General features: G+C 39.0%; 7 protein-coding genes and 1 non-coding gene across 19 annotated transcripts; 2 read left to right on the top strand and 6 right to left on the bottom strand.

Annotated features, from left to right (window-relative positions):
- Positions 1–24782: 24782 nt before the first annotated feature.
- Positions 24783–40926, bottom strand: LOC124153941 (integrator complex subunit 6). Its single transcript, XM_046527361.1, has 15 exons — positions 40257–40926; positions 40079–40156; positions 39470–39709; positions 37578–37758; positions 36994–37125; positions 36527–36882; positions 36297–36449; positions 35840–36067; positions 35440–35734; positions 34671–34880; positions 34197–34333; positions 32814–33189; positions 30773–31225; positions 27020–27270; positions 24783–25597 (listed from the first exon to the last, which is right to left on the bottom strand). Exons 1-15 carry the CDS (start codon positions 40371–40373, stop codon positions 25496–25498), a joined length of 3309 nt encoding a protein of 1102 aa, XP_046383317.1. The 5' UTR covers positions 40374–40926; the 3' UTR covers positions 24783–25495.
- Positions 40927–45587: 4661 nt separating this feature from the next.
- Positions 45588–97208, bottom strand: LOC124153939 (solute carrier family 12 member 8). Of its 7 annotated transcripts, XM_046527356.1 has the most exons (15): positions 96407–96557; positions 96110–96276; positions 95938–96038; positions 95378–95633; positions 88894–89074; positions 77524–77669; positions 74575–74809; positions 73255–73456; positions 73071–73171; positions 71957–72090; positions 64835–65034; positions 62312–62489; positions 60942–61208; positions 56566–56744; positions 45588–47165 (listed from the first exon to the last, which is right to left on the bottom strand). In XM_046527356.1, the coding sequence occupies exons 4-15, from the start codon at positions 95579–95581 to the stop codon at positions 46973–46975; spliced, it is 2220 nt and encodes a 739-aa protein (XP_046383312.1). In that variant the 5' UTR covers positions 95582–95633; positions 95938–96038; positions 96110–96276; positions 96407–96557; the 3' UTR covers positions 45588–46972. The 7 variants fall into 7 exon arrangements, with proteins under 7 accessions (XP_046383312.1, XP_046383311.1, XP_046383310.1 ...); XM_046527355.1 differs by lacking the exon at positions 96407–96557 and having other exon boundaries at positions 96110–96349; XM_046527354.1 differs by lacking the exons at positions 95938–96038; positions 96110–96276; positions 96407–96557 and adding an exon at positions 96870–97201.
- Positions 97209–102266: 5058 nt separating this feature from the next.
- Positions 102267–107254, bottom strand: LOC124153938 (DNA fragmentation factor subunit beta). 2 transcript variants are annotated; one of them, XM_046527352.1, is made up of 7 exons: positions 107068–107254; positions 106895–106996; positions 106677–106812; positions 104455–104649; positions 104023–104173; positions 103718–103936; positions 102267–102664 (listed from the first exon to the last, which is right to left on the bottom strand). In XM_046527352.1, the coding sequence occupies exons 1-7, from the start codon at positions 107083–107085 to the stop codon at positions 102445–102447; spliced, it is 1041 nt and encodes a 346-aa protein (XP_046383308.1). In that variant the 5' UTR covers positions 107086–107254; the 3' UTR covers positions 102267–102444. The 2 variants fall into 2 exon arrangements, with proteins under 2 accessions (XP_046383308.1, XP_046383309.1); XM_046527353.1 differs by lacking the exon at positions 104455–104649.
- Positions 107255–109961: 2707 nt separating this feature from the next.
- LOC124153937 (histone-lysine N-methyltransferase eggless) lies at positions 109962–153701 on the bottom strand. Of its 2 annotated transcripts, XM_046527349.1 has the most exons (23): positions 153256–153701; positions 152948–153056; positions 150751–150891; positions 150570–150667; positions 148647–148731; positions 146373–146440; positions 145818–146012; positions 142514–142749; positions 142227–142426; positions 141558–141763; positions 138588–138651; positions 133918–134081; positions 133051–133193; positions 132404–132605; positions 131227–131394; positions 126200–126342; positions 124776–124953; positions 122596–122821; positions 121581–121734; positions 116617–116681; positions 112764–112853; positions 111822–111988; positions 109962–110393 (listed from the first exon to the last, which is right to left on the bottom strand). In XM_046527349.1, the coding sequence occupies exons 1-23, from the start codon at positions 153448–153450 to the stop codon at positions 110187–110189; spliced, it is 3504 nt and encodes a 1167-aa protein (XP_046383305.1). In that variant the 5' UTR covers positions 153451–153701; the 3' UTR covers positions 109962–110186. The 2 variants fall into 2 exon arrangements, with proteins under 2 accessions (XP_046383305.1, XP_046383307.1); XM_046527351.1 differs by lacking the exon at positions 112764–112853 and having other exon boundaries at positions 153256–153700.
- A 3594-nt stretch (positions 153702–157295) lies between these two features.
- Positions 157296–162154, bottom strand: LOC124153936 (myotrophin). The gene is made up of 4 exons (XM_046527348.1): positions 161959–162154; positions 161771–161881; positions 161600–161683; positions 157296–159313 (listed from the first exon to the last, which is right to left on the bottom strand). Exons 1-4 carry the CDS (start codon positions 162025–162027, stop codon positions 159227–159229), a joined length of 351 nt encoding a protein of 116 aa, XP_046383304.1. The 5' UTR covers positions 162028–162154; the 3' UTR covers positions 157296–159226.
- Positions 162155–167782: 5628 nt separating this feature from the next.
- On the bottom strand, positions 167783–203006 carry LOC124153935. Its single transcript, XM_046527347.1, has 24 exons — positions 202892–203006; positions 201217–202593; positions 199702–199966; positions 196637–196728; positions 196136–196268; positions 195908–196002; positions 194622–194750; positions 193588–193798; positions 191288–191394; positions 191087–191170; positions 189558–189676; positions 188956–189238; positions 186607–186920; positions 185318–185663; positions 184359–184668; positions 183521–183696; positions 183279–183440; positions 181774–181939; positions 178852–179122; positions 176238–176374; positions 172938–173155; positions 169472–169603; positions 169230–169394; positions 167783–168682 (listed from the first exon to the last, which is right to left on the bottom strand). The coding sequence occupies exons 2-24, from the start codon at positions 202561–202563 to the stop codon at positions 168140–168142; spliced, it is 5805 nt and encodes a 1934-aa protein (XP_046383303.1). The 5' UTR covers positions 202564–202593; positions 202892–203006; the 3' UTR covers positions 167783–168139.
- A 520-nt stretch (positions 203007–203526) lies between these two features.
- On the top strand, positions 203527–1020645 carry LOC124153933 (ankyrin repeat domain-containing protein 50). Of its 4 annotated transcripts, none has more exons than XM_046527346.1 (13): positions 203527–204493; positions 714371–714481; positions 856466–856557; positions 909928–910078; positions 998485–998935; positions 999670–1001100; positions 1001681–1002151; positions 1002757–1003047; positions 1003688–1003782; positions 1004812–1005196; positions 1006240–1006957; positions 1010214–1011355; positions 1018299–1020645. In XM_046527346.1, exons 5-12 carry the CDS (start codon positions 998693–998695, stop codon positions 1011317–1011319), a joined length of 4740 nt encoding a protein of 1579 aa, XP_046383302.1. In that variant the 5' UTR covers positions 203527–204493; positions 714371–714481; positions 856466–856557; positions 909928–910078; positions 998485–998692; the 3' UTR covers positions 1011320–1011355; positions 1018299–1020645. The 4 variants fall into 4 exon arrangements, with proteins under 4 accessions (XP_046383302.1, XP_046383301.1, XP_046383299.1 ...); XM_046527345.1 differs by having other exon boundaries at positions 1001630–1002151; positions 1010226–1011355; XM_046527343.1 differs by having other exon boundaries at positions 1001630–1002151.
- Positions 1020646–1028438: 7793 nt separating this feature from the next.
- Positions 1028439–1028528, top strand: Trnai-uau. The gene is given in 2 exon segments: positions 1028439–1028476; positions 1028493–1028528. It is a non-coding gene; the product is annotated as a tRNA-Ile (tRNA).
- Positions 1028529–1047708: the final 19180 nt, after the last annotated feature.

Genomic DNA, 1047708 nt, shown 5'->3' with positions numbered 1-1047708 from the left:
TGAGGTCTGATGTGCGTAGGCCAGTGGCTTTTAAACATTCATCAGTTATATTTAAACATTGTTTTATTTAAGCCGGTAAAACAAAAAGTTTCCTATGAGAGCCACCATAAAGATTGTCATCTTTTCAAATTTTCAAGAAGTTACGGGGGGGACAGTCACCAACTCCCCTCGCCTCCTCCCTTCATCCACCACTGCTCCTGTTACCGAATATTTTAAGGAATCAAGAATAATAGCTTGGCCCTTGTTTGTGTAGGCTGCACTCCTAAACGTGATTTAATATCTATTTTATAAGACAATTTTTCGGTGCCATTTGTATCCAGAAAAAGGTAAGTATACATATAATTTATACAGAACCAAGGAACCTTTTCAACTCTCCCCACGTGACCTTCACCCCATCAGGGGCGCCGACTTATAAAAAATATTGGGGGGGCCCATATCGGAGGTCTTGCCCCAGGAAGAGGTTAAATTGAAAGTGTGTCGCAGAACCGAAACACTACCATGATTCACACCACTTGATTCAGTTAACCTGCTACACTCATTGTTGAATTTATTTTAAAAGGTAACTATCGTCAAGCATGGGAAATAAAAATCACCAAAATATTTTTGTGATTTCACAAGGCATAATACAACTTAATTATTTTCTTGAATTATTGAGGGGGCTCCGCCCACCCAAACGAATCTTTGAGAGGGCTCGGGCCCCCTCAGGCCCCATGGAGTCGGCGCCACTGCACCCCATGTAAGAACGTATGCAAGAACTAGACCAACTAGACATTGATCTTTCCCGTGCTATTGCGTAATCACACCTCATATTTCTTCTTCGATCATATCTCCATCCTTGGACGAAAACCAATTCGTCACGACAGGTCTGGGATGCCAACACTAGCGAAGAAAAGAACGAGAACATATCAAGACAGCCGCGCTAATGGTGACGAAAGAATTGGAATGAGAAAAAATTACCCAACGCACGAGAATCGAATCAAGGGCCTTAGGCTTTCAGTGACAACGCGAAGACCACATACACGGCGTTTAACCTCCTCAGTCCCTAGACATATGCCGCTATTTTTGGTCTGAATTTCATGCTTTCGGGTTAATTATCATCATTATTGATTCTCAAGGAAACTTTAAGGAGATTCAGACAGCTCCATTGGTTTACCTGGGAGTTTATTCAAGAATGACAATGCAAGGCAAGGGAGGTCTTCAAGAAATACTAAACTTGAATGAAATCCCACACAAGTTCTGAAGCCACATGAGGGTGTAAACTTAATATTTTCTATTGGATCGTATCAACGGCGATGACAAGACGCATACATTGCCTCAGGATCATACTCACCCAGTTCACTAATCGAACCACAAACCTTCGGCTTTTCTTGCTAATGCACAGAACTGAGAACTTCTCCGAAAATCATTAACGTATACATCACGAAGTGCAAAAGACCAAATACTCAACACTCCGTGAAGAAGTTACAGTGTGCCGTGGCAGCCAATTTAAACAAAATAATTCTAATTATTATTCTATAATTTTAAGTTCCAGTTAAATGATTGGAACGAGAAAAAAAATAAAAAACGATAATACCCGTAAAAAGACTAAAACGCTCTCAATTTTAAAATTCAATCCTTAAAAATAATTCCTCCATTAGAAAACAAATTATTAATGCATGTGATATTTTCAAAATAGAATAAATCTTGGAGAGCATTGCACGACGCTCACTTTCATAAATGTAAAATTATCACGTCATGCTACTGTGTCCGTAAAATTTGAACGCATTGAATATGTATTTTTTTGTAACATACTAAACTCTTTTTTATACAAACGATCTAGTGGTTTTATCTCATAATTATTATTCATATTTAAAATAAAAGTGCTTGGAAATAATTTTAAATCTCAAAATGCATACATTCTACGTTCTTAGGGAATTAGTGCGTCGAGAAAAAAAGAATAAGGAGGATTTTTGGCTTTTATAATGTCAGATGGTTCAGTGATAACATGTTTTCAGCTGAAAAAATCAATTTAATGCATGTCAATGAAGTATTGATTAGGAAACAATGACAAGCACGAAAAAAAATTCATTCAATGCCATACAAAAACTTCTTCAAAAATATGCATTGTAACCGTGGAGGATAGGAGAAATCCAATTGACCCTGCATAAATCAGAGAGTTCACGGCAACTAATGCGGAGTGTGTTGTGAATGCATTAATAGTTTTGAGATAGTGAAATTGGTTAACGATTTAAGTATTAATGAAAATAGAATGATGAGGTAAACGCATTAAATAAGACACTTAACAATATTCTTCGTTGGATGTTCATTCCATTCATAAACCGTCTTTTCTTCAATTCACACGACTTTAAATCTTTAATTTATTGCAAGAAATACTATTTATTTTTCACCTGGTGGTTAGAAACAGCAGAGAAATTTCATTAAATCGAAACTTGAAGCTTGCACGTGATGGAAGGGCTCCATGTTAGCAATAAAAGTGAAGTAACAAACTGTCTTTTATTGCTAATAATGAGAAATTTCATGTTCATGGAGACCTAATGATTGGTAAATAGAAACTTCCTTCAACTTACCCACTAAGATTCTGATGTAATCGGGGACAGAAACAAACAACGTGAAAACAAACTCTATCGCCGTGTAATTGTCAGCCAATGAAAAACATAAGCAACCACTTGACCTTGGATTTTGGTGTTTTTATATTGGTCCCACGCGCAGAAACAGATGATCACTTTAGTACAGTATAAAGGCCGCTTTAAACGGTGAATATTCATTCGAATGGTCTTACGAATGACATCATTCGCTTGATCCCTTGAAACGCCTGCATTACACGGTGAATGGTTTCGGTGAATTTTCGGCGCAGAAACGATGCGCACTGGTAAGACTACCGACTGTGCATATCGATTCTTACGATATTTCGGACTGTTTCCGACCACATACAGTTGTTTTGAGAGTCGCATACGACGGAATGCTTCGTTTACTTGTGAGATTCAATATAATCATGTATTGCTTTGACCTTCGGTGGGGCATGACGTAATAAGTAAAAGAGGGGTTCAAACGGTACGTAATGGATACCAGGAATCCACTTAAAGAAATCACTGCTGTCGTGCATTGTGTGATCACGTAACGAAGAAATAAGTTGTTTTCGCTGCAGTGCAACCAATATTTATGGTTTCAAGATAGTGCGGTGTAGTCCATGATCCGAAGTAAAGCCACTCTTCAAATGGTGATGCGATATCTTTTCTCTTTCGATTCAGTATATTATAAAATAAGTGAAAACATAATTTGGGGAAGAACTGTACGTTGTGTCTCGCTCAGAAAAATCGTGCTCCAATTGGAAAAGGCATTTTTTTAAGTACCGGATTGACGCTGAAGCGTCCAGCGCCCTTAAATAAAAAACTCTTAAATAAAAATCCTTAAATAAAAAACTCTGGCAATGAGCATAGAGCAAAGCATGTGCAAAGGTAACCTCCGAGCTGTAGTAGGGGTCCGAACATATTACCATTCTATCTAGCGTAAATTGGATACCTCAGGGTGGGCCATACCCCAAGTTTACACTGTCTGAAAAGGCAGAGTGCCTTTCTTTAAGTATTTCTAAAATCCCCTAAGTATGATATTCCCTCCATGAATCAATACTTGAGTCATATATGGGCCCATGGGCGGCCATGAATACGAGCTAATAGCGCTAGGAGAAATACAAAATAATTCTTGACATCATGTGTGCACGCATCCTTTCGGAGAAATGTGAGTAAAGAAGGAAAGAGTCAAAGAAAATGATACGAGCAGAACGTCGCCGATCACTCGCCTCCCCGGGAATGAACGTTCTGGGCGATAAAATTTATTTAAAAAAATACTAGGTTGGGAGCCGGTAGTTACTCGGAAGATGCAATATAGGCTAAAATTGACCGAGCAATTACGAAAAGATATCTTTGTAAGTGTCACGGAGAACATATACCGCACATGGGCCTACCCAGCGTGGGGCAGGACGGGGCAGCTATTCCCCCCCCCTCCCCCTAGAAGCAAAAATTGCAAATGTCTTTCAGGAAAATAATATTTTTTCAAGCAAATAATTTTAAAAACTAATAAAGAGCTGTTACATTTTCCTTAAAATGTTGATTTCATTCACCTTTTCCATGCTTAAATTTTACCTACAAATTGAACAACTATGGCTTCCCCCACCCCCTCCCCAGTTTTCATTCTGGGTACGCCCTTGATACCGCACTACATTTCCATATTCAACATAAGCGATAACGTAAGAGAGTTTATTCGCCAAAAATATAGATATGGGAATTCGTATTTTCTCAAGCATTAAAGGACTTCAATAACTGCTAGGCCGAACTACGGCAGTCAAATATCTTGCAACGCGCACATAAATTTCTAATAATTATCGAACAGGTTAACGGCTGATGTCCTTGTACCTCCCGCCACAAGACTTATGAGGTGGCATGCGGAGTGGCATTTTTTGCTATAGGATAGCTAGATTCGGGCAAGGTAAAATAGGCTCTGCATGTATAGTTAATATTGGTCTATGCTAGCTATATACATGCATTTCTTGGCATTTTTTAACTCATACATGAATCACTTATCATGGGCTAGCCAGCGGGGGGCAGGAGGAAGCAGCTACCCCCTAGAAGCAAAAGTAAACGTAGTTCAAAGTGAAAGTTTTGAACAGATTGTCTTTAAATCAAAGAAAAGTAAAATTAGTATAAAGCATGTAATTAAAATGAAAATATTTTATTTTTGAGCAAACAATTTTAAAAAACTAAAAAAGCGCTGTTCTTGTTTTCTTGAATTTTTTGTTTCTTTAAACTTTTTTTTTAACTTAAACGAACACGGATTGCCCCCGTCTAGTTATGAACCTGGGTACGCCCTTGCACTTAATACTGTCACTGTCGTTTTTCTATTACTGACTAGTACTTTTATTTTCGTGGCAGCGCGTTCCTGTCTTTATCAATATCCTAGTTTCTGGTCTGACAGCGTGTCGTTGTCCTGAGTGCATAGCCTGAGTCAGTAAACAAGCGCGTTTCTGATTACGGCTAGAATGAGTGCTGCATGCTTGGTGTGGAATCACTCCGTGCCATACGTCCTGGTGGCGGCTGGCACGGTACCTCATTGCTGTAGTTGTAACATGTAGATGGAGTGTGGCCTTGATTGAGAAGTACTTACCGTAGGCAGGGGGAGACGCTGCTACCAGACGGATGTTCGACGAGCAGCGATGCCTTCTAGATGTGCAGACTACGGTTTGGGGAGCGTGGGACGTCTCATGGAAGAGTAGACAAGTCATGGGTGATGTCGCACGTATGCAAGTCATAGATTCTTTTCTTCCTTTCCTCTGCGTTGCTAGACCCCTCACTTCCACCGACTGTCGCCTTTTCCTTCCGTCACCCCAGCTGCACCGAGCATGTCTGTCGCCAGGAATGTGAACAATATATATGTTCATGACCACGAACTTCTTCAGCTTCAAGCTGATGGATCAATTCCTTTCAATCGGTCGTATTTTTGTTTTTTCGCGACTGCTTACGAAATCTCGAATACAAATATTTTAAACCTGGGGAAATGATGAGGTAATAATGTTTTAATTGAAATGCAGGCAAATGTTGATAAGAGCCAACTCTGTGTACCCTGAAAATTTCAATGTGATAACTTAAGCTTTAGGTGAGCATTTCGTCACGAAAAAATACCAGGTCCTTAGTAGGCAGAGTGCCCAGTATTTCGCGGATAAAACAGAGCTAACCGGAGCGGGGCCACTGCCTTTTTAAGCGGTGCTTCCCCTCCCTTCCCCCTCAGGATCGCAAGGAGGGGTACATGCAACTATTTTTCCACAACTTGTGGTACAGTAGATTCCGTTTAATGGGTCCACCGGTTACTTGGGGCAGCCGCTTAATTGGGGCAGATCTTGAAGAACAGAACCCAATAGAGGAATATCCCAGAGTATTCTCCGCTTAATTGGGACAGAATGCCGCTTTATTGGGCCATGAGTCGGCGACATACTCTATACTCGCGACGAAATTAATTTTTTTTTGTTTTCAGAATACTATTTTTTTTCCTCCTTTGATTTACTCTTATTTTTCACAAATTTTCCTATTCTTGCCATATTTTGAAAGCTTTTGTTGTTATACTATCCGCAAGAGGATAGGACTTTTCTTTAATAGGACTTGGTGAAAGTCATTCATTCAGCGTCGCCCGAGGCTGTGAAAAATATTTTTAACTAAATTGTTACAATTCTTAAAAATGATAATAAATTAACTAAACTCACTGATTTACTTATGGAATTAATAGTTTGATAAACTTATGCTGCATTATAAACATTCTTTAGTCTTCTTTCTATCATTTCAACGTTTATTTATGCCCATATATAGGATAGTTCGCCTAATTGGGACAGCCGCTTAATTGGGGCAAAGTGCACAAGTCCCAATTAACCGGAATCTACTGTACTAAGCAAGGTCGTAGACGGAAAAAAATTCTAAGCGTTCACTAACAGAGAGGGACTATTTCCAAGGTTTCAATTCGATGGAGTACGCTTCGGATTTCATCTCAAAAAAAATTTCGCGGAGTGGGGAGAATTGAATCCCTGAGCCTCCACCTCAACTCGCTAAAGCTTTGGTATTAAGGCCCACTTACCCGCGGGGCAAGTTGTGTTTCTTTACACCGAGCGCCGTGGGCTACAAATTGGTCTGCATTTTTGTCAATAATGAATTTATTTTTTTCACTTTGCCTCATACATCGCGAAGTATCACCGTTCACCGATCGCGCCTGAGGTCTCCCCGTTTAGTTCCTGCCCTCGCCTGGTAAAAATCAATGCATGGAGGAACGGGGTGGGAACATTTGTGGGTACCCAGCCAAAATTCTAACTTCGGAGGTTTTACCGTACTACCCCAGTGAAAAAATTCGCAGCAGACCGAAGGTCAAATGTAAAATGAAGGCACCAGAACCCATGACTCTTGAAGCAATAATCCGCCGTTCGATTTCTACCTTTTCATCATCAAACCAAATGTTCATATTATTTCTCTATTTGACTCACCGACAATAAATTAGACAATATACGGTATGTACAGAACATTGATCAGCCTTACGTCCATTGCACCAGTCTGACGTTATTCTTAACAATGCGGATACCTTTACCTTTATTACCACTGATCCTCCATCTGCCGTATCTACTTTACCGGAATATGCTCCGAATTCGTCCAAAATTTCCAAACACGGGGTCATATGATGGGTGGCCCCACAATCAACCAGCTATTCATCTCTCTTGTAAGCATAGTTTACTTGCCTTATCATGCACAACGCCTTGAATTCTCTTGGTACCGTGTTTTCGGGCTTTCTTTTTCATATTCTATCTTTGGTTCCCTATCATCCTTTTTGGTCTATATGACCATCTCGTTGTCTTAGCGGTGTCTTGCAATATTTCACTCTATGATTTTGCCCACCACAGTTACAGCACCTAGCACTTACGTTGGTCTCTTCTGAGTTTTTATATCAGCCTTTTTCGTATTCATATCTATTTACGCTTTCCTTCTGCTTATGCTTTAGGCGATTGTTCCATCTATCAATGGCTAAAGCTTTCACTTCATCTTCATATCTAACCATCCGTTCATCTTCTAGGAGTAATTTCGTCTTTATCTTCAGCCAGGGGTGGGCATAGGGTGCATGTGCCCCCCACTCCCAAACCAATTAAATTTGGCAGAAAAATATTAACCTATAAAACAGATTTAATCTACTCCACCAATATTAGGAAGCAAAAATAATCTTTGTGTGTAATTTTCGACATGTAATTTTAAGTGCCAAAATAGGTTAGAATGTGATTTATAGAGATAAAAATGTTCATATTTTCCCCAAAGGGCGGTTCCATCCCCATCACCCCTCAGGTCGTGCTCCCACCTCCTCCGACACATCGCTTTTCTACGCCACTGTGTTAGGTTATCTTCATCTTCGAGAGATCGAACGAGTCCATCATACTTCTCTAGCAGTAATCCCAGTAATAAGAACATATGTTTGTCAGAAAAATGTGTTTCCCAAGGCTAGTTTTCTATTCAATCCTTGAATCTTCGTTATTGATAGGGTGTCCGTTTTTTCTGTGTTCGCCATACCTTTTAGGTTTATTTTTGTGTGAAGAAGCGTAAAGGTTGTCTGCATTTCTTCCAATATTTCCCAGTGCACGAACGCAATCACCAATATCTTCAAGGTGAGCAGTGCTTACATTCTGATTAAACAAATTCAATGTATTTCTGTCCAATCTCGACTACACTTGGTATAAATCATCTAATGGAATATCTCTGTAGCCGGTGTCGATTGCCGTCTAACAATTTTTCTCGATGAGCAATGCACGCATATTCAGTTGCCACGTAAAATAAGTCTCCTTTCCGAGTATTGCATGCCTCTCACCTTTTTCTTCATTTTCATGTTCTATACGCCATTTGTTTATTCTAAATATCTTTTATCTTCTTTTCAATGATTCTATCTAGGTTATTCCTTTTCGGCGACAACGGTCTTTTTTTCCGCGAACTTCATCACTATTCGTGTCGGCGTATCACAACGTTACTTACCCGTACTAACTCCATTCTTATATTCTTATATACGTTTCTGGACCCATACCCTCTTAAAAATTTCATTACTTAATTGCTTCTTTTATCTCCTAAAATGGCTACTGCAATAACGAAAGATAACATCTGATACATTTTTTTTCAAATGAACAAACTGCAACCAACAGCAGCACATACATTTCATATTTAACTTTTCACATCAATGACCCACGGTAGCGTAAGTCACTGAGGAAAAATTCATATTTTTTTCTTTTACACGCATTCAACAACACAATGATGCTATCTTTACGACGGGCGGCGGTTGTGTTCTGAGTGAGGAAGGTATAGTGCCATACGGTTTCTGTTCCAATGCAAGGGAAAATATTGCATCGTCATACTTGAGTGGGAAGTCATTTGCTTGCACGAAAGGCATAGAATGTTCTAGGTCAAGACCTCGAATCTATAATGAATCTTTAATTATTCTATTGGTACTTAATGGCAAGAAAGGTAGAGTAATGCAAACTCAGCATTCTATACCCAGAATTCTAAGAGCTGATGGCGTCATCAACCAGTTGCGCAGCGAGGGGGGGTTTAGGGGGCTAACCCCCCCCCCCCCCCCCCCCCCCGGGAGCTCAGAGAAATTTTTAAGTTTAAGCCATTTTACTTAATTGGATCCGTATTACTTATGGAATAGTGTTAGGATTAATCAAATATCCCTCAGATAGTCGTGAAGGTCGCCATTTTGAACCATTATTCTTAAAACTTTTCTGGAGGAGGGACACTATTTTCCGATCCTTGTCGACTTTTAAAGATAGGACTCCAAGTCCTTTGCCTTCCTAACAGCCACTGACACGAGGGCTACCTCAAACTTAAAAATATTATGGATGTGCGAGTACTCGAAATCCGAGTGGAGTCGTTGGAACTAGAGTGCTTCGAGTGGGTACTATTACGAAAGTCGAGTATAGTATTTTCGGCTACAGAGTTTTCAAGGCCAGTAGGTTTACTTTCGACTTGAACCTATCAGTAACTTCAAACGATAATTTAAAAAAATAGAAAAGAGCGCCACGACATTTTGAGTGCAGGTGTTATAAGGAATACCTTAAAACTTATAACTGAACCAGGGGGATGACCAATGAGGCCATCATGCCTTCTAAGCTTAGCCAGGCGCCCAATCGAAACCTTAAAAATACAAAAATTGATGAAATCATGTTGAATTCAGCATTGTGTCTGAATCCCTGTAAGGACTAATTTCCAAGATTTTTCTCAGCAAGAATTGTAGGCTAATTGTAAGAACAATGAGTGCAGATCTGAATTACCGCCTGGTCTTTGCTTATGCTTTATAAGCAGCTGACTAGGGTGCCGAGAGCACCAAAGAACTTGGGCACCAAGTCGCAGCTAACCCCCAGCTACTGACCAAATTAGCTCAGAAAGGAGATTACAGCGGGACACACGAAGCCTCCATGTCACGAACAATTGAAGGGCTAGCTGGTATGATTGTGTCGATTAGGAAAATTTATCATTTCTTTTATGGGAAAATTGAATTTTGATGAGATACTTAAATTAAAGTTAAAAGTATCCCGGTGCAGAAAGTTAATACAAGCAATGTTAATCGTGTAAAAATAAATAAATTGATTTTCGGAAGTAGAAATACTCAATTTTGGGACTCTCGATCCCTTATTTAAGTGGCAAATTATAATGAAAGATTCTTCCTCACCAAAATCATGGAATTATGTTGAATGTTTACAGTTGACTTGGTTTACTAAAGCGATGACTTATTTTTTTTGCGTTTTAGCTGTTGTTCTCGACCGAGAAAATCCAATAAAATGGTTGATGTCTCAGCAGGCACGCGGCCAAAAATGTGCTTTGGGACCCCGCCAGGATCGGAGAGGGAGAGGAGAAGGATTACCAGCATTGGGGGAAAGGAATAGCTGACGTCGAAATATAGTAAAACTTTTCCTTAAATTTTCAACGCCTGGTGATAACCTCCAGGATTTAAATTTGCATCCCTTCTCTTCCTCAGGCTCTCTGCATACCTTCTTTTGAATCCGTTACTATTCTCGTCCTCCAAACAGAAGTCCATTAATTTTCCCAGAGCCAGAAAGTCGTTCGGCTCACTCAAACAAATGAGATTGGAAAGTACAACAATCAACGTGCAATTTACTAGTCGCCACGTTCCAAGTACTTAATGCTTGGGTTATTGGCAGAATTATACCTATATACGAGCAAATTATTATATTGCAGTCGCGGAATGGTGAAAATTTCGGAGTACGAGTGGAGCTGTAGACCCTAATCCCCTGACTAGCGGGACAATTACTTCCTTAATCCTATAAGATCATCAATGTCTTTATGATGATCCCCCAAATACTCAGACTACTTCCCACCACTACGCAGTAGGACGCGCCATCAAAAGGAAGGTGATGCTTCCGCTGTTTATCTCAAATATGACCGGCGCCGCTGCTCCATGCTTTAGGTTCCATGCAGTGGCGGATCCTGGATAGGAACAATTGGGGGGGGAGGCTCTAAATGAGGGTAACCTCCAAGCAGTATTGGGGGTTCGGGAGGTGACGAATACTTCGAGAATTCTCAGTCTCGTAACAACACTTTAAGGTTGTCACATTACTAATTTTCCAAAAAATTAAGTTTTTTTAATTAACATGTATGAACATTTTTAGCAATTTTCTTCCTCCTGTACATATTCGACAACTGAACAAAATTACCATTTATCTAGTGTAAATCGGATACCCTTATGGGGGACTACAGCCACCCCAAGCCCCTCTCTGGATGCGCCACTGGTTCCATGTCAGGTCTCCGAAGTGAAAGTTAGGCATATTTCTCCCAAAATTACAACAGCTGCCCAGTTCCTCGGATTAATAGAAGACTATGTCATGGCTGTCTTCGTTGTCAATCACGCTCTCATCGATAGACCCTGAGTGTATAGCTTTTTCCATCTACTACAGCACCGTTGTCCAATTTATTTGTTACATTAAACTTCTTCTTGCCTTAGGGTGGGCACACAGAAACACTTATTGTTAGATATATGGGAAAAATAAACGAAAAATAAAAGGAGGGAACTTAGGGGAATAGTTACTTCGAATTTTCGATGGGACGCAGCCCATATTTCTCAAGTAAGGGTAGAATGAAGGGTGCAAAGGAGAGGGTAAAGATGGAGGGAGGAAAAACGGTTGACAGGGATTGGTGGCGCTTTAGTGGGCGCGGTTGATCCCTGGTACATAAAACGCACGGGAAGCCCAAATGCACGAATATATTTCCGGTGGGGCCAAGACGGGAGAGGGCACAATGAATGTGAGGTTTGCTCATGTAGTATCAAATTAGGACACCCCATGCTATTTTCTGCTTAAAATTAGATGAAAATAAAACTACAAAATTCCCTAGTACTAGCAGATGAATAAGAAATACTATCATAACTTTAACAGCAAGCGGTGGACAGATTAAACGCCAAAATTATTCCTCCTTACGGAATAGTGTGGGCCGAGTCCCCAAGGCCTCCCCCATACACAAGGACCAGTTATTTTATTTTATAACATGCTCACTACATATCTCCACTACTAATCCAAACCCTCGAAGTTCCTTTCCGGTCGGCTTCCTCTGTTCTCCGCAATTTCCAAATTCCAAGATTTCCCAAATTAAGACCACAACGCCTGAAAGTCGCGTGTCGAAAACACATTCCAAAATTCATTCGCTATCATTATGACACTAATTTTTGTCGTTTCTGATCGCATCAGATTTAGAAGTCATGATGGTGATCTCATAATCGTCTTCATCAAATTCTTTAAGACGGTATCAGAGATTGGAACATAACTGAACTGACAACACACCTGACGAGAATCCAATCAAGCAATATGCTGGAAAAGCTTTGGACTAGAAATCATTCTTCATGATAGCCAAAATAAATGAAATCATTAGGTAAGCATAGGAGATATATGGAAAATGAAATATTTTACTTACCTCTTCTAGCTTCGAAAATCCGGGCGACCACGCAGTAAACCAACCCAACCGGGCATGCAATCCTGCTCGTATGAAATCAAAGGAAAACTGTAAAAAAAATTCTCGGTCATCAGGTGAGCATTAGTATTCAAAATGAAACCAACCATACATACATTCACTATATCCATGTTTACAATAGTACAACTTTAATCATCAATTTTGTGTACATAATATTTCCACTTTCTGTTATCATCGTCATTTCAATTCATTTTCGTAAACAGAGGAAGTAGATGTGTGCATGCTACGACGACACGCTGCAATGGACGACGTCCTCTTCAAACTTCAACGCAGCAGTAAGAATTTAAAGTAATTTAGATTCCGTGGGTCCGTAAGAAAACCTATAGTAATCAAATAACTATGCCGTATATTTTTCAGCGGGATTTAGGTAAGTAACACACCATTCATAACATAAATTTATGTCATTGGCGGATTAAGAAGGGGGACAGCCACACCTGTAATTTCTAGACAAATTACGGTAATTTTTAAGTTGGCGCCCCGATGAAAGTTTTTATTCCACCACCTAAAAACCGCTGTTAAAAAATTATTTAAGAGTACATCCAAAATCCACTCGTCCACGCATATCAGAATTGACCGTTACCTCTAAGAGATGTTGCATACAGGCAAGGCGCCGCGTAAAGCAATGAAACGCCCCCTCATCCCAAAAACAATGACATTAATCCGCCCCTGATTCATGAGGAGATTTACAGTAAATATGTAATTGTACGAAACATAATTTCCCACGGAGCTTCACTACAAAAACTCCACTCTCTCACCCGAAAATATCCATTCCGCTAATGTTGGCTAATGAATTTTGTATGAGCGTACCCAGACCCGGAGGCGGACAGGTTTTTACGTGTGAGAGAACGGTATTTCGAGTAGTCCACCCTAATCTGAAATACGAACCGACATTAGAACATTCTCCACCCTAGCTCCATGAAGAGTTAACATCGTTTGTTATACTGGAACAATTTCAGGATCACTGTCTTGTTGAATATAACTCAGTACCGTCTACTGTGAACGTCGCGAAGTTTAATCATAATACTTCCAGAAATAATTTGTGATCCACATAAACTACGTTGTTTCTCCACTGAAGCAAAAGAATCTTCAAAGATACACCGCTCACATTCTCTTGGATAGCTCTTACGTTCCAACATCGAGAAATGAAGTCTTCAACGCGGAATAGATTCCAAAAGGGTTCCAGAATCGTGAATCTAATGACTGCGAAAGCTTAAAGTCGAAAATCATCTTTCTATTCTCACATTCAAGTAGGATGCTAGCCCTAAATTTTGGGCCACAATGGCGCACTTCTGGCACCCCTCTTGCCTGGCATCCTTGGTGTCCGCAAACTCTGATTACACCAATGGCAGGTAACATAGGCGGATTTACGGGGGAACTTACGGGGACACGTGCCCCCCCACATACGCTTAAAAAATGGACAAGGTTTTTAATACGGTTATCAATACGTTCGTTTTATTTTTAATTACTGAGCCTCAATCATTTAATTAAATATGAATAACTTCCATATCATAATAAAGATAATGTTTTCTACAGTACTTGATTGATGTATTTTGTTTTTAATTCCAAATATGAGAAGACCTGTCAGACACTTGTGCCCCCCCCCTCCCCCAGGAAAAAAATCTGGATTCGCCCCTTCCAGGAAAGACCATAGCGGGGATGAAAGAAACGGAAGAAAATACATTACCAAAATTCAGGTAAGGAAACTTTTATTGAAATGAAAATAGCAGCACTGTGCGAAGAAAGTAGGGATGTTTAAACAGAATTTAGGAGAGAATGTATACAATATATCCGTTGTGCGTGCCCTTGGAATTTTCAATACTCCGTCCAACCACCTTAAATCCACGCCGAAAAGGCACTCAAAAAACAATTTCGACGTTGAAGAGACGAAAATTTAAAGCACTTTACCAACGGAAACAGAGTAACGATCACTGACGTTGCGTTAACCAGCCAATGGAAATAACTGATAAAATTTCGAAAAATAAACGATTTTATACTAAATCCTTCAGCCAGATGATCAGCATTGAATATTCTTATTACTGAAATACATAAATGAAAATAATTCATCGGAAATATTAGTACCACAATGATATCAGAGCGCTTAGTTTTGAAATTTCTATCACTAAATTATGATACCCGGAAAAAGATGACCTTGATGATGAAGTATTTAGATATATTAAAATCGCGATTTTTTCCCAAATCGAATAAGATATATTGCCAGAATGTTTTCTTCAAAAGTTTCGGTTTTTTTTCAAAAAACTACCAATTTATCATACGTTTTTTTCCATCAATAATATCACATTTTAATGCAAGTTATTTACTATAAAAATTACAGTCACTTTAAAAAATTGGAATTAAAGACGCATCGCAACAATTACACGCCCATTTTTCGATGTCCCACGACGTGATACCGTAGTTAGTAGGCAACCCGGAACGCATTCTCCCATTCTTTATGCGTGCTGTTCATAACTTGATGAAATTATACTCATCAGCCTATTCCACACAAGTGATAGCAAAAAATGCCGCAAAAATCCATAGAAACGAGGAACTAAATTGATATACAATTTCTGGTAATCCAATTTTCATTGATTTCTATTTTTCTTTCCATTCATGACCAGCTAAAGCATAAACAGAAATTTTCCCCATTTCCATTAAATCTACCTCTGAAATTTTTTGAAACAATTTTGACGGAATTGACTGGAAAACACGCCTATACCGAATTTTTTACGGCAGATATAGAGGAAAATGTATTTCAGATTGCCTACTATTTGCATTAAAACCTTGTGGGGTATGGCATGGTCACCTAATCGTTAAAAACTGGGAATATAACTGATATACTGAGGATTTGATGAATATCAGTTCATAATTTTTACTGAAATGGTGAAATTCTTGGATAGAATCATTTTCAATTAATTAATTTCAATGAACAGATTGAGTTAGTCTGCCAATACTAGACCACTGCTACAAAAACACGTTAAGTTTCTTCAGGGTTCATAGACACTGAGGAAACTTAATATAAGGAGTCTTTTTTTCATGGGAGATTGAAAGGTAATTTTTGAAAAACTTATTTTGAAAGGTGAAGCTCGACAAGCAGACAGTGAGTGTGCTCGGGCATCTACTTGTCGTACAGTGTACTTATGGAGACCTATTTGCACATACTGGATAAAACCTGGCAGTTCCAGTCACTAAATCCCTCTTTTATAAAGTTAAAATCCATTCCGCCAAAATCGTTAATACTAAGAAGAAGCTGATGTGTTACAAACACTTGAACTCAACTCAATATGAGTACAATACAGATGGGTTCTTCCAGTGGCACATTAATCTACATCATCTACATCCAATTATTACCCTGTAAGCCATCTAAAAAGGCATGCAGCAGGGGACCAGTCTTTTACGTACAAAATTCAAATGCTCAAACAAAGTTACGACTAGCATTTATTATAGTCCTTTATGGTTCGGGAGAAAAACGAATTTCCATATTTATCCGGATGGCAAAATATCTCTCTTAAATTATCGCTTCTGTCGTACCTGGAAATGTATTGAGGCTCTCATTTGATGTTCTCCGTATTGCTCTTAAAGATATCTATTCTCAATTCTTCAAGCAATCCAAGCCTAGTGCACAGCCTCAGAGTCTCTAGTGGCTCCGAGCCTAATTCACTTAATGTCTGGGTAGTCTGTATGCCTGTAGCAGTTTTTGAAGAATCACTCAGCTTTCCTTTGTATTTCATTTAGTTCATGGATTAAGTCTTTCTGCATCGGATCCCATTAGCTCACTGCATATTCAAGGTGTGGTCGGACAAGTGGGAAATAGCCCCTTTCTTTTACTTCCTCATCTGAAAAATCTTCCCATAATACGTTTTATGAATCCTAACTTCTTCAGGGCTCTGCCATCAAAATCCTGGGGGAGGTCAGGATGGGGTGACTGCCGCCCCTGTAAATTATGGAAAAATTGAAACAGTCTCATTGAGTTAGCTTAACACAAGCTCCAGCAACAAAGTTTTCCTAAAAAAAATACATATTAATGAATGACCAACCCGCATCCTTATTCAATGCAACATTAATAATAAAATTATTTTATAACATAAACTACATCAAAGTGAAACCTAAGGGCAAGCCATATTAGTGCGCTTCCTCAAAAAGATCCCTTTAAGGAGCCTTCAATGTGCTGAAGAGACTTTTTGGAAGGAGAGTCCAAGGTGGGATATAACCCGTGTGGTTCATTGAACTAAAGGCAAACACTGAGAACATATGGTACCACGTTACAATTGATATTTTAGCCCCAGAAGAGACAAGCTAAAGTTGTTTGCATCTACTACAAGCATAGAAAGGCTGAATCTACAGCTACAGCGGAAACGTTCAGCTACCCAGTTAGAAAAACTGATAAGAACGAAGTATGAAATTTCTAATTGCCTACAAAGTAGCATCTACAAAAGAGATACTAAAGAAGAGTCAGAAAATGTTCCATTGCTAAGCTCATCTCCCCATTTAAAAATAAGCCATTTTTACTTCGGAATCATTAAAATACCACCTCGAAAGAATGTTTGGGACTGATGATTGCAAAGAGCAGCATTTAATAAAACTATTTTTAATAATAGGCCACCATACTTAAGTATTATTCGATCGTGAAAGCTAGAGAAAAACTTTCTTTGAGGCAAGAATGCAGATCGACTACTTATGTGTATTTGATGCTACAAAAACTACGTAATATATCCAGCAGTGTTAAATTTTCGATAAAACTGTATTAGGATGCCCTTGCACTGTTTACTACCAAAATACCAGGATGTATCAGGATTTTAAAAAGAAATTTTAGCAATGAAATCAATTTGCAGTAAATACTACAAACCAAGAGGTAGTAGAAATCAGGATTTTTTGGCATTCACTCATATTCTATCTCCATCAAGCCTGTGGATGAACATTATTTTCTGAGGTAAAATATACCTAACGGACCCATTGCAGCTGCCAAAATGATTTTCATGAAACTGAGCATTTAAATGATTTTTTTCACAGTTATATTTGATTTTATAAAAAGATGAAAATAATGCCACTAGAAATTTAGCACCTTCAGCATCTTTTCTGACACACTCTTTGCAGTATCAGTCCTGTGCATTCATCTTTCACCAGCATGGCATGCTATGTATAAAATAACACTTTTTCATGGATTCAAACATAAAACTTGTCGAAGACTCTCCCTCGGTGATGCATGGAGATGATCTCTACATCTTACAATCTGCTTGAAAATGATTTCATAGGTTTTTCAGCATACCCTAGAGGCCTGGATATTCCTAGAAGTTAGTTGCTCAGTAAATACATACTCATTTTGGGGGATGGCCTGGGTCCACACAGCTTCCTCTTCCATATTAGCCCCATGGTATTACACACTTAAATGTTAGTGAATAACATTATTAATGAAGGACTACCATTTCATGCCTTGAGGCCATGCCTTTTTGCATGATTGATAACACTAATTTAGGCTGAGACATTTAATTTTCTCATGATTTTCATAATCATTTTGGAGGAGGCACTAGCCCTGTGGCCCTATACTCTTTCTGTAGGTCCCTGTAAGCATACGAATTTTCAAAAACATGGATAAATGTAGAAGACATCCAGGACATCTAGCTTTGACATTCAGTGATAAATGAAAGCAAAAAAACTATGCACAGAGTCAGACAATCCACAATTTATATTTTTTTATGAATGATTTTTCAAGCTCTGAGCCTATCAAGTGAACCAATATATCCCTTTTCTTTTCTATTTCTTGAAAAAACACATTCTCTTCATTTGCGTAATGTAAATAAACATGCTTGTGATAGGATGAGCTCTATGTCTTAAACAGGAGCGAATATACCAGATTACCATCCCTTCAGTAATGGTCCATTAGAGGAGTACTAGTCCATTCACCTGCAATAGATACTTAAAAATTAGAATGATCAAGTTGCTGAATGGAAATATTGGAGATACATATATTAAATTGAGTATGTTTTACCACATTTTCATTAAGTCACTTTCTTGTTTAGCTATCAACTCCACTTACACAGGATGAGAATGCTCTACATGTAAGCAAAATGAAGCATGATATTATTAATTTTTCACACAAGTATTCGACTGAGGCAACTTTTGGACATGCGAGGATACAGCTCACCCGATCATGATCCTTAAAATGTCCATGAACTCCTGGTCAAGATAGGTAACTCTTCCTTCATGGCAACTTGGTTTTATATTCCAGGTATTGGCATAGGATGAGCTAAAACCTGTATTTTCAGACAAAACCTGGATTCAAATCCACTGGTGCTCTTGGTTTCCAGCAAAGTAACCTCTCTGTTCTACCCCATCAAAAAAATTAAAACCATATATAGAAAAATAGCCAATGGCCATTAGTTGTTATTATTTAGCCTACACATATAATAATAAATACAAGCACTTAAATTTTCATATATACAGTTGCATAAAATTGACCAACAAAATAACTTAATTTGAAGACTTTCATTACCATATGATTTGCTCCACAGTATACCACACCCAAAACAAAGGAAAAAAAAACAGCCTCCTTGGTAGTGTCTGGAGACTCACCAATGCTGAAAATATCACACAATGACAACAAAAATTTGCTATTGAATTGTTTGAAATTTTTAGGGAGTAACGCTAAAATAAGAATAGCTTGAAAATTCTCGAGTATGATGGAAATACGATGAGGTTGCATCTTATTGGAATAACTTTATTTTCTCATACATGAGAATTAAATTTGAATCTCTGAAGGCCCAGGAAATGTAAAATATGTCTTAATTATAATTACCACCAGGAAATAATTTCAAAACCTCACAGGATTCTCTACACAGCATGAAATACCAATAACAGCCCAATTCTTACCTAGTTTTCCGTCAATTTCATCTTCATACTGAAATCAATTTCCATCCTCAGGACAGTCATTACTATAATGAAATATTTTGTTTCATGAATAAACCAGCATTTTTTTACACCTGAAACTATAGCAAAAATGAATACATGCTCATGTTTGTCATTAAAAAATCATCATGATCCATGATCATTCATTATCAAGGAACCCCAAAAAGTATTCTCAAGATCCTTTGAAGAGCCACAAATACAATGCTTCTCTGAACCTAACCTGTCTCTGGGTGGCCATACTCAAGGAGCACTAAATTCTTAAAAATAAGAAATGCTTGCATTTAAATTTAAGCCAAGCAAAGAGCAATCTGGCGTAAAAGAAAAGTAGACTATCACCACAAATTCAACAGCTTATCTAATAGTTAGCAATGAGAAGTACAGTACACTCCCGATTATCCGGGCTAATGATGGGGAGAGACGGCACGAATAATCGGAAAACACAGATAACCCAAACTTTCACAGTTATGCCTCACAATGTTCATAATTTACCTAAAACAAACAATATATTATTATTTATGCAGGTATTGTTATTTCAGAGGGCTTCCCGGACTCAATGAGAGCTTTCTTTGCCAGTTCACGGTCTATTTAGCGGCGATAACATGGTTGTACTCATATTATTAATGCTCCATGCAAGACCTAGTTTCGAAAACCACACATCCGTGGCTGTGAGATCACGGATACAGAAAAGTGGTTTGCACAAATGCTTCGAAACCACTGCTCGACGTCGGAAACTACACTGTTAGGCACGACGCCACGTAGTCGTGTCTCGCACAAGTTGCCCGGGTTGCAACTGCTGCTGGATGTGTATCCGTTATCATGGAGTGCGGTCACGCACTGCAAGGCTTGGAAAACAGGAACACGGTGCTCCTGTGAATGCAGCTAGCGCACGATCGCTTATGTTTTACGAAGGGGATTCTAACAGAAATAATAAGCCCGGTGTATCCTAGCATTAATGCAGTAATTCTGATGATTTAGTGTCTGATTTTTTTTCTTTTATAAAGATCGCGGAAAAAATTGAGCGAGAGTGAAAAATCATGAACGGATAATCCGCAACCCGGATAAACCCCACCTGGATAATCGGGAGTCTGCTGTAGCTCATATTTTTATGCACTACCATGTAACCTACTACGACAAATAATCTATAAAATAAGATAGGTTTACAAGATATATTTTAATAATCACCCTGTCCTCTTCCCATTGCAACATTGAATTTTCTTCTTCATATAAAATTTGATAGCAAAAAAATTCCAATGAATTTAAATTTATTTGCCAGCATATGTGAAATAACCATTGGTAAAGCTCACCAGCCCCATAACCATTAAGCATGCAAAATTCATCACCACATGATAAGGAGAATCCAAACATTTGGTTGCATAATCTGAGCTACCACACTATAGTAAATATCCATGAAAATGACCTTGACCTGAGGAAGAAGACCAATATGGCCAAGCACTATTGGTTTCATTTCCCTTTTTGTATTCATGACTGAATTCTTAATATCAAAATGATAACGAAGCACTTCAGCAATTCTTTTAAGTTATGCTGCTGGTTCAACAAATTCAACATAACCAAAACAATAGTCCATTCAACACAAAATAATAAAATTTGCACATCAAGTTGCACCAAAAAATATCAACCATACATGCATATCATGCTATAAACCAAATTGTCTCCATATAGTTACTACTATTCATTAAAGATTGATTTCAAAATATTTGATAAAAAAGTTTTCACATTGAAAACAGTTCTTGAACCTGGTTAATTATAAACAATTCTATGAACATAAAATAACATCCCTGTGAAAGCAATTTAAAGTGAAAACAACAAAGATATAACACAAACTACTGTATATTGCTATTCCCAGGGGTAGTCAAAGTCCATTTCATTGAATACAGTTAATGCATAATTATCTAGAAGCATAATTATACGTCAAATTTAAATCTTTCGCCTGACTTCCATCCTGTAATTTAATCATCCATCCATCATATATTCACCTCCATGCCCATTCATTCTATTCCCAACTGAATCCTTGGTCAGCCATAATCTGTTAAGTTCCAGTATGATCATGACTTACAATAAGGATATATACACCTCTAAATTGGTTGTTTGAATCTTTATATTACTTTCGTATTATTACAACTACTTTCATGGAAAATACACTAACTTTTGATCAATTATGATGCACTATCAAAAAACATACAAAATATGGAGTGAAAGAGAAGTGTGTCTATATATCACCCAGATATTTTTATAGCAAAAATAATTATTTCACGATGATATTGAATGCACTCCTAAGTATGCTTCCATGCCACTTGGGGGACCATCCAAGGAGAAAAATTAAATTAAAGTAACTTACAGTATTTATGCTAATTATTCGCATCATTTACGGGAATGAAAAATGATGCGACAAGGAATTTAATTAATTAATAATTATTAATTAATTAAATTCCTTGTCGCATCATTTGTGTTCTCAGAATGTTAACATTCTGAGAACACATATTAGGCAGTAATGTGCAGAGTGCTAAAATTTATTAATACACAGACTTAAATAAATAGTATAAAAATGTCGACCTATCATTAGAGCAATGAGTTCATACTTAACCTAAATACTTCTAGAAAATTTGATTATTTCCTTTTAGTTACCATAATATTGGAGCATGACTTCCAAGGGAACTGAAGGTTGGTACCTTGGTTTAATGCATGTGACAAAGGAAATACTATATTTTACCTATCCATCATAATTTTAGCATTATCTAAGCAGCATATGTATACATACATAGAAAACTCTAAAATACTAAACCAAATGAATTCCTCTAATTAAAACAAAAACAGGTCGTACAAATTATATTTTGCATAAACCTAATTCATATAATTTAAGTAAAAAAAAATAATTCATAAACTATTTCATTAACCCTTACAGTATTTCTCCGAATAATCCCCCCCCCCCTTAATTTTGAGGCTTCAGTTTCAGGAAAAGTTTAAAAAAATGCGTTTGAATATAGTCCCCCCTTTACTTTTTCCTTGGGCATTTTTGGAAAAAAGGGGGGACTATATTCAGACATATACCGTACCTATATACTACTCTACAAGCCATTCTGCAAGCAAATGGCAGGGGGTGTTACGATTCTACTCATGAAAATCAATGGCATACTAGCTGTTTATAGGGTAAGAGAAAATTATGTCTGTGACTATTATTATGGTATTAGGTATACATTTAATCTTAGTGCTCCAAATTGTAAATAAAAAATTAGCAGAGGGATGTAATCCTTTCATACTATTAGTTATTATCTAAAACTAATTCAGAATGCTCACAGAAGAGAGCAGTGGCGGATACAGAAAAAACTCAAGGGGGGGGGGCGCAACATATCTTAAGTTGTCTTTACTTTTATCGTAATAAAAGATGATCAAGTCACAGGCATAGTATATGAAAATTTTATTTAAAGTGATTATAAACATGTAAAAGACAATGCCATCTTATGATATAAGAAAGTTACAATTGTGGTTTTGCAATTTTCGGCAATACAAGCGGACCCCCAAGGGGGGGGCGCGCGCCCCCTGCGCCCCCCATCTGTATCCGCCACTGGAAGAGAGTGATATATTGACAGACTGTATCCAACCGAAGGCCGACAACTATCAAAGCTTTTCCTGAGATTTATTTAATCTACATGGGATTTTAACATTCACGAAAATGTTTATCTAATTTCATACACGAGCAAATACTAAACGTGTGAATTATTTTCCCAATAGAATATGTTAAATAACCCAAATAAATTCAATTAAACCCTAATGCTTAAATCTGACAACTTTCACTCAAAATTGCATCAATGATCATATTTTGATACATTCCAAGGTTCCCATAGTATCTATTTATAAAAAATTAGTTTTCAATTACTTAAGTGTGATATACCACATATCCTATCAGGCATGCAATTATCCCTCATTTGGAGATACTTGCTAATATTTCAATTCTCTTCAACCCATTTAATTATTCCTGGAATACTTTTTGTGAATTACGAACTAAACATGAGTCCGTAAATAACACTTAACAAATGAAATATTTTAAACCTCCAAGAAGTCTGAATCGTTGTATACATTCAAAACATAAATAGGAAGAACAGGAAGTTCCTCAGACACTGCCGAACTATATTTATCCTGTATACTCAATATGTGGTAGCAAATATTCTTCAGAAAATGGTAGGTAACTCAAATAATTGTTAGCAAAAAATCAAGAAATCTTCAACAATGATAACAGTAGGGGCATATACCCATACCTTACCTTGACCAAAAAGAACATCACACACAAGTATTTCAATGCTTTAATAATGTTTTCGTCCTTTACGAGACCATAGTTCCAGTCTGCTTTGGAAAAAAGATTTTCCTCTGCCAACATTGGGAGATAGCACATCTTCAAGCTACTACCTCCTATGACTTTTAACAATTATTTTACTGTTTTACAGATTTCATTTTCTTGCCAAGGCTGGTTTTGACCTGAAATGTCAACTTCAGGTTAAAATAAGCCATTAAAGCTGACAAGAAACAGTGCAATGTTGAGCCAATGTTTACATGCAACCGTAGAGAATCACAATCATGAATATATCAGCTCCTAAACATTATTTCTAATGCTTCACTAAGATTTCACAGTTCTACAGGATACATAACATCCAAACGTCATTTGGGAAATGATTAAGCCAAGCTCTCTGGTCCAGAAGATAAAATAGGAATGAAGGCATTAAATGAGATGCAACGATGAGAAAGTATATCTTCAGGGACTGTAACACCGTTGTGATGAACAAAATAATCTTAGAGAAGACAAATGGATGATGTAAGATCATGAAATCTTCGTGATAAGTAGAAGTTCACAAACTGAACCAACACATGGCTGCATTTAAAAGATTGGTTTCAATCATGTCAGTCATGATAATCCACGTGCAAATCTTTGCTGAAGATCTTCTGTATGATAACAGAAGGTTTTATGTGATATCAAGCAATGATCACACTGAGCAGCAGGGAAGTAGACAATGCAAGAGACAAGAAGAGCGGAATATCAAAATCCTAAAATTCATGTTAAAAATTATTCAGGGCCAATTTTAATTAGGACTTCAGTAAAAAGGAAAAGAAATATGGCCAGCTTCTCCCATATTCAACATATATATCTCAACAGTCAAGTTCTTGGATAGTATTGAGAGCCATGTATGATGACCTGTTGTGTTCATGCCCCTCTGGTGAAGACTTCCAACATATAGTTTTCCAACCAAGAATGCCAGAAATTAAATAAGGGGAATAAATGAATGTCCACTCCTGTTGCACAGTAATCAATCCACACAATCCAAGGGTCTAAAATAAACTATAGTCAACACAATACAAAATGTATTTTTTTTTCAAATTCTTTGTTTAGCGACAAAGCAAATTTCAACAACTCATTCATTCCATGCCACCACATGACATCAAAATATACATGAAACATACACAGAGAAACAAAAGCTTTGGTAATTAAAATGTTTTCCATCTGAATCAGTTAATTGACAGTATGACAATCAAGGTGGCCACCATAAAATTATGCCATTCACAGGGCAATAAAAATGCAACATATTTTCAAAAAGTCAACAAATCACGGAAACACAAGTCACAACTCTAAGTATGAATCATTACGAATTTTCACAGGGATTTGATTGCAATGGAAATTAATCAAAATTAACAGCAGCAACCAATTGTAAACCCTTCACTGGAGAGCTATTCACAAATGCAGACACAGGATCATAATTAAAAGAAATAGTTTGGAATAGATGATATGAGAAAAAACTGTCCGCCGATGAATTAAGATACAACAGCAATGCAATGAAAAATACTAAGACAAGTTCCTACTTTACACTTTATAAAATACATTGGATATCAACATATTATATGAATATGTTTTGAAAAATCGTATTATCACTTTCTTGAAAACAGTAACATTCAGTTGTGTCAATCTCCGATTCTGAGGTCATATTTATCACACATGACTCATAGATTTCACAAAACTGCTTTCAGCCAACATGAGCCACAAGTCTAATGATAGCTTAGGGGTGCTATCGCTCTGTCCGCGGAACATTAGGCAAAGGGGTTTTACCATCAGGTCCCAATGCTTTTACACCACTTGCCCCATAGGTCGGCATGGGCAATGCCCTACCCTGTGAGAAAGATTCAGTAGAGAAGACATAAAAGACACACATAATTAAAAGTTACAATGGAGTCCAAATCAATTCTTAAAATATAATTTAAATCTCACATTAGTGTGAATATTCCTCTTACCAACACCATTAGCATTCATTTATGTATTAATTTCTGTACGTATTCTAATGAGATACATACAGGGACTTCAAAGAAAAGACTCCGAATTTTTAAAAAACTGAGAAGCACATACCAATTATTCCAATTCATAAACACCAATACCACAGTGAGCTGAAAAGCATTAACCTTCACCACTATTCTGTGTACATTTACCTTGAACAACAATAGATAAAATAATCAGGAAGTTCTTTCAAATTACTGCTCTTACAATGACTCCAATCTTAGTAAGAATTACAACAAAAACTATTTTTAATCATCCAAATGACTATCGTACACTATAACTACTGCATTTATAATGAAGGTTGTTTTGTATTGAAGATAGACTGGTAACAAAAACTATGTTAAGCATTAAGTATGGATTGCATCATTCTCACTGACAATGACATACTACTACCATTACCTCATAAAGACACAAATTTAGTATGCAAACCCTATCTCATAATATTCAGCTGCAACAATGGTGTATCAACTGAACAATCCCCACTAACATGTTGCATGAGAATTTTAATATTTTATAATCCCAGCTTTTTTTTCTGTTTGTTCATATGGTATGGTATTAGGAAGAGGTGATTAACACATTCAGTTCGGAGCACATCAATTGACGTAGTCCCATCCAAGCCGAGATACGGAGTACGTCAATTGATGTGCTCTGCCAGTCAGGCCGGGAGCCCTTTCTCCGCCTCCGTACGTTACTAATATCCACTTCCGAGTCTTCCGATTGTGTGTATAGCCTCCAGCAAGCTTCCCTGTTTCAAACTGTGCGCACCGTTTGTAAAAAGCAGTACTTAAATGGAAGTTATGGCACGGAAACCTCCCTCTATTTTTCTTTCTTATTTTAACGGCCGATTTTGATGACTTAAATGAAAATTGAGCCCGCATTGAATGTGCTAACAGCTTAGGTGATACAATCAAAGGGTGAGGAAGGGGGGGAGGGAGAAAACAGACGTCAGCATTAGCCCATCAAAGGTGCCAATGGTACCACGCCTTAACGTCTTATTCGACAGATGAAGTGCTTCAGGTGCCCTCCACAAAGCACTTGATCTGTGTCCAAAACCTTTCTTCCACTGCTAGGATTTGAACCCCAACCCACAGGATAGGAAACCAACATTCTAGCAACCACACCAATGTGATTCATGGTTTGTAGGCACCAAATGCAAATGATGTGATATGACCTTTGTTATGATATGGTAATTACCAAGATTTGAACATTCTTTAGCATCTAAACCAATTGATGAACCCTACTCTTAGCAATTATGACTCACCTGATATGAATTTGGATGGTGGTTTTTTGGCTGAGAAGCAGGTACTCCTGAGAACCCATAAGAGTTACTTCCACCAATATTTTCAGGTGCAGTGGAAGCAGCAACCATTCCTTGAAGGAACTCTTCCAATAAGGCAGCTAGGTTACGTCTTTTAAACCGCAAGGACTCTTGTATAACCTCCCGTAAAAGTGATACTCTCACTTCCAATGCTCCCTGAATGGTCTTTAGATGCCCAAACAGCAACGTGAAATCTTAACATGGAGATAAATTTATTTTCAATATTTGTCAACAGTTTTTCCTGGTTTGATTGAGGGGTTCAAATTAATTTCATTTCACAAGACTTCATTAATACACACAAAAATAAAGTAAAAAGACAAATGAACCTATAAACTTCATTACGATATACACAATCTAATTACTTCAAACTTAAGCATTGGTTCCAAGTAATCATAAGTGAAAAGCATGAAATATAGGTAAGATAAAGATACAAAAAATACTGATATGATAAAAGCTAACTAACTGGGAAAAATACAATTATTGATCAAATTTGATGGTAGCCGACGGGTAAATTCTAATTTTCTAGTTCAATACTTCAAGAAATGATAAGGAAAATTTGGAAATGAGTAAACATAAAAAAGAAGGTGCATCAAGAAGGGTGGAAACAAATCTGGTATCTTGAAGACATAAAATTTTTTAACCGCTAGAGAAATATGTTTCAAGTTTCCAAATCCTAGTTTTCCTAAGTTTCTGAGATATTTGAAAAATAACACTCACATCACAAACTTTCAACATGGAAACAGTAAAAATATAATTATAAATGGAAAATTATATCTTGACATGCTAAATCCTAAAGTAACAAAATAATTTAGGATACAATGGGGAACTTGCATGAATTTTTTTTATTTCACAGGCGGACAGAAAATTATTTTCTGAATACAGCAAAGAAAACCGCATGTATTTCTGAGTTTTCCTTCGCGAGATATTTAATGATAAATATAACGAATTTTAAAGCGCGGGAAAAACTCCCTCACCCCCCAAGCCACTGCCGACGAAGCCTCGATGACGTCAAAGGTGCCTAAACATCACGCGAAGCGATTGTTGTGATTGTTTGTAATAGTTGCCAGCAGTTGTGAGAGCTTCGTTTGTTAGACGTGTTGATTATTTTATATTTAAAGATAAATATCCGACGATAGAGGCTTGGAAGCCCTCATATTTTGCATTATTTATAATATTAATATCTGAGTAAGGGCATAAAATATAAAACTGAGGCAGTTAAACCAAAAAAATTTTTAATACCTAAATAACATCGTTGTAGGAGTCTGAGCCACGACCATTGGAAGGGGGATACGTTAATTGTAAGTTGATGTTATCGACGGCATATCATTCATTTAAGTATGTAATTAGAACGATTTTGATGTTTACTAATGTCCGCTTAGCTTTTATATACAATAACTTCATCCGTTTATTCGTATGTACCGGAGAATTCGTCGTTTAGGACTGTCTGTGCTCGTATTATGGGGTGGATTTCAGTCAATGCAACTTTTGCTCGCTGATTGGAGACATCTAGGAACATTTTTGTGCGAAAATAGTGTTATTTTCAACGTGACATCTCCCGCTAAGCTACTGCTAATAATCACAGTGCCGGTGGTTGTAATGCACAAAGTTTGACAAGGTTGAAAAATATCGGCCAAGAGTTATCAGTGTTCCATCGTGATTAAATTGTAAAAAGTGCTATTACGCTATCGATAAATGTCTAACAGTAGTGTAAAAATTGTCAGTGGCGTGCTAATCTCCGTTGTTCACCGCAGATATGACATTTCACGATCACGCTATCAAGATCAAAACTGTATGTGAAGTTTGTTATTCTATCATTTCAACGAATAGTAGTGAGAAAAGTGACCTGTGTCACATGCGTGGGCTAATTTAAATCAGTGAATAAATAGTTGTATTCATCATAACGAGTTCTGTTATTGTAAGTTGTACGTGACGAATGTAAGAATGTGACAGTGACATCCAGTTTTTGATAAGAGTATTTGCCTATTTCCCACTATATTTTTATGATATATGGTAGTATATTGTTTATGGATTTACCTATATTATTGAAATAGGTTGTAGCTTGTGTGTGTGTTAGCAGCGGAACCGATTCGCGATCTCACGTGTGGATTGTGTGCAGACTGTTTTGCTGTGAATTCGTACCGTAGGACGGATAGGACTACCTTCTCCGCTAATTTGGCGTTGCCAAATTCAACAGCACAGCTTACTCTAATGTCAACAGCACAGCTTACGATCGTTATCCTCCAGTATCGTAAGTTTCTTAATTACATCTCGATTTGCCGCCGACGTATAGCAATAATTTGTCTTAAAAATTCCATGAGGGTCGTGGCATCAATTTTTGGTGTCCTAAAAAAAGGCTGGTGTCACCCCATAACACACGCCTTTTAGGCGGCTTGCGGGGTATTATGTAGATGTAGATGTATTTCAGGTGTACTTTTCGAACGAGTGACAACGCGTTATCATCCATTTTTCTGATAACTAAAATATACGAAGTGAAACGCTTGTACTTCATCATCCCGATGCCGCATTATTAATATCCCAAGAAATAATCTAGGCACAATAGCAATAGGAAAACTTGTCCAAGAATAACAGAACAAAATAAAGTGACGATGAGCGGCTAAATACTCCCTCAAAACAAATTTTACACCATGCGCTCAGCGTATTGCCCAACTCCCTACGGTTGTTTAGGCACCTATGACGTCACGTCTGGCCTCGGCAACGCTCGGGTGTCTTCGCGCAGTGGTCGGCTCAGAGAATTTTTTCTCGATTTTAAATGCAATTTTTTTATTTCTTTTGATGTTGAATGGAGAAACTGAAGGTATTTTTGCGAGCTAATGTATCCATTTGACTTATTCAAAATAGTTTTTAATGCAATCTACGACCCATGCAAGTTCCTCATTGTGTCACTAACAAAAATGTTAAAAAAACATCACTAAACTTCACTATAATTGTATTATTTATTGAATAATGCTTCCCCACTATAAAAATATTTTAACCTTATTTATCAGGGTATATTATCAAATGAGCAAAGCACATACCAACACAGACACCTGTGGTATTTATATAAATACTTAGTTTTAATTTTAAGTTAAGTTTAAAAAAGTAAAGTAAAATGTATTCCGAAAGTGACTGAACTGTTTCCCAAAATTGCAGCAATTTTTAAGCAGATATTTTTTTTACACATATATGAAATGCATCAGTGAGGACAAAGAACATTATAAAGCCAAAAAATATAATTTTATGACCCGAAATGATGCAAAAAAAAGGGTACAAAATATAATCCTCCAATTCCCTTGATTCTTGATGACCGATTAAAGATAAATTGTGGATTTTACTCATTAGATTTCATTCAAAGAAATATATCCAGGATGAAAATTATAATGCCTGAGTTCAGCATTCATGCAAAATGTCTGTTGCTGAGAAGTAAACCATAATGGTCTAAAGTTATTGAATTATGAATATATCACCTGTATCACTAACAAAAATATTTGAGCTAGAGCCATGTAAATAATCCAGTCACTCGATGATCCGCCTAAATTGATAATTTGTATTTCATGTTACAAGATCAGCTCATAAGAAATTTCAGAGAAAAGGTATGTGCCCATGAAAATTAAGAGCTCCATATCCCACACTGAGTCTTAATTGGACCTAAACAAAGACACAAAATTTTACAAAGATTTCAATAGTTGGAATACTTACTTTTACCCGGCCTCCGAACCTCCTTATATGCTTGCCTCCTTACTTGCAAGTTGTGGCGACGAATTTCTGCTGGGTCCAAGGCACATTGTTCACCCTCGCCCTCACTCATATGGTTCAACACAGGGGGCAATTGATTGAGTCTGGAATTCGCACCGAGGTCGGGGATTTGACTGTCTGCACAAATTTGCAGCACTGGTGGGGGGGAGAGGCATCGAGTCACATGGTTCGTGGGGTTCACAGGAGCATGGGAGGGGATGAGTTTGGTGGCATCCTCGGCCGCAGCCTCTTGCTCCGATGCAGCCGCAGCATGGTTGGCAAGAAACATGAGTCCCGAGGGAGGGGGAATGGGGGCGTTTGCCTGGGGATGGTGATGGTGGCTCGTCACTGAGTCCGTATTGTTATTGAGGATCTCTGGCGGTGATGGGGAACGTGGTCCACTTTGAAACTGATCATCTGCACAACGTGACACAGAAAGAAAAAGATAAACACATCAATGATGGAAATGAAAGGATAGGAAAAAAATATAAAATATCTCAGGAAAAAAAGTAATGCAGATATTATAAGGAGTGAGGAACTGAACTCTAGAAAAGACATTGAGGCAGAAGAGTTGACATCTCAACTCAAACTCAATACAGTGTCAGCAGCATTTTGCCTTTAATTCTTCAGAAGAATGATAGACAGCACCCAGTTTGCGTTACTTTTTTATTAGCACCCCAGGGCAATCAAGTTAATTTTTTTAAGCGCTTAATTTATTCTTTTGCTAATTTATCCAATAAACCAGCCTAAGGTTTGGATAACTTGATACTTTACCCAAAAAAAGTCGGAATGATTGTTTGGGCTTGTTGTCGTTTCAACATGAGAAGCTTTACGTTTGGAAAAACAGAATGAACATGTCGATAATGGAAATGTGGTTGGTCAAAAATACTATTATGAACAATTGACAATCACAATACAATTGTGACAAAGAGCAAACTTATTGATCAACAACTGCTAGGTCCTCCTCAGAGAAACTATGACTACTATGGCCACACCAATGATGAAGACAAGCAAACCAGCTAAGAGGCAAGAATTGATGCACAATGCAAGCTCAGAATCACAAAATATGTACTAGAAATTCTGTAGAATCCTCTAACTTGTGAAAAATCAAGATGTGATTCTGGCTTATTAGATCGTGCTGTAAAAAGTTACCACTTTTAGTGACTTCCTAAAACCCATCCTTCCATGGAACACAAACCATAACCGTTTCTCAACCCTTGTTTTCCATACCTAAAGTATTAATAGCTAATATACGTAAGTATTAAGGTGGTAAAAGAGAGCCGGATATACCAGGAATTGTATCCAGGGGAGAAGTTAAAGCACCAATCATTATTCTTATTATCAGAGAAACATCAGTTTCAACAGGACTCCCATTCAGGGCAAACATGTATGTTTGGGGGGATATTAACTGCCAACTTCAGGGCACCTTTTATTAATAGCTTTCATTTATAGCAGAGCCTTTTTAACCGCTGCAGGTACCCCAGGCAACTGAGAGAGTACTAAGTGCCCTTAGTTCCTACGTTTCTACTTTTGGGCTAAGCAGGACTCTTCCTACTTTCTACAATGGTCTTGAATCTCAGGGCAAGAGCAGACAATGGCATGGGAGAATACAGCTACTTTCCAGATTTGCAACATATGCGTACGAGGGAAATCTCTAGGAATGATGGGGTAGAGCATGAATGAACACCAGCAAGGTGTTGCCAAATCAATGGCAGTTTGCACAGCCTACACCCAACTTTCAGTATCTCAAGTAAAAGACAAAATGGAACTGGTTGCAAGCAGGCTTTAATATAAAAATCCAGAGCCACACTGAACACCAGAGAGAAAGAAATTCTCCACTAAACTTCCGTTGGTCATCCCAATGCCACCTGGTGAGCTTAAATATCCTTCCTTCAATTTTTATTCCATAATTCGGTTCCTCCGAGCCATCTATTGACTATGACACTGAAACAGTAAGTGAGCAATAAGAAAAGCAACTGAGAAAAATTTCCACTGCCATACTTACCAATGCTACCATTAACGAGGACAATTCTGCTAATAGGATCAGGTGCAGGAGGTGGAAAGAGTCCTTCCACAGGACAAAAAGGTGCAGCTGCACCAGGCATTGGTGTTGGTGACTCCACTTGATTTTCCACAACAGGTACGGGCAGTGGTTGAGAGGGTAGAGTGGGTGATGTTGGTGAGAGCAGTGGAGGAACACTAGGAGTGGGCGGCCGTAGTCGAGGCCTACGCACAACCACGTGCTTTGGAATGGGACCAGGTTTCCGTTTGTTAGGACGAGATGAACCAGAAGGTGAATCAGCTGACCGCTTCACTCCACGGCCACTGCTTACACCACCACCCCCAACAAGATCAATGTCAGCTTCATCCACCATCATTCTCTATAAATAAAAAAACAATATACATAGATTGAATCTTCCAATTATTAACACAAAATTAAAGTTAAGAATAAATATCTTATTGCAAATTTCCTGGATTAACACATTCATCGCGGAGCTCGTCAATTGACGTGGTCCCGTCCAAGCCGAGATAGGAAGAACATCAATTGACGTGCTCTGCCAGTCGGGCCAGTATCCCTTTCTCTGCCTCTGTACGTGACTGATATCCCCTTCTGAGTCTTCCAATTGTGTGCATGGCCTTCAGCAAGCTTCCCTCTTTTGACCCACGTTGAAAATAGCAGTATTTGAACGGAAGTTATGGTGCGAAAACCTCTCTCAATTTTTCTTTCTTATTTAATCGGCCGACTCTGACGACTTTCATGAAAATCGGGCCCGCATTGAATGTGTTAATATCAAAGTTACAAAAAGAATGTTTTCTGAATTAATAATAAGGTTACAAAATAGAATAAGACTTTTCAAACCCAGCATCAGAAATGCATACGTCATTCTCAAAATGGAAATGCATATGTCTAGTAAAAATCTCACAGACTAAATAATGCTGTAAAGAAATAGGTAATCCCAGTAAGTGAATTGGCAGCCTTTTTGCCCACATTGATAATAGAGTGCAGACAGAAAAAAAGTTGAAATTTGAATTTACCATATTTTCATGCATGCAATTTCAATGACTTAGTGCCTTCACCAGTCCGGATATCTCTATGATTGTCATTAAATTAAAAAATTCAAAGTGAACTACTTATACATACCGTCAGGGAATCAAAATAACTTGAAAGATAGCTAACAACACATTTGACAACTCAGTGAAAACTGAAGAAAATTTAAAGGGAAAAAAGTAATAATAATAGTAGTATTCACTATTAATTGAGTTCATAAAGAAAAACTTGTAAATATATTTGACTGAATACTGGAATTAACATCTAACATACACATCACTAAGCGCATGGCTAAAAAATTCAAGCCTTAAAACTGTAAAGAAAGCATCATAACTTTACCTTGTCTATTTTAAATGGATTGCCAAACATATGCTGTCTCACTGGAGTCGACTCAATCTCACGGAGTTGTGGTGGCATCCTCTTCAGGTACTCCTGATAATTACCCATTTGCCCCACAGGCATGCTGTGCATTTGATCTGTGGGAATGAACGTTTGAAAAATAAGATAACAGGAAAAGGTTATTTTTTAGTAGGAATAACAGATCTGTTTCTAAGACCGAAAAACACTTCAAATATTAAAATCTTGCATATCTGAACAAGATAAAATAACCCTCATAACAAGTTATTTTTACGCCCAATATAAATATGCTGAATAATCAAAATTATTTGTTCCAAATATCTCTAATGGAAATGGGAAAAAAAACAAAATCAAGTCTGTTAAATGGCAACAGTTCCATTTTCACAGACAACAGAGAAGGACCCTATCTTTAGACATGTGAATCTCTTGATACCGCAGCTCAGGAATGAAACTTACCTTCATCAACTAGGCGAGTGTGCAAAAGAGATGTTTGAAGAAAATTGGCACGCATTCGCGCAACCTGATCCAACAGCAATCGGCGGGGAATGTCAAAGGGATTGCGATAACTCTGACCTCGCCTCCATCCAGTGCTACCAACACCCCCACGTACACCAATAACAAAACCATTGAAGTCATTCAGTTGATCCCTGAGATTTGAAAATTTATCTGAAAGTAAAAGAAGTGCAAATTTCAATCACAGAGTCACATATCATACAGAAATTTCTAATAAAATTATTCCTTAAAAGATCCTTCTCAACTCGAGTGCACCTGAAGATATACGTAAGAATAAAGCTTCAGGCAAAGGAAAACTAGCCAATGTTATGCATGGTCATAAATGGCAGGCATCTTAATGAATGTTAACATAAATAAAGGAGGAAGTAAAATTAATAAGAGGGCCTATTGTATTCTGATTACATGCTCAAAAGATGGTGATGATGAAGAGAATGTTAAGCAAAATTGAGAGTAAAATTAACCAAAAGAAAGCTAATTATTCTGGCCAAAATGATTTCCTTGAAGAATATTCATGATGATGCGGAACATTGAAGTTAAGAAGGATATTAAGGTTACAACAACATTTATACCACATGTAATATGCATGTGATGAGATAACAATAAAAATAGCAGAATGAATAAATCCAAAGATTCTACCTAAAAACTTCTACCTGATGTTTTAAAAATATGAATAATTGTATGATGAATATAAATGATGACTGGATTCCCTCACCTAACAAAAGTGGATGTGATATCAATTCCTTCTTCAGAGGTGACCTTGAAACAAGTCTGATGCCTTCAGGTCCTCCTGGTACTCCTGCTGCAGCACCAGAAGCACCCGTTGGAACAAATGCACCTCTATTTTTAGCCACTTCACTGCAAAGTTTGTCAAATTCGTGCCTTGCTTGGTTTTTCAACCTCTTCAGGTAGTTCAAAACACTATAGCTAAGGCTGTTATCAGTACCATCTGGCACAAGATTTGACGCAAGTGCTTGAGAGCCCATTCGAACCAGTGCACGACGTAAAGGCTAAAATAAAAAAAAAGAATGTTTTTAAAAAACTTAAAACTCAGTGACTTAATACTACAAAAAATAACAAATCAATATTCAGACAATGAGAGCTAAAATACATACCCCAGCATAGTACGAAGGCATTGTTTTCAGATAATTATTAAATTGTGTTCGCCATTCATTTGTTGGCTTTGAGCGGTGGACTTTAAAAAGTTCATCCAACAGGGGAAGCAGTACTGGATAATTGTACGGCATTACAAAGAGATTGACACAGGTGAGATTGGTGCTTGCTTTAAGATACCCAAAAGGGTGACCAACTTCCGAATTTTTTGCACTGTTAGCCACAAAAACCTGAAATAAATATTGTTTCGTTGTTAACGTCATTGCATCTGTCACAAATCTAAAGCATTGCATTTTTTTTAAAGAATAGGCAAGTTCGATTAAAAGTTGATTACTTGATAAAAGCACACCTTTTAATAATATAAACTGTGATTTCCATGTGAAGGTAAAGCATGCACTACTAAAGACAGAATATGACCTAAGTGGGATCACCTAAAAAGGACCATAAAATGATTCCTACCTGCCAACAAACAGTAGGCTGTTTTCTCAGTAAAATGTATTGAGTAAGAGGACTTGGCTCCAGCTCATACTTATCAAATGGCAAAGTCTCAATCACCATTGGTTCTTGGCTGGTGCAAGTAAACTTGACGTTTGGATGAGCTGAACGAGGAGGCTAAACAGAGAATATGAAAATTAGATAAGGAAATTAAGATTTAAAAAATTGACTCATGCCTAAAATCAAATTCTTACCAAGGATGACGCACTAAGTTCTGGCCAAAATGATTCGGGAATAGGCCAGAATCCAACAGCAAAACCCTTCTGTGCTGAGCGTTGGACATAAATCAACTTCCGACATGAATGCCAAGAATTTCCAAGGGAGGATGTAACTGACAGTTGAGTGCTAAGTATAGATTTAGGATTATTCCCATTCTGGTTACTACCACCAATATTGTTAGCATTCACAGAAGCAGACAATGCTGAATTCAAAGCAGAATTGCAGCTCATTTTCCCACCATCAGCATTGTTATTATCTGAAACCGGAATCACATCCCAATCTCGGTCGCTGCTGTGCTCGCCTTCACCATCATCAAAGAAATCTTTTGATCCTAAAGGAATTGAGATTCATGCTATAGTGCAATAAGTGAGAAATAAACAACTTTCACAGAAAGATTACTCAAATATTAATCATACAAAAAAGAGTCTAAATTGCACAATACCTTCACTTCCTATAGGTGGAGGATCAGGTCCAATTTTTTCAAAGTTTATAACAACACCACTTTGAACCTTCTGAACAAGACTGTCAATGCACTGCATCATCATCCGATGAGATGTTATGCAATACGATCTCCCTGATCAAAAATAAAAATTATTCATGCCGTAACTCATATCTAGGTACAGGGGTACAGGTAAGATCACACACTTCATTAGAAAAAAAATAGGTAATCACTTGTTCACCAACGTATTCTAGGAATACTATATGTGGTGGAACATATACACAGTATATGTTCAACCACAATTTTCAATATGCATCTTTCTAATTTTAATTTTATCTCAAGGGATTTTCTATTATTTTCAATATGGTTCCAACTAAATCATTCCCTCTAAACTACCCCAACCACTCCTTATTTAACCTTGTCTTAATTTTAAGAACAGAAGAATAAGTTTTGAATCAAAAGTATTATTATCCAAAAGGGTTTTATCACAATTGAATAGCTCAAAAAAGTCCATTTCTTATTACAATTTTGACACACACATCCTGCACAGAAGCAACAAAGAAGAAATGTAAGAGAGAAATACTTACCACCAGTCACCTCACACATGGCATCTATAGGAGAATTATCACTTGGAACTAGACCAGTATCACGTTCCACAGCAGGGGTTCCCGAGAGCCGAAGCACCAGTGAAAAGAGACGTTGGTCCCAACGAAATGGCTCTCGTGTTAACTCTGATCCCGGAATGGGAGAATGCATGGGTAAGTTGAACTGTTGATCCATGTAAGATTGAATAAAGATTTGCATGTTAGCATTAGGATATAAAAAATCAAAACTGAATTATGATCTTAATTATTGAAACTAAGAGAAACTAAACTAAAAAATTAAGAAACATTATCATCACAGATAAAAGAAAGATGGTAAAAGACTGCTTGAGTTTGGTCTAGATTTAGATAATTTTCCATTAAGAAATGCTCCTCCTCATGATCAATCATATTTTCTGAATAATAGACAACCATTTATAATTTTTCTGGTCAAAATATTACAAATAATATTATCAAACCAGAGTGTAAATTGGAAAAAATAAAAACTATATTAATTTCACCGCTCAAACAAGCAAACCAACAGGCTCAAGGCTCATCATAACAATGTTGCATGCAGGAGTAACATTTCAGAGCAACACTACAAGAAACAAACTGACCAACCCAAATAAATACACTTAAAACCCTATCCTAGCATTAAGAATAACACGTTTCACAGCTGACAAGAGGATTAGGTGAGACACAGCTGAGATCATTTCCACCATTAAGGCAAGCATTAGGGAAATAGCAGCAAAATTGAGAACCAGGAAAAATATCACATACGCAGTTTTTAACTCCCAATTAAATTGCGTTAATGGAACTCTGAAGAAATCCCATCACAAGTGCCTTCACATCACATTCTCCAGGACACTTGTCTGAAATACCTATAAATTTTTCAGAAATTTTGACAAAATATCATTAACCTTGAGGATATTTATACCAACTGTGTCTTCTCAGCACTGGGTACGAACAATTTTATGAAGCTCTATGAAGGAAAATTAAAACTCGGAAAACTTAAAAACTAGACAATGTGTCAGGAAATTTTTAGACTCGATTGCTAATCTCTAAGAAGTTAACCCACCAACAGCACACCAAAGTCTTGGCAAGTGACACTTTGTTTGAGGAAGGAACTACTATCCAGTTTTTGAAGACTTCAAGACAAGCCTCCGACCACAAATTACTTAAATGAATAGCACAACCCAGAGAGCTCTGTAAATATTTTTAAAATACTGGAGGATCGCTCAAAAAGAAAACCCAACAGTCATAAGGAAGGACAAAGTAACAGTCTAATGAAGTTCACTCCAGAAGATACCCTAATCACATTTCACTAAAATATGTACTGGTAAATACCCTACAGTGATGAATATTTTTCAAGTGATTTGGAAGTCATCCTTCAAGGTGCAATGCACATTCTCTAAGGTGTAAATATTAAATTGCAATTAAAATATCATCCATGGAGGTGTTTATGTGCATTTTAAAGGGTACATTCAGATGAGGAAAGAATTTTTGAAATAGCACCACGATTTACCAGGGATGAAGTATGCTATGAATGCTGAAAGCTCTCACTACTGTCAACAAATAAAGAAATGATCAAAACTAAACAGTGTCGCACCGACGATGTTCAGATCATCCCCCCAAATGTAGATTCCCCGTTTTTATTTTTAGTTAATGGTAGATAATTCAAAAAATACCGAGTATGCTCAATATTACGCAGCACTCGGCACCCTTCACCATGTTGGTATGCTTATATGTTTACACAATTTCTTAAGTGATTAGTTATAGAGATTTCACACACATCCTTGGGTTAGCTAGTCTACAGTTGTGCCAAGAAGTTATACATGCAAACAACGCGTACACAATTTATAAGTGAAAGACACAAAAATAATCTATAATGATCTTACATCTTCTTGAACTCCAACACTATTCGAGAGTTTACCCCCGTCTGTAATGACAACAATGACAGACGGTTCAAGGTAAAAGGGGCATCGACCCTGGCCATAAGTGTCAATGCCAGTTTGCATTCGATTAATATTTAGTACATCAAAAGTGTGTTTCAATGCTGCCCCCATCATGGTCATTCCAGTAGACTGGAGGTTTTTCAGCTCATTCATAAATGTCGCCAAGTTTTCTTTCCAGCCAGCCTGTGAAAATTCAATTATTTTCCAATAATGAAAATTTAAGGGAGAAAAACACAGAAAATAGAAAAAAATAATTTAAATAAAAACAAGATTCACACTTGCTAAAGAATTTATAACGTTATTTTCTTCTGAATATTTTCGAAGAGTGACAAGTTGTCGCAGTAGGCTGGACTCGTGACAAACGAGCAGACGACATGACAATAAATGCGCATGACAAGAGACAACTGTCATTGCGGTATCATTCATGGATCCCAAACAAATTACCCACACATTTTCACGACAAATATTTTCAAATTTTCCGATACGAAAATTAATCGATGTTATCATTATAACCATAAAATTTTGTATCATATCATTTTTATCTGCGTTTACCTTGATATTTGCGGGAGGCTCTTCGAAAGTCAACAGCATATATCTATCCCCGCGGCTTTCTAGCGACCTCTGCCGCACCTAAAATGTGAAATTTTCAATTATTAATCATGAGCAAGACCTAAATAAACGACGAAAACTAGCTGCAATTCTCGGATCTGTCCCGGCAGCTCATACTTACCTTCACGAACGTCTCAACAGCGCCCTTCGCAACATCTAGCAGCGTTGGGCGTCCACCCAAATAAGCTCTTTGATTCATAGACGCGGAAGTGTCTATGAGGAAAACTATAATGGTCATAGTGAATACCCCAGTGATATCCTCCAATTTATAATAAAATATAAGCCTCCGGAGAGCTAAACCTACACTAAATCCGACGATTTCATAATCCCACGCTCGCGGGACACCCTACATAAGGCTGCCTCGGACAGCAGCTAAACGCCACGACGTCTGAACCACGTGACCCACTTCGCCATGATTGGTTCTACTCCTAAGAACTGTCAACAGATTAATAAGAAATACACTATCCACGGCTCTAAAAATCACTGATAAAATCACGTTCGGTCTGCGTTAACAAAATATAAACAAATTACTTTGATTTTCGGCCACGGTACTGACCCTATCACATGATATTGCTATATTCTAAGCGATTCAGGCTGCAATTCCTATGACCTTACTACAGCTAACCACCACCATAAACGCTATAAATATGTCATGAGGACCTATTTTTTTAGTATCACTTTTCCTTATCTTTACACGGTTAAGGGATAAAGCAATGCGTGGCGATATACGTTCAGCAATCTCTACAAAAACAGACCTCACAGCGACTTCTACAACAAAGACCAAAAATATCCCATGACCACCCATTACTTCACCGATACTCTGACGTCACCGTGGCGGCAAACATGAAGTCACATTATGAAAAAGAACTTCATTACCCTTCAGTCTGCGCAATATGAACGCGCTAGAATCAATTTTTTTACTGTTACACCGAAATAAGGAAAAGAAAAAAACTATAAATAAGGAGTCATCACAGGTATCATGGGCAAAAGTTTATTGGAGATAATATACAGAAAAATTGAACTCTAAAATTGTTTTTTTTTTTTTACTCAGAACGCTACCTATTATAGTGTAATTTCGCAGGACCATACAGATTTGGTAGGGATGCGACAAATTTTCGTTCCACAACTTCAAAGAATGCTGAATATGTTCTTTCCTAGCCCCATCAATACAAAGGATAGAGGTGGATGAGTTAAAAGACAGGGAAAGAAATCAAAATCATATTTGTCCCTTACATGCACAGAAGTGAAGTGGAAGGAGTTGTTGAGAGAGTATATGTATGCTAAGTATGCCAGAAAAAATTGGCATAAATATAACTATCATATGATAGTTCCTTTAATAATATTCCTATAATTTCAGTCTAACTTAGATACAATATATATTAACCCTTATAGTGCAAGCGGGCCAATCCATTAGCCCGGGGGGTAGTATGTTCTAAGAGTGCCAGGGGCCTATCTGTCGGCCACGTTTTTTTACACTCACGCCTGTTATTGTGTTTCATGTAGCTTTGGAAACTATTTTTAGTATCTGTCATGTTTTAACGTACACGTAAGTTTTGGAAGCAAATTAATTTTAAAAATGGTTTCTGAAAATGTATATTGGGCTTTATGTAAATTTTTAAGTGCCACCCTACAAATTATAAAAAAAAATCCCTGACATTCTTCAGCATACCACACAAAATAGGCTGGCACTAAAGGGTTAAAGCTATATCAAAACAATTTTCTAGGGCAGGTTCAAACCTGTACCTTAATTTTAAACTTGGTTAACTTTGTAACAAATACATCTAGTACCACAGAGTCCATCTCTCCCTCCTCCAACATATCAGAACATCAACATTTAAGTCAGGCTGACCATAGGGCTAATTTATGACATCAAGCATGCCATCAAATAATATTATTGGAGGAATATAAACAGTGAGGTACTAAAAAAGAAAGGATTATGCACTAGCTATTGGAGTTAGCTATTAGCTACCATCACCTGCACGGAGGGAAAGGCCACTGCATTCATAAAATCTACTCTGCAGTACTGAAATACATAACACAAAGGATTTTTCGCATCAAACATGTTCCCTTTAAAATCCATAATAGAATATTTTACAGGTTATTAATGAAATGACCTTTAAGAGTACACCAAATATGAGCTCATATTTTATCAACCACCAATAGGAATAAAAGCTCACCTTTTCATTTCCTGCTGGCATAATATATTTCTTCATATTAGACTGTCCCTTCCATATCTAACCTTAGGCACATCAACTGCCTATATCCTTAATCTCTTTGTTAAGAAGGTGTGTCATTTCTTGATTGAGATCTTGAAATCTTGATTAGTTCCAATAAGAAAGATCCAAAACTAGTGAAAACTGCATAAATGAACCCACCTCATTTAGTTACTAAACAACTGTGAATAAGAGGACTTCAAGCACAAACAGTGAAAATGATGACGAGATAGAAAGGCTTGCCACTGCATGAAAATAATATTTAAATGAATATTGAATAACAATCTAATTCTATTACCCTATCTCTCTAATTATAATCCCTACAAATATTAAGGATTCAATTTTGGAAATAGATTTCTCTGGTACTTTAATAGTTAACCTTATCACATTTCTTCAGGATGGGGAACTACATTCTGAGGAATATGAAAGTATACTATTCAACACTGTAAATTTTATGACATGAAGCCATCTAATTAAATATTTCTGCACTAGTTCTAGTACTGTACTTAAGCATTTCTGCAATTGATTTACAAAGCCTCAATTCAGAGCTTTTCTATGAAACCACATTAGTTAATCTTAACCTGAATAATTACCCATTCCCAACCAAAAAGGAGAATGAGCAAGCACACATATTTTTGGTGCCTATTCCATGATCATGCATAATCAATACATCTATATCAACAGGAAAACATTTTACATTAATGAAATTAACAAATACAACTGGCACACAAATTCTAACAGAGCCAAGGTGCAATATGTATTTGATTCTTTTAATCTGATTTAAATATATTCAACTAAAACATTAAGAACACATCACTGTTTTCACTTCTTTCACATTGAATAGCCTTATTAATGTTGCATACACTTGAGCACCATTTCTCCATACATAAACTCCTTCGAAAGCACCCCTCTTTATTTTTTAACGATTCAATTTTGTAGAAAATATTAGAAATAATTTTAGGTTGATTTTCAGGCAAAACAAGGGGTAATACATTCAAAGCATAGGGTGCACTGCTACAGGCCCTCATGAGTGAGGAGTAATGTGCAGCATGATAGCAAATGATATCACAAACTTCCCATTTCCATAATTTATTAGACCCAATTAGGATGGCCCATAGTTATTTTTATTAATTTTACCATTTAAGGTAGGTTTTGAATGGGGTAGATACGAAGTACTCCGCCAGTGTTCCCGTCCTTCATGGACTTATCTCTTCAAATCACTATAAGGCCTACTCCTTTTCATTCTATCGAAAGTCCAATCCTCTTTTTTCCACTTCCTCTTTTACCCGGCATTCTTCCCTCTAAAACCGTTTTCCACATACCCCTCCCACTTACTAAATTTCATTCAAACTTTCTGTCACATCTGTATCTCATCTAGAAGATGCTGATCCTCACTCACCATGTCCAGCACTTTGCTGTCCCTCCTCCTCTTCCTCCATTTCAACTTCTCCATTCTTTTCCATACCGTATCTCCAGCCCCCCCCCCCCTGTGTTTTCTTGTCCTCATTGTGTGCATGCTCCTAAACAGTAAAGCACAACACTCCAGTTAAGACACTTCATTAGCCTTATCTTTAAACTCTTACACAATATTCCTCTCAACAGCTCATTCCTATTGCTTCCTTTGCTCCATTCCAATGCTTCCTTTGCTAATGCAAATCTCTTCCTGATGTCCTTACTGCTGAATCCGTTTTCCTCTAATGTGCTGCCCAAATACCTAATCCATTGCTCTACCAGCTCAAGCCCTTGCCCACTAACTTTTATCTTGAGTATGTATTTCATACAACTCATTCCAGCTCGTGATGCTTTACAAAATCATATAACTTTGGTCTCCATGCCATATACCTTGTAATGCCTGTCTGAAACAACCACCAGAGCCTGAACTCCTCTTTCCCAGTGGTTAATCAATGTCTGATCATCTGCGAACCTCACTGATTTAAAAAATCATTTTTCCTCTTAAACTCCACCTTCCCACTTATTCAACACCTCTCTTACCATCTCCTCAGAGTAAACATTAAAAGCAATGGCGATAATGGACAGCTTAGCCGCACTCCTAAGTCAACGCCAGTCCCTAGTTCTTCATCCACAACCCTCACTTTTGCAGTCTGGGATAAATACAGATTACTAATGAGCTGCCTATCCCTCCAATGAACACCTATTTTCTCAATGATCTCCATTAACATTTACCTAGTCCACTTTATCAAATGCTTTTTCAAAATCCATGAAGCAGGCATACATATCCTGATTATATCCTAGGTTCCTCTTCACTAGGGACCTTATTAGCTCTATTGAATTTTGGGCCTACTTCCCCTTTCTGAAACCAAACTGATTGTTGCCCAAATACTCTTTGCCCTTGCCTCGATTTGTCTGTTTAATATACTAGAATAATTTTTGCAACCTGCGATATTAGGCTAAAAGTCCCATAACCTCCACATTCCACAGCTTTCTTCTTCTTCAGAAGAGGAATTATAACCATGCTTACGAAATATCCAGCCACAACCCCAACTTATAGATCCTAGAAAAATCTTCTTTTACCATCCTTACTTATATTCTTTAGCAGCTCACATGGGATATTGCCCACCACTTTCCTAGCCTTCAACCATGGAGGGCTCTCTCAATTTCCATGCCTAAGATCCCCTGCCCAAGATGATTATCGTCCTCCACTGCACTTTCCTCCCTTTGTTAATCTTTTCGGCTTGCTCTCGCTTTCATATACTTCACATACTCCTTTCATCTACACTGAACCTCAGGTTGCTCAATGGTTACCCTCCGACTAGTCAAGGTCAAACTGGAGAGGAAGGGTTTAGTAGAAGTGAACGCAGCGAGGGAAGTGGAAGTAGAAATAGCATGAATCATAGCCAGGCAATCACCTGCATAGATAATTTGCAGTAAGTCCTGATTTCCTATAACCTATGCTGCGCATGGCGTGATCGAGTGCCCATTGCCTTTACAGGAATTCCATTCTCCTCTTTTCCAAGCATTGCGGTGCGCGATCGACCTCAGTGATCTTGGATTTGCATCCCATCCATTCAATTATTTATAAACGAAGACAAAATCAGTCAATCAATACAAACATATATATGTAGTTCATGAAGTTATGATGATGGTTATTGGTGTCACTCCTTACAGTGTGATTGAGCAATAACTGAAAATAATCAGGCGACCCTTAATGATGTTGTGGCCAGAATTTCAATGAGGGGGAAAATTATCTGAAAGAATATAAAAAAATACCTCACTACAGATGATTATTAAAAAAGCATTTTAATACTTCAAAAGTCTTTGGTACCATGAAGCAATAAGTTTCGACAGCATTTTTTATTTGTGTAAAATTTGAAATAAATAGAATAATACCAACGATACCTTTGAACCCATATGCAACAACGACATTATAAATTAAAGCATAATCCATTAAATGGCTATGGTAATCAAAGGCATATTTCATTAATGCAACAAAAATGCATTTAGTAACTACCAACATAATAATTATTATGACATAAATACAGTTAAAAATGATGAAAATAGGCATATCTAAAATGTCATGATGAAAAATTTTACAATAGTTATTATAGTCAATTAAACATTTAATTAATATGATTTCATAAAAAAAACATGGATTTCAAAATTTGTAAAAAGGACAATTCTCATTTACATACCTAATTTTAAATGTCGATTAATTTTTAATTTTCATAACCTGAGTTTGAGTAATATTTTAAAAATTTTCAATTTCATATTTTTGTACAATAATCTGACTTTTTTCTCAATTCTCAATCATGAAAGTGTTACATTAGAGGCACAGTCAGTATCAATTTATACATTACATATGATTATTTCATTTACTGTTTTACGGAGGACTCCCAAATCCTGAAATACTGACTGGATATCATTTAATATCTCTGACATACAACCCACAAGTTTTTCCTAATGAATCATGATTAATTTTTTAATATCAAACAGCTGAAAAAATGTGCTTTCTTTCACAGATCATAATTGCACATAAAACATAATGTCAGCCAAGTTAAAAATTAACATATTCATCAGTTTGTGTCCACAAAACCAAGGAAAAATTCATTAAAACATCTGAACCTGCTAGCATTTTTAAGAAGTTATCACAATTGATAGCAGGATTTAAAAACGGTAAACAAAACACCAAATACAGAATTGTATTACAAAAAAATCTTTTGTTTCCTCACCTTAATGGCTATCAAGCTGCATTCCTTAAAAGTTGCTTTCCACACCACCATCTTAAAGGCATTGCGTGACCAAGTCAAATTTACCCACAGAAGTCTTGATTCACACGAAAGTGGATGGAAATGCTGATTTGTAATAGGTGGCGCATTTGAACACACTCAGACATCACATGTTAGCACAAACACTCTCCCACTTAAGCACCATAAACTCAATACAATATGAATATAAAAAGTCATCCTCTCATTTCATTTCAACATGAAAACTTTCTGAAGAAATAAATATAGGCATGCTACTCTTGATTCTTCATTGTTATCAATAAGTACATTTCAATAAAATTTATAGCTACTATAAAACTCTTTCATCTCTTTTTTTCTCCACAACCATTAAGATATCTTGCACTTTAGCTGATGAATGATGATATTCAAACATCAAAAAAAAATTAGTCATCTTCATCATCATCATCTTCATCACCTAAATTGACAAAATGTCCTTGAACTGTTGATGATTGATGGTAACGTCGGCGAGAAGCAAAGTCTTCATTTTCTTCGGTGAGCTGTAATGGGGAGGAGGTAGCCAAACAATCTGGCTGAAGGGGGGTTACGACTATCTGCTCATACTCCTGAACACGTTTCCTATAATAGTTTAAAAAAATAAGCTGTGAGCACAGTAGGCACAGAGGTGTGCAAAAACATTTCAACTGTTCTTTATATACAGGATACAAATTACTCATAAATATTGTACAGTAAAAGATTGATAATCTGCAAATCTAGATAATAGAATAACCTAAACAATGGAAGGTTTTCCCGAGTTTTTCAAAATTTCTATTTTTCAAGTTGCATCACCGAAAGTACGGCTATCTTCTTGATTTAATCACCATCTCAAAGACTGGTTGTCTTCACTCTAATACCGTGAGAGCAAGTCAACTAATTTGCAGTTTTCTTCAGAAAAATATTTCCTTAAGTGACTTCGGGTACCTATATGTGGTGGTTTCACATTCACGGCCAACAGAAATTTCCAACATAATTCACGGCATTAACATACAATATCTTTTCCGCAAACTTTCCGGACTTAATTAGAAGAGGAATGGAAGTTGGGTGAAATTTACATTGCGAGCCTTGTACAGCCAAAATTACTTAAAATATATCTGAGGAGATTTGCAATTTTATGAAAAATGTGTGGCTCATGAATGATAATTGTTTATTTTCCTCCTGGAAATATGATTGATTGATTAACCTCCGACCACCATAAAGATAAATTCTACTCACGTCTTTTACGGACACCCACTCATTTTACAGCAGAGAGAATCAACATTTTTTTGTAACACATTTTTTTTGGATGCTGTTTTTCCAGGTGAAAGCACTTTTCTCTGATCAGAAGTTTGTCTTTTTTTGAAAATCCATGAGTGTAATAAGCAGTTCTTCAAGCGCACGAGCCTTGCATAGTTTTTATTTCAGACATGTCAAACCCTTTTCATAAGAAGATCTTATCAAAACATTTTTAACACTGACAAATGTGCAATCATCATATAATCAATAGATCAGGTGCTGAGTATTCAAAGTGGGATTACCTCCAATCATAGGATTTGATACATACAGATAAGTTTATCTTACAGTTAGTAGTCGTGAATATGGAATTTGCGATAGTTTTATGTTGAAAAATGTGGAAGAGAGAAAATATTGATGTTCTAGTCGGATTACAAAAGATGCCATTTTCCTTCCATCAGGTAGTCTCATCAAGATTACTTCAACAACTTATCTACCATCTCAATCTCGATTTCTCTCATCGCACGAAGAACTTTTTCAAATTTTTTAAATCTTCTTCAATCACGTCTATAATCATAAATGTTATGCATTTATTTGAGTTTTTCTCATTAATTGATCTTTTACTCAACCATGCATCCTTTCCACTAATGCCAACACATGTTGCGAAAAAAATATTTTCATGTTGAAGTGTTGCCTACATCCAGGTAACTGATATATTCCCCAAAAACATAGTAAATCTGGAATGTGTCTAGTCCCAAGCATTCCCAATTACCAATCTTCTACTGTTTTTCAAATACAAAATACAGTGGAACCTCCATCCATCGTTTTTCAAGGGGATGGATGAAAAAAACGATGAATGCAGGAAAACGATCATGGCGGGAATGTTTGGCTAGGTTGCCTATGTCCCAGGAAACGCTGGATTTTGGCGCGTAATTATGATATGTATTCATTAATGGATTCAAACAATATTTTAGCTGTTTACAGAAATATTATTACTTTATCGAAACACTTAGGTCATATTGTTGATTCGACTTATATCTCTTTCAAATATCCTAAAAAAACATGCCACCTTGCAAAAAATGTTTGCACTCCACTTGGCATTTGCACTGCTATTATGGATTTCTGTCTTATGTAAAAATTCTTATCCATAAATGTCATTTCAAGTAAACAAATTTACGACAGCAATGTGCATATTATACCTAAAACACCCGCTTTCGCCGATGCAGTGGTTGGTGGTGAGATGGATCAAAAAGGCCAAAATAGTTTATTATTTGAAATGTTCCTTTCTATCAATTTAAGTTTTAATATGATTGAGGCAATGTGCAAAGCGTGAACAATGTTGCATTAATCGTCAGCGGCACGCCCACCTGACCCTCGGCTTCATCCCACTTCTTGTTTTCACCAGGTATCTTACTCTACCCCCACCCCCGCCGTCATGTGCTAGTGGACAACCAGAGGCGTTTAGATATATTCACGCGCTTCTACCCCAGATTCTTTTCTTAATCTTCCATTATTTTCAGTCCATCTTATAAAGTTCCCACTTGTTTCTTCGGAAGGGCTATGGTCCGAAGACGAAAAAAAATAAAACTAATTAAAATGACAGCAGACTTTATTGAACCCACACGGAAAACACTCCATGGTTTTAAGTAAACCCACCCTGGGAAGTACGGAACCAATCGTACGAGGTGAAGTTCGGCACTAATGCTATCGCGTACGGCGTAAGCAGAGCTTGCTGCAGAGGGTGAAGCATGGCCACATGACTGCGTAATGAAATTTTTTGTCCTATAGAGAAGGCAACTTACCCACTCATTTCTAACAATAAGTAGCATAGCTCTAGATGAGCAGATGCATTCAGATTGCTAGTAGGGAGAAACAAAATATCCTGAGAAGATATAGCTTCATTAGCAACTCTGACAAGTGAGACTTGTAGCATAACTCGTAAATTGTAACCTGATGTCCTGTTTTTGAAAAAAAATGCTACATCAACTGCGTAGAAGCTCACAATCAGCTGCGAGGATATCGAGATTCGCCAGAAATCGCCATCGTATTATTCCAACTATTTCCTTGCTTAAAATGCTTAAATAACAATAGAAACACGTCGTGTTTGGTATCATTCTTTTTTGAATTACGTGCAAATTAGTAATATTTCAATCTAGTAATAGTATAATACCAATGCCGATATTTATTGTTAGATACTTTTTGTGCTAATAGGTGATTCATGCAGTAATTGACCTCCAGAAACTGGGAACTTTGAAGGAGATAGGCTGAAAAAATTCAGTGGACGAGAATCGGAGAGGTGTGAAACACGTTTCTATTGTTCTTGTGTAACTTGATATTTTCTTTCTAAGCTAAGGTATTTGTAATACGATTCCTGCGCGAGCTGGGACCTTTTTTTTTATTTAGGAGACGAGGAAAGCATCAGAGGGGGGAGGCGAGTGCTGAATGGAGGGGGATAGCAAATCTTGGGAAATGCGCTAATGTAACTATACCATGGCACTCACCTTCTCCCTATGGTAGTTCAATCTCCTGGGGAAGATTCAAACTGTGTGTCTGTCGTTATTAGCCACAAAAAACACGTTGTAAACACTTTGTCTCATTTCTGTCAAACGATGGATGTGGGAAAATTATATGACAGGACTGCGATCTTCAAAAGATCAATGCGGGAAAACGATACTTCGCGAAATGATAGATGCGGGAAAAAATTATATTGTCTTCATGGAACTTTATTTGGGACCAGGAATGGCGAACAATGAATGTGGGAAAATGATCAGTGCGGGAACAATAGATCAGGGTTCCACTGTACATATTGCTCTAAAAAACTGTATTTGAAATACAAAGATACAATTGTAATTTCAAAATATATTCTTGAAATACAAAATATACTCCTCCTTCGGACTGCAAAATTCAAATTTTTCATTGAAAAATATTAAGAATATTTACCTTATTTCATTGAAAACTATAACTAAGTAGCAAAGTACAGTAAACTCTCGATTATACGAAGCAGGATTTTACGAAGTTTTCGATTATACGAAGTGATAGTGCGGTCCCGGCGAAAAGCCTATGGTAAATACATGGTGCTATTCGATTATACGAAGTTTCGATTATACGAAATGTTTCGAATTTACGAACCTCGTATCGGTCCCCAGGAGCAAAAGGCATTTGTTTATACGAACTATGGCGAAATATTTGTCAACAAAACTAGTTACGCCGGCGTAAGTAGCTAAAATAAATCAGCGCTTCCAACTGTGGTTCATCAAAAGTGTGAAATCGTAAATGATAATGCAACTTTGGAGAGAAAGGGTTCGCCCAAAACCTCACGGTGGGAATTTAGGAGAAGTAGGACTTAATTAAAATATCGCGACTGATATAATGCCCCTATTTACGTGCCTATTCGTAAACATCGCATCGACAATACTTCGTAGTATAACATGTCAGGAAGGTCGAGCGGGGTATTTCGTACACTCCTAATTAACCCTTTGCACTGCTGTGAACGTACCTGGTACGTTCGCAAGGCAGGCTGCTGTGAACGTACTTCGAAGACTACTTGACTACTTTTCGCCGAAGCACTTCGAAGGATCCCTAATCCGGGACCCTTTCCTCGACGAGCTCACCCTCGCTGGCCCCTCTCTTCGACCCTCCGAGCGTGGGGCCTTTTCTCCCCAAAAGTGACCGCTCTGACTGCATTTTGAAAATTTATCAATCAATGCCATCATCAAAAATAATTGTTTGCATCGCACTCCTGCCTATCAGGCATTCAAGTACGTCTCTGAACCGTGTTTCTGCGATGAGGAATAACGACTTTTTTAACTTTGCTAAAATGGCCAAGTTAATAAAATTGCCATTTTTCATCGCAGAAACACGGTTCAAAGACGTACTTTATTTCCTCCACTACAATCGCAAATTGCTGGAAATCGGCCGGATTCCCTTTGATAGCGCATCATGAGGATGTTCTCGAGGTTGGTAATTGATACAACTAGCCTACTAGTAATTCTACTGCTATAATATCACGGCTATGGTTGATTCGTTACGTTATACATTCAGGAAGCAGCAGCGGATAAAATCGCGGAGGAGATTAGAGGCTTAAAAGATGATTTTGAAAATTTCTTGGAAAAAGCAGGAAGAGCACAGCGCGCAACATCAAACGATTATATTGCCCTTGACGATGATCTCCGGGCTTGCGACAATGGGACGCCGGTACATGCGTCGGAAGAAGCAGCGGCCGGGACTAGTCATAATAGCAGTGAAGACGAAGATGAAAGTGAAGTAATTTCACCAAATAAAAAAGAAGTACCCGCTGCCCTCCAAACATTAAGATATATTGATCTGGCTAACGAGTTAGGTCCCCAATTTCATTCCCATTTATGCAAGTGAGAAACCATGGTGGAAGCGGCGATGGAGAAGGGCAAAAAGGAAAAAAATAATTGATATTTTAGTAGTATCTTTTCGTGTATATAATAGCCTTCCTGAATAAACAACTTAAATATCTTAAGTATTGGGCTCTATTAACCACCAACTTATTTTTCAGTCTACTCGTAATGAAGACGCACTTCTAACCGTGAACTTTCTTCTCGCGCGTCTCCCCGTTTTCCCATGCCGAGAGATCTTTCTTTCCAAAGTCTTTGTTTACTTCCTCCCGCGACCTTCTGCTGATCTTGCTGACACCCATCTTACGCATCCCAAACCCCTCCTTCCCCAGCATTTCCCATTCACTCCCTCCCCCCTAAGGTGACAGAGGTCGAGTGCGTCGCAAAAAATACGGCCCCCAAACGTAGACTGAGGCAGAGCTGAAGGCCATTTCCCCACCCTTCTTTCTCCTACCCCCCTTCACCACTGTTCACCACTCCTTTGTGCTGACCACACTTCTTTCATCAGGCAATCCCCATCCCACTCTTATTCACCCCACCCACTGGGAACGTTCCCCGATTGTGGAGAAGGGCATGGTTCATCTTTACCTGCAACGGGGGTAAGTTATTAACAGGAGAGAGGCTGAAGAAGTATCTTCCACTATCAGGGAAATGGCGCCGCGCTTATAATTCTCTCTCTTCTTCTCTGCTGACGTTTCAATTGAAATTATTTTCTTTGCTCTTTCCTCACTATATTTATTTACGATTATTGCGCGACTATTTTTAGTGCTAAAGCTAAGAAAATCTTTTCTCTACGTCAATGATTCTTTGCATAACTTTCAATACGGAGGAGAAAGGGACACGAAAAGTAAATGAGGTGAATGTACAGGTTTTTGCGTGTCATTTTTGGGAATTCACGCAAGTGAACCAATACTTCACACACGTTGAGAAATGATGAAACATCTCTTGTAGAAAAACAATCAATGCGGATAATAACGTTTCCCTCTTTATTTCTCCGATAATGGAAGATGTTTCTCCTGTCGTTTTCCGGTTGGAACCTTGCTCCTGTCGGCATAAAAGAAGAGAGAGAAATACTATATGAACATAGCACTTCACACCCGGTATGAAGAATATGGTCCGGATGAAGAATAAAGTCTTTCGTAGCAACGTCTGCGAAGATGATGGAGCACAGTATCCGGACGGAGAGCTCAAACAGAATTTACTTCAAATATTTGCCAGAAGATAATCATATCCTACGAAATTTAGAATCGTAACTGAATCTCAACAAAAATAACCAATGGAAAAGATAGCACATTCAACTGAATATACAGAGTAACTCGAAATATTAACTTACGAAGGTTATTTAAGAAACGGGTGGAGGTCCTCGTTTTTCTTTTTTTTTTTCTCGTCACTGAACGATAGAGGGCGACATAAATGGCGGTTAGGCCGACTGCCGCTAACATTCCGTGGGTGCTGGAAACAAATATCTATCTTACGCGAACTTAATAGTTGTTATTCGCTCCTAACCACAAATTTATAACATTAAATTCTTATATAAACTTTGCAATTCATTATTTGATTACATTTTATAAACTGGTCGGGAATTTCTTAAGCGATCGTTGATGTTGAAGTATGAACAAGATGTGGGAATTTTATGGTGGTACAGGCATCCCCCGAGTTACGTAAGGGATGCGTTCCGGCAGACTCTGCGTAAGTCGAAATTTACGTAAGTCGAACCTTTGCCTTAGTGCTTCAGAGATTGCGATCGGCGCAGTGAAATTCTCTGCGGAGAAATAAGCGGTAAATTCTCGAGGAAGTTTCATTCAATTCACTGCGACATTCATGAACTCTACCGCGTATTCTTACGTTATTAGATACAAAATCGATAAATATTAATATAGTCTGAGAGTTGCATCTCGAGCATTGCCAATCTAAATGCGTGATATTATTCCCAGAGTTGACCGATCGCGTGGATTCGGAAAAGTACAGTATCTCAACGCTACATTACTAAACTGAATACTTAAATTGATTCATTATGTTATACTGCGATCTAAGGGCCCATAGAATGCGTCGTATACCTACCTATAATCATTATATCTTCTGCCTTTTATATATTACCTTGATCGATGAATCTGGTGGTTTCACTGTCACAGTTAATACACATAGGAGTGTCTAGGACGGTCTAGGATTACGAGCAAATAACACACACAAAAATACCAGCAAATTACTATATTCTTAGATACATTCTCACGCACATACACTCAATCTTTCACGCACGGAAACATACTCTTATTCTCTCATATCTCAATAAAATGAATGATAACGTGAAAATATCATCATTTGAATATTTACTTCGCTGGAAACATCGAAGAGTAATATTTCCAAAGCACGAAGCTAATTAAAAGTGAGCTTTTATTCAGCCAACTCCGTCATTAACGTGAAATAAAGTTAGTGGGGAAAAGCTATCAATGACGCAATATTCATTCACAGTTGCACACAATATGAGAGAACGAGAAAATGCAGCTTAATAAAATTTTTCGCCAGAAACATGTAAAAAATTACGCAATTAATATCGTGCGTCAACTTTTTCTTAACTTTTTCGCGGCGTTCATTGCCAACACTCAAAATTTCAATGCCATTACGTGCGTACTAAACAATTCTTTTCCGCAATAAATATTTCTGCTTGAACTTTATTTTCTTTTAATTCCACAGATGGAAATGTCCAAACTTAAGGATACAATTTTTAAATAGTTGAAAGTCGGAGTTCGGGTGTGAATGCTGTATAACAAGTTGTATCGTACAGGAATGAGCGCAACCACTTCCATCGCTAGAACTGCAAATTTTCACGTTGATTGCTGACTTGGGATTTATAAGCGATTTTTACACAGAAATTAATGAAAATTCCTTCGAGGAATGACAAAAAAGGGTCAATTTGTTACGTTTAGCTGGTAAAAGACTCGATAACTATTCGATTTTTTTCTACCATAGGTTGTACGAGCGAATATCTACTTCTTCGCGCTCGCATTCGAAAATTAACGTAATCATTTGAAATACGGTTATCGCTTACGTAAGTACGGATTTACGTAAGTCGAGACATACGTAACTCGGGGGATGCCTGTATAATTATTTAACGATTTTTCACATCATAAATCGATAACAAAAAGCCTTTTCTATGAATTATACCGAGAATAACCACCGAAAACATTTAAATAAGACCACTAAAGACAAAAAACGGCGGAAGAAACAAAAGCGAACATTTTTTTCGTGACTTATGAAAAAGGTTTGAATTTACGAAACTCGATTTTACGAAGTGCCGATTTTCCGGTCCCACTGACTTCGTAAAATCAAGAGTTTACTGTAATTCCAAATGGATTTATTGAACTTGAACTAGGAATTGATGATGAATATTAAAATCAGATTTATACATTCAAAAAATTATCATTCAAGAGAAAATTACTTATTACACAGAATAAAGGATGAGATGCATGATGATTTTGTGGCTGAGAGCTTTCAGAGAAACCTGAGATGAGGCGAATCCTATCTTTCAGATTTTGCTAATTTCCTATTTTCCCATACCATGCATAAAAAGCATAAAAAGTTTAAGTTACGCTCCTCCTACATGGGTTTTCATGAGAAGGTTGATAAATGGACGTGGGAGAAGAATACTGGAAGAAAAAGTGGTTAGTCTAGAAAGTTCATTTCAAGATTCAGCATGTCTGTGGGTGTTCACGAAATAGTTTATAAAATGGGGATTCATTCTGTAACGCAACATTTTATAAATGTAAATGGAGAATATTCTACAGATAAAAATTGCAAAATTGAACAGGTATGCAATTTTCTTTGTCTCAGCTTTCATTTGAAAATATCTTGACTCAATTTATCATTTGAGTCGAAAGCACAAAACGAGTTTAATTGTATGCAACAACATTACCAATTGTTATATATATAATGGCATTATTAATGCTAATATGAATAAAAAATGCATCACGTGCAAATAAATTAAGTGGAAAAATTGTGAAAGGTCTTATTTAAAAATTATTAAAAATTTCAAAACTTGCCATGCCACAAACCAAATATGGTATCAATATTATTAGCTTATATTAAGAGGAGGTAACACAAATTTCTTTAAACATATAAACCAACCACAAAAAATTCCTATTTAGAATTCAAAGCAGAAAACAAAATCCTTCACCATAATAAGAATTAATACACAATTCCTCAAAAAATTAGAATAAAAATGTGTTACTGCATTTACAGCTTTGATAAAAAAAGTGCAAGTCATTACCCAAAAATTCGGTTATTCAACCAAAAATATGATTATTCTCAGATGGTTACTTTTGAGTGGAGTGAGTGATTTGAGTATTACGTATGTACTCACTTGATATCATGAAATTCCCCCAAAAGGTAAGAGTAACAAAAATATTTACCCCATTAATCGCAGGAGAGAGTTCTTGAGCCATCGGAGAAATCTGAATTGAGAGGCCAAGCCAGGAGTGACCGCTGGGTTTGCTCGGCCAACATAAAACCACACCAAAAATACAACCAAGATATTTACAAGAGCATACACCCAATTAACTAAAAACATTATCAGTAACTTCACCAACGCCTGCAATATAATTAGGAAAGTGTTAACAAACACACTCTGAATTCAAAACAAACACACAATACACAATCACCAAAAAAATCAATGTGAATTTCATCAATTGACAATAACATTAAATTTTCATGACAGACAAAACTAAATCTTTTGATTAAAATAGAAGAGGTAACTAATTTACAATAGCAATTTCTATACAGAACATTTTACACATATCTCATTCAAAATCAAAAATTTTACTAGGGTTCTTTCCACACAAGCTAAATTACAACCAGCAAGTAGTGGCAACTTTTCCAAAATTAGGATACTAATACATAATGGCAGGCTGTCAGTACTGAAAACATGGTCATTGCAAGTATAGAGTCTGGAATGGGCGCAGTATTTTCACTTTGAGTAAGGCAGAATATTTCAGCCCAGTGGCCCCAGAGATAGCATATTATACACCATAAATGTAAAAACCAAGGGGACTGCATAGGGGAGGCCCAATTCTATCCCATAGAAAGAAGGCTGATTTTAGTTGCCACTTCGATCGCACTACAATCGGTTCTCAAAATGTCTACAGTGCGGTGATGAGGGTAATGCAATCCTCAAACATCCAATATTTTGCAGTATAATGTTTGTTAATGCGAGGTATAACATTGAAAAGTAATGAATTTGATCGATCACATCACCATGCATATAAATTTCCGTTAATAACCCCAATTATACCTTATTTTCCCGTGAAACTCGGATCAATTTGTCTGTCAGTGACACAAGTGGCAACAAGCCCATTTAAATGTGCGGGAGTGACAACACTTTTAGAGGCCGACTTGAGGAGCCTCTTTTGTAATACATGAGGTAAAAACAATGCAAATATATTAAATAAGATTAACCCCTGCAGTGTAATTTTCTTTGTAAGTGATGCTCAAAATTTCTTATAAGAGCCAACATCGCCTGAATTGAATCTAAATTCAAGGACCAAAAACAAAACAATATTTTAATTTAAAAACTGACTGCATTTCTTATTCACATAAATGGCCAAAATATGACAAAAGGAAACAATCTATATGTTTTCTGAATATGAAACTCAAATCATTAAATATATTAAATTAAATAACATTCAAGTCATACAATTTTCAATTATAATTAGGGATGGGAAGTTTGAATAGTCGAATCACCAAACACCTCGAATAATGAGCTTTTTACACTATTCAATATACGATGACACAAAGTCATCAATCATTTGAATTTTGAATACACAGCACAAATAGTTTGTGATTCAATTTTAATCCATTGACAATGGTTGGGTTTAACATGAAGGTTTGCACATTTGGTTGGTTAAATTCTTTAATAATATTTGTCACACATGCCTCTAAAATACTGTCTATCATTGTACTAAGCCGGATTGAAGATAAGGTTGAAACTCTCCTCAGCAAAGACCAATTTGGATTTAGAAAAGGACGAGGAACCAGAGATGCAGTACTTGCCATTAGAATCATACTAGAAAAAAGATTGAGTAAAGAAAAGAACACCTACATAGCTTTTGTTGATCTGGAAAAAGCTTTTGATAGTGTTGATTGGAAGCAGCTCTTTACCATAATGAAAGAAGCAAAGATAAATTACAAAGATAGAAGAATTATCTGGGGTCTCTATAGAGAAGAAATTGCAGTGCTGAGATTTGGACAATACGAACAGCAGGCCAAAATTAGAAAAGGAGTGAGACAGGGATGTTCATTGTCACCTGCGCTATTTAACTTATAGCTACAAAGAGCACTGGACGAGGCAGAGAGCAACTTACCGGAAGCAGGAATTAAGGTCAATGGGCAGAGGATATATAAGCTATGTTTTGCGGACGACTTAGCAGTCTTGGCAGAAAGTGAAGACCAACTACAAGAAGTGCTTAGGGTGTTTGGAAGTCACGCTGGCTAGATACAATCTAAAGTTAAGCAGGACCAAAACCAAGACACTCGTTGTAAGCAAAACAGGAATACCAACACATATAACTTTGGGTAATACACAGCTGAACAATGTAGAAGAATTCACGTATTTAGGAAGCAAGATCACCACGGATGCCAGAAGCAAAAGGGAAATAAGCAGTAGAATACAACAGGCAAAAATAGCTTTCAACAAGAAGAGAAAGATATACGTTTCAAAAAACATGAGTATCAAGATTAGGATGAATCTACTCAAAACTTTTGTATGGAGCATAATGCTTTATGGTAGTGAAACTTGGACGATAGGAGCAGCAGAGAAAAAAAGAATTGATGCTTTTGAACTATGGTGCTACCGTAGAATGTTAAAAGTTTCATGGGTAGACCGGGTAACGAATGAGGAGATACTGGAAAGACTGGGAGTGAAAGCAGACCTGTGGAGTATTCTAACTGCAAGGAGAAGTAAATGGGTTGGACATTTACTGAGACAAAATAATGGATTGGTAAAAACAGTTTTAGAGGGCACTGTGGAGGGGAAGAGGGGCAGAGGAAGGCCGAGGTTGAGCTATATCACCCAAGTAATGAAGGACATGGGCTGCAACAGCTACCTAGAGCTGAAGAGGCTGGCGGAGGACAGACAGAGATGGAGAGACTGCTGCAAACCAACCCAAGGGTTGATTACTTAGAAGAAGAAGAATATTTTTGCAAAAACTTATCATTGAAAATAAGCATTGAAATACGTATAATCCAGATGACTCCACAAGATCAACACTAAAACAAATGTATGTATGCCTTCAAATGCACGTGGGAAGGCTATTCCTTTTCTAACTCCCTTTTGCATGATCAAATTTACGTTTCACACATTCTAATTTTAAATTTACTGTCAATTATATTTAATTTTAGGTTTTCAAAGAATGCAGTAAAGCAATACTAATAATATAACCTTCAAAATGCAAACAAGGAAGAACAAAAGCATTGTGGTGCTTCATGCGCACAAGTTTGATGTAATTGTGGGTGACAGTTGCATCTGGATTTAAGAGATGTATTGAAGTACAATGACTTGCAAAGTGTTCAGCATTTTTTAATTTTAATTTGTATTTGAAATTGGTGGAAAAATGCATATTCAGTAATGGAGTATTCGTTATTCGAGTGAGGTATTTAGAAAAAATTAAGCATTCGTATTCAATTTTCGAGAAAGCTGCTATTCGACCCATCTCTAATTATAATCTTTTGGCACTCAATTCCTTTCTTTGGATTTTTGCACGCACTCAAAGGGTTAAATGCGTATGCATCACAAAAAACTGTGGCACGTGAAATGCTTATTGCATTAGTGTGATAGTGCTGCACACACAAAAATACAAATTCCACTGTAAAAAGATGCAATAGATGTTACAATTAGCAGGAACAAATTTCTAGCCAGAATGGTACACAATGCAGGTATCAAAAATAAAACCACACATGACTGATAATGGCAAGCCAGGATGAAGGTAAAGGTAGAAATTTCTTACACAGTAGAGACCCTGAGAAAAGTTGATACAAATAATGCACTGGGGAAGTATTAAACCAATCGTAACACTTGTTTTACAAGTAAACGCTCCAAATTCATAAGCACTCATATCAACCAACATTTTGGTCAAGACATTTATTTAACCTTACCTACTATTTGATTCCATCTTTAATTCAATAAAATAAGCTGCTTATTACTTTGATAGCTGAAATAAAATGTATTTCCTCTCATTTTATCACCCGTCATTTCTCATAAATATATCAAAGGAATTCTACAATTTTTCTCAGAACAGCACTACTCTGTTGAAGTTGATCTGAGGTTTTATCCTCGAGATTCTCACGAACAAGACTTGTGATTAAAAAAAGATAGAACAAAGCTCATGTTCCCCAAATTTTTATGCTGATGGAACACGTATGTGAATTGCGTTAAATTCATAAACAGAAATATCGGATTTGCTTTAGAAACATGAGTACTCCATGACATATCATTTCTGCTGAAGAATGGGCAGTAAAAGCTAATGCAGAAAACAAAATTCTGTTCTCCCCAAAAATATATTTAACATTAAATAAATTCTGGCCAGTATAGAAAAAGAAAAACATTAAAGTCCTCAGCATAATTTGAAAATGGACTCTTCTTTTCATAAATCCCATCAAAGGTTTTAGAGTAACTAAGTATTGCCATCTTCTCTCATGTCAAAATTAGATTTTATTCTTGCTCTTTTATAAATATTCACTTTTCAATGAAACAATTCCAGACTCAAGTAATAATAAGAAAAAAAATTGAACGTACCCCAATCAGTGACATCCAACGATTGCATAAACTTGAGTACCAGTTATTAGACTTTGACCGAATGTGTGTGTCTCTTTTTTGTTTAGCAACCGCTTCTGCAGTAGTTTCATCAGCTCTACCATCTGGACCACTAACAACACCATTGGCAGGAGCCACAACCACTCCATCATAGCCTTCCCCTTCAGTTCCTCTTGTTTCATTTGGATTGTGGATGATTGGTTCTTCAGGTGATGAAACGGCACTGGATGTAGGGGAGCTATGTTGCCTCTAATTTCAACAAAAGATAAAGGTGCACCAACATTTAAAGACACATTTCCCAACAATACAAAAACATCAAATATTTTTTTAATAAATTTGAAATTCACAAAAAATTTGAACTTTTTATGGAATAGGATTGCAAAGTTGTTGATATCACTAGCTACTTCTGACCAATGACTATGGCAACTCCACAGCAATCCCCTTACCTTAATTTTCCTCAAATTTCTAATGACCTCAAAAACTTTTGGGTGCAGTCCCTTTACTGATTTTTCATATTTGATTTACAGGCTAGAAGCTGTATGTAGAAGAAATTTTCAGTAAAAACATTTTTTCTATCAATCTACCAAATTCAAGGACTAAATATTTATATTTTGAGTGACAGTGATTGAGCCCATCATTAATCAACTACAAGAACTACTAAACTAGACTTAACTACTAAAACTAGACTTCTGACAGTGTTTCATGGCATGAATTAATAACATTCCCCTTTTTCAGCAGGAATAAAATAAAAAGACCTCACAATAAGTGAAGTGACGGATGGGATGCAGAGACAACTATTTATTGCTCCAATTTCAAACAGATAACGTAATTGTAGAGTGCACTGATGCTCAAGTTTCCTCAATTGAATTATTATTAAAGATGACAATCATGACTAATTTGTAAGGGCAGTAACACCTTGATTAATCATTATTTTCAGAAAAATGAAAAAAAAATACTAAAAAAATTGTTTTACAACAAGGTGTATAATGTATCTGGCATATGATCTGAGCAAATTTTAGGCACACTTTTTAAAATTTCAAATTTTGATTTTTTTCCTCTCCCACAATGTATCTTCAATCATGTAACTAAATCCCTTATTTTTAAACAAAAAAAAATTTTTGACGTAACATTTACATGCTGTTTATACAGATTTCTTGTCTAGAAATATTGCTGATTCAACATAATATCGGTTCTGCAGAATGAATTAATGAATGAATTAATGCTATTAATCTACTAATTACTTCTGCCATAATAGATTCATAAAATTTTCAACAATAAGAATATCCTGCTACGATTTTATCTTCCCTGATTAGATTTAAGTCGCAAAGTTAAGCATATGGAGGAATACTCACAGTCAGTTTTTGATGCTGGACTCTCTCTGGAAACAACTTATCTAAATCACTACTATACTGATGAATTGCATCTGAAGGATTATTAGAATTTTGTGAAGTGGAACCATATCCTGGCGTTGTAGCACCACCTTCACCATCATCAACCTGAAAAGTAGGACTACCCACAGCTTGGTGGCTCCTGTAAGAGAAAATAGTAATTAGATAGTAGATTACATGGAATAAATATCACAGACTTGTAAAAAAAAACAGGTGAAATACTAGAACATCATAGAAATCAGAATTTCTCTAGTATAAAGAAGGATCTTTTATTTGAATTCCAAGGACTCCAAAATTCTTGACAAAATTCTAATAATTGAATTCATCGAATGCAGGAAAAATGTGGTCATGATCTTCAACTTCACTCCATCATCATAATTCTGAATATTTGCATTAAAATCAAAATGCAACACAACAAATACTGGAGCACAATAGGCTGAAATAAAGAAAGCTGGCAATATGTCAAAATTTTGAATTTTTCATTTCGAACCGAGAACAGATATCCACATTTTACAAGATCTAGGGAAGCATACATAACTTGAATTAATTTTTTTAAGACCAACAGCCCACAAAATACAATTAAAATCAATGAAACCAGGGGCGTACAATTTTTATCAAATATTTCAACTTCATGATTTGTTTACAGCATTAGTTTTTCACTAATTTTTATCTTATTTCTAGGATGAAAGTTTTTACCACCGCTAGCCAACACTGAGATAAGACCACAAGTTTGACAGAAGTCTATACCATTAGGCTGAAAAGAAAATCTTGTTCAAAATTGCACCCCTTCTTCTTATTCATGGCAAAGAAAAATGATGCCAGTCAGTTCTCGTGCCCATTGACCTCCATGCACGTGGTAGGCAGTCGAAACCTACCATAATTTGTGCAGCAGTCTGTGTGAGAGACTGGATTTTAATAAAAAAATAAGAGCATTGCAATAACTTCCATATCTCCACGAAGCCTTAATAGTATGTACCCTGTTGTGATGGTTTTGCCCTCGGGTCTATGTGTGGCAGCCAAGTACAGACAGCAAAAAAACTTATGGTTTGTTTGTCCCCCATGCCCTTTGCCCTCAACAGCTACTTCTTCATGCACCCATATTTTTTCTTTTACTTAGAACACATTCAAATATTCTCATTCTGCAGATTGAATTTTCCCAAAATATGGGTTTGATATGGTTGCAATAAAGTAGAAAGTATAAAATCAGGAAAGAGTGTAGGATAGCCACAAATCAAGACCTTTTCCATAGGCTTCTGGTTACATCAGATCCTTTAATTTCTTTTTCAGCAGGAGTTCACCAGAAACTAATATAATTACCAGAGGGGGTGAAAAATCTTCTTACAAAAGAGGACAATAACTCTGAATATGAAGAGTTGTCGTCCTCTAAATACTCTCAGAATAGGCATTTGAATGGCATGCCATTGTTTTGGATTCATCAAGCAATAAAAATAATAGTTAACAGTATTTTTCTATTTTGTTACACTTGAATGACCAAAATTTCATGTTTAAAGACCCCATTACTATGTTTAATCATGATTCAACTCACTCAAGAGTTATTTAATACCTTTAAATGTTGCTATCAGTAGAATTAATTCTATCTTTGTGCAATATTTCAAAGACTGCAGCGTGAATGGCGGTGAATGGTGGTGGCTTGTATATACATGAATGAGTAAAAATTCCCCTGTACCAGGAATCGAACCTAAGACCTTTGGCTTTCTGGGCCAGTGTGCAGACCACTACACTATCCAGGTTCCTTAATTTGCATAGCGTATTGGCCAAAAGAGCCAATAGTCCATGGTTCAATTCACGGCACAGTGGAAGTTTTTCTTGTTGCAATTCATGTATACGGTATTTATATGAATATAGTTCCCCTTTTTTCAAAAATGCCCATGGTAAAAGTAAAGGTGGGACTTCATAAAAATTCATTTTTCTAATTTTTCTCAAAACTGAGGCCTCAAAATTAGGGGGGGGGGACAATATTCAGAGGGGGACTATATGTATTTGAAGAAATACAGTAATTCTATATTTCTTGACCCTAGGTTGTTTGCATCCCTCATCACTAGTCACCCTTTTAGGATATGATTGCTCTGCTATAGAATAATATGTTCTAGATCACCCTAAATAAGTGTCATTGCATTTTTGCAAAACATGATATGCAAAAACTCTCATTAATTTAACAATACTCGTGACTACAGAGATTTTTGGCCAGTTTTTTTTAAATTTCAGCCCACTGTGCATTGGTTCAACTTTCCAATAACCACCTCCGTTATGTTTCCATTTCAAGTTTTATAGGTATTCTAGAGGTTAAGGCTGGCTTACCTGGTTCAATTTGAGAATAAACCCAGTCTACAACTCTCCCATTTAGAACGTTCATGTTGCTAAACTAAAATTTTCAGTGAAATTATCTTTTTTCCCAAAGCACACACTTTCATTCTTAAATTACTCTATTTACAAGTAAAGAACTTAAAGCACCACACTAAAACTTACCTAAATCTTTCCTCACGCCTCATCTGTATTTCAAAGGTTTGTGCGAGAGCAAAGTAGGCATAGTCAATTGCAGCATACGTGAGAAGAAAAGGCATGGTGACAATAGGAGCCAGTGTATTGATTTGACCAACCAAAATAAATGACAATGTCACAATTGCCACCAGAGCCATTGCATGAACTGGAACACGGTTGGGACCACGCTGAAAATAAGGAATAAACATAAGGTAATTCATCATTTCTAATCCTGCAAGTACCCACATGATACATTTTTCAATCTTATATTAGAAAAAACAGTTCAAACATAGAAAATTTTCAGTTAGGTAGTTGATTTTTTATTTATTGTTGAATTTTCTGGGCTAGAGCTCTCACTTCTTCACTTATAATTACATATCATTACATTACATTATATTTTAATTACATTATATTAAATTTGGCAGGATTTACAAATATATGGATAAAACAATTCATAGTCTTAGATGTGAAACCAATAAAATAACTAATTTTAATTGAACAAAAAAATTTAAGCTTTACCAGAGGAAATCAAGGACAGGCTAAGAAGCACTATATCAATCAATCTGACAGAAACAAGGATAATTTTAGCTGGTAAATACAGTGGAACCTCGTTAAAGCGAGTACGGGCTATAGCGACACTCCCGCTATAACGAGAGATAGCCGATGCACCGTCAATTGACCCTATAATAAGCGTGTTAAAAAAATCGTTTTAACGACACCCTTTTGGTGCTGCCTCTCGCCATAGCGAGGGTTTCACCGCCGGAAGACTTTCATCAAGACTCCTTAACCTCTATAATTTCTAGCGATCTGTTAGATATGAAGTTAATGGAGTGCTCAGTCTCAAATTTATGTGGTTAACTGTCGTTCGATAAATAAGTAGTTAATTTTGGTGAAAATATTGTGGCATTAGCATTCGCGAATGCTTCATCTTCTTTTGTTCCTCGGACGGCAGAAAGCAGTCGGCAGCATACCCGCACGTCCGTGAGTTGCGTGAATAGAAAGCATTTGATGGCAGTCACCATGGCCAAAAAAACACCAAACACGTCTAAGTGAGAAAATAAAAATAAAGGAGTAATATGAGAGTGTCGAAATTAATTTATCTTCCTATTCGCTCTGCAAAATTATAAAAACACAGAAGCGCCCAAGGAATGCAGACGATGAATAGTTATAAGTAGCTTTGTTCGGGTGGTTTTGCCCATTCCAATCTGCGGGAACTTCTGAGAAAGGGGCTACGCCCAAGCCTTAAGCGGAACATTTCAGGGATAGATTGCGAATCGATAATTTTAAGAGTGCAGAAGGTTGATTATACTAATGCGAAGCACCAAAGCGTTATCTCCCCTCATAATTGCTGGTCATGCCTGCGGTGTAAACCCGAAGTCGTGGAAGAAAGGACTCCGATCGTAAGTATCTTTAGAAGTATTCCCCGCGTCATATAACATAGACGAAACGGAACTTTTTTACATACAACTCCCCGACAAAACCCTTGCAGTATGAGGTATTTCTTGCAATGATGCCTCTAAAGGTAGGTAGTGCGCCTTAGCGATGATGTAGGATGTACGAAGCAATGATACTCAGCGTGAATTGTCCGGATGGACGTATTTATTCTCCGTTGCGGATTTACAAGGGTGAACTATTCGCGTCAGTGGTCGGAGTCGTACTGGCGCTCTCTTTTGTCACGTGGGTAGCCGAGCATCCCCTGGTGGCCGCTGGAAGAACTCGCAGAACAACTAACTCGTTTGCAGTGCCGTGGTAAACTCGGTGTATTACTTCAAATACGTCGCGAGCGTAACACTCAAAAAGAAACTTTTTTTCAACAACGGCAATTTTAATCACATCATTTTTCAAGCTTAGCAAATTTTTTACCGTAGATTGTGTAGGTATTACATTATTTGATAGAAAAAGTCTTCCTAGGCGGGAACGTTATACAACCTTCCACCGTTTTCGCCTGTAGAAACAAATGTAACGCGTTATTTCACTTCACTGCCGCATAACGTACAGAAACAATAAACATACACCAATGGAAACATTTGAGGCATTAAATAACCGCAATACTGTTTTATCAATTAATTTTTGAATTTTCAGTGGAAAATACCAAAATAATAGAATGATCACGTAAATGAACTAATTAAGTGCATAGAAAAATGGCTTCGTCGGTTGTGCATTGGCATAATGATTGACGAAACAATGCTTTCCATGATTTTTATTCAGTGCGGCGCTTATAAATTGTTAGAATAGTTAGTCATTGTTTGAGTTAGGAAATTTAGTGATGCAAAAAAAACATCGCCTTTCGTCTGGATTTATGCTTACGTTTATCGGATAGATGTTTATCTGTCGCCGCACCACTCCTGTTCCTGTATATCTGTTCGCAAAAGGTATATTGGCTATTATTTACTCCACCTCCGGTAAAGCGACAATTCGCTATAGCGAGTGTTTATTAGTACACCGTGGGGTGTCGTTATATCGAGGTTGCACTGTACATAATTTCAGCCTCTTAACACGTTGACCGCCATGATGTTTTTAGTAGATATGTCCTCTAACCATTAGTGTTTTTCAGTCCGTTAACTATTCCTGGATTATAAAACATTAAATGTGTCTTTGTACTTCACTTTAAACTACCATATTTCCCGGCCGATAAGACGCACTTTTTTTTCTCCTAAATGTGCTGTAAAATTTGCCTGCGTCTTATGCGCCGATGGTATACGGATATCACGGGTATAACTTCGTCCTATAATAAGCAACCGTTTTGACAGGATAAATAATTACCATCAAGTATTTTTTAGTGTATCAGGCATTGAAAATAGTTCAATTCATTAAAAATTTTGATAATAGCACTCTTTTGAGCAGGTTGTTAGAAATAAAGTTTTAATACGTCGATGTCTAACTCCTTTAAAAAAATTCCCGGATAAGTCAGAAATGCATACAATGTAGCATGTTTAGTTTAATCTTGCAATGGGTGCTGCTGCAAAACTTACATACATTGAACTAAAGGAGATGTCATCTACATGCTAATACATTGTATCTCTCACGATAAACTCACGAGTCTACCGGCACCACCGGCACTCAACCTTAGGTAACAAAGTATGAGCTCGGTGTTCCGTCAGTTCAGCCGTAATACGTATCTTTCTATTTAGTCTGCACATGTGCTTCTAAGCACAGAAACTTGGTAATTTCTGTATAAAAAGTCAAAATTGGAATAACCTAATGGGATCTAAAGAGAGAAGATTGTCGTACAGTATTGCGTTTAAACTTGAAGTCGTGAAATATGCTTCGGAACACGGCAACCGGGCAGCTGCAAGGCGTTTCGGCCCACCTCCAACCGAGAAGATGATACGAGAATGGCGGAAGCAGAAGGTAGATTTAATGAATGCAAATAAGAGTAAGAAAACTTTACGTTCATGTTCTCCTAAATGGCCGAAGCTTGAGGAGCACGTTAAGACCTGGATAATAAATCACAGGAAGAACGGGATCACTGTTTCAACAAAAATGATTTTAATGGAAGCGAGAAAGTTGGCGATAGATATGTCTATTACCGATTTTTCTGGGACAACGTCGTGGTGTGAAAGATTTATGAAGAGAAATGGTCTGTGCATGCGTGCTAAAACCACAATAGCACAAAAACTGCCACCTGAATACGAAAGAAAAATCATCGAATTCCATAAATACGTACTTAACCTGAGAAAAATGAAGTGTTTTGAAATAGGACAGATAGGAAATATGGATGAGGTTCCCTTGACATTTGATGTGCCATCAAATAGAACTGTGGACGTTAAAGGTGCAAAGACAGTTACGATAAAGACTTCCGGCAACGAAAAAACACGCTATACTGTTGTCCTTGCGTGTTGTGCTGATGGTTCAAAACTCCCTCCTTTGTTGATCTTTAAATGAAAAACGCTGCCTAAGTGTACAATTCCACATGGAATTTATATTCATGTTCATCCTAAGGGATGGATGGATGGAGAGGGTATGAAACTGTGGTTGCAGAGGGTGTGGTCCCGGCGTCCTGGTGGACTTCTGAAGAAATCGTCTTTGTTAGTGTGCGATCAGTTTAAGGCCCATATAACAGAGTCCGCAAAAATCCTTGCTACAGAACTGAAGACGCATCTTGCTGTGATTCCTGGTGGATTGACTTCTCAACTGCAGCCTTTGGATGTTTCAATCAATAAACCATTCAAGGGATTTATGCGTGAAGAATGGATAAAGTGGATTGAGGCACCAACTCACGATTTCACACCGACCGGAAGAATGAAACGGCCGTCAATTTCTACCGTTTGTGAGTGGGTGAAAAAGTCCTGGCAGAAAGTAAAAACTGAGACTATCATAAAGTCTTTCAAAAAGTGTGGAATCAGCAATGCGCTGGATGGAAGTGAAGATGACATTTTGTATGAGGAAAGTGATGACTCCCGAGAAAATATGTACGCGAATGATTTTAGCAGCAGTGATGAGGAATTTCTGGGGTTCTATGATGAATAAACTCTGATATATTTGCTCATTAATAATTTTAAATTTTTTTAATATTAAAGTTCCGTTTTTATGTAAAATTTTATCATTAAAATTCTTTTTTGTATTATCCAAGTATTTTAGTTTTTTTCGTAAATTCTAACCTGAAAAATCCAGGTGCATCTTATGCGCCGGTGCGTCTTATAGGCCGGGAAATACAGTAAATATTTATATTCTGATGCTACAATGGTCATGGCCCATACGTTAGCAAGAGATTCCGGTCACTCTGGCGTCAGAAATACCTCCTTAAAACAGTCGCTCGGAGTCCGGTCAGTATGACCGGCGTGGCGTGACAGGAGCCACTCGACTCCGGTCATTATGACCGGCATGGCGGTCAACGTGTTAAGCAGTGACGGAGTGTCTGGTCATTTGTTTGTTCAGCGATGACTAAATCAAAATAGAAAATACTAAGAAGACTTCAGAAAAATGATTTAAAGAAAGTTAAGTTAATGTAAATTATGAACATCAGCAATTTTTCGATTTGTTGCTGAAGAATTTATAAAAAAAGATTGAAAACAAGCCATAGGTTCATTCATTTTGAAGAATATGTTGGCAGCCATTCTCCTGCCTGCACCCACCCTCGCCAATCCCATCAACTGAAGATTGCAATGGTATTCGAGTGGACTAGTCTTTGCCGAGGCCAGTAAGTTCCTGCTCATTTGGCTTCTCTTGGTCAACCTTGGCAACTCTCGTTAGGATTGAGGAGCAAAGCTTGACCACACAGATGCTCTGCAGCTGTAGCTGCAACATAGTTGGATTTTTTGGACATACTTGGACAAGCATCTAGAGAACTTCAGTGAAGCATTCCATTTAGCTGAACTTTTCTGTACAATATCCGCCATAACTTTCCCAGTGGAGAGGATTTTTTCTGCAGTTGCATCAATATATACTTTAAAGGATCCACACAGGCAGAAATAACAGCTAAACAATCTATATTTGCAATCAATTGAAAAAGAACTTTTATAGGCCAATACAGATTGAGAAGACTTCTAAGAAACAGCTATTAATTCATTAAAATGCAGTCAGCTCCGAGCGGCACAGAAGTACAGAGGGCCGCATGAGGGTAAGGTCTGATAAGCTCTGCATTGCAGCTCTTTGTTATATCCATCCTCCACTCAGCTGTGATAAGGCATAATATTGTGTTACTTTTTAGTAACCATTAGGTCAACCTCCCGCAGGCGAATGAGTCAGTCCCCTCTCAAGTGGACCAAATGTTATGATGAGGAATTATAGTTACGTAGGTATAGAAGATGCCCATTTTAAAGTTACGTAGGCCCAGAAGATGCCAAGTTTTCTTTGCCAAGAAATCTGCCAAGCAGTAAAAATTTTAATAACTTAGCTGAAGATAGCCATGATTATGATTGGGCACAAATTATGCCTTGCTCTATCTCACAATTAAACCTGAAAAGTAATTGCAGTTCATCAAAACATTTGTTCCTCTACCCAGAGTTTCAAGTCTGCAGCATCTCTGTACTAACTCTTTTTTCTTAAGCACCTCTTGTTTTATCGTGCTCTTATGCTACATTATTCATTTGCTCCGAGAAATACAGAACTGCTGTTGCCTAAACTGTTAGCCATTATTGAGGTTCACGTTGGATTTTAGGTAGAATTTAATTTCCTGCACATTGAGCAATTTGCATGAAAATGGTTGTTCCTCTGTACTTTGGAAAGATGTTCCCCATTCTTTCCCAGGTTGGAATTTTCATGACATAAAAAGATGACTGCGCAACAAGGTACATTGAACTCGTTCGACCAAGCATTTTAGTTCACTTTTCCTTTCTTTAATTTTACCCATAAATATGTAGTATAACTAAGGACCTCATGATTTTTACAAGTTGTTTTATCTAATCAATTTAAATTCCATTAAAAAGGGGACCCTGAAAATGGGCCACTCACCACACGTAATGACTATGCTTTAATTTCACACACACTTAGCCACTGCTTATAAGACCAAAAAATACTCATCTTTATCATTTTTGTAATGAATGGATACAAGAAACAAATTAGACGAACCCACCACAGCTAAGATAGTGAATTCAAAATACTAATGAACAGATATGATAAAGAACAAGAATTCCATAGAGGAAAAATCGTTTGCTATGACCAATTTGAACCCATATATCCTGAATTCACCAAGTGACACTTGAACTACTGAGGATTCTTCAACATCTGCCATCACACTCTAGATAGGAAGAAGATGCTCCAGTAGTTCAAGTGGTAGAAGACCTTGATTGAATTCAGGAGATCAGGTTCAAACCAGTGAAGGAAAATGATTTTTCCACCATTGCACCACAGGTTGGTATGAGGTTATTCCTTAAGGCCATTTTACACGGGGCATGAACTTGCACAATCTGACGTGTGTACGAAGGCGCAGTCAAAATTGCGTCGTGTAAAGCGGTGAATTGCTAGAACACATGCGAGAATGCGTGGACGTGAGATAGCAAAATAGCCCCTAATGTTCTAATTTCGTTCATGTATTCATGCAATTCCACACCATTTTAGAAATTAATGCAGTTCTAACCTGAGCAATCCCGTGCCCCGTGTGAAACGGCCTTTATAATGAAATGTAACACCACATACAGGATCAAAAAAGACATTTTTTGCTGAACTTACCCCTCTACCAAGAAATGAAATACCAGGAATAACATTTTCATTGGCAATTGACTGTAACACTCGAGGGGTGCCATACATGGCACCTAGGCAGCTAGACATGGAAGACACGTAAAGGCCAGCAAGAAGAAAAAATTCTATGCAAGGCAATGGAGAAATGAAGAATTAAAATATTAATCAGATAAGGCAAACACATAGTGTAAGTGGTAAATATTAATGAATACAACAGCAGTTTATGTACCCTATGCTCCACACCATACTCTATTCTGGTTCTCATCTTCAGTGGTAAACTGTATAATAATAATAAAGTCAGACAAATGTTATAAGGAAACAAATACATTTATTACACTTTACAGGGTTTCCACTGTGTGGCATTTAAAAAATGCTCTGAGATTTCCGGGTTTTCCCAGGGAATCGATTTGTTTTCCAGGGTAGTTTCCAAAACATTAGCTTTTTTGGCTAAATACATTGGGTGGATACAACTGACCACAAAAATAGTTATCAAGTCATTTTAATCCTCTGTGCAATAACTTAAGTACGTGGAAACTACCAAGAAGGTTATCCCAATTAAATGAGGTTCAATAGGTTGCCCAAAAATTCTAAAAAAATTTGAAAACAGACTATTCAAACAAATCTGGAGAAAAAATAAAATAACATGTTTAAAGAAAACTATAAATACGAATGCAAATCAAAAACATTATCAACAGCAAAAATTAAACCTATGAACCATTCCACAACTCCCAGGGAAGTTACCGAGTCATTCAGTAACCAGTTAAGAGACGTGGTATCTCAAATATTGTTCTGTTGATATGCATTCAATAATGCATGAATATCTGGAGAAACAACGAAAGCTGTTCAATAAGAGCAAATAAACTTTAATCTAATTGGTATATATGTACATGCATAAAACTTTTCAAAATATGAGCCCTAGGGAAGATATAATTGCTCAAAAAAAAGCCAATTTTTCCAGGAAAAAATCTTTTAAAAGATTTTCAAGCCACCACGGTCAAATAACATTCAATCAAATATATTTATATTTTCAAAACCTATATTGGACTATTACTACAGAGTTTTCTATGACCAGGTAATACCTAAATACAGAGAAAGATATACTCACGCAATGCTGACACTTTGGATGCAAGCATGAAATCGGTCAGAAGAGCTTGGCGTTCACAGGTACATCCCAAGAAAAGGACAAACAGGAGATATAGGAATGTTCTGCAAGAAAAATCTTGTAATAATTAACTGTAAAAAAACACTAATTAATTGCTGCATTAAACACTTCCACACTTAATTCATACCCAGTTCCTAAAGCAGAAAGTGTCCCGTTTGGTATGTCCCTCGAGGGATGCCTTAAATCTCCACTCATGTTGATACCAGCCATTACACCAGTCACAGTAGGAAAAAAGATTCCAAACACAGTGAACCAATTATTCCCATCCTGATACCCAGGGAAGGTATTTTTCATAAAATTGCCAGTGAGCCACCCATCAAATCCACTAGCTGTAAGAGAACATAATTGCATTCCAATAAGGTATTAAATCAAAGTAAACAAGGGCTGAGCCATAGAATACATATATTTAAAATATAAATTATCACAAGCAAATAATATAAATGACTAACCAAAGATATTACCAAATTTTTTCATTAATTTTAGTTCATATTTTTCATACTATTTGATTCCCTGATAATGACAACAGTTACACAAAACCATACATGTATCATAAATCATCCTGCACAAATTCACCTTGTTTTTCCCAGTTGATTCAACATGGAAAATACTATTTATGTATTTAAATTATGTTATTTAATTATTTTACACATAACTTTTTAAATGCAGCCCTTTTTCAGACATTTGTGAAAACAGAGAATACTGACAATTCACAAGTCATAAAAAATTTGTCCAATATATAATTTACCACAATTGTTGGACTTAATTATATACACTATTGAGAGTACATAGAAATGAATGGGTAATGTTCTTGGCACAGCAAAGTAACTTTTCAGGGGTAATTGAATTGTCAATTCTTAGATTGTCTTTAATGATCAGTTTAGCAATTTAATTGATACATTACTAACAGAGTTTGAACCACTTTTTTGGGTTTGGGTAGGAGCCATTTTGGGGGGCACAAATTTCTTACACCCATGGCGCATTGTTTTTATTCAGATTCCTTGTAACCATTAGCCACTGTAATGTGCTTGATTATTTTTTAGATCTTCATGAATCAAAGGGGCTAAAGAGGTAGGGATTTCCATCCATGAATCAGTGAGTGGAAAGTCACCAGTCGGTTCCCTATCAACTGACGACTTAAATATCAAAACAAGCCCTATGAATGTAAAACTAAATGGAAAAGTGCCACCTTTTTTCAAAAACACTATGATAATTTTTCACAATACCTTTCCAATCACTGTTACTTTTCTTGGATGTCTAATTTACCTCAACAGCTCAAATGTTCCCCTCGATACTGTAAAAATTTCTCCTTGATACATGATGATAATGTAAAATAGTGTAGTTCACAAAATGTGAAGACTTATAGGAATAGGTGGTGAGGTCACTTATATGATAAAAAGTAGTAAAATCATCAGTTGTGGATATCAAAATTATGTAACTATAATATTACCTGGATCAACATGGACGAATGAGCCAACAGCAAAGTCCAGGGCACCAAGCAACAGGATTATCAAAAGTGCAAATTGTAGTTTGACCACCCATTTCACTCCAGCAACATTGATTATACCGAGGAGGAGGACGGCAGCAGCAGAAAATCCTCTTTCAGCCCATGGCCATTCACCTAACCCAACCAATTTCGCAACAGACTCCCCAAACCCAGTAACATTAAGTGCACAACCTACAGCCTGCAAGGAATATGGAATAACAAAAATTAGCTTCTTTGAATGATTATTTTTGTAGGCTCATAGAAATATTTTAGATTTTGGCCCTGGATCGAGCCAAGTGGAGAAGACTGAGCAGAACAGCGGACCCTGCAATAGCACGGGACAAACGCTAGGATGAAGTTGAAGATACAAATATTTTAGATCATAATTATATAGAAAACTTAATTGTAGATTCCTTTGGCCCAGGATAACGATTTCACAGAGATACTTCCGGATATTTTAATAAAACACAACAGATCAGATGGATCACAATCGTAGCACACATGTAATGAAATTGTACACCATTCTCTCACAGATTTTAACCATTGTAATCATTGAATTACAAATTATTATTATTACTGTCATGGAATACAGTGGAAGGTTGGCATAGCGACTGCTCTCGATGGTTCAGAAAACACACACAACATGATGGTCACACTGCATCCTACGGTGAAGAATGAAGCCCTTTCTATTCCCATAGTCATCTTTAATAAAGGCTTTTCTTTCACTGTCATACAAAACAAATAGAAGAGCTATTTTCATGTGCAATACACAGTTGTCTCTGATTTTGCACATGAAGTCTTACACAACCAAAACTTTCACTTTAATTAAGGTCTTTTTGAGTTAAACCCTTAGTGTAGAAAAACAATGCAAAATATTATAATTTGTTAAATTTGGTAGATTAATATTTTGTGTTTAAATTACATGTTTTAATTTCTGATATGGATACAACAAAATTCCAAAATATGTCCATGTTTGCTGAATTGATATCCTCTGCTGAAGTGATAGGCTTAAAAATATGCAATCCTTATTAATCTTTTTATTTTTGTACATTCAATTTTTAAGTCTGAAAAGAAAAAGAGCCTGTTTTTCATTTGCTTCCACGCTTTCATGGTTAAAAGTAGAGATGGGTCGAATAGCAGATTTCTCGAATTCGAATATCGAATTCGAATATCGAATTCGAATATTAAATCATTGCTCGAATATTCGAATACCTCGAATTTCGAATACCTCGAATACTAAATGATGAATGCTGGAATGTTTGACTCGGTTGCCTATGCAGCAGGCAACTCAAGATTTTGGGGAGTAATTTTGATTTACTTTAAAGGATTCGAACAGGAATTTAGCTGATTAATGAATATTTTAATTTTATGGAAACAATTGGGCATATAATTAATTCAACTAACATCGCTTTACCCCCACTTCTGCTGCCAAGTGCTAGCTGACAATCTGAGGCATTTTGCAAAATACAAGCTCTTTTCCACCGGATTTTCTTCAATTATTTTCAGTCCATCTTTGGGAGTTCTTACGAGATAAGAAGATGAATTGGAATTGCTATCAGGGAGAAACCAAATATTCTGTGAAAATATCCCTTTGTCTGGGACTGTAAAAATAAAGATTTACAGCACCACTCATTAATTGTAACTTGATATATGTTTTCGGAAAAAAATACCACATCAACTTCTGAGAAGCTTTGCTGCTCATATCGAGTTTCACCAGAATGCTAGGTCTCCGTCGTATTTTGACATTTATTTCTTTGCGTAAAATGCTTAAATAAACTCAGAAATACGTCGTGTTTGGTCTTATTCTTTTTGAAATTACGCGCACATTACTAATATTTCAATTCAATAAAGGTGTAACATCAATTGACGAAAGTTATTCTTAGACACCTTTTGCGCTAATAGATGACTCATGCAGCGGTTGACCTCCACAGAAATGGAGAACTTCGAAGCTGGTAGGAAAAAAAGGTCAGTGGGGGAGGAAAGGGAGGGCCGGAAACACGTTTCTATTGTTCTCGTGTAACCCGGTATTTTTTTGAAGCTAAGGTCTTCGTAATATGATCCCTGCGCGAGCTGTGACCTTTTTTTATTTCGAAGAAGAGGAAAGCCTCAGAGGGGGGGGGGGGGGCTAGTGCTGAATGGAGAGGGATACCGGATCTTGGGAAATGCGCTAATGTAAGTATCCCACGGTACTCGCACAGCAGTTGACCAACAGAAATGGGTAACTTCGAAGCAGGTAGCCAGAAAAAGGTCAGTGGGTGAGAAAAAGGGGGAGGGCGTGAAACACGTTTTTATTGTTCTCGATATTTTTTTCGAAGCAGGGGTCTTCGTAATGCGATCCCTGCGCGAGCTGGGACCTTTTGTTTGATTTCGGAGAAGAGGAAAGCTTCAGAGTGGGTGAGGCGAGTGCTGAATGGAGGGGGATAGCGGATCGTGGGAAATGCCCTAAGGTTGCTATCCCACGGCACTGAGGTTCTCCTGGTGGGGGGAATCGGGGATTTTCGGATTTTTTTCACCCGACCATTTTCGGTTCCCCTCGTCGAACTCTTTTCACCGCTAAAATCCACGAATTTGATGTAATTCGTCAACTTGCGTAAAACGGCGCTGCGAGCACTAAATGACTACAGTTCTCTACATTTTTCCGAGTCAACTACCAACGACGTGCGTGCGACAGTGTATGACGCGTAATTCAAAGTATTCGAGGTATTCGAGGCGGTACTTTTCGCATAACTATTCGAAACCTCGAATATCGAATACTTTCTAATATTCGAGGTATTCGAGTATTCGCGGATACTATTCGCACATCTCTAGTTAAAAGTAAGGGCTCGCTGCTGAGATATTCATGCAACATTGCTGATCACATTAGACTCAGGTTTTAAAGTTGAAAAAAGTGAAAACAAGCTGGTACTACCTCACCTGCCCAAACACATACAAGATCCCAATGGCTCCTCCAAGACGAGCACCGAGAACATGAGCAAGAAGAAAATAAACACCTCCACTTTCTACGCGGCATCGCTCACAAATTCCCACTGCTGACAAAACAGACACCAGGACAACGCCAACTGCATTGATGGAAGAATAAAAAAAAACACAATTTATTACTCATAAAGTTTCATTTTTAAGGATTCAGGGAGTATTTTATGAAAAAAACCTGCCAATATACAGAGGAAGCTCGCTTTGATTTGTGTGACTTAAAGCAAGAATCTTCTAATAACAGGTGATGGGCAGTGTATTGCCAGAAGATGTACCACACATAAAAAAGTATGGAAATAACATGACCAATAAGACCCTTCCACCGCATGGCGTCAGTAATGCAAAGTATATCTCTTCAGAGCAGTGCACAACCAGGTAACTTGAAAGTAAATGGAGGTCACCCATTTTCCTGTGACAGGAAAAATAATAATACCCCAAAACCAGGCATACGTACTATGTTTACTTTGCAAACCACTTAATATGCATTAATAAAATACATGTAACTGCGCTGATTAAATTGTTTGGCACAAGTGCCATTATGAGTCAAATCAATGACTACAAGGGTTGCGAGATGCAGCCTTTCAAAGCTCATCAGATTCGCAACATTAAGGCCAGCAAAGCTTTGTGCAAGGAGAAGACTCAGCCCTCGCGCCACACAGCCCGTCATCGATCAAGGGTAGTGCTGAGGGTCGTGCATTGGACTGATCAGCACCATGCAGGGCTGATAAATGCTAGGCTGGAGTTGGGCAAATATGCTGTGCAACACAAAGTAATGCATTTTCTAGCATTATGATTAGCCATCTACAAGTCATAATGGAAGAAGTCCCATATTTACGTTATGAATAGTCACATTCATATTGACAACATGTCTAAACCATGCACACCAAACTCAAGCCGGCTCCTAGGCATGATTGCCACTGCGTAATGCTCATCACTTTTAAATTAATTAAGTTTTCCACTTCTGATTTCTTTAAGCTAAATTCTTAGACGCCAATTGCTAATTCATGCTGAATAAATACTCAATGTTACCACAGTGGCAAGAAAAATTAGTCAAGACACACAGTTGGTTCACCCATTGAATATTCATAGCCTTCCATAGCACATATTTTGTATGATCATAATGTTTTGTAGTTCTTTTTCTTTAACTCGAGTGCATGGAGGGGAAGGCAGAGATACATTTTTGCACAATGGCACAATCATATGTAACTTGCCTTCACGTGAGCCCTATGTTTACTATTTCCGAATGTACCCCAAGCTAACAGAACCATGTCCTACTATAATTGGCTCTTGGGCAACTTTGTGCCATTTAAGTTATTTGCAGTGTCTGGAATATGGTTCTCACCATTACACAGCAATTAGATGCATCTTAAGAATTATGGGGTGGAATTCTGTACACCATACCGACGATTGTCGGTGTAGGTGGTGGGTCTTACCGATAATTCACGGTACAAACGATTCCGGTGACACGTTCTACCGACGATTGTCGTTAATCCCACCGACAGTTGTCGGTAAACCCATCAGTAGCTACTGATGATTTCCAAAACCTCGGTAGGACCTACCAACACTTTTTAAGCAACATGGCAGACTTTCGTTTACACTTTTCGGCCCAAACTGACGATTTTAAGTCATTATCTCCGACCCTAGATCTATGGAAGCGCTCTAATTGTATGTTCTTTATAATAAAAATGATTGATTAAACATTTGTAACAAAATTTACGAAGTGGGAGCAGTATTTAACTTTGCCAATGTTACACGTATATTACGTTATGCGTTCCAATAGCGTAAGGTATTTTACATTATACACCCATGTCTCGTATAGCGCAATTTTGATTAGCGCAATTTCGATATAGCGCAAATTCGTTCCTCGGGGAAACATTGCAACGCAGTGTAGCCTAATCAAAATTTTTAAACGCTCTCGTGATAAAACGTGAACTTGCGCTAAGTACACACGTAATATCTATCAATTTACGCATATTAATATTATTTCTTACCTCAAATCTTCTTTTTTGTTTATATATTAATCGAAATTCATTGCTGTGCAATTGCCAAAAGTATTACTCGTCATTGGGTCCAGATAGCCGGCCTACCGAAGATTTATCTCGTCTCCTTAACAGAATGATAATAAATAATTTAGATCGTTAATTAAGCGTGGGGCTAGTGGAAATGAGTTTTTTTTCAGCAATACGGTTTGAGACGTATTTTTGCTGTCGTAGGTTACCGGGCGATTGACTTCCAGGTAGAGGGTCTACGCTAAAGCCTTCAAGGTCATCGGTATTCACGGGTGAGAAATGGAGCGGTGGCCGAGTGGCGCATGAATAGCATCAACACATAAAAGAGTCCTCTATTGAGTCTCAAACACAATGGCTTCGTTCCCTCCCCGCAGTCATAGGCCTTCTGCGTCTCAGGAATACAGTTCAGCAAAAGAAGGTGATTTAGATAGAGCCGTACAGAGTAAAAACCAAGAGAATATGGCAAAAAATAGGAATGCGTGTAGAAAAATCAAGAATTTATCAAGAAAAACCATAAACCTAGAAGAGGACTTGAGAGAGGTCAATTGCTTTGAAAATGGAGAGCGTCAAAGCGATATTGCGTGGAAGTTTAAACTCACGATGCCTTATTTTGAATAAAGACGAAGCTAATATATCAGTGACCTCAGCCGCACCAACTTCAACCAAGCGGTCTACACATACGGAAAGTTCATGGTGAATCAGTACAACAAGACGAGAGTGGTAATCGCTCCGAGACATTTAGTGAAAGCGGTTGGTTCCAGAATTTAAACAGCAAGCAGGTATTTTCAGTGCGGCGATATCAGGTGAATCTGCAAGTGTTGATAGCGCAGCCACCACAACATTTTCTGATGAACTCCAAGCTGTTATTGAAAGTGGCTCCTTTCCCCCTCAACTAGATCTAGTGTTGACGAGACGATATTCTTTTGGAAAAGAATGCATTCTCGTTCATTTATTTTCAGGGAAGGAAAACCTGGGTCAGGTTTCAAGGCATTTAAAGACTGTTTCACGTAGCTGCTAATGACTCGGAGGACTTCAAATTAAAATGATTTATCATTCATAAACTCCGCTAGCTATGAAATGGCATTTAAAGTAGCATTTTCCTGTCATTTCGATGAGCTACAAAAGGGCCTGGGTGACACAACAGTTGTTTTTAGACTAGTTTTAAAAATCGTCAACTGCCGGCAACGCATTACGATCCCCTGAGATAGCAGATGTTAGCCCACCCGCACGACAGGATGGAATTTCGAAAGCACGTAAGAATTTTTTTTAACGTGAATAAAAGTCTTTGAATGCGTGAATACTATCTTTAAAGATGTTTTAAACTATAAATATTTATAGAAATAATGTTTTATAAGGCTTTTTATGGGAATATAGATGTTTTAGAGGAAATTCAATACCAAAGACCTATGCTACCAGGAATGCATCTCTATCTTCCCTATGTTAAAACGCTCTCGTATAACGCAAATTCGTATAGCGCAAAGACCCCAAGGAACGCATCCCTTGCGCTATACGAGACATGGGTGTACATATATTCCATCAATTTACGAATGTAATGTATTTCTTTGCTTAAATTACTCATTACAAGAAGCGATAAGTATCCATGGTTGACTCGGTAAGTTTGGTTACAGAATTTAATTATATTTTCAACAAAAGCGAATGGGATTGATGCACTTTTAATGAAATATTTTCATGGACATTCTGCTCACTTTCTTCTTAACTTCAATACCCTTTGTGAGCATCTGAGAATGGGATTTATAATGAAAACAATTCTCCTACCTTTGTAAGTACCCTTACGAGCATCAGACAGCAATGCCAAAATAGAAAATGCATCTTGCTACCATATTTCAAAAGAGTGCAAATGGCATCACTTAAATCCTCACACTCTTTGACGTCGTTACCGGTGCACAAAACTTCCATTTAAATTAATGTTGAATTTACTTTATCATACTAACCAAACACTGTACGGGACTTTAATATAGGTTTTTTTTTTATTATAAGAGCACTGACTCGGTACGTGCCCTGTATTCCATCGGAAGAAAGGGGCAAAACAAAAGAATGATTGCACGAAACAAGGAAACATTTAATGAATTATTAATCATAAAACTACAAACATTTCATTTCAACACGAAAAAATCTTCATACCTTTAACGGTAAAGCATAAATTAACACTGATCCAGTAAGTTCAGTCCAAGTCATATCACAAAAAAGTTGTTTGAAATAACACACAAATGGTATCCAATTGCAAACATTAACACTTCCATGTAGATAGCGTAAAGTATGTCACACAAGTTCACAATAACAACACTTGACGCGATGATACCTTCCGTGACATCCGTGCAATCTCGGTCTTTTTCTCAACGAATATATTTTAAATAGCCCAAAATGTGATTTCAAGTGACAAAAGCTTCTCTAAGTAGATAATTACCCTTGTGAAACTTGTGAACTTACGATGAACAATGAGGCAAATGATGTAAACAAGCCATGGCTGAAGATGAACGTACATTGTTACAATACTAATAAAAATAATTTCGTCACTGCTAATCACAAGAATAAAATTATAATAGGCGTAGGTGAACAATAGGGTAGTTTCCTTCATCAAAGAAAACGAAATCCATTGATTGCGATTCGTTACCCACCATTAGTGTATTCATAATATACAGTGAGTCCTCGTTCTACGTCACCCCGTTTAACGTCATTTCGCGATAACGTCACGAAAATTTTGAGACCGTCATTCGTTTATCACACCTACGCTTCGCGATAACGTCAAGTCTTTTAAATTTCCCGCGAAAATAAGCGAAGCGGCAGGCGTTGCATGTTGTTCGTTTTGTGGGCGGTAACACAGTCAGTCTAAGCAAAGTGTAAAACAGTGTGTTTATTCTTAATTGCGATTATGGTTTTAGCAAAGATTTCTGAAAAATGAATTCTTATGTAGGTGTGCAAGGTTTTACTTGACATAATGGTTTTCAGGAACCTAAAAAGTGATTTCAAGGCATTTTTCCGTGTAGAACTCGGAGATTTTGTCGTCACTTTTTTGCCGAGTTCACAATGATTTTGGTTCCTGTAACTGCGATGATGTTTCAGCGATGATGATGCCCAGGCGACGCTCGCCCGGGCGACCACCATAGCGAAGCCGAAAAGCAAATGCTGGAAGATACAAAAATGGAGAAGGATTTACGTCACTACTGCTATTGTCGTCGATGAAGACAGGAACTCATATTTATGCGATAGTTTGGCATTCCCACCGTAAAAAATGCCCCAGATATGATACGCTAACATTTTTTTCGCGTAGGAATTGTGAGGTCTAGGAGCCGATATTCACTTTTTACATTGTTTCTTATGGGATATTATGCTTCGATTAACGTCTTTTCGTTTATCGTCACATTTTTCAGGAATGGTAAGTGACGTTAAACGAGGACTCACTGTATAAATTATTTGGTTTCAGAAATCCCAGTTTAGATGAATGGCAATGGTCAATTTTAACCTCATTTGAAAAAGGCCAGATCGGCGCCTGTGCGATGCCACTTCACGTGACGCCACAGGGACCTTGTTTCTTTATGAGTAGATAGGAGTTTTACATCATCTGAGATTACCAATGCATGCATGAGGCACAGAGCTCAGGGAAACATCTCTTAATAATCACCCATTAAAATTACCTAAGTTTGGAAAATTTCCTTCGTTTGATAGGGTAATAATAACCCTTATTTAAGCCAAGCTCTACCTGCTAACAGGGTACTCCGCTACCTGCAAGCAGCCTGCGTCGTATCAGCGCTCAAAGCCTCGCCCTAAGGTCACCTCACACGACGACAGCTGGAACCAGAAATACGTCACACAGAGTTTTTCCATCATTCCTACTTAGCCGTCGCGTTTTCGTGCGCTTGAAAATTTTCACATTTTGTTTAATCGCGAAAAATAGATATCGTCAATCAAAAATCTAAGAGCATGAAACACGTACTCCAGGAGTAATAATCTTTCGATCCAGGCAATAAAAAAATAATAGGAAACCACCCTATTATCACCTTGAGTGCGGCATGACGTGATATCACGTCATGGTGCGCTATCCCCTGGTGCTGATGACGTGATATCACGTCATGTGTACCCCGAGGGTTCCGGCCCTCCGTAAGAGCTCGGTTCAGTTCTTTAATGACATTTCACCCCCCTAAGTTGCTCAGCAGGGATCTAGGAGCGCATTTGTGGACGCCGTTTCAAGCAACCTTTCCTGGGAGGATCGGGAGAAATTTTTTCTATTATCTTAAGGTAAGCCAATTTTCATTCATTTTCTCCCCTGTATTTTATGCTATTATTTTTATTTATTTCTATTAATGCGTGAGTTTGACAAATTTTATTTGAGTTTTATTTTACAAATCAAAAGTATTTACTAACTGGAACTTACTTATGTGTGTTTATTAATTTTTTATTGTTTTAATAATGTTTAGCGAGAATATAGATTTTTTCCATCCTTCCTTTTTTCTTCTTGCGAGCCTTTCATTTTTCGAGCCTTTATTGTCTGATGTTAATAAGTTTTATTCAATTAATACATGCAGTACTGTGATTAGTTAAACTTTAATTTAAATTTGAAAATGCCATTACATTTTTTATGCAACGTAACATATCTCGAACTTTTGCACCCTTCCTTTGTTTGTCAGTGCAACTCCTAAGCAGTGAGGGGATCGACAAGCGGCAATATTACGAGAGTGAAGGAAGTTATTTACGGAAAAAGTGTAAGTAATTTATAATATTTATTGTTGATATATGTATATTATGCACTTATAAACATTCTTATTATAATTGCAAATAACTGTTTGCACATTATCCCATGGATTGGCGAAAAAGTGCTTAGGAGTTACTTTATAAAAATGCTTTTATTTTCTCGATAACCGTGAAATCAATGGCTTATGGGTGCTTTCAATTCTTTGTCTCGCCATTGTGAATATTTAGTTCTTAAACATAGTTTTACATTAGAAAAGCTGTTTGTAGCATTTCAGCTTTGGTCTATTTCACCGAGAGTGTTTACTTTGATCCTGTTATTTATCGGAATTTAAAAAAATACAATGTATTTATTGCAGATGGTACGGAAGCGAGAAGTAAAACAGAAAATGTTTCATGCTGGCAGGTAGTCAATGCCGCCTGAAAGAGGTGAAATTCTCTATTCATCAGCTTTTGTAGATGATCAGTAGTCTTCGACTTTCCATCAGGACCTGCAGCCATCGACGTCGAGGGAGGAAACCTCCGCAAGGGCACAAACATTTCCTTCTTAGCTCTCTGTCTTCTCTAGAAGAATGTACACGAAGAAGGGGGAGCTCCTGGAAGAGAGCGGGATCAGGCATTCTCTGAAGACTCCGAGCTAGAAATTAGAGAGGAGGAGGGTGGGGAGGAGGTTGAATCCTCACAGTCAGGTACTGCGTTGCCTCCTTCTACGCCAGATCCCTTTATGTCAATCACTGGCCCATCCCCTTTGTCCTATTCTTTCCTGAACCCTCTAACAATACCATCCGTCTTTTGCGGTGGACCCTTAGTTCAGTGACCCCTCAAAATATCACTTTCATAGAAAACCCAGCTCTCACCATTCCACCCCCTTCCAAGGACCCAAGTGTTTTTTGCGTCTCCTTTTCCCAGACACCCTCTTTCGTATACAGACATACTTTCTCATAATCTTCGAAAGAATAGGTTAGGAATTGGAAACAATTGACCTATGAAGAGTTTTACCTTCATAGGCCTAATATTTCACAAGGTAAGTATTCCTATAACCAATATATCCGACTTATGGAGCATTGCTATCTTGTTTGACCTGCTTTGCTTTCGGATATACATGAGTCGTGATGGATTCTTTAGCATTCTTCAAGCCCTACATTTTTCAGCGAATACCGGCCCAAACGATTCAGAGCCTAAGTATTTCCTCTAAAAAAATCCGTCCCTTTTAGATTCATTTCACTCCTCCATTGATTCCCTAATAATTCCTTCCCGAAAGCTATGCACGCTTTTTCATTTATCGTGAACTCGCCGGAAAGATTTCCCTTATAAATTCTGTCTTTCTGTCATTAGATCCTTTATTCTTCCATCCCACATTCCTTATCCCAAGCCACTTTTACCATCAATATATCAATCTCACTTCCCTGAACTCATCCAAGAGGAAGGTGGCAGAAAGAAAAATCGATGGTGCAAGTATTGCACTATTGCGGTGCAAGCACTCTTGGGCGTAGGAAAGAGACCGCAGATATCTACATTGGCTGCTAGGTCTCCTCTAATCTGTCCCGAGCTTTTTTCTTTCTTTCATGAGAAGGCATAAATAGTATTATATATTTTTGTATCATATATTGCAATAGTATTATAGGTTGCCTTGTTTAGTAGCTTTGTTATATTGCAATAGTATTGTAGGTTGTTATATTGTTATAAAATTTGTGAGAGAGGTATTTCCTACACAGGTAAAACATACATGACTGTACGTAGTGGTATATAATATATAATTTAAAAATGGTCATCATTTCGATTGTATTGAATTTGTTTTGGGTAAATAAAATATTTTTTTTCATGTTATGTGCTCCTTTTTTCAATAGTCTAGGGCTCTTACATAAATAAGAAGTAACTAGAGATTTCCTAGCGCGATGGAATTACTCTTTCCCTCGTGTAATTAGAAAGAAAACGTATCGTTGCTTTCGGTAATCGGGTAAGTAATAAGGGGCATAGATGCTGCAAATCTATTCCTAGCAATACGTATTACTGAATGGTTTACTCGAATTGATATTATTATGCACCAAATGAAAAAATATTATTGCGGTAAAAATTTACATCATTTTCAGATTTTCGCAGAATATTCGTAGTAAGAACCGCGATACGTGGCCTAAATGAAGATTACTTGTAAGATGTTTGCTTGCAAATACTATTAGTTCCAGTTTTTATGCATTAATTTCTAACTCGGTAACATCATATTGAAAAATATGTTATTGGCTTGAGTTCAGAAGATAGTAATGAGGAAGTTATAGGTTGATTATTTCTGTTTCCACATCCATTTTTATTTCGGCAACGGAGCCTATACCCCAATAACCCTAAAAGGACACGTATCAGCAAAATATTTCCCCATACCTTCCCCATCTTTTTGATGTGCCGATAGCACTTCCAAAAAGGTTATTCCTAGTTCTCACAAGTGGACCGACTAAATCTTACTATCACCCCTCGCTTCATCTCCGTACCCCCTCCAACCTTAGAACAGCCGGCAGGAGTGGTGCACGTCAAGAAACACCCTAATACACCGTCGGAAAATAATCTCGAAAGCAGAGTGCCACCCATCTCAAGCACCTGCAGTGAAGGGAATACATAATGGTATGTGAAAACCATTTTTGTTAAATATCTGATGCTTACGGGTGGTCGTATGGGAAGAAAGGAATTGGATCTGAAAACATGAAACGAGTGAAGGAATTTGTGACGAGAATAGTGGCTTCAGAAGAAAATGTAGAAATTATTCAATATTATCAAACCCTACCCCGATACTTAGGATTACTAGTACAAGGAATACGCCGAAATATCTTGTGCAGAATTACCATCACAATCAAACAGCTGTTCACGGCGATTCCTTGTACTTATAACTTGCATTACATCCATCTAAGCCAAAAATTTCCCTATGGCAGTGGCAAAATACCAATGGCGATACCAGTAGAGCATAAGAAATTCATTTTCCTCGTATTTTTGTGGATACATAGCGCAGAAAAAAAATTGAAAGAAAACGGTGGCGCGGGGAAAATTCCGACAGTATGCAACCCGCATTACGTTAATATCCCGCTGTGCGGGTGACGTGATATCACGTCATGAATAAAAAAATTCATAGCTAACAAATTAGGGCCAAGAAAATTTTTTCATTATTTTTTCCAGCTCTTTTGGCACCCATGCATGCGTTTTGCATTAAAAAACGACAGCCGCACCGGGGGTCGATTTTGAGTTTTACATGGTCAGCATTGAAAGTGTTAAGCAGCATATAACTGATAACTTCAGGCTTTCGTCTGTGAAACCTGTCCATATTGGAAATAAAGGAATAAAACTTTGTAAGTTTCACTATTATATTAATATGGGCACGACCTGGGTTTCTTAACGTAGTTAAGTTTCGTTGTTTTTCATTTAGTTAAGTTGTAACGTAATTAAGTTTGGTAACGGACCTGAAGATGTAACTACATTACGAAACCCAGGTCGTGCCCATATTAATATAATAGTGAACCTTACTAAGTTTTATTCCTATACTCTCAATTATGTAGCAGACAAAGTCCTCTTCAAGACAATTATACCTGAAAATTCCAATACATTTAGCACCAAATGTCGCCGATATTCTTCTATCAATGACCGCTGAATCCTTGAATATAAAAGCTTTTTTACTTAGGCTAGAAAAAATCCTAAAATAAATACAGCAAAATCTCTGAACACAAGCCACATCGCACCAACAGGAGTAAGAAATTGAGTACGCAGTGTAATTAAACATAGTAAATATCTCACAGAACAGTGATCAACTCTTTATAACTTCTTTGCAGTCTGCCGAGTATCAGATGGTGTTTTCAGAGCCTCATTTGTTTAATGCAAAGAAACAAGAAAAATCATTGGTCGAGGCCCCTAGCCTCGCATACGGGTGCCACTTTCCTACCAACAAAAGCATTGCATCACGAAGTTGTCTGTTGCACCGACGATTGTTGGTCGAGGCGTTTTCTGAATCGCATTTTCATATTGGTGCAAGTGGCAATCTTTGGTAGCCATGTACAGAATTCTGCCCCTGGACAACCCCAGTCATGTAATCATTGATGACGTCACTGCATGCAGCGACACATTCACAGATGCAAGGCTTACGGAAATGAATGCCAATATTGGTTTGCCATATTCCATCAGCAAAATTACATACAAATATGCAAATTACACCAAACCATTGTATTTCTCGGTGATATAACATTAGTAAGATAGAAAAGTGGCAAATAAAGGTGAAAATGGGAATCAAGAAACATTATTTTTCACCTTTGGATATATCGACCGCTCGATATAGTGAGTAACTTTCCACAGAGTATAAGCACTTTTTAAACTGAGCTTCCACTGTAAATGGCTAAAACATTCCTGCTTGAAGCCATTACTTGTTCCATAAGGTCAAAGAACAAAACAATATGACATATTTGCTGATAAAGTTCTATTACTCTATCAAAATATCATTTTCATAATGTATAAAAGTAACAAAACCAATTACTGTAGCCTAGGAAAATACAAAATTAATAGGCATAAGAACTTTCTCGAAGAAAGTGTTGAAAGGAATATCATGTGATACAGATAAACAAGGATAAATATTTACCTGTAGAAAAAATTATAATGATGGCACTAAGCACACCTGCTTGTCCCACTATCCATCCAGACCGTAAAAATACTATAACTCCAAAGATATTGATGAGGCAGGAAGTAAACACACCATCCCAGGTGCCAAATAGGACCGGTTCAGAAATGAAGAATTGGGATTTCCACCATGGTTTATCACCCTGGAATGAACAATATATAACCTCAGTAAATCAACGATAACTAAAGATGAAAAGCAGTAAAATCGAAATACTTATTCTCAACAATTAATTGGGAAGCTTTGAGAAAATTACCTATTGAAGTACCAATAAGTAATAATTAAGGGGTGGAGAGGAAGATGCCACTTGCAATCAACAAATCTGCATTATAGAGATAGATATACATATTCTCAGTGTAACACTTAACATGAACAATGAGGGTACTGCAGCTGAATAATAAACTCTACACACAACCAAAATCCCATATAGGGAATGTCACGTGGAGAGTAAGTTATAATATCAGAACATACAGAGTGAAAGCTCGTTTTAGTGAGAAAGAATACAGAGAGACCACATAATAACAAACAATAGTCCCTGTCCTGGTATATATTATCTGTATTACAAGGCACAGATTGAGGTAATTATTAAGAGATGCAAAACTACATAATGACTCAGAATAAATGTGTAAAATATTTGCATAGAATACCACTACACAACAAAGAACCATGTATCTAATGCACATAATTATACGGATTAATTCACTATGCGCTAAACTCAACTAAATGGCTACTCAGCCAGCAAGCACAGGGTCCTTAAGAGGGATGAAGAACATTTAAGTCAGCATGGCTTCATGATGAGAGAAGACCCAGGCAGTGTTCTGGACTGCCTGGCACCACCCATGGACAGTGCTAAGACAATCCACTCCAAAGCCATTTGCTGAGCAGTCTGGCACCATGACTCAGCAGTAGTGAGAATTTAAGTAAAATTGGACATTGCAATATTTCCACTGCACTTTATTTTTGACACTACACGTTTCGTTGCTACAAACAACATTATCAAGTGTCACTCAAATAAAAGTCGGTGGAAATATTGCAATGTCCAATTTTACTTATATATTAAGAACTTCCAACACATCCAGGGTTCCCACTCCAACTGCGTTATTAAATTCACGGTTTTTTTCAGGTTTTCTTCTTCTTCTTCTTCCTTCCAGGATTAGGCTACTAAGCCTGTTCCGGCTCCACATCACCATCTTTTCCTTGGTCTTCCTATACTTCTCTTGCCAAATGGTTGATATTCCATTGCTTGCTTTGGAATTCTTTCATTTGGCATTCGAAGTAAATGTTCTTTCCATCTATGTTTGTATTCTTTTAATTTGTCAGTGACTGCTTGGACACCCAGTTCATCTCTTATTTGAGTGTTTCTTATTTTATCCAATATTGTGCAACCTTTAACTGATCTTAAAAATTTCATTTCAGACGATTCTATCTGCCTTAATTCCTTCTTTTTTGTTACCCAACATTCTGATCCGTAGAGTACAGTAGGGACTGCCATCACTTTGTAAAATTTTATTTGTGTTTCTTTTCTTGTTTTGTTCTTTAGAGTTCTTCTGATAGTGCCACATATTCTCTGGAAAGTGTTAACCTTATTTATGATATCTTTTTCCTCGTCATATGTTATGTCGCATCCTAAGTACTGGAAGTGCGACACTTGCTCCAGGACTTGATCCTCAATAACAATTTTTGTTCTTATCGGGTTGCTTCCTAAAAATGCCATGGTCTTTGTTTTGTTTTTTGAAATTCTCAGGTTGTATAGCTTGCTCAACTCGTGTAGTCTGTGTACTGCCATCTGGAGTTTGTCCTCTTTATCTTGTATTATAACCTGATCGTCAGCAAACAGCATCGTATTTAAGTATTGAGATGGTCCTATTTCTATGCCTGGTGATACATTATTCTCTTTCCACATTCTTAGAACGTCATCTATGTATAGATTAAACAAGGTTGGGGATAGGCTGCAACCCTGTCTAACTCCTCGGTTAATGATAATTTCTTGGGTGATCTGTTTCCCTGTGTCAATTACAATTCTGGTGTCTCTGTATAGACTCTGGGAAGCTTTTATCAGATGTCTAGGAAACCCTCTTTTCCGCATAACTGACCATAACATTTCTCTATTTACACGATCGAATGCTTTTTCAAAATCTATGAATGCCAGATGCGTTTCCAGATTGAACTCTCTTCGTTTTTGAATTATTTGTTTTAAAGTAAAAACATCGTCGATGCAAGATCTTCCCTTCCTAAATCCAGCCTGTTCTTCTAATAAAATGGCATCAGAGATAGCTTGTAGTCTAGTATTTATTATTCTACTGTAAATTTTGTATGCAGTATTTAGTAGGCTTATACCTCTGTAATTCTCTGGATTATTTCTTTTTCCTTTTTTAAACAATGAAACAACCTTCGCCACATTCCAATCCTTTAGGATTTCAAGCTTTTTCCAACACATGTTGTATAGACGGAGGATTCTTATTTGTAGAGATGTACCTCCATATTTTATCAGCTCTGATTCAATTCCATCTATGCCAGCAGCTTTCCTATTTTTTGTCTTATTCAGAGCACATTCTAGTTCTTTGAAGTCAATAGGGTCTACTCCTATTGTTTCCTCTGGAGTGTTGATCGTATCATCTAATGTTGGATCATACCATAATCTCCTATAGTGTTCTATCCATTCTTCCTTCGGTATAACATTTAGTTGGGCAGTATCTTTCTCTGATTTGTTGAGTTGTTTCATCAGTTTATATGCTATTTCTTGCCTACCATGAATATCATCCTCTACTCCACTTATAAATCTATCCCATGATATCATATGTGCATTCCTTATTATTGCTTTCGTGCGGTTTCTGACCCTGTGATATTTTTCTTTCGTTTCCTCTGTTTTTCTCTGTAGGTATTCTCTGTATGCTTTGTTTTTATTTTCGATGGCCTGTGCTATTTCTTCGCTCCAGATTTTTAAACCTCTTTTCCGTTTCTTTTTATTTCTGGTGCCCAAAACTTCATTAGCTATTTGTAAAATAGCTTTCTTAAGATTTTCCCATTCCTTATTGATGTCATGTTCTGGTTTTATCTGTTCGAGCAGTTGTGTAATCCTGTGTTGGTACAGTTTTCGAATACTACTCTCTTTCAAAAGGTATGTTTTGAAGATTTTCTTTACTTGACATTGTTTCTTTTCCGTATTATGCTTCTTCCACCTTGCCCATAGTTGTATTTTTGCCTTAACAAGGAAATGATCGGTGCATATATTTGCTCCTCTATATACATGTGTATCAGTTATCCTCGAGGCTAATTTTCGGTTAACAATTATGTAATCAATTAGGGATCGGTGACCCCTGGCTGACCAGGTGAATTTATTGATATCTTTTTTCTTGAAAAATGTGTTCGTTACTTTTAATTCGTTGAAAGTTATAAATTCTCTTAATTTACTTCCATTTTGGTTCAGATGGTCTTCTCCATGTACTCCAATCAATTGTGGAATTGGCTCTTTCCCAATTCTAGCGTTAAGATCACCAGCTATTATTACGTAGTCCCTGTTATTTAACTTCCCTATTTCTTTTTGCAGTTGCTCATAGAAAATCTCCGTTTCTTCCTTTTTCCCATCTTCAGGTGCATATGTTCCAAGTATTGTTAAATAACCCCTATCAAATTTGAGTCGCACCGTTATTATTCTTTCGTTTATGAAAGTGTATTCCCTGATATTATTTTTCCATTTTTTGTCTATTAAAACACTCACTCCACAACGTGCTCTTTTATTCTGATCAACTCCACTGTATATCATTACGTAATCTTCCAAGTCTTTTGTCCCTTTGAGTTTCTTCTTTGTTTCAGTGATGACCGCCATATTCACTTTGTATTCTTTAAGGGTGTTGTTAAGTTCTAACTCGTGATTGCCTAAGCCTTGTACATTCCATGTGGCTATGTTTAATATATCCGTTATACCCGTATTCATGTCCTTACTTTTGCCTAGTCGTCGTCTGTTGAATCCTAACCTATTCCGAGGCTCTCTGTGAAGCTTATGAGTCAAAGAAGGTTTTACATGGGCAGGTTACCGGCCTGTCGCACAACCCCCAACCTGGAGGACCAGTGGGCTACACTTAGTCAGTCCCCTACCCTTCGACCTGTCTGGCTTGGGTGGCCCTACCAGGAGCATACGCTCCCGCCAGCATAGCTCTCCGGGTCATTGGGGCACTCAAACCTCTCCACCACGATAAGGTGGTAGCCCTGGGAGAGGTTTTTCCAGGTTTTCACGGTCTAAATGTCACCAAATTCACGATTTATAGATAAGGCATTTTAGGCAGAAATATTGATCATTAAATAATCACCGGCCGCACATTAACTAAAAATGTAACAAACACAACAGGTGCCTTGAATGCAAACGCAGCGATGAAAGTACTATCTCTCATGACGTCACCTATCGTTAGCAAAATTCATGTCCGGCTAAAAGGGTGTGAGTGGGAAAATGGAGAGAGCAGGGTGGCAGGGAAGTGAAGAAGTGCCTGATTTTTTGCCAGGATTAACGTCTTCCAATCGCAGGCATAAGGTCAATGTGCTGTCATGGCACACACGGACCAATTAATAGTAGCGCTTTCGAATACACGTGTGCAGAAAAATGCATGGACGGTATCTGCACGTGACTCGGCCATGAAACATGATCGAAATATCGATTTTTCTTTTTATCTGTCTATCGTAGTTCTACAATCAAGTTTGAGAGATTTCTAAGATTTTATGACGAAATTCACGGCTATTTCCAGGTTTTTACACGGTAGACAAAATTCACAGCTAATTCACGGTTTTAAGGTTTTCACGGTTGATTGGGAACCCTGACATCGTACCTAACACCATACAAGATAGTGAGAATAGGGTGGTTTCCTATTATTTTTTTATTTCCCAAATGGAAATATTATTACTCCTGGAGTACATATTACACGCTTTTAGATTTTTAAAGGATGATATCTGTTTTTCGCTATTAAATGAAAAGTGAAAATTTTCAAGTGCGCAAAAACACGACAGCTAAGTATGAATGCTGGGAAAAGCCCATGTGACATCTGGCTGCTGCTATTTGAGGCCACCTGGGTGCGATGCTATGAATGCCGCTACAATGCAGGCTGCTTGCTGCCAAGCAAGGCGGTAGCGTAGCGTACTCTGCTAGCAGGTAGTGCTTGACTTAAATAATGATTATTAAGAGATGTTTCCCTGAGCTCTGTGCCACATGCATGTATTGGTAATCTCAGACAATGTAAAACTCCTATCCACTCATATAGCATCTAGGTCCCTGTGATGTCACGTGGAGTGGCATCGCATGGGTGCCAATCTGGCCTTTTTCAAATGAGGTTAAAATTGACCATTAACATTCGTCTAAACTGGGATTTCTAAAACCAAATAATTTGTATATTATGAATACTAATGGTGGGTAACGAATCGCAGTCAATGCCTTTCATTTTCTTTGATGAAAGAAACTACCTTATTTGTTGAGGCCAAGCACTTGCCTGCCCAGTGGCAGCCTAATGAAGGAGCAACAGCAAGCCACAAATGCATGGTCTTTTATACCAGCACTATTGTTCAACTACAACTAAGAACACTAGGTTAGAGCCACTTCTATGTTGTGAAAAGCCCAGGGTGGTTCAATCAGACCAAAAATCACATCATCATCATCTCTCCATTCCACTCTACTATCTGCTAGCTTTTTCATAATGAGGTATTTCTCTTTTGAATCCTTTATGATTTTTACCATATGATGGAATGCATTGCCTATCTTCCTGCCCACCTGTCCTCTTTGATTGTTTTCATCAGGCCATTATACCTCGTTATGTGACCAAATAGGTTAGGCTTAACAACTTTTCTCCCATTCATCTAAGCACTTCTAAAATACACTTACAAACTTCTTAGCACTTAAATCATAATTACATTACGTAAAGTAATTTTTTTTAATGTGAAGAAAAGGTATGTGAGTGTAAATGAAATCATAATTTACTCTATGTACCCAATTCCAAATTTTATTTGAAAGATTATGTCGTTGCATGATCTCTCAACAAAGACTAAAGGCCTGGTTACACGGTGCATTAACCTGTACAGGTTAATGTATGAATGCAGGTCTGTTTGCATGTCTGAATTAATGGACGTTTGCGTGAACGAGGAGCATGAATGAGCGGTTACACGGTACATCCGTTCGCACAAGTTTTCACACATTTTCTTGTAACATGACGCGTTTAGTTTTTGTTGCCACCAGGAGGCTCTGTCATGAGTTCAACTTGTGCGAATGCATGAACGAAATTAGAACAGGTTCTATTTTCCGTTCACGCGTTCATGCTTGTACATTTTGGGGTGGTTACACAGTGAATTTTTTCGTTCATTCTCGCGTTCATACATTTAGACATTAACTCGTACGGGTTAATGCACCGTGTAACCAGGCCTTAAGGTAATATATTCTCTAACCCAAGAGCAATTGAAGTGGTAATGTACTTACTCTCTCCTGAGCAAAAAGTTCATTGTCTCCAGTAGCATACACTGAATAGCCTTCACTGCTGCCTCCAGCACTGTTAATGCGATGCCGTCCTTCTGGTCCCAGTCCATACCGGCCCCAGTCAACAGATCCTGATCCTCCAGCACTACCATTCCTCTTTTGATTGAATTGTTGCTGCTTTGCAGTAGGAGACCTTGGTGACTCCATAGTTGACAAGATAGGGATTTAGTGAGTTAAGTATACTCACTATTTGTGCATCCTGAAAAAGAATATAAAATAAAGTTTGTTACATAAGCCATATAAGGATGGTACCAAGACATTCAAAATTGTAAGACAAAATTACTGCTCAAAAAATGGTTTTGTCTTTTATTTCTAAAATTATAAGTAGGATCCACCCTAATAGTCACTAGGCCTCCTGTATGCAAGGGATGACACCAATTATCAACGGGCTTGGTAAGACAGTCGTTCTATACTCAATCTATACTCAAGTATAGTAAGGTGTAGCCATCTGATTCTCAATGATGAAGGCGGTTGCTTTAAAATGATACCACAAGAAAAAGTACCTATGTTTTTTTTCCCAGGCATTCGAAAGGTACATCTGATGACACACCACCATTATTTCTATAAATGATCAAACATATTTATGGTAGGCCACAGTCAACTCCTATAACAAGAAAAACAATATTTTCAGAGTCCAATTCATCACGCGACCAACTAAGGAATTAAGGAAATCACCTGTCAGACTTATGCGCAACAGTTGAGCAAGCAATCAAACTTGTTACTCCAAGGCCCATCACCCACACTTCATAAATTACTAGACATATAGCACATATGCTAAGCAGCAGATGATACCGTTAACGCTTTCCTTCCAACGATATAGTGACTCATCCATTAGCTATATGCTGTAATACGAATACAAACACGGAAGCAACACTACCACTGTTATTGAGATCTTATTTATCAAAAATATTACATACATATATATATAATCAATAACCATTATTGACCGCTATTAAATGAAATCACCACTACCAAAAACTGCAAAGAGTACTCCGAGATGAAATATTCTAAGAAATGAAATTTGCGAGACATATGTTCCGTCGTCGCTCAGCATCCTAGTCAGCGAAAAGTAAAACTACGCCACACAAATAATCCCCAACTAGAGAAGAACAATTTCTGCAGACTGATACTTCAATGACATCATTCGCGAAATTAACAGGATAATAGCAAAAAAATTTCAGGGCCAAATGATTGGTTAACGCCTACTCAAACATGGAGAAGGCAATGTTGAAAAGCCATGGAGCCAAATAAAATAATAAACCAAAATAATGACAAATCTGAGCTAAGTATACCACAAGAAATTGTGAACGTTACCCCAAATATCACGAAGAGCGAGCTATCAACAATTTTCAACAGATGCTCTTGCCAAAAATTCACATTTATCTAAACACAGCTAAGATAATCTACGATAACATAAGATTATTAAAGTTATTACCTGATGAAAACATCGGCATCTGATAAATCACTACATATGATAAGCAAACTTTTATCTTCCAACTGCTGTGAATGACCATGAACGACGTCACAGACTCTGACACTTGTTTGGGTTGGCCAGTAAGGCGTAAAGATAGCAGAAGACAGTTGTGAAGTGGTTGCGTTAAATCAGGAGCAAGAAGAAGCCAACATGTTTCACATTCATGAGGTCAATATTTTTCCAAGTCTTGCTTATTATTGATAATAATCTTCGCATCAGCTTCCCGACGGACCAAACACTAAAATTTTACTGATTATATCGCTTGTTTGACAAAAGAAAAGAGGCTATTTTTGGTAATTTACAAAACTGTTGGTTCAGGAAATAATTTCACATTCTCTTTTCAGTTTATCAATTACGAAATTTCTGCCGCGTTTTCTAAATAGCATCACAATATAACGGTCATAATTGAGATAAAATACTTAGTTGCGTGAAATCAGCATTTCCTCCTTTTATTCGTGAAGTTATGCAACGAATGTGATGCGTTAGCACCATGGCGGGCGATTGGTGTGATTTGAAACGAAGACATCTATTACGTCTATTACATAATTTTTATCAAGAGAGTCGTTTTTATTAAATGGAAATCGATAGGAATTTTATGAGTCTTTTTTCTGTGATTTTCAAATTATTTTTTATCCGGCCTTTGGGCCCAGATTAAAAGCCAGTAATTGAATGCCAGCCTCTCCTTTGCCTCACGTAATGCAACTGGATTTTCAGCTTTTCCTAACACAAGTTGTCTCAAAATTCCACCACTCATGATTGCACGAGGTAAGACGAGCAGCTTCTTCTTTGACCCTTTCCCCAGAGATCATTTTTATGATTTTCGGACCAGTTATGTTAGGTGCAGCCCAAATACATACTCACTCATGAGTATGTATTTGGGCTGCTGCAGTGACGTAACTATAAGAATTTGTTATGGGGGGGATGAGAAGGGTTAGTAGAGCCTAACCCCCCCAGAAAACGTGGGAGTAAAGGAAAAATTTTGATAGATAACATGCCTAAAATGCATTTAACATCATTTTGGCACCTAAAATTTAACTTTACACAGATGGCCTTATGATATATCAAATCCAGACAATATTTTTAAATATTTTTTTTTATTTTTCTGATGCTTTGGGGGGAAACATCCCCTTATCCCCCCCCCCCATTGTTACGTCACTGATTTCACTTGGATTTCAGATACTCCAGAGAAATATTTTTCCAGTAGAATGGGCAACCTTTTCACCCACTCTCCAGCATCTTCTTAGCTCACTTCAGCTTTCTCTCAATACATCGCTCAGAAAATAATTCTTTCTCAACTGGAATTCTTATTGCCATTGATTTCAGGTATAAAGGCTGGTTTACATGATACATGAACTCATTGAAGAACAAATGCGTAAATGAACACAAAAATGCACTGTGTAACCAACCGACTTGTGTAAAAGCACTAACAGTAAATAGAACCTGTTTAAATTCGGTTCATGCATTCGTAAATTTTACGTTCCAGTCCCCCGAAATCATTCATGAATTCACACATTAACTTTTATCATTAAATGTACTGTGTAACCAGACCCTTATAGTTCTCCTTTCCAAGTACATACCTATCACTGCGAATTCCATCGCTTTTTCTTGCAATAACAGCCCAGGGAGGTGGAAATTACTAGCTCTCTCAAAAAGAACTTCACCCTTTTTATGCCCTGAAGGAACCACCTTTTTCACATTTCAGATATATATTTTTCTATTCACAATGCTCTCCTACATATTTCAGTATATCACTGTTTACCAACCAAGCTGAGATCAATCAGGCTGACTCAGTCCGGGTTGGTAAATGATGTGGTCTTATTAGACCAGTTGGAGAGCCAGCCAAGTGAGCTCACATTTGACTCAATCTGGGCTCAGTCCAACTGGGCCACTCTGAGTGGGTAACACAACAAGCTGATCCAGCTCAGTTTTATACGGCAATTCTTCTTTGTCATTCAGAGAACACTTATTATCAAAAAGGCAGTTTTGTGTGCATCCATGGCATGATGTATTGGTTCTTAAATTAGGCAAAATTGCTCAAAGGTGGCTTTGCTCATTTGAAACTAACTTACCCAACAATTTGTATTTAAATGGTTAGCAACAATAACTCCCACTAATCATGACCACTTCTGACTTAGTTAAGTGTCCTATGCTCTGACGAAAAACACATGCTAAATCTTTAATTTATACGTTGATGGTATTTGACTGAGGTAAATTCCCTAACAATGGCAAACAATTTATGATGGTGTTCCCATTCTATTCCATTCATTACTATCCAATACATATCGGATAAAATTTCCCAACACATATCAGTGTCTGGCTAAGATGATAAAACATATATTCAATTATCACTAATTCCAAATTAAGAAACTAAATTATTTAGACATGAAAAAGACAGCAAAATGTAAACACACAGGAGGGAGGCAAACAGAAAGATGACAGAATTCACAGGTGAAGATTGGTATGTTAAATTCATTTTGGTGTACAAAATTCACTGTCAGATCACTTTCTCTTTCCAGATAGGTTCGAGCACAGGCTGATCCGAGTTCACTCTTGGTAAATGTAGTGCATGTGATGTACGTGGTATGTAATAACATTAAAATGCAGTTTTATTTTCAAATACAACTCTTTTCTGAAGAGGTACGATTTCCCTTCAACCCTTTACTTTATCCCTTTGGCATGCTATTATCAGATAGACAAATGTCCAAAAAACAGAATGAAATTTGACTACACAAGTGACAAAAGAGAGAGTCAGTTGGAGAGGTTAGCAACATACTGAACGTGCATCAGGTCACACTGTGCCTGTCTGATTGAGATGCTCCCAATTTGGGATTCATGCTTTTAGCAGCAGGAACATCTTTAAGTATTTTGTATTACATATGACAATGGTCGGAACGTTTACCTCTGGTTAACCATTACTTATGATGTGCATGACCCCTTTGATATTTTACTGCTGACCCTTCTGTGGATGCTTGCACTCCTTTGACCCTCACAGCAGGGATAACCATTGGGGTCATACATACTCCTTCCTCATGATCAGGATAAGGATCCTTCCCTTGTAGGGTCGGGCTTAATTGCCGAGGAGTCGTCATTAGGTTTCCCTTGACTGGATCTCAGGCAGGGCCTGAATGCATCCGACCATTGCTACCTCAGCAGACACTTCCCTTCCCCCATGCCGACAATAGCTGACGTCCGGTCGATTGCACTGAAAAATCCACGACTGCCATACCTGATGTTAAGTCTTTTACGTATGAAAATGCTTGTCGGCTATACCCAACGTTTAGCGCGAAAGGGTTAACTGTATACATGTAGTGAGTTCCTGAGGTCATTCTTTTATTTTTTAGAATAGTGCTCAATAGAAACTGGACACAGGGGTAAGAGAGGAGGAAAATGGTTGTTATAAATTATAATGCTGCCTACGTAACCCTCACTAAGTTGGGATGGCAGAAAACTTTGTTTGCTTTTTCCCACATATGTAGATTTGTACTAAAAGTCAATGGCTGCCGCAGTGACAGAATTAACATATACATTTCCTGCTGGGTGTCGCTCATCTTACATCTCTTGACATTCTACCTAATTATGAGAGGTGGGTCAGAAAACCTGTGCCAATGGTGTCTGCTAGAAAGAAAACAAAATATTCCCAAGGAGGTGTCCCATTACACACAAAGAAGATCTATCCTCAAGTGAAAGCATATCCATCTGCTGGGAATCCTTGATGAGACCACAAGTGAAAAGTGGCTGTACAGAGGTTAAATGGAACATTGAATGGAAATGGATCATTTCATTCAAGCCTGTACATAGACAAACTGAGAATGCATCCTAAGATTTCTATAAGTATACACGTAATAATATACTTTTCCTCTGGAGCATAACTTGAATGAGACCCAACAAAATGTGCCAAATATTCATACAATACCAAGCAAATCAAAATATTTGAAAAGAGACAAGATTATTTTAATCTTCAGTCGTACTACCACATTTTGTTCATAATTATTACAAAATAGAGAATTCCAGACAACCCCGGTATTCAAAGAATTTTCATCAGTAACACTTAAACCTCATAAAAATATGAAAAATTATTACATCTTCACAAAATATGCCAATAGCTTTTGCATGAATGGCAGACTGAATTGAAGTCAGTCTCAACAATTTATAACTTTGTGCAACACAATAGGGTGGTTTCCTATTATTTTTTTATTGCCTAAATCGAAAGATTATTACTTCTGGAGTACGTATTTCACGCTCTTAGATTTTTAAATGACGATATCTATTTTTCGCGATTAAATGAAAAGTGAAAATTTTCAAGCGCGCGAAAACGCGACGCATAAGTAGGAATGATGGGAAAAAAGTCCGTGTGACGCATTTCTGGTTCCCCCTCCCGCCTTGTGAGGTGACCTTGGAGAGGCTCTGAGCGCTGATACGACGCAGGATGCTAGCGGGTAGCTGAGTACCATGCTATCTGGTAGTGCTTCGCTTAAAAAAGGTTTATTAATACCTTATCAAACGAAGATAACTTTCCGACCTTAGCCAGTTTTAATAGGTTATTATTAAGACATGTTCCCCTGAGCTCTGTGCCTCTTGCATGCATTGGTAACCTCAGACGATGTATAACTCCTATCCTCTCGTGTAGAAACTAGGTCCCTGTGACGTCACGTGGAGTGGCATCGCATGGGCGCCAATCTGGCCTTTTTCAAATGAGGATATAATTTGGCCCTTGCCATTCGTCTAAACCGGTATTTCTAAAACCAAATAATTTGTGTATTATGAATACACTAATGGTGGGTAACGAATCGCAATCAATGCCTTTCGTTTTCTTCGATGAAGGAAACTACCCTATTGTGCTTTTTCCTACAAACAAAACAACAAGAGCACAATATCCTATCCAAGAGAATTATAATTTCCCAGAAAGGTAACAGCCAGGGGTGGTCTGGACAGGTTGGCAATCCCCAAGGGACCTGAACATAGGGAGTCCCCACAACGCTCATGTCTATCATGAATCGTACATGAAAAGTGTAATAAAAAAAAAGATTCAGATGAGTTGAACCAAAGTTTTTTTTGCTATTATAAAATTCTACACTTTCATTAGTTGCTTTACACTGTATGGATACTAATTGTATAATAATTATATTTAAAAAATAAATACAATAAAAGTGTCAGGAGATAAAAGAGAACCTAATGCTTTTTGAAAGGGTTACTAGAGAATGTTATTTTAGAGGATTTTTAGATTTCAGCAGTTTCAAGGAACAAACAATAATAGATAATATAACCATAACACATTATTAAATTTTATAAGCTGTGACATTTTCACTTTTCATAATATATTTTCTAATGAAATTGCCATTTTTTTTTTTAAGTTTACTCTCGTCTGGTTTTCAAGAGCCAGAACAGCGTCAAAATCTATTTCCGGGCAATGCAATTTCCTAAAATTTCAGGGGAGGACCCCAGAATACGGGGTTAAGGAGTCCACATCATGAGCCCCAGGCAAGGGCCCCCAACCACCCCAGACTGCCCCTGTTAACAACCAAAAGTTAAACTGCTGTCACCTGTTTTTACATTCCATAAAATATTCTCCGGGGTCACATGTCCGGGAAGTATGTGATCCTTTGTCGTGGCAAACTATGTGCACTAATCTAAGATTTGACCTTGTGAACAGCAAGGAATAGAAATATTCCCAGTTCAACTTGTCTTCCTTATCACAGTCAAGAGCAATTTTTGTAGCCTCCAATAGGGATGGTATGATGGTTCTTGACCTTTCAATGCTGAAATTAAGACAATTCCTATTAATACTAGGTGTGCTCAGGTAAATCATTGATACATACTCCAAATAAACTAACAAAAAAAGAAAACACCACATGGCACAAGCTTCATATACATCTCACAATAGCATTGGTTGGAAGAATAATCCAATAGTATTTTTCCACACTTTTTTATTCTTCCTCGACCGGTTTCAATGCTTACACATCATCAAAGACAGCTTTCGTATCGTTGTCTCTTGACAATGATGCGACAGCTCTTGATAATGATGTGTAAGCATTGAAACCGGTTGAGGAAAAATAAATAAGTGTGGAAAAATACTATTGCTGTTTCAATAATCACTATCCATGGACTTCCACAAGGTGAACTCGTCAACAATCAGTTTGAGAATAATCCAATATGACAATTGCAATGGCTGTTCTGTATAGGAGCTAAATTCATGAAATTTAACACACAAAAATAGATTAAGTGAGAATGGACCATGGGATCCTTATGATTAAACATGAAATCTGGGGAAAGATTTTTATAATTAAGAAACTAAATAACCATGCAAAAGATTAGTTTCACACGCAAGACTTAAAAAAATAACCTACATATCGATGGCTAAGTTCTAACAACACGTATCTCAAAAATAGTATTTTCAGGAGATCAAAAGAAAGGATTTATATTTTTAATTGTACACTAAAATTAAAAACCAAAAATTCATAAAACTGAAAAAGCATACATTTGCAAACAACAAGCTGTTTTTTGCTTGAATTTTATTTTTTTAATGTCGTTACACTTTGATTAAGATACCCGTCTCGAACCAGCCAAATTTTGAGATACGTGTTGTCAGAACATAGCCATCGATAAATGGATTGACACACCATTAACAGTGGTATTAATAGGAAAAACTGTAGACTTCAAAAGCACTGAACACACATATCAATGAACTAAAAGGCAATATTCTAAGTGTAAACTTTCTTCCTCAATAATCTCTTCCTTTCACAGATGATCTTTCAATAATAATAATTTTAGTCATAAGCCACTATACATTTAGATTCATATAAAAAGATTACCCATGGTCAAGATTCCATGTCGAGAAAATCACCATCATTTCATGGCTTTCATAAGGATTTATTCCATGCAGATTTTCATGATATAGGCATTTTCCAACATCCCAACGACCCTCACACTGAAAGTATCCACTAGGGTTACAAAAGCGATTTGAGATAACCTTAGTTTTACGGTCAAAATAGCTTCCAAAGTGTCCATCTTTTGTTAGCTGGGCTTTCAACCTGAAATTAGAAACTTTTTTGATGAAAATCAATCACTATAAGACATTAACACTTAGAATAGAGGACAAATTAATAAAATCAATTACTTTGCCAAAACATTTTCAATTATTTTCTGCTGTTTTCTGCAATCAGTTCTTTTCCTCAATTCATCTTGAGTTTTATACAGGTAACCACGCACTCTGTCACGAGCTCTAGAACTCATATAATCTTCCTTTGTTTGTAGTCTGGTATCCAGAGCTTGATCAAATAAAGGACAAAGAATATTTTTTAAATCTATCAGGAATACAGGAAAATACCACATATTCATAATTGCACTCAGGAATGACATTTTTGATCACCATTGAGCATCTATTAATTTAACATTTTCCATACGTCTTCATTGAGCATAGATCTCCAAACATATTTTTACATAAATATTAAGGGAGCAGGTGTGAGAGAATAAGCATTCATAAATTCATACTCTGGCAGGTAACAAGTAAAATATTACAGAACATAAAGAAGATAAAAATGATATTTACGTTCAAACCATTCAGGATGTTCATTTCGATGACTAAGGTGACATAAACTTTTTTTCTCCTCATTTTGAGAAGAGTTTTTCAGGAGTTTGAGTAACTTATCCTTTGTGGTACGATCAAAAAATTTCATAGCCTCTTCCCCACAGTGTAAATAATCACTGTGTACAGCTTGAAGAGCATTGTATAATATTTGATACCCTACAATAAAAAGTAAAATAAAATTAAAAACAAAAAAATCTAAAATCCTAACAAATGTAATGAAAATTTTTGGAGTGCAAATGATATGGAAATTGGAGACTCCACCTAAAATTCATTTCACCCACTCTTCAATTTTACGGAGAAAAAATAAAATACTGACAACTGAATGCTTCCTAATAATTTATGATGGGGATTGCGTGATATCTACATCTAATATGATGATACATTCATTTATTTTTACTCCAGTTCAAAGGCCTTTGATGCTCATTAAATCCATGTTATTTCAAGGAAATGTATTTGTTTAGCCATTTATAAGTTCAAGTCACAGAAATAACACTCCAAGGACTTGCAGTCTAACTTCTCTGTTCTCAATTCTTTTGGTACCAGCACATATGTAGCACAGCCAAATAATCTTACTTACTCAGATCAGGTTTCTTATAGTACCACAAAGCTGCAGGTACCTTTCCTTCCATAGCCGATATAAGACTTCAATTAATCAGGTATACAGCAGTTCATCCAGCTTCTGAGTACGCCTTATTCAATTTACATTGAAGTATCAAACGAAGAGCCTTTTCAATAAGAGTTCTGTTCATGCATTCTGAGACACCATTTAGTTGAGAGGTATATCCCATTGTGAACTCAAAATGTATTTCAAAATTCCTACAACTCGTTGGACAAGAAATCACAACCATTGTCACAGCAAAATCTACTCATCTTCAAGTTGAAATGAGCTGTAGCCATGGCGTGAAACATCTTTGTGTATCGTGTGAATTCCGATTTTGATCTAGTTCATAGGCTGCTGTGAAATGAGTAAAGTTGCAAATAAACATAAGTACTTATCTTTTCCCAACAAACGATTCTGGTGAGATTGGTCCTCAAACACCACAGTGGAATAGCTTAAAAGGTCTAGTGGCACCTTTCCCCATGTGGCTATGTGGCAGCTGTGATTATTTCCCCTAGACACAATTAGAACACTTTTCCAAGAGAATAGTTTAGGCATCCAATTCCATACCATCAACCTGTGACTGGAGAGTTTCAATACCCCGATAGCTTAAATGGCTGAGCCTGTCATGCCACAATTTCATGTTATCTTCAGATGAAGCAGATGTAGAAAAAATTCAACCTTAAGAATTTTCTGAGATATCCAAATGACTGTCAGCAATACGTGACACTAAGATGAGGAGACATTTCTGATCTTGTTTGGCAAACTGAGTCAATTTTCTTCCATAGCAGTAAAATCCAAATCTTTTTCTCTGTCCACAAATTGCACTTGGTTAAAATATGATTCTCCCACAAAAGATTACAATTAAAGCTCTTCCATAAGCGTTTTCATCCTAAATTTCCAATTACATACTGCAATTCACTATGTTGAACAATAGGATTTGATATTTTTCCACTTCTGTTGTCATCTTTAACATTAAGATTCCTTTTCCGTTTTAAAACAAATATGGACCCAAACCTCTACATTTTTATGGACTTTATGTTCTAAAAAGAATTTCCTTACCTATCCAAATATTGAGCTTGCATTAATTTGTAAGATAACCCTAAGGGAAAAATGCCACCATGAAATTATTATTCATAAAAAAGTTGAAGCATAAATTGCAAACTCGTGAGATCTCACCCACGGTATAGAGGTAGAGGGAGCCAGTAAAAAGAGGAATGAGAGTACAAAGAAAAGGAATTATTATATCCGATAAAGAGGAACCAACCACGTCTGTTACCCACACACGTAATCGAATGCTTAACCAATGATAGGAACTAGATAAATTTATCTATGATTCAAGGCAATAATAAGATTTTCTAGATCGATGAGGGTAAAAACTACTATAACCAGCCAACGGGGACAAGGACAAAATCTAACTCCTGATTTTACAGTAGCATGGTATCCCGTCAAGAAAACAGTTTAGGCATGGTAGAAGGAGGACGTTTAGGTGAGCATACATTTATACCGGTAAGTTTAACTGCAAACACTTAATGACGGTCGCATTTACAACAATGTTATTTTGACATCGATATTTGAAAGTTACCAGTTAAAGCTGTCTCGCCTTTCTTCTGAAAAATAAATAAGGTCTGGGCTGGAAGTGTTTGAAAATAGTCGTCATCCTCGACAAATGTTCCATCCTGCAACAAAATTGCAACTTTTGATGCCTCAGAGTTGCTGATCTGAAAATGAACAAAATGACTGAGTAAATGGACACGTTATGTTAACTGATGAACAAACTTGGTCCACATTTCAAATTCTAACATTTAGCTTACGGCATCCCTTGAGACGTAGGTCGCTTAATGTGGCACAGGCAACTCCGCAAATACGTGATCTCTTCGAATCGGCTACCTTGAACCCTCTCAGCTGAATATCATAAACAATGTTACCACAATGAATCAGCACTTACACATAAAATTTATGCGAATTCTGTTTACCTTACTGGAGATAGACATTTGCAATTAGCTTAACGACAAACATTATAAGTTGGCCAAGATGAATAGAACCCTAACAAGTTGATCAGAATACTTCTCATTCGTCGATATCACTTAAATATGCGCTCTTATCGTCCGTGACGTAAACAGTAAACAAATTTCGATAATGGGTCTCCTCGCGCGCATTCAAAAGAAAGATGCGCATTACGAGTTTCTTTTGAAAGGAAGGTTTTTTGGCGGGGTTTGAAATTCAGTAGATTTTCATCTTCTAAATATTTTCTTAAGGACAACCGGACAACTCTATGCAACGTTAATTACATACTGACACTGGAGAACTGAGGGAATTAAATTCATTTAAATTAACAAATTTTATATTACCATGAAGTACAAAACTTGGTTTAGTAGGTACTTTTTTCCGTAAAAAACATTTAAAATTGGCATACCGCATAAGCACCTCAAAGATCATCAAGCAACGCCACCACAGCAATCTATCGGCCATTTGGATCAATATAATCAGTCAAAATAAATAGAATATTTATCCAATAATAGTTATAATTTGTTTTCGTATATCCTCAAATATGAGAAGACCTATCAAACCATTGTGCACTCCCCCCCCACAAAAAATCCTGGATCTACCCTTGCAAGTGACCATCCTATAAATCCTGAGTTTATTAAAAAAATTATAATTGAAATAGTATATAATGTGATATATCACTGATACAAAACTATATCATCAATAAAATATTGTTTTTTTACTACATTTGGGAACGTTATAACAAATGGGTACAGGCACACAGAGAGGTGCTGAAAGATGTCATCCTATTAACCCTGAGTTTATAAAATATTTAATTTCAAAGGGTAAATTTCACGAAAACAACAAATACTTTAATTTATCTTCAATAATATATACTTTGTTTTATTCTTTTATTAATTTTTTGGGAGAGGTACATAACATGTGTGTAAATGCCAACGTGGAGGGGTGAGAAATTGTCCATATAAATTGACTGTCCTTTTAATTCTTAGTTAATTAAAATATTTCATTTCAAAGGGCTAAATATTAATATTCAAATGTATCTATATTAAAATATTTTATTTACTGTATTTTGGGAGAGTTACAACTAATTCATATATCTGCTGACTGGGAGGGACAAGAGACTGAGGATATAAAGTCACCATCCTACTAATCATAAGTATATTAAAATATTTCTCTTAAAAAAGGAAATTATAAGAAAAAACCCTGTAATTTAACATTGTCAAGATAGAATTACTTTTTTGAAACACTTGGGAGTTATAATATTCGTGGTTTTGCACACAGGAAGGGGCTAGAAACTGCACATATTCATATTAATCCTCAAATTATGAAAATATTTCATTGACATGGGTAAATCATGTGACAAAACACTAATATTTAAAGTTACATTATCATCAATGAAATTTTGTTTTTTAATAAATTTGGGAGGGTCATAACATCTGTGTGTATGCCAACAGGTAGGGGTGGGAAACTGTATTTAACCTTTTCCCTACTAAAGACGAAAATATGCGTCTGGATGTATCTTGACCCAGGAGACAAAAGCCGCAAATTCTCGTCGGAGATTTTCCTACGCAGGTGAATGAATGCTGAAAACAGTGGCAAAAACTATGGGGGGGATGAGGGGATGCATCCCCCCCCAAAGCCTCAGAGAAATCAAAAAAATGTTACGGAAAGTTAATTTTAAGTATTCATTCTTAATGGTAGTTTATCAGATAAATTGCTGAAATTGTAATTTATCGTCAGTAAAATATTTTTAACTGCATTACGGAGAGTTATGTGTGTGATACATGTGTGCATTCTCACTGAGACGGGCCAGTGCCTGTACTTATAATATGACCTTATTAATTGTGTGTTTAATAAAATATTTCATTTTAATAGGTAGTTTATGAGATAAATTACAGAAATTTAACTTTCTCATTAATGAAGTACATATTGTGTTTTAGTGCATTTTGATTAGTTATAAATCTGCATACATATGCCGACATGGAGAGGAGAGAGCCTGGGTGTTAATATCACCAAATATTTCATTTTAAACAGTAGTTTGTGAGATACAACATTTAAATTGTACTTTCTCATTGATAAAATCTTGCATTTACTGCATTTGGGAAATTTATAACATATGCATGCTGACAGGAAGGTTCAACACATAACTACAAAGTGACATTCTTATTTGTGGAGACTTTCTTAAAATATTTCATTTCCAAGGGTAAATTATGTAATAAAATGCTCAAATTTACTTTCTCACTAATAAAATATTTTGTTTTACATTAATTGGGCGAGTAATAACAACTGTATATATGCCATCGGGGAGAGACGAGTGCCTGAGTGACCTTCATAGAAATCATGGGTTTATTAAAATATTTCATTCAAAACAGTATTTTTTTTAGATTTAACTTACTTTCCCATGAATAAAATATTGCTTTTCACTGTATTAGGGAAAATAATAATAACCGTGAGACTGGCAAACATAGAGGAACGAGTGCTTACTTGCATAAAGTATCTTTTTATAAATCGGAAATCTAATCTTTAAAATATTTCATTTCAAGGAGTAGATTATATTATGGATAAAACACTGCAATTTAACAATCCCATCAATAAAATGTGGTGTTTTAATGTATTATTTAATAGAGTTTAACAAAGCAGAGATTATTAGAGAATAACATTTCCTAATATACTGATGGGGAGGAGGGAGCACCTACATGCACAAAGTGACCTTAATAATCATGAGTTTATTAAAATATTTCATTACCTTAATATTATAGAAAATATATTTATTCACTGTGCATTGGTTCATGCTAATATTAACAGGATAAAAAAGACCCCTGAAAATAGAGAAAATAAGTGGACTGTACTGAAATATTTTAAATTGTTCTGATAATTTTATTATTATTCATTACACTTCAGTTTCCATAAATACATTCTTTCAAACTTCATTTGATTGAAAAAAAGAACACTTCATGAGTCAAAGAGAGCAGTACAAAACTTTAAAAAAATGAAGGAGGAATTGCATTCAAGTATCCACATGCACAATTATAAGACGAAGTTAAATTCACATATCACATTCTCACATTAAACTAAAACAATTATCGATCTACAATAATCTTCCTCTACAATCACTTGCACCACAATAACAGTACATCACTTTCCCAGGAACACTACCAACATCATAGTTATAATCCCAAGTCAACTCTGTACCAGCAGTGATGTAAGTGAGAGCAAAAAAGGCAACCCATGGAAAACGCAGATCATGAGAGTCCACAAAAACATTTTGAACAAAAACATTCGGGGAGCAAGAATGCTGTGAATGAAAGGAAATGCAGAATTAGAAATCACATATAAAAATATACATACAAGGAAGTCAAGACAATTTTCATAATATGTATTCAGATATCACCAACAGTTGTAAAGACATTAAAATAGTGTACCAAAAAAAGCAGAATAACAGTTGACTTCAGGAGAAAAATAAGTGTTTTTAAAAGTTTCTTGCACTAACCCAAAGAAGGTCATTCAAATGTCAATCACAGTAGAATATCCAGTTCTTTTTCTACTTTCCTGAGTCACTAAATACATACAACAGGTAATAGATCTTTGAACTTAAAACAGACTGACTTGAACTGTTTCCTGTCATTTTTATCAGTACTCTTATTATTCCTTTAGTAAAAATAACTAACTTGGCTATTTAATGAATAACAGCCCAATCAGAAAAGCGCTTAATGTTATTAATTTTTTAACTCACATCTGTGTTTTATCATTATTTCTGGAACAATATCACAATGGAATAATTTTTTTAATTTGTTGCTCAACAATTATTTTTCTGCAATTGAACTGTCCTATAACTTTGCGGTAGAATTTCGATTGGGCTGGTTATTTGTTTTTATTTTACTTTATTTTGCAGAATTTTGCCTTTCCCCACATTTGGTGTCTGTGTCGGCATTAATGGAAACTTTCAAGTCTTTTATTTGGGAACTTGCAACAGGAGCATTATTTTAACCCTTTCGCTGCTGTTCAATCTCCGAAAACCTTCTCCTCACATGCGGCGAAAAGGTTAAAATGTGTTTCGTGGGTCCATGGAGCAGGTACTTCAATAATGGGCATGGTACACTCTACAAAGGGTCGCTAATCCGGGACCCTATCCTCAACCAGCTCACCCACGCAGGACCGTCTCATCAACCCTACCAGCAGGGGGCCTCTCTCCCGAAAAGTGACCGCTCTCGTGGCTACGGACCACTAGAAAATGGCCATTTTAGCAAAGTTAACAAAATCATTATTTTTCATTGCAGAAATACGGTTCAAAGACGTACTTGATTGCTTAATTGGCAGGAGTGCGATGAAAACAATCATTTTTGGATGATTGGATTGATTGATTGATTTTCAAATTGCAGTCAGAGCGGTCACTTTTTGGGAGGGAGGCGGGTAGGGTCGATGAGACGGTCCTGCATGGGTGAGCTCATCAAGGAAAGGGTCCATGATTAGGGACCCTTCGAAGTGCTTTTGCTAAAGTGCATGGCAGAAGGGAAGAAAAAGTACGTTCACAGCAGTCGTGTTTATGTTGCTCAAAGTTATAGCTTAAAAGAAAAACCCTTAAAAACTTCTTCAAAATTGTATGCTATACACTCAGGAAAAATCTCCCAACATAAACAAATCATTCAGGACGTGAGGTCTCATCATAGTTCGATTCATCAAAGCAACACTATGAATATGATATCTACAGCGTCAACATACTTACATTCAAGTATCTTCCTACATTTCCAATACTTTTAGCATCCATGATGTAACAATATTCTCCTGGTCCAAAAACTTCCCTCACTGATCGGTATTTGGACTTGGCTGGAGGTTCTCTATCACACGATTGAGGTTCCTCAGCAGAAAATTTTGATGGCTGCCTTTGAGCAACTACAAGAAGATAATCAGAATATTTACATAAATATTAGAATCAAACACAAGTCATTGGAGATAAAAGTGGCCTAAAGAAGATTGGAGATGAGAGAAATCTAAATATGACCTTAAAATTGAGCATAAAATCATACTATGTACATGCATTCTTACAGACAACTTTTTGGTAAATTAGTAGTCTTACAAATAGTACATATATATTAAGATTAAAGTTATATAGGTATTTTCTCTACCATATCCTTAGCATTAATTACACAATGAGATTACTTCATACCTCTTGTTAGAGACTTAAAATTAGAGGACAATTTTAATGTGAGAATAAATAAAACACTTACCCTTTAAGAATAGTTAAAAACAAAGAGAGGACAATCACAAATTAATAGATTAGTGAAAAGGAAGGAGACATTCTCATTTGATGTATGACCCTAATTCTAGGCTAAAGTGAATCATTACCTCTTAAAAACATTGAATTGACTTGTAGGTTCAACTTGAAGGTATTGCCAGAGAACTATTTTTACTATTTAACTTCTATGTTACACATGTAATAAATGCATCCTCAATTGGCTCATTATGTAATCAATGCCATACGGTAGCCAAAACCAACATGCCTACCAAGTTCTTGAGGGTAAGATGAATGTCAAATGATACAGATTTAGCAGAAACATCAACGGTACTGGTTTAACCTGTTTTTGGGAAGGCTAGCTCATCTAGATGGTGTAGAATTTCTCCTAATCCAGAACACATGGGAATTGAAACAAAAACCACAAAAATTTACCTCCATCCGAATCCTCTTCATCACCACTCACGCTGGGTGATTCATTCTGCTTTTTGGCCCTAACACTTCTTCGTCTGGTATTTGCTGAAGCTGAAGTCAAAAAAACTAATGAAACCTCAGCATTCAGCATTTTTTAGTTAACATGAATCAAATGAAAAAATGAAAAACAAAAAACAAAACAAGAACTAGAATCAATGTACGTATATATTCATAAATAGAACAGGTAGTAACAACCAAAATCCAAATATGATATTCCATCATAGTTCATTTATATGGCTAACGCCATTCATAATAAAGTTGAAGGGGCTGACACTTCGCTATGTTACTACCAGACTTTGTCATGGACAGGACAATTTTCCTGAGCCCCATTTCCAAACAAAATGTGGTACATAATAATACAGGGATGATTCGCACCCTCAGCAGAGATGCATTTGAAGGCAATAATTGGTTAGCAACCAAATCGAGTAGGACAACAGCTTTTCTCCCCATTAAAGAATCACCATGCCAGCTTCCAAGTTGAAATTGCAAAGGAGACAAAACTCTAGAAATACCTACTCAATATTTTAGAAAACAATTTATGCATTAATAGTCTCAATAGTCAAAGAATTAAATTCTCCAATCATGACATAATGTCTGGGGTCCCTAAGGGAAGGCAAGAATTTTGTTCAGGGGGGTACAAAACCACAATTTTATTACGGCTCTTAGAAGGTCACCTGGCTGATTTCATCCCAGCAATCCTTCACAGAGTGAAAAAGGGGACTAAAATGGACATTTAGGAACATTTTTTCATCATATCGGCCATTAGCACGAAAGAAAACTTCACAAATTACCAGATTTTTCCCTTCCATTCCCTGCTCCTTTATCTCCAGTACACCCATGTCTCGTATAGCGCAATTTCGATTAGCGCAATTTCGATATAGCGCAAATTCGTCCCTCGGGGAAACATTGCAACGCAGTGTAGCCTAATCAAAAATCTTAAACGCTCTCGTGATAAAACGTGAACTTGCGCTAAGTACACACGAAATTTTTATCAATTTACGCATATTAATATTATTTCTTGCCTCAAATCTTCTTTTTTGTTTATATATTAATCGAAATTCATTGCTGCGCAATTGCCAAAAGTATTACTCGTCATTGGGTCTAGATAGCCGGCCTACCGAAGATTTATCTCGTCTCCTTAACAGAATGATAATAAATAATTTAGATCGTTAATTAAGCGTGGGGCTAGTGGAAATGAGTTTTTTTTTTCAGCAATACGGTTTGAGACGTATTTTTGCCGTCGTAGGTTACCGGGGATTGACTTCCAGGTAGAGAGTCTACGCTAAAGCCTTCAAGGGCATCGGTATTCACGGAGCGGTGACCGAGTTGCGCATGAATAGCATCAACACATAAAAGGGTCCGCTATAGAGTCTTAAACACAATGGCTTCGTTCCCTCCCCGCAGTCATAGCCCTTCTGCGTCTCAGGAATACAGTTCAGCAGAAGAAGGTGATTTAGATAGAGCCATACAGGGTAAAAACCAAGAGAATATGGCAAAAAATAGGAATGCGTGTAGAAAAATCAAGAATTTATCAAGAAAAACCATTAACCTAGAAGAGGACTTGAGAGAGGTCAATTGCTTTGAAAATGGAGAGCGTCAAAGCGATATTGCGCGGAAGTTTAAACTCACGATGCCTTATTCTGAATAAAGACGAAGCTAAAATATCAGTGACCTCAGCCACACCAACTTCAACCAAGCGGTCTACACATACGGAAAGTTCATGGTGAATCAGTACAAAAAGACGAGAGTGGTAATCGCTCCAAGACATTAAGTGAAAGCTCCGGTTGGTTCCAGAATTTAAACGGCAAGCAGGTATTTTCAGTGCGGCGATATCAGCTGGTGAATCTGCAAGTGTTGATAGCGCAGCCACCACAACATTTTCTGATGAACTCCAAGCTGTTATTGAAAGTGGCTCCTTTCCCCCTCAACTAGTTTTTAGTGTAGATGAGACGATATTCTTTTGGAAAAGAATGCATTCTCGTTCATTCATTTTCAGGGAAGGAAAACCTGGGTCAGGTTTCAAGGCATTTAAAGACTGTTTCACGTAGCTGCTAATGACTCGGAGGACTTCAAATTAAAATGATTTATCATTCATAAACTCCGCTAGCTATGAAATGGCATTTAAAGTAGCATTTTCCTGTCATTTCGATGAGCGACAAAAGGGCCTGGGTGACACAATAGTTGTTTTTAGACTAGTTTGAAAAATCATCAACTGCCGGCAACGCATTACGATCCCCTGAGATAGCAGATGTTAGCCCACCCGCACGACAGGACGGAATTTCGAAAGCACGTAAGAATTTTTTTTAACGTGAATAAAAGTCTTTGAATGCGTGAATACTATCTTTAAAGATGTTTTTAACTATAAATATTTATAGAAATAATGTTTTCTAAGGCTTTTTATGGGAATATAGATGTTTTCGAGGAAATTCAATACCCAAGACCTATGCTACCAGGAACGCATCCCTATCTTCCCTATGTTAAAACGCTCTCGTATAACGCAAATTCGTATAGCGCAAAGACCCCAAGGAACGCATCCCTTGCGCTATACGAGACATGGGTGTAATTAATCCAAGATAAACCCTCCCAGCATCTGAAGTTCATCAACCATCTCCCCCTTTCCTCAACTATATAATGCTCACAAATCAGCTCAAAATTCCCAACCCTCCTATCACCCCTGCCTTCAACTATATGTACCGTCTGGATCTGGAGAATAATTTGTAAATTTATATCACTTCGTTACAGGAAGTTTTGCAAATTTGAGGTTCTACTCTACACGGTAATTTTCATCTTATAATGGGTCCCTTCAAGCTAGAGCATTTATTCATTTGATCATTTATTCATCTTCATTTGATCTTGATTTGATACTTTCATAAATAAATAAATTTTCTTACCGTACATGGTAAAGTTGAATGTTGAATTTTGAAGCAGCACAAAATGGAAACTTCATTGCAAGGAGTTGCATTTGGCCAAATATCACTGTACCAGAGATGATTATATAAACTTGAATGCTTGTTCGGTTTGAACGCTTGGTTGGACAGCAAATTGGAAAATGGTTGATGAACAAAAATTCACACCTCAATGACATAAGAAATATAAATTTAAGATTTTGTCTCCACATTGCGGACGGGTCTCGAGTTTACTAGTGTTTCATACACTATCTATTATAGACGGGTCACAAGTTAACTCTTGTTTACTACATTCTATCTTTATATACCACCTGTAATGATACATTGTAACTACTTTGTCTGCTGTTTACCTAAATAAACGATGTATTGAACTTGATAGCCTTTATATTTTCTTCAGTTATTTAATTATTAAATCATTTATAGTTGACCGCAAAAAACGAAAACTCTCTGGAAAATATACCTGGCAAAGGGTTAGGTTGAAAAAAAAACATCATCCGGTTTTTAATGTGTTAATTTCGATGTGGTTTAGTTTTCCATGCTTCTACAGAATAGCCACAGTACATCTTCAGAATTTGGAATTCATGCATACAAATCTACCAGGGATGAAACCTTGCTTTCATTCCAATGAGCCATTCAAATCATAAGTGTGTACAACAGGGAGGTATACACTATATATAAGCAATCATAATTCAGCTTTTCACTGAAATCTTGTAAGTTGAGAAGTCACACTAGGGTTCGTGCACTCGAGATGGTCAAGAAAAAAGAAAAGAGGCTGAACTTTTGATAGAAAAGAAGTTATGAACAGAAGAAAAACCAGTATACTACCAAACATGATCATCATACTCTAACTCACTAAAACCTTCATTACAGGGAGATAGGCTGAAGATAGATATTTTAAAATTACTCACTTTCATCATCTTTTGTAGAGTCACTTTCATCAAGCTGTTTGGAAGTTCTTTTTCTTAATCTTGACCTAAAATACAAAAGGAAATTACAGAATAATTTTAGCTAAAGAAGCCTATTTCTTTGGTGAGTTTATAAAGAGAAAATAAAATATTATAGTGTTCATTTTCTATCCTCATCAATGACAGATTAATTCAAGAGGACCAATGAATGATTATAAGGAATGGCTTTAAAAGCAACATTAAAATATGCTGGACTAAACTATTGCCATCACATTTGCTGTAAATGCTAAATCTCTCATTTTTCCTTTCAAACAATATTCTTAGACATAAAACTTCAATGAAAACAATGCCAACTTTAATATTTTTTGCTAAATTATCGTTAAAGCACAAAGAAAATGGTCAACCAACTTTTTGATTTTCCTGTCACATACTTCAGATAGCTCATTTTCACCAGGATGCATGATACAGTAAACAAATTCATGATGTACACAATGTTTTTAAACATACTAAACAAATCACACGGCCACCATTCTCCTTATTTATTTAAATACTCATGTTTTAATAATATGGAAGTATCAATTAATAACAGTCTTAATTACACAGGTAATAAAATTTAGAGAATTTTTATGAATTGATATATATTATACAAAGGATTCTGCTAGGAACGTCATCTTTCTACTCAGGTGAAGTTCAGGATTATCATGAACCAATTGTGACAATCACTCTGATAGCATTAGGCAGCAAAAAACTGATTGACTCATAGGCCTTTGGTGAAATAAACTTTCGTATTGATTTTTCTACACATTTTAAAACTGATAACCACAATAATTACCTCATCAATACATACTGAACTTTGTACGCCCCAGTTAATCTAGACTGTGTGGTTAGTAATACGTAATTGTAATTATCAGTTCAATTACTTTACTGCTTCTAGTAGCTATATGTTCTAAAAATCAAGTAAATTTTCAACCTCAGGCTCATTATGGTAAATGATTTTCTCTTTCACTCAGAGATGTTAATTGAGAAAATATTTTTTTTACCCATATTTTTTTGTAAAATGAATTTATCCCCAGTATTGCAAAAGCTATAAGTATGTAATCTATCTCGCATATTTTGTTAGCAAGTTTTAAATTCAATCTAAAACATAGTGACATTAACAATACTATCCAAAATATTTACAAAAACACAGCACATTATTTTTCAAGATCATCTTTACTTGTACAAAAATAATTTAACTTGAGTATCTTGTATGTTGTTGAATTATTAATGAAAATTCATTTTCTTTCAGCCTGATTGGGATCCAAGAGACTTTTCACTAGCAAAATTACCTCAGACCACAATATTCTTCATTTTTAGTGCCAGGATTCCACTCTTAACAGATGTCTTAATTTGAATATGTATTGAATCAACGACATATTAAATAAGATCCCATTACATTATTGAAAATATAATTTTACAAAGTTTTTCTATTCCTTTAAGTAACAGTCCTTTCCCTTGGACTACAACCTTGATTCGGTGGAAAGGCTTGCGTGCTCCCATGACCCTTAGAGCTGCACTAGCAGGGTTAATTCTAAATTATTCCCAGTAGGACCACCCATGCCAGATAGGTCGAAGGGTAGGAGCCAGACGAAAGGTAGCCCTTGTGATGGTGTCACGTAAAAAAACACTGTTGGTATGGAAGTGGGAAACCCTACCAACTATGTCTTCTGTGGAAACATAGAGCTTCATCGAACGAGCCTCGGATGGAATCGCTGGACCCAGCCCTTAAGGGCAGGTGATATCTTGGGTCTATCTGAAATAAGGTGGAAGGACAGTGGGGACTACTGGAGTGACGGGTACAGGGTTATAGATAGTGGTGGAGAGGAAAGTCAACAAGGGGTAGCTTTAGTATTAAATGGGAAGATGGGTAAGTACATATGTGGTAGGTATAGATCAGGTAAAAAATAGGATTCTTATGGTAAAAATTGAGGAGCGACCCACCAACCTCGTGGTGGTTCAAGTTTACATGTCCACTAGTAATCATTGGGAGGAAGAAGTAGATGAGGTATACGAACAGCTCAAGAAATTAATTACAGAAATTCTGGATAAGAAAGACCTGGAAGTGAATGAAGACTGTAAAGCTTCAGTTGGGGAAGGGAGGGATGGAAACGAGTAGGAGAATTTGGGTTAGGAATTTTGAGCGATAGGGGAGAGAAAGCAGCAGAATTTTGCAGGAGAAACAAATTATTGATCACAAACACTTAATTTAATCATCATAATGGGCAAGGTACACTGGTAAAGCCCAGGGATACGAGGAGATATCAGATAGACTACATTATGGTAAGACAGAGGTTTAGGAATAGTGTGAAAAACTGGTGTAGTTTCCCTGTAGCGGATGCAGATTCAGACCACAACCTAGTACTTATGAATGCAATGTGAGATTCAAAAGACTTAAGAAAGTTAGGAAGGTGAGGAAATGGGAAGTAGAAGCTCTGAAGGGGAGCATGAGGAGAGAATATCAGGAACTAGTGGAAAATGGTGTCCGGGAGATAGAAAATACACAGACTGTAGAGGAAGGGTGGATTAATATTAAAACTGGAATAGTCAAAGCAGCTGAGAAGTCAATTGGTTACGTTGACTGCAGAAGGATAAAGAAGCCAAGGATTACGGAGGATAATGGTAAAAGAAATGGAGGAGAGAAGGAAGTGGAAGAACGTGGATACAGAACAAGGCAAAATAAAATATAGTGAAATAAATAATTGATTACGACGTGAAACTAAAAGGACAAGGGAGGCTAGGTGGAAAAGAGAGTGTGAGGAAATGGAGTAGTTTCAGAAGGAAGGAGAGGTAGGCATGTTGTACACCAAAGATAAGTTGCTATCGGGCAGCAAAAGAGGGCAAGCAATGTCTAAAATTAAGGCTCAAGATGGAAGGATGCAAACTGAGTGAGAAGAAGTACAGAGTAGATGGAAGGAATACGTGGAGGATCTGTATGATGGAAAGAACAGACCAGAGAGATTGACTTTAGAAGAAGAAAGTGCAGTGGAGGAGGATAATCTTGGGCCGGGATCTTAGATGAGGAAATCGAAAGAGCCCTTCATGATATGAAGGCTAGGAAAGCAGTGGGCGTGGACAATATACCATGTGAGCTTCTGAAGAATCTAGGGAGGGATAGTAAGAAAAGGTTTTTCAAAATAGTACGCACAATCTATGAAGAGGGATATTTTCCACAGGATTTCATCAAGATGGTTCTAACTCCACTACCAATAAAGAAGAAAGCTGTTGAATGCGGAGATTATAGGACTATTAGCCTAATATTGCACGCGGCGAAAGTATTACTGAGAATATTGAATAGACAAATGGAAGTGGGGGCAAATGAGTACTTGGGCTAAGATCAGTTTGGTTTAGAAAAGGGAAGTCAACTCGTGATGCAGCAGTGATGAGGTCCCTGGTGGAGAGGAATGTAGAATATAATCAGGATGTGTATGCCTGCGTCGTGTTGAAAAAGCATTTGATAGAGTGGACTAGGTAAAGTTTACGGATATTCCCAAGAAAATAAGTGTAAATTGGAGGAATAGGCAACTGATTCTTAATATGTATATGGACTGTGCAAGTGAGGGTAGAGGACGGAGAATATGGGTGGGCAGACATTGGCCAAGGAGTCAAGGGTGTCCTCTATCGCTGCTGCTTTTTAATGTGTATACTGAAGAGATGGTAAGGGAAGCATGGGATGAGTTGGAAGCTGGAGTAAAAGTGGGAGGAATGATGTTAAAATCAGTGAGGTTTGCGGATGATCAGGCGTTGAAGTCAGCGAGGGGGCTTCAGTCTCTGGTGGATGCGTTAAATGAGCATTGCGAGGAGTATGGGATGAGGATTAATTACAAGAAGACCAAGGTTATGCGGTTTTGTAAAGCATCGCATGCGAGGATGTGAGACTAAAGATAAAGGTAGGTGGGGAAAACTTGAGCAGGCAGAGTAGTTCAACTATTTAGGCAGCACATAAGAGGAAAACAGACACAGTAGTAAGCACATCAGGAAGAGAATTGCATTGTTAAAGGAGGCGTTCATTCGAGATGGGTATGACAAAGAATGGAGAAGGTGAAGTGGACTGAGAGGAGGAAGAACGACTAAGTGCTGGATATGATGGGTGAGGAGAGGCAGCTTTTAGATAAGATACGGAGGAGACAGAGGGTATGGATGGAGCAAGTGCTTAGAGGGGAGGGGATGTTGGAAACAGTGTTAGAGGGTAGAATGTTAAGTAAATGAGGGAGAGGAAGGAAAAGAAATGGATTTTTAGATAGAATGAAAGGAAGTAGGCCTTATTCTGATTTGAAGAGGGAAGTATTTGAAGGAAGGGGAGGCTATCTGAATTCTTCTTAACACGTTGCGTACCGGGGTGTTTAAATTCCTAGGAACGCCGATTCTAGGTGGAGGTGTTGAGATTGGAAATATGCCTTTGGTTTAAACATGGTTAAAAAGCTAATGTTTATAATATAACTTTACCCAATCAAACGTTATGATGCATCAATTCATTATGAATAACGAACAACAACTGAAAATGTACTAACGAATACGTACTGTACGCTTTAAAATTGTTTAGGTTGACGCGCCTAAATGACGAGCATCTTCGTCATCTGTCCGGAACGTTCGGGAAAAAAATTACGAGAATTCTCGCCATCCGTACGCAACATGTTAAGTACTCCATGGAAACCAACCTTAATCGGTAGAATACTTTAATAAGTGTTTTGAAAAAAATGCTACCAGTGATTTCAATCCATCAAACCACTTCTTCTAAGAAAAATATTTTCAATTCCTAATAAGGAAATTCTCATTTCTGCAAGAAACTGTTCTCTCTACAAACTAGTGAAGCTAAAAGGTAAAACTACAAGAGCAAAGTGGGTAAGTGGAATAGGAAATAGATTGCAAAGGAAACAGATAGAGACGAGAATCACCATTAGAGGGCTTAAAAATAACGACAAAAGTCATACCTGATGGATAAATCAGTTGGGGTTAGCTCAAGGCGGGTGCTTGTTTTGAAGTCTTCATCAACACTATAACTATTCTTATGCCCTTTAACTTTCCCAGAGTCTTCTGTGTCTCCAGTTTCTTCATCCTCTCGATCATTGTCATCGTCACTTTCTCCTACATGCACAAGGAATAAATTACTTTCTCACAAGGGTTTAAAAAATAGTAAGATGAAATTCACAGTCTCTGGCATGATTTGGTTTAATTTGCTAACCATTGTAAATGAAGAGCCATGACTTCATATTTCCACATACATAATTTATTTGACCGACCAGGGTTTTGACGTGGAACATCATAATCAGGCACAAACACAAATTACAAACACTGCATTCCCTGAGCATGGCTGTGCAAGTGTATATTTGTGCTGGTCCATGATGATGATGCTCTATGCTGAAACCCTGGTCAGTCATATGTACTTTGCGGAATTTGAAAGTCATAGCTCTTCATTTAGTAACATGAAGTCCAAAAATAAACCTTGAAGTTATCTTTGCTTAAGTTTGATAAGTGCATTTGGAGCCATGCATTAAATACGTGTTCAGCAGCTTTTACATACACACCTCTTTATTTAATAAAATATTTTCTTTAGATGCATTACCTAACTTAAGCACATTTATGTAAAAAAAATAATCAACTATGGTAGAACCCTTTTTAGATACACACAAAAGAAATTTTCTCACTAAATAATCATAACTTCATAAGTTCCTTCACAGACTAATATCTAATTGCTTTCCTTCCATCTATCCCATAAACTTCATCCCTTAGGAAGTTTATAACCTTCAGATCCTTGAAAACTTCTTACGAGGATACTACAGAACTAAGCCAAAAGAAAATGCTGAGATTTTATGTTTCTAATGGCATGTATAGAGCATATATGGCATACGCAGAGCATAATCCAAACATGAAAAACCATCGTGAAATTTTAAAGACTATAATTTGATAGTGGAATGGGATCCTTTTTATAGGAAAAGACTTAATCACCTTCAGATTTACTCTCATCCAACTCCACCACTTCCTTCACATGCTGCACTGGAAAAGGTGGTGGAGGTGGCTTCACCTGTTCAACTTTAGGTGGTGGAGTGGCTGGAGGTACTGGCTCAACCTTCATATCATCTAAGACATCACTTTCATAGCCTTCTTTAATCCTTTCAACAACTTCAATGTAGTCCAGCTCAGCCAGATATTCATCCCCATAAGCCTTTCCATCCTTTGTTCAACAGTAAAAAAAAATGGATTAAAATACAAACAAATACAATTATGTAGGTATAAAGGCTATTACAAAAAAAACAACCAATTTAAAAGTCTACTGCATGCTATTGATAGGTAATATCAGTGCTGTAGTTGGGTTGAAATGTCAAACTACAACTCTTACATTAGTACCAAGTTGTGCCACAAGATAACTCTGAACAAGTAAATAATCATTTTCGATTTTTATTTCTAAAATCCATTGAAAAATTTACAGTAGGGATCTTTTTTATAGATTTAAAAAGGTAGTTTAACTGGTATGCTTATAATGAGCTTGGATTTTAGATGGGTATGCCGTACCGGCCCAACTACAGCGCTGGGTAATATAAATCTATACTTGTTTCAAATGTGGTATTTTATTAGTAATGGGTTTGTAATATGTACTAGGTAGGTTTTTAGGTAGGTAATTGGTCATTTTGATTGTTGTTTGCGATTAGTTTTGAGTTTGGAGTATTAAAGAGACCAGTAGTTTTCACTTTTTTGATCCTGCGCCTATTTATTGAACTATTTGTGATGGAAATTCACCAGCATTAACCCTTTCGCAGAGAAGTTAATGACATCATGAGCTCAGGCTTAATGAATTAACACTTCTCAGCTATCGCTTCCACCCTTACATTGGTCATGCATAGTTCATTAATGCTTAAACTCTTGCCCTTGTCTCAACGAAAGGTTCTCCCTTAGTGAGTAAATGAATATGAGAAGCAATGACGTCTATAACCTATGAATAATGGGTGGCAACTTTCATGTTTTCTTCTTTTAAACTTTAAGAGAGAATGACTGAATAGGAATGTTGTTTTCTTATCATAACTTATGTTTTCCTTCCATCTATGAAATTCTTCTAATTGCAACTTTGGGTCTGAGTGAATACCCCACTGTTTCAGGTTTCCCTTTTGGAATATAAAGACACTTGGTTTAAATATACACTGTATTTCCTACCCACATGGGCTTCAATATATTAATGGATTTCACCACTTTGGTGAAAGTGACATCTGTATCAAAGATAGCACAGACTTAAAGCAAGTAACTTTTATTATAAATGTAATATTGTTGATGTTTGCAAGATTTTTACAGGAAGTTTAATCGGGAACTATCCATGAAATTTTGATAAATTGCCTTTAATACTATGACTTTAGTTATAGTATTATATGACTATAGACTTAACTATCAAATGAGTACTTAATATCACTTCAACTACCCAACTAAGAATTTCACCCAATTATTAATCCAAGGATTAAAACCTGACATGATTATTTACTTGAAGCACAAAAATTAGGATTCTGAACGTCTACACACAACCAAAAGGATGGTCCGGATATTCAAGGGTTATGCTGACCCCAAACTAAGCCACAGAGTGTGAATTTTACACATTCAGGGCAGAGGGGCCAGTTTCTTTTCCTGGGCCATTTCACATTTCCAGAATTTTTGGTTTGCGGGTGCAAAGACTAGATGTAGGATTTGAACCCGAGATCTTTTGATCAAAACAAAGAATTTTAAATACGTACTGAGAAACGAATTGAGAAAATTATACACTATCAATGTAAATAGTACATAATCACAGCAGGTAAACAATATCCAAGCAAAGATTCCAATCTCAGAGTAAGGATGGGGGAGAGTGCGCTTTGGCTACTGCGCATGTAGTCAAGATCCCGCATATACAGCATATACATCCCACACTTCCCACAATTCTTCCCACAAGGGATTCCCGCATTACTTCCCACGATCACGTGGTAACCATGTTGACTACAAGAATCTGCTGCTGCACAGCCTGAATGCGCCCTCTACCCCAATCCTTACTCTGAGATTCCAATTCAGATACTTGCAAAGTAAGTACATAATTACCATGGAAACATATACTCCAGAGTATTTGTAAGCAAGAGAGAGTTATTAAAGGTATAAGCATGAAACAAAGAACTTACCTCATTAGCACCTGCCTCCGTCAGCAGCTGCCCAACATATACACAAATAAATGCCCCCTGAGGAATGTCACTCAAGCACTGCACACCCCATCCACGATTCCTGGTGCGAAAAACTTGTAGCCTCTGTTGGAGGGGCAACTGAGCAACCCTATTTAGACAGGTCTCTTTGCATTTGCACCTGAAAGTAAGGTAACCATCATGTTCATTCACAAACATACATATGTCCATTCAAGCTGGAAAGAGAGACATGAATTAATACCATAAACCATCATGATTTTTTATTCATCAGGCTATACGTTACACCAACTGCATTCCTGTTCTTAAGTAATCACCCCTTAACACAACAATCAATTACCTCTTTTACGCAGCTGTTCTATTCCCTACGCAGCTGTTCTATTCCTTGACTTAAGACTGGAATATATGCATGGCAATTGATAATTTCTCCCCTCTCAATGAGAGCACTTCTATACAGAGGGTTTGAGGGTATGGCAACATGAAATAGGAAAGATGCGACAAGAAAAAGAACTAAAGGAACCACTTGGTAGATAGAATGCTTTAAAGTTGTTAGCTGGAATTTTTTTATTAGTGTAGTTATGCACGCTGTAGGAGAAAAATTCCCACACTAATTAAACATGAGGGTTTCCTGGAAAGCTACGTTAAGCTTTGAAAATTTACCTCAACCCAGTACAATTACCTGCTTAAGAATTTCAGGTAACCTTGATAAATGAGGAAAAAAATTGCTGTGATTCCATGTTCACACGCATTTAATAATTATTAGGACTCAAAAATTTGAAAAAGTTAATTTGGATGAGAATTTACAATGTTTATTAACTCTGCAATCTCATTTCCTCACAAATAGGACTCGTCAGTAAAGAGGTTGCCAAAGAACGATAGATTATGAGCTAGTTTGCAAATGTTCACAGTAACACCTTTACTGACTAATTACATCTACAGATAAGATACTTAAAATACTGGTATGATAACAATGAATGTATTTAAATCCACAACCATTAAGCCATGGCTGATTTATAACATAATTTGGTGAAGACCTTTGAAAAAACAGAGAGTCAACAAAATTGCACCATTTGAAAAAAGATTAGCTTAAGCCTCACTTAAAAAATAAGCAAGAATAGTGATGCAAAATAAACACAATGAGACCATACTGAAAACTGGAAAGTTAAAGACAAGCAACCTAAATAAATTATTAGCTAAAAAAAAATACATAGAACAAAAATAAATTTTCAACAAGTCCATTATTCTCAAATGTTTATATAAACGCATGTATTAACCTAGTCCCTTTTGAAGACAACAAGCAAAAGAAGATACCCAGTTTACTTGAAAAAAATAGACTATTTGTTTTAAGAACCTATAGCTGAATAATTTCATTATACCCTAAATGGCCCTTCAGAAATCAGACCTATTACCTTGAATTGCACTCATAAATTCCAGTAGTGACAGCCTCAGGGAGTCGCTTGTAGAGATAACCTACAGTTGGGTCAGCCATACCAGTTGGTCCACATCTTGTTCCCTGAATGGTCAACTGCCAACATGCACACTTTTCTTTATCCTAGATAGGGGAAATGTTTTTCAAATAATACTTCATGTAAGTCACTACTCATAGAAACTAAATCCAAAAAGGATTTTGAAGTCAAATAAAAAATCTTTGATATTGGTAGAGGTCCGTGAATTTCGCGAGACGCGATATCGCGAAATAACGCGAAATAAAACGAAATAACGCAAAATCGGTAAATAAAAACGAAATTTCGCGTTATTTTGCAGTTTTAGGTGGATTAGCGAAAAAATCACATCCAATGAGTCATAATCTATTAAAACCTAAGCCTTCATTGTTTAAAGCTACCAACGTTCATTTGCTCTATCTCATAACGATTTCAAGGTCAATTGGCTCGTTTAGCCTCACGCATAACGCATCCGCGTATTATCGCACACCGTAGTGATTTTTCCGCCAGAATTTGCCATAAAATTTATCACAGCCTCTCTCTTCGACTCCCACGTATCAATCCTTAAATATTTAGAATGAGGCGCTTTCTCACCTGAAGAATTAGATATTATGAATTAAAAATGTGCGGAAAGAAATTTAACGCGGCCGCGGAAGAGCGGAAATACAAGCTCACGCACCCGGCACGCATCAATGCCGAGCAGTAATTCCGGTGACTCACCGCGACGCATTAGATAGCGTTATTGGATAACTTGTTGCAGGAAAACCTTGAGTGTGGGTCTAATGTAACAATTTCGTTGACTTAAACACGGCCGCTGACTGGGACCGGGCCGCCGTTCACGGCACGGCCCACTGCGTGGCAGAGAGTCGTCTCGTCTAAAAAGGGCCTGAATTTCACGGCGTCGTGACGTCAACGGCGGCCAGCGAAAAGTCGCTTCGTCAGAAAGCGGCCTCAAATGCAGCACTGCCTGTATTTCACGCTGTAGACGGCGCACCGCCGAGCCGGATGGAAATGGGCGCCGTGATGACCACGGCGGCCGTCAACGGCGCCGCGCGGTCAACTGCGCGATTCGATTCGTTTAGGGACATCCATAGACATGTATGGTTATTTGGAAGCACGAAGCACTAGCAGTGGGGGAAGGGAAGGAAGGATCAGAAAGGATAGGAGGAGAGGGGGTTCTCCCTATTAGCGGACGGATCGTCGGATATTCGGCTTTCCACTGAGCTAAAATGCAAAAAAAAATCATTTCGGCATTGGCCAAATCTAATATCTAATTCTTCGGGTGAGAAAGCGTCTCATTCTAGATGTTTCAGGATCGATAAATGGGAAGTAATTTTTCAAGTTTCTTTGAATCCGATTATGTTTTGTTAAGAGTGGCTAAGTAAGATGAAGCTTCTTTCACTGACTTCCCTGACCGATTGGCAACAGCTATAATCAAAACTTAGCAATTTTGTTGTATCTAGCTACTTTCCTACTTTCCCTCAGCACCTGGGTGAGGGGTATTGAAAGGGAACACATGACATGAAACATTTCGGCCAAGTTGTAAGTTGTACAGTACTATGGTTATACTGTAGCTACCCAGCACTCAGTTTGAAAACACCATTGTGACGGGTTGTGTTTCGCTGTTGGACTGTTTTTTTAATCGTAGTTCCAGCTTTAAATACCGAACAAAGGATAGGAATTGTAAAATACCAAAAGCTAGTGATAATGTTCATACCAGGCCAAGTGAATTCCGCTGAGAAGGATTTTATGTGAAAGACAGAGTATTACTGTGCAAAGCTTGTTATAAAAGATTTTAATTTGAAAGATGTGACACATTGTTAAAGCAAATCAGTAGCAATATACAAAAATGTGCGAAAGAAAGGGGAACCACAAAATGACAGCTATCATTTAAAAACACAGTCACTCAGTCAAAGAAAGCAAAGGAGAAGCTTGTTGTTGCTACTACAGAAGCATTTTTAAAGGCTTTATTTAGTGTAGAGAAACTTGACAATCCAAAAATTCTGGAATGGCTCTCGAAGTATACACATATGAGGTGGTGGGAATTTGCAGTTTGCCGATCGTATTCACCAAGACTACGTACAGTGCAACCTCGATATAACGACACCCCACGGTGCACTAATAAACACTCGCTATAGCGAATTGTCGCTTTACCGGAGGTGGAGCAAATAATAGCCAATACACCTGTTGCGAACTGATATACAGGAACAGGAGTGGTACAGCGACAGATAAACATCTATCCGATAAACGTAAGCATAAATCCAGACGAAAGGCGATGTTTTTTTTGCATCACTTAATTTCCTTACTCAAACAACGACTAACTATTCAAACAATTTATAAGCGCCGCACTGAATAAAAATCATGGAATGCATTGTTTCGTCAATCATTATGCCAATGCACAACCGACGAAGCCATTTTTCTATGCACTTAATTAGTTCATTTACGTGATCATTCTATTATTTTGGTATTTTCCACTGAAAATTCAAAAATTAACTGATAAAACAGTATCGCGGTTATTTAATGCCTCAAATGTTTCCATTGGTGTATGTTTATTGTTTCTGTACGTTAAGCGGCAGTGAAGTGAAATAACGCATTACATTTGTTTCTACAGGCGAAAACGGTGGAAGGTTGTATAAAGTTCCCGCCTTGGAAGACTTTTTCTATCAAATAATGTAATATCTACATCATCTACGGTAAAAAGTTTGCTAAGCTTGAAAAATGATGTGATTAAAATTGCCGTTGTTGAAAAAAGTTTCTTTTTGAGTGTTACGCTTGCGACATATTTGAAATAATACACCGAGTTTACCACTACACTGCAAACGAGAGTTAGCTCTTCTGTGAGTTCTTCCAGCGGCCACCAGGGGATGCTCGGCTACCCGCGTGACAAAAGAGAGCGCCAGTACGACTCCAACCACTGACGCGAATAGTTCACCCTTGTAAATCCGCAACGGAGAATAAATGCGTCCATCCGGACAATTCACGCTGAGTATCTTTGCTTCGTACATCCTACATCATCGCTAAGGCGCACTACCCACCTTTAGAGGCATCATTGCAAGAAATACCTCATACTGCAAGGGTTTTGTCGAGGAGTTGTATGTAAAAAAGTTCCGTTTCGTCTATGTTATATGACGCGGGGAATACTTCTAAAGATACTTATGATCGGAGTCCTTTCTTCCACGACTTCGGGTTTACACCGGAGGCATCACCAGCAATTATGAGGGGAGATAACGCTTTGGTGCTTCGCATTAGTATAATCAACCTTCTGCACTCTTAAAATTCTCGATTCGCAATCTATCCCTGAAATATTCCACTTTAGGCTTGGGCGTAGCCCCTTTCTCAGAAGTTCCCGCAGATTTGAATGGGCAAAACCACCCGAACAAAGCTCCTTATAACTATCGTCTGCATTCCTTGGGCGCTTCTGTTTTTTTTTAATTTTGCAGAGCGAATAGGAAGATAAATTAATTTCGACACTCTCATATTACTCCTTTATTTTTATTTTCCCGCTTAGACGTGTTTGGTGTTTTTTTGGTCATGGTGACTGCCATCAAATGCTTTCTATTCACGCAACTCACGGACGTGCGGGTATGCTGCCGACTGCTTTCTGCCGCCCGAGGAACAAAAGAAGATGAAGCATTCGCGAATGCTAATGCCACAATATTTTCACCAAAATTAACTACTTATTTATCGAACGACATTTTACCACATAAATTTGAGACTGAGCTCTCCATTAACTTCATTTCTAACAGATCGCTAGCAATTACAGAGGTTAAGGAGTCTTGATGAAAGTCTTCCGGCCATGAAACCCTCGCTATGGCGAGAGCCAGCACCAGAAGGGTCTCGTAAAAACGAATTTTTTAACACGCTTATTATAGGGTCAATTGACGGTGCATCGACTATGTCTCGTTATAGAGGGAGTGTCGCTATAGCCCGTACTCGCTTTAACGAGGTTCCACTGTACTTGAACCATTCATACACCTTGAACCAGGGGCGGATCCAGGATTTCTTTCTGGGAGGGGCACAAGCAAGGCTGTATCCAGGATTTTGTTCAGGGGGGGGGGCACAAGGATACCTTATTTTACAAAACGAACGAAATGATAATGGGAACGTATTAAAAATCTAGCATATTTTTAAGGGTCTGGGGGGGGGGGGCACGTGCCCCCGTGCCACCCCCTGGATCCACCTATGCCTTGAACCAATATAAGTTTAACCATTTCTTTCATTTAGTTTTATAATAAATTTTGTACAATCGGAATTGTGTTAAATGCTTAATAAGAGTATAAGTATTCATGAAATGGGTACCATAAAATAATAAAATTCGTACAAACGTGAAAAAATTGTAGCATTGTAATAACACCGCCAAGATTTTCTATAACACCGAAATCACATGGTTTTAAAACGAATTTTAGCAAAAAAATAAAACCACTTTCACGGACCTCTAGATATTGGTTTCATTTTGATCAACGACAGTAAGTTTTTTAACTTGATTCTAAAAACTAAATTTGAATCTTTGCCTTCAATATAAACTGATTGAAAATCAATGAGACTGAGTATTTAAAATTTTTAATGAATCAATGTAAGTAACAATCCCGTGAAAATTAAATTAGGAATTTTTTGCAGTGATTAGCTTGCTAGTGGCAAAAAGTAGAATGCAAAAAATAGCATTTCATTCCAGTATATATGTATCAAACCATTGGTAGGAGATAGAATCACTAGCATTTAATTCTCTAAGGTTTTTACAAATTTAGACATATGATCTGAGTGAATACCCCACTGTTTCAGGTTTCCCTTTTGGAATATGAAAGAAAAATTTCACACTCAGAATTAAACTTGAGGAATTTGCTTGGTTTTTTCCTGATAAAAATATTTTCATCGATCCTTTGCATGAACTAACTCTATTAGTAAGAGATAAAACAAAACAGACTAAAAGTAGCCAAACCGTTCCGAAAAAATGACTGTAGTTACTGTTTTCCCATAAGTGTATTTCATACACTAACCTGACAATCATCATCACAATCACAACAGACTAGAAAGTCAGTATCCAGGTTCAAATGTACACCAGATGTGGGAATGCGAACAGTACTGTATTCCACAAAGTCTGGAAAACTGTAGTCAATCCAGTTGACAGCAGGAATTGGAACTTTCTCTTTGCCATATGAAATATCCTGAAAAATAGAATTCACCAATTGTTAAATTTTGAAAGAAATTATTATCAAGCAATTAAGTGAAATCCCTTAACAAGAGGCTCAACCATTTCAGTATACTCAGAGACTCAACCCAACAAAACCATTTAAGAACATAAATAAAACGAATGGATGAGAATTTTAATGAAGACTAAGGTCAGTATCAGAATACATACTATGATACATAAAATCAATCATTGGCAGGCTTAGTTTGAGTAATTTCTACATAATATGGAAAGAAATAAAACTTAGAAGAGTTCCACTCAATTTGTCTTCAATAGGTTCCAGCAAATAATCAACTTTCTCAAAACGCTATTAAACCTCTGGAGAACAGCAATTATTCACTGAAACCAGGCAAGGACCAATGGGTGGAAAACTATGGACAGAGGATTCTTTCCTTCCATATAACTATGATTAAACATTACCACAGACCACCTCAGCAATTTTATTCACCCTTGCAGCTACAGAGATGCATGAGTACTTGCATCTTCGATGTATGACAATTTCAGACTCGGAATTAAACATAGCATTCAACTTTTCCAAATTTTTGACTAATTGGAGTATTAACCAATATGATAGAAGCAATTAAAGATAGCGATAACAAAAGTGATTACAGAATTACACCTATTACAACAAAAAATCCATTAAAATATGAAACATTGGATCATCACATATAATTTCACTTTATCAATCATGTAAATTATATTTTTAACAGATTGATACCTCCACTGCAAAAATGCTCAACAATCGCCCACCGAATCAAATCCACTCATCTTGCAGTCCAACAATTCGAATCTGCTCCGCTGGCAGTGTCAGGAGCATAAACGCTCACCTCCAAGCTTGGAGAATAGGAGATGAGCATTTATGCTTCGGACACTGCCAGCTGAGCAGATTTGTATTGTTGGGCTACTAGATGAGAGGGCGATTGGGTTGGGCCATTGTAGAGGGTTTTTGCAGTGGAGGTATTGAGATATAACAGTAAAAAGCAAACCTTGATGTAAGATAACTGTTTAACAACAGTATACTCAGCAAGACAGTGGACCCAAAAGTCAAAGTCAAACAGATCGATGGGCATAGATGATTTGGTCACTCTTAGATAAGAATGAAGCTCAACTAGATTACGCAATCTTCTTCCACAGGGAGCTGTGTAAAGAACCACACGTTTGGTACCTCCCCGATGGCGGACAACACTCCTGAAAATAATGTGTTACTTGTAAAATGGGACTGCTCAGACATAAATCCATGGATTCCAAAATGAAACTTGAGAGAAAAGTGACTTTGTACTAAAAATTATCAATAGTAAATTTGAAAAATAGCTATTATGGCCAATTTACAAGCAATGAATACCCAATGTAGCTAATGACCTAGTGGTTAAGAAATGTCTACAAAAAAGATGTAAGAATAAACTCACAGACGACTGAGAAAGATGGTTTTTATACTAATAGCATCAAAATTTGTACTTCCTGTACAATTCCACAGTCATGACAACATATGGGATTAACTGACCTCAGCCTGACGCCATAAGGAAGTATGACAGGTAGTAAGGCTCATAATGATAGGCATTATCTCTTATATTTTATTTCACTTGAGATTTCTGCTAATTTTTTGGTTTTACAAACACTCAAAAGCAATTTTTACCTTATCCAACCACACAGAAGAGGTTTAGCAAGAGGATTCTTTCCTTTGGTGCATTCTTGTGGATATGGATAATCCTCCAGGCACTTGGGACCACAACGATGTGCAACCAAAGTTTTTAAGTTAACTGGCAAATTCTTTTCATACTGCAAGTAAAACACTATGCTTAGTAATAAAATCGCACTCAGTATAAAAATGTATAAACAAAATGCAGCTAAATGAAGAAAATACCTAAAAATATAGAACATAATCAGCAATGGAAATCAGGTAAAAATAAAAGTATTTCAAGCAGTGGCATAGCCAGGAATTTTGTTTGGGGGGGGGGTCCAAAAACAGGGGGGTAATTTTTAAAAATCAGGGTACTTAGTAGAGAGTTTAAAACTAATTTTTATATATTTTACAGCTGAAAAACTTCACTTTTCAAAGAAATCTTTTTGTAAAGTCATGATTTTTGATATTTTGTTTTCTTTTATTAAGCAAAGTAATTGTGTTTTTATATTTGGGGGAGGGAGGGGGTCCGGACTCCCCACACTTCTCCCCTCGCTACACCACTGATTACAAGGTTGATTGAATTATTTTTACTCAATAACAAATGTAATGCAGTCACACAATCATTGCTTCAATAATGAATTTAGAGTTCCCCACACCAGCGATGAATTCATTTCTTATTTCTATATATAATAATTTCTGAATATTAGTTAATGCATCAGGAAAATTTGAATCCAAAGGAAAGCAATCAATGTCTACTTAAGCGAATTAAACCAATAATTTATATTTTATAGTCAGGATGATTTCTATGTTCTTTACAAGACCAGTGCATGATTGAGCATGTTAAGTGATGCATCTAACTAAATGACAATGAGGTCTTACCTTAACAAATTTATCCTCACTATAAGCTGCTGCATATTCAAATGCCCTCTCTTCATATCTCCTTTGATTTGTAGTACTTTTTCTAGCAACAGCCCGAACTACAGGAGGAGATGCTGCAGGGACGTCATCTTTTATAGGTGTACTTGATCTATCTCCCTTTTGCCCTTTAGATGGTACAAAGAGTTACATTCAGAAATCAAATCCTTTAAGAAGGATCTCCAACCTGAAGCTACATATATGCACACAAAAAAAAAGTATTACAAATATACAGAAATGGAAGTCACTCATCTCATTACTAACAGGCAGTTAGTTATATTTATAAGCACTTATACTACAGTAAAACTTTGATTTTACGCAGTTGGAGGGACCGAAATATGGGCACTGTGTAAAATCAAAGTGTGTAAAATCAAGAGTTGGTATTGAGGAGAAGTATAGTTTTCAGGATAACTCTTGCTCATTATTTTTAGAACCCTTAGTCATACACTTTTGTGTAGTTCTGATTTGAGCCAGAACCGGATCCAGACAATCAAAAAGTCTCATATGTGTGCCTTTACGGTAAAAGGGCATGAAATCCTTTTCAGTCGTATCAGATATATGTTTCCTGGATTCAATTACGCATTTGGGGGCAAGAAAATGATCCCTAATAATCTTATTTACTCACAAGCAACACCACAGATGACGTGTTACCTTGAGAAAAACAACGTTGCATTCCTGAACAATGTTTCCCATGGATGAATAACATGGTAGAATTGCTAGCATTTCTGGCACTAAGATTACTTCTGTTACCCAGGAGAAATGTCGCAATGGTGATACTAAATGCTCACGGAGCAGAGGAGCTAATTTTCGAAAATATTCTCATTAAAAGCAGTTTTCAGGAAATCCGTTTAACCACCTGCAGACAAACAAAGATTGGAGATTGAAGAAATGAGATATATTTGAGGATAGTCATCCAAATTAACCCCATTAACAGGGAGCAAAATTTTGCTAATACATCACAAAGGCTTTACACCCTGTGGGCCTGGGTTCAAGTCCTGACAGTAGCAGAAACTTATCAGAGATGGCACCTTCATCTTCGACCTGAAGACGCTGGCAGCAGTGCCAGCGAAACTATTGTCACCACCAACAAACCTATGCGGTTGCACCGGAAACATGGAGAAATTGTTATCAGAGATGGCCCTATCCCTACTTGAGAGTAATGTGGAGGACACTTCCAGTGCACCAGCAGATGGGACGTTAAGCCCTTTAAGGCCTATCATTACAACCTGGCTAATGCCAACATAGGGTTCCTATCCCCCCAGCCCTTACTTCATGGCACTAATGACCCCAGCTATCAGTATCCTCCTTCCAAATAGCATACCAAAGATAATACGGAGCACTTAGGACCCGGGATATTCGGAAAATCAGATTTTTCCGGTGTTTAGATCACTTTTTTAAAGTGAGCTATTTAAATAACCGCGCAACTACCGTTAAAAATTATTAATAGTCGGAACAATCTTTCTTATTTATAATTTTCACATATTAAAAAACCATTTTCCCATGAAAATTTAGCATATAGGGTATAGCTTCTCTGTCGGCATTCTTCCGCGAATTCAGCGCCGGGACCTTCGGCTCACAAGCCGTGTGACTAATCTTAACGTAATATTTTGCTTCCCCATGTCTGATAACAACACCGGACACTTTTTGTATTTCGATTTAATTGCACTAAGCCATTCCTGAGTTTAAAGGGACTGCCTTATCACTCACGTCTTGATTTGACTTCAATGATTGCATGACGATTGACGACGCGAGTTATTCTCCGAGGGCATTAACTCCCGTTCCGTTAAAAATAAACGCTTGCCACCTAGCGGAGTTAAGATAATAGCTATTGATGTTCCAACCATGTTTCACTTAAACCCACTGAAAATGAGATACAAGTTGAATCAGCTCTAATAAGCGCGCCGCGCAATCAACTTTCCCTCGCCTCCATTCGTCCCGCAGATGTGGGGTTAGCCCGCGGAATGAGACAACATATGCTTTTACCATCGTGTTGAATCACCATCGACTTACGTCCATACTAGAAGTACGACTATCTTTTTTGGATCACCTTGGAAGCCAAAATGTTGGCACGGGAGGATTTTTAACGGCTAATTTCGCCGTTATATTTCGCTGGGGCGAAGGAAAACATAGCGTTCGCAAAATTCTAGAAAACCTTCCGTTAGGGATAGATATTCCGTAGTTCATAATTCCAGATTAACGACCATCTACTGTAATTACAATATATATAAATAGCGTCGATCAATAAGTCGAATAATAAACGAAAGGTGATAATGTTAATATCTCCGGGGATCATTTGTCTTAATCACGCATGCACGGCGATTGCCGTATATTTTAGGTTTCGATATCCTTCTACGGCAAATATTAACTAAGAGCGATATTCGCGTTCGTAAAGGAGCCTGAAATATTACTGAGAGGTCGTAGGGGGAAGCAATAATTAGATTCGCGATGTTTTTAGTTTCACGCTCAACAGCGCGACGTCATTTCAACCGTTCTTGTATTCATTTTTGTAACTCATTTAGACGAATAAATAACCTAACTTCATATTGCTCCAGTCGGGATTTTCAAAACAAGTCGAAAGACAACTGCGTAAAATCAAGATTAGCGGCCTCTTTGGGGCTGGGGTTATGCTGCGCAAAATCGAAAAAACTGCGTAAAATCAAGAAAAGATGTAAAATCGAAGTTTCACCATTGGAATTCCCTATGCTTTCCGGCCGGACTTGAGTGTCGCTGCGTAAAAACGAGACTTGATGTAAAATCAAAGTGCGTAAAATCGAAGTTTTACTGTATATAAATAAAACTTTCAAAACTTTTATTGTTTCTACAACTGTGGAAATACTACTACAAATGTTATGGAAAGATCAATTGCAAGTATAATACACAAACCCAACAACGACAGAGACCAAACAATCAAGAATTACTTATGCTTGATAATCTAGAAAGAAAAGCAGGTCTTCACATGCGTACTTCACGAATTATTTATAAGCTGAGATTTATTCTTTTTCGGTTATGCAGATATTTTTTGCATATTATGTAAAACTATATAAAGTCATTAATTTTTGCATATTGTTACATGGTGCAATATAAAATGAAGTGTTCAATGTATGTAAATACAGTAGACTCTCGTTATTACGAATTTAATGGGACCGAAAACCCGGAGGTTCGTAATAACGAAGTTCATATGAACGTTTGTTATAGGAACCATCGAAAAAAAAGTGTATTATACACGTGATTAAATCACGCGGAAATATGTGTAAACAGGAAAATTCGTTTCAGTTTCTCAACAGAAGAATGCGGCTTGACTCAATCGAGGGTTGATATCTTCCCAAATACAGTAAGTCCGATATACGAACTAGATGCGTTCCAAGACCTTTTCCCTAAGTTGATAAACCCACAGTCCGGTCGCCGAGAGTTGTCCGATGATAGGCAGAATGGTCTAGGCCAGGGTAGGGGGCAAGGCTGCCAGGTAAGAAAGGGAAACGCCTAGAAAGGGCTTCGTGAAGAAAGGAGCCGGAAAGGACGACGAGCGTGAAGGACCCAGGGGAAGAATCACTTGTTTTGGTGGATCAGGTTTATTTCGGTGTTCCTTGTGCATTTGACAACGTTGTATGACAAGGCGAGAGTGTAAGGTGCGTCCAGGGGATAGCGATTGGCTATATATCATGCTGGCAAAGGGCTATCCACCCCTCGTATTGTGCCGTCATAAGGCAACTCTCACCGGCCGGACTGTATGCAAGGCATCGAGGAGTACGGATATCCTGCAGAATGCAACAATGCATCACACTTACGTGCTGACTCACGATCGTGACGAACTGATCTACCTGGGCGTGCAACGCATCCGGAGCCGAAAATATAGCTCCCCGCGGTGACGAAGAACGGTCAAAACGCTGAACAGTTCCTAAGTTCACTCCGGATTTTTTGAATGCTCGTTCATTTCGATATTTTTGAATGCTCGTTTCCCCTGAAAATTTGTAAATCGAATGTACGTGGGAACAGGCAAACTGTACGTCCAATTTATGAGCGTTTATGAGTGGGTCACCATGACTCCAGAAGAATGAAGCTAATTATATGATGTTGTGAGTAAATTGAATAAAGAGCCATAATTGGCGCTTTTGGGCACAGTACACGAGAAGAACCTAAACGTGGCACGATTACTAACACTTCGTGTAGTGAACATCCACCTAAATGCCGTTGCTTATGCGTCAAACTTCGTAATAAAGTTCATTCTGTAACCGCTGGGACCGGGACAGTAATTCGTAATTTCATAAAAACGAAAATTTCGTAATAACGTTTCTTTTACTGTCGCTTGGATAGGCCTTTTCGTCGGGACCAACAATTTGCTTCGTAATAACGAGAAATTCGTAATAACGTTGTTCGTATTAACAAGATTCTACTGTATTTGTATTCATCTATTAACATGATATGTTTCTTTTCTATGATTGTATATATAATAGCATAGATGGGACAACACCTAGTTAAGCCACTACACTGTGAAAACCTGAATTACTATCCGGACAGAAATCAGGTCAGCACAATATGTTACCAAATGTAAAGGAAAGTTGGAGTAGTTATACCTGGAGTTCCACAGTGCATCTAAACTATGAATTATGCTACACTTAAGTACAATGAAAAACCACCTGCAGTGACAGGATCTTGTTCCATCTCATTTCCCCTGGTATATTCCACATATGGCAAGTTCATCTGAAAAGAAAAGAAACAAAATTTACTCTACAACTTTTAAATAATTAAGTATGAAGTTTTCCTTAACACTAGAATGACCAGGGGTGGTCAATTGACCATTCGCGTTTTTCTTTTACGCATCATTTCATTATTTCCCAATCAAAAACACTGAAATTTTTTGACTTTCAGTATTTTCAAACAAATAACCTGAAAATGAGGTTCTTTTGTGGAGAAAAAATTCATGTCCAGAGAAATGTCACCTTTTGCCTAGAATGACCACGAGCGGTCAATTGAACATTTTCGTATTTTATACCGTAATTTAGCTCTCTTTGCCGATCCTTGGTGTCCAATCATCCAATACCATAGTGATCCAGTCCAATAGTCCAGTCCTCCAAAGGCATCAAATATCATAGCGTGCACTTTACCACACACGAATACTACTCAAGTTTGACTCTCATATCTTTAAAACAGTTTTTACGTGTGATTTTACAGTTTATGTGAAGGAGAGACAGGTTAGCAAAACCAAGGTATATTGCATCGTAAAGAGTCACTACTAAGCCTAATTAGTATTCTATGGGCAGTGATGAACATTCATTTAGTTGAATTTCATTGTTGCGTTCATGTGTAGCTGCTGCCAACATACCCAGGCACCGCCGCACAACCGTTTCTCCTGCGCCGCATTGCCTGGGGGGCTACCCGTGAGCGCCCGTGAAATACCCTTACGACGACGTGTTACAACTTGCATGCTGGACACTGTCTCGTCATAGATGCTGCAGGCACCCAATCCCGTAGTTCAGTCCACTCTGTGTTCATCAGGTTCATCAGAACTGGTGATATTCCCCTAAATTCTCCAATATAAACTAAATCTTTTCAAACAAATTCAGTGAAAACATTTTTTTGAGCTCAGTTGATTGGAAGAATGAAATTTATTTCAAATGCGACAAAGCATAAACAATTTTCATAGATTATAGCACTTGAAATTTTCACAAAGTGAGGCACAAAAGTGTCTGTTGTTTTCTCTTCCCTAAAATTGATGCGCTCTGTCGCTAAGAGGCATTTCTGGTGATCGCTACCAGTGTCATATAAATGATCATGGATATTTCCAACCATCTCCCTGTCAACACCTTCGCTTTCATGAAGTCTCACTTTCCCGTGATCTTCGCTTCTTCTGATGGTTTCCTTCAACACTCCTCCGTTCTACATCTTCCATAGACATTTTCTACAATGAGCTCATTGAACGTGTTTGAATATATTTCTGAGTTGATCGGCACTCCCTATGTCAGTCTCATTGTCCCGTCATGCTTGGTCTGTAGAAGACGTAATACTAAGACGCTGAAGTTTAATCACAGACTCAGAGGATCGATAAATGAAATACATAACAACACATTCTGAAAGTGTTCTTTTCTATCTCCTTGAGATTCAAATATGCATCTCATTCCTCAATTTCGGTCACTTTATCTAAGTGCTGTCTCTTTTGTCGTCTCGTAGTTTACTGAGGCATTCTTGATTAATTTATTTTTCAAGTTTTCACTGGGTTTTTTGTCATATGGTGATGACAGTTTTACCTGGATTCCACCAGGCATTTTCAGAAGTGCCAATATCGGCATTTTGCATCTCCTTAGCACCACCGTTTCTGACCAAGAAAAAACCCAGGTTTTTTTATTTACAAGTGCAAAAATTAATGTCTCTTAATGTTCCAGGAAAATTATTTCATTTTAGCACTGATGTGTGTCTCCCAAATACATGTGTGAATGCCATGAATGTATGTAATCAGAAAATTTGAAAACGTGCTAAGAGAGTAAAGAAATACATTCCTTGAGACCAAATTTGTAGTGCTTCATTTTAATGCAGTCTTTTTTATTTTTTTCCCTGATATATGTTTTTAACCAAGAGAGCAACAGCAAATAATGTGTTTTGAACTGCTATTGGTGTTTCAAAACACATTACGTATTATTTTTTAACTATGCAAGTGTGAGACATTTTTATTTTATGATAAAATTTTTTCAGGTGTCATAAATATTTTTTTGCCAAGTTCAATTTCTTTCCTATCACTACATCAAACCATAAAACATAGTCAGAAGTCTTTTACACTCGTTAGGTAAAAATATGGAGGGAAAATGAATGAAAGAGCGCTAGAAAAGGGCAAACAGTCAATTGACCACTGGCGGTCATTTTAGGTATGCGGCTTACCCTGGTCATTCTAGTGTTAAGCAATTAACCTCTCTAGCTATCATTTATACAACATATGTTGAGTTCAATTTAAGAAGGAATGTGTCAATTCTATTTTTCTTATTATTAAATTTAATTTAGGTTTGATGCAATACCTATAATAAAGCTTTGCTGAAGTTAATTAAAACTATTAGACCAATGTAGACAAAAATAATGAGCATAAATATTTATATCTCAATACCAACACTTTTTCATTGGCTTAGGATAAACTACTATAAACTACTAATAGGATAAACTACTATAAATATAGAAATGAAGTACAATAATGCCAAGTTTTACTTAGTTAAACCAACTTAACCCTTTATTTGTAAAACCCATATTTCAAACTCAGATTGGTCCAGCTGATACATATCCTGAACCCTCCAGGAACTTGGTAAAAAAAATATTAAAATGAGGATATAATAAAAAAGACACCTTATGAAAGGCATTCTCTGATAGGGTAGTTTCCTTCATCGAAGAAAACGAAAGGCATTGATTGCGATTCTCTACCCACCAATAGTGTATTTATAATGTACAATATTTGGTTTTAGAAATCCCAGTTTAGACAAATGTTAATGGTCAATTTTAATCTCCATTGAAAAAGGACAGATTGGCACCCATAAGAAAGAATAAGACATCTATGGTTTCAAAATGGACTCAATACTGCATCGTAAAGCAAATACCACTGAAAAACATTTTTAACCAATAATTGAACCTACCTTCTTCAAGGATGCAATACCAGGTCCACGTGACCTATTAAAGTTGCCAATATTCTGTGACCGAGCATTGGCATTGGCAAATTCTGTGTATAAAGGACCAAGTCTAGTTGAACCACGGTAAATCCATTCTGTCCTTCCGTCTGCATCAAAATGAAGATGTACCAAAGATCCATCCACCTGCAAAACTCGTGCAACCCACCACTTGCCTAAAATGGAAAGAACATATAATTTATTTATTTATTTCATCACCAAAAACGGCACAAAGGCCTTTACATTGGCTGTTCCTAAATAAATAATATATAAAAGATAACAAACAATAGCACAGTAAATGAAAAGTAACAGTATATATAATAACAATATAATTAAGATAAATACCTCTTTGTATGAAATCACCAATAAATTTTTAATTTTAATTCATTTTCATCAATAAACATTCTAATTTTATGTGCCATGTACGATTAAAAATCCCAAAATTTTCACTGAATGACAAGCCCCAAAAATAAAGAACAGAATAAGCATAAATATAGACATGTGAAGTTCACATGCCAAATATACAATCCCAAGCTAAATAACGAATACACGTACATACATTATTCTCCATTCAGTTTGTAACTACAGTCTCCACACATACAAATTTTAAACAGAAAAAATGTACAATATCATACATACCATTCCACTCTGTCCTGAGTACATGACCAGTGTTGAGCCTAACCATTGGCCTCTCTGGATAGGCTTCCAAATACTTCTTGACAAAACCACGAGAGTCTGCGTGGATATCCTCCCATACATTAGGTGAGGATTCACACACAACTAATATTTTCTCATGACGAACATACTGAGCATATCCATCATCAAAAAAGATTAAATACCTGAAGAAAATAGCAATGCATAAAACATTTTTTCACTCAACACCAAGAAAACTATGACAAACAAATGCTCATCAGTTATCCACAAACCTAAAGTTATTTGTTGATCGAGGATTTTCAGCAGTAACACCACAATAATAGCTCTCCTTTGGCATTCCCACTTTATTTGAATTGGAGTTTTCATCTTCTCGGAATATTGCAATGACTCGAGTACCCACAGGTATTCTGGTAGGGCATTGGTAACTATAGGCCATTTGACGTCCAGTGACAATTTTGACTTGTTGCCCTTTACGATAGGATTGCTCATACTTGATGCGATAAAAACACTAGAATAAAAGGTATCATGAGAATCTTAAACATTTACAAAAAGTCATTTGAAAACCACTGCCCCTAATATAATTTTCACAAGCCTGCATGAAAATTATCATTTATGCACATATCAGGGTAATAAATTTTCGTATTGAGAGAAACAGATGTATTAATTTACCTAGTGGAATCAATACACCTTGGTGAGTATACACTGTCAGGATGATGATTTTTAGTAAACCTAAAGTTCAATAAAGTGCATAATTTCCCACACAATACACATTTTGTAGTCATGAGCATAATCACAATGCAATTAGGTACAATAAATTTAAAATAATTTTTAACCCATTCCCTCAAATTTATCTCCTGCCTCCATCAAAAAATTATATCATCAGTATTAGAACTAAGAACTGTATAAAAATTGATACATATGTAGCAGAACTCAAAAGCCAAAAAATAAATTTAAAGCAAAGAATCAGGATCTAATGTTATCCTTGATATGTGTTTTTACCAACATAGTCTGTATGTAAATTAAGTATAGCTGTAAATGATAAAAAAGCAACATTCTGGTCATGATAAAACAATTTAAATCTCTTGATTCTGACCTAATACAGTACACTCCCAATTATCCGGGCTAATCATGGGGAGAGGCAGCAGGAATAATTGGAAAACACGGATAATCCAAACTTTACTTTGATTTTATAACTAATAACTTCACGCTTTACTTTGTGAAACCTCTCCATATTGGAAGTAAGGAAATAAAACTTTGTAAGGTTCACTGTTATTTAATTATGGGCACGACCCGGGTTTCGTAACTTGGTTACATCGTCAGGTGACTGATCTTGCATGCATCATACATTTATACACAAAGTACACAAGTGACTGTGAGTACATCTATTGGAAAGGAAAAGGACTGGTTGAAAGAGCGGGGGTGAGGGTTAAACACGGACTGAAATAGGGAGAGGGGGTTTTCCCTTTCCCCCTTTTCCCCACCCCCTCTCCCTGTTTCAGTCCGTGTTTAACCCTCACCCCCGCTCTTTCAACCAGTCCTTTTCCTTTCCAACAGATGTCCTCACAGTCACTTGTGTACTTTGTGTATAAATGTATGATGCATGCAAGATCAGTCACCTGACGATGTAACCAAGTTACGAAACCCGGGTCGTGCCCATAATTAAATAACAGTGAACCTTACAAAGTTTTATTTCCTTACTTTACTTTGATTTCTAGTAATTTTCATAATTTACGTAAATCAAACAATATATCATTACTTAGGCACATTGCCTATTATTTTAGATTGCTTTCTGGAATCTTTAAGAGCTATCTCTTCCTGACCACGATCTTTTTCGCTGTGATAACCATGATTGTACTCGTATTCCTACTGCTTCATGCAATACCTGGTTTCCGAAAAACGATGCACCCATGGCAGCGAGGTCACAGATTCAGAAAAGTGGTTTGCACGAATGCTTAAAAAACCACTGCGAGACATTGGAAACTACCCTGGTGGCGCCATGCCGAGTAGTCGCATCTCGTACAAGTTGCCCAGAATGCAACTGCTGCTGGACGCAGATCCGTAATCAGTGAATGCGATCCCGCACCGCGATGCTTGGAAAAGAGGAGCATGGCACTCTTGTGAAGGCAATTGGCAGACAATTACGCCATCGTGCGGTAGCGGTTATAGAAACCAGGACTTCAAGCAAATTGTCTACGCAGGCGAGTGCTTGCCTATGACTCATGCTATCTCTACTTCCTCTTCCACCACTGCTTTCACTTCTACTATTCCATTCCTCTCCAGTTTGGCCTTGATTGGTAACGGTGTAAACATGCCCAAGTGAGACAATATTTCTGGTTCCATTGGGCCATATTCAACCACATGCAAGGCCACGGCAATAATTGCTCATTTGTGATATGAAATATACAATTGTAGATCATAAGTAACATTTCCCTGAATTTACGAATGATTAACCATTGAAGAATGTTCTGAAATTAATCAAGAGTTCTTTTCTCGCCACTGGTCGTCGTCTAAAATGCTAGAGCAGACGTCCAAGTCAACATGAAACATTCCTTGTCAGTAAGTAGATAAAGTAATTAAGGGGATCCGATTGGAAATAATTAGTACGGTGCAGCATTGCATTTAAAAAATGCAAATATATTGATAATTTTGTGTCCAATTTTATTTTTTATAAAGATCGCAGAAAACTTCAAAGGACCGTAAACTCACACACGGATAATCCGCAACCTGGATAAACCGCAACCGGATAATTGGGAGTCTGTAAGTATAATTGACCATATGTAAAATTAAGCTAGGTAGCTAATGCAACTAATTTATTCAGGGATTTAAAAATCAATAAGCAATAGAAGCATTCCTTCTTTTAGTAAGTAGCATAAACAAAGGATGGAAAACTTCAACTTTGACAGGACACTGAAACACAAGCAAGACAATGCAATAACTGCAAGTGGAAAATTATCACCTTTAATAAAACCAATAGTTTGCAGCACGACTTTATGAAATTGCCTAGAGTTCAAATGAAAAAACATTGTAAATTTCACATAAGTACAGCGGTGGAAAAAATTATTGCAAAGCTCATTGGCAAATGAATGTGGCCAGCTCAGGAACTAGGAACTTTTAAAATTTTTTAAACGTAATGTTCACATATAACTGGGAATTTTGAAATTAAATACCTCTTCTACCGAGGAAATTCAACCATATTAGTCCGGTATGACAACTAACTAAAGACTCAACAGCGAATTCTATCACAAATTTTTCAAATAATGCTTTTGCCCCCATCTCACCTAAAATAGATACTATTGTAGGGACATCTGTAAACGCAGCTGACATTATGTGAATTGAAATTGCTAAAGAGCACAATCATCCTGGTGGTACAGTGAGTAGTGTATTATACTGCAATTTATTCAGATACCAATGAGCTTAGCACTAATTTTTTCCGCCTCTGTATATAAGAAATTTAAAAGTTTTCTCATTTCAGCATAACCTCTTATAGCAGCAGTCTTGATATAAATCAAGAGACTTCACTGAAAGCCTAAGATATGAAAATAAAGTCTACACGCAACAAGTAACCTACGGCATTACCTCAGTCTCCCTCTCGAGGATTTCATGAATTCTTGCTTTTGACCAAACACCAAAGTGATTATTCTTCATAACATGGACGATATCTCCCACCTTTGGTCGTGGTCTTTCTAACACACCTGGAGGGGGAAGTTTAACTGGAGCTGATGCTGAAACGGAGCCCAATGCTTCAATTTCAACCTCAGGCTGTGCACCACCCTGAAAATGAAAATGATTTGTTAGCTTTGATTTCTATCTCTGGAAGTGCATACCACTATGTTTCAAAAGATGGCAGTCTAATGAATTAGGTTATTTCACTATTTGACAAATAAAATCAGCTCTTTATGAATTAATTGATCAAATGGACAACATAGTATACAAAAATCCAGCTGCATATATTCATTAACTTTTCAATTCAGAGGTCAACAAAACTGCCAAGTATGCATGTAAAATTATATGAATATTTTTTATCTCTACTGAAAGAAGAAAGGAGCTATAAAACATCTTAATGCAATTATTCAAGCAGAGAAAATAAACTGGTGACATAAATGTAAGTTTTTATGAATGAATAGATCTTACCACAGGAGTGTTGGTCAAAGCATCCAATGTATTCCTATGCACTTGGGTGACTCTTTTCATGGCTACACCTAAAATTAATCACAGAAACAAATACTCAGTTAAATATTGTTAATGTTAATCATTTGAATATTTAATTAAAACACTGTAAGTAAGTTATTATCGTTGTTAAAAGGTATTCTACCATTTAAGTTAGGTTTGACATCATTTTGAGAATCACCCCCACTGTTCACCATTTCCAAATAGAACATCCCTCTTCAATTCCCAGTACGGCCTAAACCCATTCATTCTACAAATTATAGTGAAACTTATATTAAGCGACTACCGATGGTTACCCAAAAAAATATTATCATTATGTTGGGTGGTCATTGGTTTATTAAGGGTGTATCCTTATATATGTATGTAAATACAAATGACTGGGCAGCTCAATTGAATAAATAGGGAAAACTACTGAGCTAACAAATCATTAAACGTAGTAGGAACCAGTTTTAATATGCAAACCTTATAGCTGGAAAATTTCTAATTAATAATAATTTAATTTGATATGTTCTACTCCAATGCATACAATTACACATGAATGACAATATATAGTAAGGCAAGTACAGTGAACGCATTAGCAAAAATGTGATGCATAAATAAAAAATGAACGTGTAAATGAATAAACTTCTATTTTTGGCGTTTTACGCACATTTTTTCTGCATAAACATGGGTAAAAATTATGGATGTGCAAGTAGCACTTTATGATCTCGAGTCGACTATGACAATTTCTGGACCAGGCAATACAATAATGCCTGCTCCAATATATTTAGAAATTTTCCAATCCCTTTATGAAATTTCTATTCTAAATGCTTAGTTCAATGTAAAAACGAAAAGATAATGAGGAATGCTGATGGTAATTGTGTCAGAATTAGAAGATAAATACACATCTATGTGTCTTAAACAGTTCCATAAGGACAATTGAAATGAATTAACCTCTTGTAAAATGTCGAAAATTTAAAAAATATATTTATCCCAACTGCTTGGAAGAACCCTGAGTAAAGGGATTTGCACAGCTATAATAAAAATTGAATGCTACGCAATCGAATCATGAAATATATGATCCTATCAAATTCTAATGCAGAAAAACCAATTGGTCTACATACTCAGGCAGCAGGTTTTGATATCTCCATGTTTAAGTATTACTACCTGCAGAAAAGTGTCTTTCGCTACACACTATCGTGGTTTCAGTAGTACATATTTTCTTTCCAAAATTGCAAATTTGGGAACATTGGGAATTCTTATTTAAATTTATATCAACGATTTTTATGGATCTTGAATCTTCAATGAATTTAAGTGGACGAAGCGAACGAACCATAGAATAGCTTTAGCTTTGCTGAGCAAAAAATATTCTATATTTCTCACGTAGTTTAACCAACCTTAGCAACTCTTGTTTTTTTAATTGAAGTTAGAAACTGAATACAACAAAGGAATAAAGTAATCAAAAAGGCTTAAATATGTATTGTGACGTCAAACACTGGGAAAAACCGGCATTGTCCGCCAAAACCTTAAAGTTACATATTTTTCTTTATTTCAGAAATCATAAAAAATGTTTATGTATTCTCTCGCCATTTTTGAGTGAAGAGAGTTTGGTAGGGTACAAAAGTATTGCATAGGAAGGTATGAACGTTGCAGCGGTCCACTTCGATTACACCGAATACACCGCCGGGTCGGAAGACGACCGGCCGCCGCAGCTGATGAAAAGGTATTCGGCATCCACATCGACAACTTAAGTGTATACAGCAAGTTGAAACTCCCTGGGTGAGGCATTGACTTATCGACTTTAAAAATGATGTTATTACATGAGTTTCATCATAGTGCTTACTGTAGGCAGATTGCTGGACCTACTAGCCTCGAAAGCTCTGCAACCGAAACTACTCGACTCGACATTTGTGATGTGACTCAAAACACTCAAGTCAAGTATCAAGTACTTGACTCGACACGGATTTTTGAGTACTCGCACATCCCTAGTAAAAATAAATAAAGGAATGATTGAAATTAATATAAATGAAGTAGATATATAGGTAAACAGTGTGGTGGGAATCCAGAGAAAAGTTTACCCACACTGACTGCATGATAGGTAAACTAATTTTCTTATTAGCATAAAAGTATGTCATCTATAAAAGCTGGAAAAACCAAAACACTTGTTAACTTAGAAAAGTTTCCATTTTGAATCATATAGCCAGAGTAATATACCCTCAAATTGCTTCACAATAGATAATTCATACAAATTCAACCCACCAGGCCCTGCATTCAATTTGCGAGGTGTGATTCTTCCTGATCCACTAGGCAGATCATCATCAATAATTTCAACAGGAGGCAGTTCCTAGGGTTAAATAAAAAAATACATTAACAAATAATATATAAACAACATGTGCATACTTTAGCAGTTTCCATGTATATATGAAATTGCACAATAGAAATAACTTGTCTGCTACTAAGACAAGAGCTAATATTCACTCCTACAGCACTAGATATAACCATATATGTACTTGATATCCAATCTCACCGACTGCTGACTGAAGTTAGCTGATGATTATCTAGAGATGGGAAAGAAATGTTTTAATGAACTACATGCGACTATTTTAATTTCTCCTTTAAGTACATTTAAGTATAAGATGTAATCCTGGTTTCTCAGAAACACTTTTAATTCACTTAATGAGTAGGGCTGTGCAAGACTCTCGACCACCTGAGATGAGACTTTTTCTATTTTATTCCTCTATTTTAGACACTGGAAATAATTTTAAAAAAGATTATTTAAAGAGATGGTATTTATTTCCAAACCAAAATAGCTGTAATAAAATATGGACATTGACATTTTAAGCATTTGTTATAATTTAACAAACCAAAATTGACAGATAACCATAAATCTTAGTTACCATAAATAAACATTGCAATAGGTTGCATCAAAATTCTATAGAATTAAACTATAGTCTCTTAATATATTTTAATTTACAGCTGAATGTTTCTTTTTTATTATATTACTGTAATAAAAAAACATCAATGTAACCCTTTAATATGACTATGTATCAAAATGATATGCCCTTTCTATATTCATTTTAAACCCTGATAATGGTTCATGAATAAACAGTAAGGTAGGCAAAATTTGCATTTCAAATTTAAGACCTACACTCCAAGATTCAAATTCAATATCAAATATAGAGGTCAGGACAAGGAAATAAAAAACTTTTCCAAATCTCATGTTAGGAACTCTATTGGCATCATGCCCACACATTAAAAAAATGGATGCAGAGGGTAATTCATTAAATAAAATATTTTCATAGTGTGAATAAATCCGTAAAAGTCATAAGGGAGTAAAGTAAACTCTATTATTGACTGATTGTGGTGCTCATCGGAAATTCCCGCCTTGCCCGGGAGTTTGGATGGTGTCGAGAAGTCTTAAAGGGGCGAGACTTCTCGCATCTTGTCAAGCCTCCCCACCTAGGCGAGATTCTCGCCATGCTGAGAGTCTTGTTCAAATAATGCCGAGAAATTCAAGTCTCATCTAGAATGCTGAGAAGAGACTCTCACACAGTACTATTAATGAGTCAACCTAACTAAGTAATAATTCGACATCTTAGTGCATTATGTGAGGTCATAAATAACCCATACACTGCTGCATTAATTTTTAGAAATAACATCCTTCTTGTCCACCTTTTGGTTTATATATCCATTTCAATTAGAAGTTGGAGCAAAAAAAATCCATCATAATGGATACATAAGATAAAATACATGAGGGTACAAAAATAACGATTCATAGGCTCATTAACATCAGTACAATTTATGAAGGATAAATTACCCAAAAATTTTATCCAAGGTTACTTCATAATTCCTAATACATATCAGTAATAATAATTAATACATTCAATGTATTACTGATGTAGCATATTTGTAAATTGCATTGATGTTGATGAGTTTATAATTATCCATGAAATGTCATTGTTGTACCCTCACATACTTCATCTTATGTAGCTCTGATAATGGAACTCATAATAACCCTAAACACTGGAAGAGGACAGAATTTTGACCACTTAAAATGACCTATACTTCAATTGATTTTTTAATAAATAACCAGGAAACATGAAAATCATTGACTAATTAACAATCACTTTGAAGAACTGAAAATATGAAATTATAACATATACATATCAATGGAATACTTACCTTTCTTTGAGGTTCAAATGCGGCATAGAATTTATCTCGCAGGGCGTCAACCTCACGTTGAAAATTATTCAAGGACTCAACTTCTTCATGCAACTTTTCTGAAATAAACATACTCACATGAGAAAAAAAATAAAAGCATTCGGACACATTCTTTCCATTTATATTTCAAAAAGGTAGTTACCATTCAACTTCTCCATGTCTTCTACCAAAACTTGAATATTTGAGGAGTACTGATTTTTAAGGTCAATTTTACTTATGACCTCGTCAAAAACCTCTTTCAAATCATCTTCTATTTCCATTGGAATATCTTCTGGGTAAATGCCTTAAAATAATAAAACATAATGAGAAACTGACAACAGAAAAAATTAACATTACTTGAAATTATAGTCAACGTTTCCACATCAATGTCTTTAATTATAATGAATTTTTTAATTTTCAAAACATAAAAGTAGGCTTGTTTATACTATGTATCAGAATGAACAAATGATGAGATTATCAATATGAACTAAATATAATGAGAACGAACTCATAAATAAGGTCTAACGAGTAAATAAAAACAGGGAAGGTTCCCCTTACATCTCCACCATTATATAGGACATTCTTAACAAAAATGATAAATTTTATTCATTTAGCTCACACTGGTTATTTGATTGCCGACCCAAATTTCAACTAATCTTCAGTCATCATATATTTCTTGAGACTCCCATATTTAATTACAGATTTTTCTCACCAACAGACGGCTAAATACTACCTATTACCAGAAAATTTGACAGACAATCCGTTTTCATAACATCTGTAAAGTCACTAAAAAGGTTTAACCAGCTAAGTGTACGGCTTGAAGTACATTTCAAATTAATTTTTATAGAATGGCACTCAATTCTTTAATTTCAAGCAAATGTGGTCCTTTCGTCTTGAACCAGGTCCCAAACATAAAAAAGTGAGGAGAAATGATCTTATCAGCACAGTCTCGGTTGCGGACACTGCGGAAAGTGGACAAGAAATAATAGAGACATTAAAGATGAAGGTGTGGAGAAGGGTAGAAGAAATGCCACGGTGGAAACATTTTTGGGAGATTCAGAGGAAATAAAGACAGGATGCAGTGAGTAATAACCAGGGAGAGGATGCTAAAAACCAATTTCAAGGGAAAAATTTGTTGGAATATGTAATTTCAACATGCAGACTAAGTGCAGCCATCTGCCTGTCTCCTCAGCCATTAAGTTCAAGAGCAATTACATAGCATTAGCACAATGACCACTAGTCGCTACTGTAGCTCCTTCAGCCAGGTTACTGGACTTCCATTTATTTATGTTTATTTGTTATCATGTGTACTAAAATAGTGGCTATACCTGTGCATCCTTGGCCTTTTAATACATAGATCTTAGAAGATGTGTATTTAAACAAAATAGCTGACTTTATTTTCAAATAGGATTATTTTTATTAGGACAATTATAATACAGTGGCATAGCCAAGGGGGGGGGGGGGCGGACAACCCTCCCGAAATATAAAAACACAATTACTTTGATTCATAAAAGAAAACAAAATATTGAAAAATCATGACTTTGCAAAACATTTATTTGACAAATTAAGTTTTTTTGTCGATGAAAAGTGTTCAAATCATGTAGCCTCTGCTTGGCACCGTTTTTTTTTTATTTTTCCCCTGATTTTGTACACCCCCAGAATGAAATTCTTGGCTACTCCACTGGATTTATAGGTAGAATGAAAGGGAATGGACCTTATTGCAAACTAAAAAGGGAAGTTCTCTACCTGAAATGGTCCAGAAAGGAATTACTTTGCCTCATTTTCCTCCTTCCGTAATTCTCAAATCCTTCATTTTTTAACAGAGCTTCCACAAGAAAGAAGGCAATAGTACTACATAGACTTATTATTTCAACTATCCTGCTCTAGTTATCATTGATCACTCACTTATTTTGTACTCAAGAGCTCAAGTTTGCATGCATTAGTTGCCAAGTCCAAAGCTACAGAGGAAATTGCCTCTAAGCAAAAGAATAAATAATGTCAATAACCATATTTAAATTTAGATATATTGTTTTCACATATATTGTTCTTGGTGATTAAATGAATTGTAATTTGATGAGCTGTCACTATATTTCCCAAAATACCCTTCTCTTCCCAGTCAAATGCCCTGCTTTTAACATTTTGATCTGGATACCTTTGTAAATCAGGAAGATTAGACTCGTTCACAACATCCCCATCATCATAATGTAACTAATAACAGAAAATCTATTAAATAAAATTTGAAAGTAATTAAACTTACGAAGATAATGAAATAGCGAATTGTTCGGCAAATTCGCAACAATTCTGAGCAATTGCTAAACTTTCACCAAGCCAATTACAGATTTACTGAATACCAAACTTACCATCTTCGTCCGATTCTTCGTCATCTGAGTCGATTACAACGGTTTCCTTTTGCTCTGGAAGTGGAAACCTAAAAAGTGGCTTCTTCTCCAATAACCACTTGGCCATATTCTGAGAAATGGAAAAGAACGAGCACATATTTACGGAAAATAAAGAAAACGTTCTAAAAGAATTCGGACGAAAAGACAATAACTGAATAAACATTGATATTAAAGTCAATTTACGACTTCAGACCGTTAACTCATAGCATAACAACTATCACACAACTGACTAAGTTTAAGAAATCAAATAGAGAATTAGATTAAACTACCTGCGTGTGTTCCACATATTCTTGCAAACAAACATCGCAAACGTATTGTTTACGTTTTCCAGCATGAACTTGAAAATATTTCGTAACTACCTTCGGGGCAATGGTATAACTGGTAGATTTTGAGTTGCAGTAGGAATTGCAACACATCCATTCTCCTTTTTGTGCTGTTTTAATATCTCCACTTAAATTTTCCATTATAGTTCACAATGAAAAATCTAACATCACGAGTAAGAATGTTCGTTATTTGACGGCATAGGACAAACAAAATAAACACAAAACTTCGACGTAGTGATGCACCACTGCCCTAGAGGCTTTTTGGCTTTTTCCACGCCGTGCTGTGCTCTACCACACTCGCAGAATGTCACAACCAGTCACAACAACACAGGTGAAATAAACGTTGTTTGGGTTTGGATTTGAGACCGGTGTAACGCTAAAACGACTTCATTTTTTTTATTCCATCCCATCTCCTCCATTTACGCGGATCTTTTTAAAGCATGATAACAGTGACCACGACGAAAAGGCAGGAGTAGTTACAACACATGTCTCAAAGTATTAGATAAATCTGCAAAAATCGAGAGGGTTTATTGTTTTACATTCGACATCAATAATTGGATATCACCTTGGAACATTAGTTCGTAGCCCATACCTTGTTACTCGTGGCTTCGGAGTAGTATCTTTCCGAGACACACAATTGTTCATGTAGTACAATTTTCTTTCTGAATGAGCATTAGGCCATAATTGAGGCCATAGGTCATTAGGCTCTTAGACCATATAAGCAAGCATGCTTATATGGTCTAAGTGTATTATTCATAACAGTAGAAAGAGTACCTGCGGAATCCACTCAGATTTAAAAAAATGTCATTACATGAATGGGTTGGCTTTCTTGAATTTTAACCCTTATACTGCGGGAGTTCGCGATTTTACCTGCCAGCCTATGCAGAAGAGACCCCCTGTGCAGGAGGCACCCTCTGCCACGAGGGCTGCACTGGTAGTGTTACGCCCTTTAGCGATCCTTATTATGGTCAGGGAAAGTGCCAAAGTGCGAGATATCCTGTTAGCAATAAACATTTTGGGTAAATGCCGCAGTAGGCGTTCAAAATGTATAAAAACATTGCCGCACTCTAAGGGTTAATGGAATTTGAATTTTTGTGAGTTGACTTTTGTTTGCAGTTTTTACGCATCATTGAGTCTGAATAACCCAAATAAGGGAAATTTTAAGAAATAGCACCACCAACATTGAAAGTCGAGTAAAAAATGTTTATAATAAAAATGTTGCAAATGTCAATCAGGGGTGCATGCATGGGGGCATGCCGACTTACAAAAAATACTGGGGGGGGCCCAAACCGGGGACCTTGCCCCGGTAAATTTTATAAGTAGTGAATTTTAAGTTTTTTAAGCATTATAGAAGTCATATGATCAACATTAAAACCCCGATCACTCGAATCTTGATATCTGGACACTCAGGGGAAAATTGACTAGCCTGACACATTTTTTCCTCACATCTGTGACGAATTTTTGGGGGGTCTCAAGGCCCCATGGAGTCGGCACCACTGATGCCAATTGATGTAGGTATTCTTAAGGAGTTAACAGTTGAGGTTGTATTACATAGGGCATGTAATGGTAAAATTCAGAATTGCATTTTTCCTCAAGCTGGCATGCAATTGTATGAATGAATGAGCAACAGCACAATGAGCTATTTTACCATCTTGCATGTGTTCTAGCAATTCACCGCTTTACACGATGCAATTTGAAAAGTGCTCTCACACATACATTGACTTGTGCAAGTACATGCCTAGTGTAAAATGGGTTCAGGACATGGGTATTCAACCCACGTCTAATTTTTTGAGGCCCCTAGAGGCTAAAGAAAATATTGTATCACAAACCAAATATCGACAAACTAGTCATAAATCCCATTTATAGATTGAACTTTTGAACCAATAAAGATTATTGCACTTTAAAATTGCTCTCTTTAAATATATATTTCATCGATGTGGTGATGAAGTGACGTGGGGTATTGTGGCCCTCTGGACGATGTGAAATCTATTTTTGACCCTAGCATTAAAAAAATGTTGAAGGCCCCTGGCTTCGGACATCAAGTGCAGGTGGCTCATAATTGGGTTACATTTCAGTCCTCATGCAACGGGAAAGCAGAAAATATATGCTAATATACCACATTATTAAGTACCTAAAGGATCACGACATAGGGTATCATTTTCTTGTACCATGGATATTGATCTGCCACTGCACTCAGGCTTACAAGCTTAGTCACACAATCACCTAATTTCTAATCATATTTGCACCACTCTTTCAATTTTTAACGTTTACATCATAACAATTTGAGTGGCTATGATGATAGTGTCAACAACATGATCAAATAGCACACGAAAACAGATTCTACTCAAAGCTGCAGTTATTAAAAAAAATAGAAAAGCTTACCATGTGATTTGGGCTGAAATTCTGACTTCAATCATTGCTGCCCAAAGAGGAGCATTTTATATCATAATCTTTTGGGGATTTGAGTGAAATGATGGGGCTCATAATCTCTCCTCACCGTGGACCAACATCACAATCACGCAGAGCACTCTGCTACACCATAAAGCCATCACCTTTAGCAAAGCATTCCAGGATAGAGGGAATTTCCTTGGCATCAGAATTTCAGATAGTCAAGATGAGAATTGATGGCCTTTAAAAGGGATGGATATACTTAAATGTGCTCTCATGGAAAGCTAGAACTGTGATGAAGGATGGGGTGTCGGAAATATCAACATCGAAATAGATAAATGAATTGTTTGCAATGGTACTAAAGGAAGTGAGGGTGATAGATAAATGAAGACGAAAGGACACTGGCATTTGAATATGACCAACTAAAGCACAATTTTACTGGTGACAACATGAGGCATGATAGTCTGGTGAAGGCAATGGCATAAGGACAAGTGGAAGGGAAGAACAGTAAATAAAGTCCTGGGATACATTATGTAAGAAAAGTTATCAAGGGTAAAAAAGAGAAAATATTTACTAACATGAAAAGATTATCTGAAATGAGAGAGGAGAAGGTTGTTACAAGGTTCCAGAATTCTGATTTCGAGACATAACCTATCATTTCCTCTTTATCAAGCTTACCTGGGAAACACACATCTTAGTTTTCACAGGTTAGAAAATAAATTCCTGTCAAATTTTCCATGAGAGAAAAATGGCAAAGCTGTGTGTTGACCAGAGGAACTTCCCTCTACAATATGTTGGAGCTAAGAAAATAATAAATACATGATGATAAAGTTCAAGAACAAACAAAATCAATGTTTTCAGAATCTTTAATCAACAAGCATGTTGATTTTAATCGAATTTCCAAAGACAAATTCATCATTAATCTTGTGTATATGCGCGTTCAAAGACACAAGCCCTTAGCCAGCTGACAGTGCTACATATTTTTAATAATACACAATGACATAAATTTTTCCTGAGTCTATGAATCAGATTCCCAGACATTTCCCTGATTTCTATGACACATTTCATATACCCCAACTATTTTCAGTTTTATCGGATTTCCCTGTCCAGTGTCAACCCTGGTTGAGTAGAGGCCTTTGTTAAACCAATCCTAGGATGGCAAACTTATGAAAATGATGACAACCAACAGTTGTCATTTGCTTCATTGATGAAATGGTGGAGGGAAAAGTGGAAACAGCACTAGCCTCTTTAAAGAAAATACACCCATGGGATCACAGCTCAATGAATCACTTGACAGATGATGGAATTTTTATGACATATCCTCCACATTACACTTAAATATGGTCGAGTGCCACAGCCTGATTCAAACCTAGGTCACCTCACTGGTAAGCAAGCAAACTAGAACACACACCAACCATCTTCCTCCAACCTCAAAACATATTTTAATATTTCTACTATCTGTGCAGACAAAAAATGTATTTCCAGGGTATCTTAGCCATATCCACCTAACACAACTTTGATTCAAAATGAGTTATTGTGAAAAGTTTATCCATGCTTTTGTCTATCCATATGAAACACTGAATGAATAAAACAAACTCTTAAAAAGCATAAATTTATTCCTTATTATTGTTTACAACCATCATAGAATTATAATCAATCCTCCTCCTATCACATTCTACTACATAACTACACGTGTATGGAGGGAAATCACTTCCTTGATAGAACAGAAATGAACCTTTTATTCACATTGTAATAAATATCCAAGTGTGAACAGGCAATTCCATCTAAATGATGATGCCACGGCTACCTAAATTTCCAAAGGGCCAAAAAGATATGACGATACCTTAACACCTCAGCCAATTATTGTGTCCACAAATCTTTAATGCTATTAATGAGAAAAATGAAGAAAACCTCTTAAAACTTTATCTTTAAAAATAGCATTCTCTGCAAATAAAATCCAAAGGCTTTTTTCACAAAAGCTATGTTACTTCTTAAAGTATAATTAGAAGTGGCTATGAAACTTCATGTGGACACAACTTATTTAACATACAAAATATATGAAAGGCACTTGATATCTAGTTTCTGCATAGAAACTTTAAACATATTGAAATGCAACGATAATTTCAAGGATATATAGGAATTCATATGAAAATCAAGTAAAAATTGATACACATGGACAAAATGAGCTACAATTGACAAGACATAAACATGAAGTAACAGACAACATTTTAGCTATAATTAAAACTGCCTTTTCTTTGAACAACAACAGAATGAGCAAGCAAGTGGTCCATTAAAATACTCTAAAAACTAAAGAGAATAACCAGCTTTACGTAATTGCAGAGGCAGGAAATACGTATGATCAAATTTAAATGAGATACCATAGAGGAAAACACAAGAACATCCATGAAAAAATAATACTACACAGTAAGTACACCAAGGATGTTTCATCTCATAGACAATTTCCAGGAAAAAACCTTTTCCTCCATATCTCATCTTACTTTCACTCGAGACTTACAGGAAAATTCTCCAAATAGATATTCATTAACACCTTCATATTTTTTTACAATAATTTAAAGATTCTTAACCCATCTTTTACACATACTTGCAACCATGACTTAGGCAGCATACAATATGGGTTCTTATATAACAGCATTTGAAACTAATATCTTTCAAGAAAAAATAGCACAGTGACCTATACCAGGAAATGCCTGTTAAAATCTGGGATTGTAGCATCTAATTAAAATAACAGACTTCAATATGCCTGATCCATTTCTTAATGATTACCTTTTTTGCTTTGTGGACCTTGAAAATAACTTTCAACTCACTTTTTGCCTTATGGACTAAGAAAATCATTTCAAACTATTAGTAAAACTTAAATTCATTAACTTCACACCAGTTTACAGCTCTGAAAATCACAGCCAAAGGAAATCATAACTTGGATGACATCACATTGATATTTATATATATATATATTTATTCATTTGTAAAGCTATCTCTGTATACCAATGAATTACACCTTAACCCATAAACATCACATGTGAGTATTTATAAAGACTAAATTGATAAACTTTACTTTTACCCAAACTTAGGTGAAGAATATGTATTGGCCTGTCCTTAACCAACAGCAAAGTGAAAACACCAGAACAAATAACTGATGCAAAAATTCAAAAGCTCCAAATAAAATAAATCTTATACATTAAATCATCTACACTCAAATATAAACTGTGAGTCTCCTGATTTGAAATCTCATTCAGGGATCGCTTAAAGAGATATATTGTTTCCAATGCACTGGCAGTAATTTTCCCAAATTTTCAAAGGGAACAAAACACCCAGTGCCCACATAGATAGATGTACGACATGAAATAAATCATGAGGTTAACTCCATTTATTACTCCAGGTGTTCAATGATTCATACCTGAGAAGCTACCCTATTTCCACACTTATTTTCTTGGTGATTCCTGGAATTTTTCACAAATCCTGACTAGAGGTCAGAAGAACAATTGAAGATCATTTAACAAACTAAAAAAATTCACTTCAATAATAGTTTGATCTCATCTTTCTCTGCAGCTTCTAAGTAACTGGTGCCATCTGGAGTTTTTCCTTCTTTAGATGCACCCTATAATACAAAGACAATACAAAAATTATAAGTAAGAAAGATTTTCAACACCTCATTTTTTCAAAAATAATAATAATAATAATAATAATTTATTCTCCGCAGACCATACAAATGTTGGTATCAGATTCGTCCAGGTATTATTCCAGATTAGGTCCATAATACCAGGTATTAATGAAGTTAAACTGAGCAATCAGTAATTTAATACAGAGAAGAAATAATAAATATACAGTGGACCATAAAATCTGGAAGCAACAAGTTCAGATTATATAGTAGGCAAGTTCTGACACTTACTTGCAGCAATTTACTGCTACCGTTGTCGCAAAAATGTAAGGGAAAACACTACTTCTCTTGCAAACAAAGCAGTCATGTATTCAAGAAAGGTCAACAGTAGCTTTGAAATTTTGACTCATTCAATCACCATTAATTGCATTAATCAGTTGTAAGCATGAAAACCACAAAAATTGAGTAATAGTGTCTTGAAATAATATATATCCAATGAGATCAAAGAAAGTCACTTAGGAAGTAAATATTATCTTAAAACCACTGCAAACTAAAATGGTCAAGTGCCTCCACTAATAAGGCTTAATTTACAATGCATTAGAAACAACTTTTAACTGGCTGACTCTGGTGGCATTCTATACCAAATCATTCATAAAATTTTGAAAATGACACGGACTAAATCAAATTTTTATGAAATGTTTTTTCACTGCTATAACCATGGAAAACTATATCTGCTCTCACGGTCATAGTTTTTCAGATATGATGGGTCAAAGTTTGGGAAGTTCGTTCAGACCTCATGGCTGAATCCATGTAAACGTGATATATGCATTACTTCATTCATTAAGTTTCATATTACCTACATTGACTTATTATATGCACATGTATCCTCGAATTTATGCAAAACAAAATTAAATGATGAGTTAACTTATTGGAAATTCAAGGTAACAAATACAGAGACATCAAAAGTAATTTTCCGCATTAAAAAAAATTCTCAACCTGTTTCAACATGCTTCACTTGCTGTGATGAACTACTGAAGAAAGAGCACAGGTGCTCTTTCTTCAGTAGTTCATTGGTCCTGCCAAAAAAAATTCAGAGGTCTCTAAAAGGTCTCCTGCCAAAAAAAATTCAGAGGTCTCTGAATTTTTTTTGGCAGGACCAATTCAACTAGTTAACCATCACCGAAAGGGATGGTGGTTTCTTATGATCGAATTCACTGCCTTTGTTATCCATGCATCACCTACATCAAAAAGCACATAAAGACATGAAATTGGGACCAGACAAGCACAATATTTTGAAATGTCAAAGAGAAGTGACAGATCATTGATAGCCTTTCCTTCCGCCATGAATATTCCAAAGTCTGAGAGTTGGGTTCGAACACCCTGACCACTGTAACTGTTTAATCCCATGACTCTATTAACCATATCCTAATTTCTGATTGTACAAGATAAACTGCTCTTAAGATTGTCTCTAGCATAAAAATAGATGTGACCAAGGCTATTTCAATGATGGCATGATTGTATATTTCCATGTACAAAACTGAGAAATCAGTTAAATCAGTTTTCATCAGCCAATGACAACTTTCTAGATACAACTAAAAAACAAAACAAGGATTCTTTAGTACAATCGACATGTGAAAACCACACTAACAGGATTATTACTTATTGGAAGGCCTAAATACGAGATGGAATACCGCTAGTAAAATATGCAGTCAATGACAACGGAGGGAAAGCCTAAGACAAAGATTATAAGCATATTCTATCAAAAAACTACTAAATGTGTAAACTGGTTTCATTTCATCATCAATATAAATGAATACCAGCTTACGATAACATGACCAAAGAAAAATTCTTCAAAGCTGATGGGTTAAGTTTGGTTTTGTGGAGAAAACTGCAATAACTATAGCTTACAAATAGAATAACACTATGGTTTTGTTAACAGGGACATGAAAAATGGGTCTGTAGCAAGCCTTCACCAAAAGTTTAACCGCTGGCCGTTGGTGCATTCAGAAATCCTTGACCCATACTCATATCTGGAAATGGCTTAAAGGTAACTTAATTGAAAAACTTCCAGAAAATGAAACACCATCATTACTTCATAGCACACTGAGCAACGTCAACTTATCGAAAATAATAATTATACTTCAAATTAGAAATCTGACTCATTCTACTGATTTAAAAAAAATTACATCAAATGTATCCAATAGACATTCCTGGCGAAATCTCATCTCGAAGGTACGCCCACGATCACAGTTGTAACATAATGTTCATGGACACCAATATAAATACCTTATCTAGAAGTATTTTCACACAATCCGTATGACCTTCCCATATGGCAGCAAGTAAGGCACTTATTCCGTGTTTATCTTGGGCCTGAAACATGAAGTTCAAACATATATAATGACTAAGACCGTGATGAGCTTTACCAGATAACGTGATTTTCAAGTAATTCAAACGTACATTCACATTCGCCCCCTTGGTGATCAAGTACTGCATAACATCGGATTGGCCATAATCAGCAGCATAATGAATAGGTGGACGTCCATCAACTTCCATGTTGACATCGATTGCCTGATATAGTACAAATACGGTTAATGATATCTCATTCAACATACCGCATAGACAATACTCACACAAAGCCGATTTACCTTATTCTCTATAATATCCCGAACTTGATCAAGATCTCCATTCTTGATACCCCACACCAATTCACTCATTTTTTCAAGAAATTTATAGATTATATACAAGGTACGATAAAATACTCGAATAACTCAACACCAGCGTGCGATCGGCACTCAACCGGTTCCGTTTGCTGTCATTACACAACGATCATGGCAATATGCGCAATCGCGCAATTCAAGTAACCGCTGCAAAACATTAGTTTATTTCTAATGACCGATTTCTTTTATTTTTGACGATTTCAAGTAAAAAGCTTTTTGAAGGAATTTGCACGTGAGTGTTGGATTTATGACAGCTAATTCAAGGTACTGAAAAAGTGATCCAGGATTTCCCTGTAGAAATTTTCTCAGTCAATGCACGCTACTTAGCAAGGAGTACGGCAGTAAATTATGAATTCGTAATGATGCGATAATTTTCAGGGTCTTGATTGCGGTTGATTAATTAATAACACCAGTGCAAATACCTTGGTACTGGGAATTAATTTGTAGTAAGTTTTAGTTTTTGCAAGATATTTACCTGGTAAACAAGATGAGTGGCAATCTTCCCGTCTAACTTTCCATTACATTATCTTTGGCACATTTGATATTGAAGCTTTTGAGCCTGGTTACCTCATCTGTTTCATAAAGCGGTATCGTATATGTATGTGAGGCATGTACCTATGCATGTTAAACTAAGTATTGGAAAAAATTATTTTATTATTTTCTGGTTTTATTTCTGATCTTTCCTGATATCCACAATTTTTATTTACCCTCATTGCGGTCAGTTAACTGAGTGGAACTGGCTTCAGAAGTTGGGCCAAATGATTGGGAAAGGCTGTAATTATAAGCTTTGTAGGCAGCTACACCGGTTGTTTCAAATCTCTACACTCCTGTCATACACCTCGGCGATACACCTAGCTACAATGGCTAAAATCACCGTATAGGTAATCTACGTCCTGGGTGTTCCCTACATTACTTATCCCATTTAGGATTTCCATAGTCAACTTACCTCTGTTGACTTCTAACTTTTCTCCAGCAATGGAAAAATGTAGCATCAGTGTTCACATTGGATCACCTTCGTTTTTCCATGCAACCCTGACAAAAATGAACTCCTCCATGGTGGGTAAATGAAGGGTACAGGAAGGGTTATACCCTCCTTGGTTGGTAGTTACCATCCGTCTACCCTACGTCTGCACTCCATTGAGGGTAAGGGAAGGGTAGGACTATCCTTCGTTTACCCTTCCTTGGAACTCTTTCACTTTTCATCCGTCTACACTTCACATATACTCTATTAAGGGTAAGAGAAAGGTAGGACTATCTTTCGTCTACCCTTCCTTGGAGCTACTTACCTTTTCATCCGTCTACCTTTCGCCTATACTCCACTAAGGGAAGGGTAGGACTATTCTTCGTCTACCCTTCCTTGGAACTACTTCCATTTTCATCTGTCTACCCTTCACCTATAGTCCATTAAGGGAAGGGTAGGACAATCCTTCGTCTACCCAATTCCTTTGAACTCCTTCCTTTTTCATCTATCTATTTTGGGATTTCAGCTTTAAATAATTTACTCAGCTTTCAATGTACATAAGGCCCTTTTTATTGCCTCGTATAAGAAAATTGGAATACAACACGAGAACATCTGCTACATAGCAAGCCGGGTTACAGACTAAATGGCCACAATTTACAACACAACATCACCCCCTAACCAAAACACACTTCTCAACATGCCTGCGGACCACTGGAAAATGGCCGTTTTAGCTAAGTTAACAAAATCGTTACTTTTCATTGCAGAAACACGGTTCAAAGACGCACTTGATTGCTTGATTGGCAGGAGTGCAATGCAAACAATCATTTTTTGATGATCAGATTGATTGATAGATTTTCTAAATGCAGTCAGAGCGGTCACTTTTGGGGATGGAGGCCCCCCGCCCGGAGGGTCCAAGAGAGGGGCCAGCGAGGGTGAGCTCATTGAGGAAAGGGTCTTGGATTAGCGACCTTTTGGAGTGCTTTGGTAAAAGTGCTGAACGCATGGCAAGGAGGAAGAAAAAGTATGTTCACAGCAGTCTGCCGTGCTAACGTACCAGGTACGTTCACAGCAGTGTAAGGGTTAAACTCTACGTCAGTCTTATGATTTTTATATAGCGTTTAAGAAGTTTGGTACTGAAAGCATAGCTGTCCGTTTGTAGAAATGCCGCTTATTGCTTTATTGCCACAGTATATGAAGGGTTTTTGCCATTTTGAGGATCGCTTCTCTTCGATATGGGTGATTTATACGAGGTGGCTCGCACAGGGATTTCCACAAATCCTTCCCAATTGACTGAAAAACATTCCTTTCATGATTTTACCAAGCAAATTAGTCAGCTTTTGCTAGTGAGGGTCAAAGAATCTCAGATCTTGGGCTACGGAAGCGAAGAACCAAGTATATTTTCCCTAGAGCATGAGATTTCAGTGTTGAGGACGAACTACCACTACTGGAGGATATCTCGTTATGATAAAAATGTTTTCAAAGATAAATATCTCACTGATTTTGTGTGTTGTATTATGCAAGGAATTTTATTCTAATTCTGATTTTCCTCTTCGGTGATGCAGATAGTTAATATTTCTGATAAGAAAAAATAAGCGCATGAAAGTAACAGGAAAAGAAATACATGACATTATTGCTAGTAGAAGTGGAAATTCGTTTTCCTCAAAACGTATTTGCCGTTCAAAATCTTCTCAATAAGTTTAAATTGGAGCAAGAAGTGAAGATGAAGGAAATAATGTAGAATGTCATGAACAAATACTTTTTCGATACATATTTCCAGAAATGGGATGAATGCAAGAGAACCAGCGACATGTTTGAAAAAAACGTCGATGTTGGTTAGAGAAGGATATACCCACCTCACATGCATAACAATCTCCTTGAGACTCCTTGCTCAGGTTGTAACCTATTATTGTTTAACATATTCGCATTGGCTTTACTTTCCTTCAAGGCAATGTTATATCACTATTGCTATCTAATTCCTTTTTATTTCTGGGTAAAGCAGCAAAGAAAGGCCTAAGAAAAACTTTAAGAGGTCTAGTGATAGGTCTTACAAAAGAGCAGAAAAGTGACTGATTTGAGAAAGCATCAGCAGCTGAGCTATCGCTAGCCACATCTACACTGTGATTGTAAGGGAATGATGCAGCAGCAAAGATAATCACGGAAATGACCACGATCACCCCCACCAGAGGGAAACTGATATTACAGAAATGGTGGAAAATACCTACAACTCAAAATGAACTGAAGCCAGAAGAAGCTATTTCGCCGACTTTTGATTGCAATTTAACAAAATTTCTGTACAAAATTATTCGTGAAACTGCCAAGCTCTGTGGCTACTAGCATTATCCTAGCTATGAAAGGGCTAGACGCAAAAAAATCTTCATACCCAGAGGGGACATCAGTAAAAGAAAAAAATTTTAAGTGGACCTTCAAGGGCTTCTAAACCACACATCCTTGCGCATCATAGCATCAATGCCAAGGTTCAGTGATGATCATGGAGTCAACTTTTCCCTTGCATGCTAATGAAAACTAGTTGTAGAGCTGGTGAATTTATTCTTTGTTTTCTTATGATGTAAGTATTTATGTTAATTTATAATGGTTCATATATAATTTCATGTTTTCCATTGCATTTTTCAAAATATAAAATGCTTGCGAGGTGATTTCTTATGATTTGATATGATCATGATTTCTTATCAGAAAAAATGATGACACAAAGTTCAACTATTAACTTATGTCTTCAAATGCACGTTTTCGGCTCTCCCACAGAATATTTTCATCGTGTTCTGTTTCATTGCTTCTTTTCATCGGTGTTAATAAAAAAAATATTTCTAGCTGTGACTTTAGTAACCATTATTTTTTGCATCCAAGTGTGACTTCCAAGCAAGCTAGCTGACATATATTGTTACATTTTATCAATAATTTATTATGTTAGTTGATCATATTTCGCGTAAGTATATAATAAATAAGAAATCTCTCAATTTTTCGTTTGCCACCCATTTTTCCCATCCATTTCGAAAACTGCAAGCGATGATATCTTCATTGCGTAAAAAGACTACATTCCATCACAATATCATCATAAACCACAATTCAATTCTGAAATTTTATTTTTAAAATTTTGTTTTATTCCCAAACTCCGAATACAGCTCATATTGAGACATTTTATATTGGATACTCGAAAAATTTAACAATTAATTACACGAACAACCAACCTGTGGATAAGGGAAACTTAACCAGGCAGGACTCGAACCCACGATTTCTTGTTTTGCAGGTGAGGACTTTACCCAGCCGCCACCTAAGTCGGTAGCATGATTTTGACTCAATGCCTGTTTACAAAATGTAAATAATATCGTCAGCAAATTCGGAAAAGGTGTAAACTCAATAGGACCTTCGCATTCACAGGCCTATTTTTTCAGTGCAGGAGACAGGAACACGGTGTTGTGTTACGTCGTTAAATCTTCAAGATTGTGAACGTAAGCCCCAGACACAGGGAACTCCGATCGTCTGTAACTAGCTGGTTGAGGGAAAGACTCCACAAACAAGAATAAACAGTACTCGAGAAACAATTGTCACAAAATTACAAGTCTCGAATTACGAGAATCTCGAAGGGACGAGACTTCTCAAGTCTGGTCAAGACTCTTGACCCAGGTGAGACTCTAGCCTCACCGAGAGTCTCGTCCCGACAATGCCGAGAAATGAAATTCTCGTCTCGCAAAGCCCTACTCAGCACCCACTTTCCCTTGATTGCCAAGGAGTAGGTATTCCTCCGCCGTACTACCTATATAAGTCTTGATCTCCAGGTATGGCTGGTTTGGAGGCTGGTTCGAACGCTGATTCGGAGGCTGATTTCGAGGGCAGATTTCAGAGAACAGAGTTCGGAGACAAGAGTTCCGAGACTTAGAGTCTCCAAGCCTTTGAATCGAAGGGCTGTTGCGCGAAAACCCTTTGCGCAAAAAGTACTTAGCAGGAGAAGTTCTGCGGATAAGTTCAAAGGAAGTTCGGAGGAATTTCTGGGGGGGGGGGGGTACACTAAAAAATGTCACAACGGCCCTCATAAGTTGGCTTCTACTATTTTTAATTGGCTCGCCACCATTTAGGTGTCACATATCGATTCCGACTGTGGCCCCTGTTCCAGCGACACGTATCAATGTTAGAACGTAGGTTTCCGCGGCGATGGTTTGATTTCTGCATTTCTTCCGGGTTTCCTTCCGCGTCAGCTGGTTTGTAGACAACAGTTTCGCTGGCAGGATAGCCAGCGAAACTGTTGTCTACAAACCAGCTGACGCGGAAGGAAACCCGGAAGAAATGCAGAGATCAGACCCGTATCAAATTTATCATGAGTATCAAATTTCTCCTCGGAGTCGTCGCAGGCAAAGTTGGAGGGCGAGTTGCCTTTCCCCCCCTTTTCTCTCCCTCAAGGCACTTCGGCTTTGCTCTTATTCATATCCAGAGCCAGCAGCCAGAGGGCTTTGTGAGCCATTAAATTGGGAAATTCAAACACTAGGGCACCCCCTTGCGGGTGCGGGAATAAATTCTCATAGACTGGGAATCGAACCATGGGCCTTCAGATTTTCAGGTCACTGCACAGACCACTGCGGTTTTCAAGTTCCCTCCCACAGTAACTGTTCAATGAAGCAATCTCAACTTTTTCATCTGGTGACTCATAAGTCATCCATATGTTAATAACAGTAATGTAAAATTAAAAATTTTATAAATTTTTTTTGTTGATTCAACAGTGATAAAATTTTTCTTTGAAAATTTTGGTTGTGTGACTATTTAGGTATTTATGTGAAAAATATGTACCGATTGGCAAATCTTTATTATATATTAATTGCAAATCATTACATTTTGCCATAGCATTTGAGATATACATACATACATAGTTCTTCCCTTTATCTTTAATTCATTGAAGGATTCTAGTCATTCAACAGATAATCCCGAACACCAAATACTGTGGATGAAAAACATGTCCTTTTAATACAAAAATCAAAAGTAATGAAGTATTTTCAAACCCCATTTATTTCTTCAAATTTCAAGGTTAAATTATTATCTCACAGTATTGTGCACGCCATTGGTCATGAGGAGGATACCACCTCTGATTATTTATACAGTCGCGTTATACATGCATGTACTTACTCCCTACTAATTTAGGGCATATCACTTATTTACCACTTTGACTGTCACATTTGCAACTTCTTTTCCTCTCCCAAAAAGATGTAGAGGAAAAGTGAATATTTTACGTACATCTTTCACACTTTGTAGAAGGTAAAATTTCAACTCTTTATTTTCATTTGGCAAAACTTGCACAACTCCTTGTGGTTCCATTGAAAACACATCTTCTGGACTAAGATGTTCTTTAACCAATTCATCCTCCTCCTCATGTTTCATATCAGCTACCCCTTGTGAATTTTCTTTCCCCTTTGTTTTATCTCCATCTAGTTTTGCATTTTTGTTCCCTTTACCCCCATTCTTTCCTTTGCGTCCTGTTTTTTTAACATCTTTTTCCTTTTTTGGTGACTTTTCTTCCTTCTTGAGCTTTGGGTCAGTGGCAGCTTTTCCTTTGGTTTTGGCTTTCTTTGTATCCCTTGGTGATTCTTTTTTTCCTTTCCCTTTTTGCTTTTTTGACTTCTTCTCTGGTTCAAAGACCTCTGTGATTTCACCTACATGGAAATTTAAGACTGCATTTCCCTGATTTTGAATCTGAAAAATTATAATTTTTGGAAGTACATAATTCAAGTAAGTCAAAGATGGAAGGATTCAAATGTGGTGCTGCTGAAGAAATATTGTTTTTTTTAAGTATTCACTATCAAGTACTGTGAAATTAGTGTTAAGAAATGATTCCTCCTATTCCTGTTCTAAAAAAAATTAGTAAAATGAGGAGGAAGAGGACAAGAAATTGACTGGTTTGTCGTATATAGGTAATTTGTTTTAGAAAATTATGTATGTAGTATTATCTCTACAAGTACCATAAATGAGGTAGAATCAGAAGTTTGCTCTATGGACATTAAAATATTTATATTCGTCATGTTTATTGAATAAATAGGAATATTTACTGAATGTTTTGATTTTTGCAGTAATATCGCTAATTATCAATAATCACCAGGGTAAACCTCAAACTCAAGCAGTGTAGAAATCTGCATCATTATGTGAAATGAGGTGAGTGGCAGAGGAATCAAAATAAAGTCTCGGTTGGAAAGGGCATTGGTGATACATTAACAAATGACACATAACTTCGAAACATACTCACCTTAAGAACTGCGGGCTTCTGACTTTTTGATGATTTAATTGTGACAATTGGTGGTCTTGGATGGAAATTATAATTAGGTAACTCTCCCGTTCCTTTTAGTTCTATGGTTGCATATGTCATTATTCCATCTGCAGAAGATCCTTTCAAATCCATCAATTCAATCACCTTTAGTGAAAAAAGAATTTGGCTATAATTATCATTCCTATCATGTTACACCTGAAAATTTTACATACATTTCTTACCTCATCTGCTCTATTGGGAGTGAAAGTAACTGGTATCTTTATCAGACCCTCTGTGGGGATAGACACATATTTTGTCAATAACCTTTCACTTTTTAAATCCTTTTCTTGTTGTGTTTTTTCAATTGTAACCACCTGGAATATTTCAAAACAATGCATAATATGACCTGGCTGTTATTTACAATTTGCTAATAATTTTGAAAATGAAAACCCCCTATTGTATAAATTAAACCATCTGCTGTGGATTTTGGAAGTTTTGGGAGCATGTTGTGTCTTCAGCTTTGGCCAACATGAAGCTTGTGTTAGAGTTGGAATTTTATAAGGCTAGCATTTAAAAATGAGTTATCAAATCAGGTATTAATCTGTCATTTCCTTGACTTTGTTGGTGTTTGACAAAGATGAATTTAGCTTAACCTTCCAGCTGCGTATTTTTTTCAATTTTCCCAACTATACAGTAAAATAAATTGTTTAACTTGGAAGGATAATGATTGGGATTGGCACCTGTGCAGTTCTTAGAAAGAAATACAAATATGTAGCTGTTGTCTACTTGGCACAGAAACTAACAAAGTACAGTCGATGACCTCAAATCCGGAAAGCTTGGGACCAAAGGGTTTCTGGATTTCTGTTTTTTCTGGATTTCTGGTCTTCATGGTATATTTTGTTTATTAATTAATTTATAAATGCGTTCAGGCTCTTGTGCTCAATATTTGAGATCCTTAAGTGTCCCTCCCTTGGTTGTTATCAGGGTTGCAGCCAGGAATTAAGGCTGGGGGGGGTTTTTAGGTGCAACTTATACCGGGGCGTGTGGAGGTATGGAATACCCACCAGGATAAGCGGTAGGTGCGAGATTAATAAATTGTGGAATTTTAAGATAAACGATTCAAAATTGTGAGTTTTACGGCTTTCTGAGGGATATTTTATTAATCCTTGCTCTATTCCATTAGTAATATCAATCCAATTAAGGAAAATGGATTAAACTTAAAAATTTCTCCGAGCTCTGGGGGGGTTTAACCCCCAAAACCTCCCCTCGCTGTGCCACTGGTTGTTAGCATATGGTCAAAGTGTGTGCTAACTTCCTGCTTGTCCCAGAACAAGGCTCGGAGATGGTGTCACGAGGTGGCAAATCAAAACATTACTCATTGGAATTTTCAAATGTTGTGGATTTGTGGTTTTCCGGGTTTCTGGATGCTGGATTTGAGGTCCTCAACTGTACTATGTTACCATAAAGCAATACATGGGGCAGGGTATGTTGCACAAAATCAAAGAAAAACTTTTGGCTTTTAAGGCATTATGGGACACAAAAGAAACAGGACGTACATTCTGAAACAGTTTCCATTTGGGATAGTTCATGGTTGGAGGCAAGTTGAATGAGATTAGGCAAGAGCCAACTTGGACCTGTGTGATTTTTGTATTTGAGTAAATGTGGGAATTGCCAGGGTGTAGAGGCAACTTGTGTGGACAAATAAGGGAGTAGTATAATATGTTTCTTTCCCCACATTTTTTGTCTTTCTACTCCCTGTCAAGTGTGACCCTCTCCCTTCCCCTCTATCAGTGAAGGCCAGGCTGCTTAAAGTGAGCTCAACTTTTCCAATTCACCCCCTCAAAGAAGGAGAAGTGTTCTTCCTTCCTGCTCCCCCTACTCCTCCCTCTAAGCTCGACATAAGAGAGGATTTTCTAATTGTTCTTTGCTTTGGTTGGCAACGAGTAGTTTGGCAAGTAGGGTAGCAGATAGGTTGAAATGTGATGTATCAATAGACAGGTTGATCCCCATCGTTGGAAAGAAGGAACATTTGGGAAACAGAAATCTGGAGCAGCATGAGCCAATTAAGAATCTGCCACCTGGGAAGTTACGCACTGCAATTGTGAAGCTGCAGCCAAACCACGACTTACGTCATTGGCGACACCTTAAGGAAAATTCGCAAGTGATGTATCCTACCCCACGAGTTCCCCCTTTCCCTACTCTTCATCCCCCAGAGGCAGAAGAGATGATGTTTGTATCATTTTGCTCTTATTTTCTTCTCTATTATTATTTTTTGTTTACCTCCTTCCTTTCATAATATTGTGTGTGGGGGTAGTTAGTAAAAATTTGTTGGAAATTGATTTGTTTTCATTTAGTGTAAGATCTCATTTTGGTGCTGAACATTGTTTCTGCCTGAGGAAAGGTGAAGAACGATACAACCACCGTTAAGAAAAGAAGTCTTAGTCCTTTTTTTTCCTCCCACATCTCATGAAGGTATGATATGATGCTTGTTTGTTCACTATGATCTGAATTAAAATGTTGTGCAAATCTGATTGCTGTGACCAAGGCTCTTCTTCCTCGATGCAATCCTTCTCAAAATGACCCCTTACCTCCTCCCCACATTTTTTTTGTTTCCCAAATGCCCTGGATTTCACCTCCCATACCTTTTATTATATTGCGAAAGATCCACAGAGAAAAAATCATTCGCCTTGACCGGAATTCGAACCTGGATCCCCCGATTTCCGGTCGAGTGCTTTAGCCAGTTAAGCTACCGAGGCGTCATTATTCCCTGTGGATATTTTCGGACACTACCGGACTAGGAGTTGCTGGACTGCTGAGCATATGATGCCACAAGCAGTCCAAATCGTGCGCACAGCGCCACAGCCGGAGAGCAGGTCTGGACATAGAACACAAGGGGTGTACGCTCTAGACTAGTTTAAAGTATACCGAACACCCCTTGTGTTCTATGTCCGGGCCTGCTCTCCGGCTGTGGCACTGTGCGCATGATTTGGACTGCTTGTGGCATCATATGCTCAGCAGTCCAGCAACACCTAGTCCGGTAGTGTCCGAAAATATCCACAGGGAATAATGACGCCTCGGTAGCTTAACTGGCTAAAGCTCGAATCCCGGTCAAGGCAAATGATTTCTTCTCTGTGGATCTTTCGCATGATTGTACATTGCGGGTGACTCCTGTAAAAGTTATCACCGCGGCTAGACCCGGTATACTTTAAACCCTTTTATTATAGCTGGGAAAAATATTTTTAATAAAGTTGGTTATTTGCATAAAAGTGTTTATTCAAGAAAAATATGGATTTGAAAACGATGGAAATAAAAATATGATGGAATTCAGGCATAGCATTGGTAATGCTTGATCATGTGTCCCTTTATTTTAAGTTTAAGGGCCAAAATTAAATGTCATTTAGTTCAACAGATTCAGGCGTTATATGGTGGAAGTTCGACATGTACAAATAACAGATGGTACCACTTTTCTACAATATATTGTGGATAAGTGCTACCATCTTTTATTTAAATATTCTTCATATTGCGCATGGACATAAGAATATATACCATTATTTCCCAGTTTTGTGTATCATATGCTTGCTTTGACTACATCTCTTGAGATTTATTTCACACTTCTGACAGTAAATTATTAAGTTAGAAATTATGTGCAAGTTCATTATTATTTTTGATCAATTTATTCCAATCCAAAAGCTTCTCATTTATCCTTACCTCAGAGAAGCCTAAGAGATGTGATAGTGGGCTTACAAATGGTCCAAATGGGTTTGTTAAAGATGGTACATATATTTTTATTGGAGTTGGATGTATATTTTGCAGTATGATGGTTAATGTTTTCATACCTCCACCCATTGCAACATGTTGAAAATCAACTACTTGCTTATGGGTTGTTCTCATATTACTCCATATTGGCATTCCTTTGTATTCCATGACTGTTAAAAATAAAAATATTGTTAAGTCTTTATTAATAAAAATGATTGTACCAGGTTTCTTGAAATTAAATTAAACCTGTTCCATTAAACCTGTTAAATTAAACCATTTCTTGATATTGAACATTGTTTTTATGATGAAACATTTTATAGGTACTCTTGCAGATACATTATTGTATAACTAGTTATCGTGCATTATTATTTCATTTAAAAATCAAGTACTCATAGGATTTCTCGATGGCTCATAATTGGATGGTAAAAGATATTAAAGCTTGACTCTATTGAAGAATAGGGTAGTTTCCTTCATCAAAGAAAACGATAGGCATTGATTGCGATTCGTTACCCACCATTAGTGTATTCATAATACACAAATTATTTGGTTTTTGAAATACCGGTTTAGACGAATGGCAAGGGTCAAATTTTATCCTCATTTGAAAAAGGCCAGATTGGCGCCCATGCGATTCCTCTCCGCGTGACGTCACAGGGACCTAGTTTCTACACGAGAGGATAGGAGTTATACATCGTCTGAGGTTACCAATGCATTCATGAGGCACAGAGCTCAGGGGAACATGTCTTAATAATCACCTATTAAAACTGGCTAAGGTCGGAAAGTTTTCTTCGTTTGATAAGGTATTAATAAACCTTTTTTAAGCCAAGCGCTACCATTCAGCAAGGTACTCTGCTATCCGCTAGCATCCTGCGTCCTATCAGCGCTCAGAGCCTCGATCAAGGTCACTTCACAAGGAGAGAGGGGGAACCAGAAATGCGTCGCACGGACTTTCCTACTTACGCGTCGCATTTTTGCACGCTTGAAATTTTTCACTTTTCATTTAATCGCGAAAAATAGATATCGTCATTTAAAAATCTAAAAGAGCGAAATACCTACTCCAGGAGTAATAATCTTTCGATTTAGGCAATAAAAAAATAATAGGAAACCACCCTATTCTCAATGACCAATTTTAGAAAACACCCTATGTCATGCCAGCAGATTTTAATTGTTAGCATTCATGGATAGGATAGTTCTTCATTCATTTTTACAGATGAGGTATTGCTTATCCAATTATGTACCTTTAAGGTGAGTCCGATGGAAAGAGAAGAAATGTGTGATTCACAAGAGCACATGTTTTAATTTTTAACCAGAGCAGAGGAGAATTTGTTTTAATGATGAATTTTCCCAATGAGTGACTTTGGCTGAATAGGGTGGTTTCCTATTTTTTATTGCCTAAATTGAAAGATTATTACTCCTGGAGTACGTATTTCACGCTTTTAGAATTTGAAATGATGATATCTATTTTTTGCAATTAAATGAAAATTGAAAGTCTTCAAGCGTGCAAAAATGCAACGGCTAAGTACGAATGCTGGGAAAAGCCTGTGCAGCGTCATTCTGGTTCCAGCTGCCACCATTTGAGGCCACCTTGGTGTGAGGCGAGTGCCGCTATGATGCAGGCTGCTTGCTGCCGAGCATGGCGGTAGCGTAGAGTACCCTGCGTTCAGGTAGCGCTTTGCTTAAATAAGGATTATTATTACCCTATCAAATGAAGGAAACTTTCCGACCATAGGCAACTTTAATAAGTGATTATTAAGAGATGTTTCCCTGAGCTCTGTGCCACATGCATGCATTGGTAATCTCAGATGATGTAAAACTCCTGATTACTAGGATCTAGGTCCCTGTGACGTCACGTGGAGTGGCATTACATGGCAGCCAATCTGGCCTTTTTCAAATGAGGTTAAAATTGACCATTAACATTCATCTAAACTGGGATTTCTAAAACCAAATAATTTGTATATTATGAATACACCAATGGTGGGTAATGAATTACAATCAATGCCTTTCGTTTTCTTTTATGAAGGAAACTACCCTATTGGAGGGGGTACATTAAAAGCTATATCTTCTAAGCATTATGGGGGTGGGTGTGAACTTGGTACTCTATACTATCCTATGTAGGGCTCTTTCAATTCAGTTGAAGGGATTAAATTAAATACTGTATCTTATAAGCATTTTTAGGCTTTAAACCTGTGACCGTACTGCCTGTAGTGCAGTGCATTCCTCTTGAAAGCTTTATTTTTCCAATATTTTCTAGATCAAATATATTGAAAATAATTTGTTCCTAAATTATTGCAGGCACTCTGATGATTTTGATGGCCAATACATTGACCTGTAATAATATGGCATCATTTTTATCCTTTTAATTATTTAGTCACCCTGGTTGGAGGCAGGTCTATCACCAGTTCCTACAAAATTCCAATTCAAATATTCCTGAAGTCAAGGCAGTACCAAAAGGTGACGCATGATGCATGAAAAGAAACCTTAAATATGTTTAGAGTGATGCAATGCTGGAGGAGCAATCCCAGAATCTGAGATGATCAATTGCAGAGTCAAATTTTTCTTTCCCTTGCTATCTCCACCATACATGGTAAGGAATATTATTTTATTCATATTGCTGGTCCTTATATTAAACTTAACAGTCCTTCGAATCCCATTCTCCTTTTTTATGTTTCGAAGTGATATGACTGTGTATACATATTGGTTAAGGGTACATATATCATTAGGGTGATAAGTCATCTTTAAAAACTTTTACATTTTAGTTTCTCTGTTATTAAACTCAGTTCCTTATTTTTTACATAGTTTTTTATTCACTTTAAAAAATTTAAAGCATCTTTAGTTTTCTTTTGTGTCCTTATTTATTAATTTATTTCCAGTTTCCCTGTAAACATCACATTAATATATCCTTAACAATGAGGGTTCCAACACTAACAATCCACAACACTTATAATTCTTTTCAATTATTTTTGTGACTGGTGCAGTCAGGCAAGCTCGGAATATTTCGACTGGCGTTGAGGCTGAAAGTGGGACCTGCAACATTAGAATATGGAATGGTGGGAGAGAGAGGTGGGTATTGCCATGTTTTCTTAAAAGACTGTCAGTGAATGGAAATGAAAGACTGTCTCAAAAACACTCTTTCCACCTGCAACGTAGCTAACTTACTAACAAAGGGTACATCATGGAAGTCTGAAAGTGAATGAATTTCCCTATTTGAAGGCATTTAGTCACGTTTGCCATTAATTTTTACCTATGTTTACTTACGTTCATTAAAATTGGTTGGGCTGTTTTCTGTAAAGGTTTCCTTTTCTGATAGCCACTCTCCACCACACTCACGAATTATAAATGCTGGTTGGGACACTGGACAAATAATATCAATCCATATCACATCAGCAATTTTTCTGTGGCAAAATTCATGAAAGAGTAAATGAATTGCGTATGGTTATTTTATAGCTCTGAATGCTGCTCTCCATTTTTATATTTCCCTTATATTATGTGGCATAGAAGTTGTAGATTAATAAATACTATCTTCTACGATGCTTTACTACAGTAGACTCTCGTTTTTACGAAGTTCACGGGACCGAAAAACCGGAGGTTCGTAATAACGTAGATCGTATGAACGTTTCTTTTAGGAATCATCGAAAAAACCCTATGTGATAAACGCGATTAAATTACGTGGAAATATATATAAACAGGGAAATTCGTTTCAGTTTCGGCATGCGGCATGAGGTAATCGAGGGTTTATATCCTCACAAGTACAATAAGTCCGATTTACGAACTAGATGCGTTCCAAGACCTTGTTCCTAAGTTGATAAACCTACGGTCCGGCCACTGAGAGCTGTCCGATGATAGGCAGAAACGTCTATGTCGGGGCAGCATTGCCAGGTAAGAAAGTGAACTGTCTATAAAGGGCTCCGTGAAGAAAGGAGACGGAAAGGACTACAAGCGTGAAGGACCCAGTGGAAGAATCACTTGTTTTGGGGACTCGAAGAAAGGGCATGTTTTAATGGATCAGGCTTATTTTGCTGCTCTTTATTCATTTGACAACGTTTTATGATTAGGCGATGGTGAGAGGTGCGTTCGGGGGACAGCGATTGGCTGCAAACCGTGCTGGCGAAGGGTTATCCGCACCTCCTATTGTGCCGTCATCGGAAAACTATCGCTGGCCGGACTGAATGCAAGGCATCGAAGAATACGGTTATCCTGCAGAATGCAACACTTCATAACAATTGTGCGCTAACTCACGATTGTGACGAACTGATCTAGCTGGGCGTGCAACGCAGCCGGAGCCGAAAAAAATCGCTCTCCGAGGCAAGGAACAACGGGCGAAACGCGGAACAATTCCTAACTTCACACCGGATTCAATGATACTTTGTTCATATTATGCCCAGAGTACGATTTCCTCTACGCCGCACCACGCAGCACCGGCGCCAAAAAGGCGCCAAATTTGAAATTTTTGAATGCTGGCATCTCTGAAAGTTCGTAAATCGAATGTGCGTAGGAAGAGAACTAACTGTATATCAAATTTACGAGCTGTGATGAGTCTGTCACCATGATTCCCCAGGAATGAAGCTTAATATATGACGTTGCACGTATGGTGAAGGAAGAACCATAAATGACGCTCTTGGTCACAGTGCACGAGGAGAACTTAAACGTGGCGTGATTGTTAAAACTTAGCGTAGTGAATGTACATCTAATTCCATAGCTTATGCGTGGAACTTCGTAATAAAGTTCATTTTGTAACCGCCCAGACTGAGGTTCGTAATTTCGTAAAAACGAAAATTTCGTAATAACGTTTCTTTTCCTGTAGCTTGGATAGGCCTTTTCATTGGGACCAACGATTTGCTTCGTGAAAACGAGAACTTCGTAATTACGTTGTTCGTATTAACGTGAGTCTACTGTAACCCTATGCACATATTTCATATGGAATGGTACATTCATTTTAATGGAATTCGCATGCTGGGAAAATTTGGTATCAAAGGAAGAGAATAGGCTTGGTAGATAGGGAAGGGTGAGAGGTGGTTCAAACAAGATCAAAAAGTGGGTGAAGATAGGGATTTTGTGTTGACAAAATTGTTCAGCATTCAAGAAAAATTAAATAAGAAGTTGGATTACTTAGGTACATTTTTCTCAACTCTTCATCCTGGTTAGACTCTTACTCTCCTGACATTTTGATGATCAGCTAGCTCATTTTCTTATGAGCTATGAGGAGATATTGATTCTCATGGCTCAGATAAGTCATTAGATCATGAAAACATCTGCTGAGATTGAAGTTCTATCCTTGAGGAAGAGAGTTAAGAAGAATTTTCCTGATATGGACCAGGGTTTTGAAGGCCTTTTGGAATCCTATCATAGCCATGGACTCAAGATTCAGCTGAATCCATGGATGAGAGATTTAAGCAGTAGTTGTGTGGGTTCTGTGTACTTATAGACAAGACTTTTTTATAGTTTCCTTGTCTCGTAGTCCTTCCTTCATCTGAGTCGCAAGGGGTATGCCTGAATGTCTTGCTATTGCTATTGAATATGGTCATTTCTTATCCCCTCTTTCAGAGATACCTGACATTCGTTCATCAAATATAGCTGAAATTTGTTTATTTTTGTCGGAAAATCTGTGTCTGCTATACCTGATGATAAGTTAGAAAAGGTTAAATTATTAGTCTCAGTAAAAAAAATGCTGTTTCTCAGATTTGGGGGAGTTTAATTATTTCCCACTCCCCCAGATCAATCAGTAAACTTCTGTATTTTTAGTGACTGGGTGACCCTTAAAACTTCTTGGGGGGTTAGCATTATGTCTGATAATAATTTTAACTGTGATTGATAGTTCTTGCCATCCTAAATCATGATGTGTTACAGGTTTCTTCTGTGCCAACTTACTTACTCTTCTGGAGGAATAGCCCAAGCACATCCTCTTGAAATAGAATATCCAGAACAATCCATGAAGTCATACCATTCTGATTCCCCTGCCTTTGTTTTTTCATGTAAAGCTTTGCTGATTCCGGTTCCAAAATCAGATGGATACCCTTTCGTCACCAGACAAGCTATTTTAGTCTGGGAAATAAAAGGCTCTAGTGACTCTAGAATTTTCTTCTCAGCAGGAAATAATAGAGCTTTAATTTTCTCTTTGTTCTCTTCTTTTGATAACAATTTCCCTGAAAGAAAAATGTTTCTCAAAATATGTAATGAAGTTAACCCGTCAACGCCCACGGGTGCCATATGGCACCCAGTGCACTGCTTAGCCAATACTCCTGCAATGCATTTAATATGTGAATTTTAGTGTACATTTTGGTGCACATACTTAGCAGAAGGTTTCCTCTATTATTCAGTCAGTTTGAATTGTGTTCATTGTGTTGAGCTCTTATGTATCATATTTTTTTAAAGTGAAATATGTGTGAATTAAAAAAAACTTTGGGCGCTGACGGGTTAATAAACCTCAATTGGTCTCAAATTTTGATCAAAATTTCTTCATAGATGAAAATTAACCTCAAACTAATTATTTTTAACCATTTTGCAAAAAAAATACATTGGTATTTTTGGAATTTAGGTGCAACTTTTACTTTTTTCACGTCTTTGCAAAAATAATTGCGTTGAATCATATTATGCATTTCTTTTACCTCTTCTCCTGTTCGTTATGGAGAAATAGTTTTTGCCCTCTTTTAAAACCTAATTTTTTTTTTTTAATTAGTTATATCAATTAAATTCATCTCATCCCTTTTCCTATTTTTTTGAATTGCAACATTTAAAAACATTGTACATTAGGGATGGACGGATCCAGGATTTTTTTCAGACATGGATCCAGATCGAATCCTTGATTTTTGGAGCCAGATCTTCCGATATTTTCAGACCCTAATGCATTTTCAACTGTCTGCTAGGAATAGAAGTAATTTTCAACGTTCTCCTGTTTACATATAATCAAAGGAAAGCTATTTATATTTACATTCACGTTTTAATATTTATAGTGATTATAAATCATTTTTATAAGCATTCAAATTATTTTAAAAAAATGATAAAATCTTTACACACTCAGGATGTAAACTGTTACTCTTGCGTTTGGAAATGAAAATAGGTTTCAATCTTTGGATGAACCATTGACTGAATTTTGATATTCCTCACATGAAGTTTCCCCCGAATTTTGTCACTTTCTCATCGCATATTGAATGGTGTTTGATCAGCAAATCTTTCAGTTGTGGTGAGGTGGATTTTGCACTTCCTAACGATAGTTTCACGCCACCAGGCACGCACATGGTTTTCTTTGTTACTAAAAATGTTTCTACACAATGAAAGATATTTTTTATTGGTATATCATGAAATTAAATTGCACCGGCACGATCTGCAACTAAATTACAATGTTTAGAACAACATGGGCATCATGTGCGACGAGTTGTGGTAACAGAATGAGACGACCGCTCTGCGAGAGGAAGGGGTGGGTAGCAGAAGCGCATGAATGAGAGGTGGAGGGGAAGGAGTGCGATCCCTCTGTCTTTCAAGCAATGGTACTACGAATGAGGGAGTCAAGGACAAACATGTTAGATCTTGCTATTTTGTGGTGTTTATGCCTTCAAAGCGAAGCTGGGCGACCTATGTAATAAATACAGTTGGCGTTTCCGGGCCGTATTTTCTTGTTTGACGGTACTGATGCCACACCTGTTTCTTTGAAAATTGTGCTGCTTGGACAATGTTGAATATTGGTGTAGTCTTGTTTTAACAAAAAAATCTTTGCTCCAATCAATTTGAGCTTAAAAAAAAACCTAGAAAAAAAAATAAATGCTAGAAATGCAATGCGTTTGGTCTCATTCTTTTTTGAATCTCGTGCACATCATCCAATTGCCGAGAACTATCGAGATATCTTCGGGTCCAGTAAGTCACTCACCTACCATTTGTTCTCCAGAAACAGAGTATTGAATCAAGTAAGATGAAAAAAGCCAGTTGGTGAGATAAGGTACAGATGAAACAGGCTTAAATTGTTCTCGTGTAACTTGATATTTTCCTTCGAAGATAACGATTAATGGATTGTATGGTTTCGGGAAGGAAAAAAACCTTAGAGGCATGGGGTGATGGAGGGCCGAATTGTGTTTTTTTTTTTTAAATCCTTGACGTAGTCACTTTTGACGTGGTTATTGTCCTATGGCATTGAGATTCTTCTGATGGTTGTTCAATCTCTTTGTAAGAGTCACACAATGTGCCTGTTGTATTTTGCCATAAAATTTTCTGTGGCTGAAATTCTGTTATATAACCCCTATGAGAGCTATTTAACAAAATGGTTCATGAGTAGGACAAGCATCGCTGTGCAACGGTGCATGCGAAGGTTGGATCGGAACTCTTTCCACTCCCTCATATTGAATGCTGCATTCACGGAAGCATACATTTAAAATTTCGGATCCAGATCCAACGTCTTCAGCGAATTTGGATCCGAAGTATCCGATGAAGTGCAATATCCATGGATATTTGGATCTGAAGTATCTGATCCGACCATCCCTATTGTATTGCATCCCTATTCCTCATGATTGGTATGGCAAGTTATCAAGGCTCTACTATACTGCATTTTCATATACCAGTGCAAATAAATCCATTTTTTTTGTAACTACTAATAGATGGTGTTGGCAAAATTTAATCATCCTCTTAGTTTGAGAAATGCTATCAGGCAGTCAAGGGTTGCGGACAAGAGGTAAATTTTGACTTATTGGATACACATTTCAAGTGAACCTACCATGTAAGTAGGGAGCTACCTATAATGGTATGAATCATTTATTCTTTCATTTTTAGCTGTTTTTATCTTTGATGGCAATGAATTGTTCTGTGGTACCTTGCTCGTGAGGTTTTAAACTGCTCTCATTTATGTCTGCATTCTCTGAGTTGGGAGATTTAGGAGTCGTAGTCTCTTTTTCAGCTTTTGTCTTCTTTTTTGAGTTCAGTTTCTTATCTTTCTTCTTTTTTTTCTTTCCTGCTTCCTTTTTTTCTCCCTTCTTGCCCTGGAATATCGTAAAAGTGAGCAAATGAGAATATACATGTTCATACATGCATATTTGACAATGTGCATGAAGAAAATGAGCAGGTGCAAAATTAAGATGAGAACATAAGCGCCATTGGTAACCGTAAAAAATTAAATCTTAATTGAGTGCGTTGATGTGTTTTATAAATTTAATTTAATAACTGATTTAGGATGTGACATACTTATTAGGGAATTAAAATGAGTGTATGAAGTAGAGGATGCCAAATTGTGAATGCAACTGATTTCTCATCACATACATACAATGCACACTCATACAGCTTCCCTAATCGAATAATCATCATGACGAGAAATAAAAATGCGGGATAAGGAAACAGTATTTATCACTCCAATAATAAAGCGTTTTCATTTTTCAGTGGTTGTGTTATCATGAGACATCAAGGGATACCCACTGGGATATCATGTGATAAGTATCCTGAGATATACGCAACACACATGGCACATTTGCATTTCTGGTAGTATATTATTGCAGTCAGCTGGAGCACTTATACCCTTTCGCTACTAATGACGAAAATATGTGGCAGGACCTTTCTTGACCCGGGTGATGAAAGCCGCAAATTTTCTTCGGATATTTTTCTGCGCAGGATAACAAATGCTGAAAATATATGTTTCCTTACTCTCCCCTTTTATGACAGTCACAGGTTTGTGAAATCTTAATTTCGTGACCTAACAAAGGCCGTACCTTTGAAATCCGGGAGCAAGTACCCAGAACCCTCGTCTTATATTACCCCTCTTTGTGGTTAGGGACCGCAGTCATTCAATTGTTCATTCATTCAGTTTTCGAAATAAATATTTGTTCCTTTCTCAAGAAATATAAACCAAGAAATGAATTCTTTGTCATTTGAGCACTGTTTACAATTTTAAAATGAAATTCTATGATAAATATTAACATATGTATATCTCAATTTCAGTATAAACATCAAAATGGTAATTGTTGCTGCATTAAATGCATTACTGTTGACGGTAGAGCTTCGTTCAAAATTGGATGATTCACAGAATAAAACGAGGAATTCATTTCAAAATCTGCAATTTACGTGCAAACAACAATTGTTCACACAGCTAATTCATATAAACAAAGCATGATTGACAGCGAACCAATGCCGCTTGTAGGGTTACAAACCCCGAAAGGAGGGAGCCAGACTACTCTTGGAGTCCGAGATAATGCAGAGTCCCGGCTAGGAAGGGTTGAAAAAGGTTGGTGCTGAGAGTGTGTGATTATCCGCGAGACCCTTTTGAATGAATATCCTGCAAAAATGCTCCCAAACCCCCCCATGGCTACAGGCTTGCACAGTTGTATTTACCTTAGCTTCTCCTTCAGTAGCTTCTTTTTCCTCTCTGATCCTTTGAATTTCCATTTGATTTTCCATTAATAGTTTTTCATCACTTTTCCAAAGTTCTTCAGCTTTTGACTTAATTTTTTGTTTTTCAAGCTTCGGTTGAAAGAAAACCTTTATTGCTAACTCCTAAAATTTTAACATCATAATGTTAATCGTCTAGGTATTGTCCTCAATTAATAAAAATACATAATTCCCAGAAAGTATACCTGTTTTGGTTGAAGGTATCCGTGTCGAGGGGCAATTGTAATCTCCTCAGATTGTGATATGAATTCAAACCAATAGCCTGATTCAGGCAATGATTTTTCATTTACAGCCTCGAGATTGCATGTTCTTGGATTCAGTGTGGATTGGAGTTTAGGGGTCCTAACAGTTGGGGTCAAGCCTGAAAATATTGTGTTGTTCTATATTTTTTACTCTCATAACTTAATTTAATTTGATAAAACTTGGTGAGGAGCACATAAAAATGTAGAAAGAGCATAATTAAAACTATGTTAAATATCAATTTGCAGTATATACAAATATAGATCCTTCAAATTTGTAATTACAAGGCACATGATCCAAGAAAAATGCCACAATGCTATTCATAATTTCTTTAATCAATGCCTTATTTAAAAAAAAAATGGTTCTTTGTAATCTCGTGCGCCATTGTTGTCTTTTTGCTGAGTGATTTAAAATTAAAACTGAGCTATGTGTTACTGCCATATTTAGACATTCTGAACATGACAGAATAAGTTGGTTTTAAGGAACCCAGGTAGTACATTGGTATCGGCGATAACTGTGGGAGGTATGGTTTAAAATAATGTATAACTGGTATGTATGATTCTTTTCAAAATCTAAAAAATTTACAATTACAAATTCCCATCATCACTGGTCAACAATCCTAGGATTGGTTTGACGCAGCTCTCCACTCAGTTCTCCTATCAGCTAATCTTTTCACACCTATTCCCAGCCACTCCGAAATGAGCTGTCTTAATGGAAAAGATAAAAATTTCAATTGCTAAAAAGATACTCTCTATTTAGTGTAGTATTTGCCTTTTAATTTACCTTCATTTGATGAAATAGTGATGGATGCGATTGAGTAAGATCCACATGGAGTTACAGGAAAGGATAGAGTCGAGCATGATAAGCGCAAGTCTGGTATATGAATAACAGTAGCTGAGACTGTCATTTTTGCTGGCTCAGCTGCATTAGGATTGGCTTCATCAAAAGTGTTATGGCATGTCAGTTGAAATTTAAACTCGTTTCCTGGGTAAGTAGATCCATGCTCTGGTAATGGACTGTACAGCAAATTTAATGGTAGTGTTTCTTCAGGTAGTATTTTTCCAAAACCATATCCTGGTTGCAGGGATACAAACTGCAGAAAGTAAATATTATGCACATTCTGAAATTTATTTGTATGAAACCTGGTGATTTGGAAAATTTTTGTTTTACAGTGAGAATCAATACACTTGGATAAGCTGTTAGAAATTAATGGCACACAGTATATCATGGCAGCAGCTGATTTTAATGTAAAAATGTGGACTGACAAATCTGTCAGAATTAATAATTCTCATTGTTGTCATCTATATTTGAATTAGGTTCCTATATTCATATGAATATGAAACTTTGAAAGAGTATTGTGGTCTAAGGAAAGGAAATTAGGCACTAATGAAAAAATGTAGTGGAAGTTTTATCAATACCAAATACTAGTCATTCTATTATAAAAATTTAACTGTGATTGCGTTATCAACTCAACAGGAAAATCATATCTATAGCATCTAAATTTTAGGTTTTCACTTCTGTAGAATTAAATTTTTGAGAAGAAAAAGCCTCTTTGGGTTTGATTTTATCTAGTAAAATTCTTTTCCATGCTTGCAATCAATTTTGTATATTGCAAGAGTATGTGCTTCAAAGCAGATTTATTTATTTGTAATCATCTCCAGTATTTTTCCTATTTTTCATCCAAATTGAACTATGGAACTTATGTACCCCAAGATAATACACACTGCAAACAAGAGAAGTACCTTTGGTAAATCTAGGAATCCATACTCCAAGATGACTTTTGACTGACTAATTAAATTTATATTGGCACAAATTGTTTCAGTAGTCACACATCTTCCAAGGTTAAGTTGTGTTGGGTCTAACTTCAGTGGCAAAAGGTCAGCTTCCATTGCCAAATCTGAGAAGGTAGCCATTACACTTATTTCGTCTATTTTTTCTGTAGTTATTCGTGTGCCACTGTTGATCACATCTCTTGTCTGAGTTACTTCCAATAGCTCCAGTTTAATATTTACTTGGTCTTTGTTACTATCTTTTTTGTTTTGATTTGATGATAAGTCATCGAAGCTTTCCGATGGTAGCTGTGCTTTCCTGCATGAAGGGAATTCCAGTTTAGAAATATCAGAACAGTTTATTTGACTCCATCTGTGATTGAGAGGGTCAAGTCAGCTGATCTTTAACACTTTATGTGCCAACCTTACTTGCAGCAATTTTGGAAAATATTTAGGAACCTACTGGTGTCACAATTAGTGACTCTTAATTCAAAAGCTGTAAATGCGAAAAGAATTAAATGACTCATGATTGTATGCTTTATAGCTCTTTTGTAACCTCTGGTTACATTTTGAATGGTTTCTATTGTCAGTAAAATTTTCGGTAATTTTTGGGATCATTTATGGTTTTGTTGAAATTTTTTAGAAAATCTTCATTTCCTTTAAAAGACCCTAGCAAGTTTTGTATGTATTTGGGCAATCGTGCATAACACTCAAAGGATTAATAAATTCACCTTGGCACGGGTCATAGCAGTTCATGCTGCAAGGTAGCATTACCCAATGGTGGGATCTACATGTATCACCCGCGCTAGTTGTCCCTGTTAGCATGATTCACCCATGAGTCACGCTGTGCATATATTCTTATCAGTATTGAGGATTATTATAGGTAATATGTAATTTACACTTTCTGTAACTTCCACCATCAAACATCAAGTGTATGAAATGAACCTATTGAAGATTCTGTATTACCCAATTTTATTCTGGTCATGGTAATCATGAAAAGAATAAAAGAAACCTCAATGAATGAAACTATGTCTCTCTCTCTCTCTCTGTTCTGCTACTTCCCTCCCTTTCCTTTTCTGCCCTTCCTGTCACAGTGGCTGGAAAAGGATATTTTTATGAGTCTTTTGAGCATATCTTTATTAATTGTGAAATTTATTGTATGTAAACATAGTTAATTTGGAAATATGTATTGAACCATTGGGTCATTCGCTCCAAGCCAAAATCACAATTCAATGATATTAGATTTAATAAAAACCACATACCTTACATTTAGTCTTAGAGAAAATGAAAAGTTGGAATTTGGTTGAATAAATGTTTTTCCACTAGGATGCACTTCTAGGGTATAGTTGCTGGGTGGTTTATTTGTCTTTGGCATTTTTATTTTTTCAACCTCTTCCTTCATATCTTCATCTATTTCTCTCAATATAAGTCCTTTAACAACTCCACTTGTATTGCTTACTTCCAAAAAGTCCTGATACCTTCCACCAGCTCTGCAAATTCCAAAGTCAAATTTTTTCTTGTTTACAGTGAGTGTGTCAATTTGACTTTGACATCTGAATCCAATCCAAACTGAAATCTTGAACATATTGTATTGAGTTTTAGAATTAAATTATACATTGCATGTTCAGGTCATGTTCAATAATGGTAAGAGTGGCCAGCATTTTGACTATAAACAAAAAACCATCTGAAAATCCTCAGGCTTAGGAAGCTGTTCCTTAAAAGCGATGTTCCAGGCCTGGCAGAAATAGTTGTAAAATACTAGGGATATTTTGTTTAGTGAAAAAAAAAGGTTTAAGATTTTGTATTTCCCCCAAACAATAAGCGTCTTTAATTAATGCTTGGTCAAGCTGAACTCAAGCCATTAAATCACTCACAGCGCACAGCAATTTTTTTTTTCTTAATTCTCTTTTGTATTCCCTTACAGGTAAATGGCTAGTAATCTAACACCTACTGCAATATGTCAATTGAGGTGTTTTGAGGAGACTGTGTAGATGATTGCATGTGACTTTATTCCATTCATATCTATAAATGTCAGGCAATATTTTCCAAATTACTACCATAAATAAAATAAACCAGCAATAAATTTTGTAATAATTAAAATTGAGGCTCATTGTAAAAGGGAGAATGGAGGACTTAATAAATATATTTATAAAATTTATCAAGTGTGGTTCGTAGGATTAGGTGAATTACTCACAGTGTCAAAGTTTTGACCAAGGAATATTACTCTCTCGGCTCTTGATTGGGCTTTTTAAAAATTCTAACTGGCAAAATATTTCTGTAAGCTTTGCGATTGTAGTCACTAGGACTATGAGGGTTAATCTTTGACTCAATCGTACAAAGAAAGTTTGAAAATGAGTTGAAAATGATATTTTGTAATTTCTCAGTCAAAAGTAAATCATATTGAGCATTTATCTTGATTGCAAATTTTAAAATGTGCATGAATTTAATTTGCTCATGTTGGAGTGTCCAATTTTGTGTGAATAATTATGTAGCATTCTGCCATAGTTAGGGATGAGAAACTTTTTCCTGAGCCTTAGCCAGGAAGGACATGAAGGAGACTAAGGAAATTGGGGGAGTGAAGGACCAATTACCTGACTGTGAGTGCAGTTTGCAAGCACCCAATCATGGTGCGGTGCTTAGGGGGGGTGTTACTGACATGAGGCCCGGCACAGAATCCCCAGTGACAACCCCCCTCCCCGACATAAGGTGCGACGACAAAACCCCCTGAAGACATAACGCTCCATGAACATTACACGGTTTCGCCTGTGCAGGAAAAAACCATACGGGGCTTTTCCTTTAGTTCACCGAAGAAGTCTATGGGACCTTTCACATTGTATGGTTAAAACACGGGCACGGTTTTTAGCTGCATTGTAGCCGTCCAGTGCCACTGGGGTCACACAGCTACCATATCGTCTTTCTGCTTAGTGATCCACGTAAACAATTGCGCACTTTCACACTAAACGGTTTCAGTCGTGCGGGAGCTGTCTCCAGTATATATGTAAATCAACTGGCCATGATTTAAAACCATGCAGTTTTATCCCGCACAGGTGAAAGTGCATAATGTGCGAGGAGCAACTGGCCATGATTTAAAACCGTGCGGGAAAAAACAGCACGGGGTGTAATGTGCAAGGATCCGTGTAATATGCAAGGAGCGTAAGGCCCGGCGACAAAATACTCTTGACAAAATCTGCAACAAAATCGCCACGGGGATTTAGTCTCTTGCGTTTTGTCGATGTGGGAATTTTGTCTCGGGCATTTTGTCACCACGGGGATTTTCTCCAGGGCGTTTTGTCTCTGGCCTTTTGTCGCCAGGGATTTTAGGATTGGGCCTTTTGACTGCGACCCTTAGGGAGGAGTGAGCAGCCGTGTTGGGTGCCAAAATATTTTATTTACCAAAAACAGTTCCTGGTGGTAAAAATGGAGTGAATTCTGGTTCAAAAGGGTTACCTAAATGAGCATTTTTGGTTGTAAATGAACTTTGAGTGGCCTAAGACTTGATATTTGATGTAACTCTATATGTATTTCTCATCGTGTCCTATGCAATCTCATGATGAGAAAAATGCAGAAATAATTATAAATTTTATTCAGTGGCTTTAGCATGGTTTACTTACCTCTGGTGTTTTGGAACCCCTGTCAAATTTCAGTACATATTTCTCAAAGGAACGCTTTTGGTCGCTTTGAAAAGCTGTCCTGTGTAATTTCACAGGAATAGCTTGAGAAGATTTTGCAGGAAGTTCTCCCATGTATTGTGGTATCAGTTCAAAACAAGATGTTGCCATTTCAAACACATCCTCTGTGACTTCTTTTGCAATTTTAAAAGCACTGGAAATTTTGTTTACATTCTGTCTTGTGTTGATATCAGACAAACTTAGAGACTTTCTTTTGAATGGAATTCTGAATGGAAAATAAAAATAAATAAGTCTTGAATTATTCATTACCTGCAGGATTGACATTTTATTTTTGATGTCAGTTATAAATCAGGCCGAGTTAATTTTATGAACAAAATTAACTAAAAATTAAGGTTTCATGTTTTTATCCTAAATAATCCTAAATCTACCATGTATATCTGATTGTAGTCCCCCCATTTTTTCCAAAAATGCCTGTGAAAAAAGTAAAGAGGGGACTATATTCCTATGCATTTTTTAAATTTTTTCCCAAAGCTGAAGCCTCAAAATTAGGGTGGGGACTATATTCAGAATAATACGGTACTTACTCATTTGAAAAATTTCTTTCCACATTGAGTGATGGGTCTGACGATTGTTCTGATTTATTGCGTTTTTTGTATGATGTAGCGTGCTGAAGTCCTTTTCGAAATCTCGAGTGTCCTGGTAACTAAGATGATATGTACGATAACATCAAATGGATGAAATGGAGAAAAAATGACCCATTTAATATGGATTTATTGCATATAATTAATGTGCAGGAATATAATGCAGGGATATTCCACATTGGTTGATGCAGAAGAGAGATAGGTACATACATACTCTCAAGAAGATAGGGTTAGCTTTAAAGTAGATGCATAACAAATACCAAAAGTACTAGTTGCTTGTGGTTTAGTTTACCTTTGAATGCCATATTCTGTAGTTTGTATTGTCGTTTTAAAGTTTTATAGTCAGTCTTAGTGTTATAATTGATTTTCCAATAAAATTTGCTGTCAAACAGTTACAGCCCTCCATTTTTCCTTAGTGAATCTTTCAGGAACTTTGGAGTGTGTAGTTGGAAATGTGATTTGTTACAAATCTTTGAAAAAGTGAGATTGAAATTCCTGTGTCTGGAGAGGGGGTCAGATATTAGAATTTGCCCAGATCCTTTAAGGCTAAGCTGTAGGCCTATGGGAATTTGTAAAAAATGAGTAGTCTTTGTTGGTAAAAATAAAATTCGGTGGTTTATATCTAGCCTTTTTCCTTCTGAAATTTGTTGTCACATCTAATGCTCTATGTAAAAGTTCTAGTCATTAACCCTCCTACTGGCCAAAAAAAATTCTTTTTTTTTTTCGAAGATGACTTTGAAACAAAATATGTAATCATGACACCCATGCTTAAATAAGATACTGTTGAACAACTTTCCTAAACTTTTTTCCCTTAGGTGTTCCTAAACATTTATCTTAAATGATAAAGCTCATAAGGACATAAATTAACTAATTCATGGTGTAATTATAATGAATTTTAATGCTTACTAACAATGAGCTCATCATTGGTTAATACTTACAGCATGAAAACTCATGTGCACAAAATCAGCTCCATCGCTTATTTTTAAATTATTTGGTTAAGATTATTAGACTAGTTATTATTTGTCATAACTCTTTGAAATCTATTTGAAATTGCTGACCATCGTCCAGCTGTGAGTCTGATGAAAGTTTGTGATTAATGTGACAGAATTTCTATCTCAAAGCTCCGCCACTGGATTCTGACACCTGGCTTGAGTCCTGAGTCCCTGGCATGGCCACCAGAGCATGGAGGACCCTATGGTGAGGGGAAAAATGCCACCCAATTCAGAGACCGCCATAGCCTAGACCACAAGAAACCATCCCTTATCCCTCATCGTTATTCATGGTGAAGGTTCTTTTTTACTCTCATATAAATCTTGAAAAAAATCCTCAACCGTAAATGTAAGTAGATTTTCAAGTGAGACAATTTTTGGGCTTTCCTCTTTTGCTACTATTAATGTGTGAAAATTCATTTGATTTATTTTAAAGCGTGTAATTATCTTTAAAATATTATTAAGGTTTGTTTTTCATTTTACCTTTTTTGATTTTTTAATGATCTCAAAGTAACCACTAATCGCTCCATTGTTTTCAATAATGATGGCTTTCTGTGGAATTCTAAACTGTGGGAAAATTGAGAAGTATTAGATATTATTTTGTTTTGTATCATTGTCAACTGCTGAACAGAGAATGGACTTCTTAGTCTTTTTTCTGAGGTGGAGAATATTTAAAGAACTTACAGTTCCATGCCTTTGGGGTGCAATATCCAAAATAACATATTTTGTCAATAATAGAGGGTCCATCTGTGCTTGTCTACAAAGAACTGTTGTCAAGATAAATCCCTCATCTGAAAAAATAAGAATAAAACATGTGGACTAGTTAAAATAATAAACACATTATACAACGCAGGAAAGTCAGGGGCAGAATTTACCTTTTGTCGCACATGGAACCTATGAATCAACAAAATGAGTCCATAAGGGGTGCTCTGGCAATAAACCTAGGCCACACTTATACTGAATGATCAGAAAGGACTGCAGAAACAAGTGACTTTGTATGCAGTCAAGCGCATAGGTGCAAAGTCAAATACACCAAAGGATGAAGTTCGCCATGAAAAAATATTTGACTTAGCCGGGATGTGAACCCTGATCTCCTGATTGCCGGTCAGGTGTATTAGCCAGTTACACTGCCAAGCCATTTTCTCAAAGAGAACTTCAGGATGGCTTTTAGCAAACAAGATGTTGACGTCACAAGTCCATACTGTGGCACATTTGGTGAGGGTCGTGCTAACCAAGCCACTGTCGGAGGGGAAACCTCTATTTTTGACGCTGGTCAGCAACGACGAATTTCAAAGCACTGCAGAAACAAGTGACTTTGTACGCAGTCACGCTCACAGGTGCAAAGTTAAATACAACAAAGGATGAAGTTCGCCATGAAAAAATATTTGACTTCGCTGGGAATCGAACCCGGATCTCCCAATTGCCGGTTAGGTGTGTTTGCCAGTTACACCACCAAGCCATTTTCTCAGACCAAACTTCGGGATGGGTTTTACCGAATCTTGAATGATCATAAATTTTCATCATTTTCATTTTCAAACGTATTTGAATTTACATATTTGAATGTAAAAAGTGGCATAGTTATTATTAATTTGAGTCGCAATTGACTACTGCTGACCTCACCATAAAAGGCTCATTTAACCCTTTGGTGTTAGGCATTTCGGAAACGGAATAAGCTGGAAATGTTTCATGTAAAGGTGTGGAGTGGGATCATGTATGCGAAATTCCTGGAATGGAAGAGGAATAAGGAAGTGCATAAATACATGATTGGTGAAGAGGAGTAGCTTAACCCATTAGTGCATAGCATCCGATGTATCGGACGTGTGTATTTTATTTTGTTATGGGCTCCAGTTGACTTGCGCTACATTTTAATACTGTATTAAGTTCAAATGGATGTCTGTCTTCATCCCACCGCTAATATTTTAGTTGACTCATTGAATTTATCGACTAGAGAAGTATTTATGTGAGACTGGCACACGTCCGATATATCGGAGGCTATGCACTAATGGGTTAATGGGATAAATATGAAGCAGGAATGTGAATGGATGATTTACTAGTGGTCAAAGAATACACAAGTCTTTGTGAGAGAGATTTCAGCAGAGAGGTGAGTGTCATAAGAGTACAATAGTAGTGGAAAGAATGAAGGCAAACTACCTTTGTCAGCATAAGAGAAACCAATTCATAAATTGGATGGTAAGTCGTGTGAAGACTAATGACCACTTTCCATCCAAGTGAATGTACCTTAAATGATAATTTACTCACAATGATGATGATGATGTATGAATAACACGCTATTGAGAGTATATTAGACATACACACATATATATTATATATACACTCATGCTCACATTCTTGAGTGTATTATGTAATATGCTGATACCTTTGGCATACTTTAAAGCATCGGTTCTTAGTCTTTCCATTATCTAGGCCCCCTAACATAGTTCCTATCTTTGTGGTTTGCTGAAAATTAAATTAAAATGAATTTAATTGTTATTAATTAAATGCAAAAAATTTACGGAGGAAAAATCATTTGCTGTGACTTGGATTTGAACCTTGAGCTCCCGCATACATGTCACATGCTATACCAATTAAGCGTGCACTTGCAGTTGACTCCATGAAGCTACACTGCTGGCTATTGTTATTTCCATGAATAATGTTACTAGACGTAACATCAGAGCTGAGAATTTGAGAAGAACGTGAATTAGTTTTCATCAACGTAGAGTGACGTCGCTGGACTTAAAATTGCCATTGGATGAGAAAAGCTTAGCTTCCTCTAGATAATAGCCATTTGATTTCACAACTAAAGCATAATCCAAGCTGTTGCTGGTGGAGTTCTTATTTAATGAGTCTTGATCACAATAAGTCAAGCTGCGTCAAGATGTTAGTACCAACAAGTTTCTGGGAAACTCTGTTACATGGTTGTCCAGCCACTAAAGAGAATATGACCCACAAGTTGAGAATGCTGCTGTTAATAAACTTAGTCTTACCTTTTATTTCTTCTGGATTCTGAGCTCTAAATTCTTTTGCCCATTTTATCTTTGTATTGTGTAGTTGTCCCTGACCAGTCCAAAACACCACTTGAGCAGATACTGCCGTGGAATCTGCTACTGAACGTGGTTTGAAAACTAACCATATGTCATACTTGAGCCCTGGATTAATACGAACAGTTTTTGGTGTCGTTTCAGTGTTTTTTTCAAACTATCGAGAAAAAAATTGAATTTTATATTCAATTAATCCTTATACTGAATTATTATTGTTGTTATAGTCTAAACTTTCTCTTTTTTTAATCAAAATATTTTATTTTGATTATATGAATTAATCAATGAATCTGCCTGCATTGAGTTCCAATGATATTCAAGTAAAACTTTATTCCACATTTACCAGTATCATGCCATGTGTTACATGAATAAACACTTATGGACTACTTATTGGGTTTACTAATTACAGTTTTAAATTTTAATTGTGATAGAAGTAGGAAAAAGTTAATCGTAACTCCCATCTGTTTCTTTTTGCCAATGAGGCATGGCTGAAGAAAGCAGAAGTGGAAAAAAATTAGAGCTTGGTGCAAATGAAGAATGAAGAGGATCAAATGAATTGACCGAGTGAATTTAGTAGGGATGCTCAAGGGTAGAGTTGGAAAGGAATGACATTTGCTCTAAAAATCATAATATGTAATATGTTCTGACAGCTTAATTGGGCTCATCTTGAAATATGATCTGATGAAGACAGTTGTCCATGGTGAAGTGGGTGGGAAAAATAAATAGAAGAAGGTAATGGAAGAGAATGGTGAAGGAAGGCCTTGGATGAGATTAATGGAACGATTGATTAAGGATTTAAAAGAGAAGTACATATTATGTATTTAAGTATGAAAAAATTTTGGTTGATACAAAAAGTGAATGTAGAGCTTTGTCGAACCAATCCTGCTATTGTGGGGTATCGGTGATTTTAATGATGGACTCTCCAAGTACTCAGGGCAAAGGACAACAGGAGGGAACTCATTTGGAGGTGATATCATACTTACTTCTAGTACCCCCTGACCTTTCAGAGATTCATGACTGTACCACATGCCCACCACACAAAGCTGCCTTGGTTTGCCATCCAAATTGATAACAGTTAGCTTTTGACGATAAGTTTGTTTTGGAATGAAATCCTGCAGGATTGAACAGAACATGTTAAAAGCGGAGCAGGCAGAACATGTTTAAAAGAAAAATTAGGAAAAAAAAAGTTAGCTAGGATGCTGAAAAGGCATATAAAGGAAATTAAGGAGCCCAGGATCAATAGATGATCACTTAGTGATTCAACCCAAAGATTAGTTTGGATAGGTGAGGGTAGAGCTCATCCTTGACTTGGCCAATGGCATATGAATTTCACATATTCAGAGTCGGAGGCAAGGGCGTACCCACGATCATAACTGAGAGGGGGGGGGGCAAGCCATGGTCTAGGGGGACACACACCAAGTTGTGAAAGTTAGTTCATGAGTTTATTTCCTTGAAAAAATAGTTTTATTTTAGTTACCTATCTTATACTTAAATACATATCTTTTTTCGTGGGTTTAAAGAAAATTTGTTGAATGCTTTCGTTTCAATTCAGTACTGATTTTGCTTAAAGACTTTCACGATTTTTATTTCTGGGGGGGGGGGGGGGCTCGCTGGGTACGCCTATGGTCGGAGGGTCAGTTCCTTTCCCAGGGCCACCTTATACTTAGAGGATTTCAATTTGTGGTGTCAGAAGGCTTCACCCAAGATTTGAACCTCTTATACAAATTTTATTTTTACTTGTGGTATTAAATTTTTATTATTACTTATGTACATATTTCATTTGATCTCATATTTATTGATTGCGAACTTGACATTCAGGCCAGTGGCATATCCAGGATAGTGACGAGGGGGGGCTAAATGGGGGGTAATCTCCCAGCAGTAGTGGGGATCTTAACAAAATTATGTAGGTATGTACCATTCTCTCTAGTGTAAATTGGATACCCAAATGGGGTGCTATAGCCCCCAGGACCCCCCTCTGGATCTGTCACTGGATTGTAACATACCAAAAGTATGTAAAATAGGCCCTAAGTTTGGAGCTCCTTTGTTTTTCAATTCATTTAAACAGGTAAATATATCGAGAAATATAGCTAAATACTTTTGTGCAAAGTGGCAACCTCCAAAACTTTTGATTTTATCTAGCGTGTGTTTTAACCTAATGGTGGGGGAGTTTACCCCCTATAGCCCCCTGATTGAGGCCTACTGGAAATGATAAATTGCATTTAGGGCCATTTGGGCCTCCTGTTTGACATTCTATAATATGGAAACCTACCTTAAAAATTAGCATATCAGGTATCACTTGGAATTTTCCATATACCATTTCTTTTTTACACAATTTCTCACCGGTAGTATCTCTGTAAATGATATCTGTAATCCAGTGAAGAATTTTCTCAATTTAATTTTACAGAATTAGATAGGCTGAAAAAAGATAATGTTAGTAGCTGCTAATGTTTGTATCCATATGTTTGGCAAATGAACTCTCAATTTCAATTTTTCATACCACAATTTTTGGTCTCATCTTTCATGTTTTTTAGATTTTCCTTGAAGCTGTTTTCTATATTTGCTGCTTTTTTTGCTCTACCAGTTGGCTTTTCACTTCTTGTCCTTTTAGCTGAGTTTGTTGGATTCTCAGACTATGCATATTTTCCAGAAGAAACATGAAAGACATTGGACAATCATCATTGGCAAAATGTTTGTTGCATTGTGTATGTAATTTATAAGAAATAATGGTTCAGAGTAGTGTTCTCTTGCTAATCAAATACAGTATTATTGAATTAGCTGTTATATTTATCCATCCCTCTTTTTTAATGTTGGCTAAAGAATAATAAAACATATCTTCTATAGTTATAAATTGCTGAGAGGCTTGCAATTTCAACAATGGGTGGAGGGGGCAAATTTCCCCTCCTAGTATCCACTAAAGTCTCCATCCACCTCTCCAAACTAATTTCAGCTACATACTTAAGTCCACACCCTTCCATGCAATCTTGTATTCCTCACTCACCTCAGAAGCTGAGTCAATTGTTGGTAATTGGCTTACTGAAAGCAGATCTCTTGATGAAATGTGAGTAATGGCCTCCTCTTCCGTGTCTTCTTCTTGCCACAGATTTTTGTTGGAAGCAAAGAAAGAATTTTTTTTTTGCAAAAGTGACTTTAATTTCAGTATACTATAGTGCTATAGAACTTTCCTACTGTAGTGCAGAATCACTTTTTTTGTGTCATAGTGTTCTTCCAACAAATTAATAGTCAATAAACATTTAGTTTTCAACCTTTTCATTGATGTTATTTCTTGATAAACTAAATCACCATGCTTTTGATCTGATTAGAATGATTTATCAAATTTGGAAGGGAGCAGTTGGGTTAAAGGTAGAGGAGATGAAGGTTATCATTTGAAAGCAAACATGTAATCTAGCAAGAACATCAAGATGGGGTGGTGATATACATGAATAGTATGTTGAATCAAGGAGGAATACTACACTTGATTCTCATTATATCCATGAATACAATTTCAGAGAGAGGTGGGGGAGAAATTAAGTTACAGTTGAAGAAGCTATTTTTTTATATTGTAAACAGTAATTGTACAGATATGATTCCATCCCCTCATTCAAAAATTTAGTTGAAATTTTAATTCTGTGCCAACATAAATTTTTATGGACTTATGTCAATTAATACAAGAAAGAAGAGTATAGGACTTGAGTTTTTATACGAAATAGTAAAATATGGAAAAGACGGAGCTATTCTCCAGAAATTAAATTTTTATGTTCCGCAATATAACCAAAGACACCAGCAAACTTTCCTCATTCCGTTTAAAAATTCAAAATATTGTTGCAACACTCTCCTAATAAAAATATGTAGGGATTACAATACAATATGTAAACAGTTAGATTTATCATGGATTAAAAATGTATTTGTATCTCAGATGAACATCATAATTAAGAATTATATGTCATTTTAACATGCAAAGTATGCATTGTTGAATTTCATTTAATATTTTCTTTGAAGATTATTGTAATAGTTTAATATAACAGTGTGTTTATAACTTATTTTTACGTTTTTTGGTGTATCTTTTGTAAAGTGTTTTGTAATAAGTTTTTTTGAAATGTTTTCCCTTGGGTTATTGGGAAAACGTAAAATAAAATAAATTAAAAAAATAAATAAAACAGTATCTCCTCTCCCTTCTTACAAATTGACAAATGTGAAGTATTTTTACTTTTATCAGTTTACTTTCCTCTGAAATGATTTTGCATGATAATGACGTATATTATTATACATGTAAATCCATCATTCTTTCAAATTCTAAGATAGCCTTTTATCACAGTTAGCTCACCTCCATAACCTACCTTCCATTCTATAAGTGAAGAAATGACACCACAGTTTTTGGTTTCTCCTCATGAGTGTTAAATCAGTGCACCAATTTTCAGGGGGAGGAAGGGAATAATATACCATATTAGCATGTGATTGAGGAATTTTACCATATATATTATTGAGTGGTCGAAGGAGAGAGAGAAATATTAGTGTGCAGTAGAAGAGAAGAAGTCAAGATGAAGATTAAAATAGGGAAGCAAAAACTGGTAGAGGTAGAATTCTGTTATTTGGGAAGCAGGATAACTAGTGATGGGGGAAGCAAGAAAGAAATCATCAGTAGAATAGCCCAAGCGAAGAGAGCATTTCAGCAAAAGAAAGACCTGCTTACAGGGGGAAACTTATATGTGGAAGTAAAAAAACAATTCCTAAGAACTTACATTTGGAGTATGCTCCTCTACGCAAGTGAGGCATGGACAATGGCAGCAGAGGAGAATAAGCAAGGATAGAGGTCTTCAAAATGTGGTGTTTCAGAAGAATGATGAGGATCAAATGGATTGACAGAGGTAGTAATGAGGAAGTGTTAAGAAGAGTAGGAGAGAAGAGAAGCCTCATGAAAACCTTAATAAGAAGACAGAGCAACCTTTTAGGCCACATCTTGAGACATAATGGCCTGATGAAGTCAATTGTCGAGGGACAAGTGGATGGCAAGAACGAAAAAGGAAGACCTTGAACAGAATATATGGAGCACGTAAAGAAGAATGCGAAAGAGAAGAGTAGGTGTGAAAAGATTAGCTGATAGGAGAATTGAGTGGAGAGCTACGTAAAACCAATCTTAGGATTTGGGAAGCAGGATAACTAGTGATGGGGGAAGCAAGAAAGAAATCATCAGTAGAATAGCCCAAGCGAAGAGAGAATTTCAGCAAAAGAAAGACCTGCTTACAGGGGGAAACTTATATGTGGAAGTAAAAAAACAATTTCTAAGAACTTACATTTGGAGTATGCTCCTCTACAAGACCAGTGATGATGATGATAATTGAGATAGGTGGTTATTGGGAAGCATTGTAGCCTATTTGGTGAAGAACTTGGCTGATGTGTCCCGGACTCAAGTCCAGGATGAAACCTCTGTATATCCCTTCACAAAAAAAAACCTAAATGAGGTGATACTGTGAAAGGAACCAGCACCCCTAGCTTTTATGGTTGAAATGAATATGCTTATGGCTTTATATGGAGAGAGCTCTACTCCCATCTACCTAAACCAACTTTCTGGTTGAATCACTGAAGTAGTGAGTGGTCAGTGGCGCCGACTCCATGGGGCTTGAGGGGGCCCGAGCCCCCTCAATAATTCGTTATGGGTGTGAGGAAAAAGTGTCAGGCTTGTCAATTTTCCCCGGAGTGTCCAGATATCGAGATTAGAGTTCTCACTGTTCTAATGTTGATCATATGACTCTTCTAAAATGCTTAAAAAACTTAAAACTCACTACTTATAAAATTTCCCGGGGAAAGATCCCCGGTTCGGGCCCCCCCAATATTTTTGTAAGTCGGCGTCCCTGGGAGTGGTTTTAGGCACCTACCCTTATTGCATGCTTAGAATTTTCATTTAGGTGGGGGGCTACTTTTTACCCTACCTCCAGAACTGAATTTGTTCCTCAATACCATTGGAATCTATTAGATAGACTCTTCTTACCTGACTTAACAGAATTTCCTAGTACATATATTTATGCGTTATCAATGCTAGTGTTACTGTAAATGCATGGAGGAAGTTACTTTTTGGACATTGCAAGCACTTGATTTTTGGAATAGGTTGATCCGTGAATCTCATCTTTGGTTCCTCTTCATATCTCCTTTTTATTGTATCTGATAGCTTCTTCTTCCACCATAGCTCCTCCTGTGATAGCCTCTCCTCTATTTCTTTCTCTCTTTTGAGGCGAGCTTGTAACCTCTCCATTTCCTCCTTCTCGACAATGTCTTCTTTGGTAGGGATTTTCCAGTCTTTCTTTGCACTCCTCACTCTTTGTGCATTCATCACACTCTGTAATTGAAAATTCTATATTGCTTTAGCAATGTTTGTATGTATTACATTATTATATTTGAGTCATGCACTTTATTAAGGATGGTACTTTAACAAGGGTGACTATGATATTTGTTTTATTTTCAGTGATAACTTTACTTAACAGTAAGAGTTGTATAAAAATTCTATAATATTAAAAAATAGAAAATGTTCAAGCCAGTTTATAGATAATAATAATTTTTTGCCTTCCGTTGTGAGGAGGGAAGATTAGAGGCATATGGAAATGATAGGCACACTCATTGTTGTATTGTTGTGGCTACATTGTTGAATAACTGGGACGAAATCTTGAAATAGGGTAGTTTCCTTCATCAAAGAAAATGAAAGGCATTGATTGCGAGTCGTTACCCACCATTACTGTATTCATAATATAAAAATTATTTGGTTTTAGAAATTCCAATTTAGACAAATTTTAATGGTCAATTTTAACCTCATTTGAAAATGGCCAGATTGGTGCCCGTGCGATGTCACTCCACGTGACGTCATAGGGACCTAGATGCTATAAGAGTAGTCAGGAGTTTTGCATCGTCAGAGATTACCAATGCATGTATGAGGCGCAGAGCTCATGGAAACATTTCTTAATAATCACCTATTGAAATTGCCTAAGGTCAGAAAGTTTCTTTTGTTTGATAGGGTATTAATAATCCTTATTTAAACCAAGTGCTACCTGTTAGCTGGGTACTCTGCTACCTGCTAGCAGCCTGCATCATAGCGGCGCTCATAGCCTCACACCAAGGCGGCCTCACATGGCGGCAGTGCAATCAGAATGAAGTCACACAGACTTTTCCCAGCATTCATACTTAGCCGTTGTGTTTTCGCGTGCTTGAAAATTTTCACTTTTCATTTAAACACGAAAAATAGATATTGTCATTTAAAAATCTAAAAGCGTGAAATAAGCACTCCAGGAGTAATAATGTTTTGATTTAGGCAATAAAAAAATAATAGGAAACCACCCTATTACTGCCATATCTTTCTATTTGTTTTGGCTCTTTTACATGGACCTGGTCATTGAGATTTATGTAGATGGGTATTTCTCTTATCATTTCATGGTTACCCTTCAATACTATTTGGGTGTTTTTTTATTTTGTGTAAAATTCAGATAGATATTGACATTGAAGTTCTAAAAAATGAAATACCTACACTGAGAGTAAATCAAGTAAATGAGTTAAATTCTTTTCAAGAATACATTTGCCATCTAGTCATGGTTCTAGTACCTGTATTTCCAGTAGTGCTCTCTGACGTTTTTCTCTGTCCTTCTCATCAAGCCACTTTTTCCATGCCTTTTCTTTCCTATTTTTGTACCTTCTTTCAATTTTACTCTGTTCTGTCAAAGGATATGACGTTTTTTCATCTGGCAAAGTTCTCATGGCGCATTTCCCTGGGTCCTCATTTATTTCATCATAATACCAAGTTTCCTTCAGGTATTTTCTTCTTGCCTCCATAAGTGCCTCATTGGCATCCTTTGAATCTCTTGGTGCTGTAGTTGCTTCAGTGTGCACCCCCTCTAAGTTTGATTGCTTTTTTTGTTCCTGTTCGTCATAGCCAACTTGATCGAGATTATCTGAGGAGATTCCGATTAAAGTTTTCCCGGCATCACTATGATCGCGAGGCTTTGCATTATTTTTTTTTCTTTTACCCTCAGAACCAGTGAATTTCTGTTTGTCTCCTCTCTCTGATTCAGGAATGGCTTCAGTTTCAGATTTGAAGCTCTCTCCATTTATTTTTTCTATCTTGATGGATGATACCTGAGCAACGGTGTCTTGTGGAGCTGTATTTTTATCAGCATCAGCAAATGTGCTTCGTATTGATAATGCTGCCTCATTGAGCGCTTCATCGATATCTATGGATTTACCCTCAACTTTGCTACTTGTTTCAGGATTTGGTGAAGTTTGAAGCAATGCTATTTCCTGATGCTGTTGGTCTTCAGGAAGAAAATCCAGGTTGTCTTCTGTTGCATTAATATTTATCTCACTTGGTTTCAAATAACTCTCATAGTCATGCACATGTAGTTCTTCTTCTTCCCTATAGTAAGTAATTGTGCTTGAACTGTGACTTGAAAAATCTTTGTCTTTGGAACTCTGGTCTTCATCAATGGGGAATTCTCTATCCCCTGCATCATTTACTATTGCCCTGGATAAGTTTTGTTTTGAATGTATTTCATCTTCAGTATTAAAAAGTTCACTATAGGAAAATCGTTCTGCCGCCAACCTTCTCCATAGTTCATAGTTCCGAATGTATTCCATAGTTTTACATGCATTGAACAAAGCGCCACCTTCCTCTAATAGACCCTCTTTTCTAAGGTCTATGATATCCTCCCTTAGAGTTTCCCAAAGGTTAAAAAAGCTTGAATTTATAAGATGTGATTGACTCTCTGCAGTAATTTCCTCATCCAGATTTGAGGTTGAAGATTCACTTGCGATATAGGTGGCATTGTCAGTTGTACTATTGGTGTCTGACCCTGAAATGTATTCATCACTGCTGTCCTCAGCTTCTGGAATGTCCTTAATGTCTTGTGATGTAAGACTGTTCCCATCACCAAAGCTTGACTCACACTTCTCCATCAATCTCTGATAATATTTTTGCCACTGGTTCTGCTTTTGGGAGGAATAAATGCTCATAGATACTGCTTTATTATTAATAATTTCTATTCCTAGATGTTACGCTTATGCTTAAATTTATATGAATTTCCTGAACTTACATTAAGGGAACGTAAATGAAATGAAACATGAAATAATAAATCTCTCTAGTCTATTCTGCAACGTTTAGACTTCAACTACGAGATTTGAAAAAAACGGAGTGTTTACAAATTAAGATTTTCATTTATTGATTTGAGGATAACAAGGTGTGTATGTACAGAGAAAGTTTTGTTATGGCGGCTCAGGTACATACCCTGATTACGGCTTTTTGTAATTTGTTGAGGCCTTTGGGCCAGATATTTTAGTTTTAGATGCTTTTATGTGCTTAACATGAAAGTGGCACACATATGTTGCCTGATACTGTTTGATTCTATCATTTATACTTATTTATAATCATGTTTCTAGGGGCGATGGGTCTAAAGTGGTCAAGAGGGCGAAAAAAAAACTAAAATGAGCCTCAGCAGCTTAAGAGTTTGCAATGAAAATATGAAAGTTGCTGCCACAATAGTATAAACGTGTATAATGAATTTCAGTCCTCCATTTGTAGAAATATTAATTTCATTTAATTTATAAGTATTATGTACTATATTCTTTATTCATCTGATTGAAGGACGGACATAAGGAAAGTAGCGCTTACTTTTCCTACTTCAGAGCAAATCTTCGTAAGGCTCTCTAAAAGTGTATTCATATCCTTAAATCACTATTTACGCTTAGTTACTGGTAATTTAATTTGAATATTTTCCGCCAATTCTTGAGCCATACAAGATGGCGTGGCGAAGTGCCGCTACATATCCCGACCTCTATGTTATCGACCTCGTACTATGTGGTCAGGCTCCAGAGTCACATCTTCCCCTCTTCCGTCTGTTATTCCCCTCCCGGTTCGACTCGTTTTCAGAGCTGGTTGTCAGTCGGAGGGAGTCATCTGTTTGGGTTGTACGTGGAAGCGTGCTCTCTGTGCTGCCTTGGATTTAGTGTTGTTTTTAATTCATAAGAGTATTTCTTACGTCTAGGAAGGAACTCTGTAGTGAATCTCGGATAGGCGTATCTGTGAACTATTGATCGACGGGCTGTGTTGTTTCCAACGCATAATGAGAAGTCAAGTTTTCAGAGGATGATATTGTGTTCTTGGAGGGCCGACGTATCGTTTAAGTTTGGGTGAATATACCTCAGGATATGTGTACTTTACTGCTGTGGAGTGTGTTTTTGTAGGAGGGCTTCAAGGATGCTGGCTGCCCCAAGACTTCCGGTGAAGAAAATATCGGGTATTCCTTACTTTTTCAGTGAATATTACAGGTGCATTTGAGTGGGAGAAAACAGTGCTTTGTTAATAGAATGAGATATTTTCTTGGCAAAATTCAATTTTATTGTCAGCCTTGGGATGACTATGATTATTGTAAGATTCCCTTGTGCTGAGTCCTTTTCTTTGGTTAACTCATGCTCGGTATCCTTTTTCTACCACCAAGTTTAGCGACCGAGATATTGACATAAGTGAACTGTAAGCGCCGTTGACTTTGGCCGTAATCGGTACTTTTATAGTTGTTGTAGTTATATTTCCGAATTATATTCGTTTTGTTATTATCACCTCCTGACAGTAACAGGTTACCACTTTCTGTTCCGGTGATTTTTTTTGTCGATATCCTCGTCACTAAACCGTGATAGGTAGAAGTGTGTTGTGATCATTTCTGCCGCCGAAAGTTGTCTTATACACTTCCTTGGGGTTATCAATAAGTTGTGTTTCTTCATCATCGGCGTGAAGTTAGTGATATAGTGAGCAGCTGCCAGCTGACCCTAGTGGCATCAAAGGTGTAGCAAAAGTTACGGATTCGCTTGGAAAAATTTCAGCAGCTCTGATAAGGTAAGGGAAGTCCAATATTATTCTAATATAATGTATCTCTCGACGAGGTATAAGTTATTTATTCCGGGTTTTCTGTTTTTTAATGCTCTGATTGTACATTTGTGTGATGGTGTCTTAGTCGAAAGCACACGCCCTTATTACTCTTAAATTCGAACAAAATGTTCACGCTTCCTCATTAGAGAACGTCGTTAATGACCCTCATCCAAATTGCATCTGAAACTGCAGGCCACTAAAGCCTCAATTTACTTCAGGAAAAGTAAGTAACAACTTACCGCCTTACATTAAGTTATTCGATATCCATGTCTGGGCTTAAATTTTGATGTCTTGTTACATTAGTTGCTCGGATTGGTTTGTTAATATCTATTTTCTTGATGAGTTCTTCCCGGAAAGTCATGCTTATTTATTTGTTTTTATATTTCAAATACACCTGTCCTATTATCAAATTCCTTGGGTTTGTTAGTTTTTAATTTGCATGATCATGTTCGTGGTCTTGATGTAAGATAAATGTAATGAATATTCCCCTATGAAAAAATTGTATAAACCTGTTTCAAATTTTTATACATTCTTGCCATGGCAATGTATAAGAACTTATAAAAAATTGAAACAGGTTTATACAATTTTTTATAGGGGTTACTATATTGCCTTCACTTCATTTGTGTCTTTAGCAAGTAATTTGGCACTTAAGAGGGATGTTAGGACTGGACCTCTCTCTCAAGCATCTGCAGGAAAATAGAAATTATGGTGTTCGTATTTTTTCTGTTTCTTGATGGCTGGCGTTGTAGGGTGGAAACTTGTCAGCTTAAAGAAAATTCGGAAAAAACTTTCTACTAAAGCTCGTTCACATATCATCTGAAGTCAAGTTTTGAATTGAATGAAAACGAAGACAGATAGATCGTGGAAAGTACTTTTTCTTGATCTTACGTGGTTACGGCAACTAATCCATCGTAACGTTTTTTTAATTGCTTATGATTGGGGAGTATGTAATTTCCTCTTTATCATTTATTTATACTTCAGTATAGCTCGAACTTCTTTAAAGTATCAGTTTCATGAAGTTACTGTAGAATTACATTCTGCTATGCGAATTTCGTATTCTGAAGAAAGCGGAATCGTTTTGAGTGTATTTGATGAAGATTCTTACTTTTGTAGTAAAAAATACGTATCTAATTTTTTGTGGACATTAAGTGATAAGCCTACTTATGATAAATCTAATGGAATTGATGATGATTTGGAAGCGATGGAAGAATTGTCTATTGTAGAGACGTTCTCGTTGAAGTGTTTCGATTTGCATTCAGAATCCATAGAGCTGTGAGTGAACATAAAGAGTTCCCTCTTTTTATCAGTGAAAATTACTCGATTGGTGAGGGGTTGGGAGCAGTTGTCAGTGTTGTCGTCTTTGGGTAATATGGGGCAGTACTTAGAGGATATTTTGATTCTTGCTGTTAAAATTGTGCCACCACCAATCAAAGTCATGTTGTTACATGCCGTGATTCCCATTTCGTATCAATTTCGCGCGGGGGCAGAATTACTGCAGTGGGGGTTCTATACTGACACACAGGCGTCGCCATTGTCGCACATCGATTCCTTGACAATATCAGAAATTCTCCCTCGTGCGGGTAATTCGGTCCAAAGTCTCGGAATAGGCGATAGCCGCTATTCATAATTTCCGATGTGGTATGGTCGGGCGATGTGTATGACATGGGAACCTCTCTCGTCTATCCGCGCCAGCGGGGAAGCCCGGGAAAATTCATGGCTCATTTGGGATGTGGGTACCTGGGTGTAGGTACGTACTAGAACGTCGTTTATGTGCTGGTCTGGAACCGCGGGTCGTGTCGCTCCTGTTTTCAAGCGGCGTGGAGGGAATGCCCTTGGCGGATCTTGGGCGGTCAGCTGGTGGAAATGCTGCAACGGCCACGGACACATGCGGAATGGGGGTGGAGGAAGGGGAGGGAGCGGAGGGGCGTGGATGCGGAAGGGATGGAAGGAATAGGGAACATTGGTCGATAATCACTCCCTCCACCCGTCTCCTCTCCCTCCCCTCCATCCCTCACCTTTTCTCCTCTTGTCGCGGTTAGCATATCGTCGTTTGTATACCCAAGGAAAATGAAGAAACCGTTTAATTAGTGTTCTAGAAAATTGCCCTCATCTAGGATATGCGTTCTCGGGTTGCCATACGTTTCGTTAAATTAGGGCTGTAATTTCTTCAGGGCTTGGATAAAGGGTCGAGTCCGTTACTATTATCTGATGATTTCAGGATTAGCTGTGTGAAACCTTTTCGGTGTAGAAATTGAAAGAATAAACTTGTCGGTTCACTAATGTATTTGAATAAGCACGACCCGTAGTAGCGTAGGCAGGGGGAGAGACCGGGGGGTCCGGAACCCCCACGAAATATAAAAACATATTAGTATCCTGTTTTTAAAAAATTTTCCCCCCTGGTTTTGGACTCCCCCCCCCGAACGAAATTCCTGGCTACGCCACTGACGACCCGGGTTTCATGTCATAGTTACATCGTAGGTGCTTTGCAAATATATAATGGCAAACCTAACAAAGTTTATTCTTTCATTTCCCATCCCTTGTTTTAATTAGTCTCGGATTTTGAGAGTATAATTCTCATTTAGTGATAGCACGTAGTGATGTAGCATATAACCCGAATATCTCGACTATATGCCAATGCTATGTCATTCCCGATATAAAATGCGTTTTATTTGTCCCCCACAATAGCCGTAGTAAATTCTGATCATAATCATCCTTAAGCAGTGTTGACATTCTGAAATATTAGTCCTATGCATACTTAACCTTTCGTTTCGTTGAGCCTGCACCAAAAACCCCCTAATCATGAACTAAGTACTAATTAATCAAAATCATTGTTTTTTGACAGAGATAATGTGAAGGAATAAACGTTTAAAAGTAAATAAAATAAAAATGTTTTTTTTTCAAATGGAGTACAGTCAGTCTTAACCTTCTAATCCTACTGCTATACGACTGCATTTCTCATTGGAAGGTAGCTTACAGTGAGAGAGTTACTGCTCGTCTTTCTCTAGCTACTATGTTGTAGGTATTTAAATCCTTTGATTGTTTTTTTGTGGCCCTATATTTATCCTTACCATGCATCAGTTTGCTTTTTACACTGTTACAGGCTTTTTAATTATGGTTCCTATGCTTTCCTAAAGGGCTCTTCCCTGCATTCTTATAGAATTGCCCTTAGTACCTGTCCCCTTCCCTTCTTGAGATGAGTTGTCCGTCCTTACTTCCGTCCATCGCGCTTCACTTGTAATTGTAGTTTGCCACCTGTTAAAAAAAAGTTGGCGTCTCGGAATTAGTGGGGGAGAGAGTAATGAAAGCGTAGTTCATGTAAACCTATCTTGGCAAAAATTATTGAAATATCCATATTTTCCTTGGGTTATTTCTTTTTGAATGTAATAATATCAGTATTGATGTTTTCGGAGAGGCAACCTTATTTTCTTTGTTAGTTTTTATATTGTTATTGTATTTCGTCTAATTCATGTTATTGTTTAAAAAATTTCAGTGTGAATTGGCGTCACGGCTGTAATTGGAAAACAACTTAAATAAATAAAAATAAAATAAATTCTGGAGAGTAATGTTATCAGCATAGAATAAAGTCTTAAAATATATTTTTACAATTTTGGGCATTTTCTTTATTTAGAAGTTTCTTGTGGGCTGTCTCTTCACATAAAATGTCTTGCGCGCTTTAGACATATTGGCTCAAATCTCCGTAATAGCTGGTAAGAGCTGGAATATTCACGGTGCTTAGCCTTTGGACCATGGGAAAGCTGAATAGGGAGTATATCCTATCGAGGATAGCTGACGAAGGTGGATAATATAAAGGGGAAAAACTGATTGCCGGTGAGGCCATTAAGCTATTGCACTCAAATCAAAGCATAGTAAGTTAGCCTTAAGTTGCGGACAGGGAATTTATAAAGTGCATTAAGATCAAGATGTCGGAATAGAACCGAGGAACCAACGCGACCGGGGAAATAAGGAGGACTTAGGCGAAAAATTGGCCGATTCGAAGTAGTTTAATCTGGCGGATGAAGTATTAAACCTGTCTTTGGATTGTTCTACGATATGATGGCCTAAATGCGCGGAGATAGGGCCTCACAACTTTATTTTTTCTCTCTCTATTCTCGCGGTGTTCATTATCGCTTTCGTGATACTGATACCGTTCCGGGCATTGTGTAAATATAATCGAGTAATCGGCGATAAAACTGTCTGGATGAGCGTGAGAATATCTATGTGGTTGATATCTGCCACCCCAAGGGAAGATAAAATACGCCTCGTATGGAGCCTTGGGGATAGAATTCTAGTTACGTGTTAATATGAGTCCTCCTCAACGTCGTAAAGTTTTTTTAAAATACTGGTTTTATCTATGGATTTTGATCCTTTATTTATCGATGCGGAAAAGTAATTTCTTCGAAAAATTTTAGAGTTGATAGTTTTATAAATTTCATAGGAATAATGACGTTTGAAGCAAACTCCAAACTCAATGTGAATTTAGTAAAGTCTATATGAATCAATCAGCCTAATTCATGAGTAAAGATTATACTCCTGCCCATTATTAAGTACTGTGCCATTACAGATCCAGAAATGTTCTTGAAAGGCTTGGATCCCAACTCCTTATCTGATACGGTGAATTTATTCGAGTGCTCCATCTTGTGAATGGTTCACTAGAAAATCATGTACGGAAGCAAACGACTAAAGTCGTGGAAAATGCCAAGTATGTAATTGATTTTCGATCCAAGGTCTCTGAATGCAAATGTAGGTTGGGATCTTATTTTTCTCCGTCGGATATTAAGAGAATAATTTGCGTATTCTACTTTTTTAAATTAAAGCGGGGCAGTCAGTCTTTAATTTTGGTTCATATTTTACGGTGGGGTTTTCGAGACAAATACATTTTGCCCAATACTGCAGATCCTAAGGAGTTGGCTACTTTTTTCATTATTTCCGTACTTGGAATGGATTTTAAGACCATGAAGTTTATCTTCAGTCAATACGTGGCCTCGGATTACCTTTTCCCTTCTCTCGTCTTTTTTTAACCTTTTGTCTGCGTTGCCTTGGTCGGGATAGTCTTCGTACGTCATCGAATCTATTTTCCTTGCCCTACTTACCTATTGTACCATCTGCATCAGTGCCCACATTTGTTTCTTCGCCTTGGTGTTTTCTTAGAGGGACTAGGTTCGTCCATTCGTTCTCAGTCCTTCCCTAAATGGGCGATGAGTCAAGCTCTTTGGCCTCTTTACCTTTCCTACGAGTTGTCGTTATTTTCCACGCCTTCAAAGGCGTTGTTAAGGTTCAACCAAAGTTTTATTATATCGCCTTGCTAGTTGATACTCAATTGATCTCTCTACTTTTTTGTGAGTGTGGTGGAAGGTCGCAGTGACGGAAAAGTTCTGTGGTGTTCATTTGAAGGGTAGGTCCATTTTGGGGGGTACGATGAAGACTGAACCTCCGCAAAGGTTTTAAGGGACTTTATTGGGGGCTTTGAACCCCCTAGCCCCTCCCTCAGTGGCTACCGCCTTGGTTTGATGAATTGTAACGGATCTGAATGGTAGCGCATCTGAATGTGTTTTATTGTATTTGCATTCTAAAAACATTTGATACATTGGAGCATTGGCGATTAACATTTCTTATTAGCTCGAATGATTTCAAACGGATTTTCTAGTTAAAATACTTAGCACCAATTTTGCTGGTTACGAAATCCGTGGTAAGTCATTTTCAAACTGGGTGGCGCTCATAAAGTTCAAACATTTTGTAGAGTTGCGTAACTTTGGTACTGTTCGTGTTCATGATTTATTATTGTCCGATCACTCAATTTATTTATCTCTCCAGCACCGAAGAAGTATTTTGGTCTTGATTATTTGCGTTTCGAGCAGTTATTGTTATGCCAGCAGTTATGGTTGCAGTTAATGTTCGATAGATTTTTCAAACTACACTAACTGCCAGTTTTATAATAAATATATAAAACCGGTGTGAATTAAACCGCTGTGGTAACAATATTGCTGTGTGTAAATAATAAATTCAAAGCAATATCAAAGTTTTCTGTTGTTATTGTACTTATGAGGTGGTTTATTCCTTGTGCGGAGTGAAAATGCAGGGCTTATCTAGGGTTCTCATCAACACTTCCCCCAAAAATGCACCCTCGCCCCCAACACTTACGTGCCCTCCAGTTCCATACCCACGTTCCCCTCCCCCGAAAAGTTCCCACAAACTCACCACGCTTCAGCAACCTTGCTCCATGTCCAAGTTCCACATCCCCGCTGAAACTGACATCCACATACTGAACCATCACCTTTTCATCTTTTAAGGTCCGAAACCATCTTCACTTTATGTATGCCGAAACTACGGTTCCATTTCGTATAGACGTTTTTTTTCGATTCGGACATCGGTTTCGATTTCGGTTTTTAACTACCATTTCGTTCCTTTCCGGCTTCGTCCCTGAAAGAGAATGTGGTCAAAAAAAACCTTGGGATCTCCTCCTTTAAAGTGTTCTTTCGAACTGGATACCGGATCGGTAACAATAAAGGAAATAATGAAAATGGTAAATATAAAAAAATGTACCAATTCTTAATTTAAGATTTTTATTCTGATGAATTGTATGTGGATATCGTAAAAATATTACGTTTAAGCTTCTCTTTCACTCAAATATCACTTTACGCCGACAACGATACACATGCGCCGTTTTAAATTCGTGCACTTTTATTGACTAGCTGGTTGGCGTGAGCTTTGAGCTCACCGGAACAGCTTTTTGAAAGCGCCAATATCCATCGTGAGGATTACATCCAAGGAGACTGCATAGAGGAGGCAATTCCATCCCATAGAAGGCTGATTTCTGTTGCCACTTCGGTCACATTTCAATCGGTCTTCAAGAAGGTCCGCGGGCGGTGATGAGCGCAATACGTTCCACTTTTTTCCCAATATTTTTCATTATTATGTTATTATTAATTGTATTGCGAGGAATAGCATCGAAAAATTATGAATTTGATAGATCACATCATCATTAGTATACTTTTCGGTTAACGTCCCAAATTTAACCTTATTTCCCCGTAAAAATCGGATCACATTTTCCGTCAGCGACGCGAGTGGCGACTTTTCTAAACCCATTTAAATGTATGGTCTGGTGACAGCAAAGTTATATGCCGACTTGAGGATCCTCGTTTATAATATTCGTGATCACATCCATGGCTACATCAGAAGGGCTTCTCAGCTCTCCTCGAATGGCAAGGGCGGTGTTTGGGGTGACGTTTCATGCTCACAATCACGTCCTTTTCCCCCGCACAGTGCATCTTCCGTTGGCCGGGTCCATGCCCTTCCCATCATCCCTCATTCTGTTCCAGCCCATTTTCGTCCCCCTCCGCTAGTTCTAAGACCAGCTGTTCTCTTCCCTATTCCCCGCCCCCCTCCCTCTAGTACTTAAGCCGACCCTCTGTTATCCTCCCTTCACATCCTCCCCTCATCTTTATCCTCCTCCCCAACGCAGATAATCTCGCGTGTGCCGCTGTTGCGAATGACGCAAGCAAGTCGCGGACCTGCATCCCCCCTTTCCTCATGAAGGTCTTTCCCTATTTTTTCTGGCCTCGGGTCTCTCTTATAAGGGTCCTATGGCTAGTTCACCCGTGTTTGATATTTGGATTGGAATCTAGCTTCGTTGATATCATCAAGGAGAGGTTTGCGTGGTGTCGTTTTTGTCATCAGTGTGCTCAAGTTTGCATGGTGGCTCTGTTGGTTAATATTCCTTAGAATGGGGGACATAATTTCATCTAAAAACCAGTTTGTCACATTTTCATTGCAGGAAACCATTGAGAATTGATTAATATAAGAATGATTATGACATTATAGTAATGCGCAATAATTTAGAGCGAATTTATGAAAACAATTTAGGTTGCCAGTAATAATGTTGGCTCTATGCCATGCCATACCTGGTATGGTCTTTGCTTAATTTTCCATGCTATTATCCTTAGCAATTGTTTTATTGCATCGGCGAACTCCACCCATAAAAGTCGCTGGTATCTGCGGTGGCCTTCCTTCTCTGAAGCTTTCCAAGCTTGGTTGGTATTATTATCGTTTTTGTGGGCCAGTGCGAGGTACCCTTTATGATGTATTCAATCACATCCGGACGAGAATGCACAGACCTTGGGTATTTAACCCGATTATTCACCCTCCCCTTTGCCCATACTAATGGGGCGACATCGCGGTTGAATCAGACGGAGGGTATTGGGTTCTTAAGCCTGCACCGGATCGTTTGGCCTTGTGGGGCGGTTGGCTATATTAATCCTGTAGATTGAATGAGCTCTTTGACTGACTGGGGTTATGCATACACGCAGGACTGTTGAGAGTACCTCGGTGGTGGTTTTCAATAATCTATAAGATTAAATATTTCAGTGGGGCTGCCTTTCAGCGGTGCAACTGAAAAGCTATTGCAGAACTCACTTTAGTGATTATTTATCACCACTGCTGTTTGAAAAGGTTTTGGTTTAGTCTGAAATGTGAATTGAAAGGGGGGGGGGAATTCAGAAAGTAGGGAATGGTATATATAGCATCATGGGGAGATCGAGCGAGGTTATTAAACTTAAAGATGATCAACAGTCTCAAATTCGATATTTTTGCTTTTTGAATATCAATAAATTACAGATAACAACGTTGCCAAAATTTAGATGATTTGGTCAAAGTAGATTGTTAAATGCCGATGTTATACCAGCTATTTAATATTGCTTCAAATAACAATCTGTAAGTATTGATTTTATTAATTTAGCTTGAGAAAAAATATTGTGAATTTTTGATATTTTCAATTCAATGTGAAATACTGAGTAGACTGTGATATCATCAGCAATGAAAATGAATCGCATTTCTCCCAATTCTTTTCTTTTCGATTGTTGAAAGACATCCTGTGGTCCATTTGCTAATCGAAGGCACCTCTAGTTTACATTGACTGTCGGCAGTCTCTTGAGACGTCGAGTTAAATCATTGTACTTACCTTGCTTGTCCATTTAGTTTTTGCCCCATGATGCGTGGTGGTTGAGTCGGGTTGTGGCTTTGGTTTGTGTGTTTCACTCGATTCGAGAAATTCCCCCAAGCCCTGATAGGAATTGTCAATGGTTCATCCTTCACCTGGACTTTCTTGACAAATGGAAGGGCATCAGTTAGGCGTAAGTTTACTAGCCTCGCTGGGCATGTTGGTCGGGAGAGCAGTGTGTGGTTAAATTGGAGTCATTTATCACTCGCCGTGTGTAAAGTGAGCGTAATTAATTATCTCAAGTGCTTGCTGTAATTTAGAATTGTTCTGGAACCTCTCCGTTAAGGTAAGTTTCCTGCTTGTTGGTAGGCTTGTTTAATTTTTTTTATATTGCCTATTTCATTTTTTCGTTCTTGATCCATCGATAATTATTTTCTTTTTGTCGAGCATTCAATTCGTGCGTCGCTGAATTCAAGTTTTAAGTTGGCGTAATTCTTGTATTACATCGGAACATTTATAAATCTTTTCCAAGTGAAAATAGTCTCTCTGGTTATCGAATGAAACGCAGAAGAACTATGTTGTTGATTGGCCTTCAGTATCGATGTTCAAGATTCGTCGTTCCCTCTTTACAGAGCAAAAGGCTGCTCTATTGCCCTTTGCGTAATTTCCTCCTTGTATCCTTTAGTTTTTCAGAATTATTTTTTCCTTGGGCTGTAAAAGATGCATGCCATTTGCATATGCTCATCGAGAGATGATATTTTCTGTAGATCGTAATCGTAGAAAACTCAAACAACGTGGGTGATGTAATATTTAGGTATTCAATCTTGGTTTACTGTTTTAAGTGTTGCATTCAGCCATAAATCATGTTTCGTTCCGCAGTTAATAGGTATATTCATAGAATGAAATGTGTTGCTTCAAACTTAACATTTCCTCCCGTATATACCTTTACTAATGTGGTTACAATGCCGTTCACGGATAGTGAAAGCTCAGCTAAACAGGCCACTCTATACATACGTCGAACTCAGGCTGGGGTAATTTTCTATGCGTATTTAGCCTTCTGTGTTCTCTTACCTTCCATCCCGCCCCATTGCATTCACAGGTTAAACTGCCAGAACCCTCTCCTGCTGTCTCCCTATCCCTTCCTTTCATATTTCCCATTATCTCCCCCCTCTGTCCATTTTGGTCCGAATGAATTTAAATCTCTCCCACTTTGACGTATCCCTCGTCTTTTTGTTACCCTGGGCAACGGTCACAGTTGCCCCTCGCCCGTTAGCGGCTGAGACTATTATGAAACAAATCACCCGGCCACCAGCCTTTCCTTACTTCCGTGCGCTCCCGCCGACTTGTTAGAAGGGGCAGACGCGTGGTCAGTCCACCTTTGCCCCACTGGCGGGTGCGACCATCGAGTGCCCTCAACTTTGTGACAATGGTCTGCCCGGTGCGGCTCCGTCGGACTCCCGCATTGTCCATGCGGTGCGCACCTGTCGGGGTAGGTTTCTCCGTGGTATAGGTACTCATCCGAAAAGGGAGATGAAAGCATTGTAAGGAAATGGGACAAAAACTCCCAAAGCTTCCCTATTGATTCCTGTTGAAGTCTGTCGCCACCTTTTGTTGAGGTCTGAAATACGACGAGAAAAAACGTCCACAATTTTGTCTTAGAGGTAGAATAGAAGGATCTTGTGTATGGTCCATAATAAGGAAACTCGGCATGCTCGAAGTTACTCTTTCCTTTGCTATTTCATTTGGTTTGCGATTCATATACCTCACGTTATTGTCAACCGTTAAAAATCTCTTTGTAAAATCTCAAACGCATTCTCCTGTCAAAACAGTGGTTATTGACTGCCGTAGTGCTAGCTAGGATGAATTCAAGCTATAGATTTGATGATTTTAATTGGTAGCGTCTGTATCTTTATTGTTTCGTTGGTAGTATTCGGTGAATGGTAGCAATGAATAATGAAGTCGTTCCGTTATAATCGATGCGAAGTACAAAGAAAAAATTTAGTGTGGTCTTGTGGAGGCAGTTAATTCCTTGGTTTCCTCCCATATTTGGATGGACTTTATTGATTTCTAAAATCTTTGCTTGTTATCCGTTAAGTATTATTATACTATGGCGTCCTCATATTTTAATCACATTGCTTAGTTGCCGAACGCTCTTTACTCATTTGTTTTTTTTTCAGCTATGTTTTTTCGTGTATGATTACATTTTTGAGGTTTGTTCCCCTTTGTCTGCCATTGTGTAGATAAGATCGCAAAACTATGATGTAAGCTGCTACGAATAACACCGTTACGCGGCTGACCTGTCAGGGTAGGCGTTATAAATGTATTTCCTATAGTACATGTCGAGTGGTGAGATAATTAATTGACTACTATCTCAGTTTTCAGTTATATCTATTTTTACTTGTTGATTCTACAAGGTTAACTGAAAAATAAATATTAAGGAGTTCTTGGAGAATAGTTTTGACAATTGATTCATCCTCTTTGCTACGCTGGGTGAAGATGCTCTTGGCTTCTGTTGTAATAAAGTATTCGATTGATCACGTTCTTAGTAATAATAATAATAGCAGAGCATTGTATGCTAAGCAGTTTAGGCATATGGATTAGTTTCGCTATCGTTAGTTACGGTCTCGTAAAATCTGATAGAATATATGGAAGAATTCTATTTATTGTCTTTATATGCTGTATATTTCCTCATTTGATAGTCTTGGAATTTTCCGGTTATTACATCTATTTGATTGGTGAATTTCCAGTCAGGATTGGATGTAGATATATTCTGGGCGCTTTTTCAAGAGGTGCAAAAATAAAAGACTTTTGAGACGAAAGGCAATCGTGAAAAGTTTTCAGCTATTTCAGGACACCATTAATCATCTTATACGCGGCATATTACTGGGAGAATATATTTTTTGTCGCCATACATTTATGTGGTTTGACTAGTTGCATTTTTGGTGGGCAGGTAAATATACTGTGCGGGTGTTAGTGGGCAGGTATATATTTCAGTGGTTGCCCCGTAAAATGTATGTCCGACGATTATACGTGTATTTCCCTACCAAATGCTTTAATGATTGAGACGATGTAGCGCCGCTGGATCTATATGTATTCATTCGAGAAATTGAGACCAAATTTTATGAAATAAACTCATGTCTGGTTACCTAATGGCCGGATACTCTTTCTTTCGCTTTAGACTTTCTTCGTTTATACAGATCATGGTGAGGTATGAAGTGAAATAAAGTTTGTCCAAATGAGAGATGTGCCATTTATCCCATGCATGCATGCATATTTAATTCGGACAAGAGGTACTTTAATTCGGAATTTAGCGATCATCTTATGGTTCTTACGCATTGGATTCTACCGGGTCTTGCTTCACCATCAAATATTCTCTTTGGAGAATACTTATCTCTTGCCATATCTGTTTGAATACTCGTATTTGTGAGACCGGTTTTTGGAATATGCCAAATTTGAAATTTTTATGTAGCCGAGCGGTATAATTGCAAACAATGCATGTAAATTGTCTTTAAACAGCAAATATTATTTGTAATATTTCCCCAAAGTGACCGCCACAGTGTCGATGAAAGTTATTTCCACCTATGTATTACAAATATTGTTGGTAATATTAACAATATGTTTGGTATATCGCATTGTATCCACTTTATCAGATTGTGTAGGTAAGTCTGGGACATGTAGGCAATACGCTCGTAAATCGCCATCAGGGATAAGCCAAGCGCGCACTTGACTTCATTTCATGGCGATCTGCCAGGGTTGCGTCTAGCCGGTGCTGGGGGCACATACATTCCATGAGGATTAAGTCTACTATAAAAATTAGAGGAAAGGAGAAAACCGGACTTTCACTCGTAGCGCCATCTCTCTCCAGGAATAGCCATGGCATAAGCCGTCCATTTCGCGGACAATTAAAAACACTGTGGCGAGTCCCATCCCCTCCTCTTGTACATACATTTCCACTCGAAGGTGTATTTCATTTTTTCGCCGGGCGCGCTAATCCTCTGGAGTCACTCGGTAATAATGGAAGGGGTGGGGAGCAAAGGGCCTTGCACCTGTACCCACACATTAGTCCCCCTACCCCCTCTCGTTTTTTTTGCGAAGGGTGCGCGAATAATTACACCTGCGAGCGAACTCGTCTCAGTCCGTCTAGCAATTGCACCCACGCCTGCTCCTCCCCTCACCTCTGCCTTGTCTCCCCACTCTACTTCTTCTCCCTCACTTCCACCATTCTCCCCACTCTCTCCCAGTCGCATGAGTCACTCTCCTCGCGGCTGTCCCGGTGCTGAGCGCCCACCGTATCTTCTTATACCTGTCCCTACCCCGTTCCTTCGCAAGCCCTCTTTTGAAAATTTTTCGAATGAATTGGCGAGAATTTATTTAAAATTAGAAAAATTTCAGATAAATTAAGAGATGTTTCTATTAATTTCATTTTTTCTTTCGGGGTAAGCTGTCAGACTAGATAGTGTTTAAACATTTTCGTTTGTTTACAACAAAATATGCGTTTTAAAAATACGTTAAAGCCATTTTATTAATCTACATTTATGTTTGCAACTTATTGTGGAAGATGAATATTGTAGACGTAGTAGTTTTTCCTAGGTTGAGTTACAAAGTTCATGAAGTTGACAAAACGGCGAATTTAATGTTGCGCGGAGTCATTTATTGCACTCGCGTGTCTTCATTTGTGAATTTTCATAAAGAAAAAATAATTTAGACTTGAGAATAAAATTTCCTTTAAAATGACGTTTTATTCATTATTATGGCATGCACTGAAGTCCAGATTTAAATTTGCAAAGTACAGCGGCACATCATTTTGACGCCGACAGTAGTTTAAGACCTCTTCTCATTTTCATCCTGCTAATCACCATGGACCAATATGGTGGAGTAGGGGTCCTCTAGCTCTACCATTATCCAAAGCTTTTTGTCAAATACCAAGATATAGCTACGACCTTGCCACCAGGAAGATTTAACTTTCGCTACTGAACAGGGTTATGGTGTGGTAACTTGATGTCAGTGACTGTGGGGTCAACAATGAGTGGCAGCCTATTATCTTATCAATTATTCATCTTTATACTCCACTCCAGTTAGGCCTTACTACAGTCAGTTACTCTTTCACTTTCAATGGCACTTCCCTAGAATTCTTTTTACAAATCCCAGATTACGGTTAACTCCTCCGCATGCGTCGCGTATGTGTTTGCCCACTGAGAAATTCCGAGTGATGGTGACCCCTAGGAATTTACGAACTCGGCACTCGACATATGGATCCCGTTAGCGGTGTAACCTCTTCTTGAAGATATTTTCCAAAACTTCATCACCATGCACTTTTAAAGATTTAATTATAATTCTTAAGCACTGCACCAGTCATTAGCAGCAGCGAGGTCATTTACTGAGGCCAAACTATCGAAATGACCATCAATGTCTCTTCGCACAACTACATCATCTGCAGAGGATTTATATTTACGAATTTGATTTCATCATACCTTAGCGATACTTCAGTAAAATATGTAAATTTCTTTTAAAACGCCAATTATAATTCAAGCGATGTATTCTTTAGTCTTTGAGTGAATTTGTTCTTAATTTTCTATAATCTATTAGATATGGATTTTGATGTAAACGTATATTTTAGGTGCCTTATTTCCTTCGGAATTAAACTTGCCCAAATAAGCATTCGACCAATATAATTTTCGCTGTGTCGTAGTTTTAATTGCGGCGAAGCGAAGGTTTAACGGCGCCTCGGGGATCTTTGGGATTCGCGACCGCTTGTTGCTAGTTTGCGATGCGGTTCGTGCCCCTTCTCCTTGGGCGCGCGGTGGATCACGGGGCACTCGTGAGGCGATTGGAGGCGGAGGAAGGCCTCGCGAGACGGGATCTCCTCGGTCATGCCGGGAAAGGCAGACGACGGTGATGGAGAGATGTTCGCGAGGGAGGTTGCGATGTCTCTCTTTCGCTGCCTACGTAATGGCCATTTAAGTGCGTACCTGCCATTGTAGCCGGGAAATTGTGATTGTAGTGTTCGCATCTTTGTAAAGGAGCTCGTAATGAGGCTAATTACCTGCGGAGGTTGGAAAGCGGTTGTAAAATATACGTTTACATCAGTGTGGCGTCATACTGAGCGAGAGCGTGAGTATTGTGGAAGGATGAATAGAACTCGTAATTGGCGTTCAAGATCTGGTTGTAGGAAGGGAAAAGAGTGAGATAGACGGAAATAAATGGTCGTTGAGGAGAATAAGCTTCTTAGAGAGGCAGATTTGATAGGATATTGAGATGGTAGCCGTAGGGTTTAATGTGAGGCGAAAGGGTGCAGAAGGATGGTAAGTGGAAAGGAATACAGGGTGGGACGAAGGGAAGTAAGACGCAGGAGAGAAATCTTTTGGGAAGGTAATAACTGTAATCTGGCGGAGCCAGAGAGCGTTGTTGCAGGAAACGGTTTTTATTTCTTATGGGACCTTACCTATTCTAATTACATGGACGTAGAAGTTCCTTTCTCTCTCTTGGCGATTAAATTTTTCGATTTACAAGTAGAATTTTTCAATTGCGGGGGGCCATTTGGAAGTTTCGTTTCGACAACTCAAAAATTCATGGTCCTCAATGCTGATGGAGAGCGTCGAGCAATTGTAAACATTGGCTATTGACTTCGATGACTTGCGATAGTCAATGGCCAGGAATTCATGTCCATCAATGGCCTTCGGTAGTTAATAGTTACTGTAAAGGGTCAACAATTACCAACTAATGTTTAAGTTGGTTTGTGAATTATGATTTTTGATGCTGTCCGTCGATTTTTCAGCGGTAACCAGTGGGATATTGACAAACAGTCGACCATCGGTGGTTTTTCTACCACCGAAAGTTGATAGACCATGACAAATTGGTCGAATATGGACCGTCCGTCGGAACTCGACCACAGAAGCAAAGTTGTCGATACCTCACGTAGACGAAGGGAGTTCACTGCTTCGATTGAAACCACCGACGATGGTGTGTGAGAGATCGACCCTACTTATGAGATGAACTGAACTTTCGACCTGGCTATGCCTCGATTGTGTGGCAAGGGCTGGGCAAGGATCGTAGGTTGGGTGAGGATGAAGTTGAGGGAGGCATCTCCCTCGTAGCGTTCGCAGCCTGGGCTGGACGGGCTGGAGAGCGGGGGATGGGATGCCCTCGTGAGAATGTGTGCATGTGAGGCGAAACCTGTTATTTCTGCGCTGGATGGGAGGAGAAAAAGGCCACCGCCTCTGGAAAGTGTTGGGCTCTCCTCCTCGTGGTGGAGTACGGCGAGTAGACCCGAGGGACTACGTCGACGGCGGGAGGCCCTCGGAATGCTCTCCCTTGACGGCCAGCCAGCGAGCGGCCTTCGTTTCATAGGCCCTGTGGCTCCTTGAAGCATCTTGCGGGTCGTCTTCGTTTGTGCGTGGCACTGGTTCATTTCCCGCCTGGATTGTAGATTGCTCCCTGTGCGAGTTCGAGGGATTTTATTCGCGATTATTAAGAAAAGAAGCTCGCTTCGTTGAATCGTGCTACGAACGGAAAGAGAATGTCATTATGGTGAAATGACTTTAATAGAGTATCTGATGCAAATGCCTTTGCTAAAGTTTATTAATTGATAAACTGTGTGAGCCGATTTCAGGGAGGTTACCGATAATATACCCGTCGAAGTCGAGAGTACTATTGTAGACTATAAGGTAGGTAATAACTTTTAGGTAGAAAGTTTGATGGTGCTGGAGGTTCACCGTGAAGAACAGATTGGTTTGAAAGTTCTGTTTACTTTAAGTAAATTACCTAACTCTTGCTGCGTAGAAAAAACTCTTAAGCTCCCCGTACTTTGGTTTTATATGGATGTTTCCTATGTTACACTCATCTATTTGTGTTTCTAGTCGAAGACTGATTTTTACGTGGCAGGGTAGAACTCACGCACTAAACTGCAGGCATGTGTGACTTACTCGTCAAGGAATGGGTAGTTTTCATTGGCTCATAAAGAAGAAGTATTAGGATCGCACGAGATCTTATTATTTACAGTGAGTCGTTAATAATTGAATGAACACGTTATTAGCTACCGATTACAATTTCCCTAAAGAAAGTTCACTCCTGGGAAACTTTCGGTCGCAACAATTTCTTTATTATCGTCAGATTTTTCCTATTTTTGTCGTCGTTTTTATCATCCGATCCTCCATGTACCGATGCATTATGCTGGAAAATATGTAAAATGCCTTACGAAATTTCTCCCATCACCCGACGAAATGTGTTTCAGTATAATTTTCCTTGGAAGTTACGCGTCCTTCTCGGCCGTTCTTCCCTTTGACCAAACCTGGCGGCGATGAAGGAAGATTGGGTTATGATTGTGGAATGGCTTGACTGCGGTGGCTGATCGTTGTCTTGGGATAAAGGCGTCGTCGGCCAACCTTATTGGCTTGTGAGCTGCCCTAAACCTGGGTCACAAACAGGACAGGAGCAGCCAGACTGAGGTGTGCACGCAGCCTCCGTGAGCGTTTTGTTGTTATTTCTCGTTTCTGCCGAGACTGGGAGGAGTTTCGTCGTGATTTCGTTTTAGGAGCTAGACTACTGGTGTGTGAAATCTCTACATGTTAACCGGTTCCTCATAAAAAGAGGAATGATATTGTCAGGTAGACGTTATAGTCAAGCTAGCTTGACTTCCGTTGAGGTCTGGAATGGTCTCTTTGTGGATTGAGGAGCTGTAATCTGAACCTGTGTGGTTTTTCCGATATTCTGACGTAACTGCGTGAATAATCAGCTTTTGGGTGAGAGATGATCGGCTTCTAATTTCGATGTGAATGCCGGAGAGTCTCTGAGGAATAGTCTTGGATTGTCTTCTACTTCTAATTTATAAGAGTCCGAAATAATGGATATGACGTGTAACTGTGGATGTAGAGTCCTTAGTTTTTTTATTTAGCTGAGCTCAACCCCAACAGAGTGTTTGAGTGTTATCTTACTTTCGTTTTTTTTGCCTATTTCATGTCTGAATATTTCCTTTTTGTGTACAACTGAAGTTAAGTAATCTATAATTAGCCAGGGTAGGTGGATGTGCAAGTTGAATGAAAAAATATTTTGAGAGTTTACAAGCTATTTACTGCCCAATTTGGTATTTTTTGGGGCATACTCATGATTAAAGATGTAACTTAGGATTAATGATGTTGCCTTATTTTCTTTGTCGTTATCCAGAAGAGTTTTCCAGAATCTGGAACTTTTATCCGCTTCTGCATTTACAGCTGGGGATGATAATTGTTGAAATTCTTTTGACCATAGCGATGGCGAAAATTAAATGACTTCCTGATGACTGACCCTTATACATTAAATAAGTATGCGTACAAAGAACTTATTGTCGGCTGGCATAGTTTTTATCCATCATTACTGTTATTTACGTTTTCTTTCGGAATATATTTTATCGATGCCGATAATACTCTTTTTTCCAAGCTTCCTGTGGAAATTCACTTCAAAATCCTGCCGACATCTCAGATCCAATTTTATAACTCTCGTCATTCCATCTTACTTTACGAAGGTTTTACCGCAGTCGATGAAAAAGTGGCTCTCGACATTATCTGTTGTTATCTGTTATCAGCAAAAATTTAACGATGCAGTCATTGATCCATGAATTCAGTGATAACCTTTGGTTGAAGAAACGTCTGCGTTAATGGCATTGTATAGTTTTTGTGTGCTACCACTGGAAATTCTTTTGTGCTTCAATGGTTTTTGCTATTTTACTGTTTTCCTTCACGTAGGCGGATGTGGTGATAGTATTTCTTAATCTGAGTATTTCTTTTTTGCTTGTTATTGCGGCTGTTGATTTTCCTAGAGGAGTTATCGGATGGTTCATGTGGGAATTCGTTTCTATTATTAATACACAGAAAGTAATGTCTTTTACTCGTTTCTTGAAAGTTTTATATTAATTGACTGTTTTAATCGAAAAGTTACCTTTTTAAAGGTAGTGTTTTCATCGCTTTTAATCAATATATTGTCTTCTTGGTGAATTCTCGATCACGGTGAAATATATTTCGTTCTTCAGTCGTGCAATTAGGGTGGTCTTTTTATTGAATTTTACCAACGTAAAGATGCAATACCAGTGTGGTTTGTTGCAGCTACTAACCTCTTAATTATATTCAATCTGCTGCATCCATTACGATTTCTTTATTGGTGTATTTATAGTTAATTTAATTTTCATATGTTGTGTCCCGTGCTTATTGCCTCTTAATAGCAAATATCATCTGGTAATGGATGAAAGCTTCTCGGGTTTCCAACCGGGTCAGGGTCTGCATGGTGTAGGCCGACGTTTCGTTGGGAGACTTTCCCAACATCCTCAGCCCTGAGGATGTTGGGAAAGTCTCCCAACGAAACGTCGGCCTACACCATGCAGACCCTGACCCGGTTGGAAACCCGAGAAGCTTTCATCCACGCTATTCACCGGGAAAAGCTCATATTCTTCATCATCTGGTAATATTTCCAATTTATGCCCGTGAAATGTTTTTTGTCGCAGTAGGTCTCTCATCATCAACTTTCTGATGTATTAACCTTAGGAATAATGCTGCAATATTTACCTCTCCTTCCATTTCTATATGTGCAATTATTTTTAGTTTTTTATTTGTTAATTATGATGCATGTTATGGTCCTACTCTTCTTTCGGCTGATTGTAATTTTATGATACAACTCCTCGAGGCCATGATGCCGCCGTTGCGTGCAGTCCGGGAAAAAATATCTCGAAATCTCATCTCGGATACAGTTGCATCGTTGATGCGGAGAAATTGCATCGCGTGACGGGTATGTCGACGGCTCCGTGCACGTACAATTTTGTCTTACGTGCTGCTACCGAGCGGAAGAATATACGGAGGCTGGTTGTATCGAATAATTAGTCAGGGTTCTTTAATTAAAACCTCTTATTGCCCTAGCTCTCCTTGAGTCGTTGCTTGCGAAGCTATTCACGACTGCCGTCAGCCAACCATTCATCGACGCGCGAGCCCCTGAAAAAAAATTGTCCATGAAAATCCACGGAGTCGTGATGGAAAGTGAGGGGGTGCGCTCTGAGGATTGAAAAAATACAGAAATCCGCGAGTAAATTTTTCTCGACGCATGCGCAGAGGAAGTTGATATCGATTCGAGGAGCAATGAGCAGCAACGTGGTAAAAACTGCCGCAAAAGTCTGATATCAGCGTGGAACTCGAGACACCTGCATGCTTCTTATGCTTTCAAAATTGTAGTGAATGTAGTTAAACTATAGTTAGAAGCTTGTAGGTTAGCATAAAACATTTGATCCTTAAAATGGTGATTTATAGTTATTTTGAGAAATGCTGCCGTGGGAAGTACTTAATGTAATCATAAAGGAAGAGCCACGGAGGTGTAAAATACCTGCGTGAAATGGAAAGAAATGGAAAGATGTAATTTACCAACCCTTGGATTAATATTTCGTTGATTAGCATTTCCCCTCGGCTGCTAATACTCCATTTGTTTTTGCTTTCGAAGGGAAAGAGGTACCTTGTATTGTTGGATAGTCCCGTTTAAAATTATAGAGCTCATATTTTAGACCATTTAAAAACGAATCGGTACTTACTGTTACCTCATATGGATGAAATACTCAATTTTCATCACTTAGATTGGGTGTCAATTACTCGGATAATCAAGAAACTTCTCATAGGCCAAAGTGTATCCTTGGCATCGTTCATTTCCGGTAAAAAATCTAGTAAAACTTTCTCGTTGACATATTAATATTGCTTTCTACAAAATATGGAAGTCAATTTATTACTGGCGCATCGCGGCGAAAAATTAACTAACTTTTTATCAAATTTAATCGATATTTGTATTATTATTTTGTGTTTTATTCCATTTGGGCACAAGGTGAATGTGGTCATGAAATCTTATCTCGTGCGTGTTGGTGTCTTTTCATGTAGCATCTCTCATAAATTAAGGAAGATTTTTAAAGTTTATCGTGTCCCTATACCTGGTTACATTCATTTGCTGTTTGACCCGCTTACAAGTGAGCTTGCCATCTCCCCGTTAATTAATTAAAAGGTGCGCGTACGTGAAAAATATGCCGGCGAATAATTTTGGGGATTGATGTCAGACTCGAATAGTATACAGATGCATAAAACCATTAAAAAATTAACAATCGCAACATAGTGAGAATTATTCGTTTGGCGAATCTGAACGCCCAAGATGACTATACACATTTATATCGAAGCTTACTAGATACGCATCAGGATAATTTGTATTAGGTAATGCTCCAACAGCCTCGGAGTGAAGTCCCCTCTCTCCTCTAGCACCTGGCGTCGGTCGAGGTTGATGAATAGGGGACTGTGTGCGCCTTTCTTTGACTGATGATCCTCCATCGTAAATTGAGGATGTTGAGTCTAGCATGGGGCGTGTGTATGACGATTTAGGACAGGGAAGGAGATAGAATAAGCAGCTGTGTTGCCAGCGCGCGCCGGAGATGAGATTGCGCGAGGACGTGAGTGAAAGGAAAGCTTCGTTTATGGCGAAGGCGTAGGTCTAGGCCGGTATTTAAGTCCGTATATGTACGCTTGGTATTTCTTTTTTGTGCCCAATAGGGCCTCTTTATGTGGTGGAGAATGTTTTTACTCTCTTTTAATTTCCCCTGTGAGCGCTGTGTGCGTGTTACCTGCAATACCTCATGTGGGAAATAAAATTGCTCTATCTGGAGTGTATTTATTTTAGATTTCATCGCTGCAGGTGGATTTCACTCCTTTCGAAGTGGTTTAAGTGGTACAGAAAATCCCTGTCAGATTAGAAATAGGACAGACATCTTGTATGGATGGAAATATGAGATGTAGTGCGCAGGCCTTGGCACGACGAAGGGAATCGTATGGAGACTGAGCTTTTCAAATGAGATTGCATTTTTCCTTCAATCAAACCCTAGCTTCGATTTCTGTTTGCTATAAAAATGTGTGTTTTGGGTTCCCGGTCTTGGTTCGTAGCGCCGATGTATTACCATGTCTATTTAATAGAGGTTGACTTTTTGCGTATTTCTACGAATTAATTGAATTAGTTTGTGTGTATTTAATTAATTCCTAGTTACGTGCAGTGATCGCTAAGTGCGCCAAATATTTGAAAATTTACATTTAAGGATTATTTCGTTCCTTACCATTACTGTTTTATTACATGGGATTCAAGAATAGTGCGCGGTCTTGTCAATGTCGGGTGTCGTACATTTTATTACCGGCTGAAGGTTGATATGGCGTCGTGAATTTGAAAACGTGGCGAAATTATCATTTCAAGGAATTCCATTTCGTATTCATTATCATGTACGGAAACAAGGAGGGCTACGTAAGTGTTAGAGAAGAAAGGGAACGAAGGAGTACACACACAAGAGTAGGACCCGGTGCATAGACCATGTGAGAAGACAATGAATTCGATGTATAATGGAGAGAAATATAGAAGTTTATATCGTTCGAGGAAGGTCAAGAGGTACAAAATTAAGACACCAGGAAGGAAAATATCAGGTAATTAAAATTACTAGCTTGGGAAAGAGAGAGCAATTTGGGAGGGCTGCCTTATACTAATCTCAGGATCGTATTGCTATGAATGAATCATTAATGAAATTCATTCACTTATCGTGTGCTGGATCATTTATGAAATACATTCACTGATCGTGTGCTGGATACACGTTTCGCCGGAATATGTGACAGTAATCACAGGGCACATTTCCTTAGCCCGATAAATTTCTTTGAATCTTTGCTGATAGTAGTTTTCACATGCGATCTAACCACGTCGGTGTGACGTGGGCTAAGTGACGTCGTTTAATGTGGAGAAAGGAGGATATTCTCAAGGAGATGTCACGTATGAAAAATATGCGTTCTTACAGCTGAGCGGTGCGCATGCAGAAGTGATTAAATGTCTCGAATCAAGGGAGGCAGGGTAGATTTTATCTAGTTGCTCGAGGGAGCATGCCTATTCACGGGGAAGAATGCAAAATGGTTGTGCGCGCATGTATGCGTTCCATTCTCTCCCTAGCGACCTAGGTCACTACCGGGGGTGACTCAGGGGCTCTTGGTCTCTGCTCGCTCCTTTCTCTCTCTCGAGTGAGTGATGATGGAGCTCGACCTGAGCATTTTTCATGGCTTTTATGCTTCCCGTTTTATTTGTGGATGTAGTAAGGTAGATCTCCCGCCGCCTCAATTTTATGTGTCAGCGTGGGTGGCCATGTGGATCTGTTTTAGCGTTATCACAAACCTAGAAGGGGGATGATACCATTGATTCCAAGTTCGACTTTTTTCGGTGTTAATCGTGTTTCAATATTCCGCATTAGGCTGCTAATATGATGGAATATGTCCTCGGGTAATGGTGTCAGTTACGTTCAATTTCAGTCAAATGTCATGTGAACCCTCCGATGCGATGCTGAATAAAATCTCGGTTTAATGGCATGGATCAATTGTTTTAGGCGTAAGTAGAAAATGTGCATTTATGCAATCGCGTCTTCTCTCTGATGTCAATTGCTTCAATTGCGTCAATACCTCGTAATGAAGTTCGTATTTCCCTAGTATTTATTCAATTCAAATCAACTTAATTATATTCAATTTATTTTTCCTAATGCACGCAATTGTTGGATATGTTTTGCAAAAATCAGTCATGTCGATTTGGAAGCCTATTAAGGCAACTCTGATCCTTTCATGGTATTAATTTTTTTATTCTTAATTCCTATCGCTATCAAAACTTTAACGTTTTTGAAAGTTATGTTCTTTGCTGTTGCGGTACATTGATTTACGGTAAATTATACAGTACGTTGATTCGAAGGCTGGTTTGTGACTGATAGGGGTTTATCCTGATGCCTCTGGCGGGTGATGTCACTCAGTTAGCTAAGGCAGGCGACCAGTGCCTTCCCGCGGGCCACTGGGAAGCAGTTCTGACGTGTGGGAAACCGGATCACGAGGTTTTTGTAATATAGTGTCTTTAGGCTTCTTAAGGGATCTGAAACCGAGACCCACCGTTCTTCTACCCACTAGACCGCGATACTCTCTTAATGGAGGAATGAGATATTATTTCTAAATTTATTTCATTCAGCATGATGTGTCCATCAAGGTGGTTTTCATTAAATTTTTACAACTTAAAGCACCTCAACAAATTGTTGTCTTAAAAGAGGCTGCAAAACTCACTCATGACCGCTTATGTCTTCGTTGTACGCTTGAAATTTTCAGGGAATTAGAAAAGGGATTTGTAAACGTCTGTATCTCAAATATGAATATCCTGCTGTAGAATGTGTAAAATTTCGGATGTGATGCTCGGTAAAATGTTGATACAAGTCAATTCTATCTAACCTGAAGATTTTAAGATGGTTATTTAAGTTTTAAACTTGCAATTCATCGCAATAAAAAGATTTGCCGCGGTGGTGCGAGGCGCTCTTTCAATATTCAGTTTTTGTCTTTCCTCCTTGCGTCCGCCCTTCGTTTTCCGTTAAAAACGCCTTTATATCTTGAAATGTTGCAGATAGTCAATAGATTGTAGAGATGTATTAATTTCATTTGTTAAATATTTCAAGCCTCTTTGTTTTTCCACTTTTAAGGTTTTTTTCATCCCTCTTCTATTCCATTTTTTTAAAAAATATTCCTTGGATTTCTTTCTGCTGCTTTTTTCATTTTGGAATCGGTTGCATGGGGTGTAGGGTGCATGGGATATGGAGGACGGAGTCGCTCTCAAAAGCACTTCTAGTGTTCTCATCTGGTCGTGCGTTACGGTTCTCAGTTCAAAAAAGAACAGTTTAACATGGCAATCCACTCAACCGTCTGTATTGTTCAGCCAAGCCGGACGAAGTTGTGAGAGTGACATTTATTCGTTTCGACCTTGAAGTGTGGCGCTATAAAAATGCTCCTAGCCTCGGCAAGCCGAGTTCGTTTTTTTTTTCTCTAATGGATCATGCACGTCAGGAGATAACTATGTTGTATCGATTATGATGATGATCGATTGCGAATTCCGCTTGTGTGTGACGTTTCCTAGTACCTACGTCTGCTCCGCCCACTCGAACCTTAGTTCACCCGCCATTCAGAATGGACACAGTGCAACTCTCGAGTAAAACTAACATTGTAAGAATTATTTTGCTCTCATTTGATTTTCAGGGGTAAATATGGAGGAAATTTGGCCAATAATTAGTGCGTTAATGTGGGCGTCAAAGTGAAATTGATGAATACGTTAAATCAGTTTTCCGTTCTCTGAAATTTTAGGCTGTGGGAGTACTACATGTCAAGTCCTACCTGTGGCTTCGAATATAGCATGCGCACTGTCATAAGGAAGATATATGGTTTCCTGTAATATTTCATGCTGGGCATTGAGCTCGAAATAATGAAAGTTTTTGCAGTCTTAGGTAAGTGTATGTGTGTTTCTCGAAAGTAATGAGTAGGTCTTGTATTCTCTTGCATCCCTGGGATAGACTCAATACCGAAACTCGCGGTTAAGAGCAAATGTAATTTTTTTAATTGTAAGGACGGTGTCCTTGTTACAGCCAAGGAGATTTCAGTTATCCTTTTGGAACCACATCATGCAAACTATTTAGTTATTCGAATAGGCATATTAAGTGCACAAAAATTTAATGGCTAAAAATCTCTATAGATGAATAATAATCAGCTAATCCTTCAGTAATTATTCTTAATGCTCTGATTAAAACACCATTTCTGATTAATATCGATGCGTAAATTTATTTTTGCTTCAATGATTGATGTGCTATTTTGAATTTTACGTCAGAATTTCGAAAAATTCGACACTTCGCTGTGAAATGAGAAGTACCTACCAAAACTCGGAGGCCGATTGCAAGCTCTCAGAACGCTTATTTCCGGCTAGCCCTCCTTGCTTAGATGCGTGGGTGTAGGGAAGTCATTTGGACGCAGGAAAACGCCACTTGGTAGGCGCCAAGCTGCACGTGGGGGCATTTGCAAGGGCGGAAGGCTCCACTAAGCTAGGCTAAACAAAAGCAGCGGTGTGACCTTCACGACATTTCATGCTTCGGCAGGTTTGCGTCTCACTTCCTCTCTCCCTCTGCAATTCCTTCCTACCCTGTTGGCATTTCAGTGGTGCCTGTCAGTGGCAATGCGGACGAAAGCGGACAGGCTGTGATCTGTTATTATCATAAGAGGAGGGTTTTTACTGAAAATTTCGTTGATTTAAAATCAATAATAAGTTTTACTCATTCGTTTTGTCGTGAATTAATTAGTGATGGGTATGAGTGAAGATGGTCTGATGAAAACAAACTTAGGAGGACAAATGGGTAGATAGAGCGACATTCCTCGGATGATATATATGGTGCTGGTGATGAATGCATGTATGTCAAATGAAATAATCTTTTTATTGTTAAAACATTAGCTGTAGAGAGAATTGTGCGCATAGCTGCGCCAAACCAATGTTCGGATTGCTCATTGTGTATTATGATAGTGACCTATGATAGTTATGTGGAATATAATTAGTTTCGAGAAGCGCATGCGTATGTGGTTGGCTTCGTGCCATATTTCTACAAAGTAGACATTATTCATTTGCCTTCCATCCGCATAAAATCCCCACCCATTCTTTCTTATTGTGAAAGTTGGCAATAGTAATGATTTTCCCCGGAGAATTTAAGCTTATTTTAATTTCGTGTTTAACTTCAAGTTTGCCCAAAAAGATCAATTCACTTTTCCATTCGAATGATCAAATCCAATATTACTCTATTAATACCAATAACGGTATAAGGTATTTCTATTATTATTAGTTGTTATCTATAGAAAAATGTTGCTTGTCAAATACATTATCAGTTACCAATTTTATCTCTCCTCCATATTGTTCTCTTCTGCGATGGCCAGCAAATTAGTTCGGGATATTGGAATCCGGTTTTAATTACTTTTTCCTTTCTGGCTTCCTTTTTTCAGGCGAGTTTCGGTTATCTCATGGTGCAACTCCAGTTTTTCGCGATTACAATCGGGGACAAGTTTCCTGAGTTTTTGCATGAGCGGATACCAAGTTCAATAATAAATTACTCAGTTGTTTTTCTATAATATGTCTGCGAACTCGAGGAGCTTTCTTAAGTAACGACTGTCTCTGCTTCGGTTTTCGCTGGAGTTTTTGCTTAACCTGTATTCTTCTCCTGAAATACTGCCATTACTTTACTCAATTCATATTATACTGTGCTTGATGGATGGTGTTGTATGTAAGTTTGCTTTTTTTGCAACCTTATTTTATTGATTTTACCAGTATTTTACGTGGCTTTATGAAGTTCTGCTTAGTTTGTGCGCACTCTAAAAGTGTGTCGTGGCTTAATTTTGGAGTTCTACGCGCTTCCTGATCCTTAGACCTGCAGTAACGATGTTTTATCTTTATTGTACTTGTATTGGTCCTTGTTATTTTACCTTTAATATTTTTTCATTGGCCCCGTTAATATGTATGCTCTTTTCATTCGTATTAAGTCGCGGCGGAGATAGGTATGGAATAGATGATCGGTACCTATGGTGCTGTTTAAGGAAGTTCACCGCGCTACTCGCGAGATATGGCTTCTATCCGTGACAAATCTCCGTCACCGTGCCTTTTTATAACTAAGGGTTTCCGCGTCGAACTTTTACGACTGTCATTAACTAAGAAAAATTTTTGCCCTCTCCCTAGTAGCAGCATTGAGAAATGCGTATGAAGGAAGCGGAGACACGGGGGTTGGGGTAGTTTTCTCGTCGTCAGAAAGCGTCGAAGCTCGCGTCTCTGCGGTGAGCGGAACAGGGTGCCTGGTCTCCGTTAAAAAAATGGCGATGAATGATAAAATATAACTGCGGGAAATGCGTACGGAGAGAGAGGTAAAGGTGGATTGGGGGGGAGGGGAGGTTTTGGTCGTGAAACGAGCCGTGCGTGAAGCTCGCGAAATTCATGCGCCTTTGTCACTTCCGCTCTTCACGGCGGTTAGGCTGGAAAGTCGTTCGTGGCTCGTCCATTCTCGGCTTCAAAGATTTTTTAATTTTATTTTTCCGCTGTTTTCGGTTTGTGAGGTGAAAATTTTTTATTATTGCTTTGTCATTTTGCCTTCTGTTTGGACAAATATTCTGTTGGCATTACTCTCAAGATTGTTAATTAGTGTCACTTCAAATTTTTGCGAAGTGTTGGTTGGTACATTTAGTACATAATTTTTATTTCTGGAATGGTTTTTGATAGGTCTGTTGTTTTAAATTAAATTTGTAGTGATATTAACTTTTTAAGAGAAATGCCACAGATATGGTTTTTTCAAGAAAATGTGTGAAATGCTTAGCCAGTTTTGGCCATAAGGTTTATTTTATTTTCCCTCTGTTGTAGAAATGTTAGGTGAAAATGTTTTGCTATTGCTCAGCTATTTTGCCTTCGGTATGGACATATTTTATTCTCTTTCCAACCAGGGAGTCATTTAGGCTTTTACTATGACTTTTCTGCAATTGGGGCTGGTAGTAATGCTACTTCCATCTTTCAATTGATATTTCGATAATCGAGTTATTATGAATACCTGCTACAATATTATAAGCCTATTTTTTAGGACTAATATCTCGTTAGTATTTATTATTGCGATGAGAAGTGTGAATGATTAGATTTGGCAAATTACTCGTCCAGTGCTTATAATTTCGCTCATGCATTCATAGGTCATGTGACATTGTGTGTATTTCTTTCGTTAATTATCCTTTTGAGAAACGTTAATTAGTTCATGCTGAGGATTACCTCATATTCCCTTTATTCTACTAAGAAAGTCATGTGTTCCATCTCGAGTAATTGTTGCTGCGTGGGACTCTTGTTGCTGCGTTCTGTCGTTGCGATCAGCTGTGGAGTTTTACTATTTAATGGTCAATTTTTGTGACGATCGTAGCGTGACCTTCTGTTTGCTCCTTTGTATAGTTAGGATCCGCTTGTAAGTTTTTGGCTGCAATAAAATTAGAACAATTTTGAGACGAACATAACGCAGCCATCTGTTTCCAACGCTGGGTCGTCATCTTTGAGTTCTGTTTTGACTGCAATAAACCTTGGGGGAGTTCTTTCAACCGTTTATAGCTCGACTCGCTCCACTTATTCCTTGGCAATTTTTTTATTCGGCCTCCCCTGCGGGGGCACATTCCTTCATACGGCTCCCGGCATTCGTCCTTCCTCCTCGAGGTCTCCGTTTCTCACACAGTCCGTCCTTCCCATGCGAACGTCATCTGCAGGCCACGTTGCGAATGTTCTCTCGAGGGGAGTGAGAACGATTTCGTCTATATCCACTGCGAGGGAAGGATCTTTGACGAACGCATTACACGCGCTCTTTCGAATAAATTTGATTCTTTTTCGTGAGTAATTTATGATTCAAAACTGAATCTTTATTTGTTTACTAACTCTAAGTATTTGTCGGGTTGAGATATGTTATTACGGCCGTGTCCTCTCCCACCATTGACTTTCCTCTTCGATTCACAATATCTACTACTATTTTCATTCCATTTATAGGTCATATTCTATTCCTCCTTACCCCGCCTATCAAGCATTTTTCCTACCGGCTCGGTTTTCTACACACCCCCTTCTCCTAAAGAGAATTGAAAATTCACCTTTTAGATTCCAAATAAATAATTTATTCAAGACCATTGATTATAATATGTTGTTATTTTATGTTATTACCTGTATTAGTTGCGTAACTATAGGGGGGATGAGGGGCTGTCCCCCCCCGAAGCCTGAGTGAAATCAAAAAAATTATTTAAAAATCTTTTCTGGATTTGATATATAATAACTGCATATGATAAAAGTTAAATTTGAAGTCCCAAAATGATGTGAAATGCATTTTCAGGCATGTTATTTTAAAAAATTCCATAATTTTTCCTTTTTCAAAAATTTCCCAAAAGTTTTCGGGGGGGGGGGGGTAGCCCCTCACAAACCCCCCTCGCAAACCCCCCTCGCCTCCCTCCCTAAGCATATTCCATATACATTAAGCACAGTTACGCCACTGACCTGTATTATGAAATAGTAATATTGTCGCGATGGTCGGGAATGAAGTATAACTGTGATTTTGGGGAGTGTGGTATCTTAGTAGACAGAGCGCTTGGCTGCTGATCGAGGGTTTCAAATCGTGAGTGTTCAAAGGTTCAGGCACCTCCACCAAACAAAATCCTCGTTGTGCGAGGTGGCTCAGGACTGGTCCTCCTATCCTAAAAATGTGAAATTCACACGCCTGTGGCTTAGATCGGGATGAACTCTATCCTTACCTATCAAAAAAAATCTTCGGGTTGAATCACTGTGTGTTTACGTGGAATGTTAAAAGTGAATTTTAATTCTCAATGTGTGGTTTTTCAAACTAAATCCGTAAAAGTAAAAAAAAATGTTGTTATAGTTCTGAAATTTTCAGGGTATATGGAGAAGACCTAGGTCAGCATATTTCTCCATCCGTGGTACATAAAAATACCTTTGGAAATATGAGAGATAAAACTTTTCAAATTTGAAATACGGGGAAAGGTTGACAAGGGTCTACAACTGTACATTATATCACTTAAAATTTCAATAAAATAAACATTAAACATTTGAACGAATGATTCGTCGTAAATAAAGGGCGGGGGAGATGCAACCTCTTAAGTAACGGAGGATGAACGTGGGAGAAGACGGTGTATGGGGAATTGGCGAGCAGGGTGGCCTTGGTGATTCCTTTCCTCGCGGATTGGAGCGATTCGAGTAGAAATGAGGCGGGGCGTGGGACGGTACATTGGGTGTAGGCCGTTCGGAGCCCGTGCGTCGCCGTAACTATTACGAGATTCCCTTGCATTAGCGCGAGTCAAAAGAGACAAGGAATTCATTGAATAAAGTTAAAATTCTTAAAAAAAAAAAAACAAAATGATATCCATCTGACCCGGAATTTGACTGAAGTCTAGTCGTTATCGGGTTAGAAACCGTAGTAATTTTAAAAAATATATACAATTCGGTGGAAACTTGGTTTTGGTAAGGCACTGTTTATGGTCACTTAATTAATGAATTATTAATTATTATATATAGGAAAATTTCTAAAATTTAACTCGAACAAGTAATAGGGATGTTATTTTTCGTCGCTTATACATTTATATTCGTAAGTCCGTCATTGATCACACTACTTACAATTAGGCATTTCTAAATGGGCGTCATGGTTTAAATGTGTGGATAAATATTTGGCCACCTCTACCTAACGGCAGTTTTCAAAGCCAAAAAATTACCTTAAAAGTGTTATTATTTTTAAAAATTAGTTGCTATAATTTTATAATCGAGAAGTAACTAGCATAATTACTCTTTATCTCTACCTGCGCGTCAGTGGCATGATCAGAATCTTTTCCAATGCGATGTCTTGATTCTTTCGGGCCCGAAGTCAGCCCTCGGTGTGTAGTTCCTGAAGACTCCTCATAGCTTTCCCTTCCTTCCCCGAATTTTTGGCACTCCTCTCCCGTCTCATCCCCTTGTTTCTCATTTCCAACGCTATCCGCGAGAGGACCCCGTCGCCTCCTCGAGTTTCCCATTCTTCCGAGCGCCGTGCATATCCTTGACGTCGATCTTGCTGCCTCATTTGCGTCTCACTTTGCTCGCGTCCCCTCCTTACGCGTCCGCAACGCCACTTCCTCGCATCCCCGCTTCTTTTTCACCCTCGCTCCCTCCCGTTCCCACACCTGGTGAAAATGTTAAGAGGCGGTGGGTAGGGTCGGATGAGGGTGAAATGTTCTAAGTATAGACGAGGGATAAATGAAATTATCCGGGATTGGAGAACAATGAACCCTTGTTTTAGGATAGAAATGGGTATTGATTATTGTCTCCTATAAATTTATGTCTATTATCTTTTATTGTGATGGGGGTGAAAAATAAATTTACCCTCTCTTCTGTTTTTCAATCAGTCCTCCGTTCCTTGAGCTCTTCGCCGCGAAATATCGACGATCTTTACCCATTCGCAGGTGAGCCTAACTGGCGTTGTAAACTCTTGTATATCGTGTCACCGCGTCTCAGCTACTCCTCGGTCGTTTGTATGGGATTCACGTGGTTATTTGTTGTGTACCCTCTTGCTGTTCATTCCTTCACTTATTTTGAACGAAAGACGCCCCTTGAATGAGTCATTGAGAAAAAATAATGGCGTCACCAACTCATGAAAATTGAGCGGTAACTTTCGCGTTTTTTACTTTATAGTTATGAGAGGATTGCGGAATGATGATGATATGTGTAATAATCGCTGTGCGACATCTTCTGATCTAAAATTCAACCGTCATTTCTTTGGTAGTTGGAACATCATTCGGTTATGCTCTAAAGTCTACAAAGTGATTGGGACATTACATATAATAGTATTCGAAACAGAATAAAAAGTTTCCCCTGACCTTCATCGGAGGGAGTTGATGCTTACCACGAAGGAAATGGGAAAATATTACTCTAATTTCCTTCGCAATATTTATAGCTTGTAGTTCTCTCCAAGAATTTTTAGAAAGTGTGTGGTTGATGGGCTCTGGATGTTCCTGCGATTGTACTTAATCAACCGTACTTATTATGTGGTCGTTGAATCTATCTGTAAAGCGACTGGATAACCGTCGAAGTATGATGGGTGATTGTAATGTAGTAATATCTGCTTTTGTGAGACGACAGTAATTAAAATGTTTGTGACTCTGCGAAATTTTTTGTACAAGCCGGGCCTTCTAAAACTCGGTTGTTTTCGTGTTTTGATGGCTTATTTTTTTATCTTCAAGTTCTTGACGAGAACATCATCTTTGCGGCTTTTGTATTTTTTTACTTTCGAAGAGTTTCTGTTCAAAAACTGCGAAGACAATGTGAAAAACTTCGGAGCCTTCATTGTTTGTCAGCTCGTCTTCGCTCAGTCAATGGTGCGGGATGATTTTGCTGTTCTTTCTTTTCTCCTTCATTTGTTCCTCCCCTTCTCTCTCTCTCGAATTTGATTCCAATTTGAGTGGTAGATGCGTAGCTAGCTCCGTCGGGAGGCGTTGAAGAACTCGTCTCGTCGCTTCGATCCGTTCACTCGTGGATCAGCCCGTCTCTGTCGCTTCGGGACATGAAACGCAGTTTCACTTAATGTAATTTCTTCGTGCAAGCCGCCGTCCCACGGATCTTCCCCTTGTACAGGTTCTCGTCTTCGCCTCTTGCCTTTCCCGTTTGATCTTTTCCTTTCTTTTTCTTCCGTGAGAATCTTTCGCCTTCCTCTCACGCCATCACCCTTAAGGGGTAAACCATCTCTCAACAAAAAGCGTCGCTGTAGCCCATTGCAATATCCCACTTCTTAGCCTATCGTTAGCGTTGGGGCACCTTAGGTGTTTAGTATATTCTTAGAAAAAGGTTAATCTCAATCCTCTTCGCGAGGCATCAAAATTTTTCTGTTCATAAGTATGCTTTCATTCAGTTCATATCCCCAAAAAGAAAGGTATCGTATTAGTTGCAAAATTTGGTCTTTTATCCTCGTATGAATACAATATGCATCAATTAGTAAGTTTTTAAAAATGGAAATTTGGTCATTAAAAATTGTTTCCATATTGTTCCATTCCACCAATTGTTGACAGTCAAATTTCCGTTTAAAATTTTGTTGTTATTAATAATGTGGTAAATAATAAATATTTAAAAGTATGAATTATTTCATTCGTGTGTTGAATGCTACGGCATGACATACATGATGTATTTTTCTAGTTTTTTCCTAAGCATAACCTCGGTGTTAGCGAAATGCTTCTCGAAATATACGTTCTAATCGTCTATACTGTATATTTATTTTGTGCATTCAATATTGAATAGCGTTTCAGTGGTAAGGAGAAGACCCAGTATCTGATAATTCTTCTCTAGCTTAACCCTTTCCTCAGAGGTAGTGAACCCCCTTAACTCCCAGGACTCCGTATGTGCAGTTAAAACGCTGACAGGTTGAAGGGCCGGCCTCCCCGGGACCCTCCACTTCACGTCTTCCTTATCTTGTTCTTTCCTGTGCCGTCTTCTCTTTCGGTCCTGGCCACTTGCTCTACAGCCTCTTGTCCCTTCGTGTCTCCGTGGTACTCGATTGCATCAGACTCCATCCTACTACTCCTGACAATGGAGTTATTGTATTATTTAGGTTAAGCGTCCCTTTACAAGTGTCCGGGTCCATTAGTCTTCCTCGAGCCTCTCTCTTGGTTGGAACGGTGGATTTCTAGGCGATAGTCGAGGGTGTAAAAGACACATAGCCCTCGCGAGGAAGCTATGGTCCGTGACGGAGGTGAATGAGGAAAAAGGAGAAAAATTTTGCTATGTCTACGTGTGTTGCTCATACATGGTCGGTTGGCTTCTTGTGAGTTATCTCGAGTTCAGCAAATTTAGTGTCACGTCGTGTATTCATCCTCTGGCGAATCTCTGAGGCAATGTATTTTTTCTTAGCATCAAGCGGTTTGCTTTTATCGCCGTGACTTATTTGCTTAGCCGGGGTGGCTATATCTGTCTCGCGAAATTACTCGGAACGATGAATTATGATGTTTTTGTATTCGCACATGCGCCGTGTGATTTTTTTGGGTCCCGTGAATGTGTCAACTGCTGCCCTAAACATCGGGTTATATCCCTATCCAGCTTTGACCATTTTGAGCGTCAAGTGAAAATATCCTTCGATTGTTGATAGTTGGAAAAGATTCTTTGACTTGACTTGTGAAATTGGCTGTTCACTCTTCCTTGCGGCTGTCCTCCGCGGGTGTGTTTGAAAAGTGGGACGAGTTCATCAACGTTCTTTCCTCCTTCAATGTGTAAATTCTGGTTGAATTTGCTCTTTTGTGGCCTCTGGATATGGCTTGTAACATTTTTTTACAAGTCTGAAAAGCGTAGATGGTGATTTTTCAGTCACCAACGAGTTGTAGTAATGTATGTGCTGTTAGAAATTCTGGATTTCCTTTGGAATAAACAGCCCTTGCTTTTGGAAGTTTTCGCCCAAAATTTGCTATGTTTTTAGTTTAGATGACGTTTAGAGATGGTTTTTACGGCAATTCCTTTCTCATTATTCTCATCAGAGATGTAAGCTTCTGGCTATCGCCTACCCTGAACAGGCTATAAAAATATTTAGTCATTAGGACATTATGAACCAAATTGGACTTAATATAGGCGACTCTAAGAACGCTGAATGTTTCATGCGAATTTTGCACGTAAGCTTATTGAATTATTTCATTGCAAGAAAACGTGGAGTTGACGACGACTGGTGATTCAGAGTTTTCATTCGAAGGTACTTTGCGGCTTACCTTGTCTCAGGACTCTTAGCTGTATTTTTATTTCGGTGCATTTCACCACAAATATGAAAAATGGGAATCGCTGCAATAACCTCTGTGATTTCACCCCGCGGATAACGGAGCGATCGTGCTTAAATAATGCTTTGCGGCGTGTACATAAATTTTCTCGCCGTGATTCCGACCGCTTCGCCGTACGTGTGCAGTTGTAGGAGATGGAAAGATTGTTTATGTTTATCTACGATTATGAGGCTTGTGATGTGCATAGCATATTTGTACTTAAATTATCTTCCTGTATGGCTTGTAATACTCGGTTGGTGCACCAAGGTGCCTACATTTTTCCTAGGAATGATCGAGAATTTCTGCGGTCATGGAGATCCAACCGCTCTTTCAATTTTCAGAAAAAAATGTGTTTTGCATAATATAAATTTCGTGATGTGGTTAGTCCTTAGGTCCACCTATTGTAGAATTGCTCTTTTTTTGTGGTGGCACTTGGGAGTCACCAATTTTAGTTGTGCTGTTAGTTAGTTTTTTTAGTTATTTGGGTAGAAGCATTGCAAGTATTCAACAGTTTCGCATTTATAGGAGCGTAATCTCTCTTGTAAACCTTTTTCAGGTATGCGTAACAGAAGTCTCTGACAGGAATGAGGCCAATTTATGGAGCCATCAAATTTTTTTCCCCAGGATTTCAACCATTGTATAATAGCAAGTTTTTGTGGGCCTACTTGAAAATACTAATTATAGATATGTGTATGCCGTGTGCATGTAACTGCATTTTTATTAACTCTGCCCTAAACTCAATAGCTTAGTCACCCAGGAGCGGAAGTAGTCCTTCCACAGGAAGGTACTTACTATGTTTGTTGAACTTATTGGGTTACGAAAAATCGTCATTTCTTTTCAATTTTCATCGACTGAAATCAGTTACTTAACGTATTTCTAGTTCATCCAATGATGGGTATTATTTATGATGGTATTATTTGCCTTTTCAAATCATTATTTTTTATGCTGCCAAAGTTCTCCTAACGAGAAATGCGCATAATTTCCTCCGCTTTCGTTCAATGCTTGCATCGCGCAGTGGATTCACTCCCCCCTTGCCTTTTTTGTGTTATCGCTTCAACTTATGTTTCCGACTTGAACTCTCTCGACCATTTCCTCTTCCGTATTTCTTTTGAGACGCATGATTCTTCTTTTCAGCGGACCTTTCACGCGAATCCCTTTCATTTTCCTCTTACTTTTTCTTGTCTTCCTCGCCCCGCCTGTCAACCACACCACTCCCTTCTTCTTTAATGCTAAGAGTTGGAGAAACTTTTAGGCATAACGGCATTCATCTTCGGGCTAACATGGGAAGGCTTTCACTGACGCGGGCAAAAAATTCTAGATCCGGCGCTGAAGACATGGTACGAGATTAGGATGCCGTAGAATTCATTTCAAAGTGTAGACTTATATTGTTTTTTTTTTTAATCAGAGGCACGGTATTCTCCTTATCGAAATTTTGCTTTGGGCAGGAAGTGGTCGAGTTTGGAATAGCGGTTCCTTAATTAAAAGGTCATTCGGATGATGGCATATATCTTCTCTCCATTGGCAATGCCATTTTTATAACATCAGTTGCGAAACATAGGATTTCGAGTACTGTATCATTTTACGAATTGCGATATTTTTGAGGTATAAACGGAAATTTAGAAAACTAAAATAGAAATAAAAAATAGACATTCTGATTTTAAATTTTGTAAAATCGATGAAAATGGAAAATTCTTGTTTGTTAAGATATTGTACCCGAAATTTATATTTTTAAATATAATGAATGGCCGTTTTCTTAAAATACATGCATTTTAATGTGAGGCATGGTGAGGTATGGTGCAGCTGCGTGGATTGTTAAATTTTCAATCAGAATATGAAACTCATTATTTCAGGTTATTTGAGTCTACAGTTGTAAAATTACACATAATTAAGAGAATAAATTTATGTGGCCTATATTTCTGTGAATGGGCCATTGAAAATGTCATTTTTGTTTTGTGAAATCGAATTCATGCGATGAAAATGTATTTATTTTCGCAGCGAACAACCCATGATTGCTTTTATCAAGTAAATATTTCCCAATGTTTTATATGTATTGCTATTTAATAAAATTAATCATGAAACCAAAGGCTGTCATCTGAATGTATCTTATTTGAATCTTACCTCTTTCCATCTTCGCTCTTAAATTTGTGTGCGCCGAAATCCAGTTAGGTACTATGTGAATCGCAGTTTTTTTCCCTCGAACAAGCTCAATGTTTTTGGATGATAGAGTTTCCATGTGAATTTTATTTATTGAATTTTTTTTACTCATCGTGAATGAATCGGATTAGGGACTCGGCTGGAGGATTACGATTCAAAATAAAAGTAACAAGGTTATTTGAAAACGGAACGGAAATGACCCTCGGCGGATGCTGTTGATTGTTTTTATTTCCCTGCTTACTTGTTAGCTAGTATTTTGGACGAAACGAATATCAGTTGGTTTGTGAATGGACTGCGGAACCTGTGTTTACCGAAGCGGCGAATTGATTTATAGCCCTGGGGAAATACTCGCTGCGAATCATTGCTCTAAACTACAAACAGAAGACGGAAACGAGGTTCCGCGAGTCTGCGGTTCCTAATGCTGTGTGGCTCGCTGCTGGGTTAATTCCCTAGCAATTTTATCGGTATGATAGGATGGATGTGCTCGAGTCCATTAACCCCTTGCGGGCGTTTTGTCAACACTGGAAGCAAAGAAGTTAATTACTCCGGGATTCCTGTGTCGAGCTTGGTATTCGGTTTGTGTCTGGACACTTTAGTCACGCCCTATTGTCTCCTCTATCCATGATCTATGCGTAGCCCATGAATATGCTTTCCCTTTATTGCATTATTGCATCGCACTGTATTGTCCATGGTACCAGTCCGTTTCCAGTGGAAGGTAACGATGTATCAATTGTGGGTAAAATAATCGTCATCGGCTCCACCTCTTGGGGTTCATGCTCTGTCGTTGTCATTCTCGTAATGGTAATAAAGGGCGGCTAAGAATTATCTCATCGCCTCCGTTAAAACCTCTTGTTTACACCTAAATTGCCCTGGATGATAAGATTGGGTCTGGCGATATGGTAACCGTTGAACAGTATGTTGACCCAGGGATTTAACGCGCGCTAGGTAACATCTTCTGTAAAATATTTCATAATATGCGGATTTGGTTCCTTCGTAATATTTTGGTGCAGTTACTATTGGAAATGGCGACGAAATGTTTGTGTTGATATTTGACTTGTTATCTACCATTCGTGTTTGTTTCATGGGTAAAGTTTTCTATGGTAATGAAATGTATTATGTTTGAGAAGGAACTAGTAATTCTTTGTACGGCAATTTCAAATCTTTGTGATGGAGGGAAGAATATTTCACGTTTCATTTGGAATGCGGACCAATAACACAAATGTGTTCGTTAAAAGTAAAATCGTTTTTTGTAATTTTTACACATAATCAAAATTTAGGCGTGAGAATTAACAACTTTAAAACATCGTGGCTTTATGGCGTTCTTTGATCTTTCTGAACCCGTTGGAATAATGTCGTTTTGTAACACTTTGCTTCGCAATTTTTTGAAAGTATTCCGATGTAACGATTTTGTTAGGTTTCTACGGAGTGCTTAAGAAGCACTCTGGGAGCCTCCCCTTCCTTCAAGCACTTCCATCTTCAATTCACTGTTAGGCCTACCACCTTTCATTTTATCTAAAAATCTTATTCTCCTTCTTTCTTTTCGTCGTTTACCCAACATTATACCCTCTAACACTTTTTTCAACATCCCCTCCCCGCTCATAACTCGCTCCATTCATACCTTCTTTCTCCTCCTTATCTCAGCTTCCTCTGCTCACCCACCATGTCCAGCACTTCGTAGTTAATCCTCCTCTAAGTCCTCTTCACCTTCTCTTTTCTTCTCCTCACCCACATCTCGAAGGTCTCAGGTAGGAGAAATGAAATGCGGAGGACCAATAGAAGCTAACGTAGGCCGTCTCTTTGAAGAAAATATATAAAAAAGTGTGTGAGGGACCGTCACTTCCGAGGTGTCGATTTCGCCCTCAATTAAGTCGTTTGTCCGAACGTTCGTCTCGCTCATATTCTCTTCTCCCAACTTTCCCTTCCGAGAATCCTTACTTCCTACCAGACTGCCACTTCCCCGTCTCGTGCTCCTTGTCGACACATCTCAGTGTATTTCACTCCTCTCCCAGTCTCCTGGCTTCAGCTCGTTTTAATTCCCTTTCCCCTTGTGTTTTTCCACACTTGGCCAAGCGGCAAAGGAAGAGTTACAACTACCTCTCTCCCCTCTGGTGGGGAGCATTGGGAGCTTTCGGCCAGGAATAACCTACTTTTTTTCGTGTTCCTTTTCATCCGCGTGGCCTTTCTTTCTTCCCTTCTTCATTCTCTTCCTCTTTCTCTTCCTACCTTCGCCTTACTTTCTTCCACTCTTTTCTGCTTGCTTTACGTGTTTTCTCTCCTCTTCCCTTTCGCCCGCCCTGAAGCGTGTGTCCTTGATCATGATGTTGACCTGTGCTGGATTACGTCTTTGTCTGGAAAGTACATTGAATTTTGTCTCGCTGTCAGTAACTGTTGCGATGTACGTTGTTGACCGACTGTCGCTCTGTTGAATTGCGCTTGTTAAAGAAAATAAAAAGTGAAACGCTTGGTGTTAAAAGTGTTGGGAATTGTTATGCAAGTTAGTCGCATTGAACGTAGGTCTTCTTTCCGTGATAACGACGATTGACAATGTTGGAATCGATTTTGGAAGCCTTGAAGTATGTATGGGGAAGCGTTTGTTTTAATCTAGAGGGTAAAATCTTTCTCAAAGTTACACCTGAATTAGTTTCACTCTTCGAGTTTGAGTGTGTACCCTTTGTTCTTAGTCGTTAGTCTAGTGATGGGATTTATAGCTTTCCATTTTATCTGGAATGATTTCTGTGCATGTTTACCATCGTAAACGTTCTTAAGTATCGTGTGTATGAGCATTAAATGTTACAGTACCCTTTGCCGGGTTTATAAAGGTTTAAACAGTGATAATTAGCTATGGAGTTATCGTTTTCTCTTCTATGTCTGGAATGAAGACAATGTATTCCGAGATAAAGAATAATGTCATGTAAGAAACTTTTCGAGGCGGTAAGAAAATTCAACGTCCATTGAAACTTTCCTTAACCGGCAAATCGCTGTCAGTAATAATAAAATGCAATGTGAGTAGACTCAGCACGTTGAAAGTCTTTCTGTGGCAGCGAGTAATTATTTTTTTCCTATACTAAACATGTAACCGAATTTCTTAAGAAGACGCCGCATTTCTGGTTGGTCGGTGTTTCTTCATGACGTATTACTCCGTTATTATTATCTTGATGTTATCATGGAGTGTTAATTATACTCTTGTCAGCAAGTGCTTGTGTTTCTAATATGATAATTTCACCTCAGTATTGTCTCTAGTGTAAAATTTTTATGCTTAGGACAGAGGACATTGTCGACAGATGTGTACTTTCTATTTCTTGAAAATTTCAAGGTGCTAAGGTAAATTTTTATGCTGTAATTAGCCGCTGAAAAATAACAAATGCGTCGGTTCGTATGGTGGTAATGGTTCCTTCTAAGTGCGCAGCGGGGACGATAAAATTTGGATTTGTAATTTCGTATTTTTGAAGTAAAACGGGCCCAACGCGAGATGTAGAAAGAAATCGTGTAGGGAGACTTGTTCCCTTGAAGCAGGTGGAAAAATTCTCTTCCTCAATGAGCATGTCGATGGTAACAAGAAAATTTCATCGGAACACATACTGCCCATTTTCATGTGGTATTTACGGCTTTCTTGCCTTTGAAAATGTGAGAAGATGACGAAGTTGGACGCGTAATTAGCGCGGTTTCGTCGATGCGTGGAATCGCGTTTGCGAACCACCCCTTTCCCTTCCATTCCTCCGTCTCCCCACGCCCGCCAATACTCTTTCCAACATCTCTCTGCTAGACTGTCCCTACTTTTATCCTTCTTCCCTGCCTCCCCCACTCCTCCTCTGTCTACTCCGTCTCCCTGTCTGCTCCTCTCACGTATTATTCAGCCGGGAAGTTCCCACTGTCCACTCGGAGGTGTGGCAGTCTGGTTCTCCGCTGTATAGTCACCCGGTTAGGCGTATCTCGTAGGTGTCAGCGCTTCCCGCATCTTCTTCCCCTCAACCCCCCCGGGAGCCGTGGCTGCAGCCGTCATTATCGCCGCAGACGCTGTTATTCAATCTCCTGTGGTCGTTTTAGGCCTCTTTAAAAGCAACTCTCCCCTCTTTGTTTTCTTTATGTTTCGTCGACTACAGTCCAATCTCTCTGTTGTCCTCGTTAAGAGTCGCTCGTGCTTTGTGGGATAAGGTGTCGTTGCGAGCCTCTTGGGGTTTTGCTTTCCGCGTTCTGCTACCAAAGGTGACGGCGACACCAAAGAAATCGGGCATGGAAGAGAAAAAAACAACTCAAAGGTTGCATTTTCTTTCCTGAAACACGATGTAATGAAGACATCGATATAGTTATGCTTCTGTGCCCCTTGAAGCTAATTTAATCACCAAAATATTTTTTATTTCTTCTGCTCATTAACTAGTTTTCGTTCTATTATTCAACTGTTTTTCTCTTGTGTTTTATGGTACCTCGGCGTGATCAGTGCCGTGTCCCAATGCGTTATAGATTCCTGCTGGATAGAAAACCTAGTGGTTTTAGATTTAACTCTCTGGTGGATAAAACTATGCTAGATTTCCTGGGGGACTTCCTGTGAGTTTGAGGGATATTGCTGCGGTCGCAGATTATTTCCCACGAACGAAATATCGCATTGGAAACATTGGGTTGTTTTCTGTGGTGACCCTGGATTAGGCGAGTGGCTTTTGTGGAAAAAGAATATGTTGTCTCAGTTACTGCTATCCATTTGTACATTCACATGGAAAACTTTAATGGATGCACGTTTCCATTGGTTAACCTTATGATCGTGACGAGGTAAAAGAGTGAGGTAAAAATAATAGTAATAATAGTAAAAATAATATCCAGAATAATACTTTACATTCAGTTTTATTGACTCCTTCCTTAGCATTTGTTACAATCCTTTCTGCGATTGTAAATTAAAATACATTTCTTTTGATCTCTTGAGAGCCTCAATCAACTTCCAGCTTTAGCCGACTTATTCAATTTTTTCCCTAGTGTGAGCCTGAGGTTTTCATATCCTTTTGTTTGTGAATCAAAATGGAGGCCTGTTAATGATCAATCGGTTTGATTTCACAATTGGAGAAGGCATTTTGAGTGTTTTTCACGATTCACCAAGCATTTCTCCGTAGTACGATCTTCCCTCCAGTTCCTGGACTGCCATTTTATCACGAGGTTACATACTTTTATTGCGTTAGGATGACTTTATTTAAGCCATTTTTAGACGGGGTCAAAGTTGCAAATCATACAAAGCTGTCCCCAATCTGTATCTTTTCTTCAATCGCGCGTGCATACAATTCACTTGCGTGCATTAGGATGGAAAACGGGTTTTATGGTCTGAATTCCCTGATTACTTGGACAGCGAATGCCTAAAAAGTTGCCTCAGCGTGTACTTCGCTTTGAATTATATTCTTTCCTCGTGTTTGTCTCTTTCCTAGTCTATTTCCTATCATCGACCGTAGTTTCAATGTTGGAGCTTGTTACTATGGTCCTGTTTCTCATTGTTCGTGCTAGCTGATTCTGGGGCTTGAGTGGGCCAATTAAGCTGGCCACGTTGTACTCTTTGTGAATCCTTTCCTGCGAAAGACTAATGGTCCTCGCTAAAGGCTCAAATTAGCGCGGGATTTTGGAGTGCACAAACCGGGTCTCTACACTTACACACTCGACGAGACGGATGGCTGCAGCCAGGTTGTAAAACGCTGTTTGGGAGAAAAGTTGCGCCAGGGATTGTTTAGCTCTAATGGGATGTGATACGACGCCATGACTTTGGACAATAACATGTCACGTTACTTTGCGCGATTGAATCCCTTAGTTTACTCTTTCATGAACATATTTTTATTTTCTTAGTTCAGGAGTGTTATATATTGCGTGCATAAAAGGTCTCGCAGTTATGTCAAAGTTGGCAAATCGGTACGAAAATCGGCGTAAGTAGCATATTTCTGAAGTCATTTGGAGTTTCGTTAGTTTAGAGCTAAGATGGAAGAGTCTTTAAAGGAAAATTGGCCATTAACATTACTGACGGTGCAATTTTTATTCGACAAGCATTTGAGAAAAATATCGTAAAATACTGTTCCTGAATACGAAATCAGTAACGATATACCTTTTTAAATGAGAGACACGCTCGAAGTGATTGTAATGATTCCAGAGTTAATTATAAAAATAAACTTAAGCGTAATTTTTATGCATTTCCTTCAAGTCTTAATATTGCGAATCATGCGTTGTCTTACGATTTTTTGAGAAAATTATTCGTGTAACATCGGTCATTAATTCTTTCCAAGGTTGACATTTTTTATTTCTAATCTCTTGCACTGTTTCAGTTAAATTTTGTTTACTTTTTCCCGCTGTTGGAAAAATGTATAATTCCACCGAAGAATTATTTTGACGCTCAGAAGGGCATTATCCTTTTGTCCATTTAATATCTTAGTCTAATGTACTTAGGGAGAAGGATTTCGTTCTACCCTACGCATGGAGCATTTCAATTCGTACTTCCTGCTTACGGAAATGGCTTTGCCTCACTCGTGTTCTGCGCAAGCATTTTTCTCTTCTTCTTCTCATTTCCTTTATCCTCACTAGCGTGTGTGTATATCCCGGAAAGAAACTCTTGTCTGGATGTATTTTATCCGCGAAAAGCTTTTCATCCTTCCTGAAAAATGCCCTTCCCTCTTGTGCGAGGATTTAATGGGATCAGTGATGCCTGAATTTATGGATATGGGAACGACGGTAGTTTCCTCTTCTTTTCCTTAAAATAAGTAAAAAGAACGGTATTCTCTAGCATAGAGATTGAGAGGAGGGGAAGGCGCGGTAGTGCGTCTGAAAGGGTCCTATCCGCAGAAGTGGGTGTGTGCCTTTTTTACTTATAGCGGGAAAAAATATTTTTTTACGCTGAGGATGGGAAGATGTTGCTGTTAGGGAAATTGCTCCTGCGGTGGGTAGGGGACCAGAAATTTTGGATGGGGGAAATGTGAGAGTTAGAGGTGACTTTGGTAGGCTCATGGGAACCGACAGTTAAGAAATCTTCCCTTTCTCTCCGTAATCCGGTGGCCAGCGGTTTCAAATGGTGAGTATTTATGCTAAGTAGTTGCTTCTTTGGACGTGATTTTGTGAAATGAAGGTGGATTGTTAGGTGCTAAATTATTCTCCATCAGAATTATCTTATTTATGTATTTCCTTTTGAGTTGTCCTTGATGAATCATTGTATGTATGCACGTTATGGCAGGATTATAGAGTAGGCAATTACGGGGGATCTCGCACAATGGTCATTGGCTGATTGGTTATGTGTATAAAGGGTTGATACCGGTGTACAAGAATTTAGGTTGATGTTAATAACAAGAGCAACATCCATTATTGATGCAATGCATGTAATAATTCATTATTAGGTCCAGAAATTATGGAGAATTTTTATCCAGACGCCAACCCACTCTTATTTCTACATAGCATAAATAGGAGAATATTAGCATTAACTACTAATGTTGTGTGATGATCGCACTCATTGCTCTCACATCTACATCATTGAACCTTTAAAATCAAATTGTCATTCCAAGCGAGGATGAAAGGATAAGAAAATTGTACACTGTCCGAAGGACGATTCCGGAAATAGGCTTAAAACATTGGTGCGCCCAAGAAATCGTCCTATTAGGGTGATTTTCTTTGAGTTTTTCTAGCTCTCAATGGATTATATTTTGAAATTTATATCCTCAACAAGATATTGCCCCACTTCTCCTAATTTTTTATTTTGATGCAGTTTAATTTTATCACATTTTAGAGAAATACGGATACTCCCTCTCTCTCACTCTTTATTTTTTATTCTCTGTTATGCTTTTACTTGAATTTGGCTATATTTAGAAATCTGTCTCCTTTTGAAAGTTGAAAGTTTTCCTGCTTTTCCGTAAGCATGGAAGAATCATGATATGTGTAAGTGCGTTCTAGTGATGCCTTCAGTTCGTCGTTCCGCAAGAGCACCGCGCCCGAGGTTGGAGCCACATCTTACAATTAGTCCCCTCAGCCGCTTTGGAAAGAATCAATTTTAATGGGGAACTTGCATGATTTTTTTTTAATTTCACAGGCGGACAGAAAATTATTTTCTGAATACAACAAAGAAAACCGCATGTATATCTGAGTTTTCCTTCGCGAGATATTTAATGATAAATATAACGAATTTTAAAGCGCGGGAAAAACTCCCTCACCCCCAAGCCACTGCCGACGAAGCCTCGATGACGTCAAAGGTGCCTAAACATCACGCGAAGCTATGTGATTGTTTGTAATAGTTGCCAGCAGTTGTGAGAGCTTCGTTTGTTAGACGTGTTGATTATTTTATATTTAAAGATAAATATGCGACGATAGAGGCTTGGAAACCCTCATATTTTGCATTATTTATAATATTAATATCTGAGTAAGGGCATAAATTATAAAACTGGAGCAGTTAAACCAAAAATGTTTATAATACCTAAATAACATCGTTGTAGGAGTCTGAGCCACGGCCATTGGAAGGGGGATACGTTAATTGTAAGTTGATGTTATCGACGGCATATCATTCATTTAAGTATGTAATTAGAACGATTTTGATGTTTACTAATGTCCGCTAACTTTTATATACAATAAATTCATCCGTTTATTCGTAGGTACCGGAGAATTCGTCGTATAGGACTGTTTGTATTATGGGGTGAATTCCAGTCAATGCAACTTTTGCTCGCTGATTGGAGACATCTAGGAACATTTTTGTGCCAAAATAGTGTTATTTTCAACGTGACATCTCCCGTTAAGCTACTGCTAATAATCACAGTGCCAGTGGTTGTAATGCACAAAGTTTGACAGGGTTGAAAAATATCGGCCAAGAGTTATCAGTGTTCCATCGTGATTGAATTGTAAAAAGTGCTATTACGCTATCGATAAATGTCTAACAGTAGTGTAAAAATTGTCAGTGGCGTGCTAATCTCCCTTGTTCACCGTAGATATGACATTTCACGATCACGCTATTGAAATAAAAACTGTGGGTGAAGTTTGTTATTCCATTATTTCAACGAATGCTAGTGAAAAAAGTCACTTGTGTGGGCTAATTTAAGGGTTTAAATCAGTGAATAAATAGTTGTTTTCATCATAACGAGTTCTGTTATTGTAAGTTGTACGTGATGAATATAAGAATGTGACAGTGACTTCCAGTTTTTGATAAGAGTATTTGCCTATTTCCCACTATATTTTTATGGTATATGCTAGAATATTGTTTATGGATTTACCTATATTATTGAGATAGGTTGTAGCTTGTGTGTGTGTTGGCAGCGGAACCGATTCGCGATCTCACATGTGGATTGTGTGCAGACTGTTTTGCTGTGAATTCGTACCGTAGGACGGATAGGACTACCTTCTCCACTAATTCGTCGTTGCCAAATTCAACAGCACAGCTTACTCTAATGTCAACAGCACATCTTACGATCGTTATCCTCCAGTGTTACAAGTTTCTTTTACATCTCGATTTGCCGCCAACGTATAGCAATAATTTGTCTTAACAAATTCCATGAGGGTCGTGGCATCAATTTTTGGTGTCCTAAAAAAAGGCTGGTGTCCTAACACCCCATGCTACACGCCTTTTAGGCGGCTTGCGGGGTATTATTTAGATGTAGATGAATTTCAGGTGTACTATTCGAACGAGTGGCAACGTTATCATCCATTTTTCTGATTACTAAAACATACGAAGTGAAACGCTTGTACTTCTTCATCCCAATGCTGCATTATTAATATCCCAAGTAATAATCTAGGCACAATAGCAATAGAAAAACTTGCCCAAGAAGAACAGAACAAAATAAATTGACGATGAGCGGCTAAATATTCCCTCAAAACAAATTTTACACCATGCGCTCAGCGTATTTCCCAACTCCCTACGGATGTTTAGGCACCTATGACGTCGCGCCTGGCCTCGGCAACGCTCGGGTCTCTTCGCGCAGTGGTCGGGTCAGAGAAATTTTTCTCGATTTTAAATGCAATTTTTTTTATTTCTTTTGATGTTGAATGGAGAAACTGAAGGTATTTTTGCGAGCTAATGTATCCATTTGACTTATTCAAAATAGTTTTTAGAGCAATCTACGACCCATGCAAGTTCCTCATTGTCCATAGACTATCCAACGATTTGAATGCTGGGATTTTCTCTTTAATAGGAAAATCCTCCAAAATCGTTGGCACATTAATGGCTGATGCCGGGTTTCGCTAGTCAGTGGGCCCTTTCCGCTTCTATAGCGGTAAAATGTTTAACCCCGTCCCATCCCTTCCAAACCTATCCCTACCCTAGAGATGTCGACGGGCCCTATCGCGGCGGCGCCTCTTTCCTTGTTCCTTCCCATCCAAACCCCTCTCCGGGAGCGCTGGCTCTGATCCTGGTTCCCGGCCCCGGTGTGTTGTATCCTTCTGAGGACCCACCTATGAGTCCTGATCTCTTTGTCCATAGACTAAAATCTCGCCTTGTGGCAATATCGAGGTTGAGTTTCTCCCCGTTTTTTTCTGAAACCGCTCAAATTTCTCAAGATTTTGTCATTTTTTTCGGGAGCGGTTCTGCGGAATTATTCATTTTAAAATTTTTATATTTATTGTGATTTTTTTCTGTGTTTATCACACCCTTTGAGTGCATTTTGACTTGTTTGTATCACTAACATTCAACCATTTTTTATTTTGCACGTCACAAGTTTTATATTTTTTAATTTCTTCAAATTGTTATCGTATATCACCACCTTGGATGAAAAAGAAGTTCGTTTGAACGTTGCGTCATACTCACGCCTAATCGTAGGAAATTTTCTCCTGAATCATTTGCTTGCCACGTTGACCCTTTTCAATCAGGTTTCTTACTTGATTACGTCTGTAGGATCCTTCACTGCCATTGGGGATAAAGCTATTCCTTACGGCGAGCCACTGTGGTTCTTAATGAAAATAATGAGATATTATTTTAGGTGAATAAATAAGACACTGATTAGTGATCGAAGCGATCGAACTCATATAGTGTCATATATATCCATATTTACTTTCCAAATCATCCTCACTTTTTAAAATTCATTATCAGGATCATTGGCGCTGTGTATCGGCATAATAGACCCCGGCTTCAGTAGCTGTTGACGCAGCTGTGATTGTGAAAAGCGATCCTTAGGTTGCGCAAGATGTAATATGATCCCAGCGATCCAGGCTTGAAAAAATCGGTTCGTTGATGCGTCTCCGCCCCACACCATTCTTCCCTCTATTCACCTCCTACGGCCTGCCTACGTAACGTCAGGGGTGAGGAACACTGGAAATGGTAGCGCGAAGCCGTTGTCTTCAACTCATGTTTCTCTTTCGCCTATTGGCTTAATTTATGACTGACTGTTATAAGTTTTTCTATTGGCTGGCTATTATGCGCGGCCATAGCAATCCCATGGGTCACAGCGTCGAGCAAGCGGGTAATACTCTGCTTGAGGTTGTCGCGTGTGACGGTATGCTTGTTTAAGTTTCATTTCGGTTTTGTACCATTCTCGTGTGTTTCATTGCATTTGTTGTGTTATTTAGTGCTCCGAAGTTAGTGAGAATAATAATTAGTTCTGCGAGGTGTAGTGATCTGCGGAGAACAATTCCACGGAAAAACCGTTACAAGGAATCTGCGGCTACGGTATACTTTTATCGAATCTGCTCCAATTCTTTTGTCATTTATGTAGTAGTCGCCCCTTGACTGGAGTTCATTTGAGAGGCCCAGGACCATCGCAGGAGAGCCGAAATGCTCGTCTCAATTCATATAGAAATCTTAAGGTATTGATTAAGTTCCATTATTTTTGTTGGAAAAGTGCTTTACCTGTCTCTTTTACCGCCACAATGGTTATCGTTTGGTTTACTGAACTTACATTTTAATTTTATAAATATTTTATTGATGGCGGGAATGTGAAAGTAACGAAGAATGACAGTGCCGTGCAATTTAATCGGTGCTAATTTTACTTAGGGGGAGGAATAATAGCGAAGGAATAGTGCCATAAAAGTTCTACAAAAATATATTTTGCTCCTAAGTTTAAATAGCTATTTAAGCGGAAGCCATTTTGTTCTTTGAGTAAGTTGGTGTCACTTGGGATGACTAATCATGTGCACCGATTCGCTTACGAAGCTGGTTCAATATGATGATACTTCTGTTATCAATGTGAGGAAATTTCATTTTTATGCTGGTGTCGTAAAAGTCTCTTATGTCTCAGCCGATTTTTTTTCCTTCTCTTTGTCTCTTATCTCTTAGTAAGAGGGTTTGTTGAATAGACGGCTGTGTTTGCAATAGAAATTTCTTTTGAATAGAATTTATCATATTTGTTTCAACCGATTAAGCGGCAAAATGTGAAGGCAAATACTTTGATATCTCTTTCTTCTCTTTGTTTCCGCTATCGTCGTGTTTTGTCGGTCATCTGGAATTTATAATCCCTATGCAAGCCTGATCTTTTTTTTGGCCATACATTGTGTAGTTTTTTTGTTGAATGTCATCGCAGTGTCGCGGGAAACCTGTCAGTTGACAATATTTCACTACGCGCATAATCGAGAGTCCATAGCGATAACAACCGTGCCAGTGGAAAGTAAGACACATTAAATTAAATAATGACACAAATTTTATATGTTTGTTGATTTTGGATCTGTAAATCTTCTCTTAAATGAATGTATGTAGGGATGTTCCCCACGTTTAAATACTTTTGGTAACTTATAGGTCGCAAAATAACTGTGTTTGCGAAAGTAATGCTTGTGGTCTTCCTGAAACCTAATTACATCTTTATCCTGGAACCCGTCTCGTCAGCGTTTGGCAAGGGGTGTTAGTATGCCAGCCGCACATATTATTAAATGCTAATTGCGCATTAGGAGTTATTTTGGCTCTGGCATAATTTTTATTTAGCTAATCCCTGTCCCTATTTGTTTTATGTATGTATTTGTATGACAATATTCTCTTTTAATATGTTCTATCTTATCTCAATTTGTTCGGAAATATATATGTTTGCTGCCACGTTTTGGAATAACCTACCGCTCAGCCTCAGAGTTCCTGGCGCTGTATGATATGGAAATGATAAATAGAAAAAGAGGGGCGAGTTATTTGGGTATCTGCAAATTAGGGCATTAATGTTTCTTAGCCGATTTCAGAAATCGCGCTTCGGGCTTTGTGTACAATTTCTTACTGATATTTGTTTCCGTGGTGAGAGTGATAATTTAATTTTTAATGTTCAAATATGTGGATTTTAGAGCAATGAGTGCGACCATCATACGATATTAGATATATTCTATGCTAATATGCTCGTATTATACGATGTAGAAATGAGAGTGGGCTGGAATCTGGACAAAATTCCTTTGTAATTTCTGGATCTAATAATGAATTCATTCACTGCATTGAAGCAATAATGGATTTTGCTCTTGACATCAACACCAATTCAAATTCTTGTACACCGGCATCACCCTTTATGCAGTTAAACAATCCACCAATGACCACTGCACGAGATCCCACGTAATTACCTACACTATAATCGTGTATAATAATCCTGCCATATAGCGTGCATGCATAAGATTATGCATCCATGGCTACTCAATAGGAAATAATCATTGAAATAACGTAGATATAATTACTCTATAATTTCTGGATCTAATAATGAATTTATACATGCATTGCATCAATAATGGGTGTTGCTCTTTTTATGAAGATCAGTTTAAATTCTGGGGTTTACTGGCGGACACTATTTGTATGAATTCGTATGGTCGTGGAGCGCCTGCGGTTAAATTTCTACGACCACTTTAAAAGAGCTGGTCTTGCGTGTGGGAATTATGTGTGTTTTCGTCGATGCGGCCAAGAACAGGACAAGTCTAAGCTTTGTGAAGGACGCTTTGATGTAAGAATGACTAACCACCTAGAATTGTGGGCCAGCAACTACCGTAATTCTTTTTTGTGCGTTCTCGTCAGTGGTTTGTGATTAATTACGCTGTACTTGGTCTCTAACGAGTAAATTATGCTGAATTTAGAGCTCTCTGTCGGAAAACTGTGTTCATAATTTGCTTGACTTGGAAACCATCCGATAGATTTGCTTTCTGATCCACGTCATGAATTGAAGAAAGCATTCAATCATTAATTATGTGAACAATTACACGTGAACAACTTAACCTGTGATCGGCTATCGGAACTCCATGGAGTAGTAGTTTAAATCGATCAGTTTATTAAGCCTTGAATAAGTACTGGATGCTCCTGCGTTTATTGTTGCGTGAGAAAAATCTTCGAAATTTTACTGTGAGATCATCCCAATTAGAGCGATTGGGTGAATATTTGCCCACATTTTGCGGGCTATGGTAATTTATGCGAGTATCTTGTAGGTGGTATCGCTGCATACATGTGAGCATTATCGTGTGAAATTTCTTTTGCCTGCCGATGATTTGGCATTAAATGATTTTTCAACGTCTTGCAAAGCATATTTACGCGCAGTATTCTTCTTGATCACTTAACATAAAAATAAATGATTTACGGATTTATTAATAAAATCATGTTGCTTCAGACCATAAAAGCAATTAATCAAGAACTCTATGTATCCAATATGTTCTCCCTACGGTTGGAGGCAGTATTTTCAATGATTTGTGAATCATTTTCTGTAAACGATTATCGAATTATGTAATCGTTAAGTGTTTGTGAAAATAAATAATTACTCCTATTATATTTTTTCGGAAAATATGTCTTCATTATCACTAGGAATTCATTTTGGTAAACAAAAACTTGTAGAATAATTTCCCTCTCTCCTTTGTGTTTTGTGGTTCAGGAGAACTGGCGAAAACATCCGCGATTGGTATTTTTGGCTTTCCTTATTGCGTTCTTGAAAATTATTTGTACAAAATGTTATCATAATGTGTTATTATTTTTTTGTGAAATAGATATACTACCTACTAATCTATCTATCACGTAAAACTACATATTTGATCTGGTGTTCTTCCTCAATTACGAATAGTTCGAATAATTAGTGGTCTGGCGGGCTAAGGTAATAATTTCGTAGCTACTGGGGAATTGTCTTGTCAGCTGTTTCACGAGTAGTTTTAGCGCCTGGGTTAATCCCAGTTTACCCAGCCTCTCGTAATTCGGGGTTACGTTTATGACATGCTTTGGGATGTAATTCAACGGCCTTCCTAGAAACGGGGAGGAAGTCTGGCGCAACGTGTCTCTCATCCACGCGTGCAGTGTGTGTGTTTGGACTTCGCTTTAATTTCGTGAATCGCTCGTGGGTGCATCAGGACCAAGGGCGACATTGTGGCGCCTATCATTTTCAATGTCAACGCCTCTCAAATGTTGACGCATACGATGCATCTGCTTGTGGCCACTTTTAGAATTTTAGAAGATTTTAGAAGTAAGTGGAGAAGCATTTTCCTTATCTTATCTATACCAAACAGTTTCATCCGAGGTCATGACCTTATTTTTTTGTGTGGAAAACGTTCCCAAAAAATCCATGTTTTAACTATTCCCGTATCTCCTTAATAATTGTTAATAAGTGTTATCTGGCTAATTATTTGTTGAGGATGATTTCCGTAGAAGTTGTCGATTTAGACATCGGTGTTTTTTTTTAATTCTTTGAGATGTGATCATGCGAGTATTATTTAGCACAGTACAATTGTTTATTGTCTCTATTTTAAATGAAAATACTTTTTATCAGTTACCTGCTGAAGTTCGAAAGACAAGAGGAACATCAAATTTCAAGAACACTATTGTGTTATTGTGTTTTCAATCAAGTACTTCTAAACTCGCGTCTCTCGATTGATAAGACACGTACGTCAGTGGGGATTAATTAGCTGTGTCAAAGATGGTAGATTGTATAGTTTTTTATTAGTAATAGAAGTATTAATGGAATCGTACATGAATTTGAAGAATTAGTGCAATAAGAGACGAACTGTGTTGTATCAGCCATAATTGCACACTTGCAGTGCCATGGAAACTACATATGCACGAATATGCGATTATTATCCCAGAAAAAGTAGGCGAATCTTTGTTCGAGTCCACGCCAAAGCGACTGTTTTTTAAACTGTAATTGTTTGGCGATGACTTTGAGACCTGGTCAGCACATCCTTTGCATGGGCTTCCTCTAATCTGGACCGTTATGCTGGCAAAATAGTGATGTTCCTACTCACGAAAAGAGAGGGACGATTCGTAAGAATATTCAATCGGTGGGTAGCGGACGTAAAGGATAGTTTTATCTAAACGCAGCCCAACTTAGTAATAGAGTTACGGTGTAGGATACATAACGTCCTTCCTGTCTTCCCTTCCTCCTGCAGGACAGTAGGGCGCTAAGCAGCACTTAAGAGGTCTCCCACGAGGGACGATTCGTAAGAATATTCAATCGGTGGGTAGCGGACGTAAAGGATAGTTTTATCTAAACGCAGCCCAACGTAGTAATAGAGTTACGGTGTAGGATACATAGCGTCCTTCCTGTCTTCCCTTCCTCCTGCAGGACAGTAGGGCGCTAAGCAGCACTTAAGAGGTCTCATCACTCCCATTTGACCTGTCATTATTCGTGATTTAGTACTCGTTTATAGCTTATGCTACCATCTTGAAATTTTCAGGGTATGTGAAGTAAACCATTAATAGTAATTACTCACGGTATAAATTAAAATATTTTCAATAATATGTTCACAGATTTTTTTTTAATACGAGATAATTCAAGGACATTGTGATTGAGGTATTTTGGTTATTTCCACTTTGACAATTTCAAGGTCATTGCGTAATTTTAAGTAGTTTTATAAGTCACAAATAAAACCACCAGCTGAGAGGGAGTGATACTTACACTGAACAATGAATGCCGAAGGAGCCGTGGGCTAACGTCTCATCCGGCGGCCGAATGATGTATCTACTGTGCCGTCTTAATAATACCCAATGACGCTCTTCGGCATTTTCCGATACAGGTGTAAGAGTTGAAATGGGTATCTACATCCGTGCCGCTGGTTGGTGGGGGAAAGGATGTGATTTCTCTATATTATTTATTTAAAATAGTTGCTAGTTTTTCTCGTAACCTATGTTTTTTTTCCTTCCCAGACCGCTCTCAGTTCTTAGTCTGATCTTCACTGAAACTCTAACAATCATCCACATCGTTTATAAACAAACGATAAACAACCAAAATCATCATAAATATAAATATTTAAAACTTTTCCTGAAACTCAAGGTCATGCGTAATTAATATTCCAAGAATAATAGCAATTTTAATTTGATATAAACAATGGCACATTAATTTTAGTAGATATAGTAAATTTTCCCTTTTTTATATGGCACCACGCGGCGTTACTTGGGGGAAGGGAGAAAATGGAATGGGAGGGAGATTGGCGGTTGGTTGGGGGGGTTGGCGGTAGGTTAGGGGGGAGTGTCTTCCTCCCTCCCCCCCATTTGGCACCTCTTTAAGCGTGACAGCTCTGAGTCGCGGCCAGCCTCCCTCTTCAGTGTGAAGGTCCATCGCCGGCCCTTAGGGCGCCTGCCAACTATCTCTCACCTACCCCACCTCTTGGCAGGGGTGTTTCCTCTCTCACCCTTCTTTTCAGCTCCACTCGTTCCCATAGGGCCCCTCTTCAGCTCCATGGTTCACGGTGAACAAAAGGGCACACAGTTGCATAGATAAGGGCTCCCTGTCATGTAGGAGGCTCGATGGCCCTCACGTCCTTTCAGTCAGCGGACACGTAGCTGTCTTCAGCTAATTAAATGGCGAAAATCATGAACTGCTTGGGAATTTACGAGGAAATAGCCTTAAAATGTGGCGTATATCGATAGTCATTTTGATATTTTTTATAGTTCAATATATTCTTTTTATAGGTCAATTCTTATTGGGTGCATAAATCACATTTTTTTAAGCCTTTAGGAAAGATTAAAAAAAAATGTTCCGAAGGTTTTATTTTTTGGGGTCCAATATTGTTAACATTATTTGCTAATATTTAATTTCCAAGTATAGTGTCCACTAATTTTTTTAACTCGAGTAAAATACCAATAAAGGAATGAGTCGGGGTAGGAGGGGAATTATTTACGGTCTATGATTTGGGTACGGAGTAACCTTGAGCAGGTTCGAAACAATCAGGAAGAGCCCTGCGGATATTATGCGACCGCTTTAATCCTTTCGCTTTAATTGATGCGAGCTTATTTGACCAAGGAAAATAGCTTATGTATCAATTATTTTTGGGACAGGAGAAGGAATGGACCTTGACGCATATTTTCGTCGCTGTATTTTATTTGCGATGGCTGTTTTTCTGCTCACGTACCCGCCACTTTGATGCATCAACTTCTCCTCTTCTCGGAGGATTTTTGGGAATTTTTATCTAGAAGTTTTGCGAATTAAGTGGAATGAGATAATATTTAGCGAAAGCGGCTGGGAAAGATTAAAGACAGTCATTTCGGCTCAGTTCTATTCTTAGAAATGAGTTATCGATTTTAATATCTATCTCGTATCCCATACTTATTAACAGCCACTTAAAGTTCAGTAACCCAATCAACCGCTCTACCTTTTCAACTCTCGCAGCTCATCAGTAGAAGCTCTTATTACAGCTACGAAAACAACGTGAAGGATCCCCACTTACGAGGGATACTTTCGCCGGTGAAATTTCGTTGGTTAAAAGTGAAGAATATTTTAAGTGAAAATTTTATTTGTAGAGCATCTATAAAGAATCTTGTTACGTTTTTCGAAGATGTTTCTAGTATCCCCTCGAACGCTTTCATTCACATCCGTCAAGGTATTTACTGTCTTTTTTGACCCGGTGAACGAAGATGAGGGATGGTGGCTTGTGGTATTTTAGTCTCTGTTGATGTTTAGTGGTGCGTTGTCTACTCATGAGTCATGCGTTACAATTTTTCATTCCACAACACGTTTCGGTGGAGGTATCTTGTGTATTGTTTGAGATAAGTACAGTAATAATACTATAAAATGCAAATATGCTCGGTTTATAAATAAATAAGGGAAGTAAAATAGTTTAAGATCTGGTTGATAAGACTTGCAGAATGCATTTCCTTTTGATAGCTTTGCACTCTCCGTGACCATCAATCGCAAGAAGTTTACGATACTTGTCTGAAGGACTTCGTTTTTAAGTCAATGGCTTTTCCGACGTCTATTAATGACTTAATGATTATAGTTTTTTTTCTTCGCCAAGTGACAGTTACTTAGCTCCCCGATGAGCTTGCCTACTAAGTAATCCTTCATCGATGACTGAGTATTATTAACATCATTTATTTCCGGTATGCAATTATAAATTTATTCTCGAAAAGTAGCTTAGGCTATTTGGTAGAATTGTCAGATGAATTGAATTAGGCGATCAAATTGAAGCAAACATACTCATCAGTTTCTGGTATTTATTGTGAGTTTCATGGCTTTAATTCTGTGGAAGTGGCAGTAAAATTACCGTTTAATCTTCTTAACGAAATGTATATCCTTACGGTAGTGGAGACGTTCGGTGAATTTAGGACTGTAGCTGTTCCGTTCCTATTTATTCGATTCCATCAATTCGGGGACATGTATCCACGGATGTAAATGTCCCCCAGCTTAGGGTCGTAAACGGTATATGGCGGTAGATCGTAAACCATTAGTTAACTTGGTCGTATCCTATGCCTATTAATTGTGATTTAATTGGGAAGAAAATCAGTTTTAGACGTGGTGGCGCCTCCTACAATAGCATGTTCTCGACCATCGAGAAAATCGTTTGCCGCTCGAGATGTCTTCACGACGGGCGTGAATGTATCATTAAAAATAATGAAGTAATTCAAAGCATTCGGGCTAGTATGAGTCGTGGTTGGGTTTTCCAAACGATTACAGTTGTTCTCTGGAGGAACAGTCTGATGATTCAAGTGGATGCTCCTTCAAAATATTTTTCGATTAATGAAACCAGGTTTTAAATTGCAGTGACGTTTGAGTAAAATTATTGCCATGGGCCGCGGACGTAAAAAATTGTGAAATATTCCTCATTTCTAAGTGGTCAAGTATTCGTAATGTCTATAAGGCCAATTTTCTCGCCGCAGTAACTTGTATTTGTAAGTTATGTAGATCTATTTTTTGGCTCATTTACTTGTTATTCTAGTTTTAAAACAAATCGAACATATAGCTTAAAATCGATTAAATGTAATTTGCCGCATGGGTGGATCGTAAAATTATATTTTCCAGATTGAATGACTCATTCTGAGTGAATCACGAATCATAAAAATGTGCCATACGTTATGTTATCGTCAACCTTGGATGTTTAATGAGTCTTCCTCAGATTAAATAGCATAAAATTTCTGGATTCTAATCGAGTTCCTCATATTCATTCATTATAAATATTCCTTAAGGGTAAAATTCTCTTCATACCCATGGGTATTAAAAACATGGAAGCGTTTATGCCTGAATCTATTTTTGTCTTTCTATCCCGTGTTTTCTGTTGTGATTTTTCTCCCGGCAAACATGCTGTTCATTTTCATTTCCACTCGAGTTTGCGTCGCGTTATCAATTAGCAGAACAATATATTCGGTACCTGATGTGTGTCGACTTCGCTTTGAGCTGAGGTAAGCCATAAGGTCGGAGATTGAGCGCAGTCGACTTCCCCTTGATCTTCGTACCGGATGAGCAATTTTTTCCGCCTCTTCTCCGCATCCCCTTTCTCTCTCATCAGCTTTTGAGCGATGACTCTAGCCGAAAGATAATTTGTCTGAGTTTCCGTGAAAGTGCCTATACGCCATGATTGCTCTGGAATATGGTATGTTGCATATCGGCGTAGCATAGCCATCTTTGTCATGCCATTCATTTATATCCTTATCGCATTATTTAATTATTAAGTCTAACAATATTTAATGCCGAAAGCGATTTTTTACTGTCTTTGTTATGATATTATCATCTGTTTGCGGTGCCCCTAGTTACAATTTCACTTTATTCTTTAATTTTTTTCCATAAATCTTTTTTATTTAATGTTTTCTATTCTCAATCAATTTTCTCCGTCTTTCAGGTTAAAAATCTTGATGAAAAAATGTTGAATTTTCGTAATTTAAGCTGAAACATTAAAACCATGACTTTTCCTTTGGCCCACCATGCTGTAATTCGTGCATAATCTCGATAGAATTTTGTATCGCGACTTAAAAAGCCTTCAGATTTTCTTGGTGAACATTCTACTCTTAGCTACGAGAATTTTCGCGTGAGTTACGGATAGAGGCCTTTCGTAGTGGCTCTGGAATTTTTATCCATGCCGTTTAAAGTCTTAAAATTTATTGGGGAAACATTTTCATACATGCCACTGGCATATTTCGGTAGCTCCAATAATACACGTTTCCACATAAAATGGGGATATTAGTGCAACCATAGGAGTAGAGGGAGAGGAGCGTGGTCCAGCTCAGTAGGTGGCGTAGAGTGGGAGGGGCAGGTCGCGACCAACGCGGCTGGAAGCCGGAGGACGGACGTGCGGAAACCGTAGAGGAGACTGCGGAAGGAAAGGAGAAGAAAAAAAGCGTATCTCGTGGGCGGGAGGAAGAGATTGCATCGTCCGGTCGCGGGAGACATTGCCTTTGAAGTCGGGGCTGGCCGACCGTGCAGCTGCCCGCTCCTCCGTCCGACTAGTATCGACTGCTGCTGCGCTATCCGCTCCACACATCTCTCTGCATCCCCATCGCACGCTTTCTCCAATCCTCGCAATTTTCCTTTCTTTCTTGTTGGGCCACTTTTATAATTCCTCACGCCGTCGATAGCTAGGATTCTACCATGCAGTGATTCTTGCATAATCCCGTTGGCATTTGGTGTTATGACTTCAAAACGCCTTTACATTTTCATGGCGAACATTATACTCTTCGCTTCGAGAATTTTCTCGCGAACTAAGCGTAGACTTTCGTAGTGGTTTTGGACATTTTTTCGTTCCGTTTAATGTTTAAAATTTACTGGGGAAATTTTTTTCTTACAGTTACCTCTAAACGAAACGTTCGCATGTGAGTTGGCACCGAGCTATTGGTGTTATTCCTGCCCGCCCTTATTCTCCGCCTATATTTTTTTCTTCATCTTGGGATGAGGCCTGCTTCTTTTCATCCCATGTATAAAACCTGATCTGCTCTCCATGTGTTCGGTCATCCTCCTCTTACTTTATATAATTCCTTTCTCTCTATCACTGTCTTCAGTTTCTCTCATCTTAGCATGGTTAATTCCTTCTTTTCAATTTATCTGTTCAGCCATGGCAGGCACTTTTTACTCCCTATTTTCATCCTTCAGTATCACTTTCGTTCTCCTTCTCATCCTAACTTAACTTAGAAACTATAGACTATAGAGTTGTAGAAATGGAAAAGGTATGAATACTCTTTTTAAGATATCCCTGGTGTATTAAATGGAGGGTTATTCTAAATGACCCGTTTTCGAAAATTCGTTTGTATTAATTATCAAAAATTATCAAATTTATTAAATTAAATTGATATTCAAGGTTGTTAATTTTGGATTTGTACTTGAATAAATACGAAGTTTTGAAAATGGTGAGTCATTTAGAATAATCCTGTATGATTAAATTTTCTCGAGCCGTTAGACACAGCAAAGATAACACGCCTTGGAGATGAAACTTGTCTTACGATACCTCAGTAGCAATAGAAATTATTAGCCCATGCGAAGCTCGGGAAAGATTTTTATGTCCTTAATTATTTCTTACAATGGATGATTTGTTGAATACCATCTCGTCGCTATCCGACGCAATGGGTGACACTCACCCTCGCAACGGCAAAAGTCATTTCCTCCGGGAAATGGTTAACAATCAACTCCAATCGACTGGTGTTTCCCACTTTTGCATTACTTCCTTCCATGTTCCTCCAGCGTTCGGAGTGATCTTTGTGTCTCGCGTAATTAGACGCCAATCAGCGAGTCGTGAGGATGCTTAATTACCAACGTAGCTGACTTCTGAGGTGCTGGCTGCGACGCGATGTTTTAATTCGCGATGTTCTCTTCTCTCTGACTCCCTCGCCGTCGCTTTTTCAATTTTGGGACCTCGAGACGAGTGTTTAATTTGTTTTTCGTTTTTGCTCGTGTTTCTGCTCTCGCCGCTTTCTTCCTCCGTCATCGTTTTGTCTGGCTCTCCCTTAATCTGTCATCCATCAGAGTTTCCTCAAACTCAGGATAGTGGAGGCAGGTGATTAGTTTTCTTGTCTGTGCCTGATAGCTTCTCTTTATCGTTTCCGTCCCTTTTACAGGTTCTTTCTGTGTCAGTGGACGTTTGAACAAGTGGAACATGCTCACGCTTCAATAACGTGACTGCTGTAACTTTGGTCACTTTCTGCATTCTTTCTCTTGTCAATGTCTCCTATTCATAACGAGTATTAATAAATTTATTTCGCGTCTTCAGTATTTTTACGAATTATTTTTTTTTTAAGTGTTCATTGTATTTTTTATATTTTAAAATTTTATTTACCTTCATAATCAGCATTATATTGTCCCAAATTACTTTAATATAATGATAATGTACCCTTTGGAGCTGCGCCACTTTTTCCTATAAGACTCTTCTCTAATATTAGCCTCAGTAATTTGTTGTACTGTGGTGGATAAATATTATTTTTATATATTCATGTTGTAATTAAAGATAATATTACAACAGTAACTGAATTTCACCTTCCATTCTACTCTGTGTAGCTAATAGTCCTGGATTGGGATAGTTAATTTTTGTAAAGCTATTCGTATACATTGATTTGAAAATTTCTGTGGCGACTTATCAATAAAACATTTCTGAAATTTAATTAAGTTAAAATTTTCTCTTTATATTATCCACTGCTGTGCTATCGTCTTCCAAGATCTGGATTGGAGGTTGATTAAGCACACGTTACGTCGATTAGGGAAAGAAATTTGTGAACAATGACAACTAATTGTTCGCTTTTGCAGTATTTTGGAGAATTGTCCGGTGCTGCCTAATTATGAAGGATATGCTTCCATCTCTAATGCTATAGTTATCTGTTTTGTGTTGATGTTCTATTAATTCATAATCGTAATCGAAATAATGAGGTTAAGTTTATTCAAAGATGAGGATATTCGAAATCGAATTCCCTTATTTCTTCCCCACTGTCAGTTCTGACGAATATGGATTGGAAACTTTGGTATCCTCCATACACGCGTGAAACTGATTTTAAAAGAAACCAAAATGCAATAAAAATCAATCATGTAGGATTTACTCCTGCTTGTAATCATGTAGTCTATTTCTCCCGGGTCTCAGGGCGAACCGTGCGACTAAAAATATTCGACGTGTGTGGCCGATGATTCACCTGCCATCCGAAGGTCCCGGTCGTTCTCCCTTCTCAATGGGATTCCGTGTATTTATACGTATTACATACCTGCACGTGTATGTATACACCCGACACAACTCTCCTTCTGGTGAGGAGGTTACGAGCGATTTGAAAGAATCCCTGGTCGTGTCACATCTCTACGCCTCCTTTTTCTCTGCCCATCCTAGAGTATTGTCCGTTCTCCTATAAAATGGTTCACCGTTATTCATTTCTTTTCGCTGCCTTGAGGAAAGAGAGAGGGTTCGAGAGGACTTAAAAGCGCACCTGCTCCTCTTCCTCCGTAGCTTGCTGCCAATGATTCCCTCTCTGGGTCCTCATCCGCGGTCTATTCATCATATTCTTTAAATAACCGACCTTCCGGGGGCCCCCACCACCTTTTCGCCGCTCAACTTTTTTTTTCACGTTTTATTTTCTCCTCGGGAAATGACAAGTGGTGCTCCGGGGGTGGGAGGGGGGAGGTTTAGATGATTTTTTTTCGCGTGCGGAGGATGGGGTAGATGGCCTGGTTCTCTCATTCTCTCCCACGCCGCGCGCCGTGGCGTTTTTGTTTTGGTTCCGTGCGAGACCCCTCATCCCCTCTCTTTCTCCTCCATTTCTTAATTTTTCGACCGAGTTCCCTTTGTGTGCTGTCTTTCTTTTGAAGCACGACTTCATCAATTCCGCCCCTTACGTCTCTCTCCCTCCCACCTTCGAATCTCCTACTCCTCCTCTTTTCGTGTTTTTCGTTAGCCTTTTATTTTTATTTTAATAAAGTGTCGAAAATGAGGATGGTCAAGGTCCGTAGAACAGACGTTATGCTCTGTTGGCTCTTCCGATTCTTCAGAGCGATGGTTGTAATTATTGCTAATCATCATGAGTGATCATTTAATTATGGAACTATTCTTAATTGGGAATTATACCTGGGTGATCAGCGAAAATAGTTACTTTTTGTCTTGAGAATGACGCTATAGCCGTCGAAACTAGTCGACAGCAAATAAAATTTTGTGGAACAATACTGGGTTTTTTGCTTCACCAACAAAATAGTTATATTACGTTAAAACAATGATGATGAGTGAGGAGAAACATTTTTCTAACAAAATAACACTGCGGAAACCTGTGGTAAATACGATTAATTTGGATCGGCTCCTTTTTTCCATTGGGCTCTACAACGTTGAAAGTTTGCATCCTTAATTTTATTGTAATTGAAAATTATGAATTTCATGTGTACTTTATGTGTTGCGATGAAGAAAAATCAGTTTCAATATTCTCGGCAGTGATTTACTATCTTAGTGGAGAATGAGATATTTATCGTATGGAATTTTATTGTAGAAATAAAAGTCGATGTTGATAACTTTTTTTAGCAGTCTGTTGATGCACTTTCCTTCAGTTTGGTAATCTTCTATATTATTTCTACTCTATAGATACCTTTTTTCTCAACTTATACGCAACCAAACTCTACAAATGATGTACCTAAATGCACAGAATTTATCAGAGAACATGCGACGGCATATCTTACTTCCTAAATATTGCTATTATTTCCTAAAATTGGTTTTTATATAATTTAAAAAAAAAACAAAAAAGAAAACAAAAACCGGTAAATATTCCTGACGTTAACGGCGCACAAACTGATACATTTGTTCATTTGCAACAATATCTCGCATTATTTTAATAACTTTAATCAAAATGCGACTGATTCCACATTCAAGTCTCCTGTTGATACGTAAGTATGAGTCATCATGTGCGTTTATCAGAAGATAGTGTAATTACTTCCAATGTTGTGTTTAAAGAGGTCCTCTGACCTCAATTTGTACATGAACATTCCAATTAAATTTGTTCATAAGACCCTGCCTTTTTTTCTACACTTTAAAATTAGAAACGCGCCTATCCCACTGTGGACCTGCATTGAAAAGAGCGGGGGAAGCCCGCTGGGAGCGGGCGCATCACGCTCGTCAATATTTATTGCTCTGTAAGTCGGAATGGTCCGGTATTTACTTTTTACGATAAGAATATTTTATCTCGTGATATATTATTAAGCTTGAACATTTATTGGTACACTTACAGATAAAATCGATCACAAATGCTAAACAAACTCCATTTGGGAAACTAAAAGCAAAAGCCCTTCTGTGTCATGAATCAAGAAGTATACACTTTTCGGAACTTTTGATAAACGAGGCGTTTCCCATGCATTCTCTAATCTTTGTAGCGTCCCAACTGTGTGTCCGTGAAACAGTTTTCGCGAGTCCAAGGTCAAATTAAATTTATTTGACATTCCAAGACTCCATCACTTTTCTCTCTGCTGTCAGCGGGTCTTGAAAGCGTCTTTGTGTTCGGCTAATTGGGGTAATTACTCGAGGGGGAGTATTTCCTCTTTGACGTTGGCCCATCGACGCCGTCTTTTCCGAATTAAAAACGCGGAGGAGGAATGGAATCAGTCCTTTACCCTCAGCTGTCCAGACCGTGATCGTCGTCTTAAGGCGTCCTTTGGTCGTGAAAATTTCGTCACGTCCCTCGCCCCTCATGAAATTTCGTTCGCTTTATTATTTTTTATATTCGAGGGATTTTTATGGCGTCGGTCGGCCGCAGCTGTGGCTAAATACGGCGCCACTTAACCCCACTCCTCTACCCGCTATGTCAGTGGTTGAGTGACCCTCCCCCAAACTCTCCACCCCCTCGAAATCGACCTCCCCCTAACCCTTTCGTTTGCGATCCTTCGGCTCATCGTTAAAATCTGCCCACGTGATGGCGATCCTTGCGATGATGTGCGATCGGTAGCCGCTCAAGCTGCGCCGGAAAGCAATGTGAAACTATTTATCTCCTTAGCAGCCCATACTTTCCTGATTCGGTGACTTACTTTCACTTACCTTCTTACTTTGTTAGTATTGGTTTAGCTCTACAGAGGTCAGCCTTGAACTTCGTGATTTAATCTCAGCATACAATTGACCCGTCATAGCGTTTATCAATGAGGAATTTCTGCATGCTTTATTAGTATTTTTAAGTATTTCTGCGTCTAATACAAGGTAATAGATAACTAACATTGAGTGCTTAGCAATTACGTTCTAAGAGTTGAAGTAAAAGTTTTCCTTTTATTATCAAATAGTACTTTTTATCCCCTGTTGTTATTCTTTAATTGATAGAGTATCACTACCACGGTCCCAGTGGAGTTTCGCGGGATTTTGTGTGTTCGGTTAATTTTTTACGTTGTGCACCAGGATTCCGTCTATTATAAAGAATATCAATACCATGACATAGGCAATACACATTTTTCTTTGCTGTTGGAACACTTCTTCCTCCTCTCCATCTGTATCGGTCATTGACATTGGTTTCTGACTCTTTTAAGTACCAACTATCATACTTGGTCTTGAGATCAAACATCGTGCGAAATTTGCTTTAGCGCTCTTAAGATTTGAAATTCTCCCAATTTCTGTGCATTCTATTCTTAAAATACTTGCTTGGCTCTATACTACCTGAAATGTCATGACAAGTTCCCATGTGTATTTTTTTGTTCCTGGCCTCGTGCGAATTTAATGAGGTCCTTCTGAATGTGTATTCCGGTCGGTGCTCGTCCTACCGTGGCCGCCTCATCTCCTTCTCTCCTCGCCCATTGCCTTATCAGATCACGTCGTCTCACTCCCGCAAGGATGCAAGTATTCCATCATCTGCTGGCAGGACCGTTCTCTCGTCGTGGCTTCAACGTAGTTCCGGGCCGACCATATGGAGGGTTTAAAATAAAAACGAAAGAATCATGCGGTTTGAGTTCGCGGGTCACCCGGTAGTCATTCATTTCCGCAGTGTGTTCCAGCTCATGGATCTAGTTTCGCGGTTTTCATGATGTTTATCCACAAATATATTGATATGAGAGCGTTTATTTCGGTTTATCAGTATTCTTTAAACACTGCGTCTTACTTAGCCGTGCGAAAACTTATAATATGTATCCTTTTTTTCCAAAAAGTGCTGCTAGTGCACTTGTGTAAGGTTTCAATTTCCCTTAGTCTTAATTTTTTAAATGCATAAGGGGAAAACATTGGTTTTTATGGATGCCTGCAAGACCCGGAAAAAAATTATATTTATTTCTTATCTTGGATTTGATATAATAAGAGTAAATGAATAGCATGTTGGATGTAAGCTTTCGTGAAACCAATTGAAAGACGTATTTAGTTAAAGAATAAATTAGTTTTTAGCACTTATATTTTGTGATCTCTATTCTCTTTTTTTTTCACTAGTTACCGTACTTGGATTATTTTTCCTGCTTATTCTCATTCACTGTCAACCATGGTGTTTGTAATTATGCCTTGGCGACTAGAAACGAATCTGTAAAACAATATCTCGTAAAAAGTTTTGTTTGCTTTTCAAATTATGAAGATTTTGCCCTTTTTAATTTCATTGAATTTTAATCAAAACAATTGACGTATGTGAGTCATTTAAGAAAAACTAATTGTTAACATTATAATTTTGTTATCCCGATAACTATCTCAAGTTAGATTGATTGTTCGTTGAGTGAGAGTTAAATACGTGTTAAGTATAGTTATAAGTTCTCAAGCTTTGATGGTGCGCTACTAAATATGCGTAACATTGGCAAGAGGATTTTTTTTATTCTGCTAGTGACCTACTTCCAAGATAACAACAAGGAGATATTGATTTTTCTGGCTTCTTCCTTGTAAAACTGAGCGTGATCGCTATTTTACCATCGAGAGGGCTGAGATGTAAATTGATGTTACGATCTCTTGCGATGTCATGGAGGCAGTGGTGCAGCTATGTTGCTTCACTGTAGAAGCTAGGAGTGTGAGGAATGACCCGCTCATGTGCTTATTCGCAGTTCTGAGTTTGTATAGACGATGAAATTTTAGCTATTGAGGAATTTAATCTCTCTAATCGCTACGTTACTTAAAGGGACCTCCCTTCCTAATCGTTACCCACCTGAGGTTTCTTTTGGCGACTCTTTTACTCCCAAAATTGGTCCTGTAGATAATGCTCAATTCCCGGCTAATTTTACGGATTCGGCAATACAGCCGATTCGGCATGACAACCACCTCTTGTGGGGAAGGGTCATGATTGAGAGTAGGCAATGAGGGCAATCTGCTTGCTGTCTTACCACTTTTTTTGCGTCCGTTTCGCTCTCTTAGTTCGTATCCAAGTACTCTTTCGGCAGTCGATTATATCGAAGCACTTTCCTCGAAGAGGAGTCCATGAATGGTGCGGGAAACGTTGGCTATGCTCACCGTAAAAGGTGGACGAAGGCGCTTATACCGTTGGGAAATGGTGTCTCGGACAAGATTACAAGATTTTCTGGTGCCTTGTGTTGCTCGCTCGCCGCTGTGGTGGTTAGGTTACCTCGTGCACTTGTCTCTAAATTGTAAGGTTGGATGAGCGACCTCTTTTTGGTGTTCTATGAAGAAACCACGAATGTGAAGAAACCTTAAATTGGGCCTGGGTTCGCGGTGCGGTGGGTCGCCTCACCGTTGCTCCTTTCGAGGTGAATAGCCCGGCCGGAGATGAAATTAAAGGATTGCGAGTAGAGCATAATATGTAAACCCATCCGTCGTGTTCAATCGCCGTAGCTTTAGAAAAGTGGGTTCAATGAGTATTCCTCTTCTCAAATCACGACTCGAATCTTGCGGCTTGACAGTATGTTGAAATCCTAGATATCCACATGACGTTTGTAATAGTTCCATGTTATATGCTCAATTAAGTTTTTTTTTAATATTCGATTTAACATAGATTCTGAAACTCATAAATAGGGTTCCTGTAGCGCGATCACGACTTTTAAGTTATGATTTAAAGTATTTTAATCTCTTTAACTTTAAATTGTTGTACATGGAATAGAATGGTTTTTGCCCCGTTTATTTTTCTGAGTCTGTGATAAGTTAATTCAGTCACTGAAATGAAAAGACTTTGTTCAATTTGAAATTGATTGTACTTCAGCAAGTACTCTAGAAGAGAACATCCATTAAATAAATTCTTTGACAAAAATTAGTACATTTTCTTATGCTGTCGATAAAAGTATATTTGCAAGCGGTCTATATCATTTCGGAAGAGAATTCAGCATAATCTCTACATATCTCAAGAAATCCGATACCATTTCCAACTTCTAGTCCTGTGTAGGGTCTCCGATAAGGTTACGATTATCGTCTATAGTTAGGGTTACGTGTAGAGTCTGCAGCAAGTTCAAAGTTCTCAGTCGACGCTAATTTCCACGCTAATTTCGTGAGGGTCGGTAGTGGAGTTTCCCTCCTTGATTTTCCAAGTTCGATGGGAGATTGAACTCGTTGGCCCCGTAATTTTGCCCGTGAATCATAAATTTAGGTTTTTCTTCATTAAATCTTTATCCGGACAATTCCTCTCTTCTGGTAGATTTTTCATAGTCCTTGTTTCTTGTATATGTGCTTCAATTTTTTAATATAATTAAATATTTTTTAATTTAATTAAATATTGGAAACCAATGCACGTCGATAGAATCTTCCTTCGTGCCGTGAAAAATTAGCAGTGAATGAATGCTATGTTCACGCGATAGTATGTGGCAACCTTAAATGCAGCGATTTACTACAGTCAGATTGAAAAGCCTCCTAACCGTTCGTATGCCTTGTGGATATCAAATGTTTTTAGGTCGCGGAAGCATTCATTCACGGAAAGTTGGAAGCTAATTTTAGCCCTCTCGGTGCTGATGTACAGGTTCAAGATGCGGTGAAGACGTGAGTAGGTAGTATAAATCATGGGAAAAAGGAAATATATATATGCATGCGGGAGAACACGGGGAAGCTTTCTAGCTCATCAAGCGGGATGCTTATTACGTTACCGAGAGAGCCCATCTCATCCTCATCATCTCTTCATCCCATGATGCCCTCTCTCCCTCCCATTCTCGTCATCGATAATGGGCCGTAATATTTTTCAAAAAAATCCATTAATGGAACTCCCACTCCGCTACTCGCTTCTCTCTCTCTCGTAAAGTGCCTCGATCCAATCCAGCTAGCCTGGTGGCATGCACTGAGGCCTGCTAGCGGCCGTCTCGGGTCCTCCCGGCTTGAAGATATTCACTTCTGAGACCGACTCCTGGTATAACGCTTTTCTATGGGGCCACCTCACCTGTGGCTCCCTAGCAAAGAATGCGTTGAAAGTTCAACTGTTTTCTGTGGTTTGGCCCCTGTGCCCAGTGATGAGTGGCGATCGAGCTAATTGGAGGATTGAATATAAGAAGAGTATTACATCACGTGCTGGTTGGCTAATCTCAAAGGGGCACTGGGTAGTTAGAGTAGATGTTTTGCTTTGGGTAAAATTGGACTTGCGTCGCAGGGGCTGACCAATCGTATTTTTGTTTGTAATATGCACATACCGATTGATAAGCGTGCACAATGACATGAAGGTTTTTGAGTGACTCCTTTTGGCGTAGCAGCGGATGGTTTGTGCTTCCTTCACTGACAGCCTATGCGTAAGCATTGATAAGCGCCGTCTGTATTGAAGATTTAGTCGAGTCGGTATTACAGGTGGGCGCCGCCGACAGCGGAACCTTGTTCACCCTGCGGTTCCGTTGCAGGTCTGCTGAGAATAAGATCATGTATCTCCCAACTCATGCATGTCATGCATACTCGATATTCAATATAAGCTATGCGCTTCTGAATTCTTAGAACTCAATTTTTAAATGTTAGAGACCAATTGGTGCCGTAAGAATCATCGGGCGGGCGCCGGTACTCTCCGTAAAAAATACTTGCTGGACGCAATCGCATTTTTAATGTCCGTGACAGTCCGAGACAATTGAGAAATATTCTTCAAATCCCGATTAGCGACTTCGGCTTTGCCTCTTTCTCGGGAGGAGTGCACCCGTCTCCTGCGCCCTGTTGCAGGCCCCTCGTATGCACGCATGCATGGGCAGGTTGGTTGGATGCGAGAGTAGGGCATCGGATCGTGTTTGTTTGGTGGCGGGGGGAGACGGGTTGAGGCGGGGGCGAAGCGGGACGCCCATGGGAGATGGATCGGTTGCTTGGTCTCCGTGACGTGCTAGATATTCGCTTTGCATCCCGCTGTGTTGAAACATAAATCCACACCCCTTTCCTCCGCTCTAATCTCCTCCACCCGCTCCTATACTACCAGACTCGCTGGAAACAAGAGTCTGGGCGAGCACAAACCCTTTACGTTCAAATCCCCTCGTTCTGCGCGAGTGGTTTTCTTTTTGTCTAATGTTCGGTCGTTTGGATAGCCGTCCGACAACTTTGATCTTTCGCGTCGTATGAGGTTTGTGGTTCGGCTGGGGCGAGAGTCATAGAGGCAGGAGAATAACGAGGCGTTGGCTACGGCCATCTCATATTGGTGTGATATCTTCGGGATCTACACCGGGTTACACTTTTCTTCCCGCCGGCGACGTTTCAATGCTCGAGTCGTTTATCGCAATCAGGATTTTAGCGCTTCGGAGTCATGCCCTGATGGGATATCAAAGAGGAATCGCGTTTTTGCGAATAGCGATAACGCATACATATAGCTCCTTGATTTTTGCTAATGAGAATTTTTCTCTATTTCACTAGTTTATAAAATTTTTCCTTGGTATATTAAGGTCTAAACTACTTTCTACATCTTGGGAAAAATCGCAAATTAAGCCAAGAATTCTAAATACTCTGCGAAAACTGAAAACAAAATATGAAGCCGCCAAAGTTGGTAAATGTGAAAATCAAGGAGCCCTACACATTGATCAGTAAAACGATTTTTTGCTCAATTGTTATACAAAATATGTGGAAATTTTATACATATTCGTTAGGCATAGCTTGTATTTTGCATTATAACTATGGATTTGATCATCATTGTTTTTCTGAACTGAACTTATCAATGCTGTTCGCAAAAATCCAGTGATTGTAGATTAAACTAAATAGTAAAGGTGAATTGCCTTTTCTATCATTTATTTTGCGCATATGCATCCAAGAGTTGTTAGCGGAATGTATTTTTCAGGTATTTTCACTTTAGAAGTACTTTCCTCACCCACGCTCTAGGGTAGTGAAGCTTGTAAGAAGTACTTAATATGTGTATGTGCTAAGTGACCAGGCATTGACTAACAGATAGCAGTAAGATCTTTTGCACGCTGAAGTAATATTCTTTTATGAGCTATGTTGTTTCTCGAAGTAGTTATCTTGTAGAATCATTTGCGTCTCCTCCAGATAGCTATTACCTTTCTCACATCTTTGCAAAATATGTATTTTTTTTAAAATCGCAAATTACGTAATGCATTCGAACTTATCCCGTTTTTTGGCATTGAACACAATCTTGTCCATCGGACGCCATTGAGGCGCATGCGTGAAAAACAAAGAAGATTCAAATATGCAGTTGTTTCAATGAATTCATAATATGGCTGGTCTGGATTGATAAATCACTCATTAATTTGTCCTAGGTTACCTTCAAGCTTGCATTCCGAGGCGGTCTTTTTCCAATTGTGTAACAATACCGCTATTGCCCAATAATTTTCTGCAGACAGGTCGGCGCTTCGTAAAATAACGCAGATGAAGTTCGCTGATTCCATTATTTCGGGAATAGTTTTAAGAAACTAGGACGCGGACACCGGGATAATACCGTCACATGAAGCCTTGATTGCGAGACTGCGTTAAATTAAAGATGAATTCAGCCGCACGGTGGGCCCTTGGGAACTCGATGAATTGGAATTTCTTCGCACCATTTACTCGCCGCATGGTTCATCATTTCGATCGCGGTCATCATTTGACTGTTGGATGGTCGATGAGCGTAGACGTGGAATTGAGTCAACATTAGATGGGAGAGTACATATTGAATCAAGACGATTACCATTTCATCGTCACGTGCCATTTTGCATCGACGATGAATGCAAATGCAATCGAATTTCAGTCTTGCATTTCAGCCAACCGTTTTTTCCCCTCGAGTCTTCTCTTCGACTCAATTGATTTTTGAAGTCATATAAACTATTCTTCGTTTCAACGTGTGACTCCTCTCGTTGATTAAATGCTCAATTAAAATATAATTCAATCGTAATTATAATTTGATTTCATAATTTTTATGAGAATCATTTTTTCTATCATATACCTTCTTTTACTTGACGAATTACCCTCACGGTAAGTGCAATTAGTTTTCACGTGCAAACATTTCTTGTGAAAAAATTCTTTACGACCTGTTGTAACCTACCAGGCGAAGAGAAATTTCAAGGCTGTAAGTTTTCGTCGTTGCCTACATGAAAAGCATACACTTTCAGTATTAAGAGGCCAAATAGGTTCACCTAAAACCCTACAGTTTACGAAAACAAAAAAATAATTTTTAGCATACTAGTAAATCGTATAATTTTTTCCAGGTGCAATGAATAATGATCCTGAATTTGGAAATTGTTCTATGGAAATGTGGTGCGGTGTTCGCGTCCGTCAGCCGAAATCGTTGTTGAAACATTCAGCCACAAGTGTCGTAACGCCTGCATTAATCACGCCGTTGATTTACTTGTGCACCGGCCCGTGGGTCTCTTATTGCGTACACACGTACGTGGGGCTCGCACTCTCTTTCTCGCCAGCTTTCTTCATTATTTCACCGCATGCCTGCTTGCATACTCCGTTATGAGATGCCTCAGCGACTAAGAAGTCCTTATGTGGCCATAATTCCTTCCAATGTAAACTCATGCTCGCATAATGGTATACTGTTCGCGGTGATACCGCAGTTTGTCTTCGTCGCCGGGGAAACTTGCTCGTGAATTTCTACCGAAGTTGAGTGGAACAGGTTTGGAAAAAAAATAAAAAGTTTTATAATTCCGAGGAGGTATGCATAATGTGTCTCACAGTTCGTTTGTGCGCGGGTATCGCTTTAATCTCGCCGGAGTAACCGGGGAGTTGGCCTCCCGGGTGGCCGATGGCGGTCTGACCATCCAGACTCATTTTGCCACTGCTCACCCCTCTTTAATTTATCGTCGAGGGAATTAAAAAATGGAGGAGAGGTAAAGATTGTCCCCCACCCGCTTTTGGTAATTATAATCCGTCCACCCGAACAGCTGGACTTCGTCGTTCATCAACTGTAAATTCCGGGCGAGTTTTTTGTACCACGAGGTACGGAGGAGAGAATGCGTTGAAAATTGCCGGAGGTTATGGTCTGCTATTTGGGTGGAAGTACGGACTTCTAAGGTTTACGAATTATAGCTCATCCGTAAGTGCGGCAAACAGTGGTGGATCTTGGTTATTTGGTATCTTTGCCGTCTTTTTGATTCGGTCATTAACATTCGGTTTTGGTGGACCGGGTACGCATTTTAATGCGCAGCTCGGACTCTTTTTCTTCCGGTACATTAGTCACGTATAGTGCATTCTACTGCTAAGTTTTAGTGAAGTGAACCTTAGTTTACAGCATGCACTTTTGCAGTTTGAGTGTTTCCTGTCGGACTTCTATATTTGTAGTGTGGATTAAAGAAAGAAGTGAGCAAGTTTAAGAAATGTAGAAAAAATGAAAGGGCTAAGGTAATTTGAAATACATCAAAAAACTCTACATTTGTCGGCGTTGTGAGTAAAGGACAGCATTTGTATTATTTCCGTTTGATTTGTAATCAGTGGCGGATACATATGGGAGCGCAGGGGGTGCGTGCTCCCCTTGCGGGTCCGCCCTCATTGCCTAACATTGCAGATCCACAATATTAACTTTTTATATCATAAGATGGCATTGTCTTGTATATGTGTATAATTATTTTTCATTACAATTAAAGTAAAGATTGTTAAAGAAATCTTTGAGTTTTTCCTGTATCTGTTACTGTTTGCTATGCCATTGCAGTGGAGTTGCACGAAATAATCTTGCTCAATATAGTATCAAGGTGGATGAGGACTGCTTGTAAGACAAGGTGGCGAGTTGACGCATTTTCTCTTGCATGTGTATGCATAGGAGAACTGGTGGAAGCTTTTATAGGGAGAAGCTTTTCTTCTAGTGTTGCCGACTAATTGTCATATGATTTCTCTGCGCAGTTTCGGTGATGGCTTTTGGTTTGTTAGTCATCAACTAAAGTGCCTCTTGAAATTGGTAGATTTTTGCTCGGAAAAGAACGTCTTTAGCTTTTGCTTGAGACAATTTTTTAAAGCGACGTATTTATGTTTCCATATTATTAAATTGATCAATTTTTTATATGATTCGCCTTTTACTGATTCTTGTGCCATTTGAAATAAAAAATCATGTAATCATATTAAAAAAAAAAAATAAATCATGTAACTGGTGATTTTACATCATTTTTACTCCATTCTGTACGCCATCCGGAGATAAAAAAAACAACAAAAGGCTTTATCATTTTTGGTAAATGATAAGCAATGCACTTTTAATATCCAACACATCAAATATTGGGGAAGGTGTCCCTCACGTCCCCCACTGAATCGACGCCAGTGATTGATTAAATACCCGGCATTGTTAGTGTGTACCTGATTTTACATTTAAAATTTCGCGAAACCTTCGTGAGATGAATATTTTTTTCCAAATATGATAGGGAATCGGATTAGAACAGAAGAATTGGTTTCAAATTCTTACATATTTATGATAGGGACTCGGATTAGAATAGAAAAATGGGCTACAAATTCTTACTTACATATGTAATTCTTACATACATATGTAAGAATTTGTAACCGATCGCATGCAAATATACGGCACATGCCCATCTACCGTTTTTTATCACTATCGAAGAGCTTCAACCGAGAGCCGAGTGGCATCGTTTTTTCGCTCATATGCTGTAAATAGCAAAGGGGGAAGGTCGCATCCTGGTCGAATGGTAACGTTTATGGCGGGCTTTGTTTGGATTTAAATGTCCAGCCGGGCTTTCCTTGAACCACGGCGCGGCGGAACGGTGTGAATAAATGAATAGTCCTTGACCGTCGTCCTCTTCTTCTTCTTTTTCCGTGCCTCGTTCCGCTTTTAAACGCGGTGTGCCCCGCCCCCTTTTGTCTCTCTCCCTCCCCTGTGACCGAATCGATCGAAGTCCTCGTGGGGGAGCAAGAGGTCGCGCTAAATTATTCCTTCAATTCAAGAGGGACAAAACGGGAGCGGTCGGGCGCTAAAAATACCGTCGCCCGTAAGTGTCCCCGTCCTCCTACGGTGGGCGTTTCGTTCTTTCCTGCGCCGGCTTAATTGTTTTATTGATTGGCCGTCGGAATATAAGGAAGCGTGCCTTAAAGTTGCAGTTTTTTTTTATTCGCAAGGTCTTTAATATTTTGCGTGCTATGGGCTGTAATATTACGCCATCCGTATTTTGAAAAATCGTAGTTACCCACTTTTTTAACAAAGTGGTGCTAAACCTCTAAATAAACAAATGTAAAAAACAGAAGCAAAATTCATTCTTTGAAATGATACCAAACACCTATTCCTCGCATCAAAGGTTGGTTTTTAAGAAATAACACAGAAGGTTTGAAAATGGCCAGCACAGGGTTACAGTTATACAGTACTAACGTCAGAATGGTAAGTGTTAACTGAGAATTTGCTGTAGGCACGAGTAATAGTTTTTTTCACGACGCGTTGTTGTTTCTATTTTCCTTATTGAGTAGACACTCTATACGTGGGTGCGTAGATATTAATTCATTCCTTTTTATGACTTAAATGAAGTGAATGTTATGAAATACCCTAATATTATCATATTTATATTATCGATTTTTTTTGCCAATGCCTTTTTTTAATTGGCAGATAGTTTGATGGCCGTTTTTCATGGCAAATTCAAGTATGTCTCTTTTATTTCATTTTTCGAATGCAACGTGCCGAGAAAACCTGATGGAATTTCCTTGATGACGTGTTGCAGTTTAATCTTTATAATTATACTCTCTACAAGTGGGCAATGATCATTATGCCATTGACTGTGGTTGCGAATTAAAGTGAAAAACTCTTGAATATTTATTGCACTTTTAATTTTTATTGACCGACGGTTTAGCAGTAATTTTCGTGTCAACTTCGAGCATTTCTGTCGTGCCCAGTTATGTATTTTGTTAATCGTTTGGGTGTGACTGTTTATTGAGAATCGCTGCAGGCTTAAAGAGAAGAATCCACTTTATGAAGTAATGCATTTATTGAATGGACTTTTATGATGCATCTAATGGTGTATTTTCGAGGTTTTCAGCAGTAATTGTGACTGAAGGCAATGAATTCATTTGTCAAATAGGTTATCATACCAAAATTCACGATTGTATAATCATTATTAAGGCCTCCGATGCAATTATAGACCATGCGTGTCCTTTTCTACTTCACGAATATAACTATATAAATTTTAAATTCACTCAAAACCGCTGTTCATCGGATTTCCAACTTTATATGTATTTACAGTTTCAGCTTTGATAGATCATATTAAGTATTTTCTTTGTTGACGTAAAGGGCGTAGCTGGTGTAAATTTAGTCGTTGTTTGTAATTAAATATACTCTAAGATAAGAATGAAACTATGAAAATACATAAAAGTCCTAAGCATTATGGTGTTTGAAATTGAACCTTTTAAAGAACCACGTTAATCAAGTAATATTGGTGGTTATTTTCATACATAATATCATTTATTAGGATTGAGAATAATTAGATATTGATGCGTTAGCAGTTAATTATTCGGATTTATTTCAATACGTCAGGTCAACGAAATCTTTGTTAGTTGCGGGCGGAGGTCAAGTACGGCATAATTAGACAATTATAATTTTCGCTAGTCGAAAACATAAAAGATTGCTTCGATATTTTCCTCTTTTAATATCTCGTTTATATTATGGGCCCGACTTGATTAGTAGGTGTGAAAATTTTCGAAAATAATGGGGTATCATTAATACTGTGGAAGAGAACGTTAAGAGATAGAAATTATTGGGCGCCGACAAACTCGTTTGCATCGAGATGAGGGATACTTTCGATCGAGCGAACAGTTAGCTATCTAATTTTATACCGGAATCTACGTACACCAATCTGTTGGAAATTTGAATTGCGAAATAGCCATTTATTTGCACTGTCTTTAGGAGGTATTTTCTATTTAGTTCTCAATGCTTTATGTGCTTCATTGCGATGAACAGTGTTACATTGATTTGAATAATTTTTCTCGAAGTTTCCTACCGGTTAACTCAGCTTTGCATGAATGATTTCGCCTTTTCCCGGCCTGTATTCCATCTCTAGTTGGAATTTCTTCTTCAGTCGGCAATAGAACCTTTTCCCTGTCGTTTTATCCATAAACACTTTTCTCCTCCTTCCCCTCCTTCGCTTACCTAACGTTTTTCACTCTAACACAGATTTCAACGTCCCCTCCCAGATCAGTCCTTGCCATCTTTCGCCATCCGACGTGTTTCCTCTCCGTATGTCGTTTGGGATTTTTCTCGCTCTCCATGTTTAACAATTCTTCGTTCCTCTTCACCTTCTCCATATTCCACATCCGCATCTCGTTCTCATCCCGTCTTTTCCTATCATCCTTACTAAGTGCTGCATTTTTTGCGCCTTACAACTGTATACCATGCTGGTCATATTTTTCACCAGCCTTTTCGTTACACTCGCACATAACGAAGTTAGAATAAAAATTAATGATCGCAAAAGTGAATTTTATGTCGTGGGTGGGTATGTTACAATACGACTTTTCTATTCACTTATTTCAGGTCATTTGTTACCATTAGAAAATTGAGTCATGTCATTGTAACGAGATTCCTTTGTGTTCCTACGTATTATGAATGAAATAGAGTTGTTTCGAATTACACGTGCATTGATTTGTCAATGACTTTAAATTTTCAATTGCTGCTGAGAATTTGAGGTGAATCCACGATTTTCTGTGATAAATATGCTTTAAAGGATGTATGGTCTAGTAATTTTTGTAACTTACTTGCTTCACACCTGCTAATTTCTGTAATGAATAGTGGAGTTTGGGAACTAAAATGATTACATGATGTTAACTTCGGATGCTTTTTGGAAAAGCAAATAAACTATTCTGTGTTATCTGGCTTTGGAGTTACTAGTTGAAGCCTTGTATATCTTCTAGTTTATTTATCTGAATGATTCAGGACTCAATGCTCGAAATTCAGTCAGAGGTGGTAAGCTTTTAAGTAACTTATATTAAGATGAATTAGCCGCGAGGCAAGCTCAATTGAGATTGTGAGGGAAAGAGTAAGACTGCTTAATGGTTCATTTTATCACCGCCGCAAATTTCCGTTAGCTTGCGATTTTATCCTAACCGCTCGCAACTGTCTTTGTTTGGTGTTATAAAAAATCGGCCATTCAGCCGGCAACATCTTAATTTCTTTATTCCTTTGACGAAAATAACACTAACTGCAAATAATCATTTCTCTTTTCTCGAGAAAAATTATTTCGCTGTGGAGAAGGTTGTTTGTCTGCTGGGAATCCGTTTTGTGTTCCGCGGGTTCTTAATTGGGCGATCTTGGGAGATTTTTGTCTGTCGTTATGCCGTTATGCGAGAGCAAAAATTTTTTTTGGAGAGGTTTGAAGAGAAAAGGGAAATTCTTTGGGGGGAGGTTTATATTTTAAGGGTGGTAGACACTTAAAAAGAGAAAGGAGATAAAGGCAAACAGAGATGGCGCGCACTCTTGCGCATCTTCTTTAAAGAGGCCTCGCGGAAGGAAGAAAAAAATACCTTTTCCTTTGAACAAAATAATAATTAAGCTTGGCCATATTAACACCGTGGATAGGGTGAGCGGAGTGTTGAAGATACGTCGGAAGGAACGTTTTATGTATGAAGGGACAAATGGCAAATAGGCAATGCTTTCCGTGCGACGCTTCCCTGTCTTTTCATTCTTCGTTTTTTATTTTTCTTGATTGTCATTTCCACGCTCGAGCCACGGTGACGAGTGAGTGCGATCTCTAGCGGAAGAATAGGGAAGAGCGGTTTTTGTCTTTTACTGCTGTAGCTAAGAAGGAAAAGCCCCGAACTCGCTTGAATGTTCTGAACCGCTTCCTTTTCTGTACATGAATGAGGGCTGCTTCTCCAATTTTATCGCATAAATGATATGTGGCGGTTAGATTGACTATTAAGGCATTTTATTTTCTATTAACGATAGAGTATAGGGCATTTTGGAAAAGCCGTATGAGGCTTTGAATTGTGTCGGTTTTTAGGTTTTCAATAACATTTATTTCCTATTCTCTCTATTGACATTAAATTTCCCTTGTAACAAGGCAAGCTGGAGGGAGGGTTGAGTAGTGAGCTGTCTTGGGGTTGGGAGATTCAAATCACCCTGAAGTATTTGGGCGATACGGTCCCAACTGGTTCCTTTTCTACATAAAACCCCCGAAATTTACCCACTCTCCATAAAGACCCCCACAAAATTTTGATTGGTTAAAGCCTCATATTGTGACTCTCTATTTTGCGTGTGCATTATGTGGGATGAGGAAATTAGGAGTGTAATGTTCACTGTGCCGTGCTTTGTCCGTTAAAGCATGAAATTGTGTTGTATGATATGTGGTACTATGCGGTAAAATTCTTAATATTATTTAAATGAAACATTGCAATATTTCCTTTGGATTTATTCGAACATTACGCGCTTTATCACTTGATAATGTTATTGTAACAAAGAAACGCGTCGTGTTCGAATAAATCACGTGGAAATATTGCAATGTTTCATTTAAGTAACATAAAAGGGTGCCTATGCTATGATTTAAAAAAAACTTCGTATGTTATTCAGAAAGCAGTTTAGAAGAAAAATTGGCGGTAGTTTCAAATGATAGCAGGCATCGTAATACAAAGCCGTTGCATGAAAAAGGGCGATGTTGATAGAATTACCGTTCTGATCATACCGTTGGGACTACTGCCCCATCGCTTTGCCGGTCTGTCTCTCGCCCCTCTCTCGTATCATGATCGAGTCTTGGGAGTGGGAAGGGTGGAGGAAATGGTGAATAGGAGGAAGGTGGTGAGGGAGGCTTTAGAAGTGGGAATTGGTGGGACTGGGAAAGCCGTTCATTGTCGAGGGGAAGATGGCGAGGAAGATGATAGACAATGCGGGGAGTGTGAGACGGTGACCTGTTCGCGCGGTCTAGGAAAATTGGTTCGGGCGTCACGGATTATTGTGGTAGTGGAGGTCTTCGGCGGGTTCTCATTTTGGGTATAATAGCTCTGGAAAGTGATTTCTCCTTTTGTTCGAGTAGGTGTTTGGGATCGGCTCTAGTTCTGGGGCTCCTATAATATCGGATTCCCATTCCTAGAATATTGGCTCGGGTTCCTAGTGTTATGGGTGTTTTTCCGTGTGGAGCATTTGAAGATGATTCACGTGGAAGAGATTTACGGTGAATTTGCGCGTGATTGCGTAGAAGTTCACCGATGAGGTTGATGTCTTCCATGTTGGTCGACATTCCCACCAGTGAATTCCCTGCTGGTTTAATGACTTGAGCATGATTTTGTTAACATATTCTATTTTCCAGATGACAAGCAAATCCTAATTTGCCCTTAAAGAATGAAGAACCCATTTTCATCTCAGTGGAAGGAGAAATCATGGTCTTTCTGACTCCGGAATAGTTTCAGTGCGGCACTATTCTCTTATTTTTCGTGCTATTTAAATAATAGCCTTATAAATGGATGACATTCGTAAGTTTCAAAAACTTAGTGCTAATCCAAAACTTGTAGTTTTGTAGAAGATGATCTATCTCCGTTCAATTGTTGTCGTCAGGGCAACATCTTTACTATGCAACTTCAGGTTCAAATTTTCTGTTAATTATCTTGGAAAGATGAGAACTTTGTTTCAAATTCAGTCCGTGGTCACTTTCAATTTTTTCTGTAGCTAGTCGATGGCCAAGTAATGTTTTATTTACCTCTTTTTCTCGTTGGGATTTCTCTTATCAGTCGAGAGTTGGCCTTGAATGTGATGTTTATCTCCACATCGCCAAAAAAAATCCTTCTCATCCGAGCTACCTTACCTATCCCTAATATCGAAAAATACCCTTAATAGCTGCCATCTTCCCTAAAATAGCGAGTAATGGTTGCGAATGTAAGGTTATGAGGAATCTGCTGAAAGTAGCTGAGTGCCTCAGGCAGAATCGGGCCTTGCAACTTTTTTTTCGTGTCGCTCCAATAGGGAACGGTAATGAGTTCTTGATTATGGTGGACGACCGTGGTTTAAGTGTGCTGGTCATTTCGTGGCCTCAGAATGGAGGTGTTGACAGCTTGCGTGGCGCTCATTTTCCACTTATCTCTCTTATTGGAAAAAATGCGAGATCCCTACAGGTCTCTCAACTTTCCAAATCGCCCGATGCATGGCCTTTTCCAGGAACAAATGTTTCCGTTTTGTTGTTTCGCTTTACCGCGGGTGAATTAAGTAAATCGAGTAAAATAACCTTAGCCACTTTCTTTTTTTATACATTTCCATTTTGTCACCAACAGATTTGGGCTTTTTGCAGTGGAAGGTATCCATAGTGACAATACATGGAGAACATTATGGAGAGTCGTTGTAAGTCTTGCACATAACTCTATACTGTCTTGACAAAAAGTATGTATAGATGTTGTATCTCTGTAACTACTCGATTGTATCTTGTGTAATGAAGTGAACTGAAAATTATAATAAATATTTACCTGCGTATTCTCAGTATCACCAGGAATGGATACCTTTCATGGATACATTTTTATTTCAATTTGTATCAAATATGGTGCGGTTTTTGGCTTTCGGAAATTCTCGGACGCATAAAACGGGAGTTAAAACCTAGTGTGAGGTGCATAAAATTGTTGTTAGTGATTCATGTATTTTAATGTTAAAAATGATGGAAAATTATGAAATAAATGCTCTTCATGTGATAACACTAATCCATACATTGTGCTTATGCTAACGCGTAATGTTTCTGACGGAATATTCCTGACTTTTAGAAATGGAAGCAGTAACTCCTGTGGCGTCACGTAGAGTTAATCAACTGCTTTCACCTCAACATGCATTGCACTTCTTATGCGTGATATTGCGCCTTAACTTGTATTCAGAGATACCCTAGCTAGTGCTCAATAAAATGGAGCCCGATTGCTATATTTTCGTTACTGACTTCTTGACTCATCAATCTCTTGTCTAATATCGTGTCACAGCGTATTAAGGTGAGAAATCAATCCACGATCGCGGAGATGCAGTCGTTTCCGTATTCGCAAACCTGTCTTAGGACACAGGAGGTTAAGTATTATGTAATGGAACCGAAAGTTTCGAGCATCCCACAAAGATTTGGGCCGGCTCGGTAGTCTTCGTTGTGGTATCGGCTGTCAAAACGAGGAAAACCGGGACATATGGTGTACTTTAAGGAGGGGGTGGTTACGTGAGATGAGAGAATGGTGACGAAGAAGGGGGGGGGAGCGGCGATCTTCGTCAATTTACGCCCTGGCGCCGTCCCGAGAGAGGGGAGGGGCCGAGCCGGAGGGAAGGGGATGGAACAGCGGCGAGAGTGAAAGCGAGAGCGTTTTTTTTATATCTTTAATCCTGCCCTTCCAACCTTTAGTTACGCCTCGAGTCCGACCACCTCCTCCCACACCTCCCTCGACCGATTAGAAAGAGAGGTAACAGGTATGGAGGTCGAATGGTGTGAGGGTGAGAAAAGAATGAAAGAAAAAAATAATAATAAAAGGAGACGAAGCATTCGTCATAAAGCCTCAAGACAGAGTGGAGTTGGGCCTAGTTTTGCGTTGGGCTAGCCGCTGAATCCTATGCTACGCGTGAAAATTATGGAATTTCATCCGCCATCGGATCCGAATGCCTAATTAGAGTTATTTACACCAACGATGAGGTTCGTCATGAAAAATATTTGGCTTAACCGGGATTCGAACCCGGATCTCCCGATTGCCGGCCAGGTGTGTTTGCCAATCACACCACCAAGCCATCTTTTCGGAGGGATCTTCAGGATGAGGTTCAAAATCGCCAGTATCCTCTTTAAAGTACATTAAATGAACATACAAGATTATAATGAAGTGCCATAATACAATTTTCATTGGTTACAATCCATATGTTGTTATTGTAGGTGTTATTAAGAAAGTTATTTTTATCTAAAGAGTTATTTGAAGCAGGTAGTACATTTCGGAGAGCACGTAAAACCTAATTTCAGGAGACCATTAGGGGTTTTATTAAGCCTAGATGCAGCTGAAGCTCTTATTGGGACCTTAGGTCCTTGGGACCCATTAGTTGAGCTGGGTTAAATTAGGGTAAATATTGAGTATGTTTAGTGAAATGCCTGTCCTCAAAAGTGTTGCGGGAGTTGCCTCCCGGCTTTGACTAATCTCAGTGATAAATTTGGTGTAATTATATTTTAAATGCCCCTAGAGTCAAATTCACGTCATTTACTAGTCAGAAGTTTTTATAGTACATTCAGCACTAATTCGTCGATATGTTTTTTCAAAAATGAGTTGGTTGAGCGACCTGTGTTATATTTTTATGGTTATTCTTGCATTACGGAAGTTGTTATTTTAATAGAAATAATATTACAGCTGTTATCATTACTGGCCAACAATCCTAAGATTGGTTTGACGCAGCTCTCCGCTCAATTATCCTGTCAGCCAATCTTTTCACACCTACGTTTTTCTTGTTTTTCACATCCATCTTCACCTGTTTCGTAAATATATATATTTTTTGAGGTCTTCCATTTCTATTCTTGCTATCTGCTTGTCCTTTGACGATCTGGCAATCATGTCTTTGCGTATGGTCGATAAAGTTGTCTTTTTGTCAAGGTTTTCATGAGGCTCCCTACTCTAATTATTCTTCTATTATTAAAGTATTTCCTTATTGAAGTTTTAATGTACATTTTATCCCTGAAAAGGATGCTTCCTTAGGTAAAATATAATGTCACGTGATTTTTGCTTATAAATATGTGTATCCATGATAAAAACTAATTCTCCACTCTTTATTGTTTCATCATGAATGTGCAATTTTTTCTCAGTGTGACGCCAAATATTATTTCTTAGCGTTTGTGAAGTCGATAAATTATTGAAAGGGAATACTCGGAAAAATTCGCGAAAGTTGCATTTTATCCATTTTTCGTGGAATTTCGTTAAGCGTATGCTGTTAGCGTGAATGTGTCCGGGAATTGATAAGTGTGTTGTGTATTTTTTATAATGTTTTAGATTGTGAGCATAGGCGTGCGAGCCCGTGTTATGTAGGTCGACTCCACTATTGCACGCGTCCTGTGCACGCGAGCGCATTGAAACCGTTAGAGCGCTTTGGCTTTGTTCGCGCGCTTGTTTTCCCTTGTTTTATTTTTTGCTTTGGATTTTTTTTGCTCTCCCTCTCTGTTGGCGAGACTGGTTTGGAGGGCCCCCTATACTTTCGCGCTCTCGTAAAGATTTCCTCGTGTGCGCGCGAGAATGATTGCCGGAAAGGTTAAAATCGGCCGGCGGTCTGCGGAAATAAAGCAAATAAAATAAGAATGGAAAATGTTCTTGGAGCTACGTCGTTTCTCACTTCTAATCGTATTTTACCCGAGGAGAGAGTGGAGTGATTGTTGACTTCTTTGCATGCGTCCTCGATTGACAAATTCAGCAGTCTTGTGGCCTGTAATCATCCCAGCCTTTCTATATTCAAACAATGGTATAGTGTACCACTCTTAGTGATGAGTTTATGCCGATTGAAAATTTTTATATTCATTTCATTGAAGAATCACATTAGAGACTGGCTTGAGACATGGATTTGAAATAATTAATTACTTTGGAGCAAAGTTGTGTTTTCCTCTAAATAACTCTCGGAGATCCATTATTTCTCTCATCCGTTCCACTCCGAGTATTTGCCATCCATAGTTTTAATGTAAATCTTAAGCAATCAACGTCCTTATCCCTGTTTTCATTCGCCGAGAGATGGAATACTTTTTCAAATATTTTTGTCCTAGAATTTTCAGAGCTTGGATAGTGGAATAAACGGTTTTTTCTATCTCTTACCAGCCTTACAAATTATTGGCGACAGAACATCTTATTCTTTATGATTTTCACTGCAAGCTTGTTGTTAAGTTGCTTCCGACACTAACCACTATGTCTCTATAGGGCCAACGAAGCATTATCATTTCCAGCGAGCGCATTATGGATTAACAAAAAAATATCTGAATTCGCTACATTTGCGATCTTATAATTTAGGAAGTTTTGTTCATTATTTTGGATGGAAAAGCAATTTTTCATATATCTTCCGGATTCATAAGCTAGTTACTTCACGTTTTCGGCTCTGAGTAAAAAATCCCATCCACCGGATTACCTATCATGCTCACAATACCCTCAATTTTGCCTCTCTGTGGCCTATTGAATGTCTTCCACGCCATCGAAAGTGGGTCGTCGTGTCTTTTATTTTCCGCAGTCAGCAGTAGAGTGAAAATGAATGGCCGTGGAGAATATGAGAAACTAGGAGTTGGATCGATTCGCGTGTTCCATCTATTTAACCGTAGTGATCGATTTAAACACACTCGATCCGTTTTTGTGCGTGTGTAAATATCGGGCGGTAGTCAATTTTGAAAGTGAGATCGATTCCTTAGAGTCCATATGATTGCTGTGACTGTCACAAATTATCCTTTGGTAAATATATATGACGTGGTTCTCTTCTGATTCTGGTCCCCGTGTTTTTCCTTGATAATATGGTCATGGGTCGCGGCGCATTAGCGAAAAATTTCCCGAGCGATATCCAGATTGTCTATTTACCTGGTTTTCTGTAGTCACGGTGTGTCGCATTCACAGTCATTTACCAGTACCATGGAGTTTTTACTGCGTGGGTTTTTTGTTGTTGCTTTAAGTTATTAAAATAGCGTTTCTGCTTTGTTTTATTTTCACTGTTTCCTCTTATAACGAGGTATGTGACCAAATTTAATTTTGTTCGATTGATTTTTGGATTACTCTTATCTCGTGTTGTCGTATGTCCTCAATTTTTTGTTTATTAAGAAAATATCTAAATGAATGCCCCACGCGATCAGATAATTAATTGATGGGTATCAATAGTGCGCGGATAGCTTTATTCCCGGCTTTGGAATCTCTTGTTTTTTTCAGTCCACCTGAGCGAAGTAAATTGTAGCCCAATTAACAGTCGCTAGCAGCCTTTCGAGCTTCCCTCTGTGAACTTTCTGCTCGCAATTTTCCGGCTTTATTATTTTCCTCCCTATGTCCGTTGTACAGTTTTCGGTCCGGGATCCTTCTCCTGTCGGAGGTGACCCGCCCGCCCATGTATGCTGATTAACCGTTGGGTTTACGCGCCTCTGCGCCGTCCTCTCCTTTGTTCTCGAGTTAGCCGACTCTTTTACTCGGGTTATAAGCGGTGAGGTGGACCGGTAGGTTGGGTCGATGGAACGCCCACGGATGGACGCTCTTGCACTGCAGCTATACCTGCAATCTGTCATGAAGTCACTGTTATCCGACCCTAGGAAATGTGCCGAGCTCTTTTTTTTAAGTTAAGGACCGGACCAACTTAAGGGTTGATTGCGATATTTGGTGGAACCGTGTAGCTGGAAACATAATCACAGTTACACTAATATTGTATGTTCCACAACTTTTTTAATGGTCTGACTTAGGTTTCAATACTATTAACTATGAAGGTCTCAAAAGACCTTTGAGAATGACATAGTGTATGGTGTCGAGGCCCGGGTCAGGCCATTAAAACAATTGTGGAACATGCAATATTAGTGTATCTGTGATTATTTTTCCTTAAGGAGTTAAGTTTCTTTACGAAATAGATATCAAGAATAAGGGGAACGCAGTGATGGCGAGGAGGTTCCAGGGAGAGTGCTTCGAGAGAGTGGTGGGGGATACGAAAATGTGACGAGCATTTGGTAAACTCTTAACGAGTTTCGTAGTTTTAAAGTGTTGGCAAGAAGCACATTCTAACTAATGTGTACTTATTGCAGATAATATGAGCGGGTTTAGTATCAATCCTTATCAGTAGAGTAGTAAGTACATTTATTATCTGAATATATTTTTGTCTTTTTTCATGGGAGAGAGTTTTCTGAATTGGAATAAGGGGTCTCTGCTGTGTGAGAGTCTATAGGTCCCAGTTTCTATTCAAGCCTGCCTTTAGCGGTGGATCATATTTTATTTTTTTATCATATGCTTGTTTTTTGTTTGAAGTTATGGTGTAAGTTTCAAAGCCTCGAGGCTCCACAATTCTTTACTCTCTATCAACTCAGCATATCATATTCCTTTTTCTTCTTTCCATTACTCCTTTTCCAATATTTCATATTACTCTTCCTAGTATCGCGGGTTTTACCATTTTTAATTGGAATTATAATTATCTGTAATGGATCTTCACATGGGTGCACCCAGCAAGGGGCAGGAGGGGACAGCTGTCCCCCATAGAAGCAAAAATCGCAAAAGTATTTAAAGAAAATCAGACTGAATTGGAACGAAAGTTTTTAACACATTTTCTTTAAATCCACGAATTAGTATTAGAAATGTAACTAAAATATATTTTTTATAGCAACTAATTATAAAAACTAATATAATGCTGTTATAGTTTTCTTAAAATATTAGTTTTGTTCGTCTTTTCCATACTTCTTCTAATCTTACAACTGAACAACCATGGCTTGCCCCCCTAGTTGCGATCTTGGGTACACCCTTGGATCTTCTCGTAAAAAGCTGCCATAAAACGAATTGTTGTGGTCACAATACGGCATTTTATGAATACGTGTTTAATTTTTAAAGGGATATAAGGTCAATGGTTGTGTGATTTTGCTATTGATCGATCAGGATGAATATACACTATTATATAAGCTATTTTATACAGTGATCGAGCGCTATCAGATTCAGTACAACGGTACAAATCTCGAACGATTCTAAATCAACTATTTGTGTTCTTATGTTGTGTGACATTCTCAATTTGGCTTGGGTTTCTTACGTTGCTCCCATTTTTGCCATGTCATTCTTTTCGTGAGTAAATGAAAGCCCTATTCTCACCCCTCATCCCTCCTTATCATTTTCATCCACTTCTTCACATGTCCTTACTCTACCCTCCTCCCCCCCTATTCGCCCGTGAGGCAAAAAGATGCAGTCATTTTCTCCTCGGGAAAGTTGTGAGAAGAGGAGGGGATGGTTTTCTCCTGTTTAAACTGAGAGCTCCACTCCATTTCCACGTCGACCCGGGACGGGCAAAAAAATTCTCGCCATGATTCATCGTCGGGTCGTGTTTTTATTGCTGCCGGCATTATGACTATCCTTTCTCTTTCTCACTGCTCTATAACGCTCCTTCTCTTCCTCCAGACATTGTCTCCAAAATAGGTGATTATTGCCAAATGTTTCAAAAGAATTACTGTCGTTTTTATCCCTTTTGGGGTGAAATCATTTCAAAATCTCCGTCTCTCTTTATCTCTTTCTCTCGAGGTGCACGCCCTTTAGTGGTCGAAAATAATGGAGTGCCCACTTCATAATGGAGTTAAGTGCTCGATTGCATAAAAGTATCCTTTTTGCTCATCGGAGTACAATCAAGCTAAAATTTTCTACCTTATTTTCCTCAAATAGGGGGAGGTGTCAGATGAGGTAAATCGTACGATTTTTTACACTGCTGTTCCTAAGGCATGCATGGGGCTTGTTATGCCGCAATTCAGCCATCTGGTGTATCTCCCGGCAAAGAACCAATTCAAACAAGCATGCGCCTACTTTACGCCTTAGTGGTACGCAATCCTCAATTAAATTAAGTAGGTCCGTGGAATCTGTGGAATAATTGTGGGGAGTTTTTGGATTTGAGAAAGTTGAGAGTATCTGGCGTGAATTGGCCAAGATAACCTCACATTTTCTCTTCCTCTTTCCAGAGATTAATTCCTGAGATCGGTTGTATTCCGGATTACAAAACTCGATTGCTTTTTGCCCTGTGTTGGTGTAAATGGGTAAATGAGGCTATTCCAACTTTCAAGTCGGATTTCGGGTCGTTTCAGGTGAATTGAAAAGAAAAACTGAAAAAGAAAATCCGCTCAGTCTTCAAAGAAAGCGACTGATGGATGCTTGAGAACTTCACACCTTCATCTTGTGTTAACCACTCATTTCGTTTTAGGGCTCAGGTTACAATTATGTATATAAGGAGTATCTAGGGTATCTAGCATAAACCGCAGCGGTAGTGGTTGAATATTAGTGACAGATCCATTTTTGAGTACTTGGATTAAATATTTACCGTATTTTTAGTACTGTTTTTTTAGATGACCTTATCGGTTTCATAATTTATGCGTACTCATTCAGTATTAATAGATTTAGTAATTGAACTTCACATCTTGTATAATTATTAATTGAAATGTTACATCTTATTAATATTTTTATCTTTTGTTTCAGGTGAGTGAGCGCTTCATGTGCCGATCAACAGGATTATCTCGCAATTTCGGTATTGTAAGTGCCCGGTCTTTCTCATAGAATTTGAATTGTGCTTCCCGTGAAAATGTAGCTCAGTTATCTCTTCCTATGTTTCTATTTTCGATTTAAATGCTACGCATCGGTTGTATTGCTTAATTTTAGTTTTGGCGTAGGTAATCAGGCTTCTCTCAATGCCTCATATCTTAAAGTCGTGGAAAAAATTCACGTTTTTTTTCATGGCGTTTTAGAACGTGATAAGAAGCATCCTTTGTTCACATATTTTCATATTTTTCATGCATCCATTTTATTTATTTGCTTCGATTTCTCGTTCTATGGGGCCTATTCTCGTTCTAAGGCCTTACGCGACGCCAAACCTGGAAGATTTCATCAACTAGTAATTATGTTTTCTTCATAGTGCTATGCAAAAACTTTTTCCTTTTCATCTTGCCGCGAACAAACTTAAATTAACTACTGAAACCAACCGGATTTGGCTCAGTAGTCGAGTTACATTTTCATTTTCTCTTTCCTCAATAACCGTCGTTAATGATACTCTCACTCTCCTTTCTAACTTTGTTGCTGGGATCTACAAGAAGGAGATTTTGTGAAGCCTGAAGGTAATACGTACATAGTGATTGGAAGCGCGTATTTGATGTAATGTTGCAAGGTAACTGATTTTTGACAACCAACCTCACCTTATTTGTTTTCTTTTTGGTTCAGCTCCACTCTCCCTCATAATGTAAGCTATTTCAGTGAATAAAAACACCCCTTAGTAATTCAAGTGGAAACAGTGTAATCTACGATAATTGCTACATCTCCCACTCCCACGGTTTTCCAATTTTTGTTTTTAATGTTCTCCCTGTCCTTCCCTTCTCTCAGCTAAAACTGGTTTCCTCGCCTCACATTTTCATTATTTCTCGGATGGTGGAAGTGTTCGCTTAGCCTTTAAACCGTACGGAGGCAAAATCTCGGTGGGGATCGTCGTGGATTCTCTCCTCTCATTCTTGGATGAACGCGCGAGATTGCCCGTGCGCGGCAGCATCATCGTTTACGTTATCCTGCTCTCGCAAGCGTGCGTTTTCTCTCTTTTTCTCCCGCGGGGGGACGTATCGTGATGTCCCGACAGACGTGCTGCCGCCTCGTTGGAATCTTTGGGTGCCGTCTTACAAATGGTCTCTCTCCCTCCCGCTGTGGGGAGAACAAATGTTTCAATCGTACTAGAATTCGCAGTCTGTGGTTTTCACTGGCATGCTGTTCTTATGCTCTATACGCGCCCTCCTTTTCCAAATGAGTAAACTTTGTTGAAATTATCATCTTTCGATGGCTCGGCCACTGCTTATTAGTTTTTATGCGTGACAGTTCAAATTTGCCGAGTTGGGTTTCCCCTTCGCCACACGTTAAAATCGTTGTTTTAGTGAATATTGGATTTCTTTGAGTGATGTAACCCGTTTTTATCATTTTGAAATAAAGTACCGTGGTACGTTATTATTTTCCTATAATCGCTCCATAATGGTTTCCGTGGTTACGAGTATTTGGGAATGAATTTTGGTTCATTCTGAGCGCGAGTGGCTTAAGTAGAAATTCTGCTGGCGCTATTCCCGATCCACGTCACTGAGTTGCTGGATTGTATTTCTCTGCATTTAATCTTAATTTATTTGGTTCGTGTTTCTATCCTCGGCTACAAGTTTTTACTGTATATTTCACAGGCTTTCGTCATCCATCATCCCAAAAAATAATAAGATCGTTCTCAATTTATGAATCGTATTATCATGCCGTTAACGTCGTGTCCCCATAGGGAATAATTTAATTTTTCGCTTCCTTCCTAGGAACTTGAGTCAGTTTAGTTGAAGTAACTTAAGCCATGCTATGTTTCCTTACAGTTATTTCGATAGCTGCTGCCCCTTGAAGGCAAACACATTTCAATGCTTGTACTTTATTTACGGAATTTCATTGCTGGATTTGAGTGTGGCTGAAAATTATTTTCATCTTCTATGATTAGGCACACTAAAAACGTTCTGTAATCCTTATAAATTCTCTATCCATTCGAACAAAATCAATCTAAGGGTCAGGAATTTTTAACCAAGCCTCTTACGCATTTAGTTATGGCCTAATCGAAGCCCTGTTTTTCCCTCGTATCCATCATAATCCTATCAGTTATCCTCAGTGAATATCCTCTTACATTAGCTATTCAGCATTTTTCGGACGAGCCTTTTGTATTTAGTGCGTATCTTGGCATGGTCTGGTTACGAATTCCATTTTGGTTAGGTGTGCCTTCGTGTACTTCAACGTAAATTGGATTGCTGTTTAAAAATAAATTACCAGGAAAGACATTAATTTATGGCTACCAGACGCATGATTCTCACGGTACTCGACTTCGAGTGATCGACGAGTTGTTTAAATTGGAGCTGAAAAAATAACTTTATCTAGACTCGGAACGTTCTGTGAACACCTGCAATCTTCAGGTCACCGACCCCTAGATAACACGGGCGATAGATAGATTTTTCCCACAGTCGCAGGAGACGGTAATACAAATGGATGGGTTGCTGTTCACCGTAAAATCTGCTGACAAGGGTTGGGGTATGGGTAATGGGATCAGCTCCCTGGGGAACTTTTCCTTGTGTGCTGCGTATTTAAAAAGGTCCAGGACCCAAGATCGACTGTACATGTTAATTAGGGTTAAACCCACGCCGTCTGCGGGATTAGTCTCTTTGATTCAGTGCGTAGCCGGGTGATTTTTGTTGCTTTGGTCGTGCGAGCCCAATGTTGTTTGATATCTCGTTTCCAAGATTAACATTTTGCCTCAGTAGTTTTTTTTTCGCTCAATATCACCCTTCATTAATGCGGGGACCGTATTTCAATGGGCACTAAGTTGTTTTGTGGCATGACCATTATCCTGTGTTTACTTCTCAGTCATTTTCTTTTAGCTCAAAGTAAAACGGAAGTTGAAACCATTTGGACCAAGGGCAGCTTTTATTTACTTATTATTAAAATTTAACTAATGAAAGTATTTATGGTTGAATATCATATTGATGCATTAACGCTATCACTCATATTCTCTAGTTAACGCTGAGAACCTAGAAAAGGTTATTATTTGATTTCTTGATGTTAGAGGACAAATTTTTATCTTACATTCGAATTAGTTTTTTTTCATAGACACCCCTTCCATGAGAAACTTTGGTGTTCCTCGTGATGTTGCAAAAAGGAAATCATTTAGCGTATTTCCGTTTTGGCCTGTGGGGCAAATCATCTTTTCCAAGGCGATTGTGCTTTGTCGGTTATTTTATTTTAGCGTGTTGGAAGTCCTTAGAAAGGTTCTTTATCAATTTAAAAGCACCCTACATTTCTTTCTTTATCCATTAGTGAAGTTAATCCGGATAATAATGGGGTTAGTCCGATCCTGGAGGAAAGTTAAAAGTTCGGAGGGAACGAGGTTGAGAGCGTAATCAATAAAGGCAGAAACAAAAAGAACGGGGTGAGATAGAGTATATATGTTGGATTTACCCTTAGTTTTAGTAGAATAACAGCTAAGTTCATTCGCCTTCTTGATACAAGGTGTGTAGTTACGCAGGAAAGGATGCATTCTGAGGAATGGCGAAAATCCGGCTTACTTATAAGATTTCAGTTAAAGGCATTAGGAAGTCCGTAGGCCATTTCCTCGACCTGGTGATCGATGGGCTATTGTGAAAGTGATCCTTTTTTTGTGGGAAATTTTGGAGCCTATCCGAAATTAGATATTATTATTTTCATTTGAACTGCTTCTTAATTGTGAGGGCATTGAGATATCGGAGAAAGTAAATCATCGTGAAAACATTTCTAAGGACGTTTTTTGCTCATTTAGAACGTTTTCGCCCAATGTTGTGCTCTTTTTATTTCTTTAATTTCTTTCGCCTCCTCCCTTTCCTCTACTTGGCGTCTGTATGGTGTGCTCAAAGCTGTACCCGAATGAGCAGAGGAGGTAATGCGGTTAGGTAGCACGCATGGTTGTGATAATGGGTAGAAGTGCCTGAAATATGAATTTAAATCCCAAAATTTAATATATCTCGTAATTCCATGTGCTCACTCACATTGGTGTGTGATTGCACATTTCTGTAACTAATCCATGAAATGTTCGCAATGAGGACGCACAGAGTTGGTTCGTCCACCATTTTTATTATACTATCGTTTGTGATGGACTTCATCATCATCACTGGTCAACAATCCTAGGATTGGTTTGACGCAGCTCTCCACTCAGTTCTCCTATCAGCTAATCTTTTCACTCCTACGTCTTTCTTCTCTTTCACATCTCTCTTTACTTGTTCCATATATTTTGTTCGAGGTCTTCCTTTTCCATTCTTGCCTTCCACCTGTCCTTCGGCGATTTTCTTCATCAGGCCATCATGTCTCAAGATGTGGCCTATAAGGTTGTTCCGTCTTCTTATTAAGGTTTTCATGAGGCTTCTCTTCTCTCCTACCCTTCTTAGGACTTGATGGACTTAAAAAAAAATAACGAGATCCGTATTTTTCCGTTTTCAATTCGTAGGGTACTTAACGAGCTATTGTTAACGAGAAATCTATGGCTTTAACCCTTTCGTAGATGATGCCACGCACTCCTGCCGAGCTGGTAACCGCTTCTCACGTACACGCAAAGAATCTGGTTAGAATTACTATGATCCTGGTTATATTTTACTGCACAGTACATGTAGTAAAATATGAACGAACTAGATTCATATTTTAGAGTTACAATAAATATACCGAGTTGAATGAAGTAATCTGGCTAGATTTATTGCACTTTATCGTAATTGACTTTTCATGAAGAAATTTACGGAAAAATTGACCGTTGGACTGAGTTTAACTGTTACTTGGATTGCCCAATACTACGAAGTCTTTGTCTGGTAAAATGAACTTGGCAACCGCTCCCCGACTACCCAACTTCTGCCTCATAATATTGGACTGCGTGTGCCATCATGAGATAGGACTGTGGACATTTTTAACATGATCTCTGGTATTCTACCGAAGAGGGTTTCAGCCGGGATCAGTATGATAATTTTAATTACGCTCCTATCTCTCTATACTCTCCTCGCGTGTTTCGCTGTTGTTTACACCCTTGTGAGTGATTCCCTCAATACGCGTTTCTCCCTATACCAGTCAAGAAGCAACAATTCTATTGACGTCAACAACTCATGGAAAGGGGCGGCAACTTTCGCATTTTTATTTTGATCGAACGAGGGGATTGGCTGACTTAAGGAAGATTTTTTTGCTTGGAACTTACCTTTACGTTCCATTTTCCGAATTATTTTGAAAGAATTACGATTTCTGACCGGAGAGAACGACCAAATTGCCGCAGAGTGAGTGGAACGGGGTATAGGTCGGAAGGAGAACGCTGATTGAACGCTTTGAAAGATGATTTTTAATTGGGTAAAAATGTTATTCCTCCGTTTCCCTTCCGCCTTGCCCTATGTCATTATCTTTTCTTTCTCTTTTCATTCCGCCTTTGTTTTCTGTTGATAGAAGTAGTCTCCCACGGCGGTTGGTAAAGCTTCTTCAATGTCCCCCCCCTTCATTCCCGCCTTTTCCTACTCAGCATCAATCTCCCTCCCTCACGTTCAAGTTTCCCCTTTTTTCTCGTCCTCCCCTTTGCTCCTGCCAGCCGGCTGATTGGTTAGCTGGCCTGAGTCCAAGATAACTGCCTCACCCACCCTCCCGCTTCCACCCTCGCTCTATACTTTAGTGATCTCCCGCCGCCCCGTTTCTCTCTCTTTTGCGTCTACCGCCGTGGAAAATCTCTTTGCTCTAAAGATCTCAATTTCAGGTTATTCAGTGGTAAGTTGAAAGGGAGATAAAGGTTGAATGTGTTCGGGAAGTTGTTAAATGGAAATGAGCTTATTTTTAATTTCACCGGACAAAGTTTTACGTGAGTTAATATAGAAATCAATGAGAGGAGAGATTTGGTGTTGTGAAGCGTGGGTGGAGATTTGAGAGGTGAGTTGGTTGAATTTTGAATGCGAAGCGTAGAGGTAGAAAATTTTCTAGGTAAATGATGAGTGGGTATTAATGCAAACTCAAAGGGTCTTTGGAAGGGCAGGAGCAACACGGGGGTGTGGTATAAGTGATATTGATAGAAAATATTTGATCTCTGCAAAGAGTCAAACTCTCGTCAGGCCTTAATGAGGTCAATTGTAGGCGTAGGTACAAGTATTAAAACTGCATTAGTTTTTATCAATGACTACCGGTTCCACCCTCATTCATTTTGAATATATCTCCTAGAAATAACTTCTTCATTTTTAGCTCGGTAGATTGATTCAACGATTGTGATAGTTTTAATATGATTAGTATTAGAATTATTGAAATAAATAAATGTAGAATGTATAGTTCTCTCCAGCCAAAGTTTTGGCTCATCGCTTTATACATACTGCACTACATCAATCACAATGTAACGCAGTGTGATGATTATTTTAATTAATTGCGGGACGGAAGTAATAAGTAATAGTTTGCTACCCTCAATGCTCGTGGGTAGGATTGGAATGTCCTTTTTCCGCATTGGGGCGGAAATATAATCGAAAAATATTGTCGTGGTGACGAAACACTAAGTGCTCTATCGATGACAGCGTCACTCTCTCATGGTTTGTGTGACTGTACTTTCCTCCTTGGTTTGAAATAAATTTATTTTAGCTTGATACTCTCATTCGTATCATTATCATGACCCCCACTCAACGTTCCTCCAATTCTGACCTCATCCCTTATAATCTTTATTCGACCACTTCCTTGCTTTCGCAATGCTGGATGAGCCGACGAGCCATCTGCCTCTCTTAAAAAAGCTTCCCTGTCGGACACGCGATTGTCCCATTCACTTCCGACCGCTACTCATGCAGATGGCTCTTTCTCTATCGCTCTCCTTCCCCTTTTGTCCTACCTCTCGGAAGAATATTTTTTATTTCGGCGTGGGAGTGACGATCATCGCGGTATCTGGGCGTGGCCGCACGTATAACCTACGACTATGGTTTCCTCTGCTTTTTGAAGGAGGATTGTGTGATAAACGAAGAATTTATTATTTTCGTGAAACTTTCAAAATGTAGTCTTCTTATTAGGAATAATAATTTGAATCCCCCCGGGTGGGGTATCGAAAAAATATCAATGATACCTTATTTTCCCGTTCATTTTTAATATTGCTCTTGCTGCTTCAAAATTTTTGAAGTGTTATTGGTATTCACACCCACTTCTGTCTCTCTCAGCGAGGTCACTGATAGATGCCTCGATTTTTAGATTTTGAATTCTTAAGAATGCCATTATATTGTTTACGCCCTTGTATTGTTACGGTGGAGAGATTTTGTTTTCCAATTCAATTATCTTTTCCTGGCTATATTTTTGTGTTACTTTCGTCTTCGTTTTCAAATGTGTTTCCGCTTTTAGTGGCATATGTTCTCCGCATGAGTTTTGCCTTCACTCCTTATTAGACTTTCTTTGCAAGTTTGAAATGCCAATTTCTTTCCTCATAATATCCCTTAATTATTCCACATATTCCCTCATCGTACCAATTTTCCTCCTCTGTACCCATTATTTTTATTCAGTTGTCTTTCTGTCATGCTATCGAAATATTTCTTATTCAAGAAGCTTCAGAACTCTCCTCGTAGATACATAATGCGAGAAACGATGTGGTCTCCAAACCGTTTCTCGCATTGTATTCAGTTCACTCAATCACGCAATTTCACGCATTCACCATTCATATTCTCTGCAACTTCTCATCAATAGCAACAATAAGGTAGTCTCTAAGGACCCCTTGTCGTTGAAAACGTACGATTGTAATAAAATCTAAGTTATTTTTTTAAGGCAGAGTAGTTAGTAAATTTTAGAAAGTTCCATTTTTTCTTATGGGGCTGAAAATTTTTAATGATCTGGTTTCGCGATATTTCTTCATGACAAAAAACTCGACCATTAGATGATATCCAATTTGGGTTTGTTTTTTTTATCGTCTTCAGTCGCCATCAACTTTTATATTCAGTTCCGGTGAAATGGTCTCACGTCCTCTCCGTTCTTTATGTTGCCCTTCGCCGAGTCCAAATGAATCTCCCCCCTTCGTTTGCGTTCCTTTCTCCTTGTCTCCTCCCTGCTTTATGCAGTCTTCCCACCCATCACTTCCTCTCCGTTTTCGATTGCTTTTATCCATTAGGAACATTTTAAACAAGCGCGAAGAGAGGGAAGCCAAGCCGCTCCATCCTCCCAGTGTCCACTTCGGTTTGTTTTTTCTCCTTCAGCCCCGAGGTACCAGTTTTCCGTACCAATTCCTTTCGCTTGGCTTCGCGTTTTTGTCGGTGGTAGATTAAAGGCTCGGGTGATCGAGTTTGGACGCATTTTTGTCTACAAAAATATTTGTATGGTTATGCATATACATCCCTTCATAATCCTCGAATATTTTCTATCTTGTCGTTTTATTTGTCGAGGCAGCGTGCGGCGAAAGTGCCTGATATTTCGCCCAATTATTTTATCCAGTGGGAGGTGTATCTCTTTGAAGATTCAATCTTATTGTGTTTTAGTTAAGTGCACGAAGTGTATTTCCCCGAAAAGGATAAATAATTTACTCCGAACGTATAATCGTATGACATGATACGATGCATGTGTGCAATTTCCTCATAGGTGACTCCCTTGCATTCACATTCTGGCGATTATTTTGTGAAAGAGAGAATTCTTTTTTATTTTTTTTAACTCAGGGTTCTCTTACGCTCTATGTTAAGATCGAACAAATGCCATCGGAATTTTTGCGGAAGGCCACCATCAGCCGCGGTTGCAACAGCATATTAGACGAGAAAGCGTAACCGGAAGGAATATAATGTGCTTTTCTCTGAAAAGAAACGTGACAGTTGTAACTAATACGGGGAGTATATTTATCTACAGGCGTGGAGTAGATGTTTTATCTGAATTGTTGATATTAAAATTTTGTTAGAGCTTGAAAAAAAATCACTCCGACACAGCCGAATGAATCAAATTAATGGGAGCTCCAAGTATTCCCGGCCGCCCTGCAGTCTTTACATCAAGTTGGTATCCTGCTCTGACCTCAAGAGTTTTTTTTGCCATGGATCGATTGTGTCTTCCATACCCTGCTGTGTATTCATATTTTTGGACGGTAATACCTAATACATGCATAGAATTAGATAGGTTACCCCTAACCGAGAATGCGAAATTTATTTTTGCGCTTTGGTTATTTGATTTGCTAATGGAATGAAAGCGAATAGATTTCATGGTGAATTGAACAGGGAATTTCAATATGGGAGGGAGGCAGGTCGTAGTGTTTAAAAAAAAACGCTACCTACTTATACGAGTGAAATACTTTTGCTAGAATTTTAGTGGATACGTTTAAGAATAATTTAAATGTGAAGGTGCTTACACTTAGTTACTGTATGCAGACATTCGCATAATCCTATTCATGCACCTAGGATAAGTTGCATTATCTCTCATGTCTTCTAATAAATTAACATACGCTTTCGTTGAATCACATTCAAACCCTGTTTTATTCGAGAATCTGGCTGGATGATAAGAGGTCAACGAGAGCTTATCTCGTGCAGGTAATGAAGCATACTCGATTTTTAAGCATATAGGGGAGGAAGGGTAGTATGCGTCTTTCTATACATACCGTCTGTTAAAATGAAGAAACATTTAGAGGAAAACCAGATTTTTTTTCGAGGTCTTATTGGAATTGTAGGTTATTGAAATTGTAATTAAATCAAAATTTCTTTTTGGAATTAGGAATATATCTGTGGAGTTCGTTCAAACTCTCAGAAAAATTTCAATTGAAAGCTATATTCATTGATTAATCCGCGTGATTCGTATTTTAATCAATATTTTTCCGTTAAAAGCTACCATCTGTGGGAGCCTACAGTGCGTAGTCCACAGACCGTGGGAGTGAAGCGGCACCATTTGGAAGAATTTTGGGGGGATGGAATTTGGGGGAGTTCTGAAAGATATATGCGATTAAATGACTAGATAATGATTAAAAAGTGACGTACGGGTGTATGTCGCGTGGTATATAGGATTTTCCCCCGACGTTTCGTGACTGACTGCTGGTCACTTCTTCTTACTCATCATTATGCCATTCTTCTTACTCAGCTACGAAAGTTTTAATCAAGAAATTACTAAATGATAGTTTTTGGCGGAATCCATCACCACCGTGGGAGGATCAACAAACCTGTTGAAAGTAGCGTTTTTTTTAACAATGCGTGCAAGAATTACGAATTTGCTTCGAACCTCCTTAGAAAGTAAATGGTGGGTCTTTGCAACTTAGTGCGCTGGCAGGTGCACCTGGCAAGGGCCCTCTTCGAGCTCTTGGGCGTTGATAGGATCCTTCCGTGGATGCAATGGACGCGGTGAAAAGGACAGAGACGATCCCTCGCTAGTCTTCCCTTCGCCAAAATGCACGCAATAGGTACGCACGCCCAGGGTGAAGAACAAGCACGCATGCAGTCTCCTCCCGCAATCAATCGACGTTCCTCCTCGGCACGCGCCGACGACTCTCTCTCTCCTGGCCACTTTTTCACGGTCCGAGGAAAAAAATGGCCCGTCGACATCCCCGGGGCGATGCGGAATAATCGGGGAGGATCATCCTCCGTCTGAAAAATTCATACCCCCAACAGGTATTTGTTTTTTAATTTTTTTAGCGAACCCGTCTTTCGTAAGCCGTGTTTTTTCCACTCACATTTATAACTGTCCCATGAAGAAATTCATTAAAAAATGTTTGATGAAAGGATTAAAAGATCGCTTTCTGCTGTTGGTGGTGAAAGTAGAAAGAATTGACTTGCATATTTGAATTTATTCATTTAGTTATGTGATTTACGTTTAGATGAAAGAATATTCAAGTAAGAATTGATTACCTACTCGATAGTTATAGACTGAAACAGCATGCTTTCTGGGGAACGTGGTGGTATGCAAAACATAGTTTCTCTTAAGTAAACCTCTCTCCTAAGCCCTTAAGCCGCACAACTTGTTTGATGGTAATGGGGAAATATTTCAATCGTATTAGAAAAAAATCGTTACACCCCAGTAAATAACGGAAAACTGGGAGTCACTTGAAATCAATTTTTGTTTGTGTATTTCCATAAAAATCAATGTTTTTCTGTAACCAATTAAACTTCATTTATCATTGTCATTCGGGAACAGTGGATGTCGTATTATCTAGATGATGGCTCAGTTACACGTCGAGTCGCCTCTTTTCAGCTAATGTATTAGGATAATAGTTAAAATGCCTTTTCAAAGATTTATAGCAGATGATCTCTTTGTGTATTGTCTGTGTGTGATTTATTCAAACTTCCTGACATTTATTTAATTATAATTATTTTAGGCATTTCTCTCCCATAAATTTTTCCTGTTTATTTATTCACGCCTGATAAGTGTTCCACAGTTATAGTCTCCTGAACGGTTTTAATCCCACCCCAATTTTTCTACATAGAGTACCTTTGTTCCCTTGTTTCTCTAGGAGGTTTCTTTGGCATTGAATCTGCGCGAATAGATCCTCGGGCTTAGAACCTATTTAAGACCAATGATCCGTTGAAATGGAGCTTTCTCGTGAAGCGTGAAGTGTTGATGGACCTATGTGACTGAGTCGTATTTCGAATCTCCTCAGGCAATTTACTGAAACGGTGGAAAATCCACCACCTCGTCTACGCGTCATCGCCTTCTGGGTATGCTCGTCCTTTGGATGTTTTTGTGCATTCGGAGGTCATCAGTTTTCGCGTGAATTCGACTCGGGGTGGGGGAAGATAATGTGAAGATGTGAAGGTACTATTCTGCTAGGCTTCCAGGATACGTGAAAGACGTCCTCATTGTCATCTCACACTGCGTCCACCTCTAAGTCCTTGAGTTAAATGGCTCGAAGCAAACAGGGTCGCTAGGAAAAAAAACTGCGGAGTTCACTAGGAAGAGGAGCCAAAGCAAACATACTTTACAATTCCTGACAGCTTTATCGCTACTCCCGAAATCAACCGTATCTTTCTCCCACTGTTTATTGTGCTTTCGACCCGTGTGTAGGTAATAAATGTATTTTTATAGGTATTTTTTCATGTCTTCTTTCAATTTCATTTCTACCGCCGGATTTGTTTAGTCTTCAGGTGTCTGTCTGGGAGTCCCCTTTCCTTTTCCCGCGGAAAGTATTTGTTGCTCATTTTGACGCGATGCGTATAACAATTTCGTCGACTGAAGCATGATTACTTCCCATCGTATGATTCGAAACTTGGTTAATTTGAAAATTAGTTTGAAATTGTAATTTATTCGAATTTTTAGGAAAAACTTGGCAAGGAAAAGTTACACACTCAAAAGATACAGTTTCCTTTATTAGCTTTCAAAACCCCTTGGTTCGTAGTGAAGATAATGCAATATTAACTGCATCAATTTATAAATTAATTTCTGCTTAACGATACTAAAAATATAATGTTTATCAGAACTTCCGTATAGTTGAGCAATAATATAAATTTAAGACGGCTCACGGTAGAAAGTGAAGCATAATTCGAATTTTTATGTATTTTTACTGCTACAATTCAACTTTTTGACCCAAATGTTTGAGTTCGCAATCCAAGCAAGTGTCTATTCCATTGTATTTCGGACTCGTGTGGCGTTGGCTTGAAGCGTTTTCGCTGGACACTCTTCTTATCGCCCACCGTCGCCACTCAAATCGTCCCACGACATTATTCGTATCGCTCCCAGACGCTATATTCGTACCGCCTCCCTGCGGTGTTCCTATCGCTCCTCGACGATTTCCGTATCGCCTCTCGGACGTCTGCTTATCATGCCTCGACGCTATCTCTCATTTTTCTTTCTCTCGCTTCAAAATGTTGCCGTATCAACACATCATCAGGGTACACGTTTTATCCCCTCTTTCCTTTTGGCTGGGCGGAGATGCCGAAGGTGGTGCGGGACCCCGTGATCTATGAAGGGTGAGGACTGGGACGATGTCGGAAGTTTGGTGCGGGGTCTTTGGAGGGCAGGAAGGTTCAAAGGAGGCGTTGAGGAACTCTATGAGACCTTTAGCACGCAAATACGATCAATCATCCCTCGTGAGAGATATTTTTCCCCTTTTCTCTCCGTGTCCAACCTTATCACAAAGGGGTCGTAGACATCTACCACCCCCTCCTCCACTACTCTTTATTCCTCTTTCTTTCGCTTTCCTCAGCTCATCCTCATCTCCCCCTCATTTCCACTTCTTGGAATTGCTATCCACGTTTTATACTCTTCCTCTACTACTTGAATTGTGCCTTTTATCTCTCCTCCCTGCAGTGAAGCCGGATCCCAAATATATAGTCCGATACTGAGGCTATCTATGATATGAATTATCGCAAATTGATTGTGTACATCGGTCATGTATTTTTCAATTTACAAGATGCAATTAAATTTAGAGCTTAAAAAATAAAGATGTGGCATTGCGATGGAATGTAGCGTACAAAGAGTCTTTGCGACTATTTGGCAGGTTGCCCCTTTCTAGTGTATGTAAATTTCACTGGTGCGATAAATAAGAGTGATGGTTTTATATCCTGTAAGGTGGGAGTTCATATATCTATGATAGTGACTTTATTGAATAATTCTTATAGAATGGTACCGTCAGTACCGGTCCGATCATTGGTTCGGCAATGGTCCCCTATTTTCGACGGCAGTTTTAGGCCGTGGTCGGGTTTCTCATTACCCTTCCTTCACCTTCCATTCCATCAAGTGGTGGAAATGGTCGTGGATAGCTACTGCTCGTCTCCTAATTTATTTAAGTGCTCGAAAATGGTTAGTTCGAATTATCTGTTGCTCTAAAACCTCTCTAAACTGATGGTATTGTGCGTTATATTGCTGGAATCCAGACATTTTAACCATGTTGAATAAGAAAACCTTGGTGCAAAAAATATTTTTTCTTTTCGTAATTCGATATCGGCGACTACAATTTCATTACAAACTGAGTTCTTGGAGTTGTTTACCTTCGTTCAAATGTAAGACGATGGACGACGTAAGTTTTAAAATAGGTGTTTCGTTTAAGAGGTCGTTGTCATGGAGAAGTTGAAATTAATCTCCAGAAAATATTATTTTTATCTCCTTTTGTCATCATGAGTTATGTCATGGAGGTTTACCTCTCGCAATTCTTTGTATTTAAGTTCCCTGTACGAAGAATCGTGTAGTTTTCACGATTTATGTTTCCGAATATAAGTATTTCCGGGTCCACTTTATTTACATACTTAGGAAAGATACGTGAGTATTCTCGTGACCATTGTCATTATTCGCGTCCATTCGATATTTTGGCTGCAGTATTGTATCGCACCATCCGTCACGAGAAACATACATCTGTTTTTTTCCACCTTGTTTCCATACTTCCCTTCCTTAAGCGCTTATCTCAACGCTTTCTTGAGATCGTTTTGACGCGCTGAGCGCGGTGCGTGCTGACCTCTTCCTTTCTCGGGGCGACCCCGTCCCTTGTTAAGTCCAGGTTAGCGAGGGAAAAAAAGAATGTGGCCACGTTTTCATGACATTTATTTTCTCTCGTTGTCAACCGAAAATTCCACCGTTGATGGCTAACGGCGCGGCGGTGGAAATCTCTGCCTCCGCATTTCTCGGGACTACAGAGGTGTTTCTTGGTGGCGGCGCGATGTTCCGGTTCACGTTTTGTCATCGTCTTGGGACTGTGGAAATACATTTCACCGTCCATCTTAGCTGTCGCTTGTTCGTGTGATCTTACGGCGCCTTCAACCGTAACGGATAGCTACTTAGTTTTTTAAGCTTGGATCCATTCTGATCCATATCGAGTGTGTGATGTTCAGTATTACTAACCCCGTCTGCTGTAAAATGTGGGTAAATTGTGCTTTAAGTCATCATCAATTTAATATGAACATGAACATGAAGGAATAATATCACCTTAATTCCGTGTAGCTGCTGTTTCATATCGTTATGCGCATGTGATATGATTGTGGCATGTTATGTATATCTTTTATAGTATTTGTCTCATTTTTGTACTTTCCCTGCTTCGCGAACCATTTGGATGTCATTTAAATTTACCGAGAAGTCCAAAGCGTTGATTGCTATTTGCCCTACTTAATTGTTGCGCCCTTTTTTTGGGCGGAGTTCATGTTTGAGATTTCGTCAGTTTTTTTTCGTGAATTTTACATCGTTTTTCGTTGTGTTATCCTTTGACGAACTATTTTTAATAATTTTGAAAGAGGGGTGTTTTGGTTACTCAGCATTTCCTACCAAACAGCCCGCTCGAAGTGGAAGAAACTTGTAGTTCGCATGTTCATTGGATCAGTTGATATTGACTTGCTCATGTGCATTTATTTTCGATAGTGTGACGGATCGAAATCACGTCCCCATGTTCTCAAGTGTCTCGTCATGGTGGTAAAATCGGATGAAATCACCACGCTGGCTTTAATCACGGTTTTGGTCGTTAGGACGGAATGATGCCTGCACCAGCTGCATTTAATCGCTCGTGTGTAGTGAGAGGGACGTGCTCGAGTTTGTCTTCTCATATCCCATCCAGGCACTCCAATTATTTAGCATGGAATTTCTCGATGAAATTAATGGCGAAATTGATTGCCGTAGGAACCAATCAGATATGGGTATCGAGTAATTGACTCGCTTTTAAATTTATGGCTTCAATCCTCATTGGATATCTCGGATTTAAAAAAAAAACATTTTCTTGATTTTTCTGTATTTATTTTTGTATCGTACATGTGCTGTGACTTATCGCTGCGAATAGCCTCGTAATTTTCTTTTAAAGCACATCTTTGAGCAGAGTGTTCGCTTTGAGAGTAGAGGGAAAACTAGGTCGAACGTTATTAACTCGACGCAGTGGTTACGGCAATCACCTTCCAGGGTCATGTTAAAACCATAACGTCGTGAAGCCTAATTAGTTCTATGAAGTGGCTTTATTTGCGATTTAATTTGATGTATCACTGCATTTAGTCATGTACACCTGCGACAGACCTCATCGAAATCATATTTTACGTTTTGTTTCCTTTTGGGTGTCGTAAATGAAGGTATTAATATATACTGTTCACTATTAATGTGCTTTCGTATGAAAGGGTGGTTGCACGGTGTGCCACAAACTCTCGCATTTTATACAAAATATCTACAAAGTGTGCTGGATTTAGTCTTAGATTTAGATTTTTAAATACATATACTACTACGCGTATTTTCAGTACACGCACTCGCATAAGCATTGGGACGATTTTTTTCTATATGTATTCAACAAAGATGAAATTAACCATGAAAAAAATTGGCTTATATGGGATGCAGTTCTTTCACGGTGGCTTATTTCTTCATGATGACGGGTTGTTTGTATTAATGTGTATCAAAGGTCAGAGTAGAAATGTTTTGATACAAAAAATAATTATTACGTTTAGATGACGTATTGGATGTACATATTACTCGGAAGTAATTCGATTCGCCGTCGTATGCCTTCTCGCCTTTCATTTCTTGATAGTCTCGATGCCTTTTGACGGAAGAGATAATTAACTTTCTTTAATCTCCTATGAAAAGGCTTTTCGATTCTCAGTCTTAAAATCCATTTCCTTCCACTCAAACTCAATGCTTTCTACTCAATAGTTTTATCACCCCATTACGGATTCGATATTTATTTCTTTTCAGTTTCTCTTATTCTTTGTAGAGGAATTTGCTAGCTCTTCAGTTTGGTGCTAAGTCACACGACTTTAAGCAGGAAGCCAAATTAAAGGATATCCGAATTAATTGAGTATTAATTTCGCAGCGTATTATCTTACTCTGTTACAGTCTTCTAGCAAGGGAGCTGAGCAGGTAATAATATTGAGACACATCTTAACTGCGTAGGGTTGCAAATTTTCCTCCTAATCTTTTTTCAAAGATAATATTTCTGCAAAGGTTAACGGTTTTATGAAAGAATCTATTCAATAGAAGACTGAAGGAAAAGTATCTCGTTCATAGGGATGAAAAATATGCCGATATTCATGGATGAATTCAATTTTAACATTTCTCTATTGGTGCGTATCAATAGTTCGTTCGTTTTACACCATTTAATTTAAAGAAACGTCCAATGGCTGACTGAGCATTATTGATTCTTTTGTTGTTTAGAGGTTAGGAAGCAACGGATGTTTACTGGATCCCTCTATGTGGTGACTTTGGAGAGGCGGTTGAGCAGTTTTATTGTTAGGAAAAATCAATTTCAGACTGATGTTTTTATTTTGATTAGTACTCTTATTTAAAAAAAAGCAATGAAAATAACCGTGAAATTGGATTTTTTAAAGACGGAAAGTCTTACTGTTTACCCCATATTTATGGATCGGTTCCACAACTTAGGTCTCAGAGCAAAGTCACGTCTATCCGTCCTGTTTTTTCGTTCTTCTCAGTCATTCTTTTGCCCTATCCCTCTTTCCGAATGTTCCCCTTTATCCTTCCCTTTCCCGCTTTCTTAATTCCCTTTGCAGCTTATAAACAACCCTTGTCCATCAATCTTTCCTGCTTTTCATCAATCACCTCGCTCCCCCCGGCCACTTCTCCCTCACGCCCCGATCCCCAATTTCTCACAGCTTCCCTCATCCCCGTAAGCGGACCGACTCCCGGCCGGCCAGCCCCGGCGGCTGTTTCCCTTCCTATCTCTTCATTTCTCTTCCTCCTCCATTCCTTTTCCCTCCCTCCCACCCACACACCTATTTGCCGTTTTCTCTCTCATAGTTTTTTCTCGTCCCGCTTTTTTCCGTTCGTCGCCCTCTCCACCTCCTCTTCCATGCTTTTCTCGAATTTCTTCCGCGGTCCAAGGTAGAATGTGGCTGCCATCCCTCCATCTTCACTGCCTGGGCAATCCTTCTCTGTTAAAATTTTAATCAGGCTTCCAGGATGTTTTGGTCCAGATCCTTCACCTTAAAACCCTACCTCCATGCGTCTTCAGTTGACAACAAATCCTAAGATTCCACTATTGACATATTTTCCGGCCCCGGTGGCGGCGGGTTAATGTCCTCGCCTGCCAAACCAAAGGTTGCGGGTTCGAGTCCCGCCAGGATTGCCCCTATCCTGGACCAGGATGTTTGCGTAACTTTAATTGTAAAATGTTATAGAAACCCCGAATTGAAGGCCAAATAGCGCTGTTTCAGTGGTGTGGCAATGGATGAAGAAAATTGAATACTTGGTCGAGTTTTTATCTGGATTGATTTTTGTACGGTGCAAGGAATGAAGTGTGAAACGGCGCGTTTATTGTTGAGTTAACTAATGCTTATTACTTTGATGTATTCGATGTTGAAATTTTTCGAATAGTATGGTTAGGGTCAGTAGTGGGACATTGTCGAAGATAAAATGCCCAATGTAATGAAAATCAAATTTCTTTTTCCTGTTATTCGGCCGTCCCCGGTGATCATCGTTCGACAGGAAAATATCATGATGATACTGGGCTATGTAAGAGTGTATATACAAATTAGGCTTATTTATGAAATGAATGAGGTGGGCTTAACTTATCCCGGTTGGATTAGTCCAGGCTAGTATGTCTTTATCTTGATATTCATTATTTGTATTCCAGGTTAACGCTGTAAGTTTACAGTTTTGTGAAATCATGCGATGTTTGTGGACTATTCAGTTTGAATGTTTGTGCTGACTTATGTTCGAATAAGTATTTGTCCTTGACCCTGAAATCAATTTACATTATGCCAGTTAAATACTGGTTTGCTTCTGATCTACATTGGATACTTTTTAGTGGACACAGCCCTCTGGGTTTTCAATGTGGAGTCTTTCATCGCCTGTGGTAGTTACCATTATTAACTTCACATTTTCAGTTAGTGATCATATTTCGCAATGTGCGGGCTTCGTTTTTGTTGTGATAGCCAATGAGTCAGGTTTGATGTACTTTCTCATTATTGGGCTGACAGATGATTCTCATCCTTTTCCCTTCATTTTCGTTCCATTCCTCTCATTTTGAAATTCGTTTCCGGCTCTTACAACGGGCAATGATTATCGTGGATAGCATGATGTATTTATCCTTTTTCTGACTTATTTTATGACTCTTTTTGGCCTTGCCAATTTTTTCGTGCCTAATTTTCCATCCATTTATTTGTCTTCACATCGTACTGACGCCTCAAAGCAACAGTGCAATTTTAGGGAAGAGCAGACTCCGTTCGCTTGCTTTAATATCTACTTTAATGGTAATTCTTATTTTTTTCCTGTTAGTAATCTCTTGGGAAAAAGTTTTCCGGTCCCGTGTGACAATAAATGAAGAAGGGACAAAGATCGGTATTATTGCGTGAGAAGGTCAGGGGAGTCAGGAGATGAAAGAACCTACTTCTTGGGGATGTCAAACTTCATCCAGACTCGTTTCTTTTGGTTTTCAGTAGTAAATCAAAAAGAATAGATTTTTTGCTTGTAGAAAAAGGGGTGTGTCGCCACAGTGGCTATTTAAATATGACGAGGCTCTTTTTTCGTCTTCATTGTATGCTAGAATTATTTTTTTCTTTCCCACTCTCCATAGACTTTCCTCGAAAATAATTCGTCCGGTTGGTTTTGAAATGACTCCCGTTAGTAGGTAATAAAAATGAATTCATGCTGCGGGGAATTTTTAGAAGGATCAAGTGACGTTAACGTGCTTAATTTTAAGAATCAAGCCGTGAAGGGTATTTTTCCTCCAACCGTGGAGGATTTAGACAATTGCATTTAGTAATTAGTGCTTGACGTGCGTCGTAATCCGATTTCGCTCCCCTCTTGATCACGGGATTGATATGTCTGCATTCTCCATGGTGACATCGAATCTTTCTGGAAATCATTAGTGAGAATTTACTTGAGCGTCTTAAATGTGCTAACGTGAGCTTCGCTGAAGGCGAAATTTTTTCGGCCTTCACCCGAAGTAATTTGCTCTAAAGACGAGAGAATTGTTCATTAAAGCTGTGCATATCCAATAAAGTAGCCGTAAGGTATTAAAAAATACCAGAATTAAGAAACATGAAGTAAGATATACTGGTATAAATTAAACTAAGGAAAAACGACAAACATAAAGCACCTGAACCATTTATTGGGTAAGTTGAATCGCGTAAAATGGTGTAAAACAGATGTTTTACAAAATTAATGCGAGTTTTGCTATTGTGAAAACCGATTTCTTATGCTAACCACTTGATTAACAGTGCTGCATTTTAATAATCAGCAAAAACTGATTTATTTGTTATTAAATTTGGGATTGATAAAGGTGACGTTAACTTAACTTATGGATTAAGTCTTCTGCAAATGTTACTAGACCGTAATACGTTTGCCGAAATTGTTATGTAAAACATTATAGCATACCCCTTTGGTTCATTGAATGGCTGACTGCCACTGGAAAAGAACACCAACAGCTAGGCATCCAACGTTTTGATGGATGTGCCAGCGGAATAGAAATGTTAGTGGTCGTGGTTATCCAAATGGGCAGGTAATCGATCTTCGAGCTCTCCAGTTTTTTCTCACATTCCCACGCCTTAATAATTAGCTCAGCCGTCTAGATTATTCACATGGCCGTGATGGAGTGAGAAATATCTCCAGACGATCGGCGCTTATACGAATGAAGTGATAGCTACTCAGGTAAAGCCCCATATTTTCACCATTGAAAGGCAGTCATGTTCTCGCTTTTTTTTCCTTCCATAAAGACATGACCTTGGTCATTGCTATCTCAATTAATGCAAGTGACCAGCTGGCGATGCAGTAAATTACAGCCAAACTGCCGTTTAGTAAAAGTGAAGCCTTAACGGAGAATTGATGTGAGGAGTTGAATATTTCAATTGAAATAATTTTTATAGTCCTGTTATTACTGGTGTGGAGAATGTCGTGTAAGATAGATAAAGGTTTTTTAATGTGGACGGAAAGATAATTTTTGAGTGCGAGTTTTAGTAACTCAACATTTTGTGGATTTATTGAGTTTGAATTTTGAAGTAATACTGGAGGATATTTATCACAGTTGTTACCAATCTGTGAAATTGATTAATGGGATAATAAATGAGCAAAAGTTTATACATATACAGATTTCTCATTAATATGTGGCTAATTTGATACCGGTTCATTTTAATAGCGTAATATTAGTTTACTTGTCTTTTTTCCGGTATACGTCAACTGCACTCGGGATTCAGAAGACGTTGAAATTAAATACGGAGGCGAAGCAAGCTGTCTGAGTGCAAAAACGGCTTTTTGTGCCTGAAAGTAATGAATTTAGGAACTTGTCATTTGTTATATTTGGTCCTCTTTAGCCATTTTCATCCACCTTAATGGAGAAATTCGTGAAATAATTTTACTTCCGTATAATGTCTTCGCAGAAGTGGCTGGGACGGATTTGATGTGTATATTAGTGGTAGGCGGAGAAATTTTAAAAACCAAATATCATAAAATAAATATAGAAATATCTTGCGAGATGTGGTGTGGATGAGCGTAGAAATACCTATCTGTAAAAAATTCCATTTGGTTACATTCATGGATTGATATTTTGCCGTAATAAGTACCTGATGATTACATTCATACGTAGTTCCCGTCACGACTTTGTTGAGTAATGTTACAAATTTGACCTCGCCGCCTTGCAGTTTTATTGAGAGATGGAGGTCACTGAACTGTTATTAACGCATATCTGACCTATATTCTTTTTTCCTTGTCTCCATTTTCCTGGTTTGCGTCTAGAGCGTCAGAGCTGATGCGAAAAAAGCGATTTTGGGCGTCTGCGCTTGCGGCCAAGGTTTAAATGGCGAACCAATTACAGCATTGTCTTGCGAGATGTGGTGGATCATCATCAAAGAGGTATTTGTAAAATAGCAAAGCCTAGATGACGTGATGTGGTGGATGAGTCTGTTTGCTTGACTAGACTTAAGTGTTTTTTTTTTTAAACTTTTATTTAGATTTTAAATTTTATTTCCATTAAATTTGACGCTCACCAAGTAGGAAAAGCACCAAGAAAATAATGTATCAACTTACAAGTGTAATTCGCTAAATTTTTCCATTTTCCTTGATAATAACATTCAAGTTAGGAGTTTTCACGGTTATGTCAGCTTATGGTTGGTGCGTAGCCACCTTGAGTGTTATTATACGCATTTAGTCTTAACATCTCCGGTGCAATATTTCGGTGAGAGTTTTGAGCTTGAGGCCGCTCCCATTGATCCTTTCCGATGCAACTCGAGTCCGCGGCAAATCCGTCGCGCATATGGTTCACGGGCATTTGTTTACGTTCCCGTTTCTCTCCCGTCCATCCGTCCGTAGGTCGGTCGCCCCCTCGTCGTCCGGCGGGAGAAGACCTTGGTGCGGGGCATTTACCCCCTCGGGCACCACCGCCGCGCGTGGAATCCTATCCATTCCGCTTCTGTCTCTGCTGCTGCTCGTGCACGGGAGTGGATGGCGGTAGTCGACGGCCATGCTTAGGGGTATATGGAGCTCGAGGAATGGGTTACGGAGGGATGGAAGTAAAGGGGATTGTTGTACGTAAGAATGGTGCTGTTCGTTCACAGGATTCCGCGGCGTTGAATGGATGAAGTCAGCATTTTTGAGCTCTTTCCGTGAAAATTGACAAAGATGTACTAGTTTCCCTCACCTGAGGACGCAAGATGCATATCTGGCGTAAATTATGTGAATCTTTGTCGACATACGCCAGTGCTTAATTTCGGCCAGAACGCGACGGGAAAGCGTTGAGAAAATTGGGTCGTTTAAAAAAAAAACCATTGTTCATATGTGGTATAACATGATTCCTCATGGTAACTTTCATTGTTTGTTACCGTACATTGTAACTTTGAGTTTTAAAATATCGGAAATTTTAGGGGGGTGGAGTTATATTTGAATATGACGTGGATAATATGTGTTCGTAAACGTTCCGGTACCTAAAATTTTAGAAATTAAGCTCTGACATGCGCAGACAGCCCGAAAACGCTGACTTCATCAAGAAGAAGGGTGTTTTGGAGGAGCATATATTCGAGTCCAAAGACAAGTTATTACTATTTATAAAGGAAAGTGACAGTGGTAGTGAGCGTTGGGCCCATTGGTTCTTGTTATTGCGTTTGATAATATCAGTACATATGCAGTCACCGTGACTGAGAATCGAACTGCGGAATTCTTTCTTTTACTTGGTACACAATGCCCTTGCCAGTTTTGACATTATGCCCTCATTGGCTGATTCCAGGCGATTGCGTTTGTTTATTTTAGTTGAAAAATTTATTTCCTCTGCATTGGATACTCATGAAAAAAGAAGTATTACAATTTTAATAAAAATATCTGAAAGCGTTTCTTTTACTTACATTTTTCCTTATCCCGTAATTATACCGAAGTTTGGCGTAAACAAAATAGCAATAGCTTGAAAAAATGATGTTATTTTTCCCCATGAAATGATTGGGTCCCATGTAAAGCCGATACCACGTTTACCAAGGAAATTTGTTGCTGTTGGTTAATCATTAAAATGCAATGTTTTTGGGATTTTGGCGTCGACCTTAAATTTTGGTTACTGCGCCAGTCACCTTGAGCGCTCATGTATTTTTTTCACTCTCAAGCTTCCGCCGCGGTCGTCCAGGTGATGCCGCGCGAGCACGAGTGCGTGAAATGAAGGGAGGCGTGTGTCCCCATCTCATTGTGCGTGCCACGGCTCCTTCTCGGCTTGAATTTTGAATGCTCGCCAGCTATGAGTCCACCTAAATCATCTTCCCTGTCTCGCGATGCCCACGCATCCTCTCGTGGAATCCGATTGGGAGGAGGGAGATCATATGGGAGAGGATAACGCCTTACACGCGGGACATTAGTACGAGCATCCGTCCTATTCCATTCACTCGAGTCATTCATTCATTCATTCATTTTGGTCCACTCCCTCTCTCTCATCCTCTCCCCCACTGCTCCTCTTCGCAGATGAGTCCGTTGATCTCAACGGGCGTGATTAAGATCGGGAGAAGAATCGCTGTTGTACCCCATGAATGGAAAATAATGGGCATTTCCGTTTAAAATCATGTTTAATTTAAAAGCAAAAATTGACCATAATCGGTTTGGTGTTCTATCTTTGAAATTTTTAGGGAGTATTTAAAATTAATTATAAAAAAAATCGTGCCCTTTTTTTAAGTAACAGTGTCCGACGGCGATACTGGGTGGAAATGTTTGATCTCCATGAGAATAAAGAACGAATGGTAAACTATTCCAGACTATTAGTGTAGTAAGTATAGTAAATAGTGTGGAAGTTTACCATTCGTTCTATATTCTCATGCCCTTTTCCTCTTTAACTGATTACGTCCCATGTAAATCCGATACCAATGTTACCAAGGAAATATAATGTTTTTGATAAATCATTAAAATGCTATGTTTTTGGGAACTAACCAATTTCCATGGAAATAAGTATTGGTGGAATGCAAATCTTAAGGTATGGTATTAATTTAAGAACCAAAATTTTTTGTTTATTTAGGTTAAAATATCAACCTTCTGCCCTTTAGAGAAAGTTATTCAAATTAGCGGAGTTGAACATCTATGAACGAATTCGATGCTTTTCCCTTCAGAATTAATACTGAATTTGAAAAAAAAACCGATTGAGCTATTCCTTGGTAAAATTTACCTATAAATCATCTCCTGCTTCCAGTAAAGGCTCGGTAATAACTCGGTTGGATTGATTCTTGCATCATTATCGGTTATCGCTTTTTAAGGAAATCGATTCGGATGGTGCGATTGCCACCCAAGAACAAGGATGGAGTATGCGTCTTGACTTAATGTATGTACTTCATAATTTGCCGAATACGATTGCGAAATTAGGCAGGATGATATGATAGGGTGAAGACTCACTGAATCGTATATTGATTTCGGTTATCTCTCTTTTAAAAAGTTACTGGAATTAGTTAAAGTTACGGGTTACCACCCGCCGTGTTTCTGACCTTCAAATTCCTCAAGTCCGCACCAATATATATTTCAAATCTTTTCATCCAATTGCGTCTAGATTCTGGAACTCTCTTCTGCCAAATATAAAGACGTCACAATCACTTCAGTCGTTTAATAGAAGGCTGTACTCCTATTTGAAGTCTGGGGCTTAATTCAGTCTCCTCAACTCATTAGAGTTATCATCTTAAAGTTGTGATGTTATCAAAACTCTCTACATAAATATGTATATGTATGTGTGTCTAAGTTAAAACTTATATTATTGTGTTATTAGTATTGAATATTTTACATTTTTTGTATAAATATCTACTACTTGTTAGCCTAGCAATAATCTCCACAATGCCTTATTTTTGTCAAAACGCCTTTTATTAAGAGTAGAACATTTCCTGTATTTTCTATTTTTTGCTCTCATAGGTTTTACCTAGAGCATAATAAAAATATTCAATTCAATTCCACTAATTTCTCGTTTAATCTCTTTGCGGCACGTAGCAATGTGCATATCGTCGTGAGGAGATTTCCTTCGCGTGTGGGTGGTTGGCAGTGCTCGGCGATGTTTCCAGCCAGCTTTCAGGACTATACCCTCCCTACATATTCATCCTTCTTCTTCTTCCAGTTTCCCTGCGAATGAATGATGGCGGCGTTTTCATAGAGTGACTCTCTCGGTCGACATTAAGCGTCCGCATCGTCTGATTCGGTCCTTTCGTCTCGGTTGCGAGCAAGTTCCGAACGAAACGGAGCTTAAGCCATGCCCAACCCTCCGTGAGAGTTATGTAAACGTTTTATGACCGTTTAATTTGAATTCATTCGCGGTTTTCCACTCCCCTCCCATGAATTATAAAACATGTGTCTCTCTCTTTACATGTCCCCTGAATATTAATGGTGGAGTGGTATTTAAACGCTTATCCTGTATAAAAGATTCTGTTTCTGAATTTTAATTGTAAAGCTCCCAGGTATAAACTTTGTGGCGAACACTTATGTGGTTTCACGTTAGTAATATATAACTCAATCATCCATGCCAGAGACGGAAATTGACCCCGCGATAAGCCACAAATACTGCGATGATGATACCTTGCCAGTTGCTAAGCTAGAGTGCTGTTATAATTTCCGTGCATTATGAAAGGAATTGGAGAAAATTAAACGAAAAAGAAAATGTTTGAACTGCTAATATTCATTGTGTTTACATTAATCATATTAAACCTTTGGAAGAAGTAGGTATATTCCTCCTCTATATGTTAAGGATCTCGAAATATGTATTTTTTACTGTTTCGAATTTACTGCGTCATCTCATAAGGTCACTTATCAGCGGAATCGTTGTTAGTTGTTCCTTGAACTTTTTAATATTTCATTCTGAGAGGATTCCCTGAGTGATATCATCGTGATACTTTCAATGGTTGTGTTTTTGTATTTTTTGCGAAGGATGATGATTTGATTTGATCAATTAAATAGACCGGTAATTATCCTCTCAAGCAAACAAAGAACTTGAAAACTTAATGAATTTAGCTTGATTCTTTCGTTGGTTATTTGTATCACACAAAGGTGTTTATGTTCAGGAAATGTTCACGTGCCAGCTTGAGAGATGAAGTACACGCAAGCGCGCACCCACTAAAGTCATTCAATTCACGATTTTCGTCGCGTCCGCGATGCTGATTAGTGACCTAGCGCTCTATTCGTGTTGCAGTAATTTGCTGGATGAGGGGGAAGCCATTAATCTCGCTGTTCGCTCATTACGGGCGCAACTGCCGGACGCGGACACAGGCGGATGAAAGAGCCCCCCTCACTCCATCCCCTTGTCCGTGCATGGGCTCCAGCTTTCATCCTTACCGTTCCAAGGCTGACTCGCGGCCACGCCCCCCCCGTACTTCGGTTCGCGATGCCCTTCTTCGCAACCTTTGTCCCGCCGGTCGGCTGAAACATCTCATTCGTCCCGAGCGAGCATTTTCTTGCCGTCATTCCGTCACCTGCATGTCTAACTTCTGAGAGGGGACAACGCCCTTCGGTTCATTCTCTCTCTCTCCCCTTCCAGGTTGTGTCAATCTCGGAACTCTATTGTCTGCCGTGCGAAAGTGGACCGCATTGACGTCTTCCTATCGATGGCCTTCGGCGATGGAGCCCCTATTGTGTCATCGCTAATGGTTTTTCCTTTGAAATATCGGACTGATTCATTACGATTTCATCATTTCGTTTTAATTGTCTCATGGGGTAAATACTTCGTCCTGAGAATCGACTCTGGTATCCATTTATCGTATTTCCAATGAATGCATCAGCAGTCGATGGTGCCTTTTATGATTCACTGCCGTTGGATTCGTTTTATTTGATTCATTAATTTACGCTTCGTCGGTATCATGTTCGATTGAGGTCTTTGAATTCTATTTGAAGTTGAAAAAATGTCGAATTCATTGCTTGTATGCGAAAGTCTACAATGGACGAAATTATCGTTTTTCTCTACCCCTATTTGATTGACTGGTTGCATAAATTGTCTTTGCGTGGAAGTTACTGCACTCGATATAAGAAAACTAATGACCTGCGAGGAAAACTGTTAAATACGGAGGAGCTTTTTCCCCCCCCCATTGCCTTTGTGGCCTTAAATTGTAAAGTAATTGGTTTTATTTTTCATTGTTAGCAGTTATTACTCCTTAAATTCGCCTTGTCCGAGCTAAGCTGAATGAGAATAATGATCTAAATATTATTATGGGGCCAAGAGGTTGATGCATTGAAAATTTATGGGAATATTAAAGACATTTTGGGAGGAAAAGTTGAAGAAAACGTGTATTTGAAGGCAGTCATTAAGTAATTAAGTATATCTTGATAACTAGCACCGCGTCGCATTGTAACTTCGGTGATATTGGAGAATCTCAGCCGGTGAAAGACGCGAATGCGCTCAGATGTGTAGGAATTTTGGCTGTAATGCAAAGATAGGGGATAGTGTGTTCGATCGCTATTGGGGACTGTGAGGTATGTTATTACGGAGCCAGTCGAGGTAGTTGGAGTGTGGCAATTTTCCATTACAGTCTATCCTGACCGCTGCACCGCGGAATAGGTAATTATTTGCTCGAGCGCACGATAAAACTCAGTGCCGGAACGCGAATTAATCGTGAGCGGACGACCGGGGAACCAAGGCGCGACTCCACAACCGTTCGACTCGCTCAGCACCTGCTCAATAAATTCTATCGGTTGACCACCGTGCCTTCCACCACGCTCTATAGGTACTTGCCTCCCTTCGCGTCTGGTCGTTCAACCGCGACGATATGCGTTCCTATCTGCACGACAGGGTAGTGTTTTTTCTTTCAATGCGCGAAACCCGCGATATGGATAAAGGATAAGGGTATTGGTGTTTTTAGGCTAGGGATTTAAAGGAAGTGAAGTTTCCGCTCCTTTTTTCCTTTAAGATATCGTTAAGAGTCTTTTTTTATCCTGAAAGTTGTTAAAAGTATTAAGCAGTTTCCTATTGTATAAAATTCTATGTCTGCTGTTGTAAATTACATTTGTTATTTACCTTTATGGAGTCTAATCTCATAGATAATTCCGGGTTGTAAGTATGTAATGCCTGCGATGTTATCAATGATGTTGTTAAGAAAGGGATTTTACTCTCACATTTAAGTAGCTCCTAAATTTAACCGTAATTATTATTCCGGCGGTGATCGGGGATTTCTCTCAGTTTCGCCTCATTTATTCGTAATCCAGCGATTTTACAATTGCTGTTTAAAGACACCCTGACTATTTGTGCCTGATTACCATAACTTCGGAGCCATTTCATCCGCCCATAGATACTCGTTTGTCTTATACTTGGTCCTTAATTTTACATCGTTTTCTCAATTGATAACCCCACAAAGTTCTTACCTTCCCCTCCTTAATTTTTCGAAAAATATCGTATTCTTACTGAAATCTCTTAAGGATTAGCTGGTGTAGTGCTATTAGCGTATTTTAAGGGTAATCAAAGATGGTTAGAATACCCAAAAATCTTTGAGTAAAACTTATTTTATGCAGAAAAGCTTATTCATCCAGTCTACGTTGATAAGGAAGCAGAGGAAAGTAGCATTTAACTTAGATATCCTCTATGTGCATTGCGTTGAAGAATTTTGAGGCCTGAGCTGACTTGAGTCCTAATAAATTGCAATTTAAATATTTTTTAACTACTTAGCTGTTATTTTGCATAAATTAATATGCGGATCGGATTTTACATAATTTTTTTTTTGCATAAATATATGCGGATCCGTTGAAAGAGGTGAATGGATTAGAAAATCCGCCAAGATTTATTTAGCTTTGCCAGTGTGCAATAATCCTCTTTCTCTAATCGCCACCAAATCCTTTCCGTGGAATCTGAGTAGTAGAAAGTCTTCATATGTTTTCTTCAAAACAAAGGACGAACTCGTAGTGCGTATGTTTTTCGTGTGTCATCATAAATTTGAAATATTCCGAGGCTGCGGTTTTTGCTATTCCTGCATGCACACAGCTGGAGGGAAGTAGAGGCCGCTGGAGATAATGTGGCTTAGAGTTCGAGCCTTCGTGCGTGTGTGTTCGTGTTTCTTTTTTTAAATTCAAATGTGCCACTCGAGTAGTCGTGATGGCGCGGGAGATGGGGTTTTTGACGCTAAATGCGGGCCCTCAACGGGTGTACGTGCGCGGAATAGGCGGGTGGAACGAACAGCGGTGTGGTGGGCGAGAATAGGAAGACAAAAGCGGGTATGTTATGAGAGCTGCGGAAGGTCGCGTTATTTTTTTTTGCTTGATTCCGGGACATGGGAAGAGTGGTACGGGGCTTCCTTGAATACATGTTGTCGTAGAGGCTGATTCGGAAACTGTGTAGCAGTTACGCTAATGATTGATGATGGAATCTCTTTGTTTTTGTTTAGGGTTTTGCATCTGGTCAGGAAAAAAATATGTGTTAAGAATTGGTTTGGTGAGTAGAATTTGGCGTAATTAACGGGTGAAAATTCCTTGGAGGAAATGTAATTCCTTTTGACTCGAATTCATTTTTACACGAATCGTAATCATAGAGTTCGTGCCAATTAAGATACCGTGACATTTTATGGGATGTACTGTTCCCTTTCGACCGGTGGTATAACGTTCATTTTCTGCCCTTTTTAGCGACAAATTTTTCGCTTAAAACTTATCCTATTGAATTGTTCTGGGGGTATTGAGTCGACCTTCATTTCATCTACCTGTATCTCAAATTTAAATACTTGTGTGTGTATTAATAAATTTGTTAGAAAAAAGAGGTAAAATTTCCAAATAGAGGTTAACGCTGGCCTCGCTATTATTATCCTCGCAAAATTCAAGGGGATCGCGAGAGTTTAAATGGGCAGTAGGTGACGAAAGGAGACCGGTCCACCGGAGATGATGCGTTCTTTTTGCATTAATTGCACTGTCAAATGCTGCCTCGTTGAAGTTTGACGAATCAGTTGATGAAATAGATGTTTACCGTTGTGGCTATCCTTGTTTTAATTTCTGTTCCATACCTTGCACATCCGTCATAGTTTCGCCATTTATTTATTATGCTCTTTTACTCACGTGAAGGATAGTGATATAGATTTTTCTTATTTTCCTGGTAGTCCTTAAGCAGGGGAGAGAACCTCAATATTTTTCCGTCGTCACCGGCCTGTATTTTCGAAAGTGCATTTCTCATTACTTTGGTTTTATTTTTTCTTAAGGTGAATAGGATGTGGTTTTGGTACAGGAATTTATTTTGTGCACGGGAATATGATGGAAAGAACTCTGATGTTAGCAGAAAATTTTGTTTATGTTAGTTCGCTGTTTTATGACACATCCTTTAATAGGAACATTGCACTTTTTTAGTGATCCACACGTGTATGTAATGAGAGGAATTATCTTAAAAAATCTTCTCTGTGTTCTTGTTTTTGTAAGAAACAAAACAAGCTGTTGGCAGAGACTCACCTCTGTCTCCTGAAAAAGCTTTTCAGGACGTGTTGGAGTTGGTTCCAAAACAGCTTTGCGGAAATGACACCATGGTGATCCTCCCTGGCTCTTGCCGATCAATACTTTTCAGAGGAGGGATATATTTAGATTCTCCCGAGAGAATTCATTATTGAGTCCGTCAGAGGACAGATTCCACGCGATTCTGCGGCGCACTGTAAACGGACGGTTGTAAGCCTCAAAGCTTGATCCACGTGATTAAAAATAGCCTATAACCTACAAATAAATTAGTATTAACCCGCCGTTTCAGATATTGCATGAATGAATTTTTATCAAAGGTAGAAATTAAAATTTTTCCCTTGGCTCTCGTTCGTGATCATATGCAATATTTTAATTCTATTGTTATCCACTAAATGTTTAGTCCTGTCATAAGTAGTTTCACCTTTACTTGTTTACGTTATCGGCGTTTACTAATTATCCATTTAAGGAATACTAGGAAGTTTTTCTCTCTTTACTTCTCAGTTAACGCAGATGACGAGAAAAGTGGTCGGTTCGAAACCGTTTGAATACGCCATGTATCATTATCCAGAACGCAGACGATAGGGGAGTCGTTCACCGGTGTCTAGCTTGGAGCTCGAACCATTGTAAAGCCGTCTTTATAAATAGTCGGAATAATCTAAATGATATTGAGTAAGTAAATGTATCCTATCCATCTATAAAAACTTCGTTTAAAGTATGATTTACTGGGTAATATTATGCTTTTAACTTAGGAAAAGCTAGGGTCAAGTTTTTAATAAATACATCAGGGTTGACACGAGGATGTTACTATTAAATTGGTTTTACCTTGATAATTAATCGAATGAATTATTTGAGGCAGCTGTAGTTAAAAAAATGCTCTTTTTGTTAAAAAAGGGACATTTTTAAAACTGCATGGATTTTTTTTCTGTAAATTTCATGAGATTATCCTGATATCCAGAACTTTACGTGATAAGTAGGGGAATTTACGTGTACATGATTTCATTATAAAGGACTTGTGTTGCCGTACTCCCAAGCTTCATTTTCTTTTTTCACGACGAGACGTTGACGAAAAGTCTTATAACCTGAAGGTGCTTCGTAATTTTTTCTTCCTTTTTTGGGGCCAGGAAACCGTATGCCGCCATAAACTCTGCCTCGGCGACCCATTGCCGTAAAATTGAAATGATTCAAGCGACAATCATTCTTTGAAGTACCTACCTTTTACTCATCCGTGGCACTATCTGAGTTTCGCGGACATTTAACGGAGGTGTTCAGAAGATTCTCATTTAAAGCTTGGGTTAGTGATAGTAATTTCATTCGTTTTGTAAATGATGAATGAATCATTATGGAGTTGGCTTTTACAAATGGAATATTGGGGGACGCGGTCAAGGGAGCGTTTCGGAACAGGATGCGGGACATTTTAAAGTTCTTTCTTTTGTAACTGGACATAGAACGCTTGGACAACGGTGAAGTTGCTGGGCGGACAGGAAGAGGTTTTATCGTTATGAGAAGAAAGACGGGTTGGGGGAACAGGAGGTGGCTTGGAATGGGGGTGGGAATAATCAAACATAATACGTAGGAGGATATGGCAGAGGGGTCCAAGGGATGGGTTACGGACAGTTGAATGCCGCTGGCCGCCCGAGGCTCTCTTTGCCATAACGGAAGAGGAGAGGGTCTACGCCAATCTAAAAGAATCGTTGCCTCGAACTTATGGGTTTTGTCTTTTGAAGGCGGTGCAAGCTCTTCCTCGGTTAATAGGGTATGAATAAAACACGTGACTGGAGAATAAATTTGGCTGTATCGGCTCGGAAAGTTGTCGCCGTTTTTACTGTTTTGTTTAATATATCACCGTAATGTGTGTTGTTTAATAATGAGGCCATTATTCGTGGAAATTAGCCATGGAATCTAAAAAATGTCGTTATCGTATTAATTTAAATTGTTTTAACTTAAATTTTTTTTATTAACATCATGCTAATTGATGCACTTACATTGTATGCCAAATAGGAAATGACACAAATCTAAAGGGAGAAAATAGAGAGGAAGTCAAGTCGTTCTTCTCATCGTCACAATGCGATGCCTTTACGTAAATCATTTTTCGGTATACTAAGCTATGCTTAACTTATAAAATCACTTTATGATTGGCTAACTTTCCTGTGTGCCCGATCAATCTTTTCGAATTAATATTGCGAAACGGAGTAAATCTCCGATCTCCTTCCATAAGAGAGCTGTATATTCAAGAGCATTTTCTGCGGTTTCTTGGAACTAAAAACGTCAAAATTCTTTGGTTTCAGATAAAATAATTTTATTTTTCTTTCTCTAGCAATTATATGGCAGTGTAGAAAAGTAATTTTGCTTTCTCATTGTGCAGATAACTTTTTTCTTTTGCTCAATGTGGAGGTGTAGTGACTTCGTGATTAGTTATAAATTGCCCTGTTTTTTGTGGTAGAGATATAAAGACAGCGTGTGATGAGCCTAATGCTATAAGCCTTTTCGAGGCCACGATAATACTTACGTTCCCACCTTTTCTGGTTTTCGACTCGAAACTCGATGAAGTCGTTGGAGAATAGAGGTGACCTTCCTTCTACATGTTGAACTTGTAAGTGTCACGTATGACGTATTTGAATGCCTGCGATGCATCAAGCGACCTCCAATTCTTTTTATCCCCTCTCTCCACCACAGTCCTCTCCCATTTTACCTCGCGTCTGCGAGGAATCGCACGGTGGGAAAATGTCATTTAGACTCCTAGCGGAGAAAGATGGCTTCCCATTCAGAGTTAAAGATAGCTCTCTCTGGAAAGGCGGTTCTCCTTGCACCGTGTTGGACTTTCTTCTTTGTGCTCGCGGGAGGGAGGGTGGGCGAAGTGGATGGGAACTATTCGCGCTATCAATCAACTCGGCCTCTTAATACTCGCTGGGAACCAAAGATAAGCGCTTTAGCGTCAGTGTGTGTGTGTAGGAAGGAAAGGCGTTAAGGGGTCGGAATCTCTTTTCGGGATTGGTGTGTGAAAAATTAAAAGCTGCCCAGAATGGGAGGAGGGTTTCAGTGTTGAAGGTATCATGCCGCGATGCAATAAATGGGTCGCGTCGGGTTTTATCCGTGCGATATTTTGAAAGTGACATTTAACTAGCACCCTAGACCCAGCTGCAACACTTGGGAATGCTTGTAAAGTTTTCGCTTAGGATTATACAGTGCACGGCGTTCTTCATTGCCCTCGCGCTCAAAAATGTAATAAAATTCACTAACCGTGGGTGATTCAAGGGCATGATCAGGTTAAAAAAGGCGTGTGGATACTATCCGACAAACGATTAGTTTTGTGTATAACCTGAGCTGTTGTTACTCATGGCTTATTTTTTTGTAATTCATTATGATTTATGCCCATAATTAGTGAATATCTGGATGTTTTTGCCTTATGCGGGAACACGTCTCGTTCTCAGCCCCTTGTGGCGGCCTCTGATAAAGTGTCTCGCATTGTATTAGCTCTTTTATATGGTGCAGGCAGTGGTGTAACTATGGGGGTGGGGATGAGGGGATAGATCCCCAGCCAAAGCGTCAGATAAATACAAAAAAATATTCAAAACTATTGTCTAGTTTTGACATATAATAACTCCATCTGCTTAAAGTTAAAGATAATTTATTAATGATGTAAAATTTATATACTGGAATATCATTTTTCAAAAATTTCCCCATTATCCCATTACATAAGTCGCCCCATCATGCCTCCCCCAAGCCATATTTCTAGTTACGCCGCTCGGGGTAGGTGCAGGTTCATGATTGGATGCTGTTTTATTTTTTAATGCCGTTAAGGTATATTTGAAGATACTCCACAGTCTGTTTGTAATATTTGCCTTAAAAAGTATAGCATAGTGTTGAAGATCATAATTTATGAATGATATCATTTGGCCATTATTCCGGGGTGTTGATGATTGAATGTTCGGAAAATACGTTTTATAAATTTCTTACCCTCTGTGCATTTACCGGGCTCATATCGCTAAACCTGCTCAATTTAGGTACCTACTTATTTATAAACCTGAAGCCTTTGCCATGTGAATTTATTTGTAAGGACTTCTCTTTGATCATTACCCGTTATTAGTGTTTCTCTATGAAGTGGCCATGCTGTGCCAAAAAAACGATTTTCGCAGTTAAGTGGATACTTGCGAATGAAAGTTTTACTGCGACCTTGCACGTGCATTCCGTTAATGAATTATGGATTGTCGTGTGGCGCTATCGTCGGAATGCATTTTCACGCTTCTCGCCTGCACAGATCCATGCGCATGCAGCGTGCTGCTTCCTAATGCATTCTTAAAATCGTGGCTGGAATAAGTGCTCGCGCATCTGACGCTCCTGTAGCTTTCATTAACTTCTCGTTTATATCCATTATTCAGTAATCTCCGCTTCGTTTTTTTTTCGGAATTTCTCTCCCGTGTTTATTCGAATGCATCCGCATCTCAGCTAAGTCACCGCTCTGAATGATGAATATTCTGATGATTTCTCTCTTTTTTTTCTCCCGTTGCTAATCATTTTTTACCCTTGGTATGAAAGCTTTCCACAGTAGGAAGATGGAATCAGATTGTCATTTCGGTTCGAATGAATGCTAAGGTAGTCAGATGATTTAACACGGCGAATCCTAATCTGTCGTCAGTTTTCCCTTTTCATTTTCACCGTTCTCTCTGATAGCTTAATTTATTTTGCCGAATAGATTACTTATTCATTTGCATCCATGTATCATATTGCTTTTCAATGCCTTGAGATAGGATTTAGTCCATGTAGTGTAGAAGGAAAAATTAAAGTACAGTGTTGTTAGTGAGTAGTTAAGAGTTAGGGCCTGTAGTTAAGAAGAGGCTAATGTTTAATCATGTATTAACGTCCCGTCCGACGGACGGAGTGTTTCGCTTGAAATTTCCTCCACGCATCATTCACGCATTGTTTGAAAATTCTCTGCCACTGCAGGAATTTGAACCCGAGTCTACGGGATGGGAAGCCAATATCCTAGCCACCACACCAACATGATTCCCCGCTTTTTTTATGCATAATTGCATCTACTGGCACTAAGCTCGTTGATCGAAGTATTGTGGACGCTTTGACTCACTTTTTTTCTTTAACGTCTTGAATTTTTTTCTGTGTTACTAGCCTTGCTCATTCATGTGCCCGCATGGCGTTTCGTAGTTGCGTGGGATCAGGTGACAGAATGAGCTCTTTCATCTCTTGTCCCAATTTCAGCGGTTCGTTTGCTATCCGAACACATGGTTACGACGTCCATTACAGCGTTTATCCGAAAAGTACGGGGAGCGTTCAAAGCGTCGGCGATTGCGCCTGCTCAACAAACCTTGAATCAAATCCCACCCGCGGTATCTAGACCGTGAGTGGTGCAGCGCGACAAGCGCAATAAAACGCCGTGGTCCCTACAAATTCCGCCGCGGAGAGAGTGGGAGCTCCCGCGCGGTCGGTAGCGTTTCCTCCCGTCCTGCCCAGAGGGACATCAGGGAGGGACATTTACGGCCTCCTAAATGCCCGCACAAGCTCTTTTCTCCTCCTCCTCCTCTCCCCGCGTCTATTTCCTCCTTCCATACGATACTTTTTACCTCCATTCTGGTAGCGAGAGAGGAGAAGAATATGTGTGAGAACGTTTTTTTTTTATTTTAACGCTAGTTGACACGCTTTGTAAAGATAAAGTAGTGAACAACGACACGCTTTAAATTGTTAAGCGTGAGATAGGCGGCGCACATTGGTCTGCAGATGTATTTTAGGAAAAAAACATGGCTACATTTAATTTGTTGCAGAAAGTTTCTTGTCTTTTAGTTTTTTTTTTCAATAAATTGGAAATCTACATTTATCTAGTGTCCAGGCTTTACTTGGTGGAACCACATATTTATAGTGCGAAATAAATCAGTTCATAATGCTCCATAAAATTCTAGACCGTGAGTGGTGCAAGCGCAATGAAACGTCGTGGTCCTCACAAAGTTTTGTGGAACATGACTAAGTGATTTATTTCGCACTATGAAAACCTACCTTAATCGGTAGAATGCATTAATAATAAAAATAATAATTATGAAGGCGAACTTTCATGACAGATAGGCGAGACGAGAGTTCTGTAAGGGTCCTGAAGGGTTCTGTCCACCTAATCCTTTCCTATGATCACGCGACTGCATAAGGTAGTACAATGCAGACCTTTTTTTTACATGTTCAGAAGCAATATCGGAGCAAGTACACAATGCACTAATATTTTTTAAACGATGTAATATTCGATATGATAGTTATGTTTAGCCCAAGATTCCGAAATGAATCAATCTATGGCAATCAGAGGGAGGATTGGAAGACAAATGTGGAACAGATCTTACGCACACATTCAATTGTCCGTCTCTTCTCTCAATCAACTCGTATTCTTGTAGATCACCTTGCGATTGTCGCGTGAGTTTCATGGGGATAGGTATGAACGTCGTTTTCGTAAATGGCATTTCCCCGTTATGGCATTCCGATGGGTCTGCAATTTGGGAAATATTTTCTTTTTTGAATTCTTCTTCCTTAATGTCTCTTCCCTTGACGATACAATAGATTCCTTCGTCTTCAAATATGTAATGAATGCGGATTAGTGATGGCTAATATTCAGTTTTTCTTTTTTATTTTGGATCTTTTTCTCTTTACAAGTTTACCCTCGCGCCTCCGATATATAAATTGTTACGTCCTCTTTTTAAAACGCAAGGAGATATGACGATATGTTTGTGGTCAGCCCATACACAAATAAATTTTTCTTGTCAGTGGTTCAAGCGATGTGAATGGTATTCGTATCTCGAGCTTAATTTGGAACATGATTGTAGCTTTCCGTATTCTTTTAAGTTTTTATAAGAACTTAATATTATAGTGCATATCACACGCACTCCACTATTGTTCCTTTATCTATATTTCAATAGATCACAGGCATGTGGACAACAATTTGGGAGATGCTTATAAATGTAAAATACTTTCTCTTGAGTACAACCAAAGAGCAATCATATATACTTACTCAATGGTACAACACTGTGGAGATATGCAGGAAGCCGCTACTTGGAGTGATCTTTGATGGCGATGAATATAAAGGAAAGCTCCGAAATAATATATTTGTACCTCGATAATACCTTAGCTTATTTTACTTTGGTGGTGAAGATCATTTTGCCAGAACCTGCAAATGTTTAAAGTGTGTCCATGATTATATGTTTTCAATTTAAATGATTTCATAAATCAAAGAGTAATTAAAGAAAAGTCATAGATGAACCTTTAGTTTCAATGGTGGAATTAATGCAAACCGGAAGGTAATGCGGAAAACGATCATGAAGGTCCATTTTATATTCAACCTTGATCACAGGAGGTTAATCACTAGTGGATTTCGGTCGCGTTTTGGAAATGACAACAGAACTTACCTACTTACACTCTTGAGGCGTTGGCACACGCATCTCCGATCGGCGCTCTCTATGGTTTTGTTCGCGTTTGTGATCGAGGAGAAGAGTGGAACGATTTGAATCGACCGCAGGAATGGGAAATGGGGAAAGGGTCAGACTCAGGATGCGAATGTGTGGCGTAGAATGTCGTGATAAACGCGTTGGAAGGAGGAGGAAGGAAAGTGGTGGAGGAGTGATGTAAAAGGGAGAGTGGAGGGGAAAAGGAATGGAAATGGGCAGTAGTATATCGCTCGAGCCTTCTTCCACCTTTCCGCTCGCAATTCTCCCGCAGACCCGATGAACGCGCGTGTGTGAGGGAGAGGGGGAGGTCTAAGGGTGCAGGGTGGAGAGAGAAGGTAGGAGAATCAATTTCACGCCCCACTGCTCCGGCCCGAACTGTGTTGTACGTCCCTGTGTGCGTTCGTGTTTCCTATAGCCGTCCCGCACCGAATGGGCGACCTTTCCCTCTCTGAGCGCCTCTTCCTCGGTCCTTTTCTGCTTTCTACCTCCCTCCCTGCGCGAAACCACCCCAGTTTTGGACTCCTAGTATCCTGGAGAGACTGAATAACGTTTTCATATGTGTATGGACGTACAAAGTGGGGTGGGGGGGGGGGGGGGTAAGGAGGGTGCAGCTGCATCCCTTAGAAGCAAAATTTGCAAAAGTCTTTAAGGAAAATCAGGACTGGATTGAAACTAAAGTTTTCAACAATTTTTTTTAACCCATGAGAAATGACATTAGTATAAAAAATGTAGCTAAAATATTTTTTTCAAGCAAATAATTTTAAAAACTAATAAAGCGCTGTTACGAATTTCTTAAAATGTAGGTTTCATTCACCTTTTCTATGCTAAAAGTGTTACAACTTGAATGGCCATGGCCTGCTCCCCCCTAGTTTTGATCCTGGGTACGCCCTCGCATATGTGCGATTATGGCCATCTGAAGTGGATGGTTATAATAAATCCATGGATAAAAGATTCAATTTCCCTCAAGATTCGGTGGTAATCTTTTGATTTTTAACATTATGACAAAGTATTAACATTTAACAAAGTATTTGTCTATTTCCATGCTTCTCCATTTCAACCGATCCAGGTTTCGTCGCATAATGCCATCTTCAAAGAAAGGCCTTGAATACGGTATTCTGTGCCGAAACCTGGGTGGGTTGAAATAAAGAAGTGTGGAAGTAGTTAAGCACTTTCATTATGTTAAATACATCCATGGTTTTCGGTGTCGAAAATGGTTGAAATCGAAAACTTGAATGGCGAATCTTTGGTTTTTGATAGTATATGATAGATATGATAGTATATGATAGTATATGATAGATATTCTTTTGATTTTTTTCCAGTTGTCGACGTACGACGATCATCTTTTTCTATCAATCGGGAAGCTCTTGATCCTACTGCTGTCGACATTTGAGGATTTTCACGTTATAGAACCATAAACATTTTAAGTAGTTAGTACCCGCCATCGGCATCCTTAGTCATTAGAGTACCATTACTGAATTATATTTGATGATCGTTACTGTAATATCTCACGTCATCCACGGATAAACTTAGATCGGTTTGAGTATATAAGAACCCATCTTTATGAATTTTGGTGAAAAAACTGTGCATTATTCGAATGTGAGCGAATTCCGTTATGAAGCACCGAAGCAATCGTATAATAGAAGTCCAGTGATTTACTATTCTCATTTTTTTCGAATGAGATAATGCGAGCGTCGAAAAAAATGATCGCATGAATGACCAATACATTGAAATATAGTGCCGTGCTTGTTTCCTCGACCCTTTTGTGCCATACATACAATCAGTGGCCAATCTTAATCTCTTTCACTTTCCTTCCCCCTGCTATTCTCCTCCGCCTTAGGGATGGCGGAAATGTCATTATTCTTTCTGCCATTCATATTTCGCATAAAGGGAGGGGTTGGGTCTCTTTTCCTCCCTCCCTCCCTCAACCTCCCAGCCACCACCAGTACGACGATTTTCGCGAAAATGGAAAGGGTCAATGGGATGTGTTTTGTGGTGTTTCTCTTTCTCCTGTCGCTCTCGATTGCCTGGGTCCCCTCCCTTGCGGTGGGGTCGTCTCGTTCCCCTGCGCCAGGTTCCCTCTCACTCCATTCCTCTTACTGCAGCCCCTCCCCTTTTATATTCCCTGTCCACGTTCAATTCATGAAGCTTAACGATTGTGCGTAAATCATTTACCCATCCCCATCCCTTAAGGTTCACCTTTGTCGTGGTGGATTCGAATTTTCAGGGCGCGACTTGAGCATATTCTCCCATCTCAGAATAGATTTCGGTAATCCGTATCATTCGGATTTGAATTTTTGTCGCCAACAGATGGGATTTTACTCGGACATCGATTTTCGTGAATTTACATCTTGGGAGTTTATTCGCCTTGTATTCGGAATCGAATACACTACGCCATGTTCCGTTTGATCAGGAAATGGAGTGCTATAAGTTGAATGCATAGACAGGGCATGGAATTTCATCGAGTAAGATAGCAGCCTTATGATATGAAATAATTAATGGTGAAGATCCTACGGTATTCCTTTTAACTACGTCATTTATAAATCGGTTATTTATTTTTGGGAGAGTAATCATATTGGGATTTTTCTTATAATTTCATTTTAGATTTGTTTTTTCATATTCGAGTGGAGCATACTCACTCCTGTCTGGTGACGCATTGATGTTGTTAAATTCACTCTAATTGCTGCTGCTAGAGCGAAACGCTTACCTACCTTTTTCCTTTTGTTCGCTCTTATTCATTCCGATGGGTGCGCGCGCGTGGGAATGAAAATCGGAATGACGGTTTATCCGTCGGGTGTGGAAAACCGTGTATAGACGTGGTTTGACACTGCAGTGATGAATGGGATGAAGGAGCAGTTTAATCCTTTTAATTGATGTTTATAGAGAGCCACTTCCAGCCTCCGGAATTTCCATATGCGTTTAATGCCAGTGACCGCGCTCTCTCGGCAAAGCGATGGGGGATGAATCTCCCATAACTCATTACCGGACCCATTTACTCGATTAACCCGTTATTCCTCCTCTTTCCAGTCATACCTATCTTTTATCCGTAAGTGTAACTCGTTTCGTCTCTCCACTTAATATTCCACTCTTTTTTTTCTCTTCATCGACTTCATTTACTAGCTGGCGTCCATGATCGTTTTTGAAGTTGATGAATGTAATATTACTTAATCGTTCTTTTCGTCATTTACGTCGTATGGTAATGATTTATTGGCTTATCTCGATGACCTGACTTTGAAGTCTTTGGACTCGAAAGTTTTCTGTACTTCGTATTCCTTTTTCCTCTCGACTGGCTATCCTTCTGATTTTGGATGTTTTGAAATTGGCTAATTAAGTGGAGTGAGCTAAGTGGTATACTTTTGGTGATAGAGGGAATAAATTGCAAGACTTTCATTGGAATAAAGGTATTGTGATTAGGGGATAGTAGGTTGTACTAAGATATTAAGATCAATTCGTGTGGGGAGAATGGTAAGAATATGAATCTAACTGCAGAAAGGTATCATATCCATGTTGTACAATTTTTCTTTTTTTTCTTTAAGTTGTTGCTAGCTGCAAGGGTCAAATTTTCCTATTAAAAGGAAAAATTTCATGCTAATAACAGCTATCGGACTTGTTTCCTTTTAGTGGGAAACGTTCAGTCTCGCACCTAGTAGCAACTTAGGGAAAAAAAAAGAAATATCGTCCAACTTGGACATGATGCCTTTCTGCCGTTAGCGATTCATATAAGCAAGAGATATATTATGCGAAGGAAGAAAGAGGTAGGCTTGTAAGTGACTTGGTGTAAAGTGTGGATCAAATGGGAAGTATTGTAAAAACTGTTCATTATAGAGGTCGGTGTTGAATATCCGAAACGTTATTTCGGTGGTATGATTATTAAGTATAGTTGTGTCGCCTTTTTACGTTTCTTTACGGAGAAATTGTCGTATACCAGAGATACGGTAACGTGGCGTGACTCCGTAAGTCCTCTTCCATTTCTCTCCTGGAAATTTAATTTGAAGTTTTCCCAACACACTGTACTTATGAATGTAAGGTAGTAAAGGAAGAATTTGTTCCATCGTATAGATTACATTCATTTTGGAGTTAAAAAATACCGGGTTAGGTGACTACGAAGAAATTAATACCATGATGCATGATGATGCATACCATGTAATACGCGTTGTAACCATAGCATTGCGCGACTGTAGAATTCCGCTGCGAAGATGAAGTCATTTAGTCCATCTGAAATTTTAATTAAGTGTGGATGCATTTCTGTCCAAAATTGTTATAATACGTATTCGATCTGACTTTTTTCGTTCCGCTAATGCAAGTCAAGTCCCTATGTCATTTATTGCTTGTACTAATCCGGTAAGTAGACCGTGGAGATATTGCCTGGAATATTCCTCGGATTAATTATTATCATTCCATACAGTTGGTCTTTTTATTTTACGGTTGAACTCTGCGAGGAGTTCGTTGATCCCTCCCTATGCGCGGAAAGCAATGGATGACATCGCGTTGAACATCACGTCCCGTAACTCCCTTTGCTTTGACGAGATTGGAATTTTTTCCGGGTCGTGGAGGTGTTCGCCCTTGGGGTCATCGTGATCCCTGGCAATCATTCGCTTCATTTCGGTGAGGGAAGCGCCGCGCCGGTGTGAATTGACCCGTTGTGTCGTCGCGGGTAGAGATTTCCTTGTCGCCCGTGATTGCATCCAATTCTCCGCTCTTTTATCTATCTCACTGCGCGCAGGACATCCCGCCATTGTCCCCATGCGGAGGAGGCTTTGCAGCATGCGACGGAGGTGGCGCATTCGAGACGAGGCGTGAAGATCATAAAGGACGTCATTCTTCCCGCTTTGAAGCCGCATAATGGCGCGTGTTTATTGGGGGTGACGTCCGGCTTGATGCGAGAAAAATAGAACGCCCGGAAGACAAGCGTGTATTCATACGTGCTGAGAAAAGATTCGACGCCGTCGTCGGTCATCTGGGCGACGACGTCCGTAGGTTTCTGTGCCCTCCCTCCAACCACCCCTTTTCGTCCTGCTCCAGCATTTTCTAACCAACAATTTCCTAACGGGGTCATTAGCCTCGGGGTACCAACCCTGGCCTCGCAAAAAGAAATATTATTTTATTACGTGTGTCCTAGTTCGGTCACGAGATAGTCATCTTTCTAAAATGTAAATGAGGGTATCCCGATCTCTATTCTAGTATCAATTAGATTAATTCAGAAAATAAAATCCTTATGATTAAGGTAGGTATGACTAACGAAGGGAGAGGACTTCTTTAGGATTAACAAAGGACAAAAAGGATGAGGATGGATCGAATATTAAGCGGGGATTGCATGTTGGAAATCGTGTTTGAGGGGATTCCATGTTGGGCAATCGAAGGAAGGGGATGAAGAGAATAAAAATGATGGATATAATGAAAATGTGTAAGCCGTATTGTTAATGTAAAAGGGAAGCTCAATATAGGATGGGGCACAGGCACTTGCAAACCAAACTTAGCCCGTGGAATATCTGTATGGCAGTGATAATGACTGTTGACACCTGTTAAAACAAAATAAGGGATTTTTTTTACATCGTCGGGGCTTTTGGCTTTAATGCGGTGAATTTCGTGGCAAAAGGGATGTGCATGTCAGATACGGATGCGACTGGCATTCCAATGTGGTACCATGCCTCTGGGTCTCTCGTAAGATGTCCCGTTGCGCTATTTTTTTGCTTCCATTTTTTGATGGACTTCTGCGGCTCTAGGTCCTTAACAATTGGACTATCGATTGTTTAAAATATTTTTGGCGGTGACCGATTATAGAAACTATCGATTGTTGAATATAATGGCACCGAAAATTCCCTTCCAATACCGCTGAGTCAACACGTATGCCCTTGCACGGCTGAATCAAGTTTACTCCATCATTACCCGCTGAAAGCATCGCGTCTCCCCCCTTGATGTCACATCCAGTAGGTGTCACTTAACATGTCGGTCGTCTAAGTATTCATCATAGTGATTGAGGAGGAGGAAATAAGGTGATATGAACAGCTGTTGTGATATACCAGGAGAGCATTTTCATGCTTAAGGCTTTAATAGAGGCGGTGACGTTAAGTTTTCAGACTAGGAAAAGACGGACAAGAGTCTCGTTTAGACGGACGACAAAGATCTACAAGCATAATTCTCCGATGAAAATGCTCAAGTTATAAATCAACAATAATTTATTTTTTCTGGTGATTGCACATCATATTTACTTTCAAAACACATATTAAAAATTATTCGTTCTCTGGATTGGTGTTTTAATCTTTTAATTTTTGTTGGAATACATGTACACTTGGGCCATTTTAACAAGTTTTGTTTATTGCCGATTCTCAGTTCTTGTGTAAAGCCAAAGGATCCTTGTTTTTCGTTTTTTTATTATTAGTTTCCTATTTTTCTATTTCATCTGCAGTTGAACGTCGAATTTTTCTTCTTCGCTGGGTAATGGTTAGTGATATTTAGTGAAGTTTAATTTACCTCTCAGCTCTACACTGCGTACTCCTTACCTCACTTTAATCGAGTAATCCGATACTGAAGTGGTTACCTTACAACTTTTCCGATACTTTAAAATGTTGTAGTGTGTGGATGAATGTAGAAAATCACTAATGACAATAAATTGTCTGCTCTGTTGTAGGATGGAAGTCTTATAACGCATGAAAAACACACATTAGACAACTGCCATCGGTTGTGTTTAAAATATGTCACATCTGTGTGTTTGAAGAGACCTTAGGTGCTGGAGAGTTGACGAATGTTATGAAATTCCTGGCCAGTAACAGAGAATTTTATATTTGCGAGGGGTATTTGAGGGAATTTTCGCGTTAAAAATGAAAACTTTATTTATTTCTGACACATTTTATATTACCGAACATCATTTTTACATCAAAATGCCGCATTAATACATTAATGATATTACTTATCACAGTGTCAACTCTCTTTAACATTCCTTTTTTCTCTCCTTAGATTCGTTTGGGTTGAAGATTTTTGTTCTTTTTGTTCGAAGGCATATCCCATTCATATAAACCTTTTGCCGCAATAGGAGAATCATTTATTTGCAGTAAGAAATTGCTGACGAGAGGCGTTTGGTCTAACGGAATAATCCATGTAACTGACCAATAGCCTTCCGTTCTCCACTACTCGACTGCTCTTCTATTTCCTTCTATTCTCACTCCGCATTTCCACTCGAATTAATTCACCTTCCGTAGCTTCGGCCTTTGAAGTGCACTCTCGTGGAATTTCCGCCTCTCCGTTGAAGAGACGCGACGAAACAGCTTCATTAAGATTCTTGTGCCTGGCAAAGCTTGAATTGCTCGCTCTCGGGTGAGCTACGACTCAAGTTGGAGAAAAAATTGTCTTCCTGAGATGTCCCGATTTTTTTATTGCTCAGGTTGACGCGTGCTGGCTGTAACAAAGGCAAATAATTTGTGGCTAAGGTGGAAAGAATAATTTCAAGCCGAAGTCCAGGGATATTTTTCTCCTTCGAGATGCAATGTGCATAATTTTCTGTTGTTCCATGGGTGTCATTGCTCAAAGAGAATAGGGTGGTTTCCTATTATTTTTTTATTGCCTAAATCGAAAGATTATTACTCCTGGAGTACGTATTTCACGCTTTTAGATTTTTAAATGACGATATCTATTTTTCGCGATTAAATGAAAAGTGAAAAATTTCAAGCGCGCGAAAACGCGACGGGTAAGTATGAATGCCGGGAAATCTGTCCGTGTGACGTATTTTTCGTTCCCGCTGCCGCCCTGCGAGGTGACCTTGAGGCGAGGCTTGAGCGCTGATACGACGCAGGCTGCTAGCGTGTAGCTGAGTACCCTGCTGGCTGGTAGCGCTTGGCTTAAATAAGGATTATTAATACCTTATCAAGCGAAGAAAACTTTCCGACCTTAGCCAGTTTTAATAAGTGATTATTAAGACATGTTTCCCTGAGCTCTGCGCCTCATGCATGCATTGGTAATCTCAGACGATGTATAACTTCTATCTACTCGTATAGAAACTAGGTCCCTGTGACGTCACGCGGAGTGGCATCGCATGGGCGCCAATCTGGCCGTTTTCAAATGAGGATAAAAATGGACCATTGCCATTCGTCTAAACCGGTATTTCTAAAACGAAATAATTTGTATATTATGAATACACTAATGGTGGGTAACGAATCGCAATCAATGCCTTTCGTTTTCTTTGATGAAGGAAACTACCCTATTTTAACAGGAATCCCACTGTTCTAATGGATTCTTAGTATATAGGTTTTTGGCTGGACATTCAGGTTTGATTGAAATGGTAACTTCTTTTCTGACACTTGTCGCATTTTTGTCTGTTACGTCTAGAATCGAGCCAAATTAGCACCCTGATATTTCCGATAGAACTTAGGAGTGGAGTAATAAGTGGTTGTTTGATACTGTGATTCTTTGATACTTGAAGTGGTCACTTTGTGATCTCAATGCATTTTTGTTCTAAAACTTTTCGCAAGGTTATTACAGTCATCATTATTTCTGATTCCTGTTTACTAAATCATGAGAGATATCAATGTCCAAGTGCCTATTAGTGAATCATTCTATCCCGAATTTGAAAGATTCAACCTCAGATCACCTATTCGTGCTATCTTCTTTATAAATACTTTTTAGCGGTTTTAGTTCTATTATTTCTCCTCTTCTCCTGCAGTAATTTCCTTCCGCAATGAGACCTCCGCATTTGTCTTCCAAAAGATTGGGCGAAATTTAATAGCTATCTATAAATGGAAAGATGTTAAGGTAATCAATAACGTGAAATTCTCCGACCGTAGGTACATTCTTGTAGATATTAGATTTTTAAATATTCATTTTTTAATGTTCAAATTTTGCACATTAACCAATGTTTCTTTTACATTTCAATTTTGCCAAAACTTTAAGAATACGCGAAGTCTGTGGCATACATTTAAAGGTATGAGGTACAACATACTTGAGCAACCTTTTACCTTTGGTATTCGTGTAATAATACGGTTTTAACCAAGGGAGGTTACGTTTATCCATACAATGTGCAGTGTTACATGGCATTTTATGCTCTATTTTGAAATGGTTCTCTATAATAATAAGCCACTTTAACATTGTATTGGCAGTTAATATACTGTATTTAGTACAAAATGAATTTAGTTGTGTTATAACAATGGTTGAAACCATCCGTATCAGTTAATTTCCATATTCTCTTTTGGTTCTTAACAACTGTTCTATCAGTGCTTAAACGCTTTAACTACTGGCTTTACCGTTGGTCGTGTTGAATCCTAATGCCGCCAGCGTGATGGCGTAGAGAGGAAGTCTGTGGGGATGGTGGATTGTTAGGCCTAGCACTTGAGGGGGAACTCCCTTCAGGGGCCATCCCATCCCTGCGTCTCCCTCCCCGCCCCTCGCAGCACTTTCCCATCTTCTCAGCTAATGCCCCTGCTTGCCCAACCTCCAGCCATCAATCAATCCAAGCACCGCTGGGACCACTACTGCCGCGATGGGATTGTGGAGGAAAGAGTAAGGGAGTGAGAATATCCGAAGACTTCCTTATTTTCGGTTTATTTTTTTTTGTACCTTCACTCCCTCGCCTCGGAATAGACAAGGACCACTCTCAAATATTACGTGTTATAAATAAATGTATAGATATCGATCAGATATATAGTAGATTGGTCTTATGTGATTTAAGATATCTCCACCTATCCGCGGAAGTCAGATCACGACATATTCATTTACGTAGTTGCAGGATTTTGCTTATTTTTTCCGGGCTAGTCCTTGAAAGTAACGTCGTGGTTATGCCACGGTTGTGCCTCAAAATTGCGGAACTTGCTTTGTGAAATATCGCTCATGTCGCATAGTTTGGGAGCCGCTTTTATGTGATTTCTTCTAAATATGCATTTTCAGCTTTGTTAATGTTTAAAAATAAATAATCTTCGCTATAAGACTTGGCCCATGGAGAGGAACTTACTCTGAAGGTGCGAAATTTACAATCGTGTTCCTTAATTTGGAGTGAGCTCTAATTTAATTCATCTAAAACACCATATTATCCGTACTACCCCATTAGCCTCCTCATTAGGCGTTGGCGGTAAGTGTTTGGATACCATCCGTAAGCCTGTACGTAGAAATTAATTAATGATAAAATACTAAATAGTAATAAACTGATAAATTGTTTGGGTGCATGTTCTGAGAGGTGTGACTGCCATAGTTTGAACTCGCGTTTGTAAAAACCCTCTATTAGTCAGGGAAGAATTCATTCTTTGAATTCTATCCACTTGAAAAAAATATCTATGTCATTTTATCGTTTCTGTCAGGCCTTCGGATTGAATCACTAACATTATAAGTACGTGTATAACATTCTCGCCAACCGGTCGGTGATGCTATCAACAACCCTATTATTAAGTGCGGAAATAAGTGTGGTAGTTAAAAGTGCGGGTGACTCCGTATATGCGCGCTGCTGGCTAGTCTGCGGTTATTTTCTTTATTAAAATCTTATTTTAATCAGTTTCTTACGTTTCCTCCGGGGAAGTCAGGTCACGACAGATTCATTTGTGTAACTCCTTTCTCTAGCGCGCCGCTGGTTAGTCCACGGTTGTGTTCTTTATTAAAATCTGATTTTGATCGGTTTCGTACGATTTCTCCTTGATTGACTCCATCGATCTTAGGTTTATCGTGCTGTGTCCACTCGTGTCATCATATCGCTCAGCCCCCTGTTCCCCCCAATCCTTCCCCCGATGCAGTTCCCCCCTTCCCCTTCTCATCGGCGTCCAGACTCAATCAGTGTTGGAGCACTCTTCCACCTTCTCTTCTCCCGTGCTTTTGTGTCGAGTGAGGGATGCCTCTCTTGCTTTGCTGCTGTCCGTGGCTCTCGCGTATCTCCAGCGCACGCCAGCTCTCCGCATGATTGCTCCCTCGGCCTCGGGCACATGTCTTATTCATGCAGTCTCGGGATGCGACGGGGAAACTCGGAGAAATGGGCGAAGAAGTGGTATAAGGGAAGGAGAAAGAGGACAGGGAAAGGGAGAGACTAGACACATGGGGGAGTGACGCCCACGTACAAGGGGATAAAAGCGATTCGTCTCGCTCGTATATGCATCGTGTAACGGAATCTCTCCTATTTTTTTCTCGTGGGGATTTGAAAGTCTTGTTGGGAGATTGATTTTTAACGCAATAATCCCGAGGGGTTTTAAGAAATTCCATCTTGAAGAGAGCATTGCAGTCGAGAAGGGTGAAGGCCCTTTTTGGTGGTAGATTGAAAGTTACCGCGTTGCCACTTTTAGCTGTAAGGGGTACTGATACGCTCGCTTTTCATGTGCAAATATCATATTTGAGCTCATTTCGTTGCAGAGTGGAGTTTTGCGAAAATGAACCTTCTTTTTGTGATCCAAATATGTAGTCATGGATTTGCAAATTGTCCAAATTCGTCCCTGAAATGCTAATTTAAACGAAGTATTCATTGCGATTGGAAATATTTTGTTTCTAATTTTCATAAATTATTAATAATTATTAGGTGTGCACGTTTTTTTCGATTGTTTTGTGAATATAATTGAAAATGTAAAGTGTTTGGTGGAATCAGGAGGATATGGCATTAGTTATTTTTTAGCCTTTTTCTTCATCGGATACTAAATCGGTATTTCATATCGATTTCATATCACATGTATCCGGGACCAATTTTATGAGAAGGAGCTGAGAACCCCTGGGGAATTTTGTGAGATCATCCGATTTTTTTAGCCGGTTCCAGATTCCCAAAATTTTAAACTTACTCTTTGTTCTTAGTTATTCATGAGTGGTGTAATGACTTCACGTCCTGCGGAAGGAGTTACTATGATAGACGTCTCATATATCGTTGTACGTGGAACCCCCGCGTTAATTCTTGGCTTCCTATAAGTGGAAAGGAGGAACAATTTCGCACGTGGCTACCCTTCCATGAAATCAAGTCTTCTAAGTTATTTTATGCAATCATCTCACGATGTCCTCGTTGGTATCGAACGAGTATTACAAGAACTTAGGTTAACCACTTAATCCATCATTCAGAGCACGATTTTGAAGTTGCGGAGAACTGAGGTAACTCGACTCAAGAGAGGAGGTAATTCGACTCACTGCTGGGAAATATGGTAGAAAGGCATCGATATTCTCCTGCATGTGCTAGTGCGCTATTTTGGTAAAATCTACTCCGTCTTCATCGATTAAATATTCCTCTCTCATGGTTTTATAAAAGGCCGTTATTTCATTCCGGACAGTATCAGCGGTTTATTGAATGCCGTATTAATTTTTTTGACTCTCTTGAATCCTTAACTATTAGCATTTTTAATAATTTTGAATGTGTCGTAAGAATTAATAAATATATGATTTAACGGTTTACGTTACGAATTCCGAATCCACACGCGATGCGGGATAGACATGCATCATATCTCTATTTTCAATAACTACTTTCAGTGAAGGTCTTTCTTATCATTCCCCGCTGTCTTAACGTTATTCCCTTCCTCACGGATTTTCTTATAAAAAATTAATCCCTTTACGTGGTTGATCGATTTTATGATTCATGATGCGATAACTTTGTGACTTCCATGAGTTTTGTTGTAGATTGCTAAACTTTGTGGGACTCTCTTATTTCAGTCACCCCATATCTGTCTCTCGTTATCTATAGAGCAATTAGTGACGCAATGTCTATTTCAACGATCAATTTGTCGTGGATTTGAGGAACTATTCACAATTTTTTCTTACTTCATGTTATTTCCTTAACTCTTACAGTGATTTTCTGTAACACTTTCCATTATAAGCACTTTCTCATTTGCCTCCCTCTTTTCTTTATATCGATAATTGTATATCGTCTATGGTCTCATTTTGCATCCGTTGGTAGTTATTCAAAGGACCGTCCTCAGACTTTTTGTGGCCCGGGGTAGAGTTTGGGTTTGAGGACCCTCTCCCCCGAAGAGAAATAGCATTTGAACTTATACTAATCTAAGTTATCGGGCCCTTAACTCTGTGGCCCGGGGCAGCCTGCCTCATCTGACCCCCCTTGTGGGAGGCCCTGGTTATTCAGCATCTATATGTTTGGGGATTAGTGTAGATAAATATCGTATTCGTTTCATTATGTGTATTGTGAATTCCATCGTTGAATTTGAGAGTTCAAAGGCTTCATGATCCATCTTCGGTGTCTTTCTGTGAAAAACATTCTAGAAAAATTCTTGAATATAACCTTTTATGTCTATTTGATTACCTAATGTATTTTTATTGTTTTAGAATTCTCACACTGAAAGACGTCGGAAGTCGTGCTTGAATTGATCATCGTTTTGGAATTAGTCCACATATTGTGCTTAGGTAAACTCTAGTAATGATACATAATTATAATTTTTTTCGTAGTATTTAGTCTCCGAGACATTAGATTTGTCGTCTTTAATCTTAAATATTTTATATTTTTATTATTAATATTATATTAATTTAATAAAATGACTGGTTAGTGATGCAAAACATCTTAGCAATCGACGCATCCTATTTCTCAATTCGATTGTGCTCTTCCCCTAGGAGAACAGCACAGAAAATCCATCGATCCATATTCGCAGTCTCCGTATATCATGCGATGATCACCATTGGTTTTTTTCAGCGGTGATTCGAAGGTTTATGGAATAGTATTTATTGTAACTTCCCCTTTTCGAGGTCATCTTTTAGCCTCCGTGATTGTGAAACATAAGATCTTTCTTTTATTTCCTTTTTTCTCAATCGCTCATGATGTCGATAAATGTATCATCGGTTCTTGTCATAAAAGCGGCAAACCGGCTGAACAGTGACATTAATGTGTAATTAGTCTTCCATATTATGCAGGTGGTGCTTTTTAGTCTGGAATTTTCAATTCTTAAACAACGTATTAAATAAATTTCATTGAAAAGGACTTTGAGTGGAAATTAAGCAAATGAAAATGTCGTCACGAATCGGTTTAATAGAAATGGTAGTACTATTCAGAAGCCTTTAAATGTCAGATTAGGTAAAAAATCATCGATTTCGTTGTTGTCATGAACGAATTCCTAAGTTTGAGTGGGGATGCCGAAAAAAGAGTCCTGTTTATTTTTAATCCTGAATGTTTTGGTGTCGCCAAATATTTTAATCGAATTATTTTAGATACGAGTGAATTCGTCTTTGAATCATTAAGTGTCGGTTCGATTGAAGATTCGAGCATCTCAATATCCACCTCATTATTTCCATTCTTTTTCTCACCTATTACTTCTACTCTTCACACTCCGCTCTTCCTTTTCCCATTAAAGCTTAGCGGCGCATTCACTCAGCATCTGCAGGGTGGCCACTCATCTGGAAAACCTCGAAAGTCTGGGAAAGTTTTGGAATCTCGGGGAAATTTTCTGAAAAGCCTGGAAAAATGGTGTCTGCTGTAGGTAATAGTCTGTTTGGTGATTTGTCCTTTCTTCTCACTCGAAGGCATATCCTCGATATTTGAACTTAGCTTTTTCAAAATTTACGTTTAGTGCTCCATAACAGTTAAAATTCATTTTTTTCAATAGTGATTTACTTATTTTTCTTTAAGGTTATAATTTTCCTACACCTAATCAAATTTTTTATCTCTCTCAAGATGAATGCCCCTAAAAATTAATTCCATTAAATAGTATGAAATAATGCAAAAGTAGTCTGATAACTCTTGAAGTTCCCGGGTAAACTTAAAATGCCCGCCAGGGTGTAATACGGGGAAATTTGGAATAAGAATTTTTTACGTTCGTATTTTCTGATAGGTAGTGCATTCATTCGTTAATGTCTTTCGTCGGTGACTCTTAGGGACGAGTGGCACGACTTGTGCTGCTGTTTCCACTCCATTACATGTCAGTATCCTCTTTCGAAATAATAGCTTTTTAGTGAATCTAAATGTAAATGTGACTTCATCTCACAGAGATTCCGGCGACTGGATTCACTTGAGTGATGGGCGGCTGCGTCCAATGAATAAAGCCTCTACGTTTTCAGTGCAATTTATCAAAATATTCAATTTTCAATGACGCGGCAACTTTCTGCGAAGGTGATCGTCAAGGATCAACTTCCCAGAGTCGAGAATTGCAGATGCCGTTAATGTGTGCATATAAATCGACGTTTTTTCTTTCGATTTATTGCTTTTCGTCCGATCCCCAATCTTACGTTAACCGCAAACAAGTATTGTATTGGTGAAATTTGTCTACGGTCCCTGAGAGTAGAGGAAGAATGTTGGGAAAGTGTGTTCCGAAGCCATTAAAATTTACTTTTTAATAATTTGATCATAAATCGCCTCTAATTTTGAATATATGCTTTGTCTCAATGTTGATGTCCACGCCACAAATGAATGCATTGTAGAGTTCTCGTTAGAAATACTGTTCTCCTCGAATATAAGCTATCTAAAATGTGAAACGTATTCCTCGTATTTCTCCAATGTAAGCTGTATACCACGTAATAGTATCACCTATGTTATATCTTTATTCGCAGTACATGTTTTGTGTGTGTGATCATTCCACGCCGGAAGTTAGCGGAAGTGAACCAGGCGCCACTATTTGGTGCCACGTAACTTACCATTTAGATATTTCTTTTTTTTTTCAAAATCTGCGTCATATATCTGTCATCAGTACCATCTCGCATGGTTCATCTGCCAGATGTGATTTCTCAATCCCAGCGTTTGAAACTGCTGAATTGGAAGAGCTTGGCAAAGTAGTGAGTTCTACGAATACTTCCTTAATGTCGTCTTAGGGGCTCTTTAATTCCTGCGAAACTCTTCCCACGCATGACCCGTCACCTCCAAAGCTTTTCATTATTTTCTCCGGGACAATCTAATGAATGGGACGGGTGTATGACAGTGGTCATGATGTCTTGTTTCTTCGAAGTGAAGGAAGAAGCCTCAAATATACGTCATGATGATGTAGAATATTGGAAGAGGGTTGAATGCTCGTATTTTCATTTAGCGGGATAGAACTTGAGTGTTACCTGCCAAATATGTGTCGTTTCTTCAGTCGTAGTTCGCGTCGCTTTTTTTTCTTCGTCAGTCAGTTTTCAAGGATGTACCTTAGGTAGTTATCTTAAGGGGTGTTTCTACTAAGTGAGTCGGGTTTGATGAGTATAAATTTTTGAGCTCATAAAAATACCGACCCTCTCCCAGTGACCTTTGATCAAGCTTCGCCCCCGTCATATTTTTCTCTTATTCGCCATCTTATGGGTTTAGTCTTCACTTCCTTTATATCCACCCTTGAGCTCAAGGGTCCATACACATATCTTAAACTTTCCCCCACGACTCCCCTGCGTAATATTCCAGTCCTTCCTCCTCTCGCCTTTACCTCCACGCCATTTTCGCCCATCAATCTTACATTAAAACTACTGTTTTTCTTTCTGCTGAGTAATACCTCTGTGGGTCGTGGAAAGATTTCCTTTTTCATCTTATTTCAATGCCGGTAGTATTTAAGTATTTTGGCCTTTGAGAAGAATTGGGTGCTTTCTCGGCGGCCGAACGGTGTAAAAAGCTCTCTGGACTGCTATAGTGCTACCTTGTCAGATACTTGAATGGTGCCGCTGTTTCCATGAAGGAAACGGCCATCGTCTAAACGTCAGCAATATTCCTGTTCATTACCCGGTGGAAGTCCTCACAGATTCTTTTTAACAATTTTAGGTTTACTTCATCCCTTTCCCATTCATTTCCTATTTATCCCTACCATGCTTGATACATATCCATGCGATGTGTATGCGATCTTGTCTGCTAAATTCTCATCGTCGTCACACTCCACCAAGTGCCTCAGCAAGGTTCAAGCGTCTCACAGAAAGGGTAAAATAAAACTAAAACTGGCAATTTAATTCTGGCTATGTGGTAAATTTCTCATTTGTAATAATTTTAAAATGCCCCACGTGAACGGCAGCGTTTACATGCAGTAGGTCTTGTAGCTTTAGCTGCTATGCTACCAGACGGTCTCAGTTTCAAACCTCATGGTCATTCCTTTTTATCTTCGTCAAACGAACTCCATCAACAGGTTAAAAAAAATATATTCTGGACGATTTGAACGTGGAACTTGTGAGTTTGCCATATTGGTTCCTTCCATTTTTGACGAGGCACATTTTTCTCCACTCTTCAGCGACGCCAGTCTGCAAAATGTAGAAGAAAGCCGGTCTTCTCCTCGGAATTGAAAAAAGAAAACACCGGGCAATGCATTTGCATAATTTTCCACCCTGTTTATCCCAAATCGCGCGCGGCGCGAAGGAGCGTTCTATATTAATCGCATTGAGTGAAGCCGGTTTCTCGTCGAGTCCTTTCCCTTCTCGCGAGGTGGGTGACTGGGTCTCTAAGTCATTCAGCCGCGGCGGCGGCGGCATTCCAATTATGACATACTTGGCTCGCCTCGAGGGAGTTTGCTTTTCTTTTTCCTTCGCCCCGCGCCCAAATGATTCACTGAGGAAACACATAGACGGCGAAGTGTCCCTTTGCGTCTTCGCGGGTAATCTGGGCGGGAGAAATTGCGAGCGGTGAAGAGATACCAGAGAAGGGCTAATAGCATTGGTAGTTCTGTAAGATTCATTCTTATCACCTACTAATTTGAAATGGGTGCTTTTCTAAGCGATTGCGCCCGTTTAAATCCAAATATTCTTCAGAAGTTTTGCGATATTCTGTCTATCATTGCATAGGGTAAGTTAGATTTGCATGGAGTCGCCCTAGCATGTGTCCCTTACCAAATTTGACTCTCCGTTTCCATTCACAATTAGGTCTATTCCCTCTTGCTCTATCCATTATTCCAATGTTCTTCCTTCCTCATTCCCCGCCTACCCAACATTTTTTCCCTCCAACGCAGTTTTTAATATCCCATCCTAACGTATTACTAGATCCAATGCCTGTCTCCGACATATATCTCCTACAAGTTTTCCCCTCTTTTCCCAGCAAGTCTGGCACTTCGTTCCTCTTAATCTCCGTATACTGACATTTTACCTTATTCTCCTTAATCACATCTTGAACGTCCCAAGTCTTTTTTCGTCACCCTTCCTCCGCTTCCACGTTTTCGCTCTATAAGGAGCGCTTCATTCTAGATCAGAATCTTCTTTTAAATTTTTTACGCTCATACTCAATGATGCTCTAGAAAAATGAACTTCTGTATAAAGAGGAAAAATTGCTCACCGATGAAGATAAGAAATCTATATTTTTTTAAGTAGTTGCATGGCGGTATATCTTATTTCATAAATGCTAAATTATGATTTTCGTTCATTTTTGTCTTTTTAAAGTTGAAATGCGTTACCGTTTCGAAATTGGGAATGTTTTGAAAATGGATTGCTAACATAGTGATTGTATTGCTCTTCCACTTTTCATATTTTCTGATGATTCTTTAGTTTGTATCAAGATGATGGTCAATTTCGTAATTTTGTGTTAAAAACTTGGCTGCAATGACAATCATTAGTCCGTACACTATTTTCATTACGAAATTGATAAAGTCGGTATTTCTTCTGAGTTTCACCGCGTCTTAAATTATTCCGCGACGACAGTTTCGCTGCTACGCAACCAGCTTATTCAATTCGAGCGCTGGTTTGAAAATTTCTGACGACTTGTATAAAATTCATTGCCGCCCCTTTTCAAACAGGAAGGCGATTGGTTAATTTTCTTCTCTGCGGTAGAACTCTCTTCCACGAACGTTGAAGCGAATATACGCATTCTATGTTCTTGTTATTTTTTCTGTTACGAAGTCGATATTTCATTCCTCCATATGGTCGCCTTAGAAATTCCTGTTGGCGATTACCAAGGAGATACTCAGGAAGAGAATGTAATAGAGGGTTACTCCCGAAGGCGAAAATAAACAGATGCTGGTTTCGCTTGAAAGTTCGTGTAAACGCTGAGCTCTTACTTCGGCATTGCCGGCTACGGCTTGAAAGAACAAGTGAGGTCAAGGACGGAAATGAAAGAAATGCATCACGAAGGATATCTCAGTCAGAGAAGTCGAATTGCGGAAATTGAAATGTTTATAGAGATGTGAAAAACCTGTTTTAATTTATACCTTTTGACGATGACTTTTCATTTTATTTTCTTTTAAGCGCCACGGAAATTCAATAACATTCAAAGGAGTGGAATGACTGATTTTTAGACGTGATTTTCAGATAAAGCTATATGTACATATTTAAAAAAAACGTACCCAAATGTAAGGTTGTCTTAAGTGTGAATCCTGCCATGATTCTGGTAGTATTGGTTTAATATTTTAGATTCTTCCATTATATATATTTGATTTAGGTCGCATTATAAAAATACGCCTCTTTTTTTAAACGAAGCATTTTTTGACTCTCGTGGTACTCAATTCCTTATCTCGTTGTGATTATTTCCCTGTAGAAATTTATACGGATGAGTGCATATGGTTGATAACGTCGGAAAGTTTGAGTAACGGATGTATTGAATCACCAACTAATGAGGTCATTGATATGTGTTCGAGCTTTATCAATTGAAATGGAGTTGGGAATGTAAAATTGAACGTGGCTCAATATCGCATTGTTTTCTTAAAATTTCAGGCTTATAGTACGCAGTGGAATCGCAGATCAAGGTAAATATTATGCAATACGCAGTATTTCTTGGTCAATTAGAACTTCATAATTGCTAATGTTTTATCAAGATATCCTACCATATATTTCATACCTGAACTTCCAACTCGAGCTGAAACCTACTTTGCGTTTGATTTCATCAATAGCTTGAATAATAGCGATATTTTTTTCGTTTCATAATTTGACTGTTTTCTTTGACTGGCTGGTTTGATCTCAAGTATGACTATTGTTATTTCCGGCGTTTAGATTTTAATTTTGCTATCTACAAAGGGTTGACTGCTGAACTTGCTTACATGGATAATTGGAACAATTTTTTTGTTTTTAAATTCTTCTTTGACTTTACGTCTATTTTATACGGACCCAATCGTTAAAAAATGAAATAGATGTTGGCAGAGTTTAATTTCGAGGCTTTTCTCTTCTAAACCTTTCAATACTCTGGGACGACTCGAAATTGGCGTATCTACTTCACAGAAATTTATGATTTAGTTTGTCCATAAAAGTAGGATTTTAGAGAAAGACGTGTTTCCGACATCGACCGAATATCCCCTGATATTATTATACTTCGACCGAATATCCCCTGATATTACGGCACCTTGACTTATCCATCCTCCGTCATGGCATTAGTAATATTTATGTCAGTGGGTGTGCTTTTTTATTTTAAATCCTATGATGAGTGAAGCAAGCCATTAATCCGGACGTGGTGAAAAGAGATAGGGATCAACTTGGAGCTGAGAGGCACTCAAGACGGTGTCCGGTTAGAAATCACGCTCTGAAAATTTTCAGCTGACCAATAAATGCGAAAGCAAGTGAATCGCTTGGCCTCCATAGAAATCTGGATTGGTTCAAAATCGCAGCCTAGTTTAAAGGGCGGCTTTCCTGCTAACAGTGGCGAAGTGTCAACGGAAGCAATGACTACATAACTTCCCATGATTTTAAAAATGTGGAATGAAATATTCATGTTCTTACATAAGCACGTAAGGAATAAGTATTTTAGTTAGGAATAAGTTTATAGATGTGCCCGATTTCGATTTTCCCTCGTGCGATCAGAGGACGACGCGTCGTATTGATATTCGCTTTTAACGATAACTTTCTGTAGCTCGGGGCACGAATTTTGGCCGAGTAGTTTTTTTCAAAGAATTTTGTCCTATGATAAGTGCTTGTATTTTAATACGTTGGGAAATATCGGTTATAAAATATGCATGAATGAAAGAAAGTGAGAAAAACGCGCACAGAATCATCAACTTGTAATCTGAACAAATACCTGAAGTAGCGATTAAATATCGTTGTTATTTAATATCACAATTTCACACGACCGGTTTCGTCGCGGTGCCTCATCATTTGGTGATCCAGATACAGATAATGTCGCACCGCGACGAAATCGGACGTGTGAAATTGAACGTGAAATTAATAAAGTTATTTTATTTAATATGAAGCAATTTCACCACACCTGAAACTATCGATTAAATATCTGAAACTCCATGGGTCCACAGTTCAGATGAATGCCATAAGCGATGATGCACTCAATCGGCATAGTAATTTGGCAAATTCTTGACCATTATGATAGAAACGTAGTTATTTTGATGGCGGCTGCATGTGATGATAAGTGCCTTATTAATTATTTATAAATTTTGAGATTTTATTGATTGTGAAGAAAGTAACTTGAAGCGCGGGTTTCATAATTAATAGTTGCCATTTTTAGATCAATTGGAGCAGAAAAATTGAAGTTCTCTCATCCATAGTTTGGAGGTGTATAGTTTGACTGACTGCTGCTAACCTATTTTCTCTTCCCTAATTTTTTCAACGATTTTTAAGTCAAGGCTACTCCTGTCACGTGTTAAATAAACCGGTCCTAAAAGTCCATTGAACAATTCGTGCCATGGATTTGTAATTTAATCAATAATCAATAGTCAGGAATCCGAAGATTGGTTTGACGGAACTCTCCATTCTCTTGTCAGCTCATCTTAAAATTTTCAGTCATCCTGTTTCATATCCTTCATCGCCTGCGCTGGATATCTCATCCGAAGTCCTCCTTTGCCACTATTCCCTTCCTCTTGTTCTTTAAGGATTGTTTTAATCATGTTATCCGTTATTTAGCGGACTTTCGCAAAACGTTAGCGGGGCACAGTGCTTGTCCAGAAATGCCCTATACTGCCTTCTCTCTTTAAACTGTTTAGCAGCAGACTTGGCGATGTCGAGCGATCCTCCTTGCCCTATGACACCCCATCGCCCCCGTACGGGTTTCGCCCGGCGGAGGTGGGAAGGATGGAATCAACGATCAGAGGCCATCTGACCCGTGCCCTTCCTTTCACGCCCCTCACTCCCCCTCTCAGTCAGTCTCGTTATGAAAAATCACGCGCGTTGGGGGCGGAGATCCTCCTCCGAAGGCCTATTAAAATAAAAGAGAGAGGGCCCTTTGTTCTCTGGGCGGTGAATGGAATCAGGTTTCTCACTCCTCTGCTCATCCCCCTCCCCCGGTGGGTACCTACCCCGCCGCCGGCATAGGGGTATCGATATGGCGATCTCTTTCTGAGCCCCTGGACGACGGCAGACGTCTGGTCCTCTTCTTCTTGCTCAGGTACACTGTGTTCGAAGTAGCTCTGTGCGCCGGCACTAAAAATTCGATAGCAGCGGCTCCATGACGCATTGTGCGGCGTGTGGCGCCTGCCGGAGTCCCAGCCGATGGTAGGTATCAAGTAAATGGTTTGCGAGTTAACTTAGTGGAATGATGACGTGATTGATTCACAATAATAAACTTTGTTTTACATAGTATGTATTAAAAATACTCTACCTCACTTTTCTAACTCTTGACGTGTTCTTTTATCTCTTGATAATGACCTGAGAAGGTCGACGGTAGTTTTTTTTTAAATAAATACCGCGTGGAATGTATCAAATCTTATTTGTGAACCTATCGTTGGTTAGCGTGAAGGCGCGAGTTGGTCAAAAGCGATTTAACATTGCGTTCCAAGAATCAAGATGTGCAAAACTAGGATTAAATATCGACTATCCATCCCGGTACGGAGGAAATTTTCCAGCATAAGCGATCTTATTATGAACCAACTCTGCGGCGTCCACCTCTATTTCGATTTTTATAATTACGAGGTGCTCAGCCGGAGATGAGTTGTTTCCCGATAAAACAGTTTATTTTACTTCATTTGATGTGACGACATCTATTAAATCATACTCAAGAGATTTGAATAACATAAAAGCTGTAGACATCGCGTGGTGCGGTTGGTACGGCAGTTTAGAAGCTATTATAGCGAATCAATTGAAGGGGTCTCTAATTATCAAAATCTCAAATTCGGAGGTGTTAAACTTAAAGAGAGCCTTAATTTTATGCTTTGGTACGTTTTACGTACTTTCAGTTGGTAAATAGTTATTGAGGCTAAAGGTCATGTGGTGCTGCTTTGAATAAATCTATACATTGTATTGTAATTGTCACGTAGGTAATTGATGTATAAAATATTTTATGGACTTAAGCCTAATGTAACACATTTGCTTAATAATTATCAGTTCATGTCCTCCCTGCTTTCATTAGTTATTTATGATGCTGTTAATGCTACACTCCCCTTATGCATCAATATTTAGAATTAATTACTTTGTGTACTCCAATCGTATTTTTCAGTTATATCAACACATCAATGTATTTTTGGTGTATTTTGATCCTTAGTAAATTTACGAACTCCTTTAATAATTGGAAATAGTTATTAATATATTTAATAAAAATTCATGGATAATAGTCTAAGGTGGTAATACATGGACCATCCCAATGCCTCATCCAGTCAATAAAAATGTACCTTATTTATGCGTTAAGAAAACATTTTTTTAAACTTAAGGATAAAGTGTTGCGAAATATTTCATGAAAAGTGTACAAAAGGGGCTTGTGAGAAAGATAAAATTTAGTTAATTTTCTGAATTTTAACCTTGGATCTATATAATGGATAATCGTCCAACCCTCTCCCCCAATACTTAAATTTCCCTCAGTCGCTCCGTTGGTTATGCCTTTTGACAGCTCTCTTTGAATTGATTTGGCTCCTTCCTCGGACAACGTGTGGACTTTCGGGTTTGAGATCAAGCCTCAAGTTGTTTGCGCTGATAATGCGACACCTGTCTGCCCCTACTCAATCGTGACTAGTTGACGAGGAAAGGTGGCTTCTAGCACTAATATAAGGCGCAAAAATGTCGTCAAGGACTTTGTGAATGATGACATGCCGTGACTGGAATTGAAAAAAATATACTCATGATGTGGTGGCGAAATGAACTGGTAGAGTTTAGTTAGGATTTTTTTGGAGGGTAATCGACATCCTTCTCTCTCTTTATTGATCAAGAAGTCGGATAAATTTCTAATGCTTTTAAGCATGCCATTCACATTGAAATAATTTCAGTGATTTTGTCTATTGTCAGAAGTATATTATCGCTAGATGTGCTAGATTAAAATTTTTGTTGCTTTAGTTTTCGTTTTCTAGGTGTTTATTATCCATAATCTCTCATTTTATATGATTAGTGAGAATGTGCATTCGGCTATTTATTAAAAATTTTCCCCCCTTTCCGCATTTGAGTTAAAATGCAATGTGGGTGAAAGAATAATTACTTCGGTAATTAATTTGACTGATTATAAGTGAGACTGAGAACTTCGATTCAATGAACACTTCATATTATTAATTACGATTAATTAATTGGATGTAAATAAATGTTATTGATTATCCCTGTTGGCTGGATAAATTTTTATGATATTTCCGTAGTCGCTGCATGGTATATAATTTTTCTAGACTTTCATGGATGCATTTTTGTCCACTAAATGAATGAAATATTTCTCTCCACTAATGACTGAACCACTGAGGTATGTTGCATCTCTCTAAAATTGGCCATTAAATCCTTGGGTATGCGATGAAGGAGACCAGTTTGTTTCAGAATGGTATATATTTTTTTATGCACTAATTTTTACCTTTTTAATTCTCCGGATATATTCTTCTGATTACATAGATAAATAAAATAATCTTAGAGTGTTTTATGGCAATTTGCCTCTCACTTAGTTCTACTAAGTTCCTCTCTCACTGATACTTTATGTAGTCTAATAGTTATTTACGGTCTAATAATTGGGATTTGCCTCACCTAAAGTTCTACGTATTTTTAATTTAATATTCACCTCGCCCTTAGCTCTGTGCATAAACTTATTTCTTTAAGGCTTCCTAAATGAACGCCTGCAACGTCTTTCTCGGTGCTTTTCAAGGACTTTTGATTGCTTTCTCCGTCCCAGCCGGCCGAAAATTTTCTTAATTGATTTTCTCTCACGGTGCCTGACCTTTTTGACCTCGGGAGAGTTCCGAGGCGATGGAAGTTTGCCTCGGTCTTAGAGTTCTCATTGTGTATGGGTAAACAGGTGATTTCTTAGAAATTTTGGCTATTCCTGATTGAAAACCTGTAATTATAACTTAAAAAATACGAAGCATGGATGAGTTCTGCGGCGGTAGTTCATGCGGGTACTGCTGATGGCGTGAAAGATATTATGTGAAATTTGCGAATTTTTGAAAATAAATATTTTGCGTGGAGGTAGACTCGTTTTTATTTTAATTTGAATGCTTTTACCGTTGAGTGAGTCATAACGAAAGAAGCTTAAAACTCCCGGAAATCGTGTCTCATGTAGAGATTAAGCTCCTTTTTTTATGAATTTGGAATTAATAACGTGTATGATAAAAATCGATGAGTGGAGAGTAATTTGGGGAATTAATTTTGCTGGAGAGAACTTTTATGGCTGTGATTAATTACATACTTTAGGATACGCGTAATAAGTTTTTTAAATTCTTTATAGTGTCTTTTCTTGTTTTTTTTCTTTGATTTTATTCGTGTAGGTTTTTAATTTTGCCGTTGTGATTTCCTTGGTCCTTTTAATAATTGCTCTTTTTATAATAAACATCTGTAGTACGTATTTAAAATTTTATCAACTTCAGATTTGTAGAATGGAGGTGTTTCTATTTAATTGGAAAAATCAATATCCGCTTTAATATACATATGTGATAATGATTTTATTCCGTCGACAAAAAAGAATACGTCATCCCTGTTTTTGGTCGAATTTCTATCTTTCGTTATTCTGTTCTTATTATCATTTTTTTTGGTACTTTTCTCCAAAATCTCGGTTAAATTTTTTTAATCAAGCTTTTTATTTTTTCAAGGTTAAGTGCATGGTATTATAATTCTGAATTTATTTTTTTTGGAACGTAGAAATTTTATTTTTTCATAATTTTATTTTTTGATAAAGTGGATTAATTTGCATACAGCTACGGTCAATTTTTAAATATTCATGTAATTCAAACAAAGGAAAAGTTGCTTTTAATTTCAGGTCCGACTGCTGTTCTTGCTGGTTAGTATATGGTAGCTGATCTAATTAGTTTTCAGTACTATTGATTCCAACGAACTTGCGGATTTTCAGGAGTATATTTCCGACGGATTAAATATCTGTACATTTTCATTGAGCTATCTATGTACTGAAAAACTTTCGCATTGGTCCTGCGCTAGCTCTAAATGCCGACTCTTTCTTTTCTAAAATTGGTTTTGATAACTCCCTATTTCTGTCATAATCAACTGTTTTTTTACGCCATATCAATTCCAACATACTTAACGGCTCCTAAGAAATTAATTTTTGACGGACAGAAAACCTATGGCTATGACTTGCAGCTTATTGACTTAATCGGCAGCTTCCTTTATAGTGGATTCCTTAGACTCGCTGGATCATCCGTACTTCATTTTCAACGGATTTAAAAATCTTTCCAATCTGTAATTATGTGTTTTATTAAACCTTTCGCATTCCGTTCCTGCAATGTCGCCTCGAAACGCAGACTCCCACTTTGCTGTACTTAAAAAAGACGTCCGCTTCGCTTCTGCGCTCCTTTGGATTCCTTTTGCGGGTGCTCCGCTTCAACCGCTTAAGTGGCTTGCCGTCTTTTGCTCCCTCTCTCCCTCGAGGGGATGTGGATGGATGTCTACGAGAGAAGAGGAGCGTTGGGAAGCGTTGAGGGAGTTGGGTCTGAGGTTCGAGGGAGGAGGGAGGCGCCGCCATTGTCTATCCCTTCTCTCGCCTCATCATCTCTTCCTCGTGTCCCGACGCCGTTAGGCTCGTTCTGTCAACCGAATGGGACCCCCGCTGATTGTGGCGTAAGCATTCTTGGCCTCCACTTGTGAGATCAAGGGACGATCAGCCTTTCAGAGGTTGTACCCACTCTCCGGGGACACGTGTGCGCTCGGTTCTTTTCAAAACAATGCGTTCTTCTTCTTCTTTGATTTCGTGACGGTTAAATGTCGGCAAGCAGGTTCTGCACTCTCGGTGCGGATTCAAGGCAGGTCTAATCAAATAAAAGTGATTGACAGAGACCTCCATGATGGGCGGAAATCTTTGAAAGAGTTTCAAAGTAAACAGAGTGGGCGTTCCTCATGCTGGTGCGTGATAGAATTTGAACTTTGCTCAGCCGTAGTGCTACAGAAACGGTTATTGAATCAGTGAAAATGAAAGCCACGGATCAAATCGACTGATTGCGGCGTTGCTTGGTGGAACGAAGTAACATTCATGGTAGAGCAAAGCAAAAACTAAGTAATGTAATAGTTATTATTTGCTGAACTGTACTTAGCTGTTCTTTCTTCTACCATGAACTAAATCGAAGTTGCGTGTGCACACATTTATTCGCAGATCTACAAGAATAGGCAAATAATATGTGTTTTGCAGGGATCTCTGTGTATTTTTTTCGAGGTTCTCAAAGATCAACGTTCTTCAACGTCTATACACTACATAAGTATCTTCCTTGATTCCAACACCAAAAGTAGTACTGCCACCGTTGTTGTGTTTATTATTTGGAAAATACGTTAGTAGTTTTTTGAAAATGAGAATTTTTTCGACATCCATCGCCCAATGCTCAATTTTTTCAAATGAAAAGGGTGAGACTTTGGACTATACTTGTGCTTATGTTTAAATACTGGTTGTTGTATCATCCACATGGTTATAGCTAACCAAACTCAACCTTCTTTCATTATCCTTTGGCTGACTATAAACTTCTTCTGTACTATGCCATATCTTGTCAAAATTTCAAACTAAATATTAACTTCCGCCTCATTTCACTTTTCTTCGTCGAATTCTTTAAAGTACAATGTATTTTTATGAGTCCTTAACACAGTTTTTTTTATTTTTCAGGTTGGTACCAATTGTGTGGCTGTGGTGTTGCTGACAGGGCCTATGTCACTATGGATATAAGCGTCATGGTAATGAATTTAATTAAATTTAGTAATAATTATGATGTTAACTAATTCATGCGTTGTGTGTGTATTGGATAATCACAGCCCCATTTTTTCGAGCTTAATTTTCTAATTTATCATAGATTTTAGAGAAGGTATCCCATCAGCTGTCCTTGCATGTGCCTGGAAATGAAGTCCATCCTCAGAATTGGAGGCTCATTGAATCTTAATCGGAGAATTGTGTAAAATACAGACTAAAATCTTTAATTAAAACGAGACTTGAAGCACGTACGTTGTGGAAGGGCTCCATGTTAATAATTAAAGACACTTTGTTTCTTCAACAGTTGTAAAAATTTCTATTTTATAACCGGTTTCGGCACTATTATCTAATAAAAAGCATTTTATCAAACAAAAGCCAATGTCAAATGTATTTGATTATGGTGTAATAGCCGAAACCGGTAATAAAATAGAAATTTTTATAAACTTGTGGAAGAAACAAATTGTCTTTTATTATTAACTAAAATCGTTCCTAAGAAATTATCTTTGTTTTTTTATAAAAGAAATTAGTTTACTCTAATATTAGCGTCTTTCAATGGGGAGAGCGTTGAATTTTTCCATTCTCTTTTTCAAAATGAAGGAACCGGTTTCACCGCCTTGCATTTTCTTCAAAATTAAGAGGTGACGCTGGGACAGCTCTTTCCCCTTATTCAGCGACCTCTTGGCTTGAATTTTATTACACATTGTCGAGTATGCGTTCAAAAAACCATTTGGTGTATGTAATCAAAATCAGAACTCCCTTAATCCTGTAGAGGTCTTCTCGATAGTTAAAGGTCAAGCATCCGCTCTCCACCTTTACATTCCCTAATTCTTAGCATCCTCTTTACGTCGCGGCTCTTCGCTGGCCTATGGTAGGCGCTAGATATACCGCAACCCTGTTCTCAGGTCTGGGTTGCGCTAAGAACGCCCAGGGACGTTTCAGATATGTTAGAATTGGATAGGATCCTTCGTCCTTAATCCATGTAAAATACAGTAAATGCGGCTTTCTCTAGTGTAACTAAAAGATTTTTGTTCAGTGTGCCGTTACCTAGTTCGCATGTTACCTTTAGGAATTCATAAATTATTAAAAAAATACTTTATGCATAAAACCATAAAAATTCTTTTAATACCTTCTTACTTCTTTGAGGTTTGTGGGTAACCTAATTTGAAACATTGTTATGATTACAAGTGTGGTCGAGAGGAAACTTATCACTTTCATTTTTTGGGGTACCGTTTTTTTATCAATTTTCCCTTAATTTTTTTATTATATTGATCCCCCATCAAGTTGTTTCCCTTGCTACCCCTCTATACATCTCCTGAGAAGAGCATCAGTTACGGTGGTGTCATGACGAACGGTAATTCCCTCGACAAACATTACGGGGCATTATGTGCATATTTAGGGTCCCTATGCCCACATGCGCGCGTTGAGCGGTTAATCTGGCCTTCTTGGCAGTCACTTTTGATAGACGTCTTCTTTTTCCGCGTCCCCCGTTACGTCCCGTGAGTTCGGTGGGATCGCCAGCTGACGACTGACACCCGAGTCTCCGCTCACGAGGCGTATATATGTGGAGAGGACGAGAGAGAGAGAGAGAGAAAGAAAAATAGAGTGAGAGTGGGCGAATGAGGTAAGTGGAGGAGAGATAAAGGCGAGGAGGAGAGGACGCGTGTGAGTGATGCGTTGAACGAGGGTCATCAGCCTCGCGCCCCTCCCTCCTCTTCCCCCCACGTCTTCCCTTTCTTAAATCCATTCCCCTCCCCTCGTCTCATTCTCCTCTGGCAGCCACTCTTAATTTCCCTCCCTTCCTCCAGATGCCCTTGTGTCCTCCGGCAGTCTCCTAATCCTCCCTTCTTATTGTTGGGGCCGCACTCGTAGTCGAATGGCTTAAACCCTCGCCCTAGCAGACTACTCGCGTCGGAAACGAACGCTTTTTAAGGCCAAGAGAGGTCAACCCGCGGTCCGCGAGCTGCATGAGGCCATACCCAAAACAATTTGATGCTCCTCCCCCCACCCCCCACAAGTATTTTGTGGTAATTATTTTCACGGTTTAGTTTGTGGGGGTTGATGATTAAGAAAAGGTTGAATTTATGAAGTTAAGTATGTTAATAATTATCTATTTGTTAAAATAATTCATTGATATTCATGCATTTATGTCGCGGGTAGCCATGCCTATTTGGACATGCGGCCCACGGGAGTGGAGACGTTACTAACTCCTTTTACAGCGTATTTAAAATGGTTATAAAACCGATCCTTTTACTTACATGACATAGAAGCCGCCCAAAATTATGTATTTTGCTGTAACGCATTTTATTATAGATAATTGATATAAAATTCAGTGTGCGAACTAATCACTATTTTTAATCTAATACTTAATGCTAGCATTAGATTTAGTGGGTTAAAAATTGGCAAAAAAAACTGTATCCAGCAATATCCAAATTCTTTTCGTTTTCTATCACCATTTTTTGTAGGCTATTCAAATTTTTTTCCTGCGTATTTTCAGACCTGGCCGAATTATCTTTATAGTCATATCTTAAATTGTGAATTTTGCTAGTTATTCATTTTCCTTCGTGTTGAAGTATTTTCAAATTATCTTTGAAAGCTTTAACCCTTGTTGTATCATTTTATGTCTAACACTACTGTACGCAGGAACCTTTTTCGGCCGAAATTCTTGTTTGTCTGGTCTTCAGAGAACCCACTCCTTGCTACTGTGTATGATAGTTTACGTACTAATATTACAATGCTTTTCTCTCTGATACTTCCCCCATCGAAGTACACCACCCTAATCAATATCTTTATAAATCAATTGATCTTCTTATATTCCATTCCAAATTCTATGCCAAAGTATATGAGCTTACTACTCCGAGGAACTTATTCTCGACCGATGGAACATTTTTTGGCCTCTTTTTGGTGAGAACCCACGCGTGATAGGTTTTTTCCTCGCAGAAATGCATTAAACTACAGTAAAGAGGCTTAAGTTGGTAATTTTCATAAATAATCGAGGGTGGTCGTTCATCGCGAAATTCGCTCAACTTTGACGTCATTTATTTTATCGATGCATGGGAGCAGAAAAAATAAGCCGGGCAAGTTATCAGCAGTTTATTTGAGAATGTTTTTACAAAGTAGCTAAAAAAAATGGTTTTTGAGGTTTTGGCCAGCTTTTTTCCAGTGTGCCACTTCTTGTTACGGTATAGATATGATGGTTTCCCCGCTAAAAATTGAATGCCTGTGTGGGGCCCTTCTGTCTAATGCTTCCCCCCCCAATCCAAGCACTCCACCCTCGCACTCGGCTAGGGGAGTCTCCTTTTTTCTTCCTTCCTCCTTTTCGTCCTCTCAATCACCCCCTCCGCCTTCTTCGACTCCGCCACGTCCTCCCCATCACTCCCATTGTCAGGGGGAGTGGTCTCCCACGTGAAAGGGATTCTCTGACGCCGGCGTCGAAGTGTGACTTACCAGCCGGGAAGAGAGAGAAAGGGAGAGTAGAAGGACCAACGAGGTGGGGATTGAGAAGTGGTGTGGGCACTTGTGGGGTCGACCCTCTAGGGTGGGGATGGATGGCAGGGAAAAGAGGGATCGGTGGGTGCGGGAAATAAAGGGAAGAGATAAGAGGAAAGAGAGAGAGAGAGAAAGGGTATAGAGAGGAAGATCATGACGAAGTGTTCGGAAAGCGCTTACGTTGGAGAATGGAGAGTGGTGGGGAAAGGAAGGATGTGTCGATGGGAGAGGATGGCGATGGTTCAAAGGGAGGGACTGAAGACAAGAATTGTGGCTGTCGTCGGATGCGGTGGGGAAATGGGGGTGAGGGTAAAGTGATGACCTTGTAGATTCATTTTTCCGTACCGTGAAGATTTTTATTGACCGAAGAATTACTTTTTGGTATTGAAAACTTCATCATCAATACCGGTCAACAATCTTAAGATTGGTTTGACGTAGCTCTCAACTAAATTCCTCTATTAGCTAATATTTTCATTCCACGTGTTTATTCTCTTTCTCATCTTTCTTTACCTGTTCCACGTATTTTTTTCGAGGTCTTTCTTTCCCGTTCTGCCATCTACTTCTCCGTCGACGATAATCTTCAACAGGCCATCATGCCACAAAATACGGTCTATAAGGTTCCGTATTATTATAAAGGTTTCCATGAGGATTCTTTTTTAGTCTTCTTAGGACTTCCTTATTACTTACTCTGTTGATCCTCATCATTCTTCACTGATTTAATAAAGTGCAATTTTCCTCAAAATATATCTTAATCCGACCCCATTTTCAATGTAACAACATTTAGGCTGCTAGCCGCTAGGGACTTGGAAGCTGCGCCCTAGGCTTAGATTGCTTGAACAATTGAGAATGGATATCTTTAAAAGCGACACGGAAAACATAATATTAGAGCCCCAATATATTTCCAGGTCCGACCGAAGCGATAGATTAAGAGAGATGTTTTGCCGAACGGATGGATGTCGGAATTCGTTTTCCCCCCGAACTATAAAGGAATTAAATAAATGCTAGTCGTAATTTCCTTGGGGCACTTCCTTTTTGTGTGTGAACGGCTGGTGTCGTAACAACCCCTGTCACACGCCTTTTAGGTGACTTGAGGGGTATTATGTAGATGTAGATAAAACATCGTCATCAGCGTTTGTTCTTGCTGTTACATTCAAACCAGGGTCGTATTGCGTGATGTTTGTCTAATTGTGCTAAAGAGGCTATGACCTCCATTTATTTAGAAGTGTGTGATTTCTGAATGAAACAAACACTTTTTTGTGAACCCGTTGCCGTTAAAAAAAACCCTATGTTATAATCTTCATAACTGACCTGACTAGGGTGTCCAAGAAACGATTTCGAGCTTAATTAGTTGAGCGCTACGACATTTCCTGATTTTATCGCATGCATGCGCTTTTATAACTAAAACTTAAACAGCACCATTCGCTTGGTGGTAACGTGAAACCAATCACTGAAATTATAGCCAAATTCAGTTATTTTGCATGACACCCATAAACAGCTAGGGAACTCCTTTGCTATGGATATGAAAAAAATCGATGAAATAATTGAATTGTAAAAAAAACAAAGTTACATATCATTCATTTCAACACAACATATAAACTGATATACTATGTGATGTATCCATTGAAATGACAGCCATATCTACGTTGGCAAATGCGGAGGGAAAAGGAGAGGAAGAGGGTGATTTCGAGAGGAAGTCTGCTGATTGCCGTTGTGAATGATGAAATTCATTATGTTTAAGGAATTGTAGGCAAGAGATTACCGGTAGGTAAGGAATCTCTTAGTCACGGGGTGATGAGGTAAATGAATGAGTTCCTAGTTTTACAAGAAGGGACACTTCGGGAGAGTATCCATAGACCTTAAGCCGCCAGTCATTCTTCGGGGAAAATCTGAGGTCACCAAATGCATGTTAAATTAGAAAGATTATACACATAGATACTCAATGACTTAATTATGATTAGGTTTTCATTCCCAAAGATACAGATCTCAGTGTTTTACCGCGGGCTTTCCCATTCATTTTGATCTCCATCGTGAATTAACATATATTGTACCATGTCGTATGCTTGGGGAATTACTACTTTATTTGATTTAACTACGGACGTATACGAATAAAATTTATCTATAGCCTTCGGAGTTTAAAAAGATGATGTAATGGAATTAATTTAAGCCCTCTTAACACGCGAAAGCAGTAAATATTCTTCATCTCTTACCATGTGTACGTGTATTTTCTTATTATTTTCGGTTTCAAGACGAATGGGAGGATGACATGAGTCGTTATTCGCCCCCCTGCGGCAGTTTTTAGTAATCTTTCGGACCCAACGGGGAAGCAGCTACCGACTCCCGTCCCACTCGTTAAGTTATTGGCGCCCACTTCAGAACAACAGCCTTGACCCGTCTTCTCGCGTCAATCCACCTCTAAAGTCCTGAGCCGCATCCCGAATGAGAACGTAGTTGAAAGGGCATTGGGGAACAATTTTTGAGAAAATATTTGGCGTAATAGATTAGTATTATGTCGTACTTTTCAGCTATTCAATTGTGAAGAAGTCATACTGATTTCAAAACCGCATGCAGTTTTCTTCTATCACGTCAAGTTTTTTCTCTACCAAGAGCGTGACAACACTCAACATGATCGGACTTGAATCATGAGATGGACTATTGCACAACATCCAGTATTTGCATTTTGTGCGCAGCTGTTATGTGCAGATTTTTTCATTGGTTTTGAAAGAAGAGATGGCACCTGAAGCTTAGAAAGTTGTTTTGCACAAACGCTGAGGCTTATTTTTTGGCTACTCAGACAGAAAAAATTAGTTTAAAAAGTTAGCTCTGAGGCAGTGAAATTTGTGTTCCCCTGTGTAATTTCGGTATGAGTGATTGAGCCATGAGCATTCGTATTAGTAGACAGCGAACGAAATCTGCGTGGTAATTTTCGATATGAAGCCTCACTCACCATTATGTTTTGGATTCGAGAAATCCGGGTGTCGACTGGGCGATTCAAAAGAAATTTTCTGCAATTTTACTAATGGTGTCCTACCGGTTATGCTAGCGTTATATGGAAAATTTTACAACCCACCCCAGACTGTCTTCCCTCCCGAACTGGACTTGTGACTTCAATTCAGGGTAAGACATATTCGCATTTATTCTCTGTATAGAACACTATTTTATATTTCACGCTATATGTCAGCTTTTTTGTTACGAAATTTATGTCCCAGTTGTAGCAAAAAATCATGCATATCTGAGTATCACTATTATACCCCTTATCAATTTTTTAAAATGAAATATCAATGAACATATGGTATTGAATGTCCATTTCTTTGCAATCATTCAAGTACAATCATAATGGCATATTATCCCATTTTCGCTAAAATTAAATTTCGCTCATTTTCTCCGTCACCTTTCTTTAAAAATATGCATAGTTTGTGCACACATAATGGAAAGGTTGGAATAGTCTCAATTTCGCTCATGATCTCAAATTTCAAGCGTCTTACTCTATGCTCTTAAGTTCTTAGGCTCGACCAATACTAACGTCCAGAATGGGCCGGCCATTACTTTCTCGCAGTCCGATTCGCACGGGATTTGTGGTCTCCTCGACGGTTTATGCCGTTAATCCTTTTGGCGTTACAAACTTGTCCTGCGGGAAAAGTCGTGGAAACGATCAAGTTTGGAGAAGGAGAGATGGCGTTGGTGAATGGGAAGAGGGAAGGGGTTCTGAAAATGGAGGAAAGAACGTTACAACTAGGCCGTAATGAGACGAGGGGTTCAGGGGTTCAAACCCCCTCCAAAATGTGTGGGAGATATGTTCTTGCGAGGAAGTAGCGCTCCTCCTAGACCGGTCTTTTCCTCGTCACACAGAACTTACTTAAAAAAATACGATAACATCTTGAAATTTTAGGGTATATTGGGAAGATCTTTGATTATGGGTCAAATATGAAGAAATTACCCTATTATCTTCACACGCTCAGTGATGCAACGCAAACGTTGGTATGGATGAGTTGGTAAGCCTCAGTCATATGAATTTTCACTTAGGATAGGGGTAAGTTCCTGTTCCCACGTCACCTCGCTCTTCTAGGATTTGGTTTAGGCGTTTCCGAGGGCTTCTCCCGAGATTTGAACCCGCTACTCCGCGGGAAAATGTCTAGCGCTCTACCCGCTAGGTTACCATTCTCGCCATTGCATAGATCCGCTATCACTGATGAAAGTAAATGTGGATTAGGGTTTACTGTACCGAATATTTCAAGATGATGGCATAAGTTTATAACGATAAAGAGTCACGCAAAAAAGGAATAAGTCCGCTCGATCGGGGGTGATGCGTCCTCTTAAGGGTACCTAAGTAACCTTGCGTAAAATAAGTGTGCCCTTACCACAACCAAATTTGACTTTGTTTAAAAGATGCTTTTTGTACGTAGGACCAAAGGTTTTTATTTGTTACCCCAGTCATGCTTTATTTCAAACTCTTTGAAAAAGTTTTTGCAAAATGGACATTCTTGGTTTCTCACTAAAGAAAGTGTAGAACAAATATTGTTATAAAATATTGATGTAAATGAATCATAAATACTACTTTAGTTGTTTTTTCCATGTACACACTTAAGCTTTGTTATTATAGATTATCAAGGTAACACAAAATGAGCTACACTACGAGGCTCCTATATGTAAGCAAGTAATGTATTATTATTTTGGATGGTAGCCTCTACCAGGTTATCCTTCGCGGCTACCTAAAATTACTCAATTTTGCTATTGTCATGTAATTTGTGTGTGGAGTAATAAAATGATTTATTATTATTATTACCTCCTCTTAAAGTCCTTGGCTCCCGAGATGTAGCCCCTTCAAGTGAATCTGTTGGCCCACGGACTAACCCCCATCAAGTTTTCCTAGCTACGGCATTGCCTCACCGTGAATCTACCCTATATATATCGCGTCGGGTCCTTGGTGGCTGGCCTTGCCGGCCGGCAAACTTGTCCCACCGACACCACCGTCGCACGCAATTGATTACTCTCGGCTCGGCGGGTTCGCCTTCATCGATCGCCGGGGAAATACTCGGCCCGCACTCTCTCTCTCCCTAGTGTCTCTCTCGCCGCAGCGTTTCGGCCTCGTGCCTGTGCCCAGATGCGCGTACTTGTTTAAACTGTACTGCACGTGAGTTGCCTCCGCCAATGGAATCCCGCTAGCGACGGCAAAAGTGATTCAATTTCATTGCAGCTTTGCCGTAACGTTTAAGTAACTTCGTTTTTTTTAACAATCAACCTTGGAAATCTTAGGCATGGAATAGTTTCAGACTTCACTTAGTGGAAGTGAGATATATCCATGATGAAAACTACAAATCGAAATTTCCACACTTTAATATAAAATTCCACTACCGACCATGGCTTCGAAATTCTATGAATTTTTCAAGTTTTTTTAAAATCTCTGGTATCTTTTTAAGGTATTGATCAGCCCATTGCCCTTTCCTTGCGTATCAGTCTTCTTCAAATCTTTCTCCTTCTCTGCTACTTTTTTCGTCGCAGCGTACTATTTTTTTCAGCGGACATTGACTCCTGACGCTCTCTGAGTAATTACGTATATAGATTCCTCGATGTAAACATAAAAAATTACAGGGGTCGGTGAACAACCTCGTCTTTCGCTTTTCCATAGTCATGCTTCTTTACAGTTATTCCAGATTTTATCACAGATATTTTTATACAGACTGCACAATTCTTCATTCATTGTGGAGCACTCCAATTTTTTTTCTTTTTTAGAATTTCAGCCATTGAATTCCGATCCACATTGTCCAAGTCGACATGAGTCGGTTTGCTCTTCTCCATTCTCTACTCTATGAGCAGCGTAAGGGCCAATATTGCTTTTCTTATACCCTTGCTTTTCCTGACTCCGAGTTGGTCCTCGTCCAGGAATTCTTCCCCTCTGATCTCTCTTTTTTTGATAAAGGAATGATGTTCTTCTCAAATCTCTTGACATTTCTCCACTAAAAATTTCTCAGCGGTTCATGTACTAATAGTAACGTTATCATCCTTTGTGTATCATAGTATTCTGTTATAATTACTGAGGGAACATCTACCTTTTTAAACGTTTGGGTATATTAGATGCATATCTAGTCCACTCTCAAGGCTGTGTGTGAGAGAAACGAGTACGTATAAATGAAGTTCAAGTATTAAAAACGAAATACAAACGTACATTTTAAAACTAAGGGAGCAAAAAATAAGGTAAGTGGGCCTACGTGCCAAATTCAGTTTCGAAAGTGAAGAGGTAAGTTATCGTCACATCTCGGAAACATTATTATTTTTCGTTTTATGAATCGCTTTCACCAAGTTACGCCTCAAACAATCAATCAGTTTTATGTAATATTATAGTGATAAAAAGATATCCATAAAAAATAAACAAATGGGTTCTTAAAATTTCAGGTATGGAAATTTGATACCCTTCCTGGCACCAGGCCTCTTTTTAGGGGATCGTCAGTTTTTTCACACATGTTGGTATCCTAACGTTTTAGAATTTACCTACGTTTTACTTTTAATTTTTTTATATGTTCCCATATTGTATTGTTCTATGGTTTCAGAGGCGTATGTTGTGAACATCTTCGCGCTCAGTTACATTTCTCTGCGATGTTCTCCACCATGACTGTCCACTTATGGATTTTCCTGACCGTTGCTGTGTCTGCCGTCCTTCTTTCGCGGTCTGGTCCTGCCTCGGTCGACAGCTGTTTCCCTTCGCCTTCGCAGCGAATATCGATTCGTCTCTTTTAAGTCGGGGAGGATTGCGGCAATGACACTCGGACACGTGACCGAGATCTCTAAGGGGGAAAGGGCCCTTCCCGGCCCTCGTGCGTGCCTCGTTTTTCTTATGTTTTTCTTTTGGATGTCACGAGATGGAATGCAAATTTATGCGAAATTTACGTGACCATACTCTCCTCCTCCCTTTCCTCTCGACCTTCGAGTGTCATATCTTTTCATCCCACTTGCGGCAGTAGCGAAAGTGATTGAATTTTATTGCGGCTCTGCAGTAAAGTTCTATTGATTATTTCTCTCTGCTTGTAATACATTCAAACGTAGTTTTAAATATATTTTCTGGTCGCCATGATCTTTTAACACGCATTGAGATCTGCGTAAACGTAAATCAGTAAATTTGTTGACTATATGTAGGGCATTCCTTTAGGCCATGTTCTTGTGAATGACTCAAATTGAGAGATTTAGTGACATTTTTATTCTATTTCAACATGCGTTGAGCTTCGCGTAACTGTAAGTCATTGGCGGATCCTGTTGGTTTGGTGTAAATGCCTCTGTATGGTCAACGGTTCAAAGTTTCATTTCTTGAAAGTCAGTCGCATTATGTTATGTAGTGCACATTTTTTTCAATATTATTATTATCTCAGAATGTGTATGGGAATTAACGTTTGTTACTTATTCTGTACCTTATGTTACGGTATTTCCACTGTCGAGTACTCTCAGTTATGGCGACGAAAAGATGTCGTTGTATTCAACAAATATATTTAAGACACTTATATTTAAGACGATTTTCATCGTTACTATGTGAGACATTGTTTGAAAAGAACTGCTTATGTTGGAACTCAAGCATCGGAGGAGATAGATAAGAGGACGGTTGTTGAGGAGCGAGTAATTTGAAGGCTGAGGTAGAGCAAATGCAGTCATAATACAGAATATTGTGAACACCGAATAACTCCACGGGTATATTTTGAATGCTTTCGTAAAGTGCTTCAGAGGATTTGTTGACTACATGTTGACGTTCCGTAGGTCATGTTCTTATTAATGGTTTAAATTGAGCGATTTAGTGACGTTTTTATGGACGCGGAGTGGCAAGGGAGATTTTTTTCTCGATTGAAACAAATGATACAACCCGAAGGTTGGTTGGGAAAAGTGAGGGAAGAGGTCACCCCAAATTAATGCTTAAGCGAAAGAATTGCTCGCACTCTTGGTAAAGAGGCCAGTTCCTTTCCTTATGCCACTACGCTCTTCGACGATTTAATGTTTTTGGTGTCCAAGGGTTTCTCCTGGGATTTGAACACGGGACTCCTAAGTCGGTAGCCATGCACTTGATCCACAAGTTAACATTCTACCGGGAAGGAAGACATTGGAAGTAAAAAAGCTAATGGAGGTGACTTTTGTCTGTTGGAAGCTTTTTTCAGTGTCGAACTGTTGCAGTTCGTGTTCCCTGTAAAGGGAGAAAAGAATTTTGGAGTTATGTACAGCATTTTTTTTTCTAGTTTAAACTCTTCCCCTAGAGTTAGGCTGTCAAAATGTTTTCGTTTCGCCGGATTTGGTTGTGACTTCCGGGTATGGTGGGTATTGTGGAGTGCTGCGGACGGGGACGCCTCAAGCAGACGATAATTCCGCAGCTTTTTATCAGCGAGCAGAGTATGTGTGAGGTCTAAACATGGAATAGCTTGTAAAATTCCTGCGATAAATTCATTAGAGGCCCAAATAGAAGCTCGAGATCAATGTCGTTTTGGGTATTGGCTTCGTGTGGTGGCTACTATGATGCATATCCATACCGAGGACCCCTGGTTTGAATCCTGACGACATTGGGTATCCAGAGGAATTCCAATTTCTTCTTCTCCAGCGTCTCCGTTTACTATTTTTCAACGTCTAGACTTATAACCCTAAAAGACGTCTCATTGAGCGTGTGAGAGGAGGTGTTAAAAACATCTTGCTGTCAATCTGGAAAAGTGTTTCAAGGTTATAATTTTTTTTTAAATTACGATTATTAACATTTTTAGAGTAATGTTACTTATGGCCATCGATAGCCTGCGAAAAAAATGAAATCCATCGCCTATCCGCCCAACAACATGCTAATGGTTAGCTCTGTTTCATAATCATGTCCTCGGTATGACAATAAAATATATCTGTTCTCAACTGCCGAATTGGTGTAATGCTTGCTGGTAGCCTCTGAGTCCAAAGCAGGTCCCTACCTAATACTGGTAAAAGCTGCCTAACATTGTTTTCTCGTCGCAGTTCTAAAGGAATATCGCCGGCTTCGTCCTTAATGTTCGTGAATGAATTACTGCACTCTTATCGTAGTCTTTGATTATATTTGTGGAGATTAACATAAAGTCCCTCGAAGAGTATACCTGTATTTAAAATTATATGTAGAAAATTCTATTGCTTTTAGTTTTTTTTTGTTTAATCCTTTTCGCTTGATTTTTATCGATTCAAATTTTATTTGGTGGAGTGGATATCTTTTCAGGCATCGTTTTACCGGCTCCTAGTATTTCGAAGATAAATATCCCTCATTTTGTTCAGGAGTTGCCATGCAGGTTATTCATCAGGGGTAAGACTGCATAGGCTTCCATTTTCGGCCAAGGTTGTTCCGATCGATCGGTCGGATCTCAAGGCAAAGGGGTGCCTACCCTCTGCATGAAAACCATGTCTTCCAACGGAAGAAACAACGCAAGCCTTTCCGCCTCGTCCTCGGATGTAGGGATGCCAGCCTCCCCAATACGGAACCTTCCCCTCCTCCCTTTTCACCAGTCTGGGAGCCTTCTTTTTGGAGTGGGAGATGTACAAGCACAAAAAGACCCTTACGTCTCGCCACCCTTTCTCCCCGCTTTGGGGGATGGGGAGATTTGGGTTTGATCGTCCCTGAGGGGAATGGGGAGTTGGCCCGGGTAGGACGCCCGAAAGGGAGTCAGCCTTTCGGACTCTTCTGGCGAACGAGTCGGCGCACGCCCCCTCGGAGCGGCGGGCGGGAGGGAGGTGCATGTACCAAAGGGATTGTGCGGAAAGGGATGGAGACCTCCCACTGTGGGTGAGGCTGTAGGGTGGGGAATGAGAGGATGCAGAGGGTTAAAGGCCGCTTTGCGATCAGCGTAGACTTCAAACGTTAACGGTGAATGAGACAAGCGTCAACGGCGTCGGTGCGCGTACTGTCAAAAACAGACCTATATACGATGCGTTATGGTTTCGTGCGAAAATGTATTGGTGCGGTTTTTCGACCCTCCGATCTCGGTATCGGTTTTGCCATCTTTAAACGAGAAATCACATTGTAATTAGGTAATGAATATAAGCCTGTCATTCGTGGTGAATGGTTATTCATGTGTTATTCTATAGGCCAAAATTTTGGCCGGACAGAATTTTCTAAAGTATATAGAGTAAAACGAAGAGCTGTAAATGACACAGTAAAGTGATAAGGCGAGATTGCACAAAACCAGGGCATTAGTTTAATGAATTAAATGGGGAACATGTATATTACTATCTCTACCCAAGATAGTACAGCTTATGCAATCAAGTGCCAAAAATTCTGCTAATTAACAGCAACCTTTTTGTGATGGTTTTGGTGTGGTTTCTACCTTTTAATTATTTTTGATGGCAATATATCTTTCTATTTGTTTCGATCGGCTCTATAAATCGAGAATATTACTGTAAGAGTTGTACTTAATGTAGGCGTTAGTGAATACTTTGGAAAAAAACTTACAATCTCTTTATTGAACAAATGGAAATATTCACAGGTGGTACCTGAGTCATTTTTTTATTTAACAGCCTCAAGGCCTTGAAATATTCTCAATTTATTGCGGCACGAAACAGACAAAATTGAGAGTGAAGCCGTTGATAATGTAGCGAAAGACAACGATTAAGTGGAATTGATTGAGATCAGACTGTAAGATATCACTTTAAAAATTTAATCGAGTCAAATAAAGTTATTTTACATCTTTACAGCTCCCAATGTTACGTTTGCAATGATATTGTGTTGAAACATTTCTTTGGCTTTTCTGTATAATGTGTATTAGGGCGAGGCTAGTCACGAAAATATCCAAATTCTTAGGTGAAGTTTGTGGTGATTGAAAATGGCAGAATTCATCGTCACTTGGCTGGGAAATATTATTGCACTGGCACTGGTTGTCGTTACTTCTACTATGTTTCCTTGTTTATAAACCTTATATTTTTTCTCCTTTACCCTACTGCTGTTAATAGATATATTATTACTATTTTATTTGAATCATTCCTCTTTTGACTTGCTCGTATTTTATGCCTACGAGACTATCTTCTAGTTATCAATTATTTAACATTCAATATCTTACTCAAGTTTCTTATCCTTTTATCATTTTTGAATGGTGTGGTCCATATCATTTACCCTGTTAAGTGCGTCCTCTTTCCAAGCTTTTTATGTGTAGTTTCTATGGATCTGTCTCCTTCATCAGTTCAAGTTTGATGTTACCTATTATCGTTCCTTATTTTTTCTTAATTCTTACTTTATCAGTGAATTATGAACTCATGGAAATCATGTGAGAAATACGAGTGCCGCTTGGTAGGTTTTCTGATGACATACATGGGTTGGGTTGAATGTGTTAAGGTGTCGAACCCACGGTCGTAGTCGGGAGGTTCGCGTTGACGTCGAAGCGTGTAGTACCGGGGGAGGTGGGACACGCATGTGGTTCGACGGAGAACGCTGACGGGCGACGCACGGGTGCTCGACTGCAACGGAAAAAAAACACCCATGTATTGGGGAGAAGGGTCTGCTCTTTACGGAGGGGAGTGAAATAATACTGGCTGAGGTGCGGGGTGGGTCGGACCGTGGCTGTGTTGTGTGGGAATACGATGATGCAAGTATGGAAAGGGGAGGGTGGGCGAGCAAGGGCGGATTTGTTCCGGGGAGGGATGAGGGTGGCGAATGACTGACTTGGCTGTTCGTGAAACTGAGGACTTTTTCATGGGGAAGGGAGGGAGGGAACGGGGGTGGTGTTAGTGCGCCGCCAGGGTGGCGCGAGCTCCCCCATTTGGGGTTGGGGTGGGGGTTGGCGTGTGCGTCGGATATTGAATGTGGAGGGGGGACGGTGTCAAGTTTTAGGTGAGTCACGTGGTCGGGGTGTGCACCGTCTGTTTCCTCCCCCGCCCCCCTCCGGGTTCTTTAAGCCGGCTCCGGCGTCACATCCGGCTAGCCGCCCTCTCCGCCGTACTTGCTGGCTTGCTTTCCGTCAAAACCCAATACCCTGCGTCCTGCTCCTTTTCCCGTTCATATCGAAGTACATGAACGGGAGAAGTGTATTCCTTATCGTCTCTCACTGCGCAATATGCTCTCACCTGTGAAAAAATTAGTTGTAAGTTGTAAATAGAGGTTTCATACCGGGTGAGTTTGGGATCGCTAAAGATCCAAGAGGTTTCGTGCTCAGATTAGATTGTTTGAGCGATTAGGAATCGACATGTTATAGTGAAGCGGAAAAATTTTCCTAGGACCTCTTTTACGTAGGTACATATTTTACTTCGGACAGAAGCGATAAAATAAGAGAAATAACTCAAACGTATGAATGTTTACATAGACATGACGAACGGATAGGTATAGGAATTCGTTTTTCTACCTAAAAATAAAGGAAAATAATTAACTTCAGGTCAACTTCAAGCTATCACTCACTACCGACATCTGAATTTCTGAGTGTTTTGAGTTTAAAGGCTAGTATCTTACCACCTCCCGCTATATGCTTATTGAAGCGGCTTGCGGGGTAGAATGTACATTGTACATGGGAAGCTATAACGTCATTCTACGTAGCTTTTTCTCCCCATAGTATCCACTCTTTGATATATTTTTTCACCATTAACTCAATAAAGCAGATAAAACCGGTATTAGTGACATATGGTTACAGAAAAGATCCAGCGGAAAGATAACGACAGTTTTTATTCGTAAAAAAACCGGTTCGCAAGTATTTTTTTCAATTCTGATTTGGACAAGCGCCTAACCTCCATTAAGTGTCCACAATCCTTCTATCTTCCTCCTTTTTTATGCTTATCTAACATCCTCCCCTGGATCTCAGAATTCATGATTAAAATCCTCTCCTTCCGCCTTTTCTTTCCTTCATCTAGCCCCTTCCTGTCCTACTCTACCGCGTGCGACAAGCCGTAAGGGGATTAAGGTATTAAAAAACCCCTCAGAAATTTTTGGAAGATTGTGTCATGATCGTAGCCCCTACATATTAACCCCTCCGGCATGTACCCCCTCTTCAAGTAACACCCAAAATTTTTTTTTCTAGCTTCGGCCATGATGTCGAGACACTCTTTGTAGCGCTAATTGCGAGTACGTGGCCTGGTTATCGATAAGATTACTGAATAATCTGCAATTCTGGCATGGTTACAGTTAATTTGATTATTTCCTGGGTGGGTTTTAGCTTGTGAACGAAATGGTAGTATCTTAGGTCGCCTCGTATATTTATATCAGTGGTAAGTGTCATCTATACCTCCGTTGATGAGGAAGATGCTTCCATTTCTTTTGATTCATACTTATTCCATGAGCATTAATTACATGCAGTGAAAACATAATTTATTAAATATGTAATATTTCCGCTACATTTGCGCACTTTCTACTATATTTTATCCCTATATATCCCGAAAACAGTTAGCAATGGCCGTTACGTCGAGGTCTTAACAATTAACAACTGCAGAAGCCCGAAAAACCATGTCATGAGTAGAGGGATTTACCGTGGTGGGAATCGAACCCGCGACCTTCGGATTTGCAGACGAGGAATTTTCTCCACTGCCACCGAGGCCGGTATTTATATATATGAAGATAGATCCTTTAGCGTCCAAATATCTCTTGAAACGAGAATGAAGATTTGACCAAATATATCTTAGAGTCTAGCCTTGGATTATCGAATGCTGCGTTTGCTTGCACGCGTAGCCGTAATAATATCGTCTCTTGACATTGCGAACGAGACATTTCCACCGTAACCAACACGCTACCGCAGAACGCTTCCTCCCCTTCCCCATTTCAGTGGTGTCCCTCATCTTTCCTCTCTCGCCCGCCCCCTTCATCCAATTACACTCATGCTTTCAGTAACCCCCCTCCCTCCCTCTCTTTCCCCTGCTTAACCTCAGCAGGGCCGACCGACCCCGGCCCTACTGAGTGCTCTCGCGTGGCAGGCGGCGTTTCGAACAAGAACCCACTACCTGACAAACGGAAGCAAGTTGAGTTTCCCGTTGTTTACAGCGCGAGGGTGCGCGGTGACCAGTAGCTCGCCGGTAAATCTGGGGGCTGTTTGGTGAGGGTGGCGGAATTTTTTTTGGATGGGATTCCTTTTTTCGAATCAAGGGCAATCTGGTTTCTTAGGCTCCGTAAAGGGTTATCTATATGTCGTTAATTAATGAAGTTTTTGTTTATACCTTAAGAAAATTGTCATTAAGAATGGGGATATTTTGAAGTTAAAAAAAATAAACAAAAACTAGGAAAATAAATATCATAACGGGGAAAACTAAATAGTATCAAAGGAACTAAACTAGGCTTGGTTAAATCGATTTTCTGAAGCCATTAAAATGTTGAAAATTGCGGAATTGAAAGTCAAATGATAACACAGTGCGAAAGTAAAACTCATGTTGTGATCAGTTCCATGTTATGTAGTCGATAAATTTCGATTTTAACCAAGATTAATTAATCAATTTTCTTATCGTGGATCTCTCCATTTCCCGGGTTTTCGCCGCGTTTTGTTGTCAGAGGTGACGACAGTTCGCCGGGATTCCACCAGGCGTCTTCAGGTCGACTGTCGTCACCTCTGACAACAAAACGGAGCGAAAAACCGGGAAATGGAGAGGCCCACGAATTCTGAACGCCACGGAAGACTACCGGACAACAATTTTCTCATCTTTGAAGTTACTATAGTTCTTCTAAGAGTCGCCTCAAGAAGATTCAAACAACATATTTCTCTCCTAGATTCTACTAGAATTATCTCTCTCTCTCAGTTCTCTCTTAGATTTCCTCGAGAAGTATGGTGACGTTGAGATATTCCACCATTCTTTTTTTGTACTGACATGTTGTAGATTCCATAGAAAAGGAGAAGGCTTTTTTAGTTTTTATTTATATTTCCTTATAATTCGTCGTTCTCCGGAATATTGTGTAGACCTTCCCCGCTTCTCATTTCCTCGCACACTTTCCTCTTGGGGCGGTGTTCCCATCCCATTTCGATTCTTCCCTTGCGTCGCCAAAACTCACTCCATCCTCGACCACCACACCCTCAACACCCCCCTGCCTCACCGCCTGCCTCATCATCCCATTCTCATCACGTATCCTCCTCTCACTTTGCACCTCTCTCTCTTTTTACTTTAATCTTTGCCTCTTCTCCTCAACACCTCTCTCTGTCTTTCTCCATTATTCACATTTTTTCCTTTCAAACCCTCCTCCTCTGCTCTAGTTCGCTCACCTTTCATTTGTAGATCTTTTCTTTCTTTTTAGAAATAAAAAAGTCATTTTGCCCCAAAACCAGCAAAACATCTAGATCTACCGTCGCTTTTGGTGTGTTGATGGCCATCATTGAGGTCTTTTTTGTACCTCTTCCTCTGTGTGTGAATTATTTATTAAACGTTTCTTCTCCTTTGGCCATTTTTGTCTTCTTTATTTTCGTTTGCGTTTCCCGCCTCCATGAAAGTGTCGGTAGGGGGGTCTATAATGTATAGGGTGAGAATTCGATTTGAGGTGGAGAGAGGAGAGGTATTGGCGATAGTATAGGGTAGGTGTTGTGGCTGTGTGTGAGTGCGGTATCGGTTTCGGCCCCCGGGGATAGTCGTTTGTCTCCCCGTCTTCAATTATTCCTTCTCTTGGGATTTACTTAAGTGCCCATACCCCTCTCTGGCGCGTATTTATTCTTCCTCCTCTCCCCTTCGGCATAAGGTCTCCAGGTCAAAGACACCGCTTGCTTCTTGCTCCCTTTACACCTACCGCCACCCTTACTGAGAGAATGGCATTATTTTATTAGATAGCTGGTTCCCGCGTCTCAAAACGTAGTCATTCTCATGAAGTTAACTGATGAATTAATCAGACATTCTATCGAGAATTTCTTTACGATTACTTGTCGACGTTATTTTTCTATCGTTTGGTTTTTCCTTGAATACTGACCTGCGCAACAATATACCTAATTTGATAGCGTCATAGCTCAATTGCCGCGTAGTGCTATTTCCTTCTGTCGATATATTTGAAGATTTCTCTTCTTTTCCTTGAGTTATCGTTTCCATTTTTGTTCACTGTTCTCCCAAAATGTTCTTGAGCAAAGTGATATTCTTGTAATCTTGCTCATTTAGATACATTCCAGTTATGGAGTAATGTATCTAATTAGGCGTTGGTAAATATAATCCAATTATCTTCATCTACTGGGGCAAGTTCTGGTATCATGATAAGGACTCCCGGAGTAATTATTTTATTCTATCGTGGTCACCGTTGAGTACCGCGAAAACTCAGCTTTAAAGGGGTTAGTAATATAAAATATTGCCTTTAGGCGAGTACATTAAGACAGAGTTAGTTTTTTTCATGCTTTTTTTAGATACTAGTATAAGCGTGAGTCAGCAGTTACTCCTATTACGACTCTCAGAGTAATTTAGTAGTTGCTCTAGGTGTGGGAGTACTTCTCTTGAGCCTTGATAGCATGTGTTATGAGCCATACCGCTGTGAATGTTTTTTTTTTTCTGCAGTAGCCATTAGCCGTTTTCACAACTCGGAAAAACAAAACCGGTCCTGCTTGCTGTATCTCCTTTGCATTGCTACACTTTAATTGTGTCCTGTGATCTTCGAGGAACACACTTGTTTGATCTCGGCAGCATTCTCTTAGGTCCAGCTGTGAAGGACACATTTTGCCTCGTACCTCGAAGGAATTCTTTTGATGCTCCGTGACTTGATATTGCGTAAAAATGTTGGAAACCTTTTCGTGAGAAACGAGAATCGTGTCATCATTATCATATCCTTGTCATTGAGACGTGAGAGAACAAAAGAGGATGAGCGAGCGGGAGAAATTCTTAAAGGATTCGGTTGAGTTGCGCAAGTTAATTCTCCTCTCTTTTGCTAATGCCCATTCAAAGAGTCCTGCCATTACCGGATTCCCAATTTCTCACGCCAATGATCATTCACATTGATTATTACGAAATCCAGTCGCATCGGCTGTATTCCGACGCGGCTGCGAATCTCGCGCGGTAATTTTGCAATCTTACTCGATTGTAGTTTTGAGCGGTGAGGGGATGTTGTAAACAGTATTATAGTTAGGAAAGTGTGGTAAGTGTGGGTGGTGAAGGATGAAAGTAGGATTATTATAGAGGGGGAATAGGGGTGGGCCATATTGTGAATTGAAAACGGAAGTCCAATTTATTTGGGGAGACTGGCCGGAATGATCTACAAAAGAATGCTCCATTTAAACCTACCTTGAACTGTAGAATTATTTAATAGTTTTCTCCATTTTGAGGATGTTTCATGGTGGCGAATGGGCTAATCATTTAAAAACTGCTCTCGTGTTGTGTCCATCTCAAAGCCTCATGTGGACTGGACCTTATAATGGCTGATTGCAGACGTACGATATGGTACTTACCTGGAGTGCTTGACTTCACATTTTAGTGGATGAATTGGATGACATTGACTTAACACTGCGAGTTTTTGAAATTATTGACGTTGCAAATTTAATAAATAGCCCATATGAGTGGAAATGAATTAAATTGAAAATGGGAGCTTGGTTAAAATTCTATGAAATATGCTTTTAATAGATTTTCAGAATCTGTCTGTGTATGTCTCCTAATTTCTTTTATTGTTCTTACATTTGATTTAGCGAAGACTTTTTGCGAGCATTCGAGCTTGCTTCTTCAGGTCAAAGAAGTTACAAATGTTGTCTAAAATAATAAGAAGTGCCTAATGAGTCTAAAATATGTTGCGTATTGAGGTTCTGGGGAATTTACACTCTGAAATCCGACTGGATTATTCCTATGATGTAATAATTTCTGCCTTAGTATTCTGCGTACTACCGGAAAGCAGCTGACAAGGACAGCTTACAATTAGTTGAGGTATGTATAGTCGTCCTTTTCGGCTTAGTTCGGGCCTAACATTGCTTAACTTAGGTGAATTTACGGGAATCGGTGCGCCAATGTGCCTTTGCAGTCCCTTTTGTCAGATATTTGCAGGCCTATGCTTTACAGTTTATATTGTTCGGTAATTTAGGTAGAGATCGACAGAAACATAGTATGTAGCCTGTTCGAACAATGTCGGGACTCGTAAAATACGTATTTTCTTAACTGCCCACACACGAATTGTGTTTTTCATTCGATGAAATGTTGAGAATTTCATTCTTCCCAAACGCGTAGTCGTTGTATCGGAGGAGGAATTCTCTCACTTTACCCTGTTTATTCTCCCTTCGTGCTGCTCGTCCTATTTGCGTGCTTGTTCTCACTCCCAGCGAGCTGGTTTGTGTGGGCGCTCTTTAAACCTGCCACCCCGTTCGACGGGGATAAATTTCAAACCGTCACGTTCGGCCGCGGAGCGATAGTGTACGCTTATTGTCACGATCCGTCGGCCGAGCTGAACTGGAGAAAAGGGGCCACACGGGTTTTCCCCCTCTCCGATTCGTCAGCCAGCGCTGTCCCTATTAACCACGATCTACGATGTTTATGGGAAATCCATCGCAGTGATTGATCCCACTGCGTTACACGATTTGAAAATCAGCGAACTCATATTGCACACTTAGGGTTCGACAAGTCAAAATCGAAGTTATTTACTGATCAAGTCGGGTCCTCATGAAAGTCGAGCAATATCTTATACTGTGGGACTCGAGGTCTGCGACCCTTTTACTTGACCTGTAGTTTTGAGCTCCGTCCTCTCTCTTCATCCAACCATCTAGGCCCTTTTTTCTTCTTCCTTTTCTCTCTTAACATATATTCCTAAACAATTTTAGATTCTTTTTAATTACGTATTGTTTATTTTATGGTATGTTTTCGTCACCAGCCAGCTGTTTTCTTTCATTGTAAAAATTTTACTCTGGTAACCCCACCTGCATATTTCTTCACCTATCTACTCGGTGCCTTAATTCCGCATTTTTATCAATTGCATGTTAGTGCTAATATTCTTGTCATTGTAAATTCTGAACTAAGTGGAACAGATTATAGTTCTTGTATTACTCAATTCATCATATCCTCACGTTCATCTCTCTCTCTCCCATATTACCTCAAATCTATTCCAATAGCCTCCTTTCCCCTCATAACTCGTTGAGCAGGACCTCGTTTTTCCTCGATCCATTTCACCTTTTCTTTTCACTGTCGCTCTGCGGATTTTCTGAACTGTTTCCTCCGCTTCTTCCGCAGTATCTACCGCAAGAGTTCGTTCGCGGATGCATGTTTGAATGAAGAGGCTTTCCTCTGGATTTTCCTCTTTACTGATAAAATTTCTCGTCTTTGCCTTGCCGATTCATTAACCTTACTTGTGTGACTTATAAAGTGTATTCAGGTCTTTTGTTTTGTTTTATCCCATTAATTGGTAAAGTCTTATATTTTTCAAGTGTCGTTTATTGCGGTGTGATGGATTTGCGGAATATCACTCTTTCAGTGTTGCGGAATATCACGTCTTTGAGATACCAAATTCGTCTGCTGTACCCACTCAAGTCACGTACCCTAGGCTTCATTTCTTCTCGCATTGGTCTCAGACTTCTGCGCTTCCGTGCTTAATTCCACAACTCCCCTAAATGCCTCTCCCACAGCAAAGCCCGCTGGTGCTCCAACTCCTATCTCTGCTTACAGATGCCCGCCAGGCCGTCGCGGGTCGGTTTCATCTGAAGGAGCTTATACACAGAAGGCGTGCGAGCAGTTAACCAACCTCCCTATGTCTCTCCCGTCCCTGTGTTCTCTCCTTGACATTGCGAACTCGTTTCATCGGCCCGAGAACCGTCTTCTCCGGCGTCGGCCTTGTTGGATGTTGTTTCGTTCCACATTCGCGAGGGTTTGAACCTTGTTTGCGGAGCGTGAGTGATGCTGGTTCCCTTCTGTTCATTCCTCTTAAGCCGGAGAGAGGAGGACAAATATAGGTTCTATTGGCCGAGAGCAAATGGTCTTTATCTTTTCATTCAATATATCAGCATGCTGAGATTCATTTGATAGTGCCAATTGAAAATAATTTTCTTCGAATACAAATTGTTCATTTTATGTGTCGGCTGAATGTGACTGGATATGACTTGCGTGAGAATACACGGTTATTAACTATTTCTTCTGCAATATCATTTTAATTTTTTTTTCTTGTAGTTTCAAATTTATGATTGATATATATCAAGCAATAATTTATAAAAGATGTGAATTTTAGTAGGTAGCTAGTTGATGTTAATTGGATATTCTTCATTTTAGTTGAGAAGGTTTACCTTCAAATTCATGGTTATCCAAGATCTATTAAAGTATCTCAGTTTTCCATTATGGAGGCACTATCGTCGCCTATTTGGTAAAGATGTAGAGATGATTCATCATTAAAATTTTCAGACAAATTTTATTGTAGTGTTTTCATATTGATGTTCATTTCTACAATTTGACCGAGAGAAATTCCGGACCTCGTTACGTCATTTTCAACTTATTTAGGAGAGCTGCGAGAGGGTAGATTTTTATGCCAATCATATTCTCCTGTGTTTTGTAATTCCTCAGCGTTTGTACGGTCATGGAAGTAATAATTATAGCAATCTTGATTTTACTGCACATAAAGCTCCGTTGGATTGCCACGGTCCAGTAAATTGTAGAGGCTTAACCTCCCTCGGGTTTATTCTCAACAGTATACGTATGTAGTTGTAAGATTTAATTTTTAATCACTCCCATCTGACTTTTAGTTTCTCTTCGGTGAAGTGCTTCATTATTTGCTCTCTCGCGACACACTACGCATTTCCTGGCGCCTCAGTTCAATGTCATTATTCCGCATCGCTTGCGTTGCAACCAAGTCAGGTACACCGTAAGCCTCCGCAAATATATTTTTTATGTCTCGTCTTCATATTTATTTTTTTCTCTGAAACCCCCCACTTCTTGCCTCTTTCCACCCCCTCTCTTTCAAGCCATGCCTCATCCGGAAGGGGCGGGGGGAGGAGGGCTGTTACACTGGCGTTGTAATTGGCTTAGGCGGCGGAAGCGTAAACTTTCCTCGTCCTGCCAGGGGGTTCCTTTATTCTCGGCGCTGAAATTTTTATACCTCTCGACGGCTTCCCTGCTCCCGCGTTTTACGTGAAGGAGAACTTTTTTTGAGTGCGGATTTCGTCGGGGCAGTCCTCCGTAAGGGATTTTTGCTGCCGCTCGAGGAAGCGTTGCGTTTGCCGCCGCCTAGTTTTTATGGCCTTGTCTCTTCTTGACCTCTGTGCCATATGCTTCGAAGCTTCCTCTCCTAGCCATGACTTAATCCATTGGTTGCTGCTATCGGTGGCGCAGCGAGGGTGGGTTTGAGGGATAACCCACCCCCAGAACTCAGAGAAATTTTAAAATTTAATACATTTAACTTAATTGGATAAATATTACGTATATAATAGTGTAAGGGTTAATAAAACATTCCCCAAAAAGACGTAAGACTCACCATTTTGAACCATTTATGTTAAAAAATTTCTGGGGGAGGGCACCCGCACCTCCTGTATTCCATACCCCCAGTATTAGTTGCTCCTAAAACCCCCCCAGCCTTTATTCCTAGCTGTACACCTGGCTGCTATTTCTCCTTACATGTAAGCGTGTATCAGGCTCAACTTTCTTGACTGTTGTTGCGTACATGTCAAACGTGAGATCCATTGAGAAATTTCTGCATGATTTAGTAACTTCATCGACCACGGTTTCGGCGACGTGATGATGGTACCAGGTGCCGAAATACGGGTTCATCAAGGTAATTTGTTGGAAAGTGCAGAATGGTTTTTAATTTTGACAGCGATATTGCTCATTTGGTTATCATCCACCGTTAAATATTGTAGGTTTATTCATTAAATTCCGTAGTCAAAAACTTGTATACCTTAAATTGGACCAGAAGTTCATTATTGTCGTTTCGATTGTTAATGTCGTGACGTCCTCTTTTCATCTCAATATCTCCGCAGCATGAATTAATTATAATTTAATTCGGGAGCTGCTTTATTTTATTTTCGTTGGGAAACCCAAAGTATCGTATTAAAAGGCAGGAAAAATGTACACAGTATTTCATATCATTTATTGTATTCATTTGAATGAATCGCGGAAAATGTTGTATGTTATGGGCTGTTGTTGAAAAAGATTTATATAATAAACAAATCTCTAAAATGGGTTCTACCTAATGACAGAACATATTACTAAAAATGCGAGACATGATTCTTTGTGGCTAATGTTACAGTTGGTTCTCGGAATGGAAAAATGCTAATTGCAAACTTATCTTCAGATCATCATCCAATAGCTATGACGTCCGTTTAGAGTTTGGTTTCGGTAATATAATTCACATTTTTCATAATAATATTGTTAATAATTTCGACGTTTTCCTCTATAAAATAGCATCAGTGGCCTATTCGCAAACCATTTTTCTGAGAGGTTTTTAACTCTCTGCCGACTCGCCTTTGTTGTTAGAGGCGTTAAATTTTGGGGCTTATTTTTAGAGGATAGAGAGAAAAAATATAGATGGTATTCGAGGATTGAAGTGTCCCTATATGAAGAACGAAGAGTTATGATGCTGTTCGTTTGTGCGGTAAGCACCGCATCTTTTTTTGCGCATGCATCGTATGACTTAACACTTCATGCGTTTTGGACGGTGGAACTTTAAAGAACCGTATTTGATCAACCTCTGGTGTGGTTAGGCTTGTTTTTCTGACAATATCTTTGCAAAAGAATGACGGCAACTCGTTGAGGATTTGAACCGGCATGATATGCTTCATAAGGAAAATCCCCTTTTATGACTTATGACTCAGGATTTTGGGTTAGGGTAGTTTTGCTTCATGTATTTACCCTGTATGTTGTCGGAAACTTCGTATGAACTCAAAATTTGGTGGGTAAAGGGTAGCGGAAATCTGCTACTGGGAAGGTCTGGCCGCTGTGATACTTTCCTTTATGGGGGGTCTTGTTTCTTTTTATTATTAGGAACCGCCCATCGGCTACATAGGAAGCATTGTAGTTCCTTGTAACGTATGGTCGGCAGTTTAACCTTGTGTAATAAAGTTTTTTTTTATCCGAAAGCCAGTGTGCATCTCCCTTCTCTATTGATCCCCATACGTGTATTCGTGCGGCGCTACGGTTTACCTCGATGGGAACTCCGGTTTTCGGAATATCTTTCGTCACGGTCTTCGTTCAGGCCATCTCGCGTGAACGGCACAGATTTCCCACAAAAGATTCACGCGTCCCGGCCGGTGCGGTTTATATCGTATAGGCGTGAGTGTGCCCCGTTAACGAATCGATGTGCGATGCCGTTATTATCTCGATATGCAGCATCCCGCGTTTACGATTTTTTCCCGCCGCCGACAGCGGGGAATGACAAACGAGCCTCGAAATGTTTCGGCTCCGCCTGGCTCTCTGAATTGGGTATTCCTTTGGGAGGACGGCGACGTCGCGGTCGGCGGCTGGGGGTATCGGCAGGTCGGGGAGTTTGGTGATGATGATGAAACATTGCCGTCACGATTCTCACAAAATGCCCCGGGGCGAGGCTCGATTCCTTTTGATGGCTTTCGGGAAAGAAGCATCGGGATGAGATTGAAGGTGAGCGAAGGGAGAGAAATATGGTGCACTCCCGCATTATGCTCTCTCAAGCGTGAAAGCATGTTCGATCCTCGGAAAATCGAATGCGTTTTTTTTTTACTTTTCCACCTCACGTAACGAATAGAGAGAATAGAGTTTGAAAAGATGTGTTCAACGACGCGAAAGAGTTAGCTATAATGATCATTTAACAATGTGACAATGAAATGCGTTTAGTATTCGAGTGTATTTCTAATAACCGGAGAGCCCCGATTTCAAAAACCGGGTCAAGTGTCTGCATACCCTCACGAATTAGCTTTTGCGGCGCGATTGTATGCTGAACGATTTAAGATTTTTATGGTGAAATGTGTGTGCAAAAACGTGTCTTAGGCGTCGTAGCGGGTGATGTTTTCTGATGATGGCGACGTTTCCACTGACTATGATCCTCTGGATGTGTTCTCTTTGCCATGTGAGGATTCACTTTGATTAAACGACGTTTTTTATTGCTAGCATTAAAAATATTGGTCTGAATCAGCTGAAGACTGAATTTTGACTAGGCTGTGAGAACACACTCATTGTCAGTAGGTAAAAATACACCAGTCGTATGCCGAAACTTCACGTTTGCTCCATTAGAAAACACTTCACTCGGTGCTTATATAAAAATAATCATTAAGAGAAGACTATAGAAAGACTTAGTATAGGGAAGAGAGAGAATAAGCTTTTCGGATACAGTGAAAGCTAGCAGAACTAATGGTATGCTGAAGACTGGAAGCGTGTGAGGAATATGGCCTGCGGCTGTGGAAAATAAGTTTGGGGTTTCGACTTCTGTTCGAGTCTAAATCTACGCGTGATTGTACTTAGTTTTATAATAGTTAGTCGTTCAGAATTTAATATGCCATGTACTTGCTGATTGTTTTTTTATCCGAAGATGAAATTACTTACACGAAGCGTGACGAATCAATTGAGGATTGGCATTTGGTGTAACGAATGAACCTATTTTCTGTTTAAGGGCAACGCCCTTTCGTCGTGGGAACTCTGGTTTTTGGTCTCCTATTATCTAGTAATTTTGTTCGTAAAATCTATTGTTTAAATGGAAGTTGTGCTCGTGGGATTTTTCTCAAGTGATGTGTTGTTTGTCTGAAATTAGGTGAAATAATAGCGGCATAAAAGCTAGAAATTCAACCTAAACTATCTTGAAAAATGTCTTATTTTGTCGTTTATGGCAAACTTGAACATGGTGATGTATCTCTCAACGGAAGACGTTTTTTATCAGTTGTTGAAATAATTCAAGTCCAGTTCATGGCATCAGAGTATTTTAAGTTGACGATTCTGCACTTTCAATGGATGGCAAAGCTATAGTGTCGGCTATTGGAAGTGTTGAATGAGACTACCATTCATTCGGCATAATACCAGTGGCGTCGCCTCCTGAGAAATTCGACTGGCGTGCACTTAGGTGTCTTCTGAAAGCCCGCGTTGTGTTGGAGACCTCCCTTCGCCCAGAGAATTCAGTTCGCGTGTATCTTTTCGAGCTGTCAGTCTGTTGAGCGGCTGCTTTTTAAACCTGCAAGGGTCTTGAAGACGCTCTTGATTTATATCCTCTATTTATGGATGGTATACAAATATGACTTTTCCATTACGCGCGATATTTATCGGACATTTTTCAAGTGAGACCTGTTATTCACTCGAATAGACGTGGTTACATGTAGATAACTCGGTAGATTGGGTATTTTAATGGTGCCATGACTACTCTCATAATGTTTAATTCGTTTTGAATTTTTTCAACTTCTCTCCGTTCTATTACATTTCGAAACTTAAGTGATTCAAGTGCTTTATATTTTTTCAGTTTGATGAAGATTGAAACAGGAAACTACTAAGTTAACCTTTTTTCATTCATACCATCTCAAGTTTGGCGTGAAGTCGTTCATTAGTTTCAACGAGAATTTTGAAGTTGTAGAAGTCGATTGATACGTTTCAAATGCAAATCTCGGTGCACTCTGAGTAGGTTTTTATCTAATCCTTATTTTTATATGGTGCTTTATTTTATCTTTCTGCTGTTTGACCTATTCAAACATATTTTGTGTCATAAAAAAGCCGAAGGTCATTATCCCTCTTGATATGGTTTACGGATTAGTCTCCGTTCTTACTCGTCTATGTGATAGTGGTTGTTAGTGCGTACGAAATATATAAATTGACCAATTAGGGTTCATCTAAAGTCACTCAGATCTGGAACATAGACATTTATTGTGCTTATTGATTTTCTTATTTGCTATTTCTCCCTTTGTGTTCATGTATTCTTAATGTATCATTGGTCTAAAGCTGGCACCGCAAATAGAACATCACGCGGTGTTCAGCGTGGTAAGGTAAAATATGATATTCACATCGTAACTTTATTTGTTACCTCAACCTCCATGTGAAAATGCTGCTTGGACGTAAATTCTTTGATTCATTGCATGCACAGCCTGTGTGGTCAAAAATATCACTGGCCGTGAAGAGCCTCATCTAGGGAATGTCTTAATTTTAGCTAAATTCTTTGCCGCAAATCTAACAGCGGTAGCATCTAGATGGGAAAGAGTCCAATTTGAATTATCCATGCTACCTGCATGAGGGATCGGGAGAAATGTTTCAAAGCGAAGGATCCTCTTTATATTTCAGTCTCCGCCCTTTTCTTGGGCACACGGAGCGATTTTGAGCCGTATATATATTATCGCCAAGTGTATCCTTTCCAACGTCAATCCCTTGGTCACGGACGCAGCACCCACTCATCATGTCCCCGGCACGTAAATTTCCACCGGACAGCCCGCGTCATCGGTGCATAATGTCGCCATTTATACTTCGTGTGGCATCGACGAGAAACGCCCCAAGTGCCTGGCCATTTTCCCACTTGAGGAGACGCGCACTTACATACATATTAACGCATACTCATAACACTGCGACGTGAATGATTCAGCCATATCAGAAGAAAGTATGCGCCCAAGTTGATGTCAAGGAAAATATTCAAAATATGGGAAAAAATAAATTTTAGCAATCAACAACTTAAATGTCCCGTATGTTGTTCTCGGGAAGGCTTCCGTGGTGAGTGCGATGCGATCGTTTTCCTGGGTTCTGCCGCGTTCCTTGATGTCTGATGATGGCAGTTTCGCCGACAATTCCTCCATTAGGTCAAACGGTTATCAGCTGAAGGTAGTTAGGCGGTTGCTGCAAAATTTCTATGTATTAAAGATTTATTGTTGTTATCATATTACTATTAATACATTTTGCATCAGCTCTACCTCTGGCCTGAGGATGCTGGTGGACTTTCTGACTAAATTCATCGCGGTGGAAACCAGGAAAACATGATCGCATCGTATATGTGGTTATCACAGTCTCAGCTAATCGAAGTTTTACTTCGATTTTATGTTCATTTTGGGATAACCTGTTGGTTGTATATATATGTGCATGTATGTCCCCCTAGCGATACTGTGAAGTAGATTTTGTTTTTGTTCGTGCTAATGTTGCATTTAATTCATACAGTGAACTCTGGTTAACAGCTATTTCAGTTTCAATAGTGTGAATTGACGAAATAGTCATCCCGTTGCAATGAGGTGCTGTTCATATTTTTAATACATTTTTGTTGTTGTCATCGTTTTTGCGCTTGCTAATATGAAATCCCATTTTGAGACAAACATAAAAATTATCCAAGGCGTCGTATGTTTCCTTGAGGCCTAAGTCTTCGCATTTTAAATATTTTCCGTTATTTTTATCACTTATAATATGTATTGATTTTTCGTCTGCCACGGTGATGGTGATTAAAAACTATACTCAAATTTTACGTGGAGCGTGCTAAAATTGCTAATACTGTACGGAATTTTCCAGGTTGTCCTATTTAAAATTTTAATAAATTTAGACATTTGTTTCAGTTGCTGCTTGAAACCGTCTAAGTAAGTCGCGCTTTATGATGTAGATCTATTGAGGCTATTGATTGGCTGCCCTCCAAGTTTAAAAGATCGAAAATTGTTTAATTGTAAATAGGTGGCATCCATGTGTTTTCTTCTTTAAATTAGGCGTCTGCAAGCACTACTGTTTTATTTTATACGGCGTTCAAGGTCATTTAGTTTTCAAATGTATCGAAAGAAAACAGTTGAAGCCAAAATGCGAAATCAAAGCTGCAAGCGATCGAGGATGGTTAGAAGGGTGGGTTACCCACCTCTCCCTCTCAATGAGTTCCCTTCTGGTGTTTGATATTCTCCAAAGTCTTGCAGTGCTGAAACGGAAAAATAATTATCGATTCCCCCTTCACGGGAAGCATTCACGTTCAACTTCCGACAAATCGACTTCGGAGATTTCGTTTGGCTGCGAAAAAATCGCGTTTCCGTGCCTGGATAGAGAGATATGTATATATATGCCCGCGGAAAAATAAAATTTATACGTCCGGTCTCGCCGTTTCGATTTTTGTGGCAAACATTTTTATCGTTCGTTAGTATCGATGGAGGCTTGAAAGAGAAACTCGCGTTTCCTGCGGGATTATTTTTAGGGCTTTCATTCCGGTGTCTCTGTCGATGGATTCGCTTTGGTAACACTGTAACTAAGTTTTGTTGTTGTATTTTAAAATAGGGTTTAGCTATGTAGGTTGATTTATTGGAATGGAACCGATGGAAGTGTTAAGTTTAAGATATTGGAATGGATACTATGATAATTCTCCAGACTTTCAAAATTCACGGTATAGATATTAGCGTCGCTATTTTACTAGTGATCAAATCGTGACATGGGGTTAATAATCCAATAAATAGCTTTCCTTTTGACAGTGGCGGATGCGGGATAGCGACAAGGGGGGTAAGTAAGGGGTAGCCTCCCAGAAGTAGTGGGGGTCCGAATAAAATTAACATTCTATCAAGTGTAAATCGGATATACAATGGGGGGCTATGATCCCTTGAGCCCCTCCCATAGATTCGCCACTGGCCTTTTGGTAATAAATTAAGGGTGTTTTTTAAATAATTTCTTTCGCTGAGTGTGTTCGTACCATAACCCTATAGATTGGAAGTTCGAGCGACAGTGAAGTTCACGGGATCAACCGAAGTACTGCGATATTACACAGAGTACTAGCATGGGGTAGGGTGGGATGAACGACTGCAATCAACCAATCAGGATATCATGACCAATGATGATGATGGCACCTCCTACCATCGGGAGTGGAAGAATGATATCATGGCGTCAAAGTTAACATTCGAATTAATTCCAAGCATTTTCCTGAAATTATCATTGATGCACCGTTTATTTTAGAAGGATTAAATATAAGTATGTTCTACTAATACTGTATCAATGGGAGTGTGGCGGTTGGTGTTTGCTCGAGTTGATTACCTCTGAAGAAAAATGAGGTGAATTAGGTGGTCGTTATGAGAGATTTGACAGACTTTCTCGCTCTGAACAAGTGTGTGTTCTTGAATGCTGAAACAATCTTAGTTAGCCTAGCTCGTAGCCCACCGAGTCTATCGGTTCCCAGCCTAATTCGCTCAAAATCTGAGTAACTACATACATCTGTTCCCGTTGTAGTTTTTGACATGACGCGTCCCTTTACTGTGTATTTTATGTATTTTGCAGGTTTTATATTTCAATATCGGTTCCCAAATCAGTTGATACGTAATATATGTTGGCTTTATGCTAGGGTTTCTTTAATATGGTATTGTTGCAGTGTACGATAAACAATCAGTGACATGAAGCGCACAGTTGGTATTCACTAAAAATTGGTTAGCATTCCTGCTGTAGGATTTTTCTGAGAGCGGGGGTTTACAATTTTTATTGATATTGAAACTAAATTAATGACCACGCCTTGATTCAAATCCTGGTCCTCTTAATGGAATAACAATACGTCAAGAATCATCCCTATTCGACCCTAAACACTTTGTCACCTGCTTCTGTGGCCATTTATAACTGGGGTAAAGGCAATAGCACAGAGAAAAAGTGCCATTTATCAGTGTCTTGCGGTAATGTGCGTAGTATGCGACCATTTTTTCTTGTCCAAATGGTTTCCTTTTTAATTTCCAGAATTTTACGTTTATATTTGTCATCTCGTGTATTGAAAGTTTATTTTTAAACATATGGTTCTCTGTATAGCTGTAGCGCCGACTTCCTTCGTGAATGGTGTGCTACGGAGGAATTTTGGAATGAAAGTTTTTTCAGTGAAATAAATAAATGGGTTTCCAAGGCGTAAATCAAAAATCGCGTTTATTTCTGCTCCAACATCCCATTTTGCGGTTTTCCGGGTGTTTCGCATTCTCGCGACCCATTTTTCATATCGCGCTCCGTGTGTTTCGGCATTTAATGTGTGCGAAAGGACTTCTGGCCGAGAGAGATACCAAGGGAGCGTGCCTGGAAGGGAGAATTGTTTTTTTTTTGGACTGAGGATAATTCCCTCGCCTCACGAAGAATTTGAATCAATTTTGACGCCTTCAGACCTTGTGAAAATAGTCATTATTTCGGTCAACGTCGACAGTGCTATGAGGCATTGAGGATGTATTTTAAAGAACTCTATTTTACTGCAACATCGACAGTTTTTCACTCTGAAGAACTTTGTTCGATTTTTTTTCACTTATCTTTTCTTCTTTTGGAGTAGCAAGTATACTTATTTCATGCTAAATTATGGCCGAATTAAAAATCCCGCAGTACCCTTAAGATTTATTGTTGAAGGATAATTTTAGTAACTTATCTGTGAGATTTTATTTTTCTATTTCATCGATATTTCAGTAGTGGGGTCCCAGTATCGCTGAGAATGGCTACGAGCAATAAAAGCTCTAAATTCCAAGACAACACCAGTCAATTAAGCGAATTATTGGGTTCTTTCTCTGTGCAGAGTCAAAGAATTGTCTCTGTGTAAATATCAATTTATTCGTAGAATTGGAAATAACTGCTCTAATAGCCCCAATTATGTGCAAAAATAACTTTTCACCCTACATTCCTACTAAGTGGTCTGTGTCGTTTGGGAATACATACCTTCCATTTTTTCCGCTGACATTATCGGAACCACAAAAATATCATATGCCAACTCTGATTAATCTCCGGGAACAGAAGCGATCACCAACGTTTTTTCGACTTTTCATCGCTGGGAATGGGCTTGAAATTTTAGCTATCGCTGAGGTTCTTTGAAATCGCCAATTAAAAGAGCATTGTAGCAATGTTTAGTTCATTTTATTGAAAATTGACGTTGAATTAATATATTTATAGTTATCATCGAATTCATCTTTGAATTTTAAATCTTGGACGGAATGATTAAAACGCTTCCCCCTGGACTCCAAAATGAAGCACGAGTTCTGAAGTTGACGTGTGTTCACTGTTCATTCGGGTGTTTTCGGGCGTGTCTTAGATATCATTGTATATTCTCGTCTTATGCTGCCCAGATGTCCCTCGTTCCATTTATGGAAAAAGTTGTTCTCCGGCGGCTCGGAGTCTGCCCTCTCCTGGATGAGCCAGTCTCTGACTCGTAACGTACTGTAACGTCAAGCGCCCCGCCCTGCTTGGCTTTGAACTTTCCCGGCCGGCTTTGACCTCTCGTCTCCTTTTATGGTCAGCCAGGTCAAGTACAGCCCTTACCTCTCGGCTCTCTCCTCCCCTATTTCGCTATGGTGACCTGCGGTACCCCAGGAGAAGGCGTGGCTACAGCTTAGTCTGCCCTCTGGTAATGTGACCGGGTGAGTCGCAGTATTTTTTACCTTATTGAAGTCAGTCACTGTCAAACAATTTCCGGAATCGTTGTGGTGTATTTATGGGGACTGGAGTCATTATTAAAAATTAACAATCCGAAGATTTGCTTGATCATGGCCTCCTTTAATTAAAAGTATTTAAGAAGACAATGGTTTGATGTAACTCTCCACTCCGCTCTCTTATTTGCTAGCAATTCCATGTCAACGTATTTCCTCTCTTTTTCATCATTAATGAATGGTCCAATGTATGTCATTCGGGGACTTTCATTGCCGTTCTTCACGTGTACTTGTTTTTTTAATGATTTTCTTTGTCTAGACATAGTGCGTCATGTTGTGGCGTATAACTGTGTCCCGTTTTCACCTGGGGAATTTTAGAAGACTTATTTTTCTCCCATTCTTATCTTAAAACTTCCTTATTACCTACTCGGTCGATCCATTTTATCTTTATCATTCTTATTTATCAACAAACCTCATATACTTCCACAAAAGGGGAGAAATGGGGATGGCTTTGGAGGCGTGTATTTATAGTGCGCATAGGTCATTCAGGATTACCCAAAAATTGACAGCTAGTATTTAGGTTTTATTTTGCCTCCATAAGTAAGCTTCTATTCATAGAGTACACAGCAATATATTAACGTAACACTCATCAGTGGCGAGGCGAGGGGGGTTTTGGGGGATAAAACTTAGCTCAGAGAAATTTTTAAGTTTCATCCATTTCACTTAATTGGATTGATATTATTAATATAATAGTGTAAGTAGTTATTAAATATCCCTCAGAAAGCCGTAAGACTCACCATTTTGAACAATTTATCTTAAAATTCCGCAATTTATAAATCTCGCACCTACGCTTATCCTGGTGGGTTATCCATACCCCCACACACCCCGGTATTAGTTGCACCTAATCCACCCCCAGCCCTAATTCCTAGCTGCGCCCCTGACTTTCATGTCTTTTATTTTGTGTCCAAGGATAAAGCCACCAAAGTGTAGCATTGCGCGTATTAGTTTCCAACTTATTCATTACAAGTTAAACTCATACTCATGTGCAAAAAGTACCGTATAATTCAACGGTATGCGGTTGTGTTATTTTATGACAAGAATTAAACGTTTAATATATTTCGTTAGGCTTTTTTTTTGCTTCCATTACTGGGAGGTTAGTGGGTCCCACCTGGAAAATAAACTAATCTTAATAAACTAAAACTGAGTGTGGCATCGGCTTTTTAGTTCTAAAAGTAATTAATATGGGCTCTAAACAATAAAATCTTACTACCAGCTCAAAATCGCCCAAATTTGAGTATGAGACGTTGAAATTTTGCTTTTTCTTTGTCGCTCCTGTCATTTGGGATGGGGAAAGCGTTAGCCGGACCCGGATTGATGCTCCATTTGGTACTGCGGCCTATAACCCCCCGCGTGATGGAATGAGCGTGCCTGAGGGACGTGCACGCGCGCACTCGTGAACTTGGGAGCCTCGCCGCCAATACTCGGGATCTCTGCTATTTTGATTGATATTGAGTGCATGTAGGGGAAATTTAGGAAGGGAGGAAACTTAATTGCTGCCCTGGCAGGAGGAATGCGCTTTGATCTGCCATTGTCGGGACGTTTTAGCAATTTATTTGAGGAATCAACTACGGAAAAAATTTCCTTGTCCTTCTTCAAATCATAATTGTTCTACTGTTTCTTCTTAGATTGCTAAGGCTAATTAATATCATTTTCAGCTGTTATGAAGTAAATAATTTTTTTTTACTCCCTAGGAGTGTATCAGCGGCACATCGGGAAAGCATTTTATGTTATTTCCTTTTTTCCATCTCATGCAGATCAAATTTCCTTTATTTTAATTGAGAAATGTTGATGTTCTGATGTTAAAATCTGTTTTAATGTTGAATTTATGCTAGAGTGCTGAATATTTTAGCGTAATATGCATATGATTTTTATTGCTCTGCCGCTCTAGATAGCGCCATAAGTAATGATCTTTTATAAATTGAAACTGCTCCTTAAAGGGGATTGTTAATGTTCAGTTTTATTGAATTATTTGGTAAAGGATTTCATGTTTCTACCTTTAAATTGCTAAAAATATTTAATCTGGTTCGATGTACCGAGTCGATTGGGAACCTGGTGTTGGTTGGAATAAACACTCCACACGAATGAGTTCGTATATCGAATTCTTTTAAAAGTTTGAGCATGCTTTCTTTTAGATACTGACTTCGTGAGAAGGGAGTACAAATGGCTCATTTTTTACTGTAGTTAATGCTAGAGTATACACCCGGTTATACTTAATGGAATGTATAATGTTAATAATGGCTTATTTTTTCTGTTTTCAGGTAGGTATATTGTGGAAGCCTAGTCTGACTTCAAGGGATTTTCTGACCGTAAGCATGGGAGGAAATGAGAATTATCGTCACGGTATGATTGGAAATAATGGTAGTGCTAATTATTTTTAGTCAACTATTTTAGTGTTGGATGTCAAAGAAATACATTAGTGTGTGTTAATTATATTATTTCTGTCAGTTTAATTATAATAATGCGTTTATACCTCGTTATTTATTTTGCTAGCAATGCAGCTTCAATTATTTTATGCGTCAGTATATGGCTAGAAATATTTTCAGGTTCATGAATGTAAAATTTAGTGAAAACAACAAAGGTTATCAAAGATTTTGGATACCAGCTTAAGTTCTGTATTCATATCTTGGCCTACCTACATGAAGGTCTTCCGTGTTAGGAAGCTGAAATTTCCTTTTTTCATGTTGGCGCTTCTTTTAAAATATTGTTTTGTGTATCTCTTCGGGTAAGGATTGATGTCACGATGGAACCGAGTGTTCGAAGAAGGCTCAAGCCCACTCAGTAAAGGTTTGAGACACATTTATTTTTTTCTGCGTTTTAAAGTTGTCAAAGCCATTGCTTCGCCTTGATTTGATGAATAGGCATGTGACTAATTGTTAAATAAATTCATGGACAATGAGTAATCTTCGTTTTTGGTTGCTCTTGAATGATTATTCGAAAAAAATAGCTCGTGGAAACTGCTGATCTTAAATACTTGCCAAATGGACGCACGTTGAGTTGGAAGTCGTGGCTTCCATTATTGAAGGAAAGTACCTTCCATTTTTTTTTTACAGTTTTAGCTTTGACAAAATACCTACCCGAATTAAATAATATTTCATCGCAGTGGAAGTGAAATCCTTCTAGGAAGACATCTCTTATCGGCTTTTCTTCATTCGGACGCCACATCCCCTGCATAGCGAACATTCTTTCTGTACCGGGTGAATTCCTTTCCAGAATATCTTTGATCACTCTTCCACTTCAACTAACAACGTATATACTCCGTATTCAGTACTATGCGAGAACTCCTGCGATTTAAATTCCATTGCCTTACAAGCGATGCGACTGTTTTGAATAGATTGCGAGTGAATAGAGTGATCTGAGCGCAGTGAGATATGAAATCCTGCGGCATGGTGAAATTAGTGAATGCTTTTGTTGAATTGAGTCCTCACATGTCTGGAAGCTGATGCCATTATTTTGTTCCGTCATCGGTTGATGTTAGATTGCATGGGAATTATGTATGAAGAGTCATTGTTCTGTATCAAAGACATCGCTTCGGAAATTCTAAATTTTAGACCACCACACTAAGCTATGGTATGGCGAGATATTTTAGCAATAGATGAAAAGGAATTAATTTGGTTCAATGCAGTTGTCGGAGATGTTACGGTGCTCTGTCTGACTTTGAGGTAATCTATTGTTATCATTCTTCTCAGGATTGTTGCGACTCATTCATAATTATTTGAAGTTCTCATTAAATTTGAAAACCTTTGTTTTGAAGTTTTATGGATAAGATCTATAGAAATTGGCAGTTTTTAGTTACCTGACGACTGTATAACTTCGTTGGGACACTTAAATCTTGCAAGCGGCATGCATTCCTTGAGTGAAATATTAGCTGATTTATTTAAATGATAAATATGAGACTTATGAACAAGAAGTGGAACTGGTGGAAATCTATCTAGTCGGTGATAGTTTGAGCCGATACAAAAACCATGTTTAATGTTTTAAGCTCATTATTTCTGTACCCATATTGCTAAAGTTTAATTTCCGCCCTTAGTAATTTCCTTTTAGGGTCATATTTTCTGTTAAGATAAGCCTTGATTATTTATTCTCTTAGTTTACGACTCGCGTTTTTAATTAAATTTTTATCTGTCAAGCCGATCATTGTACGTTTCTTGAGCGTTCATGCTTTTATTACTCGCACGTTTTCGTCGTGTTGATTGGGCTCTTATGTCATATCCCATGACGGGCGTGGATTTCTTGCTTACTTCCCTTCTAGGCATGGCTCCCAGCCAGCCTCGTCGTATCTTGCAGTTACCGACACCCTTAACTCCATTCAGTCGGTTTCCTGTCTGCATCCACTAGAGTGGATTGTGTTACCATTGTTAAAATGACTTGCCATCCGACTACACTATGGTCCCTGTTAAATACTTAGGGACTCAGGCTGCGTGAGGGTTTCCTTTTGTCTGACTCCCATTTCCATCTGTTCTTGGTGCCAGGATCATTCGTCACTAACCCTGAAAATTCAAGTGTGGTGAATATTTTGTGTGACATATATTCATGTCTTTAAAAAATTATCTTTCAGGGATGTAATGCATGTATGTGTGTGATTTGTCAATTCACAAAGAAATTTCGTTGGACCTGGCAAAAAATGATTTATTTTTAGCTCGTATTCGTATCGTCTACCCTTTCTCTCGATCTAAACCATAATTTCCCAACGTACAATTAATATATAAAGATCACCAAGCGTGAATTGCAACATTTGGGGGAACCCACCCCTCAGCAATCCTTGTATCGATTGTACCCTTCCTCTGCATTCCTTCTGGCACCAAATTCTAACGTTATTCATTACACAAGTCATAGAGGAATTTCCAGTTGAAAAAACAGCGTGAAAACAAACGCCAGTATCTTCGCTATCAGCCCGGCAAACCCATCGGGGGCCTTGTCTTCTGAGATTTTGCCATTTCAAATCGTGGTAGCATACGCCGTATCCCGAAATCGCTCCGTGGTTACGACCTTGTGTTGGCGACCTTTCTATTTGACTCATTAACCACTCACGACGCTCTCGCGGACCATCAGCGGTCCGCTGACAATCTTATGCTTATTAGTCAGCTGTCCTCATTGTCCATTTCAATAGCGTAGGTACCTGAGTTTGAAGCACACTAGTGAGTTTACGGCCTGTTCAATTTCAAATTAATTGCGAATAAAAGAAGCTTATTTTTTTCTAGGCCTTGCTTGTTGTAGGTTGCAGCAACTTTGTGAAAGACTTTCCAAGGGCATTTTTATGAACAGGCAAGGAAAGAAGCTCTATTTAAAGCTCTATACGGCAAGAAATGGAGTTAGCGACCTTCTAAAACCAAAGTTAATAATGTAATCACATTGGAATGAATACCAGTAGTGTATTATACATTTATTTTTATATAGAGATACAAAATTTCTGGTATGATAAATTATCTTACACAAGCTATTGTTAACATGGTGAAGTTGTTTTTTCTCGTAAATGAGAAGTATAGGAATCTAGTGCGTCGTACCGTTGCATTTGCCTCGTCATTTCCATTGTGATAGCACTGCGATTGTTGTGAAACAATTATTTACTCTCCTTTGTATTATTTCCGAAATTTCTCTCTGACCCTGAAATGAGCAGTAGACAGCCTTACGTTTTGGACGCCTCGCACACGACCCCCTGAGCCACGAGCAGACTTGGTCCGGGCATCGCCCTCTCTTCTAAGTTGTCGCACGTGCTCTGCGAAAGTCTGTTCCCTCTTCGCTGCAGCGGGTCGGGGCTTCCCGCGGACTCCCCATTTCGACGGTGGCTGTAAAATTAAGTCCCCTCCCAGCCCGTCAGCCTTCGCCCCCGCTCGTGTCAGCGCACGGGACGACCCCCTCGGTTGTGTGCGTCGCGGTGCGGATCGATGTCCGTAGTTGTGTGCACAAAACACATTTCGCGTCGATATCGCGCTTCCCCCGAAAACGCGCCTCCGTCCCCCCCTCTCGCGTCGTCCTTGGAAATGACCTTCCGGGCACATTAAAAGAGGAGGTAGATAGGCATGGCCGTGCAGAATGGAGGGCAAAGGGCGTCGGCGGCGTGGGTTGGTGGTCGTCAGGGAATATCTGTGTACGAGAGCGCTCAAGGTGGCTATTCAGTCAACACTTGCTTAAGCCAACATTGAAAACCCCATGTATGGAAATATACTATGGGAAATGGAAAAATTTAGCACATGAAATAGTTATAAATTGTTATTTTTCGAGTGGAAACGTAGTTACTGAAGAAGACAAAATTTTTGAAAGTAGTCATGTTCGATATATTTGGCATGAATGCTTGTTCCTTCAAAAGGTGGAATGCTTTATATTTAGTGTTCGATGCTTTTTATTAATATAATTTGTAGTTAATTTTTTTTGCATAGTATGCTGCAATTTGCCGCATGGTATGTATGTGTGTGGTACCCCCTGACAAGCCATGTGGCTTAGAGGTACCGTGTACGCTAAACGCAATAAATGGATATAAATATGTTAAAAAAGTCCTGACACTACTCCTCGTGAGTAAATTCAATGGAAATTTAAGTTTCAGTAGAAATGACCACATAAAAAAAAAATCTGAAGCACCTATTTGGACACGTCGGGTTTAGCCATTTCAATCTTGATCGTAAGCGCAGTTGAAGAAAATCCCTTATTCGTATCTTTTCTCATGACATGTGGTCTGTGGTTGAGGGTGATATGTAAAGAGCTATATTGACTATTCTCTCACCTGCTTATCGATGCATAATACGTGGAAAATTGTAATTCAGGGTTGAAGTCCTGGGTACCTAACCTAGTAATCACAAAAATTAATTAGAAATAGAATATTACTGACAAGGTCATCGTGAGCCGCGTTACACTTACCTCGTTAACAGGAGTTGCTGGGATTTCTTAAACGTTATTTTATGGAATGAAGTGAAAATTGAGGACCAACGCCGTTGGGAGAGTGGCGGTCCCTGGGCTCAAACCTCCCCAGAAATGTTCAATAGATGCAGTCTAAGTAAAGCCTCCCAGATATACACTTCCCCCATCTTAAGTGTTTCACCTCCCTCCAAAAAATTTCCAGTTGCGTCCTTATTGAGGAATTCTTTGCGTCAGGGGCTGCTTGAAGAAGAATATGCGTTCGATTGACGTCATCATTCCGACCTTATAAATTGGCATTGGATTTGGCGGGGTGATATTTCACAACGGTGAATTCATCGATCGTTGTTGGCGTTATACCGATGGTCATACCGCCATGGTCATACCGATCGTCTTTATGATCGTCCCGTTGGCTATGTGTTTGCCCCGCTATAGTCTGGTCGGCGGCCGACGGGGTATTTGTTTCATCAGCGGTGAGGGATGAATGGACGTCGAGGGTCAGCTGGGTCAATTCCCTCGGCTTCGCCAGTGCAAATAGTCGCTCCTCTGCTGCCGCCTCCCCTCCCTCTCTCCACTCTTCGCTTGGCCATTCCGAGGGGGGGTTTGCATTTTTGCATTCATTCCGCTTCATTTATTCCGGGGACGATTCAAGGGCGGTGGTTCCTACCCACCCGGGTGATTCGTCGCCCCCTGCCTCCTACACCCCCTCGCTACCCGAATGCATGCGAATGGGATTTTTGTAATCGAATACGAAGGTCGTTGTCATCGCAATTGGGGTTTTCCGGCCTAACCCACCCCTTTACAGAGTGCCCTGGCTCCCTTGTCCATTCTTTCAGTACTCGGAGAAAGTATTACAAGATCTCTCATTCATAGCTACGCTGTAGGCTAACGTTAAAACCGAACACTTCTATATTGCTGCAAGAGATGGAAAAAGTTAAAAAGTGATATATTTTTAAAAGGTTTCTATTAAATTTCGGATAATACTTCTTCTTCGTGAGTAGGTATTTAATTTTTAAATATTCTGTCGGAAATTACAACTTGTAGCCAAATTATCTATCACATCAGGGATCATGTGATCTTGGATTTTCCCATTTCAATCTTGGTTGCATGTGCAGGTGTAGAAAATGTCCGTTGTTTATGTTCTTTATAATTTATCATTCGATTAGTTGTTATTATTCATTCTGTTGTTACTCTTTTCTCCTTTGCATCTTTGTGCACATTGTTATCATGTTCATCAGACACTGAATTCTAAGATTTGCCGGCTCAAGCCCTACACTCTTCTGTCCCAAGTATTATGTAGTTGCATACTTCTGTCCAGTTGCACTCTCCTCGAAACTTTTTTATCTTTCTTTAGCGTAATGGGACGGTAGACACAAATTGCGTCCTGAGTGGTAATAGCGGTAATGTGTGGGGAAGGAGTGTACATCTTAGGACCATTTTTATGTCTCTTCATTTTTTGTTTTTTGATCCTTTAGAACTGTCTCAAAGTTTGATCGACTAAGATGAATGGTCCCTTCTTCAAAAATTTCTGTTTTTACCCCTCAATTGGACACATTACTACACATGGTCTTTTTTTACGTAGTACTAATTTAAAAGTTGTGGCAATATATTGAAATTAAGACAGCCTATAGAGTTTATGCTATCATATGCGTGCATCTCAGCGTTGAAGAATTTCCTATATATTTTATTGAAATTATTATTTTGTTTGAGGCAGAATCAAAATTTGAGAATGGGATGCGAAGGAAAAAAGTATTTAATACGCATAAAATATGTCCGTCTCAGTGGTGGTGATGCATCCTTTCAAACCATTCTGTCTATATGTATTTTCCCATTTTTTACACTTGTTTTGAAATTAATGTTCGCTTTTAGTAATGTGATTATTCACTGTCACAACTAGATCAATAAATCCATTTATAAATTATGGTGTTATTGTAACTTTTATGCTACCAAGATTTCTGGAGACAATGGTAGGTTTATTTATAGCTTCAGCATATGCTCGGACTTAGTGAAAGCTTACACGAGACCTCTCTTAAAGAACTCGTTCTTTATGAAATTCATTCTTCAGCCGTCGATGTTGCTCTGCGATTTTTTGGGCATAAAATGCGTATTATTTTATCACACCTACAATATTTTTCCTTTTTATAATAATTTTAATTATAGGTCATTAAGTATTCTGACCTTGTTTTAGTAAAAAAATTAGCCTTCCCAAATTCTGGGAGTAATCTTTAGGGAGGTAAAATTTAACCGAACTCATTTGTATCGAAAGAGACTGAGGTTAGGAGGCCTAGGAAAAAGAGCAAAAATCAAAACCACAGGTGTTTAAAATTCATGAAGCTTGGTAATTACATTTTGGGTCTCGCGTTTCCCCGGTATAATTATTCGGTCGTGTGTTGCATTTGAATTCTTAACAAGGCTCATGAATTTACATTTTTTGGCGGGCAGGTGTGGTTTTATTTTTGGAGGGTGCACGTGTATTGTGAGTGAGCACCTGAGTTGAGAACGGCATGGTGTAGCCAGTACTGCCTCGTGAATTATCTTTTTCGAGTTTTTCGAATGGATTATTTTGATTAGAGAGGTGAAGTCAATTCGCTCCTAAGTGTATGGAGATTAAATATGATCTGACTTCTCTGTATCAGGTGCGTGTAGTTTGTAAAGGTCGTCAACTTGTCTTATTTCCACCAGCTTCACTAGGGTTTACTCCAAATATTGTATTTACTCCAATATTCGCTTCCCAGTCGACCCATCTACTTTTTCCTGCATGCGAGGATCACAATTTTTAAATTAATCTTGGTTCCGTATCGGATGACTTCCAAACGTTCATATTTCATATGGATTGTTTGCCATTCCGCTGGTGCATTAAAGGATTAGTGGGCATTTCTTTGTGTCAGTGTGCCATGTAGTGTTTTGATTTAGGTAAGGTTCGAAATAATTCTACTAACTACTGTAATTACTCGTGATGTGGTATTTTTGTAACTTTTTGAAGCTCTTACTCCAAATTTCTTCTGGAGATACACTTTTCGTTCGGGCATGATTGCCCTGACGGTGACACCTAGGTATGTACGAAATGTTGCGTCTGCAGAAATATAGTGTGTGACCTAGACGCCAATCCGAACAGAATTCACCGACGTATATCCCTCATGTCGCGAATAAAGGTTAGGCTAATAAAATTTGTATGATTTGTATTTTCGGTATGGATTAATTTCAAATTATTCACTAAAACCGTACGTATTGTTCTGAGATCATTCTCCATGGTTTATTCGCTCAATGTTTGTAACCATATCTCTTGTAATGTTTTCTAGTAATGTGATAAATTCTTTTGGACTCATGTTTAGGAATTTCCTTTTATTAATACGGTACGTATGCACTTCTTTTTCCGAATTCTAGTATTAATTTCAGTCGTGATTTAGGTGTCGGAGAAAAACCCAAACTTTTGGGGGATCTGGCAGCGTGGGATGAATATGTTTGTGGTTGCAGGTGTGTCGGTAGTTGCGCTTGCGTGCTCACTAAAGCGTCCAGAGGTCGTTCGCTGCCACCCGAATGACTTAATAAACGAATCAATAGCGGAAAACAGTAGCAGTCCACGTGAAGTGAGGGGTGTCGGGAATAGTAGGGGGTGGAGTGTCGTTTGCTCGACAACAAGATTCGCACAGCCGCCTGGCTGATCCTACTTTCCCATTGCATCGCTTGCTTTACACGTCTGAAATTATCCATTCTTCATGTCCAACGTTGGATTACTTCATTGAACAATGGCTGGAAAGAGCGACACACCCCAGTAATTCGGTAAATATCTGCGAAGTTCATTGAAAGTTGACCGTAGTTAAAGTTATGGAAGACATGGGAATTTAATTTAAGTTTGTAGTCCATGCCGGTATTAATACGAAAAAATGTACGATTTCCATCGCCTTTCAATACAAACGAGAAATCGTTTGGACGAGTTATATATTTTTTGTTATTCATTTTGGAGCTAATAATTCGAATTATGCGATTTCAATAGACTTTTTTACATAATCGGTTGGAAAGTGGTTGCTTTATTTGGAGCTTGTTTAAAGTCTCATCGTGCTAATAATATACAAAATGCTAATTGCTCTTTTGCTGACGTAATGATTTCAAAGATTAAGTGGAATAAAGTGGGAACGCCGCAATGTGAGCTCCGAATAGACAGCCTAACCGTGCCGTCGAGTTAGGAAGATATCGGCGTCTTGTGCCAATGTGAAAAGCAACTGTGGCCCCGGGTTTCATATGCAGAGACGAGTGAAGTTGTGGCATGTAGTTCTTACCGTTATGTAAGTTTATGGTACAGTGACGAATGGCAGAATCGTACGTGCGGAACGAAAGCGATTGCATTTCCACCATTTTATTTGTTTATATCCTCGAAGTAAATAAGTATATATTTGGATATTCATAAATTCATAAAGTCAAAACAAGAAAAATAGCGTTCAAATCTTACGTTTGGATACTGGAGCGATGTTCATTAAAAACGGGACTTAAAATCTGCATTTTTTGTGTGGTTCATGAGCCTTGTGTGATTTTATATCTGGATTCATTGGTGTGCGTTGGTTACTATTGATCGGAGATTTTTGAAGGAGGTCGATTAATTTGACGTATTTTAGTCTTTTCTTTGGAGCTCACGTGGAATGATTTTGATATTGATTGTTTTCGATGAGGAGAGGGAGTTGATAATCGCGTTTGAAGCCCGTCCCTAGAGAGGAATTATATCTCACTGGGCGGACAGTTCGTTGAGCTCCTAATTCCAACTAATTACATTTCCCGGAGAGGCTCAGTTAATTTCATCGGCAAGGCGATTTACGGCCGTAATTGAAAAACCTTAAGGTTTAATATTTCCGGGATGGGATACTTAGCGTCTCAATTCCCGCCATAATCTCCTGAGGGCTGACGGGTGAGTGTCGGCCGAAGGAAGGAACAAAAAGGCTGACTTACCTGCCAGTCTTTCTATCACTCGGCGTGTTCTAAGCGCTCGCTGCCTCGCTTTTGCTCCTTCGGGAGAAGGACTGGGCATCTTACTGAAGAGATGGAAGATTTTTATCCCGTCACGATAAAACCCCACCCCGACTCCTCAATAGATCGCACATTTTGGCTCGTTTTTGGGTGAAACTTTTTATTCTTCATCCTTCGCACTATTTTTATCTTGCGTATTTCGTAGCCTTTTTCGTAACTCGAGGTGTGTCAAGAGAAATTACGAAAACAAGTCATCCGCAATTTTGTCATATAAGAAAATATGACCGAAAAGTAAGCTAAAACCCCATAATTTTCGGTGGAGTATCAATCAACGAGACTCGCTGAAGTGTGGTGTTAATTTTTTTCTTCCAAATTTTATTCGTTTTTATGCAATGAGAAATTTTATTCGTTTTTAAGAAATGAGAAAATAATGTAAGTTCTAAGGATTAATGTTGGTAGCAATTTAGCCGTAGTGAGTTTAGAGCTTGGCTACTGATCCAACGGTCTTGGGTTCGACTTCTGGGACAAGCCAATGAACACCCCTAATAAAATCCTCGCTTTTCGTGGCAGCCCAGGGGAATTATCTGGTCCTCCTACCACACGGACGTAGAAAATATCATGATTGTGTACTTTTCAGAATCCTGAGGGTTAGTCCGTGAAGAGCTCTCTCCTCGTATAGCCACACAATACCTCGAGTTGATTAATTTATTCTGTGAAAGACCTTTCCTCACGAGACATTCCTTCCTGCGTCATTCTACTTCTCTTTCCGTGTTAAAATATTTTCGTTTTTGCAAAGCATGCGCCTGTAGGTATACGCGGCCAGCGCGGCTATAAGTGGGCGAATGCTGTAGTAGGTACGGAGTAGATTAACTGGAAAAAGTGGATTCAGAGGCTGGAGACACGGTGAGAGAAAGAGGAAAGTAGTGAAAAGGAAGTTATTTTGCTCTATAATTGGTATAAAAAGTGTGTCCCGGTCCCTTTTGTTCTCTTCCCTTTTGTTCAGGTTTCCCTTTTCAACTCAATTTGGCAAAGGCTTTCCGATTCGTTTGTTCGTTACGCTTTTCGCTCCCATCTCGCTGGGTGCTTTTTAATAGGACTTGGAAGTTTTGCTCCCGGATGAATTAATTCCAATGTCCAAAATAGCAACTTTTGGTAAATTTGGATGAGGTTCGTTTTTCTTCATCGTCTTTTGGTTCAGTGTGGTTTCTAATGTTGTTTCTGCAGACTTCTGAAGTTAATTTATTACCCGCTCAGCCTTCGGCACTTGCGTGAAAATAATGAAAATTTATTGCAACTATCTTTCGTACGTGCACCCCATAATGGAGCTTGCTAAAGTACGATTAGTTACCTGCAGAAAAGTTCTGTTAGTCAATGATCATTGTATATGATTGACTCCAAAACTAGGTCTAATATGAATAAATTGACATGAATTTACTAAGTTATTAAGCCCGCTTTTGAAGTTCTTTCAGCGTCCATACGCGAATATTGGTGGGATGGGATTAGGTGGAATGCATTTTTCTCTTTTAAAATCGTAATAATCTATATGAAGAGAGTGGCGACCTTTTTCGTTTAATTATCTGTAATTAATATTTTTTATGCGCCCGAATCTTGAAAAATTCGCATCGATTGATTTAGTGCACGCGTGTTCACGTCCATCCATGAGGCACCGATCGTGCTCATTGTTATCAGCCGCGCTTAAAAACCGCTCAGTCGGTTTAATAAACTAATTTTCTGTTCTCTCGTTCGGTAAGTGCTCGTGTTTTGGTATGCCTCGTCGTTTTGTACATTTTCAATTTTTTTTCGCGAGCGAGTGTTTCAAGTCAATTTGAGTGGCATTTTCAACCGCGTTAATTTTATTCTTATCGTGGTATGCCTCGGCAATATAAATGCGCGATTATCAAAATTGCGACGATGTTCACGTTCGGTTTCGTCTATTTTCTGGCAAACTCAGTTATTCCAGCTATAAATGTGTGCATGTATTATGTTCTTTGATGCCTGGACTGTCGTCGGAATCCGTACCGCAATTGCCTGGAAAGGTAGAAGTCTCATAAGTTTCCGGTAGTTGTTAACGTGTCTAAATTGTGACGCGGATCGTTTGGCTGTAAAAATTACTAACTGGAGAGAATGTCAGTTGGACTAGATGGCGTCCCTTGGGCTAAATTAATGGGATCTCATGCGATGGTTAAAGCTCCTCAAAATAAACTATCTTCACATTAAAAATCAGGCAAAATACGTGCAATAACCCGCATGATGGCTATGCATAAACCTAATGCCAAGGCCAACATTGGACCCGCATTATGATGGAGAAACAATAAGCAGCTTGCAATGTAAATACTTGGGAATAAATATGACTAAAATCCTGGAATTTCTCCTTGATCGTGAGTATTCAATTTTTTAGGAGTAACATTCGCAATCGAAATTCAAACAAGCGTTGTCATCGTTGTCAGCCGTGATTTTGGGTTTTACCATTTCAATCTTTGTTTCATGTGAGAAGCTGATGATCGCTCTTATATGTCTTTCCTCCTAGGTAACAGCGATCATCGCTCCATTGTTTTCAGTTCGGCGATGTGTAATTTGCGAGCGATTCGAGTCCATTGAATTGAAACGTTCTTTGAGGCTCATCCGATGGACGGGGGTTAGGGATTCAACCTTTAACCCGGGACGGGAGCATAAAAAAAGACGGCCGCCGTCCGTCCACCATCGTCGCCCACGATCTCCGTCCCGAATCGCATTCCGCGTGATTGCGCGCGCGCGGCACACTGGCATGTGTGTTGCAGCTGCTTGCATCAGGAATGCCTGGGAGCGGCACCGATAAGTCAGTTCCCGCGAAGCCCCTGGCCGGGTGAGGAGACGGAAGCGGAGATAAATCCTGTGGGCGTATTTTGAAAGGCGTTTTGGCGGGGTCTGAATAGGACGAATGGTGTTTGATGTGATGATTTTTTGGCGCATCGAAAAATTTGGATCCCGCATTAATTAAATTCCGAAATAATTAAATTAATTAACTATCACCGGTTTTATTTTTATGAACATTATTTTATTTACCTATGTATGCATCACCTGAATTTTAATTTCATTGAAAGTAAATAAAGTATCATCATCATCATCATTAGTCAACAACCATAATATTAGTTTAACGAGGCTCTTCATTCCTCTTCCCTATCCGCTAGTCTTATATATAGAGTCGTGTTTCTTCTTTTTTACATCCTTTATAACCTGTCCAAAGTAACTCATTCGGGACCTTCTATTGCCCTTCTTCCCTTTCACTTGTCCTTCCAAGATTGTTTTCATCTGACCATCATGCCTCGTAATGTGGCCAACTAAGTCTTCTTGAAGAATTCTCTTTTCTCCCACTCTTCTTTGCACTTCTTCGTTACTTTCTCCGCCGATCCATTTTAGTACCTTTAAATATAACTAAATAGGGATGCACATGAATGGAGTAAAATTTCTTAAGAGCCTTGCTATCGCAATCGTGTCATATTCACCTTTTAAAATGCTGGAGATGGTGTCGAGACCGCGTTTATCGCTGCGGGAATTGAAGGAGCTAAGTCCCATCGAATTGAGACAGGCAGGACGGCGAAGACGGTGCTGGAGGGGGGAGGGGAGGTGCAGACTTGGCGAGGGCATAACGGGTGCACCATGGGGGTCGGCGGTCGGGGTGCACTCGGGTGTTGTATCAGCATGAGAGGGGGGCGTGGCGATGAGTCGGAGCCGCATAGCCGCCCGCAGCCAAGCAAGCAGCCTTCCCTGCTGTGTGTGGATGCCCAGACGGTTTGACCTCTGCCTCCGCCTCCCCCTTGAGCATCCCAGGCTACCACTCCGCCTCCTTTGGCTCTTCGCCGACGGATGCGGTGGCCGCGCCGAGGACGACTTGGGTCCTCCCGAGATGATCTTAAGGTCAGGGCTGGTGGGTTTCATGGAAGTCGTTCAATATTAGCGAAGGGTGGCTTAACTACATTAAGCTCGGATTGCGGCCGCCTTTAGTCTACGACCCAACCGAAAAGAAAATTCTATCCATGTTGGTTTAGTTCTCCAAACTTCTCTTTAGTTTGATGGAATCTGAAAAAATCTGTTAACCCTCTTTTCCTGGTTTTTGATTTGCTCGGCTGGTTGGTTTTATGGAAACGCCTTGAGGGCCGTTCAGTATTAGCAAAAGGTAGCCTAACTAGTAAATTAATCTCGGATTGTGGCCGCCTTAGTTCACGACCCAACCGAAGAGAAAATTTCTCTCCCTGTTGGGTTCGTTCTCCGAACTTTTAAAAATTTACCATTTTGATGGAATCTGAAAAATCTGTTAACCCTCTTTTCCTGGTTTTTGATCTGTGGCCTTCTTTTCAAGTTATCGGTGGAGAAAGATTTGAACTTCTTAAGACTTTTACAGGGTATGGACTTATCTTCTCATTTTAATTCATAATCTTACTTCATCGTACTCTTCTTCTCCCGTCCGATCACTGTCAGTTTTACTCTGATTTCCCTTCTGTTGCTTTAGAATGGGCGGATTACTTCTATGATTTTATTAAATTATCGATTAGGCGGCAACTTTTACGAATGTGAATTTTTCACTTTGTATCGAGTGGCAGAAGTTTAGAAAGATTCTTAGTCACTGAGTATATATTTTACTATCTCGCGATACCACATATTTGCATTGTAAATTACGGCCTTGAATGAGTGCGGATGACCCCATTCTTTCGTGGCTGTCGCAAATTTATGTCAGTGAGAATAGAGTAAGAACGATCGATATATCGTTATGGATAGGGGTGAAGAAAGTGGGGATATAGAAAGAACAAATATGAGAGGAAAACATGCTAGAGAAGGAGTAGAGGAGTCTGAGGTTTTCCATAGATTATTCTTTAAAAGACGACAGAGCTGTAAAGACTATTGAGGGAAGAATGTTGTGTACACTGGGAAGGGGTTGGTCGAGAACAGGATAAAGGGATTCATGCCGAGATAAGAGAGAAATACAGTCGGAGATGGGGTCTTTGAAGTAAAGGTTAATGTCTACTTTTCTTCCCCCGCATAAAAATCGGGCGATACATTACACACAATACTGTACCTATCGTGTATGAAACGTAGTCAACATGAAAGGATACAATCCAATGCCATAAATCGGGATTTGGGTAAGGACGAGGTATTTTTTTCTCGATTTTTATTCATCAAATCCTCTTAGGCCTTCATAGGGATGACTGGTTCAATTTCTTTCGACGTTTCATCTGGGATGCTTGAGACTTTAGTATGTTCTATATGCCTAGATTCTATTTCGAATTTATGGAAATCCTAGATTTTTTAGTTTATAAATGTGGACTCCGCAATAAGATCTCTCAAACAGTTGATTGCCACGATCTCGTCGCCATTAGCACTGTCTATCGCAGCAAATATGGCTTGTTTGTTCAAATGATGAAATCAGATGTTCTCTGCATCGTTCGACTTTCTGCTTCAAGTAATGTTCTCACGCCGGGCTGCGAGTACCCTTACTTTGAACCATTATGCCTTATTTAAGCTCATTAAGTCGTTTTCTCAAACTGAGCCCAAGTACCTTGTTTCAAGCCATCGGCTGTTTGAGAAAAATGACTCTAAGATCATGTTACTGAAGTAAGAAATTTGAGAGATGAATTTTCGTACGATGAATTCGTTTCAGGTAATGTATCGCTGAAACGACGCGATAAACTTGAAGAAACCATTGAGAAAATACGTTTAACTGTCTCCTAATTTCTCTTTTCTCCATAACCCATAAACCTTGCTATTTTCCCCGTATACATTTTTGTTGTATATAATGAGCTGTACTGAATTTTATAATTCCATCATGTTCTTAATACACTAGTCCAAAGCAATAAATCATGTTATTTTTATTAACCCTTCTTCTTCGTGGATGGTGCTCCGTACCTAATGCAACAACCCTCCCAGGGAATCATGTAGATAAATGTAGCTTTGGCATTATCTAGGTCCAATGCGAACAAGCCAGAAAGTTTTAAGGGCGGCGTTTAGTAAAGGAATGTGTTCTCTCCTCACAGAAGGGATAGTGCTGCGTTGATAGCTGAGAAGAAGCGTCGTCAACGCCAAGAAATATGGAATGAGAGCAGACGCTGCTTGCTGCTGCATCCAAGGTGGGAAGGCAAAGTAGGAGGTCGTAGTTGGTGGTTGTGGAGGAAGGCGAAAGGTCAAATATAGCGAAGGATGGGTATCACGGGGAGCTAGCGCATCTGCTCGAAAGGGCGAAGGAATTTCGAGAGGTTTTGATGAGCGTGTACCTGGCTGGCAAAGTGGGCTGCGCTCTTGTGCATTGTTAAAACAGGTAGCGTTTCTCACTTTTCTGGGGGCGGCGGTGACGCTTGGCCCGTTCTCCCTTAATGTATATGTGTACCCAGATGTGTTCACGAATGTTGGACGAATGTCGAGCTGCCACTCCTTTAAGTTAACCTCTCTTGCCGATTGGGTTAATCAGACGGGCATAAATCGCGCGGGGTCTTTTTTTGACTGCGGACAAAGAATAGGAGTCGTTAGCGCCCGTATGCACAGCGCGGCCTGAGCCCAGTTGGTCTAATTAATGCTTTCTGCGCAAGTGTCTTCTCTCGGATCCGAGATTACTTTGATCTTCTTGCAGCCCCTCGAGTTTATTTCGATTCTGTTCGTGGAATGATGGGTTGTTAACCTTTGCATTGCGGGTTCGTAGGATTAACATTACGAAGTAGGCAGTACAGAAGGGAGGAAAAGAGAATATTTGATATAATAGAAAAATGTGTGAATAATGTCATACTTTTATCAGTTACAGTTGTCACAGAATAAAAAGGTGTGGACTTATTTTTAATGGTACAGAAACAGCCTCCCTCGTTTGAAGCTTTAACGCAATATGATGCACGCTTAACGCAAAGCGAAATGGATTTTGGAAACCCGAAATAGTTTTACTTTACCTGTAAATAATCATTTCATTACGCTGATTAAAACTAAATGAGTAACGTTGTATGGATCTTGCTTGCATTTTATATGTTGATGTTTCTACCGCCTGATTCGGTTTAAAATGAGTAATTTAATAGATCAATTCGATCTTTTCGAGATGAATGATCATTTACCTTACTTGTTCATTTTTTACTCGATAACCGTGGGTATTCATCCGGAATTTTTTTTTAACGATATCGTTTTCAAATTAGAATAATAATTTAATCAAGAACTTTTACTTAAAATATGTAAATCATTTAAAATATTACTACTTTTGATGGGAGACATAGTTCTGAAATTAACCCGAAAACGATTCAATTAGGCAATCAATCTGGAAAAAAATCCATGATATTTAGCCTTAAAATGTTTAGTATCTGAAATTGAAAAAATGGCCTGCGTAATCCGAATGCGTAATTTACCGACTCACGGCTTTCGCTAAATCGGTCAAATGAAAGCTTTTTTGGTGCAAACGCATTAAAGTCAATCAATACTATTTTGAAGAATCTCTCGTTATTTTGCTTCACACGAGTGTTTCCAGTGCAGCTATGCAAAGTGCTTCCTCAGAGACCCTATTTGAACGCGATCGGATGTGGTCTTTCGCTTTGATTCGGGGAAGTTGTTGGAAGACTAGGAAGCTCGAGAGAGGGATTAGAGGTTAGGCAAGGAAAGAATGCTACTGGGTAAGAATGGGAAGGCAAGGGAGGCGGTTAATGGTGAGGGAGTGGTTCGAGGAAGGCTGCTGAGGGACTCGAGACGCGTCGCGTGGACCAAAATGGGGACGTTTACTTTGACACTTCGTTGAGCTTTCGTTTGCACTGTGGGGAGGAAGAAAGGTTTTCGTGATTAACGGCCGTCGCGTGCGTTTGGGGTCCGTGCGAGGGGTTGGTTGAGTGCGAAGGTTTGTCGAGGCACGCGCCAGCTTAGAAGGAACAGAATGGAGTCCCACGGTAGATTAGTTTTTTAAAGTAACTTTTTTGTGCCGAGTTTTTTTTTTGCTCGGCTTGGTTTTTTTTCACTTCTTCCCCGAAGGAAGCAATCCTTCTTCCACGGGCGTTGAGAGACATAGGAGGGTTGAAGTAGGGAAGGAAGCCAGAGCACAGGGCATTGGGAATGTTTTGAGCGAAATTTCGCAGCGATGGGGGAATTTGCCTGTTTTGAGTACGGTCCCACCGAAGTTTCCCTTACTTTTTTCTTGATGTTTTTGGCCTGCTTTCCTCCCTGCTCTGATAATTTTTCGTATAGCCTTCTATCGCTGTTGATTCTCGTGTTGTTTTTTTTTCTGGGGCACACGCGTCTGAGTAGGCTGCTGCTACGATTTCTTTGCTGCCTTATTGTTTAATGCTGATAGTATCTGGCTTACGTAATCCGGCTGATCGCTATCAGGGTTTAACCAGAAGCTAGCGGCGCGCTCCTGTCGCCGTATTTGTACCGGAAGTCGTGTGCGAGGCATGTTATATTAGAAGCGTTTTGTTGGAATGTGAGGCACTTCTCTAATTAGGCTATAACACACCGTTCAACTGAAGTACGTAATCCTAGGAACTTAAGTGAGGAGAATATGCCCGAGGGTGGATAAACTAGGGCTATTTTGTTGCTGCGTAATGTACGAGTTTTCAGCCGATAACCTGCGTCGCCCATACAAGAGGTAGGCTACCTTTACATGGGGGCAGGCCGTGTTTTCAAATTGCATGCTTTCCCGGGAATAAAATACCTACCACCCAATTTATGATTATGAAAGTAATGAACATTTCATTACCATGATTCTAGTTTTTAGAAGAAAAAGACGAAGGAGCTAATTATATAACCTAACTATTTTTAGTAGTTTTTTATTCCCTTATTTGGACCTTTGAAGAAAGATAAAATTAAATTTTCCACTAATCAGGCATGGATGCCATTTTTTTGGATTCTTCATAACGAATTGTTTAATTTTTATTTCATTCAGCATTTTGGTTCATTAGTTCTCATCAAAATCATGGTGGAAAATTTTGTTGAAAAATTCATTACGTTTAGATGCACATATAGCTGCAAAAATAAAAATTAACTAATATATTGCATTTAAACTATCATGAGAGACATTCAGTTGTTCTTGGTATCTCCAAGCTTTGAAATTTTACTGAAAATTATTTAAATAGGTAATGCCTATAGTAGTTGTAGGTAAAATTGTTCATCGGTTGTTGTATGTAGTACCAGTTTGATAAAATTCATTCCGCCGTACGAGTGAATTTATCTCTATTGACATATTGTTGATGAAAATAGACCCTCAATGAGCAGTTTTTACCCGCATCAATTCTTAGTTCTATGGTCTCTCATCAATAGTTTGATGCTGTCATTAATTTTTAGCCTGTTATATTCCCACGTACTTTTTTTATAATGTCGAAAATTAATTATATCGATGAGTATACTGCGGTGGTCACCTGGTTTTACCTGTATTTACTTATACCACTTATTGGCCCTAATTTATTTTTGGGTTATCATTTTCGAGTCTTTTATCTTGAGTTGAGTGTACTGTCCATCTTGCTATTGCATGCTTTGCAGGATAATAAATTTTATAGCCTCGCTTATTTCAGAATAATATCATCATTACATACCGCATATATGGAGATGAGGTTTTATCTACTATCTGGACTTATATATTTATGCTTGGCATCGTCATATCATGAATCACGGCGTGGGAAATACTTAAAACCGTGATATAAACCGTGGCGTTTATCAATTGGTCCATAATTCGCGTGAAACCTAGCTAATGTCTGTCGATTTAAGCCGTTTAATTCTCTTTTTTGGAAACCACTTATTAAGTCCAATTAAGCTTGCAACCGGGTTAATTAAAGATAAACTCCGTTTCCGCCTTGAAGGCTCAATTTTCTTTCCATTGAATTCCTGAATCTGCTTTTATGGCGGTAGCCTGGGAAGTATATCTCCTCTTTTCTCGAAATTCTTTCGACCCAGCTTGCTCTTCTCTCTCTCTCTCCCTGGAGCCATGAATGCTATAGCAGGATGGGAACTTATACACGGTAAATGTGTCGACGTCGTGGTTAGAATGGGGGTGTCGCACGAAAGAATGGGTGCATGCATGAGACATTCATGCTAGAAACGAGGCCGCGAGCTCGTGTGTTAACTCTGCTCTGTGTGTAGGTGCATATAAGGGGCACGACCGAATTGTTGGGGGGTGTGGATGGGAGTTCGCTCAAGTGCTCTTGCCGAATAGCGTCGCCATAATCCGTAAGCTGACAAAACCGTGAGCGCGCTCCCATTCTCGCCTTCGTCGTTCGTAGTGGTGAAACATCCTCTAAAAGCCTCCCGTTTCCTTTCCGAGGAAGGATTCAATCATGGAACGTGACTCCTAAATAAGAGAAGAGGTGTTGCTTTGGAACCTTTCAAGGCATTATTATTATTATTTTTCTAACGCTTCGCCTCTATTTCGAGTTTATTTTTTTTAAACCTTTGCATGCCATTACCGCCTACCACATTGCCCATTGTAAATCTTGTTGAATTTTTGTTTTTAACATTCGTGTCATGTGGTGTATTCTATTTAAAAATTGACTTGGTGGAGCTGCAGCATTTTCATGGATGTGGGCTGTCAACTTCGACGGGTCTCTGTGATATCTGCGGAGTACTTTTTGAAGCCACGAAAAATGATGGCTGAGTGGTTGGATTGTGTCATGCTTGAAAATTATGAAATTTTTGTGAAAAAGCACTCGGGGCTTTTTTAACTATCCTTTTTGCTTATTGCTGATGATAGTTGTTAAATTTTGTCGCAAGCCGTTTCTTTTTTTTTACGTTGCTACCGGTAGATGGAGTGTTGCTATTGTAAAAATTTATTTCGGTGTATTTTGTGTGTTCATTGTAACATGTGACCAGTTACATGATTATTTTTTTTTCTTCTGCCGCCGTATTTTAGTGTTGTTGTTCACTAGGTATTGCACTAATTGTTAATTTTCAAGTCTAGAAATGCTAGTTACATCTACGAAGGAGGTAAATATTCTTACAGATGAAACAAAATTTTTTTTAGCCTCCTGAATCATTGTGGGAAATATTCAGTGAGAAATACTATTTTAGGTTTCAAAATTTTTCTATTTTGTCGACGTGAAACGCGCTATTTCCGTAGGCCGATTTTCCTCATTTTATTGCCCCTTACGGGAAACACCATCGGTTGCATCACAGATGGGGAATATGTCATTTCCACCCAAACAGCTTTCTCATATTTCTTCTCCATATTTCCCGTGTTCCTCTGCGCCCCTCTTGCTCCTCAGCGCTTGTGACTCAGAATGTTGACACGTTTCCTAATGGCGCTACCACCTCAGAGTTAAAGTTCAATTGGTTTCTTTTCCGTCGCACCATCTCGTAAATTTTGAGGAAAAATTCTGTTTCGGATGTTGCGTGACTTGGTGTAGTTGTGAGCTGAAATTGAATCTAACATGGCACTTTCTTGGGTTTGTAAGGCTGTATTCATGGCTGCATCATTGGGCCCGCAACCCAGAAGCCGGGCAGAGCGATGAGTTTAAATCAGTTCATAGATTTTACCTCCATTGGGCAGGATATTTGATCGACGATTATTCTTGATAATTATATTTGATCACTCTTTGAAAAGTTTGGGGTCGGTAGCTCCCTGTCAACTTACAATAGCTCGTAGGCAAGCAATAAATTCCGTCTGTACCTTGATGAAAATTGCAACCTTTCGCTATCTTTTTAGGAAAATCGGACTTATTTACGTTTGGTAGAATAAAAAATTATTTACGTCACTCCCAGTTCTCTTGCAGTTGACATGGTTGCTGTGAAGAATTTCCCATCCATTGATGGAAAGCTATGGAATTGTATGCGTGACTTGATGGCTGTTTACATGAAAAAATTGGGATGGAGTGCTTTACTTGGAAGAAATTTCCTTTTGATGAATATGGTTAGAGTTATAATGAATTTGAAGTGATTTTGTGAATTTTGATCTGTGGATTACAATTTTCAATTTTTTTTACTTTCGTTGTGACAGCGCCAACTTTAATTGCATCCGTAGCTTATGGTGGTTATGAGATTGAAGCTTTGCTTATTTTTTTTATCACCCGCGCTACCAGCATTGAGGGTCTTTGCCTCAGGCACGATCCGCCGCTTTTTTAAAAATATGCCTCATCCTGGAGGGTACGTGAGGGGAGGAGGTAGGGAAGGAATGGGGAGTGCCTATTCGTCCACCCATGCTTCCTCTCTGTCCCCGCTCCGCTTCTCTATTTGTAAACTCTCGCAACACGTGCGAGCGTATAAACCACGCTCAGTGCGCCCAAATGGTCTCTCCCCCCCATAGTCCTGCTCTTTGTTCTCCCGGCCTGATATAACTTCTCCAGACCCTCCTTCACGGAAATTCACGGCCACGGCATTTCCATCGGGATGTTTGTTGCGTGACATCGTCACGGGTTGGCTCAGTGACTCCAATTTGGTCGATATTACGGCTTGAGATTCCAAGGAATTCTAATTGATGCCTTTCGTTTTTATCCACTTATGCCTTCCATTTATGGAGTGCGTGTTGGGAATTGACATCTGGTCGGTAGTGAAGGCTACTCGGGTGCTCCACCGGGTAATCTCCTCCATATATGCCGAGGTTTCGGGGTACTAGTCGTACTCCATTCTCAGGGTTTTAGGATTGAGTACGTCTCGTTCCCCGAAACTTCGGCAGCCATGGAAGAGATTACCCAAGGGAGCACACGAGCACCCTTCACTTCCAGCATACGCCGGGAATGCATCAGATTTTATTCGACATCTAGTCGGTATGCACGGTAAGTTTTCTTTTAAAGAAAAGGTTTTTCTTTTACGTAAACTAATTGAAGGATGACGTAATTATGTTTCTCACACACCATGTGTAAACGAGCTTTTTGAATAATGCAGAAACTTTTTACCGAATTACTGGTATTTTTCCATTGTCATTTTTCATTAATCCCAACCTTAATCATTAATCATTAATTACCTTAAACATTAATCCCCCGAATTAATGGTCTCATTAAACTGTTTGTTATGGTATGGTATTTGGAGGAGACGACCGACAGCTGAAGTCATTTGCGCCATGAGGGAAGGGTAGGTAAGGAAGGGTGGAGAGAAACCTGGCGTCGGCATTAGCCTTGTCTAACGAAAGGCGCCTAGGGGACCACGGCTTAGCGTCCCATCGGACGGTCGGAGTGTTGAGCTTGCAATGTCCTCCACAAATCATTTAAGCAGGGATCGGGTATTCTATTAAAATTTTCTTCCTCCTCCGGGATTTGAACCCGAGTCCACGAGATGAGAAGCCAACACTATAGCCACCACTCCAACCCGATCCCCGCCGAAGGAATTTTGTGATAAAGAGAGAAACGTTTTGAAATTTACTTTTACGGCAAAAGTTAGGCTTGTTTCTGTCTGCCATTCTTTCTATCCTCGTACGAATTCTTAGTGTCTTTAGTGATTCATTTTGGAGTATGACGTTAATCAGCATATTAAATATGCCTCTCGTGTGATCGTGTGCAAATTTTATCGCATCAAAATAAATGTTAATCTCGACCTTTTCGAGACACTTATCCATTGTTTTCACGAGCGGAAATATCTTCCCACGGATCCGTTCGTTCATTAACTCAGCGGCAGGGAACGATGCGACGGAAGGTGTCTGAAAAACTTCAAGAGAGGTTGGAGGTACCGTTGGATGAATGGCTTTCATTCCTACAGAGCTCTTACCCCCTTCCCGACGTCTCGGCGCGCTCTCTTCTCTCCTCTCGTTAAAATAAGACAACATCCACGCGACTCTTTTACTCGAGGGAAAGGGAAAGAAAATTCCAGCAGAGTTCCGATGTGGGTAGAAGGGAAAAGGGGGCTTATAAAGCCGTAGAAAAGGGTGCAGATAGGATTTTTCACCCATATTTTTATTTTCTCGCGCTGTGGCGCAGTCTCGTTGCTGCACTCTACTCAGGGAATGAATGCCCTCGAAGAAAGTAGAAATTTACTGTTTTTCTTAGTTCTTGAGACGGTGCAGGGAGCTTGAGTGTTGTGGAAATCGCAGTTCTGTCGCGATTCTTAAATGAGGAGCGGTGGGTTGGTTTTTCAATGAAAGGCTGGTGATCACTGCACACCGGGTTCTGTGCAAATAGCAATTGCACAGCGGTATCTTCATCTTAGTTTTTGTTAATATTTATATCTCTTCTGGTTGGTATAAAGATTCCTCGAAACAAACCTGGACATTGTGAATAAGCCGACGTTTACGTAGCGGTGACATGATTATAGAAACGAAGAAATAGTTTGGTCCTTGGAATTGGTTCCAGAACTGAAGGAGAGGGTGTTTTAAAAGCTAGTATATAAATAAAAATTAGGAAACCAAAGCGGGCCCATTTGACACATTAATAACTGTGAATAGGAATGTATAGATGGACGTACAATATCCTGTGGAAGAGAGGTTTACGGTACCATTTTTTTAAAGACAGTTAATGAAATTGAATTTATGGTAGAGTTTGGTATATTTGTTGAAAAATATTTTTTTGACGATATGCTATCGAAATTAAAATGGACCAGTTTTAGCCTTGGCATGTCACTCTAAAGAGATCTTTTTTATTTCAGGGTATCAACTTTAATTTATCGACGTGGTAAACCCTTCTTGCTAAAGGCTACCGATAGCACGAGTGTGGTACTTGATTAGCATTTCCCTATGATTTTATTTTGACCAAGGTGCATCATTTTATTTTAAACAGGTTTTACCTTCGGTAAATAAAATGATTGATAGATAAAAATGCTTCCCGTTAGGACAAAAAGGACGCAAAAGAAAATTAAGGAACCATGATAGCATTGTGGTCGGCGCAGTGGCCCGGAAAGCCATCCATGATCCAATTCCCGGTCTAGAGGAATTTTTCCTGTAGCCATTAATGTGGGATTGTGCTGTTTTGGAATTCACGGCTTGTACCCGTAGGTGACACTAATTGAAGAGGAGCCATAAAAATAATCTGATTTATCCTAACAGGTCGGTGATAACGTTAAGTATACGTCGGAGAAGTAGATGTACCTACATTTACCTTTTCAACAGCATTGGTTAGAAACCCCTTCCCTTACCACATCTTTTGCTCCATCTCCTCCTTCGAGCCAACCTACGGCAACGGAGACGGATAATAAGTGCCAACGCGACAGATAATAAAAGGCAGAGGGACAAGACTAAACTCAGCTGGCGAGGAGGGAGGGAGGGGGGAAAACTATTAAGCGAGCACCAAATGTTTTCCTCCCGAAATACAAATGCACGGATATCCGTCATCTCTTCGCGTCCGTGGACAGAGATACGAAGACATCCACCTGTCAGGCTCATCTTTTATCCCGCCCACTGCCTCTCTCCCCTCGACACTATCACACCGACAGAACCCATCGACGAAAAAAAATTGAAAAAAATAAATTCGTAAAAAAAAATAACCGAGACGACTCGCGCGGTGTTGCCACGAGTTCGGCGGGAGGACGAGGGGTATGGGGGAGAGGGGAAGGTGGATAAATGCATTCATAAGTCTTGGTAAAGGAGTCCACACCCCTTGCCGAGACACTCGGAAAAAGATAGGTTGAATAGTCGGGACAACCGCGCGGCACGACGGGGAAGCTAGGTCTGGCTAGATGGGTCGAGATTGAAGGTTTTTAGAGCTTACGAAGTGGAAATTCCTGCTGGAAGGTCTCCGCCGAGAAATATTACATAAATAGTCACGGAAAAGTTATCTCTGCACCGGTGGGTATTTTGGGGAGGTGAATGATATCTTAGACTACTTGCATAACGAAGAAGGGTCGGTAAGGAAGGTGGGGAGAAACGTGGTGTCGGCATTAGTCTCGCCTTAACATAAGGGCTGCTGGAGGACTTCACTTTTTAGGAAAGCTAAAAATAAGCCAAGAACAGGAGTAAAGCTATCATATGATTATGATTTCGAACAATATTAAAGGCAACAGTAACAAATGGCAGCTCTCACAACAAGGCGTAATGAAATACAAAAATTTATTTGTAAACAAATCGTTAGAGGCTGGAAATAGAAAAATCATTTGAAAAATATTTACTATTTTTTCTAGTTCGAGAGATTGAAATTTTGGGTTTTGAAGGGGAGCAAAGGAATATGAATAGTTGATATTAAGCAGCACATTTGGATTGATATGTACATTATAGGCGAGAGAAATCTGATGAAAATAATAGATGAAAGGTAAATAAAATATATATTCATGCTCCACGGTATAATACCTATACTAAATTATAATCTAGCGAGAGAGAGAACTTGAAAAAAGGAGGGAAAACTCTGTAAAAACTTTTAGGATGAAATTATAAGTCTTAGGGAGCAGGAAATGGAGCATATGGCATTGAAAACAATAGCGACCGAGAGAACTACGATCTCGTGTATAGTTAAGACCGCGAGGCTTTACTTTCGAAATTTTGTAATGATGAATGAATTCGAGAAGGAGCCATTACATGTGTCAGTGAAAGAACTAGGGCTATAACGAGCGAAAATACTACGACATAGAATACCATAAAATTCCAAACCTTCCGACTTCCAGGCGCATGCGTGGGGAATCACTTAAGCTGCACAAAAGCTTCACATTTTAATAGCTCCAGTGAGACGGGTCTTTCGTTCTCGAGGATTCTTCGCCCACGCAGGATTTTCCAAAACAAGCCAGGGGGTGGGGATGAGGAGAAGAAAAGATTCGGCTGGGGCCACACTCATCTTTAATCACCGCTTTCCTCCCACCTGGCGAGTAATTTCGGAGATAAAGACGCGTATGACATAATGACTTCATGTTTCACGGCCTCGTTGTCCTACCCCCATTGAAAAGAGCTCAAAAAGTCAACTTACCCTGGAAAATACGAATTGAGAAGCTCTGCAGATGCAAATCTTTCGATGATATCCCCGTTTCACGCAGCTATCAACAGAGTGAACTAAATTGCAGCGTTGTCACAGTGACGATGTCACACATGTGAATGGAAGAAGGGAGGAGCCCCTTTATCCTCTTCTAGACTTCTTACCATTCTCGTTTTATTTTTGTTTTGTTGGTGCATATATCTTTCTACCCGGTTTATTATGGAGGATGGCTTTTTTTAGATATGCCCTCTTTTGTTTATGCATTTTTTAATTTTTCATTACTTCAAAATCATATTTAATTTTAAAAAATCAAGCATATTGGAGGTACTTTAATTAACTTCTCCATTAGCGTTTTTAGTAAGACCTAAACATCAAGATGACTTTTGTTATTGTAGCATTTTGCATAGCTGTAAAAATGTCAAAGTTTACACAATTTTGTGATTTTTAAACAACTGTGAATTATCTTACGCCTCTCCTTTCAACTCCATCCAGTTTTCATGAAATTTAAATGAAAGATAGGAAACCACTCCAGAGTAAAGAAATTATCATTATTTTAATCTTATGATTGTCCTTGTTAGAGTCATTTAAAAATTGACTATTTTTCCCTTAGCTCGCCATAATGGTCATTTGTGGTGTTTTATTTAAGTGGCCCTAACTTCATTTTTAAAAATTCTTAGAAAATTAAAATTGGCCAATTTGTGAATCGCTTTTATATATCTACACCATATATTATTGAGCAACATCACAGATGGTGACCCCGCTTTTTTCATAGGGTTCTGCATAAATTTGAATAGAATGGCCCGTACTATCTAACAAGGTTTAATGAGGAAGAGATTCTCCCTGTCGCCTGGGAATCATGAATACTTTATCTGTAATGTTTATGCATTAGAATGAGGGTCAGTATGCTGTTTCGTGAGATTTTTTCTTGTTTCACGCGAGTGAATGATGTAGTCACATGGAATAGTGGTTCCAAAAACCTGTGAGCCCCGTTTTCGGTGTGATTGTAACTTCAGGAAGCTCTGTGTCCATGTTCTCAAAGGAAACGCTGTTGGATCCCCGGGCGGTAGCAATAATGATCACCCTTAGTTGTGAGACATCACATGCTGTGTTGGCCCCCCCAAAAATGAGTAATGAAGTCATTTATACTCTCCGCTTTTAATTTAGATCCGGGGCATATGTGAGGGATGCGGGAGTGTGAAGGGAGGGGTCACGTTAAGGGCGGAAGGCTTTGAAAGAAATGGACGAGGATGGATGACGGTGAAGCAGAAAAGGGGCTGTCTGGAGGGGTTAAGCACGCTGCACGTGGAAGATTATGGAGAATAACGCATGATCACAGTGTGGCCTGACGTCAGGATCGTTCTTGCTCGAAAATTCCGTTTTCTCCCGCTCCAGTAAGTTTCGTAGTAGGAACTAAAAGCTCCTGAGAATCCCCGTTGTTGTCGTTTCCTTTGCGTTGGTCTGCCGCCCTACCGTCAGCAGCTCCCATTGGCAGTCCTTACGTAATGGTCATATTTCGGCCGCCATGGAATTTGGAGGGAGATGACTGCACTCCAATATCCTCTAAAAATGACGAATTTTGAATCTTATTAATTAGTTATATATCAAAAACTAAATAACTGAAAGAGTCTTAATTCATCTTACCGTGATTATTAATTAGGTCGAATCAACTATAGGTTTTAGCAGTAAATATCGTGAAATATGAAGCCCTGTAACATCGGTTTTAAGATCGTTGGGAAAGAGAATTCACCCAGGCATTGTGAGAAGTAATTGGTGTCATATTGAAACGGTTGATATAAGTCATAGCATCATTACGTTTTGTGGTACGATATGGTGGAAGAACTTAACATGAATTAAATTTGTTATTGCACTATATTTACTCTACAAGTATCTGTGCACGATGCATTCCGTTGCGCATAGCAACATTCTCTAGTGGGCATTGTCCAATTCAGAGGTCATAAAAGGTGAAGTTACGCGAAGTTAAGGTCTTGTGAACGTGGCATTTGCTGCGTTCCTTTTCATTTCAGTTTGAATCGGCCTTAAAGAGTTGTGGCGGGGAAAGGGCGTGAGCGGGTCGGTCATTAATGAATCTGTCGGGAGGTTGGGGGGAAAGGGGACGAGGGCGGAAGAAACAAGAGGGACTCGAGCCATTCTCACTTCCCTTCATTAGAACACTTTTTTGTGGTCCCCTTCCTCCTTGAAGTCTTCCGCTGCCCGTTCTTTTTTTTGTGCTTGGGCGCTGCCTGGAGACCCAGTTTTTAATTTCTTGGGTTTCGATTAGTTCGCTTTAGATTAGTGGGAGGCCTAGCATTCGAGTTAATTTGGGGAAGTTATCTATGGCGCTCTGCGGGATGATGCTCCGTTTCACTCACCACGCGGTGGGTCTCCCGCACCGAGCTTTTGGTTACAGTCGTTTTTAGGGCTCTTATCTCGACCCATCTATTGTGGTGCAGGAAAGTGAGAGTAACATTTTCGTCGAAGACCATGGGTGTTCTTGATCGTCGAAGTCTTTCTTGGGCTTGTAAAATAATTTCATTAGTGCGATCTCGGTAAATCGACACGTATGTAACCGTAGCGTAGCCGGATTATCGTAAACGCCGGATTATATGAAACATGCAGGGAATAAACACAACGCACAAATAGCTTTTTAAGGTATAATTTTGCAATTAAATAGATAAAGTGATGCCAACTCTCCCCACTACCTAGGGTGTGAGTCTAATACAAATTAATAGTAACGATTATGGTCGATGAAGGCAGAAAAAAACCCTAGATACCACTGTGACTCTACAAAGAACATTTCTTTTCCCTATTTAGTAGGTCGCGTTCCGAAACTTCATGAAGAAATCCTCGTAAATAATGATAAAGCAAGTAATTTCTATACATAGAAAAATATTTTATTTAAAACTATCAAAATTATATCAGCCGAAGGCACGCTGGATTACTGGATGTATCGGATTACCGCATCGTCGGATCACAGAGATTGTACTGTACTCATAGTTGATTTTACAAGCTTCTTATAACTTCAACTTAGATTTAATATAAAGATATGCCCTCTACTCTTCGGCGTTCGCTTTTCATCCAAAAAAGGAAAATTTTGACTGAGTGAGCTAGTTTCTTTCTTGTTCACTTCCCGTCTGCAATGTTAAATCCCGGTTCCCATCCGTTGAGTAGCTTCGTGCATTGATTGTTTCGGATTCGTAGTTATCTGACAATTGGACCAAAAGTAATTCCTTCTGAAGCTGTCAGTTAATGCAAACAGTCAACGCGTTGTCATAACCAGCATGGAGTTGTTATCATTTATCATAGGTGATGTATCGCTTCGGGAGTATACGGGAATTTAACAATTTGATCTTCGCTTCAAGGCGCAAATTGTGTCATAAAACTTGTAACCTAGGAATTCGACGTAGAACGAAAGTACATTGGTCTATATTATATATATAAATCTTACATTACATTGGACTATTTTGTGTAAGTAGGCTCGGGGTGTCATTTAATGTTCTACAAAAAGGAAATAATTTTTTTGTGTACATAAATATTTGAATTCCCAAAGGTTGTTTTTACTGATATGGTCACTTTAAGAAAGTTTTTATCTCGAAGTTTATGAAATTTTCTTAATTCCCTGAGTTATTTACCCCAGCCGGTTAAACAGGCTGAGATAAGCTTAAACTACTGGTCACATTTCAGTTTCAAATGGATATTTTCCGTAAAAGCGCGATCCGTTTGTGCTTATCGAGAGCCTTGTCAGAAACGGATGTTTTCGAAGGCCTGCTGATAGCAGGCTACTGTTCTTGGATCGCCCTTCCCATACTCTTTTTAGTCGGTCACCTATCGCCTCTCTGGATCTCTTCAAAGCTTTTGGCTTCAGGCCGCATTACCTAGGTCGGGAACAGAGGCGGCTTTAGGCTTAAAATGCTCGTCGTGAGAGAGTAGTATGTGACTGGAAGCTGGCTCTTTCCACCGGCCATGAACAGGGCACCCGAAACCCGATAGCGGGTCGGCCCAAAAAAAAGCTCATGCTTTCCCAAGCTGTGGGAGAGTCGCCTGCTATCTTCCGGAATCCCCCCATTCCTGCTGCGTTGTCTCGTCTACGATGTGTGAGAGAGGCGATAAGGACAATCGCGGCGCGTTTGGATGCAGGGCGGTGGTGCGTGAGCGCGTCTGTTGACCTCACTTGGGGTCGCCGATGAAAGCGGCGCAACGTTTTTTTTCTGTATTTCTACGTTGTGCTTCAGACATTTCTGAGGAAGGTCCCTCGATTGGTATCCTATTTATTGGCATTTTAACCTCGGAAAGAAACCATAGAGCGGAGATACCTCTTGTAGTTCCACTTAAACTGGGCTGTAGGGTACGAAATCGGTGTTAATGTGGTGTCTAATATTGACTTTTCGTCCATAGAGCTTAGGTTGAAATCATGAAATCGGTAGTGTTTGAGATGGCTGGCGCCTTTCAATGGAATATCTGACGTCTGTAATGTTAACATTAGCCAAGGTGCATCATGTCGAAAAAAACGGGCGGTTTTTTAATGCCTCTAATGCGCGGTTACAGCTTTAATATGGATCCTTAGAGATCAAAACCCTGGCATCTCCTATTCTGCTACTTCAGTTTTGCATGTAGCAGTCATCGTATTCAAATTGCTCTCTGCCCTCGGCAGCGTTGAGATATGCCATAAAGCACGTGACGCATCCCTCCTCGACTTTAGTTACGGCAACATGTATTTATTCATTTTTTATTGATTAAATCCAAGCGATGTTTGTGATTTAAATTTTCAGCAAATAACGGTCCCTAGTTGTGAGAAGTGACCGCAATTACTTTAGTCGTCATTGATACTTCGAAGTTAAACGTTTGCAACATAACAGTATATTTATTTATAGTACTGCAAGTAATTGAAATATCAGTTCATAGTTGGGTATTAATACTACGTAATGAGCCGTCAAGCTTTTTCCTCATTGAATCTTGACATTTCATGTTAGCGTCATGAATTCTGAATAAGGATCTCTTTTTATGGCTATGTTTCAATCTGAGAACACTCACGAGGTGAGCGCCACCTTAGGTTATGACCCCAATCCTTCGAGCACTTCGCACGCATTCCCGGAAGTGTTGTAGCATAAATTTGAATGCAACCTCCTTTTCATTTCGGGAGAATAATTTTCTCGGCGAAAACGGTATCCTTTTTACCTTTTCCCCGTGTTTCTCCTAGACCATCGCTTCACGCTCCTACTCCCCTGAGAGGAGAGGCGGAGGTCGAGAGAGAAAATGAAAGATCTGTGGCGCGGCGCCTTTCTCTCCACCCTTTCTCCTTCATTCTCCTCGTCGCTTCGCACGCCCGTCGTTTCTCATTTTTTCTCTTTTCGTCGTTTCGGTCCTCCTCCACCCCCGAATCTCTCTCGACTCCTCCTCCAAAACCCCGCCCTCCCTGTATTCTCTCTCCCGGTTGCGGAAGGGTTTCTCCGGCGAAACATACATACATACATACACAGGGGCTCAGTGTGTCACCTCCCTGCTTTCATTGGAAGCGAGAGCGGTACGGTGAGGGAGATGCTGGCTCAGTTTCGGGGGAGAAGCAACAAGGATGTGTGTAGTGTGTTTATGTGTGTGCGCGCTGTCTGGATGATGGGGGTGGAGAGTGTTGGCTCTCCTTTTAGCCCCCAGAACGGGATGGGAAAAAAATCACGAAGATCCCTTTCCTGTTCGCCCTTCTCCTTCACCTCTAGGCGCGGGTCCTCTCTCTTTTCTTCTTGCAGCAAAATGGGAAAAGGCTACGATATGATCTAAACTAGAGTGTCCGTAGCTTCTCACCTTCTTATCCCTTATTTTATTTCTGAATTCATCTCTGCCACACTTTAATTCGAACATACAGCTGGCAAGACAGTTAACAGGTTCTTTAGGCTCTGGTTTAGGCTGGGGTAGATAGTGGTAGGTGATACCATTCTCGTCACCAAGTTCTGACGCTTTAAGCAACATTCAAGCAACTTTCGGTTTCAACTCAATCGTTATATTTTCGTAAGGTATTGTGCACGAAGTGACAGAGCTGTTAAAACAATTTTTTATCTGTTAGTTGGCTAAATTGATGTATATTTTGCTATTTTCGTGATTATTTCGTTTTGGGGCGGAAAATTCATCATATACGAGGTCATGTTAATCTATGATGCTATTATTTCGCTGTTATTTGTAAACTATATGCCCTGTGCCAATTCTATCTTTCATTTTCTTCTTACCTTTTATTATTTAACTCGACTTTAAGTGTGTTTACATCATTAATTGTTGTGAATCGTTAATTTATTTTTTTAATGTTCCTCCATTTATTTTCCAGTGTGAAGGCCATACGAGTTAAGTCAATTTCTGTGTAATACCATTGTCGTTATCGGAATTCAATTATGGGACAGTTGCCTTTGCCTTCCCGTAACGCCTATCTTGTACCCATATTGTACTACTATTATCGATGGCACGCACATGATGGAATGCATCTGTCACATTCGATCAACCTGACAATTAGCTTTGAGTGCAGACCACCCGTCATCCTCGGTTGATATTGCAAGGTTGATACAATGCCTATCTATGCACGTCTCGAAATCGACCTCGTGACCTCTGCGTGGGAAGCCTTGAGGGCAATGCATCTACTCTATCCCTCTCACGTTGTCCATGCATACGTTGTCGGATAGTTAATAGAATGAAGAGCAGTCCATTAAATTTATGTAATCACTTGGATGGAACCTCAACTCCCGTCCACACGAATTATTCAGTTGCCTGTGTGATTCAAGTTGAATGACATAATCGTCGCTGTCAAGCAGCGGTAGGTGGGACGACTGATTTATTTTCTTCTGGACCGTGAAGACCGCATGCTAGATGATATTGATTTAAGGCAGCTACATCCTGTCTCTCGATCCACCCCCTTGTCTAATGCGGTGTTCTTCTTTCAAGTTCCTCCCGCTGTAAGCCGCGTGTGTTTGCGTGTTTCAAGTGCACGCGTTATGCGCGCCGCCTTTTTGAGTGCACCGAGACTGCCTGACCCTTTGGCCGTGCGTGTACGTTTCCCTTCGCCGAACGTCGTTTCCTGTGTTTTCTTTCCCGAGCTGGAAATGTTCCCGTGATGCAAGTGGGTGTGTAGGAGTTGTGACTGTTTCCTCTTTTAATGTAAGCCCTACGTAGAAAGATTGTACGGTCTTAAAAAAAGCTTTCCTTGCTCACATATTTTTTAGCATTTCAGCTTGGATCTCGTATCTATTTTCTGTCATTCTTTCTACGCAAAAAAATAAGGGCTATCATTTTTAAATACAAAAGCGCATGAATGACCCCATGGCGGCGCATAAACGTCTTCGCCTCCCCTGTTCTTAGGTCGGGGTTCAAATCCTCCTTGGGTGTGATTATCGCCTGTCGGGTTTTGGTTGTGCGTCTATGTCCTACGCGTGCATTTTGGATAGAATTAAGGAAGGCAGGATGCACACGATATTGAGGGAGGTAACCCATCGGAGAGCTGCAGACTAATACGAGTTTGGTTTAATTCTGCGTTAATGCATTACTTAGAATGAATTGGTTAGAATTAAAAATTTCAGTTCGATGATATTTAATAATTGCGTGGTAAAAGATGATCCATTGCGCATAATTTCATTTAAAACCTTTCTACCCTCAAGGAAGGGTGCGAGTAGTGATATTTCAGTCCTTGAATTGATGTGCAATAGGGACCATGCTCCGATTATATTTACTACATATGCGGCTCTTGGTTGTAATACAGGGTTATCATAAAAGAATGGTGCGGTTACAGTAAATCTTTGGAAGATTTTAGGGATAGTGTGGCAGAGAGTTTTCAGAGGCTGTCCGATTCCTGTTTGAGTGCCTTGGGGAGAGAACTTCATATGCTGCACTTCGTCCGTCGGATGGGACGTTATTCCGTGGTCCCCTTGGCTCCTTTCGCTAGGAGTTGGCTAATATCAACGCCGGCTTTATTTCTTGTCGAAGGACTAATGAAGAACATGTTAACATTTATTAATTATTCAAAAAAGTCGCTTGAGACGGAGAATTTGGAAAAAACATAAAAAGCAAGTAATTCTGTTTTCATTTAAACCATGCTCAAAACAGCACTTTTATTTTATGATAACCCTGTATTGGTCTCAACGTCAAACATTTTTCATTAGCAGTCATGCGGGAGCTTGCCTTGAACTACAATCCTCACACACCACGAGTTTTGCTGCGCCCACAACCCGAAATAACTCTATGAAAACCATCCCAGAAATGAAATGCGAAGATTCAAGCGTGATGCAGTGGAATTTTTCCATATTGAAATAAATACCAGTAATTTTCAATCGTAGAATATTGCAAGTATTTATTTCAGTATCCCAGGAATGGTTTTCTCGGAGGAAAATTTAAACGGTGGGACGATAGTTTCTGGGTTGTAGATGGGACCAACTGCTTCCATGGTACAGAGTTACTTGTATTCTGTTTACGTGTATGATCGAAGGGTCCATGAATATTCTTGGGAGAGCGCTATGAGAAAATTTCGGCCTCCCATGTACAAATGGGGTGCAGAGAAGGAGGTGGTAGGTGTGGAAGGGTTCCGGAGGGATTCGTGTGGTCTCTCTTCGTTGAGTGGATATCCCTGTCTCTCCTGATGACGCTCAGGATCCATCCTGTCTCTCCCCGATACCTTCTTCTCATGCGATGGGGTTTGGCGTGTGGATTCGGCAGACGCATATTCACACGGGTCGAAGCTTCGGCGAATGTATTTCGCATGACTCGCCTTTTCGGAGGTGGAATGATAGATAGCTTGATAAAAGTCTCAGGGTGAAAGATACTGCGTTGCGCTGCTGAAGATATCCCCGCGTTTATTCATTCGTTGAAATTTTTAGGTAGGATTCAGATTATACGTTCAAGTCATACCTCTTTTAGTGTGCTTGCCTCTTGTGTGGCTGATGATTTTGGGGTTTTTCCAAAAACGCTTTCTGGAAAGCGTGCAAAAGGGTAGATAGAATAGCGTTAATAGTTTTATTTTTAAAACGATACGGTTTTAGATATTATATTACTTGCAATCTAACTTCACGGTAGCTTTCGTAAGTAAATTAGTAAGTTTCTGAGCAGTAAAGTATACGGAGGAATTCAGTCGTGCCGTGTGTAGTAAAATATAATGCTGTCCGATTGACATATGAGAATTAATATAACGTGCGAATTTTTTAGTATAGTTAGGTACTAGGATTAGTTATTAAAAATTCTGCCCAAAGTGAAATAAACTTAGGCTGAGGTCAAGGAAAAGAAACAAAATATGCTTGCGCTATGTACAATCCCAATGTAATACTTAGCGAAAATTCCTGAAAGTTTGGCATCTTTTTTTACTTATACTTTCAAAGGATCTTTTAAGTCGCGCGCTTCTATGTTGGTGGAGATTTTACTCCTCCATGTAGCGAGGCCATTCTCTATATTCTAGCTTTACGTCCTGGACTACATACCTTTGTTGTGGTGCTCGGTTGGTAATGCATCCTATTGCGATCCGCAAGTGTTTTTATCCATGTATTTATATTTCTCCCAGGAGAAAGGAAAGGAATGTGTTCAAATTTTCGCCATCCGCTCTCTTTCGCCGCTCTGCACTAGCCGTGAAATCCATTGAATTTCCCGCAGGGAGTGGTTTCGAATCTCCCTACTCATCTCTCCCTCTTGTTGGCAGATGCAAAAGCTTGGTAGGAGAGGAAGACGGAGAGAGGATTTGGGAGTAGACTTTTCGCGGTAGAGTGGGATGCGAGCAGGACTTGTTTCGTCGGAATTATTGGGACAGAAATAACGCTTTTTTCTTGTCCGAGGGTAGCTGGGCGCCCGAGTTTTTTTCGCGCTCGGTAGTTCCTCCACTCTGCCGCCATAATGCGAGGAAATCCGCGCCACCCCTCACCCGCATCCGGCGTACCCACCGAGCACCGCTCCACCGTTATCCTTGAATAAATATGGGACAGTTTTTGTATATTTTTGGCCTAAAATGAGGTATTCCATTCAGACAGTGAAAGTATTTCCCGTAGGTAACTTTACCCTCCAAATTGCACTAAATTGGTGTGGACTCTGGCCCGCTGCCGAACGATTATAACGGTACCAGAAAGGCGATTCATGCTTGCACTTAGGACTTTATTTGCTATAAGTGTAGTGTTTATAGATTCCTTCTTTATTACATTTTTATGGAATGTAATGAAACACCACCTCGCTTAGAGTTAGTCAAAATCCAATGTATTATTGTCTAATCTCCCAATGAGCTAATCTCCTGTTGGCCGTGGTTTATCGTTTGCTTACAATTTGTTGTAATGTAAAAATAATGCAACGTTTGGAGTAGTGTGTATTCTACGATATTCATTACTAGCAAGGATGGCTGAAGTCCTGCCATTTTAGTCTGTTTTGTCAAATAATTTAGTATAAGTACTTATCTTTGATATCCAGACGACATTTTACGGACTACTGAAACCGATTGGTAACGTGGTATGTTCCTGGCGACAAAGAGAGTTACAGATTTGACGAGTTTAAAGCATGGAAAATGAAAAAATAAAATTTGTTAGGTTCACTTGGGCATTTGAAAAAGGACGACTCTGGTTTCATTAAATGGTTACAATAGTAGTTTGTATGAGAATCTGCTTCTGTTCATGCTCGCGTCGGTTATCGCCGTGAAAAAATGTTTATCCATTGAATCGATAATACCCACAATAATTTATCGATAATAACTTGAAACACATTTTTATGTTATACTATTCAACCCCTTTCCTTGTGAGGATCTTGATTCTTCCGATCTTTCGTCTCTTCTCTCCCCGTTCGAAACGATTTCTTAATCCCGCGCGGAGCGAAGGGGAGCGGGCCTCTAGAAACATATTTCGCATGCATGAGGTGCAATTGAAGATCTCTGGAGGGGGAGAGAAACGAAAACTATATGAAACTGGGAAGGAGAGAGGTGGGGTGCCTCGAATAGCATGGAGGTCCCTACCTCTTCTTCCTCCCCTCCGTTTACCTTTCCCCTACGCCAATCTTCCTTCTCTTGTCACGGAAGCCCACCCCTCATCATCACGCTCTCCATGTACATGTAATTTCTCCCCCTCATACCTCTCCCTCACCCCTCAGCCCCCTTGACGAGCAGAATCACTGCAATAACCCCTTCTCTCTCGCCACATGAATATCCTTTCTCCTTTCATTTTCTCCCAAACAATTACTTTTATCTCCATGTAAAACCACTGGCAACCAACCATTTGCTCCTTCGAATGTTTATTTCAATGGGAATAATTTTTATTTCCATTCTGCCTGATTGTTATCATCATTTTTATTCGAATGAATGCTTAGTCTGCTTTGTATATTTATTTTTTTCGCGTGTTATTATGCCAAAGAAGAGCATCTTTGCTCGCTTGGGTTTACTCTCATCGTGATGTCGCAGACGGTTAGGGCTGTAAACTGAAATATTGGTTTATTTTTTTGCAGTTACACTTTTTAACGGAGAGTGTAAATCTGAGCCTAATTATGGTATTTAAGTGGATGAGAAGAGGGAAAAGATTTTTTCGGGCTGTGCTAAAATATTCAATGCAAGTAAGGCAGTATCCTTTCGTTTTAGTCTGTTTCGTTAATTAATGTAGAATGGATACCAGATATATAACTTTGATATCCAGAAGGCATTTTCGGGATATTCTATAGGTCTAGGGATGTTAGCTGTATCTAGATAAATAGGAATGTGTATACATAAAATTCATCTCCCCGGTTACCACCAACGCAGCGGTATATTTTGCGGAAAATTTTCGGTCATTGTTTTGTCTTCTTTCCCAGAATATCACTTGCATAAAGGTAACGTTATCATCTTGAAGTCATCGTGGAATATAGAGATCATCCTTGTCATCAATTAGCAGTTTACCAAATTTTGAAATTGCCTCATTCTTCTCTCAGATATTTACTCAAATTTTAATATCTTTTTCTTGTTGTGACAGAAAATTTTTGAAAAAGATCATCTGTATATACTTTGAAATATCATAACTATAGCCGAAATTTGAAGCGGGCATTGCCTTGCGAAAAAGACAAAATATAGCTGGTCGAGCGGAAGTGATTCTTTCATCCGGTATTCATTCGCTCGAGTACGAAGACAGCGCCGCGGTGCGGAAAGAGAGGAATGAGCGGGAGAGAGAGAGAGAGAGAGAGAAAGAGCCTCCCCTGCAATTTCAATTTTCCATGACAGTGCGCGATGGGGTGGGAGGATAAAGGCAGCGGGATTGGCGGGGACGTGTCACTGTGTTTGTGAACGTGGGGGTGGATGGATTCCTTTTTTCGTCCTCCCCCTTCCTCTACGTACGTGGAGGTTGGATGGATGTAGTCCCAGGGGAGGTACTGGGTGGGAGGCTGCGTGTATGATGAGGTATGGGAGCGCGCCGCGATGATGGAGATGCAGAGTGCGAGTGATTCAGCGGGAAGTAGGCCTCGGCTCAGTCATCCTCGTCTCGGTGGTATCGAATCGACGAGTAAACTTTGCGTTCCAAAATTTTAGACTTGCAAGAATGCTGATCTTTCAAATTCCTTCTTATCTTCGTACAGTTGTGAATGGATTGTAAGAACTTCGTAATTAAAAAAAGATTAAACCAACATAACATTTAATTACGAGAAATTTACATTACTAAATCACTAAATAAATATGCGACCCGCAAGCCGCCTGAATCGGCGTGTGGCTGGGAGTGTTAGACCACCAGCCATTGATAAAGAAAAGGAAATTCGCATAAGGAGTTCCCCCTAGAATTTATTCAAGTCCTTTAATTTTCGGGGGAAGAATGAATTCCTACAATTACCTATCCTTTTGATAAAATATTACTGTCAACTTATCGTTTCTGTCGGACCTGAAAATAAGGTGAGGTTATCTGTTTCGCTCTGAAATATATGTATCGCAATTGCTCAAACGATCGCAAGCATAACGTGTAGCATCCGAATCGGCTAAAAGCCAAATTCGATTACCATCATTTAGAATTTTCTGTGCGCCCAGAGCAATATTTTTTTACGAATCGTGCAGCTTTCTTTTGTATTATATTGAGTTCACGGATTAAGTCTTTCCGCTCATTGCATATTCTAGGTTTATCCGGATGAGTGCGAAATACCTCCTCTCTTTTACCTTTTCACCCGAAAATCTTCCCACAGCACGTCCGACGAATCTGAGCGTCTCTAGGGCTCTGACACAAATATTTCTTATATTTAACCCACCATGATAACAGCGGGCGTCCATGAAACCCACCATGAAACAGCATTAGGCGTCATCATTTGTACAAATATAAGATGACAAAAAGGTTCAATGAGGACTCGCTTTTAAATTTAGCTCTAGGTCTTGTACCAGCAGATGGCTCTGTGAGCCGAAACGCGTTGTACGCAGTAAAAAAGTTTTGTGGAAAAGAGCTACAATTTTTTATTTATTTAAATATGTCTAACTTCCACCAATTGAAGCCTGAATCGGTTGAACTTATTCGAAATATTCGACGGTCTTATTCGCCTTCACCAGCCCAAATGAAGGACCGTCCGTACAACAAATATGAATATCTGAAATCGTGGCTAATTTATTTACTTTTAAGTTTTTGTCTATTCTTAGTCTAACGTATAACCTGAGTTTGATTCTAATGTAATGATTTTAATGCATCCAGAGTTTGGAAAATATCATAGTGATGTTTTGTTATACCTTCGGGTTAACACCATACGTCCAGTAGATCACACTCTGTCCGTACAACGGGCAGCGGTTATTATTTTAAGAACTTAGATGCTCGAATGAGAGCGTAGCTTAATATTTGTACCTGGATTACTATTTGTTTTATAACTGTCTTGTATAATACTTAAGTATTTTAGTACCATTTGTCCATTCCCATTGATCGTTATTTTTCTCGCATGTATGGAAAAGTAGAGTACCCCTATCGTACCACGACCCTCTATTACGTATTATTGCATGTGACGTAAAGTTGTATCGCTCCGCTGTGTAGAATTTAATGCCACGTCGGATCGTAATCGTTGTGCGATACCTCAGCAGTACGGATATCGCGGAGTCACTCAGTCCCGTCGTATGTAGGGCACGGCGATGAGCAGGATGGATAGAGGGTGTCATCCTGTCTTATCATTTCCATCCTCCGGAGGGATGAAAAATTGGTTAGAATTGTGGTCGTCGGTTGGAGGTGAGTAGAAGTAAGACATCCCTCGGTTGGCCTGGTAAACTATTATGTCGGAATCGTGACCAACTTTAACTACAGGAAGATATTGGGTTATTTTGTGTGCAGTTGAGGGCGCACGCCAAGTGGATTTAAAAACTTAGTTGTTATCATCGCACTTAAACATCCGAAGTGTCATCGTTTCGAGGATGTGGAATGCGTTGACGAGAGAAGGAAAACGCATTTTCGCTTCTTTTTTATTGACTTTGTTTTCTCTTAGGAAGGCTGGATTTAGTAACGAGTGAGGCAGTTGTATTACTTTCATATTAAGCATGAATACTCGAGTCTTGTCAGTTTTTTTCAAATGAGTTTAATGCGAATGAATATAAAATGCGTGTTTGTCATGCTTTTAAATTTTATGCCGCCAGAGTCTGAGCCTGCCTTGATTCTCAGAGGTAAGTAAATTGCGTCAATATGTAGTACATTACCCTTCGCTCCCATGATATTTTCAAATAATTTTATTCTTCTCTTATAACTTAAGTTAATAGTTTAGTGCAGTGTATAATGCACGAATAGTTCAATGATTTAGTTCAGTTTCGTAGCCATACCGATGTCACCTAACTATAAGATAAAATTAAGTAGCACAGTTAAGTTTTCCAGAATTCAGTCCTTCGATGGAGAATCAAAAATAATCTCCACCCCATTTAATACTGTAGTATTAAAGTCTATTTTCATTTTACCTTGACGTCTCTCACTACGTAATTCCGAAAATTGCGCTGCTGCGCGCTGTGGCAAGGTGTCACGTTGCGCCTTGCTCAGTTGACTCGTGAAAATTTAATTCGAAATGCACGGAGGAAATATATATCCACTCGGACACTGCGGAAGAAGGAAGCGCATTTCACTCCATCAAGTGGAAAAGAAAAATTATCGGATGGGCAGGAAGGTCGTGCTTCAGCTTTGGAGTACTTTGACACGCTTCGGAAGCGGAGGGGAAGAGGATAGTGTTTCTATGGTTGACCGGAAAATAGCGATCGGACGGCAAAAATTGAAGCGACGGAAGCCAGGGCGAAGGACGTGGGATGTGCAAGCGTGTTAGGTCTTCTCGCTCGAAGTGCCTTCTTCCCCCGTGATGAGAGAAGATGGGGTCAGCGGTGAAGGACGAGCAGATTGGCTATGCTATGAAACGGGCGCACTTTTGGCCGATTGATTATTTTTGGATGAATATACATTGAGCTACTGCTCGAAGGGCCCCGAAATAAATGCCAGGTGAAGCCCTCTGGCACCGCGAATAAAAAATCTTCGAAATGAGGGGTTAAGTAGTGTATTAAGTAGTTTATAGTGGATAGATATAGTGGATAGGGAATAGTGGTAAAATATCGAGTTTTTGTATTTATTTTCTCCAAATGACTGGAGCCAGTTAAATTTGATTAGTCTGGAGGCGGTTTATGAGTGATGAGTTTGTGGCCTGAAGAATTTTATTTTCTTTCCTCGTATAATTAATTCCATTATTATTTTGAGTAGCTGTCAGAGGTATTCCTTATCACACGATTGAGAAGTAAATAATTTAGTTTAGTTTCTCACATTTTTTTAAAACCTTTTTATTTTTTATAAACCCCGGATAGTTTAAAAATATAAATGTGGAAATGTGGTATCTTTCCGTAGTAGTCTATAAGTACGGTCAAAAACAGTGGAAGTGATAACACCCAACTTTTTTGGAGGACCTACTGTTCTCAAACAAAGAAATTAATTGAAAGTTCCGATTTTCCCTTACATCTCTCTGAGTAACAAATTCCATTTCTTATCAATGAAAAATAATTAATGTGGCCAGCTTTTTTCTTTGATAGAGGGTTTAAAATCGATAGTAGCCAGTCACCATCGATCGTTTCACTTAGAGGGATTGACAGTACCCCAATGACCCCATGAGTACCCCTTGACCTTCGGAGTGGAGCGAAATGGTTTGTGAAATGGGAGATCAGTGGAATGCAAAGGGGTGCATGCGGCCGGCAGCTCTTACTTTGTGTGATGGGTGTCTCCAAGGGTCGCCGTGCCACTGAGTGACTAGAGTGGATGTCTCGTGCTCTCCCCGGGAGATGATGACGCGCTAGGGCCCTTCCATTGTCGTCCATTAGTCGCATTGTCGTCCCATCCGACTGAAGTGCCGACGCGAGGAATACCAGGTTACACACAGGAAGGCCTGCGAGTTCAAATCCTGCCTGTGACCTCGGGTTTAGAATGACTTCGGTCGGAATTTTTGTCCGCCTGGACTTAAATTTAGTGGCATATCTCGTAATTGGCTGTTTACGACTGTTTAAAGTTACGAACGACTGACAGATTTTAAATAGAAATGGTGGTTATATTTTACGCTGCCTCAAGTCTACAATAAGTATTTTAGAAAACCTCTCATGGTTTTCCATAAGCTATTTTTCGCGTAGAAAAACAGTGAATATTAAAAGAATGTTAGTGTATGCTCTTCATTAGTGCGCCGAGGTTCGGATTCAAAATTTTAATCCGGGGAAATAATTTTGAATTTTAAAATTGAAATATAACAGCGTGGATTTAATGAACATTTTTTCAATAATAACTCTGAGTTTATGCAATTTTGAATTGAAATAGATTCCATTTTTGTGTGTATGATTTTATTAGCCCACACCTAATGCATTATTTTTATGAACTTTTGCAAATTATTTCAAAAGTATCGGTCCCGTTTTCCTTACTCATCGTGTATTTGTCCCGGCCTAAGATTTTGGGACGCCATAGGTGTGGTCTTTCAAAGATCTGCCTCTAAATTCTCGAATTTCACACTCCAATGAACCGAGAACGGCTTGAGTCCTACCCGCTACCAGACGGCCTTCCGGATAATCTGGGGGCGATCAGTGCTCTTTTTATTCAAGCCCTCCTCGCTGACGTTAATTTATGATGCGCCCTGGATATCCTATCCGACGCGCTGTACATTCCTATCAGGCAGACTATTTGCTTATCATTAGTTGATAAATAGTGACGGAAATAAAATCTTTGCGAGTGTAGTGGAGGTGAAAAAAATCTGAGATAGCTTAAGAGAGAAATTAAATTTTAACTGAAACGTCTTAGTCGGACAGGCTCACAAGTGACAATATATTTTTTCCAATTCAATTTTAATAAAATGCCAACTCTCAAATATATAATTAATTTGAAATTGAACCTATAACTGAGCCATGTGGAGTTTTATTTGGACAAAATGCGAAAGCATGTCTTCAAAATGAATGCTAAAGGTGTCTCGTATTTTCCGAAATATTCAGTTATATTTAGAGAAATTTTTCTCCTCTGTATCTCGAGAAGTGCGACGAATTGTTCACGGGCTAAGTCGTGGCGAAAACATCGATAAAGCTAATTTAAGACTTATGTCACCATCGGCCCTCCGGTGTGGCGTTTAGTGTTTAATTATTGTTACTAATTTATTTCTGATCGTTCCGCTTCGTCTTATTTTTCGATGTCCGCCTCAATTTCCTGCGTTTTTACTAGAGTAAATTTTGAACAAAGTGGAAGAACCTTTCTATGGAAGTTTCCCATTTTACTCCTTTGCTAATTAGGTTAAGGGGAGACGTGCCAATGGTTTAAAAAAGTTTGCATAAACCGAGCACTTGCCTTAAAAATTATATTCATGTGAATTGAAATTAATAGATATATATTTTTAGTTCTGTATACCATTAGCAAAAAACTAATCTCCTGATATGAAAGTGTGTCGACCTTGATGAGTTATATTCCTCTTTAATTGCGATGCTATGCTGTTCATATGGATGGAGGAAATTAAAAAAAAATACAAAAAGAAGTACGTTGAAAGTTCCATGTATTTTGCTGCCATTGTTGCAGATTAGGTTGTGAATGTTGTACTCATTTTGTATTTGAATGTGAGGAATGATCAGTCGTTCATTTCGTCATGCAGAAGGAAATCTTGTGAGCATGTGTTCACGCGCAGTGTGGCGATATTTCTCCCAGATTAGACATTTCATTCTTTTCATAATAGCGCGTTAAATATTACTGCCGTTTATCTTTAAGTAGGTCACTTTAAGTGTCGGTGAGAGTTGTACTGGTTTCGACGACCTCGTCTGGAATTGTATGGTAGAGATTACGTTACGGAAGATAGATGAGGTGTTTTTGATTTGTAAAGGCCATGTGAAACCCTTTCTTGTATCTTGCGAATAATCAGTTGGCTTATTCTTGCACACTATGGAATTCATGTTAAGCAATCATGATTTTAGAGACACGTCTGCGTTCAATACAATATTGATATATAGCTATGGTTGGGAATTGATTTTGAGAGGCGCGAACAAATTTATGGCTACTTGATAATTTCTTTCCTTGATTTTATTTCCAAGTTACTCGAGGCATTTTGCTTTCATTTTTCTTCGCTGCAGATGTAATAGAATTTGCCTTCATATGGCTACATCATCTCTAGATTTCATTATATCCAGAGGCTTTCTCCTTACGTATTCAAAGTAAACTGCAGTGAGAAAATATTTAGTTGAATCTTTGTAAATCTGTGTTATAAATTTTCAAAATAATTTCGGCCCATTTTCGTTTTGCAGATGGAGAGTGATGGTATTAATGGCAACTATAGGGAACATCCAAGTGAATCATGTGTGATGATAATTAGAAAGATCATGAATTTTTATATCCTTTTTGGGGACTGAAAAATAATAGGATGGATACGGTTTCATTTTTTCAATGTAAATCAATCAAATGGAACAATAATATTTGTTTTCGAATCGAATAACAGCACGAGCAAATGAATAAATTTCTGCCCATGTTTACGAAAAGGAAAATGTACTCGTCAATTTTGGGGAAAGCTGAACTCAATTCCGGTGAAGGGAAATTTTCTCGAATGTGTAATGGTCACAAATAAATACACACATAAATGTTCGACTGTCTGGTTTTGAGGCGGAACAAAATGCCCGTAGATTTGAGTGTCTCAGCTCTATTGGTATCAAATCATTCACTTCTATGTTAAATCGAATCCCGTTATGCAGTTTATGCCAGTCTTATTCTATGTTTTATTTGATAGATTTTGAGAAGTGCACTGAAAACGGCATTTTTAAACATCATACTTACTGATTTTGATGATTGAAAATAATTCTTTTAGTAGTCCTTAGGGAAAACGTGCTGAAATTGTACATCTGGCTCACTCAGATAAGCAAGTGTAGTATCAGAATTTATTCAATATATATGCCGCAGTTTTACTTACTATGTTAATTTTTATTTCGCTAATCTAATAAATATTTCTTCTTTTTACAGGTAAGAATCCAGCTGTATTTTGGATACATCAATCTGTCATTTGGACGAACTGTGAGTACATATGGGGTTTCGCTTTTATTTGCTTACGTGCCTGTCATAGTCAAAGCTAAAATAAAATAACGGCACTTTGTACTTTCCACACTTATTTGAATATTCTGCAAACTTTTTTGACGTGTTCTATGTCATTTTCAAAATAGACTGGCAGTCTAATTGGGCTATTGCAGCAATTGGGTGGTAACGCTGATAAGCGAATGGCATATATTGAGAGTTGCAAAAAAATCCTGTAAGTTCTAATATTTCGTAATTAAGAAGTACCCTTATGGTGTGTAGAAAATCCTTTCGTCGAAGGAAGAAATCAATAAAATTAGTTTTAACAACGACGAACCGCGGGAAACCAACAGGGTGGTTTCCTTCATCAAAGAAAACGAAAGGCATTGATTGCGATTCGTTACCCACCATTAGTGTATTCATAATGTACAAATTATTTTGTTTTAGAAATACCCGGTTAGACGAATGGCAATGGTCCATTTTTATCCTCATTTGAAAAGGGCCAGATTGGCGCCCATGCGATGCCACTACACGTGACGTCACAGGGACCTAGTTTCTATAGGAGAAGATAGGAGTTATGCATCGTCTGAGGTTACCAATGCATGCATGAGGCGCAGAGCTCAGGGAAACATGTCTTAACAATCACTTATTAAAACTGGCTAAGGTCGGAAAGTTTTCCTCGTTTGATAAGTTATTAATAATCCTTATTTAAGCCAAGCGCTACCAGCCAGCAGGGTACTAGGCTACCCGCTAGCAGCCTGCGTCGTATCAGCGCTAAGCCTCGCCTCAAGGTCACCTCGGAGGGCGGCAACGGGAACCAGAAATACGTCACGCGGAGAGATTTCCCGGCATTCATACTTACGCGTCGCGTTTTCGCGCGCTTGAAAATTTTCACTTTTCATTTAATCGTGAAAAATAGATATCGTCATTTAAAAATCTAAAAGCGTGAAATACGTACTCCAGGTGTAATAATCTTTCAATTTAGGCAATAAAAAAATTATAGGAAACCACCCTATTAGAGGTTTAGTCGTGATTAGGAAGCGGTGGCTAGCTCAGCATACTTTACTTATCCGGGAGAGGTTTGAAGCCGTCGATATTTTTGCGGCGAATATCCCAAGATATAGGCGACAGATCGTAAAATGGAAAAAAAATATTGTTCCCTTTATTTGTTAAAACTATGGCAATCACAAAGAATAAAAAGAAATTGGTCAACGTGCCCATTCGCTGGTGACTCGACTTTTTTCTAGTTGACTTGACTCAATCATGAAGCATTTGGCCATAAAATGCTTCATGATTGAGTTGATAGGAAATGGCCAAAAAACTTCTTGGCCATTTCCTATCAACTGATACCATGCGCGAAAAAAATTTAAATTAATGTGTTGCTATAATATGTGCTGAAGAGCATCGAGCAAGATTCAAATTGTATATTTCTTACACTATAATACAATTAAAACGTTGTCCATGTAGTTATATTCGTGCTATTGTTCCCTTGTTTCAGGAAAATAGCTGGAAAGTGGAAAACGGCTTATACTTTGCAATAAAATATCATAATGAAAAGCATAACTTTGCAGTATAATTATTGTAGTCACATCCGATACATACCTTTAAGGGCTACCATAGTTCCTACATGTGTTCAAAGTTGACCAAAATATTTTAATAGGCTAAGGAGGTTAAATCTATTATATTCCTACAAAAAACTGGAAACGTAAAATCTACTGTTTCAGGTTTTACTTTGTAAAATCCTTTTAAATTAAATTAAAATATTTATTTGCTATTCTAAAATTTGTGACTTGAATTCATGCGTAAAATAGAAAATATGTATAAAAGGAAATTATATTTTTTTCCTCTGTAGACGTATGCTAAAAAGAGTCTAAATTTCACATTCGATGCAAAAAGAATGGCTGTGGATGAAGCACCTTCTCCCCCGAAACAGGTGACCCAAAGAGGTGTACTGGGGGCCTTAGGCGGGTGTTTGGCTGGGGGTTAGTCGCTTGGGGTGGCGTCGAGGCCTGGGCGGGAGTAGGGCGTGCGAGGCGCGTCGGGTTGACGCCCACGATAAATTTTCCTCCCCAACTCCGGAGACCGTATATCATGGGAGCGTATAGCGCACCACCAGCTCGCCGGATCCGCGTGTTCCGCGCCCCGCTGCTAATTAACTCGCCGGGGGATTGGGTCCAATGGCAAGGAGTTGTCGGGGATGGCGAAGGAGGAGGAACGGGTTGTTGGGGTGGAGGAGAGTAATGGAGAAAATGACGGAGAGTGAGTGTGGATAGTTGCGATTCCTTTGTAACGGTGTCGAACCTCGGCACAACTCGTATGCCATAATTCGCTTTTGCACGTATCTGTTGGTACCCCTATCGTCTTCCTATAACTTTCAGAGGGAAAGAGACAGTTATCATGTAGCGAGTAAGTAATGAGGAATTGTTGAGAAGAGTGGGAGAAAAGAGAATTCATATAAAAACCATAAGGAGAAGATGGGACTTCTTAGCTGGTCACATTGTAAGGCATGATGATCTGATGAGTTAAATCGTAGGAGGATAGGTGGAAGGGAAGAAGGGCAAGGGACGGTCCCGAATGAGTTACATGAGACAGGTTATACAGGATGTAAAAGAGAAGAAATACATCGCTATGTAAAGCCTAGAGGATAGGGAAGAGGAATGGAGAGCTGCGTCAAAACAATCTTAAGATTGCTGACTTTTGTTGTAACCGACTGTTTCCTCAAAATAATCATTTTCTGGTTAGGAGAATGCACATTAAAATTTCCATACAGCCGTGGAAGTTTTTGCACGACTGTTGGAGTTGCATAAAAAGGGATTTTGCGCAAATAGTATTACGCGCTATTATTAGCTCAGTACCCGCGAATAATCTAGTACACACTCATAATTCAATTGCTGCCGTATTTGCCTGTGATACCAATCGCTTTTGTTATCAATAGTAAGCGATATCCCGCGTGAAATGATATCGCATTAAATGGGACACCAACGTTCTACATGTATCTGTGTGTCAGTTTTGTTTGGACCCTGGTTTGGTTAACGATGCCTAGTTAATATCATGCGTCATCTTGGAAACTTCGAATTACCTTGTAGTTGTATGCCACGGTATGGATGCACGAACTCTTAGCAAATGGGTAGTTATATAGAGGAGCCTCACTTCCGGTGTTGATACGATTCTCGGTCGAACTATCATTCATGGACTACGCCTCATACCGCCCTTCGTGAATATTCTGTGTGCCATACACTTTTCGCTAAGTTCCGTCTCGCCACCATCTATTTCGGTGTCTCTCTCCCGTTAGTGCGCTTTTCCTAAGGAACTCCATTGAGTGCAGGTGCATGCGAGCGGACCGCCACAGGCTGTGTAAGTGAAACAGAGCTCGCCGCGCGAGAGTCAATTTAATTACGATTCTGTGACTTGCTCCCATGTTGAGGATAGTGAGCTGCACGTGACATCTTGTTCCCGTTATTGTGGCTCTCATATTGTAGTCAAAAGAAAATAATGCTAATTTTTCCCGTATTCCAGTATATTATCGAGGTGAGGGGATAGTTTGATACCTCGGCGAACATGTGCAGTCGTTGACTAATGAATTCATGCTCCATGAGCTGTTCCTCATTATGTATCCGTTGCGCCCCATCTTAACTGGTCTAGGGTCTAGACAAAAAGTTGGAAAGTTGACTTATTTAAGACAACAACGCTGCTAATTTCGCTTAAGTTTATGAAAGATTTTTCACCGTGTCCCCTGAAATGGCCAATGTTATGAAATCTTTGACAATTCTGATGTTCACAAGGTCGGAGATCGTTACCTAGAGAAGCAGATAATCATTTATCTTCCCCACCAAACGCTCACATTCGTCGGGCGAAAGCGTCTCCGGGGAAATGCCCCTCCAATCCTATGATTAGGGAGAATACACAAAAACAGAATTATGTCCTTTAATATCAAGTTAGGACTTCAACCTGCCGCCACATATTCTGTTGAAAATTTATCGTTTTGATTGTTGACTAAAATTAGGACAAGTGTTTGCTCGGAAAAAATTTACAGGAATGTTGAGGTCTCAATATAATTTAAAATATTAGTGTTGGTAGTTAAGGTGGTTTGTACGGAATCAGCCTTTGTTTTTGTATTTCAAAGTGTTTGAAAACTTTTCCCCCCGCCTGTAACTTAGCCTGAACTCATCCGTGCAGAATTCCTTCCAAAATAATTCAGAAGTCAAACCTTTAGAAAGGGAAAATTGAATTAGGATTCATAAATTGAATCAAAATGTATGTTTAAATGTGTTTTAAGTGATCATTCAAGCGATATTCGTAGTCACAAGTGAGACGTAAAGGTGAATCATCAGTGCCGAGTAAGTAAGTAGGTAATAGATGTCCAAATGAAAGAACGAGTGTAATTTAAACATTTTAATAGAGCCCACGCGTTGGATTATTAAGTCCATTTTATTTTTTATGATCCGAGAAAGACTCCCAGTGAACCCCACGGGGCCACAGGAAACTGTAAATTAATAAGCCGAACCAATTTTATGTGCTTAATTTGAACAATGTGTGAGAGCCGTGTGTTCATTATCAGATTTGGATGAGACTGCAAAAACCAATCTTAAAACATGATCAGGTGTTCGAATTTCAATTCCCGCGTGTTTTTGTCCATGTTGTTCTTATTGATTGATTTAACTCCTTTCCAATTTACATGATAATTATCAGATCTGGAAAAGTCAACGCTGTTGCAAAAAATATTTACAGGGGGGTTTGGAGAGGAGTCAATTTTCGGGGGGGGGGGGTTAATGTGCAGGGGTGCACTCTTAATATTTCCTAAACATTTCGGGGGATGGAAGTTGAATCTCTTTACCCACCCCGCTCGCTATAGTGTTGAAAATTTTATATTATATTTTTGAACTATGGGTCAAAAATGCTTCCCAATAAATAGTGCGGCCACAAATGCTCTTTTGACGCTATTTGACTTCCTTTATCGCTGTATATTATGGTATGTACAAAATAATTATGGCGCTTAGATGAGATCTATGATGTTCACTTCTTTAGGAATCGCAAGAGAAAATGTATGAGTTCCTCGTAAAATCTTTTATACGGTACAGCCAACCACGGATGATGGAAAAGCAAAATATCATTCCTGTTTTGGTTAATCCTTTAGCTATATTTTATAAGTCTAGTGTAATATTCACACGCATCTCAGTGTTACATTTCTGTTGCCGCAGTGAGACCTTAGAATAATATTGCTATTCATGTGTCTAAATCTAATGCTGCCACCAAGCAACAGCCTACTTGCAGAAATAAGTAATAATAAAAATAATTATAATAGTGATAATAATCTGCCACTAGACAAGAAGATGAATTTTCAGCATTTGTAGAGCCACTATCTTCGTTGGAAAACTCTTTTGGTCCATGGTTTAAATGGTATGTATTGAAACCATGTTTGCCGGAACGCTAACTTGTCGGCTGGTGGATTGGTGGGTACATAAACGTTCAAGGTTTATACCATTCCGCTCCTCCCTGCTCTTCTTTCTATACGATCAAGTCCTCGGAAGAACTGGTTAATTGTGGCTTTCTTCCCTCTCGCTGCCAAAAGTCCGTGGAAGATTTGTCGTCGTGGCGCCCTTCACAATGAAATCCGTAATGATGCTGATGGCCTCAAGGTCGTAGATCCCTCCCCAGAGAGGCGGATAATCATATCTCTCTCCACCGTACACCCACGTCCTCGATATCCCACCCTCTTCTCCACCTGCCACGCCAACGCAGCTCTGACCGACTCCGGCGTAATCACCGTTGGTCGGACTGCCCTTTCTCAATCGAATCCCTTTCGGTAAGGGAGGAAGGGGCGGGAAACGTTCATTTTTTTGTCGGTCGACTTTGTGTGTAGCTCTCGACCCGACGCTCGAGGAAAGGTCTGCTATTAGTGCCGTGATATCCCGAGTTAAGAGTGCGAGAATGTCTCGGTCGTTACCGTTGTTTTCCTACGTAATCCTTTATCCCCTCTTTTACGGGATTTTCTGGGTCCATTTTAATGGTTAAGGCTGTTATGGAGTGTTTGTTTTGGTAAAAAAAATGTGGGTTAAGAATTGTGATTGATCCATAATTGACTTGATGGATACGTAAAACCGTAAGCGATACGTTACGTTTTGCGTATTCTTAGATAAGTAATCACTATAGTCTTAAATTTTTTATAAGTGTATAATTTTCATAATGAAAATATCTTATTTAAATCCATTCGAAAACCTTTGCTGTCATTTGTCCCGGTAATGATACAGTCGATTTGAAACTCGTGTTTGTTGGTATTAAATATGTTGTGATTGAAGGGAAGTAATTTTCATCATTAGTGTAACTGTATTTACTTACTTTGGCCATCGACAAAAATCGCGCAAGAGAATGGCTTAAAATGTCATGAAGACCCCAAAATATTGAGTTAGCTAAAATGAAATTATCAATGACTAGGAGACGTTAAAAAAAACACAAAGATAACTCACACGTGAATGTAAACCAACGAAATTAAGAAAAAGGGGGCTGTACGAAATGGGAATACGACTTCGAACAATTTGGCAGCATTTTGTAGAAATCGTGTAAAAAGTAACATATATATATTTCACTGCAGTAAGCAACGGTCTGCGAAACCTGGCATTGAAGGTATACGTAAAAATGTTATTATTATGACGTTTTCTTCGTGTTTCTCGAGTTTGTATTAAAAAGTTGAGCCAGGTTTTGATACTGACTGTTTTAAGCAATAAGAGATTCCGTAGATTTTTCGGAGTTACGTACTTGAGGCGTTTTTCACCGCTCCCTTAACATTAAAATTTTATTGCCTATATATATCGACTTGTTTACTGTCATGTTGCCCTTAGGGACAGTCTTTATTGCTTCATCTTGAGTTTTGGATTGGTTAGCTCTCATTATACCTATATCTGTCAATCTTGGATATTGTCGAGAAGAGTGAATTGGAAGGGATGAATGCAACTGCCTATTTTCGCGTTACTTTGAGCTTAACAAGAAAAAACAAATCACGTTACTCCAATGCATGATAGGTAATGTGGTAGTAATAACTTTCTTCCTCGTACTGGTTGATGATTTTCTACTGTTTGCTGCTGAGATTTGGACCGTATTTCCTTCTCTGCCGCTTAGGAAATTGTGGAGCAAGATGGTCAAGAGTTCTTCAGTAAATAGCCCTTATCTGTGTGTACTTCTCCACGAGTTACAGATTTTACTTCTGTATTGGGAGAGTTAGGATACTTAGAACAAATTCTGTGTTAAAGCTGCGTAGTCTTGCTAATAACTTACAAGCATGCTGATGTCTGTAAGCTACTTACTATAACTCAAATGATCAAATTTTAACGTAGATTTCATGCCATTGCACTGCGCTGACAGCTCTTTCGAAATGTTAACTCTCTCTTTGGAAGGAAGTCCCTAAGTTTGGATTTACTTCGAAGGGCAAAAATGTATCACGATCTTGGGTAAAATTTCCGTTCAAATCCTTTCATACCTTGTTAATATAGGACATCTCCGGTGGGAAACCTGAAAGACTTGAATAATCCGTTCCCTCATCGATGTTTTGCCTTTTTAGAAGACTCCCTTGTGCTTCTCTCATGCTTGCATCATCGGCTAAATTCCTTCTGTCGCTGAAAGGAAAGATTGGTTCGAGTTGGAATGGAGGGGGGAGGGTTTTGCGACGGGAAGGAGAAAGGGCTCTACTTACAGTAGGTACAGTGCGCTCTCCCCTTTGGAATGATCGCTAAAGGTTTCATTACTCGGATTACGCGGAGCGAAAGGGAAATGGCTGGAAGTTTCATGTCCTTCTCTCTCCATCCCTCTAAAGGCATTATCCCGTCGGTGGAGTGGAAGCCTTAAGTGCAGATGGGGTCTCGCCCATTGTCGTGAGATTGGCTTCATTTTCCCGAATGGCTGGTGGATTTAAGGACTCTCTCACTCCGTGGACAGGGGAAAATCAGTGGCGTATCGATTCTCATTCCTACCCTTTCAGTAGGGTCGCGATTTCTCGTCACTCTCTGCTGCCGTGTGCTGTTGCTACGACGGTTTCATTGTCGTGCGGGATATCGGCACTGATCGCCGGATGACGTCTGAAGCCGGAAGGCTGGTAACAGAGCGTGTACCGTTCCGGGATGAATGGAGCCCGGAATAGACAAGCCCTAAGGTTATCCACAGTTCATCTTGCTGAACCCTTTTACTCGTCTGGGGTGAAAGTCCAATTTCCTAGCTGTTTACCTATCCCAACCTCATTGTGCTTCCCCTTTTGGTTCGTCGCGAAGTACTTCGTTGTAAGCGTTCTATGTTGTGTGCTAGAAAGGACCGTTGCTGATGCTTTTTTGCGTTTCGATTGTGGCTTTGATGTGTTCGGTTCACAGATTTTTGTGAGGGTATAGAGAGAATTTCTTTTTCTGGACTGCAATATATTTAAAATGCAAAAGGAAGAGTCAATTTTTCCTTATTTTCGGTTAGGACTAACCAAGTCTTGAGAAGGAATGGAGAGGATTCAATTATAATAAATGGATACTGCCTCGGTTGGTAGCGCTATAACTCATTCACATAAAGAAGTGAATTCAGTCCGAATCGTATTTTTATTTAATATGTTGACGGGAGAAGTGAATATGAATTTCGTACAAGAAATGATAGTGTTTCGTAGCAAATTAATTGTAATTATTTGTGTCTCCAGTAATGTTATATAGTAACTTATTTTAAAGAATTGTTAAAGCTCTAGGGAGTTTTATACTTCGAAAATATGTACTCTTGAATAGCGAGAAACGCAATTCCCACATTAGAAATATTTATGAAAAGCATACGATGGTGGATGATTTCAAAAATATATTTTTATGATATTTATGCTCTCGGTTTAATATTGCCACGTAGTATTGAGATTGATTGGTGGTTTGTATATGATATTTATTTTTAATTAACTGTATTCCTGAGCCCTGAGAGTAATGCTCATTGCAGGCTGGTATGCCCTTTTCGGTGATTGACAAACTCTGCAAAATAATTTAACGATTATATTTTGTTAATACTGGATGCGTGTTGGTATTTATTTGTCGTTGACCCGAAGGTACCACGCCGATTGTGATCGAATTCGTAGTGAATATCTTCAGACGACTGCAATTAATTGCTTGACCTCATTAGGTTTAGTTAAGCATGTTCAAGCTATGTTATTTATTGGTTCAATCTTCTGTCTTAGCTTGTTTTATCCTATGTTATCTAATGTACGATGAAAGTTCATGTAGGTGGTTAATTATAAAATTACCGTTGCCTTTTGATTTTCGTTCTGCGCCCACTTCATTTTCTTTTCTCAGAAAATTACATTCTGGTTTCATTTATTTCGAGCTCTCGCGGAGGCATATCAAGAAAAGGTGTCGGGGATTAGAAATATCCTCCGCTATTTATCTTTCTTCTTGATTAACACCGGCGAAAAGTGGTGCGCGTATGCGGATCGGATATATACGATGACGGTGACTCTACTTGAGATAAAGCCTCATTAAGGCTGAGGTCGGGTTAATTATTGCCCCTGAAGAAGGTTAAGGCTCTCCATGGGATTTGTATTAAAACTGTTGATGTTTTCTTTTTCATTCTTCCCCAGACTATCCTCCAGGTAACTTCCCCAGACTTCGACGGTAACGTGAGAAATTAATTATTTTTTCTATGAGCATTAAAAAAGCCCATGAGTTATAAATTGTCTCGCTGCCAAGTTAAATTTTCCGCTTATTCCGCGTTGAACTGGGCTCGTATTTTTTTGATCTCATAATATCAAGGACTCGTCGCTAGAATAGGAATATGCCTAGTGGGTGTAGTTACTTATAAGGATCGTAAAATTGCGCTTGCATTGAATGAGTCGTAAAAAATGGAGACTTGTTAGCGTGCTTTTCTTTATTAGACGTGTAGAATATCCAATTACTTACCGTTCTTGAACGTAATGGAGTAGCATTTTTCCTCTTTAGACTCTCTAAGTATTTTGATACACGTGTTTAGTAATACCGAGGTGCATGCTATATATTTTTGTAATGCGGCGTGTGATAAACTATGCTAAATGAAATTTATGGTTACGTTTAACTTTTCATACGGTGCTACGCTGTATTTTTCTCATCGTCTGAATTATTTACTCTTATGCGATATCGATATATCGTTACTCATTCTTCATCAATGGTGCACTGATTTTTTGTATTTGAGCTGTAATGAATCCCTTGTTCCTTAGCAATTCTTATTAATGGCATTTACGTTCGTTGGTAATATCTGTAAACCTTGTAAGTTGAGTCTATGTTGTCAAGTTTTCTTCTGTTATTTTGTAGAATAAAATATTTTGTCTCGTCGTTTATGCCATAATTTTTTTCTCACAATAAAATTATGAGAGACGGCTAGTATTAAACTGTCTGTAGAAATTGGGTTTGTCGTCGATAGCATAAGTTTCGGTTGGCTCTTTGTGGTTCATTGCTCATTGTTAAATGAGTTTGTTATTTATTTATACAGATTTTTGCTGAAATTTCTAAGCGTGGCGTTTCTTGACTCGCACTGTCGATCGCGGTCATCCTTTATCGCTGTAAGAGCTCTTCGATGAAGCGAAAAATCGAATGAAGTTTTACGTGGGTCCTTAGGTCGAGCGAGAGTGGTGAATCTATAGGATTACGGCTCTTCATGCATTTATTTTTTGCAAGGTGTATTCTGGCAGCACCGTGGATAGTGTTGATAACGTGGTCCAAAATTACGGCTCAAGTCATGTAAGTTCTAAAAGGGCGAAAACCGAGAGCACACACATGGGATCTGTCATTGTAACAAGTTAACGTGACTGATGTTTTGTGCTCAGTAATATCTTACCTCCATTTTTTCCAATTTCATTACGCCCTCTAATCAGTGAGGCTTATGAATTAAGAGATGTGATAGCTTTCAGATTTTTATATAAATGATCTCTTTTGCTTTTACTACAAAAACGTGAATGAGAATATGAGTCGATAATTGCATATATATGCAAACGATAGGCTAGATAGCGAATCAGAACCATGATTTCGTTTCGTATAACGCATTTCAGCCCTTACAAATCATGTCTCTCTCCATTTCTGGCGTGGTCTCTGTTGTGACTTAGCCGATGGTGAGATTTTCGGTGGCTGAGTCGACGTTGAGAGATTTGGAGAGGGGATTTTTTTATGGTAAGGCTGATTATTCCGAGGAAAGCGGCATTCGAGAGGAAAGGGATGGGATTTGGAGTGTGGGAGCGGATGGGAGCTGGAGATTGAGGCTGGAAGGATACGAGAGGCGGCGGAGGTAGGATTCGAGTGAAAAGTGCGTTGGATGTGGATGCCCATTTATTCGTGACGTGGAGAGTTGGGTTTACCGCCCGGCTCGTGGAAAGAGATTGGGATGCTTCGAGGTGGAGATAAGACCGAAACTGTGGAGGGCCCTCGTAGCCGAGAATTTCTGGCTAAACGGCCTATCAGTCATATTAAAAGGTTTCCTTGAATTACCCAAGTTATAGAGTTGCGATTTTTAAAATCAATTATGAAAGCCAACATTTGCTTGTTTATCAATTTACTTTTTCTGGACGCATCAATGGCGAGATGTTGGATTTGCCATCACGAGATGGTATAAATTAGGGAACAATAAAGTTTGTTATACATTTCTTAAATGAGCGAGACTTGAAATGTTTTAAGGTCTATAAATATTTTTAATTTACAAATAGTAATATTTAATCGGAGAATATACTTTCTGACTTTCCATTCCATTAGGAGATGAGTAATTATTTTATTGGGGGGATTGAGATTCAACTTTCAATCTAAGTTATTAACCATCTTTCATCGTCCGCAAAAAACTTGATATCTGAAATTACGCTAATTCGAATGTAGCTTGATCGATGGAACTGTACAGGATAATATATATTAGACCATATCTTCTGGTGCCTGTTGATGACGCTTTTTCTTTAAACTATTATTTCACAGTAAAATTCTGTGTATGTAGTTAACTGTAATTCTAGTTCCAAGTAAGCCTTTCTTCCTTTCACATAGTTATCACTCAGTGAATTATAAACTTGTAATTATAAATTGCCGAAACATAGTTACGAATGAGCACATTAGGGAAGGAGAGGCGGAGTAGGTATAGTGGATTTCGCGGCCTCAGGCGACGAATTATATATTGTACGATATTATGTGGATATTCTAAGATGTCGATTCCGTGTGCAAAACATAGCGGTAATTTATTATCCAGGGCTAAGTTCTACCCCTTTAGAGTATTAAAATCCTCGTATCACGTAGCCGGATATTGTGATTAATATTTTCGGTCGTCATCCATGTAAAACCTGTCGGGGCTTGAATTTGTACTTACCTTCGGGACAGGAAGATACTGTGTTTTGCACTGTGGCATTATCGGCCTCGGGCGACGAAGGTTCTCATGGGTGGAGTCGGTATTGTGTGGGTGTTCGGTGAGGTTGCGGAAGGAATAGTTGGCGATGGGGTGCGGGGGGGGGGGGGGAGTGGGTGCTTCGAGGGGAAGTTCGGGATCGATGCTCGGATCGAACGCCGACCCCAAGGCGCCTCCTCCTCCACGACGCTTCAAATCTCCCCTCCCCCACCGCTGCCGAAAACCCTCACCCTTGGTCGTCCCTTCACCCTTGCCGCAGAGAATACTTAGCGTAAAAAATATGAATTTATCATTGTATTCTTCAGGGTAGCAGCGAGTCTTTCTTGAAAACCTTGAATGTCACAGTAAGTCTCGGGCGGGGTTCATACTTCTCAGGGCTATCATGGAAAAGATATGGGAATAAAAAACGGGCTGAAAGTCACGGGAGGGTCAGGGAAATTATGTAGTGGTGAGAGAAAAATTTCAGTGGAGCAGCAGATGGATGAAAATTGTGGTTGAATACGAGGAGTGTTGCTACCAATCGCCTTAGATGTTACATTTTCGTTGCTAATTTGGGTGCATTTTAATCGGTTTTCAAAATGTTGGCATCTCGGTAATGAGTGAAAAGTGATCCATTCATTCTCATTATTTGCGATTTTTTTATTTTCAATCGAGAGGGATAGCATGGGCAAGTTATGCATTTGATAGAGCACACCACCAAGAATGTAAATTTCGAAAAACATACCTACTTTAGCTTATAAAAATGCCTAGTTAAAGCCCGTGAAATTTGGATCGATCTACCGCCAGCGTCATGAGTGGCGACTTTTGAGGATCCATTTAAATGCGCGGCTGGTGAAACCAGATTTAGTTGCCGACTTTCGAATCCTCTGTTGTAATTTTCGTGGTTGCTGAATTAAAGTGGTGAAGAGGGCGCTCTGTTGCCGTCCTGGCTGGGCTGCAAGAAGTTGCGCTGAATTGGCGCACTTTACATTATTTCATCTACCGCTTTATTTCTTTACATACTTTGCTGTTTGCAATGGTAGATTGCGTCACTTGGCGGAACATCTTCATGATGTGAAGGAAAGAAAGAAAACTCTCCTGTTCCGCGTATTATTGTGTGGAAAAGGAGATTTTTCATTTTCGTTTCACATATTTCTTTCGTCAAGGTTAGTATTTAATTGCACCTGGTAAGAGCGAGTATTAAGCGGGGAAGGGATGCTAAAACTGTATTTGAGGATAGTTCATTTTTAAGCATGGAGATGGGTTAGAACAGATAAGACCTAAAGGAAAATAGACTGTTTGTGGATAGACGGGCAAGTTCCGTATGGGGAGGGCATAATGGGGCGTGCGAAATGCTCAATGTGAACCGACCGTCATCGGTAATAATGAAATTGACTTTAGTTATAAAGTTAACTTAAATTCACTCAATTTAGTTTATCTCATCAGATGAATAATGGTTAAAATACATATTTCCGAAGAGTCAGGAGACTTCATGACGAATTGGCTGAAGAGTGTGGGATTTTAAATGTTTAGCCTTTGTTCAGCTTGGGAATTTCAATGTCTAGGTGAAACTGTCAGATTAAGTGAAATAAGTATTCTTTGTATGTTCCATTCACTAAAATTGGGACAACCGACTTGGATTTATCCTAATTCGTAGATCCTGTAACTATTTACGGAGTAGGCGTTACTTGGGTCGTCTGATTAAATTTTACTCCATGGATAGGATGGAAGGTAACGGTTAAATATCCTTTAAAGATATGGATGCACCGCGCTTGAAAAGAGTAAGGCTGCAAAACTTTTTCTGTGGCTTATTACTTGGTCTGAGTCACTGAAGGAAGTAGAATATATAAAATATTGTGAATGCTTGAGATGACGCCATCACGTGCCATGGACTCGTTGTTTACCTTGGAAATTAATGTTAGTTCCATCCTTGCTATTGTTTTCTGATCCAACAATAAAGCTGAAATTCCTTTGGAAGTCGTGAGGGAAAGCACTTAGGGTATGAGATGGAATCATACTGTGCATCGTGGTGGCTCCAGGAGGTATAAAAAGGAGACCATGCGTCTTGATGGTTTCCTTATGGCAGAGATATTGTTTTTTACAACTGTTTTTTGCCATTAACGATTACAATAAACATTGTCTAATCGGTGCTACTGTGCATATGTATTATTTTAAGGCCAGTATTCCATGCACGGGTGTCCTTGGAACATAAACAGGACGGAGTTTCCCATCTCCCGATGTGATCTGTTATCCTTTCGCTTGCGCAGAGTTAAAGGCGGTGGTGAAGTGGCCCGAGGCTTTTCCTGGACGTAGAAACCATCCATTACTGTAAAGTTCGTGTGTTAGCTCTCGCTTTTGAAGGCTCAAGGCCTCTTTGTGAGGCCAAACGTCCTTGGCGGGCGCTGCAGTTTTAATGCTGTTGGAGTCTTCTCTTGCATCATAAAGACAAAAAATGTCAAATTTTTATGGCCATCTGTGCGTATCTGTCTTTAATGTAGGGAAAAATTTTCGTTTTAAATAACATTATAGGCTTGGTGTTGGTATTTTGGGAATTAATGAAGGGAAGAGTAATGATGTGTCATGATTTCTCTCATATGTTTTTAATGATTGTTGATGAGGTGCTGGTCATATTAGTGATTGCTCTGTTTTCTATTTAATCGCAATTGGTTTATAATTTTTGTGTTGAATTTTAGGGATCGTTAGCTTTTAGTCGACTTTTTTAAATCAGTTATTTTATTCTTGGTTGATTATGAACATAATTGAACACTAAGTATAGCTCAATGTGATCGTTTTTTTAAAATATATGAATAATTAATGTTTTCCCGCAATTTTAATAAGAATTTACTTAGGATAAAAAATATGTCATTCTGAAAGACCCTAACGAGCTTCAATTTCGTATTTCTACTTAAAAATAAAATTATTGGCGCTTGCTTTTCATTTTTTGGTGTTTTTAAATAAGTTATTCCATAGACATTTTCGGCACAACAATTCTAAATACGTACAAATCCTCTTTAATGGCATTTTCTTCTTTCTCATTTAATTAATTTTCGCACATCGTCCCCACCTTGCTTTTCCTATTATCGGTAGTAGATTCTTGAAAAATTTGGGTTCCTCCATACTTGTGGTTATTCCGATGGTGACATTTGGTGTGATGAGAACGACTGAAATTGCTCCCCGAATGCTTCCCGCCTGCGCACAAGGAATAAAAAAATATAAATCGTCTTTGCTCCCTAGGAAGCGCAACCTCAGACTGTCGATATATGTATATATCCCTCTTGATCCTCTGCTGCTTCGCCTTTTATTTCCTACTCGTCCTCGCATCCAACCGTGGCCTCCCGCGGAAGAGTTCAATGTTTTTCAAGTTGGGCCTCTTCTCTCGCCATCTCCGACACCATAAATCTGCCTTCCGATTTTTACTCCTCTTGTTTTTATTTTATTCTTTCGTTCTTTGGCGTCATAAGAGCGGCCCTCTTATAGAGGGAAGGGTGGGGGATAGGTGGAAGGCGCCGTAGGTGGAGGATTGGGAAGGGTCCTCCCGAGTCCCCTGGCCTTTTTTCTCCTTCGCCATCTCCTCCACCGCGCTTCGCTGTTCACTTCACCCGTCTCCCGGCCGCGAGCAAAAGGGTACTGACCCGCCGCGTTTTGTCTCCTCCCATTGTTGGGTGCGTTGCTTGAGAGAGGGTTGAAGATGAAGGATGAGGAGGTGAGCCCCCGCAACTGTTTCGGTGGCCGCTCCTCGGTCGGGGTCAAGAAAGGGGTTACCGATTGTGATGAACTGTTCGCGAGGGAAAAACGGATATTTATTCTTCTTTTTAACAAAAAAATGGAAAAGTTTTGTTTCGCAAAAAATGCGTAGGAATCGGAAAAATGCACTGTCTTATGTTCACGGGCCGATTACCTTCTCATTTTTTATATATACTTATGAACAACCGGGTCATGAGCAAAATGATTCCAAATATATTTTAGGTAATTTGAAATAAATGTCGCAACATTTTTTTATTGCCAAATAACGGAAAAACGAGTGGTGTAGTTCGTTGAGAGTTAATTTTTAGCAGTACTTATTTTTAAATGAACAGTACATGGTAGAAGCAATAATCACTTACTATCGAAAATCACATGATATTCGTTGATATTCTATTGTTTACGCCTTGTTCTACTTGCACCGTCCTTGGTCCCCGAGGAGTTACGGTGAAAAGTGAGCTAGGGAAATAGTAAAAGGGGACGGCAAATGCTCGAATATGGTATGAGCAGATTGAAATGCGAAATGAGGTGGTGAAGAGTCAACTTTTTGGATAGCTGGTGTAGTTAAGGCTGAGAGAATGTTAATTACTGTGATAGATTGTTACAGAGAAGTTACAGGAAGAGAGCATAGTTAATATACGGAATAATGTGAGATAAGCGATATGTCGATATTAAGAATGTAGTATTGCCGGTAAATGACTGCTGTAGTATGTGTAAGCTAAGGTTGATCCATCTGATTCCATGTATGAGGAAACCTATCTTTAATGCTATTAGTCCTAAATTAATTTAAATGCCATATTGTAAGATATTTCGGAGGAGAGAAGGAGATAGATGGAGAGGTTTGGATGACGTGAAAGCTTTCCGTAGTCCTCGTTGCGCTGTGTCGGGACATTTTCCTGTCCATTTTTTTCCGCGCCCACATCCGTGCGGATTTTTGCGGATTTTCGCGAGAGAATTTTTTCTTCGTTCGATTCGTGAGCCGTTGAGAGCCTATGCGAAATCTCTTCCATCATCATGGGTGGGAAAAAGAGTCGTCAGTTGGGCCCATTTTTTTATTGTCTTCCTCGCTATTCAAGGTAAAATCCATCACTGTCAGCTCTTCGCGTGGAGTTATTTTTTCTTGTTTTAGGACGGAATCGGCCGCGAAATCATTTTGGAATGAATATAGTGGTGAATTGAGATTTGCCGTGATTGCAATTTTTTGCGCTCTCGTTCATATTTGGAATTGAATGCGCTAGAATGGAGTAGTTATTGGACTGCTCAGATGAGATCCTATTTTAGGACTGTATCTTCTCCTATATTTTTTCTGTTAAAGCGCTGTTACCGTTGGCTCTATATTTCTCAATGGTCGTGAGTTAAGGGTTTAAATTGATTACTCATCGCTTTATCTCCTGGATATGAAAAATTGATATTTCGCGAAAACCTTCTAAGAATACGTACAATTAATAGTAGTACAATTACGTAGTAGGTACGGGAGTACGATTCGGTCTTTGTATCATACTGCCATTAATTTCGTCCAAATTTATGTTAGGAAAGAAATTATCTCTCTCTATCTATGGTTTTTTTCGGTCCTCATATGAAGGCACGATACTTCAAAAAACGGATGAGTTAGTTTTTGTGCTAAACTTCTTACTTGCTTGTTGTGGCTCAAGTTACCGTCCTCATTAAAGCTATCGAGCGCCTGTTTCTGCGTCGAAGTTTGTAATAAATCGTGCGGTCTTAACTAGTAGGCATCCTTTTATTTTACCTAAGGCGAATTTTTTAATTGATTAATCTTTCTTGTCTGCGTTGTAAATCTTGAAACGTAAAAGGAGTACCATTATCTTGTATGATGTGAGGCTCGATGTGGTGGAAGTTCTTATTATTAGTAAAATTGGACATTGCAATATTTCCACTTAGTTTTATTTTTACACTACGCGTTTCTTTGTTACAAACAACATTATCAAGTGTAACATAAGTCTTAAGAGTTCTTTCTGATATAGGTCTTGGTGCTTGAAGGAGGAGGATGGGGTTTGTGTGTCGAGAAGTGGGGATGTTGAGGTTAACGGTAGAGAGGGTCGTTTTTTGTTAGTAAATTCTTACACTTCAACGCATGGTGTTTCCTTACAACGTATGGCCTCCTTCATATTTTGTCTAAGTAAACGAAGTCATAATATTTGGTAAATTGTTGATTGTAAACTGTAAATATTTGGTTATGTAGTAAATGACTCTGGGTGATTATAGAGAACATTGATAAGTAAAATGGTCAAGGAATTCAATGGAGCGCATTCATGTATTATGTATCTCATCCGAAAAATTTTAGGAGCGAAAACTCCTGAAAACGACTAGTTCCGGGTAAGTAGTGAGAATAAAAATGCTACATAAGCGACTACTACATACAATCATTTTATTGAGAATTTAAATGCGTTTCCAGTTAAAATCAAGGAGTCGCAATATAAAATTTGTATATTAATATTTTTTACCGGTTCCTCAATGCAAAAACGTTGTATATATAATTATACGCATATAATTTGTATATGCTTAAAATATATATATGGACTTAGTAAAATTATCGGATATATCTAGCTGTATTTGAAGTAACGGCGTTTATCAAAGGTTTTAGCATAAGTTTATTTTTTGAGTTAATTTATATCTTTTAGAAAATAGTCTCTTGAGCGCTCTTGAAGTAATTTTGAGTAAGTTGCCTAATGTTAGTCCTTGCTTCATTTATTCCGCGTAGACGAGAAATCCGCAATCGGAATGGAATTCAATGAGAAAAAATATTGATTTTGCGGAGAAATTCATTGAGGTCTTGGCTCGAGGATGAAAACAAGTATTTAATTCTATAGAAGTAAAGTTTTCAGATTAAGCTCCTTGGAAATTATTCTCCATCATGCATCGTCAGTGAAAAAAAAAACATTTTGGCCCTCTTTTCGTGCGTGTCCTCTCTAGTGTGATAGACGAGGTAATGCAGCCAACGAATTTTGACTGCACTCAATTAACATTTTAACGTGAAGAGGCATGGATTTGCTTGAGTTAGCGCGATGCGAAGAGGAAAATGCTGTCCGCCGCTTTGCGCTTTAAATGAGCGAACCTTGGGATCAAATCAACATTTTGATCGATCGAACTCAACCACGTGCCAGGGTTAATGCCAGCGGCAATTCCAATGTCTCCCTTCCTGCCTACGCTACCATTTCCTCGATTGCTCACGACTCGACGCTCTTCATTTATTCCCTCAGCGTTGTTTTTTTGTTTCTGCGATTCCCACTCCACCCTTTTTTGAAGTTCATTCCGTTTTCAGGGTTGGGAGTTCATGAGCCGATGACAAGACCTCGGCTGCCTCGCGACGCGAATGCCATGGTGCCTCTCAGAGTCTCTCTCCTGCTCTGCTAATCCTGTCTCCCTCGATCCTCGGTTTTAAAGCTCCCCTTTAAATGCTTTTATTCCTCCGTTTCTGCCTCCCTTCATCGCCTCTTTTATATTCCCTCCCCATTCCTCTCTCCCGTGTTCCCATAATGCCCACGCCTCCACCCCAGTCCACCCTCCCCCTCACCCCCCCCTCCGGCACCCATTCAACCTCCTTGCCTCCACCTCCCCTCCTCCGCAATTATTCCCACTCCTTCTTGCGCATCTTAAAACCACTCTAATCCTTAATTTGTCTCCTCCTCCACAAGAATTCCAGTTTCTTTGTCTCCCGGTGTTTCTCTAATTCCTTCTTCAATTTTCTCTCTCTTCCTCGCACACACTCCTTACTTTATTTTCCCGCACCTTCCTTCTGTTTTGTTTTTTCCATCCCTTCTCCTTTTCCTTGATTGATTTTCTTTTTTTGATAGAGGGCACCAAGGGGCACCATTTTGTTCTCACTTCTCATAATTAATCTTTTGGATATATATGCTCCAAACTCTGTAGTTAATTTGTACCCGCACTAATATATCTGTGCTCTGGTCGTTGGATTTAAGTTATTGATTATTCGTAGCTTTTCGAAAGATATAATCAGTCGATCATCGTTAATAATCGGTGAGGCCATTGACAATAAGTTGGCGATCTAGCTTTGAAATCAAGTTATCAATTTGTAACGTTTTAATTAATTTTTCTTAGTTTCACTTCACTTACAAATATTTTATTGCACTTTAAATGATACAAACTCGGGAGCAAGGAAACACCCGTCCGCCATAACATAACTATCACAATCCGACTCCCCCCTTTTCACTTCCTCCCGCGCCGTCAACAACCACAACAATTACCTCACTCCATCTCTGCTGCTTATTATTGCTTGTATTACGTCACACCAAAATCCAAAACAAACAACTCAAAATTAGGTGTTACAAATTCATATCATCGACATGAAGGGTCAAAATCGAATCCTTATAGTGTAAATCGTGACTGCGTTTTGATTTATCGAGCCTTTCAGCTTATAATCCGTCCTACTAACATATAGTCTTGAAAGCTGTTTCTTAATCGAAACTGCTAAAATTGTGACTGATTTAAGATCTAACGATTATTTCTCATTTTGAAATAACCGGATTTAAGCTAATGTTCTGGTAGAAATATTCTCCTGAATAAAAATAAATGCATGCAAAATTTGGGGGTACTTCTCCGTTGCTTGGATACTCGAGCTCTTTAATGGTTCATCATAATGGCCTTGATCATCCTTACAATGTCGACAGAGCTTTAATGGAATCTGTGGAATGGAACTATTTTTTACCGAAGTTTCCTGTGGAAATATCGAGATTCTCCCTTGTTGCACTGAAGTACTTCGCCGGACATTAACCCTGAGTAATCCCTCTTGACAATTCCCTTGAAATTTCATCCCGGTGGATTCTCTGTCAACGTCCGATTTCATCGTATCCGCAGTGGTGGATTATTCTGATATTACGTTTTAATCTTTTATTTTGGTAGAATACATTGAAGTCGATGAACCCTTGGAAGTTCTCTATGTAGTCTCACTCTGTAATTTTCCTCTCTAATAAATAGTCGCGCACTTCCTTCGGCTTAGGAAAAAGCTCTTTGAAAAGTGAGACCTACGCATTGGCCATCCTCTGATTTCTTCCTTAAGAAGCCGCATTATTCGACCGATCATATTGCCTTGTTTTCCAGACTGTTACTTGTTTTAATCTTACGCTCTAACCATAAAATTTTAAAGAATATGCTGTGGACGATTATCTAGAAACTACTGTTTCTCATATTTGTAAATTTTGGTTCAGCACTCCCACTGTGGTACAATGTATTTGAGATTACGTTAGTAAAAAAATTTCTTTATACATTGAACGTTTTTAGGATGATTGCTTGAGTTTCAAAAAAGAAATGAGATAAAATCAGAGCAAAATACGACGAGTGGAGTGGTTTTTAATGATGCGTGTGAGGGGTAGGTAGCGAGTTTGCCTGGAAAGCATTAATTGCTCATAATTTTTCCAAATTGCAATGTTCCACTTTCTGTACGATTAACAATTCAACCAAATATTACTCAACTGCACGTACGCTAGATGTTAAAGGGTAAAGGTTGATATTTGACATCGAAATGATTTCGTTACGGTGAAGGCCCTGACTGCGGTCGGTAATTATCTGGGCAGTGTCCTTTCAAAAAATAATAGAAAAATGCTTCCATACTTTGTTTCATGTGAAATAATATGATATGACCTGTGTTAAAATGATATAATGTTGTTTGTATGAAATGATTTCGTAGAACATCATATAGAATAGTGTTTAAGTTCAGATGAGATGAAAGCTTGTCCATTATGAAATAATTATCGAACTTGAACGCAGAAAATGGGAATAAAATACTCCCTTGAGTATTTATTACTTCCTGTGAATATCATTCTAAATGCCCTGGCTGCCTAAAAAAACCGTTGGAAATTTTTGAATGCATAATTTATTACTGCTGGGATTTATCCAACTGTATAAATGTACTTAAGATAAAATAGTGTTTTTGTTTATTCATAGTTACTTGCAAGAATCGCAAATGAAAGCACATAAGGTGATATGTATGTTATTTATGAAGAAAGCAGTAAATTTCATTTAGTTGCCTTGGGTATAAGTGCTTTTTTATCTTAAGCCGTTTCGTGATACCATTTTTTGATCTCGCAGTAGGAGCCCTAAATTCATTTTAGTAGATGAATGAGCATGGTTATGGAAAGGGAAAATATTTATCCAAGACCCATGTCCTTCTGCAGGATTGGCTTTAGTATTCTATCCTTGAAAGGTTCGTCTTTAATTTGATGTATGAGCGTTTTGATCTCTCTGGCTGTGCATTATTACCTCGCTTCGAACCGTAGAGAGATAGGTATTACGAATCAAGTTGTATCTATGAAGAGAAATATGAAACCTGAAGCGTAGTATTTGCGTGTGCAGACTATCTCCCCTTCACTTCAACTCTACAATGAGAAAGTAGGAAGGCCAAGGTGCTCTGGTTAATTAGCCGGCTTTGACGAGTATAGTACAGACCCTTGTTTATGCTCGAAACTCACTCACTATTCTCATGCACAAATTGAGTTTGCTTACCATCCTCGTTGAGAAAGTTTTTTTTGTGAAAAATATAACTTGGAGGTTTTATAGCTTATAGAACGTGATAAAATTGTAATAAGTCAGGTTACGTACCTCAGACCTTCTCCATAACACATTTAAAAAAGTGACAGTTATCTTGCCAGCATTGTACTTTTTTTCCCATTTAGTGATCTTAAAAAAAACTGGGTTGTAATTTTCGTTGAATTTCGAAGTTCTACTCTGAACACTCGACTAGGTTATTTCGAGAAACTGCCAAGTTAGGTGGAGCTCATTTTCACATCGCCAGTAGTCAAAGGCTTTTAGGTCGCTGTTGTCGCTGTTTTGAGATCTCAGTGGCCCAGTTTGTTTTCTTTGCCTTCTCATGTCCATTTTGCGCCGATTCGCTCTTTTTTATTTGGGGGCAAAGAAAAATTGGCGTTTCCGGCCACACAGCGCTTCTTTCTTCAAAACACCTTTCCGCTCCGCGTCACTACTTCTACGCCTTGACCTCAAATCCTTTATCATTCCATATTTTAGCTCTTCCACATTCTGTGAAACTCCTATTCCGGTTGTTCCTCTCTTGTTAGCCTCAGTCTCAACCTCTAGGTGCATACCTGGGTTCCCTCCGTATAATGTTTTTAGAAAATATTAACCACATGTAAATGCTTAACACCTTGTGGTGTTCAGAATTGACTGACGCTATGAAAAAGCAGGAATTTCATTATAAAATTGTAATATTGAATTTATTCACGTACCTGAGTGCACTGATGCCGGAAATGTTGATGTATGCAATAAAAAATTATTTTTTCATTGGAAGAAGAAAGAAATGCATGTAAAGGAAGATTTTCATGCACAGTTATTTGTTGAATTTCTAGCATTTGTAAATTGAAGTTGATAATATTGCGAAATCCTCGAATATCTACCCCTTTTGAGTGTTATTTAGGTCACGTTTTCGCCCTTCTTTTTCATTATTAGCTAGTAAAACAATCGAGACTTCCATCGGTGTTAAAAAATTCTTCTTATTAAGAAATTATAATTCTTTAGACCGTGTACGTTTCCTTTGTGGTTCCCATCGATGCGTCTGATTAAAAAGGAAAATAATTCTAAGTTAGAGTTAATCCTAACCGAAAAAATATTATATGCGTGCTATTAATTAGCAGAATACCAATTAAATTATTACTATTTTCAAAAAAATTAAAATAAATATTTTTCAAGCATTTAACAATTAAATTAGACAGTAATGTTTCACAATATTTACCTAAACAGCCAAAGAAAATGTCATTCCAGTGAAACTTTGCAATCTTATTCAATAAGATAATCCAGTAGAATTCAGGTGTCGCCAAGCCTTCGGTCTTTATCATAATATCCTCAGTCAACTTGTCTTAAATTGGACGAACGTAGGTCCGTAAATATAACTTTTCAGAAAGTTTTAATCTTTAATTTTCTATTTTGTTTAATGTGGAGTAAAAAATGGTGAAGCCTGAATATTTTTTTATCACTATCAAAAAAAAGAATGAATCTTGTTGAATGAATTTTTCAGCAAACCTCGACGTGTCGTGTCACTCTGTTGCTCTTTTTCTTTATGATGATTTTACGCGCGTGGTTAATTATCCTTGCTGCCTTTTTACATTCCTCCTCTTTTTAGCCACTCCATCTTTCGCAGGCCTCCGTGGCATTAATTTGAAAGGTTCCCATCAACTGTAACTTCTTTCGAAGAATGCTTCCTCCTCCTCCGTCCAACAATTGTTCCTTTCACCCCTTCCTCTACCTCTCCTTTCTCCCCTCCTCACCTCCTTCTCATGTCCTCCCCTCCTCCTCCACCCCCTATGCGACCACCCGCCACATCTTCTTATGCCTCTCTCGTCTTATTATTTTTCTCCATTTCCCAGCTACTCTCTCTCGTCCTTTTTTCGCCGCCCCTCCCCCTTCTCCTCCTCAACTACCACTCCCATTCTATCTCTATGGTTCCCAGGACGTGGAGGTCTTTGTTCCGCTCAAGAAAAGTACGAGGCGGAGAGCAGAACCCTCACGCCGGAACTTCTTTGCAACCTTCTACCAGCTAGGCTTCATTTTAATACTTTGCTCCCTTATGTGGGTACCTTTCCCTTATTTAATCGCCCGACCGAATATCCTCCGTTCTTTAGACTCGGTGCGCATTTATTTCTCCCGGTATAGCGGTTAGCGTGGTTCATAATAGTCTTTCTGTCGTCTGTGACACAATGAAGCAACGAATGCAGGTTAAGTGCACCTTGTATGCCTTTTGAGGTACTACGTTTTGTAGTTGATACAAATTTTTCCTTAAAGAGTTTAATTAGGTGGTCTATTCAGTGGATAAAGTTACGGTTCGAAGATTTTATGAGTTGGAAATAATTTATAAAGAATATTCCTCTTAGCGATTCAAGGTAAATTCATTTTGAGTGAATATAACCTAAGCTCAGGCTTTGTTAACGACTCTATATTTCCAATTTCTCTGCTTTCTCGAAGAAATACTGTTTATTTAGGAACTGTATTATGTTTTCAGGCGAAATTTTTCATTTATTCATGGGCGCCAATTTAATACCAAGAAAACAACCTTTTGTTCAATATTAATATATCGGGAAGAACTATCAAATGAAAAAAGACCAGATTTGCATGGCCTCAATTTTTATGAGCGATTGCATACTATCTATATGTGGGATTATCCAATGAAAAATTTAATATTACAAGAGTCTACAGATATGCAAACCAAGAATTGCAATGTAAATCATACACTTTGCTTACTTTTTACTGTCATGATAACTGGAATAAGGTTGGTCTTGTAAATATTGTTAGACGTTATGTTTTTTTCAGTAAAATTCTACCAAAAATACTGGATCGCTGTTGGGAATGTGGAATTATTAAAACACGAAATATATAGTTCGATTCAATAGTTCGTTCTCGATAATTTAAACCTTCTCTTTATCTTAATTGGTGAAGGAGGCACATCCATTTGTGATGCACTTATCAGAACTTAAATGCTCAGCCTATTTCCACGGAAAGATTGGCCTTGTACCACATTTTTGTGGCCGTCAAAATCTAGATTTAGACTTATTTCCCGGTTATGTCGATTCAAAAATCTAGTTCACCGTTTTCTGAAAGCTTTCCTGCCTTCCCGCACCGTTTTCCATTAGGAGTGATTTCAATTTTATTGACCTTTTCAAATCGAGGCGAAATTCCCGTGCGTTTGTTGGCAGCTGCTGAAGGACAATCAGAAAGAGTGTAGATCTCTTCCTCTCTTTCATGGTGTTGTTTCCAGAAACAAACGCATCTCGCTCCGGTGTTTATTTTTTAAAGCCTCTGCATTCTACCAGTTAGGGGCAAAAGACCTTTAAAGTGTAACCACCTTTTTATCTCCGGGGCCACTCTTTGATGTATATCTTAACGGGGAACAGAGCGAGACCGTCTCCTCTTACCAATTGTCGACCCCTTTTCTTCTGCGTTGTCCTCGCGTCTTTATCCGTCTGCTGCCACTCATCTCTTCTTCCCAGATCCACCTCTACCACATGAAACTGGGATAATGTCCCCAGGAGGCGTTAAGCCTTCAGGGAACGGTGGAGGTTTGCCCGAGTCTGCGGAGTCCTTTGAGAGAGTGTAGTGAGGTGGTGAGAATAAGGCTCTGTCCTTTTGATTTTCTCTTCTCTGCTTTCCTCGTCTTAGCCTTTTGAATTCATTGGCTTTTTTTGCAAGGAAAATTGCGGTATTGAGGATGGTGAAGTTGAGAGCAGCTTGCTGATGATTCCTGTCGTTGGTTTTAGCTTGAAAAAAATTATTTCATTCCTCACTGTAAATCGAGAAATGAAATTTATTTCGCTTAAGATAAAACAAAGGAAATTACTTTGTACAGTAATAATACGGGTCAATACGGGTCTGATTGCGGCGAATTTTGTCTCCTCAAGAATACTATCTAAGTTCATTTCATTATTGTAGGTGTCTAGAATCAGTCTCTACAAAACATCTAATTGTTTAAAAAAATAAATTATGGTTTTTAATTGTCTTTTAAAAACATTGCCAACAAAATTACGTCTCTTTATTAGTGAGCGAAATTTACGGAACAAAATAGTCGTTAAGACGCTCCAAAAAGCTACATCTTTGTTCATACTTTCATTATTAAATACCAATTTTGCAATTAGCGTAGTTTGAAATCGTCCTAACCTGCGTAGTTGTGAAAATTTTAATTACATTATTAGCGTAGCTCATTAATAGTGCAATATAAAAATGTAAGTGTAACTGTATTTACAATTTTCAATTTATCTTCTATCTTTTCTTCTATTTAGCGTTTACCATTTTCTCTTTTTTCCATCTGTATTTCGTTCTTCATCTTTCTCTCAATTTTTCTTCCATCTCCCTCCAGTTTAGACCTCTTATCGGAATAACACCCCGCCAAGTAAATGATATCGTCATTCAATTTTTTTCCCATTCTCACCCCTCCCTCCTTCGAAACCCAAGGACCCATAGTCGTGATGGATGCATTGGAATCTTTGCCTGGGTTCGTCTTTTTGCCAATGGAGTGAGGAAACGAATGGGATAAGAGTGGATGAACGAGTCGGAAGACTGTGTAGCCGAAGTCTTCTCGATCTCGAAACCTTTTATCTCTTTCGTGTACCATGTTCATTCATTTTTTTGCTAATACACCTCACCGATTGGCTCTGTACTCTCTTTCTCCCGCCCTGTGATTTGGAAGGGACAGGAATCTGTAAATGGATATTGTGGTGACTTTGCTGTAGTTCTTACATGGCTTCGTGCTTTGTTTGACTTTTTTCTCTCATCCCTTTGTGATGGAACGAGTCTTTCATCTCTGTTCTCTTTATCATGGTCGTTTTTTCCGAAGCTACCTTTGACTTTTTTTGAGTGATTTTTGACTGATCCGTGAACGGCATGGAATCGTTTATTTTTTTACGTGAGGTGTGCCTTAATAATTCATTTTTTTCATTTAATTTGACCGTTTGAAAAATATTTCCATCGAGACTTGTGTGGAAAAAAGTCTTCTGATATCTATGGTTAATTTTTTCTTTTGAAAAATCGGCACCACTTACTTTTCTATCACTTGATATACTTTGTTAGCACAAGACTTCATTGAAATATTTTCGTTTAACTGAAAGTTGACCGTATAAATTTAATTATCTTCTTTTGTCATCTCTGCCATGAACGCTGAAAAAATAATCTTATATGATCTTTGTAAAAAACACTGTGAAGCGAGGGAAATTTTTTCATACATAAAAAGGGGAAATATGGATTTCAGTTTTCAATCAGACAAGGGATCAAGAGGGCTTATGATTGTTTGACGTTATGTTCGGTCAATTCTGAGTGGATATATTATGGCTTTTATTTCCCTTAAAAATGAATGTTTCCCGACAATGATATTGGTTTTCAAATTTAACTCATAAGGCCTTGGAAAAATATTTTCATTTCCGTATTCTCCAACCCCGCATAGGCTGATTTGCGTTGTGAATCTCATGGTAATTTCTCTTCGAGGTTAAAAAATTGCTTGATTGCTGTGAGTTTGAAATGACGCTAATTCGATTTGAATGCTTATCGATTGATCTCGCATCATTATTTCATCCCACTGCCTACTTTGTTATTACTAAAAGTAACTATCGCACTATTACTCTTCGCGTAATGCGATTCTTCGATTTCTCATTTTTTTCCCTTTAACCGAGCAGTTTGTTTTATATCACTTGATCGGCTTCATCTACTTAAGCGGCTTCATTCCGTATGAAAGGATATTTACGCTAACACCGTCCCACATCAACCTTCATTCTATTTTCCCCTTTATAGGCTGGCTGATCGGCGCGCTTAGAAGCTCCACGGTCGTTTTCCCTTGTTTTCCTCCCGCTCCATCTCTACGGATGGGTTTTAAGAGCGCCCTGTAATCGCTTCCAAGCTCCAAGGATGAGAACCCACGCTCTCCTCCTCCGCTATCGTTTAAGCCGATGTGGCGGCCGCTGGAACTATCGGAAGCTAATGGGGTCATTATCTCAGGCGGGCTGCGTATTTGCATTTCGTCCGATAGATATATACACGTGCGAGTAGGCTGCGATTCGGTCGTCTGTGAAGCGAATCCGTTCCTTCCGGGCGGATGTGAGTATTTATAGATTTCCACGTGACGGACACGTGGGATGGGCTATTATCTTTTTTTGATTGAAGGCTTTTCCGGATTGCGTGTGCCCTTAATTGTACACGTTCGTGAAAAACTACTGTTTTTTAGATAGTATAACTACTGTTTTCTACTCTAGAATAGTATCATTGTGTGATGAAACTTAAGAAATGTTCGCCGTCTAATTAGTCTGGACTTAGATTAGAACGGGGAATTGATTTTTTTGTTTAGGTTATAAATTTGTGAAAAACTACTGTTTTATCCTCTAGAATAGTCTTATGGTGTGATGAATTTATTCGCCGTCTAATTAGTCTGATGACCATGCCGGAGTTACCCAGATTTGTTGCCGTGGGATGGGATCTATTCATTTATGGATACCTTTGCCTTGCTATAACAGGTTTTGGTGAAGCGCAAGATGTTGTGGAGACAGCGTTAGCTTATGAACTGGGAATTAATTTTTTTATTTACGCATGCTAAATTTCTCCCCCACGCCTCTAGAGAAGGACTCTTTTTAAGTAGCGCCGCGGCGCGCGCGTAGGTGAAGTAGGCGCGTAGTAGGTGCGCCGTCCCCTTTCATTCTAACCGACTATTAGTATCATGCATGTTGCATCCTTATTCATTTCATTTAAATTTCTCCTTATACTCCTTTTATAGTCTTCCCTACTTCACTTTGTACCACGAATTTTCTCTCACTGGTGATATTGTTGCTTTTTATTTATCTTTATCTGAAATTAATCCTGTTCATTTGTCTCTCTTTAGCTGGATTATAAAATACTGGTACACTATACGATCGTTTAAGTTGTCCATAAAGGGCTATTATCTTAAATTCTGCGCATTGTACCATTCATAATGCATGGGAGTCGGCAAGGTTTTGAGGGCCCGAAACAACCTGGTGTCAACTATTCAAGTGCGCGGTGCGTACCGACCAGAATTCCATTGTTCTAAATCCATTGGCATTAACTATGGTTTCGGATTATCAAATAAGCCGGTTGTCGCTGCCAAAATATTCACCAACTGTTACTTATGTAACAAAACTTTTTGTAAATAAAGATAATTGAGCTCTGCGGCCTCTATTGATTATAAGATGAACAAAGAGTCTCCTATGGCCGTAAAATTTTACGCACACATCTTTTTCTTCACATCTCGCGTATGTTGTCTCGTCGACTAGATAGCGTAAAATTTTAAAATAAATTAACCGTAAAATTACGTCAAATTTTCCGGCCATTGGGGACCCTTTCGTCATAAGTCAATAACTTTTTGTTCACTTTTTGTTATTGTAAAATGTGAATTCATTTCCTTCCCTCTGTATTACTCAGCCTCCCGCGATTTTTCACTTGCTATCTCGGTCATAATGACGAGGGTATCTCGTTCATTCTTCTCGATAAATAGGTTGGAAGTGGGCACATTGTGAATGGCAGAGCTTTGCATGGCCACTCTGGTCACTTTTCTCTTCCCCTTTCCACTCTTATTCTCATCTGTTTTACTTGTTTTTTTGCCGCCCGTGATCAAACTCGCTACTCCCATTGGCTTCTCGCGGTGGAGGTGGCTTTTTGCTCACTTAATACCTCTTTGCTTGCCTCTTTCATAAAACAAATGTTATCGAAGCAACGTAATCTCCCAGTCCTCCGTAAATGGAATGGAATGCTCGTTAAGCTAATCGTTTGGATCTGTTCCCCTTCCCTTTCTTCGCCTCCTTCCTCATCTTTGAGTTTTCTTCTTTCTCTTCATCTTACCAATCCCCCTCACAGCAACTATCATGTGCTACTCGCGGCATTGTTTGAACCCTTCATGTAGAAATAGGTAAGGTTAGGGTGTGGGTTTCATGTGAAAACCTATCTTAGTACATAGTAAAGAGCCCCTAAGTGCTGAATAACAAAATCAGAATTCATTTGAGTAAATACAAGCGCAATCACGTACACAATGCTTCTCAATGTATAAATTGAATGGTAAAAAATGGAGAACTGATTATTGCTGACGAAAATATAGCGAAGAGAAGGAAAGGATGGAAGACAACGGAACAGTACAACGGAACAGCCTAAGAATGTCAGCTATCGAAAATGAAAGGAAGTGGATAAGGATGAAATGGGAGCCCCAATTTTAAGACAGAATTTTATCCGGCAGTAAGAGACTTGCGGATGAGTTAGGCATATGGAATTAAATATACGTATATGCAGTGGAGGTAATTAAAACAGCAAGAGAAAAGACATTGAATCAGCTGTGCAAATTCAAAAGTAAAATGTATTCAACCGGTGAGAAACCAAAGGACTTCGAGGGGAACATTATGATCCCAATTCCCTAGAGAATAAGAGCGGAGAACTGTGAAAATTTTAGGACCATAAGTCTGCCAACTCATGCGTCGAAGATAGTGACAGGGATCACATAAAGGAGAATGGAACAACGAGCAGAAGCGTACCTGAATGAGGACCAATGCGGACTCTGAAAAAGCAAAAGCACAAAGGAATCAATGTTAGCCGATTATGGTTGCTCATATAGAAGAGAGCGGAAAAGAAAATGCCATATTCATTCGTTACCTTTTTGGACATAGATAAGAAGTTTGATGACGTGGATTGGAGCACAATGATTGAAATTCTGTTATAAATGGGAATTGTTTACAATGGTAAAGGAATTATCCATAGTCTATATGAAAACCAAGTAACGCTGATAAAATTAGTACTCAGCTGTGAGGTAGCAAGAAATAGAATAGGAATGAGACAAGCTGTGTTTTTTCGCCCACAATTTTCAGTGTTTACGTCGAGATATACATTGATGGAATCAAAGAAAGGCCTCGGGAGTAAATGTCCTCGTAGATACAATTAGTATACTACGATTTTCCGATGACATAGTTGTCTTAGCAGAGACAGAGAAAGATTTGAAAAAGATTCTGCTTAATGTGGGTAGGGTAGTAATGGGTAGATATGAGATTAAGATAAACCCCAAGAAAACTAATATATTGGTATGCTGCCGGAGAGAAGTAGTCAAGACTATCGTAAAACTAGGAAAATATAAACTGGAAGAGGGGAATTAATTTTTTTATTTAGGAAGAAGAATAACAAGCGGTGCAAGAAGCGATGCAAATTTCAGCCGTTCATGATCTCAGGTCTACAAAGTTGTTATGACTGCCCTCTGGCAATATCGGTATAAATGTACCTACATATTCGGAAATTACCCTGGAGTACTCTCAGAGTATTAGTAATTGGATAAGGTATGCACACTCTAGACAACATCTCGATTATATTTCATAAGTTTTCATAACGTTACTTTGTTTGCATTTTGTGCTTCCTCATCATGTAAACAACTCCTTATTCGCTCTATCGCACGCGTCTCTAGTGAAGACATGCATTGTTGATCTCAAGCTCCGATGGGGTTTTTAATTTGCCCGAAAAGAAATTAGTTATGAGTTGTTTTTATTTTTATTTTCTGAACGCCGGGCATGATTCTCGATACGCCGAGGTTATCGTTTGCCACGCGTCGAAAGGCTGCGTTTTCCAATCAACCTCGCCCTGCGCCTTTTTAGCCTTCTTTTATTTTTTTTTCTCTCTCTCATTCCTCGCTATCTTTTCCCTCCAGGAGGTCGTGCTCCTTCGAGTCGTGAGGTTCTTTTTCGAGATTGGCTGGCGGCTGTATGCTTTATGGGTGATCCGTCTGCCAGAAACATGATTCATGCGCATCGGGGTTAGATTTTTCCACTTAATTCATTTGAACGCTCGATAAAATCATCTTCGCGCTTGGCCTTGTGTTTATTCGAGGCCTGCGGTTCAGCTCGTGGGAATCGATTTTATAGATAGCGCGTAATGCTCGATAATTCGCCGTTGTAATTAATTTACATGCACCCTTCATGACTTTGTGTAAACTTTACAGTTACAGATGAGCGTCGCTTAACTCCTGTCAAAATTTTAGTCGCGCACACGTGTTAACTTTGTTTTTGATGGAGCAGCCTTAGTGGTATGTAACAGGTGGGGAATCGGCTGAATATTTCCTTTGTTGGATCAAATGAAACTTCTTTTCTGTAATATATAATATAGAGTAATCTTTATTAAACAAGAGCTCGCTATAGTGTATATGATGAAAATGATTGCAGAGTAGGTGGTACGAAAGTTAAACTTTAGTAAATGAGTGCGTAGTTTCCTAGCGTATTAGTGTATACACAATCAATTGTGCTCCCACTGTGGTTTTCTGCGAAAGGCATCAGTTGGTTTATGAAAGGTAGTATTATTAAATGAGTTCTTACCTTGATAGTGGGTATAAAAGAGCTTTATTTTGCTGTATTTATTAAGGTATTCTATGCATTTCTACTTAATGGTGCAATGAACCTTTTCGGCGTTAATTACGGTCAATAATAATAATCGCCATATGGGTATTTTCCTCACGCCAATAGTTCCAACCAGAAGAAATTTTTACATAAAATCGTCTTTTAATTAGTCAGTAATGACATTACCATTTCGGGTTTGATTATTTCTTTCCATCTCCAAAATTCGTTGGTGGTGTAAACGACTTTTATTGTGCTCTAGCTTGAATCAAGGAAATCAGGTGAGAGTGGGCGGAGGGAAAAAACTAATCTGTGACCGAGTACTTATTCGAGTACATGATTTGGTGTGTGAAATTGGCATCTAAATGACGGTCTATTCGCGTACTTGATTAAGATTTTGAATGCTGTACTTTAAGGAAAGAACACCATGAATTATCTCATTCATTCCTTGCCGCGTTAGCCAAACGCTACGATTAGCACTGGCTGGATATTTTTTCTCGATCGAAAAATGATCGACTTGTCATTCCTCTTAAACTGCTCACTCATTTCTTCTATAGGGGAAAGATTTTGAGACGGATTAAGATACCTGATTTTTCGTTCTAAATGGCGTGATGCTGCTTCAAGCTAATGGAAATAATATTGACACTCACTGAATGACTTATCGTGTTGACGTCACAACGGCAATTATTCTCGAGTAGGTGCAAAAACTCTTATATTCTAACGGAGAAAATAGTCCGTGCTAGGAAATATTTGTTTCGGTGTTGCTGAGACTCAGAAAGTTGATTGGATTTGTTAAGGCTGTGAATACTAGAAGGAAAGGACTGAAACTCATTTAGCAGAGAAATGAGTAACGGGGTGTCCTTCGTGAAGGAGATGTATATCGTTCAAAGGCTCTTATTTTACCCAGACAGGCTAAATGGTGACTAGGCCGTTTACGACGCTGCAGTTCCAATATGTGTATGTAATGATGATTATGAATGAGATGGAGGTGGCTCAAAGAAGTGAATACTATTTTATTTTTTTTTAATTTACCTATTGACTCTTACTCTTGGTCTTTCAGTGTTAACTAATGACACTGCCTCCTAAAATGTATTCTGGATGTAGCCTATACATCTAAAGTATTTATTTTTAAGTCATCGGTTGTGGTATTGGGACGTTGTATATGTATAACAACCTTTTTCATAACTTCTTATTGGTAGGCCATTGTATTCGCGATTCGTTCGCTTTGGTTTGCAAATTGTTTTCATATTAATACAAGTACTAAATAGTCATTTTTTAGTCCACGAATATATCATCAAATAGTCGTGAGAAAAATTACTTGCTTCTCTTTGCACCTAACTTTTCAAATGTAGTGAGATTTTCTCCTACGTCCAAGGTTATTTGGATATTCGTGGCATGTTTTTATTAAATTCTAGCGCAATAAGTATACTATTAGTAAAAATATATATATTTAGTTGCTACTCTGCCGTTTCCGAAGCTAAAATTGGCAGGTTTTGTTAGTGTAAAGCCAATAAGAACTCAAAATCAGTTGGTCTATTCATTAGAGGCTATTTTTCTTTCGCAAGCCTATGCTGATTATCTCGAGTATTGTTTTGTGAGCAATACGAACTGTAAAGCTAACGAAAATATTTCCATGAGATATACCAACTGTAAAGCTAACGAAAATATTTCATTTCTCTGCGCAATAGTTTTATTTCCTGTTTCATACGAAACAATTCAGTTCAATTGAGTTCAATGTAGAAAAATCAACCGACTGAGGGGCTCTTAGACAATCAATTTTATTGTTTGAGTAGATATAAAAATCGTGAATGTAATGTAAAATAACTGTCGTCATTCATTCTATATCCACGATCTTGCATGCCTGTTGCGAAGAATTGAGTTAAAATGTATGACATTGGGAGCCAAAGTCCATTTAGGAATCGTATTATCTTCTGCATAGTTTGAGTAAACGGGAAGTCGCTAGATCTGAGTATCGGTTCCACTGTCCGAGTGCGGATCTTTAAGAGACCGAGTGCTGCGCTGTGCGTTTGGCGCCACACCGTTGGTCACGACCCTGCCTACGGAAGCAGTTGTTGCCGGAAAATCTAGTGCTCTCCGTGATGGGCATGAAAAAAACTCAGCTCATTTTCTTCGGAGAACGGAGTGCGTATGGAGATTCAGGAAGGAGGAGATTAATGGTTCACGATCCCTTTGTCTCTGCTCCGGACCTATAATCCCATGCTGCGAGAACCCCTCCTTCACGCACAATGGCATCGGTCCAGAAATCATATGGGTGTGCGAAGCCGCAACACTTAGCTTCCGTCTAGGCCACAGAGTGTTAGAGTCGTAGGATTAAAGCCCGTAATGTTCTCGGCATAGTGGACTTTGCTTGGGCCTGGTTATCACAGTTCTCTCCGTGTTATTTAAATGCTCATTCCTTTTATGTGACCGTACAGCAAACATTCCACCTATCATTTCTGGGAAAAAGAGAAATGTTAGTCATAAACGTGGTTTTACAACGCAGGTTTTTACCTTGATAGTTCGACATTTTATGCTTATGCGTTTCATGTATGTTATGTTTTCGATAGAGACACTTAATTATTCAAATTTTGTTGGGAGACACAACTTGCCCTGTCGGGAAAATTTAGGTGACCCCCTCATTCCTGCAAAGAACGATTTTATTTTTCTTCTGCCCCCATAATCTGTCAACTTTGAACAACGTACTAATGACCTATTGATGGTGTCAAAAAAATATTTGAAAACATTGTGAGAAAGCAAAGTTACCATCTTTGAGTGTTAAGAATAAACGAGGTCCGTGGAGTAGATAATTTGTTTACCATTGTATTATAATTTTACCGTTTGTTTTCCCACTATTTTGCTCGTTGGTGAGTATTAATTATATTTTCCGGTGCTATGGAATGTATACCATGGCGTACTGAGGCTGAGAATCGATTTGATCGATGCTACTGAATGCGTTTTTGGTCGTCGTCGTTAAATATGCAGAGTTATTTTTTGATTCTAAATCATTCGCCTGCCCTGACGCTGGTGATATCACCTGCGTCTCCCTCAGCCATTTCTCGCTGTAAAGTGCGCGTGCACTTAAGCTATCTTTAAACATTTTGTCTCTTGCCTCTCGTCCGCGAGTAGGAGAGCGTTTGCCGCCACTTCCTGAGCCGCTAGGCGTCATTCCACGCCCCTAAGTGACAAAGCTCCGAGCAGCCCGTCGGCGTATCAACGGGGCTGATCTCCAAACGAGCAACTGTTCCGCAGGATTAATTAGTTCCACACGCCAACCATACGTGGGGCGCCTATAAGTTATCTCGGCACCTAGATAACATAGCTTCGATAAGTCCGGGGTCAAAACTGTTAGTTAGCGCCAGGACTAATGCACGTGGTGGGTATTTTCGTTAGCGCTGATGCTAATGATCCAATGCGCTAATTGTAATCTCTCTCGTTATTGAAGTGCATTGGGAGTAATCAGCTGGTATTCGTTTATTCGGATACGGATCGCATTAAATGTTTAAATAGATTGTCATTTGCGCTCCTTCAGTTACTTAGCACAAATAAAGTCCGAATCACATGAATTTGTTTCCATTGTCTTCAATCCCTTTCCTGTTACTCAGATTTTTTCGTCGCACGTTATGTTACGCGATAATGGAACGGCTCTCTGTGTAGCGTCCAAGTGAATATGAGTAAGAGTGATAATCGGCTTTTACGCAAACACCCGAGTTTAAAACGGCAAAATCAAAGATTTTTTTGAGACTGACGACGACGGTAAAGTTCATTTTCATGTTGCTAAATTCGATTGGAAATTAAAGTTAAACTCACGATGGAGAAGTATCAGGGTTCTAAGAAATTTTAAGCATGTCTAAAAACTAAATATAAACAATAATAAGTACGTGAACCTTACAAAGTGTATTCCTCTATTTTGGAATTTTCTCACACAATTGTGCCTTAAGTTATCTGTTATAAAAACTAGGTATTTTACTCGCTGACTTCTTCTATTTATTATAATAATACTTAAGTTAGGGTTTCATTTTGGCCTCATGTTTTGGTTACTGCGCAGCCACATCGAGCCCCCTTGCATAACTTTACTCTTAGAATGCAGATGTTCTTTCCCTTTTTCGTGTCGCCACCCTTCACTCGTTCTTGTGATCGCCGCCATCACTCCTTTTTCCCCTCACCCACCACGCCCCTCCTCCTCGCACCAATCTCCACCCCTTCCCGGGTTATTCTCCACCGTCCCAGTTTTATTTTCTCCCGTCTCCTCCCCCAGCAATATCCCTCCCCCCATCTTCTCCTTCTCTATTGCCTTTCCCTTCCGCGCCCCCATTCTCCCTTTCTCCGAGTGATCCTTGCTCTGTATGACTCTCCGAGAGCTGAGTCCGCGCGAAAATATACGGTGGTTCGTAACTTCCCGCCCAGCCATATAACGCCGTTCTTGCCACCTCCACTGAGCACTTGTAGCGCCGAGGGTTGAATATTCCACTCTCTCTCTCTCCGACAACATAAAATGGGGCGTGTGCGGACGTAACAAATGCAAGGCAAGGAATATAGGGATGGATGAGTGCTGAAAAGACTGGGGGAATAAGATGTAGCGCTCGAGATTATAGGTGCGAGGCGGGCAGTTGAAGTTGGTTCTCTCTCTCACTCGTGGTATTGTCCCCGCAAAAGGAAAGCTTTTGTGCGATGATGTAGTGGGAGCGTGGAACGCGGAAGCGTTTTATTATTAGTTGCCTCGCGGGTTAGAAGTTTAGGCACCATCATCGGGCGAGTCTCCATGTCACGGCTGTCGAGAGGGGTTGGATTGGAGCTTTTGGATTGTGTGGTTGATAGCATCGTCGTTGCGCAGGCTCCAATCATACCTGTGGGTGGAGCGCTGCTTAGAAATTTCTATATTTATTCGAGCACCTTGTTGAGAGTTCGTTACTCTATCCCTCGAGTGGGGAGTTCAACTGTGGACCCCGTGACCTGTATCGCTAAGCGCCTAGCTTTCCGCCCTTGCCGTCAAATCCATTATCCTCTCTAACGCGTCATAAGGCCTCGTATGTAAATTGCCTTCTCATAAGAGCCACCTTTGTGGTGGGCTTATCTCGTAGCATCGGAATTTAAAGCAGAGTAAGAGGAGACAAAAATACGAGGAGATAAGTCGATACTGAATTATCTAAAAGCGCATACATACGCTAAGGTTTTTTGAGATTTTGTAGAAGATATTATAGAGGGGTCTTGAATTTGCTATAATTCTCTCCTTAATTTCTTCAAATTGATTCATTAATAGTCTCCATTGGAACTGGATTAGAATAGGGAGAAATGGGGGGCTTCGGGTTACCAACCCTTATATTTCAATAATGTGAATAGCTACACGGCGAAAAAGTTTCACGCACTATTAGAGATAATGAAATTGCAGACATTACATGAATGCTATTTATTGCAGAATTTTCCCGCGGTTTTTAAGTTTATTCAGGCTGTTTTTTCATCAAGGTTATGTTGGAAAACGTGCAAAGGCTCTTCTATATGGTAACGTACTAATGTGTATTTTGTTAAATCAAAAGTAGATGCTATGTGGTGGAATGCCTCCATTGTGAAGTGAAGAGAATATGAGTGAAATTATTTATTTATTTAACCGGATTTGGTAGTTTTTTAGAATTGAACTGTTGAATTACAGCATGCTCTCTCCATTATAATTTAATTTGCCAGAAACGGATCGTGTTTTTCCCCGCTTTTCCAACATGCTCGTAGTTCCATGCAGGGTTAACCCCTATATTAACGAAGTCACGTAATAGCTGGTACTATTGTTTTTTATTTACTATGGAGCATAAGATTCATAATCCGTTCGTTAATTAATAAAGATCTGAATTATTGAATGATACCGGATATACAGGGATTTTGCAAATTATTATATTTTTTACGCTGCTATTACTTTTAGACCGTATACTTTCTGCCAAAGTAATATGCCCCCTTATTGACCATGACCAACAGTAACAGATCCAGAATCGGGACAAGGGGATGGGCCAGGTTTTGGGGCATAGAGGGTAAACTCTCAGTAGTGGTGGGGTCCGAAAAAATTACCATTTCAGCTAGTGTAAATTGGATACCCTGCCCTAGCCCCTATCTGGATCCGCCACTGTTGACCAACATGACGAAGTGGCGTCGAGTTGCTGCGGAATACTGAAAGAGTGGTAGTGAAAGGTTGGACGTTGTTTGCTATCTTAGTCTACTGAGCGCACTCTGTGTTTGATCGGCGTCTGCGTGCTCTGTGGGGGAGAACCGCGAATCGTGGCGGTTGGTTTTGCGGCTGAGAGTGGAGACCGCGGGCGGCGGGGGGCCCAACGAGGGCACGTGGGCAGCTGCCTGGGCACGCGATCTGTGGCACGAAACGCGCACGCATCGGCACTTCTCTCCCACTGTATATCAGCCTCGCTCGCAGTCCACGCGGCAGAGAGAAAGGTTCTTGTATTTCGACCTTGAGTGCGACTCAACTGCGCTAAGTAGACAATCGGTTCCACTTGACGCGTGCGTCTTTGCTATTTTTTTTATTAAGTCATTTAACGGTTCTCGGCTTGCTATGATGAAAACCACAGAGTCCAGCGTGAATCATTGCCTTTTCTCTCGTTTGTAGAGATCAACGTCAAGTCTCCCTCTTTTAAATGTCGATACGGCGCGGTAGTGCTCGTGTCTCTTGTCATGCCGGTATAATGAATGATGCCGCTGACGAATGGTGGCGATGACAATGAGAGCAAAAGTCGTGTCTCTATCGCGCGGCTTTCTCACTGATTTGCTTTTATATTGTCTGCAGGGTCACCTTGCATTCAAATGTCTCAAATAATGGTTTTTAGAATACGCATCTTCTCTCGGTACACGTCGAAAGCAAAATCTCTCGTCTGATACCCTACGTGTACTTTGAAGGGACTTCTGAAGCATAAATTACACTGAGACGTTTGTGAATAGCTGTAGTTGCTTTAGTACCATTGGTTGCTCTTAATTTGGAAAATTAGTCGTTCCCAGTTATTTTATGTATTTCTCAATTGGAAATTATTTTTTATGTTTCTACCCGGAATTAAGTGTAACCTTGTTTTTTTGCTAACTTAATCGACACCGTTGCTCCTAGATAGCTTTCGCTCGCTCGCGATTATGGAGGAGAGATTCTAAGACGATTGACGACTTTTTGGCTTAGATATTAATTTGCTCCATCAATCATTGATTCAACGTGAAGGTTAGTTATAATATTAGTTTAATTATTTTACAAAGAAAAAGTAATCGTTCGGTATTTAGAAATCGTTCATCACCTAAGCGTGTGCTAATTTTTTCTCCTTGCCTGTCGGCGCTTCAATTATACGCGACCGAGCTTTTTTTTTTTTTACCAAAATGAGCGTTTCATCATTTAAAAAACATCCACCCGCTGCTCCCGCTTCTGTGCGGGAATGCGCAACACTCTTTGCGGCGTTCCTTTGCGGCGCCCGGCGTGTTCGCACCAAGGGTGACGCAGTCCCTCACCCTAGATTGTGCGTTTTGAAGTGGTTTCGGTGCTCGTATTGAAGACCCGAAGGGAGAGGGAAGGAAGCGAGGTTTTCGTCTGCGCGGGAAGTGGAGAGGATTGGATGTTGGGTGGAAGGGAGGGGGTTAAAGGGAGGGACACGGATGCATTTGGGGGAGGAAAGTGATGAAATCACCGTGGGGATAAATGGAGAATGGGGAGGGTGGTAGGATAAGAGGAGACAACTGTTTTTTTTTTCTTCGCCGCTTTCAGGAGAAAGGAGGGTTGGGATGTAGAGGAAACGAGTTGCTTCGCTATAAGCTATGGGGGTGCATGCGTGTGGGGGTGCATGGTCGTGGAGATTTTGAGGGGTCTCGAGTGGATACGGAGTCTGCAATAGTGCGGTATTAGATTTATGGATCTTTACTGTATTTGGCGGGTGTGGGGGAAGTTCGTTGTTAGGGTGTAGGCCCACCCTTCTCTCTTCTGTTTCAGTCTCCCCGAATTTCACGCAAGCCCTGTCCGTCGAACCAATCCTTCTACATTCCCCCAGCTTCCTCCTCCCTCCCAATTCATTTTTTTTCGTCTCGGCCGAGAGCCATTTTTTCTGCCCGTTTTAGGACGCTTGCGAAGTGTATAAAGAGAAGTTTTATGCTGCTATGGAGGAAGTTATGGAGAGGAGGTGGGGAGAGTGTCAGATTCCTCTGATCTCCAGAGATTTTGGTCGCTAGGCAAGGTTTATACGTTTTAGGGTTCCATTTACTGCCAGGGTTGCCAACCTTTTTGTGAATGTGGGCGCGTGTTCAGATTGGCTTGATTACATGAGACCCAAATACCAGTATTTTCACAAAATATTTCCATGCGGAAAATAATAAGTGACTCAATGTTTAGCAGTACATTCTTTGTTCTACCAGTTTTGCTGAATAATTTGTTTAATTCATTGCACACACTTTACGGGAGCACTTTCTCTAATTGTAAATTGTCAATGGATTTGAGGGTCACATTAAATATGTTAGGGGTCGCATGCACCTCAGAGACTGGTGGCTGATGATCCATACTTTGAGTATGGCATAACCAATTTTTGGTATCAGGTCTGTGGCGATAAATGCAGCAGGAACCCTTAAGAGCGATGGGTGGATACAAACTCGCTGTTGCTTCCTTAGCTTATCTTTATAAATACTTGAACGTGAACCACGGCTGAAAGTCAATTCCTTTGGATGGAAAAGTACTTTTAGAGCTTTTTTTCGAATTAATCGTCGAAGAACACTGACGTAATCATCTGGAATCCTCGATAAATCTTCATCGCCTCTTGGTTTTGACGCCGGACCATTGAGATTGGAGGCCGGTATTCAAGCTACCACTTTACCTCTCAACCTTGGGTTGTGGAGGGATTGCCGAGGGATGTTATTTTGGATTTAATCGGAAAGGGTAAATGTAGGTACGAACTTGGCCTGGTTTTTGTTGGTGGGGAAGGCGTAGCAAGAAGTGATGTAGATGCAACTGTGGCCTTCAAGGCTGGAATTCGGCTCGGGAAGCGGATGAAGATGTTCTCTTTTAAGGAGGAGTTAGTTGGATACATTGTGGTCGTGTATGAGAATGGTGTGTGCTATTTCAGCGAAGTGATTTGATAGTTATGGGAAGGCATATGCGGGGTGCTCAAGATATTTTTTCCCTCGTAGTGGTTAATCTAGTCGGTTCGAAGAAAGAATTCATATTTGAACCTAGTATAAAACATAATTATTTATTTGACAATTTCCTCCGACATCACATAATTAACAAACCTTTTACACTGATGCTACTTCTTTTGATAGCTTTTTACTGTATTCATCCCCCTGCTCTTAAATTCCTCTTCATAAAGTTATCTTCCAGCATTATCCCTCCATTTCTCTATCAACATTTGCGTTTGATAGCATTCGTCTATCAAACATTCTCTTCATTATCTAAATAATATTCATATATCTACCTGATTCTGTAATATTTCATTCCAACTATTGTCTGCTTTTCTTTTCTTTTTGATAAAATTTTGTGGTGTTCTAAAGGAATGGTCGTCTTTAATTTTAATTTTGGACTTAAGTCCCACGGTGGTCTCTCAGCTACCATATATTTGAACACCGAAAATGCTATGCTCTCCCAGAGGAAAGAACTGGGTGGCAGCATTTGCGACGAATTGTTGCGATTCTGTTCGCTTCGCCGTTTTGTACGAATTTCCTATGGTTTACATCTTTCTGATCGCATCGCTTTGGATTGCTTCCATTGTTCGCAAAATTTCAGAAAAAGTCTGGATGAAGCTTCTTCAGTGAGGAGAGAGGAAAGTGTATTCACAATGGAATTGGTCGTCTCTTGTGGAAAAACTCGAAATGGAAAGGAAATGTAACTGCATTGCAGGCGGCGGATGATGAAAGGAATGGACTGCTCGAAATACGGGAAAGAGTGAGTGGGAGTGTGGAGATATGAGGACATGAAAGAATCGTGTGCGAAGTTTGCGATGTGAAAAGGTTTGAACCATCGGGGGAAAAATGAAGAAATGATGATAATAATGTTCCGCGGCGGAAGTAGGACGTGTTTGTATGTGAAATGTGTTGTTTTTTTAGTTTTATTCCTCCATCCATCCTCCTCACAACTCCTCGTCCGTCTTCTAAATCGAGGACTCTCAATCCGAATCAAAATCAAAGAGTTTTCTTTCGCCCCAGTCTTTTCTCTTGGACCCTTGCTACGTTTCGTGTATCCTCCCATCTCAAAACATCCACAGATTTTTACCCTGTTACCCCCTCTACATTTGGGTTCCCCCTTTCAATGTTTGTTGCATAAAAAACAACAATCCAGCGTCCCATTGTAGATATTTGGGGTCATTCCTTTCTTTATTTTTCTCTAAAACCCTTTCCTCTACTTCGTATTCTCCCTTATTGGGTTCGAGAAGATGTCAAGCGCACTGTTTGGTTTTCATCTGTTTGGTCTTTTAGAAATAAATCTGGGAGGGTAATTCTATATTGAAAAATCCATGGTCAGTAAATTTGCTTCAGAATAAATTATCTTTCTTACAACTATTATCGCTTATTATTTCTTTCATACGCTGAAAGGAAACTGGAACAGCCGAAATAATCGTGTAACACGGATGCTGTTCATATACAGGTTACGAATGCTGTTGGGCATATTTCAACGTATGTATATTATCCTTGTTTCTTTCACTGCAGAAGGAAATATTTTGAAAACGTAATTTAAGTGAGCGTATGCTTCGTATAAATCCATGATCGAGGTGGCAAGTTTTACTTAAAATGCTATTGTTTTATCCTTTTAATTGTTTCATAACTAGTTTTAATTCATTGTAGAACCCTTGGGTGATGAATGCAAAACTTTTGCATTTCCGCTTATTGTTAGTTCTTATCTTTGAATAATCGATAGTCGTACTATAGTAATATGCCTTAGATAGGTCTCGATGAGTAAAGCGCTATAGGCGGGGAAGAAGCGATATGAGGCTAAATCAGTGGATGCAAATATTCGTAAGAATCAGTTGTAAATTATCAGTTGCGGCTGGAAAATTTTCTCCAAATACCGATCTGCTTTTTTCCGCTTAGTTTTTTAAAAACATTTCTTAAAAATATGTTATCTTTTCAGAATTCACGGTTAAATTCACAGTTCCTCTTACTTTGTGATTTCGGGAGTGCTGGTAGCTTTAAGGAGCTTGCGGTACGTGAGCTCTCGGAGATTGGAGTGAAAAATTAAGTGCTCGCATCGCTGCGCCGAGGCGTCCTCCTTCCTCCGTTTCCTCGGCGCGAAAAGAAACAGACGAGGGAAGACGCCCGCACGAGCGGAGAGTGCCATCGGAGGAATGGGTTGGGATGATGCTGGGTTGCTGGTTGCGCGCTCGGCCGAGCGAAAGACGTACTCGGGAGAGAGGAATCACGGTTAAGGGATTGAGTGGAGGGAAAAATATCAGCGTGCTCCGCCATGCGGTGGATTTCGGGAAAATGGAAAAGAGATGCAAAACGGAGGGAAATGTGGGGATATTGCGGGAAAAAACGGGTCGGCGGAAAATGAGGTGATGATAGAATTTTCGTTCGCGTGGTCTTTGCTAGCCTATGGATCCTAGATAGTTTTCAAAAGGCCGTACTATATCTCGGGTAGGGGGAAGTATTTTTTTTTACAAAAGTACGGTTTGCTTATCATGCTTGTGCTTATGTATATTTAGACTATGTCGTTTTTTTTATTCTAGTCCTTACACGTGCTTGTGTATTTTTAGTCTATGTAGTATTTAAAAAAAAAACTTGAGGCTGGGTTTCAAGGCCCTCACATTCAGTATTCCAATCCAAAGGTTAAAAAAGTTAGGATCGTTGCTAGTGCATGGATTTATCGCATAGATAGTTGTAAATAATCCAAACTATTTTGGGAAATTGATTTTTTCAGAAGAATGAGATGTAAAGCGGAATAATTTCAAAGTTGTTAAAAGATAAGCAGGTTGGAGGATTAAGTAGAAAGGTGCGACAAATCAATGTTAGGATTCATGACTGTTGATGATGATGACTCGCTTATTATTCACGTACTATATATATTTAACAATGCTTAAATTCACAGAAACTTTAGGCAGAATATAAACTGAAGTTCCACTCACTCAAATACAAAGTTTGAGGAGGTAAGGATTGACTATCCCAGAACTAAACTTCTGGCATATAAATATCCCTACGTCAGAGAAGGTGGGGTGGGGTTTCCTTTCCCTGTTAGTAGTCCGCCTGCGATACTTCACGAAGCATTGGCAAGCAGAGAACTACTTTTTGAGGACTAATGGCGAGTGTATCCTGAGCTTAACTTCAGATGCGAACTCGGACCATTCTGCCCAACCAGGAGAACATTATCCGGTAAAAGATATAGCGAAAATCTCTGCAGTCGTTTGTGTCACTTTGAGGAGATTGTAATTTGTCCTAATAGCATATTATTTTTAGCGATACAGGTATTTGGGGATCCCTCAATGGCAGTTGAAGTGTCACCTATTCCAGAAATTTATTAAATTTCGCGATAGTGGCAATGGACTGTGATTTGAATTTTTCGAGAGTATATCAAAAGAGGAATCGCCCCAAGTATATCATCTACCTTGTCTGCAACCGTGACAATACGTCTATATCTCCTCCTTCTTCAAGGAGTCTGTTCATTTCTCTCAGGTAGACCGAAAACAGTCATCTGCTTCACCGATTCTTTCTTCTACATATATTTATTACTAATCTCGCATTTTGAAATATGGAGAGCCATCAGACCTGGTGGGCTTTATCTCGGCTGTTACGAGGCAGTCGTTAAACTGAAAGCTTGGGCGCCACCATCCGCCTGGGATTATATTATTTTTCCCTTTGTCATTCTAGATAATACTCATTATGTCTCTTCGTGTTCTCTTTATTGAGTGGTGCAAATGTCCAGGAATCATTCGCTAGAGCAATTTACCTCGAGAAAATTGATTTCCGGGAAATTATGCCCTGAAAATGATTTCCCCGGAAACCCTGCGGGGGCAATTTCCGGGATGAGCGTTTCGGGTAAGTGAATGCTACATTGCATTGTCGTTTGGGGGGCATTAGGACTGCCTGTACTAAGATTGATTGCCACTCCAGTTGCCTAGATCCTCCCTACCAAAGAAATGCATAAGAAGGTGCATTTTGGTCATAGATCCCATCCTCGGATACTTAGTAAATATTTTACTGGATTTTGATAAGCTACTCTCAGACCACTCTTTGAGGTATTGTATGATATGCGGTACGATGTGCTGGAGGTTATTAATATAAGTTAAATGAAATCAGTGGCGTAGCCAGGGGGTCCGGACTCCCCCCGAAATATTAAAAAACAATTATTTTCCTTCATAAAAGAAAACAAAACATTGAAAAATCCTGAATTAACAAAATATTTCTTTAACAAATGTAGTTTTGTCGATTATGAAATGTGTTAAAATTAGTTTAAAACCCCTTATTTTGTACTCTGTTTTACAAAAATTTTCTCCCCTGGTTTTGGATCCCCCCGAATGAAATTCCTGGCTACTTCACTGCATGAAATATTGCCATGTTTCATTTAACTAATAAAATATTGGAGGCCTTGATGTCAATGACTTTGATGGATATGTCAAGATTGTGGTGTTGAAGGTACTCCCATTGTATGGGCGTTAAATACAAATAACTTATACACTTGCGAAAACTAAATAGGGGTCTTTCTCCCTCTCTATCTTGTTACTGCAGTGCTATCACATATAAATAATTTCTTCATCAATCAATTTCGATGTCTTGTTCTAATTGAATTACCTTCTTTCTATTTTCAGGTGAGTCAATCCAAGACCCTTCACTTTCGGTTGCAAATTTGCTCTGCCGGAGAGATCGTATGATCGGTGAGTACAAATAAGTATTTCCAAATAGAGAGGTGAAAATAATGGTTGATTTAAACAAAAAAATTCGGAAGTTTGTAATTCCGTTGCGAAAATTGAGGGAAAAGTAATTTACGGGTAGCCTCGTGTGTAGTATGCAACTATACTCGTCTCTTTTTGTGTCAAGGTTCCGAACTGCTATGTTTCACCAACTAAAGATCTATAATTGGGAAACATTGAATTAGACAAGAATATCTCAAAATTGCACCATAAATGTTTTTGAAAGTGTCAGACGAATCCGTTACGTGAAACAAAACACATTGTGAACTGTAAGAAATTTTATATGGTACTAATTTCCAATGAAGGAGCCTTTGAATTACCTTTTAATAATTTATTCGATGCCGAAATTCCACCAAGTATTGTCCAATTCTACCAATTATTCTTAACAAGGAAAATATTGAGACTTTGAAACGATAGATGCCCCGGTACCTATTTCATGTTCAAGCCTCACGTTCGGTTTCCAAGTTTATCTCTATTTCCTGCGGCACCGAAGGTAGGTATATCACGCCGTCTGCTGCCTAAGTGAAATCTATGGACATTTCCCGGTTTTTGCGGTGGCCGAGCACCCTCTTGGCTGCCGAATCGAATATTCTCCTGGAATCCTTCTTCCTGTAGCTCCTCCTCCTCCTTCACCTCCAGCTGTAAGATAGCATTGCTTGTGTATTTTCCATGAAACCAGAGCTAAGGTGTTCGCGTACAAGATTATTAATCATCGATCATACTTTTGGCTAGATGCGTTTCATAGAGAAATGGTCCCTGTCTTATATCCTACCCATTGTATGAGCTAAGTCGAAGTTGACCTAATTAATTTCTTCATTAGTCGCATAAATATCCGATGAGCTGCCCAAAATATATATTCGTAGATTCGATTTGATTTTGACTGTAGTGGAATAAGCATAAATGATTTGATTTAGAAGTACCTAATTGTTTTCCGCATTCAGTCATGTTAAGGATGAAGATTGTTAGTGGTGTTAGTGTTTTAGGTGACTAAGAGAAGCATACTTTTTACGATGAAAGGGTAATATCAGGATTTATTTTGATATCCACTTCTAACCATATCAAATCTGCACCGCGTTGATGTTGGTGGCAGATGGACCACCTTGTTTCATGAATCTATCATCAATCCAATTGTAGCGTGGTAGTTAGTAGCTGAAGTGGCCAAGTTAAAGAACTTGGTGCAAAGTCTTCTTAATTCGCCAAGTTTTGGGGATCGAATTAACGGTCGTGGAATTTTCAACTTCCATGCGAAAAGTGCATTCTCTGCTCTCTTTGTTAGGCAACACACAATTGAGAGCAATTTATGTACGGTATAATAAGACTCATGCTCCTATTATAAAATTCCTTTCTGTCCCTCAAATTTACGAAATTTTCAATTTTGGCTCTCCCTGCAATCTTCCCGGTCTCAAATAACTTTTTCTTACCGCATTTTCTCTCTTCGATTCCTACTGTTGCGAACTCCTTGAAAAATGTTTACATCGGTTTTTTAATGTTACTAGGTGTTTTCTATTTTATTAAGAACAGAGTTGTAACAATTTTCAGCATTCGTTGCCATAAATAACATCTGGCTCAGATATTTTCTACTACAGGTTATCTCACGCAAATGTTTTCTATGTAACGTTGTAAAAATTCAACTAAAACAGATCGATCCGCGCACTTGTTCCATTTCTAGGTTTACTCAATATGTGCGATAGAATTGTCTCATGCGTGACATTTCGTTTGCGGTGGTAGATTCAATGTTAATTTACTTTGCGTACCCTTATTTAAGGACATGTAAAAAGATTCCCACACCTCTCCTTCATACGCAAAAAATGAATGGCCCCATAGGTAGCGCGCAAGAACTGATGATACTCCCTCATCTCGCGGGCGATATTTATTATCGGCGCATCTTACAAGCCTACGCGCTTACGCATTGGGCGCCCCCGGGGGTCTTGTTGCGTGCGTGGCAAGGGGCTTTATCTCTATATCCATGTCCCCCACTCCCTTGTTCTCTCGTACTGGACCAATTCCGAGTGGCCACTCAGGAGAGAAGGGTCGAAAGAAAGCGAAAATAGAAAAAAAAATCCTTTACCGCCCACCACGGGAGAGCGAGGTCTCAGGTCTGCGCGTGTGTGTTCGAAGAACTGGGGGGGGGGGGGGAAGAGATTACGGGGGTCGAGAGTTGAAAAGGGAGAGGAAATATAAAAAGGGTGAATGAGAGGGAGACCCCACTCTTTTCTCTCGTTCGCCTTCAGCACTGCTATCGGTGTTCGTCCGCTCGTGTGGCCACGGCAGATAAGGGAAAGAGACAGCATGGATAAAAGCAGACAGAGGGGGATGGCAGAGAAAGGGATAGGGTTACGGAGAAGATTTCACGGGTCTCATACCGGGTAAGGTCCTCCATGACTCCTTCCGTCGCGACGTTTCGATGTGTAACTCACCCATCGTACTCAGTGATTCAAGAACTCAATGAAATGACATTATTGGATTCCTGATTCTAAATCTACATACTACCCCGCAAGCCGCCTTAAAAGGCGTATGTTAGGGGGTGTTAAGACACCAGCCGTCTACATATATACAAATTCTCAAAATAAATTACAACTAGCATTTATTAAAGTCCATTTTGATTCGGGGAAAAACGAATTCCCATATCTCTCCGTTCGGCAAAATATCTCTCTTAATTAATCGCTTCTATCCCTGAGGACGATGATCGAGTTGTGCATCGAAACGTCGGAAAGAGAGGTTGCGGGCTTTACCCGATTTGAGAACCAAGAAATCTTCACTACCACCGGAATAAGAATCCGGGATCAAAGGGTGGAAACCAGTAGTGTAACCACCACACTAAATACAATGACGATAGGGTACTCAAAAGTCATTGCAATAAAAAAAACAGACATTACATTACCTTGCATCGCGGAAAACCGGGAGTGTTCCGAAGACTTGGTGCTCTCCCAAGGTGGAGTAGCTTTTCTGGTGTTTCGAATCGAGGTTAAAGATTCATAATATACGTTTTTTTCGTTCCCGATTGGGACACCGTCATCAAAGAGGATTTGGAGGGATACTGGGAACATTTCATTTGCGCAATCGCGCCTTTGTCCTAGGATATCCTTTGTTTACATGCTATTTGTTTCGAATGGACATTTTATTTCTATCAAATTAAATTATCGCGAAGAAAAATAAGTGTCATAATCATAATAGAATGTATGATTGAGAATTTAATTTGCTTGTTCTTACCATTATTCATATTACCGAAGTTGAGATTTCAATTTCAGCTTCAGCTCTTAGCTGCTGCGAAAACATTACGAGGGCTGATGAATATAATTTCACAGGAGTCAGGGGGCTGCCACGTGGTCTATGTTAAGGCTTCATACCGGTTAGGAAAATGCCAGCGATATTTCATTATGGTCATGGAAAAACTCCAGAGGTCTAGCTAATAGATGAATTTCGTGGTTGAACGCGTGTAGCGTTGCTGCGTTCAAGCGGCCTGGTGGGCGTTTCGTCAACCTGGCTAGGGGGCAACTCGTAGTGCCGACGTGGCCCTACTTGAGTTTATTTCTGCCTCTAATTCTAATGCATGACTTAATTTCACAATGTACCATGATGCACGTTCCGGTAAAAATCCCTATGTTCCTAAAACTGTATTAAGATATGCCATCGATATGAAGGCAGGGAATTTTTTTTTAATTTGGACTGAAAATCAGGGAGCAGTCAGGGGAATTAAAAATGTAAATCTGGTACGAAACTTGAAATTGATTTCAGAATAAACGCTTGTTAGGTCACCCATCATCCTATGACCACTGTGACACGTGTGTAGTGGATAAAAGGCGTCAATCTCTCGTTACGCGTACGGAGCGTTCTCAGCGCTTTGAAGTTCCTCGTCTCTCTCTTGCCTCTGGAGCACGTTCTCATTCGGGATGAATAAGCCTCTTCACACACGCGCCTCTCGCTTCAGCTGTTTCTCCTTCTCTCCCTTCCTGCTTTTCTCGCTCTTATTGCTTCCCTGTCTCCGTCGTCTCCAGGAAACCCTTTTCCCGCGTATGTCTTCCTCGCTCAGAACTGTGCGTCGCAACGGCTGTAGAATGCGATGGTGGTAGCGTCTGGGCCTCATTTTTTTACGTGCCTCGGCGTCCATGACGATATTCTCTGCGTTGCGAATTTGTTCCTGTAGAATGGGAAGTGAGCTCCGAGAGGATAAGAGTGCAAACAAAGGTTAATTTATGAGTACGTATTCAGTTGAGTCCTTCCTATGCCGGTAGAATACATTTAACAATATTAAGACCATGGATGGCCTCCATTTTCCGCGATATGTCAGATGCGTGGAAAAACTCAGAATGATTCTTCATTGAGGGGGAGATTAGTGTAGGCAATAAAATTGGATAGCTTATGTAGAAAAAATAAAATGCGAAAGGAAATGTTTAAGGTTACAATGAAAGGGTATGTCGTTGTGAATTGATTATGCTCAATTTAGGGGGAGGATGAAAGGCTAGATGATTATCAAAATGCTCCATATATCCTAGCTTGACCAGTGGAATACCCTTAAGGATTTATCCTGGCACTAGGTACCGTGTCATTGTATAGTATACCTTTGTTCTTTTTGGATCCGAGTTATCACATCTTTCTTTCTGTGGAGCTTTATTCCTCTCGCGAAAGTCACAGTTCGCTCTGTTTCCTTACACTAAAGCCAGCCGTCGCGGGGAGCCATCTAGCCTTTAAAGCGGACTTTACCGCGTAACCTTTCTTATTTATGCATTATTTATCAATTACAGTGCAGAGTGATCCCATCGTCGTGCTCTTATATGACTTCGGATTGAAACTTTGCCGCGGCAGCCGAGTGATATCGGGGCGTTGGAACCAGATTTTTAGTTAGTTCAGATCTTCCGAAACTTATATACATATCAGCGAAAACAGCTTGCAGAACTTTGAAAATTACTTTCGTGGATGTAATTCACGCAGAGCGTATGCAATGGTGTATTTAGTCTCCATATTTAACTTTTATGCGTACTTATTTAATGTGCTTGCTTGGCTTTAGGTGTCTTTTATGCGAATATGTGAGAGAAGGTATATTTTTTGTCGTAGTTGTACGATGTACAGAAGAAATAGACTCTTGGGCGCTAATTACGTCAACTCCGTATTTCAATGTACTGCTTACTTTGCTGTATTTAATGATATCGTCTTTATTTGTGCCAAACTTTGTAAGCGGGTGTTCAAGAGAATACAAATTTCTCCATATCAACAAAATAGTCTCCGTATTGTTATTTGATAGGGAAGTAGTTGAATAGAGCGTAAGAAACTAACTTACGGTGTGCAGTTAAATTCACGGAGTGAGCCCATAGCTATAAACGTGAATACTAATGACGTCAGTGGTGTCTGCTAGAATGGATAGCTATTTTGTGCTCAGAAGAAAGTAAACCGAGTAAACGTTATGTGATGCAAATCAGTTTTGGATGAGAGTGAGGAGCATCACTAGTCTTCATGTACATATATAAACCCTTCCTGCTCGCGGTCCTTTTCCCTGGATTTGTTTGCAAGGTGTCTTCTTCCATCACCTTCTTTCTCCACGTGCCTTCGCTGCCTGCATCGCGTCGATCCTCTCGGCAAGTGTCTTTTTGATTCTTTCCCGTGTGCAAGGCCTCCGCCTCCTTCCCCTGCGTCTTATACAAAACCTCCTCTCCCCCACTCACTCATTACCCCAGACTCCTCGTTATGTCTCTATCTTCCTCTTCTCTCTCTCTCTCTCCCACGCTGTCCTTTGAGTCGGCCTCCACCCCACCCTTGGTAGTACTCGAGGAGACGTTGGAAGGATGTAAGGGGTGGTGTGTAACCGGGTAGAAAATAAAAAAATTGGGAGCTTGATTAATGTGAAAACACGTAGTTGGGGAGTGGGGGGAGGGGGTGTTACTTCAGAGTTTCTCCCCCTCCAATGTATGTTGATGACGCTCTCCTCTTCTTTCTCGTCCACACCGCCCGAGTTTTTTTCTTTCCCTCCTCACTTGTTTCCTTTTTCTACAAAGTTCCCAGTGACTCTCTTTTTACGTTCTCCCCGCCCCCCAATTCGTCTGCACCGAGTCTCGTCTTTCTTCTCCAAACCCACGCAGGTAGACAGGTCGCTGCGTCGAGTTGTGAGGGTTTCAATCTCAAGGCTGTTGTTCATGCAGAGACGATGATATGTCCTTTCCTTTGGGGTGAAATGGTGCTCATAAAGCACTCGTTCATCCCCAGATGTATTCTCTGTGTTTATGGCCGGAAAGGGTGTGTGAAATAATTCTTGATACTGATTGTGAGTTTTTTGATTGGGATTTAATGTTCTTTCTTTAGAGTTTCGGAGAATTTACACGAGAGATCACTTTATTTATCATGACTGAAATGCATTCGGAAAAAAATTTCTGTGTTTAAGTTGGTGTAAGTATTATTCTTCATTGCATGTATTTTTCAGGTGTTTACAATGGAGAATTTTGAAATAATCGGAAATATCGAAAAGGTTCATTAGTTGCAGTTCACTTATCTACACTACACCTGTTTTATCCAGATACAAAGATTCCTACTCGACCCATGTCACATTTCTTGTCTGTCGCATTAAATATGAAATTAGCTAATTCGACAAGCGGATTGTAAGTTGTTTTGTTTTCGAAAATTTCCTGACATTATTGCTGCCATTCTCCGTCGCCTATTCAGTTCTTTGTATGTTATAAGTTGAATGCATTCTCGTTATCTTTAAGTCTGAGTCTCTTTCACGCGTACGGCAGTAAATTATATTTCATACTAGTCGTTTAATTCTTTTCATTTAAATTGCCTCCTTCGACATTGACGCTCGAGTACTATTTTGCCCGTCTATTCAAGTCATTTTCTAAATTACACTGCCGTCTCTCTTTCTCTGCATCTAGCCCATGTATCACGGAACTCCATTTGTCTTTCGACTTGTAAAATGTCTTTTCTTGCCATTTATTCGCCTCTGGCATGCTCTTAAAGCCTCTCGACCCTCTCTTCTAGAAACTTTTCTCCAACTCCATTTCTCTCTCTACCGTTTCACCGTTTCTTTTTTCACGACCCCTATTTGCAGCCGTCTCGTTAACACCATGGCTCAATTGCTTGTTTCTATCTTTTTTCCTCCCGTCCCTTTGTCAGGAACTTTTCAATTGTCCAAATATTAAATATTTGTCGTTCCCACTTGAAGAACTGGAGAGATCTTCATTGGACTCGCACTATTATGCGTTATGTTTGCTATTATTGTCTCATTCCTCCATTTTCATGATTTTTTCATAGGCCTATGTATTATCCTTAATTCTAAGTCCTATTCTTTCCCGGACGAACCTACTGAATCAAGTTAAGTTCGCGCGTCAGAAGCATCGCCACTTTTTAGTCGTACGTCCCTCGTAGATACTCAACTCCCTTTCTTTTTTTCTGTCGTTGTTCGCTTAGTTGAGTAAAACGACGCTTGTTTGGGTTAGCTGAGGAAAGTTTCACTATGGAGCATTTTTTTAAACGTTTCATGCCCAATTATCCTGCTATAGTCGTTTTAGTATCAAACTTGCAAACCTTTCCTAACTTATTTTTGTAGCCAATGAAGCAAAATGGAGACTAATTGGCGGAAGAATTTTTTCTTGTTGGTGAATAATCGTTCTTCACCATGCCGAAAGGAATACCCGTTTCCTTATCTTTCGTTATAATTTTTTATGACACCATTTGATTCTCTTCCACAAAATTTAATACCAATGCTCAATTTTAATGGAATTGCTTTGAATACAACCAGTTACTATGAGTGAGTACTACTGTTATGGGTGTTGCCATACATTTCCTCCAGATGAAGTCGGAAACTACGCCTCATGTACATATTTCATCTCTTCTGTCTCCAGTCATCGTCCGATACGGAATCGTTACTCGTTTCCTCCCGCTTTGTGAATTGCGTGAAATATTTACGTCGGCAGAAATTAACAGCTCTTTCATGTCGACATAAGCAGCTTGGCTCACGTATGCCTGCATACATTCACTCTTGACTCGCCCGGCGAAGACCGCCCGGAGGTGGACGTGTATGGAGAGATACCGTGGATAACACCCCCTACCACTCCCCGCATCTCTCACTCCTCTGTACCTCATGGTGCCTGCCCCCCCTGGTGTCTCGTTCCAGTTCCTCCCTCGAGACCCCGTCCTTATTCATGAGATGGCCCTCAGGAAATTCCCCTGGAGGCGATGCCGCGCGGCGAGGGTGGGAGGAAGATGGGGATTAAGCGAGGCAGGAGGAAGGTGGTGAGGGGGGGGGGGGCGGCTTTGGGGAATGTGGCGAGGTGGAGGGAGGGGTGGGAGAGGGTTCTCGAGTCCATGTGCGATGCGCGCATTTCCGGTATAGCCTATGCGATGTTTTTCTTGTCTTCATCACGCCTCGGTATTCAGGCGTAAGTTTTGTAAATGTGGCATGTGGTGACATCACTGCAAGTCATCATCACAGCATCACAGAGTGTTTATTTCTATGACGAAGGTGGATAAAAATTGAAATTTTGCCTTGATGAAAATCAAATCAGCGTTTGTATTTTTTTCACTCGTTTAGTGTTATCGGAATCCTTGGCAAACCGTAATACTCTTACTACTGTGGCCTATCGAAACGTAGAAGGTCTTTGGCGTCACCAACCAAGTGTCTCCATATTTTACGGTCGCCTGTAATATCCAGATATGGTATACTAATAACAATCTGACGGATCATCCGTAACGGAGGTTTTAGTTAACATTTTTATATTTTGATGACGGTGTGGATTTGGCGTTTGGCGATGTAATATTTTCACATACAGTGAGGGGGATTTTTATGAGATGGGAAATCTACATTGGTCGGAGTCCCGATCAGTCGAAGGTCGCTGTATTCCGATTAGAGGTGGGCTTCGTCGCGCCACTGCTACCGAAAACTGATTCACGCCCTATCGCCGACGCCGAAACCGGTGAAAATAAGATCACGAATCTCTCAGTAGGTACATATTAAACTCGGATGTGTAAAAAATAACATGCTTATATACTCGGTATTTTCTTTAAAGTTTTGCACTTCTTAATTATTGGAAGTCTATTTTTAATTTCGCCGACGATTCTCCTCAGCAAACTTCGCCTATTACAACGGGCTCTTCCGTGTTCTCAGAACAAGTAGTGCTGCTGCTACGCACGTGGACTTGTTCCATTGATCTGAAGCTTCATTGGGAAGAGATGTTTGTGGAAATTGGTCCATATTCATGTATTATATCTCATCACTAAAAATCAGCAAGATTGTAATCTATGCATAAAATTTTTTACATCTCATGCTATCTACCTAATCACAGCCATCTTGCACTCATTTGTCTTGCATGGCCACTTTGAGTCACTTGATTATTGTAGACTTATTTTTGTGAAGTAATTACATTTTGTAGATTAAGTTTTGATTTATTGTTTTAGTCAGTAATGCTTTATTCATTTGATCAGTATTATAAAATCCGTTGTCCGTCCGGTGTTATCAGTTGGAAGTGGATAAGTAAATGAATAGGTAGTGTCCTGTCGGATCGTTCAGTATATTTTATTTTAAATTTCGATTATGATGGAGTTTCGAAAATATCGAGACCAGATTTTTATCCTCGTTTGGATCCGACGTCTACCTCTCGAGATATTCGCGGCGAAAAATCGACGGCCCTAACCCGTGGTCGATAAATTTTGTGAATAAGTTGATGACGTCTCGAACTCAAGTCGCTTGTCCTCTACATCTCGGCCTCATGCATCGGTCTTACGTTGTTCGCTATTGTTTACACTATTGTACAAGAAGCGATTCATTCCAACGACTATTGATTCTTCCTGATCGAGTAAATGAACCAAAGCTCAAATGACGTCACCGACTTATAAAAAGTGGGCGGCAACTTTTGCCTTTTCTTTTAAAAGAATAACACAGGGCTTATTAAGAAATATTTTTTGCCGTCGTAACTTGTCATTCACTTCCATTTACCGAATTCTCCGAATGAATTCCAATTTCGGGGTCTGATTGAACGACCCAATTAGTGGCGGAGAGATCAGTCGACGCCTTCCGATAATGCCGATATTTGATGAGTCCGTAATCACATTAGAAATTAATCCTTTTATCGAACCCGGCGACCCCTTTGGCTGGCAGATCGAGGAGTTGTTTCCGTTGAAGTGTACCAACACCCGTCGTTCGTGCCCCAATGCGTAACTCTGTATTAAATCTTCCTCCTCTCCCATTTCCCGGAGATACTCTCCGCACCTATCTCCTCCCCCGTCGTCTCTTCCCTCGTGTCTTCCACGCCCCTCTTCAGTCCGCAATCTCGGTTCCTTCATCTGCGCCCCGTATGTCTCTTGTGTTCCCGCCGGGAACGGCTTTTGCGGAGAGCGGTTGCCATGCCGTTCCGCACAGCACTTTTTGCCCAAAAACGGCTGCTCGCGTAGGTATGACTCCCCTTGGGGTCGCGCAGGGGGCGGGAGAGACTTGTCTCACGGGTGGTTGGGTTGGTGGTGGTAGTGCTGGTGGCGTCAGAGATGGAATCGTGGAAGAGATCTCCATGTTACTTGTCTCTTCTCTCTCTCATTCCTTGCCTTATTCCGGTGTCACCAGAGTCTTGCTCCTTAGCAATTCCTTCCTTCCCTTGGGATGGTTTGTGCCTTTCGTACGTCAAGAAAGAAATTTTGAAATATAATCGTTGCGTAGAGTGCGTGCATTTCGTTACGGTTTTCCTGGGGGAGGTTTCTGAGGAACATCATCCGAGTCCTTAGGGTCCCTAGCACTTGGGGACCGGTTGCATAATCCATTCGTACCTGAATGCTGTGAGTCTTCTGGAGGAATGGCATATTCTCTGCCGAGGGGTCGTATCTTAGGGCTGCTGATGGGCCTTAACGTCACGTTGTGCATGCTAATAAGAGAGAGACTATTTCAACAGAAATCCAGATGAAGTTTGTTGGCTATGATTCTCACATAGTGACTTTGCTTTCCAGTCGTTTCATAGCTGTAATAAGTTCAATAAAACTCAAAAAATTCTATTATTTGGGTAGTTTTCGAGGACGTTGAAAGGATTGGCCTAGAATGTTAACCGTGAAGTTAACTTATCTAAAGTTTCCGGGTACGAATCCGTGTAGTATCTTAGTAATTTTTAGCTTAATTCCTACGGTGCGATTTACTGGTAGTTATAACTTAGTAAATAATCGTTGAAAGCCCAGGAAATGGAATGATCCGATCACCCTGAGATTGTGGCAATAAATCGCCCGTGTCATAGACCAGGATGATATTTACCCGTATGCATTAAACGAGCTACCTTGCTGATACGATGAGTGTGATGGAGAGGATAATTAAATCGGCATATCAAAAATGTAACAATTCGAGGTGAAACGTTTTTGTCATTGCTCGTGCTGGGAGAAAAATCAAACAGTATTAATGGGGGCATTGTCTACTTTTATGTAAGCCCAGTTTCCTCTTACTTTCCTTGATGAATCGAGGTGTCCGTATAAATTATTTCCCGTAATGGAATGGTTTAATTCATTCCATATCCGAAAAAAATTGCTGTAATCACGTTTTTAATGGTTCTAAGGCGATAATTCACACTTTATTCCGCAAGGTAAACTTGTAGGGGTGCTCAATTGACGCGGAAGCGGTCATATGCAGCCTTGGTATGGAAATTCTTGCTCCGCTTTTGGTGAAGCGTTGAAGGCCACCTAGCACCTAATCTCGACCGATTATTGGCTCATATCCACTCAAAGCAGGCTACTCGCTACTTTCATTCTCATTAAGAATAAACTGAGAGATAAAGACCGGGATATATTTGTCAAGGTTTAAAATGGAGTGTTCAGCATCCTCCTTCGCTTTATTGCCTCCCGTAGATGTTTTTTTATGTAACCTAGGAGGCAATATTCTGAGTGAAGGGAAAAAGGTAATGGAATATTAGCTGTCGCTGTGAAGAATCATAGCGATTCAAAAATGTTCCTTTTTGCTTCTTCAATCAACGCTATCTGGGCTCATGTCAGCTATCTAAGTGGCTAGCCTTCATTTGTTTTGGGTATTCTCCGGGAATTTGCGAAGGTGGGACATGAAAGAAATGAAATGTGTAAAATGCGACGGGAAGACATGAAAACTGTAGCAGGGTGACATTAGGCACAGATTCAAGTCGATATTAGGGGCTGGGGGGTTTACTATTTTTTTGGCAACTGTAGAGTATGCATTTCCTACTTGCGTCGGAAAACCTCATTTCACATACACGCGCAATGACTCAACCCGGAGGTCAATATGATTAGATGAGGGTAGAGCTCATCGCAGGCTAAGTCTGAGTATCTAATATTCAAGGTGGGGGGGTTGTTCCTTTCCGTGTGGAATTTCGTACTGTGAGGAATTTGTGTGCGTGTTCGAAGGTTGCATCCGGGATTTGAACCCGAGATCCTGTAATCACCTGTCCAACGCTCTTATCACTGGACCACCACGCTCTCTGGAGACCCCCTTTCATGGCGAAAAAAATTAGCGGTGCATTGCACACTTTAAACCGTAATTTTAAACCCAGGTTTACATCGCACAGCAATTATTTTCAAGGTACATTTTTATGGTAAATGTACCTCGGAAATGTTTGGCAGCAACCGAAAGTTAGGTCGGAAACTGTCTTAAAGTGTGAAATATACGAAGTTCCTTTTTTATTCATACCTATGACTTCATTCCACATGTTTAATCCTTCAACCATTAATTTCTTTGGGTAACCACGTTTCTGATTAATGTTTTTCTATTTTCCCAGGAATGTAGGAGGCGGCCTTATCCATGGCCCTTTTTCATCCGTCGCCAGGTAAAGTAAGATAAATATGGCGGCGCGGCGGTTAGAGTACCTCAAATAGAATGGGGCCTATTGGAGGGGAATGGGTTGAGATTAAAATGGATCGTTATTAGCTTCGTAGGGTGTGAATGGAATGGGGCGCACGGACGGGGCTTCTCGCCCGCAAATAGCGCTTCCCTCGGCGCAGTTTCCTTCCGAGTAACGTCCTTTCCCATAACTAAGCCCTTGCTTTTTTTTCTCTCTCCTCCTCGGAGCGCATTTTTCGTCCCCGGGGATTCCCCCCCGAGCCGCTTCAAATATTGACACACTCGCTCCACGACGGGAGAGGTCCGTACCTTCCCCTCCCAAAACGAATCTGCTCTCCCCCCCCCCCCCGTCTCGTCGGCGAAGTCGTTTGCAGGACCGCACCTTACCGAATGCGAGGTAACTGCTGTTCTCGCAGCGGACGTCAGATATGCGCTCCTGCCTCATTCGAAGTCACCAGCGTGGTTATGGTAACCCTAGAACTTTTAATGACCGCTTCTAGCCGCAAAGTAGCGTAAAAAATCATTCCAATTAAGATCTAAGACGCAAGTGTTTGAGAAAGACGTGATTCTCATGCAATGTACCGTATGTTTACGTGGTGGAGATAGTATTGTTGGGACTTTCGGAAATCGCGTAAATATTAACGACCGCTCCTAGCCGCAAAGTAGTATCTAAAAAAATTATATTCAGGCGTATCTTAAATTTCTAATCCAGGAAATCGTATATGTGTAAAGTTTTTTGCCATGAAATTTCGTCCATGAAATCGTGTCAGTATACCAGTCCGAAACGCCTGAATGGAATGATTGCGTGAGATACTAATTTGCGACTCGGAGAGATTGTTAATACTTATGCGATTTCCAAAAGTGCCCACAAAGTTATCTCCACTACTTAAAAATACAGTACATTGCTTGAGAATCATGTCTTCAGCAAACACTTGCGTCTTAGGGCTTATGAAGAAAGATAATGTAAAAACGGTTCTTGAAGAAAAAACGCTTGTGTGTCGCAATCTTTGGTAGAATTTATGTAAATTCGCTCTTGCTATATTGGTAGATCCGATTTCTGTATTACGCTGATTTGAAATAAAGTATCTGCCTCATAAAGCTATAATCGACGGAGCAATCCATGGACTCGAAGCCTGTATTCGTCATGTCTTTTGTTTATGTTTATGAGAGGTGGCGACAGTTATTCGCACATGCATGTGTACAATTTCAATTGGTAGTTTACATTATAAAAATAGAAAAAATTGCATGAATATTGTCATGGAAAGGGGAAACTGGTCGTACTATCGAATAATTATATGGATTAGAAGTATTTTTTATTATTTTTTCAACAAGATGCTTGTATTCGTTATTTCTCATGGTTCCCGAGAGACTCATAAAAGATAAAATTCTCGGTCGAGCGGTTTGGCAGCGACGTAGCGAACTGTAAGTTCGCATCGCTTCGAATGGCTCGCGTTATCTTGCGGGACGTTTGGGGGACTTGAGCGTGTGGCTAACGTTGAAGGAAGAGTTGCCCTGGTGGTATTCGGGATGAGTAGCTAGTACCTTCGCATCTTTTTGAGAGGGTGGGTGTATTCGTGGAGATGATCCTTAAGCGGGTGGCGTAAAGTAACGCGGTGGGGGGAATATTTTGGCAGTTAAGGGGGAGGTTGGATGAGTCTCGTGAAATGGTCGTTATAGGGGGGTGAGGTGTGTCCCCTCTTCCCTGGGCGTATTTTGGGTGCTTTGCGCTTCCTGCGTTCGCTTCTCATATTTCCCGACTTGGTTTGTGTTGCAATTATGGAAGGTTAATGTGCGTAGGGGCTGTATATGAGTTATGTATCCCCACCAGGAAGAGGGCGTATGGATCGTTACAGTTTGGTAGGCATATTCATGATTTATCAGGTATTCACCGACGAATTAAGGTTATCTCTTCTAGACTAAACCAGCATCTGGTGCTTCTATAATTACTTTTAAAAATTATTTCTGTATAGCCACGACAAAACGCAATATCTGTAATCCATTGATATTTACGTAAAGGTTGCCTGATAGGCGAAAAAGACGAGAAATACGGTCATCGGGGTTGACTAAACCTTTCATAGTCATGTGGAGAATATTTTCTTAGTGCTCAATTTTCCATTCACTGCTTTCTTAGAGCCTATTTGGTACTTAATTGGCTTGGTAAATTTTCATCTAAGAGCGCATTATAATATTTTTTCCCTGTTTGTCATTGCTTTCATGGCTGCATCTGAAACTACTGTTATGCACTTTTTTTGGTAGCATTGCTTTGGGTTCCTCATTATTATGTCTATAAAAGGTGCGTATTTTTTTTGTACACGTCCTTTTTATTCTCTAAAATTTTTAAATATTTTTCAGCGAGCAGGTTCCTTTGGTGAAGTACTTGGATCCATCAACGCATGGGTTACAAGAAAACATGCATTTTCATACGTGTCATTTCAACTCTCTAGATGCTGTGAATAGCGCTGTAATACTCATCTCTTGATAGTGTCGTATTGTGAAGAGTATACAGGCCCTCAAAATAAAGTGGAATGTTTATGAGGAGTGTTGCAACAATCATGTCCTTATCTCTCGCAGCACATATCGCCCTTCTCCGTTGAGAAATATTTTCTTTGCCAATATTGTGAGAATACTAAAGGTAATTTCTTGGTGAAGTGCCAGTAAAAGTCGTTGCCCAGAGATAAAATTATTTGAAGTGCCAGTGCGGGAAACGTTTCCCGTATACTTTTTCTTCCACTTGATAGCCGAGTTAACCGGCGATTTTCACTACCTATTACGTGATCGTGTAATGCTCCTTTATCTAATCGCCTCGTCAATTTACTGGCTGACGTCCATTTAATGTTGAAACAAGCTTTCGTCTCAACTTCTCCGCTGCATGAAGCCTGGCTGGCTTACGATGAGGGTTTATGATTGGATGCTCTTCACAGATAGTATTTCAACGGCCATCAAAAGAATAGCATTGCAGTTTTTCCCATTCCGCGCATTAATGCTTATCGGGAAAATTAAGCCGTAAACTATAATACCGGGCATTACTTGATATTAAATTTTCAATGTACAATGTGAAATCAAAGCATCGATGATGATTCTCCACGTTAATGTTATTTTTGATTGTGCTCTCAGGTTATAAAAGCTGATGAGGGCTGTGTCGTTTTACAGCCGTCATCATCTTCCTTGACTTCCAATACTTCATGAGTTTTAAGGCATAATATGGGAACGAGTTGTAAGGGCATAGAGTTCTCTTTAACTATGGAAAATAATTGTCCTGAGGCAAAATTATTAATGGCTGTGCATGCTTACATATTTTTTGCTGGGCTGACTTTGTCTCACGGATTTATTTTTTCAATTTTGCTCTTATATTTCGTGGAAAATGGTCATATTTTTTTCAGAGGGAAGCAGAAGTTTAAGGTTTTGTTAGCTTAGTGTAAATAAGAGGTGGGAAAATATACATGAAGAGCTTAATATGAAATATCACGTTGTGTTGCGATTACAGGCACAGTGAGGGTGCAAGAAGAGGAAGAATTGAACGCGGTAGAGGTGAGGTGAGATCCGGGTGCAAAGGAAAATGGAAAAAAATTAACGTTGGGTGGAAGGAAAGGCACTCGGGTAACCGACCAATATTTTTCGTTAACATTCGAAAGAGAAAATACAAAGTAGATTGATGAAGGAAGAATGAAGATGGTATGGCATGCCGAAGTCATTAATAGAAGTAAATATTTTGAACAGACGGTGAAGGAGTTGCAAATGAACATAATTTTTAGGTGTGATGTAAGGGGGTAAAACCTACCAATGAGAAATGGAAGAAAATAATCTTATGGAAAATAATAATATTTTTATAATTGTAGTATCATTTTTGTAATGATAAGATTTTATAAGAGAGTATTAGAATTGCGCGGTATTAATAAAAATAACCGTAAACAGTATATTACTTTGAATTATATTATATTATTCTGTTGTGTCATGGTGAATAATAAAAGTTACGTTTTCTTGAGCTGTGTTCATTCGTTTTGAAGTCTGCCGTTGCTCTCTAGTTAACTGTATGCAGTGAAGTATATTATTTTGGTGCGGAATTGGAATGCTCGGCGATAAAGCAAAAACGTTGAAGAGTGTGATGAAAAACAAAACGCCCTCTTGTTGAAGTGATTGTAACTTCCTCTTCTGCACCATGTTAACCGTGCGAACAAGTGCCCTCTTCGATGCGCCTAAAGCGGACTTTTACGTCTCTCTAATTCACGGATGAATTCGTGTTTTACGTCGCTGTTTTGGGAGCTCTCTCAAGGGCCCTCATCTGCGGAACCGTGTTCACGGCCAGGATTCCGTTTTTGGGGCTCTTCTTTTCGTGTTACGACTTGTGTTATTCCAATCAACGGGTAGATCGATGGAATTCAAGGCATTTATCCACGAATGTTTTTTTATGTTTCACTGTGGAAACTTGTCAAATATTTTTTAATCATTTTCATTTCGTAATATCCATCATTTAAATTTTTCGATTCACTGTGTAAACTTGTCAATTATTTTTGAGTCAGTTTAATTTCGTTACATTGATCATTTTAAGTGTGGTAACTATATCGGAAAAATTGATTCTGTATTCATTTGAGGTGATGAGATAAAAGGTATAAATTACAATTTATGCTATGAACAGGTACTTAGTTTTAATGGCTCCATTATTTAGATAGCACACCATCCTGAGATGTAGACTAAAAATGAAGCTCAACGTGGAAGATAGTGGTATTATGGTGTAATTGCCTGATCGGCAGTTGGTGATTGGAGTTTGAAACCCAGTAAAGCCAAAGTATATATTCCAAGCATAAGAAGGTAGGTGTCGATGGCCAACTTGTGACCCCTAATTGAGTGGCAGGCAGAGAAAAAAGGTTGGAATAGGAGAAGAGAAAGAGAAGAAGGGTACGAAAAATATGAAGATGGAATTTAGTGGATCCACTTAATCCACTACTTACCTGAATTCTATCCTCCTTTCTTTCTTCCTGTCCGATCCCCACTATCACTTTGCATTTTTCCTTAGCTTCCACACATTGGCCAGTGACACCTGAATTTTTATTTATTTTATCGTTTTTGACTAAGAAAGAGGTCCCTACATCTTATTTTTTCATGGTGAATTTTCATCCTTGGTTTTTATGAGTCAGAAGCGAGTTTTTGATGCAACCCGGAAGTTAAGTACAGTAAGCCGTTGGGACGTGCAACCGCAGAGACGATTTCGAATCAGAAAACAAATGAGAACCAACAAGCGTCTCGAGACGTATATGGGTAAAGGCAACCGTGAGATCTCGTGAGTTAAAACTTGACGTGTGTGTGTAGGGGATATTTTTTTCAATTACGTTTCGCGTGAATGGTGCAGGGAGGTACAGACATTTATCTGTGTGTGCAAGTGTGTGTACGTATATCGTGAAGATTCTCTCCCAAAGAGTCGCCCCATTAAATCAATGCTAAACTCCCCCTTTCGTGCCTCGGTTTAGAAGGTTGCGCCTCGACCAGGTGGGCGGCTGGGAAGGGATGAGCTCGTAAATTTCGCCCTGGCGGAGATATTAGGTTTTTGTTTCACTTTAATCACGCCAGGCGTTTTGATCGATTGCCATCTTCGCCGTGGGTCGTCCGCAAGAACGAACTGTAATGAGTGCGAGATCTCTCGGAGATATATGGGCGCCCTCGCACGTAGGTCGGAGAGATATGAAGTGGGCGGGCCCGAGCCTGCCCAGCCGTTTAGTGCGACGCGAATCCATAAATAATCGCTTTGGGATAATTGAGATACAATATGAAAGCGGCTGATTTGAAGATTCTTGCACGGGTTGCACCTTCGGATCGTTTTCCTCAGTTTGAAATTGTTTGCGCGAGTATTATTCCATATCGGAGCCAGCATCGGAACCTTTACATGTGGGCAGCAAGGTTGAAACTTTTGGAAGGTAGTGATTCGTATTAGCGGTTGCCGATTCGGGCTGATATTACAGGCGAGAAGGTGGGGTGTATGAGCAGATGATCTACCGCTTACGTACTCTTATCAATCTTTATGCTTATGAGACTCGTTTAAGGTCTTGAAGTTGGTGCTACTTGACTTTGTTAACAGAAACTGGTTTCATTGGAGCCGTTCTTTTTGGTTTCACGTGGTTATTGATCTTGAATTCCGTAAAATTGTGGGTATTATATTCTAAGAAATTAACGAAGAAAACCAAAATCAAGGTTAAACGATGCCTTCGAAAGTTAATGTGCTTAGTTGTTGGGTAATAGGCTCCACTGAATGATAGTAATCAAATAGTAAAGCGTCGGCTGAGTGTGTTCAAAAGCTAACATTTTTGTTGTCCAGCTGGCTGGATGTATTTTAAACATATTACTATGTAGGACGACTTTAGCCTCGCAACTTTGATTTTGTTAGTATTTTGAAACTGAAAAAGTGGTGAAAAGCATATACATCTATGGTATGGGTGGTGAAAAATCCACCCAGGGTTATTTGAGCCCGGACTTCCAGATTGGTTGGCTCAGACTTAACCCTGCAACTGAGGTCGGCATCATTTTGTTCCACACACTTCAAGAAAACCTGTCATACAAGCGAGTGTCAATTATTTTGTGCTTAATTTAGTATCTTATTATTCCTTGTTATTCATCCATACATTAGTTTATTGTTTAGGTTTGTTTGGTTGCTTAACGCTTTGTCTAGAAGGACAGTTAATGCTGAGTCTATCACAACCTATGCATATACACCGTTGCGTGGATAATATATTTCAATGATTGAATTGCTAAGATGATTCGAAGGTTCTTGCTGTTGGAACACTTTGTTTAATGTTATCCATATTATTTATTTTCCAATCTCCTGAATACAGCTCATTATGGTGTTTACATCAAGTTTTGTGACAATCAACGATAAACCATCGCAAACACCTATTGAATGAGAACTGGGAAAGTAAAACTTTGCAGCTTACGACTCTGCAGCATAAATTAAGTACTTAATTTCTATAATGTATGATGAGCGTTCTGTGATTACTTTCGCTGGTTTTACTGGAAGCTACATGCCTCCCATAGGACCGATAGCTAGTCAGTATGAGCGTGAAATACTGCGGGTCGGCCTAGATACTGAGGAAGCTCATTTCCTTCTCCTTGAGGTTTGCCCTGCGATAATTCTCGCGGAGCGATATATGTATTACCCTGCTGAGGTATTTTATCTTCAATTTATTGCTCGTGTTTCAACCTTACCGTATTCGGCGAGACTACCAGTTTACTTGGGCAATAGAGATTTTATGTGCATGAAATGTTGAAATAACTCGCCATGAACCCGGAACTTGAAACTGGTCATTTGAGTTTCATCATTTTGCTAATTGTGGCACGTCAGTACTTTGTCATGCTTCGTGATTGATATATTTTACTGTCGTGCTATTTTCGCTTAATGTGGCGATGGATAGGATGGATAATTGAGCGATACATATTTCACGTTTTAGCTTGATAAATTACATTGATTTTGCTGCATTAGATTTAATGTTTTTATATCATCTCAGTCGAATTTTTCCAATTCAAGCTATTATAACTTTCTTATTCAAACCAATTGTATACATAATATATTGACTTGAAAGTATTTAGTTTAATTTTATTTCTGATATGACTTTGAAATCATTTTATCTAGAATAATGGGAGTCAAAAATGTCGCGTCTATGAATCTGTGTATGCTATTGCTTTTAATGCGAGTATGATAAGACATTTGTGACAGCAGTTATGGAGGAAAGAGATATTTGCAAAGAATACTACCTAGAAAATTTTTCATTTGTGCAACTCGTAAATACCTTTATGGAGAATGTATGGGTAAAATATTCTGTATAAATACGGCTATTCGTTTGTGACTGGATCATTGCCTTCATACGGGTTTAACTTTTCTGATTCCGCTGTAAAGTTTTACTGCCTATTAAAATATGCTGGTATACGTGTTCTGGTTGTTCAGCAGCATGGAATCTATCAAAATTAGAATTCGTGGCTTATTCTTAACTTATATTCTTCCCGAAAAGTTCTTTAAAATAAAGATTATATTGGTAAACATTATGAATAAATCATGCTAATGGTTTTATTAGTTTTAGTTTTTAAAATTATCGCCCACAATAGGAAGGGCTAAGGAGAGTAGGAGAAAAGAGAAGCCCCCTAAAAACATTAAGCAGAAGAAGGGACAACTTAGTTGGCCACATTTTGAGGCACGATGGTCTGATGAAGACAATCGTTGAAGGACAAGTGGAAGGGAAAAAGGGCAAGGGACGGCCCCGAATGAGTTATATAGGACATGTTATAAAGGATGTAAAAGAGAATAAATATGTAGCTATGAAGAGATTAGCGGATAGGAGAGAGAAATGGAGAGCTGCGTCAAACCAATCTTAGGATTGTTGACTAATGATGATGAATATATTTTTTAGTTTTTTTGGTGAAAATAATTTCTTGCCCATAAATTTTATTGTCATTGTCGACCGACATGCGCGGAAGCCCAAAAGTCTCCTTACGGTCCACTGTCATAGTCAGTTTTACTGAAAGTACTCATCAAGCCATTGTAAAAATGTGGAGATGAGGGGGGAAAATGTATGAGGTGGGGTGCGCACCTGTAGTGGCCGGTTACGCTGTCATTTGTGAGTCGGCATTTCTAGTGGATTGCTCCGCTACATTCTCTTGAAATCCGTCGCAACCACCCGCCACGGCCGCCCTAACATTCCGACCAACGTATATGCTGCAGTACCCCTCCCCGTGCTCTTCCTACCGCACTCCCATGCATATGCATATCCCGGTTGAGCTCCCAGGAAAGAGAGAGAGAGATGGGAAACGACCTTTTAAAAACAAAACACGGGCGGATTGGCGAGCCGTGCGTCCGTCCTTCTACCTCGCGGCAGATTGCGTGGATTGATTTACGTGGGTTTTATCGTGCGTGCGTACCACCGGCTCTCGGGACTCCGGTCTATGTTCCTGTTGCACACAGGAATGCCCCAGGGAATTTAGTTTACTCTGCGATGGATAAGGGGGAGCTTGCCTCCCGCCTCGAGGGGTCTGGGTTTGGATCCTGTGGTGGGAAATGCTTTAGTTTTGTGGAAACCGTATTTAAGAATTCATTTAATTTGTGCAAATGGAGCGTCAAATGGTAGTAGCGCGGATTTCATAGACGAGGACGTCGTTGATCAAGGATGCATTGATTTGGTACAAAGTCTGCAAAATTTTAAAATAACCAATTACCTCTTTTCTAGTTTCATGGAAAGTGCCGGTTAGGGTTGGTTAACATGGAGCATTTTTCGAATCACCCGTCCTGCTCGCCCTCCCAAAATAGAGCTTCTCTTCTCAAACCACAGTAAAGCTTGCTAGGATCAGAGCAGTTATTTAGTAGTATTTTTCGATTATCGTATTCTGTGCGCTGGGAGGAATTGGGATTGAGGCTGTTTATTTCTTTCTCGTACTCAAAGTTCGGTTTAAGTTTAAAAATTCTTGAATGATTGTATTTTACCCTTCGATCTCTGTTTTTTCCCCACATCCACTTTTCTATATTTTGTTTGACCGTGAAGTTGTCGTTATCATAGCCATGTAATTTCTCAGCCAACGTAAATGCGTAGTCTGCGAGTCTTAAAGTGACCTCTGCCCTCTCCTTTGAATACCTGGCAGAGCACCCCTGTATTTATGTGTTGGATGTTTGTGTGCTGCTTACAACGCGGTGAGTTTATTTTCAGTCTACTCTGAGAGGATGAGAGAAGTAGAAAATAGTATTGTGCATTCTCTTCACTCGCCAGCGCATTACCACCAGGCCCTCTTCAGCCACCTGTGGGTCCCGTCCCGTCGTGGGCGCATTTTGAATATGTCTCAGCCATGGGTATGATGAATGTGTTTGATTGTGTCTCGGTGAGGATGAGGCCGATATTCGTCTTACCGAAGCAGTTAGGGAGAAAGCTTTACAGAAGCTCCACAAAGGAGGTGAGTGAAAAGTTGCTGGATATGGCAGGAGGATGGCATAGGATGAGGAAGGAGTTATTGTCGTGCTCCGTGATGTGTTACGGTTTTAGTGAATTGAAAAACGACCGTTCAGGTTTGATTAAAAGTCGGGGATGTTGTACCATGACAGGTGACCATTAAGGGTACCAGGAGAAATTTCAGTTGAATTTATAGGGCTTTAATTGATCTAATAGTTAGGACTTAAGAAGAATGATTGCTTTCGATTAGAAATAAGCTTTTTCCAAAAAGGAATCGATGAATACGATCTAAACCAGAAAAAAAAAGAAATTGAGAAAAGGAAGGCTTTAGTTCTTTTTCCAAATATTTTGTTTACTAACTCCAATATAAAATGCGGTTGCCCTATCTCTTTTCTCATTATTTGATAACCGGAGTTGACAAATTCTTCAATTTAAAGCCTCTAGCTTTATTGAATGTTTCTCTGCACTAATTTCGTGTAAATTTCAATTATTCTAAAGTTTATGTTGCGGTTGTATCATGTAACTGTTCACTTTAACTGGAAGTAACGAAACCGGCCCATAGTGTTTTTCCTGTGCCGGTACTTACGAAAACTTTTAACTGGAAAATGTAAGATGGAATTAAAGAAGAAAGATGAAATGACGATGGAAAGAATTGGTAGTATGATGGAAAGAATTCTTAGATTTACTGAAATAACTGCTCGAATTAGGGAAAATAGGAAAGATAAAATCAGAAAAGGAAACATAGCATTTGAGGATAAGATATCTTTGTTAGACGTACGTATACGGCACAGAAATTTGCTGTGGGTGATATTAATATTTGAGTGATGTGAGGTTGTCGAGGTAAGTAGTGTGAGGAAGGATAGACTTGGCGGTTAATGGGAGAAACATGAAAAAAATGGAGGAGTGATGTAAACCTAGCCTTAGATAGAAATCCTGCAAGGTGGTAATGAGTGGTGACCGTTAAAGATTAGCTTATAAATACTACTATGTCATTGATTCCTTTTTAACTCTAGTGTGTGCAAGAATCAGATTTTCATGACCTTTGGCGCTTCGTAATGTAAATCCCTAATGGTCATTACGCGTACATTGAGTGCCTGTTTCTGTGTGCACTCCTCTGTCTTTTGCCTTTCGGCTCGTCCTTTGTGTGGTTTTTCCCCTTCCACCCCAGGCGCGACCCCTGACCTTAATTCATCCCCGTCCCTTCCCATCCCCTCGGAGGCTCCTATCCCCCCGTCGCGTCGGTGGCTCGAGTGGAGGATCCTCAGGGGCCGGAGCGCCTCGCCGCCGCGCGAATCCTTGGCGTGCCGTTCCACCCTCGCCACTGCCGCCGCCCGACCCTCGACCGCTGAAGAGCGTCCTCCGCATTCTCTCCCCCACCCATTCCCTCCCTCCTTTCACTCCTATGCCTTGACCTATCGATATACTCCTGTTCCCCTTTCTCTGCGACGTATATGCCGAGGCATACAGCTAAGGGGGTATTTCTATTCTATCTTTTTCTGCTCACTTACATATTTATTGCCTATTATTTTCTCTGTAGAAGAGTTGGAGGGAAGAGAAGCGTCGTGAACTCCTTGATAAGTAGACGGAACGACCTGAGAGACCACATCTCGAGACGTGATGGCCTAATGAAGATAATCGTCGAGGGACAAGTCGTTGGCAAGAATGAAAAAGGAAGGCCTCGAACAAATTATAAGGAACAAGTAAAGGAGGATGTTAAAGTGAAGAAATACATAAGTGTGAAAAGATTAGATCATCTTAGGATTGTTGACCAGTGATGATGATGTTATCTTTGCGGAGCGTAGTGGTAGCCCTAGTGCAGTGGCGAATTTTGGGGGTAGTGGACTCGTGGGGAATGACCCCCCCTTGTCTATATTTTGTCTGTAAATTCTATCAAAATTTATAATTTTTATTAGTTTTATAATTTGTTAGGCCATTTATTTCTTCTCCATTGTTTAACTTCTCAAATGTCTAAAATTGATCAATTCCATCTGTTGTTAATAATAGGTATGAAATTTTAAACTCCAAAATACATAAAAAAATGGGCATTTAAAAAATTTCGAGGAGGAACGCCCCTCTCTCCCGGGGGGTATTCCATTGATTTCCATAATGAGATGTTATTCTTAAGGGTTTTTTTTTAACCGGCCACCTGCATAAGAGGACTGTTCTATTTTATCTTTCGCTGGCCGTACAATACAGGTTTCATTGTATTTGGTTGAATAACCGTGATAACCTCTTTACTGGTAATGGCCATGAGAAAGAGCCTCTCAGCCTCATTCCCCTCGAGGTATAATGCGTCATCACTCGCTTATAATCTCGTAGGTTCCGTTTAGGTCACTGCAAGTGTTTGATCCGGCAGCGGTAGGCCTTGGGAGGGTAGGAGTGAGTATAAAGGCACTCTAAATCCCGTTTACGCTCCCCCACTGCGTTGATCTCAGAGGTAATCCTTCCTTCGTCGGACACGACAAGGCCTTAGCGTGATCGCAATTGTTTTTTTCAGTTGTGCACGGCTGCATATGGAACCGCGATGCGGAGGTTTGTTAAGCGCTGGAAACTAACTCCAGGCTTGCTGGATGCTGGCCGTCATGAGGTCTCGAAAGTTTGGCTATGGATACTTCGGTTTCTTTACTCTTCTGACAGGTATGCGGTCTATTGACGTTTTGCAGCGCTTAACCTGTCACTGTCCAGTGGCCACTAGTGAGAGGAACTTCAGGTTGGCCAACGGTCAATCGATGGATGTGAAAGTCAAAACTTTAGCGTGAGCCTCTCCTAATGGGATATTTCGATGGTCATTTGTTGGAAGTTGACCGTTTATCTTGGGTGTAATTTGCAGTTGAGATTGTCTCGTAAAATATAACACTAGAACACGCGGAAGATATGCGTAATATATATCAGTGCTGCACAGCAGGTGACTGACATTCTATTAAGGGATACGGAGAAACGGCCATATCTTAGATGCTGAAGAAATAACTCATAGAAATAAAAGTTGACTTTTATTTTGATTTCACCTTCCGCTTGCTGCGGCAATCATGGCTAAACCCTCCCTCTGCCATGCGGCGGAGGCATTAGTGGCCAACAGTGGGTTTGAGTAAAGCGATTCCTTTTGTTCTCAACGTTTTGTGTTATTCCTTGTGCTACATCAGCCTATTCGAATGCATCTATTCTTGTTAGTCAATACATTCTTGATATGTGTTCAATATAGTTGAATTGTTATCAATCATGACTTGAATTATATTAGCTATGCGGTTTATCTTTCACTTTATTCCTTTGACGATCGATATTCCTAGTGCAAAATGGAATCCGATACCAAAAGTAATATCGAAATATTGATGATTAATTTCTGTATCTAATCGAGTTCATTTAGAATTTATTTTACTTTATTTTTTTATGCGGTCAATTTAGTACTTGCCCTCGAAAAAGGCAATACGTATGAGTGGGTGAGAAGCCAAGGGGTACCAGTGATTTCTTTTTTTTACACAGAGTTAGGTACAGAAATTGGGTATAGAAAGCAAATGAGATCAATTAGATGTTTGGTGGTGCATTTGATTTTCCACTCAATTTCAGCACAGAACAGAGACTCACTCGTATCCATTGGAAACCAAGCTTTAGTTTATTTCTTCTAACAATTAACTTTACCTTACTCTGTTGAGAAAAAATCACTTGTGCCCCTTGGCTTCTCAACACCTCATATAACGTCACGCGCGAAAATTCCGTAAAACAAAATGCATGACTGGAGTGACCTTAAAAGTAGAATTCCGCATTTTCTGCTGTTAAAATAATTTATTCATGTGCGCATGTAAAAATTGATTTTAACTATTTTCGAAATACTCTGTGATAATTCTCCAGTTGGTTTAGTATTTACCTGTGACAATGCATATTCCCCCTTTGACCTTCCTAATTTACCGTTTGCGTGAACACTCGCTCACTGAGAAAGGCTTTGTGAATTATTTGCGGAATTTTAGCTGCACGTGAGTTTTCCGGGATTGCAACCCCTCGTCTTAGATTCCTGGACTCTGCGGGACATCCACTCTTGTCCCACGCCTCGTAAACTTCGTCGTCTCACCTTATGTACCCAGTCAGTCTTCTCCTTGGCACAGCGTGCGCGTCAAGTGCGGTACTTGCGCCTCACTCGTTATTGATTTTCATGGCAACCACTCTTTATGCCCATCTTTTACGATACCGGTGCATTTTGTGACTGGTCGTCTTCTTTTGGATCTCTTGGATGCGAGAAACACGTGTGCGTATATATATGTACATGCGTATGAAGCTCGTTCCTCAGTTGGGGTAAAACCTGGAGGGCTACAACACAGAGAGAGGATGAATTCTATGATATAACTCGTTTTTCCGAAGATAGAAGAATAAGTCTTAATGACTGGAGAATAGAAGTCGAAACCGATCGCACCTTAAGAAAAAGTCTGGGAAGATATGGAGAGAGTGGAAGGACCATTCAATGATCATCCTCGATACATTGTGGTACATTAAAAGCGAATTTGAATGAGTTGAAATAAAAACATTTTGTAGGAAGTTAGTAGAGCTCATGAAATCGATGGAATGGAGATATTGTCATGCACAAGGTGGAAAGGATCAAACGTAATGCACTGGTTTTTAGTGTGCAACTAATGCCAAAGACAACAATAATTTACTAGATTAGTTAATTCAGTGCTTAATTAGATTAGTATTGTAGAAAATTCGAAAGAAGGTATTAAGAGTAGAAAGAGAAGAAAAGGTATTAAAAGTATCAGCATTTTTAAATTTATTTATGTCATCGTTTTAATGAAATTCTTCAAGTTTTGTCAAAGGTTTGCCTGGGCAATTACATTTTTTATTTATTTCTTACGATTGAGATTATTAGCGCAAACACACACGCCCCTATCAGCATGAAAATTGTTCCGATTTGTTGCCTGGGTGGTTTGGAGTGTTTTCAGTTTCCATCGTCGAACGTAAAATTTTATTTGTCCCGCATATATATTTTATGGGGTGGTTTTCGCTCCGATCGGCACCCCACGGGGAGGTTCGTGTTCCGTGTGCTCACTTCGCGCTTCCACGCGTCCGTCGGTCACACTCCGTATGGAAATGTGCGCGGTGGTAATTTCCTCACGGGCGGAGGGATCGGCCGTATATTCTGGTGTCGTTAAATAGAGAGGGAGAGGGAAAAAAAGACGAAAATTGGTCCCGTTCCCTTATTTCTCTCCGTTCGAGTCTTCCGCTGAAGTTGTGAATATTAAGTCGAGGCCGTAAATATTCCCATTTATCGGATCTAGGTCTTTCTCCGGGAGTGCATGTACCTACTTCCGAGTGAGCCAGTGGGGAAAGAGGTTGAATGAGATTTTCTCCAAGAGACACATTCAATATAATGGTGGGCGGGTCTGAATCGAAGTTCTTTAACCGAACTTGTTGTCGATTGGGTTCGTTCATCCCGGATGAAGGGGCTATTTTTTTTGTGAACGAAGACCTTATTTATCGCGAGTGGGGCTTTTTGGTAGTAAAAAGACAAAAACGACATGAAGTGAAATGATGTTATTTGTTGAAATGCTGTTTTTTTTGCGATAAAATAGCTGGGAAAAATAGCATCGTAACATTTTATGAGTATGTATTCAGGTTTTAATTTTATACGTGATCAGTTAAAATGATCAACTGTTCTATTTTTGTAGTAATTTATCTACATATCGAAGTACAAATGATAAATATGTCCTTTTAACGTGATAATAATGAACAGAGAATTTGCGTTTCAAATGTTAGAATCTTCACATTTTTTGTTTAAATATGATGTGTGAATGTCGGTTGCAAACTCAATATGGTTTAGGACATTGCTGGAGAGATTTCGGGATGGGATGGCTGGTTCCTTTCCATGGGCTATGTGGAGATATCTAAATCCAAAAGGTACGCAGTGTCATCCGGAATTGGTTCACAGGGAAAATATATCGGAAAATAATTAAAGGCGTGAAGGATACATAGGGTGCCACTCATCTGGAAAAAGTAGTAAGTGTAAAAGTCAACTAACGATTTTTCTCATTCTCTTACGTTTAGGTATATCGGAGGTATTTGAACATCTATTTTCCGAAATGTCTTTCAGGTGGTGTGTCATAATTTGAAAAATTCATTTATATGTTGTGATTTTACTTTATTTGATTTTAGAATATTTTTATCTGCCCTAATTTCATTTTACCACGTTTTATTATACTCGCTTTCTTGTTTGTCCTTCCGGGAAAATCTTGCAACTCAAATTTCGACCACTTCTCGATTACCTAGAGCGCTAAAATTTACAGGATAGGTAAAAAGTTGATGGCAATGCAATTTTCTTATTCTTTTACCACGATGTGAACAGTATTTCGTGTAATACTTAGGAATAAAAATAAAATCTGGAGTTCCAGAAATTGTCACCAAAATGCAGGCGCTGCAATCATTATAGCTGAATTTCACTCACTTTAGAACGTAACTACAACAAATTACTCCGTAGTCTACATGTTATAAAATGCGACTACTGTGCGGGGGAGTCTCGGATCTAGACTCTCAATAAGCATTATTATCGATAGTTTTGAATAGTGTGTAGAATCGTCATCACATTATGACATTGTGTGACATAACATCATGACATTGTGTGGACAAATGTGGAAGTTTTTTGAAAATTCTGCAATAGTCTGTTTGATAGATTAGTGGCCACCATGATATATATTTGGAAAGTCGGCGTAGTGGAGTTCGGTATTCTGCAAACAGTATGGCTTTATAGTTCCCTCGTGATGCGGCGAGTGAGTCTAGACATTCCGGTGATAGGCACAAATCTCCGCTCCCCCAGCCGACACCGTTAATGTCCTCATCAATCCTGGCCTGCGTCTATCTGGGCTCACTCACCGAGGTAAACAGACCCCTTGATGGCTCATCTCACGGCCGTGTTTCTCTCCCTCCTGATCGCATCTCGCTAATCCCATTCCCCTCTCCATCTTTCCACTGCGAAAACTTCGCCATAAGTCCGGCTAGCGCCGTACCAAGCACGTAATATTGTTGAAATGTAGGATTTTAGCCATATTATAGGCGGTTCGCAATAGCTTAAATTGGTGCTATTATGCCGTGTAAACTTGAGATGGGCATCTACTGGTGCACGGCAACTGAAAGCGACTCATGTCGAACTGGCTTATGCTGTGGCCATTAAAATCCAGTATCGAGTGAGGCAGTAATGTGTAAAAGTAAAGGAAGTCAATACCGAGGAAGGCAGTAATGTATATTGGCAGTCATATGAGTTACTGAAAGTTCTCTTAAATTTGGGGATGTAACCAAGTCAAGTTAGGCCAAGTTATGATGTTATCAGAGGAGATTATTTGCTTCTTTTTGCGCCTTTACTGCTAAGCTCAACTTAATCTAGCATAAATTCCTAACGTCTGATGATTGAGGCGTTAGCGTGATGAAACGTAGTAACACCATCACCAGAAAATCAAATCTTTGCAACTCCGCTGGCATAAAAAAAACTGGAATCATGACCTAGAGTTCTGAAAATATACCTGTAGAATCTGTGTAAACGGGAATTGAAAGAAAGGTTTTTAATTTAGTTTTTTTGTGGAAATCTCAAATATTTTGATTTCTAGTGGCATTCTGGGCCGTAAATTTGCGGATGTATGGCACAATTTGCGCCTTAGAAACATGTTTGGCGGAATAAAAAATTCATTGGGGAAATTTTAGAACGCGTACTATTCCTCGGCGCATCACTTCGGGATAGGAGTTGTTGCTTTTTGGGGGAATTTATCAGTCATCAGTGGGGAAAGGGCACATTATGGTGATATTAACCTTAACTTATGTCGTGTATGAAAAGTGAGCGAAAGAACCTTTCAATTATCTGAAAAGAAATGATCGCCATGGTACTGAAATGTAGATCGAACATTTCTTACGAAATTGGAGATACTGATTTTATGCTGTAGTTTAGACGTTTTGACTTGTGGTCGCCGTTCTACAAGTGTCATTGTCTATTTTGATGGAAAATGGACTAACCTGATAGTTATTCCTTTGATATGAACGTTGCTCTTGCGGTAGGCAAGCCCTTCCTTCCACTCATCATTATTGTCAATGACGACTGTGATTTTATTCCGGATTGTGGATAAGAAATCTTATCGGTTTCTACCTCGTGGAGCTCCTTCAGCATTACTTCTGTTAGGCAAGTAATACTTTGTGCAATTTACAAAAAAAAATGTGAACGAATTTCTCAGGAGGACATTACGATGTGGAAAGTTCCCGATCGCCTCCTATATTCCCTCAACAAATGTCCGAACTGAATTATTTTCCCTCGGCAAATTGTCCGCATTCTTTCCGAAGGCCACTCGCTGCGCTTGGACATGCACGCTGTGACGTCCACCCCCTCCTTCATGAGCCTCTCCTCATGGGCCGGACGCGGCGGTGCAACGCCATTGCCGCTGGAAAAATGAATTCAGCATGGTTGGGGGAGGGAAGATTTACCGATCAGCTGACCACCAGCGGGAGGGACTCTGGCCGAGGACAAATATCTTGTGCGTCAAAACGAGCTCTTGGAGTGAAGGGAAAGCGATTGAAGGGAAGGCCGCAGGGAAAGATGGGAAACATTCGATGGGGGAATGGTCACACAAAGCGCGCGTGGAGGTTGGTGGTGTGAGGTGAAATAAGAGGGGCAGGGGTTATCGCCGGACTATTGATAGGACGCATCTTCTGAATTACGTGGTTGGAGATGTGTGGTTATGAAGGCATGTGGGAGAGATATTTTGGGGGTTGAAGTAGGTATAATACCAGGTTCTCGGAGTAAGAGCCATGCGTGTAATAAATGTGCAATCAATCAATGGGAAAATCAATCAATGTAATGGGTGGTGCACTGTAAGACGAAGTCTGACCAGAGGGAAGGGTTTAAAAAAATTGTTTATGATGAAATTATTGTTCGAGTGAAACATAATTATAGGCATAATTTAATGTTACGTAGAATTCAAGCCAAGAGGCCGTGGGAATTATTGCGAATTGAAAATGTATTTTTAACTTGTGGAGGAAAAAATACCAGTGTGATTCATGTAATATTTCATGTAAGCCGACGTTACTCGTTAGATAACCTACCTGTATTGAAGACGTTATAATTCCACGGGTAAGCAATGCGGAACCAGCCATTGGAAAATGGTTCTGGGTTAGGAAAAGGCCTCGCGAAATAGGAAAATTCGAACTATTTTCAAAATTTCGGTTGCACTTGCCTTACTTTTACTAGAGTCAGGGCTCCCATAATTGTTGCCTTTGAACTCTTAACTTTAGGAAATTTTATTGTTTCGTAATTTTTTTGTGCTTATTGTCTAACCCGTGTTCTTAGTTTTGTCGTTACTCCTGGTGTCTTGTGGTCAATCTTCAGTGAACCAATAATTGCAATCCCTCCTGAAACATATAGGTGAAAAGACGCTGCCATCACAGATGACATCATATATGTATTGTTAAAAAAAATCGGGAACTTGCAGTCTATAAGTGTACGCGTGTCCCATTTCCCTGTCTGTTTTTGCCAACGTTTGCATTGTTTACATTTTAATCGCGTATTTTAGTTATTAACCTAAGTACGAATGAAAACTAGAAAGTAATTTAGGCTCCTACGTTATATCATTACGATTATTGTCTTTATTTGCCTCTTAATTGTGACATATGTCAAACGGTGACGTATGTCACAATTGCATGCTGCATGTTGATGATTGGTCACTCCCTGCCAAACACTCTAGAGGTGGCTCGCTGGGTTTTATGTAGATTCAGATGTCAAATGACTTAGCGAAACGATTTCAGTTAATTTATATTTAAATTATTTGTATTATTATGTATTAAATGTACACTCAAACACATATAGCTTCTCTTCTTGGTCAATTTTTATCCATACTGAAAAACTTTTTTCTTACAATTTTCACTAAATATATAATTTTACCGCATAAAAATTTTAATCACTACACGGGATTACGTCGATGGCTGTGTGTTTTGCCAATATATATAATTATGCGATGTAAAAAGATGATAGTTTTATAAGACGAATGGCTACTGTGGGGGTTATTTGCTGATTTTTCGGTACATTTTTCGCGCAACGAACGAAAACGGATCCTGAGACAACATTGATGACCCTCTCGCGTTCTTGTGGGCGTGACATGTTTGCCTCCCTGCCATGCGCACCACGTACACTCTTCATTAGTCTGGAGAGGGATGACAGCGTCAATATGCCGTCCCATTAATCACGTGGACGCGAAAGGGACTCTCGGCACGTGCGAATGCACTTTATCCTAAAAGGCTAAATTGAAGCCGTTATGTGAAAACATTTTATTTATTTATTTTTCATTAATTGTCCTCTGCATTGCGGCAACACAAATTGAATTGTTTCAAAGGAGAAATAGCCAATATTTTCGACTTTTTCTTCATTAAAAAATAAAAATGAAGTGTATCATACTATACCCTATCATATAGTCATACATAATTAATTTATCTTTAAATTATTATTTTTCTTCCTTTTTTATCCAGAGGCTTGTGTAAAAAATCATTTTTAATTCCTCGCGTTCATTTTTTATGAATTTAAGCGACTTCGTAATTAATTATGACGCGACTTTATATTTCAATACTGTTCCTTAAGAACGACAGAATAGCGATGAATCTCCTTAGCTTGCGGATTGCTTACATCAAATTTTTAGTATTAGACTCGGATGCTTGCTAAGAGAAAAACCGTTACTCATTATAATAAGGAGTGCTGAAAGAATTTATGCCGTATTTTGAAATTGAAATTAAAGTTACGGTATGAATGGTTTTCTATAAACCTTGCTCTTTAAAAAATAATCTTGCATTCTGTTAAAAACTGATGCATAGTTCATCTTCGGTGTGAAGGTCGATGGTCTTGGTCCCTACCCCATGGCAACGATAACTTTTTGCATAGTATTGTTTTACTGACACAGTTTTAACCTTGTCCTCATATTGTAGTTTATTCATGTAACCATTCGATGGCATCATGAAATTGTTTAACTTTGCCCATTGTTTGGACTTAGTTGAAAAACCAATATCCCTGTGACATTCCCGTTATTTTATCTAGAATTTAGTTGATTTGAGAGATTCTCAATCGAAGATAATTTTTGGAAATAACGCATGGGCCAATCACGATCAGTGTCCAAAAATGTATGACTATCAGCCGGTTATGTTTATCCTGCGAAGCGCACGTGCGACTGTGTTGTTTGAAAGTGGGATTGAAAACGTATTCAAGCAAAGGCCGTGGAAGAGAAGAGGGAGCTGGAGAAATGACTTGGAGGAGAAAATGCTTGAATTTTTCTCCGTCTGAATGAGAGAGCGGGATAAGGAGTGGATTCGGAAGGTATCCGCAGAAGATGAGTGGAAAACGCTCAGCGTTGTGTTCTAATGTACGTCTAGTTGCTTGAAAGGACGAATCCCGCCGTGTCTGTCTTCCTAGTCGGCATGAAATGATTTCTCGAGTGCACTGAAAAAGCCTTCTTCTGTTCCACTCGCCAAAAGCTCAACGTTGGTCCATTTAAAGAACATTTTCCTTTTTGGAATTAAAGTCGTCCGACTAAGATGTTTTGGGTGCTTAGCTCTTTATTTATCTCCTTAATGCCTTTTTCCCGCAAGAGAGAGCCCTGATTACAGGTGGAGGGCGAAGGTTAAACACCATTGATTTTCCTGCGCAGTTGTGGATAAAAATGTTTTCGTGAAAACAATGCATTTAATTCATATTTTTCCAGCTCGTTGTGCTTTCGTGCAATTTTTAGAGGACTGGTTTTGAACGTGTACTTGAGTATTTCTGTTGCTTTTATATCTTATCCCGTTGCTCGGGTCTTTATTTATGCTTGCCATAGAACATTATTTAAGGTTAGCCGAAACTCATGATTGAAATCGCTCTAATCTTATGTCATTACATGCATTTTTCTTAGTAAAATGAATTCTCTTAGTAGTTCTTTTATATGGAAAAATAGCCGTTTTAGGTGCTTGAATTGCACTTCCAACAGTCTTAATGTTGAATATTATTGTTAATACGGAGTTTCAAATATCTTTATCATTATTAAGTAAGCAACCCTGTTATGTTACATAATGAGGTATGATATTGTTTATTCTAATGGTTGTATTAATACACTAGATTATATGTACTATGAACGATTCGGTTTGATATGTGTTCTATATGTTTGTCAGTTTAATATTTATGTTCTACTGGCGCTAATTATTTTCTTTTATTTCAGGTAAATTACAAGGCTCAGAAATATGTCACTAGCGGAAGAACCATGTGAGTTAATTAATGTTTAGGCATTAAAATTTTTATAAATATTTTCTAATTATAACTTCTATGCTTAAACGTTAGAGCAATTGGTTATTACGGAATATTTAATTTCCATGGCCCCAATTCGTTATCCATTTGTATTTTATTGAAATTTCTTAATTCTAATAGTTTTTAATGATTATTTTTGTTTAATTTTTAAATATATGATACGAATACGTTTATTGAGGCGGCTTGCGGGATAATGCGTATAAGTAGACGTAGATGCAAAATGAGCTTTTATTTAAATTTCAATGATCTTAATGTTATTTGTTATAGAAATTGATGCACAAACACTGCACTAGGTATTATGTTTATGATGATGAATACTTGAACATTTATCCCAGCTATGCGTCTGTGGTGGCAAGGCACTAAATCAGCAGCCGATAGAGAGCTCTTTGAAACCCAATCATATGGATTTGTTTTCAGATGACTGAGTTTGGGTTGAATTTGACTTTTTTGAGATGCCCAATATGTTTTAACTTGACAGAAAGGAATTTGGTCAATATGCGTACCTCGATGTGTATTTTGCCTTACATCCATTGATAGTTTGACCCTCCGATGCTTGCTGGTAACAGCAATGTCAGAAGAGTTCAAAGTTTTAGGCTAGTGGTGATACCGAGGGATATGAGCATGAAATCTCTTTTGAGTCATTGATGTTGCTAATATAAAATTATTCTGTGTCTACTTTCCTCTTAATGTGTTATTTTTTTAATCCTTAATATTCCCTCTGACAAAATGGTATCTGCATTTTATTAGCTCCCTTATGAAAGTTGTAGAATGCATAATTTTTAAACATCGTGTTTGATAGGCAAGGAAAATCTAAGGCGCTACTATGTGACCCATATTTACCGTTTTCTGTTGTGATATGGAGAGTGAAATATCACTTCAGATTAGTCGGGAGAGAAACAAGCAAGCGTTCGCTAGTGAAGTGTCACTCTTACGGACTTAATTTCACTTGACCACGATACTCCCGCCAATAGTGCTATCACCTTACCGATCGCGATCAAGAGTTTATGCGGGACTGCAGCCCAGTGGAATAGAACGTGCAGCGATATGTCAGGCCCTCACCCGTGACTGACAAGCGACTGTCTTACTTGTGAGTATTTTTTCTCTTATACGAGCTAAGACGCATTTGATGAGATTAGGAATCGCGCTCTTTCTGTTATTAGGGAGATTGTACTAAGGAGCGAAGTGGTAGTAATTTTCTTGAACATTTCTAGGTAGGTATGTCCTTTTTTAGCTGCACTGGATTTCGTTCAAACATATGGGCTGTCAGCAATATAATTCTTTGAAATTGTATCAAAAGTTTGCTTTAGTGTATAGAATTTTGTGGTGATGGTAGACACAACCAGACACACTTGTGGATTTCAATAAGTTATTCTAATTTAACTTTAAAGATGTTATTATAAGTTTCTATTGATCTCATGTCATTTAAAAAGGTGTCAATATTTTCTGATTGTGAGGTATAAATTTTTATTGGCAATATAACAATTGATAATTGTTATTGTTGTGGTGTTTCTTAACTTAAAAATAGCGGTCAAAATAAATCGTGTGCACCTTAGTACCACGTATTTTATCATCAGCTCATTATCAAACTATGCGGTACGGTATAATGGGGAAGTCTTACGAAATATATGAAAAAATGAATTTTTTTCGATTACGTCACCGTTACACCGAGAACACATGTATCTCCATGCAACCCCTTTCTCTCACGACGAAAATATCCACATCTCGCGAGCCACACCGATAATTTTCGCATCGTTCAATTTCATTTATCATGTTTTTATTCATGGTAGCTATTTCCTTATCAAGAATCAAGACACTAACCAGTTGCTAGAGGGAATGACACCTGTGTTAGTGGTTTAAATAAACTGCAGATTCATGTGGACTGCATAACAAGCACGAAATTCCTTCCGTGAGAACGTTTTTAATCTATAAAATATTTTTGAACTGAATAGATCTCCTCGTTGGTGTTCAGACGATTTATGTGTGTGCTCATTATATCTTGGCATGTAGGTGGTTGTAACTTCTCAGTTGTTAATTGGTATCAATGACGTTTCTTTAATATTTACAACCTGGAATTCTTATAAAGTTGGACTTATCTTTGAAAAATGTATGAAATGCGGTCTTTTCCTCGTTCAGAAATCGTAATTTAATTCCATTTGATGACTAGTAGGTAAATATCGGGGAATAGGTGATCTCTGTTTATAGGCTCTCTCCTTAACTGAAAACGCAAATTTGACTTAGTTTTCTACCATCTGGAAAGACCTTAATTCGCTTGCTGACAGTTAAGGCGTTCTTTTCGAAAACTCCGAAACTAGTCTATGAATTGGAAATTAAGTATTTTAATTTTGCTGATTTTTCCAGATTCAGGAATGTTACTAGTTAGTTACAAGTGAAAATAGGAGTTTTTGGGTGACTATCATTGTCCCATTACAACTTGACGCATTTTACAGCACCTTTTTTTTCTCAATTCCGGATAAAAAATCGTTGGGTAGTATTAAATCACATCGCGATGTGTCGTAAGTGGAGCAATTTAGCCTTCAGTTATGCCAGATTTGACCATTTAAATACTTTTGAGTCGTTCTCTATAACGTTTACCATGTGTTTTTTCATCATTGATTTCATCATACTATTTTCATTTTGAAACATCTGCAGCTGTAGAATGATATCCTCTCCTCATCTAAACTACAACCCGCAATTCTTTTCCTTTCTCATATGCATTTTATAGGATAGTCCACCGTCAAGTGAGTCATAAATACCCGGGTATTTATTAACTATTTGTACTAAAAATAATCAGTTTCATTTCCAGGGTGTTTTTCAATGCATATTAACTCATTAGCATTTTATATCACCAGTCATGCTTCCTATTTGCTACTGCAGAAGTAATTTTGTGCGGCTACCTGCTCCGTGCCGTCTCGGCTGACTCGGCTAACTTCCCCTCCGTACATCGATCCTTGTGTGCATCTTATCGGCAAAGCGGCAGCAACTCGCTCGTCAAAAGTCTCAGTCTTTATTTTTTGATTCCCTGCTACTTTCTATTCCTCCCTGCTGTGCGCCCATAATCAGGATGGGGGAGGAGATCGGAAAAGCGATGCTATACGCTTAGGAGAGAAAATGATTTCTGTTCGTCGACCGCGATATTCTCGGAAAAGTTGGTGAGTCCGAATGGGATGAATGCCTTCAGTCGACCTAAGTCACTTTTCTTTGCGCTCTCGCTCACTTGAAAATTCACTTGTCCGGGTAAAGGGTATGTTAAAACGGTTTAAGTCATCTTTCTGTCAAGTTCACTCTGTACGTTTTAATTAATATCGATACCTCCACTGCATACGCGCTCAGCTATCGCCCCCTGAACCCAATCCGCTCATCTAGGGGCCCAACAATACGGATGCCCTCAGCTGGCAGCATCCGGAGCATAAACGCTCACCTCCGAAGCTCTCCAGCAAACCCCTTATTATTATATATAATATATAAAACCCTTAATATTATCTTGATGGTAAGGTCTTTTTAATTAATTTAACTTTGCTGCTGTATAAATACGCTGCCATCAATCAACCTTTTGATCAATTTTAACTGGCTGATACGATATGTATAATTAATTTAACCGTTCTAAATTAAATGATGATTGCTTACAGCTCGTTTAATTAAATTTAAATTAAAAAGAACTTCTGAAAAGTCAAGACATATGCCTGTATTTCCTGGCCGTGGGCTATAATGGTGTTTTGATTTTTGATTTGGGGGTATTCTAGGAACCAGTCCATAATAAGCACGATCTTATTGTATTTATGTACACCATTTCCCGATTGCCGCTCGGCAATCGGGAAATTCGGGTTCGAATCCCGGCTAACTTCAAACTTGGCGAGGTTCATCCTTCCTTGAATTCCTTGGCCGACTTCCTTCGCGAACCTCATCCTTAGTAATATAGTCTGAGGTTTCAGGCGAGATGGAGTGGAAACGTGACATAACGAAAATGAAAAAGCAGGAGCAATTTCCACAATTTTATATTATTAATACTACCGGTTTCGCTCCGAAATTGCTCCTGCTTTTTCATTTTCATTACTCATCCTTAGTGTTTATAAATTTGCGCATGACGTACATAGTCACGTGTTTGATGCAGTGCTTATTGTATTACATTATCCACCGGTATACAATTGTGGAAGGAGTAAATCTAGCTGTGAAAAATTACGTAGAAAACAAAATTTTCGAATTTCTTCCTTGATATCCGTTCATTCACTCAAGAACGGGTACTCGCAAAAGAAGTGTGAGTGAATTATACGGTATTTTGAGTGATTTTGTGTTGCCATTTTAGTTCTTCTCCTGACATGGTACAATATTCTGGTATACCTTTGACAGGCAGTGAATGGGTGTTTACGTCAGTATATATGATGCCTTCAAATTGAATTAATTCCTGGCGAGAATTTTGCCGCCCACATTTTTGTTAATAGTAGTTGAATTTATGGCGATATTGCAACTTAAGATAAGTTAACGTTCAGAATTGTACAGTTTCTTCGTATAATAATGTAGGTTCACCTGAGGGTTCATATAATTAATTTTGCCTTATCACGTCCTGAAGGTATTCCTATCTGCGTTTTATCCTTGATAAAATCCCGTGTTCATGGAACAGATGGAATTTTAGCATTTTTCTCCTTTTGTGACTAGTGGCTAATAAATTTCACTGATTTTGCGGCCGATTATGTGTGATCCTTTTGAAATGTATCCTTGTACGCCACAAGATTGTAGTGAATACTTCTTATGCAACCATTCTGGCTTGTTGCCAGTATAGCTACCGTGATCTGCTTCCACGTCTTAGCCTCTCATTGAACGTGCCGAGATTGATTTTATTTGCTACTTCCACCTCTGATTAATGCTTGTTTCAACAGACTCGCGTGCAAATGATAACCAACCGCGGTTTCATTATGAAAAATATATTGACTCAATACTTGCCCTAATTCACTATAAAACTTGGAAAACAAGCTGAAAATAACCGTGTTTGATTACAGATTCATGGCGTGTTTCTTTCGATATATCTTATAAAATGCTCTGCAAGCTTTGGGCAAGGGGGCATTAAGGAAACGGCCCGACTCGATGCGTGTCTCGTAATCCAACGGATTGCTTCGCTTTCGTCGGTCGTTTTCGAGCGAGGGAAAGTAATAGTACAAGTTTTAAAATGCACTTAATGTTCCGGTTCCGAGGCTACTTATTCCTGATGAAATAGAGAGCATGTCGTAAGCGTCTGGTGGTAGTAGTTTTATTTTATGGCGTTGATGAGCATTAATGCTCTCGAGGTTCGCGAGGGGAAGCCGGTTTGAATTTCAAATTTGACGAGTTAGCATTTTACGGGGACGCAGAATGGCAATCTTAATTCAAAAAAGCGTTCTAAAGTGGGACTTGGGCGCCAGTGTTAACGTAAGTGCCCGTGATAACGAACTTGCTCCCTCGCTTATCCGTCTCGTTCGCCGTGGCGGTCGTTGACTGAATTTTTCGCATTCACGGTGTCGATTGGCTATCTCTCTTCCATGTTGTTAACGCTATAACTTTTCTCTAATTTTTAAAATTAATTTTCTCGCTCGTAAGAGTATGTTTGTTTGCTATTTTATCGTGAAATAACCTTTCCTTTCGTATCCTTAGATTGTAAAATTTATTTAGACGTATTTTAAATCATGAACTATGTATCTCAACGTGGTTTGCTTTTGCTTCAATACTCTTACAAGCAATGAATGTTTACAATTAAATTGATAATTGGTAGTCTTTACAGTTTTCTCTCTATGCTCGTAAAAGGTAGAGTTTATTTTCTTTCCAAAAATATCTTTGAATGGATTCCACTTATCTAATTAGTTTTTGGAGTTGCTCTCCGTTGAAGGTATTGTAATGCCTTCTTGTAAAATCTTGTTTCAGCTATGTTTTCCTATGGTTTACAGACTTCCGGGCGGAATACTCAGCAATGCGTCATCAAATGGGAGAAAAATATCTCTCTTCACGGTGAAAAGTGCTGAGAGTAGTATCGAAGCATTTTGCAAGCTAACTTGTAGTTGGATGATTGGAGTCATTCTCCCGATTGCTTACTTTTGATCACAGACTTAAATGACTATAATTATGATTATTGCTTTGTGAAAATACACCTTTGCTTTTTAACCACGCGGATGATGTTGAAGGTTCTGGTTACGCTGACTTTGATGTTTATTTGTATTCTTCACTGGTAGGGATGAAATTATAAATGAAATATATATAAAGTACTATTCCACAATTTGAAATTGCACGAGTAGTTCATGTGTTCCTTTTATGGATGTAATTTCCACCTTATTAGCCTGGGTATATTTAGGTCCGATAAATTTATTGCTTCGCTTGAACAGAATTACAATGATCTGCGTTCAGTTATATTTTTGATCCTTTATGTGCCATTTTAGAGAAAGCTTACTCTGTGCGTCATCAAACGAGAGAAAAATTGCCTCTCATCACCACGAAAAGTGCTGGAAGTAGTATCGAAGGCTCTTGCGGAGTGGCCCTAAAGGTTGGACGAGTCCTACATGTGACCCGGTCTTGCCCTCTTGGCCCCTACGCCGGCTATTCTCCAAGTACCCTCCTCTCTGCTCATTAAAAGCGTCATTCTTCTTGCTATGGCTTGAGCAACCAATCGTGAGGTCATCTCTTTGTTTTTTTTCTGGCCTTTTTGTTCTTATTTAATGCTTTTTCCTCCTCCTGCCCCTTGTGCCTTTTAATTTACGGATGGTTCTTTGCCCTCTCCATTCTACCGCTCCTCCTTCGCCATGCTAACCACCTCTTCTTTAATCAACGTGCGAATTTCCGTTTGTGTAAACACTCCCTCCTTCCCTGTTTTCCTCTCCTGCATTAGCTGATAAGTATAATCATTACTAGCAGGTGGTAGTCGTGTAAATTTGCGAAGCAATCGATTCAGGTGTTTCGAAAACACCCGTAAATATAAGTTGCCGTTGGTGTGAAGATTTATTGCTCCTCCCCACGAAATGATTACTCATCTTTTAACTGATGGTAATGAAAGCTCTTTTCTCCAAGGTAGATTAGAGGTGCTGCTTTCCTGTGTTATGCCTCTAAATATTCATGGCCTTAAATCGTAATGGTGTTTTATGATGTTGATCATATTTTTATATATGCATGTGTTGTGCGTCGTGATGCTCTCTTTGTCGTAGTTAACTGCTTTGTATGATAAATTGTTTTTTGATTCTTGATCAGTCTATTTCTTTCAGTAATTTTTAGGCCTCAGATCCGTATGAAACATTGGGTATCATCCCGGACCTCGGTTTTCACTCTCCGTGAAATTTTATTGTGGACATAAATAGAATGAAGCCTTATTTCCTGTAAAATAGTCATTCTGTGTTACAATAATTCCCGAATACACGAAGCACTTGTTTAGTCTAAGTAGGTACCTACTCCCTTTCTCCTAGTCTCCTCCTGCTCCATCTATGTCGCCCTTGTTTCCACCGCTTCCGGTTCCCTCAGCATGTGCTTCAATTCCATCTCTCCTACCCCGCAGGGGTCGCTGGAGCATTCGCCTCTTAGGGACGCAATCGATCGTGTTTTATTGCCGATGCCTCCTGTATGGGAATGAATGTAGTGGGCCCGCGGAGTGTCGTCGAAGTGGACGTATTGTCATCATCGAGCTCAATTGCGGGGATAAACATGGGTTTTACCGTTAGGGGTCTGACTATTACATGAGTTTATCCTCTATCAATCCTTGTCGTTTATGTCTCCGAAGCTCGTTACAAACTGACCCATGTTCTTATCTCGTTTCATCCTCGATACGTAACTTTCGTCGTATTATTCTTTGCATGTTACGATTGGTTTCCTGCTGCCATAGTTTATGTTATTATCCCGTTATACTTTTCTTTTATCTTGAAAGTGCTCTTACCCATTTTTGTATTTACCCGTCTGGGTAGGTAATAGCCTCTTTTATTAATATGCTGTTGGATTTAAGGACGACTCTCTGCGACACTAGCTCTACCTTAGTTGGCTATTTTCCCTTTATTATGCTCATGGAAATAATTTTTATTTTCATAGTTCGTATTAAAATTTTTAAAGTAATTGTTTCGTACTTCTGTACTCGTCAAGACTCAGGGGACTTATTTAGTCTTCTCTCCTGCGTTAATTTTTATGACCTCTTAACTTCCCGCGACTACTCTTGGTTTCGAATAAGATGTAATGCGGTAGTTTTTAGCCGATAGGAGCGAAAGCCTTCCGCTTAGCTTTCGGTCAATCTTGCATTTCAGAAGCTGTTTCGTATCACATTTTTATCGTTAGTTATTAGTGTCTTAATTACCCGACGTACTCAGCGGATCAAGAATAGTTTTGGTCGGCCAAATCCCCGAATTTTAGCGTTTCAGAATTTTGTTCTTTGTATTTTTAGCTATTGTAATGTCAGGAGCTATGTTATCTGAAGAGATATTTTTTTCGACGTTTACGCACAGGGTAGCCAGCCTAGGAGCATGACTAATGCAGAGATGCGTCGTTAGCAGGCGAGAATTTTGGTTTTATTTCCCAACCTCCTCGCAGCCAACGATAACATTCAGCAAAAAGCTATTTTGTCCTGGAAAAAATCTGGACTTGCTGACTACATTGGTATAATATTAGATTCAGTACATTTAATAATAGTCATATTTAGGGCCTTTATAACATGTACTACAGATTTTAGGAGATCGAAATTTAATCTTTTGACCTGCACACAAGATCTAATGATTTCGGATCAGCCTGTTACTATTAATCGAATAGGTAACTGTATTGTACCTAATAGATTATAAATAGCCTCTTCAAGAGTTTCATTTTGTTTTCAAATATCAAGATATTAGTTTATACTGTACGATTCTTGTGTTCTCCTTGCGGAGTAATTCTTCCTGAATGTTACTTTAAATGACCGTATGATTTATTTCACTAACAACATGGGGCGGAAAAGTGCGCTCATTTTTACCTCGCTCACCTATGAAGATGCTTTCATCAGGGAGCTTAGCATTCAATTTGACTCGATGGCCGTCAAGCTTGGCGATTGTGGTTTAACTCTTTTTTGCTAAAGTATAACGACTGTGCGGACGTGTGTGTTAGGTCATTAGTGAGGGTGATGGAAATGGGTCTTCAGACTGGCACTCCATTTCTGCCCGATTACTCCTCCAGTCTTCCGTATTTGGCCTATGTTAGCCTTTTCTTCCTCTACTTCAACGTGTTTTTTTCCAACTTTACTCGGAAGAATATGAGTAACCAAATCATGAAGTTTCAGTTTGAATTTATTATTATTCATATAGTTTATTCCACTGTTCAGGGTATTTTAAAAGTATTTTCTCTACGAGTAGCTTGATGAGTGCCTTGAGTTTCTGTGGAACGGAGTGGTAGAAATGTGCTTTTGATGAGGACGAACGTTGGTCGTCGAATGAGGATGGCAGAAACCGACGCGGTAAAGGGTTGGAGTTAAAAAGTTGTTGCCGGCGACTGTCAAGTGGCTTTTATGGAGCCCATTAATTGGGAAACGTGCCTGGGTACGGCAGCGGTTTGCTCCCTGCTTTTATATCGTCGACAGTTCTGGAATGTAAGCGACATGACGTGAATGATGATGAATCGAGGAGAAAAATATTCAATTTGGAAATCATAGGCGGGAATGGAAATAGATTAAAAAGTGTTCGCATTAACTTTAATTTTTCTGCATTGCATTTTTATTCGTTTATACGTTTATTGTATTCGTTTATATTAACGTAGTCAAATCAATGGAGCAATTATTTATTCGAATCTTCTAAGGTTTGGTGGTAATAATTTTGATTCTGAATTAAGTTTGTTAACCTGAGCGCTAAGTGGCTGATGTATTATGGGCTGAAGTGAGGAAGCAGTAATTTTCATTTAAAATTTTTTAATTTCGCTCTTAACACGAAGGTTGGTCTTAGTATGTATGGGTAATATTCATCCCAATCTATACCTCTTACTTTGTGGATATAACACCTAGGCCAAGGGCAAGATTTTTATTCGTTTATTTGAGTTTATTCACGGTATTTCAATGAGTAGAAAATCGGGTCCTATTTGGAGTTTTGCGATGGCCTCACTCGAATATGAACCTTGTGCCTCTCAATTCGTAGAAAATTACGTTATGTCTCCTAGTTCTCTTCGTGAAATAATGATGGATTCTTACTTATACGTTGGTCGGATCCATATTTGATATTTGTGATGTATTCTAGGTTTCGTTTAAGCGTAAAAACTATTATTACAGGCCATATGCAGCTTGTCTTTACTTAGGTAAGAAAGACCCGCGGGAAAAATCTCGCTCACCTAGTGTGTATAATGAAAGGTTGGTTTGGGCAGATGATGGTAGAACCCTCCCTAGATAACCATAGGCGTTTGAAAATACATGCTTTCTTTGCTTGCTGCTCAGTTTCTTTCCATGTATCACTCTCAGGATAAATGTGAACAAGAAGTAGCATAGACTGCGGCGAAGCCTAATCCTGTGATGTGTGTGATTAGCTGACTCCAAGAATAGCGTTTGTTTTTATGTTTTTTTAGTTCTTTTGGAAATTTTATGCCCATTTCAGTTATTACTCAAGAAGAGGGAGAAGTCTCAAATTATTATGAAATCTATTTATAAGTATTTAGTTTGATCTTCCATTTCCCATAATATTATTAATGTTGAGTTTTCAAAGTTAGCCTCAGGTTTTGGTTAGTGGCCATCCATCTGGACCTTTCTTGAATATATTTTCCCTAGGGCTTCACTCTGCAATTTATGGAGGTATCTTTTTGAACCATCTAAGTAATGATGAATAAACGTACTGCAAGAAAAATAGAGGTCACATTACCAGTTATGCGTATTAATTTGCGTGCTCGCGCTCTTAACCTTTTCCTCTGCTTTTCTCTGCCGTCGATGATACTTCTGCCCTTTGTCCCACGCCCTTTCCAGCCCTATTCCCGACTTTCCCGCGGAGACTTGCAAATCCAGAGTTGCATTTCTGAGTTACGGTCCCCAATTAATCAGTTAACGTGCCAGTGACAGCCTCCCTCTGCGCGTGAAACTCGGCGTGCTGCATTTGTCTCGTGTCCACGCGGTCCTCGAATGGTGTCAGCTGCACTTGCCTCCTCGACTCTGGAGCGTGGCAGAAATTGAAGTTAATCGCTGGTAGTTTTTCTTTCTCTCCACCCTTCATGATCTCGACAATTTAGGTAAGCTACTGAGCCGTGAGGCTCGTCGTTTCCATCTCTTCTCCAAGTGCCAAACTCCCCTTTCATTATGGAATGCGTAATTCTCATCTGGTGGCACCATGGTATTTGTGCAGCGTTAAAAAAGGTATGGTACCATCTAAAGAGTGACTAAGGAGACGCTTAAGTTAAAATGTGGTTATTACCAAACGGGCCTTTACGTCCACAGACTGGTAAGCACAGTAACTGTAGCAAGTTGTTGGAAAAGTATTCGTATAAAGTGTATATTTTTCTACTTGATTTTTTGCGCTTAACGTTTGAAACGCACTGTAGAGTTCATCCTGCTGATGAAATCGGTTTATAACCAGTACCTCAAGCACTGATGGCAGATAATTATACTTTTTCGAGTTTTGGCGTGTACTGGATGGCTATAATGGTGGGCATTACGTATCCTTGCTATTTTATTGGTTTGAATTAAACTCGCCAGTGTCTTCCTAAGATTAATTTCGGGCATGGATAAAGGAAAAGAAATAGGTTTTAGCTATATGTTTTTGTTGCAATAAAATACAACTTATCCATTGAAGTTACCTTATAATTCATTATCAATTCAGTCCCCTTTATACAATTTTCTCTCCGATTTGACGGCATACCCGATTCAAAGGCTCATCGTCGACTTTGAGTCGTTCGCAGAGATTGCAATGATTGCCTCCGAGTCACATTGATATTGTTGTTGAAGCAATAAATAATCGTTTGGATTTCAAGTTAAATTAAGTACAGAGATAACAATGGTAAGAGTTTTTAAGGAGTTGTTCGTATGATGCAAAAAAGTTTTAAATTGATAGAGACAACAGAAAGGACTTGTTACCGAGAACATTTTTCTCTTTCCGAAACATGTGTCTGAGTTAATGTTTCGTTAAATAGCCTTAGTGCATGGCTATGAATTGGAAATGTTTTATTAGTTTTAATTGTATGAAACAAGAATCTTGTATTCTTCAACTGTTTGAAATCATTTTACCATTTTAGGCTCATTTAGGTTGAATGTAACGTGCGTTCTCTGTTGTCCAGCTGTATAACGTTTTCACTCTAGAGGTCAAAGGACGAGTTTAGTCGAGGGACTGGTGGTATATAACGGAGTAGGGAACCCAAAGACTTCACTCAGGTGTAAAACGAGAGTGGCTCAAAACCCTGGATGCTGGATGTCTGCAGTGGAGGAGAGGCGATGAGAGAAAGAGAAAGATTTGGGAAATGCTTGGTGGTCATTGTACGCATGGAAGGGCTCATTGGGGTTAAAAAGGCGGGGAGACTGTACCTGTAAACGTGGAAAAATGATGGAACGATGAGGCTGAAGGATATTACATTTGTGAGCCAGAAATGGTTGAAATAATCAGGTTTTGGAAAAAGGGGGAAAGTGAGAAAGGAGTGGGAAAATTGAACGTAATTTTGAAGGTAGGAGTTATTCGAGAAACCGGTGTAGTGGAAAAATAGTTTTATTGGCTTTGAAAGTTGGATTTTTATTTCCGTTCATTTATCATTTTAATGCACGTAGAATATTCCATTGACGTTTGGTGGCAAGCCCTCGTGAGGATAAATTCAGTATTTAATTCAGTGAGAAAAAATAACTTTCTGCCATCAAGGAAGAGTATTTTTTCTTTAAAATTTTCAAGAAACGTAGATTTGGTCCATTAAAGTGAGATTCACCTTTTGTTTAAAATTTTCATCTCCACTCGAGATAGGTGAACGTCTCAGTGAAAATTGAAATTGTTATATACGAATAAATCCTTGGCTACAGCAATGGCACAATGGAGCAAAATTCGTCTGCGTAACTTGGGAGTTTTATCGGAAAAACGTGAGGAACTAAGGAAATTACTTTTTGAAATATAACTTATGATGAAACATTGAATCATGTTAAAAAGTCATTAGAAATTATTGCTTTATTAAATTTGAATAGAACGTTAAATCATATTTGACTATTTATGTTTGGAGGTTATAATAGATAGATCAATCTGCCTTAGTAGATGGCAACTGAGGTTAATTTTATATTTTGAACCAGGAGACGAGGAAATGGAAGCATGCTGAACTGAAAATATGGGGAAAGAAAAGTGACAAAACATGGACGGGAAGAAAATATAATTAGATTTTTATCACTGCGCGTGTGTTTGAAGTGTTCTGATTCCGGAATGAGCTACTATAAAATATTTTCGCTCCAATTATTTTTTAATTTGGATCCGAAACCTAATTAGAGGTCTTCCCGAAACAAAATACGAAAGGAGCTTTTAGGTGACCATTTTATGGGTGCATGTGCATCGGCGATGCATTTTTGTTTCGAACATTTTTTCCCATTTATTTTTCCCTTTTATGCGGCGAGTGTTTTGCTTTGAAAGCATGCCAATAATTAGATCTCACCCGCTTCTATGTCGCGACTAATGGATTCGTAATGTCATTTTGAAATGTGATTGTACGCATCGGTCTCCTACTACCTGGAAAAGGCAAACCACTCCTTAATTTTTCGTGATGGAATTTTTACGCAGCATTGCCTTTTTGGCCTTAATTTAATGATAAATTCAATTAATGTATGTTTAAATGCATATAGAAAAAATAAATAGAAGCTTATGACTGTTGATTTACGTTAAGGTTAATTTTAAAGTCTTAACCTCCAGGCCTTTGAGGTAGAATCTACTAGGCTGGTGTTTGGTAACGTTTAGCCGCCAGATTCGTGACTGGAATTTCAGAGGGAAGACCTGTGTAACGCAATAAAAGTACTACGATGGGATTCCCTTGAATTTAGGAGAAAAAAGCGCGGTTGAAAGGGATTTTAAAATCCTATGTTGGTGATCCTACATGGATAGATAGTAAAAATAGTTTTAAAGAGCCGCACTATTTGTCAAAAAAAGATCACACACAAAATAGACCCTCCAAATCAGCTATCCAATTCGGTGAAATACTCTTTCCCGCACCGGGAGATAGGGGATTGGAACGGTCTTCCCAAGGTAGTTTTTGAACCCTTCCCGCGAAATATTAAATTCTTTATGAGAAAGTGAAACAAGGTTGAATTGTAAGGGTCTTTTCATTTAGCATGAATCACGATGTTTGGATTAACGTTTATATTTTATTACTTGTTTATGTGTTTTTTATTTAGCTGTATCTATGTTACCACCCGACTGAATAGTCGACTTGTAACTGTACTTAAATAATAATAATAATAATAATAAAAAGTCCTATGATTAATGCCCAACTGCGATGAATCATTGCTATACTCACATTTTATTTGTTTTCTATAGAACTAGGTTAAATTCAACTCTGGTAAAAATCTATAAAATAATATTAACAATCATTTTTGCTTAGTAATTGACGCTTGCAGTTTTAGTTGGTTTCAACCGAGTCCTGAATCAAAGGTTTAATGTCTTATATTTTGTGATTAAGCGGAGAAAATAGTTAATGATAGTGCAACAGTTTTTATTTTCAATTTTACCTTTTTTAACTTTTGAAACTTTAGTAATTCTTATAATAAAATGAGTTCATAAATCCTGTTGCCAAGAAGTGAATATAATTTTGTTGGATTGTGCCTTTTCCTGCCTGCGGGTTTTCTTGGGTTAATGAATGCGGAAATCTTAGTATTAACCTTGCTTCTAGGAATTGGTACCTTATTTTCACTTCGATCGGGAATTAATAACCGAAAATTGAAACTTAATGAAATGCCGCTAACGGAAGTAGCGGGCGTATCTTTCACTCGCCAAACAATGAGACCAATAGTAACCAAAAGTTAATGACAAAATGCCATTATTGAACTCATATTTGAAGTTGGTATTCATTGGGAAAAATATTTTGCTGCCATTTCCATTTGAAAAAAAATGTGGAAAGTTCGGTGGAACCCATTGTATTTTTGTAATAACTGAAAGGATTGGATATTTTTGGTTCAATAATTGCCGATTAAGACTGCTGTATGATAGTTATAATATAATCAGCCGCATTTATAATTTTTTTGCTGTAATCATTACCGTCGAAGCTCGGATATGGTTTCAGGGATGCTCATTTCACTTTTTGGTGTGTAAATAAATTCGTAGTGTCGCAAAAAATGAAGCGTGTAATCGCCTCCCTGTGGAACGCAATGTGGTCGGTTAACGAGGGCGAGTTACCCGAGTCCTTTTGCGCCGGACAATGAACCGCTCGTAATGAGCAATAACGCCATGGCAGCGACCGCAGATATTTGTGTCCCGCACAAGTGCTCCGATCGTGTGATTGAGTGAATATGCTAGGAGGTGAAGACCCCCCATGTCCACCACATGACCAGGCCGCATTCACATGAAGGACTCAACGATACGCCGGTGATACCACGGGAGCAGCATTCGATGCACCGTGGAGCAATTTTGTAGCAAATGGTTTGCGTTGACTATATAATATTTCCGCTGTTGCCTATACAAAATGGTGAATTTACATTCTGGTTGCTCATATTACACAAGACTAATTGTCAGGTTATGTAATGATCGTTGATCGAACAATTCGGTATCATCGGTTTTCTTCCACAGTACCGTTTAAATTAGCATGTCGAATCTATCGGTGTAGATATTATTATTGGTGTAAGTTAAATCCCGGCTAAGCCCGATGTATGCATATTGAAACTTAATAAATTGCTCCTTAAGGAAGTAGCGGACGTATATTTCACTCGTGCGAAATATCCACAGAGGAAAAATCATTCGCCTTGACTGGGATACGAACCCGGATCCCTCGATTTCCGGCCGAGTGCTTTAGCCAGATAAGCTACCGAGGCGTCATTCTCCCCTGTGGAAATTTGTGGACTATACCGGACAAGGTGGTATGGACTGCTGAGCATATGATGCGACTAGTAGTCCAGGTCGTGCGCATGGCGCCACAGCCGGAGAGCCAAGCCCGAACTTTGAACACTAGAGGTGTTCGCTCTGGACTTATTAAATTATTTTGGACTTATCTAAATTTAATTATCTGGACTTATTATCCCGGTTAAGGCGAATGATTTTTCCTTTGTGGATTTTTCGCACTATTTGTGCATTGCGGGTGACTCCGTAAAAAGTTATCACCGTGGCTAGTCCCGGTATACTTTAATATATTTCACTCGCCGAACCATTAGATCTTCGTAACCAGAATTTATTGACTAAGTGCCATTATTGAACTCATGTGTTCTTATTCGAAGAATTGTGCCTAAGCTTTGAATGTGCATGAGGCTATTCGGTCGATTGTTCTAAGAATATAAGTGTTTCCATGAAATATAACCGAAATATTACTCTTATGGGTTTGCAAAATTTTAAGTGTCGTTTCATTTCAAGTGAAAATCGTCTAACTCTTGATTGACTCAGCATTCATTTAGGTTTTCATTTTGGCCCAGTGCACGCCATTATTGTTTAATCAATTTAATAATTAATTCTAAAATGTGTACTACTTCTCGTTGTCCAATCCATTAAGTCTTTCATCTAAAAAAAATATGTTAAAAATATGTTATGTTATGTACACATGTTAAAAATTTAATGACATTATACTACTAAAAATGTTAAACATTGTTTTGTTAAAAACTAATCTAAATTTATGGTTTAAACATGTATAAAGAAAGATACATATATTTTGTCTTTATTTTGTCACATATATAATTTCTTTCTTCCAATACGAGAAATATCTCAAATGCAAACACGTTATATATTAAAAAAAAATTTAATACATATATTCCTATAATGTTAATGTGTATTTATGTATGTACTCTTGCTCCCTAATAATTTTATAATATGTTTTTGGCAATAGTGGAAACATTATTAGTGAGAATTCATGTTTGCTAATGTGATAATACATTTCTTTTCTTTTTTGCTTAAAGTTATAACCTTTTCTGCTACCATTTCTAATCTCTGCCATTAAATTTCTTATATTATAAAAAAGTCGTGTTAAAACATTTTATTACATTATATTGCTAAAAATTTTAAACATTGTTTTGTTAAAAATTAACCTAAATTTATGGTTTATACATGTATAAAGAAAGATACATATACTTTGTCTTTATTTTGTCATATATATTTTTTCTTTCTTCCAATACAAGAAATAACTCCAATGCAATCACGTTATATATAAAAAAAAAATATTTGATACATATATTCCTGTAATGTTAATGTGTATTTATGTATGTACTCTTGCTTCCTAATAATTTTATAATATGTTTTTGGTAATAGTGGAAACATTATGAGATACACAATTTTAAAAGACAATGTACGACCACGAATAAAAAAAAACTAATAGGCACCTGCTGACAAGCCTTGAAAGGCTTAGCGGGACCTAGACTTTTTTTTCACATTGTATTTTCTTGTAAATGACATTTCATCTTTGATTAATGTTATAAGTTTTTGTAAAATTTCTAATCTCTGCAATAAATATTATTATTATTATTAAAAAATCTTCTTTCCCGTCGTCGTTTACGCATCCATACCTCTCTCTAAATCTTCGGAATGCCTACGCACCTCAGCGTGGGCGATATCCGCATCCTTTGCCGTCTCTCCATTTTACATGCAATTTATACCTCTCTTCTCATTTCAGTACTTCTTTGTTTATTAACGATTCCAGATTTCTGCTATGTAAGCGTGTTCCTGTTTACGTTCTGTTCATATGTGCCTTTTTATATTTTTAAAATTTAAAAAAATATTTTCCTTCGATATTCTCTTCATAAGTAGGTAGTCCCATGTTGACTTCCACGTCGAATAGGGCCATTCCGAAAGTATTTTTCGTTGCGAGCGACATATTTTTTGGAATTTAGTTTTGCTGCCACCACAAATAATTTCAGCAATATTTACGTGGAACGTAGATCCTACCTGTGAGTTTTTTTTGTAATTATTTATTGATTATTTACATAATGTACGTGTTTAATTATTGCATGACCGCGAAAATGAATGCAGATAGTCAAAATTTCACATCTCGACGTCATTCTCAGCTTTTCACCCCGAATTATTACTTCTTTGGCTAGAGCCTAGAATCGACCATGACCTCAGGCTAAAGATAAGCGCTGTCGACACTGAAACTCGTGCCGAGCCGCAGACCCCGTCCGCCGACGCAGAAAATTTGGTGAATCCCTCAGCATATGTTCATTTTTAGGATGCGAACTCAGTAGTCTTAGTTCTTCAATCTTAGTTTTGTACCTCTTAATCAATGGAACTTAAATTTTGATCGTTAGTGTCCATTTCGCGCCCTATAGAGAATAGGCGCGAAGCCGTACCTCCCACGAAACACGGGCACCACCCTCGCCGACAAAATTTTTGTTGGCACGCATGTCCACACCAGGTTTTCAATCCATTGACGGCATGTTGCTGATTGGCATTATCTGCCGGAGCAACCATAAGAAAGAGACTGCGTAAACCTTCATCAACACATTAATTATATTCCGTTTACGATTACACTGAAGAATACTCTAAAATAACCGCACTAATAGTACCGCACTAAACTACACACCGAAATGCCGCATTATTCACTCAAGCGGTGGAACGACCTACCTCAATGCTGCTGACAGACAGATGACTTACGCCACCCGACTCCGCTCTGCGCAGTAAGGCTACACCTCGTCCTCTTGTGGGGAAAAGAAACATCAAATAAATGAATGGCGGGGGCGCAACCCTAAACTCAAAAATGGCTTTCCGAGATCACCACAATCACTTTTTTTTGTTGTCTTGTATGTATGTATCTACTTGGTAAAATTCGATGCACGCACGTACGAATTCATCTTTAAATATTCATTGTGATTCCCATCCATTGGCTATCGACTACTGGTGTCAGTTGTGTTGGTTTCAAACTAAACGGTTTAGTCAAGGCATATAGGGTATGCAACTTTCAATGAGGTACGGCTAACGTATACTATACAATGGGTGCGTTGATACATTCTGCCATGCTAACTTCGTATTGCCCAGCCACGGTTTCCCTCTCTTCCTCCCGCCGAGGAGGCGGATTTGATGGAGTGGTCCGCAGGTGCCTCTTTCCGCACCACTGGTGGTTTGTTGGCGGCGCGCGGGCGGGCGGGCGAGCGGCAGAGGCGGCTTCGGGGCCTCAAGAGTGCGGGTGGGTGAGGAGTGGAGATGGAGGAGGCGAAGCGGGAAGACACCCAACAGGACTCATTACCTTCCCTTTGTGAAACCAACCTTCCCTTTGACAGGGCGTGCTCCTACATTCACCTTCCTCCTCTCCACCCCTTTTTTCCTCTATTCTCGCGCCAATCTCCCAAGGTAAGACAGGCTTCAGTTGAAAGGCGGAAGTAGTGGAACTTAGGGTCAAGTGGCCGGGAAAATGTAGTGATTTCACCCCTTATTGAATCCCAACTCCGAGTTGCTGTCGAAATTCTTGGGAGCTTTCCAAAAATATTACTAAAAAAAACCCAAATATAATGACATAATTTTCTTGATATTTATCACTAATTTTAAGGAAATAAAGCGAAGAAAAATGACTGTACGAGAAAGAAAAAAGACTTCTAGAAAGTAAAATCTATAATAAACTACTTTCAAAGTTGCTACCCGGTGTGCAATTGAAATTATACCGACGTTTCGATGACGCAATCTGCCATTGTCTTCAGGGTTAATGATTTGCTCCGAGAAGTAAAATTATTTCGCGTTAGCGTATTTATTGAATAACTATAACCATGGATTTGTCGAAAATCTTTTTACATTCTAGTATAGTAGCTGTGATAGATTGTTTCGTCTTTGTTTGACGAAATTTTAGCTTGGCTACTCAAATAAAAAACTGCGACTCCGCAAAGTAGTTCCTGCTGTAATTCTTCCTGATATATGTTTTAAAATGCGGCCACGCCTTTTTCATTTGTAAGTAATGTCTTGCTGCAGCGCTAATGAATAATACAAACGAGTGGTCAGTTGAGACCTCCGTGTGAAACGACCTTAGCATGCTCACGAATTATGTATTTCTAATGAAATTGATTCTATATCAATTGTTAGGAATTGATCAAAATTGTCTCATAGTAATTTTTTCGTGTATTGAATGGCCTGTCAACCTCCACAATGTTTCGAAATTTCTTTCTTCTCACTTGTTAGAATCTTGCGTCTTTGAGTGCAAGGTTTGTAGGATCTTATTTCTTGTTAAGTACTCAAGTAGTTTTAATGCTTGTGGGCTCCATTAATTGGTATTAACCTTAATCGATATTGCGCAATACTTAGGTGATATATAAGTATCTTTCACGTATCGGTTGAGAAATGCATTATTAATATGTAGTTAATATAATATTGTGCTTGTGATCGCTATCATCTTTGCGGGCATACACGTTATTAACCTCATAAATTACATTGATTAGAAATTCATGATTTAATCTCCACATATAGTTTAAGTTAGGTTATTTATCCTCTTTATCTGCTATATTATCGGGTCAGTGATATTCGTAATAATATATTTCTAGAGATTGGAGTCAGATAGTAGTTCATGGCCGTTGATTGCCCTCGCAGTCATCGTCGTGTTTGTGGTCCCTACCTCGCTGTAATTCTGTGTTTTTTGGAGTCTTTCTGTGATACATGTGGCCTTGAGTTAGAGTTTTTATCATCTCTCGCCGAAGCCTGTCTCAGGTTTATTTACAGCCTATAGTCTTCATTATTTGATATCTTCCAATCTATTTAATAAATGATTTAGTAGAGCCTCATTTATTTTTATTAATTTGGTGCCATGTTTGGTAGCACAAACGATATACCCAAAGGATAATACAGTGATATTTAGGATTAAAGAAGAGTATTTGTTTTAAAGCGCTATTTCAGGGCATAGATGACTGGAAGAAATTATGCTCCTCAATTATATTTTAAAATCATTACCTTTTATTAAGGGAATTTTTTTCTACCTTTACCTGCCTTCATTTTCTCCGTTTGCATCTAGTCTAGAAGTTATTTATTGTACTTAGAGGGTATAATTTTACAAGGTGTATGTTCCAATTTTATACCGTTTCTGAGTTGTCCAAATATTCTCGCTATAATGCAGTTTTAAGCATTGTAGTCGTAGTAAATAGATTCATGAAATTTACGCTCACTTGTATTGAAAAACTTGTACTTTTTCCTTGTGGCTTACATCATTTACTTAAAGAAATGAGGTTGAACATTATTCATCTCATTACTAGCTTCTGTTAGACGTCCCCCACTGCATTCAACCCGTTAAATCTTTTCATGCATATTATTATCTCTTATTAGTGTTATATCGACAAGAGGTGAAATTCTTTGTTTCTTTTTCTCGCTTTTCTTTTATATTCTCTTTCATAGCCCTTGTAGGCCAGAAAATTTTGCATAGTAAAAATGGTATTTTAAAAATTTCCTCAAATAAATAATCATCCTTCCAAACCCCTGCTAATTAGCATTCCAGGAGAAATCGTTTTGAAGTTACCATCTCTTGGCACCTGGCACCTGGCTAACGAAAAAAATATTGAGTTTTCCGCTGCATTATTTTGGTCTGTTATAATGTACATGTAATATCTTTGGATAAAAATAAGTTCCCATACTAAGATGTATTAATATTTTTTACTGTTTTCCTTCCGTTTCAGTTATTAATATACTTTCATCAGTTTTCTTCGCCTAGCTTGTCTTGTTATTTTGCTTGATATGCATAATTTAAAGCAAGACTGGCGTATCATAGAAGAACCAAACTCGTTGATCAATGTGCCCGATACTTATGGGTAGAGTGGCTGTTTAGTTAGTAACGCGAAATCTCCGACTAAAGTGAACTCTTGCACATTTGGAGAAATGTCACCGAAATAATTTTGCCTATACAGGTGATTTAGGATTGGTTTTTGGGAAACTTGAATTATTATTAGGGAGGCCAAAATAAAAATTCGATACAAAAAGTTGACTTTTTTGCTAAAAGTTTTACACAATTTCGCGTTGATAATATTTTAAGTGCCGTACATTTTAACATATTGTGCTAAAGGTACTTTTTTCTTGTATTCACGATTTGTGGCACTGGTGGACTCGCTCAGCAGCAGGGAATCGCTCTGTCAACGATAGTAATATTGGATGCATCATAATCCTCTTTCCATTTCGCTTCTCGCCCGGCTGTTTGACCTGAATTACGGCCGAATCCATCCATCTTGCTGAACCGTGCGAGCTGCCCGAAGTCGCCGGGTGGATAATAGTAGTTACATGCATGTGTGCGAGTCGCGAAAGTTGTCGCGTCACGCGCGCCGTCGCCGCTCGGCCAGCGATATAGCCCTGGCGGGTGTGAATCCATCACGGTAGCACGGCGGGAGTTGGGAGCGCCCCCCCCCCAGTTCCGAAGGGGTCGCATTTGCATACATGCGTCCCTCGTTGCCTTCGGATTAATCAATCGTCGAAACATGTGGTGACCCAAATGGGCCTCTCTCTGAACGGCTCGGGCTCTCTCGAAATGCTTGTCGAAGCACGTGCTGGCGAAATCACGCCGCCACGACGTCGTGTCTCTTATAATCCGCGCTTCATCTGTTTCTCTCGCGAAGTTTCCGCGGGGGCCACCCGTTTTGATGTCGTCGCATCCTCCGCGGCTATTTGTCCAAGCTGTCATGTTATGAATTAAGCATTGACTCTCCAACCTCGCCTCCTTCCCCTTCATTTTTTTTTGTCACGACGTGGTTAAGAGGCGTTCGCGAGCGGGAGGAAATTAATGGCAGGAACAACGGGTAGAGACGTTAAGAAAAGGCCAGTGATTAGCCCGATGTGGCGCGTGGTGCTGTAATGTGCGTCGGCTGTGTAGCTCGGATCCTTTTAGGAGAAAGGACGTGATTTGACTGAAGGATTTCGTAAATATATGCGATTTGAAGCGATAGGGCAGGCTGCTGAGATGGATAAGCGTATTAACAAAGGAAAAGTTTCTCAGAACTGTCGGAGGAGCGTGGAGAAAGCTCTACACTACTAAAGAGCTTTAGATATAGACAGGTGTACTTCATGGAATGTTTTGATCTCCTGCTACCTCTATTACTGCGGCGATGGGATTGGATTTTTTTACAATGAGAATTATTATTTGGAATTTCACTTGTTGGTTCCGAGGAATATTTAAGTGATGGATTATTAAGGCTCATATTCGCGTTTTTCGTCCAGTTATTAGAACTCTTCAACTGAGTGAGAGGTAAAGAGGAACCGAGGGTTATGTTTGAGCGTGCACTGAGTGGCGAATGCATGTTGATGATCGTGAAATAACAGGTGGTTAGGCGCAGAGAGGTGAGAAATAATTAAGGTCACCATTTCAGGTATTTATTGGTGCGAAGGAGGCCTAATGGAAAATGGAATAAGAGAATGCGTTCGGCATTAGAGAAAAGTAATGAAGCTTCGTCGTCGTCAATGGACCATTTGACCTAACCATCTTTATCTGTTTGACTGTTGATATTGGTAATTGATATTTGTATCAATGGGGGCGAAAGTTTGGACAATGCATTCACGCAATGGTACTCTTTCTTCTTCGTTTATTAGTTTATAACCACATGCATCCATACGAACGCGTTCTAGGTTTTTTTCCTTTCAAATGAAAGTGGTTCGATTGGAAATACGAGACTCATCTGCTGTTAATACCCCGCACCTGCGGGTCTTCTTTTGCCGTGTCTAGTTTCTCCTGCACTCCCATCTCTGTGCCTTCCGCCTAAGGATTCTATACTAGGATATTCCCCTGGTTTCTCCGTGGACAAACCGTGAAATTGATGATTTAGGCATCACCTGCACTGCAGACCTTTGGGGCACGAAGGGAGAATATTCCTTGTATAACCCAGTGGGTGGTATTTAAATGTCTGTGTTTTCCAAATGCTTTTTAATTATTCAATAGGGTAGTCTCCTTCATCAAAGAAAACGAAAGGCATTGATTGCGATTCGTTACCCACCATTAGTGTATTCATAATACACAAATTATTTGATTTTTGAAATACCGGTTTAGACGAATGGCAAGGGTCAAATTTTATCCTCATTTGAAAAAGGCCAGATTGGCGCCCATGCGATTCCACTCCACGTGACGTCACAGGGACCTAGTTTCTACACGAGAGGATAGGAGTTATACATCGTCTGAGGTTACCAATGCATGCATGAGGCACAGAGCTCAGGGAAACATGTTTAATAATCACCTACTAAAACTGGCTAAGGTCGGAAAGTTTTCTTCGTTTGATAAGGTATTAATAAACCTTTTTTAAGCCAAGCGCTACCTTTCAGCAAGGTACTCAGCTACCCGCTGGCAGCCTGCGACGTATCAGCGCTAAGTCTCGCCTCAAGGTCACCTCACCGGGCGGGAGGGGGAACCAGAAATACGACGTACGGAGATATTTCCCGGCATTCATACTTGAGCGTCGCGTTTTCGCGCGCTTGAAAATTTTCACTTTTAATTTAATCGCGAAAAATAGATATTGTCATTTAAAAATCTAAAAGCGTGAAATACGTACTCCAGGAGTAATAATCTTTCGATTAAGGCAATAAAAAAATAATAGGAAACCACCCTATTGTACTTTTCATTTCAGCGACATTCGGTTATCATCATATTCCTCAAGTCAATTGATTTTTCATTTCAGTCATATTAAAATGGTATTTTTCCTAATGACGTCGCTCGTTTTTCATAATTAAAGCGGTCCATATTTAACATTAATAACCAATCTATTAACTAAGCTGTTAAAAAGTTCTCGTATAGGTACTTGCACTTACAATCACGATTTCGTATAGATTTCCATTACGTATTTTAAGCATTTTAATTTTCTATTCTCCCAAGAAGATATTTGCTCATAAGCCTGTATTCATTTGCGTTGTTATATGTATAATTACAACAAAATTTCCCATAATTAACTGACTTCCTTAACTCAATCGGATGAATATACAATGAAAGACTTAGGAATATTTGCACTTTTATTAAAGAACTTTCTTTAGGCGTGTTATGCGTTTTGTGGAAGAATTATATTTCACCGAATTTCCACTCACATCCCATCGTGTTCTCATTGAATTATGTATTAATATCGTGCGCCATTAATTTGATGAAATATATTTACTGAGACCCCGTAATTTTATTCCCCATTTTCTTTTAATCGACCTTTTTTGAATTGAGTTACTAACGCGCTCCTCGGTCGTGGGTGGAACTACCTTCAGGGCTTCATATGCGGGAGCAGTGTAAGACGAGCACGGGGAAAAACTCATTGTGCTCCCTCTCCGAAAGCGCCAATTTGTCAGCCAGGACGCGTTGTTGACTCCACGTCTCCCGCGCCGTCCAAATTCTTCTTCGCGTGACTGTAAATTTTCGACGGCGACGTGCAATCAAAATAATTATCTCACCATCCTCCGCGAGCGACTCATTTAGTCGGCTCGAAAACCTCTCACACCCGTTTCTGGCGCAAGGGGACGGCAGAAGTGGTCCGGGGACCCGTAGCCTCCTTTTTCTCCCTGGGGAAAGAAGAGCGGAAGGTAAAATAAAAAAAATATACAAATATAATGTGGTATACTAAAAAATCATCGCGCGGAATTGGCTAGGATAGCGAGCGGGTTGGCGTCGGCGGTTCCGCCCGCTTGGCTGGAATCCTCTTCCTGTTAGTCTCGGTCCGTTTCTTCTCGTCATCTTTTCTCCACCTTTTTATTACTCCTTTCCATCCCTCTCGTTTGCGCTCATATATTTCTTTCCCACCTCTCTCTCCCTCTAGCATCTTCTTTTGCTTTGTGGTGTGTTCGCAAAATTTGTGTTGTAATGTGCGGATCCGGGGATCCCCTCATCTTCATTAAAAATAAAATTATTATCATTAGGGACGCCACAAGCGTCTTAAATTCAACGTCTCCCTTTGTTACATTTCAGTCACTCCATTTACTCAATTTATGGCCTGAAAATAAAACTGGAAAATAGGAAAATGAAACATCATCACTCTTTTAAGCATGTGACAGCAAATCTTTAATTTCAAATTAAACTTTAGCCGTAACAAACCAGGGAAAATATATCGAGTATAATGCGTTGGCGACGGTTTTCTCAGCTTCCGTGCTTACATATATTAACGTAGTTCATTCCTTCCTAGGTTTTCATATTTTTGACTGGATAAGCATTTGTGTGCTGAAATTAATTTTTGATTGATTTTACTTTCTGGATATCTCATCATTCCGGCTATGTAATTTCTGTGTGAAATTCCAAGCTCCTACAGTTCGAAGTGAATACTAAGAGCTGCCTTATGCGGCATTAGAGTATATCTGATCGCATGAGAATGAACATGAAACTTGTTTTTTTCTGTCTATGGAATAATGACTTCGGAATTGTGGTATTTCATTGCTCTTAATTTCAGATGCTCTTGCTTGTTTCCAACGTAGCGTGCTATTCAATCGATTGATATTCCACATTCTCAGTGCGCGATCCAAAGGGGTCATTAATTTCTCTACACTTTCTATCTCTCAAGGCCATGCTAAGAATTATGATACCGGTGCTGAGTGACTGCTTAGACAATACTTCGATGTCCGTTCGCTATCGAAAGAGTTGATCGGGTTTGAGCATTGACATTTGAGTAAGGATCTCTTGCCATTCTCTCCATTTTCGTTCAATCGATGTTATTGCGAGTGTTCTCCTTCGGCCTTAGATTTCCCCTCTCAAGCTTTGCTGAGACGGCACGATCTACAGTATCTCTGTTATTGTTATTTATCTTCCTATATCGTTTATATTTTTTATATTTTCCGTCGTTATGACGTGCGACTGCGAATGTTGCTTTGTATCACCTCAACCCTGAAGACTGTGTTATGAATTTAAATTAATGTTCCATAAAAAGGTATGAATATGTATTGTGAGGAAGCAGAATAGGATAGGAGAGCCTTCGTTTTTGCACAGAAGAGTGTATAATAATCTAACAGAAGACGAAGTTAACATGTATAATATATAATTCTAAAAACGATTTAGATTTTCGCAGAAATAACATTTTTTTTCTTTGAACTGCTAGTGCTCTCAAATCTCCCTCCTCCTTCAAAGTGGTGTTTTGGCTTTTGTAATCACGATCCATTTTAAACCTGAATATATAATGCACGCGTATTTAATACATCGCTGTATTTAAATATCTAGATAGGGCATATTTTGAATGTGTTGAGCTATTGTTCTTTGAAATTTCCGAAAAATTTTCCGTATTATACTTATTTTATTTGAATTAGAATTGATTTTAAAAGATCGTTTTTCCGTACTTCTTCACCTTTTTCTTTGCATACCCATGATATAATCGAATGCATCAAGGCAGCAGTCTCGGACGTGTACCATTGAAAATGTGTAATCATCATATGATCATTCGCAATTAGGTCGATTTCGTGAAAGTATATTCTCGAAGAATTCTTTTCATTATCCTTACCCTTATATACTTTTCCACAAACTATTAGTGAAATTAAAAAATCTAATGAAAGACCGTCGTCAACCTAATGTGCCTCGGATAATATCCCTTTAATGTTCATCTCTTCTGCAGTTATTGGTGCCATATGCCCTTGAAATATTCCAAAAGCTTTTATGCATACATCTCACAAGATTATTAAACTTTCATTTCAGTTAAATTTTCAGCCTTCCCATTCATTTGCCTCTGGGAGAGCGCTGGCGGTAATTGTTTGCAAAGCGCTGTGCGACTGTTAGATGGAGCACTGGCAGTAGTTTGCTTTAATATTTGAAGATCTACTTTGACATTCTCCTTTGAAATATCTGTTTCCATAGCAAAATTTTCAGCGTTATGTGCACGATGCGGAGTGAAGCTCACCCTTTGTGACTCTCTTGCGATGTTTTATTCATAAAGTTTTTACGTCTTTCTTTCCGCGCTATTGGTTGGCATGCATTTGTGATTTTATCGTGGTGGCCAAAACCGCTCTCTTTTTTTATGCAAAATGATGCAATCTTGTTGGCTCACCCTCCATTATTCTGTATGTCGCGGTAGGGGAGGCGGTTTTGACGTTTGGTAAGGTTTTCATGCGAAAAAGTGTCCTCACATTGAATATCGAGTGCTAATTATCTTGAGCTATGAATGCGTTTCCGACATTTCCTCGTGATTAAAATTAGGCTGCTTTCATAGTTCTTACTCGTGAGGAATCCAATAAAAGTGGTGAAATTGTGAATTTGCATCCATGATTTAATTTTGTAAAACATCTTGAGAGTTTCAAGCTTCGTCGGGCTCGGAAATATTTTTATCAGACTGGTTGTGGGTAGATCTTTTGATACCAGGTCTTAACAGAATGATCAATAGACTTCCAACACTAATTGAAAAAGAGGCTCCTAACTATTTTATGTATAGATTTGAATGGTAAAAATGTTCTTCAAATGTCATTGTCCATAAATAGATGTTATTTCACTCCTCTCATATTTTTTGCGCAAAGTAAACCTCAAAGTATGTTGTCTGTATGTTATTGTCGTTGGAGAGGTCGATTAAGTTGAGAGAGTTAAGTGTATGAATTTTAACTATCATGAGGAGGCAATATGAGAAATGTGTTGGCGAAAGAAGCTTTCTCTTGTGACGCTAAAGATTATTAGAAACCATTCTTAAAAACATGGTGTGCTATATTTACTTTCAGTAATTTACCTCCCGTAAACCTGAAGGTGATGGTGAATGGGTGAAATTGGGAAAGGTGAAATGGCGAAAGAACAGGTTGATTACCAGTTATTATTTCTTGAAATCCTTAAAGTCTATGGATCTATTACATTTCATGATTTGTTGGTTATGTGGCTCCTTTGTATTAGTGTATGTGTGCGCAAAAGTAATGACATAAACGAAACATCGCAAGATTTCTCCCACAAAAATATAACCGGCAATCTTTGGGATTTAATACGTATCTTGCACAGACGTGTGAATTGCGCTGCTCTCCCTACACTTTGTTGTATCTGCGTCGCTATTCCTCAAGCGATATTCGCCGTCAAACCATAAGAGAGTGAACGCTGAATTCCCAGCGCACCCATCATTTTGACGCGGGTATTGCACGGCCTTTGCGGCTAATAATCGTAATTTGTTTCTGTTCCCCGGCGCGGGAGATAATAAATTCGCGAACGGCAGTGGCTAGAATATTGCCGCGTCTCTCTCTCGCGCGCCTCGATCGTGTGTATGTATATTTTTTTGTTTTTAATTAAGAGGAATTCGATGGACCGCGCTCTCAAATTAGTCCCCAGGCCGTTAATCATTGGCTTTCATCAGTGGGTGTCTGGGGTCACGACTCGTGCCGTCCCTGGGAGAGATGCGGAATGCTAATCAGAAATGCGTATGCCGCGGTGGTGTTTGGCGTCTCTGCGAACAGTGAGGCCAAAGGGGAGTATGGTGCATCTCCTCCCCCGTCCGGCGTCTCCCGTTGCATCGGTGCGTTAGGGATCTCTTCAAGTTGGCAATTAGTCATTACGGTACCTCTCACCAGTTCGTTGTTGTATCCACGCTTCTTTTCGTTCGGCGTGAGTAGTCGGCACCCTCGTGAACGTCGATGAGGGGGTTAGCGTGTGGGAGGAGGCAAGTGGCCGGTTAATTCTACTCCCAAATAATAAAATCTCTGCACGTAGCCCAGGAGTGCAGCGTACTCGCGGTTTATTGCCGCAGTAAATTATTTTCTTTAATTACGGAGAGTCGCTCGGCTTCTAAAACGTATTTCACGATTGGCGATTTCTCTCCGATGTGTTTTAATTTATTGGAGACGATTCATAAGCGTCCGTTTGTAATATGAGCACGTTCGCGATGCATTTTGTTTCAAAATTCTGCCAAAGCCATCGCGAACTTTAGTATTGGCGTCGATTAATGATGAGCGCTGATTATGTATCATTAAACAGTTCTTTTAATATTCCCTCTCTTGGTTGTATATTGAGATAAGGTTGAGAAAATTTTTACGTTTTAAGTGCGGTTTCGATATATTTTAGTTGGTTATGAATGCTTCTCGAATTTAATGAAAAAATAGACTGAAGTATTTTTTCATAATATTCTAATGTAATTTTGTTTACATTTTGATCGCTAGCTTGTCTCTTAGCATATGCTCTCTGTATGCTCGTTCGTTATCCTGTTTAGTTTGATAATATTTTGACATACAGAGATCAAATGTCCTCTGGAAAACTTTGAGACGAGGTATAAAAATGTTAAAAATTTTCATTATAACAGGGAAACACCTGTAGGTAAATGAGGATTATTGTTCAGGGAAAATAGCATCGTTATGAACAAACAATGAACATATAACGGTAGGCATTACTTAACCTTCATTATTATTAGTTTGGGAGGCCAGCAATAAGTGACGTCAATAACTTTCCGCAACTCTACCTAGGAAAGTTTTTATGACTTCAGCATTTAGTCGCCAGCAATTGGAAAAGTACCTGCAGGTAAAATAAAGGAAAAACTCAGGTGAAATCATTTTTTTACATCAATCATAATTGTAAATTTAAGAAAAAAAATATTTCGTATGAGCCTATTGCGTAAGCGTGCTAGAGTTACCACGTCATGAATGTCGGATATCGCTCTAAATTTGCCCCCGTAAATCACGCACTGCGGAAAAGCAGTGTTGTAACGGAGTGTCACTCTCTCCCTTCCACGAAGGGTTGCGGTGAGGAAGAGGGCGGGATAGGATGAAGGGCGGTGTGACGAGGGGCCTTTGGCTCCTGCCTTGGTCTGTGCCGGTCTGCGGTGACCGTCGGCGTGGAAAAGGGAGACTCACATTTCGCCGCCGGACGAGCCGAGGAGTTTTGTGTGACGGAAGGGTGAGGTTTGCGGGGGCGGAAGTTGGTTTCTCGTCGGAGCGCGGGGGAGGCTTGTGGGCGGGCGTCCGTCTTCCCCAGCTTCCCTCCCTCCCTTGCCGTGGTCGTTTTGTTTGTACGATGACATGTGCCTGCTCTAGTGAATGCGTGAATAGATGCGTTATCTTGGAATGGGAAATACAGGAGCGAGTTGCCAGAATGTATCTATTTTCCTGAATTTACCCCACCGTTTAAGCTGGGTTTTACATTGAGCATTTTGCGAGTCACCCCGCCCAAATTAGATCTCACTTTCCATTTCATGATAAGGCCTACTCCCTTTCATTTTTAATTTAAGTAAATCCTATTTTCTTCCTTCCCCGCTTACCTATTAATCTTCACTCTAACACAGTTTTTAATATCCTACTACCGTTTAGTATGTGATCCATTCGGACTCGTAACCTCCTCCGTATTTCATGTGGAAATATCCTCTCCACGCCCACTTAACTTCTACCACTTTGTCGTTTCTCTTTATCTCCATTCATCTCCTCTCTTCTTTCCTCTCAATTACCTAACATTATACCCTCTAACACTGTTTTCAACTTCCCCTCTCCACTCAGTACTCAGTCCATCCAAACCTTATGCCTCTTCTGTATCTTATATAAAGTGGTGCCTCTCCTGACCCACAATATCCAGCACTTCTTCGTTCCTCTTTTTCTCCATCCACTTCTCCTTGTGTATTCTCCTCCACGCCTTCAAATCAAACGCCTCCCTTCCTTTCGTATCCTCCGTCCTCAGAGTCCACGTTTACCACTGCTAATCGCTACTTTCCAGACTCGTCGCTACTATTTTCTTTAAAGTCGTCAGCTCTTTCCTATGCATGAAAGCCTCTTCATTCGTGAAGGCAGCTCTCTTGGTGTCATTTTAGCCAATGGAAATGAACATAGCAGGCATTCATGTGTTTCCTGTTTTTTTTTTGATTATATGAATTAATGTATGAAGTAAAAAGGTGGTACATTCTGTGTAGGAATAATCTGCTTACGCAATTCTCTTCGTGAATACCCTTTACTCTCGTGTCCGTTTTTCTGTAAACAAGTAATTAGTCATGAAAAAGAATAGGTTCAGTGGTGGTGTTGCGTTCTCTTTAATTTGACTGGCGTTCGGCGCGCGAGGAAATTTATCAGATGAAACTGAAATGTTCTAATTTTAATCACCACCAATCATCCCCTCTGGCCAGCGAAACTTGAGGGGATTGTTATTGTTGTGGTGATAGTGGTGGATTTGGGTTGCGTGAGGTGGCGGGCCGTCTGGCGTGCCCGTGGCGGTGTGTGGTGGCCCCTTGAAGCGGTTTTTATAGCCGAAGACGATGATGGCCTTGTCCGCTCGGTGCGGCAGACGAAGGCTTGTTTCAGGTTATATACGCTCCCTTAATAATAGGAGAAAGTTTTCGGCGTGAAGGTTAGGCTCGTTGTTGTGGGTTGAGGGGGGCGTGGCTGCGGTCGTTTGTGAGTGGGGTGGGTCGGGCCTGGTCTACTTGTCTCGCCGAAGTCTTGGCTGAACCGCATGAGAGATTTCTGCGCGAGTTCTCATCTGCGCCTCCGCTGGCGTAATTTCTGCCACACCAGAGGAGCGTGAGGAAGCTGCCCTTAGGTTATAGGCCTTGATTTTATCAAGTGAGTAGTGACGACGTCAACTCTAAGAAGTAGAAACTCAGAGTAACTCTCGTATCTCTCCTCTATTGAGACAAAATTGGACCTTCTTGCCAGATGTTCGTTCATTCTATGACACTTTCATTTTATTACGGAGACATTTACACCGTCTGAGTTGATTCGTTTTTTTTTTTAATATTCTTGCATCATATAAACCAATATCAAATGATCAGTGTATTTTTGTGAAGTTTGGCGTGCTTCAAACTCTTTGCAGTATCCAAGCGTCAGGAAAAGGATTATTCTGTGATGTAATACACTTTTCAGCGATTTAAACGAGCTTGTTTAACGTTTAAAACGGATGTTTATATCTAAAGCTATTCGGCGATCAGTGAATATTTGTAACTGTTAATAGTAACTAATTTATCATTCACGCCTGAAGTATAGATATTTTTCGTTCAAGAAGTACTAGAGGCTATTTTAACTATGTATCGAGTTCATTAATATTATTTACCAGGACTTTTGGCACGTTACTTACTGAGCTGATTTTTATCAATGGGTAGTGACGACGTCAATTCTGGAAGTAGAAACTCCCGTGTCCCTCCTCCGGTGAGATGAGGCGAAATTGGACCTTCTTGCCAGATGTTCGTTCATTCTATGACTCTTTCATTTTATTGCTGAGATATTTACACCAGTGGCGTAACTATGGGGGGGGGGGAGGTATGAGAGGATAGATCCCCCTCCAAAGCCACAGAGAAAAAAAAAATATTTTCTAGCTTTATAATAAACGAGTCGATTGGGTGCTTGAATTCTTCAAGCGGGTAATTACGAGGGTGGGAATATTGTTGTGTCACGTGTTGTCGAGTATTGTGTCCATAAGTGTTAAAAATATTCAAAAATTTCCCTGCCGGTTTTTGAAAGGGTAAGGAACTTAATTGTTTACTTTTATAATTATTTGTTATTTTCATTATGATTTCATTTGACGGATAGTTCATTATTTGAATAGGCTAAGTTTAGCACTAAGACATAATTGGAATAAGGTTTTTAAAATTTCAAGACAGTGCTGATTTTGTGGATATTTTTCAACTCTTAAAGCCCAAAAGCGTTGTGATAAGCGAAACTTGAAAATGAAACGCAGATTCCTTAGATAAATATATAAAGATATACATACCACTCGCAAAACATATGTCCATAATGCAGTGTGTAAAATACTAAATTGTAACGATTCCCCAAATTTCTTTGGTACTAAAAAATAGTTATTCTCAAGATATTCCAATTTGAAAAAATAGCTTTGGCATGTTTGCTATCATTATCGTATCGAATTATCAAGTATACTGACACGTGTATTGAAAATTCGCAATCCTGTTCCAGTCGTCGATCATCAACCCTAAAATTCCTGGTCAACTATGTACGTGGATAGAAAATCCTGTATGTAATAACGATTCGATATATTTTAAGAAAAAGCATATTCAATATATATAGATCGTGAGACAACACGCAAAGCATATTTCCATTGGGCATTGTGAGGAAGACCAAGATGTACCCAATCACCAAGTGTCATTGGTCCAACGTAAATACTAATCATGTTATGCCGTTTCGCGTATTTGCTACAATTATCGAATCGATCTTTCGATAAAACTGCAATCTGCACTGTAATATCCGCAAGGCCGTGGATTTTAATTCCAGTTAATAGAAATCTTCTCTATATTTCCTGGTCAACTATGTCCTTGGATGTAAAATCCAATATGTTATAGCAATTCGATATATTTTAAGAAAAAGTAGATTCGATATATATCGAACGTGAGACTTAACACAAACAATATTTCAATTGGGCATTGTGAAGAATCCCAAGATGTACCCATTAACAAAATTTCATTGGTGCAACGTATATACTAATCAAAATATGCTAATTTCAGCATTTGCTATAACTATCGAATCGATCTTTCGATTATACTGACATCTGTACAGTAAAATCCGCAACGATATTGATTTTATTTCCACGCTATGGTCATCTTCTATATAACTGCTGGTCAACAATGCCCGTGGGTGTAAAATCCTAAATGTTATAGCTATTCGATATAATTTGTGAAAAAGCAGATTCGATATGTATCGAATGTGAGACTACATGCAAAAAATATTTCCATTGGGCAATGTGAGGAATACCAAGATGTACCCATTCACCAATTTTCATTGGTCCAACGTATATACTAATCCAGTTATGCCAATTTGCGTATTTGCTACAATAATCGATTCGATCTTTCGATTATACTGACATCTGTAATGTAAAATCCGCAATGACATTTTTTTTATATCCAGTCTATGGTCATCTACTATATAATTCCTGGTCAAGAATGCCCATGGGTGTAAAATCCTATATGTTATAGCTATTCGATATATATTGTGAAAAAGCAGATTCGATATATATCGAATGTGAGACTACATGCAAAACATATTTCCATTGGGCAATGTGAGGAATACCAAGATGTACCCATTCACCAATTTTCATTGGTCCAACGTATATACTAATCCAGTTATGCCAATTTGCGTATTTGCTACAATAATCGATTCGATCCTTCGATTATACTGACATCTGTAATGTAAAATCCGCAATGACATTTTTTTTATATCCAGTCTATGGTCATCTACTATATAATTCCTGGTCAACTATGTCCTTGGATGTAAAATCCTATGTGTTACAGCAATTCGATATATTTTAATAAAAATTATATTCGATATATATCGAGCGTGAGACTACATACAAAACAAATTTCCATTGGACATTGTGAGGAATACAAAGATGTACCCATTCACCAAATTTCATTGGTCAAACGGAAACACTATTGAAGTTATGCCAATTAACGTATTTGCTAAAATAATCGAATCGATTCTTCGATCATACTGACATCTGTACTTTAAAATCCGCATTGCTTTTGGTTTAACTTACAGTCTATGGGTATCTACTATATAATTCCTGGTCAACTATGTCCTTGGATGTAAAATCCTATGTGTTATAGCAATTCGATATATTTTAATAAAAATTATATTCGATATATATCGAGCGTGAGACTACATACAAAAAAAAATTCCATTGGGCATTGTGAGGAATACAAAGATGTACCCATTCACCAAATTTCATTGGTCCAACGGAAACACAATTGAAGTTATGCCAATTAACGTATTTGCTATAATAATCGAATCGACTTTTCGATCATACTGACATCTGTACTTTAAAATTCGCAATATTTTTGGTTTTTTTTTCTGGTCTATGGGTATCTACTATATATTTCCTGTTCTACTATGTCCTTAGATGTAAAATCCTATATGCTATAGCAATTCGATATATTTTAAGAAAAAGTAGATTCGATATATATCGAGCGTGAGACTATATACAAAACATGTTTCCATTGCGCATTGTGAGGAATACCATGATGTACCAATTCACTAAATTTCATTGGTCCAACGTATACACTTATCATTTTATGCCAATTTGCGTATTTGCTATAAAAATCGAATCGTACATTCGACCTTACTGCCACCTGTATTGAAAAATTCGCATCCTATTGATAACCCCTCCATTCGATGGCCATACCCTTATCCCTCTCTTCTCTACTATCCCCGCTTTCAAAATTTCGCCTATGTTCTTATATTGGTGACGTATATAGGGCGATGCGTGTATTTCTTACGGGGACCTAATACAAAAAGATATAAATTCATATTGATATATCTTCGTTAGGAAACATTACTCATCTAAATAATTTATGTGTACGCATAATTCATTTCTTCCCTTACATATTTTTACAATTTTTATCCCTGTAACTATGTAAATAGGTCTGAAAAATGGCTCAATCGAATGCAACGTTTTATCGATCATAACTTCGACTGTAATCGCTCGATTCGCTTGATTTAACTTTTGTCGAAGAAAAGACATTAACAGTAGTATTATATATGACTTTCACATTCATGCCTTGATTTAAAAAAAAAGTTATTAGCGATTTAAGCGTAACCAAGGAGATTGGTATCGATATAACTCGCACATGAATCGATCGAGCGAAATGGTCATCATTGCAAAAGTTGACCATTGTGATAAAAGTATTACTCTGAAAATTTCATTTCTCTAGCTTAAACGGTTGCTAAGATATTCAAGATTGTATGCTCCACAAAAAAATGGCGACAATGATTTTTCGCTTGCAGGACATTTTTCGGTATTTAATTATTAATTAACCAAGAGGGATACGGCGAAAGTGAGCTCAAACGTGAGGGTTCGGAGAACCCTCTAACGGTTTTTCTTGGAGATTCCAAATTTTCATATGGCACATGTCTCAACGCCGAAATCCAAGATTGAAAATTCGACCACCTCTACAATGGAAAATCGAAATCGTTTATTCCTCGGAATTGTTTCGACGTACGAAAATTTCAAGATAGCCAAAAAATTAACCAAAGAATTATCTAACTTTTTGGCAAAGGAATTTGTCGTGCGATTATTGCAAGTTGGTGAAAAAAATTCCCAAAGTTTTCCCATAAGAAAAGCATTGAGAGCGTTCAAACAGTAATAAAAAATACTAAATATCAATTCGTCGCTATGGAAACCACACCAAAAAATCGACCAAAAAATCTAGTCCATGTCCATTGAATATCATGTTCCTCGGACGTTTAAAAGTACAAAATAAAAGCGAAAAAGTTGTAGTCCCATAAGGCTCCCATGTTAATTCAAGTCGATATATCTCGAAAACTAATCGACTTTTTCAACTTTTCAGATTTTTCCTCCCGATGAATTTTTTTTTACTTTCACGTCCAATATTCCATGTACCCACACCTATCACAGTTTGGGCTGCTAATTTGTATCAATCACCCAATCAATGATCACTTTCCCACTTTATAGACGCAACGAGTCGATTGGGTGCTTGAATTCTTCAAGCGGGTAATTAGGAGGGTGGGAATATTGTTGTGTCACGTGTTGTCGAGTATTGTGTCCGTAAGTGTTTAAAATATTCAAAAATTTCCCTGCCGGTTTTTGAAAGGGTAAGGAACTTAATTGTTTACTTTTATAATTAATTGTTATTTTCATTATGATTTCATTTGACGGATAGTTCATTATTTGAATAGGCTAAGTTTAGCACTAAGACATAATTGGAATAAGGTTTTTAAAATTTCAAGACAGTGCTGATTTTGTGGATATTTTTCAACTCTTAAAGCCCAAAAGCGTTGTGATAAGCGAAACTTGAAAATGAAACGCAGATTCCTTAGATAAATATATAAAGATATACATACCACTCGCAAAACATATGTCCATAATGGAGTGTGTAAAATACTAAATTGTAACGATTCCCCAAATTTCTTTGGTACTAAAAAATAGTTATTCTCAAGATATTCCAATTTGAAAAAATAGCTTTGGCATGTTTGCTATCATTATCGTATCGAATTATCAAGTATACTGACACGTGTATTGAAAATTCGCAATCCTGTTCCAGTCGTCGATCATCAACCCTAAAATTCCTGGTCAACTATGTACGTGGATAGAAAATCCTGTATGTAATAACGATTCGATATATTTTAAGAAAAAGCATATTCAATATATATAGATCGTGAGACAACACGCAAAGCATATTTCCATTGGGCATTGTGAGGAAGACCAAGATGTACCCAATCACCAAGTGTCATTGGTCCAACGTAAATACTAATCATGTTATGCCGTTTCGCGTATTTGCTACAATTATCGAATCGATCTTTCGATAAAACTGCAATCTGCACTGTAATATCCGCAAGGCCGTGGATTTTAATTCCAGTTAATAGAAATCTTCTCTATATTTCCTGGTCAACTATGTCCTTGGATGTAAAATCCAATATGTTATAGCAATTCGATATATTTTAAGAAAAAGTAGATTCGATATATATCGAACGTGAGACTTAACACAAACAATATTTCAATTGGGCATTGTGAAGAATCCCAAGATGTACCCATTAACAAAATTTCATTGGTGCAACGTATATACTAATCAAAATATGCTAATTTCAGCATTTGCTATAACTATCGAATCGATCTTTCGATTATACTGACATCTGTACAGTAAAATCCGCAACGATATTGATTTTATTTCCACGCTATGGTCATCTTCTATATAACTGCTGGTCAACAATGCCCGTGGGTGTAAAATCCTAAATGTTATAGCTATTCGATATAATTTGTGAAAAAGCAGATTCGATATGTATCGAATGTGAGACTACATGCAAAAAATATTTCCATTGGGCAATGTGAGGAATACCAAGATGTACCCATTCACCAATTTTCATTGGTCCAACGTATATACTAATCCAGTTATGCCAATTTGCGTATTTGCTACAATAATCGATTCGATCTTTCGATTATACTGACATCTGTAATGTAAAATCCGCAATGACATTTTTTTTATATCCAGTCTATGGTCATCTACTATATAATTCCTGGTCAAGAATGCCCATGGGTGTAAAATCCTATATGTTATAGCTATTCGATATATATTGTGAAAAAGCAGATTCGATATATATCGAATGTGAGACTACATGCAAAACATATTTCCATTGGGCAATGTGAGGAATACCAAGATGTACCCATTCACCAATTTTCATTGGTCCAACGTATATACTAATCCAGTTATGCCAATTTGCGTATTTGCTACAATAATCGATTCGATCCTTCGATTATACTGACATCTGTAATGTAAAATCCGCAATGACATTTTTTTTATATCCAGTCTATGGTCATCTACTATATAATTCCTGGTCAACTATGTCCTTGGATGTAAAATCCTATGTGTTACAGCAATTCGATATATTTTAATAAAAATTATATTCGATATATATCGAGCGTGAGACTACATACAAAACAAATTTCCATTGGACATTGTGAGGAATACAAAGATGTACCCATTCACCAAATTTCATTGGTCAAACGGAAACACTATTGAAGTTATGCCAATTAACGTATTTGCTAAAATAATCGAATCGATTCTTCGATCATACTGACATCTGTACTTTAAAATCCGCATTGCTTTTGGTTTAACTTACAGTCTATGGGTATCTACTATATAATTCCTGGTCAACTATGTCCTTGGATGTAAAATCCTATGTGTTATAGCAATTCGATATATTTTAATAAAAATTATATTCGATATATATCGAGCGTGAGACTACATACAAAAAAAAATTCCATTGGGCATTGTGAGGAATACAAAGATGTACCCATTCACCAAATTTCATTGGTCCAACGGAAACACAATTGAAGTTATGCCAATTAACGTATTTGCTATAATAATCGAATCGACTTTTCGATCATACTGACATCTGTACTTTAAAATTCGCAATATTTTTGGTTTTTTTTCTGGTCTATGGGTATCTACTATATATTTCCTGTTCTACTATGTCCTTAGATGTAAAATCCTATATGCTATAGCAATTCGATATATTTTAAGAAAAAGTAGATTCGATATATATCGAGCGTGAGACTATATACAAAACATGTTTCCATTGCGCATTGTGAGGAATACCATGATGTACCAATTCACTAAATTTCATTGGTCCAACGTATACACTTATCATTTTATGCCAATTTGCGTATTTGCTATAAAAATCGAATCGTACATTCGACCTTACTGCCACCTGTATTGAAAAATTCGCATCCTATTGATAACCCCTCCATTCGATGGCCATACCCTTATCCCTCTCTTCTCTACTATCCCCGCTTTCAAAATTTCGCCTATGTTCTTATATTGGTGACGTATATAGGGCGATGCGTGTATTTCTTACGGGGACCTAATACAAAAAGATATAAATTCATATTGATATATCTTCGTTAGGAAACATTACTCATCTAAATAATTTATGTGTACGCATAATTCATTTCTTCCCTTACATATTTTTACAATTTTTATCCCTGTAACTATGTAAATAGGTCTGAAAAATGGCTCAATCGAATGCAACGTTTTATCGATCATAACTTCGACTGTAATCGCTCGATTCGCTTGATTTAACTTTTGTCGAAGAAAAGACATTAACAGTAGTATTATATATGACTTTCACATTCATGCCTTGATTTAAAAAAAAAGTTATTAGCGATTTAAGCGTAACCAAGGAGATTGGTATCGATATAACTCGCACATGAATCGATCGAGCGAAATGGTCATCATTGCAAAAGTTGACCATTGTGATAAAAGTATTACTCTGAAAATTTCATTTCTCTAGCTTAAACGGTTGCTAAGATATTCATGATTGTATGCTCCACAAAAAAATGGCGACAATGATTTTTCGCTTGCAGGACATTTTTCGGTATTTAATTATTAATTAACCAAGAGGGATACGGCAAAAGTGAGCTCAAACGTGAGGGTTCGGAGAACCCTCTAACGGTTTTTCTTGGAGATTCCAAATTTTCATATGGCACATGTCTCAACGCCGAAATCCAAGATTGAAAATTCGACCACCTCTACAATGGAAAATCGAAATCGTTTATTCCTCGGAATTGTTTCGACGTACGAAAATTTCAAGATAGCCAAAAAATTAACCAAAGAATTATGTAACTTTTTGGCAAAGGAATTTGTCGTGCGATTATTGCAAGTTGGTCAAAAAATTCCCAAAGTTTTCCCATAAGAAAAGCATTGAGAGCGTTCAAACAGTAATAAAAAATACTAAATATCAATTCGTCGCTATGGAAACCACACCAAAAAATCGACCAAAAAATCTAGTCCATGTCCATTGAATATCATGTTCCTCGGACGTTTAAAAGTACAAAATAAAAGCGAAAAAGTTGTAGTCCCATAAGGCTCCCATGTTAATTCAAGTCGATATATCTCGAAAACTAATCGACTTTTTCAACTTTTCAGATTTTTCCTCCCGATGAATTTTTTTTTACTTTCACGTCCAATATTCCATGTACCCACACCTATCACAGTTTGGGCTGCTAATTTGTATCAATCACCCAATCAATGATCACTTTCCCACTTTATAGACGCAAACGAGTCGATTGGGTGCTTGAATTCTTCAAGCGGGTAATTAGGAGGGTGGGAACATTGTTGTGTCACGTGTTGTCGAGCATTGTGTCCATAAGTGTTAAAAATATTCAAAAATTTCCCTGCCGGTTTTTGATAGGGTAAGACACTTAATTGTTTATTTTTAAAATTATTTGTTATATTCAATATGATTTCATTTGACGGATAGTTCATTATTTGAATAGGCTAAGTTTAGCATTGAGACATAATTGGAATTAGGTTTTTAAAATTTCAAGACAGTGATGATTTTGTGGTTATTTTTCAACTCTTAAAGTCCAAAAGCGTTGTGATAAGCGAAACTTGAAAATGAAACGCAGATACGTTAGATAAATATATAAAGATATACCACTCGCAAAACATATGTCCATAATGCAGTGTGTAAAATACTAAATTGTAACGATTCCCCAAATTTCTTTGGTACTAAAAAATAGTTATTCTCAAGATATTCCAATTTGAAAAAAATAGCTTTGGCATATTTGCTATCATTATCGTATCGAATTATCAAGTATACTGTTTTGAAAATTCGCAATCCTGTTCCAGTCTTCGATCATCAACCCTAAATTTCCTGGTCAACTATGTACGTGGATAGAAAATCCTGTATGTAATAACGATTCGATATATTTTAAGAAAAAGCATATTCAATATATATAGATCGTGAGACTACACGCAAAGCATATTTCCATTGGGCATTGTGAGGAAGACCAAGATGTACCCATTCACCAAATTTCATTGGTCAAACGGATACAATAATCAAGTTATGCCAATTTAAATATTTGCTAAAATAATCAAATCGATTTTTCAATTATACTGACATCTGTACTGTTAAATCCGCGATGCTATTGGTTTAACTTCCAGTGTATGGGTATCTACTACATAATTCCTGGTCAACTATGTCCTCGGATGTAAAATCCTACATGTAATAGCAATTCGATATATTTTAAGAAAAAGTAAATTCGATTTATATCGAACGTGAGACTATAAACAAAAAATATTTCAATTGGGCATTGTGGGGAATACCAAGATGTACCAATTTACCAAGTGTCATTGGTCCAACGTAAATACTAATCATGTTATGCCAATTCGCGTATTTGCTACAATTATGGAATCGATCTTTCGATAAAACTGCACTCTGCACTGTAATATCCGCAAAGCCGTGGATTTTAATTCCAGTTAATAGAAATCTTCTCTATATTTCCCGGTCAACTATGTCCTTGGATGTAAAATCCTATATGTTATAGAATTCGATATATTTTAAGAAAAAGTAGATTCGATATATATCGAACGTGAGACTAAACATAAACAATATTTCAATTGGGCATTGTGAGGAATCCCAAGATGTACCCATTCACAAAATTTCATTGGTGCAACGTATATACTAATCAAAATATGCTAATTTCAGCATTTGCTATAACTATCGAATCGATCTTTCGATTATACTGACATCTGTACTGTAAAATCCGCAAAAATATCGATTTTATTTCCACGATATGGTCATCTTCTATATAATTGCTGGTCAACAATGCCCGTGGGTGTAAAATCCTAAATGTTATAGCTATTCGGTATAATTTGTGAAAAAGCAGATTCGATATGTATCGAATGTGAGACTACATGCAAAACATATTTCCATGGGGCAATGTGAGGAATACCAAGATGTACCCATTCACCAATTTTCATTGGTCCAACGTATTTACTAATCCAGTTATGCCAATTTGCGTATTTGCTAAAATAATCGATTCGATCTTTCGATTATACTGACATCTGTAATGTAAAATCCGCAATGATATTTTTTTAATATCCAGTCTATGGTCATCTTCTATATAATTGCTGGTCAACAATGCCCGTGGGAGTAAAATCCTATATGTTATAGCAATTCGATATATTTTAAGAAAAAGTAGATTCGATATATATCGAACGTGAGACTAAACATAAACAATATTTCCATTTGGCAATGTGAGGAATACCAAGATGTACCCATTCACCAATTTTCATTGGTCCAACGTATTTACTAATCCAGTTATGCCAATTTGCGTATTTGCTAAAATAATCTATTCGATCTTTCGATTATACTGACATCTGTAATGTAAAATTCGCAATGACATTTTTTTTATATCCAGTCTATGGTCATCTACTATATAATTCCTGGTCAACAATGCCCGTGGGTGTAAAATCCTATATGTTATAGCTATTCGATATAAATTGTGAAAAAGCAGATTCGATATATATCGAATGTGAGACTACATGCAAAACATATTTTCATTGGGCATTGTGAGGAATACAAAGATGTACCCATTCACAAAATTTCATTGGTCAAACGGAAATACTATTGAAGTTATGCCAATTAACATATTTGCTATAATAATCGAATCGATTTTTCGATCATACTGACATCTGTACTGTAAAATCCGCAATGCTATTGGTTTTAAATCCAGTCTATGGGTATCTACTATTTAATCCCTAGTAAACTATGTCCTTGAATGTTAAATCCTACATGTTATAGCAATTCGATATATTTTAAGAAAAAGTAGGTTCGATATATATCGAACGTGAGACTGAATACAAAACATACTACCATAGAGTATCGTGAGGAATACCAAGATGTACCTGTTTACCAAGTTTCATTGGTCCAACGTACACACTTATCAAGTTATGCCAATTTGCGTATTTGCTATACTAATCGAATCGTACTTTAGACACTGCTGACATCTGTACTGTAAAATCCGCAATCCTATTGATATCCCTTCTATGGTCACTCCCTTATCCCTGCCTTCTCTAATATCCCCGCTTTCAAAATTTAGCCTATGTTCTTATATTGGTGACGTAGATAGACGGGATGCGTGTATTTCTTACGGGGGCCTAATACAAAAAGATATAAATTCAAATCGATGTATCTTCATTAGGAAACATAATTCATCTAAATAATTTATGTGTGCGCATAATTAATTTTTATCCTTACATATTGTTAAAATTTTTATTTCCGTAACTATGTAAATAAGCCCAAAAAATGGCTCAATCGAATACAACCTTGTATCGATCATAACTTCGAGTCTAATCAATCGATTCGCCTGATTTAACTTTTGTCGGATGAATGACATTTTCAGTCGTATTTTGTATGACATTCATGTTCAAAACTTGATTAACAAAAAAGTTATTAGCGATTAAAGCGTATCCAAGGAGATTCGTATCGATATAACTCGCACATGAATCGATCGAGCGGAATGGTCATCATTGCAAAAGTTGACCATTTTAATAATATTATTTATCTGAAAATTTCATTCCTCTAGCTTAAACGGTTGCTAAGATATTCAAGATTGCATGCTCCACAAAAAAATGGCGACAATGATTTTTCGCTTGCAGGACATTTTTCGGTATTTAATTATTAATTAACCAAGAGGGATACGGCGAAAGTGAGCTCAAACGTGAGGGTTCGGAGAACCCTCTAACGGTTTTTCTTGGAGATTCCAAATTTTCATATGGCACATGTCTCAACGCCGAAATCCAAGATTGAAAATTCGACCACCTCTACAATGGAAAATCGAAATCGTTTATTCCTCGGAATTGTTTCGACGTACGAAAATTTCAAGATAGCCAAAAAATTAACCAAAGAATTATCTAACTTTTTGGCAAAGGAATTTGTCGTGCGATTATTGCAAGTAGGTCAAAAAAATTCCCAAAGTTTTCCCATAAGAAAAGCATTGAGAGCGTTCAAACAGTAATAAAAAATACTAAATATCAATTCGTCGCTATGACAACCACACCAAAAAATCGATCAAAAAATCTAGTCCATGTCCATTGAATATCATGTTCCTCGGACGTTTAAAAGTACAAAATAAAAGCGAAAAAGTTGTAGTCCCATAAGGCTCCCATGTTAATTCAAGTCGATATATCTCGAAAACTAATCGACTTTTTCGAGTTTTCAGATTTTTCCTCCCGATGAATTTTTTTTTACTTTCACGTCCAATATTCCATGTACCCACACCTATCACAGTTTGGGCTGCTAATTTGTATCAATCACCCAATCAATGATCACTTTCCCACTTTATAGACGCAACGAGTCGATTGGGTGCTTGAATTCTTCAAGCGGGTAATTAGGAGGGTGGGAACATTGTTGTGTCACTTGTTGTCGAGCATTGTGTCCATAAGTGTTTAAAATATTCAAACATTTGCCTGCCGGTTTTTGAAAGGGTAAGACACTTAATTGTTTATTTTTAAAATTATTTGTTATTGTCAATGTGATTTCATTTGACGGATAGTTCATTATTTGAATAGGCTATGTTTAGCATTGAGACATAATTGGAATAAGGTTTTTAAAATTTCAAGACAGTGATGATTTTGTGGTTATTTTTCAACTCTTAAAGTCCAAAAGCGTTGTGATAAGCGAAACTTGAAAATGAAACGCAGATACGTTAGATAAATATATAAAGATATACCACTCGCAAAACATATGTCCATAATGCAGTGTGTAAAATACTAAATTGTAACGATTCCCCAAATTTCTTTGGTACTAAAAAATAGTTATTCTAAAGATATTCCAATTTGAAAAAAATAGCTTTGGCATATTTGCTATCATTATCGTATCGAATTATCATGTATACTGACGCGTGTATTGAAAATTCGCAATCCTGTTCCAGTCTTCGATCATCAACCCTAAATTTCCTGGTCACCTATGTACGTGGATAGAAAATCCTGTATGTAATAACGATTCGATATATTTTAAGAAAAAGCATATTCAATATATATAGATCGTGAGACTACACGCAAAGCATATTTCCATTGGGCATTGTGAGGAAGACCAAGATGTACCCATTCACAAAATTTCATTGGTCAAACGGATACACTAATCAAGTTATGCCAATTTAAATATTTGCTAAAATAATCAAATCGATTTTTCAATTATACTGACATCTGTACTGTTAATACCGCAATGCTATTGGTTTAACTTCCAGTGTATGGGTATCTACTACATAATTCCTGGTCAACTATGTCCTTGGATGTAAAATCCTACATATAATAGCAATTCGATATATTTTAAGAAAAAGTAAATTCGATTTTTATCGAACGTGAGACTATAAACAAAAAATATTTCAATTGGGCATTGTGAGGAATACCAAGATGTACCCATTTACCCAGTGTCATTGGTCCAACGTAAATGCTAATCATGTTATGCCAATTCGCGTATTTGCTACAATTATGGAATCGATCTTTCGATAAAACTGCAATCTGCACTGTAATATCCGCAATGCCGTGGATTTTAATTCCAGTTAATAGAAATCTTCTCTATATTTCCTGGTCAACTATGCCCTTGGATGTAAAATCCTATATGTTATAGCAATTCGATATATTTTAAGAAAAAGTAGATTCGATATATATCGAACGTGAGACTAAACGCAAACAATATTTCAATTGGGCATTGTGAGGAATCCCAAGATGTACCCATTCACAAAATTTCATTGGTGCAACGTATATACTAATCAAAATATGCTAATTTCAGCATTTGCTATAACTATCGAATCGAACTTTCGATTATACTGACATCTGTACTGTAAAATCCGCAACGATATTGATTTTATTTCCACGATATGGTCATCTTCTATATAATTGCTGGTCAACAATGCCCGTGGGTGTAAAATCCTAAATGTTATAGCTATTCGATATAATTTGTGAAAAAGCAGATTCGATATGTATCGAATGTGAGACTACATGCAAAACATATTTCCATTGGGCAATGTGAGGAATACCAAGATGTACCCATTAACCAATTTTTATTGGTCCAACGTATTTACTAATCCAGTTATGCCAATTTGCGTATTTGCTAAAATAATCGATTCGATCTTTCGATTATACTGACATCTGTAATGTAAAATCCGCAATGACATTTTTTTATATCCAGTCTATGGTCATCTACTATATAATTCCTGGTCAACAATGCCCGAGGGTGTAAAATCCTTAATGTTATAGCTATTCGATATAAATTGTGAAAAAGCAGATTCGATATATATCGAATGTGAGACTACATGCAAAACATATTTTCATTGGGCATTGTGAGGAATACAAAGATGTACCCATTCACCAAATTTCATTGGTCAATCGGAAACACTATTGAAGTAATGCCAATTAACGTATTTGCTATAATAATCGAATCGATTTTTCGATCATACTGACATATGTACTTAAAAATTCGCAATGTTTTTGGTTTAATTTCTGGTCTATGGGTATCTACTATATATTTCCTGGTCTACTATGTCCTTAGATGTAAAACCCTATATGCTATAGCAATTCGATATATTTTAAGAAAAAGTAGATTCGATATATATCGAGCGTGAGACTATATACAAAACATGTTTCCATTGCACATTGTGAGGAATACCATGATGTACCAATTCACTAAATTTCATTGGTCCAACGTATACACTTATCATTTTATGCCAATTTGCGTATTTGCTATAAAAATCGAATCGTACATTCGACTATACTGCCACCTGTATTGAAAAATTCGCATCCTATTGATAACCCCTCCATTCTATGGCCATTCCCTTATCCCTCTCTTCTCTACTATCCCCGCTTTCAAAATTTCGCCTATATTCTTATATTGGTGACGTATATAGGGCGATGCGTGTATTTCTTATGGGGACCTAATACAAAAAGATATAAATTCATATTGATATATCTTCGTTAGGAAACAATACTCATCTAAACAATTAATGTGTACGCATAACTCATTTCTTCCTTTACATATTGCCATAATTTTTATCCCCGTAACTATGTAAATAAGCCCAAAAAATGGCTCAATCGAATACAACCTCTTATCGATCATAACTTCGACTGTAATCGCTCGATTCGCTTGATTTAACTTTTGTCGAAGAAAAGACATTAACAGTAGTATTATATATGACTTTCACATTCATGCCTTTATTTAGAAAAAAGTTATTAGCGATTTAAGCGTAACCAAGGAGATTGGTATCGATATAACTCGCACATGAATCGATCGAGCGAAATGGTCATCATTGCAAAAGTTGACCAATTTGATATAAGTATTACCCTAAAAATTTCATTCCTCTAGCTTAAACGGTTGCTAAGATATTCAAGATTGTATGCTCCACAAAAAAATGGCGACAATGATTTTTCGCTTGCAGGACATTTTTCAGTATTTAATTATTAATTAACCAAGAGGGATACGGCGAAAGTAAGCTCAAACGTGAGGGTTCGGAGAACCCTCTAACGGTTTTTCTTGGAGATTCCAAATTTTCATATGGCACATGTCTCAACGCCGAAATCCAAGATTGAAAATTCGACCACCTCTACAATGGAAAATCGAAATCGTTTATTCCTCGGAATTGTTTCGACGCACGAAAATTTGAAGATAGCCAAAAAATTAACCAAAGAATTATCTAACTTTTTGGCAAAGGAAATTTTCCTACGATTATTGCAAGTTGGTCAAAAAAATTCCCAAAGTTTTCCCATAAGAAAAGCATTGAGAGCGTTCAAACAGTAATAAAAAATAGTAAATATCAATTCGTCGCTATGACAATCACACCAAAAAATAGACCAAAAAATCTAGTCCATGTCCATTGAATATCATGTTCCTCTGACGTTTAAAAGTACAAAATTAAAGCGAAAAAGTCGTAGTCCCATAAGGCTCCCATGTTAATCCAAGTCGATATATCTCGAAAACTAATCGACTTTTTCAACTTTTCAGATTTTTCCTCCCGATGAATATTTTTTTACTTTCACGTCCAATATTCTATATACCCACACCTATCACAGTTTTGGCTACTAATTTGTGTCAATCACCCAATCAATGAGTACCTTTCCCACTTTATAGACGCAACGAGTCGATTGGGTGCTTGAATTCTTCAAGCGGGTAATTGGGAGGGTGGGAACATTGTTGTGTCACGTGTTGTCGAGTATTATGTTCATAAGTGTTTAAAATATTCAAAAATTTCCTTGCCGGTTTTTGAAAGGGTAAGGAACTTAATTATTTACTTTTAAAATTATTTGTTATTTTCAATATGATTTCATTTGACGGATAGTTCATTATTTGAATAGGCTAAGTTTAGTACTGAGACATAATTGGAATAAGGTTTTTAAAATTTCAAGACAGTGATGATTTTGTGGTTATTTTTCAACTCTTAAAGTCCAAAAGCGTCGTGATAAGCGAAACTTGAAAATGAAACGCAGATTCCTTAGATAAATATATAAAGATATACCACTCGCAAAACATATGTCCATAATGCAGTGTGTAAAATACTAAATTATAACGATTCCCCAAATTTCTTTGGTACTAAAAAATAGTTATTCTCAAGATATTCCAATTTGAAAAAAATAGCTTTGGCATATTTGCTATCATTATCGTATCGAATTATCAAGTATACTGACACGTGTATTGAAAATTCGCAATCCTGTTCCAGTCTTCGATCATCAACCCTGAAATGCCTGGTCAATTATGTATGTGGATAGAAAATCCTGTATGTAATAACGATTCGATATATTTTAAGAAAAAGCATATTCAATATATATAGATCGTGAGACAACACGCAAAGCATATTTCCATTGGGCATTGTGAGGAAGACCAAGATGTACCCATTCACCAAATTTCATTGGTCCAACGTAAATACTAATCATGCTATGCCAATTCGCGTATTTGCTACAATTATCGAATCGATCTTTCGATAAAACTGCTATCTGCACTGTAATATCCGCAATGCCGTAGATTTTAATTCCAGTTGATAGAAATCTTCTCTATATTTCCTGGTCAACTATGTCCTTGGATGTGAAATCCTATATGTTATAGCAATTCGACATATTTTAAGAAAAAGTAGATTCGATATATATCGAACGTGAGACTAAACGCAAACAATATTTCAATTGGGCATTGTGAGGAATCCCAAGATGTACCCATTCACAAAATGTCATTGGTGCAACGTATATACTAATCAAAATATGGTAATTTCAGCATTTGCTATAACTATCGAATCGATCTTTCGATTATACTGACATCTGCACTGTAAAATCCGCAACGATATTGATTTTATTTCCACGCTATGGTCATCTTCTATATAACTGCTGGTCAACAATGCCCGTGGGTGTAAAATCCTAAATGTTATAGCTATTCGATATAATTTGTGAAAAAGCAGATTCGATATGTATCGAATGTGAGAGTACATGCAAACTATATTTCCATTGGGCAATGTGAGGAATACCAAGATGTACCCATTCACCAATTTTCATTGGTCCAACGTATATACTAATCCAGTTATGCCAATTTGCGTATTTGCTACAATAATCGATTCGATCTTTCGATTATACTGACATCTGTAATGTAAAATCCGCAATGACATTTTTTTTATATCCAGTCTATGGTCATCTACTATATAATTCCTGGTCAACAATGCCCGTGGGTGTAAAACCCTATATGTTATAGCTATTCGATATAAATTGTGAAATAGAAGATCCGATATATAGCGAATGTGAGACTACATGCAAAACATATTTTCATTGGGCATTGTGAGGAATAAAAAGATGTACCCATTCACCAAATTTCATTTGTCAAACGGAAACATTATTGAAGTTATGCCAATTAACGTATTTGCTAGAATAATCGAATCGAACCTTCGATCATACTGACATCTGTACTTTAAAATCCGCATTGCTTTTGGTTTAACTTACAGTCTATGGGTATCTACTATATAATTCCTGGTCAACTATGTCCTTGGATGTAAAATCCTATGTGTTATAGCAATTCGATATATTTTAATAAAAATTATATTCGATATATATCGAGCGTGAAACTACATACAAAACAAATTTTCATTGGGCGTTGTGAGGAACACAAAGATGTACCCATTCACCCATTTTCATTGGTCCAACGGAAACAGAATTGAAGTTATGCCAATTAATGTATTTGCTATAATAATCGAATCGATGTTTCGATCTTACTGACATCTGTACTTTAAAATTCGCAATGTTTTTGGTTTAATTTATGGTCTATGGGTATCTACTATATATTTCCTAGTCTACTATGTCCTTAGATGTAAAATCCTATATGCTATAGCAATTTGATATATTTTAAGAAAAAGTAGATTCGATATATATCGAGCATGAGACTATATACAAAACATGTTTCCATTGCGCATTGTGAGGAATACCATGATGTACCAATTCCCTAAATTTCATTGGTCCAACGTATACACTTATCATTTTATGCCAATTTGCGTATTTGCTATAAAAATCGAATCGTACATTCGACTATACTGCCACCTATATTGAAAAATTCGCATCCTATTGATAACCCCTCCATTCGATGGCCATACCCTTATCCCTCTCTTCTCTACTATCCCCGCTTTCAAAATTTTGCCGATGTTCTTATATTGGTGACGTATATAGGGCGATGCGTGTATTTCTTACGGGGACCTAATACAAAAAGATATAAATTCATATTGATATATCTTCGTAAAGAAACAATACTCATCTAAATAATTAATGTGTACGCATAATTCATTTCTTCCCTTACATATTTTTATAATTTTTATCGCCGTAACTATGTAAATAGGTCTGAAAAATGGCTCAATCGAATGCAACCTTTTATCGATCATAACTTCGACTGTAATCGCTCGATTCGCTTGATTTAACTTTTGTCGAAGAAAAGACATTAACAGTAGTATTATATATGACTTTCACATTCATGCCTTGATTTAGAAAAAAGTTATTAGCGATTTAAGCGTAACCAAGGAGATTGGTATCGATATAACTCGCACATGAATCGATCGAGCGAAATGGTCATCTTTGCAAAAGTTGACCATTGTGATAAAAGTATTACCCTAAAAATTTTATTCATGTAGCTGGAACGGTTGCTAAGATATTTAAGATTGCATGCTCCGCAAAAAAATGGCGACAATGATTTTTCGCGTGCAGGACATTTTTCGGAATTTAATTATGAATTAACCAAGAGGGTTACGGCGAAAGTAAGCTCAAACGTGAGGGTACGAAGTACCCTCTAACGGTTTTTCCAGAAGAGTCCAAATTTTCATATGGCACATGTCTCAAGGCTGAAATACGAGTTTGAAAATTTGCCCATCACGACAATGTTAAATCGAAATCGTTTATTCCTCGGAATTATTTCGACGTACGAAAATTTTAAGATAGCCAAAAAATTAACCAAAGAATTCTCTAACTTTTTGGCAGAGGAATTTGTCGTACGATTATTGCAAGTTGGTCAAAAAAATTCCTAAAGTTTTCCCATAAGAAAAGCATTGAGAGCGTTCAAACACTAATAAAAAATACTAAATATCAATTCGCAGCTATTGCAACCACACCAAAAAATCAACCAAAAAATTTAGTCCATGTCCATTGAATATCATGTTCCTCGGACGTTTAAAAGTACAAAATAAATGCGAAAAAGTCGTAGTTCCATAAGGCTCCCATGTTAATTCAAGTCGATATATCTCGAAAACTAATCGACTTTTTCAACTTTTCAGATTTTTCCTCCCGATGAATTTTTTTTTACTTTTACGTCCAATATTCCATATACCCACAAATATCACAGTTTTGGCTACTAATTTGTGTCAATCACCCAATCAATGAATTACTTTCCAGCTATATAGGGGGGCGTCAATAAAAAAATATAAAAGAAGCCATTGTCTAAGTTTGACAAAGTAGTAATAACTAGACAGATGTTGAACGCTGTTTAAAGTGCATAAAAGTGTATTAAATCACATAAAAGTGTATTAAATCACAAAATAACCCTTTCCCTAGTGTTTGGATAATTGCAAAGTGTTGGAAGCACGTTAATCTAGAAGACACTGTTAACTTGATATTGGTGTACATAATGCAAGAATATTTTAAGTCGATTTTTTGGTGGTTGTAAGTATAGACTTGTAATAGGGTAGTTTCCTTCATCAAAGAAAACGAAAGTCATTGATTGCGATTCGTTACCCACCATTACTTTATTCATAATATAAAAATTATTTCGTTTTAGAAATACCGGTTTAGACGAATGGCAATGGTCCATTTTTATCCTCATTTGAAAAGGGTCAGATTGGCGCCCATGCGATGCCACTCCACGTGACGTCACAGGGACCTAGTTTCTATACGAGAAGATAGAAGTTATACGTCGTCTGAGGTTACCAATGCATGCATGAGGCGCAGAGCTCAGGGAAACATGTCTTAATAATCACTTATTAAAACTGGCTAAGGTCGGAAAGTTTTCTTCATTTGATAAGGTATTAATAATCCTTATTTAAGCCAAGCGCTACCAGACAGCAGGGTACTCAGCTACCCGCTAGCAGCCTGCGTCGTATCAGCGCTACACTCGCCTCAAGGTCACCTCACAGGGCGGCAGCGGGAACCAGAAATACGTCACACGGAGAGATTTCCTGGCATTCATACTTACGCGTCGCGTTTTCGCGCGCTAGAAAATTTTCTCTTTTCATTTAATCGCGAAAAATAGATATTGTCATTTAAAAATCTAAAAGCGTGAAGTACGTACTCCAGGAGTAAAAATCTTTCGATTTAGGCAATAAAAAAATAATAGGAAACCACCGTATTGAGGCACCACGCATGTATTATTGTAACGCCATTGATTACATTTCCGCAACGTTGTTTTTGGGTTGCTTCCTCTGCAACGCTGAGTGAAAAAAACGACGCAAATGCCAGCTTATTTTTGTTGTGTCCACTTATCAAAAAATATATATTTCATTCCAGAAAATTTTAGTGCTAGTCACATTTAAAATTCTTGTTGATTGGTAATGAGAATTGAAATTTTGTTGGAAGTGAAAAACGTTCCTTATAATGAAAATGGGTGGAATCAAACACCACTGTTAATTTTGTAAAACGGTGACGTATTAGCAATGAAAAGCTCTGCTTTAATTCCACAATCTATTTAAAAAATTTACCACCGGTTTCGACTTTATCCAGTACATAAATGCAAAAAATATGGTGGGGACAGGTTTATATACATTATGTGGGTTTTTTGAGGGTCCTCGGAGCTTGACAGTTGAAATGAATTTCTCACAGCGGTAATGCTATGAAAGTAAGGCATTGTTCTAAATTTGTCTCCGTAATTCCTTTTCTATATTGGCTCGATTTAATGTAGGTCGTAAATTTAGTTCCTCTTCCTTCTTTTTAGAAGCGGGAGTCCAATTTGGAGCCCTCCTCTTGTTCTTGAGTGCCCTGGTGTTTTTTTCCGCCTTTCGTTAAATCAATTGGCTGGGGTCCCATTCGAATATCTTGGCTCCCATTTCGCCGTCAATTTGAACTATAAACAAGTTTCTTTCGAGCGCAGGAAAGTAAGCAGGGACGCACTATGAGTGGTGGCATTTTTTTTTTCAAATTTGGAGCAGCAAAGGGAGGCAGATGCTGGATCGCAGATGTTGATCATGTCTCGTGATTATTTTTTTCATCAGCCTACTTTTACAATTTCTGCGGTAAAAAAATGCTTGTAGAATGAGGAATGTGTTCATTCGATTTCTTTAAATTTCCTTGGTAGTCATTTTACGAAGCAGCTGTCAAAGATTGGTATAAAATTTCGCCTATGGAAATGAATATAGTATATATTAATTTTTTCCCTTATTTTTGGATTTTATGAAGTAAGATGAAGTTGAATGGCAATGAATTCCCTGTCAGAATATACCTTTGAACTCCTTTTGGAATTGAAGAAAAGATCTCACTGGAGCCTAAATGCCGTCCCCTCAAATGGAGTGCTATGCGTATACTGATAAAATCCTTATTTTTTGGGTTTACCCGTGTCACAAATTAAAATTCCAACAGTTTCGTCCCCGCTGCTGGAGACTTCATCAAGGCGATGACCTCGCCCTGATGAAGTCTCCAGCAGCGGGGACGAAACTGTTGGAATTTTAATTTGTGACACGGGTAAACCCAAAAAAATAAGGATCTTAATACCATGGACCGTGAAAGTTTTAATCAATTGGGTGGTTTCCTATTATGTTTTTATTCCCTAAATCGAAAGATTATTACTCCTGGAGTACGTATTTCACGCTTTTAGATTTTTTAATGACGATATATTCTATTTTTCGTGCTTAAATGAAAAGTGAAAATTTTCAAGCGCTTGAAAACGCGACGCGTAATTATGAATGTCGGGAAATCTCTCCGTGCGACGTATTTCTGGTTCCCGCTGCCGCCCTGTGAGGTGACCTTGAGGCGAGGCTTAGCGCTGATACGACGCAGGCTGCTAGCGGGTAGCTGAGTACCCTGCTGGCTGGTAGCGCTTGGCTTAAATAAGGATAATTAATACCTTATCAAATGAAGAAAACTTTCCGACCTTAGCCAGTTTTAATAAGTGATTATTAAGGCATGTTTCCCTGAGCTCTGCGCCTCATGCATGCAATGGTAACCTCAGACGATGTATAACTCCTATCTACTCGTATAGAAACTAGGTCCCTGTGACGTCACGTGGAGTGGCATCGCATGGACGCCAATCTGGCCCTTTTCAAATAAGGATACAAATGGACCATTGCCTTTCATCTAAACCGGTATTTCTAAAACCAAATAATTTGCGTATTATGAATACACTAATGGTGGGTAACGAATCGCAATCAATGCCTTTCGTTTTCTTTGATGAAGGAAACTACCCTATTGACGAAACGCCAGCATGGGGAGGAGCCAAACAAAGAAATTTGACCATCTGCGTATACTGTTCTTTGTAGCATGTTTGCTGAGGTCTCAATATTATTGTGTTCTCAAAGTGATTTATAAGACAATAAATTAAGGAGAAATTGGGTATGGTGTCACATAGTATGTGTAGTCATTCTTAAAGGAATCGTTACGGGTGAGTGACTCAGCACTACTGGCTTCTTAAGTGATGGGGATTTTTCAAAGAAATCCTTTTTTGAGGATATTGTGGAACATTTTGGCTGCGGTGATTGTCTCGGTGACTTTCACTTGGCGTAGGAAAACGTAGATCCTAGATTCTACTCATCCCTTTTTATTATATATTAATTTTGCTGTAACTAAATCTCCTTACACTCGCGTACTCTGTAATGAATGGCTCACTGTGGTACCAGAACTTTATTTGCGTTGTGTGGCATGGATTTTTGGTCTATTGGGAGCTTATGATTCCCTTGCCTATAATCAAGCCGCGTTCTTTCTTGATTAACTCTTTATTTGATTAAACTCTCCTCAGGATTGCCTTTAATTGATACTTTTAAGTTCCCAAATAAGACCTATATTTAACTTAAAAGTTGCTTCTTTAGTGTCTCCCATAATATTGCATGCTGTCGTGGAATGAGAGCTGTGTATTTGCTCGTTCGTGTCCCGTTGACTTTTTTGCCATTACTTTTACCCATCATTAACAGAAGTTACTGTTGAAATTCTTCCCTACCCATCGTGGCTTAGTTAAAAGAACCTCGACTGGCGTGTTTCTGTTAGCGCTATTGCCTGGAGTTTGTCCATTATTATTTTTTTAGACATTTCACGAACCCAGTCTAGAATAAATTGGATCTATCCTAGCTACTGGTTATGAAAAAATACACACTATCCATCAACATTTACGTTGGACCCAACAAACCAGTTGTTGAATTCCTGAGAGGGAGTGAGTTTTTAATTACTGGACTTGGGTTGGCTTTCACCAAGTACTCATTTTTCATTCTTGTACAGAAGTAAACCACCGGAGCTACATATATTTCGCAACTACAAACTCCCAGGAAATTCATACGTATTGATCTGTTGGTGACATTAGGTGCAATTTAGAAATAAATATTTAGTGGTTAAGTGATTCACTTAAGGATTAAAAAAATAGATAAAATAGTCCATGAAAGACCGGGCTATTGATTGTTCATAGTGGTCTTAATCGTGATGAATTATGCGCTGATCTATCAGAGGGCATTTCATGAAACTTGCTTCTGACTTGTATGGCATGGTACTGTGTAATTAATGTACGAAAGATTACGGTGAAGGGAAAATTGGCGTATGGTATTGAGAGGTGTCCTTCTCGAGCGCCCTCAGGCGCGGTTGTTCGTGGGTAGCCGGGATTGTATTGGCTTTCGATGGTTGCCCTTTAGAACGACCGGGTGATGGGTGAAGGGTGATGAAGGGCGGGTAGCGGTTTGCTCCGGGAAAGGTTTTCGCTGCTTGAGGGAGGAAGATGGAAAGGGTAAAGGCTGCCACTGCGGGAGAACAGGCACTGAAGAGTTCGACATTCAGGACGCAAACCCATGTGTGGGCGTTTCAGAAAAGCCTAGGTCTTCTCCTATACGGAGGGCGATTATGCACGCCTCTGATGGTTTTGTCGAATGACATATGGTGTTACTGCCTATGTTTAGTTCGCAATTTGTGGAAATTTCGTGTATTCATGTTGAAAGAATAATATTTCTATCATCCACAAAATTTTATTTTATCAGTCACAACGCGTTTCACCACTTTGTGTTGTATGGCACATTTATATCCCCCTTATATATCCTTTGTGATGAATTCATTATTATCCCCTAAGTATGTATGTCTTATGTGGTGAAACACGTTGTGCGTCTGTAAATGGAATTTGTGTGGAATATAAAAATGTTGCTCTTTTATCATGGAGATGTTGCAGCGGTTAAGCCTTAGATTTTTTATTGAGACTGATTATCATTAATGAAGGTCACAAGCAATCCTTAGTTCTAATAATTATTTTTGCGGATTAAAAATTTGATTTATACAGTATTTGTAGCGAAAAAATCGAAAATAAATAATTTTTATCGGTTTTCGAGTAATGTTAGTTACTAAGCATTTATGTCAGGATGAACGGCCTTCCTTTCTCTTAATTGTATTTCTCTCCTAAGTCATACGTGACTATTTCGTCTCGTGTGCACGCAATCCATTCATATACTCGTAATCGTCTGATGCGTGCATGCAAACTCCTAGGGCAATTGTTCGTGGCCTCAAATTTAGGGAATATGCGGTGAGTTTCCAGTTTTGGGTAGTTTCCCTCCGTCGTCGCCGGGTCGGTATCTTCATGGCTGTGGCTGAGTCGAAGTTTTCGTGCAAGTCTGTTTTGCGCTTAGACTTCTCCGTGGGATGAATTGAATGGGCTTATTCAAGGGAATTGCCAACAAGTGTTCGTACTGTAGCGAAACTTGGATAATTTTTGCCTCCAGAGAGTTGCTGTGAGTCTTCTGAGACCTTGGAAATCACATTTGCAAAGCTTATATGGAGTCGCAGTTGATGCGTATTTTCTCACTTCCTCGCTAAGTTTTTAATAACTCATCTCTTACAGCCATAGTCAGCCCTTAGTTCCATTTGGTAGTAAGGTACCTTTCCTCATTAGTTCGGTGAGTATAATTCATGAGTGATAAGTTATTCATTCGTATATTTACAGGAAACAGTTTGATCAGGAACAGAAAATAAGCGATTCAAAATCTCCTGTAGATCATTTGAAACTTTCTCTCGTGTGAAGCGTTTAAAACCGAAACCAAATATTTTATCGCGTTTTCAAACGATTTCAACATTGATTTAAAAAAAGAAGGAATTACTTTCAATACACGTGCGATGTGAAGGATAATGTTCCAGATGTGTCCAGTGCAACTTTATATCTAAAAATGAGTGATTATTTGAATGTTAGTTAATTTATTTATGCATTTCACGTATCATTATCATGAGGTCAGTGTGGAGCAAATTATTTTTATCCCTTTTGTATTCCTTGGTCTGATCCTTTCCACCCTCTCGGGATGTAATGACTTCTCTCCAAGACATGGAAAGGAAATGGCGTGCCAACTCACGTTTTCGTTCTGATGTTCCTTCATACGAGGCCATTTCCACTTCTTCTCGGGAAGGAGTGACCTCCGATCCCACACATGTGGCGCCACCACCGTGTAGCATCCGGGAAAGAAGACCGTCCGCGCATTGCGCCAATTTGGTGCGAGATTGCGGAGATCGGAAAAGAGGAGAGGGCGCAGCAATCTCCGAAACGGCCTCCCATATTTTCGTCCGCCTTCCTGTTTCTGTTTCGTTCAAGTGAGGAGGGCCTGCCGAATAACCTCAGAGGTCGAATGCGGAAGGAGAAACTCAAAACTCCCGAAACCATCTCCACGATAATATCCTCTATCTCGACGTGGACGTAATGGTGCCCTAATCCTTAAGAGGAAGCATCACTCACTTTGGATCCAACATAATTTGTCCTCGATCCAAGAAATGCGCACTTTTTAACATGGGAAATTATTATCTCAACCGTCTCAGGCTCAACTTTGTGAAAGTTCATTTTGTCGTTGTTGACATAAAAAACTTTGCTGTGGCTTCCACCAATTTATTTATAGGCACGAATAGGTTCAACACAGTCATCGCGTCATCCTCAGGTACTTTGAGACTGTACCTGAGGATGACGCGGCTGCATCGAAATTAGTCGTGCTTAAAAATAAGTTGGTGAATGCTATAAAGTTTTACATTCCATTAACAATAATAAGAGATAATGTTGAAATAAATAGAGAATGCATCATATAATACCACTAATAAATGACTCGTCTGAAAAAATTGAAATAGTTTAAAATTAAAATCGGGCTATGTCGAATGCAGATTAGCCAATTTTTGTGGTTCATTCTATAATTTAAATTTGATTGTTGTGTCATATTCATTCAACTCTTGCGTACAGTTAAGAGATAGCAGTAAAAGGGGTATGATGAGTGGTGCTCTTCATTAATTTTAGCATTATTTTTATGCAACGTACTTTTTAATATTTTTTTACTATACCAACGTACATTTTTGCTCTTAGGTTGTTAAATAATTTTTATTTGCAGAAAAAATTATGACTAAGTTTTATGAGAGCCTTCAAAGTGTGTGGAATTGTAAGTGCATTTTCCAATAAAAATCCATTTTTTTAAGGAAAGTTACTAGAAGACTGTAAGGAAAGCATTGTAAGATTTTCGGTTTGATATGACTACTGAAATGATTAATTTCTGCATCGGGATAACTTTCCTTTAATTTTCATCCAAAAGAGGAAAAGAAACAAAAAATTCAGAAAATTAGAAGTTGAGAAACATTCGGGATAGATAGCAAAAGGATGCTAGAAATATGTAAAAGGCATCTGATCTAACGGAGAAAATGAGTGGAAGATAGAAAATGATGTCAGCAAGCGAATGCGAACGTAAAAGGCTGAAACCCCAAGTAAAGAAGACGTAGAAAAAAGTGAAACTTTTGAAACCGTGTTCATGATATAATCTGCTCCATACTCGCCGAGATCGGACAGTGAAAGTCTCGAGGAAGCCATCTTCCTTCCTATTTCTAGCTTACTTATTCCTTCTACGCTTCCATTCCATGAATGGGACCAGTTTCGTCATTTCCCGTATATTTCAGCCTGTATATGGACTCTCAGTGCGAAGGCTGCGGAAATGGGAAGGGCTACGAGAGTCGGGAGCTAGTAGCGAGTGCGGTGAGAGTTTTCTGGCCAGTAATGGCTCGGTGGAGATTTTCGGTTCTGGCGAGGATTGAGGTTTTGCCGAGGATGGGTGGTGAAAGGTGGGGCATCGTGTGCGGAAGATGAGATACGAAGAGAAAGGGAAAGGCATCGCTCTGAGGAAGGGAGTGGAAATGGGGGTGGAAAAAGTAGTGAGTAGGGGAACTGTAGACATGGGGTGAATAGATATAATATGCAAGTTCAGCGGTGTGTAAGTTAATACAGTTGGGTGAAAAAGTTGCATAGTTTGAAAAATACGTGTATATCAATGAAATGAAAATTACTGGTTTCAATGTATATGTTTAATAAAGCTAAGACATCGCTAATAGTACAATGTTATAGTGCAAAATGCATTGAAATTGTTCGTGAGATATAACTGTTTATGGAAAATTTGCAGTAATTTTTATTTTATTCATATGTTAAGAATTCCAAAAGATTGAGCCTGGCAAATCTCTCAGTATTGAAAAGTAAACTAATCTTCTCAATTTTGACATAATTTCCGGTTCATGGGATTTTTGGTTGAAAAGATCTGGCGGTATGCTACGATAAATGGGAAAAGACCTTTAGGAGATTAATATGATGATCTCATACTCGGAAAGGGATAAATTTGGAGTGGTTCACATTATTACATCCATACGCCATTGAAATCGACTAATACTGAGGGGCGATTACCCGGAAAGCACCAAATTTTAGTCCTTACATGAAAAAGACAGTCATCAGAGAAATACATATAATTAGTAGCATTATTGTCCATGAATCAACAGAAACTGTGGGATTGGTCCTTAAGATGGTCGCTATGGTATATTTCTGGTATTTTTCCTGTCCGTTGAACGAAAAATTTGAGGTAATATACGTTTATATGGAAATAAATATCTATTCTGTATGATTCCATAGTTTCCCAACCTCGTAAGTCAGGCTGCTGTAAGGTGAAACTCGACCGCTTATTTTGTCAACCCTGCAAATCTTTTCTGTGTGTGGGCGGGAAGACGTTTGATGGGAGGTGGAAGTCAAGTATGAAAGGAACAGGGCCCTGGTAGGGTGGTTGGCACGCTGAAAGGTTTGAGGGAGGGTTGAAGTGATGTAGAAGAGTAGCTGTGGAGTAGTAATGGGATTAAGGGACAGCGAAGACGAAAGTGGAAGGTTAAAGGAGGTGGCGGGGATTGGGTAGGAAATTTTAGGTTGCTGGGATGGTAGGAGGGCGATTCTGGAATGAAGGAAGAGATTGGCGTGCAGTGTAGCTCTGTGTCATCCGTTACGAATGCCGGGGACGAGTTGTAGTGACGAGATTGGTGCATCGGTGGCTGGTTGCGAAAGAGAGTTGATACGTGCTTTAAAAGATTCTATTTACCATTTTCAACAGCCCTTTACGGTCTAAATATATACAAATTAAAATCAAATCTACGATGAAATGTATTTGAATTTTTTACGAGTATATATGTATAAGTATAAGGCAGTTTTCCCTCTCCCTTAAATTGTATAAATTGGTCATTAAATGGTATTGGTGAGTACGTAACATCAACGAAACGCATTTATAGTGTGGAAATACTAATGAACTAAATTAGCTAATCCTGAACATCACCAATTTTGTATGTCTCTCGGCTAGAACTTCCCCGTAATGGACATAAAGTCTGTAGTATCCTTAAGTATCATTCAGAGGGAAGAGATAAAATAAAAAAGTAAAAAGGGAATAAGCAATCGAAAAAAATAACATCTACCATTCTCAGCTTCAAAATACACGTACTTAACACGTGCAACGATAAGCGTCTTCATGTTTCTCCTTGCTGTTGATGTCATTTTTCAGTAAAGCAACATATAACTCGAAGAGATAGTCTATAGGAATGTGAATTAGCTCTGCCAAATATGAGATCTAACGTCTCTCTTGATTTTAATACTCTCGTATTTCAGCATCTTAAAAGTTCATACTCACCCAATTCTAATTGGTAAGCGTCTCTATATACGTATTCTGATTCTCATTTCCCGATATAATTCCATTGCGACGTTACAATTGCTGTCGGTCGATGCTCGTTCTCTGACGGATGTGAGTGGAGGACTTCGCGGGGATTTCCAGGGACAGCCTTAGGAGGGAAAGAGTGTGCAGAGGTAGGGTAGGCCGCGCGCGTGATCAGAATCCATATTAATTCGTATGCCGGAGCACGCGCAAGTTAGCTCGCGCCAAGCTACTCCGCTCCGCCGCGGCGCCTCCTACAACCCTTCTTCCTCCTAGTATCTACCATGTTTCCCCAACACATCCCTCGCAGCCCTCAACTTCCATTCCTTCAGCCGGAGCAAAATCATCCCTTCACTCTCCGTGCCTCCCACTCTCGCTCGAGTTTTACTGCTCTTGCGGAGTGTGTATCTTCTGTCCTCTACGGATTTCTTTCCGTATCCCTCTGCCGTTTTACAGCCCGAGAACCCGAAAGAATGTCTCTACCGTCTGCCGCCGGTCTTATCCCCAAAATTGTATCGTACTGAGTGGCATTTTACCGGTACTTTCTTTGTTCAGAAGAGAGTTAAAATTTCAATTAAAGAGGAAATTGTAGCTATTTCCTACAGTCAACTCTCGTAAAATCGTGTCGGCTATCATGCTAAAATTTAAATTGATTCCGCTGAAAACCTTGACACACTTTAAAACACCATTACTGGTTTGTTCTGGTTTCGTCTGCGTTATCGAGCATAAATTTGCTAGGAGGAAAAAAATAAATAATAGTACCCTTAAATTAAAGAAAGGAAATTAAGAAGAGTTAAGGGAAAATTAAATGTTACTACTTCCTAACCATTTGTCTGGGCAATTATTCGGTTTATTCTTTATTCAATGTGTCTGATGATGAAGATTTTCTGCGAAACCTAGGCCTTATTGTACAGATGTGGAATAACAAAGTTATCATCATTACTTTTGCTGGTGGTCCGTATTCAATCTAGCCTTTAAATAATCTTGCACCTACCCTGTAAAAATAATTTCCTTTGATATTCTTCCTGATCCTGATAATGGCAATTTAGCGCCGACACTGGGATCTTGTATCTTGATATGGTTTCGTCGCTCGTTTGTCGACATTTGTGCTCAATCCTTCTTTGTTCTACCTTTCAAGTTTTAGGTATAAATGAAGGAATAGTCAGAAATTGACATTGAAAAGTTCCTTAGTGGGATAATAATAAACTAATTACTTAACTTAAAGCTGAAATTATGAGATTGTTACCAAATCAGTAATAAATTTTAATTTAGAAAAATCATCTTAGAGTCAACTTGACTTTCGTAGAAGTTTGGTAATAATATTATTCAAAATATTGAAATATTGATGCTTTTCATTGCTCCCTCCACGGAAAAGGGCGAAGCGGGAATTTGTTATTTTCATAGCGTCTGTATTTATTTCTTGATATTGCGTCAATTTAAAATGTTTTTTTTTTTTTTCATTTGCAGGTAGTGTGACTTCCATATTGTGTTGATGCCTTCCAAAATATTTCCTCGCTTAGAGGCCTTGCGGTAAGTTTCTATACAAACAGTAGAGTAAAATAGAATGGCATCATCCTTTGGATAGCTTGCTACTTTTTGAATCCATATTTCATGTTGAACCAACGGTAAAAATTTGTTACAGTTTTACTTGTCGGTTCGATATGAAAAATAGACTAATTTATCTAGATGATTTGTGTGTTGTATTTGGTGATATGAATCGAGGAAAATTTATATGCAATGTTCTACTGAAAGAGATTCCATTTCTATCGTGCTATAAATGCAAATACCGCACCTTGAATATGCAGCGAGCGTATGGGATCCGGTGGAGAAAGACTTAATCCGCGAACTGAATAAAATACAAAGGAAGGCTGCGCGTTTCGTGAAAAACTGCTACGGGCGTACAGACAGTGTTACCCAGATGTTAAGCGAATTAGGCTGGGAGCCGTTGGAGACTCGGAGGCTGCGCGCTAGGCTTAGATTGCTTGAACAATTAAGAATGGATATCTTTAAGAGCGGCACAGAGAACATAATATTAGAGCCACACTATATTTCCTGGTCCAATAGAAGCGATAAATTAAGAGAGATGTTTTGCCGAACGGATAGATATGCGAATTCGTTTTCCCCCGAAACATAAAGGACTTTAATAAACGCTAGTCCCAACCTCGTTAGAGCCCTTCATTTTTTTTATAGCTGTAAACGGCTGGTGTCCTAACACCCCCTGCCATACGCCTTTTAGGCGGCTTGCGGGGTATTATGTAGATGTAGATGTAAATGCAATCCGTAAAATTCACACACCATTGGTGTATTTGGGGTATGCTCCTCAACAATTAGAGGCAACTTTGGGTTGAAGTAGTTTGAGTGAAAATGTATTCCGGTTTAGTCATGAAACTGTCAACCCTTTAACTTCTGACGGTCACGGGGTTGTATAATCAGATTGAATAAATTAATTTTTTAACGAAATTTTTATCGCGCGTATCCTGCTCGTGCCAATCTCCTTATCCGTACGTTGCTCTCTCATTAGTCGTTCATATAATATCCTCACAGTGATTACTGCTTTCGAACAATTTATTCGGGATTTCTCTGCCGCACTCATTTTTTTTTCCTGAATGACTTCTGACGTCTTTCTATTTACCCCTACATTCCCTTTTTTTACCGCCCCCTCCTATTTCATTATTTGCTCTCCGGGATGTGTGAGGAGGGAAAAAGAAAGAAAGATAAAAAGAGAGGGAAAGTGATGGAAAGAGAGAGAGAGAGAGAGAAAGAAAGAGAAATAAGCATCGGGATCACTTTCACTTCATTATGGAAAAAGCCTTTCTCATCTCGAGCCATCTGTCCTCCGACTTTGTTTCATAATGATATCAACTTTTTCCCGGCGTTTCCTTCAACCCCTCCCCTCATCTTCTCCTTCAGTTTTTTGGGGTGGTTCAAGGAGTTGGAAGGGACGAGTTGGGATTCATTTTTTTATCATTCCTTGAAATTTGAGAGAATCTCCGTGGCGGGAACAAACTTCATTACTCGACCTTCGAGATGAAAGTTTGATGCTCATCCGTCTTCGTTGAGATCTTGGCTGAAGCGTTTGGAAGGGGTCGGGAGGTGTTTTCTATTAGACAATATTCTGTCTTCACGAGATTAAGCGCGTGGGAAGGTGATTATTTTTGAAAATATGCTGGTAATGGAAAAAATGATCGTTTTCCTGGATTAGTATGAATTTCGGCTTCGAAAGTTTTGATGCTAATGACGGTCAATTCCGCTACCCTTCCCTTGGTAGTGGGTGAGGTTACCATTCGTATTTATGAGTTAAAATTTATAACGTGTATGCTTGAATAACGACCTTTTTTGCTACTCTGCCATGGGCGAAACTGTAGAATGATTTGATTTTGTTGTTCTCATAAAGTAACTGTTACATTAATGTATTATTCAAAAGACTTAGTTATTATGTAGTTGGGTCGTGGATATGGCAAGTCCATTTCACAGAAAAACCATCCGATTATAAATCCAGTCAAAATTTGGTGTTGCAGAATTGTATTTGCGTATATTTTAATTTGTAAATTAATTATGATTTGCGTTTACAATATTTAGCTTGGGTACTCCGCAGCAGAATGGTTAAGTATACTACATTATTTACCCGAACGGCTGATGACATGGGTTAGTACGTAACATTCATTAAACATGTTGTGGTAGAGAGTTTTTAGCCGTGTATGGGAAGATAAATTTAGCAAAATGACTTGTGGATATCGTTAGTGTCTCCTGAATTTGATGTAATAAATTTTGCAGGATCTTTTAAGCACGTATAAATTTGTTCCAAGGACGATGGAAGAATTTGACGAATTAACTCCAGTCCTCCTGAGAAAGGCGGACCTTCGTTCGCCGCTCCCTAATTAGAGTCGCATTATACTTTTCATTTCTTTTCTCATGCCCGTCACTCATTTAATATTTTTCCACATTCCACCACCTCGAATTTAACCATCTGGAGCTCGTATTTTTTTTTCATCCCCCGTAAACGCATCGCGACCAACTTCCTGTTCCTGCGTCTACCCAGTTGTTTGTGTTTCATGTCGGTTTCCGACTAAGCCAGCATCAACCCGTAATACCACCCTCGCGTTACTTCCTCCTGCCTTGTTCTCCCTCCGCTCTCCAGAAACAACAATACCTTCTCTATCGCCAGTAAGCCTGCCTCTGTTCCAAGCCGTCTCCTTTGCATTTAGTCCTTTATCTGGCGGGAACTAGTGGCGCCGCGTTGCGGCGGGGCTCCGATACGGCTCTGCGGAAGTGGAAACGAGAGGGTTCTCCGGGCGTGGCATTTGTACCTCCCACTCCTTTCCCTCAGACTGGATTGGAATCGGGAAAATGCCCGAAGAAAGCGAGAAGTTTTCAATTTTTTTTGGGTTGCGGCTGTGAAAGATAATTATGCGACGCTCAAGTTGTATTGAGTCCAAAGTAGGTAAAACTTTTTTCATTGATGTTGGTATTGCTAAAGTTAGGTGAAGAAGAGTGCAAATAGGATGTTCAGGCATTGCGTTTTGGAACACCGTAGTACTCACCTCAAGAACAATATTATTTTTATAAATGCTTGCGATCGGTGAAACCACTTTGAAGTTGATATTGCCGTTAAGTGTAACAATCTAAGTCTGTTGGGCAAAAGTTATATTGAAATGGAACAAAAGTTAGTCAAATGTTCAATGTCAGAGAATTTGCGGTCAAGTTTGGAAATAATTCCGATTGAATTTAGTGGAAGAGTTTTGGCGACATGTTTTCGTATGACATATTGGGGTAAATATAGCGAAATCAGGTAAAACAACCAACTATTTGAAATCATCTTACGTCGTGTTAAGGTTGAAAGGATGGTAATGTTTCAGCAGGTGTTGCGAAGCCTTTTCCTGCTACAGATATCATGCGAATTAAAAAAATTGCTTTTCATTTGCTAATTACGTCTATTGTTTGTTTAATTGCGAGCTATGGTAATTACTGTTCTTATCTTTGCAAGTCGTCGGCAAGTTTTTGGCAAAATTCAGCGAATGTTCATATTGACACACTTACGTGGCTACGTTCGTTTTTCACAAGGTAGTTTCCTAAATGGAATAGGTGATAATAATAATAATAAGCGTTACGAATAAGCATTATACTTTATGTATAAAAAATTAACAACTCTCTGTTGCGCGTGTCTAGAAAAATTGCATCATGAAACGTGAGATATCAGCGTTGGTGAACATTGGTATTTCCTGTGACAGAGGTTTTTCCCCCTTTCATACTTCAATGAATTGAGAATAATCTCGACCATCGATGTTCCTTTTCTCCCCTTTGGCCTACTTGTGTAGGTATATTGAAGACATACATTTAAATAGGCTGCTAGAATCTATTCTTCTACCTTGGAGCATAAATTTTGGGGATACCCAACCCCCCTGGGTATTTCTTTTTTCTTGAGCTCTTGGGCGCGTGAGTCTCTCACCCTTCGATGTGGGATTATGATAATCGCGCCGGCATTATTCAGTGCTCGCGTGGCCGTGTTCTCCATAAGCCTACTTTGTAATTCACTCGCGTGAGGTGTGGCATTCTGCCTTTAGCTCACGCAGTCAAATAAATATCTATTGCAGGAGGGCTGAAATTAACGCATATCGCGGCTTATGATTTTACCAAAAAGGGTAATTACCGTTGCCTCATATTGTTTTTGTGATCACCATTCTCGATTTAAATTTATCACTGTAACGCAATCGTAAAACATAGGATTTCCATGGATAAAAAGCGTTAAGGTGTAGAAATACATATGCGATTTATTTATGCATATACTTTTGTCGTCTCTAATGTTAATGAGTTGCTGAGTTATTGCAATTTAATCCTGGAATCAGTGTTACTCTTCTGTTATGACGAATGAGAGACTTAGAATGAGGAATAGACTATGAAGGGGTAGAAGCTATATTTAATGCATAAACCCATCCTTGTCTATCTATTCCCAGAGAATCGCTAACTCGAGAGCATTTTTAACTTTTTGAAGTGAGTCGGCATGTCTCCTGGGAAAAATATCGTTTCCGCCGAATTTTAAAGATAGTTTGTAGAGGTTTTATGAATTTGTTTGAAGAATTTTGATTACAATTTGGAATCAATTGTTGCTAATGTATTCTTCCTTGACTTAAAATAGTTTTTATTGAAACATAGGCAATATTCCGGAATTTTGTGGTTAAAATGTTGGCCTCAGTTTTCAGTTATTGCGAACCACATCGAGAGCTCTTGTTTTTATTAATTCCGAGAAGTAAACTAGAAAATAACTTCTTTGGGAGCCCTCGAGGGTAGATATTTTCGTGAAAGATCTCTAGTGTTTCCGTGGGATAGCGCTTGTAATTTGGCCTAGTGTTTTACACCAGGTCACACTCTCTCCACAATTGGTGGCGTTTCAGCTGAATACTTTTCCAGCATGGTCTGGCCTTTGATAAGTTGTTCAATATTTCTTCAGTTTTAAGTGTGCCTTACATTTTTCGCTGATTTGTTCAGCTTATTAAATATAAAATGATATTTCATTATCTTTAGATTATGGCAATAGTCGATATATGCTCCTGACTTTGTTTTTTTACTTCTCCATTCGTAAATCTCTCATTAAAACGCAGTTAATTTTAAATATATTTCTGTCCGAAAGAATACGATGAAGATGTTTTCTCAGCCCTGAGTATATTGGAAAAGTATTCCAGTGGAACATCGGCCATTATAGAGACCCTGCGTGTTATTCTAGAGGAATGCACGTGGAACTCCCTGGTTGTCCGCTCCTACGAATATTTTGGGCCCAAAAGTTAAACTTAAATTCAGATCTCCGTTCCTAGGCCCCCATCTCCTGCTCCCTATCTCCGGATTTGACATTGCTACGACGACGGAGTCTTCGGGGACTTGAGGGAGTGGGGAAGAGAGAGGAGAAGGGTTTCTGTATGAAAAAGGGAGTGGGAAGGCAAAGGGAGGTTTTCATAAAAAGGGAGGGGAAAGTAGATTGATTCGTATGGATAAAAGGGGAGTTGGGTGGTGGATTGCTTCGTATTAGGAAAGTGTTTTAGGGCTTTTCTCAGGGTTCCCTGTCCAGATAAGGGCGCGGGTTTATTCTTTTAGAGGGGTGTGACAAGGAGTGGAATATAAAAAAAATAAAGCCCTGAAAGCGGATGAGGATATTCAAAGGAGAAACATGGGTTTCAAGAGGGGCTCAGGATAAAAGGGTACAGTGCGTGTACCGAGGATCAGAGCTAAAATAATATCTGCATTGAAAAAAATGAGGGACAGCTTTTCCGTTACGATTCAGTTTACAGTCAGGCAGTTGTCCTTTCGTTTGCGTACAGTTGGGTGGGCAGTCCTTAATTCAGCCACTGTTTCATTTTGATTGAGTGAAATCGATCGACTGTTCCAACGCACTTCATTTTCATGTAGGTGGTGGAAAGTGTAAATTGATCATTGAGGAAATAGCAAAGTTATATTGTGTATTTGTAATAAAAAGTTCTGCATTTATTAGTTGAGTGACTATTTTCGGGGTGATTGTTGTGATAGATATTTCAGTAAAACTTGATGTATTAGTTAGTTTCATTGTCAGGATCTCATCTCCAGGTGGCGTTGGAAACTAGGCACATAAAATGATGGATTCTGTTAAATTACTTGGTAGTTATAATTTTTTAAATTTCCTTCCTGATTCGGAATGGGAAGAAAATGCAAATTATTGATGATTTTCGAGTGAATGATTACTACCTTATATGTATTTATACAATTTCTATTGAGACGTGGTAGTGATCGTTTTGGGCATGTTATAGTAACTCTATTCTTCCTATCATTATTTTACTTCAATAATATATGGTGGTTAAGTCCTCACCTGCCAAAAACTGTGGCGAAATTTCTGATATGGTATCCATTTTCCTCTTAGTCTTCCCCATCAATCCGTGGCTGTTTTCCAGATGCATTAGAAATTATTCACTCCCGATGGGTTTTGGCGCGAGATCGTCCATCATCTCATCGGTATCTCAAAATGCACTTCCCTCTATCGCTAGGAAAAACAAAGCTCAGGTGCTCACCATGCCAAGCGCTATCTCATTCGTCCCGCTTTACCAAAATATCCCTTTGCTCTCCCGACGAAGAAAAGGAACGAAAAAAATAATACATTTCCGGGAGGGTTGATGAACTCCCTCGACTATTTATATTATCTGCATCCGTCTCCGCTTCGATTGCGTTCCTCACGCATTTCTGTGTTTTGGTCCATCATCCAAAGCTTTAAAAGTCTTATGATGTCCAATGCGTGAATTTTATCATCGAACCAGCTGCTTTGTCTGTGTTTTGGGTGTTGTTATTGATATAATTTGAAATAGATCATGAAAAAATTCTGAAATAAATTGATTTGGCCTGTTGCTGCAATTATGGAAGGAACAATTAGAGGAGGAATGGAATAACTATTTGTCTCAATAACTTCGCGAATGTCTCTGTAACCATGTATTTCATCTATTTATTTTTTGCGGTCTAAAATGAAGGAACTTTCCTTGTCTTCCGTATAGCATTTAGTGCTATAGTAATCTTTTTATTCAGAAGGATGGCGAGTGCATTTCTTTGATGGCATAAAATTTTCGTTGTTGGTATTGATTTTCCCTGTCGAGGAAAGCATGGGCGTACCCAGCGGGGGCAGCAAGGGGCAACTGCCCCCCTCCTAGAAGCAAAAGTAAATTTAGTTCAATATGGAAGTTTTGAACAAATTTTCTTGATATTCATGAAAAGTGATACTACAATATAACGCGTAAATAAAATATAAGTATTATTTTTTCGAGCCATCAATTTTTAAAACAAATAAAGCGCTGCTATAATTTTCTTTAAAATTTGGTTTCATAACATTTTCTGTGTTACAACTTGAACTACCACGGCTCACCCCCCTCTAGTTTAGATCCTCGGTACGCCCTTGAAGGGCTCTGCTCCATTATACTCCATTGTTACACTTTCTCGTAAATTTTAGGTTTATATTTATGAAGCAAACTTTTTGCGTGAAAATTATCGTGGGAATTCCATAGGGGGAGGTCTGAATTCTTATTAATAAGCCGTTTTTAAGTGAGCGTGGAAAATGACATTCTTTTATTGAATTAAAATCAATCTCCATGTCACCCGTTAGAAAATATATCAAGCTCTTTGGGAAAACTATAATAAGTTATTTATACTCATCCGAGAAGCAGTCGCGGAAAAATAGATTTGAAAATGAATTGGAGAGATGGGAATGCCCATAATTTTGTTCACATAGATCGTCGGTGACAAAAAGTCTGGGACACTTAGAGGATGTACGAGTGGCTTTGTGAATCCTGACGCGTGGGTCGTGATCGTTGATTGGATGTTGGTTGCTCGTGGAGTGGAGGGCATTTTCATGGGTGCTGGAGTGATTGGAGACAGTGGCAACTCCATGCTTTTCACCCCATTTTCTCGCTGGAGGTGTGTTGCGTAACGCCGGTCTGTTTCCTTTTATTTGCTCGCCGAGAGGGTTTGAGTGCGTTCAGTGTCGCATGAAATGTGCCGCGCTTCGTACTGTTACCATAGCCTGAGCGCGTAAGAGCATTCATCACACTATACATGAGGCGTGGGTGGTAAACATTCGATGTTGGCTTTGATATTGGATTTTGTCACGTGTGAATGTAGAAGGCTTTATGTATGAAGGCATAAGCTGGCTTAGACTTTATGCTTTACAACTTGATGTGATGGAATTAGCATGTCTCACCTACCATCAATGCTCCAAAATACTGTTATCCATTTGTAGTTAAACGGCGGAATATACATCTGACAATCTTAAGTAGCTGGTCTGCTGTCCCTCCCACTTAGTATATCATCAGGCTGGAAGTAAAAGTATATGAATGTGGTTTCCTAATGCTGCTTCGAAAGTGGTGTATTATTGTACAAGAATGTACTCTTGTGCGTAAGCGGCGATTTTATTGAGAACCTGCGGAGGTAAATCATTTTGGTGGTCTGAGAATCTATTGCCATTTTCCCTGCAAAAGATTGCGTTTGGTGACATAAATATAATCGAAAGGTATCATTGTGATGGAACGCTCATGTGTAGCGGCTAAAGGATTCTTCCACGTGGTAGTCGTACTAGTTCTTGTTAAAGAGTTTATTCCTTTTAATCATTATAGAAGTGACGTCGGCCCAGGGTTGGATTCATTTACGTGAGGTAACCTCTGTCATCTCTCAATCAACCTTGCCAAGATTGTGTTTCGTTGGAATACTCATTACTTTGTATGTTTAAACAAGTACACGTGCAGAATTTGTGTAATTGTGCACGTGTACTTGATTAAATTGTGCAAATTAAGTGTAAATCATGATAAACTTGTCTGTTCCCGCTCATTATACGTTAATATTGGAACCGCAGTATACCTACCCGTAGTCATAGTGCAAGTACAGTAAATGCAATCTTTTAATGACCCTCGCCCTATAATACACCATTTTGTTTATTCATTCAGATGCATCCGAAACCAGCCTCTGTGGATCAGGGATGGTAACATATCGGTTACATTGAGCAATGACAAACAGCCATCCCTCAGAAATGAATATCTTACGCAGGCTGAACTTGAACTCGCGACCTTCAAGTTGGCAGGCGAGAAATTTACCCCACAACCACCGAGGCCCGTAAATACACATATATGAAATCAATCGCGATTCTGCAGGACATCGGTCATCTATTTATCTATCATGTTATACGGGAGAAATAGGAGGTGAATATACCGTTATTGGCGTCAGCGATACCGAAAATCAGCATGGGACTCGTAGCCAAATTTGTCAGCGTGTCAACCACACTCTGCGCCTTCCCTCTTGCTCGAAAGAAGAAGACTTCCACTCCGACGTATAGATTCAAGCTCCACTAATGGAGCCAGGGATATGCATTAGGTAGGCTGCCGGAGGGGGAAGTTTAGGTTGGGAGACGAAGATATTGGATGGGAAGCGGAGATGGGAGTGTGAATGGGGTGGGTTGAATGGACCCGGCAGCGATTTCGTGTATCCCTCCTCCCCGCCTGCCTTCTCGTGTTTGTGAATCCATGGGATGTTGCCTTAGCGGGCACTCCGCCGCCCCCACCCCCTTCTGGACCCCCCACCCCTCCTCACCGACCCCTCTCCTTTTCCCACCCTCTGCCTCTCTCGCGAGATCAATGTACACTCTGTATACATCCTAATGGAAGGTGCTTCTCTCATCCTCATCTCTCTTTCTCTTTGCCGCCCTCATCGCCCAGCCGAGTACTCATCGCTCGCTTAATCGTAACTGTCAGAAATATTTTTTTTCCATCTACGATGCATAACTTTGAGCTATTTCGGGTGGGCATGAGAGGAAAAAGGACAAAACAGTGAGGATGTCAGAAAGAATTGTGTTAGCCAAGTAAGCAATGGTGAATAGGATAGAGCTGAGGGGAGGATCGTTGTATAAGAGTTTAAATAAAGTGTCTAGTGAAGAATCTGATGTGAAGTGTGGAAAATCACGGTGTGAAAAGATAGACGCTGAGGAAGGGAATAGTGTATACGTATAGATTTAACGTGAATTGGTGTTATGTACATATAATTATTATTGGTGTGATACAGGTAGCCGGATGAGGAGACTGAAAACGCTCCATATGAAACTACCTTCACCGATATAAATCCTTAAATATTTAATCTACGTATGCATTATTTAATTTCTCAAACACGTGAACGATATACTTTTGCCCTTGTAGACAGTGTTCTTAAGTATCAGTAAATTACTCATATCATAGTGTCAAGAGAGGAAACAAAATTATTCATTCCACACAGTTGCCTTAATGTCCTATCTTTGCGTTGTCCCCTTATAATAAGACATCACCCACCTCCAAACCTGGTCTCCATTTCAACGGTTGTGACAAAGCTATTTGACTGTGTTCAAACTTACTACTTCTAATTTTCATATGGTTTGTGAAGATCCATTCTCCCCAGACTATCGCTCCCCAACCTCGTCATACTACAAGTCATCTTTACTATCTCTTCTTACCTTCCCTACATTCAGCCCCTCATATCATCATGTATATAAGTAATGTAGTAAAGGTGTTGAGTAGGGTGGATTACATGGTGAATTTTTCGAATCTATCCAACTTATCCCTCCTCACAAATTGATTATTCGCAATGAGGCCAATTATTTCTATTCTATCTATGAATCTTTTTCCTCCCCCATCCCCGAATTAATAAAATTCTTCCCTCTAACGGTTTTCAGCTTCTCCTCCCTGTGTAACACTCGCTCCAGTCATACTCATTTTTCTGCATTGTGTCTCCTGTTTTTGCTCTCCAAGTAATTTCGTAATTTCTCATCCTCTCCGTCCATTTCATTTTCTCCTTTTGTCCCCACACCCACATCTCGACCACCTCCTGTATTTTCTCATCATCTTTCCTCAATGTCCACGTTTATGCGCCGGAAAGCGCTACTAGGCAGCCCGTGCGACGTACGTACGCGGTTGGCATTTTACATAGACATTATGTGGCTCAGCAGTGGCAGTTAAGCCGATAGGCGCGTAAGTATTGCCTCCAAGTACAGCAACGCGGCCAAATACATAGGAAATGAGCATGAAATATTACGATTCATAAATTATTATGATTCGTAAATTCATGGATTTGTGACTCTCTCCTCATATATGGCGATGAGCGAGGGTTAGGCACTCACCTATAGGTGTCAATTTTTTGCCTTATTTTTGATCAGTTCCAATAATTTATTCATTGGGCCAGGTTTCATTGAAATACATCGCTTTTTCCATTCCGCCCTTAAATACAGCCTCCCTAAACTCTACACTCCTAATGATACGCGTCACTGTTCTTTGCGCAAAGCTCATATCATCAGCTCTACCCTAATCTAGAGCGCCTCCTTGGCTTACACAATTCTCTTCCCGATATCCTCATTGCTGTGTTCGTTTTGAGGATATATTGCCGAAAAACTAATTCCATCTTTTAACCCCTCTCATCTTACCTTAGAAGACCTTCATTGTGACTTTGTTGGAAATGCAGCTGTCCCGTCAACTCGCTCTCCATTGGAAGCATGGGCGTACCCAGAATAAAAACTAGGGGGAGGGGGAAACTAGCCATGGTCGTTCAAGTTGTAACTTTTTTGCACAGAAAAGGTTAATGAAACAAAACCTTGAGGAAATAATGACAAAAATTCATTAGTTTTTATAATTATTTGCTTGAAAAAATAATGATTTTTATTTTAGTTCCATTTCTTATGCTAATATAATTTTTCCTCTAAAGGAAAATTTGTTCATAAATTTCGTTTTGAACTAAATTTATTTTCGCTTCTAGGAGGGGCAGTTGCCCCCCAGCCCCCATGATTGAGCTGGGTACGCCCATGATTGGAAGCCGTTCTCTTCCATGTCGCGTACTTTTTCCTCCCCCGTATCCCCAGCATCCATCCCTTTCTCCGTCTTCTCTCCCCCTTTCCTCTTCCTCTCCGCGGTGTGTACACAGTTTTTTTTTCACTCGTCGCCACCGCAAGGAGCGTCTTAATGCCAGACGCTGTAATTTTTGTGCCGGAAGTGACGCGGGTAACGGGACATGAGAGCGAGTGCAAGAACATGGGTTCGACTCGCGGGTAATTAAAAAGAGTGGATGTGCCCTTCTCTACTTCACTTTACTGCTCTCCGTCCCTCTAACCCAAGCATTGGGTTCGATTCTTCTGCACGCCGGGAGTGTGGCTGGAATCTCAAAAACGTGGCCACCTTATGGTCATAAGTTGATCCCTTCACGGGAATGTGTTTATTTGTTTGTCAACGGGTCAAGGTGAAATGGCTCACAATTTGTCTTGTTTTTATAAAATGTAATGAAGATACAAATGAAATCAAATGTTTTCGTCTATAAATTTCTTTCTCCCCCATACTTGCTCTATTTTTATTTTTTGATAAGTAGACGGAAATGCAATGAGTTGTACCTCACAGAAGAAGTCCCTTTTTCATCCTGAATGGAATGAAACCTACTTGAATGTATGTATATACAAAACTCCTTGCGAAGTCCTTGCGGCTTCTGCTCTCTATGGCGAGATGATGGAAGCATGTGGAACTACTTATCGCACTCTCTGAAAAAAGTGTCTATCGCCAAACTCCTAGTCTGGCAGTATCCTCCCAAACCTTCTGTTAGTGGCAACTATGAGCAGCTTAACTAATACGGAAACACGAAACGCGTGGATCTTCCTGACGGTGATGTACCAGTCTGCGTAATTAAACGTGATCCCTTTACGTAGGCTTTAGTATGTTGCTTGCATATGATTTGTCTTAGCTCGTTCAATGAAGACCATGAATATCCAAGTCGATGTCTCCATTATTGCGCTTCGGTTGGGTGAACATGCGTCTATTTCTACTTGTATCGCCCCTAATTTCTGGGTCGTGACTCATGAATGCATGTACACGCAATCCCTACCATTCCCGCGCCACCTGGTTGTTGGTCTGAGTGCATCGGCCGGTTGGATGGGGGTCATCGAGGGGTAGAGCTGCTGTTGCGTCATAGCGTTGCGCTGAGGACCGAGGAGTCCTCGCCGGGATGGCAATGGTTTTGCTTTTCCTAACTCCAGTTAATCCGACTCTTCTTCATGAATCGAGCATCTGATTATACGCAACCTCATGAGCGAAGGCGTCCGCGAGGTATTCTTTGCGGAGACTAATCAATCTCGATTGACTGTGAAATTTTTCATAGAGTTCCTGCATTGATATAAAAGGTAAAACTAACAATAAGAGGTTCTTTTACGGAGAAAAGGCGGAAACTTGCCCCACTCCTATACGTTTTCATTTTTTCTGGTCCTGACTGATTCGTCGTGGGTTGTCTTTTGCCTTGGAGTTGGGATATGTCTTTTTCACCGTCTTTTTCGCACATTTTTCGTTATTCAACTCGATCTTGTTATACTTTTACGGTCCAGGCCTGGTTATGTTATTGCAGAACCAGTTTATGTCCTAAGATTCACAGCGTAAATTTGTATCGTATGAATTCCCGACAGGAATATTCTGAATTATGGCACGGCTCTCCATATTACTTTTTCGTCATGAAAAAAGTTTGAACAGGATGTAAAGATGCTTGTCTATTTTGCATTAACATCATGCTTCATCTTTTCCGTTCGTCCTCTGCCGTTACTTCCAGTGTTTCTCGTGAATCCTTTTTCTTCTTCTTTTTTAATGCTCGTTTTCTCGTTCTTCTTCTTTATTACTCTCCCAAGTTTTTGGCTCACGGATTCGCTTTGAATTTCGTTCATGTATTATCACGCCACCCCTTTCATTTTATTTTACGCCATCATTTTACCCCTTTCGTTTCCTCTCTTCTTAAATTCTGAATGGGGAGGGAAGTTTTTATTTCAAAGCCTTCAGTTGTTCGGCGTCTTACTCGTCCTTTCCTCTTTTGTCTCCAGTTGCGGAAATAAGGGCCAAGAATATGGTGGGAAAGTGATTCAAACAATGAAACTTTTCACGGCTAGAGTTGGTGTGCTCACATTTCTCCGCGATTACTTTGTCTTTCTCTCAACTGTCATGTGCTCTGAGTTTGGTTTTTGTTTGGTGGTAGATGTGATTTCGTTGGTACCTACGTTACGTTAGTGGTTCCACTAGTCGGTGTGAGGTACCAACAATCTGATATCGGTATTAAAAGTGCAACGTGGGGGTGTGATTATATCTCATTCCTTGACAGCCCGGGCCTGTAATATTTTTACTGTCTAATTTTCTAGGCATATTAGGATTACTCTGTGCCGCTGTGTCTACAATTATTCCTAATACGCATCGAATAATTGGAATTATTTGGCTTGATTAAAAGGTAAACTAGACGGCTGTATTGGGGTATCTTTTCTCTATTCCGTCCATAATAGCTAGGTAAAACTCAGTTCTTTATAGATGTTATTATTTTCATCGTAATTACTGCCATCGATATTGCTTCATGACCTCCAAATTCATTATCTTGAATAATAATATCCTTGAAAATCCGAAGTAACTCAATTTGAATTAACTTCTATGTGTAAGAGTTACTGAGTTCAAGTTCGGTCGTGAAAATCAATATTTGTCATCCTTTTCGTTCCTTGTGAAATTATCACTATCTTTTAATCGGGAACGTGGGACTTCGGTCATACACTGTTTTCTCCTCGTTAAGGTTTTAAAACACAAAATATGCCCTAGAGAAATTGGGAAATATTAATTTTATATTTGAAATTTCTATTTATTTATTTGTTATCTTGTTACCATGGTTTCACAAATTGATTTTTCATGCCTAGGCTCTTTCCAAGTTGAATGTAAGTACTTCATCTCTTTAGGTAGGTGGTATCATGTGGTATAAATGGTGTGTCAGTTTGACCCATATCTCTCCTCTAAAAATAGAATTGATGAACGATCAATTTCATAGAATATTGAATATCTGTTGGAAGTTGCGCTGCGGTATTTTGGCGCATGCCATTAAATCCAACAGGCGTGCTTTTTTTCGTGTTGAGGAAGTGAGTTATTAAATGGCGCAGCGTTCGCTGATGACAGAATGGCGAGAAAAGTTACGCGCGTGGTCCGCCAACTCCCGAAATAAACTATTATTCAAGCGCCGCTATTTATCCTGGGCGACTGAGATTAAAATGTCGGGTTGAAAATTTGCGCTAAAATTTAGTATTCCACGAAGTGTCGATAAGTCATCACTAATTGCTTTGGTAATTGCTCCGTCACCATCATTCACAGTGGCAAACTTTAAGGCCTTGTATCAATTATGTCGACCTTTAATCATTCTAGTTTAGTTTTTATTACGGTAAAAGTGAGGTTAATCGGTTGATGTCCGCAATGCTATTCTATCATAAAATTATTAGCTTAATTTCGTGATGGGACACGGTTTTAATTATCAGAATGTTTTATATCGTTGTTTTTAATACAAGTTCCGAGGAATTATTCTTTGCAATCTCAATGATTTCATTGATTTTTTAGATGATTCACCTATCGTATTGTGCTACACTAATTTTCTGTTGTAATCCTATCCTGAGAAAGGATGTCTACCAAGTGATTGCATGTAATGAACCTCGCTGGGGAATCTTTCCCGGAATTCCTCCCCATAGAAGACTGGAGATTAAGCTATATCCATTTTCTATTAATCCTAGGTGCTCCAGGATGGAGTATCTTCGTGTCAGAGGATTCTTGAACTTGCGCTGTTAATTTCCCGTGCTGGAGGAAATGTTTTGCGGGAGAGTTTTGCGCGATGGGACGAGAGGAATGCGGCGAGAAAGTGCGAAGGCGAGCGAAGAATTGTAAATGGAAGGAAGGAGCGATCCGATGAGAGACTCCCTCGCTTGTGTGTTTGTGTGTGTCTGTATATGTGCATTTGGTGGCTTTTTGGAAACATTCCCATTTCGAGGAATAAGACGTCTGGGCGGGCCAACGAACGGAGAAGGAAAATTAAAATTTAAAGGGGGCGGTGTAGGAGGGAGGAAGAGGAGGGGAGGGGGCGGTCGATTTTTGAGGTTGCTTTAAAAGGAAGATATAGGAGAAGGATTTCAGGGAGAGAGGGAGGAATGACCAGTAAATATCCTTTCTCGTCTTGAATAACTTTAAAATTTGAGTTTTTATCATCATAAGTCAATGATCCTAAGATTGATTCGACGCAGCTCTTCATTACTCTCTCCTATCCGCTAGCCTTCTCATAGTGACGTATTTCTTATCTTTTATGTCCATTGTAGCTTGTCCTATGTAACTCATTCGGAGCCGTCCATCGCAATTCTTTACTTCCACTTGTCCTTCTACGATTTTTTTCATCAGGCCGTCATAACTCCCGCCAACTAAGTTGTGCCATCTTCTAAATAAGGTTTTTAGAAGACTCCCTCTCTCCTTAGCCCTTCCTCATTTATTTTTTTCAGACGATCCACTGTATCTTTATCATTCTTCGGTAGCACCACTATTTGAATGCTTTCACTTTTGACTTCCCTGCCCCCGTCAACTTCCAAGCCTCTCGCTTCCCTAAAGAAATGTGCTCTATATTAAGCATCTGATGAATCAACTTGGTATCTCTACATACAATTTATTCCTCTACCTCCATGGTTTTGATGTCAGGGCGTCATCATGAGGTAATATATAAATTTATGTTTTTCATTTTCTGTTTTATGCGCCTGTATTAAGTGTACCGTGGAAAGTTAAAAGTTAGGTATTCAGTATGAGTTCTAATTTCTTCACAGTGACGCCTAAAACTATCAATTTTATCCTTTTTCTTTTTATATTCACCACTATACGGAGTTGTTACATTTTTTAAACTCTGAGGTTTGCTACAGAAGTATTTTCTCGACAGTTGACAGTTTTAGTAGTAATATCGAAGTTAGTTGATATTTCCTGATGATGTATCAATTTAATTGTCCTATATCTGTCGAGAAATATGATTGTGTGGGATTTGGAAAAAAAGGGGGTGTACACCATAAATTGCTGATGTAAATACCATTTTGGTCGCCGAAATGCAATTTTGCTTAAGTTAAAAAAATAGCGGAAAAATATAAATAATCAAGCCATCATATAAAACTGTTGAAATAATAGCAAATTTCCCAGGAATATTTTGCCGTGTTTCATTTTTTTATTCATTCAGTTATTGATTTTTAGTATCCAGCCAGTACAAAGAATTAAATCGCTGCCGAGTTTGTCTCAAGTATCTTACCCCAATTATATTATATGCGTTGTATGGTTTCACTGAATCAGATCGGAAATCAAGTGTAGGTTTTGAAAGGTTTGGATTGTGATAGCGTGTAAAAATTAATAGACCCGTAATTTTCCGTTTTTCTTTCTATCGCCATCTTCTCGAGGTATTAGCGACGAAAAATCGATATCCTTAACTCTTCCTCAGTATGCTTATGACGTGTCGAGTTGATGCCGAGTGGTTTACCGCATCCGAACCACTCTTCGTTTTTGTCCATGGTCCTTGCGTGGTTCATTTTTGTTTCCCCTCTTTTTAGGGTTTACCTCAGGGAAAAGCTCTCCCGGAACAAGTAAATATGCCATATTGTGTGTGCATGTGTTTTATTATTTTTCATTTACGATAGAATTATAAGGGATTAACGGCTTAACTTTTTGGAAATTTTATGGCTTCATTCTCACGAAAGAAAAAAATTATTTGTCAGTAATTTTATTCTTGTTTATTCACTCTTGTTTATTTTTCCTACCTAGGTTTTGGCTGCAATTTACTTTATGTTATCCTTTATGGATAATGACGAGCTAAAATTGTGAAATTTGCTGAATTGACTGAGAATTATCTTAAAAGAATGGCTGAACGTGGAGTGTATTTCTTTTGCCTTTCTTCCATCTTCCGAATACTTGCAATGAATTGCAATTTCGGGTTTGAGTGAACGAGCCCATTCGCAGCGTCCTCCCTGCCTTCAACTAGCATCTCCATCCTCTGAGGAAGGTCTCCTTCTCTGTCACTCACCATGTTCCCGACGCAACTCCTTCCCACACGACCGCGTCTCCTCTGATGTCCCGCCCGCCAACCCTCACTTCCTCGATCCCTGCTCCTCGGTTCCCGCTGCGCGGAGATAAGTTCGGTGACTTATGGCGTCTCTCTCCCCTCTCCCGTTGTCTGTGTTATGAAGGCTTCTTCATTCAGAGGACGTCGTCTCAACCCTCCTCAGCCTTCCCCTGCGTATCTTCTACTTACCCGGCGCTCCTCCGCGGTTTCCTACGTCCATCTTCCGTGGTGCTATTCTCTAAAACACTGTCTTTCAACATCTTTTTCAGATGACCCCGTTGCAATTTTGGTGTTAAAAAAACGCTTAATAATTATACAACGTAATGCTAAATAATTTAAACTTCAGACCATTGTCTCCCTTCGTAAAAAATTGTTATATGTTGACAAAGAAATATATTACGGGTTAATCTGTGGATGTAGTTTTGTTGAGTGATTATGAATCGCGGATTTTTTTACTTGTGGAAATGTTAATGCATTTCTTTATCGACCTTTACGTATTTAGATTGTATGATAAACATGATATATTTCAAACCTGACTCGTAAACCTCGGCAAAATTCGCAATGTTTTTATGGGAAACCTGCAATCGATGGCCTATGGTGCGATTCTTGATCAAATTGAATTTTTTACCCATGTTAATTATTATGAAGAGGATCTAAAACTGGTGAGAAAGAATTTCGATGGCTAAGATTTTAACTATTGAAAATAGTCCTCATAATTATTTTGGTTTGCTGGAAATGGCGCTGCCGTAGATTCACCAGCGACGGGAAATTCCTCATTGAAAATACAGTTGAGGTAAAATCTAGTTGTTGGATTTTAGTTCTTGAAGTCTATGTCTGAGCCTTAGATCGTCGGCAAAATGGATGAAAATAATACTATTTGATTCGTGTAGCAACCGCTGAACCTCCTGTAGTGGAAAGCATGTCATGAGCAGTTACTGAATAATGCTCTTGATTCCTGCTTCACGCTCGTCTCTTGGTGTCGTGAACTCTTTCCCCTCCCTCCGGCCCACTTGTTTCCCCTCCTCCAGCTCTCTCCTTCTCTAATCATGAGTCGTTGTACTCTTAATAAGTTTCCGGAGGCGCTTCAGTTGCGTCTTTGTTTTTTTTAATTTTTCATTTCTTATCCTATCTGACTCCTCGACGGTGTGTTTTTTTCTCGTACATTTCTTCTCGCTCTTATGCGTTCCTCTCTTCTCTCCTTGGCTGCAATCAAAATTCAATATTGGTAAGGGTACTCAAGGCGGAGCCGGCAAAGATTTTGTTTTTCTTTTCCCAGGGCACAAAAAACGGGTTTGGATATGATTTTTGCTTCTTTAACATCCCGACTCACATTCAAGTCGAGTGTTACGTTTTTTCTTCGACCTGCGTTCCTGATTTTGTATCCGTTAACTGAACGACGTTCCCTTAAATATTTTCGTTTTATATTAGATAGGAATTAGACCTTAACATGTGTGATTTGAATGTTAGGTCAATATTTGTCAGGTATTCATTTTAATTTTTCGATTCGTTTTCTGGAGGGTTAACCGTAAGAATTGGAACAGTGTAGTGAACGTGTAGGTATTCCATTTTTCCATTCTTTGTACTACCTCAAGGTAATGTATACTTTCGTATAAAATGGAAACTATTCAAAAACTCGATCAACTTAAAAATAGATATACCCTCGTTTTATTAAGATGTAAGAAGAACATACTTATCATAGACGTTATTACAGGAATATATTTTTTTTAATGTGGAACATTTTTTGGTCTTACTTCAATAGGTTATGCTTGTGTAAAGAAAAATTATGCCCCATTCTTGAGGGGGTTTTTCAGTTTTTTTCATTCTTTATCGCGGGTAATATCTTTTTTGTTGGCTTCAGTTTTTGTGAAAGATTAATGCCCTGCTTCCGGCCCCGAGAATAAAGCATTGCTTGACATAATTATTCCAGTCGGAATGAAATTCACTCCCTGTGCTTGTTATCCGGGTTGATAAATATCGCCGCTGCATAGTCGCCGACCCATAGTCATCCTATGTATATATACGTTCACGTTCCATGGTATGTGATTTTCGTCTGCTACGGTGCCAATGGCATAACCTTCCGTTGGTAACATTTAGACGGAACTTACTTAATGACAACTATATTACCAAATCATGAATGAATAGCAATATACGGAACCAATATTTTAAAAAAAACTACGATCTCTAGGATAGTTTCAATAATTCATTCCAGCAACAACAATCTCCATCACATACAAACTTTATTGTGATGTTGTAATATTGTTTCCTTCGATTCTGTAGGTACAGCATTACTACCACACATTATATAAGCGTTGTTAACAACTTATCCAATATCGATTATCTTAATCTAGCAATAAGTCGTAATTTCCGCAAATAAAAAGATTGAGAATGACGACAACAAACTGTGCCAATGAGTCTTCACTTGTTTTACCCTTCTTTCATTGGTGGTAACACGTTAGATGACTTCTAACTTCGGATATATTCGGATTTTCCCTGTTTGGGAAGGAAAGGGAACCGTACCGACTGGTTTGAAACCGACGACCTTACAGAATCGCTGAAAGTGCCGTCGTCGGTTCGGAAACCGTTGTCGGTACGGAATGATGCCCAGTCGGTGGGCTTGAAAGGGAAACCGATCGGTGCGGTACCGACGAAATACAGAATTCGGCCCCAGGTGGTGTGGGTATAATTTTGGGAAACTCTTAAATCTCCCAAGTTTAATGGATTGATATTACGTGCATTTGTTGTATAACTGTTAAAAGTATTTTTTGAGTTATCTCATTGTCGTAATTGATATTTTCTAAGGAAAACTGTTAACGTGGATCAGATGGATACCTGTGTTAACATGTAAGTTTTTTATATTCCCTCATTTATTTTTACTGACTTTTCTCAGATATTCGTTTAAACTGTATCGCTTGAATGAATTTATGCTTTTCTCGAGCATTCAGTTGTATAAGTTTTATATTTTCTAAATTGTTGCCCTCAATTGTTTTTAAAACCTTTATTTACACTAGAAAGATTATAAGATTTGACATATCTAAATTTTGCTCCTCTCCACCGCTATTTCAGTCTTCATTTTCTCTCTCTCTTGCTCTCTCGTGATGTTTTATCTCTTCGTTTCCTCTCACGCCCTCCTTACTACTTTCTACACTTGTCCTCAACGATATTGCTCCTTTATTGTTCTCCGAGGCAGTTTCCCACGCCTGCTCCATTACCTCCGCACCTCATACTGCTCGACTCTTTCCTTTTATTCTTCCCCACTTTCTTACTAACATCTTCTCCAATCAATGCCCCACCACACCTTTTTCCCCCTATTCTGGTTTCTTCCGGTCACTGGCGCCTCCCCGGTAATTTTCCCCATCATTGCTTCTACTCCATTGTTAATTGTATAATCATTTTACCTAAATTAAAGTATGTGTCATTCTTCGGTCTCTTCAAAATAACAGTCAGTGTAACTTCTTTCATTGTTTTCTTTTTGCTCGGAATATTTTCCCTTCTCTCATGGTTGAAAATGGTTGAGATATCTCCCAGTATAATTTTGTTATTTCTTGTTGAGCCTATACATTTTATTGAATTCAATTTCATCGCTAGCGAACCTTATCTGTGTGATGAAGTTGGTGCTGTGAAGGATCATGTTCTATTTTCAATGTCCCGTAATGGCAAGCTGTTTGCGAATTCATATTCCACTCTTTAGCCTATAATTAATTATATTATATTTTCTTCCGCCAACTTCTACGGTGCATTTATTGACAAAATGATATATGTGTGTTTTGTACCGTGAGACCCCTCGGGGTTTCTATAAAAGTGGACAAGACCCACATAAAGTTAAACTAATGCATATCATGATGTGGATAGTGAGCGCGTTATGTAACGAGCGTTTGGTAGCATTCATGAATTACGACAACTCTTCTCAACTATTCTTTGATTTCATTCAACTCCGGTTAACTTTTTTAATCTGTCCAGTCCCTAATATTAATTAGTTTTAAATCATCTTGTCATCTCCAATGCATTATTTCTAGTATTTTAATTGATATTACATCATCCTGGTTTTCATGGAGTCGGAATCTCTTTCAAATCATGTCAGGCATTTTCTGCGTCATATTTAATTCGCTATTTGTTTACTCGTGGTTACATGGCCTGCTAGAATTGGAAGAAAGATAATCACTATCTTCTCTAATTAAGAGACATCTAGGCATCATATAAATTAAAGTACTCGCACCTAAAAATTGAGCCTCCCAAGGATGAGTGTAGCTTGGTGAAGTTTCCGTGTGCCAGGTGTTGATAGATGAACCGAGCCAGCAAAGCTGTTTTCTTGTCTTCATTATAATCTCAATTGAAATTTAAGAAAGCAATATTGTGGTCTTCTTTTCGTACGTATTTAACACCTACGATTTATTTCTTGTAATGTTGTCACGTGACTTCATGGCGAAATTTTATTTGAATCAATGATACTAACTACAATGCATTTACGTAACGAGTTCCGTCGCAGTGCGATCTTAAGTTATGCCGTTGCGCTCAATGCGACCTAGTGTCAAGTGGACCCTTATGTCATTTACTTAGCGACCGCTTTTAAGCTCGCAACGCGCACTTTGCTTTCTGAGTTCTATCCTTATTACCACTTGGGCAAATTCAGCCTTCTCCATCCCATTCCAGCGTCTATATCCGTTGCAATTTCAATTGTCTCCCTGCCCTCATTGGCATTCCCCCGATCCAATTTCAAACTTACTGTCGCTGGCCTGCTCTGTACTCTCAGCGGAGCCCTCTCTACCTCCATGTGTATAAATGATCTGTTTAGATGTTAACGAGCAGGAAACCATTTATCATCTAATGGTCTAACTTCGCTTACTATATACCGCTTTTGTTCTGAGTTCCTTCATTACTATCATATTATCTTTTTTATTAGTCTTCTTGAAATAGTCAAGTTAAAGCATTAAATTAACGTTATTAAACATTTTAAACTTTTTTTTAATGTCTGACCTTTTTGGACAGGGTTTTTTTTCAACTTTATTACTGGTTAAAATCAATTCCAAAATGTATAGTTCTTATTATTCAAATAGATAGATTCAAGCATCGTTTCAAACACATTGTTATTTTAAATCAACTATTGAGACAGTTTTAAGCCTTGGTTTTGACAGAAATCAGTAGTCTACCATAGCCAAATCATGTTAAACTACGCTCTAACTTGATCTTAGCATTATGTCAATTTTGCAAATCGAGTGAATGTATCAGTTTGCTGTCTGTGATTTAAAAGATTTTCCATTCCACCAAAGTCGCTCCTCCCGTGGATGCTACGCAGTAAACGCGTAATGGTTGAGGTTCATTGCATGTGTAGGAACTTCGCAGCTCGTTAAACCTTCATAAATTGCTATTTGCCCTCCAAAGTTCAGTTGCGAGCATCTCTTTGCCGGTACATTCCTCCGGCTATGTTCTCTGAGCAGTTATACAGAAGAGAGGCTTTTGTTATTAGGAAAGCATGTGACGCGGAAACGGTCTTTTGTTTTCGGTTCTTGGAAAACTTCCAGAGAACGCCTATGAAGCGGCAGCCGACGTTGAAGTTAACCTTTGGGAGGAAAAAAGAATCTTGGATGTGTTGAAACGCAGATACCCGGGATCTCTGAAGTGCCCCGATTCAGCTTTCCAAAAGGAAATGGAGTAATGCTTATGCATCTAACCCAGCTCATTTGTCCTAGAACTCCAAAATGTAAATTTTCATTTACTTGAAATGTACCTTTTGGTGATTTCAAATTTAGTACCTAAAATATTATTTTCATTACTTATATTCGGGTTTTGTTCGGGATTCTTTAAAAAAAAATACTGTACGACTGCTTGCATGCCGAAGCGTTGTACGTGGAATTATCTGGGTTCTACTACTACTACTTCCATAAAGTGTATACGTATTCTGTTCGGAGAGAGAACTTTGCTTGTTAATTGCCTGAATGGGGAAGGTGGAATGGTGCTTAGTGCTTTGAAATTTTATTGAGACAACTGATTTCCGAATGAATTCAGCTTTTAAGTTTGATTGATTTATCCCTTTCTTCATCACGATCACATATTCCGGGATTGAATCGATGAAGATCATAGTGGAATTCTGTCCTTTAAAATAAACTCTTCTGCAGCTGGTATTTCCTCTCAATTTACGATGCAGGTTTTCATATTTTTCAGTGATAAATATTTTACGTATGTCGAATTCAATATCTTACGCCTTCAATAAGGCATTTTAAATTTTGAGTATCTTTTATATGGTTACTTCAAATAATCTGTTATTACGGTTACTAGTCGAGTATGTATTCTCAATTTCCGTATCTTAATGTCTCTTGAATTAATACTTCACTGAATCATTTGTACTGTCTGATAATATAATTTTCTGGTTTCCCTCGCCGTTACCTGTTGGCCAAATCGTTTCATATTCTTCTGCATTAATTCTTATAGCGTACTGCTACCTGGTGTCAATATGCCCAAGCTCCAGCGATTTGGAGAGAGAAATTATGCTCCTTCCAACTCGGCAGAGTACCCATACGACCAGTTAAGTATAAGACTTCAGTCAAAAATTTTTTTTGTTGGCAAAATTCACATTTTATCAATCAGTATCAAAATTTACATCGTCGTAAATCACTCTCGTTGATGAGTGCGAAGTCTTGATAAAGGGTTTCCTCATTATTCCTTTTCGCTCGGTAGGAGTCTATTACTTGCAGACTATTGATTCCTAAGTAAACCGTGGGGTCCTTGCTTTGAAAAACCTTAAGAGACGTATCCATGCATTGGGGTTATGTTGTCTTGAATTCCGAGTAATTTCTCCCATTTGTAATCTGTTGTGTTCCTTTTATTATCTTCCACTCCAGGATGGTAGGTAATTATTTCGTTGAGAAAGGTCACTCCACTGCCTTGAATGTGAAGATTTTTTAGCGTTCTATACCGTAATCGAAACGTGGATAACTACATAATTATGTCTAGTTCATGCTACCTTCGGGTTTATTTGGTGCATAGAATTAATCGTTACAGTACTAACATGGAGGGAAATACATCGCGAAAATTAAATGGCTCTTTTGTCCAAAATTTTTATTTTTAGGTCTGTCTTTATTGCTGAGGAATCTTGAGGAATGATTCGCTTCAGTGTGTAATTAAAATCCATTCTCTGAAGTTTTTGGGATAGTAGCAGTTTGATTATTTGCGTATTTATGCTATGGAATTAATTCTACAATCATGAACTTTAAGCATTCAGTACGTCATATATGACGTAATGATATGTACGACAGAAGTTTAAGAGGCTAGGATTCTGATCAAATCGCTTTTTTTTTAGATTCTTCCCTCTAATTTTCGAAATCCAATGGTGCTATTCAAAGTATTGATTGACTGAAGCCATCGAATTTATTGGAAATCTTGTCGTATCCCCGTAATGCCTTCTGTATCTACACCCGTCTGTATTGATTTATGGTTGCACCGCTGAAATAGGTCTTCCGATATTATTTCATTATTTTTTGATTCTGGTATGCTTTTTTATTAATGTGGTTAATTTCGTAACGATTTCCTTCGTGATGAAAGACATATTATTCCCGCCTTTTTACCTTCAAATGCCATCGATACCAATTAAGGTAGTTATAACTGCCCTGTTTCTTCATCTTCTCATTAAACGTAATTGTGCTAAATGTAATTTCGATTATAATTTCTCTAAATTTTTCCCCAACTAAGACACATTTGACCTTTCTATTTATTCATTTGTATGATTTCCCATGAATAAATTCAAAGTTCATGGTTGAGATCAAGGGTATACCCTTTACCTCTTTTCACTATGCTAACAAGCAAATCTTTCATGATATTCATCATAAATGTGTTTAGTATTTTAGTCTTGATAACTGAGCGGAATTGAAAAATTTCTTGTGTTAGTCAGCTCGAAGTACAGTTAAGGAATAAGTTTTCAGATCGTCCAGGGAAGAAAACAATCGAGTTAAGAAGTGCGTTTTAGCTGGCAGAAAGCTTCCCCAAAACCCCACGGAATTCGTTCCTGGGTTTAATGTCTTAAAAAATTTGCACCTCGAGTCGCTAAATCGTCGTGGGACTATTAATCTTAGGCCTGGCCTTCCATTACTTCTAGTTCCATTTACTCTCCTAGTGTTTGTCCTATTCCCTTCCCCTCATTAGGGATCCTCCCCCCAACCCATATTCAAAAGGGACCATCGACCCTATCTTTCTCCTTCAAGTTCACACGGCACACAATATTGATTAAAGGTAATATTGTTGCACTAGTAATCCATTTGACTTGAATTCTCATACAGGAAAATACTCCCAGATTGTCATTATCGTAATGCTGATTATATTGATGAATTGTAAGTCAAACTGATGTCTTGGTTTAGTAGCAATTTTTATGTCCTGGTTAAGGCGAAGAAGGTGGCGATGTTGCTATCATTGAAGCTGCGGCATTCTGTGGTATCTTTCATGTAAAAAATATAATTTTAATCCTAAAATATTTTATAATCTCTAACGACTCAATGAAAAGTTTAGATGAAGTTAAGATAACCTTTTTTCTTGCCCTCACATACTCCGCTTGAGAAGTAGGTTAAATCATCGATTTATCACTGAATTGAAAAAAAATATTTTCATAGCAATTTCGGCTATGGCCAGCTTCTTGAAATGGCGATAACTCGAACTTACGTAAGTCATCAGGGTCTCCTAATTCAGGAGCCGTTGCAAAGGATGGAGTCACGTAATTCTCGCGGAGTCGAGAAATGATTCGTGCCTTTCTAAAAGTGTTATTAGGCTCCCTCTCTTCATGACCGAAGGATACTAGCCACCTCCTTCGTGACTGGAGGAGCTCTCGTCCTACTTTCTGGGCATTCACGGAGGTAATGAGCCTTGCGCTGAAATATAACCGAACGATGGAGATGCTTTTAGTGTTCAGTCAGTGCGTTATTCGCATTCACGAATTCTCTCCTCCATTCTCTTGGCGCCCTAAACGTTACGCCACCCGTGGGAAAGTGCGCCCACGTGATTATAGGTGGGGCTTAAAGGTATCTCTGGGCTGTAGATGGTAGCAGGTCCTATCTTTCATTTATGTATCTTTCTGTTCACATGCACCTTACTGTTCTCATGTGAGCCAAAATCCGCTTCTTCATAGGTATTGGGGCTCTCATTGTCCTGAGCTGACGCGATATGGTGTTTATTCCTTGGAGAAGATAGAGATAGGTGATACGACTGCCTTGAAATGCGTACAGATTATATGTATTTCAGTTGGATGAACACATTCCTTGCTCTAGCACATATCTATATCGGGTTCTTGTGTATGCAATTTATTGTAACCCTAGAAATACTAATTTTCTCGCCATAAGGCTATGCAATCAAAGATTTTTCTCTCATGCAGTATGATAATGCATTACTTTTACAATGTTAAGAGAAGTAGATATTGATACAAAGTTGTAAACATGAGAATATAAATGATGGAATAAATGTATTAAAAACGCCAGTTAGGTAAAATTATAGTCATTAGAGCCTGTCGTTATGCTAGCATTGTATGAATATCGAGATGAATGTAATGAAATAGCTTACTTTGAGTAAGAAAGAAAAGAAATAAAATAATGTAAACAGCTTTACATAAATAACCTAAAACAGCATGTTTGATCGTAATATCTAATTATTTATGTGATCATTAATAAAATTTGTTTTTTATTTATATAACTATTTTTCTACCTCTGCGATTCTGTTGGCACGTTTGCCGCTGACCTTTAAAGATTATTGTCATTAGGTTTTTCAGGCACCGAACCGACAGAACTTTATACAAACCTATGCCCTTGTATACTTACGGAATACTCAAACACGTGAACTTGCTGGCGAGGATTTGACCCGCTACCACCGCATCGGGACGGACTCATGAACTCAGGTCACCTTTTTTCCTGAAACGATGTAATTATAATTACCTTTATTGCTTGAAGGTGTCGCCAGTAACAATAAATTTCATACGGACAAATAGCAAATGCCCTCATCCTGTATATATAGTACTTTTTATACCCACGCGGGACTCGAACTCATAACTTCCGGACTGGAATAGCGAGGACTTGAGCCACTGAGGCCGGCATTCGCGCATTGCTTTCATCCCTAGTCTCCCAGCTGTATTTTAGCTGTGGCGCTCTTCAATCATTTGTTTTGTTCCGTTTGAGGAAGGGGCGTGCCTCTGACAGAACGCATGAAGCCTCTTTAAGCGTTCCTCAAGGCGCTCTGTGGGAGATCAGGTGGTTTTCCTCGTGATCGTTTGTTGTACCCTTACGTCATAGTGTCTGTGAGAGGGAAGAGGGATGCTGCCCACTGCCTGTATGATTGTGTATGCCTCAAAGGTTGAAAGTGAGAGAACGAGCATTTGCGTTTATGAGGGTGGTAACATGATAGTCTCTCGAGTGAATAGCGTGCGGTCTAGCCCTCTTAAGTCGTGATCAAGAAGAGATCGAGGAATCGATAGATTAGAGACGGCGCTGTGTGCTTCGATGTATTTACTTGTGTTCCTTAAAAGAGTCTGGGAAATACGGGAGAGTCAAACTCCATAATTTACTCATAGGTTTCAGTTAATTTTATACCTGCAACATTCTTTTAATACATCAAATTCTCCTAGATTCGGGTGTAGCCCGAAATGTTATTTTGTAAAAGCTGCATTTAGTAAATGAAGACAAATAGTTGCATTTAACACTTAACTTAGTTTACTTGTTTTGACGCGTTTTACACCGTAAATTTCCTTTCTTGGTAAGATTCTGCCGCATACTTTGCCTCACTTAGTTTGCCAACTCGTTATTTTTTGTTGTTAATTTCGTTTTTAGGTCAGCCTTTTTCAATAATAAATTTGTGAAATATGTGTATCTGAAGTATAGTACATCTGTGAAATCAATGCATACTAAAGTTTTTCGATACAGGATAGGTGTCGTCCTTCTCGCAATGGCGTATTCATGGCAGTCTCTTATATGGTCACGATTTTGTTTTCAAAGGGAAAATATTTAGTTAAATTTTTCTTTCTTAAATATAGGCATTCTTGTAGAAAGATTTCCTAGTTTCGATTGAAGCAATTATGTGTTCTGGATATTCATTTGATGGGAATCGTTTTCAATAAGAAAGATTTAGAAAATGTATATACTTATAACTTTTCTCTTTACTTGAACTTAGTTTTATTGCAATTTTAATTTTGCACATGTTCTTTTGGCTAGAAATAGTCTCATTAATTCATATATCCCTTTTTGAATAGCAAATTGAAAATTTAAAAACATTTTATGCCACATTAAACTTTGTTTTATTAAAATTTTTCCCTTTGGTAAACTCTTCCTTTCCTTTCGAAATCATTCGAAATCACCTTCACTAGTTACTCAAATCTTACTCATTTCCTTAGGATTGCATCACCTCAGCCTCTAGAAGTTTCCCTGTAAAGAATCGGACGTACAATACCCGGTTTAATTAGTTAATCAAGCTTTAGAATATAAAGATGCTGGATATTATGCCAGTGAGTCATATCTTCCTTCTGGCTAGTGATTTTTTTGTTATTCCACCAGCGTTGGAATGCCGTTAGCGCCAATTGTACGCGATGTGGAATTCGAACATAATGGTGCTCGGGTATAGGATGGAAATTTCATCGCTTTCTGCTATATCACTCGCACACATTGCTTCCGTCATGTCCGAGAGAAGCAACGGAGCGCTCACGGTTGCAATTACGATTTGATTTGTGGTCGTGAGCGCAGGGCCGTTAGTATTTTTTTGTTTTCATACTTTTTATTGCACCAGACTCTCCCGCACTCACCAAACCGATTTTCGCCTCCCGTTCAACCCATTTCGCATGGTATTTCCGACGGCGCAGGAAATGTTTTCGTCGGGTTGAACAACGTGGACTATTTACCCTTCTGGGATGACATTCCGGCCGCCGGACCGCTGCCGGATTAAATACATATTGTATGTGGTGGTCGGCGTGTGTGTCTTTTTGGGTTTTGAGCGTGCGAGTGTGAGTTGTTGGAGGTTATAGAGAACGTGTGGATTGCTCAAGCCGATGCGAGATCTCTCCTCTGCCCTTCCGTGGCTCTCGGTTTGCGGTCGGGGTCGATTTTGTCCGTACGTTGGGGCTAGGGAGGGAAACCATCAGGCTTTTAGTTTGTGTGTGGTGAGGAGGTTGCACCGCGAAGCAAAGTAGCTGTCATTTTCTTGAAAATGTCAGTTTATATCATTCCTTATGTACTTTACAGGATCTCATCCTAAAAGTTGTTTATTTTATATATTATACTTTTTATAGTTCTTTTCTGAAATTGTTTATTCTGCTAAAAGTTAAGTTTTGTTCTTAGAAAATAGCAGTTTAAAATCAAAATTTGAGAGGGTGAGAAGCCAAGGGATTTTTTTTCCTTGACAAACTGTTTCTTAGAAATTGTGTAAAGAAAACAAACGAGATCAACTAGATATTTTGGAATGCGTTTAATTTTCCACTTGATGTGAGCACAGAACAGAGACTCACTCATAACCCTTGGCCAACAAGTTTTTGTAGATTTTTCTATCACAACTATGATAAAGTAAAACTTAGACATCCTCCCTCAGTATTTTTGGCAATATGTGATTTGAATAATAATGACGCTTCATGTCTACTTTAAGTGACGTAAAAATGTCTGGTGAATATTATATTCCTAAAGTTGTCCACATTATCTCTTTCCTGATTTTACCTAAAAATGGAGATTATGCGCACCAATGCTTACTTAAAGCATAGTTTTACGAACATTTGGAATTGAGTATCTATTTTTAAGTTGCGTATTCCGGGCGGAAACTCGTCATAACTTCGGGGAGAGCGGGAGTGCTAGAATTAATCGAAGGTAAATCATTATGGCCACTCATATTTCCTCCTTTCGCCTGGCAGGCTTGTGTGGGTGGCGATTACTCCGCTGCTTTAGTCGGATATAATGACGGAAATGGTAGGATCTCTAATGGAGTATATTGCGCAGCTACGTTTTCATGCTATTTTGAAACAATTTCATCACTCAGCCCAGCCTGAAAATGTGGGCAAGAAACGTTTAGGAGTCGATCGGCCAACAAATTTTCTTATCGTGGATTTTATGAAAACATTGAAGCTTCTGTGTTTGAATTTCGTCGCCATAGCAATCGAATTATTTCAATTTGGGTTCAGTTGATTTTGTCGATTATATCGTAATTTCCTGTGTTTTGCGGTTGATATTTCCTTCTTACACATTCACTTAGCCACTCGTACACAGGGTTTGGGCTAGTTCTACTGACAGCCATGCCGCATCCCCTGTGTGCACGAAATCACATTAAATAAAGCATATTGTTATGACGTCAATTCATTTCGTACTACTAAAGATACCAATACTTAATGTTTTCTTTTCTTGCCCTTTCTTTCTACGTTTTAAATGTACTTTTTACGCATCTCCTGTTGTAATTTACCTCCTATTTTGCTCCCATAAGAAGTATGCCGAATTCGTAACGAAATGAGTCGACAGTCGAAATTATTCCGTTAATTTACTACAAAAATTTTACGCTGGTGAGTTAAGTCATCCGGTAAACTTCGGTATGCCTAATTCTCTAAAACAGTTTTTGTTAAGTATGCCTTTCGGAGTCTGTATCTTTAAGGGTCCCTGAAATACAGGGTCGTAGCGAGCGGGAGGGCGGGCCTGGGGTTTAAAAACCCCTGAACCTTATGAAAGGTACGTTCTTTGGTGTGCTCCCTCCAAATTACCTCCATTCAAAATTACGAAAATTATATCTGGACTCGGCCTTACTGAAGTAAATTGAATACTCGTTTTTTTAGGAGCAACTTAAGTAATAAAATATGTCAAATTGTTTTTGAAAAATATTGACCGTCTTTGAGAATTCTGAATCCTCCCTTGATTGCAACCTTGAAAGCGTATGCGAAAGCAATTGAAACCATTGATCATAAACATCAAACTTCCGCGAATACTCCTGACTAATAATTACGGTCCCCTTTACACTAATTAATGTTGAAGATAGAAGGTCATAAATCACAGTGATAATCAGTTGTATAATGATAAAATTAACTATGCTTTATTCGATATTGTGATACCGAATAAGACTTATTGTATTTATATATAGTTGCTTATATTATCATATCATGATGACCTTCCGCAAGGCTTCGACTGAAAATAATGAATTATTAATCAGTGACTTCAGTGAACGCATGCGGAATACTTTTTTATGTCCTTCCTGTAAGGGCAGTTTTATATTTATTTTTTTCCGACGTATCACTTCAAAGTGCAATGGAAAGAATTGAGAAATTGAGCGTCAATTCTGTTCTGCGCCAATTTATTTGAAATGGCGATAATCGCACAAATTTAGTCGTAGCGGTCTTCTGTTACCCGCGCCGCGGCGCGCCGTTATTAATTATGCGCTGCACCGATTAAATTCAAGGTTGACCGTTGGAGGCTGTTGGTGCCCGAGCAGAAATCGATAGCTTTTTCGTCGGCATAAGGTTCTAATGATCATATGTGAATGTGCGCATTTTATGGGGATATATGAGGATGATGAGGAATCAATAAAAAATAATCATGAGCATCGCGTTCCGCTCTCAATGGCCGTACTCGGCAATGACTTTGGAACGAGCCAGTGGATTTTGTGATCGGGTATTTCAAAGGATAATTTGCTCTTTAGCTATGAGATCAGCTTTGAAAATACCAACTATTGTAGATGGTCGCGTTAGTCTTCATTGTAGTGCACCTGATTCGGAAAACATCTGGTTGATATAATAGCCTAGTATCGTGACATAAAATATGCTTGCGTTTGGAAACGCAATGAGGGTATGCAGGAATTTTGCGATTCGGATGCTCCCGAAGTAAGTGGTCCTCAATTGTTGTGGCTTCGATAGGAATTTTAACAGGGTTTAATTGTATAAAAAACATGTTCTCCCACAGCCTTATATTATAATATTCCTAATATTTTTGGATTCAGGCTGATGTGGTGGCTTAAAATCCGGCTTCCCATCGTCAGCGGTCATGCTAGGGTGACCTTCTTGACGGCGAACTTCTCTATTAGGCCTTTGCATCAGGATTTTTAAAATTTACTACTGCATATTTTGTTGCTGAGTGACGTTTTCAAAACGTTTTCTTAGAGTCTTTCGTTAAATTTGACTTTAGCCGACGATGGATTTATCCTTCACTGTCTACATGCCCATAAAATCTTCAGTTAAAATTCTGCTTACCAGTCCCTCACATCGTTTAATTTTCGTTTTTCTCTTCATTTCATCAAGGCCGTGAATTCTTTTTGGGGATTCAGCCGAATCTTCTCGCTGAAGATTTACGTTTCGATAGAAATCTCCGCCTCTGTCGGTGGCTCTGTGCATTATTCGAAATGTATTGAAGCGTCTGAGTGAATGAATTAATTAAAATTTTTTGTTACTCTCCACATTCTTTTTTGCGGAAATTAACAATGCGTTTTGATTCATGGTGTCGTACATAACCAGCTCAATTTTCTTAATGACGTAGGGCTGAGAAATTTGGGGTCAAGGCGTCAGCCATCGACAATCTAAGTCTGTGGAACACCCCTTGGGTTTTTTATTATATTATTATTACATTTTCATCCGTTAAGATATTATAATTATTACTACATTTTCATCCGTGAAGAATACATCAAGCGCCCCACGTTACTTACGCTATTTTTGTACGAATACTTTCAAAGGCAGAATGTACCACGCTAATTATGATTACAATCAATTTGGTTCAGGCATAGTTTTAAAAAAATAATCATGGCCATTCGGGAGTCTGCTGCTTATTTAAGGTGCGTTCACCCGCAAAAATTCCTCCGCAAAGCTAGAATTAGTTCTACTACTGGCGCGGTCATTTTGATTAATGTTTCCTTTCCTCTTCCAAAAAGGCGATTTTTCCGTTCGTTTTAGCCCATCCCCTCACACGGTTCGCGAAATGAAATCCTTTCTTGGTTTTATCCCTTTCTTTCCCTTGCTCTTTTTCGCCTGGTGACCCTAGCGTCCGGCGCCAGGGTGTTATCCTGTCCCCGTGATCTCTCTCTTCCCCCCCCCCCCCCCCAACCCTTTTCCCCATACGCCCAGCGCGACCGCGGCGCCCAAGCGGCAAAGACACGAATTAATCCCCGGGTCGACTGGGGTACGGGGCTGGGTCATTTGTCAACGTTTGCTCTCTCTCTTTTCGCCTCGCTTTCTCTCTCTCTTAGCGCGTCTTTTCTTCGTCCTGTGTTCCCACCTCCCCGGTCTGTCCCCGAGGAATTCATTTCTCCCACGCGTCCCTACTGTCTCTTGTCTCGCACCTTCTTTCCATTGTCCACTGCCATTGTTTCTCCGATCCCCCCACTCCTCCCTGCCCGTCATTCTCACTCCCCATCTCTTCGTACCCCTTTCCATTTCTATCTCCTTCGACGTGTCAGTCGCGTTGGGAAATTATTATCATTTTTTTTCAGCAGTCCGGCATTCCGAGACACTTTTTTATCTCTCTCTGTCTCTCAATGAGATAGGTGGAAATGTGAAAAATCCCATTACTTGCCAATGAAGGATTTGCCAGGGTTTTACGGGAAGGTATTGAATTTAAAAAAATTGCGTTTCTCCCTTGTAGGCAACTAATTTTATCAGTGGCAAAGTAGCGCTAGGATACTGGTTATGACTTCGCCTGAATATCTATTATGAACAATTATGGGTGATTTCAGTAGGGTGGATTAATATTTTTTTCTCTTATGCAGTGTATAATGTTTTCAATACCGGTTATACGTATTTGTTAATGATATAATTATTCTCTCTACTATGATCGTATTTTGGAATGTATGTTAAACATTCTAAATTAATTTCTCCTTAGGCTCGTGATCAGGGTTCGGAATTGTCTGTTGGGGTCTGAACTTCCGTAAAGGTTTAAGGGTTTGGGAAACATTTGTCTTTGTAAATTTGTCCATGAGTTTACATGAAAACTTTGATCATTGGAAATTTTAAGAAATAAATAAATTGCACAGATTTTTGTGGTGGCGTAATGTATATTTAGCTTCTCTCACAGTGAAAGAATGTTTATGAAGAACCCTTTATCACATGCGGTGTGTGTTATAGTTAACATTGATCGATCTGTATGAAGAGAAGTTATTCAATATCGATTTGTTGGTTGAATTTTTTGTCGATATTTTGATTTAATTCCGGTGCTAATTGTTTGTTCTTCCATTTCAGGTAAATATTTTGATCCGAAGGAAATAGATGAGATTACGAGAAGGATTAAGTGAGTTGATATAATTCTACCTAAACATAAGTATCATGTCATTATTTGTTGGCTTAATCTCTTATATACATATATTCTTCTTCGTTGATTTGAAAATAAATGCGGACCGTTTACAATTGGTATGAGTTTGTCTTTTCTTTGGCCGAATTTATCTCTTTAGATGCCCATGTATAAATGATACTTTTCAAGTCATGCTCTCAATATACCATGGTGAATGCATTTGGCAATAAATTATGCTTATTTCTCATAAATTATGCATTCGGATTCGTTGGGATTAGGTTTCTTGGTCTGAATAACAATCGCAACGGTTTTGGCCAATTAAAGGGAATCTGCATGGCATATCACGAAGTTTTTGTTTCCTCTATTGGCATCGAAATATACTAAATCCCCTTTATGTTCCCTGGGACTCACGTCGTTTCCAAATCCTTTTTCCATTTTTAGTGAAGACGACGAGAGCGGCGCAAAGTGAGATGAATAAGGACGGGCAGAGAGTTTGAGGCGTCATCGTTTTTGACGTCGTCGCCTGAAGAGGGTTCTCCTCATTCTTCCATTCCTACCCCACCGTCTTCATTTTTTTTCGGGCCGTTTTCCTCTTCTCCCTCTTCCATTACCCTTAGTCTTTCTGCCTATCTTATCTTCACTTCAATTCTCCCTCTTCTTTTCTCGCCTCTCGTATTGCTTCAAGTTGTCCTCACATATTAGGTATTTTAGGCCTAGCCGTACAACGTAAAGTTCATTTTTAATAGTTAAATTATTTAATTATTTTTTCGTGCCGTGTAGAGAACTAAGAACGAAATTTTGCTTCACAGCGATTTTGTAAGTGTCGCAGGGAGAAAATAGAGAATTAGGAATCATATCAGTACTTTTGAGCATGATATAGGCGTGTATTAACTACAATTACCAATAAAAAGTTCAAGACAAGTTTGTTTCCTCTCCTAATTTTTAATCATGGATAATGCATTTATTGCTCCTGACGAGCAGTTAGTATTATTTAATGGATAATGTCGGAAACGTGTACGATAGTCGTAAAATAAATAATTGGAAGAAGAAACTAAAAAAATCATCTTTGAATTGGAAATTTGTTATAACCGACCATGAGAGACATTATCATGGTAAATTACTATAAAAAAATCAACACTCTAATTGCCACTTCATGTGGAAAATGCTTAGGTGAAATTATTTCTATAGTTCCTTGGATTAAGTATTTCCACGAATTTTCGCCCGAAAAAATAATTGAAATAAATTATTTTCCTCATATACTCTCGGAGATTGATGCTATTTCGTTCTACCGGTGTTCTCATGCAACCTAAACAAGAATCACAATATTTTGTTGGTAATTGTAGGCCCGAGGTTATTTCACCTTGATTTTATAGGTCTTATATGAGATAATTTTGCTTGAACGTGTGAGCCTCGCCTTCTTGAATTGCAGCAATTATTTCCTTTTGAGGTTGTTGATCCAATTGATATGAAATTGTCGACATTTAAAATCCCATCGAAGAGGTACATATGTATTGTTGGAGACGCCATCTATGTATATTTTGTCCATAGAATAAAGGAAGTGGAACATTTTTCCTTTGCCTTTGATTTTCGTAGTTTTTGGTGTCATATTAAAACTTCTGGATTATTTGATACAATTTCCCGCCTCACTTACATTTAATCTCCATCAAGGATCCATTACCTTGGGGAGAAATGGTCAAGAGGTCAACGTAGTACGTTTCATTTATGCGAAATGCATTAATTTTTCATTTCCCCTCTTTGATCTATCTTCTTTACTTTGTAGAACTTGTTCTTGGTAAAGGATTAAACGTTTTGTCTTGCTCAAGTGTCTGAACTTGTATTGCTGCAAAGTATCAAAGAAGTTTGTTATGATATATACTCTTGTTTAGGTGATTTTTTTCCGTCTACCTCCACAATGATACCCCAGTTTTATAAAAAGATGTCCCAGTTCGTTTTTTAGGCATAAAGCCATTCTGCTGATGCCGTTGAAACTCCTTTGTGGATTATTTTAAACAATTTACCACCTCACTTAAATTTAATCTCCGTCAAGGATCCATTACCTTGGGGAGAAATGGTCAAGAGGTCAATGTAGTACGTCTCATTTATGCGAAATTCATTAATTTTTCATTTTTTATTTTCAATTTTACTCATGAGTGTATTATGCCTCGCGTATTTTTTTTCTCAAAATCTATAGAAGCTCACATTTAGAAGATAATTTTAAACCACGCGTATTTTTATAATTTCATTTCGATTTTCATACCGCAAGTGAACAGCATTAAAAGTAGTCTGTTAGGTCATGGTACCCTCCAATATGATTAAATTAAAGAAAAATGGAAATTGAACCGCCAGTATTTATAGCGGCATTCTAATTAGTGGGATTTATTTCCATGCTTCACTATGTCCACACACATTACTTCCATTCCTGATTTGGTCAGCCAAAAATAATGCGAAGTTATTTTTTACTCCCGTCATATTCTTTAGGGTTATTTGCGCTGACCAACGATTTAATTTTGATTTGTGCATAATTTCGGTGGAGTTAGCTGTGTAGGGAACCACTAAACATTATTTACTGCTAATGCTACGTATCAAAGATAGTGAATAGATGTTAATGGTTTTTCATTGGAGCAGCTGGGCGCCGTTAATTATTACGGTGGTTGTGGCAAGATTTTATCGCATTCATTGCGCTTGTTCCGTGGAGAATAATTAGGTCCTCTAATTGACGTTAATGATAATGCTGCTGTTGGCTATTTTAATCGGCAACTCGTAATAACTAACCGCTGCGATGGGAGTAAATTAATTGTTTTAATGTGATTGTTAATCTGTGTATGAAATTTGCTTTGCTTGTATTTTTGCGTATATTTTAAATTGGTTTTTGGCTTCAACGGCTGGACTTCATGGGAATAATTGCATATAAAACATATTTGCATGCTTTGAAACCGTACATAATAATAGCCAATAATTTATTTCTCTCACTGCTACTCTCAAGTTTTATTACTGATAGTTTGCTTGTAATTTTATTTCGCTGAATTGAGCTGTAAGCTTAAATATTTTTTTAGTATTAAGTTGCTATTTAAAAAGTAACAAAACACAAAGACTCACTCAGATGATCTTTGCTCTACTATTATGATATGAGGCGACTCCATCTGTTATGTTCTCTTTTCATTAAAATTCACATTGTAACGAGGGACTTACAAATGCATTGTCGTCAACTGGATGAGCATTGCATTGCATTAACGAGAGCAAGTAATTTCAGTTTGAGTTTGTTTATTATCGTGGAAATACCTTTCCAAATCAATCTAATAGTACCTATTTTTATGACCATTATACTCGATTGTCCCTTAAACTTCAACTTGGTGAAATTAATAGTGAAAATGGAGATGTAGATAATAAGTCAAAATCGTGTCTCTTGAATTTATTCTGTAGCCTATTTGATTAAATTAGTTGGGTTCCCTGAATTAAAAGCGTTATTACAAAATTTCACATTTCCATGTTCTCTATATACATTTTTTAGCTTGTGATAACTTTAGGTGGAGTTCAGGCGCGTTAGCAGTATGTTCACAAATAAGTAAGACCTGGCATCTTTGTGCGCATCGTTGGTTGCTTTTCATTGTGCTCATAAATCAAGTAAGGGAGACAAAGGCTTCGAGGAAGAGTTGAGAGAGGTTGCCAACTTAGCTTCGTGCAACGGAAAAGGCTTGTCAAATATCCGTTTTTTTTAAATGATATAAAACCCAATTTTCCCTGTGCAGTTTTATGACATGCATTGTAACATTTTTGTATTCTATTTTCTGGTAGGGCTGCATTTTAAAGCCAAATTTTCGGAATCGAATATTTCTGAATAAACAGATGATCCGCAATGGTAGGCATGGTTTTGAATTTTTTACTTGAGTATGTGGTGAATGAAGGAGTTATTTATTCACTCTTCCATGGTAATCATTGTATGTTGTGGAAACATATTGACACCTAACTATCGATGTATTCATGAATGAGCTGCTAATGAGTGAAAGAAAGCATGAGAAATTGAAATAAATTAAATATAAAATAGGTGAGAAGTTAACTTTACTGTCATGTTGTTTTCGGAGAATTTGTAGCAAAGAATACACGTTTACCTCTTCTCTCTCCTCGCTCAGTCTGTCAACGTCTTTACTTGCTTCGGGCTCTTTTGCTACCTTCGCCGCTTGGAAGCACTCTTTGAAATTCTGCTCGGAAGTCGTAAATGCATTCGCACATAACCAGCGATTGGTAGTCCGCGCGGGTGTTTATTTTAAGTCCAGTGGTCAGTTGAGAGCGCTGTCTCACGGTTGTCGCCGTCGTAAAAATTTAAACTGCCATTCCCCGCGTAGAGACGTGGGTAGCTCAAGTCTTTTGGTAGCTATGTGGTTCACGTGCTATCTCCAGTGGACCTGATGCAAAAAATTATCAATGAAATTTAGGTATTATGTCTTATCTATATTAAAGGGAATACTTTATACTTCGGCTACTCAGCCCTAAGAATATTTTTATATTATTGTGAAGTGGTTGCCCTCCCCGCTCATCACTCGTTTTATCCAAACCTTGTCTCCTCTCCGTATCTCTTCTAGAAGTTTCCTATCCTCCTTCACCAGTTTTAGTTTAGCACTTCCTTGTTTCGCCTGCAACTTCACATCTCGAACTCCTGTTCTCTTCTCTCGTCCTCTTTCGTCAGCGTCCGCGTTCCCGCACCTCAAAGCGCTTTATTCCAGATAAGAAGCTTCATTAGACTTATCTTTACACTATTGCTTAACGATCCTCTTATTAGCTATTTCATATTCAATCATGCCTCCTTTGCTAGAGTTTCTCACCATGTTGTAACATGAATACCTGTACAGTATTTGTCTTTGGGTGACTTCATACCTATATCCTGCCCCTATCCTTAGATCTTACTATCTTTTTCAGAGCAAGTTCCTCGGATGTAGATGTTCAGCCATATTCATAGGGGATTGTATAGTGGATTCTATCTAGTTAATATTGCAGCATCCATCAACCTTGTCGCAAGGATTTATCTCCAACCTTAGATTGAGCATTGCAACTGAGGCTGATCATATTTATGATGAAGATGTCTCGATTTGTCGTTGTCTGTTAACTTCAGCTCTCGTGGCTTCATTGGAAAAATAATCCTACGATAGCCGTAACGACCTACTTTTTATGCGGAATGTGCCTGGCTGATGGCATGGCAGACAAAGAGAGGCATGATCTTTCTGTTACTGGCCTCTTCCCTTTAACCAAGGGGCTAACAGCCAATTTTTTCGGGTGTTATAGTTTAGGTTTTTGCAGGTAAACTGTTTGACGTAGCAATGCTGTACGAGAGTTAAATTTTAAGCCGTGAACATAAATGGTAGGACTCGCAACCTTAGAGCATGAGCAAGTAGATATAGGTAGTTTGATGCCTTGAAAGTGAAGCGGGTATGAGTCAAGTGCTTCTTGGCATGTCTCCATCGGTTCGCTTCTCAATAGGGATGTGCGGACCGCAAACGTAGCTGCGGGTGTTTTCGACGTTACTCCTATTTTACGTGCAGTCAGGAGTTAATGCAACGTGTTCACGTAGTGCGTGGTTTTATGTTCAATTCACGGGTCTCATCTCGGAGGATAAGTGGACAAGACCGATTATTATCGGCTTGTACACAAAATCCTTGATATCGCGATCCCTGATGAATATCCGATTGGCAAATTATGACAAAGCGTTTGTTTTCATGGTTTACAATTTCATGTTTAAAGTTTATTTCAATTAAATTTTGTTACTCACGGGGAAGAAATGTAAACGACATACTGGGCATTAATGGTTTAATAAATATTTGTTTTACTCTCGCTACCTCTCTCCATTATCTATTAAAATACCGCCGTTGGGGATTTTCAATTCTCGACATTGTGAAAAGTAGAGGCACTTTTAGAGAAATACTTTTGTCCTAAAAAATCAAAACATCTTCGTGACGAGTTTGTTCTGAACCTTTAGCGCCACACGTCGCGCTGGGTATGCTGTGTACGAATTCAACCATGTCGTGAATGGACCCCTCCAGTGAAAAAAATATTGGCAGTCAGACATCAATTGATGTTTAGTCCGGGTTGATGTTTTTACTAACTGCCTAAATTGTGAATTTAACGAAGGAGCAAATCTGTTTACCAATATATGATTTAAGGTTTCAATGTTTGCCTCGGGTAATGTTTTCTACACAGGCACATTGATCGCTATGCCGTACATTTACTCTCTTGGGTCGCATCTGCTGGTGCATAGCGAATTTCCGTCTATACACCAATATTCCTATGAAATATATGCTCTAATATCTAGTCAAAATATGATCGCTGCTCGTGCTATCAAGGAATGTTTGCGATGAAGGGCTTCCGGTTTTCGGTCACTGGTTTCGATGCCCTTCTTTATGAAGTCGCCTCGTTGTTGTAGCTGCCGCCGTGACTGCTCCCGTTTATATACCAATATACCTATGCAATATATGCTCCAATATCTAATCAAAATATGATCGCTGCTCGTTCGATCGAGGGCTGTTTGCGATGAAGGGCTTCCGGGTTTCGATCGCTGGTTCCGATGCCCTTCTTTATGAAGTCGCCTCGTCGTTGTAGCCACCGCCGTGACTGCTCCCGTGCGGGAAGCTCCTCCTCTCCAGCATTCTCGAGAGCAGCGGATCGTAAATCACGCGATCGCTGCCCTCCCCCCTTGGGGGGCTTCTCTTTTATTGGGCCGGGCCGGATAAATGCCTTTTTGGTCTCTCTCCCGTCGGATCCTCCCCCGAAAACTAAACGGACGATTATTTGGCGCGTCTCTCGTCGACCGCGCGGTATTTACCCGGCCGCTTGATTTATTTCTCAGATCTTCCCCTGCTTCCAGAATCTCACCCCACGGCCCCCACTTTCCAGTTCACGGGAAAATAAGGGCCCCCACTTCTGTCTCCCTCGCCCTCATATCCCTGCCGCAATACTCCATCCCGCCACTTTATTTGTGGCCCTCTACGCTGCCTTCTACGGATATGATAATCGGAATAAGTTTTGGCCGAGATTTTGTTATTCAAAACAATGAAACGACAAAAATTGTTGTTTCAAGTGAGATATGGTGGAACCGTACCATGATAAAGGAAAGAGATGAGGGATATATATTTTCAAGTGAAATTATGTGAAAGCTACAAAACGCGTGGTTTTGTGAATAAATTTTTTGTGTGGAAACTACGAAATATCATTCATTTATTAATGGAAACCTATATTTACAAAACTGCAATACCCTCTTGGGAGGAGTTTTGCTGAACAGAGTTTTTGTATGTCTTTGGGGCTACTGTAGATGGTTCTTCCATTTATTTTCTATATTTGGATTGCACATTGAGTGGAATGCCTCTCTCGGGGAAAAGTTGAAGTGATGGCTATGATAGCATGGCAGTTGTACTTAGAAGTTTATCGTCTTAAATTTTTTCTGATCGGACGTGCGGAATTCACGGTTTGAGTAAAATTGATTCCACCTACATTTTTGCCAGGATTAGGACTTCAGGATTATTTATTGTATGCCATTTTCATAAATGACATCATGAGATGTTAAGCACACTTTGAGGTTATGGCGTGTAGATATGTAAACTAATGTATGCATTTTTAATTTTTAAGCCTCATTGGCAGCCGGGGAGGGGTGCGTGGTGCCAGGGTTGTACTTCAGGACGAGGTCAGAATTGTACTGCTTAGATCATTTCTTAATTCAAACAATTCTTTTGATCTTAGGCCAATTTCGATCTGTAAATAATGGAATTAATTCATGGATCAAAATGAGTGTCGAAAGTATTGATGTCATCTGTCTATGTCTTAAGTGTTACACTTTTTCTAAGCATTCTTCGTAAGAATAGATTTATAATTCTACAATTGAAGTCGGATTAATGAAATAAAACCCAAAATTTATTCCGTGAGTAATACGTTTTAGTACCTGTAAAACGATGACGGTCAGTTCCGTCCAATACAGTTAATTTTACATCAGTCATCATACCAGTTAAGTAATTCTCGTAACCGATTTTAAAGCCGTTTTGAATTGTTGAAGTAAGGGGAATCCCTTCCTTCGATCATGCTGTGGAAGAAAAGGGGATGCTTGATGAATAATCTAATGAGGTTAAGACACAGGATATTTAGTAATTCTGTAGTATTTCTCGTTCAAAAAAGAGAAAGTCATAAATTACCTTTTTTATATTTATACCATATCTCACAAATGATCCGCCTTATCCGCCTTATCATGTTCCAATACTCCACCACAAATTCTATGCATCCCGCGCTTAGAACGTGGCCGGATGCGCATCTCGCGATTACAGCCCGTTGCGCCCCCTGTACTCTGTGGTTGAGGTATGCATTTTTCTGACTTGGGATTCTATACCTCGAGGCTGAGGCGTTCTACTACGCTGTTCTTCTTCCGTGTGCATCCGTTTAGGAATAGCGGTGAAGTTTAATTTTCAGCCGCCGGCGGTGGCGTAGTTAATGGGCTTAAAAATGTTTCATCGGGCGGTGAGACTTGGGTAAAGACGAGTCCGCCAGGTGTATAAATGCAGTCCTCTCGCCCCACAGACGTGCTTGGTGTGACGTGGATGAATGTAAGGTCACCCGAACCACGCCCTGTAATGCTTGCTAATGCCATTTGGAGTCGTCCGCCCTTCTGTAGTTCCCGGTGAAATATGTGTCTTTACGGGACTTGTGCCTGGGAGCCGTTAGTAGTTTATTTTTTATTACGCTGGAGGCGTCTCTTTTCACCCTTTCGAATTACGTTTATTCACACCCTTTGAGTGCCTTACCTACTTTACGGAAGCGAAATAATAACTCTCAGCATTGATGCAATCTCCTAATTGGAATTCATTTCCGGAAATAATTATTTCACGATTTGCAGGAGTTTAAGGGATAAAAACTTTGCTTTTTCCACATGGTGACTCACCATGTGGACAAAGCATAGTTTTTATCCCTTCAACTCCTACGGTAAAGGATTTCCATCAAGTCTAAGTCCGCTACTATTACTTATATTTCACGAGTCGTTACGGAAATATTTATTTCGCTAGTTCAGTATTTGGTTGTTTTAATGATAGTCCTAATTTTTACCCTACGAGCTTCAGCTGGACACTTTTCCCATCAGAGATGTAGTTGTGAGTATTTCTAGAGGAAGATTAAAAGTGGTAATCAGTTTAGTAATCCGATTAAGCTCAGAACAGGCTTCATCCTTGCCTTCAGTTTGCATTCTTGCCATCGCCTCGCCCTCCGTTCTAGTACCTCCTCGTTTATTATCCTCTCCTTCCATTATTATAATTGCCACTTAGTCAAAATAGGAGAAGCTATCAAAATTCTTTGATGTTCTTTAGATTTTTACGTTCAATTGATTCAGGCGTGATATGGTGGAAGTTCGACATATTGGTTTAGAAGGTAGTTGCCCTTTTCCACAATTATTTTATGCATACGACGCGTTTCGGCTCACAGAGTCATCATAGTCTTGTACCAGATGATGACTCTGTGAGTCTAAACGCGTCGTACGCATTCAATAATTATGGAAAATGCAACTACCTTTTGTTTCTATCAGAGTATTATATATTGACGTCTTCCCTGTTGCATATAGGTAAGATATGTTAATTCCTGCATCTCTGCCGTTATTTAATCCGTTTATACGCTCAAAACCCATCCTTTCGCTGTTCCCCTTTCTCTTTGAAATGGAGTCATCGATGGTAACCACTTCCTCTCCGTCTGTACCCTACCATTAGTCCTCCTTTTTCGTTTCCTTTCCACGTGCCGCATGGCCTAAACCGTCGCTGCTCCACTTCTGGATTATTTCAATCCCTCCGGCGGAAGGGAAGAATGTTTGTATGTGTTTTCGGCATGATACACCATCGCGGTCTTGAAAATGCGCTCTGGACTATAGACGTAAAAAAAGAAGCGTTCGGAGTCGTGGGCGTTGAAGAAGGCCAGTCGAAGATGGCGGTCGTAAATATCTGATAGAAGATGATGTGAGACTGGGATTCCGAGTCTCCGTGATGGCCGCCTTGCCCTAAACCGAAACGCTCTGATGTGAGAGGGCATTTTGAAAAAAAAATACGCTGGGTCGTATGAGTGAGACTTCTTTTTGGATGGTATACCCATGGCCACGGGTTGGGATATCAATCCGATGAGTTAAGTAGTGAACGCGCGAACAGACGTTTCCGTGGGCGCTTTTCATGTGGTAGATGAGTGGTGCGATAGCTGTAAATATATATCTGCTGTCCGTCCTTACTTTAAGGAGTGACATAAATGGATATAAAAAACATTTTTCTTTCGAACTAATTTTTTCTGTCGCCGCATGCGTTGAGGTTGTCATCAAATGCTGATAATGGTGGCTCTTGGGTGGAAATATTTATTGGTTAAATCCAATAAGCCTCTCTGAAAGATAATTTTTTCATTCCGAAGCACGGGTTTGATAAACTTACGGAGTTACAGAACATTTTTGAGACCTTACTATAAGGTAGGTTTTCCGCGAGTACACATTAATCCGCGAGTACGCGTTTCTGTTCGTTTTGGTTTGTACTAATGTGTTAATAATGTAGTATGAATTAAAATTCTACGCAGCAAGGGCCTCTCTGCCTTGTATTTCGTTAGAGTTAGATTCTTAAAGCTACAGTCATGATTAATGGCTTCATTTTTTCGACTTGACAGGCTCGAGCATAGCTGTAGGATGAACGGATGTGATTATGAGCTCCAAATCCCTATATTCGAATGGAAACTCAACGGTTATTTTTAGCGGACAAATTTTAATCCGAACTGATGTGTCCCTTTGGAAACTTTCCAAGGAATGATCCAGGAAGGCTTTGACACTTTGATGCTCCGAAGTTATTATCGCCCTAATTCCACCTGCATGCCTTCGCTCTTGTTTTGAAAGCGTAGAGTAACTCAATTCCACTCATCACGATGCATGGCGTCGCGTCGCCGGAAGCGTTTTGGAAAAATAGAAAACTTCCTCCTCGCTCCATTTGGAGTGACGTTTGTCAATTTCGCCTCTGCCCTGGCCAATCCGCTGGCTCACGTGTGCGGGGGAGTCCCAATCAATACCTGGCTTTTCTTTTGCCCTTGCCGGCGGGGACTTCCTGTCACTCCAGCCCCGTAAAATTGTTTCCGCCCGCTCCGTTTTGACGGCTCGCTTCCAGATGACCTTTAAAGGGGGAGTTTGAGGTGGGCGAAAATATGGGTAGGCGGGCAGTGGCCACTGTCCAGAGTTCAGGGGAGTTAGTCTGTATTTCCGAATGTGGATATTAATAATGAATGACACTTTCTTTCTTCCACAAGTTTAAGAATAAACTTGTGAAGGAAACAAAGTGTCTTTCATTATTAATATGGGGCCCTTCCAATGTGTACGTGCTTCAAGTTTCGATGTAATTCCGAATTTGTACTCTAATTTGGTGGCGTCGCAAGTTTAGCCGAGTGCGTGTATTGTTTGGAAGTCCAGTAAGTGACCGCCTTAAGTGACTCGTTTCTATAGGTAGAGTTCATTCCCATCGTATTATCGTTATTCACTCGTGTAATGAGTGACTATTGGAACGATTCATTTGCAGATCCAACAACTCTTCGAATGTGATCATTTTCGTGAGGGAATAAATAATAACCGCGCAGGATTCCAGTTAAAATAGACCTGTGAAGAAACTGAAAAAAAGCAAGGTTGGCTTTGGATTTCTTTTTCGCCCTAGCTCAGTGCTCCTACCCGAAGGTTGGCTTGAGGAGGTGATGCAAGAGATCGCCCCTAGCTGAAAACATACTACTTGCGAATTTCTCGATGTATTATGGACTGGGGAGCCAGTTTTCTGTCGTGGGTCACATCGTTCCGCGAGGTGTTTTTGTTGGGGATGTTGGACGTAATTACCTATTGCCCCCGCTTATTTGTTTGCGGTACACAGTTCAATACGGAAATTAACACCGTAACGACTATGGAGTTACTCTTGTGAATAACTTGGGGAGTGCTTCTTGTTTTGAGGATACTTTATCTCCGTTCAGCCGATCATATTTTGTTTTAATGTTAATTACCACTTGTTTACATCATAAGCCGTCTCTTTGAAAATTTCATAATATATCGAGAAGAGTGTTAACCTAGTGGGTAGAGCACATGGCTGCTGACTGAGGGGTCTCCGTTCAAATCCCGGGCGAAGCTTTCGGACACTACCAAACCGAAAATCCTCGAAGTGCGAGATGGCCCAGAGCAAGGAAGTGGCCATCCTACCCTGAACGTGTGTTACTCATACGCCAGTGGCCTAGGCCGGGGTGAGCTGTACCCTCGCTTAACCTAACCAACCTTCGGGAGAGAGTGAATCGGAGAAGACTTTTTCAAAATTTGCCTGTATATCTCAAATATGAAGATTTTACTACTGAGAAAATATTGGGGTAAAATTTTCAATTTTTGGCCTCAACCAAATATGGACGGGGGCCTACGCAATACACTCAAGAGTTTGTGAAGATTCAAACGATCCAAGATGAGCGAAAGTTTGAAACTACTAATTCATAGCGAAAAGGTCTGTTTCATTTTGAGTGATGCGTCCCTCTTAAAGTTTAGGCATGAAACGGGCGCTGGGCGGAATTAAAAGAGTCAGAATTAGGATGGGCGGTAGAATGATTAGAATTGAGGCGGGAAATAAAAAGAGGAGATTTTTAAAGAGGGAGGGCAAGTGGGACGGAAATAACGAGGACAAAATAAAAAGTGCATAAAAACGTGGGCCGTAAATAAAAACAGGACGTTTCGGTGTGATTTTTTTCGGTCCCGAGACTATAAATAATCCCTTGGAAGACGGAAGGAAAAGGGGGCGGGGGAGGGGAATAGTCGAGCCCGGGGATGTATACAGATAGAGGGAGATATATAGGGAAGGAGGAAGTTCGCCTGTGAACGCTCTGGCACACCTCTTTCCGTGGGCCACCCTATAAACACACTTCCTCTCCGATTGCAAAAGGAGATTAACGCAGGCGGAGGTTAGGTGTGCTTTGGGCTCTCTCTCTTTCGCTTCTGGTGAATGAGAGGCCAAGGAGAACTTAGAGCGCGTTCTGGATACGTTTCATCGTGTACAAGTGTTTATATAGTCGAGAGCTGACGGTCGTCACGATCTTAACAATTTTCCGCTTAGGACTAAGGTCTGTTCACTTTATCTTTGCGGGTGAGCTGGTGTGGCTTAACCGAGTTGGGGTGAGAGGAGGGAAAGTTTATCTACACGTGACTTTCCCTCTCCCAATCAGCAGACAGTAGGCGTGGCCTAGCACTTCGGAATTTCAGTCGCTCTCAGACCTCCGTCGCGTCAACTTCGTGAATCTGCTAGCTGTGTTGCCAAATCTCGCCCGTTCTCTAGGAGCTCTTCGATTCTTCCATTTAAATCCAACTTATAACTTACTGTTCCTTATTCTTCCACTTCAATCCTTTTCCTTCGCCTTTCCAGAAAATTTTTATTCACCTTTTGCATTCCCATCAGCACCGACTCCCTCCCTCCACCTATTCCCTCTCAGTACTTTTCCGATCCCTTTATTACCAAACCCTAACCCTTTTCCTCAACTCCGTATTTACCTTTGGGTATTACAACCTATATAGTTTTGTATACCTCTGATTTAAAAGAGTAACATCCGAGCGTGTTTATTGAAGGCTCCGAAAGTGACTCCGAAAATATGGACACTAACGGGAGGGAAGACGAGGAGGTTGATTTATTAGCCACACTACTCCAGCAATAATTTACAAAATAAATTATTTAATAAAATACCCGTCGTGCTACTTTTCTCCATTCTTTTTGCATCCTCATCCTCACGAATTCCCTTGCAATCCCCGTTTATCAGAATGTTACGCTTATGTATGCCTTTCACCAGCGGTCTCGCATTTAGCGGATAATATCCTGGCTTCTGAGATGGGATTATCCTCAATCCCCTCTAAATAAGTAGCTATACATTGTATGCATTGTTTCACCGCCGGGCCCAAAATATCTGTGGCTACGTATGAGTCACAACTTTTCAGTGTGACACTAGGGCGCCTGTGTACATTTGGCAACGTTAAGGTCGCTCCTGCTCTCTCTCTCTCGGTACTACCCCTTCCCCTTTAGCAAGGCCCCTCCCCCTTCAGCGAGGCCCTCCGATAGTGTCCGGGATCTCACGAAAGCTGACCTAATAGCTGACGAAGCTAATAGGAGAGTTTTATTTTTGTGAATGATTTATTCGTTATGAGGTTTCCCCTTTTCTGGTGTTCTTGAATTGGGTCTGATGAGAGGATCGTTGTGTAAGAGTTTTAAGAAAAAGCTAGGAAAGACCGACGTGGAGCGTAGTTCTTTACGGTGCGGAAGCGTGGATACTTGAAACGGAAGAAGGTGAGAAAAAGCTGGAGTCGTTCGAGGTATGGTGTGGAGGAGAATGGAAAAAGCGCAGTGAAATGACGGGAGGAGGAACGACGAAGGGGTAAAGCTTGTGGTTGAGATAAGGAGGAGACAGAGAGTTTGGATGGACCGAGTACTGAGACGGGATATTAAAATCAATATTCGAGAGAAGAATGTGAGGTAAGCGGGGTAGGGAAAGAAGAGAATACAACCGATGGACTGAGTGGAAGGGAATGGGATTCAAAGTGAATTGAGAAGGGAAGTCCAATGTCAGAGGAGAGGAGGGAGTTAATAATAATAATCATTATTTAAGAAAATTACTAGCAGATACGTAATGGGTAGAAAGGGATTCAATTTTAAATAACGCCAGAAAAATAGAAATGATAGAGACAGAGACGATAACAGATGCAGCCTTCTCATTCGGCTGGGACTCACCGTGATGAGGCCTCAGAATATTCGTGAGGGCTAACGTACCACTTAAAAAAAACATTCTGGGTGATGATATAGGGAAATTTTCATGCACTGGTCTTCATCTGTAATGCATGAATTAATTTTTTCATTGTTTCACTTGATGTGTTTGAAGGCGCGTGTGTTTGAGAATGTTATACTTTTTCACTTTTCTCGTTTATAGTTTTCAGTTAATCGTCAACTATTATTCAAAATCACATCTGTTTAGGTGGCTTAAAAATTCTCCTATCAGTCAATATTTCAACACTGATTCCATTCCCTCACATTATTTATCACATTTTGCAAATATTTCAGGCAAGGACTTCCTTTGTCGTTCCTGTCGTTCACTTGTCCCTCGATGATTGATCATATTTGACCATCATATTTCATGTTTTGGCCAACTATATTTTCCTGTTTCTTTGTGGATCTTTTAACAGACTTCCCATTTCTCTTTCTCGAATCTCATATCAGGACTTCTTGATTACTCACTCGGTCGATCTACTTGATTTTCCATACTCTCCCCTAGGACGACATTTTAAAAGCCTCATCTACCCGTTTTTGTGTGGTGTACTCTCCAACTCCTTTTTTGCCGTGAACAAATATATTCGACATGGAAGTTTTGACGAACTTTTTCCTCACTTGCATGCTTGTATTCTCATCTGCTATTACTGATTAATTACAATTCATCGGATCTTCATTGGGCCCTACTCAACCCTAGAGCTCATTAATTTTCGCGGATAAAAATGTTCGTGGATTCATATTTGATTATGATTTTTCGTATTTGTGATGTGATGCAGGGGCGCAGCCAGGGATTAGGACTAGGTGGTTTTTAGGCGCAACTAATACTGGGGGGCCTGGGGATATGGAATACCCGCTAGTGTAAGCGAGAGGTGCGGGGGCCCTTCCCCAGAAAAATTGAAGATAAATGGTTCAAAATGGTGTGTTTTACGGCTTTCTGAGGGATATTGTATTAATCCTTACACTTGTATGTAAGTAATATTAATCCAATTAAGTAAAATAGATCAAACTTAACAATTGTTCTGAGTTCTGGGGGTTTTATCCCCCAAAACCCCCCTCGCTGTGCCCCTGGTGTGATGTACAATATTTTACACGATTTTGGATAGTGTTTCGACCTCACTTTGACATTCGAAAACCAAAGGCAATAATTAGATCGCATTCGCGGAAATAAAGGAGCCGTTACTGTCATTTCCGTAAATCAGAATATGCTGTTGGCAAAATGCTTGAAAATACAGGTTCCTCCTGAAGACAGACAGGAAGGAAGAAGACATTGCCCCCACCGAGATTTTGTGATGCGAAGGTGACCTTGATGGCGCTTTGTGAAGCCGGCGGAGGTGGAAGCACTGGCAGTAACCCTGCTTCTTCTTACCATTTCGTTATTCTTCTTTTTTTAGTGTTTTTTTCCCGGTGATATAAAAGGGACCCTTATTCTCAGCGGAGCGGGAGCCCTCGCGTTGTGTTGTGTTTCCCGGGGAAACCGCAATCTTTCCTTCCCGACTCGTCTTCCCCTTGTCTGTCTGACTCTTCGTCTTGGCTGGTTAGGCACGAGTAATTTCCCGAGCGGTTGCTGCTGGGGGTGGCGAACAGGGAGAGAGAATGGTTTCGGCGTCCGTGTTTTCCCGCGCCGAACATCGCCTCGCGTACGCACGTAGCAGCTCCTTCCTTCCTTCCCTTACGACTCGGTCTTACTTATCGGTTGCGCGTTCTCCCTTCCCTTAATTAACCAGGAAGGACATATAAATCGTGTCGTGTGTGTTGAGTATCGCTCCTACCGGTCTCTCCGCGGGGAAACGAATGGGCGACGTAGTTCTTTTTGCTATGCCCTGTGTTGAACCGAGTAGATCACCTTAATTCGTCAAGTAGTTCGTGGATTTTCGTCTGGGTAGTTGCTAGTTACTTCAGGAATTGCCGTTGGATAGATCACTAAAAATAAATGCCAGTGATTTTTACAATCGGCATTGCGATAGTCTTTGGATATCGATGGACGTTTATTATTTATGTATCATGTCGTCTTACAAGAGAAGTCTGTGGACTGTGTGGGGGTAGTAGCCAGGTAAATCAGAAGTAGTTGTTGGCTAGATCACTAAAAATAGTTGCGGGTGATTTTACAGTCGGCGGTGCGATAATTTCTTTGGATATCGATGGACTGTTACAGTAATTATTCATCAAAGACTATTTTATTTTGGTTAAGCTCTTCTGTTCTGCTGATATTTTATGGCTAGCCTCATATCAATAATAAAGTGAATGCCGATGTCTATTCGTATTTCCATTCATGAAGATCAGTCTCCAGCCATGATATTATTAGCCTTCAAAAATAATTTGATAAAATTGACCTTCCGTAGTTAAAAAACTTCGTTCACCATCGAAAGTTGAGGACCAACTTTTATAATTGATTATTCGACACTTGCCATTTTTCTCATCACGTAAAGATAGCATGAGAATATGAATATCGTGAAAACATTCGTGTGGGCAATGTTTCAGGAGCTTTGACCGGAAAAAGTGATCAGAAAAGCATAGATGCCTTCGACACCTGATGCCAGAGAAAGATGCTGAAGATGAAATTGACGGGTAGGGTGAGAAATGAGGAGTAATTTTGAAGAGTAAGAGAAGAAAGGACACCATGGATCTCTGAATGCCAAAGAAGGAAACCCTGGTGTGGGCACGTAATGAAACTCAGCAGTAGCGTGGGAAACGTGATGTGAGGAAAAATTTGGGGAACTCCCTTCAGAAAGACCTTGGGACAAATTCCTAGGACAAATGAAGAATAATTCGGGGGAAGAGAGCCTTAAGGAGTTGAAAGAAAGCTTGGGAGAGGAAGAAATGGAGGATTGAAGTAAACCATTCTTTGGATTCCATTATGTGGTTATTGTATATCTTAGCTGTCAATGAATTACTTATGATCTGCCGGTCAACCATGTCTATAGCCATTGTTGACTTCCTACAATAAGTGGGCGATCGTTATAAATGGATTTTTCGATTACCACAACCGATATCGGATCCCGTTGACTATTTCATTCCATCGTACCTATCAGAAACATGTACGGCCTCGATATCCAATGAGTTGTCGATGTCAACCGTTTATCAATGGTCAACGTCCATTGCACAAGCAAAAGTTCGGGAGATTCGATCTTCGAAGCACGTTTCTGGTGTTGAAAGAGGCGTTGTATTCAACGGAGAACTCTCACGCTTTTCTTGTTATTGCCACGATAGTGGTCTTCGCTTTCCTTCGGCTAGTATCCGATTTCTTCTTTCCCAATGCATGTCGTGGTGTTTGTCCTCGACCCCGCCAAGTACAGATAAAAATGTCAAGCCATAGAAGTTTAATTGTTTAAACTCACTTTAACCTGCACCAATTTTTTAAATTGAGGAATAATTGAATTAGTAGCTAATTATTCATATCATAATTAAATTGATGCGCCTTCTGTCGTCAGATTTCTGAACTTAAAGGCATCGATAGCTCTGTAGCCGAAACTACTCGACTCAGCATTCGTAATACTAATCAAAGCACTCGAGTCGAATACCAATGACTCGACTCAAATTTCGAGTGCTCGCGCATCCCTACTTCTTTATTATCTCTAATAGATTCTTAAGAGAAAACTTATCTCAAGTTACTGAAGTCAGTGTTAGTCATTATTCTAATATGCCGACTACTTGAGGCTATAGTACATTAATGAACCTGTTAATATGATTTTCCGCAATCTTCTGGATGTGTTTTATTGCTAATAATTATTTTTGTGATAGTGAGATTGTACATGCTATTGGCAATACTGCGAAAATTGGGAATTTATCCAGACCCGGCAGTTGCTGGAACGGAATCCGGATGTTGATAGATTAATTGGAATGCCATAACGCCTGAATTGCGTCACAGCTCTTCTCAACTAGCACGCTTGACATTGTAGTTTTCTTTTTGCTGCCGTGTCGAGATTTGATGCCTGAGTTTGGCGCCCGCGAAGTCATCTCCTCGGTCAGCCGTTGCTCAATCCGTCCCTTCGAGCGATAAAACAGACCCCTGTCGTAGTTCCTCGCTGGTTGTGATTCCCCCCGCTATAGATAGACCTCTCCTCTGTATGAATGAATGGGAGAGTTGCACGGGGCGTGTCGCGAGCGGCCGCGACGTTCGCATCGGCGATTCCCGACATGTCCTCCAAACCCCCCCCCCCCTATCGTCTTGATCAGTTGCTGTATTCGCGGTGTCAACCGCTACGGTGGCGCTGGAGGCGGAGGGGCGATGGCTTTCTTTCTGGTGCTTATTCTAGTTCTCCGGGCAGGTTTCCCTCGGACCTCAAGTACCTGCATCACGTCTCACAGAAGTTATTCCGCGCCTTGTCTTCTTCGTCACTGTCGTTCGTCCTGTATTCGTTGCCTCCCCAAGATACCCAGGGGGTTTGGAGTATTGAACGTCACGTGGCATCGTCCCGTTCCGCGCTTTCGACTTTCATGTCGCGCGCGTCTCCGGGGAGGAGTTGGGGAAGGGTTTGAGTTGACGGCGGCGTGACGCAGGTGCAGGTGGTGGGTAGGGAGAGGATGGTGATGTGCGGGCGTGAAAGAGGTTCTTTCGTGGCCTCGCGATTTTAAGCAAATACAAACTCCGAAAGTTCTAGTGTAGTTCGTCCACGTTGAAATAATAAGGTACAATTTTACCTCGGAGTAGATTTTAATCCGACCCGGATTTTTGTGTTGCATTTAAATCCTCAGGGTGAGAATGGTGATAAGTGCAACGGATGAGGACCCAGAGTGGGTCCTTACAATGTTGTTATAAGTGCAGTTAATTTATAATTATTTTGGAGGAAGTGGTGAAGGAAATGAGGAGAGAGGAGTGGGGAAGAAGATGAGAAAGCCCTCTTACCCCTCCTCTCTTCCTGCAATTTTCCTCTCCCCTTCCTTCAAAATGAGTTTATATTAGCGGCTCTTATCGCCGTTTGCACTCTGAAGATGACGATGTGATAGTGATACTCCAGTCGGCTTAGAATTTATTTAAAATTGTGGTGAAAGGGTATTAGCTAGATGACATCCTTTTATGTTATACAGTAAAATCAAGGTTGTTACATTTGATATCGCTGGAAAAAAATATAAATGCGTATTTAGTTCCACAGTATTTTGTAAATAGCAAAACCTGGGACGTCGTAAATGGTTTTTTGTAATTTTTTATAAACTCAATAATTTTATGAATGTATGGTATAAATGGCATCAAGTCTTCTCTCTGTATATTCTGTCTTCTATTTAAGCATTGGAAGAAAAGTATTCATTGAAATATCGATGAAAATGACGTTTACATTGAATCTGGTGAAACTTTTCTTCCCCTCTAGATAGACAGTATTGTCTCGCATCACTTGCATTGTTTGTTTAATTAGCTAAAATTTTCTCTTTTCTCTGCTTCTGAATCACCCCATGTACTGGTCCATTTCTAGTTGACATGCTGATGAGGGGAGCTAGCCTGTTTTTTTATTTTTTCTCCTCATCAATAGCGACGACCATTGCGGCCAGAGTGCCGTACTGTGGCTTGTTTTATGCGCACTTATTCTTGAATGTTTATATTGCAATGGAAAAGATTCTGAAATCAATGGGGTGTTAGACGTTCACGAGATTATTGGCTTCCTCAGGTTTCTCTTGGTGAAATTTTGAATAATATTGTGTTTCTTAGGTTTAATGCTACCCTGTGAGAATAACCGTAGGGCAAGGTTTTGATCGTCAAACCCGAAGGCATTGTGAATAAGAGACCTGGGAAGATTGCGTGTCTGTCGTTATTACTCCTTTAATAGTATTATCCATCTTTCCTTGACGTGGAAAATAACTATGTAATTATTTTTAGGAATTGGTGGTTCATGTTACTTATATGTAATGGATCTGAAGGGAAAACATGGTATTATATTTAAAATAGGAGTTATTTCTCGTTTTAGTGTTGAGATAAGCGCTTTAGAAGTATTTGGTTTTTGTGTTTCCTGTTTACCTTGCGCGCCAGATGTGGTTTGTGATTTTTACCAACGTTGCTCAAAATGAGGTTCGTGCTTTGCTTTTCAGTGGATTTAGTTTTGATGACTCGCTATGTTAAATTTGCCTTCGTAGTACTGGGAGTAGTGTGATTACTGCTTTTAAGTTCGTGAAAAACATGATTTTTTATTGTAGGTAGTTGATAGACATTAATATTTTGTGTCAATTATTAAAAATTCGAGCTGAACTGACACCTGCGTCGTATTTTCAAGAATTTTCAACCTAAGGCATTGCTACTCCGGAAATCATGGAATGCATGGCATTCCTTGTCGCGACGTGAAATTTTAATGAAGTTTTGACGCTTATTCGTTACTTCTGGCAATGAGACAAAAGGTGAGTCGTTAATGTGAGACATTAACTTCCAAGAATTTGAGTGTGCTTGCATGTTAAGTATTCGAGGTGTGCCTGTTGGCGAGGAGATGAGTATTTAATCATCACGTCATGAAAAGGATGAACGCGAAGTTGTCTTCAAATTTTACATTTGGCTGTTTTTATGTATTTTTATGTCTAATCAATAAATCCTCTATATTTGCTGTGAAAGATACTGTTAAAGCCATTAAGGGAAAATAAAACTCTTTTACGGAAAAAATCTTCGTTTTAAATTATACCTTGAAGACGATGGTGGACTTGGCTCTCAAAACGTGGGTATCCAACGGAATTACCACCCACTGGGAAAACTGAGAAATTTCCTGCAAACTATTCCCCGAAAAAAACTGAAATTCTTCATTTTTCAAAGGAGACATATCTACTTACTCTGTTCAACGTTTCCAGCTCTGGGGATTCACGTACGGGGAAATAAAATTTGCACGCTTAGTGCATTCCTTACGTACAAATTATTATCACCGACCGTGGATTCGACTCTCATGCCGATATCAAGGTTATTATTTCTGTGGTAGATGGCTATAGTATTAAACGGAGAGTAGAATTGGTGTGTTCCAAACAGTGAACTGCTGAACAGTATTCTTGATATTTTTAATGCATTTTATTGAGTCATTTATTACATTTATATTGTTTTTACGTCCCTTCTTTGTCACTAGTATCGGAAACTTAAGTCAGTGGTTATACATTTTGAGTGTGGACCGTAGAAAGTGACCTTTATTTCCGTTTTTCCCCCAAGACATTTCCATGATATTCTGGGATCCCCTTCCGTAGGATTATGCTCCTTCATTAAGATGGTGAAGTCGCCGATTCGCGCGATTCATATCTTCCTCTCGGGCGTCGGATTGTTCGGTGAGGTTCCTTAGTTGCGTGCGTCGCTCAGTCAGCTTCCGTCGATCGCTGCGCTTTCATCATCCGGGGTTGCGATTCTACAGAACCGGTCCAAAGTCGGTAATAGTGACATCATTAGCCGTGGAAGTGGCGGGTGGGATGTGCGATCCCCAGCAACACAACGATGCCACCGCCCGAGCTTATGGTGCGGCCCGCGCCGGGCGGCGTGCGCGGACGTGCGGAGCAACGCTTGGAATGCTAATGGGACGCTTTCCCTCCTCCCGTTCCTCTGCGCGCACCTCTTTAAGGATGTGACGTAACTAAAAGTATGTGTGGAGAGGATGATCGCTCGCAAGAGATGCTCGGATAAGTCACGGGGCGGGAAGGAAGCGGATAAAACGTGGGGATCATCTAACGCGTTGAGCGCGAGAGGGTGTCTCAATTGTTCTTAAAGCCGATGTACGTATGTTTGGATAATACCGTTTTAACATATTTTTCAAGTGTTGAAACATACGAAATGTTGTGGTATAGCAGAATGATGAGGATAAATTGGATCGACTGAGTGAGCTATGGGGAACTCCTGAAAGGAGTGGGAGGAGCTGCCTAAATACTCGTAAATAGGAGATAATACAATTTAGTTGGCCATATAATTGGGCATGAGAATATAATGATGACAGTCGCAGAAGGATAAGTAGATGGGCAGAACGGCAAAGAATTTTTTTAGATTTACATAGAAAAGGTTATCGAGTAAGTAAAAGAGAAGAAATACGAAGGCATGAAAAGGTAAGTTGGCCGGAAAGCGGGGTGGAGAGCCTCGTCCAACCAATCCTCGGATTGTTGATGTATATCGATGAATATTTCCTTGGACATATAACGTAGAACGGATTTGCATTGCAAGACTTCAGGGATGTGGTCGGGGATTGTGAATTTCTTTACCTATTTAGTGATATTTTATTAATCTATAATGTCTAAAACTTGATTACCCGACTGAAATTGTGTAGTAAAGCCATCGATAAATTATTTTTTCGTGCATGAATTTAATTTTAATTTTAGAAAAAAATATTTTAAACTGTTCATCACAATAATTTTTTATTAGTTAAATTAGTTTTAAAAGGCCGCAGAAAATAATTGAGCTGTGGAAATCTAAGTAATTTATCGTTTCACGGAAGCCACTAAAATATTAGACGCCCTTCTTTACTGTCGATGCCATTTGTTTCTTTTTCAAGAATATTAACTCACAGTGGGAAAATTCTTTTTGCTTTCCTCCATAATTCTTCGTTGAGTAGTTACATATTAATGTTACTCATTGCATGATAACATCAAGTGAATTTGCCCGAGGAATTCATTTAACCTAACGATACTGTTGAAAAATTTTAAATTCAACTTAAGGAGATGTGGATGGTAAATTATTCATCCCTGAATTTTCTTTCCGTCGATCTTTAACTTGTAGAGCAAATTCAAATTTCGACTCTAGCTGGAAAGGTATTGTGGAGGTAGTGGAGCTTTAACCTGGATGATTCAAAAGTCGTTGTTCATTACTGCTTAGAAAGCTTATAATAGCGGTACATTCTTTCGCGTCGCAAACTTTTCTGTCACAAATCGTCGGTAAACCTAAAAACACGGATTGAAATTTTCTTGAAATACCTTTTGTGTAAAATAGTCTACGTGAGGGAAATTTCCAGGTCAGGTAATATATCTCTTTTCTTCTAATATTAATTTATCTGATTGTAGAAAGCAGTTAATGCCATTACTTGCGTTTTTTATAAATTAATTCAGCGTATTTGGAAAACATTTAAATAACTTACCTTTTTTATCATTAAGTTTAAAAAGTATTTTAAGAGTTGGTCAATGAAAGAGTATATTTATTCCTCTCGAGGCATTGTGATACTGTTTTCATTGCCAAGCCGTAAAGAGAAGTTCACAACATACTCATGTAGAAAATCAGTTCGCTATCATGGATTTTAACTGCCCTTTCTTGGAGCATGCGTCATCGGGAAAGCGATTCACCCCCATTAATCCCTGTAACGAAACCGATAAATCATGCATGACTTCGGATGAAATTTCAATTGCATCCATCCCATCGGACGATATAATGGCTTGGGAGTCACTGACAATAGGATTTGAGTCAAATTTAATGTGAAAACAAAACCCTTTGTTGAGTGATATTTAGGAGTCATTTTTGCTAAAAATATCAGGAGCAGGAAGTACATTTTCTCGGTATTCTGGGAGTCGTGATCTGATTATGAAGTGCGATTTGGCTACGCGGGTAGTGGTTATTCCAAATCGTACCTTTTCCGAAGCGAAATTCGTGGCGTGTCTTATTGTTCCATTTGATGATTCGGAGCGATGAGGAGATCCGGAATCTTTGCCCCTGGGCGTTCTGCGTTTTCTTTCTCATCCATTTTCCTCCTCTGGCGCACTATTCAAGGTATCATTAAGAGCCTGGGACTGTCGGGGGATAAATGTGGGGAGTCCCTCAGATTGGTTTAAATTTTCGGGTTCGGTGGAAGGCCGAACAGATTAAATGTGAATTTTGTGGAGGCCTCGAAGGACAGTAATTTTCTTTGCCCTTTATTGGTCACGGCTTTAGGTATGAGAGACGTTTATGTGAACAATGTCATTGTTCGGATTTCTTTTGGTGTGCCGAGGAATGAAATGTTTTGGGAAGTGAAGGATGGAGAGAAATTCATTGTCGGAATGAGTAGGTATGCTCATAAGGAAAGACATCGCTGGAGTCTGGACGGTGCGTTGAGATCTTGGTGCCGTCCTCTAGGTTGAGTTTTCACCGCTGCTAGGGCTAGAGCATGGATCTAGCTGGTTGGGAACCAACTTACTAGCGATCACAACCATCCATTGCCTTAATTATGCCGGAAAATTTTGAATGTGAAGCATCGTATATGGTATACTTGGATAAATTTTTCGATTTTAATTCGTCTAAGCTGACACGGGTTATCAACCGGGCGAATGTTCTGTCTCCAGCAACTCGCTCTGCTACAGTATCTCCTGAGTTGATACTGCCGGAGATAGATTCATTCATCCTGTTGATAACCCGTGCCAGATTAGCCGAATTAAAATCGAAAAATATATCCAATATTATACATACATATCTATGTGAAAATTACACGGTTTTGACTCAACAATATTTGACGCTTGGCATCCAAAATTTTCCGGGATGATTAGATGGTTGTGATTTGCCAGTTGATACTCAGGAGATACTGTAGCTCTCAGGAGGTACTCCGCTCCGCTCTCAGGAGATACTATATACTCAGGAGATACTCCGCTCAAGGATTGGAGATCTAGTGGGTGGGGAACCAACTTACTGGAAAATCACAACCACCTAATCATCCCGGAAAATTTTGGATGCCAAGCGTCAAATATTGTTGAGTCAAAACCGTGTAATTTTCACATAGATATGTATGTATAATATTGGATATATTTTTCGATTTTAATTCGGCTAATCTGGCACGGGTTATCAACAGGATGAATGAATCTATCTCCGGCAGCTCACTCTGCTAAAGTCCTCGAGGTTCAAGATTCTTCCCAATCATTATCCCTGAAGATGGTAGCAGAGTGAGTTGCCGAATCGTTTAAGATGGATCCAGTCGTCCAGGTGACAACCCATGATGAATTTATGCATAATATCCTCCGGGTAAACATGAAACGGTCTTTACGTTTGGGATCCACAATTTGTGATGAAGATGGACGCCGAATGCGTCATGGAGTAATTATAAGAAATGGCGTGTTTATCTTTGAACGATTTATTACATTTTTGCGACCATTGTAAAGTATATGTAGAAAATATGCCTGTGTTTAGTCAACACATCTATTGAAAATTTTAGTGCTAATGCTGTGCTCGGTAGAGAGTCATATATGTAGTTATAAATTTAGGAGATTATGTGCTTCCCTTAGTATCAAAAGGTGGCGCTGTCAACAATTAAACGCAGAAGTCGGACTTTGATTAATCCGAGAGGTTTGGCTGCTTTTTGGGCCTCCCCAGGATCTGGGAGGGAAAACGATTTGATTTGGTAAGAAGCCTATCCTTAGTTTCTCTGCGGAAGCGTGTCACCTCCGACTTCTCATTTGCATCGAGACGTATCCACTCTACGGCGAGTCATCATTGAGAAATGTCCGGTCTGCGTGGCTGGGATCGGGGTTGGAACTAACTGGCCGAAGGTCGCTTGCCGCATGCATTGCTTACTCTGGGTGTGTCTATATATGTTGGAATTTGCTCCCTTGTCTTGTGGCTGAAAAATCATCGTCTATACGTTTGAAGAACTTAGAAGATAATACCTCGCGTTTACATACGTGGTCAATGTTTAAAAAAAGTGACCTGACCGAACCCCGTACCGAACTCTCCGTGGCTGAATTGACTGTAGGTATTTAAATGTTTATTTAAATTTTTGTAGCTGTTAAATTTTTATTTCCGATAAATGAAACAAGAACGTTGAGGGAGAGGTATGTTGGTTTGTTTGAAACTGGTTTGGAACTTTAATGATTGTTTTTAAATTTCCATGGGTATAAAAATCGCTATAACTGTGAAATCATTTGGATCCAATGCCGCTCTACCTTTCATCTTTACACTGTTCTGCCTCGTTAATCTTTCTTCTTTTATTTTTCCTTACCTTATTTCAGAGATATGGCTATTCTATCAGATGCTTAACTATAGGCTCTCATTGTCATAAACATTCCCTGCAAAACGTGCGATGCCTGAACAATACTATATTTTAGTTTGTCATCAAGCTTGTACGGTTTAGTTAGGCTTTTTATGTTGGTGACGTCTTCTAAAATAGAACAAAACTCACTTACGCTTGGAACCACCATGGTTTACCGCTGGTGAAAATTAACCAGGATACCCTCGGCAGATTTTATATGTCTGTCAGTTCCATATGAAACCGTTTTATTCGGATACAAAGCGTTAATTATGGATATTACTAGTGGTCGCTAATTGAATCAAGCAAAGAAATAGCGATTCCCGCTGCGATTTTTGTATCATTTTCTTACGCCAGCGTTAGCTATTGTAATTTGTAGCTAACCCAAATGAAGAACCGAAATACCAAACAGCTCTCTCCATGTTCCAGTTACGAAAATGATCATTATCCAGTGCTTCGCTCACTTTTGTTAGGATTTTCATCCTTGTTATAATCTTTGATAATTCCCAATACTAGAATGGCGTAGTATTAAAAAAATTTCTTTTTCGTCGTTCCCTCATATGTCGTGGCGGAGGGTGGGAGTGGAATGAATGGGGAAGAATAAGGAGTCTGTTCTTTGCTGCCGTCGCCCCCTCTTTTCTATACTCCGTGTTGTCCTTGGATGAATCGTCAGAGTGGAATAAATGCGAGTGTTGACGATTACGTGCCATGGAATCGGAGAGATAAGTTTTTTAGAAGAAAATTAGAGGGGCAGTTGAATGTGGAAGCCTCAGATTTGGTCAACTCAATCATGAAATCTGTTATAATTATTTTTATTGCGAAGGACGCTGGTGGATTTTGTTTCATCCGGTGAAGAATATCATTTAACGTGCTTACTTAGAAATATTTTCTCTTGTCATGTAATTTTATCCGTTAATGTTAATATTTTTTGAAACTGTATGTGTAGATAATGTTCTGTTGTAATAGTACCAATTCATTCAGGCTGGCTGGCTTGGGTCTAGAAATGGCGTTTCCGATTATTCGGTCATTAAACCGAAGCCAATGTGAATTACAATCAAAGTTGTTTTAAAATGGTTTTCAATCAAGAACATATCTGCAGTCAAGGTTGTGCAGTCTCCAATGAGGTTAGAGTGACTTCTGGCGTTCCTCAGGGTAGTGTCATTGGCCCACTCCTATTCCTTCTTTATATAAACGACATTGGCGAAGTAGTGCAGAGTAAGTTACGATTATTTGCAGACGACGCTGTAGTTTACAGAGAAATTCGTTCCAGCAAAGATATAGATGAACTAACGAATGACCTTGCTGCTATCCAAGCTTGGTGCGATGCTTGGCAGTTAGAATTAAATTTGGAAAAATGCGTCGTAATTAATTTCTGGAAGAAGAATAACTCCCTACAGCGTAACTATGTCATTCGGGGCGCGCAGTTAAAGGCAGTTGAATCTGTGAAATATCTAGGGGTTAGACTCAATAATGATCTATCGTGGAATAAACATATTCGAGAAATAACCGGTCAAGCTAATCGTAAAATGGGTTTTGTTAAAAGAATATTAGGAAAGTGCGACGACAAAGTGAGAGAAATTAGCTACTTTTCCCTCGTTAGACCACATTTGGAATACGCTGCCAGTGTTTGGGACCCTCATGAAAAAGGCTTAATAACAGAGTTAGAACGCGTGCAAAGAAGAGCTGCCAGGTATGTGAAAGGTCGTTACGATAGTCTTGTTAGTGTAACTGACCTCTTACATAAACTCAGATGGGAATCTCTGTCGGACCGTAGATTGAAAAATAGACTAAACCTTTTAGATAAATTCAAGAGCAGTGTCTTTTCTGACGAAGTTAACCATATCTTGCGGACGCCAACGTACTACGGAAGATCAGATCATATAAATAAAATAAGAGAGATAGATTGCAGAACAGACAGATTCCGAATGTCATTTTTTCCACGATCAATAAGAGATTATAACGGCAGCAATAGAACGCGTAAATAGATTGCATGACTTGTAGTGTAGCCTACTAACCTATGTAAAACTTACTGCATGTTTCTGAATTTGTATTCTATATTCTATTTCTAACAGCATATAGTAGTATAGTTTGTTATTATACGGGACGTTTCTTGGACGGTGTGGTGTGCATGTGGGAGTCCAAATGCATGCTGCATGCTGGTGATTGATCACCCCCTGCCAAACACCCTAGAGGTGGCTCGCAGGGTAATTTGTAGATGTAGATGTAGATGTATCTACACACTTAAAATTGATGTTTATTTCTCGTAATATTATTTACTTTTATAGTGGTGTATTCCATTTTTATAAATATTCCCGCTTTGAAGGAATATGCTGAAAATGGTAGAGCTTATTTGCTGGTCATATTGTAATCTACATTCATCCGGAGTAGTATTATTTTTAGTAAAAGGTGGTGGATGTGGGATCGTAAGACTTTGATTGGATCTGATGAAACCATTATTTCCATATTGGGGTCTACGCGATCGTCGTGCATGGGTATTACGATATACACATCATGTATGATGTTTTCCTGTTGCCCATATGCAGAAGAGCCTGGAACTTGGATGCGGGGAGAGTATGAGAAGGTTTGAGAGTATCCTTCTTGAAGGATAGTGGAGGAGGACGGCTATTTTCGACTCCCAAATCCTAACGTTGTGTTTTTTATTCGCGCGTTCGGTTGCCCTGGGCATATTAGCTGTCTGGTTTCGTGCGTTTGTGTGCGTGCGTGTCCGTCGCTTGTGTTTCAACGGACCGAAAAGAGAAAATAAACTGTGGAGGTGTTTTGAGGAAAAGGGGCGTTGTTGTATCCGCCCATGGCACAGTGTGTTTCAGGGCTACTACCCTTCGCCAGACCGGTTGTTACCGATTAAGTCCAGCGACAGAAAATATGCTCCATCTCCTTCGCCCTCCGCTGTGGCCAAAGGGCGCAAAGACGAGGCGGCGCCTCTAGCCACCTCAATTCGTGTTACTCGCGCACATTGCGACCGCTATCTGTTATTCCGGATTCCGCCGAAGAAAAAACAAAGCATGATGCGTATTTCTGTCAGCATTGAGCCGTTATGGTTTATCAAGGATGGATACGAGATTGGAAGAGGGACTTCAAAGAAGCATCTCTCGTTCTCATATGATGTGGTTTGTGGCAAGAGTGGTGGAAATCCGTAGTATTGATTACATTTTGCATTATTTCCAGTATGCGCACTATAAAATTCTGAATGTCGCAGTGTACAGCGAAACGCGTCGTGCGCTATTAAATTTAGAGGAAATATTGTGCAATTCTCTTCAGGGGCGGATCCAGGATTTCTTTCTGGGGGGGGGACAAGCAAGGCCGTATCCAGGATTTTGTTCTGGGGGGGCACAAGGATACCTCGTAATACAAAACGAACGTAATAATAATGGGACCGTATTAAAAATCCTGCATATTCTTTAAACGTCGGGGGGGGGGGGGGGGGGACGTGCCCCGTGCCCCCCCTAGATTCGCCTATTATTCTCTTGGCTGATGAGAATGAATCCCGCTGATTTTGTCGCGAAAATCACAAAGCGTGGGAAGGGCAGTTATCTACCCCTTTTTTTATCGAGGCATTGTGCTTCATTTTCGATCTAGTTGGTTTTATTTAGTCGATTCAGAATCAAGTATCATGTCATATTTTAATTTTATGTTTGGCTTGGCCGGGGGGATTTCACCCCGCCGCCACCGAGGCCGGCGAGAAGGGATATGCTAGACGTTTTTAGGGGAGAGAGATGCAGTGGAGGGCGAGGAGGAGATAAGGAGGGAACTGAGGATCTGGATGGAGCGAGTACAAAGCTGACAGGGCATGCTTAAAACCGTGTTATAGAGAAGAATATTTGGCATCTTGAGAAAGAGACGCAGGAGGATATTGATGGATTGAAAGGAAATAATATTGTTATTTGTAGAGGGAAGCCCAATGCGGAAGTGAAGACAGTCTGGGGTGATACACAAAATGCTCCTTTTAAGCATACCTCAACCGGTATAGTACTTAACAAACAGTCGGATCTATTTTTGCGATTTTAACGTACTGAATGGTGTTTCTAAGTGTGGCGAAACAGTGGAAAGTTTAGTCACAGCTCGGAGGGTCCCTGGGCAAAGTTCTCAAGAATAATGCCTTTGAACCCCCAATAAAAATTGTGATGGTTTGAGGCTGCCCAAGTAAAATCGTAAATGCGTGAAATTTTACACTATTATGGGTTAGTCTGAGGTGGTCTGTACCCTCGCCTATCCGAAACCAAACTTCGAGTCGAAGGATGAGTGAGTGGGTATTAATAAACTGTGACGCAATTGATGATTGATGAGATTGCCTTGCCACAGCCTAGTCATAATATTTTGCCGATGTTTCTATTATTTATTTTTAGGATAGAATACCTGATGTGATTTCTTTTTGAAATAAAAAATAGGTGAATATCAGTCTCGAGTCAGAAACATTTGGCCTTTGTTGACTGAATGAATGATTTTCAATGTCGGCGTGAGGGCCCGTTGAGGGGCTGGCTGGCTAACTATACGACTAGCACGAAATACGTCTCGTAGGTAAATCACGGACGCTTTAAATTTTACAGCTGTACCAATTTAATCTTTGTTATTTTGATTGCCGCTTAGTAAAATGTGAACACATTTCAGCTATTTTAATGACTTGACGACAGTGCTGATGTAATTTAAGTCGCGCGATTGTATTTATCTATGTTAAATTTTTATTGCGTTGAGTACACTGATTTGTTCATTTTTGTAAGACGCTGGCGTAATTCATTGACTTTACTTACTCTCCTGAGAATAACTTGCTCTTTAACGACGTGTATTCCTGTCTAGTTTTTTACCTTCATGAAAAAGCGAATAAAAGAATTTCTTCAGTTTTGGTTTGTATCTTTCGCCAACTTATAAAGTTGCGCTGTATTTTTAAAATAGCTGCCTGAAGGTCGTGGTTGCCATGAATGAATGTGCTGACTAGACGTAGTCCTTGATGGAGTTTAATACGTTTTTAAATATAGGACCGAATGGCTCGGCGCCGGATAGCGTCGTTATAGATCGTCGTCAAGCCGTCTTGGTTAAACTTATGTTCAACATTTCCTTTCAAAAATAGAAATTTGGTTCTTTCGCTTGGACCTCGAGTTTCCAGTTCGGATGCTGGCCCAACTTTGTTACTCATCCCACAAAGAACGTCAACGTATTTCACGCTTTTTTGTCTCAAATTAGCGAGACTTTTCGTCTCTCATAATAAATATCGTGAGGAACAAAGGATCGTATTCATCTTTTCATCTTAAAGCCCATATTTCCCTCGGGAGTTGTGTATGTATTCCCCCTAATATTTTCTTCAGCTCTATCCCTAACCACCTGTCATTTCTCAAGCCTTACTTCATCCCAAATCTCCTAAGTTCCTTACTTGAAAATTTTTTTCTTTTCAATTTAAATATTTTTTTGTTCGCACCGGAACTCGTTTCGCTTTAATTTTAAAGTGGTTGACTCGGTATTTTGGACCTTTTGAGTGAAATTATGAGGAACATTACTCAGATTATTATTTATCTGATAAATTGAATGGTTATGCAATTTAAAGAAATATTTTTTGTTTCTTGAGATTTAAATTGAAAGCCTCTATACGTATTAAATATATATATTTAAAATGTGTCTTTGGTTCTAAACGGATCGTAAACAGGATATAAAACATTCATTTTTTTAAAGTCAGTCGTAAAAGCACACATTTTTAGAAAATGATTTCTTTCAATTATTGTCTGGTGATATTGATTGGAATGACGGAATGTTAATTTTAAATGACGTAAAATTTTAAACTCGACTATGTTTAGCATTTAAAATCTTTGATGGTTGTTGTAGCTTATTATATTTTGATGATTTTTGTGGCCTAGATCTATTACCCACTAATAAATAAATGAACAATTTTCCTCAGTTACACGTTAGAGATATACCGTTGGTAAATTTTAGTATATTTATCTCCGTTAGCAAATATTGGACCATAAAACCATGCTGCGGAGTCCTACCATGTAGATACATAGGTCGCTTTCACCGCTAAGATTATGTCAGTCGAAATGCGCCAGTTACCAATGCCTTCCAGTTATTAATATTTCGAAGTTAAATCGCTGAAATATTTCACACGTAATCAGTCTTTTATATCCTATTTTTAGTGTAGCGGCCGTTTTATTTAGTTTACGGGGGTGTCTTTCTTGTTGTCCTGCCTTTTTCATCCTTGTTCTGTGCAGATGTTTTATTTGAAACGATATACTTTCTAGTTGTGAGTTAGTTTGGTTTAGGAGGAATACAAATTTTAATCCTATTCAAACGTTTTCCTCACCACGTTCGTATTCGATTTTATTAACCAGCTACATCAATGACCTTCATGTAAGAATCATTCCCTAAATGTGACTCTTTCGCAGCATTCATTTTACCGCTTATCCAAAACAGTCTACAGCATCCTCCATTACCTTGTCACCCTTTCCTAACTGCTTTTGCTGTATTGCTTTCATCTTACCTCCTTCAAAAATATTTTGGCGGGCTACTGCATGATTGTGATTATCCTATATAGTACTGTGTATATTTGGCTATTCGTAGATTAAATAAATATTTTTATATTTCAAAGTGCGTTTTGGATTTTCCATAGCGTCAAGTGTTCCTTTTAATCGTGTTTACGCTGAAACGATAAATATTGAAGTTGCTTTTCCGCCAATTAAATATTGCGATAATGAGGTAAATTAAAATAGTAGACAAAGACGTACGAATGTGTGCGTGTAATGTTTATTACTCCACTATTCTGGCGTAATTATCGAAATATCTATTCGGCGACCTGAGTATGGGCCGACGATTGGGCTATTTTTATTTTTATTGTTTTTCGCTAGTAATACCTGAGCTGTTTAGTGATTCAAAGAGTGAAGCTTTTTTTGCGTTATACTCTCATCATGAATATTGCGCTATGCTACTCATCATGAATATATTTTAACAAAATCCATTATATTGCACACATGTCCATACTCATGTTTGCTGAAGGACCTGGAGCGTTAAATTTTTTAATGCGGGTTTATCGGAACGAGTAATACTATTTCAAAACGCGCCTATTCATAACATACATGTGGCTTTTTGCCTTAATTATATCATCCATATTGCATTACCAGCTAGATGTAATAATTTGTTTTTTTTAATAATGTCATCGGCATGTTGTTTATCGTGGGAATAAAATTAAGAGTTAAATGCATTAAATGGAAATTATTACTAATTTCATAGGTATTTAATACAGGTGCTGTGCATTGGTTTGGCGTGAGGCATGGCATACCGGTGATATTAATTTACCATTGTTTACTAGGTTGCATTTATTACGGTGATACTTTGTTAATATGTTCCATCACCTGATGTTAGAGTACTTTCACGCAGTAAACACAGAATTTTCCGATTATTATAAATTTAAGTGTGTAAAATTTTCAGTGAATATTTTGTTCGCTTGGATAATAATAAACCTTGATAAAATTCATCTCTTATTAACAATTATTTCTATTTTCAGGTGAGCTCCAACTACTGACATTCAGTGTGAATGAGAAACTTTTGGTGAGTGCCTTTTCTGATGACTTGCTTGTGTAATGGATAGAATTCCTCACCGGATGTAGAGAGATTCGAGATCGAATCCCGGTAATGCGAGCTCGTCGCGTGTTTGGTCAATGGGGTCAAAAGCCCCCCTGAAATGCCCAGAAGATACGATTCAAGCGTACTCCCTCCAGCTGAACCCCCCCCCCAGAAATATATCCCCTATTCAAATGTTCCCTCCCGCAATTTTTTTCTGGCTATGGCCTTACGGTAAAGATAAATGATTATTCTCTGCATATTTCTCCCGTAGTATGTATAATGTGGAAGTACTGTACAGTGTACATTCATTCGATGAAGGCTTAATGGAAATTTATTCTCACTTCCGTGCGATAAAGGTGATAATAAAATTGCATATATAAGTTTATTATAGTTGTATACGTACTGTAAACACCCGAAAAGTCCGATTTGTGTGCTGTTTTCAGGTGAAACCGTCGCTAGAATTTCGTTTTCGGTTAGTTCGAAATATGTGAATTCACTCCAAGGATGCAGTAAGCCTTCCCTGTCGAGAGCCGTAAATAAAAAAACAAGCATCCCTGGGCCCATGGACCATTTGGTAGTTAGGTTTGACCTTGAGTGAAAACTATTTCGTTAGAAATATAAAAACTTTTTTCACTAATGATACGTTAATCTGCTTATCTAATTCCCTATCTAATTCTGACAGCGTAGTTAATATTTTGAGAAAGTTGAATTAATTTTTAAAGTTCCTATAGACTGGACTACGTTTGGGTATTTAAAAAAAATGTGTCTAGAAAATGGCAGCATGGCAGTTGAAGCATTGGTAGGATAGTTGTAAAGTTAGCGGAAAATACTTCGTTGAATTCTAATTGAATGTTTTCTCAATGAATCCCCGTCAATTTTTACCCTATTCATGGCTATCGAATCTTACCATTGATAACAACTTGGAGTATGTGGAAGGTGCAGTATTTGGCGTCCAATGCAGCGAATTAGATAGCACGAATAGAGTCTGTCTAGATGGTGAAGTTATGTCACGTAATATCTATACATGTTTTTGAGACTCCAGTGGACATTCACTCAAGTAATGCTGGCCCGACTTGTGGGGTTTCGTCATGATGATGGGAGCAATGACAACTTAGTTATTGTCCATCAGCATTTATTTAATTAAATTAAAAATGTTAACTTAACGTTGTTAATCAAGGGGTTGTGTTGAAAATTATTTAAAAGTTGTTAATTGAAGTTATTATTATTCCAGTGCGCATTGTTGTTCACACTTCGGACCAAATGTAAAGGTGTGAGCATGCAGGCCCAGGCTGTTAGGTTGAAGGTCATTTATTTCTGGCTTGCCCGAGTTTTACGTATTCGTCGCATCGTGTTTCCAAGAGTGGTTTCCTTCCTCCGTTCCCTTCTCACTGGCCACCTCCTCCCTTCTCCCCTGGGTCATGCTCTCCAAGCGTAACCTCCTCCTCCGTGCGTGGTTATCTTTCACCTTACGATCTCCACCACCAACCGCCGTTGCCCCGTTCACTGAACCAACGCACATCTCTACTTAACACTGAATCCTGTGAACTAAGCTGTGGAATGGCGATAGCCGTTAAAGTCGTTGCGTAAATTAATAATGTAGGGAAGATACTGGTATTTTCGTCGGAAGTGGGTGCTGCATATGAGCGACCAATTCTTCGGCCTTCCGCCGCTTTCTGTCAGTTAACTTTTTCCCCCCGCCGAGGCCTCCAGTCTTCATTATATAAGTGGAAAATGCTGATTTTATTCGGTAGAAAGAAAACTAGCTCATCAATGAGGAAAAACGGTTATGGTGGTACTCTTAAAGTCAATTTATTCTCGGAAGGAGGTGCAGATTTTGCAAAATGTAGGCTGATGCTGCCTCCAGTCGCTTGAGTGATAAAACCCGAGGTTATGTGATGGGTCTGATTGGCTGACTACGACAATAGCGTTTGTCATTTTTATTTCCAGGTTTAAAATTCGTTTCCATCAAATTTTATGCTCGCGAAGAAGGTGAAGAGCCAGAACTTTTATAATATCTAATTGTTAGTACTTCATTTGCTAAAATTTTCATTTCCCGTTATAATTACTGAAATTTGAGGTTATGTCGTTGTCAATTCTTTGGTTTCATATATTTACCTTGAGTTTCATCATCAGAATCACGTTACTCACCCGTATGGCGGAAGTCGCTCTTAGACTTTTACAGCAGTTGGGTCTCGGCTGCGCTTCTTCGGCACTGGATGAGGACAAGACAGCCCTCATTTCTCGCTTTAACTTAATCTTCATGCATGAAGTCAGTGATCCAACCCATCGTTATGGTTCACTTTTAAATTAAAAAAATAATTAGCTGATCGAATTGCTATGTTCATGAGTATTAATATTTAAGTTTTGTTTCAATCTTGACGTGAGCGGATCTGAGTGACCTTTTGCGTCACCAGCGTTTATATTAATGTTGTTTGTTTCATATTGAAATAGGTAGTTGCACTTTTCCCCAATTATTTAATGCGTAGGAATAAAGTCAAGACCCTTTCTCCTGATCATCCAATCCCCCCACTCCGCCCTGGAGGTCGCACGCATTAAATAATTGTTAAAAAGTGCAACTAATTTTTACTTCAATATGTCGAACTTCCATTATAACACGTCTGAATCGGTTGAAATTATTTATTTGAATTTTTTTAATTTAAATTTTCATACCACCGAAAACAGCTTTACACGGTCTTTTACATCGGGGTTATTAACATATTAATAGTTTTAACTTGCACAAACAACCGTGCCCTGGATAGGGGTAACTTACCCAGGCGGGACCTGAACCCGCGACCTCCTTTTTGGCAGGCGAGGACTTACCACGCCATCCGAAATTTCATTTCCTATAAATTTAATACTCACGCAACAGAGGGGTCGGGGGGTTTTAATAAAATTTTACTAGTTCTCCATTTGCTGAATTTTCCATTTCGCAGAGTAATCACTGAAAATAAGGGTATCATTGTTGGCCTCACTGTTCGGTTACTGTGCTGCCGCCTGGAGCGCACTCGTTTGGATATATATCTGCTCTGAAGCAATGGCCAGTACCAATGCTTTTTAAGTGTGAGAGGAGGATCAAGAGTGCATCCAACTCCATGCCAGAGACCCTTCCTCCTGCTCATCCAATCCTCCCCCTCTCCTCCTTGGAGGTCGCGCTTCGCTGCCCTCGGCCCCTCCTCCCACCCGTTTCCACTTATACCTGTTCTCTCTCCCCCCTCATTTTTTATTTCCCTTTCTTTTTCTCACGCACTCCCGCTCCGGCAAGGCACGCACGCACATACACACACATCGCGCCTCAAGGGTAAAGTGCGGTCGCGTAGTGGGGTTGTTAAGGCAGCGGCGGTGGTTTTTACACTCGAGAGGGTGCCCTCGGTGCGTCTGCCCTCTGCACGATTGGCTTAGGTAGCCTCCCACGGTAACCCCTCAGAACTTGGTCGCTCCAAAGTTTCTTCGGAAAAAAAATTGACAGCAAGAGTCACTCGATCCCGTTGGATTGGAAGTCCTTCACTCCATCAGGTGTTGTTTATTTTCTGGATCGTTTTTCTAACGCCCTACGCAATGCCGTTCATTCCAAGATAATACATAATCACTAAGTGACCAATCCTTCCTTTTGAAGCTTAAGTTTTGTTGTTAGTTTCAGTGCATTTTAATCGGTTTTCAAAAATGTCAGCATCAGTGAGAGCTATCTGTTTATCCTCGATATTTTCTTAATTACATTTAAAATCGTAAGAAACAGCGTTTAAATGTCATGAATTTGTAATATCATATCATTACGAATATAAATTTTGGTTCGTAGCCCTAAAATTAGCTTATTTCATCGTGGAATACGGATTGCTATGCTCGTCAGCGAGTGAGTAAAAGAGTCGATATTTGTAAACATATTTTGATGCGCGGTGGGTGACGACACACTAGTGAGCCCCGTATTATGATATTCGAGGCTTTCTATCAGGATATCCATTTTTATGAACAAAATCGCAAAAATGGAAGTCATCAACGCCTTCCCGTCGAATTGCATAAGTGTGCTCGGGGTCTACACTGTGAGTCTTGCATTCTCAAAGTTTCACGTTACGACACCACCATTTTTCTACGCTAATTTATAAAAAAAAAATAAGTGATGTTTTTACGTGTAATGCCTCCTGCTAGTCGAAGTCGAATTTTAATTCAGTGTATATTTTGAAGTGACCTAATCAATACTTATTATGTAAATTAAAATAGTATTTTTTATCGCGGTTGAAGACTGGGTTTTGCCATTGGGCTGCAGAAGTAAACTCTCTTTAAACGGAAAATTGCCTATTGTAAAAATATACACTTTTTGGACCTTGAATAACATAAAATAGCTACATTTTGGTGTAATCATTTAGTATGTGTACTCAGAGTTTGATTGGACACTAGGCTACAATCGCGTAGCTCCATTATTGTTGATCCGAAAGTTGTGATTGGATCTGTTTGAAGTGTCGTTTTTTAGTAAAGGTACCTTAGTTCTGTGTATAGATATTATGAGGGGATGTTATGAAGAACTTAAGATTGATCAACACTAAGCCTAGTAATGAAATCAAATTCGAATAAGCTCTTATTTTTCAGCGAAGAAAAATCAATTTCACTGCTTATTCTTGACTACGTATGATAATAGCGTCAATAAAAAATCACTCTGTTCAATCAAGGAAATCACCAGCTTTTGTGCCACGTTGTGGGTGTGGGATTTACAAATCCCTCGCCTATTTGTTGATTGATTTCGAGAGCTTCAGAATTGCTTTGTTGCTTCGAGAGATGGCCCTCGGGCTCCATTTTTGGAGGCATGGGTATATTGAAAACAGGGGAAACTCATCAGGCTAGCTATCCACGATTGAATTTCGATATATTTTTTATCGGGTCCGCATGAAATTACAGGCTGTCTCTGATGTAGGGTTCCCATTGTGGGTAACGAACCCATTTTTTTACATCCCAATGACGGCAATCGTCCACCTATGCCCTGGCAGATATTTTCACTTTTTTATTGTTTCGATTTCCTATCGGCAGTCGTAGTGTTGGTTGAGCGAGAGAGCCAATAACTCCTTGGTTTACTCGCACCTTCTTTCAATCGCTCATTTATGGAGTTCCTATCACCTTCCTCAGACCATTTCTCATTCTAGCGCCGCTCAAATAAAGTCCATATCTTTCGTTTATTCTATATTTTTACCTGTCTCCAATTTACAATTTTTTTAGGCAGTAGGCAATGGAAGGAGCCAGCGACGTCAATCACCCCTCCAATCGCGTTCACTTGCTTTGAGTCCCACGTGTGAATGATAGAACTCATGGTTCAAGTAGCTAGGTTCATGGAACAGGTTTTGCATAGCTAAGCCTTGCAGCGTGCCTTTCTGTGCCTTCATACTTTCGTCTGGAAGAAGATACCATTATGACGAAAAACGGTGTGTTTTATCTGCGAGATGGTGCTTGAAATTTTTATAATCACATTATTAACAAAGAAATAGCAGCAAATCAACTTAATATTTGATTGAAAATGATAGTTTAAACTTTGGCGGGATGGAGAAGTTAAGCTGTTTGTGCAGAACATGAGTAATTGATTGCGATGCCGAATGAGAGGGATTCTTACTATTTAGGCTTCTGTGCATTAAATACGAGAGCTAATTCATTGTATTAGATGTCAGGGAAATTTTCTGTACTTGTGTTTTGGAGATTAAGCGTTCCTTTATATGCCTTCATATTTCCATTTCTCTCCTTTTGCTCTTTTCAACCCGTCCGAGCCGAAAATTCCTTTGGAGGTACCTACTCGCTCCCACTAATTTTTCGAGTTTCCACTCGTTTCGTGGAAAGAAAGGAGATCCGGAGCTGCGATAGGCGTCACGCCTTTTTTCTCTGGCCCTTACCCTGCCCGATGGTCTGACGAGGGTCCCTTGTTTCACCCAGTGACCTTTGAAGGCAGAAGGAGGAGGCAGAGGGTGCGAAGGCGGGGATGGAGTTTGAAATTATGTAAGCACTAGGAAGATGAAGAGGTGAGGGTCGAAGGAGTTCAATTTTTCAGGCGGTACTTACCCCAAGAGATAAGGCGGTGTCAGGGGTGACGCATGAAAGGGTCACAGATGTGTCTTCCTGCTAGTTCTCATGACGTAGGTACTGCTATTCCCTATTCTAAGGCCGTTGGAGTAGGATGCGAGCATCGCTGGTCGTCGTTTCCTCATTACTAAGCCGGTGAGAGGTCACATCCGGAGTGGCGTACCTACTTTGCTTTACCCTTCCGGGCCTCGGTGCTGTAACCTAGATAGTATAATTGGAGCAGGAATCCCTAGGGTGTATCACTGTTGACACACCTGCCTTATTTGTACGGAGGTGGATACCTTGCGGGTGTAATTGCCTTCGGAACGTATTTGCATCATTAGAAGAATGTTTACAAAGACCTACTTGCAGGAAGCTAGTCATTTGGGTTTTTTCTTGCGAGTTGTCATAGAAAACGGCATAACTATGAGAAATGCCGAAGAAAACTAGCTCCCGGTCAACATAAGTGAGTTTTTCCGTGTGATTGTCACACTTCGTGTGCAGTTTTGGATGGCTCTATAACCCAATGCCGGTGGCTATGTCTGGGGTATTTTATGCTAAGTACGAAAGTGACTTATGGCGCGGTCTCGTTTATAATGCTGATTTTACTATCGGTGAATTGAAGGATCGAGAGGACCCTCCACCTTCATCCCTGAAATTTAGGGAAAAATGGAATGATTGTATTCGTATCCGTCGTTCTCAAAAGGAAATAGGGAATGGATAGGTAGCCTCCAAGTTGGTCCCCTGTAAAAATACCCCTACCTCACGTCCTCCTCTGAAATAAATTATATCCTTTCGTAATTGATATACCCTCTTTGTCCCTGATCTAAAGTCCATCTCTTTCATGTTTTCTCCCCAGTCTGCAAAGTTTCGTATTGGGTAAACAACTTATCCAAGCCATGGAAGGTTGTTGAACAATTTTACCGTCTCCCCGTTTGGTTTAACTACGATGTTACCCAAGGAATTTTGAAATTATGTCCTCAACCAACCATAAACTGCACAATTAAATGGATTTTATTTCCAACCTTATGGGTGAATAATTATCTTGTTTTTTGCCGGGTCAGAAACCCTGGCGATAGCTCATTCCTCTATGGAAACTTAGGCAGCTGGAAGATACTCGACCTTACATGACCTCTTGTACGTGCTCAAAGGCTTTAGGGCTCTGTCAAGGTGTGATGAAGGTGATAATTTCGCTTTTTTTGCTGAAATTCGCCTGATGATCTTCGATGTATCATAATTAGAGTATCATAGTGCACACTTTTTGGCACCTTTTATTGGGACTTGGTTTTTCATTTATGCGAAATATATTGTTCTTTTATAAAGTTTAAAACATTACTCTCTCGAGAGACAGGACTGTAGATTATAAAATTTCCCTTGAGAGAGAGTAATGGACGTGGAAAGATGCTTTGAAGGATGACGACTCTCCCTAGAGAGGAAGTTAAATTAACAACGATAATTTCTCCTTCCCGGCTAGGATCTTATCTCATCTCGTAGCTAGTCGCAAAGAACCATCTCCAATCAAATTCTAGAATTAGTATCGTCCTCATGACAGGAGCCGTTGTTCCTTCACGCCTCTCCAATGTACCCGCATGTACTCGCACGAGCTGCCTTCATAAACTTAGTGCGTGGTAATATATGGGAAGGGAGCCAGAGTAATTGCCCGCGTGCCCGAACTTGGTAGGTGTCTGCGCAACTGATAGCTGAGGCTGGGGAATTTATTCCATACTTTATGTGTTCTTCCCTCTCGACGGAACTCAGGGTAGAATTATCGAAGATATTACCGCTGTCCGATCTTCATTGTTTTTACACCCACAAGGCGATAATTTTCTGTGTTGGGCAGGGAGTGGAAGGAAATCCGTGCCTGAATAATTGATTGGTTATTCCTTCTTCCTCAAAGGCACTGTCCTGGCCACCTTCACGCGTCGGGTTGTTTACACTCCGCCGTGCTTGGAAGGACTATACCTGGAGAGGGGTTGAAGGAAAAGCTGGGCTTACATTGGTGGTAGTCTTCTTCGGTTTTTTACACATTTTTTTATTATCATCCTCCCTATCCGCCTCCTCCCTCATCTGTTGTTCTATTCGAGGCATCTTTTTGTTCCGCCACTTCGATGGGAATGTGGGAGATAACGTAAGGGGGCGTGATTAACGCCTGTCTCGTGCGTTTCTCTCGATAACTCTTCGCTCTACCTCACACACAGGCACACACTCCATTCCTCGAAAAAATCTCCTCGAATCCCTTTCTTCCACCCACTAGTAGTTCCCCTTCTCAACAGTTCTCTGTTCTCTCTCACACTCCACCTGGATGCTCACTATGCCTCCCAAGGTTTACATCGCATGCTCCTTTACCGTAGGTGCGTGAATGTTGTGAATGAAGTGCGCGAATGAAGTGTTGGATGTTCCATTGCGGAGACGCTGAATAAATGCAAAATTGAGATTAAATGTTGAGTATGCATCCTTTACGGTGTAATTGTGGGAGTTTCACGTACTTAATTGGAACAGACTCAGCGTCAAGGCATGAACTAATTGACGATATTAGAGACGCATATAGAATGTTTTGCAGGGTGTGATCAATCACCAGCATTCAAGAGGATCCCCACATGCGCACCACACGCTCATAAAAATGTAATACAGGCTGACAAATTATGCGTCCACCTTCATGCGAAGGTAAAACTTGCCTACGGTTAGTAATGCATAAAGCAAATACTAGGTCTGGTCCGCGCAGGTCTGGTTTGGACGTGTGCATTGTGATAAAGACGTTTAGAAAAGTAGTGAACGACAATTTTACGATTAATAAAATTAATGGTGTCGGTCGTTGAAACGACTCATTGCATGTTTTTATTTTTAATTGTTCTAACCTCGCATGTATTTGCTGTACGAATTACTAACCGTTGCCGTTGGCATGTTTTACCTTTGCATGAACGTGAACGCATAATTTGTTAGCATGCATTGTATTTTTATGACTATTTGCTATGCATGTGGTAAACCTTTTGCATATTGAATGCTGGTAATTGATCAGCCCCTCCAAACACCTTAGAGGTGGCACGCAGGGCATTGTGAAGATGTAGATTGCTGACGATTGCTACGAGAGCAGTTCTCCCGCTTTTCACTGCATGCGGTATGGTATTTGGAGGAGGCGAATGACAACTAAGGTCATTTGTGACGTGAGGGAAGGGCCGAGAGAAACCCGGCGTCATTATCAGACTGTTCGTAACGAATAGTGCTCACCAAAAAGCACCCAAACATGGATCGGTCAGTTTGATAAATGTCTGCCAGCGCCGAGATTTGAGCCTGGACCGACTGGTTGTAGTGCCAACACCAGCTTCCTTACCAACCCAATCTCCGCATTCGGTCCGTTGCGGTCCTTAAGGTTTTTTTTTTATAACTCACGCCTTTCGGGTGCGTGGGATGAGAGGTCCCCCATGGACCACCCTCGGTTTCCGCCTCTTTATCGATTGCCCCGATCGCTCACGCTTCATTGTTTTCACGTTCGCCTAGTTAGCGCCAATTATGCTGGGGCACAAATCATGCCGTTGTGGGTCCCACGTCTCCAAGATGACACGATTGATCTGCTTAATCTATTTTCCGTCGGTGGTATTTATCGGTTATCAGTTTGAATGGGTTTTCTGCCTTGGTCGCGTAGCGGAGATAGAATAGCTACGGCTTTTTACCTATATTTACCCAAAAGGATCTCTCAGTTATTCGTCAAGGTTTTAGTTTATGAGTTCCGATGGTCCAAGAGATAAAGTGCGAAATTTAAATACTATAACGGGAATATTTTTATCATGATTTCCCATGGTCAAAATTTATTCTAACGGCAGATCGACATTTTCCGGTACACTTCTTATCTGGTTGATCTATTGAAAAAGAAAATATCGTGGACAACTTGTAACGGGTCGTAATAAATATTTGTTTACATGTCTCTTACTTATAAGTCGTGTTCCCCCTACCCCTTGATATTGGAATGACATTCTCGATACATAAAGAAAAATATCTTCGCCTCCCTAGCTTGGCTCGAAGATGTTTGAATCATAATAGGTGAAACATCATCTGGTATAAGACAAATTCGGAGGAAAATCTGAAAAATATATCTTTCATTCTTCAGACTTTCTTCCGCAGTGCGCATTTTCTGTTGAACATTACGGCCTAAATTTTAAAGGCAAAAATAATTGCAACTTAACAATTGTAGATTTCACGAAACAAACCGTTGTCGACAAAATGAACGTGGAAACAAACGACCATTGTTGGGATCATGATTATTTTTAAGGATTATAGAAAAGAGTTTTTTCCTTTATTTCTTTCCTCTTCGCATGAAACATTCGTACTTAGTCTCTACTACATGAAATGGGCATTATATTTTTGTTTGTTTTATTCTTGGTATATTTTCCAAATTTCATTATGCTTTGCATACCGTCCTGAAGAGGTCGATTGCAGCGCCTTCGTAACTTTCATTTAATAAAATGGAGGAATGCGGATGAAAACTCGGAAGAAATAATTTAAGCACATAGTTCATAAGTCCATATACCTTTAAAGAAAGATGCAATTTAAGTGAAAAATCAGTGCATGCGAAATATTTGCTACATTTTTGCATCAGAGTTTCCTACATTTTATAAGCAGCCTATATTATTGGGATAACTTGTTGCCACAAAGTTTTTTTCGGTGGTGTTGAATGCTGGGTTACCAGTATTCGACATGTCATTACTCTCTCCTCACACTCCTTGGGCGTAAGTAGCTGTTTTTCCTTGGCCGGTTGTCGTCATCTCTCCCAAATACCTGTTACAATAAAGAGAAAATAACGGTACGAAGGCCCAGGGGCTTCTTAGCCATGCTGATAGTCCCCCTTGCTTCTGGTACCTGCCTTCTTTAACGTGTTATTTGCCCGCCACCTCTTCATGTTCGCCATCACATCGCTCACTTTCCAGCAATCAGTCTTCCCTCGTCTCCACGAGAACCATCCTCACGGCCTCACCGCATCGGGGGGCCTCTGGTCCATCACGGATGTTGACTAATTTCCTATCTCCTCTCCTGCGTGGTTTTTGAAAGGACGTAGGCCAAAGAGGTTGCGCATATGGTCAAACGAGCCGACGACGTTGTCCGTACGTGTACACCCCAGTCCCTTGATAAATGCTCTCATTAATCTTTAACCTTCGGACGTTCGAAGTATCCATTAGTAAGGACGGTGTACGCAGGTATCGACCGAATGACGTTAGTTTTTCATTCGATGTGGAGGCTACTCTTATAGCTTGAGGATTTCAATTGGGCCGTGTTAATCTGAAGTACCCTTCGGAAACCCCAATATGGGAGGTGGCCTAGGGAAAGGTATTGGCTCCCCTGCCCTGAATGTGTGGAATATCCCTGTGTGGTTTAGTGTGGAATGAGCTCTAACCTCACATATCCATATCAACCTTCGGGTTGAATCACTGAGATCACTGAGTGATTGAGTGAATTTTCTTCTTATCTCTTATTTATGTCTTATATTCTTCCTTAGAGCGTAAAAAAGGCCTTCGGCGGCATAGAAATGTCGGGTGAATGTTATGGAAATCGATATCTTTGCTTCATCGTGATGCCTACTATTCATCTCAAGTAAATTTCAGGAAGGGTGAGAGTTTTCATGGTGATGTTCCTTCGGCGGGATATCTTGACATGTAGTTGAAATCCAGCACCTGATCAATTGTGGTTGCCCTAAAATTATCGAAAATGGAGAGTTTTCTTGAATATCATCTTCTAAGCCAACACCAACGAATGCGCTTGAATTCCCTCAGCTGTAATCGTCCTATAATGGAAGCTCGTGATCTCGGAGTAATGCCGGTAATATTATAAAAACTGGAAATATTGACATAAAGCATGAGAAAAAACTTTAATCTAAACTTATACTTCAGCGTGATGCCTGATGTGTCGTCTCCCAAGCGTCAGTTGCAGCCTGAATATCATTGAGAGGTGAATGCTTTTATGGAATTGCCCGCGAATCGCGGTATCTTGACCTCGATTTGGAATCCAGTCCCTAATCTAGCGTGGATACCCCAGAGAAATTGAAAATGGAGAATTTTTTGGAAGAGGTAGAAATATGTGGCACAATGAGAAGGAAATATAAAATTATTATTAAATGAGACAACCAAAACATTTTCACTATATTAATTCGCCCACGGCCCGTTTTCGTGTACACAGCGACGTTCTTATTAAAGTAACACAGGGCCACGTTGTACACCATAGTGTTTTCAAGTGGCTCTTGAGAAATATTGAGCAGTGTATAAAAGGATTATTGGGCAATCAAGAGAAGTAGAAATTTCTCGGTAAATATCAGCGAATTCCCTTGACTTGGTTTAGCTGTAATCACCCAATATCGTAATCACTAGCTTGGAAATGATACCGGTATTATTTTGAAAACTATGATGGTTAGTGTATAAGCCGTAAAAACGAGTTCCACGAAAACCAATTATTCAATGAGATACATAACTATTTATTCCCGAGCCACAAAATATTTTATATAATATGTGGAACGGTGCGGCCGAAACATTATTGATTAAATTAGGTATTCCACAATTTTTCCTCTAAATTAATTTGCGCATTACGCGTTTTTTGCACTAGGTACGTGAAATTGTAGTAGTGTTCAACGAAATACATCTTGCACTATCAAATTTAGTAAAAATAATTGGAATGTCTAATTTAAACAAAACTAGATATTAACCCCCATGCACCTCTCTTCGGATATGATTCGATCGCGCGGAAACCTTTTTGAATCGTTGAACGGATTAGTGCACTCTGTCATGGAATAAAAAATCCCTGGGCGTTGCGTGTCGTCGGACCTTTCACCTTCTCCAACATCTGTGACGGGCGACACCTTTGGAGTTCGCTTCGTCGCTCGCGCGCCACAAATAACTGTCCCGTTTCCGCGGCGACATCTCGGCACACTTCCCCCTCCGCTCCGCTATAATCTCCGAAGCAGCGGCAGCAACGGGTCCGGGAGATGCTAATCCGATCCCCGGCTCCAAACTCTCATCAATCATCGAGTTCGGGCCGGGTGTGTGGAAGTGGGTGGTAAGGTCCGAGGGCACTCGCCGCTGAACCAGCGAACCGGGGCCGGTCGGTGGCCGAAGATCGCCTCCTACCGGAAACAAACCGGCCGCCCCCAAGGTACTACCACGCCTATCTCCCCCCACATTTTAGGTGGACACAATTCTAGGACGTTCCGAACGACTGCTTACGGCCATTTTAGTCGTTTACCCATGTTTAATAATTGTCGACAGCGATTGAGTCTGAAAACTGAAAAGAGCCGTAGCTCCCCGTTTTTCAATCCGTTGTGATTAGTTCTCGCCTAATTCGCGGCGAAAATTCGACGGTATTAACCCTTTCACAGATAATTTGGTAACGTCACAGATTATTGCCGTGCCGGCTTCTGATTTTCAGCTACTCCTGCCTGGCGAGGTTCTTTGCTGTTTACTCTTGTTTGAGAGATTCCTTCCCGCAGTGACACGTCTCGTTAGTCGTGCTGCGCATGAGCTACACTAAACTACTTGATGTAGCTCAATAGTACCACCTGAAAACCATGCTATGAATGACTCCTCAGGTAAAAATGTAATGTGTGACCTCTCTGGTACGGGTTGATGTTAGTACCAACGGATTACGTGGTGAATTGCATTAAGGATTGCAATTTTTTATGTCTATTTTCGTGCGTCATCCAAGCGCTGAAATCTATACAATCGAATGACAATTGCCAACGATTTTATGATTGTGGAACTGGTAAAGGATTCTAATAATTGACTGATGGTTTTCTCATCAAAATTGCCTTATCGGCGGAATAGCTCCGAAATAATCCTCAACTTATCAATTATCCTGAAGTGTTAAGGAATCGGCGTTTTCAAGAGTCAAAGGTATCCCTTCGATGCCTTTTACTGTTCTGCTTGGCGAAGTGAGTAACTCTTGCGCCAAAAAATAGGAGGAAGTAGCACTCCCACTCAACTGTTTGATTTTTGTTAGTTGCGTGATACTTGTTTGAACTTAGGTTATCAGTTTGAAATTTTATCGGCCATATATAATAGGCTCATGGCAACATTTGGTCATGCAATTTGCCTATGTATTCAATTTGATAATTTTACCTCGTTTTTTTCCGATAAAAAGTCGGAGACAATGCCTGATAAACAGGCGAATGACTGGAAAGGCCTCAATTTATGCACTCTTAAAATTTCAAGAAGATGACCTTTAAGTTTTAACTTCAAACCGGTTAATACGTCACCAAAAAGTCAAAAATATCATCAGTCGAGAGTTATCGATTCGTTCTTCAAAAGGAGCAGCAACTCGTGGGTGGTTTCTTCCCGGGATTAGGTCTGTTGAAACCTTCGATGGCGATGTGACGTGCATGTACAACGCCATCCGCTTCTACTGACCGCGTGCTTTTCGACGCGTCGTGGCAGCACGACCTTCCGATGCCGAAGCGGTCCATCGGTAGGTCGCGCGCGGGTGTCTTGACCCCTCTCGTTTGTGGACTGAGAGGAAAGAAAGCCTGGTCGTCAGTCGGGAAGTTGACTCTGTGGGAGATGAGAGGCATATTCGAGGAACGGGTCACCCACCGTAGACACCTGCAACGAAGCCACGTGTTCCCCGCCACTCCTCTCCCTCGTGTCATTCCCTCTCCTACGCGTCTTCTCCCGTGTTTTCAACGCCGTGTCTTCACCGCAAGAATTTTACGTCTTTCATTTTTTTTTTCGTTCACCTCTTCGGCTTCGAGTTTATGCGTTGGGAGAGGTCTCTTCTGTGGGAAATTGGTTGGATTGTGGGCGGAGTGGAATGAAAGAGGGAGGACCACGGGTTGCTGTGGCAAATGGAGTGTTGGTACTCAATTGTTGAACCTGTGGTATATATTTCGCGCGCGCCTATCCCTGAGCGCTCCTTTCAATACGGAAATGAATATTACTGGCGCTGTACAGCCGCAAGAGAACCATTGACAGTATCGTTTTCGTGAAAATTTATATCGACCCCTTAACATTTTATTGAAAAACAAATTGGTGTTCGCTGTATTTAAATGATTTGCACATTCTTTTTCCTGGAGATTAATTAATTCTGTTATTTGCGTGTATTGATTTATCAAGTTATTCGGAAATATTAATTTATTATTTTACAAATTAATTAAATAACGAATATAAGTGGTTATTGGCTTTATATGATTCGGGCAAATCATGTAAAGACAATGAAGACATATATTCATAATTAGTCTGAGGTTCAAATTATATTATGGTACTTAATTTTCATACTCTGAATTTTTAATGAATTATTGAGAATTAGGGAATGAATGTGTGGAATGTGTTGGGAATGGCAAAGGCCCCTCAGGCCCATAAGGGAAATACTGAATCATAAGCCAGTATAATGTATTACCTCGCCTCTTTTAGATTATAATTACTGAATCGACGGCGGAATCTACCTGAACCGGATTTCTGGAATCGGAACTACGGCTGTCCGAATGAAGTACCCAACCTCAATGTCTCGGTTTTGCAGACTAGTATATAAATCCTAAGTTTCGTGGCTATGTCGCCGATTCCAAATAAATTTTGAACCTTCGCAATTCAAGCGATAGTCAATCGAGTATCGTTGAAGTTCTCGCTTTGTCGAATCAATTTGGGAAAAAGAATTAAATGAGCATAGCTCTAACTCCATTAACCATTAGATCCACAGAACCGCAGTTCGGCTGTGTAATTATGGTTACTACTCGTGTCATTATTTTGCTAAAATATTCACGATCACAATGGCATAGCTAACGATATAGTCCCTAGTGTTATACCCCATTCATTTTTACTCCGACTCTCAATACATACAGGCCTTTTACCGCATGCTCATCCGGGGAACCCCAGGCCCACCGCGTGTCGGATAGCCTTGGAACTCTTCATTCATCCTTTCTATGAGACCCCCTTAGAAAATTGAGTTTATGTGATGGGAGAAAGTTTCATAATGGAAGTTTTGGTTGGATGGGAGGGGAGGGTTTTTTTGGGTGAGGTGGAAGGTCGTTTTGCCGTCTTTTATTTTATTAATGGATGCAATATAAGCAGAAACGACCGCGATGTAGGAAATGCGGAATTTTTTTAATGCCTCTCTTTCTTCCGAGTCATCTGATCGTTTGCTTCGTCATCGCACGAATTTTGAGTTTCCTTCTTTTCCTCCCTGTTAAATTTTTTCCGAACATGATCTCCCATGTTATCCTGGGGAGTTTTCCCGCTGTGTGCCGTTCGTTTTTAGTGCACTGTTAGCGTTCGTTTTCGTGGATGCAGCCGCCCCTTCAAGATTTCGTCGAGCATTATGAATTCCAATTGTTAGTGGAATTGTAGTTGATTATCGCTCTTTTTAAGGGCTTACGCAGGGCTCTTAAAGAGCCCTTAATCTTATTAATGCATTTTTTGTCCTGTGTAACTTCCTGTAAATGGAGCGTAGTAATTTTTCATCAAAATAGGTCGATTTCTACGGATAGATCCTAGATATGTTATTATGACTTCCGATGTTGTACATTGCATTTTATTGTTCCGTGCCCCAGTTATGTATCCTTCCTTGTACTTTATATCCTATTACAATTTCCAGCATTTCTCAGCCTGATGCGATAAAAGTTTCATATTATTTTGGGATAATTTCCTTCTCGGCTGAAGGCAGACCGATACCCGAGAATTTATGCCCTGGATATTGTAGGAATTGTTGTGAAGCCTCTGACGTCCGTTCCTGGACGAATAAGTTTATTTTACCGCTCATTTATAATGAATTTAAATTTTATCATGGTTGCAATTTGCCATATGTACTCAAATCCGAATAATACGGCATGCAAGGATGTGTGGTTGGTAATTTGACTCAGAATCATGGGTTTGGAACACAGCCGCCCAATCAGTTTTCATTGCGATTAATTTATCTATTTTTATTTTAAAATAATACCCGTACAAGACTAGTTTCTCGGCAGTCATTTGTAGTCATAATTTTTGTATATTTACGGTTACAGCTATGATTTACGTTCCAAGGGAGAAAGAAATATGCTTGCTAATATGAAATTTCAGATTTCCGCGTGATCATCCCGTTGTATGCCTCTTGTACATGGTTTTTTGCTGGGAGGTGATAGGTACGGAGAGGATGTGTACGTGAAGATTTGTGTCCTGGGCTTATGCGCGTTTGGTTCTCACTGCGATCTCATCGCAAGGGATTTCTCGATGAATTCCATGTATATGATCAGGTGTACTCCTCTGTCATAGTCATGTTGACGTGGGTTAATTGGTCTTTTTATAATGATCCCTTACCTTCTCCGCTTTCTTTAGTATCCATTTCCGTATGAATGATTTGACCTTTATACCGTTAAACCTCTTTGGCTTAACTTTTTTTATCTCTTTCGGGTCTTCCTTCGATAAAAATGTGCATGTTAACGTGAATGATTCCAGTTAGAGATCCCCAAGTCACGTATTCGTTGTAGCGCATACATGATCCGCCATTTCTGTGGATGACACTGTTTTTTTCGGAGAAAATTATAGAATAGTGATGTGTAGTGTATCCTGATGCCTGGTCGTTCATTGTTCGTAAAACGAACAACTGGGATCTGGTCAAGAGGAATATCATTTGGGTTTTAGCCTTTCCCTACCTCATGCCTTGATGTCGTTGAGCGAAGGTCATTTTAAAAATAAGAATACTTGAAGCTGAAATTATAATCCCATTTTTGGTGGAGGATGGAGGTAAAAGATAATGCCATGAATTAGGAAATATTCGGTTAGATATATTCCAAAGTAATTGAAAGAAGGTTACAAAAAGAGAGATTTTTTGTTTCAATAATTACTGGTTGTCATTAAGTTTGTATAAGCTGAGTAATATAATTAGCATGATGAATGTAACTTTTACCCAAATATAGATTAAGATAACTACCCTGTGATAGAATCAACTGCAAATATTTTCCCCGTAGTATTCGAAATAATTCTGAGTATCCACGCGAAATATACCCACGTAAAGATTTAAGGGTAAATGGTTATTTTCCCGTGATGACCAAATTCAAAGCGTAAATCAAGAAAGACATCAGACGTTGTATCTGTGGATTCCCCTCAATATTTCTCTCGTTGCATGACGGAGTAGTTGTGGAGGGGGGGGGAGGGGTTAGAGATTAAAAGAGGACATGTAAGGCAGAGTTTTATGAGGCCCTGTCCGTTGTGTTGCAGTTGGCTCGATGTTATGCTCATGGAGGTGTACGAGCATATCCGTTGCCGGATAAATGATTGCATATTCGTTCGAGAGGTTTTTGTGAGTGATAAATGGCCCGAGGATTAGTATCCCGTGTCCCGTTACGAGAGGCAACGCGCTTAAGCTAATTCTGTAATGTCTATCGAATGCGAATAACCTGTAATCCTCGTTTTATTTTTACTGTTGAAGTGTCGTCTCGTTGTATGCCGTGCTTGCTGTCGCTAAAGTTTTTCTAAGAAAAAATTTCATTCAAAATCTGAAATTTTTCGCAAATTAACGGTAATCGGTGGAAATGAAGTTCTTTCACTTTTTAGAGAACATTTTTTTATTTCTTCGCTTGAAAATAACCGTCTAGTTGCGCAGGTGCCCAAGATTTCATGTTACCTATTCCGGTTTTAAAAACAACGGCTTGTCATTTTTTATCGTGGACGTTAAAATTCAGGGCGACCGAATTAATGAAGCATGCCCTATCCTATTATTTTTGTGTTTACGCCATTTTATGATAGATTTTAATTTTCTATTTGCTCCCAAATCATCAAGTAAGGTAATAATGTCATCAAAAGTCATTGGAAATACATGTTAGACCGATCACAATCTTAATTGTTAGCTACAGATGGTGATTAGGGTTATTAAACCTGATAGTTTCCATGATATAATGCTTTTGGAGAAATAAAGTTACTTATCATTTTACGGAATTTTCATTACCGCCTAGTACATAGTAAGACTGTAAATCAGGAAATGCATTCGGGTGGGTTCCTTTGAGGAGTGTCATCCTAGACTATCTCCCTCAAACATTTCGGGGACATTCGAACCTCTTAATCCTCAACAGCCCATCGCGACAGCCATGGACTTACCACCAGTTCTAGCCACAAATACTAGGAAATGGGTGACATTGCGTTTTGTTGCGGCCTTTCCTTTGTGAAAAAATTGTGTGAAATCATCTTATGGTCTCTATGTCTTCCCCCGAGATCACTAGAATGCAATGGGTACTGCGAGTTCTGTTCCCTCATTGGATTTTTTGGGAAAGATTCAGTATTGGTGGGAATTCAATCCTGGGACCAGAGGGTGAATGCTTTTGAGGAAAGGTGCCTTAAGTTGGGAAGAAAGGTCGAAACTAGAAATGAAACCTCAATCTCCTTCCATTTTATCTTTTTTTGGTCTCTTTCTCGAAGTTTCCAATTTTTCTCTTGATGAGGGAAAAGTTTTACTGTAAGACCTAATGGGTGTGATTAATTATTAATTTTTTGGGATGTGGAATTTCCTCTCAGCTCGCAAAAGATTTCATTTCTGCGATTCTTTCCTGGGGGCGTTAAGTTTGGGCGAATTTTAAAGTATCTCATGAAGTTGATCCTGTTCCAACTCTATGCAGTTATACTTGGGTCATGAATAATCTTCCAGTCTCATATCAAAGAATTGTAAATACGCTGAAATTATTTTTGGTATAGTAACTCCTTTCTATTACTACCGTGTATCATCATATGGTATTTATGGTCATTTTTTCTCTGCATTACTTATGTCAACTGGTTTAAATTTGATGTTATATAATGTTGAGTTTGTACTGTTTGTAAAGAAAACACTGTATCTATTGATTTGAAACAAACAATAAGCTAACTTGAACGGATATAATATGGGTATAAGTCATTGTTCATCATCAGGCCTCACCGCTTCATCCATCTCTTAGCCGTAGCTTTTATAGGGAGGAAGAAATCCTTTTATCCGTAGTTTTATGTTGTTTATTCATTCATAAATGGAATGAGAATGATAAGTACTTAATATTAGTTTTCATATTCTGCTTGGTACTTAGTGCCATGTTAACTGAAAATCTGAAATTAACTCCGATAAAGTAGCCCTACCTGCTTGAGAAATTTTGTTTGAAATGTACAATGTACATTTCAGACAAAATTTCTTTGTACATGGTCATTGTACATGTCTATATATATGACGTTTTCAATCTGTTATTCGTGAAACATGGGCGTTAGTGACGTTACAGTGTTTCATACGTGAGCTCTCTTAAGAGATCCATGGCCTATATTTTTCAGAGACCTTGCTCATTTTGAAAATTCAAACCCGCGTTCTCTTTGGAAAATAAATATTCCCTGTTTTTTTTGCCCACCCTCATCCGCGTCAGAGGTTCTTAATAAGAGTTTATTTTTTCACCCTTACAGTTGAAAGTATTAAAAGAAAAATCACAATGGAACTGCTATTTCATTCTCCATCCTAGTGCTTAATCAGTGACATCTAACGTCCTCCATTTTAATTACACGCTCTCCCCCGCCTGTCGTCCTTCCTGACTCTCTTCCTTTCCACTCGTGTGAGTGTGTCTCTTGTTTTTTTCCGCGAAGAATCTTTATTCCTTCAGTCTCCTCTTTAATATTCCTGCTCCATCTCCGTCCGCCCTCGAGGTGACGCCTCTTGTTCTACGATTTATGGTTAACCTACTTTCATGCTCCGTGGTTTCCTCGAGGGTGAAGTGTGGAAGAGGTAGACTGGCCCATTGGAGAGTAGTCTAGAGACGCTGGAGGACTCGTGGGTAGATTTGTGTGGACGCCTTGGGTACCTGCGTTCCTCGATCACTCACCCAAGACCCTTCCTCCCTGCCCCCAGCCTCTCTATCCATGGGGTAGGGCGAAAAAAATGTACAAACTGAATCTACCCAAGCGCGTGAACCCGTAGCGGAGGAGATTCTTACAACGAACGCGAGGGCCTTTATTTTGTGGTCTCCACGTGTTTCCCGGATACCTGCCCATCTATATGAAGTGTTTGGTACTCTGTTTTAATTCATCCTTCCCTCTCTTCGTCTGTCAGAAACCATTTACACGTAGCATTGGTTGGAAATCTGGATATCACTGATACTCCCATGGTGAAACTTGGCAAGCATTTTTCACATAATGAACTCGGTGGAAGTGTCGGCTCAATATTACAGAAAAGAAATAGAACACATTGTTAACGAAAATACTTATCTCTAAAGAAGGAGTTTAGAGAAAAGATGGCATTACAATAGACTATAGTTTTTTATATGAGAACATAATATGAAATCCAGCGTTCTGACCACCAGTTATATCAAATTTCGAACTCAAGTCTTGGCAAACATTTCTATTGCCTTGGTTGTGTGTCGGCTGACCTAATGAACAGCTTTTTTTACCCTGGGTTGCCTCAGTTTCTCCTTTAGTCCGCTCTTAACACTCCGCTGGCTATCAGGATCTACCTTCTTCCCAGCCCTCAGGACCCGCTCTCCATGGTGACGGCAGTCCCATTTTCCGCGGCCCTGCGTCCTTTCCAAACCCCTTACCGTGTCCGCACCTCCCTGGCTTCCTTTTTCCTCCACCTGCCACCCGCACTGCCTTACCCTCCCGTACCTTTTCCTTTCCTCTCCGAGACGTCCGTATCCATCTTTCCTGTCCCTCCCAGCTCTGCCCCACGTCACTCTTACTCCCATCATCATCATCCTTATTCGCCGTCTTTCTCAGCCCCACTTTCTCTTTCGCCCTTACGATTTTTTTCTCTAACCCTCTACCCTCCATTCCAGCAATGTCCCTCGATCAAAACAGTTCTTGGCCTTTCAATAGCAGCGTGCCGTCCCCTCCGATCGGAATTCCATTCTTCTTGGCTTTGGGACGAGCTCGGTGTGCAGGTGCTGGGGAGGGAGGGGAATGGAAGAGAGTGATATAGGAGGAGGAAAGTGCACAGGTATCATTATAATTGCCATCGGTTGAGGGAAATGGCATGACTTGGAAGTTTTTTGAGCGTGTGATGGTTCAATGTTTTTTCAAAGTAGGTTTTCTTATTGCGTACCATTTATCAAACCGAGCCCACGTTACGTATATAGAGTCTAAAAGTAACTGTGAAGAGAATGGATCGAGTCAAAATATCTAAACATAAAAGTACTATAGCTCAAATATGTTCCTATTTATTATAGTTTTCGTCGCCAATCCCCATACCAGAAGACAACGTCTTTTTAATGTATTACGTTCATTGAAATTGAATATCACTTCTTTTATCTAATAGGCAGTGAATTATAATGTCAATATGATCATAAATAATTTCTTAATAAATATATCAACGAGACCTGCGGTTTTTAAAGCCACATTTAAAAAGAGTAACACTATAGTTAAAAGTGTTGAAATATGTTATCAATGGCATGATCACGTCCTAATTTAGAAGTGCGGTATGGTTAAACAATAGAGCCTTGATCTACGGTAGTAATCCGTTTTGCAGGACCGATCGTAAATCGAAGTCCATCGTAAGTTGAAGCGGAATTATTTCCGGACGTCGAATCAGTTTGAAGAGTTTCAGTGCATGTAACTGTTGCCATGTTAAAAATGTTTTTTGTTTACTAATTAGGTATATAATACATTAATGATTACATATTATGCGACTGGAGGCGAATTGGGCAAAATTCGATATTTTACAGAGCTCGCGCATCATCAGCTCAGATCACGTTGCAAAGCGGGGTCTACTGTAATTTCCTAATCAGGTGAACGTTGCCTTTTGCGCTCGTCACAGGCCTCTTCTGTGGATTTCTGGGGTGTAGGAGGCACGCCGTCACCAGACCATACCCATCTTCTCACTTCCTGCCCCCCCCCCACCCCTGCTCCTATCGCTTCCCCATTCCACCCCCTCTCCCTCGCATCCTCTTACTCGCCCCATATCGATCCTCTTCGCCGTCCTCTCCTCGCCACTGTTTTGTCGGATGTCAATGAGAGCCATACTTCTCCTCCCCCATCCTCCATACATTTCCATCTCTTCTCTCCACGAAAGGAAACTCATGGCCAATCCAATGAAATAGCATAAAATCAATTTATTGTTTCGTTTGTAGAATCTGTGATTTATTTCTAACTTTGCATCAGCAGTGCTGCTCTCATAAAGCAACTTGAGAAATATTGTGTGAATTTCAATATCAATTATAAATACGCTGTTCTCATGCTTGAAAATGGATATGTGAATGTAGTACCTGTATTTATTTTTATACAATTCGACCGCTCCCATCCGCAAAGTAAAATCTAAAAAAAATATTTCCATTCAGTCGTATCTTAAATTTCTAGCCCAGAAAATCTTTTGTATAAAATTTGAGCCATGTAATAAATTAATCGTATCTTAGATTTCGTCCATAAAATCGTACCTATGTGAGAATACCAGTCCATAATGGACCAACTTTCAGATACGATTATATGGCTCAAATTTGAAACATACGATTTTCTGGGTACTAAGTAATTCAAGATACGAATGAATGGAATGATAACTTGAGATTCTACTTTGCAGCTGCGAGCGGTCGATTCCTGTGTGTAAATATGATTGTTGAGTTTCATTTGTTTCTATATTTGCTCTTACGGGTCTGTACCCAGATCCATCAATGTGTTGCTACTACTACTGATCTCCCTTTCCGTCTGTCCCAACCCTATTCCGCTCTCTTTGTCATCATGCCTCCACGCTGCCGCCTCCTCCTCCCTATCCTTTTCCCATCGCCAATAACTCTTGTCATAACCGCCCTCGGCGTGCTCCCTCATCCATTTTTCTTCGTTTTTCGTTCGTATCGCTCTGATCCCATGCGTGCTCGTGGCGGTCCCTAGAAGTTAGAAGAAGGAAGGTCGTTTGTGAAGGTAGGAACCGTTGCATTGTCGGTGTAGTTAAATTTATTGACTTCTACTAAGCAATGACCATTTATCGACTAGGTCTCGGTGGAAAATAAATATATAGAAGATGTGATCTAGTACGCTAGGTCAGAGAATGCCTTTGAGTGATCATTAATGATTTTTTGCGCATTGTCTTTCTTACATGTACACTACATTGTTCATGAGATTAAAGAGTTTCTTTCCTAGGTAAGTATCTCATTTCCTGTATTATGTGTACACTTATCGAAGTTGTTATTCTCTTTTATTTTCAACTTTCGACTTGATTTTAGAGAACATATATCTCTGTAAAGCAGAGACTGCCCGTAACCTTGTGTATTCATTTTTGTGTGTTCTTTCCTTCCATCACCACATTGCCAGCCAACAACCCCTTTAAATCGTTTTCTTTATAATTATCGCTATCCCTTTTTAACCTCCTCCTGCCTCATTAAAATTATAAAAAAATTTCTGGCGGTGGTATTTTCTCATTTTTATTATTTAATTTTGTTCATGTTGGCGGAAACCCATTTTTTCTCTGGTATTCTGATTAGTTTAGAATTATTTTATTTGCTGTCACATTATGTCCCGCAATGTCATTATTCTATAATGTTAGCCATTTTTCACATTATTAATGATTTCCTATGGATTTTGATAGTTTTATACGCTATTGATCGAAACGTTTGCGTTTTTCATGCCTTTAATTCTCTTGAAATGTAGTGAATCTAGGGAATTTTTTATGGTGTGGCGGTTTCATCGTTTTTTTCATCTTACCTGGCAATCAGTCGATTGTATGGGCGCAGAAAATGTATTTCTCTACTCTGGAATTTGAATTTGTTTGAAATGGCTCTAGCATTTGTATGGAATTTTGTGTTCGAAATATTTGGTTACGTTTAGCTTGTTGATATTGTACTACATACCACTTTACACACCAACTGAACTAACGTTAAATATACAGAGAAAATGAAGTATGTATCTGTCAAAATTGTAGTTTATTTAAATGTACGAATTAATTGTTTTTTTTTTAAGTCTGGACGCTTGAGTAGATGATTCAAATTTGATGGTTTATGTCGTATGAACCTGGCACCGTATTTTGAGTTATTTGCAGACCTGTTTTATCATGTCTTGATTGTCGTGCTATTTGGCCGCAGCAGTCGAAATACGGATTATTTTTAGAGAAAATTTGGGCTGATTGTTCGCTTTTGCGGATGTCTTTTTCAATTAATGGTTGATTTATCTCTTACTACGTCCGTAGAGGCTTTCATCGCAGTCTCTGGTTAGTGAATGTGAGATAAATAGGAATGCTGCTGGAAAATCATCTTATTTTAACAGAGATTTTTAAATTTATTCATTTTTCCTCCTCTTAAATATCTCCGCTCTGTATTTCCCCCCTCGTGTAGTCGAAGGAAGACGCCAGAGGTCGTTGAAAAAGGAAATATTGCCTTGGGGTGCGTCGTTCTAAATTAACGGGCGTGGTGGGCGTTATGCGGTCTGTGTTGCTGATAGGGTAAATAACGATGTTTTCTAACTATTAACACGCCGTCCAACAATCTTAGTTTATATTAGTCGTAAAATAAACCGGACCATCCAGCCAATAATAGGCTCGGTGGCTGTGCAAATTATCCTTTGAATTTGAGGTAGAAGTTGGCGTACCATATCTTACACTATTTTTATGGCTTTCCAGCCTTCACCACAATAAATGATGTACCTTTGTAATATTAAAATCACCATTTGAGCAGTATTTAATTATTGCCTGCTCCATTGAATGTGTACAGTGAAGCTGAAAAAGGTATAGCAAGTAGGATGGCTATGCAATAGCGTCAAATTTGATCTTGGACTTTCGCGATCCCGTTAAAACAGTGACGAAAAACTTGTTAGCAGTGAATGCTAGCAGAATGAATTGGGTATGCGTCCAGGGAAATTGCGAAATATAGATAAAATTGTGAAATTAGGATTGTAAATTATGCTTGACTTTCATGTCATCAATTATATGGTAATTTGTCTAATAAAATTATTTTCCGCTAGATGTAATACCTTAGAATAATTATCCTAATAAGGGATAAAATCGGTATTGGTTTGCATTACGTGACTTCTTACATTTCAAATGTTGCTGCGTGTGCAAAGCCCGAGCGTTATTCTCTGTTATTCGTACTTCAATTTTAGAGCTCATTTTTTGGCTGAACTTATTGGGGACGATAATAACTATATGGGTTATTGCTGCTTTATGTAACACTTCCTGATCGATGTAATAATTTTCTATTAAAATCCTTTGTGCTTGCATGAAGACTGCTCTATGGTTAGGCGAGCGAAGCGTGCTATGAGCGTAGCCGCTCGTGCGGTAAAGGCATTATATTCTTACTAAAAGTATTTTACAGGTTAAGTTAGGTTTAGATGGTGCATTTTATAAATCACCTCGGCCTGTACCCTCTCCAAAATTGAACTTCCCTCTTCACTTCACTATAAGGCCTACTTGCTTTCAATATATTTGCAAATCCTCTTCCTTCTCCAATTACAACTGCATTCTTCCCCATAGCATTGATTTCATTATCCTCTTTCCACTCAGTGTGTGCTCCATCTAAATTTGTCTGTTCCGTGCCTCGTTTAGATTCTCGTTAACCATGTACGGCAATTCGTCGTTCCTTCTCCTCTCCACTCACGTCAACTGCTCCATTGTCCTCCACCCCCGCAGCTGAGGACCTCCAGTTTTTTTCTCGCCCTCTTTCCGTTAAGTCCATGCTGCTATACCGTAAAGCACTGCCATTCTGATTATATTCTTCATTAGCCTTTACTCAACACTCGTGCTCAACGATCCTTTCATTAATTCTTCCCTATTCAGTAGCGCTTTCAATGCTAACGGTAATCCCCTATTAATACACTGCCATTGTGGATAGAGTAAATAAAACTATATTTCCTGAAAACCGGGACTGATGGGAGTGCAGGAAGAGGAATTGGAGCAAATTGAAAGAGAAAGAGGGGGGAGAGGAAGGAAGAATAGAGGAGAATACCTCTCTTCGTCTAATTCATCATCTCCATTATTCTTCACACCTACATTTCGTACGCCTCCTGTCTTTTCTTGTCCCCGTAGTATTCCAAATTTGACCCAAAATTACATTTCCTAGAATTAAAGTAACCCCACATATCAGTTACTATTATTATTGTGATAAGCGTTCTAAGTGTTGTGTAAGTATTCTACCGTTTAGATTGGTTTCCATGGAGTGCTTAAGAAGAATTCTGGAAGCCTCCCTTTCCATCAAACACTTCCCTCTTCAATTCACGATAAGGCCTACTCCCTTTCATTCCGTCTAAAAATCCTAATCTCTTCCTTCCTCTCCCTCTTTTACCCAACATCCTACCTTCTATCACCGTTTTCAACATCCCCTCCCCGCTCCCTCCATCTGTACCCGCTGTCTCCTCAGTATCTCATATATATATAAGCTGCCTCTCCTCATCCACCATGTCCGGCACTTCGTCGTTTCTCCTCCTCTACGCTCATTTTGCTTTCTCTATTCTTCTCCATATCCACATCTCGAACGCCTCCAGTCGTTTCTCGTCCTCCTTTCTAAGTGTCCACGTTTCCGCTCCGTAAAGCGCTACATTCCAGATCAGGTCAGTTACTACATCCTTAAAAAATCCCAGGTATTGTTTTTCACTTCTCGCAGCGACCTCCACGATTCCCTTTAAGTTAACCATCCCCTTTATCTTGCCCTCGACCACCGTACCTTCGAACGCAACTATTTTTTCCCTCGCGGCTCCGCTCTCCTCCCTTCGCCAATCCAAACTTTTCGCCTCTTCCTCCTCGTTGCTGAGGGCCTCGCTAACTCAAAAGCCCCCTCCTTCATCCCTCTCTTCCTCCCCCGCAAACTACAGAGCTCGGCCACCCACCCAAACTCCGTTCCACTCCTTAATTAATCCTTTGAAGGCTCGAGGCGTGGGCTCCTTCCCGCTGGAATCGATCGCAGAGAGAAAAAGACGTAAAATTAGAAATATATGTGCTCGTGTGTAATAAGGGGGTCATATTAGTTGTGTGTCGAGAGTAAGCCCTGCCTATTGCCATCCTGGGTTCAAATCTAGGCCGTAGCTAGAAATTTTTGGGTTAGTAGGTATAATCCGACCTTGATCATAGGAGCAAAGTAGTATTTTTACCATAAATTTCACTAACTTCTGCCAAGTTAAGTCTTAAGTATGTATTTACTTTTGTTCGTGAATTCGTGTAACGAGGAGAATACTAATTGAAGCGATCTCTTGTTATCAGGTATAGCTTTCAAATTCTTAATTAGCATAGTGCTCCTTTTGTTAGGTAAAAAGTATGAGAGTTATCTTATTGCTTAATTTATCCCAGTTTTTAATCGCTTAAGAAAGCGGTGTGTGGTTGGAGAAGCAAAAATAATGTTAGGAGGAGGCATCTTTGGGTTAGAGGATATTACAAAACGCAATTGAAGGAAGGTTGCTAGGTAAACGAAGAGATCAGGGTTACGGGCATGAGAAGACCTATAGGGCACCGCATTTTAAACTTAAAAAAGTACTCCTCTAAAGAGACGCGTTTCTGTGGAGGCGGTAGAAAATATTTCTTATTTCATGTTATCCTTTCCGTTTTTGATGCATCTCTACTTAAAATGATGGAAATAAATGTGATTACTCGTTAACTATCCCCGATTATCTTCTGCTTTTGGAGCAGTGTTTGGCGGCGTTTACTTGTTTTTGAGAATTCCTTTGATCGATGCTCGGTGAGCAACATAAGAAAAGGAAAATAACGGGGTTTATGTACATATCCTGGTAGAGAGTGACGCATCCCGTGGTTATAAGTGAAATCGTGGAAGAAGACATCGTCGCGTCTCTGTGGAGGTGATAGAAAGAATATAATTCCCTCAGGAACCCATCCTTACCGGTAGATCACTGCTAAAGAACTCGAGAACCTGATACATTTTTATGGTGTGTTTATCTTTGCAGTTTAACATTTCTCCTCGCGAGGTGTGAATTTTTAAGTACCCATCCCTTCCACTTCTCCCTCTCTCTGCTGATTCTTTCCCGAGATTCCGCCTCGGGATATATACCCTGAAGGGTTTGTTTCTTCCGCTACGTCGTCTCCTTGCGAGCTAAGATCCTTCCTTATTATACCCCCCTCTTCCCAGCCCTTTTTTTCTCACTTTCGGGAGAATAAAATTTCGTCCTCTCCCGCCCTCCTCCCTCCTGCGCCCTCTTAGTCTTGCGGAGGCGAGGTGGAGCAAAGAATGGCGGGAGGAAAAAAGTGAGGAGCGAAGAGCGCCAGGCTATACGCCTATGTGGAGCTGTAAACAAACAGATGGGCCGAGGAGAGGGTATATAGAGTCGGGAGGAAAAGGTCGGAAGACTTTTGATTGTTTCGTCTTTATTCTTTCTCCTTTACTCTCTCCACGGAGTTGAGTGCCTTCGGATATCCAGGCGTTGTCGGGTGGATATACGGGCTGAGTTGGAGCAGGAAGGGAAGGGGTGTGGTGGTAGTGGTGCAGGTGGAGGTGGAGGAGTTTCTGGAGGCTAGGGAGACGGAATTGGTGGCAACAATAGGATGCTGTGCAGGAGTGAATTACGGCCGAACGGAAAAGTAAGGTGCCCCCTTGACTCCTTCGTACTCCACCTCACCTTGTGGTGAGGTGGAGTACGAAGTGGAGTCTCCTTTTTTATTTTGACCGCTCCTAATACGCTTACGGCCTCTGGCTTTCAGGGTGTTCGAGGAAGCAATTCTTCTACCGCTTTATTTTTTTCATCAATTCACGAAGCTCTCCCCCTATTTTTTTTCTAGAGTGTTTTCGACATTCAGTGAATATCCGTTAATAAGAAGTTGAAAAATTACTACAGGATCCATCGAGGTATAGTCATATTCGAGACAACTTCTGCGAGAAAAAGTGAATTAAAATTAACCTTCAGGGACATCTTCATATTTTGCGATTCAAACTCCATTGTGGTATTTCACATGTCTAGGCTAGATGATCGTATGAATTGCACACTGAGCTATCTTAAGTATATTATATGCAGCGAGCCACATGTTCCGCGTTTATTATGTAGTCTTGTTTCTGCTTATGTATTAAAAACTTAGCACAGTGGTCCAATATATTCCAGATGTCGATAAGGCTGGTCAAGCATCATTTTTTCGTCTTTATTCAAAGAAGTTTTGATTAACACATTCGTATTCTTTTAGATAAGGGCTACAAAATACGTTATTACGTTGGTATTTACATAGTAGAATGAGGGTGAAAGTTATTATGAGTTATTAAATGATAATTATGAGAGTAGAATATATGAAATGTTCTTAAACCACGTCTTGAAAATTAAAATACCCCCACTAAAATTATGAAAGCCTTAGGATTCAGTTAAAAAAATATTTTTAGATCCATTTTCCCGTTCTACGGAGCTCTTAATTTGAGTTATTTGAAATTCGATAGAATTATTACCATTTTGGTCTTATCTTTGGATACAATAGATAGGCTTTTCTCGCCCCTTTCTCGGAAATCGGCTATCATACCGCAGTTTTACGGCATGCTTCTTTTTCTTTTCCTCCGCCTGTGTAATTATCTCTGTCGTCGCGTTTTGAGCACCGTCGAGCTGCCTCTTCTTCAAGTCGACCTATTCGTAGGATTTTGTGGTTACGTTTGGAAAAGTGACATTTTAGGAGTACTGGGTGTTGTTCTACAAGTGTGAAGCGTCTTGGGTGGTTTGGGTTAGTCTCTCAAGTCTTCCCGGGTGGCGTTGAATAAACTTTGTACCCCAAATGGAGGGCAGGCTTCCTAAAATTGAGTTCTGAGGAATGAATATTCCTTTGCGAAAGGAAATAGGACCTCACATCTATTTATACGACTTTTAAAGGGCCTAATTTATTTTTTCTCCCTTTTCAGTCCTCAAGGTTATAGAATTCCAGCGGTCTCTTTGCTGCGCTTTTAGAAGTGGTCCCTTCTTTCGAAAAGAATGTTCGTTCTCAGGAATTACGTCGACTCAATGGTTCTTATTTAAACCTAAAATCCAGTTTTATTTTTGTACGGCAAACCGCCCCTTACGGGTGGGTCCTCCTCTTCAAGGAGAATAAACGATTGGTCACGCAAAAACTGTTAATTTTGTTATGTAAGCCATTTATTGCATCCTCCGTCGACTCATCTTTTCCATTTTCTTATAAATGTGGCATGAAATACAGGTATCTCTCAACCTACGAAAAGGAATGAGTTTTCTTGCGAGGCATCTTTGCTCGAGAAAAAACTTTTTGTTGTGACCGAGTCCCGAGGCATTAATCTATTGAATTAGGATTTTTGTGCGTGCTTCGGCACAGTAATTGGAGTTTAATGCAGTGCTTGGCTCAGAATTTATTTACGAGTAGTAGGAAGATTTATTTGCTCAAAAAAGTAGAGAAACCTCTTTTAAGTGGATTCATTTGAAAACTGCTTATTTTTTTATTTTCTGTAATTGTTTTACTGCCAAGGTTAGAGGAGATTAAAGATTAAAAGATGGGGGTTAATTCCGTGAATTGTTGCTTCTGTCTTCAGTGAATACATTGGTTTTATCATGTTTTAAATTAAGTATTGGCTCTTTGCAATATTGATGCATGTTAAACACAGCCATTGATAGTGAGAATTGTTTTATCTCTCGTATAGTCATTAAATATTGCATTTTAATTATTCATATATAAATTTGAATTTTGCTACACACGCTCAGTAGTTTCGTATATTAGGCTGTTTTTTGTGCTCCTCGAAAATAGTGTATTTTTGAACATAGTTTCAGTTAATACTACGAAATTTTTTATTGTGATATCTAGGTGGTAGGGTTGTGTACCTAGGGCATAGTGTAGCTAGGAACACTTGAAACTATCGGCAAGTGCTCCGACGTAGGGCTTTTAAAGTAAGCTATTACGTGAAAGAAGCTCTATAGTGTAACATAGGTCAATTTGACTTCATTTGGATTACGTTTAGAAAGAAGACGTTAGCTTAAAGTTTTTGACGCTGAAAAGTAAAACTTTTTGGTTGCATATCGAAGTCTTTTACAAAAAATTGATCACTCCAACAGTGGCTATCGTAGCATAGGTAAAATCGACATATAATGGTGATTAGTATTAGCTACTTATTTGATATTTTAGACGTACCTAATATTAAACAGTAAATTCATTCTACATTAAAAATGGCTACCTCTTGTACCAAGGAACACAAGCCCATGATGTACATAGAAATATGTTACTGTGTGTGTGATTTTTGTAGTCAGCCGTAATTTATGGTCTAATATTCTATAATTTGCTTTTTGTGTGAAATTCATTAAAATCGGACTTTAAAGAATGCTCTCAATTTTGGAGGGTTTAACCTAAGTTTATTTTTACATGAAAGGAGTGATATTTTGAAATTGAGTTTTTACCTAAGGTCTTAAGGTCTTACTACAATATTATATTTTTGGTTGTATAGTATTCGGATATTTCAAAAACCTTGTTCTCGGGATAGTGAAACGTAGGTCTAACGTGGTTTTATTTGCTTCTGAAAAAAATCATGCTTCCACCGGGACTGTGGCACTCAATCATTCCCTTTTGGCCTACATATAATGGTGGCGCGAGTACCCCTGCCACTCTTTGCTGATATATAATGCCCCTCCATCTCAGTCTATCAGTTCCGTGGTCCCAACTTGGTAGCCCATTGAAATGGGCCACTCTGCCCCTTTTCACTCATGGTTATTCCTATCCAGCCCTCTCAGCTTGACTTTTTTGTCGGAACCCGGTCCTGTTCTTTATATTCTATCTTTAGTTCGCCCATTGTCACCCACTGCCGCTTCCCACCCTGACATTAACCTCATCTATGGTCACAATTCGTCTCAGTGAATGTTATATGGGTAAAATACGCTCTCGGGCACTTTCGCATTGAGCTCTTAAAATTATAATACTTACAAGGAAACTCCATGCCTTTTTTTCTCTGGTTCATGTCTTGACACTTGTACCGGAAGAATCCAGGATAGTAGCCGGAGTAATATGGCGTCAAAGATGAATGGGTGTTGCGCCAGTTAAAGATTGAAAATCATCTAAAACATTTTTTTATTGGGCAGTTAACCGCGTTATGATGTAGTTTTTGCGTAGTTGTCCCAAATTTTTTCTTGGGCTAATTTCCCTTCACGAAATCTAAGTTGAGGCAATAGGTCTGCGTTATGGTTAAAAGTGAGGAAAAGTATGCACTCTTTATGATACATTTGGCGCTTGTGACCTGTTGAATCGTCTTTTCGACGTCAATCATTCGAAACTGTGTATACTCACTTATATTTAAAATGCATATTACCTACTGAATCGGATAGCCTATATAATATAATCTGTAATTCTATCTTGTCGATCCAATCTATGGCTTAAAATACCCCAATAGAAAGTTAATTTTTCAACCTTTCGTTTTAAAGTATCTCCCTCGTGTGAAACGGCGAACTCGTTGTTATCGCTTTCAGCCAAAATCAAGCCCCACGGGATATTCCTTCAATGCAGAAATCTTGTTGTCCTGTATACTCAGCCATCGAATTCCGCCGGATAGCTGAGCGTGCAATCCCATGCAATAACTACGGGAGAGGATGAGTAAGAGAGAGACGAGGTAGGGGGAAGGTGACAACGACGAAGAAAATGACACCCAAGGCGCAAAGAGTAAAGCTATCGCCCTCCCACCCGACGACACATCTCGGGGGTCAACGGTCAGGGTCACCGAGGAACGCGGAGATGGTGAGACGAAGAATTTAAGATAGGGAGTACAGATGGAGAAAGGCTAGGGGGAGAGGACACGAGGAAGGGAGATCACGAATTCCGCAGGAAGAGACAGTGCAGGGGATTCGCGTGTAGGAGACACGCCGGATTGAATAACATTCACGCCAGAGGGGAAAGCGCGTTCGAAGAAAGACAAAGGACGTGAGAATTGCGTGTCTAGCGACAAAGCAGTTACGAGCCCGAAATGCACACACATTTCCACCATTTTTCCGCCTTGTATCTCACGGTATCTTAGGGAAGAGCGTAACTTTTGCCCGCATTGAGTAGGAAGTTCTTGCATTTGTGTTGGGGGGCGAATCTATCTCATAAATTTGTTTTTGATGAATAATTTAATAATTTTGCATGAGGAGAATTTTCTTTTGAGTCTAGGAAGGTGTATGTGATTAGAAAAATTAAGTAGTTGAAGAAATATTATGCAAAAACTCCTTAGCAAACGGACTGAAAGTAATTTCTAAATGCCTACTGTTCGATAGGTTCTGACTTGCCTAGAAAAATATATAATAAATATGTGTGGAAAAGGAATCGCTCTATTTACTTGTTTCTGTTTTGTGCTAGTGTATTAATTTTTTTCGTTGATATTTTATTTTTATAACATTCAGCTGTTGTCGTTCAATGTAACTTATGCAACGAAATTTGATCCATTACACTACGCGTATAGAAGTTTAAACTTGGTGAGTATGTGTTTAAATGAAGCCAGGGAAACGACAAATTTTCCCAAATCAATTTGTCAGAGTATTTTTATTAAAATTATGCCGGATATACCTGGGAATCATCGGAGGATTGGAGAAGAATTGATTAGCTTTATGGTTCTCTTGAAAACGGAGGGCAATGGGAGAAAGAACCTTAATTAATGAATCTTTGGTCACCTTTTTTCCAGAAGGGAATAAAAATATGATCACACTCACTCGGAAAATACTCAAATATGAGCTATCTTCATGACGCGGAAATAAATAGATTTTCTGTTCCTTGATGAGATCAATGCAAAAAATAAATCTCGGCCTGTAATCGCAGAATTTTATGATTCATAAATCTATTAAACAGCAAGTATCACAATTGTTTTTGCCGTCTAGAAACTGCGAAATGTGTAGTATTTATCGAGTTGTAATATGGTAACTTATCTCCCCTACTTCACTCGAATACTTCATAACTAACGTCGCGAGAGAGTGAAATTGGGTGGGCACATGCTAAGAGACTCCTGCTTCCGAATTATTTGCTGGTGTGGCGAGAAAAACGCTTGTGATTTCACCGAGGTGTTAGTGGATAGAAATAGCGTGGAATTAACATCCCGAAGAGGAGAAATGGGAGGTGTGGATCACGAAGGAAATGGAGAGAAAGGAAGGGGTCAAGAGCGGATGGGACCGAACGGGGGAGGAATAGTTGTGGGGGCAGCGTTGAGAGCAGGTGAGGGATGTGAAGGAAGCAGATCTTGGAAATTCTAGACAAGCCTCCCCAAGACGTGTCCCGCAGAGAGACGTTCCTCAGCAGAGTTTTGTTCGTGGGCGTGAAAGGTTTATAATTCGTGTGTGTGTGAATAAGAGCTCTTGATATTCCCTGCGGCTATAGAATCCCCTAGCACGTCAAGCGACCCCACGAATAGACGTCTATTTCTTTGTGCCTAGCTCTCACTCGATTGTTTCCTGGCTCGGCACTATGAATACGGTCAGCGGATGTTTTTCAAAAGAAATAAAACATTCGAATTCGGGGCGAGTCTAGAATGCGGTCGTATCCTGCGTCATTTGCGTGGTCGTATGATTATGGGGCATAGATGTCCGTTGTATTTTGTATTTATGGAGGTAATAATAGCTTGATCATATAAATGAATTTATCTTATTTTCAATGTGAAGAATTGTTAGTTTCTTTAACGCGGAGTTAAAGAAGACACTGGTTTTTTGTAAGTGAAAAAGGTAGCTTCAATTCAAGACACTTCATTTAATTAACATAAGATCAGAAGAGAATTTTTACTCAGAGTAAACATAAATCCATTTGGTCGCTAACCAAAGAACATCTGAAATTTACAATAACAACAAGAATAGACTGTGGGAGTTGTTTTATCCATTTTTTTTTCAATTTTGTACTCTTAGATCTGAAGACGCCATCAGGCTCATTAGGGAAAACGTGGTAAATCAAAATTCTGTGCATGGTGGAAATCCGAAAGTATCGAGTTCATTCATTTTCCTACTAAGCGCAAACCTGTGAAAAATCGTAGGATCTTTTGGGAAGTGGGAACTTCGCTCAACAGCAGTATAAAAATGTATGTATTTACTCGATACAAATTTTACTGATCATAGTAGCGGTGTATATAATTTGGATGATATAGCTCTTTATTTGTTCTTTATCGATTTCCATCTTTTTTATGTGGTCAATGTTTTTAAATATTGATTTAAATGCACTCAACAAATGGAACGAAGATACCTTTCTACAATTTTCACGAGTATTTTCTCTGACGACTATCGTAGCTGAGATGTACAAAATATGTTCTGGCTACTTATGTATTTGCAGGGCAAATCTTAAATTGGCGAAATCTAAACTTGCTTTGAAATCAAAGCGTTGGTTTTTTTTAGCTTAATGATCATGTGTCGTATATTTTCTGTATTTACACCGTATATAACTCGTTGCCTTTCTAAGAGGCTTGGGAGCTATTCGTGTCAATAAATAAATGCACATCTGTCACTTCGTACACACTGCGTGATGAATTTCGGGGAACATTTTCGAGTACCTCCGAGGGGCCTTTCAAATCGTATCCGTTACAAATTCGTCTTCATGCGAGGACTGGAGATGAATTACCTTCCACATTAGCCGCCGGTTTGCAGACGAGTGCATGTAAGTGAACGAGCGACTGCCGAAAAAAAATAATCATCTTTCGGTTTGAATGGAATGAATGCTAACTTTTCTGAATTTCGGCGAAAGAGATTTTGGCCCACCACCAGATCGTGAATGATTGCTGGTATTCGTGCACGGTCCTCACGAATCGTAAACTGCCTAAATTCTCGGATATGAATGATTTCGTCCGTAGTTTGTGTGACTACCCAAACTTCTGTCATCGGATACGGCTGACGAAATAATGTTCTCTCGAGGTTGTTTGTGAATAGTGAAATCACGCAAAGCTTTACAGGGAGGGGGGAAAAGCCTTATTTTTTACCTAGGCTTAAAGTTCTTGCGAAGGTTTTATTTAAAGCATTTTTCGTGTTAATCCTGCTATTCAAAAGAGGATAATCAGCCCTCAGAATTTTAAGAAACCCTTCGAACGGAACGTCGTTAGCCAGGTTGGAAAAATTTTGGTTGGATCTCAGGAGATAGTTCATTTTTCGTGCCTATTCCATAATGAAAAGGATAGTGAAGAGTCTGAGGTAGTGGGAAGCACTTTACGGCGTGAAAAGGTGGACTCTTAGGAATGAGGACGATGAAATACTGGTGGTGTTAGAGAAGTTAGTCTGAGAATTTAGAAGGTTAAGATGACGGCAGGAAGAGGAACGGTAAGGTACTAGATATGGTGGGCGAGGAGAGGAAACCTATAGAAAAGATAAGGAAGAGACAGTGTTTCTGGGTATTGCGAGCGCGGAGGGCATGTGTAACGTCGTGTCCATGACGTTTGGCGAATTAATTATGCAGTGATATTTAAATTGTATTTTTGTTATTTGTATGCATATTTGTATTTATTTTGGTGTTTTGGAGTTGAGGGTGCTATGGTGATGATGGGAAAAACGGGATTGTTAGAGAGAGAGAGCCATTTTGGATGGAGGGGATGAAATAAAGCGCTAAAGAGTATACGTGATTATTATTGTCTCAGAGGAAAAAGGTTGCGACATCACACATGTTAAAAACTTAGTTTGAGGGAAGAATGATTGGTAAGCGAGGAAGATGAAAAGCCAGAAGTTTTAGATGAAAAAAAAGACAGAAGGTTAGGTTGAAGGTAGTACTATGGGGGAAGAGAATTTTCAAATCCGTGTTAGAAGGAAGAATGTTCGATAAGCTAGGGAGGGGGAGGAGAATGGGATTCATAGATAGAATAAATGGGAGTTCACTTAATAATGAATAGAAGAGAAGCGATATGTCGAATCGGGGAAGGCTGAGCTAATTCGCAAAACGCACCATGTAAACTTGCCTTAACCGGTAGAACACTTGAATAAATACTCCTCATCCGGTTTACTTCTCCGTAGAGTTTGAGCTTGACGTTATTTTCGGGGGGGTTTCTGTTTCAGAATGAAAATGACCACATTCGGAGAGCTCTTGGATCTTCAAATGAACCTTTCATTGAGTCATTCATTGCTCATGGCAACCATAATATGAATGACATGATAGAAGTGAACCGTTCTCGTGGAAGTGAGGAATGTAAGTGAGCCATTAGCAGTCGGGGGTCACTTGTATAACTTCTAAACGTCCGTATTTGGCAAAACCTTGGCATCAGAATTTGAGCCGTAATTCGGAAGTACAGAATAATCCTCCCCCCCGCCCCTTGGACCATCTGCACCCTCCGCTCACAAGTCAGATCTCATTCATTTTCGTCGCATCTGCTCCCCTCACCCTTAGTCGCCTCTCCACTGCGTATCAAGTGTCCGTCTCCTCTCTCCCTCGTTCCACACCTCCTCCCCCCTTCCCTTCTTCATCACCAAGCGGCGTCCTTCCGTCCGCGGCAATCGCTCGGCAAAGCGTTAATCACCACCGTGCACTTCGCGTGACGGCATTCCGTCGCGCGAATTAGGGGAGAAGTGCGTTCATGGAGTTGTCTTGAGTGAAGTGGCGAAGGAAGCTCGAGAAGCAAGTACCTACGTTTTAATTTCCTTTCGGGAGTCGGCGCTTAACGAATTAACGCTTGGTAGGAACTCGTAGAAAAAAAAACTTTACTTTGTTGTAAAGATTGTTCGGGACTTCCTCCACGCAAGGATGTCATCGTTCCAGCTTCTTTTACGATGTGGAGAGGAAGGAAATTTCTTTACTCCTAATATTTTGAATCTTTTATTTCAGTTCATATGTCGAATTGATCATTTCTTTGGTTATTCGATAGTTATACATTATATTAATAATGTTGTAATAACTGAGGTTAAGTACCAACTCAAGTTGATGTGAAAAACGCTCAAGTTGGATGCATGAAATACCTGTGTCGAACGAGAGTTACGCGTACTCTTAAGATTGAAATCTCTGGATGGCCAGTGCGCAGGTTTCAATTTTTTTATAACCTTTTCTTAGTAGCATTGTTGAAAACCAAATAAATGGAAAACAAAAACGGCGACACAATTTAACGTTTATGCACTTGTGTTGTTGAATGGAAATAACTCATTGAAGTTCACTTCCACCAATATCGTGATATGGTCACAATGAGAGTACAAGCGTATAACTAAGGAAACAATCAAGTGTTCCATGTGGAGCATGTTTCTGTAAGGGGGCGAGAAGTGAAGAGTGAAGGTATTTGAAATGTTGTACCCGCGAAGAATGTTGACGATATAATGTGTAGCGACCGAGTGAGTAATGAGAAAATGCTAAGATGAGTGGGAGAAAAGAGGTGTCTCATAAAACCTCAACAAGGGGGCAAGAAAACTTGGTCGACCATATCACGAGGCATGATAGCCTGATGAAGACAATCATCGAAGACAGGTGGGCGGAAGAAGGTCTCGAATGAGTTACATTAGACAGGCAGTTAAGGATGTAAAAGAGGAGAAATACGTGTCTGTGAAAGGGGAAGGAAATAGGAGAGCGGCGTGAAACCAATCTTAGTATTGTTGTCTTATGATGATGCTATGATCTGGATAGGGCTCGTAAGGGTTGGGACCATAAGTCGGGGTCGGAGAAGAGGATGCGCTCCACGTCGATGAATGAGCCTTTCTCATTGACGAAGTCTCACCCTTTGCTGCGTGGTTCCTTTCCTCCTCGATTGAAAGGGCTCGGTGAGACGTAAACGGTTTGATCTCTCTCTCTCTCTCTCTTCCTCTTCGCGCGCCGTGCAATTTCATCTGCGCCAGCGAGTGCCCTTTAGATTAATGGACGAAGATATAGCGCTTTCAATTTAAGAGTCTCTGGTTTAATTCAAATGGTAGGCCTCGCGAATCAGATTCCAGCCGAGCGATTGCTTCAGGTATCGTGAAGAATGTTTAATTACGCCGCGCAACTCATAAAAATAGAAGCCGCGAATAAAACGAGGAGATAATGATAGTGTATCGTAAAAAGGAGTCATGATGAAGTTGAGTGATGGAGTTTTCTTTGTTTTATCTCCTACCTGAGTTTGTTTTCATGGGAGGAAGTGGTGTTTTCTGCAGTAGGGCCTTGTCTGCCCGAGTTATTCGCTGGAATTAAAATTACCTTGCTTTTCACATCCAGTTTTTCGATCGATTAATTAAGCAACGAGTGAAATTATTGCGTAGCCTTCTTAATGCACTAACGGTGTACGCGGACCGCTGCCGATTTACCACGGATATCTCCGCCTTGACTGCATTGGGAATGCCTTTGCATCATCAAATTTAAAACTACTGAATTAAGTTCCGTATTTTGCCATCAATATCTTTTTATCGAACTATGCACAACGATGGTTTACCCGAGGAGAGTGAGCTTTTATCGATTTGATTGGTGTATTTACGTTGCGATGGCTATGCGAGGAAGAAAACGGGTTTCATTTACATTTATGGTGGCTAGCCTCCAATAGTGTGAGAGTATTTACTTTCTTTGAAGCATCGTAATTCTGTGAACGCGAATCAATGTTTTTTAAACGTATTTATGTCTTTTTAGAGCTAGGAATAATTGGTGGGTTTTTCATCCTGAGAGGAAGCGAATCATGGTGTTACGTGGCTTTAATGCTCCCATCTCCTGATCAGTGAAGTCATGGCAAAATTAGCAGTGCCAGAACGCGCTTTCCTTAACTTACTTTAGTAGTGAAATATTTCTCTATCTGTTTTTATTACAAGTCATTATTTACATCATCTTACTATTTTTTGTTTTGGTTTCAAATGTATAAATTAGAAATTTTTTGGCAACAAAATTGATGAAAGTGTTATTTGACTATTATGCCTTTTGTTAACCAGTGTTGAACGGCGTTCCGACTCGTTCCGGTAGCATGGCACTACTGCTCCTATCGACTTCGATTTAAAGCGTAGTATTAAGATTTTTTAATTCCTGATTCTATCTTCCATCACTACAGGAAGTGTTAGGAATTTTATAATAGGAAAACTTGGATGGGTTATCTAATATACAGCTGCTACATTATAGCATTACGAATTCGCGGTGAAAGGGTTGCAACTTTCTGTATTAATTTTATCTTCTATATGTTCCTCATACACATGGATTCATCGCAGTGACTCCAAAGTTCCTCTTTCAAAACTTGAATGAAGTCTCTTTTCCGTGCTGCTTAGAAATAAACGTACGAAGACATTATTTCTGAAGAATACTGCCTCGTACAATGACCTAACTTATCATCGTTACGTCTTTTTTTGGACCTATATGTAGGTACTACTCTCGGCCCGAAATAAATTAACTCCTAACTGCACCTTCCCCATTCCCCCTCAACTCTATTCTCGAACCTTACTCAAAGATTAAGTTTCTCCGCAGGTCTTCGAAAATGATGGCATTATAATTTGAAAAAAAATCCATTTTTTCTTCTATCCTTATGCATGAGGAGGCAAGTAAAACTCCTCCGGGCCCTGAGATGAATTCATCTTGGCTTAGCGTATGGAGTAGAGCGAGGTGGATGGTTTATGAATAAAGGAATAGACGATGGGCGGAAAAGGTAAGCTGGGTCGGTTGTTGGCTGTTGGGTTGTTGGAAAGGGAGAGGTCGTTAGTTGGTAAGGAAGTCCCAGTCGGAGAATGCCTGCAAGAATGACTCCATAACGACAATGTTTGGAGATGAGAATGAGCCGTTGTATGTTCATTTTCTGCGATACGAGTTTTAAAAACTTTTTAAACATTCTTGGATGGGGAAAAAACGAAAAACGATGAAAATTTCGTTTAAATTTGGGTTTAACGCTGTGATAAGGGAATTCAAATGAGTTCCACCGCCTCATGAATGTATTGTGAATTGTGAATTTTCTGTGCCAAGAGGATGCACCTCTCCCGCTCGACCGGTCTTATTTTGCTGCGTGTGACTAACATAAAAGAATAAAACTTTGCTTGGTTCAATAGTACATTTAATTACACGAACAGTTTTATTTTATTTCCCATAATAGAAAGGTTTCACATAGTTAAGGTCTGAAGTTATCAGTTACGTATTACTAGTTTGAAATTTTTACTATCGTCTTTGAATTTCCAGGTCGTGTATGGTACACTGTTCGCTTGAATCCCTAATTGCAAAAAAAATTGTCTCAACATTTTCTTGAATGTAATAATTTTTGATTATGTGGTCAGGTGATAGCTTGAGTTATCAAAGAAGAATAAATGCGACCAATCGAGAGGGAGTGATGCATCGTCTTAAAAAATATCTTTCGAACCTGTCTCATGTAATATTACTCTCCCATTCTTGCATTTTGTCCCTTGAATTCTATGTAATGCGAAATCCTCGTGCAAACGTTTTCATAAAATTCAGCTACTCGACAGATTTTGGAATGAAATTGATGGTGGAGGGGTTCAATTGATAAAATGTTGGAGTTATTATTAAATGACTGTGCATTAGTTGGCAATTACACAAGCTGTCGCGAAGGTGCACTCGCTATAAGGGGATTTTCCGCGTTTTTATCATAATTTTCACCAAGTTTGGAAATGGTTAGGAAATTATTCAGTCAGTTATGCAGTCCATGAAATTTATGAGAAAGAGTCAGTGAGGTCAGAGGTCTGAATCATCAAGTTTGTGACGTGTTTCCACACCTTTCACTGCAACCGAGGTAGCTCGCTTTCTATTATGATTTAAATACGGTAATAATCGCCAAAAATACATTATAATGAAGGATTCTAGGAAGCTTTAGGGAAAGACTGCGTTACGTTTTCCGGCTTGCTGCAAGGGACGTGGGAGTGAATGATGAAGAGGGACTTAATTTCAGCCAACCCCACTCAGTGTTACCTAAACGTTTTTTGTCGACTCGATGTTTTCAGCATGAGCGCGCATATTTTTTACATTTTGTTATTATCTCACGTAAGGAGTGTTATTATCCTGCATTTGTTTTCCTTTATACGCCATGAAATTTTAGGATGCATGCATGGAAATGTGGAATAATAGCAATAAGAAGGTATATGCATTTTTTATCCATTCCAAAGTTAAACATAGAGAGTTTGTATGCATAAATTCTTTAGGCATTTTTTCACATTGAAGTCAACCTTACACATTTAGCGTATACAATACACAAAATACGCCTAAAAATAAAATGTATAATTTTAAAACGTGTTTAACCGCATATAGTAGAGCTCAGGAAAGGAAAACGGATGACTGAGAACAGTAAAATTAGTCCTACTAATAATTTAAATTAGTCTTCTTCTATTTTACCTTCTTATTATATCTAGGTGTAATTTGAGATGGCCGTTGTATTGATTGTGGGTATTGTGTCACTTTTAACATTCTGACTATGGAGAACAAATACGCTGTGCTGTACAGAGAGTAGTTTTTGTTATAATATCCGTTTTAATGGAAAACTTCGATGGTACTTATATCAGTTTTTCATTAAAAATCTTTAATATCGTGCCATCGCTTTGGAAACCAGCTTTATCCAGCGTCATAGCTACTGCAAATGTATAATTTGTTCGAAATTACTTGATATATAGTATTACGGATCGTATTGTACAAAAATTTCCTTTTTTTTCCTTTCTAAGGTTTGCTTTACCTACCTAGGTTTTCTTGATTAGCACTTCCTCTATTGTTTTTCTATATACAATTGTTAATTTGGACAATTTTTAAAAAGTTGACCCCTCTAAAGTATCGAAAAAACAAAGTTTTGTAACAGAGAAAGCGTTCGTATGTTTCGTATTTGAACATTAAGCAGTTGAACAGGTGAGACCATCAAAAACTTGTAAAAATGTGTGTTGTCATTATATTCTGTTTTACCTCGTAATAAATACAAGAAGTACGGTATCACAAACTCTTTATGGCTTTAATCTACTTATGACGGCTGTTGCGTCATTTCTAAAGACGAAAAGGGCGTAAATGAGGCAATAGTCTTATTAACTAACTAGCCCACAGCAATGAATAGTTAGCGGAACCGTTCTTTGCAGTGTTTCTATGAGTATAGCTTCGTTCCACCAAGTTACGCCGATCGCATGCCATCCCATAATAATCAGTTGATTCGGCTCTTGTTTTTCCTGTTTGCCTCTATAACTAATACTTGAGTAGAAAATGTACGGTCGATTAAATGGAGAGCTGTAGAGGAGGTGACGTAAACAGGAAGTGAGAAGTGTAAGATGATTCTTGTGGGGTATGGAATGGACGCGGAGATGGCTTGGATTTTATTTCAGTGTATTGACGATGTGGCCAATGACCCTGCCAATGTGGGTGTGCCGCATCTCTTCTATCTCCATTTTTTGCGATGAAAGAGCTCAGACGACCCGTTCCTCGGAATCCCTTCATCTCTCTATCCCTACGGTAAAAGCTTCATCAACCTGTGGGCTCAGGGATGATCATGAGCGAACTGTTGTTTTTTTTTGCTTAAGGCTCCCCGGCGTTAAAAATGATACTATCTCTGTGAGGCTTCCCTCGAGGCAGCCCCAAATATTGGGGTGGTTTTAGATTACAAGATTGGTTGTGAGGATCCAAATAAAAAACAGCCTAATCCGGGCGTGTTTCTTACGATGTGCATTTATAATGTGTCAGGCTAAATAGTTTTTCTTCCATGTTGTTTGACCTATGATTGCGATTGATTTTAACGAGAATTGGATCACCTCTAGTGCTAATCATTATTCTGTAAAAACTTAACTTAATCGGTAGAAAACTAATAATAATAATTAAGAGAACGAATCACTCCCTTTTTTATCCTTTTTTCGTGATGAATCATTTGCTTAAAGCATGAGTGTTCATCTTGAAATTTTCAGGTTGAATAGTCCTAACAGTTGTCATATCGTCATTTGTCACATTGAGCGTAACCTCTGTCAACATTTTACTTCATCTCAAGCATGACATTTTTCCCGAGTATTTTCTCGAATGTAAAATTTTTGTATTTGAAGTACAGATGAATTTTGACGAGGTTTTGCCGTATTGAGCTTAATAGTGTAGACCAGGGGTCTCAAAAATACGGCCGGATCCGGCCCGCGGAGGGCTTTCATCCGGCCCGCGCACTCGTTTCAAGTAGAGCGCGATTCTCGCTCGTTTAACTCTGTGAGACGCCGCTAGAAGCATTGCAGCGCTGTACTGCAAGTCAAAGTCGCCTTCAGCTGTTCGTAAATAAGAAATACGCCACCGGATACTTAAGTAGACGTTGGTATCGAGTACTTCAGTCATCGGCAAATTTGCTATTTGGCCCGCAGGGTGATTCGGAACTTGGAATGCGGCCCTCATGGCCTAGTAATTTGGAGACCCCTGGTGTAGAACCTCAAAGTTTCAAAGGAAAGCTAAGGATAAAAATGCCTCGCATAATAAGACAACATTTGAGAATAGTCGAGTAGTGATGGGCGTCTTGAACTATGTATGTGTTAATAAAGTCAGATGAAGTTCCTGTTTTATTTTGGGCCTTACATGATGTGTTAGATACAATCGGAAGAGAAGCGAAACTCATGCAATGACATGTTTTCCACCTGGGAAAATACTATTCCGATATATTTAAGGTTATTTGAATAAAAGTATTACTAATCACTTTAAATTAACATTTGAAATTAAAGTTTAAAATTAGCATTTTTGTGGCTTCCCAGTGCCGAATTCATGTAATCTTAAAACTTGCTAAAAGAGAATTTTATAATATGCCATCGGGAATATGATATTAAATTAATTTCGTAGAATCATAGAGTTTATTTTTGGCTTCTTTTGAAAGGTGAAATTTTTCATATTTTACATGCTAAGTCTTTAGCGTTGACATCCCTGTTTACGAATTAAATTACAAAAGAATATTGTCTGTATTGGATTTCAGAATAAAAAATGCATTAATTATTCTCATACTCTGTGATTTTCTATGATATTTATGGTTTTATCAAGCGTTAATTCAATGATGGTTTGTATTTTATTCATCAATATTGTGCTTAAATCTTACCAAGCCGTATGGTTTAAATTTATACGTTTATTTCACGTCAACTTTCTGGACAAGAACATATTTTACTCGGGAAATTGCTTCAAAATTAATCCCATATTTCCTCTTTTCCATTCGAAGAACGCTCGATGCAAAGTCTGTAGACACATTCGACCTGTTTTTTTTCCATTTTCTTGAGGAGAGGACTTAGCAAAGAGCCGTATATATCCCACTCTCAGACTTCGAGTGTCAACCGAACTCTTGACCTCATTACGGAGGATCACCGATGTGCCCTCTCCAGTTTGAAGAGGTCCGCTTAAGTTTCAGGTTCGGTGGAAGGGTGGTTCGGGTCGCAAGGGAAGGGAAGCAAGTAGCACGCGATGAGGATTAAGGGAGGTTCGGAGAGAGCGGATTTCGCGCGAAGACGTTGCGCCGTCTTGACATTTTCCGAACCTCTTTCCTGCAGAGTGCGCCCGTGTTTCTCCATTTACTCGGTTGCTGCCCGTATTGGATGGATTCTGCAGGAAATTTGGATTACCGCGCGAGTTCAGTCGTAAACGAGGTTTGCGTTCGCGAGAATCATTCATTCCATACCAAATGTTTCTGTTTGTTTGACGAGGCGAATAGCAAGATTCACCCATTGGATGCATTCCACAGGAAATGAAGATACCTTTGTATCTAAAGTGAAAGTACCCACTACAAAAAAAAAACGATAAATGAAACCTATGAGCTAAACCAATGCTTAGTACATGGACGTACAAGAATAGTAAGGGCCAGTTTTTATAAATTTGGTAAGTAATCTTAAAAATAAAATAATCATGTATGACAGATGATTGATGAAAATAAAAAATTACAGCATATTCTTCGCATATTAGTTATTTCATACATACTACAAAGCCAATACCTAAAGTGTTAATCAAGTTCAAAGAATAAATTGGAAGCATAGTTCTAGATTTTCTTAGCTTAACATTTTTGGAGGTGGGTGTACTGGATTTATTCTACTGGAAATTTGTATGATCGAATGAGCTCAGGCATTCGCGAGGTTTGCATTCACGAGACACATTTCCTACCGAATGTTACTGTTTCCGTAACGAGGCAACCTGCCTCTGACCTTTTATGTGCCGTCGGAGTGTTTGCGTGTAGTGGCTTGGAATGTTTCCTATTCGGTTATAATAAAACGTCGAATAGAACTTGGAGGTATTTTTATGTACGTAAGTCGATGTGGTTGTACTGTTCCATCATCTACTTTTGGCAGAATGCAATTTTCCTCTGTTTATGACAATTCAACGTGACCAAAGGTAACACTGCATCATATCTGGGCTGACCCTACAGGCGATCTTATTTTATTAATGTAATTTTAGTAAAATTGCATTTAATTCGCCAATGGAGAAGTTTATGAATTAGGCTAAGTTTGGGGTAGAGTTTCAGTGGGAAATAAACTTCACCTTTGATGATTAATGCATTAGCGAAAACAAGTTCGAGAATGGTAATGTGTGAAATGTAAGGGTGAAGATTCTTTTCCGATTGGATTCATCGTTTGTGTGTGTGGTAAACTTTCGGGTGGCGTCAAAGTTATGAAATGGACATTTTGTTCGTTCCCTTGGATTCCCATGTTTTGTAGGTTGCTATGGGGCCATAATAATATCCTGACACAAATGAGTTTCCAAAGCACTGCACGAAACAGGTACGCAGTCCCGCGCACGGGTTCTACGTTATGTACGCCTAGGATGAAATTCGTTGTGAAAAAATCATTTGGCTCTACCAGGATCTATTACCGATCAGGTCTGCTACCAGTCAGAGATTCGCCTTGGAAGAAATTTGCTTGGTGCTGTAACTGATAGCATACCTAAATGGAGATCGGGAGATCCGGGTCGGAAATCCCGTCAATCCAAATGATTTTTTTTCTTGGCGATATTCACCCTTATTGTACATACAAAGGAGTTTATTTTATAGCATTTCAATCGAGCTGAAGTAAAGAGTGAAGAAATTTTTTAGTAAATATGTCATGTTAAATTATAAAGATGCACTTAGTGGGGTTTTATGAGCTTGGAGAAAATTTTAGAAGTATGATAAACGATTTAATACTCCCTTCAGTGTCCATTATCATTATTATGCTTTGAAGACATCAGTTTTTTATGATTAGTCATTTTTTGGTGCAATAAGTTTGATATAGTTAAAAGGTATTATTATTTAAGCGTTTGTCGTCGGAAATAATTGTTTGTAAAGATTGAATGTCTACAACTGACCATGTTAACAATTCTAGAAAGGCTGTATAAGACTATAGTTAAATTTCAATGTTGAGGATTTTTCCATACATTGTTCCTGATGTTAAGTGGTGTATAGGTAATTTTGCTTCATAAAATGTTTTCATGCGTAATGAATATCAAAGTTAAGATCCATAATTTTAGCCTTTGGTAGTTTTCTCGGCAGCATAATTGCTTTTCTCATCCAGTTGTTTAATACGTACTTTTTACTTGTCATGAGCTCTTCCGTTTTAATAAAAAATTAGCATTCATAACGTGTCAGAACCAAGTTTGGTTTCTTTATTCGTGCTTTGAAGGTAGAAGATTCCATCAGGGAGGCATTTCAGCTGCTGCAGATTAATGCCTGCGAAAAAGGCTTCTGCGTTGGTGGTTGTGGGCGTATCCAGCCGCTTCGTGAGAGAAACTTCTTCCAAGAGCTTAGTGGGCGCATATTTGCTACATCCGTATATGCATTCCGTGCGCAGATGTCTGTGATGCTATTTTTTGGAGCCCCATGTGCGGCTTACTAGCCTGCGAAAATTGCCGTTTTCATGAGTACCTACCATCTCGAAAGAGCGGGTAGTGATATGAGATTTTTTTATTAGTTTTTTCCATTGCATAGTTTGTGATTGCCAGCTTGAAACATTTTCTTCCTGCAAATTCTTCTCTTGCGTGTGTTGATGGATTCATGCAAGCGATTTTACCAGCATGGACGTGGATTCTTGCTCGGTTGTCATTTACAGTGATGGTATCATGCAATTTTTCGCGAGAAAGATGGAATGACTACTCCGTTAGTATGGTTTCAAGTGTTCTCAAATGTAGAGAGCAATAAAGAAGCAGATGAGGAGAAATTTTTCTTTGTCTCGTTATTTTTACCCTAATTATTATATTTTTTGTTTGTGCACATGAAAATACTTGACTCGGTTGGTCATTGGTTAAAAATGGATGTGGCATGGGAAATACTCTTATATTCAAATTTAAAATTACGGCTTTTGAGTTGAAAATTTACTGGAAACTCAGATGTTTCGTAAGGAATAGATATTATCCATGTTTTTGTCTGGAAATTTGCTGGTTGAGTGCCGAAGCAGCAAATCGACTCGACCTTATTGTAATATTCGCACGAGGATAAAACTTGGCTCTTATCGGAGGACTTGAAATCGGGGAAGAATGGGATTGCTGTGGTAGCTAGAGTGCTAGCTTCCCCCCTTGTGTGCCCGAGTTCAAATCTCGGTGGTTGCTGAGAATTTTCAGAGGCTCCTCGATCCCTACTTGAGTGATCTATTTATTATTTCATGTACTGCTCTCCGTGCGTCCGTGGGATGGGACGTTAAGCAGTGGTCCTATTAAAACATTTCGTTTGCAACAGGCGAATTCCGGCGCCGGTTTTCCCTTCGCCCTTTATTCCCTTACCCTTCCTCATGGCGTAAATGACTTCACCTTCTCCTCCTCTGAATACCTAATCTATCAACTTTTTTTAACAAAACGTTAACTAATGAGTTAAAGAGCCAGCATAGTGCCAAGTTTAGCTCAAACTAAGTATCCTTGATGAATTCGATTTTAAATGACCATCTATACATTTTGGAACTATCGATAGTCATGTTTGCTTTTATGTTGGAAGGAATTAAAATAATATAGAGTTTTTCTAAACCAATAGTAGCATTGAGTCGAGATTGTTTTGAACCATGCCCTAGCTTGGAGCGAGTTCACAGATTGTTGCAGTTTTCAAGTATTTTTCGTCCTTCTCTCCAATAAAAGTCTTCAATGTATCATGGGAGTACATCAGTTGTATTTTTTTTGCATTACCAATTAAGGAGAAATGATTTTTTTACCCCCTATCCTTCCACTTCTAGGATTCCTCTCGCCGCTTTATTTCGCATAGCGTGAGGAGAGCGCTCTTAGTGGTGCCATAGGGAATGAGGAATTGCCCCGGCGCGGTTTTAAGCACAAAGGGCACGAGTGTTTGTGCTTTTCTCCACTCAAAAATATGCTCTCCCTCACAAGGACGCGCTCTCCGGAGAGAGGCAAAATTCCACGTCCAAGCAAGCGTGCGGCAGTTCTAGAGGTCAAAGTCATCGAAACTCAACAAGTTTTCCTGTGTGAAATTAAATATAAGCTGTTAAATTAAAAAAAAAATTAAATCAGTATTCAGTTCCACACAATTTATACTAAAAAAGAAAGCATATCACCTGTATGAACGAGGATTCGATATCTTGGCCGCATGATTATGACTTGAATCCGTTTTTAATTAGTACAAATGTTCTCATGGGGAATAAAATGAATGATTTTTTACTATACGAATATAATAAATTTTTTTTAACGTAGCCCGACATTATCTGAAAGGGCATTATTTTCGGACGAGGACTTTGTAAAGTGCAATTAGAGTAATACATTAAATTTTCGCGACAATGATACGAATGAAATATCGTAAATTGTAATCGATTTGCTATAAATAGTAAGTGCTTTTCTTTAGCTAATGAGGCTTAGAATTATCTGAAATTATTGACACCGAGGAAAAAAAATGAGCTACTTATTAAAGTTAAAAAAGAGCGTGCAATATTAGCTCGATTGTATTTTGAATACATCTGAAGTCGGACCCTGCGTTGTGCGGTAATTCTTACTTTTCTACTGTACTTCTTATCACGCTACCTTTCTCACTACCTAAGTTGTAAATCTATATTATGACATCAAAGTCCTGCGAAATCTTCGGAGTGGGTCGCACGTGCTTGCCTGTGCAGCCGTGGGACTATTTAGACCCGGTTGTCGCGTCGGAGGCGAGGGTGCGTGTTGACTAGTCGGAAATAAGAGGTCGCTGGTTTTACGTCCCGTGTCACGCTGTCACTTTGCCATCGCGGGTGAGTGGAATAAATCCGCTAATTAATTATCCTCTCCCTCCCGCAAGTTTAGACACTTAAGGCCCTTGGAAAGCGTCCCCGTCGAGTTTCTGAGTGACACTAGTGAACGCGGCTATAAGATGGATAGTGATTTTACGGCGTCACAGTGAAATAAATGGAGCATGAGCTTCGAGAAACATTCGGAGAGATGGATAGAATTGCTATGGATTCAAGTGGTCATCATTGCGGAAAATGCTTTCTTCAGACTTATACTTTTATTGTGATGTTGGATTTAATGATCCATTATTTTATGACAGTATTTTTTGGTAGACATTATTTTCAAAAATGTTTAATCTTTTTCACCAGCAAAAACTATATTTTAAATCTAGGATTTAAATCTATAAATATAGGCTTAAAGCCTATTCCTGTTTCTTTGGCTACTATCAAATTTTACGTGGATTTCTTGTTGGATTTGATAAGTATATCAAATCAAACTAGAAATTTTTGAAAGCTTTTTTTAAGTTCGTTAATTTACTTTTCGCTATATGGAGATCTTACTAATGTTGAGCATGATGAGGTGAATTGTTTGTTTTTTCCATTAATTTTCTAACTTCACTGCTTTAAGCATGCAGTGGTGAAATGTATCACGCCCATCAACTGTCAGTTTATCAAACAAAAGACAGGGGACATTGGAAAATAAAGCTAAGTACTAAAGTTTATGAGGATAAGTCACCCACAAGACTTGAGGTTTTTAAAATTTGAAGCTCAGCGAGTGATTTATCTGAAAGTGCGTGTAATGTTTTTTTCGATCTGGAGGCAGACATATATCCAAGAGCTGAGATGGAAATGTTGAGATCCATGAGCGAATTGGTGCAAATGTGAGTTGGTGAAGGCGTATTTTTTTTGTTAAAAACAAGTCCAAAATATGGGAAGGGCCAGGGTGCTTGGATGTATGAACTTTATCGCTCAGTGGGGGACAAAATGTGATGAATGAGTGAATAAATAAGGTACGCGGGGAGGTATTTATCATCGTCCCCCTTTTCATTCGTAAATTGAATCCACTTTTTTGTGTCTAATTGAGCTTTTATATCCCATTTACATGAGAATGCACGTGCTTCTGCGGTAGGGGGGCGGAATGAAGGAATAACAGGATCGAGGTAGGGCTGTGCGTAAAGGTTAGGGAGGCCGCCGGAAAGTGAAGGAGTATTTAATGTCTAGGAAATAATGAATTATGACTCTAGATTCATCAAGTCTGGAATTCTATTCAGGGTGCGTGCGTTTCGGTGTGGACGGTGGCTTTTCATTTGGGAATGGTAGAAATGGGAGCATACAATGAATTTATTGAAGCTCGTTTATTTGCGGTATTTTAATTGCCTGGAATGTATTCCACTAGTTAAATAGCCATCTTGAAAATTTGGTGTCTTGCGCTTACAATCCATGAAGGAGATGGCTCGAATTACGGAAGGGTATATAATTTCAATTAACGTAATGAGCTTCTTAAATGAAAAATATGAGCCACTCACTCTCAGCTCACATGCATTAATAGTGTGCACTGACATGAGTTTCAGCTAACGCACCCCATAGTTAACCAGTAAATCTGGATGGACTAAATGGTTACAAAGCATGTTTATGAGGTCTCATGTTTATATATCTCATGTTCACTGTTAGTTACTTTCGTTGATCTATGCTAAAGTTACCTCCATGAAATGGTTACTGAGGACCACCCTTTTCCTCCACTATCTTATTATTTTTATATTATTGACTACTGGAGCAACAGCCTTTTGGACCCGCCCACAAATTACAATGTAGGATTCTCCAGCGTATCAATAGATGTGTTGTAACCTACCCCGTATTTAAATGGGTCTAAAAAAGTCGCCACTCGCGTCGCTGACGGCAGAGCGATCCGAGTGTCACGGTTGAAAAAGCTATAATTAGGGGTAATAACATAACAAATTCAACCGATTCAGGGGTGCTATTGTGAAATTTCGACGTATTGTAGTAATAGGTAGTTGAACTTAAAAACAATTATTTAACGCGTCGCGTCGTACGCATTAAATAATTGTGGAAAAATGCAACTATCTTTTATTTCAACCTGCTAACCTAAATTTGTTTTTGCAATGATCTTATACATCAAATCCATAATTTTTTAAAGTTATTCCTCACGATTGCGATTGCTCTGTTGCAAATTCTAAGAACGATGGATCACTTTTCACTCATCGCCGTGCTGTGGGCATTTTTGGAAACCGATTAAATCGCGCCCCTGGTGGCTAAATGAATCAAGTTTATGCGGGATGAACCAGGGTCACCTCAATGTCCTTTTCGCTCGCCCATCAGGGATGCGTTCACCACAGCAGGGGCTTAGCGGCGGGGCGCATCCACGGCGGCCGCGGGAATATTTTTCTCGCCTCGTGGTGGGGGTGGCGACTCCTCAGCGGTGGACTATTCGGCGCCCCGGTTTCCGTTCCGTGGGAAGGGAACCATCAGTGTAATGGAGGTTGAGTGTTGTGTCTGTGGTGGTAGGGGATCGTCTAGGGGTTGTCGGGCGAGGGAAGGCTCCGATGTGTGTACGGGGAGGGGGTATGGATTGCTGGCTCGGTTGCCGGGGTGGCGTGGGTGGCGAGGAAACTCGAAATTATGACGGCAATAAAGCTCTCGCGAGGGTGTGCTAGAGTGGGCGGGTCCCCCCCAGGCCAGCCCAGTGGGGAAGAGGGTAGCGTCGAGTACTCCGTGATGGATGGGGTTTACCTTCTCCCCATTTCCCACAATCTACCTTGGAGAAGGGAGGCGAGGAGTTAAGGAGGGTTTTCAAATGACTATTAGGAGAAGAGGATGCGTGGATGTTAAGATTAGAGCGAAATAACGAGGTATTCTGTGTTTTCATACGATATTCCGAACGACAGTATCCGCGTTAAAAATTTTTTTATGATGGAAACAGTGCAGAATTAAACAGTCTGTTTAATTCTGCATTGTGCTTTAAGTAATGATGTTCTGGCACATATGGGTGTATGGAGATAGGGTGAAAGCTGAATTTACATTTGGTTATGGTAGTTTTTGAATTATTCATTGAATTCAGAGTAGTTCATTTATTTGGATTGTTATTATTGTTCTCGAGAACATTTTAGTTGGTCGTTGTTTCAAACTTCAGGTAAGTCCTATTTAGAATGGTCAGAATTCTCCAGCTGTCGCGGCGATTAGAAGCTACTAAATAAAAAAAAACTCGTTCCATTTTCGTTGGCTTTGCTCGATTCTCCTTGAAGGAACACCACCGTTTCCGTGGTTTTAGTACTATTAGTATCAATATAGAGGTTTCAAACAGCTTTATTCGATGCGACCCGTGATTTTTCGCCACGCAACCACCTCCAAAATTGTAGGCATCATTAGTAATCCGAAAAAATGGTCGGTGCGATAAATATATCTTAAAGTTGCTATAATAGATACATATATTTTAATTTTGAAGTTTTTATGTAAATTTATTTTGATGTTTTCCTTCATCTATCGGAGTGCAGGTTACATATTTTCATCCCATCCATGAATCCTTAAAATATTCTTCCGTCATTACTCCCAAGATAATTCTTCGCCATTCTAAACACGAGGCACCTGCATCTTATGTCTAATTCTACATAACCCCCTTCAAGCCACCTCTAGCATTTTTGGGAGGGGGTGATTAATTACCTCCTCCCAAATATGCTCGCAATATGCAAGTCATGGAGATAAAAAATGTAGTAATTAAAATAATATGTACACACGCCATCGCTCGATGCAGCACAAATTCAACTAAGCATATAAATATACAATTACACATGGAAACATAATTTTTTTATGGTTATTATTTAAATGAAATAAATTTGTCCCCTCATAATTTAATCTCTTAAACTGTTAATTTATGACACTATAAGGCTTGCCTACATCTAATAGTATTTTATCATTTTTTCATACCTACTTTTTCATACCTGAGGGGCGACCTTTGTTGGCTCGCCTCTCAGCAATATCGTATCCAACCACAGCCTATATCCCTTCTTCCCCCTCGCACTGAAGAACTCTCACCCTCCATCTCAATTCCATGTAATTTTCTCCCGACTACATTTCGACAGGGGCAATTCCTCCCCCGCCCACTCAATTTTAATTGCTCCTTTTTCGTGCAAGGGATCGCGGACTTAGCAGGTGAATTTTAAAGTCCTTTTAGGACAAGTACGATCTGAGAGGTCTCCATGTTTTCCATGTCCTATATTTCCGCCCCTAATCTACGCCTGATCTGCAATTGTTGTGATTTAGTATTTATTTTATTTTTCGGCCTTTCACTTTTATGATTTTTGTATACATACACCTTTTATACACTTCACCTTCGAGATCAGGGGTATCATAATCAACCTGGACTATTGACGTGACTGTTTATATTTTCACCTAATGGGCTAATTCGTGATATGATTTGTAGGTATCTGTATCGCGTTGCGAGTGCAGAGCATGAATGATTAGGCGCATGACGCTAGTGGCCCGAGGCAAGCTCCTGAGTTCTCCTTATGAAACAGTTGTGATACTGTGTTTATGATGAAGTATTTTCCCAAATCAGTTCATGTAATTTTTTCATGATCAAAGCTCCTTCAGTTACTTGCTTATGTGTCGAAATACAGCGTATTCTCTGTATTTAGCAATGTAATATTTTTAGTGAAGTAGGTAGTATTGCTTGAAAGTTTGTTCTACTCGTAATAAGTTTATCATCTAGCGTCTGAAGGAAGTCTTATCGTGTGAAAATGTGTCTAGTTTTGATAATTTTTTTTTAATTCATGGTAATTTGATTTTTACCTTTAGAATGACGAAGTTGATGAATCTAGAATGTCAACCACCATTTTGTCCATCATGGGAAGTATTATCAAGCAGTCTCAAGAATTATCAAGCAATCTTCATTTATTTGTAATAGTTAGCCTTTTAATTATTTTAATTACACAAACCAGTTATTCATGAATCTTATTGGTTATTATATTATTTAAATCTTTGCACTGTTCATAAGCATTGGGAATAAATCATTGAATGTTGTAAGGGAGGCAAAAACTTTTATTTCGTATTTATAATAAAATTTACTTGGAATATCAAAACACTCTTCCTTGCCCTTACTTTCTGTGTGTCAAGTGGTCGTCGAGTAGTTGTAATTCTGAGAAGAACGATATCGTATGACGACCTTAAGCATTGCATTTATTTCTAGGGCTCAGTAGTGTAGGCTCCTTGCTTTAGTGCCCCTAAATGGGTGTCGAGTCCAGCTCATCAGTATTGTTGGGATATCCCTGCCGTAAAAATGTTCCCTATTGCACTAGCTGTGTTTAAGGTATTTGTGCTCCAGACGAATGATGGAGACTTTTATGTCGAAGGAGTTATAAAAGTTTTCAATGATCTCAATAACTGTGTTTTATGGATCCTGTTGCCTATTTCGGTTTATAACAGTCCAATGCGTCACAATTTTATTAGTTTTTCTTATTTTTCATGTAAAGAATGGTGCTGACCAATGAATTTATTCGTATCAATAACAATATTTTGATGTTAATGCGGAATAATTATGGACATTTTAGTACTCAAATCAGATTTCACTTAGCAGCCATCACTAAAGATATCATAGATATCGAAATAGGGGTGAATGTTAAATTATTATGATCGTTTTGTTTTTCAAAACGTCCAGCCGAGATACTGGCTAATGGAAGTATTGGTGAGTTAGGCGATTCTTACCGCAGTAATAGATGCAGTATTTTGGGTAAGCGGGGAAAATAAGGATATTGATGGATGATTTAGGATATATACCTATATGAAATATAATATTCTTATTGGATTATTGGGTTTCAGCCATCAAACGGTGGAAGGGATCGCTCTTTTGAGAAACCTTTCGTAAATAGAAAACCTCCTCTGTCGATGAATTTTATTGCTATCTGAAAGAAGAAATGTTGGAACATCAGGTAGTTTTGATCATTTTTTATTTATTTCTAATTTGATTTCTCGAACTATCTTCGGAATATCAGGAATTCTTATTCATATATCATGTGAGATGAACCGGATAAAAAATTACGAACAAATGTGGGAAATATCTTCAGTGTAAATGAAGTCGATGGCCTCTGGCGTGAATGAGTGTAAAGCTGTCATGACAAATACTTTATATTCTTTACCTTGATTGATGATTCAAATGGGCAAAATCTACTTAATAAAGTATTACCTGCTATTTTTTTAAGTTCTATCTTTTATTCGTGACCTTATATTATTTAAGTTCGTAGTTGATGCCTCCACGTCATGTAAGAGGATTGGTTTTCGATTGCCTACGAACATTTTGAGTTATAAGTTAAACCTTAGATTCAGTCGCTCCCTCCTTAATAATCCCTTAGTTGAAGAAAAATTAAATCCCTCTTCTTGGTCCCTTCTTTACCCCTTCATTCTTTGTCTGCGCTCATCTTTTTGGGAAGATATCGATCGTTCTAAGTCTTTATGGCCGCTTACCCCCCTCATCCGGTTTCTGCCCATCCTAATCTCTCTTTGTCCTTCTTGCAGATCATCCGCTTCGTTAAATTTTCTTTGCACATTCTCTCCATCCTTTTCACTCATTATCTCTATTTTGAGTGCTGCTACCTTTCTGGTACCGTTGGTCCTTAGCCTTTAGCGAAAGGAAAAAAATTTTCGGGGAAAGTGATGATACTCCCGGTAGTTGAGCAGCGATGGGAGGACCATTTTCCTTTTGTTCATCATCTCGTTTTCTCGTTTGGAAGAATCACAGATAAGGCGCTTAAGATGTAGAATTACCGCTACGTGCTCTTTTGGGGATAGAGGTTCCTTCGCCAATTTATTTCTCTAAACGTTTCTAATTTCCCGTACAAGAAGTGGCTAACATTTTATGTATTTTTATGTCACCTCAGTTCCTCAACAAAAAGTATTTTTCTTGATCTTGTTAAATGATAGTCATCTCGGGTTCTAAGCGTTAATGCAATGTTTTATTGTAGGTTGGCAATGAAATTATTTGTATGCCATAAAAATGGTAATTTTTTGCAATCTTTGAGGAAATATTTCTTTCACTATTCTGCGAATAATATTCTCTATAAATTTATTGTATTGGGTATGCTCTCACTTTGTGACATTGGAGGAGAATTTTAAATTTTTGTGCTTTGTCATCGAACTGGAAATTTGGTATTACCTGTAAGTCTTCGTGCAGCCTTTTAAAAATTCTCATCAATTGAGAAGCAATATGGCTCTCATATTTCTCAGTTTCTCGTATTAAATCTGCTCATAAAAGTACTTAATGACTGTGTTTAATGTTTTCTTTTGCTCTGCCCAGGCAAGCTAGTTGCGATAGTGAGTGCATTCAATGTCTGAAATAGTAGATGTCAACTTGTGTAAATTATCTGACTTCATATCTTTTCCTGATCTGTAATGAATCTATTTTGTCTCTTTCCCAGGCTGGAAATCTTTCGCATGAATGAGTGAAACTTTTAAAAGTGACCGAACGGAATCACCAAAGGCTCTCTGACCGAGGTGGAATGTACTTTTTCACCATATTAGCTCTCAAGGTAAGAGCACGTGCTGTGTTATATTTCTCTTTTACGTAATACAAATTATTTTAATACGACCATTTATCTACGTTATTCACAGAATTTATTTTTGTCATAATCGGTTTTGGCATTCATCAAACAAACTGAGTGGACACTATTGTGATAAGAATAGTGGTCATAAGTATAGAATTAATGGTAGATTGCAGGAAAAAAGATGGCACTATTGTAAGGCTTACAGTGTTCATTAGGATTATACGGTGCATAAGATCTAAAACACCTGTATATTTGTTTCAATCCATAGCATTGAAATTACTAATGCCCTGCGTATGGTATCAGGATGTGATTATTGCATGATAGCCCAGGTCTTCTCAAAAGAGGAGAAGGAATGACACAGTGGTAATATACCCTTTTTTTATCCTATTAATTGAATGGAAATTTGAAAATATCAAATAACCTTTCGTCACCTTATCAATTTTTTTCCATCGAAATCTCATTGATCATTTCAAGTCTTAACGTAGTTGAAACTATTAATCAGCTTTTCTTGGCTTTGGTTTTTACGAGCTGCCTAACTTTTACCTTTAAATCACCTTGTAAGGAATTTTCGCACGACCAATATGCCCATTAATGAGGGAAGTTTAATTAAACATTACTTTTATTGGAATCCCAGATAAAGTTCAAACCATCTTGCGTATCTCAGCGCGGCATTACTTTATTATCGGGAGAACGATCGTTATCCACCATGCCCTCATTTAGCCGTCCCATTTTTGTCATAGATTGGGAGCAAGAGGCTGATGTCAGCGGTCCTTGTCCTTCAAGGACTCAAGGCCCGCATCCCAAACGTCACCCGTCGCTCTTCTTGCGCTTTTCATGATTGCTCATTACCTTAATTGTCTCTTTCCTTGCTCATCCATCCTTTCAACTCCTCTCATTTCTTTATCCGTCTATACCTTTCTTAATTTATCCTTAAATTCGTCGGAAGATCCTGGGGAGGGTTTAGAAATAATTGGAGTCCTTCTTGCCGCATTCTTTCAGTCGTTTTAATGGCCCCGTTTTCATGAAAATTTTTATGAATCGTGTCGTAGAAAATGTTTGATCAGATAAAAACGACCTTAGAGTTACTGTTAATAAATTATATTTACCCATGTTTTTTATCCACACCCTGGTTAAAGGAACGAAATTTGTCTATTAACGATTGTTCGAGTATCAGTCAGCAGTACTTTTTCAAGGGTTAGATGATCCTTAGACCATAAAAAAAATTTCAACGAACCACATAGTGTCATAACGAGGATGGTAAATATTGAGAATTGTCGTTTTTCCGTCGCTTTTGGAATGAAAAATTATAAATCAATAATGACGGTCTTCTCTTTCTAAAATCCCCGCGCGTGCAACCCTTATCGCCTGACCTCACGCCGCTAAATATATGAGGATAGTCGACAACGGGTCATGGTGGTCATTAATTAAGTCTGGAAGACTGTATTTATGTGGTTTAATTTCTTTAGATGCTGATTACGTACATTCGTTAAAAACGCTCGGTAACAATGCATTCCTTATCACACATCCGTCTTGGTTCACGAGCACATAAGGGAATACCCAACCACGGGTTACCTTTCCTAGGTGATGACGGAGAGCGTAAACGTGCGTTAATACCCTTAGGTTTTATCCCTTTCCTCTGTCGCCCTTCTCTTTTAACTCACTTTGGGTCCTTGAGTCGTCGTTCTTTCATTCGCCTCGATGTCGACTTCAGGGCTCAATTTTCCCGTGAGGTTGAGGAGATCTTTGATAATCTCGATTGCTCCTCTCTGAGATTTCGTGATATATGTGTTATGTATTCCCATTTCTTCACTTGGTGCTTTCTCGGTAATCCTCAAAGGGTTCTTCTTCCACCAACTTCCACGAGTGAATTCATAATTCGGTTAGACCATGCTTTTCGCCGCCTTTCGGGAAATCCCTACGGCGATATCGTTAAACTTATTATCGGGAAGAAGTGTCTGGAGTTCGTCCCAGCTGATTTTTGTGGGTAAAATTATTATGCATAAAAGAAAAATACTTATAATATGCATATCCTAATGGAAAGTTCAGCAAATGTTCATGTTTCAACTTATCCCTAGAAATTGCTTAAGGAACTCATTTCCACGGAAATTGAAACTCCATTTCCCCTTTATATAATGCCTCCCGTGCGTAAACTCTCTAGAAATTTCTTTCTAAGTGAATATGCTTGTGTTCTATGGATATGTAATGAAGACCCTAGATGTAATATATGTGGTAACTGGTGTAAATTTTCCTTGGTTTCATTTTTTAACTCCTGGAATTTAAAATATTGGAAGGCAGCATTCTTAATACACAAGAGATTTTAATCTTATAATATTTTATTCAGATGATGGGAAAGTATTTCCCTAAGGTAACGTTTTGGTATGTGCAGGGAAATTACGGACAAAGTATTCAATATTTAGAGGAAAAAGTTTGGGGAACGAAACTTCTAAAATTAGGAGTGAAGAATATTTAGTCGAGATACACCAAATATGTAAACTTTTAGAGAGAAACTATTCAAACTTTAGAATTTTCAAGTTAAATATTGGATTCCTCTGTGATTTTCTTACGTAACAGGTATTACTTTTTGAAAAAAATTCCATTTAGATAATGAAGATGGAAATTCATGTTTATAATTCTTGGATGAGCCAAGATTGATAGACTTTTAATTCGGTTATTTACTTTTTCCGAGTCTAAGAGAAATGTGTCTGCAAAAGCTTCTTCGCGTCTTCTCATCCTCTCCCACCTCAGTCGTCCGCTATGGGTTCCGCATAATTTACGCCCACTATCAACTCACCCCCACCGCGTCCCTACCCCCTCCACCACCGCTCTCAATTATACCGTGAAATTACGCGTGGCTGAGACGGGGTGGATCGCGTGCAAACATTCTTTTTAACAGCTTCTCGCCGTCGTCGTTCTCATCCGCTTTCCGTGTTTTTGTGTGGGAAAAAAGGGGGATTTTTAGGAGGCTTTTCTCGATCTCTAAATTCGCTCGCTTTTCCGGATTTTTCTTTCCCTTTCTCGCCATTGTATTATAACCGTGCTCAGCTTGAGTGTGCGTAGACTTTTAAAGGTGGCACTAGTGAGATCACGCGTCTGGAAATGGAATCTTTGAACAAAAACAAAATTCAATTAAATACCTGGAAAAATTTGAAATATTTTTCTCTAACGACAAAAGTAGCAATTTTGCTATATATTTTTTTTATCGCAGTATTGTGTAATCACGTGACAATACTGCATGTCATCATCAGGGCTGCTTCATGAGAGCACAACCTGAAGGTTAGTTTGGATAGGTGAAGAGCTCACCCTACAGGCGTGTGAATTACACACAATCAGGATAGGAATCATGTTCCTTTCCGTGGCCACCTCTCACTTCTAAATGTTTTGTTGCCTTCGAAGGCTTCACCCGGGATTTTTCCGAGGACCCTTCCATTAGTATCTCAACGCTCTACCCACAGGGCCACCACGGTTTCCTCTTTGAATCTCCTACATCAGCATCTACATTGTTGTGAGCCATCTGTTTGCCAGAGGGGTGACCAATCACCAACATTCAACAAAATCCCATCATGCTCATCACACAGTAATGAAAAGCTCCAAAGATATCAAAATTAATACGTTAGCATTCATATGGGTGACGAGAGTTCCCTCCAAGCCCTCGTGCATTCTAATTTTCTTAAGCTTACGTAAACTTACTAGTGGATAATCCCGGCACGTCTTTATTTGTTCAACTTCCACCCGTTTTTATTTTTTCAAATCGAGAGGACCACCTTCCTTCCTCCAATGCATAGAATGCTAACTAAATCGCAGTACTAGACGATACTAAGACACATCTCCGGCTATAAATGTATACATTATGAATATTAGCGGATTCAGGAATAATTATGCTGCTGGGATCAGATTTTATGTTCTGTCCTGAAAGTCGTGTGTATTTCTCTTGTGAACCCCAACCCAGAGTGTTGATGGAGGCTTCCGCAGAGTTGTGCAGTAGGCGTAGCTAGGATTCTGGGTTATCCTCTGCGTCGATTTCCATAGACCTATAAATCGGGACGCACCTGGCCAAAACCACGTCACATGTAATACGGGAAAAAATTTGCATCCGGCACTTCCGACTTGAAGACGCTTGCTGCAACACCGGCGAAACTGTCGTCATGAAAAAGGACCGACGCAAAGGACAACCAGGAAGCCTAGCTGCGCCAAATTCCTAGTGATGGATTGAATTGTAACACCTTTTAGGTCCAACGGTACGTGCAAAGTTTCCTCAATACCGGCGAAAAAGTCGGAACCCACCACGTTACTCTGTTTTTACGGTTTTCCTTGCTTTCGACCATACCTGCTGACATCTCGACAATCCCTTCACTCTATATTCATTCCGCCCTCTTTCCAATTCTATTACACCCTTCCCTCCTCGTGAAAGTTGAGCCGAAACACAAGTGCCCATCTTATCGAAAACCTCTTTTATCTCTCGTCACTCCCTCAAAACCCTTTCAGCTCCCCTTTGCCCGTCCACTTCCAATCGCAGTAAAAAGGTTCTCCTACCTCCCTAAACATTACCCTTTCCCTCGACTCCGGGGTGAAATGGGACTTATCATCCGGGAATATCCTAATAAGGAACGAAAGGGATAGGCGATTCCTGAGGGTTTTGGTGCTGGGGGATATCCAGTGTGAGAGAGAAAGGGGATTTTTCGGAGGAAGGGTTGTGAGCTGTTTTAAGGGTCTAAACTCCTTTGCTTTCTCCTTGTCTCTATCAGGGGCCTGTATACCTCCTCCTGGGCCCTTGTTAAGACCTCACCCTCCTTAGTGACCACCCACCACCCATGTCAATCTCTGTTGCTATCGCCTTCCTCTTCCTGCCGAGTGCCGCTATAAAAGTCACGTCTGTTCATTCTAGACGGGAAACGGGAAGTGCTTACTCTGTTTACTCCATGGTCCCAAACCTTGCTCTTTGTTCGCTATACCTTAGTGCCTCGTCTTGCATCGAATTTCAAATTCCAGTTAGCTCTTACTTATTCCTGCCTAATAAGCGAGCAACCCCCGCCCCTCTCGTTTTGACTTAGGTATTATTTTTTCATTGCGGTGTGAACTAAAAGCTTAAGCGATTCGCGTATATTTCATATTTTCCTCGACGAATTCATGAGAAAATTGATCTCGATCATCTGTACGACCTCTTTCTTGTTATTAAGCTGCTGTCATTTTTTTTTTAATTGTAGACTATAAATGTTAAAAAATGCTTATTACTTAAGTGTTCTTCAGCTGTATGCCTAGGTAGGTTCTCTCTGTGGTGTAAATGGTTGGATGAAGTACTAAGTTCTCGATATAATAGGTCATAATCTCTGAAATTATTTAATGAAAGTAAAACCGTATCTTTTGGTCTACAAATCAAATAGCGAGGTACCGTTTAATTTGAGGCCTGATGAATGTCCATCACATTAGATTCTTTTTGGAAGTTATCCTTATTAAATGCGTACTAGGAGTATATGCATTTTAAAATACGTTTGTGTATCGTAGTGAGATAGTATCAATCGTAAACGTTGAATTATAAATTAAAGAAGGAGATCTCGTCGCTGCTTGATCTTCATGGTCTATAAATATTCTTAAGAATTTATGCATTTGTGTAACTTGGCATTAACGAATATTGTTCATGTATCTGTTATATAGAGAGAATTGAATCATGTTTTAAATCTAGCGAATTTTTGCATTATATGTGAACTTATGGGAGGAAACCACAGAAAGTTTCTGCCTGTAGCTGTAAATAAGCTAGATGTATTTCCTTGCAGTTTCCTAACTGACCCGAATGTGGGAAGTTCATTATTCTATTTCGGCGAAAAATCTGGTTTTCATATGATTGGAAAATTATTTTATGTTCAATGACTTGTATCTGAGTCCGAGTTTTAAGAAAGCAATTTTACGTGATGGGACGTGCGTTGCCTGATGTGTGCTGCAATCGCGGATGGGGCACGGCTTATCTCCCGTGCTCTTAAATTAGAGCTTCCTCCGCTGCCTCCCGCTTCCCTTTTAATGGCCTCCTGTTTTCCGTTATCTTCTCACCTATCCCTTCATTCCATCCCAGGACGTCTCCTTTCCCCATCCGGGATTGCTTTCCCTTTCTCCTGCTTTACTCCCTTACTCATCCGCAGCGCCATTTCCCAGTGGCATCGAGATTGTGGGCCGTGATCGCGTCATAAAGATTCCCCAGGTTCTATTTCCACCCGCAACAAACCATTCTACCACGACCGGCGCGTGCAATTCTCGAATGCACGCCGCTTAGCTTCCATTTCATTCCCTCCCTCCCGTGACGTATATTTATTTCCCTGAAATTAACTAAAGCATTATTTCTAGACAGCTTGTTATATTAATGATTACGGTGATTTGAATTTGAAAATGAATACCGTTTCTATTCGATTTGTGTTTAGTATCGGACGTTTACGTTAATTACATTTCCTCTGCGTACTATTGTTTTTTGCATGCATAACTGGGTTGGGAAACATACACAGCTAGGATATTATCTGCTCTGTTTTTGTAGTATGCATATGTTTGTCTCTCTTGGATCAATTTTGCCTCAAATCTCTTCATCGCTGTTATTAAGCTCTTCCATTCTTTTCTCTATTCGGTTATCCTCGAATGTTTGCTCTTTCACCTTCTATTCGTTTCCCTTACCTCACCCTTTCTTTAGTTCCCCTAACTCCTTCTCCACTCGAGGGTAATCATCCTCATTTCACCGGGAATCCGGCTTAGGAGACAGCCATCTCTTCCTTAGTGCCCTTATTTTATGTCTGGGGAAAGTTTTCCCCTTTCTTACCGTTATCTTGTCTCGAAGTAGTTTTCTCTCTTTTTTTTGCTTTTCTCTTCCTTCCCCATGTAATCACGTTTGTATTGGCTACTGTGGTAGATTGTTCTTGGCTTTCTATTCCGGAATTCCAGGCTTGTTTCCCGGCAGTAGTGTTTACGTGATAACCTTATCTAAAATCTCTTTTATTTGTTCCACTCATGGGCCTTTTTCTGCTAAACGTAACAGTGCAGGAATTTTTTTCTTTCTCTGATTTTCTTATATTTCCTGAAACGTGATAATTAGTTAGTAATAATAATAATTATGATAATAATGATGAAATGAGTTTTTTTCTTGACCTCTGTGTTTAATATTGAATCAGTATCTTGGAGTGTATGTCTTTTGTTTGGTTTTGTCAAAATTCTAGTTTTGTCTTTTTTATTAATTTACAGATGAATTTGTTTCTTCATTATACTATAAATTATTTTAAAAGTCATTGTTAATACCCTTTATTTCGTGTATATATATAAAAATTATGCACCTGTTTCATTTCAAGTCCCGATGAAGGTTTAAAAAATAAAAAAGTCGGAAAAAATTGAATTTCAATTTTTCAACACCTAAACTCCTAGTTACTGAAGTAATACAAAAAATATTAATGCTTATTGGCCACATTGGCTTGTGTACAAACATAGGGCATCGTTATAGCTTCCTTATAGACGTTATTTTTTTAATCATGGGGCAAGCATCCCACTCGTTGGGGTTGGTATCTCCTACTATTAGGAGGTGGACTTCTGCGGTCTCCAAGGATTCCAGGCTACGACTAAGCTAATGATTAAAGACCGCGCTTTCCGTATTCAAAGTCAAAAATCAGCTCAGGATTTATTTCCCGAATAAAGCGCATTCCGTGCTGAATCATTAGCGGTGAATGTTGTGTGGTTATTATGGATAATATTAGTGTTGCAATAAAACCAGCATAATATAGAGGTATTGAAGCCAAGTAAATTAAATTATGTTTCGGCAACCAAATTTGTCTTTTAACTGTGTTATTTTTATTCTAGGGATCTGTCATAATTAATTTACTAGTCTTTTGAGTTGTAGCCAACAAAAAATGCACCAGTCACTAGCCGAGTGATTCAACACGAAGGTTGGTTTGGATTGGCAAGGGTGGAGCTGACACAGGAATAAACCTTAGGATAGGGGGCTAGTTCCTTTCCTCGGGCCACCTTGCACTTTGAAGAATTTTGCTTTGGGGTGCCAGAAGGCTTCATCCGGGATATGAACTCGGGACCCTTAGCTCAGTGGCCAAGCGCTTTACCCTCTTAAGCGAATATTTAGGCAAAGATTCTTTAACAACCTGTTTTTAGTTCAAACTAAGTTCACGCTCTGATCTGTCCTTGCTATAATGAATGTAATTAAATTGCAATTTTCAATTTGTATATTCGCATAAAACTTTTTCTCTGTATTAGTTTATGCATTTACATGAAATAAATTTTAAGCATTGCAATTTTCAAATGGCATATTTGTACTAAACTTTTATTTCTGTATCAGATATAAATTTTCTTGTCGAGTTGCCTGTATTACTTTATCCTTTTTTGTTTTCTTTGTATTACTTAATAAAATTGTCCGCAAAATGCTGGAATATTTGCTTAATACGGACGATTATTCTCTTATAAATTTATGGAATGCTTATACGAAGCTGAATAGCCCCCGAATGTCATTTCAATTTTTTCAAAAAATTCTGTATTGGGATTGCGAAATACAATATTTTCTCTATGCTTCCTCTTTCCCCTTTTATATCTGTAAAAAAAACCGCAGTTGTTGTGGATGGAATGCTCGCTTCTCAAGGGCCTGAGCTCGAATCCTCATGGTGGCGGGCATTTTCTTGGGAATCCGACTGCGTTGTGGGCCGGTTTAGTGCGTCTTCCCAGAAAGGTAAATAAAACGTGGCTCTCTTGGCACCTTACGTTTAGAATAGGCTCACGCCGGCATCGGTTTTCTCTCCACTTTCCTTACTGCACCTACCCATCCTGTGTTCTCCGTGATGCAAAGTCCTTCATCTCCCTTGACTTAAATAACCCAGCTACTATTATTGCTCCTGCTTTTGCGCGAACTCTCCCATATTTCTTCTTCGTTTTTCCTACCGGTCACCTCTCTTCTTCCCTTCACGAGAATAAACCTAATCATCCTGTTTTCTGCGAAACTTGAGGGTGTCGTCCATTTTTCACATTGCTCTCATTTTCTCTCCCGAGTAAAGTACCCGCTGAACAATCCCTTTTTGCGCCCTTCTCATTTCACCTCCGTGACCTTTCCCCTTTTCTCCTCCTCGGGGAGGCATAAATACTCTCCTCATGTAGCGTGCCAGTCCTCGTTTTCAACCGAACGGCTAGCCGCGAATTGCACTTCGCTTCGGTGCGAAGGTGTTGCAGTGATTACGAGACTTAAAAGTATTTCTCCCGCTTCCTTCCACTCGTGCATCTAAACCCTACGCGTTCGTTCATCTGTCTTGTTTTCTTTGGGACTGCCCCGCTGCTTCGCGTTTCTCGTCTTTCTTGAGCCTTTCCTGAGATTTTATTGCCCCAGGAGCGTATCTCGTTCTCCATTGGACCTGTTTTTTTTGTTTTTCTTCCGTGTCGCTGTGAACCCGCTTGCTTCTCTTCGTCGGCGGCAATCTTATTGTTGGGTGCTTTGCTCGCTAACCGATGAGATCCTCACGAACAGCTTGTTAGGACCGGAGATGCTCATCAGTGTTGGACTATCTGTGGTGGCCGTGTGTCTCAAGGACGCCTTTACATTATTTCGTTCTAAGGAGCCTCTATTGTGTGTATTGGTCTCGCTGGATAGTTTCTAAATGTATGGTTTCGATTAATAGTCTATCAAATACTACATGTGTTTTTGCTCCTGGTTGTGATTCACCTCCTGGAAGTAGCGTAACTTGGGGATGGCGTTGGTTGGTACAGCCAACGCCTCCTAAATTAGGTGGCGTTGGTAGAGTCCCCCATAGCTTTCGATGATGGTAGTTTTAAAATTTCGTTTAGTGGGTGAAAATCTAAGAGTTATCTAGAGCAATTTGACAGCAATAATATTATTTCTATATGGATTTACGTGTGCCCATTTTATTTTTTATTCCAGCCTGATTTTCGGCAGTCCTATGGAAAACTTACCTTAAAAGCTTTCGGTCGAAAATTGTCTCTCGTGGTTGTAGTTCAGGCGTTGTATTTTTTTAACGGAAGCATTTAAATTTTAATTTCTTGGGGGAAATTATTTTTTCCTTAAATCCAATTTTTAAATCTGAATCGATTTTATTTCACCGTTCCCTAGCCTTTTAATTAAACTTTTGAATCCGAATATTACCTATTCCGATGGGTTTTTCTGGTGTAATGTCTCAAGAAATTTAAAATCTGCGTTTCAAGCTCTTTTTGGCTTCTGTGGAGTGTATGCTTCTCTCTCTATTTCGCCATTTCCTCTCCGCACTCAATTCTCCGCCTTCCTTTCTTTCTTTCTCCCCAAACTAAAAATTTCCTGCCCTCCCGTTCTCCACTTCCCTTATATTTTACCATCCTTCTGAATCTTTTGGTCCTTAAACCATTCCAAATATTCCGACGAACGCACAGAATAGCCTGTCTCTTTCTCATATTCCTTGGTCCTTCCACTGGAGTTTCCCTCTTATATCCCCAAATGCCCTTCATTCCTAAAAATATTTGCTTTCTTCAAATTATTTCTTCAATTTCATAGAACCGAGAAATGTATTCGTGAAATATTTTGCATAATACCCTCATAGATATAGATAATTTTCCAGCTGAAGTGTATAAGTTTAATCACATTTACATTTGAGTTTCATCCCTCAAGTTTACAGCCAACGCCTCAAACAATGGGCTCACTTAGTTAGGTTTGTTTATCTTCATTATTTATTGCTACCTTTAATGTCTTCGAATACTCCATTATTTCGATTTTGAAGTTTTTTTTTACCATTATTGAACCGTTTCTTCTTGTTATCATTTTCACTCCAGTCACATAGATTTTGATTGCTATCTTTCTGTCGCTTTTTATATTTTTATGCACAAGAAATGAAGAAGGTAGCCATTAATAAACAAGGGCCGTGAGAATTGTTTATCGCTACATATTGAGCTAGCACCGAATCAAAACAGGTGAATGTTTGCATAATAGATAATTAAAGGTTTATAATGTTTTGACGGTAAGAACTCTTCGTATTGCGCCACAGACCAATACGTATGAGTGAATGTTCTGATGCGGTGAAAATAAAACGCTCGGAATTCGAAGTAGTTTCTCGTCCAAGAATGGAACACGGAAAACTATTTAAGGAACGCAAAGGCCCGCCACTCCCTAGAATAATAGAGGAAGAAAATGCTGGTCGAACCAGAAGACGATGGAAAAAATAATACGTTTGTAGGTCGAAATGGATGGTGATTGAAAATATAGAGTGATGAAGAAGTAAATAACGTGGAGAAAGCGGGTTTTATTGCGTTACGAAATGCTTCGTGTGACACCGAAGAGGTTCAATTATTTACGGGTCTGTCCGAAGCCGTTCGTATTTTCGGTCGAATGCCTGAGATGATGACATCCTTTGAGCTCCAAGCGGCGCTCATTCCTCGCAACCTTACCTCCTTTTCATCTATCTCCGTCCCCCATCCGAATCTTCGATTCTCATCCACCCAACCTTCAATGGCGTCTCTCTGCATGAATTCTTTCATCTTATCCCTCCGCTTAAAGTCGATTTCAGGGGTCGCCCTTCCATCTTCCGGGCTTATTCTTGAGATTATCCTTGACGGTCTCTTGACAGTTTCCTGTTTTCTTTCCTTTTTTTTTGTTTTTTTTCCTACCTTCGTATTGTGTACAATTTTTTTACATTCCAGTCTTGACGTGCCCAAGTCAGCCTTCGTTTATCGAATAATTTTTCTGTTTTTATCAGTCACGGGGATCCATTCGAAGATATTTGAAAGATACATTTCGGTGGTTAGGGAGGGGCTAGATGCCTTCTTTTTCATGCAAAATTTTGTGTATGGTGGAATGAAATATCTGAAAATGCATGGAAATGTGTCGTAAATGTGGCCTAACGCTTGCACAGTGTATTATCAGAATGATTATTCCCGACAATGTTTATGACAAAAATATATTTGATATTCTTTTATATTTCTGTCTAGCGATTTTTGCACCCTTACGGAGGTTTGTTTTTGAGGCGATTTGCCAATATTACCAGCTCCTGTTCTCAAACTTATGTGAGTTTCAAAGTCACCACCCACGGTTTCTCTGACCATTTCTATGTAGTAATTATGCATATATTTTCAGTTGAATCCTCAATATGCCTCGTGGTAGGAAGAAAATACTGCTGGAGTAAGCTACTTATAAAGTATTCTTTGAGGTTAATTCCATTTCTTATTGAAAGTGGGGTGTTTCAGTGGGTTACCGATCGAAGGGTCTTGAATTCAAAATCTGAGGAGGGCCTTGATCATCTCCTACTCAGTGAGAGGTGGACCAGGAATTCACACCCTACCATGAACGTGTTATTCTCAGGCCAGATTATAAATCATAGTCTGTGGTGAGCTCTACACTTATTTAGCCAGGTCAACTTTCGGTTTGAAGGACTAAGTGAGTGTTGACATGAGTATTGAACATCATTGATGCCGATGACTCATTTGTGACGTTTCTCTCCCCCGGAAACCACGTGTATGACCCTCTTTTCAATTTCGTGTAGATTTAATCGAATCACGGTTTTTCTTTTCGAGTATTGATTAGTGTGTTCATCCCTCCCGCGTTCCTTCATAACGCGTGCTTCGGAGCGTGACCCTATCCGCATTCGTGGATGATCGTCTGTTGACACGCGAGGTCTCCTACGCGCCGCATTAATTTTGATGGTATATCCCTTGCGTGACCGATGTATGGCCTTTTATTAAGTGTTTCACGTGGTATGTTGCATTCGAAGGTCCGCATTTTTCCCAAAAATATGTGTAAGTGGTGGACATGATCGCCACAAGAAGCATTAAATAATAGAATTAAATGTAGCGGGCGTAACTTGGTGGAAATCCTTCACTGTAGGAGTTGAGGAAATAAATAATCCTAGTTTTATTTCTTCATAGGGAAAAAGCAAATTTTTTATTTATTTAACTTCTACGATTAAATAATTGATCGTTTTAACATCAACTGACGGCAAATAGTAGATGTGGTCGGTATCAGGAGTATTATCTTCTACAACCATGATCGAATCAGTAGAACAATTGAATAATAATGTTGTTTTTCATGCGTAAAACTTTAAATTTTATTTTAAATCACGTATTAAGTGTTATTTAGTTATTAAATATTGCATTAAGCACGTTGTTTCGACAAATATTTTTTTGAGTTGCCTTTTTTATTATGAAATTTAGCGGATCAATGAATAGTTTTTTTGTAATCTTTAGTTTCGTGAAATAATTGTGCGGCATGATCAGATAGGGAATTTTTTTAAACATACTACTTCGTTTTTTTATTTCTTATTTTGTATTACAGCTGGGTATTTGGACGCTGATAGCCATGTGGTACTGATTTTATAGTAAGGTATATATTTTATTTAAATACCATCTATAATGCTATTAAAGTGGATTTTATGGGTTGAAAATTCCAAATATGGAAATAATCCTCAGGATGTTAAGTGAGGATTCGTTTTAGTAAAACGAAAAAGTTAAACTCATTAAAGCATCATTATTTTGTCGCTAAAATCATCTTGATCTATTTTCATGAGATGAAATTTTGACTCATAATTGTATTCAGATTGGTATTTTTACTATGACGTGCAACTTGTGTAAATAACGAAAGCCTAGAGGTGTTTATTCTATCAACATATACATGCATAACAAAAGAAGTTATCAAAAAAATAAAATCAATAATTTTCAATTACTGAAGTTTTTCTAGCCAATCGTTGCTTTAGTCAATTTAATTAGCAGCATGGAGAGTATTGGACATATCTCTAACTACAACTCTTATTATTATTATTAAGTTTATTTTTATTATTATTGTTGGAATAAATTTTTCGGCAAATCCGATTGGTGGAAACGTCTGGTGTTATATGCCCCCATAGTTTCCCTTGCTTTCAATTAAATACGAGGGCCGCGGAAATTTTATCTCGGATACATAAAATTGCCGACGGGTTATTCAATCAACAGAAATCGGATGTGCAGTCATCCGATTGCGGTATTCGCGCGAAAGGGTCGAATCAATTTTCTCATTTCATTGCTCTCATTCATCACCCCCTGTCTTCTCCTAACCATCTCGTTCCATAGTCCACGATAAAGTAATTTGATTTCGGAGTATTGTTTTTATCTACGTATTCTGTATACATGAGGTATTATACCCACAAAGGATCGGTCCGCTTATTGTTTCACCATGGAATTTATTTTCGGTGAATTACCTTATTTCCACTTCCAGTTATGAGAACCAGATGAAGCGAAGTATCGAGGAAAGTGCCATTGTCATGAGGTACAAATTTAAAAAAAAATTTCCGTTGGAAAACGTGTGTCATATTTGGGGGGGAATATTTCTTCTTACTGGAGGGACTGCAATACTTAGTTACTCCGTATTTATATTAAAACGTTACAGCATTTGCCTTTATCTCCAATTTGAAAATTTTAATCCATTATTAACTTACAATTAGATGTGCAAATTTTAAACTTTAAATACAATGTTGACTGGATTCAACTCTACATTCCATGATAATTTTAAGATGATGGCGTAAGTATAGCGCTAGTATTACACCAAATAAGATGATAAAATTCAACTGGTCGAGAGAAATTAACGCCTTTTCCTAATAAAACTCATTCAAACTTATAAACGTATCCAATATTAGTGTTTCTCACACTTTTGTCACATTCGTGAATTTTTGCTACTACCTGGAATTTCAAAATATTTTATTTCAAATTCATTTGACATAAAATATTGCCAGTTCAACACCAATTTTCTGGCCTGAAATTTTTTTGTCGTAATTTTTAGTTCAGTAGCCTGGTAGAGTTTTTACTGCCGCGTCGAAACGCGGAATGTCAGACAAGACAACAGAATCTAAATGTTGACTCTAGTTCAAAATCACGTAGAATAGAATGCCAGGCGACGTCAACATCTAATTATCAGGTCAAAACAGCTCCTTGACTCGCATTGAACAAATATAAAGGCTATAGCGGTATAAGATGGTAAAATCTTCACTAGGCTGGATTCTTATTTGGGACTATGCACTCGAAAGTAAATATTTAGAAACCCCTTTAGCGAAATTTTTAGATGCCTAGGTGGTCCCACGGTCCTTTTATCGTAAAAAACGTGTTTTTCGAAAAACATTTTTCCTGAGCGATCCTTTGCTTAAAAAAATCTGAAAAAATTCATGAAAGTATACTTTTATGTCCGAATACACCCTGATTTTTTTCATACTTTTTGAGTCAAAATTGAGTTTATGAAAAATATTTTAATTTTTTCATGAATTTTTAGGTTATGTTAGTAATATTTGGCAAACTTTAAAAAAATCATTTTTTGTGTATTTTTTATTGTTCTTTTGAATGGCCGTGTTAGATTTGCCATTTTTACTCCGGAAAATCCTCAAAATTTGAAAAAACCCAATTTTTGGTGTTTTTCCCCATACTTTTTAGCAGATAAACTCTACCGCATGTCAATTAATAACGATTTTTAATTATATTTTCGTTTTTTTACATGGTGGGATCAGGTTTGCCGTTTGAGCTTTAAAGAAAATATAGCCCTGCGTCTTAGTGAGCTCCCTGAATACATGCTGCACGGTATACAACTGCTATGTAAAATCTCTAAAATGATAAAAGGAAAAATATTAAAAATTAAATATTAACTATGCTTAATTAGCATCATTTTATTGAATTTTGTAATTTTATCGAATTCGTATTACAGTTGTGGTAGAAGCCGCATACTTTAACAGCTAGTCAATGCGTATTTTTGCATTTGAAAGGAGGACTTGGGAGTCTTTGTAAAGATTATTTTGTCAAGATTATTTGAATGTGTTTGGGAGGATAATACGGAACTATTGGGGAATTGATGAGATATATTGTTGTAATGGCACGCTGGGGATATTGTTTAATTATGTGCGCGGGATTGTTGCGAGGTGTGTGCAGTTTGGCTGAGGGAAATGTATTGTTGACAGTCGGTCGTCACTCGAGAAATGAACTGATCGGTGGTATTTTCGGTGCGCGCGAGTGTACTGAATACGGCGAGTCATAACTGTGAGTGGTGGAACTGTACGTGAGCAAGAGGTGAGACTTTAGTACTTAGGGAGTTGAGCATCAATTGAGTTGTCTGTCAGTATACCTGCTATGCCGTGGGAGTTTCGGAATAAAACTGTTTGTTTTGACTGTGTTGAATGAAATCAGATTTAATTATTTTGCAATTAATATATACTGAATCAAGAATTAGGCTTGTATTCGACATAACATTTGTAGGTCTTACTATTTATGTGTCTTGATCTAATTAAAACTTCAATGATACTGGGTTTCATCCTTATATACTCCAAATTAATACTATCATTTTCATCCATTAACTCGGCTAAGTAGCAAATGGCTTGACCTAACTGATAGGTCCCTGTAAAAAATATTTTGAGGTCCCTCTCGGTGTTCTCTGCAAAAATCTTCCACTTCTTCAGCAGTTAGTTCTATCGCAGAAGTGGGCCGCCTTGACCATCAAGCTTTCTCAGCTTCTCCTGCTAAAGTATTTTCGTTAGATTTAGAATCCAGCAGTATTCAAATTATTATATCCTGTAATCCGTCCTCATCTTTATCATTCTTTAAGCGTTTGCCAAAAGTGTTATTAAGATCACACATGCGGTAGAGTTTATCTGCTAAAAGTATGGGGAAAAACACCAAAAATTGGGTTTTTTCAAATTTTGAGGATTTTCCGGAGTAAAAATGGCAAATCTAACACGGCCATTCAAAAGAACAATAAAAAATACACAAAAAATGATTTTTTTTAAAGTTTGCCAAATATTACTAACATAACCTAAAAATTCATGAAAAAATTAAAATATTTTTCATAAACTTAATTTTGACTCAAAAAGTATGAAAAAAATCAGGGTGTATTCGGACATAAAAGTATACTTTCATGAATTTTTTCAGATTTTTTTAAGCAAAGAATCGCTCAGGAAAAATGTTTTTCGAAAAAACACGTTTTTTACGATAAAAGGACCGTGGGACCACCTAGGCATCTAAAAATTTCGCTAAAGGGGTTTCTATATATTTACTTTCGAGTGCATAGTCCCAAATAAGAATCCAGCGTAGTGCATATTTTACCATCTTATCCCGCTATAGCCTTTGAAATAAAATGTGTTTTCGCTAAAATAACATATACAAGTAATGCTCTTTAAAAGCATTGAAGTAATTTTGGGTGTCTTGTTCTTATCTATAGCAGTAATCACATAGTATTATCCTGGAATATCGTAAAATTTCCCTGGAAAACCTCGAAATATGCATGAATTTTTATGTTTTGATTGGCTGGACACGATGATATAAGATTTTCGCGCGACTTCTTGTGCTACTCGGTCGAAATATTCATCTCGGAACTGAATTAGTGGTGTGATTTTGGCCGTCGAAATATTCCTGCCAAGCGTTATTGCATGAATATCCAATTTGTGCGGATGCATCCGAGTGTCTCGGATAGACCCGGGTCCCTTCCTTCCCCTCAGCCTTCTTAATGCGACCGGCTCCTTCCTTCTCCACAAATTCTCCATCCCATTTCTTTTTTCTTCACTCTACCCCCTCGATTCCTGGATCCCCCTTCCAGTAATCCTCCGAACAAATGGAGTTCATATTCATATATTCCCAGGATTTCCCGTCTGCTGGGAAGGGGATGTCTTCATATATAGCTTCACTAGCCCCTCAGGGTTTCATCGTGGTAGTGGTGGGTCTGGGCGGGTCCGACTGTCTGGTATGGCCTTCGACCGGCCCTTGCTTTTCTCCTACTCCTTTTTTCCCCCTTTTCTTTTCTCCCCGGCAGTTCATCCCTTGAGGGTTTTCCCTCCTCACCACATCCACCTTTTACTCATCCTTTCTCTTTTCTTTCTCCGCACCTCCTTTCAATCTTAACCCTTCCGGTCCATCCTCTCTGCCTTTCGCCGTCGCATCGTCGGCGGATTTTTTTTCAGTGCTGCAAAGTACTTGGGTATTTATGAGTTGACGATTAACCCAACAGTTACCGGGTATGTGTGAGACTCGCTATTACTATAATGCAATACTGAAGGGACCTTGTTTCAGCGGTTAGAGAGGCAGTTCGGATTGCATAACGATTGTCAGGGAAACGAATGGAATCATGGATGTTCTGTTTGTTCCAGGGTAAAGCGAATGATAAGTATTTTTGTTTGACAGCCGTAGGTTTACTCCCAGAACGTATGTGATGAATTTCTCATCAAATCCTTTAAAAAAATCCGTATTAGGGCTAATCCGTTATAGAATACTTAGTTCTGCATTTTTGGCCTGATCCATAGATAAAAACAGTTAAACACGGGTTCACAAATATGTAGCCTATTTGGCGTTCATTCAGACGAGAAACAATCGTCTAAAGAATTTTTCGATATTCTGTCACGCCTCCTGATGTCTAATTGTCTCTATTTAAGGTTTACCATGTTTTTCAATATGTTAGTATTAAAAGTCCACATCATGTATACCGACCGCAGTGACAACGGGGATTCCGTCCTCGTCTGCAGGTCATGTGAATTCATTCCGATGCATAGTATTTTTAGCTCTGGGTATAAATATGTTTAGTATCTATGAAATGTATCTGTACTTTTATCTGATTTAGTGTATTTATGTTTTCGTTTAACAGTTTATTTTCATGACAATTAAAATTGTGTGCATGATATTTTCATGAAATTCACTACTTGTGTAATTGGTAATGCTATTATGTTGCGCATATAGGTTTACGTCCATTATAATGCTATAGTAATCATTTACAGCCAGTAACAAGATTTAGTATATTCTTGATTGCTTGTTCATCGAATTGTCTTTCGCACTTAAGCTTTTATATCATATTTATTTGTCAAGATTTACGCCGTCATTCTTGGATATGATTCTGTTTGGAAGCAAGTTGTGTAACCCCTATTCTCATTTATTTTTTGGAAGGAAATAATTAAATTTTCATGAACATAGTGGAAATAATTTTAACTATAATTTAATATGGTCATGTTAACCATTTGATTCGTCAGATTTAATTTTATTTTTATTTTGCAGGTGAGTGGATCTACCGCGTGAAGCTTGCGAAAAGTAAGGTGGGTGTTTTATTGATGTTCAGAAAAGAGACGATACAGAAGTAATCTTTTATCCTCTGCAGCCTTTGAATTAAGTTGTCAGCCTTCTTTATGTTTGTTTCGGGTAAGATTGGTTATGAATTGTGTAGGATCTTCTGTTCAAGCTATTATTTCCCTGCGTTTGGAGGAATGGGTCCTTAGGTTGAAATTGATCATGCGTTTGTGTTTCATGATTTAAAACTTTGCACTATGTGTTATCCCATTAATCTCCTCAAATATGTACCTGTTGGAGCGACTTTAGTAGACTTCTATGAAAGATGGGGTTTAATAGCGAGCGTAAGATATTCGAGGTGAAGCATATTACCTGTAGGGTCGTCTAAATAACGTGTTTTGGAAACAGTGACTGAATATATCAAACCTTTCGCGAGAAAATTAGGTATCCAATTTGTTGTTTATCCAACAGAGCTACTACCGTGCTGTCAAAAAGTGTTTGCCTATGGAAAGATAGAGGTGTCTCATTTCTTTCAAGGTAAACTCTGATATGCATCTTTTGATTGTTAGGATATGTTTTCCTGTCTGGTAGGTAAGCAGCATTCTATTCATCTTGTCCCTAGCAGTCAAGAAGGCTTTTTGTAATTTGAATGGAAACTTTTGTCATGACGTAAGCTCATTTCATTTGGTTTCCTTCCAATTCTGTATGTTACATACGTGTGGATGGGATATTGGCCCGCTCCTTTCCTTTATCTTTCATCTTTCTGGGACTTTGCGGAATATATTCATCTCGACAAAGGGCCGGACTCGGCCTCTTGGGATTTCCGGATAGAGAAAAGGGAGGAAGGAAAAACTTGGCCGAGGAGTGGTTTGGTAGTGTGAGCGCCATGGTATGAGAGGGGAAGATCTTATTCATTTCGGGGATTGGTATGCGTTCCTGTTTATGCATTCGGGCGGGTTTCGCCCCGGCTGGACGCGAGCGCTATTTTTTATGAGGGAATGAGATAATGCGGTCGGTATTGCAGGAGAACTCATTCGTCAAAAGTGTAATACGTGCATACTTATGAGTGCATCAACATCCTTTATTGAAATGAAATGGTGCATGAAATTTATTGTAATCGCTGTATGAACACATCGATATCGAATCGACTTGAATCGGGGATGATTTTATTCGCCTTTTGTATCAATATTCTGCGTTTCCGACGTTTGCGATTATGCAGGATTTATTTCGAATATCGAGGTCAGTCAATCAACTTTTTACACCACTGAAATCAATGAATGAGGAACAATGAGATAATTGGGAATTCATATTCTGTGCCTTCATGTACCTGATGATGACGCTCTATGTTGTATATTCGATGATATTAAAATAAATCTACATGCTACCCCGCAAGTCGCCTCAGTCGGGGTTTTGCCGTGGGGTGTAGGGACACCAGCCGTTAAAATAAAATAAAAATTCAAAAGCCGGATTTTCACATAGATGCATTTATTAATGTACATTATTGTTCGGGGATAAACGAATTGATATAGTTCCGACGATACATCTCCTTTAATTTATCGTTTTTTTGTGAGAACTAGATTTAAAGTGAGGTTCTATGATGATTTTATCCGAGTTGACCTGAAAAATATCCATTCTCAAGTGCTCTAGCATTCTAAGCCTAACTCGAAGCCTCCGAGTCTTTCGTGTCTCGCATCCTAATTCGTCTAAAGGCTGTCTAACGCGCTCAGTTCACTAGCAGTTTTCGACGAATGAAGTGAAGAAGAAATGAAGTTATACGGAGACTATATATAAGTTATATGAAGACTCTTTTCCTACACAATGTGAAAACAGTCCACGAAGTAACGCCTGAGACCTCGTGCCACGTAACAAATCGTCGTGCCGTATGGAACGCTTTCGATTCTAGTCCTTGTCTCCATTCACTCAATCAACGGAAAACGTCATTATTAAAAGAATCCTAGGTGCCCCATGGTTCATTAATATTAAAAATATCTAGAAAGACCTAAAGTTAACCCCATTATTAACCACCCTGAAATCTTGACTGATACTTTTTTCAAAATCTTTTCACTCCACAAGTAATGGATTGCAGCCTTCCCATTGGAATTACACACCATCGCCCTCAAACAGTCACCAAGTCCCCAATACCACCCTTGACCCTTCCCAAATTCCCACTCGTGTATAACTGAATCCTTGACATGGCGTTACGACATCTTTTACTTGTCCAAAACTTATTTAAAAGTGATACTCTAAGTTGACATCTGCAAAGTTGGGAACTTGGGTTCTATAAAAACAAATAAGTGATATTTCAGCGTGGCGTCTCCATTCACGTATTGAAGAAGGATAATGCGAGACCTAGGCGTTTCCTCTTGATTCCTTTAATGCGTCCCTTTCTCGGTGTGTGTGGAAATATTTTACGTCTCTCAATTTCTCTTTTTATGAGGGTCCCTTTATGTGTATCCTCATTCTGCCCATGTCACCGTTTCCCTTCGTCCACTATGGGTGAGGGGGTGGAGGAGAAGTCCGCCCGTCCCCCTGGGGGTTCTCCGGTCGCCGCCAAGGCCTTTTATTACTGAATTTTTCGGGAATTTATGGGGAGGGGATCCTCTTTGTAGGATTTGCGGGTGGCGATTCGGAATGCAATTTCCCGGTGTTCGACGCACGTGCGTGATTTTCTTTTTTGATCTTTTTCTCTCTCTTGAGTTTCTTCTGTTCATTGAGATGCCCCGCGATGAGAGGTATTACGCCTGTAGTACTTTATTGTATGTGCATGGTGAAGCCCTTGAAGTCTTTTATGGGAGAACAAGGTGAAATGTTACTCGAGCTATGGGAAGGGATACTCGACGAGGTACAACCAAGGAAGAAGTGTTTTTTTATATTATTATTACTGTGTCACTAAAAAGAGCACCATTAGCATTTTACACAGGGTTTTTTTTAACTTAACGATTCAACGTACACGAACATTAATGTACTGGATAGGGGCAACTTACTCAGGTGGGACTTGAACTCGCGAGCTCTTGTGTAGCAGGCAAGTACTTTACCCCACCGTCTCCAAGACTGGCCGAGGTTTGATTACGATATGCGTAGAGAATGGACTAATTAGCGCGATATAAATGTTGTGTGTGGAACTGTTAAGAATCTAATTGGCCATGTAACACTAATGAAAATAAAACATTAAATGAATAATCTGTATGCTGAATCTTTATTATCCATTTACCACATCCATTGTTTCATGACATATTCGTTATATATTTTACGATAGTAGGTATTTTCAATTGTACATTTTCGTGGAGGGAATAATAGCAGGAAATCAAACGTTAATGAGGACGCAAACCCTCGGAGAAACCATCTGCGCCCTCAATATGAGGGTTTCTCGGGTAGTCTTTGGGATATTGAATATTACTCTGTTTCGAGTGCCGTGATGGTCCTTGGCCTTAACTTATGTGCCCTTTTCCCTGTCTGAGGATGGTAGTAGTGATATCAGTCGCGTGAAGTAGTACGTTTTCTATCTTGACACAAAATAAATCACATTTCCCATCCTTACTCCCTTAGGCCAGGTTAGCTGCTTAATTTAACTCGAGGAACGCCAGGGGACGTAAAATTGGCGTTCTCTTTTTCTGTCTCTTTTTGATGAAAATTCCCTCACCGCCCTTCCATGGCACCTCTGGGAAGTAGATCCTCCATTTCCCTGTGCGGGCAATTCCATGTGGCCGACTACGTCGCCTCTCACTTTCATCTCTTGTACGAGCGAGAATGCCAACCCTTCTTATCCGTCGCCTTTAGTCTCCTCTGGAGTCCTATCGAGCTTTTCCCCCGTCTTCTTTTCAACGCCCGCACCAAAGAGGCGTCTCATACGCACTACTAAGGCGTACCAGATGGCTGAAGTACCTATATCTCTCCTCCTTGTTTCTCGGTCGCCGTCGGCTACCGAGAACACTGTCCCGTGGGAGTTTTCCCTCGCTCTTTAAGCCTCCGTCCCCTTTATCCTACTTCTTGCTACATTTTTTTTCGCATTTTGCGTCAACTCGAGTGTCTAAGTAGCCGGGATTCACGCTTTTTTCTTTTATCAACTCATCCCCGAAGATTAGCAACGGTCTCCCGTCTGGCTTGCGCTTTCATGTATCATTCCTTTACCGTCATTCCACTGTAAGAGATAATTTGAAATCTTCCTTGCCGTCTGCCCCTTTTTATTTCGGAACATTATTCTTATCCTTTCAGTTCTGCCATCAGGAATTAACGAAGCAAATTCTTCATATTGGCAATTTTCACTGAGTATTTCTATGAAAGTACACATTTCTATGAACATTTCTTAGATGCTGCTTTACGCCTGTATTGGGTGTGGTGTGGAATATTAATGCCCGAGATTCGTATGTGATTCTTAGTTTACTTATTCTTTCGTCTGAATACAATGGACGTGTTACCAGAACGTAAACTGACCTGTATGAAACACAGCTTCAGGAATCCAATATATATTTTAAGGACAATGTAAGGACGGATGAATCAAGTCGCGTGAAATTTCATTAGTATTCCTTTCCAGCTTATTAATACCACTTGTCTGTTTTCACAAACTTTTATTTATACCGACCATGGTTTCGGCAACCTGTGCCATTATCAAGGTACAAGTTGGTAAAGTAAATGGCACAAGTTGCCGAAACCATGGTCGGAGTAAATAAAAGTGTGTGGAAACAGACAAGTGGTTTTAATAAGCTGAATATCAAAGATTTCCACCATATCACTGTATCTTTTATTCGTATCCACTCTCATTCGTCTTTGGTTCCCATAATCTCGCATTGAATTTTACATCACGCTGTCCTTTTTCTCTAATTTATCAGAAGGAAAAGGTTAAGCAGGATGGAAGGCTTAATGTTACTGCGCTGTTAGTTGGATTAAAAGAGAAACTAGATATCGAATTTCTTAGCTTTGATAGTTTTTTTGTCCTCTGCTTTGCCACACCTTAAATCTCTTCCGTCTTCGTAAATGAAATTGGTGATTTCGTCCTCATTTTTTTTCACTCTCCAAATGCTTCATCCACATTCTCGTTTATTATGCAAAGCCTCTTCGGGAAATGCCCGTGGGACGAATATTTGTAATCTAATCTGATTTTTCGAAATTTATAAAGAGCTATTCACGCCATCAAAATTTTCACGATGATGAGCCTTGGCTGTGTGGTGACAAAGTGGACTAAAATTCATTCGAGGTGACATTTTCTACGTTCTATTATTGATGTGTTTTCTGTCCTCATTTCGAGTTGCTGTCTAACATGAGAGCAACTTTTTAGCTGTTGAAAATCGTCTGTCAAGCAATATTTTTATTTCATGTCTCGCAATAATATATTTCCCTTTTTTTAATTCCAATGAGTACTCCAGAAATTTAATTTACTTCAAGCCATGAGAAAAATTACCCTGGGCTGAGAATCGAACCACCGACCGTTGGCTTTCGGAGCCACATCGGAGACCACTGCGCAAATCCTAAGGTCTGTGGTTCGATTCCCGGTCCTCGGGGAATATGTTCTAAGGGTATTTATTGTGAAGAAGATATCTAGATAAATGTTAATACCTCTGACGTCTAGAGGGCAAAAGTCAATTGTAATAAATATAGGAGTAAATAATCGTATTACTTGTCTATCAGGATGAAGGTATATAAAGATATAAGACATAACTAACGATAATAACGAGTATTATCGTTAGTTATCTCTTCTTAAAAAATATCGTCACATTCGTATCGTTGCATTCGGTTGTTCATGTATGTTACAATTGAAGAATATCTATAAGCCATTGACAGTGTTGTCGCCCTTCGCGCATTTAATTGAATTTAACAAAAGTCGCCGCGCGCGAACAAGACTGTAGAGTGGTACGATTATCACGGGGCTCTCAACAAAAATGTATATTCGAGATGATATAGCATGCCGAATTCATAACTTTTTCATTTTATTCCTTGCGAGTGCAAATGTTCTGAATAAATGGATCTCTCTGCGGTCATCGGTGCGCTGCGTACATTTTTGTAAACCGATTCCGAAGCGAACGAAGCGGCACTAGAAGTGAAGCTTCTACACGACGGACAACTAACTCCAGACTTAGCCACACACGAGTGAATTTCACATATTCAGGGTAGGGAGGCGAATTCTTCTCCGAGAGCCAACTCACACTTCGTGGGGTATTTTTTTTGCGGGGATGTCCGAAGAGCTTCACACAATTTTTGTTCCCGGGACCCTAAGATAATCAGTGAAGCGCTCTAGCGACTAGTTTACCCTGCTCACCGAAATTGGAGATATCAAGATTCGAAGTGTGGTATTTTAAGGAGGCGACCGACAGCTGAGGTCGTTTGCGTAATTAAGGAAGGGTTGGTAATTAAGGACGGAGAGAAACCTGGAATCGGCGTTACTTGTTCTTGACGGAAGGCGCCAGGACTTAATGCCTCATATGACGAAGTGCTGCGCTTGAAGTGCCCTCCGCAAATCACAGAAGCAGTAATCGGGAATCTAGTAAATAATCTCCGCCACTACCGGGATTTGAATCCAGACCCACAGAATGGGAAGCCATCACTCAAGCCACCACACCAACCCGATCCCCTCGAGATTCAATTCCGAGACTTTCCCTTCGCTATCCTTAACGCTACCAACCGAGTGGATTACCTTAAAATAAAGCGCTAATCTTAATACTTGGAGCCCACAGCACTGGAGTCCTTGGATTGCCTACTTTTCCCATGTGTTTTCTCATTCAATCCACTACTTCACCACTAAGCTATCGTATATAGCATAAATCGTATCCGATCGAATCCGAATGAACCCATTGGCATCATATTCCTCCTTCGACCAGTACCGCGCTTTAACAGCTCACCATCTCATCTGCGCAATCCTTTATCTGCTGTAGCCCTCCACAACATCCCACCCCTCCCCTAGACCCCATCCAATCTCTCTCATTCGCTCCAATTCACATTCCACAGCGCCCTGATTTAGAGCTTGGGGTGGGGCGAGGGGCGATCACCATGGGGGTGTAAGGGTATTCGGGGCCACCGAAGAGGGAGGCATGTAGAGGGACAGGGGAAAGGGTGCCTAAGGGGTAGCGTTGGAATTTAAATTGAGAGTCACCATACCCCTTTCTTTACTCTCTCATACCTCCCTCTACTCCCACTATTAGTTGAGATTGCATGCTGTCCAGATTTCTCGGATGATAATATTAACAACAATGGCTTGTATTAATCTTTATGTAAGAAGCCCACATTCGAACAAATATTGAGAGTAAAATTTATGCAAAAAAGGTTTGTCAATAGCGTGGATCAAAAGGAAGCAATTTAAAATTTAGGCTTTGCATTTTTCATTGTGCATGTCCACGGGGTTGATATTTTGTGTTTTAATATTCTTTCTGGCCTTCAGCCATTCAAAGGTTTGCGTATTATTAAGCTTACCCACATTAAAATGCTTACGCCGTAAACTTGTAGTTTTTAAATTGAGAATTTTGCTGACATGCATTTAAAATTATAGATGATAAAGACCCATATTAGAGTAACGTTCAGCTGTGTATTTTAAGTGATTGTAATCGTTTATTATGAACACTGACGTTCAAAGAGTAACAATTTCTCTCTGGGCAATAATTTTGTTATTAATTATATATATTCTTCCCATCCAGAAATCTTACATTCTTGCGGAAAAAGTATCAGAATTAGCACAAATTGCAATGAGCACTTTGGTGATGCATGCAAAAATTAGAATTTGTATTGGCATTCCGTGATGTAATTTAAAGTTATTATTCGTCCTCTAATTATTTTCTGTGGCATTAGAAAAATTATTTCTCTAAATTAGGATAAGCATGCAATCAAAGCAATCCAGTCAAATGGAACTGCATCTATTGTTCTTGGGATATTTCTTAATGAAAGCACTGGTAAGTTCATGGTAATGCATGCAAAAAAAGTTCCCAGCTTGTGAAATAAGCGCAAGAGTATGATCACAATGTTGTGATGATGGCGCTACTGAGGAACGGAAGTACTTACCGTTTTAAAGTTCTCTTTACTCTGCTTTTGTGCCTTTTCTCTTGTTTATATGAGTTTGCAGTCTTGGAACATTTCCTCCCTGCAATGGTACTGATGGAATTTTTCTGGCTGCTAAGAGGATCCGGTGGTTCATTCAACGAATCCGCTCCCTTTCTTGCAGTTAAGGCCGATACTCGTTTTTTAGGTGCGTTTGTGGTCGATAACTTGATATTTTTTTCTACTTTGCTCATCCTCCGTGATAATTTATGGCATTTTCCATGGCCCCTGCGATGTGAGCTCGAGAGTTTCTTAATTAACTCGTGAACGCTATTGGAAAATCGATTGTTTGGCCAAGAAGCCCTGCTTTTGCTGGAGAGGGAAGGGCTGCGTCCTGTATTCCATTTGAAATTTGCAATATCCCTCTCGTTGGTTCCTTTTTGTCCAAGGGCGAGAAATAATTTCTTCCAGTAACAGGTATAATGTTAGTAGATGAAGAATTTTTCAGACGATCACGACTTTTAGAAGAGTAAATCATATTAGGGACAATAAAAGAAACGAAATTATTTGCGACTTTCATGGTGATATCCTAAGCCCTGAACCATCTTTATATAGCAGATTATAAGATTAGACTGTAGCAATTAAGTCCCTAAACATTTCAATCCGTTAAATAATTGAATGCAAAAATGATTTTTCGGCCATATTTGAGTTGATATCTGCAGGCATTTTTTACCCGTAATTTTTAATTTAAAAATTCATTATCAGTCAAAAAAATAGTAGTCAATAATTTCTTATTAATAAGTATAATAAATATAATTAAAAATAATATAGGAGTCAATAGTTTCATAAATTGACTTAGATTTTCTTCAGAAGTAGCTTTTACAATTCATATATGAAAAAGGACATTTTTTTACTGTAACTCGGACAGGATTAATTATGATTAAAGAAATGATTTATGAATGCAAAACCTTTTTTTTAAGTTATCCAACGCTGACAGGAAATACGAAGACCGTAAATCGCTCTACCTATCGTGAGTTTATGCAGAGTTAATAGCTATAAACTTGTTTTAAATACAATCACTCAAGTTTAATTTTTTTATTAAGGACCTTATAACATTTGCGCCGCAGCCTGACTTTCGTGCTCCTGCGTAATTTGCAGCTTTAATCCTACGATACCAGTTGCATCACTTTGAAATCTCGTTTACTTTTTGAGCAGCAGCCGCATGTTCTCAACCGTGAATAGGCCACGGAGGGAAGAAAAACGAGATAGAGAGAGAGGGAGAGCGCGTGAATGAATGCTTTGAGCGTCCCGTTCATGCCCAATGACGCCGAAGTTTGCTTGCTTTATGGACGTACTAATTGCCCGGGGGTACCCTCTAACCGGTGGATTACCGCACTCACCGGGAATATCTGGCTACTCTTGTTTCCTTCAGAAAGCTGCAGCAGGAAGCCATTTTTCACTTTTTATTGCGGCTGTGTTCTGTGTGCATGGGAGTATTTTTGGACCCCGAGGGGGTAAAAATCATGGGAGCGCTTTCGAGGAGCATTCTACACCCTTCGGCTTTTCGTCATTCATCCTTGCCCCCGCGGTCCAGCCGTTGGCACGTACGCAATCCCGAAAGCGTTTACGCTCCCCAATAAAACTCGATTTATATTGAGATCTAAGCCAAGCCTATGTCTGAATTCCTTTTGAGCGGGATTTTGTCTCAAGAGACTTGTTAAACCAAGTAGAAAATGATTATTCATTGACAAGTATATTCTATGCTCTATTGAAATAATGGGGAACATCTTTAAGTATTTTGTGGATGGCATTTCAATTACGAGGCGTTAAATGTTGAATAGGTTAGTTTCCTTCATCAAAGAACACGGAAGGCATTTATTGCGATTCGTTACCCATCAGTAGTGTACTCATAATATACAAATTATTTCATGGTTTTAGAAATCCCAGTTTAGACGAATGTTAATGGTCAATTTTAACCTCATTTGATAAAGGCCAGATTGGCACCCATGCGATGCCGCTCCACGTGACTTCACAGGGATCCAGATGCTATACGAGTAGTCCGGAGTTTTACATCGTCTGAGATGACCAATGCATGCATGTGGCACAGAGCTCAGGGAAACATCTCTTAATATTCACCTATTAAAATTACCTAAAGTTGGAAAGTTTCCTTAGTTTGATAGGGTATATTAATAATCCTTATTTAAGCCAAGTGCTACCTGCTAGCACCCTGCATCATAGCGGCGCTCATAGCTTCGCACTAAGGTGGCCTCATACAGCAGCAGCCACACGTCACACCGGCTTTTCCCAGCATTCGTACTTATCCGTCGCGTTTTCGCGCGCTTGAAAATTGTAACTTTTCATTTATTCGCGAAAAATAGATATCGTCACTTAAAAATCTAAATGCGTGAAATACGTAATCCAGGAGTAATAAAAAATCTTTCGATTTAGGCGAAGATAAAGAAATAGGAAACGACCCTATGATTATGAAAGAATCAACTGAAGATTTGTCAGAAAACCACATCCTTCCAGACACTGTTCGTAGGGTGTATAATTTTTTAATTCAAATGTGAGATGCCTAATTTGCTCATTTTAATGTGCAGCTATGGAATTAATATTTATTATTTATACTAAATTTCTAAACTTCATTATTGTATTGCAACGGAGAATAGGATAAGCATCATGGTTATGTAAGGGTTCTGTAAATACCATAGTAACCTGGTGTATACAGAATACAGAATTTGTATCGGAAACTAAATTCCTAACCCTGCCGTCAACAAATCTAAAACGGTACTTTTTATGCGTAGATTCGGACGCTGAAGTACCTTGGGCGTGCCCTAAGCGTGAGCCTTGGATTAAAGGCGATCATGGAAGTTGTGCAATGTTCAGGAATCGGTTTCGAAAGAACCCCGTGGGTGTTAAATTCCCAATGGTTAAAGGGAGACGTTTCTGCTTTGCTTTTGCGTGAGAATTCTCGAGTAGCTCGATATTTCCACCGCCCATGAATTATTGAGTACGCGTAACCCAGTCCTTGCCTAGGTGTTTTTATCTGAATATTGCAGAAGGAAATTCTTCAATTCGCATGTGTTCACGACGCGTTGTGTTTTGTTTCCCTAGTATTTCAGTGACTTTGGATACAGGAAAACTATATGAAAGCTTATATGCGGGCAGAGTGCTGAAAAACTATTATAAATAACGGAAAACTTTTATTTCTCGTAATTCACGGGTCCAGTGTGTTTCATTAGTTTATAATTATTTTTTCCTGTTGTGGTTTCATCCGTGTTCATTCCTAGGGCTGTAGTATTTTCTCATTGTTAAGTCATTAATTTTTCATTTGAACCATTTATCTTGGTCCATTTTCTTATATAATACATCTTACTAATATTTTTATAGTTATAGGTTGAAAATTTAAAATTGTTAAATTAATAAAAATCCCTTGATTCAGAGAATCATTTCTCGATGTTGATTAACTTGGGAAAGCCGTGTCATTGACATTTTCGATATTTCGTAAATGCCTTTATGGGTCTGTCAACGAAAACAAACAAGTTAAGGCTTAGGCGAGGAAATTTGTAGCTTGGTATGTCTAATTTGTGGTTCAGTGGATAGAAGAAAGTCATTTAAGCCTCTTAGGTCTCGCCTCTCGATGCCATGAGCTGAAAATGTCACGATCAAACGATATTTGAGAATAAATGGATTAACGAAAGGAAATACTCCGCCAGAACGGGTTGTTTTAAGTGACTAGTTGTTTTTCATCCATTAATCTCAAGAACAGTTTTCAGAGGAATGAAATAATTTAATGGCGTAATAGTGTTTTTTTTGCGCTCTGAATAATCGCTATTTATGGGGGACTTCTGATGAGTATAGGGAGACAAAAGATTATATTATTTTCTGTACATTCGGGTTGGATGGAAAAAACTGGAAACCATTAGTTCTTACCGTTTTTGCTCTTTGCATGTCAAGTGATACGCTTTTTCAGTATATTTTACAAGTGACTGAAGGAGGATAACAGTAATAACATTTTCATTGCCATTTTCATAATCATAGAGCTCACATTTGAGAAATGGTATGTGGAATAGACTTTATATTTATCATTATAATATGATTTCTACTCAAATAACTTCCACGAAGCGAAGCTTGGTGTAGTGAATAATGTATGCATATACTTCAAATGGTTTTCGGACGTTTAGTTTTAATTTTCCATCAAAGCATCGCCATTTTCCAGTTTTTATCAAAATAACGGCGCTGCAGTAATGCAAGTTTTCTGTTTAAATAAAAAAGCTAGATGTAGAATTATCAAAACAGAATCCAATGGCCTCCGCGGATATACTCGCGGATAAACTCGTCGTTTTTTAGGTATGATCAGTGCATAAAATTCGGATAACCTTCATAGTCATCCCAACTTCTGCGTAAATATTATTTTTGGTTTAAAATTTTGAATGATTCCCGAAAAAAATATTCAAATGATTGATACAATGTATTGGTGAACATATCGATGCATTTTTTAACATTCAGGCTTTAACCATAATTTTCCTTTTTAGAATCGAAAGAAAACTTTGTCCATTGTAATTTTCAACATAGCTTGTAATTGCAAGAAGGTTGGATCTAGCATTGGTGTTTGGCCGCACAGTCGCGGCGCGGCGGAAGTTCCTTGAGGGAGGAAGGGACGAAAAATTCAAACCTCCTCCCACTCCTGTAATCGTCTTCTCTCTTCTTCTTCCTCTTTGCCTTTTTCTGGCCCGCAGCTGCCCGCAGCGTAGCTTCCAAGATCTTTCGTTGGTAGTTACGGAGCATGGGCTCCCTCTTCCTCTTAGCACCAGTCTCCTCCCGTCGTGGCCTTAATGCTATCGTCCGCCTTTTCCACTCCTCCCATGGCACCCTAATCATTTTATGACTTAAATCCCGTTTCAGCCTTCCCACGACCATTACGTGTCCGCCAACCCTCGTCTATTCTCCACTCTTCATCCTACTTCCATCATTACCCATTTCTCTCTCTCTCTCTCTCCCTCTCTCTCTCTCCTTATTCCGTTGCCCCAGGCTTTTTTTTACGCGATCCCTTATTTTAGCCGCATATCTACTTACGCCATTTATGAGCTCACCGAGAAACAAACGACGGCTGTTCCTCTTCTTTTCCCGGAGCGTAATTTTGTGACTTAACTATGTGTGGGATCACATTTTGGATTTTAAGGAACTCCATTTCACTCATTTTGTCTCCTCTTTAGCGATTTCAGACTTAATTTGAACTCTAGTTCGTAAACGAAGGTCTCTAAGGACTTAGTTAGGAGGGGCTACAGTGCTGTTGCCGTATTTTTTACTCTGCGTGCAGTTCTTGATAGTTTTGACGCGTCTGTTTTATTTATTCACGGAATCTTTTGCACATAGCACTAGTTATCGCAAATACAGTATGATCAATTTGAGAATATCAGTCTGAATTCTGACATGATGAATAATGAATGAGCATGAACTTGATATACTTGCTATGTTAGCGCTAACGAAGATGGACAGACGTGCACATTTCTGTCGTGGAAATGATTGAATTCAGAGGTAGTTTCTGTCACCTTATTTTTTTAAATAAATATTGATATTCTCATAATTGTTCCATAGTTCGATTTCGGGTCATGCGAAACATTTCTATCTCTGCAGGTGCGTAGCCGGAAAGTTTTTGTTGGGGAGAGAGGGTTCTGAGTCTTGGGCACGTTTTAATTAATCAGGCTATCCCTTTTGGCGCCCAAAGTTAACAAACCAGGCACGCATACACCTTATGGTGATAATTATAATCATTGAGATTTAAATACGCAGAGGAAGCAATTGTTACGCATATCACTATGTGAGTAAATTTTGCGTTCGCTCAGCACACATTGGTGTTTTAGAAAATGTTTGAAAAATTCTACTAGCCCTATGCTCTCTCCCTGCCTAAACCTTTATTTTTTGACACTCTACTTACTACGCCGTCTCTATTCTTCCTCTGAGGATTACGGTTCTATGCGGATCCATATCAGCATTTAACTATGAAATTAAAAATAAAAATTGTATCATCAATAAAACACATTTTATTACTTCTACAATATATTTAAAAAATTCCGACTGGTATCGGCTGTTACGCCATTATCAAGTACAGAAAGTATAAGTCTTTTTTTGATAGTATGGAGCTCTTCCACCACGAACAACCTTCAAGTTTCCACTTAATGAAATTTGTACTCAGTTTGTTTTAGTATTGAGAGTTAAATTTAATATTTAAGATGCACGTTGACGTGGATCTGAGTTCGCAAAATAGTCCTCAATTATTTCCTCATGATATCGTTTATTCAAAGCGACTAATTTTTATACTTGAGCTACAAGTTTATGGTTACTAGAGTTCTTTCTGTAGATCCTAAAATTTCAAGACAGTAGGGATTGCTTGAAAAGTAGCAATTTTTATATTTTGTGTAATATTTTGTGAACAAGAGTTAATTCTACAGACAGTTTATTTCAAGGTGATGTCATACGTTTAAAAACGAGAAATTTTTATATTTAAGGTGATTTTTACTATTGTAATGGGTTCGTTCAGTTGAAGCCGAAAACTTCAAGAGAATAGCTAATGTTAAAAACGAGCAGTTCGTCATTAAAAAAAAACAATACGACTGGTTGAGCGGTATTGATGCTTCCTCTTGAAGCACGCGTTCGGATTTCCACCCCCGTCCTCATTCTTCGAAATCCTTATTATTCAGTTCTCCGTTTCGAGCTCCTCCTCTCACTCCAGCGCGATTCCGCTCCTTTTCCTTTTTATCGCCAAACCCTCCTCGAGCAAACGGAAGAATTTGCTCACTTAACTTGGCGTGAGGGAGGGAAAGTCAGTGAGAGAAGCGCCTGCCTTAAACTCTCTCGCCTTTTGTCCTCCCGGCCTCCTCTCTTCCCCATTCAATATCTCTCTCATTCTCTCTCTCTCTCCAGCTCACGAGTCACCCACTTCTCCTACATTCTTAATTCCTTCCTCTCCCCCCTTTTCGTACGCTCCAGTGTCTCGTACCTTGCTCCCCTCAGTACCAATGTGGATTGTCCGGAAAAAAACTACCTCATTTATTTCATAATAATGAAATTCGTAATAATGATGTTAGGAGGAGATTTGCGTTTGCTAAAGTATTACGTTCCAGATGTGGGTGTGGAGAAGGTTTCGAAGGACGGAGAGGAAAAGGGACGAGGTATTGCTAGATCAGGAGGGCGAGAAGAGGACACTCCTACACGAGCTAAAGACTGAGTGTGGATGGAGCATAGTGTGGGGGCGTGTATGAAACCATGTTAGAGGTAAAGAGTTGGTGGGGATAGGGAGGAAGTGAAAAGGATTTATCCATAAAATGAAAGTGAATATGTTTTTTGTGTGAATTAAGTAGTGAAGTCCATTTCGGGATTGAAACGGACCTGTAAAATTTGATTGACTGAGTTCTTAAATTCTCCATATGTACCGACCTTAACCGATGGGATAACTTGAGTAATAATATCATAATACGGAAAATAAGTATTCACGATTGCTTTCGCGTATAATTTGTTCACAAACCACTTTCCAAAATAGGAATTTGCCCGCTTGCGAAAGACGCCCTCTTTTCGTGTTTTATCTCTATCTCCTCGATCTGTAGCTGTGGAGTTGTAATACTTTTTCATCTCTAAAGTAGTAATGGTACCTAGTATTTTCGTTATTGCTTGTCAGTTAGCGCCATTTTTTCGATATTTCTTTTACCTAAAGTTAGGCTTCTTAATCTTCGGCAGAATTTCGAATGAGGACATGCACTCACACCCAAAATCGCAAGGAATTGAAAAAAATCCTCATTCAGCCATTCTCTCCAGTTAAAAATAAGGAAACGTGAAAGTTGCCGCCCACATTTCATGATTTGATGACATCAGTTGAATTGTGATCCATTCACTCGTTCACGAAGAAACTTTTATTGATAGAAGGAATCGATCGAAAGGCTTTAAATCACAAAGATCCACGGAAAGCCCTTGCACATGTGAGGATTAGGTGAGAAGCGGTGAACAGCATGGAATGATTTCGTGGCGTCATCAACTTATCTGCAAAAGGGTGAAGGCCGTCGATTTTCCGTCATTGTTAGCGTGAGAAGTAAGCAACTAATGAAAAAGTATAAAAATACGGCTCTCACTATTTTCAAACCCTATCACAATCGTCAGTATGATAGTTAATAGTTCAGCGGGGCTATTTAGCTGAGTAATTCTGGAAGCGTGCTTTTTGAATCTAAACTACTGAACGATGGCATAATTCTCAACAATCACGTAAATCCCTCATTCTGATCTCTTCTCGTCTTCAGAATTCTTCTCTTTCCCTCTCCTCGAGTCTCCCGCTTCTCTTTCATTCTGTATTCCTCTCCTTACTCTCTCCCATTTCCCCTCTTCCACTTATCGTTAGCTCCAATTCCTCTTCCCATCCGCCAAATTCCCTCCCATCGCTTCCCGCCACTCAGTTCATGTTCTTTTCTGCCGTCTCTCCTCATCCTCTTGACGTCAGATCGCTCAGGGAAGAGGAACCCCTTACTCTTCAGAACTTCGTATTCTTTTCCCTCTTATACTCCTCCCACATATCTTCAATTCTCCATTTCTTTTATTCCTCTCATTCTCTTTTATATCTCTCCATTTCCATCCTTTTTTGTAAATACCTGGATCAAACGACGTACGCAAGCAGTTCAGTAATCAATTGAAAATAGGTTTTTTTCTACCAATATCACTGCGTTGTGTATGCCCTTATTTTTAAGTGTACCTATGACTATGATTAAATAATGCGATAGAAGTAAAATTTTATGTTAAATTTGTTTTAAATCGGAAAATATTTTTTTATTCATTTTGGATTGATAAGGAAAAAGATATTACTATCAGAACCTTAACTTGAAAAAAAATGTGAAAAGACAAAAAGAAATTCAAAAAATTAGAAAAATTTTAAAAGATAGTATCCATTTGAAAAATACTGATTCTTTTTGTACCTAATTTTGAATAGTATTTTAAACTTAATTTTGCCATTAAAGCAGTCGTTAGTTTTACCTCTATGGACTCAGTGATGTGGTCAAAATGAGTTAGTTTCCCTGGTTTTTCACTCTATTGAATCCTTGTTATCTGCTTTCCGCATTGATGAATGAAGGAAATTTAAACGCCTTATAGGAATTGTTCACATTAAGTATGCATTACAATTTTTCATGGTTATTTTTATCCTTTGCGTAAAACCTAGCCTGAGGTGCGGACTTTCGGAAGTCAGCAGTACCTTGAATACCAATAGAAGTATGTCGAGGGCCCACTTCCGGATATCAACAGTTATTTGGCCTCATGGATCATAAATATAGCGTACATTCGCTTTCTTCCGTTTTATAGTCAATTTCTCCTCCTCTTTTCTGCTCGGGCTCAGGAAGACTTACGGCGTGGTCACAGTCTATGCGCCACTCAGCGGCCATGAGTGTATCCGAGACTTTTCATCCTCGAATATAGGACGCATCCTCCCTGCCTTTTATGTCCTTTTACCCTCATCCTTTACATTTTCTAATGCGCTATCAAATCCCTTTCATCCCTCTAACCTCTTTGATCCCCGTTTTTTTCTTTCCTCCCTCCCGAAGTCTACTCGCGTCGGTTGGGCGTAACCTCTCTTCTCCTATATATAACTCTGGTCGTACCCTCACCATGTGGTGGCATTGACTCCATCGTCATGCTACGCATATTATCTTTTCTGTAGTTTGTGTATTCATATGCTGCATTTTCTCATGTAGCTAGCACATATTTTTCTTTTTATTTGTTTAAAAAGATTGGGCGTGCTCAAAGACGAGGTGTCGAGGTTTTTTCGAGGAAGTGAAAATTAACTATGGTCGTGATATATTCCACTCTAATACTTTATTCCCTATTATAGTTTCCAAAACTCTGCTATTTTTTATTCCAGATTATATAAATACGACTATAATTTATACCATGATTTTAGTGAAATATAGGTTCCCCTGTGGACAATATCTCCAATTAGGGGTCACCGACTCGACCATCAAGGATGAAATACGTAAATAAATATTAAGAATGAGTGTGTTTCTACTACAAAGACATGGTTTCAACTACAAGGACATCATTGGTTCTGAATAATTTAGTAACCAACCAATGGTTTGAAATGAGTAATAATATCAAAGCTATAAGATACATTGCTTTGATGGCTTTTGTTTGAGCTGACAGAATTTGAATCATTTTTATATAAACACTTTTTCTATTATCTGAGGCAGTTATAAAAATAAATTTCCATTTAATATTTCTTGTTTCCGCTAATTGTAAAAAAATGCCGCTATCATTAACCCTCGTTTCCGCGAGGACTTAAATGTTCTATTTAGTATTATTGCTTGAGACATTTTGTTGTCCATTGCGTGGTATCCTATTATAATTATTGGGAAAAAGTTATGGAGTTTTGGATTTAGTGTTTTGCCTTTGAAAGAAGGGTCCCTGATCCTTATTGGAGTGATCTTTTTACGATCCCAGCTAAATTTCTCTAGGTGCGAGGTAGTCCAAGGAAAAGAACTAGCCCTCACCCGCAATTTTCGAAATCAACCTTAAGAGTTTTGGTTTTGTAATCACAGGTGATTTAAACTCTCTAAGTGAGAGGCGGCCTAGGAAAATGAACTGGCCCCCTTGGCCTAAAAAGCCCTCGCCTATTCCTAGGTTTCTCCTTTTTAAATTTTGTATTTGATTGTATTGGTATATTGTTGATATTGCGCTTGAGAAGTAGTACATTCCCTGATTATTGATTTTAAAAATTAAGTTACTGAAAACTATAAATGTTTTGCTGATATTAGTTATTCATTGCTTTAAATCCCTTATTTGGATAGGAAATCACGAATAGCATCTCGTAAAAAATATTTCCTAGTTATTCATGACAACTGGGTGCATGTGACCGTCTGGATGAAAAAGTTAGAATTTCCAAAGTGGTTTCCGTTTGATAAGTAAATCGTCTTTTTTACCCGTTCTGTTATTTATTTGTTATTTTTGTGTCTGAATCTGTTTTCTTTCTAAGTGCTATAGAGAAATAGAGCTATATTGTCGATGTCGTTTATATTGTGCAATGGGAAAAAAATCTCTTGATGGAAGGGTGTATTCTTGCTTTAACGTGAACCGTTTCTAGTTTCCACTCGTTAACTTCGGACAATGGCGGATCGCTGTGTATTTTTCTGCGCAATTTATTAACTTCCTAGGCATTCATCATCACGCCGGAGCGCGGAAGTGTGGAATACAAAAATGAATTTAAAATTCAGTCGTTTTTCCATCTACCTGGGTTTCACCCGCTGTATAATTGGACGGGAGCTATGTTAGCTCTGAGGCTTCCTGGACATCGGGGTTGTTGCTCGGGAGGGACTGTAGCGGTGGGGGTGAGAGGCTGAAATCAGTGGCAGAGGAAGTTTTGAGGATGAGATGCGAAATATTTTATCGCCTTCAGCAGTTTGAGTTCGCTGAGAGGTGTCCCCGCCGACCTCGCAGCTCCCGTCGCTTATAATTCATTGCGACCCTGTCCCGCCTCTGGTGATATGTCTGTGGCGCCCGCGAGTTTTGTCATAGGAAGCCCAACTGGCGAGTGTCTCCGTTTCGAGAGACTCTTATACAAGCGTTTTGTTTTAAATGTCCAGCCGCCATTTTGTATCTCCCTTTGTCCGGGACAGAATACTTCTCGTAAATTGAAGCGATGCAACACATACTGGTACCTAACGGCTTATCAATTTAAACTTCAATTATTTTTCAAGTTTTTTATTTATTTCCTAGAAACATGCTGATCGCCCAGTGTTTAGTATTTTTCCAAATCCCTTTCAATAGGAAAATAAATGGATAAACTGCGGTAGTACGTATTCGGAAGGTTTCGGGCACACTTTTTTAGGGGATGTTTGTGCTCCTTATTTTTTTTCTTGCTCTTTGCGCGTTTTATAAGGTGAATTTATTGTTTTATTATTCTTATTTAAATATTTGTTTATAAAATGGTAAAATTTCCTGTTTATTTTGCTCTGATTCGTCATTGCTTCAATTAGGGAACTTCGGCGATTGCTTGCGTGAGTAGCATATTTGTGCGGCATGTTTCCTTTTTTTTGGTCTTAACCCTGGGATACTCAATGTTTTTAATAAGCTAGTGATGATTATGTATATTTTGTGATTTATTCAATTACCGTGTGCTGTGTGCTAATCCATTTTACATATGTAAGTATGTAAATTTTTTCAAATGAAGCAGAGTGAATTATTTTACTTATTTTACCTGGAATTGGCAACAATATTACTTGTTTCTTATGGAACCGCGATGGTGAACTATTCGTTATCTAGTTTCTGAAACACATGTTTGAGTAAGCATGAAGTAATAGTGAACGAATAAGTTGTATCAAGTGAAGTCTTTTCTCTGGTAGAGTAGTTGAAAAGGTCAATTTCGAAGAGACGTAACAGGTTTGACGAAAAAAATCAGTTAAATAACATTTAATGCATCGATTTTTAGAATTAGCTAAGTAAACTAAAAATAGAGGTCGATCTGAATGGTATTTCACTTTCTCTGCTTTCTGTCGTTCAAATGTTGTCTAATTATTTAAAGTTGATATGGTGAAACTCGAAAAAAAAAACTTTATTTACTTCAAAGGATTGTTGATGTTCAATTAATATTAGTTATTTCATTCCGAATGTATTTAAAATTCATATCGCTATAACGTAGTCATCTAATTAAAAAAAATTTCTTCTATGGTTTTCAAAAACAAGTTTTAGCGAGAGGGGGCTTGAAAACAGTCCCGTTATATCAGCTCAATGGATGCATATTACGTGGTGAGACGTGAATCTTCCTTTAATTTCCAGGTAATTGATATCGCTTCAGCGATTCATGCAAATTTTGCTGGCCTCGGTTAAAGGAAGTATTTCTTCGGATGTTTGTTTTATCTCAGCGTGAATTTAGGCTACATGAATTGTAAATTTAATTTTTCCGCATGTGTACATCTCGTATGGGCGCTAGTGGAGCATGTTTATATCTCCTGTAGGTTTTTCCGAAGCGATTCCATCGCTTACCTGCCGCCATCAATTCTCATTTCAATCTGCAGACCTTTGATTCTGTCTCGTTTTCATTCTGCCCTAACCGTCGAGCCTTAACATTGCACTTATTATCTTGCATGATCCTCTCGTCTCAAATATGAACGTGAGTTTAGTTTTGCTGGTCAGCAAAAGTTTTCTCTTGCAAGTCGATTGAATGGTCTCGTTCACTATTGTTTTTGCTGACGATTGTGACAGAGTTTAGAAAATTAAGAGACCCCAATTTTTCCGTGCTTCGTCTGATTTCCCAGCTATTCGTAACGAGAAATCTACGGCCGTAACTCTTTTGGAGTTGATGACGTCACGAAATAATGCCGAGCTGTTCTAGGGCTAAGTAGTAGTTGTGTGCATTCACTCACTCTAGACATTGTGGCAAGTTTCTCTTCGCTGCTTGAAAATTAATTCGGAGGCACCCGCCTGCTTCAGCCGGGAAGGCTATTATTTTGTGAGAATATAATCATTTTCTACGGTTTCAATCTGTATGAATGAAGTTAGTCATTTTCCACTAAACCTTAGCCCAATATTTTTGCTCACAAGCAGTTATTGCAATATTTTTTGGAACTATTTACTGATTATTTATTGTGTATGTGCTTTTCATGGTACTTTACAGGATTGCTGTACTTTTTTTAAATCCAATTCATATTGTATAGGAGAAAATATTTCTTTAATCTTTTGTTTGAAAATATTGGCTGCTGAACTGAAAATATAATATTCAGAGAATGGCGACCGTAATGGGGACATTTCAAGCGCACACACTCCGTCCGTCGGATGGGACGTTAAGTCGTGGTCCCCTTGGCGCCTTTCGTTAAGAGCAGGCTAATGCCGACGCCGGGTCTCTCTCCTCCCTTCCTTCCATTAAGGCGAAAATGACCTCAGCTGTCGGTCGCCTACTCCAAATACCATACACCACGCCATACCTGGCGACCGTAATGAATTAATTTTCCCACTTTGGGTGCTTTATTGCAATCACTATTTTCACGTGTTACTGTCAAAGCTTACCTTTGGTGAAATAAAACTGTACTTTATTCTACCCCTCAGAGCGCTATACAGGTTGACTTTGGCACGGTTCGTCCGATTGCACACTGTTCAAAATTATCTCCTCACGTTGTACATCGTCCCCATCAACATACTTGTACTCCTCTCCCCTTGCTCCTCTAAATTTTCGCTATCCCCTGCCTCCATTTCCTTTTATTCGTGGGTTTTCCCTACCATTCCATTTCCTCGGTTCCTATTCGTTTTTTATCGCAATGTCTTGTCGTCATACTTGGCATTAAAAATGTGTTCCGAGTCGTTAGGAGGGCTCAAATGGCCGAGGAAGACCACCAACATAAAAATGGAGGGAAGCAGAATGGACCGGAGGTTCGCCAGCGCGTACATTTCGTGGGATCTATCCCTCCCGTATCCTTGTTCTCCAAGTAACCACTATATTTTTTTATGGTACTGCTCTATAACGATCGCTTTCTTCGGAAGAAGTTAAGTGGTGCAATAATCGCTACAAGCTAAGCTTTGATAACCGCTAAAGCTACGTAATTCAGTTGTAGAAACGATATTTTTTTTTAATGTTTTACTATATTTGTCTTATCACTTCATTTAAATCAGCGCTCTTCAACTACCCGGGTCGCCAAAATCTTACTGGGAGTCTGGCGCTAAGAATATTCAGGCTTTCTTAGAGTTAAACACAAAATCTTACTGGGAGTCTGGCGCTAAGAATATTCAGGCTTTCTTAGAGTTAAACACTGAACTTTGGAATTATTACAATTATTTTTTCAATTATTCGTTGCGCACGGAACTACGTTATATTTTCAATCAATTTGCTCTTGTGCAAAGTTTCTTTAGACTCGGGTAATATTTCAGACTGAAGCGCTGGCAATACGTCATGCTGTGGCAGGAGCGTGTGGATGGAGAGAAGATTTTTTTTTTCCTTTTGCTGAATATTGATTTTCCAAGTTATCGGTCGCGCGTGTTTTTGACTATCCATTATTTAGTTTCATCTCTTCACGTCTTCCACTCTTAAATGCAACCATTTCCTTCCGCAGTTTGGTTGTCAGTCTTTACTTGCAGGATTTTTATTTTTATTTTTGCTGCTATAGAAGTAAAGAATGCCTAATTTTTGCCTTATTTTGACGGATACAATACCGTGTATCTATGATTGTAAGCATTTGTGTAACTTTTATTTTTATTCTATTAAGTATTATAGCATATTAGGGGTCTTCGATAAATTTCCCTTCGAATACGTATAAATCCATTAAATTTTACATGGGACCATGTCCTTAAAATATATTGGTCAAAAAAGATTGGTACTTAGACGAATAATCCTTAACCAGTTTTTTTTTAAGTTTTAGGCATGCATCAATTTTTATTTAAATTCTTTTTTGATTTCCAGGTATGGTCCAGGTATGATGCATTTTATTCAGCTCTCTACCACTCGGTGATAGGGATTGAATCGAAGTAATATTTTATTTTCATTTTTCCTTCACCTTTTTAAGATTATATTTCCGATTCAGAAATTAATGCTTTAAATCTTCATATGCTCCTTATTCATTTTTCATCAGTCAGTGAGATAGAGGTGTTCGCTGCTGTCATGGTTATCATGCCTTCATTTATTTTTATCGAGTTACTTCGCTAATCATTGCCTGCCAACGCTAATGAAACCATATTTCTGTTCGCTAAGTGGTTGCGTTATCTTTCCGATATTGCACTGAATTCACCTGTCGTGGCATGAGAAATTGCGTTGCAAAGCTCTTAAATTCGAAAGGGATCAAAGACTTGAAAATCAATTACGAGGACTTAGGTCTACAGAATTGTGAGAAATGAGGTTACAAATTACCTCTAGCGTTCAACGTGGAATTAGCCTCCGTCGCATTCATCATTTTCAGTTCTAGACTCCCCAAGTACCGTTGCCAAAAAGTGCTTTCACGTGTAAAATTTCTCCCGCTAATTCACTGGTTTGTCTGGTAATCATTTGAGACACCAGCACCCGCTTTTGAAGATACTTGGATCGTTTCCTTATGACTTGAATTGAATCCTCTTCTGTCAAATTTTATTTTATTTTTTTGCAGTCAGATTGCCAAAAAACCGATATAATTAATAAGGTAGGCCCTCAATTCCCCTATTTATTTTCGTACTATAGGGATTAATAGGCTCATCATGTGAATGAATATGTTAAACGCATTACCTTCAGTCATCTGTTTTTCATTCTCTTGCTGCGTTTTAATCGTTTTATAGTTATCCTAAAGGGTACAAGGCAGTTATTTTTTTGTGAGTTTGACGCATTTAAATTTATTTGTTAGATGGTGCTAAATTTCTTATTTTTTCTCCATATTTTTCACATCAAATCTCCACAAGTGGTGTAGTTATCTTTGATTTATTAATTTTTTTAGGTATTAGTTTTTTATAATAATTTTTTAATTTTTTTAAAATAAGTTTTTAATAATCCCCCATGTTTGGAAAAAACTGGCGGACCTCGAATATTATTTCATACGGAAAAACTTCCGGAAAATAACCACGCATTAAGGATAATCGCTGAGTGGTCCGCTGTTTCTTTGAAAATCTTTCGTGTAAAAAACACGCTTATCTGATTTTTGTAAGGAATTAAACCCGCGTTTTTGGCTCACTCTTGCGGACGTTTCAATCTCTCGTAACGATTCACACTAAGGACTGTTTTTGGTTGGTAGGGATGAAGCACATCTTAGACATAGCCGCAGGCGAGTGAATTTCACTTATTCAGGGTAGGGGCTCCAATTTTCTTTCCCTGGGCTACCTCGAACGTGGAGGAATTTTATTCGTGGTGACTGAAGGCTTCACAGGGAATCTCTTGTCAACAGCCAAGCGCTCTAACCATAAGGCTACCTTGCTACCCCAAAACTGATAATGACCTTGAAACAACTCAAACCTTGTAACGTCTATCTTATTCATCCCCTAAATCTAATAATTAACCACCCATTTTTTAACAGCAGGGTCTTTACTGTCAATAGTATTCTCTTACTACTAAAGGAAATGAAAAGCATTGAAGCGAAATACCGCAAATTAAAGCAAAATCACAGAACGAATGTTAATTCAGTTATTTTACAAAGCAATCAGACGTCACAATTCCATGCTTTTCTTTTTGAAATCGAACGTTGTCATGTTGGAGGAAATGTCTTTAAATAATATCAATTAGGTTTGGTGATTTAGACAAATTCGCTTGATTTAACCATCCTCGTATCGTCCCTTTTTTAATATAATCTGGGGGTTCAGGCGAGATGGAGTGGAAACGTGACATAATGAAAAATGTCAAAGCAGGAGCAATTTCCACAAATTTTACATTTAATAGTACTACCGGTTTCGCTTTACAGCATCATCAGTTACATCATCATCAGGTACCTGATGATGCTGTAAAGCGAAACCGGTAGTAGTCTATACATCATCATCAGGTACCTGATGATGCTGTAAAGCGAAACCGGTAGTACTATTAAGTGTAAAATTTGTGGAAATTGCTCCTGCTTTGTCATTTTTCCTTTTTTAATACCCTAAGGGTAATAATAATATAATATTTTTATTTGGAAGTTTTCTTTCTAATTGTTTTAATGATTGATATATTACCTCTCGGTGATGAAAGGTGACTTATTACTCACTAAATGACTAAGCATCAATACCATCATCCCCATCATGTATTAAATAAAACAGTGGTCAAGAATTACGAGATAGTTTTTAAGTACTCCACGCGAGAAGCTGAAAAAGAATTATTTGTTTTGAATCTCGTTGAAGGAACTTCATTCGGTGCCCTCGTGAGGCGGCATGCCGAAGATATTGTGGAGGATGTCTGGTGAAGTTAGAAACACGGCGGTGCGACGGTGCTTTATGCGTGTGTGTATTCGACAGGGATGCATGGGTTTCGGGGGGTGCGTTAGGGGTTTTTCCTCCTTCCCCCCAGACTCCCTTTGAGCCGTAAAAGTTCCTCGTCGGGAGATCTGTAGACCATCGTGCCACCTTTCCTTTCGGCGCGATGCATGTGTGGTGGGATTCTTGTGGTGAGAGGGAGGGATTATTTGGAGTGTAAACCTGTTCCTTTAGGGATTTAAAATTAGTCTCTCTCCTTCTACTCGTGGGCGGAAGAAAAGTTTTTTCGGTTGCTTTTTTTTAAACAACACTGGATTCGTCTGTTTGATGATTTTCCTATGTTCTTTAAGTTGTACCTACATCCTTTTCCTGTTTTCCCTCATTATTTATAAGCTCTGTGCGCGTTTCAATATAATTAAATGATTTTTCTGTGTTGTAACGAGAAAACCTAGTTTATTACATGATGTAATCCATATTAGGTGTGAAATGCAGTGAATAATGCAAGAACAAGGAGCTTCACGAGAACGTTTTGACTGCTTTAAGCTGATACGTATTATAGTCGAGTAATCAAGCTGTTAAATAAACTGATAAAAAATGTATTAAATCCACGCATGGGAACAGAATAAATCAATCATTGCAAGTCCAAATGAAATATAATATAATATGTTTCTTTGGAAGTGCGACCTAGGTTTCACTTTTTCGCTGTATCCTTGGGTTGGGTCGCACAGTAAAATATTTTTTTATGAAGTTTTAGTATTTAATTAATTTGTTTCCATGATGGAAAATTCCACAGAATTACGCTTTTCATTCCGAAAAACGTTCCATTCATAAATCCACACACATTCATTTTGGTGAACGGCCTGTTTCCGACCGGTTTCAGCATTCACGTTTGATTCTTAATGAAATTACGTTGTTGGCAATGGGAAGGAAAAGAGCGTTTCCTATTCCCGAGTATGATACTCTGTGGGATTTACAGTGTCTTAATATTTCATCATGATTTTGAGGTTCCTCAGTGTTTGCTCGCAAATCATTTAAAACAATCACAAATCATGACGTTTGTTTTATTGAGCTCAAAGTTTCTCACTTAATTTTGATTCGTAGTTCTTGATATTTAGCCTCTCAAAAATTCAATTATTGTGTATTAATACGTTGTATTAGTAACTTAATCATATTATTTGCCAAGCTATTGTGTTGATAATAATTGTGTATTTATATGCAGCCTTTTAGAGCGGGTTGTGATTAGGAACCAGCTTATACACTTACAGTTAATGTGTAGAATATGATTTGAGAGCTGTTTTGGAAATCGCATGATATTTTTACCCGGTGGGCGTATAGTATTTAATATTTGCTCATTTGGTTCCTTCTACTTTATTTTTGAATTTCCTATCGCAAAATATGCACTTATTTGCAAAAAAAAATTTTATTCTCATTTCCGTTCGTCTTGGTGATTTTATGAATACGTGTTCGGTTGATGGACCTAATTAGTGAGTCGGCTTCCCAAGTTGGTCCTTCCCTCAAATTAATGAATGCTCTCAAACAATGTTAATATTATGTAGAATTACACTTGCGCGTTTTTTGGATGCAGTTGATGCAGCGAAATTAATTCTGGCTAGAGTTCGGTAGCATTGGAATGCATACATTATTCAAGGAGGAACTGGAAACTATTCTTGAAATTTTTTCCATTGCTATCGCGTCTTTAGGTAATTACACCCGTCGTCCTTTGAATATGCATTCGCGTACGTCTCTTCCTTGCTACATGGATTTTAAGTAGAATATTTTCGCTGGTGATTTTAATTGTAAATTCCACTGACGGAAGAGTAACTTGGATCAAAAAATAAATTATAGTGAAAGATCGCGAACGAAACGTATATCTCCACTTAATGCATCAGAGCTCCATTCTTTTTAGTAGTTTAAAAATAAGGGATGGAGGACTCCTTGATATTTACTGATCCTGAAGGCTCTGGATCAGTCTGACGACTCTTTTATACTAACCATAAATAGTCATGGTGATGGTAGATAAGTAATGTTTCATGTCTCCGTACTTTCAATGCATGTATCTGAGTGCAAGATTGTTTTCCTGTCGGATTCTGAAGACTGATGATTTTCAATTAATATATATGGCGAAATTGGTTGGTTTTATGAGCTTCGTGTGTAACTAACTGCCTTTGCATGACTTTATATTGGTATAAACTTGGCAGAGAAAAGCATTCTGGTGTGATATGGTAGTAGCCATTAGTATCAGGAGCGAACGAATGATGATACATTGTATTGAAGCTTAGGTCTTAGAAGTGGAATTTATCTTATGTGAAATGTTTTTTTCGTTTTCATATACTTTAAAATTACAGTTATGCTTGGAGTTTGTATATGTACCCCTTAATTGATATGTATTCAGAATGTGTATATCTTTATAATCCGACTTCGAATTACATATCAAGACTTGATTTAATTTACTGCATAGATTTCTCCTTCTGCGCTTATTCTTCTTACGTGTAGGTCATAGTGATAACCATTATAAAATTGAAATTAGAACCTTGCAGTTTTCTCTTAATTTCTTGACCAATGCTGGACGCGGTATTTTGGGATCATTTTTAACATGAACAAATTTCTATTGCTCTTGGCGTGTAAACTCCTTTTAGCACATGCAAATTTCTAAACGTAATTTTAACGTGTATTATTTAATAACAATGTTGAGGTACCCTGTAGCAATTACTGTAACTATATTGAGAAAATAGTGGAAGAGTGCCAGTGTCCCTTCTAATAGAAAATTTCCTTCTCTACACTACCGATACAGTATCTCAATTTTACTTTACTTGGTTGTGGATAATATCGCGGCAAGTTAGAATTTCAAACGCATCTTCTTTCTCACATTTTTTACATTATTTTTATATAAGTTTCTCGCATTAGTTTTATATCATTCATTATTTTTACGTGGAGCGACACCAATTTCATTCCTTTGTCATTTCGAGAAATTTGGTTTTTTTATCGTTATGTTCGCGCTATTACCTGGAGATGTTTCATTCGGACAGAGGGTGAAATAAATAAAACCGGATTAAAATATTTTTTGCTACTTGGTTTGGCGTGTCCTTGAAAGCATTCATTTAATGGCGGCAACCCTCGCCGCAACGTGTAATTACTTCGTCACGCAAATTTTCCTCCGGTCATCTCTGATGTATTGCCTCGCAGACACCCTTTATGATTGATGTATTTTTAAATGGCGTAAATTCATCCATATTAATCTCACAATGGCCAATTTAAGAATTACCATGTGCCTGTTTTTTCTTGTGTCAGGGTCCTTGACTTGGAAAACAAATTCCGTGCTACTTATTGCGGGTTACTTTGTTTTCCTTAGAATTTTTCCCTATTTATCTACTTCTTTTTTGCTTTTATGCTAAATGTGTTATTTAAAAGGTGACGGAGAAGAGCCTGGTATTTATCCAGAAAACGGGCATATCTTTAGTATTAATTAAATGTGAGCGAAAGTGAATTGTCGCATGGTATGAAATAACAATAGGTGGTATCTTATTAACATGTACTTCTTAAAAAAACATGCAATTTTCTGTGTTTTCCATAAGGTATTCGTAGTGATTACATTCTTCCCGTGCAAAAAATCAGCAGTCTAAAAGTGTATCACCTTAGCCGTTGAATTAGTCACTTTGGCATGCTTAAAGACTCCAACCGTAACTTCAAGGCCGTCAAGTGTGAGGGCTCACTACTCAAATGTAACTTTCATCTACCTGCCGTCACGTCTCCCGTCTTTTAAATGCTGTTGTAATTTGGTTTCCACATATTTTTATTCTTTTTTTTTCAAGAATGTAACTTTTATGGCCATCAAGTAAATGTATATAATTTTTTTAATTCTTTAGTGAGTTGAATTTAAGTTTATCATGATGTCGGAATCGTAATTAGAACGTTACTCCATTTAGTCGTGGAATCTTAAGAAAGACGGCTGAATGAGGTGAAACCATGGAAATGCAGAAATTGAAAGAATTGACCTGCATAGCCGCATTGGGTCGTCTATTAAAGTGCGAACTCGTCGATAACTTCTCGGGTAAAATTCAGTTACTCCAGTGAGAGCCAAGGTCGAGCGCGCAGTGTGTCGTGTGGGCGGGGATTATCAGTTTTTAATATCACTCTAATTCTTCCTACCTAGATTAACCTCTCTCCGCAGCACATTCAGTGGGCGTTAACGGCACCCCTATATGCTATCCCTCGCTTCCTCAGTCTCACGGTCCGGCACTCTCCGCTGTCTCTCCCTCTTAGCATCTCCACCTCTCTTCCGCAATTTGCCACGCCCTCCCCTGACTGTCCGTCCCCCTCACTCTCTTGGGACGTGCTAATTCCCATCTGCTCCGACCTGAACTTTGCAAAAGACCCTCGGGGCTCAAATATAAATTAACTCTGGGTGCTAAATCGCACGATTAGGAAACTCTCTCCATCTGCCTTGGAATTTTCTCGCACACTCCCGTCTTTTATTGCGCACTCATTCTTTTACCTTCTACGTCCTTGACGGGAAATAGACTCTCAACTCATCCCCTATTTCTCTTCTCTATCTCCTTCCCTATCGTTTTATCTAAGTATATTTGGGAAACGTTCCTTCTTTTCCCTCCTGTTTTTGCCGATTTTTATTTTTAATGATTGCTCTGTAATTGAGTAGTACTAAAGGCGACCATCTTGTTTTCTAATATCATGGAGTAAAAGGTATGCGAAGAGCAGTGTTTTTGCTTCATATTGTATGTTATAGGTAAATGTTCCTCTAAATGGTACAGTACTGTCCACTGATTGAAGGGCCATTGAAGTCTATCCTCCCCTGCCTAAACCAACCTCCTCATTGAATCACCGAGCGAGTCATCTAAAAATTGTATTTTTACTCTTTTTTTCGTTTGGATTACATCGTTCAATTAGCGTCTAGTTTTCTACGCTTGTTTTCGACTTGAATGTAGGAAAAAAATCTTTAGAAATTCACTCTTTTCAAATTTCAAATTCACTCAAAATTCTAGAAATTCACTCTTGGAAAAATTTATTTTATTTCACAATTTCTACAAAGGCCTTATGTTCAAGTGCTTTGCTCTTAGTATAAAATTCAGATAAATATTTAAAAAATAGGACTGGGAACGATGGGAAGTCAGGGAAATCGAAAAGGGAAAGTTAGCATGAAACCTGATGTAGATGTAATCCAGCTTGAGTTAAAGCTTCGCTTAGTTGTCCAAATGATGCCTCTCGCCTTTATAACCCTCTTCCGGAGTTAGATAATAACCTTCCTCGCTGTTCTCTCTTCCTACGGTTGCACTGAGTGAATATATCCATTCCCGGTTTCCTTAATTCCCTTCCACCCGCGGTTACCTTTCCCTCACCGCCGCCTCTCCGTCTTTGCCCCCGTGACCTGCTCAATCCGGCGTTCTCAATTTATTTTCCATTTGAGCTGCGCCCGCTTATTCTGCCAGTTCCATCTCCTCACCGCGTCCATTGCCTTCCGCCAGAGTTGCTCGCCTCCCTTCATATCGTTTCATGCTAAGCCTCTTTCTCCCTCGAATGAATGAATTCTCTCTCTCTCTCCGCTCGCTCTCTCGAGGCCGTCCTAATTGCGTTGAGGATATCGTCTCCAAAAATGGCTCCAATTTGCAAGAGACGGGGCGAAAGTAATTTTCTCCGCTGCTTTTTTTTCTCTCTCTCCCCTCCCTAGGGCCGAAATAGCGAAATGGTGTGTTTATTATCTCGTGGGAGGATAGCGTTCGTCGCTTTGGCGTTCCGTTTTTCTTCTGGTCCTTAAGGATGCAGTATTGGGCTCTCGGGAAAATTTAAGGAGGAACGCTTAGTTTGAAGTTTCGTTGTCCAAATGTTAAATATAATTTGAGGGCATAAGTCAATGGGGTCGTTAACCAGTTTTATTTTATTGTCGATTGCGATAATTTGAAAAGTAAGGAGTCCCTTGTTTTTCCTTTTTTTCGATCGGTTGCATTATTTTAGAGCCTATTTCAGCCGAAAAATCGACGCCCCTTTCGTTGATAACTTAATGATGTCACAAACGTCGTCGTCAGTAGAATGGCCTCGTTTTACTATTTCATGATATTGTCAATTGTGATACGGGTTGAAATATAGCGAGACCCGCATTTTTCCTCTTTTTTGTGAGTTTCTTACTTATCGAGCTATTCACGACGAACAATCGACGGCCTTAACCCTTTTTCAGATAAGTTGGTGACGTCACGAAGTCATTCCTTGTGCATTTCGTCACTGCTCCTCGGCTACTCCTCGACCTTGTGCAGAGGCCGCGTGTAGTTCATTGCTGTTAACACTCACGTGAGCGAATGAATCCGTCATAGAAAGGTCACGTTTGAGCTATTAAATGCGCTAAAGCTCTAATTTCGTCACCGACTTTTGAAAAACGGGCGGATACTTTCGCTTTTTTTTAAACTAACGAGAGAATGGCCAAGTGGAGAAAAATTTTCATTCGTTGCAACTAAATTGACCCTACCATCTTCCGAATTCTTTTAATGAATTACGATTTTAATTCTGAGTGCCCCATTTCAATTGAGAATCGGGTTGGTATCGTGGCTTGAGTTTTGGCTTTACACTCCGTGAGACCGGGTTCGAATCCCGGTAATGATGTATTTTTCAGGCTTCTCGATCCCTGCTCTAGTGAATTGTTGAGGGTTCTTCAAGTACAGCACACCGTGCGTTGGATCGGACGTAAAGCCGTGGTCCTCTTGATGCCTTTCGTTTAGAGCTAGTCGACGCCGGATTTCTCTCCTTTCATCCTTCCTTGTCCTTCCTATATGGCGCAAATTACCATAGGTTTCGGTTTTTCTCCATAAATCTACCTACCACAATGTTAATGGGTTTAGATATGAGGATTTGAGGGAGTCTGATCTACTAATCAAGCCAAGAAAAATATGCAATAATGCAGAGGTAGAAGTTAGAATCAACTTTTATAAAATTCGGCAGAAACTAAGTTTGTGCTGTAGTTCATTCAAATTCAGCGTAGGTTATGGTGAAATCCAGATTTGATAATTCCTTTTTCCATTTTGAACGTCAGTTCTAGGAAAAATGCTGGCGAATGACTATTTTGCAATTTCGTTCGAGTAATGCTTTATTTTGTTGGGAAAACGTTTTCACTAACCACAGAAGTTGAACTCATATTTTCTTTTTTTCTCTGTTCCATTTTCTGGGAACTCTTCAAGTTCATTGAAATCAAGTAACTGAGAAAAGGAATTACCTTAAATTGACTCTGTACAACTTTCTAAGTATTCTCAATGCCCAACCTATAGGGTAATTTCTCACTTCGTAGTTGAAGTTTTAGAAAATATACTTCCTTAGTCGTATCTACAATATGTGTTACACCTATGGAATTGTTGATTATAAGGTGAATGCTATGGCGAAACGAAGATAAAATGTGTGTATTCTTTTCTGAATAGTCACCAATATGTATTAGTATGTAATTTTCCATTTAGTCATAAATATCAATCGAAAAAATTCAAATAGTATCGACTACTTTCATGGCTTTAAACCGATATGAGAAACAATTTTCAGTGGTGTACTACGTTCTTTAGTGTTAAATTGCATTTCAGACTTTTGCCATGACCGAATGTAATGCCGACACTTCCTTAATTTGTCAGACTCACCGTATTTATTATTATGGTGTAAGTTTGAATTTCAAAGCGACCCCCTTATTTTCCACTGTGGGAATGGGCAGGTGACTGTAGCCATGAAATCAATCGCTGACATTCTTCTCCATTTAAAAATTGGGTCTACGTCAGCGTGAAGTGCTGTATCAGACGTCTTCATAGGAAGTCAAACCAAAGAGTATCCACATCATTTCACCGCGAGGAGAAATTTCCTCGCCAATCTTGCTCAAAAGAAAAATCAAAGTTCCCCAACACAAGAAACATTTTCAATCACTGCGTCCCCGATTGAACCGCAGCCGGAATATTACGGTTGCGGTGGTCGATATGAAATTTCTGCTTATAGGAATTTGGGCGTAATCAATTCGAGAAGTATCACTCTTCTCGCTTGGAAAGGTTCCCACCGATTCGCTCCTTCTCTTTCCCGCGTTCCACTCCCAAGGCCCCTCGGGGAGTGCCTCACTCGCATTCTCCCTACATTTCACCTTCTTCACCGATCTCCGCTCTCCAACACCGCAGGAACCTCCCCCTACTTCCCTTCCCCTCTCTCTCTCTCTCTCCCTCCCGCCTTCCATCTCCTCTTACCCCCGCTCACCGTCGACGCCCGGCCCCAATTAACCCTTTACGATCCCTCAATCTGTTTAATTCCCAAGTTCGTCCCACAATTTCAGCATTGCTATCGCTTTTTCGCCCCCTCGGGCGACTTCCCAACTCGCCTCCAGTGCTCCCGTTTCCGTCTGCGAGGGGCAATTTTCCAACGACCCACGACCGGAATTTCTTCTGGAAGTGTCTCAATTTTAAGTGGAACTGTCGTCGTAGGAATCTGCATGCTCTTTTCCATATTGGAGCATGCTAATGCAGATAAAATTGAAGACGTTAGCATCGAATGATTCTATGATTATTTTTTTAGATTGTAATGATATTAATTTTTACGTTCAACACTGTATTTTACTTAAGGCTATGGACCAGAAACTTGCCTTCTGTCTGATTGTATGCATCATATTATTGGGAATCTAGCTTTCATGTGTATTTTTTGTAATGAGACTACCAGGCTTTGTGATGATTCTGTAGGTTTACTCTTGAAACTACTTTTTGTTGAAAATCAATGTATATTTTTACACCATTACGAAAAGCTAAATAAAATTATGAGTAATCCAAGTAGCTGTTCCTCCTCAATGTCATATTTCTCATTCTATACCACCTAATTATGTTTTATTTAATCTTATGCAGGTATTTGTTGCACAGGCCTAGGATAGTTTCGCCAATGATGTGTATAATCCTTTTTTATTAGAATTACATATAAATATTCTAAATGGCTATTGCTATATGGTTACTTTATTTTCGAAAAGAGATCCTATCATCTTTGAGAATCGCCAAATTTAGTGTTATTACTGATGAAATTATTGATGCTATTGTTTTCCCTCAACCTGATTAGTCTATTGTTCATTAGGCAGATGAAAGCCGCGAACATAAAAGTTTGATCATATTTCTTGATCGACGTCCACTTAAATATAAGTAGTTGTGCGTAATAAGTTAAGCGCCGGGAGAGAATACTTCGTCATTCTTATATATGTCTCTTATATTATTATACATATATTCTCTCATGCTTATATATATATTCTTATATATTTCTCAAGGGAATAACTTTCCATATCTCATTTTACGCTGTTGATCCTCCATGTATTATACAAATCTTAGATCGAAGGAGATAATTTATGTATACCCCATGAATTATTTTCTTGGAATGCTCCTGGCAAGGTACGTTTTAGTCATATTTTGTAGCATTTAGTTAACGTATTAGCGTCTATCCCACCAATTCATTGGCGATCTTACATCTGTAGCTCTTAAGTTCTTCATACATTCATACTCAACCCCATTCTTCAATCTAGGCTCTTTCGTATTTCATTCATAGCCATTGACTCCTGTAAATCATCCAGCATATACTTGTCACTTTCTACACTTTCCAGGAATTTATGCTGGTGGTTGTATGGCTTCTAAAACCATATTAACCCATGCCTACTCTTTCGCTCTTCACACTCCATATCTTTCATTTTGATTTCTCTCATGCCAAGCCGTTTATCCGTTACGTCCACCTCCTCCATAATCCAGATTTCTTACTCCGGTAGCAGCTCTCTTGGTATCAGATCACCTTTGATCCCTAGAGCCATCATCTTGCCATCTCTCGAGACCTGCTAGCGTCTTACTCCTCTCCCTTGTTGGATCACTCTCCTGTGTTCCTTGCGGTCTAGAACCTTTCGAGGATCACTTGAAGGAGGAAAAAGCGTTCAACTATTTTCCTTGTGTCTGGATAATACGCATGAAGAGGAAAATACAGTATGATTCCCAGAGTCTGTAGATTATTCAATTGCCATTTACAGGTTTTCGTGTTGTTTTCAAATTCTCCCTGATATTTAAAAAGAAATATAATCATAATAATTTACTCCTACACATTACCCTATGAAGGCCTGAAAGGAGTGTGGCGATAAATACTAGCACGCTAGTCGTTATTCTGTTAGAAAATACCCCAAAAAATGGACCCGCTTTGTGTTAGATTTGATGGCCAGGGTTAGACCTTGTATTTATTAAAGATTTTTATTTTTCGGGAGAAAATGTACTCCGTACCCATCTCTTCGGCTACATATCTCTCTTTTTTATCGTTTCTATAAAACTGGAAAAATTATTACGGTTACAAGAAAATGCTCTCCGGTTGCCTGAAAGATTTGTTCTCATTTGCTCAAGCAATCTAAGCGTCACGTACTTAAATTTAGGAACGTAAAATTAACATCAATGTTGCTTTTTTTCTTAAGATGCAGACGGTAACGATATTGAGCTGAAATTTATTTGAATATTCTGTTAATTATTCGTATTTACTTAAATCCCCAGGTGTGCTCGTGATTTCCTTAGCCGCTTCAGATGCTCAAATTTTTTGCGACGAATTTTTATCGGCGTTTTTGTTATAGACTCGGTTGATTTTCTGATTTTCTTCGCCCTGTCTTCAGGGTGATGCAGGCGTTTTGACTCCGCTATAGACAGCATTTGGTCTGGATGAAGTCTCAAGATACTGGCTACAAACATATGATCCAGGAAAATCTTAAAGCATTATAAGCCCAGCCCGAAGGAGCGTACAACAGGGTGGGCGAAACTCAACCATCACCTCGATGACAACGCGGACGAATCCTGAAATCCAATCCATTCTTATTCCGACATTTTTCTCAGTTCCCCCATTTCAGATCCATAGCATCCTTGTGAAGAACTGGGAGAGGGGATGGAGACGTGGAATCCTAATTTTAGCCCCAACCATTGGGGTCCATTCATCTTAGGAAGCTGGCACGGGCTCACCTCCAGCGACCATCACGCGTCTCCTTCTCAGCCCCCATTCCTATGCTTATCTCTGCCTTATCCAGAGTAATGCATCTCGCGGTAGTATTTCCTCAGTCCCCCGCCCTTAACTAGCTCACCTCCCAACCGCTGCTGTCTTCGTCTTCATCCTCCCCACCCCTCCTCGTCGTATCTCATACCCGCCCCCTCCCCCGTGTTCTTTAACCACCATCTTAGACCTCCTCCCCCCTCGCCTCTATCTCTTCCAACTCGTGACTGTGTGCTTTGCATAAGGGTCGAAGGCGTCTCTCGTCGTTGGCTGGCGGGACGTTTCCTTGGGAGCCTTTTCCTTCGGCAAATATATGGTTATCGGCTTAACTTGTTAGTTATTGGGGCCGAGGCGTTTTACTGCACCTGGATCCGATTCCTTACTACGGGGTCGTGGCACGGAGGTTTTTCGTCCTAGAGCAAGCGCAGTCCTCCGTTGTCAGCAGGAGGATTTTAGGAGCCTCGTGTTCGAATGTTTAATTTCAGATGTATTTCCCTCTGTTCCAATCTCTCTGACCGCTGGGGTGAAATTAAACTTGGGGTTCGGGTTAGTTTGGTGGCTTCATTGTTGGGCCAGGGTTCGAATCCCGGCGGTGGAAGACAATTTTCAAAGGTTACCCGATCTATGTTTGGGTGTTATGGGGAGGGTTCTTCAAGTGCAGCTCTACGTGGGTTGGTTTGGTCGTTAAGTCGATACCGGGTTTCCCTCCACTGGGCGCAAATGACGTAAGCTGCCGGTTGTCTCCTCGACATACCATACCATGCGAAATGAAACTAGTTGCCTTTACAATTCTTACCGTCTCGGATATTAGATGAACCGTTTTTACTTTTCTACTTTTTGCTTTAATTAGATTCTGTTTGGAAATGTGGCCAATAATGAATGGGTTTTTTTATAGTTAAGCAAAATATTACTATGCCATCATCTCGCATTTTAACATCTATTCTTATTCAAGTTCGTTTTCTTGTATTCTAACTTGTTTCAGCATACAACGTCATCTTATTTCTCATCTTTTTGATTTTCCTGTATTATTGTTGATTTTACCATTTCCTTTCCTCAGTTCTAAGTATTCAGTAGTATAATTATCGCCTGGCTTCACGACAGATTCTTGAAAAATCAACCACTCAAGTGCGTCATTAGTTACGGCGATTTTTAAAACGATTTGTCTCTGATCCCCCATTCTGTATCTTTATTAATTTATTTGCAAGTCATGCGTAAAGTAGTTATGTATTCAAATTGATATGTATCGGTATTTATTGAGACAAAATGGAACGGCAGAAATTTACGTCCTCCTCTCATGAAACCTTTTTTAGTGATCTCTGTTTAACTGCGCAAATTTGTCGCCTATTTGGATGCAAATGAAATCATGCGAACGAAGATGAAATTAATGCGGATCATTTCCAGGAAAACTGCTCAGGTGCTCCAAGTCGAGAAAATGCACTGAATATAAAGCGTCGACGGGCTCAAGAGTGTGTCGTTAACCTCGAGATTAATCACCCGGTAAATTTTATTGTCGCACTTGGAGATTCATTACCAAAACTTTATAAATTACTCGTCCCCTCCCTAGTCTACCCCTCGCTCCGATGGGAAAAAGTTCATCCCCGCTTAGCAACGCCCCCTCGTGAGCACCCGGTTATCCGTCCAAGTTGCCTCTTCAACTGCCGACACTACTCCCGCGCTTAACGGTGCTCGCCACCACTACTCCTACCTTCTTTACGTCACTCAGCTCCTTGGCGTTTTAACGAGCCCTTTTCCCCTCTCGTTTTAACTAACCATGGTCTCACGACCATCCCTCAATGCAATGGGAAATAGCGATCCCTGCTGTCCATGCAAGTAATTGCTGCAGGGGACTCTGTATGATGAGTGTTGTTGGAATATCTCATTTCTTTCATGGTCACTACCTACTCTTTTATGGGTCTTTTACTATTTTTGTCATTACTTATATTAGTTTTTACGCCTGTTGTCCGTAGTGTTGTAAGGTTCCCATTGATTTTTAACCAGCTCCTTTTCAGTTTTTTTACAAAAACATATTTTTTGGCAGAAAGTAATTCGTTTTTAAAAGATTGGACTTCTTAATTTTTTTCAACACAATTGCCGTTCAGATCAAATGATTTTTTATATGATGTACCGTCTTATTTATGCCCGAGTCGTAATCTCTCATCGTGCCGCGAACGTAACTTGAAATATCTTCTTTCACGTTTTCTCCGGTTCTCAAATGCGTTGTGCTTAGGCGCTTCTTCAATTCAGGGAAGAGATGATAGTCACGTTGGGCTCTTGGGCGGGTATGTGACATATGTTGGGCTGGTATCCCATCCAAATTTATTGATCAAGTAAATTAGAATGTCAAGAGTTTTGGCATTGGGCTTAAGAATAATTTTTTTAGAAGGATTTCTATTTTACCTTCAGTCGAATATCCATTTATCATGGCGTAGAACGGAAAATCATATCATTGGCACTGGAGGTGGGGTGGTAAAAACGCTTAGTCACAATCTGTGAATACACTACTAAATATTGTGATGGATCGTGTGATATGGATGCGGCTTCACAATCATTGTATATTGTATTTCGTTGCATTTGAATTATCGATCAATGGATTTAATTCAACTCCATCCATCAATCAATGGGAGTAATTTAATTTAGGTCTGTTTCTTCGTGAGGCTTCTGTGGTGCTAATCAAATCATATTGGATTATAAATCATGCCGATCATACGCGGACAGAATTGAAGGCATCTCATTTTGTTAATACATATATTGTGGAATAAATTGATAACTAGTTTTGTGCATTTTTTGACCCAGTACACCTTTTTTTTTTTTTTTTTTTTTTGCCTTTGTAGTTCGACCTTTTTGCAGTTCTGAAGCATGTTTGTGTCAATTTTCGTACTTAGGTGTATATACATCTTTTGAATGGATTATTATGTGCATAAATTCTGCAAAATTATTCAGTGAACTAATTTTTTAATGAATATGTGAAGAAAGGTTTTTTCAATCCAGTGCCAATCCAATTAATGGTATATGTGATGCGTGACGGTCTTTCTTCATCTGGTGTGCGATGTTTTTTGATGCGATATTTTTCGAAGATGCTCTGAGTATCGCGATCGCATAATCATTTGACCAAATCTAATTGGTTGTTCATCGGTTTTCAGAGTAACTCAGTGTAACATAGTGTGCAAGGCTCTTTTTCCAAAATCGCTCATTGATGTAGCAGGAATGGTCTCTAAAGTTATGATATTGTTCTATTTGTTGTATTTCTATACTTCTATTCAAGTGATTAAGAATATCAGTCCATATACTTTACTTCGCATTTTTAAACAACTGAGTATTTTTTTAATGACTGTTGCCTCAATTTCGATACAGATTTAGGTGCACCCAAAATACGTTTAACATGTATTAATTTTGTATTTCCTCTTTTCAGGTTCGTGGCTGGTTTCCATTGATGAGGTGGCTTATGCAGTAGTACGTACTTCGTAATAGTGGTAGTTTTGCAGTGTACTTAGTTATTGATTTATGTGAACCGGCAGCACGTAGTGATTACGGTCTAGGGTTGTAGTTCTTTTGTCATAAATTTTACTCTCAATAACCACGAATTAAATTTTAAAAATGCTAGTAATTTTACGCCGAAATCAGTTGATCGGTGTCAATACTTACTGTATTGTCTTCAGCAATGTTTCTTCATTTACATCTCAGTATTCCACAACATGAAGCCTGAAGAAACTCTGTTTATGCTTTAGCCATATTTTAATGTGGTTTCCTATCGTTAATAACGAAATAGTACGAATTTCCTCCAAATTATTATACCCGCTTCACTTACCTCAATTTCGTGGCATTCCGTAGAAGAGTATCGCCCAGAAGTATACATCTCTCAGGCCACTATGCCACCCTTTGGGTTCCATTCTCTTCCGCCCCTCTCCCTGGAAAAATCTCCCCACTTGCGAGAGGTTGCACAAATAGAGAGCCGGGAAGTCTCGCCGTCGCAAACAGTGCGGGGAGAGAGCGGGCTTTATGGGTTGGTTTTCGCCAGCGCGGCGACAGTGGCGAGGGTGGTCCCTGGGTCCATACATTCAGGGGAGGAGGATGTGGAGACTGAATGGCTACAACCCTCCACGTCTGCCTCGCTTCCCTCTCCTCTACCGGGGAAGGAAAAGCCGTGGCCAAAAGAGGAATCCTAGTCAGCCCCCTCTCGGTTGGCGGGGGAGAGTGGTGCACTCTCCCAGTCGGCCGCAGCCAAGACCGTTAGCGTGGGGTGGCTGAAAGACTGACGGTGTTTAGTGAGGGTAGTGGCGGCCTCTCTCTCTGTCTGTTTCCCGCGAGGGGTTGCAGGGTACGGCAAAGCCGTGGGGGGTGGAGGGTGGTTGCCTCGCCACGTCTTTAGGCGCCGTCATACGCCGGAATGGGGTTGTGTGCGATGGAGGGTGAAGATAGCGGACGGAGGGTCGCTGTGTGGAGGCAAGAGGGGTGGTGGCTCTTTCTTGGCCGGGAGTGAGTGCTCTAGGGGTGGTTGAGACGGCTTGCAGGGGGTAATTGCGTGGGAATTTTATTTTTTTCACCCTCCCTTATTTTCAGAATTCCTTCCCTTTCTCACATCCTGTCTCTCAACTCTCAAGTCATTCCAAGCGAGTGTCAGTTTTTTTTTGTTTCATGGTTTCATGCGATGAGGGGTAACCTATTATGTGTTGATTTCAGTACCCCAACGTTCAAAAATCGACTGATAATTTAAAAAGTTTTTTTTTTGAACGGTGCGAGACGAGCTGGTGAGATTTCACAGGTTGTTGTCTTTTAATTTGGAGAAGGGGGCGAGCTTCGCTTTTTCTTTTTTGGCTGAAATGAAATTGACGGGCGTTCATGACGGTGCTCGTATATAATGAAGTGTCGTTGTTTCACTCTTCGTCAACGAGAGGGGTACGAGTGAACTTACGGAATTCTGAGCTTGACGTTGGAAATGAAGTGTCGTGATTTTTTTCTCTTTACTAAAAAAGAAATAGATCAATATGATGTTTAAAATGATCTTGCGAAATTTTAGTACATTAAAATCTCGCTATAAATCGATCTGATATGTGTCTGCTTTGCCCGTTGCGGTTGTTTGCATGGGTTTGTTTACTTTCTGTATCGCCCTTGTGTCACGTAGGTATCGCATTGTGTTTTTAGTTTTTAAGTGTTGATATATATTACATTTAAAAAGTGGATGCATGGTTCTTACGAATAGTCCTTCTATTTGCTTCGGGCTTCCTTCATTTAGGAGAATTTGGACCGAATTATTACAAAGTACTGAATTATAATTATATTACCAGGTGTTACCGCCGATTAATTCACATCCTTTATTTTCTTATACATGTATGCTACATACAACTAAATACCTCATTAGTTAGCAATGTATGGCAAGATGCTTAATAAAAGATTAATAAATCGATTACATTGGAGTGAAAATTTACTGCTGTTATGTAAACGATGGTGTGTAAATATACAGTGATTGTCTCAGCAAGACGTTGGAGTTAGTGGAGATACAGTTTAGCGAAGCTTGTATCCGAAGGGGCAAATATTAATGGAAGAGAGGTGTGATGATAACTTCCTTGAATTCGTCCTCCCTATCAATTCATAGGGACATAAAAAGGCCTTGAAATTTTCATATTGCTCGGGGATGTCACATGGTAGGGAAAACAGGAAAATTTCAGGGAACGTAAACTAGTCTTAAGTGAATTCACGCGAATTAATGCAAATTTGGATTGCAAGATTGAATTGCTTGGTTGCAATCTTTTGCTTGTTTGGTGGGGCCTATAACGATAAAATATCTCAAATTTTCACTGCGTTATTTCGATAAAATAATAAGTTCATTAAATTATACAAGTTACTTTTATAATATTTTGCTGTAATTTGTGGAATGGAGGCACGAGAAAGAGGAATGTTTCTGCCGACGCGATCGTCTTTAGTGTCCCCGTAAAAATGACGTACTGTCGATGAATTGTTTGGTTCCATTTAAAAGGTCCGCCTAAAATCTTCTATCGATTTCTCTTTGCTGAGCATAAAGTTGTGCAACAAACTAAAGACACTTAAATGTAACTAATGCAAACAATTAACAACTACCTTAGCGTTTTCTATCTTTTTACTGTTTTGGGTATACTGTGTTCATCCCTCAGCTAAGCTACATTCTTTATCAATCCAGTACCGTTGTATTTGTAAAATGCAGAGTGCATATAGACCTGGAAAATTAATGCATCCAGTGGGCATTATTTTTTGACGGTTCTGGTCGAATATGGAAGAAGTGGAAACTAATCCCTACAATGGTTGGTGAGAGTTTTGAAAAATTGCCATAGTTGTCTTTGTTTTCTGCGCAATTTCTCCGTATACTCTTGTCTCCTCAAAAGTTTTCGGGTCTCGCACAGTCCCTATTCTCCGTAAACGAGGGAGTAGCTCGTTTTCAGTTCAGTCCCATTTCATCATGTTCCTCCTCTACGCGCTTTTTTCTCTATATCATTATTCCCTCCGAGTTAAATGAAGCATGTCATAATTCTCTACGGAATTGCCTCTTTCGTCTGTTCTCTTCTATTATGGAGGGAGGAGGGATGGTAGAAAATTCTCGCCCCCTATCGTAACTTTTGTCTTCCCCTTCGCTCGGGATTAACGCCAGCTCGCTCACTCCTCACCTGCTCTCTTCCTTAAATGGCTCTTACACTACGACGTGAATGTTCTCAGTTCCCTGGAAGCTGTGTTCCGCCGTGGAATAGTTTGACGGTCAGGCGGGCAGCAGGAGGTACATCGCACGTACGAGATGCTATACGTTCCACTTTATATCCCTGAGGAAGCATGAGCCGGAGCAAATTGAGGAATGCTTTCCTGCAAAAACTTTCGTGTTCTCCCAAGTTTCCCCGCCTCCTTTTCTGGAAGATGAAAAGTTGGAAAGGGTATGTTTATCTAAGGAGGCGTGCGAGTTAGCTTACTCCGGCCCGTTAGTAAATTTTGCATTTATTTCTCACTTTCCATCAAATTTACCTACCTATTTCTCAGTTATTTTTGTGCTCTGCTTCATTCTTAGGGTAATTTTCCAGTTAATTTCCCGGAACGAGTTGGCATTTTCTTTTTGAACCGTACCTGTTTAAATTTGGCCAGTGTTTCCTGGTAATGCTGACTGTTCATTCATTGCATATCATTTTACCTTATTGGCGTATGCAGATACCTTAATTTTCACAAAATGATGTTTCTTTGTTAGAGCGTGTTTGTCATTGCCTCATATTACGGCTCATTTAGCTAATTATGAATTTTTTCGATACATATATATTTTATTCTAGCTATAGTTTTTTACGTGCTTATTATACTCCTTTTTTATTTTTTGTTCAAAGGAAAAAAATCAGAAAAATTGATGTTTACGCGCTTGCGACTGTTGTCTACTGTGTATGAGTAACGGTGTAAATGCTTGGTTTAATACGAGTAGCTTTTCTCGCCTCCTTGTCCTAATAATGAAATCCTTAGGCATTTCATAAGTGATACTAAAAATGTGAATACTATACATGATGAAATGCCTTCATGTAATTTATAGCATGAAATTTCATTATTTAGTCATAATTTGCGAAAAAATCACAGTTAAAAGTAGGTGTGCGAGTCATATTCATAAAGTAAGGGCAGTTTGCCTATATTTAAATATTGACACTGCAAAGCACAGTTTTACTCCTGCAGTACGATCTACTGATTCATTGACAAGCTAAAGCAGCATTTGTTTTGTTTTAGAAGTGGTTTTCTTTTCCATGCATACAAACGATAATGTCCGCGACAATCGTTGATCTCGCCAGCTGTGAAAATTGTTCTGTCATACGATTCTTGAATGCAAAAGGATTTCGGCAGCTGGAGTTCAAATTCATTGGCAGTTATGCGTAGTTTATGGACCGAATCCAAACGACGTGGGAAACTGTCATCTGGCGTAATTCTCCTCTACGATTATGCGCGTCCTCACACTGCCGTCAAAACCAATAAGAAAATTCATGATTTTCGTTGGGGACTCTTTGACCATCCACCTGTCCTGTCCAGTTATGACCCTCCATCTAGCGACTACTTCCTCTTCTTGCGCTTGAAACAGTGGCTCGGTGGACAACGTTTCGAAACCGAAGAGGAACTCAAGAACGGAATTATCAATTGTTTAAACTCTCAGTCGGCGAGCTTCCATGCATAGGGGTCAAAGAAAATTGTACAGCGGTGCGAAAAATGCTTAGAAGTGAACGGCGATTATGTATAGAAGTGAAGTAGGTTTGTTACCAACTAAAAGTGCCAATAAAATGAGTTTCATATGAGTCTATTTTTTCCTGTTGCCCTTACTCTAAGAATATTTTAAAGGAGTAAGTTCACTTCTTATGTGAATATTTTCGCCACGAGTTTTGGATAAAAATGTATATGCGTATATTTTTAACTGTTCAACGGATGTGTGGTAATGGTATTTAGTCCTGAAGTGGAGTAGAAGTGATACGAAGAGTTCTTGTCTTTATTCACAGTTCGAGTGATCCTCATTTATTCAATGTGGGCTTCTGTGATAAATAAGAGAGGTAAATTTCCTCTAATTTGAGGAGGCCTTTGAATGGGATTTTATATTTACTTTTTTAATAATGTAAACATTTAAGAAGAAAAAAATTACGTATCGTTACTGTATGCTAATAACGTTACTACATGTCTAAACGACGCGAGCACGGTCGAGTCTACCCCTGCATGTTATGCGTCACTTCGTACTTACCTGTGTTGTGAGTTTTAGTGCTTCCAGGATATAATGCAGGCTTTTAATTATCTCATCGTGCAACTTATAAAAAACGATTTGCACAATTTAATTTTAGTAAATTATGTTATGACACATTATTAATAACTTTCATGGGGCTACTTTGTCCAGTTTCAGTGGGAGACCCGGTGTAATCGGTTTATGAAAATTCTTGCAGTGTCATACTTTCCGTACTTTCTCACTTCAAACTAGCCTTCCAGTCGAAACCCTGATATACCTCGATGGTTTTGTTGCGGTAAGATCATTGAATTATTTATCATTGATTTCTTTAGTAATTTTTATTATTATCAGAGAGAATGTTATTGGCCGGAAAGTTAAATAGTTGGCTATTTATAGGGAATAAAAAGTTGCCATATGCATCAATAAATTGAAATAAATAAGGGATATGGTACAGCACTGAAGGTGAAATTTGTTGCCGAATATATAATTGCCTCTGGCATCGGCTTTTTTTTATTAAATAACGATTTAAAATGTATTTTTAGGCTGTGTCGAGACTGATTGAACCTTTATATTTCCTCTCCTCGTAGATAAAATAATTTTAAGTCCTCGGTGCCGGAAGTACTCTAACTAATAGCAACTAGTAAGTAGAAATATCAAAATTTTTAGAGATATTCGGGTTTGTTATAATTGATATGTAACATTCATTATTAATAACCATTCGTTACCATCTTCAAAAATTATATACCAATATTTTTACGCGAGAAGTACACGATCTTGGTTGACAACTACGAATTGAGACTATGTTGCGAGATACTTTAAAAGATCCTGTATAACTGACTAATTATTATTTTACTTTTCATTCTGAAGTTTTAAAGCACGTTCGTTAGGCGTAGTGCGTTGTTCAACGTGATTAATAAGGACTTTATAAAACCTAAACTTGCTAAGTCAGAAAATAAGTAAAATCTCGAGATGCCGTGGGTGGTGCAGAATGGAGTTTGCAAGAGTCTTTTTTTCTACAATGTTCTCCGTATAATCTGCATAATAAAATGGTTAGTAATAAAAGACTTGAATTCTATTGGTAAATTTTGGAGCAATGAGGTTATATAAGTCTTTCAACAGACTTACGAACTAGGGGGTGCATTCTTTTTTATCTGTTCTCAATTCTAGGTTTTTCATTACGTAGTGCACTTTATAAAGCGGTAGCCTTTCAAAAATTTTTTGGAGTACTTAAATCTCTTCATCTTTAAAGGAACAGGTAGATTCTTCCGATACAGAGGGAGTAAGATGCGTTAAAAAACTATTGATTGGATAGGTGCACTGTCTGCTGTGTTGATTTCCATGTCGACGTCTCGTTTCAATTTCCGGGAGTGTTTCCCGATGAGCCTTATCGGAGGCGTTGCGCTGTGTTCGTTTAAAATTGGCTCTCATAGCTCGAAAACATCATTCAAGGCGGTCGTTTCTCTAACCTCCCGTTTACATTATGTGAGATTGGTCTCATTGTGGTTATCTACGAGCTATGTCTTATAACTTTATTTTACCAAATGTTCTCAAATGTTATTTCTACGTCAAATGGTAAGCATTGCTTTTTTTTATCTAAGGTCGTCGAAAATGTAATGGTTACCAAATGAAATTATTTCATATCAGTTAACATTTTTTAGTTTAACAATTTTGAAAACCAAAGTTTAGAGTTTAATTCCTATACCTTCAAATGAGCCATTATATACTTTTTATGTTATCACAAGATACTGGTAATTCATCGAGCATCGTTTTTTTATCTCTACATAAAATATTCTGCTGTAATTATCCGCATAAATTGGGGAATAAAAAGGAAGGATAAGAGTGCTGGGTACAGGGAACGGCTAATTAAGCCAGACTTGGCATTCAGCGTATAAAATCGTTTCAGGCTTGATTTTGTGGATGTTCGATACATACATAATAAAATACAAATGGTAATTTCAAATGATTTAATTCAATATTTAAACTACCGACCATAGTTTCAACATATGTCATTTTCAAGGTTGAAATGACAAAATAGTTGAAACCGTAGTCAGTAGGTGAGTTTTAAATTAAAAATCGTACATTACCATTTGTGTTTTTATATTGATATTCAAATAATTAAGTTGATATTTTGATAATCAATTATCCATACTGGTATTTTTCTTCAAAAATATGTTTCTTAAGTAGAAAGACGCAATGGCGGAAACAAGTGATTACATTGAGAGCGTGGAATTGTACGCGTGTGTTGCTACTAGTATTCGTAGAAGGCAGTGGTTCTTAATTTTTACTTCCTAAGACTGAAAACTTTTGTGTTGCTCTCTTTTAACTGTTAATCCGTCTTTTAATGTCCTTTTTTTGGAAGGCACACTTATTCACGGCTTCCATATATTTCTGCTGCTTCCATATATTTCTGTTTCTAATTTGTCAATACGATAGTGTTAAAGTTATTCTTTCGTGATTATGGCTTCCTTTTTTCCAGGGTGTCTTTTTCAAACGGATTTTGTTAATCTGTCCTAATGCTAACAAAAGTATCGCGCTCTTCAATGACTTGGTGTTTTTCGCATGGCACGGCATCGAATTCAGTCGTAGTTGGTTAGAGCTGACATATCAGTGCTTAATTTATAATATTTCCAAATATTTCGCATGATAAATTACGGTGATGCTTGCCTTCGCTCGAATCTTGGACTCTCTCGTATGATTTATTGCCGACGGAAGAGCGTTTGTGTTACATTAAGGGTGCGTTATTCACTCCGCGTGCCGTATATATCTTCGTAATGAAAACATAGATAAGCCTCACCCTTTCCCTTATGCCTTTCGCTCTTATACGTGAACCCGTCCAGTCTCCTCTGAGTGAAATGGATCTTCGATTTTTTGGCAATGGTCCATTCTGTGGGGCGTAAAAGTTCTTCTGGAGATATTTAAGTTGCTTTGAGAACACGTTACGAAAACCTATCCATCACTCCCACATGTCTTCCCAGCGTTTTCTTCCTCACGTTCCACCCAACTCTGCAATTTTCTCTCTCCCTGAAAGATTTCTTCATGAATCGCTTAGCCTTGGAGCCATTTTACGGAAACACCCGCTTCGGCCTTTCCTTTCCCTGGTCTGGAGGCCTGCAGTAAAATGGGCTTTCTAATAGCAATTTACAAGGGAGAGTGAAAATTTCGAGGTTAAGTTTGAGTCACATCCGCTTGCCTCGAGTTGAAAATGGATTTTTCGTGTTAATAGCGATGCGATACTTTCACCTCCATGAAAATGTAATGTTAGTTAAATATGTTAATGCGAGCAGGAAGAATTATTGCCATTTCTTTCTCAATATCTATTTCTCTTCCGAACTTTATTCTCTAAAGTTCATGGCAGTGAATCATCAAACTCTCTTGGTACGATCTTTATGATCCCTGAGTTGGTACGTTCTGTAAATAATTATTTTTTTGCTAGAATTGTATCCAATCCAAAATGTCTGCTAGCATTGATAATTCGATTGACATTCCGTTAGAGGATTATTTTCATAATTTAATCAATGATTTATGGATTACAACGTTTGTTTTTTTCTGCACGCACTCGAAGTATGAAATTCAATTTGCAGAAGTATTATTATTATTGCGTGTGTAAATTTGTGTAAATTATTTTGAAATTTTTATTGTAATCTTTGAAGAAAGATGACGAACTGGTTAAAGAATTTCTTGAGAAATCATGGCTTAATTTTGTGGAAGAGAAGGAAATAGGTAATCTGAGAAAGCCACATACAAAATGATTTGGAAAACTTGATAGGCTTATGGTTTGCGGGAAAGGAAGTTCCAATTAATGAAAAAGTATGCGCGTTTAAAAAAAATTGAAATATCAAATGAAAATTTCTTGCCCAGAGCAGTACAGATGATAATGATATCCTGAATCTCTTCCTGCCGAATGTGCCGAATACTTCACTGCTTGCTTTTTTATTTTTTTATTTTTTAGCTCACATTTATAATATAATAAATAATGTTTACACTCCCTGAAGTCTTATTCCTAGCAAGAACTTAATTATCGATTGATCTGAAAACTGTCATTTTTTCAAAAGGTTTGATACAGTGTTATATAATAAGCATCATATTCAAGAAATATTCAATCAATTCGCTGTATGGTTAACAAAGAAATTATCGGGAGTTTTTACCTATAATTAATATGTTGTGGAATGAAAAGGCTATTACCTTGGAGTTCTAATGTCGCATAACCCTGCCTACCTTTGTACCTTTGTGCATATCCTGTAGCGTTGTGATGCTTATCGAATTTATTGCTGGCCAGTCGCATTTGAATGTGGTAGACGCATTTTTCCCCCTATCTGTAATTCTTGTGAAACCTTCGTTTTTAAAATCTTCATTATGGTATCGTACATCCCACTAATACTATGAAAGATTCAGAATTTAAGGCACAGCTGTGGTGCACCATGTCTCGGCGGGGAAGTAAAATCCAACAAACAAACTTGTAGACCTTAAAAACGTGACAGACGCTGCTTTTATAACGCTATATATTAATTATGTTTATTTCTGGGTTGGCAAAATTTCTTGAGAAGTAGGAAAGTTTTCATCTTTGTAGTTCATTCTGAGCTTTCATTTTTATGACTCGTTCCAAATAGTGTAATAGCATGTTAAGTAAGACATAAAAACATGGCCTGTCATGGCGTGCGCTTTAAAAAGGTTGCAGCTGTCGTCACCTCCCTTAAAGTATGTAGTTGATCGTTTGAATTATGCATCGGACGTATTTTCATTTTATACGTAGTTGTTTCCACCATTCTCTCTCATTTTTGAACGAATGAGTGCCCTGTGAGCGGTTAATCAATATCATGTGTTACTCAAAGCAGTAACCATCATCATTAGTCGTAGAACTTGTCTTTTTTACCGTTTTTTCAATGTTTTCTCGGGAGTGCTTCAATATCTAATTGATGACCGCTTAGATTCATGTTTCCTGAAAATAATATTTATATTTAGCGAATGAAGCATATAGATGTTTGATCAGTTGTCTTCTTTGGTCCTTGCCATTTTTTTCCAAGCGTATAATTTGCCATCCGTAGCAACGTGCAACTCATTCAATTTGCTGACTTTATTTCCTCCCTAAAAAGCGTTGATATTTGGGTCGTTGATAATGTTGGTGTTTCCAGAATAATTAATTTGACTTTCATTATTGAAGTTAGTTAAATGGTCTATGCTATGAAATCATATGATAGAGGAGGTAAAATAGAAATAAGTGTTATTGGATTAGCTAATCGGAGGAATGAATGGAGAGCTGTGTCGAACCAATATATGGATGGCTAATTGATGATGATATTGATGAGTACTTAAGTTAATTATTTCTTAAAATTGACAGTGGTGAATTGTGTATTAAAAATTTCTCGTGAGCTTCCTTTCGACCTGAGTAGTGATTTTAACTATGATGAATTGGAATGGCTTCATGTTTTAACTAAATAATTCACTGGCATAACATTTAAATTTCACTCACGCCTTTTATTTATTTCATTGATTGAGGAAGAGCTCCCGTAATTAGGAATTCATTGGTAGTTTTCTCCAATGTAGTCGGGATTTACGACCACTGGAAAGCGGCACTCGGACAGCGTTAGTTGCTTTTCCTGAAAGATTCAAACATCCTTGTTACTTTAACAAAGAGGTGACTTGCTGGAATTAAATTTACCGTTAAAAAGAGAAGAAAACCCGAGAGGATGCTTGCCCGCATACGAAACGCCGCGATGTTTAACTTGGTGGAACGGGATGTAGGTCGCATTATGTCATTGTCTTTTCGTCGTAAGCTCACGCACGACCTCCGTAAAAATCTTTCGCGTCTACTTCGTCCTCGCCAGTAGGTATTCGGATGATAGAGCCCTAAAATGTATGCCCGTTAACCTTGGAGATATGACATTATGAGTCTAGTTGGTACATGGGAAATTTCAAACGATATGCCTTTAAAGATTAAGATCAGCCGTATTTGACAATTCCGCAACTCCGCTTTGAATATGTATTCTCCTCCGACTTGGGTGCGATGGGCTCCGAAATACTCGTGATTTTTTGAAAACGAATAATAATCGTCTCTCTCGTCGCAGTTAAACAATCAATATCATCACGTGATATCGTATTTTGCCGTTTCAATCGTGGTCGAATGTCCAAAATCTGAAAATAGTTTTAGTTTCTATTTACTCTGAGGTCCGTTTACCAGGAAGTCCCTTAGGTGTTGTCTTTGTTTCTACGAAATGGCGTCATTGTCATTCGAAATACTCAATACTCTACGCGAGTGGCTTCGACAACCGGGCGAAAACAACTTCTGAACCTCTGAGCTCATATACCGATACTGCAACGCGATCTCTCGCGCCGCTTGCTTTTCATAATAGTCAAGTGGCTCAAGTGCTTTATACGTGACCCTTGGATAAGATCCCTGGAATAGAGGTCCATTTCGACGACATGGATTAAGCGTATACCGCCGTTTCGTGAAGGGTCTGGTTCGGCGCTTGGTATTTTTTCCTGTATCGTTCCTATCCTTCTCCGTAAATCGTGAGGAAACCCACTTGAAGTAGTTATTGACCGATCCATGCATGCCTTTCGCTGATATGGATTCGGTCGTTTCTTTCAAAGACCTTTAATGTAGTACATGGCGCTATCAAGTCCTTAAGCCTCGCAGTTAATATTACCTAGAGCGAATTTCAATTGCTGCACATGCGACCAGGATTAAAAGGCCAAAATACGAGATCACGTGATGGGTCTGATTGGCTGATTCCAACGTTAGGGTTTGTTTAGATATTGTACATTTTGATTGTAAATGTTATTTTTATTAAATGCTATGCTCATGAAGAAGGAGAATATTCAAGATATTTTAATTAGGTTTATTTATTTAAGTATTTCCTTTGCCCTTTGCCTCGATAATATTGAAGTTGAGAGTTCAATTTTGGTTCTTACTTTTTGCCCCTTCGCAGCCACAGTGAGCACTGCCGTTTTTATTCACCCTGAGATTCAAGCATCGCTGGTTGGTGAACTCAACATGATCCACGTATAGGGTGAAAAAATTGGGGTATTTCTAAAATTTGTATTTTTCGTTCTTGTTTTACCATTGGGTCCGAATAGATCATATACCTCGAGGCTCTTGTAGTATGACGATACCTCAATTTTTCACGCTTAGATATGATACAAAATTTCTCCCTTCCCTCTTCATCATTGAGAATTTTCGTTTTACGCGGAGTTAAAGAAGTTAGCTTTGAAGGATGGATCGGATATATATGTCGAATTTAAATCATTTCATTGAGTGTTACAAATAATAACCAAACTTTGCACTGAGTCACTTATTTCTTAGGCCGTCCTTCTCGGGTACTCATTAGGCGATGGTGTTGTCGTCGGTGGTTAGTCTTGAGGACTCTTCTCTGAACTACGACTTTACTATAAATGTACTCTTCTGACACGCAATAAAATTGCGAGACCCCGCGTCTCACGGGTTTTACCTTTACATCGACATTACGTATATTACGTTATTTACGTTAATATACATAACCCATACTATGTTTAGCTTGAAGCCGTTTGATATCTTGCTGGCCATACCAATTACCAAACGGAAGCTTGCAGGTAGGAGTCCTGCCTAGGTAGATTACCCCTATCTGGGACATGAATGTTCCTGTACCTTACACTGTTAACTGGCTACAAAAACCAAAATTGGCGTAAAATGACTGTGTAATGCTGATATCGGTGGTACGGAAATAAATATATCAAAAATAATTAGCTGGAAACCATTTCATGAATTTTCTCCTCAGGTATATGCAAACAGTGTGACCTCTGTTGTCTGGGTTGGTTTTGGGACCAAATGCCTAAGTGAAGAAATGAGTTGTGTGGTATATCTGTGTAACATCGTAAAATTTACATTTTTTCCACGTCTTTTTAATAACTATGAATTGAGAAAAACATCAACCTTAGGCGTGCGGTCTTTGCAGCGCGCGCCGTTGCCCGCCAATCAGCTCAAGTGGCTCCCGCGTGACCCTCGGAGAAGATCACGGGAATGGCGATCCATTTCCGACGTCATGGATTAAGCGAACGCCGCCGTAACGTGAAGGATAGGCCAAAGGCGTTGCGTATTTGTTTTTCTTGTTTAGTCCCCATCCTTCTCAGTAAATGGTGACGCAACGCACGTGAGATTATTATTGTCCGAACCATGCGTGATAGCCTGCTTGTGGGCGATGTGCATTCTGTCGTCGCCACCACAGTCGTGAGGTTGTAGGTCTCATGGCTTCATTGCGAAGACGGGAAGCGTACGCGGTGTGGGTATATAAGACGGAAGGGGGCATCTTCGGGTCTAAATATAGAAGAGAGGAAAAAGAGTTGGAGATTCTAACCGCGTGGTAAACTGGTTCTGGCTTCCCTTCCTCTTCTCTTTCTACGTTTTCCTACCGTTCTGCTCAACCCCGCCTCACTCCACTTCTTCGACAAAGGGTTGAAGCAGCTTGTATTACTTCCTTTTGAATGGATCAGAAATCAGCAATAACATCCCGCGGTGGCGTGAATAACTTTTTGTCTCGTTGCCAGCATAATATTGTGTAATAGGCGTGAATATCAGCAGGGGATCGAAATAAAGCCATTCCTTCATGTAGAATAGAAAGAAATATTCTCGCTCTACCTAAAAGAAAATGATTATTTACTCAGGATAAAATATTTTATTCACATAAACCGATATTATTAGTGAAGTGTTATTTGAAGCTGATTCTTCTACTAAATTGTAGACAACGAGGTGAAGAAAATGGAATCTATTCATCCTTTTGGATGTAATAGAAAAATATTCGTCAGGAAGAAGATGCCAAGGTTTTAATCATATGAAAGGTATTCGTGAAGCAACCTTAACACATCACAGCTTGTTGGGATGGTTAATTATGACAAGTAACGACGTAGTATTCATTTCGAGACACTCGTGGACTCGGTGGGATATTCTATACATGATGGTCCTTTGTCTCCTTTTATCTTCGTGTGTGCTTTGTCCTTTTCTTCTCTTCCTGACCCAGATGCAGGAGAAAACACGGCACCAGTCTACTTGGATTTCGAGGAATGTTCACCATCCGGAAAAGGACGTTGGAGGAGGGTGACTTGGGGTCAGCAGGGGCGAATAAATTGTGTTCCTCCGTTTCTTTTGTATTCGGATCGTTTACCGACCTGTCCGTGGCATGAGTAGAGTTTGGAATTCTACGTATATCCGTTCTCATCTGTCGTTTATTTTCTTCTACCTTTTTTTAACTCTCACACAAACATCGCTTTGCGGTACTGTATCGGTGTATTGAATGCTCTTTGCGATTGTTGTTGAGGGGGATTTGTACTCACGGAAGAGTATGGTGAATTGAGAAATAACTTGGTGAAGTCTTATATCGCAAATTTTTACTCTGGCGCTTATGCTACAATTTGAAAATACTTGCCAAAATGTACAGTCAAATAATATGCGGTTATTGCAGGTCCTGATTTATATCTTTATTGAATTCCGAACGCCTAATGGGATGCCTCTTAATTGTATTCTAGCGTCATGTATATGTTGAACTTTGTATTATCGGCAAGCGTATTCATGTGAGAAAATGTAGCTATGCAGTATTTTATTATTTTACTAATTTATTCATTGGTATTCTATGTTTTGAAAGCCACTTAATGATGGGATATAATAGGGGATACTTCAGCCTTGTCTACGGTGTAACCCGAGTCCTTGATGAAGGCTAGTGTTTCATTCACATTCAGCAATGGTGCTAAGAATGTGCCGGGGGAACAATGCTTTAGCGCGGCTAGAAGAATGGCCTGGCATGTCGCCGGACAAAGGGAATGCAAATTATCCGCTACGTGTCCACTGCTAGACTCGAATGGGTCGATTAATTTACCCTCCCCTGGATGTCTTATTAAAATTCATTACCATCCCCTCGTGCCTCTGCATCCGCCTTATTCCCTTAGATGTTTTCACACGTAGCCTAAGTAGCTAGTCTGGCATTATAATATCATGTTCACATTTTTTTAAATGAGTTGTTTCATGGAACCACGTGTCACTATATCTTCAAATTGATTTACGTGGCTAAATTTTGGTGCGATCAAACAATCTGAAATGTATAATGCGTATGTATTGTCTTTTCAAAAATTTACTTGCCTCTGCAGCTTTTTTTTTGGGGGGGGGGGGGTCACGTACCTTTTCTGTGGAAATGTCGACAAGTATGGAAGCCACTGAAAATGAATGCAGGAATCGCATTATAGATGCAACTGTCTATTAAATATCTGTTTTGTGCAAAAATATGTTACATATATTCGATGTATATCAAGTGATGAAGTATCTCTCGATATTTTTTTTCTTTATTCTATCCGGTTGCTACTTCGTGGTTACAGTAGGTAATTCCTGACTCTCATCTCCTTGAAGTTAATGGACTCATTTACCTCCACGAGAGCACATTTAATCCTGTTGCTATCTAATCCGTTTTAAGTGATACTACTGAAATATGACTGATGTATTGATATCTATCTTTGTTTTTGTATAGGCGTGATATGATCGTGGTAGTCACTTCAAATTCCCTATGTTGGCTATGTGTGAAATAAAATTCTCAAGGCAATCCATGCGGAAATCTTGGCTGTTCCTCCGCAACTGTCTTTTTTATGCCCTGCTCTCGTTTACAGTTCCGTTTGTGTTCAAGCTGCGGGTCCTATTCTCCTCCCTCTGTTTTTTGGAGTGGGCCGACCTCTTATGCATGAGTCCCTCCCGGCTTTATGGTACCCCGGGGAGTGCCAAAAGGTGACTTGGGATTCCACCCTTTAAGCCCCCCTGGTCATTGTTCCAGAGACACAGGCGACATCTCCCTTTTATGGAGGAAGTAGACAAATCAAGGAAAGAAGTGAGATACCCATATCCTTCTTGCCCTTTCGCTTAGGCTATTGTTAGTATGGTATTTTGTTCCAACACATGTGAAGTCTGTGTCCTCTAGATACAGAAATGTAGAGATTGCATTGCTCTTGATGTATAGGCATAAAATAGTAGTATTTGCAAGTATTTGCTATTTTTTTTATATAAAAGGGTTATTTAAATCGTTAGTTGCTTGTTTGCTTGCTTTCCGTTTTCTGAGTGAGGCTTAGGAGTGGCGGAGGATGTTACTGGCTACATCGTGGAACTCTCATGCTCAGAGCGATGTTAGAAATGTACTTCATTCTCCCAACCATTCTCTAGTTGGGAGTTAAGTTCAGGTAACCAATCAGATTTTATTAGCATCCCACATCATTAACATGGGTTCACTATTCAGTTTAATTTTATAAATAGGGCCTGAACTTAAATATTGAAATTGGGCTGTGATATTTTCGGAGTAAATAGTAGGTCACTGTTTATGGTGTTTAAAAGGGGGATAGATACTGATAGGGTATTGATTTTTGGATTGACGTTTTCTGCATTTTCAGTGATGTTGTCCCCTTTAATATTTCTTACGTTTGTATATTGTGATATTATTCTTGATTTAAAGTTATTAAAACCCGTAAGTTATGAAAATCTCTCCACTTCAACGAGTGAAATCTAGGACAATAATTCGAAGATCTGTGAAGCTGCGAAAAATGAGGTTGAATTCCTCTCTGATGGCTTTAACGAGGTTCTCTTCATTTATGCGTAAGTAGTAATCAACAATTCATTATTGGGATCAGTTAGAGCCATGCGTATATCACCTTTCGCCGTAAGACGCAATGGACGAGTAGAGCTTATTATTCGTTTATATTACCCCTACTTTTGTCTTATTGTTATAAACCTTTCTCTTCTTCTAATTCGTCTCATGTACCTCATAGACAAACTTTTATTTAATTTCCGTTCATTTTGATATAAAGATGACACCATGTTTTATTCCCCATATGTGCATGCATTTTGGAAAATGAAATTACTTTAAAACGCTTTTTTTTATTCTTCTACCGCGTAAACTCAATTGGAGCTCGCATTTACCCATTTATACTCGAAAGGATTCACTCACATTTAATCGAATAAAAGTAGGTATCATAGCATTTATAAACATCTATGTTTGAGATATAATTAAATTCCTGCGGGTTAGTTGCGCATATCATACAAATACTTCTACATCCATTGAGCCTATGAAGTTTTGCGAGGGATTTGATGATATCTGGTATTACAGCTTTAAAAACTTTTCTCTTTATCCACCTCATTACTCTCTTTATTCACCGATTAACCCCGCATATACCTTATGTATGCCAATATTTTTGCATTGCGTCATACATCCCCATGAATAAAGGATCACGATTGTGTTGCTACACTTTATATTTTGCTAAATGAATTGGTTTCTACCCGCAAAATTAGATCCCAAATGTTGGGGTAAGCCAAAGCATAATTTTCTATGTCATCGTAATGCAGGCTCCACTCGGGAAAAGATTTTAATTCATGATGGCTCGTATTGGATTAAAATTTGCATGTAAATATTCATCAGGTGCCTCTGCACGTGATGCATATTGTTTTGTAATTAGGTTAATATAGGTCAGACGCAACTCTATTTTTCCCTACGAATATCTGTAATGTTCTTATACAATGGATAGGTAGTATTATAGATTAAACTGTAAAATTTTATCTTCGGCCTACTGTAGACCTGAAATAATGACATTTCCACTAAAGAGTGCTTTACAGTGATAATCAAGAGCTTAAGTAGAGGATAAAAGACGCAACACGATAATTGGTGGATAAAATACGTGATGAGTTGGGAATAGGCACTTTGGGGAGGAGGGCTATACTATGTGGTATGTTCTTGTTTCGAACAGATCCTTCTGGTGATGACCTAAATTTTATCTTTAGTCCGTGAATGAGCGATGGAGATTTGTTATTATAGGCATCGTTAAAACATATCATGAAACGTAAATGACGTCAAATGTATGTTACGTATAGATTATAGCTCGGGCGATTTTTTTCGGTGCGTTTAATACTAAGTGAGGTTATCCTGGTTATCGTTGCGTTTTAGCGTTAATGAGGAAGCGGGGAATTAAGTGAAAAAATAGTGCGGGTAAAGATGAGAGGAAAAGGCTAAAGTGAACCAGCTTGCGAAGCGTGGACAATTACTCTCGTCCATTGCGCAATGCCTCGATTTTTTCGCGAGGAAAGCCATTTTTTTGCGTCGGCAGTTCTTGGAATCAGGAGGAATGAGCTATTTTTGAATCATCAGGGACAGTTCATTGTTATTTTTTTTCTGTCCATGGGTGGTTTCTCATGCGAGTAATATGAAATAGCTCCGCCTCTGTGCTTCGTTGGCCAAGGCGGCAAGTAAAAATAGTTTAACCGTATTTTTTTAAAAGTTGGAAATTTTTGTATAATACTAAATTTTCAAAGTATGAAATATTTTCATTTGTTTCTAAGCGTGGATTAATTTTTTCTTGGAATATTTTCTTATGGAATTTATTTTTTCATACAGGTGAGTTCATCCATGAGTCCTAGCAACGCGATTCAAGAGAGTGCGATTTTATCTGGGTATTCACTGTGAGTATAAATTTCATCTTGGTCCACCGTAGTTTTTTTTAATACTGCTTATTTCCCTAATGTTAAAACTTTATTCAAGTCCAAAACATGTGGTAGAATGTTCTGCGCGCTTACCCTTTATCGACTGCTGAAAGCATTGAATCATATGCGTCTGCTTCGGGAACATCCATTTGGCCTAATTAAATATTCGTGGAAAATTCCTTTTATATCGTGGCTCAAAAATCTCATCTCATTCGCTTTAAGTGCTTTTTCCGTATTAAATTCAGCACCAGCGTTTTAAATGAGGATATATATCTCTCCCCTCATTTCTTAGCTAGTATTTCACCTGAATTGAAATTAATTTGAAATTTGATTTGGTGATAAATGTTGGAATTATATTCCAATTTCAAGGCATGATATGATAGATATATATATGGCGCTCAACCCTAATAATGTTTCTCTTCGTGCGTTTTCATTTCTAAAGTAAACTTAAAATATTTTCCCAACACCTCAGGAAAGAAAAACCACTTCGTTGATGTTGTTGTCGTATGGAAGAGGTCATTTTCATTCTGCTTATAATTTTGTTTTTTCCGCCTTCTAACTTGTGAGTAAAAACGTACTCCTCGATGAGCCTCTGGTACTTTTTCATTCTAAACTTTGGCATAGTCTTCTTTACTTACCTAGTTTAATATTCTGGAAAACATAGGAAGCTTTTTGAGATGAATAAATGGAATTTTTTGGAGCAATGGCGCCGTTTTTAATTGATGTCTCCGTTCTTTTCTTCGCTAGCAATGACTTGATAAAGCGACTGTGAAAGGGTGTTTTATTTCCGTATTGATATCTTGGTAGGTAATTTAGTGTTGTGCATTAAGATGACGCGATATTCGTTTTATTATTGGATGTGCATCATTTCCAAATTTTCAATTAATCTGCCCATATTTTGAATATTAATTATTTTCTTATAAGTATCATATTAATTTGCTTGAAATATGCATTGATCCTCGTGACAACGAGATGGATTGTTTATTTGTTGATGTATGAAGGAAGTGGATTGCCTTATTAGGGAGAAAAGGCGTTTTATCTATGGGTATAATTATCGGAAATATCGGTGGAAACGTACATACTATTATAATTACAAACGCGTTAAAAATTTTATCTACCCTTGCTACGGACGTCGCTTTCCTAATACTTACTTCTAATATCCCCGAAAGCGTTCTATTGTTTCAGTTGTTCGATGAAATACAGCTTTTGTTGTCTATGCGGTGCTGACTCCCCAATCTCCTAATCTCTCCCTCTCCAATGGCGCTTGAGCCAGCTGCAGAGGCGCAGTGACAATGGATGGAGCGCCATCCGTTTCAACTCGGCGGCAGCGCGCTGACGTCAATGCGCGCGGTTTTTGTATGCCAAACCATGGAGAGAGGGAGTTGTTAATTCAAATTCCGCCGCTTCGCCTCCCACCCTCCTCTTCCCGGCATGCCTTCCTTAATTATTTATATCGTGCCATCGCTAGTGGGAGTGTCCCCGCGTTCGGAGAATCTCCTCGTTTCGTTAGCCTAGCCACTCGACACGTGCCTTATCGCCATCCTCGGCCTCCGCTTCTCTTATATCATTCTTATGATAATTACATCCTTTGTCCATCCTTATGGTTGGGATTTGCATGGGGAGAAATGGGTGCTTGACAATCATTTGGAAATCTACCAAAATAAATGCAATCGTTGCATAGGCGTATCTAGGGGGAGGGGTGGCACGGGGGCAAATGCCCCCAGACGCTTCACTTAAAAAAATGGACAAAATTATTTATACGGTTATCTATACGTTCGTTTTGTTTCGTGAATTACGGAGCCTCGATCATTAATTCCATATGTATATATTTTATATTAAAATAGAATATTTCGTACATTAATTGTTGTATGTAGTTTTTAATCTCAAATATGAGAAGACCCTTCACCTGTCAGGCCCTTGTGCACCCTATGGAAAAAAATCGTGGATCCGCCCCTCAGTGTTTGTGTTGAATAGATCTTGTAATTTGGTTTCTTGAACGGATGAGTTTGCATCTCTTCATTATTCTGTCTGTATACCATTGTAAGTACATCTTTTCAATGAAATCAGTGTTTTACTGTCAGAGGAAAACCTTGAAGATGATGTATCGGGGAAGGAGTTTTCGATAGAAATTGAGTAATTGAGGTCAAAAGTGTAGTTTCAAGAATGCATCTGTATGCTTCATTCGTTTTTCATCTCTATTTTTATGATTCGTTTGCCTCGTCAGAGATGATGGGCTTCTTTAAGTTTTGAATTGAAGCTTCCACTCGCAGTAAATCGAAACCTTTTTTCTGTAATTATTATTATACCAGATTTTTTAAAGATTATTATCCCTTGAGCTACCTATATCGGGTTAAAACCTGTGCAGAGTCACAATTCTTACTTGTATGGTGTGCAGAGATCACTTCAACCTCTGTCTACAGGGTGAGGCATGTTCCCCTAATCACCTTTAGTGCCGGCTAATGTCCACTATTAATATGGGCTTGGGTTATCTGCACTCATCACCTCATCGGTGCAAATGACCTTAGCAACGGCATTTAACCACTTCTCTGATACGGCCTTCCAGCGCCCACATGTAGGGCATGCAGATTGCGGATAACTCGAGATGCACTCTTTATATCCCGTATTGTAGTGTGCTATATCCTCGGAGAATAGTCTGTGTGAAATGGGGAGGGGAAAAAATAATCGCACGGCCCGGCGGCTGAGTTGCCCCACTTCGATATTTATCTTGGTCTCGGACATCGCTGCTTGTCTTTACTTGTCACCACCTCCCCTTCTCCCGCAATAATAAAGCATTAGTTTTCGTTCGTGACGCCGGTGCCCGTGGAGGCATAAATTTCGATCGAACTGTTCCTTCTCTTTTTCATTCCTTTTCCTCGCTCAAAAATCCCCCCGGGGAATTTTAAAGAAAAATGAGTTTTGTCCTCGCGGACATCCACAAGCTCTCAATCATCTCTCATTCAGTAGTGTTCCTCCGGTCGAAGAAGTATGATTTATAATTCTCTTCATTCACTGTTCTCAACTCGATAGTTTTTTACTTATCTCTCCGTAAAACTCTTTTTACCTCCTAATTCATTTCATTGCATACAGATTGGTATATTATTAATATTCCCTGATTCTCTAGTGTTAATTAGTTTATTAGCATTAATATTTATTTATTTATTTGTTTATCCGTTGATCGTAAGTGCTATCAACTCCGTGTAATCACATGAAGCCATATTTATATGCTTTACTATATAAGAAAGTCTGTGTATCCTTATCATGCGTGGTAGAATATTTTAGCCAAGTATTTTACCAGTATATTTACTTGGTACTTTTCGTGCTAAGTGGAAATCAGCCCAAAAATAAGGTGTCTTATAGGAATGATACATTGGCTTATTTGAGTATATATTTCATCACTGATGAAAGTGTGTACGTGTTCTCTGATTCTGAAAATAGTTGTTGGTATTATTACGAATAGTATACGGCAATAGATTTAAATATTAATTCAAAGATTGTGTAATGTGTCCTTTTTACGACGGAATTAGAGATTTTTAAGCAGTAATTTAGATGCTGCATTTAATGGTAATACATATATCGTACCTACCACAATCATTCTTAATTGTCTCTTTAGTACTAGAGAATCCAGGAAGACTGCTTTTGAATTCAGTGAAGTTGTTACTGCATGCATACTTATGGCATATTTCTGACTTATTATCTACCGTATTCTGTCCCCTCATGGAAAGAAGAGAAAACTGTTTGGCAGGGTCGCAAACGGCTAATTTAGAGAAATTGCATTAGTAACGGCCGCAAATTCTTTATTATCTTAAATATACGAAATTAGCTGTCATTTTTCTACTTTTCCACTTTCCTCGCGATGTGATGGTATGTACCAAGAGTTTAAGGGGTCGCGGAAATAGAAAAGGAGAATCGCTAAAAATCGCATGGGCCGTGATTAATGGGACCTATTTTAGAACCCGTGCTTCCCCATTCCTGCCTCCACTTTGTCGCTGCGATCGTTTATGACGTGTGGATTTTGATTGATTGTCCCTTGGCGAGTTGGAAAGAGGCTCCGACGATCTCCGCCTGTCTTCACCCGGGTTTTGATGTGCTTTTGGATGTAATTGTTGACCCCTGAGCTTACTGTGGGCTCACATTCCATGCAGATGAAGCCCGTCAATTTTTTTAAAAATAAGATGCGTGCTAAATGTATATTTTTGTCAGCAGACCCGTACGAAGATGACTGGTTATGATTTCTATAATTATCTGTTCGTACTTGATATCATCAACCATAAATTGGCATGAAAATATCGTGGTAAATTCTACGACTCCATCGTGCAAGAATGTAGTTCTGCGTGACCGTCAGAATTGCTGGAAATAAACTTTTATTTTTGCTGTCTTTGGCTATTATAGACAGTGAATGGACAGGGCCTGCTCCAGTTTTATTTTAATAGGTGTGTACAAGTATAACCGTGTTTCAATTTCAGTTCTCATTTTATCTAACTAATTAACTTAGCACCATTTCGTTTTAATTTACTACCTTACGCTCCTTAGATTTTGAAATGTACTGGTCGATCACCTCAATGATTGTCCTTCAATATTAGGCGAATGATTTTAATTTGAAGTCTGCTTTCTATTCCTTGGATTCCTTATTTCTGTAAGTTCCTAAGATAGGCATTCGATGAAGTTTTTCCATATCGATGGGGCTAAACTAATCAAAGCATTCTTGAAATTGGTCGCATACTTTCATGCCTCTGTTTCTGGAATGTGCCCTAGAGGTAACTGTATCTAATGGTTCATTTTAGTCCCCAGAACCACTGCTATTTTATGATATAATTTTCTTCGCCACTGGCCAGCAATCCTAAGATTGGTTTGACTCAGCTCTCCACTCATTTCTCATATCAGCTAATCTTTCACTCCTACGTCTTTCTTCTCTTTTACATCCTTCTTTACCTGTTCCATATATTGTGTTCGAGGTGTTCCTTTTCCGTACTTGCCATCTACTTGTCACTCAACGATTGTATTCGTTAGACCATCACGGGTATAATTTTATGATCCATTTATATGTGTCGACGAAGTTATTTTAGTATTTATTTGTGCCTGTATGAATGACTCATAGGTGGACTTCAGGAGCGAATGACTATCTCGACTGAATGAGCAAATATTGTATTCGGTGCTTGCACTAATGGTTCCCATACAAAGAACCTCTATCCAGATTGGAAAATAGCGCACCACTTCAATCGGAAGCGAGCGAAAAGTTTTTTTCTTTTTTCGGGATTGATTATTTTTTCATTCAAACCCTTTCTTTTGCTTCTGATTCCATTTATAATGGGTCCTCGTTGAATTCCTCCTGGCTCCCTTATGATTCTACTCCCCCTTAATAGGGTTCTACCCCCTCACGGATTCGAAAGAATGGTCTCTCAACCCCTTTTACCTCCGGCGTAACCTTTTTTTTTCCCTCCAACTCCCCTTCAATCAGCGAATGTCGTCGTCATTATCGCCATCACCCTTTGCGCGATCACGACCCGGGGTGATTTCTCCCCCTTATCCTCAATCCACCGCTCTTTTTTTCTATGCGTCTGTTTTTTATCATTCGTTCGTGCAAAATATCAAACTTCATTGCTGATGCCTCCCGGTTATCCCTTGATATTTTGTTCACTCGTCTCGTGTGGCATATAAAGGAATCCTGCGTGCTTCCAGCTGTCAATCTTAATTTATTTTAGCGGGAAGAGCTTTCTGGTTTCCCACCGTGACGTGAAGTGAATTTTGACGTGAAGTGGCGAATCACCCTGAAGACGATGTCAGACTAAGCACCCAAATATTCAGAATGGTTCAACCTTTGGACCAGGTGAGAAACTCCTGAGCTATTCCAACTATCAATTCGCCGGGAAAGCCTAAGATGCTTTCTTTGATTTCTATCTTATGATGAAATATTTTCAGTCCTAGTCATTGAAATTATTCCTTGACAGATTTTTACGTCACTTTTCCAAAATCCATCTCGGTAATGATGTTTTCAGCACATACGTGTGAGTTTTTATTGCCATTCCATTGTAGTAATTCAAAGTTTTTACATGTTAAGATTCAACAACCATCATCGCTTGCAAACCCATTTCCTTATATTTCATTAACTATGCCTAAATGGCGTTTACATTTCCGACAATAACGCGAATGTGGTTTGCTGACGCCCATTGCAGGAATTAAGTGGTTCCTAAAGTTTTATTCGTAAAAACATAGAGTATACATTGGCTGCGCATTTGTGTGAAAATTTCGCCAACATTTTTTCACGGGACTGATCAAAGTCCTAGAAAATATCTGGTAAAATATGATAAATCAAGTCAGCCACCGGCAGTTACTCGTAGGAAATTTTTAATATTAATAATTACTTGCCAAATCTACATTTTAGCTTTGCATCGTGGTCTTTTTATGTACCAGTTATTGTTATGAAAGTATCGTGAAAGTGCCGTGAGCATTTAAGGAGACAAAAATTTATTATTTATAATGCACAGGAGTCGTTAGTCACTCTTTTGCCATTTGATTCATTATTATGAGAAATTAGAATGATGGAAGTTACCACGATTATCATTGATTAAATGTATTATCTGGAAAGCTTTTCTTTTGGCAGTCGTGTTTTTTCACCTTTGATAAAATCGCTTGTTTCATCATTCAGCCGTAAACAAAAAAATTGTAGCTTCCTCAGCTTCTCAAACCTCTCGTAAATCGTGCTCTTTCATTTTTTATCTTTCTCTCCTCTCTTCACCGCTCCGGGGCGCTGCGGGATTCCTTCGCCCGTCGACGTTCGCTTGCTTGTGTGTGTGTTTATATAAATTCGCTTTCGTTCAAGCCGCTCGTCGTGACGGATGGGCGGCGCTCGTGTGTTTTTTACGCGTGTCCTCTCTCGGCCTGCCGTTCGCCGTCGTCTCCCGGCTTTGCCTCCTCTGTTTTCCCGCCGTTTCCCATCCGCAAGGGGGAAACAGTGAGAGAATGAGGGCGCGGACGTGATGCAGGTTCCGTCAGTGTGGAAAAAAAAGAACAACATCGCCATACGATGCTCATTTTTTTCACTCCATTCCCCGGACGGAGTCTCCTTCAAAGGTTTTTTAGCCGAGGCATCGCCCTCGACGCCATCGATAACCGTTAAACAAAAATAAAAGGGAGCACTGTGAAGGGAATCACTCGGTGTGATTGCTTTCTCGCGGGGTGATTTTTTCCCCATTCCCCCATGCAACCTCTCTCGAATTTCATTCTGGTGAATGTGTGTTTTTTTTGTTCGGCTTCCATTTGATGAAGTTACTCCCGGATTTTATTCGGTCCGATCCGAAACTCTCAGGCTGTCGACGTGTCACGGTGTGGCGTTGCTCAGTTGCTTGTTTGCGAATGGCTAAAAATAAATGGTGTCGCGTACTAAAGAGTCTTTGCGTCGGAAACAGCATCACCAATGATGCAATGTTGTTGTGATTATTTAATTTTTCATCGCCGTTTTCCATTGGGTGATAATTCCTTGCATACTGTTAGGTGTAAAGTAACTCTAAGGTAGGCCAATCTTTGGATTCATTGCGACTCAGCTCAGATTTTATCAATTTTTCTTCGTATCTCAGGCTTATTGATTTTGGTATCAGTATTGGCATTGTCTTCGCCATATCTCAATTCGATTCCTTCGATCGATTATTTTATGGCTTGCTACTTCTGTAGCTGTCAGTTTGTTTATTCAGTAATTATTTTTCATCTTTTTGATCATTATTGATGCAATGAAAACTGAAATACTGTGTCTTTAATTGTGCCTCTAGATACTCACACTATAATCATCCATACCTTTGTCAGCATGTGTGTATTTTTTATCTGGTAAGTTAAGATACCAATTTATTTAATTTGCAAAAATTTATGAAGGTTTTATTTTAAATCAAAGCAAATTATTTATTTTATATCCGCCTTTCCGATGGTAATCGTATGATAGTTAAAATTGCGTATATATTTTCATCATGTTTGTGTAGTGTGTGAAAAAGTTCAGTATTCTTCAGACTACGTGAATGTAGCCTATTATTGCACCAAATTTTAATTTTTTTTCTGGTCTAACATGAACTTCATTCATTGAATAATGTAACTCACACGACTGCTTTTCCTTTATTCGTCAGTAATATTGGTTAACAGTTCGACTCCATGAATTATTCTTACCAGTTTGAATTGGTGTGGAAAGGAAATTTTTGGATGGACGTTGGTTCTGATTTCCCTTATTCTGTGAAGTATTTAGTCTTTGTGATTAATTGCTTCACCTTGATTCTTTATATCTCATACCCGATTGGTTCTTAAAAATATTTTGTTCCACGCTACTGTAAAGCCTTCCATTCTGCACACAAATGCTTAGACTTCATTTCGTTGAAGTAAATTTTCGTATAATTTGGTAGCAATTTGTCACCTAGTTTTCTTCATTAAAGTAATTTTATCTCAAAATTATAAACTGTGATAAGTTATCGCGTAAAAAATTCTGAAACTTAATGTTTCTTTGCGTAACGGTTCGAATTCCACTCCGGTTCAAAATTAAACTTTTTTTCATAGCTGTAGCTGTGGTACTCCTAGCTTTATCAGATCTACCTGCACCGTCATTTCGTATTATGATGCTTCATTGTTCTCTTCAAACTTACAACCAATGCCCACAAGGATAGTTGAAACATAGATATCGTATCTAGTACTAGTATCTATTTCTTTTCCACATTTCCCATCGAAAATAATTGCCATTCATTGTGCATGTGGTCTGCATCCCCCATTTCTTCCTAGTTTTTGCAAAGAAACTGGAAAAATTGGAATGAAAAAGATAATTGTGGGTTAATTTCCGGTGCATGCAATGGTAGTGGTACGGAAGTGAAAAAGGGAGAGCTTTAGTCATCTCCCGGGTTTGAAAAACAACTTGTCATCGACAAGTGGGAATCGGGGATTTACGTGACTGTGCTTGCCTTTTTAATCCATTATGTGGTCATTGATCCTTAGTGACTGTCCACTCCTATTGATCAACTCTCCTGCATCCCTCCCCGATAAACGTGCAAATTGCCCCGGTAAAGCATTCAGTCACAGCCTTCCACAATGGCACTTCGTTAATGCGATTGTCGTATTTACGAGAGGATGGAACCTTTTTGTTCCTGGCATGCGTGCACTCATAATTCTGTTTGCTTTGTCGCTTCTATTTCACTGTCGGTGGAGTGTAGCAATTCGTAACAATGTATTTGCAACAGATTTTGTATTTTTTCTCCGCAACCTGTATCATTCAAAACACTCGTTATTGCCAATATATGCCGAACAGATTTGGCTGAGAATTTTGTACGTTCATTCTCCGACAATAGGTTTTTATTCTTTCTCGCAACGGCAGACTTGAATATTTTAGCGCTAAATATGGATCCGATTCTGAAAAGAAAAATAATTTCCAATTGGCAGTTAATGGCTTTTTATTCTCGGTTATCAATTTATGCAGCGATACTTCAAGTATAATACCACTTAATTAGAGGCTTCTTCATACTGGGCCTACCGAGTGGGTATCGAAATGTGCTAGCTTCCTATAATCTCTTAGGTTTGTTTTTCATAAGTCAATTATCCCTTCAGAATTGAGACTTTTTGTTTGAACGTTACGGTTATTTATCATCGACGAGGGCGTTTCTACGGACGGAGATCATTTCTACGTTAATTCAATGAAAATCTGCTTTTTATTTTTCGTATCACATCTTAAAATATTACTCGTTTATAAATTGGCAAAATTTTTCAACAGACTAATACTTTTCCAGATAATGTTATGTCATTCATGTATCTCGCTCAAAGGATTATACCTCGAAGGGTTATATTTTAGTTTTATTTATAGTAAAGTAGAAATTTTTTTCACCTCTCCGATTATAGTAAAAAGTTCACAGAAACACAAGGTGATATTTCTGTGAACTTTTTCGAATAAGGCTGATCCCTTTCGCTGATCATCATTTTCGTCTTTCGGTATTCCCCTCTTGCCACAGCAGGTTATCGATTGCGATATCACCGTTCGGCGTTTATGGTTTTTTGTCGTTCGATTATTATGATGCATTGAAATTTATGTCTTTTTAAAGCATTCATTGTATCCCTGACTATTTTCAGTAGGTTATTACCGTCTTAACTGCTGTAGGAAATGGATAATGGTTTGAGCTGTTCGGAAGCCCGGAAAAATTGTAAACAGCATTGGCATTGTTTATGTTCCCACTTGCTTAAGTATTCGGAGTCATTTTATGAATTAACTGCACCCAACTACTGTTAACCTTGTTTATCCCTAATCAATTGCAAATATAAATTCCTATTTTTGAAAGGAATCATTTACTACTATGAGCAAAGGAGAAAACATTTTTTATAGTATTTATTCACTTTGATGTAGGTACGCACACTCCGCCATAGGTTTCGACGAATGACCGTCATCGTCAAGGTATGCCACAACTGAGCATGCGAGATACAGATCTGGGGGGCAATGAAAAAATTCAGGGTAGAAAAAGTAGATTGTAATGGGTACGGTATTTGAACGTAACGAAATCATGCAAACTTACATTGTTTTTAATAGTTGATATGAAAATTGCTGTGTGATCTTAGATGAACTATATTATCTACCTAGAATTAAACAGTTTATACCAGTTACTAAGTAGGCAGTTGAGTAGGTAAAATATCCTACATTAGGCGATTGTTACCAGTAGCTCAGTTACCGAGTCTCTCTCGCTCTGACCTCGTTCATTTCTATCTCTTTCTCTATCTCCCTTCATCGCCTCCCTTTGAAGTGTAGCTCGCGGACAGGCCTGACCACCTTCTGGTGTCGAAACGTGTCTCCAAGTGACCCCCGAGGGATCTCCTCGTAATGGGTGGGAACAGAGGCCGCCTCGCTTATTCTTGATGTTTGTTAGTGAACTGCACGTATATTTCCCCCTACTTCCGTTGCTTAGTTTCGGGTGTCATGCTCGCTTTGTTAGCTCTCCTTCTGGGACAGTCACTGAGTAGGTGTACCACTGAAATGACCGCTCGTTTATACGACCACGACGTCGGTGCAAGTCATCTGTTCGTGATTGCCTGGAGGAAAATGTTCGTAACTATCAGCTGGTAGTTTTCCGCATTGTAAATTTTCATTTCCTATTTCGTGGTTCCATTAATTGAAGGCGCAATCGTTGAAAACTAGTAATTTGTTGTTCTTATATTATATTGCTAAATTATTTATATGTATTATTTATGAAGTATGTAAAGAATATCTAGTTTATATGGGACTGGTACAATGAAAAAAATTTAGAATTTACGTCATTAAATAGATATTAGCACTGAAAATTAAATAATATGCAAATTCATTTAGTGATGCACGGGAATTTGTAGCTCATAGTGAATATTTTTGGTATGTAACCTGTTGAGTATTCTTCATTTATAATTACTCGGGTAATTATAGTTTGCACAATGACTGTAACCTATAACTGATAATCATATTTAATACAGGGGAGATGGAAAAAGCAATTCGAGTTTCATAATAGTAGATATTTTTCACGGAGCCGATAGACATTTCCAAATGACATATCCTCAGATAAGTAATTTAGAAGATAAGCTTATTTTAATAAGTCCGCGTCCGTGGAATCCGGCTGTATTTTATAAGAAAATTATACTGATGTCAAAAATGTTAGAATGGATGAAAGAGGTTGATAATATGGAATGATATATAAAATCCTTTCCTTGGTGATTTGTAAGTGCAGTGTGGTAGATTCTTTTGACAAAAGGGGTGAAAAGAAGTTGAGCCGTGAAGGGTGTTAATGAGAATGTGGATAACAAAAAATTCTACCATCATGCTCCATTAAAAGTCAAGTCTTCTTTTCAATCGCACTTTGAAACCTTACCCATGCTTGTGTGGTCTAATGATGTCTTCTTCTGGCAACGGAAACCACGAGTGACGTTTATGTCCAATTTTTGTTCTCGCGTTTACTTTCAGAATAATAAGTGATTCATATTATCCGCCTTTTGATTTCTCCGCTTTGAACACGTTTCCTACCGCCGTTGATCCTGTTAACGCCGTCTCTCCTCGCCATATCGCGAGGCATCAGATTGTTTTATAAACGTGTGTTTAACGTTAATGAGTCGATCGCTTGCGAGCATCCCTTCATCTCTTTCCGAACCTCTCCGGCACGATTAAAAAATCCTGACGCCGGCATTAATGGACGAAAAGCACCTCCTGCGCCTCCTTTTTCGTTCAGCAAACCCGCTCTTTCATTAAATCCCGTCTCCATCCATGTCGCCCGCTGACAAACTCATTAACTCCCTTACAGGTTTCGGCAGAATGGCTCCGCTGTTGTAAAGGCCCAACCGCGGGCTTGTTCTTTCCGTTCTTGGGACCTCACTCAATCTCAATCTCGTCGACTGCATTCCCTTTAAACGCTTCCACTTGATGAGCCACCTCTACGAAAAGGAAAAAAAATCCATTGAAAAGTGATCGGTTTTATTTATTTTTTTCCTTTCTCGATACTCGTCTTTACAGCGACTTCTCTATCGGCGTTGTGCTATCGATTATTGTGTATATTTTTCAATCCTTAATTTTTATATTGGTATACAGAGAGTTGATTAGGCTTCATCTGTTGGAATAATAACATATTATTTACAATATTTCCCTTTATTTTAAATCTCCCAAGCTACATTCCCTTTTAACGCGTGTACTTGATGAGCCACTTCTCCGGAAAAGAAAAAAATCTATTGCAATGTGATCGCGTTTTGTTTTTTATTACTTTCTCGATACTCGTCTTTACAGCTACTGCTCTATCGGCTCTATGTCGTGCTACCGATTATTGTGTGTATTTATCGATCGTTAATTTTGACATTGATAGAGAGAGTTGATTCAGGCTTGATCTGGTGGAATTATGACGCATTATTAAAAATATTTCCTATCATTTTACAGGATCCCAAACTACATCCTCTGTTAACACGTCCACTGTATGAGCCCCCTCTCCGAAAAAGAAAAGAATCCATTGTGAAAAGTGATCGCGTTTTGTCTTTTTTTCTTTCTCGATACTCATCTTAACAGCTACTGCTCTATCGCTGTCGTGCTACCTATTATTGTATGTTTTTATCGATCATTAATTTTTATATTGAAAGAGTTGATTCAGGCTTCATCCAGCAGTACTCTAACGTAATTTTTATATTGTAATTATGATTGCTCTTTTGTACGGATGAAATGAACGGAATCGGGACAAGAGATCAAGTTTCGTTACGATCCTTTTTTTACATTTCATTTACTTGTTCCTCAAGACCGGCTATAACTTCTAGTGAAACGCCTTCGATTCATTTTTGACTCGGTTACTGCTCTAGAAATTTCCATGATAAATTCTCCGTCGTCAATATATTCCATGTTGCCATTAAATTTTGTTATTTAAGTTTTCTATGGCTTATGGAAGGTTAAAAAGAGGCATTTTACAAATCACGCTGATCCATCCTTCTTCCCACTTTTAAATTCTCCCGTCAATTCACAGTATATTCCCTTTCATTCTAGTAGTAAACCCTATTCTCTTCCCTCCCTTTTCCCGATTACGTAACATCCCTCTGACACGGCTTTTAACATCCCCTCTCCGTTCAGTACTTGCTCCAGCCAAAGCCTCCGTGTCCTTAGATCATCTAGGAGTTTCCTGTCCTCTCCCACCACGTCTAGCACTTCCTCGGTTCTATTAATCTCCATCATTCTCATCCTCTCCATTCTCCTCGCAAAGTCTCATCTGTCAGCCATTTCTTGTCGTCCTTCCTCTATGCCCACGTTACCGAATCATATTAAATGTAAAGCCTTTATTCCTTAATTCGTCCGGCCGGTTTTCGTAAATTTTATGGCAAGATCTTAATTTTCATGATGGTCGTTTTGACCACTATTTCTACCAGTTTCCGCAGAATTATAATTTAGATGATAGCAGAGTTGAAATGTTTTATTCGTACGCTCTTTTTCATTACCAATTAATCATAAGTCTCCTATAAATCATACGTTCTTGCGCTATATTATATGTGCCTCAAACATTCAATCAAACTTCCCGTTTATTTTTAACTGTTACGTAAGTACCTAGCTAACTAAAGATTATTATTTGCAACAGGACCGACGTAAACCGATCGAGTTAAAAGGATACAGACCGTATCAAACACAGAGGCATGCTGGCGAATCTAAGCAAGCCAACATCCGTGAATAAATAGAATTCTAATCCCAGAAAAATATTAACATTGTGCAGATTTTTAGTGAAACATTTTTAATGTGCAGTGAAGTTGAATCTTCCAGAAGTGTAGTACCACTATTATCTATGCACATATGAAAGAAATTGTATCATGTCGTGATTTTAAGCATATGGTGACTGAAAATAAGTGTTGCGATTCCTCGTGATTTGAGTCGATTCAATTTTGTAACTAGGGAACAGCTCTGAGTACATTTGAGTAATGGTGTCGTTATAGGGGACTACATTTTCCTGACAATAAATATGTAGGCCGGCTTGAGGATCCTCTCATGTAATATTCGTGGCATGGTTGGTGAGCCTCCTCTCAGCCAAACCCTTTCTTGGTTGAAATTTTTTTTGCTACGGCTTTTAGTAACCGTTACGTTAAAATCCCTTCCCTAAGCTCCAGACTTTTTACTTGTGCAAATATTGTCTTCAATAGGGCATTACACCCTCCGAGTGCTCATCCCGAAGATCAACTACCCCTCATTCCCACGGGCCTCAGGAAGCGCTTAGAACCCTTGAAGTGACGTCACCCATTTGTTTTTTTTTAGTCCTTGCCACACATGCTTTCGAGCCTGCTCATATTTCGTCAATTCATCGTGGGCAGGTCTTAGCAGCGTGCGAATGATATATGCATGCTGAGATGGATCGAGGATCTGAAGTGAAGATGGCATTCGGAGAAATGACGCAACATCCTCACGTGAAGGAAATACCGAGTAGGAGGCGACATAACGTGCTGAATTGTTCTGTGATCATCCAAGGCTAGATAGAGTGTGGCTTTAATTTTCGTTGATTCAAGAGTTCGCGCGTTCTCTGGACGTTTTTTTCCATATTTTCACTCTTTGTAATGTCTCTTCATTCGAAAATATGTTGGATTAGTCGAATTGGCTAAATCATTTCAGCAGAATTTTAAGTATTCTTTTGCTCTGCATTGAATGAATTCAAGAGGATGCATCACTCTGTCACGACCAGCCGTATTTTTTTTCTTTCTTCATGACGCATAAATTTTTTTAATTTAAAATTTTTATTTTTATTTTTTCAATTTAATTTCAAAGTTTAAGTTCCCATATTGAAATTGTAGAGCACATGAAAAAATACACCTTTATCGACGTTTGTCTCAATCTCATTTATGAACATTTTAAAATGGAGAAAACAATTTGGTAAAATTTCCAAATCTTATTTGCCGAAAAATTTTGAAAAGGGTGTTTTTTATGTTCTGATATGTTCAAAATGATGCTACAATTTTAAAGGATTGATTCGTCGTGAAAAAGAACGTTCATGTGGGATTAATGATTCGCCTCAAGAGCCTGTTTTACATAACTACTATAGTGGACGTACTTCAATTATAATTTCATCGATGGCTATTTCGGTATTTACTAAACTTAAAATCTAAGAATGAGAAATTGTCGTAAGATTAGTGATTTCCACCATGTTTTTTATTCATCTAGAAAGTTTTGAAATGTATATTACTCCTAGAAAAAAAGTCCCAGTCACAGTGTACTTGAAATGTATGCGTTGCATCAAATGTATGCGTTTCTTGTTCGATTCTGGGAAAAAATAATCGCATGAAAAATTCGTATCTTTCACTGTGAGTATTTCTGTCCATTTACCTAAAGGCAATCTCGGAAATGCGGTATTAATTAATTTGAACGGTTCGTCTGTATCATATTTTTAACCTTTACTTGGAAGGATTTGTCTTTTCAAATTTCATTTACTCAAAAAACCGCTATGATGTAAGTGGTGTTGTACAAAAGAAATTGATGAATTTTTGTAGTATTTTTCATCAAATTTATGATTAAAAGCACCCTTTTACAGATCATTCTTGGGCTTTTTATTCAGTAACTTCTTTTTAGATACTGTTGAGCCTTTAGTAATTAATATTTCGCTCAAACTCATATGGCACTCAGCCTTGATGTCCTCTTTTGTGTAAATTTTCTTCGCCAAGGTTGTTCACCCCAGCTCAAGGCTTTGCAATTTATTCATGAAATTAAATACCGTCTCTTGGAGGAATACAAAGCTTCCGCAAAATCCTGTTTTTGTATTCTCTGGAGCGGCGTCATCTTTTTTTCCATGGCTCCTTCTCAGAGGAGATCAAGTTGCCTTCCAAATTCGAATTCAACATCCAACTTGCATGATCTTCTTCCAATGGCTGCTCGTTCTGAGATAACTCCACTCCCGGCAGTCTGATATCTTCCATTTGCAGTAGCAGCAGAGGTTGTCGCTCGCATCGCGACAGATGACGTGCTCCCAAAACGTCTCGTAATGTACGACAAGAAGACGTAATTTATCGCGAGGAATTATTTCGACGCGGAAGTAAGGCAGTATCCTCTTCAAAAATCGACTGTTTTTTACTCCCCTCCGTCTCGAAAACTTGTGATTGTCTTTGTGATGGAAGAAATGGCCTTTTGTTCTTCTCCCGTTGAGGGGTTTTGTGTGCCCTACTTTCTTGTTCGGAAGAAAAGGCTCACGAATAATTTCGTGCGTGACGCGAAGTCCCTTGAAAAGAGAATGAATCTATTTAATGGATAATGCCTTTGTGAGGCGTGGAAGCTCTTGGAGGATTTTAGAAGGCTTTATTCTCGCAGGCATCGCCAAGTTTGCTGTCGTCGAATATAACTTGACTTCGTTCTGTTTTATGTTTTTTCCTTCTTGATTATCTTTTTAACGGAAAACTTGAATCCTTAGCTTTAGTTCTGCGCAAATCTCTGTCTTTTTTGTCTATTATTTGTTTTCGTCGGTCCTATTTATTTATTCCAAATCCTCATTACTTTACCCATAGTGATTTTCTTTCCGAGTTTCTTCTAGGTTGTTCTTTATTAAAGCTCCCGGATTTATGACTCAAGATAAAATTTAAGTCTCATGTTTTATTTTTTTTAAATATTTTACTCGAGTTTTCCTGTGCTTCAGGATTGTTTAATGTAATCCAAATATTAATTGAATAATATATCGGAGCTCAAATATACAGCTTTAATAAAATCCGTTCTTATCACATCTTCATCCTTAAAGATAAAAGTTATCGACATCTCGTGTATTAAACACTGAACGTTGTCACATTTTCATGCCAATTAATTCTTTATTTCCCCTTAGTGTTCATTATTTCTGCTTGCTTATTCATGTTTATATCAATGTTTTTGTAGGTTATTAGTGCCCTAATGTCTCACAAATTAAAAGTTTCAGTCATCGACTTATTACACGTCTTAAAGAAATGTCGGTTGCTTCAAGATTGTTCCTATTTCTGAGATCGATGAGCTATTCCTCTCGTCAGAGCCGTCGTGCCTGACTCCTATTAATGGTTTAAGTGGGCGTGTTTCGCTAGCACGTTCTCGATTCTATTCCCGGCTGCCCTTCCGTTGCCTGAACCCCGTTGACGGAGCATGAAAGAAGGTATCCTTGAGTGGCGTTATCTGGATTCGGCGCCCTTGCCAACGTCATCGAGACTCCGTAAAGTATATCCTCGGAATAATGCATCGTCGACTCTCTCTCTCTCTCTCTCTCTAGCGGCCCTTTCGCCGAAGGATGAAAAAAGAGAGGAATTCGAAAGGGTTGTTGCGCTGGGAATCGCCGTGAAAGTGATTACCGAAGCAAAACCTTCGTGGATCCCGGTCGAGGGTTTGAGGAGTGGGAGGCCCGATGCCCTTGACTTCCGCCCTCAACTTAGCCCTGACCGGCACCAATGCCGCGATGTTCTTGCGGTGGATTGGAGACCGATGAAAATCGATTTTACAGGAGCATTTTGTCCCTCGCAGCAATTTTCCGCGAATAAGATGGTTTAACTGATCCGTAAGTATAGGCAGTAACACTCAAGTCGTGTCCCGTTTTGTTGTCTCGCTCATATTTCGAGTGAAAAATATCTTCGTTAATCCATTGTTTAATATAGTAGTATGTTAAAATTGTTATTATTTTCAAATTTCTGCTCTTTCTATCGGAAAAGCATTGATGTCGTAGGAAAAATACTTGCCGACTTAAGTCCGGCATATGTAGGCATCTCAATTCCGCTTATCATATCGTACAAACACACTGTATCATGCTAGAGTTATTGATTAGGTTTTTAATCTTTCTCCTTCTCCATGTTTTTTCGGGACTTGACATGATAAAATAATTTCTTCTCCAGGAAAAATATGCTAATGAATAGTACATCAAAACGATAAGTGACGTACGATGTCGTTTATCTCGGAGGTTAATTGCTTCCAAAAGTGAAAATTTCCATGCCAAAAATCAACTTCTTTTTATAACTCACCGGAATGGAAACTTACGGGGTTGCTCTCATCAAGAGATATCGTTGCGGTTTACCGATAACTACTATGGGACAAGAATTCCCTGGACCGGTATTCGTACCACGGACCTTATTCTTTTTACGGGCCACAGCACAGACCACTATGCATGTTCCTTTACGCCGATTTGCCGCGATTCAAGATTCTAGGTATTAGCATGGGCGTACCCAGCGGGATGCAGGAGGAGGCTTTCTCCCCCTCCCCCCTTCAGAAGCAAAAATCTCTAAATTCTTTGAGAAAAATCAGGATCGGATTGAAACGAAAGGTTTGAACACTTTTTTAATCCCACGAAAAATGATATCAGCATAAGACATGTAACTATAATAAAAATAACTTTTTTCAAGCAAATAATTTTAATAACTAATAATAAAATTCTGCAAAAATTTGCGTAGAATGTTGGTTTTATTCACCTTTTCTATGCTAAAAGTTATGACTTTAACGATCATGGCAACCCTCTAGTTTTGATCATGGGTACACCCTTGGGTGTTAGTGAGGTGAGCCTCGGGAAGTTGCCATTAGAATTAAGGAATCCGGATAGCGCAGTGGTCTGCGCAATTGCCTGGAAATTTAAAGGGTCCTGGATCCATTCGAGGTCCTGGGGACTTTATCCCATGGCTGTTGTTGCAAATTTCATCACGGTTTACGCGGCTGCTTATAAATATGGCCGGCCGGGCTTCGTGAGAGTGGGGTAAAGTCTTCGACTCCCAAACAGATGGTCGCGGGTTCTAGTCCCGCCTGGGTAGGTTGTCACTAGCATAGGAGTTCGTGAACATTGTATTGTAAAATAAATGTTATGAAAATCCCGTTGAAAATGACAAATGGGGCTGTTTTCGGTGTTGCGGCAGTTTATCACAAAAAAGTATTCCGCATATCGATTTGGTTGTTTTTTTTCCCTGTGGAAATTGTGAATTTTGTTTTCATCCCATTCTTTTTCACCCCTTTCTTCATGCGCGTATTCTGTTTGCGGATTCCTTGCCCCAGTGCTCTCCTTGAAGATTTCGCGGAAATTCATTTGCCTCCGTTCCCAGCGCCGCGAATTCACTGTTCGCCTCGGTTCCAAGTGGGCTGTTAGCATATCCCTTTCTTTCCTCGCATCTTCTTTTCTCTCGCCCTCACTGCCTCGAAGGAAGAGGAAACGGTGTCTCCCTTGGGGGTCCTTCGAACTGCGGTGCGCCTCCATTATGCCCACGCCTTTTCTTATTCCATTCCGCCGATCCTCCCCGCTGTGCGATTAATCGATCATCGGTGAACGATGTTCCACTTATGTCTTATGGAATTGAAATTTTTCCTCTTATTCCTAATTTTTACAATTTTGGTAGATCTTTGATTGAAAGAGGTGTTTTTCCATGGATTTTTCCTACTCTTTTTTATTCTTAGAGCCTCAGTAAACCCTATGGTGTAACCAAGTGACATTTATATATATGCATGCTATCTATGCATGACATTCACTATCCTTTAATTTTACCACCGGTTTTTGTTTCCCATTTGGAGAATATCTTAAACATTTCATTACATTTCTTGAATCCCAATTTTATAATATTCAATGTTTATCCACTAGAGACGGAAAATTGTTCGCCGGGAAAAAAAAAACAATTATATCATGGAGGAAAATAGAAATTTCATAAATCTATGAGGCCGGCTTAAGAATCTGCCTATTGTAATGTTCGTGTACCACACCATCCGTCATCAAAAATGAGCGGCTGATTTGGTGGTATACGTACTCTGTGCGAGGCTCCTAATCAGTGAAGGAAGAGGATAAAAACTGGGAAAAGGAGGATTTGGTGGCGTGCGGCACCGCCATTAATCCATTCTCTCCCTGTATGTGTTCGGACGATACCCACCACGCCGAGCGAATGAGTTCTCTCTCTCTCTCTTGCTCTATCTGCGCTTCACTTTTCGCTTACACCGCTGATAAACGTGGAGTGGGAACGGTGGGTCGATCCGTTCGGCCCTGGTCGATCTCCCCATTCTCCCCGCGACGTCCGCTCGGGAGGGAGTCGGTGGGAATGGGTGTTAGCTGTTGAAAGCAACGTGATAAGTGAGCGGTGAGATGGTCAATCCCAGTCGCGGCTACGTGAGGCAATATTGGTGCGCCTTCGTTTGCCTTCCGATTGCTGTGCAAGATACCGCGAGTTTCCGACTAACGCTCTCGCCTCCACGACCGCTCTCCCAGCTCATTTTCCGTGCATTATGTCAGCCGCTCAAGTGCTGATAGCAAATTATGCCTCGTCATCCGAGTTTTATTTTCATTTCGGTTATGTATTGTATCGTTCGCGTTTTTGTTGAGGTGAAGTTACTTCCTCTCTTCATATTTTTCTTGGCTAATATCAGTATATAGTTATTTCCATGCATGGTGGTGGATAGGTCGAAGTGAAATGTTGATATAGGCTATCTTGCCCTCTTTGGAGATCATTAGAGTTTTATGTGTGTAAAAGAGTATAAAATTTATTCAAGAAATGAAATGACAACGCTATCTTCTCCTACCACTTCGAGATCATTATTTGTGCATTATATCAACCTTTCTTTTGCCGATGAAAAGTTATCCTTCGCTATCTGAGTTTTTCCTTGTGATGTGTATATCGTTCGCGTTTCTGCTGAAATGGAAGTATTTCTCATAATACATTTTTCTGGACTACTTAAATATTTTTATTTGTGCTACATTGACTAAAATATAAACAGCGTAAGTTTCGTTATTTGAAACCATTTCAGGTAACATTTAATCGAAAACAGGATAATAATTCAAGTAATAAATTGATTACTCGTTTAATGCACGCAGAACTGAAAATCTTTCGAAACACTTTGCACTTTCCAAAAACAAAAAAAAGTTTTTTTATGTGGAAAGTGCAAAGTGTTTCACTTCATATCTCATAATGGATCTCCACAAAGTATCTGCCTCATCCATCCAATTCATGAAAATCTTTCCCTTATTTTAATTTTAACCTTGCCATAATACCCTGTCGTAATTCCTATTTTGAGTGTGGATTTAACTTTCCGGTTCGAGCCTCTTTACCATGCTGTGTGTCATCTCTTTTAGTTCTGATAAGAATCATGTGTCATACTCAAAAGGTTTGACTAGCATTTTTCGTTATTTGTATCTCCATTTTCATTTCTTTCATAATATGCGTAGTGGTACAACAAATATTAGATCTCACTGTCAAAAATTAGATATCACTTGAAAATTAAATATAATTTTTAAATAAACTCCTTTTTTAATTTCTAATCCAGTGATAGCAATGATTAAAGCTCTTACCTAAAATTTCAATTAGTGTGTTTCATCATTCCTTAAGTTTAGGAAGGCCTAATAAGCAGTGAAAGCAATCGTTAATAAAACCGTAAGCCTGACTACAGTAGGAATTTCACAGGTCTCCAGAATATATTTTAATATACGAGACACAGTCATAAGAATTCTTGAATTACATGATAAACTCAAGGTCCATTTTATTGTTGAAAATAATTCGCTGCAAGAGGCGGCGTTGATGTCATCTTTTTTATTTTATATCCCGCAATAGCTTTTTGTTGAGATTTTTTCCCCTGCTTCTGGTATGTATCGACTGAGATGCATTCCATTCAAATGTAGGAATGCACCTCGATTTCAAAAATGAAAACATGACAGATTTTTTTATCCACGGTTAATGTCAATGGTCTTGACTCGCGTCTACATTCGATTGTTTTCTCTCTTCCTTTTATACGAATAGAATTTTTTTCGAGTTTGCAACCAAGTTTTATTTCTCCTGTTTCAATTTTTCACTCCATCCGAAAAAAGCCAATGCTTTTGTCCTTGGATTCTTTTGAGTCTCACGTTGCATGCATCATCTTAATTTTTTCTATTGTTCTCCTTTTCACTTTACCTCATTTTGAGTTTCCAGTGTGAGATAATAAAACTTCGCGTTCCAAAAGTCTCCGCTAACGTAAGCCAAAAAATGACGGTAGGGAAAATGAATTCCAGCGATGTGATTCAAGATGAATTCTGCAGCTTTTCTCTTGATTGTGGATTCCAAATCAACTTGCTCTCCCATGGAAGAGCTCTTTATTCGTATTTTTCGAAATTTTTTGCTTATAAAATCAGTTCTTTGGTGAATTTTACTATTTTTCCAATCCTTATAAGCGATTTTCCTACAGAGGAAAAACTTGTTACTAACAGTATTGGTAATTTTACGAGGTAGAAATAGGAACTTAATTAGAGGTATTAATATTCACTACAACTATAAACCAATTTTCCGATAGTAAATTTATTTGCGTTCGTTTTATTCTCCCTATCTTTCATCCTGCGCAAATGCGCAGAAATATTTATATTTGCGTCTTATTTTTTTGGAAAGATAAAAAAAAATGTCAAATAATCATTCCCAATGTGCAGTATTAGTTTTATTTTTTGACCTCTGGAGAATAAATGGAAATGGTATTAAATGGAAAGGCGATTTAAATGAAAATTAACTGGATCGGATCCAAATGGATGGAAAAAGGCATTATACATACGTGGTAACATTACATAAAAATCCATCATCTCGTCGACGATTTTCTTCACGGGTATACTTTGAAATTTTTGAAAATAGTTACGTTGATTTTACGCTAATTCTAAAGGATAATGCAAATTTAATACTTAGTTTTGGATCTAGTCGATGGATTTAAGTACGGAAATCCCGGTACGGTTTAAGTACGGAGAGTCTCGTTTCTTTTCTTAGTTTAAAATCTGTTCATTATAAAATTTTAGCGTGTTTGATTTTCTCATTTCGATCGTCGTATTAATTCTTAAAATCGTATTTTCACCGTAGATACAGTTTTAAGCAAGATGTCCTTCAGTGAAAGTATGAATTGCACATACCTTTTGCCGATTTATATTCTTGATTACGCTCGTTTTCAGAATTTTGAAGAAGTAAAAGAGGAAAAAAAATGCGTGATGTATCTAGGACTACCTACATCGATTGAAAGTTGCTATGCTGTCTCATATGTCGCATTTACTCACATACTGCTTCCATCGAAATTAATATGTTGTGTTGGCTGGGGAAAAGGCATTATAAATTTGTGGTAACATATTTCTTTATAGGTAATGAACTTAGAACTTTTTAAAAATAGTCAGTCGTTCCTTTCGACTCGCCCTGCGTTTGTTGGTGGTTACCGGTGGCTTTGAACTCGGGACGCTTTGTTTAGTAGTCAATCGTTTTACCGACCATACCAAAAATAAACCAAATAACTCATAGTAAATAAATCATGTTGATTATTCCTTGTGCAAGGCCTTCTAGAGCTATTTTCTGGTAGTGCTTCTCAGTGTGCCCCCTTCAGACATTTGCAACCTCCTTGGTAAACGCCCCGACGGATGAATTATAATCCATGAATTACGCCAATATTATTTTAAATAGAGTGCTCAATTTAAATTTTTGCTGTTTTTTCAACAATCCATCCGCGGTTGGTTGTGCTGAAGCGGAATTGGATTGTGGGTTGGGTCTCATCTCCTCTGGATCCTGACCCGTCATCATTCGGCTTTCGAAGCCTCACGTCCCTCTCTCCCCTTTCTTCCTCCGTCCCAAACCATACTCCTCCCTACTTGTTTGTCGGGAGAAGTCTTAATAATTGCTTTGTGTACGCTGTCATTCAGCAGTCGATCGAGTGTTGTGGCAGTGGTGGGGTCTGACCTCTTCGTGCTCTCTCTTACACTCCGCCATCCGTTGGGTCATTCGATGTTTTGCCCGCGCCCGGGTTTCAGCGGCCCCTTATCCTCAATTCAACTCGTCCCTCCTCTCTTGCCTCTCCACCATTTCCCCGAGCTCGACTCTTCCGACCCCTTCCCTCCCACGCGAGTCATAAAGCCTTTATCCGTACATCCATCCCCAGGCGAAATGAGCCCTGCAATACCTATCGATTGCTAAGAGCCACGTGCCCGACTTAATGCGCTCATGTATTTATAATGTTGTTGGCGATACTTATAACTATCCTGATCGTCCTCTACATCGTGTATCGATTGGTATTCCTTCTTATGTTAATCATGATGCGTTATGTAATGCAGTAGTATGTGTTGCACCGCAAAGTGCGCGATTTTATATCGAATCATGTGTTATTTCATAGAGGGCGATATTGTGTGAAATGCTACCTAAATGCATCACCACGCTATGTCGGTTTTAGGGTGACGTGCATTTACCTTTCAGACTTGCGTTCTATATGGCATGCACTTTATTATTACGTACCGTGAATATCTTAATATGCTTCCTTGCGTTTTCATGCGTTTTATTTTGCATGGTTTCTTCTTACAGTTATATTAACCATTGCGTACTCCGGTATAGACCCAGACTTTAATTAAAAAACTACTTTTCTTTGATGACTAAAGTGCATGTTTAACTCCTTTATTTCATGTGAAGTTGGTTTATCCATGGTTTTCACATTTTATCGACTGTAGGTATGATCCGAGTTTAAAGTAAGCATTTTTTTCGACTTGGAATATATATGACTGCTTTTGCAAGTGCTTTTACCGACCAGTTCTTGTAACATAATGAATGGTGAATTGCGCCTTATTGCGAGCAAGATTCGTGATCTCCCAATCTTCCTAACAGCGGCGTAGTTTTTCAAGAGCTTTCCCTTTCCTGGGTAACCTTTCATTTAAGTATTCGTGGCCTCAAGCTCTCCACCTGGGAGGTTGGTGGCCTGACGGGCGATGTTTTTTCATGGATATCGATGGAAATCGAAAATTCGTGACCATCTCTTCGTGAATGGGAAAGTGGTGAACGGTAAAGGTAATGGTGAGAAATGTAAAGTATCTTTCACAACTCGAGCGCTACTGCACCTTAGGCGAGTAATTCAGTTGAAATGCCACTTTCCGTCCAAATGCCACTCGATAATCGTGCGTGTATCCACTGTTTACTTGAGGTTGCCAATGACGTTCGATTAATTCCACTTAATGGAGTTGAGTTCAATCTCTAAAGATCAACCTGATTTATTCGAGTTACACGTGTGAGAGTCTATAGAGGAGTATTCTCTCCTTAACGTCTTTGATATAAAAAAGCCTGATACTATTGAATTGTTGTATTTTTATGAAATTATTTTAACTATTCCAATAATTTTAGGATAAAATTACGGGTGATTGGAAAATTAATGGCCCGTCGTTATTTAAATTTGCTGGTGCATCAATAGGGTGGGTTATAAACCACTCAAATTTCTATTATTATTATATTAATTTTCTCGGCATTTCCATGTAAAATTTCGCAAACATCGTGGAGGCCTTTGATGGCCACCGCTTATGGTTATTTTTATGATATTTATATTTTCCGTATTGAAGACAATTGAATTGGAAAAAATCTTGAACGAATGCGCGATGGTTTTCTACAATAATTTATGATACCTGATTTAGCTGAAAGTATGGAAGTATTTAATTTATCCCGTAATTTTGTCACTAGATTTCAATTTTGGTTCCAACTTTTATCCTCGTCATTAATTCGTATTTTGCCAGCTCGCTAGCACTGGAATCGATTTCAGACCGTTAATTGCGTTGCCTCAGTCATACAGAAACTCATCAATAGTTTTTAAGTATTGAAAGTGATTTAGGTTGCATTGAATTAAACTCGTGCTCTCCGTTTAAATTTATATCCGCCTCCTTTATTCTCTTATGGTAGAGGTATGATTGATTTATTTATGCCCGCTGTTTGTGAGTGATATACCCTCATGACTTTCGTACACTGTTAGGCTCTCGGTAATCTTGATTCTGGTCCGACAAACGTGCCGCCGCGTCGCGGTCTGTGTCAGTGACTCGGGCTCAAGTCTGCCCACGCGACCCGCCGCGAGCGTGAGGTCCTTCCCAGCTGCCCGCAGACCTTTTCATCCTCCTTCCTCCGCTTCGCATGCTTCATCGCGGCGGGAGTGCATGGTGAGTTGTCCTCTCTGCTCCCGTTCTCATGTCCTCGTCGCCCACCAACAACCGCCTGGCGACATCCGCTCTTGCTTGAAGTCATGCAATCCTTCCTCAGCCGACTCGAATTTCTAGTTATTTCCATTTTCTGCTCATCTATTCACTAGCATGGACTTCATTCAAATGCATGTCCTGGTTTCGAAGCCTCGCCATTGTTTCTGTTAATTTAATGTGATATTATGCTTTCCCCTGACGATGACGCGTCGTTTTTGTTTCGTCGCCACGTTTTGTTAGTTCGTTGGCACTGGAACAGATTTCGGAGCCTTAATTATGACCCAAAAGCAGTATCACGAATATTACGAAAGATGATCCTCAAGTCGGCCTCTGAATGTGTTGTCGACCACCGCGCATTTAAATGGGTTTACAGAAGTCGCCGCTAGCTTCGCTGACGACCAAGTTGAGCCGAGTTTCACGGGCAAATAAGGTATAATTAGAGGTGTCAACCAAATTCATGATGATGTGATTTATCAAATTAAAAACTCTTCAATGCTATTACTCGCAATTGCAAATACCATACTGCAAAATGTTGGAAAAAATGGATCTACAGAATCTTTGGATTTTGCATTTTGAGGTCTTTTTGTAAAGCATCAAAATGATTGGACGAAGGCGTGGCACGCTTATGATCACCTTTGTCCAGGATGACAAAAGTTGCCAATTTCGGCTTCGGATGTCCTCAGTTACTCCTCCTCCAGGTCACGTATTGCCTTAGGTTTGCTGTAGAAAGCTAAACTTAGGTCGTGATTACAGCTTTTTATTTTTATGGAGATGGAATTTTTTTATTTCATACTGTAGTTAGATCTTCATGCCGTCCAATGGGTCGTCGCGTTCGAATCGATGTACATCCATCCCCTGTTGAATGAATCTTCCATCTCGAGGGTCGTGCATGTCCATTGGGAGGCTCTTCTCGACATACCTGTATCTCCACCTAACTCGTCGAGAACGCATTCTCTCCTCACTTGTTCGATCGACGTGGAGGCCCAGTTACATGCACACGCCGTGAGCCGCGCCCCTGTAGCCGGCATCGCGCAGTCCCCAGCGCACCTTGCATGTCCGACAGCCTTCTGTCCTGCTTGTCCCTCGCCAGCTCGTGATGACGGATGCGCTGCCCGGCAACCAGGAGGGTGGGAAATGTGTGGGTGTAAGGGGGTGTGGAGGGGGAAAGGATGCGTGTTCCTTTTCACTGTTCCTTTTCGTTGTTCGGTCCTCGAGTTCCACATTAGCGATGAGTGGCGCGTTTATTTTTGAGGAGGGCGGGATTTTGTTTTGGTTCTTGTCGGTTAAAGTAGGCGTCCAATTTACGAGATATTGCTGTGAGATGAATTGAAGACTTGAAATCGATAGCAAAAAAAATCCTAGCACTGCATGAAACAAGTGACTTTGTACGCAGTCACGCGCACGGCTTCAACTTTATAAACAACAAGGTTTAAGTTCCCTATGAAAAAATATTTGGGTTTCCCTACGTATGAATTCATTGATATATACCGGGATTTCCCGATTTCCGGTAGGCGTGTTTGCCAGTTACACCACCTCACCAGTTACATCTTCTTAGAGCGAACTTCAAGATGGGTTTTACCGAACTAGATGTTGACGTCACAGGTCCACATTGTGGCACACATGCGACGGAGGTTGTGCTTACTAAAAGCCAAATATTTTTTTCATGGCGTAGTTCATCCTTAGTGTTTATAAAACATGCAATTTAGCCATGTTTTGAGGCATAGTTTATTTCTGCACAACTTAAAAGCTACCTAAGCCATCACTTCAACTTCACATCATGAATAGATACCTATGTACTTCTACGTAATATCTATATCTGTGGCAGATTCGTGAGGAAGCTAGGATTTTTTCAAGTTTGTTTTTGGGAGGTCTTCGGATCAAAAAGTGAAAGAGAGATGCTACTTCGCACTCGTCGGGCTACAACTTGAATGCACAGCGAGCATATGGGATCCGGCGCATGAAGACTTAATTCGTGAACTTGGTAAAAGACTGAGGAAATCTGTCCGATCGTCAAAAACTACTCAGTGCTAATAGAGAACTCGTACAACTTTTACGCGAATAAGGCTGGGAGCCACTAGATACTCGGTGGCAAGCAAGTGCAAGGGTTAGATTGCCTAAGGTATTAAAGACATCTTTCAGAGCGACACGGAGAACATCATTTTACAAACTCACTATTTGTCTAAATCAAGCGGAAACGATGAAATGAGATATTTTTTGCGATTTTTGGAAAGTTTTTATTTTTCCCTCTCACGCTGAAGACTCAAATAATGTTAGGTGGGTTTCAGTGGCCATAAATTTCCACCTCGCATTTTTTTACGGCTGATGGCCTAACACCCCACGCCTCCCGTCTATTGAGGCGTCTTGCGGTGTTTTGTTTAGATATTTTGGGTTGGGTCGGTTAAAGGATGCCTGCGGGTTTGCGGTAGATGGTAATGAGATTAATTGAAGACGTGAATTCCAAAATAGAACAAATCCTTTCGACCAAGTTTTCAGACCTAACGCTTTTTCTGTTTTCTGTTTTCATTTCCAAATCTACTAACTCATCAATTCCACTTAGAGCCATGAATTATAGTCATTCTATTCTAAGTAATATCTGTAGACGGAGAAATTGTCAGTTGTCTAGCATTTCTCAGGAACATAGCAAATTAATTTGAGAATGTGTTTGAATATTGTATTTTTATTTAAATGTCTACCTGTATGGGTTTGAAGGATGCCATACATTAAAAATATTACATAATTCTTTATTTTCAAACCCTCCTCTTTCTCGTGGCTTTTCCGTAGCATTCAAACAGTTTTTCAACATTCTTATCAGTTTTTCTTTTTCATTTGCCGTTCGGACGTAAATTCATTCCACTATTCTCTCTTCAATTGTACGAGATTGGTTAATTCCAAAGCGTGGTCTATATCCTCTTTGAATAGGCATGGACATCATATGTACGATTTATATTTATCTATTTCGCAATGATTGTTTTTTGTAATTTTATTCTTTTTCCCTTGCAGGTGAGCATAATTTCTACTTTCAAACAAGAATTATCATGATTTCTCCTCAAAGGAATCCGTAAAGGTAATTATTCTCTATGCATATTTTTTGCTTCAAACAATTGTTTGCGCTGGGGCTTTTTGAGAGTTTAGAAAGTGTAATATTATCATACCTGATCACGTTTCACCCATTATTTCATGCTATCCCATTTTCATTCCCTCAAAACACTATAACTTAGTTTTCACATGACCGACCTTCTTTACGTATAACTTGGATTGAATCCACTTGATTAACATGCGAAAATTCGCTGAATAGGTAACCTTACCAATTTCACCGTATAGTGATCCAGTTTATTCCCACGCCTTGACTCTTTCCACGCTTCCATTGCCTTAGTGACATTAAGTGAAGGTGACGACTGGCAATCTTATCTCATACCTCCGCCAATAACTACGCACGCTGATTTTCCATCAAGCTCGCTTAGTTGCGAGGTGTATGCCATTTGCAGTTCCCAAATGAGTTTTCAATCTTCCATCTCGCCTCTCTTTTCTAGAGTTCTAATTTGTTTCCAACCAACTTACTCTGAAAATTTTCACTGTAAAAATCCACGAGTGTAGCATTATACGTCTTTTTAGCCTGAGGATGTTTCGGAATTCTACCCAGGTTAAATTTGGCTGCATTCTCGGCGTAAGCTGATAATATCATAGTTCCAAAGCTCTCGTCATTATAGAAAAACTTGGACTTCGATAAGAACATTTAACTGACATGAAGCGCAGGGAACTGAGACAGCTTTTAAAGTAATGTAAACTCAAAGTTCGTAAATTAAGTATTGTTTCATACATCTACTAGCATATTGACGAATTTTAATTTACTTTATTGTTACATTTCGATTAAGGCGCGTGCTCAACGGCATTATAAAGAACACGCATCCCATAGTCTCGTTGGACTCTTCACCAGCTTTGCCCATTCTCAAAGCCTGCGTCGAGCGGGAGATCTCAGCCGTAGCGTCCTCACTGTCTCTAGGCCAAGATGACGCGAATGCGATGCGGTAATTCATCCATCCATGTCGTCGGAACGAGAGAACAAAAAAGTTAAATAAATAGAATGGCGAAAGACCCCGACTGTGTCCAGGCCATATGTTCACGCGCTGAGCCGCTCCGCGCAGGCGGAGCTAAAATGCCATGACGACGCGAGGGGTTGCTTATCTCATACGAGGCCTTTAACGGAGAGTGGAGTGGGGGGGGGGGTTCCCTTATCGCGGACAGCTGAGGGACGGCTGGTCGCAGCTGCTTTCGGCAAATTTTGGGATTGCATACACCTCCCCAAGTGGAGGGGCTCACCGGTGAACCATTTCGCGACGGCTTAATAAAGGCTGATATAAAATGATATATTCTAATCCTAGGCTGTTTGTCTTTGGCTGACGCTGTAGCCGTTGAAGCTAGTCGACAGCCAATAAAAGTTTGTGGAACGGTACTGGGTTTTTTGTTTCACCATGAAGATACCAATCCAGTTTCATATTGCATCCACATGTATCGTGCTTCGTGGAATCGCAGAATAGGATGAGAAACTTCGCCTTGTGCATTCCATATTTAATTTTATTCTGTAATCACAGCCTTAATAATGCTACTCGTTGAAAGTATGGTTAGAAAAATAATATAGTTAAAAATGTACGAAGCGAAGATTCTTTCCCTAAAGAGCACCTAGGACTTTCCCATCTATATTTTGTCTACTAAACTAACTAGCTTCCTGACGTTTTTAGTTAAGGTAGATAGTATAAGAACTCCAAAGGTACATAAATGGTTCAATATGTCCGAAAAATTCGGAAGCTTCTGGTGGTCTACAATTCAATAAGGCTTATATTGATCCTCTTCCAATAATGATCCCTCGATGCCTGTACGACTTAGACGGTCTAATTTTGTGACATTTCAAAATTATTGAATCAGAGTAGAAGTTTGTTTCGTATGGAAATATTTAAATCTCCCTATTTCTTATGAAAGAGTGAATTGATGATCAAATAAAAATCAAGTTACGTAGTTCTGACTTGTACTAATCATTGAAAGTTGCAGTTTATCCCGCAAGACGCCTTCATAGGCGTTTTACCAAAGAAATTTGATCGTTGAGGTGATTTGAATACTGAGGTCCATCTAGCATTTAATTAAGAGGAACAAAAGTTATTCATGTTATTCAGCAGGTGAGTGGTGGAGAACCGGACAGGAGGTATGGAGTAGAGAGACCAGTGGTACCATTTTCCGTGATATGGGCGGAAGTAAAAACTTTATCGAATCGTTATTGTGATGCGTTGCTATTCGACTTGAATGAGAAATTAAAGAGCTCTATTATATATCTCTTCTTAGAATCTTCACCTCTTAGCTATTAGAAAATTATGTGTTGACGTGAATGTTTTGAAACTATTTCAAATGTTTAATGTTTAATAATTCCTTTCTCTTAGTTTAAGCGAAAAAATTGTGGGATGTTTATTCGATAGAGTTAATTTTCAAATAGAGAGGAAGACTGAATGAAACTTCGCGTTTGTTCAGTGGATGCCTTGAGTAAAATTTCAATGCTTCTGGGCGTGGGTGCTTTCTAGGATAGTCAAAATTTGCATATATCCCTTTCGTTTTGTTTGCTCCGGAGCATTCGTTTCCTTTAACCTTTGGCCAGCTCTTGATAGTCCGCTTAGTCGGATTGCTCGTCGGTCATGAAGGCGGAATGGGAAGTGAACGGAGGGAATACTGAGCCCTGGCCAGGCGCAGTTAGCGAGCACGTGTTAGCCGAATGGCACTTTCCAAAGCTCAGCCGTTTAATTACGGCTCTTTTCATTCGGCGCGTGAGTGAACCCAACTCCGTTCATCTACAAATGCGGCGTAAAACGCTAGACTTGTTCTGAAGTCGTCGGTCTGAGTTCTTCTCTTTCACTTCCATATAGTTTTTCTCGCATATTTTGTGATATTTAGCATTAAAACGGTTTTATGCTGAAAATAGCCAGGGAACGGCCTGCATTTTGAACCTTTCTGTATAAATGGGAGATTTTATAGTAGTTTTTGATGCTTGCAGTTAATAATAAACACTAATTGCGTTAAAATTTTAGCCGTCACTGAAGTGTAAAATTTTACAACGATAGTTACTTTATTTATTTCATGAGTCGTTGCCCTTTTGGTCTCGAATCATGTTCTTTTATTAGCTCATCAAGTTTATTGAGGTGCTTACTTCGGAATCGGTTTTATTGCGAGTACTTTCTTAGGCACGTAACGGATATTTTTTGCAGTAAAATTATCGCTTGTTATTTTTCTAGTCGAGCATCTGACCAATATTTTTAGATGCGAGTGCGAAAGACTGTTTGCAGTTGATTGCTAAGTCGATTTATTTTCAGTGTGCCTTTTTTGTAGCCGATTTTGAATAATTTAATGCTTTGGGCATGTTTATGTCTCAAAGCTTTTTTAACGATGGATGGCCACTATGGTTTTTCAATGCATGGAAAAATTAGTGCGCATCGTTTTTTTAAGGAGGAGATTTTTTACGCCTCTTCCGCAGAGCTTTCAAATGTCCTTTTTTTTAATTGTACATTTTAAGTAAAAAGAGGGTGTAATATTAATTCTCATGATACGTGCTATTTATGCCTAAATGATTTTTTCAGCAAAGGATGCGTTTAGTATTTACCACTGGGTATCACCCTGCCATAAAATTAGAATACGAGCTAGAAAACTTTTTTTTTCTTCTTATTTTGTGCATAGTTAGCTCTGCCTTTCACGTTTGCGGGATGGAGTTTGATATTACGTGCCCGCAAACAACTCCCGCATTGCTTATTCATTAAAATCCGCGTCCCAAAGTTTCGAGACTCCCGCACGAGAGGAACCCCTTCCGACGAAAGGAAAACTAGTCAGCTGTTGCGCCGTCGTCGCCGCGGTCGTGCCGGCAGAAGGCGAGGGAGAGAGAAATGTTTGTACTCGGATAAGATTCGTTACCTCGCGCATGCATGCGCGATGAGATTTGTTTCGTGTCCGTGGCAAGTTTTCGCCTCTACGCCAACTCCAATTCCCTCTTCATGCATGAAGGCAGCTAGCTAGGTTGTTGACTGTACGACTTCAACATGAAGGCATCGGAGTCCATTCGCCATTAATCCCTACCCTCTCTCTCTCTCTATTTCCTCTCTTGTGTAGATTTCCGAGTATTTCACGCTCCAAAGGGACTACAAGGGTTGCATATTACAAACGCTTGCAATTGTAAAGACTTTTAATGCTGGACCAAACGGCCATAAGTTTCGCGGAACCACAGCTAAATTTTTTTTCCTCAATTAGCCTCGAATGGAAGTGAACATTTCTCTGAGATAATATTATTTTATTTCTTAGGAGATGAAGCTCATGTGGTTGTTATAGGTTAGCTTCCTATTCTGAATATTAAGTTTCAGTTCCGTCTGTCTATTGTATTTGTTCTCAGCAGTCATAACAGTTTTCAACAAGATAAATGGCAATTATTTTATTTTTTATTTTATTTTATTTCCAAACTACTGAATGCAGCTCATATATCGGGGTATTCAACAAATTTAACAATAGCCTTAGCACGAACAACCGTGTACTGGATAGGGGAAGCCTCCCCAGGCGGGACTCGAACCCGCGACGTCTGGTTTGGCAGACGATGACTTTACCACGACCCCACCGAGGCCGGCAACGATTTGAGTCGGGGGTGACAAAACGAGATAAATTTGAAAATAGTGGAAAGCGATATTTTTAGAGGAAAGAAGATTGTCCCATTTATTTTCAAGTAACACTTATTGAACAATTCAGATTTGGAACTTTATCGTTAAGTCGATAAGTTTCATAACAACTGCTCTCAATACGTTATCGTTTCTAGTGATGCGCGAATTATTAACCCGAAGTTAAATTGGTTTCTTGAGTGGATATGACTCTAGATAGCATAGGAGAATTTTTTGTTTCTGTCTTCGGTCAAGATTGATGAAGTCCGAATTTAATTGATTAATCCCTACCCCGATCTTTATCATTACGGTGAAGAACGGTTATAGCTTCGTTAAGTATTATTGATTTTACGGAGTATATATTTGTGGAGTAAGTTTCGTTAGAGACGGAAAAATTTGCCCTGTTTAACCGTCCCAAAGTTATGCTCTTTCTGGAAATTATTTTTACGGTACCCAGGCAGTACTCGCTTCCTATGCTGCTCAGTTCCCTTGCCGTCTTAGTGAAGAGTAGTCTTATTATCGTTAATTATTTTACTAGTATAGATTGACCTTCTCATCTCCCTTTGAATTCTACATCGCCATTTAACGGTAAGTGGACTAGGAAGAAATTGGTAATGCAAATTGTTTTTGCTTAAGAATTTGGAAAAGAATGCTATTTTATAAATTTCCGTCAATTTTCCAGTGCTTAGAGATCGGTAAACGAGGGAGAGTAAGGAAGAGAATAGGATTTTTAAATAGATGAAAGGGAGTAGGCCTTACAGTGAATTGAAGAGGGCAGTGCTGGAAGGAAAGGGATGCTCCCAGATTTCTTCTTTAGTACTACTCCATGGAAACCTACCTTAATCGGTAGTACATATACGTTAATAATAATAATTCACTACACTTGCCTTCTCTTTTTAATTCCGTAATAATTGTAACATATAAAAGGAGGTCGTATGGGCATCATTAATAGGCAGCGCAAATGCTCTTTTGGTTTGCCTTCTCTGGTTACAAAATGGACACGAATATTCTAGGGTTGTTTTCTGAAGGAAGTTTGTAGTTAAAATTTTAATTTGGAGGAAATTATATTTTGATGAATAATTTATGTAGCATTGTTAGTTAGTACTGAAAGGTGTTAACCCGTGGTCATGGCGTAGCTGACCGCGGGTTTAATCGCTCCACTTGTGCCACCTAGCGCGTTGCCTTGCCGCCGCCCGCAACACCTCAAGTGTCTGGGAGAGATACGGCCCTGCTCTTAGGGTCACGAGTGAGGTCGTGCGGTTCTAGCTTATGGTTTGCCGTAGGGAAGCCTATCCCATCCAGGGGAAGTGTTAAGTTTTTGGATTCCCTCCGGGTTTAATGCAAACTACCAACTCTACACTGGGGAAGCAAATTAGCGCAGTCCGTATCAAATCCCTATCAAAGGTACAAACGAGAACTCATGGTTCAGGTTTTATTGGGAACTTTCGCGTTTTTCGTCCTAAAAATGTCTTTCTTCCGGCTTTTTCTCGAGTGAATGTATTGTTTTGACACTATATCTTTACTCTTTCACTCCCTTTGTATTTTCTTTTAAGCACCATTTACGCCGTTTATTTTCAAAATAATTTACTTTTAAAGTTTACAGATCATTTTTATTCTTCTCAGCTTCTTTTCATCTTTTCTGCAGCGTAATTTGAGAACGTGAAAACATCTTCACATATTGCCTTGTAACCCTTCGCAAAAAGATGCTAATGATGTATAACATGCAGTCACGAAAGGGCGCTCCATGTATAAATAGTAGCCTTTTTACGCCACTATAGGTGATTGGTGTTTGGCTACAGCTCCAATATGGCGAAGGTACGGTGGCAGCATGATGACTAGTGATGTTGATAAAATAAGGCATAGATAATGATATCTCTCATGAATTTATTTAATGTAGGATGCGTTTCGTGGTTTTATGTAACATGTAACATTAAGTGCACTGAGAATATTGTGTAATACTACAAAGCGTGTGTGTGTGGAAGAAACTTTGTGGAAAAAATTTCAGCGTTTTATTTAATCAATGTTAAGAATATCCGCCATAACGTGCCGAAAGCCATTTATGAAATATCTCCATTGGTTGATGATCTATGCTCCCAACGTTTAGAAATTATAAGATTGTATTACAGGTACTTACTTTGTAGGAGAAAACAAGTCGATTGGCAAAACCAAGTGGCCTTTTTCGGTTAGTTTTCTATTCTTTCAATCATCAAAGCTCCGACGGTGGCGTGGCTGACGTATATTCAATGCGTCCTGGGATGTTCGCTTCCGTAACGTACCCAGAATGCCTTCATTTCACTCCTTGTTCCCGAGGGAAAGATGTTTGGGGGAGGGGTGGCTCCTTTTGGGGAAGAGGAGACCAATCTTATCACGGTAGGGGAGTCCTTGTGAGTTAAAGTCTCCCCTTCCCACAGAGTTGGTACTCCCCTCCTACGTCGGATGCCTCTCGGTCACTTTGCTAGGGTAGAGGGAGGACTTATGCAAAACAGGGACTGTGAGTTAGGAGAATAAGGAAAAGGGTGTAGAGGGTGCAGTAAGTCCTGGAAATGTTTATGGGGTTGTGGGTGTGGCTAGCTGGAGGAATTCAAGAGGGTGACGAAGGATGTATGAGTATAATAATCCTCCAAACTAATCTATTCCCATCTCCTTGTTTCTACTCCGCACAAATATAACATGGCCTGTCACTCTCTTCTCCAGTCTTCTCTGTACGCTGTAACGCAATCTTTCTACGGCTTGTTAGAAACTTATTCAGGTGAATAGGTGGATTATGATAGGTGGATGACTTCAGCTATCCTCCATCAACATCAAGGAATTGAAATAGAATTAATTTTTTTAAACTTGCGTGGTACATAATTTATTGTCTAAATGAAATAGTTCTCGCTGTTATTATGTAGGATTTCAGCCCATGCTATTACAGTTTAATCGGAGAATACTAAAACCTTAAAAACCAAAGAGAACCATCAAATTGATAGCTATGCCTAGAATTACGTTGAGTATTGAAGAAAGCGTAGATCTGAAGTATCATAATCTATACCGGGACTCAAATGTGCATCCTCCTTTTATCAATGGAATATCAGTGATACACGAGAAAGTCATCCTACTCCCCTAATTCATTCCTTTAACTTTCAGCATAGAGAATGTATAGTTGAGGTTAAATAATCGGTTCGACAGTAATGGAATAATGTTTCGACTTAAGTAAGTTCCCATCCAGTTATAATGTACAGTGGCGGAAAAAATTAACGCAAAGCTCGTTGGCGTCTGAATGGTTAGGATCAAAAAAGTGTTTAAAGTGCGTGTATGTCGCATCAAGTCATCCGTCACTGGGACTTGATCCGTGAAACATCTGATTCGTAGTATGATACTTTACCCACTACACCACCGGAATGATTAGGTTCTAAGGCTGTCTCAATGCCCAATATGTCGGCTGTGTCCACTGATGTCCCGACGGTATAAGGGATATATTGCTTTTAAAACTCCCGCTTGTATGAGAGCATTACGAGGGCAAAATTTTGGAAGCCAAGTAGTTCCTGAACTGGCCGCTCTCAGACGCCAATGAGCTTTGCGTTAATTTTTTCCGCCACTGCACCTTTATAGATATTGTTAATTTTCCATTCCAAGGAGGGCAGAGTTCGTTGCAAGATGGCCAGTAGTGGTTTAAGCTCTTGGCAAAGGAAGGAATAGCAGCCTCACGTGTAATCCAGGGCTGGCATTAGGGAGGAGGACAGTTTACCCTGCCGAAAACGTCCCTGCCCCCGCCCGCCCTTTCTCCATCAGGGATTTCCGCGGGGGTTTTCCTAAGGAGGGGTATGGCGAAGGGTTAGTACGCGGCGTGAATGCTAAATGAAGGATCGGCATTAGTCTTTTTAAGGGCCGAGGTTGGGATGCAGGAGGGGGGTGGATCTAGAGTGTATGTTTGGGTCGCTTTGTACACTCCATGGAAGAAATAAGGCACCCTTTTCTTCTTTTAATATTTCCCGGAAAGCAATTGGCGCGGTGTGCGCTGTGGCGAATCAGTCTGGTGGGACGTTAGGCGGACTTTTCCTTGGCGTTGTGAATGCAGAATTCAGTATTCATGGGGGCGGATCGCAAGAAACTGGATGTTTAATTAGCTCTCCTTTCTTGGCTATTTAGGGACTATTGGCCTTCTCTCGGAGGTTGCTTTAATACGGCGGCTGGTTTTGTTTTCCGTTTCCTTATGCATGTAATAGCCTCCCATGGCTTCTTCAAGATGGTGCGAACCAATTTTTTATTTTTCGGATATGATTTGCAGTCATACATGACAGTCTCGGAGTGAATAGTCGTAATGAATCGTTGTTATTTTATGAAATGAAGAAAGGGCAACTTTTAATGCAAAGTTATCGGTTGAATGTAAAATTGAGCTCGGAATACGCTACTCGCATGACGATACATTAGTGGCGCAATAGGGTGTGCTTATGGCCAGTTGTAGCTTAATATCGAGTATTGTTTCCTACGAAATCATTATGGTTTAATATTTTTATTTATTAAATCAAATATTTAATATATTTAAATATATTTATTAAATTATTATGGTTTTTTGAGAATACAAAATCGTGTTTACTTGTCCATAGAAAACATTAGAGGGTACGATAATCATGAGGCCATCGTTGGTTAATTATCATAAGTAAATATTCATACTTTTAAAACCATGATTAAGGGTTAGCTTGAATTCAAAGGTTTTTATCACCCATCATCGTAATTTTACTAGTATTTAAAATGTTTTAAATGTGAAATAAATTACTATATGTTTGTTGGGTAAGAATGTGTTGGCATTCACGAAAACTAAACAGTATCCCAGCCTTGTTTCTAACCTCGTGGCGTTGGGTATTCGATCTTTGTATGTAAAAACTGTTAACTTTTCCTAAGAATGCTGGAATGAGTGTCCCCACTGTATCTTTCTGTATATTTTATGACAATATGACTATCCTTTCAGTGTAAAAATTTCGAACACTTTAAGGCTTTATATTTCTGTGTATATGTCTCACATTATCCTGCAGATATTGGTGCTACTTGGAAAATAATATGTTTTACGCATTCATAGTTCTATGATTTTGTCGCCGTTCCTTCGATTCACCTGAAAAGCAAATGTTATCAAATATGCATCAATTATTCTTGAGGTTACTAAGCATCGATACCTCACGACATGACCGTCCTTTATTCACTTCCCTCAGTTATGTCCCCCTCGGTTGTCCTAAGGTATACATTAATGTGCGATATCGAGAAAACTTCTACATATCATGAATCCTTCGTATTGTGCTCTATCGGCAGTTGTGACTGATGTGGTACTTTTGTTACCATATCGTTAGAAGTTTGCAAGTGGATGTAAGTCGCTTAATAACATAGAAACTGTGATAAAAGGAAGTGTAGCTTCCTCATCATCTTACTTACCCATAATTGGAAACATAATGAAGATACACTTTTGTATGTTCCACAAGAGTTTTTAATACCGACCCAGGTTTCGGCACCACACACTGTCATTATCAAGGTGAATATACAAAAAATTTTTATATTCACCTGCCGAAACCTGGGTCGGTATTAAAAACTCTTGTGGAACATACAAAAGTGTATCTTCATTATGTTTCCTGTCAACAAGTTCCACCAAGTATCGCCTTCCAACCTTAAGCTGATTCCCCATAATTAGTAAAATAATTTTCAACTAAAGTCAGAATGATAACTGAATTCAATTGAAGTTAAAAAAAAAGCTAGTCTATGAATATTTTGCAGTCGTGTGAACTATTGGAAATGCCACGAAAAGAAATTTTTCATACTAGTCTGTTCTTTCACGTAGCGTAATTACATGCTCCTTTTAATATTAAAGTGTGTCTCATGATGATGCGTTATTCTTGTAGAAATATTTGCGAAAAGTTGGAAGTTCGTTTTATTCTACATCGCCTTGTCGCCCAGCTACCTTAAAATAGGCGCGGATGCAAACTGCGATTACGTGGAGGATTAATTCTGCTGCTGTCGCCAACGCCGCCGCCTTTCGAGGCGTAACGGTATGGTAGTGCACGACACGGCCACATTTAAGGCAGTTTACGGTGCCTCTAATCCAATCCAGCCAACTGGAGCGGGCAGCGGGGCAACTAATTCACTCGACCGTTGTGCAACCGGGTACTTGCGAAGCAGAACCACCTCCCTATTGCCAGCAGTTGACCGCTTTCGTTTCAGACAAGGGTGAAGCTAGCGAGAAATGCAGTTCATGCGCTTGGGTGTCTCGCCTTCCATTTATGGTGAAGAAGGAGTGGATACAAAGCTGGGAGAGGAGAGATGGAATGAAGTATAAATTAGGCCAGAGAGAGAATTGTTGGAGCAGTTTTGAATTATCTAACATTTCTTCATTACCCTCACTTCATTTCGTGAACGAATCTGTTAACTGATATTCTGCATTAAAATACTTGGTGGCCTCTCAATCCCTTTCTTTTATTGCGATAAAAATCCTATTTTACGTATTAGCTCGCCTTCGTATCCCTTTCTAGCGCAAGTGTGTATCTTTTTTTAGCGCGTTGAGAGAAGTCGACAAATGTAATATATTTAAAGAGCCCTTTTTTTACGGCTGCAATTTTGTGATGGTGTGTCTTATTCGTAGTATAGATTGGGATGGAATTTTTCTTTTAATTCGCCCTCGCCGCGATGGTGTCGCCTCTGCCTGTCCTTACGGTTGTTTCGTGGATCTGATAGGATGATCGGGACTATATATGGTTGCCGGAATGGCGGACGTCTTAAATCTATATAAATATTTTCATTCTTGGGCCAAAGTCTTATCAAATTCTGTTGGTGGTCATTTTCTGTCTGATGCAATGGCTTCTGGCGGAAGCATCCCATGTTGAAGTCCTGGTTGAAGACTTTGGGCATTCTGCTCATAAATCTCTTAGCGCGAGTTGCAAGGGAAAGGAACTTGCCCCACTACCGTTACTGTGAGAATTTAATACTCCTTCGGCTAGGTCCCGGGTGACCTCTACCCTCATCAATCCAAACCGTCCTGAGGGTTGAATAGCTGAGTATGAGTCAATATTTTTACCGGGGTATTAAACCTACCCTCATCGCATCACTAAGAATATTTCTTATATTTAACTTCTTTAAGTTAAAACTTCAACTTGGACAGATGGAAGGACCTTCTGAGGTCAGATCGATACGAGTGTACGTGACATCGCTTTTGGAGTATCTTTTAGTTATGCATGCTTGTCACTACTTATTATCCCGTCGAGTTAGGAGTGGTTTGCTTCATTGTTACATCGTTAAACTACGCTTGTATCGGCATTGGCGATACCGCGCGTGTCCTATTCCTTGTGCATTTTTCGATTTTATTGCCATTGTTCATCAATGTCTCCCGACGCCTGTTATTTCCTTTTGCATCTCTGGGACATAAATAAAGCGATCGAGACGGACGGATATGGCTGCATTGTCAAAGCGAGGAATTTTGTCTCCTCATCTCGGACCAGGTGTGAATCTCGAGCTTTGCTCAAAGGATCATGCTCACGAGTGTGCCATACGCCGGTGTCTAACAAGGGGTATTGGTGGGGGTTTTGCGTCTCTTTGACACTATCACAGACTGGTCCCCGGGACATGAATATTGAGTGATGGAATCTCGGCTCGATCTCGTGAAAACCCTACGGCTAACGTCACGAACGCCCCTCGGATAGCGCACGTCGCGGATTCCGTTTTTCTTTTTTTTTTCGTTCGACTGTTGTGCTGGCTCGGCGTTTCCCTGGTAACGTTTCCTCCGACCGATAATCGCAAAAGCTGTCTTTCAACACGAGAAAGGAAGGAGGAATGCTAGGGAGTGGGAAGGCAGAAGCGGAAATGTGGGAGAAGGAGATAGAGATATTTTGGGATGGATTTGTGGAGAGGATAGTGTTTTCAGAATTCCCGCCTTTGTGGAACCTTCGGGATTTTGTATTTCCCGAGGTGCAAGAGTTTCCATGTATCAATGGTGGTGTTGAATTAAAATGATGGTTGTGTCAAAGGGGATGTTAACACAGATGTCGACATTTGCAGATTAAATGAATATAGTTGAGATACATTTTAAGTATAGGCAATGGGAATCCATTAAGTGTTGTTTCTTCTGTCGCATAATTTTACATGTGCTCGTAAAAAGCACACCTATATTTATTGGTATTGTGCGCTATCTCATGATCTAACTGTTTGGAGATGTAAATAAATATATCTGTTCGAAGATACCCTGTTCAAAGTTGTGGAGCTAGTTGATAAGAACTTTTTAGAAACCGCTCAAACGGCGCCTTCCACTATGGGAGATAAGTAAGTACACTTTAAATATCTCTTTGCGATTTTTAAATTACAGTCATGAAATAGATTCTCGTACCTTTAGTGATTTCCTCACAAGCCGCTCATCACTACCGGAGATAAAGGAGCTGTGACATGAAAAATCTTAATGAATATGTGCGTCACGCTTTTGAAAAGCATATTAGAAGATATCTGTTTAATTAATCTGATTAATTAATATAGAAAATAATATCGCATTATTTGCAATGTAACACATAGATACTGTATGCACTATCATTTTGTGATTATAAAAGTGAATTATCGTCAGCCATTAATGGGTTCTCTTTTCTTATGGTGCATTTTTTCTAATTTATATGATTGCAAGGGTGATGTTGAAATTTAACTGAATATTGTAATTTTTGCAATGAATGCATTTTTAAAGTAATCCATGTTATGTAGTATTGGAGTTTGCATATGTTCGCTCTGAAGGTATATATGTTCTTAGATCTAAACCCGGTCACTGGCTTGTACTTCGCGAGGACAACCTGTGAGCAACCCTTTATCCACCCATTCTGTGGGAGATAGCGCCAATGTCGACGAGTTTGGATCGTTTAGGATTTATCTCTGCGTCGCAGCGTTCCTTCTATCCTGTCTCCCGTTTCATACCCACTTAACCTTCCTCTTCTCCTCCCACCCCCTTATTCCTTTTCCCCAAGGAATGTCTACCTCAACCTCCTCAAGGAGTTCCCACCGTCTGCCTCAAATGCCTTGTAGCTTGCGGTGTGTCATCGAGATCGGATTTGGCTGTAATTTCGTGCGACGATATTCTTGTTACATTTTGTGATGTCGGTGGAAATTCTGATGACTAAATCACCATGTTCCTGTCATATCGTGTCTCGTTGATTTATATCACCCGTGAGCCTATTTACCGTGTTGGTTGGGCGTACATTATGAAAGAGTTGCGACGCTTACTTTTTTTCAACGCATTCAAATTAAATGTAAGTTAATGTTTTTTCTACAATTAAAGTCTTTTTAGGCGAAAAATCCTCCGGTGTTGATTTCCCTCTAACTGCTCTCATTTTTGAACGTTGGAATTGTTTATTTTAGGCGCCCTTCGTTATGAAGATTCGTCTTCTGCCGGGTGTAATGGATTCATATTTGTTTGATGAACACATTTTAATTCGCGGAAGTGTTGACCATTTGGCATATTTTATGAAGAGGCATATCTCTTACTAAGTTTCGACTCTTTGATCTATGTCTTTTAGGTTGTCATCTCTTTGCGCTTTTGATCTTTGTGTTTCGCAGGGATTATAAAACAGATGAATTGCTCGGTTTTTATTTTATCAAATATTAATTATAAAAACTGCGATGATTTCCGGAAATTTGTAGTTTTGGCAAACGTGTCAAATGACTAACTTTGAAATACTTGGAATGCTGCTTTTTGAAAAATAAATTTGTTTTTAGTAAAGAGTACGGAAGGTTTTCGTAAGTCGGTCATATTTTTAAACCGTATGCTGAAATAGAGAATTTTATTTACTTCGTTTTACTTAATTTTATATGATTGAAAATCCGTTTCATTTGCTACAGGCTAATCTCAGGGGGTTAACGAACCTTGTTATTTGAATTTTTTTTTCAGTTGGGAGATTAAAGTCAGCCTTCTGTTATTTTTTCGCAATTAGTTTATCTGCTGGTATGATTTTTCTTTTCCTTATTTCTAGAAAATGGCAGCTCTTCATGAGAAATTTAATTTATGTTTGAAATTCAAGAAAACTTTTCGTTTTGTGGCGCCGAAGTTATGCAACAGTAATTTCATTTCTGATTTTGGAGCTATAATTTTGCTGAGCAAGAGGTGTTCTGTGAAGAGAGCTCAATGACCTCCTGCTGATATCTGGAATTGCTTCAAAAGTGTATTCATTATTTTTATCGAGTTGTTGCGGGGCAGTTATCTAAATTCTCTGAATACCTCATCCTGAGGATAATAAATAATACCTTTGGTGATTTTTTTCTCCTATCGTCTTATTTTTTTGCTTAATGAGTTTTCTCTTAATTTATATTCTACTTTGATTCTGAGAATCAATTAGAAAGCTTTTTTCTCCTGTAACACGGCATCAAAACATTTAATTGCCGCAGAGCAATTATATCTAAAGCCTTGTAAAAACTGATCTGCTACAAGGCACTGGTAAAAACGCCACATGAATTCCTCAGATAGCAATCAATAAACATTTACATGACCAATTTAATATTCTTGTTATCGATTAACGAAAAGGAGCGGTATTCGAGGAAATTTAAGGAAGAGCGGTACTTGAGGTTACGTTTATGAAGAAATTTTTGCAATTTACGATATTTACGATTCCAGAGACTCCTATATCTATTACCTCGTAAGTTTTACTAATGAAATAACCTTTACCAAATCCTACACCTCTCATGTACCTTACGATCCAAAGAGGCAAAATCTCTCTCAGTTTCTAGGTGAAGTAAATGCAGTCTCTTTTGCCTGTTTTCGCTCTTGAAATGAACAATGTCTTCATGAATTATTTTGTCAGATCTTCATATTAAGAGGCATAAGAACTATTCATATTTTATCATCCTCCAACCTGCGTAAAAACCTGCGTAAATTCGTAGGTACCATACCTCGCTGATTGATTTTATCCTATCATTATGTACAGGCCCTCAATAGCATCCAATAGTCCATGTCATAGATGATCATTATGTTGAATCCAGTATAACAATGTGTGGCTTAATTTATTCACGTGAAGACTCACAGTCCCTTCCGGCAATGTCCTTCCCAGATGAGATTCGATCCGGCACCCTCCAGATTGTGGTGCTAGCACCCAATCCGTAAATTTGATAAGCCAAATACAAGTTGACCGCCGGTTTGCGTCACTTTATCAATTCGCCGTAATTTTAAAATACCGGAATGAGACGCGTGGCGTCAGTCTCAAATCTCAGTAGTCATACGCTCCTTGGCCAGTCGTGCGTGGATACTAATTAGGGTCCGCAGAGAGGCAGCTGGGGAAGGAGTCACGCGAAATGCAAATATAAGGAGTGGGAGAACCAGGTGGAATCGCTTACATCGGCGCTCCGAGCATCCCGTCGTTAAAACTTCATTAATCAAACACTTTTCAATTATAGCCGCACGAGTCCTCCTCGTCGCTCAGCTAAGCGCGCTTCGTACCAAAAAAATTTCAGCATGTACCATCGCCGTTTTTTTATGTCACGCAAGTTCCCATATCCCTTTCCATACCCGCTGGCTCCATGTGTATATTCTGCGTTGTCTCGTGCGGAAAATAAATACGCAAGAGCTGACGTTCCGCGAACACGTGTGCGAGGGAATATCCGCTATATTTCCCCATCACTCCTTCCCCTCACTGTGGCGAGCCCCGTTGATAAATCAATTCCCAGCATCACGCGCTAGAGCCGTTGCTTTGTCCCGCGACGGATGCGTCGGGAACATTGGCTGTGGCAGGAAATAAGAAACATCCCTTCTCTTGTCTCCCTCTCTACGTATCGCTAACCTTGAGTGGGATGGGCTCAAGAAGTTGGGTGAAGTCGAGTTATTCGCATCTTGCCCGGACGTAGCTAATGGCATCTGCAAGTACGAGGCATATTCAAAAAGTAAGGGCCGTTTGGTAACAGGAAAAAATATACTCATATGAAATGCATTTTATTTGCAGTTCTAGTTGGCTACAAACCTACTTCCCGTCTCTACATAATCGCCGCTCACTTCTGAGCTTATTTCGCATCGCTGCACCAGCTTCTTTAACCCCTCTGCATAGAAGCTCGCCTCCTGAGAGTCGAACCAATTGGACCAAGCCACAGATTTACACTGCTGTCAAAACCAATAAGAAAGTTCAAGTTTTTCGTTGGGAACTCTTTGATCACCCACCATACAGTCCTTACCTTGCACAGAGCGACTACTTCCTCTTCTTGCGCTTGAAACAGTGGCTCGGGGAACAACATTTCGAAACCAAAGAGGAGCTCAATGGCGTTGTTATTTGGCTAAACTCTCAGGCGGTGAGCTTCTATGCAGAGAATAGGACGTACTTAGTTCGAATATTTCGCTGTTGCATGACAACTTCGTCACCTAGGTAAGGGGGTAACTTCTCAAGTCATCTAACCCCTTAAGTTAAGTGGTAAGGAAAATCTTATTACTAAGCTGATAACATCACAGTCTAATCAAGAAATGTTCGAGAAATTTGGGGTTAAAGATGCTGGTGCAGCGATACGAAAAATTTTTAGAATTGAAAGGGAATTATGCAAAAAGGTGTAGTAGGTTTCCAGCTAACAAAAAGTGCCAACATAATGTGTTTCATATGAGTATATTTTTTCCTGTGACCAAACGGCCCTTACTTGATTATGCCTCGTATATTAATTGCTACTTCCCGTGATGCGAATAAGAAATGACAGAATTGCATACAAATAGCGATCTCAATATAACTTTCTTTTTTCAAAGGTGCATTCAGGTAGTCATTTAGGTGCAACAGTGGAAGGTTTAAACATAGAATATTAATGCGTTTAATTAGTGTTTATACAGACTAACGTTCTTTGTGAAAAAAATTCTAACGTAAATGAAATGTCGGCGTTTAAAAGTGTGTGAGCAGAAGAAGAAGAAAATTGATAGAAGTACATATTTTTGCAATTGTCATATTTTTATGATATAATGAAAGCATACAATAAGAAAATGGAAGTATTGAAGTGAAAGTCACTTGAAATTTAGCTTAACATTAATAAAATTTAGGATCCATTTGAATGCTAATTGTTATTTGCTAAACATCGATGTTAGCAATAAATATATCACATGAAGGTTGCCTCAACACAGGTACTCTCTCGAGGCAACCTAGCTAGCAATCACGACATGTATATCTTGTTTCAATTGTTAATAGTTGTAAGCAATAAATCTATGTATTTATCTTTATATCTAATCGCGTTACTGGTTAGCGGTTCTTTTTCATGAAACCCATTAGGTGTTATTCTCTATACTAATTTTTCGTACATATTCTTTATTCTACGCCGATGTGAATGGGACTTGAAATGTGGTGTGAATAAATCTCTGTCGAAATTCCGCTCTTACCTTATCTCGCGCATCCTTTGCTCTCATTTTATTTCTTCTTTCAATCGTTTTGCTGCTCTGGGGAAAAAAATGTATCGATTTCCGTCTTAATTTTACTTCGACTTTGAATGTTTCCTTTTCTCCCATATCATGCCTTTTCTGCCTTCCCTTTGGCGAATTGCAGTATCAGCACAGCGCGGCGGGGGGAACCTTGGGTTTGGTTGTCACCATTCCCCGCCTATCTGTTAGTCAGGGAGGGGATGAAGGCTGTGCTGTCGTTGAGGGAAGGAGTTTCAGGGAGTTGGTTAGAAAGGGGGGGAGGAGAACGAATGGGGTTAACGTCCTGTACGTAGAGCTGAGATTTTCGGAATGTTGCAGTCGATGGCTTAGTATCGAGGCTGGAGAAGACTGGTGGCTGCTTCCTCTTTAAGAAGACGTATCACTCCTGTTCGATTGGTCTTTATTCGAAAGAATTACTTGTTTTAAGCTTGAGCTGTTATCTCGAAATGTTTAGGGTACATTTTCCGTCGGCTGTGTATATAGCTTACCAAGTAAACGATCTATAATCACCAGTATCTCAAATATGAGTAGGTATTTTCCCCTATGTAATACCTCAGATGCAAAATTTTCAAATTTAATTCGCAAGAATATTTAGATAAAGTTTCATTTTTATGCCATGAAAATTTTTACATCATTACGTAAGTTTTAAACGGGTAATATATCACGAGAAAAGACAAAATACGAGCGTTCGAGAGGGAGTGATGCGCCCTCTTAAGGGGGTTACACTCCCTCGCTAGATACCCTTTCTGCTGGCTATTCTCCCCTTTTTCCTTCAGCTTTAGCACGGGCGTCGGTGGTTTTTATCATAAAGATTTACTCAATATGTTTGCAAATATTATCTTTTACTGCCATTATCAAGCATTCCTTATTTCGCTGTTGGTTTTAAGGAGAAACTGACTTCACACCGAATTTTATAAATTATTTTGTGCCATTTCAGTATTGAGATTATAACGAAGGATAGCGAGATAGATAGAAAAATATAATTATGAATATAATTATAATTATGATATTTTTCTTACAATTATTAATGAAGCCGCAGTATGGTTCAAGTTTTTCAGGTCACTACCCTGGCACACGATAAAATTGACAATTTACATCTAAAAAAAAAGGAAAATGGGGAAAAGTTCTTGGTCGAATATTTTTTGATTAGACTGTGATGTTGTCAGGTTGGTAATAAGGCACTCTTTACCATCTAACTTAAGGAGTTAGATGACTTGAGAAGTTACCGTCTTACCTAGCTGACGACATTCAGCAGCGAAATATTCGAACTAAGTATGCCCTTTTCTCTTTCTTATTGTTTTTTCATCTAGCTTGTCATATTCTTTTAGCTGCGGCATGGATTAAACAAATTAATGTTTAGAGTTGTTTCTTCAATACTTTTATCAAGACTACGGTGGTTACTAAAAATACTAGAATTACACTTTACTTATCATGTTCTATCAGTTATTTATATTAAAATTTTACAGTTTATATACAAAGTATTTAATGAAAAGGTATAGGACCTGTCGCTGATATTATTTATCATGCACGATGCTTCCCACCTAGGTACTCAGCCCCCTCAACGTCTTCGCGAGAATTTCGGGTTGCTGCAGCCGAGGTGTGTGATGGCTTCGTATAGCGAGGCAAAAGGTGGCGGGTGCCGCCCTCCCTTAATAGCTTGCGGCATTTGAGAAGATCGTGCGTCGGAGGAGCAGGTGCGGATGACGTGAGCTCTGGCAGCGATGGTGGATTGAGATAAGCCAATGCAGCCGTGATGCAGGGCCGCTTCGGGTTGAATGTCACGGCAAATTCGCGCTATCATTTGATTGCTTTATCGGAGTGTGTAAATACATAGAAATTTTCACTTCTTTGTACCGATTTCATGATAACGATAAACAATCTGAAGAATTGGCCGTCGTTAATTAACTTTTTGCTCATTAGTTTCTTAAAACACCTCTGAGGGAGAATTATTATCGTTTTACAGACTTCGTAGCTTCGGAGTTAGTAATAAAGAAAGCAGTTCTTGAGTATAGCGTGTTATTTTATGAGAACCCTCATTCGATCAGAGGTTGATTTCATCGGGTGTGGAGGTATCAGTTTAGGTTGCTCCTTTATAGTTCATGAGTGATAAGTGATAAATTATGAATTTATTCTAATGAATTTGTGGAGTTAATGTTTTTATCTGCTCTTTAGAACATTTTGTGTTATGTAACAAGTATCAGAGAATAAACTTCTTTTCAGCGCCATTTTTCGTCTGGCACTATTGGTCTTGTTAAATATTACCAATTTGAAATGAGATATTTATCTATCGATAGTCGGTCACTATGCCATGATGCTGTTAAAATTAGAAATCTAGTTGAAACTGCTTTTAAAATTCAAAGTTTTCCTAATATTTCATTTAATTAATTTAAGTGATAGATGTAGAATAATGCTGTCACATGCAGTATCGTTTGAAACCAGTCTTTATTGCTAAGTCTTGGCTAAAATATTTTTAGCATAAAATTTTAAAAATATTTCAATTTCTGAGCTTGTGTTCACGGATCGCCCGTATATCCTCACCATTTTTTGGTGTCTGCCACTCTTAAGCTTTTGGAGCTGCTAAGCCTTTTCAGTATTAATCATCCGTTGTGAAGGCATTCCTCCGGGACCGAAGTTGGCGGGTTTTACGAAACAGTCACGCTTCAAGGAAAATTGATCCCCCAAACTTATCTGACACCCTACCGACCCTCCAGTCAGAACAACTTACGTGGAATACTTTGAGGAAATGGTCTCAGAGACGTTACGTGCTGATATGACAGGGAGTCATTCGCGCATTGAATACATATCGGGCAAACTGTTGCCTTATTCAAGTTATTTATCTTTAATCGCTTAAAGATGGAAGTTATTTTTAAAAAAAGAAACTGAAAATGCATGTTCCATTAATTTCATGTCTCTCATATCCATTTGCATCTTCATGTAATTATAGGTTATGTCATCGTGGTTTAAAATTTTTAGGGAAATAGGAATTCGAATAGGGTACTGTCAGACCTGAGTTGTATGCCTCTTCTAAGATGTAACACCATCATTTCAATGCAGTCAACTATTTTATGAATGGAAATTTATTGTAAATAACATTTTGACTTGCATGTCAACGCATTGACCGTATTGACTTCTAGGCTGCGTCAGTAGCAATGTATATTTAATTTAAGAACCACGTCGTGACGAAGATCTATCGTCCAAATTAGGCCGCACTAGATTCAAGAAGGCCATTTCAGCTGTTTGAGTCTGATATCCTACTTTAAGCCCCCCAAATCTTTATTCTATATCCCCGAGTGAAGCAAGAGCCAATTAACCATGTTTTATAAATAATATTTTTTACCTCTTACAATACACAGTGAGACCCATGCGAATGTGGAAATATAATCTTGTTGGTTTAAAGTTAAAAAAAAAAACACGGATCTTAAAACTTTTGACGTACTCGTGGGTAACTTTCAAACAAAAAGTGAAAGCCGATAGAATGAAATGTTTTTTCCGGCATTATTAGAAATGGAAAGTACCATAAATAGTTATGTAAGTCATAAAAGAGATAATTATGGGCTATATATATAAATTGAATCTTCTCTGTTGTTCTCTCGGTGCTATTTTGTAGGGTTTAATAACTTAAATATTGAGTAAGGATTCTTCCATTGCTCAAGGAGAAGTGTGATTTTAGAAATCGTCTAATTGTTTCGTTTTTTCGCTTTTTATCCGCTCATACCCACGTTAGATTCAGCTCTCAATGCGCTGCCATCTGTTCTATTTGCAACTAGTTAAACATGACGTAATTACGGTCCACTTAATTCTTTACCTTTTTCTTTACTTATATTTACTTTACCTATATTCTTTACCCTCATAAGCTTTCCTTGTCCCCTTTTCTCTTCTACTTTTCTGGACGCATGAAAAATAAGTAAATTTTCTTAATGAAACGTTGCTGATGAACAAAAGTCTTTTTTACGGGGCACGTAACTGTGCTGGTTAAAAGTGCATTAATTCCTCATTATAACGTGCAATATCGCGAATGCACGAACGAGATTAGAACAGGAGCAATTTTGCCATCTCATGTCCATACAATCTCGAGGGCGTTCTAGCAATTCACCGCTTTACACGGCCCAATTTTTACTGCGCCTTCGTACACAAGTCAGATTGTGCAGTTACAGGGTTCCCACTCAACCGTGAAAACGTTAAAACCGTGAATAAGCCGTGAATTTGGTATACCGTGAAAAAACCTGGAAAAAGCCGTGAATTTCGTCGTAAAACCTTAAAAATCTCTCAAACTTGATTTTAAGAACTACGATTGAAAGAGCAAAAGTTAAATGTCGGTCATGTTTCAAGGTCATTCATGCGCAGACACTGTCCACTCATTTATCTGCACACGAATATTCTAAAGCAATTACGGGGTCCGTGTGCCATGATAACACATTGACCTTAAGCCTGTACCAAAACAGGAAGACTGGTAACCAAATCCTTCATTAACCCTGGCGAAAACTCAGACAATTCTTAATTTCCCTGGCACCCTGATCCCTCCATGTTCCCGTTCACAACCTTTAGCGGGAGCTGAATTTTGCTAACTATAGGTGACGTCAGGAGAGATAGCACTTTCATTGTTGCGTTTGTATTCACAGCATCTGTCGCGATTGTTAAATTATTAGTTAACGTGCGGCCGATAACCGTTACGCGATCAATATCTCTGCCTAAAATAGTGTCTAAAAACCGTGAATTTGACGACATCTAGACCGTGAAAACCTGAAAAAAGCCGAAAATTTTATATTTTAGTTTGAGTGGGAATCATGATTTACGAAACCCGTGTAAAACGGCCTTAACACCCAAATTTGTAGTTCCTGCAGCGGATCATATCATCAATATAATCAGTTTTTTCGGATTTCGAACGAAAAGATTCTAACATATAACGACCCAAGCTTTAATTTCCTACTATCCACTTCTTAGATTTCGTCGACTGGGCATCTGAAACAAAAATACGGTTTCCTATTAACTAGCTCCATTGCATTCATATCCGACGCGAGATTACTTAAGCTGCAATTTTCTTACACCCACATATCCCTTAGAAAAGATTGTTTAATTTGCTTAGAAAAGCCTCAGCGCCTCATCCCATTGTTTTCGTTAGAGCTTCCCTCCGCGTTAATTGAATCAGCAAATTCTGGAGAGTGGGTAATGCGCTGTAATTTTTTTCTCACCGAGATATATTCTAACCACCGTAAAAAGAAAAGGGAACGAAACAGCATAATTACGCAGACAACGCCGTCCATCCCTCTTCTGCTCCAGTGTAAGCGGTGGGATAATCAGACGAAGTTTGGATTAATAAGCTTTTTGTTCCTTCCCTCAACTCCCCCTCTCTGAAGATTCCTTTTTCTTTCATTAGAAGCCGTTGGAGATCCACTTCTTCCCATCTCTGTCGTTCTCAAGATCCCCCGGCCATTATTATTCTTATGCGTCCCCTAACAAGACGATGAGGGAGGTTCCCCCCCTTTTCAAACTGTTTCATGGCCTCCAGTACCCCATCCACGAATCGTACATCAACGAGTAGTAGCATTGAGTGTTGCTGTCAAAGGACAAAACCCACCCATTCCTCAGATTTCTTTCAAACAATAGTTTGTGATACCTTATAAAACTATATTTATGGTTACTTGTAAATTTTCCTCGAGACCAATCATGACAGACTCATTCTTTGTTTTAGCGAACCTAATTTGTAATAATGAAAATCAAATTTTCTGGCAATGTTATTTCACGAAGAAAATCTTCTGGCGATGTTATCTATTCTATCTCTATCTATCATGCTATCGCTATGAATACCGACGCTATGTTTGGGATTAGTGACACATGATTCATCAATTAACGGTAGATTAACTGTAGGAGGCATCTAAGCACGTTGAAGCCTCTACGCCTTAGGCTATTTTGTCCTGAAGCTACCACAAAAATGAGTTCATACCGATTACTGAATTTAGTTTTGATATTCGATATCCTTTGTTCTAATGCATGTTATGTACAGTGTATTAATTATAAAAAATGTCATTTGTAAAAGTATTGTAAAGTTAGATCAACCTATTCCCACTAAGGTATTTTTACGTTGATTGCTATTGTGCCTTGCATTAATTGGACAAAACATAATTAAATTGTAGTACATTCCCGATTGAATTATCTACAAGCTATATTTACTTCACCGTTGTTGAAATCATGGTAAGTTATCGAGAAGACACTAGATACTGCTTCCTTCTCAAGGAAATCTAAGTTGAATCTAGCGAAGAGAATTGGGTAAAAGGTTGTGATTCCTGGTTTTCCTCTCAAAGAAGAATTTTTCCCTTTGAATTACGGCTCCAATTTGTGCTCGTTCCCTAACCTTCCGTTTAATTAAGCCATTTCGCATATTTAGCCACGCGCTACCCGGTACCTTCAACTCGTGCCTTCGAATCCAATGGATAGAATGGAATATCGATATAATGGGCGACCTTCTCGGGTTCGTTCGTTAGTAGGTGGTGCAGCGTTCTTTTGTTTTCCCCAATCCCGCTGCGAAATCCTCCGCACGATCGTGCTCAAGGAAAATTCCGCCGAGGAGCCGCTGCGGGGCATCTCGGGAAATGTTTGTAATCGCGATATCTCTGCGTTCGGCTTTGGGAGTTTAAAGGCCGTTTTTATTCATCCGCGCAGCTAGGGATGGAATTGGATGCTGTTAGGCCCCTCTTCCCTCTCGCTTCTCTTATCGAAAGTTGCCGAAACTGTTTATCGTGTTTGTATTCTGTTTCGCATTCAAATACGTTGATTTCATTTCGTTGTAAGAAATGCAGGAGAAAAAATGACGTCTCGTGTGGCTAATCCCAATTTAAAAATGCAATCCGATATTATTGTTTTACCGGAGCAATTGTTATGAAATATTTATGCAGTTATATATTTTCATCATGTTTGTGTCTAGAGCACTCATATTAATCAGATATATTATGTCCAAAGTCGACTCATGATAAGGGATAATATTAGAAATAGGCTTTGGCATGTTTTATTGTTCACTCCTCATCAGTTTCTCTTCCGACAAGTACCAATTGCATAATCTATTTACAACCTTACAAGATAGTCTGAAATTCTCGAAGTGTTTTCATTTTTTTCTAATTCCCGCAAACATGCTTACTGGCGTAAAAAGAGTACTATCGTCCCCAGGAAAAAGTCAATGCGATAAGGTTCGAGCGAAACCGTTGTCATTCTTTTACTTATGTGATTTTGCTCGATAAACCAAGCTTGGAATAGACGTTTTTCGCTTTGGGAACAAAGACTGTAAAAATAGTCGGCTTTTCGCATCGCTCGTTTGGCCCCGGGAACGTTTCTCACGGACAGCCCAATTAAAACACCCTGCACTCCCCGTTGGGGATGAATTGGGAAGGAAAGCCACTAAGGCAACAAAGGGGAGGAATTAAGGGAGTGGGGTAAGAATTCGTGGTGGTGGGGGCGGAAGGCAACGGGAGGAGTGGGGGTGCTCCAATTGGAGTTCGCCCATATGCGCCCCTTCACCCGTTCTACAAATCTCACCCATTTTCTCCCAATTCTCCCATCTCACCCCGGCAAGTTTTGTCTCCCGTGCGCGAAATTTCGTATCACTGGTTCAGTGATACGGTTTGAATAGGCAATGGTCAAGCTCATCTTAAATGTCACCCACAAGCTTACGATTTCCACGAAATCAAAGTATGGGGTTGAGTTACTGAATTAATTTGTGCGAAAAATACTCAGAAGAAATCGTTCGCCTTCACCGGGACTCGAACCCGGATCTCCCGATTTCCGGTCGAGTGCTTCAGCCAGTTAATCACCGTGGATAGTGATTATACTTCAATTACTGAATTATGCTTTCAATTTGAGTCTCAATTTTTTCTTTGTGATAAATGTCACTGACTCGTTTTGCGTTAAACCCTTATTATCCGCATTAGCCGCATTTTGTTTTTCAATAAAAATTTTCTTTTTTTACTGTCCTCTGCGTACCGTTTGCATTCACCGTAGTTAATTTTTATAAGAGAACGTGTTTTAAATGAACATTGATTGACAATAGGAATGTTTCTAAATTTTGCACAAGTTCTATTGAAAGTCTAATTACTGAAGCAGTGTCACTCAGGAAAGCAAGAAAAATTCTTCCAGCAACAAAAAGTATATCTGCGCAAGTATTCTTGTTATTTGCTTTATGTAAATTTCGAATTTTAAGAGAAAAGAATATCTATCCTCAAATAAGAAAATACTAGAAATGAAAGCGTATATATTATTTCGGACCACCAGTGTAGTGGTAAAGCTTGCGATAGCTCATCATTTCGCTAGTTTAATACACTGTTTCATCCGGGAGTTGTTAAGGAATTCATTTATTACCTATATTGTGGCATTTTATGGTTGTTCATTCAAACATTCGCTCTGATTATAACGTGACTTTAATGTTGGCATTCAAGAGGAAGGAACCTGTGAAAGAGGTCAGGGACGGAAGGGAGCAGGGACTCGGAAAATCACGGCTAGATGCTAGACAGGACATGTTCCCGACGCGGCGCGACGTTAAGTTTACGACCTCTTGGATGAGTTTGACTGCGAGACGGCTTCGGGCCGGGTTACGCGTAATGGGGAGTGTGGAATGGCCTGGAGGTTCTGCGCCAGATTTTCCCCAAATCTTTGCACTTGTAAGCACGGAGCTCTAGGCGGCACCTCTCTTAAGATGGCTGGCTTCCCTGCCTTGAGGGCGTTGCTGCCCTCTCAGAATCCCCTCATCGTAGTTATGGCCCTGGCTTCCGAAAGCCGGGCGCATGTTGCTTGGCGATGGAGGAAAATACACACTACTACTCCCCCTGGGGAATTGGGGCAAGTGCTCCTAACTACTCTTACCTTGTGAAGTATCTTTGACCTCGAGATGCCATGTACTTTGTTTAAAGCGGAGTACTTAACATTTATTGTTCAAGCAGCTCATTTTTTTGTTCACTCGATGGAATTGGGTATAAGCTATTGCGCTGGTGGAAATCAGGCTGTTTGGTCGTGGAGGAATTATGTTCTGCATCCGTCTTAAGGACATCATTGTTATAATATAAGTGAAGATAATTGGGAAATGATAGTGATTCTCGTGATAGTGAAGTGATTCTAGTTTTTTCTTCCATTGAAAAATCATCCATATCAGCAGTGCCTTCCCTAGTATTCCGTTTACTTAACCCATTTCGCATATTTAGCCCAGTGCCGCCGTTCTCTCCCCGCCCGGAGCCTACAATTCGTGTATTCGAAATGGATGGATAAAATGGAATATCGAAATAGTAATGAGCCATCTCTTCGGATTCGATCAATTCAGTAATCAGTTCCAGGTTACTTAAGGGAACGTACACCTGAAGGTTTTATTTATTGGTGTCTCATCATAAGTAATCTATTTATAGGGATTTCATGTTACTGTAGAGTAAATTTTATGATTATATACAAAATACTACCAATGAAACTACTAGTATAAATTTAGTATTTAATTAATCTTTAATTGCAGTGGCAAATGCATATTTAGCATTTTATTATAGTATTTTAACCATTGAAACCTGAAGTATAGGCGTACAATTTAATGGAATCTGGTGCTGATATTTTTTTTCAAACACCCATGTTTAAAATGCTTGCCGAAAAGTATTTTTTTATCATCATTGAGGATCTTACAAGTTATTTTGTCAGTCCTAGAAACGGCAATGTGGAAGGAGCAGTTATGTCAATATCTCAAGCTTTTTTTTCGGGGGAATGAGGTTTAAATATAGTGTATTGAAGAGATGAGAATTAGTGGGTGAGTAATTAGGTCCTTTGCCTCTCGTGGTTTAGTCTTTCGTGTTTTGCGTATTCATATTTCAGAGCTCCTTGAGAACGGATTTACTCCTTTGGTGCCCAACTCATCAAAAACACAGCATCATTTTCTGCTCTACCTCTGCGGTCGAGACTTAAAAGTTTTCATAGAGATGAACGGAGGTAAAAAATGTAACGACTGGCATTTGTTCCTTTTGTCTAGTTTTTCTTCACAGAGATAGGAGACCACGTTTGTAAGCCATCGCCCTTGGCAAACCGCATCAATATGCTTACGAGGATGACGTTCGACCGAGAAAAAAATCTTCTCCTTTCCATGAGGCATTTTTATATCTCTTTCGCCCTAAAGCTTCCTCCTTGTCCATTTTTGTCATTCTTTTTTCAGTGACCTTACCTTTCTGCATTTCCTCACTCTCCTTCTTGATTCTTAACTTTATCGATGCTTTGTTTTGTTTCTTCCTCATCTGTGGCTCTATTCCATTTTCTCTTTGTCGTGGTCGAACTTAATTTACTCCTCTTCCTTCCACCTATTGTCAGTGAGTCATCGAAGCGTTTACTTCTCTCTTCGAAATCATTTTTATCTACCTATTTTTTTGATCTCATTCGTTTTTCTGTTTTCTAATTCATTTAGTATCTAGGTATCTATTGATGTTTCTTTACACTTTCCTACCCATTAGTCTGTTTTTGATTTCTACTTCTCTTCTCTGATTTATGTTGCCTCTCATGCCTCCCTCCATTTCTCTACTTTTCTCATATCCATTTCTGTCTTTTCTCAATTAATGATTTCTCTTGCCTTTTCTCTTACTCTTTCTATCTTTTACCTAACGCCTACTCTATATCTCTTCCCTCTACCGTCTTTGTTTTATTTCTCCGTTCCGTCTTGAACTTTTTTTCTCCTCCATGGAATTTACCGTGGCTATTACATAATAACAACAAAAATTCAAGTCAACTTTCAATTAAATTTTCAAAAAAGTTCAATTAAAGTTCGAGCGTTCTAACTGCCATAATTAATTAATACCAGAGATCCCGAATTCAAGTTAAGAATACCAATTCTTGAGTGCAATGCCTTGAAAATGTCGTCTCAAGCGTTGAAGCCTATTTTTCGCTGTGGTTTTTTATGTGAAAATGTTCAATTATCTCTGATTTTTTTCTATCACTTTTCTTCTTTCACAATAATCGTACATCCGCTACTAAACCCTTTACTTTCTTTCCTCACTCTACGCATGATTTTACCTCCACGCCTCCTATTTTAAGGCGAATATTCTCGTCGTAACTAATGAAGACAAGGACGACACTGCCTCTCCACTTCTCTTCCCACTCCCACTACTTTCCCCCCACCCCGCTTTCCTGCTTGGACTCGTTTGAAGTCCTCTCGAACAAGCAAGCATCACTCGGTGTGTGCTCGCTCCCCACCGCCCAAACATCTCTCCCTTACCCCATCCCCACCGTCAGTAACACGCTCCTCTCCACCACCCGCCCTTTATAATTGTAGTCCCTTTTGACTTCGCTCGGCACCCACCTCCCCATTTGACTACATCCCCGCTCGTTCGTGTCCGTCTCCCATCGCTTCAAGTCCTCCGCCTCGAGCCCTGGGCAAAAGTTGTCGTTGGCTCCTCGTCACCCGAGTGAAATAAATGGCTTCCATTAAATTTCATGGTGACATGATTAGATGGGGTTTTTATTTTTATTAATCGGCCAGTCGTTTCCTTACATCTCTCTTCCTCTCCTCCCTTTGCCAACGCCTTATAATACCTCTGTTAGGTGAGCGACGACAAGAATGTACTGTATTTAGGTGAATGTTTGCGTCTGTTTGGATCTGGCGAGAATTGTTTATTACTTTCTCTCATTTCTTGCTGATTATTTTAGTATGTTAAATTATTCTCTCAAAGTCCTGGCCTCAAAGAGCATTTTCGGCCTCATGGCGGGTCAGGATGAGTGGAATCCTTTAATAGTTTCTCATGTGCTGGAGCTAGAGAATCGATTCTCATGAAAGCGGCTCTGTAATTTTAACCGTAGAGGAAAAATTTAAATGGGTGACAATCGCGGCCGCAGTGTTCTAATTTCTTGGTCATAGAGAGGTCATTTTATGTGCTTGGGATGTATTTTACCGTTGTTTGAATTTTTGGAGTGCGGGTTGGGACATTTTGTTTCATAAGATCAGTGGAAAACTTGAATGTTTATTTGATATTAGTTGCCTTTTTTTAAGTGCCTTACCTTATCCAGTCAAGGAAAATGTGAAAACAGAAAGGCATATTTTATTTCCCTATGGTACCTCCAAAAGTGACATTATCAATTTTATGACCCTAGGGACAAGGTATTTTATCTCTTGAAATGATCTCATTTTGGTAAATTTATGGAGTGATTTTGGTGTTCGACGTGTGGTGCTTAGTCACGATAATGTCACAAATCGCAGACGGTTTCATTTGTGGTCATATTTTTCAATGGTTAACATCCAGTCCAGGTTCTAAAATTACGCTTATAAGCTCAAAATTCACGTCCTTCTGATATAAATGGCTTGAAAAATTTATTATTTGTCAATGATGGCGATTTTCTGTCCTGTGGTATCTTGTATCATTTTGATAACGGCAAAATGGTTTGTTGGTTGAAGGTAAGACAAGACTGGTTATGAATTACTGAAAGATAACTGCGTCGGACATATGGTCACAGCCCATGTAAATCTTATGTTTGACAAGATCGTAGGCAAACAAGATTTTAAAGTGAGTTTTTACGTGTTGTTGTGTACAATTCTGACTAGAACTAATTTCAGCCGCAACAATTGCTTGCCAACACTGAAAAATTTCGATTTCGGAATAATGCCGGTATTATTAGGGCAGCTCAAGATAGTTTGTGATTTGAAACCGTGAATGCAGTTGTAATAAAAATCCGGCTACCTCTTTTCAACTTTGGTTTAAAGTGAATATTATTTCCAATCTTAATAAATGAAGTTAGCGCTGCAATTCGGGCAATGCTCTCAACGGAGTCAAACAAAATACTTAGTCCATTTCCGAAAGTGCCGACATTGCTGTTATCTCCACGTTATCAGGATGAAATTCACATTACAAACTAGTTAATTGAGTACCGAATAAACGTTTGGTGATGTACATTTGAAATTACTTATGATTTTCATAGTGAGGAATACATCAAATAGCAATAAATTATTAATTACCTTGCTAATATGGCTCAACTTATTTTTATTTTCTCTCCCGGTTTAAGGACGTAAATATTAAAAAATAATATTATTAAGTATTTAATAATTCGACACAATGAAATTCCATCAACGCCAAAGCTGAGTGCTTATATGGAGATAAAGTCGTTGGCGTTTTCGAAAACTGCCCTTGTCACGTAAAGCTGGAAGGGGTGAGGATAATTCAAGTGACTGCATAGTTTTCAATGTTTCAACGTTCGGTGTAGGCAATAACGTTCGCACGTCTTATCGTTACCCTGAGACCACTGCACACTTCGCCAAGAAAATCGTACGCATGTGTTGCTCCATCAGTCTATTCTGCACCCGTGTTCCCAGCACTTCCGCTTCTCCCAAAGGAGAGGCCTCATTCTTTACGTCGTTCACTTAAAGTTTTACCCAGCGTTAGCATGCGGTATCGAAAGAAGCGACTGCTGGTTCACAAACACACGAATTTGTGTGTATCCACATGGCGTAATAACTGTTGAGAGACTCTCTTTCTTTAGACTATTGATCGCTTCAATTTTCCTTTAAACTATCTGTTGGCATCTAAAATCGATCTGATGATATGTGCAAGGTCTTATGAACTGCGATTGATGGAATACTTATAGGTTTGTGCCGTAATTAGAGGGCTATACGAGGCTAAGTTTCTTTAACGGGACTCGTATTTTAAATCACAACTAATTTACTCACTTGACTCGAGGTGGATTTAAAAAGAATCAAAAAGATCCTCTTTAGTAGCTTAAAATGGCGTGACACGACTTACTAGTCATTAGTTGAGAAATTCTCAGATTTCTCTTGAAATTTAGGCAATAAAATATAGTTTTGTTTTTCGAGATACATAAAAAATAGTGTATGTCCTCCAGGATTCATTTAACGATTCATGCGGGGTGTCTGTTGATTGAAGGAATATACCATCAGTCGCTCCGGGTCATGATAAGACGAGATACGCCAAGTTCAGTTGAGGACTCTCAGCTCACTACACGTGTGGCGAATTAATCCCAAGTGTTGCTAACTTCCGTTTATTCTGCGCCCGTGTTCTCTGCCAACGGGCTTCTCAAGACAGAGCACTCGGAGCTGGTGGATATAGAGGAGATGCCTTGAAATCGTCCGATGAGAAACGAAAAAGTGATCGTCCGTCGTGTCTTCTTAATCGGCCACTGGACGCCTTGTTGCCTAAGGAGGCATTGACCCATTCCCTGAGGGCATCACGGAATGCGGAAGGAGATTATCCGTCGACCCTTGCCCTCCTCCCCCCTCGCTTCACGCCAATGATGGCGGAAAAAGCGAAGAGAGGAGTATCGGATGGTGACGTTTTAATGGAGCGCGAGGAAAGACAATCCTGAGGGAAACGATGTAGCTGAGAATTTTCAAGGGAGGTGCCAAGAATTCATGGTCGACACTCAACTTCCACAATTGGGGTTGTTCTCGTAGCTTATCAAAATAATTTTGTGAATGATAAGGAAAAGGAATAAAAAAATAAATTACGTCATGTACTTATCGTTTCATCTAGTCAAGTCTAACTGCTACTAAACCCTTTTCATCTTTTTTGAATTAATAAGAACTATTTCCCTCTTTCCACTCCAGCGAGTAAGCTGATTCAAAAAAAGCAATAATTTATCGCCGAATACATAGGGAGTAATAATGGCTCGCTAATCGTGCATTCCATACCATTGATTCGACGGAATTCGTGAATCTAAGCCATGAAATACATTTTAAATAAGAATAGGTTATCACCAGGTCACGTCCATTTTATCATTAGTTGAAAAGATAAGGAATAGAAGAAAATTAGTCATTGACGGACTGTCGAAAGGGGAATAAGTTCAATGATAGAAATAAATTTTATTTTTCCTTGCTTGTAAGCTAGATTTACAGGAATTAACGTAATGATTTTATCAAATGTATTTGTAATTGTTTCAAAAAGAAGAAAAGTAGTGCTGCTCAGATAGACTTGACTAGATGAAACGATGCATGATATGAATTGTTCGAAGTAAATATTTAATTGTAAAATTGTATGTTCAATTTTAACTAAGAAAACTCCTCTCACTGGAGATGGGTCAAAAGGAACCGAACTGCCAAAAACTCCCTGTTCACTGTTCATGCCAAATTTTGATTTCGTTTTTATTTGAAAATTTGCGTTCGATGAACAGGATGCGATGGTACAGGTTCGCGGTCAATTTGCGGGTCGGTTATCTGTTCGTAATTTTTCCTAAAGTTCAAAGTTAACTGAAACATTAGGTTAAAACTTTTTTTTGTTATATTAATGGAAAAAATATTTCAGCAAACAGACAAGTTAAACAGAACTTATTAAATTATGTTATATTCACTATTTAATTTTTAACTAAAATATTCGTGATGATATTAAATTTTAACTCGGTTAATCTATATTTTACTCTGCGTTACTTTAACCATTACACAGATTACATTAACATGACAGAGGCTTTAACGAGGAGAAAAAATTGATATCTTACCGAACAGTCTAAAAGAGAGATTCACAAATGATATTTATACTCTAATAGATATTAAGAACAGTTAGCTCTCTATAAAAGTCTAAGTTGCTCTTAAGAGGAGAATTTATGAACTTTTCTGGCGCTAAATACGCGAATAACATCATACGCTGAGGTGATAAATCTGGCTTATACTACAATGAACAGCAGATATTTTCCTGCACTCGGTTAACCAAGTAAAGGCCCGGGACAGAATTTGGTTGAAATTACTATGACACGCTCCACAAAGCATATGATACCACACTAAGCTTTCATATACTCTAAACGCCCGATTAACAGTATTTACTACCTAAATGACTCTATCTGTTCGCCCTGAACATATATTTTGAACTGTTCTTCTAATGTGCCGGATGAAGTGAATGGTTCATCAAAATGAACTGTTTAACCCACCCTTACCTCACACATCAGTGTAGCGTAGATTCATTTGTAATAATGTTTGAATCTCCTTAACAACTCAATTAAACATGCGGAGCTTCCAGTTGCGTCTAACGGTTCCACCTCGCTCTTATCTCCTCTCCATGTATTTGGTTTGAGTGACATGTGTGTTTATATTGAATGAAAGAAAAGGGGAGTGCGGCGGAGGTGAAGTAGTGACGTCCGCTTGAGAACTATTAACAGATATCTCTCTTGACCATTCATCATTCATCTTGACGGCCACATGTGACAAGACAGCTTTCACGCTCCGATTTGTGAAGCATGCCTGCCTCTCTTCAAGTTATATACTCTCTTGCGTCTCAATCTATCATCATTGTAAAGCTTTTTTCCGTGTATTTTTATGAAACAATACCTTAAACACTGTTTTCTAGCTTCGAATCTCTTTCTCGATTTTCGATCTAAAAATAATTAACATTCCTTCGGTGATGTAGAAAAATTTATCGCTAGAGTTCTATTAATGCGCGTTTGATTATCAAAGAATAGCATTTAGGATGAGGAATATCGGAACCTGAAGTTTACTCTCCGTGGGAGTAAAACAAAATTTCTCAAAACATTTCCTGAGCCTTCATATACCGTTTCATATTCCAATTGGTGGTATGTGTAAGCACAGATGGTTTTTATCATGTCTCCAGATGACGCAAGTTAGCAACTTTGAGATGGCCTTCATATTTTCCATGGTATATTGCGTTTATTTTCGTCTCACATAAATAGTGATTGTATTTTCATCATAGCTATTATTTTCTCTTACTTTGCACTGTTCCAATTGATGGTTTCTTTGATCGCATGTGCTACATGAAACTTTAGAAGGCATGTATTTTCTTGTTCTGAATCCCAAATTTTTGTTTCAGATGGATCAACTAAAGGAATGAAAACCGTGCCATTCAAACTGGGAATGAATTTTGGCTTGGATTGCTCTTGACTACACCTGACTTATCCGATGGTGAGTGAATCTCTAACATTTTTCCAGGAAATAATCACTATATCCTTCCCGGCTTACCATAAGGTTGTTTCTTGAATGCATGGAAGATATACCTAATGAACTGGCTTAACTTAAAATTTTCGGAGAGAGCATCTTATTTATTAGCTATAAATTTTCTTTTATAATGTCATGGATCCTAAGATTTTCGTGAAAATATTCAATCGATAATTAAGATGAGCGTCTTGTTATTATCAAAAAAGTTAAGGCGACGTGATCAGGCTTAGGGTGATCGTTAGCTGAGAAAAACAAATATCCCTTTACTCTTGCAAGGAGTAATTAGGATGACGATGTCTATGGGTATGTTAAAAATATGGGAAATACTTGACAATCGAATGTGAGAGTATTTGTTTCAAACTATGGAAGGACACTCTTTTTCTATCTCCCTCACTTCTTCAAATCCGCCTAGCAGCCCGTCGCATCTCACAGATGGGTCAGCTGCGCTTTTTCCATTTAAATTTCGCCAAATCCTTTTATTTCCTTTTCCTTTATCTCCTTGCAACTTGCCTCTTTCTCCTTCTTAAACCAATTCAGTAACCGTTTGAACATTTATTATCCCCTTTGTTCCCTTTCCCTCTCAACTCAAGCTGTGTATGTAAATTATAAGGCTAACACGATCCATTATATGTTTCTGAGGATTAAAAAAGGTGTAGAACGCAATGATCTTGGTGTAATAAAAAGTCTGTAAAGAATAAAACGATATATTGATAGTAAATGATCCTCTAAAAATGTATTTAAGATAGACACGTTGTCTCCGCCATTGATTGGTGGAATAACTTACTAATTGATGTGAGTAATCAGAAGCGAAGTCCCTGCACCTAGTTTCGTTGTGTTTGAGGACCATGAGACTCCACGGAAGACGTAATTTCCTCCTCAGGTCTATTACAGTGGCACGTTGTCTTGTTTTCATCGAATCCCTTCCCTTCGAAGAGTCGAGGAGCAGATGACGTGGTTTCTCGTTACGACTCTCTCACGCTCATCCCCTTTGCCGCTGGGGCTTCAATCCTGGGGGAGCTGTCGGCTATCGCACCTCTGAGAAAGGGTTTCTCCTGGCTCGGAAGGAATGTCGGTGAATCCTCGATGAGGTTTTCAAACATTGATAAGAGGGACGTGAATAGATTTACGACATTTCCCGCGCGCTGTTCTGGTAGTTCGGAATGGGGAACATGCTCAATGTTTGAAACTACTAGAATTGGAAGATCCCTCCTTAAAATATTGTTACTGAAAATTCGGGGATGAATCATGTTTCTTTTAATTCAGATATCAGTATATAAAAATAACCTTTATCGGCTGCTTGAAAACACCACGTCATTGGAGCGCCCCCGCGTGATGCCACGGCCCGGTATCACGGCTGAAAGAGCGAGGAAGTGGATATAAAGTTGGACGAGGTATATCCTTGAGCTAGCGTTTGGTGAAAATAATTGCAGTTGCAACGTCTGGCTGCAGCAGGTGTATATGTTGGGTTGCCAAGAAGTTTTTGAAAGAAAGATAGAGGATCGTTTAGGGAAATATATTTATGGAAGTGTTTTTTTGCCAATTTTGGCCGGAATCGTTATAAAGCTCCCCAAAGCCAAAAACGGTTCTCTGTGGAAACTATACGTATTTAGTTGGGAATTGATCTAGGAAAACTTTAATTTTTTCATTTGAAACCGCTCAATAAGTAATCCTCCGTGTTTAGTAGGTGTTTACCTTTTTCGCTATAAATTTAATGAAAGAAGTATACGAATTTGTCATATAAAATGTTTCACAGTCAATGGTCCGCGAAAGCTTCAATCTCATTAAGTTGCTATGAAAAAGTGGGTAAATGCACATTATTCACCAGTAGATGCTTTGCTTTAGTACTATCCCATGAAACTCCATTCCTATCTTGACCTTTATAGTTCATTTTTGTAGAAACCCCAACCCCTTTTGCGCAAAACACACGGTGGGAGTCTCAGTGTAATAATACCCTCATCCCTTGCGGCGTCTCTCACCTGCTTGCCCACCCAGGAGACTTGCCGCCAGCCATGGCGTAGCTTCCGTCGGAATCCGTTGAATTCCCCGAGATTTTCCCCGGGAGTAGAAGGCGTCACAAAGTACGTGATAATATTACAACTCGGTGCCTCTCGTTCTGTTTGTGGCGATGAAGGCCTCCGGGGCTGTTTATTCGATCCGTGATGCTCTTTCTCTTGCTATCCCTGAGGATTATCGGAATCCCTGTGGGGAATACATGTGCCCGCCGCGAGAGGAGGGTTCCTATATGGAATTTTTATGTCTCCTTGTCGCCATTTGTGTACCCTTTTGACCAGGATTACACATCACTGGCCCCTTAACCTTATTCATAGTTTTACTTAAACAACTCTGGGATTGATCAATCTCCTTAATCGTATTATTCGTATTACCGTTTGCGTTGTTGTATTTTTTAGTCGTTAGCCGAATATCGCATGTATTGTTATATTAAAAGCTGTGTCCCTCTGAATGTGATCAATTACCATGCTATCTAACATTATTACAGCTTCGGATATTTTTTAAAAGCTGGCTGTGCATCAAATGCATAAATCTTATTGATATGCACTTTCTATAATATTTCTTGTTCTTAGGACATATCGTAGAGAGCTATCAGTAGATTATGATATGTATACTTGCCCAAGCCTTTAAATACATGATTTGTTTCATTAGGTCGTTGACATTAGTTTTCCTCTGTATCTAATGTTATAGTGATTGCCAATTAAGAAAGATTTATATTAATCCAAAGATTTTTTTGCTCAAAATTAGTGTGATGAGCTAGCAATATCGCCTGTCGCTACATTCCTAATGTTGTGTGTGTGTCATGTTCGCCTTAAATAATTTATTTATTTACTTAATTGTAAATGGGATATGATTGTGATGAGTTTATATTACCACAGTCTTTGATGTTAGGGAAGTATACCGGCAGATTTGAATTTTAATCATGTGTATTCAAATAATGGTTTGAAATTCAAGCTGACTTTTGTCTAGTTAGCTAAGCAATTTAGAGATAGCTCTCCCACATTCTGCGCTTACTACTCCTTTTTTAAATTTAATTTAGGAATTGTTTTTTTTCATCCAATTTCAACCAAATATATGCTGGAATTAAATTGAAAATTTCCTTTTCCCATGCGAATTATTTTCACTTTTTTTGTATGGAATGGAATCAAAACGTTGGTGTGAATTATTTATTCGTTGTTGCTTGAAAAAATTCATTCCGAACGATTTAAATTAGTTAGGAAGAAACTTTCATCTTGCATCTCATCGCATAAAATGTTAATCACGAAGCACAAGCTACCACGATCTGAATCACAAAAGTGATCATGAGAGCAGAGAAGGCACAAAAACTATCCTAACATTACGTTCTTTTTGTTAGTAGATTAATTTTCAATTTTAACAAACAATAATTTATCGTTTCAATTATTTTTTTCTACGAGTTAAAAGTGATTTTGAAAGGTGAAACAGTCTCTTGTGCTAATCTCTCTGCTGAGTATTACTACCTGGGGAATGCTCAGATTTCACTGAAAATTTGAAGACGGGAAAGTTAAAGAAAAAAATATATAAATCTCTCGTCGCATACATTTTGAAAAGGCATTTTTATAACCCTTGTGGCTTTCGTATTTGCCTCCACTTTAAAGCTCGCGACCCCTGACTTCTTTTTTTACCCACCTCGCGTTTAACGATATCACACAAAACGTGAGTTCCCTTCGCGGAAAACTTTCTTTTTCATTTTTTTATCTTTCGCTCGCTTTCCCCATCGTTTCCTCTGGAGTCTATTCCTCCATATCTCTCCTCTCTCTCCGCAGTATTTCCTTCCCTTTACATTCTCGTATTCCCCGCGGAGACTGCCTCCTGAAATCGAAAAAGGGATTCTTTTTATTCGTACCGTCTGTTTTTTCATAGTGCTCTCCCAAGCAGAAATGTTTTTCTTCGCATTCAGTCTCTGCGAAACTTTTCCACAGCGCAAGTATGAGTCTTTCGCAAAGCCATCTCTTATTGTGTTTCTAGGTGCCTCGATTTCCCTCTGTATCCATAGGCAGGCATCGATTTATCGGTAATTTCTCGGCTCCCATTAGCTATTTTCCTGGAAAATTTATTGCCCGTTTTTGACGTTATCATTGATATATCTACAAAGTGCCGTAGGAATGATTTTTTTCTCCATGGTCAATTCTTGCGCCGCAGTGTTATGTGACGTAATTTCACTTTTCAAGGGGCATATTTCAATCTAATGGATAATATAATAATTATACGCATTTTATCCAGCAATCATGATCCATTATTTTAAGAAGTATTGTTTTTACCTTGTAATTTTATCGCTATTGTGGATTTTTATTTTGTATAAACCCTTTAATTTTTTTCTGCTGTCGTAAAAAAATCGTCCAGGAATGAAGCATCTAAAAAGTATGGATCATTATTTTTATTGTGCAATATATCTATTCCGTGAGAGCGGCCGTGAAATTCGCATAAATTGCCATGAAAAACAATTTCCCTTGGTCGGGAATCGAACCATGGATCTTTGGCTTTCCCGGTCATTGCGCAGAACACAGCGTTATCCAGGTTCTTGATTTCCCCTAGCAATTGTTCAATTCCGTATCCTGGGAATTTTTTCTCACGGCAATTTATGTGGACTGCTTGTTATGTTTGATTAAAATAGAGTTTTGGTGAAATAAAGGATATGCGCCATTTCATTCATGTTTATGGCGAACATTAGTGCATAATGGTATTTTCGTGAGATGATGGTATTTTAGGGCAAAGGTCGCGTGTGATTTGTGCTTGTGAGCTTATGTTTCTGTTTTACGTAGTATTTTAAAAGAAATAAGTTTCCATTTTCAATTTGGAACATAATCCGAAATTCGCTTTTGAATTTTTCGATGTCGAAGTGTTGTGTTTCTCTTGCAATGTGATTATTTAATTTTAAATATATTGGAGAACGTTCATAAGGGCTTTCGCAATTACGTATTGTACTTAGGAATGAATCTGTCATGAAATTTAGCTCAAGATGAAGAATATCTGCTAGTGACGCTATTCTGAAAATTTTTAGTCGTTCACTTAACGTTAACGATGAAAAACATTCAAGGTAGGGGGCCAATTTCTTTCTAGGCAACCTCGCGCGTGGAGGATAAGCAGGTTTGAGGTTTCCGAAGGCTCCATCCTGGATTTGAACCCTAGATCAGCAGCCAAGCGATCTACCCACTGAAATACCTCGCTACCCTATTGCTGCGATGATAATGTGATATTTTTTGTTTTTATGCGAAAAAAATAATTTTTTTGCTATTAAAAGCATTAAACACATGAGAGATATTTTTTTCTAATAAAAAAGGACAAAGATACCCCCAATTCATGTGAAGTAACGAAACTTTGAACTCTGATGCCATTATTCTAATTTGAGTATTCAGTGTGTAGCCTTCTCCAGCCGTCTCCCTCTGAAAGACACATAAAAAAGAGTCTCCAATGGTAACTATCCCTCTGGATAGTTGTGGATGGTTGTGGACAAGTGGTCCCAACGGATCGCTCTTCACATTATACGACGCGTAATTCAATCGAAGCCGTCGTAATTTACGGCCATAGCGGTCTCCCTCCCCCGTCCGTCCATTGCTCGTGTAGTCTTGCGTGTTTCAGTGTCAATTATCAAGCGATCGATCCTTCGTCCGCATATCATTCTCCTCGTTCCACAACTCCACTATCGTAATGGTCGTCCGAATTCCTCCCGTCTTGATGGTCGGCGGAGACTCTCGTTGTCAACAACGGCCGCCCGACGGCGCCCTCTAGGCTGCACCACCGAGATTCCTTCCCTCTTCATCCCCCCTCTTTACGGTCTGACTCCCTATTATTCGCCAACCATTTCATTCTTCCACTAGTTTCCCTTCTTTCTCTTCGATCCATTCCCTTATCAGTTATCCCTAAGCTTTTTATGCACGTGAAATATTTCTAGTTTTTGTTGACTTATTTTTATTCCTATTAGTTCTTGTGAGTGGACAACTGTATGAGAGGCCATTTAAGGACATATTACATAAATTATACCAATAAAATAGAGCAAGACTCACCAAACTGCCTGGTGTCTTTCGTGGCACGTTTGATAATGATTTTTGTTCGTGGTTAAATGCAATTCGGATTCGTTCACGGATATCTTTCTGCTTGAGATTTTCTCGTTATCATATTGGCTACGATGTGTGGAGCGTAGCCATTGCACTTGTCACAATTTACGGTACAAAAGCAGCTGGAGCCGTTCGAGCTAAGCTTTTTCTATCTCCATCCTTCATTTTTTCTGAAGCCCATTTTCCGCGCATTCTATTTATGACGGGTAAGGCAATGCCAACATTGGCGAACTTCAGTCATTATTTAAAACAGATGTGGGTGAAAGTAAATCCAATTAAATGCGACGAAGACCAGAAAAATCGTGGGCACAGTGGTTAGCGGTTAAAATAAAAAAATGGCGCTTGATTGAAGCACTTCCTCCGCCTTTTTTTTGAGTTAAACTCGGTTTATATGTTATTTGAACAATAGTGAGTTTGTAGTGCAAGAGGGCGCATTGCAGATGCTTACTTTGAGTGATCCCCTGTATTTCCTTAGCTGATTCCATCCTGCACCACACTAAATTGCGTGCATATTTTTTATATTTTTTCTTTCATTCCTTCCTTTCCTCTGCCATTTCTCTTTTCCAACCCTTCTTTTCGACTTCTGTAATGGCACATTCGATTTGGAGATATGTATTTTATCTAAAGGACAGTCAGAAGGATATTAGTGTTTGGGCCTAATGTAAAATCTTTGATCTGGAATGTGTCGCATTTTTGCTACCTCTCTATCGCAACTGTTTCTTTAGCTTTCATTTAAAGCGGAGTACGATCCATCTCCCTTCCCTTTCGTCTCTAGTGGAATGTTGAAGCGAAAGTGCATTTAGATGAATTAATTTCTTTTCCGGGCCCGGTAAGATTTGTGTGGCATTCCGTGAATCCTCTTAGCCATTGATCATGTAAGTTATTTTCGTCCGAAATATACAAAATCATTTTTATTTTCAAGGAAGAAAATCGAGTATGCCTCATAGATTCAGGCTCTAAGCATAATGCCGGCAAAATATTAAGTATTTTGAATGGACATAGTGAGTGATAAAATGTTTTGATGAGGATTCCGTGTACCCTAGGCGAATAAAACGTATTTGAAAATAAATACGTGTATGAATGGTGTGAACAAGTATTAAGTTTAATTTGTGCGAGGATGTTTTTATTCAAATATTCCTTAAGGAATTTACTTCTTTTACGTTGTTTGCTTGGTATCATCTGAAATAATGTATCTTTTCGAATTGAGGTCGCCTAAATTACGTTTTTGCTGGGCGAAGTTTAGAAAAAATGAATTCGTGTCTGGAATTTGTCACCTGATTGAATTATAAGGAGGTAGAGTGTTTTAGTAATGATTTCCTGTTAATTATCTTTAGTCTATTCTGAGTTTATTTTTATAAGGTGTCGAGTCTCGTAGATTAGTTGCGTTGACCCAGTTTCCAGGAATTACGTGGCTGGAGTGGGGCTTGAGAGTGAGTGGTGAGTGAGAGGCCCTCGAGTGGCGAGCAGGGCGTCGCACTGCCCCTTGAACACGACCGCCCGCCTAGCCATCGTGTCTCACTGCGACGCGGCGAGACTTAAGGAGGTTGGTCCGCGAGAAGAATAAGCTGAATATTGCGTTTTAAAATCAGTTTTACTTGGGCACGGGCTTTTATTGTGAAACTATCGTATCTGCATAGCACAAATATTGTTTTAATAGACGCATCATTATCTTTTTACTGATTATTCTAGCGCTTGAATACTTCTAGCGGTTTTTTATTGGTAAAGAGACATAGTTGTGTCTCGTGTCTTCAATTAATGTGTCCATTAGCGGTTAAAATAGCAAAAAAATCACTCAATTTGCCGTTTATAGGACAGTGATATAATTTAGAACAATTTTATTCATGTCCTTTACATTATTAATAATAATTAATAGAATTATTTGAGTGGTATTTTGTCTATTTTGTGATTTAAAACTTCGGTCTTTATCTTTTAATTAAACGAGATAGATAGGGTAGTCCTTTTTCAGCATCTTTGTTTGTTTCGAGTGTAAAACTTTTACATTTGAGGAAAATACTATCGTAAAATTTTTAATAGCATTATAGAGCTTTATGTCTTAAAGGGTTTGCTGAACATTTAAAGACCATTAAGTTTATAACTAGTGATAGGTCAATGAAGAAGGCCTGTCGAGTTACAGTGATGCGTTCTCCTAATATATGACGGTTTTACAAAACATAAATTCATTTATTTTATACTAACCGTTTTCAATCCTAAGTCCATTTGCGGACATAGTATAGGTATTGCGTTATGAGTTTTTGCGAAATTCAATTCGTAACTGAAGTCAATTCCCTTTGTTGACCCTAGAACACGCGCGGTTGGTAAAATGGGTGGAAAAATATTGCCTTAATAGTACAAGGTGTGAATAATCCATATTCTGCGTAGCCTTCTTTTAATTGTTTATCTTGAAGATCGTCTCTGATAGCGGATTTTTTTTTTAAATAACAGCTTGATAAGAATTTCTAGCGAAGTTAGAAGTGCTTGGAAAATAATTTTCATGTTGCGAGAGTATTTTGAGTTTTAACTTATATCAAAACATTTATGCCGTCAAAATAATTTTTGGCGTGTCTAATCTCTGTTTATACAATGTTATATCTCACATCATACATTTTTATCGAAATGGGATTTATAGTAGGTATTCAATAAATTTTTCTCACACGTAGACAACTATCGCGTAAGAACTTAAATAAAAATCCGACATTTCCGGGAAATTTTCGGAAAATTTGGATGGAAAAGCCTGTTTTTTGGGGGGGGCGTCATTCATGGAATACCATTATAATAGCATATTTTGAAATTTTCATAGGAAATGCATTTACTTCGCCTCTCGGTGCCACCCTCGGGAAGGAGACGGCAGCCGACGGACCAGAGGGCTTGGTCTGACCGAGCGAAGTATGGGATGAGGCTTCGCTAGTGGAACACCCGGAATGTGAAATATTTAATATGCGCCCTCCCGAATTCGCAAAGGGGTTTGCGTTAAGTGGGAATTGGACGTCGGAGCGTTATTCGACGGATCTTTGTTACCCTTAAGCCCTTCGTCAAGTCCCTCGCGTGGAGTAGTCCTATGGTGCTTGTTGGTGACGCTATTTCGACATGAGAAACCGAAAATGTTTTTTATTCAAATCCTCGCATAGTAAATTTATGCAGTGAATTTGATGACTATAGTTCAATGGGTATTCCTTTATTAATAGTTTTCCTTATTACACTGGTGGAAACGGAACGCCATCTACGGTGAAAGATTTAGCGGATTTACGCAAAGGCTTTGCAGAATCGATTTATGGCACTTTCGCTAAGGAACACTGCTCGGGAAAAAATAAAAAATTACTGAAGAAAAAATGAATTATTAGGTTTTTAAATTTTTTTTGCCTCTTCTCTCAAAGATATTTACGGAGGAATAAAAGACTTAGGGGTGTAAATTCGCATGAACAGTGCGCTGCCCCAGGGAAAACTTAAATCATTCTATGGATAGAGCAAAGAGGGAAACCATTTCATTACACGTATTTTATCTTTTAGCCTGAAGGAAGCTAACCTAATCACAATGGTGGAAGGGAACATCCTAGAGATTTATGGATTAAAATTTTGCACCTCCTGGAGGGGTGGATGGATGCAGGGGTAAGATAGTTGAGGAACGACTTTTTTGTCAAGGATGATGAATTAGTTAATTAACTGAAAGTTAAAATATTTCATTAAATTAAAAATTAAAAAAAAATTATTATCATATGAACCTTCTTGAAGATGTTATTTAGAACTTGTGCGCGATATAACATGGAGCTTGCCGTTAATTGCCGTAGAAACTTAGAAATATAAGGATAAGGAATGAAGGAGAATTAGAAATCGCTTTTATTTTCGATATGATTAAGAGCTAGGAAGGAACAGTTATCGAGACAGGACAAGCTGGGAGTTGATTGGTATGTTATTTGCCGGCCTCGGTGGCGCCGGGGTAAAGTTCCCGACTGCTAACCTAGAGGTCGCGGGTTCGAATCCCGCATCGGAGGTTTGACCACCATCCAGGGCATGGATGTATGTGATTGTCAAATAAGTTAATTGTGAGTGAGGTCCATGTAGTCCTAAATTCGCTTGTGAAATAAAGACGACATTATTATTATTATGAGAGGAAAGAGTACCACATCAGGTAGTTTGAGAGGGTCAAAATGCGTAGAACAAATTGTATATATATGTATAACAATTATATATTTACGATATGATTTAGAAAGCGATTTGAGGGATTATGCCGGTACATTAAGAATTTCAATAACCTTTCTTAATTTAATGTAAAGAGGTGCGACTTGCGTTGATAAAAATATGATAAAAAGTTGATTGATTTCATCCTAGCTTTTACCTTTTACCAGGGATAGAAGTCACCGCTCCAATTTCTAATTGTTATTATTAAATTAATGGAATTCAAGTCATTTTTCCAAATTTTAGTAAAAATATCAGCGTTAAAAGAATTAGACGTTGTCAATTTGCTATTGTGGTTTGCGACATTTTTGTTATGTGTAGCTCTATGTATTTATCATGCAAGTTAAAATAAATGCTATAACCATATTTTTTTATCTTTTCTGAGCGTAATCGTGAGATTTGAATTCTTTTACATCTCGTTTACTAGTCGTTTTGCATGGAAGTCATTATCTTATCCTTGGTCTTGGCTGCGTCGATTTTCAATCTCTTTTTTCTTTTCTCTTCTTTATCATCATGTTTCTTTGTTATATTTCCAGAGTTAAAAGCAAGAAGTTTTGTTTCATCTCAGAATTATTTTTATTTTACACCTTTGATGCTGGTTCTTTTAGCCACGGGTTCGCTGGTCCTTTTTTGAGCATTTCCTTTGGAGCAGTAAATCCGTTTGTCTGTCGAATACTTTCTTCCCCTGTGCTTTCTGTTTTTATTGGTCATCGGGGACCCTTTCACAATCAAAAGATCAAAGTTGAGTCACCCAGCTTGAAAGGATTCTTTTTGCCGATATCTCTGCTCACGTACTTCTTCATATGTTTATCGTCGTTCCTTCCAAAGAGTCCGATCGTGCCGGAGAGTCCGTGGTAACGATACTGTATCGCTGTTATTTTTTATGCTAGTGAAAAAAATGGTTGGGTGATATAATTCGACATAAGTTGATTAGTAGGTATTGAAGTAAGTCCAAAATTCATTCTGGTTGCATTTGCAATTTTTTTAAACGTCTGACTTTATTTGATATCCTCCTTGTTGCAATCGCATTTTAAAACTATGAACTGAGGGCAGTGAGTAGAAATCGAAGTCCAAGTCCTGGACGGTGACATCACAAGGGAGTGAAGCGTAACTATGCCTTTGGTTGGCTTGAAATTTAGAAAAGAAACATCAGGGAAGTGAAATTTGAGAAAGGCATAAATGAATGGCTGCAGCTTATCAATCTAAGAATTGTAAAACTATTTATATACATATGTTAGCTTGTTACTACGGTGTTGACAATGCTACTCTAAACGATTGAATGGCGATGACCACTCCCCGAGTGAAGCCAATTTACCACAGTTTTGGTGCCACAAAATGCACTATCCTTACAATCGAATATCGAGAATTCTAGCATTTGAATAAACGTAAGAGTCGGTCATGCTTGGAGGTCCCGGACGAGCTATGGCTTGACATCAACAACACTCGTGAGCAATACTTGGCCACATGCTTTCGATTGTTCTGATTTCAGTGGGGAAAATTAACCTATAAGCTGGTCGTTTGCGAACGACTGTTGTTTGACCCGGCTGCAGTGCGCTCGTGACATTGACGTTTCTGTGTTAGCATATGTCGGAGAGTTTTTTCGCCGCATCTAGGAGTCAGACAAGGATTCTGGTCGGTGGTGAGTTTAGACGTGTTGGCCAGAAGTAGCAAAGTTGAAGAAACTCAATTGCTGGTAACGATTAAATTTCAGGTAATTTTGTCTTGCAATCGTTGAGTTTTGAAAATTGTTAAGTATCACTAGTTTTTGCAATAATGAACTTTCTTATTATTAGTTGAAAAAATTGATTCCGTGCTCTTCAATGGGTTTTTAGAGAAATGAATTAAATTTAAAAGTCTCAAAAATGAAAAGGAAGGAATAGCACAAACACGCATTCCCTCACTCACTTCCCGAATAGATTTTCCCCCAGGGGCATATAATGTGCTCACATTTACGAGGATTTCGCTTTCTGCAGAGATCATGTTCGCGCATACAAAATAAATCATAATAATTAGGTTGAAACTATTGTCACCATTATTCACTTATTTTTCTTGGAAGTAATGGTTACTTTTATGATTTTTCGTAGTAAAATTAAATTCGATCAAAAAATTCCATTTATTCTGTACGCCATGCAAAATTTATTATGTCTTTGACAGGGAATTAGAAGTACGATGCATTAATTTTTTATTTATATTAAGTGTAGTGTGTTAAAATTGTTGCTTAAAAGAACATTTTCTAAAGGACTTATGAAATGTACATTTTAAAATTGTCATTAGAGATGATACTCATTACGAGATTTAAATAGTGACTGTTACGAGCAGTCTTTTTTCGTTGATAATTAAACAATTTCTGGTGATAACGGTGAGCGTTGCTAGGGAAAAGACGGCTTGGAAATGACTTTCTACATCAAGGGTCTCCGCCAGGGGACAGCGTATAGGAGGCTCAATTCCACAACATAGAGGGCTGATTTCTGTTGCCAATTCGGTAGCATTTTAGTCGGTTTTCAAAAATGTCCGAGGCGCGGTGATGGGTGCCTTTCGATCGGCTTTTTTACAATATATTGCCTACAATGTTTGTAATTGCGTTATGGTGGCGACTTTTATAATCCCATTGAAATGCGCGGTGGTCGACAACACATTTATAGGACTACATGGGGATCTTATTTTGTAATATTCGTGGTCTCCGCTCTCTCTCTCAAATCAGCTGACCGCTACTCAGCGGTGCAGTTACTGATTGGCAGGCTCGGAGCTGGAGGAAATGAGACTGGGGGACGCTTCCTATGTTATTTTTCTTACCTCCGTTTTTTTTTTAAGCTCTGTGTTTTGGCCAAAGAGAATCACCTTCCATCCCTTCGACTTTGAATTGAAACGAAGAAGATCTTCATTTGTGTTATTGTTCTACTTTATTTATATCTCTTCATCTTGTTTTAAGCGCTATCTTAGTTTCCTGGCCAATGAAAATCGTCATCTATGTCTTTTAACAATGGCTCTTCTTCATTGACTGGGAAATGACGTGATGAATTTCATGTAGGCCATGTAGTTATCTATTATATCTCTCTCTATTTCATGTTTTAATCGATGACTTTGGATCTTTATATGATATTTATCTTCTCTATCAGAATCAGTGGCCGGTTCTAAACTACTGTGTATTCCCTCAATGGCAGTATATTTCTCTTCGTATGAATCATACAAATCTCCCGATTGCTACTATGGTCTGAAGTAGTAAAACATTTTCTCTAAAATATTTTGGAGTTATAGAGTGTGATACAATTACAGTGTGTCACACTGAATTTCGTATCGGATGTTTAATTGTAGAGACGTTTTTAGGAATTCGGGCACATAAAAGTAAGCTGTATAAAAATTGGAAATATTTTATTTGGAGTGCACTTTTTAATAAACAATGAAGTTTGGCATTATTGTATGTGTTTTGTTTACTCAGCGATGAGGTATGCGTGAGGAACTCATTAGGAAACATCTAATTATACTGCATTTGCGGATTGAAAAGGATATTTTTTTCAATTGTTTAAGCATTGGAAAAACTATTTTGTTAATGTTGCCTTAATGCCAAGGTATCAAGTCATCTCGTTTCCCTCTCATTTGATCGCTTTAATTCTATCGAAAGAATCTTGGTTGAACACCTTTTATGACTATCTATTTCAAGATAATGAAAATCGAAAATAAAAGATCCACTTAACTGTACTTTTTCTTTCAATTTACCTTTATTTGGAACTCGATCACTAGTATGACCGTCCAACTTAAGCATTCTTCATAAATGTGGATTTTTTAGAGGAGAACATGAAGATTCAGATGCTGATGACTGTAAAAAAAATCTGTGGAAAATTTTGAGAGGGAAAACACTGTTGTCAGTTTAAATGTAGAATTGGCGTCGAGTCAGAATGAGAATTTAAGGGTACCCATTCCTTTCCTCAAGTTGATGAGGAAGTAAACGATGTTACCATTGAGAAGATGGCGTTGGTGAGGAGAAACGTTAGGTTATACGAGGAAGAGAGAATAAGCGAATGTTTTAAAGGGCGTAGCTGGAGGTGAGTTGGATATTGAGTCACTGAGGTGCGCCTAGCAATCAGGTGAAGATTGGAGAAAACTCGACTTTAAAGCTGCAGGTCGGAGGAAGGTATGTTTTTTAGGGGCAATCCACCGAAATGGCTTCGGAAATTGGATTAGCATTCCATTCCATAAGGTTTGAGCCAGCTCAAAGTTTAAGACCCGGTGTAAAGCGGCAGGACGTGCGTGTCTGACTTTCCCCCACTCCAGTGTCTTTATTGTAGGTCCGCTCCAAACGAGGATCCATGGGACGGTCGGTGGTATGCAGGTTGTTCTGGATAATGGTCGTTTTGGTGAGGGCTAGGTATTCTAAAGGACCTCTGGAATGAGACGCATATTGGAGGGAAGGCATTGTGGTTAATGTTGGATTGTAAGACTGGAGACTTCAGGTGAACAGGTTTAGGAAATGGTGGGGTCCGGAGAGAATTGCTGTAAGGACAAGGATTGACGGTATTAGCAGTCTCTCCCACTTGTGTTCGGATGATTTTCCTCGTCGGGATTAAGTAGACGATCCTAGGTTTAATTTTACTGGGTAGATGTAATGCAAATTTTCCTTTTATATTATTTTTAGCCATAGCCCGCAATTGAAAAGTAAATTTTTGTGGGGATAGTAATTAGCAGACCCAAAAATTAATTTCAATGCGTTGCTTATCAACTGTTGACATTCAAGCGTAAATTTTAATCAAAAGATTTGCATTTTTTATTTATGCCATGACCGTGTATATAATTTTTTACCCTTCTCTCTACTTTTTACCCATTCAAGTGTCTAAGTTCCCTCTTGCCGCTGTAAATCCACGGTGGAGACTGTGAAAAGCCCCTTTTATCCTTGTAATCGTTGTACGTTCTTTTATTTTACGGCGATTTAAAGGCGAGAGGGCCAAATAGCACACTCTGTGTGCTTATAAGGACACTAGATGGGCAATGGGGATCAAACATCACTTCAGTTCGAAATGAAGGAATGCATATGTTCAATACATATGAATTCCTCAAAATTTGCGTTTTCTAACTTTCTATGTTATGGATTCTTTATGAGCCTCAATCTTTGCTTGACTTGCCCTGATTTTTCTCTTCGTGGTTCCAAAGTTTAATCTTCTTACCTCAGGTTCTACTCCCCTGCTTCTTAAATGATTAATGCCCTTGAGCTTCTCCTTAATTATCAATGTAAGGATATGTAGATGTACTGTAGAATCACGATACGATTGTGAGGTTAAATTTCCTATTAATTAGGTCACGGTGGAGTCCCGCTTTTAATTAAATGTTCTAGTGAAGCACATCTGTAGTTCGATGGCATCATTTGACTTCCTAGTGAATCCAAATTTTTTTTAACAATGGAAGCAGACTCGTGTAATTTTTCAACTTTGATTTCCTAATTGTTTTTAGCAACTAGCACCGTCATCAGTGAGTTTTTGCTCTTTGTGAATTAGCGTGTCTTGTACTGTGTAGGCTCTTTTCTTCCCGGTTGATAATAGGCCTGGGATGGTTCATCTTTTCGTTTTTTTTTATGGGGACTAACTATTGCTATAGCGTTATTTGCTCAAATTTGAAGCCATTTTAAGATAGGCAGTGCAAAACTGAAACTTATAGTCAATATAAAGCACTAATTATATCTTAATGAAACTATATCGGTCCTCTTGCATTCATAACGTATGATTTCTCCTCATTTTTGTCACAATCACAAATATGCGTAGTGTTCGTTCATTATCACCTAAATTTATCGTCTGTAATAGTTTCATCGTGTATCGACCACTGATTAAAGTACACACGTCTTCACCATTACGCTGTGAGATATCGACTGAAAGATCTACTATTTGCTGGTGATACATATTTTAACGTGGTACTTTCTTTTATAGAGAAGTTCCACTGTGATTTAGGTAGAGGTATTTGAATCTTCTATGCAAGTAAATGTACTAGTAACAATCTTTCGTTAGTTTGTAGCATGAGTATGGATGCATTCCTTTCTTTCAAGCTACGCATGCATTGGAGTGTCGATGCACGAGTTTCGGCATCTTGGAAACCTTAAATCCTTGCGGAGGGTTTGAATGAAACTTCTCTTGTAGGCTCGGGCTTGGATTGCGGATTTTCCAGAGCAATAAAAATAGCGCATCGGTGGAATATGTGGAAAGAATTCCCGCTGAACTACCCTCTCGTATTTCTCCAGCGGCAAATTGTCTTGTTTTACGTCCGAGCAGTCAAAAGGGGGAAGGAAGAGGAGCGTAGTCGACGAGGAGGAAGGCTGGTGTGGGGAGTGGAGGAAATTGCTGGGTGCGGAGAAGGGAACTGCTGTAGGTGAGGGTGGTGGGTGTGGTACAGGAAGGAAAGACTGGAAGAGACGTTGAGCGTAGCTGGGAATCGTAATGAAGAGGGAAAGCAGTTGTAAATCCATTAAATTCTCTTAAGTGTGTCGCTGCCGAGAAAATTCCTCGAATCCTCGTTCTATTTCCCCAACTAATTTTCCTTTCGCCTTTGAAGAGGCTATTATGTTCACCTCAGCTTCCTCTCATAATGTTTTTCTTCAATACTCTCTCGACCATTAATTTCCCGCAGAGAGTAATTATTTTCTTTCATGAGAAGTTAAGACGTAATAAACATTGAAAGCGTTGGATATATATATAGATGGTAATAATTTTCATAACTCATTATTCTTACTTAAAATGTGGCAATCTTTAGTGAATGCGTTGGCCTTTCCCTATGATTTGAGCATAGGAACTGTTGAGTTATAATTTAAATGGTGAATTAATTCTGTTAATCAGCAAAAAACATAAATGAAAAGTTGAAACTTGAAACGATGTGGAAATGTAGTCAGGGTACCCGAATAACTATTTAGTTCATCTTTTCCTTTCAATAAATGGAAATGTGATGTAAAACTTCGGTGTTTTATCAAAAGCCTTTGTACTGTCTCGGATAATTTTGGAGACGGAAGTTACGGCTGTAGTATTCATAGATTTGTCAATAAATATTGGAAGTGCATTTATCCCCGGTAGTCCGAAAGTTCCTTCATTCTAAGTATAACCTATTGGAAATATTTGAACCAGTCTTATTTCCTTTCAATTAGGATGTGGGACTGGTTATATTTTTAATTATCGTAGGCTGAGTTCATGTAATTTGCCCATCTTAACCCTCTTACCAAAATTAAGGCAATAGAGTTCAAAGGAAATTGCTGGTACTAGCATAATGAAACTATAATTCCAAATAATTCCACATAAATTTAATAATATGGGTCACGTCATCATCTGGTACATTTGCATAGAATTAGAATGACAGAGAAGTTCGTACGGTATTAAATTTATGTGGATTTATGACGTTTTTTACATTTCATTATGTTAAGTGGAAGTCACGCCAGAGATTACAAATGATACTGGTACGAAGATAATCATAATTATCTCAGCAATAATAAAGGCATTAATGGTTGATCATTTGAAACGTTAATAATAATAATTTAAACTTGAATTGAAGTTTTGTTCAAACAACTGCAAATTTACATTAAAAGCCGGTTATGCGTTGATGAATGTGTAGCTAGGTGAACTCGCAAGCGTACTCATGAGATCTTCACTGGCTGTTTTATACACTGCGACATTGATGAATTTTTCAGCGGAGATAAAGTAATTAAAAGTAGTAGTAGTGGTATTCATTAGGTTCAAAGGAGGCAGAGAGGATCGATTTGAAATTTGAGTCACCTGAATCACGTATGGGTGAGTTGGGTAGGCGGAATGCGAAGTATGGTAAATCAAAGCGCAGGAGAAGCCTGTGGGGAAAATGGAAACGACGAGGAAAGGAACAACATTTTTCCCCCGAAGTGAATTATAATTTTTTTCTCTCCTCACGGTCTTATTCATGCGGTAAGCACAAGCCGGCGAGAGACTGAGCGAAGGTAGAAAAAGGGAATCTTCAGTTTTATTTATTTATCCGTTTAACTTTTTCGTTTTATTTCACATTTCCCGCTTTTAGCGTGTCTCATGCCGCCTCTCCGCTTCCCATTTGAGAGAAATAGAGTTACGACATTCGGAGTTGGGGGATGGGGCCAACTCTTGACGGGCCATTATTTTTTTACGCCTGAATGCCCAAGGAATAAGGTTTTATTTGTGACGAGTGAGGATGGCGTAGAATTTTCTCCTTAAAAATACATTAGTAATGTCTCTTTTTGCATTCGTTTTTCTTCCGGGAGATGTAGGGAAGGATAGAAGGATGAATACTGGCTGCGGAAGGTAGGGAAAGTACCGGAGCGAAAATAATTCGTTCATGTCTGGGAGAAAGATGTGAATATAAGGGTGGAGTAGTTGGAATAAATGGAGGGAAGGTTTAGCGTATCCAGTGTCGTTATGGAGGAAGCGTCCCACAGCCATCGTTTTCGAGATGGAGGTACATAATAGGGTAGAAATACAAAAAATGTTCATGTACGGCATATTTACCCTCTCTTTGACTAAATTTCTGTCCATCAAAAGTAGAGATAACTGCCTAAAACTGCTGTATCTTGAGAATAAATGTCACTTATCTCTTTTCATATTTAAATCACGTGAGTATAAGCCATTTGATTCTATTAGTCGAGCTAGATATCAGTGCAAATTGAAAATTATATTTTTAAACCATTGCCTTATTTCCTGTGGATTGTCTTATTCATTATATTAGGAAAGGATGAAATTTTCTCTTACAAATAGCCTTTGATTACTGAGTTATTGACTGCATGTAAAGTGAGTGGCAAATAACACATTATCATGTCAATATTTTGTTGTAAATGGTGTAACGTTAAACGTTTTTTTCGAATTCTCTCTATTTTCTCCAAGTTATACTTTTCGTTTTTGCCTCCCCACTTCGATCGACTGTCCCTTCCTTTATCTCCTCAACAATCCCGCTCTTATTCCATGAACAACTCCTTAAATATCAGTACTGATTAAACATCAACAATACTTAAATATCAAACGTTGTAACAATGGTATCAAAGAATCGAAATGATAATATATTCGTGGGGCATATGAAAATTAAGGTCTCCAAATTGTTTTTTCATAGTTATTGAGATTTTTTTATCCATGCAATTTACATGGTTAGAAACCTTGATCATTCGTCTACTTTTTGATGTAGTCACCGTGGCGCTCTAAGACTTTCCGCATCCTTGTCACGAACTCTTGTGATCCCTCTTCGGACCAGCTTCCCGACGCCTCCCGTACTAAGGTAAGAATCACTTCTTGAACTTCGTCGTCGTTCATGAATTTTCGCCCTCCCAAATCTTTTTTTTAGGGCCGGAAAGAGATGATATTCACAGGGAGTCTGAGTCTGAAAATATCTGGACTGAAATGTGGGTGATCAATCACCTTCCATCCAAATTTCTCGATGAGTGACGTTGTTTTACGGGCCACATCCTTGTCCCTTGCGGGCAATACGCCTTGTCCTCGTGCAATCGAACGCCTTTTGTCAAACTGCCTTGTCTTTTGTTCTGGATAACCCTTGGAAGTTAGCTTAGGTCTCATACTGCCTCTCGTAGGTGATTTTTGTATCCTTGGGCTTGAAATCGCACAGCAGGACACATTTTCTGTCCCTTGAGACGGAAGCCATTATCTTGCCCGCTGATTTTGAGAATTCCACTTCTCTTGATAAACGTTGAGGTGGCAAGCAGTAAACTTTCTGCGCCAATTCCGTAAATTTTTCAAGTCTACGCTCTTCGGACACCATATTTATTCCAATTGACGACGAATTCCAATCGGAACAACCTTCTTCGCATGCAAAAACTAAAACTGACAGACCGTAATTCGCACTTGGCGGGAGCAGCAATCGGAACGCCCGTCGCGAATGGGTGCTGAGCTGATATTTATTTTTTTAAATTAAGAACTGTTTATGCGAAGGCAAGGGGAAGCAAGGGCGCAGCTAGGAATTTAGGCTAGGGGGGTTCTAGGAGGAAACAATTCTGGGGGGGCTGAGTGGGATAGAGTAAGGTAAGGCGTAGCCTACGTTATAACGTAGGCTACGGGTAAGGATAGGGTAAGAAGGAGGTGAGGGGGCCCTCCTCCAGAAATAATGGTTCAAACTGGTAAGTTTTTCTGTTTTCTAAGTGATATTTATTAATCATTACAGTATTCTATATGTAATATTTATCCAATTACGTAAAATGGATTAAACCTAAAAATTACTCTGAGCTCTGGAGGTGGGATTATTTCCCAAACCCCAGCTGCGCCACTGAGGGTAAGAACCAACAAAATACAACAGGGTGGCTAGATTTTGCGTAGTAATGCATGCGGCGACGCCTAGGCTTTGGAGACCTTACTTTTCATATGCCCCTCATAGCTATTTTTTATTGCGTATGCTGTTGTTCGTATTGCGTATGTCTCCGTGTTGTGCTCTGATATTTGTGGCGCATCTTAATGAGTGTGGGATGAAAGAAATAGGAATCTCAGCAATGCGGGTGGCGCAGCGGAAAAATCCTCTATGTTGCCATGGAGACGTGCGTACGTGAGGCTGGGGCTTGGCGCCGGCTGCCTCTCTTTCAAGTGGCCGTTAAGTGTTTACTGCTGTCACTGCATAGAGGGAGGTGGCGAGGTCGAGGGAATGCGGATGAGGAAACAAGATCGATCCGAGGATAACGTCATGCATCGGAGCATCTCGGACAACATGAGACTGTTCATTTAATTGATACGAGCCAGTCGATCGACAGAAAAATGGGATACTCGTCCAATTCCTTGCAATATTCACTCAAACTAGTGTCATCAGTCCCACTCTGAAAAAACTAGTGTGTTGTACTAATCGATGTAAATTTGTAAGACGCGGTCAAGTTGAAAGATTTTGTTTTACATCCACAATGTTTATCCCCTTGTATGAGGGAACATTCAAATGTACAGAAAGATAAGGGTCCTGTAATGCTTGTTAAGTGCTCCATGGAAACCTTCGTTATTCGGTAGAATGATGTAAATAAATATGGTATAACGAATACGGAATGATTGAACGAATCTAATTTCTACGATGATTAGTGGCACTGTTCGTCGAAGTTTAATTAAATGATCAATTTGTGACTCAGTTTCCTTCATCTGTTAAACTCGCTATGTAAACACGACCTATATTGAAGCGTATGACTCGTTGTTATGCTATTTTTCGAAAACCGTTAATTTGCATCTCTACAAAAATTGGTCTTATTACTGCATTCATATGTTTTCTTATATACAAATGGCATTGAGGTCTTGTTCGGCTGATAAAATACTGAACTCTAGTGCTCTGCTCAATCACCAAAGTTGAGGTCGGGTTACCTTTGAAATCTTTTCCACCTATATTGGGATATGAACTAATGCCGTGGGGATGTTAAGCCTATTCTCTCGCAACTACGATCCTTCGGCCCCTCTGAATTTGATCACAGTAAATGTTTATTGGATTAAGGTAAATGCGTATGCGTGTTAACAAGTCCGCGCGGGCATTACAGGAATATCAGTTTACATAGGAGGCTGCTTTTCATTTGCGCTTTACCTTTGGGAAATATTACTTCAGACCTCTTCCTCTATTTTTACCCGATTTCATAAATACTATTCCTCAGTGCTCGCGATAAATGTACGCCGTTTATTTATAGACAGAGAAGCCCAAATGTCACAAAATTTGCCAATTTAGGTGACTTATTCTTAAATTCATTTTTGTGCACCTCTGAATATCGGTATATTTTCATCACTTACAAGTGTGCCGAATTAGACTGTTATAAAAAAACGTGGTTATTGTGATTTTGAGTTGACGCGAAATGACCCGTTGATAAATCGATTGTATCGTCTTAAGGTGATGCTACTGAAGGAATACTAGAACGGTTCTATCTGACAGTTCATTCTTTACGAATGTCAGTCCCCGCCATTATTTGCGCTCTCCGTCGTGCTTTTAAAGTTGCGCTTACGATCGGGCTTCCTCTCCAGCTTGAACCTGGGCTTGGGCTTCAAGGGCTTGAATTCACCGATGAAGCATGAATAGAGCCGTCCAATTTCGAGGTGGCAGATATTTCCATTTCCCTTGCCACAGTGCTGCCGTCCTCACGGTGAATCCAGGAAGCTCTCTTCCCTCGTTTCGGCATAAGTTGCGGACGAACGGTCTCTAACCCCGCTGTCTCCTTTCCTATACCACTCTGCCCATCTACGTATCTTCATATTCGTGTTCCATCTTCCACGATACTATTACCTCCGCCTTTTATTTCAGCGATTTGCAGTGCATCTGATGCTGGGCCTCATTTTAGAAACAATATATTTAATGGTTTATAATGGATTCTCTGCTAGTTACTTTTTGGGTGCATTGCCTTTTTTATTTAAGAACTGCGTCGTCACTCCTCCCTAAGTGCTTTTTAAGTATGGATGAGCGTTTTAAGTTCCCAATATGCAGCAGCAGTTCGCACTTGCTCGCTTCAGAGTTGAGAAATGGAAAAAGGCATTTAGATCCGGAGAGAGACGAATACATGTAGCATACCTTTTTCTTCCCAAAATAAGAATGCGTTGGTAAACCCTTAAAAATTCCGAGATTATTTCTTCGCTGGACATGCATTCTAAGTATGACCAACGTGATTATTTTTAGGGTGACAATGAATCACTTATTTGTGCAACTGTTTATTACTAAATCTCTACCTCGTTAGGTTTGTTTTACTCTGGGCTAGCAAAAGTTTCTTATGAGATATTAATAGAATTTACCTGTAATTATTAAATTGTGTTCGAAATGTGGTAGTAGGAGAGTGTTAGCTATCAAGAGAAATAGGTGAATTGGTGGTAATTGAGAAGAAATGAACCTTTTTCATAACAAGATAACATTATCTTTAGCTCAACCGATGTCGTGAGAAATTCTTTCCCTAGATGAATAAACAGCTCTAGAAATAATGCGTGGCAAGCTGGAAAGAATGGGAGATAATTTCATTATTGATACAAAATTTGGCCGTCTGAAATTGTTGACTGCTTAAGGATATTTCTCGGCACTTGTTTGATTTAGTTTAATACTTATGTAAGGGTGCGGGTTCTTGCCCTTGGTGTCGGGAAGCGAATAATCACACACAATTATTTAAAGTTTTTACCCAAAGTTTATTTCCTTTTAAAAACCCAATATCAAAATCCATTCAAGCAAAAGGCATGAAGTAATTATGAATTTTTGCGTCCAGAATAGCCCAAAGTTAAGATATTACCATTGTCTCAGGTAGGAGAGGAGCTGCTGGTGATGGCATGGGTGGATAGCGAGGCGCTTAGGTCGCACGGGCCATACGGCCCGTGCTTCGACTCCAACTATGAGTTACTGAGTGAGTTCCTGAGTGCGTCAGTGTCAATAGCATCTCCACCGTGCCATTATATAGGGAAGTGGAACCAGGATGTTTTCGTCCAAGAGGAGGGGGAAAGGAAGGGGAAGAGTAAGGTTAGGCGTTCTTGAAAGTGAAAAGGTGCAAATCCCAAGGCATAGTTTGTCACAGCTGGCTATTCTGAGACGTCATACAACAACATATTTATGCATATTTTGGAAATGGAAATCTTCCATTTCCGGATCACTACACTTACCCCGTCACAAAATATTAATGTTGATTGATCCTCATGGTGGCAAATGTAATTTGAGTGGAATAAACGATCTTAATGCCGGCTTGAAGCAATAAATTCCATTAAATGTATTAAAATACTAAAATATCGTGACAAATACTCATGGAAAATGAAATTTTCGGTGCCTGTTTTTATGGCTCTGTATATTGTTACCGAAAAGAAATGATGTGATAAATTAAAGTATTTTTTTAATAGTTATATTTAGTTTATATATGTTACCTAGCCCTTTTTGGAGCTGCATGTACTGAATTGTACCAGTAATACCTGTGATAAGTCATATTTTTAATTGTTATTCCCGTTAATGTTGGCATTGCTTAAATACTGTGCATAAAGTATCGAAAGTATGTGTTTTGCATTACGTGGTCGCGTAGGAACCTCCTTAAACTTTTACTCCACCACTTTTCCTGCATCTTCCCCATCTCCACGAAGCGCACTCTCCCACTCAGTTCCTCCCCCGACGCGCTCGTGTCGTCGTGGGCGAAGTGCGGTTCAGGTGGGCGGACGAAAGCACGACCCTCCGACCCCTTTTACACCGGAGATGCCTCCGTGCTCCTGCGAGTCCCGCTTCCCACCACTTTCCTTCCTTTTCACTCTACCCTCCACTAAAATGAGGAAGAGCGTTTTTAGGAGGGAGGGGAGGAGGAAGCAGTCCATGAGTGTGGTTAGGGTCACTTCCCACCTCTTCGCTACCCCTCCGTGTATTGGTCTCACCTTTAGCCATCCGATTCCACATCTACATGTTGATCTGTGGGACCAAGTAATTACCAGGAGTACCGAGTTTGTACGGCATTGGTTCGACAATGATCACCTACGGTTCAATGACATGGACCATGAATAGGTCAGAAAAAAATGCCACGCCGAAATTTCCTTATTATTGGTCACTATTCCCAGCCAATTGGCGGTCTACAATGAGGTTCAAAAATTTTCATTTCCGTTGAGGTTATTCAGGTATAGTCAGTGTGGCAGAAATCAGTATTTTAAGGGATACGGTGAGGGAGGGGGGCGTATTTAGGAGTTTTGTGCTTGCCGTTTTTACAGTAGAGTAGTTCATCAAGTCCTTTTCGGTTTCAGATTTTTCAAATTTGGGTAATTGGTTTTTTAATCAGTAAGGATTGAAGTTAATTTTTAGATCCTTCCTGATATCTTTGTTTCGAATAAACCATGGGGCTCCAGTAAATCTCCTGATTATCTTGTTTGCCGTGGTTTGAATTTTCAATAGATGTGTTTTAGCCGCCATAAGCCATACAGGTGACGCATATGATAGCAAAGGCTTCAGCATCAGAAAAAAATGCCTTCAAGTGTATTCGAGTCGAAAGTACTTAGGAAAATGGAAGAACTGGATAAAGATTATGAATGGAGAATAAAATATAATACTGAGCTGAATCAAGCGATTGAAGGTCAATACATTGCTTGATACGTGAAAGTACGGAGAAGTAGTGGTTAAGCCGTATAAAGAGAAGGAAGGAAGAACGAAGAAAATGCTCGAGAGAAATTTGAGGTACAAGTCCTACCACTTAAGAATTAATGGCAGATTGAGAGTCGAATGGATAAATGACGCCTATACACATCTGCAACTAATGAAGGGCATATTGTGGAGAAGGCCAAGGGCTACCGAGGGCTTTAGCTCTACGTAGAAAGAGAGATTCTGTTCAATGAATCCCTTCGAGGGCGTTTCTTTTGGATTGCCATGAGTTGGCTCTAATTATGGTGAATGGAAAGGACCGAAGAAGAAGCGGCTGGAAAGGGAAATTTCAAAGTGATGGTAGTGGTCCTCATTAACTTTTTGCCATCTTTACGCACCTGCGAATTCATTTTTCCGAAAGTCAATTTTTCATTCGTGCATTATCAAATCAAATGCTCAGCAATATTCCTATTTCTAGAGGATATTTTCCTTTTACGTTACAAAATCATTAAGGCTAGCTTCGGTGAGGTGATATTAGTGATAGTGTCATGTTTTCTTGTTAGTAGAATCATGAGGTGAGACGTTTTCTAGAAATTGTGTTTTTTTTAATGGTAATGTGTTTATTTGTCCAATCGTGTTTTATTATTAATTGTGTAATTGATTTTGTGTCGCATTTCTGGGATAAATTTTCACGGCTATTATATTACAGTGAGTGAAAATTTAATGCGACTAATCGTGTAGTGGTATACAAAATCTTCTTTCTAATAGAAAAACTCCACGCTTTAGTGCTCTTCTGCCAAAAAATAGATTGTTGTTTTTGTTAACGTGCTTATATTTAGTTTCCTGTCTCGTTGATTAGATCTCAGCTAATCGAATCTGGCCGTTCCCCGAGTTCTGAAATTGGGTATGTTTTAGTAACTATCCTAAACATAACTTATAATTTTTACTCTAACTATGGGTAATTTTCCAATAATGGGTGATTCCATTTTAAAGTGTTTCTTACTCCGTTCTGGTGAAATCGCGTGATTTAAAAATTCATTTTTTCATCATTTGACGCCTACATTACTTGGAATAATTTGTTCGTGTACTTCGGCATTCTGGAAGATGTTTTATCTTGAGATCGATAGCCCATTCGGAGAAGTTTGTTTCGTAATATTCTGGAAGGAAACAGCATAATCTCGGTGTAAATGTCACTCATGATTGAAATGTCAGTTCAGACTAACGAAAACTAAGTGAGCAAACATGCCTGTTCTTCCGCAGTGTAGATGTTAGCTTGGCACCAGGTCTAACAAACACTTGACGAAATCCACGCCACCCAAAGCGTTCTGTTTGCCCACAGTGCATCTGGAGGGAAAAATTATGGTTCAGAGTGATTCAAATGTTTACTTTTCGTGGTATGGCGAGCTCCCAAAATAAGCAGCTGAGACTTCCTTTGAGAATAATTTTCTGAAAGTTAAAATGCTCAATGTTTTTTATATTATTAAATTAAGAAAGAAGAACTTTGTACTTTCACATTAATATTTAATCACGACCATGGTTTCAACGTTAGACGTCATCATCAGGTCCAGACGTCTAACGTTGAAACCATGGTCGTGATTAAATATTAATGTGAAAGTACAAAGTTCTTCTTTCTTAATTTAATTATGAATCGCTTTCACCAAGTTACGCCTCAAACAATTAAGTTTTTTATATTAATTAAGTGAGAAGAAAAGTACTTGTATCATACAGTACCCGGGCTTTCGCAAAATCCTGGTGGCTACTTCAGCTATTCCGAAGACTTGGTTGTAAGTCGTAAGTAAAGCGGAAATGACTATACGGAGACATTAAATCATCTCCTGGCCAAAGACGTTGCTGGATCGACTGACGTAAATTCCCTTTGTGCAGTAAATGTACTTTTTTATGCACGATCCAGTAATAATTATTAAAATAAAGAATGAAAAATTAAAATAAAAATTGATTAGAATTAGGTGATAGAAACACGTTTCCGCAGCATGCGTACGATTTTTTTTTTTTTTTTTTTTTTCAATTAAAAATGTTGGAGACTTCTCAAATTTTATGTTTTTAATATAATGTTGATCGTAATGGTTGGACAGTCGTAAGTCTGGGAGTGGCTGGATGCTATTTGGAGGTACGGAGGAAGGGATACGAGAGAAGGACGGACAGATTGGGAAAGGGTTGAAGAGGCTCCAACCGGCTATAGGAAACAAGCGTGCTGTACGGTGGATCGTGTGGCTGAAACAGGCTTAGTTATGCATGTATTCCTCGCCCCGCTTCTCCTTCTGAGCCTTTGCCTGAACCTCTGAACAGCCGGAAGTTTCCCCGTGCGCCCGTGGGTCGAGATAAAGGCCAAAGGCGTCACAGCTCTCCGAACTATGTTTGCCGGACTCGCCAATCTCACTCTCTCTCGTGTTTTGAGTCTCACTCCGTCTCCTCAAACCGCCTCCTTTGATTTTCGCATCTCCTTTATTTCCAGGAAAGCTCATGTTTCGATTCCATTCAAATTCATGCAGGCCCCTATGAAAAGTGCGGGGTCATTATCGTGGACATTTCTTTAAAAATGTGTGGATTGGACTAAACGAAAAAACTAAGGAAATGAAAGTTCACTCGTTTAACTTATAGACATTTAAAAAACATCAAAAACAATTATTCGGGCTGGGTAGAGGAAATATTCAGATTTCTATCATTTTGACATTGATGTGGCTTAAATCTTCAAAGTTCCCTTATTTTGAAGTGCCTTATCACTATTTCATTTTTTAGTAATAATATGTTTTCAAATTGAATATAATTCGTAGAATAAATTTCAAAATGGTTCAAAAATCACAACATTGTGTCAACTAAGACAATTTTTTGCAGCCATAAAAAGTGACGAGTACAAAAATCAATTTGATATGTAGTACTTACGCCTGTTAGTGGCTACGTATTAAACCCTCCCATATTCTTGCTCTTCTGTTAAATACGACTTTCAAGTATGAAAGAGTGTAGTTTTAGCGTAAAAAAGAGGAAGCACTTCTAAAAGCTATCATTTAATATTTACTGAATCGGCTGAAGTAAAAGAGCAAATGGGGGTACAATGAGAAAATTAATTAATGAAATTTCTAGATTGTATCTCTCCAATTAAAAATTGTCTGTTTCCGAATACTTCGCCAAGATGGCAATTTTTAGTGCTTTTCTTTAATGTGTGTAACTTTATGAAAACGTTACTAATAAAATTAAGTGGATAATTTGTAAATCATTAATGTAGTTCCGTGGAATAGATTCTGAGGGAAATCTATAATGGTGATTCCGCAACTCCTCCGTGATTTTGAATGAAATAGCTCACACTCTTGAAGTATGTTATTTTTGGGCTCAGATCATTGATTAACAATTTGTAAAATGTCCCTTTCCAATAGAAATAACTTTTTTAATTATTTTTGTTCGCCGTGTTGCGCTTAAGCTGGTAAGATAATTTCGCTCATGGCGTAAAGTTTTCATAATGGTTATAATAGTAAAAAAATATAAATCTTCATTCCTGAATGGAGAGGTAATTGATTAGTCAACGTTATAACCATGATAAACATGAAAACTTTTCCTCAAATCGATGTATGTACCCATATCGTCTGAGGGAACCTCATCAGGACCTGTAAATGAAAAAGAGCTGAGATATATATGTTCAAAGATTTCGAGTAGCTGGCCCAGTGTAATAAAGCTCTCTCAGATCGTATTCGATTCGTAAGCGCGATGATATGAATAATTACGATACTTGAAATGAATAATATCCTCTTGTTAATGCTTTTTCAGTTAAAGTTTTGAATTCATTTTCTATTTTACTTATAATCACCAGTGTTTTGAAAAAAATGAATTTGCATTGGGCTATGAATATTTCATGGTTGGACAAATGGGCTTGTTACGCGAACAACGATTCGCTGGCTCTCAACTGCAACGGAAAAGAAGCCAACGATTCTCGCCTCCCTCGTTCCTCTTTTTCATGGATGAAACGTTTACATCACAACGATGTTTCCAGACGGCTTATTTTTTTGGTCCATTTCATCCCAAAGGACATGATTTGTTGAAGTAGTGAGTAAACATTAGGTACTACATTTTCAGAATAGAGTCTGGCAATTATACAAAGTAAACCTGAGCCAGTATTTTAGTCTATATGCACTCGTTTCCATACCCGTCATGCTCATCGAGGCGTCCTAAATTGCGCTGGTGTAGTTCATTTGTATGAAAGTCAACATTCAACCTTTTATTAGGGCAGATATGTAATTGAAACTGCGTTTCAAATAATGAAATAGTTTTTCGTTTGCACGTCTCGTTGTAAAGATGAGGGAAGAAGCATGACTTCGGGTCTTCATTTAAATTGTTATTTTAATAACGGAAAGATGTTCTAGATGGAATATTTCATAAGTGATTTTAATCAAATCTTAGCTTAACTTGGTATGTGCATCCCATGTTTCATTGATGTAGGTATTATGTTTTAAATTAAATGCTAATCCCGGGAGAAGGCTCCCAAAAACCCCAACAAAAAAAATCCTTGCAGTGCGAGGTTGCCTAAAGAAAGGATCCGGTTGCTTTACCTGCACAACTCTGGAGAACTCTGCACACTCATGTTCAAACCGTATATAATTGAGTACGTAAGCGCATGGCGACAATTGAATATTTATGATTATTTCTACGACTGACGTAAACTTTTACAACATCTCGGACTCATCTTTGTTTTACCATGACGAAGTGATATCGGACCTATTGCTGAAATCATGGCTCTCCTAATCTTCTTTTACTGCCAGGTTGTTTCTCAATGTTTTATTCTACCTCTAATTTTTCCATCGCCTCTCGGCGTGAGAGATTTGTTTAAATTTTATAAATTTGTTGTTTTTTTAACTTCTTCGGTCTACAATTATTTCACATTTAGTTCATAGTATAGAACACTATACAGTGTTCTATACTATGAACTAAATTATTATTAAACATGTGGTAGAATTTGAGGACAATTTACTTTTTACGACAGTCTCGATGACCGGCATTTCCTATAAAAGAAACACCTCCGTCTCGTCTTTGTAGTGCCATATCCCATGATATCGGTGTAATTGCTGAAATCACTGCTCCGCCTTGCCACTTTTCACTACATGGTTGATTTTTTTCTTTGCTCATTATAACTTATATCACTATCTTAAAGCGCGAATAATTGCATTCGAGTGCCCTAAATTATTCAGTCTACCGTCATGAGGCTTTCAGGGAGCGAGGAAACATTTTCATCTTTCCCGTTTCCGGCGTTCGGTCTTATGCCTTATTTTTTTCCATCGTCCGTCCTCGTAGGTTTGCGCTCAGGTTCGCTCGGACGTTGCCCTTCCGCTAGCCCGACGTGCCAACCACTCTTACACTCTATGTGTCTTTTTCTCTTGGCTCTTTCGAGAGTGGAGCAAACCAAGCCACGGCAGCACGCCATAACGGAGTGGCGGCGACACCCGCCCTCTACCCTCCCACGCGAATTCTCTTTCTTGTTCCATTTTTTTCCGCAGTACTACTCGTGAATTTTTCCGTCGTTCCATCCTTGTCTCGGTTAATATTTCTCGCTGCTCCAATCGGATTTTTTTTCGACAAAAAAAAATAACGAAGTTGGTTAGCATACATATTCAAGTCGTCGGTTGAGAGTTTCGCATTGGCGTGGGTGGAGGGTTCGCAATCAATTCCCGGTCCGTGGAGCTCACAATTTCCCCTCGCAGGTCGAAAGTTTTGCGACAGAGACTGAGTTCACGTTTCGGGTATCGTGTGTTTTTCTTTTCTGCCGTTCGGGAGATCATGTGATCGCTTAGGTCGGGAGAGAGGCCCGCCGAATTTTTCCTGAAAAGGAGTGCTATTTCATTTTTTTTAAGCATTGCTTTAAAAAAAATGAAATTGGATTTATTTCCCTCCGAGTCGTATTTCAAATCACATTAATTTACCTTTCGTGCCCTCATGTAATACATTAATGGTTGAATGAAATTCGAAATTCTGCTTGTGTGAAAAAAAAATTGTGCTGCCTGTGACTAACTGCGTAATGATTGGCATTTTTTCAACGAGAAATGTACCACCATATTTTCTTGCATCATATGCAGTATTACAATATTTGCTTATTAATTAAATTATAATAATAATCTATTAATAAAATTAATTTAGGCTCTCTTTTTTTATTTATATTGCCACATTTTAGTGTGAAAGCAATGGTACTTTCTTGTCTTGTAAGACCTGTTCGTGATATATGTTGAAGTAAGAATTGAGTTTTGTTTACGATTACTTTAGTTTTTGCGTACTTTTCTATTTTATTTTATTTCAAATACTAATAATATCCCAAAATCATGATAAATTATGACTTCAGTTGAATTTAGTAACGTTTATTTCACGTACGTTTGCAATCACAGTTTAATTATGATGTCAAGTATTTTAAAGTTAAAATTAAATTTAAATTATAAATGTTTTAGCATGTATTTAGCATTTATTTAATTATAATGATAAATTTTTTGTCTATAGTTTCCGAAATTCCTATCATGTGAGGCGCTAGTCGTCCTGGAAGAAGGCCGCTTCTATTAAAGACACTTAAATTCTTTTTTGATTCCCCCGAATCCTCATAAGTGGCTGATTTTATCCTATAGATTCGTGGTTGGGTAATTTATAAATGTCAGTTCTTTTGCGAGCACTTATCCCCGCGAATGCAGATTAAGCCTAGCGGTAAACCTACCTCGGTCCGTCTTTCGAGTTTTTCTCGTTCTTTTTGTGAACAGTTCCCCGATTCCAACAATCGTCTTGTATCGCCTCGACAATAAATCCAGGATGGGTGGGGGATGTCCCTGCTTGCAGCTAAAGATTCATTGCTACCCGTCGGAGGTAAGGGTACGCTCCGATGTCTTGTAATGGATTGAGTTGTGAAATATTTCCTTTGCCAGAGGATTTCTAGACCAGCATACTTTCAGGATTGGCCCAAAGTGACATTTCCGTATAGTATTTCTTAAATCTGTTTAACTGTCAGTCGATTCATCCTCCATATCTTTTCCTCCATTGAATACGGTCGTGTTTTTGAATACTGAAGCTCAATGCCATGTAGTATCTCTCGGAGAATTATCAATTTACCATAGCTTTATTCACGCTGTCCTATCTTAAGCTGGTATTTGAGTAGACAAATCTGTTAAGAATGTCTTTATTATGAAGGTTGGGTTATAAATGTCATTATTCATCAAATAATGGTGATTTATTCGAAATTTCACCGATTTTTCCGGTATCATAATAAAAAGGCAATTAGCACCATATTAAATTTATTTTTTAAAGTGAGTTATCCTAATCATTTTAATGATTAATTATTTGCCATATCTTTGCTGATGGTTCATCGCGAATACTCTCCCGGGACTATTTATACCCATAGGAGCATAGAGTGGCAATCTTCTGGCAATCCTACTTCGCTGTCAACCATGTAAAATGGAATTAATTCGCCCTACGAATGAATGTGTACCTACCACACGAGTGGATTTTTTTCAACCCTAGTGCCCAGAGGTAGCCCTCGCGTCCGCACAAGGAAGTCATTCAATACGGTGATGCATGCACTCTTGTCAAACATATGATCGTTTAAAGGTACGCTTGGGAAACATGCGTGAACCATAACATTCAGGGTTTTAACTCGCTCTTCGAGTATTTCGTTTCGTGATGTTTGAGGACATGACTCGGGATTTAATCTCTTGAACCCTCGATCAGCAAGTTAGCACAATACCCACTAGGCAACAACGTTCTTATCATGTTACTATAATTTTGCAACTTTTTTCCGACATTGCATCCATGAATCGTTCATTTGAGAAAAGTTTTGCAAAGTATGCAAAGAGAGAGAAAATTTACTTTTTCAATAACATTTTACATTTTCCGTGCTTGAATGCATAAAGCGACTGCATTTTCTGTATGTGTTTAGGCAGAGAGTTCCACTGTTTTGCCCCTGCAATGCTCCTTAAGTACAAAAAAGCAAATGTCCTCGCAATATTTCACACTCCCGCGTGATCATTTGAAATAACTCTGATGATTTTATGTGCCTTGTTATCTCTATCTACTCTTTAATAGACCATCGATTATCTTATACATTGCTTTCATTTAAAGTTTCTATTTTTTATCCCTGTACCTTGCGGTCAAGCGTTCAGGAATGGTATAGGAAGGAGACGTTGCATGGTTTAAAGAGGCAGCGATGGTGTATGAGGGTCAAAGGGTTCGGAAGGAAGGGAAATGGGATTCTGGGTGTGGTGTGGGTAAGGGGAAGGGGGAGAGAGGAGCGAGGGAGTGGTGGGGGAGATCCTCGGCACCTGCGGTTACCATGACAACAGGGTCGTGACCCCATCTCCCTTCCGTACTTTTGCCGATCTGCTTGTCTTCTCCTCTGACTTATCTGTCCTGAGGTTTGTTTTATCATTCTCTTTACCCTTTTCGATTTTCCGTTCATCTTCCTCTCAAGTCTAAATCAATAGCAAATTATATTTTGAGCATCGCCTTTTGGGCGGTGTATTCTCCGCTTATGAGTTTCCTTGGAATTTTTATTTCAATCTATCTTTCTCTGAGGTAGGTTTCGTAAACCTTTTCATTTCTATGGCCATTATCAAATAAACATTGCTACGATAACCCGGAATTCAATTATTTTCTATAAACACTTCTTTTAATACTAATTTATTCACCTAGTTAAAGTGAGAAATAAAGTGAGAGTGTTATTTTGGGGAAAAATTGATTTAAAAAATATGTCTCTGCTATATAGTTGTATTCAGAGTTATTCGTGAAATCCTCCTCTGTGTGATTGTATCTACATTTCGATGTGTACATCATATATGCATAGTGGATTCGTTTACAGTCACATGTTTCCTTTATGATACCCTGTTGTAATTTACTTTAAGTGAGGTTCAAGAACATATGCATAGACCAGCCAGCGGCTTACCTTTACGGAATCACTCTCAAGTGCATGTAATTTGCAAAAATTCCACCTAGGGAAAATCATTTGCGATCATCGCGGTCAAATGATTTTTCAACGGAGATATTTTCCAGCTCTTAGTTTATTCAGGTGAGTTTTTCTACGCATAGTTTTTAGCTCAAATATTTCTTCATTCCGTGAAGGAACCTCATTAACGACTGCATATCCTTTAGTTTTATTCTGTATATTTGTTAAAAGCCTCATATATAACTCTTTCTCCTTACAAAATTTACCCTTCTGTACCTAAATGAGGAAATTATATTTGCATATATTTACATTCCTGTCTCAAAGACCTCTTGTACTTCTTCAACCTCCATTTAAATCCGCATCTTGCTCTGTAATTCCTTGCATTTCTCAATAGGATCTTAAGAGTCTCTGCTGAGAATGACTGAAGTACGGCATTCGCAACGGGAGGCGCAAGATTATATCGATAGAATTGGAAGTACTGAGAGGGTTTCCTGAGCTGCAAGCGCACAGAAATATTCTATTACTTGCAGTGTATTAGTTTATTTCTTTGCTGTCAAGTACACTGTCCTAATAAGAGCCATGGAGAGATACGAGTTGTTGAAGTATTCTTTACGTTTCGGTGAAAACTTAATTACGCTTTATGGAGACTGCTCATTTCCGACGTTTTTAAAATCATTTTGACTCTTAGGGGCGTGCGTCTAATATTTTAAATTCCAAAACGGTCGATGTACCTTTCTCTTTTACTGTAGGCTCACGATAATGCCTAAGTCACTTCTCTTGTCGCCCATGCATCGATCATTTTAAATTCTTATCTTAAACTCATACCTCCGTAGCTTTAATGTCGGAAATGGCTTACGGTTTGGAGTACCCTCGTTAATAACTAACTCAGCAGTTGCCTGCTACCACAGAGTAATTTAGTTTTTTCTGCTCGGGTTCCGTTTCTTTATTCTCCCTTACACTCTATTGATTCCATTTTTAATCTACAATTTTCTCATTTTTCTTCTTTTGTCTTTTTTACCTTGATTTTTTCTTCATTTAATAGCTACCAGCATGGCATTTTTCATCACGAATGGAGCTCAGACAGCATATAAGCGTAGTTCCCTACTGTATTTCCCATCTCTTGAGTGTTGACTTATTTTGTTTGCCGTATTCGATACATTTCTTTCTTTGTTTGTGACTCTTGAGCGTCGAGATGTACTCGAGAGGCTTTGTATTGAAGTGTAGGGTTATCGATTGGTACAGATATTTCGAGTGTCAATGCTGGTCATATGGGACCAAGTCGGGAATTTCCTCGTTTGTCTGCTGTTTTTTTCGTGGGCGTATATCGCAATGGGCTGGTAGGATATGGATGAATGAGTTGAAAGATAATGAAATGAGGACTGTGAGCTCATGAATCGTTTGATAAACGGCATCTCTGTACTAATTAATTCAGGCATTTGGCTTAGGAACGGAGTCTACTTCTGGGTTAACTGCTATGGCTGCCTTTTTCATTTGACTGTAGCCGGTAGCCATAAATGAAGTAGAGATCAATTTTAACGAGATTACATATCTTGTCGTCCCTTTTCCCGTAAATAGAATTCGGAAATTTCTGGAAATCTTATTCGTTCTTTCGAAGTATCTTCACTACGTATAAGATTTTCGTTTAATGTGCATCTTTCAATTAGATTTTTTTCCTTTGAATTACTTTTCTTCTCAGATCTCTACGTGACGTTCATTCTAGTTGAAATTGCATCTTTTACAATGTACATTATTATCTCTCCTGAGTATTTGTGGCTCGCTTCTTCTTTTTCAAGTCTTCATCCACCAAAATGTCTCATGAAGATGCCTCTTTAAACTTAATGGTTCCGATAAAATATTCACTTTCACTTACGTGGACCAAGAATCTCGTATGAATTTTCATTTCTTTCTCTATGTTCTCGTTTCTAAGTTTGTGATTATCTCAGCAACTATCATCTTGAAATTATTTTTATTAAAAGTTTTGTAGTTGTTTTTTTAAAGCTGTAGCTGACAAAAAGTCGTGGAGAGGATGAATTGAGGGAAGTAGCTCAATCCAGATATGCCCTGGCGTTACCCCGTATCCGATTGTTGGCACAAACCTTGTACCCTGTCTATCTTTAATATTCCGCCTCCTAAATAACCCACTTCTTTCCCAAGTTTCCTCCCCCATTCCATTTCGTCGTTCAGATATCTCTTCTTTTTTACTTTTTCTTAGGATATCGCTCTTCTCTTTACAAGATGGGCGATTTTTCCGATTTTTTTTCAAATTTCACATGATTTGAGCCCTGCGGGCGTGGCCAATATCTTTCAAATATCTCGATCTACAGTCGGATTTATTTTCCGGGAGATCTCAAGAATACAGTTTTCTTTTTCATCGTCCAGTTTTCTTTCATTGAAGAGTTTTTTATCGTCGAAGACTCAATGCGAGTGTGGGTTTCTTAGATGTGAGCGATGACGAGAAGCAATTCCCTCAATGACTGTGGGAAGAATATTTTTTGCTCTCGGCTGGAGGAAAGAAAAAGGGGCTGGGAAGAGGGTAATCAAAATCTGGTAACATATCGTATCTCTAGCTACTCAATGATTGCGTGTGATTCGGCGGTTTCAGATCAATCTTTATTATTTTTGCATGTTAAAATATTTCCTGGAGTTTAGGTCAACGTATGTTATGCAAACAAGTTATAGCCAACGTTTCTGATTATTTAAAACCATCATCAGGGCTTAACTTTGTAAATATTTATATAAAAATGTAATGCATATATGGAAGAGCTGAGAAGTACTCGCAATATCTCAGTAGGGTTGGGCCCTACTGAGATATTAATCAATGTTATTTTTACATAATAAATATGTACAAAATTAAGCCCTGATGATGGTTTTAAATAAACAGAAACGTTGGCTTTAACTTGTTTGCATAACATACGTTGACCTAAACTCCAGGAAATATTTTAACATGTATTAAAACGAGGTCAAGATAAGAAGAAAAAAAATTATTATTTTTGTGATTCTCCCCTGCTGTTTTTGGGAAATAATGTATTCTCCTGATATATTTCACTATTACCGCGACGACGACATTGGGCAGAAAAAACTGCTTCCATCTACTGACCGCTGCACCGGAGTCACAAATGGTTTTTTTTGCGAACCGAGAACATGCTCATGGTTCCATGCGCCGCTCAAGCCTACTGAGATATTGCGAGTACTTCTCAGCTGTTCTGTATATGCATTCAAGAGCTGTCATGCGTAGAGTGAGAGTGAGTAGTGAACAGCGTTCATGGAGCGAGACGAATATTTTGGGGCCTCATTACCTAGACTTGGTCGACACCAAGTGGAGTTCCTTGCCTTTTCTTGCATCTCTTTATCTCTTTCAATCAACCTTCGTCCTGGTAATTCCCTCATTCCAACTTTTTTTCAAGTAATATTACCGTTGTGCGAAAAAATATGTTATGTTATGAAAAAAATATGTTCAGTCAAATATTTAAGGCTGTTCCCTCTAATAATAGTCTATTCATGGCACATTTTCGTCGTAGCTTTATTGCCTATTTGTCATGGTTTAGTATTTTCGTGTTCTTTATATTGTACTATTTGTATTCAGGTGAGACGCTTGTGTAATCCCTAGGTCGTTAACCGCACAAAATACTCTGCTTTATTCATTGCTGCATAAGCAACGCATTATTACTGTGAGATTTGTTGTCTAAATCACCAGTGGTATGAAGTACTCTCAGCAGGAATGTCTAGGTGATCGGATGTTATCCACGACGTAACTATGTTGTGGCATTATATTTTCCCAATATGATCTTTTGTAGTGTATCTAGTAGTTGTCGAGTGTATCAGCGAGAAAATTTTGTAGTCTTTATGTAACGAACTACGTCAGGGATTGTACTTCATTTTCTTCTCTTCGTTATCACGTCATTATTATTTGGAGGTTTATTTATCCAAATCATTCAGTGAGGAGATTACTCTCGTGGATCCTGGCGACCAGGTGAATGGAAAACGCGCCGCTGGAATCAAAAGCCTCCGATAAACGGATCGAATCTGCTCCCTTTTTCCCTGAGTCCCTCCGCCGTCCACTCGTCCTGAATTCGAAACTTCGTCATCCGTATATCGGCCGGCCGCCTTTTGTCCCAAAGAGATGATGAGGTTGGCGCCGCTATTCAGCGACTTTCCCGTGGCTCTGTTTCAAAAGGCCCTCTCTACCTGCGTCATCCCGGGCCTATCTATTCTCCATTAAATCATACAGCCCTCGTTCACGTCAGAGATGAACCGCGTGTGATGATAAAAAAAACTGGGTTGATAGAAAGGTGAAAAGAAACAATTTCTTTTTGCACACATCACTGTGGTCGCCGCTGATTCTTCCTTAAGTATATATATATAAGATTTTGGGGACCATGGGGATAATACCTTCAACTGTATTAGTTAGCAATAATTTTCATCGAAAAAAATTATCATCGATTTTCCCTACTTTTTCCTATAGCCATTTTAATTTCTTATAGAGATTTCAAATAACATACTTTTATTACTATGATTTATGATCGATATGATGATTGTAGTTATTTATGATCGATATGATGATTGTAGTTGCCGCTGAGTAAGTCTTGAATCGGAGGTGTACCGTAAAGATAGATTTTGTTGTGGAAGTATCTGTCGCCAGGACGAGCGTATTCATTAATTCTTACATGTTTTGAATTATAACAGATTAATGATACTATGAGGTGGTATTAAATGTGCAACACAATTGTGGTATCCTCCTTACAGTCAAATGAATAATCAATCACATGGGGTCAGCTCGCCTCAAATCAACGAACGATTGACTTTTAGGGTCTCTGATCTTTTTCCAAATTTCAGCATTTACCTTAAAATAAATTCCGCAACACTGCTGTGTCAAAAAGAGTGATTCATGCGGATTTTAATTCTTTCACATTTTTCCAAAAAACCTACCTTGAATCATATTATTCCTTATATTTCTCCGCCCTATTGTCGTAGATGAGTAGTTTCTTGTTAATTTTAAGCTCAGGAAGTTGTTTAAAACATTTGGTACCAATTAAATTCGATTTATTCCATTGAATATTATGTTTTAATTTTATTTCAAAAGTTTTCAGCTAAACCTTATCAGTGTAATCAATCCATCAAGGAACTGTAATTAATCTCACAATATGCGGAGTTCATTTTTTTTGGCTTAATATCGTGGGATTCTAGCATATTAATAAATAATAAGCTACCGGCAATTTTTCGCATGTTACAAATATTTCCACAAAATACTAATCTATGGTGATTATTAGATTATGCTGTGCAAAACACGTATCGGAGATGTACGGTAGAGGTCTATGCTCTGTGGTAGAATCTGTCGCCAGTACTAAAGTATTATTCGTCTTTGTATTGTATTTGCCTCTAACTGTAAATACTGTAAATTTATTTACCTAACCTTTAATTTTATCGTATAGATAGTTGCTGTAGTGCTTTTTAAAATATCTCCCAACTTTTTAAAAGTACGTTCCTCTCTCTGTCGTATCTACCCATTGATCTGCATCGACCTCAGGGAGGGATGAAATCTGTCTCTCTCTCCTTGTACACTACGCCCTCCGAGGCACCACTCAGGGGCTGACGCCACGCCGTGCGAGTCGGGTGGACGGACGGGTCGGGCGGTTCATTACCTATCTGGCACTCAGCCGCACCAGTCGTCACAGTGGCTCTGCGGGAGAAAAGAACGCGGACCATTCAAACCGAAGGCAATCTCTACCCATTCCCATCCATTCTCCCAGCCTCCCCACTCTGCAGAGTGGAGCACCTCCCTCTCCATTCCCTTTTTCTCATCACAATGGACCTTCGGCCGGCCTCTATTACTCCCTCTGCATTCTCCTCTCTCGTCGCATTAAGCAAATCTCTGGAGTCTGTTTCGGAATCCCAGGCTCGTCTCAAGCCAATGGCGCAATATATATTTGGGATGGAAGTTTTTTGCCGCTTTTTATTTACTTCTCATGGTTTCCTGTGTGCAGCACTGCAGAATTTGAGTGTTGTCATGATTTGGTGCGGTACAGTTTTCGTGATTTTTCTTTGGGTATGTGTCCTTTCGGTACATTTTGATTCTATTTGTATCGTACAGGGTGATAAAAGAATGCAACGGTGTTGAAATTGGCTCACAATTATATGAAAACAGAGATACTTACTGTTTATATTTTTTTATTTTAGAATTATTCACCTCAGTCACTTTTTTACATGCATTATTAATAAATTTCAATGTGTGTGTCCATAGTCGCTAGACTACGGGAAACCCGGTGTCGACATTAGCCTGCTCCTCATGAAAGGTGCCAAGGGGTCCACGGCTTAACGTCCCATCCGACGGACGGTGTGTTACTCTAAATGTGCCCTCCTCAAAGCACTCGAGCGGGGATCGATTTCGATTTGGATCGGGGATTAATGCAGAAAATGACTCAGTTGAGAAAAAAGGCTAACTGACAGTCTGTAGAAGTCCTAAACCTCTTGTCCGAAATAAACCCTCATGAGCGCCGCCGCCCAGGCAACGTATGAAAAGTGTTATACAACAGCATCTTTTTCTATCAACGAGAAAAATTTGAAATTATGGCTAAGGTGAATAATTAGTTGTACAGAGAAATTGGTTCTTCAAAACTTTGCTGAATAGATTACTGTTTTGTTATTCGCGGATAGAATTGACTATCACCTTCATGAAATAGTCGATTCCAATGAAATGGCCCATCGATTAATTTTAGGTGTCTTAATGCGATGATAAAAATCACGTATCGAACAGCCCAACTCCTCAGTCTTTTCGGTCCGAGGGGAAATCCGATCCTTCCCCTTGTCTCCACGTACTCTCTCGTTCAATCCTCTCCACCCTTTCCACCCCCTTCCGGTCTGGACATCGGCTTCGAGGGGTTGGTGTCTGGTCGGCGGTGAGAGACGGGGTGGAGTGGATGCGGAGAAGAGCGGGGATCCACGGAGGAGGTCTCCGGAGGAGAGACACCCGCCCCTCCTCCCCCACTTTGGCCCTTCGCAACCTTTTGTGCTTCCTCTCGTTCCCGCCCTTTGTGTCCGTCGCATCCGCTGTATCGCTCTCCGACTCCTCCCTCGCCACCCACTCCTTCCTTCTTTCATTCTCCCTTTTCAACCCCCGTGCTTCGATCTTTAGTCCTTCTCATTCCGTCTCCACGACTATTTTACAACGTTGAACGTTCCATGCACAGATCTGTGTATAAACATTTATCGCGGATCCATCGGGGGAGGTATGGGTTCTAGCCTTCCTACCCCCATTACTTGCACTTGATTACATCGAAATGCTCTTTGTAAAAGAATTTCGTTATAATTTAAGGCAATATTAATAATGTAAGGAAAATTAAGGAATTATAAAAATTAGTAAAACTTGAATCATTCCCATAATTTCCTACATGAACTGTTATGATATTTATTTTTAAATTCTGACTTGTTTTTATCAAAATATCAGTCTAAAACCGTGGTTTTTGAGCCTTGGCATTTCAGAATTTTTGATGGAATGTATTATTATTAAATTATTTGGATTATCTATGCATCATTCTAAATAAATACCTTTTAACTAAATGCCTTATCTGAACTCCCTTGGTGGTGTCTGCGATTGCCTAAAATATTAGTTTCAGTAAAATATTAGTGTACTTTTCTCTCTTGTTTGTCCTTTTATTCCCCAATGGCGAGTAAATTGACTATCACATGAGGTGTGTGCCCTCTGTCTGTATAATCGCTGGTAGTATTTTTTCTAGTTTTACCTCGCTTTTCTTTGTGTTTCATCGTATCGTATCCCTCCCTTCCTTGGTCGTCTGCCTCCTGCACATATCTCTCTTCCCTGGGGCCATTCTCCACCCCTTCCTCGTTTGCTTCCCCGCCCACCCCTTTAAGTCTCCTCCCGTCCCTGGCTCCCTCTTGCGGTCAGCGGACAAATCGAGCGTGATTGATACCCCCAAGGCGGTGGCCCCTCCTCTAACCACCAATGCCACTCTTACCTTAACAACTTAACCTGGGGTAGCTTAACTTTTTACGAACCAGACCAATTTATGACGTATTTCTTCATATTAAATCACAGCACAAAACTTGTAGCCATCGTTAAATCGATTTTTGGCGGCTTACGGTGGTTTTTATTACCCTATATAGATAAAAAATCTTTTATTTGGTAGTAGTTGATTGCAAGAGGAATAGGTGTTTCTTTTCCTCACGTATAGACTGTCCTCAGTCGATTTATGGCATGTAAGTCGTGGTGAAGAAATACAAACCCTCTGTTTTGAGTTGTCAACTCTATAGTTACGCTAAGAGAAGTAGAGTTAAGTTGTTGTGAACATGGCTGTCCTTTCTTCCAATCATGACCATCCACCCCTCCCCCTCCAGCACGCCTCGGCCCTCGCCCCATTGGTCCAAATTGCCTCCGTCAACCGTGTCTTTTGCTCTCTTTCTCTTGCCATCCCTCTTTATCCTTCTCCCGCTTATCTCTCGTCCATCCTCCCGTCACCACCAACCCCCTGAGGAGACTCCTTCCCATGACCCATCTGGTCATTGCGAAAGGGAAATGGCATGTGTCCGGAGGGTGGGTTTTGTTGGGGGATGGAATAAAAATTGTGATCGAGCCTAATCGGAATTCTCAGCTGGTTGACTTGTCGCGCTCCCCCGAAGGTTTTTGGTGCCGCTCTATTCCTGGCCGTGTGGGAGACGTCTTCCTAGATTCCTTTATTTATGCATCCCTCCCACCCTGTGCTGTCTCTGTTGCCTGATTGGAGAGGAAGGTGCGACGCGACCTGTCATGCTCATAACTTATACGTCTATGGCTCATTCGCTTTTCTTGTTCATTCACTAATATAACACTAGAAATGGGACATACTTTTAGGTATTCAGTTTTGATCATTAAGTGAAATTTTAATGAATCATGATTTTTAGTTTTTGTGAGGCCATCTCAAAGTTAGATGCTGCATGTGTTAATATTTTTGGTTCATCATTGCTGTCATCTATTTTTCAGCCATGCTATGTATACTTTGATCTCAGAAAAATATATGCCTGGTGTATTTGCCAAAGATAGTTTTTTATGTGGGGAAAATTTCAGTAACTCAAGATGACGGTAACCTTGAGTTTATTTATATCTTGTGGAGATGAATAATCCTTCCCCTAGTTTAATGGACTGATTTGTTGAAAGAATATTCTACGTTTCATTTACTTTAAATATTGATTTTTTATTCCTTACAGAACTCGTTATATTTATTGAGGCTGTAGGAATTTTAGTGATGCGAGACTAATGGTCTCTGGTGGCAATTTAAATAACGGGGTATTGTAAAAATGTAATAACTGTCGGTAAAATGTCAGATAAAACTAGCTGCCTGAAAGGATAATATATACCATTGTTTTGTGCTCAAGCCATGTTTATGATTGAATCCTAAACTAGATTTTGTGTTTTATCGTGTTTTATTCTCGAATAATGATGTTGAATGCTACATATTCGGCTTTTGGATTCATAATTGAAGCGTTGTCATCATCATCATCAGTGGATGCGGATTGCAACGTTCAATTCAAAATGGAGCCAATTTTCGTGGTATTATCCCCGTCCTCGTCGAAAATTCACGACTAATCAAGTCCTAGTCCCATCGGATACGAACCATTCACTCCATTGTCCATCTTATTTCGCTCCAAGGGTATCGTGAACCGATGAAAGAGACAGAGCACGGATAATCGCTCGAATTCGCTGATTTTCGGGATCTCAGCAGGAAAATAAAAATGTAATATCTTTTCATTCGTCCTCGGTGTATTTGTTTACCCCCGGAGTTTCCTCGTTATCCTTCCCCACCACCAACGCCCCCTTTAAGCCACCTTCATCCGCGACGCGTGTGAGGGGAGATGGGTACAACCGAAAGAGTTTGCACGGCTTGCGGAATACCTCGTCCCCGTTATATCCTCGCGGACAACCCCTGGCTTTCCCATTCTTCTTTCTGCCCACGCAAATATTCCCCCGGCTACCTCGCAGTCCTCGCGTGTTTTTTTTATGAAAGGAAGGCTTTTTTCTGCCGAGAGGGTTGTAGTGACGCGGAGGGGATTTTTCAGGGCGTGGCCGCACCGGAGAGACAAGATATGAGGGCGAGATCGCGGGAAACAAATCATCCGTAAACATTTGGCCGGCGTCTGGCGTGGCATGGCCTTTCACAGCGGTTTGAGGGGGTAGGGTTGGCAGTGTTGGTGCGGCCATCACCTGTACTATCTGTACATATATGTGCGAGTGACCAATCGTTTTGGCGGCCTCTATTGTTGGACGCCTTCTGCGGTAGCAACCCATCATGTGGATGCATTGTAGAACGGCAGCATTATCGTTTCATTCATCTTCTGTCTTGTAAAGGAGCTCTAATTGCTGCTGTGGTTTTCAGCTGATGAGGCCAGAATTGCCTTTAAAATGGCATTCAAACAAGTGCCTACGTTAAACTTTTTTATTTTAAATATTGTTTGTACGCTATTATAAATTTATAATTATAAAATTTTCAATAAATATCACCTCATTTATGTATATACATTCGGTTATTTCTTTTTTATGAAGTTGTTACGATGATTTCATCGAGCCATTTCCAGGATTGACGGACTAACGAGGAGTTTTTCGAATCCGTGAATCAAGGGTACATATACTTCCTAAGATTTCACCCTGGATTGCAATCTGAAACCATTACATTTCCCAAATCTCATTATTTTTTTATTTGATGGGTCTTTTCACGAATTTACTTCAAACTGTGAGGGCAGGTGAGGGCAGAAGTTAACACGGACTTAGCCATAGGCATTTGGAATTTACTTGATCGGGATAGGAGAGACAGTGTCTTTCCCTGTGTCTCCTCGGACCTCGAGAAATTGTACTTGAGGAATGTCCGAAGTTCGAATCGGGATTTTGAATGGTCGCATCCCTATTCCGCACATTTTATGACCGTCAAAGAAAGGTCCACTAATCCGTTCGCCTGTTCCGCAAATGACCAGTATCTGGTTGTTCATTTTGTGAAAAGAATTCTCGGAACGTGCGTAGAATAAGCAAGAGAATCAGCTAAGAAACAACTTTTTTCTCCAAACATCAAGATTTTACCGAAGCTGGTAAATGTGCGGAGTACGGATGAGCCGTTTTGAACCTGGGATCCTCCTTCGATAAGCAGCCTCTCATATCTCTCTGCTGGGCCACCGCGATTCTTACGAATGTCGCGGGTTCCTTTAATTTAGAGGATCCAGTCCCGGCATCCCGGGGTGAAGTAATATTCCCGAAATGACTCCTTATAATCCATCTGCCTCCCTTCTGATTCGTCGACGATGTGGGAGTGTGTGGATTCATACGTTTGCTTCGTTACGACCATCCTATTCTTCCCCGTCCGCGCGTAGCGAATGCATTCAACGGATCGCTCCTCGCTGTTGCAACCCGGTGCCCACTTTCCTTTTCCTCCCACCCTCGTTTCACGTATCAGTTTCTGGTCTCCCTCATCAAGCCAAAGTCATTCGTCTTCATCTCCCTCTTCATATTTTGTAGATAATCACCACATTCCGTGTCCACTCCCTCTTATCTCTCCCTTTTCTCGATAAAATGCGCCCGCTGTGCGTCATATTTTCTTTTTCTCCAGCTGCTATATGAAAATCGTTGCTTTTCGCATCGGACTCTCGTTGAAAGCTCTAATGGTGACCGATGATGTGCTTGGCACGTAATATAAATTGATAGCAGGACAGGACTACTACAGCTTTGTTCTACTGTTAGAGCTGGAAAATGTTTAGAATTTTAAAAACGGTGAATGCAATTATGGAATTGTCGGAATGGAATAAAAATACTGATGGAATTCTCTTTACTGGGCTCCACACAAAATAAGGCTGGCGTATTTTCTCCGGTCCTTAATCAGCGACTGTATTTGCCTGCTCCTTTGTATGTAGCATCTCCTAGGTAATTCGGATTGTGATGCAGGAAGTTTCGTCGGAAACTTTACCTTTCTTTATGCGTTAAAGCTCACTGCTAATTTTTTGCTTAGTGGAAGGTCGCTTTAGACTCCGACCGGGAATGCCACATTTTCAAAAATATTATCTTTGGTGTTATGCTTCCTTCCACTGACATGTGATGAGAATTGTAGGAGATTGCGCCGAGGCTACCAGTCATCGAAGACGCCCCAAAAAGAATGCTGAGGTTTCTGCAAATACCGTGTATTTGCTGCTTAAGATCTACTCTCGAGAGGTTGACAGTCGTATTATGTATATGAATATTTAGCACGTTTTGAATTGGCTTAGTGTTTACTGTATCCACGTTGTTCATAACATAGTATCTCATGCTGTTCTGCAGTCTTACTTTTACCGTACTAATCAAGGAATGAATGATGTCCTCTAATTTAATCCGAAGGGCCGATAGGCCAAACAGTATCCAGAGTAAGTAATACATCAAGACGAGGTTCCCGCTTGTTAAAGCTGTCACAGCCTGCCTCTCCTCTTTCGTTAAGTTCGGAGATATATCCGCAAGATCGATACTGTTTCTCCCTGCAAGTGTTTCCCGTATTTTAGAAGAGTTAACTCATGTCCTTAATATATAGGACATACTTTAATGCAATTACATATATGGAAATAAAGGAAATTAGCATATCTAAGCGAAAATCGATGAAATTCGATGTTTGTGATCATTTTTAATTGCCTATAACCATAAACTAAAGCAATATGCTTAGTATAGACAGTAATAAATGAGTTTTTAAAACGTGATTCATAACAGCTTGATGTAACGTAACTTTCAGTGGAATTGTTGAATTTGAAGTGAATTCAGTTGAGAATTCGATAAGAGCGTCCGCTAGATCACGAAGACTGAAAGCGGCGTCACTCATCTAAGCGCGACCAGTACTTGAGGAACGATTAACCCTCTTAATGCTAGCTAAAGAAAAGTCCACAAAAAAGTAACAATTTAATATTCTGCCACCATTTTCACCTTCATATTCTTATTCTGATAAACTCCTCATGTGATTCTGCAAAACGCCATTATCTTATATATAAACCTTTCCAAGAAGTTTGATTTTAAATGTACCTTAACACAGCGGAATCATACGTTCTTTCTGTTTCACATTTCCTATAGAGGAGGACATCGTAAAATTCGAAATTAATATTATTATTTTAAAAATTAATATAATAATATTTTAAAAATTATATAAATTCAAAAGTGAACATTAAAAAATATTCTTAAAAATACATTTGAAATGCTTTTTTTTCAAGAATATCACCTTGAAGCGTAAAGTCGGGTATTTTCTGGACGCCTGTTAAACCTACCCTCGTTAAGATTTTCTCTGGACCCGAACTCCCACTCTTCTTATCGCGAAACTCTTTCTCCCTTAAATCTCACATATTCTCGTCGCCATCTACGCACGCACCCTCTTCGTCGTCTTCGCGTCTCCCTTTGCAGATTGTCCCTTCGCCCGTTCCTCAAGGGGGGACTCAGGGGCAGTCAGGTAAGGCGTGGGTGATGAAATTCCGTCCGTTTTGCCTGTGCCTTGCGTTATCGTCCCCTCTCGCCTCATTTCCTCGCCGTCCCAAACATTTCTTTCCGTTCCTCCTCCTCGTCATCCCTCCTCGTCTTTCACGCCAACATGTCATTTATATCGCGGAGATTGTGCCGCGTCGATAAGTTGCCGTGTGGGTGGGGTGGCAAGGCGTCAAAACTATTCATCAGTGCTACAACGATAGCAGGAACATAATACTCGAAGCCTTTCGCGCCACGTGTTCATCAGAATCTAGAGAGTGTAACTAACATTGAAATGTTACTCTTACATTTAAGTCCAATGAAGACTCTAAATATACTTGGAAAAAATATACTCATAATCCATGACTTGATATGTATTTTTTCAATACGTAAGGATAAATGAAAATCGTTAAAGTAATAACTAGTAATGTAAATAACCTGCTTTTGTGCCAAAAATGGATTAAATACTGACTATTGTATTTTTATCCGGTAAGTAGTTACAGCCCGTGATGGACTATTTCCTCAAATTGTAAATGAAAAAAAAAATAGTTCCCCGCAAATAAATCTTCTCCAGGGACGTTAATGATTGTTGTTATAAATTAGCCTACTCAGTATCAAATTGCCATTGAATGATAAAGGATTGTCAAAAAAATATTGGGTTTCGGTTGAAGAAAATTTAAACTATTATCTCTTGGAACAGGTTACTTAAAGGGTAATGGTGTTATGAAGTAATTAAAGTTAGTATGTAAAATTCAAGCTGGCAACAGATGATGAAATTGTTTCCTTTAATGTGGACGAGTTGAAGTCGTCCTTATAGTCTTCAGCTTGATGAGATTAGGAGACGATTTCTGTATTTTTTCAGTATCTGTATTCTTTTCTTATTCTTTCAATGAATATGGAATGCTTGTATCAAAAAATGTGTAAGGCACCGAAAATGTGCAGAATTAGACATGCACGAAAATACGGCCTTGTAACTCTAATTTTGTAGCGATATTTTCTGGAGGGCCGAAGTTCATTTTAACGACCCAGCTTCTGTCATTATTTGAAATAATATATATTTTTTAAAGAGCTTTTGTTGCCACGAACCTAGGAGATCCCCCACCGATCTAGGATATTTGGTTATTTTCGAAGGCATATATACAGTCTTTATTTAATGTCGTTGAAATATACGTATTTCCTTGTAAAATTGGTCCTTGAATTCTTAATGTCTATCTTCTTTCCATGAACCCTTTAGCACTTGCTCATTATATTATTGGTATGGAATTGTAAGAACCACGCGTAGCTCCTTTGCATTTTTTCCGCAACAATACCGTACACACCATATAGGCTCTCAGCAATTCAAATAGTGCCAAAAGAGTATTTGACGAAATTCCGCTTCAAGTTGAACCGTCTTTGTGGCCTTGAAATTTTATTTCTTTTTAAGGAAGCATACATTCCGTGATGGAATTCTTTGTACCTGTGTTTTTATCGTTAATTTGTGAAAATTTTTGTGGAAGAAATATAAAATATTGCTGTTATGCCCTTTAGAAATTCATTCTGATCCGGGCTTCCACCTGCGTCATTGTCTATTAAAAATATCGGGTGGCTTGAAGCCACTAGAATTCAGTCGCATTGAGTCATTACGTAAATTGCCACTTTAAGGTTTTTCAATATGGCATGGGTTTCTACCTTGCATTTTTTCCATTGATTTCAGGTACTACTTGTGCTCTCTAATTATATTTCCGGAAGATATTGGTGTAACCGCTATTTTATATCACACAAGATTTTCAAAATTAAATTTGGGGTGATATAAAAATACATTGAAGACGTCATACTTCATCTATTGATTTATAATGTTCATTTTTCTCGAGGAGTTTTTTGTATTATTAAATCTTTTCGTTCGTTAGAGAAAATCGTAAATCTGCTCTCGATTTATTCTGGGTTATCCCTGGCTAATGTTGATATTGGTGTTTTTGCATGGGTAGCAATAATTCTGAAAGGCTGCGCTCACTGCCACGCGAAATCTCTGTTGTCAAACCCAAGATTTTTCGATATGTAGAGTGCACATCACTCCTACATGACCGAAATTTTTTTGGGGTTGCAATGTAGGGTGGACTTTAGTCTGTAAAACCTTTTGGGTGTCTCGAGGATAAAAATTTTACCTCAGCGCCGGTTATTAATCAACTTTATTTTCATGTACTGAATAACAGGTAGCATGGGAATACTCTAAAAACCTTGAAATATTTCGGACGATAGGAGGAGATATAAATGAGCAATCAACAAATAAAGGCAAAATACATTCAGTCGAGGAGAAGTGAGGTATCCATTCACGGTATACTAGCGTTTGCACTTTTGACTTTATGTATCTAGTACTTCTTCCAGTTCATTTTTCTTGTTTACCTAATATTTTATCCTGGACCTTGTTTTAATTTTTTTGATTTTAAGTATGGTGTTACAAGATAATACTGAAAATACCCGGGGCAGCGAGAGTCATGAGCGGGTATGTGTTTAAAAGAATAGGAGAAAGGGAGTTTCTAATAAAATTCTGAATAAGAAAAGGAACAAGTGGATATGCTATATTCTACGACCTCAGAGCATGGTTTAAACGGAACTAGAAGGTGTAGTAGAGGCGAAAAGCTATATTGACAGACCTAGACTGGACTACATGGTATATTTGGTGAAGGAACTTGGATGCCAATTGCACAGAAAAGTGAAAAGATTTGCCCAAGATGAATAAATATAAGACCAATCCTAGGATTGTCACCATAGGATTGCCTCCTGAGAAGAAGAATCTTTTAGCGTGGTTGAGTGTCATGAGAGCGGCATGTATTTTTTTCGTAGCACCAGGCCCCTGTTGTCTGATCTGTGTCGTGAGGTCTTCTCTTCAACCCTTCTCTGCGCAGCACGCCCCAAACACTCTCCGCCGCTGCAAGCGGCACCTCTTATCCACTCAACGTCGTCTCATCTGCTTCTCCTTGACGACTTCCCTATTCTCTTTTCCGCCTTCACCTGTTATGCCCCTGTAAGTCTGAGAAGCTCTCCGCGTCCAACTTGTGACGGAGAATTACACCAGGCTCTTCAACTCCCTCACCTCTACTGTCTTTTTCTTCTTTGCCTCTTGCCTAGATGGGAATGAGCGTAGTATTTCAGTGGGAAGCTATTAAATGGTTCTTGTCAGCTGCAATACTCCGTTCCGATTAAAGTCGTGCTCAAAATCATCCGTGCGACCGTGAGAGGAAATCGGTAGTGTGTGCATGCATGTCAGGGCAGTCGTAATGCGTTGTAACAACGCTGCCTGCCACTCGACTCTGATTAGGCGTCGTGGCACGTAAGTGTTTGTGAAAATAAGAACTGAATCATGACCGATTTCGGTCGCAAATGATTGGCGACCGACTTACCGACATCTTTCGCGAGCTACGAAAATACAGTGTCAATCTTCGGATTGAACCCGTTCATCATTCGATCACACAAAATATCTCAATCACGTATTTGACGCATCACTATGGTGGGGAGTACAAGGGCGTAATCCGTTCGCGTGTAAAGGAGTACATGGGCGGGAAAATATTTGCTAATGGCGCAATTTTTACCCTACCATTGCTCCTGGTAAAAATGGATTCCTAAGGCCATATGCTAAGAAATGAATCTTCTTTATATTATTGTTTCTATATGACCTTTAAACAGATTTTAGACCCCTTATACTGGTCTCAATTCCTCAAACGATCTTAGGACGGCTATCGAAGAGTACAGCTATAAGCGGTAGAAGTCATTCTTGTTTGGAGGACGCGGTTCTGAGAGAAAGGCACTAATCAGCTTGGGCTGTAAGGGTCACTTTCACCCGTGAACATATGCACGTATACCCGTGGCGACTTCACTGCTGGCTGCAGGGAAGAAGCTTGAGATTTCAGCGGAGAAAGAAATGAGGAGCAGGAGAATGAATAGGTTGGGGGTTGTGAGATGAAAGAGGAGGCTGTGCAACACAGGGAAAAAGAAAGCTCTCTCGACCCCTCCCTCCTCATGACAACAACTGAAGTCTACCACGCATCGAACGCGTCTGCTCCGCTCTTGAAAAAAATATGGGAGAAAAAGAAAAAAAATGTAAAAGGGGAAGAAAGTACGCGAGACACGGGCGTGCGATATCTGTGCGGCTCGGCGTGTACTTCGCGAGAATCCGCCCTCCATTCACCAAGTCCTCCCTTTCCCCCAGAAACGCCAAACGAAGCGCTCTTGCTCCGGGCTCTCCCTCTCTCTGTTGATGGCGGGTGGGAAAAAAGGGTTCTGGGGGGGGGGGGGGAGTAAGGGGGTGTGGCGCGTGACCCACCCCAACCTCGCCCCCCACTCAGCTCTATCACATCGTCTCCTCGAAGAACCGCTACATGTTCCGTGGTCGGAGGCGGTGTTGCCATTTAAGGCTCTCGTTCCGTGCTGGGTTTTCCACTTTCCTCCTTGTTTTCCGTCGTGTCTCTCAAAACTCCTTTTTCGATGCGTTCTCTCGACGATGGAGATTTACCGTTGGAGGAATCTACTCCTGGGGTTGTGGGTGAAATTGAAAATCACTTCTCGTATAGAGTAGAATTTCCATTAATTTCCGTATAGTCTTGCGTTTTTAACTGTATAACTTAATGGTAATTCATACAATTTAAAGATAATGCGTGTTCCAATTTATAATCGAAAAATTATAAATATCATTTACAATAAATATTATAAAAATCGCATTACCAAAGTGAAATCAATTTTATAAATTGTTCATTGCATTGAAATATTTCTTCTCAACGAACATTTTTGGATATGTATGTCGGAAGCTAATAAAAAATTTTAGTTTCATTGTCATTCAAAATTAAATTATTGCTACGAATTCTTTATTTTAATTAATAGTTCAGTGAAGTTCACTTGTTCACTTTTTATTGCAATATGCAGGAAATATATTAAGTATGTACTTCATTGATCATTTATCAGTTACGTATCCAACTTTGGCCTTTATCTTAATGAAAATATAACGCTTAGCTTGCAGTAAATTGCATACCGGAATTATGATTTATATTGAAGAATAATAAGTTTGATAAAGTAATGAATTAATTGAACAATGGCAGCTAATGACGGAAAGTGTATTTGGTCTCGCAGTTTCACTTAAGTGAGGCGCCAAGTTACAAATATTTTCTACCCATCATAAATCATCGGAATTGGTTGTTGTACTGTGTAAAAATATAGCAGCCGGTACACCAAGGCTGGATAAGAGAACTTTATCTTTCGTTTGATTGCCATTGAACTTTCATTTCATTCCCCAAAGGTCAAGTATATTTTCTCATTCCAGAAAATATTGGTCATAGTAATTTCAAACTCAGTAGTTATTGTGGGCATTTAAAAGGCATTAAGTATTAAAATTCTATGTATTAAATGTAAATGCAAAATCTTTTTCTGCGTTAAAAACATAAAGTTGCTTGAGACAGTTGCTGGTTTGCAAAAGAATGAGAGTAAATGGAAAGAAGTGTTCTTGTTTCACGGTTATCCAAGAGTCGGTCCTAAACCTCACAATCTAAGTTTTAATGTGTGATGCAATGTTATCTTATGAAGGATATCTTCTGTTTTATTTAAACATACATGATCTGTTAAAACTTTGAAAAGGTGTCTTTTTAGTACTCGTATTATGTTTCTATTTCTCACTTCATGTGGTACTCTTGTGCTTAACTCCAGCTGCTGCTAGTGCACGTTAATATAAGAAGTTTGTAATATCGTTATTGAGCTAGTTAGTAAGAAACTTAAGGAAATTACAGTTCCATTAATTCGTTTTTCTTTTATTTCAGTGCGAACTGTAACGTCGGGTTGGATTACGATCTTCCTGCATGAAGATTGCGTTACATTGAGGAATGAGAGCCGTTTTGTTATCGAGTGCCGAAGAAGCGAGCCCAGCATCCAACTGCTGCTTTAGTCCCTGGAAGACTTCCTGCCATGCGGGTGAGTCACGTGATTCAATGGATAAATCCCTGAGTAAATAACAAGGGGGCCGTGTAGAGGAGGTCCCCTCCCTTTATTGAATCTTGATTTATGTTGTCGCTTTGGGTGGATTTTAATCGGTTTTCAAAATTGCCCGCATCGTGACGATGAGGTGAGAGCGACCCATTAATTTTCACTATTTACTCGCTGATATTTTACAATCGTGAGGAATTACATTGAGAAGTTATGAACTCCTAATATCTCATAACCTGGAGTACAAATTTCGGTAAGCGGCCATAACTTTAGCATATTTCTCTGTAAACTTCGGATCGCTCCCCAGTCAGCGACACGAGTGGCGAATTTTATTTGCTTATTTCAAAAATAGGTGGTGACCTAAAATTTAGGGGTCGACTGGAGAATCACCCATTGTAAAATTCGTGATTTACCATTAGCATGGCTATTTAATGAAAAAAGCGCAAAGAAAGGAAGTCATATGACTACGCCTACAAATTGTATTAGTAAGTTCGCTCGGGTCCTACACGGGGTTTAAGGGTAAAGCGTTGCTGACGTTTCATGTGAAGCGCCGGTGGAAGTCAAATTTATATTAAGGTGTAAACGCTGAGGAGACACAACCAACACCTGCATGGTGAATTATGACGGTATTTTTCATCACATTTGAAAGCTGGGATTGGCCATTGGGATCTCGAAGTAAACTTTTATGAGCAGCAGAATGCCGATTGTAAAAATTGAACTCTATATTTTACTCTTTATGAACTCTATATTGAACTCTATATTTTACGTCTTTCTCATACTTAAAATAGTATTTTTAGCATACGTTCAGATCTCCAATCATGCGCAAACTAGTACTCGGAGACAATTCTGAATTCATTTGTGAAGTATACATGTAATAGCACCACTTAAAACACCACTTAGAATCCCACTGGAAGTATTATTTTTACATGTAAGTTTTATAATCAGGCAGATACAAGAAAATCCATAGTAGTCTGTTGAATCAGATCCTCTGTAATTGTTTCACAATTTTTGACCAATCGGCAATATTAAACAGATGAATTCCATTCTTGATCTTTCGTACATTTCCTTCCGTAATTACGATCATACTAATGTAATACATTTGTTCTTGACCCAATTAACCACACAAAATCGTGGGTAGCAATTTATTTTAGAAAATAAAGCTACTGTTCGGTTACTCCCTCACTCATAGATGAGCCTTTGGCATAAAACGCCTCATGGTACGTCGAGCTTCAATATTGCCCCATGCCTGAAGCGGACCTAATGATTGAATAAAATATACCGCTCGAGAGATTTCATGTTCCCGTGAACTATTCTGCGGTCGGACATTACCTACATTTGTGAAAGGGCCGGATCTGCCTCGCAGATTACAACAAAAAAACATAAAGAGAACATGTAATGAGTCACTTGTATCAGTGGATGGATGGAAATTTTCGGAAGGACGTTACAAAAATGAAGCAAAACTTTTCATTTCCCTCGTCAGTGGGGCGACTAAAAAAAGAAACGGATGAGCTCTCCCACCGCCTATTCGCCTGTTATTACCCAACTCGCTGCGTTCCCAAAAATGAAAAAAAAATAAAAGATTGGTAATGGTTTCGTCAAAGCGCCTCGATTTTCCCAACCATCACCACTTTCCTACCTTATTTCCCCGTTCGGAGTTGGCTCATCCGTCCTCCTACCCGTTTTCCCTATTTTTACTCTTCTCTTCGTATCTTCCGTTCCTCTATCGTGTCTTCCTTCTTTTTTCTCGTTGTGAAATAATGTCAGCGGTTCATCCCTTTTGGAAGCCGCAGCAGTATTACTTTGGAGGTACACCCCCTTTCAAATTGATCAATGCTGTCGTGATTCATGCCAGGTTAATTCCCTTTCCTAGAATATTAGTTTTGTTTAGTGCATTGACCTGTTACGAATACTTCATATAAGCCTCAATTGGCTTCAGAAAGATTGGTTAACCTTAGACGGTATTGGTTCTTTTGTTTTGACCAGAAATATTTATCCGTAGTAACTAATGTGAACCTGCAGACCCTATACTGATTGAAACAGTTTAAATAAAATTCGCGAAAGTACTGTTTATGTACACGGTTGATATCCATATAATGTTTTTAATATCGGAGAATGTTATGCTCGTCTACATGCTTTTAAGTACTTTTTTAATATTTTGTTGTTTTTATATAAATATTTTATTTCCGTAAACGCACTTAACCTTTTACTACATCTCAATATTTTCGTGATAACATTAAATTTAAAGAACTATTTTTTTCAATTCGATTTGTGTTGCTCTTGCGCACACTGTAGTTCCAGCCGTGGTCGTCTTGGCACTCCGAATACTGCTCTCCGTCTGTCTCTCCCTTTTTCTCTCTCCAGTCATGAAAATGTCCCGTAATCCCAGCATCCTTGTCCCCTCCACCAAATCTCTCTCGCCACATTCCCCGCCCACCATTTGCGGGAACCCCCACCACCTTACAACCTTCCAGAAACGTCTGTCCCTCTCTTTCCTTTCCACCCACGTCTTCGGTGCAAATTCATCCCTGCCCGCGATTTTCATCCCCAATATGACTCCTCTTTCCTGAATTCTCAATACAGTGGATTTACGCTTGACGGGTTTTAATTAATGATTGGTTTGGCATGCGATCTGGGCTAATTTTTCACGCGCTTCGTAAAATTTCTAATGTCGCCGAATATCTCTTTACTTGCACGGCTCGTCATTAATCGTTTTTAAATCACCGCGAAGCGCAATTTTAACCAGCAAAACTTACATGCGCTATTACTCTTTTAAAAGTGACTCTTGTCTGGAAATGGAGCAGATTCAACAAACGATAGAATTCGCTTTACGATCGGTCCTCCGAAACTTTTTAATATCGTAATGCGGGTCTACTGTATATGTGAAGATGAGAAGTCAAGTGGTAGAAGTGATTTTGTTTTCCAAACAGAATTAGGTACAGAAATTAGGCAAAGAAAAGAAACGAGATATTTAGCTTTGCATTTAATTTTCCTTTCGCTGTCAGCACAGAATATAGACTCGCTTATATCCCTTGGTCACCAAGTTTTTGTATATTTCTTCTGTCAACTTATGTACGTAACTCTTGTTAGAAAAATATCACTTGTACCCTTTGGTTTCTCACCCTTTTATTAATCTTTTATGCAATTTTTTAAGGTCCATGTTTTCCATCAACTTTACAGTTTAAAATTCGATTAACTTCAATGTAATTGTAATGCTTCAATCGATACATAATTAACTTTTTTTAAATATAGATATCTAATATTATGAATCACATTCAAATTCGTTTCTTCTGTGATTACTCAATTTCTTGTTTGCATAAGGCACTTATAGGGCTTCAAAATTTCCAATTTCTTGTTATGAGGAAATCTAGTCATTGATGTAAAGCAGGCAAATATTTTTATCGTAATTAAAAATATTTTTTTATTAATGAAGTCATGATTGGGAATTCCCCCTTTCTTTCCCTTTCTTTAGAAAACGTAAGTGAGATGTACTTTGATGGTCATATTAAATTAAAATATTTTTGGCGAGATATGAATGATAGGAAGCGTCCAAAAGTGAAACACCAATGATCTAGTCCTGGGCGAGCTCTACCTTTTATCCATGCTTGTACTGCAACAATGTGTGAGCGAGTATTCGCCGCGTCAGGCTGCGCTGAAGAGTGAATGTTTTATGGTACCATTCACCTCCTCTTACCCATTCAGTGATGCAATGCCAACATTGAGGGTAGAGGGTCATCTTGTAAGTCACAGGTATTTGAGCTTAGCCTTTTCAGGGTAGGGGGATCAGTTCTTTTCCCTAAGCCACCTCGCATTTCGAGGATCTTGATTTATGATTTCCAAAGGCTTGACCCAGGACTTGAACCCGCAATCTCTCGATCGGAATCCTAGAGCTGGACCAATTAGGTCACCACGCACCACTCCTATTGTTATGAAAATAGTAGTCTCTCTCCTAATCTTCAATTCTCTTCCCATACCCTACCTTCCAAAATCCTCAACTTCCCGCCCCCCACGCGTTGTAATGCACACTCCCCATCTTCTTCCGTTTATCCGTGTTACCACCGGGGGTATCCCTCGTTTGACTACCCCGCCTTTTTTTGTCCCCCATCCACTGGCGAGAGGTCCTTACGTCATCCCTCCCCCTCTCTCTCTCCTCCCCGCGCCAACTTTTCTCTTCGTCTCCCCTCCCATATTCTCCCCCAACTAAAAGCTCTCTCCCGCGCGTCTGGGGGTCCTCCACCTCCTACCCCCCTCTCTTCCTCCCGTTTATCGATTTTACCCCTTGCAACGGGGTGGGGTCCGCACCGTCGGAAGGGGTGCAGAGGAGGCTGCGTGTAAGTGTGTGTGTGAGGAAGATGTATTTTTTTCTATAAAAAGGCTGGGTATAAGGGTTGGGATGGGTGTGTATCGGTTAAGGGGGCGAAAGAGTGGGAGAAAGACTTGAGGTGGATGGGCCGAGGGGGTGAGTTTTTGCAGATGGTGGTGGTGGTGAGTTACTTCTTTCTCCTTCTTATTTCTCTTCCTTCTGGGTGGTTTAGGTTGGGAAGAGGAATGAGGAAATGAAGGAGATGGGAAGAAATGGAGAGGATATTTGAAGGAGAATCATTTTAGATGCTCGTGAGAGGTTGGTGATTGGTGTAGTATAGGTTTTGGAAGGTCTAGATTGCTACGAAGAATGAGGGAAATGCGGAAAAGGTGGGAGATGAATTTGGTAAGGATGGAGATATTTTGGAGGGAGTGCTCTATAAGATACCCGTAGAGGCATGGAGAGATCGGAGCTAGCCTGCAATCCCTACCTATTTCAAATGATCATGTTGTAGAGGCGATCAAGGTCATCCCTCTATGATCCAATTATTTGCTGGGCATGCCTTAACAATAGGACCCGCTTTTCGTCCCCAGTAAGCTTTATTTCCATGATATTTACATCTAGTTAGTAGGTTTTCTCCATGAAAAGTCCTCTTATCGCAATATATTTGATGAAATATAAGCTTTAGGGGTCGTAAAGAATATATTCTTGCGGAGGAATAATTGAATGAGCCAGACTCAGAACCTACTTCAGCCTTTTGACCTTTCATACTGAAGAAGAGTTTAATGACTTTCATGGCTCTCACCTGTATTCTTGATCTCAAATTTTGTGATGATTTAGAGATCTAGTTTTTGCAACGAAGCGATTGCGTCGAACTATAGCGACGTTTTGATACTTAATCCAGAGTTCATCCTCCAAGAGAAGGTAACCTCAGAAAAAAGCTACAAAAATGATAATGCTTACGTTATGATACTATTATTAAATTGTATTCACAATCTTACGTTTTTTTGTCGAGGGCTATTGATTTAGAATTTTCTGGTTTACAGTCCGAATTATGTACATGTTAACCGATTTCGACTTATCGAGCATGTAATCCGGAATGATATTCAGGGTAACCTCGACCAAAGATAAAAACAGGTGGAATTTCATCATTTACTTCCCGAAATCGTAGTTCAATTTAAGAATTCGATTTATTGATGGAAAGATAACGTATGAAGAAAGTTCTATCCATTCAGCCATTCTCTCATACTGTATATTTAAATAAAACGCGAAAGTTCCCTCCCATTTTAAGAAGTTGGTGACGTTATTAGAGGTTCGGTTTATTTACTCGTCCACGAAGGATGGCTCATTGACGGAAGAAAGTCACAAAAAAGAGTGTAAATAACAATGAACCGCGTGAGAGCAATGGGCAACACCATGTAAGTACCTAAGATGCAGTGACCCCCTCGGCTTTTCGTATGCGAAAAGGTTTTGGCCGTCGATTTTTCGCCGCGGGTAGCTCGAAAAGTAGACATTGGATCGAAAAACGGAACAGTAATAGTTTCTTCATTTTTTAACCTCTATCACAATGGAATGTTTATAGAACCGAAGTACAAGCCCAGTGTTGGGAAGAGAGGGGCACAGTGACATAGTTGTTGCTACTTCATTTTCTATGAGTGAGATAACCATTGAATGTTAATTTTTGTATTTTTGTGTGAAGGAGATATTAGGGATTTACGTAAAATTTTTGCCAATTCCAAAAATCAGTGATGGGCATAAAGTTTCTTTCTTTGAGGTAGGCTTCATAATCTTCAAATAATTCGCTGATTTATATCCCTTTAAAATTGAATTTATGTGTAAACATATCAGAAAAGTAATAATATATACTTTTTTATTCTATAGTAATAATATAGTAATAATTTGCCATAAATACCTAATATTTTCTAAATGTTTATGTAATGTTGGTTTGAATAGAATAAGGGGTATCGTTTCGGACGTTGAAAGCGAGGCGAGAAAGATTTAAAGGGGAAGTAGAGACAAACCGTGAATGATGAAAGAAGGCATCTTGAGATTAAATACGAATGTGTATATCCAATTGCATGGAGAGCTTAACTCCGGAAGAGATATCTAGGCAGCGTATAAAACATTCAATTCTATTTCAATATTGTGTGCGTGGAATTTTGCTGTCAGTTCTTCTGAAGAATAATGTGCGAGGGGGGACCGACCCAAAAGTAACGGGAGTACGGCGGTGGGGGGTGGGGTACGGGCGGCGGAGTGAGGTATAGGGTTTTCCAGTAGTGGATTCTAAGCAATGACTTTTCCTGAGTCAGTGCGCGAATCGTTGTCACTCTGAGGGCATTCGTTTATGTGTGGGATTTTTTTTCAGTTAATCAACTTTTTCTGTTATGGTGAAAACGTGTATTAGCTGACTGTCGGGAGCAATGCGCGGCTGTGAAGTTTTATTTTTTGTCGGAGAAAACACTAGTGATGAGGAAAACAGCTTTTGGAGATAGTGCCCCAAGTGAAACACGTCTTTACGACTGATTTTCGCGTTTCAAGAATGTAGTGGTGTCGATTGAAGACCATCCTTGTATGGCGCCCAATACGTATAAGTTTATTTTAAAAACGACCCAGAGCTGTTGAGCTAATTTTTCGTTAAATGCTGATTGTAATTTTTCGCTACTCTTTTCCATGAAATGGCTTTTAAAGGGAAAGTTCGGAGATGATAGGTTGTGGAGTCTGCGAGAGGCAGGAGAAATTCGTGAGTGAATCCATTGTGTGTTTTAGCGGCGGAAGGAGAGATGGAATGAAAGGGAATGTGGATCCAAAGAGGGGAGGGAATGGATATTGGAGTCGCATTGAGATGGGCAGGGAGAAGGGGAGGTATTCAGGGGTACGCCCGCGGAAGAATGAGAAAAGATAGGGGGGAAGTTTAGAAACAGTGTTTTAATAACGGGGAGGTATCGTGAAAGGGGCTAGGGAAAGCGAGCGAGGCAGAGATCGCATTATAAAGATGAGATACTTAGATAGTGAAAGTGGTGGGAAGGAAAAGGATGCTCGGTGTGCGGTAATATGTGGAGAAAGGATTGGTGTTCCTCCGAAATGTGGAAACTTCACGGTGTGCGCGTAAGGAAAGGGGTTTTGTAATTGTAGAGTCGTGTTTTGGACGATTCGGTGTGGTCTCAGGCTTAAAGGGGCCCTTTTGGAAATCAGTGGAGGGTTTGCAGTGCTGCCCAACGTTATCCTTCGTGCAGTTTTTTATTTATTCGCGGTTTGAAGTATAAAAGGATCGTGATAATAATTACTCTAAAGTATTAATATCATACTTTATTTGCTGTTCCAGTGTTTTAGGGTAGGCGCCTATTTGTGGGTTGAAGACATCCTTAGCTCCATAAGGATTTTTTTCAAGGAACAATTTCTTTCAGGTTTGCAGTACTTTCTGATATATCGGACGCGTAGAAGTGGCTCATTTATTCATAAGATTCTAATCATAAGATTGGTATTATGCAGTCATACATATCTCTCTTTCTCAAGATAGTTCCATCAATTCTGTGGTATTCTTCTTCCTTTTATCCGTCTGTACTTGCCCAAAATATCTATGTCTTTGTTTTCTTTCGAGGATTTTTAATCAATTTTCACTCCATTATATTTCTTACGTAATTAGCTTACCTAATACCTTGCCCACTATCTTATACCTATACCTATTACCGTGTCTTATGGCCTAACCACTGACTCCCTCTCTGTCCCATAGTTACCCATTTTTTCCCTTTCTTCTCCATTTCATTAGTACCCCTCTTCGTTTACTATTAGACGTTTCTGTATAGGCTTTTATATGCATAAAATTTTGTGTATGCAGCACTTGAAAAGTAAGATAAACAAGAAAGGTCAACGTGACTGGTAACAAGCCCATGAATGAAGAGCATAGGAACATCGCAACTCTAAGCGTGATGTATCGCCTCCAAAGAGAATGTCGAATTTATCGGAAATAAAGTGTTGACACAAAATAATCCAACTCACGGTTACATTTCAAACAAAGCCGTCCACGGTAACTGTGAAATAGTTGTCTGCAACGGCACGGAAAGATGATGGTGGGAGTCAGCCTGGTGATTCCATATTATTCGATGTTTGCCATTTGCGCTTAAGTAATAGGCACGCGATTCTATTCTTACTCTTGAGTTCTCATGAGGATTAACGGATTATATCAATCAACGAGTGGCTTCTCCAATGGCTGCTTGTCATAAATGCGTGGTAAATAAAAAATATAGTGAATTTTACCTTCTGCACATGCACTAAGATAGAAATTTTAAAATCCAAGTTCACTTTGACTAAAGTCTTTGTTTTCTTATTGTTTATCGAGATCGGAAAGTTTGATTTCCATTAAATTTAATGGCCAATGAAAAATTAGATGACTTTGAATAAAATAAATGTATTCATATCTATATGCCTAACTTTTATAGTGCTACCAATACAGTACTGAAGTTGAGGTTTCAGTGTTTGTCAGCACATTAAAGAGGCGGCAGATGATTACTGGTAGACCAGCGTAATGGTGGCCACAGAAGTGATTTCAGCATCGTGAATGGACGCCCTGCAATCTATCTTGCAGAACAAAATTTGTTGCTACTCTGGAAATGCTTAACCGTCCAATTCGATACTTTAAAAGATATATACCAGGGTTAACAGCCAGCGGGAAAATTTTTTTTTAGGAAATAATCTCTTCATCGGAAGTTTTTCGTTTCTTTGCACTGTCGCAGTGGTGGTGCCTTCTGGTATGAAATGCGGGAGGCTGCGGTGGATATTCGCCACCACACCCCCCGCCGCCGGATGCTCTCGTTTTGTTTATTTTCGCGTTGGCGGGCCCTTCTCTTTCTCCGCTGCCGAGCGGTTTCGCGGAAAAGTTTTTACCCACGAAGCGCGCGCCTCCTGACGGTCGGATGGAGGTGGATGGTAAAGCGGCATTTTGCTTTCATCCGCTCCGTTTGGAGAACGACAGAGCCGTGCGAATTCAAAAGAGTTATCTTTTTTCAGTGGCTCCAGTAGCGTCACATTCCTTTAATGGGGTGTAGTATGTGCAATACTTTTTTCCTTCGGAGTCAAATATTTTCCTTTCTACATCAATAAATGGCTTAGTAATAGGTTTTAATGGGTATTGATTTTGGTCGTGCTGAGAATATTTGGTGATGACTGTGTGGTGATTTCGGTCTTTCACTTGTAAGCCGTAAATGCATTATATTTGTTTTTAACTGTTAATTTGGCCACAATAAATATTATAAGTGAACTTCTGCTTGCCCTAGGGTGGGCACATAGGAAAATTTAGCGGTGGAGATAAACGAAAAATAGAAAACAAAAGTAGGGAACTTACGGGGAAACTTTTGTTTTATATATTCTGTTATCACCTTTGCCCAATAGAGCCATTCATTCACGAAAATTAATTCAAGAGAAAAATAACATCTGATTGGTGTTTATAATTCTGATAGGAGTTATGATAATTTGATTTATTTACTGTATATTTTCCTCGGTCGAACATCAATTTGTTAAGATCTATAACGAACACCCATTTTGGCTCTAGTATCATATCATAGAGTCTATATTATTATATTTATGACATTTTTACTAATGAAAAATATTCATAGTTAAGACTAAAAACCGCTCCTTTGCTTCACCAGTGCTTTACCATAGCTCTTCATATGCGTGGCTCTTTGGTTTCAGCCGATGTTACCTCGTCTCTTCTCCGGTCTTGGCGCTCAGCCCAAGCCACAGTGTCTCGGTGTCGGTACCCTTTCGTGCATTCATTCCCTGCGTCTTCCTCCGGTGTCTGTTCTCATGGGGTAGCTTCCTCCTCGGGCTTTATGCGTCTCAGTCATGAGAGTCTGCGATTAATTCGATCCCGGAGACAGATCGCCGCCGCCGACGCCGATTCGTATTTCCCGTCCCATCCGCGTGATGGATTGGATTTTCCATGATTACATCCTGTGCGAGAGTAGGTAGTCTTATTCCTCTCTTTTCCCGCTCACGTTTATTTTTCTTTTCGTTTCGCTGCTGTTTTATGTCCTCCGGAGGCGCCAGCTGTCGGACGCGCGGAGACTTATTTTTTTCCTCCCTCCCCTTCATTTCGTTTGCCGATTCAGGTAATTGACTCCGATGGGCATAAATCGATTTCTACGCTCGGAGAAGTTAGCTTTTTCTCTTCCTTTACCGCCATCTCTCTATCTCCCCTCCCTTCTCTTATTCTGCCGGGTGGGTATTTTTTTTCTCACGAAGTTTCTCTGCCCTCCTGTGGGAAACGTAGTGTGACGCTCTGACTGAATCCATCAAGGAGGGCATTTTGCAGAAGTTATCATCGATCGGGGGTTCCCCCCTTTCTGAAAAAGTTGGCTCATCGTGCTAAGAGATACAAAGCCGCTCTCTGGGTTGCGGCGTGCTCTTCTCTTTATTTTGAAAGTGGCAAGCAATGGGTTTTTTTTGGGGGTTCGTGCAGGTTCACGTTTATAAAATGTCAATCAGTCTTACACAGTGATTTGAACCCGACGGATGGCATGGGGTTTAGAGCTTACTCCAGACTTGGCCACGTGCGATTTACATCTCACATGGAGGGTAGAAGGCCTTTTCTTTCCACCTCGTCCTTCAAGGACTTTAACTAATGTGTCTAAAGCGTTCACCTGGGGTATGAAACCGTGACCCTTCGACCAGCAGGCAAACGCCTAAAGATGTCAGTCAAGCATATTTTGTTGGGGGCACTTTTCCTTCCTCTGGGACACCTCGTACCTCGAGGATTTTATTTTGTGGTGTCCCAACTATTCACCCGGGTTATGAAACCGGGACCTTTCGATCAGAAGGCGAACGTTCAAGAGTGTCAATCAAGCGGATCGTCATTTCTGTCGTGCGTGACCCATTCTAAGCTGATCGTTGTGCAACTTTTATACTCATTTGATGTATTGCTCTATGATGAAAGCTCTTTTGTTTGTTCTTCATGATTTTCTCCCAATGTTCACGTTAATTCTCAGCAATAAATATTTTATTCGTCATCGCTGCTTTTTGTTTTCGTCTCTATTATTCTTCAGTTAGTAAATTTCTATTTATCAGGACTACTTTGCTATCTATTCTCTGTAAGTAACCTTATTGCCAAATATCAGCAATGTGCTTAGAAAAATCCATGAATTGTGAATTTCGTTTTTTAATAGATATTGCACCTATCCCTTCACCGCAGAACCCGGAAATTGTGCAATATAACCACAACGGAATTTTTGATCACGTGATTTTTTAAAAAATTTGCTTCCGAATTAGAAGTGTGTAACTTGCCGGCCGGATAGGGATAGGGAATTATTTGATAGGGCGTAGGTTTTGATGCATATATTCAATCATTTACTTAAATTAGAAAAAAAAATCTTCTGGTAAGTTCAACAATTTGATGAAACGCTTATATTAGCGTGTAGTAATAACTACACAAAATTCAATTTTGTTTCACTACTTTTTTGGTCCTGAATAGGGAGGAATGAAATTTTGAAACGTTGGAAATCTAATATTTTCTTCCAGACCATGATCTTGAGAAATTTTTTGAGTGTGCATAATTAAATAGATCAATTAAATTATTTTATGATTATTCCCCGTGTAGCTCTACCTCATCACCATGCCCGGAACTTAAAAAAATCCTTTGAAGAACTCATTGTAAAATCAATATTTTCAGTTTGTTTTTTCTTCCCATTATTCCACATTCGTATGCGTCAATAATGCCTCGCGATTTACGATCGTTTTGTTTGTAGTGCGCGGTGAATGTTTCTCCTTAATGATGAGTAATGAGTGCCATTATGGTTAAAACAGATTAAGAGGAGGGCGGAGTTTCCAATTTTTCTTTTTTTTTGCTCGATTTTTGTGTCTAACGTGCTGTTTATCACTCCCAATGCCATTTTCTCGGCCGTTAATAAATTCATGTAAAAATTAGCATACAAATGTCCCATTACGAATCTCACTCCCTGCGGGAACTTCTCAAAGGGCTCTCGCGACGCTTAATATCCCACTTTGCCCGGATTTATTTGGAACTCGTTTAATTTCATTGAACCCCTTTTCCGGCGTGGCGAAACTTCTTCTTTCAAAGCTCACATTACAGATCTCCCTAGGGTGTTTCATGCTGGCGTGTAACTTGGATGAGTTCTGCTGCGCAGTTGCTCGCTCTTCTCGCTAAAGTATCCACTTCTTTTTGTACAGCCGCTGATTCCGTCACCATGCCCTCGCTCTTTCGAATATGTATACAATTTTTTTTCTTCATTTTCGCTCATTTCTGCTTGTTCGGTCTTAATTCTCTCTAACAAATCCGTAATTGAAGCTTTAATTTTTGTTTTGAGTTGCTCGAGTTTGAAAGAGTAATCGTTGTGTGGGTGAAAACAAGTTCACTGCTCTCATTTTCCCCGCTTGCATTTGAGGAAAGTGGTCTTGTTTGCTTTAAATCTATGCAAGGATTAAATGATTAAGGAATTTGATCTTAATACTGCAGGTTTTTAAATTAAATTTGAACAATGAATCAAGTATGGGAATAAGCCTTTTGTTTTGGGTAGCATAGGTATTTAGCCTTTTGTGATTTGTTTCCTTGTTGAAATTCGGCCATTAGATAAAAGCTGGACACTTCCCTGTTAATGGCCAATTTTTTTGACGGGAAGTTTGCTTCGTATTGGTTAAAGTCTGGTGATGAACCCGTACTAGGATGTACAGTAGGCCGGCCCTTATTTTTCAGAATTGCGAAAAGTTATGTTTTCCTGGTCTCAAATTGATCCAAATGAGGTCTATATTCAAGTGTTAAAATTTGGTTACTTTAAAATAACGGCAACCCGTGCCCCAAGGGCCCTAAGTACTAAGGACCCTCAATTGAGTTTTTTGGGGTCGAAAAAGTGCTATTCCTATGTAAAACGTAAAAGTAAAGCCCTCTTGGGCCAATTTTCTGTTTGTTTTGACCTATCTCTAAGCGTTTAGGAGATATCGTCCGTCGTAATGTATTCCCCCCCAGGGCGCCTACCCGCACCGCGGCACCGCTGAGGTACGGCCCGCACCACTTACTACAGACTTCCCCTCAACCCCCTCCCCTCCCTCGGCAAAGACTTTGCTCCTGATGACTAGATTTACATGCTAAAGGTATGCAGTATTGAATAAGTTGTTCCTCTTGTGTCATGATTAATGTTATTAAAGCCTATAACGTCAATATTAACCCCTCAACGCCGTCCGATGTACTGGGCACCGACCCCTTAAAGCTTGATTTTTTGCCGCCATACGGCCGCGAACCATTCCAGCAGGCTTTGTTCCAAAGTGCTCTTTATGTACAAAATATTATAAGCATGTGATACAATTGTGTCTACGAATTATAAAGGAATGAAGGGAATGGGCATTGAGCATGGCTTCCAGGGCTCCAACAGTAGATAGAAATATTCAAGGAAGACGAAACGAGGTAGTCAGTTCACGGATGTAGAGAGATAGTTCTTGTGTATAGTGTGCAAGGGATAGAAAGTGCTGCAAGTTTTTTAGGATGCAAGGATAAAAGTGGTGAAATAAATACTTTATCATGAACGTGATGTTCATTTTAAGAATAGACCAACAAGGAAAGGCGTGTAATCAAGACTAAATCCAGGAATTGAACTGGTTGGAAAAGAAAGTGAAGAAATACACGGCTCAAATTTACCTACAGTGAGAGAAGTACTGTGTGTTTTCTCTATCACCTAATGGGTTCGAAATTTGTAAGACTTAGTGCGAGAAAAACCGTGAGAAACGCGTCTCATCCATGGTACAAAACTAGGATTCCTGTTATTACGGTAAATAAGGCGATTGAAAAGTTAGAAAACTGACGCAAAGAATGGATGAACGTGCAACGACATAAAGAGACCGCGAACTACAATAGAGATGAAGAGAAGAGAATCTTTCGTAAGAAAACTTGATGATTTGTTTGAAATTGCAAGGAGCGATACCATTGAATTTTTGACGCACGAGGGGGAAAGTGCAGTTAATCTCTCGGATAAATGTGCTTGGGCTGAAGAAATAAAGTTCTTACGCAAATAAAGAGGAGAACGAAGTGCAATTATTGGTGGAATAGATTTCAATATATTCAAGAAGAAAGGAAAAGGTGTGGTTCTCCGCTCCTAACAGTGTCACAAGGATTAGAAACACAATGAATATGTATTTTATTTTGGTAAATGTACCGAAATTCATGGACAGAGTGAAAATAAATTGATCTCTTGGATTGGAAGTATTGTTATGGCAATTAAATTCTTTCTAAGGTAACACATTTCTTCAGAGGCTAGATCTTGCCAGTGTGAGCACAGCCTTTGCCGAGGGAGGGGAGGGGGTTGAGGGGAAGTCTGTGTTAAGTGGTGCGGGCCGTACCTCAGCGGTGCCGCGGTGCGGGGAGGCGCCCTGGGGGGGAATACATTACGACGGACGATATCTCCTAAACGCTTAGAGAAAGGTCAAAACAAACAGAAAATTGGCCCAAGAGGGCTTTACTTTTACGTTTTACATAGGAATAGCACTTTTTCGACCCCAAAAAACTCAATTGAGGGTCCTTAGTACTTAGGGCCCTTGGGGCACGGGTTGCCGTTATTTTAAAGTAACCAAATTTTAACACTTGAATATAGACCTCATTTGGATCATTTTGAGACCAGGAAAACATAACTTTTCGCAATTCTGAAAAATAAGGGCCGGCCTAATGTACAGCCCACACAAATAAGCATTACTAAAGTGGTAATTATGGTGATAGGATGAAGTCTACCAGTGTCATCGGTGACCGTATTTACTAACCCAGCAACTTTGTCCGCTGATTCTATATTTTACCATAAGGTCAGATATGTATCCTTCGTATGCCACACTAGAATAAGATCATTTATTATGATGCCGCGTCCGAAATTTCCATTCACAAGTCTTCTTTTACTAACGAAATTTCTTCGTTTCCAGTAATCCTTCCTCTTAACAGTCCATGAAGCAATACTTGGTCGCTGTAATAATCTGAGTTCCCCGTGCAAAACAAATGAGTGAACTTAACTTCAAAGGTTGGGGCATCTAAAATACTTATGAAATAATACCTTGAATGTATTTTCACCATGGTATGTACGAATGAGATAATCAAATGACCAACCGCAGGGATTGCGTCAGATGGAGGTATTTCTGATGTTTACAAATAGACTTATCCTTGCCAAGGCCGTGGATCTATTTACTCGCGTCATCTATTCGAACAGACGTCGAGGTTAAAACCTCGGAAGCACGTCCTTACGGCGTTGGAGTTAATTCTCTTCCTCTCAAGCCAAGTGCTAGAAGAAATCCTCAGCTGTAGGGCCAGCTGTCCTCTAATCCCCTTAAGCTGCCTTGAACGCGAGCTGAGATGAAAGCATGCGTTCCAAAGGTCTTGTTGAAATAGTTAGCATTTGAAAATTATGACTTCTGAGCGTCGAGATGTAGCATGCGAATCCATGAAGTCATCACACTTTCGTTTAATAAAAGAAAAATTACTCAGCATACTAAATCTGATGCCCCTTTGTCTTTATGACAATTCAACTTGTCTTCGAGTATCGCTGGTGTGTGTGTGAAGCAACGGTCTTCCACATTTTTGTGCGTGTACTACGGAAGTAAAAATGAAATTGGGCCATAAAAATTGAAGTTTATGATTAATTTGTTATCCGAATTGCTTTATTATAAAAAGAACATTGTTTATTTGGTTCCCATAAATATAGTTTATTGTATAGTTAAGCTTTGGATTTCAAAATTCTTATGCATCATCGAAAATATTTAGTAAATAAGTGATTATATATTCTCTATCTAAGGTCTATGTATCTACTCCAGCACATATTTTGGTGAGTGTTGACAGTTGTTGCTGTTTTTTTCATTACTTCATGCCAATTCTTTTCGCGTGTGAATGACAATGAAGCATTTACATGTTGATATTTAGATCAAAGGAGGAAACATGAGACAGAAACATCCTGTTGCCTCCGCGGTTTGTAATTTCAAAGTTAAAGAATGAGTTTATACCTTCGGCTGCCTATATAAACGTGTCAACAAATTTATTCGCTCACTTTCGCTCTATGGCTTTTCAATGAAGCATGAGGATTTTTTCTGCTTATTTTTTCCGTGTATTTGCAAAAAGACTTTTTATGGAACTATGGAGATTTATGCTCATAATTAATCCACTACAACAGTGCACAGGCTTTCTTTCCGTTTTAAATAATATCCCATATTGCTGTGCATAAGTATATAAGAACTTTTGATCAAAATCTCTCATTTTCAATGCCGTTTGATCTTAGGAATCTCAAAGTAGTAAGTGGGGACATGGATGGAGATCCTATTCACTCACAGAATTACAGCACGCTTGGAAATATATCGTAATGAAAATGAATGCCCCTTTGATCTTAGGAATCTGAAAGTAAACAGTGGGGACATTAATGTAGATTCAATCCATTCACAGCACGATATGGAGCGTAATGAATAGGCAATGAAAATTAATACGTAAGTTCACATTTCCAATGACTCAGTAGACTGGTACAAGTTCGACGTGATTTTCACCGCCTCCCGGTCAGACCTATGGAAGTGTGTGTTCCTGGGTCCATTTTACGGTGGTACGATGCTTACGTTAGGGTCGAATTAGACCATTTTCTTCGTCCGTCCGAGAGGCCCGTCGCATTATTCAATGCCTCCAGCTTTCGTGTCTGCCCTTCACCCAACTACCATGCTCTCCACTCCCTTCATCGAGCGGAGACCCGGCGGACCTCCAAGCCGAACTCATGGCGGTCTGCGGCGGTTATTACCCAAATCTCCTCGGATAAAGGGCACAATCAATCAGGAAGAGCAGTGAGGGTTCGTTTGGCCCGTCCGTGTGTGTGCGTGTGTATTACCATTCCGTCTCTCTCTTCTTCCCTTTTTCATTATCACGTCTCCTCTCTTTCTCTCTCTCTCTCTCTCTCTCTCTCTCTCTCGTTCCTTCCATTTCCTCTCCCTATAATCTCCACCCTTCACCTCACCCTTCCGTGCTCGCAATAAGCTCCTCTCTTGTTTTTTCTTTTTTTTCTCGTTTCTTCTTTTTCCAACGCCCACTCCACTTCTCATCTCCCAGTTTCTCTTCCTCCTCATCCTCCTCTTCTCTTCCTCCGACTCAACCCCCTCTTCGTCGTCCTCCTCCTCTTCTCGAAACTTTGCTTTGCTCTCCGCAGAGTCTCCGCAGTCCAAACATTTTGAGTGCTGACCGTTTTAATTGGATTCATTCCTAGAGAAAAAAGGATCATATTTTTTTATGCTGAGATTTTTATCGGATAAATAAAAAATTAAAACTTGAATCCATATCGGTACGGCGTTAACGGATGCAATTCCGAAATGGGAATGTGTATATGGGTGATAATTTTTGCTTAGTGTTTGTTGTCTTTTATTTTTGTGTCCTGTGGTTGATTTTATTTCGCGATTTTCATTCCATCTCCGATTTTAGATATGCAGAATTGGTGGCATATTATCTAATTTTAGAATATTATTGAATTTGAGAGAATGTTTAAATCTAAATCTTGAAGAATTTATATTTCCAATAACATCGTAGTTATACGTTGGAGAGGTGTATTAAGAAAAGAGAAGCACCTCATGCTATAAATTCTAATCTCTGTAGTATAATTATAACATGAATAACTTTTTATATTATATTTTATCGAGACCGTAATTGTGCGCCTTGCTCAGTATCACCTTTCTACTCTGGGACAAAAGCCGTGGGACTTGCGTTTACGTCCTGTTAAAGGGAGTAATCAGCCCTTTTGAGAAAAGCTCTGAAGTTAGTATTACGCAGAAGCGCAAATGTTATGATAAACTCTTTTCAATAAAAACGAAGGGGATAAAAAAATCTCTCACGCTCCACAAAATACACTCAGCCTTTGATTATGGCCGTTCCCTGTGCCTAAATTTTCTGAAATCGTTTGAAGTTCCGTCTAAAAGCACCTCGTTGTCATTGAATTTCACGGTTTTCGATGTTTTTCGAGGGTATTGAGCGAGTAAAGCAGCGCAGCTCGGGAAATGGTCGCGGTGTTTTAGCTTCAGAATTTGGATGTATCCGAATAAATTTCGACCTTATCTCTAAAAAGTAAACATCGTACATTTGATAGCAGGATTTGCTTTCAGATTTATTCTGGCATGAATATCCTGTGCGTTAAAATGTCCCTCCTAATCGGAAAATAGTACTGTTTTGATGCCTTTTGATGAGGATTGTCATGAAAATAGAGATGAAGGGTGAGGTTGCGATGAATTTTTTCCTCCGTTATTACTCGGAAAATTTTGGGATTGTCATTTGGTTGCCATAGGAAGCTGGGTAAGCGAGATCGACCACCTAATAGAAAATTTAAATGAGTCACGGACCGTAAAAGTAGAATTTTCTCTTAATCAACTAAATATCGTAAAGTTAAAAGCGTAGTGTGTACTGAAAGTGATAGGAGAGGATATTAAAACGAGACTGTGTCATTTAGGTTTGATAAACATGCCATTTGGCATATTATAAACAGAATTTCGATCTTTGTGAATGTTTAGTTGGCACTCCTACTCGAGTTAGTGGGTATATGAATGAAAGACCGCCTATTATTCCACAAATTTGCCTAACTGTATCCTCGTCCTGTGTGTTGAATTATTTTTCTTGTGGGCAGTTTTGTATGTTACTTATTGAATTGGAGAAGTCTAAAGAGGGAGTTACTGATTTTTAATAAAACCCTCAAAAATACATTCCTATTCTTCCAAAAGTTGATTTTACGTACTTATTCTTTTAAATCATTTAACCAACTTTTACTTTACTTTAATTTTTACTTTATAATATTGTGACGTTAAGTAATGCTTAAGTGCCCAGTTCTCTCAAATGGCATTTACAACTCCTTTGAAGTAAGAAAAACATTTTTTTAAAGAGTAGCTTAGTATCTATTATGCGATCTATGTTCAATTGGACCTCTTGAAATACTGCTTAGGGCTATAGCTCATTAATTATACCTATTTTGTATATTTTATAACATGATCGAATACATTTTTTAAAACCTGTCGAATTTTACCGAGAGGGTATTTCCCGGCCTCTTGTTACGTGTATGAGATTGGTAGTAGGATTGAAATATTCTGACCAATTAGGGTTACGCTTCAGAAACCGGGTCTTACAGCCTACCTTTTTACCTTCCGTTTTATGAAGGGACTGGATAAGGGGAAGGATTAAAGGAATGAGGTCTCCGCCGTGATGAGCGCGTCGGTTCCCCCAGGTTAAGATACGTTCAGTAGTCTTGGGAAGGTGCTTAGAATCTCGCACCGTCATTGAGGCAGCTTGAGCTACCATTGGCGAAACCTGTAAAATGCTGTTTCCAAGAAGTAGAACATATTTACTATGACTGAGGATATAAATTTTTATTTCTATCTATAGAGATTGGCGGTCGTATTTTTTTTATTTACACACCGATGCTTATTAAGGCACCTCTCTGAGATTTCAATGAACTGTAGGAGTACTGTGGTGCCCTTCCAACCCGCTGCAAAAAGCGATAACTGTTAATTAACGTTCGGAGAGCAATGAAGCCCATATCCTATAAATACAGAAATGAGCATGGGACTTGTTCTCAAGAGATTGACAGAATCTTTAATTTCGCAATAATGTGAGCTTTATTTCCTCCCTACGTGAAGTTTCAATCAACTGTATGAGTGCTTTGCGGTGCCCTTCCATCTTTTCCTCCGTCTCCGGAGTGGAGTAGCATCTTTCGTTATTCATGGGAAGAGATACGCACATTGATCCTCCCCACGCCCCCATTCTGAAGCGTAGTACAGTTATGAGGAGGGGGAGGACACGGAGAGCAGATGCGTCCCTGAAGACTTCATTTACGGTGTCTTTACTCGACCGAGCCCCGCGCACGCAATCCCTGCCACTTTCCCCCGCTGGCCCCCTTCATTGTTTACCCCCCATTCTCCCTCCCTTCGTATTTGTCCCATAATCCCTCCCCTTGTGCACATATACTCCGCCTCTCCCCCAATGCTAGCAATATCTTCTCCCGTCAGCTTCCACGCATGAAGACCGCCGCGATGTTATGTGGGAAAAATTTACTCGCTGCAGAGTCCACAGTGCGAGCATTTTATTCTCCGAACCCGCCGAACGTGTGAGTAACTGCTTTTCTAGGTACCTTAATCCTATTGTTAATGTGATGGCGTCCTTATAGTGGTCTTGTGTGCTAACTTTCGGACTTGCCTCTTTAGGCCGAAGTGTTCGCTCATGGATTTTGCGTCTTCTGCATAGACTTACCGTTTAACCATACAAGGCACACACGGAATCAAGGAGCATTTTGACCTGTAAGAGCAAGCTGGAAAGTTGGGAAACCTGTTATCGATTATTTAATAACTTAGAAGCGTGACGGGAAGTTATCATGCTCCATCTTGATTCCCATACAATTCGAATAAGCTAAATATGACGATTATTCTGGTATTTTCCGCATATAATATTTTTTTCGGGAAACCTTTTCAATTGTATTTCAGTTGGATACTTCAAAATAAGAACATTGCACATAACGTCTTTTCAATGTATCACAATCCCCGTACAGATTTAGGAATTTGATAGAAAATTTGAGAACTTGTGAACCATGGTTTCAATTCCTGCGTGATTTTTTCAGACAAAAGTGCCTTCTTATGTGAAAAAGATATTTAAAAGGGTTTTCAAATGTCGTCACTCGTGCCGTGTACTGCCAGAGCGATCCGAATTCCACGGAAAAATTAGTTATAATTAAGGCTGTCGACCGGAATTTATATTCGTGACAGTGTCATCTATCGAATTCGTAAATTTTCAATGCTATTCATAGCAATTATGAGTTTGATATAGTAAATGTTGAAAATAAATGGTTCACTCTGCCCTATATTTTGCATTGTGTCTGCACTCCTCACCGCGTTGCGATTTTTTTTTAAACCAATTGAAATGGGACAAATGTGGCAAAAAAGCAAACTTCAAAGAGATGTACTGGTGGCTCCTCTCCCCCTTGTTGATCTCTTTCAAAAACTTAAAGCGATAATGAGATCGCCAAAATCAGGGAGACCTACATACGTTAGCCCTCGCATAGCTCTGACGATGCTCTTGCATAGCTTCGCGTGCGGGTGCTTCGAGTGTGCGGGACTTATTACCTCTCCTGCTGTGCGTTCTCTTTGCACTAACGCACACGGCCGCTGAAATATTGCTTCATTCCTGGTGGCGTCGATCGCGCTCTGCGGCCGCAAATAAGCGTGTACTGGAACGCACGGAGGAGTATGTACGGTGTGGGGTGGTAGTGGTGGTTCCCTGGTACTCGCAGGAGCCCTCCGTGCGGGCAGGGAGGCATGCATGTGTAAGCGGGGGGTGTTGGGAAATGGTTTAATAGAACCGCAGTGATTTGAGGAGGGGAGGACTGGATCGTGGGGGATCTGGAAGAATGCGAGGATGTTGGCAGTGTTGCTGGGGGAGCATGCAGTCGAGCGTTGGCGCGTGCGCTCGCTTTAGATTTTAGATTTTGATTTAGAAAGATATTTATTGCTCTAGGAATTACTTCCAGTAAGAAAAAAAAACAATTTACATAAACAAAATCATAGAGTAGATTTAAACTAAAAATTCACCAAAAAAACTCATGAAATCAAGTCACTCACTCGTTTTGAGCGATAAACTATGGGGACAATTTAACAAAATAGTTTTAGAGCTTTAAGGGGCATTAGAGTGGCGTGGGCAGGAGATCTACTGAGAATTGGAACGTAGAGATACTACATCTATGAGGGAGGGAAGAGGAAATGCTGTTGCTTGTCTTTAAGAAGAAGTATCACTCTTTCTGTCGACGTGCCTTATTTTATGTACAAATTATTGGTTTAAAAAAGTAGCTATATTTTTTTAAATCTTCAGGGTTCATAGAGTTATATATACCCTACCATATATACCCTGTTGAGTTTTATGTAGACTCCGGTCGACATTAAATTGTTTTTATCAAATTGGAAATTTCACCTCAATATTTTCAGATGTGAATTTTTTTGCATACTGGAATATGTTGATAAGTATTTACTCTACGCACTTGGAAATTTTTATGAGAACGTAACTTTTAACCCAGTAACTAGCGAAAAAATACAACATACTAACAAAATATATGAACAACGATCGATATTGACGGTTGCGTCCTTTTATAAGGTCACTTTATACAGAGGGAAAGTAATAACTTTCTCAAATGGGCAAATTTACAAAGGTTATTTTAAGGTTAATGATAGCCTGTTTGTCTTTTTCCTGTCTGATTGTCGATTCCTGTCTGGCGATTGATTTCTCTCCTACTTCTTGAGCAATCAGGAGGGTAGAAACCGGGTATTAAAACGTTTTCTCAAACGTTTTCAGTAGAAATATCCAGAGCTTAGTGAACAAAATGCATGTGGAGGGGTTTTGTGACGCATGTTTGGTACTGTGCAGAGAAATGGCATCTGGAGAAGGGTTTGGCATGTTGAAGCATGAGGCTCGGCTGGATGGGAATGGCCGTTGGGGGGCCAGGCGGGAGTCTGGGGTGTCGTTGGCCGGTGCTGGAGGTGGTGCATAGCCCACGTCCCTACGAATTGGTCCCTATCAATTGTGCGTCCCCGCCGGGCGCTGATGAAGTTAACTCGCTCCGAAGGGAAGGAGGCAAACGTGCCGCAATGGCAAATTCTCCTCTCAATTGGTCTCAGGCATCGATCGGGATTACCATTCGTTGTATTCCATCGACTTTCCTCAATGTAATAGGGAGTTTTCTTTGTATTTAGTCGTAAATATTGACATTTTATGTGTTTGATAAATTCAATAGTGACACTCAACGTTTTGGAAAGTGATTGTTATCCTTATAGTAGTAGTAGTAGTAGTGTTGAAATTTAGTGTGCGTGTAAGGTTAGGTCATTTCGCACCTCTACTATGTCATTTAATTCCAATACTTCAATTGAAATAGAATAAAAGGATAGCCACTGTACATGTTGACTTCGTAGAAAGGGTGAACATGCTTAAATTTTATTAAAAATTCTTTCCTTGAGGAACCGAAGGGTATTATTTAAAGTTGTAGGGTGATCTCATAGGAGGGATTCTAGGTCTTTCCCTAGATAAATCCGTCTCCGCGCGTCGCGGTACTTATTACAATAGTCCCGGTATACTTAAATTTATCAGGATACGTTGAATACTTAACGGGCGTCTACAATCATCACATTGGGGAGGTTCCCCCTTCCATTTGACATTTGTGTAAGTTTTTCAATCTGGAATGGAACACATAGTTGGTGATATTTGGTAAACGATCATATTTAAGTCATTTTACTATTAACGTGATCACTTTTTGTACAAGTTAATTTATTAGGAGCATTTTTTACCTAAGCAGGTTTACGTTTCTGGTAAATTAATATCTAAGCGCACAAAAAAGCAATAAAACTGTCATATTTATAAATATTTTTATATTTTAACTATAAAAATTCGAAATAATACGCGTATACTACTGGAGCATGAAAAATTTCATTCAGTATTTAATATTTTATGTATGTTTTCCGTCGTTTGGAGTAATATTTTCACCCCATCATAAGTAATGACTCTGCTATATAATACTATATCATCTCATATTAGAAAGCTTTTGAAAGTTAAGAGGAGTTAGAATACGTAATTAAGAAAGGTATAAACGGCTAAGGAATTGCCGAAGTAAAATAGGGAGGATATTACGGGAGTTAGGAAGGGGATTATTATGATGATTAGAGTTGAAATCATATCAATCCAACTAAGTCATGAATGAAGTTTAATTCTTTGTAGAAGGGATGTCTATTTTAACGTTAAAGAGCAATCTGTTTCAACGTAGCCTAAAATGGTAGATAGCTCTGACAGACCCCATGTAAATCGTCGCAAATTGAAGTTTCACGGTATTTTTTCTTCGCGAAGGCGATTTCATCAACGTTATTCGGCTAACTGGTTCTTAAAATATAAGTCACTAGTTAACCGTTGGTGATTTGCCAGCAGTTAATTGATGAAGCATATTCCTAATTCGGATTCCTGTTTCTTAAGTAAGTAGTTATTAAGGAGAATTTTTTTCATTTCATTTATGTTCTCTCTTAACCATAAATCTCTCTTTCCCTTTCAGGTGAGTGAATTTGAAAATACGGACCATGGGTTATTTATGCCAGTTTTCGGATGAGAAAGTAAAGGTAATAATTTCCCATTTCGAACAATTGATTGCAATTCATCATTGTTCAATTAGTTGACATGTTGGCTAAGCACTGTCTTTTCAAGATAATGTTAAAAATGGCTTGCTTTTATTCATCGAATGTACTTTTAGTTCAAAACTGTTGCGGTCAATTTCATTAAGCTTACTTTAAAGTGTACGCAGGTGTTGAATACTTATTTATCGTGAAATTGAGCCTTGCTAACTCAAAACTTTAGCTAGCGTTGCTCGGTTATCAATATACCGTTGGAGGTAGCTATGAATATTAAATCAGCTATCAACCATCCAGTTGTCAATATCTGAGCATTAATTTCTTTAGCCAATTAATTTACACTTACACCTTGTAGTCGTGACGGAAACGTACGTATAAGTGAAGGTTAGGCAAATATTCTAGGATCCTGCAATGTTCGTAAGCAATTAAATTTAAATTTAATAACGCTTTTATAACCATAGGAGATATTTTTAACTGAATTTTATATTATAGATAAGTCTTATTTAATTCATTAATTATCTCCCCGAGAACCTGCCATCGGAAAATATAATGTGCCTAACATTAAAAAACGGTACGTGTACATCCTTGTATCCAGGCAACCTTATAAGCACATATGTGTTGCTGGTTGTCGACCTCGTGATAACAAGTTTCCTGCGTTTTATGGGAGAACTTCCCATACGCATTTGTTGAGCCTTTCATTTCCTGAGACTTCGCAATGATAACCCTGGCATAGACATTTCATGGCTTATAAATCATATCAATAACTGTACTCGTAAATACTAATCAGGTATTCTTATCTTAATCATAGCGTATTTTTTAAACGCATTCAATAAAAACTTTAAATTCTATCAAGCGTATTACAAAATTTATCAAGTGTATCGTGATGCATAGACTTAATGGTTTCCTTTACGAAAAATTAATACTTCCACCGTTTATGTACCAAAAAATGTGTGGCTATATGGTATTTACCATGGAGTTAATTTCTAACGGAAGTTCTGATCATTTATTTTCAATTCCCGTTCGTATTACCCTGTGATTATCCGTAGTATGTTAACTATCGTGTTTTTTCTTCGGACGGTGGAATGTTTTTGCGACTTAGTGGTGAGATTACGTATACTGATGAAAATGTCTCGGCAAAATGTCTGTAACGACGTCCATATTCTGCCTTTTCGTAACGTTGGGAATATTTAATGCGCCGCAGACGTTAAGCGGAATTGTAAACTCTCTATGGCCTTCATCCGAGGTAATATGGTTTTCCCGAGTCCTCGTATCTCGGTGGCTCCTGTGCTATCTCTTCTCATTCCTCATTCCGGACTCTGCGATGGCAAGGCAAGTGCTCGAGTGCTTTCACGGTTTGTTACCCTCTCGACTTAGAGGGCCTGCACTCCCGAGTAAACTTTTCCGTTGTGTTGAGATGTGGACTTCGTGCTTGTGACTGTGATTATCATGCAGATGCTTTCCTGTTTACCGAAGTCATTTTGTATGCATGTTTGCGGAAGTCATTACGTGATACCTCCAGCGCAAATGCTAGCTCTCTGATTTATGTATTACTCATGACTCGATGACTTTGAAATACGTCAAAATTTCTTTCAAAAAAGTAATGGGGATTATTTTGGTATCAACATGTTTGTTCTGTCCTCTATGGATGGATTTTAACCACAGTTCCTTCTCTTCTGTGATTAAATTAGTTATCTGCAGATCATAATTAATTTTTATTCGTACTTCTTATCCGGTGTTTAAATTTTATTTGTGCGAATTCTATTGGTGCTGCTTATAATTATCGCCGTTTTGCAGTATCGGGGTAGTACCGGAAATTTTGTCTTAGAGGTACTCAGAAAAGCTGTCAGGCAATATTTTTCTTACATAGGAATTATTCAGTGCTTTAAGTGTACTTTATTTTAAATTAATTTTATTGAGATGTGATAAATACTGTATCGCTAGTATTCGTTTTACCTGTGGTAAAGAATGTTCGTCTGTGCCTCGTTACCCGCTCAAATATTTTGGAGTTCCCTCTAAGGGTTTGGTGCCTCTTATTTATGTCTTTTCTATCCGTATCGTATTTCTTAGGCCTGTCTTCTAGCTTAATTATCCACCTTCGACATCTTTTTATGTTCCCAGTCTTATTGAGCTTCCCAATCCGAGAACTTTACCTTTGGATGATTGGATGATTACAGCTATAAAGGCAGCATGTGAATAGCGGAGTGCGAATCCCTAAAGGTGAGAGCACAGTTGCTAGACTTCAGTTTTCAACTCTCAAAATGGAAGATTACATTGATCTCCTCCTCCGTGTTTTTGTGTGAAGTATCATTTTCATACGATTGGTTCGACGCACTCCTCGTGATACTTTTCCCACTTTTGCGGGCCAGTTTTTTTTTCAGTTATTTCTCTTTATTAAAGGTGATCTAGTTTTCTAAATTCTGTTCCAATAATTTCCCTTCCTGATGATCTTTTGATTGATCCCCTTCGGTAATGCTCTTCCTTTGAATTTATATTTAATCAAATCTCTAAGACGCAAGTTATTAGACATGAATAGTTTTACTAATACAGGTGATGAGTAAAGTTCTTTAATGAGTATGCAAAATTTGATTTTTGTGTGGTTTATTGATACTATATTTTTCATAAACTTGCATCTTATTCTACAGTTTGTGTTTGTTTTCTGGCACTCATTAACTGTAGAAGGTTCTTAATGGAATGTTTTTTATTAAAATTGAGGTTTTTGTAATGGAGGAAATAAAGCTGGACGAATTAAGTTAGGGTTTATGATAAACAGGGTGAATGGATCACCGGTGATAGCATATCGAGCTTAAAAAAATACATACATGCGGAGGTTGAAGTTCTGTCTGGACAGCGATTAAGACGACAATTACGGCTTTTTCGCAAAATTACTTTGAGCGAAACCTTTAATGATAGCAAAAGGGTAGGAGAAGATCGCGGTCCCTGATAAATGATTATCATATATATAAATGATATATAAATGATTACCCTTCGTTTGCCGGACTCCAATCCGGTACGATTCTTTCGATGAACTCATGATTCTCGCTCGTTCGTCAACACGTCTTCAGTTCGCAACTCGAGTTTTAGCGACCTTGAGTCGGGAATGGCAGTTACTTTTCCGCAATCAATCGATTCACCTCGAAACGCTGCACTTTCCCCGCTCCTCTCATCCCTCGCCTCTTTTCTCACTAAAACAAATTCTTCTCCGCCTCTATCCCTCTCTCGACCTCCTCTTCACCCTCGTCCTTTAGTCGACGGGGCACCCTACTTCACCTTCATCTCCACCTCTCGAGGTCCTGTCCGGTCTCCTGGCATCTTTCCCAACTGTCTCCTCCAAAGCGTTACATCAGAGTAAATTAGACCGATTTTCGGCTTCTGTGCACGGGATCACGATTGAAATGACTAAAACCGAGATCACGTGATGAGTCGAATTGGTTTACTGCGACAATGGCGTTTTGTTTCAAGTTACTTATTTCAATTAGATGTTTAATTTCCATAAAATTTATAGTTAAGGTAAAGAAGGGTTAATTCGTCAAGAGATTTTCGTAAAATCTGTTTATAATTATTTCGTATTCTAACTTCATCCATTTTCAACTGTAATATTGTGGTTTGGAATGTCTATGTTTGCCTAGCTTGGGAGATGGAGAAGTGGTGGGTTTTATTATTCCAATGATAGCTTATATGGGCAGTCGATGAATGAGAATTTAATCCTAACTAACAGGCAGAAGTTACAGGATTTAGGTAAAATCTGGGTATAATTATTTCGTAATCTAACTTCATCTATTTCCCTCGATAAAACTGAATGAGTTTAAGATTTCTATGTTTGCATCAGCTTTTGGTTAATGCCCTGCCACCTTGAGCGCTCCTGTATATACGTACTCTGAGGTCGTTACCGTGCGACCGTCGCCTCATTTGTATCTCCCCCCTCCTCTACAGTGCGCCCCGCCCTCTCTCCATCTAGCGGTGGAATCAAGAAGAGCTTCTCATTCGGCCTTCTTCCATCACGTTCTGCCTCACACCGTCTTTTTAAAAAAATCCCTGTCTCGACCCTCTCTCAGACTCGGGGTAAGGGTCCGGCCTTCTCTTCCCTTAATTTTTTTCTCTGCAGTTTCTTTTTCGTGATGAGGTCAGCGTGTGTAGTCCCTTCACCGTTCCTCTGTTCTTTCTCGCACCAGTGCTCTTCCTTCAGGGTCCTCCTTAATCCCCCGTGTCCAGTCCACTCGGCCATTGCACATTCCTACGTAATCAATCAAATGCCTTCACGGTACTTGTATATTTAAATATCGGTTGTAATTTGCCATAGTAGTGGAAATATTTTGCTATTGTGGGAGGTATCCGTCGCGCAGAAGGGTATATAAATTCAGGCTGTCTTTTTGAATTTAATTGTTCGAATAAAAGTCTTTTTGAATTTTCGTAATTGTGTTATACGCCTCTAAATATTCTCTATGCATACAAGAATCAATGATAAATCAGTGAACGCTTTCAGCAGCTATATTCTTGCACAAATGAGTCGGAAGAATAAAAAATCACCGCTACAGCATACTAGAAATATTGTGATGGCCTAGCTCACTACCAAATGAGAAAACTAAAACTGAAGACTTATTTTTTGTTTTTATTCAAATTTCAAAGAAGACTGGTGCAAAAAATAGTGATTTATGAAGCAAAAGAATGTATTTCGGAACTTATGGTGGTCGAGGAGAGGAAACTTCTAGATGAGATACGGATGATACTTATGGCTTGGATGGAGCAGGCACTAATGAGGGAGAGGATGGAAAACTGGAAACCGTGTTGGAGGTGAAAACGCTAGGTAAGCAGGGAGAAGAGGAATGGACTAGGATATCTAGATCGAAAGGGAGTTGACGTCATTGTGAATTGGAAAGGAATTTCCAATTTGAGAGGGGAGACAGGCCGAGGATATTCGAAAAATTCTCATTGGTAACCGACCTTAATGGGTAGAATTACCTAAGGTATAAAATCATAGGATAAAATGTTTATAATGGGTATTATGTTACTAACTTTATCTTGTGAAGACATTAAAGCTTATTGTCTTGAATTTGCTTTCATGTTAGTATCAAATTGTATAACTATGTCTTGGTCGCTCTCCGTCGTTTTTCATGGATTTAATTAGCCAAAATATGAGTTCCAAGAGGACGCTCAATCTTCTTTCTCTGCTTTAATTTTGTCATTCTCCCGTTTAACTACTTTTTTTAAAGTTACGTTATTATTTCCAGTTTCCAGGTGATATGGGAGATAATATTTCTCAATATTCGCCTGTATCTTATATTTGCAGTGATACAACTAGCGAAGAAAATAATTTAAGGAAAATTTTAGACGCTGGTAAATGCTGAATATTTTCAAATCTTTATACTCTGAATATTTCGATTTGATGGCTTAAGCTTAAACTAGGAATACGACCTGAAAAATCACTAGTCGAGTAGTAGTCTTGTGTCCTCAAAAAGTTATTCATTCTCGTCTTGCTCGTCTTTCCTGTGAACTTGAATAATGATTTGAAATCTGATGCTGAAGCTGAATTGAAGAATTGAAGAAGTATTGAAGAATTGAAGCTGATGAAATGAATGAAAAAACTCTTGAAGAATGATTTGAAATTCCTGCACTGCCGTTTCCACCTCCTTATTCTCTGTTGTCCTACGGGTGTTGTTTGGTTGAATTAACCTTGTGAAGATATTTCTTGCGATTACAATGGTCTAAAAACAGGGTGGCTACTCTTCTGGAAAACAAGGAATGTCGGTGAATTTCATTGTTCCTGAGAAGTAATGGGCAGATAAAAAAGTCCAGAAAAGTAATTCTTTATGCTAAATTTAATACAAAATTTTTTCTTACGCTGTTATCCGTAAGAATGTTTGATGTTGGGATAACCCATTCCCAAAATTTTCATTATCCTCAATCAATGTTAAAATTCATTTCATCGTCGTTATATTAATTAATTTCTTTTTAGGTTAATATTTCTCTTCGCTTTGCCAAATTTTTACTACCCATGAAGAATGAACAGTACATGGTGAGGTGCATTCTATGAAATTGCGGGAAAAATTGCGAATGTAGTATAGAGAATTTGAAAATTTGAGGGAAAACATCTTGATATTTGAGTGGCCACCCCGGAAATTCAAATTTGCTTTTAACTTATTCTTTCAACTCTAAGATGTCTCTTCTCTGTCTCTCGAAGAATGTCGGCCGCCGTCTCTTCTTCCTAATGCCACCTCATTTCCTCTTCCCCGAGGCCTTGGCTCGAGTGCCCCCTTCGACTCCACTGCGGCACTGATATCTCCATGCAACCCACACCGCGCCATACTCCCATTCCCACCCCGGTCCCTCATTCCCTTCGTCTGTCTTGGATGACCTCACCCCATCCCTCGACCCCCTCCTCCCTTCTCTCCTCAGTGGCCCGCAAAGTGACTTAGCCGGCCGCTCCCGTCCTCCGTGCAAAGCCCTCCTTCCTTGGCGTAGTGGTTCGATCCTGTGGCAGGGTGCATTCCGTCCTCGTCCGGATTACGTGGTCGTAAAAAAAAAGGAATCCGGTCCCGGTGTATTGCACGGGTTTAGGTCCTCCGTGTCGGATTGCATGTGTCATGCAAGAAGATCTTGATTAATCCTTAACCAGTGACGTGCAATTCTTGTTACACTACCAGTGACGTGCGGTCTGGCAGACCGCAATAAATCAAAAATTCATAAAATATTGCTACGCCATTTTTATTGTTTTGTTTATTTTTTCTTTGAATGCTTAACTATTTTAAAACTTATATTAAAATTTTTACGCTCCCAATACGAACCAATTTGTCATAAAAAAATTGTGATTTGAAGCAGGATCAAAAAACTGATGCCAAAAACACTTGAGTTATAATTATTATATTTATGTATCAATAATTCGCCAGATTCAAAAAAGGCCTTAGATGTTAAAGTTGGAAGGCTAAGTAGTAAGTAGCCATGAAATTTATGCCGCTTATTCCTTTTCTTGATGCATTCTTAGTAAGTGACGTGCGGTCTCACAGACCGCGAATCGAGTTCAATTGCAAAATTTACAGAAATTAATAAAAGGAACGTTAAATTTTAAGAGTGGGATGTCCTTGTTATGCAAAAATATGAAGCTAACGAGAATTATAGATATTTTGAAATCTTAATTTTGAAAATATTCATAATTTTAGAAACGCAGCGGTCTCTCAGACCGCACGTCACCGGTTAAGGGTAAAGCGCTCTATCTTGTCAGGGTTTCTGTGTTTTTAGCCAAAAAAACTCCCTCAACCTCCAATATGTTCAAGATGATCATAAACTATTAGTGCTATGCAAAATATTATCCATTACTTTAACGAAATCAAAAATCTCATTACTACTGTTACCTCATTGGCTATATAATGTAGGGTGAATGTTTTTTTGTGACTCACGGAGATCATATGTTGACTGTTAATGAATTTGCATTATGTGCCTCTCGTTTCGACCTTTTTATCAGTCATATGTTCTAAATCTTTGGCGGAAGTATGAATCGTAATACTCCTAAAGTGCTGTAAAATATGTTAAAGATCTCTCGAGGCATTAATCTGTAGGAACATGCCAACACATTTTTTAACACATTTATAAGCAATATCTTTGTAGAATTCGGATATTAAGAATTTTTTATGTAAGGCTTGAATCTTTTTTATAGTGTTTTGGTTAAGCCTACGGAGGAGAGATCAATCCGTCAGTTTTTACAATATCTCCTTAATAGTTCCATTCGATAATTTCACATTCAGGAGATATTCAATTGGCTAAGGAGCCTGTTTTCGAGGCATCATTTTTTTAACCGTCCCAGATTTTTATTCGAATCCCCAGTTATTTTTATTGTGTGGAACATGGCATTTTTAATATATTAATAGCAGATAACCAAATTTGTTCTCCGTAGCAAAAAAGGCTGCCGTTCTTCCACCATTTCCTTCATTCGATGAAAGAGTTTGGTTTACCTGTTCTTAAAAACCTTGCTCCCCATCATGTTTCCTTTTTACCCACTGTTGGAACTCGGGTAAATGAAGCTCATGAACACTGAATATATTTCAACGAGCATGCTTCACGAGCGGAAACAGTTTCTCTTCTATTCGCTCATGTGATCTCGTGATCCCTCTTTCTTATAGAATATGATTCCTGGTGTCCCATTTTGACTCGTGTCCAGTATAGCAAATCTTCGAGAATTTCGCGGTCAGCCGGACTTGAGATGGAAATCTTAAGTCATTTTTTTTGGTACTACCTCGATCCTTTGGTTCCAGCTATTTCTGCCGCTTTCGTCCGCTCTCCTGTCCCGCCAATTCCAGGCTCTTCAACTGCCTTCTCTTTTAGGTCATCCCCTGGGTTGAACTGTTTCCCTAATCCTTAGACCCTGCCTAAGTTGCTTTTTCAGGGAGGAAGGTCACTGCATTTGCATTCGTTTTGTGGAGAAAAATGAAATGGGCTACGGATTTCTTTTGGAGGACGTGTTTTGTGAACCTTACGGCTTCATTTCCTATAGATAAGGTTGAAAATATTCCGGTGTGTCTGTATTCCTCCCTTTGCACTGAGAGTTCGAGATATTGGGTGTGAAAGTAGGTTAACTGGGTGGAGTGTGGAGGCAATTTTGAATTTTAAAGGTAATGGCTTGGAATTCTCTCTTAGTTTTCGGTCGGAAATTGCCAAGGGAGTGCGCTTAGGGGATTCAAATCTTCAGTCATTCAAAACATCGATGTTGTTTTCCACCGTCTAAGTAAAGAGATAATTATATAATGCTTTTTATTATATAATGTTATTCAATATTATATAATGTTATTAATATGTTATTGACATTGTAAATCTTTCGGGGTGTCTGAAAAGTTTTCATGTAATTTTCATTGCTTGGAGAGTATTACATTTTTATTCAGTGCAATTCCCGTATTCTAGTACCTATTTATGGTAATATTTTGTTTTGGAAATTTAACTCAAATGTTTTGAAAAGATTGTGGAAAATTTAGGTGACAATAATTTCTGCAATTTAGCGTATGATTGAGTGTATCTAGTCATGAAATTGATGTTTAAAAACGAAATTTGATGTCTTCTGTGTCCATTGGTCTATTTACGCCCGGAAAGGCGGTGGGAATATCATGGTATACGTTGCTTGCATCTTTGCTGGAGATCGAGATCAGCTGGACATAATTGACTTTGCGTTGCTTAACGTGGTGTTCTTCGTCACTAACGATGATGTGCCTTACCACTGGGAAATATTTTACAAGCATGCCGATATTCTCGCCGTTCATACTGATCCTTGGCTCTCCTTCCTTAAACCTACTTTCAGCATCGGTTATTTCGGATTCGCCTCGCTATTGAGGCACAACTTAGCCCATCTCGCCGGCTACCGAAAGCGTTGACCGGGGGAAAATGAATGGCTTATTTGGTCTCTCCCATCGCAAACATCGGTTACCATGGGAATTGCGGCGTTTGCGTTCGTGAGTGTACGTGAACGAACGCGGGAGCAGGTGGAAATCGTGATCTGCAACGCTTTGTACTGCAAGATGAGGGAAAAAAATGAGGATGAGTGCTCTGCCCCTATCTTCAGATCCGGAAAGCAATGGGCAATGGAAAAGTACCCTCATCGTGGGGATAAAATGGAAGTGGTGTTGCTCGGAATTCTTTCCCTCTCCCACGACATTTATTTCTTCCAGCCCTCCAATTTCCTTTCCTCATCTCTTTCTCCCCTCTAATTTCCTCCTGATCTCTCTCTATGACCTCAGAGTTGTTTCAATCCGCGATGTAAGAGAGATTAAAGTTCGCTATGAGTGTTCCTTCGCATTCAAAGGAGTTCGCATCTCTTCCTATTGGCCCTCAACTCGCGGGTAATTATCTAACGTCCCGTGGATGTATTCGTAGTTCTCTTTATTTTTCTTAGAACCGTGTTGCTTTTAGCCGTCTGTATTGCTACTTTAGTCGCTTTTCTGCTCTCCTCTTTGATCCAGTTAATTTTATATCGGCTATTGGGTTCTAGACAAAATGGTACACTGTTATACTGTCGGTGGCGTAGTCTTGATTTTTTAGCATCTAACCCTACTCCCTGAAGCCCAGATTGATTAATATCTTTCCGCGAAAACAGAATCACTGTCTGGATGTATTTGATATTCCATACGAATTGATTGAGCATTAACCGCTCTGGACTCGACCTCTTCCAGCCTCTTCTGAAGAGTTGTCTGCTGTTACATTCTCTTCAGAAGAGCTCCGAAAGGTTTAACTTGGAAATTTGGGAGTGCATGTATATCATGCTGAGAATATCATGTTTTCTAGTCATCTTTATCTAAATTTCGACTTATCCTCGTGAAATCAGTTTAACTGTCTTTACGTTTAATCATATGCTCAAATTTTCATTATAGTTTCTGATGTGAAGGCTATGAGTGTGGATGAATTCCATGATGTTAAGAAATCAAAGGTGAATATTATTATCTCTTAGGTATTTCTTATGTATTTTTAGGTAACTGTAAGCACTTCCATTATTTTGTTGTTTTCTTAAGTGCATTTATTTTGGTTTATTTTGTTTTAGTCGGAAACATTTCGATTTCTATGACTGTAGTTCAGTACGCAAAGTTGTCTATTTTCATTAATATTAACGAACATTTGTGGAAGTATACATATTATTCTTGACCGCGGCACATCAAAAGAATAGTTTCAGTAATTAGAAACATGTTTATCATCACCATGATTTTGAAAAAAATGGTTCTATATCACATTGTAAAAGTGCAAATTTGATGCAACGAGGGAAATAACCTTGATACGTTGCTTTTTCTCTACTCCCTGTCTATAAAACTAGATCATGTAGTGTTCTCCCTTAACCGTTCTGGAGAATAATTTGCAAGCTTTTGTGCTTTTTTCCTCATTACTATAGGCACCCATTACATCTTTCCTGTTCACATTAATCCTTCACATTTTTTCAGCGTCATTTTTTGTCTGCTATGAGTTTCTCGTGGTGGGGACTGTCTCTCTGTGTGTACCATTCAAAATCTCTCGTCATTCGTATCACTCGGATAAGCTGGCGGTGCCGCGGATGCTCAATTTCAATGCGAATTCTGAAGATGCCAAGGACAGATTGGCGCAACCCGCATTCCCCGCAAATGCCATTCGTCAAACCGCCCCCGCATGTCCCCATTCAGCCATCTTCGGTCGCACAGCATCCCGCCTAGCCGGTGGAGGTAATCACGGTGTAGATAATTTTTTCGTCCCATTTCCATCTCGCTTCCCACACACATATATATATGTATCCATGCACGCTTCTCGCAATCATCCGCATTGCACCCTAGATGGTGCAGCGTGGCGTGGTGAGCCGGCAATTTCCTCTCCGCGGTGGGCGCTGAATTCTCTGTCGCTTGCGATAGTCTCACTCTCTCTGTGTGAGTGTAGGATTGGACGTGAGAGGAACGGAAACGATTGTCCTCCATTCTGTTCTCGCTGCAACACTTTCTCGGAGCGTCGAGCCGAGTCTCGTTTTCGTTCCGGTCCCAAAGGAGACACTCCCTCTCTCTTCCATTTCAAAGTTTTGTGTCCACTTGGGCGCGCTTTCCGCGGACCGTGTTTTAGTAAGCGTCATCCATTCCTACCCTCAAGAATTCCGCTTCTTTGATGTTTTGACTCGGAAAATGAGGCCCTCGGTCCCGTTTGCCGTTTTGGTGGGCATTGTCCGTCGTCCACTTTCTTTCAGTTGGCAACGTGTTGTCTTCTTTGCGTCGAGTCAGTCATCCTTTGCGTCTGACTCATCAAGCCGTAGGTACTATGCAGCGATGAGTCGTCGCCAATTGTAGACTTAATGGTGAAATCTGAGTCTGCAGCTTTGGTTTCAGTTTTTCTGTCTCGTGCCTGCATCGTATATTTTAACTCTTTTGGTTACGCAGAATAATTATAATAATCTATACTATGAGACTTTCCTCTGATCCTTCTGCTGGCTTGAACAAGCAGTGCATGTTTCCTTATCTATGCTGTTGCAAATTTTTGCCAAAACTATAGGTATAAGCCAACATAAAATAGCCTGTGTGTTTTTAAGTACTACGCTCTGCTTGAGCGAGTCGAAGACCGACAGGAAACGATAGATCAATGCCATAAGAGATACATGCGGAAAACCCCTACGTAGATGAAAAGAAGCATATCTCAAAGTTAGTGGGAATAAATACGTCAATAGAAGCGCAACATCTCCTTAGATTCAATAATGAGGCGACTGTTGATAGCAAAGATGCGTAAAATTAAATAAGATAATATTTTGTGGTTTCCGTTGTTCTTTGCATTAACAACGACATTGTCCTGCGAGCAGTCATTTCATTACTGACGTGAAAGAATTTTCGGCGAAAGTTAGCAGAAAATAAGTATTTTGGAGCAGGACCGAAGGAGTAAAGCAATTTATCATGTATCTTTTTTCAAATACATCTATCGAAACCTTTATATTTTGTTTCCTTGACAGTGTAGGATATTTTTAATTTATTTATCCTCCACTGCTTCGCAAATATTTATTCTTCCATTCCTCCGAAGAGTTCAATTTTTACGGTTGGAACATATCGTAATAATGCAAATCGCAATAATGCAATGCAAACATGCAAAATTAGTTTTGATGCTAATTTAATATTTTGAGTATTTTTATCCTTCTCTTTTCAACTATCAATTTTTTCTGTAGCTTTTCCTAAACTGTTTTTATTGCACAAATGCCTCATTCCTACTTCTGAATATGTATTTGCATCGAGTAATAGGCACTTATTTTGTAACCTTATGGCGTATTTCAGAGGAAAGAAACAACATCAGGAATACTTTCGTCCGAATTTTGTAATCCCCTATTTCATTCATTGTTTATCTTCTGTCTGTTGTTTGTTTTCATGCGAATGTCGGAAGAGTTTCGTTATAATGTAAACATTAATAAATGTATCGTTCCATAATAATATTTGCCCATTCCAAAAGGTCCTGTCCATGCTATCGTGTTTCCATGAAATATCCTCAACACATCCCCGCTCTGACTCCTGTCATCAGTTCTTCCACTAAAGTCACCGCACGGCATGGGACGTATCTTTCATAAACTTAATATTTGAGCTTCACATTTACTGAGACAAGCTCAATTTTCACCTTATCGTCAGTTTTTCACCCAAATAGTTTCACGATCCAAACCGACAGCTAATCATTTGCATAATTTTAAACCACGCCAAAGGTGATTTTTTGTTGTTTGTTTTCACCAAAATTTATCACGCATCCAGATTGTGTTTAGTAATTTAAAAAAGTTTGCTTATAATTGCGGCTGTTTAATACCAGAAACTATGCATCTCAATGGGTAAATAATCGGATACAGGATGATAAAAATTGGTATCAATAGCAAGTACATATTCTGATATATTTTACTTGTTGTAATAGATCCGGAATTATTCTTCCTTGTTGATTTTCTCCTTGCGGTATTTTGTTTTTCAGTCGAGGTATTTCTCTTACAGTAATTTTGTCATGCCTAATATATTTCATGGAGATGGCATATTAATCTATACTTCATGCCAACTTGACGCTCTTTCCTCGTCTAAATTTTAAAGTTTTGTTTTGCTCCAATAGATCGGAGTTCAGCTCAGGTACACTGTTGTTTTCAGCGATATAATCCGTTAATTGCTGTTATTAATCGTGGAAGATAATTTACGTAAGAATTGTTTAAGTGATCTGTGGAATATTCTAACAATTAAAATGCCTGAGATATATTTTTCTGTTCATAAAATCGCCGAAAATGTTCCCATTACTAATTCTAATCAATAAAATATTCTTTTTCCATATTTTACATTTTGATAGAAAAACATTTCGTTAATATCTTTCGTAATTTAAAAGCAAAAGAAGGATAGTTATTGTGTCAAGTGCTAAAAATAAATAAATTTTAAAATCAATACTCATAATACTCTGTACTCTTAGTATTGATTTTACTTTTTAATACTTGTACTACAGAATAGGTATTGTTTGTATTGATTACAGTACAGAATACTTAGAGAGTACAGAACTTTATGCCGATATTGCGCCATCTTCGTGTTTTTTTTATTCAGCCAGCATTAGCTTTACACTATCTCACAATGCAGCATAGAAATGTGTGTATATTATTTATTTATTGTGACTATTACTTTAGGGTTGACCTTCTACCCTTGGTCGAAACGACGAGTACATTCTAATAGCAGTTTTCATTCAATCTTTGCGTTGGCGAACTCTGATTAAGTCCTTAGAAGCTTTCAAATAATATATTGTGAGTGTCGACATTAACCAACGGTGTCTAGTTTCGCGAAGGGCAGTTGGTGGAGTAATACGTGAAACGCACGTTTTGAATTTCCTCGAAATGATATCGATTTCGTTTCTCAGCAGAACTTTCTTGAGTCAAAACATATCTTTTCATTAAAGCTCTGCTCTGTTCCTTCCCCTCTGCAAGCCTCAAGTCTCCCCACCGTAATATCCGTTCATCACCCTTCCCATGCACCCCGAGTCGATTTTCCCAAAAACCCCATTCTAACCCCCTCCCTCGATCTCTCAGACTCCCACACCATTGCTCCGGTATGAATGCCGTTGCCCCGCTATCCTTGAGTCGTCCGGTGGAATGGAGTGTGATATGATTATCGGCGGAAATTTCAATGTTGCCGTGGAAAGCCGCATTGTGGTCCATGGTCGACGTGCCAACGCCCTATCGCTACCTCTCTCCCTCCGTTTCAATTCTCCTCCCTATTCTTTTGCGGTTTACCAAAACGTCCATTTCGCTTGCTCTCCCTTACCCTATTCTCCAGCCTTTTGTCTTCACCCCATCCTCTTCGCCGGCCTAACCATCCCCTCCCCGATTGCCATCTTTACATATCCGCTCGCCCTCCAGCATATCGGTTGTTTTTTTCTTGCTTGAAGGCGCCCCCTGCCGTTATTCTTCCCTAGTTCTCTGTTTTTCAAGTGCTGTGCTGCCTCCTCACGCGCTTCATTTCTGGTTAAGTTGCCTCGGCCTTTTTTTTCAAAGGAACATTTTGACTTCGTGGGCCGAAATGTTTGTTCTGAAAAAGTATGTCAGAAATAAGTGCGTGCGTGGAAGATTTATCTGAAGCATTTCATTTGAGTGATGAAAGCAGTTAGGAAATATCTCATAATTATGGAGTAGTTCCCAATTTGGTTGGCTAGCTTCATGGAGTTCCGCGCGTGCAAGTTAAGCCAGAAAAAAAGTTTGAATGTATAATGCGTGAAATACTTATTTTGGTAGTTGAAATGATTATTGAACTATGCTTAGAAACGATTAATATGTGTGCTTAGATGTCCGATGTAATTAATGAAGTGTCCTATTTGACGCATTCAGGCGTATTGAATCAGCTCGTCATGGTGAAATGAAGGGGTGTTGAAGACATTTCGACTCGCTGTGATGCGGGCAGTAAAATCTGGCAGGAGACTTAGCGTTGATCTTATGCTTCTCCTGCTGAAATCGCAGTGAGTCTTTAAATTTTACTCCATCTATGGCAAATGAATGGAATTGGAATAATTTTTCATGATAAGTTTTTTAGTAATTTAACGTTGCAAATAATGCTCATTTCTTCTCGAATATTTCATCGATTAAGGCATCCGTTTGGACAGGTGCCCAACGCTTTCTTCGCATGCCTAAAATATGTTAACACTGGTAGCTGTCGACACTTCAGTCTTCAACTAGCTCACTGAGAAGAAAACTATGGAAGAATTCAGAACCGTTTATATCATATTAGCCACTCGGGGATCGAGATAGTTTTACATAAAGTACCTCCGCCAGGAGTCGATCACCATTTTGAAGGACATTGAAGCTACGTCTATGGAAGCAATATCTAGAAGCTGTTTCTTTGTTTCCCGGTCTAAACTCACGTGTCCTCCTGTCTCATTCGCTCCGATCTTTTTATTATCATCCCTCTTTCCATCTTTCGATGGCTTTTGAGGGTTGTGGGTTGGTACAGTGGTGGAGAAATGTACGTTTGGAGAGGGAATCCACGTGTGTTGAAGTGGGCCGAGGATTCGATTTTCATTTCGGAAGGATTTTCCCTCTCTGAGATCTCCACGTGCCATCTTGCTGTGGACTCGGTAGTGGAAGGACGAAGAGAAGGAAGGGAGCTTATTGACGATTTTTGTCCGCCCTGACGTTATTGCCTATTAATTCTTAGGTTATAACTATTAGGTTTCTTCCTTTAATGTCTAACATATTTCATTATGTTTCCCTTTTTCTCATTTTGCAGTAAGATTTTTTTATCCTTAAGTTAAAATATTAATCATGCTTTAAGTACCTATGCTAAGTAACGCATTTGTTATTTCTTTAGTGAGTGTTGAGTTGTTTCTGAATGCTCGCATTTATTCACATTTAAGCTAGATACGCCCCATTCTAATATTTTTTTATTGAATTTGAAGCATTTAGGGGTAGTTTTAAGATTGTGGGAAGCATGTTTGTGCCATTTGAGAAATGTTTCACCACTTCGCATGGAATAAGTTGGGATAAAACGAACCATTTCCCTGTCCATTATCCTCTCTTCACTTATGAAATTTCATTACGTTTTTCCACTTACAATTTTACATCATTATTTTCTTGCATTTGAAGTTTTATTCGCGTATCAAGCTTAGCTGTTTTCAATGCCCTCTCTGGTATGCATGTAGTGAGTATTTTTACATCGTCTACCTGTTAACGACCTATTCATCTCGTCCATGTCTGTGTATTCCAGTTTCCTACTTTGTTCAAAGTTGATGGTGTAATGTTTCCACGTAATGGATAATTCTAATATTTTGAAACATCTCTTGTTACTCGCTGTGTTGTTTAGTTTTGTTCGGTTGCGCTGAAGTCGTCGTGTGCAGTGCGCAGTATCCTTTTACTTAGGCAGTCCAATTAACCTCTAATGGTCTTCATCTGAAACTGTACACATGACAGCGTTTTTTTTTGCGTTCGTGAAACGAGAACTTCATCCTCCCTCTTGGGGGGTTACGTTGTTTTCATTGTTATTTTTTAAGTTTCAATTATGGTTGAATTTGATCTCACGCAATTATATATTGCTCCTATTTTTCTGGCATGATCTTAATTTTTTGCCCCCATATTTCCCGTTTCCCTTGTGGGGACTTCAATTTTAAAATTCTTTTCCAACTCAGTAATGTGTGATTAAAAACATGCCCGTCAAAGTGAACTTATGGCATTTTGCCTTCTGAAAATCAGACCCTTTTTGCTCTATTTTCCGACGAAGGAAAGAAGAAGATATGAGAGAGCCATGGTTAATCACTCGCGTTTGCTTCCGTGGATGATTTGTGAGCAAAAATCCGTCGCTGGAAGAGGAACGGCCAATATGGAATGGAAATGGAAAGGAATGGAAATATTGCTCGAATTTCTCTTTGACAACAAGAAGTCACTTTTCTTGTACAATTAAATCCCTGTTGATAATTAGTGACTATGCATTTTGGCCAAACGAGAAAATTCTGGTGAAACGTGGCATTTAGAGTTCTGTGAGTAAAGTCCAAATTCCTGTTAAGTTTTCTCGCGTTCACCTAATTAGGTCACATTTTTTTGCATGAGTTCAGTCCTGCAGCTCCTGAAGAATGTAGGTTTGTGTGTACCATGTAACTATTTAGGCAAATTTATGGGAGAGGAAGTGTAATCTGTGTATAATTTAACAATCCGCGACTTAATAATTTTTCAGTCTAGTTATGTTGGGGTAGTGACTTCTTTCTTTATTTTCCATATTTTATGGAGTAGAAACCTTGGTTTCTCTATGAGAGTGTTCTTGTGTCATGGCCTACTACTAAATTAGGAAATGTGGAAAATTATATACTTCAATCAAAAACAGTTTTTTAATTTATTTTTTCATGGTGGGCTATCAATGATTCAGGGTTGTTTCAGGCCATCAGGGCTATTCTGCTAAACGGGGCCATACTTATGGCCGGCTGTAAGTTTCGTATGGCCTGACCCGAAATCACGGCTTATACCGATTCCGCTCTCGAGGGGCCATATCATATGGCCCGACCAAAAGTCTTAACGCCCTTTCTGCGGGCGAGTATGAAAATTATAATTTGCACTATAAGTTCGGTTAACTTTTTTAAAACAGTGGTATTTTTTTGAGAATATAGTTTGTTCCAACGTGGAGAAAAAAATAATTCTATGGTCCTTAACCGAAATGGATTCTTTTTAAAGGATAAATTTTGATTTTCTTTAAAAACTGGTCTGGCAGCAGACGTTAGAGATCGTCGAAAAAAGTGAAGAGCGAAAATCTCGGACGAAAAGAAGCCGAGGAAATTTGTACACGATATTGGTACCATACAGTATTATAATATTCGTGAATTGATAATGTAATGAATAGAGTTAGACATTCTCTTGTAGTATAACCCCTTCCTCTCCTACCAATGATGTAACTGTTGTCTAACGCGTGCAATCATGGTGCAATCCAGCCAATGCACGAAATCAGATGAAATTGAAACTATAAGTTTCATTTATCAATCTTATTATCAGAGGCTTAAGTTTAGGTAGCTGTACAAAGTTATAACATCAATACGAAATTATCATTTCTTTCCTTGATTTATGGACGACATTTGTCCTTTACGCATCGTCGCTTACTGCAGATTGCATCACTGCCAAAAAAATGTCTTGCCCTACGTTTCTTTGAAACCCCCCCTCCCCAACCGTATTGCAACGAGAACCTTAAAATATAAAACATTTCAGAGCGGATATTTCAAGTTACCTACAGCTTGTTGAAACAAATAAGCAAGAAATCTGTTAGAAAATGTAGCACAGAAAGCAAGTACAAGCCCGTTCCTCCGTTCACTTCAACAGATCATCCATTTCAAAAGTATTGTTATCCTCTTAACTATAAGCGAACGTTGAGTCCATCCACTATCACTAAGTAACAACTTCCTTTGACGCGCGGAGATATTTAATGAAAATATCATCATCATGTATGCGAACGGATTACACGTATCCCTTATCCTCCTCATTGCGAGATGAAATCATCGATTTTATATGAGACATTTAGTCTAGCCAATGCCCGTTGATTCCGAATGCGCTCCCGCGCAATACACATAATTTCTTGAAACAATCGCTATATAATCGATGACACTTCGTAATTTTTTTATATCTCCTTAGGCGAGCAATGTTATTTCGTATGGCCCGTGTTATGACGGCTTCCAAGGCAGGCCGTAATATTACGGCCTTTAGGCCATAGCTACCACCCGAGCGGGAGAGGGTATTCTTAGGAATCATCCGGACTAATTTGTCGCTTTCGGAAGCTCTCCATCCTTCCCGGATTCCACTTAAGCCTTGAAACTAAGAAGGGGTGGGTCGTCCCTCTTTCGAAAATTCGCTCCTCCTAGGAATCGGACTCAACTGAGCTGCCTTCGATAAGCCCTTCGCTGATACAATCTCCCCGCAGGGCAGAAGTGAAAAGAGAGAAGAATGGAATAAGACTTACAGAGAGAGAGAGAGAGACTCAAGGAAAAGAATTTTGTCTCCTAATGTTGCTATCGAAATCAATATTCTGTCTTCCATTGCTTCTTCCTGTTATTCTTATTTTCTGTTGTTAATTATAGATGTAAATTCTTCATGTTTTTTTCGTGGTGTACGCGTGCTATAAATTATAATAATAATCTGCTAAAAAATGGATATAACTTTCAATGGTAGGAAGATGACTCGAAAAGAAGTGGCTTTTTTGTGGTATAATCCAATCATTCTTAGAATGTGCACAGGATATTCCTTTGCAAATGACAATGGCAATTTGTAGCCCGATTTGTAATCCCGAAGGGTTTTATTTACCCTCGGAATTTTGATTTCTTTAGGATGAGTCACATTTTCTGATAAACAGCAAAGTTTCTAATCGATCCGCTGCATGTGCATAGTCATGTCGAACATTCTTTTAGTGTCTGCGTTTTACCGAGCTCTAGTAATTCGTACTCGTTTTGGAACAACGTGGTATTTCCGCATCTAGTTTTGTAATTGGATTAGTAGTTTCGAGGTACGTTTTTGTGGTTCTCTACGTCCTCCATTACCTTCGCTCCGAGATGTGATTGCTTTTTGTGCCTACTATTGTTCCGCGCCCGTTTCGCTGTCGGGAAGGAACAGCTTTCGGAATAGTGTGATAAATGTCACGCGGTCTACTGGAGTTGGTCGAGGGAATATTCGATTTGCGAGTTTGCCCTGCCGGTGCATCCGAGAGCAACCTGATTATTGCGCTCTGTGGCACCGATTTTAGACCGAGGTCAACATGGAAAATCAGTGGTCGAAGTCAAAATTTGCGCAGCGTGACCAGGGGGCAGTTTGCTCCCAAACTTCCTGTTTAGTATTTTATTTTTCATGGTGGACAGAATGGCGCTCGTGCTATTTTCAGAGTGGGCTCCCAAGAGGATAATTGCGACTCCCTTAGCACGCGGGCATTTAGATGGCGATTACGGGTGAACTGTACCATCCCGTGATAGCGGTATTGGATTTGTCCTCAATCAAGGACTCTCAGAATTGAACTAATGCATGAAGCAACAAAATTAAATCGTTAGTTAGTTGACAGTAACTAGGTATAGATTATCTTTTGTCTCTTAGATTCAAGTGGGTATAATTCATTGAAATAGTAGATATACAATGAGCAGTGTGTGTTGAAGATACATGATTTTGAGGCTATGTTGTAAAATTTCTAAATTAGGCGTTTTCAAAAATTCGTTGCATGTTTAGTAAAACATTTCTTAGAAAGATAATAATGCTTATACAACTGTTTAGAACTCAAGAAACAGAAATAAAAGACTTCATATTTATGAATTATAAAACTAAAACAGAAGGTTTGCGGGAGATGAATAACGTTTATGTCCTCTTGTAAGAAGGTAGGCAAAGGGCAGCGTGGTAGCCTTTTGGGTACTGTGCTTGGCTGTTCATCGAGGGGCTTGGTTCGAAGTTCGAGCTCTACCTTCACCTGTCCCAACCTTCGGATTTAACTCTCTGATTTACCCCGCCAAAACACTTAATCGGCCATTGTATTGGTGACTTTTCGGCTCAAGTTTATTACCAGTTCACTACGAAAGTATTTTTTAGAATGACATACCAATTCACTACGAAAGTATTTTTTAGAATGACACGTTCGGATAATCTGTGCTGAAAAAAGTTACTGAGCTTTTCCATCCGTTGGGTTGGAATGTAAGATGTGTCTTGAGTGGTCTACGAATTCCTTTATTGGACGGTTGCGTGTATCTGAAAGTGTTCTGTCATTTTTTTATTGGCAAAATTGAAATAGGAATCACTCCAAGGAGTGAAATTGCTAAGAAAGTCGTCAAAACTATAATTTTACTGCTATGCTCACTAATAATATATTCACGTAGGTTTAAAAATAATCTTTGATGCTTAACCCTTTCTAACCCAGAGCTACTCCTGGGAAAAATCAAATTTCAAGATTCCTCATTTCGGAAACATGAAAATTTTGCACTCAATCATAATTATCGTGGCAGATAAATATTTCGCCATTAAAATTTACACCACAAAATAATACAAACATGAGTTAAGATATTTTATAAATTCTGCTGAAAATTTTTACTTTTTTGATGTTGCTTATAAGCTATTAAGCTTGCTTATAATAATAGAATTGGGTAATAAAGGGTTAATAGTCTCTTCAAATTCGTCCAAAATGCTCCAAATTATATTTTCCATCCTATACAGAGATATTTTTATTTCAACCCTGAAATCCCGGGATTTGTTCATTTCCAGTCCCGTAATTTCTGCAATGATATTTTGCCCGGGATCGATTCGGGTTCAAAATTTCTTTCCGTCCCGCATGTGCTCCCTCCGGCGTTGTTATTTTAATCGCTTTTCCTTCAACGCCTCTGTTGTTTTTTTCCCCGTGATTTATTTCCTCGTCTCTCAGTCATCGTTTCCGTTTTCATGTGCGGGCACGGCTGGGTCGTACATGAGGCGCCCGCATGGAATATATGTCGTCGACCGTGTAGCATTGGTCAGATTTCTGTTCAAGCGATCGACAGCCACACTCAACCGCACGCAGCCTGCCCCCTTTGATACCCTGCTCCTTCCTGCAAAATAAACACTTATCAGCTGCAATTCCATGTGGGCTAGCACTGTACAATACTATTTATTTCCACTTCATTCGATTTGGCTGACGGATAATTCAAATTCTCATTGCGTTGTCTACGTTCAGTTTATATGTATTCTACAGGCCTGTTTTGATGGTCCAAGGGAAGGGAATAATGAATGCCATTTAATGATATCATTGTTTCTACCCAATGCAAATAATGCGCTATAAACCCCAGGACACCTTATAACCATATGTGTTGAATACCAATAAATAATACGACATTCACCGCGAAATATAGCATTCACCATGAAATATGGCATTCGCATTTTGTTTACAAGATGTAAAAATTTTTTCCTTGGACATCTAAAGGGAAAAACAGCACTTAGTAAGCCGTATAAAGTGAAAGTAATGACCGAGTGAGTACGAGAGTATTTTAGCGATTTTTTTATTGGCTGTAGAAACTATATCTGTACAAATGCCTCGATCTAGAATAAAATCACCCTAAATCAGATGAAATTTCATTATAATAAATAAATAGGTCATATTCTATGAGAATGAAGGTTTAAAAAACTCAAATATTTTGGACTCGCCTTAGAAACACGACTGTTTTGTTCTGGGTAATTTTGTGTTAGTTACGATAGTCTATCGTTATCGTTATCCCAATTTGATTTGAAGTTTTTATTTTTTCTTGCTATTTCTCCACTAAATATACTGGTACAAAAAACCTGAACAAGACTTTTTTTCCTTGAAGATTAAGTTATTCAATTGCCTCCAAAGTTACACAAAAAGTTGTATTTTGATCCGAAGGCAAAAATTTGATAAGGAATACAATGAATGAACAATGGTATAATACAATGAGTTATTTGAGGTTATTCGATTATAAATGAGAATTTCCTCCTTATCAATAGGAAACCTTTTATTTAAATTTTTGTCGCCTTTTCCTTCCTACCCGCTTTTCCTATCTCTTTTGTGCCGTTTATTCATTTCCCGGTCACCTGCGGTAGGCATCCGGCCCCCGTCCCCGTGCTATTGATCACTTGCACAGCTAAGTGGGCCCCTCCCTACAGCGCTGGTCGTGCCCTCTACAGCGCAAATGTTTTCACCGTGGGTGTGCTAATTTATTAGTCGTAAATGATCCACTTATCACAAGACCTCGCCGGCTAAAAGATCGCGAAAATAAGTTTTCCCGAAGTCCATCCGTTTAATTATCTGGACTCCAACAAACATGCTTTTAGCTGTATTGGCAGCGAGTATGACTATATTTTTGCGTCGTCGTTATATCATTTCACTTCCTGCGGAAATGATTGTTATTCTTTTCATAGTATTTGTGTAATATGCATCTTACTGATCGAAAATATCGGAAAATTTATCTCTTTCGTGTCGGTTAAAAGTTTTCCTGGAGTTTTATGCGGGGCTACTTGTTTTCCAGGTTCGTTTATTATTTTAAAAAATAAATAAAGATAATAATTAACATTTTTAACTGCATAGACCGAATGTTTACATAGAGCTTAAAAAGGGTCGACAGTGATCAAGCAACCGGCTTTATAGTGATGAAATCGTAAATTTAGAGTTCAATGAAGTGTTTTTCGTATTTGTGATTGTGTATTTTTTATTTAAATGCATGCTAATGTGGTATCTCCTCCACGAAAATGGTGGGGAAAATTGAAAAGTGGAAAAATGGAACATCGTTGCTGTTGATCCGTTTTCAACTGACTCTTTTGGAGTGAAAATTATTGGTCTTGGAAGTTTTTATTGGATTTTTGTGTGTGATATAGCCCTTTTCCTGTGGTAGCCTGAAATTAAAATGAATAGCACCCGATGAATCATTTATGAGGCTTTAGAGATTCCATTTTTTCTTTATAATCTATCCTGAATTATATTTGGATTACGGACCGGCGGAACGAACGCGGTTGTTGGTATAAATGACTTTGATCATTAATGTATTTGGTTTTTGTGTAGTTTTTTTCTAATTTTAAAGTTATTATACCGCAATCACTGATGTTAATTGACAAAAGTTCAATGTATTGAGTTTTAGTGTGACAATAATTCACCGTTTGGGAAAGAATTATTTCTTACTTTTGTTTTGTAGCCATTTTATCCTCTTTTGTTGTCACAAAAAATGTGCTCATTGTCGCAAAAATGTTCCTTGCTCAACTTATCAATTCAGCTTTTTTCTTTAAAATTAATGTTTGGAAGTTTTTTCGGGTTTTCCCGTACTCTTGGGTTATTTTTGTTTTGGATCCACCGAACTTTTTACGCTATTATACCGCTGTTCCCGGTGTCGTTTCACTGTTATAAAAATTTAAGTAGGGAAGAGTTAAGTGAAAACTACTTCGAATATTTGCTGAATGTGTTTTAAGCAGTATAAATAATTTATTCCTCATTATGCCGAAAACCCAAAATTGCCCTTTAAAAATTTCAATAGGTCCTACTACTCGCGAATATTAGGACAATACATCCATATTTGTAAAACAGTGTTATTGTTAGGTAATTGTACATTTTGTTAAAGATACTATTTTAACCTCGTTTAGATTCTATTTAATTCTATTGCTTATTTCTCGACCATTTCATGTTAGAAAAAAGAAAAAAATCTTGAGGAACGTTAAGTCGGGCGACTTATATTACGTATTTGGGAGCGCTATTTATGCTATGATGCCTGATTAAAAGAGCGAGATTGCCCTAAAATGGTTGCTTACTTTTTTTATCTGTCGGGGGAATAAATTGTTTTTTTCTATTTCCTCCGTCATGCCATCCAGTCGTTAAACAAATCTTGTGCTAAACGAAATGCGATGATCGTAATCTTGACTTCGTCTCTTTCCGCCTCGAGGGGAGGAAATTGGCGTTGGCATGGCATTCTTGGCGACGCCGACTTTCCCAGTACTCCTCGCACATCTCGGTATTAATTTTCTTTATCTTAATACGGCGAGGTGTGACAAATGCATGAACGCCTTTATAATTTTCCAAATCATGCACTGGAATTTGCGCATATAGGTGCATATATAGGGAGACAAACGTAGCGCCTAAGTGGTTTGAGTGTATCACTTACACGTTTAAACTATTCGATTATCATGATCATAAATTGTGACATCATCACAATCACATTATTTCAGAAAATTATTATGAAGCAGATAATAATATTAAAAAACGAAACTAGATATTAAAGTCAATATTCATGTTATGTTATCTCCCCCCCCCCCCCCCCAACTCCCTGCTTTGTTTTATTTCGTCTCAACCTCCCTCACTCCATTTTCCCCGACAATGGACTTCCGCTCCCCCCTCCCCCCCCCCCCGCCCCACCTCTATCACATGACTCGCACCCCTTCCGGGCCGCGCTAACCATCACCCCTTCCTTCCCCCAGCGTGTGCTCCTCCCACCCCTCGCAGGTGATCCCGATCATAATGAAAGGTCATCGTTCCCACCCCTTGTGCCTGGGCGGGGCGGCGGCCAGCCGCTGGCTTTACGTACCTGGGCGGCCGAAATGTGCCGGGGGAATCCGGCGGCGGCGTCAGGGGGTGACCTCTCGGCGAGCCCCCTTTTCCCGCCGCCGCACGTGGGCGCAACTTGACCCGGGACGCTCCCTCTCCCACCCTCGTCGTCCGCGGGGTTTCGTATTTTCGCGGTCGCAGTAATCGTTCATCCGCGCGACCACAGCTCAAAATTGCTCCTCCAGACCTTTATATTGCTCATACGGTGAATTGTAATGGAATTTACTTTTTAGCGCTGATTAAAAGGGCTGAAATGAAGTAATCGTGATGATGTCTCAGTTTTATTTAGGAGCGTAATAACCGAATAGTTTCGACACGTAAATGGACCATTAAAAGCACTTGGGAGCTGTGGTGATGGCTCCCTCATTTATGAACTTTAGCTAGAAGCAAATGCCTGCGCATGATTTGAAATGTTATAGTGATAATAATTTTCTGGTGTGACTCTAGGTTGTAAAAGCTAATTTTTTCAATTGATTAGATCATTGTACTCATCCCTAATTTGTGCTCTATTGTTTTTTCATATCACACACGGTGCATCAATCTCCGTGCTTTTAAAAATCATCTGAAACTTAAACGATAAAAAGTTTAAAAGTTGTAGCCTCCCATTGCCTTAATTCTTACCCCTTTTTTATCGTTTTTGTGTTCTTTCTTTTGAGAATCGTAATCCATCTTTGTCAAATCATGCGAAGTTATACGGGTTTAATAAAGAATCAGGATTTTTCAATGAGAAAGCAGCAAAACAAATTCTAGGTTACAGATTCGTATTCGAAATCAGTAATTAATATTCTGATCTACTGTTATCAAGAATGCATTGAAACTTTATTTATTTTATTTTAGATTCCCGGCCTATATTTAAATGAGAGACTAGAGTTTCTACCAACAAAAGATTTTCTTTTTGCCATTGTTCATTTTTTTACGCACATGTGTTAAATAAATTATTGCTAATATTTTCTGTCTATCATAATATTTCGTGAATGCCAGTACTTTCAACGATGATCCCAAAATTTTTGCATCGTAAAATATGCTACTGATCCCTGAAAACCTCAACATTGTATTTTCTTTTCATATTCGAAGGCTTGTAATTGGAATTCAACATAGTTGAAGTTTATTTTTCATCGTCTTGCCTTTTTTTCGCGCCTTTCTACGTCATCAGTGAGATTGTCTCGGACTTCATTCTATAATTGTGTATTGTAAATTAATTCAACGTTAGGTTATTGTGTGGTGACTGACACCAATTCAATTCACCAAAAAAATGGAATTATCATATTTTTTATTTCATCTTAGACGTAAAATCATTATATTTTATATCAACTTTTTCCATTTCCCACGGTAGTGGTGAAGTTGGAGTTTCATTGTCATTCTTAGCTTTTGGTTTCAGCGCAGCCGCATTTTACACTTCTGTGTGTACTATTTAATCTGCGGGATGAGTTGCATTGCTGTCGAACCGATCGCTTGAAGAACTAAATTTTTGCAAATGGCGAAATCTCGTAGTCCAATTAAACGATTTACATGGTTGTGAATTAGACTCCATGGAAATGTTATGCATACATATTGCTCGCATCGTTGCCGAACCAATCGCTACAGACACCGAATTTTCGCGAATAACGAAATTTCATTGTCCAATCAAACGATTTTCATGGTTTTTATATAGACTCGATGGAAATGTTATGCATAATGAGTAGGCATAGTTTGCACGGTTTATTGAAACTATGGGTATGAATACTGTTGAAATATCCTGTAATTATTATAACTATTCGCGAAAATTCGGTGCCTCTCAACCGATCGCCTAATACGGAAATGCTCTCATTCGGGGGACTCCAGGAGGATCAGAATGGGAGAGGCGGAAGCAGGAGGGAAGAATCAAGGTGGTCGTGCGTGCTTTCGAGGGCCGTTGCCATGGGGACACGGGATTGGGTCAAATCGATATATATATGTATACTTATGTAAGTGCCCTCATATATACATACTAGCGGAGGGAGGGTTGAGTGCAAGGGTTGGGAGAAGGGGTGGAGGGCGGGGCAGACGGACTGGCGCCGGCGAGATAGGCGCCGGGCCGAGGTCGGTCGTCGGGATTTCCTCCTTCGCTCTTTGTTTTTATTCGGGGAGACCAGTTCGAGTTGGTCTTGGCTAGACAAAAGAATTCCATTTTCATAGGAATCGGGGCGAGTGGAGGGGAATGGGCAGATATCCATTATTGCGTCTCTCCGTCAATATTTACCATTTTATGTCGCCTCCGTCCCAGCGGCGCCCTCGAGGAAGCATTTACGTCTTCTCTTTCCTTCCTAAATAAAGGACTTTGGTTGTGATGATTGAGTGGCGCTATGCCCCAGTGATGAGCAAGGTCATATCGCTTCGTCTCTCCTCCGTTTTTATTTTCGAGGTGGGAGGTGTGTTAGAATGGAGTGGCGGGGCTTTACCTTTTAATGGGAGCATTCCACCAAAAGAGAGACCTGCTTACAGCGGAAACTTAAATTTAGAAGAAACAATTTATGAGAACCTACCTTTGGAGTATGCTCCTATACGGAAGTGAGGCATGGACAATGACCGCAGCGGAGAAAGCAAGAATAGAGGCCTTCGAAATGTGGTGCTACAGAAGAATGATGAATATCAAATGAATCCACCGAGTTAGTAACGAGGAATTCCTAAGAAGAGTAGGAGAGAACAGAAGCCTCATGAAAACCTTAACGAGAAGACGGAACAACTTTATAGGCCACATCTTGAGACATGATGGCCTGATGAAGACAATCGTCGAGGGACAAGTGGAAGGCAAGAACAGAAAACCAATGCATCGAAAAAATATATATGGAACAAGTAAAGAAGGATGCGAAAGAGAAGAAATACGTAGGTGTGCAAAGATTAGGAGAACTGCGTCAAACCAATCCTAGGATTGTTGACCAGTGATGATGACGTTGGAAGAGAAGGGAAAGGGTTAAATGAGGTAGAGGGAAGGTAGGGAGCATGGGTGGACCGCGAACTGAGGTGTGAGAAGATGGTGTAGGCAGTGATAGTGGAAGGGAAGTTAGGCTAACCGGGTAAGGGGTGGCAGGAGAATGATGTTTTTGAATAGGTTTAAGAAAAGTTGGCCGAATACAATTGGGAAAACCAGATATAAATCTGAGAAATAAAATGAGGTTGTTAAAGCAGTAAGTTTTAATACCTCAGACATTACATACTTCTACTAATAAAAAAATATTATGTTACCCGGTGACGAATAGTTTTCTGCGGGCATTTCTATTTTATTGATGCTGTATTTTTGAAGTATATGAAGCCTTGATAGTGATATATTAGTGGCATGATAGTGGCACTGTAAAATGCTTGGTAATAATTCAGTATACGTCAATATTAAACGTAGGTCTGCTAAAAAAAACCTGGTGGGTTGGAGGATAGAACAGTGTTTTTTTGTGATTAAATTATCTTTCTAATATTACTTCATAGCCTCTCGATTTTTGGGCTTCGTATCGTAGGGTCCTGGATTTGGAATCGCGTGATGATGGACAGTCCCAAGGAAATTGAGGGAACCTATGGCACTTCCTATTTTTATACCGTCACTACCTGATAATTTTGATTATTTTTTTAATGATTTATGTGTGGTGAGGTAATTATGGCATAAAAGTTTTCCTTTTGATCATTGTGCACAAATGTACCCTAAATTTTGTGAACTCACCTGTTTTTCTGTCATTTAAGCATGCGGCGAAATCAACTCCCTCTAGAAATGGAATTAATAGCTTGCTTTTCTTTGGCAAAGTGGCCCGTATGCCGTGTTCATCGTTTTCTTTTATTCGTAGAATTTCTCATCTGCAATAGCATCAGCACTTCCGCTCGCGCTCACAAAAATGTCGTGACATGATCTTTGTTTTTAATAGAGAGCAGGGTTTTTTCCTAAATCATTCGTTGAGTGACACTTACACCATGCTCTGCCAGGCATGTGACATGTCTGATTTTTTTCCGTGCGGAAAAGGCTTTCGGGGAGTGTTTATTTTGCTTTCACTCCATAATTTAAATAACGAGAAGGTATGTAGTACACCGAGGGGAGTAGGAAAAAATAATGTATTCGCGTCGGCATAGCTTCTCCTGAGCAATATTCCATTACCGCAACTGGGTACTCACGCTACGGTTGCACATTGGGCCGGAGTTCTCTCGGTGAGGGGAGCGGAAAGTAGAGGTCGTATCGTTCCTTGTATGAGTCTCCAGCAGTCGCAGGAGCAGAGCGCGACGGAGCTTGGGATAAGCGAGTATTTGCACAGGAAGGACGAGATGCGGGCTCTCAGCGGGAAATCGAGTTATCGTTTCGTCTGTGTCCTCTCGTCTCTTTCTTGCTTTCTTTCTTTCTCTCCGTTAGATGATACTGTTTTTTTTTATACATTGCCCCTCCTCATGAAGACCGCAAGAGGGTCCTCTATACCTTCGCTTCTCTTTGCCTTTCATATTCCTCTTACTCTTTGCTTTAGAAATTATTCGCTTTCGCTGTTTTTTAAACTCGAAAGTCGCTGTTTTCACGTAGGTAATGACTAATGCCGTTGTAATGCGCTGTAGACAGCCAATAGGAAACCTACTTACAAATCTATGAGAATAATAATGCTACGCGATTGCCGATCAAGTGATTTTGATTGTTGATCAAGGATCAGATGTTGGTGAAACGGATGCGAGATTTGATCTCGGATCAGGGAATTGATGCCGATAAACTGATCGCCGATCAAAGAGAGGTTGGTGAAATCGGCCCTAAGTCGCTGAAATTAACGGTGGAGGCCGATACTTTATGGAATTCTGTGGAAGGAAATAGAGTTTTGCGTTTCTTACACTTAGGCGAACGATTTTTTTCTCTATGGATTTTTCGCACAACTTAAAAATCGTTTATTGGGTTCTCTTGTGTATGAGTTTTATGGCAGTCCTGATGATGTTAAAGTGCAGTAAATGCATGTAGACTGGGTAAATAAATTTTCTAAATAGAATAGTGCAAAGGAAAAAATATCGCCGTAATTAAAACACCACTATATTCTACTTCCCTCTACATCAAGCGTGGAATATTATTGAATTTTGAATGAATTCACTGATACTTCATGTAATTGGCGATGACAATGAAAAGGCAGATTTTTAGAAACATCAATTTATTGTCAATCGGGATAAAACTCTTAATGGCAAAATTCTACGGTGACATACTCATATAAATTAGATTCATATAGCATGACGAGCATCGTATTGCAAATTAAGGGTATTTTCATTTATTTATTTTTAAGAATGTTGCCACCAGTTTTCAGCGCCAAGTTCCGTGCTCTCTATATTACGATATTCCATTTATAACCAAAGTCGTGTTGGTCTCGGCATTAATAATTCGAAATAAATTTCCTCGAAGACTCGGGCTATCTCATTTTATACTCATTCCTTTTTCGCTTAACTAGTTTGGGTATAAAATGTCTTATCAATTTCTTTTTTTTTTCATCGACTTAATTGCATGCCGGGGGTCTCAGCTGGTTCTAGAAAATCAATTTACGCTTTCTACTTTTTTACGGCGAGCCGATCTCTACATTTCCATTCATCGAATTTGATTATCGAATCTTCCTTGCAATTTCGGAGATGGTGAAGGAGAAGGTTCTCCAATTAGTGAGTCGATTCCATAGTGAACATGTATTTGCTTTCGATAGACCTTGGTTAATGCTATCATCCACCCTCGCATGTAAAAATTTCAGTAAATAGTCTCACCATCTCACTCCATTTTGATCAATCAGGCCTGATAAATATATGCAATTAGAAGTTTGGTGCACGCTACATAGGAAGTTTACCCTTGGCCAGCAACTGAACCGGTAGAGGCAATTACTCTAATGAGGAAACCATTTGGGATTATCTGAAATGTCTAGAAGCTCGGGCATTGATGAGTCTGCTTATTTTATTTCTCGGAAAGAGTTCTTCTTCCTTTAAATCCAGTTTAGCCTTTACAATCGACTTTAAATGAGTTGATGTCTCTAATTTGAGGCTGTAATACTTTCGTTATCGATATTTCGTTTTGCTATTCGTAATCCTTCCGAAAAAAAACTCGTTAAATACCAACATGAATCAAAAAGAAAGTTCGCATACTTGTAAATGTATGCTTCTCACTCGAATATTTTGAAGTATTTAATCGATAATCCTCTATATTAACGTAATTATTTGCCCATTGAAAACTATTCAAAATTGTCAATCATTTGTTGCACCAGGAAATTTTCGTGTTACCTGTCATTTATTTCAGTGTTGTCTGTGACGTAACATTATGACTTGGAATTCTGTCATATCGCACGCGATTTTTACTGCCATTGTGGATTATATTAATAAGACCGACTTATCTTATTAATATTTTACTATTCATATCAGATTTTAAAAATTCCATTTTACGCATAATTTTATACATGTAGCACTACTGTCATGTTGGTTAGAATTAATTGTAATTAGCTATTAATAGCTACAAATACTAGCTGGCGAATTATTCCTTTGCGTTTTATGCTGTTGTTAATTTAGGTGTGGTTAAAATTGTTCTCTTGTATGTCCGATTTTTCACGGTTAATGTAAATGACATTCTTGTACCGGTGATTTTTGCACTCTATAGAATTCAAGAAATAAGCATTCCATTTTTATGTTTATACTCAATGTTTTTCAAATAGAAATGGAAGTCAGCCAAACGCATTGCACGAGGTGTGTAACATCAACATATTACTGTGTTATTCAAGCCGTGGGCACTTTTTTATTTAGGTAACTAGGATATGAGATTGAAGTGTCATCAAATGCGCCAGATTCATTTGGATTGATAGTTATGCTTTGTTGAAATTTCATATTTTAAATACTCACCTTCCCTGAACCACTGATCAAAATCAGTTCTTTAATTGTCGTTTGCACTCAGAATATTCGTCCCGTAAATTACGGCATCCTATGGGTTCTGTATGAATATTCCGTTATTCTGTGCCCCATCAGCTTTGGCCCCTAGTAATTATTGGATATAACCGCTCGTGTTTCTTTGAAAAGGGGAACGAATGATATATTATATAGGAGCAACAATGAAAATTTGGTATTTCCTACGTAGTTGACCACAAAGAGATGCATGAAGTTTTATCGAAATAGTAGTCCAATTATTACTCTAAAGGCTGGTAGTTTCGAAAAATTGATCTCAAAGATTTTATATCGTCGCGGACACAGGCCAGAATTATTCTTGTGAAAAACGAGAGGGCTTTCCATTCGAAGAAGCTGAAAAAAAAAGTTTGTCCGATGATATTACGGGGCAAACGACTTAGTGAGCGGGTGTAATCTTTCGATTGCACTGAATTGAACATTTTTCGAAATTCTAAAAACTATGAAGCTATTTTGAGGAGCCATGGTGCTTTAAAGTAATTTTAGATAAGCGCTGATACTTGACCTTCGCATTCTAGAAATGGTTCTGGGAGTGGAAAATTACAATATTTATCAATGCATTGAATACGCTGTTATCACCTCCTAAGGTTTTTTGTTTTTTTCCTCGTTCTTTTTTCTTTTATATTACACGATCAATAGAAAACTTAAATCTGAGAAATTTGAGTGAAGCATGGTGGTTGCCTGAATGATAAAGCTATCCAACCATTGTTATAACTTTTATTGAATTCAGAAGTTTGAAAGAGTCCAAAATCAATTCTCGAGCTTTTAGGCTGACATTCTCGGGTTAAATAGCTTTTTGACATGCTATATTCTCATGACGTTCAAACATGATCTAATTAATTTTTTCAAAAGATTTTTTCCATTCTTTGCAGCTTCTTATTGATATAATATTAGGTTATTTGTATTTTCATTTAATTTTATAACCTGGTAATATTCGTGGTTGAAGGCATCTTTGCTACTAAAGAAAAGCTTTTGAATTGATTACCTCAGTCTATATCTCGTATTTTGCTAGTATTTTTCATGTCAGTTCGTAGTATATTCAAAACCATGCCACGTATACTTTAGCATGGCTCTGCCTGAGCAATCTTCAAGCCTCTTATTGTCTTGATTTTTCGTGTTTATACATGACTTGTGATTGATTTGATTGATATCCTACTTATATCCTGGGCCGAAACTTTTTTTACAATACTTGCTTAAATGATTTTTTTAAAGTCTAAATGCAAATACTTTGTCCAATAGTTTGTATAAGTAGTATATTTTCTTGGTATATACATTATTGTGCCAGTTTTCAGTTTGTAATTTGTATAGAATTAATCGGAAACTTTTGAAAGTGCGAGCTTTAAATTACGTAATTCTGTTGACGTAATTGTCACTTTATTGGTACATTCAGCTAACATTCTGGCTTTCTTTGCTATTATCATACCCTACATGAAAATAGGCATTGTCATATATAGTATTAGCGTATGTGATAAAAATAAGAATAGTTTAAGCATTTAAGATTTTGCTTCTTTTAATGAGACAAAAAATGTGTGTATCGTGTAACAAGAGCATTCTAAGGCGAAAACAGGGTTCTGAAAAAATAGCTTTTGTTCTTAAGGGATTAGCTACTTTCCCCGTAAGTTATTGCAAAAAACGCTTTGAGTTGTAGACTCTTCATTTCATGCGACGCTTAGATAGAATACCTCGGGACTGGTTGATAGCATGAAATTATGTTCACCAACCAGCGCTGCGGACGAGTGAGAAGTATTCCATCGAAACCCCAACACCAATGTCGCAGATTCAAAAGAGTCTTTGGAATCCCCGAAATTCTCGGACATGAATAAAATTCCTCGTATTTCCTGCTGAGTTTTTTTTCGCCATCCCTTCCCGCATCTCCCCACGTTCAGAATCAAGCAGGCCACACCCTCCCACCTCGAAACAGACCTCGAAAATTTCCCCCACCCCTCTTGATTCACCCCCGAACCGTCCCCCGACCCCAATCACCCGAGTGTGAAATCGCTCTGGAGCAGTCCAACACGCCAAAGCGGCCATTCGATTCATATAGCCAGCTCGCTGTATTTTTTTTCGTAAGGGTCGATTCTCTCTAATATTTGTGTCGAATGCTGGCGTTGATGAGAGCGGGGACAGCGGTTTTCAAGGGTTCGAGGGATTATTGTTGCCATCAGAGAGGCGAGGGGGAGAAGGCGTAGGCGATGGCCCATGGAGATTAGGGCGGACCTCCGGAATGGAGGAATCGTTGGGCCAAATGAAATGGAAAATGCGGAGTTACTCACGTGGAAACAAATCCTGGTCTTCAGTCTGAATCCGCCTACGTATTCTCCGTCAAACACTTCCCTACTTCTCTCTGGCCGTAGTCTATCTCAACCTAGATGGTAATGATGCATAGCACGCGCATTTTTATCGTGAAATTTTTAATATTATTGCTAAACGAAACGATAATGACCTCTGTGTTTCGAAACATGTCGTACGGACAAAATAAATTAGTGGAACTCAACGAAGTCTCCTTTTCGTTTTCGAGTATTAACTTCCGCATAGTTGAGCCTGATACAATTGAACGAATTATTGTTAAAATTCAATCGGTAAAACTTTGAACCACTTTTCCCCAGTTTTAGTTTCCACAGTTTACTAATTGCGACGGTTAAAATTGTGGAAAATGCATAAAAATTTTCATTGGCTACCTGTAACGAGCTAAAATGTGCTGATTTATTTATCCAATGAGTTACTGAATTGGTTGAGGTAGTGTCGCGTGGAAGAATACGTAGTTTACGGTAGTCCATTTCACATGATTTGTCGTCAGGCGCAACGAGCTTGGATCTTTAGTTTATATATATACTGATTGTGGCAGGTGCAAGGGAAGCTTACGTAGTGAAAACTAGACTTTTAGGATGAGCTGGTGTCATTCGATCTACTCTCATCTACCACCTTGAACTGTCAACCCCCAAGATGTTTCCAAACGCATGAAAAGGGATGTTATGTGATGAGAAAGGGAGGTAGGCATGAAACGAGCACTGGCAAAGAGTTACCATGAATGTTGTGATTCGAATGTTTCAACTTCAGATGTGAAGAAACTGGAATGAAAGAGTGTTGAAGTCCGTATTAGTTGGTACTATTTGGAACTGGTGTATCCCTATTGGATTCTGAGGAATGAAACTTCTCGTTGACTCCGTGTACCCATTGAGGAGTTTTCTTCTTAGTAGAAACGTTGCAAAACGGGTTTCAACTGGCTCATTAAGCTCGTCTATCCTTGGCATGCATTTTCAAATGCTCTTTGTGTCTTCCTTCCGTCTTAAACGATATCATACCATTCATTTTTCTTCCTCTTTCTCGTGTTTCATTTACTTTTTCTTCGATCGAATCGATTCGAATCTAGCTTTCAAACAAATCTTTCTAAACTAATCGGTAAAGCTTTCACGAGTGCTCGTCATGGTTATAAAACCTTTGGGCTATGTGACAGGTACATTGATACGGATTTATGGCTCAAAAATTATTACCAAATCTTTCTCAGAGCATACTCCACCCATGTATATTTCTTCTTGAGATTTCTGTAAAAATAAATGCGTTTTAATATTCCCCAAATGGAAATTGATCCTGGACAAAACGGGTGAAAACGTGTAACCTAATTAAAAAATTATTCATTAATTAATAGAACTAGAGTAATTTAAGCATACCGGAGATTAGCCTTGATTTGTTAACTTTATAGTCACCCGCAATGGACAAATTGTGCGTAAAATCCACGGAATGATTTTTTTCCTTGTGGATTTTTCGCAGAACTATAGTAATTGTATGGAACTATGAAATCTCTCTGCTCAAATTTGGAAGAAAATATACGTCTGATTGAGCATTCCGCGCTATTTTACGATCGCGGTTTCAATTTTAGTATCCTTTTCAAGGATACGTCTACGTCTATGAAGTTCAGCATAGTCATTGAAGCTCACTGCTGAGGGAGATATTTTCAACGGCGAAAATCGTCTCCAAGTCTCGAAGCACAACTCTTAATAAACGGTCCACCAAGTCTGCGTAGCAGTATGTGGGATGAATGGCAAATGAAGGCGGGGAAAGAGATAAACGGTTGGTGTTTGCTCTCCGGGAGAGACGTAAAAAGGTTTTGAGAGTGGAAAGTTAAGATGGAGTGCGCGAAGGGAAAAGAGATATGGGGACGACTCGAGTGGAAGAAGGAGGAAAGCGGAGAAACAGAGAGAGAGAGAGAGAGATTGGGATGAATATGGAGAGAGAGGGAGTGTGGAAGGAAGGAAAAGAGGACGTAAGTGGACGAGAGGGTTGGGTAAGGTCACTGTTTGCACGGTGGCGGAGGGAGAAAGGTTTGGACTGGGAGATGAGCAGAGGAGGGAAAATGGTGGGAAAGATGGCTCCTTCACCCCCATGCCTCCCCACTGTCGTCCATATTTACCGTCATTCTTCCAACCAGTGTGGCACACTAGCCAGAGAGAGCGAAGTAAATTCATGAGTGGTCGCAGATGAGAGGATCGCGTTAACGCTGACTTTCTTTTTTCTCCAATGCCTCTTATAGCCTGCAAGAAATCTTAATCCCGTTGAAGTTATCGACAGGTTTGTGCAAAGGAAGAAGTATTACTATGCATCTGATGCCGTTGAAGTTGAATACATACCGTATTAATTCATTGAAATATTTTCCTTACGGGATTTCATTTAGCTTTCTATTATTGTGTGACAGGCATTTTTCTCTACTGTAGTCACAACCTTTGACGATGAGTGATTTTTATGAGTATCCATTTTCAGGAGCGTTGAATTTTAAATGCAACCTTTTTTTCTTGCATGGATTAAATACGCATCTATTGAGCTATGATTTCAGACTAAGTACGTTGCAAAATTATCTATGCACGCATAGTTTAGGAAATGGCGCCGTAGAATGTCATTTAAGGCATCGGTGAGAATATACCACTAAATTCCAAAAAACTTCTTTTAGGTTGAATATTGCATATTTATTACGCGCGGAGGAGGACTGACGCGGAGGTTATCGACAACGTTGGCAAGGTGAAGAAACTTGTACAAGATAAAGAAATTATTGTTAATGTGGACGCATAGGACAGAAATAATGGGAAGGATATTGGAAATATGTGGTCAGGGGAAAGGAACACAAGCAAACAGGCCATTTAGCTCGGATTAAGGGAGGTATATCGAACTCGAGAACGGAATCCTACCAGAATGTGTCAGTTAAAACTTGCTTAATTTCAGGGTATCTGGAATGAGAAAATTTTTTTAATTATATGTTTTTTAGATATGGCTCTTTTTCTATGTGATTCTTCTTGCTAGAAAGCATAAAATGTCAGCTGCATGATATTAACGTCATTGCAGTCGGAAGAGATTGAGCGACTCAGCTATAAGTATTCATCAAAACGTAATAGTCTCTAATGAGATACATTATGATTTATCTGTTCCGCATAACTTTCAATAAAACTTACCTTCGTTGAATGGAATACTAAGTTCTCCTAATTAATCACGTGGCGACGTGTTTGCTGCCCGGCGTGCGAGTTACGACCCTGGTTACCACAGGCACCTCCTTTGTCTCTTTCTTATTTACTTTTTTCTCACCATTAAAAATGACCACTCCAGGGGTGCCATGGTCTCGGAGTCGCCCTGACCCCACCCTTATTCTCTCCTGCCCCTGAATACATTCTCTCTCTCTCTCAACGTCACTTTACCCCCCTCCTCTGACCCCTGCGACATATATCCTCCCCCCAGGCATTCGTCTACCCGCTCGCATTCTTGTCTCGGGAATCCTGAATGAAAAATGAACCCCGCGCGTGCCAAGTCCAAACCGCTGCGCTATTTGACTGCGGCCAAATTACTGTCGCCGTATGTGTCGGCAGGGTTGAAATTATCAACGAACACCATTGTGTCGTAAGAGACTATGGAGGTGCTGCATCGTGAATGATTGCGGAAGAGTCTTAGAAATGATCACATGTTACAATTCCTCTTTAATTTGTTCTAAAATTATGCTTTTGTGTCTCCTTACGCTGCATGGAAGTAATTATATCCTAATCGGTTCTTCCTGTTGGACTGTGCTTTGATAAATTCGTCTATTTTTTCTTTTATTTTCTCTCAGGATTTGTTCTTTCTACCTCGGTACATCACTAAAAGAAAGTCTGCTCTTATAAAGCTATTTGGCAGAATTAAATGTTGTAATGGAAACGTAGGTAATTATTTTCCTATATTTCTCAGCCGTAAGAGTTCACCTCAATGCCAACGAGATCTCAAAATGAAGTAGAAAAGGGGAATAATATACTTTCTCGTGTCCTGCAACCTTAGTTATTATCATGTTTGATGGAATAGTGCATTTTCGCCCATTCGTGGTAGCCGCTAAGTGTATAGTATCGGAAAAGAATTTAGTCTGTGAGGAATAACATTATTTTCAACGGAATGAGTTTGAGAGCAAGGGGCAACCATTCATAATTGGAAAAGCTCCATGTTTTCGTCTTCTTGCGGTAAAGGTTGAACGCGGAAACACTTCCAGAGGGAGTGCTTTTTCCCCCATCGTACTTCGCTCTCGTGTTGTAAGCACTTGGTGTTTTCTGCCCATTTCCTCGAGTGAATCACTCCGTGACGTCACAGTCGGCTGCGTCGTGATGCATCCGCGGTGGTGGATCACGTTGCCGTCTCGCCGCTCTGCACTCGCGCTCTTCAAGACAAAGATCCAATTGAAGAGGTGGTGCCGTGGCTTCACCCCTTCCACTTTGCCTCCTATTACCTACGCCTCCTCTCACACCCCGAGTAGCCCCTCATATCCTTAGGTTTTTTCTACGATGGTTCATATCTTTTTACACTTGGTTAATGTAGCTGTGCATTTTTGGTTGTTTTTGAAGCATTCTTCAATGTTTACTTTGCTATAGTTTGACTGCATTTAATTATAAGAGTTACTTGACCATGTATTCCACTGCAAGTATTCAATGTATCACGAGGGCTTAGATGGAAGATGGAATTTTGTAATCCCTATCTCGCTCAATAAAGACGAATTATTATTTTTACTATAATTATTACTATTATGTTTCTCCCCTTGTCATCAGTACATCATATTAGGTGGATGCATCACTCCCACTCGACCTGTCGTTCTTTTGTCTTATATCCTGACGTATTTCACGTACATTTTTTTATTGTTTGTGTAATTATGAAGGATATTAAATTAAATTCCTTTCGCGGTTGTAAGCCCATAATTTCTTGAGGGCACCGTGCATTTACCGTAATCCCCGTGGTGAGAAAGCAATGTTGCAATCCTATTTCTTGGCGTGAAATTGTGTTTCATTGATCACGCTTCCTTGGGTTTTTCTTTCTTGATATGTGATGTGATGATATCTCATCTTTCGTTGATCTGCAATTTCTCGTGTGAGAGACTCTTTTTGTGCATCTGTCTCTCAATCTTAGTGTAGCTTTTCCTCTCTGGTACTTCACCAATTCGGCTGAGAGTTAATAAGAATCGTTCCAGGGTTTTGAGCACACATCCTTTTAATTTTGCTGCGAGTTCAAATCTTACTTGTTCCGTATAAGTGTATGTCCTTCGATGTGGAATGTAATTTTCTTTCACCGTTGCTCGATGTTGGTGGCCATCTCTTCTGCCTCAAAAGTATTCTGATCAGTCCCAGCTCATCCCCTAGCATCTTCCGTCGTAAATACACCACCCGAGCAGTTCACGTAAATTGAATTTGAGGAAGGCGAGCTTTTCGGGAATTACCCCCGCATTGTGTCTTAATCATGTCGGCGACGCATCCGGTGCGTGGTATAGCTGTGAAGCATCGTGTTGTAATGCTTGTTTCATGCCTTGGATTGACGATACAAATTAGCGAAATAAAACTACGTATTAAAAATGAAATATAATGTTAGCTTTGTTATCTATTATTCGTAAATATTATCCTTTAGCTGAAATATATTAACCTATAAAACACTTTTTATCCATCAGTTGATATTATTAAAAACTTCAGATGCGTTTATTTGTTTATTTTTGACGGCCCTGCTAAATATTCGCTTACGGCTGCCTGAATCAACAAGTTAAAGTTAAAGTAACAAGTTAAAAAAATGAGCTTTACCAAATTCATACGGCTGCTTGAATGTAACTTGTATCTTCGCTACTCTTTGATTTTCTTCTTTACTGGATTACTCCCTCAAATAATAAACCTACAATTTTAATTATTCAATTTTTCCGAGATTAGCTCAACTTTAAATAGTTAATTTTTTCTTTGCGTCCTATCTATGCTTTAACTCAATTACAGCCTACGAAATAAATAGTTTTACCAACGCGGATATGGTATTTGTCTTCCACTGGGATCTAACGTTTTCTTTTTAGCAAGTCTGAGTACATGTTTTTACTCTTTGTTTTGAAGTTCCGAGCACCAGCATAGATTCTGAGGGAAGGTCATTGAGTCTCTAGCCCCTTCGCAAGACTTATGGAGTGACAAAAACGGATGAAATGAAGGATGTAAATAACGATAGAAGTTTATGTTGAATGTCTGAATTGGTAAATGACTAATACCTAGAATTTACTCTCTCGTTATTGAATAATTAAGGCAGCAATTGTACTGCCTTACTATCTTACTTTTATATCGATGCGTTTCGACGTCATCAATTAGACTACTGATATCGGAAAACTCTGTATTGAGTGATTAAGCTCTTAGGACTGCTACCGTATCAGGTAGTGGAATTCTACCTACATTTCGTTGTACAACGCTAGTTAGAAAAAATAGTACTATTTTCTATTTTAATTAGTTGATTTTTTCGAGATTATTTTTAACTTTAACAAGTTAAATTTTGTTACTATCCTATCTAAGCTTTTACCGAATAACAGCCCACATGATAAATACTGTGTTGCCAAATTACATTTGTCTTTACATAACATTACAGAATATTGCATTCTGGCACCTTAACCGGTGGCAGTTCTGAGAATTTTTTACATTCTATTCGCGGGGAAAGCACTCAATCCTCCTAACTCGTCATTGAGTCCTTTGGGCTATTGTCTTCTCTCCTCCATTGCCGTTACGTTCTGATGTATTCGGTGATGGTTATACGATATTTTATATCGCTGAAGCCGGTTATTTTGCGTCAATTTATTATGTTTCGCTTGAACTCACATCTTTTCAGCAATGAACCACCGTTTTCTCTCATCTTGAAACATTTCAATCCAATTACCATTCCCCTCTAAATCATTCGTCTACGTTTTTCTAATCTGCTGAATAGTGGTCACGCCCTTTGTTGCAGAACCTTCTCTATTCGGTATGTTTTTTTTATATCGCCGTCATTACTCCCATAGCCCGTGAAAAGGTGCCGAACGGCATTCCTCGGAGGCAGCGGGAAGCGAAACGGCGTCAGCCGGGTAATCTATCCACCCGGAGGACGGACGATAGAAACCTATCGAAGCGTAACAAATGAATTGAAAGCAATATCTTCGCTCGTGGTGGTAGCCATCTGGGCGTATAGTCGGGGAAGATATCGAGCGTCGATAGGTTTGTCCGATAGTGCTGTTATACCGCTTTGAAGTCTTGCCGATTTTCGTATAGCGTGACCCCCGTGTCCGAAGAATTTCATCTGGTGCGATAAGTGCTTTATAGTCCCGTAAACTTTTATGCTTCTTTTTGTCTGCTCTTCAGATTGACAATATCTGTGAACTGTCGTACTTTTCAAGAAGGTTAACTATTTTCTCAACGGTAACTACATTGCCTTATGAAATCTAACGGTGTCGGCACTGTAGAAAATTTTGTGACCGGAAGAGTTTATTTTCCAAAACCTGGTCGCCACACTTGGATAGCTTTCAATCTGTCGCATAGGATACCTATCTGGTATCTGATGATGACGCCGCTGCGTCGAAACTTGTAGTACCTTAAAATACATTGTGGAATATAACAGTTTTTTTCATGTAATTGACGTTAAAATGAACTTCAACTAAGTTGAGCCTAAGATGATGGAGATAATCATGCATTTCATTAAGTCAGTTATATATTTCGTTTACATAATGCTGAAATTTAAATTCATCTTTAGTTATCGGCAGATATTACGATGTGTAACTCGGTCGAAAAATGGAGTGGAGTGAATGGAATGGGGAGGATAGATATCCCTGAACTGGTGGTGTCCTAATTTGGTGAATCGCGATTAATCGCTACAAAAGAAAAAAATAGATCGGGGGGCCTGAAACCCGAAATCCTTGGCGATTATGCTGGTTACCCCCTAGTTACTTGCCTGCTACTATGCGCAATCTCTCGCGAAGACTACCAGCTGAACGAATGAACTTTACACAGAATTATGACATGTCCAGTAGTCTTGGGCTACGCTACCGACCTCTTCAGATTTATTTAATTTTCATTACATTTGTTTCAAGTATTCTAATTCTATGCTGTATTTTGGCTTCAAGTGGAATATGGCTGCCTACCTTCGAATATAAAGCCAGCTATGTTATTTCATGTTGCCTGAAAATTGAACGTAAAATGTGAGGCGATGTTTTACTCGCTTCTCAGTTGAATGAATGATCCTAGTCTTTGTGATTTACTATTTAAAATAGTATTGTCAAGTATTTACTTTTTTCTAATTCAAACATTTATTAGTGATATTCTGTTCTCTGTAGTCAGAATGAACGATGAAATGATTCAAAAATTGGTGGTGTATTACTGTTACAGCGCTATTTTATGTGTCACAAACTTCATTTTGAAACTCCCTCTAAGCTTTACTCTGATAGCAAATGAGACTGTTTTTTTGTAAATGTGGCGTGTTTTAAGTAATGGAGAAACTCCCTCAGCAACTATAGTCTTTTTCTCCATGAAGTGAGGTGGAATATCGTCTCGAACTTCCATTATTTCCCTCGCAATGCTTTCTCTTTTTCATTAAATTGTTTGCCCACGACCAGTCCTTTCACCGAGTAATGATTCCTTTATTCTCCCGGAAAAGAATTAAAACTACGGTAAGAGATGATTTTAAATTTAATTGTGCGAAATTGTATTGCGCTATGTGTTAGCTAATTGGGCCTTCTCCTTGTGTTTAAACGGGTGTACATTATTTTTATCCCTTAATTTTCAAAGACCTCCTGTTCGTGTTGACACGAAGGCAGAATCAGAGGAATGTCACTGAAGGCTGGTAGTTTTTTCAATTAGCGAGGGGTACAGAAGGCGTCGCAAGCTGCCGACGAGTCATTGAAATCGTTCGTCATTCGATTCGTAAAGGTAATTTTACCGACAAACGTCATTAAAAATGACTTACAGAATAGCAATATTCGTTAAGGAAGATACCGGACCGAAATATTGTCGTTACGGTGTCTTAATGAGTTTCAGAAAAGGGGTTTACTCTGAGCAGCCTTTCTCTGGAGATTTTCGTGTATATATATTTTTTTGAGTTAGGCGCGGGAACTTTTACTGTGAGGAAGGAAGAAAGGATTAATGCGTTCGAGATGTGGGTGTGGAAGAGAATGTAGAAGGTGAAGTGGACGTTGAGAAAAAAGAACGAGGAAATGCTTAGACGTGGTGGGGGAAGAGAGGAAACATCTAGGGGAAATGCGGAGGTTACCTGGGAGAGAATTCTAAAAACAATTTTAGAGAGAAAGAGAACATAGGTTAACGGGCTTGGGGGAGGAAGGAAAATAGGATTTATGGATCGAATTGTGAGAAATACGCCTTGTTCTGAATTTAGGTGAGGGACAGGTGGGGGTGATGTAACATATGCCTCCTTATGTATTTTTTTTAGAGCGGTGGGACATCTTAGTAACAATATTTTTTATGAAAGTGTGCTAGAAGCGAAGAACTCTCGGGAAAATGCGTCTGATGGCATCTGTCCGAATATTTTACATTCGGGTACTTCGTCAGAGTTATCGTTCTCCTTGAGGATGTTGTCGGTGAATGATAACGGCACTTAGAGACCCCTTTAGCATCGAAGTCCTCGTAAGAATAGTGGTAGTTCGATCACGCGTAAAAAGTTTCGACTCGTCGTCTCGCTCTGGAAAATTCTCTTGAAGACATTCTGCAACGTCGCTCTAGGCGCCAAGATTTCGTAATAGCTCGTTTAATCCTCGGTAGAAGTTTCGGCCGCGCCTTCATACCCAGAGTTCTCTTAAGATGGGTTGTAATTCTCCGGAGCCGTGTCGGCTCTTATCCGAGCGCGGTAAGTATCGTGAGCGGCAAATTTTTCACTCTGGTAAAATAAGGAATAACGCTTGAAGATGAAAAAAAGGAAAGCTTCTCTATCAGCGACTTTCAGTTCGCCATCCCGCCTCTCATATGTAATGTGTCTAATAAATTGTTGCTGTAAAATGATGTAGAATAGGCAGAAATAGCAATCAATTTTGAGAAGGTGCGAACATGTTGACATATTCGTTGGGCAAAATTCATGGTGCTTGAAGTATATTTTGTATGTACTACTATTCCATAATAATCATCCACTGGTTTCGATATTTTAGTGTCATTATAAAGGGACTAACAAATCATACTGATTTAAAATGGCAATTAGGTGTTGAAACTGGTTGTGAAAATAAATCTTTAAGGAATAGTTAGTAATTTTTTAAAGTGAAATAGACTTCCAGTAAGTGATGGCCGAAGTGCTCAACTCATAAAACTGTTCTACACTCTTCACATGTATTCTCATTATCTTATGTGATTTCTTATAGTTAGGGCTTTACGATTATAATCATTGTTACCAGTTTTTTAAACTATTTCAATCCTTACTCTTGATGATTATCGCCCTGAGATCATAATTCGAAAGCCAAAATAGTTTTTAGTGCCTCTGGTAACTTTCCGCACTGGTTCTTCCAGTATTTCAATTTTATCAGGTATTTTCATATGCTACATATTTTCATGTGTACGTGCTCCAACCTACCAGTCGATCAAATGCATGACAAAAGCCCAAAAACCCAGTCCGTTCTTTTGTTTTTATATTCCGTTTTATCTGGCGTAACTACATGCCTTTCCTCCCCTAGATTTTGGATCCTAATTACGGGGGATTTTAATCCTTTAAGGGTCAGTGATGCGTATTTAGCACGGGGACCAGCGCCTTGGATCGCGTATCGTCTGGCATTATTTATATCGTGCGCACACTCAAAATGCACCCCGCATCTCACTGATTCCTGTGTGTGGATGAATTACCTACCGGAATTTTATAATTCCGTGAATTTTCGTTTGATATGTGAAAAGGGTAATTTCACATTTTTAATACTTTTTTTCTGTTTAAACGTGATTAATCTATAGCACTTCTTTACTGATTCTTAAAATTGCTATCTAATTTTTCCATACAGAGAATACATCTCTTATTGCTCGCGCGTGTGTTTTGACAGTTAAAGCCTAATATTTATTCCAATTCATCAGTATTTTCTTTACTAACATTTAATCTGTGAAATGACCATTCGCGAGCATTTTTCCGCTTGGCCACTGGACACCACCATATAATTAAATTTATCTCTGAGAAAATATAATTTAATCATCTTTTGTCAAAATGCTATTTTTATCTGAAAGCGAGGTACCCTGTTATATTTTAATATTGTTAATGTATAATCCTGTTTTTTTAATATTTCTAACGGGAGTTAAAATATGCCAATTGTCTAGGATAACCAGCCGTTTCTAACTCTCCAACATGATATGGTTCGAGTATTCTTCACCGTACTGAGCGAAGGACCAGGAACATAGCGTTATGAAAGGATATATTCTTCCATCGTCCCTTGTCACCCTTGAAATCCGCATGATAAAAATGAACCTTGAGCGATTCGGTAATTAAAAATAAAATTTAAAACTTGCGCTCGATGAACGAAAAACGAACATATTGGAGGGTTCTGCTGAGAATTAATTGCTCCTTTCATTCCGAAATCCCTTTGCATTCTGGGAGTTGGTTGCCATTTCCTTTCATCTGCCCCCGCACCCAGCCACACACCCCGGGTGCAGCACACGGAGATACACGGGGAGTACTGCCGAATATAGCGCCTCTGTAAAAAGGAGCGGCATGGTCGTTAAGGCATTAATTTTATTTTACTGTATAATTATGATCATTATGAGTGTAGCTTGCGCAACGATAACGCCGGGTGCACTGACGGAAAGGGATTTAATAATGTCAGCTCTCTCTTGTGTACTGCGGATATTTCGTTTCTTCCGCGGGTCGAAGCTGAGGTACGAGTCGTGTAGATACTGCTCTCTATTTTCCCTAGCGTGGGGACGGTAGTAGAGGTGCTAATTTACTCTAGTAGAGGTATCCTAGTACGTATATGGTACTCTAGTAGTCACATAGATATTCGAGTACCAAGACATCTACAGGTACCCATGTATTCATCGGATTATTCGAGCTCCAAGACGGATCACTCAGTCTCGTATGCATGTACGACCTGACCTGTTACGGATTTATGAATCCCTACGTGAGGAAACTATTATCATGTGGTGTAAAATAAGTTGAACCTCGGAAAATTTGTAAAAAAATCTAGATTTCGGCGGACCTTAATCGGATGCTACACATAAAGATGGTTAGGTAGTCGCTCGTATGTATGTCGGACGAGACTATTTTCACGCCGCTCATTCCGTCATGCGTTGTTCTTTGCACTTACCGAGAGGTGAATTTGTGGAATTTTTTCATTATTTTCACTAACTGATATTATGTCACAGGACTGCGGAAATTTTAATCCTGTCGGTAAAGTTTCCAATTGCTGAGCACGTAACTTACTACTTGACTGCGCACATTGAAGGGGCTTGCGCTAGATGGTAATTTCAATGCATATTAATCGGTTAACCTGATGCGTCGGTGTTGTGAAGGGGGATATACCGTGGAGCTTGGGAGTCATCTCGATAGAGGGAGAGGGGTGGCAATGCATGGGGATAAATTGTGTACACGATCGCGTCCCTTCTTAACAGGGTGGCTTCGAGATGAGTGAAATGCCCTCAGGGTACGGCGGTAGGGTGAGGACGGGGTGTGAAAGCATTTGGGGTCCGGAATCCATCGGGGTGGAAATATGTAGTGAAGGAACTCGAAGGGATCTGGGTTCGGGAAGGTTCCAGGGTTTCGGTGTTAATGAGGGTGCTATGGATACATTCGCATCATTCTCCGTGAACTGCCATAAGGGTGTCTGGCGGAGGGTGCGAGCGTAAACAAAGAGGAAGGGGTTGCAAGTGTGCTGTTCAGCAGTTCATAGAATAAGTGACCAAGGTGCACAATGCATAGCGTTCGCTTTTTTGGGGGAAGCGTGGTTGTCTGGAGTAGTTATTTTCTCAATCTTTACTCTATCCCTTTTGTTTTAGATTCGTTCTTTCCCAGCGATTAATTATAAGAATCACTGTACATTCAATGGCAATTCTTGTATATTTCTCCACCGTTCACGCGGCAGGACTAGAAATATTACACTCACTGTACATTCGCCTGAATTTTTTGTTGTTATCTATATTAAATTTTTCATGGAATGCTATGTGAAACTCTGTGTAAACCATATTTCGTGACGTGCGCTTTCGTGCGAACGTGCTCCTTTCCATGGAGAATTTTGTCCACAAAGCACTGTTTTCGGAATGAACTTGCTATTTGTGTTCGTCCTCTTTTTTCAGCGTCCAGATTTCATTACCTTTCTCCCTCCCTATCGTTCTCGCTGTGAATTAGTTGCAGCCTGTTTTTTTACTGCGTAACAAATTTTTGTTCCCGAAATAATCATTAAAAAACTCATTTTTGTGTGGAAATCGTGTATTTAACTTTATGAATTCGAAGCCTCTCACTCACTCTATGACTCACTATGACTCATCCTATGACTCTCACTTTGAATGATATTTGAATTGATGGAATCTACTTCAGGAAGCACGGAAAAGTCCGAGGATAATCGCCAAGTTTTTCGTTGCTGAAAACATTCGCACCATACGGCTTACACACCATATGTACCTCTATCTCACATTCCAGTCTACATTTGGTGCGAGTGTTTTTTGTTTATCTTCGTATAATTTGGCGTTTCTCATTAAAGAGCTCGGTTCCGATATTTTCATGTGCTTTAGAGTAAGTTTTGTGGAAATCGGGAGCAGGATCTTGACTTGACGGGTTTGAAGGAATGGACTCGCTAGAGTATGGTTGGGAGAGTTGATGGTGAGGGCGAGATAGCGCGTCTTGAGAGGGTGCCAAAGGGTTTATGGAAAAGGGGGTGGTTTTGCGTTGGTGCGGAAGGGTTGTGAGGGTGGGCTGGAGAACTCATTTCGGAGTCACTTGAAGCATCAAAGCGGCAATGGCCCCCCTGCAACTCCCCTCCCCCCCCCCCTTCCGTAATTCTCTCGAGGGCATCATTGGCGGCGTCGCTGAAGCAGCTCTCGATCGGAACTCTTCGTGGCAACCAGTCATATTGAGAGGGCACGACTACATAACCCTTTCTTTCCGAAAACACACTGGCTGCACACTTGCTTTTGAACCTAGTCGCGTTCTCGAAAAGCTGCGACTACAAGGGAGTCACTATCCCCCCAAAGAGGCATTAGGGGAACAAACTTGACCGGTCAGCAACTCGCACAGCAAACAGCAACGTTTCCATTTTCGTATCAACGTTTTGCAAAAATATTGATGGCTCAGAGCTGGGGCGAATATAAGAGGGGTAAGGTGCACCCCACCATGAGGAAAATATTTCAGATTTCAAGCTGTTCGCCGCCCGCCTCCTAGAGCTATCGTAGTGCTTCATATTCATTTACTTGTAGGATAGTGCTGCCCTCTTTTTAATTTCACATTTATTTTAGGCGTAAAATATAATTTGGTTTCGTAGTATAAAAAGCCTTAACCTTATCGTAATTAATTAATCTTATTCCAATTTTCCATCCAATATATAATTTATATACGCCTCGTGGCGGTAGTAATAAAGCTGTTATTCATTTTGACTTCAGTTTTTTAAGGATTCCCGTGGAGTTCTTGAAGCAAAATAATCTTACATTTTCTCCAGGCCTCCTCCGTAATTCTGTCGAGGGTATCGGTGACTGTTGGAAGTTATCCTCTCTATAAATTGCATCGAACTGACCTACCTATGCTTCCTTGTTTTATTATACTTTATGTTGCCCATTTCTTCCCAAAATGGGATTAGAATTCAGGGGTCAGCTTCTGGGTACCCCCGGTTTGATCGCCTCCCTCATTTATTTTGTGCAAGTTATGCAAAAAAGCTAAAACAAATGACCCCTTCCCACACTTATTTTGCGCTCTGCGACCAGTTTCGACTGCTGCGCCATAATTCCGGAAGTTATGCTCTTTATTTTTTAGCCTTGAGGGCTTCCGTCCGTGTGGTGTGGTCCGCCGACGTTTCGACGAAGGAGTCCAACCATCAGGACTTCAGGTGCCCGAAAACCTTCTCCATAAAAAGTCACCGATGAGAAATCTCGTCATATTGGCGTTAGTAAATAAACGTGGAAAAGTTCTCAGTACAATAATCTTCTTGGCAGGCCCTGATGCAAGTTCGAAACGGCTTATTCCGTGTTGGGCACGGAAGTTGATTCTGCGTAATTGCCCTTCCTCGTCTTAATGATCAAGATTGCGCGCGTTTGCGTCTGCGGCGGGAGGGTGGTTGCGAATCAAAAGCCATCCTCTTAGAGGCTTGTGGGGGAAGGCGATAGTTCGGCGCCTCCCCTAAGTCGGCTGCCTCCGGGAATTCCAACCCGTTATAGAGAATCCCCTTTAGCAGTTTGCCTTCTACTCTCTAAAAATCTTACTCTTTCTGTTCCACCCTCAGTACATCTCGCACGTTTTCGAGACGTGGGTGTGATGTGGCGAATGGAGTGGTGATATCAGGGAGAGAAAAGTGGATGAATTATCGGTCAGCGCATGGTAATAATTTAGACAAGGATATTTATTTTTCTAATAGCTTGATTATGCAAGGTATTTCAGTATCGTCGTCAGGAGTTCTAGTGATACATTCTTAGTTAAATAATTCTTTAATTGTTACACTGAAAGCCTCCTTTCCCAAGCTAATTACGTAAGTGATCTTATGTTCTTCTTCATTTTGTCTTTCAGAAATTCTTATGTCTTGGTCTTAAAGGCATTTTTCCTTCTATTGGTTGTCCATGATATTTCTCAATTACTATGTCTTATGAAATGCCCTATTGACGGGGTTCTACTATATAGGGTATGATGCTCCACAGATCCCTATTTTTCTCTATTGCTTTAGTAACGAGCTTTAGTGCTGAATTCCTTGACAAAAAAAAGAAAATCGCCGATGATGTATAGAATCACACAAATAATATATCAGCTAGCAGTTGGAGCTTCATCATCAGTCAGCAATCCAAAGCAACGTTTTGACGCATCTCTCCTCTCATTTCACCCATCAGCCAATCTTTTAACAATTACATAAGTCTTCTGATTTATATCCGTCATCACCTCTTTTATGTATCTCTCCCTAGAACTTCCTCTGCCTTCTATTCCACCTGTCCTTCTACGATATTTTTATCTCGTCATCGAGCCTTATGATGTGACCGATTAAGGTGTCCCCGTCTTCTTCCTTAGGTTTTCTAAAGACTAATCTGCCTACCTACTTTTCTTGGTATTCCCATATTGTTCACACCAGTGGCGTAGCCAGGGGGGGGGTCCGGACCCCCCCGAAATATAAAAACACAATTATTTTCCTTCATAAAAGAAAAAATATTGAAAAATCATGAATTTACAAAAGATTTCTATGACAAATGAAGTTCTTTCGATTATGAAAAGTGTTAACATTAGTTTAAAACCCTCTACTTAGTGCCCTCTTTTTCAAAAATGTTTACCCCTGGTTTTGGACCCCGCCCTCCCCGAACGAAATTCCTGGCTACGACGCTGGTTCACACGATCTATCCATTTGATCTTCATAGTGCGAAATAACTCGCCTTGTAATGTTCCACTAAAATTTATTATTCCGACCCTGGGTCTTAACTACTACATAGTCATTACGAAGGTTTAGACTAGAATATCTAGTAGTTGAAACGGAATAATACATTTTTGTGGAACATTACGAAGTGAGTTATTTCGCACAATAGAAATGTGGTTCCACAAAGTCGTCATCATTATTTTGTAACACCATGTTTTGACCAACCTTGCTCCTGTGCTCCAACTTTGATATCTGTGCTATTATCGACGAATATTTGTTAAATTAAGGGGGATTTCATAAGCCAAGGTACTACGCTCAGTCAAGTCGTTGTTAACGAGGTTCAAGTATCCGTCCTCTGCCCCCCTCTTCCCCTTCGACCCTTTCGCTTCGCCTTTGACTCCTCCGCCTGGAGACAACCACGCCACCGCAAGTGTTGGGCGGATCACTCCAATGAAATCAGGGTTGCTAGGGACGAGTGGGCTGGCAAGGGCGTGGTACCCTGAGAAACACTTGGCTGTGCCCTTAATGAATCTCCTTTCTGCCTCTTCCCCTGCTCCCCCCCTCCTACAACTCTTTGCCCCCTCTGCTTTCGTCTCTTGCCATTACCGTCACGTCACATTTCCCTCCATTCAGCATCAAACGTGACATCACTTCAACCCTCTCCGGTGAGGATCGGAATTTGCTAGACAATTCCCACTTCGATTCATCATTTTGGCTTTTTTGTCTTGAAATCGTAGCGTACTAAAGTGGCCCTCCTACATGAAACGCGTTATTTTATTTTAAATCGGATTGTATAATTTGAGACGCGATTCTATATGAAAAACTGAATTATCACAAATGAATTGAGTTGCTTCCGACATTAGAGATGGCCTAATCTTTTTCGATGAGTATAAAGCAAAAAATGCATAGTTGCGACTTTTCCAGCGTGTGCGAAGACATGGTTTTCGCTGAGGAATCTTATTTGGAGGAGTCTCTTAATTTGCCCCTCTTATCGTATCTTTGTTAACCTTAATAACCTTATTAACCATGAAAAGTGAATTTAAAATAGTTTACAATAGCAATTGATTCCAGCGAACATCTAAACATTCTACTCATAGATACCGATGCTTATGATTTTTTTTTATTGCCTTTGAGATGCTTATAGATGCTTTTTTTGAGTTGCCTTTCAAAGCCTAGTCACACGTTACATTAACGCGAAGGAGTTCATGTCTAAATTGCTTGAACGATTTTGTTGACGGGAAAGGGACATGTACGAATGCATGAACCGAATTAGAACGGGTTCTATTTTCTTTTTATGTATTCTCAAAATTTGGGTGGTTACATGGTGCATGTCTGTGTTCATTTACGCATTCATAAATTTATAAATTAACTCGAATGGGTTAATGTAAGGTGTAAACAGGTCTTTACAGTGTCTCAAATCTCCAATTGCACATCTACGAGTTTGTACACGCTCCCGTTGAGACGGCGTTGAGCGTCTACGAAAATACGAGGTAACTAATCTCAGTGGCGCACCCTCTCCTCGCCATCCTTTCTAATCGGATCAAGATATCGGGTGACTAATCTTCAGATATAGCCGGCAGCTTTGTACGAGGTAGGTTTTTATTCAGCCTCCGATCGCTCGGCAAAAACACCATACACGTGACAGGCGGGTACTGTGCGGATAGGGCAACTGCGCATCCTCTGCACCCCACGTTCAAGTAATTTCTGACCATAAGTTGTTAGTTTAAGGTTAGTGTCAATCTAATTAACTTCACTGCCTCAATTGATTCTCCCGCCTAGTGAGGACTGCGGGGCGACAGCCAGAAAACTCGCCGAATGGCTTCAGCATTGATGTGCCTTCACCTTTATGCCGATTAAAGAGAATTTTCGCATTAATGTAGCTGCTCAGTGTGAACCATTACACCCATTCCCATTCAAAACAAAAGAAGAGAGATGCTGATTTCTGGAATTGTTCTGATCCATCACAACGCCCGTTATCTCTGCGCCGATGCAGCCCAACTGCGCCTTGGGCAATTTCAATGGGACGTTTTCGATCTCCCGCCGTGCAATGCCGATCTCGTGCCGTTTGACTTCCATATTTATGCTGAAATGAAGAAATGGCTGGAAGGGAAATATTTTCAAACGGGCGATGAGCTTCAGGACAGAGGCGAAATTCATTGGAATTCATTGGCGGCAACATCCTATGAAAAAGGTATAGTAAAGATTGTCCACGGGCACGACCAATTCCTCAATCGCCGAGGCGATTATGTTGGAAGGACACCGTAAGTGTGCTCAATATTTAGCTATGAAATAATTTTCAATCAATCAGTTCGTCCTCTGCTCATGAGCCATTGGAGCTTGAAAAAAAACTTCCCTTGAATTTCGGAGTTACTCCAAAAAAAATAAGTGATCTCAAGCGCATTGAGTTCATTCCGAAAATAGAAATGTGATCATCTTTTTGGATGCGGATCGGATAAGACAAAATGTGCCGAGTTTCTTCATTTTGCATTGTCCCGCAGTCCAGATAAAGTGTAACAATGGAGTGGATCATGGCTCGATTATCTTATCCAGACGCTCCACTCGGAGCCTACGTCGAGGCTCACTCCGTTTCTAGCCTTGAAACCGTGCATTTTGGATCCGTAATCGCCTCGAATCGCATTTCTTAGGCGAACGGAAGTTTTATCCGGTGTACCATCGGCTCGAGTGCGGAATCTCTTTCTCATTACGTGAATTACCTGCTTTCGATTTTTCTTTTTTCTTTTAGGAATGCTTTAATTAATTTTAATGGTCTATCCGTCTTTGCTCTGCGAAAAGCCTATCTACCTGTTCAGTAATTTTTGTTTTCTGGGAAAACTTAGAGACTAGCAAAATATCTCACTCAGTGGTGTTGGTGAGATCAGTGAAAATGTGTAAATTTTCTTTTTTCCTGAGAGACTTGTTATTTTAGAGTGGTGCATAGCTAAGGAACTCCAAAGCGATATGTATTTGGCCAAAATCCGTAAACCACATAATAGACTGCTTGCGCCTCACGTAAAACCTTCCTAATATCTGTTTACGCGATGAAATAAGACGTACGCGCTTATTTCTGAATGTATAAATATGAGAATGAACGCAAAAATGCACCATGTGAACATCAAACTTGTACGAACGCATGAAAGGAAAATATGACCTGTTGTAATTTGGTTCTCGCATTCGTATGTACGTGGTGAGTTGCGATCCACCAAAATTGTCATCTAAACTCGTCTGTTATAATATAGCATGTAACCAGGCCTTGAGGAAGTAGAAGAGCGCCTAATAGCTAATTGAACATCTTAGTCATTAAAATTTGTTGGAATGATGAGTATGGAGAGTGATACTCAATATGTTTAGAGGATCCGCTACTCTTAATAGTATCGTTGTGACTTTGATCCTTAGATATAGGCTACCCTTTCACTTTGTACAATGCAGTTTATCGCAAAGTTTGTGTAATAATTAGCACTATAAACGTCGCCTCCATTATTCCCGTGTGAGTTGGAGCTTCGGATTTAAAATTTAGCGGAGGAACCTGAAAACTTGTTTCGTTATAAAAGTAAATAGACTGCTGGCTTCGTGGTCGTGTTGCCCCACAACGATGACCATCCGTTTGCTACTGCGTGATGTGTTAGTCGTAAAATCTGGGTCAACGGCGGAGAAATAGCACCCAGGGTGTTGTTTCAAATCACCCGGAGGTAAAAGTGTCCGAGCCTTATCTCAAGAGAGCCACTATTCCTCCGAAAGAGAGGAACAGAAGTTCAAGGCCAAGTGCGTTCGTGCCTTGAGCCAATGTAGCGCCTTCTTATTACCCCTTTGGCTCTCACTGTACTTGGTTTCTCAAACCCCCTCTCCTTGTGTCAGTGTCGTAGCGTAGTGGAGGAGTGATAGAGGTATTTGGAATGTATGGAATTTCGGTTGAGTATGGCATAACCTAATCTTATATTTACTACGAAGAAGAAAAGGAGAAGGCCGTGCTGCGCAAAGATATTGAAACGTCATATGTCCCAAGATTGACTAATTGGTTTTTGAGAACTACATCATTCGACTCTGATGGAGCCGTTAAAGATCATCCACGAGGAGAAGAAGGAAAAGAAACGTTTCAGTTAAAAAATAAATTTATTCCTTTTCAACTCGCGTGCTTTTTTGTCTATCGTGTTCCTTTATGAGCTCATGGTGTTGTAATTTGATATGGATCCCGTTTCTTCAGTCTCACCGTATTACGTTCATCAGTCTCCATTATTTCCCATTATATTGTCCTTCCAGGTGATACGTAAGAATTTCTTTAGCAAGAAATGATTTGATACCGTTCCATTTGAAGTTCTGTGTACGCTTTTTCTGCTAAATGAGCGTGTCTGAGATTGTTGTTAACCTTCTGTATGCTTGTAACATCTCCTTTAAATTTTGAGAAATAAAGTATCTATATTACAATAACGATTTTATTGTTAAGTATGACTCACATCAACGTCCAATAGTTTTCGGAACCTATATTAATTTGCCATCAACGTAATTTCGTGGGTCTACTTAAAGGAGCAGACGGTTGATTTTAGGCTGAGTTTACTGTCCTAGTTCAAGCACATTGTCAAGGACAGGAACGCGACTAACGAGGAATATTGCCTCTACAGTGAACAGGTTACATAGTCTGCGGGCTACGTAAGTGACTTATTTCCTTTTTCTCAATCTCCTACTTTCTTTTCTAAGATGTCATTCGTTCCTCTCAGTGATCCATTGCTTTAATCCGTCACTCATGATGACGCCTCAATCCTCATGATATTAGTTGAATTTCCGTCGATTGAAGATATTCGTTAACTTCCTTCCTGTGTTTGTATTCTTTTGCGTTGCCCCTCGTCATGCAAGTACTTCTCGGAGACCTCCCGGGACCCATGTGTTTATTCTTTCCTCGTGCGTCCTCTTGGAGGCACGCAAACACGATCGATACGAATCTTTTATGCTGTCGGGGCCGCGCCACGCGTGGAGCATAATCCAAGCACTCTCCCGTTACCTCAACTTTCCTCGCTTTTTTCTGGGACGGAGTTGATCAAGTTGTGAGCACCACTGTCCTCATTGTTGTAAGTGCTTATTTTACTCGCTTAAATATTGTAGATTCAGTGCAGGAAATCGATAAATAGCAATTATCCGTTATGCTTGTGTGGGTACATGATATGTATGTTTTGTCAAAGTGTGGAAAATTACCAAAGAGGTGTTTTTCCCATCACCATGATTTAAAATGTCCACTATTTATAACCGGTGTCCTTCGTTTTAATGCAGTAGTTTCTATACTACGTTGTTTACACTTTCACTGGCAGCCGAGAGGTTTTTAGAGACTTGAGAGTCAGAATAAGCGAAATTAGTACGGCAGCAGAGGGCGACCAATGACCTTGGAGAAAAGGAAAGTGGTAGAAATAAAATCGAAATTGCAGTATATTCCAAGTTATTTTAATTAAGATATTACATTAGAACCAGGGCAATCGAGATTTTAGGAAAGAATTGAAAACTTGATTTTTTTAATCAGGCTTAATGACTGGGGAAGAATGTAAGTACACCGTTTGCGACACATTTATATTATTATCAATTGTACATGATCAGTTTATAACTATTTTGTTGTAATGTATGATTTTTACCTGATCATTCCACTATGCCGATTATTATAGATGTATTTTAAAATATTTCAACACAATAAACCAATTTAAGTGAATTATTCTTCCTCGTAACGTCATTTATTATAGCTATGAGTGCGTGTAAATTTATCTTGTTGCTGTTGTTTATTTTCATATTGATTTTTTTATTTCTTTAAGGTAGTTTTAACGTTACTTTATCTGCAGCGCTACGTTTTAATAAAAATTCATAATATGCGCAATTGAGAGAGAGAAAGAAAAGAGATAAATACGGAATTAAAGTTTGCGGAGAATTTAACCTTTCCAAAAAATGAATTCGGGTACCTTCTCCGAGAAAACACTCGGTCTGATTATCCCTCCAACTTATTTCAAGGAGCACTCCGGAAACGATCTTTTCACTAGAGTTTAATTCAATTAATGCACGAAACGGTTGCGAGGTTGAGTGATTTTTTTCCGCCCTTAAGCACGCATAATTTCATCGTCGCCTTCATTGTAATCTCGTAGCAATTACCATTCGGGTTTACCGTCAAGGCTAACTTCCGTACGTACCTGTGTTTAATATCCTCTGTACAGCCGCGTGAAATGGTCCATCTTCTGCGCCCCTGGGCTTTATCAGTCCCAGAAGTCGGACCCCTTGAGTACCCCTCCCCCCCCCCGCTCAACCTCCTCTTTTGTCTCGTTAAATAACATTCTCGGATATTCGCTTCCCCTTTTCAGGATCCGGGGGAGGGGCCTTCTCCGCTTTTGTCGCGCTCTCTAATCTCGTTAATGAAGTCTCCCCTCCTAATCCTATCCCCCCTCCACGTTGCGATACTCTCGGAGCTGATCTCTTCCCAGTCCAACTTGACCTTCGTTTCCTCCCAAAGCCATCATTACGAGAGCTGCTCCCCTTGGGTGTCCCTTTCTCTGCCCTTCGAGCTTGATCTTTTCAAACCCCTGAGGCGTATTCGTATCAACCTCAGCCGAATAAGGTCAGGAGGACCGAATTTTGACCCTATCATAGTTTTAAAAATGTTTATTAATTTATAAATTTTTAAAAAAAATTTTATTCAAGAAAATAGTGAATTTTTTATGAATGAGTTTGGGGAGTTTTATTGAAAGCCTTCTGAGAACTTGGCGGAATATTTCATTTTTATTTATTATTAGTCATCCTATGTTTTTACCATTCTAAGAATACGATTTCTAAAATGATTTTATCATAATAAATATCATGATGGATATTATCTTGTATTTCGGAGAACTTGAAAGGAGTCGGGAAAAATTCGAAATTTCCTTTGAGTTTTTTCTTGTTGGAACTTCCGTGTAAATGTTATTATATGTATTATTGTATGTTATATTATATGTAAAAAGGTTATGATTTTTTCGTAGAATGTGTTGAAATCGTATTGAAATTTTGCCCTTTTATACGAGCTAATTTGGTTCGTAATTCCCTCAGCGAAAATATTTGCCAAATAGGTGGGAAAATCTTGAGCAGGTGGGGTAAGTCAGTTATTTGGTCAGCGCATTGGAGGAAAACAGATTCAACAGTAAGGGCATCGGGAAGAAAATTCCATTTGCGAAGGAGGCGTTCATGAACAGAAAAGAGCTGATGACGGGGTCGTTATGTACCTAAGAGTTGAAAAAAAAGGCTGGTGAGGAGTCCCATTTGGAGTGTAGTGCTTTGTGGTGCCGAAAAATGGTCCCTTAGGAAGGAGGACGAGAGAAGATTGGAGGCGTTCGAGATGTGGGTGTGGAGAAGAATGGAGAAGGTGGGTGGTATAAGTGGTCGGAGAGGAGGAGGAACGAAGGAGTGCTGCACATGGTGGGTGAGGAGAGAAGGCTCCTTGATGAGATACGCAGGAGAAGGTCTGTATGGAGCGAGTACTAAGGAGGGAGGGGATTTTTAAAACAAGTATTGGAGGGAAGAATGTTGGGGTTACGAGGGAGGGGAAGGAAATGTAAAGGATTTTTTAGATAGAATGAAGGAGATTAGTCCTTAATGTGATTTAAAGGGGTAAGTCCATTCACGGATTAGATACAGGCAGAATACTTCTTGAATACTCCTAGTAAACCTTCATTAATCGGTAATTTAATGATAGAGGAAATAGCCTACGTAATCTATTCATTTATATTCGGTCATGACATAATTTTTTTATCTCTCTGTTCGCATTCTGATATATACCCTAATATCCGCTGAGTAGGTACCCAAAGTGGCCGATAGTTCTGCGGTGGTTCTACGCAATGCGCGATTTTTAACACAGCCTTTAATGTCAATTAAAATCTTGCTACATTTGGGGAAAATGGCAAAAAAATCTGGAAACAACACATTTCCTGTAAAATCCAAACCGTCATTTTTCCGTTTCCCCTTACGCATCGTACACGCAAGCGTTTGACCATCCTTATTCCAACATCCCGTTCTGATGGTGCTCGACAATCGTAAAAACCCATTTATATGCCGATACGTGTCTCACTTAATTTGTTGTAATGGTTTTAAAAACCCGCCTTCAATCAAATTATTATCTCCTCAAGGGATGACTGTTTGGTAATATAAACAGTATCAGATTGCCTGAAAAACCGTGCAAGTAGCCTGTAAATCCGGTGAAAGTTAGGGAATATCTGTTTGATAAATGAGTAACTTAAATGTTAGATGGCGATATTTTGTATAACCGTAAGGTATGGTACGTAATTAGGAGGCGACCGAGAGCTGAGGTCATTTGCGGCGTAAGGGAAAGGTAGATAAGGAAGGATTCAAGAGTCCACGACTCAACGTCCCATCCGATGGACGAACTGTTGCGCTTGAAATGTCCTCCTCGCTTTAGTCAAGCAGTCTTTGAAAATTCTCTGTCATCGACGGGAGTTTAACTCCATCCCACGGGGTGGGAAACCAACACTCTAGCCACCACACCAACCCGATCCCCTTGTGCAACCGTGTTACTGGTGGCGTAAAGACAGAACTAAAACGTTTGTATGGTCCGCTGATTTTTGTTTACCGACTCAGGTTTTGAACAACTGTCTGTTTCCATTTGCCAATCTTAAAAATTATTTATTTTTTCGAAACTTGGGACGGTAAATAAAAATCTGTAGACTATGCGAACGTTTTTCTGTCAGTATGTCACACGGTAAATGAGTGGGTGTCTGATTTTCCTCAAACCTATATTGCCAGATAGAACCTGCGATTTGTCGTTAGCTTACAGTGTCGACTCGATTGTGCCTCGAATAATTCTCTCCGTTCCCTTGAAAAATCTTACGTCTTCACCTTAAGCTCTGCCTCCTCCAAGTTTCTTTCGCCTACCCAGCTTCGCGTGCTGCCTTACGCAGTTCTCCAGTCGCCTTAATTATTCCTTCAATCTTTTCCACTCGATGTAAGGCTCTTTCCTATCCCTGGCACCAACGAAATGCGCATTAGAGTTTCTCATCTGTTTTCCACTTTTCCCGCCCCTTAATTCCTTCCATTTTTTCCTCTGCGAGATTCCCACTCTCCGCCGTCGTGCCCATTCTGTCCGCTCGATCCTCTCGAGAGCCGCAAAGTCGCCGTCCCAGGATTATTTAACGAGGGATTTAAGTTCTCCATTCCCTGCTGCTTGCGATTGGTATTTCACTTTCACGGCTTCCTTCGGGGGACCATCCTTCTGGGATTACTCTTTTATTTATTTCTGGGATGAAAATTTAATAGCAACGGAGATGTTTTGTGGTGATTTCCAGGATCATGTTGAATCTGAGGACAATTTCCTTTATTTTTAGTTTTAATCGAAACTTGAAGCTTTTACGTGGTGGAAGGGCTCCATATCAATAATGAAAAACACTTTGTTACTTCCAAAAAATTTTGTGGAAGTAACAAAATGTTTTTCAGTATTAATATTTTTAGTTTGTATCTCGAATTTTTTTAGTGCCCTCATATTCATTAAATTTTTTATTATTCCTTCATATTTATGCCTTGATCAAATCTATGTAATTTGGTTTATGTCATACATTTATGGAATAATTTTTTTGATATAGTCGTCATTAAAACAAGCCGTAAGTCTGAGGCTAAAACATTTCTTCATTTCTAAAAACTTCCTTGCGTAGTTATGATTTATTTTATCTTCCAATTTTATTCTGTCCCACTTGTTATTTAATATCCTAGCAATAATTAATTCTCGTTTTCTTCTTATTTCATCTTTCTGGAGAAAATATTGAGAAATTGTCAAGGGAAAGGAGTTTATAATTCCTTTACACCTTCATACCAGATCTCTTAGTTCGCTAGCTTTAGATATTTTAAATTATTTTAGATTTTCCCGGCGAATTAAATGTGAAAATGTTTATCAAGCTCCGCATCGAGTGAAATTTTGTAAAAGCGTCTATTTCGGATTATTTAAGATTAAAGGCACGTTAGCTTCTTTCAAAGTTAGGTTAATCCTGTTTAGACAATAAGCGAAGCCGACGAGAATGTCTCGGTGTAGAAGTGCTGGAGAGAAGTGTGCTAGTCAGAGAACAGTACGAGAGAGAGAGCGAACGAGATCTCACAATCAGAAAAATTACTCGGCAGGTGCGCTAACAAGTTGCGCAGTAGAGAGAATTTCCCCAGCGGCAAGTGCTGGGACTAGCATTTACGTAAGGCGCACATTTGAAACGAAAATCCTCAAAATACCTCGTCAGTGATTAAACAATGCATTAAGTTATCGTAAATTTTTACAAGTACAAATTCAGGTTTCAGATACATGACAAGAAACATTAATACTCATAAAAATGAGAAAGCTCAACAAATAAAATATATGCCGCCCGCCTTGAAAGAATTACATTTTTTAGCAGACATTTAAGAAAAATATAAATGTTCTTATGAGGCAAGAATACACTTTGAGTAGACATTTTGTGATGGGCCTGATAATCTTCCCATTACATGTCTTTAGTTTTACTACCCTCAACAATCCATCTTCACCCGGGTACACGTTTATACCCTGCTCACTAGCCACTTACAATTAGTTATATATTTGAAATGCTCTAACAACTGTCGGACGAAATTGGTCTAACACCCTTTCAAGTTCAGCGGAGGTTGGACTTTGAACGGGAGAGAGCTCAAATAAACTCTCATATGAAGATTCAAAAGAATCATTTTACTTTCATAGCGCTGCACAAGATCATTTCATGCACCCTGATCGTAATAATTGGTAACAGGTGTATTTTCAATCACTTATGCGTCATGACCACAAAAATGAGTTTTCATTTAAATTGTTTAACGTCAGAAAGCTCTAGCACTTCGTGCTCGAGTTTTTTTTATTGATCACGAAAACTCTCCCACCCCAACACATTACCCGAAAAAAGTAGGCAGATCAATTTTCGGAAGTTGCGAGTGATTATAACCACGCGAGATATCACCCAATACGTCACGCTTGACGTCGGTATAGGCAAATTTTATACACGTGGCTATGTTAGAATATACGTCAATGTGATTGTCTTTAATTTTAAGAGAAGAAATCTTCAGAAACGGAGCTCGTCCTAGCTAGTTCGGGATTATCCTGCAGTGCGTAGTGCTTTGTCAAGATATCAACCCAGTACGAAGTGATTAATATTTTGCGGTGTTCTAAGGCTGTGCCCGAGAGGATATGTAGCCCTCGTTTTAAAGTGTGAGAATCCAGAATCTTGAAATAAATTCTCCTCTCTTTTAATTGGGCTTGAATCAGTTTTTCAAGTTCCTCAGAATTCGCGTAAAGCTAAATTGGCCGCGGTTACTTGTATGTAAGGAACTTTTACTAGAAGTTTAAAAGTGAATGGAAAACACATATGGTCCCATTGAAAGCCACAACTCAGTCCAGAAGTTCTAAATGTTCTCAGTCAAACTTTCAAGGCCGGTATGAAAGTGGCCATCAAAATTAGAGTCATTACTCATTCCCCAAAAAAGGGACTCGGAATAAGTGTTGTGATTGAAGCACTTCTAGTCAATTGTTAACATTTTATGCAAAAGTTCACACCTGACTTGAAGGGGCAGCATTGTCACGTTAACTTGGAAATGTAAACTCACATAAAAAGAAATTTCTTACCGTAAAGTTCACTGGAGAGATTCACACTACTGAAGAAAGATGAGTATTTCCTTCGTAGACTTTGGAAAGTTGCCAGGAAAAGGAAGGCGAACCAGGAACCACGTGGTGTCTTGAAAGTCGACGATATAAAAACTTCACTTTCGTTGAGCGAAATATTTAAAAGAAATAATTTTCGGTAAGATTCACTTCTCTGAGTGCGCGATCTCTAATCCGGCCCGAAGGACCTAAATGTTTCGGAGTATTTAACAATAAAGGCGAATATGCGAAGCGGACAAGAATATCGTGGAATGCAAGTGCAGGAGAGAAGTGCGCTAGTCAGAGGACAGTACGAGAGTGAGACCGAATGAGGTAACTTGGCAGGTGCGCAAACAAATTGCGCAGTCGAGAGAATTTCCCTAGCGGCAAGTGCGGGACTAAAATTTTCATAAGGCGCACATTTGAACAGAAAATCCCTTGCAGCGACGACTTTTCGAAAAACGGATTGTTTTTTCATTGTCAGATCAGTAACTATTCGATGAGCTGGCATGTCCCTCTGGAATTTGATTCGTATACCAGTCTTCTGTTGCATTTTTAATGTTAAAATAATTCGATTTTTCTTACCACCAATCCGTAACTACCTGACCGCCCTCCTCTCCACGTCCTTTCTTTACTCCTCCACCCGCTGTCCTAAATTTCAGTAGATATAAGCCTACTCTTTTTTGGTTTGTAGCTCTAAAATGCATGCGAAGTAGATGAAACTCATATGGGTATATTAAATTCCATAGTGTGAAGCATTCGAAGTGCTTTTATTTCATTTTTCACAATGCTTCCTTTCATTTTTTTTATCTTTCTTTTCCATATAAAAATTTGATGTTCAAATTATGAATATTATAATTGACCTAAGAAAAATCAGGAGGAATCCGTGAAAAATGCCTTATGAGTCCTGGAAAATGCCATTCCTGTGTCCTTTGATTACGTTTCTTTGGCGTATTTGAAATAAACATAGGGTATCTTTAATTTAGATAACTTTGCGTAACTTGCTAGTGGTTTAATAAACGTAATGCCATTTTGTTTCAAAAACTCTTCATCAAATAAGTTTAGTTTGTACGCAGTCACGCGCACGGGTGCAAAGTTATGCTTTGCACCCGTGGTATTCAGTATTTCAGCGTCGTATTTCCTGTTGAAAATGAATGGGGACTTTTGAATACGGTCGAGGTTGTACCAAATAAAGCTTGTTGAATAGATACATTTATCATCATATTTACATAAAAATATATACAGAAGTTTGAAGTTAATCTAATTGATATGGATACAAATGAATAATGCTTGTATATCATTACCTCTTCTTGTTCGTTCTAGGCCGTTCAGAGGCGCGGCTGAATGCCCTTGGCTACCCCGAGATGGACGCCGAGGACTCGGACGCTGCAGCTGGACCCGGAGTCTGCACCGGCGGCGAGTGAGGGCGCTGGCGACCCCGGAGTCCCTGCTAGGACCACCGGCCTCGCCACCGCCGCCGCCTCCTTGCCCCCCACATTCGACTAGAAGCCGTTGAAGGAATACTCAGAGGATGGCGTCTTCGCTGCTGCAAGGGAAGCCGTTTTTCTGCCGGGAGTGGGCCTTCCTCAAGTTGGCCCACTGCCTGGAGCAGAGGGGCGGCGGAACGGGCGGGGCCTCGTCCGCGGGGGCCGTCATCCTTGGGGGCCCCGGCAGCGGCAAGACCGCCCTCTGCTGCGAGCTCGTGTGGCCCACCAATCTGCCGCAGGCCTCTGGAGATCCCCCACCACCCTCCTCGCCCTCATCCCCGCCACAGGTGAGGATGGTTGTTGAATTATTGTGTCCGTCCTAACTTTGCGATAGTAATCCTTTCTGGAGGACCACTCGTAAAGCAAATTCAAACATATATTGAATGATATAATTCCAGACAAGGAATCAGTTTAAATAGCACCAGAACATGTAAATTTTGCAATGTTATTATATTTTTTTCCTAAGCCTGAAGCACGCAATCATTTTTCCATCCCTTTGGAGGGACAGCTCCAGCGATGGCGGAAAAAATTACCGTTTCTTGCGATCATTTTCCGCGATGCCTCGAGGGATGGGATTTACATCCCTCTTTCCATAGCTGAAACTATAGGTGGCAGGATCCTTCAGAATGACCGAGTGATTCAGAAAATGATGGGTCAAGCGATCACTCTTTTGGTAGCTGAAAACCAATCTTTGGAGCTATCACTCTGAGGGGAGAAGAAAACGATCGTGTGATTCAGGCCTAAAACTCGTAATTCGATTGTATTTAGTTCTTTAGTTTTAAAATCAGTTACCCCCTATCATTTGATGTGTTGACACATATTTGTCGATTATTCCTCAACCTCAACGTCCTGAAAATATGTCTTTCGTCATTGCGTGCAAGAAAAGAGAGACTACAAAAGAACTTCAATTTTATCTTTTTATGATTCTGCTGAAAAACTTCCTTGAATTATAAATTCACACCCTTTCACATGTTCCATTCTCGAGCGCTGTTGCATTATGAATAATCGTTTTCCCATTCAGGCTCCTTTGGCGCCCCACGCCGGCGGAGCCTCCAGACAGAGGGCCTCCCTTCGGCGCCGCCTCCTTGCCTACCACTTCTGTCAGGCGCACGATGCTGAGTCTCTGGCCCCCGCACCCTTCGTCCGACGCCTCGCCGAGCAGCTCTCCGACTGCCCTCTTCTCCCGGGCTTCGGCGAGAAGCTCATGCGGGACCCAGAGGCGGCGGCCGCTCTCCGCCCTGGCGCCTGCGAGCGCGACCCCGACCAGGCCCTGCAGCGCGCCGTGCTCTTCCCACTCCTCGAGCTCGACCCTCCGCCCCACCGGCCCTGCCTCATGCTGGTGGACGCCGTGGACGAGTCGCACGCGGCCGCCGAGCGGGCCATCAGCGGCTCCGGGAGCCAGTCGTCCTCCGGCACGGGCAGCCGGAGCATAGCCGAGCTCCTCTCCGCCCACCACCACCTTCTGCCACGGTGGCTGCTATTGGTCGTCACGGCCCGTAGACAGTCCCGGACGGTGGTGTCCAGGCTCTTCGCCGGGTTTCGGCGCCTCGCCTTGGACGACCTCCGCCGCGCGGCCGTCGTGAGGGACGTCCAGGGTTACATCTTGGCCCGGCTGGACCGTGAAGAAGCCTTGAGGGCTCACGTTACCAGGGACACGGCAGAGATGTTGAACCAGTTGCACATCAAAAGTGCCGGGTGCGTGTTGTACTTGGAGAGGGTACTGGATGGCGTGGCAGATGGCTTTGTAGGGCTCAGGGAGGTGAGGGAGATACCGGGGACCCTAAACGGACTTTACTTGTGGCTATGTCAGAGGCTCTTCAATCGGAAGCAGTTCGCCAGAGTTCAGCCCCTGTTGTGTGTCATCTTGGCAGCTAGGGAGCCACTCACAACTGAGATGCTCTTTCGTGCGGTTTGGACCTCCAACTCTTCGTTGACCAGGGAGGATTTGGCCCGGCGCCTCACCTTGCTTAGGCGAGTTCTGGCTCCCTCTTCCATCACGGGTGAGGGCACTGTCCTCCCTTCAGGCTTGGGAACCAAAAAGTCGGGAAGAGCGCAGTTTCCTCCCAACCAAATTATACTTCTGTTCCATCCAAGCTTTGCAGAGTGGTTGCTGGACGTAAAGCACTGTACACGAAAGTACCTGTGCTCAGCAGCTGATGGGAATGCAATGCTTGCAGCTGCTCTATGGCTAAGGGGATCCAAACTGACTGCGTCGGAGACAAGGGCATTGACCCTTCACCTCAGTGCTTCCCCCCTGAAGCCTCCAATGCAACACTGGCACTTGGCCGCTTGGTTAGCAGAGAGTGGGGCACCCCTGGACGAGTGCTTAGAGAAAGCACCCCCATCACCTCACAGAGACCCCAGGGCACTGAGGCTGCTGTTGGATGCTGGAGCCAAAAGGAAAACCACTGCTGCTGATGGGGAAGATGCAATGCAGAGATCCACCATTCAGGTAGGAATTTTCTTGCATTTTTGATGAATCATGAATTTCTGGAATAATATTTTGTAAACATTATCTCCATGGGAGTTATTTACTTCTATGATTGTAATGAAAAATTATTGAATGAGAACAATGAAATTTTAATATTTCATACCGAATTATGATTCCACAATGCTGGAAGTCCCTAACATTATGACTCTTGAGTTCTCAAAAAATGTGAGAAATTTGGCAAAGTGAAAACATGTCTTTTCGTAGTGACTATTTTATAATTTTGTTTTGCTGCCTTGTTCAAATTTGTGTTCTTTATATTATTATTTTTATGTGACTCGTTTCTTTTGTTAGTTCTCGCATCGAGTATTATTTTTTTAGTATTGTTCTGTGCTTTTATTTGTTTCAAAAATAACTTGAATAATATCTATTTTAAAAGTGTTATCAAAGTGAAAATTTTATGTTGATGTTTGTACTATTTTAATGTAGTCTTTTTTGTTTTTACTTCTGCACTACGTCCACGTTATTAACGATTCGGAGTATTTTCTCTTAGGTTGAACAAATAGCATGTAATGGTTCTGACCCCATCTCATCCTCCCCCAAGGCCTCAGAGCCGGGAAGTCCTTGTGGTGAGGGTGAGGAAGGAGCCACAGAGACGGCTGAAAACATTGAACCCGAGGAAGACCCTCTGGCTGATCTCCTGGCAGCCGAAGAGGCTGCATTGGCAGCAGAGGCTGCTGCAACAGAGAATGGCAATTTGGGAACAGCCACTTTGGGCAGTGGACGCACAGCCCTCCACTCGCTTGCAGCCGAAGGAGACGAGAGGAGAGTCAGACTCCTCCTCTCCAGGCAAGGGGCTGGTGCGGCTGCAGTGCTGACGGCAGCTGACAGGCATGGACAGACCCCTCTGGGACTGGCGGCCAGGCACGGGCATGCGGGAGTTGTTCGTGCCTTGCTGGAGGCGGCTGGAGATACAGCATCAACTGCAGTTGATAGTGCAGATGCTGATGGGTGGACTCCGTTGAGATCTGCGGCTTGGGGTGGACATGCTGCAGTAGTGGAGGCATTACTTGAGGTGATTAAATCCACCAATTCATAAAGCAATTTCATTTTCGATTGAGGGGAAGCATTTTTTTGAATGCTGTACTCTCACAATTTATCTGCATTCATCATCATTACTTTTGTGTATAACTTTCCATGGTAATTTGTGGCCTAACATAAGCGGTTCATAACCTTTGATCTATGTAAGGCCCATAATTGGTCTTTGAAGAAAATAAATACGGCTGAATTAATGAATAAATCATTAAGAAATGGAGGTTATGAGTGCATTGAATGTTGAATGAGATAAGGCTAATATTGATGCCTGCTATTAGTCCTTATGCTGTACTTCCAAGTATCTTATTTCATATTGTCCTATTTCTTATTCCGTCTTGACGTCTGTTTCCTCACTTGTGCATATACACATTTGATCCACATAAAAGCTCATTTTGTCTTCTTTTGTGGCTCAAAAATTGCCACTTCCTCATGGCTACAAGCATAGTTTTTGAAGCTATTAAAAATCATGATTATGTTCACTCATCAAAATTATATAAAATCGGAATTTCAAAATCATTTATTTTGCCCAGTGATTAATTTATTTTGTCCTTTGATTTCTCAAATAATGAATGCACTGTAATGCAGGCTGGAGCAAAAGTGGATGGAGCAGATGCCGAGGGGAGGACTGCCCTTAGAGCAGCAGCGTGGGGAGGGCATGAGGAGGTTGTCCTGGGTCTCCTGCGGGCAGGAGCAGACCCAGGGGGTGCCGATCGAGAAGGGCGCACTCCTCTGATTGCAGCTGCGTACATGGGGCATGCGGAAATAGTCTCGCACCTGCTGGACTTTGGTGCTCCTGTTGATCATGAAGATGCCGATGGACGCACTGCTCTATCAGTCGCTGCTCTCTGTGTTCCTGCCAACGAAGGCTACGCTAAGGCATGTGCTCTCATTAAGTTTTCAAAGTGTCACTACAAATTCAAAGTTTTACCCCACTGTTATACCATAATTGTTATCTGTAATTTTCTTGATCTCAATTTCTTCAAATCTCAAATTTTTTCAAATTAAAAAAAAAATTAGTACGAAAACCTTTTTCATGCTAATTGCTCTATCAAGGCATATAAGCCTGCTCAAATTTTTATTTTACTCATGAGCAGCTTTATTGTTATAGCAAAAACTTATTAAGAGTTCAAATGTAAGCTGAATAATCAAGGGGGAATTTCTATCTTTATAAATATACACCTACATCAGCTTTTCGGTATTATATATTGTGGCGTGTTCTTGTGCATATTGAAATCACACTTATCCCTCTTGATACCAAAGCATTGACCTCACGAGGACTGATTTTTTCCTCTTCATCAATATTTTTTGTTTATTCTGTAATAATTTTAATCCATGGTGCCTTACTTCAGTTGCAATGGTTATGAGAGGTGTAAAAATTTTCACTAAGGACTTCATCCTCATCTGCATTTTATTACGTTCCATATTCTAGAAAATCTCAAAGTAATAGTGCAATAATAAAACATGGGGACATGCTTGGTTTGAAAAAAAGTAACAAAACTTTTCTTTCATCCATCAGGTGGTTAGTATCTTACTGGAAAGGGGAGCAGCTGTTGATCACGAAGATCGAGAAGGAATGACAGCTCTCCTAGTAGCTGCCTTTGAAGGGCACAGGTATGTCAATTGTTATGCTTGTTTTGCTGACATCATTTCAAGAGATTGTTTATGATAATCATTCCTCTACTCGATCAAGTTATAATTTTTTTTACTAACTATGGTTGCATTTTAACCAATTTTATCAGCTACCTTCAAATTATTTCCTTAATGTCTCTGGTTAATCTAGTGTTTCACAGTCTCATTGATGTAAAATTTTCTAGTTTGCTGTTGGAATAAGCTTCTATTACATTTTTGCTCAATTTGATTGCGTAAGTGGGAAAAGTAGTTATCGAAGGTGTGGTAACCGAAAAAATGATTGATTGAAGTGAAAATGTCAGTTGACTATTAAATTGAATATCCTTGTACAATGTACATTGAATTTGCTCATAACTGTGGAATAAAACATCCCCAATTCATGTTAAATGGCCTGTTTAATATTGGCTGATTTGGGAGAAAGAAATAGATACATAATATGGGAGAATGGTGGAGAGAAATATGATTGCGGAATGGAGTTAGTGATGAAAGAACCCTGGCATACTAAAAACATACTTTTGACGGAAGCTATGAAGTGATTTCCAGTTAAGCCTCCCCTCAGATCACATACATAATGTTAGAAAAATCTTCTCGGGATTGCGCGCGGGTTAGATTATTTAAGAGCTAAAATAATTTTAAATAATCTAACCCGCGCGCAATCCCGAGAAGATTTTTCTAAAGTTATTCGCCGGGAAAGTGTAAAATCATATACACATAATGTTCTTTTAATCCTCTCCTTAACCAAATAGGGACCAATCAAATGCATAATCTAGATTCCATTTCAAATCTTTCTCTCTGCTGAAATTTGAAACCATCCCTTAAAGATGTGAAGCTGAAGTGTGCACTTCTTAATATTGTACTCACAATCAGTATTCATGATTCAAGTTTTAAATACCAATTGATATTTCCAATTGGGACACATATTTGAGCATAAATCTAATTGGAATGGAAATGTATCAGTGCACTGTGCTAGCAGAGTTCCCTAATTGTGAGTGGAATCCTGTGTCATTGCAGAGATGTTTGTGAGCTGTTACTAGAGTACGAAGCAGACGTGGATCACAGTGATGGTGCTGGAAGAACACCCCTTTGGGCTGCTGCGTCAATGGGTCACACTGCTGTAGTTGAACTTCTCCTGTTCTGGGGATGTGGAGTGGACGGCATTGATGCCGAGGGCAGAACAGTTCTTGGTGTGGCTGCTGCTCAAGGATGCTCCGATGTTGTTCGTAGATTATTGGACAGAGGTTTGGATGAGACCCATCGTGATAATGCCGGTTGGACTCCGCTCCATTATGCTGCATTTGAGGGCCACCGTGATGCAGCGGAAGCTTTAATTGATGCTGGTGCACGGCTTGACGATACAGATAATGAGGGGAAAGCACCTCTGGCCTTGGCAGCGCAAGTAAGTATGGTTTACAGGAAAACTGAAAATGTGACAATCCAATCATCTTTAATGAGCAAATATTTTGACGGAGTGTTTATGGGTAATCTGACTGGAGATATGTACCGCCACCATTTTTATCATTCAAAATTCTATTAATGTTATATGTGATTTTTTCCTAGTGTACCCTACTTCAATTATACGTTTTCTGCCATTAGGCTTCCATATACTGTGAAATATATTTGATCTTACTTGAACTGAAAAATTCTTGAACCTTAGTCATATTTTGGAGCCTTGGCAAGAATTAATTTCTTCTTAGAAAATCAATTAATAAGAACTTTACTGTTAAATCCTATTATTTTTCCCATTCTTAGCTATCCTATTATTGTTTTAATTGCATTAGGACATATTTAGTTATTGAGGAAATTTCATTGCTATTCCATAATGGTGGGAAAATACTACAATATAATACTATATAATATAATAATATAATATTATATAATACCCTTACGTTTAAAGAGAAGAATTAGTGATTATATTATGAATCAAGCATAGCCTGAGTTATTTGTAATTTTTAAAAGTGTTTGTAGGTTGATTTTGGCATTTATATATAATGAAAACTTTATTTTAATGGATGCATTTTCATAATGAAAGGGTAATCAGGCATAATTACATGGCATCAAGATAGGGTTTTAAAAAACTGTTTTTTTTATAGTTTCTAAAAGAATATTGGAAAATTTCTATTAATATTTTGAATGATTCACTTTCATTACATAGCATTGAATATGTTTACTTGCAGAATTCCCCTTTAAGACTTATTTTTCAGGTATTTTTTTAGTTTCATTTCATAAGTTAGTACATATTTCCTTCTTAATATTCTTACTTTTGTCGGTGTAGCGAAATTTTAAAAAGTGAAAACTTTGATTTAAAAACTGAAGAGTCTTGAATGCTGTGATAATTATTGTCTATCAAAAAAGAAAGGATGTCTAATCATCTTCTTGTATCGAGGCATTTTTCCTTTTGCAATGTATGACTAAAAGCTCAATTTCTTTGCAATATCGCAGGAGGGTCATCTTCATGTCGTGCGCCTGCTTTTGGACCGAGGCGCTCCTGTGGATGCCCGTGCCCATGACGGAAAGACAGCTCTTCGTGCCGCAGCGCTCGAGGGTCGACGAGAAGTCATGAGGCTCCTGCTGTCTCATGGAGCAGATGCAGACTGCCGGGATGCCGATGGAAGGAGCACGCTCTACGCTCTCGCCCTGGAGGGCCGAACGGGTGCGGGTCGTGTGCTGCTGTCGGAGGGTGCTGCGGACGTCGAGACGAGGGACAGGGAAGGCAGGACTCCGCTGCACGTGGCCGCCTGGCAGGGTCATGTGGCCATGGTGGAGCTCCTGTTGGCTGCGGGTGCCAAAGTGAATGCCGAGGACCATGAAGCAAGGACGGCCCTGCACGGTGCTTCATGGCAAGGCCACGCGAGTGTCGTTAGGCTCCTGCTTGGTGCTGGAGCATCAGTGGACCATTCTTGCACCCAAGGTGCGACGCCCCTGTGCATTGCGGCCCAGGAGGGGCATGCAGAGTGTGTTAGGGTACTACTCCGTGGTGGCGCTGACCCCAATCACGCCGACCACTGCGGACGGACTGCACTGCGTGTGGCAGCGAAATCTGGTCATGATGAGGTTGTCAGAATCCTAGAAGATTTTGCTGCAACGGCGGGCAGTCCAGCCGTGTCGGCTGCGGGGACACCATTGCCAAGGCACAAGGCGCAAAACGGACAAGGTGGAGGTATGTGCTGACTTGCATGCTTAGGTCCCATGAAAACAAATACCAAATTTAATTTCATACACAAGAGGAAAGTTACTCAATTTATTTGCTGCAATAGTGTCAATTTAGTGTTAGATTCAAAAAAGATAAATTCAACTTCTTGCCAAAAAAATAATATTTGCTCATGACTTCATGTTATTCATAATTGTTATTGCTCCACATTCTGTCACTGTTATGCAATGAAAAGAATCTCACAGTAATCAGCTACCTCATCAGCACATGTTGTTACGTGTGATTAACCTTCAACAAAAGTTAAGTTTCAATATATGTGGCTGATTTCGAATTTGAAATGATTGATTTTGGATATGTGCATTTTTAAGGGTCATATAAACAAAGGGATTTTTTCAAAAATGGTTAATAAAATCAATCCATTGTATTGTGTTCATAGTAAATCTTGTCTTAATTAGCCTTTTCTGGAGCCAAAATATAAGGCCTAGTTGAGGTGGTGGCTATTGAATGGAGGGGAAATTTTCATCGCTACACAACGAATGTGCAAGTTTGGCTCTAAATTAAAGGGAAGATGTCCTCCTGCCCCTCTATATAGAGATAGTGTGATATGAAGGTTGGCATTTGGCAATTTTTTACTCTATATGATGGGCATTGTACTCCAGCATAAGAGAAATCATTGCTGCCAAGTTAGACTGGTAGTCACTTTAAGGAATTTATATGTAAAGGTCGTGAGAGAAAACTATGATTTTCAATAATCAGAACTCTCTAATGCATTTATGAAATTACTAGCTGACCCGGCGAACTTCGTACCGCCTAACATTCAATGAACTTATAGTTTAGTTGCACCATTTGTAAATAAAGAGCGGCTGTATCGTTTCAATCATATTTGATTTATCATAAATTAAATGAGAAAATATTGATGAAATAAAAATTATACGCATTAAGTTGTTGGCTATTTGGGTTATTAACCGTAAAAAAATGTTTTTAAGTCTGTTGCGTAAACTTGGCCCGTTCACGGGGCAGGTTAACGCAACGCTAGACCGACGCTTGACTGATGCTCAAAATAGTGTAAGAAAAGCCCCTATGAAGCAGCATTTGTATCAAATGACTTTAGGCGCGCCAGTTGTAGTATCTCTGTTTGGAAAAAATGCACTGCGTAAACGTGCTGCATGCGTAAACGCACCACGGTGTGCCCTACACATTCAGGTTTAATGTCTTGCGTCAAGCGCCTTCTGATATACAAGTTTTTTTTTTTGTTATCAGGCGCAAGATAAAGCGAATGAAGGTAAATAAATATAGCGAAGCAAAGCAGGGACGCAGCGAGGGGGGTTTTTGGGGGTTAAAACCCCCCCTAAAGCTCATAGAATCTTTTTATAAAACATTTGGTTATTTATATTAGGGGAACGGATGAGTCACAAAATATTTAACTGTTCACACAACCGCAAAACCTACCATTTTGAACCTTTTATCCAAAAAAAATATCTGGGGAGGGCCCCCACACCTCTTGCTTACCTTGGCGAGTTTTCTATACCCTACAGACCCGCCAGTATTAGCTGCGCCTATCCTTAATTCCTAGCTGCGCCCTTGAAGCGAAGGAAGAAATACAGCGGATGGTTTACCGACTCGTAAACATACCACATATTATTTACCATGAGAAAATCATGGGTTTTCACTAACACATGAGAATAAACATCACAAAAACTGAAAGACTGACCATACGATTTGTAAATCGTTATCACGAATGCAACACGAATTGGAAATTGAATACGTTTAAGCTCAAAAGGGCATATAAGTTGGGATCATGGAATCTTCGGATTTAGAACTTCCTCATATTTGAATTTTCCTTTCAGTATAATGGCGTGAATTACTTTCATTATCAGTTTTTTTATAACCAAACACGTTCCGTTGGATAGTTTTGGTTGGTTTAGGTTTCGAAAGATAATGAGCCTACCTTTAGCTGTAAATCGTGCCGTGGTAAGCCAGGTGCGTCCAAGGACTTTAAATATTCAGATAGATAGTGGGTGACTTCGTCTTCGTTTATTACAAAGTTAAAAGATTTGAATTCATGCAGAGTACACAGACATTACTGATAATCAACAATTGCTTGGAGATTTGTTTACACACACGGTAGTTATGTGTTTGTTGACAACTCAATTCGAACTGAGCTTACCTCTAATTCAATTATTTTAATACTATTTTAATATTACTTTAATATTTTTAACATGTTTGAGCATTTAAATTTTTTTAATATTGTTATAAAGATCAGTTAGTCGTAGATCGTTAGTTATTAAAGTGGTAAAAACAAAACAAATTATTTAATTTGTAGTTTTGACCGACTTATCAATTGTTGTGTTACTATAACTCCTAAAAGCATGTCCATAGGGAAGAGATGAATTTTTTTTGTGAAATTATCCTTTTTTAATGGCCTATATGTTAACCCCTCCTGAGACGAATCCAAAGAACCAAATCTCATTGAAATCGGTGCAGCCGTTCTCGAGTTATAAGTGTTCTAACTAACACGATTTTCGACTTTCTTTTATATATATATAGAAAGATTAACTTGCTTCAAATTTAATATAGAATTTTTTGTTGAAAATTTTTTTAGAAGTTTTGAATAATTATCATGTTTTTATTTTTGATTTTCTCGGAATAAAATAGTTGATTTATACTGGGTGGCTTTTTCAAAAATTTTGCCTATACATAATTATTTGAAGGTAGAGAAAATTTGTGATGCCCAAGTAGAATTTTAGTCAAATATTTGTCATGTGCTTGAAGTAATGACTGGGTGGTTGGAAATTTGCCCAACTCATGTATCTAACCTGTGGGAGGAGGAAAAAAGATTGATGTTTTGAAATGCCTGTTTGGAAATGCACCTGATGATGTGTAATTATAAACTTTTTTCATAAAGCCTTTCAGTACTGATTCATTAGACATATACTTGATGCATTCAGCTACATATTATTTTATTTAATGATTACTGTAGAGTTTTGGTTTTAACGAGCTGTTTCAATAGCCCCTCTTATTTACAGAAGTATTAAATGTATCGTAATGGTATGAATTTCTTTTTCTCAAATTTTACGTTTGAATTTTTGGTTAATCATACCATTTGGCTAAATTTGCATATACACTGCCTGAAATTTTTATCAATGAGGGGAAAAATAGTAATTTTGAATTTGAGAATACTTTGTTAACATTTCTGCACAGATCCATGTGAATGATTTAAGATTCACACACTCAATTGAATTTCAAGAATCATTGAAATGTTTAGCCTTCCCCACAGGTGGCAGCAGCAGTACCACATCCATGACATCGGGCTCCACGGCTGAAACGAAACCTTCATCAGCTGTGCTGTGCCAACCCCAAGTACCACCGTTCTCGCAGACGGCTCAGGTTGGCTCAGCGTTGCTTCCTCCCTCTGGCCCTCCCTTGCCTCCCCACCAGCACTCGTACTACCACCAGGGCCAGCACCAGCTCCCCCCACCCCCTCTGCCGCACCACGGCGCCTCCTCCCACCTGCACTCCTCTCCACCCCCGCACCCGCAGCCCCTCGACTCACCAGAGTCCTCCGTGGACAAGCGCCGCTCCGTCGCCTCCCTCGGAAACCGATCTTCTGGCGGTCTGTCTTCCTCCAACTGCACCGGCTCCACCAAGTCATCGCAGAGGTCGTCTTCGGAGCCCCACGGTGTGGCGCAACCCCTTCCCCCACCCCTACTCCCACCCTCTGGCCACTCGGTCAACTGTGCCTCGCACCAATGCCATCCGCAGCAGGCTCACGCAGGCCAGCCACACCACAATCCCCAGCACCACCTTTACCAGCAGTTGTCCTTCACGCAACAGCTGCAACAGTGCACAAGAGCAGCCAAGAGCCGTCCCCAAGGTATTAAGACTGGAGTTCCTCCCCCGCCAGGAGCTCTTTCCCCTCTGAGTGAGCCGCAGTCACCGATCTATGCTTCGCCCCCACCCTCCCCACTCAGTGACGCCCCCAGTGGTCGTAGGAGTCCAGCTGTGATGATGGACACACCGACATCGGCCACCTCCAACGGTGCAGTCCCACACGTTGGGCTGCACCCAATCCCCGGAGTCACAGACTGTGTTAGCATATCGCAGACTCCCATATCGTTCAACCGCGATGCCCACATGAAGATAATCCTCGGAGGTGGACGTCCAGATCCATCGAACTCATCCTCCACGCCAGCAGCGTCCAAGCTGAAACGGAATGGCATCGTGACCAATCCAAACGTAAAAGTCAGTGGTGGTGGTGTGGGTGGACTTGCAGGCTTCCGTTTGGGCCTGAAAAATGGCCTTGAAGCGAGGAGAAGGCAGGCTGGGGCAAGAGCAAATGGTTTTCCCTGGAAGAAAGAGACTCCCCTTTAGTGAATCCCAGTATGCTGCTTTGGACGTACACCTCAGGTAAGCTCAACACCACTTAGGCATAACATGGACACACTAGAAAGTGAATCACTTGAGTACTTGCCGGTAATAGGTTTTTGAAAAAGGGGAAGAATGATTGAAATGAATTCATTATCTCATTAGTGTTTTGCTCTCAGCTATGATGTATTGGTCTTTACGAGAGTGAGGTGAAAAGTTCTCGTCCTGACACTGAAATAGCACTCTGATCAGCAAAGTATATTTTTCCCGTATGGTTGCACGCCTTGTTTGTATTTCGGATGACAAGTTTCAACCAATGATTTCTTTTAGTTTGTTTACACAAATTTGTGCTGTAGGCATCTTGTGAGTTTTTCATTGAAATGGATACTTGAAATTGATTATTAACAAGTTCCCTGCTGTGGACTTTTAGACGAATTCACCCAATGCGCTGACGTGCTTTTCTTTCGTTTTAATACTTGGATCCTTTCCATTTGAGTTTTCGTGTGCATTCGGCTACACACGCTACGTTGGTCACGTCATATACGTGCCGCCAAAGTAGCTGTGATCGACAGCGTGCTATGAGCATCCAAGAGAAATGCTCATTCTTTGGGCACAATGACCAAAGCAATGTGGAGAGGAAGTATGTACATGTTTCGGTCATTATGATCGAAGCAGCAATTAACGTGTTAATTGATGAATTAAAATGATTACTTGAATGCCCTGCATCCTTAGAATTCTTCATTTTGGATGGATTCACCCCTTAGGAAATTCATCTGCAGTTGATGAAAATATATTGGAAACTTTCTCCTTCTGTTAACCGTTAAAAAATGGGTGGCGGAATTGAAACATGGTCTCTCATATCTTGAAGATGACCCACAAGGATGAAGGCCAAAAATCGTAACTACATGCATGGGTCATTCCATGTGAATTCAACACACCACTCAACCCGACCACCTCAGATTTCTTTCAAATTTGGTGTATTCAATGGTACTGGTAAGTGATGGAAAAATACCAATTTGTAGAGGTCAATAATGATTTTGACAAAAGTTACAGGTCCGCAAATGTTGTGAATTTGTCGAAATTTCAGTGTGTCTCTCTAAAGATAAATGACTATAATTCCGGTTCTATTCAAGGTAGAGAAATACAACTTATGGTTTTGGAAAGGTAATAAATAGGGCTTTACAATGATATACAACACGGGCTATTTATAATAATTTTAATATTCAAGGTCATTGACGTTGACCTTTGACCTTGAATATCTCAAAACACCCCCCCTTCAATTTTTTTTATAAAAATATATGTTAATGCTCATACATTTTTCTACACGCACACAAAATATCAAGATGGCACACTTAGGGCGTCATGCCCGAAAAAATATTTGTCTACAGAACTACACAAGCAAAATGCAAGAAGTACCACTTAAATATGAAATGCCCATTGTTGAACGGTATAGGTCATGGCTATATCATTACAGTGTTACAGAAAACAATGTGATGGGTAGTTTTAATGAAAATACAGTTAAAATTGGCAAAATCCAGGGATGGTTCCAAAGAGGAGCTAGGGGGGGCTAATCCCCCTTTCGGTATCCAATGTACACTAGATAAAATGGTAATTTTTTCGGGCCCCCTCCACTGCTGCAAGATTCAGGTCAATGCCTTCACTATTATTGCCAGGATGAAAGAGAAAGAAAAGCATATGATAATGAACCACAGAGGAAAGCAATCAGCGCCCCATGCAGAGCACAGAATCGCTAAGAAAACACATAAATCGGAGCGTGAGTGGAAGAATATCTTCTATGAGTGTCCCCCAGACGCTGTTCCTAAAGGAAGTATCCTAGCATCAGCTGGAAAAAAATCATTAAAAAATACGAGCACGCAAACGAAGGCAATGAAGAGGCACAGAATGAAAGCAGGCAGATATATCTCATATACACTTACTAAAAGTACACAAATGGAAGTGTAAGAGAGAGGAATTCTTAATGAAAGATTCGGACGCCTTTGGTCTATCGCCCACGCTTTAGGCATGGCATTTAGAAGATGCATACAGTGCGTTGCGCACGCTTAGAGAGGAACTACGGGCATTTATAGTCACGCTTGAGTGGTTAATCTAATTTAGACTAATTTGCAGTTAACCTAATTACATATTTTCATTATTGAATCAAACTGTGAGAGACTAATCTGATTAGATTCAGAGGGTTTAATTTAGAGTGAGAATCATACAGTCATTTAAGGTACTTATCTGTTGCTTGTCCCATGGATGTCACTTCAGTAGGAACTACAGTGAAGTGTATGTGTGAGAATCAGACAGTCATTTGAGCTAATTATCTGTTGCTTGTCCCACGATGTGACTTCAGTCGGAACTACAGTGAAGTGCATAAGTGATTTTAGCACTATTTCTTTTATGTGAAACATTAGTTTGTGAAAAATGGCTTTCAAGTCAAAAATGTACTGTTGCAATCCATTTAAAGAAGAAGGCCATGCAAGAGTAAAGAAAAAATTGAGAGACGTTCAGGATTGGATGGCAAATGAATCACCTAATATATTGATAGGTGGGGAAATTTGCAGTAAATGCCGAAAAAATTATCACAGAAGTTATCAGAACATGCTGAAGTAGCCTCTGCTATGCCAGGGACTTCCAAATAAGATGTAAGTGAAGATGAAATAGCACCTGCTATTGCCCTGGATTATTTAAATAGTAGCCTTCAGTGTTTAGGTGCATCTCCTGTGAAGAAAAAGAGACTTCAAAATGAGAAAAATTACCCAAAAGAAAAATTGAAAAAGGTAGCCTCAGTTTTGGAGCATACTTATTTGGAGCAACCTGAAAAAGAGAGTGTAGAACATGCAGAAAGTAAAATCATAGCCCAGCTCAAAGATAAGTTTCATAGTCCAGACAGTGTATGTGACAAGGTACAGATTCTGACTGTGCTTCCGAAGAGGTGGAGTGTTAGGAAAACCATGAAAGAATTTTCTGCCTCAGATTACATTGTACGGAGAGCCAAACAATTAGTGGCAGAATATGGTATTTTAGTAACACCAAATCCAAAGCCAGGTAAGACATTATGTGAGAAAACAGTTCGATGTGTACGTGACTTTTACTGTGACTATAACATGAGCCGTATGATGCCAGGAAAAAAGGACTATGTGTCGGTGAAAGAAAATTGGGTTAGACTGCATAAACAGAAGCAGCTAGTGTTGCACAATCTCAAGGAAATGTACAGATATTTTAAGGAAACATATCCAGATTTAAAAATTGGAATCTCCAAATTTTGTGAATTGCGGCCGAAGCACTGTGTTCTTGCGGGTGATAGTGGAACCCATTCTGTTTGTGTTTGCGTCTCCCACCAAAATTTTAAGTTGATGTTTGAAGGATGTAAATTAAAGGAGCTAACCAAGCACGAAGAACATACGTTACCATCATACAAGCATTGTTTAACATTTATTACATGCAATCCCGCTCTTCCAGCATGCTTCTTAGGTGCATGCCCCAATTGTCCATGTGTAGAAAAACTAAATGATTATCTCTTTGAACTCTTCCGTAGAAATGGCATAGATGAAGTTTCGTACAAGTGTTGGTTAACCACTGGCAGGGCAGTTTTAGAGACTTTAACAAAATCAACGAATGATTTCCTAGAGGCATTTTCATCCAGTTTAAAGCAGCTAATACCACACTCATTCATAACACAACAGCAGTCACAATTCTTTAAAACTACAAAAGAAGAACTCAAAGTGAATGAATATCTTGTGGTTTGTGATTTTGCAGAGAATTACTCCTTCATCATTCCAGATGAAGTTCAAGGATTTCACTGGAATAACTCACAGGCCACAATTCATCCATTCGTGGCTTACTATCGAGACGTTACATCTAATAAAATACAACATGTGTCATATGTAGAAATATCTGACTGCCTTCACCATGATACCGTATGTGTGTATTGTTTCCAGCGCAATTTCATCAATTTCCTGAAATGCCACTTTTCAACTCCAAAGAACATTTATTATTTTTCCAATGGATGTGCTGCCCAATATAAAAATAGAAAGAATTTCATTAACCTGAGCTAACATCAGGAAGACTTTGATGTCACTGCAGAATGGCATGTTTTTACTACAGCTCATGGCAAAGGACCTTGTGATGGGGTTGCAGGGACCGTAAAAAGACTAGCCACACTTTCAAGCCTCAAGAGACCTTTTGATAACCACATATTGACAGCACGAGAGTTGTTTCAGTGGAGCAAATTAAATATCCCTCCATGTACCTTCAATTATACACCGACTACCCATCACGATGAAGACATGGCCAAGCTAAAGCACCGTATCGAAAATACTAGGACGATTCCTGGTACCCATAAACTTCATTGTGTCATACCTATTAAAAAAGGTATAGTGAAGAAAAAGGCATATTCCATCTCATCAGAGTGTAGAGAAGAGTCAGTGACAGCTGTGGTGAGAGAAATGCTGTTTACAGACATACATGGATTCGTTGCTTGTTTATACAATAATCACTGGTGGGTTGCATATGTCGAACACACTTCCCAAGACACAGATAAAGCACAAACCGATTCTTGCACCCACATGGACCATCTCCATCGTTTGTGTTCCCTACCAAACCAGACAGTCATATCATCAAAAGATATGACATTCTCACAAGGCTCGATCCTTTGAAACAAACTGAAAGGACATACAGTCTCCCTGGATCAGACCTGGCGAACATCAACAATTTAATTGGAAACTTAAGAGGTGAGGTGAAACCAAGTTTTATTATATTTTCATTGAAGCTACCCATCACATTGTTTTCTGTAACACTGTAATGATATAGCCATGACCTATACCGTTCAACAATGGGCATTTCATACTTAAGTGGTAGGTACTTCTTGCATTTTGCTTGTGTAGTTCTGTAGACAAATATTTTTTCGGGCATGACGCCCTAAGTGTGCCATCTTGATATTTTGTGTGCGTGTAGAAAAATGTATGAGCATTAACATATATTTTTATAAAAAAAATTGAAGGGGGGGTGTTTTGAGATATTCAAGGTCAAAGGTCAACGTCAATGACCTTGAATATTAAAATTATTATAAATAGCCCGTGTTGTATATCATTGTAAAGCCCTATTTATTACCTTTCCAAAACCATAAGTTGTATTTCTCTACCTTGAATAGAACCGGAATTATAGTCATTTATCTTTAGAGAGACACACTGAAATTTCGACAAATTCACAACATTTGCGGACCTGTAACTTTTGTCAAAATCATCATTGACCTCTACAAATTGGTATTTTTCCATCACTTACCAGTAACATTGAATACACAAAATTTGAAAGAAATCTGACATGGTCGGGTTGAAAATGCCACTTTTCTGTGTTGAATTGACGTGGATTTACCCGCATAAGCATCAAATAAGTGCATGATATGGTATGGATGATAGTTAAGTAAAGGCTAGTGAGAAAGATGTGCAGATACCAGAGGAAAGGATGCAGAAGATATTACACAACAAAAGGATGTAATGGTTGTATACAAGATTGGTGCTGCATTTGTCAAACGCTGATCAATAGCAAATGAGCTAACGATTTTCTCAACAATTTTTGGACCAATTCAATACAGATCCAACTGATTTTGTGCAGCAATTTGTTACCATGGATGAGACATGGGTCCACCGCCACATGCCAGAAACAAAATAGCAGTCTATAAAGTGGGTGGGAGCCAGGGGTTTAGTGCCAAACAAAGCCAAGTGGATTGCATCTGATGGAAAGGTCATGGCCAGTGTTTTGGGATACGAAAGGGATCTTGTTAATTGATTTACTTACATAAGGCAGAACAATTATAGGTGAATATTGTTCCAACCTTAACTGTACCAGCTGGATGTCAAAATTTGCTTGAAGAGGCCTGGCTTGAAGAAGAAAAAAATGTTTCCTTCTCCAGGACAATGAACCTGCTCGCAAGTGTGTTGGTGATGGCAAAAATAGGATTTAGGATACAATTTGCTTGGCCCTCTCTATACATAGTTGGTCTTTATCCTCTGGATGTAGCATCCTCTCTTCCATCCATTTCCAAAATTGAAGAAATTTGTTTTTGGGAAGCTCTTTCATTCAATGAAGAAGTTGTAAGGACTGTAGATGAATATTTTCACAGCTTTCTTGACTCTTTCATATTTGAAAGAATGCTGATGTTGTAGTAATGCGCACGTTGAAGTCAAGGGAGATCATATTAAAAATCAATCATTTTTTAAAGAGAAAGTCTGTGTTTCATTTTCAGGCCAGGAACTTGTAACCTTACCCTCGTATTAGCAATCTTTTTCTTTAGTAAGGGAAATGCTGCTGATTGAAAGTAAATCATTGGTCCCGTAATCCAACTCGCCCACTACCTATTTTCTGTGTTTATTGAATGTATTTTATGGGCAAAGAAATACCTTGCTTGCGTGTGAAATTTCAAACTTAGTATTTTGATAACTCACTGTACTCTTCAATACCAAATCAATTTTCTCTTAAATTCTCTCGATAAGATGTTGTGTGCTAAGTGGGCGCTCCACATTTCAGCCATGATCAACTGTTTCACGCTCATGTATTCTTTTGCTTACCTGATTCATTTATGCAATTCATTCCAAATCTGCTGAACAGGGTGACGATTATAGGTAGATCCCCTCTTCTATGTCTTGTACAGGGGACATAATCCTTACCAAGCCCACATTTATAATGCATGGAATTCCACTTTTTATAATTAACTATCAATTCAGTTGTGGTAAAACATGGAGCATACAGTTAAGGAGTAGAGTGTACTCTATACCTAGGCCTTATGTTTGATTAATGTTAAATAATATTTAGTGCAAAAAATTGACACAGGGAGACTCATCTACAATATTTTAAGCATTTAAATTTCTAGAATATTGGTGTGTAGCACCTTACGATGACTTTTTCTCCCTCAGAATAATCTCAAGTGGTCTAAACAAAATCCTCTTGGTCCTTTCTTGTTTAATTTGATAAAATTTATCTTTTTCAGGTACCATGAATCAAGAGGGATTTGATGAACTATTTTAACTGCATAGTGTGGAGATGACTGTGGCAATTCTAAAAACAATGTGCCATTGACAACTATGAAATTTTATGTAAATATTTTGTAGTTTGATGCATGTGAATACTATCTATCCTGTTGACTGAAAAAATTGCCATGTTCTAAAATGTTAAGCACAACCTCTGTTAATTCCACTGAAAGGCCCACATCACAGTCAAAACTGTGCGCAATGTAGATGAACGGTTAAGCATGGGAATAGTAATTGGTTGAGTGAAATCTCAGCCTCGAAGCTAGAAATAAATGCCAAGGGATCTGTCAGCAGTGCGGCTAATGGCATTGGAAAACAAAGGCAAGAAAGAGCATTGGTACTTTCTGGCACCCGTATTTAATTACTGTTTTAGAAAAATGTTCTTTAACTACAGTTCGTGGCCATATAAAGTCTTAATGAATCCATCCTTCATTGGAATCTTTAACATTCCATTAAGTTTCCTGGAATTCTCTTGCCAAAAAAGTCAAAACTACTTAGAATGATAGATGATAGATTTGAGAGTAAACGTAAGCTTCATATATGCTGAGAGCCTAAGAATCAAAAACTTACTCTCTATCATCTTGCAGCATTATAGCTCAAGTTAACATGAGTATTATAGACTCGTTTAGAATGTGTGTAAAATAGGCTTGCACAATTTTGTAGTGTATGCTAAACCCACCTTAATGAGCATAGGATATACATACTCTGAAAGATCAGTGAAAATATGCTGTTAGCTGGAAAAAATAGATTGACTCTACTATATGCTGTAATTAACTGGATTCCAGGAAACTTAGCGCCATACTGCCATTTTCATGATATTTCATCTTACATGAATTAAATGATACTTTAATTGTAGAAAAGATCAATGATAATACTTGGTGGATAAGTGTTCTTATCTTATTTTAATAAGCAAACGTTGCATTTACCTAAAAAATCAAATACATAATACAAACCTTGCCATCATGTGGCATTCTTTTCTTTCTCTGATTTACACATGTCCTCACATCTCAGCTTTAGACAAAAGAGTCTATCCTTTTGATTATCATATTAATCAAAATGAATTTTGCATGAGTATTACATTGGTGTTTTGGGGTGAGAACCAGCAGGTAATGGAAAGCTTTGCCAATGAGATTGAATTTAAAATTGCAGGATAGTCATCTGCCAATTGAGTCACATGTACATCATAACTCATGCTTCATCTCTTCTCATGATGCTTTTTGATTGTGATATTTTAATATTTATGTCATCTTCAACAGCATGATACTACCTGTTAAGCTGTTCCACAAATAGGGCTGTAAAAATTCTGTTGTAATTACCTACACAATTACAGTCTGTATTTATTGAATAGACAATATATGTATTGCCTTAACTTCTTGGGTAAGAGGAAGAGGACAAATAGTGAATGGAAAATGAAACTAGAGAAAAGTTTGGTGCAATGGTCTAACTAATCCAAAGATCCTAAAAACCACAAATGTAATGTAGTAGTACCATTGAACATGAAGTCCAAGTGTAAGTGCAGTAATGATAAAAAGTTTTAGAGGCCTGATTTTTTAGAAAATACCTTTCTATGTTAAATATTTTTTTTATCTACCTACATACTTAGCAAAAAGTGGCACACAGTGTTTCCATACTTGTTTTGTTGTAGCATAGGATTAGGCAGATTGTTGGTAAATGACTGTCGTTAGAAAATGAAAGGAATGCTAAAAAGTATAGTGAAGACTGAAAACACTGGAGCCATTAAAAATCCTGCTACCACATAGGCAAATATAAGTGCATCGAGAACAACATTCTTATTTTCATTTTCTTAGAAGACAAAATTAGAGTCTCCGAATAAATACATGTATAGTGGTTACATTAAAAAATGTGAGTGTGCTTGTAGAAAGCATGTACACAAGACCTACAGCCTAATGAAAGCACCATCCTACAGTTTACATCTTGGTGTGCACTTATAAGTGTTTCTTAACTTTGATTCTGTGAAAATGTTCAACTGGTTGAGCCTGTATGTGAATGTGTGAGTGATTGAGTCATTGTAGTCTGTCAGCAGATGTGTGTGAGTCTTGTCCTGCATCAGGAGTGCCACTTTTGATTAATAAGGCCTACTGCTTTGGGTCTACATTAACATGCTTAGTGTCAAATGTACATGTGACCTTGGAATTGGGCCATTTGTTGACCTCTCTGTGTTCACTTAGCATTTTTATTTAAGATAATGGTTACTCTAGTATTAGATGAATGCAAAAGATATGTTGTAATGTACCAGAGAGGAGGCAGTGATGTGAAAGTAATTCATAATTAAAGTATTTAATTAAATCATGGTCTTCATTTATTCAAGCCCTTAAAGAGTTTCTCATCCAATTTCATTTCCTTAGGAAGACTCGCAGTGCCTGAAGAAATACATATATGAATGATGGAACTGGAGCAAAAGTTTCCTCATGGGTGTTGAACATTCTTTTTGATCTTCTAAGGCAGCTATTTGTTTCACTGTTTATGATGAACGTTTTCTGCTCCATTACAGGAGGCATTCTAAGGTTGAAGTGGCTTCAGTCGCCTTCAGCCTGAAAATGCCTCCTGGCACTAAGCACAATGTACACACCCAGTGTAATAGTCAATTGTAAGCAGGAAATGGTTAGAGTGAGACCAGTAGAAGGAGAACACTAGGGTGATAAGGTAAGAGAAGGAAGATAATAAGTCTATCGTCTCCAAAACAATGTTGCCATTTTTAATACGTCATTGACACAAGAAAAGCTACAATTGCTGAAAATATGTCCTGGTTTGTGCCTCAGCACTTACAGACAGGGGCGCAACTAGGAATTAAGGCTAGGGGGGGTTTCAGGCGCAACTAACACTGGGGGGTTTGGGGTGTGTTATACCCACCAGGGTTAGCAGGGGGGGGCCCTCCGCAAGAAAAAAAATTAAGATAAATGGTTCAGAATGTCGAGTTTTACGGCCTTCTGAGGGATATTTTGTTAATCCTCACTCTATTCTGTAAGCAATAAAGTAAACTAGATTTAATATTAAAATTTCTCTGAGCTCTGGGGGGGATGTTATCCCCCAAAACCCCAAACTTGCTGTGCCACTTCTTACAGAATAGCCAAATTTTCGTTTAGTCATCTCAGGTTCACCATTAGGTGCGAATTCAAAGCCAACCAATATTTTGGGCAACATCTCACCTGCTAATTTCAAGGCTTAAGTCTTTGTATTCCTTATTCCCCGGGAACACCTACTAAAATTATTTGGTTGTAAACCGATTTTATTTGGGGACGTTTGAAAGCTTTACCTTAGATTTGAACCCTGTAATCCTTCGGTCAATCTTTCTGCTCACACTCATTAATGCTCTAACATTGTAATTATCTATATACATCATGGATGAGGGCCCCATCTTGCTCCTTTACCTGATAAGTTTTCACATTTAAACAAACATACATGAATTTGGAGAGACTGTTAAGTTTTTATGTAGAAAAAATAAAATTATCCACACGTTTGCTTAGGACTCAGGGGAACTGAAAAGAATAATTCTGACCGATAAACTGAATTGTTTTGTTTATTTTTTTTTTTTCATTAAATGTGTCCTCTCACTTGTATTTGTGGGCAAGAATTTTCCCATTGGGACCCTTTGACCATGCCGCTGGACCTCTTGGATAAACAATCCACTCCTGGTTAGCACACTCCCTCTTAATTTGTACATAAAAGCCAAAACTTTAACCCTTTGAGACACCAAGTATGCTCATTACTGGAAGAGTTAGCAACCTTGATGTCGGTATTGCCATTGACCCCTGAAGCTAACCTACTTTACCTAAGAGAAGAGCATAACCTCTAAAGAAAGAAGCAAGATTATCACTCAAGTTACTCTGAGGACAAATCATTATCCGAACAAATGATCTACAAAACCAGCCGTCTCATGCTGCAGTATCAGGAACATATAATCTGTCAAGCAGCTACCATGAGATAAACTTGCACTTACCCAAGTACGTGTTTCACTACATTTTAAAACTTTTTTTTAAACTATCCTTCATTCTTTTACTGTTTTTTTTTCCTTTTTCAAAGCTTGGGGCATGTGAAAGAGCTTCTCATTTGAGGTCCCACCGCTAGGGTGTGCAATCTGGCTGAGGTCACTACCAGAAGGTCCCTGACACAGTCTCTCATCAATGAAAGGGCTCTAAGTCCACTAAAAGCACCACATAAGCCATGCAAGATGAGAGACATAACTAAGCAGAAAAAACAGATTTTTCTACCTGCTTGAGGATGGCTGCAGACTATAGTGGGAGAGGTTCGCAGGGTTAGCCAGAAACCCACTGATTTAATCGAAATTCTTAAAATCTGGATTTGGGGATGATATCCCCAATGAAAACGACTAAAATTATAGAAATTGAGATCCTCAGATGCTTGAAATACATCAAGATAACAAGTGACATAGCTCATTTGAATAATTCTCACCCCAAGGGATGAAAGGGGTTTACCACCCAGCCAGTCAGCAAATCCCCTTAAACCGCTGTTTGGATATACACCATCTTCTAGTTTGGATATCACAGCAACAGATTCAGAAAAAATTCAATGGGGGGAGGGAGGGGTGCAAAAGATATTTAGATCTACCTACATATACTGTTATTGTAATAAAAAATAATCAAGTTACATGCAAATTTAAGATCAGTTTATTTAAACTGATTATATGCACATACATGACAATGATATCTTATGATATAAAAAGTTACAATTGTGGTTCTGCAATATTCAGCAATGCGGGCAGCCTCGTAAGGGGGGGGGGCACCCATCCCCTGTCCCCTCCATATGTATCCACCACTGCTTCAACAACACCTTTCATAGCTTCCAACTCAGTCATGTTAGCGAAGTGAGCAGCCCTCCTGAATCAAATCCAAGCGTTTCGTAATGGAACCAATTATTGAGGTAATTATTGGGATTAATTGCTTTCGCCAGAGCCTTGGTGGTAAGCAGTACCTAAGTCTTAGCATTATGCTTCTGAGGTCTAATATGTGTACAGTGGTGACTTAAAATATTCATCAAGTACTTTTAAACATTGTTCGCTTAGATGGAGGCGACATGCCATTGTTAAAATTTTTTTCCAGAAATGACGTAATCCCCTTGCACTGGCCTACTGTAACTTATACTGACCAACTGCAAGGATGTGTTTGAGTCTAGCACATCACCTTTTTGGTGACATACTGAACCAAGTACAAAACGTTGCCAAGCTAACTCTTTTTATACGATCTGCTAATATTTAGCCAGCTTACTATTCCTAAAATAAATTTTTACAGGTAAGAGTAACACATGAAATACGTTTCACCCCATTTATCTTTATATCTTGATGCTTCCCATCTTGAAGGTATGGTTTGCGACTGATCTGCTTTACTTTGAAGTAGGTGCGCGATTCAATGACTTCGAAAAATCACTGCTTTACTTGGGCCATGCCCCTTTGATGCTTTACTGACATGAATGAATCAGAATTCGCAAACCGTGCGATAAGGTGTAGTATACGAAACCTGCCAAACATGCAGAATAGTTGAACACACATTAATATAGTCATTACACTAGAAAGGTTGATTAAAGCAAAGCAGAAATAATCCTTTATGTATGTGCGCTTGTAGCAAAACTTGTCATAAATAAATCCTGAATCATTCATTTAAAAAAATTAAGAATCTTATTGATAGTTATGAACCAGAGTGAAGTGGATACTTAATGCCCTTTTCTCACAATGGCTAAAGAATATATTTTATAAATGTAGTGGTGTCTTTCAGCTTCCAAAAATGTTTGATATTTTTACTTTCTGTACCATGAATAGTAAATGCAAAACTATGGCAACAGCTAGCTCAAATTATAGAAGTCTCCATGCAGAAATAAATGACCCCTATGTTTAACACTCCCACACAAATATTGCCATTGCCCTGCTCTAGTAGCACCAAAAAGTGCAGAGATCCATAACAACAAACAAATGAAAGTCAAATGAAGATTGAGGTTTAGCCTTTATCGCCCTTGCGGTCCCAAAAAGGAACACCTAATGTTTTTGTTTATGGCCTTGCAGTCCCTTAAGGACCACTGACACACACTTCGTTTAAAATCGGTTAATAATGAGTTTTATCACTCCAGAGTTACCTGGAGAGCTGCTTATATTTTAAACCCAGGCTATTTAAATGCCCAGCCATGCAGTGATACATCTGGGATTTAAAGCCATCCTTTAAAGGTTTAACACTTTGAAAGAATTTAAGATATTCTCTCCAATATTGGTTTTTCTGCAGGTGATAAAATTAAGTTAATTTAATTTTTTTAAATTCCCAAACCAGCGAATACAGCTCATATTGGCCATTTTTGTTGGGTATTAAACTAATTTTACAATAGGGTGGTTTCTTATTATTTTTTACTGCCTAAATCAAAAGATTATTACTCCTGGAGTACCTATTTCTTGCTTTTAGATTTTTAAATGACGATATCTATTTTTCGCGATTTAAATGAAAAGTGAAAATTTTCAAGCACGCAAACACACAACGGTTAAGTATGAATGCAGGGATACAGGCTGCTAGCAGGTAGCAGAGTACCCTGCAAGCAAGTAGCGCTTAGCTTAAATAAGGATTATTAATATCCTATCAAACGAAGGAAACTTTCCTACCATAGGCAGTTTTAATAGGTGATTATTAAGACATGTTTCCCTGAGCTCTCTGCATCATGCATGCATTGGTAATCTCAGACGATGAAAAACTCCTATCTACTTGTATAGAAACTAGGTCCCTGTGACGTCACATTGAGTGGCATCGCATGGGTGCCAATCTGACCTTTTTCAAATGCGGTAAAAATTGATCATTGCCATTCGTCTCTACTGGGATTTCTAAAACCAAATAATTTGTATATTATGAATACACTAATGGTGGGTATCGAATCGATGCCTTTCCTTTTCTTTGATGAAGGAAACTACCCTGCTAAGCGAAAAACGTTGCTGCAGACCTTCACATTTCCCATATTGCATGTTATATTTGGCATTGGTGCACTTAAATACTTCAGTATTCCTTAAGGCAAGGATGCTTTCGTGCTGTCAGTACGAGACCCTTTTCAGTTTAGCGTTGAAACTGAAAACAAATTGTCTTCAAACTAACGTTTTCCCCACTTTTCCAACATGCTCGTAATTCCATGCAGGGTTAACCCCTATATTAACGAAGTCACGTAATAGCTGGTATTATTGTTTTTTTTTTACAATGGAGTATAAAATTCATAATCCGTTCGTTAATTAATAAAGATCTGAATTATTGAATGATACCGGACATATAGGGATTTAGCAAATTATTGTATTTTTTACGCTGCTATTACTTTTAGACCGTATACTTTCTGCCAAAGTAATGTGCCCCCTTATTGACCATGACCAACAGTAACAGATCCAGGATCAGGACAAGGGGATGGGCCATGTTTTGGGGCATAGAGGGTAAACTCTCAGTAGTGGTGGGGGTCCGAAAAAATTACCATTTCAGCTAGTGTAAATTGGATACCCTGCCCTAGCCCCTATCTGGATCCGCCACTGTTGACCAACATGACAAAGTGGCGTCGAGTTGTTGCGGAATACTGAAAGAGTGGTAGTGAAAGGTTGGACGTTGTTTGCTATCTTAGTCGACTGAGCGCAGTCTGTGTGTGATCGGCATCTGCGTGCTCTGTGGGGGAGAACCGCGAATCATGGCGGTTGGTTTTGCGGCTGAGAGTGGAGACCGCGGGCAGCGGGGGGCCTAACGAGGGCACGTGGGCAGCTGCCTGGGCACGCAATCTGCAGCACGAAACGCACACACATCGGCACTTCTCTCCCACTGTATATCAGCCTCGCTCGCAGTCCACACGGCAGAGAGAAAGGTTCTTGTATTTCGACCTTGAGTGCGACTCAACTGCGCTAAGTAGACACTTGACGCGTGCATCTTTACTTTTTAACTACATATAACTAATTTTTACTATTAAACATACACGAACAACCATGCCCTGAATAGGGGAAACCTACCCACACGGGACTTGACACCTCGACCTATTTGTTTGGCAGGCAAAGACTTAACCCCACCGCCACTGAGGTCGGCCGAATTGCCTAAAAACTGCTGTTAATGAGCCAACTGTATTTGAAAATTAGCTTTACTGTAATCACTTAGCATCACCATTATGAAATTTCTGCAGTGTAATAGCCCAGCGGCTTTGTGCCAGACATGATAACAATTTCTTCATTGTTTTTAATCGATTCATTTTCTTGCCTCCAAATGAAAAATTGCAACCCAGAAACATAGCAGAATTGTTAGAAAACGGTTTCACGCTCCTTACCGTGAAACCTCACTTATGAAACTTTTTTTGGCAGTCCACTGAAAGTTTCATTAGGGAGATTCTACTGTATTTCAAACAGGGCTAGAGAGAGTGGCCATACTTCCTGGTTTGTTCTCAATGTTTTCAGACTTCACTATGGACCCCACCTCCCTGGTACTACGCTAGCTGCGGTTTATAGCTAGACTTGCACTTCAGTCGTTTGTACGTTTTTTTTTTTTGGCAATGAAAAATCAATGTGAACATAGAAGTATCCATTCTGGATTTCACACTTTTATTTTCTCATACCCAACAGATATGCCAAATCTTGCATTCAATAACATCACCAACGACCCACATTTTGTTAAGACTTGTTTGCTTTTAGAAATTCACTGCAAATGCATTAAGATGAAGAGAAATTTAATGATTTTCATATGTATCCTGCCGAGTGGGAGATAAATCCATGGTGTTCTTTCTTGTTTCCCTCTTAAGTTTAAAGAAATAATTGTCTTTAACATCAACATCACAATGCCCCCTCGTTTTTAGACTATGTCCTATACTTCTGGGTCCAGTAACTGAATAGGTGGATGCAGAATCAACATTCGCTCACAGATGATGGAAGAATGAATCACTCCAAAGCAACTCATTTCCAAAATATGACATTAATAGGGTAACAGGGTTCATCGACCCGTTAATGGTTTTCTGCCATATGGCTATAAGTTTTCAGTAATCAATCTTGTGAACTGTCTATCAAATTTGTTGTAGGTACCGAAAGATTTGTCAAGGGGGTTCGGACTAAAACTGAATTAGAAGGGTAGGTTATTAGAGAAAATGAGATGAGATATATAAATGGTTGAGTAGTACCTTCATTACATTCGCTCTTTTCTATGTTATACCACAATAATTAGGTCTAAGCATTTCATGGCAGGTAGGCAAACATGCATGTGAGGCATATGCCTCACTAACATCTACACTTGGAGTCACATTTCGGCACGGGATTAAGTACAGGAAAATTACGTTTCTTAGATATACTATGTCTATTAAGACCTTGTTCTATGAGGAAATTGTACTCACCCTACTAATGGGAGATTTTAGGAGTACCTATTATGTGAAATTGAAATCAAATACCTTCATAGACGGGACCATGGTCCATGTCCTGAGGTTCACATAAGACAAATGCATTTCCAACATTATCCATAATACAAATAGTCAAGCAAAGCGAATTAAATCAACAAAATTACAACAAATATGATCAAGGAAGTCAAGTTGGGCACTTTCCACTTTAACGAACTCCACATCAACTGAAGTACGCATCCTGGCGGGAATTCTTTCAAAGGCATAGTAGATTTTAGAAGCATTTCATTTTCAAGCCATTAATAAATGAATTATCACCAGCATGCTCATAAACCAAGTGATTCCTTCGACATAAGCCACGCAAAAATGGAGAGCATGGTGAGAACATACGCTTAACTTGGCTTTGAAACTATTAATTCAATAGTATTAACACACATTCACGATATAAAATCTATACACACACATAATAATTAAACCTAATAAATACTATTTCATTCATTATGACTAAAAAGATATGATTCTACAGATAGATACGCATCCTTGGAAGCCAACCGCATGCCTTATTACCGGTAGTCGATTTATCCTAGCTTGGAGAACAAAACTAATACATGGCTTTAGGGGCTCAGTAAAATGTTCTTAGAAATATACTCTTTGACATCGCATTAATTTTAATGCCCGAATAAAATTAAATATTACGCAGTCATTTCGCTTTGTTGCATATGTGGGCAACGATTTATATCTTATAATTTGTGCCCCCTCAGCCAACATCCCCAGTGGCGCAATTGGTTAGCGCACGGTACTTATATGACAGTATACGAGCTATGCCGGGGTTGTGAGTTCGAGCCTCACCTGGGGAATTTTTTTACTTGAGGCTGATCTTAGTCGTACAGTCTTTTTTCGGTATAACATTTATGAAAATTAACTTTGGAAACCTATATCGTATTTCTACGACATTAAATACATTATATTATCTTTTCTCTCATTTTTTAGGCAGCGCCTTCTGTAATTATTATGACCTATTATCGGTATTGTTGCAGAATGGTTTTTTCATTGATCGATTTTTGTTGGTCATCGTTAAAGGAATACTGCTAAATGTTTGTAGCGGAGAGAGTGACGTAAAATCACGGCTAAACTTAATAAATATTTTCCGCTTATGAAAAGATAGTTTCAATGAACATATGTCATAAGAAAATCAAGTACTACTAGTAATCAAGCAACAAAATATATCTTTGGTAGTGAAATATTCCTTATCAGTTTTCTGCTCTTTTTAATACGCTGATACTGGCTAATTCAATTATTTGATGTACCCCTGAAGATAATTATTAGCGGGCACATAAATCAACCCTGTTCGCGTTTACAGTACCCCAAACTACGAGAACACTTGGAAGATATGTCTTTTTCGTTATTTGATGAAAGGGATATGAATCTATGTGATTATTGGTCGGAAATATAATATCTCTACCGATTTTTTTTTTAAATATACTTAATCTTTAGGATCCTGATCCTTTCCTAATAAGTGAGAAATGGAAAAGTCTGCGCCTATATATTCTTTGCCGACCCAGTAAAAAGAAATGCATGGCTCATATTCTTTTTCCGGACGTAAGGTTTTTCGAAAGCATGGATCCTTAAATGCTGTTTACTATACCAATTACAAAAGTCTCCAACTAACAATTTAAAATCCTTTGTTACTCTGTAAATAAGTGATTTCTAAGAATTCGCGACCTTAGTACACTATACACTTGCGATTACCATACACATGCATCGTTTCCAGGATTCATTCCGCGTTTCAGCTTCACTATTATTAGTAACAATATTTGTTGTAAAATATTTCATTATTCACATCTCTAGCTTCATTAAGTTTTTCTCTGCCATTTCCCCTCAATTATTTAAGTCGTAGAATTTTCGTTTCAAGGAAAATGGTACAGTATGATATGGCATTTGGAGGAGGTGACCGACAGATAAGGTCATTTCCGCCATGTGGGAAGGGCAAGGGAAGGAAGGAGAGCAACACGAAGTTGGCATTAGCCTGCTCTTAACGAAAGGCGCCAAAGGGTACCACGGCTTACAAGCCCCATCCGAAGGACGGTGTTGGACGGTGTGTGCTCTCCACAAAGCACTCGGGTAGGGATCGGGCAGTCCCTGAAAAACCTCCCCCACCGCCGTATTTTGAAAAAAAAACCGACAAAGAAAAAAGTATTTCATGACCGTTTAGCACTCATGTAAACATAATATACTTTAACTCGATTACTATTTTGAAAGTAATTGGCAAATACAACAGTAGCGGATACAGAAAAAACTCAAGGTGGGGGCGCAAAATATATCTTGAGTTGTCTTTACTTTTATCGTAACAAAATATGATCAAGTCACAGGCAAGTTATAAGAAAATGTTATTTAAAGCGATTATACACATGTAGAAGACAATGGCAACTTATGATATAAAAAAAGTTAAGATTGCGGTTTTGCAATGTTCGGCAATACGGGCGGATCCTCAAGGGGGGGCGCCCCTATCTGTATCCGCCACTGAAATACAATCATTTAAAAACTACTTAAAGTAACTTTTATCGATCTCAATTTCTTTATCATGCCATAAAAGACCATAAGCTACGCGCTTTTTCATTACATCCACGTTTATTAGATTAAAACTCGATTCATTAGGGCAGTATATTTAGGGAAAAATATGACCGTGCTGTGAAAGAGATGAAATGCTCAAAGCGATTGAAAAAATCAAAACTAAAGCGAGGGTTTCAGGGCAAAATTAAACCCCGTAGTCCTTTCGGTCCTATAGTTTATGAGGGAGATAAAGGACAGCCCGTTAAATTGTTTCAAGATATTTAAGAGCTGTATTGACGCTGATGGTTAATTTTTTGCCTTGGTGTATCTACGAGTATTCCTGTGCTCAAAGGTACCAACTTTAGCGTTAACCTTATATACAGCTAACGTTGATGTATTATTTTGCATGTGTTTCCTAAACTTCCTTAATCCGAATACACACTTTATTAAGGAGAGCATTATAAAGGTGCAAACTATAATGTTTAGACATAATCAAAATTCACAGCCATTTAAAAAATTCTGGAAAAAAATCTATGCTGAAATGAATCCCCAATATATTTTTTTAGACCAAGCTCCCGAAATCTGAGGAAAATAGTTTTTGACGATCAACTCTTACGTGCAAGCCTAGTAAAAGAGATGTTTGACGGAACTCCGTCAAATACTCAATGTTTGAAGAGACTATTTGAAAGAAAGTAAAGGACGTTTTCCATATTTATCAGGCACATCGTTTGGTTGCCAAGCTCAACATTAAGATCAAGGAAAACAAATATGACGGATCGCATATCAACAGGATTTTCTGTCTCGACAGGGAAGATCACAAAAGGGGTAATAGAAACGTCACGAAACATAAAAAAGCGTGGATTGCCGTCAATTTTACGACACTCTCAAGCTGGTGCCATTGCCTCATCACGCTGAAACAAAAGCACTACTGGATTGATAAGCGGGGAGGCATTTTTCCTTTTCTTCGTTAGCGCAACAGTGAAGGGAGGAAATGCAAGGAATGGAAAAAAAATATTCGGGACGCTCACCAAGGACCCCCAAATTCTGAAGACGATGAGAGACATACTATTAACCTCCACCCTTCTCGACACTGCGATTCTGGAGGCTAGTAGTACTTGCAGGAAATAGGATTCCCTGGTAATGGGGGACAAACTGCGACATTTCGACAATCAGTGGCGTACATACATCTCTCTTACATTTGTCCCTAAGTGCACTATCATTTGTAACGATAAACTTTACTTGGCCGTAATGCAGTGCGTGAGCTCAAATACGAAAGGCAATCGCCATTGTAAGGGCGCTTCAGGAATATTATCTTAGGTCTATTCTTATTGTTAGAGGAAAATAACTATGTTTAAATCCACACTTAACTAATAAATCTAGGCAGTAATGGTGCCATAATTTGTGACCCAGGCACTCCCTGGGGTGGCCCATATAGTAGCACTACTACTGAGTTTGAAACCTTGGTCGGTCTATTGATTAAAGTGTGAATTTGTTTAAATTTTTCAGTTGTTTTTCACAATGAATTTGGCAAGCCCGTTTCAGCCTTATCTCTTCATCACGCGAATAGCTGGGCCAATATAGTACTTAACAGTGACTTAAATTGAAATATCAATGATAGTACATCCACATCTAGATCTACGAGGTGCCGTGAAAGCCACCAGCAGGGTGTGCGGCACGGGGTGATTCCACACCAGGCATGCAGCACTCATCCTAGCCTTAATCAGACACCCGCTCGCTCGCCGGATGCAGGCCAAACACACAGGACAACGACACACGGTCAGACAAGCAATAGTATAGGGGGATTAGATATAATTGTAAGTAAGTTTACGTCAACTGATTTTGAATAATAATCCATGATAGTTAACATTCTAATATTTATAATGCATGTATAATAGTGTACGTGGGGAGACTCGCTACATATGGCGGTAATGACCTAGTGCACGACAAATTAAATTTATTCAGAACAAGATTCCTAATTTTTTCTTTATTTTCCGCAATTCTGTAGTGGGGTGGCTAATGCACGCTCCTTTCGACAATTCTTCCAGAAGATGATAAAGATTTATATTAGGAAATTGAGTTAAATGCTAAGAGGATAGTAAACATAGATATATAGGAGAAGCTGTAAGTTCCACTTATTTTAGTATATTCAATAAAAATGAGCCCAAATAAAAGGAAATATATTGAGAGTGGGTAACAAGTTTGAATTCAAATATGGTGTGTCTGATTTATTCAAGTCTCTTGATGTGTGTTACAGCAAAATAAATGTCATAAATCAATGGAGGTATAACAAATAAAATAGGGCTGATGAGACTCTTTTGAAATTGAGAAAAAATAAATCACTCGAATCGCTAGATGGGAGTGACGATTACTTTCAGAAAAAATGCGCAAATTAGATGCAATTATAATATTGCTAAATAAAGAAATGCAAATTCGTCATATCATAAAAACCATGATATAATAAAACATAGGCTCGTCACAGGATTTCTCTTTAAGTTAGTGTGCATGAAATAGTTATTACAAATATATGCTGTAACCGAAATCAAATTAAGTTAGTTACACAAAAATCGCGTCAATATTTGGCTAAAATAGCTGGGAGAAGTATAAATTCGAAAACATAAAGATTCAATGTTGTTGAAGTTATTTCGGGTTTCCCACCGGATAAGGTTCTCCATCTCTGCCGACGTTTCGATGGTCGTGTCGTCCATCGTCATAAGCCCAGATGACGATGGACGACACGACCATCGAAACGTCGGCAGAGATGGAGAACCTTATCCGGTGGGAAACCCGAAATAATTTCAACAACATCATACGCCGGGAAAACCTCAGATCATTCTTCATAAAGATTCAATAATTTACATTCAGCCTGTCCATTCGGTTTGTAACCTCAATGGATTTAGTCAATTTTGGTAAAATGTTTTTGATTGAACATGCGAAAAAAGATACTTGGTTGGTACTTGTACGCAGTTGCTAGCCAACTTCCTTAACTAGAGAATGCCTCATCTAGAGTAGGGAAACGTGGAGGAAAGCGATGAACTTAAAAGGCATGATATAGCAATCACGGTGTCGTTGTCGGTGGTCCGACCTCGCTGTTGACGCGCGACTATTCGGGTAATAAATCTAACGTAAGTTTGGAAGCCTCGCGCCATGAGAGGCAGCCACTTTACAGGGGTATTAACGTCTTTGACGCACTACGCCCCACGGTCGCTCGCTAGTGTGTTTACGGAATCACTTTCTCCTGATTTCACCCACTCAAAATTTGTGGCCACTCTTCAGGTACCTCCTCGGTTAAAACCTTGGTACTTGTAGTATGGAATACCGGTGCGTCTCGTTCTGTGAACAGTGTTTAGCAGACGATTTTCTGGAAGGGAGAGCTTTGAAGACTCAGGGCCTACTTCAGCAAGTTCTCATCAGGTTATTTAAACATAAAACTTCACATTTTAAAAAGAATGCTGATACGCGCGACTTCATAAACCAAATTCAAAACTTGCTAATAAAACGGAAGGGTGTTTTCTGAAGATAAATATTTTATCACTGTGGTACAATTAAAATTCCTCTACTAGTAATTAGCGGGATAGGTATCATGCAGTATCATGATCTAAACTGATTATAGATGCGGCAAATAAGAATGCAATAAATAAAATTGAAATAACAATTATATATCACTTCTTCAGACAAAAATGTCTCGGAGGTCTTTAGCAGTCTCTGCAGTAAAACTAGCGATACATTAACTGTTGGCCCTTTGCAGAGCTATATATAATAACCACAATTCGAAAGTTATTTCTCACAATGCAGACATCTTTACAAAATCATGTACGCACAGCTACTCCTGTTGTATTTCCACTCCATAGCTAATGACATTATTGCAGCAGGCACATAAGTAAGAAGCATTATTCGGGCCAGTGGCGCAGCGAGGGGAGTTTTGGGGGTTCAACCCCCCCCCCCCCCCCAGAGCTCAGGTAAATTTTAAAGTTTAATCCATTTTACTTAATTGGATTGATATTAATATTAGAATAGTGTAAGGATTAATAAAATATCCCTTAGAAAGCCGAAAAACCTACCGTTTTGAACCGTTTATCTTAAAATTCCGCAATTTATTAATATAGTTAATATAATTAATATCCGCTTATCCTGGTGGGTATTCCATACCCCCACACACCCCGGTATTAGTTGCACCTAACCCCCCCCCCCCCCCCAAGCCTTAATTCCTAGCTGCGCCCCTGATTCGGGCTATAGAGTTATTAAGATGCCCAGGTAATGCCGAGTTGGATGAGGTCCACCCACGGAAGGGTCGCTAATCCGCACCCTCTGCAACCCTTTCCTCGAGTCGCCTGCCCTCGCTGGCCTCGTTCCTTGGCCCTCAGAGGGGAGTTCCCTTCCGAAGAGGGGCTTGGCCATAGCCACCTAGAGAGAAGGCCCGTTCACAGGCGTGTGACGTCACTCATTGAAGTGCTACCGCCAGAGCATGGCAGAACAGAAGTAGCTGTGGTGCTGTCTGCGACGGTGGTTTAGCCGCCGAAGTGAAAAGATAATTGATACCTAATTTACTCAGTCAATAAGAAAATAGCGGGTTCCGAGAAAATACTGACACGCATCAACAAAAATATTTTTCAATCTGAAGTTATTCGTTAATATTGCGTCTTATGGCACGTAACATATAACTTCGCCGTTCTTAAGAAAAAAACTATTTATAACTGAATCATAAATTGTCGTTGTGAACTAGAAGTACTACATAACAATATTAAAATCTGAAATAACCATCTAGAAAAGGCTCTTTGCATCCAAAGAGCATTTATTATTCAACATAAAAGCGTCTCGAAATTCGATAGCATAAAGTGGTGATGGCAAGTATTTAATTAAACCTGGTTGCGATCCATATTCTTCGTAGGTGGCTATGGCTTGGCCCTCAGAGGGGAGTTCCCTTCTGAAGACGGACCGCTCTGACGGAAAATCTAACTTTTCAATCTACGGAATGCAAAAGAAAATATTTTTTCGTATTCCCGCTAATCTTACGATTAAGTTCGTATTTGAACCGTGTTTCTGCGACAAAAATAAACGATTTTGTGAACTTTGTAAAAAAAAAATGGTTGTGGACCACCGAAAATGGCAACGTCAACGATATTGTGACCTATTATTCATTTCCACTAGAGGCTTCAGTTACTTTACCCGAGAAACTGAGGGACGAGCACAGATATTAAATGGACGCCTCGACTCCAAATGCCAAACAGCCATGTTACTGCATGAGTGCCTAAATCCATAACGACAGATATGATGCATCGTACGCTAATTTGATTGCTACTTTCTCATACCAGAATATCTCGCCAAAACAACTTTACTTGCCTTGAACCGGCATGACTCAGTATTTAAGAATTTGATTAGAGCGTATTTTTTTAGCAAATGAATGCGGCATAACTGGACAAGAAACCATAAGTTGAAGCAAGCTCAAGTTATCTTGATAGTTGATCATTGCAAGAAACAAAAACTTTGCATCTATAGTCCTTCTGAAAACTGTGGAAAAACCTCTTTAATCGATTTTATGTTTGAAAAACAGTCTTGACGAGCGGCAATGCATAAAACCACCGAAAGTTGCCACCAGGTTGTGGATGGTAGATCGACCTCTGCATATCTGTTAGCTATGATATAAGCGAGTTTACTCGTCGAGTTAGCAGTCGTAGACATAAAGCGAGGAAATTTCGAGTTTTTACAGGCCTTTTCTTGAAAAAACAGGCCATTAAAATTATACAGTAACCTGTAAATATGCCATGACATGGCGACGGGAGGTCGCCAATAATTATGCTTCCCATCACTCGGAGGAGAGGGCAGCAGCTCTTCTTCACAGGCGTGAAGGTGGAGAATCTTGTGGTCAGTATAGCGATCAACATTTCACAAAAGGCGTAGTTAAATTTACAATAACGGCTGTGATACTAATTGTAAGATTTGGAAGCCGCCACATAATTATCTACATTATCTACATCTCCCCGCAAGCCGCCTAAAAGGCGTGTGGCAGGGGGTGTTAGGACACCACCCGTTTACACATGAAAAAGAAATGCGAAATTACGATTAGCATTCAATAATGTCCTTTATGTTTTGGGGAAAAATTGAATTCCCATATCTATCCGTTTGGCTAAATATCTGTGATAATTTATCGCTTCTGTCGGACCTGGATATATAATGGGGCTCTAATATTATATTCTCCGTGTTGCTCCTAAATGTATCTATTCCCAATTGTCCAAGCAATCTAAGACGAGCGCGGCCTCCGAGTCTCCAGCGGCTCCCAGCTTAATTCGCTTAACATCTGGGTAACGATGTCTGTATGCTCGTAGCAGTTTTTGACGAACCGCGCAGCCTTCCTTTGTATTTTATTCAGTCCACGGATTAAGTCTTTCTGCACCGGATCTTATATGCTCGCGGCATATTCAAGGCGCGGTCGGACGAGTGCGAAATAGCACCTTTCTTTTTCTTTCTCATCTGAAAATCTTCCCACAATACGCTTGACGAATCCTAATTTCTTCAGGACTATGCCGCAAACATTCCATATATGTTGTTCCCCACGTGAGGTTCGAGGTTATCGTAACTCCCAGGTACTTCACTTCGTCTGTTGACTTTATGTTAATACCATCTACTGCATAAACATGGTTATAGTTGGACGAATTCCGCAAGAAATGTACCGTCATGCATTTGCTCGGATGGAGTTTGAGTCCCCACTCTTGGCTCCATAGATGAACGTTGTTTAAATCCGATGATAGAATTTTATAGTCGAAGTGATCACTTATTTCACGATAGATGATAGCGTCGTCAGCAAATAAACGTATTTTACTGCGGGAAAGGAAGCAATTAATGTATATAATGAACAAAAGGGGGCCGATTACGCTTCCTTGTGGAACACCTGATCTCCCTGTAACTACTTCAAAGCTAATTATGTCAAAAACTACTTTTTGTTTACGATCATTCAGAAATTCGCATATTCCGTTTACCACTGTTTCCTTTAATCCGCACGACCGTAATTTGCAGAAAGGTTTGTTGTGAGGTACCGTGTCGAAAGCTTTCTTACAACCTAGAAATAATCGGTCAACTTGTCTTTTCGATTCGCCAGATTTGAGAAAGTCGTGAAGAATGAGCGCGAGCTGTGTTTAGCAGGATCTACCTCCCGGAAGCAGTATTGACAGCCATGGAGGAAGTTACGACTTTCCAAGAAAGTCATCATATTGCAGACGACGATGTGCTCAAAAAATTATCCCGGGGAGTCGAAAGGTACTCAACTCATTTTTTTATCATACATGACGGAATTCTCTCGATTAAAATATTCCGGGAGTAAACTTGTCCCCCATTCGGATCTCCTAGCGAGGACTACCCGAGAGGGTGCATCGGTCAAATGATAAAAAATTCCTATGATAGACACGGGACTTGGGATCGCTCACGCGCTGTGGGAGGATAGAGAATCTGAAGTTGGAAATGCGATTATTAAACCTCAGCGTACTAGGAATCAGTGATATGAAGTGGAGGAGAGACGGAGAATTCTGGACTGAAAGCTACAGATTAATATACACAGGATTGATAAATGGTGCTGCTGGAGTTAATGCTTAGGAGAGCGCTGGGGTGAGTGTGAAAAGCTACCTGCAATTAAATGTGAGGATAGTAATAGTGAAGATAGAAACCTAACGCGTAGCTGAATTAGTGGCGCAGGTTTATACGTCTATGGCAGATTAAGAATATGAAGAATAGGAGGTTGTCTACGTAGCCATCACGTAAGTAATCAAGCAGGCAAGAGGTGAGAAAACTTTCTGGTTATCGTTCGGTTTACTTTTTTAGAGAAAGCAGAACGTTAAAAATGTACAAGTTTTGAAAATAGAGCTTTTGCTGATTCTCGTCCACTTAATCTGAGACATAAAATCGTAAAGTTTTTGAAACTAATAGAAATATGTAATTTTTTAAGTTTTAGGAGCATGTCATCATACGTAAAAAGAAAAACCACGCGAGACAGAATCCGATATACCACAAACACTCAGCGAAAGCCTTCTTACCAACATGAAAAAAATATGGTTGTCGGAAAATATTTTATCGAAAGGCCACCACCTGGAAATTGATATCTCCCAACTCGAGTCGAAAGAGAACAATAACAACTCGCGTACCGCCGAATCCTCACCGAACAGAGACGTGCTATCCAAAATTGAAGTCACGGTCTTCCGGGGTCTCCACGACAGCGCAACCTCACACCACTACACCAGCGCCATGTGCAGAATGCAGAATATCCCGGCGGGACTTTTCGTCAACCCACACTGCAGTCCCGGCCGCGCGCCTAAGCGTGATCACCTTTTACACCGCATCATTGCGTTTTCCAAGCAAAAAGGATCGCACAAAATTTATCAAGGAGCAAAATTCTTTCCGATTACAAAATATGTACTAGATAGAATTATCTATTCACGTAAGATCCTCACACAGCTGAAAATACAAGCATAGGATTAAGGAAAACGATTCATTAGATGCTATACATGAAGCATGTTTTTCTATAGAAGCGAGGGTTGGATGTTGATAGCAGCCTAGTAGTCAAGAGTGAAAGTATTCAAAATTTGGCACTACAAAAGAATTATGAAGATAAATTGGAGCGATTGAGTAAGTAACGAGGTTGTGCCAACAAGAGTGGGAGAAAAGAAGTATTCTAAAAGCCTTAAGGAGAAGATGGGACAACTTAGTTGGCCACGTTACGAGACATGATGGCCTAATGAAAACAATCGTAGAAGGATAAGTGGAAGGGCTGAAGGGCAAGGGACGGCCCCGAATCAGTTGCATCGGATAGGTTATTAAGGATTTAAAAGAGAAGAAATACGTCCCCATGAAAAGGCTAGCGGTCATTCTCGGTATCGATGTAATCCGTTTAACATAGCATTACTAATCGCCTGCATAAAACACTCACTGCGGTCAATATAAATATCAATCAGTACAAAGTATAAACACTTGCTCTTAACTATTAATGGTAAATCAGTAACGTTTTAGACATATGGATAACGAAGACACGAGAAGTGAAACTCTACAACTCCTCAGTTCTGTTTTGCCCACATTTTACAAATTGGTAATAGTTACTAGTTTTTTTCCAGACAAGTCATTGAAGTTTAAATAATTTATACAAAAGAAATTCCTACAGCTACTTCTAAAGTTCGGTTACGATTAAATTACTTTCTTCTGAGTTATGGGTTACCAAAGCTTAGCTCAAACTCTTTCAAAAACTGGTACTTCTTTCGTAACAACCGTGATAAATACTCTTCAATTACAATTGTGAAGAAGAATTTTTGTTGAAAACATCGCAGAATTGGGAAATAAAAGTATTAATTTAATATTTATCCTGAGTCCCTTTGCGTTACTAGATTAAAATCTCCCTCTAATTATCTGACCAATTTCTACCAGCAGTAGGTGGTACTTCTAGATAAAGCCATTTTACCAGCATTTCTGCCGTTAAAACTGCTTCCATTCAGGCCATTAGTATTCCCCTCTTGGCACAACCGCTAATCCCACACTTACTTGAACGATGACAAAATGTAGGTGGTTTGCCTTGTTTAATTACCCTCGTCGATCAAATAATATCAACCCACCCAAGAATAACAACCCGTCCACTCGAGGAAGCCTATTTTCCGCTGAGCGATGATGGTGGCACAGCTTTGAGTGGGATAAGGATTTCCTCTTATTGTTAGTAGAGGGAGTGGTGCAAAAGTGGAAACTCTGTTTTAAATTATGTTATAACTAGCTTGTTTTCTACGGGAATTTGTCTAAATTCATGAAAAAACTCACCAAGATACTACCCTTTATAACCGCTTTTGGTTTTATGCTAAATTTATCATTTAACTCGAAAAAATAATAGTAAATTATAAATTGACAGTTTGATTAGATTTTCAAAATGTGCTGGTAATGTGGAAACATTTGTATTCTGTCTAAAATACTATAGCAAAGTGAAAGTATCAGATCACCTACTTACTATTCATTGAAAAATCAACACAAAGGCTTAAAAAATAGGAATTTTCAATAAAATGCTCACTTGCAAAAGTCACAAATGTAGTTCTCATTTTCACAACTGGGGCACAAAGTATGTTCTCCTTTCCTCTTACGGAAACAACAGCTTTTATCATAGATTGGACATCCCAATTTTCCCACTTGGGCTTGCGGCCAATAATCTTCATCGGCTTCTGAAACTGGCGAAAAGGTGATGCAGTAGACAGAACACATTTAGATGAGGGAAACGTTTCCACATTACCCCAGTGTTGTGCTTCCACATTACCAGCATCAGCATATTGAACAATGAAGCTAAAACTATGCTACATTGTCAAGCAATTAGATTACTTAATTACACTAGATTTTAGCATGTTTTATGCTTAACAATAACTTATATAGCACTAAGAAATAGCTTGGGGGACAAGGTAATTAAATTAAACTTAAAAACTTACCTCAAAAGTTTTACGAGTGAAGAGAAACTTGGAACAAGTATTTCACAGACAATAAACCATGAGTTGACTGCCACCGCTCATATAGGCTTACTAAAGAAGCAGGCCAAGAAGTTGATGCGCTCACCGCTAGCCTACAGTACCTCCCAAGCCCTAAAGGTTATGCTTCCATTATACCAACAAGCTTCCACATTTGCACCAGTCCCTCTACATGTCACGTAACATAACGATAGATGATTCTTTTATTGGCTTGCAGATGCATAGCCACACAACGCGCATTGAAATGGGTTTACTAAGTCGCCACTCGTGTTGCTGACCAGCAGAGCTTTCCGAATTTCGTATGCAAATAAGCTAAAATTAGGGAAATTATGTTGTTGATGATGCGATACATAAACTTCATACATTTTCAATATTAATCGTTGCAATACTGAGTATAATATATGAACATTATGAATGAAGTAAATCATCATTATCATTAACCAACAATCCTAGGATTGGTTTAACGTAGCTCTCCTATCCGCGAGCCTTTTCATAGCGACGTATTTCTTCTCTTTTAAGTCCTTCATAACCTATGTAACTCATTCGGGGCCGTCCCTTTCCCTTCATCCATTCCACTAGCCATTTCACGATGGTTTTCATTAGGCCATTATGTCTCATAATGCGGCCAACTAAGTCGTCCCGTCTTCTCCTTTAGGTTTTTTTTTAAGAGGTCTTGTCTCTTGACTCTTGTCTTCCATTCTTCTCAGCACCTCCTCGTTACTTACCCGGTCAATCCAATTTATCGTCATCATTCTTCGGTAGCAGTAGCTTCGGTATTCCGAATGCGTCCACTCTTGACTCCTCTGTTTCTGTCAACGTCCAAGCTAATCTTGAAGTAAATATTTCAAATAAATGGTTCGGTCTGCACTCACCGCCACGCTGTGGACAATTTTGGCAACCGATTAAAATGCGATCGAAGTGGCAACATGAATCAAGCTTCTATGGGATGGACTGGTACCTCCTCTCGGTAGTAACCTTGGTAAATTCAGTCAAAATATTCGAAGAATCCACGCAAAAATTCCATCCCCCTAACTCCCATCATAACGTGAAATCCTCCCATAGATGCTTTAAGGGTGGCAATGGCACGTTAACATCCGAGCTCGCCATCTACTCAAGGGCAGAGTATATTATAAAACATTCCATTTCTCTTCCAGGAAGTGCCGTGCGATGCAACCCGAACGGTCCAAATGAAAGACCTTGTCCGCGCCGAAGGACGCGATAGCGGGAACAAGAACGGCTGATTAGATTCCACCACGCTAGTGGAAGAGATTCCTCTTTTTTCAATCTCGAACTGTAGCGTATATCGTAGAAATTATTTTCGGCGATTTTCCAAGATGTAAATTAAGTTCGATCTCATGATAAGTTGTTTTATTTCGACAGATTTTATTTCTAAAACGACCTAAGTATCGACAATTTACACTGTCATTATCAAGGTGTACAGCTGACAGTGTATATTGTCGAAACTAGGTAGGTTAAGAAATAAAATCTGTGGAAATAAAACAACTGTTTTATCTTCATCATGATATCGATTCTCGATTTCCACAAGGTATCGCCTTAGACGTTTTACTTAATGTAAGTTAAGGTTATGTAATGTTAAATAAGGCCGCCCCATGAGAATTTATAGGCACTCAAGTTAAATGTGAAATTAAAAATCTAAGATAATAAGATAGAAGAAGAATATAGATGAAAGCGTTACGATAACTCTACGCAGCGGGCAGTTCACAGACATTTCCCTCATTTCGAGGGTTGAGAGAGAATGGGAAGAGGGTGCCCAAGCATTGATTTAATGTATTATACGTGAATTTAAATCTATATATATAAAAGAAAGTCGAAAATCGTGTTAGTTAGAACACTTATAACTCGAGAACGGCTGCACCGATTTCATTAAGATTTGGTTCTTTGGATTCGTCTCAGGCGGGGTTAACATATAGGCTATTAAAAAAAGGATAATTTCACCAAAAAAATTCATCTCTTTCCTATGGACATGCTTTTAGGAGTTATAGTAACGCAACAATTGATAAGTCGGTCAAAACTACAAATTAAATAATTTGTTTTGTTTTTACCACTTTAATAACTGAATTTAGTAACAATATAAAATTTTAGTTACTAAATACATTCAAAATATTAATTAAATTGAAATTACATTTTTTAAATTTAATTCGAGCTGATTGTAAGCCCAGCCGTGGCCCAGCTCGAGTTGACACTTCACTACCGTGTTTGTAAACAAATCTCCAAGCAATTGTTGACAAACGGTAATGTCCGTGTTCCTGTCCAGGAATCGAGTAGTTTCAACTCATTTCCTTGGAATGATTGCAACTTAGTTTCAGTGAGCTCATCAACAAAGAGTTCCAGAATATGATTGATCACCAAAAGAATCAAAGATGGTTGATTTAGCGAGCAAGAACGAAGATGTGGATGACTAAAACGAGGTAAATTCAAATAGTTCGTACTCTGCATGGATTCGAATCTTTTAAATGTGTAACAAACGAAGACGAAATAACCAACTATCTATCTGAATATTTTAAGTCCTTGGACGTACCTGGCTTACCAAGGCACGATTTACAGAAAAATGTAGTTTCTGTGCTCATGATCTTTCTAAGCCTAAACCAACCATAACTATCCAACGGAACGTGTTTGATCATTAAAAAAATTGGTGATGAATGTGATTCACGCAACTTTACTCAAAGGAAAATTCAAAGGTTAGGAAGTTCTCATTCCGTAGATTCCATGATCTCAACTCATATGCCCTTTTGAGCTTAAATGTATTCAATTTACAATTCGTGTTGCATTCGTGATAACGATTAAAAAATCCAATGGTCATTCTTTCAGTTTTTGTGTTGTTTGTGCTCATGTGCTAATGAAAACCCATGATTTTCTCATGGTCAATTTAGCGTGCTATGTTCACGAATCGATAAACCATCCTCTGTATTTCTTCCTTCGCTTCAAGTGCGTAGCTAGGATAGGGGGTTTTGGGCGCAGCTAATACCACGGGGCTGTAGGGTATAGAAAACTCGCTAAGGTAAGCGGGAAGTGTGGGGGCACTTCCCCCAGACATTTTTTAAGATAAATGGTTCAAAATAGTGGGTTTTGTGGCTGTGTGAATAGTTAAATATGTTTTATTTGTTAGTCATCCGTCCCCCTAATATTAATAACATAATCTTTCATTAAAAAAATTCTCTAAGCTCTTGGGGGGGGGGGGTTTATCCCCCAAAACCTCCCCTCGCTGCGTCACTGCTTTGCTTCGCTATATTTATTTAGCTTCATCCGCTTCATCTTGCGCCTGATAACAAAACAAAAACTGTTGTTTCTCAGAAGGTGCTTGACGCAAGACATTAAACCCGAATGTGTAGGGCTCACCGTGGTGCGTTTACGCATGCAGTACGTTCACGCATGCAGTACGTTCACGCATGCAGTACGTTTACGCAGTGCATTTTTTCCAAACAGAGATACTAAAACTTGCGCGCCTTAAGTCATTTAATGCGAATGCTGCTTCATAGGGGCTTTTCTTGCACGATTTTGAGCATCAGTCAAGCGTTGGTCTGGGGTCGTGTCAACCTGCCCCCTGAATGGGCCAAGTGTATGCAACAGACTTGGACCTAAAAACATTTTTTTACAGCTAATAACGCAAATAGCCAACAACTGAATGCGTATAATTTTTATTTCATGAACTGCTTTATTAAACCACAATGCCCAAAATTTCTTAAGCTAAAACGTAAGAAAATTTATTGAAAAAAATCCGCGTAAACGTGCTCCGATTCACCCTATGTAGATTCAATAAAGAAAATGTCTTTCTGACAAGCAATTTTGGTACTCATTTACGTAGTTTTATTGAATTTGTATCCTTATTTTATTATAATAAATTAAACATGATTAAAATCGATACAGCCGCTCTTGATTTATAAATGGTGTAAGTAAACTGTAAGTTCATTGATTGTTAGGCGGTACGAAGTTCGCCGGGTGAGCTAGTATAAAATAAAATGAAATATTAAGAAAATACGACAGTACTGGAGGACGGATAGGAGGTACTACGACATCCCTAAGCGGAAGGTGAATCATGCTTTTCCTGCTTTCGGGGGTGTTGAAAGGGGGGGGGGGGGCTTGGCTCTCATCCTTGCTCTCGAATTTTGAAGATCCATTGTGATTACTGCATTGCGAATACTGGATTTTCATTTCCAGCCGTACCAAATTGAATCTTATTCTAAAAAATTGGAACTTAAACGAAACGTTTTTCGTGTCTGAATAAATTTAATGGTCTTCCACAAATACTCAAATTTTTATGATTGACAATAAGCGAGGAAACTATTCATCGGATGTAACATTAGGGACATGTTTCCTTATGGCTGCGAATCAAGGACGTTTACAGCGGCAGAGGAGTCAGGAGTGGAAGCATTCGAAATTTGTGCCACCGGAGAATGATGACGATAAAATGGATAGACCGTGTGAGAAATGAGGAAGTCTTGAGAAGAGTCAAGAGAAGTCTTCTGAAAAACGTATGGAGAAGCAAGGGACAACATAATCGGCCACATCATTTAACCTGATGGACTAATGAAGACAATCGTCGAAGGACAAGGGTACGGGAAGAAAGGCAAAGGAAGGCCCCGAATGAATTACACAGGACAAGTTACCAAGGTTATATAAGAGAAGAAGTTCATGTGAACGAAAAGGGTAGCTGATGGGCGAGAGGATTCGACAAACAAATCTTCGCATGAAGGATTTCAGGTTTTCCCGGCGTATTGCGGGTAAGAAGAGTTATCGGGTTTCCCATTCCCTCCCATGGGTTGATTGACACCAACGTTTCGAAGGCGTAATATACCATCACCCGAATGAAAATATCTCTCTGAAGACGATGACAGACTACGCCTTCGAACCGTCGCGACGCGTCAATGCCCATCAACCCCTTGACCCGAAAACTCTTCCGACAATCCTCGGACTGTTGATTGGTAATAATATGATCATGGTAAAACCTGATGATATCGCTAAACGGGAGTAAAATATTTGTCGAAAACCGACACATTTATTCTCACATCATTATGCCTCACTACAGAAATCGTTAAGTACTCAATAATATTTAGCGCTATAATTTAAAGCGATTCAAATTTCAATCCGAAGATTCGTTTTAGAACCGAACTGTCAGAGTCATAGCTAAATATGTTATAAATGCTCATGCCGATATGGAGCTAAAATTATTTTATCAACAGGAGAGTGATCAAGAGATTTTCTATCATACAAAGTGTAATGGATACAAAGAAAATTTTGCGACCTCTTGGTTTGATTGAAATAAAATATTATCTACCCTCTCGCTGGGTGGATCAGGCATCGCAACCCGCTCTTACGGTGAACAGCTGCTTTAAAAACCGTTAGTGTCCTTATGTTTGAGACTCTGCTTTGAGAATTGAGAATGATTGTTCGCGAAATTTAGCCGGAGGGAATCTCACCAGGAAGACTGATCAGAATAAGACGTTCGCTTGAAAGGGCATAGACGTAACTAACTTCGCACAATAAGGAACGAATGCTTATGAACTTGCACAGATAAAGGTGCATAACGATCTTTGAAAAATTAATTGAGTTCAGGGAGTCACTGACCAGGAAACTAAAAGACTTTTGCTACAACTGATGTTTCATAGGAAAAAATGGAAATCTACCTCTGCATGTATCATACGTGGACATTATAAAGATTATAACTAAAGTTTAAATTTTTAGTTGTTATGATTTTTTATAATTTTTATGCAAGTTATTTTTTATCAATATATTTTTATAGTTAATATTGTAACGATAAGAAATGTGTGTCCTCCTGCATTGATTATATTTGTCACTGCCTCTTGATGTTAACACCTAAAATATACACTTAGATTCCTAATTCCACGATTTCAATTTGGGAGAATATGTATTTAAAAGTTGTGGCACTCATTGAGGAACAGAAAAAATGATTACTATTAAAATAACTTTTACGTTCAACTGATTCTCATAATTTAAAGCATAATAATTTAGCAACAACTAAAGGGTTACATAATTTGAAATTTCATAAAATTAACGTATTCATTATTGAAAACTATATGGAAATTATGCAGCCAAGGTCACAATTTATTTTCCATAGTTCACCGGAGTCTAAGAAAAAGGCACGTTCTCCGCTATACGAGCTTATCTCCTTACATGGGTACACATTCAATCGTTCATTATGTAAGAAATCATAAAAAGTACTTCTAGAGAGAATAAATGATTCTCATTCACTTTATAAATCTTCGGATGGCCAAGGACAATTATTGCTTTGTCGCCAGGAATTTCAATGATACCACAGCAAGAAGCATGACGAAGATAACCCCATGGATGTTGACAGAATTTCTTTAAACATGGCCCACTATTCTCGCCAAATCATTTTCACAGGACATAGAGTTACATAATAAGCAACCGATGAGCCCTGTTGAACGTAGGGGAAGTGAGAGTTGGGGCTTGACTCATTGACATTCTTCCGGGGTACAGCAAGAATGCTACGCACAGGTGGCCGCTGCTGGATAAATTCTCCGGAAGTGACAAAGTGAATCAAATATGGCTGATAAAATAAATTTATTTTTCTACCATAAACGTTAACCTTCACCACCCATGAGTAAACGATATCTGCAACTTTGTTATATTTTCATTAACACGTATCATGAAATGCTTTTAAATAATTACATTTTTAGCAGGATTCTTTCACAAAAGCCACACTAACATTTGAACGGATTCCAAATTTGAAACTTATAGACTTTTCAAAGGAATAAAAGATTTCAGCGTGATAAGTTTGCAATCAACAAATGATGATATATGACACATTATGTTCTTCGTGATGTCACGATTGTTTATCACTGAAATGCTACACTTAATTATTTACAAATTTCTGACGACATTTTAAGATCATGTTCCTAAAAATTTACATACGTATGGGATTATGCATTGCGTATGCGTACACATTACCTACAGGATAATGAAGAATTTTTTATACATGATTTTTGATGAAAGGACGTAAATATTTTTATTTATTTCAATAGTG

The sequence above is a fragment of the Ischnura elegans genome, chromosome 2 (genome assembly GCF_921293095.1).
Source record: "Ischnura elegans chromosome 2, ioIscEleg1.1, whole genome shotgun sequence".
In the NCBI taxonomy this organism is placed as follows: domain Eukaryota; kingdom Metazoa; phylum Arthropoda; class Insecta; order Odonata; family Coenagrionidae; genus Ischnura; species Ischnura elegans.
The sequence above is the reverse complement of the archived record's forward strand: the minus strand, read 5'-3'. Positions and strand labels throughout refer to the sequence as shown.

What these genes read in the sequence shown, in the direction of transcription:
- LOC124153936 (XM_046527348.1), bottom strand. Translation starts at nt 162,027, where the DNA reads ATGAGTGAATTGGTGTGGGGTATCAAGAATGGAGATCTTGATCAAGTT. An exon ending in GGGATATTATAGAGAATAAG is followed by an intron (nt 161,882 to 161,958) that starts GTAAATCGGCTT and finishes GTACTATATCAG; the next exon opens with GCAATCGATGTCAACATGGA. An exon ending in CCAAGGGGGCGAATGTGAAT is followed by an intron (nt 161,684 to 161,770) that starts GTACGTTTGAAT and finishes TTCATGTTTCAG; the next exon opens with GCCCAAGATAAACACGGAAT.
- LOC124153937 (XM_046527349.1), bottom strand. Translation starts at nt 153,450, where the DNA reads ATGGAAAATTTAAGTGGAGATATTAAAACAGCACAAAAAGGAGAATGG. An exon ending in GTATTGCATCCTTGAAGAAG is followed by an intron (nt 138,652 to 141,557) that starts GTAGGTTCAATT and finishes TTTTCTTTTCAG; the next exon opens with ATGAACTTGCCATATGTGGA. An exon ending in CCAACTGATTTATCCATCAG is followed by an intron (nt 116,682 to 121,580) that starts GTATGACTTTTG and finishes TTTGTATTTTAG; the next exon opens with GTCAAGATTAAGAAAAAGAA.
- LOC124153933 (XM_046527343.1), top strand. Translation starts at nt 998,693, where the DNA reads ATGGCGTCTTCGCTGCTGCAAGGGAAGCCGTTTTTCTGCCGGGAGTGG. An exon ending in TGCAGAGATCCACCATTCAG is followed by an intron (nt 1,001,101 to 1,001,629) that starts GTAGGAATTTTC and finishes ATTTTCTCTTAG; the next exon opens with GTTGAACAAATAGCATGTAA. An exon ending in GCAAAACGGACAAGGTGGAG is followed by an intron (nt 1,006,958 to 1,010,213) that starts GTATGTGCTGAC and finishes TGAAATGTTTAG; the next exon opens with CCTTCCCCACAGGTGGCAGC.
- LOC124153941 (XM_046527361.1), bottom strand. Translation starts at nt 40,373, where the DNA reads ATGACCATTATAGTTTTCCTCATAGACACTTCCGCGTCTATGAATCAA. An exon ending in AGCCTCCCGCAAATATCAAG is followed by an intron (nt 39,710 to 40,078) that starts GTAAACGCAGAT and finishes GAATTTTCACAG; the next exon opens with GCTGGCTGGAAAGAAAACTT. An exon ending in AGCCTACTGTTTGTTGGCAG is followed by an intron (nt 36,068 to 36,296) that starts GTAGGAATCATT and finishes TATTTATTTCAG; the next exon opens with GTTTTTGTGGCTAACAGTGC.
- LOC124153935 (XM_046527347.1), bottom strand. Translation starts at nt 202,563, where the DNA reads ATGGAGAAGTGTGAGTCAAGCTTTGGTGATGGGAACAGTCTTACATCA. An exon ending in GAGCACTACTGGAAATACAG is followed by an intron (nt 199,967 to 201,216) that starts GTACTAGAACCA and finishes TTTCAATTACAG; the next exon opens with AGTGTGATGAATGCACAAAG. An exon ending in GGGGTTCCAAAACACCAGAG is followed by an intron (nt 186,921 to 188,955) that starts GTAAGTAAACCA and finishes AATATGTTCAAG; the next exon opens with ATTTCAGTTTGGATTGGATT.
- LOC124153938 (XM_046527352.1), bottom strand. An exon ending in AGGGATGCCGTAAGCTAAAT is followed by an intron (nt 106,813 to 106,894) that starts GTTAGAATTTGA and finishes GTTCATTTTCAG; the next exon opens with ATCAGCAACTCTGAGGCATC. An exon ending in ACATCCTGAATGGTTTGAAC is followed by an intron (nt 104,174 to 104,454) that starts GTAAATATCATT and finishes TATTTGATCAAG; the next exon opens with CTCTGGATACCAGACTACAA.
- LOC124153939 (XM_046527354.1), bottom strand. Translation starts at nt 95,581, where the DNA reads ATGGAGTCACCAAGGTCTCCTACTGCAAAGCAGCAACAATTCAATCAA. An exon ending in AACTTTTTGCTCAGGAGAGA is followed by an intron (nt 89,075 to 95,377) that starts GTAAGTACATTA and finishes TGTTCATTCCAG; the next exon opens with GGTGATAAACCATGGTGGAA. An exon ending in GTTGGATGTCACTGATTGGG is followed by an intron (nt 56,745 to 60,941) that starts GTACGTTCAATT and finishes ATTATATTGCAG; the next exon opens with GCGTTGGTGAAGTTACTGAT.